The 1,153,433-nt window shown below is 45.8% G+C and overlaps 6 protein-coding genes and 3 long non-coding RNA genes across 13 annotated transcripts; 4 read left to right on the top strand and 5 right to left on the bottom strand.

Annotated features, from left to right (window-relative positions):
- Positions 1 to 74,346: 74,346 nt before the first annotated feature.
- Positions 74,347 to 343,146, top strand: TMEM132C (transmembrane protein 132C). 2 transcript variants are annotated; one of them, XM_083476414.1, is made up of 9 exons: positions 74,347 to 75,128; positions 165,432 to 166,320; positions 225,816 to 225,962; positions 270,723 to 270,909; positions 304,766 to 304,909; positions 324,624 to 324,829; positions 326,088 to 326,361; positions 328,721 to 328,912; positions 337,426 to 343,146. In XM_083476414.1, the coding sequence occupies exons 1-9, from the start codon at positions 75,065 to 75,067 to the stop codon at positions 338,623 to 338,625; spliced, it is 3,303 nt and encodes a 1,100-aa protein (XP_083332540.1). In that variant the 5' UTR covers positions 74,347 to 75,064; the 3' UTR covers positions 338,626 to 343,146. The 2 variants fall into 2 exon arrangements, with proteins under 2 accessions (XP_083332540.1, XP_083332541.1); XM_083476415.1 differs by lacking the exon at positions 74,347 to 75,128 and adding an exon at positions 158,351 to 158,420 and having other exon boundaries at positions 337,426 to 338,774.
- On the top strand, positions 241,748 to 249,558 carry LOC310693990. The gene is made up of 2 exons (XR_014519458.1): positions 241,748 to 241,859; positions 249,407 to 249,558. It is a non-coding gene; the product is annotated as an uncharacterized lncRNA (long non-coding RNA).
- Positions 343,147 to 383,525: 40,379 nt separating the features above from the next.
- SLC15A4 (solute carrier family 15 member 4) lies at positions 383,526 to 445,733 on the bottom strand. Of its 2 annotated transcripts, none has more exons than XM_083476459.1 (8): positions 444,596 to 445,733; positions 428,567 to 428,862; positions 427,505 to 427,679; positions 426,692 to 426,769; positions 413,558 to 413,726; positions 403,369 to 403,524; positions 390,595 to 390,753; positions 383,526 to 385,412 (listed from the first exon to the last, which is right to left on the bottom strand). In XM_083476459.1, the coding sequence occupies exons 1-8, from the start codon at positions 445,172 to 445,174 to the stop codon at positions 385,264 to 385,266; spliced, it is 1,761 nt and encodes a 586-aa protein (XP_083332585.1). In that variant the 5' UTR covers positions 445,175 to 445,733; the 3' UTR covers positions 383,526 to 385,263. The 2 variants fall into 2 exon arrangements, with proteins under 2 accessions (XP_083332585.1, XP_083332586.1); XM_083476460.1 differs by having other exon boundaries at positions 427,505 to 427,676; positions 444,596 to 445,534.
- A 1,533-nt stretch (positions 445,734 to 447,266) lies between these two features.
- GLT1D1 (glycosyltransferase 1 domain containing 1) lies at positions 447,267 to 511,087 on the top strand. Of its 2 annotated transcripts, XM_083476491.1 has the most exons (12): positions 447,267 to 447,404; positions 450,213 to 450,361; positions 452,659 to 452,764; positions 456,938 to 456,989; positions 459,641 to 459,677; positions 466,065 to 466,121; positions 485,433 to 485,528; positions 489,097 to 489,146; positions 496,225 to 496,268; positions 497,023 to 497,143; positions 505,108 to 505,206; positions 509,723 to 511,087. In XM_083476491.1, the coding sequence occupies exons 1-12, from the start codon at positions 447,337 to 447,339 to the stop codon at positions 509,867 to 509,869; spliced, it is 1,026 nt and encodes a 341-aa protein (XP_083332617.1). In that variant the 5' UTR covers positions 447,267 to 447,336; the 3' UTR covers positions 509,870 to 511,087. The 2 variants fall into 2 exon arrangements, with proteins under 2 accessions (XP_083332617.1, XP_083332618.1); XM_083476492.1 differs by lacking the exon at positions 466,065 to 466,121.
- A 1,404-nt stretch (positions 511,088 to 512,491) lies between these two features.
- LOC310693984 lies at positions 512,492 to 1,019,679 on the bottom strand. Its single transcript, XR_014519450.1, has 2 exons — positions 1,019,380 to 1,019,679; positions 512,492 to 514,154 (listed from the first exon to the last, which is right to left on the bottom strand). It is a non-coding gene; the product is annotated as an uncharacterized lncRNA (long non-coding RNA).
- Positions 538,765 to 988,104, bottom strand: LOC310693923 (transmembrane protein 132D-like). Of its 2 annotated transcripts, XM_083476416.1 has the most exons (9): positions 987,083 to 988,104; positions 882,845 to 883,736; positions 820,747 to 820,893; positions 688,740 to 688,923; positions 591,049 to 591,192; positions 553,516 to 553,721; positions 552,655 to 552,928; positions 545,486 to 545,677; positions 538,765 to 540,041 (listed from the first exon to the last, which is right to left on the bottom strand). In XM_083476416.1, the coding sequence occupies exons 1-9, from the start codon at positions 987,159 to 987,161 to the stop codon at positions 538,857 to 538,859; spliced, it is 3,303 nt and encodes a 1,100-aa protein (XP_083332542.1). In that variant the 5' UTR covers positions 987,162 to 988,104; the 3' UTR covers positions 538,765 to 538,856. The 2 variants fall into 2 exon arrangements, with proteins under 2 accessions (XP_083332542.1, XP_083332543.1); XM_083476417.1 differs by lacking the exon at positions 820,747 to 820,893.
- A 10,204-nt stretch (positions 1,019,680 to 1,029,883) lies between the features above and the next one.
- LOC310695065 (large ribosomal subunit protein eL37-like) lies at positions 1,029,884 to 1,030,249 on the bottom strand. The gene has a single exon (XM_083478984.1). The coding sequence runs from the start codon at positions 1,030,225 to 1,030,227 to the stop codon at positions 1,029,934 to 1,029,936; it is 294 nt and encodes a 97-aa protein (XP_083335110.1). The 5' UTR covers positions 1,030,228 to 1,030,249; the 3' UTR covers positions 1,029,884 to 1,029,933.
- Positions 1,030,250 to 1,097,849: 67,600 nt separating this feature from the next.
- On the bottom strand, positions 1,097,850 to 1,114,029 carry LOC310693985. Its single transcript, XR_014519451.1, has 3 exons — positions 1,113,894 to 1,114,029; positions 1,101,089 to 1,101,293; positions 1,097,850 to 1,100,107 (listed from the first exon to the last, which is right to left on the bottom strand). It is a non-coding gene; the product is annotated as an uncharacterized lncRNA (long non-coding RNA).
- Positions 1,114,030 to 1,147,158: 33,129 nt separating this feature from the next.
- Positions 1,147,159 to 1,151,247, top strand: FZD10 (frizzled class receptor 10). The gene has a single exon (XM_083476458.1). It carries the CDS (start codon positions 1,148,276 to 1,148,278, stop codon positions 1,150,037 to 1,150,039), a length of 1,764 nt encoding a protein of 587 aa, XP_083332584.1. The 5' UTR covers positions 1,147,159 to 1,148,275; the 3' UTR covers positions 1,150,040 to 1,151,247.
- The last annotated feature ends 2,186 nt before the right edge of the window (positions 1,151,248 to 1,153,433 follow it).

Raw genomic sequence — 1,153,433 nt, 5'->3', positions numbered from 1 at the left:
GGGAGGGGGAAAGGGATGAGAGATTGTGTGCCTTCCCCCACTCTTTGGCTGTCTTTGGCTGCCTGTACACAACTCATCTGGCACCCCAGTCCCTCCAAATACGCCTCATTTGCCAGGATGAATTTGGATGAATTTGGTACACAGTCCTAGTTCAAATCCTTTTCCTTGGCTCAAAATCCAGCTCTCCCAGCTGTGTTTGCACCCACATGGTAAAAGGGACAGGGGAAATCATGGGGATATTTCCTTCTGCAGGTGAAGAAAAGCAGCTTGATGAGGTTGACTCTAAGATGTGAGAATAACAGGTGGAGGCTTTTTAAAGGTTGCATTCGGGTGCCGTGAGCTGCTTTGTGAAGCACATGCTCAGAAAGCAAGTTTCAAATCCTTTTCAACATCTTCCAAGACAACAATGCCCACTTACACCACAAAGCACTCATGACCCACCTACTCTCAGCAACCAGAAACATCATAGCCAGACACTGGAGAGACCTGTCAGGAGTAAGCATGGACCAAACAGCCTTACTAGAAAAATTAACCAATAAACTGAAGCTGACACAGGGGCAAATAGAAGAAGATGCCTTAACCCTAGTATGGCTCCCCTTTATCACATACACAGCCCAACAAGACAACGACAAAAATCCACCAACAGCATACAAATCAACATGGCTAACCTCATCCAAAACACCCACCCACCCCACTCACACATGAAAACAAAGACCACCACAGCCAACCCCAAATGAATAACCACACCCTAGGCCAACCCCAACCTCTCTCACCACCAAAGCAGTGGCGTAGCGTGGGTTGTCAGCACCCGGGGCAAGGCAAGTAATTTGCGCCCCCTAACCCTAACCCCCAGATGTTGTGCCTGGTGCGGCCGGCCCCCCTGCACCCCCCACGCTACGCCACTGCACCAAAGGAAAACAAGTGAACAGCAAAGAACCTGCACAAGCAATGCTGACACAAAACTCCACATATATTAAGTAAAATAGAAAGATCACCACCTAACCCCACCCCCACCCATCTTCCCCCCCTCCACCTCTTTTCGCCTATTCTTCCTAATGTCTTAACAACTGAAACCAATATATAAAAAAAGAAAAAAAAAGTGTTACATGGAAAAAATATGAGAGAGAGACATTGCACATACCTTTGTAAATCAAGAAAATCTTTAATAAAAATATTTTTTTTAAAAAAATAAGTAAATAAGAATACTTTGCCTTTCGCGGTGGCCATGTGATGTACTTTAGATAGGGCAGTCCACTGTTTCAATAGTGGAGAGAATGTGGTCCTCCAGATGTTGCTGAACTACATAGGAAGCTGCCCGATACTGGATCAAACCATTGGTCCACCTAGGTCAGTATTGTTTACACTGACTGGCCATAGCTCTGCCCCACCTGAGGCTATCAGGGAGAGAACCTGGGATCTTTTGCTTGCAAAGCAGAAGGCTTGTCCACGGAGCTACTGCCCCTCCTCAAATAACTATCCAAATTAAAACTTCATATAGGAACAGCCTTATAAACTGCCTTGTACTGAAGCAGCACCACACAGGACCAATGGCTCTGTCAGCACCTGAGACTGAGAGGTGATCTGATAGCCATCTTATATGAATATTTGATATTCATATATATAAAAAATGATATCCCCATATATAAAATATATTTTTTTAAAAAAAATAAAAAGGTCAGAAACAAAACAGCAATTGACAAAGCCCCTAAGCCTAACAAATAAAATGTTTTCACATGTCTCCAAAAACGAGATCAAGGAATAACACAGACATACCGTATTTAACTTTCAAAAAGTTCAGGCCTTCTTTCAAGGCAACGCATAAGCAGCTATGACTCAGGAGCTCCCCCTGCTGCTTCGCAAGGCTCAGTATCACAAAGAGAGAATGGAAGATGTCAAGCTGAGCTAACGTTTGTCCAGAAGAAAGCAGAGGCTGAACATACTGAGGACCCGTCTTTCAAAGACATAGCTTTAAAGGAGGAGGGATGAGACACACTGTTAACTGATTAGCTGCCCATCCTTCATCATGAATGGAAAATCCTTTAGGTGTTGCTGGATGGTAACAAACATCAGCCCACAGACAGCGTGACCAATGACCTGGAACGATGGGAGCTGTAGTCCAACAACATATGGAGGGTACAAGTTTTACATTCCTGGCCACCATTGGTTCCTGTTGGTGGCCCTCCATGCTCAGATGCACAGCTCTATTCCACCAGAACTTGTGCATTCGGTATTGTGGGCCTGATTCTGCGTAGCTCTGTGTTGCCTGAGATTAGAAAGGCATAAAGGTAAAGGGACCCCTGACCACTAGGTCCAGTCGTGAGCGACTCTGGGGTTGCAGCGCTCATCTCGCTTTATTGGCAGAGGGAGCCGGCGTACAGCTTCCGGGTCATGTGGCCAGCAGGACTAAGCTGCTTCTGGCAAACCAGAGCAGCGCACAGAAACGCCGTTTACCTTCCCGTTGGAGCGGTACCTATTTATCTACTTGCACTTTGATGTGCTTTTGAACTGCTAGGTTGGCAGGAGCAGGGACCGAGCAACGGGAGCTCACCCCTTTGCGGGGATTCGAACCGCTGACCCTCTGATCGGCAAGTCCTAAGTTCTGTGGTTTAACCCACAGCGCCACCTGCGTCCCTTACTAGAAAGCCATTTCTCCAATGAAAATGGGGATGCCCTAAGGAAAATGGGACATTCAGGGATCAAATCAGAAACAGGGAAGGCTTCTCTAAATCAGGGAAGTCCCTGGAAAATAGGGACACTTGGAGGCTCTGGAAAGGCCTGTTGAACTTCAGGTGCCTGACAAAACTCAGGCATTGCAGGGGGTTGCAGGACTAGATGACCCTTGGACCCCTCCCAACTCTACAATTCTATGAGTATTATTATTATTATTGTTGTTGTTGTTGTTGTTGTTGTTGTTGTTGTTATTTCAGCACCCATTGTAATGAAGTTTTCTGTTTTTATGATTTATTTTATCTGATCTTATCCATTGTATGTTTTTAAAAAGAAAAGGGAGAAAAGAAAATATGTATACCACTTAGGAACTTCCGTAGATAAGGAGGAGGATGATAATAAGCAACGCCACCTTAGAAAAGAACCCTTCCAAGGTGGAGAAGCAGCCTGGGGAAGTGAGAGGGTGATTTTGAGTTGAAAAATGATGGCAGGGCGATGAGTCAAACAGCCTCCACCTTGCCTGTCCCATTTCTGCTCAAACATAGCCTGTCTCAAGCTACCTTGAACTGGTTTTCCCAAAACATGAGTTACAGAACCAACATGTTTTATTCTAATTAGAATGCATATTTTGGGGACAGGGCTGAGAGAAAGAAGCTGGAATGAAGCCAACCCAGGAAGTTCTTGTCCAGAACAGAGATTAGAACTGAGAACATCTCAGCTCACACTTCATTCTCCTCTTGAAAGATAAGGAATCTTAAAACAGGGATAAGGCCTCCCTTTTCGGTCTGAGGGGAACATTTTCTTGTGAGCACTGGTGGAAGAAAGGGGGGACAGAGGGAGCACACCGCCCCTGGGACCATCAGGGAGGGGGGTACCATTGCAGCTGCCCCCAACATGTGCCACACACCCCCACCGTGCTGGCGCCATGCTCCACACCCCTGGGATGAACATCACACCCTCAGGCGGTGCACCACACCCCTGGAATGTGCGCCATGCCCCCTGGGACATGCGCCAGCCATGCCCCTGCCTGCTCTCTGCTCCCGGGTGCTGGAGCATGCAGCTCCGCCACTGGGGCAATGTTCCAGGGGTCACATACCAGTGGTGTGCAGGCCCAGAGGCAACAGTGGGTAGACCATTGGATGCAACTACCTTTGTACTCTTAGCTGCATTTTAGCTACACAAAAGCCAAACCTTTACACAAACACACACTTCTTCATCCTCCATCCAGGCTAGCAAGAGGTGTTGTCAGAATTCAAGGACCCATCCTGCTGGACAAAGGCACTTAAAGTAGGTGCAGAGCAGGGTTGGTGAGGGGACATGGCCTGGGGAAAGTGTACTGGCCCAGAGAGTGTCCCGAGGGTTGAACAGCAAGGCCTAAATGGCCTCATTTGACTCAAAGGCTGGAGGTTCCCCATCGCAGACCCTCCAAATGTCCCTATTTTCCAGGGATGTCCCTGATTTAGAGAAGCCATCTCAGTTTGTGATTTCATCCCAGACATCCAGCTTTTCCTTAAAGGTAAAGGGACCCCTGACCATTAGGTCCAGTCGTGGACAACTCTGGGGTTGCGACGCTCATCTCGCTTTATTGGCCAAGGGAGCCGGCGTACAGCTTCTGGGTCATGTGGCCAGCATGACTAAGCCGCTTCTGGTGCACCAGAGCAGCGCACGGAAACGCCGTTTACCTTCCCGCTGGAGTGGTACCTATTTATCTACTTGCACTTTGACGTGCTTTCAAACTGCTAGGTTGGCAGGAGCAGGAACCGAGCAACGGGAGCTCATCCCGTCGCGGGAATTCGAACCACCGACCTTCTGATCGGCAAGCCCTAGGCTCAGTGGTTTAGACCACAGCACCACCCGCGTCCCCTAGCTTTTCCTTAGGACGTCCCTATTTTCACTAGAGAAATGTTGGAGTGTATGGTAGGATGCTTCTATTTCCATCAGAGAAATGTTGGAGGTATGGAGTTATTTGAACCCCAAGCTGTCTGAAGGCAATCCTGTATAGGGGTGTTTTTTTTTAATGTTTAATATTTTATTATGTTTTTATATATGTTGGAAGCCACCCAGCGTGGCTGGGGCAGCCCAGTCACATGTGTGGAGTATAAATAGTAAAATTATCATTTATGGAATGGGATAGCCCTATTTTCATCGGAGAAGTGTTGGTGGGTATGTGGAAGCAGGACCTGAGTGCAAAGAACCGTCCCCTTGCTTGTGGTATCTAGCAACTAGTATTCAGAGGCAAACTCCCTCAAACAGTGAAGGAAGGAAGAATATAACTATTGTGAAGTGTTTCCAACAAATAAAATATACCTCCTGCAAGCTTTCCCTGACCACTGATACCACTTTTCAGCCCCAGAGTGGCTGGGGCAACCCAGTATAAATAGTAAAATTATCACTATGGAATGGGAGGTAAAGGACCTGACATCCTGTTGCCTGTCCTTCTGTAGGATAGTATGTGGAATTCTCCCTTTCCCAGCTAGTAAAAGGTAAAGGGACCCCTGACCATTAGGTCCAGTCGTGACCAACTCTGGGGTTGAGGCACTCATCTCGCTTTACTGGCCGAGGGAGCTTGCGTACAGCTTCCGAGTCATGTGGCCAGCATGAGTAAGCCGCTTCTGGCGAACCAGAGCAGCGCACAGAAACGCCATTTACCTTCCCGCCGGAGTGGTACCTATTTATCTACTTGCACTTTGACGTGCTTTTGAACTGCTAGGTTGGCAGGAGCAGGGACCGAGGAACGGGAGCTCACCCCGTTGTGGGGATTCAAACCGCCAACCTTCTGATCGGCAAGTCCTAGGCTCTGCGGTTTAACCCACAGCGCCACCCGCGTCCCTTATGGAATGGGAACGTTCCTATTTTCATCAGAGAAACGTTGGAGGGTATGCCAACCCAATCTGAAAAAGTCGCAAGATGAAAGCGGGGAGATAAGAGGCCTGGAAAGCCAAGGTGCCTTCAACAACGTTGTCCCCAAAAGATCAGAAGCCCCCAAATGCTGCTGTTTCCCCTCCCAACAGCAGAAGCTGGTGCAGCAAGGGCAATGGAGCTCAAAGGTTTCTCCTCTTTTGAAAACAAAATGGGAAAGAGGGAGGCTTGCCTGTCATTAGTGAGCTGCATTTGCACAATAAACAGCAGCCAGGAGCTTCTCCTCCAAATAAATATTCAAAGCTATTTAATTGACAAAAGGCATCCCCCTTTCAAGGAAGAAAAAGAGTGTCAGCCTCCATGCAGGTGAAAGCAATTAAACCTTTGCTGACAAGGGAGCCATTGACTCCCCCCGCCGCCCCGCCCCGCCCCCCGCTTCCCATCTGACACACATTTATACTTGAAAGAGTTGCAAACTGTTTGCAACCAGCAATTCAGGGCAAATAAGTCATTTAAGGTGAAAGTCTTCCATCAGCAAATGGGGCAGGTCCCACCAACCTCAGTCTGCCATCAAACAGCCCCCACCTGCCTTGTTTTCTTACTCGCAACCACTTCAGTGGGGTGGCATTCGGAGTCCGCTTCCTCCTCCTCAGTCTCAGTGTTGCACTTGGGGAATTCAGCAGGGAGGAGGAAGTGGGGAGAAAGCTAGAATGAGTTAGCTCTGTCTGTTGTTGGGTCTGAAGGAGATGATGGTCTCTGTTGCCTTCTTCATTCCATGTCCTGGTGGGCACCAGCCACCAAACACCACCACATTCCAAGATGCAGAATGAGGAAGCTTCTTCAGGTAACCGAAGCTTAAGGGTGGCAAGTAGGGATGAGGGAGAAACTCTATTTGGTTCACATCTAAAGCCATATTGATACAAATCCACACTTTGGGAAACAACATGAGAACCTGAACATGAGCACCTTCCAAATAACACTTACCTGAATTTTGTGGTGTGCAGTGGTACCTCGGGTTAAGAACTTAATTCATTCTGGAGGTCCGTTCTTAACCTGAAACTGTTCTTAGCCTGAGGGACCACTTTAGCTAATGGGGCCTCTCGCTGCTGCTGCCGTCGCACGATTTCTGTTCTCATCCTGAAGCAAAGTTCTTAACCCAAGGTACTATTTCTGGGTTAGCGGAATCTGTAACCTGAAGTGTCTGTAACCTGAAGCGTCTGTAACCCAAGGTACCACTGTAGTTCCTTAGCCAAATAGTATGGCTATGGGCTGCCTAGAGACAGCTGGCTGCCCACCTTGGAGGAAAGTGGGGAAATGCTTCCAATCACTCTAGACAGTACTGAGGTAGATGGGCTAATGATCTGACTCTGGAAAGGGAAGTTCCTCTTTTTCTATAAACATAGCAGTAGAGGATACCTAAAGCTCCTGTTTGGAATCATGAACCCATGAACAGAGAAGATGAGAATATGGGGAGTGATGTGCTCTTTAAAAATACAAACAAAAAGTTGAGCATTGATGGAGAATGGATATTCTGAGGAGGGTGGATCCACCAGAGATCTCCCCATAGTTAGATCCTGCTAAGACACCTTTAATTTCCCCAAACATCACTGTAGGGGGCAGATCGGTTCCTCCTCCAGAGCTCAAACTATACAACCAGGGAGGTGGATCCAGCCAACCTCAGAGGGGGCAGCCGGTATGCCTCCCTCCCCTCCGATTGTCTGCCTTCTCGTTCATCCGAGCAAGCAGGAGCTTGGCTTTTGCTGCAGAAACCTACAGCAACTCTGCACATTAATTTGTTTTTGTTTCACATCTCATTGGGTTCTTCCAATCAGCCTCATTTAAATCAAGACAATTAGGCCTTTGTACTCAGGAGGATATTGGGCGAGAAATATCAACAAGAAGAGGTGCGATAAATATTTGGACCAGCAGCTGGGAAGAGCTTACTCATCCTTGGATTCTCCCCCTCCTCCAAAGATTAAAGGAAGCTCTCACTCTCACACACAAAGCTTTCCACCCACTCAAGTTCCTTTTGCAGATAAGCATCATATTGGATATTATAAGCAGGTGACGGTTCATAAAGGATGAGCAGCCACATCCATAAATGACTGATTTGATCCTCTGTGTGACAAGTTGCACAATGTTTGGAGGGGGGAGGAGGAAGCACAGGTGTTTCTTACAATCTCAGTTTTTCTTTAATCAAGGCAGTTGTAAAAAAGGATGTGTTTACAAGAACCCTGTATGCCTACATGCTTACCAGAGCGTCAGAGGTAGTTTTTGTTGGGCAGCTGCGAAGGTCCATGCCTCTGCAAGGGGTCCACTGTTGATCACTGGAGCATCCTTGCTATTGCTCCCTGCTCACCTGCCCTCTCTTAGCATGCAAGCAGTGAGGAGATGCCTGCCTTACACACTCACTTTGGGTGGTTGGGCAGGTTTCAGCTGAAAGAGAGAGGGAAAATGAATGGGTAGTTTGGAAGAGGGGGCCCCCACTCAGGGAGGGAGCTCACTGATGACAGGGCCCCTCCAAAACCAAGTAATTGCTAATTGCCTGGAGCTAGCAGGGCTGGAACTGGGAATTTCTGCATCTACCAAATCCATGACTTCATAGGTTCCAGCCAACCTACACTGTGTAAACGTGAGAAGTGTATTTAGCCTTATTGTGTGCAAAGGGAGGAAGGGGTCCATATGGCCTTCTTCAAGCTTGCCCAAGACACCTTCTACAGTAGGGACAACAAGCAGTCCAAGGGCAACCAGGCAGCAACTGGCCAGGCAATAGCAAAGGCAAAATAGCAGCAATCCAGGCAAGGACAAGGTCCAGCAGAGAAAGGGCAAGGAACCCCCAAAGAATCCTGGGAAGTGCCATTTTTTAAAGGGTACTGAGGGTTGTAAGGAGGCCTCTATTCTCCTCACAGAGTTACAATTCTCAGAGTTCCCTGGGAAGAGAGACTGATGGTCAAACCACTCTGAGAATTGTAGCTGTGATGGGAACAAGGGGCAGTGGGGAAGCCATGGCTGTTTCAAGTGCTATTATGCTGCTTTAAATCTATAGTGCAGATATTATTTCAGTAGCCTACTCAACCTGGAGTTGAGGGTTTTAAGTAAGAGCTGCCAGAACCCCAACCAGGGATCAGCGGTAGCTTCTTAGAGGCTTCCTGAAGAAGTCCTCATCATAGGGAATGTCCCACTCACAAGGAGCCCTTTACTCACGAGGAGTCCCTTCCTGTAAATGGGGACTTTTCCTGAAGATGAGGTCTCTGACCTCCTTCTTGATGCAGTATTTCTCCCGAGGGCTTGAGGGTTGTTCAGCCTTTGAGGCGGATCTTCTCTCCTCCAGAAGTTTCTCCTGAGAGCATGGGCTACCCTTTGATGCTACTGGCTCAAATCCTCACTGCGGAGGGTTCCTCTAGCAGGAACCATACACTGGAAAAGTTCTCTTGTGAGATGGCATCACATTACATTTCAGGTCAGATTGACCGGCAATGTGAGGACTGGAAGAAACGAATCCATTAGCAACCCTTGTTTCAGGGGTATTTTTTTGGCTGAAGAAACTGGAAACTTGTGCCTGGGTTTAAATAGAACCTTGATTTAAAAGCAGGAATTAAGTGCTCTGGAAATCTGGGAAGAGCCTTTCAATTTCAACTACTGTACCTTGTTGTTTCACAGTAGGCATGACTATTTGGGCAAGAGAATCATGGGCTGATTTTCAAAAGGCCGAATCTCTCCAATCAGGATTATAGTCTCTCTCTCTCTCTCTCTCTCTCTCTCTCTCTCTCACACACACACACACACACACACACACAGAGAGAGAGAGAGAGAGAGAGAGAGAGAGAGAGAGAGAGAGCTCTGAGAATGGATTGCTATAATTCAAATCATATTCAAAAGGTGCTGAAAGGCTTCCATAGAACACAAATCTTTGTATGAGCGAGATGACAGGTGAACTCTTCAAGGTCTTTAGAGAGGAGTTAAAGGGGACTAATTGGAGAGCCCCTCTCCAGTGTGAGAAAGTATCAGTCCAGTCTCATGTGATGGGTAGTCATCTTCTGAACGATCTCCAACCAGCTGGCTCTTAATAAGAGAATGAGAGTTACCCATGTGATTCCTTACAAGCTTCTGGGGTCAATGTTCAGCCTACGAGTACACCTCCATGCTTTGGCAAAAGTTGTCAGATGTGTGAAATTCAGTGGTGCAGACAAAGGTCACAGATAACAGGCTTGCAGTGCATGGAGGTGTTCCTGCTCTCTTATTATTTATTTTGTTTACTTCATGTTACTGGAGGTTTTCAAGCAGAGGTTGGATGGCCATCTGTCATGGATGCTTTAGTTGAGATTCCTGCATTGGAAGGGGTGGGAATAGATGACCGTTGGGGTCCCTTCCAACTCTACAATTCTATGATTCAGTTCAAGGGGATGGCATGCCTGAGGCAGCTCCTCCTCTGCATAACTCTGCAGAGGAAGGACAGGACAAAGTCAGAATGAGTTGGTTGTGCCTAACATTGGTTCTGACTCTGTCTACTGTTGCCCTCTCTGCCTTCTACCTATCAGTTCTAATGGACACCAGCCACCATTTGTAGATTTTAGTTCAGATGACAGATCCCTGGCATGCAGCCAAGCACCAGTATAAGATGCCACCATTTCACTCACTTCATAAACCAAACAGAAAACAATTATCACTATATGGGTGTTATATTCTCCTTCCCTCCCTCTCCCTCTCTTTCCTATGTCGCCTAATGAGATGAGAATTCATTTGCGGGATGGCATATCATTCTGCCCAGGAACCCAACAGTCTTGAAAATGTTCACAGTCCGCCCATTTAGGTTTCTTTCCAGCCCATAATCCATGTCCTCAGAGACCAAGAGCCATTTGGAGAAGTGATAATCCTCTGTATCACTGACCCGGAAGACCATTGAGGCGATAAGAGGCAGAGAGATCAAAGGACAAAACAGAGGGGATCTCTTTAATCCCACTAGCTGCAAAGCTCAGTCTAATCTTAGCATGTGTGTGTGTGTGTGTGTTGGTTAATTCTCTCAAAAATCTGCTTTTAAACTTTGTTTAACACTCATGATCCTTTTCCATCCTGCTACAGTTTGATGGGGGCAGGAGAGATGAATGAGAATTATTGGGGCATGGCATCTGTAGGAGTGGAGTGCAGAAGTAAACAGTTTGGTAAGAGCTCTGGTTGAAAGAACGACGAAGGTCAAGGTTTACGACTACTGGCAAACAAAGCTGTTCTCAGTACAAGCTTACATGTGGTCATCATGGATCCATGAGGCTAATAAAAAGAAGGCTCAAGTCGAACACTGTAGAAGAAGCAGGAAGCAAAACCAGTGAGAGAAAGAAAACAACATCTGTAGCTCAGCTGGTTAGAGTGTGGTGCTGATAATGCCAAGGTTGCAGGTTCAATCCCCGTGTGGGACAACTGCATATACCTGTGTTGCAAAGGGTTGGACTAGATCATGGGTAGGCAAACTAAGGCCTGGGGGCCGGATCCAGCCCAATCGCCTTCCAAATCTGGCCCACGGATGATCCGGGAATCAGCGTGTTTTTACATGAGTAGAATGTGTCCTTTTATTTAAAATTCATCTCTGGGTTATTTGTGGGGCATAGGAATTTGTTCACCCCCCAAAAAAATATAGTCCAGGCCCCCACAAGGTCTGCGGGACGGTGGACCGGCCCCCTGCTGAAAAGGTTTGCTGACCCCTCGCTTAGGGCTCCACTCACTTGGGCGTCCCCAAAAAATTAAAGAAAAACAAACAAACTGGATGTACATTTCCAAAATATAACATAAAAAACAAATAGATACCCCACAAGGTCTGAGGGACAGTGAACCAGCCCCCTGCTGAAAAAGTTTGCTGACCCCTGTTCTAGATGATCCTCAGGGTCCCTTCCAATTCTAAAGTTCTATGATTCTATGAATATACAGGTTGCTGCTCAAGAAGGAATCAGCGAGGGAAGAATAGATTGCATTTTTGGCTATTTCCACCCACTGGTTCAGGTAGCTTATTCCAAGTGTTGCTGCTTTACTCCCAAAATATTAGCCCTCGAATATAGTTGGAATCAGGATGAATAAGCATGGCTAAAAAGGCATTTGCTGCCACCTCCCCATATTGTTAGGGACACGGGTGGCGCTGTGGGTAAAACCTCAGTGCCTAGGACTTGCTGATCGTAAGGTCGGCGGTTCGAATCCCTGCGGCGGGGTGAGCTCTCGTCATTCGGTCCCAGCTCCTGCCCACCTAGCAGTTCGAAAGCACCCCTAAGTGCAAGTAGATAAATAGGGACCGCTTTATAGCGGGAAGGTAAACGGTGTTTCCGTATGTGGCACTGGTGCTGGTTCGCCAGTGCAGCTTCATCACGCTGGCCACGTGACCCGGAAGTGTCTTCAGACGGCGCCGGCTCCCGGCCTCTTGAGTGAGATGAGCGCACAACCCTAGAGTCGGTCACGACTGGCCCATACGGGCAGGGGTACCTTTACCCCATATTGTTGCTTTATTGTATTCATTTAAAAGCTGTTTCTCTAAAGAGCATACAAAATGCTGCAACGTAAGAACAATAAAAGAATATGAGTCTTGTCACAAGGTTCTAGTCCCTGCCTGTGGGCATCTCATGGGCATCTGGTTGGACACTGTGAAAACAGGGTGCTGAATGGGGGAAAAATGGTTATTGGATTCCTGAACAACTTGGTTCCAGGATACCTTAAGGAAAACCTGAAGCTTTATATCCCAGTTCCATCACTGAGATTGCCCAGGAGAAACCTGTTGCCTCTGTTCCCATGCCATAGAATACACTTCAAGCTGAGATATGGCAGGCATTCACTTTTTGACTTTTAGGCATCCCTTTGAAGACCTTTCTATGCCATAAGGCCTTTTGCAGCTGTTTAATTAGCCAGACAGCATAATTATTATTTGCATTGTTTTTAATGGTGTCTTATAGTTTATTGCTGTACACCACCCAGATATATTATGAACTGGAAGTACAGAAATATTTTTATCAATAAATAGGATCTAGATTTTTAAAGAGCTACAGCAGACATCTTGGTTTGGGTAGTGCCAACTTCAGAAGTGAGGCATGGCTATTGGCAAGGGGCCAAAGCCTGGTGGTAGAGTACACTGTGGGAGGCAGTGGAAGACAGGAGTGCCTGGTGTGCTCTAGTCCATGAAGTCATGAAGAGTCGGACACAGCTAAATGACACAACAACAACAACAACAACAACAACAACAACAACAACAACAACAGAGTCCATGCAGAGGTTTCCAAGTTCACTATCCAGTTATGGGGTCTCTCAGGTCACAGCATGGCAATGACACCTTTCCTGAACCTCTTGCAATGTGTCCCCAATCCTGAGTAGGTGATTCCCGGTTGCTAGTGAGAAATTGGGAAAGGCTATAAGTCAGTGGCAGAGCATTTGCTCTACATGAAGAAAGTCCTGGGATCAATTCCTGGCATCTCCAGGTGAGGCTGGGAGAAACCCTCTGTTTTATTTTTATTTTTTTTATAAGATATTTATTAAATTTTCACAAATTATATAATCAAACACAACAATACAAAACAACACAAACAAGAAAAAACACGTATAATTTCAAATCCTTATTTTCTTAAAACTTACTTCACCGACCTCCTCATACCTCCCCTTTCTGCATTCCAATTTCAAATATTTAGTTCAGCAAATCCTCACCCTTAATTTTGTCTAATTGTTAACCTTTCTTTTCTTTTAACTTAATCTTTACAGCTGTAATCCACTTACTTACTAAAGCCGCATCATTTTAACACTCATTAATTTTACAATGTTTCTTAAGATAGTTCTTAAATTTCTTCCAATCTTCTTCCGCCGTCTCTTTTCCCTGGTCTCGGATTCTGCCAGTCATTTCTGCCAGTCCCATATAGTCTACCACCTTCATCTGCCATTCTTCCAAGGTGGGTAGATCTTGTGTCTTCCAATACTTTGCGATAAGTATTCTTGCTGCTGTTGTAGCATACATAAAGAATGTTCTGTCTTTCTTTGGCACCAATTGGCTGACAATGCCCAGGAGAAAGGCCTCTGGTTTCTGAGAAACCCTCTGTTTTAGACCCTAGAGAGCTGCTACCAATCAGTGCTGACAATATTGAGCTAGATGGACCAGCAGTCTGAAGTATTCAGCAGCTACCTATAGTCTTGGCTTATGCCAAGTTAAACCAGCTGTGCATCTAGTTTATTCAGAGCTTTAGAAAGTGTCTTTCCCAATACATTTTAGAGACGTTGGGGACTGAACCTGGGTCTTTCTATATGCAATGTATGTGCTTTACAGCCAAACATATCTGAACTCCCATCATCCCTGACCATGTTGGCTGGGAAGAGTTCAGCAGCACCTGGAAAAGCCACAAGTCCCCCCTCTCTGGCTACACTGTCTGGTAGATGTTCTCTGAGGTTTTGGACATAGGAGGCATTCCCAACCCTACCTGCAGGTATCAGGGACTGAACCTGGGTCTGTCTACAGGCAAAGCATGGGGTCTGCTGCTGAACTATGGACCAACAGGCTGACCCTGTTACACCCTGGTTTTCAAATGCTTTCCCAAGCTATACTGATCTGGGATTATGAGCCTATGCATGTTCCCATTGAAGCAAGCGCCATCCTGGTTTCAAAGAAGCCCTTTAGGCACAATGCTGCCCTGATAAAAATACCCCAGTCCTCTTTCTTTAAACTAGCTTTTCCTTTCAGTTCCACCTTAGCTAGATAATGGGCTCAATGGTGTCACTGTTGCATCTTTTATTAACTGACATGAATATATATGAAGAAATCAATGGGTTTCAACATGACTGACTGCCATTTTTTAGTACAAGCTGTTTGAGGTCTCTTTTTCTCCTACCATGTGACAATATTTTTTATTATTTTAAAAGGTAGAATATTAAATCCAACCTTCTGTCAATTAGGAAGTCATGCAATTAAACAGCCATATAACCCTTGGAGTGGTTTAAAAGCTTTTTCCATTATGCAATTAACTACACATTAGCAAAGAGCAATACTTAATGGACAAAATTTCCAACATTCCAAAACACACAAGCCTGGGTAATATGGATAGGGGGCAGGGGGCGTGGGCAGGAAGTCAGCAAAGTATTTAAGTGATTGTTGAGTTTTTAAACAGCCGTCAAGCTGGATCTGATGGGTTCCTCCCCCCACCTAATGTATTGCATGATCATATTATTGAGGCACGCTAAATAGCTGACTCATAGTTAACATCACACTAATCACACTAGAGCAGTGATGGTGAATCTTTTAGAGAGTGCCCAAACTGCAACCCCAAATCCACTTATTTATCTCAAAGTGCCAACACGGCAATTTAACCTATTTATCTCATTGTTTCTGTGTGTTTCACATTTCTTCTTTGTGACTGCTGTTGTGATAAAGAATCCTTAATAAAAGTTACTGCATTGCATTCTTCATTAAATTATCTTTTCATTGACATATAATGTTATGGTATAACTCAGTCCTTTTTTTTTTCTAAAAAAAATTGTTTAGGAGTACTCTCATTTTGACTCAAGAAAATCACCACCGGGAGTGGGAATAAATACAGTTTAAATCAGGAGAAACAAATACAGTTCAAATTGGGAAAAATAAATACAGTGGTACCTCAGTTTTCGAACAGCTTAGTTCTTGAACTACTTGGAACCTGAACACTTCAAACCGGGAAATGAGTGTTCCGGTTTTGGAACTTTTTTCTGAAGTGGAATGTGCTCTGTTCTGAGTATAACTTACATTTTGAGTGCCACACTTCCGTTTTCCTAGTGAGGGAACGTGGGCTGGGTGGCAAGCGAGCAGGCACCTGTGGCCTTCCAGCGCTGGGTCCCTCTGCCACTGCCACAACAGCAACCACCCCCTCCTCCAGCTCTGGCAGACCCGGGCACTGAGTGAGAGAAAGCTGGGCTGGGGCAGCAAGTGAGCAGGCAAGGGATGTTGCTGCCCCCCCCCCACCAGCCTGCTCCTGCTTGCAGGCAAGCAGGAATGGAAGTGGAGATCTCTCAGAAGTGGAGCGGAGACTTCACGTTCTTCAGCTGAACTGCCCAATCCCACTCCTACTGGTGTGTAAGCAGGAGTGGAGATGGAGATCTCTCAGCGTAAAGCCTCCACTCCACTTCTGAGAGATCCCCACCTCCACTTCTGCTTGCACCAAGCCCTCCTCTCCTCTTCCAGCAGGAACAAGCCTCTTGCATTTCCTCTCAACTTTCACAGCACAGTAGAGGGTGGTAGTGGTGGCTGCTGCCCCTTGGGACTTGTAGGGCTGAAAGTAGGGAGGACAACGGTAGGCAGAACCAATGGCACGCCTACTAATTCTAGTTTTGTTCCCATCCTCCTCCCTGTTGGGTTCTCCAAGAAGAAAAACTGAGCCTAAGGACGAGGAAGCTGGCACTCAAGGCTTGTCAACACTTCCACTTGCCCCATGCCTAGAAAGCACAGGTCCAAGCAGTGTTTCACTTGACCCACACTTTCTAGGCACTGGTTCGAGTGGTTTTCCCCTTGCCCCACTCCTTTCACAGGGAAAACCTGCTCTTTGGTGCTAAATTGGAGCAAATATCAATCTGGAGAAAACCCAAATTGCTGCTTGCTCCTACTGAGTGCTAAAGAGTGGCTTTAACTGGGGGAAAGTTGCAGGAAGTGTTGATAAGCCCAGAGTGCCATCCCTTGCACTGGTTTCAAGTAAGATAGCAGGCAGATGGGGGATGGCTAATGTCAGACTGAGGTTGGTAGGCCAGTGTTTCATTTGCCCAAATGGATCAGATTACACTAGTGTGCATCTCTTTATTCTTCCATTGATCAGTCTTGAGTTTTATACTGTGAGAAATAATTAAAGTTTGGCAGTCACTTTGAAGTAAGTCAAACAAATTACTAAGGAACAATTTCTGCATTCCCTCCCCTCTCCCAATGTTATCTAGGGACCTTTCATTTCATTGGCTGCTCTTTCTTCTCAGTGGCATTCCCCCCCTCCCATCTCCCCCTTTGTCCTCATTGCTCTTGACCTCATTTGTCCACACTGTTGTTAACTGCTCTTGGTTATGGTGCACCATGCTGATTTGTTTACCTCAGTGGTGGGGTCATTGCAGCCCTCCATGTGTTGTTGGACTATAACTCCCATAATCTCTGGGCATGGGCCATGCTGGCTGGAGTTAATGAAGTCCAACAATATATGGAATAGTGATACCATGATGGCTGAATCTAGTAGGGATCTAGACAGGGAGTCAGAGGTCAAAGGGCATTAGATGGGGAGCCAGGTTAGGTTCAGGTCTCAGAACACACAACTGAAGATAGAGAGACCTTTGCAATTGAGGTGGTTGGACAGAAGTCCCCAGAGGAACCTCCTAGACCACCAGGGCCTGCATCTTCACAGGCACCTTCTCCTAAAGAACCAGGTGCCTCCTACTGCACACCACCAGTTTGGCAGTGCAGGGAGGGCACCAGAGTTTAGCACCAAAGGCTTGAAAGGCATAAGCCTGCTCCCAGTCTTTGATGGAGCAAATTGCTCAGCCAGAGCTTTCCATGACCCAGCAACCTTTGAACAGCCTTGCCTCGCCTCCAGCCTTGCTGCTTTCACTGTGGGATCTGGCGCTGGACCTGAACAACAAGTGACTTCCATAATTGTAAGTCAACATCACGAAGAGCCATAGCCCACTTTTGCAAACTCGAGTCTTTACCCATTTTAACATCTTCCCTTCTCTTTGAAATCCTTTTCAGCAGAAGGTGCCTCTGCTCTCTGCCTAAACTCTTCTCAGCACACACATCTATACTTCTCAGTAGGTAAGTGAAGAAGCTGTAATTCAAAGGAATCAAACTTTTAAATTGTGCCGATCATGACAAGCTGACAGAAGTCAGTAAATTCACAGTGAAGGCTGGCACTTTGGTCGTAATTCCTCTGGTAATTAAGGGGAATTGGAAGAGAGAAAAGGAGTCATCTGGAGAGACAAAGGCAGCAGCAGCCGTCCCGAACATTTGCAGTGTCTTACAGACGGAAAAGGACAAGGCTCTGGAGACCTACGCTCCAGATTTCTCTACAGATCAGGCACTCCAGCCACGATCAGTCCATGACATTTTGCTGCCTGAGGCAAAGGACAAGATGACCCTCATACACATACGCCTCCATTCCAAGTTCAGGAGTCAACGGAACTGGCAATTGAATCCCACTTCAATCGTGGTGAGAAGACAGCTGTCCTAGCTCCCAGCTGCTGAGGAACAAGAACTCAAAGATGGATTCTTTCCAAAGGCTTTAATGTTTAGATTTTTGTGACACATATGCTAATCGCTGGCTTAAGGCACTACAGGCAAAACACATGATTAATCCAAAGTACAGCTACACAAAGGCAGGCGATCTAACTCCCAAAACATTGATCTGACATTGACACACACCCTTGCTAGCCTATATAGAGGAATGAGGCAGGCTCAGATCAGCACAGCAAGTGTGTCTGCAATCTCTCACTGTGCCTAGTAGACAGAATTATCTGTTCTCTTATCCTCCTGGGTCTAGGTGATAGGGGAGGTGTATCTGCTCCCCTAGGCTGGTGGAGCATCCCTCTCTGAAGAGGCAGGGCCACTCGCAGTGTTTGATGGGATTTGCATAGGTGGCACCATGGAAGTGTCAAAGAGAGGCTTCAATAGCTGTGGAGAGAGAGGGGTGGAGATGGAAGCAGAGGCAAGTGTAAGTGCAAGTCTAACAACTCTCATTGTAGAGATGGGAAAGGCAGAATAGTAAATTGAGGGAAATCCACACACATCCTGGAACCTCACTAGCAGGCTTCTCCAATTCCAGCAGAGACCTCCATGTCCCGCTGGAGCCCTCCCAATGACAAACCCTTCATCTGCATCGTCCTGACTCAGCCAGTCAATGACAACATCTACCATCACTGCATCTGAGGGCAGCAGGCTAGCTCAAGAGACAGATGGGACCCAGGTCTCGGTGCTGCAAACACCTCACTTACCACTGGCCACTCTGCCTTGTGCCTGCCCTCTGCCCCCTCAACCTGTAGCACACAGTGGCCAACCAGATATCCACGAGAAGGGTGCAGATATCCAGCAAGACTCTCTCCTCCTGAATTTTCCAGAAACTAGTATTCAGAAAGAAAGCAAAGTGGCTGTCCAACGAGGCCTTACAAATAGCGGGGGAGAGAAGGCAAGCAAAATGTGAGGGAGATAGTGAAAGACACAGGAAATTGAATGCAGAGTTCAAAAAAACAGCAAGGAGAGACAAGAGGGCCTTCTTAAACGAGCAATGCAAAGAAACAGAGCAAAACAACAGAATGGGAAAAACCAGAGATCTGTTCAAGAAAACTGGAGATATGAAAGGAACATTTCATACAAAGATTACCATAATAAAGGACAAAAGTGGAAAGGACCTAACAGAAGCAGAAGACATCAAGAAGAGGTGGCAAGAATACACAGAGGAATTATACCAGAAAGATATGGAGAATTCGTACACCCCAGGTAGTGTGGGTAGTGTGGTTGCTGACCTTGAGCCAGACATCCTGGAGAGTGAAGTCAAATGGGCCTTAGAAAGCACTTTTAATAACAAGTGATGATATTCCAGCTGAACTATTTAAAATTTTAAAAGATGATCCTGTTAAGGTGCTACACTCAATATGCCAGCATGTTTGGAAAACTCAGCAGTGGCCAGAGGACTGGAGAAGATCAGTCTACATCCCAATCCCAAAGAAGGGCAGTGCCAAAGAATGCTCCAACTACCACACAATTTCACTCATTTCACACGCTAGCAAGGTTATGCTTAAAATTCTACAAGGCAGGCTTAAGCAGTATGTGGACTGAGAACTCCCAGAAGTGCAAGCTGGATTTTGAAGGGGCAGAGGAATCAGAGACCAAATTGCAAACATGTGCTGGATTATGGAGAAAGCTAGAGAGTTCCAGAAAAACATCTACTTCTGCTTCACTGACTACGCAAAAGCCTGTGACTGTGTCAACCACAGCAAACTATGGCAAGTTCTTAAAGAAATGGGAGTGCCTGATCACCTCATCTGTCTCCTGAGAAATCTCTATGTGGGCAAAGAAGCTACGGTTAGAACTGGATTTGGAAGAACTGATTGGTTCAAAATTGGGAAAGGAGAATGACAAGGCTGCATATTGTCTCCCTGCTTATTTAACTTCTATGCAGAATTCATCATGCAAAAGGCTGGACTGGATGAATCCCAAAATGGAATTAAGATTGCCGGAATAAATATCAACAACCTCAGATATGCAGATGACACAACCTTGATGGCAGAAAGTGAGAACCTTTTAATGAGAGTGAAAGAGGAGAGCACAAAATATGGTCTGAAGCTCAACATAAAAAAACCTAAGATCATGGCCACTGGTTCCATCACCTCCTGGCAAATAGAAGAGGAAGAAATGGAGGCAGTGAGAGATATTACTTTCTTGGGTTCCATGATCACTGCAGATGGTGACAGCAGTCAGGAAATTAAAAGACGCCTTGGGAGAAAAGCAATGACAAACCTAGACAGCATCTTAAAAAGCAGAGACGTCACCTTGCCAACAAAGGTCCGTATAGTTAAAGCTATGGTTTTCCCAGTAGTGATGTATGGAAGTGAGAGCTGGACCATAAAAAAGCTGATCACCAAAGAATTGATGCTTTTGAATTATGGTGCTGGAGGAGACTCTTGAGAGTCCCATGGACTGCAAGAAGATCAAACCTATCGATTCTGAAGGAAATCAGCCCTGAGTGCTCACTGGAAGGACAGATTCTGAAGCTGAGGCTCCAATACTTTGGCCACCTCACGAGAAGAGAAGGCTTCCTGGAAAAGACCCTGATGTTGGGAAAAACTGAGGGCACAAGGAGAAGGGGACGACAGAGGATGAGATGGTTGGACAGTGTTCTCGAAGCTATGAACATGAGTTTGACCAAACTGTGAGAGGCAGTGGAAGACAGGAGTGCCTGGCGTGCTCTGGTCCATGGGGTCACGAAAAGTCAGACACGACCAAACGACTAAACAACAACAACAAAGTATTCAGAAACATACTGCTTCCAATGGTGGATATAGAACATAACCACCATGGCTACTAGCCCTGATAGCCTATTCCTCCATGAAATTGTCTAATTCCGCTGTTTAAAGCCATACAAGTTGGTGACCATCACTGCCTCTTGTAGGAGCAAATTCCATAGTTTAAATATGCACTGTGTGAAGGAGGACTTTGTTTTGTCTGTTCCGAATCTTCCAACATTCACCTTCATTGGATGTTGATTGTTTGGGGCTTAAAGGGAAAATCAGGGGCCGTATACCAATTTAGCCATGTGCAAGAGCTGGACATTCTGCATTATTCTGTGCTCAGTATCTGACGCTCTCCAGTGTAGAGTTCAGACTTGTCTATAGCTCAATACATTTCTGCATTATCACCATGTACAATGTGGAAGAGGAATGTAGTTAAAACATCTGTTTTCCAGTGTTCATTTCAAACACCTTGCGTCGTGCATGCAGGAACCAATCTTGGTGCTCACCATATTTCAATATTATAGTCTTCTGTGTATTGAATTTCCTTCTGCATGAAATAAGCATTATTTGAATGTGATAGTTTTTTTTGGGGGGGGGATACAGTTTACCTTTCCATATCTATGTTCACGTTTGGCACAATAATTTAGATTTGTTTCAAGTTACGGGCATGTTCCAAGGCAGTGTTTTCTTCCTCTCTGTGTACATTTCCATTTACACATTCTGCCCATCTATAATTTATATATATCTATATATCCATATATCACATATATATCCATATAAAAGAGAGAGTGGAGGAAAGGAAAATAAAACCCTATGTAGGCCATCATAATCTGTGGGGTTCTGCTGTGCATAAGTTGGTCAATGGAGTGGAATTTGTAGTCTCTCAGACATTTCTGGACTACAGCTCCCATTATCCTTGGCCATTGGTCATGCTGGCCGAGGCTGATGGGGGCAAACTGAATGCTGAACATATGGGTTCAGTCTCCAGCTTTTTACTGAGATTGCTGACTTGACCTCAGGAATTCTCGGGGTTGGAGAACAGTTGATGGTGACTCAGGAACTGGGACCTATCAGACTAACAAGTGGTCAGGATCATGGGCCAAGTTAGGACCAAAGGACAAGCCAGGACGCATAACCGAAGAGGATAAACTGGGTCTGATAGCCAACCAGACATCAGAGAAGAAAATTAACCAAGGACACAGGCACACATCAGGGCTCTTATACTCCTTCCTGTCCAATATGATCCAATGGCTAGTCTGAATAGGTGGAGTCATTTCAGAGCCGGAAAGTTCTTCACCAAGAAGGCTTGACCTGCCATTCAGTGGTTTGCCAATTGGGAGCAGACACTCAGAAGCCCATCAGCTCTTGAACTTGGGAACCTGAAGTGTGGACTTGGATGTTGCAACTTGTAGCCATGACTTCATGCTGACTGCAGCATTCCACAGCATTGTGTGTTGTTACTAAGGCGAGAGTTGTTATTTCTTTTTTAAAAGAACAGCATGGTCTTATAAAAGCGGTCATCTTAACCTTCTAAGTCTGAAAATTATACAATGCCAATGTTCCAAGTGCCATAATTATGAGGTGAGGAGGGGAATAATGGGAAATAACAGTAATTAAGCCCTTGTGTACAGCTCCCACAATTAACGTGCTTCAACCTCAAGGAATCCAGTTGGGTCTGGCTAAGACACTTTGCCTTTTAAAACAGTGCTGTGTGGAAACTTGTCCTTGAGTTTCTCAAAACTACCTTTTCCCCATGCAAAAGAGGCACTTTAGAATTTCTTTATGATTTTTCTTGGGGGGTGGGTGGGTTTTGTTTCCTTTATTGCTACACTTATACCACCCCCTTTCTTCCCATGAGTTCAAGGTGGCACACATGGTTCACCCCTCCCCCTTTTATCTTCACAACAACCCAGTGAGGTAACTTAGGCTAAAAGGTGCTGACTGGCTCAAGGTCACGCAGTGATGGTTGAGTATGAATTTGACCCCTGGTCTTCCAGATCCTAGTCCCACACTCTAACCACTACACCACACTGGCTCTGGTTGAGCAGATTTTCTTGTTGCCTGGTAGCTATGGGTTTGAGGCAGAATACGGCTACTGCTCAAATAATTATGCTGGTTGTTAGCTAGCTGGGTAAATTAAAGGTGTTGGTACTGATCTACAAATTCTGTGTCCAGGGCAGCTGTTTATCAGTTCCATCTGGTACACAGGCTGAGACCCTACCTGCCCGCAGACTGTCTCGCCAGAGTGGTGCATGCTTTGGTTATCTCTCGCTTGGACTACTGCAATGCGCTCTATGTGGGGCTATCATTGAAGGTGACCCGGAAACTACAACTAATCCAGATTGCGGCAGCTAGACTGGTGACTGGGAGCGGCCGCCAAGACCACATAACACCGGTCTTGAAAGACCTACACTGGCTCGCAGCATGTTTCTGAGCACAATTCAAAGTGTTTAAAGTCCTAAATGGCCTCGGTCCAGCATACCTGAAGGAGCGTCTCCACCCCCATCGTTCTGCCCGGACACTAAGGGCCTTCTGGCGGTTCCCTCGCTGCAAGAAGCCAAGTTACAGGGAACCAGGCAGAGAGCCTTCTCGGTAGTGGCACCCGCCCTGTGGAACGCCCTCCCACCAGATGTCAAAGAGAAAAACAAGTACCAGATTTTTAGAAGACATCTGAAGGCAGCCCTGTTTAGGGAAGCTTTTAATGTTTAATAGACTATTGTATTTTAATATTCTGTTGGAAGCCGCCCAGAGTGGCTGGGGAAACCCAGCCAGATGGGGGGGGGAGGGAGAGATAAATAATAAATTATTATTATTATTACAAATACCTATTTAGCTTGGAACCAAGAAACTTAAAATATTGTCTCATCCCTTATCTACCCAACTGACTGTTGTGCTCTACAGGAGGAGGCATCTGATCAGAAAGTGTTCCACACCATGTTGGAATCAGGCCCTTAGTGTGGTGCCATCTTCCCTTGCAACTGCCTCCTGTTCCATGTCAGACTGACCGAATCCCTATTGTCTTTTCAGTGCCTGATGATGATGCTCCTCTTCAATGACGCATCTAAGTGGACATTGCTATCCCAGTTGGATACTTTGAATCCATTGTTTTGAGTCCTACCCTCTGGAGCAACAGGAAACAAGCTAGCTCCATCTTCCATGTGACAGCCCTTCACATATTCGAAAATAGCTCTCATATCACCTCTCAGTCTTCTCCAGGCTAAACATACCCAACTCCCTCAACCATTCCTCATAAGGCTTGGTTTCTAGACTCCGGATAGTCCCTCTCTGGTCACCCTCTTCTGCATACATTCCAGCTTGTCACTATCCTTCTTAAACTGTAGTTCCCAGAACTGGACACAGTACTACAAGTGGGGTCTGACCAAGGAAGGCAGAATAAAGGTAAAGGGACCCCTGACCATTAGGTCCAGTTGTGGACGACTCTGGGTTGCGGCACTCATCTCGCTTTATTGGCCAAGGGAGCTGACGTACAGCTTCTGGGTCATATGGCCAGCATGACTAAGCCGCTTCTGGTGAACCAGAGCAGCACATGGAAACGCCATTTACCTTCCCGCCGGAGCGCTACCTATTTATCTACTTGCACTTTGACGTGCTTTCAAACTGCTAGGTTGGCAGGAGCAGGGACTGAGCAATGGGAGCTCACCCCATTGCGGGGATTTGAACCGCCGACCTTATGATTGGTAAGCCTTAGGCTCTGTGGTTTAGACCACAGCATCACCCACAGTATAGAGTGGTACTATTACTTCCCTTGATCAGAACACTATACTTCCATTGATGCAGCCTAGGCATTAACTTTTTTGCTGCTGCATCATACTGTTGACTCATGCAAAGCTAAGATCCCCACATCCTTTTTACATGTACTGCTGGCAAGCCAGATGTTTTTCATCCTATATTTGTGTGTCTGCCTAAATCCCTCCTTTTCAAAATTTTTCCTGATAATTTTCAAATGCATTCCTCCCCCACCCCCAATTAATTGCTGGAGAAAGGAGGGAAAGAGAGAGAAAAGTGGGAGAATTTTTGGCAGAACACTCGTTTTAAAAGATTTGAAGGTCATAATGAAAGATAGGTGATCATTCCAACAATGAGCTGTCAGAAGCAAGACTCCGGCAATCATTTTGATTAGGAATTCTTTTTTCTTAACCTGTCATCTTACTAACAGAACCTTTGCAGCAAAGACCATCACTTGACAGCAGCCCCTTGGTAGAGCAGGTAGACTGAGGTGCAAAGATCTCAAGGGAAATAATCTCTGAGATGTTTTCTTCTCTTTCCCTACAGTCTATTGCTCCAAGGGTTACATCAATGAGACTGAGTCTTAAGAAAATTATGGTTGAACCCTTTCCCACCCTGCCCCCCCCCCGGCCGCTGGCCTTAACTCATCAGGTTACAAACTTATAACATCTCCCAAAGTCATACGACTCCTGCAGAAAGTTAGATTTTCAAACACAGGCTCAAAGTCAAGTCATTCCAGGCCATGTTATGGGTCCCTCTGCACCAGGGGTCTACTTTTGCAAGATGCATGAGAAATTGGTGCCCTTGGACCAGAGAACCAAAGGCAGCCCTGCAGCTTTCTCTTCCTGGCCCTCGAGATTCTTTCAAGATCCCTACTTTCTGCAAGCCGCACCACTCATCAGCTTGACTTTGCCTCCTCCTTGAATGTTTTTGCCTGGTTGGAATGTGCCCCTCAACTCTAATAGGAACTCTTGTTTGCCTGGATGGAGGACAGAGAAGGGTCTGTGTTGGTTGGTGGGTTGGATAGTTGGTACCCATCTGTCTCAAGAGACAATGGAGTATCCCTCCAGGGATGAAACCAAACCACTGCATTAGCAGCACTGAAGTGACCTCCCTGGGGTGCAAGTCTGGGCAGTGTGTCAGGAGGTCCTGGGATGCCTAGATGACAAGATGTGCCACTGATGTGCCACTGAAAGAAGCTGTTTGTGACGTTCATAGGAGATACTTGGAATGACCAGCCCAGAGGTTGAAATGCAGAAGGAAGGGAGGCATTTGTTAGGAGATGCTTGGCAAAGGAAGCCTAGCTCTTCATATCCAGAGCCTGAGCGCTTAGATCAGGGATCGGCAACGTGCAGCCCATGGTCCAGATGCAGCCCACAAAGACCGTTTTACCAGCCCACAAGCCACCCATGAACTGAGCCACCCACTCAGCAAGTCCCCTGCACGCTGTGCTAAACCAGCACAGCACAGCACAGGAACTCACTGAGCAGTGCCGGAAATTGCGTCTGCACACTCGCAGATACTGTAAACTACGTCTGCACATGTCCAGATGCCGAAAATTGCTTTTGTGTAGGTGCGAATTTCAGCATCTGGGCATGCGCAGAAGCAATTTCCGGCATCACACTGCACCAGTCCGGCCCACAGATGATCTCCATGAGAGTGATCCAGCCCATGGCCAATAAACCTTGCCAACCCCTGACTTAGATGCTATGTTTCTGCATTAAGAACTGAATCATTTTAAGCACGGTCACTCAACTGCCCAAAGGCTTTTGGACATATAGATACAACCAATAGCTCACATAAAGTTTACTTAACCGGCCAGCGGTCCCATTTCTATACACCAGCATGGATAATAGTCTACAGGAAAGAGCTTTGCATCATAAGTGTGATTGTGTAGAAATTAGCCTACTGTACAAAGGTAAAATTGGTATTTGTTGTTCCCTCCACTTTAGCTTCTGGCCCTGACCATTACTGGCATGTGGTCCACAGAAATGAATGTGTCCTTTGGGCTGAATTTGAAGCCTCACCCCTGCATTGGAATGTAGAAGGAAACTCCTAGTCAGTTTTAGAGAGAGTGATGTATCTTTGTAATTTATTTTTATGGTCCAGTCCTGTTGTTGTCATCATGATGATGGGCATTACTGAACAAGATAAACCAGTAAAGATGAATCTGAGTAAATCAGATTCCTATATCAGGTTTTAACTTTGGTATTTATTTGGTGCAAGGCCCTTATTCAGTGTTAGAGCATCTGCATTTTTGCATGCAGAAACTCTTTGGTTCAGTCCCCAGCATCTCCTGGTAGGGTTGGAAGAAGCTCTGAAGCTCTGGCGAGATGCTGCCAATCAGTGCAGACAATACTGATCTAGATGGACCAGTGGCGTGACTCAGAAGAAGGCAGCTTCCAGTGCTCCTTCCTGAGCTCTAGAATTCACGTATTCCTACAATGGGTGTTGGCCATGAATGCAAACTTGCTTTCACGCTTCTTGTTTTATTCTGAGTTTCTAGCCCTTATGTTTAAATGGAAAAAAACTCAGACGTCTGTGGGCTGAAGCTTCCAAAATTCCAGAAGCTGTCCTGCTCCCTCCTGCTTCTATTTCTCCCCACCTGACACACACAGAGAGAAAGAAATATAGCAAAAAGGATCCATTCTTTGCTAGAGGCCCATAAAGGAAGCATTTCAAGTAGCGAATTGCATGACGCTCTGGGGCTGCGAGAGATATTAGAATTGTTTGCTGAGGCACACTGACAGCTAAATGCAATAATAAAGGCCTTGGATGAGGCGCAGAGAAGATTTCAACCTCACACTTGCCATTACGTGGGAGGCTGGAGCAGTTTATTATGTTTGAGGGGCCACTTCTCATTGTCTCACCTAATGACTGGCACGGAGAGCTCGGTTTTATTATTGGCTTTGTTGAGCTGTCGGTGGAAAGGGAAATGCCAGCTGCAAATAAGGGCTGGTGACTAACAGCCCCAAACAGCAGAGATGGGGGAAGGAGGGAGGGTCAAAGGTATTTCACACGTGGTAGTGGTGGAACTTGAGAGTGAATGTGGTGTTGTGGTTGGAGTGTCAGACTAGATCCTAGGAGTCCAGCATTCAAATTTCCACTCAGCCATGAAGCTCACAGGGCAACCTCGGGACCAGTCATCATTTCAGCCTAACCTACCACACAGGTGTCAGGAGTGTGTGCAGGAGCCAGGCTCTGTGACCAGTAGGGCTTCGCAGGACTGGGGCCTTCCTAAGTTTGTTCTGGAAAGGCAAGGTGCAGCCACACAGGTGAGACTGCTTGGTAACTCACTGCACCTGGTGGCAAGAGCCGGGAAGGGATATAAGGTCAGCATTTCCCTTCGGCTCTTTGCCACAGCAACTTGTTTGCTGCCTTGCTCCATTTGGCTTCTTGCTTCCTGATCCTTGGACCTTGGCTTCTAGACTCCTTGCTTCTTGACCTTGGTGGCTCTACCTCTCATTGGTTCTGGCCCCACCTGCTGACTTCTGCCCTGCATTCTGCCCTACCAGTGCCAAGGGCACCAGTCACAGAACACATTCCACTTTGTTGACATCTTTCTTAAACTGTGATGCCTAAAATTGCACAAATCTGCTGAATTGTTTTCAGTCCTATCCCATGCTTGTTTTCACTGAAGGAAGTCCCACTGAGTTCAATGGGGTTTACACACCAGGAGGTATGCTTGAATGGAAGCCTAAATAAATGCAGATTTTACACACAAACAAAAGCTGGAAATCGCTGCATGAGTACTTCAAAATGCCAACAGAAAAAACTAGAAGGATGTTTATTTCCTTTTATTCTTGAGGGGAAAATGGACGTCTGTTATCCCTATGGTGACATTGACCAGGGTTGAAAGAGAGAAAGATGGAGGGGAAATTTGATTTAGTTCACTTTTAAAGGTTTCAATTTCAACACCTGTCATTTCCAAGTTGGACTGGGAGAGGCTCCTGTCTGAAATGTTGGTGAGTCACTGCCAGTCAATGTAGGCAATACAGTGGTACCTCTGGTTAAGTACTTAATTCGTTCCGGAGGTCCATTCTTAACCTGAAACTGTTCTTAACCTGAAGCACCACTTTAGCTAATGGGGCCTCCTGCTGCTGCCGCTGCGCCATCGTGCGATTTCTGTTCTCATCCTGAAGCAAAGTTCTTAACCCGAGGTACCACTGTACTGAGATAAATAGATCAATGGTCTGATACAGTATAAGGACAATTCCTATTTCCTATGCATATAGGATTCCGATTACTACAGTTTCTGCCTCTCTAGGGATTTATCTGGCTCTGTGCTTTTCACCTTTTCCTGTTCTACAGTTTCTGGACTTTCATTTCTGAGGTGCTAAAGGCTGTTTTCATAAAGGTTTGGGTTGCCACTTCTGAGTTTTCCAAAGCTGCTGGACTAGCAGAAATGAAACACAGGAGAGATGGTCTGCAGCTTGGAGGAAGATCCCATAAGCACATTCTTTGCATGCAAATGTTCCCTGGTTCATCATTCAAAAAGGATATCAGATAATGGAATATTGGTGGTGGGCAGGGGGGCTGGCTATAGGGGGTGGAAGGTGCTTCAGCCCAATCAATATTTCGAAGCAGGGGGCTGAGCCTCCCCCCAATATTGAGGGGCTGCCCCTGGGCAAGTGCTGGCTCACTGGACAGGGACAGGAGGCTCAGAGGGAGATTTTTGCCCTTTGTGCCCCCTGCTGTGATCACCAGAGCGCCTCTGGAAAGGCAGTCTGGCAATCCTCAATGGGTTACCTATGTGTCCCCGGAAGGCGTGGCCCAACTCTCTCTCTCTGTGTGTGTGTGTGTGTGTGTGTGTGACACGTGTGACGTCATGCACGCGGGACAGCCCCCTGTCCAATGTTGGGCCCAACTTGGCACGCCTAGTGGTGGGTGGGTCTTTTCTTGAGTCCCTGGATAACTACTGCCAATCAGAATAGACAATATTATGTTAGGTTTACCAGTGTTCTGATTTGTTACAAAGCAGATTCACATGTTTTCTCACTGTTGCACGTGAGAAAGGTGAAGCTGTTAAGAATGTTGGGTCTGTTACTGATAGGAAGTCAACAGCACCAAGCATCAAACGCTGCTTTCCTGATCATTTTGGGGCTGAGCCCACACAATTTATTTCCTTTCTTGTTCAGTTTGCGAGTGTCAGAAAATGTTTCCTGTTTTCATTGATTTTTCAACATTCATTGCAAAGACTTCTATGATTTTCCATTGGTGTTCTTCTCAGCACCACTTTCCCTCCTCCACTTCTTCTTTGCCCTCACTGTCCCTGACCTCATTTGTCCATGCTGCTGCTTAATCCTGTGTGTTGACTGTGGCCACACATGTTTTTGTTGATGCTCTCACAAGGCTATGTATGATGTCTCTGATATTAAGGTGCTTGTAAACCCATCTGGAAAACCTCCACAGCTGATCAGAAGAAGGTTCAAATGAGGCTGAAGGCAGTGAGGGCAAAGAAGGGGAGTAGCATGAGATGAAGCAGATGCCAGTGGAATCTGAACACTACCAAAGCATCCTGGGCAATGGAAAGTGTTGGGGAGTGGGGTATTGTTCAGCTGCATGATGTGCAGTGCCAGCTCCAGATTTTGGGGGGCCTTTGGGCAAGATGCCTTTAATGGCTGCTGCTGCCATCACTGACCATTAACTTGGGCTCAATCCTCACAACTGCCCAGAAGGACAGCACAAGGCAAATGAAAGCTGCTGGTCCTTCTCCTTTTCCTTGCCCCTGATTGCATGCACACAGGCAGCAATTGCAAAGATTGGGGGCCACTTATCCCTGGGTGCCAGCACTGCACCCCGATTGAATTACCTAGGCAAATGCAAGACACCAGCTCTGCTTGCAAATGCTACTTTGCAAGCAAATATTGCAATCCTGGAATATTCACCGCCACCTTAATCCAAATCTATTTACAGTAATGGAACACCCTTCAGAATCGGATCACCTTGAAGTGACTAATAACCCCTTAAAGAGGAACAAGCCCTTTGCACATAAATACATGTCACCCATAATCCAAATAAAAGATGTGTTTTTAATAACTTACAGCTCAAATCTTTCATAAACTGAAATAGATTCTCCGGGGCAAAATGCAGGGGGAAGAATAATTGTTCGCAGGCTAAATTTCCTGCTCTGAGGCATTATTGTTACACTCCTGAGCTGTTATTAACTGTGCTTTTCTATAAAATGGCTTATGGGTATTTCCCCCCCACCCCCACCTACATGTGTTCAGTGCCGGATATACAGCACAAAACCCACTTGTATGTTATCTGAAAATTGCATCTCGGTGTGTGAGGATTTCAAAGTACGAGCTTCATAAGAAAGAAAAATGCATTTTCTCAAATTAGATAGTGAAACAGCAGGCAGGTACATTCAAAAAATTGATTCAAATATGAGGAGAAGTGGAGGGGAAGAAAGCTTCCCTTTAATTCACAGTTCAATTAAAAAAAAAACCCTTTTCATAATAAATAACTCCTTATGGCCGAGAAGATGTGGGAGAACTAAATTAGATCATCCACATCCCATTTTAAAAAATCTATATCCTTTTCAAAAACCCTACATTAGCCCAGCTGTAGCTTTGACCTGACTTCATCAGAAGAGAGCATTGAAAAAGAAGTCATTCTGCCATATTCACCCCCCCCCAAAGTATCAAAGCTTTTAACTTTTTCATGGTGAGAATTGGACAAGGGGTTGGGAACCCTAGACCGTGGAGCCAAATGTGAGAATCCACGCCTCTCTGTTTGGCCCTTGAGACTCTCCCCAATGTAAATGCCCCATCCTTGGCCACACTCACTATGCCCCCTGCTTCACACTCATCCTTGAGGGTATTTTGTATGGCTGGAATGTGCCCTTCAACGGTTGCTCCAGTGGATGGAGCATACAGAGTGGTGAGTGAGCGAGTGTAGAAACTAGTCTACTGTACAGTTGAGATTGCGGGTCAAACTCAACTAAGGACTCAGCTACATTAGTAAAGAAAATGCGTTTTATATGAGTTATAACACTGTGATACCAGATGGCACTGTGGAGTCCCATCTTTCGCCAACGGGATTTCCTTTTATGAAGTTTACAGTGCGTTTAACTGAGTGGCTTTTTTAATGTGTCTAGATCCAGCCTAACTTGATATACTTGTGGGTACACATTTACCCATGTACAAAAAGGGTACCTGCCCCTTTAACTTTAGATATCACATAAGTAGAACACTTGGAGTAGATAGTGGTCATTCCTCAACTCCATTCCACCCTACCTGCTTCTGGTTTTGCTGAAAGAATTCATCATCAATCATCATCATCATATAATAATAGCTATAGATGGTGCCTTTCTCTTTCCATCCAGTTTCCCTAAGTGGTATACTACATATTTTGCCTTGTGAAGTGGTCTTGTTTGAGGTCAGTCAGATGGTCATGCCCTCTTCCAGAACCCTGCATTACATTATTTCTTCCCCAATGCATTCCTTTGGGGGATACAGCTCTCTAGTACTGCATCTGCTCTTGCATGCAAAGGGTCCCAGATTCAATCCCTGAAACTTTGGAAAGCCACTGCCAATTAGTGTAGACGACACTGATCTAGATCAGGCAGACATAAGCAAGCTCCAGCCCTCCAGAAGTTTGGGACTACAATTCCCATCATCCCTGACCACTGGTCCTGTTACCTAGGGATGATGGGAATTGTAGTCCCAAACATCTGGAGGGCCGGAGTTTGCCTATGCCTGATCTAGATGGACCAATGGTCTGGCTTGGTATGAGGCAGCTTCCTATGTTCATTGCCCTGCCCACCAGCAAAATCAGCACTGCAGACCCACTATGTATTAGGCTGTTGGGGGGATGTTTTGCAAACACTGCAGTTTCACCTGAGCCTTTTCGTATCTCCTCCTTTTGTATGGATAGTGTCATTCTCCCTGCATAAGAAGTGGTGGCTGGTGTTCCTTGAGGCTTGTAGTGTAGAACGCAGGGAACCCAAACAGTAGGTGGAGCCAGAGTCAATGTCAGGGTAAAGGTAAAGGGACCCCTGACCATTAGGCCCAGTCGTGACCGACTCTGGGGTTGCGCCGCTCATCTTGCTTTATTGGCCGAGGGAGCCGGCGTACAGCTTCCGGGTCATGTGGCCAGCATGACTAAGCTGCTTCTGGCAAACCAGAGCAGCGCACGGAAATGTCGTTTACCTTCCTGCCGGAGCGGTACCTATTTATCTACTTGCAGTTTGATGTGCTTTCGAACTGCTAGGTGGGCAGGAGCAGGGACCGAGCAACGGGAACTCACCCCGTCACAGGGATTCGAACCGCTGACCTTCTGATCAACAAGTCCTAGGCTCTGTGGTTTAACCCACAGCGCCACCTGCGTCCCTTCAATGACAGGAGGAGCCCACTAATTTCTAGTTCCTGCCTGTTGAGTTCCACAAAAGCAACAATAACATAAGAGCATATGACTAGGCCTGCTGGATCAGGCCAATGGCCCATCTATTCCAGCTTCCTGTTCTCACAGTGGCCCACCACATGCCTGTGGGATACCAGCTAGCCCTCTCCCCTCCGGTGGTTTCCAGCAACTAGTATTTGGAAGCATTGCTTTTGCCACCTGTGGAGGTAGAGCACAGCCATGGTGGCTAGCAACCATCAGTTGCCCTCTCCTCCATGAATTTGGCTAATCCTCTTTCAAAGCCATCCAGTTTTGTGGGCATCACAGCCTCCTGGAGGAGAACGTTCCATATGCACACTGAGACTAAAGAGGAAGACAGCAGTTTTAAGTAACTAAGAATAATAATAATATAATAATTTATCATTTATACTCCGCAAATCTGGCTGGGCTTCCCCAGCCACTCTGGGTGGCTTCCAACAAAATATTAAAATACAGTAATGCATCAAACATTAAAAGCTTCCCTGAACAAGACTGCCTTCAGATGTCTTCTAAAATTCTGGTAGTTGCTGTTCTCTTTGACATCTGGTGGGAGGGCGTTCCACAGGGTGGGTGCCACTACTGAGAAGGCCCTCTGCCTGGTTCCCTGTAACTTAGGTTCTCACAGTGAGGGAACCACCAGATGGCCCTTGGCACTGGACCTCAGTGTCCGGGCAGAATGATGGGGGTGGAGACGCTTCTTCAGATATACTGGACCAAGGCCATTTAGGGCTTTAAAGGTCAGCACCAACACTTTGAATTGTGCTCTGAAACGTACTGGGAGCCAAGAAGGTGGGGACTGATTGAGGGCAGGTTGTACCTGCTGGGGCAGTGCCCCATTTCCTCCAATGGTCTCAACCTCCTCTGTACCTAAGGATCTATGCCAAGGGAATAGGTTCTCTCTTACTGATATTGGGATACTAATGGGCTGGTGCAGTTCAAGGCAGTTTCCTACAAACATATGCTCAGTGTCATAAGCTGTCAGCAAGAGATTACCATGGCATGTCACTTTTCACATACTGTCAAATGTCATCACACTTTTTGTGCATCAGACATGGCAAATACAGTGGTACTTCGGGTTAAGTACTTAATTCGTTCCGGAGGTCCGTTCTTAACCTGAAACTGTTCTTAACCTGAAGCACCACTTTAGCTAATGGGGCCTCCTACTGCTGCCATGCCACCGGAGCACGATTTCTGTTCTCATCCTGAAGCAAAGTTCTTAACCTGAGGTACCATTTTTGGGTTAGCGGAGTCTGTAACCTGAAGCGTATGTAACCTGAAGTGTATGTAACCCGAGGTACCACTGTAGTGCCCTGACTATCTGGAGAATATTCACTTGGAAATGATTAGGTGGAGGGTATCAAGTATAACGAGGCTGGGAGAGTTGTAGACCTCCAGATGATGCTGAGCTATACCTCCCATCATCCCTAACCATTGATCATGCTGGTCTAGAGTCTATTGGGAGTTGGGGTCCAAGAGTATCTGGAGGACCATAGATTTCCCCTCCCTGATCTCAGAAGCAATAACACTGAACGTGGTATGTGATGTTGCAAGCGTTGATGAACTAAAATCACATGATCCTGGTTCAATTTCCCCAGTTCAGCTCAGGAGTTAGTGACTTTTTCTCTAAGCCTAACAGAGTTGTGAAGATAAAATGGGGAGGGGGGGGCAGCATTAGGGAACTCTTCAGCCCAAGGTCAAGCACTGTACAGTGGTACTTCGGGTTAAGAACTAAATTCATTCCGGAGGTCCATTCTTAACCTGAAACTGTTCTTCACCTGAGGTACCACTTTAGCTAATGGGGCCTCCTGCTGTCGCCGCACGATTTCTGTTCTCATCCTGAAGCAAAGTTCTTAACCTGAGGTACTATTTCTGGGTTAGTGGATTCTGTAACCTGAAGCGTCTGTAACCTGAGGTACCACTGTATTCATTATGAACACTTTCAACTGACCTCAAAAGCAAATTGGCAACAAATGCAGCTTATATAAAATAGGTGTTATGTGCACATACTGCAAAATATTTTCTACTGGATGAGATTTTCCTGTCCCTTGGATGGGGAAATAATGTCTTCTGGAGAGTTAGAGTGATATAAGTAGCAGCAAGGAAGGCACATTTAATTGTTATAACATTTTCAGATCCCCCACTTTTTGCTTACCAATGAAATTTTTCAGGGAAAATACACCCTGCTTGTTTGAAGCTGAGAAGTGGGAAGACATATCTGAACAGACAATTATCTCCATATTTTGCTTTTATCATGGAGTCTGTATATGTTAAACTGTTTGGCAGCAGCATTCGGAGTTTATCTCTGTAATACACAGGGCTTATTTTCAGCCAGAGCTCAGTGGAGCTTAGCTCCAGCACCTCTCAGGTGGGCGCCATTGCCATTCTAAGAGAATAAGGGAGAAGTTTATATTGAGCTCCAGCACCTCTTTTTCTAGAAAAATAGCACTGCTAATGCATCTAAGTTATATAAAAAAATGTGGCTATGTTTTTTCTTCGTTTTGTTCCTCTGCCATATTTAGCCTCATAAATTACACTGCTTCAATCCCTACTGCTTCTCTAACAATTGTATGTTTACTGTGTGTCTTAGCAATATTTTCCTTGAAGACCTGTTGCTAGAACGAAAGCTGGGAGATAAATATATTTTGATTATGACAATGGCAGCAACAACAGCAACCTTAGAACCTCCATGTTCAGAGTAGAAATGCTGGAGAATTCCAAGAAAAGCAGGAGCAGAAATTGCCGGTATTCACTTATTCTACTCATATCTGGGATGGAAACAAACACAGTGATTACAATCAGTATTCATCGCTGTTGTGTGTTCAGTCTGTAAATCACAGAATCACAGAACTGTAGAGTTGAAAGGTACCCCTAGAGTCTAGCCCAATCACTGTTTAAAAACCTTCAACAAAGGAGAGACCACTACCTTCTGAGGCAGTCCATTCCTTGCTGGGGGCTAGATAGATGTTGTTGTTGTTGTTGTTGTTGTTGTTGTTGTTGTTGTTGATGATTTACTGAATTTATATACTGCCCTATACCTGGAGGGCCACACTTGAGCCCTGGGTCTGGGATTCTTCACCCTTGGTTTAGATACCTCCCTAAAGCCTGCAACCAACAAGAACCCTCTATGGCAACTTATTTCCTTACTTGTGCAGGAATGGAAATGGCAGCTCCTAGAAAGCTGTTGACAGGGTCTCCACGAAGTCATTGATGCTGTTGAGCATGGTTACACCAGCAACCAGGGACACTGGGAAGTAAGGGTAATGAAGAACTCATGTTCCATACCACTCCTGGGTGCTATGACATCACAGCAGTGCCCATGAACCCTTTCCATGGTCAGAAGTGGAATAGCCATGGTTCATAGCATGGCTTCTTCAAAGTGTGCAGGTATGGTAGAGTAGCAGGTGCCTGCCTGTGTGTCAGGAGTCCAGTCCCCGGCTTCATCATACAGTAAGAGTAGTTAATTAAAAAAGATGATTTATTGTCAAAACAACATATAGCTCTGGAAAGCTTAACACAGCCTCTGCCATCAACAATCAAGATGACCCTTCTGAAGACTCCTTATGATGTTGACAGAAGATACTGAACTGATGAACCTTAAGTCTTTTGTTTTGCTTCCTGTCTTGCAAACCTCCCATTTGCCAAGACCTCGGACTTAATGGGTCAGCTCCCACCTCTTCCCCATTCTCTGAGAGGCTGTCTCTTAACTCTTTCCTGCCTGTTTGTGCTTCCATTGAGCTTTGACTGCTTTCTAGCCTGCTCTCAGCTAATCCCTTATCAGTCTGCATCCCAAGGGGTGGGGAAGTTGTTCATCCTGCATGACAGTTAACTCTCTCTGTTCCTGGCTGCTTTCTTCACTGGGAGCTGTCTCATTCATGACACTGTGGTATCTATTGAACATGGCATTCATACATGCAACACCAGCAGCCATATAAATTTGCAGTGCCCAGTGTTAGTGCATTGTCCTGGGCACATTGCTGTTTAGCTTACTGCAGAAAGAAGCATGGGGAACTGGGAAAAGTGCTTTTAAAAACATCTCACTAATCATTCATAAGAGATTTTCATTCCACCACCACAACCACAACCCCAAAGAAGCAGAAGGAGAGAAACGAGGTCCTGCCCCATCCTGAATGCTTCCTATTTTTCTCGGTCATCCCATTGCTAGTTTCTCCTCTTTACTGCCAAACTCTGCCATTTCACCACAGGGCTATGCTCCCAAGTGGAACCCAGCTACCAGTTTCTTGAGTTTTGAGAATTGGCATCCCTGTGACTTCCCCAAGCCCTGCCTCTTCTGCATCAGACTTTGGTATACTAGAGACCTGCCAACTCTAGTTGCAGGAAAGAGGCACAGCAGTAGCCAGAGATCCTTGGTGTCATGGGAAATGCAGCTCCCGTGGATTATTATAGCAATGGTGGCTGGTGCCTATAGGGACTGGCAGGGTGGAATGCAGGGAGACCAACAGTAGATGTAACAACAAGAAGAACAATTTTATTATTATTTATATCCTGCCCATCAGTCTGGGTTACCCAGCCAATGACTGGTGGAGCCAGCTAATTCCAGTTTAGCCCATGTCCTCCTCCCTCTACAAGGGCAACAGTGAGACTGAGGAGGAGAAGACTGACATGCCAGTGATATGTAGGAAGGCAGACTGGCTGGCTGTGAGCAGACAAAGGTTAATGGGCCAATGTCCCATTCGCCCTAGTGGAGCAGCCCTTACCAGTTTGTTTGGGGTTTTTTAAAGTAATATTTATTAAAGTTTCATAAACAATCGAAAACTTCAGAATTTAAACATAGAATACAAAAACCAAGAAAAAGTACAAAAATAAAAAAATACATAACAAAACAGATAAGAAATACACAATAGAAAACAGTTAACAAAATAGAAGAAAAAAGAATAGAAAACGCCAATAAGCAAAACAGAAAAAAGATTAGTATTTTCATATCTTATATTTCATTCACTAGTTTCTTGACCTCCTCACACCTCCCTTTTTGTATTCCAATTCAGATATTTAGTTCAGCAAATCCTTACCCTCTGTCATTTATCCTTACTCAGCATCTTAACCTATAGTAAATATATATTTTCCACCATTATCAATCCATATTTACATATTCTTATTAATCTTTTTACCAACACCGCTTGTTTTCAATCCAAAATCCCTTTAACATTCATTAATTTTACAGTATTTCTGTAGATAGTCTTTAAATTTTTTCCATTCATCTTCCACCGCCTCTTCTCCCTGGTCTTGGATTCTGCCAGTCATTTCTGCCAACTCCATGTACTCTATCACCTTCATCTGCCATTCTTCCAGGGTGGGTAGATCTTGTGTCTTCCAATACTTTGCGATGAGTATTCTTGCTGCTGTTGTGGCATACATAAAAAAAGTTCTATCCTTCTTTGGCACCAATTGGCCGACCATGCCCAGGAGAAAGGCCTCTGGTTTCTTCAAGAAGGTATATTTAAATACCTTTTTCAGTTCATTATATATCATTTCCCAGAAAGCCTTAATCCTTGGGCACGTCCACCAAAGGTGAAAGAATGTACTTTCCATTTCTTTACATTTCCAACATTTATTATCAGGCAAATGATAGATTTTTGCAAGCTTGACTGGTGTCATGTACCACCTGTATATCATTTTCATAATATTCTCTCTTAAGGCATTACCAGCCCTCACCAGTTTGTAGCAGCCCTGGATGCTGTGTATTGAGCATGCTCAGCACCATCCAGGGAATACATTGCAAAAAGAGTTGCTAACTCGCCTCCCCCCAGCACACACACAGATTGACCTTTGTAGCTTTAGCTCATGTCCTAACTCAAGACTCCCATGTCACTTTTATTGCTCAAAAGACTGGGACAGTCTAATTTCTTTCCCTTTTTGGATACCCTTGCCAGAGAATGAAAATATGATTTTATGGTAAGCAATCCCCAACTCCATGCTCCATTTTCAATGCCACGATAAAAAACCAAGACAAGAGCAAATGAAATTAAATCGTAAATCAGGGCAACTTGAGAAGGTTACCTGGGCCCTCAATGCCAAGGAAGACAATGAGATACAAGGGAGAATAGGACCTTGTTTTATTACTGAATAATGAAAAGAAGAAGAAATATTGATTTTTAAAACTATATATATAGATAGATGGGTACACATTTTAAAGAGCAGATTTATGGGAACGTAGGAAATGTGAGCTTATAAATTGTGGTGGGGGCATCAATTAGTTGATTCGGGTGATTGGCTGATTAGACAGAAGGTTCAGAAAGGGGCGGATCAAATGATCAAGGGTTGCAGTGACTCTCCTATCAGGAAAGGTTACAACTTGGGTGGGGGGTGGAGTTGTTGACAATATGTTTCGACTCACAGGGAGGCAAATACACCCCCATCACCCCATTTTGCATGATTATTGCCTCCACACATAGGTGCGGCACACCCCTCCTGTACACAACCACAATCCATTCATGGACCTGTCAGAAGAGGTTGGCAGGCGTCACCGTAGGCGGTGTCAAGGTGAGTGTGACAACCTGCAGAGATGCTGGTGATGGGACCTGCTACTAGGTCTTGATGCTGATGAGGTGTTTATCACACAACATCCCCCTGTGTGATTGGGCAGATGGCTTTTGAAAATGAAGCTATCACAGACACATGCCACAGTGAAGGGAGTGAAACAATTACGAATGGAAAGGGGTGAACCTTTACTAAATACAGTGGAGATGAGGAGTCTGTGGCCGTCCAGGTGTGGTTGGACTTCGACTCATTACGATGAAGCAACAGCCACCAACCTGGGTAGCGTTAAAAGAGGACTAGAGAAAATCATAGTGGATAAAGCTAGCAACAGTATTAACCCTGATGGTTATGTTCTGCCTCCTCCTGGAGAGTGTATGCTTCTGAATACCAGTTTTGCTAGAAATCTCAGGTGCGGAGACAGCTGTTGTGCTCAGGTCCCGCTCGCTGGTTTCCCACATGCATCTGAGAGAACAGGATGCTGAACTAAAAGGGTCATCTTTGGCCTCATCCAGCAGGGATCTTCTTATGTTCCTTATGTTGATTACGCAGCACCATATGGCACACTTGCTCAACTTGAGTTTATTAATATCTCTTATGTACTGAAGTTCTCACCCTGGGCCAACAGGGGGATACTGTAGATAGTTTTCACTCAGGTCCACATATGCAAATAAGGGATTGAAAGTGACGTTCAGTGATTGGATAGTTACTGAAAATGGTTACTGTTGGGTTCTAGTGGAGCTCTATATAAGCAGGCTGGCTGAACCCTTCAGTTCAGTTCTGTTCTGGCCTGTGAATAAACAAGAGCTTTTTGAAGAATCACTGTGTCGTCTGATATGTTCACTCACAACATAACAATATCAATTATTATTTATAGAATTTCTAGCTTGTACTTCACTTTAAGGTCTCAAGGCAGGTTACGGCACTACAAAAATACAATATTAATATCAGTTACAACAATTTACAGTCAGAGGAATTTTATGGATCCTAAAATATATACATCTCAGGTACCGGGGGTGGGGGAATCTTGGTAATATGCCACCCTCCTCCCAGCCCTTGCAGCCCCGGCTTAAGCCAGGCTTTGGGAAAGAGGAGCAAGGCTCTAGTAGGGTCCTAGAACCCTCCTACTTCCTTCCCAAAGCCCAGTAAGCACTTGCCCGGCTTTGGGAAGGAGCCAGTAGGGCTCTTGAATACTGTCAGAGCCCTCACACCTCCTCCCCAAACCTGGGCAAGCACTTACTGGCCTTTGAGAAGGCGCCCTCCGCAGCTGTACACATGGTGCAGCCATACTGCCCTAAATCCGCTTCTTCAGGTATCAAATTCAAAGAAAAGAGGTGCCTCTTCAGCATATGGTAAAATGAAGGTATCAAATACATCTTTGTAGGAAGGGAATCCAACAGCTATGGGGCTGCCATGAAGAATGCCCTGTCCTAGCTCACCACTTACCCTCCTGTTCCTCTGAGTACTGGAACTACTAAGAAGGCTCCCTTCTCCTGATCGTAACACCCAAGTGGGTCTGTAGGAATTGAGACGATCTTTCAAATATTTGGAGCCCCAGTCATTTAAGTCTTTAAACACTAATTACATGGAGCACCTTGAATTCCATATTGTGGCAAATATGCCACTACCCGCATAGAAAGTACAGTATTTTCGAAAGCCGTTTCTTCTTTGTGCATTTGGTTATCTTAAGATAACATAACCAAAATTTGCAGGATGGCTCCTGACTTCATGGATCAGGTTTTTGTCTATGTTTGGATCCAATTGGATGCCCTTTTGGATGAAGGTTGCTGACTGAACACCTCAAAACTGCACTGATTTATTTTTTTAAAAGAATTCCTGAGCAGTGCTAGGTATGAGGCTGCTTCATTATATATAACAACATTATCTGGTACCTTTGAAAAACAAGTCCTTTTTTTAAAAGTACATGCTAATGGCCAGGGGTCAGCAAACTTTTTCAGCAGGGGGTCGGTCCACTGTCCCTCAGACCTTGTGGGGGGCCAGACTATATTTTTTTTGGGGGGGGGAAATGAACAAATTCCTATGCCCCACAAATAATCCAGAGATGCATTTTAAATAAAAGGACACATTCTACTCATGTAAAAACATGCTGCTTCCCAGACCATCCATGGGCCAGATTTAGAAGGCAATTGGGCCGGATCCAGCCCCTGGGCCTTAGTTTGCCTACCCATGTGCTAACCCTTGGGTGAAACTAAAGTAGGTCTTTGGCTCCTGGCCTAAGTCTTGTAGGAATAAGAAATTATATGTGTTCATATATTTATTAAAATGCTGCTCTGTCTGGCCTATCCAAAGTATATGGAATATACTTCTAGTCTTATTCTGCTCATTCAAAGATCTGCAGTAAATCACCTCATGCCACCTGACCTCCCTCACACCAAATTTCCTTAAGAAGTTCAAAGAGGAAAATTTTGCAGTCCTTGATCAATGATGAATAGAAGCAATTTTTAAAATTAGCCCAAGGCACGGAATGAACGTCACCATGTCTTCAACAAAGCAAGCATATTTGCATAGTTAGCTTAATTACAAGAAGGCCAAAAAAATTATTTTCCTAGATTCTGTCTAATTACAATTAAATATGAGCCAGATGGTTTGTAAATATTTCAAGAGCATTTTATGGACTATTAAAAAAGAATCTGGACGTGGATTGGTAAAATATCCATATTGAAGGACGGGGGGAAGGAAACATATTTTTTAAATTGCAAAACAATTTCCTTGTCACAAGATTTAGGCAGCAATCCTAACCATCTATCCGGATGTAAACCCTAATGCAGCAGTGTCCAATTTTTTTCAAAGAGGGCCATATTTGACATAGTAAACATGTGTGAGGGCCAACTGAAGTTGTTGAGCTTCTTTTAGGATTTTACACAAGGACACATACGGACACAGATTAAATCATCCAGCAGGCAAGATTAGGCCCGGGAAATGGACTTTGGACATGACTGCCCTAATGAATTCAATACTGCTTACTCCCAGGTAGGTGGGGTTAGGATTGCAGCCTTAGCTAATGAAATGTTTTAGCAGAGGCTAATGAAGACAATTAGCCACATTTCGACTCTCCTAGAGCAACACTAGCATTGCCTGAGGCCATATTTGCCTAAGAGGGCAGTCAACAGACTGGTCATATATATCCAGGATCCAAACTGGTAGGGAAGGGGAGAAATTTAGTCCAGTTTGCATTTAAAAGCAAGTTTACCTAATTTGCACTTACTGAAACAATGCACAAACCAGAACATATCTATCCTTTGAAATTCACACTTCTCTGAATTTGCAATGCATTTCTGCAGCTGAGTAATATGTATATATATAAAAAATGAATGGGTAAAGTCTGCATAAAAATGCATATATTAGTGGCCATAACATACAAAATGCAATGTATTAGGGAAACTTCCTTTACAAAAAAATGTAGCTATTGGGCAATATTGCATACAAATTATATTACAGAAAATATAAAGAATAAATGCATAAAAGTATATTATGGGGGTGATGCGTTAACACACCAATCAGTTTTCCATGAGGATTTTTTTAAACAGAAATTGTTGCAGAAATCTGGAGAATAGAATTTAAGATTGGAAAAATTAGAAACTTGGAGCACAGATGTGTCAGTCCCTGTGTCCAATGTGGCTTACTCTCAGGTAATTGTGCTGCTGGAGTGCAGTCGTGAAATTAATTTGCATTTGATTTCCTTTATTAAAACACACACGAATGCATCCTTTTCTGTACATTAAGCTTGATCAGAGAGGCCTGAGCAAATATTAAATGAGTGCCATCACCACGGTGGCTAATCATGAAGAAAATGGCTTTTTGATTCCGCTAATTTACTTTTCACTCCATCCCTGAGTGACAGTATGAGTTTATCACACCATCTTAGAGCTGACAACTGTTCTCTCCTCTCTGTGGATTAAGCCCCATTAGTTATGCAAGGCCTGTTTTGAAAATTCTACAGTAGTGCGGTTCAACATTCAAGATGTTCACCATGCTGGGTGATGGAGACAGAGTACAACTATTCCTTTGGGACAGATGAGGTAGGAAAAACTCCCCCTTTCTCAATCTTTCTCTATCTCTCTGTGCAGAAAACAAATGTACTTAATTGTCTTGAGGAAAGGAAAAACCTGTCAGCATTCTAAGGCAAAAAAAAGAGAGAGAAATATAATTGAACTTTAATTAAGGCCAGCATTCGCAATTCTGCCATTCCTGCCCTTTTGCAAATCAGCTCCTAAAATCAGCACAAAAATTCACCGCTGTAAATAAATTGCTCTTTTCCCTGTTGCATCAGCTCTCTGTGTCTCTCAGCTGGGTTCCTGCCGGTTGTCATGATTCGCTGCCAAAGATGTACGAGAGACCTGTGCCCTCAGCTGTTCAGCATTGTAGAGTCATAACTCAGGTGTCTGTGCACCTACCCATCCCACCAGAGAGGAAGGCAGAAATATGAAGGGGATGTGTGTGGAATGGAGTTGTATCCAATATAGTACTAAGTTAAAAGTCGTGCTCGCTTCGGCAGCACATACACTAAAATTGGAACGATACAGAGAAGATTAGCATGGCCCCTGCGCAAGGATGACACGCAAATTCGTGAAGCGTTCCATATTTTCCCCCCCATGTTTGGACAACTTTGACTTAGAACATACTAGAATTAGAACTTCAAAGGACAACAGAGTAAACAAAGCTGGAGTGACCCTTTATCAAATGGCCACTTAGTCACTTAGCTGTATACTTAGCTGTATACTTGTTCTGCTAGTGAAATGTTTTGCACCAGTGCGACATTGTTGTGCAAGAGAATGCACAGTTTGCTGGTGACTTTGCTGCACTGACACAAGGGACGTGGGTGGCGCTGTGGTCTAAACCACTGAGCCTAGGGCTTGCCAATCGGAAGGTCGGCGGTTCGAATCCCCACAATGGGGTAAGCTCCCATTGCTCGGTCCCTGCTCCTGCCAACCTAGCAGTTCGAAAGCACATCAAAGTGCAAGTAGATAAATAGGTACCACTCTGGCGGGAAGGTAAACGGTGTTTCCATGCACTGCTCTGGTTTCACTAGAAGTGGCTTAGTCATGCTGGCCACATGACCTGGAAGCTGTCTGCAGACAAACGTCGGCTCCCTCGGCCAGTAAAGCGAGATGAGCACCGCAACCACAGAGTCATCTGCGACTGGACTTAACTGTTAGGGGTCCTTTACCTTTACCTTTTTTGCTGCACAATGAGATTCTGTTGCATTGGATTCCTTTGTTGTGCAATATTAAAACTCACCCATCTTCTATTGCAAGAGCCCTTTCACTCATGGACAGAGGACATTAGATACAGGGTGCAATCTGTTCTAAGGGTCCCACAAAAACTATATGTGCTTGGCAGTGCAGGACTATAGGCTGCTGCAGAGTGGGAAAACTGGGAAGCAGGAGCCAGGAGTCAAGGCTGATAACTAGAATGGGGGTTGAGAAATTTTGGCGACAGCAGACCAGGTCTTTCTCTTTCCCTGCCCCAGTGGGTCAACTTGGACAGGTGTGTAGGGCCACCCATTCATGTATCACCTGACATCATGATGACATCAAGAAATAGATAGGTGGGTTGCCCCACCCACCTGATAAAGTTGACCTGTGGGATGGGGGAGGAGTCTGCATCCCACAGGATGTGAAGCAACACGCAGCAGGACTGTCCGCTCACCTGCTTTGCCAGTGTGTTCTCTGCAAGCACCTTGCTAGCAGAAGGGCAGCAGTGGTATACTTTGGGCTCTCAAGTTTCAGCAGCGCCCTGTGCAATGCTAAAATTTGGCATGCCTCTGCCTCTTGCTCTTTTCTACAGCCTTGTTGTGGCACCCCCTGCAACACGGCTTTGCATGCAGAAGGCCCATAGTTCATTGTTTGGTATTGCCAGGGAGGGCTTGGAATGTCACCCACCTGAAACCCTGGAGGGCCACTGTTTGTCAGTGTATGCAATATTGAGCTAGAGGGACTAATAGCTCTGGCAAAATAAACTCCTTCTTGTGTTTCTACAAGACTCAGGTTCCAATGCCCATTTAGCTATAAAGCACCTTGGGATGACTTTGGGGCAATGACGATCTCATAGCCTAACCCAGTGTTTTTCAACCACTGTTCCGCGGCACACTAGTGTGCCGCGAGATGTTGCCTGGTGTGCCGTGGGAAAAATTGAAAAATTCGAAAGATTTTAAAAAAAAATGTCAAATTTTCACCCACTAGGCGGGCGCCGGACTGTGTCCACCCTATTTTCCATCCGTCCTGGGTGGGGATCAGATCGGATGGGATCGAATAAGAGCGGACAGGCGGTCCGCTCTCATCCGATTCCCCATAGAGAGCAGCGGGGCTCTGACATCTCCCTCTCCGCACACAGTGGTGGTGTGCCTCGTGATTTTTTTCATGAAACAAGTGTGCCTTTGCCCAAAAAAAGTTGAAAAACACTGGCCTAACCTACCTCTCAGGGTTGTTGCTGCGAGGAGAAAAGGAGGGAGAAGAAAAGGAAGAATAAAAATAGCATGAATAGATAGCTTTTATTGTGGTTTGCAACATGCGATCCCACTCTCTCTGGAGTTGCCGCCTCATCCTTTATGCCTCTTAATACCTTGGAAGAGACACACTTCTCCCCTTTTGTGTACAAAATCATATCACCTCACTAACAGGCATGATTGCATTCCCATGGGGAAACTGTGCCTTTGTAATTTTGAGTGTAGCACTCCAAGCATAGGAGGGTGTAAATAGACAGCACTTGAGAGCCTAATTCCCAATGACAAAGGAGCTTCTAATCAGATGCTTGCGAGTGTTAGGGAACATTTTTCCGTCTATAAGATGCCCCCATGTATAAGGTACACCCCCTATTTTGGGGGACTCTGATCTAAGAAAATGGGGGGAGATGTATCTGTGCATAAGACGCCCACTAATTTTTGACATTATTTTTTAGGGGGGAAATCTAGTCTTATACACGGAAAAATACGGTACTTAGGATCACCTTCTGTGATCATTTCAAACTGTTTAATTTATAGGGGAAAGCAACTTGCACACACACCAAGTGGAAAGGCAATTATCTCTTTAAACAAGCAGGCATTTTCCTGGAACACAGTGGGATGCACGGCAAGACCTCCAAATAAATAAATAAAAAGCTAAGAGGCATCAGACAGTAAACCAGCCAAAGATATGTAGAGTTGCAAGGTGTCCCAAGGGTAATCTAGTCCAACCCCCTGCAGTGCAGGAATCACAGCTAAAGAATCCCTCACAGATGTTCATCCAGCCATTGTTTAAAAACTTCCAGTGAAGGAGAGTCCACAACCTTTTGAGGTAGCCCATTCCACTAGGGAACAGCTTTTGCCACCAGAATATTCTTCCTAATGTTTAGTTGGACTCTCATTTCTCGTCATCCATTGGTGTGGGTCCCATCCCCTGAAGCAGCAGAAAGCACGCTTGTGCCACCTTCCGTGTGACAGACCTTCAGATATTTTAAGTCATTCCCAGGCAGTGGTTCAGGGCATGTTAGCACGCAGTGAGAAGCAAGAGTCCCATGTCAGCCATCCACACTGGGCAGAGGAGCTGCCCAGCAGTACTAACTTGCAGAAGACCCCCCCCTCCCAGTCTCAAGGCTCTCCTCAGGTGACAGCCTTCCCCAGCCATACCCCCTTCTGAGTCACACCCACTACTGCCCCTGCTTCACACCCTTCTTGAGTGTTTCTGCTGTCTGGATGAAATAAAAAAATTCCTTCCAGTAGCACCTTAAAGACCAACTAAGTTAGTTCTTGGTATGAGCTTTCGTGTGCATGCACACTTCTTCAGATACACTGAAACAGAAGTTGCCAGATCCTTCTATATAGTGAGAAGGTGGGGAGGGGTATTACTCAGAAGGGTGGTGGGAATGGGAGATTGGCAGATAGCTGAGATGAGCCTGTTGACGACTCTTAACGACTGCAATAGGTCTTACAGGAAAAGGCAAGGGGTGAGAAGGTGAAAAATGGCTTAGTCATGTATAATGAGATAAGAATCCAATGTCTTTGTTCAGACCAGGTCTCTCCATGGTTTTAAGTTTGGTAATGAGTTGCAATTCAGCAGCTTCTCTTTCCAGTCTATTTCTGAAATTCCTTTGTAGTAAAACAGCTGTCTGGATGGTTTCTCTTCTCCATCTATGGAAGCTTCTTGCTTTCATGGATGGAGAATAGAGAAGGGCATGTGTTTTGAAGGTAGCCTCTTGTCTGCACCCACTTACACAACCTCCAGGAAAGGAAAGGGTATTATGAGAAGCTGAAGGCACATTCCAAGACATTCAGTGAAGGTGCAAAGCAGCATCTGGGGGAGACATGGCCAGGGAATAGGTGGTGGTAGTGTGTGGAGAGTTCGAAGGGCCACACAGAGAAGCTTGGAGGGCCATATTTGGCCCCCAGGCCTGAGCTTCCTCATCCCTCCATTGAGGGAACATTTCTGAGCCATCAGTATATTATTATTATTAAAAATTAAGTTGTCTATTCAATTAATCATATAAACACTTCCTGGCTCTATCGCTGTTTAAAAGCATTGCGTACATCAAAGGTTCTGTGCATTAATTATGAATAATAGTTTTAAAATTTTATTTGAGTTCATTGTGGGGAAATCCAAAACCTTTGTATCAGCCACTGAACCTGTTGCATGATTATTATTAGAGTCATGCTAAATCTTGCTTGACTTATCAATAAATATCTAAAGCAGTTTCTTCTCATTTTCTACCAAATGCTAATCACTGCCATTAGCAGAAAGGTTATATTAGTGTGGAATCCAGTGGCACACTAACCTTTCCCTACTTTAAAGAGAACAACAATAAATCTATCCTCTTCTCACCTGGGTTATGGCTTCCATGATGGCTCGCTAATAAATAACGAAGAGGTCTTCATTCAACTGCACATAAAGCAGTACTAGAATTTTGTTTAATGGCTCGGAACAGTAATGCTCTAACTTTGCCTCTTATCTCCCCATCCCCTCCACCCCAAAATCCGCTGTTGCATCCCTCAACAATATTCATTTGACATTCCCCTATGATTCTTAGGAAAAGATTGATCATCCCATCATTCAAGAGCAAAAGGCCTGGACCCTTTTGCCTGGTATATTTTATCTAGAGCTGTCCTTGCAGCTTGATTCAAAATAGTGGTTTTTGTGGCTTGTCAGGGAATCTCCTGGAAGTGGCAGTGGCGGTAGGGCAGGTTAGGGAGAGGAAGGGTACTGGCAAAGACCATTCTTCTCTGTACCTCCCTCCTTGTCCACATTCCCTTTAAAAACATTTTTTTTTTAACATTTGCCACCCTTGTCTACTTCCAGAAGTGATCAAAGTAGTGACTCCAGACATTCATCGTCCCTGACCAATGGACATGCTGCCTGTGGCTGATGGGAGTTGTAGACTGAGAGGGTCTGGATGGCACCAGGTTGGGGAAGGCTAGTCTACTGAGACTGGGAGTGGGACTCTGGTGGAAAGCCTTCCACATCACCTAATATCTGACCCATCTAAAGGGTGCTACTTGGGTCACACCTGGAAGTAGGCAACACTAGGCTAGTCAGACATATGGCATGCTCTGGCAAAAGGCAGATTCCTATGTAAGTCTGTGGCTTAGTTGTAGAACATCTGCTCTACGTACAGAAGGTGCCATCAGGTAGGGCTGGGAAAGACACCTGTCTGAAACTCTGGGAAGCTACTATCAGTCAGGGTAGACAATGCTGAACTAAATGGACCTTGACCACCATGGGATGAATGAAGTGGTGCTTTCCTGAGCTTTTCTTGAGTTCTTAGGTTAGATTCAGCTGCATTTTCAGGTCTCAGTTGTGGACCATGCAAGGTCCTAGAATGCCCAGGAAGTCTTTATAGCCTATCCTGGTCAAGGGGAGCCAATAACCAGCCTGGGTGGATGCAGTCACATTAGAAGTGACCCAAGTGAAGTGTTCTGTTTTACCCAAGTGAAGTGTTCTGTTTTAGGCAGCAGTCCCATCTGAAAGACAGGGATCTAAGCTCAAGCTGCGGCTTGTACATAGAATTCAGGGGCAATAGATCATATACCACCAGATCCAGGAAGCACAGTTGAGTCAAGCAAATGTCAAGTTCCAACAAGGCACAGTCCGACAAAGCTAAGTCCAGACCCGTAAGGGGAGGCAAATAGCATAAAGAAGCAAGATAAGTAGTACCCTGGATAGCTCCAAGTGGAAACTAGGCTTGCTATGAAAAGAAGGCAGGACTGAATGATGCCCAAGCAACCAGCAGACCCAAACTGAGCCTCCTCTGCATCTTCCTCTGAGCTTTGCCCCTGATGGGTAGAGCCTCTACTCCAGGCATCCCCAACCTTTGGCCCTCCAGATGTTTTGGACTACAATCCCCATCATCCCTGACCACTGGTCCTGTTAGCTAGGGATCATGGGAGTTGTAGGCCAAAACATCTGGAGGGCTGCAGGTTGGGGGTGCCTGCTTTACTCTTAAAGAGGCCTGGCCCATTTACAAGTAAAGGACTCCAGTGTCACAGAGAATGCCATATTTTTACTATAGCTTCTGAGTGGAGCCCCCAGAATTTGAAAACAACAGTGCAACCTCTTCCATGCATACCAGCGGTGGGCAGGGACAGGCAAAAGTGGATGGAGCAGTGGATAGGTTACCTTTGTACAGTATAAATCAGAGGTTTGTCCATGCCTTTCTCCACCCAGGTAAGCAACAGACACCTTCATAGTACCAGGACATGTTCCAGACAGGCAAAACCACTCAAGGAAAGTATGGAACAGGATTGGCCAGTGGAGAGGCAGAGCCTAGAAAGATTATTGATGGCCAAATAGAAGAAGAAGAGGAGGAGTTTGGATTTGATATCCCGCTTTACCCGCGATATCCCTGAAGGAGTCTCAAAGCGGCTAACAACCTCCTTTCCCTTCCTCCCCCACAACAAACACTCTGTGAGGTGAGTGAGGCTGAGAGACTTCAAAGAAGTGTGACTAGCCCAAGGTCACCCAGCAGCTGCATGTGGAGGAGCGGGGAAGCAAACATGGTTCACCAGATTACGAGACTACCGCTCTTAACCACCACACCGCACTGGCTCTCTAGAGAATTCTGATGGGCCACTTTTGACCTCACCAGGCCTGAGGTTCTTCACCCCCACTGTAGCAGAATGCAACCAGGACTATATATTCTCTGTGGTCTTCTGTTTACTCCGACGGACTGCCTTTTTGAGCCACACTGCTCCACTCTACTGAGCAAACTTCAAGCCAAGCATTTTTTTTTTAATGAAATCAAAAAGCGACGGGCAAGAAAAGGGCTGTGTTGAAATTACACCACTTGTTCTTATCTGATTGCTGAAATTCTTCTGGCTACTCCACAGCTGTGTTTCCAGTGGGAAAAAACAGAATGGCAGAAATGGAACGAGCAGAGAAAAAGGTTTAGCAACAATAGCTGAAGTCTGCTCTCTCCTTTCCATCTGCAAAGGCATACATCTCGTGGCTTGCCTTCACAGAACGCAAAATCTATTCAGAGGCGGAAATGACTCCCAGCAGGATCCAGATGTATGTAAGCTGAGCTACTCACCATCATGCAATGACCAGATCAGCCATGCCTGATGTGCAGCAATGCACATCCCCCTCCATTACACATTCCAGGGGACCGACCCAACCCAGGCTGGGCCAACCTGAAGAACACGTGTCCTGGATCTGGCCCTTAATCAATTAAGGGGAAATGGCTAACATTTAATGGAGATGCATTTTAATTCCTAAGTACATATACACTCTCAAGGGACGCGGGTGGCGCTGTGGGTAAAACCTCAGCGCCTAGGACTTGCTGATCGCATGGTCGGCAGTTCGAATCCCCGCGGCGGGGTGCGCTCCCGCTGTTCGGTCCCAGCACCTGCCAACCTAGCAGTTCGAAAGCACCCCCGGGTGCAAGTAGATAAATAGGGACCGCTTACTAGCGGGAAGGTAAACGGCGTTTCCGTGTGTGCTGCGCTGGCCCGCCAGAGCAGCTTTGTCACGCTGGCCACGTGACCCGGAAGTGTCTGCGGACAGCGATGGCTCCCGGCCTCTAGAGTGAGATGAGCTCACAATCCTAGAGTCTGTCAAGACTGGCCCGTACGGGCAGGGGTACTGTCAGGGAACTGACATCAGAGCGAGAGGCGAAGGGGAGGCTCACAGATTCTGCTGGCGAAGGACCCAGCACCAGGGGGAGAAACAGCTCAGTAGAGGGGGAAGCTAATCAGCGCAACACCAGGGAGAAAGTGGGGCAGATGGGGGAATCGGAGGGAGGGCTCCAGGACTCTTCACTGGACATCAGTGAGGAGAGCCCAGGTCCTCCGCTGCCCACGCCTTCCCTGCGCAGAAGACTCCAGCGCAGTGAGAGGAGGAGGAGACTGGGTGTCAAACAACTTTTATGTTGGAAGAGGTTCAAGAAACGCCCACTGACTGATTCTGCCAGCGACTGAGGCAGCCGCGATGAGCAAGGGCAAATTAGCCTAGAGAGGCACCAGTTTACGCACGAGTAACTCATAGCCATTACAGGTACCTTTACCTTTTACCTTACATATACACTCAGGAAGGAGAGTGCATCTCTTTAACTCCCCTTCTAAACCCTGCAGCCTCAGGACTGAATCCTCCAGGTTTATTCTGCTCAGTTTGGCTGTGTCTCTGTGTGTTCCGCCCCCAGCTTCTCCCCCCCCCACACACACAATGCCTTTTATTCAGACAGACAGACAGACATACACAGCCACTCTGAGCGGCTCCCAACAGAGTATTAAAAACACAATAAAACATCAAACATTAAAAACTTCCCTAAACAGGGCTGCCTTCAGGTGTCTCCTAAAAGTCAGATAGTTGTTTATTTCCTTGACATTTGATGGGAGGGCCTTCCACAGGGTGGGTGCTACCACCAAGAAGGCCCTCTGCCTGGTTCCCTGTAACCTCACATCTTGCAGTGAGAGGACCGCCAAAAGGCCCTCAGAACTGGATCTCAGTTCTGGTGGGGGTGGAGACACTCCTTCAGGTATACTGGACCAAGGCTGTTTAGGGCTTTAAAGGTCAGCACCAAATCCCTGACAGCCCAGATTGCTCTGAGAGACCCAATCTGGGGCTGTATGCACCTCTATCAGGCAAAGCCCAGATTCTGAACTCACAAAAAATCAGTTTAGTTCAGCCTTTGGCCAAATCTGGTGTGCAGCCCTAAAATGAACTACTATTGAACTTTAAGGATTGGTGCCTGAGGTACCTAACTTTATTCTCTTCCCTCCCCATCTCTCTTTTTCTTTTGTGTTGTGTCTTTTAGATTGCAAGCCTAAGGCCAGATACTGTCTTGTTTCATTGGCAGTATGTTAATGCACTCTGGGCACCTTTTTCAACTGAAAAGCAGGATAAAATTATGTAAATAAAAAAATAAACACAACCCTATGTAAGATGATATAAAAATGGTTCTTTGGGGCAGTGTTTTTACACATGTGCATTTGGGATATAGAGAGCGAAAGGAATCAAAAGGAATCAAAAGGAGAGACAATGTGTCTGTTTTGGAAACATATTTCTTTAGAACACCATTTCCATACCACCTTGCAAAGGTCAAAAGGGAGCCACAAGTGGTTTAAAACACTGGATTAATCAATAAAGTTGAAAGTCAAAGACTATTCAACAAGACAGTAAAACCAAGTCTGCAACCCTTTAGGAATTCACTTGATTGTCTTAGTTAACTCAGAATGTAGAGAATGTTGAATGCAGAGGAAAGTGTATGATTTATATGTATGGTACATATCTCCTTAATACATTTGCTCTTATACCTTTTTTATTGATTTTAAACTACATTTTTTCTTTTAATGGGCATTATTTTTTATATTGTGCTAAGTGTACACTGCTTAGAGATTTTTAAAACATTAAAGCAGTTTAAAAATGCTTTTAAATATATAAATATTATATAGAGAGAGGGGGGAGAGATTGATAGTGATTGTGTGATATCAGAGCTATATTGGACAGGAATGCTGCTCATCTCTGCACACACCCCTCTATGCGTGCAGCACATGTCTATCTCCAGACTAGGTGCACGGTCAGGTTTCAGGCACCCTGGCTAAGGAGTTTCCTTTGGGCTGCCACACTGCCACACTGCCGGGGCTGGCCCTAACATGAGACAAAGTGAGGCAGCTGCCTTAGGTAAACACTAAGGCTGGGCAATATCTGATTTTTCAACATCACGATATATCACTAGCTAAATATCATGATATCATGATATATCATGATATATATCTACAGTGTCGGAGGGCCTTGCCAGGCCTCCCTGTGGCAGCAGAGAAGAAGAAGAAGAAGAAGAAGAAGAAGAAGAAGAAGAAGAAGAAGAAGAAGAAGAAGAGTTTGGATTTGATATCCCACCTTTCACTCCCTTTAAGGAGTCTCAAAGCGGCTAACATTCTCCTTTCCCTTCCTCCCCCACAACAAACACTCTGTGAGGTGAGTGGGGCTGAGAGACTTCAAAGAAGTGTGACTGGCCCAAGGTCACCCAGCAGCTGCATGTGGAGGAGCGGAGACGCGAACCCGGTTCCCCAGATAACGAGACTACCGCTCTTAACCACTACACCAGACTGGCAGAGGTCCCGCCATACCTCCCTGCAGCGGTGGAGGGCCTTGAAGTGTAAAGAAGTAGTAGATTTAATCAAAATACTAAATAAACTTCCATATAATAATTTTTTAACTAATTTAAGAGTAGTTTAAGTCAAGTTGCATCTGCTTCCCCACTCAGAGGTCTACGTAGAATCTGTGCATGCATGAGCCCCACTGAGTTCAACTAAACTTACTTCTACTGAGAGTAAGCCTCACTGAATTCAGTAGGGCTTGCTTGTGAGTAGACACATGTTTGCTTGCACTGCTTACCAAAAACACCCTCCCCTTCATTCTCACATAGCACCCGACCTCCCATTTCAGCATAAGGCAGCCAGCTCAATCTTCTCCCCTCCACACCTGCCCCATAGAGCTCCCCTCACAAGCCCCCATCCCACCATCTCTCCCTTCAATATGAGGAAAGCTATTTAGGGGAAACCAACAACATAAACACCACCAGAAAATAACAATAAAACTCTTCCCCCTCTTTTTTTTTCCTAAAAGAAAAAGGTGTTTTCCACTTCTTTGTTTACTTCTTAACTTTGCCACTGGATCTTTGATTCTCTAGCCATGGGGGGTTCCTCCTGGATTGTTAGCAGGCTCTGCATAATTAGCCGAGCTCTAAGTGGAAAGATACCAGCTAAGCTGTAAGACTTTGCTGGTTTGTGTGAGGGCTTATCACAATTTCTTATTGGTTAGGAGGGAGAGAGCAAACAAAGCTGGAGATACTTGCCTGCAAATTATCTGCAAAGCATCAGTTCAGCTGAGCTACCCCCTGGGAAGCTGTTAAGTGTCCACCTTTTGTTCACCAGTATATTGCCTTGTTGAAACACTTATTGCAATGTTATTTCAATATAGGTATTCAATGGTATGCCAATTTATTGCACAGCCCTGGTGAACACAGCTTTTTGTGTAAGTGCCATGCAACCTGCCCTGGCACCCCCTAAGCTAGTTTCCTGCCTTCAAGTGCAATGGAGGACGTTGAAGTAAAGTTCAACTGCCAGCCTGGTCAACCTTTGCACATGGAGCAGGGGAGATGTCCTTGTGTCCTTCACCTCAGGCAGCAAAATGTCTTGGGCCAGTCCTGGCCTTGGTCAATGTCCCTCCTCCGCTGCCATAGTTTCTTCCACTTCTGGTTTCTTTCCCCACTACCAACACCTCCTTGCTTCTCTGCTTAAATGGTTGGTGGCCACACTTTCCTTGGGAATCACTGTCCGTGGTGCCGGTCCATTAGAGCAATAGGACACTGCCCCACCGACCTGAGTCTCCACCTCATAGAACTCATCAAGGAAGAGGATTGGCAAAAAGTAGAATTAGCTGGCTTTGCACCTCATTAGCTCTGGCTCCACATTTGATTGGGCTCCCTGCCTTCTGCCCTATTAGCCATCCCTAAGTGTTACTTACAGGACACAGGTGGCTCTGTGGGTTAAACCACAGAGCCTAGGACTTGCCAATAAGAAGGTCGGTGGTTCGAATCCCCGCGATGCGGTGAGCTCCCATTGCTCGGTCCCTGCTCCTGCCAACCTAGCAGTTCGAAAGCACGTCAAAGTGCAAGTAGATAAATAGGTACCGCTCTGGCAGGAAGGTAAACGGCGTTTCCGTGCACTGCTTTGGTTTCACCAGACTAAGCGGCTTAGTCATGCTGGCCACATGACCTGGAAGCTTTACGCCGGCTCCCTCAGTCAGTAAAGTGAGATGAGCGCCGCAACCCCAGAGTCGGCCACGACTGGACCTAATGGTCAGGGGTCCCTTTACCTTTACCTAAGTGTTACTTGGCTGTGACCTTATGAGCTGCCACCCAGGCAGGAGGTGGTTTTGCAGGAGTTCAAAGCTGATGCAAGAAGGCCTCTTGGTAGCCTCTTCAGCTCTTCTCCCCAGAAATGGATCCTCCCTCTTCCATTTCACCTGCCTGTGGGAAGATGTTTGCACTATTCCCCCACACGGCAAGGATCATTTTGTTCTCTGTTTGTGTGACTCAAAATCCCACCTCCGGTAATGTGTATCACCAGCTGCTTGGTGCCGGGAGCTGATGCTGTAGCACTAAAACCTTTGTGAAAAGTGACAGGCAAAGCTGCCAGCAGTAAGAGAAGGGGTGGGTGACTATGATGAATGTCTGATACATTCTATTTTATATATTATTTATTTATTAAAGCATAAGGTTATAGGAGGAGGGACGCGGGTGGCACTGTGGTCTAAGCCATTGAGCCTCTTGGGCTTGCCGATCAGAAGGTCGGCAGTTCGAATCCCCGCAATGGGGTGAGCTCCCATTGCTTGGTCCCTACTCCTGCCAACCTAGCAGTTCAAAAATGTCAAAGTGCAAATAGATAAATAGGTACCACTCTGGCGGGAAGGTAAATGGCATTCCTGTACGCTGCTCTGGTTCACCTGAAGTGGTTTAGTCATGCTGGCCACATAACCCAGAAGCTGTACGCCAGCTCCCTTGGCCAGTAAAGCGAGATGAGTGCTACAACCCCATAGTCGTCCGTGACTGGACCTAATGGTCAGGGGTCCCTTTACCTTTAAGGTTATAGGAAAGTGAGTAGGGATGGACAAGAAATTCAATGCAACTGATATTTGGAAAGTAAACTTTCCTCGTTCACACTCGAGAGGGCTTCTTCAGACAGACCTGAGGTTTGCCCAAGTTAAAGCGGGCTCTGTCCAAAATGCCTTTTGTCAAAATTGGGAGCATCAAAGTGCTTTGGACATTTGGATTAAAGAAAAATGTGGAAGACAACGTTGTTTATAAAAAATGAAACCTTTCTCCCCCAGCTTGCCATATCAGGAAAATGCCGGGCTGGGGGGAGTGGGAATGGGGAACTCTTTTGTGACTGACAGGTTTCCCTTTTAATCAAAGGAAATTATTGGACCATGTCTCTCAAATCACAATGCTTTGGAGGAGGGAAACTGAAATAATGTATCACCTTGCTTTTGTCTGTTCCGTGCTCTTTTCTCAATCTGCTTGTGGTGTTTGCCTGGAAGTCTTCCTTCCTTTGTGTTGCATGCCAATGCTTCCACTCCTGTCAAATCAGCTTTGCACTTTGTTTCTGTGACTTTGGGTGCAGAAAATAAGCCTGACTTCCGGGTCAAGCGCCATCGACTAATGGCGGATTCCCTCTGAGCTCCAGAGGGAATCGGCTCCGTAGAGGACCTGAAGCTGTTAATAATAATAATAATAATAATAATAATAATAATAATAATAATTTATTATTTGTACCCCGCCCATCTGGCTCGGTTTCCCTAGCCACTCTGGGTGGCTTCCATAGAAGCCAAATAACACTAAAATATCATACATTAAAAACTTCCCTGAACAGGGCTGCCTTAAGATGTCTTCTGAATGTCAGGTAGTTGTTTATCGTTTTGACATCTGATGGGAGGGCGTCCCACAGGGCGGGCGCCACTACCGGGAAGGCCCTCTGCCTGGTTCCCTGTAGCTTTGCTTCTCGCAATGAGGGAACCGCCAGAAGGCCCTCGGCACTGGACCTCAGTCCGGGCAGAACGATGGGGGTGGAGACGCTCCTTCAGGTATACAGGACCGAGGCCATTTAGGGCTTTAAAGGTCAACACCAGCACTTTGAATTGTGCTCGGAAACGTACTGGGAGCCAATGTAGGTCTTTCAAGACCGGTGTTATGTGGTCTCGGCGGCCGCCCCCAGTTTATTTCCCCCATTCATCACAATGCCCTAGCCCCTGCACCCACCCTTCTGAAATTTTGCATGCTACTTTCTATGCTGCAATTTTTTCTATGGTCCTACTTTTAATGAAGTCTGCAAAACCAGAGGGTTAGAAATGAATTGTGCCTTGCAAAACACACACACACAAAAAAACCAACCCTAAAAAACCCCCACAACCCAACTCTTGTCTGAGGTCACCTCTTCCACATATACTGCTTTACTATCAATTGTCAACAAAATGCTAGGAGAGAGTAAGGAAATCCTTTTTAGTCCTTCCAAACCAGTAAATCCTGTCATTAGAAGAAAACCACTGCAGCTGTCCTCCTAAAAATTGACAGGGTTTGTCCCATCAGAAGGGAATACCTTGCCTGCAAATTTCACAAACTTCTGCTCAATTAAAAGAAATTTTAAAATTGTAGTAGATGGCTTCATTTGGGGGGAAGAATCAAAATGTAAAAATGGCCAACAAAAGAACATATGAACCATTTTGTCTGTAATTTGGCAGACCCTATCCACTATGGAGGGGTGAATATGGTTGCAAATTTCATCCAGTTCTGTCAAAAAGAAAACAATGTTATAGCCATTTAAATAACAATAACCAGTGGTTTTTATCTTTTAAAAAATGTTTAGGGGTAATCTCATTCTGCTACTCATATTGAAATACTGCCCCTCAATGATGCCAAACTTAGATTCACAAAATGTTTAGGGGTATGCGTACCCCCGAGTCTCCCCAGGAAAAAAGCACTGAAAATAGCTATAACAATCCATGATAGTGAACAGGATAGGCAAGAAGTTTTGTTTTTCCAAATCAGGATGTGGATTTGAACCCCTAGCTGAAGTACTTTGGACTGATTCTCCTGCTTTTCTAAAGCACAAAAGCAGGGTCCAAATCAAATATTATGGTCTGTGCACACACTCGGTTCAGGCATGGCATTTGGCTTCACTCCTTCAGAGGGACGGAAATTGAACCATAACAGTAGCCTTGCAGGGTCAGGCACCACAGATATGTGATGATGCTTGGCAAAGTCACATAGGCCAAGACAGCAAATCAGAAACCACATTACTGCCCATGTGGTACCAAAATTCTAAACTGATGTCACATGATCTCACTGTCAGCTTACATATATGCCAGTTTCACACAAACAAAGGTGAAAATGTTGAGTGGCCCCATTTTCCTATTTTAAAAAGTGCAAGAAAGATCTCATTTTTTATATATGGCTAAACACAAAAATGCACAAGTCTTTCTCATTCAACCCTAGCACATGCTCTCGTCGGCAAGTACTTAGAGGATTACTAAGCTATCATCCTTACCGCTCATTGTAGCACAGGGCCCTCTGCCGTGCAGCAAAAGGTAATAGTTCAGAAATCACTGAATATCACACAAAGAGTCTTGTTGCATCTTGAAGGCCAAGGACTTGCCCATATACACATACACGTTGTTAAGGTAACACAATACTTTGTGTTGCTTTCACATACCCTCCAACATCTCTCTGATGAAAAAAGGGATGCCCTATTCAACAACAACAGCAACAATTTATACCCCACCCACCTGACTGGGTTGCCACTCTGGGCAGCTTCCAACATATATAAAAACATAATAAAACATGAAATGTTAAAAAAACCTTCCCTATACAGGATTGCCTTCATATGGCTTGGGGGTCGGATAACTCCATACCCTCCAACATTTCTCCAATGAAAAAAAGGGAATGCCATAAGGAAAAGTGGGGCATTTGTGGATCAAATCAGAAACTGGGATGGCTTCTGTAAATCAGGGACATCCCTGGAAAATAGGGACATATGGAGGGTCTGCTTTTGCTTCAAAGGAGTAAAGGAGCTTCTTTTCTTGATTCAATCATGGGTGGGGGGTGGCATTTGTGGAATCATATTTGCATTGCAAGATCCATAAACTTGTGCTACTGAACTTTATATGTGTCAGTGTTCTGGCTCAAGACAGAGGTGAAGTACGGGAGACAGGGGAGAAACTGTAGCTCATTGGTAGAGCATCTGCTTTGCATGCAGAAAGTCACAGGTTCAATCCCTGGCCTCTCCAGGTAGGATGGAGAAACTCCTATCTGAAACCTTGCAGAGCCACTGACAGTCAATGCAGATAATAGTCAACTAGATGGTCCTCTGCATGTCAATACAGTGGTACCTCGGGTTACAGACGCTTCAGGTTACATACGCTTCAGGTTACAGACTCCGCTAACCCAGAAATAATGCTTCAGGTTAAGAAGTTTGCTTCAGGATGAGAACAGAAATTGTGCTCTGGTGGTGCAGCAGCAGCAGGAGGCCCCACTAGCTAAAGTGGTACCTCAGGTTAAGAACAGTTTCAGGTTAAGAACGGACCCCCCAGAACGAATTAAGTTCTTAACCCGAGGTACCACTGTATCCTTCTTAAAATGTGGTGCTCAGTAGTGGCCATCTTACTAGACACAGTCACAGATCTTAGCATACCGACAGATCCATGTAGCTGTTTAATCTTTCTTCATTTAACAGTCATTTTAGTGATCATTTTGCATTGCTTGATGGTGCTTGATGTTTTATTGTATACATTGTTGCGCCCTCCTTGATATTTTATATGAGCTGGCAGTGTGCACATAAATATAAATGTACATAAATATAAACTAAATGTCCGTAGGAGGTCTTCAAGCAGGAGTTTAAGATAATAAACATTAACCGTAACCTGCATTTTGAAGGAATAAGGATCAGAAACAGGTTTAATTACCATCTCAGTGAGAACCAGACCACTGTCTTCTTCCCAACATAGGCAGATGGCGACTGCAGATGCAAATTCCAGAACACAGCTCTTCTCCCCGGAGGCCGGTGTGATTTTCAAGACCCCCGAAGGAGTCAATATTCCCCTTAAAGGGTACCGTGACAAGTCTTAGAGGTTGTCTCAACATGGCATTCCACAGCTTTTGAGCTCCTAGCAACAACTGTGTGTGGGAGAAGCCCCCTTTCTCATTGCAGCTTAGAAATTACAGGCACTGAGTCCATGAAAGGGTTTACAACATTTCAAGAGCAATCCAGAGGGGGCTTTGGGCTGCCCAGGTGTGGATATGGATGTCAAGTTTCTGGTACTGGATTCCACCTTTGGGCAGATCACACCCTGGGCTAAAACAAAAGAAAGAAACAAAAACACCAGACCACAAAATAATTTCGGATTGAAACAATTTCCTAAGTAGACAGCAGCAAGAATATTATTGGCACAAAAATGGAAGCAAGAAGAACTACCGATGAAAGAAGAATGGAGGATGAAGTTGATGGACTACACAGAATTAGACAAATTAACAGGAAGGAATCGAAACCTGCGGGATCAAAGATTCTTAGAAGACTGGAGTAAATATATTAACTATTTGAAAAGTAATTGTGAGGAACAGATTATGCTAGTAGAACTGCAAGAAGTTTTGTAAGGTGGATTATTTGAAATGTTGCAAGAAAGACTATGAAGAGAATTATTAGTTAAGGACAATTAAATGTAATACAAAAATTAAGAAATGCAGAATAAGTGATAAAGAACGGAAAATCATCAGAGGTGTTGACGGAAGTCTAAAACATTGTATAAGATGAGAAGTTATGTTGTATGACTGTTGGAACTAATATGTTAAAAAATTAATAAAAATGTATAAAAAGAAAGAAACAATTTCCTAAGTATAACCCTTCTGGATCAGGCCAGGGGCTACCTAGTCCAGCAGCCTCTTTCTCACAAGTAGCCAACCAGACACCACTGCACAGGCCACAAGTAGGACATGTGAAATAGCAGACCCTCCAAGTGTCCCTATTTTCCAGCGATGTCCCTGATTTAGAGAAGCCGTCCCGGTTTCTGATTTGATCCTGGAATGTCCCACTTTTCCTTAGGATGTCCCTATTTTCACTGGAGAAATGTTGGAGGGTGTGGGAGTTATCCAACCCCCAAACTGTTTGAAGGCAATCTTGTATAGGGAAGGGGTTGTGTTTTTGTTTAACCTTCAATGTTTTATTGAGTTTTTATATATGTTGGAAGTGGCTGGGGCAACCCAGTAAGATGTGTAGGGTGTAAGTAGTAAAATTATCATTATGATATGGGATGTACCTATTTTCATGAGAGAAGTGTTGGAGGGTATGAAATAGCCCTCTGCTACTTATCTTCTCCAGAAACTGGAATTCTGAGACATACTGCCTCTGAAATTCTGACAGTAAGAGCTGTTCGACAGTGGAATTTGCTGCCAAGGAGTGTGGTGGAGTCTCCTTCTTTGGAGGTCTTTAAGCAGAGGCTTGACAACCATATGTCAGGAGTGCTCTGATGGTGTTTCCTGCTTGGCAGGGGGTTGGACTCGATGGCCCTTGTGGTCTCTTCCAACTCTATGATTCTATGATTCTATGATTCTATGAAATTGGAAGAAATTCAGTTATCATGACTAGTAGCCATTGACAGCTTCATCCACCATAGATTTATCTAATCCTTTTCGAATACTGTCCAGATTTGTGGCCATCTCTACATCTCCCACTTTATAGTCTACCTGTGTGTTATGTGAAGAAAGTCCTTCCTTTTGTCTGAACTACTTCCTATCCACACATACAAACTCTGGAAGGGTCAATAGCCAAAAGTTGGTTTTTCCCAGCCAGAACTCAGTTCCAGCACCTCTCAAATGGGCGCCATTGTCATTCTAATAGAACAAGGGAGGTGTTCATGGTGAGTTTCCAGTTTCCAGCACCTCTTTCTTTCTTTCTTTCTTTCTTTCTTTCTTTCTTTCTTTCTTTCTTTTTAGAAAAATAGTGCTGGCTATGGCTTAGTGGAAGAGCAGGGATCCCCTGCATCCCCAGTTAGGGATGGGAAATTCCCATGTCAGGAAACCTGGAGAGCCACTGCCAGTCAGTGCAGACCATACTGAGCTAGATGGACCAATAGTCTCAGTATAAGACACCTTCCTCTGTCCCCCCTTGATTTCGGTTTATGTCTCCACATTTGCATGTGATGCAGACAGCAGGGGGCGCCATATGCACTTAGAAAAGTACAGCAAGCTCCGGCTTTGTTCTCTTCTGGAAGGACTGGGAGAATGTATGCGTAAAGTCCAAATCACAGATGTTCTTGCTTTGCTTCATTCATAATGTGATGGGGAGGGTTTTGTTTTGTTTTTGTTTTGGCCAAAGTTCATTTGCTTTGTGTTTCCAAGTGACTCTCCAGTGGAGCAAAGGGTTTTCGGGAACAGTGCTGAGAGATGTTTATCTTAACACCTCATTAGCCATTGTCAGAGGAGCTGCTGCTTCTGCTGCTGCTGCTGCAAATGGAACATTGATACGAATAATAGTCATGTTCATGCTGTGCTGCTTTGAGCCAGGCCAGTCCTACAGGGTGTTACAGGCTAGGCTAGCCTGTGGCAAAGATGACACTCAGAGCTGATCCACCCCTCTGTTTGCCCTGCCGCTGTCCCCTGGGGAAACCTGCAATTTAGCACTGAATTGGAACAAACAGCAGTTGGGTATTCTGAGGATAGCTGTTTGTGCTGATTTAGCACTGAAGAGTGGGCTTTCCAGGGAAAGAAGTGAGGCAAAGGCAAAATTGCTTGGACCTGTGCTTAGAAAGCATGGGACAAGCAGAAAACCACTCTGATCCAAGCTTTCTAGGCATCGGACAAGTAGACATGTCAATGAGCCCTCTGTGGCTTAGAGAAGGCACTTTCCAGCTTAAAGGGCCCAGGTATTCACACACAGGGACACGGGTGGCGCTGTGGGTTAAACCACAGAGCCTAGGATTTGCCGATCAGAAGGTCAGCGGTTCAAATCCCCGTGACAGCGTGAGCTCCCGTTGCTTGGTCCTTGCTCCTGCCAACCTAGCAGTTCGAAAGCATGTCAAACTGCAAGTAGACAAATAGGTACCACTCTGGCAAGAAGGTCAACGGCGTTTCCGTGCGCTGCTCTGGTTCGCCAGAAGCGGCTTAGTCATGCTGGCCACATGACCCGGAAGCTGTACGCTGGCTCCCTCGCCAGTAAAGTGAGATGAGCGCTGCAACCCCAGAGTCGGTCACACATGGAAGGTGGAGAAGGAGGGCCGAGAGCGGTGGTGAGGCTCAGGCAGCACAATGCCTCCCTTCCCACTGGAGCAGCCCCAATCTTATTCCTACTTGTGTGCAAGCAGGAGGGGGTGGGGTTCCCCAGCTGGGAAGGGAGGCTTCCCGTTGCCTGAGATATCCCTCCCCCTGACTTGCACACAAGTAGGAGTTGGGAGGCTGCTCTGATAGGCAGCATGAAGCCTCCCTTCACAGCTTAGTTGCTGGGGTCAGGGAAGGTGGAGGCAGCCCAGAAGCTGCTTCTTAGAGCCCCTGCACCACCATCATATGGGGACTTCCAAGCAGCTCCTGAAGCCAGCCAGAGCCAACTGCTCTGGGCTGCAGAGACTGCCGCTGCTGCGTTTCCTGGGGACATTAGATGAAATCCAGGGACGGAATTTGTCCGGGGACTTATTTGCAAATCTGGGGACTGTCCCCAGGAAACGGGGTCATCTGGTAACTCTATGCTACCAGTAGTAGAGACCAAGGCTGGCGAACCTGCAGCTTTCAATATGTTGTTGGACTTCAACTCCCACCACCCCTGACCATTTGCCATTCTGGCAGGGGCTGATGGGAGCTGGAGTCCCACACCATCTGCAGAGCTATGGCTTCTCTACATTGGAGCTTGCTGGAATAATAAAGAAACTCAAGGTCTATGTTTCCTGGCAAAGAAAGCCATTCTGAGTACAAGCAGGCAGGTGGCAGTTGTGGAGTCCACTGGCTAACAAAAGGCAGGTCCAGCTGTTAGGCTGAAGAAGAAACAGGAAGGAAGTAAAGCAAGAAGGAATCAGTGAGGGGCGAATGTGTTGCCTTTCTGTCTGTCTATCACCTCACACTAGTTCAGGTAACTTATGGAAAGTGTTGCTGCTTTATTCCCAATGCTCTAGTTACCCTGCAAAAAGGGACGCGTGTGGCACTGTGGGTTAAACCACAGAGCCTAGGACTTGCTGATCAGAAGGTCGGCAGTTCGAATCCCCGTGATGGGGTGAGCTCCTGTTGCTCAGTCCCTGCTCCTGCCAACCTAGCAACCTAGCACATCAAAGTGCAAGTAGATAAATAGGTACCGGTCCGGTGGGAAGGTAAACGGCGTTTCCGTGCGCTGCTCTGGTTCACCAGAAGTGGCTTAGTCCCTCAGCCACTAAAGCGAAATGAGCGCTGCAACCCCGGAGTTGGCCATGACTGGACCTAATGGTCAGGGGTCCCTTTACCTTTACCTAGTTACCCTGTCAGGGGAAAAGGTGGGGTATAAATATATTATAACAACAACAAAAACAACAACAACAACAACTAATAATAACAATAACAATAATAATAATAATAATAATAATAATAATAATAATAATAATAATAATAATGATGTAGCCAATACTGAACTAGATGGCCCACTGGTCTGATTCATTTATAAGGCAGCTTGCTGTTTTCTCACTTAGTTAATAAGCTTGCCTTGGTATGGATTCACATGATTGAATGCTCATTCACAGAATGAATGAATGAATGAATGAACAAGTCCCTGCATGCAGAAAGTTAGCTTATTAAGGCTGGTGACAGGGGAATTCACAACAGGATAAAGTCAGGAAAAGAAGCTTTAATATACATTATGAAAAGGTAGGGACAGACAGGCTCAGCATCCGCACACAGCACCCTCGGGCAGCAGCACTGGGTGTCATCTAATAAGTATCGACTAGATGTCATCCACCCCCAACCCTTTCCTCTCTTTCAGTCATACTTGGTTATATTTAAGTATTTTGTGAAACTGTAGCAAGGTATGTAAATTAAAAGATGCCTGCTTCTTGGGAGAAAAGCAATGACAAACCTAGACAGCATCTTAAAAAGTAGAGACATCACCTTGCCAACAAAGGTCCGTATAGTAAAAGCTATGGTTTTCCCAGTAGTGATGTATGGAAGGTGAAAGCTGGACCATAAAGAAGGCTGATCGCCAAAGAATTGATGCTTTTGAATTATGGTGCTGGAGGAGACTCTTGAGAGTCCCATGGACTGCAAGAAGATCAAACTTCTCCATTCTTAAGGAAATCAGCCCTGAGTGCTCACTGGAAGGACAGATCCTGAAGCTGAGGCTCCAATACTTTGGCCACCTCATGAGAAGAGAAGACTCCCTGGAAAAGACCCTGATGTTGGGAAAGATGGAGGGCACAAGGAGAAGGGGACGACAGAGGACAAGATGGCTGGGCAGTGTTCTCGAAGCTATGAACATGAGTTTGACCAAACTGCGGGAGGCAGTGGAAGACAGAAGTGCCTGGCGTGCTCTGGTCCATGGGGTCACGAAGAGTCGGACACGACTAAATGACTAAACAACTAAACAACAACAGCAAGGTATGTTAAGTATTATTGTAATTTGAAATGGAATTTAAAGAGGGAAGCACCTCTTCTAAGATGCCATTGCCGGTTTTATATTCAGATTGTTAACATGTTCATAAATAATATTTTGCCCTATTATTTGGGAGGGGTGCCTTTTTACTGAATTCAAAGGCGGCTAACTGATAGATCTCACTCCTCAATTAAATGTGGTAGCCCCACTTTAAAAGTGCTGTGGATAGAAGGCATTTGTGGGTTGTTTTTTTTTTTTTTTTTTTTACAAAATGCAGGAAGTTTGAAATGCAATTGTAAAACCACCTTCTGTGAAACCAATGAGAAAGGGAACCCTGATAAAAATGAATTTTGAGATGCATTCACATCTTTTAACACATGCACATTCTCCACAGGAGAGAGGCTCAGAAGCCTTTTAAGTAGCACATGTAGAATCTATCTAGATCTCCTACTTCAAATCTAATGCAGATGGCAAGCTGTTTCTGGTCCAGTCAATTTCATGCATGTTGCATGTTATCTCAAGGGCTCCCCATTTATGTTTGCATGCACTCTTCTCTTTCAGAGACAGGGTGAAAAAGTCACACAGTTAAAGAAAACAGGACAAGACCCCACACAGAGCCTAGGAACAACCAACTCTGTATTATGAATCAACAAATCAGAGCACTTTCAGGATTGCAAGATTCAAAGTGTTACTCCAGAAATATGGGTATCAGACTTTGCAAAGAGGATTTATACATCGCAAAGTGATAGGTCCTGGTTTTTGGAGGCACAGTTCAGAATGTCTGATTACGCATCTCTCCCATGTGATATTTATGGCAGTGGTTTAGGAGCCACAGAGCTATAGACTGCAAAGGTGAAGATGCCTGTGTGTGTGTTGGTGTGTGGGTGGGTGTGCTCGTGGGGAGGCAATTAACCTTGTGCATTGTTTTGAACTGATGAGCCAAATATTGTGGAGAGTGGGGAAGGAACAAAATGAGAAATACCATCCAAGCCCTGAGCAATATGCCGTATGTGTTTTGTTTAAAGGTGAGTGCACAGAGGCAGGGTGCCCCAGAATATCAGTTACAGTGGTACCTTGGTTCTCAAACGCCTTGGTACTCAAACAACTTGGAACCCAAACACTGCAAGCCCGGAAGTAAGTGTTCCGGTTTGCAAACTTTTTTTTGAAACCAAACATGCTCCATTTTGAGTGTTGGGCTTCCGATTTAAGTGTTCTGATAACGATTTGAGTGTCACACTTCCGTTTTGAGGGTTGCGCTGAAGTCTGTCTGTTTTTGCTATTTATTTTGCATTTTTGTTTTTGTGGCTTTTTTGTTTTGTTTTTGTACTGTGTGGAACCCAGTTCAGCTACTGATTGATTGATTGATTGATTGATTGATTGAGTGACTGCAGTGGTCTTGTTAGATAGTAACATTCATGTTAAACTGCTGTTTTAGGGGTTGTTTTTAAAAGTATGGAACGGATTAATCCATTTTGCATTACTTTCTATGGGAAAGCACACCTTGGTTTTGGAACGCTTTGGTTTTGGAACAGACTTCTGGAACGGATTAAGTTTGAGAACCAAGGTACCACTGTACTGGGGATCACAGCTGGGGAGACTGCTATTGTGCTCACATGCCATCTGTAAGGGATTCTTCAGCTGTGATTCCTGCACTGCAGAGAGTTGGACCTTTTGGGTCCCATCCAACTCTACAATTCAATGAGTCTGTGATCCTATACCACTCAGGGGCTTTGCATTGGCATTTTGGCCAGCCACTATGAGAACAGGATAGTGGGCGAAAAGGGTCTTTGGCCTGATCCAGCAAGCTTCCAGTCCCTGCCAGTCCCACCAGCAATTGATTGCTCATGGGGAAGGCATTTATGAATGAATCTACGAAACTGAGATCCAAACTAAGACATCTCCATCTTCAAATCTCACTTTAGCCTTAGCTTGCTTTAGCGGCTGCAAGTCACCAGCTGCAATTCTGCTGCCACCCTGTAATGCGGGGATAATGACCCACCTACCTTACAAATGGATTTGAAATTCCTTTTTTCTATGCATGCAATTGCTTTAACTGTTTTCTATACACAGTTGCTTTATATATGTCTTTATTGTATTGTGAAATCGCTTCAGGGTGGTTTTGAGGAAGCAAGCAAGCAACTAATTAATAAGGAGGGGGACCTTACATGGTCAATGGCAGTACTTTTTTCTAAAAAAAAATGTATAGGGGTACTCTCATTTTCCTACGCGGATTGAAATACTGGCCCTCAATGAGGCCAAATTTAGATTCATAAAATATTTAGGGGTATGCGTCCATTTGCATCCCCCCCCCCAAAAAAAAGCACTGGCCAATGGTATCATCAGAGCATGATTTTGGGGGCTGCGATCCAGCGTCCTGCTCAGCAGAACATAGGCCACAAAGTGCATCATTTCCAATCAGTGCATGTCCCATAGCTTCCTGCTGAAGTCCTGTGGCTTTTTGTCCCGCAAATGTTCCATGTGTGTCCCACTATTTTTTTTTAAAGTTTTTATTAAGTTTTACAATTTTATATTCAACACAATCATCATTATCACAAAAGAAAAATGTATAAATCCCAATCTTCCCTCAACCTCCTTTTTTGGTTCTTTAAATATTTGCTTCTCCTGCTTGACTTATTCTACGTTAAATTTATAATCTTTTCATTCAATTTTAATTTACAGGTAGGTAGCCATGTTGGGCTGCCGTAGTCGAAACAAAATAATAAAATCCCTTCCAGTAGCACCTTAGAGACCAACTAAGTTTGTTTTTGGTATGAGCTTTTGTGTGCATGCACACTTCTTCAGATACACTGAAACAGAAGAAGTGTGCATGCACACGAAAGCTCATACCAAGAACTAACTTAGTTGGTCTCTAAGGTGCTACTGGAAGGGATTTTTTTTTTAATTTTTGATTCAATTTTATTATATTCTTATTGTTTTTATATCACTTTTTTTCAAATTACCTCTTACACTTTATTATTTTCCCAATTGTTGCCTCTTAACTTTTATACTTGTTTTCTTAATTGTAAGTATTTACTCAAACCCTGCTAGTGAGTCCACTTCTTTGCAATATTTCTGTAAGTACAGTGGATGCCCGGGTTGCGAATGTGATCCGTGCAGGAGGCACGTTCGCAACCCGCAGTGCCGCGTCTGCGCACTTGAGGATTGTGATTCAGTGCTTCTGCGCAAAGAGCGATTTAGTGTTTCTGTACATGCGCGAGTGCCGAAACCCGGAAGTAACCCATTCCGGTACTTCCGGGTTTCAGCATGTCCATAACCTGAAGCATCTGTAACCTGAGGTATGACTATATGTAGTAAACGGTTCCCAATCTTTTAAAAAGTCTCTATTGTTAAACCACAGAGCTTAGGACTTGCCAATCAGAAGGTTGGCGGTTCGAATCCCCGCGATGGAGTGAGCTCCCGTTGCTCGGTCCCTGCTCCTGCCAACCTAGCAGTTTGAAAGCACGTCAAAGTGCAAGTAGATCAATAGGTACCGCTCCGGCGGGAAGGTAAACGGCGTTTCCATGCGCTCCTCTGGTTCGCCAGAAGCGGCTTAGTCATTCTGGCCACATGACCCAGAAGCTGTACGTCGGCTCCCTCGGCCAATAAAGCGAACTGAGCGCCACAACCCCAGAGTTGGCCATGACTGGACCTAATAGTCAGGGGTCCCTTTACCTTTTATTGTCCTTATCTCTAATTTTCCCAGTTAATTTCACCATCTCAGCATATTCCATGAATTTTGCTTGCCAATCTTCTTTCATTGGTGTCTTGTCATCTTTCCATTTTGGGGCTAGTAGTACCTTAGCCATGTGTGTCCCACTTTTGCTGCGCCCCTCCAGACGACAGTGATGTGGTAGCATTGGGAAAGCTCCACAGAACTGCTAATAAAAGCGGATTGATGTATAAATCCACTATTATTGCATCAGTGACATGTTGCAGAAGCCACTGACCTCTCATCACCAAGAAAAACAACAACAAACATCACCTTGGAGCGTCCCTAAATGTAGAAATACCGGTATACATTGCCATCTAAAGCAGGAAGGTATAAGATGAACCATGCTGAATTGCATTTGTCTGAAATGATGGGATGAAAAATATGTCAAATAAATATCTAACTACTTCCCTGTGTTTTTTTGGATGGTACTTGCTAGCCTATTTTTATTTTATGTCATAAATGGAAAATGACCAGTGAGTCTGTCTCTCTGTGTGTGTTAACAGAGGAGCAAGATGAAATGTATTCAAGTTTCTGCCTGCAGCTACATTGCCTCAAGTCAGATGGCAAACTCAGGAAAGCAAGAGCCACAGACTTCTTTATGTCTCTCCTTTTGCACTTAATAACATGACACAGACCTCGACTCCAGAAACCGCTGGGTGACAAATATATCTAGAAAGAATTTTTGTTCTTTTTTACCCTGAATGCTGTACCCAGCCTAACAGGTTCCTCAAAGCAGTTTCCAAAGTATGTAATGGAAGTGAGAGTACAAAGTAGGCCATGGAACTCACCCCCCCTTATTCAGCCCAGGGGCCACATTCCTTTCTAGACAACCTTTCAGGGGCCCCGTGTTAGCAGTGGGCAGAGACCCAGGCAAATGTGAGTGGAGCAACAAATGTCAATTTTTACCTTTGTGCAGTAGACTGGTTTCTACACACTGACACACCTTTCTCTCATCTCTCCCCAGGTAAGGAAGAGGCGCTGTCAGAGTTCAAGGTCAAATTTCCAACCAAGCAAAAACACTGGGGGTGGGGAGCGGGGTCAGGGAGAGGTGTGATCTGGAGAGAGTTCTGGGGGCCAGATAAAGCACCCTGGAGTGCCACATTCATTTCATTTCCACCACTCCTGTTCTGAAGTCTCCTAAAACATGGCTTAGTGGGCACCAAGACTGTCCATGTCCCTTGATCTGATTTGGGGCCTGGTCTGGTCTTTCAAACACATGTTAAATGCAATCTCTGACCCAGGATAGCCTGACCAGGATCTGGGCCTGGCACAGCCTTTAAGTAGATTTTAATCCTCTGAGTAAACATGCTGTCAGTTTACTCAGACTTACTACACAGTCTACTGCATGGGTAGGCAAACTAAGGCCCAGGGGCTGGATCCGACCCAATCGCCTTCTAAACCCGGCCCGCAGACGGTCCAGGAATCAGCGTGTTTTTACTTGAGTAGAATGTGCCCTTTTATTTAAAATGCATCTCTGGGTTATTTGTGGGGCATAAGAATTTATTCATCCCCCCCCTCCAAAAAAAATATCATCCGGCCCCCACAAGTTCTGAGGGACAGCGGACTGGCCCCCTGCTGAAAAAGTTTGCTGACCCCTGGTCTACTGCATGCATCTCTTTCTCCTAATCCCTCGCCACTCAACTGCCCCCCCTGCCCCACCTTGACAGCTCTGGATCTTTCCAGGAGGACACAAACTGACCTCAACTTATTCTGGGTAAATCCTGGGCTGACCTGAATCAGTCTGGGATTCTGAATTGAGCTGGAGCAAATACCGTATTTTTTGCTCTACAAGACTCACTTTTTCCCCTCCTAAAAAGTAAGGGGAAATGTGTGTGCGTCTTATGGAGCGAATGCAGTGTGCGCAGCTATCCCAGAAGCCAGAACAGCAAGAGGGATTGCTGCTTTCACTGCGCAGCGATCCTTCTTGCTGTTCTGGCTTCTGAGATTCAGAATATTTTTTTTCTTGTTTTCCTCCTCCAAAAACTAGGTGTGTCTTGTGGTCTGCTGCATCTTATAGAGTGAAAAATACGGTACATACCATAATGGGGACCACACCACTACTAGATACACACCACCACCAATTGTAGAATCATAGAGTTGGAATAGACCACAAAGGCCATCGAGTCCAACCCCCTGCCAAGTAGGAAACACCATCAGAGCACTCCTGACATATGGTTGTCAAGCCTCTGCTTAAAGACCTCCAAAGTAGGAGACTCCACCACACTCCTTGGCAGCAAATTCCACTGTCAAACAGCTCTTACTGTCAGGAAGTTCTTCCTAATGTTTAGGTGGAATCTTCTTTCTTGTAGTTTGGATCCACTGCTCCATGTCCGCTTCTCTGGAGCAGCAGAAAACAACCTTTCTCCCTCCTCTATATGACATCCTTTTATATATTTGAACATGGCTATCATATCACCCCTTAACCTCCTCTTCTCCAGGCTAAACATGCCCAGCTCCCTTAGCCGTTCCTCATAAGGCATCGTTTCCAGGCCTTTGACCATTTTGGTTGCCCTCCTCTGGACACGTTCCAGTTTGTCAGTGTCCTTCTTGAATTGTGGTGCCCAGAACTGGACACAGTACTCCAGGTGAGGTCTGACCAGAGCAGAATACAGTGGCACTATTACTTCCCTTGATCTAGATGCTATACTCCTATTGTAACAGCAACTAAAGAAGTCTTCTTTCCAGGTTAATTCTGCCCTTTTGTGGGACATGCAAAACACTCTGCCTAACAGCAGGGCTGGCCCTGCATCATGGCCATTCCCTCCTACTGACCCACATGTCATGGAACCACAGAATTGTAGAGCTGGGACGGACCACAAAGGGCCATCTAGTCCAGCCCTCTGAAATGCTGGAATCTTTTGCCCACCGTGGGGCTTAAACCCACAACCCTGAGATTAAGAGCCTCGTTCTCTACCCACTGAGCTATCCCAGCTTTATCTACCCTGTGGGATAGATAGAATACGGAAGAGAAATGGAATATCTCTCATGCCTCGGTTGGTTGGCAGGGATGGGAAGCTTCCTGGCCCGCGGGCCGCATTTCCTTCTAGGCAACTTTCTGAGGGCCAAATGCCAGAGATGAGCAGGGCCAGAGGCAAAAGTGGATGAGGCAACCAGTGTACATTTTTTCCTTTGGATGGCAGGCTGTCTTCTACACATGTACCTCTCTGTCCTCCAGCAAAACAGACAAGGGGGTGTCGCCAGAGTTTCAAGGCACATTCTGACCATGCTAAAATGCTTGGGGTGCATGTAAGAAGCAGGCCCTGTGTAGGAGGCCCACATAAACCAAAGCAAGTTTAAGGGTTATGGGTGAAATGGAAACCCCTATGTAACTTGCCTGGGACGTGGGAGGCACTGTGGGTTAAACCACAGAGCCCAGGACTTGCCGATCAGAAGGTCAGCGGTTCGAATCCCCTTGACAGGGTGAGCTCCCGTTGCTCGGTCCCCGCTCCTGCCAACCTAGCAGTTTGAAAGCACGTCAAAGTGCAAGTAGATAAATAGGTACCGCTCCGGCAGGAAGGTAAATGGCATTTCCGTGTGCTGCTCTGGTTCACCAGAAGCGGCTTAGTCATGCTGGCCACATGACCTGGAAGTTGTACGCTGGCTCCCTTGGCCAGTAAAGCAAGATGAGTGCTGCAACCCCAGAGTCGGCCACGACTGGACCTAATGGTCAGGGGTCCCTTTACCTTTATGTAACTTGCCAGGGGTGCAACTTGAATAAAAATTTTTTTTTGGGGGGGGGAGACACAGATAAGCCCTGCCCCTCATGATCTATCACAAGACACATGATCTATCGCAAGACGTGGTGCAGGCACACCATTTGAATGGCAATGCTCATCAACTTGGGGGGGGGGTTCAAACATTTTATTGGGAGGGCTGAAGAGACCTCTGCCCTAGGACCCCTGCTGCACCGTCCCTACAATAGAAGCATTTCATACTCGCCACACTTATCTCCAGAGAGCATTACAAGTCAGTTTTAACTGCAATTCACCAGACTTTCCAGTGATCTGAACGGAACTTGCTCTTAAGAAAGTGCAACCCATTATGTGATCCACAGTTATTTGGGAAACCACAAAGACCTAATCTCTGGGCATCAGGTAAATTTGCAAGGGTGTGATCCTGTTCAATTTGAAACCAGGGTGTTATCCAAGCAACATGTGAAAGCTCGAGCTGTAAGCTTATTCACACTTACGCTATTAGCTCAGCGGGACGTACTAGCCAAAGGCTGCAGGCTCAGGATGTCAGGCTCTGACCTTTTTCATACTTCTCTTGACAGTAAACCCTCCTTGGACTCAGCTGGGGCTTACTCCCGAGTAAGTATATGTAGGCTGCAAGCTTATTCACACCTACTCACATCCCCAGGTCGGTGAGACTTGCTTCCAAGTAAACACTCAGGATCGGGCCGCCAAGCAAATCATACTTACTCCAGAGTAACACAACCCCCCCCAACTCAGCGGGATTTACTGCCACGTAAACGCACGCAGGATCGGGCCGAAAGCCAGATCACACTTCCTCTGGAGTAAAGCGCACGAGCTCCGGTGGGAACGCTACCGAGTAAGTACGCGGAGGCACGGGCAAAACAACCGAAGCCGCGCTTACTCTAGAGTAACTCCCCACCAGTTCCAAAGAGACATCGGGGGTATGACGCGCGGAGGATCGGGCCGCAAGTCGAGCCGTTCTTACTTAATCTGGCGCAAAGGCAGCGAGCCCCGTTGGACTTGCCTGCGGGTAAGCACGCGCCCGAGCTGCTCCCTCTTGAGTAAGCACCCCGGAACTCAATGGGATTACTCGCGAGTAATTGTGCCTCTGCTCCTGCTGCTTCTGGAATGTTAGAGGAAGCCATCCCGCCCCCCGCCCCCCTTCCAGCCTTGGAGTTTTCCACTCCAGACCCGCAAGGAGGGGGAAAAAATATAAAACCCACCCCAACCCTTGCTCCGATTGGAGGGAGCCCCCAAAGGTTACCGCCTCCTCCTCTCGCTCGCTTGCTCTTTCTCTGCGTGCGAGCGCGTCTGTGTGATGGAGATTTGTCTCGTAAAGTCTCTCCCAGGATTTGCGCTCGCCGGAGGCTTTTGCAGCGAAGCAGAGCGGCCAGCTGGACGGAGAGGAGCAATCGCCACCAGAGATTCCGGCGGAGAGAACCGAAAGCGGTGGGAAAGGTCGTTTCCAGACGCCCCTGGAGTTGCTTCCAAATAGAAGAGAGAGGGAGGAAGACGCCGCGGAGAAACAGCAAAAGATTCTGCCCTCCCCGCGCCCGCGACCGTCTCTTTCTTCTTCTGCCCAACTTTTGCGCAGCGCGGGGCTCGAACCCGCGGCTCCGCGGACGGGGAAAAGTTTGCAGAGCGATCTGAGGGTGCTCCGCGTCTTCCCCCAGCCTCCCCAACCCCCCTCGATGCTCCTTTGGCCCGTGTCGCGCACCTGCACCTTATCCGGTAGAACAGAAGCGTCTCTGGATGCCTAGGTGTTGTGGAGATTTTGGGGGGCTGGGAGGGGGCTCCTCCTTCCACCCCCATTCAGGAAGAACCTAAGTCATGGCGAAGAGGTGATCAGCCAGGAACTTCCATCCGGCCCCGAGGAAATGCAAAGGTGGAAATATTTCAGAAGAGCAGCTTTTTGACTTCTAAGGAGAAGCTGCAGCAAATCTCCGTTATACAGCTCACGGTTCCTCACCTCTTTTCCGGGAGTTCTTCAACATGGGTGCTCTGCCGATTGCCCCTGTGGCCTTCAGCTTGACTCTGGGCGCTCTGCTATGCCGAGGTGAGTGCGTCTGCTTCTGTGCCCTTTAAGCAACAGCTATGGGAAGTTTTTGACAGCTGGGCTGGGGGTTTCCCTTGCTAAGAGAAGGGCATGGAGATCTGACTGCTTGTTCACGGTATGGAGGTTGAAAACGTGGTAAAGGCTACAGCAGTCTGCAACTGGCAAACTTACTAGGAAAATGCAGTGGGATAGGGATGAGCGAGAATGGAGAAGCTATCCCATGACCAAGGGAACCTTTGACCCTCCAGATGTTACTAAACTCCTACTCCTAGCAGTCTTGGGCAGCTTGAATGTGGATGCTGTTGTCCAACAACATCTGGAGGGCCACAGGTTCCCTGTTGTTTGGCGATATTTGGAAGCCCATGGGAGCTTGTCATGGAATTGGAAAGCCATAGTCTGTAATGCAGTTGCCAGATACCTACTAACCTTGTTCTGAAGCAACAATGTCCCATCGGCATTCATCTGTGGTGAGCGGCCATCTGCTCAAGATAACCATCCTATAAAGACTTTGCAAACTGGAAGAGACGTGGTCCTTTCCCCCTCTCCCCCCCCTTTTCTTCTCCAGGCCATCAGCATGTTACAAATGGCCAACCCTGGAAAGACTGAGCAGATGGGCTACTAACACATGCACGTCCTCCTCAGGTACCAGTGACTTTAGTCGGCAGGTAGGCTGGAGGAGGGGAGACCGACCACAGAGCAAAGGGCTCCCAGCAATTGAAGCTGGAGCTGTGTCACATACTTCAAGGGAAAACCCCCTCCCCTCCATCGCCATGCCAGCCCTAAGCATGGGGAAAGCCCATTAACCCAATATTACCCCTTCCACCCTGTTTGTTTTGAGTGCAACACTAAACCACCTGTCAGCCTGCTTTTGCTTGTCTGGGTTTCTGATGAAGCCCGAGGACAGGGGAAACCTCACCACATTGGCTCCACAATTTCCCCAGGCATCCCCCCCCCCAACCCGCATGTGTCACTGTATACAATGCCGTCTATTGTGGGGGCTCTTGAAAACTTGTGTTGCGGGTCCTTAGATTTCCCATTCTCTCCCTCCTTCCAAAATTGTGACGCATTCACAGGCTACCGGTTCCCTGAAAGCAGATTGTATCCAACTTTTATACGCTGCCTCCTTCCTTATAACTTACTGGCTTTTGTTCTGTGATGTGGGGACAACCTCACTTCTGTCTTGTTGCAGTGTGCTTTGACCTCTCTCTCTCTCTGTATGTATGTACTCGGGGGTTTGCATATAGCCTGGGTTTGGTGTGGAAGATTCCTGGGGCTAGAAGTCTGTGCCTTTCAGCTGGCTCTGAGCTCTGACTCCCACGTTTTTGCCTCTTTCCCACTTGTTTATCCTTGCTCTTACGGGTTTGGGGTGAGGGTGATGAAATTAATTAGGGGGAGGAAGGTGCTTTGTGTTGAGTTTGTAACACAGTTAGTAGCACATCAATTTTACCTTTTCTGTTTGCTTCTTGTTCCTAAGTGGTTAGGCTCACAGGAAGAGCTGTAGCTCAGTGGTAGAACATCTGCTTTGCCTGCAGAAGGTTCCAGGTTCCAGGCCCTGCATATCTAGGTATGGCTGGGAGAGACCCCTGTCTAAATCTCTGGAGAGTTGCTGCCAGTCAGTGTTGGTAGTACTGCGCTAGATAGACCAAAGGTCTGACTCAGGAAAATTGCAGCTTCCTATTTTCCTTTGTTTTTGATGCTCATTCCACATACACCAGTCTATACCAATTTGGAGCAAGGCACAGAGACTGAGGTGAAACCTGTTTTTCATATCCACGTACCTGGGAATAAGTCCCAGTGAACTTCTATAGCAGGGATAGCCAACGCGGTTCTCTCCAGATGTTTTTGGACTACAGCTCCCAGAAACCTCAGCCGGAATACTTGATGGCCAGGGATGATGAGATTTGTAGTCCACAGCAACTGGAGGGCACCACACAGACTATCCCTGTTGCGATTTTTTTATAGACTGTGTATTTCTGGAAGTGACAGCTATCAATTCAAGGCTGTAACTAATAAGCATTCTTTGCTTTTCCTGAATCAAGTTTAAGAAACACTTCTGTCACTGGGAAGAATCTTTGGCATGTTTGAAAGCAAGGTGTCGTCCTTGTTTAGGGAGAAAAACCAAACATTTGTTCCATGTATCCACGAAAGTTGGTGTGTGTGTGAACATTTTACTAAGGTGGGAATGTGCTATCAAACAACCATGCCCAGAAAAAAAATGTTGGATTGGGATATCCATCCAATCAAGGGAGAACTAAAATGTGCATTATTGTTTAACTGTGCAAAAGCTGTAAATGTGCCTACTTCCAGCTTCCTAGATTGTGTGGAAGAATATTAGAATTTTGTTTTTATATACTTAAGCTAGAAGTAAGGTAGAAGAGGTGTATATATATATATATATATATATATATATATATATATATATGAATGAATATCCACACAATTTCATCAATACACAACACCGAAGCAAAACACTGGGATGCCTTTATATGTAAATATTTTTTTAGCCTTGTCTCAATTCCTTGATCTGAAATCCTGCAGCAGAGATCACCTCCTCATCTCCCTCCCGAGATGCTAGCAAGTTCAGCCCTCCCCCACAAAACCACCTTGTGATGTCTGAGCATCTGGCTTTCAGTTTGGGCTAGCCCTTGTGCCTTCTGCCCTGCTGTGACTTTTGAAGATTCAAGGTGTCACAGGGCAATATTGCCAGTGAGGATGGCCTCTGGTTCCATTTTTGGCTCTGTCGTTGATGCATTCCTCTTGACCCGTAAACAAATTTTATTCCTCATCTTATCCTGCCAGCATCGGCTGTGCTGTTGGGGGAGTGACGTAAGAATCTTACTAATAAAAGACTCTTGGCTTTGAAAGCTGTCTGCTGCAGGCCTCTGGCAACCCTTTTTCTCCACCCCCTCTGACATGATAGTCCTGAAGTTTATGGGAGTCTCTGAGAAGCGAGAGGCATGGGATGAATGAAATGAATTGGTGTGTTTGGGTTTTCCTTTTAGTTTCCCATGGAAGGGACTTGGCTGTTACGTGTTTATATAGCACCATTCTTCTGCATAGCACTTTACAAAATACAGGTCCCTGTCCTTAGGAGGCTAAAATCTCAAATTCAGTGCAGCGGAGATGGAAGCAATGGGAACCAAGGAAGAATATGCATTGTTTTTTCTTTTCATTTGTCAGTCCTGGACTTCCCAGTTTTCTGGGCTCTGTTGAGAGGCCCCAGCTTTTAGTATTAGGCAAGAAGTGGGGAGGTACGCTTCTGGATTCTGGTTGCTGGGAGATGTGATAGCCTTCTTCAAATATCCAAAAGACTGTCGCATGGAAGATGGAGCAAGCTTGTTTTCTCCTGCTCTGGGGAGGGGCTGGGTAGGACCCAAACCAATGGATCCAAGTTACATGAAAGGAGATTTCCACTAATTAGCAGGAAGAACTTTCTGACGGTAAGAGCTGTTCAGCAGTGGAAGGGACTTCCTCAGAAGGTGTTGAAAGTTTTTAAGCAGAGGTTGGATCATCTGTCATGGATGCTTCAGCTGAGATTCCTGCATTGCAGGGGGTTGGACTAGATGACCCTTTGGGTACCCTTCCAACCCTACAATTCTATCATTCTGTGATTCTAAGTGTAGCACTCATGTACTGCTTGCAGGTTTCCTCTAAGCCAACTGTGAGAACTGGATGTTGGATTAGATGGGCCTTCCAGCAGGGCTTTTCTTGTAAAGCAGAAAACCCCATCTATCTTACTTCCACACCATACATAATGGTATTCCCTTCTATCATGTCCCCCTCCTACTTTTTCTAAACTAAAAAGCCCCCAAATGTTGCAACTGTTCTTCATAGGGCAGCTGCCCCAGGCCTCCTCATTTGGCTGGCTCTTTCCTGCACCATATGCAGCTTACAGTATCCTCCTGAAGGCAGACCAGCCAGAACTGGACATAGTATTCCAGGTGTGGTTGTGCCATATAGTAGCATAAAACACACTATAATACTGGGTGCTTTATGCTCAGTCTCTTTCCTAACGGTTCCTAACATGGACTGTGTCCTTTTCCTAGTCACCGCATACTTGGTTGATGTTTTCATTGAGCTCTCTGCTAAGTCTTGATCAATTTTGTATGTTCCTTTCTGCACCTATGCACAGCATCACAATGTATTCATGGCATCATGGATGCTGGGTAATAGTGCCCTCTCCAGCCAGTCCCATCCCCCCCCCCCCCAATTTTAACTGTCTATGCTGAACATGTTTGGCATTAGGCTTTTTGATGCAAAGATGTATTTGCATTGGGCATGTGGGAGATGCTTTCAAAACTAGCTTTCCCTCCTAGAGTCATTGCATTTTCAGTTGCCATAAGCCCTAGATGGTAAGCTTATGTTTTGACTGCAGCACTTCAGAGTTCAGATAAAAGCTCAGGCTTGTGTGCAAGGGCAACAACAAGCTGTAGGAACTATTGGAACCATGGGTGGCTGCTCTGTGTGGTGAAAACATCTCAGTGAGGTACTTTCAGGCCCAACCAGACTCAACCCAATTGGGCTGGCTGTCCTAGACACAAAGGAATCTAAAAGGACTTTCTGTTCCAGCTGAAGTTTCCTTGAGCAATTAGGACTTCCTGAGCTCTGGCATGTTCTTGCATCCTTGGCTATTCTTCAATCCTACCTCTGGGACCCTGTCTTGTTCTTTGGTCCCGACTCCTGGCTTGTTCAACATCCCTTGGCTTGTTCTATGTCCTGATTCTCAGTTCCTGGTTCCCTTCCAACTGCTGTCCACATCCCAGCCCTAATGCAATCAAACATCATGCACATTGAAATCTAGCACACTGGCAGCAGGGGTTGCTTGGAACCTTCTGTCTGACATACTAGTTCTCTGTGTGCAGGGATGACTATTTTCTGTATGGGAGTGTGTCTGATCACATGACCTTCCACCTGCAGATGGAAGTGTCCAAGCTCAAACACAGGATGAGCACTTCAGGCAAGGCAACGAGATCAGGAGCAGGTGCTGTAAACAAGCCAGCCTTTTCACACCATTTCATTCTATCAGAACTGGGGGTGGCGTTGGCAGCAGGAACATCTGCAGAGATGCCAGTGTGAAGCATTGCTAGCAGCTGCCTCTGGGAATCTCTAAGCCATCAACAGGGAAGTAATAGGGAATATTTCTGCAGGGATAGGAAACTAAACCCTAAGAAGGAAGCATGAATTTTAAAAAGTGAGGGGTGAGGAATGTAATTAATTCTATGAATTAACTAAGTGAGTTTGCCCAGCTTTCTTCAGCAGCCTGTCTGTTAACCAGTGGTGACTGATGGCCATTGGACCCAGCAGGGCAGAAGGCAGGGAGACCCAACAGAAGGCAAAGCCAGAGCCAATGACAGCCAGAGCCTGATTCTAGTCTTGCTCCTATCCTCTTCCCTGCTGAGTTCTGCAAGGACAAGACTCAGAAGGAGGAGGAGGAAGCCGACAGCTCTGGTAGGTGAGAACAGGCTGAAGTTGATGGGGCAATGCCTGATTTGGTCTAATGGACCCGCTCCCACTGGTCTTGAGTACCTACCCACAGTTGCCTATGTGCATACTGCCACCTCTGTGGGTGTAAGGGCCATCTTAGAAGATCCTGCCAAGGTCTGTGGAGTCCTTGTAACATTGTAGGCTGCTGTGAAAATAACCTAGGAGGCCTGGGGAGAGCCTTAGCCAGGTGACGTTCTTGAGTGCCATTGACCCACTGAGCATGGCAGCTGCATCTTGAGGAGTGCATGTCCCTCATCCCTGGAGTAAAGGGTAAAGGATGGATGTGGAGCAAGGCTCTCAGCAGCCTCAGATGGTGTGGCCAATGGTCCAGGATCATGAATGTTGCTGTCCAAAATGTTTGGAGGGTAGCAGGTTGGGGATGTCTGCTTGGCTTGCATATTTTGTCATTTCTGTTTTCAGAATGCCGTAAGAATCTGTTCTTGTGTACTCCAAAGGAAGCCGAGTCCAGGTAGCATTTTTGATTGGAAAAGTTGAGAATGCTGTTCAGATTTGAAGGCAGGGTATAAGGTATCAGCAACTGATACCAGCTGTTGGGAGAGAACGATTGCTCTCATGTCCTGATTGTGGAAGACATCTGCAAGACATCTGACTGGCCACTGTGGAAATAGGATGTTGAACTCATTGGACCATTGGCCCAAGACAGTGAGCATGTAGATATAACAAGGTATAAAATGGAGAAACCCAATCTCATCCCAGTAGCAAGCACTAGTTGTCAGTGTGCTGGCTTGGGCTATCTAGAAGGTCTTCACTTGGTGCCCCAAAGCACATAATAGCTACACCAGGCAAACCTTCCAAAAGAAGGCTTTTCAAGGCTGGAGAGCCACTGCAGAAAGTCTCTCTCCTTTGTTGAAGCATGCAGTAACTTTACTAAAGAGGGCACTTGGAGCAGTGCCTCTCCAGAAATTCTCAAGACCCAAGCACGCTAGTACAGGAAGAAGAGCTCCTTTGGGGACATAGGAAGCTTCCTCATATGGAGTCAGACCATTGCTCCCTCCAACTTGATATCTCTGCAGGGATACCAGGAGATGCTACTGGGGACTGAACCTGGGACCTTCTGCATGCAAAGCTGTAGGACTGAGCTACTGGCCCTTCCAATATTTGGGTCCTGGTCCATTTAAGCCTTTAAACACCAGCATCTTCAAAGGCCCCAGATGCAGATAGGCAGCTAGTGTCAATTGAAAGAGGGATGTCTGAACAGCACACTGGGAAATCCACAGCTATTATTATTATTATTGTTATTGTTATTATTATTATTATTATTATTTCCATTATAGAAAAACTCTTTCTTGCGCAATGAAGATGTGGTAAAAGCCTGAGGATGATATGTTCAGCTTCAGATAATTTTGCTCTGGTGCTCCCAGTGTCTGTTTGAGTTAGCAAGTGGAAAGGCCCTCTCTCTTTTATGTGTTCAGTCTATTTTGGGTCAATACACAGCCTCAGGTTCCCCATTCCGCCCCTGCCCCCCGCCCCCGCTTGAAAAGCAAGTGAATTAACCTGAGGATGTCAACTCTTTTTTCCTTTCCTCTCCCCCTTTATATCTCCTTATTTCCCCCCCCCCCTCTCGCTCTCGCACTCCCTTTCTCTCCCTTTCGTGGTAATGCATATTAATTTCTTGAGCTGGAATCTTATACACGAAATGTGTGTGTGGAAATTACAGGAATTCTTGCACTACCAGTCAATTTGATGAACTCTGCTCTCCGTGAGTGAGCTTTGGCTAACCGCAACACTGACAAAACCACTTAAGATATTTGCTGATGACTCGCTTGGCACCTCTTGGTGTTTCAGGTCACTAGCTTGGGCGATCCAGACCTTTCTGTTTTTCCTTTGGCTTGAAGCGCTTTGAGGCGTTATTATTAAAAGCTAAAAGAGATGAACAGAGAAAACCCACATGCTCTTATCTATTTCTAGCCTGTGCCGTTTCTGACTGAAGCAGGAGAGGATCAACTGTTTGTTGGTTTACCTGCTCCATAGGAACACGAGAGCCCTGTTGGAACAGAACAAAGGTCCACCTACTTCAACAATGTGTTGTTGCAGTGGCTAATTAGATACTCATGAGCAGGACATCCGTGTGGTAGCACAAAGGTTTATGGATCAGATCAAAGGGTCATCTAGTCGAAGTGTGAGCAACCTTTGGCCCTCCAGAAGTTGCTGAACTAAAACTCCCATTTTCCCTGGCCATTGCTGGGTCCGATGGGAGTTATAGTTGAGCAACAAGTTCTGGGCACCACAGTTTAAGAGAGAAAGAAATGACAAGCTTGAATGTGTGCAGAGGAGGGCAACCAAGACAGAAGTGGATTTAGGATAACTTGACCGGTTCCCCCTCACAGGGCAGAGGGGCTAAGAGGGCACCTTCCCATCTCCTTCCCAAAGCCTAGTAAGTGCCGGGCTTTGGGAAGAAGGCATGAGCCAGGGTGGGGAGGACCATGACCGGTTTGCTCACACCACAGGGGATACTGCAACTGTGCTTTAGAATGGAGCACGAGAGGTGGGGACACTGAATTTTGGTGTTGCACAGGGCACCACTGAAATTTTAGATCCATAGGTCTGCCACTGGGGCTCTGTCAGGCTTCTAGAATCCCCCTGCCTCCTTTCCAAAGCCTAGTTAGTGCTTGCCCAGTTTTGGGAAGGAGGCAGGAGGGCTTCAGGACCCTGCCAGAGCCCCCACCTCCTTCCCAAAGCCTTGCGCCTCCCTTACCCGGCTTGGGAAGGCACTGGGGTGGGGGCATAAAATTTTGGCCTCGCAAGGGTGCCATATTGCCAAGGTCTTCCCCATACCCATATGATCAAAGGTCTGGAAACCAAGCCTTATGAGGAATAGTTGAGGGAGTTGGGTATGTGTGGGAGTGTATAGAAATCAGGCTACTGTGAAAAGTGAAATGTACATTTGTTGCTCTTTTTGTCTCTGGCTCTGCCTGCTACTGGCATGTGGCCTCGAAAGATGGCCCAGCAAGGAATGCGGATCTGAGGCAAGCTGACCCCGGGTCTGGATTCAGGGCACTTCACTCTGGGCATGTGGTTTCCAAACACATTTCCACATTCCCCTTTCACCAGTCCATTTAGACGTTCTGAGTAAAGGGAGAACTCCCAGCTCATTCTTGAAGCTAAGTGGCAATACTAACATCAGCCACTCTGAGATGTGTAAAGAAAGACTTGGATGTTCGCCAGATAGATAAACAAGTTGATTTGAGGGCTGTTTTGGTAAAATGGCTTCTTAAAAAAAAAAAAGCAAGCCGAATGAATCCTGGGTCAAAGAATAGTGATGGGGATAACAAAACAAAACTCTGATAATATTAATTTACTGATGATGAATATTTTTATTTTTATTAAAAAGAGGAGGAGCGGAAAATAAAAGGTTCTGAAAACAGACCATTCCAGAAGATGTTCACGTGTGTGTGTGTGTGTGTGTGTGTGTGTGTGGAAGGAGCAGATTTGTAGCTGTCTCTTGAGCACTCCAAAAAGCCTGGTTTTATAGCAGACGAAAAGAGAGTGTATACAGTACATACAAAGCACTAAAGTCTCTTGGGTTTGTGGTTGGTATAACAGAGGTCAGGATTTAGTGTGGGGATTTTATTTTCTCAACAGCGTAGCAAAGAATCATAGATTGGAAAGATGAAATCCATCTGGTTCCCTTCTGCAGAAAGCTGCACAGAGATCTAGTCTGTGCAGCTTTTGCAAACCAAACACCTTTTGCAAACTGATGAATGTTGAAGTTAGAAAGTTAGAAGTACAGCTATTAAATATCCCCATCCAAAGCGAGTCATTTATACTGCCTGTGCCAGGAGTATCCTTTTCAGTCCAAGAAGTGCATTGTCTTCTGAGGGCCACATGCCAATGATGGGTGGGGTCAGAGGCAAAAGTGGGTGGAGCAATGAATGCAAATATTAACTTTGTACTGAGTAGGTTTGTTCCTATGCATTCTAACATACTGCTCTCTATCCATCCATACAAGCGAGAGGCTCTATGCGAGTTCTAGGAAACATCCCAGCCGATCAAACACACTGCTAGCAGTGTGGGACCCTATCCCTGATCCAGTTCAGATTGGGCTCGAGTAAAGGGATTTATTTTCAGCAGAGTTTGAAGGTAGCTCTTTAAAAAATGTATATCTGATCTGATTCGGATATCACTGGTGCAATCAATCTCCCTAGGGGCTGTGGGCATAGCCATATACATGTGTGGCAGCATATAGGATTTGTCAAAGACTGAAAGGAGTTGCACCTGTGTGGTTATAGCTACAGTCTGAACCTCTAGCTACCACAGTCACATGGAGGCTTTTCCACAGGTAGTCTCAATCACAAGCCTGTGTTCAAGATTTAACTGTGCTTCCCTCCTAATGCAGATATTATTTTTAGAAACTTGGGAAAGCTGGAACCTTATGAATGGCCCCATTAACAAAGCCCCAAAACTGAGACAGTGATTTGCTGGCAAATGTTTCCAGAAAGTAAGAATTGTTCATAGCACAGGTATGGGGAACCTGTGGCTTTCCAGATGTTGGTGGGCTCAATGACCATCCCTAATGGTGCTACCAGAGATTGTTGGGCACCTAGAGTCCAGCAACATCTGAAGGGCTACAGACGCCCCCTTCCTGCACCACGGACAATTCAATAATAATAATAATAATAATAATAATAATAATAATAATAATAATAATTTATTTTATTATTTATACCCTGCCCATCCTGCTGAGTTTCCCCAGCCACCCTGGGCGGCTCACAACACATGGTCAAAACATACTAAAATATCAAACACTAAAAACTTCCCGATACAAGGCTGCCTTCAGATGTCTTCTAAAAGTCAGGTAGTTGTTTATTTCCTTGACATCTGAAGGGAGAGTGCCACTACTGAGAAGCATTTATGCTTCCTTACAGTGGGGTTGAAATGTTTACTAAGAGTATATCTGTGAAGTGTTTTGAGCACTTAGAAAAGTACGGTATAAAAACTGTAGCCTTGGCGAGTAAATCTGGTGGAGTTTAATGAGACTTAAATAAATGCAAAATCTCCCCCGCCCTTGCTTTCTGCAAATGCTTTCTGCTGTTTTAATTTTGAATTTCCCAGCTCCTGTGTAATCAGAATGTTTTCCTTTTGTGGCTGGTGAAAACAAAAGGCATATCTCTCTTGGCCTGGAACAAAGGCTAGCATACAATGACTAGCCACCGTGGAGAAGATAATTTTGTACTGATGTCTCCAAAGCTGCTAATTTTCACCAGTCCCAACAGGATGGAACGGCAAGGCAGGAGTCTCTTGCCATCTGCTTACACCAAGCCAGCATTTGCAAATGAATATTTGTTTGCAGATTCTGATTGCTGTTTATAACAGGGATGCAGAGCCTTCTCTCAGCCAGAGGACCACATTCCCTCATAGGCAACCTTCTAGGGGCCGTGTGCCAGTGGAGAGGGGTGCCAGAGACAAAAGTGGGCATAGAGATGAATAGAACCTCTCATACAGTAGGCGAAATTCCAGCTAAGGACGGCTGTGGAAGGCTGCATTTGGACCCTGAGATTGAGGTCGCTATTCCCTGATTTATCCCCTATGAAGGTAGGGGTGTGTGGAAAGATCTCTGATTTCCACAGGTATTTGTGCATTGTCAAAAAAAGTGACATTGCACATTTGGGTAACATATTTGCAAGAGATGTATATTTTATACAGGGTATAAAGGTAAAGGGACCCCTGACCATTAGGTCCAGTTGTGACCGACTCTGGGGTTGCGGCGCTCATCTCACTTTACTGGCCAAGGGAGCCGGCGTACAGCTTCCGCGTCATGTAGCCAGCATGACTAAGCCGCTTCTGGTGAACCAGAGCAGCGCATGGAAACGCCGTTTACCTTCCCACCGGAGTGGTACCTATTTATCTACTTGCACTTTGACGTGCTTTCGAACTGCTAGGTTGGCAGGAGCTGGGATCGAGGAACGGGAGCTCACCATGTCGCAGGGATTCGAACCGCTGACCTTCTGATTGGCAAGCCCTAGGCTCTGTGGTTTAACCCACAGCGCCACCCGTGTCCCATACAGGGTAGTATTTTTTTTTAAAGAAAAGGTGGTTGGATGTTAGAGGGGACCATTTGGTGCTTATTGGTGCTCTCCTGCTCCCTCTCTTTTTGGTGGCAACTGGCTGGCTGGTTTCCTCATCAACGGCAGTTCCATTGTCCATCATTATTGCTCCCACACAATTATTCGTAATATAACCCTCCAAACACATGCAGCATAGCTACCAAGGGGACTGCAGTGGGGGGCAGGACAGGGCAGCTTCAGATAGTGGTTGGGTCACCTCTTGCAGGTGCGGGCCCTAGCATTTGCATAAACCTGCTGTGTGGGAGTGATCCCTTGTGTACCATATTCATGTGAATCGCGGGTGGCGCTGAGGTCTAAATCACTGAGCCTAGGGCTTGCTGATCAGAAGGCTGGCAGTTCGAATCCCCACAACGGGGTGAGCTCCGGTTGCTCGGTCCCAGCTCCTGCCAACTTAGCAGTTCGAAAGCACATCAAAGTGCAAGTAGATAAATAGGTACCGCTCTGGCGGGAAGGCAAACGTCGTTTCCATACGCTGCTCTGGTTTGCCAGAAGCGGCTTAGTTATGCTGGCCACATGACCCGGAAGCTGTACGCCGGCTCCCTCAGCCAGTAAAGCGAGATGAGCGCCGCAACCCCAGAGTCGGTCACGACTGGACCCAATGGTCAGGGGTCCCTTTACGTTTACCTAAATGCGCCATCGAATCTAATGTGCACCTCTGTTTTCCAACCCTTGAAACCAAAAAAGTAGTTGCCGGTGCCATCAAATCTAATGTGCACCCTAGTTTTCACGACATAATTTGGCCACAAAAGGTGTGCATTACATTGGAGTAAATACGATAATAGGATGTGAACTAGCATAAGTGCTGCTTCTTCCCAGCATGGTTTGTTATTGCACATGCTGCTCTGCTGTTTCTCACCTATAATCTCTGCTTGTGTGCCAATTGGCTTGCTGTTGCACTTGGCACAGGGGTTGTTGCTTACCCATGATTCCTCCCTGCATGCTGACAGGTTTGCTATTGTGAACGATCTGTGTAATAGTAGGAACATACAAATTTCCATATCGGACCAGGTTCCATCTCATCTACCATTCTAATCCCACCAGCTGCCTGACAGATGCGTCTGGAAGTTTGCGAGTAAGGCATGAAGGCAGTGGCCTTCACCTGTTGTCTTGTCCCCAGAGTGATGATGCCTCGTTACACATGGAAGCTCTATGTTGGCTTTGGTGGCTGAAAGCCATTGATAAATCTGTCCTCCGAAACAGCAAACAAACCTCAACTAAGCTCCACTGAATTCACTTCTGAGCAAACACACATTGGATTAGGCTGTGAGTCCTACAATACACTGAATATACAACAGTAGAATTTGTATATCCAGTTTCTGATCTATCTCATTACCTGTTTCACCTTTTTACTGAAGCTTTTTTGGACATTTTCTGCTCTAAGCAGACTGGAATTGGGGAAATAGGGGAGAAACTTTGTGCATGTAGCTTTAATAAATACTGTACCAAAGTTCATTGTAATGTTTATAAAACCAGTAAATGTGGCCAACTAGATGCCTGTGGGAAACCAGCAAGCAGGACTCAGGCACTCACTCCCCTTGCAGTTTCCAGCAACTGATATTCAAAAGTATTATTAATTAATTAATTAATTAATTAATTGAATATGTATACTACCCTTCAGCCAAAGGGCGGTTCACAACACGTGGAGGCAGAGCATAGCCATCATTGCTATTAGCTATCGATAGTCTTATCCTCATTTGTCTAATCCTCTTCTAAAGCCATCCTAGCTGGTAAGAACACTAGCCATTGTCAACGTTAATGATTATTCATCCACAGAGAGCCTCATGTGTATCTTGTTGTTTGAATGAGCACTCATGCCATTGTGGGTTCCGCTGCCAAAAATGACATCCAGAAATAGTCCAAAATTAACCAAACTGGTCACAATGGGTAGTACTCAGCTAAGTTTTACTCAGAGGTGACCGACTGAAATTGATGGACCTGCTGATGAGGAGTGGATAATAAATTTAATAATGGTATCAGTTGAGGTCCATTAATTTCAAAGGGTCTGCTTTAAGTTTGATTAGTTGAATACCACCCAGTGTGTCCTTTCCTATTTGTGATGTCTGCTTTCAGTTTCCAGTTGCTGAACACCCCTTCCACCTGGTGTCATTCCTTGTATTATGAATTGAAATTAGATGCTGTTGTGCCTTAGCAACCAAACACTTTGCTCTGCCGTGCCCTGTTTTGGTTCCATGTAGGAGCCCGCAGGTCAAGTCAGGTGTTGCAGCACCATGGAGAGCTCATGGAGCCGATGGAGATTTGCTCAGACCAGGGTCAGAAGAGGTATGAGCCATTTGGAGCCTCAGTCTCTAGCCCATCTCCTCTAGGCTCCATAACCTTGTGGAAAACAACAACAACAACAACAACAACAACAGAATATTTTATTATTTGTACCCTACCCATCTGACTGGGTTGCCCCAGCCACTCTGGGTGGCTTCCAACATATATAAAAACATAATAAAACACTATACATTAAAAAGCTTCTCTGTACAGTTCTTCAAGGGTCAAAACTTAGGCCTCAAGAGAGGCAATTCTCCTGTGCCCAATGGACTCCCATCTGGAACATTTCCTGTGCTTTTGGACTGGCAAAGTAGTTTCAGAGATGCTCAATTCCTCGGACCCAGGGGAAGGCACTCAGGAGAGTCCCGGCTCTGATTCAATGAGACCCAGTGCATCTGGATCAGGGATGAGCTTCTACTTGCCATTCTCAGATTCAATGGTCTTTTGGTCACCTGCATCACTTTTCAAGTCAGTCTTCTTAGCCTACGATTCTGTGGCCTCGGACTCCATGTGCTGTCCACTACTGGACTCCAAGGTCATAACGGTTCTACTACTTCTTAGCCAACTGGTACACCTTGGTTAAGCATCTAGCACATTCTGAAACGGCGACATTAACTGGAAAGCTCAGAAACCAAGACGATGAGAAATTTTTAAAAATAATGGGAAATGCTTATTATATATTTACAAAAGTACTGTGGACATCTTAATACACTGGCATGATTAAAAAAACAATTATAATTTCAGAGATGGTACAGGAAACTTCAGGTTAAAATAGAAATTTGGAGTAGAAATGATATGCAGTACAAAAAACACTTTGCGGAACCAGGGGAGGGGGGAGGAGAGAAGTCATGGGATTAGGATAATCCCATTGTATGGATATGTTACTGTTTTAATGCAGACCTTTTCTCTTTTCCTTTTCTACTTTTTTGTTGTAAGACTTATTAGTGTTTGTTCTTTTTTGTTTATTTGTGATGTTTGTTACACTTGCAGAAAACCCAATAAAAACATAAAACTATATTAAAAAGCATTCTTTCTCACTCCCTCAATGTTCTCAATGGTAGAATTAGAGAGTTGGTTAGAGTCCTACACTCTAGAGCAGGAAAAAATAAGCTTGCTCCATCTTCCATGTGATTACCCCTGAGTTATTTGAAGATTGCTACCATAATATCCTCTTAGTCTCTTCTTCTCCATGCTGAACATACCCAACTCTCTCAACTGTTCCTCATAAGGCTTGGTTTCCAAACCATTGATAGCCTTGGTTGCCCTCCTCTGCACATGTCAATATCCTTATTTAATTGTGGTGCCCTGAATTGGACACATTATTCTAGGTAAGGTTTGGCCAAGACAGAATCGAGCGGGACTATTACTTCCCTTGATTTGGACACTATACTTCTGTTGATGCAGCCTAGAATTAGCTTTTTTGCTCCTGCATCACACTGTTGACTCATGTTAAGCTTGTGGTCCACCAAGACCCCTAGATCCTTTTCGCATGTACTGCTAGTAATCCAAGTGTCCCCCATCTTATATTTGTGCAGTTGATTATTTGTGTGTTCCTTGCACCTCTCTCTGTGTTATGTAGATAAATTAATATTATTGTAATGCTTTTGTCCCTCAAGAGAGCTGTAAAGCATGACTCACCAGCACTTCCAAATTCTCCATAAAAAAGCAACATTTGGAAACTGGAAACTGGATATTTCCTTTTTCTTTTTTTCTGAGGAGAAGGGAAACATACAGAAATAATTAAAGGTTCACAGTCTCTGCTGCTGAGAAGCCAGACTCAGTCACTTAATATTGATAATCATAACGTATGTTGTTTATGTAGTGCTCTAGGGCTGAACAGCAGTGGACTTTGGCAAACAGGTCTTTCCCAGATGGGTGTTTATTAGCTAATTATGGTAATAGGTAGGTGGGAGGGGGAAGCATTGCAAACTAGGAAATGGTGGACATGGGGTGCTTAACCTGGTTCTCATGCTACAACCCCTCCCCCAGCATTTTTCCATGGAGAGAAACCATAGCTCCATGGTGGGGACTATAGTTCATCCCCTAACATCTCCAGGTTGGGCTGGGAACATACTCTGTCTGAAACCCTTGAAAGCCCATCATTGTAGACAATATTGACTCTGATGAACTGATGGCCTGCTTCAGTATAAGGCAGCTTGATTATGTTCCATTTGTTTTGATGTTCACTCCAGTACAACAATTTGGAGCAAGGCAAAGAGACGGAGGGGAAAACTGGTTCTGAACAGTACTAGGAAATCACTGGAAACTGTTGATAATTTGGTTGTAGATTAAGGCCGTAATCCTATACCCACTTTGCTGGGAATAAATCCCATTGAACTTCTGAGTATACATATATAGCAGGGATAGGATTTTTTTTTTGAACTATAGCTCCCACAAGTGACATCAGATGTGGCTATAAAGGATCAAGCTCTTGCTCCCCATTCCTCCTTTGCAGGTGGGGTTCACTGAATGTCAGACAGCAAGCCCTGCTGGTATCTGCTGCACTAAGGAGTTCCTCGTGATCCCCACTGTCCATATGTTTGCTTGTTGTGGGAAGTGGTTCTGTGCTGCAGAGCTCCTAAGCATGAGAAGGGACTCTGCCAAGCCAAGCCAGGTGGCCTGGGGGGGGGGGTTAGGGCTCCTTTGTGCATTGGTGGCAGGGATGAGTGAACCGGACAGTTTCAGTTCAGAATCTGGCACATTCCAACCTTGTTTACAGAGAATCCTTATGATTTCATGGGTGAAGTCTAGATGTCACTATATTTCAAGGCTGCAAGGAGAGCCTTGCAGCTGTAGGCTCCCGTTGAACTTTTTCAGGTTGGCTCTTGAAACTTCACTTGAAATTAAATAGAATTAAATTAGCTGCAGTGGCGAAATCACAATTGCTGCAATGAGAAGCTTTGCCTGACATTTAAACGTGGTCATCTTGAGATATAATGTCACGATGCATAGGAAGGCGGGGGACAGCCATTCCCTCAGGGGACATTTACTGAGGAGAATCACAATTATGTAAAGAGCCGATTTGAAGAGAGACTTATATTCTCTTCCCCCACACACCACCCCCAGTCTCTGCTGGTTGTTGTTTCAGGGTCTCTAAGTCAAGACTGGAATCATTGTCTTCTCTCAAACAGTAACCAATCTATATAGCTTTAGCCTCAGCACTAGAAATCCTGCTTTGAATTTAATGGATTTGGTGAACTGAATGCTATCGCTGATGCCTGCCTATGGCATATTTTTTTATAGAGCTCCATCCCGTAACTAAAATCTGATCCATGTTCTCTGCAGCAGGGGTGAGGAAACCTTTTCAGCCCAAGGACCACAACCTTCCAAGGGCCAGATGCAATAGTGGGTAGAGCAATGAATGCAAACTTCACTCTTGCAGGCCAATTTCTGCAGACACTCATACCCCGCTCTCTGTCCTCCGTCCAGGGAAGCAAGAGATCAAGAACACATTCCAGCCAGGCTGTCTATCTGAAACAAGGCTGATGAAGGGGTGTGGCTTGGGGATAGGGGGTGTGGCCTGAAGAGAGTCCCAGGGACAACAGAGAGGCCTAGAGGTCCACATTTCAGAGGCGGTTTTAGGGTAGTGTGACAGTGTGGCTGCACTGGGCGCTGGGCTGCAGAGGGTACCACAACAATGGTGTAGAATGGAGCACAAGAGGTGGGGAGGGCACCATATTTTAGCGTTGCACAGGGTGCCCAAAGTCTGCCACTGTACATTGGGACTTTAGGCCTCTCACCTGTGCACTACACACCGTTTCATTAAAAAGATGAGGCTGTATTTTAACACCCTCGTTTTTCATACCCAACCAAGAACTGCGACCCAGTGCCAGCTTATCACACAGCGCTGGAGGCTCCTTATCAAATTTACTAATAGCAAACCCATTCGCTGAGTGGCGAGCCTCACGCAGCCAAAGCAACAGCATTCTTATGCAAGATGGCACTACCAGCAAGGTTGAGAAAGAGAGCGATAAAAACTCGGATGAGATTCTGGAAGAGGAGGAACTTTAAAACAACCCAGTGAAGCTTGTACATACTCAGAGGCCACGGGATACTGGGTGTCTGTTGTTGGGTGGGGAGGAAGAAGGAAACCTGAAGGCTGGGGTGGGGCAGGTATCCTGGAAAGAAAACATGGCTGATTGCAACCCTGAACAGGAACACTACTGTCCACAACATTTGGTCATAGATGGGCATTGTTAAATCTGCCAGTTTCTAGGTTTCCAATCCGAAATTCAGTTCTCCACATTTCTGAAACAGTTTGATTTTAAAAAATAAATCCTCAATTTTAGTGTGATTTTTTCCTTAATGATTTTTTTTCCTTTTTGCTTGCAGTTTTAACTGATACACCCGTTTTCCTTTTGCAAGCAGTTTCCCCAAGTATAACACATTTTGTATGCTATTTTCCACTGTTGTGTGCATTTTATTTATTTATTTTGGACACTTTGCAGTATTGTTACCCGCTGGTTGGAGAACTGAATTGCAACCTTCAGTTAAGCGCCAGTTTCACGCAAAAGCTGTGCTTTTTGTTTACGTATTAGTTGGAGAAATGCAAACAGATTTCTCCCCCATTCCTGGTCCCACAAATTTTCCCTACTGTGTATTCTAGAGGAAGCCCCATAGCTCAGTGGTACAGCACCTGCTTTCAATGCAGAGAATTCCACGTTCCCTCCATGGTATCTCTATCTAGAAGTGCATATGGCTGTAGGTGACACAGAAGCTTCTAAGAAACCCCGCTTTGCAAACTGCTGCCGCAGCCTTAGTGAAAACCCCGTGAAAGCATTAAATGATTCTATTTTAAAAAAGAAAAACCAGAGCGTCCATGCGGTGAGAGAGTTCAAGAGACCATATTCTGAAAAGGAAGGGGGAAATGGTGAATAGCTACCCCGTTGATGAGCAGAGTTCAACTTCTATTTTAACTAAACGAAGTAGGAGTCATGGGGAAGAAGGTTAAAGAAGCAGGCCAAGGCATACATGGACCCTTAACTAAAGGTGAGGTCATAAGACACAGCGGAAAAGTGACAGTCCTCAGATCTGTCATCTCTGACTTTGTCCCTGGTGCCTCTAAGTTCTGGAATGTGTCAGCTGAGCTCATTGTATGTTTGGCCTTCTAGATGGCCACATCCTTTTGAGGCTGAGTTCACTACACACTAAGTTTCTATTCTGTGGCAGTGGGGTGGGGTGGGGGGAAGGGCAGGTGACCCCCCCCCCCAGGCAAAGGTTTTCATGCCAAGGGAAAGCTTCTGCTCTCCAACTTTGTAACTTGAGGCTTTCCGCGATGCTCACATCCGACGGCATTGAGAGATTACAGGTTCAAAGAGCCTTCACTTACCTGATGTGCTCACTGTGGGGAAATTACTTCATTCAGTCAGTTCCATTTAGAACAGAGAAGCCTGAAGAGCATTTCATGGCCAAGGGAAATATGGCGGAGCGGGGAAAAAGGACTTTTGATTAAGGCCAAGGCAAAACTACATGGGGATATTTTTGACTGTGTTAAAAACCCTGGCCTTTTTTTAAAATAAGGTGTATGTGCTTTTTCAGCACTCCTTGATCAATGCTTTCCTTTCACCTGTTTTACAGGTGGACACTGCTTCTGTTTAGCCATCCCCTCGTTCAACGCACTTCATTACCTCTCCATCCTCCTGTCCATACAGGTTTCTGTCCCCTGTTGGAGCAACACCCCATGAAGAAATGTTGCATTTGGGGCTTTCTGGTTTAGAAAAAAGGGGGAGTAAGGCTAAAGATGGCATAGATGTATTGGAAAATTCACGGACTGGAGAAAATGGATAAGATGAAAAACTTCTTCTTCTCCACTCCATGCATTTTCTTAGAATGCTAGAATTTATAGACAGCCAGTGAAGCTGAACATTGGGAGATTCAGGACAGGCAAGAGTAAGTACTTCTTTACACGGTGTACAGCTGGATAATGGATTTTGCCCCCACAATATATAGTGAGGGACACCAACTTGGATAGCATCTAAAGACAGTTGGACAAATGAATGGAGGTCTGGGCCAGCAAGCGCTACTAGTCATGAACTACTTTCACTATTGGAAGCAGTGTGCCTCTGAATACTGGGGTTCTCAGATGCAGAAACCACTGATGCACTTAAGTCTTGCTTGTGGGCTTTCATTAGGCATCTGGCTGGCCTCTGTGAAAGCAGGGTGATGGACTAGATGGGCCATTGGCCTGATCCAGCAGGACTCTCCTTATGTTCACCGCATTCCCGTTGGCTATATTTAGGACATTGGGCTGTTTGGGTTTCTTTCCCCTTAGAGTGTTTTTGTAAAGATTGTTATTTTTTTGTTGTGTTGCACCTTGGTGTTCTCCCCAAAGCTCACAAATATCTTCTTCTAGTGAAGAGATGGTCCCGTTTTAGCTTTATATGAATTGGTACTCAGAGAGTTATTGCTATTCTGCTATATACAAGTAACCATTGTCATGCCCTCCAGATCTTGATGGATGTTGTAACTCCCATCATTCCTGGCCATGTTGGCCATGCTGGCTGCAACTGATGGGAGCCCTAGCTCAACAATATTTGGTGTACACCACGTCGGATACCACGGGTATATATGATACAGTCATACCTCAGGTTACAGACGCTTCTGGTTGTGTTTTTTTGGGGGGTTGTTGTTGTTGTTCAGCTGTTTAGTCGTGTCCGACTCTTCGTGACCCCCTGGACCAGAGCACGCCAGGCACTCCTGTCTTCCACTGCCTCTCGCAGTTTGGTCAGACTCATGTTTGTAGCTTCAAGAACACTGTCCCACCATCTCGTCCTCTGTCATCCCCTTCTCCTTGTGCCCTCCATCTTTCCCAACATCAGGGTCTTTTCCAGGGAGTCTTCTCTTCTCATGAGGTGGCCAAAGTATTGGAGCCTCAGCTTCAGACCACCAAATCCCGGAAGTACCGGAATGGGTTACTTCCAGGTTTTGGTGGATGCGCAGAAGCGCTGAATCGCAACCCGCGCTTGCACAGACGTGCTGCTGTGGGTTGCAAACACTGTGGGTTGTGAATGCTGTGGGTTGCGAACGTGCATCCTGCACGGATCACGTTCGCAACCCGAGCATCCACTGTACTACCTCCTGAATAGCTAGCAGTCACCAGTGACTTCATCTCTCCTAACTTACAGTCACCATGTATCCAAATCTAACAGCAGTGCTTTTTGTCTGGAGTTACCCAAGGGTACGCAGTACCAACACCTTCCCCTCCTCCTCCTCCTCCTCCTCCTCATTTTTAATTTGTATACCATCTTTCTATCTTACAATACTCAAAGTGGTTTACAAGCTGAAGAAACAGAAAATGTACATCTTATAACAATCTAATGCAATACAAAAATGTGATAATAAAACAAAACTTTAAAATAAGCAACCTACATCAAAAAAGTGACATTCAACAATTATTAGAATAGTATAAAATGGTAGTATCAGCATATAAAAGTTAAACAGAAATGTACTCAACAGTTACAATAAATAATTTCTAAACTATCATCAATAAAACAATGGCAAGCCACAGTACAGTGGTACCTCGGGTTACATATGCTTCAGGTTACATACGCTTCAGGTTACAGACCCCGCTAATCCTGAAATAGTGCTTCAGGTTAAGAACTTTGCTTCAGGATGAGAACAGAAATCGTGCTCTGGCGGTGTGGCAGCAGCAGGAGACCCCATAAGCTAAAATGGTGCTTCAGGTTAAGAACAGTTTCAGGTTAAGAACAGACCTCCAGAACGAATTAAGTACTTAACCCGAGGTACCACTGTACATAAAATAATACAATACAAATTAAGAAGCCTACCCCAAGTGTTAAAAGTTTGGCACTTACTGTAACAACTTCATGGTGAGCACACTTTTTCTAAAGGAAGGGGGGGCACTGTCTAACAGAATCGTTGGTGCTGAGTGGAACTCCCATAACTAAAATGCCCCGGGACCAGGAACTCCAGCACCAGAAATGTCCACTTGGTACCAAGTTCAGATGCCAAATCTGACATCATGAGAGGCAAGCAACTTGAGGCAATGTAAATAAGCCAGGGACATGATAATGGGCTCTCATTATGAGCCCCCCTCGTTGCTCCTTAGGGAATCCGGGATTAATCTATTTTTATTGTCTTCCCTCCTAGGAGCTTGGGGTGGCACATATGGATCTCTGCAACCTCCGGTTTATCATCACAACAGCTCTCTAAAGTAGGTTAGGCTGTGAGGTAGGGAATGGCCTAAATTCATTCAATTAGCTTCATGGCCGAGTGCGGGGTTCCAACCTTGTCTCTTGATCTCAGTCAGGGCCGGCCCACCCATTTGGCCAAAGGAGACAACCACCTCAGGCGTCTGAATCTGCCCAGTCCACAAGGGTGGCAGATCCTACCCCCAACACATAGGGGCCATTCTGCTTAAGTTTCTTTCTGCTGCTGCCTACCCCACACTGTGCTGGTCCCGGGGGGGGGGGAGGTACAAATACCGTAGCCGAAGTTCAGTCCAGAGTCACTAGCAGGGTAGACGATCACTAGATGAGACGCGAGGTCCGAAACAGGGAGCCAGGCAGGGGAACAGGAACGCTGGTAGGGCAGCAGCGGGCAGCCGGGCGGGGAACAGGAACACCGGAGAGTCAGAAGCAGGAAGCCGGGCGAGGAACAGGCACACTGGGAGTGCAGGTCTGGGTAAAAGCAGGTACTCCACAACGACGTTGCTCCCGCAACCTGGGACCGGGCTGCCTGACCTTTATCTTCTTCTAAGGCCGGGGGCGGTCCCGGCCCCCAGGAGCCCCGCCTCTCCTGGCCTTAAGGCGAGCACTCCTCCTGGGAGAGACCAGTTCCCTTCGCCTCTCTGCCCTAAGCCTCTGCAGTTCAGGAGAGGCCGAAGGGTTACTGGGCCCCGGGGGAGGCTCACCTGTAGCCACTGAGTCCTCCAGCACCTCTGGGGCCAGAATGGTTTCACCTGGTGCCTGCCCCTGAGGATCTGGCACAGGTGCAGGCTCCTCAGCATCTAGGCCTTGCCCCAGTTCAGCCGGCCCTGGAGGCGGGGACTCCTGTGCCGGCTGGGATTCCTCCGGTTCACTCTCAGACTCGGAATCCCAGGCCATCACACACTCCTTCTCTGGAGAATGAGGAGAAGATGAAGCCAGCACTTTATCAGTGTTGATCTGCCCCCTCCTTCTTCTTCCCTATGTTCATCTCTACTCTCCCCCATTTCCCAAATGCTGATTTTCCCCTCCACTCATTCGACCTACCCTTGCCTCTTCAGCACCCGCAAGCAAACTTTTCCTCTCCTCTTTCCAAACTCTCAGCACAAACTTTCCCTCCCTTCTTTTTAAACCAGATGCAAACTTTCCATCTCTTTTCAAACCCCCGTGCAAACTTTCCCTCCCCTCTTTTTTTCTTTAAAAAAAAATTCACATCCACATGTGTGTTTGTTACTTTCATTTACTTTAAGGTCCTTTCATTTACTTTAAGGTCCCCAACCCTAATCTGTGGGTTGCCATCTGACTGGATCCTGATCTGATTTCAGGATGTATTTTAATTGATTGCCTGATTTTCTGTTAATGTTTTATACATTTGATGTTAGCCTCTCTGAGCCCGGTTTTAGCCGGGGAGGACAGGGTATAAATAAAAAATATTGTTATTGTTAATGTTAATAATAATAATAATAAGGAGCTGCAGCAGGTGAGTGACAAATTTGTGTGTGTGTGTGTGTGTGTGTGTGTGTGTTGGGGTGCTTTATTTGGTTGCAAACAGACAGATCCCTGCAGCTTTCTCACAGTGCATGCCTGTGCAGAGGTCTCCTTGGAAATAGAGAAAGCTCTGCTAAACCCTTCTTGCCATGCCATTATTCTGTGTCCGCGGCTTGTTTTTGTTTTGTGGCAGGTGTGTGTGTGTGTGTGTGTGTGCATGTGCGTCCATTCAGACACACAGTTTCCTCCATACCCTGGCAGCCTGCCATGTTAGAGCGCAGGAAAAGTGTTACATTTTGATTCAGCTGCTTGTAAAAGCTCCCCTGAAAAATGTGGTTGCTCTCATCATTAGTGTCCATTATAATCATCACTAGGACGTGGGTGGCGCTGTGGTCTAAACCACTGAGCCTCTTGGGCTTGCTGATCAGAAGGTCGGAGGTTCAAATCCCCACGATGGGGTGAGCTCCCATTGCTCGGTCCCTGCTCCTGCCAACCTAGCAGTTCAAAAGCACGCCAAAAAGTGCAAGTAGATAAATAGGTACCACTCCGGCGGGAAGGTAAATGGCGTTTTTCCGTGTGCTGCTCTGGTTTCGGTGTTCCGTTGCGCCAGAAGCGGCTTAGTTGTGCTGGCCACATGACCTGGAAAAACTGTCTGCGGACAAACGCCGGCTCCCTCAGCCTGTAAAGCATGATGAGCACCACAACCCTAGAGTCATCTGTGACTGGACTTAACTGTCAGGGGTCCTTTACCTTTTTTATAATCATCACTTTATTTGATTATAATGGTGGTGTGGAAGTATGAGTTGAGCCCCAATGTCTATGTTTCATACCTCACCTCAGCTACTAACTCATGAAATGGCCCACATTCCTTCTCAGTGCACCAATCTGTATGGGAATAACACTGTACTGACCTACACAGGACTGTTGTAAGTATGTCTGAAATAATGTATGTGAAAGCTCTGGGAATGTACAGTATTTCATTTTTCCCACTGCCTCATGCCTGATGTTGGGGATCCAGGAATGACACAAGTATTTGTCTTTAATCTGAAGAGAATAAATGATGCTGCAGTGACTGTTTCACAGTCCACAGGCATTTTGATTTCATTTGTGAAAAATCAGTTCTGGTTCCTTGGATTTTTTTTTATTTTACGTTTTTGCTTTCTGTGGTTGCTCTGCTTAGTTTCCTTATGTCAGTCAGTCTTTAGGATTCACAGCAGAAACCTAGGCATGCTTACTCAGGAGTCAGGTCTTGCCCTAAACTTCCTCTCACCCCACTGCTTTCCCCCAGGGAAATTGACCTGTATATTCTTGGCACAGGACAAGCAGAAGTTTAGTCAAGCCCTTAGTCTTGCTAGGTTCAGGTGGACTTATAGTGTGCATGTTGTTGTGTGGTGTAGTGGTTAAGAGTGGTGGACTTGTAATCTGGTGAATCGGGTTTGCTTCCCCACTCCTCCACATGCAGCTGCTGGGTGACCTTGGGCCAGTCACACTTCTCTGAGGTCTCTTAGCCCCACTCACCTCACAGAGTGTTTGTTGTGGGGGAGGAAGCGAAAGGAGATTGTTAGCCGCTTTGAGACTCCTTCGGGTAGTGATAAAGCGAGATATCAAATCCAAACTCCTCTTCTTCCTCCTCCTCTTCTTCTTCTTGTTACAGGCAACTTCCCATTTATGTGTGACTGCACACACACACATTGTGCTTAACCCAGAAACAGCCCCATAGTGTCAGTTGTGGGCACATACATGCACACCAGGCAGGGGGGGGGGCACCAGCCTAGCCCTTGCTGCGGGAGTGATCCCACCCCCACCGGAGCAAAGTGGGGCCACCCTGAGCTGCCTGTTCACCCACTGAGCAGAGCCCGACTGGCCAACGCTGCCCTTGATGGGCAGAGACGAGTACCTGGCTGTGCCACACTGGGGTTACCTGCATGGGGGCACCTGGTTCGTGCCCACTGTCCAGATCCCTTATAGGAGTTCGTAGTACATATTGCAGACATATTTCTGCAGTAGATAAGGTTTGTCATCCGGCAAATGTTATCTTAACTTTCTCAGTAAGGGGGCTCTGTCTACTTAGCATACCCTGCTTTATACTAATATGCCCCATCAGGTGCTTTCTTGGCGTGATGACATCAGCAGACCTCCGTGTGTTTAATTACATTCTTAATTACAGCTCTGTATTGAATTAGAGACCTATTATGCATAGGATAATTGAAACCCTGCTGAGACCACCGTCTGCTAACATCTAATCGTATCCCACAATGTATTTTCTTTCGCTCTCCTTCTCTTTGCTAAACTTTAAATAATGAAGTAAAACACACACATGCACACCCCCTAGTATTTTACTTAGGATGATTTTAATTAATTGACATGAGAAATATAATTAGGGATGAGGCTGCAAGCTGAATATCCCTGAAATAATCACTGGGAAATGAATCTTATTTTGGGGAGTAATTAATGCTTTCCAACATAGCTGTTGCAGTAGCATAGAGATGAGGAACCGGGAGAGATTTGGCTGCTCTGAAAGTTGCAAAGAATTTTGAAAGCTGCAGTGTGTGTGTGTGTGTGTGTGTGTGTGTGTGTGTTGTGGTGTGATGTAAACTCTTTCTGGTAGACAGTATTGAGAGCCATAGGGTCACGTTTGAAACATACTCATTTTCATGAGAAGTGTCATCCCACCAGCACCACACACAAAGATGATTAACATGCTGTTGAAGATTTGAGTTCAGGAAGATCTCAGATCCAATCCGCAACACCTCCAGGATGGTCTGAGAAGTAACCTAAATCACATCCCAGCAACTGCATTCATCAGATGAGGCACTGTCCAGAATAGCACTTGGCCCAGAGGTGTTCTTAGTTTGTACTAGGAACTGGGCTTTTAGTGCTGGCCAACAGCCTTCTAGAATGAAGTCCAAGATGAAGTTAGACAGACACCTAGCATCTTGATGTTTATAGATGCCTGTTGAAGACCACTTTTGTTTAAGAAGGATGTTTCCATGTGACTTGTTTGTTGAACATTCATCCTGATTTATTTGCAGGTAGGTTGGACATTGTTGACTATTTAGTAAACCCTCATTTTGATTGTTTGTGGGGTGGTTAAGTGCTGTTGCATCAAGCAAGAACTATCCCACACTTTCTAGCTCATTTCCCCATCACTTTCCTTATTGCAGAAAAAAAAGTTTGATCTTTTGATTTGTTGCTGAAGACCTCCCAATCAATTATAATTACGCAGCATAAATTTGCTGGTATAAGATTGAATCCCACAGGAAAATAGTGACTTTCTGGAAGTTTCCTCAGTCATTTTATGGACAATTATCTGTCTGTTTGCAAAAATTGTTTTATTACTTTTAGAGCATGTATCTTTTATATATTTTTATCACATTGTACACTGCTTCAATCACTTCTGACTGTGAAGCAGTTTAAAAATCTGTAAAATGAATGAATAAATAAACCCACTGTACATCACCCTGAACTCTTTGGAGAAAGGGTACAATAAAAATGTAAATGAATGAATGAATGAATGAGTGTATGTGAATGGTTGGAGCATATGGGATATATATGACAAGGAGATGCTGGTTTTGAACATTTTAGATCTTGCATAAATTGACATTCCTACTTTTCCCTTCCTAGAGGCAGCATATTGAACCACTGGCGGTAGGATCTAAAGTCTTCCCAATAAAAATAAGAAATGTAAATAGTGGTTCTGAGACTGAACCAACCCCCCTGCCCCACCCCTGATTCCATGCTAAGCAAGTCTTTGCTTTGGATTGAATCGAGGCAGGGAGTGCAGGTGGTAATAAAATCCTTAACGGTTAAGCTTCCAAGTGGACAAAGAACCCAATGGGGAATCCAGCTCTGGGGATGGAGATGAAAGAATTATTCCCCTTCGGTTTTGCTCTTCAATCCCTTCTTGGTCTGACGCTCGACATTCCAGACCTCCTCCCCACCAGTTCTCAATCTGATTTTGGGGAGGAGGTGGGGGCTCTGCCTGGGGAGATATTCAAGATTCAGAGCTTAGCATTTTTATTCTTCTTTTAATCACTTTTAGCATCAGGATATTTTTTTTCTTGCCTCCTAAGTCTTGGCCTCCTTCCAGAGAAGTTGCTACACAAAGGTCCTGAGAATTGTGTGTGAAGGTTTTCTTTTGTTTGAAAAGCATTCTGGGGTTATCTGGACTCTTCTCTCTGTTTTTATTCTGTCTTAAATCCTTTCTGCCCTCCCCGGTCTCTGAGCCTTTGTCGGACATGAGGGAACTTCTCGTTTCAGCACTGACATGCGGCTTTCGTTTCAAAGCCAAGCGCCTGATGTTCCTTTGATTGCCGGTAGATTCGGCGTTCGTCATTTTCCGACTTCTGTAGCTGTTGTATCTCACAGCCGATGTCCTAGTTTAAAGTAAAGGCCCCTTTGGGGTGCCATAATATGCACGGGACAGAATTTCCCCTTTCTGGAACCAGACCCACATAAATTCCAGAACATCACTGGGGAGATATTTAGTTTACTGACAAATAGAGAGAACAAAATACCCTGAGTGAGATGCATATGTGGGAATAGGGAGAGGTGGTTTTTTTGTGGGGTGGGGGGTGGGATTCAGCCAGCTGCTGAATTTTATAAATTTATTGGTGATATCCACTTAAGTCCTACTTAGAGTAGACCTACTGATATTTAACGAAATTTATATACGACTTGGTTGTGATTTTTTTATTTAAAAAATCTAAGTGATTTACAAAACATTACATTCTTGAAAAAAACATAGGTATTTAAAAACATTCAGAAGATTATTAAAATAGCAGCAACTAAAATGAGTTAAAACACAGTTACCTTCTACATGTCTAAATAGGCTTGTCTAAACAAAAATGTTTTAAGCAGGCAACAAAAAGAGTTCAGTGAAGGCACTTGCCTAACATCAGTAACTAGGGAGTTCCAAAGTGTTGGTGCTGTCATACTGAAAGACTTATATACTGTATTTTTCGCTCTATAAGACGCACCAGACCACAAGACGCACCAAGTTTTTGGAGGAGGAAAACAAGAAAAAAAATATTCTGAATCTCAGAAGCCAGAACAGCAAGAGGGATCACTGTGCAGTGAAAGCAGCAATCCCCCTTGCTGTTCTGGCTTCTGGGATAGCTGCGCAACCTGCATTCACTCCATAAGATGCACACACATTTCCCCTTACTTTTTAGGAGAGAAAAAGTGAGTCTTATAGAGCAAAAAATACGGTGTATATATATATATATATATAAAACAAATCTCTGCTCTGACCACTATACCACAGTGGCTCTGTAAAAGCCAGAATTCAGGGCTGTTTGAAAGGATATTTGGATGAAACTGGGACATTTAACTAGGGCTGCATTCACACGGCAGATCATTCCATTTCCTCAGGGTTTCCCTATCTGATAATTTCTGCATTATATTGCAGCTTTCACATGATGTAGAAGCCACTTCTAGAAATCTAGCAGAATCTAGCGGAAGTTTGGGGCTCATTTCTTTGTTAATTGCTTCCAGAAATAATCTGCTTGTAACCGCATTAACCCAGAAAATTGCAGGAGTAAAGTGATGAAAACTGGGGCAGTGTACCAGCATACAGCTCTTTCCTGCTGTTTTCATGGGTGAATCGTGGGGGTGGGGGTAAAACAGAAGCACATATGTGTGGAAAAGATGGGGGTCTGGCCATGTTGCCCAATGATATTAGTTGTTATATCACCCCATGTCCACTGTTATACCGGCATGCCACATTTAATTTCATTCATATCGGTCCAAAAGCCACTGTTACTGTTACTGCAGCGTGGGGTGTATGGAGTGTTAGGGGAGGGGTAAGTACCTCTGGTGGGGACATGTCATGCTCATAGAATCATAGAATCATAGAGTTGGAAGAGACCACAAGTCCATCGAGTCCAACCCCCTGCCAAGCAGGAAACACCATCAGAGCACTCCTGACATATGGTTGTCAAGCCTCTGCTTAAAGACCTCCAAAGTAGGAGACTCCACCACACTCCTTGGCAGCAAATTCCACTGTCAAACAGCTCTTACTGTCAGGAAGTTCTTCCTAATGTTTAGGTGGAATCTTCTTTCTTGTAGTTTGGATCCATTGCTCCGTGTCCGCTTCTCTGGAGCAGCAGAAAACAACCTTTCTCCCTCCTCTGTGTGACATCCTTTTATATATTTGAACATGGCTATCATATCACCCCTTAACCTCCTCTTCTCCAGGCTAAACATGCCCAGCTCCCTTAGCCGTTCCTCATAAGGCATCGTTTTCAGGCCTTTGACCATTTTGGTTGCCCTCCTCTGGAGGAGTTTGTCCACTTTTGGTCCCCACTCTGCACTCAGCTCTCACCTGTGGCTCCTAGAAGCTGTCAATACGAAGCAGCTGCCACAGCGCGGGAGTGGCTTTGACTGGTTGGCTAAACCAGGCAAGGGTAGCTGATGGGTCACAAACCCTCAGTGAGTTAGGGACTTCCCTGCATGCAAAGACAGACTCTGGTGGATTGAGTGGACAAGACCAATAGTGGGTCCAACCATGGCATAGCAAAAGGGGGGCAGCTGCCTCCCCCTAAATCAAGTAAAAAATAATAATACTTAACTAACTGACCAATTGTGTTGCAGATGCCGTCTTTCCCCGAAAGTAAGACATCCCCTGAAAATAAGACCTACTCCCAGTTTTGCCTATCACTGTAATATAAGGCATCCCCCGAAAATAAGACCTCCCTGATAATAAGGCCTCCACTGAACATAAGGCCTCCCTGGAATATAAGGCCCCCGAAGCTACCGTAAGGCGTCTGACTCCTCTGGACTGTAGTGGCGGGTGCCACCGCGCATCTCACTGATTGGCCGCAGTGCAGCCGGAGCTGTTCAGGCAGTGCGAGGTCTCTTTAAATCAGAGAGCCTGTGTTGCTGCCAAGACAAGCTGCCGCCTGCTGCTCGCTCTGCCCTGGCGGAGTCTGGCTGACTCACAATTAGACAATAAATGTGTACCGTATTCTTCTTCATGGAAAAATAAGACATCCCCTGAAAATAAGACCTAGCAGATCTTTGGGAGCAAAAATTAATATAAGACACTGTCTTATTTTCAGGGAAACAGAGTAGTTTGGTTCTGCCCCCCTAACATTGATCCTGCCCACCCTAATATTAATCCTGGCTACACCCATGGGTCCAACGGTCAAGAAGGTGGTTTTTGCACATGCTGTTGAGAAAAATGAGGGCTCGTCCACCTGGATGGTGCCTTCTACGCCTTCTTCCAGCACCTCCTGCAACCAAGCTGGTGCCAAATGTCTTGCTTTCCTTTCCTTTGGACCACATCAGTGAGACTGTGTGTGTGTGTGTGTGTGTGTGTGTGTGTGTTGTTGTCTGGGCAGCCCAGGACATCCACATACTGCCCAGGCGTGTGCCCCAGGGAGGTTGCTTTGGTGCATGAGACAGTTGCCACACTCCAATAATGGCTCTGACTGGCCCGCTAAACCAGGTGAGGGTAGCTGATGGGTCTCAAACCCTCATTGAGTTAGGGGCTCCCACTGCATGTGAAGGCAGGCTCCTGCAGATGGAGTGGATGAGATCAAAAGTGGGTCGAATTGTCAAGGTGGTTTCTGCATGTGTTGCAGCAAGAAGTGATTGATAGATGGGACTCACCAGCCTGGGAAGGTGGCCCACCTAGGAGAAGGAAAACTCTGATTCTAAACTGCCTTGGGGGATATCTTGGGGGGGGGAGGCTAAGGAGTAAATCCTACACAAATTTGGAGTCCCTAAGATGGTTGGATGGCACCTTGTACATCTCCTTCTGACAACTGGTGCAGCCAAGTTGGTGCCAAACATATTGCTCTCCTTTCCTTTGGAACACATCAGCAAGGGCAAGAAGGGGCCTTGTCATCTGGAGAACTCAGTACCTCCATCCACATTGCCCAGGCTTGCACCCCGAGGAGGTCACTTCAGTGCTGCTAACTCAGTGGTTTGACTTCACCCCTGGTGGCGCACTCCATTGTCTCTCGAAACAGATGGATGCAGGGAACTGCAGTGTGAAAGCAACGTTAGAAAAAAGGATGGAAGCGCTAGCTTTATAATCAGGAAAATTAACACAATATTCCCTGTGCCTGAATGAACCATGAATCAGTGGTTTCGGCATCACTTTGTCCATGCTTGAAGCACAAATCCCACCGTGCATGAGAACAAAGGCCTGATGCCACTGAATTTAGTTGTAGGAAGTGTCTGATAGAGCTGGGCTTTCAGCAAAGCTGAGGGAATGAGCCCTACTTCCTATTTCTCCTCCTGAGGTAGTCTGATGGCTACTCACAGGTGACAGTTGAGGGGAGAGGAGGCCTGATGGAACCAGGTTCATCCCGCACAACAATAGAGAGTATGTAGGTCTTTATTAGATGGTATAATCCGATAGGCTTCTTAATAAGCTGAGGTTTCAGAGCTTTTAAAATAAACAAACAAACCCTACCTTATTTCAGGTCTTCTAATTATTTTGAAAATTCCCCTAATCCTAGTAATAAATAAAAGTGGGCTAGAGGGCCTGAGGGAAGGAGGCATCTGAAAGATTAGACCACGAAAGCGGTTTAAGAGGGCAAAGCCATCGGTGTTATTGTTGCTGGGGAATAAGGAAGAAAGCATCTGTTGCAAAGGTAGCAAATCAAAAGCTTACGCTTTATTGGGGCATGGAAATGTCAGATTCTAATACCTTTTAGAAAAAAGAAAAAAGAAAACTCACGCTAGTTAATGATGTTAATACCAGAGGGAGAGCTTTGTTTATAACAAAGATGAAAACGACTTCTGCTTCCATTTTAAAACAACAAAAGCCACAAACCTCCCCATTTGAGGGTCATATCCGAGGCTAAAGTATATAAAACACACACAACTCCCCATTTGTGCGTGTTTAGCATGTGCATGACTGCTGACCCATGTGTCGTTTTGGTCACCAGGAGGGGGCAGGGTGGGCTTATGCGTGCCCCGCTGATAATGCACGAGGCCTCAGCATGCAACCCCCGTGCAAATGGAGAGCTACCTCTATGTAGTTTCTTCTGGTTCCATTCATATCCCATTGTACATGATCCATAACCATTGGGGTTGAACCAAACCTTTCAGGCCAGAGGAAGAGGAAAGATGAAATTGAGGTGGTGGGATTTCTGAGCAGGGACACAGTCTAAAGCATAGCTCTTCAACTAATGGTGGGTTGCGAGGACACACCAGTTGGGTCGCAGCAAAGCTGTTGCTGCCATATTGGATTCCATCTTAAGCTGAGCAGCTCAAAGGAGCTCCACATGTTCCTGGACTAGGCTGCGTTCTTCTGATGAGATGCTCTTGTAATCAATTTCCACAAGTGCTACAATGTGGCAGGAAAAAGGCACGAGCCTTTCTTTTTAAAAGAAAAAAAAAGATACTGTATTTTTGTGTGTATAAGATGCCCCCATGTCTAAGACACCCCCTATTTTGAGGGACTCCAAATTGAGAAAATGGGAGGGGGATTGTATCCATGTATAAGACAACCCACAATTTTAAACATAATTTTTAAATTAAAAAACCCTAGTCTTATACACGGAAAAGTACGGTATTTCTGACCAACCACAAGCCTTTCTCCTGCCACAGTGCAAGACTAGTTTTCATTTGGTATTAACACAGATGCAACACTGTATAACACTGTGAATTTCAATTTTAAGGATGAATAAGGCACATTGTTAGCACTGTTAAGTAGAAATCAAAAGAGAAGATATGAAAGTGGGTCCTACGTGGCAGCTTGGGAGGCAGAGGTGGGTCTAGGTCTGGACCAGCGGAAGTACAACATAGAATCATGGAGTCATAGAATGGTGAAATGGCAGAATTGCAAGGGACCCAAGGGTCATCTAGTCCAACCCCCTGCAATGTAGGAATCTCAACTAAAGATAGATGGCCAACCAAACTCTGCTTATAAACCTCCAAGGAAGGAGAGTCCACAACCTCCCAAGGGAGTCTGTTCCACTGTCAAACAGCTTTTACTGTCAGATTATCTGTATGTTTAATTGGGATCGCCTTTCTTACAACTTGAAGCCATTGGTTTGAGTCCTACCCTCCAGAGCAGCAGAAAACAAGTTTGTTCCCTCTTCCATGTGACAGTCCTTGAGACATCTGAAGATAGCTATCATATCTCATCTCAATCACCTCTTTTCCAGGCTAAACATACCCAGCTTCCTCAACTGTTCCTCCTAAGGCTTGGTTTTCAGATCCTTCATCATCTTGGTCACCCTCCTGTGCACATGTTCCAGCTTGACAGCATTCTTCTAAAATTGTGGTGCCCAGAATCGGACACAGTATTCCAGGGGTAGTTGAACCAAGGCAGAATACACTGTCCTTAACAAACCACAACTCCCAAAATTCTTTGGGAAAAGCATAGGACAAGAAGAAGAAGAAGAAGAGGAGGAGGAGGAGGAGTTTGGATTTGATATCCCGCTTTATCACTACCCGAAGGAGTCTCAAAGCGCTAACAATCTCCTTTCCCTTCCTCCCCCACAACAAACACTCTGTGAGGTGAGTGGGGCTGAGAGACTTCAAAGAAGTATGACTAGTCCAAGTTCACCCAGCAGCTGCATGTGGAGGAGCGGAGACGCGAACCCGGTTCACCAGATTACGAGACTACCGCTCTTAACCACTACACCACACTGGCTCTAGAAATCTATTCACACCCATGCTTTCTATTTGAGGCTTGCAGTTGTATAGGTCAGGCTATAGATGCAGATTGCCAAAGGCATAGCTTTGAACTGGCTTCCTCAACCTTGGCCCTCCAGATGTTTTGAGACTACAATTTCCATCATCCCTGACCTTGCTAGCTAGTTAGGGATTGTGGGAGTTGTAGGCCAAAAACATCTGGAGGGCTGAGGTTGAGGAAGCCTGGCTTAGACACTTAAAAGAGCAGGGTCCGAGACAGGATGGAAGCTTTTAGGTGCTTAGAATTCATCCAGCAAAAATGCAAGTGAGTCATGCTTCTGATATAACATGCAAAAATGGCAACTTGCCTGTCTGGCGACAGTGGGAGCTGTGAATTCCAGGTAAGCAGGCAGAGTGTTCTGCAGTGCTCTAGCGTTCTGGCAGTGGATATTGCACGTGAACAATTTGTTCAAGAGGGCGAACTAGTGGGCTGATGCCATTTCTCAATGCTAGGAAAATAATAGGAGTGCAGCCTGGGCTTAGACGCTCAGAAAGCAAAGAGGCTCTTGAAATCACCACATTACGTCCTGCACAGCTCATTCCTGTATTTTGTTGAGCACACTCTTTAATTATAAGAGCTGCCTCTGTAACATCACGCTTGACTATTATCATGTCTGTTTCATTATATTTTGTGATGCACTGACTAGATGGTGGTAATTGTCTCTGTGCGAGACTTCCTTGATTCTATCATTTTCTTCTGTTATGACTGCAGTCATAAAACCAGTTTCAGAAAGAGGTTCATGGGTCCCCCCTCCCCCCTTCACAGCATCTGCAGAAGCCATCAAGCTATAGGGTTTCAAGAAATTGGAAGGAGGTCATGAATAGATACCCATTGCCAGCTGAAGAACGTGCATGAAGAATTATGGGCGGACACATCCATTTGGGGGAGCTGTTCTGTATTCCTTGTGAGCTAGTGCAACAGATCAGTTTCTGAATTACCTTAGCTCAGTGTCATGGATCAGCCTGTGCCCCATCATTGGACATACTCAAGATGGCACAGAAGAGGGTGCCAGCGAATACACGGGATGAGGGATGCCTCAGAGGAGGAGGAGGAGGAGGAGGAGGAGGAGGAGGCTGGCACTGAGGGAGAAGATCACCTGGAATAGACTGGCTTGGGGGAAAGTGACAGCAAGGGTGAAGAGTGCCCTATGCAGAGTTTCTAGAATGAGGCAGACATGGGGGACCTGGAAGAGGGTGGCAGCAGGGACTGGGAGGGAGCACGGGACTAGTGGAAGAGTTACCAGAGGGGCTGATCAAAGCAAACTCCCCTCCCCTGCCGCTGTCAGCTGAAGAAGAAGAAAGGGAGTTTGGATTTGATATCCTGCTTTATCACTACCCAAAAGAGTCTCAAAGCAGCTAACATTCTCCTTTCCCTTCCTCCCCCACAACAAACACTCTGTGAGGTGGGTGGGGCTTCAAGACTTCAGAGAAGTGTGACTAACCCAAGGTCACCTAGCAGCTGCATGTGGAGGAGCGGGGAAGCAAACCCGGTTCACCAGATTACGAGTCTACCGCTCTTAACCACTACACCACACTGGCTCTTCAAGAAGGGAGCGACAATGTTATTTGCTTAGGACAGTGATGGCCAAACTTGGCCCTCCAGCTGTTTTGGGACTACAGCTCCCATTATCCCTAGCTAACTGGACCAGTGGTCAGGGATGGTGGGAATTGTAGTCCCAAAATAGCTGGAGGGCCAAGTTTGGCCACCACTGGCTTAGGAGAAGGAGTAAGTGGCTCTGTGCCTAGGTCAGTTGCCTAGAAAGAATGAAAGCCAAACACAGGTGGGAAATGCCTGAGGAAACACTCACAGGTGTGCCTGTTCAGGCTAAGATAGGGTTGGGAGCACAGAGCATGCGATCCCTGCACCTGCGGCTGGATCCTGCCTTAATGGTAGTGTCCTGTTTAAGGAGAGGAGAGGCAAGCCCCAAGGTCAACACAACTCTCCAGGGTAGGGATGAGGAGGAGCAGGAGGAATAAAATGAAGACCAAGCAGGTGGCATAAGATTTTGGAGTGCAGAGGAGGATGGAGAAGCTTGTGCTGGGTGGAGGTGTAACAGAGATGGCAGGAGCAAGGTGCACTGAGGGACTGTCACCTGCTGAGAGGAAGCAAGGACCAAGAGGAACTGCAAAGAGCAGCCAGATCCAGGACAGGGGAAGATGGAACTTTCTGGGACTTGGCACTGGACCACCCCTACCTGAGCTGTGCACCCAACACCGACCACAACACTCAGTTGCAGAGCAGCTGCTTTGCAGGTAGAAGGTCCAGTTTCAATCCCTAGCATCTCCAGGACGTAGCTGACATGGCGCCCTCCCAACATTACCGGACACTGGCCATGCTTGTTGATGAGAGTTATAATCCATCATCGTCTAGAGCAGCAGTTCTCAACCTGTGGGTCCCCAGATGTTGTTGGACTACAACTCCCATCATCCCTGAGCACTGGTCATGCTGGCTAGGCATGATGGAAGTTGTAGTCCAACAACATCTGGAGACCCACAGGTTGAGAAACACTGGTCTAGAGGGTACCATTTTGTTTACCCTGATACATGGAGCCTCAGAGTTTTGGAGGGTATATATCTGTCTCAGCGACACCGGTGAGTTAACCCCAAGTTAAAACCAGGAAGGCTCTGTGAACATGAAGTTAATGACCAGCAGTAGGTCAGCAAAGAAAAGGCAGGCGGAAGCTCACATCGAAACGACTCTCCCCCTCTCAAGCCTGTGCCTGCAAAGAAGGAAATACGTGACAGGACCCAGTTACTGTCCCTCTCAGCAGCTGTCCGCTCTTAGCCAGGGTTTTCTGAGCCTCTGTTCTTTCACATCTCTGTACAGGCAGAATGAATGTCAAACATAGCATACCGTCCAACATTTTGCCGACGAAAATAAGGACGCTCTTGTCTGCTCGTAACAAGCCCTATTGTTCCCACACCAAGGATCTCTGCCTGAGAACACGCTTCCCGTTAGACGTTGGTTGGGGATTCTTCCCAGCCTGCTTTATGCTGCATTTATTTCCTGCTGTGCTGCAGTCTAACCTCTACTGGTTTCTGAAATAGGGTGTACAGTGGTACCTCGGGTTACATACGCTTCAGGTTACAGACTCCGTTAACCCAGAAATAGTTTGTTGTTGTTTAGTCGTTTAGTCGTGTCCGACTCTTCGTGAGCCCATGGACCAGAGCACGCCAGGCACTCCTATCTTCCACTGCCTCCCGCAGTTTGGTCAGACTCATGTTTGTGGCTTCGAGAACACTGTCCAACCATCTCGTCCTCTGCCGTCCCCTTCTCCTTGTGCCCTCCATCTTTCCCAACATCATGGTCTTTTCCAGGGAGTCTTCTCTTCTCATGAGGTGGCCAAAGTATTGGAGCCTCAGCTTCAGGATCTGTCCTTCCAGTGAGCACTCAGGGCTGATTTCCTTCAGAATGGATAGGTTTGATCTTCTGGCAGTCCATGGGACTCTCAAGAGTCTCCTCTAGCACCATAATTCAAAAACATCAATTCTTTGGCGATCAGCCTTCTTTATGGTCCAGCTCTCACTTTATGGTCCAGAAATAGTACCTCAAGTTAAGAACTTTGCTTCAGGATAAGAACAGAAATCGTGCTGTGGCGGCACGGTGGCAGCAGGAGGCCCTATTACCTAAAGTGGTGCTTCAGGTTAAGAACAATTTCAGGTTAAGAACGTACCTCCGGAACGAATTAAGTACCTAACCCGAGGTACCACTGTATAAGACTCAAACTTTACCCAATGACCATGTTGTAGTTTTTCCCATGTCTTGCTGCTAACATTGGAGTGTTTCCATCTAAATCAAGAATAGGGAACTTTGGGCCTGGGTGCCAAATTCCAACCCCCGAGGCCCCTCTCTGTCTGGCCCTCAGGACCCTCCACAGGACATGCCCACCCACCCTTACCAGGCTGCACTCCCTACCAGCCCCGCTTCGTGGAGTGTTTTTGCCTGGCTTGAACATGCCCTTGAACTCTGATAATGCCTTTGGGTTGCCTGAGTGGAGGTTAGAGAAGGATCTTATTTTTATATTATAAACACTGTTGTGCTGTCTTTTGCCTCTTTCCCCACCACAGGCATGTGTCCCCCTCAACAATATTGCTCAGAACAAAGCACTTCCCTTGATTTGGGGGGGGGGGATGTAACTAGTTCTTGGAAAAAAGGGCTGTCTCCAATAACCTGGAATCGTTAGAGCATGTGCCATGAGCTTTTGGTTTTGTGCTGTTTTTCCCATGTGAGTGTTGAGCCCCTAGATAATATTTTCTGAGTCCTGCATCTTCGGATGTTCCCATATTAGTGGTACTTTTTAGTCATTTTTCCTTCGGGTGACCTGTTCTAATGCCTTGGCATCTACCCATCAAACGACTTAATCGTAAGCATATGAGATTCCCCCCTTGTGGAAGTCCCCGCCACCACCCACGGTTTGCATGGTTTATGAGCCTTCCCCAGCTGTAAATGCCGGCGGATTTGTCTCCTCAGTTTTCCTAAACCGCTTCATGTGAGTGTTCTTAAGGGTTGAGCCTAAATTTATTATGAGTGGGTGGGGGGGGGGAGAGAAGGATGGAGTCTTTTTAATAATGTGATTGCTTCATCTGTATTCAGTGCCAAGCGCATGGCCCCACCATGAACTCCTTAGTGCTTAACCCCCTCCTGACAAGTGTCTTGTGAAAACTGTGTGGTTAAAAAAAATCCAGCCCATGATTCAAGTGCCTCTACCTTTCCCCTATACTGTTTCGTGCCGCTTAATATATAGTGAGTTTTGAGTTGTTTTGGCACTTAATGTGCTCTACTAGTGGGCTTCCCAGAAATCTCTGATTGTCCATGGCTGGTCTTCTTCAGCAGTAGACAGCACAGACTTGCAGATTTAGAATGGACCACAACCAGCCAACAATGGTCTAATGACATAATAGTGAAATATTAGCATTTCCAATACTTTTTTTGGGGGGGATGGGTTTGTGTGTTTGTGTTTTGTTTGTTTGTTCTTGATTTTATAATGTATTTGTGTTTTTATGTTGTATTTTTATGTTGTGAGACGCTCTGAGATCTATGGATGAAGGGCGGGGTATACAAATTTAATAAGTAATAAAATAATAATAATAATACACGAGAGCCATCTAGTTCAGGGGTCAGCAAGGTTTACCTTGTCTGGGCCAGTTCACCCCAATGGAGATCACTCCGTGGGCCGGATTGTGCATGCGCCCATGATTTCTGGTGTCTGCGTCTGTGCAGATGTGATTTCCGGTGCCACAGAAGTGAGTCCCTGTGTTGCACTGTGCCGGTTTAGTGCAGTGCGTGGGGACTTGCCAAGTGGGCGGCTTGGTTCGGGAGTGGCTCGTGGGCCGCTTGTGGCCCATGGACCTTAGGTTGCTGACCCCTGATCTAGTCCAATCCCCTACAATGCAGGGACCTTTCTCCCAACATGGGACTCAAACCCATCACCCTGAGATTAAGAGTTTCATGCTCTGCTGACTGAGCTACCCCATTGCAGGCATGGGGCTGGTGGTGGCAGACACCAGGTCCTACCAGCCCCAGTCACCATGGCCTGTTGGCAAGGTACTTGGTGAGCACTATGGTGCCTACATAGGGCCTAGATTAGGGCTGGGGGTCTGTTCAGGCCTAGAAGCCAAATTCAGTTCTCCAGGCTTCGCTTTCCAGCCCTTCGGCTACCCCTTCCAAGGTCACACAGCCTCCTGAATCCCTCTCCTCCATGCTTTGCACTGTCAAGTGTTTTTGAAAGACAAAAATGTGTTCTTGAACTCCTGGAATGCGGTGCCCCCCTTAATATTGGGGGGGCATGCAGCCCCCTGCCCCACAATATGAGGGGGCTGGAGCCCCTTGCACCCCATATATCCAGCGCCCCAGTATGTAACTCTCAGCTTCATAGCATATTCATCCCTCTTTGAGTAAGCATTTGACCCAGAAACATCTGAAGATGCTGGAACAAAATGTAGAGGGGCTACATGAAGTCCAGCATAAGCTAGGAGGATCCTAGATCAAGCATGTTGGGTTCTAAACAGGGGTTCACGGGTCCAAATATGCCCCCCTCCCCCCTCCAGCCTCTGTAACTGATCTGCAGGACTCTTCTGAGGCCATAACTGCTCTGTAGCCACACTACTTGTTGGGACAGCTTCTCACTCTCCTTGAGTGCTTTCACTTGGCTGGAATGTGACTTTGAACTCAGAGTTCTTGGTTGCCAGGATAGAGAGGGTGTGGGAGTGTGCTGAAACCAGCCTAGTGTTCAAAGGTAAAAGTGACATTTATTGCTCTGCTCACTTGTCTCTAACCCTGGCACTGCTGGCCTGCGACTCCTCAAAGGTTGCCCAGAAACAGGGGCAGCCCAGGATGTTCTGCTGCTGGAGGCAAAATGCCTACCACTGATGCCCCCCACAGATCCGGGCGCCCTCCTTCCCCCACCATTGTGCCCTTGCTGCCACCATAGCTGTAGCCTCTCCTGTGACTGCACCAGCGCTACGACCACGATGCAGCAGCAGTGGCTCAGTTTTGGTGGCAGTGGTGAAGCCATGGCAAAGGTATCAGCACAAAGGCTGGACAGGACGTCAGATCTGCCGCCCAAGGCAAGTTGCTTTGCCCTGTTTCATGGAAGCGCTGGACACCTCGGGTGGAAAAAAACTTCCTCATCTTTGGTGAGAAAGGACAGAGCAAAGGCAGTGTTGACAACAGCAACAACAATGAAGCCCCCTCTCCCCTGAGGTCCAGCTGCTTATTAGAGGCAAACTGAAACTTATGACATACAGGAAGCGGCTTTGTGTCTGTGTGGTGATAAGTTCAACAGCGGTCGGGAGGAATTGGCCCAGAATCCTTTGCCCTGCTGCTGTTTGGCAGCCAAATTCAGTTCTCTAATCAGTGAATAGATTCCTCTCAGATCCCCCTCCCTCTCTCGCTGTCTTTTCTTTTTCCCTTTCCGAGCTCTCTCCTCCCCCCCCACCCCCGTCTCTTTGTGGAAGATGAGAACCATCACAGGGAGTCAGATTTATTAAGTGTTGCCTGAATCACTTTCTGCGATGTTGGGGGAAAGAGAGCATGCAAAGAGAATTGCCAGCCTTAGAGGTTAGGGTAACAAAAAAGGACTCTCTGGATTAATTCCTATCAATATCTATCTATCTATCTATCTATCTATCTATCTATCTATCTATCTATCTATCTATCCATCTATCCATCCATCTACTTCCTTCCAAAGGCTGAAATGATTAGCATGAGAGTGTTAGAGGACTTTGATATTTATGGGGAGAAGACCTCTGCCCTTTCCCGAGCTTCTTACATTTATTCCTGGATTTTTGCAAGAAGCGATTCTGTCTTTAGCCGGTCCTCTCTCGCTTCCCCTCCACGCCTCCACGGTCCCTTTCAGTTCACACAAAGTTGGCATTCTCCGTCCTTGCCATTGGAAAGGATTAATCAGGGGAATCTTGCCAGGTATGTGGAAAAGGAGGGAATGATTTATATCAAATGGGTGGGAACGGACCCAAATTGGACGTGGCTTTTCTATGCAGTATCAACTGCCTGGATTGTTCAGTTGAGGCGTGTTCCCATGAAGGGAACTTTAAATGTTACATACACACTGCTAGCTCATCTAAAATTCCAAAGTGGGGCGCAGCAACTTATACGAATAAAATGTAAACCACTACAAACTAATAATTGAAATGATGGGCTAACACAGAGAAAAAGTAAACCATTGAATTAGGACTGTCAGCAGGGAAAAGGTCTTCAAGAGATGTCTGAAAGTTAACAGTGAGTGTGCCTGCTACATCTTTACTGGAAGCATGTTCCACAGCACAGGGGTGGAAGAAGGGGGGTGCAGTGGGGGCGGTTCAACCTGGGTGTCACCACTGAGGTGACAAAATGCTGTGCAGCACTCACCACAGGGCCTGCAGCACGCCTGAGCCACGCTTCTCTCCTGAGAGAGACATGGTGGCTTGGACGCTCGGACGCTCCATGCTGCCCAAACAGTCCACCCACTGCCTCCCCCCCCCCCAGCTGTAGGGCTGGAAACCAAGTCTTCTGAAAAATGGTTGAGAGAACTGGAGAAGAGCAGACCAAGAGGTGATATGACAACCATCTTCAAATATTTGAAGGACTGTCACATGGAAGATGGAGCAAGCTTGTGTTTTGCTGTTCGTGAGGGCAGGATCCAAACCATTAGAGTCAAATTTCAAGAAAGCAGTTTCTGACTAAATATTAGGAAGAACTTTCTTATGGCAAGAGCTGACAGTGGAACCCCGGAATGTGGTGGACTTCAATCGAAGTTTTTGAACCGAGGTTGGATGGCCGTCTGCTGGGAATACTTTAGCTATGATTCCAGTGGGTGGACTAGATAACCCTTGGGGTCCCTTCCAACTCTACAATTCTGTGTTTCTGCGATCGCCTTCATCAGCAGTCCAGCCACCACATTCTGCAGAAATCAAACATTGCCCAATTCACTTCAAACTGGTACAAAAGTTTTGTAGCAGTTTTGTAGGGTTTTGTAGTTCAAAATTTCAGGGTTCATAATGCCATAATGCCTCTTGCATGACTAGACAGAGAGATGTACATGTAGAAACCTTTGGCTATTTTGTGGCTACTGGACAAAGATGAGAGTCATACCCATTGTTATACTCATCAATGGCATGTGGACCCTAGCAGGTTGACTACTAGGGAATGTGGCCCTGAGGCTGAGAAAGGTTTGCTTACCTCTGTGTTAAAGGATCAGTGGTAGGTGGGCAGAGAAGACCTGCAGAGTGACTGCTGGTCAGAATAGAGTCAGGTGGATACTTTTCTCAAATTCACTTCAACCTAAAATCCTGGATCAGATCAAAGACCCATCTACTTCAACATCCTGTGGCCAGCCTACATGAAGATGCCTGTGGGAAGTCCACAAGCAGAATAGCACTCTTTCCACCAGTGATTCCACAAAACTGGAATTCAAAAGCATACTGCCTCCGACAGTGGAAAGCAAAGATGGCCATTGTGGCTACAAGCCGTGCACGGCCTTATCCTCCATGGCCCCTGCTTTTACACTTGCATGTTTAAAAATATTGGGTGCCTGTGCGTGTGGGATATTCCGGACTATTCTGTTGTGACCCTTTCCCCACAATAGCATTGGGTTTGTTTTTTAAAAAGCTCTTCAGCCTTACAGCAGTGAACTTTGTGTCCTTTCCGCTTTGGTTCATTCAACTGTGTTGTGAAGCTAGCTCAGTGTCTCTGACAGGTACTTATTCCCAGCTTTGCTCAATGTTAACTGCTGAAGTCTGAACTCAACAGGATCTGAGTCTCCCTTTGCCCATTCATTTTCTTCTTTTCTTTGGGGAATATCATTAGCAAAAACCACCACCACCACCCCAAAACATCACGACTCCTCATGTGTGAGAGAAAGAGAGTGAGCGAGCGAGTGAGTAGGGGATTTTTTGGGTGCTGGGTGGATTTGACTCATTCCCTTGCGGCACCTTTCCGTTTCTGTGTCAGAAGCTCAGGCTTCAAGGGGGTCGCGCTTTGATACACTTCTAAAGACTGTTTTCCTGCCCTGGGGGAGGGCGGAGGTAGTTTCCAAGCTCCCACCGCATGAAGGTATTAGTCAAGGTGCCTAGTCAGTCAGAGAGCGTGACTGGATAATGCATTTGGCACCTCCTGTCTCGCTCTGCCAATGGGAGAATGTATTACCAGTTGCCTGCACCGATGGCTGCGTTTGATCGGTCAACAGATAAATTCTCGACTTCCTCTTTGCTGTTCCACAGGCTGCTTACATCCCAGAGGTTGGGAAAAAGGTCACATGAAAAGCCTCTGACTAATTGAGTTGGATTAGCCGAGGTGCATTTTGTAGCTTGCTGCTTTTCTGACCAGGGCTGGCTTTTGTGTTATTATTAGCAGAATGGAAATATTGGCAAGGTGCAGCCAAGACTGTTTGAAGCTCCTACAGGAGCCAAAGGAGCACAAGGCTGAAACCTAGTGCAGAACCTTCCCCATAGGGCAGAACTCTCAGTAAATTAAATGTCTCAATGCTAGGCTTGGTTTCACCTTTCTGTGAGTCTTTCTTATGTTTTGAGTCTGGCTGTGGTTCCAGAAACAGTTACTGTATTTTTTGCTCCATAACACTCATTTTTTTCCTCCTAAAAAGTAAGGGAAAATGTCTGTGCATGTTATGGAGGGAATGCCTACGGGTGGCATGCCTACGAATTTTCCTCCTCTAAAAACTACGTGCGTGTTATGGTCGGGTGCGTGTTATAGAGCGAAAAATACGGTACCTTGTTTTTGTTTGTTTGTTTTTGTTTGTTTTCCAAGGGCTAGCTAGCTTGGCCACAGTCCAAAAGAAACAGGGTGTTTGCCCCTTTAAGAGCTCCAAAGCAAGGCAACATTCCATGGTTGTTATTGTTGTTGCCTTGGCATCTTAAAAGGACAGAGGTCCTGTCCTGTTTTGGTAGGTTGTTACTCTACTTACTTGGCATCATGGCGGTGCATATATTTTACATGCAAAAGGGTCCCTGGTCCAAGTCCTGACATCATCAGATAGAAGGTTCAGTTGAGAAAGATCTCATGTGGAGACCCTGGAGAGTTTCTGTCAATAGACAACACAGGGTTAGGTGAGTACTCCAGCCTAGTATAAAGCAGCTTCCAGGGTTCATATGCTGCCATATTAGGAATGTAGGAGGCTGCCTGCTACCAAGTCAGACCATGTAGCTCAGTGCTGTCAACACTGACTGGCTGAAGTTATCCAGGATTTCAGGCAGGGGTCTCCAGCCCTACCTAGAGATGCCAGGGATTGAACCTGAGACCCTACACCAGTGGGGTGTAGTGGTTAAGAGCGGTGGACTCGTAATCTGGTGAACCAGGTTTGCTTCCCTGCTCCTCCACACACAGCTGCTGGGTGACCTTGGGCTGGTCACACTTCTTTGATGTCTCAGAAGCATGACTCACTTGCATTTTTGCTGGATGAATTCTAAGTACCTAAAAGCTTCCATCCAGTCTCGGACCCTGACACTGTTCTTTTAAGCTTCTAAGCCAGGCTTCCTCAACCTCGGCCCTCCAGATGCTTTTGGCCTACAACTCCCATGACCCCTAGCTAGCAGGACCAGTGGTCAGGGATGATGGAAATTGTAGTCTCAAAACATCTGGAGGGCCAAGGTTGAGGAAGCCAGTTCAAAGCTATGCCTTTGGCAATCTGCGTCTATAGCCTGACCTATACCACTGCAAGCCTCAAATAAAAAGCATGGGTGTGAATAGATTTCCAGAGCCAGTGTGGTGTAGTGGTTAAGAGCGGTAGACTCATAACCTGGTGAACCAGGTTCACATCTCCGCTCCTCCACATGCAGCTGTTGGGTGACCTTGGACTAGTCATACTTCTTTAAAGTCTCTCAGCCCCACTCACCTCACAGAGTGTTTGTTGTGGGGGAGGAAGGGAAAGGAAATTGTTAGTCGCTTTGAGACTCCTTAGGGTAGTGATAAAGCGGGAAATCAAATCCAAACTCTTCTTCTTTACCTCCCCTAAATATGAAGTAAGATTAGCCCTCATGGTTCTGAATATATGATTGATTCAAATAAGGGCATAGGAAGCTGCTTCAAACCAGATCTTACACAGCCCTCCATGGAGATGCGGAGGATTGAACCTAGGATAATCCACATGCAAAGCATATGCTCAACCACTGACCCTTCATATTTAAACCAAATATTGGGGTTTTCAAGGTTGATGAAGACATTTAGGCCTTAGCCACAGCCTGTCAGTGTAGAACGGTCTTCTCCAACTGGTGCTCTCCAGAAGCCTGCAGGCAGGGAGAGGAGGCAATAGGTCCAGGTGAGAAGCTGCATCTGTCCCATATCCTGGGCTGCATGGAGGAACAGCTCTTTGCAATTTGTGATGGAAAAAGGAGCAATAATGATAATAAACTTGATGAATGCCCCTTTCATCCAACTGTTTCACTTAGCACAAATAAATTTCAGCTGGGAGAGCTCCTGTTTTTCTACTGTAAATTGCCTAGGTTGTTGCGTCATCATCACCTTAATAATTGTTGTTAATAATTTATTTCTCATCATTGACATTGTCGGTGAAATAAAGAGATTGGTGGGAATGAAGGAGTTGGGGGTATCCATGTCTTTCTCTTCCCTGTGGAGATGACTGGGGAATGCAAGGGTCAAAATAAATTTGGCCTCTGTCTCCAGAGATATGGTCAGCGATCAAGCTGACTCAGCTATGATGGGGGAGGGGAAGAGACCCAATGGCCACCAGTCTTCCGTTTATGAAATAAGCCAACTGCCTTCATGGAAATGGGGATGGGGGAAAGAAGGAATTTAGGCAGCTGGGTGTGCCAGTGAAGGCAGAAAGAGGGAGGAGAAGGTGACACAAAACATGAACCAGCTGGCTGGTCGGCAGTCAGCAGAACAGTCTGGCATCTCATCCACTTCATGTGCAAGAAGAACAAAAAGCATAATGTAGAAGAGCTTGTTGGACATCAAGCAGAGGGCTGTCATGAAAACTACTTGACCATTTTCAGGAATACATTTCTGCAGGGTGTGTGGAAACTCCTGACTTCCTTAGCCAAGCCAAAGCCATCCCACAACTCATGTGAACCAGTCCTATAGAATGCAGGAGAGCTGCAGATTAGGCACTGATGATATTAATGAGCTTTTTCAGTGTGAAACAGGTAGCACAGCTGATCGTGGGGTATGTCTCCACTACACACATAATCCAGTTTGCTGCTTGTTTAGCTGTCAATTGTTCTTGATGGAAAGGGAATCCTGTGAATTGAAAGGAACCCTAGAGATCTCTTAAGAAATCATTTTGTGTGTCTTCATATGGCTACGATTATGAGTGCTTTGAAAGAAAGCAGTCAGTGGCAAATAAATCTGTGTCAGTTGGCCCAAGTCCATCTGTTGTGGATTTCCATCACCCCTGAGTATTGGCCAGTGGTCAGGGAGGATGGGAATTGCAAACCAAGACATGTGAAGCACTCACATCCTATTAATGATTGGCCACTGTGGGAACAGGTTGCTGGAATAGGTGGGCCTTTTGCCTGATCCAATTCTGCCATCAGGTTCAGTGGGTGCGTATGATGGGCAGCGGGGCATTTTTTGGTGGTGGCACCAATACAATAGAATGTTCCTGCCAAGGAGGCCTTCCTGTCTCCAATGCCATGTTCCTTATATATGTAAAACAGCATGCCTCTTTATGGAGATTGTGGGGTAGACTGATGGCTGTTCGCTGCTTTGCCTGGTGTGCTTGGTGCTTGACTCACCTTTTATTTGTTTAGAATCACAGAAGAAGAGGGTTAGAAGGAACCCCAAAGGCCCTCTAGCCCAACCCCCTAAAAAGCATTAACATTTTCACATTTAGTTTAATTTATATACCACTTCATGTTTCAACAGAAACCTCTAAGCTGTTTACAGATTGCAACATACAGGAATCAGTATAAGAAATACAAGTCGTATTCCACATTCCAAAGCAAACAGTAGCCCTACTGCTGTTTTTATTTAATTTATTCCATTTATGAACTGCTTCCCATACGCTATCTTAAAGTCACTTTGCAATGATAACGTCAGCAATAAAAAAACAATTACAGTTTCACAAATCTTTTTTTAAACGAACAGAACAATGGACAACTTTTTCATATCTTGAAGCAGTTTTAAAAAACAATTCTGTACATGAAAACAATTTTTCATTCCAATACAGATGATGACTGCAGTAAAGATTTCCATTTAAACAACGAGTTGAACAAGGAAGGTCTTGAGTTGGCACTGAGAAGGAGGGTGCTCCGAAGATTAGGTGCCACTGTGCCAAAGACCCAGTTCCTACACTGTACAAAATGGATAACCTGATGAGATGGAATCTGCATTTACTATTTCTACTAATAATAATTCCAAAATTTAAGTAAACCTGTTGTCTACTTTTATTGCTGATTCTGTGTGCACCATTGGGATTTGCGGTGGTTTTAGTTACTGCTATTTTTTAAAAAATAATATTTATTGCTTTTACAACAATTTAAACACTACAAAAAAAACCCAACCCCCCCCCAATACATTACAATACAAAGACAAAGACACTGCCTTACACTAAAACATTAAACTAACAAGACAAAACAAAAACAATTTAAAAACACATCAACAAAGAAAAGAAAAGAAAAGAAATAAATTTCAATGTCTTATCTTTCTTTCACATATTTACACGACCTCCTCACACCTCCCTTTTTGTATTCCACTTCTATTAATTATTTCAGCAATTCCTTTCCATCTTCCCCTGTTTCCTATCCTATAATTATCTTAACACATTTCAACCTTATTTTTCTTTTAATACTCTATTAATCTATTTGTACTTAATTCCTTATAACCTTTCTACTAAAGCCATATCACTTCATTCCAACGTTCTTCTAGCATTCCTTAATTTTACAATATTTCTGTAAATAGTCTTTAAACTTTTTCCAGTCTTCTTCCACCGACTCTTCTCCCTGGTCTCGGATTCTGCCAGTCATTTCCGCCAATTCCATATGCCATTCTTCCCTGGTGGGTAAATCTTGTGTCTTCCAGTACTTCGCGATGAGTATTCTTGCTGCTGTTGTTGCATACATGGTTTTAGTTACTGCTATTGGCTGCTTGCCTATATTAGGATTTTATCAAAAGCTAATGTGAATTTTCCTGAAGAAAAGTAGGGTAGACAATCTTAAAACAAGTAAATATGGAAGCAATTGACAAATGGGATTCTACCCCCCCCCCAGCAAAAAAATTAATCACCAGCACCACCAAACCCAGCACACAAAATGGGGATAGCTGCTGCCAAAATTTATCCCTATTTCCATTCAGCTAATATAAAGTCCTCTCTTCATCTTTCTCTTTAATTGCACTGTTGGGGTGCCCTACATTCGCTGCGCTTCCATCGCTTTCGTTTAGAAAGAGACTAATTGCATGAGCTCACATTTTTAGTAGCTTTGAAGAATTAGCCATTAAACGGCAACGATCGGAAATCTTCCATGATTGATCACACGGCGCTGTCTAATTCGCCACAGTAACTCACCATAACAGTCATTGCTTATGGGGTGAGAAAGAAATAGATCCGGCTCATAAAATACTGTGGACGAGTCATCATTAAAGCGCACATACTAAAATGATAGTGCCACATTCTTGTACTTCCCTTTTTGAAAACACACGCACACTGAGACATCATCATCATCATAACTTGGGCATTAAAAGACTGCACTGGGATGGCTTGAAATCAATAGTCAACGCAATGGCCAAATGACGATCTTAGCATGCCAATGATTCGAGATTTCCCAGCTCTGTTCTGTTCTGTTTTAATGGGAAAAGAAGAATAATCAGGAAGATCTTTCTGACAATAAGAGCTCTACAATAGTGGAACAGACTCCCAGTGTGGTGTAGTGGTTAAGAGCAGTAGACTCGTAATCTGGTGAACAGGGTTTGCTTCCCTGCTCCTCCACATGCAGCTGCTGGGTGACCTTGGGCTAGTCACACTTCTCTGAAGTCTCTCAGCCCCACTCACCTCACTGAGTATTTGTTGGGGGGGAGGAAGGGAAAGGAGAATGTTAGCCGCTTTGAGACTCCTTCGGGTAGTGATAAAGCGGGATATCAAATCCAAACTCCTCCTCCTCCTCCTCTTCTTCTTCTTCTTTCCAGAAGAGGTGGTAGACCCTCCTTCCTTGGAAGTTTCTAAGCAGAGGTATAAATAATATACCACCAGATGTCAAAGAGAAGAACAACTACCAGACTTTTAGAAGACATCTGAAGGCAGCCCTGTTTAGGGAACCTTTTAATGTTTTAACAGACCACTGTATTTTAATACTTTGTTGGAAGCTGCCCAGAGTGTCTGGGAAGACCCAGTCAGATAGGCAGGGTATAAATAACAAATAATAAATTATTATTATTATTATTATTATTATTATTATTAGTCATGTATAATCTGTTTGAGATTCCTGTATTGCAGGGGGCTGGACTAGATAACCCTTCCAATGCTACAATTCTATGATTCTATGATTGCATTGATATCATCTCTCCTTTCTAAATACCTGGTCTTTGAGACCAGATCTAGCAGGAGCCAGAGGCATAGGAAGGTCAGGTGGTACCCGGTACGGAAAATTTATTGTCACCCCCCCCCACATTGATTTTTTTTTTTTTTGCCTGCAAAAATGGTTTTACGTTATTTCATATTTTCTTACAAAGGAATAATAACAAGTAATAAAATAATAAACTTTTATTTATATCCCGCCCTCCCAAGCCGAAGTTGGGCTCAGGGTGGCTAACATCAGATACAGTGGTACCTCGGGTTACATCCACTTCGGGTTACAGATGCTTCAGGTTACAGATTCTGCTAACCCAGAAATAGTACCTCGGGTTAAGAACTTTGCTTCAGGATGAGAACAGAAATCGAGCCGTGGTGGCGCAGTGCAGCAGGAGGCCCCATTAGCTAAAGTGGTGCTTCAGGTTAAGAACAGTTTCAGGTTAAGAACGGACCTCCGGAACAAATTAATTACCGTATTTTTCGCTCTATAACACGCACCTGACCATAACACGCACGTAGTTTTTAGAGGTGGAAAATCCGTAGGCATGCCACCCGTAGGCATTTCCTCCATAACACGCACAGACATTTCCCCTTACTTTCTAGGAGGAAAAAAGTGAGTGTTATGGTGCAAAAAATACGGTACTTAACCCGAGGTACCACTGTACATAACATTGGTATCAAATCAAACAATAATTAAATTACCTCCTAAAAACATGTCAAAATCAAATTAAAGTCTAATTAGATGGCTTTCCACAGGGTTAGGGATGGGAACAGTAAGTGCTCGACTGAATTGAAATTTCAGCCTTCATGACATAGGAAAACAACCAAGTAAACAGCTATTTTCATGGAGGAGGGTCAAGATATTAACTGATATGCATGAAATTTCATATATAGCTGTATAATCCCTAGTGTAGTAAGATAAGACCTTTGGAGCAGGCATTTTTTTTAAAAAAAGTTTTTTTATGAACAGCCCTAGCAGGGCACTATTGTTCCTTGATAATTTGTTACCCCCCTCCATGATGGAACCTGGGGCGGCCCGCCCCCTCTTCCTACGCCCTTAGCCGGAGCTGTATGTCAGCAACCAAAAGGAGATATGCATCTCTTCACCTTCTCTTTCCTACTAACACAGAAGTGGGAAACCTTGGATAGAGTTTGAAGACAAAGGACTGCCATATCTTTCGGTCTATAAGACGCCCCCATGTATAAGATTTGGGGGGACTCCGATTTAAGAAAATGGGGGGAGATGTATCCGTGTATAAGACGCCCCCTAATTTTTGACATTATTTTAAAGGGGGGGAAACCTAGTCTTATACATGGGAAAATACGGTAAGTCCTGATTTTCTAATCCAGCAATGCCTTTCTTGGATGTTTCCTGCCAATGACAGTCAGGAGTATTCCTCTATCCTTCTGTGCCACTTGGAATCTTGAGAATATATTCAGCAAGGTTTCTAGTCCTCATGGCACGAACAAGAACATAATGGCTCAATTCTTCAAAGGATCTGAATGAAGCTGGATGACAGTTTTTGGTCCCAATGCCCAGGTTTTTAGTAATACAGCTTCTGAATGTCAGTTCTGTTCCTTGTCCCCAGTCTTGTCTTCCTTTGATTAATTAGAAATTGATTTTACACTTAGTCTGACTAATTATAGTTATTATTTAATGCATTTTTTAAATGGAGTAGGATTTTGCCACCGTCTTTAAAAGCTAGAAAGCAATTTAACTAGTACATGCCGTGAACAGTAGACTGGATTTTATTGTCAGTATTATATCTGTTTTACATCTCTCCGCATATTCCTCCTCCCGGTTAGGTCACCTTGTTCCTCTTCTAGAGTAAAAATAAAACTGTACCTCCCCTGCCCGTCTCTCCCTGCTGGTGCTTGAAGAGGAGGCTTGAAAATTCACTGGTAAACATAGACATTTCAGGGACCCCAAGTTCAAAAGAAGTCCTCAGCTCAGTCTTCATTTCATCTCTAGTAAGTGATAGCAGGCTTGTAAGCGGCTTCAGCTGCCAGGCTTTTAGCTGACCGAGGACAGGGCTAAACATCCAGAAGAATAAGGAGATGGGATGCTGAATTGCTAGAACGAGCTGCTTCTTGTACCAGGAAGCAGGAACCACGTTTTCTTTTTCACTGCCCACTGCTATATGCAAAATGAAACAGAAATCTCCCTGAAAGCAGAAAACTAGCGCAGAAGGGAGAGGCAGAACACATGCTTTGCTTGCAAACAGTCCCAGATTCAGTTCCTAGCATCTCCAGGTAGGAATTGGAAAAACACCTGGGAAGGAACTGCTAGTCGGTGTAGACCAGCCTTCCCTAATTTGGTGCTCTCCAGATGGTTTAAGGTGCTGGTTTTAACCTTTAAAGCCCTATACGGCCTAGGACCCTCGTACCTACGGGACCGCCTCTCCTGGTATGCCCCACAGAGAAACCTACGGTCTGCAAATAATAACATCCTCAAGGTCCCAGGCCTCAGAGAGGTTAGGCTGGCCTCAACTAGAGCCAGGGCCTTCTCGGCTGCGGCTCCAATCTGGTGGAATGCTCTGTCACAAGAGACTAGGGCCCTGCGGGACCTGACATCTTTCCGCAGGGCCTGCAAGGCAGAGTTGTTCCGCCAGGCCTTTGGCCAGGGCGCCGCAGCCTGACTCCCTCCTCTGGCAACCTGCACAGAATTTTGCTTAATTGGTTGCCATCAATTTGATTTTAATTAATTTTTATAATGACATATTTTTAGATTGTGTGACTATTTGACTGTTTGATTATTTGATTGTTGTTGGCCGCCCTGAGCCCGGCTTCGGCTGGGGAGGGCGGGATATAAATAAAATTTATTATTATTATTATTATTATTATTATTATTATTATTATTATTATTATTTATTTATTTATTTATTTATTATTTATTATTTTTATTTGGCTTTGTTGGCATCCAACAAAGTGACCTCCTTGGGGTGCAAGCTTGGGCTGCGTGTGGAGTTGCTGGGTTCTCCAGATGACAGGGGCCCCCTTTTGCCCTTGCTGATGGGGTGCAGAGGAAAGGAAAGCAATATGTTTGGCACCAGCTTGACTGCAGGAGCTGCTGAAAGGAGGTGGACAAGATGTCATCCAACTGTCTTGGGGACCCCACTCAGGATTTGTGTTGGGTTTACTCCTGAGCAACTTCTTCTCCCAGAGATATCCCACAAGGCAGCGGAGGCTTAGAATAAGAGTCTTCCTTCTCCTAGGTGGGCTACCCTCACTGCATGATGTTCAGAAACCACCTTATTGACTGCTGGACCTATTAGTCTTGTCTGCTCAATCTGCCTTTGCATGCTGGGGGAGTCCCTAACTCACTAAGGGTTTGAGACCCATCAGCATCCTTCACCTGGTTTAGCCAGCCAGTCAAAAGCCATTCTTGGAGTGTGGTCACTGTCTCATGCAGACAGCACCTAAGAGCCACAGGTGAGAGTTGTGCAGTGTGCGGATGAAAGGTTGACAAACTCCCCCAGAAGGAACATGACGTGTCCCCCACAAATTCCTATTATCCCTTTCTGACCACTTGTCCACCTACATTGACTGGCAGCAGCTGGGTGATCTAGGAACAGAGGAAGCCAGACCATTGGCCCATGTAGCTCAGTATTGTCTTACACTAAGTGGTAGTGGCTCTCTGGGATTTCAGACAGTGGACTCTCCCAGCCCTACCTGGAAATGCTCTGGATTGAATCTGGGGCACTTTGCAAGCAAAGCCTGTGCTGTATGTCTGAACTAGTCTTTCCCCGAAATATAATGTAAGATTCCAGTCTGCATGGTCTATTTAGCTTATTATTGTCTAGACAGAGGGGCAGCAACTCTCCAGCCATTATCTCCTTTGGAGGTGTGTGTGTGTGTTCTGTATGCAAAGCCTGGTGTTCTACCACGGAGCTACAGCCCTCGCAATCTCAAGCCCCACTGGTGGTCCCTTGGTCTACTAGTGTATTATCTTTTAGAAAAAACAAAGTTTTAGAAAGCTCACAAAACACCGCACCTCTTTTCAATAAAGCACATTGACCCAAGAGTTTGCTTCTGTCACATCCCCCCCTCTTTTTTTGTCCCCCTTCCCCTCCCCGCTTCAAACAGCAAGTAAATCACTTTTGGGGATGAGTGTCATAGTTCCCCTGGCATTGTCTCCCCTTTTGCGAGGCACTGACCCATGGCGGTGCCCCAAATGCTTTGACAAGCTCTGGAGCAACCTCAGCGGGAAAGGGAGGTTCGTGAAAAGCCAAACTTGTGAAACTCTTTTTTCCTCTCTCCAAGGGAAAGCACAGGCCCCTTCTCAGAGTAATTAATTCTTTGACTGCCGTGGTGGGGGATTCGCTGAATGAAAACATACTCGGAGGAGTAACCATTATGCTAATGGGCAAGAAGCTGGGCAGACAAAGAATACAGGCATCCCAGCTGGATCAGGGATCATACAAGCAAGCAAGGGCTTGGACATGTAGCTGCCAAGCACAACAACAGACGCCTAGGCGAGGGGTTTGCACTGAGCAAAAGGCTTTTCCTGGGCACCCTTGGTGCTCCAGATGAGTTCTACACACCCAGCCAACTGAGATAATGGATAGATAGACCATGAGGACTGGAATCTTATTTTATATTTAGGGGGGAACTGGGGAACGGCAGCAGCAAGCTGGCAGATGCAAAGCAGACAGCGAGGTGGAATTGGATCCCTGATTGAACAGGACGAGGTACAGCCTGTGGTGATCTCTTTATAAGTACTATCCTCCAGCCACCAGCTCTGTGGGAGGAGGGAAGCCCGCACATGCCCTGGAAGTGGAACACTCCTGGTTCCAGCCTAGGAGCATCTGATATCACCCCAGACATATAGCTCTTGCATAGAGCCAGAGCCACTTCCTATAGGTCTACTGCAGTTGTTTTTTCCCTCTTTGGGGAAAGTTGGTAGCTTAGCATCAGAGTCCCTGAGCAATCCACAGCATCTCCAAACCAGGCTGAGAAAAAGTCATCCTCTACCCTTTGAAGCCATGGAGGGCCACTGCTGGTGAGTGTAGACCATGCTGAGCTAGGTAGAGCCATAGTTTGCATAATGTAGCTTCCTGTGCTGTGGCAGAACCATAACTCAGTAGTACAGCACGTGCTCTGCTTGCAAACATCCCTGCTTCGCTCTCCAGTGATCTCCAAGCCAGGCTGGGAAAGGATTTATTTATCTGCCAGTAGGGCTGGGAAAGGTTTTCTGCCTGAAATGTTGGAGAGCTGCTGCCTATCCGTATACATTACTGAGCTACATGGGCAATGATCTGGCCCTGAATAAAGCAGCCTTCTACATGCTAGCTTTCCAGCTCTGTGCACATGGGAGCAGCTTGTGAGTTTGAGAGAAGGAGCTTTAAAAGATGCAAGCTTCTAGACTTCACATATCCCCAAATATGTAGTATCAGATAGCAAGTTGGCCTGGTGTGGTCCTCAGTCCAGAATGTGCATCACTGCTCGGCAATGTACATAATATGGAGAGAGAGAGAGAGAGAGAGAGAGAGAGAGAGAGAGAGAGAGAACATCTTCTGACGCCCTTCTATGTGTGCCTCCTTTACAAGAGGACCAGAGGGTGGCAACATGAGAATGGGCCTTTTCTGCAGTTGCTCCCCACTTGTGGAATGCTATCCCCAGAGACAGTCTCCTGGCGCATTTCTTACATACAGTGGTGCCTCGCAAGACGAAATTAATTCGTTCCGCAATTCTCTTCGTCTTGCGGTTTTTTCGTCTTGCGATGCACGGTTTCCCATAGGAATGCATTGAAAATCAATTAATGCGTTCCTAGGGAAACCGACTTCAGACCAGCTCCGGGGACAGTCTGTCCCCGGACCTCTTCTGAAGGCTGGGGGGGGCAAGGGCTTTTCTTCCCACCCCCAGCATTTTAAAAAACCCCGGGACAGCGGAGGACTTCTCCGCTGTGCGGGGCTATCTTAAAATGCTGGCGGGCGGCATTTTAAAATCGCCCCGGGACAGCGGAGGACTTCTCCGCTGTCCGGGGCGATTTAAAAGCCCCTGGGAAGGCAGGCAGGGGGGACAAAGACTTTTGCCCCCCGCAAGCCTTCAGAAGAGGTCCTGGACCTCTTCTGAAGGCTGGCGGGGGCGAAAGTCTTTGCTCCCCCCGCCTGCCTTCAAAAGCTGTCCGGCCAAGGCTTCGCGGACCTCTGCCGGCATGCCGAAGCCTGCGCGCGCTGACATTAGCGCGCGCAGGCTTTGCGGAGCGCTCCGCCAGCAGCGGCACCGTTGCCGCTGCTGGCGGAGACTTGCCCGCAAGCCGAAGCCTGCGCGCGCTAATGTCAGCGCGTGCAGGCTTCGCGGAGCGCTCCGCCAGCAGCGGCACCGTTGCCGCTGCTGGCGGAGACTTGCCCGCAAGCCGAAGCCTGCGCGCGCTAATGTCAGCGCGTGCAGGCTTCGCGGAGCGCTCCGCCAGCAGCGGCACCGTTGCCGCTGCTGGCGGAGACTTGCCCGCAGGCGGAAGCCTGCGCGCGCTAATGTCAGCGCGTGCAGGCTTCGCGGAGCGCTCCGCCAGCAGCGGCACCGCTGCCGCTGCTGGCGGAGACTTGCCCGCAAGCCGAAGCCTGCGCACGCTAATGTCAGCGCGTGCAGGCTTCGCGGAGCGCTCCGCCAGCAGCGGCACCGTTGCCGCTGCTGGCGGAGACTTGCCCGCAAGCTGAAGCCTGCGCGCGCTAATGTCAGCGCGTGCAGGCTTCGCGGAGCGCTCCGCCAGCAGCGGCACCGTTGCCGCTGCTGGCGGAGACTTGCCCGCAAGCCGAAGCCTGCGCGCGCTAATGTCAGCGCGTGCAGGCTTCGCGGAGCGCTCCGCCAGCAGCGGCACCGTTGCCGCTGCTGGCGGAGACTTGCCCGCATGCCGAAGCCTGCGCGCGCTGACATTAGCCCGCGCAGGCTTCGCGGAGTGCTCCGCCAACAGCGGCAGCGGTGCCGCTGCTGGCGGAGACTTGCCGGCATGCCTCTCCTGCCTTCAAAAGCCGTCCGGGATAGCGGGAAGCGCTTCCCTGCTATCCCGGACTGCTTTTAAAATGCTGGCGCTGGGGAGCAAAGCCTTTCGGCCCCCGCCAGCCTTCCTGGACCTCTTCTGAAGGGGGGGGAAGGCTTTGCTCCCCACCGCTAGCATTTAAAAGAGGTCCCTGAGATTTCCCTATGGGCTTTCGTTTTGCGAAGCAAGCCCATAGGGAAATTCGTTTTGCGAAGCGCCTCCAAAACGGAAAACCCTTTCGTCTAGCGGGTTTTCCGTCTTGCGAGGCGTTCGTCTTGCGGGGTACCACTGTATTTTCAGGCAAAAACATTCCTCTTATTCCACGCCTTTGGCTGATAAAACAAAATATGGCCTTTTAAGCTGGTGAGGGGCTTTGTTTTTGTTTTTAATGACTGTATGTATTTCTGTGTTTTTCACTTGTAAACCACCCTCTGATCCTCAGATGAAGGGTGGTGTAGAAATTCTCTTAATCATAATAATAATAATGAGAGAGGAGGGAGAGCGTATGATGATCATGGGATATAATTATGTTGTATGTACATTTGCAGGTTCCAGACATTGCTGCCTGCCTACCAGCTGTCTGCTACCCCTTCTCCTGAAACATTGTGGTTTGCCTGTCTCATTATCTAATGTCATCCATTGATCTGCATTTTAAAAATATCAACATTGATCCCCTCAAACCACCTGCTATGATACATTCTGACCTGTTTTATCCCAAGGCCTCAGACACTTCCACAGAATTACTGTAAGTGGAGATTATTCTCTTCGCCTCCACCCACTATGGAAATTGTCAACTATATTTTGATATGGGGCCTGATTCAGCTTTCCCCCACCTCTCTTTTAATGGAGGGATGGAATTAGTTTGAGAAACGAGACAAAGGGGTGGAGATTCTTTTGAGGAGAGATGGTGGGGAAAATAATTTGCATGCAGAAGATTCTAGGTCCTTGGCATCTCCGGTTAAAAATGATAAGGCAGCACAGGGATGGGGTCCTGAATCTGACCAATGGGCAGGGTACTTACCTCCTCCTCCTGCCATGGAACAACTGTTGGGATACTGCCAGGGAGATAAAGTCCATCATGGCCCCAAGCCGTGTGCCGGACGATCCATCGATCTCCCGTAGGCACGCAGTATCATCGATTAGCGACATGAGTTTCTAGAAAATATCTTGCCACATTCTAGAGCTCATGCACACTCTATCAGCAGATAATTTACAGCAGAAGTCGCATGCAGGAGAGCATTATTTACAAGCTTTATTCAGCGTTGATCAGAACAAAGAAAGACATGACTGTCTGCGTCAGTGTCTCCGACACAGAGAGAAAACGAAAGCAATAGGAAACATAAACATCCTGTGAACAGGACATGCGCAGACTCTCTGACTCACAAAGCCTGCTCCCTTTTAAGGTGGAATGGAAATATCCTAACATCCTCCCCCTTTCCGTGTAACCTGTAGTACCTGTGGTTCAATCCAATTGCAACCTTTGTACGTAAACCTTAAGTTGTTCTCTGTTAACAACCTTAGACAACAGATCAGCAGGTGGCAGGTGACCCATTTTCACCCCTTGTAATACTTGGCCCTTGTAAACCAGTTAATTGTCTGTCTTTGCAGAAAGTCATCTGCAGTCTTTCAAAGCTCCAACAACCAGCTGGTCATAGGGCTTCAAGGTGCCATACACAGCTCTCTGCAAGCACTGAGAAACAGTTGATTGTTGGGCCTTGCAATGAGCCACACAGGGTGCTGTGTGCAGGGCTTTGCAGATGCCTCCAAGCAGCAGGTCAATGATGATGCAACCTCTTTTCTGACCCAGTTTACCTGTTCCAAACTTGATTTTACATGTGATGTTGGGCATAGGACAGGTGGGCATGACTTGGCTAAAATGGCCCCATGGGCAATATGGGGAGGCCTGGTGGACCTAAATATGCCCATGGGTCAGAGGTTCTCCCACCACTAAGACAGCAGTTGATAGGGAAGAGATTCCTTTTCCTGAAGCTCTAGAGAGCTTCTGTCAGTCAGAGCAGACACGACAAAGAGCCTGATCTGGCACAGAACCTCACCCTCTGTTCCACAGCTTGATACGCATAGCATCCTTGATGGAGGAAGGCAGAAGCTTGTCCATAGCCTAGGATTGCCTGATCTTTTAAAACAATAATAGATAAAACCTGGAGGTGCCAGGGATTGAACCTGGGGACCTTGTGCATGCAAAGCTGGTACTCTACCCGTGGAACTATCAAGACTTCCAAGTGGCAGACTAGGGATGGAGAGAGAAAGTTCAATTCCCATATAAATTCAAACCTTTTCTAATTTGCACCTTCCAAAGCGGTACTCCAGCCAAAACACGGGCATCTTTCAAAAATCACACTTCTCCAAATTTTGCAGTGCAGTTATCCAAGTATAAAAAAGCATAGACTACGGTAAAGTTTGAATAAAAATATGCATATATTTGTGAAAATCACATTTTAAAATATGTTAGGGTAAATTGCTTCACCAAAAAAATGTTATTAGGAGACATTCACACTAAAATGCTGATGAATTTTCAAGGGACTGAACTTAGATTGGAAAAAGAGAGAGAGAAATGGAGAGGAAGAGATTTTCCCCATCGTGATGGAAGACATGTCCTACACCATCACAACTGTCCCATGCTTAAGATGGCCAGTCAGCTAGCACCTCATCTCCGACTCCCATTTCCCCCCTTTAACAATGTGTGCCATGCAGTGAAGATTGCGCTCTCTCTCTCTCTCCCTCCCTCTCTCTCTCACACACACACACAGTGTGCTTTTGTTGCTCCCCTTTTGGAGAAGCCACTCTGTGCAAAGCTCAGGGCTCTCCCCTTTCATGCAAGAGCCTGATCGACAGGCCGCCCATCGTGTGCTTGTGTGTGTGTGTTGCATTCGCTCTTGACCTTTTGATCAGGGACACAGATACCCAGAGGGAGAATCTCTTAAGTGCCTGACTGTGCACACCTCAATGGGCATTCTGTTCCTGTGCCCAGAGCATGAGCCCCCACCCTCATTTCCTTTCCTCATTTTCTATCTGCATTGATGGCCCTTTCTCTACACTTCTTTGTTTCTGTGCACGCACACACACGCACGCACACACACACACACACACACACCTTTTTCTTATGTTTCCATTATGGAATCCCTCTTAGCCAAAGATTCATCTCTGTGAGTGTGTAGTAAATAGTACAGTGTATCCTAATCTGGATTAAAAGGGTCTGGATTATCACAACAAGAGCTGTGTAAAAAATGTTTTAGAAAGAATTTATTGAATTCAGCTTAAGTTTATTTTTCTAGCCAAAGGCCACGACAGACTTGTAGCAATAGTATTATGAAAATAATACAGAACATTCACCCATAATATGAGCCACCACCCATACTGCTAGAAAGAGAAGTAAAATCCATATTGATTTCAGATTCACCACAACTTGTAGGGATTTCATCACACTCATTTTTCCTGATTTCTTTTCAAGCCAGTGCATTGAGGGCCACTTTGTGTGTTACGAAGTTATTACAGTGGTTCCTCGGTTTAAGAATAGTCCAGTTTAAGAACGATTCGGTTTACAAACTCCACAAAACCAGAAATAGTGTCCCGGTTTGAGAACTTTACCGTGGTCTAAGAATGGAATCTGAATGGTGGAAGGGCACCGGTGGTGAGATGCCTCACCAGGGAAAGTGCGCCTCGATTTAAGAATGATTTTGGTTTAAGAACGGACTTCCAGAATGAATTAAGTTTGTAAACCGAGGTACCACTGTATTGCCGTTTCTGCTAAAATATACCTGCTTGCTTATGTGAATGAAGGTTTTCAGCAAGCAATTTCTTGGGACTCTATGATGTCTTCCACCTGAAGTTGACTGCAAATACGAAGTCTATCTACATAAGACACCTTGCATTACTTGGAAACACAGCTCAGTAAAGGCATTTCTTAAGGAAACTGGTGAGAGTTAACTAGTTCAAAGAAATATAAAGAATATTTTTTGATCGTGCCTGAAAGATTGGGGAGGTGGGGGAACAGACTTGTTTATGAAGTTATTGGGAGGAAGCTACTGTTCACCTTACTTTACTGTATGAGCCACAGGTACACATTTTCTCTTTCTTTTAAAAACTTTTGTTTAAAAAGTCCCAGCACCACCCACAAGGCTCTCTTTGAAATAAGTACATGTCAACCCATCCCCCTGAATTTCAGAGAATTTTATTTCCCCCCCCCCTCAATAAAGCAGCAGAAAAGCTTTTTGGGAAATGGGAAGATGATTTTGGTCCAGCCTTGAAATCACAGGCTTCCCTGTGGTTAACACCAGACTTTGAGGGGCTGCTGGTTTAGAGTCTTTCCAGGCCAGGTGGTCTGGAGACGCCAGGACAGAGTCAGCAGCTTCATAAGAGCAGCTAGAACCCAGTTTGGGGCTTCACTTGACCCCTGCTGAGTTGGTCAGTGTAGTACCACCTCTGGCCACCTGCAGGAGTGGCACTGCAACGTACCCAAAGGCTGACCAGCAGCTCCTTTGTTGAAAGTGTAGGTGTAAAGCTGCTTAAAAAAACCCCCAATATTGTGAACTTTCACAATTCTGATCTGATTTTACCGTCTGCCAAAAACATTGCCTAAAACAACGATGAGGAACCTCAAGCCCAGGGCTGGATGTGGCCCTCCAGTCCTCTCTATCAGGCCCTCAAGACTGTCCCCAGACTATGTGGAAGGATGGGAAGTTTTCAGTTGAACTTTAGGATGAACTTTAGAAGTCCTTAATGGTAACAGCAGCTCATTCATGGAAACGATTACTTGGTTGTGTGCTCTCCCTCACTGGAACCAGTTACCTGGGGGAAGGGGGTACTGTCCCGCCCTGGAGGTCTTAGGCAGAAGCCATGTGTTGGGGGTGTCCTGGATTCCCTGCACTGAGAAGGGAGTCAGACTAGGTGGCTTTCAAAGTACCCCACATCGGCGTTCCACTGCCTGATCCCGTGAAGCAGTAAGCTCAGATCTCAGTGCTTGCTGTGCCAGAGAAGTACAGACCTTTTTCCTGCAAAGAGGGTTATTTAATCTTGGGGATTTTTCTCCACCTAGACCACACCCCAGCAGGCACATCCCAGTGCTTAGGGTCTGTCCTGTCCTGAGTTTGACTACACGGGATGGAAGATGGAGGAGCCAGGAGTATTTGCCCTCCACAGCAAAATGGTTGATTGGCTCTATTTAAACAAATGTGCAGCCTGTTGATGAGTGCACTTAACTTTGGGAGCCAATAGTCTAAAACCCCTGCAAGATGTCTTAAAACCAAATGGCAATGTCTGATGACACGGGAATGACCCCACCACCCACCCACCTCCTTCCCATGCAGACCTATTATAAGATTCTGTAGGTTTGGGTTATGACATGGGGTTGTAAAAGATCAGACTCCCTCTTCCCTCTCTCTTAAAAAACAAAACAAAAAACTGGCAATGGTCTCTCCCCCCCCCTTTTTCTTTTTTTACAATAGCCTATGTGAGGCTTTGAGATCCTGCCAGGGTCGATTGTCTAGGGAAGAGTTCCTGCTGGGAAGACTGTGATTTATATCAGCTCACTTGTCAAGGGGCTGAAAGGAGGGGCCCTTTTGCTATTCTGATCAAATGGGGAGGCTTGAAAGCTTGAAAAGCCACCCACTGCCATAAACTTGGTTGGATCGCTGAGCCTTGATCAGGCACATTGAGTCCTTTGTTGCAGAGATAGTGCTTTTTGAATCTCCATTTTGATGTCCTTTCCCATCCTTGGTGGCACAGAGGAAGGGGGGGGGCAGTGTACAGGGAAAGACCAACCCCTAAAAGAAGCAGTTGAGGAAGGGCTCCTGTTTAGTAGTAAAGCACCCACCTTCCATGTGCAAGGTCTGAGGCTTGGCCCTTGGGAAACGCTCCTGCCTGAAAACTCAGAAAGCCTCTGAGAGTCCGTGTAGACAATAATGAACTGAACGGACCTACACTCTGACTTAGAAGACGGCATCCCGTGACCCTTGCAAGCATGAGGCTTGCAGGCAAAGATCTGGCTGGATTTACAGCCAAGTACCTCCTGCTTGCTCTTGTGCCCAAGAAAAATATGCTCCAAACAGGAGCAAGTGCATCAGGGCATCACTAGATCCGCTGGACTGCATGTCTGGAAATTTATATGTTGTTTTTGCAAGCCCATTAGTGTGTGTGTGTGTGTGTGTGTGTGGGCATCATTTGTTCCCTTTCTTCATTCTTTGCATTTGACATTTTCATTTGCAAAGTATGTCTCTTTCCCCCTCTTCTCCCTCCCCCTCCTCATCCCCATCTGATCTCATGGATGGCAATAATCCTGTATTGTTACTGTGGTGACCCTCCCCAGATGGGGATGAATTGTGGAGAGCTGCCGGGTGTGTGTGTGTGTGTGTGTGTGTTTCAAATCTATCTATTACTGCCCCCAGCAATCTAACCAGTAAAGCTGGTTTACAAATGTGCAGAAAATCCGGTGTTGGCTTTTCTCTTGCGGGCATTAGTGGGCAGCCTGATGGACATTATGGTCCCCTAATTCTTATCCAGGCTGTATTTACTGTGGCTAGTTAGTGCAGATGGAGAGGAGGATTTATTCCCATTATTTACAAGGTTTTTAAATTGGGGGCAAAGCCATGTTTACAGCAAACTTCTCCAACCTTCTCAAACCCTCTATCTCTCGCAGCCCTCCCCAACCCTTTGCAAACCCCTAACCCTCCCCAACTCTCTCCTTAACCTATCCAACCCCTCTCCAGCCCTTTGCCACCCTCTGCTTTGTGGGGAACTAAATATATGAATCCCTTTGGACCCATGTGTGTGAGTGAACAACAAAAATAAATGGCTGAGTTCCTGGATTCAAAATGCAGGGCTAGCACACAGAGACTCCCAGTAGCAGGGTATTAAACTCACAAGAATAAGCAGCACAGTATAGCTTTAGGAATAAAGGTTGCTAGACCTTTCTTATCCCATTCAACTGTGCACAGCAGCTTACCTCTTTCTGCCTCTCTTGCAGACTATACACTGTTAAGTAAGTTTAAAATGCTTTACTTACAGATTCATGGTTTTAGTCATCGCATTGTTCCATGCAGCAGCAAAGATAACACAGGGAAAATACTAGGGTGGAAAGTACAGCACATAATTCCAAATAAGTGATGAAAGCTTGGGAGCAAGCTCACATATCTGTCTTGTTACATGCTACGGGGGGTGGGGGGGAGTAGAAAAGCTTTACTTCCTCTCCAGAGCAGAGAGGGTGTGACCTAGCTGAGTCTATCTAGCAGTACAACTCTGAGGTCCTTTACCCTTTAACGCACTAACTAGCCCTACGCTTGCTAGTTGTATTTGACTTCAATCTCCCACATGCATGGTGAACATGGCCAAGCCAGTTGTGATGAAAATTTGCACACATGCAGTTTTGACCATATCTATAGCATGCATGCTTTCTATACATGACACGTGCCACACACATACAGAATGCATGCAAAACACACACACACAGCACTTGCACACGCACACCCTAAAGGGTCACAATAATCCTTTCTGGTTGTTCTTACCCATCCTGGATCTGATAGTAGGAACATAAAAATGGAGAGGGGAAGTAGAATTGCTGGTAGCATGACTGGCTGTTCAGGCACTTCTGATAGAGGATTAGACAAATTCATGGATGAAAAGGATATCAACAGCTACTAGCCACAATGGCTATGTCTTCCATCTCCTGCCGGAGGCAATGTGCCTTTGAATGCTATTTGCTGGGAATCACAAGAAGGGAGAGAGATGTTGCCCTCAAGTCCTGCTTAAAGGTAAAGGAAAAGGGACCCCGACCATTAGGTCCAGTCGTGGCCAAATTGCAGCGCTCATCTCGCTTTATTGGCCAAGGGAGCTGGCGTACAGCTTCCGGGTCACGTGGCCAGCATAACTGAGCCGCTTCTGCCAAACCAGAGCAGTGCATGGAAACGCCGTTTACCTTCCCGCCGGAGTGGTACCTATTTATCTACTTGCACTTTGACATGCTTTCGAACTGCTAGGTGGGCAGGAGCAGGGACAGAGCAACGGGAGCTCACCCCGTCGCGGGGATTTGAACCGCCGACCTGATCGGCAAGTCCTAGGCTCTGTGGTTTAACCCACAGCGCCACCCACATCCTGCTTGCTGACTTCCTATTGGCACCTGGTTAACCACTGTGAGAACAGGATGCCGGACTAAAAGCCACCAATAGTCTAACCTCCACAATTTTGTCTATTCTACTTCTGGCCATCACTGCCTCCTGTGGGAGCAAATTCTGGAGTGAATTTTCTGTGTGAAGAAGTACAGTGGTACCTCTAGTTACAAACTTAATTCATTCTGGAGGTCCGTTCTTAACCTGAAACTGTTCTTAACTAGAGACGTGCTTTCGCTAATGGGGGCTCTTGCTGCCGCTGCGCAACCGGCACACAATTTCCGTTCTCATCCTGGGGCAAAGTTCTCAACTCGAGGTAACTCTCGCAGGTTAGCAGAGTTTGTAACCTGAGGTGTTTGCAACTCGAGGGACCACTGTACTTCCTTTTCTGTGCCCTGCATCTTCTAGCGTTCAGCTTCATTGAATGCCCCCAACTTCTAGAATTATGAGAGAGAGAGAAAAAACTTTCTTCTTATGAATTTTCTCAAATACAGAGAAATGCATGGCAACTCTATATGTGTGGAGAAAGGTGGCAAACCTGTGTTGTTACTTTACTACTATATATTGCTTGCAGGGGTCCAATTTTCAAAATGTTTCTACAAAGATGGAAGGAGAGAGAAGCCACCCCACCCCCCAAATTCCTCAGCAAAGGTCGAAAAGATAATGGGATTCAGAAGTGTTCTAGCCTATCCTTCCCCCGATATGCTAGCTTTTTACATACATGTATATTCATTTCGGTGTTTGAGGGGACAGCATTCCATCCTTTAAGTCCTCACCAGCAGTCTATGTACAGACAAAAGTTGACTTTTGCATCTGTTGGCCTTCCAGGTTCCTCATCTCTTCTCTTCTGGAGAAGCAAAGATCAAGGGGTCCTCAAACATCCCAAGGGCTGTCTTGTGGAGGAAGATTTCTTCTCTGCTATTCTGCCAGGCAGGAACAAGAAGCAGTGGGCAGAGATTGCAGGGAAGCAGGCTTTGTTGTTGTTGTTTAGTCGTTTAGTCGTGTCCGACTCTTCGTGACCCCATGGACCAGAGCACGCCAGGCACTTCTGTCTTCCACTGCCTCCCGCAGTTTGGTCAAACTCATGCTGGTAGCTTCAAGAACACTGTCCAACCATCTCGTCCTCCTCTGTTGCCCCCTTCTCCTTGTGCCCTCAATCTTTCCCAACATCAGGGTCCTTTCCAGGGAGTCTTCTCTTCTCATGAGGTGGCCAAAGTCTTGGAGCCTCAGCTTCACGATCTGTCCTTCCAGTGAGCACTCAGGGCTGATTTCCTTCAGAATGGATAGGTTTGATCTTCTTGCTGTCCATGGGACTCTCAAGAGTCTCCTCCAGCACCAGAATTCAAAAGCATCAATTCTTCAGCGATCAACCTTCTTTATGGTCCAGCTCCCACTTCCATACATCACTACTGGGGTTTTAGCTAACCATTAAAAGAGATGCTAAGCAGAAGAGCTGTTGTGATATGGCAGTGATAACTGGTTTTGATGGCCTGGAAAACAGGTTTATTAAGCTGATGGAGAATGCCAACGTCCAATGCCAACGTCACCACTTGTTTAGCCCCTCCCTCTGACTGGTCAAAATCCCTGATGTGGCTTTGCCCACCTCCTTCCTTCCTTCCTTCCTTTCTCTCTCTCTCTCTCTCTCCCCCCCCCCCCCCGCACACACAGACACACTCACACTGTTGGCTCCTTATTTATTTTCCTCATCCTCTTGCTTCTGCGGCTGCCAAACCATCCCAGATCCTACCATAGCCACCGGGCCCATAACAATGGAGGAGCACACACATTGTGCATAGACGGTTCAATTTCTGACCTCTCTAGTTAGGGTTGGGTTTGTTCACTGGCTAAAATTCTAGAGTGCCGCTGCCAGTCAGTATTGATAATGCTGAGTTAAATGTTAATGTGACCCTTATTTCTTATGACCATAAATACCTGTGTATGTGTGAACAAGGAGTGTTTTTGTTAGAAGCTTTTTAAAAAACAAACAAACAAACAAACCTTCTTTTTGTTGGGTGGGGAGGGGAGAAGAGATAAACTGAAGCTCAGTCCACCAGTGTGGAGGGTGGGAAGGTCACAGAGAAAGGATGAAGCTTGTGCCATTGGTGCAGAGAATCCAAGGATGAACCACCATTCCCTTTTCCTCCTTCTCAGATGCTTCAACCCACCACCTGTCTTTGTACTTTCAGGGACATGATCAAGAAGAGGGAGCTCAGGGGGTGGGGGCAAATTGGGGGCAAGGAGAGAGAGAGCGCGCACTGATAAATCATCAGGAAACTGTAATCACTAGGAGAGCATTTGAGATCATTATTCAACAGCCTTTCGACAGAAATGAACCAGGCAATGACAAGAGTGGCTTCCTCTAATTATTTCCCCCACACTCGATTCTCTCATCCTCCCACTGCCGCCCTTTCAAGTATCAAATAAACAATTTCTCTTCTTTCAATTTAGAGCTAACCATCTCTGGGCATGGCTTCTGAGCATCCCTGTCAAGTTTATTTTTTGGGGGGGGGGTTCCACCCAAGGGAACCTCCTCTTCCTCCCCCTCCCCCTTCTGACTTACTTTTAAAAAGTGGTTGCTTATCTACAAGGAAAACACCCTCCAAAATGGTAGGAACGTCCATCAGAATGCAGGCAGGGCACAATTCGGGCCCACATTGCCAACTTCAGCAGGGATGGGAAACCAGGATTGGGCTGCCATATTTGCATATGGCTTCAATATTGTCTCTTAGTTCTCTTTTCTCCATGCTAAACACACATATTCCTTTAACATTTCCTGAGAGCCCTGGTCTCTGTTCTTATGTTTTCACACCTACAAGGCACCCCATGACCTTTCAGGTATCATTCATGTCTGAAAAAGCTCTTGCAAAAAGTGCTGCAACTGTGTCGAAATCTGGACTCTTGATGTATACTGTGGCTGACATTTGATCCATGTTTTTGTGGTGCACGAGAGAATGTGAATTGGCCCTTGGAATGAATTTGAACAGCAGCCAATCAAGACTTCTTTACAATTGCCAGACCCATATATATATAATCTCTGCCCTGCATTCCCTGATATCCACCCTCTTTATATTCTGATGGGCAACATCTGCCGTAAGCAATATCTAGGTCAGCCAACTACACGTCTGACCAGATGTTAGGTAACATATTGCTTCCTCTCTTTGGAGTGAAAAGGTTGCAGAGGCCTAAAGGATGCTAGGAGCTCTTTTGGGAGGCAGCCAAATGAGACAGAGGATTGGGAAGTTGCTGAAATAAAGTGCTCTTTGGACCATGACACCAAATGAGCCCAAAAGGAACTGCTACTCCTGGTATAGCTGCAGGCCTCGGCCAAAGAGGTGGTGGAGGAAAATTCACTTCCCTTGTGGATGAGATCTTCTGAAATGCAGTGCTTTAAAAAAAGGTGGGGGAATTGATATTGCACTTAGAGGGTTCCTCTTCAGAGTCCTAACCATCCATGCTTTCCTCCAGGATATTCCATTCCATACAAGAGGGAGTCAAGGGGGTCTTCCTTGAGTGTCAGCCATGCTTCTCCTATAGCAGGGCAGCCCAACTCTTCATACCAAGTGGGCTGCAGGAGTACTTCAACATGGAACCTGCGAGCAGCACACTGCCTTGTTGTGAGGTGGGGAAATCATAGAATTGTAGAGTTGGAAGGCACCTCAAAGGTCATCTAGTTCAACCCCCTGCAATGCAGGAATCTCCACTAACACATCCACAATTGAAGAAGAAGAAGAGTTTGGATTTGATATCCCTCCTTTCACTCCCCTTCAGGAGTCTCAAAGCGGCTAACATTCTCCTTTCCCTTCCTCCCCCACAACAAACACTCTGTGAGGTGAGTGGGGCTGAGAGACTTCAGAGAAGTGTGACTAGCCCAAGGTCACCCAGCAGCTGCATGTGGAGGAGCGGGGACGCAAACCCGGTTCCCCAGATTACGAGACTACCGCTCTTAACCACTACACCACATTGATGACCATCAAACCTCTGTTTGAATACCTCCAATGAAGGAGAGTTCACAACCTCCAGAGGGAGACTGTTCCAGTGTCAAACAGCTCTTACTATCATAAAGCTATTCCTGATGTTTAGTCAGAATCTCCTTTCTTGTAACTTGAAGACATTGGTTCGAGTCCTGCCCTCCAGAACAGGAGAAAATAAGCTTACTCCATCTTCTGTGTGACAGCCCTTCAGATATTTGAAGATGGCTTTCATCGTTTCCTCTTCTCTAGGCTAAACATACACAGTTCCTTCAGCTGTTCCTCAAAAGACTTGGTTTCCAGACCCTTGATCATCTTGGTTGCCCTCCTCTGCACACGTTTCAGCTTGCCAGCATCCTTATTAAATTGTGGTGCCCAGAATTGGACACAGTATTCCAGGTGTGGTCTGACCAAGGCAGAATATAGTGCCCTTAACAAACTACAGCTCCCAAAATTCTTTGATTCTTTGGGGAAAGCCATGTCTGTTTAAAGTGAAATGACAGAGCTTTAAATGTATGGTGTGGATGTGACCACAATCCTATTGCTAGTTCAATCAGCTTTCATAGATGGTGTGGGGCATCAGCTTGATCATTGCCTCAGGCAACAAAATGTCTTGGATAGGCCCTGCTTACTGAAGGTAAGAAGATCAGGGCCTGGATGGGAGACAACCTGGGGACAATTGAGCTCCATGGTGGAAGCAAGGTGTGAATATAACAACAGCAATGGTTGTTGTTGTTTAGTCGTTTAGTCGTGTCTGACTCTTCATGACCCCATGGACCAGAGCACGCCAGGCACTCCTGTCTTCCACTGCCTCCCGCAGTTTGGTCAGACTCACGTTTGTAGCTTCGAGAACACTGTCCAACCATCTTGTCCTCTGTCGTCCCCTTCTCCTTGTGCCCTCCATCTTTCCCAACACCAGGGTCTTTTCCAGGGAGTCTTCTCTTCTCATGAGGTGGCCAAAGGTTTGGAGCCTCAGCTTCACGATCTGTCCAGCAATGGTAACAACAACAAAAACCTGAGTTTTGGGCAACTCCCTGTTACTGAGCACTTAAAGTAGCAATTTGCCCTATTCTACCGATCTTGCTGCCGTGAGCTGGCCTTGAATATGTCTCCACTCCTGTCTTAACAGTCTGCATTAACCTAGCCTGCCTTCTTGAGGCTGCGAAATGTGATTTTCAAGAGGAGTGTATTAAGGAAAGTGCTGGGAACAAAGCAGCAGGGTATTTATCCAGCTCTTCCATCCTTAATGGGCTAATGCAATGTTTGCTTTTTCTGTGCCCTGTTAAGGGGGAAAAAGACAGTAAAAAATAAATAGGAATAAATAAATAAAAAGCTTGTGTCAAAACATTAGGGCTAATCAAGAGAACTGTTGAGGAGGCACTGTTAGAGATGTTGGTAGCTCCCTCTTGTTCAGAATGCTCTTATTTATTTATTTGCTAAAAAAAAGCCTAGTGGAATACGGTATGGAAGAATACAGAGGAGTGGGGAAGAGGTGAATTGGTTTTAAGCAGGGAAGGTACCAGAGGTAGTTATGGCTAGGCCACCTGGCATCACCCACCACAGCCTTGCAAGGGCCCTTCCTGAGCAACGACAGGTGTGAGAAAATGAAGCAGTTATTCCTTTTGGCAATAGCCTCCTGGCAGGGGTGCCACTGCCATTTACCTGTGGATGGAAGGGCACAGTGAGGGCAGGCTCAGGGTTGGGTGGGCATATCAGTGGAAGCACCCCCATCGTTCTACCTGGACACTGCGCTGAGGACCTTCTGGTTGTTCCCTCGCTGCAAGAAGCCAAGTTGCAGGGAACCAGGCAGAAGGCCTTCTCAGTAGTGGCACCTGCCCTGTGGAACACCCTCCCACCAGATGTCAAAGAGAAGAACAACTACCAGACTTTTAGAAGACATCTGAAGGCAGCCCTGTTTAGGGAAGCTCTTAATGTTTGATGCATTACTGTATTTTAATATTTTGTTGGAAGCCACCCAGAGTGGCTGGGGAAGCCCAGCCAGATGGGTGGGGTATAAATATTATTATTATTATTATTATTATTATTATTATTATTACTATTATTACTATTATTAGCTCTGCTGGTGCCAATACGCCTGCAAAGAGGCACCCCTGCCTCTGGGCAATTGTGCAGATTAGGCCCAGAGAGAGATGGATAAGCAAAGGTGCAACAGAGCTTTGGAAGCAAGTTAGCTTGGCAACCCACACTCTCCCCAAAAACCCTCCCCTTTCCCCTGACAGGTGGACTTGAACCTGATTGACAGGTGGACTTGAACTGCATAGAATGGTCCTGCTGAAATCAGGTCTTGCAGTCATCTTCTTTACCTGCCCTGCACCTGATGCCATATGGCAGGGTAGGCGAGCAGGGCTTGGGGAAAATGACATCTCTGGCCCATTCAGGTTCCCCATGCCTAGTCTACACTAACTGGCAGCAGTTGACCAGGATTTTCACAATGCCTGGATATACTTGGGGTTTAACCTGGCACTGTCGTGCAGGCGAGCTTTTGCCCTGTAGGTGTTTCTAAACCACAACTCCCATTGACACCAGCAAATGTAGGCAATGAGTAGGGATAAAAGGAGTTATAGTTCAGCAACATCTGGAGGACCAAAGGTCATCCACATCTGACCTACATGCAAAAACAATACACTGTCCCTGAAAGAGGAGTTCCATAGTCAAGACACCACCAAAAAGGTTCTGTATGTGGCATCCAGTAGCCAGCCCCCTTGTCTCAGTTGTGGGAGGGGGGTGTCAGGAGCTTGTCCTACACTCGAGTAGGATCCTGGCAGAGGCACATACCCTACTGGCATGTTCCCTCCCTCCTCATCAATCGTTCAGGAGCTTCAAAAGCTTTCTTCTGCCCGAACATCACAGCGACCGATGCCAACAGAAATCGGCACACTTAGGGATCCGCAGAGTGTTCGCAGTTGCATAACAGACCTCGGCAACTTAGCATTTTGGCTAATCTACTTTATTTACATATAAACACACACGGAGCACTGCAACATGGCTCCCTCTCTCTCTAGCATCAGATAGCAAAGAGGAAAGAACAAAGGACAATAGTCCCACTTCACGGGACACAGTAACACAAACATCCTGTCTCCATCACTTCCCACTCTGTGGAGTCAAAACATACACCGTCATGTGAAAGACAAAAATCCCATGACTGCAATCACGGAGCAGGAATTCTAACAAGGGGCACCCACATGCATGTCCTTGATGATTATCCTAATGTCCAGGCAGGTTTGTATTTACATTATAAATAATCATGATGTTGGTGGTAGTTCAGATTCAGAATTCCTGAGCTATAACTTTCAGCCTCTCAAATTGGCTAGAATAACAAAACCTTTGGATTGACCAAGGCCTCCTAGAAATAATAGAAGCTTGACCTTTTGCCCTTGACTAGTCAACAGAGCAGTACTTTCACCCCACTGTATAACCTCTTTTTTATATAAAAAACTAATCAGCAAAATGCCACACACATTTAAAATGTGACCTTGCATTTCTGAAGCATATGTGTTTAAATCTGAAACTTTAGTCCTTTAAAAAGAGGGGGGGGGGGACCCAACCTCTTTGAACTTTCCTTTATTTGCTCTGTTCCACAGATGTGGTTAAATTGCTCCATTCTCTTCTCCTCCATTACACAAACTCTGAGCCAGATCTCAATCCAAGCCTGGAAACATATTGGTTTAATCTTGATATTGATTAAGCGAGGGTTGGGTGTTTGGGTTTTTTCTTTCTTTTTAGAAAAGTGTTTCAAGATGCTTACATAGGCAATGTCAGAAATGGCTGGAAAATAATGTGGGAAAGTAAGTGTGTGTGTGTGTGTGTGTGTGTGTGTGTGTGTGTGTTAAGGATCCGAGCACATTTTTTTTTTTAAAAAAAAAAAAAAGGTTAGATGGTTGAATTTTAAGCAGCCTTGCCAATTAGTTCACCAGTGTAAGACCTGGCATGGTCAGGTTTCTGTGGTTTAAAGGCAGGCTTGGTGTTGCCACAGAAGGGCTTGTTGGGAGTCTTGTCCCTTGCCTGCAGATTTCTGGACCATTTTCAGCTTTCAGCTTTGCAAAGCAAGCCTCTAGCCCAAGGATAGCCAACATTTTGCTCTCTGTATGTTTTGAACTCCAGTTCCCATCAGCCCTAGCCAGCATGGCCAGTGGCCAGGAATGATGGGAGTTGTAGGTTATAAGATCTGGAGGGCACAAGGTATTTTATTTGAGGAAATAAGAGAAGCCATGTTAGAAGGCTTGACTAAATTGCTCAATGAGAAGCAAACAGGAAGTTTTTATTCACACTGAGTCACACCATTGGTCCACCTAGTCCAGTATTGTCTACCACTGAGCCTCTTGGGCTTGCCAATCGTAAAGCCAGCAGTTCGAATCCCCGTGACGGGGTGAGCTCCCCTTGCTTTTTGCTTTGTTTCAGCTCCTGCCAACCTAGCAGTTTGAAAGCATACCAGTGTGAGTAGATAAATAGGTACTGCTGCGGTGGGAAGGTAAACGGCATTTCTGTGTGCTCTGGCTTCTGTCACGGTGTCCTGTTGTGCCAGAAGCAGTTTAATCATGCTGGCCACATGACCCGGAAAGCTGTCTGCAGACAAACACTGGCTCCCTCGACCTGAACATGGAATTTGACCCCATAATCAAATTGGACTGGACTGGACTTAACCATCCAGGGGTCGTTTACCTTTACTTTTGCCTTTACTCTGACTGGCAATGGCTTTCAGGCAGGAGCTCTTTGAAGTTCTTCCTGGAGACACCAGAGACTGAGCCAGTGGAGGTTGGTGCCCATTGGGACTGGCAGGTCAAAAAGCTGATCAACAGATGGTGGAGCCAAAGTCAATAATAGACAGAACCAACTGCTTCTAGTTGGCCTCTTCCCTGATGAGTTCTGTAAAGGCAACAGCGAGATGAAAGAGGAGGAGAATAAAGTAATCTGACAGCTTGTGCCACAGGCAGACAGGCTAATGGACCAGCCTCCACTGGTTTGAATCTGGGACCTTTTTGCATGCTAGGCAGATGTTCTACCACAGATGCCCTGCCACTGAGCTGTGGTCCAGTCCTGCCTACCATTGTTCTGACCATCAAATACAAAGGCATGTAAATTGTAACAATCTAGAGCAGGCAAACACAAACATGTACACCTGCAGTAGTGCATTCCAGGACAGCCAGAACCAGTATGATCAAAGCAAAACCACTGTCGTTGATGAAAACCACAGATGAATGGTTTTTCAGAAATTCACCACATACTCTGATTGGCGTAAATCTCCAAGAAGAGATGCTGGAACAGAATTAAATGGAGAATGCCTCTCTGTTGTTTGAATTCTGTTGTGTTGATGGTTTGTGTGTTTGAATGTTCATGCCTGTGATTTCCTGGGGATTTGAGGCTTGTTTGGGATAAATTTTGATATGGAAACCTGAACAGTTAGATGGGGTGGGATGGAGGGGTGCATAAAAACTGCAAGGGACACTCAAGCAGCTCCCCCTGGTGGCCCATTGTCCAAGTGCAGAAAGTTCCTGGCTCTGAGGGGAGTCGACTGCTTACTTGCCAGCATTAAAGTCGCAAGAGTGAGGCTTCAACAGCAATTGCATCTATTGGCAAATATAAGGGAGCATGTAGACAAGCTATATTCACCCACAGCACATGGGCAGGAAGATCCAGTAGTGGAGTTCAGTAGCTTAAGTAAAAGTAGGTAAAGGTAAAAGATCCCTGGACAGTTAAGTCCAGTCAAAGGTGACTATGGGGTTGTGGCACTCATCTCACTTTCAGGCCAAGGGAGCCAGTGTTTATCCACAAACAGCTTTCCAGGCCATGTGGCCAGCATAACTAAACTGCTTCTGCCGCAACGAGACACAGTGACGGAAACCAGAGGGCACGAAAATGCCGTTAGCTTCCCACCACAGTGGTACCTATTTATCTACTTCCACTGGCGTGCTTTCGAACTGCTAGGTTGGCAGAAGTTGGGACAGAGCAATGGGAGCTCACTCCATCATGGGGATTCGAACCGCCGACCTTCCGATCGGCAAGCCCAAGAGGCTCAGTGGTTTAAACCACAGCGCCACCCGTGTCCTTAGTAGCTTAAGTGGGAGTAAGTTTGCACTTCCTCCAAATGAGAACAATTGATTGCAGTGATGAGGAAGCCTATGGCTCTCTTGACCTTGTTGGATCCCAACTTCCATCAGCTCCAGCTGGTATGGCTAAAGAAGAGCCATACTGGATCGAACCAAAGGTCCATCTAGTCCAGCACCCATTTCTCATAGAGGACAACCAGATGTCTCAATGGGAAGCCACCCAGACAAAAGCACTCAAGGAGGGCACAGCACAGGGCCATATAGGGGTATGGCTTGGGGATAAGGAGCAGAAGAGGCCTGAAAGGCCGCATTCAGTCCCTGGGTTTTTTGGTTTCCCACATCTGGTTTACACCAATTTGACTGTGGCTTTGTAGAGCTCCAGACAGGGATATTTATGTCAGTCTACCTGGTGGACATGGGTGGCGCTGTGGGTTAAACCACAGAGCCTAGGACTTGCTGATCAGAAGGTTGGCGGTTCAAATCCCCATGATGGGGTGAGCTCCCGTTGCTTGGTCCCTGCTCCTGCCAACCTAGCAGTTCGAAAGCACGTCAAAGTGCAAGTAGATAAATAGGTACCGCTCCGGCAGGAAGGTAAACGGCGTTTCTGTGCACTGCTCTGGTTCGCCAGAAGCGGCTTAGGCATGCTGGCCACATGACCTGGAAGCTGTACACCAGCTCCCTCGGCCTGTAAAGCGAGATGAGCGCCACAACCCCAGAGTCGGTCATGACTGGACCTAATGGTCAGGGGTCCCTTTACCTTGCTTTACCTGGTGATGCCAGAGATTGAAACAGGGATCTTCTGCACACAAAACATACCCTCATGGAAGATAAGGCTACCAATAGCTATTAGCTTTGCCCCCACAGTTGGTGGTCTTGATGCTTCTGAATACCAGCTGCTGGAATGCACAGGAGGAGAGTTCTTGTGCTTGAGAGCCAGTGTGGTGTAGTGGTTAAGAGCGGTAGTCTCGTAATCTGGGGAACCGGGTTCGCGTCTCCGCTCCTCCACATGCAGCTGCTGGGTGACCTTGGGCTAGTCACACTTCTCTGATTGTATGATGTTGGTCTTTTGTTTTTGTTCTGCTTTGGTTCTTGTCTGTTTTTTGTAAGTTTTGACGGTTTTAAATTTGGAGGTTCAAGTACATTATGTTGGTATGGGAAACTGTCGTGTGACGGGCCAATGGCCGTAATAAAGATCAATCCAATCCAATCCAATCCACTTCTCTGAAGTCTCTCAGCCCCACTCACCTCACAGAGTGTTTGTTGTGGGGGAGGAAGGGAAAGGAGAATGTTAGCTGCTTTGAGACTCCTGAAGGGGAGTGAAAGGCGGGATATCAAATCCAAACTCTTCTTCTTCTTCTGAGTCCTGTTTTCAGGCTTCCCATAGGCATCTGGTTGAACCAATGTGAGAACAGGATAACGGCCATTGACACAGGCCTGATCCTGCAGGCTCATCCTATGTTATTATGCCCTGTCACTGACCTGTATCTCTCTGGAGGGAGAAGATCCAGGATAGAAGTCTGGATGACTTCAAAGGGTTCTCATGAACCATCAAGGCACCCTGCAAGCACTGTGTGTGGCAGTTCCTTTCGCAGTCTCCCAAATGGTTAAAAAAAGCAAGCTGAAAGATTTCCCGAGCCAGTGTTTCCCTTTACCTGCATTGCTGCAGCCACAGTAAATGGGAACAGACGCTTTAGCTCTGAGCATCTCTGCTTTCAATTCAGCCTGAGCAGGCATGCTATGAAATGAGATCACCGTTGGCGGGAACAATGGGAGGGGAGAAACATTCTACAAAGGATCATGTTTGAAAACACAAAATAAATGACTACCTTCTGTTCAGTAATCAGAAAAAGAATATCTTGGGATTTTTTATTTCTATTTTGCTAAGTTCCAAGAAAGAAAATTAGGTCGTTCCACATCTAAGGCCATTGTTTGCAATTGTGCTTAGGTTTCGCCCAGATCTGATGTTCTTGGTATTCCAGATCGAACCCACTGTGATGATGGCTGTGGTGTGAAGTTCCATGGTTCTGTCTCTGACAGTGGTGCTTGGTGCCCATTGAGGCTTCTGGGGGCAGAATTCAGGGAGCCCCACTAACAGGTGGAGCTGGAGCCAATGACAAACAGAGCCAACTTGTTCCAGATTTGTCCCCATCCTCCTTCTCCTTGCTGAGTTCTACAAGAGCAAGACTAAGGAGGAGGAGGAAGCTGTCACCTCCAGGACTGGCTGTAAGTACAGAGGCAGACAGATGGGGACTTGGTGAGGGCAAATTGAGGTTGACCACTTGCCCTAACAAACCAGCCTCCACTGTAGTAGGACTCTTCAATCTGACAACCTCTTTTAAAACAAACAAGCAGATCAGTGGGTGGAGCCAAGCTTCTTTTTTGCTGCTCCAGAAGGGAGGACTGGACAACAAAAGAAGATTCCAACTGAACATTAGGAAGAACTTTCTGATGGTAAGAGCTGCTCAACAGTGGATTGGGCTATCTTGGAAGGTGATGGGCTCTCATTCATTGTGGGTTTTTCTGTCAGGGATTCTTTTGCTGTAATTCATGCATCAACAGTAGTATAATAATAGTAATTAGCTAAGATCAAGTGTAAATGCTTTGTGTGTGTGTAAATGTTTCAAGTCCAACATCTTGACCATTAAGATGTGGATCTTAAGAGGTGTTTAAAGGCCATAGCTCAGTGGTAGAACATCTGTTCTGCATGCAGAAGACCTCTGGTTCAATCCCTGGTATCTCCAGGTGGGGCTGGGAATATCCCCTGCCTGAAAACCTGGAAAGCCACTGCAAGTCAGTGTAGCTCAGAGGTGGCCAACTCCCAAGAGATTGCGATCTACTCACAGTGTTAAAAACTGGCAGTGATCTACCCCCTTTTGGGGGGTTCAGGTCAAAGTTGCTGAGTTTTTCTTAGGAAGGAAACCCCCTTTGGGGGGGGTGCAGGGCAAAAATGTCAAGCTTCTTTGGGGAGCCGGTGATCTACCCATAGAACATGATCTACCTGTTGAACGTGCCTGGTGTAGATGATATGGAGCTAGATGACCCAAGGGTCTGACTTGGTACATGGAAGCTTCCTATGTATGTCCCTGTGTGTTGCAAAATTGGATGTGCAAAATTGGAAGGCTAACTCCATTCCCATCCTCATAATAGTTCAGAACAATGAAATAAGGTCAGCTTTGCTTAAAAATGAGAACCAAGTGAAATTTCCCCCATTCCTTCTAGGGAAGGATCTCTGTCCCCTTGATCACTTCAGTGGCCCCTTAATTTTGCCCCTCCAGTTCTGCAGTATTGTTTTTGAGGTGGAGCAATTAGACTAGTGCAAAGTATTTAAGATGTGGCCGCACCATCAATTTGTACCAAGGAATTATGATTCTAGCAAAGAGGTTAGGGGGCAGATGCAAGAAGCCCCTTGACTTGACCTGTCATGAGGGTCAACAGTGCACCAAGTGCTAGAAAAAGCAGCTTATTTCATTCAGCTGCATGTTAGTAATTCCCATATCTGATAGGTCCAGATAGATGATTATTTTTAAGCATTGGACAGGATGCAAAAGAACCTTCAGCCTTTCCTTTCTTAGGCTGTGATGAAGTGCAATGTTAGCAGCAGAGGAGGGGAAAACAGTTCTGAAGAATCTGTCCTCTGCCCCCCCCCCCCCGGTAACCTGGTTTTAATTATTCTCTTTTTATGAGCTCAGTTCCAAAGTCAGACATCAATCGGGAGGCCCCCTCTTCTGAAGTTTTCCTGTTCTGCTGGGTGCTTGGAAGAAAGAAGGCGGGCAGGGGGAGAAATGACTCTTCTGTATGTTAATCAGGAGCTGGTAATGGAAACCAGCCCAGTGATGTTGACTTAGTCTGGTTCTTTGCCAAGAGAAAGGTGAAAGTTCAGGCATCAGCTCAGGTTGCCAAGGCTCGTTCTGAGGGGTGGAACAGGGGTGGCAGAGTCTGGGCGGTGGGGGGAATGCCTGTTAATAGTTTCTCATTAATAGCTGCTGCGTTATGTTTCAACTACAATTCTTTTGGGTTCCAAAAGAATTCATTTGGGTTTCAGCTACAAAACATTTTGTTGTTGTTTAAATACCAGAGAGAATGACAGGTTTACCAGTAAATAAAAGGACTGCAATTAATAATTGGCAGACTGGGAGGCACAAACGACCATTCAATAGCATCCCAGATACTTGGCCCTGTGGGTGCAACTTGTGGCTTTGATGCTCAGCCACAAACATGGTGCCATAGGGAGGTGGCCACAGGCTGGGGCACACGGGCCACTGCTGCAGATTTTACTCCAGGGTAAATGGATTCTTTCCCACCTGTCATCACTACAGTCTAGAATTTGAATGGTCTTTGCTCCTGGAAACTCCCTGCTTAGATATTTTACGCCTCAAGAGTGTTTTGTTAGCGGGGGAGCTCTGTTTTCATGGCTACTGATTTTAAGGCAGTGTTTGCATCTGGCAAAACGGAGCCATTGTGGCAAACCACTGAGCCACGGAGGTTTAGTTCAGTGGTGTGGTGTCCTAGGGGAGGGGGGGATCAAAGATCCAATACTATTTCAGTAGCAGGGTCCCGGTTTCCAGCTTCCTAGAGCTGCTCAATGTGTATGAATCAGGAGGTGTTTAGCCATTGTATGCTCCAAAGCTAAGCATTTAGGAATACTGAAAACACACATTATGTGCAACTTCTGTTAGGTACAATGAAACTTCATGAAAGACACAACTTGAGTCATTCAGCAAGAAGATACTAGAATGCTCCAAACCACTTGCCAATACATGTGCACAGAAAATAGAAGCTCTACCCGAAAGTCAACAAATGGAGATCTGTATTGACATTGTTGAAATGTATCCCTAATTATTGTTATTGTATAAATAGAAGATTATTGTATAATCTTAGAAAGTTGTATATTCTTAGAAGGGGTGTGACAGGGCATCCTGGCTTATGTGACACTCAAAGGGTAGGAGGAAAAAATGTGAAGGAGAAGGTCTATCAATGGCCAGCCCAAACTGCTAAATAGGACTGCTATCTTAAAGGCAGGGTGAATTCCAGTTGGCAGGGATGAACAGCAGGCAGAGTGTTGGCTTCCATGCTCTCATTGTTGGCTTTCCAGAGGTTGACTTTTCTGCAAAGCAGGATGTTGGATTTAGGGTACATCCTATGTTCTCAAAAAAAAATGGTGTTCCTATTTAGGAGATCTGAGTTTTTATAAGGCTGGATTTGCCTAGTCCAGGGATCAGCAAACCTTTTCAGCAGGGGGCCAGTCCACAGCCCCTCAGACCTTGTGGGGGGCTGGACTATATTTTGAAGGGGGGGGAAATGAACAAATTCCTATGCCCCACAAATAACCCATTTTAAATAAAAGCACACATTCAACTCATGTAAAAACACGCTGATTCCTGGACCGTCTGTGGGCCAGATTTAGAAGGCAATTGGGCCGGCTCCGGCTCCCGGGCCTTAGTTTGCCTACCCATGGCCTAGTAGTCAGTCCCCTTAAGCTAGCTGCAGCTCTGAAACGTAGCCCTATTATGACACCCACAACTCTAAGTTAGTAGCTGCAGTACCTCCTTCTGGCCAGCAGCACTGGTGACACCCAAGTGCAGTGGACAGTGCAACAGCAGCAGCTGCTGCCTCTTGTGACCAGCTGCAAAAATGCCACAGAAAAGGAGGGCACAAAAGCCTGGTTTTCAATTCTCTGCCTGGAGATCCTTAGAGACGTGGAGCTTTTTGCTGGAAGCACCTTCAAGTATAGCCGGTGTTGGTGTTTCCATGATGGCAATGGCAGGGTCATGGTCCTTGCTTCTGATTAAAATGGGTTCTATTTTTATACTGCCTCTGAGCTATTAATTCAGCAGAGCAATCCATTAATGGTGGTGGCCCTAATTGAAAGGGGGAGAAAAATTCATTGCCATTAAGGAAAGAAAGGAGGGGGGGAATGACATCGGATCCAGGATTTGCTTTCCCCGTCTCTCCTCCCCCTCTTTAATTAGCTGGCCTAACACAAAGAAACAATGCATTAAAGGAGCAGCCTGACAGGGGAAACATCAGAACAATGCAGTCCTAATTAGGAAACTTCTGCATTATTTCTCTCCCCCACCCACCCCTATATCATAAAGGCATGACCTATTTTATTTGTATTAACTTGGTGGAGCATATAAAGTAGCAGGAGACATAAACAGCAGTGGCGCTGAGCATCACTCTGACAGAGCCTCCCCTGCCCTCAACCTGCAGGTCTCCTTAATCACAGGTGACAAGCTATTGTCCTACAACCTTGCAAGGCTCAGAGGGATACATTTTCCTGCTGGTGGTTCTCTCATTGATTCTGGAGCAGTGGTGGCTGATGATTGTTGGAACTGGTAGGGTGGAGTGTAGGAAGGCCAGCTGGAGGTGGAGTCAGTGAGAGGCAGAGCCAAATAATTCCACTTTCATCCCCATCCTCCTCCCTTCTTACTTCTACAAGGACAACATGGAGACTAAGGAGGAGGAAGAAGCTGGCAGCTAGAGCCATCCCGAGGAGTGATTGTAGGTAAGAAGGCAGGCAGGTGGGGGCTAGCTGAGAGTAGACTAAGTTTGGTGGGGCAGTATGTCATGTACGCTGATGGACCAGCCTCCACTGCCTTTATATTTGCATTAAGTCCTGGGGGTGGCAGTGGCTCTCAGCTTCCTTATTGTCACCCTTGTAGAACTTACCATTAGTTGGCCTTGTCTGCCACTGGCTCTGGTGCCGTCTACTGTAGACCTTCCACCCCACCAGTCCCAATGTGCACCAGCCTCCACTCAGTTTTCCTTGGTATAAAGTGGCTTCTTATGTGCGTAAGCCCACCTTTAAAAGAGGAGTTTGGTGGAAGAGAAGCAGAAACTGATGAGTCCAAGGGTGACTGACATCTGTGTCACTGGCCACAACAATCAGAAAGTGACGGGTCTGCCTCTCAGTGTCAGGATATGTGCTTTGCATGCAGAAGGTCCTAGGTTCAATTCTTGACAGTTAAAAGGCATATGAGGTTGAAAGGCTGGGAAAGAGCTTTGCTAATGCAATGGATAAGTTAGTATTGGTCTAGGTGGACTAATGGCTCTAGTCCTTTTAACGGAGATGCCAGGGATTGGACCTGGAGTCTTCTAAAGACAAAGCATGTCAGTGGCACAGGTGCCTGCTTGCCTTGAGCACCTCAACTCCTGTTTCCCATCCATGCTTCAATAAGAGAAACGTCTGGTCTACCAATGAGCTATGATTCTTCCCATAGGTAGCCCCCCCCCCCAGGGATAGTGAATCTGTAGCCTCCCAGATGCTGTTGGAGCCCAACTCTCATCATCTTTATGGGAATTGGAGTGCAGCAACATCTAGAGCAGTAGTCTTCAACCTTTTCAGACCTGGAACCCACTTTTAAACCAAGCATGTAATTGGAGACCCATTTCTTAACCCGTTAGCATATATTTGCATTGTGATAGTGCTGCTTTTTCAATCCACCTTGAATCAGGTCATGACCCACTAGAAGGTCACAGAGCTTCTCAGTTCAAGCTCTGGGGTCCCTTAGAGCAATCTACTCATTCAATGTGATTCTGTTGTTCAGACGCATGGGATCAGTGGAAGCAGTGGAAGCTTCAACCATACCAGTGTGGACTCTCAAAAGAATTATGCAGGAAATGTGGAAGTTTAAGTGTTGAGAGTGGAAGGTTGTTTCCTGTTCATTCTTCTTAAATGCACTTTAATGTCTAATGGTGGGAGGAGGTTGGACTGACCACTACTATCTTAGAAAAGTATCATGGATTGATTTAACGTTCCATGACAGGGCGCTGACTCTGATTTATGTATTGCAAGGAGAATTTGGCCTTTTACTCCGAATAGCCCTCTTTTTTTTCCAACTCTGGATATACTCGTGCCCTTTCATCCCACTGGCCTGTCTTTCTCTTCACCTCCTGGCTAATTCTCACAAATGATGTGCAAGCTGGCTATAGACCTTGTGGGATTCTTGTGATTGAAACCTGTGAACCTCTCCTATCCTGCCGGTCGATGACCTTACAGAAGCTGCCTCCTGATGGAGGAAGCTGTAAAGGTTGGTGAAGGTTATGTTGAAAACAAACAAATAAATAAAGCACATTGACTCTTACAGGGCTGACATGACCACTTCTGATCTTGGTGAAGTTAACAGACACATTGAAATGTGTTAAAGTAGATGGGAAGTTTGAGGCATCTGATTTAGGTTCTTCACACATATAATAATATAATAATAATATTAATTTATTATTTATACCCCGCCCATCTGGCTGGGTTTCCCCAGCCACTCTGGGCGGCTTCCAAAAGAATATTAAAATACTATGATACATCAAACATTAAAAGCTTCCCTAAACAGGGCTGCCTTCAGATGTCTTCTAAAAGTCTGGTAGTTGTTGTTCTCTTTGACATCTGGTGGGAGGGCGTTCCACAGGGAGGGCGCCACTACCGAGAAGGCCCTCTGCCTGGTTCCCTGTAACTTGGCTTCTCGCAGTGAGGGAACCGCCAGAAGGCCCTCGGTGCTGGACCTCAGTGTCCGGGTAGAACGATGGAGGTGGAGACGCTCCTTCAGGTATACTGGACCGATGCCGTTTAGGGCTTTAAAGGTCAGCACCAACACTTTGAATTGTGCTCGGAAACGTAATGGGAGCCAATGTAGGTCTTTCAAGACCGGTGTTATATGGTCTCGGCAGCCATTCCCAGTCACCAGTCTGGCTGCTGCATTCTGGATTAGTTGTAGTTTCCGGGTCACCTTCAAAGGTAGCCCCACGTAGAGCGCATTGCAGTAGTCCAAGCGGGAGATAACCAGAGCATGCACCACTCTGGCGAGGCAGTCCGCGGGCAGATAGGGTCTCAGCCTACGTACCAGATGGAGCTGGTACACAGCTGCCCTGGACACGGATTTAACCTGTGCCTCCATGGACAGCTGTGAGTCCAAAATGACTCCCAGGCTGCGCACCTGGTCCTTCAGGGGCACAGTTACCCCATTCAGGACCAGGGAATCCCCCACACCTGCCCGCCTCCTATCCCCCAGAAACAGTACTTCTGTCTTGTCAGGATTCAATCTCAATCTCAACACACCTATTCTGGATTAGACTGTCCAGGGTCTGTCCTTTTTTGAAATGGATCTGTATTTGATAGGACTGAGCAAAAATGTCCTCCCTGCTCTTATGCCACAAAAGGTATGTGTGCATGTGTCTGTTTGCAGGGATTTCAAGGGTGCAGGAAGACACTTCACAGTGTTCACATACACTCCCCAGTCTCCTCACTGCTGCTGTATGCATAATCATGAATGTCACACTACATCCCTGATATACAGTGATTCATCTCTGTAATGTATGAAATCTGATTCCGTCTTTGTCAGATGAGACCTCTTATTTCTGCTGGTACAAGTGCCGATGGAATCCTGAGCAAGATCTGGGGAAATTCAGCCTGGAGCAAAGGTCAGCCAGTGGCAGGAAGCATGAAGCAAATAGCACAGCACTGGTTCAAGGTAGCTGGTCAAATTTGGTCATTTCAGGACCCAGGAGAGCTCTGCAAAACAGGAGGAGTTTTTCTGACAAACTGCAAAATTCAGTTGAGTCCTTATATCTATAAGATGATGAGTACCCAAACTTTACCCTTCTACTTAATGATGATGATGATTTCTCCTTGGGGAGAGCATTCCACAAGCAGGGAGCTACTGCAGAAAAGGCCCATTTTTGTGTTGCCACCCTCCAAATCCCTCATGGAGGAGGCATGTCAGATGATGATTGCAGGGTCTGGGTCTGTTCATATGGAGAGAGGTGGTCCTTAAGGTACTGCAGCCCTGAGCTGCTTAAGGCTTTATAGGTCAAAACCAGCACTTTGAATTGGGCCAGGAAACTAATTGGCAGCCAGTGTAGTCGGGCCAGAATTGGCATTACATGCTCAAACCATCTTGCCCTGGTGAGCCGCTGAATTCTGCACCAGCTGAAGTTTCTGAACTGTCTTCAGAGGCAGCCCCATATATTAAACATTGTCGTAATCTAACCAAGGGGTTACCAGGGCATAGACAACGAATGTTAGGCTATCCCTGTCTAGAGAGGGGTGCAGCTGGGCCACCAGCCAAAACTGGTGGAAGTCACTCTGTGCCACTGTGGCCACCTGAGCCTTAAACAGCAGTAATGGGTCCAGAAGTACCCCCAAAATGTGTACCATAGAATCATAGAATCATAGAGTTGGAAGAGACCACAAGGGCCATCGAGTCCAACCCCCTGCCAAGCAGGAAACACCATCAGAGCACTCCTGACATATAGTTGTCAAGCCTCTGCTTAAAGACCTCCAAAGTAGGAGACTCCACCACACTCCTTGGCAGCAAATTCCACTGTCGAACAGCTCTTACTGTCAGGAAGTTCTTCCTAATGTTTAGGTGGAATCTTCTTTCTTGTAGTTTGGATCCATTACTCCGTATCCGCTTCTCTGGAGCAGCAGAAAACAACCTTTCTCCCTCCTCTATGTGACATCCTTTTATATATTTGAACATGGCTATCATATCACCCCTTAACCTCCTCTTCTCCAGGCTAAACATGCCCAGCTCCCTTAGCCGTTCCTCATAAGGCATCGTTTCCCAGCCTTTGACCATTTTGGTTGCCCTCCTCTGGACACGTTCCAGTTTGTCAGTGTCCTTCTTGAACTGTGGTGCCCAGAACTGGACACAGTACTCCAGGTGAGGTCTGACCAAAGCAGAATACAGTGGCACTATTACTTCCCTTGATCTAGATGCTATACTCCTATTGATGCAGCCCAGAATTGCATTGGCTTTTTTAGCTGCCGCGTCACACTGTTGGCTCATGTCAAGTTTGTGGTCAACCAAGACTCCTAGATCCTTTTCACATGTACTGCTCTCAAGCCAGGTGTACCCATTCCTTCAGAGGGAGTGTAACCCCATCAGGAGCAGGCAACTTCCCATCTGTCTGGTTTAGAAAACTTGGATCAATGTCTTAGCTAAAGCCTGGCTGTGTTCATTATACTCTGCCTTGATTTGCCTGTTTGCAGCCTATAGAACTATGCTGGGACACTATACTGGATTCACCAATGAACCATGACCTCCAGTCATGGTAACAGTTTGAGTTCTAAGTCCTTGGGGGAGATTAGGACACTACTACCGAAGAAAAGCTCCTCTCACCAGAATTATCACAAGGTTGGGTTACAATGAGACCTTTCAAATTCTTTGAAAACATTGGGTGGCATTCAATGCTTCTCCTACTCAGAGCAGACTTATTGAAAGTAATGGGCACAACTAACTTAGCTCAATTAATTTTATCAGGTCGGCTGTGAGTAGGAATTAACTGACTTCTACCCATTGGAACTTGCAAGTGGACTACATTTCAGAATGCCGTCATATCTCTGTAGGCACATTTAATCCCACCTTCCCACACACCCCAACAAAACTATTTTGGTCACTGCATTTGGGTTACCTTTGTGTAGAGCTTATTTCAGCACAAAGGGCTCATGTGGCTTTGTCCACAGATTTCCAGCATTTGATCTGTGTCAGTAAAGGCTCCCGAAACATCGATGGATGGCGAAGCATCCCTGCAGGGGAGGGTGAAAATAGAAAATCCCCTTTATTACAGGGGTTGCAATTTTCGCTTCACGGCAGCGGGCCGGTAATAAGCACCCAACCAAGATATTAGAGTCTAGCCCAGAGGAATTTAATAAAAAGGTCTTCGGGATGCTTAGACTTCATGGCTCTGTCTGGGCCCTGCTTGATATCTCATCCGTGACCTCTGTGCAATCAGGGTTAAGTAAGGATCATGCTGTGCCTAAGCCTTTAAATGAAAAGGTCTGATTAACTGTCAAGAATATCTACTGTCAGGAACCTTTGGCTTTTTATGTGCCTGCCCTGTGTGGTAAACCACTGCAGCTTCAGCATCCTCAGGCTGGACATTGGGCCTCTGACAAAGGGAGAGCTATAGAAGCCTTTGTGTTCCCATTGGAACCTGATGGCTAGAACTCTGGATTTTTAAATTGGAGGTGGACATGGATTCAGCCGGTGTAGAAATATCTGTACATTGTTTTGAATCCTATCCTTAGGGGTGTGTTGTTGTTGCTTTTTGTGAGGGTGGTGTTGTCATGGAGGTGCTGGGTTCAGGATTCAAATTCCTGTGGATGCTGGCTTTACCATTCAGTTTCTTTTAAATAAAAAAAGAATCATAGTCCTTATGTCTATGACGAAATGCTAGAAATTGTGTGGGCATTGTTTACTCAAATCCCAGAAGCCAAGAGAGGTTGCTGATTAAGGTGTCCAATGGTTGCTGGGGACAGGTGTGTGAATTTCAGCATCCCCCAGCTCCCCATGTCTTGCAAAATCAAAATATATATTCTATTCTTGTTTGATTGCTATTACTATTTCCTATTGCATTTTCTGGCTCTTAATGGCAGTTTGCTCATTTGGAAGGAACAAATCCTGCCACCTATCTCTCCAACATGAATTAAATATGAAGGTCCATCACCTTAAATTAACATTCTGGAGTTGTGGCACTCATTGCTATTTTCCTATCCCTGCCTCATCAGAAGAAAGTATCTCCCTTTATTGCTTTTCACTTGCTAGCATCCCACCTAGTTCCGTGCTTGTACAAAGGCAGGCGGGTGCTGATGCGTTCGTGTTGCAATGCCTTGGTAGAATATTGATGAATCTGGCTGTCTTTTCAATGGCAGCGGAACTGAGAATTTGCAACCTGTAAATCATAAGATTAAGTCTTAGCGGGTTATTAAACAGCTAAAATCTTCTGTTTAAAAAAAAAATGCAAAAAATGAGCAAAACTAAACCTGAGATGTCAAGATCCATATCTGAGCCATGACTCAGTGGTAGAGCATCTGCTTTGCAGATTTTTTTGCAGGTTCAATCCCTGGCATCTCCAGGTAGAGCTGGGGGAAACTCTCTTCCGGGAACTCTGGAGAGCCAAGATGGACCAATGAAATGACAGCTTCCTATGTTCTGTCACTGCCATCACTGTGGTGTGCTAGAAAGGTGAGAAGGAGGGATGAGTTGGCAGCAAGATTGGCAAGGTTCAAACACACCAGTAGGAGGGCTGCATTTGCTTTGCCGGTGTGTTTGCACTATGCTGCCCTTTGCTTCTTCCCGTCTTCCTCTGGTTTGTCACTGTGACAATGGGGATGGGGGGCCAGGGGAGCAGTGCCACCCTGCCCCAACCAGTACAAGTGAGATAGAATCATAGAATCATAGAGTTGGAAGAGACCACAAGGGCCATCGAGTCCAACCCCCTGCCAAGCAGGAAACACCATCAGAGCACTCCTGACATATGGTTGTCAAGCCTCTGCTTAAAGACCTCCAAAGAAGGAGAATCCACCACACTCCTTGGCAGCAAATTCCACTGTCGAACAGCTCTTACTGTCAGGAAGTTCTTCCTAATGTTTAGGTGGAATCTTCTTTCTTGTAGTTTGGATCCATTGCTCCGTGTCCGCTTCTCTGGAGCAGCAGAAAACAACCTTTCTCCCTCCTCTATGTGACATCCTTTTATATATTTGAACATGGCTATCATATCTCCCCTTAACCTCCTCTTCTCCAGGCTAAACATGCCCAGCTCCCTTAGCCGTTCCTCATAAGGCATCGTTTCCAGGCCTTGCAGCTCTCTGGGCCTCTGCAAGTTCCCAGCATTGCTAGTCTCTAATAGCAACCAGGCGACAGTCTCTACCTTGTGTTGACCTCCCTCTAGACATAAGGCTGCATAGGGTACACAGCGTGGGACAGTAAATAATCTTGAAGAGGAAAGCTGCCTGCGCTCGTTCTACCAACTGGGTAAACCCTGGCAGCCAGACTGGAATACCATAGAGCAATTGAGCTAATGTTGCCGTTGAAGACCTTAAGGGCAGAAGGGATATGTGATGTTTGTATGTGATGCCAATAAAAGGTATGATGATGATAGCAACCATGCTCCAAGATGCAAGACTATGACAAATCCAGTTTATTTCAGCTCAGTAATAATTTGCCTGATGGTAGATTTGGGTCATAATAAAAGATTCAGGACAGACAACAGAAAGAGCTTTCACACAGGGCATAGATAAACTGTGGAATTTGAGCCTACTAAGTGTAGTAATGGCCACCAACTTGAATGGCTTTAAAAGGGGATAAGACTAATTTATGGAGTGGGAGGTTATTAATGGCTATCAGCACGATGGCTATGTTTTACCTGTGCTGCTGGGGGCAGCATGTTTCAGAATACCATTTGGTGGTGATCACAAGGGGGGAGAATGCTGTTATGTTCAGGTCTTGCTTGCAGGCTTCCCAGAGGCATCTGGTTAGCTGCTGTGAAAACAGGATGCTGCGCTAGATGGACCTTTGATCTGATCCAGCAGGGCTCTTCTTATGTTCAGACAAAGGAAAGTTATTCATCACATAGGGCATTTTTTAATCAAATCCGCTGCCACAAGATATAATGATAACCCCTGGCTTAGATAGTTGAAATGGGAGATTGGACAAATTCAGGAAGGAAGAGGTACATTCAAGGAGGGTGCAGAGCACGTTATGATCTGGAGAGAGAACATGTTGCCTCAAGAGAGTCCAGGGGGCCAGGTAGAGAAAAGTTGAGGTCTGCATCTGGCCCCTGGACATGATGTTCCCCACTCCTGATACTTCTCCACCCCTGAGACACTGATTGATAAAACTTCATTTGCAGCCATAACTGCATCTGGTCAGGAGATATCCCAGACCCCAAACTGAATTGGGCTGATCCAGGATTTGTCCAGAGTGGGTTGAGGCAGCTCTAGGTTGCACTGGATGGGGTCAGAGTCACCTAGGCTGCTCTGGATCTGTCAGGGAGGGGATATGAAGCATGTGGTGGGGAGTGGAGACAGAGAATGGGAGGTGATGTAGTCCAGTAATCTCTTCCCCCGCCCCCACAACAGCCAACCTTAGCAGGTTGCAAGGTCCCTAATTCCATTCAGGCCTCAGATCATGTTGGGCATGGAGTGATCAAGGACACAAAATTGGGCCCTGAACCAAACTCAAGCTTTCTTGCACAAATAGTTAACTGGGCATTGTCTCATCTGACCCATCTTGTTCTTTGTTTTTTGCCTCCTTCTTTGCCAACAGTGACCATTGGCCGTGGGGCCTCAGACAATGTTCAGAAGTTTTCCTCTCTGCCAACATATCTACCTGTAAGATATCAGATCTCCAGCACCGAGAGTTCGTTTTTCCTCAAAGAAACTAACCAGGAGTTCATGCGGAACTCCAGTTTGCAATCTCGGATGGAGACCTTCTTCACCTACAAAGCCAAGAAGACCCCTGTGATCAATGCTAGTTATGGGCCCTTCTCTGTGGAACAGGCTGTGCCCCAGGACCTGCTGATGACCTCAAGCTTTTTTGGATCCACCAACAAATTTACGTTCAATTGGAAGCTGAAAGCGTACATCATGAGTGAAAAGGTCTATTTGACCAGGCCCAAAGTCCAAGTTCTTTTTTACATTGTGGGAAGAGATTGGGATGACTACAGCATGACAGAGCAGCTGCCTTGCATGCGAGTCTTTGCCTTTCGGGAAACGCGGGAGGTTCGGGGCAGCTGCAGATTGAAGGGTCACCTGGGCTTGTGTGTGGCTGACCTGGAACTTCAGCCCACCTGGTTTAACCCAGCAACGGTTGTCACCGGCCGCAAAAAAGCATCCAATCAGTCCGAAGGGAGCTCAGTGGAGCTTTATTACACCATTCAGCCTGCAGATGAAAATACCGAGTGTACTTCGGAAGACATCCGTAAGGGGAACGCCATCCGCCCAGGGAAGGAAGGTTCAGGGGAAACCATGTCCCACTTGCAGAGAATTGGTTCCATCACTCTCTACAGGACCCCGGAGAGCTCTCAGCTGACAGAGCTGTGGCTGGATAGCAACGTCGTCATCTGGTTGCCAGCGAAACCCATCAGACAAGGAGAAGTTGTGAGCGCTTTGGTGACGGTCACCACCAACATCACCGTGGACCAATTCATCCTGAGGTATAATGAGTTTGCATGTCTGCTCTGTGTTGTGTTGCTGGGTGTGATTGGCGGGTGGGTTGGCTTTTCAGCTGGCTGCTCTCTGCTGACACTGGCAAGCTTAGATTGGGGGAAAGGCAGTAGCCAAGTGGCAGAGCACGCAGAAGGTCCCAGGTTCAATCCTTGGAATCTCCAGGTAGGACTGGGAATGTGCTTCATCTGAAACCCAGGAAGCCACTGTCAGTCAGTGGAGACAGTGTAGAGCTACATGGACCAATGGCCTGACTCTGCACGAGACATCTTCCTAGGTTTCTGCATCCCAGATGAAATAACTTTAACCAAAAATATTGGGCAAGCTTTATTTATGTATTTTACCTTTGATTTCTATTCTTTACAGTCAAGGGATGTTTGCGATAAAGGTCACAACTGCTCTTCCAGTGCTTTAGGCAACTGAAGGTTTCCCCAAGGATTCCACACACGAACATATTTATGTCTCAAGCTTATATGAATTACATTAATGCAGGACTGATCATAGTGGAGAGCAGGGAAATAGCTTTTTGGGGCAGATAGCCCTCCGGAGGCTAGAAACAGAAAATAATTTCTAAAAGAGAGTTGAAGGGTTATGATCTTGCTATTGTTGCTTCCAGTTTGTAGACTGTCACAGCCAGGGCCAGTTAGTGAGTTGGCACGCCTGAATCTTGACCCGTGGCTGTGGTTTGTGTGGCGAGTTCCCGCCTCCCCCCGAGGAAATAAAGACACAAGACACAAGAATTCAGGTTAATGGGTCGAATTAGGCCACAGCTTTATTGATTACAGGAATTGAGCGGTATTGGATTAGGCATTGGTCCTAACTACTAACCAGCTAGAGGCCGGAAGGGTTAATCACCAGAGGGAGGGGTCCTGCTGAGGCACGTCAACTAGGTCCTCCCTCGGGCGTCACCGCATGGGGGCGTGCTGTGGGCCCACACCTCCCTAGGCTTAGGACAAGGCCATGCCCCCCGGAATCCTTTACCGGACTACCCTTGTTTGGGGAAGGTGATGGCACTCCTTCCCCCTTCATTTGCATAACAATAGGACAGTACCCCCACCAATGCCTAACCGTCAATACCGAAGAGTTGTGATGGTTCGCTACGAGGTAGGCGAAAACCAAATGGCTGGAGCCAATCTGCCATTTGGGAAAATTCCTACCAGGCCCCTTGACGGTGACCAACCGGAGTTCATAGCAACGTCAGAAACCTAACCTAAAAAGGGGGTGGGCTGGGCGGGAAAACCGGATCAGCTGCAGCAGCAGAGGAAAAGAGGAGGAACCTCGGCGGCGGCAGGTTTAAATAGCCGAGGCCCCGCCCCCGGAGCCAGCCGATTGGCTGGCCCGGGGTATGACACAGGCGGGGATTCCCTAGGTATCGTGGGGGCTGAAGCCAGCCCCCGCGACTGTGGGGAAGGGGCAATACGCCTGCAACCCCACCTCCTTGTTTGATTGCGGAAGTGGCTTTCTAGCCCAAAAACCCTGATGTAGGTGAATACGAATGCAGCTCTGGGATACTTTTCAGAGCAGGGGTAAAGACATCTTCTGCTGGAACGCCTGGGTAACTGATGGGCCTCGCCTGCTCTGTTGACCAAATATGGTGATAACAAGGCTTTCAAGTTTGTTTGTGGCAGCTTAGCATTGAAGAAGGCAGTGAAAAAGGGAAAAAATGATCAAGCAGAGGTTGGATACCCCCTTCCTTTTCTTTGAAGGTGTCCCTGGTTCCCACTAATGGTTTAAATGATTGCACTTCTTTGCAAGGTTGTTTTCATTCCTAATTAAAAGCAAACAATTTTATTTTTAGCTTGCCAAAGTCCTTATTTGGTTGAAAGGTCAATGTGCTTTGTGCAGCACTGAGTTCAGTGGAATTTACTCCAAAGACACTATGCATAAGATTGCACTCATGATGATACTAATAAATTGGGTACTGTGGTATATACTGTATGTGTGTGTGGATATATAGATAGGGGAGGGAGAGCTGCCTGCATTTCAGACTCTCCTTGGGGGCATAGTCATAGGAGCTATCATGCAAAGCACCTCCAAAATAAGCAGCTTCAAAATTTACCATTATGTTGCTGCCCTTGGACCAGTTACTAGACTAGGGATTTGAGCCAGAATTTGAAGTTCACGAGCCAGGAATGCTGCTCCACTGACTGTGAAGATTAGAAGGCCATTTTTTATTTTCTTGTTTCTTTTATTTATTGCATTTATATTGCAAACTTTTTTCACCAAGCAGCTCAAGGTGACGTACATGGTTTTGCTATTCAGTTAATCTCCACAACAGCCTAGACTGAGAGGCGGTGACTGGCCCAAAGTCACCGCTCTCAGGTCCCTCATCCGACACTCTAACCACTACACCACACTGGCTTATACCAGGCTTAGGGAAGCCACAGGCGTAGTACTATTGTAGGGGCCATCACTGCTGTGTTCTTTTACTGACGAAGATTATAAAGCCTGTGTGTGTGTGTGTGTGTGTGTGTGTGTGTGTGTGTGTGTCCATGATGTTCTAGATTAGGTTCCATGAAGTCCAGTGTCAGTAGGTTGCCGCACTGGGCAATTGCTAGTACACTCCTATTGCCTAGCCCTGCACCATACATTAATTTGCCACCATTCCCAGTACTCTTGTCAGCACCAAGTGACCAAGTTTGGCCACTGCTGTTGACATTCTCATGATAAATAAATAAATAATATTTATACCCCGCCCATCTGGCTGAGTTTCCCCAGCCACTCTGGGTGGCTCCCAATCGAGTGTTAAAAACAATACAGCATTAAATATTAAAAACTTCCCTAAACAGGGCTGCCTTCAGATGTGTTTTAAAAATAAGATAGCTACTTAGTTCCTTGACATCTGATGGGAGGGCGTTCCACAGGGTGGATGCCACTACCAAGAAGGCTTTCTCTCTGGTTCCCTGTAACCTCACTTTTCGCAATGAGGGAGCCGGCAGAAGGCCCTCAGTGCTGGATTTTTAAGTTGGGCTGGAAAGGACCTGGCGAGCTGCTGCCTATCTGTGTAGACAGTACTGAGCTAGGTAGACCCATCACCTGGCTCAATATAAGGCAGATTCCTATGTTTGCCCTGCTATAACCTGAGGTCAGATCAGGGCTGCAGGTTTGTAAAATACTCAGAGAAGCCTTGTAAGACCTGCTCCGCCACGTCACAGAAAAGAATCCATGTGTGCACAACTGCATATCATTTTCAGCTCTTGGGGGAGGTATTATTTGTCTCCAACCTTGTAAAAATATGGGGGAAGGAAAGGAAACTGATTGTCCTGGAAGCAGCTTTGGTTAAGTTGATGAGATAATCTGCGTGACACCCGCCAGCTGAGTGGAACGTCTGAGACTGATTGTAAAGACTTCTGGTGCAACCTTTAGAAATGGTGCAGTGAAACAGTTTAACGAGTTTAAAATCTGACCTGCGTTGAGGAGGAGGTCTGTTAGAATAGAATAAGAACTAAAGATTGGATAACATAAGTCCTTGTGCAGATACTAGCGGATTTATGCATATATGTTTATCATTTATTTTGTGTTTTCTTTTGTAGTTTGTTTTCTAAGTGTCATGTGTGTATGTGCTGTAATAATAAGTTAATAAAAAGCATTTACACAAAGATACACAAAAAGAAATGGTGCAGTGGGAGACTGGACTAAATATTGTGCTGCTCTTACATCAGCATCCTAAAACGGACATTGCTCTAGGTTTTTATTCCTTATCTGGCATTCCCTCAGACTGCTCCCTATGAATACAGGTGGGGAGAGACTCATTTCAGTTTGCACTGAAAGGAGAACCTCCTTAATTTTCACTTCCTGAAACAATATGCAAACCAACTTGCAGCCACCCTTGGAAAAGCTTGCTTCTTCAAATTTTGCTGTGGAGTTTTCCAGCCAAGTGATGTATTTTTTTTAAAAAAAATGCATATACTAGGATAAAGTGTGCCTTTAAAAAATGTTCATGTTAATGAGCATGTCAAAGGAAAAAAAATACGGTACATTTATCAGTCACTTTCCACAGTAAAAAGTCTCAGTGCAACTTGAGAAGGTAAAATGCAATATATAAAAGCAATTTAAAGCCCGGGGGGGAGGGGGAGGTAGCAATTCATTTGTTCATTGTTCATGGAAATTTGCACAAAAATGATGATGAATTTTCATGAAGGCTTTTTTTAAAACAAAAAAAGCAAACCAGAAATAAATTGCCAGCTGATATGCAAATGTGGAGAACTGAATTTAAAAATGTAAAGATGAGAAAATTAGAAGAACGGTGAGATAAGTATAAATATTATATTTTACATGTATTCAATCCAAGCTTCTGTGGCAGGGGGAGGGTTCTTCCCCAGTTGAAAGCAACTACAGTGGAACCTCGGTTTTCGAACGTAATCTGTTCCAGAAGACTGTTCCAAAATGTTCGAAAACCAAGGATCAATGGGTTGTTGGCAAAATGCATTGAAAAAATGGGAAAAACATGCAATGGAAGCCGTTTGACTTTCGAGGCACATTCAAAAATGGAAGCAATTACTACCAGGTTTCCGACTTTCGGTTTCCAAATCATTCAACAGGGTTGTTCAAGAACCGAGGTTCCACTGTATTTGTCTTGCTCCTGTCATACGAAAGAAGACCAACTCTTTGTGCTTGACATTTGGGTTCATACCATTTCCCAATGACAGCAGGTCTTACATGGGATTAGGTACAAGATGTTGCCCCATAATGGCAGATGACAGTGGAAAAAATTAGGTAGATGAACCAGTGGCCTGACATTCCTATGTTCCTGTTGCATTCTGCCCTTTATTCAGATCCACAAGGACTAGAATCTCACGTTATCTTCTTAGGAAGCTTCATAGCTCAGCAACAGATCGCGTAATTTGCATGCAGAAGGTCCCAGGCTCAATTCCTGGCATCTTCAGCTAAGACGGGGAAAGTCTTCTGTTTGAAACCCTGGAGAGACACTGCCAGTCAGTGTAGACAGTACTGAACTGGATGAACCAATGACATTACGTTCTTGTGTTTCACTCCATGCTAGGCACACAAAAAAGGAGTCTGTTCGTAGAAAGGCTTTGCAATGGGCATTCTCCCTTTGGAAATGCAGAACCCAACTTACTATTTTGGTCTGCCTCTAGGATTAATCAGAATGCATGGCGTCTTAGTCAGATAGAAAACAGATGTAAAGAAAAATGTGGTGTTCTTGATACTAGCAAAGCTGAAGATTAAATGTAGGTGGTGAGAGAGCAGGAGAGGGAGCGGGAAAGGAGGAGAGAATACTACCACCTTATAGAATACTCTGCATCAGGGATGGTGAACATTAAACCCAGGGACTAAAGGCAGCACTCTAGCCTCCCTGTCTGACCCTTGGGACTGTCTCCAAGTCACCCTCCTCACTAGCCTTGCTTTACTTCCTCTTTGAGTTCTTTTGCCTGGTTCATACCAGTCCTGTATCAATACATCACCTAGGCCTGTTTAGTGCAAAAGGCAGCCTGAATGGATGTTGTTTTCTTGTTTTCTGTGGGAAGCTATGTGGCTACATTTGGGGTGGGAGGAAACAGATGCACGGCAGAATCCTGATAAATAAAATGGGTAATCAGCAAGAATAAAGACTTCACTCCAAATAAGTATTTTATTTAACTAATATTATTTTATTTAACTAATCTCTTTGAGCCAGGGATGAAACTTGGGCACTAAATAATAAGAATAAATTACTACTAGGTAAAAGGTAAAGGACCCCTGGACGGTTAAGTCCAGTCAAAGGCAACTATGGGGTGTGGCACTCATCTCACTTTCAGGACCAGGGAGCTGGTGTTTGTCCACAGATGGCTTTCTGGGTCATGTGGTCAGCATGACTAAACCGCTTCTGGCGCAATGGAACACCATGACAGAAACCAGAACGCACGGAAATACCATGTACCTTCCCGCTGCAGCAGTGGTGCTGTGGTCTAAACCAGTGAGCCTCTTGTGCTTGCCAATCAGAAGGTCAGCATTTCGAATCCCCGCGACGGGGTGAGCTCCTGTTGCTCTGTCCCAGCTCCTGCCAATCTAGCAGTTTGAAAGCACACTAGTGCAAGTAGATAAATAGGTAAATTACTACTACTACTACTTTTGTACCAAAAGTACAAAATTCCAGCTGTTTTCTACTCAGTCTTCACCAATACTTTAGCAAGCTCTGACCAAACCTTCACCCATGTTTTGAGGGCGCAAGATCCCTCAGTTAGCAGAACCATATGCTGCAAAGTTTTGCTAAGATATACCATCTCAGATTCCAAGTAAGGAATTGCATGTTTGAATTTGCTCTCATATAAATAGCCTTCTGCATATAGAACACTTGCAAATTAGGGACACAATTGCTTTCTTAAAATCAATAAAAATAAAATTTATTATTATTATTATTAATTGTAGTGGAGCAATGGGGACAAGTATTTCCTACTGTCCAGGGGTAGGCAGTTTGTACTAACATCACATATTTGTTTTTTAGAATAACTAAAATCCTTTGAATATTAGGGGCCACCCCACATTTTCTTTAAAAAATTGCTTTGCACAGGTAACTACCATAGAGTTATCAAAATTTCAAAAGTAATGGGTCCATGGCCTGGAAATAGGGGGTCATCAGTAATTAGCTAATTGGGAACCCCTGTTCTAGACTTTTGGGGGACTTCCAAACCACCCTGGAGTGGTCTACAGTTGGATCTGGGACTCCAAGACTCCCTGTTCCAATCCCAGTCCAATTGTGACAGCCAATAGCTCAATCAGGGTTGACCAGAGCATGTAAACTGCCTGACCTACCCATCCTTTGAATTCATTGCCATCCCTCACAGGTGTAGCAAAAAGTGCATATATCTCATGTGCTTCCTTCCTCTCTCTCTCTCTTCTATTTATAGCTAATGATACAACTAAGTTATGAGATGTTTGCTTTACATTTATCCTTTTCAGACATAAGGAGATTTATGTAATGCCCTTATGGCCATTTATTACACAGGAATCTCGTATATCTGTACTGTGATTACCCAAGCTGAGGAAAGCTGATGGAAATCTTCCTGCGTTGAGCAAAGTCGTCATTATTCAAACCTTGCCGTTCAGAAGTGGGGGGGGGGGAGAAGCGGAGCAGGGAGGGCTGGGGAGGGAGGATGCTCCTCAAAACATTTCATTTCAGTCAGATTTGGAAACTCTTACACCAAATTCTACTTGGAGTGTGCTGTCTGTGGTTTGCTAAGGGCTTTGAAACTGAGACAAGTTCAAACCATAATCTTTTTTTTTTTTTTGTCTAAACGAATAGCCACGTTCACATTGTTTTGTTCCATTGGCTGCTCAAGTCATTTGTTCAATGCACTTCAGTGAAAAAGGGCTGCCAGTGTGGCTTCAGGATTGCCGTTTAAAAGTCATGCTACACAAGGAAAATGAGGGGGGAGGGATGAGGAAAACTCAGTCTCATCCCACATTTAACCTTTGCTCACACTGGCACATCCAATGACCCACAGAAGTAGTTAATACTGTACATAGCTGTCAACGTTTCCCTTTTTTAAAGGGAAATTCCCTTATTCCGAATAGGATTCCTTGCAAGAAAAGGGAAAAGTTGACAGCTATGATACTGTACATTCACCCACACTTCCTGTGGAGAAGGCGTCAACAAACGCCTTATCCCTCTCCCCACAGATAAAGTAATGGGTGATTGGAGGCATTTGTGTAACCCCTTCCTTGGTTCATAGATGCGCACATGAACCTCCCACATTTAATCACTATCTGGTTGCCTCAGAGGATGTCTTCATCAGTGACCATTTCACTAGACTACTTGCTTCAAAGGTAAAGGTGAGACACTTAGGCCGCCATCACTGGACTAGCTATGACTAATAGCCAATTTGTTCTTCATCTCCCAGAACCACCACCAGTAGACTTTCTGCCTCACAGTATCGGAGGACAAAGTGAAACAGCGAAAGCCCCTCTATCAGCCTATCAGTGGCACATGAATGTAGCAAACAAACAAATAAATGTTACTTTATGTGCTCTGTCTTATCTCAGTCCCTCAGGCAAGACCTTTTATGAGTTTGACCACTTCTGTCAGGTGTAGAATGCCCTCCACCACTCTTTCCCCCCTTTCATTCTGTTGAACCCCACAAAATGGGACCCATTTTCTGTGTGGCTGCATAATTATTAAACTAAGCCAGGATATAAAGGTAAGGGTAGAGGGACCCCTGACCATTAGGTCCAGTCGTGGCCGACTCTGGGGTTGCGACACTCATCTCGCTTTATTGGCCAAGGGAGCTGGCGTACAGCTTCCAGGTCATGTGGCCAGCATGACTAAGCCGCTTGTGGCAAACCAGAGCAGCGCATGGAAACGCCGTTTACCTTCCTGCCTGAGTGGTACCTATTTATCTACTTGCACTTTGACATGCTTTTGAACTGCTAGGTTGGCAGGAGCAGGGACCGAGTAATGGGAGCTCACAACGTCGTGGGGATTCGAACCGCCAACCTTCTGATCAGCAAGTCCTAGGCTCTGTGGTTTAACCCACAGCGCCACCTGCGTCCCTTTTAAGCCAGGATATACCAGCCTTCTAATGACAGAGCCTTCCTTCCTGCAGGTGAGAAGCTAGGGGCAAATGACACAGCCCTTCCCCATGGAGCTGACTAGGTCTCACATTTCCTATCAGCTGTGGCTGCCAGCTTTTTGTTTCCCAAAATTCTGTTACTTGAACAGAAAAGCAACTTTCCCATCTAGTCTGGCATCCTGTTCTCACAGTGGCGAACCAGGTCCCTGTGGGGAACCTGCAAGAAGGACTTGAGTGCAACAACATTTTCTCTTCCTGTGTTTTCCAGCTTAGTGGCTGATCATCTGCCTTTCATGCAGAAGGTCTCAAGTTCAATCCCCAGCATAGGGGTGGGAGAGACCCATCCCTGAAACCCTGGAAAGCTACTAGGAATCAATGTGGAGGATGCTGAGCTAGGCAGAATGTTACTCAGTCTTGGTATGAGGCAGCTTCCCATGACTTTAAATTCCACGTAATGCCCTAACATTTATCTGCAGGGCAGTGTGCCATGTTTGATTTGGCATGGGATTACACACAGCACGCCAAGGCGTTTAATACTGAGAGCGTGACTATCCTGTGACTTAGCTGTTAAATCTGTTAACTTGATGCAGAAGGTACCCAGCAGACCAGATCACAGGTGGTGCTGAGCAGGATAAGCCAGGCCGGGGGTGGGGGGGGGAGGCGAGGGATGAAGTTCTACGTTCCAATTAGGAAAACCCCAGGTTATTTTCATCCCAGTGGATGGCAGAGTTTGCCTCTTCCCAGTTCCTCAGCTTGGGACTGCATCTTGCAAGGTTCCAGGTTTGTAAGAGAGAGGTATGGAATTACCCATTGCCAGCTAACAAGCTGACGGCGAGACAATAGACAATTAGCAAGGATAATAAATCATCAGCTTGCAAGAGGGATAGAGGCTAAATGTGGCCAGGAGAGCGATTAAACAGATCAGCCGAGACAGTTCTCTGTGGTGGGATCCTAATGAGTATTGACAGTGCAGCTGTATTCAGGATGTCTGGGGCAGGGTGAACTGAGGAGGCTGGAAATATTAGCATGGAAGAAGATTAAGCATTACAATAGATGTGTACAAGGTGATGGCAGCCCATGACTTGCCTGCTTGACTCAGATCAATATATGAATGAGCGTCTCCCTCCTTACACTAATTCTTGGCCTCACCACCTCGTGCTGCTATCCCCACCCCTCTACCGCAGCTGACTTTCAGAGTTTCCAGGTCAGAATGCTGCAATGACAGCAGGAAACTTCAGTCTGCTGAATTCCTATTTTGTGCAGCTCTGTAGAGATGTAGCCAGTAGAGGTTGTTGGTCACAGTGTGGTGCAAACAGACTGGTGGCAGCACTGGATTGGCTCTGCTGCTATGTTTGGACCACACCAACCGTGCCACCGCCACCTCCCTCCCACCTTTCCCTCCTGGGAGGCAGCAGTAATGTGAGCAACTGGAGTCATCACTGTGATGCAGCAGCAGGGGAAGAAAGAAAAAAAGCTTAAGCAATTCTAGGCTGCATCATAGTTTCCAGATCTAAGGAAGTATTAGTACCGCTCTATTCTGCCTTGTTCAGACCCCACCTGGAGAAGAGTGTCCAGTTCTGGGCACCACAGTTTAAAAAGGATATTCACAAGCTGGAATGCTTACAGAGGAAGATGGCCAATGTGTTTTATTGTATTTTTAATATTCTGTTGGGAGCCACCCAAAGTGGCTGGGGAAACCCAGCCAGATGGGCCTGGTATAAAGAAGGAGGAGGAGGAGGAGGAGGAGGAGGAGGAGGAGGTCAAGGGTCTGGAAACCAAGCCTTATGAGAAACTATTGAGGGAGTTGGGTATGGAGAGGAGAAGACTGAGAAGTGATATGATAGTCATCTTCATATATTTGAAAGGCTGTCACTTAGAAGATGGAACAAGCTTGTTTCCTGTTGCATCAGAGGATGGGACCCAAACCAATGCATTTAAGTTTCAAGAAGGGAAATTCCAACTAAACCTTAGGAATAACTTCCTGATTATAAGACCTGTTCAACAGTGGAACAGACTACCTCAGAAGGTGGTGGACTCTCCTTCATTGGAGGTTTTAAGCAGAAATTGCATGGCCCTCTGCCAGGGATTATTTAGCTGTGATTCTTGCATTACTGTTTGGACTTTGGTTGTCCATTCCATCTCTACAATTCTATGATTCTATTAGCAGTCCACAATGAGAACTTCTTATATGGCTTGAAATTATGGGTGTTGAGGGAAGCTGAGTGGAGAACAGAGAGGGAGAACTAGGGATGGAGGAAAAATGTGGTTCAGTTTTCATTTAAAGGTAAACCTACCTAATCCACACTTTCAGAAACTATACATGAACCAAAACACAGCCACCCTTCAAAATTCACGTCTCCTGAATTTTGCAATGCGGTTTTCTAGCCTAGTAACGTGTGCAAATATGCATATATCATAAGACGAAAATATCAAAATCCAAATAGTTCTGGAAATAGCAAAATGCATTACATAGCAGGAAATCATTTTGCAAAATGTGTATCTTGGCTAGCAGGAGAAATTCACAGTAAAATGTGGATGAATTTTCAGGAGTGTGTTTCTTCAAAACATAAATTGCAAACTGATGCGGAAATGTGCAGAACTGAACTTGAGATTTGGAGGGGGGATTGGGGGGAAAAGAGACATTTATCCATCCCTAGTTAGAACTTGTCCCTATGGTTCTGCACCAGTCTGAACCTTCTTTCAGCATGTAGAGGAATGAACGTGCAGCTCTCTCCTTTTTTAGATGAAAGTGTGGCTGTTTAGTTCAAATCAATAGTTCAAACTTAGGAAGCCAAGCTTCAAAGGTAGCTTACCCCATAGAATGATGTTGACCTGAGGGTAAGGTTTCTTTCATGTGTTCCCTGCCCCCCCCCCTTGTGTACACGTGTGCCTTCAGATGTGAATGGCATCAAATCATTCCCCTTCATGCAGCGTGGCTCTGAAACGCTCACAAGTTCAAAGCGCTTGCACTATTGTTAGGAGATTCAGCAAAGCACCAAAGTACCAAAGTGATCTGGCTCAGTTCTAGAGAAGAAAGGGATGCAGCAACCATCAAACAGACCCCTCCACCTCTTATTATTTCGTTTTCTGTTTTCAGACACAGGTGGAGGAGAAATCAGATCCTAGTTTCAGATTCCTGTCAAGCAGTTTTGCTTATTATGGACAGCTTTTTTTTTTTTTTAAGGCCTTGTGAAGATGGGGTTTACTTTGCTTTCAGTGTTATCGTTTAACTGGCTTATTACAGCTCAGCCAGAAAAGCAGGTGATCCTCATAAGTTACGGGTGAGGAATCTTTTCCAGCCACATTCTCTTCTGGCAACCTTTCAAGAACCACTTGATCACTTTGATCTGTGGATCGAGCAATTTAACAAGGGCCCTATAATGTTCATTCTACACCTGCTGATTTTGCTTATGTTTCTTTGATTTTTTTAAAAAAGTGAACTTCTTTCTTCTGCCTTTTCATTGATCATTTTAATGTATATTCTATGCAAAATGCTTAGTAGGGTTTATGGTTAAGCTGTATAAAAATTCTGTTTCTCTTTTTAAACAATAAATGCCCTTGGTCAGCAGGGCCAGCGGCAAACATGGGTGTGGTGCAAAAGATGTAAATTTTACCTTTGTGTAGTACTCTGTGATTTCTACAGACACGCCCACATCTCTACCTTCCATCCGGGGAAGCAAAGAGTCATTATCAGAGTTGAAGGGTGCATTCCATCTGGGCAAAAATTCTCAAGGAAGTTGTGAAGCAAGGCTGAAGGCTGTACTCTGGGGAGGGGATTGATGGATGGGGAGAGTCCTGAGGTCCAGATAAAGTGGCCTTGAGGGCCACATCTGGTCTGTACACTTACAAGCTTTTGCAAATTAATTGAAACAAAGCATGTTTTCTGTCTTACTCATAATCCTGTACTCAAAACAAACATGAAAATCAGTTGATGTTGGGAGCCTGCAGCCAATAGAAGGAATGATGTGCTCGCCACAGTATATTGAGATTCTACAAAAGAGTTATTCCAGAGCTGGGAAAGAGGTATCCTGACAGTACTGAAATGTTGCAGCAGGACCTAGCCCCGTCACACATCAAAAGTGGTGAAGAAATTTATGACAGAGCAGCAAATACAGGTACTTAATTGGGCAGGGAAATTCCCGGACATAAATCCCATTGAGAATTTGAGGGCTATATGCAAAATTTGCCTCCGTGCTGTAGACTGTACGACTATGGTGAAGCTCATTCAGACGCTGATTCAAGTGTGATACAGGGATCCGAAAATCATCAGTGACTGTTTGAAACTAGTAGACTCCATGCCAAACCGTGTTCAAATTCTGCTTAAAAACAGTGGAGGTCATATTCGTTACTAATGTACGTATATGTGAGCTTTGTACATGTATATGTGAGTTTTGTACTATAAACTACATTGTTTGTTTCAATTAATTTGCACAAGGGTGTAACATCCTTCTTGCCAGTTTTTCATACACATCTGGTTGGCAACTGCGTGAACAGAAAGCTGTATCAGATAGATCCCTGGCCTGATCCAGCAGGGCTCTTCTTGTGTTCTTATGCCCTGCCTCTTCTAGGAACCCTCAACTACTTTCTATATTAGGGGACAGCATTATGCATCAATTGCAGTTTCCAAACATTCCCCAAGGGCAGCCCCATCTGGAGCATGTGACAGGAGCCTGGATTGTGACCAAAGCAATGTGCCACAGTGACCATATCTTCCTTCTTCAACATCTCCTGTTGCGCTAACAAGGCCCACTGCAATACTTTTGCCAACAATTGTTCAAAGTGCATCTGGAGACACCTACCTCTTCTCTGTCTCTCTCTACCCAATTCTTTTCTTTGGGAGGGGGAATGTGCAAAGGGGCATCACTCCTCCTTGTTAACCTCCACAATTAATGATCTTCTCTCCCAAGCCTGCTTATACACTTGAGGATCCTCAGAGCTAAGATAAGAAAATCGACTTGGGAGAGGGTCTTCACACCTGTCTCAAGGCTTGGCTTACAAGCATTAATTAAAAGCACCTAGTTCTCTAGACTAATTAAGATGCAAGAGCGGGTAGTGAAATCCTGCCCCCCCCTCTGCTGTCTGGGACGGTGCTGGCTAATAGCAGCCAAGGAACACCCACATTCCAGTGAATGAGCTTTCATTTAACAAAGATAACATTTGCTGTCCTTACAAATAATAATAATAATAATAATAATAATAATAATAATAATAATAATTTAAAAATGGATTCTGTGCTCTGATATATCAAAGGATCCCAATGGCAATCTTTCATTTGATTATTTGACATTGAGATCTAAGACCACTACACAGAGAGAGCCTACAAGTTTGTAGGTTGGAATGGGAATTCGTATTTCCCCAAGGCGAGGAAACTGTATTATGTGTCTTGTTTCTGTTTGTATTTGCTTTATCTGCAAGGGCAGTGCAAGTAACTGAGAAATTGCCAAGCACCTCATGGGGGGGGCTGTATTATTGCACATCCACTCTTGTGTCACTTGTATTCCTGGGGGGAAACCTAATTCAGTTTGCCTTATAGGCAAACCTACTTAATTCACACTTAAAAAAAAAAAATTTGAACTAAAACACAGCCATCTTTCAAAATTTGCACTTCTCTGAATTTTGCAATGTAGTTCTCCAGCCAAGTAACACATACAAAAATGCATATACTAGGGTAAACTGTGCATAAATATCCATAGGGGTGCCAGGTATAGGGGGCTCTGGGTGCCTCAGCACCCACAACAAATTTGTTGTGGGTGCTCAGCACCTACACCGCAGAGCCCTCGACACAACATCCAAGGTCTTGCGAGGTTTTGGAACCTGACTTCTAGTGCCAACAGAAGTCAGGTTCCGAGGCTGGGGGGCGTGTGACATCATGACATCACGTCGCAACATGGTGTCATGACATCACACACACTGGGCACCCGTAACCTGGGGCCCAAGTTAGCTCCCTTGCCGTATGTTAGTGAAAACATACAAAAATACATGATATTGAGGGAAATTGCTTTGCAAGGATACAACAAAAAGTGTCGTAAGAGGAAAAAATGCACTACAATGCCGGTGAATCTTCATGAGGACTTTTAAAAATCATCATCATCATCAAACTGATGTAGAATTGTGCAGAACCAAATTTAAGATGGGGGGGGGGTAGGAGGAATGAGGAACTGGGAGAAACCAACGTTGACAAATATGCTGATTCCTAGTTGCCTGTGGCTTTTCACAGTGTCGCAACTCGCCAGTATTTTATTACATGGACTATATATAGTTGGACCACATTTCCCAACCTTATTGACCTTTGGGCTGTGCTGGTTGGGACTGATGGAAGTTGGAAACAGCACTGATTTCTAGAGCAGGGATGGGGAATCTATCTCTCCTGGTTAGATTTTGACCATCACTCCCAGTCAGGATGTTCAATGGTTGGGATGGGGGAGGGCTAGTAACATCTGGAAGGCCACAGGCTCCCACGCCCCTGCTCTAGAGAGATGTTAGCATGAGGAAAAGGTGGAGAAATTACTACATCTGCCTCTTCAGATAATATTCTCCTCCTCCTTCTACATAGTGAGATTGTACAACCTCAGACACAGAGTGAACCTCAATGCTGATCACCTGCATATTCAGGTAGAAACCTAGCCAAAGGGGAGCTGAACTTGCTGAGTCTGTAAGCCTGAGTGGGATGGAAGCACAGGCAGCTGTTCCTAAGAAGAGCAAACCCTTGAAACAGCTTAAGCCGAAGGAAAGCAAGCTCCATGGCACATCACCTTTCAAGGCCATTGCTTGTCTGCTGGAGGCACTGCACCTGTCTGGAATTCAGTGACACCCCCCCCCAAGTTTCTGCTACTGGAGAACCATGTCTCAGCAGCACCTGCACAAGGGATGTCCTTGTTTTAGCAGACTGGTACGTTTCCGAGCACAATTCAAAGTGGTGCTGCTGACCTTGAAAGCCCTAAATGGCCTCGGTCCAGTATACCTGAAGGAGCGTCTCCACCTACATCGTTCTGCCCAGACACTGAGGTCCAGCGCCAAGGGCCTTCTGGCAGTTCCCTCACTGCGAGAAGCCAAGTTACAGGGAGTCAGGCAGAGGGCATTCTCGGTAGTGGCACCCGCCCTGTGGAACGCCCTCCCACCAGATGTCAAAGAGAACAACAACTACCAGATTTTTAGAAGACATCTGAAGGCAGCCCTTCTATTGTATTCTAATATTCTGTTGGAAGCCGCCCAGAGTGGCTGGGGAGACCCAGCCTGATGGGCAGGGTATAAATAATAATAAATTATTATTATTATTACAGTGGTACCTCGGGTTATATACGCTTCAGGTTACATACGCTTCAGGTTACAGACTCCACTAACCCAGAAATATTACCTCGGGTTAAGAACTTTGCTTCAGGATGAGAACAGAAATGGCACAACGGCGACGCAGCCATGCTTCAGCTTAAGAACAGTTTCAGGTTAAGAATGGACCTCCAGAACGAATTAGGTACTTAACCTGAGGTACCACTGTTTTATTATTATTATCTAACAGCCTGCTTCTGAATAATCAAGTGTCTCCTTATAGTAGTACACTCAGGTGGTCAGTGCTGCTGAGATGGAAGATGGAACTTTCTTTTGAAACAGGATGTATGTTTTCTTTCCGTCATTGCTAACATTTCCCACAAAGATTAGCAGATGGAAGGTTTGATATGTTGTTTAGAACGAAGTTTTCACTTGCAAAAAGAAAACAAAATAGTTGCATAGCTTTCAGAGTGGAATTAGTAATCTAGGATATATAAACCATGTTCATGTGATAGCTTGGTCTGAGAGCATGTGACTCTTAAAATGTGGGTCATGAGTTCAAGCCCCACATGGGGGGGGATTCTGGCATTGCAGGGGGTTGGACTAGATGACCATTGTAATCCCTTCCAACTGTACAGTTCAATGACTCAGAGATATCTGTTCCCATGGCTACTTTGCTATTGCTATAAAAGAGTGTCTCTATTGTTGCTACTACTTACCTTTGGTACAACTGAGTTGTATGTACGTAATATATACACCCATTGAAATTAATGGGCATGACAAGCATAGGTGCATTAATTCCAGTAGATCTACTCTGAGGAGGCATTGATCTGATCTACTCTGAGAAGCATTGACTACCTTCCACTGTTACTACAGGGGGTGGTGGTTCTTGATTTCCAATATAGAACAACAATTACAAAATAAAACCAAAACTAACAAAATGCAAAAACAAAATCTCAATTTACCTCCCTTCAGGGCAGATCAGTTTATTCAAGTTTGTCCAGTTCCAACCTGTGATCTCGGTGGTTGCCATTCTTCAGGATTATCAGTAAAGTATTTTATAAAAGCATGCCATAGTTCCACAAAATTTTCTGTATTATTCCATACACGTTAATCTTTGTTAACTTTTCTGATACAGCAATCAAACACACATTCTTTTTCCAGTGAGAAATACAGAGATGTTCCAGTTCTGTAGCACTAGTATGTATGCTGCTACGAAAAGAAAAAAATAATTAGTTCTGTACAACAAAGGCCAAATTGCCCTTCTTTAAAAATGATTAACAATCCCAAACTTGGGGTACATTCCACCTGTAATATAGCTTATTTCTGTAAATAATGATGATGATGATGATTTATTTGTACCCTGCCCATCTGGCTGTGTTTCCCCAGCCACTCTGGGCGGCTTCCAACAAAGATTAAAAATACATTAAAATACCCTCTGCCAAAAGGGCTTTATAGGCTCACATGTCCACCACATGTGAAATGTTGTACCTATATTATTGCAGCCTCTCCAGCACAATGGTGATATCATTTTATGAATATAGCTACACCCTAATGGTGTCAAATGTCATCAGTTTAATAATTTAAATATTTTCTCATACATGTGTTGAGACTGATTTTTGTGGCTCTCTAGCCCACAAATTATTCCTCTGCAATCTCCATCCCTTGATCAAATTCCCATTGCTGTTTCACGGAATTACATCCTCCAATTGTTAATTTGTTAATTGTCTGATAGAGTATAGATGTATATGATGTTAAAGGTCTTGTGGCATGTGCTTTAACTTCAGAATTTGATACAAAAAGCACAATTTGATGAATAGGAAGCCAATTTACACCCTGCATTCCAATTTTTCTCATTCAGCTGATATAGGTGAACCCATTTCAAATAAATTGGTTAGTGTATAAAGATCTTTCTCTCTCCATCTCTGAACAGCATGTTCTTTTTCTGTCATATACAAAAGTGGATGTAGTACAAAAGGTACCAATGGTGAGATGGAAGGACCCAATTTAGGTGCCCACATCTAACATGCTTTCAGATCTGTCTTTGCAAATGGATTCACAATGGAATCAAAGATATTTTTATTATGTATTAAAATTATTATTATTATTATTATTATTATTATTATTATTATTATTATTATTTGAATTTATATACCACCCTATACCCGGAGGTCTCAGGGCGGTAAACTTGGTCTCTATATATTTCTGTCAAACTCCATTTGCAGCCATGTTTTATCATTTGCATTATGTATTATTCAATTTACAGTTTGAATATGGGTAGCATCGTGGTATCTTTGTGAATGAGGTAAAGCAAGGACTCCACTCCACCCCACCCCAGTCTGCTGATAGAGTGCAGCTGATGTTAATCTGGGTCTTTTACCCTGGTGTACAACATTTGGCACCACCTTTTGCCATTTAAAAAAAATCTCGGTTGAAATTCAAATGGGTGTAGTCTGAAACAAAACCAGAAATTTTGGCAGAACCATAATTTTCACGGAGGACAATCTTCCTTCCTACTGCTCATTTTCAAAATCTACAACTAAGGCAGGGATGGTCAAATTGTTCCCTTCAATATGTTGTTGGTGTGCTGTGTTGGAGTCCCATAATTTCTGACCCTGGGCTGGGGCTGATGGGAGTTAGTGTCTAGAAAGATCTCCAGGGACACAAGGCTCGCCACGCCTGAAGTAGGGCACAATGATTAAAAGGACCAATTTTCTTCTTGGGTTACAGACTTGCTCATCAACTCTGCTTGGCTCCAGAGCCTCAGCTCTCGGTTACAGAGCTTTTGAAGAGGAGGTCATGAGTTCATCACCACCAGTGGCTTGTAATGAAGCTGTGGAAATATTACAGGGAGCAACTTGACATTTTTAATTATAAGAATCCCAATGGGTGGCATCCCTTTCACTAAGGCTTGTTCAGTGAAGATGAATAGATTTACAAGCTGGGGCTGTCTACTGCTAAGGTGTTCAGAATGTGAACTGGTCCCCTTTTAAGAGGCACAGGTGATCTTGGGGCAGGGAGATTGTTGGCCACCCCTTCCTATACACCAGGTATGGTGAACCTTTTTGGCTTTTTGGATAAGCCTCACAGGTCAAATCTGACAGATAGGTGGAACTACTCCCTGCCAAAATCTCCTACATTTCAAGTCAATATTGGAGGTTTAAAAAGTGAGCACTGGGATGCATGCAAAGGCTTTGGCAGCCCTTGTGCTCCCATTTTGAAAAGGAGTGCAATAGCAGTCATATAGCAATTTAGGAGGCAAAATCATCTTTGAAGCAGCCACTGCTCTACTCCTTTAAACATTGGAGTGAGTGATCTGGGACTCTGAAGTGTGCAAAAGAACTCTTTGAAGCAGCTCCATGCTTTGTCTTTAAGTGAATGGGCAGGCGGTAATAGGGTTGCTTGGGATAGGGTGGGGTGGAGAAGAGGAGAAAGCCTGCTCCTGTCTCATCTTCCACACCTTCCCTGATGCTGCCCACCTGCATAAGGAGAAGTACAAAGCTGTTTCAAAGAGTGCTTTTGCAAAGGATCTTCTAGTGAGCCAAGATTGACTGGGGTGTCAGAGGTCCCCACCCATGCCATGAACACAGTGAGTAAAAGCAAATTATCCTGGTTCCCTCTGTCATTCTACACATTCCCCAGGCACATTATTCTGCTTCTCCCTCTTTCCAATTTCATGTGGATTTCTACAATTTATACTAGAACTGGGGCAGGTGAAACTTTTCTCTCATCTTCCCTCCCATCCACCTTTTTAGCATACTCTCATGTTTGATTATGAAACATGGAATGTATAAGGGGCAAGCACATGAGCACATGAGCACATCACAATGCCATCTTATTCTGCATTTGCACAAGCACTTCAGTACAGCACAGACAGATGGGGAGGACATGAATGGTAGGGATGAATGTAACACTGCAATAGGTTTGGTGCTTTGGGGGGGGGGGGAGCTTCTGCAGATGCCAGAAATGCACATGTTCTACATGGACACTGAGGTCCAGCGCCGAGGGCCTTCTGGCGGTTCCCTCACTGCACGAAGCCAAGTTACAGGGAACCAGGCAGAGGGCCTTCTCGGTGGTGGCACCCGCCCTGAGGAATGCCCTCCCACCAGATGTCAAAGAGAACAACAACTACCAGATTTTTAGAAGACATCTGAAGGCAGCCCTGTTTAGGGAAGCTTTTAAAGTTTGATGCATTGGTGTAGTTTAATAGTTAGTTGGAAGCCACCCAGAGTGGCTGGGGAAACTCAGATAGATGGGTGGGGTATAAATAATAATAATAAATAATAATAATAATAATAATAATAATAATAATAATAATAATAATAATAATAATAATAATTTATTTATTTATTTATTTATTTATTTATTTATTTATTTATTTATTTATTTATTTATTCTGCTTTGGCTCTGCCTTCTGGCCCCATCCACCACCACCACCCCTTCTTTTTGCAACACCACATTTCTAATCTTACAACTTCACATGAAAGTATAATAGTATCACTTCTGGGTATATTTGATCCCTTTGATCATGATTCAGAGGTAAAATGTACATGCTGGAGAGAACCACGTACAGCTAGGGTTTTTTTTGGCATGCTGTTTGCACTGCTGAAGAGGCAAGCCATTTGCCTGAGGGTTGCCTCTTCAATATGTGCTGGGACCTCCAAAGAAACCACTGGCTCACTGCATTGGTCCCCCCACCCCCATCATTTCCATTTAGCCTTCATGGTCCTCCTGGAAGTGCACCATAGTTAGTTTATCACATGTTGAGAACTGCTTGGCTTAGCCTTTTGTCTACTGATTTCCTGAGTGCCGCAGTCCCTTACGGCCATGAAAACACACACATCATTTCTGATGCAGTTCCAAGTTATACTATTCTAGCTAACTCTTAAGAGGGAGAGAGGATGACAGGGAATATTAAAGGGAGACATGCCACACTGTTAGAGCTTGGCAGTCTTCCCATTTGCCTTTGCACAACGATCCCATTAGCATTAATGTGGTAAGCCCTTCTCTGTGTAGGGGAAATATTTATGGGGTCTTTGGAGACCACAAAATGAGCCTTCATAAAAATGTGCTCTGCCAAGTATGGCCGGGCAGATTAGGAGCATATGGTTTGCATGGGCCTGGTGTGGGGGCGGGGGCGGGGAGGGAGAGGAGTGCCTTGCTTTTTATATGTCTTCTTTCTGCCATCCATCACCCCTTCTGCAAAGTGGCAGGTGAGGCCAGCCAAAAGCTTTTACTGCACTTTTTAAAAGTTAGCTTCACTGAGTGCTTAGTAAGTCGGGGGGGGGGGGAGTTCTTTGGAGAAATCCACTTGCCGGGAGGACGGACTTGGGATGTAGGTGCCACCGACCAAACAAAGATGTTAAGTGTGGGCAGAATCCCAAAAGGGTTGGGCAAAAAGCCAGGGAACTAAAAAACAGATCTGGCCTGATGTGGAATGGCTCCATTCTTTATATCCGTGGTGGGGGCCTGGGGGCCCTCCAGATCTTGCTGGATGAAAACAACATCCTGATGGCCGGCTGATAGGAGTTAGTCTACCAACATCTGGAGTATTCCCCATCCCTGATTTCCACAGTGGTTTTCTTCGACAGGGCATGACCTTGAAGGCACATAGTACCACCACCTTGCTGAGGCTAATCAGATCCAGATGTGGTCAGGGACTTCATAGATGACTGCCTGGGGAATCCCATAAAGCCTACCTTGAGTTCCAACATGGTAGAAATTAAATGGATGATGCACCAGTCCAGTTTTGGAACAAAGGCTACTTTTTTGGGGGGGGGGGGACTTTCCAAAGACTACATTACAGTGGTGGAAAGGGTCAGAGGCAAAAGTAGGAAGAGCAAGAAAAGTAAATTTTATATTTACACAGAAAACTAGTTTCTACACACACACACACACCCCTCTCTATTCCAGTCCAGTGAAAAACAACCAGGATGTGAATCACCAAGTGGATGTGGTGTGTTTTCCAATGCATCATGTGAACACAGGATATCATTATTATTATTTATTAACAACATTATTATTTCATTTACCAACTGCTTCCCATGAAGCATCCCCGAGTGTGCTACAATATAATAAATCCATATAACAGTTCCACATATAAATACAGTATTTAAAACTGCATAGATTAAAAAACTATGTCCTGATCCCTTGGCCTACCTGGCAGGCAGACATTGTGCCCAGAGGAAGTTCCAAGACCAGAGGCCAATCCACACATCAAAGATCAGGGAACACAGTCTGGGGGCCAGTCCAAGTAAGCCAAGACAGAAGTTCAGCACTCAGGATACAGTCCAGAGTCAAAGTCAAAACCCATGAAGGTCCAAGGAGAATCACAGGCAAGGTCCCTCATCATGGGCAGTTGAGCAGACACAGCCCCTCAGCTCTGCTGCCCTCTGATACTATGCCTGTTGATTGCAGCATGATGTGGCAGGTGACCCTCACCTGCTCTCAGCTTGCCCCAGCAGAGGAATCACATGCCTCCTTCCCCAGCTGGCCAGCTAGTGAACTAGGCTGCAGGCCCAGGCCTGCCTCTGCTCCCTGGAGTAATAATAATAATAATAATAATAATAATAATAATAATAATAATAATAATTTATTATTTATACCCCGCCCATCTGGCTGGGCCTCCCCAGCCACTCTGGGCGGCTTCCATAGAAACCAAAAATACAGTAAAATATCACATGTTAAAAACTTCCCTAAACAGGGCTGCCTTAAGATGTCTTCTGAATGTCAGGTAGTTGTTTATCGCTTTGACATCTGCTGGAAGGGCGTTCCACAGGGCGGGCGCCACTACTGAGAAGGCCCTCTGCCTGGTTCCCTGTAGCTTTGCTTCTCGCAATGAGGGAACCGCCAGAAGGCCCTCGGCGCTGGACCTCAGCGTCCGGGCAGAATGATGGGGGTGGAGACGCTCCTTCGGGTATACTGGACCGAGGCCGTTTAGGGCTTTAAAGGTCAGCACCAACACTTTGAATTGTGCTCGGAAACGTACTGGGAGTACCCGGCCTGTTGTTCCTTACGTCTTAGGACCCACCATGTTCATGGCGATGGGGGCCTCTCTGGCTCTGGTAAGGGGTCCCGCTGCTTGGCTTACTGGGCACAGGCCCCTGCCCCCTCATCATTCTCTGCCACCCCATATTATCTACAACAACCTCTTCTTCCCCATCCCCAGCTTGCCCCTGTGTGACCCAGACCCAGCTGCATCCCTCGCCGGGATCCTATTCCTCCTCCCTGAAGTCCTGCCACTGTATTATGCACAGACAGGTTTTTTAAAAAATCACTACCACAAATATTTCCCTTTGTAAAGCTTGGTGTGTTTGTGTTTGTGTATGTGTAAGAGCTTTATAAAATAATGTGTGTGTGTGCTTTTGCTGGAAAAGTGATCTTTCTTTGAGAATATAGGTGTTCTAGTTGCACAAAGGTGTCCCTATTTGCTTCAAGGTAAGTAGCTACAGAAACAACACCAGGGGATACATTTACAGTGATAGTGGACACAGATCCAAGCAAGAAACAACACCACACACTCACACACAAAACACCCGCCCACACATGATGTCTTTTCTTGTCATCAAACTATCCTGCACCAATATATTTAATCAAGGCAAAATTCCTTCTCATTAAGCCGTGTCACTTAATTGCACCCCTTGGTGAAACCAAATGATTGGCCATGATTGTGTCGGTTTAATCAACACCTGACGAGAGAGGCTGAGGTTCGGCGGGGTGTGTGTGTGTTGGGGAGATTGTCACTGTTGTTGTTCCTCCTCACATAATGAGTAAACATGACCTTTTTTTGTTCTTGTAACTTTTATTGGCATTTTTAATTGGCTGCCCAGACGCTGGCTTGGCTTGTATATCATTTCCGCGTGGGAGCAAAGGGAGGCATTAGAATGCCTTGTCAAGGCTGGTGGCCTGAATAAGATTTCTTTGGAGCTGTCCATACATATCAAGCTGTTGGGTTCCGAGAGAAACCTTGGCTGTGATCCAGATCCTTTTTGCAAAGGGTGGAGGCTCAAACAGGCAAGGGACAGCCCACCTTAGGTCTAGACTCACAGGGGTGCCCAAGCTTTTTTCAAAGATGAAGTGAACATGATGAACATGATGTGTGAGGGCCGACTGAAGTTGTTAACCTTTTTTACAATTTTACCCCTAAGTTGTTGTACCCCAAAGTTGCCACAGGGGCCAAAACAGACTTTGGACATGCCTGGTCTAGAGGGTAGGCAAACTAAGGCCCAATCGCCTTCTAAATCCGGCCCTCAGACAGTCCAGCAATCAGCATGTTTTTACATGAGTAGAATGTGTCCTTTTATTTAAAATGCATATCTGGGTTATTTGTGAGGCATAGGAATTCATTTGTTGTTGTTTTTTCCAAAATACAGTCCGCCCCCCCCCCCACAAGGTCTGAGGGACAGTGGACCGGCCCCCTGCTGAAAAAGTTTGCTGACCCCTGGTCTAGAGGCTGGATGCAGCCACCAAGGCCTAGATATCAGCCCCTCAGCACTCTCTTTGGACCACATCCCAGGGAGAAGACACTCACCAAAGTTCAGAGAAATACTGTAGGTTAAGAAGCTATCATATTAGCTGATTTTATCTTTGCTATGTAACAGAAAAACCAGGAAGAGGAGTTTTTTCACCCTCCCCCACTTTTGTGGAAGTACCTTCTATGAAGAAAAGAGAGCAAGAGCTTTGGTATTAAATTGTGTTTTTTAGGGGGAGGCAGGATTGAGAAAGAAGCAGCCCAGCCCAGTAGAGAATGGTGACCCATGTGAAGAGCAACTATGTGTATGTACTTTAACATCCCTCCTTCAAATCACAGTGTTTAGAGAGACCTCACGAAATAATTCACTAAGATTAAAAGCAAGACCATCAAAATAATAAGTTCCCAACACCACCTCTCCATCCTCTCTCCTTTCAAGCTCTGGACATTTCTACAGTTTCATTTCTCAGTGGGGAACGATGCCTCTGTGTTGTAATTTTCTTTTTTATATTCAATCGTCATTAAAAGTTTTTGGCATAAAATACAATAAAAGCCAAACCTATCTAAATAAGAAAAAAAATATAAGAATAGCAAAAAGAAGAAAATAGAAAGGAAGAAAAAGGAGAGAAAGCCCTCTGTCAAAATTTAATCTTAACCTTTATGCTACACAGAGGGTGAACCCTCACAGCTGTCACCTGGGAGCTGCTCCCTCTTCTCCCATTCTACCACCCTGCTAGATCCTCTCTACCCTGCCTCTCACGCAGAGTCCACCTTCAATCCATCACCTTCCTTTTTTCAAAAATGCAGTTTTATTAAGGCTTTTCAAAATACAACAGAGAATATAAAAGAATAAAGAGAAAAAGAAAGAGAGAGAAAAGAAATAGGTAAAAATGACTTCCAACTATCCACCTGTCAGTTTTGTATACAATAATTCTTCGAAACACTCAAATGTTCAATCTAGATTAATATTAAGATGTTCCTCCCTCTTCTAGGCAGTGTTTTTTCCAGTCTTCAACCCGGGACATTCCAGTTTATTCATTTATTTTGATACAAGAAGTCCAAAGGAGGTTCTCTGATGGTTGTTGTATATGAAGGTCAACAATAGTTCTCCTCCAGTCCAGCATCACAACGTTGCCTCTAATATTAAGAAACATTCAAACCTAACTCTTTATTCCCTCCAAAATTTATTCACTGTGGTTATATGTTAGGGCATCCATCCATAACACTGGGGAACAATTTTTTTGTTGCATTGACACCTGCAGCTGTTCTAACCTAATTTTGACATACTGATTTCATATCTGAAGTTGGTTTTGTTCTGTAAGCTCTAGGTTTTTTTGCAATTCATGTTTTTCACTTTTCACCATAATCTTTGTTTTTCACAATGCAAGAATTCAATATTTTATTAAACACATATCCAAAGTAGTACAATAGTAGTACAATATGAGTATAAATGTAAGTGACTTATATAGCATTGAAAGTGACATGTATATCTATGTGCAGTTGGAGGTGTGCAAAAAAAAGTATTCCCTTAGGAATACTTTTAGTATACTGGGGAATATTTTTTTTTTCATTTTCTTTTGCATGAGATTTTTCTTTCTTTTTTAAAAAAAAAAAATTGCATGAGATTTTTCAACTGTTCTTATATGTTCTTTCAATGCTGATTTCAAATCTGAAATCGATTTTCATGTACATGCTATAGTTATCTTCCAATTTCTGACTTTTGCAACAGAAAATGAAAAAAAGTTGTTCCCCAGTGTAATTATTTAGTTATTATATAATCATTGATTCACACCCAAATCCACATATTCCAGTCCCATTTCCTGTCATTTTATTTTATTTTATTTTATTTTATTTTATTTTGAGATCATAAGCCTTTTGGGGTCCCTGAACTACCTCAATATAACTCACTCTTTTTTCTCTGTTTTTCTTTCAATTGTAATTCAAACATCAAACAAATTTTCATATCAGCAAAGAAATAACAGAGCACATAACAACATAACCATGTATGCTACTCTGAGCTCCTTGGGGGAAAAGATGGGATATAAAAACAGTAAATTAACAGCAACAATAAAACAATAATAGCAACAACAGCATAACTATATTTATTAATTTCACAATTTTGTTATAAATTTATAACTGTGAACTTGCAACTGTGAAGCATCTTGTTATTGGGACAACCTGGTTCAAAAACAAGTGACCTGTCCCTGAATCACTCTGATTTGCCTCTTGATTTGTGGTGTGATGCACATCTCTTCTACAGTTGGGGTTTCAGGCTCCCAGATACCTGATCACCAGAGCAGGCAATGGAAGAGTCAAGAGTTGACCAAGAGGCAGCAGAATGTTAGGCGTCAGGTCAAAGAGCTAATCATCTGAGGTTCTCTACTCTTTGTGAAGAGGGTGGAGCCTGAAAAGGGCTGTCTGGACCAAGAGGGATGAAAGCAGTGCTATTTCCCCCAGAAAAAGAGGTGCTCACTAATTACGCCTCCCTTTTTCTCTCAGAATGGCAATGGCGCCATCTGAGAGGTGCCAGGACTGAGTTCCAGCTGGAAAAATGCCCTGGATAAAAGGCCTTAATTGAGCTACAGGCCTTGTCAAGACTGTCTCCTAGGAGCTATCCAGGGTACTGAAACTCCAGCCTGATCCTACGAGCTATTGGTCAATTAACCAAGACACGTCTGTTGTGGTGAGGACAGGAAGGCTCCTCTTTTCTGTGACCTTGCTTTCACATTCAAGGTGGAAGTACCCCAATAGGGTGCACACATTCCACTATCTCAAGAATAGCTATGAAAGTGCTTTACATCTGACACAAGTTGGTTTGTTCCTATCCTGCCAAACGACCAAGAGCATGGGCAAACATCAGACTGTGCCTGCTGTGTTGATACTTTGTTAAGCATTGTGAGTCTGTTGTAGCTCATTGAACCATAATCTGATATTTGCTGGTAATAGTTCCTAGAGGTACAAATCTGACGTAACCCTCCTATCTGTGAAATAGTTCACTTGGGTGTGAAATAGCCACCCTTGGCACTTCTTTGCTGTTTCTTTAATCCTGGCTATATGCTTGCAAATCAACATTTTCCCCCAAAGGTGCTAGCAGGAATGGCAAAGCTAGGGTCCAAGCAGTGGTATTTACTGATTTCTTATGGCTGTCAGTGGTAGTGGCTGAGAAGAAGGAAAGTCTCCAACTGGAAACCATCTAGTCTATGTCTGCAAGCATTAAGCAGAGGCTGAGGGCCACATTTCCTCATAAGCAGCCTTATATGCCAGTGATGAGTGGAACCATAGCAATGGATGAGACTCTTACCTTTGTATAGTAGTTTTAATTCCACCCTTATTTCGCGGGCTTCACAACTCTGGAGTAGAGAGAGGAGTATGGAAAGAAGCAACCTCCTCATCTTTCCACAGAAGCCATTTCCACTAGGGTACTAGTCAACCACCCCCCACCCCCAAATCCTCCCACAGCCAGGAAAAATTGTGCTTATGCTGAGGTCCAGTTATTAGTGCTCAACAAAGTATTCTTCATGAAATAAGAGGAAATCTTTTGAATTTGCTTGAACAGAACTGGAACAGAGCAAAGCCTGCCCATTTAGGGAAAATGTTGTGACATTCTGGGAGACCCTTTATTCTTCTAATGAAAGGGTTGTTGGGACTACATTCCTACCTGTTTATAGCTCTCCACCAATCAACATCTGATTTGCCAGCTTGTTAAAATGTAATATAATGTTTCTCCCCCCCCCCCAAAAAAAAAATCATTCAAGAAATGTCATCCAGTTCTGAACTGGCTATTATTATCAAGACACCAGTGGCAGTACATTTCTTCAAGGGCTTTGGAACACATGTGAGTCAGTGCTAAGGCAAGGGTGGGATACCTGTGTATAGCTGTCAATGTTTCCCTTTTTAAGAGGGAAATTCACTTATTCCGAATAGGATTCCTCGCAAGAAAAGGGAAAAGCTGACAGCTATGTACCTGTGGCCCTCTGGCTGTTTTCCAGCTTCCATTAGCTCCAGCAAGCATGGCCAGTGATTAGAGATGATGAGAGTTGGGCTGCAACAGCATCTGAAGGATACCATGTCGGCTACCCATGGCATACGGCCCTCAGCAATGTGTAACTGGGAGGATGTTGGGCAGTGATCCTGGAGATAGGAATGATAGGGATTTTATAGGGCTATTTTCCTCTGTGACATATTGGAAGTTATCAAACAGACATTCCAGGTCCAGCTTTTATTTATATGGGAGAATAATTTGTCTCCTCCATTTCCGCTTAGAAGAATAGCGCTCAAGGCTGCTGACAACTTTCAAATCACAATAAAACAATCATCAATAATTCACAAACAATTAAAAAAAAATCAGAAACAGCATGACAGATGGTTAAAGCATCACAGTCAGCTTAAAGTGCCAAGGTCAATAAAAAAGCCCGCCTGAACAAAATTGTCTGTGTTTGATTATAGAAGCTAAAAAGAGAGGGGGAACCAAATGCAGCTGCCATCAGAAGGTTCTGCAACTGGAGTACAGCTGCAAAAAAGGGAGGTCTCTTGAATGGGCACAGACAGCAGCAAAATCTGAGGCCTGTCTATGGTCTGATTCCAGATGAGAAGTGAGTCTAGGAGCAGTCCAAGAGCCAATTCCAAGCAAGCAGAGGTTCAGGTACAAGACAGAGTGGTGAAAGAAAGACAGTTCTATCAGCTGTTCCAGCCAGGTACCGAGGCTTTCACTCTGGAAGGGTCTGGCTGAAAGTCATCAGTTGTTATATGCCAGTGATGAGTGGAACCATAGCAATGCATGAGACTCTTACCTTTGTATAGTAGTTGTGGTCAAAGAGACCTTGACTCTTAAAGAGCTTTCTCTGGAGTTTAGAACTCTGCTGTTTAAGCTCACATGGACCTGGCCCTATTCAGCCTCAGCTTCCGTTCCTGAACTCTCCCACTGCATGGTTGGCCTACTGGAGGCCTTGTCCCAGTGTTCCAACCCATCCTTCTCCCCAGATTTAGTCAGGTCTGATGAGGAATCCTCTGGTTGAGGTATAGCAAGGTCTCTCCAACATATCTTAGGGAGTGGGCAGGATAATATGGAAGAAGATGCTATCCTGGACCCATGACTGCAGTCTGGCACTGTTAATTCTGGTAGGACTTTGCAGCTCTTTCTAGAATTCTGATCTACTTTGATCTCCCCTGTTCCATACATTTCTATCAAATATTGATTTCTGTAGCAGTCTCCACAGTGAATTTTATAGCTGGTCCATTTAGCTGAGCTTTATTGCCTTGGAGACATCTATACAGCTGAAGACAATAAGATGCAAACCATCAGTTCTATCCTCTGGCTTTTTTATAACAGCAAATGGACTTATCTAGGAGACTTCACTGTTGAGGATAATCCAAAGGAGGCCTTCATGGCCAGAGGCTGCCGTGTATGCTGAGTTCTTCTTGGCTGCATCTGGGCAGCGTCACTGTAATCTTTTCATGGTTATGTTTTAAGTGGCTGCTCGCTCTGTGTGCTTGATGCATGGATAGTGCTGGCACAATTGTCTGTTTAGAAAAGAGATGAAATGTGGGAGTGGGGAGTAATGAAAGTCTACAGAATGATAAAGGGGGGCTGGAAGAGAGAATGTTTGGTCTTCCCATTAGAATTCAGGGTTACCCAATCAGAACAAATCAGGAGGTTCCAGTTCTGGGGTCTTGCTGTCCCATAGAACAGGAGATGGAAGTCTCAGACCCAAAGGATGAATGCAACCCTTCAGGTCTCTCTAACTGGCTTTCAGAACTCTCCCCAGGCCACACCCCTCACCAACCCTGCTCTGCCTCCTCTTTGAGTGTTTTTGCTGGGCTGGAATGTGTCCTTGAACCCTGATGGTACCTCTTGCTTGCCTGGACAGATGACATGTGAGAAACTAGCCTACAGTACAAATGTGAAATTTGCACTAATAGTTCCACTCATTTTCCCCTCTGGCGCCACTGGCCACTGGCTCCCAGAAGCTTATCCAGGTTGGAATGTGCCAGCCCTCGGGCTGAAAAATATTCCCCACCCTTGTCCTAGATCTTCAGAAAGACTGAGCGTTCCATCCAGTGCCGTGGGAACAGCCTCTTCACTGCTATAAGGTGCACTGAAGTTAAGTGGCAAAACAGCACATCTGAAATTCAAACACTTTCTTCCCCGTTAAGTAAGGTTGGAGCCAAATTGCAAGCAGCACTTTTTGATGTTTGTCACGGTAATTAGAATGCCTGAGAAAGACGTTCATTGAAGGAGAGAACATTTTGACATCCCAGCAAAAGAAATTACAGTCTGTGTGTGGCACTCTACTCTATCCTTTGTTATTATTTTGAATTTCTGAATTATGCCTGCATGCTCCTTTGGAGTGCTGCTTAGACAAAATCCACATAGCAGTAAGCTGTACAAATTGGAGAAAAAAACATCTGTTCTTTGAAACATCCTCATTTTTCTGACCTTAGGTTTATTATTTTTCTTAAGTTGCCATTTTGATAGATCAGGTGCCTCCCTTTCAACTAAGCCTAAGCCAAAGCAACTTCCCTCATTTTGCTTTTCTTTGGGGGAATTGTTGAAAAATTCAGTGCATGTCTGCAGTATTTCAGTTCTATTCAATGCAATTTCCTCCTCCTTTTCCTTCACTGGCCTCAGCCCTCATTTGCCCTCACTGCCGTTTAATTCTGTTGGATATTATGGGCTGTCATTATTATTATTTTTTGTCTTGTCAATGACACTGTGAAGCTACATCTGTTGTGCTGAGATCATGGGTGCTTGCTGAAAAATTCCAGTGGGGTGCCCGTGGCCAATCAGAATAATTCATTGGCTACATTTTACATACAGCAAGTCCCAGATTCAATTCCAGATGACCCTATCTAAAAGGAGAGCAGTTGTGTACTTGAGAGACATAAGAGCATCCTTTTCCTACCTGGTGCCCTGCAGATGTTTCTGTCATCTCTAGCCATTGGCCATGCTGGGTAGGAGCTGATGGGAGGTGTAGTCCAAACATCTGCAGGGCACCAGCTCAGGGAACCCTGCCTGGGAGAGCTTCTGCCAAACAGAGTAGACAACATTGAGTTAATAGACTGGCACACAGAAATCTACCTTACACTGTTTGTCCATCTAGCCAAGTATTGTCAGTGCTGACTAGCAGTGGCTGCTAAGGGGCGTACAGAGAGAAAGGCCTTTTCCCATCATCTGTTGCCTTGTATGTTTAGCTGGTGATGTCAGGGATTGAACGGGGTCACTGAATGTTCTGCCCTTCAGTGATGGTCCCTCCACATGACACAGTATGAGTTAGCTTCATCTACTTATTTTTAGTTAGGGTCATGATTAGGGACATGGGGAATGCTGATGAAAATGGAAACAGGAGTGGAAATAGATAGTGTTCAAATATCCTTCCGAAATTCGGAACAGAAATCAATCCAGTGAATACGATTGCCCCTTGCTTTTGCTGCTTTCAGTCCATAAACAATACATAACTGATTATACTCCATCCCATTTGTACTGGGTTTCCTTTGCATTGAAATGAATAGGGTGGGATAACATAAGAACAATGTAATTTACATAATTAATTGCATAACCTTTAATTTCACCACAACAGGCAGCAAGATGAATAACATAGTTTTTGGTGGAAAATGAATTGCAGTGGAATGGAAACAGCACTGCATGCAATGAATACAGGGTGGGAGACAAAGCAATGCTTTCGTACATCCCAAATCATGATTAAATATCCCATACTGTTGGAGGTGACCTAATCAACTGGTACGATCCAGGAGCCTGGGGAAGAGAACTACCACCATTGCCCATCCCAACATTTGCCTTTTGCTTGTAAGCCACTCTGGGCACAGCTCATTGTTGAAAAGCAACATATAGGTATTGTAGAATCACAGAATTGCAGAGCTGAAGGGACCCTGAGGGTCATCTAGTCCAACCCCCTGCAATGCAGGAATCTCAACTAAAGCATCCATGACAGATGGCCATCCAAGCTTAAACCCTCCAAGAATGGAGAGTACACCATCTCTTGTGGGAGTCTGTTTCACTATTGAACAGCTCTTACTGTCAGAAAGTTCTTCCTGATGTTTAATCAGAATCTCCTTTCTTGTAACTGGTTTGAGTCCTACCCTCCAGAGCAGGAGAAGACAAACTTGCTCCATCTTCCATGTGACAGCCCTTAAGATATTAGAAAATGGTTATCATATCTCCTCTCAATCTTCTCTTTACCAGACTAAACATACCCACTTTCCTCAACTGTTCCTCATAACTGTTCCTCCAGACTCTCTATCATCTTCGTCTGCACAATCAATCAAGTCAAGTCAATCAATCAATCAATCAATCAATCAGTCAATCTGGAGGAAGCCCGTTGCTTCCTCTTTCCAGTTGCTCTGACTCTGGAGAGTGGCTCCTGGTGTCAGATGTGAGCCTGCAATTAGTCCAAACTCTTGACTCTCATTACCTGCCTCGGCTACTTAAGCTTATGACAGCACACCAAATTAGCTTTCAAGTGGCTTCTGGGAGACTTTTGCAGAACAGAAGCCATTTCTTGCAAGATCCAGGAATGGCGACATGTTTTCAAGGAGCAAATGAGGGGCAATGATCTTCTTCTTATACTCCCCCCCTCTCTTTTGAGGTTCTCATTAGCATCTTTTCAAAAGGCCATAAATGAGTAAATCAAAAGAGCTAGGAGATGATATCTATCCCCTATCCCTATTCATATGTATCTCATTAAAGCATCGACCTGTGGGGGTGAGTGAAGGGCAAAATGAACTGGTTTTAGAATGTATTGATCATGCTGTGGCTTTGTGTTGTTGTGGTACATAACGAAAAGGACTTGAATGCCTATCTCAAGAGGTGTCTCTTCTCTTGAGCTACTGTGATTGGGAGTTAAACCTAGCGAATGCTACTGGGATACTTTCCCTACTATCCAGTAGGAGTACTTGCAATGGAGAATTAATGATAGTGATATTGTTGAGCGATGCCCACAAAACAGTGGGGATATTTGCAACCTTGATCACATCCTGACTTGAATTTGTGGTTTGTCACATGCAAATGAGGAAGTGGGGATTGGTTTACTGGTCAATGATGTCCTAAAGACCCTTAATTCTTCATTTAAAGAGCCTTTTCACTACTTATCTCCTTTGAAAAAGGGAGTTCCCAGATGGAAAAGTGCAGGATTCTCAAATGCAGTGGATGGTATCTAAACAATTTCTACTTGGAGTTGACCCACTGTGTGGCTTTTGTTTTAAGTCAGTTGCAGGGAACTGGAGTTTTAGTGGGGAGGAGATGGAAACTTCAATCTTACTCTCAGCCCTGGAGTCTGTTTCCCCCAAGGTGTAAGGGTGGAAAGGGCAGCTCAAAGCAGGTTTGGAGACGTTGGTGTAACAATGTGTATCTCCCATTAGGGTCTCTCTCTCTCCTTTATTCACAGTAACACATCTTCGGAGGAATGTTATTCCACAGAACAGAGGCAGCAGGCACACTAAAAACCCTGCTCAAAGTTCGAATTATAGAATTGTAGAGCTGCAAGGTACCACAAGGTACCTCTGCATTAACCCCTGTGGAGGATTACCGTGGAGTGGGCTTCTGAGATCTTTGGAACTTGCTTCCCACAATCCACAGGAATCTACTGGGTGTATAAGGGATAAGGCTGTTTCCCAAGTATTTGTTTGTAAACCCTGTGTCTCACAGTGGAAACTTGTAATGGCTCATTGATGGAGATCCCTGTCTGCGTCTCCTCTGAAAGAGAGGCTATTAAGGATGTTTGGGATTGCACAAATTGACAAATTGAAGGACATGGTTTGCCAAAGAAACAGGCATATAATGTTGTTTGATGTTGTTCAGAAGCGGTGGCCATTTATTATATAGCGGAATCAACTCTTGCCTGTATCAATTCATCAAATGTTTATTACGGTCAACCGACCATTAAGCAAAGTACAAAACATAAAATGATACAGAATCACAGCCTCGGGAGAACCAATTACCAATTATTAAAAGTGACAACTTAGGAACTGTCTTAGGAAGTCTAAGAGATATTAGAACATGCAGATATATGGCCACCAATCTGATAATGGATTTACTAGACGCCCGCAAGAAAGATATTCAAAGGGGTCTCTAAGGATCGACCAGGAAGGGGATAAATTATGTGTCTCCTAACCCATTGATAAAATCTACAGCAGAACACCACATCAGAGAATGTTTTCAAGGTCTAAGTGGCTACAGAGACATATCATCGAGGGGAACTTTGTCTAGGAAGGCTCTAGGAGAGAGGGACATTGATCTTACTTTGGAAGCTAAAAGTTGGGTTAAATGGACCTTGTTAGGTGATGGCAAAGGCAGTGAATAAGGGAAAGAGGGCATTCTCCTTTTGCCCATCTTTGAGGGATTTTCTTTTTTCTTTTTAACTGAACAGGGGGCAGAGACAAGTCACTGTTCAAAGTTTTGATGGGGCATTGTGCTCTTCAGAGTTGGAAGGATTGACTCTGGATGCTGTGCGGTTTGTGGGGTGGAGGAAACAGTTGATCTTGGTATATGTGGTTGTTTGTGATGTACAGAAGGCAGAGAATCTCTCCTGTGTAGCAATCTGGGTCTTGCAAATTTGTCCTTAGGGAGACTGCTCTCCAGGGCAAGAATCTGTGGGGCTCTGTATTGTAGGAATGGATTTAGACACAAGGAGAGGATGTATGGCTTAGCTATTATCTTTCCTTGCTCACCTTAGTGAGATCAGCAGAGTACCATCCTTCGCAACTTATATTTGGAAGCTAAGACAAGGGTGATCTAACCTTCAAGAAACAATAATCCAAACTGGATTTTCCTGGTATTACACTTTTTCTCACCCTTAAAAAAAACAATCACACACACATTGTCTTATGAAAAAAGTAAAAGTGGCATTTACTTACATAATGTAGGTTCTTAAAGCAGCAGTTACTGTAGCAAAAAGAAGGCAGGTTTATAACTCCTAAGTTACAGAAATACAAAATGTTAAGTTCATAAATGGTGTCTGAGCTGCAGAGCTCAGACATGCACGTGTGGTTAGCTTGGAAGCATGATGAATAAAGAGGAGGCTGTCCAAGAAGGAAGGAAGGAAGGAAGGAAGGAAGGAAGGAAGGAAGGAGTGTTACAGCTTCCTGCCAAGGCAGACAAAGGAAGCAATCTCATAGAGTTCTTTCTAGTAAATGTTACAGGAAAGTTCAGTGAGCCTCAGTCCCTTCATGTGCCTATCTGGCGAAACATGAATTGTTAGTTTGACTCCATTAATGTCACACAGGTGTTACAGATTTTATGGTTATTTATGAAAGGCATGAGACTCTACAAAAGGCTGTGAGTGAAGTGTGATCATACTGTTGCCAGTAAGTGTAGGTAACAGGACTTTCCTTGGCCTCACTTAGGAACTGTCTTAGGAAGTCTAAGAGATATTAGAACATGCAGATATATGGCCATCAGTCTGATAATGGATTTACTAGATGCCTGCAAGGAAGATATTTAAAGGGGTCTCTAAGGATTAAACGAGGAGGAGGAGTGGTGAGGGATGATAGTAGTTGTAGTCCAATAACATCTGGAGGGCCAATGATGAAGAACTGTAGTCTAGAGGCCTTTCTAAAAAGTCAGCTCTACCCTTTCAGGCTGTCCTGGCGTTCAGGCTTTGCTGTTTTGCAAGGAGAGAGAAACTAAAAAGGCAAGTGGAGAAAATAAGATATTCTGGCAATCAGGTCACTGATATTTTTCATCTCTCTTGGTGCCAGTGCCTAACCATATGCATAAACAGCTCAAATTCCATGTGGTCTGTTTTGATTCGGTGCTGGCAGAGTTGCCCGTGTCAGAGAGACGCGTGCCTTGCGGTTCCTTTACTTCCTGCTCTCTGAGTCACTGATTGGAAAACTAAGCAGGGAGAGAATTGGGAGTCCCCGCGATGCTGGAGAGCCAGAGAGTTTGGTAATAAGAAGTCGAGAGCAATAGAAAACCACTTAGAGGCATATTACCCACTCTGGCACTTCTCATTTCAGCTTCGGTTTGGGCTTATCCTCCGAGAGATCAATAGAGAGCTCCAAGGTGGTCCTTCCCACTTTTTCCTTCCCGAATGGTGAGGCAAAAATTAAAATACCGATGGATTCCCCAAAGGTGGATCCACTGAGTGATGAGGAGGAATAAATGAAGTCCAAAAAAGTATCCTACAAGGTGTGTTATTCTGCTTGCTACAGAACGGAACGTGCTACAGAAATAACGTGACTTTAAAAATAAGAAAAAGGCTGTTGGGGGAGCTGATTATTCTTTTCTTGCATCTCAACAGAATGATAACATCGCCTAGAGGGAAGCAGGGGCTGATTAAGCTGAGACAAGTGGTCAGTGAAGCTGGTGTTTGCAGCTGGTCTAGGGATACACACAAAATCTTTGTGGGGCCGCAGGTTGAATTTCAAGAGAGGGAGTACTTGGTTATTTAAAAGCAGGGAGAGAGAACCTGTGGCCCTTCAGATATTGTTGAAATACAATTCCCAACATCTTGACCATGGGTAGGCAAACTAAGGCCCAGGGGGCAGATGCGGCCCAAACACCTTCTCAATCTGGCCCACGGATGGTCCAGGAATCAGCAGGTTTTTACATGAGTAGAAGGTGTGCTTTCATTCAAAATGCATCTCTGGGTTATTTGTGGGGCATAGGAATTTGTTCATTATTTTTTTCAAAATATAATCCGGCCCCCCACAAGGTCTGAGGGACAGTGGACCGGCTCCCTGCTGAAAAAGTTTACTGACCCCTGATCTTGACCATCAACCATGCTGACTGGGATGAGTACAACAACATCTGGAAGGCCAAAATTTTCTCTTCCTGGTTTTAAAAGATGGCTCCAGCCTGCTTTGTTATTATTACGTCAGGCCCAGGGATAGAGAGGTACACATTTGTCAGTTTTTGTTCTCTCAGTCCCTCCTTTCCCCTGTCTTGAATTCAGTTCCATAGCAATTTGTGACCTGCACTTTGTACCAAGTTTTCCCCTTGAAGTTAGATTTTGAGTATTTACAATTTAGCAGGGGCTGTGGGAGGCCAGGTCCACAGATGCAATGGAATGAGGTGCTAAGACTCTGGGTAGGGACAGACGGTCAGTTTCAGATTCTCTCTCTTTTTCGTTTTTTCCATTTTTCTAGTCTTAAATTCAGTTCTCCACATGTCCATAGAAATTTGCAAAGCTTGCTATTGTTTTTTTAAGTGCAAATTTCTCCTAATCATAGAATTGTAGGGTTGGAAGGGACCCTGAGGGCATAGCTGCCAACTTTCTCCTTTTTTAAAGGGAAATTCCCTTATTCCGAATAGGATTCCTCGCATGAAAAGGGAAAAGTTGACAGCTATGCCTGAGGGTCATCTGGTCCAACCCCCTGCAATGCAAGGAGTCCTGCAGACAGCCATTGCTGTGTGGGCTCAAACCACCAGCCTAGCACATTTTGCAAGCCATTTCACTCAATGTGGTTCATCTTTGCATGCTATTTTCAGTCACATATGCATGTATATGCATATTTCCTCTCTTTTAGTATTTGCATTATCACATGGATCATTTGGAGAACTACATCTCAGAGTCTGGCGTGAAGTGTGAATTTCAAAGGATTGTTTTTCGGTCCCTATATTGGTTTGAGGAAGTGAGAATTAGGTAGCCTGTCATTAAAATGCAAACAAAATCAATTCCCCCCACTCATGGGTTAACCTACTCTAGGTTCATCTTCAGGAAATGGGGCACATATGTCTATCTGAAAGCAAAATTGAAAACAGCCTAAGGGAAAGGGGCCTGCTCTTTGTCCCATAAACCTGCCTGGATCCCATTAGTGTTTCTGGGTGATATCAAGCAAGGCAGGACCAGCCTCCCCCCCCACCCTTTGAACTTGGAAGTAGATGGTTCCCTTCACAAAACAACTCCTTCATTGGCTTAGAGTGGCAGTAAAAACCATCGGGCAAAATTTATGTCCGGCCGATGTAATTGTTCTATAGTAAGTGGTTAGAGGGCTCTTATGAGGCTGTTAAAGGAGGTTTTTGGTTGATAACAAAAAATAATGATCTCTTTTATTAGACAGGGTCATTTAGAATGCAGTTTGGCTCAAATACAGGCAGGGAAATGGGAGACACTTCTGTGGCGTTTGGGATAGACAAAGAGAAGGTTGGACTCTGACTTACTTAAAATGGCATTTTAAGGAAGCATCATATTGTTGTTGTTGTTGTTGTTTGTATGCAACTGCTTATTTCAAGGGATTTCTTTTCAGCTCAAGGGTCACATTCCCCTCTGGTCAACTTTCTGAGGGCCACATTGCCAACAATGCAATGCAGGGGTAGGGAATAGATGACACACACCCCCAGGACCCTTGAAATTCTACTATTCTATGTTTTTCTAAATAGTCAGGGCCAGAGGCAAAAGTGGGTTTTGAGCAACAAATGCAATTTCTATCTTCATGAAGTAGAATAGATTCTGGAGACATTCACACACCTTTCTTTACCCTTCCAGCCAGGGAAACAAAGAAGTATTATCAAAGTTTGAAAACGCATTCTAGCCAAGCAGGAACACTCAGAGAAGGTGCGAAGCGAGACCGGTGAGGGGTGGGGCCTAGTGAGAGTCCTGAGGTTTGGAGAACATTGTGGGGATCTTGAAGAGTTTCCCCCAGTAGCAGTGAGGTGATTTAGGAGGCATTGTGGGGAATTAAATGGCAGATCTGCAAGACTCTATTTTTTTAATAAAATTTTTATTGGTTTTACAAAGTTTTTATAAACCCAAACAAACAAACAGAGACACTTACAAACATGTATAATTTCATATCCTTTTTTTCTTAAACCTTACTTCGTCGACTTCCCCATACCTCCCCTTTCTACATCCCAATTTCCAAAGTTATTTCAGCAAATCCTAACACTGATCTGCAAGACTCTATCTCCTTGTGCTCCTCTGTTCTTTTATTTTTAAGGGCCCAGCCCACCAGGGTAGGAATCAGCTCTGCAGGGTCCAAGGAGTGCACTATTATCAATATCAATATCATCAATATTAATATTATACTGGGATAGCTCAGTTGGTAGAACATAAGACTTAATCTCATGGCTGTGGATTTGAGCCCCAAGTTGGGCAAAAGATTCCTGCACTGCAGGGAGTTGGACTAGATGAATCCTTGTGGTCCCTTCTGAAATAATAATCAATAACCAATAATAATTAATAATTAATGTATACCACTCTTCATCCATAGATCTTAGGACAGTTCACAGCATAAAAATACAGAATAAAAATGCATAATACATACTAAAACCATGACCAAAAACTGAACAAACCAGTTACTCCCTTCCACTCCTTAATTCCTCCCACTTAATGTACCTTTTAAAATACAAATACCTACCCCCCCAAAAAAGAGGGGAGTAGGAACCACTTTTCTCTGCCACACAACAGGGCATGCCTCTTCTGCCCAGGGTACTACATTATGCCATTGGGTCTGTCCACTAGTACAGCAGTGGCACTGATCCTCGCTATGACATAATAATTTATTATTTATACCCCACCCATCTGGCTGGGTTTCCCCATCTGAAGGCAGCACTGTATCAGGAAATTTTTGATGTCTGATGTTTTACAATTTTTTATATATATGCTGTAAGCCACCCAGAGTGGCCAGGTAAACCCAGCCAGATGGGATAGGGTATAATAATAATAATAATAATAATAATAATAATAATAATAGCAGCAAAGGGTTGCTACAAGCATGTTGTTATACTTGCCTGTGAAATCTTGGAAGGGGTCATAATCTCCCTTCCTTTCTACAACTTTCCTCATTATTCATGCTTTCTGCTGGGTGCCGTATTTCACAAAAGAAATGTAATTGTCAGCACACAGGGGGAAATGCTATCATACCCAGTGCAGCATCCTATAGACCAAAGGATTGCTCTGGACAGTTCAGTGTCACAGCAAAGCAAGTAATGATTGATCGCAGCACCAGAGAATTTTGATCTCAGCATTTCAGGCAAACTTGGCACAAGCCACCATGTAGCTTGTTGGTTGGCGGTTGATTAGAATTGGCAGGTTGCAACCCTCAACAAAATGTGGAGAGCTCCTGTTCAGGGTTCCAGCTAGCCAGACAGCTTATCTATGCTCTGTTCCTGAATAGTTCATTCCATTCCACATATATACATTGCTTCAAAGAGGAATGAGGTAGATAATAGTACATACAGAGTGTTTTACATTTGATGTACACTCATGTCTGTCCTTTGTGTCCAAATTAGGGAAACTATCCATCCGTCAAGAGGCATTGATGTGATTTTTGTATACCTCCCATTCTTTTTAGTTGCCAGGTGATGTAGCTGCTCAGTGCCCAAATGCAAACAAATGAAGCCATTTCCCTGGTTTTCTCAGTAGTTCAAAGATGTCACATTCCAAAGGCAGGGGAGAGAGATTTCCAGCCATCAAGAGACATTAATATTCCTTTTTGAGCTCCATACGTTAAAGGGTATTTTAATTGACGGATAACTGACTCATTGCTGAAATCATGCCAGGCAATGCTGATTGAAGTGGGGATGGGGGTGGAGGGAATCCTTTTAAAGCAAGACGACCAGAATTGTCCACAATGCAATCCCTTCACTGGACTGAGTGCGTGATGCTGAAATATCAGACGGTTTTCTCGTTTCCTTTGCTGTGTTTCATTTGAACGAATTAGTATTCTGGCTTTGTCGCCTCCGATCAAAGAAAGATAAATTCTCTCTTTTGTAGGGAGCAGGAACGTTTTCCTGCAGCACGGGAAATAATGGCCTCCCCTTTGTATTATTCATGTCCTCTCCTTTTGTGGCTGTCATTTCTAGATATCCCTTGCTGTTGTGCAGCCCCATAACTCTTGGTATGTTTGATCAAAGACCCTTCAAATGAGCGGAACAGTTGACTCGGGGTTATGGAGCCTTTCAACTGCCTTACAGGTGGCTCTGCCTCTTGTCTGCTGCCAAGTCCCTGAATTGCTCCTCCTAGCTATCCAACCTGTGAGCCTGTGCCTCTGTTAATATTTTCACTGTCATCGAGGTAGGAATGAGGGCAGTGGCGGGACTGGGTTGGTGGAAGACAGGGCGTCCAGTAGTACGTAGCAGTGGCGTAGCGTGGGTTGTCAGCACCCGGGGCAAGGCAAGTAATTTGCGCCCCCTAACCCGTGGATTTGCGCACCCTAACCCGTGGATTTGCGCCCCCTAACCCTAACCCCCAGATGTTGTGCCCGGTGCGGCCGGCCCCCCCTGCACCCCCCACGCTACGCCACTGGTAGCAGAGCCAATGACAGGCAAATCGGACTGATTCTAGGTTTGCCCCCATCCTCTTCCCTGCTGAGTTCTACAGTGGTGAAGTGGTGACACTGACAGCCAAGGCTACTCCCTGGATTGAATGTAAAAAAGGTAGGCAGGTGGGGGTGGCCAAGAGGTTGGAGGGGCAAATGGACTGCCCAAATGGACCAGCCTCCACTGGATGAGTGGGGAAAGGGGTCTTGTTTTGCCTTTCAACGTAACCTTATCCATGGTGCAGGGACGTGGGTGGCGCTGTGCAGGGACGTGGACTTATAAAAAATATTGGGGGGGCCCGGAAAAGCTCATGAATAATAAATAAGCTCATGAATATGCAAATAAAGTGGCGCCGCCTCCTCGTGAGTGAATAGGGGAGAGCGTGCTGCGCCTATTAATCAGCTCCAAAGGAAATTGGGTGGAGCTTTTGCTCGGGAGGGAGGGCAGGAGGCATGCAGCCCGACCCTCCCTGTGCATTTTGGGCTGGGGGAGGGGCGGCGATGGCGCTCTGCTGGAGGGGCGCCGGAGATTATTGGGGGGGCAGAGCCCCCCCAAACGAATTTTTGAGGGGGCTCGGGCCCCCTCAAGCCCCATGGAGTCGGCGCCTATGGCGCTGTGGTCTAAACCACAGAGCCTAGGGCTTGCCGATCAGAAGGTCGGCGGTTCAAATCCCCATGACAGGGTGAGCTCCCGTTGCTCGGTCCCTGCTTCTGCCCACCTAGCAGTTCGAAAGCACGTCAAGTGCAAGTAGATAAATAGGTACCGCTCCAGCGGGAAGGCAAACGGTGTTTCCGTGCGCTGCTCTGGTTCGCCAGAAGCGGCTTAGTCATGCTGGCCACATGACCCAGAAGCTGTCTGTGGACAAACGCCGGCTCCCTCGGCCAGTAAAGCGAGATGAACGCGCAACCCCAGAGTCATCCGTGACTGGACCTCATGGTCAGGGGTACCTTTACCTTTACCTTTACCTTTATCCATGGTGCACTTCCTGAAAAAAATGCAGCAACTGAAATGCAGTTATCCTTCAAAATCCACTCATCTCCAAATGTGAGGCAGTATTTCAATGAGAAAAAATTGTGCACAGAAATGTGTGTATTTGGGGAAAGTGTGAAAACATGGTCACAACCACACTTTGCATTTAAAGCAGTATCTCACCACTTTCACAGCCATGACTCCCCCCTATAATAATAATAATAATAATAATAATAATAATAATACTGGGAACTGTAGTTTGCTGAGGGTGCCAAGAGTTGCTAGGAGATCATTTACAGAGCTACAATTCCCAGAACCTGCAACAAACTACAGTTGCCATGACTTTTTGGACGAAGCCATGATTGTTGAAGAGGGTTTTAAATACTGTAGTGCTTTGAAAGGATGGTGTGAATGTCACTGTGGGTGTTATAGTAATGAAAATAACATATAAATATGTGTTATCTCAGGACAAATCACTTTCAAAAATGAGTATTAGGCAAAATTACATACACAGGTTTTTTGTTTTTTTTATTAGGAGAAATGTATACCAAAATGCTGACAAGTTTTCTTCGACCAGGGGCTTTGGCAAACCGATGCAGAAAGAGGGCTGGAAGGCTGGGTCACAGAGAGAACCAACATTTATAGATTCATTCCTCCCCCCATCAAGAGATGGTCATTGAAAGCACTTATAGGGGAACAAATAAAAAAAGTAAATACTGTATTTTACTGATATTTACTGGTTTTTATTTTTCATCATTCTATCACACATAACCAAAAGAAGCCAAGACCTGCAATTATCTTGAATCTTTTTCTCCAAAAACATCGAGACTGCCTAATGCACCATCTATTAATGAACAGATGAGAAAAATGTGGAAATTTGCCACCAAGGCTAAATTGATATGCTTGTTTAGATTTAGGGAACAAAAGTGTGGCTAAAAGAGCTTTTTCATTAGCTGGAATTGCTCTACAGAGTACAGCAAAAGCAGGTGGTTTGTTGCTAAATTTAAGTTATTGGTTCATAATGTTTTAAGAATTGATTTAAAAAACACCATGTGTGCACACACCTTTCAGACTTCATCACACATCAGCAACTAAGATCCCAAATGCACTATCCATTTAGGCCACCGTAGTGGCAAATCCTCTTCAACATTTGAGACATTTAGATTTCTTATGTATGGTCACACATAATGCTTCAAAATGTAGCAGATCTCTTTATTCTATTCTTTAACAAGTGAATTAAGTCGTGCTTTAACTCGGGTGAATAAAAAAAAAAATAAGTTATGAGCTTTGCAGAGCAGAATGTATCGGCTCTAACAATAAGAAATAGTTCAAGCTTTAGCAACTGCACGGCAACCAGGACATTCTCTGTGTCTGCACCCGTGTTTTGTGTACAAATGGGTTTTATACACAAAAGGCAGCACAGGGGAAAGGAATAGGGGTGTTTGCTGCTGTTAAACCTGGATTGGGTTACTCCATATTTTATATATATATAATTTCGTTATACTTGCCCTTGCTCTTATATGTATGGGTAGGCTGGGGAATTCCCTTGCTTCAAAGCTAATACAAACGCTTTAACCTAAGGTAAAGGTAAAGGGACCGCTGACCATTAGGTCCAGTCATGACCGACTCTGGGGTTGCAGCGCTCATCTCGCTTTATTGGCTGAGGGAGCCGGCGTACAACTTCCGGGTCATGTGGCCAGCATGACTAAGCCGCTTCTGGCGAACCAGGGCAGCACACGGAAAAGCTGTTCACCTTCCCGCTGGAGTGGTACCTATTTATCTACTTGCACTTTGATGTGCTTTCGAACTGCTAGGTTGGCAGGAGCTGGGACCAAGCAACGGGAGCTCACCCCGTTGCGGGGATTCGAACTGCCGACCTTCTGATCGGCAAGTCCTAGGCTCTGTGGTTTAACCCACAGCACCTCAGCCATAAATCTCACTGGGTGGCCTTGCCTCTGTCTTTCTCTCTCAGACCAACCTACCCAAAGCATGGGGGGCTGGTGTCCCTTGAGGCTGGTGGGACAGAATACAGTCAGCCCAAACAGTAGGTGGATCCAGAACTGACTTGTTCTAGTTTTGCTCCCATCCTCTCTGCTGACTCCTACAAGAACAGTACAGACTAAGGAAGAAGAATCTAATAGGTAGTGGTGCCACCAACTGGGATGGTTGTATGTAAGAAGGCATGTGGGTGGGCACTGGATGAGGGCAGACTGAGGTTGCTGGAGATGTGTGCCACTTGCCCTAATGGACCAGACTACAAATTTGTGAAAATTTAATAAATATTTATATGAGAAAGTCAAAAAAATAAAAATAAAAATAATGGACCAGCCTACGCTGCTCCGAACACGTTAAAACATTAAAGTAGGGAAGAGCAATAATAATAATAATAATAATAATAATAATAATAATAATAATAGTAATAATAATAATAATAATAATAATAATAATTTAGTATTTATACCCCGCACATCTAGCTGACTTTCCCCAGCCACTCTGGGCGGCTCCCAATCAAGTGTTAAAAACAGTACAGCGTTAAATATTAAAAACTTCCCTAAACAGGGCTGCCTTCAGATGTCTTTTAAAGATAGGATAGCTGCTTATTTCCTTCACAGCTGAAGGGAGGGCGTTCCACAGGGTGGGCACCACTACCGAGAAGGCCCTATGTCTGGTTCCCTGTAACCTCACTTCTTGCAATGAGGGAACTGCCAGAAGGCCCTCAGCGCTGGATCTCATTGTATGGGCTGAACGATGGGGGTGAGGACGCTCCTTCAGGTGTACTGGGCCGAGGCTGTTTAGGGCTTTAAAGGTCAGCACCAACACTTTGAATTGCTGCTATCCATGCTGCCTCGAGTTCCTTGGAGGGAGGTGGGATATAAATGTAGCAAATCAATTCCATGCCTTTGGAAAAACCCAGTTCTAAGTACAAGCACAGAATCGGGAATGAATGTGTGCACCTCTTGCCTTACCAGAAATGAAATTCAGGCCAAGAGAGCTCACATTCTGTGCTAAGAATAGATTGTGTCATTCTGCATACATGTTCTTAATTTGCATAATTTCTCCTGATAGCCAAATGTAGGGCTTTGGTTCCGCTCCCGTCTTTGAGCATCATGCACTACTCTCCCCTAGAGCATGCAGCATCGTTCGGTGCGCTGAAATGGATTCATCTGTATTTCATACGCCACGTCGGTTGTTCCGGTGCTTTCTCCCAAACTGAACTCTCCCGCTACGGCAGCAGCCTGTGGATCCCAGGGCCAGGTGCTTTCCTGTGCGGAGACCCTGCCACATGCAATTGCATTTTTGCGGCATCATGCTGAAACAAAATGATTTGAATCCCTGCAGTCAGGAAGCCGAGCTGATGTTGGAGGAATCAGAACTACTTCAGGGTTGAGGGGAAGTCAGGGAACTGGAAGATGATTCCCTTCGGAAGATGGGGAAGATTTATGTGATGTAAAATTGCCAACCGTCTTTAAAAAGATTTTTCTTCTTATGAAGGAAGCATAGCAGAAGGGCAGATATACCGAAATGTATCGAGCTGAACTGAAATTGAACTCTAAATTTCGTGGCCCAATTCGCAGATCACACACTTTTTGTGTAGAATTTGCAGTTCTCTGAATTTTGCAATGCAGTCCTCCAGCCAAGTAGCCTGTACAAAAGTGTGTATACTATAGAAATGTATGCACCACAATGCTTCTACAGTAGTACCTCGGGTTAAGTACTTAATTCGTTCCGGAGGTCCGTACTTAACCTGAAACTGTTCTGAACCTGAAGCACCACTTTAGCTAATGGGGCCTCCTGCTGCTGCCGTGCCGCCGGAGCACGATTTCTGTTCTCATCCTGAAGCAAAGTTCTTAACCCGAGGTACTATTTCTGGGTTAGAGGAGTCTGTAACCTGAAGCGTATGTAACCTGAAGCGTATGTAACCCGAGGTACCACTGTATTAGAGAAAAGAGCATTCAAAAATGCATTATATTTTGAAAAACTGCTGTATAAAAATGTGTATAATAGGTCTACAGACATATGTATATTAAGGTGGAATCAGCACTAAAAGTGGTGATGGGTTTTCATGAGGACTTTTTATAAAACCACAAACCGAAGTATGCCTATCTGTCGCTGCCTGCTTTTTGGATGGGCAGCAGAGACCATTTTTATTTCACAGAATTGTGTTGTTCGTCAAGATTACATCCCTGTCTCTTCTTTTAGAATCTGTTCTAAATCGTTTTCATCTGCTCTCTGAGACTGTTTATTGTCACGACCCCAGAAATCAAGCAGTGATTGAGACAACGGGGTCGGAGGTTGCAGAATCTCCAGCTGAGGAGCTCTGAGCCTTACAAACAGGCGCCCATAAAGCGACCTCCCATAGCACCAGGTTCTGCAGAGGCAAGACCTTCATGGGCACCTTCTGCCAAGGAACAAAATGCCTCCCACTTTAGCTCATTGATCCAACAGCTTAGGGAGCACACCAGGCAGGAAGTCATAGAGCACAGAAGGTGTGCCCATCTTCAGTCCACAGGGTTAGACCTTTAACAAACAAAGCTGTCCTCAGTGGGAGGGTCAGAGTCTGGGGATGATCTGGGATGGCTGGCTGGCTGGAAGAGGATAAAATTAAAAATTGAAAAGTGTGTAAGGAGGGCTGAGCCACTGTTTTTGGATTAAGCTGCTTGCTTGGCGCTGTCTGTGGTCCTGCAAATCCTGACTGGCCTTCCTCTGTGGGTGACCAGGTCAAGCCATAACAGTTTTAGTATATGGTGGTCTTACTGTTGGAAGCCATCCTGAATACGTCTTAGAAAGGCAGGGTTGGAAAAAGAAACCAGCTGATACTCTTAGTCATCAGAAAACAATTGTGTAGACATATCTCTTGGTCTGAGACTATGCTGAGAAAAAGTATGTGTGTGTGCGCGCGCATGTGTGTATATGAAAAAAAATGTCCCATCAAATGCTTGGATGACATGTTCACATATCCATGAGGATTAGAAACTTATTTTAAATTCTTAGGATTCTTACTTCGGAAGAATATAGATTATTCTATAATGCACTTACACAGATCTGTAGAAGTATTTCAGGAACGATGACAAATTCCAGGTGGTGTGAGAAGATCTAATAAAGAAAGAAGGCTGGTGTAAAAATAAGATGAGAGCCCTTCTGGTATGTTTAGGGAAGCTTTTAATGTTTAAAAGACCACTGTATTTTAATACTTTGTTGGAAGCTGCCCAGCATGGCTGGGAAAACCAAGCCAGATGGGAGGGTATAATGAACAAATATTATTATTATTATTATTATTATTATTATTATTATTATTATTATTATTATTATTTCTACTGCATAAGAAGTGGATTGGAGTCAGGAGATTCTTCCCCCACCCCTTCCCATTTAACTAGGCAAATTTCTTTGGACACCAAAGAGACCCTTTAATTGCTTGGTTTTGCCTTGTCTGAAGTTGGCATGACATTCCTTCCTGAAAGTAAAAATAGAGTTTTGAACAATAGAATCTGCTGGTTGTATCCATTGTTAGTTTTACTCAGAGTAGACCCACTGAAATTAATTGATATGGCAAATGTAGGTTCACTGGTTCAACAAGTGTCCTCTAAGTAGAAGCTAGAGCTCATCCACACTGACCTTTGCTCCGTGTTTTCTAGGCACAGATCTGGGCTTTCCAGGTCCAGGTCTGAGTGAGTTGTGGGTGGGTGTGGGTGTTTCCCAGGAAAACCCACATTTTATTGCAGATTGCAAACAGCAATCTGTGGGAAACCCATGTGCAGTTTGCTCCAATTCAGTGGTAAAATGTGGGTTTTCCCAGGAAAAGTGTTGGGACCAAAACAAAAACCCACTCAGACACAGACCTATGCCTGAGTGCACAAAAGGAAGTCTGAATGAGCCCTTAGTTGGCTGCAACCCCTGTTTTCCAAGCTTATAATCTTATTATCCTTCCTCACCTCAGGCTTGTAGCCAGGAAATAAATAATGGTGATGGATGATGGCACCCATATTAACCCTCCCACCTACCCACAGACCCACATCTCCAAAGGCTTTCAAGCTTAAGATAACTGAGCGTAGTCCACTGTGAATAAATATCAGAATAAATATCTTCTCTTGTATAACTGAATTTATACTTCCCAGGTTTTGACCATTCTTGTTTTTAAATTATAGTCTTAAAAAAAAATCCAATCTCTATGTAAGGATATTGTATGTGATTCAACTGCAAATTGAAATTTTGAATCAACAGAGAAAATGTGGAACAAGGGCTGTTCTCTCTCTCTCTCTCTCTCTCTCCCCCCCCCCCACACACACTTTCTTTTTAGTTTGCATTAGAGAGTGAAAGTGTTTTCCCTAGACTCCAACCCAATTGGGTGCTGCGAGCGCAGGAGAAGCACCTGGCTTAACGCCTGACTGAGCATGTGTTCTGGCTAAATGTGCATGCTCAGTAAAGCAAGGAGCACAGAGGGACACAAAAGCAAATGCGAAGGGGGCAAAGCATGGGTGTTCAGGCAGTGAAGCATAGAGCAAAGCGGGGGGGGGAGGATGAGGAGAGAGGAAAGAGCACACTAATCATAACGGGGGGGGAATGAGGCTGAGATTGTTTTTTGTTTTTGTTTTTTAAAAACCAAACCAAAATGCAGGTAATGTTGAGATGAAGGTACTAGTTGAAATTTCTGTATATTTTCAGCTTTGCCTCCTTTTTCGGTAGGGTTTTCAAAACAGTTTTCTGCTTATTTAAGTAGCATTGTTTTTACTCTGAATTGACGCCAGTTGTTCTCAGTGATATTAGCACATTGCCAAATCTAATTAACTCCACAATACAACAACAACAACAACAACAATTTTATTTATACCCCACCCTCCCCAGCCAAGACCAGGCTCATGGCGGCTAACACCAGGTATAAAAACAATTGATTGAATTAAAACTTAAAAACAAAATTAAAATGCAGCATTAAAATGCAGCCTCATTTCAGTAGAAACTCAAATCAAAAACATTTTGGGGGATGAAAACGTCAAGTCTCCACTAAGGCTAACTATCCAGACTGGTCCTACGTGGGCCAGAAAAAAGCCAGGGAAGTCCACAAATAGGAGTTCCATCACAGAAGGAGAAAGGATAACTATGACGTTATTCTGTTCACTCATTGGCTCATATTACTACTTCAGGAAATTTTGCTCTCACTCCAGATTGGCTTAGTTGCCCCCTGTGATACTGTGACTCAATCATAGCTCATTCTCAGGGTAGCATTTGTGGCATCAGCCTATTTGCTTTGTGATTCCCTGCTGGCTAAGATCACTCCTCTGACTTTTCTAGGAAGCACCAGCAGCAACAATTAGGAGGACATATTTTACTGAATCAGCAATTAACAGGACTGAAACCAGGAAATATATTTACTGATGTAGTCAACCATTTCAGAATGCAAGTACGGGGTTCACATAATTAAATGCTTCTTCACAACAACAACAACAAAATCCCTGCGCATGCTGGGAAGAAAGCTAAACTAAAACAAATTCTCCTGATTTCTAGTCTGCAAGGATTGTTGCTGTTTTAAAAGAACACACAACCCCCTACTAGTATTCTAAAGAGAAGCACCACTTGGGAATTCTCTGGTGAACAGGTTCACACCACAAAGCTACATAGTCATAGTCACTCAGATTTGATTAGTCAATGGCATAGCTGAAGGGAAAAGGTAAAGGACCCCTGACAGTTAAGTCCAGTTGTGAACAACTCTGGGGTTGCAGTGCTCATCTCGCTTTACTGGCCGAGGGAGCCGACGTTTGTCCTCAGACAGTTTTTCCAGGACATGTGGCCAGCATGACTAAGCAGCTTCTGGCGAAACCAGAGCAGCACACAGATACACCATTTACCTTCCCGCCGGAGCAGTACCTATTTATCTACTTGCACTTTGACGTGCTTTTGAATTGCTAGGTTGACAGGAGCTGGGACCAAGCAATGGGAGCTCACCCCGGCACAGGGATTTGAACCGCCGCCCTAGGCTCACTGGTTTACACCACAGCGCCACCCGTGTCCCTGGTCAATGGCATAGCTGAAGGTAAACTAAGCCAATTGAGAGTGAGAGCGGTGTTTCCTGAATGAGTCACATGGGTGATCCCATCTAACTGGGGATCACATAGTAAATGGGATGACATTTTTCACAAGCCTATATAGCCAATCAGATTTGGCTATGTATAGCTATTACTGAGGCCAAAGGATGTCAGTGCAGAGCGAGGTCAATGCTTCTTGAATTGGCTTGAGTGATAACAGGGATAACTGCAATCCAAACAAAAGGAGTGTGGGTTGTGGGGCAGGGAATTGAAAGCAACCCCTGATGTCTTCAAAAGGCACAATTTAAGACTTTTCAGCTTCATTGTAGAAAGTGTTCTATACCAAAGTGCCCACTCTTTTAAATCCCTTGCAAGTTTACTTTAGCATTGGTACTCTTGACAGTGGCCATGCTTTGCTCGATGCTTAACTAAATTCTGGATTCTGTTAAAGCAACAGCTGCCTCCCTTTGGGAGCTCTCTGTGGTCCTGAAGAGTCTGATGCTACTTCAGGTGACTGGATTTGTATGCAGGAACTGCTCTTTGGAGACTGTTACCTGCTGCTGGGTGAATCCAGCTAAAACCACAGGACCCAGAAGTTAGGCTGTCCCTGTCCAGATAGGGGTGCAGTTGGGCCACCAGCCAAAGCTGATGGAAGGCACTCTACACCATCAAGGCCACCTGAGTCTCAGCGACAGCAGAGGATCCAGGAGTACCCTCCAAGCTACATACCTGCTCCTTCAGAGGGAGTGTAACCCCATCAAGAACAGGCCACCTCCCAGCCATCTAGTCTGGGGAACCACCCATGAACAGTGCCCCAGTCTTACCTGGATTGAGCTTCAGTTTGTTGACTCTCATACTGAGGCAAGACATCATCGGTCCAGCACATCCACTACCTCACCTGCAGATGTAAAAATTAGAGTTATGCCTCAGAGGTTAGGGCCCAAGCCAATCATTACAAGAAAGGAGATTATGACTAAACATTAGGAATAAATATCCGGTGGTAAGAGCTGTTTGACAGTGGAATGGGAGCTGGTTAGCTCTCCTTCATTGGAGGTTTTTAAAGAGAGTTTGGATGATTCCTGCATTGCAGGTAGTTGGACTAGATGAGCTTTGTGGTGCCTTCTACAGTTCTGTGATTATCCTGTTTGGTGTCATCAGTGCCCTTGCCTGTTGAATTAGGCATGTGAGTGATCTCAACCAGTCGGGACCATTCAGTAAATGGGTTACTGTTACAGTGCTCCATAGCCAATCGGACGTGGCTGCATGAGTGAAGGTAGGTGAGAGCCAGAAAGCACACTTTTCTGTGAATTTTTTTTCTCTTTCTTTTTTTAAGGAGGGGTGAAAAAGTGCTGGGGAATGGGAAGTCAATTTTCAGCACTGCAGAAAATTGTGCACAACACAGTTGTGTGCTATTATGTCCCAACCCCTTTGAAATTCATTTTTCATTCTCAGATTCAGGACGTCAATTTCTATACTGCAGCTGGGGCTGGATCTTAGAACAGCAGTGCTATATAGCAAGCGTTATTGGGAAATGGGTGGGGGGGATACAAATAATCTGAGACGCTGATAGAGATCAGCCAAAAGGGGGCAGTGTTTATTAAGTTGAAGTCCAAAACTGTTTAGAATTTTTTTCTGGGGTGGTCTTATGACACAACGGAGCACTCTTCTACAGCGTTTCTCCTCCCTATCTTAGGTGTCTGTCATATTATAGCCCACCTTATCCCCTAGGCTCTGGGTGTCTTAAAGTAATTCAAAGTCATATCACTGATCCCCTGCCAAGGGCTCATTAACTAAGTAACAGGCATGACTGCCTTGAGCAGTCAAAGGAAAGTAAAGGAAAGGCAATTGTAACAGTAGCTGCCATTGTTACATATCAATTACAGCTATCAATACTATATCATTACCAATATTATATTATGAATAGGATTACTATTGTATGATTTCTGCTCTTAATACAGCATGACAAAGAGGACGCGGGTGGCGCTGTGGTTTAAACCACTGAGCCTCTTGGGCTTGCCGATCGGAAGGTCGGTGGTTCGAATCCATGAGAAGGGGTGAGCTCCCTTTGCTCTGTCCCAGCTTCTCCCAACTTAGCAGTTTGAAAGCACACCAGTGCAAGTAGATAAATAGCTACTGCTGTGGTGGGAAGGTAAACAGAATTTCCGTGTGCTCTGGTTTCCATCACGGTGTCCCGTTGGGCCAGAAGCGGTTTAGTCATGCTGGCCACATGACCCGGAAAGCTGTCTGTGGACAAACGCCGGCTCCCTCGGCCTGTAAAGTGAGATGAGCACTGCAACCCCATGGTCACCTTTGACTGGACTTAACCATCCAGGGGTCCTTTAGCTTTACTTTTTACCTATAGCATGACTAGCAAAACTTTGTTTGCTTAAGCGTGCTTCTAAACTATATACTTTTTTACAACACTAAAATTGGCTTCAGTGATACCATCGAAGCAGGACTTTGGGGGTAGAAATCTGCTACTCCAGCAGCTAGGACTCAAGCTAATGGATTCAAATTACAAGAAAGGAGATTCTGGCTAAACATTAGGAAGAGCATTTTGACAGTAAGACCTGTTTGACCATGGAATAGACTCCCTTGGTAGGTGGTGAATACTCTTTCATAGGCAGTTTTAAAAAACAGAAATTGGGTGGATCTGTCAGGGAGACTTTAACTGTGTTACCTCCATCGCAAGGCACTGGTCTTGGGAGTCCCTTCCTACTCTAAACATCTATTATTCTATCACCCATTCATCTTACTGGGCAAGGAGATCCCCATATGCAGCCAAACTGCCTTTTCACACACACACACACACACACACACACACACACACACACACACGTGTGTGTGTGTGTGTGTGTGTGTGTGTGTGTGTGTGTAATGAATATAGGGGTTGCTCGTGCGTAAGTTGCCGCCACTCCTGGCTAGGTTGCCTGGTTAAACCTTTTCTGTCTGGACAATCCTTCACTTCGTGGCTGCCTCAGTCGCTAGCAGAATCCGTCAGTGGGCGTTTCTTAAACCTTTTCCAGCATAAAAGCTGTTTGACGCCAAGTCTCCTCCTACTCTCCCTGCGCGGAAGTCTTCTGTGCAGGCAGGGTGTGGGTAGCGGAGGACCCGTACTCTCCCCACTGGTGTCCAGCGAGGAGTCCTGGAGCCCTCTCGACGATTCCCCCATCTGCCCCCCCTTTATCCCTGGTGTTGCGCTAATTTCCTTCCCCAGCTAACGAGCTGCCTCTCTCCCTGCTGGGTCCCTCTCCAGCATCACTTGGGAGCCTTCTCTCTGCCTCTGGCTCCGATGTCAGTTCCCTGACAATATATATAAAATTATTTAGCAAAATTTATATGCCACTTAATAATAGTAATAATAAACTTCCAAGTGGTTTACATAAAACATTCATAAGAAAATCCATTTGCCTACCATACAAGGCTGTTGTGAGAATAAAACGGCAGTGTGAGGGACTAGGCTCACCACCCTGAGCCCCTTAATACAGGAGCGAGGAGCCTGTGGCCCTTTCAGCTGTTGTTGGACAGACTCCAACTCCCATCAGCCCCAGCCAGCGTGACCAGAGGCAAGAGGAGATGGAAGTTGTAGTCCAGCCACCTCTGGAGGACCGTGGGTTAACAACATGTTTCTAGCTCCTTGGCTCACTAGCAGTTATCTCATGACCACTTGCCATGACTGCTGCTTGCCTTCTATCACTGTGCCATTGAGAGCGTGCTCACTTATGGCTTATGTGTGTGGTACGGAAGCTGTACTACCCAGGACAGGATGGGGTTGTGCAGGGTTGTTAAGGCAACAGAGAGCATTGTTGGCTGCCCACTCTCCACCTTAGAGCAGATTTATGCCACAAGGTGCCATAGGAAGGCACTGGACAAAGTAAAAGATCCATCGCATCCTGGTCACTGTCTCTTCGAGCTCCTGCCGTCGGGACGGAGATACAGGACGATGAAGGCAAGAACAAGCCGTCTTAAGAACAGCTTCTTCTCCAGAGCGATCTCGGCCCTGAATGGGAAGCCCGGACTTTGAAAGTCATCTAATCTCCCTTGCTGTATAATATTGTATTGTTTGATTAGTGTTTTTATGGAGCAGTCAAGTAATTTCGTTGTCCCCGAAGGGGGCAATGACAATAAAGATATTCTTATTCTTCTTCTTCTTCTTCTTCTGCTTCTTCTTCTTCTTATTATTATTATTATTATTATTATTATTATTATTATTATTATTTGGGAATAACAAATGGGATGGGTTGTAGCTCAAGGACACAGCATCCGCTATGCATGTATAATAATAATAATAATAATAATAATAATAATAATAATAATAATAATAATTTATTATTTATACCCCATCCATCCAGCTGGGCTTCCCCAGCCACTCTGGGAGACTTCCAAAAAAAATATTAAAATACAGTAATGCACCAAACATTAAAAGCTTCCCTAAATAGGGCTGCCTTCAGATGTCTTCTAAAAGTCTGGTTGTTGTTGTTCTCTTTGACATCTGGTGGGAGGACGTTCCACAGGGTGGGTGCCACTACCAAGAAGGCCCTCTGCCTTGTTCCCTGTAACTTGGCTTCTTGCAGTGAGGGAACTGCCAGAAGGCCCTCAGCGCTGGACCTCCGTGTCCGGGCTGAACGATGGGGGTAGAGACGCTCCTTCAGATATACTGGACTGAGGCTGTTTAGGGCTTTAAAGGTCAGCACCAACACTTTAAATTGTGCTTGGAAACGTACTCAAAAGATCCTCAGTTCAAGCCCCAGCTTCTCCAAGTAGGGCTGCAAATGTAAGCTGTCTAGAGAGTATAGACAAACACTCACCTAGATGGACCAATGGCTTGACTGAGAATAAGGCAGCTTCCCATGTTCTTGCGGTTAGCCAAAGAGGATGCCTTTGTAATACAACTGCTGCTGCGGCTGCTGAGTTGGCTTAAGAAAATAAGCACAGAAACCCAGACATCTTTCACTTCCTGGCCTAATTCCACCTCATCTGTTGACATTGTTATATAAAACTGCGAGAGGGAAAGAGAGATACTGCGGAGGGAGGAGAGAGTGCTGCAGATTATAATTCCACATATTTATTTAGAAGCTCGAGTCTTTGGGGCATTCCAGCCGCCCATTCCAGCACTAAGTGCCATCACTGCATTGATTTTCCCTTACTCTGGATAACCTACTTTACTCCTGGACTCTTCCTGCCTCCAGAAGGCCATTATATAATGTCTCTCTCTGTGTGTGCATGTAAAGGCAGGTTGCTTTCCCCAAAATGGTCGATCTGGTGGGTTAATTAACAGAATGGCTCTGTCACCAGAGTTGTTTATTCCTCTTGCTGTTCTTGTATCACCCCCCCCTTTAATTTTTTGTCCTCCAGTCCTGGATTGTACTACTAACCTTGTCCAGCGAAAACGTCCTCCCTAATCAACCACAAAGCCAGCTCGTACCTCTGCCGGGCTTCACGGTGGAAAGAGCAATCTCCAACTCCTGGGGAAATTGTAGCCTCCCCCCCCCCCATACAAACTCCAATTGCAGGTGACAACGGATCTCTCTGAGGCAGCACAGGGCAGCCAATGTGTGAGATGTCTGGATGGAAGAAAAGGGTTGGTGGGGAGGGTCTATGTCAGTAGTCATTTCAGCAGTTTCCTCTCGTGTATCTGCTGCTACTCAACATCTTGGAACGTGAAGAAGAGCCCTGATGGATCAGAATAAAGACCTTTCTGGCCCAGGGATAGCCAGTGTCCAGATAGGAGAAGGGCTCAGTGTTAGTGGTAGAGCGTGTGCCTTGCAAGCAGAAGGTCCCAGGTTCAAATCCCAAGTAAGGTTGGGATTGACACCTGCCTGAAATACTGGAGAGCCAATCGGTGTAGGTAATACTGAGCTAGATGGACTCAGTATAAGGTGTGGACTACAACTCCCATCAGCCCTCAGCCAGCCAGCCATTAGGGTCAATGGTTAGGAAGAGTTGGAAGTCTTGGATGACCCCCATGCAGGCTACCCAATCAAGTCTATCCACCTTGTTTTCAACAGCCTGCCATTTTTGGAGGGCGCCATGTTCACTACCGCAGGCTAGGCTGCATTCACACTACAGTTTATTCCATTTGCCTGACGTTTCCCTAACTGTTAGTTTATGCATTAATTTGAGATTTTATACAATGTAAGAGCCACTTCAGGAAAACTGATAGAACGTAGTGCATGTTTAGTGCTCGTTTCTGTGCTGCTTAATTCCGGGGGGTGGGATCCATTTGCAGCCCCCTTAGAATGGAAAATCACAGGAGCGAAGTGACAAAAACTGGAGGCTGTATAAGGCCATGCAGTTATTTCTGGCTGCTTTCATGAGGGAGCAGAAGCACACAGGTGTGACAGTGAGCAAGTAGCATCGTCATCCAATGATATTCATTGTTTTGTCACACCACACCCACTGAGGTAAATGAAATATAGTGTGGCATGTTGGTATATCATAGAATCATAGAACTGTAGAATTGGAAGGGACCCCAAACATCATCTAGTCAAACCTCCTGCAAAGCAGGAATCTCAACTAATGCATCCTTGACAGGTGGGCACCCAGCCTTTGCTTAAAAACTCCCCAGTGAAGGCGAATCCACCACCTTCCAATGGAGTCTGTTCTACTGTCAAACACCTCTTATTGTCAGAAAGTTCTTCCTGGTGTTTAGTTGGAATCTCATTTCTTGAAGCCATTGGTTTGGGTCCTACACCCTGGAGCAGGGGGAAACAAGCTTGATCCCTCTTCCATATGATAGCCCTTGAGATATTTGAAGATGGCTATCTTATCTCCTCTCAGTCTCCTCTTTTCCAGGCTAAACATACCCAACTCCCTCTACCGTTCCTCGTAAGGCCTGGTTTCCAGACCCTGGATCATCTTGGTCATCTTCCCTTTATTGCGACGCTATGCTTCTGTTGATATCGCCCTCCTCTGTATATGTTCCAGCTTGTTAATATCCTTAAATTGTGGCACTCAGAACTGGACACAGGACTCCAGGTGTTGTCTGACCAAGGCAGAATAGAGTGGTACCTTTGTTGGGATGCTATACTTCTGCTGATAACGGCCGGAAAGCCACAGTTCCATAATGCAGCCAGTATTGCAGTGTTAAATGAATGCCAGAAAACATGAAAGAACCACTGGCGTTGCAATCAGAAAAGCCAACACAGTATTCCCCATATCCGAATGCAACCCTGGTCTATCTTGTCTCCCACACTAGCCATCACACTAGCCAACCAGGGCAAGAAGAGAATATCCCCTGCCATGCTTTTATTTTAATCACAGCACCTGGAGTTCAGTGAGACCCTGCTTCTTCACAAATCAGGTTCCATATAGCTAATAAGCATTGAACAGCCCATGCTCTATGAATTTGTCTAACTTCCTTTTGGCACAGGGGTGGCTAGCCTGGGCCTCCCTTCAGATGCTGTTGAGCCCAAAGTCTCTTCAGTCCCAGCCAGCATGTCCAATAGATAGGGATGATGAGAACTACAATCCTGCCACAGCTGGAGGGAGGCAGGATAGCTACCCCCTCTTCCAATGCCATCGTACATGAATTGGCTCAGATGTGGGACCATACATTTCCTCCTTGTTTGGAAATTGCTTGGCTTCTTTTCAGGCTAATTCAATGAAGGTCACAGGGCATTTGTCCTCCATTTTTGATTGTTTGGGAACTGGTGAAAGGACTGCCTCCTGTGGATCCCTGTAGCGTTTACAAGCAGGCATAATAATGCAGTGAGGAGTAAGCAAAGAGAGGTTTCCTTAGCAAAAAAAGAAAGGGAAAAGGTGCTCAGTTTGTTCTATTGATGAGCTTCTTTGTGTAACGACTGCCAGGAAGTCAAAAAACAAAGTATAAAAGGCAATTAACAGCTAGCGGCCTACCCAGGATGCTTCTCACAGAACTTGCCCAGAGTGTTTCTTATAACATAGATAAGAAAGTGTTGATAAGTTCTCAGTGAATTGGTAAGTTTAAAGTGGAGAAAGGAAAAATTACTTCCCTGAGCAGCAATTAAGTCCATTAAAGTCCTGGGGAGCTCCGAAGCCTGCTTTCTGAACCAATGCCATCTTGCATTTGTCTCTATCTTGTCCTGTGCCATTGCGCTTCAGATTGCTCATTGCTTGATGGGCTTCCCAAAAGCCTCTGGTTGGCCTCTGTAAGAAACAGGGTGCTGGGAAAAGCCAAGGCTAGGCAAGGTGATGCTGTCTGGATGTTGTTAGACTCCCATCAACTCCAGCCAGCAACATCTGGGAGACACCATGTCGGCTTACCTTGAGCTAGACAGACTTTTGGCAATATCTTCCAGGCCAGGACTCTTTGTCAGGGTGGAGTGTAATGCCGTTCAAAATGGTGGCTTCCTTATTTGTTTTCCCTGAATTCCTCTTTCCCTGTCACACAACAGGAAAGTCTTCTGAACTCATTAGAATTCACTTCCAGTTTGCTCTCATATAGCAGGGATTGCCTCTTCTGATCGTTTTAGTAAAGGTACCTGTATTTCTGTTTTGAATCACACAGAAGGAAATGCCTCATTTGACCATTTTAGAAGTATTTCCCAACCCTGACCTTCAAGCTTATTCTTAGGTTCCTATACAGGTGTGTGTTTGTGTCTGCAGGGGTGTGTGTATACCTTGACAGATTGCAATATTATTGTGACTCCCCTGCTCAGCGCCTGAGGACCCCAGTCCTGCCACTCAACACCTGGCCCAGGGTGGGGCCTGATGGGCTCTATAAAGGACTGCTGCCGCTGCTGCTGCTGGGCGGAGAGGGCTCCACTTTGTTTTGTTTTTTGTTTAAATTGCTGCTATTTTTTACCTATGTCATTTTAAACTGTGATATTAACGGTGTATTCTTACCTTTAGATTTTGATTTATGTGAAAATTGTTTCCCATTTGGTTGTGTATTTTTTTAATGTGGTTTATTTATTGTTTACGGCTTTTGTACTTATTATGCTGTAAGCCGCCTTGAGCGTTGTTTTTTAACTGTGGAAAGGTGGCATACAAATAAAAAATGATGATGATGATGATGATGATGATGATGATGATGACTGCAATTCTTTTTTCCCAATAGGGCAAAGGTAAAGAAAGGAGTAAATATCCTGAGTGCAAAGGCAAGTGACCCAAGGCAGTGGGACGTGACGCAGAATGTAGGAAACGGTGGGAAACACTCGACCACAACAGTGATGTGTCAGAGAATAATGCAGAGTCCAAGGAGCAGGTGAGTTGGTGCCATTGCTGTGGGACATGACGCTCACATCGTGTCAGTTTGATAACCACATAACATGAAGCTGCTGAATTCAGAAGCTGCTGAATTCAGAAGCTGCTGAATTGCAACTCATTACCAAACTCAAAACCATGGAGAGACCTGGTTTGAACAAAGACATTGGATTCTTATCTCATTATACATGACTAAGCCATTTTTCACCTTCTCACCCCTTGCCTTTTCCTGTAAGACCTATTGCAGTCGTTAAGAGTCGTCAACAGGCTCATCTCAGCTATCTGCCAATCTCCCATTCCCACCACCCTTCTGAGTAATACCCCTCCCCACCTTCTCACTATATAGAAGGGTCTGGCAACTTCTGTTTCAGTGTATCTGAAGAAGTGTGCATGCACACGAAAGCTCATACCAAGAACTAACTTAGTTGGTCTTTAAGGTGCTACTGGAAGGATTTTTTTTATTTTGACTATGGCAGACCAACACGGCTACCTATCTGTACACATAACATGTGAAAAGGCTTTGATTCTGATCAAGCTATTATTCCACATAGTCAATAGGATGCTCGCCAGCTGGGCCTTTTGTCTGATCCAGCAGGGACCTTCTTATATTTTTCATGGAACTTCATTGCATAGAGGCAGCGTCTCTCTGAAGTGGGAAATGGCTGGAGACCAGCATCTAGAGAGGGCTGTGGCCTTCACAGCTTGCTTTGGAGCTTCCTGAAGGAGTCTGTTGAACGACCATGAGATACCTGTTTCTCCCTCTCTGGTAATGCTAGAATTTGGGGCCATCCAATGGAGGTGAACGTTGGAAGATGCAGGACAGGCAAACAAAGCACTGCTTTATACAGTGCATAGTTAAACTATGGAGTTCATTTCCACAAGATGTAGCAACGGCCACCAACTTGGATGGTTTTAAAAGAAGAGTAGACAAGCTCAAGGAAAGGTAACATTCCCAGTGGCTCCCTTGCACTCAGGTTCTGTTTGCGTGGCGATTCCCGCCCCCCACCAGTTGGAATAAATAAAAAGACAGCACACCAAGATTTTAGGTTAATGGGCGAAAAATGGCCACAACTTTATTGGTTACAGGTAAGAGCGGTATTGGCTTTAGGCATTGGTCCTATCAGACTATCCGGTATGAGAACCGGAAGGGTTAACTCCAGCAGGGGGAGCCCCTGAGATGCAGATCCCTAGGCACTCCCCGAGGGGTCACCGCTCGGGGGGGCGCTTTAGACCCTTGCCTCCATAGGTTTTGGATGAGGCAACGCCCCCCAGAATCCTTTATCGGACTACCCTTAAATATTTGGGGGAGGTGATGGCGCTCCTCCCCCCTGACTCATCTGCATAACAATGCCCCTACCAATGCCTAACCGCCAAACCAAAGGCATTGTGCCGATTTGCTACGAGGTAGGCAAAAAAACCAAATGGCTTTTAAATCGATGCCAATTAGCCAAGTGGAAAAATTCCTACCAGGCCCCTTGCAGCGACCAACCGAGGTTCATAGCAAAATCCGAAGGGAAACCAAAAGAGAGGGTGGGTGGGAAACCGCAGCTGGGGCAAAGAAGGAAAGGGGCTATCCCGGGCCGCGCCAACCTTAAGTGGCCCAAGCCCCGCCCTTGCAGTCAGCCGATTGGCTGGCCCTGGGGCTGACGTGGCCCGAGGATTCCCCAAGTCACGTGGGGCTGCAGCCAGCCCCACGCGGATGTTGGTGGGCGTGAGCCCGCAAACCCCCCCTTTATGTCGGGAGTGTTTGTGAGCCCCCTTATGTTTGTGAGCTTCCCTTTGGCATCTGGTTGGCTGCTCTGAGAACAAGCTACCGGACCCTTGGCTATTCTTATGTGAGAAACAGGATCTTTAATCTTACCCAGCATAACATCTTTACTCTCTGTAAAGGAGAACCTGCCTATTATAAATGACGATTTTGCTAAACAGAAAAAATGCATGGTTTTAGGATTTGAACTTAGTGTAAATTTGAACTTTAGGATTTGAACTTTAGTTCAGTGGTAGAGCAGCTGCCTTACATGCAGAAGGTCACAGATTCAATCTCTGGCACCTCCAGGTAGGGCCTGTAGGTCTGTAATCTTGGAGAGCTACTGCCAGAATAGATAGCATCAATGGTATAAGGCAGGGGTCTGCAACCCGCAGCTCCGGAGCCGCATGTGGCTCTTTTACATCTTTGCTGCGGCTCCGGGGTGGATACTAGCGAGGGGAGGAGGCGCATTGTGCGGCCCGACACTCCTCACTGTGGCGGGCGCTGTACTGGCTGTGACGTCGCATGGGGGCGGTGCGTGCGTTAGTCACGCACCGTCCCGACGTCACCTTCCCGCCCGCTGTCAGATCGTGGCTCCGGAGATATATTTGTTTTAAATGTCGCAGTGGTTTTGCGGCTCCCAGTTGTTGTTTTTTCTTCGGAAATGGGTCCAAGTGGCTCTTTTTGTCTTAAAGGTTGCAGACCCCTGGTATAAGGCAACTTACAATGGTTAGTGGTGGGTGAGTGTGTTAGCAAAGAGTCCTCTTGTTCTTCAAATGGCATTACAGAACATTGGTTCATTTGGCTCCATTGCTCTCATCTTACGTTTCTTGAGAGAGATGTCCTCATTGCTGGTTGGTCTATCACTTTTCCAATAAGCTCTTCCTGTATTACAAGTTAGCATGGGGCCATCGTGCAAAATAAAGCTCTTTGAGGGGCACAGGAAGAGGAGGGTAATATCAATCTATCACTCTCCCCCCACAATTTGCAAATGAGAAGAAAGTGGATTTGATTGTGCATTAGGAAAGCATGTACAGGGGAAAAAATGCCTTGAAGCCTCTTTTTTCTCTCTCTCTCTCTTTAAAGCAGGCAAGTAGCACCATGTAATATATGCTGAAACCCTGATCAGTTTATTTATAGTGCAGTTCCGTGGGGCGTGGGCAAAGGTCTCAAACCGTTTTCTTTCTTTCTTTTTGGCTACAGATGGTACCTAATTCTATCCCAGGTGGGAGGAGGGGACCCTGTTGCAAAGCCTTCATTAACTGCGCTACTCATCCAGATGCATGTTCCTTGTTCAGCTTCTCTTCCTTTCTGCCAGACGGCCTTATGATTCTTCCCCCGCTGTGTTGCGCACTGATGGGTGCAGGCCTAGTGCCAGTGTTGGGCACCCTTGAGTAGTTGCTGCAGCCCCCAACCTGGCTGAACATTGCTTGGATGCATGCCCAGCCCCACTTTTCCAGCTCTCCTTTTCTAGTGCTCCAATGTACACGGGGACGGCTCAAAGCTACCATTAATAAATTTCTGGCAATGCCCTAGAACAGGGGTCAGTAACCTTTTTCAGCCATGGGCCGGTCCACTGCCCCTCAGACCATGTGGTGGGCCAGACTATATTTTGGGGGGAAATATGAACAAATTCCTATGCCCCGCAAATAACCCAGAGATGCATTTTAAATAAAAGCACACATTCTACAGTCATACCTCATGTTATGTCCGCTTCATGTTACGTTCTTTCAGGTTACGTCCCGCAGCGACCTGGAAGTACCAGAAAGGGTTACTTCCGGGTTTCGCCGCTCGTGCATGTGCAGAAGCACGAAAATTACATCATGCGCATGCGCAGAAGCGGCGAAACGCAACCCGCGCGTGCGCATATGCGCCACTGCAGGTTGCGCTCTTTTCATGTTGCGAACGGGCCTCCGGAATGGATCCCCTTCACAACTAGAGGTACCACTGTACTCATGTAAAAACACCAGGCAGGCCCCACAAATAACCCAGAGATGCATTTTAAATAAAAGGACACATTCTACTCATGTAAAAACACGCTGATTCCCGGACTGTCCGCAGGCCGGATTTAGAAGGCTATTGGGCCGCATTCGGCCCCCGGGCCTTAGGTTGCCTACCCCAGCCCTAGAACAACCTCAGTGTGACGTTGCTGTGGGGCATCTTGGAAGGAGAAATTCGATTCACTTTTCGATTAAAGGCAAACAGAACTACCCTTTGAAATTTGCACTTTTTCTGATTTTTGTTGTGTGGTTCTCCAGCCAATTCATGTGAACAAAAATGCAAAATGTAATTGCTAATGAAAATAACCTGCAAAAATGCATTATATTTGGGAGGATTGCTTTGCAAAAATGTGTATAACAGGCAAAACTGCATGCAAAAATTCTATGCTATATTCCATTAGTTTTCACATTGTGTGAAAGCTCAAATACAATGCAGAAATTAACAGTTTTCCAACTGACACTAAACAATCTGTGGCTGCTGTGCATGTGCAATTTCCACTGGGTTGATTTGCATGTAGTATTATTATTAACCTCTTTTCAAGCAGGGGGAAAAAACTTCATAAATAGTTTACAAACTACATACCAAACATACTGAAATATAAGCTACAGCCATTCAGAATATCCATCTCACTTTGAAACATTATAAAAAAGGCTGCAAGGGAACAACAGTAACCCAGCATAACACAAACTTTCTGAAACCATGTCATCATGCCAGTTCTGCAGCTCAGATAATAATTAACTGGGGGTTTTTTTTAATGATATTTAATGAAATTTTACAGACAGTAAAAGGTTACAAAATTTAAACATAAAAAGTAAGAACAAAGAATAACCATAATTAAAAAAGGGAAAAAAAGAGATACAAAAATACAAAAACAAAACACATAAAAAGTAAAAAGTAAAAAGCAGTTAAAAAAGAAAAATCAGTATTTTCATGTCTTATATTTCATTTACTTGTTTCCTGACCTCCTCACACCTCCCTTTTTTGTATTCCAGTTCACATGGTTAATTCAGCAAATCCTTACCCTCTATCATTTATCCTTACTCAATATCTTAACCTATTATAAATATGTATTTTCAACCATTATCAATCCGTATTTACATATTCTTGTTAATCTTTTTACCAATACCGCTTATTTTCAATCCAATATCCCTTTAACATTCATTAATTTTACAGTATTTCTGCAAATAGTCTTTAAATTTTTTCCAGTCTTCTTCCACCACCTCTTCTCCCTGATCTCGGATTCTGCCAGTCATTTCTGCCAATTCCATGTAGTCCATCACCTTCATCTGCCATTCTTCCAGTGTGGGTAAATCTTGTGTCTTCCAATACTTTGCAATCAATATTCTTGCTGCTGTTGTTACATACATAAAAAAGTCCTATCCTTCTTTGGCACCAATTGGCCGACTATGCCCAAGAGAAAGGCCTCTGGTTTCTTCAGGAAGGTATATTTAAATACCTTTTTCATTTCATTATAGATCATCTCCCAGAAAGCCTTAATCTTTGGGCACGTCCACCAAAGGTGAAAGAATGTACCTTCCAGATAATAATTAACTGCTAAAGGCCACTTCAGAATGCATGATGCTGTAAAGCAGGAGTAGGGAACCTCTGGCCCTCCAGAGGCTGTTGAACTACAACTCCCATCAGCCCTTGGAGCAAGCATGGCCAATGACCAAGAATGATGAAGGCTTGGGCTTTCGTTTTGGGAGCCACTGCTGAAAAGGCCCTGTTCTGCATGCTCCCTTAGTTAGTTAGCTATTTTTATGCAAGCTTCAGGGATCTCTCCCCTCTATCCAACAACAACAACAACGTCAACATGTCAATGCCTCAATATTATTTTTCAGTGCCCCCCCCCTTTTCTGCTCTTTTTCAGTCGCCATTCACCCCCTAAGTTTTCTGTCAGAGGGTTTGATATCTGATAACCTCTCCAACTTGGATTAAATTCTGAGCTCGAAAAGATATCCAGGTTTTGAAGCAAACACACTGCACCCCAACACACACACACACACACACAGAGAGAGAGAGAGAGAGAGAGAGAGAGAGAGAGAGAGAGAGAGATTTTTTTAAAGGCATTCCATGCCTGGTTTGCAACAGGGATCTGCGAGTGGGTGCAACAAACCTCTGACATTCTGGGGACAGAGAAAACATCTGTTGTTGTGAGCAGCTTACAGCCTCTATCTGACCACAAAGGATCTCATTTCCATTAGTAGGATTTGCAATAGAGAGTTTGCAATACAAGCAAAGGGCAGAGGACCAAAAAGGGGAAGAAGAAGAAAACATTTTGGGAGTCTGCCAAAAAAAAGGGGGGGAGCATAGATATCCTTGAAAAGGAAGCCAGGGCTTTCATGGGCAATGTCAAGTATAGTTACATCCTCAGTAAAAACAATAAGCAGGCTGTCACGTCATCGTCCCTGCTACACACAAATAAACACACTTGATGAAATCTACTTAGATAAATAGAACTGCAAATCTCTTTGAGCTATATCCAGCTAAGCTAAACTCTCTAATGGACCCAAGTGAGTCAATGTTCATTACTTTTGATGGGTCTACTCTGAGTAGGACAACTATTGGAGACAGCCTTTTGTCTTTGTTATATAGTGAACAGGGCTATATGTCTTCAGGAAATGCACAGAATTTAGCTTGCTCAAAATGTCTGCTTTTTTAAAAAAAGCACAAACACATGTTTTTAGACCTTATAGGCTGTGAAGCAGGTGAAGGGAGCCTTGGGCTCTCCATATCAGGGCCATCTTTACCCGGGGGTGCAAGGGGTGCGGGGCACCCAGGCACCAAATTCAGGTGGGGCGCATCTCGATCGATGGCAGTGATTCTGTAGCGTCAAATATTCCCGATGAGTCAGGAAACAAAAGCAGTTTTTCTGCTTCATTGTTGTTATAGGTGGCTTCCCCCCTCCCCAAAAAAGCTCAATAAAAGTTACCGTATTTTTTGCACCATAACACTCACTTTTTTCCTCCTAGAAAGTAAGGGGAAATGTCTGTGCGTGTTATGGAGCGAATGCCTGCGGGTGGCGGGGGGGATCTGCTGCAGTCGTGAGCAGAGGATCCATGGTTCCCCTTCCTTCCCTCCTCCGTGGTTACAAAGCATGGATCCACATGGATCCTCAGGATTTTTGCATTGGGCTACTCCAAACTCACTGTCAGATCACATGTCTGTGGCCACAGCATGAACCACAAAAATCATATATCCACTATTTCATTTAGAATATTTGCTTTCTTGTTTTCCTCCTCTAAAAACTATGTGCGTGTTATGGTCTGGTGCGTGTTATAGAGCGAAAAATACGGTAATTTGGGGGTGCTGGGCCTTGGTCCAGTATACCTGAAGGAGCGTCTCCACCCCCATCGTTCTGCCCGGACACTAAGGTCCAACACTGAGAGCCTTCTGGTGGTTCCCTCATTGCGAGAAGCAAAGCTACAGGGAACCAGGCAGAGGGCCTTCTCGGTAGTGGCACCCGCCCTCCCACCAGATGTCAAAGAGAAAAACAACTACCAGACTTTTAGAAGACATCTGAAGGCAGCCATGTTTAGGGAAGCTTTTAATGTTTGATGTATTGCTGCATTTTAATATTTTGTTGGAAGCCGCCCAGAGTGGCTGGGGAAGCCCAGCCAGATGGGCGGGGTATAAATAACTTATCATCATCATCATCATCATCATCATCATCATCATCATCATCTTTGCATTCCGGCAGAGCATATGCTAAAGACAGCCCTGCTCCATATGCTGCTGACTACAACTCCCATCTAGAACATTTGCCATGCTTTCTGGGGCTGATGGGAGTTGTAGCTCAGCAACATTGGGGTGGGGTGGCAAAGATTCCCCCACCCCTGCTGTAAAGAAGAGAGAGCCTCTAGCATAGCTCCTTTTCATGACTAGTCAGAAGTGGCAGAAGCCACATTTGAATATGGTTTAGCACATTCAGTCCCTGTTCATCTTTACAAAGGGATGTATATCTTTTGGGAGGGGTTTACAAGTTTAAATGTTTTGACTGACTACGAAGTGGCTTTTTTAGCCAAACAACAGGGGTGAGGGTTTGTTTGTTTGTTTGTTTGTTTGTTTGTTTGTTTTAAAAAAGTTTATTTACTCAATTTGTATACCACCCTTTCATCCATAGATCTGAGGGCAGTTGACAGCATTAAAATGCAAGACAAAAACACAACATACATAAGAAAAACAAGAACACCCCCCCATCAATAAACCCCCTCCCCCTTCCTTTTGGCCTCACTCCCCCCCCCCCCACGCCGAATTACTTTTGCGGCCTACTTGGTATGGAAGGTTGCGCTGCTCTGCTCCCGTTTGTCAGTCTTCCTTTGGCACATGCCACACAGCAGGCCTTCAGAACATTGCCAAGCGTAGTTTGGAGCCCTATCTGCACGGAACAGAGATATTTTATCAAACTAATTTAATTTGGCACAGGACGGCAGTCCCCAAATGGGATCTTTCTGGGTCATTGCTTCTCCCAAAGTAGCTTGGCAGCGGCATTTGTTCCATAGAGCAACATGTTGCTGCTCTTACTGTTGTTGTTTAAAAGATGAATAATATCTATAACAATATCATTAACAATATCATCACCAATGCCAATACTATCAAGAAGAACAGTATACTAATAAAATTAATGACATTAACCATAGGGATAACGACAGCAACAGGAATGTATGTTTAGTTCAGGATTCCCAGATTGAAATTCCCGTCCGCAATCACAGGAGTGGAAAGGAGAAAACGTCACCTCTCAAACCCAGCTCTTGTCACATAGAGACCAAGGGCTTGTCCTAATTCAACATTCTCCCTCCTGGTGATATCGCTAGATGTATTTGACTCCAACTCCCATCATGCCCGGATATCTGCCACAGTGGCTAAGGCTGGTGGGAGTTGATAACAACAACAACAACAACAATAATAATAACAATAATAACTATAACAATTTATTATTTGTACCCCACCCATCTGGCTGGGTTTCCCCAGCCACTCTGGGTGGCTTCCAACACAGATTAAAAATACATTAAAATATCACACATTAAAAACTTTCCTGAACAGGGCTGCCTTCAGGTGTCTTCTAAATGTCAGGTAGTTGTTTATCTCTTTGACATATGATGGGGGGCGTTCCACAGGGCGGGCACCACTACTGAGAAGGCCCTCTGCCTGGTACCCTGTAGCTTTGCTTCTCACAGTGAGGGAACTGCCAGAAGGCCCTCGACGCTGGACCTCAGCGTCCGGGCAGAACGATGGGGGTGGAGACGCTCCTTCAGGTATACTGGGCCAAGTTGAATGGAGTGCAACAACATCTGGTGGGCACTCTTCTGACCACTGCACAATGCTGGTTCTCATTATGTAAGAGATTTATACTGTTCAGAGAGAGCGAGAGAGAGTGCTAAAGCACACTTGCTTTCCTAATCTCACAGAACACTACAAGCTAGATAATTTCACGGGACAAAGCAGGTAATTACAAACTTCTGCGACACTGCTAATTCCAGTGTGCTTTGATCAAGCAGCCACAGGAATTTGACTCTGTCGCCTGGCGTCAAAACCAATCTGTTGCTGTTGCTGGTGCACAATTCTTTCCACAACCTTCCTGTCTAATGAGCTGCCAGTGGTAGCTAGGTTACCCATTAAAAACTCTTGTGTCCTGAAAAAGGTTTTACAGAGTGACCCTTGTGTGATGTTTTTTAAAAAGGACATAGCAGCATAAACTCTCCAGTGCACCTCACCCAATCTCAGTTTGCATATTTGATCAGCTTCAGAGGAGAAGCACTTGCCTACTGACTGAGGAAATGTAGGGAAGGAAGGGCAAAATGATGCATAGCTAAGATGAGGCAAGGTTTCTCTCCCAAAGTATCTTACAAACAGGAACATCTGCTGAAACTCATAAACAGCTGACTTCAGCAGCAGAACATCACACTGTTGCCCAATTTGGCTTTCGACAGTGGAGAGAAGTGATAAATCAACCAGGCAATAAAGCATGAGAGAATTGGGGGGGGGGGGGATCACAAGATAAAGCAAATAAAATCCCCATTAGTATTCACTAAGCTTCACTTCCCAGACTTTTCTAGACCCATACGTCACTGTCAACTGCAAAATCTCACATCTATCAGAGTTTAGGTTCCATCCTGTTGGGAATTAAAAATGGCAGTGTGGGTCCATCCCTAGACTTCTTCCTCTTCTCTCCTCAAGTGTTGAACCAATGAACCTGTTTTGGTCTCCAGTTAGATACTTCACCAAGGAGGTTCTCAAATTGTGGTCCACAGGCCACTGGTGGTCCATGAACTTATTCAGAAGGTCCCTGGAAAGTTGGTGGAGCAGCTGAGAATATCTGCATTTGGATCTGACAACAGACACCAAGACAGTTTCTTTAAAGCAGGGTCAGATATACTCAACACTCTGGCATAGGACCCATGATCTTTACTTTACAGTGCTGATGTAGTCTACTATTTTTCCCCTAATTAAAGTATCCCTCTCCGACGGGAAGGTAAACGGCGTTTCCGTGCGCTGCTCTGGTTCACCAGAAGCGGCTTAGTCATGCTGGCCACGTGACCCGGAGGCTGTACCCGGAAGCTCCCTCGACCTATAAAGCGAGATGAGCGCCGCAACCCCAGAGTCGTCCATGACTGGACCTAACGGTCAGGGGTCCCTTTACCTTTAGGTACTAGTTAAAATGGTCCTTCTCATTGGCCTGGCTTAGGGCCTGTGGTTTTCGTAATAATACAGTGCTGATGTTGATGATACTGGCCCTGAAAAAAATAGATGTTTTAAGTGTTCTGCTCAGAACCCCACCAATTTTCAGTAGCCTACCAGTACAAAAGTTTGAGAATCACTGGGCTAGCACACAGGGCCCAGCTAGGGCACAGAAAATATGTATCTAGGCTCAGCTTCAGCTGAGCACCTGCAATTGCCCCTATCCTTCTTCCCTGTTACATCTGAGAAAGGGCTCAATGGACTTGGTTTGTTTTCTACCACTTACTCAGATGTTCTCTCTTGTTCCTTGCACACATTTAAACACAGGATTTATAATCATGAGCAAAGTGGGTTTTTAAGTAGCACCTCATTGATTTTTGTTAGTTTCCATGCTCCAAATTAATGGACTGAGACCACACTGCTTGTGATCAGAGCAGCAGGGATTCAATCAATGAGTCTACTGTGATGCATGAGGGAAGGACTTCAGTCCCAGAATACATCCGGGTGTCAGGCGTGTAGGAAGAGCACTGTAGGAGGAGCAATGTAGGAGGAATATTTAGTTGTAGCAGGGATGGCAAACCTGTGGTCCTATTGCCATTGCTGGATGTACTATTCCATCAGTCCCAACCAGTGTATACCCTCCAACACGTGTTTTGGGGCTCCATTCTCTCATGCGAGGTTGCAATCTTGCACTCCCCCCCCCCGATGCACCCGCACAAACATAAACAGGCTCTTCACTTAGCCCTCCAATCGCATCCCTTGGTCAGTGGCTCATTATCGTTCCCTCCTGTTGATCTACTTTAAAAATAATGAAGGGAGGGCAAACCTCTTTGTCCACGTCAAAATATAATTGCAATTTGCTATACTGAAACCAGGAGGAGGGGAAATCAGTTACCTTTGCAAATCTGCCCGTTCTACTCCTTTTCATAAGCTACAATTATATGTGATGATAGTTGCCGTTATCAAATGAGCAATACAGTGTAAGACCCCTTCTAAAGATTGCCCAGGGTAAATGTTAGCAGGTATCCTGGCTGTGGCTTGACCCCGCAGAAACACTAATTATGGGGCCCAAATAATGCCAATTTATTTCAACCACTTGACTCACAGTCTGTTACCAACATGCCTTGTTGTTCTAGACTTTTCACACCTGCCCATGTGTACAAATCAAGGTTAAGCCATCTGCTGAGTTTCTTAAATACATCCATATTCTTTGCTCTGACACGATGAGGTCTCTATCTCCTCCTTATTAACCCCAGTCATTTGCACAGGCAACGCCTCCAATCTCACAGTTCCGTCTTGTACAACACAGCATAATGACCATTATTCATCAACTTGATGTTCTGGCTTAACAATACAAATCATGCTGAACTCATCCTTCCCTTTCAATTCCAAATCAATTTTCTGGGAGGAAATTGATTTGATTAGTGATCCATTTGCTTAGCCTGTTTCAAACGCTTGAAGGTTGTTAGGGTGACCTCTAGAGTCTCTTGTGAGTATTGTGATAAGTGTTTCTTCCTCCACGTGGACTAATACAGGGTAAATGTACCCTACATAGGTAGTTAATTTTGCAGGAGAGCCCCTGCCAATCAGTGAAGACAGTATTGAACTAGATGGACCAGTGATCTGACTCATTATAAGGCAATTTCCTTTGTTCTTTGTAGAACACATACCTCTGCCCACCACCAGAGGAGAATGTTTGTGGGAGCTCAGGAGGAATTGATTTTCGGGTGTGAAAATGGCATCGGGCAGGGGGGATTTTGACAAATCGGCAAGGTGATGGAAAAAGCAGCGGAGACAGCTTCAAAAGCTCAACAGCTCCTCTCCCAATATAAAGAAAATGTGTTCTTCACCTTTACAGCCTGCAAACAGAATCTCAAGAGGAGAGCTTTCACCCACCCTCCTCTGGCTATTCTTACCTAGGCAGCTCTCAGCCTCTCAAAAGGTATCAGTCCCTTGTAAGGCTCTGACGTTTCGCTTGCCTCCAAAGTTTGTGACAGCTTAGATGGATCTCCTACATCTTGCATCATAAACTCTGCATCGGGCTCCTGTTGGTGTGAGTCCCTTTAAGGCTTGCATGCACCCTGCTGGGCTGACTAGCCAGACTTTTGTGGGCCACTGACATGGGCCATTCATTATCTCCTGTAAAACCTTGGTGAGATATTAATCAAGCAGCAGGAGCTTCTTTCTGTGCAGTAATTGCTACTCTCCCTGCTATTCTATCTCTCTCCTCTACCCAGAAGGCCATGCATGGGAAGCAACATGCAGCCTGTCTCTTGCAGTGTTCCTGCAGTCCTACACATGCAAAGGGGAGGTTCACTCTCATTTGGAGCTCGTGAGAGCAGCTTGGGTGTGTGGGTAGGCATCCTACCAAATCCGTGATGTTCACGATTCCAAAGGTGAGGGTGAGGGTGTGCTGAAGAAGAAGAGCACATTCTCGTGATTTTCAGTAGTGTCTCTATGGGCTCAGGAGGTCTGTGGTAGGGGAAGGCATGGGATGGGAAAGGAATCAGACCTTCAGCTCCAATGCAGATGCCACATCCATCAACTTGGCAATTTCATAACCAGGATGCCTTTCAGCAGGTGACGTAGATGCTCTGTGGCAGCCCTTATTGTGCTGTCTGAATTTCAGCCTCAGATCAATATTTCCACACTGTCAAATTATGAAACTGGGCCAAATAAACAGTGCTAGCAGCTCATCCATCATGGCTTCAATTCTGATGCTGGGAGGAAATGAGTAGCCTAACGCAGGACTCAAATACTTGAGTTTTTACATTGCTTTCCATCTGTGTTTCACTGTGAAATTTGTGTGTGTGTGTGTGTGTGTGTGTTGGAGGACAAATGACCATCACTGATTGATGGATTTTAAAATATTTTTATTTTTATTATTACTATTATTTATTACATTTGTTTATCACCCTTCATCCGTAGATGTCAGGGCAGTTTACAGCATAAAAATACAATATAAAAACCCAAAGCCATAATAAAAACGGAACAATAAGCCCCCCCCCAGCTCCCCCCCCCCAAAAAAAAAACATTTAAAAGGATTTTGGTCAGCCAAAAACCTGTTTGAAGAGGAACATTTTTGCCTGGAACCTAAAAGTGTATAATGAAGGTGCCAGGCAAACTTCCATGGGGAGAGCATTTCTATAACGGCTCTCCATTTAACTGTTTTTATTTGTTTCATTCCATATATGGATCATTTCCTGTGGAATAATTCAAATATTATATTCAGTTCCAGTCCTACTCAAAGTAAACCCTTTGAAATTAATGGACATGTCTAACTGAAGTCTATTGATTTCGGTGGTTATAACTCTCAGTGGGTGTAACTTGATTGGACACAACCCCTGAAGTCCGACATTGTATCTTCGTCTTTGGTCCAGTAGTGGCTGGTGACCTTTGAGGAGGGCAGGGATACAGTAGGGAACAGTAGGTGGTAAAAAGATAAAGGTACCCTTGACCATTAGGTTCAGTCGTGGCCGACTCTGGGGTTGCTGCGCTCATCTCGTTTTATTCGCCGAGGGAGCTGACGTACAGCTTCTGGGTCATGTGGCTAGCATGACTAAGCCGCTTCTAGCGAACCAGAGCCATGCATGGAAACACTGTTTACCTTCCTGCTGGAGCGGTACCTATTTATCTACTTGCATTTTGACATGCTTTCGAACTGTTAGGTTGGCAGGAGCAGGGACCGAGCAACGGGAGCTCACCCCGTTGTGGGGATTCGAACCGCCAACCTTCTGATCAGCAAGCCCTAGGCTCAGTGGTTTAACCCACAGCGCCACCCGTGTCCCTCCACAGTAGGTGGAGCAAAAGTCAATTACAGGCAGACCCACCCCATACTCGCTATAAGTAAGAAGGCAGCCATATGGGAGCTGGCTAAGGACAGACTGTGTTTGGAAGGGCAGCCCTGCATTCGCCCCAATCGACCAGCCTCTACTGGCTGGATTGGACCCAATGCCTGTCCAGTGCTTCCCATCATGGCCATGGATATGCCTCTCTGATCCCCACAATGAGCGCATGAAGGCAATATCCATTCTTGACTGCCTGCCTCTCGGGAAATGTCAATCAGTGCTTCTGAACCACGCAATGGGCAGGTAAGATGGCCATTGGTCCATCCAGCTCAGGGTTGCCTACACCAGGGCTGAGGACCAGGATCTAGCCTGTGGGCCACATACTGACCTCCCCCACCCTCCACTGGCCATTTTGACAAATGGGTGGAGCTTCCCATATGTTAGTAACTTAACATTGTTATGACACCAGGTGACCACCTCAGGAATACAGGAGGCCGACTGCCTTATTCCGAACGAATCCAATGGTCCAGCTGGCTCAAAACTGTGTATACTGACTGACAGTGACTCTCAAGGCAGAAAGGCTTTCCCAGCGTTCCTGGAGATTGAACTTGGGGTCTTCTGCATGCAAAGCAGATGCTTTTAATATTGAACCATGGCCTTTCCTGACTGCAAATGGTGACCCAGCTAATTGGTGCCGACTGCAAGCCCTGCTTTCTGTGTTTGCAGGTATAATTTGGATTCAAGCCATGCCCCCAAATCAACACACCCTGCAGACAGACAAAGGTGTCTGCAATGCCAGCTTACAGGGGGTGGGATGTTGGTTTGTCAGCACAGGTTGAATGCAAAGCGTACCTAAAAATGGATCACTTATGGAGCTTGATGCTTTTGGGACTGATTAGCAAGCCCTGTTTGCTGAGGAGCAGTGAAGAACGTGCTTTAAGCTCCTGGTGGTTCCTTTACAGCCACATCTTCACCTGCTTCACACATTGTGTTATGCATAATGTCATATATGGGACTGGTGGTCCTGGTTTGGGGGCTATAGCCTTTCAGGCCAAGTTAGATTCTCCAGCACTGGTCTCCACAGACCGGCAGCAATTATCCAGACCAACCTTTCCCAACTTTGGGTTCTGAGATGCTGTTGGACTACAATTCCCACCATTCCTAGCCAGCATGTGGTGAGTGATGATGGGAGTTGTAGTTCAAAAACATCTGGGGACCCAAGATTGAGAAAGCCTGATCTAGACCTTCAGAAGGGAGTCTTGTCCCACCTGGAGATGCTGGGATTGGAACCTGGGACCTTTTCCATTCAAAGCATGGGTTCTGCGACTGAGCTACAGCTCTTCCATTTAGAAATTATGCCCAATTGCAGCTTATAGACCTCCCCTCTTTTGCCACTGTGCCTAATCCTCTCCAAACCTAAATTGTGCCTTGTACATAGGAGTATCTCCCTTTGGCCATTCTGGACTGACTGCCAAGCCATTTAATTAGATCTGGGACAGATGGAATGAAAAGAAGCTTCAGTGCCAAGGATCTTTGGAAGGGTGTTGCCTTGGAGATGCCATGGAAGCTCTCCATGTGATTCTTGATCTGGGGCTGCTTGTTCATGCATGCAGATGGTCGCCTGAAGCCACAGGTGTCAAGTGATGACCATGCCTGCAGAAACGTTGCTGCTTGAGCCTGCCTGGTGAGAGAAAGAAAAGTATCAGGGAAGGGTGTATGTGAATTTTCACCCATCTTTGGGTGGGAAATAGAAACCTTAGTGAGAGAACCAGAATTATTATTGTTGTTGCTGTTGTTATTATTATTATTATTACGACTATAACACGCACGTAGTTTTTAGAGGAGGAAAATCCGTAGGCATGCCACCCATAGGCATTTCTTCCATAACACGCACAGACATTTCCCTTTACTTTCTAGGAGGAAAAAAGTGAGTGTTATGGTGCAAAAAATACGGTATTTATACCCCGCCCATCTGGTTGGGTTTCCCCAGCCACTCTGGGCAGCTTCCAGCAAATAATTAAAATACAGTGGTCTGTTAAACATTAAAAGCTTCCCTACACAGGGCTGCCTTCAGATGTCTTCTAAAAGTCCGATATTTGTTTATTTCTTTGACATCTGGTGGGAGGGCATTCCACAGGGTGGGGCATAAATAATAAATAAATAAATTATTATTATTATTATTATTATTATTATTATTATTATTATTATTAATTATTATTATTATGAATTGGAAGGAACCCCAGGGGTCCTCTAGTCCAACCCCCTGCAATGTAGAAATCACAGCTAAGGAACCCCTGGAAGATGGCTAGCCACCTTCCAGTGTAGTCCACTGCACTATCAAACAGCTCTTACCACCAGAAAGTTCTTCCACGTGTTTAATTAGAATCTCCTTTCTTATCATTTGAATCCTTTGGTTTGGGCCCTACCCTATGAAGCAGGAGAAAACAAGCTTGCTTCATCTTCCCTGTGACAGCCCTTCAGACATTTGAAGATGGCTATCGTATCACCTCTAAGCCTTCTTTCCTCCAAGTCTCTCAACTGTTCCTCATAAGGCTTGGTTTCCAGACTCTTTAACCTGTCCTGTTATGTCACCAAGAGTGTTGCCAGTTTTTTCCCCTAACCTCAGTACAGATCAAAAAGAAAATGTTGCTGGTTTCCTGAGAGAAGAAAAATGTATCATTATTTGCATTTGCTTTTAAATGTTGTGTGTCCTGTATTTGTGTTGAATTTGTACTGGTCTGTGACCATAGTAAATTGCCTGCCTTGCAATGCAGGTGTGTGTGTGTGTGTGTGTGTGTGTGTGTGTGTTTGTAAGCCACTTAGAGGTTATTCTGGCATTGTGGTATATAGTCGTACCTTGTTTTGCTACTGGGATCCATTTCAGAGCCCCGGACACTAGGCGAGAAGGACGCACGACAAAGTGCCACTCTGCGCATGTGTGTAGAGCAGTTTGGACTTCTGCGCATGCGAGAAGCGCAATTTAGTGCTTCTGTGCATGCGCGAGCGGCAAACCTGGAAGTACCCCATTCTGGTACTTCCAGGTTTGCTGCGGATATTCGACGAAATGAGGCAGACTTCAATGAGGCAGACTCAGAACGAGGTACCACTGTATTAGTATATGAAATGAGTGAATAAAATAAAATCACTACCCCTCTTGAACAAACAAGCACTGAATAATATGACCACTGCCAAGTTCCCTTTTAGCCCCTGCTGGTCTTTAATTCTGCAATTTTACAACCAAGTTGTCAAGGTTGAGCACAGGGGTTCTGGGTACAGAGGGCAGAAGGGGCTTCAGTACCCATCTGAGACAAGTGAGGGCGATTTTTGCTTTCACTCGTCCCAGCCTCTGCCTGGGAGTCCAGGAGCCAGGCAGGGGCTGGGACAAGGAAGCGTGAAGATCACCCTCCCCATGTCCTGCCCCCACCCGGTGCATGCCAGGTGGAGTCACATGGCTGGGTCCCCTCAATGTGGGGGCCCGGTTAGAGACCCTGGCTGAGCAGCAGACGGGAAGTCAGAGGAGAGCCAAAGAATGCTCCAACCAGCAACTCTGTGTCTCACTACATGGAGCGGCTTCTGGTTGTGTCTCTGTCAGAGAAACTCTCCGCACATTTTGCTACACAGAGAGTCTTTATTTCTCCCAGAATTTGGCCTGATAGCCATCAGAAAACCCAGCATGCCAAGGAAGTTAAAATCCATATGGAAGAACTCATCTATCACAGCCATATATGTGTAGGTTCTGACAACTTAATGCCATCTGTCAGAATTTCTCCTTCTAGAGAAATGATTTCCTACCCAGAAGAAGATTCTCTACATTATAAAAAGCCTTAGGGTTATTACTATTGGTTGAGACTTAATCCTTTGGCATGAGCAGCTGTATCATCCTATCAATTATTTCTAAACTGAATATTGATTGCTTGCTCTTATGCAAGTTTAGAACCGAACATGGAGACAGAGTCACGGCTGTGGAGCAAACTTTGATTTGTTTCCTTGGCCCTAAAGGAGACTGTGACCTTGTGTGATGCTGACAACACTCAGGAACAGACTGGAGTTGTTTTTTTAACTCCTGCCCCCATCTAATCAGGAAACAAGAACCTTTCCCAGCATGTGTCCAGGACAGCTAGTGAAAAAGTTGCTGCATGGGCTTTATCCTGCCCTCACTCTCAGTAGGCTTTGCTTGTGGTGCTGTGCTGTAAACCACTGAGCCTTGGGCTTGCCGATCGGAAGGTCTCGCTTTATTGGCCAAGGGAGCCGGCTTACAGCTTCCGGGTCATGTGGCCAGCATGACTAAGCCGCTTCTGGCAAACCAGAGCAGCGCACGGAAATGCCGTTTACCTTCCCGCCAGAGTGGTAGCTATTTATCTACTTGCACTTTGACGTGCTTTCGAACTGCTAGGTTGGCAGGAGCAGGGGCTGAGCAACGGGAGCTCACCCCGTCGTGGGGATTCGAACTGCCGACCTTCTGATCAGCAAGTCCTAGGCTCTGTGGTTTAACCCACAGCGCCACCCTCGTCCCTTTACCCAAGTTTACCCTCATACTAAAACCAGAAGATAACCCATCTAATCAGGAAACATGAACCTTTCCCAGCATGTGTCCAGGACAGCTAGTGAAAAAGTTGCTGCGTGGGCTTTATCCTGCCCTCACTCTCAGTAGGCTTTGCTTGTGGTGCTGTGCTGTAAACCACTGAGCCTTGGGCTTGCCGATCGGAAGGTCGGCGGTTCGAATCCCCACGATGGGGTGAGCTCCCATTGCTCGGTCCCTGCTCCTGCCAACCTAGCAGTTCGAAAGCACGTCAAAGTGCCAGTAGATAAATAGGTACCGCTCCGGTGGGAAGGTAAATGGCGTTTCTGTGCACTGCTCTGGTTTCGCCAGAAGCAGCTTAGTCATGCTGGCCACATGACCCAGAAAAACTGTCTGGGGACAAACGTCGGCTACCTCGGCCAGTAAAGCGAAATGAGTACCACAACCCCAGAGTCATCGCGGCTGGACTTAACTGTCAGGGGTCCCTTACCTTTACCTTTACCTCCAATGGGTAGAATCCAGTTGGTGCTCCTAGCACTGCTGGCTTCAGCAGAGGTGCCTACTAATGGAAGAAGAGAGGAGATTATTATTGGTAATCCCCCCTCCTCTTTGCAGCCCCCAGAACCTTCCCACACATAAAAATCTATTTTGGTGGGTTACAGGACCTTCCACAATAGATTTTGGGAGGAGTCTTGTGAGCTGCAGGGAGGCAGAGGAGTTGGCAAAGATTGTCAGTGGACACCTCCATTGGAACAGAAGTCTTTTGCACTCACAGAAGGGCACCAATGTATTTATTTGTTTGTTCTTTGCAGTGATATCCCTCCTTTCCTCAAAGCAGCTCAAGGTGCGGCACACCATTCTCTTCAACTCCATTTTATCCTCACAGCAACCCTGTGAGGTAGGGTAGGCTGAGACACTGTGACTAGTCCAAGGTCACCTAGTGAGCTTCAGGGGTCCTGTTCCAACACTCTAACCACCGTACCATTGACTTGGATAGCACCCAGTGACCCGAGACAACAGTTGTCCATGCTAATGCAACTGAGGGCCATAACAGAAGTGATACCCCTGGAATCTTAGTGGTTAAACGTTCAGGATATATTTTTATAAAGGAAATAGACAAAACATTTTTTAAAGTGTTGGTTTTTTAATTGTGGGGTACAGAAAACCCCCTTGGTATACGCTATAATAACCAAGATGGGTTATCTTCTGGTTTTAGTATGAGGGTAAATTTGGGTAAAGGGACGAGGGTGGCGCTGTGGGTTAAACCACAGAGCCTAGGACTTGCTGATCAGAAGGTCGGCAGTTTGAATCCCCACGACGGGATGAGCTCCCGTTGCTCGGCCCCTGCTCCTGCCAACCTAGCAGTTCAAAAGCACGTCAAAGTGCAAGTAGATAAATAGCTACCGCTCTGGCGGGAAGGTAAACGGCATTTCAGTGCGCTGCTCTGGTTTGCCAGAAGCGGCTTAGTCATGCTGGCCACATGACCCGGAAGCTGTAAGCCGGCTCCCTCGGCCAATAAAGCAAGATGAGCGCTGCAACCCCAGAGTCATCCATGACTGGACTTAACTGTCAGGGGTCCCTTTACCTTTACATTTAAACTTGGATAGTTGGGAGACTCAGGCAGAAATTGGACAAATAAGAAAGATTTGTTTTACAGAACAAAGTCATTGCAACAAATGATGTGTCAGGAGATAATGTTCCTTTAGGAAACACTTAAAATAAGCAACTGAAGGACTTCCAGGTTAGCGCCTCCGGTAATGGCTGAATTCCTCTGACCGGGAGGAATTCGCTTCGTGGAAATTAGGGTCTGACCGCCATGGCAAAGGCAGGGACCCACAAAAAATCACAGGCAGGTGAAGCCTGTGAACGTGGGATTCGGCTGGCACCTTTTGCGCCTCCCCTACTCACGGGGAAACCTGGTTTCGGGGATCCGGAGCGACGTGGGGTGAGTGGCGCGGTGCTGCGAATTGACTGCTTCTTTCACGGAGTGAAGCCGCATTGCTGTTGCCGGAGAGCACTGACTTTTTCCCGTGGACAATTCGATTTTAAAACAACTACCCGTGAGTAGAACGGAAAATTGGATTTTTAAACGTCTTAATTTGGTACCGAAAAACGGGGAGGTTTCAAACAGGAAGTCTGCCTTCCCCTTTTGTAAATAGACTGGAGCAAAAAAAGCTGCAAGCTAAAGTCTTGGAAAGCTTTTGATAAAGGATTAAACTTCCATCGGCTAAAATCATCAACCCCCCCTTGGAAGCAGGAGGAGAGGGGGGAATTTTAGACCGCGCAAGCCTGCAGGAGAGAGTGAAGAAAATCAAATTACCACTGCTCTGAACCTGGAAACGGGCTGCTAGTAGGACTGAAATTTTGGATATGTTCATTGACTGTGAATAGATCATTTGTTGACAGTAAGTTAAAGAAGAGAAATACCTTGTTTCCATTGTCTCCTTCTGCATTTAAGAAGGAGTAAATGCAATTGAAAATTGAAACTAACTTTATTGTTTGAATTGTGCTTAAAAGGATTGATACAAATAGAAATTGTTTCCCCCTAGAGGAAGCCTTTGAAATTGTTACATGAGCTGAGTGGGGAATTTCCAGCTGTAAGACAAGACCGTGAGAATCTGGGATTGACCTTGGATTGTTAAGAATGTTGACGGAAGAAGCCTTAGTGGTTGCATTATGTAAAATTAATGACTCACAGGAACAGCTCCATAGGAAGACGGATGTGACGATTATAAAAATTGATAACTTGGAACAAAAAGTGACTAATTTTGGACAAAAAGTGAATATTAATATAGAAACTATTCAGGAATCAATACAGGGATCTACCTTGACATGGCAAATTGAGGAGAAGGCGGGGGAGAAAGTTGTTAGAGCCCCAGCCTCACAGATGCAATTTGATGACTATAAGTGGATGCCTTTTATGACGGAATCTAGAGAAAGTCAGACTTTGAGGATTGGAGCCCCGCTTGGACTGGAGAAGGAAAGTTGGATAGATCCCTTCATGCAGGGATTCATTGACTTTTGGGACTTGGACTTGGGCCAGGAGGAGACTGGAGTTGTGGGGACTGCTAGACTTGGAGGAACTTTGAAATACGACTGGAAATACCTTGTGAATTTTAGTTTTAACTATGGAGATCTGGCTGATTTGTCGAGAAGGAATAAAAACATTGCTAGGTGGGAATTTCCTCGAGATTTACTTTTTCAGCATCAGAGGAAGGAAAATAAGAACAAGATCAGGAGAAGACAAAGTAAAGTGCATGTATAAACATGAAGAAGATTCACAGAAGGGACTTGGAAAAGAGTTAAGAGCCTCGGACAGAAGATCACCAGGTTGATGGACTATATGGAATTGACGGAAATGACTGGCAGAATCCGAGACCAGGGAGAGGAGGAGGTGGAAGAATATTGGAAAAAGTTTAAAATCTATATATGGAAATAATGTAAAATTAATGAATGTTAGAAAAATGTTGGAAGGAAATTATATGGCTTTAGTAGAAATGCTTTAAGGAATTAAGCATAAATATTATAATTTTAATAGAAAATAAGGTTAAAATATGTTAAGATAATCATATGACAGAAAATAGAGAAAGATGGAAAGGATTTGCTGAAACAATTAATAGAAATGGAATACAAAAAGGGAGGTGAGAGGAGGTCGATGAAACAAGGGAATGAAAGAGAGGATATTGAGACGGTATGATGTGTATTTTTTGAACTGTTTTTGTTTTTGCTTTGTTTAATGTTTTAATGTTGTGTTGTGTATTGTTTATACATTGTATTGTATGTTTTTCTTCTTCTTTTTTCTTCTTTCTTTTTTGTAAGGTTTAAAAACAATAAATATTATTTTTAAAAATAAAATAAAATAAGCAACTGAAGTTTAAAAGAAGCTGTGTGTTTAATACTTTGTTTAGAACATCCACTAGATTTGGTATAATTATTAATATTTATTATTACTATTACTACCACTATTGATAATTATGATGGGAGTTACAGTCCAGTTACATCTGGAGATCGGGGTTGGAGTGTGTGGCTTTAGTGGTTAGATTAGGACCCCGGAGATCTGGGTTTAAACCACTGCTTGACCTTACTAGCTGACCTAGGGCTAGTTGTGATCTCTCAGTTTAAACTACCTTGCAGGGCTTTTGTTAGAAAAGAATTAGAGAGCCTTCTGCTGGCCCTCAGCTCCTGTTCAATTTTCTTTGCATGATATGCTTCTGGATATTTTCCGCCTGTAGGAAAACGACTTTTCAGACATGACAAATGTCACCTCACCTTCTTCCATAGCAGAAGCAGATGTTCAAAAAAGAGAGGGAGAGAGATGTAAGAAGGCAGAAAACAGTCTTTTAACTGCCAAGACTCTTCTGAACTCTCCTTCTGTAGTTAAGAATATCGAACAGCAATCAATACTAGTGAGAGGAATATCTCTCCCATTTGTTGTTTTTCAATCTTTCCAGCTAACTGTTATGACTGCAAGTCAAAAGCTCTTTTAATATCCTATTTATATGGGGAACGTTTTATTAACTCGGAGAGACAAGTCAGGCCTGCTGATTTTCTTTTTTGTTTTCCTCGAGGAAATAGTAAAACATGACAGGTAATTTTGTAAATTTAGACAGTCAGCAAACATCTGTTGAAGATGATAATGTCTGAGTGGTTTTGCTCTTTCCACCGAAACTTAGTTACATTCGGTTTGCGATTAATTTTTCATTGTCTTCCAGTTAAATGGGAACTGCTTACACAGCTGCCTCCAATAGAACCATCGTTGTTTCCCATCCCCTGCCAGATCGTAAAAGTTGGGTGCAAGCGGGGACATCAAAGGCATCTCCGCATGGAAGAGAATGCAGACAGTAAATTCACCTACGGGTGTGCAGTTTTGTTTTAAGTTATTTAGTCTGATAAATTGCCTACTGCATGGTGAGGTATGCAGCCATATGTGTTCCAGAGTGGAAGTCTTTACAAAGGTTTTTTTTATTTTTTTCTGAGTTGAGGCATAGGTAAATAAAACCACACAATACCTGGCAGCTTTAAAAAAATATTTTATTCAGGGCTTCTGAGAACTACATTGGAGACAAATGATTCTTTAGCTGTAATTCCTGCATTTCAGGATGTTGGACTAGATCAGGCATGGCCAATATTGGCCCTCCAGATGTTTTGGGACTACAACTCCCAAGCTAACAGGACCAGTGGTTAGGGATGATGGGAATTGTAGTCCCAAAAACATCTGGAGGGCCAAGTTTGGCCATGTCTGGACTAGATGAACCTTGGGTTCCCTTCCAACCCCTTGATGATTTTTTTGGGAGTGGGGGTAGGGGGAAGAGAGAATTGAGACAACCAGCAAGCATAAACCTCTGCTCTCAAGGACTGTTGTGTGGTGTTAAGAGAGAGAAGCTCAGGCTTTTTACTTAGTACTAGGGATAGATGGAGCTGTCAATTTCAGTTTCTCATTTTTCCAATCCTCAGTTCGGTACTCCATATTCCTGCAGCAATTTGAAGATTTTTTAAAAAACAAACAAACAAACAAACAAAAATCCTTTTGAGAAGCCATCAGCATTTTAGTTTTATTTTTTCCTTATGAATACATTTTTGTATGCAGCTTTTACTAAAATGCACTTTTTTGCAAGCAATTTTCCCTAAGCCAATGCATTTTTATGTTTCTCCCCCCCCCCTAATATGTATATCCATTTTATGCACACATTTTGCCTAATATAATGCATTTTTTAAATACATTTTTGGGTTGGTGGAGGAACCAATTCACAAATTTGGAGAAGTGTGAGTTTTGAAGGATGTCTGCACTTTGGTTTCCCTCCTGGTTCAAGGAATGCAAATTGGGTAGTTTCTTATTAATATGCCAACAAACTCAGTGTTCCCTCCCATCCTGACTTAGTGCTATTTATTGTTTACTTTTTTAAAGCATTTATATACCACTTAATTTTTCCAAAATATCTTAAGTGGTATACAGTCTAAAAAGCAATCAATATAAAAGTTTTTAAAAAATTAAAACAAAAACACAACCTAAAACCAGCAAAATAGCGATATAAAAACACATAAAAGCATATGCAAGCAAATACAACAGAAATTCAGACTTACAAGTTACTTTTCACTTAATATGTACAAAAACAAATGCAGATATTAAAAAAAAACTCCCAAAAAATTGTCTTCTACTAGCAATGGAGCAGAATTTTCTTCCCTCTGTGTTTCTTAGTAAATTGATCCCATTTGCACATCTTGGGCTAATACACAGACTGGAAGGTTTTTTATCCTCCAGATTATGCAGTTTTCTGAATTTTGTAGTAACAGTTTTCACCTCCTGCCCCCCTTCCTCAGCATGGTTAATGATTAGAGATGGTGAAGGTTGTTGCTGAAAACATCTGCAAGGCATCAGGGTAGGGGATCCTGGACTAAGGAGACATGACAAGGCTCCATCTGCATTATACATTTAAAGCAGTATCATACCACTTTACACTGTCAGAGAGCTACAGTTCCCAGAGTTTCCTGGGAAGAGGGGTTGATTATTAAACCACTCTGGGAATTGTAACTATGTGAAAGGGGTAGGGGGTCTCCTAAGAGCTCTCAATGCCATTAACGAACTACAGTTCCCAGGATTCTGGGAGAAGACATGAGTGTTTAAGGTGGTATTATACTGCTTTAAGTGTACAGTGCAGATGGGGCCTAAGATGCTATCTCACCTGGATCAGAGAAAATGGATTGTCTCCTAGCACTCATAAAGTTCACCAGTCTTTCCTTTCACTTTGTATTTTCAGCACGAGGTGAGGGCTGTTGATGTTTACACGACTAGTGATGTTTAAGCCCTGTTCTGACCTTTTATGGGATCTACTTTTGACATAAATGTCAAGTTAACAACTCAGATCAGAGCTCTGGAGAAGCACATCAAGGAATATATTGATAGAAATCAGCAAGGAGCTTCGTCATTTGAATGATCTGATCTTTGGAACTGTTTCCACCCCTTCCCTCTCAATTTCTCATCAACGTTACCACCTACTTCTATGAACTTTTCTGGGAGGGAAAAAATAGCTAATGACATATTGATTCCCGCCCCCCTTTTACAATTTTTGGCACTTTATGTACATCTCTGGACAGGGGTGAACATAACAGCCTCCTTTAAAAGAGAGAGAGAGAACATTCTAAAGAGGATGGTAAAAGTAATTCGTTTGCAACATTCTTTGCATCAAAAAGAACTCAACTCAAGGACAGACATTTTGAATGCAGTTGCCGTTCTGACTCTGCCTCTTCCAGTTAGGAGGATCTGGGACCATGAGCTGGGAAGGAACTCCTGCTTCAGACTTTGGAGGTCCACTACCAGTCAGAGAAGACAATACCAGGCTCAGTGGATCAATGACTCAGTATAAGGGAGCTTCATGTCCTAGGAAAGGATGATAGCTGTGTGGTGGAACATGTTTGTGGCATGCAAAAGGTCCCAGGTGCTGGCATCTACCTTTATTTAAAAATAAAATAAATAAAGATCAGCTAGGGCTGATGGGAGTTGCAGTCAAACAATAGCAGGAGGACCACAAGTTCTTCATCCTTGGATTATGCAGTTCTTAACATTTCCCTCTCTGGACTGGATCTTAGGAGGAAACACTGGGGGATATTTTTTAAAAAATATTATAATTACATTTCTGTTCCACCTTTCCTCCTAGTGATTCAAGGAGTATACATGATTCTCCTCCATCTCAGTTGTACCTTCACAACAACCCTGTGGGGAAGGTTAAGCTAAAAGATGATTGGCCCAAGGTCACCCAGTGGATGGGTGAGCAGTGATTTGAACTCTGCCCAGCACCCTTAACAACTATGCCATGCCGACTCCCTTCTGAAATACAGTGGTACCTTGGTTTGCAACAGCTTTGGATTACAATCGCTTTGAATTACAACCACAACAAACCCGGAAGTGTGTGTCCCTTTTTTTGGATTACAACCCATTTTTTTGGATTACAACCCATTTGGGGGGGGGGAGCCCCATTGGTGAAAGCGCGCCTTGGGTTACAACCTGTTTTGGTTTACAACCGCACCTCCAGAACGGATTATGTTTGTAAACCAAGGTACCACTGTAATGAAGAATATAAAATAAGCCTTTGCCATCTCAAAGTGTCATCTCAAGAGGAGACTCTGGCCATTGTATTGGGCACATGCTGGCAGTGCTGGAAGGCAGCAGCCAGAAGTGAATGTAGCAAGGTGAAGAGATTGAGGCAATTTTATTTAAACACTCTCTACTCTCCAGCATGTTTTTGATGTCTCTTCTAATACCCGTTTTCAGCTGAGCTTACAGAAAGAGGCCATTCCATTTACACCTCCAATATTCTCAGTTCTGTGGCTTGTCACAAATATCTTTGCACTTCCAAGCAAAAACTGCATCAATAATTACAGAAGTTGGAGGTGGCTGTTCCCCCCCCCCCCCACTGCAGTACGAAAAGCACAAAGGGAGAGAGCAGGTGAGAGAAAGAGGGGTTGTTAATTCAAATACTGACTGCTGGATTTTCATTTGTCCTGGCTTTCTCATGCTCTCTTGCATCCATCTTCCATTATGATTTGGGGCAGATTTGAAATATAATTTGTTTGTCCATGGATACTGTTTAACTCCTTCTGCTGCTCATTGCAGGAAACCCATGGGCAAAAGGAGTACATCATTTGTAGCAAATTATGAATCTATACCTACCTACCTATCATATCTCTTTCTGTCTCTCTCTGTCTCTCTCTCTCTCTTTATCTCTATCTCTCTATCTCTATCTCTGTCTGCCTCTCTCTCTATCTATCTCTCTATCTCTCTCTCTATCTCTATCTCTATCTCTATCTCTATCTCTATCTCTATCTCTATCTCTATCTCTATCTATCTCTCTCTCTATCTCTATCTCTCTCTCTATCTCTATCTCTCTCTCTATCTCTATCTCTATCTCTATCTCTTAATCTCTTATCTATTCATCCTAGGGCTGAGTCAAAATGGCTCCCCCCAGTGGTGGCTGCTCATTGGGTTTGGTGGGACAGAAGACAGGGAGACCAACAGTACGTGGTGTCAGAGCCAATGATAGGCAGAGCCAACTAATTATTATTTTGCCCCCATCTTCCTCACTGCTGAGCGCAACAAGGGCAAAACTGAGATGAAAGAGAAAAATCTAATAGGCACTGCCTCCTCCTATAGACTGCTTGTTTATTAGAAGGGAGACAGGTTGGAGCTGGTTTGGGGGCAGAATGTGGCTGGCAGAATAGTGCTTCATTCACCCTGACAGACTCCCAAAGCAAGCTGCAAAGTGGAACACTACATTTTGGCAATTTTGGGGAGACCCAATGTACAAAATATTCACTCCACTTAGTATAACGGCAATAGTAAACCTCATGCTCCTGGACACATTTTCTATTTTTAATTCTATGGTTAACCAATTAGATGTTGTCCTGGGGGGTATTTAGTATTGCCGTCACTCTGATTTGTCTTCCAGTGCCATCATGTAATCTAAGCTCATTGGCCAACTGTCTTAAAGCCAAAGGAGAGTGAGGTTCATGCTTCCTCCTCTTGCTTTGGCATCTGGTGAGTAAAAAATTAAGCAAATAACTGTGTCCAGCACCAGCAGGAAGCATTGTCCAATACCTCCATGACCATGAATAGATAGTCAAAGTGATTTTTAAATGTGATTGGGGGAGTGTGGTAGGAAATCCCGCTCTGAAAGGCCCCCCTTTGAGCCAAGAAGGTTGACTAATAAACTTCTGATTCAACCCTAATCCTTCCAGGGTCAAAGGCAATATGCCTCTGAATACCAGTTGGTGGGAATCCCCAGTAGGGAGAGGGCTATTGGACTCAAGCTTCTTATGAAGAATTGAGAAGTGGAGATCTATAATTTCAAAATATGGGATCTCTAGCAACTAAAACCTGTTCCCTGTTACTTGTGGTTATGCATCCCAATTATAGGACTAGAGAAGCAAAGTGCTTAGATGTGTCAAATATTCCTAAATATAGACATGCAGTCCGTGGCAATTCCCCTCCCCCATGTGAAATGAAGACACAGAACACAGTATTTAAGGTTAATGGGCATAAAAAAAGGCCACAACTTTATTGATTACAGGATTGAAAGGTATTGGCCTTAGGCATTGGCTCCTATCGACTACCCGGCATGGGGACCGGGAAGGGTTATCCACAAGCCGTGAGAGTCCTGTTGAAGTACGCCAACTAGGATCCCATGGGTGTCACCACTCAGGGGCGTGCCGGAGGCCCTTACCTCCCTAGGTTTCGGACAAGGCAACGCCCCCCCGGAGTCCTCTACCGGACTACCCTTTTCATTGGGGGAAGGTGATGGCGCTTCCTCCCCCCCTTCATCTGCATAACAATTACCCCTGCCAATGCCTAACCACCAATACAGAGGAAGTTGTGACGTTTGCTACGAGGTAGGCGAAAAAACCAAAAGGCCGGAAGTGCGCCAAGTTGGAAAAATTCCTACCAGGCCCCTTGCGGTGACCAACCTAGGTCATACCTAGCTAAGCCTAAAGGGTGGGTGGGATGGGAAAACCGGTCAGCTGGAACGGAGGAAAGAGGGCGGTCCCCGGGCGTGCCTGGCCTTAAATGGGCTAGGCCACGCCTCCCTAGCCCGCCGATTGGGCAGGGTCGCAGGCGCACCCGGGGATTCCCTGTTCTCGTGGGGGCAAAAGGCCAGCCCCCGCGTGTGTGGGAGGGGCAGCCCGCAACCCCCTCTCCTCGTGAGTTCGGAAATGGCTTTAACATTAGATAGATTCAATGCTTTGCCCTCTGCAATATTTCAGGATATTTCACCTTATACACTTTTAATGTTTCTGTGGGATTGGAGAAGTTGCATCTGTGACATGTCTTACTAAACTGTATGTTTTGAGCACAGATCAGATGAAATTCAATGAGATCTAGAGGATTCCTTAAATGAGCTAATTGGGTGTTTTATCTTGGTAAATAACAGATATCAGCTTGTGTTTTTCAAAGAAAAGGAAAGAAGAATGCAATGAGCAAAAGATTGGTGAAGTGCTGATTTAGACTTCTTTCCTATACTATGGAGTGGTAAACCTCAAACCTAGGGGCTGAATGCAGACCCCACTGCCCCCGGCCTTTCTGTCCAGCTGTCAGAACTTTCCCCAGGCACAACCCATCCCTGCCCTTTCAGTACACCCTCCTTCTGCATGGCTGGAATGTAGCCAGCTGTAGAAAGGTAGGAAGATTCATGTGTATTGCTTGGCCCCTTCTGCATCTGGACCTTCTCCCATTTTCCTCCATCTCCACCCACCATTGCTCTGCTACCTGAGGAAGGTTTGTTTATTCCCTACATTTATATGCCACCTTAATTCCTAGGAGCACAAGGTGGCATGTGTGGACGGTTCTCTTCCTCCCTGTTTTATCCTCAGAGTAACCCTGTGAAGTAAGATAGGCTGAGAGACAGCGACTGGCCCAAGGTCACCCAGCGAGCTTCATAGCCAAGTGGAGATTTGAAACTTGGTCTTCCAGGTGCAACACTCCAGCCGCTACACCCCACTGGTTGCTCACAAAGGAATAGAATCATAGAATCATAGAATCATAGAGTTGGAAGAGACCACAAGGGCCATCGAGTCCAACCCCCTGCCAAGCAGGAAACACCATCAGAGCACTCCTGACATATGGTTGTCAAGCCTCTGCTTAAAGACCTCCAAAGTAGGAGACTCCACCACACTCCTTGGCAGCAAATTCCACTGTCGAACAGCTCTTACTGTCAGGAAGTTCTTCCTAATGTTTAGGAATACTTCCTTAAGCCTAGAAGACATCTGTTATCATTCCCCACGATATCCGAGTCAATATGCATAGGTTGGAGGGGGAACTCAGAACATGGGTAGAGAAGGTGAAGTGTTCTTGCACTGGGTCCTTGTGCTAACAGGACAACTCATTTGGGTGAATCTAAAATCCCCAGGTGCACCCCATCTTTCAGGGCAGGCCCTCAGCATTATTGACGATGCACAGATTTCAGTTGTCTTTCTGGCTATGTAAAATTGCTTTACTTTTTGGATGTGCAAAGCAGAGGCAACAGTGACTCATTCGGAACTATACTCTGAATGTAGTTTTCACCTGAAAACTATACTCTTCTAAGTGAATTGTACCCTGTTTCCAGGAATGCTGAGACTGAAGTACATCTGCTTTTCTCCCAACCTCTCAGAGTTTAGAATAGTGTTTCCAAGGGTAAATAAGAACACAACGGAAATTGCTTTTCTGAGAAAAAGCTGGGTTAGCAATGAAGGTGAAGATTTAGCAGGCGGGGGGGGGGGGAGTTCTTTCTTCTTTACAATTTCCAACTTTCAATTCATTTTTATTCATGTTATTATCTCTACTTAGAAAATGAAATTGTAAGAACTATTCTCCCCCCACAGTCTACATGCATGAAAAGGGTTCATCTCTTAGCTTGAGTTCTGCTACTACTTCCTTATGAATAGGTTGTTGACTACTCTATTCAGTATAAGGCAGCCTCCAATCTCTTATGGTCTAGCTAGCCATACTGTGGTTTTAAAGCTAGCTGGAAGCGGTGTGTAACTTGAAAACTTGGACATTCATAGATGTTCTCTAAACTGTCTGTTGCTTTGATATATATGTGGTGTGTTTCTGACAGTTCAACAAATTGGGCCAGATGTGTTGCCCACTAGTGGCAGGAGAGGAGGAATAGTCAGCAAAAGAGATTTAGGCCAGGGGTGGTGAAGCTGTGGTCCTCCAGATGTTGTGGACTCCAATTCCCATCATCCTTGACTGTGGGGTGGTGGGAGTTAGAACCTACTAACATCTGGAGGGCCACAGGTTCAGCATCCTTTCATTAGTCCATGAGGTAAATTCTGTACTACATGTTACAGAAAGGGACCACCGTTTGGGTCAGCGGGCTAACATGTCTTCTGATGTATCATCCTGCCCCAAAGTGCACAGGGCAGGGGTGAGGAGCTGCTGTTGAACTATAGCTCTGATCATCCTTGACTGGAGGGATCAGACACACTGGCTGGAGAATTGAAATCCTGGAGGGTCACTTGTTCCTCACCATTGCATTGGTCTGAAAACCAGGACCACCAGCACATCAGGTGTAGGTGTTATTTAATTGAAAGCCATGTTCACCTGACCTGACCTGCTCTGCTCTGAGGCATCACTTGAAATAAGTTTTTGCCCCTTGTCAGACTTTATCAGCAAAGCATCCACATCATCTGAGTCAGCTCTTACATTTCTCACAGACCATTTCACATTAGGATTGTATCTCTTTCATTTGTCTTCTTGAAACACTGAGGATGTTTTGCTCTTCTGTGTTTGACAGTCAGACAGAATTGTCTGTGCCAGGGATTCACAAAACCAATGTCCATTTATCTGTTGTGGGTGGGGGAGAAAGCTTCCTTCAATTCATTTGTGCTGTGGACAAAAGCCATCAATTGAAACCCCGTGAAACCTTTAAAGATCGGTGAACATTTTGTGCATCTTTTCTTTTTTCCTGAACTGTAGGAGTAGTTCATACATATGTACAGGGTGAGTCTTTTAAAGGAGGCCCCATGGAACATGTGTACTCTGTATCCACGGGGCCCCTTTTAAAGGACTCACCCTGTATTTATCACTTGATGACTGCAGTGGTGACTGGTGTCCATTGGGACTGGTGGGGATCAAAAGCAAAGACCCCCCAAACAGTATGTGGTGTCTAAGCCAATGGCAGACACAGTCCATTAATGCTGGATTTGCCTCCATCCTCCTCTCTGCTGAGTTGTGCAAGGGCAACAGTGAAACTAAAGAGGAGGAAGCTGACAACCTGGATCACCTCAGGTTTTCTTGGAAGTAAGAAGGCAGGTGAGGTGAGGAGAGCACAGACTAGCATTGGTGGGGCGGTTCCCCATTTTCCCCAATGAACCAGCCTCCACTGGGTGACTATAAAGCAATGCACAGATGCATCCAAAGTTTGGAATGGAGGAGCTTGTAAGAGCAACTGTAGGGCTCTCTCTGTAACTCACCAAACCCTTTATGAGCCAAGTCCATGACTCCAGTAGAATTCAGGCCCAGCTCTTAAGTGAATTTGGGCCCAACAATGAAGAGAGTGGATCAATGGTGGAGAGGGCTGACTGTAGACAGCAGGTCTCATGTTTTAGATGCATTCCTCTGCATATTAATTTAGCTGTTTGATCGGTTAAACATTGAGGCAATATGACTGCAATCCTATGCATATTTAAAGGTAAAGGTACCCCTAACTATTAGGTCCAGTCATGGACGACTCTAGGGTTGCGGCGCTCATCTCGCTCTATAGGCAAAGGGAGCTGGCATTTGTCCACAGACAGCTTCTGGGTCATGTGGCCAGAATGACTAAGCTGCTTCAGGCGAACCAGAGCAGCGCACGGAAATGCCATTTACCTTCCCACCAGAGTGGTACCTATTTATCTACTTGCACTTGATGTGCTTTTGAACTGCTAGGTGAGCAGGAGCTGGGACCAAACAATGGGAGCTCACCCCGTCACAGGGATTTGAACCGCTGACCTTCTGACCACAGAGCCACGCATGTCCCTATTTATGCAGGGTTTAAATCTTGTGGTGCCATAAGGGCAGGTGTTTCGAAGAGCGGTCCAGTGAAAAGTCAGCAGAATGAGTGTGGGGGTGATGGAAGCAAAGGCAGTATAACTGCCTTGCCACATTTTGAAGTGATTGTCATCTCAATGGTCTAAGCTCCCACTTTGAGTTCTGAGCCTTGAGCTACTGAACTGCACCGCTGAATAATCCCCACTAAACTCAGTAGGGTAGATGTGGAGGATCTCAGACCCAGGGGCTACATGTGGCCCTCCAAGCCTCTCCACCTGTTCACTCCCTCCCTGATCACCCCCCCCTTGCACGTCACATCCTTCACCAGTCCTTGTTCTCATCCTCTTTAAGTGTTTTTGCCTGGCCTTGAACTCTGATCATGCACCTTGTTTGTCTGGATGGAGATTAGAGAGGAGTGAAAGTTGAAACTAGCCTACTGTACAAACGTAACATTTACATTTGGTGTTCCATGTACTTTGGCCTTTGGCACTATCCATCGCTGCCCTATGGCCCTTGAAAGGTTGTCCAGTAGGGAATGTGGCCCCCAGGCTGAAAAAGATTCCCTTTTGATAGGGCTTGCTTCTGAGGAGACGTGTGCATGAATGCTCTGTAGATATAAATTTCTTTCAACAGATGGATAGATATAGATATATGTGTTTTCCCCTTGTCATCTCAAATTATTCCATCATGAGGAGGGGCAAAGATCTAGCCAAGGAACTGCAGGAGGGAGAGGGGAAATCCCACAGCAAATAGATGCAAGCATGCAGTGCCAAATGAGGTTACATCTTACAAGTGCCAAGGAGGAGGCTAACAACTAGAGACAAAGTCTTAAAATTGAGGGGAAGCAACAGGCCAGCTGCCACTGCCTCTGCCTGTCTCTGTGGGAACATAAGCTGAATGTTGCTATCTCCAAAAAATTATAATTCCCCAGCCCCCAGCCCTTCACTTAGCTTGCCTTGACTGTTAACTCTAGTTCTTACAAATTGCTTGCATCCTCTAGTCGTCACAAGCTGAGTTTAGGCTAAAATGAAATTGCAGCACTTCAGCTGATTTCTCTGAAGGCAGAGTTCATTCTGGAATCAAATTTTTCTTCATCCAGGAAGCTTCTGATGGTGTCTGAAATTTGCAACCATGATTCTGTAGAGGTAGCATAGTACAATAGATAGAATGCCAGAATAGCTATGAGGCAGATCTGGCAGTTATCAGGCCCAGTTTGGACATATAATGAGTTTTGGACTTCATTAGGGCAACACCAGCTGTCCTTGGGAGCTCTCCTGGGTGCTGAAGAACCTGACTCTGAATACCTGTAAACCAGGCTTTGACTACAGGAATGGGGAACCTCCATCCCATGTGCCTGATTAGGTCCACCAGGCTTCCCCATTTGACCCTCTCAGGCCATCAAATATGATGTAAGGTGTGAGGAAGGTAAACATCAAACACATCCTAAAGGGTATTTGCAGGTATCACCAACTAGCTGATGAATGGTGCCTTCAAAGCCCTTTTCAATGTGGTGTACAAAATAGCACTTTGAGATGGGGTTTCTGAAGATCTCTGCAGGCAAAAATGTCATCTGACATCATTGTGACATCCGGTGAATGACTACATCTAGCTGTCAAATGGGGGGAATAACAATCTGCCCTGCTGGGCTAAAAGGGGTTTCCCATCCCCGTGTTACTATCTGAAAACTGCTTCTTGGTTATGGTGGTCACCAGGTCTCAGTTCTCCACAAGCCTTGCATCTCAGCCCTGCCAGAGCAAGGCATAAATAAATTATGTCCCACCAGAAAGACATACTCAGACGGCTGTGACTTGGTTAATTTACTCTTTTTAAATAACTACTGTAATAAAACTGGCAATTAAAAACAAGAGACGGAGAGATGGAGAAATTACAATGCAGCTATAACTGTAACTGCCTTGTTACCATGTTACATCAGAAAAGAACACACACACACAGTGTCCTAAGGCAGTGTCTTAAAGACAGATTTATAATCACATAAGCCAGGGTTGGCAATATTTTGTCCCTGAAGGCCCTATATATCAGTGGGCAGGCATTTGGAGGCCACATGACAGTAGGCCTAGCTGGTGGTGTTTGGAGCATATCACTTCACTGGTATTCCTCTCTATCAGGGGTGAAGCATGAGAAGGATATGGTACAGGCTTTGGGGGAGCACAATCTCAGGAGGCTGCAACAAAATTTGGTCGGGGGAGAATTTGGCAATCTGCAGATCTGTGTACAACTGCCTTCTCCATATTATCTGTGCTATTAATGGGCAGAAATTGGGGTGATCTTTTCACTTAATCTTTCCAGGAGGAGGTAACATTCACCAGAGGTTTCTCTGGGGTGGAGCTCACCATTCACAGTGGCAATGTGACAGCTCCTTCCTTCCTTTTTATAAATCACCCCTTCATCATACTAGAGTGGGTTACAATGAAATACCAATATAATACAAAATAGAGCAGTACCAGTGGTGTTAACCAGTTTCCATAAGAGCAGTTTCCGGCATCGATAGCCTGGCTCCCATTCTGCATTTCCCACAATGTACTGGGGCTTCCATCATTCCGGGACACTGTGAGTAGGAAATTGTAGACACCAGAAAAAGAAAGAAATGAATGGTGGAGTGGTCTTCTTGGAGTCGAAGATGTCTTCTGTGAAATTTCAACCCAGCTATGAAGTTCAAAACCTTAATTAGACATACCTGGGAAAGGTACCTCTCCTTCTCCCACCCTCCAACCACATGATTGTGCAAGTCCTCCAAATCAGTTCAGGGTCCAGATCCAAGTCAGGTTAGCTCCTGATCATCCTGGGCTGTCTAGGAGCCCAAATCTGGTCACGATAGAGCATGCACAACCCTGATTTAAAGCATATGTTTAAATGCAGTCTTTTGTGGGGGTTTCTTCTTCTTCTTAATTGCAGCTTAATGCCAGAATGTGCTGGAACAGACCTAAGAATTGAGCATATGTGAAAGAGACACAAAACATAAGGAGATTTGCCACTGCTGGATGATCCAAAGTGAATCCAGGCCCCGGTTTGATAATTGCTACCCGCTTTTAAGAAACTGAAACTTTGGAGAAAAAAATAGATACCTTCCCTGAGAATTCCTGAAGAGGTGTCTAACTTAACTATAGCCTCTCTCTGAAGCTTTAAAGCCCTTAAACTGTTGCTATCACCTGTGGAGGAAAATGCTGTTTTGCTTTCAGTGTCTGCGGAGAGAGACTTCCACATCGGATGAATACTAAGCAGAAATCTGACTTTTCAAAAGAACAAAGATATGGGAAGGGGGAAGGAGGGAGAGAACCTGAATTTGAAAGGGGATTTATTTCTAGAGCAATCCGCTTAGGTGTTTTATTACGTACACGCTAAAGAGTTTAGAAGAAACAGTTAACTCAAATTAAAAACAAAATGAAAGGAGATGAAGAAAGGGAGGCAAAGCAAACCATTAGCTAAGGCAATGATAGCTGAAGGCAAGTGAATTGCAAGTGGCCCTTTTCATCTGCTGGGAGTATTGCAAGAGCTATGGAACCACAGGAAGGAGAAGCACAATAATGATGTTCCATAGTTTTGGGGTGGGAATGCTACACTTTGTACCTGAGGTAGTGTGTGTGTTGCTCTAGGACCCAAAAATAAGCAGGATGGTGTACCGGTGTCTGGAGATCAAGGGTCCATTAAAGGTACAGAAAAGCAAAAAGCAAAACAAAAATATATGTTGGCAAGTCTAGTCCTGACTATATTCCTACTTTGGCCACAGTGAGGAGCTTGGTGCAGCATCTCAGAACTGATGTGAAATGGGCTGATCTGCTTTGGGGGAAGACACTTGTCACTGATTCCAATTAAATTCTATTCAGAGTAGACCTATTTGAATTATTTGTTTGTTATTATACATAACATGTGTCAGAGCTGCTTGAAGATCCTAGCTCACAGAGGATCACGCTAGCCAGCGGTCATTAAGTAAAAGTCTTTATTGAATTACAGTTTCCATTCTCACGCTGCTGCGCGCAACTCTACGCCTAGTAGCTAGGTCGGCGAAGCTCCGTCTGAGTCTCCGCCCTGTGTGCACCAACTTAATATCCTAGCCTTGCTCCACCTTTTCCTCCTGACTGTCCTCCTCTGGGTCCCTCTACCCCCCGGGGCTTCTTCCTTCCGGGATTCTTCTGACGCTGACCCAGACCCTCCTGCCTCCTTGCGCCGGGCTTTAGGACCTGGCTCTCTTTCGGGGCTGCTTACTGCGCCGCCTTCCTCTGCATTTGAACTTGGCGCGCGCGCCCAACCTTCCACTTTCCTCTCAACCGTTTCTTCGCTCCCCGATGGAGGTGTGGCCATCCCCGACTCATGTCCTCCCTCCTGTGGAGGTGTGGCCACTCCTGACTCATGTCCTCCCTCCTATGGTGAGCTGCCAGCGCTTCCCCCCTGGCTCCCTTCCTCTTCCCTGCTTCCTGGCGGTGACGCTGGTCCCGATTTCCAGCTGCTCCCCCCTGAGTCCTCTCTGGCTCTGTCTTCCTGGGGTGCCCCCCTAGACTCCCCCCTTGCCCTCGCCACTGGTGCTCCTTTCTGTGAATCCTCTGATTCACTGGAAAGACTAGGAGATCTCGGGTCGTCGTCGTCACTCATCTTTTCTTCTGCCTCCTCCCCTTCGCTCTCTGTTTCCTCCCTTGCCCGTGCTTCTGCTCCTAAACCCCTGACATCCATCCCCCCCTCGAAGCCCCCCATTCCCCCCTCCCCTCCTTCCGGTGCTGGAGCTGGGGGCTGCTGTTGCAAAGGGACGAACGTCGGGTATCGGTCGCTTCCCGTGGCAGGCCTCCATCTGAAGTCTCCCGGGTCTTCCTCCCCGCTCTCGTCGACGACAGTCACCTCCGCTTCCATCTCTGTGCCGCCGTGCTCGAAACCAGGGTCGTCCCCGAAAACGTCCATGTCCGTCTCTCCCTCACTTCCTCCTGTCGGTGTTGCTCGTCCTGGGCCTTCCAGCCACCGTCTGCGCCACTGCTCCTCTGGCCTATCGTCCCACCAATACGAGGGTTCTGATGCAGATCCCGAGGGTGACCCCTCCGGGGAACGGACGTCTTGTGTCGGGTCCTCGTCCGAGTCGAACCCCCGGAAAGTGCTGGCCGAAAGTGTGGGCGTGAAAAGCCAGTCGTCAAAATATTCTGCTGGCATAGGTCTATGGGGAAAGAGGGCATGAAACTCGTCTTTGAGGAGAGGTTCGTCCAAGGCGTAGCCCGGCACCCAGCTGTTCGCACTGGCCGGGGTGCCCTCCTTGGCGAGAAAGTATTCTACCCCCTCTTCCCCCCATCTGGAGTCCAAAATCTCAGTGACTTCGTTGATGCGCTCCTTCTGTGCCACTTCCGCGTGCCCTGTTCTGTCTCTGACCGGACTCGGCGCTGTTCCGGGTTCCTGGAACCTGTGCGGTGCCTTGTAGGGAGTGAGCACCGATCTGTGGAATACCGGATGCATTCTGGAACCCTCCGGAAGTGCCAGTCTGAAAGCTACCGGGTTGACCTGCTCTTCGACTTGGTAGGGCCCCAGTTGCTTATGCCCTAGTTTCTTCTTGGCCAACGACCTGGCCGGCACTGCGTGGGCTGCTAACCAAACCCAGTCTCCCACGTGGAGCTCTTCTCCAACCCTTCTGTGCTTGTCTGCTTGTACCTTGTATGCGTGCTTGGCCAGCTCCAGGTGGCGCCTCAGCTGATCGTGGACCTCCTGCAGCTCCGACGCGAACGCATCTGCTGTCTGCGGCTCCCCCTCCCCCATTCTTTCCAGTCCCGGGAAGGTTCTGGGGTGCCTCCCGTTGTTGGCGAAGAACGGCGTGACCCCCGTGGACACGTGCTTCGTGTTGTTGTAGGCGAACTCGGCAAGCGGTAGGTAATCCACCCACGTCGCAGGCTGTTGATTTGCATAACATCTCAGGTACTGCTGCATGATGGCATTGACCCGCTCCGCTTGCCCGTTGGTCTGCGGGTGTCTCGCCGACGCCAGGTTGATCTTGACGTTCAGGAAGCCCATCAGCTTCTGCCAGAAATTCGAGATGAACTGCCGCCCCCGGTCGGACAGAATAGACCGTGGCAGACCATGAACCTTGAACACGTGGTCTATGAACAGTTTGGCGGTTTGCTCCGCCGTGGCCACCTTCGCACACGGAATGAAATGCGCCATCTTGGAAAACAGGTCCACCACCACCAGCACTGCCGTCTTGCCCCTTGAGCTGGGCAGATCCGTGACAAAGTCCAGAGCCACCCTTTCCCAAGGTTCGACCGGAGTTTGCAGCGGTTCCAACAGTCCGGCCGGCGGTTTGTGCACTGGTTTGGCCCTCTGGCAGGTGTCGCACCTCGCCACGTAGTCTGCGACCTCCCCTCTCATTCCAGGCCACCAGAAATCCCTGGCCACTAATTCCACCGTCTTCTCCTTGCCAAAGTGCCCGGCCGTGGGCGCGTCGTGCAGCTGCTGCAGCACCTTGGCTCGAAGTTCGTCTCCCGGCACGTAGATGGCCCCTTTTCGGATGAGCAATCCATCTTGTAGCCGGAAACCGTCGGCCGCTGCCTTGCCCCTTTGCACCTCTGCCATCTTTGCTTGTGCGAAGGAGTCCTCCTGCAACGCACGTCGCACCGCCTCTAGGTCCACGGTCGCCGCGGCGCACGCCCACACTGCTGGTGCGAAGATGTGCATGGCGGCCGCTGGCGTTGCGTCCTCCAGATACTGTGGCTTACGGGAGAGAGCGTCTGCCATGATGTTGGTGTCCCCCGGGACATACTCTATTCGGAAGTCGAAGTTTGCAAAGAACTCAGCCCAACGTATCTGCCTCTGGTTCAGGAACTGTGCCGTGCGCCAGTGCTCTAGATTCTTGTGGTCCGTGCAAACCTGCACCGTGTGCTTGGCGCCGATCAGAAAGTGCCTCCACGCCTTGAACGCTGCGTGAATGGCCAGCAACTCCCTGTCCCAGATGGTGTAGTTCTGTTCGGACTTGCTGAGCTTCCTGGAGTAAAACGCTCCCGGTCGCCACACCCCCTGCGGGTCTTTCTGCAACAGGACCGCCCCCACGGCTCTGTCCGAGGCGTCTGTCTCCACCCTCATCGGCTTGCTGGGGTTGACATGAAGCAGCTGCTCTTCCGACACGAAGAGACGCTTGAGTGCCTGAAAGGACTGCTCCGCCTGCGCTGTCCAAACGAACTTCTTCTTCTTGGAGCTAAGCGTGTCAGTGATGGCCGCTGTCTGCATCGCGAAGCCCTTGATAAACTTGCGATAGAAGTTCGCAAAGCCGACAAACCGTTGGACCTCCTTCCGGTTGCGCGGACTCTTCCAATCCAACACTGCTCGAACCTTGGCGCTGTCCATGGCGAGCCCCTTGTCAGACAGCTTGTAGCCCAGAAAATCCACCTCCGGCACGTCAAATTGGCACTTCTCCAGCTTGGCGTAGAGCCTATGTTGCTTTAGCCTGCTCAGCACTTCCTTGACGTGTCCGTCATGCTCCTGCTGCGACTCCGAAAAGATCAGGATGTCATCTAAGAAACAGACGCACGTCTTGTAGAGAAGTCCCGCCAACACGTGATGCATAAACGCTTGAAAAACGTGGGAGCCATTTTGCAATCCAAAAGGCATAACTCTATATTCGTAGGTCCCCAGTGGCGTGAACATGGCTGTCTTCCACTCATCTCCTTCCCGCATGCGAATGAGGTTGTACGCCCCCCGCAGGTCCAACTTGGTGAACACTCTGCCCTTCCGTACCTTTGCGAGGAGGTCGTCAATACGGGGCATGGGGAAGTCCGATGGCCTAGTCAGACTGTTCAAAATCCTGTAATCCACTACCAGTCTTTTCTGGGGCGTGTCCCGCTTCTTAACAAAGAATACGGGACTGCCCCCCACTGCCCTGGACTCCCGGATGAAGCCGCGTTGCAAATTATGGTCAATGAACTCTTTGAGTTCCTGCAGTTCGTCCTCTGACATGGAATACAGTTTCCCTTTAGGCAGCGCCGCCCCCGGCAGCAGGTCAATTTTGCAGTCATATGGTCTGTGAGGGGGTAGCCTGTCTGCCTCCTTCTCGCAGAAAACTTCCAAAAATTCAGCGTACTTGTGTGGAATCGCTTGCAGCGTGCCTAGCAGCAGCTGTGACTCCTCTTCCTCTCCTTCCTGCCTGGGCACGATGCAGTGTTCAGCACAAAAGGAAGAGCCGAAGGTCAGCTGCCTCTGGTACCAAGCCATCGCTGGGCTGTGCTTGTCCAGCCAACTCATGCCCAATACAATGGGCGTGTCAGATAGTCGAGTGACGTTGAAGCTGATGATTTCTCTGTGATTCCCAAGTCGCATCACCATTGGTGGCGTCTGCTTCACCACTTGCCCCCCGAGCAGCTCCCTGCCATCCACCGTGACAACCTGCAGGGGCAGTGTGGCCGGCAGCAACTGCACAGCGTGCCTGTCGACAAAGTCCTGCCCTATAAAGTCCGCATTGCTGCCTGAGTCAATGGTGATTGGCACGTCCATGGTGATTCCATTGGGCAGTTGGAGAGACGCTGTGAGCCTCACTACTGGTTTGGGCGGGAGGGGGTTCACGGGCTGTAAAATCGCTGGGGACTGCGTCACTAACACGTCTGGCTGGGCCCCAGTGCCTCTTCCTCCAGCCAGACAGCCTCGTTTCCCTGCTGTGGTCCTCCTTGCTGTGTTGCTGCAGTCACCATTGCTGAGGCTGCAGTGAGCTTGTGGGGCCTCTGGGGACACTCTTTCGCCATATGCCCTGGCTCCTCACAGACGTAACACTTCCTGTTCCCTCTAGGAGGCTTCGCTTTCACTGCTGCTGGTGCTAGGGCTCTGGTTGCTGACTGAGCCCTTGCACCTCCCACCTCCATAGGTTCGGCTCCTCCTCCTGGCGGAGGCGTGGATTGCGCCCGCGCTGCTTCCCTGGGAAAGAAGGAGGGGCCCCCGGCTGGTTCGCGCCCTCCACGCCCTTCGTCCCTGTTCCACGGACGTCCTTCCAGCCTCAGCCCCACTGCCAGTGCCCTCTGAACGACCTCCTGGGTGGTTCGGGGTCTCTCCCCCCTGGCGATCTCATCTTTAATCGAGTTATGCAGCCCCTCCCAAAAGAGGTCTCTTACAGGAGCCGAATCTCTGTCCCATTCCAGGGCACTGACCAAGGCGAAAAAGCGGGCATGGTACTGCCTGACGCTGGCCCTCCCTTGTCTCAGCCCATGCACCTCCTTCCGTGCCAGATCCACGTCAATACTTGATAAAAAACACCCATCCATTGCTTTAATAAAGGCATCTGCATTCTGTAGCGCCGGATCCGTATCTCTCCATAAATTGCGTAGCCATGCTCTCGCATCCCCATGCAGATGGGACATGATGAACCCCACTCTCCCTTGTTCATCTCTAAAGTCTTTATGCAGCAGTTGCAGTGCGCACAGTACGTCGGCTCTAAAGTTGGGATACTGTTGCAAGTTCCCATCGAAGTGAGAGACCAGCCCGCCTGTCCGTCTCGCCAACCCAATGCCCTCCTGCCGGGGTGTCTGCTTTGTCAGCACGTCTAACCTGACCTGGAGATCCCTGCAGGCTCCGGCTGCTTCCTCCTCCCTCTTCCTGGATGCTAGAGCCTCGGCGTTCAGTTGTGCCACCGCGTTTCTGAGTTCCTCTATCTGCTGCTCAGCCGTCATGTCGTCTGCCGTTCGTGAGCTTGCTAGTAGGCACCTGTGTCTCTCCCCTCCTCGAGGCTGTAGATGCCCACAAGTGCAGACGGAGCTTACTGTCAGAGCTGCTTGAAGATCCTAGCTCACAGAGGATCACGCTAGCCAGCGGTCATTAAGTAAAAGTCTTTATTGAATTACAGTTTCCATTCTCACGCTGCTGCGCGCAACTCTACGCCTAGTAGCTAGGTCGGCGAAGCTCCGTCTGAGTCTCCGCCCTGTGTGCACCAACTTAATATCCTAGCCTTGCTCCACCTTTTCCTCCTGACTGTCCTCCTCTGGGTCCCTCTACCCCCCGGGGCTTCTTCCTTCCGGGATTCTTCTGACGCTGACCCAGACCCTCCTGCCTCCTTGCGCCGGGCTTTAGGACCTGGCTCTCTTTCGGGGCTGCTTACTGCGCCGCCTTCCTCTGCATTTGAACTTGGCGCGCGCGCCCAACCTTCCACTTTCCTCTCAACCGTTTCTTCGCTCCCCGATGGAGGTGTGGCCATCCCCGACTCATGTCCTCCCTCCTGTGGAGGTGTGGCCACTCCTGACTCATGTCCTCCCTCCTGTGGTGAGCTGCCAGCGCTTCCCCCCTGGCTCCCTTCCTCTTCCCTGCTTCCTGGCGGTGACGCTGGTCCCGATTTCCAGCTGCTCCCCCCTGAGTCCTCTCTGGCTCTGTCTTCCTGGGGTGCCCCCCTAGACTCCCCCCTTGCCCTCGCCACTGGTGCTCCTTTCTGTGAATCCTCTGATTCACTGGAAAGACTAGGAGATCTCGGGTCGTCGTCGTCACTCATCTTTTCTTCTGCCTCCTCCCCTTCGCTCTCTGTTTCCTCCCTTGCCCGTGCTTCTGCTCCTAAACCCCTGACAACATGCAACCATTTTACTTCTTTATCGTATGACCTTTGGGTTTGTTAACATTTTATGATGATTTGTATTCCTACATATAGTTAAGGTGATTTGATTAACTTTCTCTGAGAGTTTTAATTTTATATCTAATACATTTATTAATTTAATGCAAATTAATAGGGAGGGAGAGTTGGTGCTTGCAAAAAGAAGGAAGTTAAGGGGGTATGCCACCCACCACCAAAGAACTTGCCATATCATTTTGCTACTCTTTTCTCAAAGACATGGCCCCTGTTTTCAATCCCAGCTCCTGTGAATTCCAATCAAATGTTCAAATTATTAAAGCAGAGGGTGTGGAATCACAGGCTCTGGCATCGAATGAGGCTGTCTAAGTTTCTCTATCTGACCCTCAGGACTCTCTTCAGGCCCCAGGCCCTCCCCAGATATACTTTCTCTCTGGTTCTCTTTTGAGAGCTTTTGACTGGCTAGAATGTGTCCTTCAACTCTGATCATGTCTCTTGCTTGTCTGGATGGAGAATAAAGAGCAGTACAGTGGTACCTCTGGTTATGCACTTAATTCGTTCTGGAGGTCCGTTCTTAACCTGAAACTGTTCTTAACCTGAATCACCACTTTACCTAACGGGGCCTCCCACTGCCGCCGCGCCGCCGCCGTGTGATTTCTGTTCCCATTCTGAAGCAAAGTTCTTAACCTGAGGTACTATTTCTGGGTTAGCGGAGTCTGTAACTTGAAGTGTCTGTAACCTGAAGTGTATGTAACCTGAGGTACCACTGTATGTGAGTGTGTGCCGAAGCTACTCTACTCTACTGTCCAAAGGTCAGATTTGCACATGTTGTTCCACCCACTTTCATCTCTGGTCCTCCAAGGGTGCATGGAAGGAAATGTGACCCTTAGGCTGAAAAATGTTCCTCATTCCTGATGTGAACTTTCACCTTGGCCATACAATGTTTGCCAATCTATTTAATTGAATGCCTTTTTTGCTTTTCTTCTCTCAAACCCACCCCCCACCCCTGCCATTATTCCAGAAATAATAACAATATGTTCAGCGAGGTGGTGCGGCTGAACTTTGAAATAGCCAGCTTCAGCAGTCTTTCCGGAACACAGCCTATCACCTGGCAGGTGGAATATCCTCGAAAGGGGACAACAGACCCAGCCCTCTCTGAAATCTTCATTTGCCAGAAGGATCTTGTCGGGATTGTTCCATTGGCGATGGTAAGAGAGTTCACGTAGACAGACATAGCCCTTTTCAAAATTTACTTTTATTGCCATTTATTTATTCTGAGGCTTCTTTCACGGTGAGTACTGCAATTTAATAATTTATTTTATTCTGCCTAGCTCGCAAGCAGCTCAGGGTACATGGCTCCCCACTACCACCATGTTATCCTGACATTAAATAAGGTTTTAAAAAGAAACATTTGAGAAAAAGAGGATTAAGATATTGTGGCTTTTTTCTGATTTCTCCCCCAGTCAGAATCCAGTCTGCATTTTATGGTATCCCTAGGGATAGGGACACGGGTGGCGCTGTGGGTTAAACCACAGTGCCTAGGGCTTGCCAATCAGAAGGTCAGCGGTTCGAATCCCCGCAATGGGGTGAGCTCCCGTTGCTCAATCAACTCCTGCCAACCTAGCAGTTCGAAAGCATGTCAAAGTGCAAGTAGATAAATAGGTACCACTCTGGTGGGAAGGTAAACAGTGTTTCCATGCGCTGCTCTGATTCACCAGAAGCAGCTTAGTCATGCTGGCCACATGACCCGGAAGCTGTACGCTGACTCCCTTGACCAATAAAGCGAGATGAGCACCGCAACCCCAGAGTCGGCCACAACTGGACCTAATGGTCAGGGGTCCCTTTACCCTTTACCTTATGACAGGGATGGATAACTTGTTCTGAAGAAAAGTGCTGAAGAAAAGACAACGTTTCCCACCTCTTCCCTCCCCTCCCCTCCCCTAACTCTACCTGTTGCACTGCTGTTCAGATAAAGCCCCATGCCCGGCCATGCTCTCTCCTGTTTGCTCCTTCAATGAGTGAGCAAGAGGACTTATGGGTTGTCTAAGCTGCTTGCTCTCTCCTGAAGAGGCCCACAGGGACACGGGGTGGGTGCCAAGACCTCTTGTGAGACTCCTGTCTCCCACTTGGTGGCCAGGAGGCAGCAGCTCTGAGGCACCTTTGGCTTTGCAGCTGGGGCTGGAGGGGGTAGAATTCCTGCCTGGCAGAGCCCAAACTTTTTCCCAGCCCATGCCAGTCCTTCCCCAGGGCTTCCTTCCTGGCATGTGTCCTTGGACGAGACATGCACCCAGCAGCAGGAGCATGGAGAGGAGAGCCACCGGCATGCCCAGAACCCGCCAGTGCCCACCTCACATGAGCCCCTCACGCTGCACAGCCAATGAGAGGTGGTCAGGGAAGGGATGTGCTTTGTGTCTCTACCTGCTCTCCAGCACCATCCTACTATGCCTGCTGCAGCTGGGACTCTAGCATTCCTGTGACACCACCAAGCCCGCCAGAGAGCACAAGTTGCCACTCCTACTGGGAGCTTGCAGAGCTGAAATGGTGGACAAGAGGACTAGCAGGTGGCAGGTGACCCATCTGAAGAGCGGTTACCACAGGGGTACAGCAGAGTCCACCTGTTGCCTCCAGGGGACACCCCATACAAGATTAGGGGGTGCAATGCTTGCCTTGCCCTGGGTGCTGGCAACCCATGCTAGGCCACTGCATCTGCCCATGTGTCAGTGCACTGGGAAGACATTACAAATACTACATAGCCATTCAGCTCTGACTACACAGTGACATTACTGGGGGTGAGCAAAGTCAGGTGAGAGCAAGTGATGACATTGTGTCCAAACAGGCAAAACAGAAAATTCTAGGCAGGGAGTGGTTGAAAAAGAAGGGGTGATTTTGATGGGAGGAAAAGTTTGTGGAATAACTGTGAATAGTTTTGACTCAGCCCCAGTTAGATTACAGAAAGAAAAGCAGTTCAGACTACTTGATGTTATTGGGCAGCTCAGGAACCATCTCTTGGTGAAAGTCAATTGTGATTTATAGTACTTGGTCCAAAAAAAGAGAGGAAGGGATAAAAATCAGACAGCAGCCTGGTATGAGGACACCTACTAAAAATGTGCTTTGAAACACCTTCTTAGTGCTGAGTGCATCTGTTTCTGTGCCATGCCTGGTGATAAGGCATGGCGGGAGCTCTAATGTGTCGTACTGATAAAATCCAGGTGTATAATGTGCCAGTGGTTAAAAAAAAAAATGCCTTTGCTAGCAGGATATGACTAGATAAAGGAAAGCTCCCTGCTTTCTCTTTAGCTTTGCTGTTCCAGCCGGGCTCTTTTAAAAAATTTCTTCTTCATTTGAACGTTAATCTCCTGCCGAGCTGATTACCTGGCAATATCCTTGTTCGGAATCACAGAGACAGTGAGACAGAGGGAGAAAGATAGAGTCAAAGGGAAAGTTTGATGCAGCCATCTGCTAAGAAGTCAGAATTGCTCTGTGCATTCAGGCAAGCTAAGTGCTGCCAACTCTATATTAAAAAATTTAGGTCCCCTGTGCTATGTACCAAGTTTTCCCCTCAAAGTTAGATTTTGGAAATTTAGAACAGAGTGGGGCCTGTGGAAGACCTGCTGATGCAGTAGAATGAAATAGTGGAACTCTGAGTACAGGTGGACGGTCAATTTGCTTTCTCTCAGTTTCCCATTTTTCCACTCAGTTTCCTACATTTCCGTAGCAATTTCTGATTTATTTTAAGTCTTCATGTAAATTCATGAGTATCTTAGTGTGAAAGCGTTTTTACCAATGTATGCATTATTATGTACACATTTCCCTAATATATGCATTATTCTACAAATCATTGGGTTAAAGAACTGCATGGCAAAATAAGGAGAAGTGTGAGTTTTGAAGATTAGTATATTGCTTTGAGAAGAGAAGAGTGAATTGGGTCGATTTTCATTAAGGTGAATGGGCGACACCACTACAGACTGCATCTTGGCACGGGTGGGGACACTCTTTCTGAATGCCTGAATGTGGCTCTCCAAGCCTCTCTCTCTGGCCCTTGGAACTCTCCCTAGGCCACGCCCCTCTCTGGCCTTGCATTGCAACCTGAGCACTTTTGCCAGGCTGGAATGTATCCTTGAATGCCTCCTGCTTGCCTGGATGGAGGATGGAGATGGTTGTGTGAGTGTGTGTAAAAACTAGCCTATTGCCCACTTTTGCCTCTGGCCTCACTCATCACTGGCATACGCCCCTCAAAACATTGCCCAGAAGGTCCAGTATACCTGAAGGAGCGTCTCCACCCCCATCGTTCTGCCCGGACACTGAGGTCTAGCGCCGAGGGCCTTCTGGCGGTCCCTCCCTGCGAGAAGCCAAGTTACAGGCAGAGGGCCTTCTCAGTAGTGGCACCTGCCCTGTGGAATGCCCTCCCACCAGATGTCAAAGAGAAAAATAACTACCAAACTTTTAGAAGGCATCTGAAGGCAGCCCTCTTTAGGGAAGCTTTTAATGTTTAACAGACTACTGTATTTTAACACTTTGTTGGAAGCCGTCCAGAGTGGCTGGGGAAACCCAGCCAGATGGGAGGGGTATAATTATTATTATTATTATTATTATTATTATTATTATTATTATTATTATTATGCCCTTAAGCTGGAAACTGATCACACCTCACTGATGAAAGCTGCTTTGCAACAGTGTGGAGCAGTAGCAGCTCCCAGCAGTCCTGAAAATCCCTCCCCTTTTCAGCCTCCAGCTTCCCAGTCCTGTTTCTGTTGCAGACTGGCTCAGACATCTCAGCTGTCACAGTTGTTCCTTGCATCCTGGGGAGAAAGGCTCCCTCGCCTTATCCTCCTTCCTTCTGATCTGGCAGGCAAAGGCAGCAACTGTGGGCACATATGGTGGCTGCGGCACTTGGCAGCCGCCGGATCGAAAAGCATCGCTCCGTGATGTCGCTCACAAGCAAGCAGCATCTGTGGCGAGAACAGCCTGGCTCATCTCGATTCTGGCCGATTCTGAAGTTTCTCCAGCATCTACTGCTCATGCTGCTACAGCAGCTGTAAAGTTGCCCGTGGGGGCTCTGTTGACTGGGCTGGCTTATGGTATCACTGTCTTTTCCGCTACATACGGAGGCTTAAGTATCATTTTTACCTCTTGGTTGTCAAGCTGTGGCTTAGAAGAAATGCTGCAAAAATCCTCCTGGAGGACAGTCAAGACAAGCTCATGGCTCCATGGAAAGAACGCAGACCATTTGCTGGAGTTTCAGTGTGAAATACAAAAGACAAAACCATATATACGTAATAAGCACTTTTTTAAAAAAACAAACCCCTACTTGTCAACTCCTCCCCATCAGTGTCTGGGCTTCAGCGATGTCACAGAATGTGCATGATTATTCCAACTTCTAGGAAGAGAGCAGGCAGTTGTGAAAATAAGGCAATGTCTATGGGTGGCGAAAGATTTTGTGGTTGGAGAGGAAAGGAGGGAGTATAGCAGAGTGGTAGAGTCCATGTTTTGCATGTAGAAGGTTCTACATTCAATCCCTGGTGACTCCAGCTGAAAGGACCCTAGGGAGGAGGATTGCCAGAGATTTTGGAGACCACAGAAGGCTAGCCCAGTCCAGGAAAAGACTGTCTCTTCCCTCTCTCCTACCCATGCCTCGTGTTGTGTTGTGACAACCTAGCAACAGAGGGATGCATCACTTTGATGGTCCTGAAGACCCTTTCTCAAAGTATTTGTGAAAGGGGTGAGCAGTTTCATAACCTGGGAGTGGAGAGTCTGTTTTTCTTTTGGATCACTTGCTGTGCAGAATGAGACCTTCCTCAAACAATTTTCTAGAAGCATTGTGGAAAGGGCCACATTCCATGGCATTACAGAGTCTGAGGACCAAGATGCTGCTGACAGACATGCATGTGAGATACATCCAAGGATGCTCAGACCTAATGGGAAGGCAAATATCCAAACTATACTTGCCCCCTCCACCCAGCTTCCAGTAAGTGGCTTTTTTTAAAAAAAGATATTTATTGCAAATTTTTAAACAGAAAAAAGAAAAGCAAACATATATAATACCATCACCACAATATAACAAACGAAGAAAGACAGAAAGCAACAAGAAATTAAACATAGAATAGAAAAAGTACAACAAAAACAGCTGTTCATAGATCAAATTTCCATAACCTTTGGACTTCCTCTCATCTCCCTTTCCTGCGTTCTTAATAATAAAGTTATAAGCAGCAATTTATTACCTTATTTCAATTCTTTTTTTGTAGTTCTTAAATATTATGTCCCAAACTTTAAATATTTTTCCAAATACTGAACTGCTTAATTTAAACATAATATTACTTCAAATTACATCAATTTCTTAACCATCGCTTATTCTCATATATCTTTCAACTGAATTGCTGATGCCATGTTGTTTTCTACCAGTAAGTGGCTTTTTTATTGCATTTATACCTCATCCTTCCAGACCATCCAAGGTCTCTCTCTCTCTCTCTCTCTCTCTCTCTCTCTCTCTCACACACACACACACATTTTGGCTTCATAACCACCCTGTGAGGTAGGCTCACAGTAACTGGTCCAAGATCACCCAGTGAGCTTCATGCCTGAAGCAGGGATTTCAGCCTGACATACTATCCACTGCATTAGACAAAATTTCAAGTAGTTAGACTGCCACTGAGGTTTGTACACTGGTTCAGCCTTCCCCAAGCCCTGAAGCCGTCGCTGAACTCCAGTGCCCATCATCCCTGACCGTTGACCCTGCTGGCTGGGGCTGATGGGAGCTGGAGCCCCAACAACATCTAGAGCAGTGCTCTTCAACGTTCGATCCCCAAGTGATGCTGGATTACAACTCCCATCAACCATGACCATTCTCCGTGTTGGCTGGGGCTGGTGGGAGTTTAAGTCAAGCAACATCTGAAAAACCAAGATTGAAGAACCCAGCTCTAGAGTGAAGTTTGGGGAAGGCTTCACTAATACATGGCAATTACATCATCACCATGCAAGAATGGCAAATGACCCAGTCAGGAGGGTGGATCCTTTTTCTGCGCTTGCAGAGGAAGTCCTGGATACTGATTGATTGATTGATTGATTGATTGGTCGGTCGGTTAGTTGGTTGGTTGGTTGGTTGACTTCACTTATATCCCACCTTTCCTTCCAACTGAGCCCAGGGCAGCAAAAACGCAAGCAATAAAATAATAAAAACTTATTTAAAAGACAGTTCAGTCAGTAGAGCATGAGACTCTTAATCTTGGGGTCATGGGTTTGAGCCCTATGTTGGATGAAGGATTCCAGCATTGCAGGGCATTGGACTAGATGACCCTCGTGGTCCCTTCCAACACTACAATTCTATGAGTCTATCTTAAAAACAATTCAAGTATAGATGCAGGCAGGGAAAGGTCTCTGATTAAAAGGCTTGTTGAAAGAGGAAGGTCTTCAGCTGCCAACAAGACAACAGAGATGGAGCCTAATACTTAATGGGAGGGAATTCCAAAAAGTGGGTGCCACTACACAGAAGACATCCTTTCCTCTTCACTTCTGATTCTCTCTTCCAGTAATTTCTGATGCTGAGCTGTTGAGAGTCACGGCAAGGAAATATCCATAATGACATAATGACCAAACATCCTTGGTGATGAGAATTTGTCTAGATAATGAATTGTAAACGAAAGAGCCAGCAAGGCAAAACATGTGTTAGATAACAAAGTGAAAGTGAAAAGCTTTTGTGGGTTGTTTCTTTTCCTTCTTAAAAAAAATAATATTTATTTGTTAAATCATTGGAGGTAACTCATTATGTTGCTGAGGCTTAAAAAATTCCCAGTGAATTTATCATCCTGCCCTCAGCCATTCCCTTCCATTATGATAAAGCGTTCTTTCTCATTAGTGCATTTATTTATTTATTTATTTATTTATTTATTTATTTATTTATTTTTCTGCTGTCATCATACAAACCCCTTAAGGACCTCATTAATTACTGCTTGGCAGAATCAAGGTGCTTCTCGGCAGCCTACTGCTTGATTGCTTCCTGGAACACTCAGCAAGAAATGTTTAAGGCTTTTGAAACAGCATCAAAAGGTAGCATTTGGACTTCTGGCTCTCTGAAACAAACACCTTGTCAGAAGAATAACTGGATAGTACTTCAAGGGACCCCAGCAACTTTTTCACCTGCACCTTCCTTTTTGGAATATTGGAATATTCTCTGAATATTCGCTGAATATTCCCAGAATCTGACATTTGATGATAATTGTAATGGATTTAGGGGTTGCTCGTGCGTAAGTTGCCGCCACTGCTAGCGAGGTTACCTGGTTAAACCCTTTCTGACTGAACAGCCTCCAGCATCGTGACTGTCTCAGTCGCTGGCAGAATCCGTCAGTGGGCGTTTCTTGAACCTTTTCCAGCATAAAAGTTGTTTGACGCCAAGTCTCCTCCTACTCTCCCTGCGCGGAAGTCTTCTGCGCAGGGAGGGTGTGGGCAACGGAGTACCCGTACTCTCTCCGCTGGTCTCCGGCGAGGAGTCTTGGAGCCTCCTCTCCGATTCCCCCATCTGTCCCCCTTCTCCACTGGTGTTACGCTGATTTCTTTCCCCAGCAGATGGGCTGCCTCTCTCCCTACTGGGACCCTCTCCGGCATCCCTCTGGAGCCTTCCCTCTGCCTCTAGCTCCGATGGCAGTTCCCTGACAATAATCAATTACACTGTTTGGTCACTGGTGTACAATGGTGTGTGTGTTTTTTTAGTTTTTTAATGTTGGACAGTATTTGCTGGTTCCTGTTCAGTATCATTTATTATCTGGATTGTTGTTGTTGTTCACTGGTGTGTAGTGTTATTTAAATTATGACTGTTTCTTGATGCACAAAGGTATTTAGTATCAGACAGTTTTTGTTTGCAGTGATATTAGTACACGCAGGTCCTGCTCTCCACTAGCTCACTACACAAAAATGCACTCATATGCATGTAAAGAATTATGCCAAACCTCAGTATAAACACAGCATATTCAGTTATCCGAGCATCAATACTTCCTTATTTCCTTGTTTCTGCTTTACTGGTTGGCAGCAGCCATGTTCATCAGAAACCATGCAGGGAGGGAGGGGGACAAATCAGGAATCAGGAGAGATCAGACAAATAACACCCCCCCACACACACACTTTGTCTCTGTCTTGCTGGTTGGCTGCTCCCATTTCAGAAAAAAAGCCTTGAAAATGCAGGGGGAGAGATTGAAAAAATGCCAGATTAGAAATATTTCCATTGGAAATAATGAGTGGGAGGGGACCTTCCCCTCCGACATCCCCCTGACATCCCAGTTGCCATCCGTCTGTTTCGAGAGTGACCTCCCCATCCCAGTAAGCCTGTGAAATCCAGAGTCTAAAATTGCTAAACTTTCCCACTGACATCTTTGAAATGCACTTAAAAAATTAAGATGGCAATATTTGGAATATCTTTCATGAGAGCTGCTGAAGCTTGAATTGGAACCCATGGACCTGTGAAGTTCTGCCAACGTGAAGAGCATCCATGAGAACAAAAGGGCTTTTGCCACATCAGCTGGTCATGGGTTTTGCTTGACCTAGAAGGCCTTCAAAGGCTTCCTGGTCAGATTGTGACTTGGCCTGGGCAACGTCCATGCTGTATTTTTGTTTTACTTCTGTCTCCTCTTCTTTCTCTCTTGACTGGGCAGCTTCCTACAGCTCTGAGAAGGTTTTGCTTTTCATAGGAACCTTCACTTTAACTTGCTGAGAACTCTTCATTGATCTGCTCCCCTGCATGTCATAGTCTCCATTTTAGATGGTAGATTTTAGCATTTTGATGGCTGTCATGATGGATTTAAAAGAAAATAGGTAGGACTGGTTGAGGTTGGCATTGAAATGTGAAGTCTTTGAGAGATTCCAGTGTCAATGTCAATGTCAATGTCTGCCTCACCAGAGAGATTCTGATGTCAGATTCTAATTCTTAAAAAAGTTTGGTTAATTTTGCATATAAGTGAATTCCAAATCAGCACTGGTTGTCATGTTTGGTCACAGACCACAATAGACATGGTCTAGGCTAAAAAGGATGTGTTTTATGAGACTAATTTAGATTGCTTTGAGAATATGCTGGCACTCCTCCAGATGTTGGACCATCAATCCTATTATGCCTGAGCATTGGCCATGCTGGCTAGAGCTGATGGGAGTCCAACAACATCTGGAAGGCCCCAGGTTCTGCATCCCTGATACAGGCCGAGCCCTTGAAAATCCATGCCACCTCTTTTCAGTAACATTGCAAAAGGCATTAACAACTGAAGCCCACTGCACATTGTGAGTGCTGTCACGCTACAATTGTCAGCGTCTGTAATGGCACGCTGGAGAGAACGGAAACTTTAGCAAATGAAATGGAAAGGAGAGGATTGGCAGCATTAATTTTAATCTGGACTCCTCAAGTCTGAGTTCTCCCCTGCTTCCCCTCCCTGCTTTATCAGCCTGATTGTCCCTTTTGCAGGATTTGTTACCTCCCCAAACAATAATAAATGCTCTTGCATTGCAATTTATTACACTCGTAAGCCTTCTGAAATCCCCTATTAGTGAAAAATGGTTACCCTGCAGTTTGTACGAGCTGATGTCTATCGAATACCAAGTATCAGTATTGGCATTTTGAGGGATGCTGTCCTCCGTCTTCCAAGGAGGCTGTAACAAAATGAGGATTCACTGCATTTTGTGGGAACTCTGGGCGAACGCAAGCCAACCTTTCTCAAACAGGACGGCTGAGCCTTCAACATGCAGCAAAAGTGGACAAAAGAACTCTTTTCACTTGAGCATTTTTGAATGATCACCTTTTCTATTTTTAAAACATTTCACATGAAAAATAAGAACATGGAAGAGAAAGACTCTACCTACATTCTATCCTGCCTTTTCCCTGTATGTTGGATGTTGTGCAGATTCCAGAGAATTCAGACACCCAAGGAACTCCAGAGGGCAGACCAGGGAAAGGAAAGCTCAGATCCACGGGCCAAATGTGGCCCTGCAAGCCCCCCTCCACCTGGTCCTTGAGCCCCTCCCCAGGCCACAGACTCCACTGGCCCTCCTCTGTACCCTAAGGGCTTTTGCCTGTCTGGAATACAGCCTTGAACTCTAATAATGCCTCTTTGTTTTCTTCCCTCCATGGAGGAAACAAAACCTGTGCAAAAGTAACATCACATTCATTGTTCCACCCACTTTTGCCTCTGTCCCTGCTCCCCACTGCCCTTGGAAGCTTGCCCAGAAAGGAAGGTGTCCCTCATTCTGAAAAGGTTCCCCAGCAGACCACCAAAAAGAGGATTTGGAATGCTAGAAAATGTACTGTCTCGCCAGAGTGGTGCATGCTCTGGTTATCTCCTGCTTGGACTACTGTAATGCGCTCTACGTGGGGCTACCTTTGAAGGTGACTTGGAAACTACAACTAATCCAGAATGCGGCAGCTAGACTGGTGACTGGGGGCGGCCGTCAAGACCACATAACACCGGTCTTGAAAGACCTACATTGGCTCCCAGTACGTTTCCGAGCACGATTCAAAGTGTTGGTGCTGACCTTTAAAGCCCTAAACGGCCTCGGCCCAGTATACCTGAAGGAGCGTCTCCACCCCCATCGTTCTGCCCGGACGCTGAGGTCCAGCGCCGAGGGCCTTCTGGCGGTTCCCTCATTGTGAGAAGCAAAGCTACAGGGAACCAGGCAGAGGGCCTTCTCGGTAGTGGCGCCCGCTCTGTGGAATGCCCTCCCATCAGATGTCAAAGTGATAAATAACTACCTGACATTTAAAAGACATCTTAAGGCAGCCCTGTTCAGGGAAGTTTTTAATCTGTGATATTTTACAGTATTTTTGGAAGCCGCCCAGAGTGGCTGGGGAAACCCAGCCAGATGGGCGGGGTACAAATAATAAATTATTATTATTATTATTATTATTATTATTATTATTATTATTATTATTACCCACAAACATCTCTGGGCCACCTTAAAAGTAGCCAGCAAAAACCCTGCATCCCATCCATAAGAATTTCAGCAACATGTTCACCTTCCCTTTCATAACCTATGAATGCCATTTATCTTCTCATTCATTGCTGGAGATGGGAAGCCACAGCATGAAAGCCACTGCTGTTGGTTGCCTCAGATTCCCCCAACCTGGACCACAACTCCCATCATCCCTGATTCTGGCCATGCAGTGCCTGGGGCTGGTGGGAGTTGCAGTCCAAAACAAGGTCACAGGTGGGAAAGGCTTAAATGTACTCTGGTAGCACTGTGGGTCAAACCACAGAGCCTAGGACTTGCCGATCAGAAGGTCGGCGGTTCAAATCCCCGCGACGGGGTGAGCTCCTGTTGCTCTGCCCCTGCTCCTGCCAACCTAGCAGTTCGAAAGCACGTCAAAGTGCAAGTAGATAAATAGGTATCGCTCTGGCGGGAAGGTAAACAGCATTTCCGTGCGCTGCTCTGGTTCTCCAGAAGTGGATTAGTCATGCTGGCTACATGACCCAGAAGCTGTACACTGGCTCCCTTGGCCAATAAGGCGAGATGAGTGCCACAACCGCAGAGTCGGTCACGACTGGACCTAATGGTCAGGGGTCCCTTTACCTTTACCTTACTCCATGTTGAGAAATTCCCGGCACTTCTCAACTGTGGAGGGTGGTGCCCCTTGAGATGGGAAGGGCAGAAGGCAGGGAGGCCGACAGTAGCTGGAGAAGGAGCCAATGCCAAGGGGAGCCAGAGTCAACAGCAGGTGAACCCAACTAATTCTAGTTTGGACCCCATTTCCCTCCCTGCTGGATTCTACAAAGGCAATGCTGGTAAGCCATTTCAGCTCCTGCGTTGGTCCTAAGTGAAGAGCAGGGAAGTCAGAGAATTCTGATGGAGATGTGTCAGGGAACTGACAACGGAGCCAGAGGCGGAGGCAAGGCTCCCGAGTGATGCTGGAGAAGGGCCCAGCAGGGAGAGAGGCAGCTCATCTGCGGGGGAAGGAAATCAGCGTAACACCAGTGGAGAAGGGGGGCAGATGGGGGAATCGGCGAGGGGGCTCCAGGACTCCTCACCGGAGACCAGCAGGGAGAGCACGGGTCCTCCGCTACCCACACCCTCCCTGCGCAGAAGACTTCCGCGCAGGGAGAGTAGGAGGAGACTTGGCATCAAACAGCTTTTATGCTGGAAAAGGTTTAAGAAACGCCCACTGACGGATTCTGCTAGCGACTGAGACAGCCACGAAGTGAAGGGCTGTCCAGACAGAAAAGGTTTAACCAGGCAACCTAGCCAGGAGTGGCGGCAACTTACGCACGAGCAACCCCTATTATTATTACAAGATGGGAATTGCCTGTGCTCACTTACTTGTTACATGTCTGAAATGGAAATCAACATAGCAAATATAAGCAGCATTCACTTTTGTTGCTTTCAATCTGCAAACGAAATGTAATTGATGATGGCTGCCGCCACCCCCCACCCCTTTTGCATCACGTAATGACAATGTAACATGTAATTTACATAATTAATTATGTGCATTGTGTAAATTACTGGTTATGTTCTGCATTATTAACATAGACAGTAAAATCATACCAAACAGGAAGAAATTTTTTCTTACTTTTTTGACCTCTCGAGGTCTATAAATGGATGTGGATAATATAATAAATCATGAATACATGTAGAGCTTCACAAACAAAGGTTTTGGTAAAAAATGCAGCTCATTTACCTGAAAAACATCCATGTCTATGGTTGCTTTTGTTTTAATAGACTTGTACTAATTTCTATTATCTCAAAAGTCTTGAATGTATTACTGATGTTTCTAGCCCCCTTTTTGTCTTTACGTTGATATTTCCGCTATAATTCTGTTCTGTGCTTGATTTTGCATCTCAATAAAAATTTTAAAAGATATGTAAATTGCTTAATCTCGCCACAGTGAACAGCAATGAAAAGATGCAGGTTTTTGTGTGTGGAAGATGACCTGCAGTGGCACAGAAACAATGTGGCATGTGTCAGCTACAGGGTGGAATGGAAAACGATGCCCTTTACATCTCGTTTTTAAGGAGTTAGGTAGGTGAAAGCTGGCTGAGGACAGGTTGAGCTTTGATGTTGGCAGAACCCTGTTTGCCCAAGCATATCAGCCTCCAGTGCTACTCAGTCCATAAAATAAGGAGTTTGCTGTTCTATTTTGACCAAAAAAAAGTTTCCTTGGAAGAAAAAGACCGAGAGCAAATGGGTGCACTGATTGTGAAGTTACTCCTCTGCTTCCCCCGCCTCCACCCCCTTTGTTGGCATTTTTATGGCTGCTTCACCATCACATTTCTCTCTGCCGCATGATCAAGTGCCTGTGTTATTACTAGTGCTTATCAAAAATTAAAGAGGTGCCTCCAAAATGAGGTGAGAGCCGGTGGTAATGTCTCCCTGCAGACTTGCCAAATGGACTAAATTAAACTGAGATTTTACTTTTGTTATTTCTTTAAATTTTTTCGGAAGGGAGATGGGGTAGGCAACTTTCACTTGGGCTGCTTTCTCTCTCTCTCTCTCTCTCTCTCTCTCTCTCTCTTTCTCAAAATTGGATTCTGAAAATAAAACCCGCAAATAGATGTCCAAGTGCTCGAGCGTCATTCCCCAGCACCTCTTGCTAAAAAATTGAAGAGCTGGAGAGATGTCTGCAGGATGGATTCCTCCCGTTACAAGGCGAAAGGTGCACCCTTAATAAACCCCCATCCTCTTAAACTGCAAAGTTAAAACAACCCCCTAGTGCAGTGGTAGAAATAACTTAATGTGCTATACAGTGGTGGGGGGCAGAGGTTGGTGGAGGGAGAGGAAAGAGAAAGAAACGAGGGGCCTTGTTTCTTAATCCCTTATCCAGGGATAAGGCTGCCTTATGCTGAGTCAAGCCATTGATTGATCCATCTAGCATGTTATTTTCTGCAGTACACCCCAGGAGTCCTTTTCCAGCCCAAGCTGAAGCAGATGCTGGGAACTGAACCATGGACCTTCTGCATACAAAGCAGAGACTCTACCACTGAACTATGGTCCTTAATAGTTTGCTAGTTTCTTTAATTTATATCCTGACTTTCCCCTCAACGGAGTCCAAGATGGTTAAAAAAACAACAACCACAAGGCTGTTAGAAGAGTACGATTTAACCTAAAATAAAACCATTGAAAAATCATTGAAAAACAGTTTTTAAATGTCCATTGCATTCAGGTCTTCTCCAAAGGCATCTGGTTGGACACTGTTACAATAGGATGATTGACTAGATGGGCCTTTGACCTGGGTTCAGTGGGACATTTCTTAGGTCTGACCAGCAAGGTAAGGGCAGCCTGGTCCCAAATGAATATAAAAGCCCAATTAACAGCTCACAACCTTGTTCTGGCCTAGAAGAATCAGATCTTCCTCTTCTACCTTTTTGCTCCACTCCCCTTTCCTCGTGTGCTTTGTATTTTTAAGCTTGTATGCATCCTAATGGGTCTGGTCCATTAGGATGAATGGGGCACTGTCCCACAAAGCTCAGTCAGTCTTCATTCAAGGCCTCATTCTGTCTACATTCATGCCTATGGGATGATTCTGGCTGTCAGCTTCCTTTTTCCTTAGCTTCTCAGTTGCCTTTGTAACACTCGGGGCTGTCTTAACCATAGGCACCAGGGGTGCGGGGCACTCGGGCGCCGGGCTCTCAGGGGTGCCAGGCCGAGAGTCTAGGGCCCAAGAATTGGAGTCCAGAGAAGAGCTCAGCCATTGGTCAGAGCGCCGTGGCGGGCTCTTCTGCTGTGGGCAGCTCTGTGCTGTGGGTTCGTGGGTGAGCGAGCCAGAGAGATGCTGAGGTGGCTGGCCAGCTCCGTCCTCCTGCGTGCCTGGGATTGCCGTAGGGCCATCGAGAGGCCCGCCAAGCGCACCCTGCTCACACCACAAGGTGCCTGGCTTTGCTCAGTTGCTGACACCGATGCCTCGGGCTGGTTTGTTGTGTCAGGCTCCTCATGTTTCCAGTTTTCTTTTCCTGAGCAGAGATAAGCGTGGTGTCAGCAGATCTTCGTACCCCAGTGCCACATATGCTTAAGATGGCCCTGGTAACACTAGCAGTGAGGAGGATGAGGACAGCGCTAGAATTAGTTTGCCTGGCTGTCATTGGCTCTGGCCCCACCCACCAGTGGGTTCCCTGCCTTCTGCCCTTCCAGTTCCATTGGACACCGACCCCCACTGCTCATGCTGCTGATAGCAGTGCTCCCATATCTCTCTCTATAGATGTGAGCCATTGCGGAAGACAATGAGCACTCACACTTTATAGTGTGGGTGCCCTTTGTGGGATCGCACGCGGTGCTACAGTTCCCAGGGAACTTATTAGTACAGTGGTGCCTCGCAAGACGAAAAGAATCCGTTCTGTGATTCTCTTCATCTAGCGGTTTTTTTCGTCTTGCGAAGCAAGCCCATTGACGGATTAGCGGATTAGCGCTATTAGCGCTTTTAGCGGCTTTTAGCGGCTTATTGGCTTATCGGATCAGCTGATAAGCGGCTTAGCGGCTTAGAAAAAGGGGGCACCACTGTAGAAGGGGGCTGGCTTGCCTCTCAGCATTATTATTTGGAGGTTCACACCCAGCCTCAGTAATCAAGTTTCTTGCTGGGAGGTGGGGCCAGCCCCATTTATAAATAGGGGGTGGAGCCTACGATAGCCAGCCAGTCGGCTCTGGAGATTCACCCTCCCTACCTTCCCATTGTTTAATATTTTCTTGTTTGTGGGTTAACTTTTTCTTCCTGTTTAGCAGGCACTGCTACGGTCTTTGACTGGTTGCTGTTGAAGGACTGGGAAGAAATGTCCCTGCATTGGCAGCTTCTGTCTTCCCCGTAGCAATTCATCACAACTTTGGCTGTTATGGTCTTGAGTGGAATCCTTTAGTCTTTTCTTCCCTATAATTTGGGGAGGGGGCGTGAAGTGGTGACTCACCCCCCTGCGGCAGCCATTCCAGGGGTTATATAATGGGTGTCACTGAACATACACTGAAAGGTTGTCAGTGAACTACCCTGTGTGGGGGGATATGGCCTGGGCTGCCTGCTACACTTATGTCTCACAGAGCACCCCCCGTATCCCATTTACCCTGATGTGCCCTAGTTCCCCCAGCTGGGGGTCTGGGAGGAATACACACCTAAGGCTTGAGCCAAGATCTTCCAACATTCAGAAGTTTAATAAAGTCGTGGCCTAATTTTTAATTCCATAACATTGTCAGAGTCTTTATTCCTTTCTTATGATCCCCGGGGGCTGGGGCTGTTGCACTTGGTCACACAATAATTGTTTGTTGCCTGTATAGGATATCCTGTTTCTTAATGTTTGATGTTGTGGTTTTATATATGCTGTAAGCCACCCAGAGTGGCTGGGGAAACCCAGCCAGATGGGCGGGATATAAATAAAATTATTATTATTATTAGATATGAAATGCATATATTGCTGCTGGTGGTGGTGGTGATGTTATGAGCCCCTCCACACTCTAGTCTGAAGCTATGCTTCTGTGCAGAGACAGATTTTTAGTATTTCCATCAACAGCAACCTTGTAGACTAAAAGCTTTGCTTTTGTAAACATGGGGGCTGGGAGTTGCTGATACCCTGAAAAAAATCTGCATTGGGAAGGAAGTTGCTATCCTGCAGAATATGGGCTGTATCCATTACTGCTGAAGTCCCCTACCCAGCCCCCACTGGGCACGCTTCCACACCAGCTGTGTGCACAAATGTATGTTTTTAGATAAAATATTCATGCATTTTGTTACGCTGCTGCTCTCTGTTGATCACAGCTATTATACCATCTCTGCTAAGTAAATTAGCAAATAAATAAGTTATCGTAGCCATAGGGCCGAGTACATAATGTTGCTGCATTTTTAATTTTGGTTTTAAAAGGGATGAGACTCAAATTGCACAGGACAGATTGCTTCTCTCTCTCTCTCTCTCTCTCTCAAAAAAAAAAATAAAATCTTAGATTTTGTGGACAAAGCATGGGTCCCTCCCTCAATATCTGTTTCCAGAAGCGAGGGCTGGATTTCCTTCTTGATAGCTTCGAAGCCCATCTTGAAGCAGTAGCTAGAGCTCATTCATTATGTACAGGGAGGTGAGTATCTGCAGGGGACTGGATGTCTCTAGCACTGGGGTAGGGACCTCCAGCCTGCACCACCACCTTCCCCCCTCCAGACTCTTCATTTGGCCCTTGAGACTCTTTCCCAAGCCTCACCTACTTTCCCCAGGCCATGTCCCTTATAATACTCCTTGAGTATTTTTGCCTGGCTGGGATGTGTCACAGAACTGTGATAAGGGCTCCATCTGCACTGCACATTTAGAGCAGTCTCATTCCACTTTAAACAGCAATGGCTTTCCCCAAATAATCCTGAGAATGGTACTTTACTAAGGGTGCTGTGAGTTGTTAGGAGACCCACTCGCCCACTTGCCAAGCTGTAATTCTCAGAGTGGTTTAACCGCTAATTCCTCTTCCTAGGGAATTCTGACAATTTTATCTCTGTGGGGTAAATAAGTAAAGGTAAAGGTACCCCTGCCCGTACAGGCCTAGTCGTGTCCGACTAGGGTTGTGTGCTCATCTCGCTTAAGAGGCCAGGAGCCAGCGCCGTCCGAAGACACTTCCGGGTCACATGGCCAGCGTGACGAAGCTGCAGCTGGCGAGCCAGCACCAGCGCAGCACACGGAAACGCCATTTACCTTCCCGCTATAAAGCGGTCCCTATTTATCTACTTACATTTAAGAGTGCTTTTGAACTGCTAGGTGGGCAGGAGCTGGGACTGAATGACGGGAGGTCACCCCACCGCAGGGATTTGAACCGCCGACCATACGATCGGCAAGTCCTAGGCACTGAGGTTTTACCCACAGCGCCACCCACGTCCCTGTGGGGTAAATAGGGGTCTCCGAACAACTCTCAGCACCTATAACACACAGCTCCTGGTATTCTTTGGAGGAAGCCCTGACTCGTTAATGTGGTAATATACTGCTTTAAATGTACAGTGAAGATGGGACCTTAGTAGGTGCATAGATGATACAATATTTTGTTGCAGGCTCCGCTCACCAGAGCTAATTTTATATATGAACCCAGAGAGCAAAGGATGGGAGAAGTGCTGATCATTAGTCTTCATTGGAACAAGGTCCTCAGCACTGCCTCCCCATTACCCTCTGCCTCATCCTCTAATGGAGTGCAACTTCTCTTACACAACAAGCGTGAATGCTAAGAAGCAAATGGCTGGCAAAGGTCCAGGCGGAAAAAGAACCCAGTGCTTCCCACCCCAGCAAACTGACAGCTCTCCAAGTGACTTTCAGTTTTCATAGACAGAATGCCTCTTGACAACAATGAGAGAGAGAGAGAGAGATCAGCCAGCATTTTCCAGCACTCAAGAAACAGAACAAAACTTTCTTGACAAGCTTGGCATGAAACAAAAATGAAAAAGAACCTCGCCAGTTTAAAATTCACCCACCTCGCTGTAAAATTTCCCTATGAAATGGGAAGCAGTCACCAGCCAATAATAGTCTCCTTCCACTGCCTCTGGATGACCTATTTATTGAGCATTCATCCTGATTTAGAAGCACAAAGCTTATGTGGAAGGTAGCTTATACCTGGTCTTCTTCGGGTGTTTGTTCTGATCTGTTTGCAGGGAGGTTATAGAACAGTGAGGAATTGCCCTGATTTGCTGGTGGGGTGTTTATGCACCTTCCCATTAATCATTCGATCACTCCACATTTTCCCACCACTTTCCTACCTGCAAAAACTTTTTTTTTTAAAAGTGGATTTGTTGTGTTGGGGCAAGAGAGCACTTTAATTGTCTGCAAAGCTAAATTCACCAGTATATGCTTAGATAGCTCCTGCGAAATACTGACAGTCCAGAGGTATAGAATTCAGTGTGTGTGGCTCTAAAACCCACACTTCCCCACACTGTCCCTCACTGCCTTTAACTGGCCATCTTTTGGAATGCCTTTGTGCCCACCTCCCACCTAGAATGATATAGTGTATGCATAGCTCCCTCCAGTGCTGTTTTTTCTTCTAAAAAAAATGTTTAGGGCAGGCATAGGCAAACTCAGCCCTCCAGATGTTTTGGGACTACAATTCCGATCATCCTTGACCACTGGTCCTGTTAGCTAGAATGATGGGAGTTGTAGTCCCAAAACATCTGGAGGGCCGAGTTTGCCTATGCCTGGTTTAGGGGTACTCTCATTTTCCTACTCATATTGAAATACTGCCCCTCAATGAGGCCAAACTTAGATTCACAAAATGCTTAGGGGTATGCGTACCCCTGTGTGCCCCCAGAAAGAAAGCACTGGCTTCCTCTATGGCAACCAAACTTCTAACCCAGCCTTACATGTCACTGAAATAGCCTTACATGTTGCTGAAAAAATTGCATAACATTTCCCCAGCTATTCCTGCTGTCCCTTTTTGCCCTTTACTTTCTCCCCCCCCCCTGTCAAATTGTAGGCTGTAAGCGGGCAGGGTCCTTTAGCACTCTGCAATTTGCAGTGTGCAATGTGCTTCACTGACTGTTATCAGGAGAATCAGGAAAGGCATAAGGTGTGTCCCCAAAGAAAGTCCTTGCAGCTTGAAACACTGCTTGTTTAGAAGAAGCCAGTGGCTGCATAAAAGGCAATCAGAGCACAAGCTCTTTGAAGGACCACCAAATCCATTTACTCACACACTAAGTTCTGCAACCCTCCTTGTTTGCCCATCACCTTGATAACGGAGAATAACAGGGATGAAAGAGAGGGTATTTTCTGTGTTGGCCCCACAGCTGTGACCCTCCATTACTGTTCATCTCTGGAAGGCTACCACACAGCAAACATCTTGGAAGGCCTAGTAAACACTTCTTTTGCAGGTGTCAAATTTGCAATTTTCTTGCTTCTTCTGTGGATAAAATGTTTTCGATGGCTAGCATAATATTTCTTTTACTGGCTTTTGCTGTGAGGGTTTCCCAAAAAGGTGGCCCAGAAATATGATTAAATAGATTAATAAAGGGGAGGGTCTTTAATCTTGACTACTTAACCCAGACGGTAACATTTCGACAGTTGTTGCATACTAGTGCTGAAACAACTTGCTCCTTCTGCCTCAACTGTAGTGTCGCTATCCATGGTCCTTAACTGAATGAACTCTGAATCAGCACCATGGTCCTTGCCCAAGGACCTTGCCATAGTTCCTAGTATGAAAGGAAGGAAGGAGGGAGAATAAGAAGCTAATAGAACAAGCAGTTGGGGGAGGCCAGGAGTGGGCAGCTGGAGTTTACATCTTGATTTGCAGTATGTAGCTAAATCTCATGTGCTGCGGGCCTTTCATTTTATTTTATTGATTAGCTAATCAATGCATTGTTTAAATGCCAGGCAATTAATCAGCTGAAAATCTTTTAACTGGTTAGCAGCCCTAATAAGGGAAGTCGCAATAATCTTGTGCTTTCCCAGCATGCACTGGGAAATCCATTCTCTTCCTATGATGTCCAGCTGCCGCCATATCTTGAAATGTGTATTCTATCTCTTAGCAAATAGAGGCAATGGGCAAATGATACTTGTCTTTTCACTGAACTATGCCTAATTATATTTAGCATTACAACTCTTCCAAGCAGAGAGTCCTGAGCTGAAGGGGGGGCAGGGTTGAGATCAAGAAAGGGGGTCTTAATCACAATTGAGACACATTGATTATGATGGGTCGGGAGAGAAAAGAGAGGGGAACTTTCCACATTTACAGCTTTTCAGAGGGTGAAAAGAGAAGCAGCCATGTGTGAAGGCGTGCCACAGATTCTATTTCATGTCCTTATTAATTTGCATTTCTCATTACTGCTAGAGCTGGATTATCTAATACAATCATCTTATCAATTTTGTAAAGGATGTTTTTTAGAAAACGATGACTGGAAGAGCTGGTGGCCCCCACACAGTGTAGCTGCCCACATTATACTGCCATAAAGGGGTGGCACATGTCATGGTCTCCTTGCCGTAGCATGTTTTCCCGTCCCTCAAAGAAAGTTGTGCATCTTTGTTTTTAAAATTAAAGGCGTGCACTCTCAACTGGTTTGATATCATAATGGAATAAGGTGTATTCGTTTCCATTGTCCACACTAAAATTTTGTTTCTTTGCCTCTAAAATGGGCATCCTTTGCCTGATATGTCTGAAATTTAGCGGTTAGGAAGTCACACCTCTAGGCCATTGCTTACTCTATCCTCACAGGCATAGGCAAACTCGGCCCTCCAGATGTTTTGGGACTACAACTCCCATCATCCATAGCTAACAGGACCAGTGGTCAGGGATGATGGGAATTGTAGTCCCAACACATCTGGAGGGCTGAGTTTGCCTATGCCTGATCTATCGTATTTCTCTTTCTTTCTTTCTTTCTTTCTTTCTTTCTTTCTTTCTTTCTTTCTTTACAAACACATATACACACAGTTAGATGCAAGGCAAAATCCTAATCATGATCCATTACCTCACATCACAAAAATGTTATTTCAATTTGTTTGCAAGTGTTTTATGTTGCTCTCCTTCCTGGGAAAGTGGATATTTTATTTTATTTTTTAAAGTTTTGATAGCTTGCATAATTGAATTTTAGCAATGCAACCGTCATGTGGCACATCAAAAGGAGCCGTCTGTCGACTGCCACTTTTTTTGAGCGTCCGGATGTTAACAGGGTGACCACTTCAAAGGCACTTCAGAAGAGGCATCAAGGATCTTAAAGATAGCTCTGAGGCATCTGAATTAAGGAGTGTGGTGCACTCCCCTCACCCCCTGCTGTCTTAGAGATGTCAGTGTCTCAGGTCCACCGAAAATGATTGACTGGCATGTATTTTAAGGAAGGCAGGACTGCATGTGCATTTCTAAACACTCCAAAGTGGTGCCAGCAATCCCGATTTTTCTATAAGGAAGGGCTATTTAATTAATGGTTGTCTCTATCCAGAGACTTTAAAAGTAAGGCACTGCAATTTATTCAGGGTGAATCAGAGGAGACTCAGGTCCCTGCATCCTGTTCCTTCCACCCACTCACAGGACTTTGTCTTAAGTCACGTTGTTTGGGAAAGGAACAAGCGGCTGGAAGCAAAATTAAATAGGCAGCTTTATAGGCATGGCATCTAGGCATGCTTGGTGACCGAAAACGGAACCAGGTCAATCAATCTCCAATCTGGTGCCCTTTGTTTAGGACTACAATTCCCATCAGCCATAGCCAGCATGGGCAATAGCCAGGGATAAAGTCCAAAACATCTGGAGGGCACCTGGTTGAGGAAGCTAAAGCTGTATTGCTAAGGGACCATGCAGAACAGAGGTAAAGGTAAAGGGACCCCTGACCATTTGGTCCAGTCGTGGACAACTCTGGGGTTGCGGTTCTCATCTCGCTTTACTGGCCGAGGGAGCCAGCGTACAGTTTCTGGGTCATGTGGCCAGCATGACTAAGTCACTTGGGAGCTGGATAAGGCCCCTGAGCTAGGATTTTGCCACTCCCGGTGCATAACATCATGCATAAAGGCTGGAGAGATAGCAAATTAAAAGGGGATTGCTGCAACGACCGATTAGCAGTTACAGTGAGCCCCTTTGTCCCCAGGCTGATAGTAGATTAAGACTGATGGACATTTGTTGGGGATTGAAACCGGGAAAGGGGATGGGGTGGGGTTTGGGGATCCAAAGGGTGTATAATTATAACTCGTCTTTTTATTTTTATTCTGTTTTGTTATTTGTATGAAAAGTGGGGAATTCGTGGAAGGGAATTTGGGTTGACTTTAGAAAAAGGATTTAAGAATGAGTACTGATGTATAAATTTTGATCTTTATAAGGTAAAATCGGCTTTTTATAATGAATTAAACATAAAAAGGTTTAAAAAAATGGGGATAAGAACTTGTTGAACTAACAATTTGAATTGGAATATAAGAAGGGGAGGTGTGGGGAAGTCAGGGAAATATGTTATTGAAAAATAAGGATGGTAAACTGTATATGTTTTTAATTTTTCTTTTTGGTTTTTCTTTTTGGTTTTTTAATTTACTAAAATGGAAAATCTTCAATAAATATCTATTTAAAAAAATACAGTGAGCCCCTTTGAAGTCCATTTGCAGGAGCAGTTTTAATTTGAACTGTGCCTGCAAAGAAACAAAGCGAGGCTCACAACACACCCTTTTCAAGGCATGCTGTCAATGACCACACTAATCAGGCGATCGTTGTCGAGGGCAACCCCTCTTGACTTTGTTACAAAGTTAGGTGTGTGGACATACCTTGTAGCAGCTTTAGTAGGGAGATCCCAAAGGTCAGCTGATCATCAGAGGGCACCCTATCAGCGCCTATCAGCTGATTGGCGTCTGCTTGCAAAGGAACCATCACTTATCATCATAGCTGTCAACTTTTCCCTTTTCTTGTGAGGAATCCTATTCGGAATAAGGGAATTTCCCTTTAAAAAGGGGGGAAATTGACAGCTATGCTTATCATGCAAGGTGGGCATGCTTTCAGGGAATCAGACAGAGGTGAAATTGGGACCTTTGCCAAGCCTAATTAGGTCCACAAGTAGATAGGTAGCCGTGTTGGTCTGCCATAGTCAAAATAAAAAAATTCCTTCCTTCCAGTAGCACCTTAAAGATATCTGAAGTAGTGTGCATGCACACTAAAGCTCATACCAAGAACTAACTTAGTTGGTCTTTAAGGTGCTACTGGAAGGAATTTTTTTATTTTGACTAGGTCCACAAGGTAGAAGTTGCCCACCTCACTTAGGAGAGTATCCTTAAGACAATCCTGTTAAAGTTGGGAAATTCTTACTATACCCATTCTGCAGATTGTGGTAGAAGCAGGATGGCTTTCATAAGCTTTCCCAGCAGATTAATTCCTGGAGTAAGATGAGTTTTCCTTCACCCACACACACACCCTTACATTTCAGTTTTATAGCTCTGTAGGTTTGTATGTAGCTGTGCTCTGAGTTGCCCACCTTGCCACTTAAAAAACACTTGTTTTTCCACAAGTGTTTCTGGCTATTTTTCATCCATTCCCTTAGCTCTGGTGCTGAGTGCATATGTGGGAGTATTCACAAGTCAAGTTGGCCAAAGGGCAATTTTAATCACAGGATTATGTTGATAAACAGAATCCCTTGCCTAACAATGTTCCGCTGCTAATCAGCTGTAATCGCCGCTGTGGATAATAACTCTAATCTGTGATTGCAATGTCAGGCTGGCTCGTAATGTGGCTTCACAGTTTCTGAATATGCAATGAAGTCCATGTTGTTGTGAGTTTTGTTGTGGAGTTTTGTTCCAGCACCCTACAAACTGTTTCTTCCCTACTCATGCAGCTTTTTAAAAAAACATCTCAAGTCTTCCAAAACAAAGAAAGGCTTCCATATGTAATACTGCGTCCAAAGTTCTCGCTTTTATTTTATTTTAAAGACCAAGTTTCAAGTCCTTAAGATTTAACATATCCATGCCTGAGACTCAAATCAATTTGCTTAAATAGAAATGTGACTGCTTAACTTATGTTAATAATATCGTCATAGTCATGGGGTCCAAATGTTAAAACAGGGCTGGGGAACTTCAGACTCAGGAGTCAAATGCAACCTTCCAAGTCTCTCTCTGTGACCCATGAGTCTCTTCCAACACCATGCCATCTCCCCAGTCATACCCTCTCTCCCAGACCTCACCCGCTTTGCACCCTCCTTGAGTCTTTTTGCCTGTGCTATGACTCTACTGGGATGCGGGTGGCGCTGCTGTGGGTTAAACCACAGAGCCTAGGACTTGCCGATCAGAAGGTCGGCAGTTCGAATCCCCACGACAGGGTGAACTCCCATTGCTCGGTCCCTGCTCCTGCCAACCTAGCAGTTCGAAAGCACATCAAAGTGCATGTAGATAAAGAGCTACTGTTCCGGCGGAAAGGTAAACAGCGTTTCCGTGCACTGCTCTGGTTCGCTAGAAGCGGCTTAGTCATGCTGGCCACATTACCTGGAAGCTGTCTGTGGACAAACACCAGCTCTCTCGGCCTATAGAGTGAGATGAGCATGCAATCCCAGAGTCATCCATGACTGGACCTAACGGTCAGGGGTACCTTTACTTTTATGACTCTACAGTAAATTAATACTGATACACACAGTGCATAACTAAATGGTAATTTACTCCTACGGGACGCAGTGATGGCCACCAACTTGGAAGGCTTTAAAAGAGGGTTAGACAAATTCACAAAGGTAAAAGCTATCAATGGCCATCAAAGGTCCATATAGTAAAAGCCATGGTTTTCCCAGTAGTGATGTATGGAAGTGAGAGCTGGACCATAAAGAAGGCTGATCGCCGAAGAATTGATGCTTTTGAATTTTGGTGCTGGAGGAGACTCTTGAGAGTCCCATGGACTGCAAGAAGATCAAACCTATCCATTCTGAAGGAAATCAGCCCTGAGTGCTCACTGGAAGGACAGATCCTGAAGCCGAGGCTCCAATACTTTGGTCACCTCATGAGAAGAGAAGACTCCCTGGAAAAGACCCTGATGTTGGGAAAGATGGAGGGCACAAGGAGAAGGGGACAACAGAGAATGAGATGGTTGGATGGTGTTCTTGAAGCTACCAGCATGAGTTTGATCAAACTGCGGGAGGCAGTGGAGGACAGAAGTGCCTGGCGTGCTCTGGTCCATGGGGTCACGAAGAGTCGGACACGACTAAACGACTAAACAAAAATAACAACATCAATGGCCTCTAGCCATGATGGTTATGTTCCACCTCCATGGTCAAAGGCAGCAATGCTTATGAACATCAGTTGCTGGAAACCACAGAAGAGTGAGAATGCTGTTGCTCTCAGCTGCTGTTTGCAGGTTTCCCATAGCCTTCTGATTGGCCATTGTGAGAACAGGATGCTGACCTAGATGAACCTTTGACCTGATCCAGCAAGCTCTTCTTATGTACTTACCAAAGAGATCTAGAACATAAGGGTGTGGTTGTCACTGTAAACACTAGCAGCTTAAACCGCAAGGGATTTTATTTTTTATTTTATTAATAAATGTTATTAAAGTTTGCAGAGAGAAATACAAAGCTTAACATTGATCTAAGTAAGATAAAAACATGATGAAAAACAAAAAGAAAGAAGAAAGGTGAATTCTGAAGGCTGCTTCTAGACTTGCGTAGCATGGAGGGAGTGGGGTGGGAAACAGCAACATAAGAGGACCACAGACTTAAACAGTGCTGCTGAAATGGTTGTAGTCAGATTACTACATCAAGGAGGGAGAGAAAGACCTGCCTGCTATGGAAGGATATAAAATTGCTTTTACCTCTCTGACATATGGAAGGCAGTTCAGCCTCTCTTGAGAGACTAACAGTGCAATCATGTACATTGGAGTGGTGAACCTCAAGCTCAGGGGCTGAATGTGGCCCTTCATGCCTCTTGGTTTGGCCCTCAGGACTATTTCCCAGGCCACACCCCTCACTGATCCAGCTTTACACCATATTTGAGTGTTTTTGCCTGGCTGTGCTGTGTCATTGAACTCTTGATTGTCCGGGTGGAGGAGACAGAGGAGAGATTGAGTGTGTGTCAAAACTGGCCTACTGTGCAAAGGCAATAATTGCATTCATAGTGGAACCTTGGTTCTCAAACGGCTTAGTTGATGAACAAATCGGCTCCCGAACACTGAAAACCTGGCAGTAAGTGATCCAGTTTTCAAATAAAAATTGGAAGCTGAATGTCTGATGCAGCTGTCAGCTATGGTTTCCAGGGTGCCTGCACCAATCGGAAGCCATGCCTTGGTTTACAAACGTTTCGGGGGTCAAATGGACTTCTGGGATAGATTGAGTTCAAGAACCAAGGTTCCACTGTATTTCTTTACTTACTTTGCCTTGGTCCCTGCCTACTGCTGTCACGTGGCCCTCAGAAAGTTGCTTAGATGGAATGTGGTCCTCAGCCTGAAAACGTTTCTCCACCCCTATTCTCTCTACCCATATGCATCCCCCATTCAGTTCAATGGGATTTACTGCCAGCCTCTCAGGTAAGCATGTCTAGGCTTGCAGCCTGAAAGGCTAGCACAAAATGAGATCTTTAACAAAATGAGAACTTTGTAGTTGGGGGAATAATTTATTTTTGAGTTAGAGAGAAGCAGGGAAATTTCTAGGATCTGTGATGAAATCAGAAGCTCTTTGGGAGTTTGGTTGAAAATGCAACTCATCAATCACATTTTAAACTCTGCCTCTCCTGCGTGGGATTAAATGGGGGGGGCAGTTTCTGTGCTTGTACCACCAATTCATTGTGCCTATCAAGTCATTAGAGAAACAAGCAAGAAAAATGCTTTTTAATGTTGTTGCCTGTTAATTATCTATTTACATGAAGTAATTATGCTCCCCTTTGTATACTGGGAGTGTTTGGGAATTAATTAATTCCTGTCTGTTTGCAGCAGAAAAAGAAGCAGCTTTACCTGCACTTGAAACTTTATCATCTCAACTCTTCAGATTTGTAGTCAGCTATACAGACCCTAGAAAATGAAGGCCCCTTAGTCAAAGAATTGGCAAAAGGCTTCCATGTAAATAGAAAGTCAAGTCACTTCCCTTCTTTCTCCTGCTCTTTGCTTTCTGTTCTGTGGTCCTTCCTGAAGGTAAAGGACCCCTGACAGTTAAGTCCAGTCACAAACAACTCTGGGGTTGCAGCGCTCATCTCGCTTTACTGGCAGAGGGAGCTGACGTTTGTCCGCAGACAGTTTTTCCAGGTCATGTGGCCAGCATGACTAAGCCGCTTCTGGCGAAACCAGAGCAGCGCACAAAAATGCCGTTTACCTTCCCACCGGAGTGGTACCTATTTATCTACAGTGGTACCTCAGGTTACATACACTTCAGGTTACATACACTTCAGGTTACAGACTCCACTAACCCAGAAATAGTACCTCGGGTTAAGAACTTTGCTTCAGGATGAGAACAGAAATCGTGCTCCGGCAGCGCAGCAGCAGGAGGCCCCATTAGCTAAAGTGGTGCTTCAGGTTAAGAACAGTTTTAGGTTAAGAACAGACCTCCGGAACGAATTAAGTTCTTAACCTGAGGTACCACTGTACTTTCACTTTGACATGCTTTTGAACTGCCAAGTTGAAAGGAGCAGGGACCGAGCAACGGGAGCTCACCCCATCGCAGGGATTCGAACCGCCGACCTCCCAATCAGCAAGCCCTAGGCTCTGTGGTTTAGACCACAGCGCCACCCAAGCAAGATGCAAACTCTCCTGTGTTATGATAGTGCCTTGTGGTAGGAACCAAGGTTTCCACATCTCATCACATTGAGGGAAGCAGTTCTGTGGGGAGTAACAGATCAGGGATGGAAATGGAGAGCAGCATCCACTTTTATGTTATCATTGTAAGAGCAAAACAAATCAAGTCCCTTGTGGCACACTCCAGTTATGTCGGTCACCGAAACAATATTCATAGGTACCTGCATAACTCCCTCAGATGGCAGTGTGTTTGCCAATACTTCCTATGGCACCCATGAAAGGTGCCAGCGAATACCCCCTTAGAAATCCACAATCCATGAGTGACGGCTTCCTTTTTATACAGTGGTACCTCGGGTTACATACGCTTCAGGTTACATACGCTTCAGGTTACAGACTCCGCTAACCCAGAAATAGTACCTCGGGTTAAAAACTTTGCTTCAGGATGAGAACAGAAATCGTGCTCTGGCGGCGTGGCAGCAGCGGGAGGACCCATTAGCTAAAGTGGTGCTTCAGGTTAAGAACAGTTTCAGGTTAAGAATGGACCTCTGGAACGAATTAAGTATGTAACCAGAGGTACCACTGTAATCATTTCCTGAGTAGGAACCCTCCTGCATTGAACATGCCAACATTCTATTGTATGGAAAAATTGAATGCCTACTGTTCCTCTCATTCTGAACAGAGGAGGAGCATGAAGAGCTTCTCCCTGTGGCTGCTGATGTAAGTGCCCTTTCTTCCATCGATGGGAGACACACCCGAGCCATGTTGTAGTTCTCTTTTTCCGCTCTTTTAGATATGGCAGCCATTTCATGGTATGTCATGTCATCATGACAGCCGTTTTGTGACTGCTGCCCATGGCATTTGTTCAAAATTCCAAATGTGTTCACTGGCCCTCAAAGGTTGGTGGTTCCTGATTTACAAAACTAGGTGAAGCAAATATTAGAGCTAGGTCCTGTGTGAGTTTCCTTGTCCTTTGATCTCTCCCTTTTTAGTTGGATCCTGTTTCCCATTGGTGCTTACTTCCTCCATCAATCCATTATTGTCAACCCCTCCCCACCCCATTTAGTAACATAATAATAATTTTTTATTTATACCCCGCATATCTCGCTGGGTTTCCTCAGCCACTCTGGGCAGCTGCCAACAGAATATTAAAAATAGAATCAAACATTAAAAACTTCCCTAAACAGGGCTACCTTCAGATGTTGGCTAAAATTCAGGTAGTTGTTAATCTCCTTGACATCTGATGGGAGGGCGTTCCACAGTGCAGGTGCCACCACCAAGAAGGCCCTCTGCCTGGTTCCCTGTAACCTCAATTCTCACAGTGAGGGAACCACCAGAAGGTCCTTGGAGCTGGACCTCGGTGTCTGGGCAGAACAATGGGGATGGAGATGCTCCTTCAGTTATTCTGGGCCGAGGCCATTTATACCATCATCACGAATGCAGAAATCATTGTGAAAGTACAAGACCTCCCTGCAGAGGGGAAGGTCGTGGAGAAGTCCAGTTGCACCAGGAAGTGATCCAACCATGGCACTTCTTTTAGAAAGTCCTTTCTTTTGTCTACCCTGAATCTTCCAGTGTTCAGTTTCATTGGCTATCCACAAGTTATAGTCTTTTGAGAGAGATACGAAAGCATTTCTCTATCCATTTGTCCCACACTTCTTTCATGTTGCTTCTTCCTCCCAAGCTACCTACTTGATTCTGTCTCATGGTCTCTGGTGCCATTTGACTAATGGGAATGCGTGTTACACAGACCTGTGATTCCCAGCAGCACACATGGAGGTGGAAAATACATTCCTCTGAATCCAACGGCTGCACCCCTATGATTTATGAACTTGGACAGTTCCTAGGCTAATAAATCACAATTGATTTTGACAGAGATGAACTATTAGCCTCCCACTCCTGTATTCTGGTTGAGCTAGCACAATAGTTACCCATCCCAGACTAATGTCAGTCATCTGTAATGATGCTAATGGTACCCGTTAGATGCTTTTTAATGAATGCTCCTGAAGCTGGCTATTCTTGCAGTTTTAGATGCTGGTTTATGTGGGAGTGTTTGGGGGGGCAGGGATATAAAAATTCAGCAAGCTATTAGCACAACAAGCCATGCCTTTGATTTCTTTCCTCCCAGATGTAAGTCCCCAAAGTAATTAATCAAAATAAATCCATTCATATGCAGGTTTTCTGTAATGAAACCATTAGCCGAGGGCAGGGGATTGAAGTGTCTTAATTACAGATACGATAAAAGACAAGTAGACCATTTTGCATCCATGAGTCGGAATGGAACCAGTGAAATTCCATAAGTTAGTCCATAGCTTTGTACTCGCCAAAAGTCCTGGAATAGGAAAGAGAAATGGTTCACAGTGCAAACTTTGGTATAGCTACTCAGGAAAAAAAAGGCCCATTGAGAGGCACCTGCTTCCAGAGAAATCTGCAGCACAGATGAGGAACATCTGACCCGGGAGCCAAATGTGGCCCTCCAGCCCTCTCTATCTGGCCCTCAAAACTCTCCCCAGGCCACACCATCTCTCTGCAGGCCACAGCCCCCCACTGGCCTTGATTCACAACCTCACTGAGAGCCTTTACCTGACTAGAATGTATCATCAATCTATGGAAATGCTTCTTGTTTGTCTTGGCAGAGGATAGAGAGAAGTGTTCGCAGAAACTAGCCGACTGTACAGAGGTAGCATTTGCATGAATAGCTCCACCCACTTTTGCCACTGGCATGTGGTCCCCTGGAAAGTTGCCCAGAACAGAATGTGGCCCTTGGGCTGAAAGACACTCCCCCCCCCAACCCAGCTGTAACTGTACAGTGGTTAAGTGGGAGGGGTGTGGAGATGGCAGAAGAAGGGGCTGGTTATTTCTGGACAGAGTGAGCTTAAGAAGCCCAATGCTTCTTATGGTGGGTCCCCTTAAAAGGCAGCATGCAAATATATATTTAATAATTATAATAAGAATAGACTAGAATCATAATATCAGCATACACAATCATGGTAGGTGGGAACATCACTGAAAATGGGCAAAGGTTGCAGCTTCATAATAGTGCATGACAATGTTTGAATAAGATATCCTAGCTTTTGGTATAAATGATAGCCAAAGGGCAACTTCACCTGAGATGACCTCATTTCCCACCTCAACTGTTTCATTCTTTTTTCTTTTCTTCCTCAGTGGAAGGAATCAAACTGGCAGCAAAGCATCCAAAGATGGGGGGGGGTGGGGGTTAGAGGGGAGGGTATGGCTTTCAAACAATTGGAAATGAAGCAACGGGTACCTTTGGACATTCTTTGATCCATATTTAAGTCGACAACAAACAAAAAATCCCTTCCTTTTGACCTCTGTTGCTGCTTTTGCAAAATGTTCCAGCCATTTTCTAGGGCTGCAAGTTGAAAACGTGCATCCGGCAAACTTTGAAGTTCTTTGCGAAAGGGAGACCAGGATATGGGGTTCAACAAAGATAAAACTACATGAAAAAGCAATCTGCTTTTCATTTAGATCAGAACTCTTTTGAAAGAAACGGTGTTCACGAAGAGCTGCCTTTCAGGTTTTGGAGGTCCTTTCTCGCTTTTGCCTGGGCAGTTTCAACTGGGGAATTAGTCTAGGTCTAGGTGGCCAAAGCGGTAGCCCTCAAGATGTTGTGGTCTGCAACTCCTGTCATTCCTGACCATTGCTCATGCTGGCTGAGGCTGGTGGGAGCTGGAATCCAACATCTAGAAGGCCAAACATTTCCCCATCCCTGCCTTAAAGTGACGCTGCCCATGGCGCTTCCTAGAGTTTCTGTGGATAGCCAAAACCAGGGGTAGGCAACCTAAGGCCCAGGAGCCAGATGTGGCCCAATCACCTTCTCAATCCGGTCCACAGATGGTCCATGAATCAGCATGTTTTTACATGAGTAGAATGTGTCCTTTTATTTAAAATGCATCTCTGGGTGATAGTGGGGCCTGCCTGGTGTTTTTACCTGAGATGAATGAGTGCTTCTATTTAAAATGCACCTCTGGGTTATTTGTGGGGCGTAGGAATTCGTTCATTTCCCCCCAAAAAATATAGTCCAGCCCACCACATGGTCTGAGGGACGGTGGACCGGCCCATGGCTGAAAAAGGTTGCTGACCCCCGGGTTAGAGAAAAGGGAAGCTCACTGAAGGTTCCCTCTGAGCGGCTCAACATTTATATTTATGTGGTTTATGCAATACTTTTTCTGAAACCAACCTTATGGCTCCCCAAAATCTCACACTTCCCTCTCTACCAGAGGTTGCAGGGACAGAGAGTAGAAGCAGCACTGGGGTGGAGAGCCTACTGCACTCCAGATGTTGTTGGACTCCCAACTCCCATCAACCCTGGGCAGCACAGCCAACGGTCAGGGATGATGGGACTTGTAGTGCTTAGTTTATTTATTTGGTTGCTATTTTGTTAATGTTGTTAATATTGTTTTAGAAATTATCAATGTTGTATTGAACTGTTAATCATATAATGTGACTTTGCTTTAATGTTGATCTTTAGCTTATGTATTAGTTGTTGCTTTGTTTACAGAGTTTTATAGATTGTAATTGTTTCACCGATTATTTCATCTATGAGTAATACTTTATTTGTGATGTTCTATTATGTTGTCGCTTTGGAATTCGTTTGAAATATACAGTATTTTTCTGTTTATAAGATGAGGCTTTTTTACTCAAAAATAATGTAAAAAATCGGGGGTCATCTTATCCGCGGATAATGCAGAGGGGGGACGGGTGATTGATTGCAGGAGCTTGTCTGTGGCAATTGGGTGGGTGATTGGTGGCTGCGGCAAGGGCTGCTTTGGATTGACTACTGCTGCGGCAATTGGGTGTGTGATTGCGGGCAGAGGGCTGGTGGCATCGGTGGCGCACGCAATTTCCAACGCCTTTCATTCGTGTGAGTGGTTTTTGGCAATCCTCCCCCCAAAAAAGCTAAAAGCTCAACATTTCTGGGTAATGCTCCCCCCAAAAAAGCTCAACAATTCTGGGCCATCTCCCCCCATTTTTTAAAATTTGAGTCTCCCAAAATGGGAGTAGTCTTATATGCAGGTTTTGGTGTCCTCGGGTGTCTTCCCGTGTAAAAGTTGGGGTGTCTAGGCGACGTTTCGACGAGGTCTCACTCGTCATCTTCAGGCTGGTGCTTTCGGCTCTGTTCCAGTAACAAGAAGCCGAAAGCACCAGCCTGAAGATGACGAGTGAGACCTCGTCGAAACGTCGCCTAGACACCCCAACTTTTACACGGGAAGACACCCGAGGACACCAAAACCTGCATATATATATATATATATATATACACACACACACACACACACACACACACACACACACACACACACACCACACTGGCTCCCAGTTATCAGTGTCCACCTTGCCTTTGAACATGGTGGGAGTCGTTTCATTTCACCTTCTTGGCCATTGGTGAACCGCTTGTGCTCCTTTGTTTAAACCCCTTTAAAGTCATCTTAGCTAGGGAGCCAACACTGTGGCAACAAGCTCCATAAATCCATAGTGCACACAAGAACATTGTTGTTGTTTAGTCGTTTAGTCGTGTCCGACTCTTTGTGACCCCATGGACCAGAGCACACCAGGCACTTCTGTCTTCCACTGCCTCCCGCAGTTTGGTCAAACTCATGCTGGTAGCTTCACAAGAACATTATAGAGATACAATACATATTCATTGGTTAAGTCTGGAAGGTGTAGAGCAGCCTTTCTCAACCTGTGGGTCCCCAGATGTTGTTGAACTACAACTCCCATCACCCCTAGCTAGCAAGGCCAGAGCTCAGGGATGATGGGAGTTGTAGTCCAACAACATCTGGGGACCCACAGATTGAGAACCGCTGGTGTAGAGGGTCCTTCCCCTACCTGGTTTCTTCCAGATGTCCTAGGACAGCATGATCTAATAGTCAATGGTGGTGGGGACTGTTGCCCAACAACACTGCGAAAGCACCAGGATGGGCAAGGCAGCTGTAGAACTTCATTTCAGGTTTCCTCATTATCTCAAGAGCTCCGCTCAAACAAAGCAATGGCAGCAATCCTTTTGCACTGTTGTTTGCCCTGCAGGACACAGAGATCCTGAACACTGCTATCCTCACAGGGAAGACAGTTGCGGTCCCCATCAAAGTGGTGTCGATTGAAGAGAACAGTGCTGTGACAGACATCTCTGAATCCGTGGAATGCAAATCCTCTGCTGAAGATGTCGTCAAAGTAAGTGACGGGATTATCACCCCACCACCACTAGTGGGCTTGAAACGTGCATCTCCCAGGGGCTGAACCGGCTTCTTGAGCTATTGGATCTTCATGATCCACAAGCCTTCTTGGGTCAATAACTTTGAACTGGCTCTTTGTCTTAACTTTATTTGTTTGTTTGTTTTGTTTGTTTCTTGCATTTATATCCCAACTCTTCTCCGAGGAGCTCAAGGTGGTGTCAGTGGTTCTTCCCTCACCCCTCATTGAATTCCTATAACAATCCTATGAAACAGGTTAAGCTAAGAGACAGTAACTGGCCCCAGGTCATCCGAGTGTGTATTTGACTCCTGGTCTCCCAGGTCCCTAGTCCAATGCTGTAACCGCTGTACCCCACCAGCCGACTCTCCACTGTGTTTGGGCACTGACACTTTTTCTCCTTATGTATGCTTTTGTGTGATCTCAGGCATTGCCTGCATTTTCAGTGGGTGAACAGCAAGCCAAAGGGTGTCCTAAAACAGGCATGGGCAGTCTCCAGACTTGAAACATCTATATGTAGCTTTACTAGAGCCCAGTGGTCCATCAGCCAGAGCCCAATGCAAAGCACTGGCCAGGGGAGTGGCTGGAGTCAGGTACAGGCTCAGCCAGCACATCACTCTAAGCCAACCATGGCTTAATTCTGGACCCTGTGGCCCTCTGGATATTGTGGGACTTTAACTCCTATCTGCTCCAGCCAGCATGGCCAATGGTCAGGGATGATGAGAGCTGTAGTCCAGCAACACCTTCAGTCATCTAGTAAACAAGTCAAGTTATTTGGACCTTAAAGGTAAAGGGATTCCTGACCATTAGGTCCAGTCGTGACTGACTCTGGGATTGCAGCGCTCATCTCAGTTTATTGGCCGAGGGAGCCGGGGTACACTACTGATATCCAAAACCAGACTGGGCAAGGGCAAAGAGATTCATTCTGACCCCAAAGGAAGACAAGGAACCTTGGAAGCTTCCTTACACTGAGCCAGGTCACTGGTCCATCTTGTACTGGCAGCAGCTCACCAGGCTCCCAGATGGGGGTCCTTCCCAGCTCTACCTGGAAATGCTGGGGATTAAACCCAGTACCTTTGACATGCAAAGCTTGTGCCCCGAGCCACGGTTCTTTCCCTAAAAAAAAATAAAGTAGGGTTCCAGGCCTCATCATTCTGAATAAAGGGCTGGGTCGAGTCGGAATGTAGGGAATTGCCTTATTCAGAGTCAGACCCATCTAGCTCAAGGTTGTTCATGGTGGCTTTCCAGAGTTTCAGACCGCGGTCTCTCTCAACCCTACCTGCAAATGCTGGGAAATGAATCTTGGACCTTCCTCATGCAAGGCAGATGTTTTTCTGCTCAGCTACGACCCATCCCATGAAGTAGCAAGGAGAGAAGCGGAAAATATGACAGCCAGATTTGCTGGTCGGCTCTTAGATGGCAGAGGGAGCGACTAGAGCCTTGCCGCCTCCCCCCATTTGCTTCTCTAAGTGGCTTTCCAACAAAACCAGTCCCATAAAGTATTTCTTTGATCAATAGGTTGGTAATACTACCCTCTCCGCACCCCCTCCAGCAATAAAAGTTACACGACTCAGCAGGTAACTGATGTCCCTGCTTGATCTGCCAACTGTCTCCCCCCAACTTCGGCTTCCGCCCTTGACAGCCCCATCGCTCCTTTGCGCCTAGATTTACGTGTGCCTTCACTAGCTATAAACGTGCTAGACCGCCAAATGATGGCTCTAACCTTTTAAAAGTGGACCAAAATATATTTACAGTGGCACTAAAACATGACTAAGAGCCGAATCTTGCTTGCTAAGCTCAGTTCCACCAAGAAGATCTCTCTGTGTCTATTAATAATGGCTGCCCCCTGTCCCTGACAGAAGACCTCTCTTCACTTGCTGGGAGCCTAGGCAGGGCTTGCCTTCCAAGCACGGTGCTTTTCAAATCACACAGTGGGTTTCAAACTGCTTTCCAGGGAACCTGAGGCCCCCAGGAAGTCTATCTAAGAAGGTCTATAGGAAGGGTCAGGCCTGCCAGGTTTGAGGAGTGAGCCCATAGACTCCCATAGACTGGGAGTAAGTGGGAGAGGGAATGGATCTTAACAGTGACCCCAGGCTCACCTGCTTTCCCAGAAGCTTCTCTGCATGAGGAGCCAACTTGCTACCACTTCCCATCATACTGCTGAGAGTCGGAGGAGTCTGTCCTGAAAGCCTCAGAAGATCCACAGTTTCCTTACAGTTCCAGCGGCTGCTGGAACAGGCAAGACCCCTTTAACTGGAAGACACTTGTCCCACTGAAGATGTGGAAGAGATACAGTGGTAGAACACACTTTGCATTCAGGAGGTTCCAGGTTCAGTCGCAGGCATCTCCAGGAAGGGCTAGGAAAGGCAGCTGGATCTGAAATCCCAAAGAGCCACTGCGATAGAACAGGGGCAGTCATGTGGTGCCCATCAGTCTCAGCCAGACTGGCCAATGGTCAGGAATGAAGGAAGCTGTAGTCCAGCCAAATGTGGAGAGCACCGTCTTGGCTACTCTTGATGTAGACAATGCTGAGCTCGATATGTCAGTGGTCCGACTTGGTTTGTAAGGCAACTTACTATGTTTCTGTGTTTTCCCCAAACTGGGGATAGTGTGCCTCTAAGAAGCACATAAGGAAGTTCAGAATTCTCTCCCCCTCTCTTTCTTTCACTCTCTCTCTCGCACACAAACCCAGAACCAATTGCCTAGTCCTGAAATAGACACTCTCCTGTTTATTTGTGTGTCTATTTAAATTAAAGCGAATGAAGCATTCTCCACCACATAACTCAGAAGCATCTAACTTTGACAAAAAGAAAGCTGACAGAGGAGAATTTCCTAAGCAGATCAGCAGGTAATTGTTGCACTCTTAAGTTTAAGGGGGGTGTTCCTTCCCCATTAGCAGGAGCTGAGTTTTTAAAAACTCTACATCTGGGGAGTCAGCCTTGGGGTGGGATGCAGGGTGGAGAACACACAGAGAGAGAGAGGGAGAGAGAGAGAGAGAGAGATGCGAAATAATTTATAAAACCGGTGTTCAGCTATTTCTTTAGCACCGCCAAGCTGTTATGATGGATTGTTTCAAAGTGCTTAATAGCAGTGGATTGCTACACTTTTGTCAGATGCAAATTATTGAATATATGTTTTTTCAGGTTGCAGGCTGAGTTGGCTTTCTTAGCAGATTAATCAACTAAAGCCAGCTGATTAGTTGAATCGGTGAGGTATTCTCAAGGAAATGTTATATCCTTGAAAAGGCTGAAGGAGAGTGGTTTATGGGGGGCGGGGGGGGGGGAGGACCAGAACACAAGTAGAGACTGCCAGAGCACACTTTCCCAACCTGGTTTTCTCCAGATGTATTCGATCTGCCTTCTGCCACCCCATACCTTCCTTCTTTCCTATGTCAACCAGTCCATGCGGTTTCCTCACTTTCCTCCTCCTGAGGCTCCATTCACACAGAAGCTCATTTCATTTCCCCAATATTTCCCTGTTAATTTCTGTGTTATATTTGAGCTTTCACGTGACCTAAATGCCAATTCTGGAAATCAAGGGGAGTCTTGTGACAGTTTAGTGCTCATTTCCATGTTAATTGCTAACAGAAAAGAAACCATTTGCAACCCCCTTTAAAGTGGAAAATCTTGGGAGTAAAGTGATGAACTTTAGGGCACTATCACAGCATACAGTTCTTTCCTGCTGTTTTCACGGAATCAAGGGGAAACAGAGGCATGCATGTGCGAAAAACAGGGAAGAGTGATGTCTTATGATATTCATTGTTGTGTTGCACCATGACCACTGGTGGGCATGAAATCTAAATGTCAGAACTCCATAATGCAAAAGGTGCTGCAATGTGACAGGAGCACTAGAAAATGAGAGAGTAGTGCTTATAATCAGGAAAACTAATGCAATACCCCCAACATCTGATTACTCAGATGTGCTTTAGCCTCAGTGCTTTTGTAGAATTCAGCAGGGAAGAGGATGGGAACGAAACTAAAATAAGTTGGCTCTGCCCAGTATTGCCTCTGGTTAAGCCTATAATTCGCTCTGGCTCGACTTACTGTTGGCCTCCCTTGTTATCACTCTACCAGTCCGAGGGGGTACCAGCCACTACTGTGTGTTGGACAACAGCTCCCATTAGTCCCAACCAGCATAGCCAGTGGTCAAGAGGGATGGCCCAACAGCACCTATAGGACACCAGGTTGAGGGAAGCCATGGTAGGCTAGCAATGTCAGGGCTGGTAGAAGCATAAGGTGATCTGGGAAGGAGGAAGGAGGACTAAAGGAGCAGTCAAGACTGATGGGCAAACCAGGCAGTAGGATAGAAGACAAAGCTGGACTGAGGTATAACTAAGGGTGTTTTCAGGTGGAACAAGACAGAACTCAGGATGAGATTGTCACTGAAGCAAGGCTCAGCTGGAGCAGGAAGCTCTCTTATACTCTCTCCTGCCCATGAAGATTTCCAGTGGCCAGTCTGGATGAGCAGAGTTAGCCCAGGGCCTGAAGGTACTTCATACTTCATTGAGACGCAGCCACAGGCAGTTCTGGGGAGAGTCACAGCAGAGTCGCACACATTTGCAGCAACTCCTTATGGAAGTAAAATGATTTTGGAAACAGTTTAGAAAGAAATATAGTTTCTTCCTATATAGTTTAGAAAGAAATATGTATCAAGGTGGGCAGCTGGTAGAATCTCCTACTTGTCTTCTCCTGCTGACCTGGTGGAGGAAGGGGCTGAGGGTCACCTAGAGGTCTTCACAATGCCCCAAGCATCTTCAAAGCATGTGAGCATTTTTAGACTCTGTGCAAGAGATTGTGCAATGGATTTCCACTCTTGGGCAAGGATCTTGTGCTAAGCTGGGGCTGGGGAAATCCCACACTATGGCATCTCTGGAACACATGCACACCCACCCACCAAAAAAGAAATGTTGCTATCAATATTTGCATGCCTCCAGAGTAAATGTCTATCAGTCCTCCCCCAGCCTGAGCAGCACTCTTTAAATTTGCAATTTCTCTCATACTTTAGGAAGATGCACAGAAACGTTGTTGTTGTCGTTGCCGTCATGTGCCAAATGTTATAGGTAGATACTCAAATCTACACACAACTTTTTCAATCTGTTTTCCTTGAATTGTTCTTTGCTTCTTTCTCCTTGCTGCCCAGCTCTCCAGTTCTTTAGGTTGGGTTCTTTTAAGGACGATCGTTCGATAGGATTTAAAACTGTACATTACATTTTTACAGCGGGTTATGGGAGAAAATAAAAACAAGCAACTAGCCAGGGAAGAACAGACTTCTGATAGTCCCCTTGGAAGGAAACAGACCTTAGACTGCAAATAGTGCTACTGATTTAGGGCCCAAAAGTTTACATGGATCAAATAAAAGTTTACATTCCACTGGGCCACTAAATTCCTAAGTTGGTATCAGAACACTCTGGGAACCCTGACACTGGGCAGATTTGAGGCTTATTAGCGCTACCAACCCTATGTAGGCTTCTGGATTAGGATGACAGAGACCCACATTTGAATCCCTGTTCATCCATATTGCTCACTTTGAGCTAGTCACTCTCTCTCAGCCAAGCCGACCTCACAGGGTTGTTGTGCGAACAAAATGGGGGGGAGGACCATTTGCATCACACCAAGCTCCTCCAAGGAAGGGTGGGGCAAAAATGTTTTCATAACCTATCACAATGACTCTCCCCATTTCCTAATGCACACATCAGGAAAGCAATGTTTACTTTAGCAATGCATCCACAAATAACACCCCCCCCCCAAAAAGCAACAACAGAAAAACACCCTATGATACATATTTTACTCATTTCCTTAAGAAAGAAATGTGGTCATTAAATTAGTTCAGATGTTCTCTAACTTTTGTGGACCACCATGTAAAAATTGATGGGGGTCTCAGCAGATGACTTAATATATTTTGGTTTGCTCATGCCAGCATCATTCTCAAAAACAGTACTATACAGTGGTACCTCTAGTTAGGAACTGAATTCGTTCCGGAGGTCCGTTCTTAACCTGAAACTGTTCTTAACCTGAAGCGTGCTTTCGTTAATGGGGCCTCTTGTTGCCACTGCACCACCAGCACACGATTTCTGTCCCCAACCCGGGGCAAAGTTCTCAATTCGAGGTAACTCTTCCAGGTTAGCGGAGTTTGTAACCTGAAGCGTTTGTAACCTGAGGCATTTGTAACTCGAGGTACCACTGTATTATGAAAATCCTGAGCCCTACAATGGGTTCATTAAACTGGTCCATTTTTGGGGGGGGGATACTATAAGGCAGGGGTCAGCAACCTAAGGCCCATGGGCTGGAAGCGGCCTGTGGAGGTCGTTTGACTGGCCCACAAGCCGCCTACAAACTGAGGTGCCCACTCGGGCGCTGCGCTAAACTGGCGCAGCGTGGTGCAGGGACTCGCTTCTGTGGCGCTGAAAATCGCGTATGCGCATGCGCCGAATATTGCATATCAGCAAGCCAACTAACCAAGAGGGTGGTGATGAAGGTGTTGCTTAGCAACTAGACAGAGTGACCTGATGTTTGCTGAGGTAGCATGTTCTCTGATTGGCTGTTCAGCTCTGAGGGAGTTTTCCCTCTGTTTGCTGACTCGAATGCCTCCCTGCTATTTACAAGGCCTGATGGAAGAAAGAAAATCCCCTGTTGCTCCTTTCTCCTCAAACTGCACACTATTTTTGTTCAGTTTGCTCACTAACATATTATTAGGATTTCTTTTCTCCCTGGACTCTCTCTGTGTTATTTAACTGACTTTGCTAACTGTTCAGCTGTTTGAGAAATGCAGCCCTGGTCAAAAAGGTCTCAATTGCTATCATCAGAAAGAAAGGGAGGGAAGTCACATGGAGGTCCAATTACAGACATTGTCAACTGTTCCTCAACCTCTGGTGTAGATGGTTTTAAAAGGCAGGCTAGTGGCAAACAGTACTGTCAACAGCTTTTAGGTATGGGAGGGGGGGGGACAAGCCATATCACTGGTGGACATTTCCTTCTATTTCTGTTTAATAAATAATGATTTCTGTTTAATGAATAATGTGAAGCCAGCTTTTAACAAAGCCAAACTACTAGCTACTTTTGGTTTAATATGCCTCCTTCAAACACACACTGCATTTTTTTTTTAATCCTGTTCCAATTCCCTGTGATTGAAGCTGAAAGCTGGGAAGGCGACAGGTGCTAAATTTGAAACCTGGTTCTGTGGGCTGCATTTCATTCCATATATTGTGGCTAGCAGGGAGCCTTCATGAGCTGACTAGGTTGATAGACCAGGCAGGATTCCCACTTGTTCCCCTAAAGAGAAACTGATTATTGCATTCTTAAGGCCTGAGGACTTCTAGATCTCAGGCTGTTTAATTAAGTCCATGCCCAGAAGGCTTACTGTGTGTGTTGTCTCTCGGAGGCTGGTATTGTGCATAGCCCTTTGAAACCTTCTTTCTCCAAGACAAACTGGTATGAACAGGAGTGGAGGAAGAGTCTGAGATGCCATACATGAGGTTGACCTCTCATTGGCTGAAATGCAAAATGACGGGACATATCTGGGACTTGATGAAGGAATCTCATATGGACAGAGGATGCTGCTAGGGCTGTGCAGAGTGCCTTCCCCCCACCCTGGACCACTGCTGGATTTACGTATAAGCAAAACAAGCTATAGCTTAGGGCCCCACTCTCTTGGAGGCCCCAAGAAAATTAAAGGGGGGAAAACTGGATGTACATTTCTGAAATATAAGATAACAAACAAACAAAATAAAACCTACATACAGCAATAGTGTTTTGTGTTCTGTAGGCTCCTATGATGTAAGTAATGGGCCCTGCCTGCTAGCCTGCTCCCTAAAATATCACTGGTTTGCTCATTTCTATATACCGGTATATATACAGTATATAAAGAACCTCTTAATGAGGGTGAAAGAGGAGAGCACAAAATATGGTCTGAAGCTCAACATCAAAAAAACTAAAATCATGGCCACTGGTCCCATCACCTCCTGGCAGACAGAAGGGGAAGAATTGGAAGCAGTGACAAATATTACCTTCTTGTTTTTTTTAAAAAAATATATATATTTATTAACTTTTCAGGGTTTATACAAAAAAGACAAAAACAAAAATACAAAAATTAAAAACACATATAATTACATTCACTTATTTTCTTTTAACTTATTTCTCGGACCTCCTCATACCTCCCCTTTTTGTATTCCAATTCAAATTATTCATTCAGCAAATCCTCACCCTTAATTTTCACTTAACTTTACACCTTTCTTTCTTCTTTTTTCCCCAATTATCTTAATCATTACAGCTGATAACCCCTTATTCAGTCCAACATCGATCTAACATTCACTAATTTTATAATATTTCCCAAGATAGTCTTTAAATTTCTTCCAATCTTCTTCCGCCGTCTCTCTTCCCTGATTTCGGATTCTGCCAGTCATTTCTGCCAGTCCCATGTAGTCTATCACCTTCATCTGCTATTCTTCCAAGGTGGGTAGATCTTGTGTCTTCCAGTACTTTGCAAATGTTACCTTCTTGGGTTCCATGATCACTGCAGATGGTGACAGCAGTCATGAAATTAAAAGACGCCTGCTTCTTGGGAGAAAAGCAATGATAAACCTAGACAGCATCTCAAAAAGCAGAGGCATTACCTTGGTGACAAAGATCCATATAGTTAAAACTACAGTATGGTTTTCCCAGTAGTGAGGCATGGAAGTGAGAGGTGGACCACAAAGAAGACTGATTGCCAGAGAATTGATGCTTTTGAATTGTGGTGCTGGAGGAGACTCTTGAGAGTCCCATGGACTACAAGAAGATCAAACCTATTCATTCTGAAGGAAATCAGCCCTGAATGCTCACTGGAAGTACAGATCCTGAAGCTGAGGCTCCAATACTTTGGCCACCTCATGAGAAGAGTAGACTCTCTGGAAAAAAGCTCTGATGTTGGGTAAGATAAGGGCATAAGGAGAAGGGGACGACAGAGGATGAGATGGTTGGACAGTGTTATAAAAGCGACAAACATGAATTTGATGAAACTCCGGGAGACAGTGGAACAGGAGTACCTGGCATGCTCTGGTCCAAGGGGTCATGAAGAGACGGACACGACCAATTGACTAAACAACAACAACATATATATATATATATATATATATATATATATATATATATATATATATGGTGCCTACGTTCTGCATGGACTGGTTGCATGGCAACATGTGCAGATGGCTTTAGATACCTATTAGGTCCATAAATTACCATGTAGTATATATTCAACAGCAAAAACCAGCAACAATTTGTTGTTGACAAAGGACAGCTGGACATATAAAGGACCCCATTACCTTCAGTAGGTTAGGGCCTCATCAAACCTAAACCCAGGTCTCTGACTCCAGCCCCTGGATTCGGTTGATCCAACCCAGCAACCACACACCTGAATTCAGCTCCAAATCAGGCTGGACTAAAATGTTTAATTAGGGCTTTAAAACACCAATTAAACAGGAGGGCAAAGGAGATGCCATGTCTCCAGCTGATAACGCTTGTGCAATCTATTGCACAACTGTTTGCTAAGGTGCTTTTGTTTGCATTCCACCAGTGCAACAAGTATACCACTGAGTGAAGCTAACCTTGTGCTATCTTCGCTACAGCCTTTTGAATCTAGCTTTGTAACCAATTGGCTGCTGGTATTAGTTACTGTGAACAGCTGCAGACTCCTCCAGATTTTCAATCAGAGGATCTTTCCCTTTGCCTCTGAACTGGAAAGGCCAAGGGCTGAAGCAGAGACCTTCTGGTTGCTGAGCAGGAGCTCTGCCACTGAGCTATTTGTCTCTTCCCAGCTTTCTGCCATCCTGCCTCTAGCATCCCAGTACTTAAGGGTACCTCTGAACAACAACTGGCCTGCTTTCAGGTAGACCAAGGTTAGACTCTTCCCAGCAATTTGCACCAGTCACCTTGATAGAGTGTGATTTATCACTGGACAAAGCTGTTTGGAGGTTTAATGCAACGGCCTTTGTTACAAGAGGTGCCAGTAAACTAATGGGAGTTGTGGGGTGGGGAAGAGAAGTGGAGGGAAAGGAAATAAGGAAACTAGAAAACACATTTTGGAAATTTTGCTTAGGTCCGTTCTTTTCTTCTGTGCTTTATCTCCTGCTGCTACCACCACTCCCGCCCCAATGTTTCCTTGAAATTTAGAAGGAGCCGTGGAAAAGTGGCTGCAATGCAACTTTGATAATCAAGGAAAGTGCTGAGGGAGCGTCACATCGAGCACCTGGAAATGCCAAAAAATAAAAATAAAAATGCCATGCCCATCTCTCTGCTCAGCGGAGCACAGGATTTACATAAAGGTGATTGCAAATCTCCCTCTAGATGGCAAATATCAAAATATCTTTAAAAGCCCCAAAACATTTCACAAGGTAAAAAGAAGAAGAAGAACCAGGATAATAGAGGGAAAGGACACAGCAGGGCTGCTATCCTTCCCAGGCTGCATCAAATGAGGCCTTTGAGGTGGAAAGTCTCAAGAAAAGGATAGACAGCTTCCCTTACCAGCCTGCTTCCAATCCTGTGCACTCAGCTCTATTTCCTCGTCCACAGCACCCATTTTAAGCATGTCCCATCACAAACACCCTGCCAAAAATCATCCTAGGAACTGTAGTTTGTTAAGGGTGCTGGGAACTGGTGCGCTGTGAGAGGTGAACTACAGTTCCCGGGATTCTTGCGAGGGTGTGTGTGCTTTAAATACATGGTGTGTGCGCAGCGTCCATTGTAACAGTAAGTCACTAGTCTTCTCTCTGATCCTGATCCAGGAAGTGCAGGTACCCCTTGTGCAATGCCTGTATTGTTTCATAGGCTCAATGTGTTCTTCCATCATCCATCCCTCCAGAATTTTGGTTTAAAATTCATTCCAGCATTGAATCATGCGGATTTTGCACTTGTTTTTGGGTCACTTGAACCTTCTCCTGCTTCTCCACCCTTGCTACTATGCATAGGATTCTGGAGCCAGAAGGAACCTTGGAGGTCACCTTCAGGCATGGATATCCTGTGGCCTTCCAGACTCCAATTCCCAAGACGCCTGCAACAGCTACAGGTTCCTACACCAGTATCCCTGGTATAGAAAAAAGTGAGCCAGCTGAACTTACAGCCTGATTTGGGATAAGGCAGGTGTCCTATGTTCCTATCAGATGCATGAGGTGGTTGCTCAGTGGAAGGGCCACAGGTTAGCCAACCCTGATCTAGTCCAACCCAATCTTGTAATGAGACAAGATTTCTGATACAATATCCTTGGCAGATGGCTATCTAGCTCCTTCTAGGATACTTCTGAGAACCTCACAAGCCAAGAATCTTCCACTGCCATACAGCTCTTGTTATTAGGAAATGTCTCCTGGTGTTTTGCTCATGGATAAAGAACTTTTTTCCAGCCCAACTTTTCTGGGCAACCTTGTGTGGGCCACATACCCTTGGCAAGTGGGGCCAGGGTCAGAGGTGGGTGGAGCCATGATTTTGTACAGCAGCTTACTTCCTACACCCCTCTCTATCCTGCCAAAATCAAGAAGCATTATCACAGTTCAGGTTCACATTCTAGCCAGGCAAATGCACCCAGAGAGGGTATGAAGCTAGACTGGTGAGCAGGGCCAGCCTACCGATCAGGCAAGACAAGGCAAGACAAGGCAGTAACCTCAGGTGGCAGGATCCACAAGGGCATCAGAACCAGCCTCCAAAGAATGCATTGCCTGCTGCCGCTACCACATGCTTCTTGGAGGCCAGATCTGCCTCCTCCTCAACAGCCACTCCACAATGTCACCCCTACAGCATCTTCTTGGTGAATGGGAGGCACTGCTGGTCTGCTCCCACCCCTCTGGAGTTTCCTCGGCTCTGTACTCATCGGACATGATTCAGAGTGGGCCGCCCACCCCACCCCCCCGGCTGCCACTGCCTTTGATTCCTGCTTCAACCATCAGAGATTCCCTCCCTTGTTCCTCATGTAGATATTTATTCACCCCCTTTCCCCCATGTAGGTCTTCATTCGCCACTCCTTCCCTGGTGGGGAGATGGTATTTTTGGTTAATTTCCTCTGCCAAAATGTCTTGGGCTGGTCCTACTGGTGAGGGCTGTGGCCTGTGGAGAATCTCATGGGCCAGACAGAGCCTGAGCTTCCACATCCCTGGTTTAACTAAAGCCTGTTTCCTTGCCATTTCCACCCTTTGGTTCTACTTCTGCCCTCTTAATTGGCACATAGTCCAACCAGTGATAAGAGCCATAGTACATTTGGATCAAGTGGGTTTTATTAAGCATAGACAGAGAGCAGACTATTTAAGATTGGTACCCAATTTGGTTGCCTGAAACAGCTATTGAATAAATCCAGCGACACTTATTTCCCTGCATGCTGAAAAAGCATTTGACAAGATATATTGGCAATTTGTGTTTGTTACTTTGGAAAAATTGGATTTCCTTGAGAATTTATAAAGTGGATTAGAATATGATGCCTCTTTCCTAAATCACAAGTAAAGGCACGTGGAATCTTCTCAGATCTGTTTGTTTTGAAAAGAGGTACAAAGCAGGGCTGCCCTTTTTCTCCAATGATGTTTGATTTGCTTGGAACTACTGGCATGTGCAATTAGACAGAAAGAGAAGTTTTCTGGTTTTGCACATGAGGAAGTGGGATTTAAAATTAGCTTTGTGCACAGATGATTTACTAGTAGGCTGAAACATATGTACCATAATTAATAAAAATAATGAATAGCTTTGGTAGTATCTCTGAGAGTATGATTAACTAGTTAAAGTCAGAACTAATGTGCATGCCCAGAGGTATATGTAGGCATTTTGTTTTTGATAGATATTTTAAAATATAAAATAACCCTTTTCAGCCTGAGGGTTGCATCCTGTCTGGGCTGGCTTCTGGTGCCCACATGCATTGGTGGGTGGGGCTAGAGGCAAAAGTGAATACTGCAGCAAATGGACATTTTCCCTTTGTAAAATGGGCTGTTTTTTACAGACACCCATCTTTATCCTCCATCGGAGTTCAAAGAAACATTCCAGCCATGCAAAAATGCTCATGGAAGGTGTGAAGCTAGACTGGTGACCGGGAGCGGACACCAAGACCACATAACACTGATCCTGAAAGACCTGCATTGGCTCCCAGTACATTTTCAGGCACAATTCAAAGTGCTGGTGCTGACCTTTAAAGCCCTAAATAGCCTCGGTCCAGTATACCTGAAGCAGCATCTCCACCCCCTTTGTTCTGCCCAGACACTGAGGTCCAGTTCCAAGGGCCTTCTGGTGGTTCCCTCACTGCGAGAAGCCAAGTTACAGGGAACCAGGCAGAGGGCCTTCTCGGTGCTGGCGCCCACCCTGTGGAATGCCCTCCCATCAGATGTCAAGGAAATAAACAACTATTGGACTTTTAGAAGACATCTGAGGGCAGCCCTGTTTAGGGAATCTTTTAATGGATGGGCGGAGGATAAATAATAAATTGTTGTTGCTGCTGTTGTTGTTACATTATGAAATCAGAAAAAGAAATCAGATTGGTCTGGCATGACTTATTTTTGGGAAACCTATGATGGGTCTTAGTAATCACAGCATCCTGTAGAGACCTCGCCTGTTCTCCAAGAATTCTCAAAGATAATAGAGAAAGTCTCTGAAATTACATTCACAAGCTCCTTTAGTACCCTTGGCTGCAGCTCACCAGGCCCTGGAGTTTTGAATTCATTTAAAGTAGCTAGGTGTTCCCTTATCACCTCTTTTCCTATCTTGGGTTGCAGCTCCCTCCTTCCATCATTTATTCTGTTATCACTAGGTTGGGCATCACTTTCCTTTTGGGTGAAGACAAATAGCATTTCTCCATCTTCCCCATGCCGAGGACCTAACACTTGCTTGTTTTTCCTCTTACTTCAGACATAGCCAAAGAAACCTTATTATTATTATTTTTAACCTCTCTTGCAAGCAAGTAATATTGTAAAAAGGTAAAGGTAAAGGACCCCTGGCAGTTAAGTCCAGTTGCAGATGACTCTGGGGTTGCGGCGCTCATCTCGCTTTACTGGCCAAGGGAGCTGGCATTTGTCCGCAGACAGTTTTTCTAGGTCATGTGGCCAGCATGACTAAGCCGCCTCTGGCAGAACCAGAGCAGCACACGGAAATGCTGTTTACCTTCCCACTGGACCTATTAATCTACTTGCACTTTTTTGGCGTGCTTTTGAACTGCTAGGTTGGCAGGAGCTGGGACAGAGCAATGGGAGCTCACCCCATGGCGGGGATTCGAACCACCGACCTTCCGATCAGCAAGCCCAAGAGCCTCAGTGATTTAGACCACAGCACCACCCGTGTGCCTAAGTAATATCATATGCCTGCTTTTAAAAAAAATACAAGAGGCTTAGCTACAAAATTCACTTCTCCAGGATGTGAGCTTTTTTGTTTTGTTTAGCACTGAGATGGGCAAGCAGTGTCATTGCAGGAGAAAACAACAGCCTGGATGTTAGCCCAGAACCATTTTTTGAAGTGCAGGTTTTCTGGCTGTCTTTTGTCACGCCAGCCTTGTCCTGCCTTGGCTGGCTATCACGTTTGTTCTGATTCTGACAGAGCATTTGGCTACAGTTAACGTTAAATCATATATCGGGTGTCCAGTACAGGCAGGTCAACCTGAAGGTGAAAGTTTTATCGCAAACATTTCCCACCTCCTCTGCAAGATGTTTTCTCTGCAAAACATCACCAGCATCCCACACCACATCTCTCTCTCTGGCTCATGAGACTCTTTGCAGGCCATACTCCTTCCCCAGCCATGCCCCCTCTCTCCAGTCCCAATGCAGCTTACTGTCCCAGCTTTGCATCCCCTCCTTGAATGTTTTTGCCTGGCTGGAATGTGTCCTCAAACACTGATCATGCCTTTTGGTTTCCTGGATGGAGGATAGAGATGGGTGTGCACAGGGCAGTGTTCCTCAACCTTGGGCTCTCGATTGTTGTTGAACCGCAGCTCCCATCATCCCTAGCCAGCTTAACCTTTGATCAAGGATGATGGGAGTTGTAGTCCGGAGATCCAAGTTTGTGGGTTAAACCACAGAGCCTACGACTTGCCGATCAGAAGGTCGGCGGTTCGAATCCCCGCGACGGGGTGAGCTCCCATTGCTTGGTCCCTGCTCCTGCCAACCTAGCAGTTCGAAAGCACGTCAAAGTAGATAAATAGATACCACTCCAGTGGGAAGGTAAACGGTGTTTCCGTGTGCTGCTCTGGTTCTCCAGAAGCATCTTAGTCATGCTGGCCACATGACCCGGAAGCTGTCTGCAGACAAATGCCGGCTCCCTTGGCCAATAAAGCGAGATGAGCGCCACAACCCCAGAGTCGGTCATGACTGGACCTTTACCTTTACCTTTTTAGTTAGCAAGGTAGCTTCTCTGTGAAATGCTTACCTGGCCTTGGGCTCAAGAATGGGGAACATTTGGCCCTTCAAATATTGTTGGACCCCAACTCCCATGAGCATAGCTAATGATTAGGAATGATGGGAGTTGTAGTCCAACATATGGAGGGCCACTGCTTCCCCCATCTCAACCTTTAGCAATCCACTCTATCTCAGCCTGACATTCCCTCCTCCATCTGCAATGTGGATGATGATGATGGTGATGATGATGATGATGATAGCAGCCTACCTTGCAGGTCTATGGTGTGGGTTGCAGTGATAATGTGCATCAAACACTGAAAGAGCTGTATGACTACTAACTACAAGGAGCGCTAATGGATGTGATGTGTATATCCACAAAACTAGGGCACAAAATTAGATCTAGTATTGGAACTGGGATGTGAAATCAAAAATCAAAAATCTCACAATTAGCAGGCACATATAATGTTACTTTACTATGCTGTACTACACTGGCCTTTAGGCAGAATCAATCTCTCTCTCTCTCTCTCTCTCTCTCTCTCTCTCACACACACACACACACACACACACACACACACTTTTCACATATAGATAACTTCCAGAGAGAAGACTGTGCGACAACTTTGCTCAGCGGCATGCTAAACTTTGTTCATTCACGAAGCTTTTACAGGCAGGATCAACCTCCTAGCCTAGAAACTTGGGGATTCATGTTTACATTTTAACGTAAGGTTCTCAGAATGCTAGTTGCATGGATGCATCTGGTAGCACTCGCCTAGCCCTGGTTCATATAACTTTAAGGCAGGGAGAGAGAATCTCTTTCTGGTAGCTAATGGTCCTCATTTATAGAAGATGAAAACATTTTCAGAGGTGGGTGGGATTGCCACGCAGCGTAAAGGGAACTGAAGCTGCGTGCTGGTTAATTTCTGCAAACATTCTGGTCTGTCCTTAGTAACACAGAAGGTTCCCCGATTGCAGACCACTTTATGCATGATTAACGCATTGCAAGATTTCCCTCGACGTTTATGACACCTTTAGGAATTACTATGACAACGACTTTATCAAGCAGCGTCACTTCATCCTATCCCCATCCTTCTTAATGATTTATATCTTCTAGAGAGGATTCTTTTTAAAAAAATAGTATTAAAAAAAATCCCTCCCACTTGTACTCAGCAAGGTAATAAATGAGAAAACTCAATGGTCTGTAAATTGCAACATTGATTAAAGAAGTGATTACTAATATAACTCTTAAATTGACTATGCTAATGCATGCTTGTAGTTCAGGACAGTATTTACATGCTAATGATAAATCCACTGCAGCGTTGGAGGGAAGGGAGGCAGCGAGATGGGGGAGGAGAGAATAGCTTCATCGTGTTAAACGTATTGCAAATGCTTATAAACAGATAATGAGCTATTGTGGAGGAAATTATTTTCTCTTGGTTTTCCGTTCTTCATATCAAGCTGTTGTGGGGATTTATAATATCTTAACTGTAATGATGAAGGCCAGAGGAGATTATGCTAAGCAAGTGGGACCCACGGCAGAACGTTGCAACGTGGATGACTCCTGTTTGTGAGACTCCATTGCATTCTCCTGCCCCTTCCCCATCTTCCATTTCTCCCTCCCCAAACTGCCAGGCAGCTTTCCAGCACCACTGAACATGCTCAGTGCTCAATGGCTGGGAGAGACCCCCTCTTTGGCTTTTTCTTCTAGTATTTTCTACTTCGGCAAACCTTGAGGTTTCCTTGCTCCTGATGCATCTCATTTTACATGTGGATGCTACATTTTAGCTACATAAGCAATGGCACTCATACCTGATCACAGGAAGCAGAGGGAGTGTTAAGGACCACTGAGCATGCCATGAAGCAGGGTGCAGAACCTACGAATGTAAAAACATAGCAGCATCAGAAGAGCTGCCAGATCAGTCCAGTAGTTCATCTGGTCCAGCGGTCTGTTCTCACAGTAGCCAACCAAATGCCTTTGGGAAACCCACTTGCACGTCCTAAGCACAAGAGCACTCTCACACCTTTCCATTTTCAGTAGCTGGTATTCGGAGGCATTGCTGCTTTGGACTGCAGAAGGCCTTTCAGGCCCAGAGGCCAATGTCTTTCTCCCTCCCACCCTGGCAGGCCAACTTTGAGGAGTGGGTTGGACCTTGTACCTGTCAGTCACCTGACATCATACTGACAGCTGGTGATTGGCAAGTGGGTGGTGCTGCCTGTCAGATGCTGATGGTGGTTGCTCATGAGTAACCAGGCAGAACTCCAACCTGTCATTTACAGGTTTTATTGTGCAAACTATTTACAGTGCAGATACACAGAAGTTCATGTCCGTCTTAGTCACTTGCAGAATCCGGGAGTGGCCCCTTCCGGCTTCTCCCCCAACATAAGAACTTCAGCACCCCAAGCCTCCTCCTCCCCTCCTTGCGTTTCACCCCTCTGCACAAGCTGGGTGACAGAAGTGGTGTGCGTCCCTCCTGGCCAGCCTGGCTAGGTGAGGTGCTGGGGCTCTCAGCAGCATCCTCAAGCCCTTTCCTCGCTTGGCTGGCCCCTTGGCCCCTTCCCTCTCTTCTCCACTGGAGGTGTGGCTTTTCCCACCACTGGAAGAGGAACTGCTCCTCAGGAGTTTCGGAGGCTCGCTGTATCCCAACGGCCCCCCTGCCTCCCTCCCCAGTTCCGATGGCAGTCCCCTGACACTGCCCAACCCTCAAAGCTGGCTCACTGTGGTGGGGAGGATACTGCAGGAAGCAGGATTGAACTCTCTGTGCACCAGCTGAGGCATGAGGCCCTGAGTCCTGCAGCTGCCCCACACCTGGCATCACATGTGATACGTGTGGAGCAGATGGACCTGGTTTCAGCAAAGCAGCCTCACAGGCCACATGGGCCAGGTTTGACCTGAGGGCTGGAGGTCCCCCCCCCCTGTTATAAGGAGCACTCACAAAAAAGTTCACCAGATAATAAATGTCCCCCTATCTGGATATGATAGAGCTCTACCTTCTGGCAAGAGCGAGATTAGAGTGTGCAATGTGCTGTATGTGGAGCTATCTTTCAGGTTGGTCCAGAAACTGCAGCTGGTGAACTCAGAGGCCAGACTCTTGTCAGGGATCTGTTAGTCTGAGCATATTATACTGATGATGCACCGTTCTGTACACAGGGACATAGGGGCTTGGTACAGAAGAAGAAACATGGCTGCCCTTGGGCCACCTTATAGGATTTGGTATGAGTGCCTATTTTGGAGTGGACAACATGATGATATGAATTCACAGCCTTCAGATCAAATGAGTTTACTCAAGAATACAGACACACAAACATGCACCAGAATTCCAGAAGTGCCCTGATCCCAAATAGCATTGCATCCAATAAACTTGGAACAAATACTGAGACCTCTCCTGCTGAGCCAAAGGGACAAGAAGGAGGATACAGGGACGATGAACTGTGCAGAATTGGCTACGCTAACAGACAAACTGTGGAAGACAGTGCTCTGGTCCATGGGGTCACAAAGAGTTGGACACGACTAAACAACAAAAACAGACAAACTACAAGAGAAAGACAAAAAGGACTTCAGCAGAGTCTAGGAACCATTTACAGTTTATTTGCAGAAACAACAGAATGGACTGGATTCACTGGCAGGATTTGAATAAACTTTCACATTTCATTTGAGTAGCAGATATTTCAGAGAAATGATAAGGGATTTTATTTTTGTGTTGGAAAAACAGGATACGATAAATAAAACTAAATAACTCAGCAGAGGGGGAGTTGGAGGGAAGTCCAGAGGAGGGGAGGGAGAATAATTGTAAAGAACATGCTGAATGAGATTTGTACCATTTTTTGTTATAAAATTCAAAAAATATTTTTTTAAAAAGGAAGGAAGGAGGATACAAGAAATCGAGGGAGAGATGATATGGGATGGTTTCAAACCCTGTGTTGTGGATTTGTGATACAGGTTCACACATGTTCACATGGACTTCCCCTACCTGGCTGACTCCAAATGGTATCAGACTGCAGCTCCCATTAGCCATGACCATTAGCCATGCTGGCTGGCTCTGATGGAAGCTGGAGTCCAACAAGATCTGGAGGGCCACAGTTTTATCATCCCTGGTTTCACAGCTTCCCACCTCTGCTGTAGACACCATATTAGAAGAGGCATTCCCTTCTGTATAACAGGGAACACGCCTTCTCAGGTGCTCATAAGAAGTACCTCCTCTTGTATGATAGGGAAAACGAACACTGCTTCTAAGATGGTGCCCATCACCCTCAGGTTTTTTGTAAGGGCCTGTATTAAAAAAGAATTTACATCCCAGAACATCTGGAGGGAATCAGCTACATTTATTCAAATGGCATACCCACTGGTGTCACCCTTAAATACTTCTCTTTTCCCTCCTCTTCTTTTAGGTTTCCGACAGGTGTGACTATGTTTATGTCAACGGCAAGGAAATGAAAGGCAAAGTGAATGCAGTGGTGAACTTCACCTACCAGTACCTGAGTGCTCCTCTGCAGGTTACTGTATGGGTGCCACGCCTGCCTCTTCAGATTGATGTTTCGGATACTGAGCTGAGTCAAATAAAAGGCTGGAGAGTTCCCATCATTTTGAACAAGAGGTGAGCTTTGTTGCTAAATGCATTTGATCTCCTCCAAGCCAGGCTGATGTATCAGCCTGCCTTTCCTTCTTTAGAATCCTGGAGATGACCTCCAAACAGACCAGGGAAGCTGAGGAGGCCTGAGGTGCTCTCTCACACAGCTAAACTTTCCCAACTGCTAAGGAAGGTTGGCACATGAGAGATAGCGGTGGAAGACACAAAGCTTGGAAGGGACTCAGCTCTCCCCCACCAGCACCATGTGGGAAATTAACCCTCTATATTTCAAACCCTCCCAGTTCACTTTTCCTGTAGTGCTTTCAAAGTTTGAAGCGCAGAAAGCTGAATGGTTTCAAATGTAATAAATAGGAAAGAAGCTCTGAGCCCCCACCCTCTTTCCATTGAAGAGATCCCTTTGCCTCTCCACATTGCCAATCCACAGGACAGGAGAGGGTGAGGAAGAGCATGGTCTATGGCAATGGCATGGCAACAGAGAATCCATGAGGATGGCATAGGGGTATATCCCTTCCCCAGTTTGGAACGTACAAAGCTGTCTTATACCAGGTGAGATTATTTGTCTATCTAGGCAAGAAGTTCTCCAGGGTTTGGGGCAGGAGTCCTTGCCACAACCTGTGAATGGGTTGTTTTAAGTGGAGATGCCAGTGACTGAGCATGAGACTTCTGGGGAAGGGCCAAGTCTCAGTGGTGGAGCACATATATACTTTGCATGCAGAAAGACCCTGGTTCAGTCCCCGGCATCTCCAGGTAGGGGTAGGAAGGCCTCCTCCCTGAAACCCTTGAGAGCCATTGTCAGTCAGTGTGGACAACGATGAGCTAGATGGACCACCAGTCTCACTCAGTCTGACACCTTCCTCCATTCCTCATTTACCTTTGGGGTCACCCCCCTTGCCATTGATAAGCTTGGTTTTTGGAAATAATGCAAAGTCTTAATTTCCTGGGTGATGAAAGGGTGGTTTGAGTGAGACAGATGGAATTCCTATGTTCTGCACACAATGTATGTGCTTTACAACTGAGCTAAACTCTTTTGTCTGGGCATGGTCCTCATCATTGACTAGGGGCTTATGAGAAAGTGCATTGACCATGATCTAGCAACCATAATAGAACGTATTGGTCTTCTTTGGTTTCTCCAAGCAAGAGTTTGCTTCATATGCTTGCAAGGTGCATTTTGTTCGTAAAAGGCACATCTGTGCACATGAGGCACGCCTGCTAGATATCTGTGCTGGTTGGGAATGAATGTTAAGTTGAAATAATAATCTTTCAGACCTACAAGGGAGAGTGATGACGAGGACGAAGATGAGCGGAAAGGACGAGGCTGCACCCTCCAGTACCAGCACGCCATGGTGCGGGTTCTCACCCAGTTTGTAGCTGAGGACACCAGCCCGTGGGGACAGCTCACCTATTTGCTAGGATCTGATTGGCAGTTTGACATCACGGATTTGGTGACGGACTTCATGAAGCTGGAGAAGCCTCACGTGGCCCAGCTACAGGGAGGCAAAGTCTTGGTGGGACAGGAAGTCGGCATGACAATGGTCCAGGTCAGTCAACAATGGTTGCCATCTTTTGAGCTGCTGTGGTTGCACCTAGGTATGAGAGCATCCCATTCCATGGTTTTATTGTGCAAGAAAGGCAGGGCTGAAGCTTCCTCGGATGCCTTGAATTAGTAGCATGGTTCCTGGGCATTATGCCTTGCCAGATTCTGAGCATGGGCAAAAGCAGGGGTGGGGAACCTCAAAATTGGGGTCAAAATAGGCCTCTCTATTTGGCCCAGGGTACTGTGCTCAGCGGGACGCGGGTGGCGCTGTGGGTAAAACCTCAGCGCCTAGGACTTGCCGATCGCATGGTCGGCGGTTTGAATCCCCGCGGCAGGGTGCGCTCCCGTCGTTCGGTCCAAGCACCTGCCAACCTAGCAGTTCGAAAGCACCTCTGGGTGAAAGTAGATAAATAGGGACCGCTTACCAGCGGGAAGGTAAACGGCGTTCCGTGTGCTGCTCTGGTTTGCCAGAAACGGCTTCATCACGTTGGCCACGTGACCCGGAAGTGTCTGCGGACAGAACTGGCTCCCGGCCTATAGAGTGAGATGAGCGCACAACCCTAGAGTCTGGCAAGACTGGCCCGAACGGGCAGAGGTACCTTTACCTTTACTTACTGTGCCCAGCACATGCCCCTCTCTCCAGACCACATACCTCATGGGCTCTGCTTTGCATCCCAAGTGTTTCTGCCTAGCTAGAACGTGTCATTGAGCACTGACAATGCCTCTTCATTGTCTGGATGGGGGACCCAGAGGGGTGGTGAGTATGTGTGGAGACCAGCATACCATGCAATGGTACATGTATTACCCCATCCACTTTTGCCTCTGGTCTTGCTGGTCACTGTCCTGCGGCCCTCAGTAGACTGCTCAGAACAGAAAAGGGTAAACTGAAAATGGTAACTCTCACTGGGGCAAAAGCCATGTTGTATGTTTGTTCCCCAAAGAGTCCAGACAACTCAGATTCAAGCAAACGTTCCCTGTACCTTAGACAGTCAGCCCTGCAAGGTTTCCCTGCCATCCTGTTTCCAATAGCTACAGGAAGCCCTTCTGGCCATAGATATTATTTCCTCGGGGCCTGATCCATGAATAGCAGCAGCAAAGAAACTAAGCTTTCTTGGTTTTCTGAATTATCTATGTATAAGGAGTCCCTCCAGAAGGGATGTTGTTTCTGGCTCTTTCCCTCATATGTCCTGACCCCATTAAGCCAGAACTTCAGCTGAATGGTCTTATCTACCATACATTCAAATGATGTTTACAGCTCCCAGAAGCAGGAAACTGGGCCCATCTTTACTGCTTTCCAATGGTCCAACACCTCTTTTTAAATATACCTCTCTCCAAGGATGTGCTTTCAGGTCCTCTCCCATAGTTGAAAACTCTAGGCCTAAATTTAGGAAGCCACCTTGTACGGAGTCAACTAGCTCAGTATTGTCAACGTCAGCACTCAATGGCTGTGGCTTTCCAGAATTTCAGATGGGGCCTCTTCCAGACCTACCAGGAAATGCTGGGGGTTGAACTTGGGATCTTCTGTATGCAAAAGATACCAACAAGTGACAAGTCAACATACCTGATAGGAACATAGGAGTCTGCCTTATACCAATCTGGGCCATTAGTCTGTCTAACTTACTATGGTCTACAATGGGGGCAGGGAGTCTGTGACCCTACAGATGTTCTGGTGTATAGCTATCATTCCTGACCATTAGTAACACTGTCTGGGTAGGCATGAATTGCAATCGAACATCTGGACCGCCACAAGTTGCCAATCCCTGGTTTACATTAGCATTTCCCCAGCCCTAGTGATGCTGGGAGTCTTTCCCCAGACGTGCTTGGTGATGCCATGGATGGGCCTTTTGTCATATAAAGTAGAGGTTCCCAATTGGTGGTCCACAGCCCCCAGGGGGTCTGCATAACCCACCTACGGGGTCTGAGACACCATTCACATAACAAAACTACCATAGAGATATCAAAATTGTCAAAAGTAGAGGATCCATGGATTGGCTTTTGAAAAACAGGGTTTGCAGTACTTAGCTAATTGGGAACCACTGATACAAAGCAGATGGCTCTGCCAGTGACCTGTAGTGCTTTATACCTCTCAAGGTGTTTGACTGCCCTCTTCACAGTTTCACTAAGGGGTAGGTAGACTAGCCATTGCCAAAGTCCTGTTTCCAACAACGATGTATAAAATTGTGCTAGCAACGACCATGCTGGTTCTCCAACCCCCGCCATAGACGTTATTGTGAGACATCTAGAGTCTTGAAATACTCATGTGAGAAAACATAAATTGGCATAAGGAATTCGGGGAGGGGTGACTATTGCTCTTTAACCCCATCTTAAATAGATTCCTTGTTGTCCTTTGGCTTCTCCCAAAGGTATTGTCTCCGCTGTCTGATTCCATCTTGGCAGAGAAAACTGTGACGGTGCTGGATGAGAAGGTGACCATCACGGATATGGGGGTCCAGCTGGTAGCTGGATTATCACTCTTCCTTCAGCCCAGTGCAGTGAGTAACCGAGCTGTTGTGGCTGTCACTGTGGCCCAGGAGCTGCTCCATACACCCAAACAGGTAGAGTATGTGGAATCCTGTTTTGTTCTATCTATTTGGGCAGTTCTCTTGAGCAATGCACTGAACTGTGTGCATACTGTGATCCCGCCATTGTAGCAGGGGTGGCGGTTCTGGAGAGACACAGTAATCTGTTTCCTGAGAATTTTAGCTTTCATGTTTTGTTTGGCTCTCTTTAAACAAATGCCCATTCCATATTGCTCTAGATCATGTGTGGAACAGACAAAGTGTGTGTGTGTCTTACAAATGCAAAGACTCCAGCAAAGACACATATTCTGCTTCAGAAAATTCTTGAGTGTGGGGCATAGGCTCCCTGAGTGGTGCCTCTTCCTGTTATGTCTTCCTCCAGGCTTGAGAGGGAATCACACTGGAGAACATGACTGCGTCATACATAATGCAGAACAGCAAAAATTGGAGAAAGCTGCTTAATGTATGCAAGCTGAACACACAAATCTGCCATATACCAAGTTTGACCATGGATCGATCTCTTCTCATAGATACTGGGTCTCCAAAGGATGCATAAGATTTATTTCCTTAGGATGGCACCCTGAGACCTTTTTGAATTGAGATGTTCATAATCAAATCCTGGGATCTTTAACGTGCAAATCATGTGATTTACAGCTGAGCTGTAGACCCGTTTCATAAGCCACTGGTTCCTCCTTGCTCTGAGAGTCCTGCACATCTGACGATGGGGAGAGCTCAACTGCTATCTGTGGTTGTCAAGGTCTTTAAAAAGGTATTTTAAAGTAGCATTGAAGTGATGCTATTCTCTTTGGTTTGCCTAAATATGCCTGCTTGCTTGCTTCAGTATTTCCTTGCAGGTGCTTAAAAAAACAATCCCTTAGTGCTCTCAGAATGAAGCAGAGGTCCACAGCTCAGTTGTAAAGCACATGATTTGCATGTTGAAGATCCCAGGATTTGATTCTGAGCTTTTCAATTTCCCTCCAACCAACCCCTATCCCAAGAACTCTTATCCTGCTTTCTTCCCTTTTTCTTTCTCCAAACTTACCTGTTGATTGGGTGTTGGTGGTGGAAGTAGTGTTCCAGGCTGAATGAGCTCTGGGAAGTGACTTTCTCTAGGGCTCCCAAATTCAATAAACTCTACTGGGCTTAGGAGCCAAGTTGAATTAAATTTTCTCAAGAGCCCTAACTAAACTCCTGAGACCAATGGTATCCCAATGAAGAGGAAAAGGGGCTGCCACCCTTGTCCCACTACCAGGGAAAGGAAGGAGGCATGGGAGCCAAAGGGTCTTCACCTCCCCTAATAAAATATTTTAGGGTGCTTCTGCCCCCTCTGCAGTTGATGGGCATTGCCATTCAAATGCTGTGTGTGCACTGTGTCATGTCATTGATTATGCAGGGTTGGGCTTACCTGCTCCCCCCCCCAAAAAAAAAATATTTTATTGAAGTTGGCAGCTCTGGAAGGGAGAGGGTTGCATGGCAGGCAACAGTGATGTGGCGGAAGGTATAAGACATTTTGGGGAGATGCTCTTTTAACTGAAGTTTGTATTTCAAGCCCCACCCCCAATTGACTTCGCTTCCATTGAAAATAGGGAGGGAGGGAGAGGAGACGAGCAGGTGAACATGTTCCTTTCTTCCATTTGGAAGGGCAAAGCCATTCACTCCTGGTAGCCTATTATTCTCAGATTTGGCTGACAGAAGCAGGTTAGCATTGGAGCTCATCAAGGCACCAGTGTGCTGATCCTACTTAATTCACAGGTCTCTGATACTCCAACTGAGCCAGGGCAAAGCTTCCGAGCAGAAAGGTTCAGGTCGTGGCTTCTATGGAGATGAGGAATGTATAGAAGTCTCAATCTTGAGGCAAATCAAATAAGTAGGTGAGGCAGACACAGAAGGAATCTGCAAGGGGACACTCATTTCCCTCACATGTCTAGAAGCAGTCACTATAAAGATGCTGCAGAGTGAGATAGTAGAATGGGCTGTGCCAATTTGGGCAGAAGGTGAGGAAGATGCTGCTTTAGGATGCTCCCCACCATAAACAGAAATGAATAAATCCCTGCAGATTGAAAATGAGTGCATCAGTCCAACCCAAGAAGTTGAGACTCCCCAATGCACAGGATGCACTTCTGTGCTCTCCTTTGTCTCCCTGCCCAACAAGCTATAAAAACCAGCTCAGGAGAAAGAAAAGAGAGTAGAATGGGGAGATTTTAATGGGCACTTAGGCTTGGCTCCTTTATCTTGGGCTGCTAATGGAGGATAGTGCAGGAATGTCCCGGAGTGAAATAACTCCTGCCTATTCTTCATGCTCCATTGAGGCTGGAGGAGACTTCATCGCTACCAACTTCCTCCCCAATCCCTCCCTGGTTTGTGTTTTCTTGTCTATTCAAAGGTAGAAATGACCTCTGGCATAGAACCATGGCTCTTATCCATGATCACTATCTGGAACCACCATGTTCAAATCCTATGTATTTCTGACTACTAGGTGATGGGTGCCAACAGAAGAGAATAGTTGTTGTATTTGAGCCCTGCATGTGGGCTTCTGGGAAGCATCTGATTGACTAAAAATAAATAGGAGAAATGGGATGCTGGACTAGAAGGACCTTTGGCCAGACCCAGCAAGGCTCTCACATTTCTTTTTCCTGAAGGTGGGGGCAGGGGCAGGAGGGGGAAATGGAAAATGTCAGGAGCTGCTGGTTCTGTTTGCAGCTGCCCCATGTGGTGAGCCACTGAACTGCAGGTGGCACCTTCTCAATGAAGTACCATCAAGCCCTGGACTGACTCCATCCACCCATGCTGGAGATTGAATCCTCCTGAGCAGGAAGGAGCAGAAGAGGGTTTTCTGTGCCAGCAGAGCCTTGCTGGAGAACAAGGTCTCCCTGAGTTCTGATGCACACATGTATTCTTGCTAATTCTTCAGTCCTGACTCTCTGGCTTGCTCCTTGACCCTGCCTCCTGGCTTGTCCTCTAGTTCCAGCTCACTCTTTGGTCCTGATTCCTGCCTTGCTCCTCTATCCTCTTTGATCTTGACTACTAGCTAGTCCCAGGACGCGGGTGGCACTGTGGGTTAAACCACAGAGCCTAGGACTTGCTAATCAGAAGGTCAGTGGTTCGAATCCCCACAACGGGGTGAGCTCCTGTTGCTCGGTCCCTGCTCCTGCCAACCTAGCAGTTCGAAAGCATGTCAAAGTGCAAGTAGATAAATAGGTATCACTCCGGCGGGAAGGTAAACAGCGTTTCCGTGCGCTGCTCTGGTTTCATCAGAAGCGGCTTAGTCATGCTGGCCACATTACCCGGAAGCTGTACGCCAGCTCCCTCGGCCAGTAAAATGAGATGAGCGCCGCAACCCCAGAGTTGGTCGCAACTGGACCTAATGGTCAGGGGTTCTTTACCTTTACCTTTTAGCTAGTCCCACAGCTATTGGTTCACCAAAGATTGTTCTCATGGCCCAGCACTGTGTGTCATCTTTCTATTTGCACACTGAGAAACTCTCTGATATTTAAAAAAGGCGGGGAGAGTTACAAGGAAAGTAACAGTCCTCTGATTGTGTTAAGATCTTCTTACTTACATTTGGCGTATACAGCTTACCTCAGGAATGAGAATCATGCGGCCCTCCAGATGTTGTTGGACTACCACTTTCATTATCACTGGCCATGCTGGCTGAGGCTGATGGGAGTTGGAGTCCCTTTGTAGACACAGTCATCAGCAAGTGACTCAAGCAGCAGTTACATCAGCCATAGGCAAACTTGGCCCTCCAAATGTTTTGGGACTACAATTCCCATCATCCCTGACCACTGGTCCTGTTAGCTAGGGATGGTGGGAGTTGTAGTCCCAAAACATCTGGAGGGCCGAGTTTGCCTATGCCTGAGTTACATGGTGGCTACATCTCCCTTTCTCTTCTTCCCCATTCTCTTTCTCCAGGACCATTTAACATTATAGGCAATTTGATTGAATTAAAGATCTGAATTAAAACATTTTTATCCCACTGTTCAGCAAAAAATGGCTCCCAGAGTGGCTTACAAATGTCAATGAGAAGACAAACGGTGTTTTTTCCATGGGCTCTGCCTGCGTTCATCAGAACACAATATGATTGATTTGACTCAAGCAATGATAGAAGCCTGCTCAGATATGAGACGTTTCCTCATCATGAATGACAGCACAGCCCAATACTGAAGGGGTGAAAAACTGGATACTTCCTTCACAGCTGTCCATTTTTGAACCAAATCTTCTTTTTCTAATGTGGTGATGTGGAAACCTTTCAGTCCAGCAGGGCAAATCCTTATCTCCCCCACCCCCAGCTGGCCACTTTGACAGACAGGCAGAGCCACCCCCTGCCAATCACCTGATATCATGACATCAGGTAACACATTTTTCCTTCACAGCATAGCCTGAACTCAAGTTCCATTGCACAGGAAGATCTCTGCTGACTGGTGCTGACTTCAAGCTCTGTTTGTATCCGCTATACTCCATACTTCCCAGTTGGAAGCTCTGGAATGTAGCAAATTTCAGTGGGTCTTGGAGTCACTGCTGTTCAGCTGGTTGGCCCTGACTTTCAGTCAGTGACAGGCAGTATATAAATCTAATAGAATGAATGAATGAATGAATGAATGAATGAATCTACCTCAAGAACCCAGTCCTTCAAGAACTGCCTCTCCCCACATGACCCAACCCAGACAATGCAATCATCATATGAGGCCCTTCTTTGAGTGCCCCCCCCCCATGGAAGATTTGGAGAGCGGCAACACAAAATTGGGCCTTTTCGTAGTGGCACTTCACTTGTGGAATGTTCTCCCCATGGAGTGCCACCTGACACCATATTTATTTTGAGGCAAAGACATTTATCTTTACTTGGCCTTTTGGTCCTTAATTTGAAGGGTACCATTGTGGCCTCTTTCTATGGGGTGGGGTCTGTAAGTCCTGCATTTTATCAGCATTGCTGTGTTTTTAGATTTCCATTAGATGTTCTTCATTTGTTTTAATGTAAATCACTTCAGCTTACTTTGGGAGTAGCATGACTGGAATTTGGGCACCTTACAGGTTACCTTCTCCTGCACATGCTCTATATTTTGTTCAACATCTGAGGTCCTGCAATGGACCCACAACTGCTGGAGTGGTCCCAGTTTTTTCTTCCCTTCAGCTGTGCTGTGCTGCCATTCAAAGTGATCTCACACTCTTCCCATCATTGCTGCCATCAAATAAATCATCCCAATTTTTTAAAAAAGGACCATTGGCAGCAATCCTGTGAAAATGTTGCTTGCTTGCAGAGAGAACTGCAGAACTGAGAAAGAAAGAAAGAAAGAAAGAAAGAAAGGAAGGAAGGAAGGAAGGAAGGAAGGAAGGAAGGAAGGAAGGAAGGAAAGAGGAGGCGAATGTAACCAGGGCTGCCATAATCTCTCCATGTTTATGACTTGTAATTAATGGGCCAGGGGGAGATCCGTCACATCTCGGGTGCCATCATGAAAGATTGAAGCTCTGCAGATGAGATGGTTTTCATCCATCTTCATTCCTTGATGGTAATTGGAGGTGCCTGTCGAAGAAAGAGGGTGGGGGCGATTTATTGATGCAGCACGCCAGCATGGCCAGCTTTGCAGAAACAGTTCTTTGAAGGACACAGTGCCACATCATTTCTTTTTTTCATGGATTCTACCATTCCCTTCAGCCCCAGCCAGCACAGCACTAGCTGAAGACCATGGGAGTGGTACTCTTGAGGGCACCGAATTGGCAAAGGCTGGCTTAGACCATGAGTCACCAACACAGCACCCAAGTGCCCACAGAGGCACCCCCAAGTGCCAAAAGGGCCCCATTCCTTCCTGCTGTAATCGTGGCGGGGGTGGGGAGCCTTCTATTGTAGCCAGTAGCTTTTTGTGATGTTCACTTTTCCTTCCCCAGCTGTGACCTCCCTGCCAAAAATGCCCATCGTGTTGCAACTGGATGTCAAATGGAGGAGGGACAGTTATGGTGGGGGGATGACACAGCCAGGAAGTATAGTCCTCCTCTCCTCAGCGTCACCCCCAAGCACACTAAAAACACCCCCACACCACAATTAGCCTTCAACAGAAGGATCATAGAATTGTGGAGTTTCAAGGGACCCTCAGAGACATTGAGTGCAACCCCTGGCAATGCAGGAGACCTCCCACCCCTGTTTAAAAACCTCCAATGAGGTATTTGAAGATGGCTGTCACCACTCAGTCTCCTCTTCTCCAGGCTAAACATACCCACTCTCTCTACCATTCCTCATAAAGCTTGGTTTCCAGACCCTTATCAGCGATTCCAGGAGATTGGACTAAATAACCATTGGGGTCCTTTCCAACTTAACATGTTGAGCATTCTAAAAACATTGAGCCCTTTGTCCTTTCTCTGCAGTGCCATGGTACACTTTCCCCTCACCTGGTCTCTGCAAAGCATGCTGTGGCTTAGCTTCAAAATGGAATGTTAGCTGAGTCCCAGGCTCCCAGGGAACTAAACGCCCTTCGCTGTTGTCAGCAAAAAGCTTGAAATTTAACCAGAAGGGTATCTGTGCCCTTTGTTCTGAGCTGGGGTGGAACAAATCTCAGCTGCCTGCAAACAACCTGGTAACATATGCTGGCATTATGATTGGACAGCACAATGGGACGCCATATGCCTTTGAATGCCAGGTGTTGGGGGTCACAAGTAGAGGCAGTGCTGTTGCACTTGGGTCAACTAATTCTAGTTTTCTCCCCACCTCCCTCCTCCCTGCTGAGTTCCAGAAGGGCAAACCTGAGACTCAGAAGGAGGAGGCTGACCACCAGGGCCACCCCATGGACTGCATGCAAATTGGCTGAGGGAGACTGAGATTGATTGCCCAAATGAACCAGCCCCTGTCATGCCTAAAAATTGGCCGCTGTTTCTTTAATGCTAAAAGAACTAAGTCAGCATGAGTCAGTGGCCTACAATGACTCGTGCAACCTTTCACCAAATTGTACCTGTATATATAGAGTGGCCAGTGTTAGTGTTTGGAGTGGGTTGGTTGGATGGTAGAAAGCTGGTTGCGTTTGGTGTGTGTAAAAGCTGTGGGTCATGGTTGGAGAAGAAGACTTTTTAAGAATAAAAGCAGCCATACTCTGCAAGAATACTCTTTCTCAAAGACTCTTTTGTGCCAACTAAGGTCTGAGGACTAGGCAAAGGAGTAAAAAGGAGGTCAGAACCTTTTCTTTTTCAAACACCGACAGCCTCCACTAAGGCAGCTTCCTGTGTCCCTGTATCAGGTTTTAACTTGGATATTGATTTGGGGAAGGAATGTAGATCACTGGTAAAAGCATCTTCTTTGAATGCAGGAGGTCCTAGGCTCCATCCTTGGGCATCTTTAGTAGGGCTGAGAAAATCCCCTGCCAAATCCCGGCAAGCAGTTGCCAGTCAGTATAGAAAGGACTGAGTTAGATGTTCCAAGGGTCTGATTCACTGCAAAGCAGTTCCCTGTGTTCCTATGGAAAAAAGAGAGAAAACACACCTGCCGTGTTTACAGTGATTTAGAAGAAGTGGCAGTAGCTCTGCTATAGGATTCCTCTCCTCAAAAAAATGAGGGGTTGCTTTGTTAATTAATATTTTGCTTCCTCCCTCTTTCCAGCTTTGATGAAAATGGATATTTTATTTATTCAATGTGGGAATTTCTACCCCTGCCTTCCAACACTTTTGCCGGGTGGCTAATAAAAACATATATATCTCAGGAAATACAATAAAAACAATTTAAAAGGAACCTGCAATAAAAGCAGATGAGAAGAAACAATTTAAAAGGAACATATATCCAAGCAACAAGATCTATAGAGAGCAGGGCATAATCGTCAGCAGAAATAAAAGTTAAGTAATAAAAAGCTGCATAAAAACACTGACAAAGATCAAATGAGTTACTCTGGATTAAAAGATCATGGGGAAATAGACCTGGAAAGGTTTTGCAGGGCAGCAAAATGACATCGGCGAGGTGATGGTTCCATAATTGGCGTGCCACCATTAAAAAATGTATCAATCACACACAGTTTGGCTAAATGATCATTTAGATGGTCCTTTTGCTCCTCTTTCCAAGAAGAGGGAAAATGAAAATAGAAAGAATTATCTTTCCCCCCTCCCCATTCACACCTATGCACATACATGCACACAAATACTTCATCTCAGAACTGTGAAGGTAGAATGGTACATAAGAAAAGCCGTTCTGGATCAGACCAAAGGTCTATCTAGTCCACATTTTGTTATCACAGTGACCCATGGGAACATGAGAACATGGCTGCAATATCGCTCTCCCATTCATATTTCATAGCAACTGATACTTAGAAACATTTTATTGTGACTAATCCTAAAGGCAGTATACAGTGATCATGACTGGTAACCACTGATATCTATATCTGCCATGATTTTGTCTAGTTGTTGAACATCACTACATCTTGAGTAACCCATTCCATGTTTTAGCTATTGGCAATTTCGTTTGAGTTGATAATCCTTCATTTTAGTGATAGGAAGCAGGAAAACCTATACCTATCTCTCCATGCAACTGTGAGATGAAGGGCCCATTTCAGATCTTGTGGTTAACCATTTCCTTTATCTTTTAGGAAGCAGTGGTCAGCTCCTGGATCCAGTTCAGTGATGGCTCAGTGACCCCACTGGACATTTACGACCCCAAAGACTTTTCCCTCTCGGCTTCCTCTCTCGATGAATCAGTCATTTCAGCCCACCAGAGCTCTGCTATGAAATGGCCAGTGGTTGCAGCAGAAGGCGAAGGACAAGGCACATTGGTCAAAGTGGACATGATGATCTCTGAAACCTGCCAGAAGTCCAAGAGGAAGAGTGTTCTTGCCGTAGGCAACGGTAGCATCAAGGTCAAGTTTGGTCAGAATGATGCCAACTCCCATGGGGCCGGTGATTACGATGCCGATGAGATCGAGAACCATGCTAGCGACCGAAGGCAGAAGGTGTTGGACCAAGAGCGGTATGGGCAAGACGGGCGGTACCCTGGAAGCCCTTCTGCCGAACGAGAGGAAGTTTCCGTCAGGAAAGCTGGCACCACTGCAAAGTCTACGATCAAAAGCAAAGTCTTTAAGAACAGCCTGGATGGAGAAAAGCTCTCGGATGACGGGCAGCTCCAAAACATCCCAATTGACTTCACCAACTTCCCAGCACAAATTGACCTTCCCAAAAGCAATGGTGGCACAGAGGACAGTGACCTTGTGCAGGCACCCAGGGGTCTCAGTGACTTGGAGATTGGGATGTATGCTCTGCTGGGAGTCTTCTGCCTCGCCATCCTTGTCTTCCTGATAAATTGTGCCACCTTCACGTTAAAATACCGGCACAAGCAAGTTCCGATGGAAGGGCAAACCTCCATGAGCCACTCCCATGACTGGGTGTGGCTTGGGAATGAAAGTGAGCTCCTAGAGAACCGAGTGGACGTCTCCCCCCAGCAGAACGAACGCACAACTAACATAGACCGAGGGATAGGCTTTGAGGAGAGCAACCAGCTCCTCAATGGCAGCACACCGAAAAGTATCCAGAGCCAAATCCATCGGTCGGCTGACTCAGGGGGCAAGCAGGGGGAAGGGCCGAAACCCGATCCCCCTTTGCATTCACCCACCTCCAAGCGGAAGCGGGTGAAGTTCACGACGTTTACCACCATCCCTCCAGACGATGGTTGCCCCACCATCAACTCTATCCTCAACTGCAATGAAGATGACATTAAATGGGTTTGCCATGACATGGACCTGGGGGAGTCGAAAGAGATAAGAAACTACATGGAGAAGCTCAAAGACAAAGCATAGCTTCAGTTGATGGGGTTTTTTATGGTTTAGCAACCACACCTTGATGCCTTCAGTTGAGTTGGGAGGGACTTGCGGAATAAGATGGATCTGTTTGTGTGTGTGTGAACTGTGGGGGGAACTGAACAGACTTACACACAACAGATTATATATATATAATGAAAATCTACGAAAACAAATATATATATATATATATATATATATATATATATATAGTCAGGGAGAGGTATTTGCTAAAGATGTTCATGATGGCTTGTTCTTATTCCCCCTCCCCAGATGGAATGTCCAACCATTTGGATAAGCTAACCTTCACCAAGCTGGTCCCCTCCAGACATTTTGGACTACCAACACCCCTCAGCCCCAGCCTGTACAGCTGTGCTGATGGGATTTGGTAGTCCAAAACATCTGGAGGGCACCAGCTTGGCAGAACTTGGGACAAGAAGCCCAAAGGAACTGAACTGACTAGTATGATGTGCTGGGACAAGGTGAGGTTATGATATGGATGATTAGGGTGACAAAGACAATTAAACACAAGGTACCAAAAGTATTCTTTTTTTACAAAAAAAGGAAAAAAGATAATAAAAAGAAAGAAAACTTCTTTATATTTCTAATAAAGCATCAAAAATATGATACTGAGACTTATGAAGAGACTGTCTGAAGGTAATAGTCATACAGTCGCTGCAGCTAGAGACAGGATGTGATGCCAGGCAGAGGAGAGACAATATTATTTTTCTTTACAGTTCGATTTTTTTAAAAAAAAGATTGTGTCATATGCTGTATGTAGGGTCGCCCTCCCCTTTGTTCCCCACTCTTCTGCCTTTCATACCTTACTTTTCATTTTGGATGGATGCAGCGGGTGGGGGGTAATAATTAACCAATGAGTTTTTCTATGGAACAAAAATAATATCCCAACATTAGTTTACATATACTCTCAACACTTGAAGATGATCAACACAAGCACTTCATTTCAGTGTGGCATGCCTTTGGAATGCATGAATTTCATTAAGGGCCAGCTGATGGCTGGATCTGGCCCTTGAAGCAGCCTTTTCAGCCCTCATCACCCACCTGCCAACTATTAGCCCTTCCCACTTTGGACTGGGGTTTCCCCCCATACACACGATTTCACCTTCTATTGAGAAGAAGCTGGAATCAGTGGAGGATGGGGCACAAGGGTGAATGGGGCACTGCACCACCAACCTCATTCTTGATTCCTCCGAGCCCCCCTGCCTGCCTTCTCACAGCCAGTCCAGGGATTGGCCCTGGATGTCAGCTTCTTCCTCCTAAGTCTCTATTTTGCAGTTATGGAGCTTAGCAGGGAGGAAGACAGGACAAAATTGGAATTAGTTGGTGCCACCTGCCATTGGCTCAGGCTCCATCCATTGTGGCTTCCCTGGTGTCTGCCCTGCCAGTCCCAGAGGCCACCACTGGCAAGGATGCTGGGTGCATATTTCATGTCCATCTTTTTTGTGTCAAAAGTTCTTGAACATTTTGGAATGGCAGAGTTAACAACTGTCAACCTCTCCAGAAGCACATGCATCTCTTAACCTGAATAAACAATGACCTCATTGTTCCTGATTGCACGTATGATGTACCTGTGAAGTATGAGATGTTAGGCGATCCCAACTCCATTACAGACTGAACCAGGGATGGCGGAACATGTGGCCATCTGGCAGTGGCTGATGGGCCCTGGAGTCCAACATATGCCAAGCATCACTTGGGCTACCCTTGGCATAATGCCTTACCATCAGTGGACAAATGACATTGACAAAATGCTGCATAGGATCCTCTATGTGGTGGGTGCTTCCATTGTGATGTTCCCTTTGTGATTTCATCCCAAGAGAACAGGAAATTAAACATGCTACCCATAAAAACCCATCAAGACTATCATGCGGGAGGCGAGGATAGAGAGCTCCAGTCTTTTCTCCAGCCCTAATCTGTATGCACCCCTTCATTGGGTTTGGGGAACCTGTGGCCTTCTAGACATCCTTGTATTCCAATTCCCAGCCCCAGCCAGGATGTCCAATGGTCAAGGACCATGGGAGGTGCAGTCTAGTACCATCTGTGAGGCCACAGGTTTCCCCTTCCCTGTTCTACGTCTCTTCTCCCACATCTCATCATGGAGGCTGTTGTTTTAAGCCAAGCCAAGAGGTGGGGTCAGTCCTGCTCCAAACCTGGGCAAACCCCACAGTTTCCACAAGCTGAATAGAAGCCCAAAGACCTGAGAAATGTAGGCTAAAGGAGACTTTGGGCATCCCAGGTGCCATGTGTTTTGGAAGAGGAGGCAATGGTCCCACACTCAAGTCCTGGTTTGTAGAAGGAATCATTAAAATGATATGGCCTTTCCCTTGGTAATGTTAGATCAGTCTTTAGAAGGGTGAGGAAATATATTGATGGTGTTCCAATTAGTGGCAACTTGGCTACCTTCTTCTTGGGTGGGCAGGGGAGTTGCAACACTACAATGTTGGCACCCCACACCCCAAGAGCAGTGCTCTATTGTATCCATGCTGTGCATAAACTTTGGTCCTCAAGATGTTTCGGAACTACAACTCCCATCAGCCCTATCAAGCATAGCCAATGGTATGGGATGAGGAGGATTGAAGTTCTGCAACATCAGAACCAAAGGCTTCCTCCTGCACCCCACTACTGTCCCCCATAGGATTGGGTGGCAGTCATTCATAAATATGGGAGCAAGGAGAAAGGTGCATCACTTAAGTGGGGCTGGACCTTTTCCTTGTGGTGCTGCTCCACCCACTCATCTACTTAGCCCCACTTTTCTTTCTTGGTCACCCCACAGTGTGACAGAATGTTGAAAACTGACTTAAAGATTCTTAAGATCTCAAAACAGGTGTATTGTTTCAGCCTTCAGACTAGAACAATAAGCTAGTCCTGACAAAGCTAGGCATTGACCATTCCTGAACTATGTCCACTCTTTTGCAGGTGAGTGAGGGAGAAATGAACTTTCTAGTTTCATTTTCACAACCAAAGTTATATCCTAAAAGGAAAAAAAAGTGTTGTCATCTCCAGCACATGACTTCCACGCATGGAGATGACTATTTTTTGCCTCAGGAGCATGGAAGCAAATTTCCAGTCCTCAAGGGTGAGGAAGTGTGTGAGCAGCACCTGGGGAAATCTCAGATACTGGGGACAGCAGAATTCCTGGTGCACAAGATGGTGGGTTTCAATGCATGGTCCTTATCCCTCCATGATTAGTAAAACAAAAGACACCTGCAAGAAGATTCTGTAAGACTCATCCCTTCTCTTCTGCCCCACATGCTACAGAAGTGGAAGAGGAGGCATTTCACTGCTCCTTTCCGAATGTCAGGACAGAAAATATGAGTTTCTGCAACCATAATGTCTAAACTTACCAGGATTTCAGGCACGATCCCACCCAGCCCTGCCAGGAGATGCCAGGGATTGAACCTGGTATCTTCTGCATGCAGTGCAGATGCTCTACCGCTGGACTATAGTCCATCCCCTATTCCCAGCAGCTACCATAAGCCCAAAGCCAACCCCGGTGACCTCATCTGTGCAACTTTATGCCATGATATTGCATCACCCAGAAAAGGTTAGGCCACAGCAGCAGGGCTGGCTCAAGACATTTTTGCACCTGAGGCAAACCACAAGATGGTGCCTCCCTCCCTGCCAGGGAAGAAGGAGTGAGTGAAGATCTGCATCAGGAAACAATTGGGGAACTAAGTCCAACATTAGGATCTGTTGCCCCAGGGGATCCTGCTGCCTGAGGCAGTTGCGTCACCTTACCTCATGGTTGGGCCGGCCCCGCACAAGAGGAAAGTTGACACCAGGAAAAGAACTGCTGGCTGCTGCAGATGAAGCTCAGCAAGGTGAGAAGCAGGGAGTCCCACGTGCCCAGGACTGGAGGGACCTGGCAAGCAGGCAGGAAAGTGAGTAGACGTACCCTCACAGCTCAAAGAGCCAGGTTTAGAAGCCAAGGAGCACCAATCAAAGCTGCCTGTCACCCAATCAAAACCTTGGACTAAACTGGGGGGGTGGGGTTAAAACACACAAGGTCAGAATAAACCAAGGTGCTGCCTGACTGAGTGGAGCTCCACTGGTGGCAGGGAGGACTATCATAGCCCAGGAAAACATTCTAATTGCAGGTCCGAATGGCAAGGGGACGAAAGAGCACAGTTCCTGACATTCCAGGTTCACTTCTTCCTCCTGATTCGCAGCAAAATCTGGTTGAGATTTAAAGGTCTTGTCACTCTCTTCTACATCTTTGGAAAGCTGCACCCCGTGTTGCCTGCTAAATAGGAACACACTCTGCTTGCCTTCATCAATTCCAATTATTATTATTATTTGAAAGACTCGTTAAGTTTTATTTGGGTCCAGATTCCCTACCCCCCTTTTGTTTGTCTGACTGTCTGGGTGTGACGAAACCCACCACCCTATAACATAGATCGACTTTTTTAAGAACAAAATTTGCCTAGTATGCATTGTAGACTCAAAGAATGTAATATTTATTTATATGTGTTATACAAATTGTAATTAAAATGCTTTACATGGCTTGACCAGTAGGTTTGTTGGTGAAAGCGTGGAAATCAAATCAAATCTGCTCCTTTGCAGTGACGGATACAAAGATGCTTCAATGAAGTGGGAAAGGGAGGGGGTGTTGCAAATAAGTGTCTTGTTTTATATGGAAATGTGTATGCCTGCAACCTGGCCATGGCTGGGGAAAGCTGTGGTTGTCCAGATGTCATTGAACTCCAACTGCCATCAGACCCAACTCAAAGGGCCAAAATCTTAGGGATGGTGGAAGTTGGGCCAACAACAACAGGAGGCTCCTATGGGTATGAAAAAGCATTTGCTTTAAAAAGTACTTCATATGTTTCCTGCCCTTAATCAACTAACAATGGTGTTTTGTGTTTGCACATACCTCTGGCAACATTAAAATAAAATAAAAAATCAGAATTTTTCAGCCAGTGGCAGGGTCAAAAGGTGCCCAATACGTTCACAGACCATTAGGAACATAGGAAGCTGCCTTCTACTGAGTTAGACCATTGGTCCATCTAGCTCAGAACTGTCTACACTGGCTGGCAGCAGCCCTCCAGGGTTTCAGGCAAGGAGCCTTCCTAGCCCTGTCTGGAGAGTGAACCTAGGACTTTCTGCTTGCAAATCAGATGTTCTACCACTGAGCTTCAATCTGCTCCCCAATTAGTGATCCAGTTTGTGATCTAGTTTTAGTTCTAGTAGGTCTACTTGGGATCACTATTTAATGGATGCAGTAATCCTGCACTCTCAGTAGGCTTCATTGGTTCTTAGTGATGTCATGTTCAGCTTGAGGTCACCAGCTTGATACCATGGGAAAGTGGTGTTGCCTGTTGTTCATATGGTGTAGGGTATACCATTTCTGAGAATGTAGGAAGAGCCTGATTATTTAGAACAATGGTCAGTGGACACTGCCCCACCAACTTCAGTCTGCCTTTAGCCAGCCCCCACCTGCCTGCCTTCTTAAAATACAGTGAAGGCGTCTGCTTTGAGATCAATAAGCAGGGAGTTTCAAAGTGAGGGTGCTGCTGCCACACTAAATGACTGTGTTCTTACCAATGTGGCCTGGGTATTTTGTGGCACCTGTAGTAGTGTCAATTCTGCTGATTGAAATGTTGAGTCTATGGACAGGGGTGCCAACTTGAATAAAACATTGCATGGGGGCAGGTAAGTCCTACCCCACATAAATGATCACATGACACGGTGGATGCACACCATTTGAATGGCAATGCCCACCAACTTTGGAGGGCCCCAGTCCCCTCAAATATTGGCTCCTATGTCTATGGCAATCTCATAGGTAATCTCATGGCAATCTCATAGGTAAACCCGTCTCAAGTTGCTAAGGGCTTTGTATACTAATAGTAACACTTTGAACTTGACCTAGCATTGCCTCACTGATACCTTATCTGTTACCTCGCTTGGCCCAAACAGCTAGGCCGTATCAATCTGAGAGGGTGGATTCTGTTCAATGGTGCTATCCAGACAAGACTTTGGGGTAGAAGCCCAAGGTCCCACTGCACAGAATAAGCAAGAGCGACCCAAAACGCCGGGGTGGTTCACCACATTTTGAAGTGGGGGTGGAGGGGCTCCATTAAGACCATTTACTCCAAGAGCCTAAAATTACCTAACTGCCACATTGATTCCGTTTCATCAGACTGCATATCTGCATCATAAAAGCAGAGGCCTGGTCTCGGTTACCACAGGCTGATGACACATACACACAAACACCATACACAGCCTTCACAGGGGAAGCACAAAACACTCTAATAGGTCTCTGACCCCCATTAGCATGTAAGTGAGGTTGAACACAGTGATTCATGTCCTTGGGAAAGTATCAGCAAGTCCAAGTCTCGCCAAGCAGCTCCTGCAAAGTCCTGCTATCCATCACTGAGATGGCACAATGAATGATGAACTGCTCGAAAAAGTCACTTGTGGCAGAAACAAGGTTTTCTGGAGCTTTTCATGTCGAGGATGACTGCGAGAATGAGCTTGATGAATGGCGATGCCAGTGGGAACCTCGGCCGTCTGCCCTGCCCTTCCGCCATATTTTCCACCACTGAGCAATAAAGTGTGTGAGAGCAATCTGTGAAGCTCCAGGAGATTCCAAGTAGGGCCAAGTATTCAGAGTTTTCTTTTTCTTTTTTTAAGAAGGTGCAAGCTTTGGGGTACACTTGTCATCTGTGATTTGGGTTAATGCTTCACTCAGTTTTGTAGACTGATCCCACCCAATCAAGGATCCCCTAGGGAAGGAATCGCCAACCACTTATGGCCAATTTTGAAACAGGTGGCACTGTGGGTTAAACCGCAGAGCCTAGGACTTGCTGATCAGAAGATCGGCGGTTCGAATCCCCACAATGGGGTGAGCTCCCATTGCTCGGTCCCTGCTCCTGCCAATCTAGCAGTTCGAAAGCACGTCAAAAGTGCAAGTAGATAAATAGGTACCACTCAGGTGGGAAGGTAAATGGTGTTTCCGTGTGCTGCTCTGGTTCACCAGAAGCGGCTTAGTCATGCTGGCCACATGACCTGGAAGCTGTCTGCGGACAAACACCAGCTCCCTCGGCCTATAGAGCGAGATGAGAGCGCAACCCCAGAGTCAGTCATGACTGAACCTAATAGTCAGGGGTCCCTTTACTTTTAAACTGTTGTGGACACCACCACATAATGGCTGCTCTGAGAGCCTTGTAAGCCTCAAAATGGCTGCTGTGGGGGGCCTAAGTAGTCGCAGAGCACAAGCCTAACTACATTTAAACCCATGGTTTAATTAAAAATTAAACCTTAGTGAAACATAAGGACCATAGTTTTCCTGCAGCTGAGGTCAACCATCGAAGGCCACATTCACACCATACATTTAATGTACCATGATACCATTTCCCACAGTCATGGCCTCCCCCAAAGGATTATGGGAACTGCAGTTTGTTAAAGGTCAAACTTTGCATATTCAAGGCTATTTGTAATATGGCAACGCATTCAGTTTTGCAGTTTTGAGTTTGAAAGTCTCAAAATATCAAAATGTTGAATGTGGCTGGACAAGGGGAATATAATTGTTGAGTAGATGAGCACTTTAGACTAGCTGACTGTTTGACTTGATTTTTGTCAGGTATCTAGCGCAAGTTACCAGTGGTCAGTTACTCAAGGCCACAGTCCCTGTCAGCAATCTAAAACTGCCGGATAAACTAAATGCCAGTGTGTACCAGCTACCCAATACCTTCAGCTACAAAATACTTTTGCGGGTCAGCTATTAAATGCCCTACTCCTGCTCACACTCCTGCTCACATATTCATATGGACTTATCTGAACAGAACCGTGAGTCGATGCTGGAACTACAATTCCTGAGATCTTAAGGGGAGGTATTTAAAGTGAGAATATTGAACAAACAGTCCTCCTGTTGCCCAACAGATATTCCCTGATGCTGCGGATGGAACACCATGCTTTTAAGCAATGGATCATTCCTCCCCGCTCCTCGCCCCTCCTTCCATCAGAAGTCATTTTAAGTCAATGCAAATATAAATTCTCTTCTCAGCAGGGGAGGAAGCCGTTGGGCTGTGAAATATCATTTATTTGAGAAATTCGTGTTGGGTCAAAATGTCGAGATTTGCATTTCTGAAAGTGCCAGCATGTTGAAACTCTGGAGGGGGCCCAGCAATGAGTGGATAGAGCGTCTAGGATGGCATCGCTCTCGGCAAATGTATCGGAGCTCCCCAGACGAGGGACTTAGGAGGCCCAGGAGTTGTAGAGCTGCAAAAGGATATTAAGAGTCTCTTTCAGCGAGCTGAGATGAGATAATTATCTGTTAAAAACATGTCGTTACAAGGTGGCATACCGTAGCTTTGAATCTGAAGAGTCCGGGAATTTCAAGAATCTCCCTTGCAACAGCATTAGGTGTGGGGATTGTGTCAAAGGGGGACACAAGTGTCCAAGCATGCAGAGTGAGGTCAGTGGGCCATCCATGTGGCTGAAATCGCCAATCTAATTGCAGACTTGTTTTGGGGTTTTCATTTAGGAGCAGCGCAGAATTCCTAACAAGGCCTGGACCCTTGCAGGACATCCTTTTCCTACAGTGACCCCAGCCAATCAGGAAAGTTGTAGTGAATGTGACTGAGAATGCCTTCATTCTTTGCTGTGTTTGTAAAGTCACAATGATGTCATCTCCTTCAGACAATGGAGGGTAATGGAGCTGAAGGAACAGAGGTTCTGGGCCAAGAAGTATCAGGATATAAGAGTAATTGGAGGGCAAGGCCATCAAGGTCTTTGAAGGTAAGAGCAAGGAACATGTGTTGGATAGGTTTGAGGGGGGAAAGAGGATGCAGTGGAATGTCAGAGAAGAGGAGAGGGCAGTAGTCTAGGCAAGAGATGACCTGTGCAGGAAGCACTTTTTGACAAGGGGAAATAGAGGAAGGGAAATATTTTTTGCAGTTATAAAAGGAGAAGTAACAAGATGACATTGTGGCAGATGGAATATGGGTGGCAAAGGAAAGAGAAAGAGAGGAACGAACGATAAAGCCAGTGCTCTTTATCCACTTTGAGATCCAGAATCATATCATGGTGCCTCCAATTATATCATGTGCCATGTCCAAGCTGCAGCCGCCAGCCAGGCAGAGATTCCTAAATGTTAATGAAGACGCTTCCGTTTTTGGCACCAGGAATTGATTTCATGCTTCTGCATTGCCTGGGCACTAATCCAGTGGGAAATGTCACATCTTTGTGATCCACAGGATGCCCACCACTGTGGAAGGGACAGTAGTTCCTGGCTCCCCAAACAGGAAGTACACCAAAGCAGGGCAGGTTAAGGCAAGGGTCAGAACATTGGATGGAGTAAAATACGTATAGAGGTTCAGTACCACGGATAGAGCTTCTGGAGCTGAGACCAAGTTGTCTTAGCTAGGTCCTTCTCAAAATTTGATGGTGCTGCAAGGCAAGGGAATAGGCCCTATCAGTGGCGCAGCGTGGGGGGGCACAGGGGCAATTGATCCAGGGGCAAATTTGTTAGGAGTTGCAAAATTTCAACACCAGGTGCTGTCTCATTACAGCTGTGTGCTTCTGTCACTGGGCTCCATTGAAAACGGCTTCTCCACGCGAACCAGGAAATGACCTCTCCAGACAATGGAACGACTCTTCTTTTCTTATCTCTGCAGCTGTGATCTCCTGGGTGATGCAGACACCATAAAGCAGTTGAATTCACATATGTATTCCATCCATTTCCCTCCCAACCCCCCAGGCACTGGCAACCCTCGCTGTGCCTCTGGTCCCCATTACTGCCACCCACTGACTATAACATTATTAATTCAAAATAAAAAAATTCCTTCCAGTAGCACCTTAAAGACCAACTAAGTTAGTTCTTGGTATGAGCTTTCGTGTGCATGCACACTTCTTCAGATACTTCTGTGTATCTGAAGAAGTGTGCATGCACACGAAAGCTCATACCAAGAACTAACTTAGTTTGTCTTTAAGGTGCTACTGGAAGGAATTTTTTTATTTTGACTATGGCAGACCAACACGGCTACCTATCTATTATTAATTCAGAATTACATCACCATAAAGTACAGTGGTACCTCTGGATGCGAACGGGATCTGTTCTGGAGCCCCGTTCGCATCCTAAAGTGAACTCAACCCACGTATGTGCGTGCCTGGGTCACAATTCGCCACGTCTGTGTATGCGCATGTCATTTTGAGCGTCTGCGCATGCACGAGCGGCGAAACCCGGAAGTAACGCATTCTGTTACTTCTGGATCACTGAGGAGCACAACCCGAAAATGCTCAACCCAAAGCTACTTTAACCCGAGGTATGACTGTATCTAGTATCTCATAAGAATCTCCATAAAACTTACACAAACTTGTTCCATTACTGCAAAGATGTTAGGCTGGGCAATGGAACTTCCTGTTCCTCTCCTTTCTCTGCATGCTCCATGGACCCCTTAAATCTGCTCTGTGGTTTTCCCTAATAGTCCAGAGCACATTTTGGTAAGGTACAGGGTGTACACAGAGAGGGAGGGATGTTCCATTTGCAAGCACAAATCCTTGCGCTAACAGAACAAGTGCATTGGATACTGCCCATTGTTCTCTTGTCTTGCTCCCAGATAAATTGGCATTGAACAATATTTGTTTTTTGAAGGAAAGAAACACACACACACACACACACACACACACACACACACTGATCTTGACTGAACTAAAAGCCCCCACTGCTGTCATTAATCACATCATGTTCAAGCATACATGTGCAAATCTCTGCCTGTCTAGGAAAAAAACCCAAGGAATTTGTTGTTCAATGGATCATGATTAATTTCCAGTGCCGCCAAAACCAGCTGCACGCTCACAGTCAAAATTATACTACTACTAAAAGTGATTGGCCGGCAAACATCATGTCTCAGAACTTGAAATAACTGGACCAATTTGGCATCATTCGGAGGCCCTCAGGTCTAGAACTGGCTGTTCTGGGCTCATTTCCAGAAGGGAGCATTCAACTCTAATGAAGTCAAATTGAAATGGAATCCATTGTAAGAAAAACATTGTTCTGTTAAGACTTCAGGGTTATTAAATTATTTTGAAAGTAAGTAATGAGGGAAACTAAGTCGACAAGTGCTACTGAAGGCCTCTCAAAAGTTAGAATTTCATTGTTTAGTACTCAAATCACATGAGAAGGGATTGTCATATGGCAAGGGTTGCCAGACATTTTGGTCTAGTGGGTAAATTTTCACTTTTGAAAGAGTTCCAGAGGCACCAGTCACATAATGGTTGCCATAGAGGGGGTGTGACATAACACAAAATGGCTGCTGTGGGGCATGACATAACACACTATTAGAGAGATGGCCATGCCCAACAACCTGATGTTTGTCATGGGAAGTCAACTATCTCCTGCTGGACCTGATTGTGGAGATCTCTCTCTCTCTCTCTCTCTCTCTCTCTCTCTCTCTCTCTCTCTCTCTCTCTCTCTCTCTGTTTCTGTTGCTCTCTAATACCAACAGGGAGCATTCCTCAGTACCATGAAAAATGCACAAGGTATTATTATGTATTTTGTGTTCTTATTTTGTATATTTATACTGTAAACCACCCTGAGATCTGCAGATGAAGGAGGGTAAACTGGATAAATAAATAAGTAGATAAACAAATAAACAAGCAAATAAACAAGCAAGCAATCAAATATGCAGCCACACCATTCTTGTTTCGCAGAAAGTACTCAGATGGAACTGGCACATTTTGCCCCATAACCATCTTTCTAGGAGGGCTGGAGGCTTACTTTAAAAATGAAAATGAAAGCTCAAAGTCACAGGCACCATGATGTCTGTGGGCACAGCCACCAGAGGCTGCGTGGGGTGGGGCAGGAGCCGGAAGCAGTGGTTCGGTGGTGGCTAGCTGTATGTGTCATGTGTCCTGCCCATGCCATGGATGCTGTCCATCACAAGAGTTCATGTAAGAGTCAATGCCACTTCGATTAGCATTTGTATGTGGCATCAGAGGAGGTTGGCATCTTATTCTTGACTTCAGGCAGCAAGGTATCTCAATCCAGCCCTGCTCCCATCACCTGCTACCAGGAGTGGCCCACAAGGAGAGACACAGCCACTCACCTGTTCTTCCATTCATGGAGTTGCCACCGCTTACTGGCAGTGGGGAGGGCAGTATTGTGTGGGCACATTGTTTATAGCCAGTCTGGAGTTCCTGCTGATGCACCTACAAAGCACCAACTTCCTTGCCTCCCCTTCCTTCTGGTAAGGGAGGACTTACTTGCAAATGTTCCCACAAATACCTCTGCCCTTCCCTGGCAGAAAAATACAACAGTCATTAAATAACTACCGTATTTTTCACCCTGTAGGATGCACTTTTCCCCCTCCAAAAATGAAGGGGAAGTGTGTGTGCGTCCTATGGGGCGAATGCAGGCTTTCACTGAAGCCTGGAGAGCGAGAGGGGTCGGTGCGCACCGACCCCTCTCGCTCTCCAGGCTTCGGGCAGCTCTCTGCAAGCCGTGGGAGCCTGGCAGGAAGTCGCGCCGGGCTCCCATGGCTTGGGGAGAGCTGCCTGCATCCCGAAGCCTGGGGCGCACGCCCTGGGCTTCGGGCAGATATCCGCAAGCCTGGGGAGACCGGCGCAACTTCCTGCCGGGCTCCCTAGGCTTGCAGATAGCAGCCTGTTCTGGGGGCTGCGGTCAGGGGAAGCTCGGGCTTCCCCCGCCCCAGCCCCACGCCTGGGGGGAAAAATAATTTTGTTTCTCTTTATTCCCCCGCCCCCCCAAAAAAAACCTAGGTATGCACTATGGGCCGGTGCACCCTATGGGGTGAAAAATACGGTAAGAATTTTCTGTGCTTTTGTTACACTTAAAATAAGCTGCTTTGGACAGCTGCTTCACTCACTCTGTTCAATGACTGAGTGGCCCTGCTGAGCAGTGACCCATGCAATATTCTAACAGAATATCTAGTCCAACTTACCTGGACTAGATAGGCCTTTGGCCTGATCCAGGAGGACCCTTATATTCTGAAAAGCTTGGGTTAATACGGAGGTCTTCACCTGGCACTGAAAAGACACCAAATATAGGCACCTGGGGAAAGCATTCCAAAGCTGGGGTGCCATTGCTGAACTGGCCCCATCCCAATCACCATGCAGCCCAATTCTGAAGACAGGTAAACCTGGCGATGGGCTCATGAAGAAGATCTCCACAGCTGGGCAAGTTTATATGGGAGATAGGTGCCTTTGTGTTTCACTGGCCCCAATCTGCTTAAAGTGGGGATTGTTAGGTTTCTGTTATGCCACTGCGCAGTTCTTGGAGTCACAAGACTCTGTTGACATTCCAGACTGTTGGAAGTCTCACGGGAGACGGATGTTGAAGTTACTGGTTTCCTGTTTCTGTGTCCTGTTGTTTTCTGTCTCTCACAGAGAGCAGATGCATATTCTTTTCTGTCTTGCATAGTTAGAAATAAAGTAGCAATGAAGCACATATTTCTGGCTCCTTCTGCTCCTGTCTGAGTATTCTGTGCAATGGAGAGCGTGCCTGAAGTCTCATTCAAAGACTTAGGTCGTTAATCACCGTTGGAGGAGAACCTTGATGGGGTTCCGAAGATACCGCCGGAGGAGTAGCCATTACAGCTCAGTCGTACGGAGGCTCCGACAGGGATATGGGATTTCTGGGCCTCAAGATCTTCTTGGACTCCAGCTCCCATCAGTCCCAGCCAGCACAGACAGTGGTCAGGATGGGAGTTAGAATCCAATCACATGGCACCAACTGGACACCTCAGTTGGTTAGAGCGTGGTGCTGATAATGGCAAGGTTGCAGATGTGATCCCCATATGGGACAGCTGCATATTCCTGCACTGCAGGGGGTTGGACTATCATCATCATCATAAACTTTATTGCATTAGCCAAAGGCCATGGCATCATTCACAAAGGAAACAAAAAGAAAAACAACAACAACTATAAAAACCATAAAAATATCAGGCACTGCAAATACAATAAACCAGGGTCATGTCTCCTAGAATTATTTGTTGCATATGATAGAATAACAGGGGGTTCTCAGATAGAATGTGCCAGCTTGAATGTCCGAATCACCTTTGCAATTGACTGCTATTTTATCTAGTTCCTTTCCCCTGATCTTCTTAGCTGCCAATGCATATAGTGCTACTTTATAAGTTAGGAAGTCATCAGTATCACTCAGCAGCCATTTCACCCTTTCTGCCCTGTTCGAGTATGTTGCATTCACAAGCAGGAGTTTTATAAATCGGTCTCTTGGTTCTATATATAGCGGGCATTGCAATAAATAGGGGTACAGTTCCTCTACGCAAGGTTGCCCACACAGACAAAGTCTCTCCTTGTACTGTACAGTGGTGCCCCGCAAGACGAATGCCTCGCAAAATGAAAAACGCGCAAGACGAAAGGGTTTTTCGGTTTTTGCATCGCTTCGCAAGACCGCTAGATCCCGAGAACGGCAGACTGGGCGGGGGAGGGGGGACATGAAAAGTTTTGCCTGCCCATCTCCGAGGAAGCGGGGGGAGATGATCCCTGTCAAGGGAAGAAGGGGGCATCCATTTGCCAGCAGCCGGTGCCCCCGAACCTAGGCTGAGGGTGGCGCCATCCCTTGTCAAAGTGACCGCAAAGGCGAGCTCCGGTCGCGTGGCCGAGGGAAGCCCCGCTGTGGGTCGTCCAAAGTCAGCCCGAGCGCGCCACTCACCTAAAAGGCATGGAGAGACGGAGGGAGCGCGCAAGGATCCCGGTGCAGAGGAGGCTCCTGCAGCAAAATAAAGGCAGTCGGCAGCCGGAGGGCTCCAGGACCCGGAGCTGCAGTGGGGCCGTCAATGGCGTTGCCGGAGACTCCTCCCTCTGGGCCTCGCTCTCTCCGCCTTTGCCGCCGCTTGCCCTGCCTGCGATCGGCCGGGCTTATCGCTCCGCTCTGCAGAGCGCTGCGCAAAGGCGCAGCGGGACAGGTGTCCGGGGACGCTTTGGCTGAGCGCGCCCCGGGATCGGAGGTGCGGGGTGCTTGCTGCAGATCTTATCTTCCGGGGTCGCTGGGATGGCGGCGGTCGGGGCTTGTGTTATGTAAGCGCGTCAGGAGGGTCTGCTTAAGAGGCCGGACGAGGCTTATGCAATGGCCAGATGCTCTCTAGGGGTTGAGGCTTGCAGTTGCGGGAACGAGTTTATACCTGTAGCCGCTAAGCCACTAAGCCACTAATAGCCGTGCTTCGCAAGACGAAAAACCGCAAGACGAAGAGACTCGCGGAACGGATTAATTTCGTCTTGCGAGGCACCACTGTACTTTGCCATACCAACCATCCACCACCGCCAAGGGCATTGATTGGAATCATAATTCTGTAAAAGCGATTCTTAGTACGGCATGTGGGAGCTTTGGGGTTGGACTAGATGATCCTCAGGGTCCCTTCCAATTCTACAGTTCTATGATTCTATGTGAAAGACTACAAGTTTCCATTCCCTAGTTTGAAGCCAACAAGTTGAATTGGAAGCTTGGAAGCTTGTTTTGCCCTCACTACCCCACACATTTCATTCTGAAGTGCAGTGGTACCTCAGGTTACAGATGCTTCAGGTTACAGACTCCGCTAACCCAGAAATAGTACCTCAGGTTAAGAACTTTGCTTCAGGATGAGAACAGATATTGTGCGGCACTGGTGCGGTGGCAGTAGGAGGCCCCATTAGCTAAAATGGTGCTTCTGGTTAAGAACTGTTTCAGGTTAAGAACAGACCTCCAGAACAAAGTTCTTAACCCAAGGTACCACTGTATATAGGAACATAGGAATCTGTCTTTCCCTGAGTCAAACCTTCAGTCCATCTAGTTCAGAATTGTCTACACTGACTGGCAGCAGCTGTCCAGGATTTCTGAATGGGGTCTTTCCCAGCCCTACCTGGAGATGCCAGTGATTGAACCTGGGACCTTTTCCACTGAGCGGATGCTTTGCCACTGAGCTACGTGCCTTCCCCTGGCCCAGCAGTCTGATGCAGCAACAGGCACAACATGCGATTTGTTTGTTTAAATAGCTTATGTTTTTGAGAGATCATGATGTCTCTGTCACTTAGGAAGTGTGAGACAGGCGATAGTGGTGGGGAGAACCGCGTTGACCCTTTGCTCTTTTGCTTTTAACATTGATGGAAATATCATCCGGATGACTTCCGTGACTAATCTCTCCCTGCCTAATTTGCCATGTGGGAGCCGGAGAACACAATGTTGCCATCTGAAAGGGTCGAGGTTGAGGGGAACCTAACTGTAATTAATTACATGGGCCACACGTCAGCTAAATGGAAATGCGACAATTAAGTGGCTAATTGCATTTAAGACATCATTGATTAAACAGACAGCTGTGCCACTTGTTCACCCCTAAGACCTCCACTCGCACCTTCTGGAAATCACCATCTTAAAAATAAATAAATGTTTACCTTCTGTTGACATTTAGTTGCACCTTTTTCTGAGGAGCCAAGTTACGATACGACAATATTGCCAATCCTTCCTTGCTTTGGGCATTAGAAATAGTTGAAACAATTACTGGATTGTACCCTAATCTGTGGGACGCTGGTGGAGCTGTGGTCTAAACCACAGAGCCTAGGGTTGCTGATCAAAAGGTTGGCAGTTCGAATCCCCGCGACAGGGTGAGCTCCTGTTGCTCGGTCCCTGCTCCTACCAACCTAGCAGTTTGAAAGCACGTCAAAGTGCAAGTAGATAAATAGGTACCGCTCCGGCGGGAAGGTAAACGGCATTTATGTGCGCTGCTCTGGTTTGCCAGAATCGGCTTAGTTATGCTGGACACATGACCTGGAAGCTGTACGCTGGCTCCCTCGGCCAATAAAGCGAGATGAGCACCACTACCCCTTTTAAGGTAGTCTCTATGGGAGTATATTGTATTTAATTATGGGGTATCAGAGTTTTTAGGGGGTTAACCAGGCTGGGATAGCTGGGATAGCAGGCTTGTTGGGTTTTGAATGTGTGATGTAGATTTTTAAAATTTCGTTCTGTATGGGACAATGACAATAAAGATTTGTATCGTATCGTATCGTTTTCATCCTTGTATTGTTTTTAATAGTCTTTGCATTTAAATCAAATTTCTCCGGAGCAGTACCGCTTGTAGGAGGCTGAGGGAGAGAAAGGTGGCAAGAGAGAAGTGCTTGGTGGTGCAGAGGAAGGCAGAAGCAGGCAGGCAGCCGTGACCCCTCCCAGCCACCCAGAGCCTGCTGCCCTGAGGTGACTGCCTCACCACACCCCATGGGAGGGCTAGCCCCAGCCCCAGCCCCAATCTTTAACTGTAAATTAATGTAATTTTAAAATATTTTATTTTTGCAAATTGGAGATGATGCTTAAAAACAATCTAAAACATCAAATGTTTTAAATAAATACATTCTCCTCCACCCCACCCACTTTGGAGAAAAGTCAGTCTTGACTATTTGAAACAGCTCCCAAGCGGGAAAATACTCCACGATTTGTCACTAGGATTCAGATGGTCCTATTTGTCTGCTGCTAAGTGACTTGTGGGACGTGTGTGGTGCTGTGGGTTAAACCATAGAGCCTAGGACTTGCCAATCAGAAGCCTGGTGGTTCGAATCCCTGCGATGGGGTGAGCTCCCATTGCTCTGTCCCTGCTCCTGCCAACCTAGCAGTTCGAAAGCACGTCAAAGTGCAAGTAGATAAATAGGTACCACTCCAGCGGGAAGGTAAACGGCATTTCTGTGCGCTACTCTGGTTCGGCTTAGTCCTGCTGGCCACATGACCCGGAAGCTGTACGCCGGCTCCCTCGGCCAATAAAGTGAGATGAGTGCCGCAACCCCACAGTCGACGGTCAGGGGTCCCTTTACCTTTACCTAAGTGACTTGTAGGAATCAAATTTGGTTTGAACCATTCTTGGGTTCTTCTTCTTGGCCAAATGAAGGCTCCCACCCCACCCCCCACTGCTCCAGCCCACTGTGAAGAACTGTAGCAGCAGCTGTTTGTCTTCATTCAAGTTGAGAGAAACCTGCCTTCTATGATTTAGCAGCAGTGGCGGTGACATAACCCCCAATGATCACCTCCCAATGTCATAACACTATTAATCTCTGATGGCTGATGTAGCTGATGGATGGGGATGAGAAAAGATGCTGTGGATTGTGGACCTGCAGGGTACCATAGACGTCAAAAGTTATGCATAAAGAGAAAGACTGAAAAGGTAACCCAGATGAATAATTACGACTTCAATGGTTACTATCCAGTATAATGTTACATGTGTTAAGAGAATGAATGATGTTGAAGAAATCTGTAATCCAGTGGCTTGGAGCGCAACCGTCAGTGATTCATAATATTTGCCTTTGATAGAAGGCAAGCATTATGACTCTTGAGTTCTTTCCTGGCTTGGATTTTTATCCAAGCCAGAGTAAAACTCATTTCACCCACTTCCCTGGTTGCAGTGGAAGAGATGGGAAGAAGAATGAAATCCTTGCTGTACTCTAGTTTTGGGGTGGGAAACGTATTTCAGCCCACGGGCTACATTCCCTCATAGATAGCCTTCCAGGGGCTGCATGCCATTGTTTTATACATTTTTAAAATTGCTGATGTTATGATTGCGAATCAGGCTTAGATGTTTCGCAGGAAGCGATCCATAAATGCAGTGAAATTAATTAATAATTATTCTCTCCCGTTGTTCCCCGAATCCCTCAGGGCAGCTAATATGGGTTAACTATGCAAGCGTCTTGCATCACCAGCTCCCTTGAATTAATTGCTCCCAATGAGATTCACAGATGGTTACGTCTGGAATGGGGGAAAGAAGAACTGGAATTCTAGCAAGAGTCATTGATAACAGAATGTGTTCCATGGTCTACAGAGCAATGTTGCCTCCCTCACACAGATCACAGCCTTCCTAGGCATTGGAACCACTTGTTGTTTAGTCGTTTAGTCGTGTCTGACTCTTTGTGACCCCCTGGACCAGAGCACGCCAGGCACTCCTGTCTTCCACTGCCTCCCTCAGTTTGGTCAAACTCATGCTGGTAGCTTCGAGAACACTGTCCAACCATCTCGTCCTCTGTCTTCCCCTTCTCCTTGTTCCCTCCATCTTTCCCAACATCTGGGTCTTTTCCAGGGAGTCTTCTCTTCTCATGAAGTGGCCAAAGTATTGGAGCCTCAACTTCACGATCTGTCCTTCCAGTGAGCACTCAGGGCTGATTTCCTTCAGAATGGAGAGGTTTGATCTTCTTGCCGTCCATGGGATTCTCAAGAGTCTCCTCCAGCACCATAATTCAAAAGCATCAATTCTTCGGCGATCAGCCTTCTTTATGGTCCAGCTCTCACTTCCATACATCACTACTGGGAAAACCATAGCTTTAACTATATGGGCCTTTGTTGGCAAGGTGATGTCTCTGCTTTTTAAGATGCTGTCTAGGTTTGTCATTGCTTTTCTCCCAAGAAGCAGGCGTCTTTTAATTTTGTGACTGCTGTCACCACTTAATACACATCAATTGCTCTGCTACAATGAAAGTTATGGGAAATGCAGGGGTGGGTGGGTAGGAATTTGAGGTATTTGTCAGTGCCGCAAAATTTTGTTTTCTCCCTGTGTTTTAATTCATACAAACCCCTTGGATTGATATTGAAAACAGTGGTGAGCGCATGGACACAATTTATTCAAAAACACCAACTTCAGCCATCACTAGGCTGAAAATGAACTTAATTCCAAACAGGAAAGTTAAATAAAGATTGTTTCCCCAACAAACTTCATTTAACTTTCCTATTTGGAATTAAGAATAATAAGCAAAAGCCTTTAAGAAATGAATTTTCATCAGGGTATTTTTTTTAAATTGCAAACTCATGCAGAAATGTAAAAAAGTGAAATTATGAAAAATGGCAAACTGAGAATCATAGAATTGTAGAGCTGGAATGGACCATGAGAGACTATCTATTCCAACCCCCTGCAACACAGGAATCTTTTGCCCAACGTGGGTCTTGAACCCACAACCCTGAGATTAAGCGTCTCATGCTCTACCAACTGAGCTATCCTGGCTGAGAAACCAAAATAGACAGATTCATCCCTTCCCTAATCCTGTGCTCCTCTGTCCCCTTTCTACTGTTTTTTGCTGTGTATATGTCAGGTGGCTGATGCAACCATTTTCCTGGTCCTCTCCTGACATGCCCCACCATTTTCACTGAACCATCTTTGGAGCTCTGGCATCAACCACAAACATTTCCAGTATGTGGAGATGTGGGGAGGGATCAGGATGAATCAACATATTTCCATTCCCTGTCAATTGTTTCCAGGACTTTCCCTTTAAAACAAAAACAAGAAACATCTGCCCAGGTGTTTGAGTACCTACAAGTAGGGATGTAAGAAGGAAGCCATTTCCATTCTGACCCGTATTTGCCAAAATCAGTGCTGTTTCTGTTCTGGAGCAGAATATGTGTGCGCAATATAAGATCAAGTTACATAAGGGTTTCAGAATTATGGATCATAGCCAACACTAGTAGGTGGCAGAGTTTAAAGGCTGTGCAACAAACGAATCTGATGCATATATGTAGCTGCAATGGCGAAAGGTTATTGCACAACAGCTGATTCTTGTTATGAAATCCATTGCACCACAATACTTGGCAGGCCAGCCCAAGACATTTTGGCACCTGAGGAAGCTTCCAAAATGGGCTCCCCTCTCCTCATCAGGGAAGGTGTGAGGGAATATCTACATCAGGAAAAGGGCAGGGGGTGGGGAGGAGAAAGATTGACATTGGGATCTGCTGTGCTGGTGGATCCTGCCAGCTGAGGCAGTCAATTCACCTTGCCTCATGGGTGGGCTGGCCCTGATCTTTGATAATGTATTAGCACAATGTCCCACTAACATAACCAGCATACCACTACACAGATTAGGGTAAAGGTAAAGGGACCCCTGACCATTAGGTCTAGTTGTGGCCGACTCTGGGATTGTCGCGCTCATCTCGCTTTATTGGCCGATGGAGCCAGCGTACAGCTTCCGGGTCATGTGGCCGGCATGACTAAGCTGCTTCTGGCGAACCAGAGCAGTGCACGGAAACGCCTTTTACCTTCCCACCAGATTTATATACTTGCACTTTGATGTGTTTTCGAACCGCTAGGTTGGCAGGAGCTGGGACCAAGCAACGGGAGCTCACCCTGTCGCGGGGATTCGAACCAACAACCTTCTGATCGGCAAGCCCTAGGCTCAGTGGTTTAACCCACAGTGCCATCCGCGCACCCTAGATACCACCTTACACTGCATTTAAAACCAAAATTGCATTTGGTTAGAAACTGTTTCTCAGGTGGCTAGTCCTAGTCTTTATTACCCTGTACCTTCTTCCAGAAGGCAGAAGCTGAAAGAGATAATTTCTGGGGTGCGTACTATCCTGCACTATCTCTTCAGCTTTCTTATGACACCTGGAAGCATAGATTTGATCCAAGGTGGAAAGAGTGCACCCAATTATTCTCTCCGCAGTCTTTACAACCCTGGACAGCATTGTTTTTTTCCCTGACCGTGCAGCTCCCAAACCACACACAGAGACCATAAGTTAATACACTCTCAACAGTACAATGGTAAAATGCCATCAACAGGTCCTTTAAGAGATTATTTTTCCGGAGGATTCTCAGAAAATATAACCCCCACTGTGCTCTCTTCATCAGGTCTTTACTGTTTTCTCCCCAGGCTGGGTCATTTCTCAACTCCATTCCCAGAAGTCATCTTTCCCAGAAACCAACCATGTTTCGAAAGTCACACTTCTCTGAATTTTGCAATGTCTTTCTGGGACCCGTCAATCTCAAATTCCAGAGTCAGTGAAATTTTACTCAGAGCACTCACACTGAAATCAATGGACCTAACTGAAGCCATGCACTTTAATTCCAATGGGTCTACTCAGAGCACAAGTTAGATGAATAGCCAGTGGAGGCGATCCTGTTCAACCTAGCAAAAATGGTCTCTTCTCTGCCTCTGTGTCTTGCCGCTCATTCCCCATCCTTGCAACAGAAAATGAGTCCAAAACTCAATATCACCCACTATGCTAAAGCCGGTTAAGTCAATAGATAGATATAAAGCCAGTCGTGCTCAGAGTATTGGTGCAAGTACCCACTTTCCTGCTGCTAAAATTGGTTCCGTGATTCCTTGAGCTCTTGAAAGTGCTGTCTTGCTGGGGCAAGGGAGCACTCTCTCTGCCTCTCCCCCGTCTTCTTAAGCTGCATCAAATTGGCTTTGAATTGCTGCTCTGCTGGCTTCAGCACAGCAGCCGAGTTTGCCATAAGCTTTGTCGTGTACTTAAAAGACATTTCAGAGGCGCCGTGGAAGCTGTAATGCCTGCCTAAATATCCACGCAGCGATGGAGGGAATGCTGCAGCCACAGGGAAACTGGCTGCCTGATATTGTGGCTAATACTGTTTCTGGCTGTTAGTCACAATGGGTCTGTGGAGCTTCAGTGTTCCAAGGCAGTATACCAGTGGCTGGGGGAGAACAGCAAGAGAAGGCATGCTGTGAGGAGGAGGAGGAGGAGAAGAAGAAGAAGAAGAGGAGGAGGAGGAGGAGGAGTAGTTTGGATTTGATATCCCGCTTTATCACTACCCGAAGGAGTCTCAAAGTGGCTAATATTCTCCTTTCCCTTCCTCACCCACAACAAACACTCTGGGAGGTGAGTGGGGCTGAGAGATTTCAAAGACGTGTGACTAGCCCAAGGTCACCCAGCAGCTGCATGTGGAGGAGTGGAGACGCGAACCAGGTTCCCCAGATTACGAGTCTACCGCTCTTAACCACTACACCACACTGGCTCTCAGGAAAGGGCCCTTTCTCCTTGCTAAAGTATGTCTAGCTTCATGTGTTCAGTTACAGATAGGTAGCCGTGTTGGTCTGCCATAGTCAAAATAAAAAAATTCCTTCCAGTAGCACCTTAAAGACCAACTAAGTTAGTTCTTGGTATGAGCTTTCGTGTGCATGCACACTTAGTTGGTCTTTAAGGTGCTACTGGAAGGAATTTTTTAGCTTCATGTGGTTAGTCAAGATGCCAAGGAGGCCCCCCAGAGCCAACTCCTGGGGGGCCAAAGGAACCTCGCACCCCCATAAAAATTCTGTGGGGCTGCCCCCCCAAAGTTGATAGGCATTGCCATTCAAATGGTGTGTGTTCACCATGTCATGCAATCAATTATGTGGGTTGCATTGTACTTCCTGAGAAGCTGTACATTTCTAATGAAAACACGAGTTTTACATGCAAAGCGTGTCACTCAGGTCTTTATTTTAGTGATATTTCCTCTTCCCCTTTGCCCCAATACATCTCTTCCGTGTCAATTAAAATCAAGACTTCCCGCAATTAGCAATTTGTTTTCCAGCAGTATTTTGAAACACAAAAGCCTGATTACAAAGAGGGAAATAATCACACCCCTATTGCCACATATTTTGCATGCTTGTGCTAATTAGACAATTTATAGGTCCAGGAAGCAGCTGATGGGTTGACTTTGGCCTACAGGTTGTACCATTGTTAGGAGACAAATTGGAAATAACTGGGGGGAGGGGATCACTGTTTAATTATGTCTGCTGCAAATGGTGAGCAATTAAGCATGCTTTGGGTGGCACTGTGGTGCCCTAGACATGCCAGGAATTGAGTAGGCCTAGAGGTGGTTCACTTTGCCATGCCAAAGCAGTTGCCAGTCTCTTAGAGTTGCCAACCACTCAGCTTTCTCACTGATCCAACTAGTGAAACTTCTCTTGCTGGTCCAGCCATTAAATCTCATCTATCTGGTCATCAGTGAGAAGGTCTGAAAGCCAGTAAACCAAGGCTTGGGGAGATGTTGCTGGAGTCCACCTGCCATCAGCTCCAGCCAGCGTGGTCAGGTTTCATGAAGGAAGTCATCTGGCAACACAAGAAAGTCAACAGGTCTTCTGCCCCTGCAGGAAAGTCAAGATTCTGTTTGGTTTTGTCCATGATTGGCCAGGGGACAGCAGGATCCTCCTAGAGCTGGCCAGATCCTGCCCCGTAGCTTCCAGATTCTGTCCTATTTCTTCCTCGAGTGTTTTTTGCCTGGTTGGAATGTGCCTATGAAATGTAATGATGCTGGAGGCTGGAGAAGGGGCATAAGTGTGTGTGTGCACACATAGACACATCTGGTTTAATCTGCTCAGATCGCTCAGTTGGTAGAGTGTGAGACTTTTAATTTCAGGGTTGTAGGATTCCTGCATTGCTCTGTGATTCTGGTTCTGCCACTGATTTGTCATATTTCACCAGGTTCCACCTCTAAACCAGAGGCAGACTTTGGTCTTTCAAATTTCAGCAGTGCTCTGTGCAAGGCCAATATTCAGTGCCCCTCCCCTCGCCTCCCACCTCCCGTTGTGCTCAATTCATGACACCATAGTCGCAACAGCCTATGTTGCCTCCTAGGCTTGGTGCCCAGTGTGGGGAAACTGGTTGTGCTGCCCTAAATCCACCTCTATCTGACCCACATCATCCATTCCCCCCATTCATTCCTGATTGTAAGTGGGGAGGAAAGTGTTACCTCTAGGGACACTCTTAGAAGGAAATAAAAACTTGCTTTTTGATATTTATATTTTATTAAGGTGATTTCAATTAAAAGAAATAAAGTGATACAGAAAAAAATGAAGGGAAAGTGAGAGAGAGAAAAACAACAACAAAGATACATATAAAAGCGAAAATATGCAAAACAACAACAATATACGATATTCCCATACATTCTTGTATAAATTGGTGTAGTGTTATTGTCCTAGTGCTTATGTAAATGTTAATAGCCTACTACATTTTATATAAACTCATTCCAAATGTTATCGTATTTATCCACACAGAGTCTGCGCCTGTAAGCAGTCCGTTCATAATCCTGCTTTTCTGCAACTGCCCAGCATAGAAGCACATTACACACATACTCAAAATTGTTTCCTATAACATTGAAGTCTTCTTTTCTACAAAAACTGTCAGGGTTTGAAGTAAACCGTCCTCTTGTGTTGTCTTCAGCATCTACTCAGAGGTACCTCTACACATGGAGGTACTGTTCAGGACATAAGTAGGACCTTATTACATCAGTCCAAATATCTCCACAGTTCAGCATTTTGCTTCCCACAGTGACTCTTCAGCTGCTTCTGGAAAGGCCACAAGCTTCTGGCATAAGAGCCTCATCTGTTGAAACACCAACAGGCCAATATGGGAGGAGGTATGCAACCGATGACATTGAGTTCTGTGAGGTAGCAAGTTCTCAGTTTGACTACCTTGGCCTCTCTGAACGATATGGAAATGTTATGCCTAGATAACACACACACACACCCTCCGAAGAATCAGGGACTTCAGAAGGTTAACCTTTGGTTAAAGGTAAAGGTAAAGGGGCTCCTGGCCATTAGGTCCAGTCATGACCGACTCTGGGGTTGCGGCGCTCATCTCACATTATTGGCCAAGGGAGCTGGCATACAGCTTCCAGGTCATGTGGCCAGCATGACTAATCCGCTTCTGGCAAACCAGAGCAGAGCACAGAAACGCCTTCCCACCAGAGCATTACCTTCCCACCAGAGCATTACCTATTTATCTATTTGCACTTTGACGTGCTTTCGAACTGCTAGGTTGGCAGGAGCAGGGACTGAGCAACAGGAGCTCACCCCATTGTGGGGATTCGAACTGCCGACCTTCTGATCGACAAGTCCTAGGCTCTGTGGTTTAACCCACAGCGCCACCTGCATCCCACCTTTGGTTAGGAGACTTAAAAAGGAAATGGAGAAATCTGCCCCACACAATGTTGAACTGCCCTCCTGTTACATCTCAGACAGTTTCTGTCTCCATGCCATTTCAGCACCGGTTGAAGACTTTCCTCTTTCAACAAGCCTTTTAAAGTGGAGGGTTTTTTAAAAAATATTTAAATCCCAGTCTTCATCTACAGTGCACCTGAACTTGTAGATGCAAGTCTTTTAACTGCTTTTATATATGTAATTGTTTTATATGCTTTTATTGTATTGTGACGCCGCATTGAGGTGCTTCATAGGTAGAAATTAATAAATGAAATTAACAAGAGTAATAAAAAATTATTCCTTGCTTTTGTCTTGCTTTGCATCTGCCCTGGGGTGTTTTTGTTTGTTTGTTTGTTTGTTTAATCTCTTGTTGGTAGCATTGAAATCAACAGGACTTCCACTTTTGGATAGGCAGGTGGAGGGTTGCACTGTAACTTATCCTAGGATCCCAGCTACGGGGTCCCATGAAACCTCTTTTTCCAATTTCTGAAGTTCTAGGCACACAGCAATCTATCAGAAACTGACCAGATGCCTTGCAGCCATTTCCTAGAATCTACAACCTGCCGTCACTTTACACTACTGTCCCGACCCACTTCCCACCTGTCTTATTCTCTTTCGCTTTGTCAGCCATCACTACATTTCCCTTGTCAAGAGAATCAATCATATGTTGCTAAGACACCCTTGAAATTACATTTTTCTCTCTTTCCCTTTTGACTGTGAGGCAGGTCAGGTTAAGAGTGACTGGCCCAAGGTGTCTTGATGAGCGAGTAAGGATTTGAATCAGAGCCTTGGAATCATTGAATTGTAGAGATGGAAGGGACTCCTAAGGTCAGCTAGTGTCCTGTCCCCCTGTTAGAATTCCTGCTCCATGATTGCAGTCATGTGATTGTTGTCTATCACATGACGGTATTTGTTTTGACTCCACAGAGTGGGAAGTGATGGAAAGAGGATGTTTGTATTACTGTGTTTCGTGAAGTGGGACTATTGTCCTTTGTTCCTTTTCTCTTTGCTGTCTCATGCTAGAGAGAGAGGGAGCCGTGTTGCAGTGCCCAGTATGTGTTTATATGTAAATAAAGTAGATTAGCCAAAATGCTGAGTTGCTGAGGTCTGTCACGCACATGATGCGCAAACTCTGCAGATCCCTAAGTGTGCCGTGTTGGTTGGCATCGGTCACTGTGATGTTCGGGCAGAAGAAAGCTTATGAAGCTCCTGAATGATCGACCAGGAGGGAGAGAACATGCCAGTTGGGCATGTGTCTCTGCCAGGGTCCTACTTGAGTGTAGGCTGAACTCCTGACACACACACACACACACACACCCGTAATTCAGGAGTCGTAGCTAAAGAACCCCTGACAGACTTCCAACCTCTGTAGACGAACCTCACGTTCTGCGGTAGTCCATTCCACTGTCAAACAGCTCTTGGCATCAGAAAGTTATTACTGATTTTCAGCCGGAATCTCCTTTCTTGTAACTTGAAGACATTGGTTCACACACTACTCTTCAGAGCAGGAGAAAACAAACTTGATCCATCTTCCATGTGACAACCCCTTCAGATATTTGAAGATGGCTTTCATATCTCCTCTCAGTTTCCTATTTTCCAGGCTAAACATACCCAGCTGTTCCTCATAAGGCTTGGTTTCCAGACCCTTGATCATCTTGGTTGCCCTCCTTTGCACACGTTCCAGCTTCTCAATATCCTTCTTAAACTGTAGCACCCAGAACTGGATACAGCACTCCAGTTGGAGCCTTGTCGAGATAGAATAGTATAGGAATATTATTCTACTTCCACTGATGCAGCCTAGAATAGCATTACCCTTTTTTGCTGCTACTGATCCCAACTCCTTGTGCAATCCCCACCACAGTGGAACTCTCCCTCTCTCTCCTCCCTGGAACAACACACCCATTCTACAGGTATCCCAAGCACCGCGCTGGGGCTCCTGGAGCACGGTGAGTTTTAAGGCACATATTTGCTTTAGTGCAGATCAGCGATGTTAACTGTGGCACCTTACAAGGCAGCTGGAGAATACATTTAACATTGCAGAGTGGCCTCCTCCATTCTGCAACTTGATGCAGCTTTTGTCTGTCAAGTGGAACTGACATGATCATATTTAAGTGGAAAGCCAGCCGCACCAGAAGATGGCACAGGAACCAGATTGAAGGCAGGATTGCTTAATATATCATATTAGAACAGCAAAGGTTTCACTTTGCTTTAATATAAATAACCCCGATTGCATTGCAGAAATACATTAATCTCCTGATCAGGATGCAGGAGGAAGAAACTGAATGCACAATGTATCTCTCTGTGTGCATATATATATATATATATATATATATATATATATATATATATATATTGCTTTCGTGCATATATATATATATATATATATATGCTGCAACTTTGATATTTTGAGCATGTTCAGTTTGGAGACTTGCTGGGGGACGCCTATATGTCTCTATGCATTTCTGTCCAGTATGTTGATGACAATGGAGTGTGTGCACACTCAGAGGATGACCTCCAAACCATCCTAAATATCTTTGCAGAAGCTTATGAAAAGCTTGTCCTATCATTCAACATCCAAAAAACCAAAGTGCTGCACCAACAAGTACAAAATAACCCCTCTGCAGCGCCACAAATCTAGCTCAATGGTGTAACTTTGGAAAATGTCAATCACTTCTCCTACCTAGGCAGTTATCTTTCCACAAGGGCCAACATTGATGCCAAAATCCAGCACTGCCTGAGCTCTGCGAGTGCAGCTTTCTCCCGATTGAAGTGCAGAGTGTTTGAGGACCGGGACATTCGCAGGGAAAACAAAATGCTTGTTTACAAAGCTATTGTACTACCAACCTTACTATATGCTTGTGAAACATGGACCACTTATAAACACCATCTCCAACTTCTCGAAAGATTCCATCAACGGTGTCTCTGAAAAATTTTACACATCACTTGGGAAGACAGGCGAACTAATATCAGTGTATTGGAAGATGCAAAGATCACCAGTGTTGAGGCAATGATTCTTCAACATCAACTTTGTTGGACTGGTTATGTTGTGCGGATGCCTGATGATCGTCTTCCAAAGCAACTACTCTATTCCGAACTTAAAAATGGAAAGCGTAATGCTTTCAACAAAAGAGGCTTAAAGATTGTTTCCAAGGCAAATCTTAAAAAATGTAGTATAAACACTGACAACTGGGAAACACTGGCCTGTGAGCGCTCCAGTTGGAGAACAGCCTTTACCCAAAGGTGTCATGGGCTTTGAAGACACTCGAATTCAGGACGCAAGGGAGAAACGTGCTAAGAGGAAGGCACGCTTGGCAAATCCACACCGTGATCAACTCCCGCCTGGGAACCAATGTCCCCACTGTGGAAGGACGTGTGGGTCCAGAATTGGCCTCCACAGTCACTTACGGACTCATTGTTAAAGCCATGTTTATGGAAGACAATCTTACTGGGCTATGCATGATCGCCAAAGAAGAAGATGCTGCAACTTTGATATTTTGAGCATGTTCAGTTTGGAGACTTGCTGGGGGGTGCCTATCTGTATCTATGCATTTCTGTTCATATTTATCAATAGCTATTTCAAAACTGCAAAATTAAAAACATAAGAAGAGTCCTGCTGGATCAGGCCATCTAGTCCAGCACCCAGTTCCCACAGAGACTGCCCAGGTGCCCCTAGGAAGTCTGAAAGCAGAACCTCAGCACAACAGCATTCTCCACACTTGTGATTCCCAGCAGCAGGTATTCAGAGGCTTTCAAAAGTGAAGACAAAATGTAGCCATTGTGGCTAGTAGCCACTGATAGCCTTACCCGCATGAATTTGTCTAATCCACTTTTAAAGCCATCCAGATTAGTGGGCTGCATTGCATCTTTTGGAAGTCAGTTCCAGAGCAATTCAAGGGGGGGGGAAGGATCTAGGAGTCTTGGTTGACCACAAACTTGACATGAGCCAACAGTGTGACGCGGCAGCTAAAAAAGCCAATGCAATTCTGGGCTGCATCAATAGGAGTATAGCATCTAGATCAACGGAAGTAATAGTGCCACTGTATTCTGCTCTGGTCAGACCACACCTGGAGTACTGTGTCCAGTTCTGGGCACCACAGTTCAAGAAGGACACTGACAAACTGGAACGTGTCCAGAGGAGGGCAACCAAAATGGTCAAAGGCCTGGAAACGATGCCTTATGAGGAACGGCTAAGGGATCTGGGCATGTTTAGCCTGGAGAAGAGGAGGTTAAGGGGTGATATGATAGCCATGTCCAAATATATAAAAGGATGTCACATAGAGGAGGGAGAAAGGTTGTTTTCTGCTGCTCCAGAGAAGCGGACACGGAGCAATGGATCCAAACTACAAGAAAGAAGATTCCACCTAAACATTAGGAAGAACTTCCTGACAGTAAGAGCTGTTCGACAGTGGAATTTGCTGCCAAGGGGTGTGGTGGAGTCTCCTACTTTGGAGGTCTTTAAGCAGAGGCTTGACAACCATATGTCAGGAGTGCTCTGATGGTGTTTCCTGCTTGGCAGGGGGTTGGACTCGATTGCCCTTGTGGTATCTTCCAACTCTATGATTCTATGATTCTATGAAAAGAACACAAGAAGCTGGTTCATAGCGTGTTTCCAGACTTAACAGTTCAGCAGCACCTAATAATTGTTAGTTCGCTTCCAGACTTCTTGACTCAAGAGATTATTCTGTGGTCAGCTGGACAATGCCCTTGTCCCACAGGCTGGGGATAGGTGATTTTAATTGGGACCAGGGGCGTAGCTAGCTGCTCTGGCACCCAGAGTGGCGGGGTCAAGGCGATCTGCCCATGGGGGCACCGTGGCGAGCTGCCCACGGAGTCTGCCTGGCAGACGTAAGCCCCAGGCTGCCATTTGGGGCAGTGTGGGGGCCCGAGACACGTGGCTCAGGCGCACTGCAGGCCAGGCCCACAGTAAGTGCTGCCCCCCCCATGGTGTGCCATTTTGTCACCCCCTCAGGGATGACACCTGGGGTGGGCTGCCCCCTGCACCCCCCCTTCCTACGCCCCTGATTGGGACCATCATATGGGAGAAAGGGTTAATCACTCCCTGCCCCCTCACTATACTCACAATCATGGTTTCCATCCCAGCTGGAATGATGGCAGGGAAGGGAGGCAGAGGGAGAGGGGTTTGTGTTTGTGTTTGTTTGTTTGTGTGTTTGTGTTGTGTGTGTGTGTGTGTGTGTGTGTGTGTGTGTTCATGCACATTTAATGGCATATATTGGTGGCAATTGCCCTCTGTGCTCAGGGGTTCCTGCAACACACCGAAATCCCACAAACAGCACCTGTCATATGAATTTGGGGAAGTGGGTTAACCTTGCAAAAGAGTCATTTACCATCACATTCTCAGGGGGTTTTCACATAGTTAACAAACTCCCGCAACAGCTAGAAACCGGGAGGAAGAAAATGCTTTTAAAACCATGCGCTTAAAAGTAATTGGATTGTTAACAACAGTGACCCTTAAACACTCTCTCTTTCTTTATGTATATGTGTATATAATTTTTTGAAAGTTGTTGCTATAACACCTGGTGAACAATTCAATCCATTTTGCACTTCACAAAATCCCCACACATTAGGATATTTGATTTCCATTCCATCAGAAATCGGTATAAAAATATTTCAAGTGCTCTGCCAATATTAAGAGCACTCCTGTAGCCACACACACGCTGCAATTTTGAGTTATTGCTTCTCCTCACATATTTTTTTCATTTACAAGTACTTTGCTTTGCTGCTTTTCTTTTCCGTTATATTATCCAGGGCAATTTAACAATACTGGAGATCATCAAACTTTATGCCTTGGAATTTAGATGTCGTTATGATTCTGGCAGGGCACTTTCAAAATTATTAACTTTTCACCAATACTTTACAACAGAGTAATGGATTTTCCATTGCTGGTTCCCTCAGTGGACAGTGCCAGGCCTGTTAAAATATATTTCGTTACAGCAAACTGAATGGTTGACTGAAATGCAGGAGAAAAGCAAATGAGGCCAAGGTACATGAGAATGGAAAGTGAGCATCATTGTCCACCTGGAACGCAATCTCAACTCTCCCCAAAGTTGTGGTTTTATTATAAAGCATGATTCTGGTCCTCATGTCTCATGGGGAACATGGCTGTAAGGAACATTTACAAAACTTTGTGTGAGGGTTTCCTTCAGAGATCCACAGTGGTTTATCTCTTGACCATGTTTCTGGTCCTCATTGTTTTGAAGAAAATGAGCATGCTGTCAGATGGAGAGGGAGGAAGCTTTGAGCCACGTTTGAGGCAAGATGTATGCACTTTTCAGTGTATCTAGAGGCTAGGAGGACCATTCCCCAAGATTCAGTTACAGATAGGTAGCCGTGTTGGTCTGCCATAGTCTAAATAAAAAAAATCCTTCCAGTAGCACCTTAAAGACCAGCTAAGTTAGTTCTTGGTATGAGCTTTCGTGTGCATGCACACTTCTTCAGATACTTCAGATATTCTTATCTGAAGAAGTGTGCATGCACACGAAAGCTCATACCAAGAACTAACTTAGTTGGTCTTTAAGGTGCTACTGGAAGGAATTTTTTTATTCATTCCCCAAGAGACGACACTTAAAACTAGGGAGAGAAAAACTCAACAGTTCAAATTCTAGGTAACATATACATAGTCTAAGAACAGGCCAATTGTCAGGGCCAGACCAGGGTTGTGGGCAGCCTATGCTTGAAAGCAGGACTGGGGAGAGGGGAGAAAATGTTCTATAACTGGGTTGCTTGCAAATAAGGACTCCCACTGCTGCAATGGGGCTTTCTCCTCTTCCCTTCTGCCACAAACCCTCCAAATTGGCAGCCTGTCTACCGACTCCCAGAGAAACTCTCTCTGCAACGTAGCCTGCATGCGCTGTAAAGGTAAAGGGACCCCTGACCGTTAGGTCCAGTTGTGGCCGACTCTGGGGTTGCGGCACCCATCTCGCTTTACTGGCCGAGGGAGCCGGCATACAGCTTCCAGGTCACGTGGCCAGCATGACTAAGCCGCTTCTGGCAAACCAGAGCAGCACACGGAAATACCGTTTACCTTCCTGCCGGAGTGGTACCTACTTATCTACTTGCACTTGACGTGCTTTCGAACTGCTAGACTGGCAGGAGCTGGGACTGAGCAACGGGAGCTCACCCTGTCGTGGGGATTCGAACCGCCAACCTTCTGATGGGCAAATCCTAGGCTCAGTGGTTTAACCCACAGCGCCACCCACGTCCCATGCATGTGCTGAGACCATAGCAAATAGTTGTGGTTGTTGAGCCGTTCAAATGGCAACGTCATCGGATAAGCCATTTCATCTGAGCTGTGTTCCACAACAAAGAGGAACCAGCTACTCACAGCTTACAACTCCAGAGAGTGATCCGCAACATCCAGCTTCCAAACACTCCAGCTAGTGTCTCTCTTTAGCAATTCCAGACGTCCAGTCATCCAGGACACGCAGGTCTTGCCGGGTCAGCGTCTGGCATCAACACACACACGACACAGCTGCCACTGATCACCTCCGGCCAGTCCTCGCCAACTCCTTTGCTAGGAATCTGGGAGACTGTTGACCCAGGCACCCACAACTTCAGAAACTTCAGAAACACTCTGCAACTGATCTGCTGCCCATAACCTATTGGTGTTTCACAAATTTGACCTGTTGCAGGACCTTAGCCAGACCTTAGCAGAGCATATGCAGAGTTCCAGAAAGCAATCAGTTGCGGGCAGGATGGATGAGCAGGAGCCAGATGCTGCTACTAGTAACTTGGTTACTTAGATGTCTTTATTATTTACAGCAGACTCCACAAGTTACTATATACAAGAACAGAAAATGGATCTTAACTAGCTCCTTCTTAACAAACTCCAAATGACTCTCAGACTCCACACTGACCAACAAACTATCCAGTCAGTAAGGTCATAAGTCATCATGCCTGTGTGAGACCTCAACCAATGGTGGAGCTGTATCCAAGGTCTCATATCTCTAGGCGGAATAACTCCTCTCTGCTCAGTCATCCTTGGCTTTTGGCCAATGCTTAATTGACTCTGTGTGAAGCTGCACAGAATGGCACGTAGTCAAAAATCCCAACAGAACCTTCAGAACAGTGTGCAGAGGGAAGAGATGGGAGATTGTTCTGCCAAGAATCGTGAAATGCCTGCGCTGATTGCATGATTGGAAGAGCGTGACATTGATTCCCACCCTTCGGATAGTCATGCATCTTACTTTGTAAAGGACAGTCCTCTGCACGACGGACTGTCAAGTCCAAGGCTGCTTCACAGACAAAGAACCTGGAGAAGGGAAGACTTGCACCGATGGGCCTTGAACTTGCCCATCATGACTGAGCAGGCAGGCAGGTCACCTGGATTCCATTTCCATGTAAATTAGATATTTGCATCTATACACATGGATTAGCATATGTTGGCTTGCATACACTTTGGTGCCCTCTTTTGTCCTTGGGGGAAAAGTTTGCACAAGGGGAAAGCACCATTGCTCAGTGACGCAGAAGGCCCCAGAAGGCCTCAGTCCCTGGCATCTCTAGGTAGGGTTGTCTGAAACCCTTGAGAGTCACTGTCAGTCAGTGAAGACAACACTGACCTCAATGGACCAATGGCTTGACTCAGTATAATGCAGCTTCCTGTGTCCCTCGTTTGCAGAAACATTTACTCTTTTGGGGGAGGTGGGGATGTGCAGTCGTCCACCTTACAGTGAACCTGAGCAACTGCCATGAATCCCTTGCCGAACATAATCTGATGATTCCTTCGTTTCAGGTGTATTTTTCTACTAATGTGCAGAAATCTCTTCCGTAAGCGAAATCTGCAGCGGGGATCCAGAGTGACAGCAGGGCAGCCCTTTCTCCCTCCTTCCTGAATTGGGCTGATTTTATTCAATTTCCCCGCAACTGCGCTCTGCTATTACCTTGTTCATCGTGCAGATCTATGCATTTTACCATAGGAGAAGAACACCTGCCTTGTGTTGCTGACGGATGGGCCTTTGATATGGAAGCAAAAAGCCTCAAATCACAGGTAATCACCTGCTTCAATTTAATCCTGTTGCACGCGGAGAGGAGATATCCTTCCCACCTCACTTCTCTCCTTTTCTTCTTCCCACTGAGTAAATCGGCAGAGGCTAATCAGGTCTCTGGGGTGGCTAGTAAAAGGATTGAAGGCGTCTTTCACATTAGCTGAAGATGCCAGAGAGTAGCAAAGAAAGGAACAGCGTCAGGCAGTGAAGGCCAGTCCATTAGGCCACCAACCTTACTCATATCCAGTCCAGTGGGGGGGACGGACTGCCTGACAATTGCCTCCTCCCAAATCTCATTGTTGCCCTTGTAGAACTGAGCAGGGAGAGAGGAGAAAGGCAGGACTAGAATTACCATATTTTCCCATCTATAAGACGCCCCTGTTAACAGAGAAATCTGAGGGCTCCCTTGGACAAAAAACAAGGACACCACCCAGGAATACCAGAGCAAAACAGCAGCCAGTAGGCTTGGTCTTGATTGAAGACTGTTGCAACAGGACTCCCACCTGCCACAAGGTGAAACAAAATGGAAGCTCTGAACAAAAGAGAACCCAAACTTTTATTAGCTGCTAATCCCCATGTTATATCCTCCCCAAACTACATCACTCATACATCACGGTTACATCATGAAAGGGGAGGTCTGGTGGCAGTAATCTAAGCATCCTGGACCCTGCCCCATGGTTCTCCTTGCCCTCCACCAAACACCCATCAAGTGTAACAAAACAGATATTTACATTTCCCTGTTTCCCAGCGAAGTTAATCACACCCTTTCGTCTTCATCTGGGTTTGTTTTTTCTGGAATGGCTACCTGTCTGGCACTCAGGTATCAGGATGCCAGGGATTATCACTCAGGCAGAGGGGCTGCTGAGTAGCTGAGCTCACATGTCTATATGAATTTCTGAAGTTTTCCCTGTGAGCCAGTACATATATACATTTATCGGTGAATTGTTACATTTGGTATTGAGGCCCTTTGAATAGATAGGAAGAAACTGTGATGAAATGTTTTGTGGGGACAAATCACAAGACTCACAAAAGCGATTGTGCTGGTTTTGGTAGTGGACTGTATGTGCATGATATCTGCTGGAGGGGCAACCCCCCCCCAACCTATACATAAATTCCTGCAACACCCTCATGTATAAGACCTCACCCTATTTTGAGGGACTAAGTTTTAAGAAAATGAGGGGAGATGACACAAAGTTGTTGTGCCCCTCCCCCCATGCAGCTGAAACACTCCCTAGATAATTTCCTGCACACAGCGGGGGCAGCCAGTTGGCCAGGGGGCAACTTCCCCCGATACCGCTGTGCGCAGGAAATGATCCAGGGAGTGCTTCCTGCGCACAGCAGCATCAGGTGAAGTTGCGCTCCCACCAGCCAACACCCCCAGATCACTCCTCACTCGCTGCTTCTGCCCCCCCCATGCCACTATGCGTGTATTGGATGACCCCAGTTTTTTGACATGGTTTTTGAGTCAAAACCTCATCCAATACATGGAAAAATATGGTAGTTGGGCATCCCTGTCATTGGATCTGGCGCCACCTACTGTTGGCCTCCTTGCCATCTGCCCTGCCAGTCCCACCTTTGGCCAGTGCCTTTTGCTTTTCCTACACAGCCAACCTCCCAAAATGCCGCTCTAATTTTATCTGAGAGCACTGACAGCCAACGTGGTGTAGAGGTTAGAGCGCTGGATCGCCACTTGGGAGAGACTAGGGTTCAAATCCACCCACAGCCATGATATAGCCAGGGAGGGGTGTATGTGAATTTTCACCCATTGTTGGGTGAGCATCTTGGGTGGAAATAGAAACCTTAGCGAGAGAAACATAAATAAATAAATAAATAAATAAATAAATAAATAAATAAATAAATAAATAAATAAATAAATAAATAAATAAATAAATAAATAATTAATAATAATAATAATAATAATAATAATAATAATAATAATAATAATTTATTTATACCTCGCCCATCTGACTGGGTCTCCCCAGCCACTCTGGGCGGCTTCCAGCAGAATATTAAAATACAATGATTCACCAAATATTAAAAGCTTCCCTAAATAGGGCTGCCTTCAGATATCTTCTCAAAGTCCAATAGTTGTTTATTTCTTTGACATCTGATGAGAGGGCATTCCACAGGGTGGGTGCCACTACCAAGAAGGCCCTCTGCCTAGTTCCCTGTAACTTCTCTTCTCGCAGTGAGGGAACTGCCAGAAGGCCCTCGGAGCTGGACTTCAGTGTCTGGGCAGAACGATGGGGGTGGAGATGCTCCTTCAGGTATACTGGACCGAGGCCGTTTAGGGCTTTAAAGGTCAGCACCAACACTTTGAATTGTGCTTGGAAATGTACTGGGAGCCAATGTAAGTCTTTCAAGACTGGTTTTATGTGGTCTCGGCAGCTGCTCCCAGTCACCAGTCTAGCTGCCGCATTCTGGATTAGTTGTAGTTTCCGGGTCACCTTCAAATGTAGCCCCATGTACAGCGCATTGCAGTAGTCCAAGCGGGAGATAACCAGAGCATGCACCACTCTGGCGAGACAGTCTGCAGGCAGGTAGGGTTTCAGCCTGCGTACCAGATGGAGCTGGTAGACAGCTGCCCTGGACACAGAATTGACCTGTGCTTTCATGGACAGCTGTGAGTCCAAAATGACTCCCAGACTGCGCACCTGGTCCTCCAGAGGCACAGTTATCCCATTCAGGACCAGGGAGTCCTCCACACCTGCCTGCCCCATCCCCCAGAAACAGTCCTTCTATCTTGTTGGGATTCAACCTCAATCTGATCAACCTTAGCAGCGATCAGGGGAGGAATGACCACTGAGAGAAGCAGAGAGAGAAGAAACGGCTTGGTACACTTGCAGCAACACAACTGGATGCCTTCCTCTGCCGCAGCTGCAACAAAACATGTCTCTCCTGCATTGGTCTCTACAGCTGCAACAGGTAATGTAACCTTCCAACAGTTTGACTTCATCTCCAAAGGGACACTCTTCCATGGCTCGAGTGACGGTTAGGCATTGGTAGGGGTATTGTTATATAGATTAAAAGGGGGGAGGGAGGAAGTGCCATCACCTTTCCGGTAAAGGATTCCAGGGGGCGTGGCCTCGTCCTAAGCCTATGGAGGTGTGGGCCTACAGCACGCCCCCGATCGGTGACTCCGGGGGAGCTCCTAGTTGACGTGCATCAGCAGGACACCCCCTACTGGTGGTTAACCCTTGCCGGTCTTCATCCAAGCGGGCTGAAGCCGGTTAGCTGATAGGACCAATGCCTAAGCCAATACCCTTCAATTCCTGTAATCAACAAAGTTGTGGCCTAATTTGACCCATTAACCTTAAATTCTGGTGTCTTGTGTCTTTATTTCCCGGGGGGGGGGGCTCGCCAGGCAACAGCCATCTATATCTGTGTGAGGCATGTGCAATTTTGTGTATCCTGAGTCCATGAAGTTACCTAAGCCCAACCACTGGGTGGCTCATGCCCTGCGCACACCAACCTTCCAGTTTATCATGGCCTCTCATGTCAAAAAAATCAGAAGTTCTGTTGGGCAAATGAAGCTTATTTCCCTGGATTCTTCCCCAAAGCTATCATTTTGCTCTTTCTTCCCTTCAATGAGTCTCAGTGCAGTAATTCAAGCCACAGGTTCTCAACTGGTAGCCTCCATTTTTTTAAAAAAAAACGATTGGAGATTACATTTAAATATCAGTACGGGAAATCTGATGAAGTCAACACACGTGTCTGGCTGAGATTCCAAAGGTTGGGCTGTATAATTTCATGATCGCATAATTCTATGCCATCAAGCTATCAAATACTGACACTCCTGAAGCAGTATATCTTTGCCTCTTTGGAGGGAAAACCCCCTCCCCATGAAAACCTAAGATTATTTAGCCAAAGAGACTTGATTTGCTTGTTTTAGCCACTGGAGCGTGTTCTGGCTGCATCACTCCGGTCCTTGCATGCAGGTAGAAACAGGATACATAATAAAGTACAGTGGTACCTCGGGTTAAGTACTTAATTCGTTCCGGAGGTCCGTTCTTAACCTGAAACTGTTCTTAACCTGAAGCACCACTTTAGCTAATGGGGCCTCCCACTGCTGCCGCGCCGCCGGAGCACGATTTCTGTTCTCATCCTGAAGCAAAGTTCTTAACCTGAAGCACTATTTCTGGGTTAGCGGAGTCTGCAACCTGAAGCGTATGTAACCCGATGTACCACTGTATTAAATATCTCATTGGACAAAATGAAATACTGTATTTTTTGCTCCATAAGACACACTTTTTCCCCTCTTAAAATCTAAGGGGAAATGTCTGTGCGTCTTATGGAGCGAATGTGTGGTCCCTGGGGCTGGCGGGGGGTGGGGGGAACCCGGGCTTTCCTCACCAGCTCCGACAAGCTCTGGGAGCAGCGGAAAGGCTGCGCGCAGCCTTCCCACTGCTCCCCGGTGCTGGCGGTGAGGGAAGCTCGGCTTTCCCCACCGCCAGCCCCACAAGCTTCAGGAGGCTTCCGGAGGCTTCAGGATGCCTTCTGCTGAAGCCTGGAGTATGAGAGGGTCACCCCCTCACTCTCCAGGCTTCAAAGATAGCTGCCTGAAGCCTCCGGAGCACAACAGGAGCTCCCGCTGCGCTCCAGAGACTTCGGGTTCCTTTCGCTGAAAGGTAGGTGCCCCTTCAACTAAGGCGCAGCGCCCCTTCAGCTAAGCGGGAGGAGAAATGGAAGGGGCTCCGTTTCTCCTGCCGCTTAGCTGAAGGGGCGCTGTGCAGAGAGGGGGAGAATTTTTTTCTCTTGTTCTCCCCCTCTAAAACAAGGTGCGTCCTATGGTCGGGTGCGTCCTATAGAGCGAAAAATACGGTGAGCTCATTTTGCCCAATATGATACAAGCAAAGGAGTGGGCCCCAATAAAAAAGACTAGGTTTTGCACCCAAAATGATCTCTTGCAGTGAACAATGTGAAAGAAAGTGGAATGGGGAATGATCTGACTACAAATCCCCTGATGCAGTGCAACTTCGACATGGGTGAGATAACCCAATTTGTTTGTAAGATTAAAGCAGGCATAGGCAAACTTGGCCCTCCAGATGTTTTGGGACTACAACTCCCATCATCCCTAGCTAACAGGACCAGTGGTCAGGGATGATGGGAATTGTAATCCCAAAGCATCTGGAGGGCCGAGTTTGCCTATGCCTGGATTAAAGAGTTCCAGTTGCATGATGCAGTGTGACATTATGTTAAAAAAAAAGGTCTTCATAAGAATGCCTGAGAGCTTATCCACCTTTACGTTCTGTGTCCGAACGTCGCCCCCCCCCCCGAGCTTTCCCCTCAGAAACCTGTTCTTTAAAGTTGAATTGGAATAAAAGTCAATTCAGGTTTTCTACAGTGGGGGAAGTGATCCCACTTCTGCCACCATTAAGATGCAAAAGTCGATGGGACACCAAGAGGAGAAGGACCTTCTCTTTCTCATGACCCCCTGCAGCTGTCACCAAGGAAAAGAAGTCTGTCTATACTGCTCTGGCTCCCGGTGGAGTACAGGGTCAGGTTTAAGGTGCTGGTTTTGACCTTTAAAGCCCTATGCAGCCTAGGACCCACGTACCTATAGGACTGCCTCTCCTGGTATGCCCCACGGAGGACCTTAAAGTCCACAAATGACAACACTTTGGAGGTCCCAGGTCGCAAGGTGCTTAGATTGGTCTCAACTAGGGCCAGGGCCTTTTCAGTAGTGGCCCCGACTTGGTGGAACGCTCTGTAACAAGAGACTAGGGCCCTGCGGGACTTGACATCTTTCCGCAGGGCCTGCAAGATAGAGCTGTTCCGCCTGACCTTTGGTTTGGACTCAGTCTGACCCTTATGTTTCCCTCCCCTTATGGTCTTGATCTATCGGATACTTTTAAAATGAGGTTGCATTTTAAATTGCATTTTAACCTGTATTTTAAATTGGGTCCTCCCCTCCCTTCCCCTATTATGTTTTTACTGTGATTTTATTGGTGTTAGCCACCCTGAGCCCAGCTCTGGCCGGGGAGGGCGGGTATAAAATTATCATCATAATCATCATCATCATCATTAGTTTCCATCTAGCCCACCCCCCCATGCAGACCATTCCCCCTTTCAGCAACATCTGTAGATCTGGCACTGTAGATCTGGCACCCAACATCTGGAAACACCAGGCTAGGGAAGTCCATGCAAAGCACCGGCGTAAAGAATCAAGGAATTACTGTGCTGTCTGAGACTCACGTTGACCAACATCTGATTGTCTTTGCCGGTTTATAATTCTCACTACAGGGACACTGCCAACCACCCAGACATATACACTGTCCAAATGAAATTATCTTTCCACCGAGCTGAGCAATTTCAGGTACCAGTATATCTTGCCTAGTAGTCTCAAGGATGATGTTGGCAAGGTTGGGGGGGGGCAGTTTTCACTGATTAATAATATCTCCATCTGCAAATGGATTTCGACTCCTTGCAGATGGGTCCTTGGTTGGCTGTGAATTGATTTCACAGCTAGCTGGGGCGACCTCGCTTTGAAATGGTCACTGCCACTCCATTGCGGGTGGGTCCTAAACTCAGGAGCAGCAGGCATATCACGGCAAACAGATACCCAGGGCATCATTCTTCCAGATTAAAAGTGGAAACCTATTCCCACCCTGCAATCAAAGGAGTTTTTGCCATCGTAGATGCCAATACAGAACTCATTCGCTGAAGGTGGCTCCTTACGCAGCCAACACAGAACCATCTGTGGTCAAATGGAAAGGATTGGCAGGCTTGTGGGAGTACTGAGCTTTGCAAAAGTGTGCATGCACACACACACACACACACACACAAAAACAACACACAGAGCGGAAAAACAACTTGCAAGTTCTCAAAACAAACAGGCAAATGTACAAACATCTGAATGAAGATTAAGCATGCTTTGTGGTCATGGAATGCTCAATAATAATAATAATAATAATAATAATAATAATAATAATAATGCAATCTATGTTACCTAATACAAAATTATTAATTTGTTCAAATTATTGTCATCCAATAAATTAATAATATATGCAATGTATTTGTCACCTAATAGAGTCATACCTCGGGTTACAGAGGATTCAGGTTGCGCGTTTACAGGTTACGGATGTGCCGAAACCCGGAAGTACAGCAACGGGTTACTTCTGGGTTTTGGTGCTCGCGCATGCACAAAAATACTAAATCGCGCTTTGCGCATGTGCAGAAGCACCGAATCACAACCCGTGCGTGCGCAGATGCAGCCCTGTGGGTTGCGAACGTGCATCCTGCACGGATCACGTTCGCAACCCGAGCATCCACTGTAATTCATCGTCACGTAATGTAAAATTATTAATTTATTCAGTTTGTCACCTAATACAGAAATAATGTATGTGATTTATTTGTCATCTATTGCAAAGAATTGATAATAATAATTTGGTAAATTTTTTGGTCAACAAATAAACTGCTGTTGTTGTCCTGTTGCGTTTCATAGAATCGTAGTATTGTGGAGTTGGAAAGGATCCCGAGGTCATTTGGTCCAAGCCCCTGCAATTCAGGAATCTTAGCTAAAGCATCCATGACAGACGGCCACCCAACCTCTGCTTAAAAACCTCCAAGGAAGAAGAGTCCACCACCTCCCTAAGGAGACTGCTCCATAGTCAAGCAGCTCTTACTGTCAGAAAGTTCTTCCTGATGTTGACTCAGAATCTCCTCCCCCCCCCTTTTTTCTAACTTTTTTATTATATATTTTATTAGTATTTTCCACACAACACGAAAAATATCAAAAAAAATACACAAAACACAAAAACCCACATCCAAAAAAACGAAAAAACCCTAATCCATATCTTAGAAGTTAATAATACTAAAAAGAAACACTAAACACTAAAAAGAAAAACATTGACTTTCACCAATCTCACAGCACCTCCTTTATCTCTCATTGTGTCTTCCTGTTTTCCTGATCATCTCTAGCCTAGCATCTAGATATAAATCCCTCTTTCTTATCCTTTCACTTCACAAGGTTATTCTAGACTCAGCCAGATTTCTGTCCTCGAACCTTGGCTTTTGAGGTATTCATTTAGACACTCCCATTCTTTTTTTACTTCACTTTTTGGTTTTGGTCTTCTTATGTCTGTCAATTTGGCTAATTCTAAATATTCCGAAAGCTTACATAACCACTCTCCCCTAGTGGGTAACTGATTCCCTTTCCAATACTTAGCCACCAGAATTCTTGCTGCAGACATCGCGTATAAGAAAAATTTTGTTTTGTCTTTTGGAATATCATCATTTAAAATTCCAAAAAGGAATGCCTCTGGCCTTTTACTATATGATATTCTTAGTATTCAGTATCTCCTTCCTTGTAACTTGAATCCAGTGGTTTAGGTCCTAACCTCTGGAGCAGGAGCAAAACCACTGGTCCACCTAGCTCACTGCTGCTCACTCACACTGACTGGCAGCCCCTCTCCCAAATTCCAGGCAGGGGAAATTCCTATGTGGAGATGACAGGAACTGAACCGGGTACCTTCTGCATACAAAGCATATGTTCTAGAACTGAGCACCAGCCCTTCCCAGTCCAGGAAGCCTGTTCCATCAGCTCTGTAAATAGGCCAGAGAATATTTTGTGCTGTTTGTCGGTGTCAATGTTTTAAAATGGTAAACTGCCTTGGCAGAAAGGCAGTCTATAAATGGCAATAAATAAAAAGATTTTCCCCTCCTTTTTTTGGGGGGTATAGACTTACTTCTAAGACTGCAGCTTAAATTATTACTTTACAAACCCCTGCCCTGGTTAGCATCTCACAAAACATCCTTTAATGTGAGAGATGTTTCTGCTACATTAAATCAATCTGAAGAAAAGCCAAATCAACCATAACTCTTAAATGATGCATGGCAAGGTATTTCTTTAATTAGCCATAAACTTAATTGATTAGTCTTCTCTAGAAGAGGAATGGGAAATGGAAAACACACACACAAACACACACACACTGGTGGAAAGCAACCTCGTAAACCTTTGAATGAAAGGGACTGTCTCCTTTTGATAAGTGCCAAATTAATCTTCATAAATGGCCATAATTACTAGAGACTGGGCCTCTGCCAAGTCCATCCATATTAAAAAAGAGTGAAATTATGCAAGTGATTGTATCCACCGTCATCTCTCTGGGGTATTCAGACAAGCTTTGACCCTGGCGACAAAAACGAGGCACTAAAATGTTCATGTCGAGGAGTGTGCTGCATGTATTAAAGCTTTGCTCTTTGTTTATACGCCGCCTCCCAACTCCCAGAGGACCTTCAGAGTGGCAATATACTCTTTTCTTCAGGGGGAGCTGGTGAGCCCATCAGAAGAGTGGAGGGGAAATTTAATTTGGATACTGATGACGTGAGCAGTCAGATAGGGGCTATCTGAGAGAGTGCAGGCAGGGATCGTCTGTGGGTTGGACAAGGGCCTGTGGTTGGAGACGGAGATTTATGATTAGAACCAGGAACCCGGGATTAGAGCTAAAGGCCTGGGATTGGTGATGTGCATTACAGCTAGGAATCTGGGAGCAGAACTAGGAACCTAGGATTGGAGCTAGGGGTTGGGGATTAGAGATAGGCATTTGGGGATTAGAGAGAGGGATCTAGGATTAGAGAGAAGAGATTTAGGATTAGAAATAGGAACCTGGGATTAGAGACAGGGACCTGGGATTAGTGATGGGGATTACAACCTCTGCTGTGGGAATACAGGGAGAAATTTATCCAATCACACACCTCTAATAGCAGTCATGTTCCCCAGTGCCCATTTTACATGAGGGTTTTTGTCCCCAGGGCTTGTGCTTCATCCTGGCCTCCCTGTAAAATCTATGTTTGTTGGCTCTGGCCTCACCCGCCACTGCCGTATGGCCCTTGGAAACCTTCCCAAAAGGAAACATGACCCTCAGGTTGAAAAAAGTTCCCCATCCCTGTACAGGAATTATAGAGTGTTGACATATAAAACAGGCTTCCTCAACCTCAGCCCTCCAGATGTTTTTGGCCTACAACTCCCATGATCCCTAGCTAGCAGGACCAGTGGTCAGGGATGATGGGAACTGTAGTCTCAAAACATCTGGAGGGCCGAGGTTGGGGAAGCCTGATATAGAACCTGGATTATTCCTGCTTTAGGCCTCGTTTTTCTCGGGTATCATGCCAGGCAGTTCTGAACAAGTCCAGCAAGATTTTCCTTTTGGTCTGGTCCAGCAGATCATCTTCTTTTGTCTTTATGGATCTCAGCAAACTTGTAAAGCCACAATGCGCTTTCTTGGTGTTCAACAGCAGAAGGGGGAGCATCAAAAACTACAGAGAACAGAATACCTGCAGCATACTTTTTTATTCACCCTAGAACACAGGTTCCCCGCACAGGGGCTTTTGTAAACATTTCCAAATGAAGGTACTGTACTTGAATTATAGAAAACCAAAGGCGCCTTTTCCATTCCAATGTTTGAATACTCTTAAAAATTAATCACCTCCTCACCAAAAATAAAAAAGTTGGAAAACCATTTGTTATTAGGTGAAGTTGACTCCCATTTGCCAGAACTCCGCACTTTCTGTGCAAAATATTGTTTTTTATGTGGTTGAAAATTAGGCCCTGTGAGAAATAGAGAACATTTGAGCGAGGTACATGCAAAATGAAATAAAGGCTCTGGCTTTCATTAGGTTAATTAAGAAGGCTAGGAAAATGACTGAGGGAACCCAATTGTTTCTATGGCACACCCCTCTGCTGAGAAGCTCAAGGCAGATTTACATCAGGGGTGGAGAACCTGCGGCCCTTCAGAATGTTTGGGGCTACATCTCTTATCATCCCTGACCACTCTTTAAGCTGGCTGAAGCTGATGGGAGCTGGGGGTCCAACTTCAGGAGGGTCAAATGTTCCCTCTTCCTGATTTATATACAAGAGCCTTGTCCTCCACAAGATGGGGTTTTCATGGAGAACCAGTTTGGCTAGCAGTCAATGTAGATTCTTGGGCCTTGTTTTGGCACACAGATTGCCAAGGTCCCACCACAAAGAACTTCCATCCATCTTGGGCCTCTACTCCAAATTGGCTGTGCCCTTCAGAATGTCCATCCAACCTAGCTCAAATTACACTTTCAAATACTTATAGTTTCTACTCCCATCCGTGCCATCAGCTTTTAAATGGGAAAGTGACCTAAAAATGAGGGGACAGTAACAGATTTGCTTATTCACAGCACACAATATATCCCAAACGCTTGAGTACATTTCAACTCCTACCTAAGAAAGGATAAATTCTCAAGGCGTGAGGCAACAGAAAAGAAAGGAAGAAAAAGGAAAGACTCTGATACCAGCTCAGGTTCCTGCCACGAAATGATTTAACGGATAGAAATGAGACAGCAACAGAAGGACCACCACGTTGCACAGCGAGGCCTCTTCATTACAGTAGTTTCATAACTTTTGCCGCGGAAAATACCACGTAAGTTGAAGTCGCTTCCCTTTTTGGACAACACAGGAATAAAAAAATTCCACACCACTTCATTCCCATATAACCAACACCAACAGAGACTTCTCACCCCCTTCCACACCGACACTTCCGTTTTAAGAAAGGAGAACATTATTTCTGGGGAAATGGATAAGCAAGGGGAAATGGCAAGCAACCTTCTTTTGCTCATTTCCTTCAAAGTCATTCTTCAAAGAAATTAAACGTCTCCTTAGTAGACAGTCATTCATCGCTTCTGTATCCAAAGGCTAATCGTCCCCAGCTTCAACAGACTGAAGGAAACAGCTTCGAATAAGTTCACTGCATCTTCTGTGCATCTTCTGTGCCCAAGGGTAACACACTTGAAAAATTGAGCTTGCGCCATGTCTCTGGGCACTGGGCAAGACAAGGCCATCTTGCTAACATAAGGCACTTACCTACTTTTACAGGGGAAGGAACAAAGAGGGTTGAGGCAAGAACGCAATGGTAACATGCAAGTTTAAAGAAAACATTTCCTGGCCACAAACGGCCACTGTATGAGCATTTAAGATCTCGCAGATGGATAGTTTAACTGACGTCAAACGTCGGTCATAAAAGCTGCTCTTTCCTTGCAGATGTCAGGTCCGCACACTGGCGGGAGGTCCGTTAGTCCGGGATCTTTGGCGGTCGTATCTGACAGACACAATAAGGAAAAGGAGGAGGGTTGCTCCTTGAATAGCAACCAGCAGAAAAAAGTAATAGTTTAAATGGCACCCATTAATGTTACCTGGGGGGAAGAGAGAGAGAGAGAGAGAGGGTAAGTTCATGCCATTACACGAAGTAATGACATTCCATGTAAACCAGGATTCAAGCCAGTGTTAACTGGAACACAGAAACATTTTGCCAAAAGAGAAACACTAATGCTAGCTTCACCGTGAGGTTGGCCGGTTTTCCTGCGGACAACTCACATCTCATGTCAGAGGCTGGCAAGGCTTACCAGGCATGGGCCGGATCACTCCTGTGGAGATCATCAGTGGGCCGGGCCGGCGCAGCGCGACACCAGAAATTGCGTCTGTGCATGTCCGTGGCACCTGAAATCGCTTGTGCGCATGCCCAGATGCCGGAAATCATGCCTGCACAGAAGCGATTTCTGGCGTCTGGGCATGTGCAGACGCAATTTCCGGAGAAAAAATGGTGCAGCCTGAACGATATGAATCAGAACCATGCGGTGATTTCTGGACCATCTGCGAGCTGGATCCAGAACCCATTCGGGCCAGAACTGGCCTGTGGGCCTTAGGTTGCCGACCTGTCTTATGTGCATTTAACACCCACGTTTCCAAGCATACGCGCTCTGCTGCCGCTCTATCCCAGCCTTTTTCTTCTCCCTGCATCTGCCTTCTCTGTTTGCTTCCCTCCTCCTCCTTTCCGTCGGTCCAAAAACTACACCTGACCAGGCAAGTCCTGCCTGGCAAGCCTGCAAGACTAACAGCTCTGGGAGTGGAGATGATGCAAGATTTTGAACCCACAATGATCTCACAAGGCTCTATGCTCCAGGTCCACTAGGGGCCTAAAGCTTCCCCATACCTCTGGCCCTTCCCCTCCTTGGCCACCTTATAGAAAGTGGGATGGCTAGCTGTGGGGCGGCTCTCCCCACCCCCCAATGCAGACTAGGCACGCTCCCCATTTCCACCTATGCAGGGTAGAGGGATGCATAGGTGACAGCTGCAAAGGTGGCTGGTCTTCAGTCACTCACGTGGAGAAAGGGAAGCCATGGAGACATGAGGAGGCCTCCCTGCAGAGCTCCCCTCGCCCCTTGCCAGCCAAGGAAAAAGCAATTTTAGCTATACATGATTTTCGTACATGCGCATAATCCTTGGACCCGAACCCCTGCGGATGACGCGGGTTGCCTGTACAGTGGTGCCCCGCAAGACGAATGCCTCGCAAGACGGAAAACTCGCTAGACGAAAGAGTTTTCCGTTTTGGAGGTGCTTCGCAAAACGAATTTCCTATGGGCTTGCTTCGCAAGACGACAATGTCTTGCGAGTTCCTGCTGGTTTTTTCCCCTCCCCCCCCTTTTCTAAGCCGCTAAGCCGCTTATCAGCTGATCCGATCAGCAGCTAAGCCGCTAAAAGCCGCTAATAGTGCTAATCCGCTAATCCTTCAATGGGCTTGCTTCGCAAGACGAAAAAACTGCTAGACGAAGAGAATCACAGAATGGATTCTTTTCGTCTTGCGAGGCACCACTGTATTCTTGGGAGCTGCTTGAGTTTCTAGAGAGCAGCCCATGGGCTAAAGTATTTTCTTTCTGCAGAAGCTGTCCCTCAATAGGAAACTGTGTTTTTTAATCATACTGGAACAGTCTAGCAGTTTCCTTTTCTTGGAACCATGTGAAAACTTTCCTGAAATCTTGCTTTTCAATTAAGACACTTCAGTTCACCCGCACAGGGCTCGCACTCAGCTTTCCTTCAAAACTAGGGTTTAGTTTCCTAAATTAGGAAAGCTCATTGGTTGAAAATTACACTTCTCTTAAGGAAACTTGGTTTGCTAATGTTGCATGTCCACACACGGCTCAACATGGACAGAGTCCAATAGACCTCAGGAGGACTACCCAACTGGTTCATTATAGTTATTACTTAGAACTGGGCAGGGACCAGGGTGGTGGGGCGTCAGAAAAAAATCTGTACTCATCAATCCTTGTTTGTGCATACATGTCAAGTTGAAATTACTTTAATTACGTAAAACGTAAGATTCAATTAAATGGATTTATAATTGCAAGCTCTAGGAAGAGCCCAAAGGGGTTTTGCACTTGACATGAAAAAACAACAGTGCAGTTCATCCGAAGAGGACGAGTCTTTTAAAAGTAGCAATTTCCCTTTTACAGGTCAGGATGTTAACGCCATGAAAATCTCCATTTTTTAAACTCCAGAAATAATTTAATTGTTTCATGGGGGCTGGGTTGGCACTTGAGTGTTTGTGGGTAAATTAAGTGGTGAGGGGGAGCTTAAGAAACACAGTGATTTGAGCCAACACAGTTAACACTGCGCTGCTGGGGCCTGTGGAGGAAATTGGATCAATCGGCTGGGGGAAATGATTCTGCCTGGGTTAGGCCTCCTGGCTCGGAGCCCTCTATGAGGCTTTCCCCCCTTCTCCATCAAACCTTCTCTATACCTCAGAGCAGCTCCACCAATGTCGCAACACAGTGGTCCTCAAAGTGGATGGTGGTGGGATTACTGGGGGGTGGGATTACCTGGGGGGTGCTAAGAGGCAAGGGGGCAGCAGAAGGGTACTGGAGATGCCAGTGACTATCAGATTTTGAAAAGCTGGCATCAATGGATCACGTTCACCCATTTTGTTCAATTCATTAAGCTAGACAGTTTGGGTTGGATTTTGAATACCGTATTTTTCGCTCTATAAGATGCACCCGACCATAAGGCTCACCTAGTTTTTAGAGGGGGGAAACAAGAAAGCAACGCAAAGCCTCTTGAGCGAAGAGGATTTGTGTGGCTATCCCTGAAGCCAGAAGAGCAAGAGGGATCGGTGTGCACCGATCCCTCTTGCTCTTCTGGCTTCTGGGATAGCTGCGCAGCCTCTTCAGGGCAGTGGGATGAAGGTTCCCCGCTACCCTGAAGAGGCTGCGCGCGGCTAAGCCAGAAGCTAGAACAGCGAGAGGAAGCACTGCGCAGCGATCCCTCTCACTGTTCTGGCTTCTGGGATAGCCGTTCCCTTGGAAGCATCGCAACAGCACCTTCATTACATAGAACTTTTTTTATGTATGCAACAACAGCAGCAAGAATACTCATTGCAAAATATTGGAAGACACAAGATTTGCCCACACTGGAAGAATGGCAGACACAACTGATAGACTATATGGAGTTGGCCGAAATGACTGGCAGAATTCGAGACTTGGGAGAAGAGACAATGGAAGAGGACTGGAAAAAATTTAAGGACTATTTACAAAAACAGCATAAACTGTATGAATGTTAAGAAATTGCATGACTAAAAAGAATATGGTACCAGCAACCTAGCTGAAAGACATATGAGACTAAGTGAGGTTTAAGAAAAAGACGAAATTTGAAGTAATATTATGTTTGAATTAAGCTGATAAGTGTTGGATAAAAATTATTTGAAGTCTGAGACATAATATTTGAGAAGTACAAATTAAGAACTGAAACAAGGTAATAAATTGCTGTTTATAACTTTATTATTGAGAACGCATGGAAGGGAGATGTGAGGAAGTCCAGTTAGGTATGAAAAAATGTGTTATGAACAGTCATGATTTCTTTTTTTTTTTTTTAGGTTTATGTTTTTGTTCACGTATGTTCTTCTTTGTTTGTTATTTCTTGGTGAAGGGATTGTATGTTTGGTGATTCTTTTCTGTTTGAAATTTGCAATAAAAATATTTTTTTTAAAAAAAAAAAAAGAAAGAAGCTAGAACAGCGAGAGGAAGCACTGCGCAGCGATCCCTCTCACTGTTCTGGCTTCTGGGATAGCCGTTCCCTTGGAAGCATCGCAACAGCACCTTCATTGCATACTTTTAGGCGCATGGTGTCCTGTGGCATAAACAGCAGGAGGCCAGACAAGACTCTCCTGCTGGTCTTTGTTCACAACCCTGCAGGTAGGAACAGAGCCACCATAGCTCAGTGCTGCTGAGACCCATCCAGAAGGGTCAGTCCAGAAGGATATTATAGCCAATGGTTCTGAAGGCCACTGAGAGATTGAGCAGCAGCGGCAGCAGGACACTCCTCCTGTCCTTCCATATTGGACTACTTGGACTACTGCAATGCGCTCTACATGGGGCTACCTTTGAAGGTGACCCGGAAACTGCAACTAATCCAGAATGCAGCAGCTAGACTGCTGACGGCCCCCGAGATCATACCACACCGGTCCTGAAAGACCTACATTGGCTCCCGGTACGTTTTGGAGCACAAATCAAAGTATTGGTGCTGACCTTGAAAGCCCTAAACGACCTTGGCTCAGGATACCTGAAGGAGCATCTCCACCCCCATCGTTCTGCCTGGACACTGAGGTCCAGTGCCAAGGGCCTTCTGGCAGTTCCCTCACTGCGAGAAGTGAGGTTACAAGGAACCAGGCAGAGGGCCTTCTTGGTAGTGGTGCCCACCCTGTGGAACACCCTCCCATCAGATGTCAAGGAAATAAACAACTATCTGACTTTTAGAAGACATCTGAAGGCAGCTCTGTTTAGGGAAGCTTTTAATGTTTGATGTCTGGGAATGGTTGTGTTTTTAATATTCTGTTGGGAGCTGCCCAGAGTGGCTGGGGAAACCTGGCCATTTGGGCGAGGTATGTATGTATGTATGTATGTATGTATGTATGTATGTATAAATAAATAAAATTAATAATAGCAATAATAATAATAATAAAGTTCATCCATCAGAATGACAGAGGCTGATTTGGCCTCCAACCAGGCCTGAACCCAGCCTAGCATGGATTCAGATAGTCCGTCTCATCTGGCAATATCTGAAGCTATTCCCCCACAACCCTCTCAGTCGCCTTTCCCCAGGAAGGAAGGAGGGATCCGCAACCAGAAGATAGTAGTTACAATCCCTCGGTTGGTCTATAACCAGCTAGTTTGCTCAGAGGACACCAAAATAAAGGAGAACCCCAGCGTCAACTGCTTTGCTCAGCGAACAATTTCTCCAGAACAGCCTCTAACAGCATTCTAAAGATAGTAACGAACGAACCATCGTTGTTATACGGGGGTGGGGGGTAGAATTATTACAGGGTCGTTTTGGAATTTCTGTGTAATCATTGCTCAGCTTTTAAAATGCCTCCTCTGGCGAAGGTTGCCAGTGAAAATTGCAGCTTAGAAAAAACAGCCGTGCCTAAGATAGGAAAGTCTTTAAAATTAACGGCTTTAGGAATAAGCACTCTGCTTTCTTTTTCCTCTAACATGCTGAAACAAAAATAAATAAATAAATAAAAAATAAACAAACACATGAATAACTTACCCAAATCTGTGTGATTACTCATCCAGCCAATCGCTGTAATAGACACCAAAGCCAGAAGCCCTGATCCAACAAAAGACCCAATTCCGGAAAAAAAGAAAAAGAGACCCATAATAGCACTCTGCATAGATTTGGGAGCAGCAGAATATGCAAATTCCAGACCTGGAACAAAAGAACAAAAGGGGAGAGGCATGAAGGCAAATTCTATCCATTATTTTGGGGAACTTTTTTTCACGAGTATAAAGGCCATGAAGACACGGGCTCAAAACCTGTGGACCCACAATTATTATTCATCACACATTATCTGTAATGTTTACAGCACATTCCAAGACAGTGAGTGACAGATATAATTAGAGGTTTATTTGTATCAGCCCCAGCAAGCATGGCCAACAACCAGGGGTGATTGGAGTTGTAGTTCAGTAAGCATCTGGAAGGTCAAAGGTTCCTCACACCTGATTTACATCATAAAAGGTTGAAATGCGCAATAAAACCACAACATTAGCAATACAGTCATACCTCCGCTTACGTATCCCTCTGGATATGTAAACTTCGGGATGCGAACGCTGCAAACACGGAAGTATGTTTCCGGGCTTCCACGCGTACGCAGAAGCGCTCTATGTGCCGTGCACGTGTGCAGAAGCACTAAACTGTGCCACACGCATGCGCAGAAGCAGTCCTCTGTTTGCGAATTCCTCGGAATGTGGCCGGACCTCCGGACCGGATCCCGTTCGCAACTGGAAGTACCGCTGTACCATGAAGTCAGCAGCTGAAAATATATAGCAGGTGATATAAGTAATAAAACTGCTGCTTCCCCCTTATGGGGTACCCAAGAGCGCATATAGAGTCCTTTTGTGGGTTCTCTATCGGGAGGAGAAAATAACAGAGGCCAACCAGAGAATATTGAGAAGCAAAGCAGCTAGTAAGCCTGATCTTTATTAAAGCTGTTGCAACAAGGTGCTCCATAGGAGAGAGGAGGAGGACCCAGAGCCATGCTATGAGAAAAATCCAACCCTGCTTTGAGGGGCCTGGATTAGGTGGCCGTGTAAGGACCACCTGCCAGCAGAGTGATGGAGTATGCTCCCTCTTCCACAGGTGGGCAGGAGTGCCACCGGTGGCATCCCTGCCAGCTGCAGCTAGCGGAAACCCCATTGTGAAAAGGATCCATTGGATGCTGAGTTTGTCCTACTGTCATCATGTGATGTGACAACATCAGGGCCAACCGAGGTCTGGTTTTTATGCCAGCACTAGGCTCACCCAGCGATGTGCCTCTGCCCCCAGCCTTCTGCCAAGTGCAGCATGGCTGCAGATGTGGCTCTGATGCTCAATGAAGTCCCACTGAGCTGGCGGTGATAAGCTTGGATTGCTCCCTGAAGCAATTCTGGTACAGGGAGAGGCGCTCCGGGTATTTGGGTTCCAAGCTCTTTACACCTTTAAAGGTTAAGTACCAAGCACCTTAAGGGACGCGGGTGGCGCTGTGGTCTAAACCACAGAGCCTAGGGCTTGCTGATCAGAAGGCTGGTGGTTCGAATCCCTGTGATGGGGTGAGCTCCCGTTGCTCGGTCCCTGCTCCTGCCAACCTAGCAGTTCGAAAGCATGTCAAAGTGCAAGTAGATAAATAGGTACCACTCCGGCGGAAGGTCAACGGCATTTCTGTGCACTGCTCTGGTTTGCCAGAAGCAGCTTAGTCATGCTGGCCACATGACTTGGAAGCTGTCTGTGGACAAACACCGGCTCCCTCAGCCAGTAAAGCGAGATGAACACTGCAACCCCGCAACTGGACTTAACGGTCAGGGGTCCCTTTATCTTTACCAAGCACCTTGAATAGGCAGCCAGTGCATTTCTTTTAAGACTGGTGTAATATGACCAAGCCCCCAGTTAAAAACCCTGGCTAACACGTTCTGCAGTCGCTGAAGCTTCTGGGTCACCTTCAAGGGAAGCCCCATGTGTAAGGTAAAGGTAAAGGTCCCCTGGACAGTTAAGTCCAGTTAAAAGAGACTATGGATTGTGGCGCTCATCTCGCTTTCAGGCCGAGGGAGCCGGCGTTTGTCTACAGACAGCTTTCTGGGTCATGTGGCCAGCAGGACTAAACCGCTTCTGGTGTAACGGGACACCATGACGGAAACCAGAGTGTATGGAAACGCCATTTACCTTCCTGCTGCAGCGGTACCTATTTATCTATGTGCACTGGTGTGCTTTTGAACTGCTAGGTTGGCAAGAGCTGGGACAGAGCAACGGGAGCTCACCCCATCGCACTGACCTTCTGATTCACAAGCCAAAGAAGCTCAGTGGTTTAGACCACAGCGCCACCCGAGCCTCATGCGTAACACATTGCAGCAACCCTCCCTTTGGGTGGGAGGTGTCAGCCTTAACATCCTCGCCAATACAATGGGTGTGTTAATGACCTACCTTTGTAGGCCAGTTGTAAAGAACTAGATTGCTACTGTGAAGCATGTTAAACACTATGCTATAGAATGTAAAACTTAAGGACCAAAACACTTTGGTTTAAGGGTTTAAACCTCACATATTTACTCATGTGCCAAAAGCATGGAAGGGATAAGTTAAGGCAGCTGCCTTAACTGCCATGTAGACATTGCTTCGATTAAACACACTTACAACTCAGCCTCTGTGCACCTATGTCTCTTCCTTTGCATGAAGGAATGTTCCTAGTAATATGCAGAATGCACAGCCCTCCATAGAGGCTTTTAAAACATCAGCCTGACCTTACGTCAGCCCCGAACCCCAACTTTTGTTCAACTTAGGGGGTTTTTTTAGAGAAGGCTCATGCCATTGTTTCTGACAATTGGATAAGTTTGCTGGAGAAGTTGAGAGTCCAACGGCATCTTGGAAGGACACAGATTCCCCATCACTGCTCTGCAACTGCAGCAAGATTATCCAGGTGCCTCTGACTTTGCAAACAGGATTGCAGACGAAAGACGATGGCTGCATTTCTAAAAGCCTCAGAAGTTGAGCTTGTATTGCTGGATAAAAGACTGCTATAAACAGAGCCTGGTTTCTACTCCGTACGAAATCTGGGCTCTTTGTGCAAAGGAAAGGACACGTGCGTTTCAAAGCAAGGAATGTGTCATAATTGCTGCAATTCAACTTATTATGCAAATTGAAGGGCTTAACGGAACAGCGCAATGGAGAGCCCCATCAAAACATTCAGCACTCCGCCACTCTCCCAGAATATCCAACCAAAGCATTCGACAATCTGCCACTCTCCCAGAATATCTGACTCCCATCTCTGAGGTGCTGAGCTTCTCATTATTTGCCTTTTAGCTCAGATAACCACCAGAAGATTGAAACAAAAGCTTTGTAGAGCAACTGGAAGAGGGGTGGACAAATGTCAAAAAGCAATTAAGAGCGGCAGGGAGTCTCCAGTTCAAACACGAACTCTTGTGTTTTATCCCAACACTCTGGCTGCAGAGGATTCGAAAGCGGAAGCATGTTGCATGCTGGAAGAAAACTTAAAATAACTACGCAGGCTGCCAGACAGTTTTCCAAGCACAATTCAAAAGCACCGGTGCCTACTTTTAAAATCCACCGTGCAAAAAGGTGGGACAAGCTTTCTATTTCTGGGGTCGGCATTAGGGAGACGTTTCTGATTCTAAGAGCTGTTTGACAGTGGGACGGGCTCCCTCGGAAGGTGGACTCTCCTTCATTTGAGGTTTTTATACAGAGGTGGGATGACCATATGCCGGTGATTATTTAGCTGCAATTCCTGCATTTCAGGGAATTGGACGAGATGACCCCAGGGGGGTCATTTCGAGTTTAACAGTTAGTCATACCTCGGGTTACAGCCGCTTCAGGTTGTGTTTTTTCAGGTTACGGACTGCCAAAACCTGGAAGTACCGGAACAGGTTACTTCCGGGTTTCGGGGGGGGGGGGTGTCACGCATGTGCAGATGCGCTAAATCACACTTTGCACATGCGCAGAAGTGCCAAATTGCAACCCACACGTGCGCGACCCCCAAAACCCGGAAGTAACCCGCATGGATCACGTTCACAACCCGAGCGCCCACTGTATTTGATTCTATATGCTTCTTTAACAGAACCTCAAGGTCCACCACCAGCAACATAGGAAACTGCCCTATACAGAGTCAGACTATTGTTTCCATTTGGCTCAGTACGGCCAGGAAATTCCCTGTGTTGCAAAAACAGAAAACTCTAAACAACCACAAGCAACATGCGGCTAATAATGATCTAACAAAACATTATTAACATTATACTGTTTCACAGTTCATAAGCAGAAAATATGTCATCCTTGCATAAAGTCACTAGTAATCAGAGTCAAATAAATGTTCCATGCACAGAATCAGAAAGTGAGATCAGTCAGTATCAAAACATGCTGAGATGAAGGCAAATTGTCAAAATCCTACAGAAGTGCAGTGATGAGCGCTCCAAGTGTAGAACAGTTTTTCCGGATAACGAACTGTTTCAATAATGATTCTTCGTCAGCAAATAAGTTGCCCCTACAGGTACTTCAAATAGCAGTGGATCAGCAATCACTTAACTATGTAGTAAGATGAGGGGATGGTTCAGAGAGGCCGGCTTTAAAAGGGATTTAGACAAAGTCATGGAGCGTAAGGCTATCGGTGGCCACAAGCCTCAATGGCTGTCTTCTGCTTCCGCCGTGGGAGGCAGTATGCCTCTGAATGCCACTTGCATTGGAGAGGAAGTTGTTGCACCCAGATCTAAATAAAGGAAGGCCCTGCAACATCTACATCGTCTCACATATAAAGATGATCCAGCATTGAAGATGGGAAGGTGTACCATGGGAACAGATTGGGCCACATGCTCCCTGTGGACTCTTTGTGCAGCGCCAAAGGCCAGTTTTAGAGCCTTGCGATGACAAGCTTGAGATCTGGTTTCTTCCCATTTATTGTAGCTCATCGGGTGCAGAGGGCAGTCAGGAAATAGCAAGAGATCTGTTGTGAATGGCAAAGTGGCAAACTAGCTGCCTAAGCAACAGCTCCATCTCTATTTGCGATTCTCAGCAACCGGTATCCAGCGGTTGACTGTCTCCAGCCCTGCATCGCCATTGCGATTTGTATTCACCGCCCAGTAATAATAATAATAATAATAATAATTTATTTGTACCCCGCCCATCTGGCTGGGTTTCCTCAGCCACTCTGGGCAGCTTCCAACAAAGATTAAAAATACATTAAAATGTCACACATTAAAAACTTCCCTGAAGAGGGCTGCCTTCAGATGTCTTCTAAATGTCAGGTAGTTGTTTATCTCTTTGACATCTGGTGGGAGGGCGTTCCACAGGGCGGGCGCCGCTACCGAGAAGGCCCTCTGCCTGGTTCCCGGTAACTTGGCTTCTTGCAGCAAAGGAACCACCAGAAAGCCCTCAGCACTGGACCTCAGGCTGAACGATGGGGGTGGAGATGCTCCTTCAGATACACTGGGCCGAGGCCGTTTAGGGCTTTAAAGGTGAACACCAACACTTTGAATTGTGCTCAGAAACGTACTGGGAGCAAATGTAGGTCTTCAAGACCGGTGCTATGTGGTCTCGGCGGCTGCTCCCAGTCACCAGTCTAGCTGCCGCATTCTGGATTAATTGCAGTTTCCGGGTCACCTTCAAAGGTAGCCCCACGCAGAGTGCATTACAGTATTCCAAGCGGGAGATAACCAGAGCATGCACCACTCTGGCCAGACAGTCCACGGGCAGGTAGGGTCTCAGCCTGCGTACCAGATGGAGCTGGTAGACAGCTGCCCTGGACACAGAATTGACCTGCGCATCCATGGACAGCTGTGAGTAAGGGCATTAAGATGAGGAAACAAAACCTGGTTGGTTTTTCTCACAGCCTGATGGTGCTCAGCGTGTGGTAACACGCAGGTGAGCTTTTCCACTGAAGGTTGGCTTTTCCATCCCTGCAGAATGCCTCCAGGCTAAAAGACGATAGGCCCATCAGTATTGGCATTTCGTCAGCTCTTGAAGGCACACCAGTTTAGGCAAGGCTTCCTCTGAACTTGACCTTCCTAATTATTTATTTTATTTATTTATTTTCCGTATAATTTTTATTAGTTTTTCCCTTTATAACACAACAAATCCAACCTTGCAATAACAAAAAAATATACTCTTTGCTCTGCCAAGCTTGTGACTTCCCTCTGTCCCTCTGGTTTTTTTTTATTTTCAGATCTTTGTATCACACTTTAAATTATCAATTTCTGACCTTAATATCCTTGTAGTCAACTCTATCTCTTTGGTCTGAAAAGTTTTAAAGTTTATGGTTGCCGGATTTATTTCAGTCCCGCTAGTGTCCACATTTCTAAAATAATTGTTCATATATCAAATAAATTTATTCCAGTCTCTTTGAAATTTGCGACCAAAGACCCAATTACTTATTTTAATCACACTTTTAACTGTTCAATTGCTAAGCCTTTTAACAAGCTTGTTTTGTTGCAAATTTTAATCACAGATATTTTATATATTTTCTTGGAACTGTACCATTATGTATTTTAATTATTATGGATTTTATAGTGGCTTTTTAAAAAAACAAAAAACAAAAAAACAGGGAGGCATACATTTTCTCTCCCCTCCCTTCATTTCACCCTCACAACAACCCCTTAAGGTAGGCTAGGCTGAGAGACAGTGGCTAGTCCACAGTCAACCTGACCCCTTTGGTATGAATTGTGGGATAACCTGAACGAATCCCAAGGCCCTGGAAGGACAATTCTCGCTTTTTGAACTGGGATACAAAACAGAACCAAATGTTTGTCCAGAAACAACTTTAAAAAGACATGTGGTATAACTCTGCAGCATAATATACTCACCACATTGAACAGGGCCTCTTTGAGTTTTTGTAAGCAGAAATATAAAAATGTATTAAAATATTAAAAAGCAAAGCGACAGGGGCTGAAATTCCTGAGGACAGAACAGTTTTTCCCCACATTTTCTTTCTGTGGCGAAGAGGATCTAAAATCCTGACACCTAGTGGCTTCATTGTAGAACTACTGAGAGAAAAAGTTAACTTTTACAAGTTTCTGCCAGTATTCCCTCATGGAAGCAAATGAAGTGGTTTTTCTTCAGATGAGGCATCCAAGGAATTTTTAGGGAAGCCAAAATGCAATTCCATTGGCCGCATTTGGGGAAATGGGTAGGTGGGGAGAGCCACACATTCCCCTGGCCTTGAAATGTATTATTAATACCGCCATGGTGGTATGTGTTTACAGAAGTTAGCCTAATTCTACATTAATTGCTCCAGCTGCTTTTGCCCCTGGCACTGCCCAATGGCTGCTGTGTGGCCCCCGGAAGGTCGCCCAGTAAGGAAAATGGCCCTCTGACTGAAAAATTGTTTCCATGCCCCGATTTACGCAGCCCAAAGTGGTGTTAAATGCCTAGTGCAGATGGGGCCATCTACATTGCCAGATCTGCAGATCTGTCCCTCCAAAGGCCTGCTCAAAACAACACCCTGAGGTGTTGTCCTAAAAAGTCATCTCCTAAGAAGGTCGTCTCCTAAAAAGGTAGACCATGAAGAGCTTTGGGGCATGCGAGTAACGAGCTTCTGTGGCCACCAAGTTCATATCTGCTTTGATAATAAAGATTGTGCAAGGAGGTAACACGGCGGAGTATAAAAATCAAGATACACGTGGCAGAAAGCCCTGAAAGCGGCCTTCTCCCTGCCCCCCTGGGGTGAAGAAGGGGCACTGATACCAAACTTGGCTCACGTGGGGTGGGGGAGACAATAATCTGACTTGCTGGAGTCCCCAAGACAGTTGGATGGCGCCCTGTACGCCTCCTTCCAGCAACCCCTGCAGCCAAGCTGGTGCCAAACTGCATTTTGCTGCACTTTCCTTTGGTCAACGTCAATGAGGCCAAGGGGTGGGGGGTCTTGTCATCCAGGCAGCCCAGGACCTCCAGATATACCCCCCAGGCTTGTGCCCCTGGGAGGTCACTTCAGTGCTGTGGTTTGACTTCGCCCCCGGTGGCGTACTCCATTGAGATGGATGCCAACCTTTTAATTCTATCAATGTTTAGCTGTTTGTTGTTTTAAGTTTTTAGCAATTCTTGCTTTTACCTGTAAGCTTTCATCTGCTTTTATCCTGTCAGTGGAAAAGGTGGGGTATAAAGGTATCATAATAATAAATTCGTTTTTGTTTTTTTAATGAATATAACGAAGGCAGCCTTGTATCAGGTGTTATCTTGGCTTGGGGCGGAGGGCAGACGGCGCACCGTTGCCCCACGCTCCCTGGGGTTGCTTCCTGGGGCAGAGCCTCCCAAGAGCTGTCAAAAGGAACGGGGAAGGGGGGAATGTTGTTGGCAAAGCGGTGCAGCTCCCCCCCCCCCGGAAGTAGCCCGGGAGCGCGGGGCAACAGCGCGCAGCCCACCCGAGACTACCAAGCTGTCAAAATGAAGGAGGAAGAGGAGAATCCTGTTGGCAAAGGTGAGAATCCTGTTGGAAACTCCCCCCCCCCCCCCCGACAGCTTGGGGAAAGCTTGGGAGTCACGGGTGCGTGGCGCGCCGTTGTCCCACAACCCCAATGGTCCTCCCAGGAAGCTGTTTCAGCAGCACATCATAAGGCCGTGATTATAAGCCACACTGTAACTTTTCCGGATCAGAATTCAGGGAAGAGGTGTGACTTATAATTGGGCCAATATGGTACAGTGGTACCTCGGGATGCGAACGGGATCCGTTCCAGAGCCCCGTTCGCATCCTGAATGGAAAGTAAGATGAGACGGCGCATCTGCACATGCACGGGTCGCACCTTGCCGCTTCCATGCATGTGTGTGACATCATTTTGAGTGTCTGCGCATGCGCGAGTGGTGAAACCCAGAAGTAACGCGCTCCGTTACTTCCGGGTTGCCGTGGAGTGCAACCCGAAAGCGCTCAACCTGAAGCACATTCAACCCGAGGTGTGACCGTACTTATTTTAAAGGTGAAGATGTACTCAATCAAAGGGACATTGTTTTTATTCATCAGCCAAACTAAACCTAAATGTTCAAGATTAACAACTAAACTTTACTTCGGGGGGGGACTTTAAAAACGAGGCACAGAATATCAATTTTGGGGGGCATTCTTTGTTTTTGGCCCATGGTGATTCTGGTGTCGAGGGGGAATAAAAAGGAAGAGAGAGGAGCAGAGAAAAGAGAGCAACAGTTATTAAATTCGACGTCTACGCAAAACAACATGCATGTGAAACGGAGGCACAAAGCTGGAGCTATTTCTTGCTTTGCTTTTGCTAATGAGCCCTGAATGTGTGTGAAACAGACCAGAAAATGAGATTTTACGGCCACGCTCCCTCCTCCCGTTTGTGCATTCCACGAAAAAGAAGGAGAGAGAAAAGAGAATAAAATCAATAGGAGCCTGTACTGCTGGACACTACATGAAACCGGCAGGGGACGGAAATACTCAAGGACACTTGCCTCTTGGGCTAGAGCAGCGAATTTCAAGTTACGCACTGGCAACATCTGCAGCCTTGGAGCCATCTAGCCTTGTGCCATCTGCATTAACTGACAGTGGCTCCCAAAGTCGGAAAAAGTCTTTGCCATCACCTGATCTTTTTTAAAACAAAAACAAACCTGAGGCTGCCAGGGATTGACCCTTAGACCATGGGTAGGCAACCTAAGGCCCGTGGGCTGGATCTGGCCCCATCGCCTTCTCAATCCAGCCTGTGGACGGTCTGGGAATCAGAGTGTTTTTACATGAGTAGAACGCGTGCTTTTATTTAAAATGAATCTCTGGGTTATTTGTGGGGCATAGGAATTTGTCCATTTTTTATTTTTATTTTTCAAAATATAGTATGGCCCTGCACGAGGACTGAGGGACAGTGGACCGCCCCCCTGCTGAAAAAGTTTGCTGACCCCTGCCTTAGACCACTAAACACATGTTCCAGCATTGATCTACGGCCCCTCCTTCTTGCGAGGCTCCCTTATTCCTCCCTTCCTTCCAAAGGAGCCCAGGACGACACACAACAGGACATGAAACCTCTTAAAAGCAGTTCTAATACAGTGGTACCTCGGGTTAAGTACTTAATTCGTTCCGGAGGTCCGTTCTTAACCTGAAACTGTTCTTAACCTGAAGCACCACTTTAGCTAATGGGGGCCTCCCGCTGCGCCACCAGAACATGACTTCTGTTCTCATCCTGAAGCAAAGTTCTTTTTTTTTTAAAGTAATATTTATTACAGTTTCAAAGGATACAAAAAAGCAAAAAGAAAAAAGAAAACACAAAAAAATTCAACCTTTAGAGTCTCATTTTCAATAACTTCTTTCTACAACTTCCCCTGACCTCCCCTTCTTGTATTCCAAATCCAAATATTTGTCCAAAAAGTTCTTATTTCAAATTTCTTAACCTTAATTTGTTGTTTTGTTTATTTATATTAAAATTTTAACCCTTAATTCATTATTATATTTAGTTCAGTTTGTATATCAACTTTTAATTTATATACCTTAATCCTTTATAAAAAACTCTTTCTAAGGTTGACCTTATTTCCCTTCCACGAATTCCCCATTCTTGTAGTAATAACGGCATAAAAATTTAACACAAAATAAAAAAGATCAGGCCCCCTTTGGATTTCCAAATCCCACCCTTCTCTCCCCGGTTTCAATCCCAAACCATAGTCCATTAGTCCATCTGTTTAGCCTGGAGACCTCACGTCCGAGGCTCTTGAATCTCTCTCAGTCCCCTTCTGCCGGCTTCTTTGAGGGTCTCTTATGATTAACATCCGATCTCGGAGGGGTATTCTCTCCCTGAAGCAAAGTTCTTAACCCGAGGTACTATTTCTGGGTTAGCAGAGTCTGTAACCTGAAGCGTATGTAACCCGAGGTACCACTGTACACTGTGCCAATGCAGGAAATCAACTCCTACAACATCCCTGCGAGGTGGTCACCCAATCTCCGCTTAAGCAGCTCTAGAGAAAGAGAGCCCACCAAAGACCATAGTCCCACCATCAAAGCTACTTGTGTCCCATGGGCAATCTTTCTAAGAGATAGGCTAGATCTTTCTCTTCCTCTCCCCCACCCTCTTGTAAATTGAATCCATTGGTTCGGATCCAGCACTGCACTGTCAACTGCCAAGGGGCAGGGGCAGCCCCCCGAGATGTCAGGCTGAGAATCCCCTCTCCTCGTAGGTCCTACAACTTGACTGGGTTTCCAGGGACTGAACCCTGGACCTTGATGACATTGTACAAAACAGGGCTCCAACGTTATCAACATTATTACAGTGGTACCTTGGGTTACAGATGCTTCAGGTTACAGACACTTCAGGTTACAGACTCCGCTAACCCAGAAATGGTACCTCAGGTTAAGAACTTTGCTTCAGGCCTTTATCCTGGGCATGGTTGGCCAATTGGTGTTAAAGAAGGATAGAACTTTCTTTATGTATGCCACAACAGCAGCAAGGATACTTATTGCAAAATATTGGAAGACACAAGATTTACCCACTTTGGAAGAATGGCAGGTGAAGGTGATGGACTACATGGAACTGGCAGAAATGAGTGGCAGAATCTGAGACCAGGGAGAAGAGTCGGTGGAAGAAGATTGGAAGAAATTTAAAGATTATCTACAGAAATACTGCAAAATTAATGAATGTTAGAATGATGTTGGATTGAAGTTAAGTGGTTTTTAGCAGCAATATTATAAAGGAATATGTAAAAATGGATTGTTAACAGGTGATAACCTAAAGTTATAATATATTAAGATAAAAGATTAAGAGAAAATAAAGAGGGAAATGATTTGCTGAATTAACTAATTGAATTGGAATGCAAAAAAGGGAGGTGTGAGGAGGTCAGGGAAACAAGTAAATGAAAGATAAAATATGGAAAGACTGATTTGTTTTTAACTGTTTTTACTTTGTATTTTCATTTTTTTTGTTTTCTTTTACTTTTTTCTCTTATTTTTGTAATATGCTGAAACTTTAATAAATATCTTTTTAAAAAAGAACACCAATTACATAATAAAAAACAAAAACAAAAAAACCCCTCAATAGCCCCCTCTCCCACAAACACATTTAAAATAACTGCCAAGTTGGAAATGCTGCAAATACACAGAATGAGCTTTCTTCCCCCCACCTGCAGATCCCTAAAAGCAGCTTCTTAAAAGTATGAAATGGAAGCAAGAGCCCAGGGCAGGTGAGAGAGCTTTTAAATCAGGCGTGGGGAAGCTTTTCCAGTCCGAGGGCCAGATTACTTTCTAAGCAACATCCCAAGGGCCGCATGCTGGCAGTGGGCGGGGCCACAGGCAAAGCGGGCGGGGCGTGAAATTTGAGCTCTGCATCTCGCACAGCAGGCTAGTTTCTATAACACCATTCTCGATCCCCCCGTCCGGATAAGCAAGAGGCGTTCCCCAGAGCTGAGAGACACGTTTCCGGCCAGAGAAAACACATTAGGTGTGGGAAGCTGGGAGAGAGTAGCCCATGTGGCCTGGGGAGAGTTTATTATTATTTTCTTGTTTTACAGAAGTAAGTGTAATGTCTCTCGTATTTTTTCCATGTAACATTTTTACAAATCCATTTCATTTGTTGAGACATTAGGAAGAAAAGGGGTGGAGGGGGGGGAAATGGGTGGGGGTGGGGTCAGGTAGCGATGTTTCTATTATGCTTAATGTATGTAGGGTTTGGTGTCAGCGTTGCTTGTGCTGTTCACTTGTGTTCCTGCCAATCACAAAAAAACAACCACACCCTAGGCCTGGGGAGAGTTTTGAGGGCCACACAGAGAGGAAGGCAGGGGTAGGGTGGGGTCTCCCCGTGGCCGGAGACTCCTCAGTCAACGGGATGAAATGGCCGTACAGGAAAGAGCCGCAATACCTTTCCACACTCCCCTTCCCAAACTCACCCGAAATGCTTGCAAATATCTCGCTGAACCCAATCAGGAGGTATTGAGGGATCTGCCACCAGACCGACATATCGGCCGCATGATAGACTGCGTTCCCAATTGTCTGATTGATAGTCCTGACCTTCACGATCTTCAGCCTCTTGCTTTCCAATATTCCTGGAAGAGAGGGGGAAATGCAATATGGAGCTTCACATTTATTACATTTTTTTAAAAAATCCCACCCTTCCTCCTAGATCAGGGGTAAAAGGGAAAGGGACCCCTGACCATTAGGTCCAGTCATGGACGACTCTGGGGTTGCAGCGCTCATCTCGCTTTACAGGCCAAGGGAGCCGGTGTTTGTCCGCAGTTTTTCCAGGTCATGTGGCCAGCATGACCAAGCCACTTCTGGCGAACCAGAGCAGCGCATGGAAATGCCGTTTACCTTCCCGCCTGAGTGGTACCTATTTATCTACTTGCACTTTGACGTGCTTTCGAACTGCTAGGTTGGCAGGAGCAGGGACTGAGCAACGGGAGCTCACTCTGTGGCAGGGATTCGAACCGCTAACCTTCTGATCGGTAAGCCCTAGGCTCTGTGGTTTAGACCACCGCGTCCCTCAGAGATTGGGGTGGGGAACCTTATTTTAGCTGGTGGGCTGCATGCACTTCTGCGCAAACCTTCTGGGGCCCCCATCCTGGTAGTGGGCAGTGCAAGAGGGGAAAGGGGGCAGGGCAATTAATGCAAATTTTACCTTTGCCTGGTAAAGGTAAAGGGACCCCTGACCATTAGGTCCAGTCATGACCGGCTCTGGGGATGCGGCGCTCATCTTGCTTTATTGGCCGAGGGAGCCGGCGTACAGCTTCCGGGTCATGTGGCCAGCATGACTAAGCCGCTTCTGGCGAACCAGAGCAGTGCACGGAAACGCCGTTTACCTTCCCGCCGGAGCGGTACCTATTTATCTACTTGCACTTTGACATGCTTTCGAACTGCTAGGTTGGCAGGAGCAGGGATCGAGCAATGGGAGCTCACCCCGTTGCGGGGATTCAAACCGCCAACCTTCTGATCGGCAAGTCCTAGGCTCTGTGGTTTAACCCACAGCACCACCCACGCCCCACCTTTGCCTGGTAGTTTCTACAAATACACACACACACACACACACACCCTTTCGCAGCTGAAGCACACATTCCAGCAAGGCAATAACACTTTAGGGGTGTGTGAAGCAGGGCTGGTGACAGGTGTGGTCTGGGGAGCATCCCAAGGGCCAGAAGAGAGATGTGGAGGTCCCCATTCGGCCCCTGAGCCCGAGGTTCCCCGCCTGTGCTTGGAGTGGTGAATGTCATTTCCCCCACTTCTATATTTTGTCCACCTAACAACCCTGTGAGGTAGGGTCAGAGCTTCATAGCCAAGTGGGGGGTGCAACCCGATTAACCTAACTTGCTTCCGCTGAGTAAATACAATTCAGACACAATGAATAAACGTTTTTAACACGAGAGCTCGCTGGATCAGGCCAATGGCCCATCTAGTCCAGAATCCTGTTCTCACAAGGGTCAACAGGATGCCTGTGAGGAACCTACAAGCTGGATTTGAGCACACGAGGACTCTCCCCCTCCTGCGGTTTACAGCCACCGATAATCAGGTGCGTTGTTGCCTCAGATTGTGGAGGCACAGTGTGATGGCCGGGGAATCTGATTCAGAGGCTGAACCTGAGGAATCCCAGCCTGCACAGGAGTCCCCGCCTCCAGGCCAGGGGCTTGAATCTGAAGGGCCCTCACCTGTGCCAGATCCTCAGTAGCAGACACCAGATGAATCCGCTCTGGCTCCTGAGGGGCTGGAGGACCCATCGCCTGCAGGTGCTCCTCTCCCAGCCCTGTCAGGGGAAGGTGAGGCTGCCTCTGGGTCCAGTAACCCTCCAGCCGCTCCCAAGCTGCAGAGGCTCAGGGCAGAGAGGCGGAGGGAACTAAGTTCTCTCAGGAGGAGTGCTCGCCTCTAGGCCAGGGGAGGCGAGGCACCTGTGGACCGGGGCCGCCCTATGCCTCAGAGGAGATAAAGGCCAGCCCGCCCAGTCCCAGGTTGCGGGAGCAACATCGTTGGTAACCTGTTCCTGCCGGCACCCTGACCTGCTCTCCTAAGTGCTTGACCACGCCTTACTCCTCGTTTTGGACCTTCGCTTCGCCCCTGACGGACAGCCTCCTTACCCTCGACCTAGGACCGGACTTAGACCATGTCACACGGTAACCCCCCCCCCCGGGACCAGCACACACAGCAGAGCCATTGTGCTTAACACTGCCCTCTCCTCCTCCATCAATTTGTCTAATCCTCTTTTAAAGGAGAATTAGACAAATTGATTGTCCAACTTGGTAGTCATCACTTCCTCCTGTGGCAGGGAGTTGCAGAGTTTAACTATGCCCCACGTGAAGAAGTCCTTTCTGTCCTGAATCTCCCAACCTTCAACTTCATTGTTGTCCACGAGTCCCAGCGTTACGAGGGAGAAAAACCTTTTCTCCATGCCATGCACAAGTTTATGAACTTCTACCCGCTCGCCTTTTCCTCACCTTCCCTCTAAACCAGCGGTTCTCAACCTGTGGGTCCCCAGATGTTGTTGGACTACAACTCCCATCATCCCTGACCACTGGTCATGCTGGCTAGGAATGATGGGAGTTGTAGTCCAACAACATCTGGGGACCCACAGGTTGAGAAACACTGCTCTAAACTAAAAAGTCCCAAACTCCGCAGCTTTTCTTCACAGGGGCATCACTTCACCCCCTTGATCATTTCTGAACCTTTGCCAACTCTACAGTATCCTTTCACAGGTGAGGAAACCAGAATTGTACGCCGTATTCCAAATGCAGTCACACCACAGATTTATACACTGGTACCTCAGGTTACATACGCTTCAGGTTACATATGCTTCAGGTTACAGACTCCGCTAACCCAGAAATAGTACCTTGGGTTAAGAACTTTGCTTCAGGATGACAACAGAAATCGTGCTCCGGCAGTGCGGCAGCAGTGGGAGGCCCCATTAGCTAAAGTGGTGCTTCAGGTTAAGTACAGTTTCAGGTTAAGAACGCACCTCCAGAATGTATTAAGTACTTAACCCGAGGTACCACTGTATAACGGCATTATGATACTGGCGGTTTTATTTTCACTTCCTTTCCCCAATGATCCCTAGCATGGAATTTGATTTATTTTTTAAAGTTGCTGCAGACTGCAAAGACTGACTTCTTCATGGATCCATCTATTATGACCCCAAGGTCTCGTTCCTGGTCTACCAGCTCATGAGCGTTTAGGTGAAATTAAGATTTTGTTTGTCCTGACATGCACCGCTTTACACTTGTTTACACTGAATTGCATTTGCCACTCATTCATTCAGTTTGGAAAGGTATTTTTGTTTTATGGACCCTGAGCAATTTAGTGTCGTCAGCAAACTTGGCCCCTTCCTCACTGCTCACTCCAAACTCTATAGAGCGTTTATGAAAACCTTTATGACCTTTTGCCTGCAGAATGTCTCGTGTTGAATCCTTGGGGTCTCCAGAAAGGGCTGGGAAAAACTCCTGGCTGATACCCTGGAGAGCTGCTGCCAGTCAGTGTGGACAATACTGAACTAGATTTATTCATGGTCTGACTCTGTGTTCCTATAAGAAGCTAGGCAAGTGAGCTGGCACCCTGGATCCGCTGCTTCTTCACAGTTTGAAAAGAACGGATCTGCTTGCCTTACAAGAGGATTAGCTGAACTAAGCAACCACAGCTTAAATTATGTTTTCTCACATCCACATGCAGAAAATACTGTAAGCACACCAAAGGAAACAAGAACAAAAACAGCCAGGAAAAGAAGCACATTTTTGGGAAATTCCAGTTTCCTGCACCACAGGATTCTGGAGTCATTGTATTTTCGTTTTATTAACCAGAATTACACAAATCCGTCCCTTGTCCCACATGGATTAGCTTGCAGCTACTGATGCAAACAGACATCATTTGGAATAAAGGCCATCTCATTATGGCTAGCAGAACGCACAAACACACCCGGTACAAAGTCAAAGCGGAGCATCAACAGATGCTGGCGACCTGTATTATTTGGTGGGAGAAAAAACCCGAAATCCAGCGCTTGCTGGTTTTATGCAAATGCTGGACTACAGCGATTTTGCAAAAGCAAGAGATAAATCCCTTTTGATTCCTATGAATACTAAAACCCGCACAAAAATGAGGTTTGCAAGCTGTACAGCATGATTCAGAAGTCACTGGATAAAGTACCGCAACCCTAAACCTGCTTACTGCGAGTAAAGCCCAATTGAATTCAATAGGACATACTTCCGAGGAGACAGCCTCAAAGGAGTGTGTCTGCCCAGCACAGAAGACCATGGGCTGTGGGCCTCGTGGGACCTGCCCCCTGCCTCTTCTACCTGGCTTCAGATGTGGCTCTACAGATTCATTGATTTACTGCAGCCTTGGAAGCTGAGGCGGCCAGAAGATCTTTGGGTTAGGGTATGCTGCTTTGGGTTGCTGTTATGGCCCCAGCTATTTGGAATGCTTTAAAATGCTTCTAATGCGCCAGAGTGGTGCATGCTCTAGTTATCTCCCACTTGAACTACTGAAGGTGACCCGGAAACTGCAATTAATCCAGAATGCGGCAGCTAGACTGGTGACTGGGAGTGGCCACCGGGACCATATAACACCGACCCTGAGAGATCTGCATTGGCTCCCAGTATGTTTCCGAGCACAATTCAAAGTGTTGGTGCTGACCTTTAAAGCCCTAAACGGCCTTGGTCCTGTATACCTGAAGGAGCGTCTCCACCCCAATCGTTCAGCCCGGACACGGAGATCCAGCGCCGAGGGCCTTCCGGCGATTCCCTCATTGTGAGAAGTGTGGTTACAAGGAACCAGACAGAGGGCCTTCTTGGTAGTGGCACCCACCCTGTGGAACTTCCTCCCATCAGATGTCAAGGAAATAAGCAGCTATCCTATTTTTAAAGGACATCTGAAGGCAGCCCTGTTTAGGGAAGTTTTTAATATTTAATGCTGTATTGTTTTTAACACTCGATTGGGAGCCGCCCAGAGTGGCTGGGGAAACTCAGCCAGATGGGCAGGGTATAAATAAACTGTTGTTGTTGTTGTTGTTGTTGTTGTTGTTGTTGTTGTTGTTGTTGTTATTTCTTGCTTGTGTTCAAATAAGGGCTCTTGGTGGGATGTTCCTGGGAGAAGAAGAGAGCAGGGGGTCCCCCAATCTCAGTGGTTTGGGGTGGAGGGAGGTATGGCGTGTGAGATGGGGCAGACTGGAAGAGGGGCACGGGGCACAGGCAGTTAGTGACTATGCCGTGTGCCAGCTCCTCCTCCAAGCTGGGAAATTGCAGTTGTCCTGTCAGCCAGCCCTCAGGTCTGTGACTGCTGTTGTTGTTGAATGTCAGGTCGGCCTCAGAATAAGATCTCCCTCACCCATTATGGATGAGGAAGCTGATCTGGGCAGGAAGAGAGTGATCTGTCAGTGGGCAACATTGACATCAGTCCCTTGTCATGGTCACATCATGAGAACGGGCCTTTTCTTAAATTGCTTCCCTGTTTGGGGGCTGTTCTCCCCAGAAAAGTTCAGCTGGCGTCTTCATGATACAACTTTAGGCACCAGGAGAAACTGTTCCTCTTTAGCCAGGCTGATTGACATCTGATGATCTTTTAAAATGTGTTGTGGAAGCGGGGATTGCTGGGCTGTTTTGGTTTTTATTGTGCATTTTCTGGTTTTTTTAATTGTAATTTTATGTTGCAAACTGCCCTGAGATCTACAGGTATAGTGCAGTATACAAATCTAATTAACTAACTACCTAATTAATTAAGTAATTAATTAATAACAGACATTGCACTGCTAATCACTTTTTGTTTTGTTTCCAGTGGTGAGTTGCCTTATCACGAACCGGAAGACCTGGTTACAGTATCCTGGCGCGTATATATTTGCAGTGTAAGGCAGGAGTGGTGAACCTCTGTCCCTCTAGGTCAGGGGTCTGCAACCTTTAAGACAAAAAGAGCCACTTGGACCCGTTTCCGAAGAAAAACAACTGGGAGCCGCAAAACTCGTCATTATAAAAATAACTTTTTTGTCACTTTTTTATTATTTCTTTGTTTGACCCCTTAGAATTACTCCTCCTCATAGAAATAAATGTTAAATTAACAAGTTACCTTTTTTGGTGTGTGTGTTCTTCACTCCCCTTCAAAACAGTGACCAGCGTACATGCCCCTTTCAATGCAGTGACCAGCGTACATGCCCCTTACAATGTAGCGGGCGGGAAAGTGATGTCGGGACGGTGTGTGACTAACGCACGCACCACCCCCATGCGACGTCACAGCCAGTACAGCGCCCGCCACAGTGGGGAGTGTCGGGGCGCACAATGTGCCTCCTCCCCTCACTAGTATCCGCCCCAGAGCCGCAGCAAAGGTGTAAAAGAGCCACATGCGGCTCCGGAGCCGCGGGTTGCAGACCCCTGCTCTAGGTGGTCTACAATTCCCATCATCCCAACCAACGGTCAGAGATGATGGAGACTGGAGTCCAACAACATCTGGGGGGTGGGCGCAGGTTCCCGATTCCTGACGTAAAGAGTGTCTCCACTTTCATCCTTTTAAAAAAAATTAAAATAAAGCCAAAACCAAATTGACATGCTGCAGATATCAACTACAGGAGGAAAAACAGCCTCCTTCAACATTGGTGCTGTGCTTCAAGAATAAAGAGGAAGCGGAGGCGAATTGCGTTTCACATTTCTATGCAGCTGGGGCAATGTCTGAAAAAGGCAGTTCCCTTTCCCCCTCTTCAAATTTCATGCCAGTCATGTGAAGCAGGAAACACTGCTTGCTCACTGGTAACATGTGCCGATCTGTGGCCACCACCTGGCAGCAGCAGGGGCAAATGGAGGCGGAGGAAGAGGAAGTGGAAAACCAGTAGCCCCGAACTGGAGAACAAGCAGGCAGCCTCCTCTGGCTTCTGAGATCGGCCAAGGGACTCCTAGGAGGCTGTCGCTGCTGCCTCAAGGCAATGGGGGAACCAACCTGAGCCTATCCATCAGCTAGAGCAGGCTTCCTCAACCTTGGCCCTCCAGATGTTTTGAGACTACAGTTCCCATCATCCCTGACCACTGGTCCTGCTAGCTAAGGATCATGGGAGTTGTAGGCCAAAAAACATCTGGAGGGACGAGGTTGAAGAAGGCTGAGCTAGAGGAGATCTAGGGAGCCTTGATACCACCCGATCCTTTCCTGAATCTCTGGCTCCAACATCCAGTTGTCCTGGAACTGCAGGAACAAAGCGTCACTCTGCCCCCTCCATCAGCCGAAGGAGCGAGAGGGACCCAGTGCTGCACAGACAAGAGAGAAATGACACTAGTCATGCAATAGCTATGTTCTACCTCCATGGTTGGAGGTATTATGCCTCTGAACACCAGTTGCTGAAAACCACAGGTAGGCAGAGTGCTGTTGCATGGGGACATCTGGTTGCTGGTCAAGCTGGGCCACATGGCTCCTGCTTTCATTATTATCTATTAAATCTGTTGGGTCACTTCATCTTGGCCAGGGCAACCCACAGGAACTTTATTGTTGTTTAGTTGTTTAGTCATGTCCGACTCTTCTTGACTCCATGGACCAGAGCACACCAGGTACGCCTGTCTTCCACTGCCTCCCGCAGTTTGGTCAGACTCATGCTACTGGCTTCGAGAACACTGTCCAACCACCTCGTCCTCTGTCGTCCCCTTCTCCTTGTGCCCTCCATCTTTCCCAACATCAGGGTCTTTTCCAGGGAATCTTCTCTTCTCATGAGGTGGCCAAAGTATTGGAGCCTCAGCTTCAGGATCTGTCCTTCTAGTGAGCACTCAGGGCTGATTTCCTTAAGAATAGATAGGTTTGATCTTTTTGCAGTCCATGGGACTCTCAAGAGTCTCCTCCAGCACCATAATTCAAAAGCATCAATTCTTCGGCGATCAGCCTTCTTTATGGTCCAGCTCTCACTTCCATACATCACTACTGGGAAAACCATAGCTTACAGCCCATCATACAGGCAACAAACCCCACGTAGATACATTAAAACCAAGAGGAAAGAGAAATATTTTAAAAACATCACACCCACTTCTAGAAGGCCATAGAGCAGGCTTCCTCAACCTTGGCCCTCCAGATGTTTTTGGCCTACAACTCCCATGATCCCTAGCTAGCAGGGCCAGTGATCAGGGATGCTGGGAATTGTAGTCTCAAAACGTCTGGGGGGCCAAGGATTTAGATTTTTCTGTTTTCTCTTTTATGCTGGTTTTAACATATGCATTTGTTTGCTTGTATACTGTAAGTCACTTTGCATTATCTTGTTGTTGTTTAAAAACGCCCAGATAATAATAATAAATGTTTCTGCCATTTGTTGAAAGTTTTTCTTTTCTCTCCATGCCTTCCTGAATTCAGCTGCAATCCTAACTATGTCTACTCAGCAGTAAGCCCTACTGAATTCAATGGGACGTGCTCCCAGGTAAATGGGGTTAGGATTGCAGCCTTAATCTATTTTCTTTCTGCAGTTCTTAATTCCTGCTGGATTTTACTTTTTAATGTTGTTTTATGATTTGGTATCATGCTTTACATTCTATTTCTGGGCTCTGCTTGGGTATTCAGCAAATGTAGAGCCACTGAGAAATTCTGAAATGAAATGAACAAATTAATACTCTTTCCCTAGAAGTGAAGCAAACCCCAACAATGTCTTCTTTGTTGAATACTATACTTTCCTCACAAAGCTTTCAAAATTAGTTAATTTTGTTTCTGTAGGGTTGTGATTCTGTAGGCTTCTGATGAGTGGTGTAGTCAATGGAAAGTTGGACTTCAGCTTGCAGAAGCCCGAATTCGAATCCTTGTCCAGGCACTAAGTTCCCTGCACATGCACACCCACCCAGTATTTACTGCCCTGCCTCCTACGGAGGGATAAAAAAATATGTCCATGATAATAATTTCACCTGACACGCTACATCCTCTTTCCTCTTTCTTTTTTGGTTGTTCGAAGTAGCAATGCGCTAAGTTTCAAGATACGATCGAAGACGCTTCTTTACCATTTAAAGTTTGGGATTAAATTTTTGCCGTAATTGTTTTAAAAGGCTGCAAACGGAGTTGATTTTCCAGCTGAGTAGTCTTAAATACCGCTGCTAAGAATTTACAATGTAAGCCACGAAAGTAAGCACCGCCAACGTTCATTAAATCTAATCAGTCGCGTTCTCGCACAATTTATAAGATATTCTGAAATAATCGAAAGCCTCTAATAGGCGTTGCAAATTGCATCGGGGAGGGTAGGCGTTCAGGGGACGTGGCGGCTGGGTGGGGTGGGTGGGGAAGGCAAAGGTGGCGCCGCTGGATTTCGCCTGAATAGAAGAACCCAAAAGAAGTTGCTGCCCCGCGAGAAAACGTGTGCTACCGGATCGTTTGCCCAATCCATAAGCAGCCAAACTGATGTCGTGCTGGATTAGCACCCGGGGAAAAATGAGGCGGGATAAAATAATTTTGTTTGCTGAAGTTATACGGACCTCAGAAAGTTGTGTTGCCTAGGTACAGGGAATTGACTAAAATTAAAAGCACAAATTTATTGTAGCAGAGGGATAAAAGAAATAAAAGAAACCCCCAAAAGATAAAAGTTCAAACGACTTTGCAGCAGGAACTTGGCTTGCCCACATATCAAAACGACCTTGTCCCTAATAAGGTAACTACCTCTTCTCATCGAGAGAGAAGCCTTAATGGCCCTATAAAGTGTCCCTCGCTCTGATATACTGGGAGGATTACAAACCCTCAAGATTAATTTATTTAACACTATAACGCTTTATCAATACATTCCTTGTGGTGGGTACCAGGTGAAGGCATGAGCAGTCTATGAAGCACTGCGGAAAGGTGCTGAGCATGTGGAAATTATTCTCAGTAAGTAGATCATTTACACATCCTACAAAGGCATCATTGTTTTCTTCTTGACTAAATTGCAGAATTAGAGAAGATTAAGGCACAGGATTGGTGAAACAAATACAGTGACACAGGTGTTGCTAGGGGTCTATTTATGGGCCCAAAATATTCCCAGAGGCTTCTGGTCAGAAACCAAGACACAAAGTGATGAACTTGATAGGCTTTTGGTCTGATGCTGGTGTAACGTATCACATCTTTTAATCCCATTTTCTAGATGTTCCAGGCAGCCGCCAAATGACCGTTCAACCAGCGGCACTCTCAGCCGTCCCTCCCCTCTCTCACCTGCAGCAAACGCAGAGCACATCACAAAGAACATGCCGACCGCAATCCTCTTCAGCGACGACGGGAGCAGGCCGTGCCTCTTCAAGATGGGGTCGACCACTTTGTCCTTCAAAGGTATTAATATGAGGATAAGCACCGCGTCAAACATGGTCAGCCAAGCTGCAGGGAACTGGGGGAGAAAGGGGAGGAGAGAGATGGAACAAAGTTGTAAGAGCATGAGGAGAGCCCGGACCGCTGGATCAGGCCGGAAGGCCCATCTAAACAACTACTTGACATTTAGAAGACATCTGAAGGCAGCCCTGTTTAGGGAAGTTTTTAATGTGTAATATTTTAATGTATTTTTAATCTTTGTTGGAAGCCACCAGAGTGGCTGGGGAAACCTAGCCAGATGGGCAGGGTACAAATAATAAATTGTTGTTGTTGTTGTTCTGGTTATCTCTCGCTTGGACTACTGCAATGCGCTCTACGTGGGGCTACCTTTGAAGGTGACCCGGAAACTACAACTAATCCAGAACGCAGCAGCCAGACTGGTGACTGGGAGCGGCCGCCGAGACCATATAACACCGGGTCTTGAAAGACCTACATTGGCTCCCAGTACGTTTCCAAGCACAATTCAAAGTGTTGCTGCTGACCTTTAAAGCCCTAAACGGCCTCGGTCCAGTATACCTGAAGGAGCGTCTCCACCTCCATTGTTCTGCCCGGACACTGAGGTCCAGCGCCGAGGGCCTTCTGGTGGCTCCCTCGCTGCAAGAAGCCAAGTTACAGGGAACCAGGCAGAGGGCCTTCTCGGTAGTGGCACCCACCCTGTGGAACGCCCTTCCACCAGATGTCAAAGAGAAAAATAACTACCAAACTTTTAGAAGACATCTGAAGGCAGCCCTGTTTATCGAAGCTTTTAATGTTTAATAGGTTATTGTATTTTAGTGTTTTGTTGGAAGCTGCCCAGAGTGGCTGGGGAAACCCAGCCAGATGGGCGGGGTATAAATAATAAATTATTATTATATTGTTGTTGTTGTTGTTGTTATTGCTATTACTATTATTATCATCTAGTCCTGCATCCTGATCTCACAGTGGCCAATCAGATGCCCAAAATGAGAAGTCCACGAGCAGGGTCTGAGCACAAGAGTATCTCTCCCCAATTTTGCTCCACATTCCACAGTAGAATGGAACCCAGGGAGGTTCTCCTGGCTCCGTCATTATATATCATTAAGTGCAAGGCAAGGCAAGCCCCACCCCCTTTTACCAGGTCTTTGGCTTTTAATTACCATATTTTCGCCCTATAGGACGCACATTTTCCCCTCCAAAAATGAAGGGGAAATGTGTGTGCGTCCTATGGGGCGAATGCAGGCTTTCACTGAAGCCTGGAGAGCGAGAGGGGTCGGTGCGCACCAACCCCTCTCGCTCTCCAGGCTTCGCGGACCTCTCCGCAAGCAGCGGGAGCCAGCGCTGGGCTCCCACGGCTTGCAGAGAGCTGCCTGTTTGGGAGCTGGGGTCGGGGGAAGCTCGGGCTTCCCCCACCCCAGCCCCGCGCCTGGGGGGGGGGGGAAATAAGTTGTTCCCCTTTATTTCCCCCCCAAAAAACTAGGTGCGCCTTATGGGACGGTGCGTCCTATAGGGCGAAAAATACGGTATCTATGTTCTTCTGTTTACGAGAGGGTGGGGTGTTTTAACCAGCTTTTAAAAAAATGAATTGCCTTCTCGATTTTGCTCTGCTGTGCTTTCTTAATGGTTTTAATGCATCTATCTGTAAGGTTCTTTGAGTTACTTTGCTAAAAAAAGGAGAAAGGGTGAATTTAATGAAATAATAATAATAATAGCACTAATATCTCTGCCCACTTTCAATGGTTCTCCAAAGGGAAAAGGAGGATGGACACTGTTCCTGTGTGTGTGTGTGTGTGTGTGTGTGTGAGATTGTTTTTAACAGTCCCGGAGGGGATCATAATTTTAATGGTTCCAGGACCAGAAGTGATTCAGAATCAGTTTCTGGACAGCGATAGATCATAAGGAACATTATACATTATCGCTACCAATTTAAGGGGAGGGAGGACACACCCCTCTGTACAGTGGAACGAGGAGCATTAATTTTCATCGTTAAGATTTCACCGCTTGACTCAGCCTGGAATCTCGTTAATGGAACAGGACTGTCACGCAAGGGGCTGAGATTCCATTAAGCCCTATTAATCACCAGAACACCTGTCTGCAGAATTATGGATTACGCCACTCACATCTGATAAACAAAGCCCTGTAAATTATTGAAATAAACACACACAAAGATGGCTTTTAAACAGCCATCAGAGCTCATATTAATGGCGGGTGGGACAGGAAGCAGTCACTTACGCATTCCCTGCTGATCCCCCCCCCCCCTTGGCTTCAGAAACCACACGTTCCCCTACATGGTTTTGCTTAACCGTTTTCTCATTGCTAGAAAGTCTCCCCCCCCCCCCCAAAAAAAAGTGTCTAAGGGTTTTGGATCTTGCACTGCTGTTATCACCATCATTTATCCCAAGCATAGGAACCTGTGTCCTTCCCAGATGTTGATGGACTCCAGCTCCCATCGTCCAAGCTGGCTGGAGATGATGGGAGTTGGGAATCCAACAATCTCCAGAGGGCTGCAGGTTCTCCGCCTCTGAGTTAAAGGAGCATCTTGCTTGACAGAGCCTGCTGCTGGAAATCTACCGTAATTTTTGCTCTATAAGACTCACTTTTTCCCTCCTGAAAAGTAAAGGGAACTGTGTGAGTGTCTTATGGAGCGAATGCAGGCTGCGCAACTATCCCAGAAGCCAGAACAGCAAGAGGGATTGCTGCTTTCACCGCGTAGCGATCCCTCTTGCTGTTCTGGCTTCTGAGATTCAGAATATTTTTGTTCTTGTTTTCCTCCTCCAAAAACTAGGTGCGTCTTGTGGTCTGGTGCCTCTTATAGAGCGAAAAATACGGTGCTTTAATACAGAACAACAAACCCCTGTGTTGCAAACTTAACACAACAAACAACACAAGCAAAACTAAGACCAGTATACTAGATAGCACTGTAGTTCTTATTGCATAATATACATGATTTAGTACAACAAAAACAAAATGTGTACACTTGTAAATTCTCTAATATATTTGAAAACAAATGAACACATGTCTGTCAATCTTTGAAAGTCTGTAAAAGTATAATAAGTCTATGGCTGAAACAAAGTGATAGATGCCATCCTGTGGGCTGAGCGGCAAAACTTTTTTTAGGCGTTCATGGTGCCAAAGTAGTAAGTGAATAACAACGTAGGACAGTGATCCCGGATAATCTGACTGTTTCGTTGGAATCTTCTTCAGCACAACACATAGATTAGAAAAATGCACAAGGAGCAGTGGTCATGAGGATACAGTCAGATTATCCACAGACGTGTGTTCATTTGTTTTCAAATATATTAGGAAATCTACTTTAAAACACAAGAGCAAATGCACATTTGCAACAGCTCTTTGCACCATGAGAAACTCTGGGAACTGTCAGGGAACTGCCATCGGAAGGACAGGTGGTGGAAGGGTTCACGGAGGTTGGGAGAGACTCAGCAGCTGAAGAGGGAACCAGCAGGGGGAGAGGTGGGTCTCTGAGGGAAAGCGAGCAAGAGGGAGGGCTCAGGGACACTTCCAGTGAGAACAGTGGGGAGGTTTCTGGACCTCCCATAGGGACACCCACTCCTCGCCGGAAACTGTCACGCCGTGAGTCCAGAAGACGTGTTTCCGTTAAGGAGCTTTTATGTTGGAAGCGATTCCGAAAGCAACCACTGTCGGAATCTGCCAGTGACTAAAGGAGCCATGTTTGAGGGGCTCCGTCACAGACAGAGGTTTGTGGACTTGAGCAAACTCTGAGGGACTACGATTTTACGCACAAGCAGCTCATCATCCCATCACAGGAACATACCAAGAAAAGCAGGCAGATGGGTCTGAGCACAACATCTCAAGTGGATTACTGTTTATTAACTTATTAATCATATGTATACACTGCTTTCCCTCAAACAAGCTCAATGTGGCATGCACATATTTTCTCACACCAAGAGAATCTTACTGCCTAGGATCAGAACCCAGGAACCTGCAGTTCTACTAAGAATTCCTTGGTCCTTTTCACATGTATTACTGGCGCTCTAAGGAACATGAAACAAAACCCCAAAGGAAACCAGCCATGTCTGAAGTCTGCCCTAGTTCATAAAAGCTGATGCCACAGTAAAGCTGCCCCTGTCTGCGGTGTCAAAAGATTCTGAATTTGCATTCAGATCAAACCACCAAAAAACTTTAAATTTAATTAAGGCAGAACGAAATAGCATGTTGCATTTCACTTTAAAAAACAAAACAAAATGCAAAAAAATTCCCCAACTTTCATTATTAAGAACCCTAGGGCTATTTCGACAAAATGTGAGAAAGAAATGCCATTTAAATTATCAATCAGAATGCTGGGATTATTGCTCCATCATCTAGGTGCTGAATTCTGAACAATTTGAGTAAACACCTCAATTTTTTGAAGGCAGCACATTAAAGGCCAGAGATCCGGCCATTTTGGAAGACTGGCATTTGAGAGCACTTTCATGTTACTTTTTTTAAACAACAACAACAACAACAACAACAACCACAACAACCACAACAACCACAACAACCACAACAACCCACTAGCATAGTATTGGCTGTTGGCTTTAAACATTTTGAGTTACACTTTATCTGCCCAAAAGAGAAAGCTTGATGAAAGAGTACATTTTTTGACTTGTGCATGAGAAAAAATACAGTGGTGCCTCGCAAGACGAAAAGAATCCGTTCTGTGATTCTCTTCGTCTAGCGGTTTTTTCGTCTTGCGAAGCAAGCCCGTTGACGGATTAGCGGTATTAGCGGCTTATCTGCTGATCGGATCAGCTGATAAGCGGCTTAGCGGCTTAGCAAAAGGGGGGGGGGAAGGGGAAAAAACCAGCAGGAACTCGCAAGACATTGTCGTCTTGTGAAGCAAGCCCATAGGAAATTCGTTTTGCGAAGCACCTCCAAAACGGAAAACTCTTTCGTCTAGCGGGTTTTCCGTCTTGCGAGGCATTCGTCTTGCGGGGCACCACTGTAGTTTATATTTTTTTAAAAAACCAAACAAACCAAGGGGTGGAGCCAAACTGGCCCAATGAGACCTGCACATGTTTGTGGGGCACAGATTACTAGTTGACCATTTTTTTGGGGGGTGGACAAAAAACAGGAGGGGGGATGGAAAGGAGTATTCTAGAAAATGGCCATTGCTGGCTGGCATCCTTAATAGGAGCAGTATTTTGTTGTACGCCTGATTTGTACTTGATTAATTATTGATTGTTCAACCCTGGGGGGGGGGTAACCTAAGGACCAGGGGCTGAATGTAGCCCTCAAAACATTGCTCTCTGGCCCTTGGAGTTATTTACAGCCACATTCCTCCATCCCAGGCTAGACCCCTCACCACCGCTGAGTGTTTTGCCTACCTGAAATGTGTCCTTGAAATTGTGATAATGCCTCTTGGTTATCTATATGGGGGATAGGGAGGGGCTGCAAGTATGTGTAGGAACTAGCCTACCATACAGTATTAAAGTAAAAGCCCTTTAAAGCCCTAAACGGCCTCGGTCCAGTATACCTGAAGGAGCGTCTCCACCTCCATCGTTCTACCCGGACACTGAGGTCCAGCACCGAGGGCCTTCTGGCAGTTCCCTCACTGCAAGAAGCCAAGTTACAGGCCTTCTCGGTAGTGGCGCCCTCCCTGTGGAACGCCCTCCCACCAGATGTCAAAGAGAACAACAACTACCAGACTTTTAGAAGACATCTGAAGGCAGCCCTGTTTAGGGAAGCTTTTAATGTTTGATGTATTGTAGTATTTTAATATTCTTTTGGAAGCCGCCCAGAGTGGCTGGGGAAACCCAGCCAGATGGGCGGGGTATAAATAATAAATTATTATTATTATTATATAAAAACAACATTCATTGCTTGGCGTATTTTTGTCTCTGGTCCTGCCCACCACTCGTATGCAACCCCCCTCCCAGGATATCCAGAAGGAAATGTGTCTCTCAGGCTGAAAAACAGTCCCCACTCCTGTTCGACCTCCTAGCATCCAAGGCCCACAACAGATGCTCAGCACGCAAGTTCTTGCAGAGGTTGGGCTCTATAGCTAGGAAAGAGTTGTAGTCCAGCCACATCTGGCAGGCAATAGGTTCCTCTCCCCTCCTTTAGTAGCAAAAACTCTGGGGCTGTACCTCCCACACCATGACAGCTAGAACCCGTCATGGAAGTGGAAACCCCTGTCCATTTGGGCCTGAAAGAATCAGGTGTGACACCTTTCTCAGGGGTGGGGAGAGCACAATGCTAGGAGTTTGGTGGGTTGATGCAACTGCTTACATGAATTTGGAAGTACCCATCGGGTTTAAAGGGAGGCGGGTGATGCTGTGGGTTAAACCACAGAGCCTAAGACTTGCCGATCAAAAGGTCGGCAGTTCGAATCCTCGCAACGGGGTGAGCTCTCATTGCTTGGTCCCTACTCCTGCCAACCTAGCAGTTCGAAAACACGTCAAAGTGCAAGTAGATAAACAGGTACCACTCCAGCGGGGAGGTAAACAGTGTTTCTGTGTGCTGCTCTGGTTCTCCAGAAGCGGCTTAGTCATGCTGGCCACATGACCCAGAAGCTGTACGCCGGCTCCCTCGGCCAATAAAGCGAGATGAGAACCGCAACCCCAGAGTCGGTCACGACTGGACCTAATTGTCAGGGGTCCCTTTACCTTTACCAGGTTTAAAACAAGTCCAATGAAGTAAAATAAAAAACCCAAACAGAATTTAAAGTCGAAATACAGGCCTAGGGGTTTGGTGGGTTGATGCTGGTTGCAACATCAGGCTTAAAACGAGTCTTAAAAAAAACCCAGCCACTCAGAATTCAAAGTTGAAATACAAGCCTGAAACTTACACACTCAGAACTTTATTTACAACTTTGGAAGTTTTGCCCACCCACCTTGAAATTCAGTGGCTCCTTGAGAAACAGTTCTTCCAAATTGCTCGGAACTGCTGACATGTTAATATTAAGCAGGTTAGGTTTTTGGATCAAACGCCTCGTTTATGAATACTGCATTAAAACCACCATACATTATGAATTTGGGTTATTAGGGTGATAGGGAGGTGAGCTGAACCATTTAGGAAGGGGGGACGAGCCTAGAACTAGGGGTCACCCACAGAGACAGCAGCCCCCCTGGCCTTTCCAACTTCTGTGCCTTCCCAACAAAACTGATTAATCATTCAGCAACCTGCAGGAACGGTGTCATCAAAAGGGCATTACTAAACCTGAATGTGGGTACAAGGCTCCCTGTGTGTAACATGGGCACAATCCTGATGTGTGCCAGTGGAGTTTGAATTTCTACTTTATTAAAATGGGCACTACGCGGGGCTGCCCTTGAAGCTGTCCCAGAAACTCCAGCGGGTGCAGAATGTTGCAGCGAGGCTCCTCACGGGGTCTCTGCCATGTGAGCATATTCACCCAGTGCTTTTCCAGCTGCATTGGTGGAGTACAGGGTCAGATTTAAGGTGCTGGTTTTGACTTTTAAAGCCTTTCACGGCCTAGGATCCTTGTACCTAGGGGATCGCCTCTCCTGGTATGCCCCACGGAGGACCTTAAGGTCCACATATAGCAACACCCTAGAGGTCCCGGGCCCTAAGGAAGTTAGATTAGCCTTAACCAGAGCCAGGGTCTTTTCAACACTGGCTCCGGCCTGGTGGAACGCTCTGTCTTTTGAGACCAGGACCCTGCGGGATCTGATCTCTTTCCACAGGGCCTGTAAGACAGAGCTGTTCCACCTGGCCTTTGGCTCAGAATCAGTTTGATTCCCTCGTCCTTTTTCTTTTTCCTTTCTCCTCCTATGATGAGATTGCTCCCTAATTGTTTTAACATTGTATCTTAATCTTTAAATTTGTATTTTAATCAACTTGTTTTTATTATTGGTTGCTAGCCGCCCTGAGCCCGGTCTTGGCTGGGGAGGACGGGGTATAAATAAAATTTTTATATTATATTATTATTATTATTATTATTATTATTATTATTATTATTATCACACATGCCAGTCCAGATATGTACAGAGAGAGAGATATGCAGAGATAAGCGATAGAGGTAAAGATAGCACACTCGGGAAGTGTGCTGTCTCCCCGGGGCTAAGATCCAAGATGTAACTGAACGACTGCAGGGAATCATAAAACCCACTGACGAATACCCCTTCCTCTTGGTTCATGTGGGAACAAATGACACTGCAAGCAATAGCCTCCAGAAGATCAAAAGAGACTACGAGGCTCTCGGCAGGAAATTGAAGCAACTAAATGCACAAATTGTCATCTCGTCTGTCCTCCCAGTTGAACGACGTGGCCCAGGGAGAGAGGGGAAAATAGTGGAAGTGAACAGCTGGCTTCGCAAATGGTGTAAACAGGAACGGTTTGGATTCTTAGATCACGGACTGCAGTTTCTTGAAGATGGACTTCTGGCAAGTGATGGGCTGCACCTCACAACGGTTGGGAGAAATGTTTTTGCCAAAAATCTCAGAAACCTCATCAGGAGGGCTTTAAACTGACTAATGTGGGGGAGGGAGACAGTGCTCCTGAAGGTAGGAGTCTATCAATTAATGAAGATGATCATCCAAATGTCATAGACCAAATGGAGCAAACAGCACGCGGACCTAGTGGTGGGAGGAAAAAATCCTTAAATAAGAGCCACGGGGGAATGATTAATGGACTTCAATGTCTGTACACTAATGCGCAAAGCATGGGAAATAAACAAGATGAGCTTGAGCTCTTGGTACAGCAAACTAAATATGACATAGTAGGCATCACTGAAACCTGGTGGGATAAGTCCCACGATTGGAATGTAATAATGGGGGGATACAATCTATTTCAGAGAAACAGACCAGACAAGAAAGGAGGAGGAGTGGCTTTATATGTCAGGGATGTGTATACCTGTGAAGAGATCCAAGATTTAGAACCTCAAAGCCAAAGTGAAAGCATTTGGGTCAAAATTAAGGGAGAGAAGAATAACAGAGACCTCATTGTGGGAGTTTACTATAGATCCCCAAGCCAAACGGAGGACATAGATGATGCCTTCCTGGAACAGATGGCCAAGCATGCAAAAGGAAGGGAGATAGTAGTAATGGGGGACTTCAATTACCCGGATATTTGTTGGACGTCAAACTCAGCCAAGAGCATAAGGTCAAACAGATTCCTCAATGGCCTTGCAGACAACTTCATTGTCCAGAAAGTGGGAGAAGCAACAAGAGGAACAGCCATTTTAGATCTGGTCCTAACCAATGTTGATGACCTGGTTAGTGGGGTAGATGTGGAAGGATCATTAGGCGCGAGTGATCATGCTCTTCTGAAGTTTACTATACAGCGGAAAGGAGCAGCCAAGCATACTAGGACTCAATTTCTTGACTTTAAGAAAGCCGACTTCATAAAACTTAGGGAAGTGCTGGGTGAGATCCCATGGACAGCAATACTAAAAGGAAAGGGAGTTCATGATGGCTGGGAGTTTGTTAAGAGGGAGATAGTAAAAGCACAACGTCAGGCAATACCAATGAGACGGAAACATGGAAGGTGCCTAAAGAAGCCAGGGTGGCTATCTAAAGAACTTTTAACTGAATTAAGATTAAAAAAGGATGTGTACAAAAAATGGAAAAGGGGGGAAACCACCAAAGAGGAATTCAAACAAATAGCCAGCACGTGTAGACACAAAGTCAGAAAAGCTAAAGCACAGAATGAACTCAGGCTTGCTAGAGAGGTTAAAAGCAACAAAAAAGGCTTCTATGGGTATGTTCGTAGCAAAAGGAAGAACAAAGAAACAGTGGGGTCACTCAGAGGAGAAGATGGTGAAATGCAAACAGGGGACACAGAAAGGGCTGAACTCCTCAATGCCTTCTTTGCCTCAGTCTTCTCCGATAAAGAAAACAATGCCCGACCTGAAGAATTTGGAGCAAATGATTCAGCAAAGGAAACACAGCCCAGAATAACTAAGGAGATAGTACAAGAATACTTGGCTAGTTTAGATGTATTCAAGTCCCCAGGGCCAGATGAACTGCATCCAAGAGTATTAAAAGAACTGGCAGATGTGATCTCAGAACCACTGGCAGTCATCTTTGAGAATTCCTGGAGAACAGGCGAAGTCCCGGCAGACTGGAGGAGGGCAAATGTTGTCCCTATTTTCAAAAAGGGGAAAAGAGAGGACCCAAATAATTACCGCCCAGTCAGTCTGACATCAATACCAGGGAAGATTCTGGAGCAGATCATTAAGCAAACAGTCTGTGAGCACCTAGAAAGGAATGCTGTGATCACCAATAGTCAGCATGGATTTCTGAAAAATAAGTCATGTCAGACTAACCTGATTTCATTTTTTGACAGAATTACAAGCCTGGTAGATGAAGGGAACGCAGTGGATGTAGCCTACCTTGATTTCAGCAAGGCATTTGACAAGGTGCCCCATGATATTCTTGTAAAGAAGCTGGTAAAATGCGGTCTTGACTATGCTACCACTCAGTGGATTTGTAACTGGCTGACTGACCGAACCCAAAGGGTGCTCATCAATGGTTCCTCTTCATCCTGGAGAAGAGTGACTAGTGGGGTGCCACAGGGTTCTGTCTTGGGCCCGGTCTTGTTCAACATCTTTATCAACGACTTGGATGATGGACTCAGGGGCATCCTGATCAAATTTGCAGATGACACCAAACTGGGAGGGGTGGCTAACACCCCAGAGGACAGGATCACACTTCAAAACGACCTTGACAGATTAGAGAACTGGGCCAAAACAAACAAGATGAATTTTAACAGGGAGAAATGTAAAGTATTGCACTTGGGCAAAAAAAATGAGAGGCACAAATACAAGATGGGTGACACCTGGCTTGAGAGCAGTACATGTGAAAAGGATCTAGGAGTCTTGGTTGACCAAAAACTTGACATGAGCCAACAGTGTGACGCGGCAGCTAAAAAAGCCAATGCAATTCTGGGCTGCATCAATAGGAGTATAGCATCTAGATCAAGGGAAGTAATAGTGCCACTGTATTCTGCTCTGGTCAGACTACACCTGGAGTACTGTGTCCAGTTCTGGGCACCACAATTCAAGAAGGACACTGACAAACTGGAACGTGTCCAGAGGAGGGCAACCAAAATGGTCAAAGGCCTGGAAACGATGCCTTATGAGGAACGGCTAAGGGAGCTGGGCATGTTTAGCCTGGAGAAGAGGAGGTTAAGGGGTGATATGATAGCCATGTTCAAATATATAAAAGGATGTCACATAGAGGAGGGAGAAAGGTTGTTTTCTGCTGCTCCAGAGAAGCGGACACGGAGCAATGGATCCAAACTACAAGAAAGAAGATTCCACCTAAACATTAGGAAGAACTTCCTGACAGTAAGAGCTGTTCGACAGTGGAATTTGCTGCCAAGGAGTGTGGTGGAGTCTCCTACTTTGGAGGTCTTTAAGCAGAGGCTTGACAACCATATGTCAGGAGTGCTCTGATGGTGTTTCCTGCTTGGCAGGGGGTTGGACTCGATGGCCCTTGTGGTCTCTTCCAACTCTATGATTCTATGATTCTATGATTCTATGATATATCTGGGGAAGAGCCTGAGGGAATGATCCTGGACAATCCCATGGATGTCTGCCAGTGTCCATTTGCATGCATCCTGGAACCAAAAAGGGGCATCTGCTTAGCTTTCTCCTCACGGAGCTACCATTCCCAGAGTTCCCTGGGGAGAGGCACTCTATGTGGGGCTACCTTTGAAGGTTACTCGGAAACTACAACTAATCCCAAATGCGGCAGGTAGACTGATGACTGGGAGTGGCCGTTGGGACCACATAACACCAGTCCTAAAGGATCTTCACTGGCTCCCAGTATGTTTCCGAGTACAATTCAAAGTGTTGGTGCTGACCTTTACAGCCCTGAATGGCCTCGGTCCAGTATACCTGAAGGAGCATCTCCACCCCCATCGTTCTGCCCGGAAACTGGGGTCCAGCGCCGAGGGCCTTCTAGCAGTTCCCTCATTGCGAGAAGTGAGGTTACAGGGAACCAGGCAGAGGGCCTTCTTGGTAGTGGTGCCCACCCTGTGGAACGCCCTCCCATCAGATGTCAAGGAAATAAACAACTATCTGATTTTAGAAGACATCTGTAGGCAGTCCTGTTTTGGTAAGTTTTTAAGGACTGATGTTTTTATTATGTTTTTATGTTGCAAGCCGCCCAGAGTGGCTGGGGAAACACAGACAGACAGGTGGGGTATAAATATTATTATTATTAATTGTTAAATCACTCTGTTCATTCTAGCTCTGTGAGGGTGATAAAGGTCTCCTAGCACTCTTAACAAACTGCGGTCCCCCCAAAAAAAATTTCTTTGGGGAAAGCCAGGGTGGTTATGATTCTGCTTTAAATGCATATTGCAGATGGGGCTTAATAGATAAGGATTTTTTAAAAGGTAGGATGGTACCATTTATTAGAATCATAGAGTTGGAAGAGACCACAAGGGCCATCGAGTCCAACCCCCTGCCAAGCAGGAAACACCATCAGAGCACTCCTGACATATGGTTGTCAAGCCTCTGCTTAAAGACCTCCAAAGTAGGAGACTCCACCACACTCCTTGGCAGCAAATTCCACTGTCGAACAGCTCTTACTGTCAGGAAGTTCTTCCTATTGTTTAGGTGGAATCTTCTTTCTTGTAGTTTGGATCCATTGCTCCGTGTCCGCTTCTCTGGAGCAGCAGAAAACAACCTTTCTCTCTCCTCTATGTGACATCCTTTTATATATTTGAGCATGGCTATCATATCACCCCTTAACCTCCTCTTCTCCAGGCTAAACATGCCCAGCTCCCTTAGCCGTTCCTCATAAGGCATCGTTTCCAGGCCTTTGACCATTTTGGTTGCCCTCCTCTGGACACGTTCCAGTTTGTCACTCTCCTATGCTTTTGAGAATGAGTAAATTAGTGTTGTCTCTTATCTCTGCCTACAGTTACAACAAAGGAAGAGGAGGTCACTCCGGAAGAGATCACATCTCGGGCCGCTAAATGGCAGAATCTGCTCTCCTTTCTGTTTTGATTCTTCGCCATACTTCCCCCCGCCCAATCCCACCTGCATGCTATGAAGCCAACCTGCAGGGAAACAGGGCTATCCACATGACCACTTACCGTATGGCTGTTTGAGGTGCTGTTTGAAAACTGGGGGATTCTCAAGTGCAGACTTTGGAGGACATACGTTGTCTGCATCTGAAGTGAAAGAAAGGAAATTGTTTGTATTCTGCTGGAAGTCGGAACATGTGCCCCTCCCAGGTGTCGATGGACTATACCAGGCATAGGAAAACTCCGGCCCTCCAGATGGTTTGGGACTATAGTTCCCAACATCCCTGACCACTGGTCCTGTTACCTAGGGATGATGGGAGTTGTAGTCCCAAAACATCTGGAGGGCTGGAGTTTGCCTATGCCTGGACTATACCTCATCCATCATCCCTGACCATTGGCCATGATGGATGGAAGAGGAAGGCCCTGGAGTCTATGAACACCCAGAGTGCCACAGGCCCCCCACCCCTGACAAGGGTCCCATCAATGACTCTTTACAGAGTGCAGGGTCCCTGCCCCAAGCAGCTTACAGTCTATTGGCTGATGTCAACATGGGAAGCAAATACTTGCTTGTCCCTAGAAACACACTTTTTCTCCTTGAAAGCGATTGATTTGCAAACAGACCCAGACATCGTTGGGCTTCCCTGCAGTCTATTTTGTGCTCTTGTCCCTTTTTCTACTTTTTTTAGACGCGGCAGCCATTTTGCATCAAGCCACACTCCTGCGGCAGCCATTTTATGACTGGCACCCGCGACTCCGTCTCAAAACGTCAAGGACTTTCGCCCTCTGCACTAACAGCCAAAGACTGTTTAGGTGGCAAATCTAGCCCCCTTGCTGCTCTTGACATACAGGAACCAAAAACCGAATTGGGCCCTGTTCACCAACCTGAAAATAGACCGTCCAGTAAGGTATGAGGGCCAGGAAGACTGGAATGATTTTGACCAGCGCTTTCACATCCTCAACTTTATCTTCCCTGAATGGCCCTCCATGGGATGATTTGGCCATCTCGAAGAGGCTTTGTTTGGGAGCTGGTTGATGAAGTACCCCTTGGGTGTCTCTACTTGAAAGAAGGAAGAAGGGAGATGGATCCAAAAGGACTGCAACACAGCAAAACTGGAAATTTTGGGAAACCTGTATAGTATACTAGCAGCCCCATCCCCAGTGTTGCTTGGGAGTTCTAAGAAACAGACAGACAAAATCAGGGCAGTTTGGAAATCAGTGTTTACAACTATCATACAAAATTGGGTTTAAAATCAGTGCAGCTTTGAAAGGTTCAGTCCGCCATCTTGGCTCAAAAACGGCATCCAAATGCTCCCAAAGCCAAAGATGTTTTCTAAGTTTTCTCCAATATGGGTGCACAGCATCTAAAAACACACTCTCTCTCTCTCTCGAGACAGAGACTCTGCAGCAGCAACCAGCTGACGTTCTTCTCCATCCAGTGTTTGCAGAATATTCCTCTTAAACCTATTTATGCTACTGCTGCCTTTTCAATCTTCCAAAGTGTGCTTTATTGCATGGCTGCTAATTGCTCATTCTTCTCAACATTATGTTTTTTTTTTTTTTTTACAATTTATTACTTTATGGGTCGTTAATCTGCCTTCAATTATCTTAGACATAGGCAGGACATTCCTTTTGATAACAAGCAAACACTCATGCTTATTTAATTGGGCCACTAAGCTCGCCTAAGATTTCTTTCCCTTGGAGAGAACAATGTGTGTGTGTGAATGCATCCGTATGAATCAGTTTCCCAACATCCTGTCACATTCTAGGGTAGGTTTGGCCCTCTGGCTGCTGCTGAACTACAACTCCCATCAGGTCCCAGGAAGGACAGACCCCAACCTGGCCTTAAGAGATCTCCACATGGTCGCTACTGGACCCACGCCAGTCACAAAACGCGCCTGGGGAATTTCGAACACTGCCCAGAAGGAGGAAATCTCAGCTACATACCTGTTGCTGGAGTATTCCTCAGGCCTCTTCCGGGAACAACACGAATAGGCCAGAATCTTAAACATGTCTGTGAAGGCGCTGCCGTCAGGGGGCTTTGTGATGAAGAAGCTCTGGCCACAGAGAAAGACGATGAAGGACACTCCGATGCAGACAGCTGGGATGATGTAGCCGATGACAAAACTCACGTTTTGCTGGATGTACGCGATGCCTCCCAAGGATACGATGGCCCCCAAGTTTATGCTCCAATAAAACCAGTTGAAAAACCTTCGTGTGGCTTCAGGGCCCCGGTCTTTGACCTGCACGAGAGTTTGTTGTTGTTCTTAAATCTCCTCCGTAAAAAAACAACCTACAAGTCAATAACTATTTGCCAAAACAAACGCCTAATCAAGAGCAATGCATTCCCATTCAGTTTTAATTGCATTCGTGATGCTTCTGAAAATCCAGGAGGGTCAGAGAAAGTGGTGTTTTTTTTGGGGGGGGGGGCAGTTGTGTTTGTTGGTTACTATGTTATGTAGGTTTGTGGTTTTATACAGGCAAGGCCCCATTTATACCCGTTCAACACGCGCTCAGTCATGCACACGCTTATTGCGCCGTCCCCGAAAGCAATCCCAAATCATCACAAAAAGGGGGCGGAACGGGGTGCTTGCAGGCTTGCGACGGTGCTTCAAATATACGTGATTTCACTGAGCCGTGTGGTGCCTTGGGAGGTAACCCCACACTAAATGGGGGTTGCCTGTCTTGTAAACCATCCTGTGATCTTCAAACGACGGGCAGTATAGAAAATAACAAGCAAGTGAGTATTAGCTTGGTGATGTTTCTAGGAACCCACGCAAGATTAAGAATCTAAGGATGCATTCAGACTTGGGGTTCGCTGCCTTAGTTTTCCTGGTGATCACACTAGTACTGTTGCCAAGCTTTCTAATGTACCTTTTGCACTGCCTTAACTATTGCCTTATGAAACTGCAGCTGTCTGATTGATCTACAGAGCCACGGCACACTAAATTTCATCCACACCAGCAAGGCACCACAGCAGATGTCATCAGACATGTCACCTTCTCTTATGCCCATGTGTGCTTCTGTTCCCCATGAAAATGGGGGGAAGGATCTGCATGCCGGAAAATAAGTCCCCCAAATTTTGTCACATGCTGTGAGCCAAAACAGCAGGAAAGTTACAGCACATGATTTTGCAGGCTTAACATGGGCGATGAGCTTCTGCTAGATTCCTAGAAGTGGATTTCACAATGTGTGAAAGATCACGTGAAACGTGGAAATGGTCAGGTAAGGAAATGTCAGGAGTAAAAGTGCTGTCTGAATGCAGTCTAAGAACAGCCCGGCTTTTCTAATTGGGTTTATCTGCCCCATCTGCAGAGAGATTAAAGTGCCATAACAGCAGGACTCCAACAGATACCACAGTCCTCTAAGCAGCCCCTTTCTAGTAGGGAATTGCTTCCGATGTTCAAAAGCACATATCTGGTGACTAGAAATCTACAGCTTGATGAGCCTGAGCACATGGTTGTCAACCACTGGTGTTTTTTGTTTTCCATCTAAGAACACCACCAATTGTTGGGTAGCTTTTAAACCAGGGGCTGGGAGCCTGTTGCCCTCCTGATGTGTTCGACTCCAGCTAGCATGGCTAATGGTCAGCAATGATGGGAGCTGCATTCCAGCAACGCCTTGAGGGCTGCAGGTCCCCCCACTCTTGACCAATGGCTTTTAAAACACATGACTTCCTCCAAAGAACCCTGGGAACTGCCGTATGAAGGTGCTGGGATTTGTAGCTCTGTGAGGGCCAACGGGTGTCTCAGCACCCATTATGAACTACAGTTCCCAGGAATCTTTGGGAGAAGTGATGACAGCCCATTTGAAGGTGGCTACCATACCTTCTGAGAGCTGGACCATAAAGAAGACTGATCGCTGAAGAATTGATGCTTTTGAATTATGGTGCTGGAGGAGACTCTGGAGAGTTCCATGGACTTCAAGAAGATCAAACCTATCGATTCTGAAGAAATCAGCCCTGAGTGCTCACTGGAAGGACAGATCCTGAAGCTGAGGCTCCAATAATTTGGCCACCTCATGGGAAGAGAAGACTCCCTGGAAAAGACCCTGATGTTGGGAAAGATGGAGGGCACAAGGAAAAGGGGATGACAGAGGACGAGATGGTGGGACAGTGTTCTCAAAGCTACCAACATGAGTTTGGCCAAACTGCGGGAGCCAGTGGAAGACAGGAGTGCCTGCCATGCTCTGGTCCATGGGGTCATGAAGAGTCGGACACAACTAAATGGCTAAACAACAACAACAACAACAACCATACCTTCTATTCTCCACCCTAAACATACCCAACCATTCCGCAAAAGGCTTGGCTTCCAGGCGCTTGGATAATCCTGGTCACCTTCCTCTGTACATCTTCCAGCTCGTCAGTACCCTTCTTAAACTGTGGTGCCGAGAACTGAACACAGTACTCCAGATGTGGTCTGACCAAGTCAGAACTATTACATCCTCTGATCTGGACATTATACATCTCTTGATGCAGCCTAGATTAGCATTAGTGCTTTTCTTTTTGGACGCTGTATTAAGCTGTTGACATGCAGTTCGGTAACTGAACTTTCCTCCTTACAAAAACCCAAGTTGCGCACACAGAGACTAGCAAGGCAGGGAGAAGAAAGCTAGATCAGAACGTTTATCAGGAATTGGGACTTTTTCAGCCTGAGGGCTGCATGCTTTGCAGGTGACCATCTGGGGGCAACATCCCAGTGGTGGGCAGAGGCAGAGGCAGAAGTGTGCCAAGTGCTGAACATAAATTTTACCTTTTGTACCGCTGTGGGTTAAACCACAGAGCCTAGGACTTGCCGATCAGAAGGTTGGCGGTTCAAATCCCCACGACGTGGTGAGCTCCTGTTGCTCGGTCCCTGCTCCTGCCAACCTAGCAGTTCGAAAGCACGTCAAAGTGCAAGTAGATAAATAGGAACTGCTCCGGCGGGAAGGTAAACGCCGTTTCCATGCGCTGCTCTGGTTTGCCAGAAGCGGCTCAGTCATGCTGGCCACATGACCCGGAAGCTGTACGCCGGCTCCTTCGGCCAGTAAAGCGAGATGAACGCCGCAACCCCAGAGTTGGAGCTAACAGTCAGGGGTCCCTTTACCTTTTTTACCATAAGACGGTTTCTATCCACACTGCCCCATCCCTCTCCATTCCTCATGCAGGCAATAAAGAGGCATGACCAGAATTTGGACACATCAGGCAAAAACACTCAAGGAGGGTGCAAAGCAAGGGGCAGCGAGAGTGTGGCCTGAGGAGAGTATACCAAGGGCCCAAGGTTTCCCAACCCTATTCTAAGAGGAAAAATACAGGGGAGCGTTCAATCCCAAATCAGAACCTGCAGGAAGTCAGAGCGACAGTGATTTTGCAGGGTTTCAGACTGGAGTCTCTCTCCCCTCCCAAACCTGGGGGTGGCAGGGAATGAACCTGGGACCTTCTGCATGCAGGTGCTCTACCACCCTTTTGTTTCTGCCACCTCGGCGAAAGTAAGACCTCAGCGATTCCGGGAAGCCACTGAGGAGCAGCTGTGCAGCAACTCCCCGCGAGGAGGAACTGAGAGATGCAAAATATAGTTCCCTGCTGACCAGAGTTTATAGCGCTGCCGTAAATCTCCCAACATTTCACAGCTGAGACGAGGCTCAGACCTGCGTGCGCTTAAAGCAGCCGTATCTTTGCAAGAACCGCACTAGCTGGGCATCTCACCCACCCCTCCCCAAATCCATGTTGTGAGGTGTCTGCACTGCCTGCTGTCTGGAATATGACTTGGCTATGCAATGGATGGACCCTGCTGGCTGGCTTATGAAGGTGGTTCTCTTAACAGGGGTTCAGATGAATCCCCCCCCATATGCAGAAACGAAGCATGAAAGCTACATGGGGCTTCACACCCTGAGTCACCCACCCTTCTCTCCCGTTGCTGGATGTGTGATTGTCACATCACATGTCTGTGTTTACATTCCATGCTTGGAAAGTGTGGGAAACAGAAGCCAGTCCTATCTCTTCCGTTGTATTGTACTTTAAAAAAAAAAAAAAAATCTCTCTCTTCTGGAGAAGATGTGAAAGGACGCCATGATTGCTTTGTCCTGTAGAAAGGTAAAGGTAAAGGGAACCTGACCATTAGGTCCAGTCGTGACCGACTCTGGGGTTGCAGCACTCATCTTGCTTTATTGGCCAAGGGAGCCGGTGTACAGCTTCTGGGTCATGTGGCCAGCATGACTAAGCCTCTTCTGGCAAACCAGAGCAGCGCACGGAAACACCGTTTACCTCCCACCGGAGTGGTACCTATTTATCTACTTGCACTTTGATGTGCTTTCGAACTGCTAGGTTAGCAGGAGCAGGGACTGAGCAACGGGAGCTCACCCCGTTGTGGGGTCCTAGGCTTTCTGGTTTAACGCACAGTGCTACCCGTGTCCGCTTTGTCCTGTATATATTGCTTAATAAATTACTTAAATGCCACACCTCATAGCCTCAGCTTCCAGCTTTACTCTGCTGTTTGAGTGTGCACATATTTTCGGTTATGTGTTGCTGCTGAGCACCTGTTGGAGGAAGGACAGCAAGGAGGGAGCCAGTCTAGCTTCTCCAGGGAGGTAGTGCCAAAGTCTGGGAGCAGCCACCAAGAAGGCCCTCTCTCGCAAGGGTCATCTAGTCCAACCCCCTAAAATGCAGGAATCATGGTGACAGAATTCCTGACAGATGGCCATTCAACCTCTGCTTAAAAACTTCCAACGAAGGAGACCTTTGGAGGTGATCCATTCTACAGTCAAACAGCTCTTATGTTTGAAGATGGCTCTCATATCACCTCTTGGGCTTCTTCACAGTAAGCCTACCAAACTCCCTCATCCATTCCGCAAAAGGCTTGATTTCCAGACCCCTTCACCATCTTGGTCACCCACCAACCTCGAAGCAAGTTCCAGCTTGTCAGCATCCTTTCAAAATTCCTGGAACCTCCTTGCCCCAGACGTTATAATGGAGAAGAGGGTAATAAATAGAAATTATGATGGAATATAATAAATAATAATAAAGGCAGCTGAATATACTTTGTTATGCGCCTTTGCACTGCATTCCTTTACTCAGCACATGCCCAAAATATGTCTGAGATTCACAGGCCATCTCTGTTTAGGATGAATCACCCCTTAAGAGAACATTTGTTACAGGGATAGACACACACAGAAAGAGTCCAAGATGCCAGTTTTAAACAGAGATGTATGCTTGGAACTGATGACTAACTGAAGTTCTTATGCCCAGTCATTGCACCAGTTGCTAAATTTCCTGAGTTTCCATCTCAGCAAGGAAAAAAAAATGAAATGAAATGCAGAATTCAGAACGATCTTCCTGCTGAATCATCGCTGGGGATCTATTTTGCTCAAACCTTCAAGCTTTTCCAGTTATGCAATACTTGCATTTAGCAGAGCAACATGATATTAATCCCAGGCCACGCTCCATAACAAGCATGACTTGCTTTTAATCGAATTAAAGTGTCCCGTTTCCTCCAGCTTGGCACCCGTGCCAAGGAGGCTGGGTGAAAAGCAAACCCGGGATGGTTGCTGGGTAGACGCCACTGCTTAGTAACACGGTTGTTGCTTATTTATGCATTTAACAACATTCATGGAAGAAGAGTCCTGTGTCACCCGGGTGCTTACACCCAATTTCCCCCACTCATTGGTTCCAATGAATTGGGTTACAAAAATATGGTGGACAGGAGAAAGGGAAGGAAATAGAGAAGTTGCAAGCTGCATTTTTAAAGCAGTGCTTTTCAAACTTTGTTCTGAGACTCCTTACTGAGATGAGCAACAGCAGTGCAGGCGAGCGGTTAAACGTTAGGCAGTGTACACACTAAATCTTTAGAGCAGATTCGAAGCACATTCCCCCACCCCTCAAAGGATTCTGGGTGCTGTAGTTTACCTCTCACAGAATGGCTCTGAGCATGTTCTGGGTGCAGGAATTTGTTTAAAGTTCCAGAACTAAATTGCGCTCAGCCCGTTTTACACAAAAGTTAGCATTATTCACTGCAACAGTTTAATTTTATGTAGGGTTTCCTCCTGAGCCTTTTCTTGTCCTGAAATTATTCCACAGGGCAGCTAAGGTTTAGGATCCATTTTCCTTCTCCTAGATGGCTTACCTTCCCAGGTGGATGATGGTGATGATTTATTGAATTTATATACCGCCCTATACCTGGAGGTCTCAGGGCAGTTCACAGAAAAAAAAATCTAAATACAGTGGTGCCTCGCAAGACGAAATTCGTTCTGCGATTTTTTTCGTCTTGCGAAGCACGGTGTCAGGAAAGTTTTGGAAAAGCTTCAAAAATCACCAAAGTCTTTAAAAACCTCAAAAAAGGCTACCACACCGCGTTCTATGAGTTGCTCCTCGAAGTCAAGTTGCAACTGTACTAACGGTTTTAAGAAAAAGGAAACAAACTTGCAAGACGTTTCCGTCTTGCGAAGCAAGCCCATAGGGAAAATCGTCTAGCGAAGCAGCTCAAAAAACAAAAAACCCTTTCGTCTAGCGAGTTTTTTGTCTTGCGAGGCATTCGTCTTGCGAGGTACCACTGTATAAAACCATGAAATATATAATCAAAATAAAAATGACCACCCAATCACACACACACCATGAATGAGCCCCCTCTATGGCACATGCAGAAACCTCTTTCATGGCCAGGGGTCAGCAAACCTTTTCAGCAGGGGGCCAGTCCACTGCCCTTCAGACCTTGTGGGGGGCTGGACTATGTTTTGAAAAAACTAATGAACGAATTCCTATGCCCCACAAATAACCCAGAGATGCATTTTAAATAAAAGCACACATTCTACTCATGTAAAAACACGCTGATTCCCGGACCATCTGTGGGCCAGATTGAGAAGGCGATTGGGCCGGATCCGGCCCCCGGGCCTTAGTTTGCCTACCCATGTTCAAGACAGTTGGGCCCACTATTAGTCTTCTCCGCTCAATCTGCCAGAGCCTGTCTTCACATAAATAATAATAATGATGAACTAATTAATAACGATTTGATGCTTTTGAATTATGGCGCTGGAGGAGACTCTTGAGAGTCCCATGGACTGCAAGAAGATCAAACCTATCCATTCTGAAGGAAATCAGCCCTGAGTGCTCACTGGAAGGACAGATCCTGAAGCTGAGGCTCCAATACTTTGGCCACCTCATGAGAAGAGAAGACTCCCTGGAAAAGACCCTGATGTTGGGAAAGATGGAGGGCACAAGGAGAAGGGGACGACAGAGGACGAGATGGTTGGATAGTGTTCTCGAGGCTAACAGCATGAGTTTGAGCAGACTGCGGGAGGCAGTGGAAGACAGGAGTGCCTGGCGTGCTCTGGTCCATGGGGTCAAGAAGAGTCGGACACGACTCAACAACAACAACAACAACAACAATTAATAACGAGATGGGTGCAGCCACCGTTCCCCATTCATTTCAGCGGTGCTGCAGAAGTTGCTGCCTGATTGGCTGAAGCTGCACATTCAGACTGGCATGTTTTGTCTTTTAAGGACAGTTTCGCTTCCTCACAGGCGAATGGGCTAAATTCAGAATTGCAAGAGATTGGGGGGGGGGGAATCAAAATGCATCACACAGAAGAACAGGAAACGGACAGAGTGCAATGCTGCTCAAAAAAGGGAAGCAGGCGATGAAGAGGACATCACAGTCCCAAGCCTATTTTTTGAGAACGAAGCTCTTTATCTGAGTCAACCCTTCACATCAGGAAACATTCCTGGAAATGTAGGCAGGTGGAGATGTTCGCATATATTTATTTTATGTAACACGCCCCACAGACGCCATGACTAATGTACAATTTGTCCTGCCGCTTGTCAGGTAAAAGCAGTGATTTTTGTGTCCAGGAAACCTGAGTTCAAATCTCAAGCCGGCAAAGAAAGAAGCATTTTAACAGGCCAGATTGTCAGATGCTCCACACTGTTTTCTCTTTAAGTTCTGTATTAGTTTTTTGTGTTTTTTTACATATTTATAGTTCCTTTTCTTTATTTTTATCCTATGTGCTTGCACACACATTTCCGGCATTAGAAAACTACAGTAAAATATTTTCAAAAACCCTAAGTCATACTGTGGTTAGGTATTAGAATTACAGTGGTACCTCGGGTTAAGTACTTAATTCGTTCTGGAGGTCCATTCTTAACCTGAAACTGTTCTTAACCTGAAGCACCACTTTAGCTAATGGGGCCTCCTGCTGCTGCTGCTCCGCCGGAGCACAATTTCTGTTCTCATCCTGAAGCAAAGTTCTTAACCTGAAGCACTATTTCTGGGTTAGCGGAGTCTGTAACCTGAAGCATATGTAACCTGAGGTACCACTGTATGTTGGTGGGGCAGGGGAGAACTCTGTAATATGCACACTAGTTGTAAGTCATTCCTTCTCCCAAGAAGATTCTGGGAATTGTAGTTCGATGAGAAGGGCAAAGAGCCACCGCAGAATTCACAAGTCTCAGAAGCTACAAATTCCAGGATACTTTGCTGGAAGACACGACAGTTAAAGTGACCTTCAGAGAGAAGGATGGGAAGCTTATGCTATAATAATAATAGTAGTAGTAGTAGTAGTAGTAGTAATAATAATAATAATAATAATAATAATAATAATAATAATAATATATTTATACCCTGCCCATCTGGCTGGGTTTCCCCACATAATCACATAAATCCACATTAGTTAATTTATGAGAGCGAAATTAAGTTTATTTGTTTTTTTTTATAACCCAACAATGTTGCGCACATATAAAATGGCACATGAACGATGTTAAAAAGATTTAGCAGTTCTTCGCACATCTATCCCGGAAACTCCAGGGAACACCCAATCGATTAACCAACAGGGTTGGGAAGTGGAATTAAAGAAATGAAACACACACAGCAACAATGGAAATGGAGAAGTCAGGTCCTTAAAGTGTGATTTATGGTTGAAACTAAGAAGTGTGTGTACGGGGGACCGTATTTCAGTGGCAGAGCACGTGTGTCGAATGCACAAGGCTCCAGGTGCAATCTCTGGCATTTCTGACTAAATACAACAACAGATCATGTAGGAATTGATGGGGAAAGACCCTCATTTAGCGGTTCTTGTTTACCTGTAATCTGCCTTGAGTCCCTGTCAGGAGAAAAGGTGGGGAATAAGAACAACAACAACTAGATCAGAGATGGGGAACCTACGTCCAGCCATGTCCCATTCTGAAAATCATGCCTGAATCAGCATACTGTTCCCAATGAAGTAATGTTCTCTCTCTCTCTCTCTATATATATATATATGCAGGGCAGTTTAAACTAGTCTCAGAATGACAAGCACACAAAAGAACTTCTGCAATCACATAAAAAGGTAAAGGGACCCCTGACCATTAGGTCCAGTCGTGGCCGACTCTGGGGTTGCGGCGCTCATCTCACTTTATTGGCCGAGGGAACAGCTTCCGGGTCATGTGGGCAGCATGAGTAAGCCGCTTCTGGCGAACCAGAGCAGAACACGGAAATACCGTTTACCTTCCCGCCGGAGCGGTACCTATTTATCTACTTGCACTTTGACGTGCTTTCAAACTGCAATGTTGCCAGGAGCAGGGACTGAGCAATGGGAGCTCACCCCGTCGCGGGGATTCAAACCGCTGACCTTCTGATCAGCAAGTCCTAGGCTCTGTGGTTTAACCCACAGCACCACCCACGTCCTGTATGTGCAATCACATACTGATCCCTCAATTCCTGAGATTGCAATAATGAAAGGGAACAATAGAAGATCCCCTCTCGGCCAGCCTTTCCCAGAGGTCCTCCAGATGGGAACTGGAGTCCAGAAACATCTGGAGGGCACCAGTTTGGGAAAGGCAGGTCTAAGCTTTGCTTGGAAGAGATTCAAGGTGATCCTTGCACAGCTACCAACAAATCAGCCTTGCAGGAACTCAAGTCTTTATTCCAAGGAAGAGTCATCAATGAAAATACATTTGGTTGCTCCTGGGAGGTGGAGAAGACCCTTTTGAACAAACCAAACCACAGTACTGGTTTTTCATGAAACAAGGCAGGGAAAGAAAGGGTATATGAAAATCCAAGGATGAAAATTACGCCCTAAATTCTCCATGGTGCACTCCAGTAATAACCACTCGTGTTTGCATCCACCATTTTGAAGTTCTGATTAAAGCGACCAACCGGCATTATTTCTCTCTTGACACAAGCACCCATCTTCTGGGAATAGATGGGATTTTCAAAAACCTTTCGCAGGTCAAACCTGTAGTGGAAGTTACTATGCCTCATTGATTTACAAGTGGTATTTGGGGTTCGGGGGCCAGAGCTATGCCAGAGCAATAAACTATTCTGGACACCAACAAAACAAATCAACTTTTGACTGTTCCAAGATGGAAGGGCAATGATCTAATTCGTGAGACTCAAGGTATCGTATGGGCATTTGATGTGCTAAGATGGGCAGAATTCCAACACAAAAATACAGAAATAAAATGTCTGATGAGAAAGGGACCGAACCCACACACACATACTTGCACACCATGTATCAGTCACGACACTGATGTCCAAAAAGCATTATGCCACATGGTATGAAAACGGAGGAAGGCACATTATATTAAAAAGGCTATTGGCTTATCTAGCTCAGTACTGTCCACAAACACAGACAGCAGCTCTCTACGGCTTTCTACAGAAGGTGTTCCCACCCCTACCTGGAGCTGCTGGGAACTGAACCTGGGACCTTCTGCATGCTATACCTCATATGTGGTGGGACTGTAGTAAAATTAAAAAAAAAAGGGAAATGATATATAATGAGTTGAAGAAAATGTTCCAACTAACATTTGTCAAAAAACCTGAAGCATTTTTGTTAGGGATTGTAGGAAAAGACCTGCTAAGGAAACTGGAAAATATCTTTATGTATGCAGACAACAGCGGCAAGAGAGCCAGTGTGGTGTAGTGGTTAAGAGCGGTAGTCTCGTAATCTGGAGAACCGGGTTCGCGTCTCCGCTCCTCCACATGCTGCTGCTGGGTGACCTTGGGCCAGTCACACTTCTTTGAAGTCTCTCAGCCCCACTCACCTCACGGAGTGTTTGTTGTGGGGGAGGAAGGGAAAGGAGAATGTGAGCCGCTTTGAGACTCCTGAAGGGGAGTGAAAGGCGGGATATCAAATCCAAACTCCTCCTCCTCCTCTTCTTCTTCTTCTTCTTCTTCTTCTTCTTCTTAATAGCACAAGGATGGAAGAACAAGGAAATCCCAACCAAAGAACTGTGGCAAGAGAAATTGATGGACTACGCAGAATTGGCAAAACTGACACACAAACTACATGACAAGGATAACTGCGATTTTAGAGATGAATGGGAACCCTTTACAAAGTATTTAAAGAAACAACAAAATGAACTGGACTCCTTGGCAGGTTTGGCAAGATCCACCAGCTTGAGGGCATCAGTTCCACTGTCCAACAGCTCTTACCAACAGATAGTTCTTCCCAATGTCTTGTTGGAATTTACCTTTCTTATACAGTGGTACCTTGGGTTACATACGCTTCAGGTTACAGACTCCGCTAACCCAGAAATAGTACCTCGGGTTAAGAACTTTACTTCAGGATGAGAACAGAAATCATGCTCCAGCGGCGCGGCAGCAGCAGGAGGCCCCATTAGCCAAAGTGGTGCTTCAGGTTAAGAACAGTTTCAGGTTAAGAATGGACCTCCGGAACGAATTAAGTACTTAACCCGAGGTACCACTGTAATTTGAACCCATTGGTCCAGGTCCTACCCTCTGGAGCAGCAGAAAACAAGCCTGATCCATCTGTACACCTTCCAGCACGGCCTTCTCTGATTCAAGATGTGATTATGTGCTCACTGCCCAATCTTTTGCATGCCTAGCAAAAAATAAGCCACCTCAAATTCAGAGTTAACTTGCTCCTAGGCAAACATGTGCAGAAATGCAAGCAAAGAATGTTTTTGCTAGATCAGACGGGCCTTTAGTCTGAGCCATCAAGTTCCTGTGTTCATGGTTGTCCTTTTATGCGTAGGGTTTCTGTGGACATGATTCGAAGGCTACTTCCCCTGAACAACTTACTGTACTTCAGTTGTGATGGGGCAGCTTTGTTTTAAATCTGGGTCAAACGGTTAAGTTCACACTGCACCTTCCTTCATAGGAAAGACTGCATGTTCAGTTGGATGAAAGACAGACCTCACTCACCCTGTCCTTTCCCTTGTAAAAAACCCAAAAAAATTCTCATCTTTATCTCTTGAGAGTCCAATGCAGCAAGAGGAAAACCCCAGGCAATTGGGCGGCAAAGAGTAGAAAACAATGGGGTAGAAGAAACAGGTTAATATCCAATAGTTTATTATCCTATTAACTATCCACTCCTTCATTAAACTATTTCCTGTTTGCTTCCTGCTCAAGTCCCACTTCCCTCCCTTGCGGATTCTCAAAAGCCACCCGGTTTATAATCCAGCTAGCATTCTTTTGTTTGAACTGTTATGTGCTCAGTATGCACCGTATTATTCAATCAAGATTATTTGCAGCATGTCATCTTCCTTTTCTTTCCCTGCCTCCCTTTCAATCACGGCCGTCTGAGGAGATCTGAGCAAATCAAAAACTTCCTCCTATCATTGCAAACACGAGTCCGTAGAACAAAGGCTTTGTGTCCTTTGTTGTGTGTGTTGCAAGACATACGCAACCACTGACATTTCTGCTTGCTGAGATTCTGCTGGTGAAAGAGCATGATGGGGTTTTTTTTATTTGCACAGAGCCTTTTCCCAAACAGGAAGAAAATACCTATGTCTTAGAAGTTGATGTGCGTACATGTACACATACAAGCTGGTTATGCAAAGGAAATTCCACTTGAAGTGTTGAGTGAATGTCATGTGGAGCCAAAGACCATAGGGATTAATTTGATGTGCTTCTCCCAACCTGGTGCCATCTAGGTTTTGTGCTACAGCTCCCATTTTGACCTGTTGAAGTCCACAACACCCTGAGTCTGCCACATTAGCAAGCCCTGGTTTAGACTTGCATTTCTTGAGCAATGTGGGTCATGGGCTCACTGCCAGAAGGACACGTGAAAAGGATCTGAGGTCTGAGTAGACCCCAGGCTTCAAATGAGTCAACAGTGTGATGCAGCAGCCAAAAAAGCGAATGTTGTTCTAGGCTGCATCAACAGAAGTCTAATGTCCTGATCAAGGGAATTAACAGTCCTGCTCTAGTCTGCCTTGGTCAGACCCCACTTGGAGTGCTGTGTCCTGTTCTGGGTACTGCAGTTTAAAAAGGATAGGGACAAGTTGTGTGCAGACAGAGGAGGGCAACCAAGATGACTAAGGGTCTGCAAGCCAAGCCTATTGAGGAGTTGGCTATGTTCAACCTGGAGAAGAGGAGACTGAGAGCCATCTTCAAATAACTACAGTGGACGCTAGGGTTGTGAACATGATCCATGCAGGAGGCATGTTCACAACCCGCAGCGTTCGCAACCCACAGTGTCATGTCTGTGCATGCACGGGTTGAGATTCGGCGCTTCTGCACATGCGCAACCGCCAAAGCCCGGAAGTAACTCGTTCCGGTACTTTCGGGTTTCGACAGGTCCGTAATCCGAAAACACGCAACCTGAAGCATCTGTAACCTGAGGTATGACTGTACAGTGGTACCTTGGGTTACAGATGCTTCAGGTTACAGACGCTTCAGGTTCATAGCTGTCAACCTTCCCTTTTTTTTGGCGGGAAATTCCCTTATTCCAGCGCCGTTTCCCGCTGCTAGCCCGGATTGTTAGATATCCAGTAGACTGTCCCCGGAACAAGTGAGGCTATTGATCCCTTATTTTCGAGGCTGCTGATCCCTTATTTTCAAATCTGAACGTTGACAGCTATGTTCAGGTTACAGACTCCGCTAACCCAGAAATAGTACCTCGGGTTAAGAACTTTGCTTCAGGATGAGAACAGAAATTGCGCAGCAGTGGGAGGCCCCATTAGCTAAAGTGGTACCTCAGGTTAAGAATGGTTTCAGGTTAAGAACAGAACTCCAGAAAGAATTAAGTTCTTAACCCATCCCAAGGTACCACTGTAAAGGGTTGTTACATAGAGGACAGAGCAAGCTCAGGAACCCCGGGAACAGCTTCAACTGGCCAGCTAAACCAGCAGAGGGGAGTCGATGGGTCTCAAACCCCTTGGTGACTTTGGGGATTGAGCAGACAAGACCAACAGCAGGTCCAAAGGTCAAAGAAGGCAGTCTCTGCATGTGCTGTAAAGGGAAGTGAGGGGCAGGTGGGGCTCATCTACCTGGGAAGGAAGCCCATGTAGGGGAAGGAAAACTGTGGTCATCATCAGGAGAAGAACAGGCTAAGGAGTAAACACAACACAAATCCGGAGTGAAGTCCCTAAGTTGGTTGGATGCCGCCTTGTACTCCTCCTTCCAGCGGTTTGACTTTGGAGACACACTCCATTGTCTCTTGAGGCTGAGAAATGCCAACAATACATATTCTAATATTATCAAATAGATGACAACATTTTGCATCAAGTTTTCAAGATTAGGAGGATTAGCAGATTCCTGAAAGCTTGAAAAATCCTCGTACCCTGAGATGCCAGGGACTGAACCTGGAGCTTTTTGCACGTAAAGGGCTGGTCTATGGTCTTTCCCATGAGACCTGGAAAAGTGACAGCAAGGTGGAACCGGCAGCCCTGGGCTAGCCGAACTAATGACATGGGTCAACAGAAGCCAGATCCATACATACACCATCAGCAATATCGAGTCAGGAAATCCATCTAACGTAAGAACAAAAGACGAACCTTGCTAGATCAGGCCAGTGGCCCACCTAACCCAAAATCCTGTTCTCCCAGTAGCCAACCAGATGCTTCTGGGAAGCCTGCGAGTTCAACATCATGCTTCCTCAAACTTGGCTCCAGATGTTTTGAGACTACAATTCCCATCATCCCTGACCACTGGTCCTGCTAGCTAGGGATCATGGGAGTTGTAGGCCAAAAGCATCTGGAGGGCCGAGTTTGAGGAAGCCTGTTCAACATGAACACAAGACACTCTCCCCTCCTGCAATGCTATTCAGATACCTCTGACACTGGAAGCAGAACATCGTCATTGTGGCTACTTTCTTCTTTGCACTTTCTGCACACCATGTATAACTTTATGAACTTGTACGCATCTTGCTTGCTCTTTCTCTACACAAGGAAAGTCCAAAATGCTGCAACCTCTGCTCACAAGGGAACTTGCTCCATCTCCTCGATCATCTGTGCTTTGCTGGTGTCAACAGATATGACCTCACCGCAAGGCGCAAGTGGGGGACCTTTTTCACCCCAAAGCGTCACAGTATCTTCTGATGCCAGTGCAGAAGGTGACCAGAGCAACAAATGTCCCCCCTTCCATACAATAAGTGACTTCCTGCATACACTCTTATCATCTATCCAAACAAGCAAGAGGCGTGATCAGAGTTCAGGGGCCACATTCCAACTCCAGGCAAAAACATGAATGGAGAGCGCAGAACAGGGCCAATAACAGATGTGGCTAGGAAGGGCCTGAAGCAAGTTTCGGAGGGCCATGCTTCATTCATCTTCCCTATAGCAAAGTGTAGCTTTCTTATCAACAGCAAAGACCAGCTTCCTTGGCAGATAGCCTCGCCTCACAAATACCCATTTGATCACTTCCATCTGCAAATCTGGGTTGTTACAGGTGCCCCATAATACTCATTACACATTTTTTTAGAAAGGTAAAAAATGACAGCACCCACACTTTGGAACTCCCTTCCTATCGACGTCAAGCAAGCTCCTTTTCTGTACCACAATTTTTTTCGTGTCCGATATAACCGCTTTGTCTGATACTTTTGACACATTTTTTGTGTCTGATATAACCGCTTTGTTCAGACACATAGAGGTGTCTTAATCTGCTTTTTCACCTTAATTATTTTTAATAAATTATTTTTATTTATCTAAACATCTTCAAACAGTCGCTCTTGAGTGAAATACTGAACTGCTTTATTCTCCAGGAAACGGCATTATTATTATTTGCAGCCTTGCGGCATGCAGCGCAAATCTCTTGGAAACAAAAAAAAGGTAAATTAAAAATACTGGACCTGGTCGGCTCCGAAGGGCGTGATGTTGGCCTTGACGGAGCCCACGCTGACTCCCACGAGAACCAGTCCCACGAAGCTGGCCACCAGGCAATAGCGGTTGGCTCCCTGCAGCTGGCATGGGGTGTGGGTGATGTTGGGCAACACAGGCACAGAGCAGTTCTCTACGATCCGCAGGGGCATCTCCCCGCAGAGCCACTGGCGGGTGGTGGAGTAAGCCATGGCAGGGAAGACCAGCATGCCTAGCAGGTAGACCGCCATGCTGAACAGGATGGTGGGGAACTTGCCCAGCAGGGCGTCCGCCAACCAGCCCCCGAAGGGCGATACCAGGTAGGTGACGCCCATGAAGAGCAGCAAGGCCTGGCTGGCTTGGGTGCCCTCCCAGTTGTAGGGCACCCCATTGAGGAAAAGCACCAGGTTCGAGGTGATGCCGTAGAACGCCACTCGCTCCAGCATCTCCGCCAGCAGCACCGCAGCACAGGCCAGGCGCCGGCCACGGAAGGCGCTGGCGCTGGGGGAGCTGGGGGGCCCCCGGTGGTCGCCCCCTCCTAAGAGGGGGCTCCTCTCCATTGAATCTTCCATGGGGCGCCGGGAAATCTAAACACCACGGCCAAACTCCAGTGCAATGGAAACACCTTCCAGTCTAAGGGACTAAGCCCACTTACAGCTAGCCTGACCCCCCCCCAAAAAAAACCCTCCAACTTGCTCACACTCTCAGGGGCCTTCCAACCCCCTGACCTAGCTGCTCCCCAAATCTGCTAATCCAGAACTCTGCAAGCCCAGATCTACCTAAGCTGCCCAGAACCTGTCTCAGCTTTGGGGTTCCTGTGTAAGGCGGGGGGGGGGGGGTTCTTTTTTTTCTTTCAGGGCAGGGCTAACTTCTGGATCCCCCACTCCCCCCCGGCTCTCAGCTGTTCCCCATAAAACCCCTTCCTTGCTCCACCCACCCGACCCCAAACTGCTCCACCCGGGATTCGAACTCGTGACTTCGCCCCGCTCAGGGCGCCTCCCTCGCCGCGGCTGCTCCGCTACCCCTGCCCTCCTCGCCGCTCCTGCCGAACCGGACCCCGCCGAACCCTCGCGCTCGGCGGCCCTTCCGAGCTCCGCGCTGCCCTCCCTCCCTCCGCCCGCCAACTTCTCTCGGCTGTTGGAATGCCCAGGTCCTCCTCCCCCTCCCGACCAGGGCTGGGGATTCGCGCTCGCTGATTGGCCGCGCCGCGCGGTCGCTCACAGAAGGGAGGCCCTTCCAGGTTCAGCCCTCACGTGGTTAGCCGCGGCAAAATAGAACGCTCCGGGGAGGGAGGAGGGGGAATATGCTAATTGAGGCAGGTGCGAGCGAACGGGGGCGTGGCTTGGCTCGCCCAATGCCCTTGCTTTTCACGGTGGTTTTTTTTTTTTTTTGTCAATGGCAACTCGCAGTCTTATCAATGGAATGAGCGTTGCCGCGTGAGTTACTGTCGCAATACCCTAGTCACGCTTTTTCTTGGAAGTGAACCAAGAGGGCTGGTTTGTTTTTTAAGTACTCATCTATTTACTTTTGTAAAATGTGACTTATAAATTTAACATGCATGCCAGGATACATTTGGGAAAGCAAAACATAGAGCAGGTAATTGTTCTGAACTCTCAGGTGCGAGGACGTACTCCGTTTGGAAGAAAATGCCAGTTGCTGTCGAAAAATAGCGGAAGGCTGTTCCTGAGTTTACACCTAGCTTGCAAGCTTGCCAAACACGTCTGGCTGGCTACTCTGAGCGCTTTTTGACTGGTTACCTGTTCACCCAGTTTTCTATTCAAATACTATTTCGTGGTTGGTTAAATGGGAAGGGAACCTGTAACCCTCCCTCAAGGTGTTGCTGAACTACAAACTTCCATCAGCTCTGGCCATGCTTACTGGGGCTGATTTGACTTGATTTACTATATTTCTATACCTCTTGATACACGTGAATCACAAAACAGCTTACAAACAAACAAACAATAACACAATAGAACATGTTTATTTCAAATTTATATTTTTGACTTTTGTATTGGATAAGATTCTTATAAGGTGTGTGATCTTTGTTGTCTATATTGTGGTTTCTTCGGCTTGTAAACTGCCTTGTGCATAGTAATCTAGTAAGGCGGTATACAAATTAAAACTGGGAAAAAATGAAGTGGAAACATAAATCATGCAGAATAATTAACAAATCGCCAGTAAAATAGTTACAGTATATAAAACACTATTAACAAAACAGGTAAAAAATAAGCTAAACAGCACAATTACAGCAAAAGTCATATTATAGGATTCATAAAATACTACAGCATTCATAATATTTAAAACAATATTAACCACAATAACAAATAGCAATAAAAAAATAAACTAAGCAAAACCTCTGAAGGGTCAGAGTTTCGACACAACTCCTCTATAGAGATCTGGCACCTTGCTTATTTCCCCATATGGTTCATAAGGCAAACCCATAAAGCGTCCCCTCTCTTCTGCGTAATAGCTCTGTCCAACACCGCCAAGCCCAAATCACCTTTTGAAAGATGGAAGCGGAACGGAATGTCCTGAATCTTGTTTCCAGGGAGTTCCCTGTGGGAGGCAACTACAAACGCCTCGCTGATTACCATAGAGCTGAGAAGAAAGGATGGCCGCGTGAGATGCCTAGAAGAGCCGGCAGCAGGTTTCCGGTACCCAACACGAGGGAACGAAGGCGAAAGGGACGTGGCCGGAAGTAGGGCAAGGGAGACAGCTGGGCTCAGCCAGGGCCATGCGGTTGCTCATGCTGGGGGCTCTGCGAGCCCACACCGGGAACGGCACCACCGCGAGGAGGATCCAGTAAGTGCTCCCCGCGCCTCGGGGAGGGGCTCGAGGCACCGGAGCTCCCGCAATAACGGGCAGGCAGGAGTTCGTTAGGTGCATTAGGCTTGCCGCATGCATTTATGTCGTATTTGAGGGTTGCAACATTTACAATAAACAAATTTTCCGGGAGACTCGCAGTGTCTTTTGCAGGCAGAGATCCGTCAGGTGAAGCTGTTGGTCTTTGCATCTCCACACAGACACCCCCACACTGAGTGGAAGTCTTCAACCTCAGATATGCAGATGACACAACATTGATGGCAGAAAGTGAGGAGGAATTAAAGAACCCTTTAATGAGGGTGAAAGAGGCGAGTGCAAAATATATTTTTTAAAAAATAATTTTTATTAAGTTTCATATTACCAAATTAAACACATCAGATCAATTAGTCCAAATTATAACAATACATATCATGTAGTCCAATTATTTTCCAAATTATAAATTTTTGTGGGGGGTACCCATGCTTCTCGATCGGCAGGAGTCCAATCCTCAACTGTTTTCTGCTACTTCCATATTAAGAATGATTTTTCCAGACCCCTCTTCTCAATGCTTGTCATTCCTCATTTTCCTTTCCTTTCACCTCCGAATTGCTCCGCAAGTGGGTTGAAAAAAAACAGTCTTGTTTCTATTTCTGTGTGGACTTTGTACTGCTCTCTCGTAAATCCAAATAGTCCGAACAGTTCCACTCGAGCAAGCCATCGCCATCTTGTCTTCCGATGAAATACAGTCCAAAAGCTCGCTCTTTAGCTTTCCCGACCTGTTGCATCGCAAATTAGTATTTTTCCAGGAGGGCTGCTCCTTCCAGATCGCAATCTCATAGAAAGTAATAAATCTTCGGCTTGCCCTCCCCAAGACCAAACCTTCCTGCAACCCAGGTCTCGTATCAAATCTATTTTAACTGCGTCACAGAGAGAGCCCTTCTTCTTTCCAAGCAGGTGAAAACTGCATCTCTCCCCCCTGGAAAGATGTTAGGGAGACTGATTTATTCTCCATAATCAGCCTCTAATTACATTGTGCGGGCTGGATTGATGTTAATATCTGCCATCTTCCAAGGCGCCCCTAGTGGCCCCTGAGAGAGCGCAAAATATGGTTTGAAGCTCAACATCAAAAAAACGAAGATCATGGCCACTGGTCCCATCACCTGGCAAATAGAAGGGGAAGAAATTGAGGCAGTGAGAGGTTTTACTCTCTTGGGCTCCATGATCACTGCAGATGGTGACAGCAGCTGCGAAATTAAAAGACGCCTGCTTCTTGGGAGAAAAGCGATGACAAACCTAGACAGCATCTTAAAAAGCAGAGACATCACCTTGCCAACAAAGGTCCGTATAGTTAAAGCTATGGTTTTCCCAGTAGTGATGTATGGAAGTGAGAGCTGGACCATAAAGAAGGCTGATCGCCAAAGAATTGATGCTTTTGAATTCTGGTGCTGGAGGAGACTCTTGAGAGTCCCATGGACTGCAAGAAGATCAAACCTCTCCATTCTGAAGGAAATCAGCCCTGAGTGCTCACTGGAAGGACAGATCCTGAAGCTGAGGCTCCAACACTTTGGCCACCTGGAAGACTCCCTGGAAAAAACCCTGATGTTGGGAAAGATGGAGGGCACAAGGAGAAGGGGACGACAGAGGACGAGATGGTTGGATAGTGTTCTCGGACACGACTAAACGACTAAACAACAACAAAAGTATAGGCAAGCAGAAGTCACAACTAAAGCATTCATGACAGGTGGCTATCCAGCCTCTGCTTAAAAACCTCCAAGGAAGGAGAGTCCACCGCCTCTCATGGGAGCCTGTTCCACCAAACACCTCTTACTGTCAGAAAGACAGTGTAGATTTTTGCATCCTTTTATGTTACGCATATGCTGTTTGCTTCTCTGCATCTACACACACACACACACACACACACACACACTGAGTTTCAGTCTGTAATGTTTTGCAGTTTTGTGATCAAGTAGCAGCTGATCTATGGAGTGTGTGTGTGTATTTGTGTGTATTGTATTGTATGCACACCAGACATTTAAAGCACACAAACTCCCCTATAGTTTGCCATTCACAGAGCTACTGTTCTAATCACCCTTAGCTAGCTATAGTTTCTAGTACAGTAGTTCCAGGAGACATGTCCATCCACTATACCACACCGGTATAAACGGCATTTCCTTGCGCTGCTCTGGTTCGCCAGAAGTGGCTTAGTCATGCTGGCCACATGACCCAGAAGCTGTCTATGGACAAACGCCGGCTCCCTCGGCCTATAGAGTGAGATGAGTGCCGCAACGCCAGAGTCGTCCGCAACTGGACCTACCGGTCAGGGGTACCTTTACCTTTATACCACACTGGATTCCACCCAAAGTTACTGAGATGGAGAGAAGCACCTTGTCTGTGCTGTTTGGCACTGTGGAAAGTTTCTAGCGCAGGGGTCTGCAACCTTTAAGACAAAAAGAGCCACTTGGACCCGTTTCCGAAGAAAAACAACAACTGGGAGCCGCAAAACCATTGCGACATTTAAAGCATGCGCGCCGCTGCCCTCCGATCTGACAGCGGGCGGGAAGGTGACGTTGGGACGGTGCGTGACTGACGCACGCACTGCCCCCATGCAACGTCACAGCCAGTACAGCGCCCGCCACAGTGGGGAGTGTCGGGGCGCACAATGCGCCTCCACCCCTCGCTAGTATCCGCCCCGGAGCCGCGGCAAAGGTGTAAAAGAGCCGCATGCGGCTCCGGAGCCACGGGTTGCATACCCCTGTGGATATGTAATGTTAAACTCCGATCTTATTCCATTTTCTTCTGTGCCTGTAGGGATCACCTAGAAGCTGCTGGTCACTCATGTACACTCGTGGATATCTCTTCCTGCAAATCCCCGTTGGCAGTTTCAAATCTCATTCCCTCCGAGAACTTTGAGGCAGCTCTGGGCATTCATCTTTATAAAGCAGGCAGACTTCTGCAAGGTACTGCAGTTTCTGATTTTGTGTGTATTTCAGGTGTTACTGCCATTGTTTTCCCATTTGGGAAAAAGCAAAATCTTCCTACAACCTTTTGCATATTTCTACCTGGTAGAAATTGTCTCCTAGAAATTGTCTCCCCAACCTTGTGGCCTCCAAATGTTCTTGCATGACAGACCCCATCAATCCAGCTAGTGTTGCTTGTCATCAAGCCATTTTGAATCAAGATGGTGGACCAAAACATTGCTTTGGGGTGACTGCCCATTTGGGGACATAGTTTCAGCTACAGATATAGCCATCAAAGTTGGCATGAGAGTTCCCAAGATGGGGAAAGCAAACTTCACTATGGTGGAGGACGCCATTTTGAATCAAGAGGGTGGACCAAAACGTCACTTTGGCGTGACTGCACCCATTGGCATAGGCTCGGCCACCTCAGTATGTTGTTGCCAAACTCAACATGAGATTTCTTGAGGTGGCAGTCTTTGTCGGCATTTGGACACCGGGAGCCATTTTGAATCAAGATGAAACTTTGGTGTGACATCGCTTGATATTTGGTGTAACAGGTCCAAACTCACAAATCAGTCTATGCATTTTAAAATTGCAATGTTTTATGGTTTCCACTAATTCCTTGGTAGTGCCAGGCACTACCCATTAGTAGAGTTATGAAGTGTGAGGATGAACTGTGACGTCTGTGTGGCATTGCAGCTAGAGTGTTGGACTAGGGCATGGGAGACTAGGGTTCGAATCACCACTTGGCCTTGAAGCTCCACTGGGCGACCTCAGGGGCCATTCACATTCTCTCAGCCTAATCTCCCTCGCAGGATTCTTGTAAGAATAAAATAGAGAGGGTTGAAGAGTGTGTGCCATCTTGTGCTCCTTTGAGAAAAGGTGGGATATATAAATATAATAAATAAACAAACTTTGTGATATAGGATGCCTCCTACTGGGTGGGAAAACCATACAATAATTGGGCAAGCCTGGGTCAACTAGAGCATACATCACATGTCCTCCTTCTGATTTATTTTTAACAAGCGTTTATCCAGAATTTAAAAGCAGCCGTGTTACTAATTAGTGACCATCCCATTGCTATTTGTTAGCTTAATGAGGTGTAAAACTGCTACTTAATTGTATTTGCTTCCCCACCTTCCAGAGCTTAAAAGAATGTAAAGCTTAATGCTTTGCCATCCTGATCGGTTGCAGGAAAAGAGTGTTGGCTGCTGGGGCTCATTCTGCTTTAATTGGCAGCGGGTGTGGCAGAGGGACCAGATCTGAGGAGATACTGAAGCTTTTGGGTTTTGGATGGAGAGAGTAGGGATCTCTCAGCAGCTAGAGAACTTTACTTGACTCTGGCTGCAATCCCACACACGCTTACTAAGGAGCAAGCCCTGTTGAAACTGATAGGACTTATTTCTGATTTGCACATGGAGAGTTGCACTGTAAGATATGGAACCGCAAAATGTACTTTCCACTCCAACTTTAGCTCATTGGTTGATTGGCAGACAGTGCTGAGTGCTGGCTTCTGTCAGGGCAAACGGCATTCTAATTGCTGGTTCTAAATGTGTTTTGATGATGATATTCATTTATTTGCTGCCCATCTGACTAGGTTACCCTAGCCACTCTGGGCAACTTCCAACAAATTAAAACACAGTAAGACATCAAACATTAAAAACTTCCCTATAATGATGAATTTTAAGTATTGTTTTAAACTTTTTGTTTTTATGACTTTGTTTTTAAGAGTTATACTTTTAAACATAGTAAGCCACCTTGAATCCCATCTAGGGAGAAAGGTAGGATATAAATATATTGAACAACAACAACAGGAGTAATCAGGCTGGCTCATTTCATAGAAATCTCTTAGAAAGGTATCTGCACATTTTGTTTCGTTACTTTCTAAGAGGGCTAGAGACCCCCCCTTTTTTAATGAAATCTCAGCATCTGGGGGACACCAACAAAGGCCTTTCTGGGTGCCATGGCATCCGTGGCTGCTGGGTTGGCAAGCCACGGGGTACTTTTCTCATGGTTGCCAAAACTTATCTGCCATAAAAGAGATATTGGAAGGACACATGCCAAACACAGGATTTATATATATATATATTTAAAATGGAATCTTTTCTTCATTATCGGAATGTAAAATTCTGATAGGGTGCCCAGACTTGTAATATGTATAATTTGACATTGGGCTTAAAATATAATTTAATCATTAGGCGGCCATTGCAAAGGCAGTGTAGGAAGACCAGAAGAAGAAGAAGAAGTCTCAATTAAATTTAATCAAATTAACCCTTGCACCTCTGGGCTTTTTGCAGGCAGCGGGATTCCTTTTGGAATCATCTTTGGTGGAACTGACATCAATGAAGATGCCAAGTGTGAAGAAAAGGCCAAAGTGATGGGGAGAGTGTTGGAGGAAGCCAGGTAGAGGAACGAGCCAGATTCGATTACTACCTTGGGTCGTAATATAGCCAGTCTGTGTTACTCCTTCTTTGCCCTTCTCCCCATCTCGGATATCTTATCCATATTTCTTGATTATGAGGATGTTGTTGTTTACATAGTGTCTTCCCTCCCTCAGCCTAAATTTACAGCCTTAATTTTTGCGCTGGCAGCAGCAGAGCAAAGTGAGAGGGAAATAGAGGGAGGAAATGATAGTTTAAAATGGATAAAAGGGACCCCTAACCATTAGGTCCAGTCGCGGACAACTTTGGGGTTGCGGCACTCATCTCGCTTTACTAGCCGAGGGAGCCGGCGTTTGTCCTCAGACAGCTTCCGGGTCATGTGGCCAGCATGACTAAGCCCCTTCTGGTGAACCAGAGCAGCGCACGGAAACTCTGTTTACCTTCCCACTGGAGTAAAATACTCACTACAAACAGCTCTCTGTATGAGCACCTTGTGACAAACCATCACCCGATCTGGTTTAATTAATATTTAAGGCAAGGGGGATTTGAGGTTTGCCTAACCCAAATCTGTCCACTGCTTTCCAGCTGAAGAAACAGCGGAATTTGAGTGATGCCGCTCCTTAAACCGTCATGTGATAGGATGTTCAAAGATACTTTTTTTTTGAAGGCAAGGTTTTCTGAATTTTGGCTTCATGTTGCTAAAATTAGCCGATTACCACAGGGTACCCTGAGTTTGCCGATGAAACAATGTTTGTGCTGCCATTTGGTAGCACATATCTTTGCAAGATGGGGTTTTCAGCTGCTGTGAGGACAGAATGCTATAGCAGGCTATGTACCTGCAATGATCTTGAGAGTATGTCTGACAACCGTCTAACCCCTGCGTTGACCTACTTGTTGGCAAAATGTGTACTGAATTTTGGAAGATTTAGGACGGGTAAAAGGAAGTCCTTCTTCATGGGGCACATGGCTAAACCCTGGAACTGGCTCCCCCAGGAAGGGGTGGTGACCATCAACTTGAATGGCTTTGAAAGAGGATTAGACATATTCATAGAGGAGAGACCCATTGATGGCTGCTACTTCATGAGGGATGAGACGCGGGTGGCGCTGTGGGTTAAACCACAGAGCTTAGGACTTGCCGATCAGAAGGTTGGCGGTTCGAATCCCCGTGACAGGGTGAGCTCCCGTTGCTTGGTCCCTGCTCCTGCCAACCTAGCAGTTCGAAAGCACATCAACGTGCAAGTAGATAAATAGGTACCGCTCTGGCGGGAAGGTAAACAGCGTTTCTGTGCACTGCTCTGGTTCGCCAGAAGCGGCTTAGTCATGCTGGCCACATGACCCGGAAGCTGTACGCCGGCTCCCTTAGCCAATAAAGCGAGATGTGCGCCGCAACCCCAGAGTCGGTTACGACTGGACCTAATGGTCAGGGGTCCCTTTACCTTTACCTTTACTTCATGATGGATACGTTGTACCTCCACAGTTGGAGACAGCAATGCTTCTAAAATACCCATTGCTGGAAGCCACAGGAGGAGAGCGTGTTCATGCGCTTGATTCCTGCTTGCTGATTTCCCACAGTCATCCAGTTGGCCACTGTGAGACCAGGAAACTAGATGAGCCACTGGTCTGATCCAGCAGGATCCACTTATGTATTCTGCCATCCCAGTGATACTTCCCCAAATGGGCTTCTGTCATGAACATTAACTGTTAAAAATATTCATAATTCGTTATAGCTTAACACGGCTAGTATAACTGTATGTTTTTGGAATAATTTTTTATAGCTTATGAAGCAATATCCCACAATCCCATGATTGGTGTTCTCAAATTCCCATTAAAAAAAAAAGGTGGATAATGTTGCAAGAACTGTAGATATTTCAACAAATTCCACATTAATGGAGGCATTAAGTAAATTTATGCGTGGGTGCCTCGAGTAATGGTTATAAAACAGGCAAATGGAGTGAAAAACCTATGAAACCAATGGCTGCTGAAGACCTAAAGTCCAGAATTTGTGTGACAATAAATCGATGGTTCGCCATACCTAGTAAATTTGGACTTCTGGGCCACCGTACTGAAAAGGTTGGGAACCACAGCTAGAGGAGAGCAGGGCTCTGAAGTTGCTTCAGCAGCCACCAGACTGAGCCCTATTTCCATAGCTGTCAACCGTCCCTTATTTGGTGGGAAAGTCCCTTATCCCAGCGCTGTGTCCCGCCGCTGTCCCTTGTTGGTGATGTCCCTTAAATTTCCTGGGTTTCAAAGGAAGTAGCTCCTCTCCCTCCCTGCCTGCCGGCCAGGGAGGAGGGAAGCTCCAACTGTGTTGCTTGGCTGCGTTGCTCACCCAATAAGGAGTCTAAGAACGACTGGGGGGTGGAGCTTGCATGCCTTCTGCCGATCAAATCAGCTGCGTTGCCTGGGAACTCGCCTTTGCTCAGCGCTTCCCAGTGGAGAGGTGACGGTGGTTTCCCTTGCTGCATCCCCTTTGCCGGGTTGCTGCGCTGTGGGAACCACCACTTGAGGCTTCGTTTGGCTGCTGGCTGGGCTTTCTGCCTTTGGCTCGGAGGGGCTCAGAAGTTGAACATACCTGTGCTTGGAAAATCCCTTGTTTTGGCTCCTGATCCCTTATTTTCAAGGCTGCTGGTCCCTTATTTTCAAATCTGTAAGTTGACAGCTATGCCTATTTCTACACAGACTGGCAGCAACTCTCTAGGCTTTCATGACATGTGTCTGTCTCGAAAAGCTGGGGATTAAACCCGGGACCTTCTGCACGCAGAGCATATGTTCTACCAGTGAGACACAGCCCTTTCCTTTCCAGTAACTGAGCGTGGGGTGCCAGTACAAACTACTGGCGGAACTGTGTGATTTACCTGCTACATATTCCGCCAGATTCTGTAAGGGTGGGGAGGTGGGAGCAGAAGCTCATTCCGCTTCATAAAAGAGCATGCCATTGTTCCGTTTTATTTTATTTTAATCAAACTCTTCTTAAATGTTGGTGATTCTCCCTGAGGGCATATTTTTTAATTTGGCAATCTTATCACTGGACAGGCCACGAGCCACAGTTTCCCTCCAACTCAAGGACGTGATAGATGGGAGATACAATTTGCACAGAAAAGAATTTGGAGCAAGGTGTTTGAGCGAAAGTCCATGTCTTTGGCTAGGTTTTTGATCATCTTTAAAGCTCTTGGGTTTTAGCATAGGCTGTCTAGTGTGATGGTTAACCTCCTGAGAAAAGCCTGAGGCCAAACAGTCTCTGCTTATTTCAGAACAATAGGCAAACCTTATAAGATCAGAGGAAGATGCTGCCTTCTACTGAATTTGCCCATTTTGCTCAATATTGCCTGCATGGACTGGCAGGGTTTCCAGCAGGAAATCTTTCCCAGCCCCAGCGGCAGATGCCATTGGGAAATGAACCTGGGACTTCCTGCATGCAAGACAGGTGTTTTGCCCCTGAGCTATGGCCCTTGCCCTGCCCTTACGCGAAGCACAAGCAAAATAAAAAGAGAAAGGTCAAAGCAGAATGCCAGCAGAAGGTAAAGAATATTTGAAAGAACGAGGAAGGCAAAAGAGAAGTCTGTATACAAGTGTGAGGGTCTAAAACAGAGCTTTCCAAACTTTTCATGTTGGTGACACACTTTTTAGATATGCATCATTTTGCATCACAGTAGTTTAGTTTTTGGGACGCGGGTGGTGCCACAGAGCGTAGGACTTGTCGATCAGAAGTTCGGCAGTTCGAATCCCCACGACGGGGTGAGCTCCCATTGCTCAGTCCCTGCTCCTGCCAACCTAGCAGTTCGAAAGCACATCAAAGTGCAAGTAGATAAATAGGTACCGCTCCGGCGGGAAGGTAAATGACGTTTCTGTGTGCTGCTCTGGTTCGCCAGAAGCGGCTTAGTCCTGCTGGCCACATGACCCAGAAGCTGTACACTGGCTCCCTCGGCCAATAAAGCGAGATGAGTGCTGCAACCCCAGAGTCGGTCACAGCTGGACCTAATAGTCAGGGGTCCCTTTACCTTTTTAATTCAGTTTTACTAGCAAACCGGAGGTTAAACTAAGCGCTTTCCAGCCCTGGGAGGAGCGTTGGAAGCGTTTGTGCAATACAACTACACACTACACCCGACACACTAATGTGCCACGACAAACAGTTTGGACAGCTCTGGTCTGATTTTTGGGTCCTGATTTGACCTCCCTTTATTCTTAATGCCTCTAGGTTTGCAGTGTCCTTCACAGAGTCAATGAAGGAAGCAGCTGCAGTGTATTGGGTACGTAATTATGGCGTTTTCAGTCATATCTCCAGAGCGTTGCCCTAAAATGTGGGTTTGTGGGGACTCTGTGGCCCTCAGCTGTTGCTGGACTACAACTCCCATCATCCTTGGGTGTTGGCCACCTGGTCAGATGGATGGGTGGCTCCTCGTGGAGAAAATGGTTGCTGCTGGTTGCTGGAAATAGAGCAATACCGTGAAGACCACAGGTCCATCTAGAGTTGTCTACGTGGACTTGGAATCGTAGAAGTGGAGAGTTGGAAGGGGGCCCAAGAGGCATCTAGAGCAAGCCAAGGCGATCATGGCAGGGTGAACATGTCTGAGGCTGATGGCTCTTCAGGTACACAACATCAAACTGAGGTTTAGGGTTGCCTCTTGACTGGTCTACTGGCTTTTGTATGCAGTGGCTATAAAACATGCCTGACATAAAGAGGGATTTGGTTTAGAGAGCCCTAGAGAAGGCAGATTTACTTTCCGTATAAATACAGTATTTGATAGCAATCACAGACAGGGCTTTAATTTATTTTGATACAGTTGAAAAACCCTACTCCAGATAAGTACACTCTTCCTCTATGATTCTCTGCCTTCAACACAAATTACGCCTCCTTTTGTTGGCAACCGTCCTCTATCCATCAAACTGCAACCTTCATTATTTCTTCTTGTTTTATTCCCCACCTCCCACTCCTTCCAAGAGGGGACACACACACACACACACACACACACACACACACACACACACACAAACACACCATCTTTCTCTGTGCAACAGACACTTGCTAGTGGATGCTATGAAATGTTGCTGGTATGTTAGCATTTATTTTTTAAGGCTGCTTTTGAGCTAAGCTGGTAACTGTGTCAAATTACAAAATTGGTTGATGGAGACCATAAATAGCAAGTACAGTGGTACCCCGCAAGACGAATGCCTCGCAAGACGGAAAACCCGCAAGACGAAAGGGTTTTCTGTTTTGGAGGCGCTTCGCAAGACGAATTTCCCTATGGGCTTGCATCGCAAGACGAAAGCCCATAGGGAAATTCTGGCGGTCGGGAGCAAAGACTTTCGCCCACAGCTGGCCTTCAGAAGAGGACCTCTTCTGAAGGCCGGCGGGGGGCAAAAGTCTTTGCTCCCCCCCCCGCCTGCCTTCCCCCCCCCCGCCTGCCCCGGGTGATCTTAAAATGCTGGGGGTCGGCAGCGAACGCCAGCCCCAGCCGCCCCGCTTCGTAACGCTGTTCCGAAGCGGGGCGGGGGGTGGGAACACCTTCTGAAGGCGGGCGGGGGGCGAAAGTCTTTGTCCCCCCTGCCTTCCTTCCCAGGGGCTTTTAAATCGCCCCGGACAGCGGAGAAGTCCTCCGCTGTCCGGGGCGATTTTAAAATGCCGCCCGCCAGCATTTTAAGATCGCCCAGACAGCGGAGAAGTCCTCCGCTGTCCCGGGGTTTTTTAAAATGCTGGGGGTGGGAAGAAAAGCCCTTGCCCCCCCCCCCAGCCTTCAGAAGAGGTCCGGGGACAGACTGTCCCCGGACCTGGTCTGAAGGCGGTTTCCCTAGGAACACATTAATTGATTTTCAATGCATTCCTATGGGAAACCGTGCATCGCAAGACGAAAAACTCGCAAGACGAAGAGACTTGCGGAACGAATTAATTTCGTCTTGCGAGGCAGCACTGTAAAGTTATTTTTCAAGCTTCCCGTTCTCCCCTGCTCCTGAGCTTGCTCTGGCGCTCCTTTCTAGAAGGAGCCAAACCCATTTGAAATTCTCTTCTTTGGGATGCACTTACAGGGGGTCAACAAACCTTTCTGACCTGTGTGCAAACCAGAGGAGCCGTCTTGGTTGCTGCACACACGTACACAACACAACCAATCAGCCATTTCAACTTAATTTGTTGGCCGCAGCAGAATGCTTCTTTCGTGACTCATTTTAGCATGGGGGGCACCCTTTGGGTGGATGGAAGACCTCTGTGGGGCACATTCTGTGGGTACCAGGTTGGTGACCCCTGCAAAGTTTTCACTGTCAACATTCTGAAGCCAACGGTGAGCTACATTTTTGGAGGTCTGGTTGGCTTATTCTTTATATTTTATCTGAATATTTTATACCTCATCTTTAAGGGTAAAACCCTCACAATTTTTAACTTTAAAAACAAAAGATCTATAGCACCTTTCAAGAGTGAAATCCTCCCTTAGGCCGTTCACATGTTGTATCAATGTGCAATTGTAAAATATGAAAAATATCACGAATGAAAACTATCTCTTGTTTTGGTAGAACGTAGTCCCACATTCTTAAAAGTAGCCACCAGATGTTTGGGGGATGGATAGGGAAAATATTAGAAAAATAGCAAAAGTACTTCGGAACAACCTCCACCACAGCCTCGGGGCCACTCTGGAAAAAGCCCTGCCCCTAACAATATCTGATGCCGTCACATTGACAATTGAAAAATGCTCTGAGCAGGAAGCCAGCATCTCTGTTGCAGAGGGAGGTAAAGAAAGCAACCATTTTAAAGTGCTGCATCTTAATCTCCTCCTGCAGGTGTTTTAGGGAGAGTGGTTTCTGAAACACAACCATTTCCTGTGTGTGTGTGTATGTGTACTGTAAATATTTTCTTGCCTTTGCTTCACTCAGTTAAACTAACTTGCTTTCCCTTAATGCCTCTGTTTTTAAGCCTCGTGCCAGGAACAAAATATATGTTCAAGCTCAAGGTAAGTGTTCTACGTTTCCTATTTCTGCAGAGATAAAGTATGTTATGGGTGGGGTTTATGAATCATGGCCATCTTCTTATTAGTTATGTGTGTGTGTGTGTGTGTATATATATATATATATATATATATGTATATATATATGCAGGTTTTGGTGTCTTCGGGTGTCTTCCCGTGTAAGAGTTGGGGTGTCTAGGCGACGTTTCGACGAGGTCTCACTCGTCATCTTCAGGCTGGTGCTTTCGGCTTCTTGTTACTGGAACAGAGCAGGATCTCAGTGTTTGAGTTCCTATAAATACTGTTGAAGGGGTGTGGTGTATAGCCTCCAACGTTCTGGGCAGAGAGGAGGTTCCCAGGTTAGTGTGCCTTTTCTTCTTTTGTTCCTAAATTACTTGAGGGATATCTTGAGTGATTTCTTGAGTGATATTCTGAGTACCACTTAGGAGGGTCATTAAGTGTGGATTAGTTGCTAAAGCTTTCGTGTCTTGACCTCTTGAGCTTGTGAAGAGTTTTTCTGAGAAGATGGCTGTACTGCACTTAGTTGTGCTCTGGCTTGGCTTCGTGTATAGGGGCGAGCTGTGGTTTTGTGCCCTGTGCCAGCCAGATCTGTGTAGGGATTGCAGGGGGGTGCAGCATCCGGAGGTGCCACTATGGTTTGGCTACTGGATGGTGTCTGTAATTTATCTGTGGAGAGGGTCTGGGTTTGGGTCTGGTGTGGTTGATTGGTGATGGCGTTCTGTGTGCCTCTGGTTCTGGTGTCGGTTTTTGTGGGGAGGGCTAATTTCCAGATGTCTGGCAGGCGGGACGTGTCGTCACGCTTGTTCATGTTGTGAGGGTGTTTCTCTATCTCGATGGCTTCCATGATTATTCTCTTGTGGTGATGTTCCATGTTAAAGAGCAATTTGGAATCTGCAAAATTAATTTCGTGTCCTGTTTCTTTCATGTGTTGGAAATGTGTTCCAAATTGCTCTTTAACATGGAACATCACCACAAGAGAATAATCATGGAAGCCATCGAGATAGAGAAACACCCTCACAACATGAACAAGCGTGACGACACGTCCCGCCTGCCAGACATCTGGAAATTAGCCCTCCCCACAAAAACCGACACCAGAACCAGAGGCACACAGAACGCCATCACCAATCAACCACACCAGACCCAAACCCAGACCCTCTCCACAGATAAATTACAGACACCATCCAGTAGCCAAACCATAGTGGCACCTCCGGATGCTGCACCCCCCTGCAATCCCTACACAGATCTGGCTGGCACAGGGCACAAAACCACAGCTCGCCCCTATACACGAAGCCAAGCCAGAGCACAACTAAGTGCAGTACAGCCATCTTCTCAGAAAAACTCTTCACAAGCTCAAGAGGTCAAGACACGAAAGCTTTAGCAACTAATCCACACTTAATGACCCTCCTAAGTGGTACTCAGAATATCACTCAAGAAATCACTCAAGATATCCCTCAAGTAATTTAGGAACAAAAGAAGAAAAGGCACACTAACCTGGGAACCTCCTCTCTGCCCAGAACGTTGGAGGCTATACACCACACCCCCTCAACAGTATTTATAGGAACTCAAACACTGAGATCCTGCTCTGTTCCAGTAACAAGAAGCTGAAAGCACCAGCCTGAAGATGACGAGTGAGACCTCGTCGAAACGTCGCCTAGACACCCCAACTCTTACACGGGAAGACACCCGAAGACACCAAAACCTGCATTCCTGTACCCGTGAAAATCTACGAAAGCGTATATATATATATATATATATGCTTTCGTAGATTTTCACGGGTACAGGAATGCAGGTTTTGGTGTCTTCGGGTGTCTTCCCGTGTAAGAGTTGGGGTGTCTAGGCGACGTTTCGACGAGGTCTCACTCGTCATCTTCAGGCTGGTGCTTACGGCTTCTTGTTACTGGAACAGAGCAGGATCTCAGTGTTTGAGTTCCTATAAATACTGTTGAGGGGGTGTGGTGTATTCTGGGCAGAGAGGAAGTTCCCAGGATAGTGTGACTTTTCTTCTTTTGTTCCTTAATTACTTGAGGGATATCTTGAGTGATTTCTTGAGTGATATTCTGAGTACCACTTAGGAGGGTCGTTAAGAGTGGATTAGTTGCTAAAGCTTTCGTGTCTTGACCTCTTGAACTTGTGAAGAGTTTTTCTGAGAAGATGGCTGTACTGCACTTAATTGTGCTCTGGCTTGGCTTCGTGTATAGGGGCGAGCTGTGGTTTTGTGCCCTGTGCCAGTCAGATCTGTGTAGGGATTGCAGGGGGGTGTAGCATCCGGAGGTGCCACTATGGTTTGGATACTGGATGGTGTCTGTAATTTATCTGTGGAGAGGGTCTGGGTTTGGGTCTGGTGTGGTTGATTGGTGATGGTGTTCTGTGTGCCTCTGGTTCTGGTGTCGGTTTTTGTGGGGAGGGCTAATTTCCAGATGTCTGGCAGGCGGGACGTGTCGTCACGCTTGTTCATGTTGTGAGGGTGTTTCTCTATCTCGATGGCTTCCATGATTATTCTCTTGTGGTGATGTTCCATGTTAAAGAGCAATTTGGAATCTGCAAAATTAATTTCGTGTCCTGTTTCTTTCATGTGTTGGAAAAGAGAGGAAGTTTTTTCTTCTTTTTTGACGGCATTCTTGTGTTCTGCGATACGTGCATTTATTCGTCTGTTTGTTTGTCCAATGTACGTGGCTGGGCAGACTTTGCAGGGTATTTCATAGACCCCTTGGTTTTCCAACTGGATTTTATCTTTGGGGTTTCTGAGGATATTGGCTATTTTTTGGTTGGTGCAAAAGGCTGTTTTGATATTGTGTTTATGGAGGATTTTGCTAATTTTATCTGTAGTGCCCTTGATATAAGGAAGGAGGGCCATGCCATTGTTTTCTTCTGTGTCTTGGTTTTTGGGGGGTGTTTCTTTTTGGATTAGCTTCGTAACCCTGTTTTGCTGGTATCCATTGGCGATTAACACATTTGAGAGATTCTGTAACTCAGTTGTCAAGTGGTCTTTGTCAGCCAGGCGTTTGGTTCTGGAGATGAGAGTCTTGGCTACGGAGTTTATTTGTGCAGGGTGGTGGTGTGATTGTGCATGTAAGTAGCGGTTGGTGTGTGTTTTTTTCCGGTAGATGGTGTGTCCTAGGGAGCCATCAGGTTTTTTGTAGATTAGGACGTCAAGGAAGGGAAGTTGGTTGTTGGCTTCTATTTCCATAGTGAATTGTATTTTGGGGTGTAGGCTGTTGAGATGTGTGAGGAAGCTATCTAGTTTTTCTTTCCCGTGTGGCCAAATTACAAAGGTGTCGTCAACATATCTGAGCCAGAGTTTGGGTTTGTGTTCTGACTTGTCTAAAGCATTGGTTTCAAAGTGTTCCATGTACAGATTTGCGATGACCGGTGAGAGGGGTGATCCCATAGGTGCTCCTTCTATCTGTTTGTATCTTTGTCCATTGTGGATGAAGTACGTGTTGGTTAGGCAGTGGTTGGTCAGGTCCAGGATGTATTCGGGGGGATTGTATTTGTTTTGGATGGCTGTCAAGGCTTCATTAATGGGCACTTGTGTGAAGAGAGATACAACATCGAAGCTCACAAGTAGGTCATCGGGATGTAGGTTTTGCTTCTTTATTGTTTCTATGAACTGGAAGGAGTTAGTAACGTGTGAAGCGATGGATTCTGCATAGGGCTGAAGTTGCTTAGCGAGAAATTTAGCGAGATTTTGTAGAGGTGAGCCTATGGAGCTGACTATTGGTCTGAGTGGTGTTCCTTCTTTGTGTATCTTGGGGAGACCGTAGAGTTTGGGGCATCTGGATGATTTTTCTCTGGGGATGATTCTTAGCTGGATTTCTTCACTGATAGGAGAGGCTTTTATTTTGGATTTGGTGGTTTTTTCCAGATAGGTGGTGGGATCTGTTTTTATAGGTTGGTAGGTAGGGTCTTGGAGTAGATTTGATAGTTTTGCTTGGTAGTCCGATGTGTTCATCACAACAGTGGCATTACCTTTGTCTGCTGGGAGAATGATTATGTTGTTGTCTTTCCTCAGGTTGGTGAGTGCTTTCTGTTCTTCTTTGTGTAAATTGCTTTTGGGTGGTTTGCTGGAGCAGAGGATGTTGGTGACTTCAAGTCTGATTTTATTGGCTTCATCTGGGTTGATTTTGGTTAGGCTAGCTTCGACTCCGCATATGATGTTTCCCTCAAGTAATTAAGGAACAAAAGAAGAAAAGTCACACTATCCTGGGAACTTCCTCTCTGCCCAGAATACACCACACCCCCTCAACAGTATTTATAGGAACTCAAACACTGAGATCCTGCTCTGTTCCAGTAACAAGAAGCCGTAAGCACCAGCCTGAAGATGACGAGTGAGACCTCGTCGAAACGTCGCCTAGACACCCCAACTCTTACACGGGAAGACACCCGAAGACACCAAAACCTGCATATATATATATATAATGATTTTCAGTTTTATACATTTCAATAATTTTACAGTCATTTTAACATTTCAAAACTTGACTTCCTTCCCCCTCTTTCTGCGGTTCCTTAAAATTATTTTTAATATTTTCTGCATATCCAAATTAACTTAATTTGATCATTTATTCATCTACTTTAAATATATACTCTTATCAAACTGCAGGTTATTACAATAATCCTGCCAACGTTCTTTAAAAAAAAAATATTAACAGGCCAATCACATCACATTATCATATCACATTAGTTCCAAACTGTACAGCCACATTTTAAATTTTGTTGGGGGTACCCATACATCTGGCAGGGCAGAGCCCCCCCCCGCATCCTGGGGGGGCTTAGGAAGGCTGCATACTTTCCATAGCAGCCCCTTAGTACCTCGTATGGGTCAGAGAGATGTTATTGTCAGCCATCTTCCAACGCGCCACCTGGTGGCCCCCAATCCTGCCAACGTTCTTATCTGTTTACAGTTTGTTTGTAAATATTCAATAAACCATTTCCATTCTTTTATAAAAAAAAAGTTTGTTATCTTGATTTCTTATTTTTCTGGTAAGTTTCACCATTTCTGCATATTCCATAAGTTTTTGTATCCATTCTTCTTTCGCTGGGACTTCTTCCTTGCATTTTTGGGCAAGTAACATTCTTGCCGCTGTAGTCGTATATATTAATAACTTTCTGTACAGTTTGGGTAGTTCTGTCTATATAATTCCCAAAAGGAAAGCTTCTGGTTTTGGTTTTTTTACAAATGTTATTTTAAATGTCTTTTTCAATTCATTATATATCATTTCCCAGTAAGGTTTAACCTTGCTACAAGACCACCACATATTATGAAAAGAACCTTCTTTCTCTTTACATTTCCTACACTTATTTGATTTTGATTTATACATTTTTGCCAATTTACTTGGTGTTAGGTACCATCGAGATATCATTTTCATATAATTTTCTCTTAGACCATAACATGCTGTAAATTTTATATCTGCATTCCATATTGTGGAATCATGGCCATCTTCACACCCCCTTGAGTGTTTTTGCCTGGGTGAGAAATGTCCTTGAACTCTTATTGTGCCTTTTGCTTGCTTGGATAGAGGCTAGAGAGGGGTTTGTAGATGCCTGAACAGTGGAACCTCTACTTACGGACATGATCCATTCCGGAGGTCCATCTGCTGGTTGAAATGGTACGCTAGAAAAGGCGTCTTGTGTGTGCGCGCAGACGGCGGCAGCTGCTACTGTGCACACACAAATGGCAGAAGCCGCTTCCGCGCTTGCTTGAATCTCAGCAAACCCGGTGTTTACTTCCAGGTTTGCCGCGGACACAACTTGAAACATCCGCGAAACAAGGCGTATGCAAGTTGAAGTTCCACTGTAGAAGCTAGCCCCTTGTATAAAGGTGAAGTTTGTGCCTGTTGCTCCACCCACATTTGCCTTTGGCCACACTTACCGCTGGCATACATGTGGCCCTTGCAAGGTTTCCCAGAGCAGAATTCAGCCCTCAGGGCTGAAAAGTGTTCCCCACCCCTCTAGGGGATGCTGTAATAGCCGCTCACATAAAAGGTGTCATGAAGAGAGGAGGTGTTAAGGATGCCTCTGTTGATGGCTGGAATAGCATTTCTGATTTTAGTGACAATGAAATCCCCATCTTCATGCATTTGAAAGAGTAGCGATTGGCAAGGACAGCCAGCGTGGCTTCTTCCAGATGTGGCTGGATTGCAGCTGCCATCATCCTTGACCATTGGTCATGTTAGCTAGGGCTGATGGGAGTTGGGAGTGCAACAGGCTCTGGAGGGATACTGGTTCCCTAACTCTTATCTACAAGCTCCAGCACATTGAACAGTTTCTGGAAGGGAAGAGGAATGCCACTAAAATGGATGAAGCTTGCCTGCCGTGGATTACTTTCTGTGAACTATTTAATGCACGTCTGCTTGTTTTTATGATTATTATCAGGAATTGTGACCACCTGCAACGCTTCTTTCAACTGGAAGAGATTTCTGCAGTCCGAAGGTAAAAAGAAAGCAAACCAACCCCATTCCCAGTCTCCTTGCTCTGTCCTATCTGTCCTTGTGTCAGGGCAAGTGCTGGGAGCAGGTCAGCAATGACTCACAAGGTGTCAGCCAAGTTTTATTCGAAAAACGAAACAGCTCAGGCCTAGTGAGCACAGAACTCTTCCCAGTAGATCTTGTCCCAAGGAGGCAGATGCAAGGACTGAAGGTCCCTGCCTTCCCACCACTCTCCAAGTCTCCTCGTCCCCCAAGTCCTTCCCAAGCAGTCTGAGACTCTGACACCTTGTCCGTCTCTTCTCCACCTTCTTCGTACATCTTCAGGTTCTCAGAGACCAGGGGGGAGGGGAGCTGGTTGCAGCAGGAGAGGGAGACCCCCTGGCTTCTTCAGCAGCCTGCCTGATCTCTGCCTCTTTACAAAAATGCAAACGCAACACGCTGGCTAATAACTGTTAGCAAATATATAATCGGTATGACGTCATTCAAAATATACGAATAAGCCGCTTCAAAACAATATATATATATATATCATACAACACATCTCACAAAATATACAAGTAACTGCAAGTTGTTATGTGTATCAGAGTCAAACCAAGATTCAGACAACCAATGAATAGCGAGGAACGCGAAACCATCTCTCAGTAATAATAATAATAATAATAATAATAATAATAATAATAATAATTTAGTTTCCCCAGCCACTCTGGGCAGCTCCCAATCGAGTGTTAAAAACAATACAGCATTAAATATTAAAAACTTCCCTAAACAGGGCTGCCTTCAGATGTCTTTTAAAGATAGGATAGCTGCTTATTTCCTTCACATTTGAAGGGAGGGTGTTCCACAGGGTGGGTGCCACTACCGAGAACGCCCTCTGTCTGGCTCCCTGTAACCTCGCAATGAGGGAACTGCCAGAAGGCCCTCAGCGCTGGATCTCAGTGTCCGGGCTGAATGATGGGGGTGGAGACGCTCCTTCAGGTATACTGGACTGAGGCCATTTAGGGCTTTAAAGGTTGGCACCAACACTTTGAATTGTGCTCGGAAACGTACTGGGAGCCAATGCAGATCTCTCAGGACCGGTGTTATGTGGTCCCGGTGGCCACTCCCAGTCACCAGTCTAACTGCCGCATTCTGGATTAATTGCAGTTTCCGGGTCACCTTCAAAGGTAGCCCCACGTGGAGCGCATTGCAGTAGTCCAAGTGGGAGATAACTCAAAGGAAGACGTCTCACAAAAGTCTCAAAAGGACAGTGCATCCGGAATAGTTCAACTGTTTCGGAATGAAGTCTTCATCAGCGAATAATTATCAGTGAAATATACATACTAGTGAAGATCATACTAGTGGATCAGTCTTCCTTTGAGACTTTTGAGAGACGTCTTCCTTTGAGAGACGGTTTGGTGTTCCTCGCTATTCATTGGTTGTTTGAATCTTGGTTTGACTCTGATACACATAACAACTTGCAGTTACTTGCATATTTTATGAGATGTGTTGTATGATATACATATTGTTTTGAAGTGGCTTATTCATATATTTTGAATGACGACATACCGATTATATATTCACTAATAGTTATTAGCCAGCGTGTTTCGTTTGCATTTTTGTAGTTTGTCACATTTTGCAACACAGGGGTTTATGTTTGTTCTGATCTCTGTCTCCTGGCACCCCTGCTCTCCAGCCTCCGCTTCTGCCACAGCCTTTTCCTGCTCACTAAAGTGTTCCCTCTTCGGCTTCCGACATCTCCTCCTCCCAGTCTTCTCCCTCTGACCACTCATTGTCGCCCCACCACCAACAGCCGGCTCTGTACCTTCTTCCAGAGAAGCCAGCAGTGGTGTAGTGGTTAAGAGCAGTGGACTCGTAATCTGGTGAACCGGGTTCGCTTCCCTGCTCCTCCGCCTGCAGCTGCTGGGTGACCTTGGGCCAGTCATACTTCTTTGAAGTCTCTCAGCCCCACTCACCTCACAGAGTGTTTGTTGTGGGGGAGGAAGGGAAAGAAGACTGTTAACCGCTTTGAAACTCCTTAAGGAGAGTGAAAGGCGGGATATCAAATCCAAACTCTTCTTCTTCTTCTTCTTCTTCTTCTTCTTCTTCTTCTTCTTCTTCTTCTTCTTCTCCTCCTTCTTCTTCTTCCCCTTCCCCCTTGGGCGTTGCCCAGCTGGTGTCTCCCCTACCCTTCTGCATCCAGTACAGGTGCCAAATCCTTGAATGCACAGGTGGGGACAGGGATAGAGCCAGTTGTGCAAAGTCCTGGACAGGAAACAGGGTCTCCAATCCCAGTGTGGTTCCTGGGCGACTCAAATGGCTCTAAACTTTGCTGTTACCCCTGTGTAGGCCAGCTAAATTGGCAAAACGAATTGAAAACTTGTTTCTGAATGGATCTTTTCAGGCCCCTAGTTAAAATTCCCTTCTTCTCCTTCTTTTCATCCCGAGTTTTCATAATTAATGTCCATAACCTTCATTTAAGTAGCGTAAAACAAAGCTCCTTTTGAGAGAGCCTGAATTGAAAGCTAAACAGAGGCCGTCTCTTCTGAGTCCGCGACAGCTCCAACTAGCAATGGCGGAAATTGATTTTTCTCCCTCTAAACCACAGTGAAAATAGTGTCGGGAGGGAGGGAGCGTGAGCTGGTGCCAGCTTCTCATCCAGCGATTTCTTTAAAAAATAGAAATGGTGTAGCTTTTTAAAAAAGCATAAATAGATAAAATCCTCCCTGAAATGTATGTGTCTGCAAACTGAAGGGAGTTCACTCACTAGTCTGAATAATCTCCACGCAACCTTTCCAAGAAGGCCTAGATGAAATAATGATTTCTGAGGGGGCGGAGAGGCGATGCATCAGTATGAATCAATAGGGCTTGCTTGGTCCATGCTTCAGTCATTTATTGCCGCGGTAGTCAACATGGTGCCCTCCACATGTTGTTGGGCTTAGAACTCCTATCAGCCTTGTTTACAACGGCCGGTTGTGGCCTTAGAATCATAGAATTGTCAAGTTCAAAGGGACCTAGGGGGTCATCTAGTCTGACCCCTGCAGTGTAGGAATCTTTGGTGCTACGTGGGGCTCAAACCCACGACCCTGAGATTAAGAGCCTTATGCTATCCCAGGTCTTCCCTGGGTGGTGGACAATAGGTGTGTAGTCCCAACAACATTTGCAAGGCTCTGTGTGGGCTACCCTCAATTTATAGTCTATGCTATGAGACTCTCCCTGGAGGCTGAGCTAACTTTAGAAGTAGGGGCAGAAAGTAGACACAATGTTGGGGTGGCCGTGGAGATTTGTGCACATGTCCTGTTTGTGTGGGATGCAGGTGGCACTGTGGTCTAAACCACTGAGCCTAAGGCTTGCCAATCAGAAGGTCGGCAGTTTGAATCCCCGCGACAGGGCGAGCTCCCGTTGCTCTGTCCCTGCTCCTGCCAACCTAGTAGTTCGAAAGCCCGTCAACAAGTAGGGCCCTAGTCTCTTGTGATAGAGTGTTCCACCAAGTTGGGGCCAGTACTGAAAAGGCCCTGGCCCTAGTTGAGACCAATCTAACCACCTTGCAACCTGGGACCTCCAAAGTGTTGTCATTTGTGGACCTTAAGGTCCTCCGTGGGGCATACCAGGAGAGGCGGTCCTGTAGGTACGTGGGTCCTAGGCTGCATAGGGCTTTAAAGGTCAAAACCAGCACCTTATACTTATAGTGAGTTAGACCACTGATCCATCTAGCATAGGATGTTCTGCACCAGTGGTGGTGTTGGACTCCAACTCCCATCTGCCCCAGGGGCCCTGGCCGATGATCACAGATGACAGGAGCTCTAATCTAAAATTGGAAGGCCACAGGTTCCTCAGCCCTGGTCTGCTGTGGACCAGCACAGGTTCTCCAGGGTTCCAGGCAGGAATTTTTCTCAGTGCTGCCTGGAGATTAAGCATGGGACCTTCTTCGTACAAAGCAAACACTCTCCCACTGAGCCAAAGCTCTTCTGGAGGGGAAATTATATTAAGGCACAATCCAGGCACTAACTAACTTAGTTTTGACAAGTTGGCAGCATCTTTTTATTAAAGTAATCATATTTCCCTCCCAAATTTCTCTGCTTCCCTGAAGCCCTCCCGAGGCATCTAATGTACATGCATAAAACATTAAAGCCAAAACATTTTATTCCAATAAAACTAAGCCTTATAAAAATAATAAATTTCATAGCTGAGCACAGTGCTCGTATAATGTGAATCTAAATTGTTTAGGGCAGAAATGGGGACCTCCGGATGTTGTAGGACTCCAACTCCAATGACCCCCCAGCCAACATGGCCAAAGGGATGACCATTTCTTTAATCTCTCCCCCAACTCTCCTGCTTTAATTACCTTGTTATTTTAATGAGATTTTTTTTTATAGTGCCTTTTAATTTGGATGATTTATCTCATGATGCTTGTGTCACTGGTTTTTATACTTGTGAACCCCAAGGGTCCTCTAGTCCAATGCAGGAATCTCAACTAAAGCATCCGAGACCGGTGGCCATCCAACCTCTGCTTAAAAAAACCCAATGAATGAAGTCCACCACCTCCCAAGGGAGTCCATTCTACTATCGAACAGCTCTTACTTTCAGAAAGTTCTTCCTGGTGTTTAGTTGAATCTCCTTTTGTGGACCTTGAAGTCATTGGTTCTTGTAATGGGTATGAGTTACTCGTGCGTAAACTGGTGCCTTTCTCGCTAATTTGCCTTGTTAAACCTTTCTGACTGCACAGCCCTTTCTCATCACGGCTGCCTCAGTCGCTGGCAGAATCCGTCAGTGGGCGTTTCTTGAACCTCTTCCAACATAAAAGTTGTTTGACACCCAGTCTCCTCCTCCTCTCACTGCGCGGGAGTCTTCTGCGCAGGGAAGGCGTGGGTAGCGGAGGACCTGGGCTCTCCTCACTGATGTCAAGTGAAGAGTCCTGGAGCCCTCTCTCCAATTCCCCCGTCTGCCTCCCTTTCTCCCTGGTGTTGCGCTGATTAGCTTCCTCCTCTACTGAGCTGTTTCTCCCCCTGCTGCTGGGTCCTTCGCCAGCATCATCTGGGAGCCTCCCCTTCGCCTCTCGCTCCGATGTCAGTTCCCTGACAGTTCTTGCCCTCCCCTCTAGAGCAGGAGAAAACAAGCGTGCTCCACCTTGTCGATTAACAAGTTTTCCATACCACAATGTAGTGGTCCTACGTGGGTTTTGTTGTTGTCCTTTACATTGGGCTCAAGCACACAGAATTTTAGCAGGCCAGATGCGATAATCCAGGCGTTGGGTCATAGTTCCCCAGAGTGTGGCCGGGTGGGCAGGAATGGTGCAGCCGCCTAGATCTGGTCGATGTTGATGTGAAACTGCTGGGGATGCCGCCTTGAGTTTTGTCATGGAAAAACAGTGGAGCATAAACGGCAGCTCACAAAATGAAGGCTGGAATACTGGTTTATTTCAGCAAAGCCTCCTCACCCGAAACGACAACGAACTAGCGAATGATTCTCTTGCCATCAGCAGAGGATTGGCTAGGGTTGCGAGGGCGATTTTCAGTATTTCACTCTGGGGAAGTTTAAAGGAAAAACATTTTAGCAGCCCACTCATCAATCCCGGCTCACAGAGTGTGCAGCCTCCTTTCCATTACGAATGAACTGCGAGTGCTCAATTGCTTTATCACGGCGGCAAATGTGTGTCATTATTCAGAAGCAGTGTCCAATTCTTAAATTGAGCATTGTGAGGTTATTTCGTTCCCAGTAAATCATAGCGCGTGTCTGGGAACGAAAAGAATAAAAATGGATAATTTTCAGAAGCTGGATGATTTGTCTCTGGGGAGCTCTGCCTGGATGATGATTGGATCCCGAATCTGGCTGTTTTGTGTGATTAAAGGAACCGGCAACAGAAGAACGGAGAAAAGGGTACAGGGGTTTGTGGGGGTGGGGAGATCCCAAATGTGCATATATTACTTCCAGTGGCACCGCATACAGCAAAAATAAACACAGAGCTGTCTGAGGGCATGTTGGCCTTCTAAATTACTTATAGATGAAATGCATGATCATCAGATCCATGTGGCTTTTTTGTTTCCTGGCAGGTAGAGCAGCTGTTTTCATACCAGGCATCTCCAGGTAGCATTGGAACATTCTCCTTGTCTGAAACCCTGGAGAGACATTGGTAGTCAGTGTAGACCCAGGAGTGGGCAACCTGGGGCCCGGGATCTCAATTCAGCCCTCCATGTTTTTCTTTCAAGTCCTGGAGACTCATCTCAGGCCACGGCTCCACCGCAGTGGTGCCTCTTGCTCACCTGGGTGAGGGATGGAGAGAGGCAGGGGTTTGTATGCAGGTATAGATACCTTAGGGACGCGGGTGGCGCTGCTGTGGGTAAAACCTCAGCACCTAGGACTTGCCGATCGTATGGTCGGCGGTTCGAATCCCCGCGGCGGGGTGAGCTCCTGCCCACCTAGCAGTTCGAAAGCACTCTTAAGTGCAAGTAGATAAATAGGTACCGCTTTATAACGGGAAAGTAAACAGCGTTTCCGTGTGCTGCGCTGGTGTCGGCTCGCCAGAGCAGCTTCGTCACACTGGCCACGTGACCCGGAAGTGTCTCCGGACAGCGCTGGCCCCCGGCCTCTTAAGCGAGATGGGTGCGCAACCCCAGAGTCGGTTACAACTGGCCTGTACGTGCAGGGATACCTTTACCTTTATAGATACCTTAGACTTCTGCATGGCGGCAATGTAGTCGGTGCTGGAATGAATTAGGTCAGTTTAAATGAAGTTCACTGAATTAGTTCAGCAATCTCTGAATGTCACCCGAAAGCAGCTCCTGTTATTGCCATGAATTAAGCTCATTTGGGCGTAGAACCTGGAACGATCTTTTGTTTGTCTTCAAGTTCATTCTCCTTAAAGAACAACAACAACAACCTGTTGAAGACTCTTTGGGCCTTTAAGCTTTAAAGATCTTAATTGCTGGGGAAATGTGTGTGCTCTGATGTGTTTTCAGTCTTCTTAAGTTGCAGCCCAGCCCAATGTTAAGATGAGGATGCTGGACTAGATGGGGCACTGGCCTGATTCAGCCAGCTTTTCTTACGTTCTTTCCTTCATAAGTGTGTCAAACCACTCAAGAAGTCCCAGTTTGCAGCACCTAAAATGGTCACAGCAATCTGCCACAAGTATGACTTTTCCCAACCATGTAATGGAAGGACCTAAGTTTTAGAAGTGGAGGGAAATCTTATGAGAAATTGATCAAAAAGCTTATTTTGGTACTGTCGGGGGTGGGGAGTCTTTTGGAGCTTGAAAACACCAGAACATAAAACAACCGATATGGTCCAAGGTAGAATTCTCAGCAAGGTGCCCTCCTCTCACTTTTGTAGATGTTCAGTGAACACTTTGAAATGTTAGAAGGGAGATGAAAGGGCCTGTTTCTTTAAGGAGGAATGAAAGGCTCAGGGTGCTTCAAAGGGAACAGAACACAGGAACAGAGAGGTGATGTAACCCCTGCCATCAGGTTCAAGAGTTGTGTAGCTTCTGAAGAAGAGAAAACCCAGACAAGGAAAGCTTGGGATGCATCAGACCTGGGATAGCTTCCTTTAGAAAACCAACATGGTTTTGGAACGCTGCTGAAAAGAATGAACTAAAACGGGAGAGTTTTATTTCTTGAGCAAGAAGGTGGGCACGTTGCTGGACTCCAACTCCCAGAAGACCTGGGTAGCACGGCCACTGGTCAAGGATTATGGTTGTTGCGTTGAGGAACACAGGTTCCCTATTCAAACCTACAGTAACCCCCCAAAACTGCTGTGGCATGTGTCTTACGTTACATAGGACAGAGGTCTTCTACTGGTCCAGACTCAAGACCCAGCTCTGGCTCCCAATGTGCACCAAGGGATCCACTTTTACATGCTCACTTTTGATTTATAGTTAATGGTACTAAGGTACATTGTTAATCCTGAAATGGTGATTCACAAAGACCAATATGGCAGCAACCGCTTGCCGCAACCTACCTGGGATGGCCTTGCAACCCCCTGGTTGGTCCTAACCTGTGTTGAAGACCCATGACATAGCAGATACATCTCTGAAGGGCTGTTTGGTCCAAGTGCAGTTTAACTATGCAGAAGTGCAAGCAGGAGCCTTGGAGTTGGCCACCAACAGTCTTTATTTAATTATGAATGGCATGGAGAAAGTGGATTGAGAAGATGTTTTCCTCCCTCACTCATAAAACTAGAACCTATGGACATCAATGAAGCTGAATGTTGGAAGGTTCAGGACAGAGAAAAGAAATGACTTCTTCATGCAGCTCATGGACAACTCTAGATCTCGCTCCCCCATGAGGCAGTGATGGCCAACAGCCTGGTTGGCTTCAGAAGAGGATTAGACAAAGTCATGGAGAAGAAGAGGGTTATCAATGGCCACAATGGCTCTGCTCTACCTCCACAGCTGGATGTAAGTTCCCAAATGCCAGTTGCTGGAAGTTGCAGGAGGGGAGAACAGGTTGCTGCACTAGATGGACCATTGGCCTGATCCCGCAGCCTATTCTGATGTTCTTAAAGGTAAAGGTAAAGGACCCCTGACAGTTAAGTCCATTCGCAGACAACTCTGGGGTTGCTGTGCTCATCTCGCTTTACAGGCTGAGGGAGCTGGCGTTTGTCCTCAAAGAGTTTTTCTGGGTTATGTGGCAGCATGACTAAGCCGCTTCTGGCGAAACCAGAGCAGCGCACGGAAACGCCGTTTACCTTCCCGCCGGAGCAGTACGTATTTATCTACTTGCACCTTTTGGCATGCTTTCAAACTGCTAGGTTGGCAGGAGCTGGGAGCTCACCCCACCACAGGGATTTGAACCGCCGACCTTCTGATCAGCAATCCCAAGAGGCTCAGTGGTTTAGACCAGTGTTTCCCAACCTTGGGCCTCCAGCTGTTTTTGAACTACAATTCCCATCATCCCTGACCACTGGTCTTGCTAGCTTGGGATGATGGGAGTTGTAGTCCAAAAACAGCTGGAGGCCCAAGGTTGGGAAACACTGGTTTAGACCATAACGTCACCCACGTCCCAATGTTCTTAAGTGCCTCTAAATCTGTACAAGTGTGGACTCTCTGACTGATAAAGAACCCTGCATGGCCAGCATTCCTGATCACCTTCAGAACTTCTACTGGAACTTTACCCCAAGGCCTACCGACTGGTCAATCCATCGCAGTATTGCTGCTGTAAGTGTCAGCAGCTCTGCAGGTTCTCGGGCAGAATCCACCAACTTCCTATTCTTTTTCTTCATGCGCCAAGATGCCCAACGAAGTTCAGAAAACCCAGTTGAAGGTGATGGGTTGATCTCCTCTACCATCTGGTATTTGTCACTAATGCATGAATCTTCCACTACAGGCAGCAACCATTTCGCACAGGGGCTTCATTCCTTCCTCCTCGTACATCAGCGGAGCACATATAAGCACACCCTGTCCTCCACACACACATTCACACTGTTCTGCCTTATTCTGGGTCATTGCCTGTACACAGAGAGAAGCTAGGGCTCTCAAACCACTGTTTTCTCCAGCAGCCGCTTCCTGGGTCGATTGTTTAGGCAGCTGGGTACGTCTCTTGGTTTTTAAGAAACCTTGTATGTTCTCTTATCGGGAGTATGGTAAGGCAAGCCGCTGTGTAAAACCTCAAATGGGACAAAACATCTTGTATTTTCTTTTCTTTGAGCCGACAGGGAGAGAGAGAAGAAGAAAACCCATATATATATGGGATTTATCTTAAGATAAGATAAATCTCTCCCCAGCAGTTCCATTTACTTGCAGCGAGTTTCTCTTTGATATCGCTAAGTTGCATGGAAGCCTGTAGGGCCCGCAGTCAGATTAACGATCTATAAGGAGTGTTTTGTAAGAGTTTTATCTGTGATTTCTCAAACAGACTTTTTCTTTTTTTAAAAAAATAATAATATTTGGCATGCATGCAGGGATGGCATTAAGAGAGTGCTGCTCCAAAGCCCTTTTTAAAAGGGGCGCTTCTGTTCTGCTCCGTACTTTCCGTTTTTTTTAAAAAAAGAGTAGAAAGTGTTATTTCGGCAGTCCTATAGGAATTATTCTTGATATACTATTTTGATTGTGTTTGCAAAGCTTGGAGGAGGATTACATCCAGGAAAAGGAAAAGTCTGCTTTTTCAGCGGGAACAGAGTAAGCCGTACAAATACTGCATGTCTTAATTCAGACTAAGAAAGCAAAGCAAATTCTACAGCGGGGATACGTGATCAGAGATTCAGGGCTGCCTCTGGAAATGGTATGTCTGCCTCAAGTTCTTCCCCACTTCCTGCAACACAGGTGTGGTGAACTTTTGGGCCAGGGGGTCAAATGTACCCCTCCACAACTCACGTATCTACCCTTTAGGACTCTCTGTCCTGGCTCTCGCTGGATAAAGAACTTGAACTGTGATCCAGATTTATGCCAAAATATTTAATCTGTACAGTGGTACCTCGGGTTACATACTCTTCAGGTTACAGACTCCGCTAACCCAGAAATAGTGCTTCAGGTTAAGAACTTTGCTTCAGGATGAGAACAGAAATCGTGCTCTGGCGGTGCGGCAGCCCCATTAGCTAAAGTGGTGCTTCAGGTTAAGAACAGTTTCAGGTTAAGTACGGACCTCCAGAACGAATTAAGTACTTAACCCGAGGTAGCACTGTACTGTGTATAGACAACACAAGGGTTAAAAAGCACAGTGGGTGATATGCCATCAGGTGATAAGCATGGCTAAGCAATATGAGACATGGAGCCAGTAGTTGACATGACCCAAAGTCTTTGCTTTGAAAGAGTGGGGCGGGTACAGCTTTAGTGTGGCAAGCAAGGCAAAAGGTAAAGGACCCTTGGACTGCTCAGTCCAGTCAAAGGCACCTATGGAGTTGTGGCGCTCATTTTGCTTTCAGGCCAAGGGAGTCAGCGTTTGTCCACAGACAGCTTTCCAGGTCATGTGGCCAACAGGACTAAACCATTTCTGGCGCAACAGAACACCATGATGAAAGCCAGAGGGCATGGAAACGCTGTTTATCTTCCCGCTGCAGTGGTACCAATTTATCTACTTGCACTGGTGTGCTTTCGAACTGCTAGGTTGGCAAGAGCTTGGGACCAAGCAACGGGAGTTCACCACGTCGCGGGGATTTGAACCGCCAACCTTCTGATCGGCAAGTCCAAGAGGCTCAGTGGTTTAGACCACAGCGATGGTCACTCCTTTGGGCGGATTGTACCATTACCCTCAGAGGCACGCTTAGCCTGTACAGTGGTACCTCGGGTTACAGGCGCTTCAGGTTACAGACTCCGCTAACCCAGAAATAGTACCTCAGGTTAAGAACTTTGATTCAGGATGAGAACAGAAATTGTGTGGCAGCGGCATAGCGGCAGTGGGAGGCCCCATTAGCTAAAGTGGTACCTCAGGTTAAGAACAGTTTCAGGTTAAGAACGGACCTCCAGAATGAATTAAGTTCTTAACCCGAGGTACCACTGTAGTAGAAACTGGGCTTTTAGTGTTGCAGATCCAGCTCTCTGAAATCAGTGACTAAACAAAATCTGGCAGGCACCTACTGAGTACATTTTGATTCTTTGTTTAGGAAAACTTTCCCTGGGGTGTAACCCACTTATTTGTGGAAGATCAGTTTTATATTTGATGAAATGCTTTCTTTGTTTTTGAAGTCTGTCTGTATGTATGGTTTTAAAAAACTTTTAGAGCTTGTTGTATTAATTTTCTTGTTCTTAGAGCAGGCATAGGCAACCTCTGGCCCTCCAGATGTTTGGGACTAGAATTCCCATCATCCCTGACCACTGGTCCTCTTAGCTAAGGATGATGGGAATTGCAGTCCCAAACATCTGGAGGGCCAGAGGTTGCCAATACCTGTCTTAGAGCATTATTCTGTGCTTTCTTTTTTTGCTCTGTATACCACTTTGATGGCTTTATGCCTTGAAGGGCTCCATAAATGTGTTTCTTACTATTAATGCCCCCCTTAGTTCCCCTCCCCCCAAAAAACTAAAAAGCCCCAAATGCTGTAACCTTTCCTCGTAGGGGGAGTTATTCCAGCCCCTTTAGCATTTTGGTTGTCCTTTTCTACACACACACACACACACACATATGTGTACACAGAGGAAAGTTATGTGAGTCTTTTCGGACCAGTTTTGTTAAGATTAGCCCAGATGGCTGTCAAAATAGCTTGGGGGGGGGGCGGCTTCAAGGGGAAGCACTTGCTAGGAACAGAATAATTTGTTTGTTTGTTGCGTTTTTAAAACCCACCATTTTCTAGTTAATTTTAATTGAATGTTTTCAACATAAAAGTTGAAAGTTTTCTACAATAAAAGCCAAACCTGTCTAAAGACAAAAAGAATAACGAAAAACCAAAACAAAGAGAAAGAAAAATCAAGAAACAGACAGAAAAGTTAAGAAAAGAAGACATCCACTTTGGGCTCCAGGGAGGGTCTCTTCACAAGCCATGGGTGATCTCCAGCTCTCTCCTGCCATTTATGGTGCCATGCTTATATGTGATTATGTGTGGGTCGATTGTGCCCAGGGTCAGATTTAGGTTTGATGAGGCCCTAAGCTACTGAAGGTAATGGGGCCCTTGATATGTCCAGCTGTCCTTTGTCAACAGCAAATTGTCACTGTTTTTTGTGTTGAATTTATGCTATATGGTAATTTATGGACCTAAGGTAAAGGTAAAGGGACCCCTGACCATTAGGTCCAGTCGTGGCTGACTCTGGGGTTGTGGCGCTCATCTCACTTTATTGGCCGAGGGAGCCGGCGTACAGCTTCCGGGTCATGTGGCCAGCATGACTAAGCCGCTTCTGGCAAGCCAGAGCAGCGCATAGAAACACCGTTTAACTTCCCTCCGGAGCAGTACCTATTTATCTACTTGCACTTTTTGGCATGCTTTCAAACTGCTAGGTTGGCAAGAGCTGGGAGCTCACCCCGTTGCGGGGATTCGAACCGCCGACCTTCTGATCGGCAAGTCCTAGGCTCTGTGGTTTCACCCACAGTGCCACCCGCGTCCCATTTAGGGACCTAGTAGGTATCTAAAGCCATTTGTATGTAACAAAATATGTAACAAAATTACTTTATCAAAGTAATTATTGAAAAAAAATTCTTTACATTTTTCGGGGGCCCCAAGAGAGTGGGGCCCTAAGCTATAGCTTGTTTGGCTTATACATAAATCTGGCACTGCATACACCTGTATAGTGGAGCTTGACTATACCCCAGAATCTTAAATGGCGAGAAGCCTACAGATGTGCAGGGGTTAATGCTGTTGACAGTCCAGATGAATTCAATGTGCATGGAGCCCAGCGGAGTCTCCATCCAAGCCGAATGCCTATAACATACGTATAATTAAAATTTCAAGCAGGGTGCTTTGGTGATAGGCATGGGCTGACCCTTCCTTTCTTGAGCAATTTCACACCTGCAAATTTGGATCGCGAATCACAGCAGGGCCCAAACGGAGGAAGGTGCGAGATGAGCGTCAAGCGTCGCAGTGCACTTTGTCATCACAAGCAGAGTGCTTGCTTTCATTGTAGCTATGCTGCCAGGGAGGACAAAGGAGAATGATCAGTGAATGTCAGGGCTGCAAGGGAGGTTAACTTGGAAGTTAGCTTTTCAGGTAAAGGTAAAGGGACCCCTGACCATTAGGTCCAGTCGCGGACGACTCTGGAGTTGAGGTGCTCATCTCACTTTATTGGCCAAGGGAGCTGGCGTACAGCTTCCGGGTCATGTGGCCAGAATGACTAAGCCGCTTCTGGTGAAACAGAGCAGCTCACAGAAACACCGTTTACCTTCCCGCCAGAAGGTATTTACCGTATTTTTTGCTCTATAAGACTCACTTTTTCCCTCCTAAAAAGTAAGGGAAAATGTGTGTGCGTCTTATGGAGCGAATGCAGGCTGTGCAGCTACCCCAGTAGCCAGAACAGCAAGAGGGATTGCTGCTTTCACTGAGCAGTGATCCCTCTTGCTGTTCTGGCTTCTGAGATTCAGAATATTTTTTTTCTTGTTTTCCTCCTCCAAAAACTAGGTGCGTCTTGTGGTCTGGTGCGTCTTATAGAGCGAAAAATACGGTATCTACTTGCACTTTGATGTGCTTTCAAACTGCTAGGTTGGCAGGAGCAGGGACCGAGCAATGGGAGCTCACCCCATCGCGGGGATTTGAACCACTGACCTTCTGATCGGCAAGCCCTAGGCTCTGTGGTTTAACCCACAGCGCCACCCACGTCCCAGCTTTTCAGGTAGAAACCATTAATGTAGATGCAGCTAGGGGATTAGATCTGTTCCAGATGTTCATTCAAAACTCCACCTATTCTGGTTTTGTAGAAGCTGAGCTACACCCATGCCGCGATCCACCAGCTGCACAGGAATGGCATGGAATATAAACTAAGAGCAGAATCCGGTCTTCCTAAAAGTCTCTCTTTTTTCCTAAGGCTAAGTTTCTGTAAATGTGACCAACATGTTTTGAAAGTATATTATGATAAGCCACAGCACTTCTGGGGTGTGGAGAAGCCTGTCTACCTCCCTATTGCAGCGGCTCTTGCTTCTTGATGCTTCTGTTCAGAGGCCTTAACACCTGTGGTGGCTATTCTGGGGTAAAAAAATCATCAGTCCTTTGCCATCTCATGGGGGCGGGGAGGTGGGTTACCTCCTTGAACTGCAAGAAGAATAAAAAACTTTAAAATGGTTGCTAGTTAAAAGAAAGAGAAGGGAGCTTTCTTATGTTAATAGATGCTAGAGTGGTCTGTGCTAAAATACCGAGGGGAAGTGTCAGTATTGAAAGAATGGTTATTAAAAATTAAGGAATTTATCTGCTGTGAGCAAAATTGTGTAAAGGGAGGATAGCAAAAGAAAAGAAATAAATAAACCAATTTGGAGACTGTGTTGGTATTTTTAAAATACTGAACTGCCATTAAGAATAGCTGTTCTCCTTTCTTATAAAAGAAATGCAGTTTTGAGCTTTAGAAATATTTTGATTACCTTTTTATTTCTTTTTTTGCTGTTTAGTCAAACATTTTGTAATTGTGTTTGGACTCGGAGATTGTTTGTGTGTGTGTGTGTGTGTGTGTGTGTGTGTGTGTGTGTGGATATATACCCTCAAACAAGAAAATTAAAATGTGAATCAAATTACCTCCTTTAAAATCACCTTTTCGGTTGTCTGGAGCTTATATGATGGAGCCGGCCTATTCAGATGGAAGCCAAACGGAAATGTTGTGAAGATGAAAGCATTTTAAAATCCCTGGCTTGATTTTTAATTTTCAAAAGCGATATTGCTGGAACGTGCTACCAATCCCTGGTGACATTTAGGGAAACGAGCTTTCGGGAACTACTTCAGTAGCTCGGGGTGGTTGATATTCCTGCGTTTCATGGCTGTTTTGAAAAAGATCACAAAGGTTTTAGGAAATTAAGAGGCAGGAAACTTACTGGCAGAGGGTTATTTGCTAGGTTGTCTTTTTTTTTTTTAGGACAACACAGGGAGAAAATGATGCAATGGGAGAGAGATGATCAGGGGGGAGAGCTTTCCCAGTTTATCTAAGGAGGAGGAAACCTCCAGATGCTGCTGTACTACAACTCCCATCATCCCTGGCCATTAGCCATGCAGGCAGGCATCTGATGGGAATCAGAGCACAGCAACATCTGGAATGCCACAGGTTCCTCACCTGTGGAATGATCTGTAGCATTCCTGCCAAGGCCAGAAGAAAGTTTGGGGGAGACAGTGGAACAGCGCTAGTGCTTCCCCCCCCCCGGGGGGGTACGCAGACCCCTAAACGTTTTGTGAATCTAAGTTTGGCCTCATTGAGGGAAAGTATTTCAGTATGAGTAGGAACGTGAGAGTACCCCTAAACATTTTTTAATAATAATAATAATAATATATTATTTATACCCCGCCCATCTGGCTGGGCTTCCCCAGCCACTCTGGGTGGTTTCCAACAAAATATTAAAATACAATAACCTATTAAACATTAAAAAGCTTCCCTAAACAGGGCTGCCTTCAGATGTCTTCTAAAAGTCTGGTAGTTGTTGTTCTCTTTGACATCTGGTGGGAGGGCGTTCCACAGGGCGGGTGCCACTACCGAGAAGACCCTCTGCCTGGTTCCCTGTAATTTAGCTTCTTGCAGTGAGGGAACCGCCAGAAGGCCCTCAGCACTGGACCTCAGTGTCCAGGCAAAACAATAGGGGTGGAGACGCTCCTTCAGGTATACTGGGCTGAGGCCATTTAGGGCTTTAAAGGTCAGCACCAACACTTTGAATTGTGCCTGGAAATGTACTGGGAGCCAATGTAGGTCTTTCAGGACTGGTGTTATGTGGTCTCGGCGGCCGCTCCTAGTCACCAGTCTAGCTGCCGCATTCTGGATTAGTTGTAGTTTCCGGGTCACCTTCAGAGGTAGCCCCACGTAGAGCACATTGCAGTAATCCAAGTGGGAGATAACCAGAGCATGCACCACTCTCGCAAGACAGTCAGCGGGCAGATAGGGTCTTGTCCTGCATACCAGATGGAGCTGGTAGACAGCTGTTCTGGACACAGAATTGACCTGCGACTCCATGGACAGCTGCTAGTCCAAAATGACTCCCAGGCTGCGCACCTGGTCCTTCAGGGGCACAGTTACCCCATTCAGGACCAGGGAGTCCTCCACACCTGCCCGCCTCCTGTCCCCCCAAAACAGAACTTCTGTCTTGTCAGGATTCAACCTCAATCTTTTTTTAGAAAAAAAGAAGCAGCACTGAACAGTGCCGTGCAGTGTGCCCCACCCATTACCCCCACATGCAACCAGAGATGACCTGGCAGTTGCACCCCTGTAATGAACAGCGGAGGGAAGCCCAAAGCTCAGGGGTAGATCATCTGCTTTGCATGCAGAAGGTCCCAGGTTCAGTCCCCGGCACAGGGCTTGGAATGTCCCTTACCCAGGAGAGCTGCTGTCTATCAGCATGGACAGCGCTGGACTTGATGGACCAATGGTCTGGCTCAGCCTTATAAAGAAACTGGCTTTATATGGCTAGTAGCTGCAAGGGCTATGGTACCTCAGAGGTAGTAGGCCTCTGAATGCCTGTTGCTGGAAATCACAGGTGGGAAGAATGCTGCTCTGCTGAGGTCCTGATTGTGGGCTGCGCATGGTCCTCTGGTTGGCCACTGTGAGAACAGGATGCTGGACTAGACGGGCCATTGGCCGAATCCAGCAGGGCTCTTCTTACATTCCCTAACTCTGTGTCAGATGTGCGTGCAGGAGCCAGGCCCTGTGACCAATAGGACTCTGCAGGACTGGGGCCTTCCTAAGTTTGGCGCGGCCACACAGGTGAGGCCGATTGGTAACTCACAGCACCTGGTGGCAAGAGCCGGGAAGGGATATAAGGTCAGCATTTTCCCTTAGGCTCTTTGCCACAGAACCCCTTCACTGCCTTGCTGTGTTTGTTTGGTTCCTTTACTCCTTGCTTCTTGATCCTCGGACCCTTGACTTCTGGCTCTCTGACCTTTGGACTCTTGGCTTCCTGACTCCTGGCTTCCTGACTCCCATTCTTGCTCCCACCCCACCATCTTGCCCCCGGTCCCGACGTCCCCAGCTGGGACTTTGATCGCCCGTGAACCAGACCATGACACTCTGAAGCTCATTCCAACCCGCTCCTATCTCAACTGTTGCCTTCTCAAGCTGCCTCATCTCAGACTTTGCCATCCTCTTTATGTTCTGTCCCTTCTCTTTCATCTTTAAACATGATGGTGTATGTGTGTGTTATTTTATTTTTTGAATTTCATACCTCAACTGGACTGACATTGACTCGAGTGGCACTTTGAAAAACTTCCCTTGGCAGATTATTACTATTATTAATTTTTTTAAAAAGAATGCATTTGAAGCACGACAAAGAGCATAGATTGCTATCTTCAGTAGATTTCCCTCTCATGTTAACAACTGAAATGTCAGGCATAGTGTTGAGGGAGCTGATTGGCAGGCAGTGGTGAAGGATTCGGAGAGGGGTGTTCTTAATTTTCAGAGCTGTTCTGATTTTCAGGATGTGGAAGCTCTCTTGTTATCTCTGGACACACACCCATAAAGCACATATAGTAGGGGTTGCCAGCCTTTCACACATGGGAGAAATCGACCTTGACAGATTAGAGAACTGGGCCAAAACAAACAAGATGAATTTTAACAGGGAGAAATGTAAAGTATTGCACTTGGGCAAAAAAATTGAGAGGCACAAATACAAGATGGGTGACACCTGGCTTGAGAGCAGTACATGTGAAAAGGATCTAGGAGTCTTGGTTGACCACAAACTTGACATGAGCCAACAGTGTGACGCGGCAGCTAAAAACGCCAATGCAATTCTGGGCTGCATCAATAGGAGTATAGCATCTAGATCAAGGGAAGTAATAGTGCCACTGTATTCTGCTCTGGTCAGACCTCACCTGGAGTACTGTGTCCAGTTCTGGGCACCACAGTTCAAGAAGGACACTGAAAAGTAAGTGAGCATGGCAGTGGCTGATTTAATTGCCTCCCTCCTCTCTGCCCCCTTCATTCACTGGGGAGAAAATCTACACCACTTTATGCTCCTCCCTGCTCTTTTAGATGCGGCAGCCGTTTGGTGCAATACCACAAAGACCCCTTTGGCAGCCATTTTGTGACTGGCACCCACAGCACTTCTGCAAAATTCCACATGTGCCTGCTGGCCCTACAAAGGTTGATGGCCCAACCTGTGGTGCCATCTTTGTCCTGTTCTGCCAGATCTTTAGGGCTCAGCAGAGCCAGTGTGGTGTAGTGGTTAAGAGCGGTAGACTCGTAATCTGGTGAACCGGGTTCGCGTCTCCGCTCCTCCACATGCAGCTGCTGGGTGACCTTGGGCTAGTCACACTTCTTTGAAGTCTCTCAGCCTCACTCACCTCACAGAGTGTTTGGGGGAGGAAGGGAAAGGAGAATGTTAGCCGCTTTGAGACTCCTTCGGGTAGTGATAAAGCAGGATATCAAATCCAAACTCTTCTTCAGCAGAGGAGTTGGGGTAACAAAGCAGGTCAAATCAGCTCTTGGCACAAGTCATCAAAGTCCAGACAAGTCTCTCTCTCTAAGAATGTCAGGAGCTTGGGCAGTCCCAGTGGGTCCTACTGACTGAGACTTGTCTCAGCCAAGCACTGGGGCTACCCAAGGCTTTATCTATGCAGTAGTTGGCCCTGTGTCCTTCAGGAACTGGCTGTGGTGACTTCAAGGCCCCATGTCTGAATCGATAGGCACTGACTATGCAAGGGAAGGGATGAGGATGTCATTGGAAGCTCACCACCCAAGTCCAAGGAAGGTGGGAGAGCCAAGTACTTGGGCCAGAGGAAGAGTGGAACCATAACTTTCCTGATTTCTATATTTCACATTTCCAGGTATGTTTAATCTTTCTTGACATTCTTGCTTTTTAAAATAATAATAATACAGGGATTCTCCAGGACAGCAGCAGTCTGCGCCTCTTCCTCTTGATATGTGGTCTGAGAAGAGTCAAGGATCCTCTTTATTTAGTGGATGCTTTTGCAGGTTGGTACCCCCCTTCCTTTCTCTTTCGCTTCATCACAAATGCAGGATTAGTTTTGATTCATTATGTTTCTGTGACGCTTTTCATTTAAAGGGATCCCAAAGAGGCTTCCAAATGATAAATAATGATAGCATGATGGAACGTAATAGAACATCACAGATACAGCACAAAACATTTAGAATAATTAACAAATCGTCCATGAAACAATGCTACTCTGTTAAACTGTGTTAACAAAGCAATAAGTAAAAAATAAATTCAGGTAGGTAGCTGCGTTGATCTGACGCAGCCAAAATAAATAAATAAATAAATAAATAAATAATTGTACAGTAGCACCTTATAGACCAACTAAGTTTGTTCTGGTATAAGCGTTCGTGTTTCTCTGTCTTGTGATTCCTGATGTCAGATTTATGTCCATTTATCCTTTGGCGTAGGGTTTGGCCTGTTTGTCCAATACAGTGGTTCCTCGGGTTAAGTACTTAATTCGTTCTGGAGGTCCGTTCTTAACCTGAAACTGTTCTTAACCTGAAGCACCACTTTAGCTAATGGGGCCTCCTGCTGCCGCCGCACCGCCAGAGCACAATTTCTGTTCTCATCCTGAAACAAAGTTCTTAACCTGAGGTACTATTTCTGGGTTAGTGGAGTCTGTAACCTGAAGCGTATGTAACCTGAAGTGTAAGTAACCAGAGGTACCACTGTATAGAGAGCTGAAGGGCACTGTTGGCATTTGATGGCATACACAATGTTAGAAGATGAGCTGTTAAATAGGCCTGAGATAGTCTGGTGCTACTGGACAATTCTTTATTTTATTTTAACTAAAAAAATAAGCTAAACATCACAAAGCAAAATTCATATTATATGATTAACAAATCAATACATGTTTACAATCTGCGAAGCAATATTAACATTAACAAAGCAGCAGCCAAAAAACAAACTAAGCACTGTTAAGTCCATACATGCACTCTCCACACCCTCATGACTCATAATCTTTCCCTCTATTCAGTCCATTAAAGAGACACATGCACATAATATTCATGGCAGCAGCTCCCTTGTGAAAGGTTCCTTGGGCTGGAGGTGGAGCAGCGTCTCCTAATGGCAAACAGAGTCTCCCCAACCCCCCAAGCCCCATAGTTCTTCCTCTGGAAACAGCTCCTTTATGAAGGCTCCTAAGGTGGGGGGGGGGGGGCAAGGCAGGTGGGAAAAGCCATTACCTGCTGGCCAGCACCAAATCTTTCTCCCCTGCCCTTGATAGTCCCACTTGGCTCAGTAGTTCCTGCCCCAGCCCTTCTCCAACCTGATGTCCTCTCGAGGTTGCTGGACTCCCATCAGCCCAAAGCAGTCTGCTAGTTGGGTCTGGTGGGATCTGAAACCTTGAAGGGCACCAGCTTGGGGGAAGGCTGGCACAACGAGAAATGAGGTCCAAGTGATCAGGTTGGGCAAGGCCATGGGATATTTTTTTAAAGGAAAGGTCAAGAAGTCTACTGAACACAGAATCAGGGGCAAGGGCTGGATGGCAGTGTGTTTGTGTGTGTGTGTGTGAGAGTGTGAGAGAGAGAGAGAGAGAGAGAGAGAGAGAGAGAGAGAGAGAGAAGAGAGAAAGAATTGAAGGAGACAGGCTTCAGGGACACAGCTCTGAGCACAAGCATTTACACTTGTACTGAAGAGAAACCACGTAAGTGACAAGGCTTCGGAACTGACCCTCAGCAACAGAACATTGATTAAGCAATGAATTTAATCACCAGGCTAATCCAGTCTCTCTGCGCTGAAGCTGAGCTGTAAATTCTGTCCACTAAATATGAACATGGGGTAGTAATCCACTTCGCTGCTACATAGGGCTGTCACCTGACTGAAGAAATCTTAGCAGGCCGATTGTGTGAGGTTCAGTCAATTAATTGGCCAGATGTTCGTACTTTTGCAGATGAAGGAAGCAGAACCACTGGGGTGTGTGCGTGGAGAGGCATAGATCATGTGTGTGTGCTTGTCACCACGGGCAGCATCCAGGAAGAGATGTTCTCATATATGAGCGTGAGACAGGAGGGAGGATGCCTCTGCTAGCACTATACTAAAATAAGTAACAACTTGTTTATTAATTTATTAGGACAGAACGTTGTTTTTCTTTAGAACTAGCAACCTCGTGCCTGCTGCTGCTTAGGAATTCTTAAGGGACAAAAAAAAAAAAAAATGGTATGGTTTTGGAATCTGGTTTTAAATCAGTGCGGTTTTGATAGGTTCAGTCCTCCATCTTGATTCAAAATGGCATCCAATTTTATCCAAGCATAGATGAAAACTTGCTTCTTGAACCCAGGAAGCATAATGCAAAATACCAACTCTTATGAGATGTCCAAATGCATAAAGCAAATGAGCAAACAATTTTCCAAAATATATACAGTGGTGCCCCGCAAGACGAATGCCTCGCAAGACGAAAAACTCGCTAGCCGAAAGAGTTTTCCGTTTTTTGAGTCGTTCTGCAAGATGAATTTCCCTATGGGCTTGCTTCGCAAGACGAAACGTCTTGCGAGTTCTTGCGAGTTTGTTTCCTTTTTCTTAAAGCCGCTAAGCCACTAATAGCCGTGCTTCGCAAGACGAAGAGATTCGCGGAACGGATTAATTTCGTCTTGCGAGGCACCACTGTAGTAGACTGTTGTTTTATTCACATGCAGCTTTGATTGATTGAATAATTCATTAAGATGCATATGATTTAATCAAGTAAGATTTCTTTAACTGAGCTACAGGAGGGCCAGAATACCATGGCTAGGAGAGAGAGCAAGTAGGTCCTGTATCTGAAGGAGCTCTGCACAATGTAGGGCAATTGGAAAAATCACAGTGTCTTGGCCTCAGTCCCCCAGCTGTGAATTGGGCATAATGGCTGTCGGGTTTGCCAGAATGATTGATACATCAGCACAACAGTGATTGCGAAGAGCTTTCCAGTATCGCGTCTGCTATGGAAATGCAGAGTTCAGCTCCTGTTACCCTGACCAGTGCTTCTGTGTTCATTGACTTTTCACGAGTGCCTCTCTCCAGAAACAGCAAAATAACTTTGTGATTAATTAATTAATTTTATTTTTTTAAAAAAAATAATATTTATTACTTTTTCAAAAAAAATTAAACACTAAAAGAAAAGAAAAACACATACAATACAATACATTAAACTAACAGAACAATACAACAACAATAAAATAAATCAAACAATTTCACTATCCTATCTTTCATTCACTTATTTCCACGACCTCCTCACACCTCCCTTTTTGTATTCCACTTCTGTTAATTATTTCAGCAATTCCTTTCCATCTTCCTCTGTTTTCTATCCTATAATTATCTTAACTCATTCTAACCTTATTTTTTCCTTTAATACTCTATTAATCTATTTATACTTAATTCCTTAATTAATTAATTAATTTTAAGCCTGCTGCCCAGTAGGTTAGGGGCATCTTCCTTTTTTTTTTCTTTAATGAGTCAAAATTTGCATAAACCAATTAACTGATGGATTGCCCGAGTTTCTCTTTACAATGCCCTAACCAGAACAATATGACGCTTATTTTCCTGTAACCAGAATTCTCTCCTGTTGTTTGATAGAATGGCACCGAGAAGAGCCCAGCACACACCTGATTATAATTGGACCCGCAGTAAGTTTCCCCGTTTTCTTTGTAAGCATTCTTTCTAAATATAAATTCTTTGCGTGAATTTGTTTTCATGTGCTATGGCAGGCAGGCGCTGTTAAGTCTATAGCCCCCCCACTGAGAAGGAGTCATCCCTCAAAACTGCTGTGTGGGGCTTCCACCAGAATGTCTTGTTAGATTATGCCCTGTGGGTCGGATCTGTCTGCCCTTAAGGTCACACTAAACCAAGGATTGCCAGCCTGGTGCTCTTACGTGCCAGTGTGCCCACTTGTACCTCCTATGGCACCCGCATAAGGTCTCAGCAGGTATCCCTTCAAAAACCCATAATTCTCCCTCTACTCACTTCCAGTTTGCACAATTGTATTTTTTGTTTTTTTAGGCCATCTGAAAATGTTAGAGTAAAATATAACCCACTAAACTGCCTCTGCTCCTCATAGAATTTCCTTTTTTTTAAGTGGGGAAAAAAGAGTCTAGTGTTTGTTGGTTTGGGGTGTTCGTGGAGTGGGGGTAGGATAGCCACAACAGACCCAAAATCACCTGATGCAATCTCTGCCTTTCACGGTGTGGAGTTCTCTTTCAATCAGCTTGACGAAGCGGCTGCCCAAACAAAAATGAAGACACAACACGTAGGCTAATAACTGTTAAATCATATGTAATAGAATATCATTCAGAAGGTAGAAATGAATCTATGGGAGTTCATATATGCAGTGTAACAGGCTAGTGGCGCAGAACGTCAAGCCATGTGTTCAAGATAGGCATCCAAAGGTCAGTCTCACAATGGCTAATCAAAGGTTTCAACAAAAGACGACTCAAACGTCTAAAAAGTAAGATTTTCACAAATGTTTTTCAAAAGTTCCAACGGAAGACATCCCAAAAGTCTCAAGGACAGTGTTTCCGGAATGGTACTACTGTTTCGTGATAGTCTTCACCAGCTGAAAATACAATACAAAGCATACAACCAATGAATGAAAACAGTGTGACGCGGCAGCTAAAAAAGCCAGTGCAATTCTGGGCTGCATCAATAGGAGTATAGCATCTAGATCAAGGGAAGTAACAGTGCCACTGTATTCTGCTCTGGTCAGACCTCACCTGGAATACTGTGTCCAGTTCTGGGCACCACAGTTCAAGAAGGACACTGACAAACTGGAATATGTCCAGAGGAGGGCAACCAAAATGGTCAAAGGCCTGGAAACGATGCCTTATGAGGAACGACTAAGGGAGCTGGGCATGTTTAGCCTGGAGAAGAGGAGGTTAAGGGGTGATATGATAGCCATGTTCAAATATATAAAAGGATGTCACATAGAGGAGGGAGAAAGGTTGTTTTCTGCTGCTCCAGAGAAGCGGACACGGAGCAATGGATCCAAACTACAAGAAAGAAGATTCCACCTAAACATTAGGAAGAACTTCCTGACAGTAAGAGCTATTCGACAGTGGAATTTGCTGCCAAGGAGTGTGGTGGAGTCTCCTACTTTGGAGGTCTTTAAGCAGAGGCTTGACAACCATATGTCAGGAGTGCTCTGATGGTGTTTCCTGCTTGGCAGGGGGTTGGACTCGATGGCCCTTGTGGTCTCTTCCAACTCTATGATTCTATGATTCTAAAACAGAACTGAGCTACCTGCATACACATTGTATATTGAAACGGAATATACAAAACAAGGTTGTTAACCTGTGGGACTCATTTCTCTTGGATGTCCCGAGTGCCGGTAACATCACTGAGTCCCCAAAAAGACCAAGCTACACGCTCACACATGACAAATTTTTATGTTGTAGTTTAAAAGCAAATGCAGCAGTCCCAAACCGGATCAGAACCACAAGGCAGAGAGAGAGAAAGGAAAGAACATTTCATTTGTGTTGTTTCCTGTTTTAAAAATCAGACTCCCCCGCCCCAGCTGCAGTTTGCCTCCATGTGTGCCGTTTGCTCTTTTGAAATACAGATCGTCCTTCTTGACCTCTGTACCAAGCAGGATCAAACATGTCCTATGACTGCTACCAACAGCTCATCTCTGTGTTCTGGCTATTTTGAAGCCATTCCTGCCGGTCTTGCGTTTGCACATAATTAACAGATGTCAGCTGGTAGCAAACGACTGAGATTTCTGTCTGGCAAGAGTCTGCACAGAATTCCAGCTGACAATGGAAGTGGCAGGGGAGATATGCCCCCGGTAAAACAGATTTACTGGAATCCAGCGAGAAACTTTGCAGTGCTGAGAAAGTTTGAAGTCGAGGGCAGTGGGGTGGGAAGAGAAGTAACGGAAAACAAATGCCCTTCAGGTTAAATTCTCCAGGGTAGGTTCTCCAATGCAGCAACTAATATCAGAGTTAATTCCCCCCCCCCCCCGGGGGGGGATGTAAGGGGGCAGAAGAGGGAATTCTTTATATCAATAATATAATTTTATATACAGTGGTACCTCTGGTACGTTCTGGACCCCTGTTCACATCCAGAAGCGAACGCAACCCACGTCCGCGGGTCGCGATTTGCTGCTTCCGCGCATGCGTGTGACATCATTTTGGCCTGCGCAAGCGGCGAAACCCGGAAGTAACATGCTCCGTTACTTCCGGGTCGCCGCAGCACGCGACCCAAAAATACTTATCCCGAAGCTACTTCAACCCAAAGTGTGACTCTATACTCAAGCACTCTGATGATAAATTCTCAATAGGCCAAATCCTGTGCGGTATATTTTGACACGGGCCGAGTGTGTTTCCACACAAAGATCTCCCTTGATTATGGTTTGCATTTCTATACAGTGGTGCCCCACAAGACGAATGCCTCGCAAGACGGAAAACCCGCTAGACGAAAGGGTTTTCCGTTTTGGAGGTGCTTCGCAAAACGAATTTCCTATGGGCTTGCTTCGCAAGACGAAAATGTCTTGCGAGTTCCTGCGGGGTTTTTTCTCCCCCCCCTTTTTCCCAAGCCGCTAAGCCGCTTATCAGCTGATCCTAAGCCGCTAAGCCACTTAACAGCTGATCCGCTAAGCCGCTAATAGCGCTAAGCTGCTAATGGGCTTGCTTCGCAAGACGAAAAAACTGCAAGACGAACAGACTCGCGGAACGGATTCTTTTCGTCTTGCGAGACACCACTGTATATGAAATTCTGTGATTGTTTTTAATTGCAGAGGCTTTCTTTTTAAAAACAAATAAATGTGAAGTCGCTTCGAGATATTTCATGGGAAGCGATGTAATAAATAAATAAACTGACAGGCTCCCCCCACCCCTAATAAAACATAAAGAAAAGGAAGACGGTTTTCCAGGCCAAGTTTGTATCGATGGCCACATTAAAGAATAATAATTTGTTTATCCAGGATGGTTGTTTGCAACTGGGGGGGGGGGGCTTGAAGTGAATCGTTTTGCCCTCCTCCTCTGAAGTTTTGCGTTTAAGAGAGCCCACGCCTATTGATTTGTCATGTTCGGTCATGTTTCTTTGATGCTGTATTAGGCCACTGATGCGATTTGTGCCTTCCAGTCTCCTGCCGCATTAGGAAGAGCGCTCTCTGCTTCTGAATCTGGCAACGCTGCCTGCCATGGAAGGGTTTGGAGAGGGAGACCCAGCTGCTTGTGGAGCTTCATAGGAAGCTGCCTTACATTGCTCTACATAGCTCAGTATTGCCTACACAAACTGGCAGCAGCTCTCCAGAGTTTCTGGCAGGGATGCTCTCCCCGCCCTACCTGGAGATGCCAGGGACTGAACCTGGGACCTTCTGCTTGCAAGACATAAGCTCTACCCCTGAGCCGTGGCACTTCCCCAGGATGGTGTTGTTCATGTTGCTTATTCATTTAAAAGTAAAGGGACCCCTGACCATTAGGTCCAGTCGTGGCCGACTCAGGGGTTGCGGCGCTCATCTCGCTTTATTGGCTGAGGGAGCCAGCGTACAGCTTCTGGGTCATGTGGCCAGCATGACTAAGCCACTTCTGGCGAACCAGAGCAGCGCACGGAAACGCTGTTTACCTTCCCACCAGAGTGGTACCTATTTATCTACTTGCACTTTGACTTGCTTTTGAACTGCTAGGTTGGCAGGAGCTGGGACCGAGCAACGGGAGCTCACCCCGTCGTGGGGATTCGAACCTCCGACCTTCTGATCGGCAAGTCCTAGGCTCAGTGGTTTAACCCACAGTGCCACCCGCGTCCCTGGAGCTTATTCATTTACATACTGCTTAATTGCCAAGGTGGCTTCTAAGATCAAAGCATTTAGAGCAGGAAAACAACTCAGTCAAAACATTAAACATCCACACTTTAAAATGTGCAGTAAAACAAGCCAGTTGAAACAGAAGGCACTAGTCCACTTGGCGGAGCTCAGGATTCTAGTTTAAAAAGAAAAGTGGATCTCGCAAGCCTGTTCCCATCCACTGGGGAGTTAGGATACAGGGTGCTTCTAAATACCAGTTTCTGGAAACCATCAGAGGGGAGAGACTTTCTCTTGTGCTCATCAGGTCCAGTTTGCATGCATATGGTTGGCCACTGCGAGAACAGGAGGCAGGCTTTGATGGGCCCTGATCCAGCAGGACTTTTCTTACATTCTCAGGTTCTTTCTCCCTTCAGCGTCTGTTTTGGATACAAGAGTGTGCATGTATTTATTCTTATGCAAACACACGCACACCATATCTTCCTGGGTATATCAACCCCGCTTGCAAGGTTTGGCAGTCTGATAGCCTGGAAACTGCACTGTTCGCCCCCTTCTGTCATTTATTCCCCCTGCCCTCCCCAGCCCTGAAACAGCTCTGATGCAAAACGAATGCAATTTCCCCTCTCTTATTAACTTGTCTCTTAGAACCTTCAGCTCCTATATTTTCATTAGAACATTGAGTTGTCTTATTACCTTCCTGCTTTTCATTGTGCTGGTTATTTTTCTTTCTTTCTTTTTAATCTCTGTTTCTTTCCACTCTGATACACTGCAAGATTTGAAAGCGAACTGGGGTGGAAGAGAAAATTGGGAGCAGGTATAATGTGGTTTGCGTTTCCGATGCCTTCAGATGCAGCCCGTGAAAGATTTCAGGCACTTCACTTTACATCTGCTTCACTTTCCCCAGAAACAAACAGGCGCGTCCCACCTTAGCCCCACAAATTTGGGAAATTTCTCAAAACGTTTATATATCCTAAAGTTTAATTGCACACCTTCTTTTTCCTTTCATTTTTTGGGGGAAAGTTTCTGAAAATGCTTAAACTGCAACAGCACAGGGATTGGTAAAAAAGAAGAAGAAGAAACCAAACCAAGTGAAACAGCTTTGTAGTGGATGAGATTATTTACTTATTTGTAAGGCATTTCTGCATGGTGATTTGACTCTGCCAAGGCATTTTGTGACTATTAAACACCAATGTTGTTCAAGAGAGCATCTGCAACAGAAGAAAACAGGCTTTGAAACCCTATCTAAATGAAATTTAAACACATTAAAACCTTGGTGGGACAAGAATGTCTTGGGCTGCATTCCTGGGGGGCCATAGGATGAAGAAGTAGACGAAGAGTTTGGATTTGATATCCCGCTTTATCACTGCCCTAAGGAGTCTCAAAGCGGCTAACATTCTCCTTTCCCTTCCTCCCCCAAACACTCTGTGAGGTGAGTGGGGCTGAGAGACTTCAAAGAAGCGTGACTGGCCCAAGGTCACCCAGCAGCTGCATGTGGAGGAGCAGGGAAATGAACCCGGTTCACCAGATTACGAGTCCACCGCTCTTAACCACTACACCACACTGGCTCAGCCAGATGAATCGGTTCCTCTGCTCCCCAAGGCCCATGGGATCTCCCCAGGGAAGGAGAGAGAGAGAGCCACCATCTTGGAGGCAAATCTCACCTCCCTTTGCTTCGTCAGTGAGACACTGGATAGGTTCACAGCCAGTGTTCACCCAGTGTAGAACAGGGTAGAAAGGAAGTTACATGCCAGTGTTGGAGGTGCTGGGAAATACAAGCTCCCCCATTTCCTCCCACACCACCCTGGAGCAATAAATGTCTGTTAGAGATGGGTACAAACGAAGTAGGAAGGGACGCGGGTGGCGCTGTGGGTTAAACCACAGAGCCTAGGACTTGCTGATCAGAAGGTCGGCGGTTTGAATCCCCGCAACAGGGTGAGCTCCCGTTGCTCAGTCCCTGCTCCTGCCAACCTAGCAGTTCGAAAGCACATCAAAGTGCAAGTAGATCAATAGGTACCGCTCCGGTGGGAAGGTAAACGGTGTTTCCGTGCGCTGCCCTGGTTTGCCAGAAGCGGCTTAGTCATGCTGGCCCCATGACCTGGAAGCTGTATGCCAGCTCCCTCAGCCAATAAAGCAAGATGAGCACCGCAACCCCAGAGTTGGCCACGACTGGACTTAATGGTCAGGGGTCCCTTTACCTTTACCTTTACAAACGAAGTAAGAGGAAGCAGAAGAAATGCTTGTCAAATCTGAAAGTTCTTCACCTGTAGCTTTGGGATGGGCAAGGCTCTCGCATCCAATTTTAGGCTAAACCCCTAGAGCTGGCATAGTTTTGGGGTTTTTTTAAGGCCAGAACAAAAAAGAAAGGGGGGGAGTGCCCTCCTCCCTGCCCCCTGCCAGCTTGGGCCCAGCAGAACATTAAAAAAGGCAGATCCAGCCACCTTTGCTTCTCCTTGTCCACTGACTGTCAGGAGGTCCTACACACAAGTAGAAATCCGGCAGAGAGACATACCCGGCTGGCATGTTCTCTCCCTCCTGGTCATTCGTTTGGGAGCTTCAAAAGCTTTCTCCTGCTCAAACATCTCAGCGACTGATACCAAGAGGCATCATCACACTTCAGGATCAGCAAAGTAGAGGCAAAAAATGGGGTAGAGGAGTGAAGTAAATTTTACTTTTACACTTACGCATTCCACCAGACAAGCGAGAAGCAGTATCAGAGTTCAAGCACACTTTCAATCCAGGCAAAAACATTCAAGGAGGGTTCAAAGCAGAGCCAGTGAACTAGGTGTGTGGTGTGGGGAAAGTCCCAAGGGCCGGATGAAGGGGCCCGGAGGGCCACATTTTGCCTGAGTCCTGAGGTTCCCCACCCCTGGTATCCAGCAAAACGGCAACCTCAGCCCATTAATATTTTCCCAATGTGGAGGATGATTTGCTGTTCATAAGTTTCCTGGGTTTTATTTCCCCTGTCGTAGGTTGATCCACTGTTTGCAGAGGAAGTCAAAGAGAAAATTAAAAGGTAGGCTCCTAATTTGGAGATTTTTTAAAAAAAATAAATAGAAAAATATATAGCTATATTTATTTCCCCCGAATTCTCATTGCAAACAGATCTCTTTCCATGTTGCTCAGATTTACTTGAGAAGCTCGATTCCTACTGAGACCTCCTATGTTCACTTCAGTTTGAGGTGGCGATTTTACTGAAGCATACATTTTCTGGCTCAGAATTATGAGTGTTAAGGGCTCGTAACATTCACCTTGAATACAAGACAAGCATTATGACCCCATAATTCTTCTCTGGCTTGGATTTTCACCCAAGTTGGAAAAGGCAAACCAGCTTGCCAGCTGATAGATAACTCTACAAAGAGCTCTGAAAAAGAGGCGTCTGAGCAAAATTAGCCATTTATAATCCAAAATTGAAATCCAAAATGTTTACGTTTCAGTTTATGGGTGGGGGAGCTGCAGGGGAGGTTGGGAACATTTCAGGAGAAGGGAGATTAATCCTGTCTTGCTGCTACATTGGAAGGTGTGTGTGTGAAGTACTTGTTTATTTTGATATAGCACCACCAAAGTATGCGGCACATTTTATGTGGATGTTCCTGAATTTATGGGGAGGGGCCACAGATTAGTGCTAGAGCATCTGCTTTGTGCACAGAAATCCCCAGGTTTCATCCCCAGCTCAGCCTTAAATCTTTCTGCCATCCAATATCTCCAGACGACTCTGAAGTCCAGTGTCTGGAGGCCAACTAACAGACCAAACCATCTTTGCTTGGTAGGGCGGATGGGGTGCATTTGCTCCAGGAGATCTCTCAAGAAGACCTGCACGCTCTTGTGAAAAAATGCTTTGCCGTTGTCAACAGTTCCATTTCGGAGGGGATGTCGGCCACGATCTTAGAGGTAATTGCATCTGAACATTGACCTTCATGTTGAACGTTCCCTTGCTTGGCTGGTTCCCTGTCTGCCTTATGCAGGAACAGTTAGCAACTCACAGTTTCAGCTGGCCTGTGAAATTAACAAATGCTCAGCAGGTGAGGAATGGGAAGCTGTGGCCTTCGTCTTGTTGTTTGTCAGTCTCAATCAAAATCGTCAGTCGTCAGGAGCGATGGGAACTGTTGTCCAGCAATATCTAGAGCAGGCATAGGCAAACTCGGCCCTCCAGCTGTTTTGGGACTTCAACTCCCATCATCCCTAGCTAACAGGACCAGTGGCCAGGGATGGTGGGAGTTGTAGTCCCAAAACATCTGGAGGGCCGAGTTTGCCTATGCCTGATGTAGAGAGACAACCTCCTTCCTTATAGTCCATCTCAGGTGCCAAGATCAGCAGAGGGGGCCCTCTTGGTACTTCCAGCACCCTCAGAAGTCCAGGGGGTGGCTACAACCTAGGGCAGAGCCTTCTCTGTGGCATCCCCAAAATTGTGACATTCCCTCTGTGTATAGATGCACCTGGCATCTTCATGATGTAGCTTTTGTTGGATGCTGCAGACACACCACTTTACCCTGACATCAGAGAGAGAGAGAGGGAGAGAGAAATGAACCTACCTTTGTTTTCTTGACAAAGATTTCTTTTAAATGATTTATTTGTAACTCACCCCAGTAAAAAGTAATGGACCCCTGGCCATTAGGTCCAGTCGTGACCAACTCTGGGGTTGCTGCACTCATCTCGCTTTATTGGCTGAGGGAGCCGGCATACAGCTTCCAGGTCATGTGGCCAGCATGACTAAGCCACTTCTGGCGAACCAGAGCAGCACACGGAAATGCTGTTTACCTTCCCGCCGGAGCGGTACCTATTTATCTACTTGCACTTTTGACATGTTTTCGAACTACTAGGTTGGCAGGAGCAGGGACCGAGCAATGGAAGCTCACCCTGTCACGGGGATTCGAACCGCCGACCTTCTGATCGTCAAGTCCTAGGCTCTGTGGTTTAACCCACAGTGCCACCCGCACCCCATACTCACCCCAGTAACCTCATTCAAATTCGGGGCTCACAAAATCAACAGGCCTCCCCTGTCCCAAAATTGTAGAGTTGGAAGGGATCCCAAGGGGATCCCACCTAGTCCAATCTTCTGCACTGCAATCATCACAGCTAATGCATCCATGACAGTTGGCCATCCAATCTCTGTTCAGCCTTCCAAGGGAGTCCATTCCATTATTAAACAGCTCTTGCCGTCAGTGAAGACACAGTGTTGGGTGCAGGGCCAGCAAGCAAATCTACTTGTGTGTCATAATGCCTGAACAATGCTTGTTATGTGTAATATTTCTACATCTATATTTACATAATAGTGGCCATGCTTTGCGTGATATATTTTGGCTTGATTTTTCATCTCTGCTTCCCTGTTTTAGTAAGCAGAGCCCCACCTTGTTTCTTGATAATCCTATCGCTAATTTTTTTTATCATCTTACTGCAACGACGGACAGAAGCAAGGTATTCTTGCGTATTAAGAATTCATAGCAGCTCTCTTGGGAGACTGAGCGTCCCAGCTTTTTGAGAAAAGAGGAGTTTCTAGGCCTCACAATGATATCAAGTCACAATCACAAAGTAGGGCTGGTCCTAAAAAATGCCAAAGGCCACTGTAAAAAGATGTGTCTTCAGCAGCAGCTGGAAATGGTACAAATCTGCATAGTGAAAGGCCAGGAACAGGTCTGTGGGGAAGGAGGTCCACAACTTAGTGGCAGGAGCAAACCAGCAGTAAATCACACTGAGCAAGTGGAGTTAACTCTTTATTATCAAGTAGAGTTAACTCTGCATAGGAATGTCAGGCCTAATGAGCACAGCAACTCTTCTTTGGTAGGTCTTGCCCCTATGAGGCAGTTGCGGAGGCTGAAGATGTGCACCTTCCCACAGCTGTCTAATTCTCCTCCTTTCCTGGGTTTTCCCCAAGCAATCTGATACTACCTGCCAGCCTTTGCTCTTCCCACTTCATGCCTCTCCTGGTCCTATGAGACCACGGGGAGGTGAGGTTGTTGCAGCAGGAGGGGGAGACACCCTGGTTCCTCTCAGCCTCTTGGCCAGCTTTCTGCCCTGCTTCTCCTTCTGGACTTCTCTATGCCACAGACTCTTCCTGCTCACTAAACCCTGTTACCTCTTCAGCTTCTGATACCTCCTCCTCCCCCCAGTCTTCTCTCTCTTCTCCCTCTGCCCATTCATTGTTGTCCCACCACCAAACCCCTGGCTATGGGCCTTCTCCCCTTGGCAGTTCCCCAGCTGGTTCCTCCCACCACTTCTCTGTGTCCAACCATTCCATGTCCCTTAGAGGCTGCTACAGAGAACGTTCTCTCCCCCCCCCAAAAAAAGAGACTTTGGAGCTTGGTAGAACAACCACAGGGTCTTCTTCCATCAGCCTTAGCACCCAAGAGGGTCTGTAGGAAAGGAGGTGTTTTTTTCCGGGTATTTGGGGCCTAAGTAATTTGGGGCCTAAGTCATTTGGGGCCATAGCTGTCAACCGTCCCTTATTTGGCAGGAAAGTCCCTTATCCCAGCGCCGTGTCCTGCTGCTGTCCCTTATTGATGATGTCCCTTAAATTTCCCGGGTTTCAAAGGAAGCAGCTCCTCTCCCTCCCTCCCTGCCTGCCGGCCAGGGAGGAGGGAGGCTCCAACTGTGTTGCTTGGCTGCGTTGCTCAGCCAATAAGGAGTCTAAGAACGACTGGGGGTGGAGCTTGCATGCCTTGTGCTGATCAAATCGGCCACGTTGCCTGGGGACTCGCCTTTGCTCAGCGCTTCCCAGCGGAGAGGTGACGGTAGTTTTCCTTGCTGCATCCCCTTTGCCGGGTTGCTGTGCTGTGGGAACCACCGCTTGAGGCTTCGTTTCACTTCTGGTTGACTAAAATCCCTTATTTTGGCTGCTGATTCCTTATTTTCGAGGCTGCTGGTCCCTTATTTTCAAATCTGTAAGTTGACAGCTGTGTTTGGGGCTTTAAACACTAATGAAAGCACCTTGACTTACGCTTGAAAAGAAAAAAGTTTTTAAATTCAGGGGAAAAGAAAAAAGTGGGGTAGGGGGGAAGCACAAATCTCCAGTTTCTTTCAACACTTTCCTCTAATCAGCCTTCCAAAGGCCAAAGGGTCTCGAGGGTTCCCTACCTGAGAAGCTTGGAAATAAAATCTGGATCATCGCCGACAGGCCAGATCCCCTTGTGCTAAACTACCTTCCTCAGAAAAGAAGTGCAAAACATTCATGCACGGAGTGGGAAGGGATGATGGAGAAAATCTGTACACAGAGTCCGAAACAGAACTTCCCCCATTCCATAAGGAAAATAATTACAGTACGTTCCTGTTGGATCATGCCATAGTTGCAATTTCTGGCCACGCTTCTGATTTCCAATCAAGCTGTGTTGGTCCAAAAGTGGTCCAGGTGCAAGAACACCATTTTCTTGCCTACTCACTAAAAGATTCATCAACACCCCTAATGCCTTTCAACAGACCTTATCTGGCTTGTCTCTCCAATCCGTTGCTGGGTTGAATGGGGCTGCAAAACCGGAAGGAGGGAGAGAATTTCTGCCTAGCCTTATTAAAAACAAATAGATAAATAAATCACCACCAGCTTCACATTCACCTGCTAGTAAAGGCTCGAAAATATAGGCACTTCAAAGTATTAGTATCACACAATATTTCAGAATTTATTGGGGGGGGCAGGGAGGAGGTGACTAAGGTGTTCTATTTTGGCTAGATTTATTCATTCATTTTGGGGGTGTGGGTGGCGCTGTGGGTTAAACCACAGAGCCTAGGACTTGCCGATCAGAAGGTCGGTGGTTCGAATCCCCACGAAGGGGTGAGCTCCCGTTGCTCGGTCCCTGCTCCTGCCAACCTAGCAGTTCGAAAGCACGTCAAAGTGCAAGTAGATAAATAGGTACCGCTCCAGCGGGAAGGTAAACGGCGTTTCCGTGCGCTGCTCTGGTTCGCCAGAAGTAGCTTAGTCATGCTGGCCACATCACCTGGAAGCTGTACACCGGCTCCCTCGGCCAATAAAGCGAGATGAGCGCCGCAACCCCAGAGTCAGCCACGACTGGACCTAATGGTCAGGGGTCGCTTTACCTTTATTCATTCATTTCTAAGGTTGTTATAAGGGACAATTTGGGTCTGTCCCACTTCCTTTTCTTTAGGGATCACCCTCCCTGAGGTAGGAAATTCATAAGTGGCGAAGCCGCCCATTTCTCAGTTCTTCTCATTACCATTTTGTGTTCTTTTTGGTAAAGGATTATTTTGTCCATCTTTCCCATGGGCGATACTCTTGGCCCTGACAGTGAAGTAGCACCATCTGCCTAGAAAGGAAAGAGAAGATAGCTCTTGAACAACAGTGCTATTTTAATTAGGAGAAAAAACAGCAACCCTACCTGAGATGGTCAACAGGAGGAATGACCATCTGTCAAAACCTTGTTTTCATTAACCAGGGCTGAAAAACTGCTCCAGAAAATGAAAGTGAAGCCTCAGACAGTGCTTGGACTCCACTGATTAAAAAAATAAATTCAGGACCATCTTGTTCAGCCAACACTACTTCCCTGGGTGGATTTGAGCTATGAGGGCATCCAACCTTCTATCAAGAGGGTTTGGTGGACTCATAAGAAGAGTTCTGCTGTGGGTTAGATCAAAAGCCCATCTAGGACTAGGACACTTCTTACAGTGGCCCCCTCTCTTCTAAAAAAACCCCACAAATTGTGGGTCAAGTGCAAGTGGATCAGAAAAGCATATTCATGGAAGCATAAATGTCAGCCAGGCAAAGAGACAGGTTTGTTTATGGTTGAGTCAGATCAGGAAGAACCTTCTTTGATAAATGGGGTGCAGCCAAGCTAAGACCTGAGCGTGACCTATCTGCCTCCAGGTTGTGTTTAAAGTGACTCACCACACGAGATGCTGGTCCACAGATTCAAGGGGTTCCTGGTTCAAATTCTGACGCAAATGCACACTCAGTGCGGAAAGAGATTCCCCAAAGACTCCATCCCGCTTCTGTTATGTACCCTCACTTTCCTTATTTTCAGTGCTATTTTTCTAGAAAAAGAGGTGGCAGTACTCACCATTAACCCCTCCCTCTTTGCGTGGCAAGTTCCCACCTCTCCCCTGTGAAATAAAGACACATGAGACAATCATTTAAGGTTAATGGCTAAAATGGCCACAACTTGATTGGTTACAGGTAATGAGTGGTAAGGGACGCAGGTGGCGCTGTGGGTAAAACCTCAGTGCCTAGTGCTTGCCGATCAAAAGGTCGGCGGTTTGAATCCCCGCGGCGGGGTGCGCTCCCGTTGCTCGGTCCCAGCGCCTGCCAACCTAGCAGTTTGAAAGCACTCCCGGGTGCAAGTAGATAAATAGGGACCGCTTACTAGCGGGAAGGTAAACGGCGTTTCCGTGTGCGGCTCTGGCTCGCCAGAGCAGTGATGTCACGCTGGCCACGTGACCCGGAAGTGTCTCCGGACAGCGCTGGCCCCCGGCCTCTTGAGTGAGATGGGTGCACAACCCTAGAGTCTGTCAAGACTGGCCCATACGGGCAGGGGTACCTTTACTTTATCTTGAATGAGTGGTATTGGTTTAGGCATTGGTCCTACTCGACTAACCGGCTTCAGCCTGTTCGCTTGAAGTCCAGGAAGGGTTAACCACCAGTAGGGGGAGTCCTGCTGATGCACATCAACTAGGGACTCCCCCGGGGTCACCGCTCGGGGGTGTGCCTTGGGCCCTCACCTCCATAGGTTTCAGACAGGGCGACGCCCCCCGGAATCCTTTACCGGACTACCCTTCAACATGCAGGGGAGGTGATGGCTCTTCCTCCCCCCCTTCATCTACATAACAATACCCCTACCAGTGCCTAACCGCCAATGCCGAGGAAGTTGTGACGATTTGCTACGAGGTAGGAGAAAAACCAAGTGGCTGGTGCCAATTTGCCAAGTGGAAAAAATTCCTACCAGGCCCCTTAACGGCGACCAACTGAAGTCCATAGCAAGGTCAAACGGAAAACCTAAAGGGAGGGAGGGTGGGAAACCCGATGAGCTGAGGCGGCAAAAGAGGGCAGTTCCCGGCCGTGCCAGTGTATATACTCTAAGCCACGCCCCCCCAGGCCAGCTGATTGGCTGGTCTGGGTATGACGCGGCCAGGGATTCCTTCAATCGTGGGGGTGCTGAGAGCCAGCCCCCGCACACGTGGAGGGGGCGTGAAGCCCGCAACTCCACCTCCTCTCAATTTTGGAAGTGGCTTTCTCTTAGAATGGCAATGGCACCTGCCTGAGAGGTGCCAGAACTCACCTGAGAAGTGCTGAAACTGAGATCTGGCAAGTTCCTCCTGAAGAAAAGCCCTGCTTGTTTTATGCATATCCTTTGTCACTCCCAAGTGTCTGGGCTGAAATTACCACTCACCCCATTCCCAGTTGTATGCTCCCCATTGGAAGACTGAAAATTTGTTGGTGTCCTGGCCGTCCCCGTCCAGTGAAGAACTCAGACTCACAAATCTGGTTCTGCGAGAGGCTTTGATTTTCAGATCAGATCAGTGCATTAGGCGAGTGTCAGCTTACAGAAATCAAGAGCAAGTGCAAGAGAAGTTAAATGCATGGCGCTAAGCGTGAGCTAAAGCATTAATCCAACAAGCGCCACATGCCCTCTCCTTCCTTGTGAAGATTGGGGCAGGCACAGCTATTTGTGCAGCAAGCGACTGGAGTCTCACCACTGTGCGATCCAACAGAGACACCTATCCCAGTAGGTTGGCTAAATGAGGTTTGTCCACTCCATCAGACATATCTTAGGTCTCTAGAACAGACGCCTATCCCCCAACCCACTGGGAACCTAAAAGAAGTTTTTGCCTGGTTGCTCAGAAAGGGATCTGACCCGCAGACTGAAAATAATCCCTAGTCCTGCCTTAACGCCTCCCTTTGCTGAAAGGAATTCAGGCTGAGATGATGGCAGTTAGAACCATCACTGGAGCAAACTTCATAGAATCGCCCTTCTCCCTTCCTAATAGTCAAAGAAATCATGGAATTCTAGAGCCTGCAATGCCATTTGTGGCTGTTCTGGCTGCCTCAGCATAGGCAGGGAAAAAATGCTTGAGCAAAGTCCCTCTGCTTACTGGCAAACACGTGCCATTGAAGTCAGTGGGGCTCACTTCTGCGTAGATAAGTTTAGCACCACACTGTTAGCCAATTAATCAATGAAACAGAGCCGTCCTTCCCACTAATGTGTTTGTGCGCCAATGTGCAGGCAAGCTCAAGTAATCCACTTTTTCTGTTTTCTACCCCTCCACCCCAAGAAAACCCCCAAACTTGTCATGCTTTCCTTCCGGGCCGATTACACCACGGGGAAATCACGTCCCCCACGATAATGACAGTAATTAAAAGCACATTCTCTCCTAAGTGCCAGTGAATCGGTATGGATTGAACAACCTGGAGAGTGGATTTCTTTCTGTTGTCTGACACCGCAGTAATTTGTACAAGATGAGCCATTAAGCGCTCAAAGGCACCACATGTTTTTCAGGATTTCTGAGGCTGGCGGCGGTAATTAAAATTTCAGGTCGGGCGGGGGTGTGTGTGTGTGTTCCACTTGACAAGTGCGCAAGCGGGCTCCGTGCGCTTCCCCAGAGATATCGAGGATTTACCTCATGCCATTCTATGCTCTGGTGGTTGTTGGAAATTTCTGTCCCTCATGAAGATTAACCTCTGGCAGATCCGCCGGTGCTCTCGAGCCCAAATAAACCCAGATGATGTATTCATAAGCACACAAGAAGACCCCTGCTGGATCAGACCAGTGGCCCATCAGTTCCATAATCCTGCTGTCACAGCAGCCAAACAGATTCCCCAACAAGAAGCCTGCGTTCAGAACCCTGCTCCACAATCTTCTGCAAATTTCCAGCTCTACCTAACTAACCCTAAGCCTTTTCTCCTCTGTGTGGTTCACTAGGCAATGGATTTAAATGTTCCGGTGATGGCAAGGAATATCCCAGGGAATGCTGCAATAATCGCGCACAAGACAACTGGGCTGCTATACTCAAACCCCCAGGTAAAAAAAAGAAGGAATGACCCAATGCACACTTGCATTGAGAGCCATGTTGTGTAACAACTAGAGCAGGGGTCAGCAACCTTTTTCAGCCATGGGCCGGTCCACCGTCCCTCAGACCATATGGTGGGCCAGACTATATTTTTTTTTGGGGGGGGGGTGAACAAATTCCTATGCCCCACAAATAACCCAGAGACGCATTTTAAATAAAAGGGCACATTCTACTTATGTAAAAACACACTGATTCCTGGACCATCCGCAGGCCGGATTGAGAAAGCGATTAGGCCGCATCTGGCCCATGGGCCTTAGGTTGCCTATCCCTGATCTAGAGTGTTGGACTAGGACCTGGGTGACCAGGGTTCAAATTCCCACTCAGCCATGAAGCTCTCTGGATGACCTTGAGCCCGTCACTCTCAGCCTGACCTACCTCACAGGGTTGTCATTAGGATAAAATGGGGAGGAGAACTCCATGTGCCACCTTGAACTCCTTTCAGGAAATGTGGGGTATAAATGCAATCAATAATAATAATAATAATAAATGCTGGAATTTAAACCTACATAGGTTGGGGTTATGGTATTCAGTAGTGAAGGATATGATCACCATTGATATCAAAAGACACGTAATTCATGTTGGGTTCCCTCCTATTTGTATTGCGTTTCCTTTGCACTGAAGTGAATGGCGTGGAATAATGTAATAATTACATAATAATTACCCATCTTCATTGTGACTAGCACTGTTCTGCTGTAATTCGGTTTCCAACAAAAACCGTTATTCACCTCACTTTCTGTACTATTATCTAATTTATTTCATAAAGTTCCGCCACAACAGACAGCAAGCCAAATAACATATTTTCGTCAGAAACCGAACTGTAGCAGAACGGAAGCGCTGCTGTATGTGACAAACATGCCTCAGAATGGAAATCGACACCTTCTTACCTCCCTACTTTTAGGGGAAGAGAGTTCTGCATCCTTAAATCAGTTTCCCACAATACCGCTGAGCAGTTCTACATCAGACACTCCAGGGTATTTGAGGAAACCTCAGGTGGCTGGCAGCTTTGAAAACCTGGCTGCTGCCAGCAAATAAACCTGTGGCCAGGGAAACAGATTTGTGGGGAGGTCAAAGCAATGCCAACTCCAGCAAGGGCAGGGTGGGTTTATTGCCAGTGGGGCAATAGCAGCTACTTATTGCCTTATTGGGTTTATTGCCAGTGGGTACTAGCAGCTACTTAAGAATGGTGATGGGAGAGATGGAAGTCTCCAGGGAGACCTTGGACAATACCTTTTCACTTGAAAGGGGCCTGAAGGATGGATCACGTTTTAAAGAATGGGGAAGGTGTGGTTCCAAAGTAGAACACCTTATATGCCTGCAGAAGGCACCAGGTTCATCGCCCGCCATCTCCAGGTAGGACTTTGCAAGATCCCCTGTCTGAAATCCTAGAGAGCCCCTAGTGGTCAGCGCAGACAGTACTGGGCTGGATGGACCGATGATGATGATGATATATTAAATTTGTTATTCACTTTATCTTGCCCAAGGCAACCCACAGCAACCAACCAATCAACAAACGAGCAACCACACAGAGAAACATGTGTGCATTAAATGCATTAAAAACAACTAAAAGGCCACAGAGATTTGAATGCCAAAGGCCTGGTTATAGAGTAAATCTTTTGCCTGTCACTGAAATATATATAAGAATGGCACAGGTGAACCTCCCTGGGGAGTTGTTGTTGTTGTTGTTTAGTCATGTCCGACTCTTCGTGACCCCATGGACCAGAGCACACCAGGCAATCCTGTCTTCCACTGCCTCCCACAGTTTGGTCAAACTCATGCTGGTAGCTTCGAGAACACTGTCCCACCATCTCGCCCTCTGTTGTCCCCTTCTCCTTGTGCCCTCCATCTTTCCCAACATCAGGGTCTTTTCCAGGGAGTCTTCTCTTCTCATGAGGTGGCCAAAATATTGGAGCCTCAGCTTCAGGATCTGTCCTTTCAGTGAGCACTCAGGGCTGATTTCCTTCAGAATGGATAAGTCTGATCTTCTTGCAGTCCATGGGACTCTCAAGAGTCTCCTCCAGTGCCATAATTCAAAAGCATTAATTCTTCAGTGATCAGCCTTCTTTATGGTCCAGCTCTCACTTCCATACATCACTACAGGGAAAACCATAGCATTCCACAAATGGGGAGCCACCACAGAACAGGCCTGTTCTTGTGTTTCCACCCTCTAGATCTCTTGTGGAGGAGGCACATGAGGAAGACACTCTGTGCCACCGAGGCTACTCAAGCATGGATTCAGAAGTACCCCCCAAGCTATGTACCTGCAACCACATCAAGAGCGGGCAATATCCCATCCATCCAGTCTTGGTCCAAGGGGTCCAATATATAAGGCAGCTTCCTATGTTCTGATATTCCACAGCTCCCATCTGGTTAGCGTTTAGTATTCTAAAGGCAACTGGCACCCAGGTAGCAGCAAAACCCAACTATCACTTTGATTTTAAGTCCCCAGCATGTCTCCTTCGCACGCAACCTATGCTTTTGAAGCTTCACCCTATATCCCAATTAACTGGTGGTCTTAATTAGGCTTGGAAAGGAGGGGTGTGTGAGAGTATTAATCCTGTTGATTCTATAAATTAAATTTTGGCCTCCAAAAATCAGCTAAGTGCAATAATAACGTGCTCCGCAAAGAAAAGAAAAATCCCAACGCCAACAGATTAAATAAAACTGCAGAGTGTAAAATGCTTTTTTGTTCAGAGTGCCTATGATTAATGCATACTATTAAGTCAAGTCTGAGGAAGGTAGATTCTCTGTTTTCATTAGACTTTGGCAGTCGCGCTTCCCTTACCCCTGACCCTCCTTCCACCCCCTCTTCCGATAAAACGATTGTGCCTAACATTTTTCTCCCTGGAGAGTTCATTGTTCCCCGCGGTCTTCACAAATGAATCTCTTTGTTAACAAATGCAATTGGTTTTTCCGGGAAAAAGGTACTTGTATCGACGTGGAACTCACCTCCGCACCCCTGGTGTGCGTGGGAGAGACAGAACAGCTTGATCTCAGGCAGAGGTTGCTTATTGCCCATAGATCTTGAGTCTGTAAGTTCGGCTAGTCCTTCGTGGCCTCCATACTCGAATGTTCCTGAACATTAAACAACTTTGGATACTGGTCTCACACCTCCTTCATATATGCATGCCCCAAATGTGGGGAGAGACTGGATCCAGCTGGTGGGCCAGATCCTGATCTCCCCCACCCTCCCCTAGGTTTATTGTGGGGGTGACACTGGTGGAGAGGTGCCATTGTGCAATTGATAGCCACAACAGAATCCTCCCTGACCACCAGCCCAGCCTTTTTATTTGAGGAAGAAGGATTCCGTGCTGAAAGAGTTTTAGACCATCCCTTGACCTTCGCTGGAAAGGAGAACCTGCCAAAGTTTGAAAACCAAGTTCTGTTTCAGGGGTGGCAAACCTCAGGTCCTTGGGCCATATGTGGCCCTCCATGCTCTCTGTCTGGCCCTCAGGATTCTCCCCAGGCCACGCCCCTCACCGGCCTGCACTGCACCTTCTTGACTGTTTTTTGCCTCCCTGGAATGTGTTGTTTTATTCATTTGCATGTATGTGTGTGTGTGTCATTTTTTTCTGCACAAAAGCATACAGAAGCAAAGATTATGTGTTCTGAAAACTGTTATTCTTGCAGAACATATCCTATTATGATTTCATTCTTTGTAAGTATCCAATACATTTTAATCATCAGTGCTATTCTTTCTGCATTTGCTGCCTTTTATCTCACCTGCGAAGAAATGTTAACGCTATTGTATGTGATAATTCTGCTCCGTATATGTCATAAAAGGAGACCCTAATCTTTCAGATTGCCCCTGCGTTTGCCTCCTTCCCTCGCTGGGTCGTATTGTGCTTCCATTCTCTTTTTACTGTTGGCATCTTAGAAGAAAATGAACTTGTGATAATGCCTCTTCCTGGCTTGGATGGAGGACAGAGAAGCGTGTTTATAGACACATTGGACCAACCTGCCCCAACCTGGTGCCCTTCAGATGTTTTAGGCACAACTCACACAGTCCCATCCAGCACAATCAGGCTGTCGGAAGCAGTCACCCAAAACATCTCAAGGGAGCCAGGTTGGGCTCAGGCTTCTACGTGGCTGGAATTGAGCCAGCTTCAAGTGGTAAGAGTTGAATTCATTAAACCCCCATTTTTCTCTCTGTTCCGTGGCAGGCAGTCCCTGGAAAGCCCTTCCCCTTAAGCTGCTCTCTTCCATAGACCAGAGGCAGAACACCTGCTTTTCTTGCAGGAGGCCCCAGGTTAGGTCCATGGCATCTTCAGGTAGGTCTGGAAATGCCACGGCCTCCAATCCTGGAGGACCACTTGCCGGTCCATGTAGACAATACTGCGCTTGATGATCTGACAATCTGTAAGGCAGCTGTTCCTGTTCCCTTGCAACGTGGCAAGTTTATAGAGTGTAATCTCCTTTGGATCCTATTGGCAGTGGGATAATAACAACAGCTATTTCTCACCTTTTCAGGAGTTTGTCCAGCTGTCTAAAAGCCTGATCGGTGACCCACTTCTGCACAAAGAGATTGTGATGAAGGCAAAGGAGTATGTCACAAAGCACCACTCATGGGAACACGAAAGGAAAGCGTATCAGAACCTTGTGTTGATGCTTCAGTGACGCACTTTGCATCAAGATACAGGAACCCAGCATGGATGGACCAAACCAGCCAAGCCAATCTGATTTTTGTGATTAATGACACTTACTGATTCCGCCCTCCCTCTGTATCACCTGCTCTCTGTGGTACCAGTTGAAATGTAGCATACAGTGGACACTAGAATGATTGCAGGGGGGGGGGTGTTTCCATGAGAGGACAATATTCACAGATATGGATAATCAGTGATGTATCAATATGATACGTTTTCTTGGAATTATATGCAGGCACACCTATGCGTAACGCATTCAAATGCAAACACATGCACACTAGGAATGCCGTTGGATCGTGGAAATCATTCTCGGTTTGACTTATGGGCCTAGTTCCAGAGAAAGCAAGTTAGGCATTAGTCCCACTGAAATGAGGAGGTCGAGTTAATTACGATTGTTTCATTCATGTCCTTTTAATTTCCATAGCACTTCAGTGGCCATGGTTCGTTTACTGACCCTTAATCAGTTTACACGTTTACTGACCCTTAATCAGTTTATCCATCGATTACAAAGAGCATGTGCGTAAAAACACTTGTTTTAAAGGGGGGGGGGGACCAGAACTTTCCTCCCAGTGCTAATAACAGCAGGGGAGGAGTTAAACTCTAGTTCTGCAGTCTCAATAGTTATGACTCTTCCCCCACCACATCCACGGTTTCTGTTTTGTTTTTTTATGTGCCCTTAAGCTGGGCCATAACAAACACTTTAAAAGGGTGTCTACCTTGGGTGTAACTGAACAGATGCCATACAGCAAAGACATACGGCTGCTTTGACTTTGCTCCTGTCAAGACATTCCACTAACAATGTTGGTTGGGGCAAGGGTGTCACTCTGACATGTCCACCGGGGGGGGGGGGCGTATTTATATTGATCGATGTCCACATCTTGAGTTGGAGTTTATTTCTTCAAGTTGATGTTTACACCAACTTCACATTTCCCGGAAGCTGGTCGCTACCTCAGAATATATAATAATTGCAATACTGCATTTTTGTGGAACCTCATAAATCTCCTTCGTGTTTGGCCGTGGGAAGCTCATGCTCCATAGAAGGGAAGTGGCGAGTAATTTGCATTCAGTACTTTGTGCAAATTCCGGATTCTTTATTTTATTATTTTTGTCCCCTTTTGTCATTGGCACCATTGAGCACATTGTAATAGGACTCTGCATTTGCAAAAGGGAATTAAAAGAGGGCTCTTGTGCCAACAGATCTGGAAAAAAGCAATTGTGATTCATTTCCCAGCGGTAGAAGTAATGCCTTTGTTTCTCCCTCCACTTTCCCATCACCACCAACCCCCACCCCCCAAAAAAAATCTGGCTATGAGATATCTATCTATATCTATCTATCTCTCTCTCATCTATCTATCTATCTATCTATCTATCTATCTATCTATCTATCTATCTATCTATCTGTTTTATGAAGCTTTAAGTACATCCTGTTAGGGAAACTATACAGTGGTGCCCCGCAAGACGAATGCCTCGCAAGACGGAAAACTCGCTAGACGAAAGAGTTTTCCATTTTGGAGGTGCTTCGCAAAACGAATTTCCTATGGGCTTGCTTCGCAAGACGACAATGTCTTGCGAGTTCCTGCTGGTTTTTTCCCCTCCCCCCCTTTTTCTAAGCCGCTAAGCCGCTTATCAGCTGATCTGATCAGCAGATAAGCCGCTAAAAGCCGCTAATAGCGCTAATCCGCTAATTCGTCAATGGGCTTGCTTCGCAAGACGAAAAAAACCGCTAGACGAAGAGAATCACAGAACGGATTCTTTTCGTCTTACGAGGCACCACTGTATCTATCTATCTGTTTTATGAAGCTTTAAGTACATCCTGTTAGGGAAACTATACTTGAAGACCCTGTATTGGAGGGAGTCAAGCACAATGAGTTATTCCTTGTGATTAGTAAAATGTGATTGGCAAGGGGGGACGTGACTGCACAGTGATTTCTGTAAAACTTGTGTTTCCATGGGCATCGAGGGACTTCATCGTATCATGTAGGGTGGATTTGATTTAAATCAAGCCGATTCAAATCACGATTTAAATCACTCATCAGTAAGACTTGATTTTAAACTTTTTTTTGTTTTTTATTTACAGAAAGACTCATTCTTGCTGGTATAATCTTAATGTTTACATCCAGATAAAGGTTTCGTTTTTGGAATAATAAATTTTCAGAGTAGTTTTTACAATTATATCAAAAATTACTGATTTGGTTATACTATTAGAAATACATAGACAGATAATTATGAAATTATTGTGAGGTTTAATAAGTTAACTGTTTATATTTGGACCACTTTTCTGCTGTACTTTATTGGAAGGAGAAAAATAATATTTAGTAACAATTTAAACAATTTATTTAACTAAAACAATGAGATTATAGCATATGTATCCATGTTTGTTAACTGATGTGGTTAAACGATTTTTTAAAAAAAACAACTTAGACTGAATTTTAGCACACGTGAAAAACTTAAAACAAATCCTTATTTCCTGATGAATAGCCTTTGGACTATAATGTAACTTAAATTGAAAACTATCTTTAGAAATATTTTTTCTTCCAAAAGAAAAGTCTGATTTAAATTTAAAAAATCCATTTTTTTTTAATTTTTTTTTTAAAAAAAAATCATTGATCTTTACCCACCCTGGTATCATGGCACCTGAGCCTGGACTTGGTAGGAGCAAAAATAAGTGCTGTGGATCAGGGAACTGTTTTCCAACCAAGGGAATACAGCCATTGACATGGACTGGTTGGACCCTAAGGAATGGTGGGAGGAACCAGCTGGGGAAGGGGAACCCCTCCCTGTCTCCCAGAAGCAGTAGAGGGCAGAAATGAGTGGAGCAGTGGCAGGCTCCACGCAGGCGCAGTCTCCAATTGCTTGGGGAAACAACCCTGGAGTGGAGGGGAGTTAGATGGCTTTGGAGATGCAGGGACTTCCAGTCTCAGCAACTGATTCATAGTGCAAGACCTACTGGGGATGAAATGCTGTGCTCATGCGGCGTGACACTCAGCCACGTCTGTGAAGATGGTTTTTCTAAGAAAGAGTCGACTCCAACTTGAGTGACGTGATTTACTGCCAGCTGGCTTTTTGACAGCCACTTGCAGGGACTACCAACTAGTGATGGGCATAGCCAGATTGAGAAAGTGGGCAAAGAGGTGTGACCTTTGGCTTTTGTGGCATAGGCTGCATTCAAGCCAAACACATCTATCTACACCATGGTAGGCAAACTAAGGCCCGGTGGCCGGATCTGGCCCAACTGCCTTCTAAATCTGGCCTGCAGAGGGTCCGAGAATCAGCATGTTTTTACATGAGTAGAATGTGTCCTTTTATTTAAAATGCATCTCTGGGTTATTTGTGGTGCCTGCCTAGTGTTTTTACATGAGTAGAATGTGTCCTTTTATTTAAAATGCATCTCTGGGTTATTTGTGGGACATAGGAATTTGTTCATTCCCCCCCAAATACAGTGGTACCTTGGGTTACATACGCTTCAGGTTACATACGCTTCAGGTTACAGACTCCGTTAACCCAGAAATAGTACCTCGGGTTAAGAACTTTGCTTCAGGATGAGAACAGAAATCGTGCGGCGGCGGCACGGCAGCAGCAGGAGGCCCCATTAGCTAAAGTGGTGCTTCAGGTTAAGAACAGTTTCAGGTTAAGAACGGACCTCCGGAACTAATTAAGTACGTAACCAGAGGTACCACTGTATAGTCCGGTCCACCACATGGTCTGAGGGCTAGTGGACCAGCCCCCTGCTGGAAAAGTTTGCTGACCCCTGATCTACACATATCTTTTTCCACCCATGCAATCAAGATCACAGTTCAAGGGCACATTCCAGCCACAGAATGTGGGGGGCCAGCTGGAAAGAGTCCCCTACCCTTGGCGCAGACAACTAGATGAGCCACCTTTATGACTTGGTATAAGGCAGCTTATACCCTCCAGCTGGTCTGACCTGTAGACGGGTACAGCTACATGGCTGCACAGTGGCTCCACTCAGTGGCAAATGCTATAGACTAACTTAAGAGGTACACAGCCAGCAAGGTGGTCTGTGGTGGGTTCCATCAGGATCATCTACAGTGGTACCTCACAAGACGAATGCCTCGCAATACGAAAAACGCGCAAGACGAAAGGGTTTTCCGTTTTTTGAGTCGTTCCGCAAGACGAATTTCCCTATGGGCTTGCGAGTTTGTTTCCTTTTTCTTAAAGCCGCTAAGCCGTTAATAGCCATGCTTCGCAAGACGAAAAAACCGCAAGACGAAGAGACTCGCGGAACGGATTAATTTCGTCTTGCGAGGCACCACTGTATGTTGGGTGGTCTCACTGGGACTGGCAGGGCAGAAGGCAGAGCTGATGACAGATGGAGCCAACTACAGTGGTGCCTCGCAAGACGAAATTAATTCGTTCCGCAAGTTTTTTCTTCTTGCGAGTTTTTCGTCTTGCGAAGCACGGTTTCCCATAGGAATGCATTGAAAATCAATGCGTTCCTATGGAAACCGCCTTCAGACCAGGTCCGGGGACAGTCTGTCCCCCGACCTCTTCTGAAGGCTGGGGGGGGGGGACAACAAGGGCTTTTCTTCCCACCACCAGCCTTCAGAAGGCTGTTCTGAAGGCTGGCGGTGGGAAGAAAAGCCCTTCTCCCCACCTCCCGCCCCGCAAGCTCTGGGGACAGGAGCGCTTTGCTGCCGACCGCCAGCATTTTAAAAGCCCCCGCTGTCCCGGGGCGATTTTAAAATGCTGGCGGGCCGCAGCAAAGCCTCCGCTGTCCTGGGAAGGCAGGCGGGGGGGAGCAAAGACTTTTGCCCCCCGCCGGCCTTCAGAAGAGGTCTAGGACCTCTTCTGAAGGCCGGCGGTGGGCGAATGTCTTTGCTCCCGACCGCCAGCATTTTAAAAGAGGTCCCCGGAGATTTCCCTATGGGCTTTCTTCTTGCGAAGCAAGCCCATAGGGAAATTTGTCTTGCGGAACGACTCAAAAACGGAAGACTCTTTCGTCTTGCGAGTTTTTCGTTTTGTGAGGCATTCGTCTTGCAAGGCACCACTGTAATTCTAGTTTTGCCCCCATCCTGCTCCCTGCTAAGTTCTGCAAGGGCAGCACTGAGTCTAAGGTGGTGGAGGAAGCCGACAGTAAGGCCAGCCTTTGGAATGGGTGGAAGCAGGCAGGTGGGTGCTAGCTGAAGCAGACTGGTGTCGGTGGGACAGGGCCCCATTTTCCCAAATGCACCAGCCTCCACTGCTTGACTGAAAAGATCGGTAGGATTCTGGCCCAATCAGAGCACAGTCTCTATTGTCTTTTATTTATGATTTTCAGTTATAGGCATTTCAATCATTCAATCATTTCAACATTTCAAAACTTGACTTCCTCTTCTTTCTGTGGTTCCTTAAATTTATTTTTTTACATTTCCTGCATATTCTAAATTAACTTATTCTTTTATTCATCTACTTTAAATATATGCTCTTATGAAACTGTAGGTTATTACAATAGTCCAGCCAATGTCCTTATCTGTTTGCAGTATGTTTGTAAATATTCAATAAACTATTTCCATTCTTTTATAAATCGTTTATTATCTTGATTTCTTATTTTTCTGGTAAGTTTCACCATTTCTGCATATTCCATACATTTTTGTATCCATACTTCTCTCATCGGGGCTTCTTCTTTCCATTTTTGGGCAAAGAACATTTTTGCCCCTGTAGTCGCATACATGAATAAATTTCTATACAGTTTGGGTAGTTCTGTCCCTATAATTCCCAAAAGGAAAGCTGCTGGGTTTTTTAACAAATGTTATTTTAAACATTAACATTAAATGTTATTTTAAACATCTTTTTCAATTCAATATATATCATTTCCCAGTAAGCTCAAGCCTTACTGTAAGACCACCACATATGATAAAAAAAACCTTTCTTTTTGCATTTCAAACACTTACTTGATTTATACATTTTTTTTCCAATTTACTTGGCGTTAGATACCATCTATATAACATTTTCATATAATTTTCTCTTAAACCATAGCATGGTGTAAATTTTATATCCATATTCCACGGTCGTTACGATGAGAGCCAGTGTGGTGTAGTGGTTAAGAGCGGTGGTCCCGTAATCTGGGGAACCAGGTTCGCTTCCCTGCTCTTCCACATGCAGCTGCTGGGTGACCTTGGGCCAGTCACACTTCTTGAAGTCTCTCAGCCCCACTCACCTCACAGAGTGTTTGTTGTGGGGGAAGAAGGGAAAGGAGAATGTTAACCGCTTTGAGACTCCTTCGGGTAGTGATAAATCAGGATATCAAATCCAAACTCCTCCTCTTCTTCTTCCATATCTGTAATATAACCAATATCTAATGCCCAATGTGTCATTGAAGATTTTACTTGCTCATCCTTTGTCTCCCATTCCAATGATATCTAATCCTTTTAAGACAGCACTTTGGCATTACATTCCAACAGATCTCTCTCCAGTTGTGATATTTGTTCTATTTTAGATGCTTGTTGAGGACATGATTCTCTCAGTAAGACTTTCCGCAACCAATGCAAGATCGTGCCTGCAACCGGTTGCTGGTTCCTTGCCCTGATTGTTGGCCTGCGTCCACAGGCAGTGGCATAGCGTGGGTTGTCAGCACCCGGGGCAAGGCAAGTAATTTGCGCCCCCTAACCCGTGGATTTGCGCCCCCTAAACCTAACCCCCAGATGTTGCGCCCGGTCCGGCCGGCCCCCCCTGCACCCCCCACGCTACGCCACTGTCCACAGGCTCCATGTCACACCAGGTTGTTGGACCAGGGAACCTTTTGAATTTCCCAGAATGCCACTAATCACCCTGGGGCATCGTGGGAAATGAAAATCTCAAAAGCCAGACCAAGGAAGGCCTTTGTTCTCCCAGTTCATATCTCTATTGAAATTGATTTTATATTTGTGTGTGTGTGTCTCTGTGTGTAATTGTTGCTTTTCATTGTTTTACTTGTAATCGTGCAGATTTTGTTTTGTTTGAAATTATTTTTAGAGATAAAGTTGTTTTAACTGCTTTGATCTATGTAGTTGTTCTGTATCTGTTTTCGTTGCACCATAAATTGCTCCAAGACGCTTCACAGGAAGCGATTCATAAATAATAATAATAATTCCCCAGGAAAGCTAAGCAGAAACCAGATTTAATTACGAGGCTAGCAGAGTGGGTAGAGATTGCCTCTCACAAGTGGGAACAGACAGCGAGCCCTACCCATAATTCCCTGCAACACTCAGGGCCTCTTGAATGAACTTGAAGAGAAGGTTGGAAAGGTTCCCTGGGGACAGGGAGTTTGAAAGCCACTGATTTACGGAGTTGATTATCGTCTTCTGTTTCTAACTACTGACAATTGCAGAAGCTTAATAACAAGAAAAAAGAGCTTGTCTCCTTAAGACTGGGCAGTAACTACCTTTTTTTTTTCTTGTGGCAGCTCATTGTTAATTTGGGATCGCTGAGCCATCCATTAAGACTTTAAATCACTCCAGTCAATTTTGGATTGGAAGTGGCATCCCTGAGGAGTGGTGCTTAATCCACCAAGCCATCCAGACAGTCGCGCGCACATACACAAAAGTCAGTATGTAACAAGTCAGGCTCTGGCAGGTATCTGGCACCCTGGATCAATTGACAAGCACTCTGGGTTCGAAGGTGATGTAAAAGGAGGATGCTAATTGTGAGGAGTTTAAATTGCAGCTTAATTTATGGCAGGGAGGAGGTGAGATTCAAGGAAGATTGCGAGCATTCCTTTGCAGTGGGATAGGGGCTCAGAGCCAGCACTGCCATAGGGCCTGCCCCATATGCCTGCCCTGCCAACCCCCATGAGCTTTTTTTTTTTTTGCAGGGGAGGGCAGGAAGGCCTGGGCCCAGCTCTCAAGGTTTCCATTTCCCACAATGCCCCAAAGTGACCTTCCATCAGAGGCATTCTGGGAAATCAAAATGGTGGTTAGGTTCAGCAATAGAGCTTTTTCCATCAGTACAGATCTATGGGAGTAGGCGCTCCTGATCTTTGGTGGAGGAAGAGGGGGGCAGAGGGAGCGCACCGCCCCTGGCAGCGCGATCCTGGTGGGGTGCCATTACGGCTGCCCTCCTGCCCACGCTGGATGCCACGCCCCTGCAGGCAGCACATCACGCCCCCAGGACGTGCACCACGCCCCACGGGCAGTGCACCACACCCCCAGAACGCATGCCATGCCCCCGTGACGCATACCATGCCCCCTAGGACACGCGCCAGCCACACCCCCGTCTGGTTGACCACAAACTTGACATGAGCCAACAGTGTGACGCGGCAGCTAAAAAAGCCAATGCAATTCTGGGCTGCATCAATAGGAGTATAGCATCTAGATCAAGGGAAGTAATAGTGCCACTGTATTCTGCTCTGGTCAGACCTCACCTGGAGTACTGTGTCCAGTTCTGGGCACCACAGTTCAAGAAGGACACTGACAAACTGGAACGTGTCCAGAGGAGGGCAACCAAAATGGTCAAAGGCCTGGAAACGATGCCTTATGAGGAACGGTTAAGGGAGCTGGGCATGTTTAGCCTGGAGAAGAGGAGGTTAAGGGGTGATATGATAGCCATGTTCAAATATATAAAAGGATGTCACATAGAGGAGGGAGAAAGGTTGTTTTCTGCTGCTCCAGAGAAGTGGACACGGAGCAATGGATCCAAACTACAAGAAAGAAGATTCCACCTAAACATTAGGAAGAACTTCCTGACAGTAAGAGCTGTTTGACAGTGGAATTTGCTGCCAAGGAGTGTGGTGGAGTCTCCTACTTTGGAGGTCTTTAAGCAGAGGCTTGACAACCATATGTCAGGAGTGCTCTGATGGTGTTTCCTGCTTGGCAGGGGGTTGGACTCGATGGCCCTTGTGGTCTCTTCCAACTCTATGATTCTATGATTCTATGATTCTATGATTCTATGATTCTATGCTATCTGCCACTGCTCCTGATGTCAGCAGCGGGGAACCTGTGTGGTCATCCAGCTGTTATTGGCCAGCAGCTTCTATCACCCCTCACACAAAGACATGTTGGCTAGGACTGATCAAAGTTCAAATCCAGCAATGTCTGGAAGACATTGTGTTGGCAAGGGAGAGCAATTCGGCTTGGTTTGCATTTGAGTGTGAACCTACATAATTCACATTACCTGAAACAATCTTGTTCCAATGAGCACTTCCAAGGCATGAGCTGCTGCTTTGCAGTAGCTGCATCTAAGAGAGGAATGACCAAAAGGGCAAAAAGAGGAGCTGGCCTAGAAAGTTGCTTTGTGAGTGGGCTGGAGGCTGGAGGGGAGATGTTGGGAGACCCGGCAGGGACAGAGACTCTCTGTGCTTGAGCCACAGCTGTGACAGATTGGGGCATAATGCTGTGAGCCCCTCCATCCTGTTCTCAAGTTGTAAATAAAGGTAAAGGAACCCCTGACCATTAGGTCCGGTCGTGGCCCACTCTGGGGTTGTGGCGCTCATCTCGCTTTATTGGCCAAAGAGCCAGCGTACAGCTTCCGGGTCATGTGGCCAGCATGACTAAGCTGCTTCTGGTGAACCAGAGCAGCGCACGGAAACGCTGTTTACCTTCCTGCCAGAGCCGTACCTATTTATCTACTTGTACTTTGATGTGCTTTCGAACTGCTAGGTTGGCAGGAGCAGGGACCGAGCAACGGGAACTCACCCCATCGTGGGGATTCAAACCGCCAACCTTCTGATCGGCAAGTTCTAGGCTCTGTGGTTTAACCCGCAGCGCCACCCGCATCCCAAAATATATTTCTAAATAAATTCATATGTCTTAAAAGGCACTGTAGTTTCCACTGACCTTCCTTCCAGGGAAACTGAGCCCTGGCTAAGTACACAACCCTACTGGCATGTGGAAGGAATGTGGCTCTCAGTTTGAAAAAACTTCCCTACCTTCAGTGTCACTGGAATTTAGTCTAAATGATTAGGATTACGTATTCTTTCTAAGGGGCAGGTGGGGTTGTCCACCTGGGAAGCTAGCCCATCTAGGAGAAGGAAAACTCAGGTCCTAAAACTCTGCTGCCTTGCAGGATATATTGGGTAGAAGAAAAGGCTAAGGCAGGGGTAGGCAACCTAAGGCCCGGGGGCTGGATGCAGCCCAATCACCTTCTCAATCCAGCCCGTGGACGGTCCGGGGAAACCACTTCTGCCCTGCAGAGGAGGTGGGATTGCGGGCTTCATGGCCCCACCACGCCCAGCCCTGCGCGATTGGGGGATTCCCAGCCGCGTCACATCCTGGCTGGCCAATCGGCTGGCTCTGGGGGGGTGGCCTGCCATATTTAAGGCAGGACACGGCTAGGGATCTCCCTCTTTCCCCGCCTGCCAGCTGTTCCTGTTTTTCCCACCCTCCTACCCTATAAGATTTTCGTCCCTTGACCTTGTTATGGACCTTGGTTGGTCACCATTGAGGGGCCTGGTAGGATTTTTTCCACTTGGCAAATTGGCACCAGCCACTTGGTTTTTCACCTACCTCGTAGCAAATCATCACAGCTTTCTGGGTACTGACAGTTAGGTATTGGTATAGTTCTATAGATGGAAGAGGGGAGGAAGCACCATCACCTGCCCCGCAAATTGAAGGGTAGTCCGATAAAGGATTCTGGGGGCATGGCCCTGTCCGAAGCCTAGGGAGGTGAGGGCCTAAAGCACACCCCCTATCGGTGACCCCGGGGAGTTCCTAGTTGATGTGCATCAGCAGGACTCCCCCTACTGGTGGTTAACTCTTCCTGGACTTGAAGCAGATGGGCTGAAGTCGGATATAGTCAGTTAGGACTAATGCCTAAGCCAATACCGCTCATCACCTGTAACCAATAAAGTTGTGGGCTTATTTAGCCCATTAACCTTAATAATTGTGTCATGTGTCTTTATTTCCACGGGGGGGGGGTGGGACTCGCCACACAATCAGTGTGTTTTTACATGAGGAGAATGTGTGCTTTTATTTAAAACACATCTCTGGGTTATTTGTGGGGCATAGGAATTCGTTCATATTTTTTCCCCAAAATATAGTCCAGCCCCCCACATGGTCTGAGGGACGGTGGACCGGCCCACAGCTGAAAAAGTTTGCTGACCCCTGGGCTAAGGAGTAAACCCTACACAAATCCGGAATGGAGTCCCTAAGATGGTTGGTTGGCGCCTTGTAGCAACTCCTGCAGCCAAGTTGGTTCCAAACATATTGCTCTGCTTTCCTTTGGACCTCATCAGTGAGGCTGAATGGGGGAGTATAGTTGTCTGGGCAGCCCAGGACCTCGCTGCCCAGGCTTGCGCCCTAAGCAGGTCACTTCAGTGCTGCTAACACAGCAGTTTGACTTCACCCTTGGAGGCACACTCCATTGTCTTTTGAAACTGACGGATGCCAATCATGTACTCTTTCTGACACCAAACCTTTTCCTTTTATATGGTTTCTCTCTCTCTCTCTCTCTCTCTCTCTCTCTCTCTCTCTCACACACACACACACACACACACACACACATCGACTCTTGCCCATTTTCATTTGTGTGTGGGTACATCAGCACACATATTCTTCAACACAAGTCCAGCAATAATTCTAACCTCGCTTGATAGAGGTCACCTCTTTCATTAGTCTGATTCCATCACATTTCATCAGCAGCCACAACCAAAGGGGGCGGGGGGAGAAGTCGCTGGCCTCGTATGACTTCAAAAGCTAATAATGAAAAGTTTTTGTGGCAGGGGTCAGCAAGAAGGCAAGCGCAAACTGAGCCCTGCTGATGGGGTAGCAAATGGGCAGGGGGCTTAGAAGTCTCATGTGCCCAGGCGCCTGATCCCTGCAGCCTGAATAAGTGGTACAATTGGAGCGGTTGCTGAAATAGAGCAGCTTGGCAGCATTTCTCAAAATCTGCATCACTGAGTTGTGGTCAAAGGTGTGTTGGTCCACATGCCCCAAAACTGGAAAGCATTAAGAACATCGGATGAGCCCTTCTGGTCTTGACCAGGCTAAAGGCCAATCCAGCCAAGCAGCCTTTTCTTCTCAGTGACCAGTCAGATGTCTCCAAAAAGCCCTGAAGCTGGGCATGAAGACGAAAGCTGCACAGGGAACAGGGATTCCTGCTGTGGACTTCCCATAGGTGCCTGGTTGGCCACTATGACAACAGGATTCTGGACTAGCTGCTCCACCGGCCTGATCCAGAAATACTTTTCTTATGTGACAAGTGGCATACTGTCTCAGAGCATCATGACCCACCTCTCTGGTCTGTGAAATTTAAGCAGGAGTTTTGAAACATTTCTTTCTAGTCATGAGGTCTAGCAACTTGCTTTTCTAGATGAAAACGGAGAGGCTTCTTGAAAACTCTGGTTATAATGTCATGCAGTGGTACCTCTAGTTACGAACTTAATTCGTTCTGGAGGTCCATTCATAACCTGAAACTGTTCTTAACCTGAGGTACTACTTTAGCTAATGGGGCCTCCCATTGCCGCCACACAATTTCCATTCTTATCCTGGGGCAAAGTTCTTAACCCGAGGTACTACTTCTGGGTTAGCAGAGTTTGTAGCCTGAAGTGTTTTTAACCCGAAGCGTTTGTAACCCGAGGTACCACTGTACAGTGGTACCTCTAGTTACGAACTTAATTCGTTCCGGAGGTCCATTCATAACCTGAAACTGTTCTTAACTAGAGGTATGCTTTTGCTAATGGGGCCTCTTGCTGCCGCTGCGCCGCCGGCACACAATTTCCGTTCTCATCCTGGGGCAAAGTTCTCAACTCGAGGTAACTCTTCCAGGTTAGCAGAGTTTGTAACCTGAGGCATTTGTAACCTGAGGCATTTGTAACTCGAGGTACCACTGTATTCTGTATTTCCCTGTAAAAAGGCATTCTACACACATCCTGGTGCATTTTGATTCATTTCTTTTTTTTTTTTTAAGTATTTTCCATAAATTTTGATTAGGAAACGAGCCTAACGTTGGAGTCCGTTTTCCCCTGCCTCTGCCATGCTTAAAACATATTCCGTTTGCTGCAAAAACATTGTTCCAGGTTGCTTGCCAGTCCACTAGCTCCCATCCTCCTGACTATTTTTAGCAAGGCCAAAAGTCCCCCATGGCGTTGTAATTATCCCAATCAGATACATCAAGAGACTGTACGGCTTGAGAACATTTTGCTTCGTTTGACACATGCAAATCAGATCCATTTGGCCTGGATGCTTTTCACTTGGGTGGGGTGAGGGGACATGGGAGGGGAAGAGAGAAAAACAGCAAGGGTTTGCTACGTTCAGGTAGCAAATTTGGGAATCCCATCAAATGAGTGGGGGAGATTTATGCAATAGCTCTCCAGTTGAATTGGGGGGGTCCTCCCCCCCCTCATTTTCTCTTTTTTAAATGTTCAATAAGTCCTATTGCTTCAGCCATCTATTTTATTTCATTTTATTGTGAGACCCACTTCTTCTGAATTTATGTTGTCCTGTCCTGTTCTTTTTGTTATTGTTTAGTCGTTTAGTCGTGTCCGACTTTTCGTGACCCCCTGGACCAGAGCACGCCAGGCACTTCTGTCTTCCACTGCCTCCCGCAGTTTGGTCAAACTCATGCTGGTAGCTTCGAGAACACTGTCCAGCCATCTCGTCCTCTGTCGTCTCCTTCTCCTTTTGCCCTCCATCTTTCCCAACATCAGGGACTTTTCCAGGGAGTCTTCTCTTCTCATGAGGTAGCCAAAGTATTGGAGCCTCAGCTACAGGATCTGTCCTTCCAGTGAGCACTCAGGGCTGATTTCCTTCAGAATGGATAGGTTTGATCTTCTTGCAGTCCATGGGACTCTCCAGAGTCTCCTCCAGCACCATAATTCAAAAGCATCAATTCTTCGGCGATCAGCCTTCTTTATGGTTCCATACATCACTACTGGGAAAACCATAGCTTTAACTATACGGACCTTAGTTGGCAAGGTGATGTCTCTGCTTTTTAAGATGCTGTCTAGGACGTCCCTATTTTCATCAGAGAAATTTTGGAGGGTATGGTGTCATGAGCCACCTCCCATCATCCCTGATTGCAAGCCATGCTGGATGGAGCCAATGGGAGCTGGAGTGCCGCAACTTCTGGAGAGTGGCAATTTCTATGTTTTAGAGCAAATGCTGTTAGTTTGCAGGAGGGAGGGAGGGAGGGAGGGAGGGAGGGAAGAAGGAGCAGCTGCCTTCTCCAGGCATGGATGCTAAACAGTTCAGACCCCACCCCCAGCCTAAGTCGCAACGAAAGCCTGACCTTTGACAATAGCAACAACACGGCACATGGCATTAGAGTGGAAATCTCAGAAAGTGAAGCCTCTTCAGCAAATCGCTTCGCTGAAACCATAAGGAAATTAAGGTTGTGGATGAGCACATTCCAGCCGGAAAACATATATAGAATTATTCAAAATGCACCATTTTGTTGCCTCGGCACGCCTCAGATCAAAAAATGATGGGGTTTGCTTTTCTGTGGTGTTTTTTTAAAAAACCTTTCTTTCTACTCTGGATGACACAAAAGAAAGGTTAATTGAGTCTTCAAAGGTAGATAAACTGCTTAACACCTAAATATGCCATTATGAATCTATCCAACTTTTTGGGGGCCCTTGGTCAAGACACCCTCAGTGGGAGCCCTCACTCAGTAAGGCTACCCCATTGCCATAGTTGCCAGTTGCTGCCGCTCCTCTGCCTTATCTCCTCTTCCCCCTGCCCAGCTCTTCCTCCCTCCCTCCCTTCCTTCAGTGATCCTGTTTGCTTGCTAATTCCCTCTGGGCCAGAACAAGGAGCAGGGGAAGAAGCAGGATGCAATGGTGAAGATGAGGTCCAGGCCCACTGGGGTCCCTTCAGCCCCCACAATAAGCATCTGAGGGGGCCAGGCCTCCCCAAAGTCGATGGGCATTGTCATTCAAATGTGTGCATGTGCTCCCCCCCCACACACCATATTTTATTCAATTTGGCACCCCTGGTGCCAGCCCAGCTCGTGGTGGGTCGTTTGGAACAATGGTGCAATCCGGGTCATATAGCAATACCGCAAAGCATGTCAAAAGGTTTGCCAGTTGCTGAAGCCAACATTTCCAGCAAACATTTGTTGGAGACATGGTCTTCTTGGGGGTCCACTGGTGGAGCAACTCTTCTGTGTCTGATGTCAAGCACCTAGAGATTTAAGACATTGTGATGTGTGGCATGAGTTGTCGAGCACCTAGAAAGGTAAGGACTAATATTATTTGCGTGTTCAGATCTTTAAACCTCCCCTTTAAATAAATGCAGACAAGACTCAAATTTTGGCTTGGTTTTTGGCAGAATTTAGGCCACAACTTTATTGATTACAGCAAGTGAATGGTTGCATAGGCTATGGTTTGACTAGCTCTCTGCACCATTGCAGATAGCGCTGATCCAGGGCACCAGCATAGGTCAGCCTAGAGTGAACACCTGGATAAGCGGAAAGCCAGGAACAGGCTATCTCCGCCACCCAAATGCCCCCCTGGACTCAGGCATGGGCACAACCCCCTCACAGGGGTTGACCAAACCACCGAGTCCCTGGATTCCTTTAACGAAATGCCCATCACATAGGGATGGCGAGAGAATTCTCCCTTCCCTATCAACTGAACCAGAGCCTATCTGCAACCTTACAAGTTGTGACGAGTTGCTACGCGGCAGGCGAAACCCAAATGGCACCAGCCAATCAGCCAAGTGGAGAAAAATCCTGCCGTGCCCCTGTCCCAACGACAGACAACACATGACAGCATAGCAAGGTCAAGTGCACGGCCCTAAATATAGGGAGAGGTGGGCGGTTGTTCCGATGCACGCACTGAAAGAGGAAGCTCTGGGTCACGTGCATAGGTATATATAGGTCCCTTGATCCGTTTAGTCTGCGTCCCATTGGCCTGATTAAATGAAGGGACCCACCAATCGGGTGTTGTGGCTATTCAATCGAACCCACCCACAACACAGGGTTTGGTTGCCAGGTCTCACCACAACACATGCCCTCTTTAAGGGAGGACCCGATTTATACTTTAAGGCTGAACTACAGTTACAGTGTGACTTCTGCAGCAAAGCTCTTACATGTGCCTTCAGACTATCCCTGGGTTCTGCTACGGTGACCTGTTGCCCCAAGTATCCGTATTTATTTATTTTTTAAGTTTCCAGTCTTCTCACAGGGGCCTACGCATGCATTGCTGTCCTGCAGGCTACACAGATAGTAAACTGCTAATGGCAGTCCTCTCTTGACCCTGTCCGAACACCACTCTCTGATCGCGGAAGTGTGATTAACAGCTGGAAATCGCCTGGCAGGAGTTGTGACCCCATGGACTTGTGCTCTGATGCGGTCCGAGAACATACATTTGCATCACAGCCGGGCTCTGAATGGCTGTTATTTCACCCTTCCGCCTTCCCTCCCCCTCCTGTGAGCTCTGTCCACTCTCTGCTCCCCCCTCCAGAGACAGGCCGACCTGCACAGTGACAGCTGCGACGCCGCTCTGCCATCTAGTGCAACAAGGCAAAATAGAGAGGGAAAGGAAGACCAGCTGTAGAGTTATGCATGTCATGTGCCAAGATGCCAAAAAAGTTCAGGAGCAGTGGGGTGCCAGATGCAGGTTTAGCTTCCTAAGGTTTAATTTTTTAAATCACGTTCATGAAATTGTGTGAAACACCTGCTGAAATCTCAGAAGCCAATGAGGGAATAGAATAAGGTCGGCAGTGAGTGAGGCTTTCCGCCTCGTATAGATCCTTTCCCCTCCCACTGTCTGCCAAACACAGAATCGATAACTTGCAAAATAAATGATTTAGAGCAAGAGGAATGATGTGGATTTGCTCAATTTATACCTTGCTCTCTAATTCTGACGTTCATGTACGGGTGCTTAAGTAGCCATGATACACAAAAACACACACACACAACACACAACACACACTAGGCAAGGACAGCAGACTTGCAGGAGCTTCTGCAAAGTTTGTGGAAGCATAGACACGCACTCACAGAGAAAAAAACCAACTTAGGGAGGGAGTCTAATGGGGGAACCTTGCAAAACAGCCCAACAGCTTGGCTGTTTTGTTTTGAAGACAGATTTCCCCTTCCCAGCCCACACAGAACAAAATATTTCCATGCCAGAAACGTACCTGAACAAAATCTCTCCTGGACTCTCCTGGGGTACGGAGTTCTGCAAAGTGGACATCATAACCAAGAAAACCACACAGATAAGGACATACAAAAACATGTAAATGTCTTTCTTTACAAGGGACCCTGCCCAACTCTAGACTTTGCGGGAGTGTGGACAGGATACTATTAATTAGGGCTGTGCATGAATTCTAAATCTCAAGCCAAAACAGGGTGTTTTGAATGAATTTGGAGTTTCTCTGAGGTAATGATCTCCCGGATCCTAGTTTGAGCACTCTAACCACTGCACCTTGCTCGCTCTTGCCTGGCTGGAGGACAAAGAGGTGGAAAGGTAAGACTTTGCATTCATTGCTCTGCCGACTTTTGCATTTAGCCCCACCCACCACTGCATGTGAGGGATGTGGGTGGCGCTGTGGGTTAAACCACAGAGCCTAGAGCTTGCCGATCAGAAGGTCAGCGGTTCGAATCCCTGCGACGGGGTGAGCTCCCATTGCTTGGTCCCTGCTCCTGCCAACCTAGCAGTTCAGAAGCACGTCCAAGTGCAAGTAGATAAATAGGTACCTCTCCAGTGGGAAGGTAAACGGTGTTTCCGTGTGCTGCTCTGGTTTGCAAGAAGTGGCTTAGTCATGCTGGCCACATGACCTGGAAGCTGTACGTTGGCTCCCTCGGCCAATAAAGCGACATGAGTGCCGCAACCCCAGAGTCATCCGTGACTGGACCTAACGGTCAGGGGTCCCTTTACCTTTACCAGTGCATGTGAGCCCCCAAAGGATACCCCAGAAGGGAATGTGACAGCTCAGTTGGTACAGCTTGAGATTCTTAATGTCACAGTTGTGGGTTTGAGTCTTACAAATGGGGCAAAAAGATTGTATTGAGGGGGGCTCGACTAGATGCCCTTCCATGTCCCTTCCAGCTACACAACCCAACTCTAGCCATATGCTTTCTGCATGCACACATCTGCATGCATATCTTTCTGCATGCACACAAAATGAGCTACTTCTCTTCTTAAATTGCCACTTGGTCTAACAATTAAATTACTGGGGATATTTAAATCTTGTCATTGACAGATAGGTTTGAAAACTGCCGGTTTTCTGTTGCCTGCCTCCCTCTTCCTCCCTCCCTCTGCTCCCCACCCCCTATTGCAGAAGGTGGGAAACCACCTACAATCAATAAATCAAATAAAGCCCTCGTCTTGCCTCCCTTTCAGGAGGAAAGTCAACCCGGTTGTTTATGACGGTTATTACATTATCTGCAGCAGTCAGGCGGGTGGCGGCAAGGGGGGGGAGGGGAAAGCGAGGGGGACGTTCCAAAGGGAATTTAATGAAGTGGTTCCAAATATTGTATCAAAATAAATGAAGTGAATAATGAAAGCGCCCGTCCCAGGTCCCTTTGACGACAAATAACCATTGTGCGAGCTCTCGGAGATGGGAGAGATGGATGGGTGAATTTGAAGGCGCCACTGTGGCACATTGTAGAATGGGGAACAATAGGCAGCACTGAATGATGATGTATTTCAGACCAGTCTTTCTTCATGTCTGGGCAGAAAATGATGGAGGAGGAGGAGATGGCAGTTGGGAATGATGACCTTAGCCTTTTTTCATCACCACAGGCAATCTGGAATATGAAGCCAATAGAAAGATGAGTTAGGGGAAGCCTTCCTTGTTGGTGTCAGGGCTAGTCCACCCATGAAGCAGAGTGAAGCAGCCACCTTGGGCCCCAAAAGTGCTGCCCCCACAGGCACCACAGCTACCCCACTTCTATTGTCACTGGCAGAGTAGTGGGTTCTCTTTCCAGAATATGCTCCATGTTAAGCCACAGCCCTCCCTGGCTTTGCTCTCTGGACCTCCTTGAATGTTTTTGCCTGGCTTGGATCAGTCATTGAGATGTGAGCATGCTTGCTGGCATGGCGATGGAGGTGTTCGTAGAAACGTCTGCTCTTTATTCAGCTCATAGTGGTGAGGAGGAATGGAAGTTCCCCCAGAATGTCTGCTTTATATACATTATTTACACAATGGGCCCCACGTGATTGGCTAATTCCGGGATTCACCTGTAGGCCAATCAGGTTGCGGATTCACTTCCACCTGGGGCTGGATTGGGTGGCTCCTGTGGACCAATCAGACTGCTGCATTCTGAATCCTATTGTTCTACGGCCAATCAGACTGCTGTATTTTGGATCCTATTCAACTCAGTACATAACAGTCTGGCTTTTTCATACAGCGGCAAGAGTCGTATTGTTGTTCCACCTGCTTTGGCCTCTGGCCCCATCTGCCATTGGCATGTGTCCCCGAGAGGTTGCCCATGAGCAAATGTGGCCTGTGGGCTGAAAAAGCATTCCCTGCCCTTGCTTTCATTCTGCCTGTTGACCAGTTGGCACCTGTCTGTCTCAGGAGACAATGCGGGACTGTGCCTATGGGGATGAAGTCAATCTGCTGGAGGTCACAGTGCAGGGGTGCCATCTTGCCCTCGGGTGTGTGTGTGTCGTCACATATTTGTATTGTGGCGGTGACCGCTGGCTCCTTTCCCTCCTCCTCTTCTACTGAATTTGGTCCAGTAACAGATATTTGAGCAGGGGTGTGATTTGCTGACAGGATCTTGCCCCTGTCAGCAATTGTACTGCAGCATTCTGCATTAACTGCAGTTTCCAGACCAAATACTAACAAGTTCCCCACGTAGAATGCATCACAGTAACCCAGACTTTGGCAAAGCTATCCCAGTCCAGGGACTGACCAAGATGTTGCTGTAGGGCAAAGTTGGAGGGCAGTAATTTGGGCTAGATTGTTTTATTTCAGGGAATGTTGATCCCTGGACTAGCCAGAAGAGGTTCTCCTCCCCTAAAAAAGAGAGAAAAACATGTTCCATCCTCGGCTGAGTTTTCTTTAGCCTAACCCCGTTCCACTTTGCTGTCAGCTCACCCCCCCCCAATTTCCCCTCTGAAGCGATCACACTAAGAACCTTAGCAGAGCATTCCTGAAAATTCAGAAAAGGGGATTTTCCGACAAGCATTAGGAAAATTAAACTTCTCAAGAGCCGCCTCAATCTGGCAAGCTATTTTGAGCTTCCCCAAAGTACAGTGAGTGAAATTGTTGACCAGGGAGGGTTGTGGGGGGATCAGAGGAAGAAAAGTGTAATAAGCAAAAAATTGAGGAATTAAGATCAGAAACCCTCGTCCCTGGGCTTCCGTGGGGCTGAGGTCTAATCGCTCCCCACTGCCCACACAATGGTAGGTAGCACCTTCAGAGATCAATGCTCTGTGGCTGTATTAGAGAAAAGAAAGTCAAAAACCCTCTGGGTGAGCAGACTGGGAGCGAAGGCCGGGGCTTGGTCAATAACATCTCACAGCAAAGCGCCGAATCCGTGAATCTTTCAGGGCCTGCTCACAAGGGAAGTCAAGAGAACTAGGCCAAGGCGGAGTCATAAAACAGAACATGGTCCAAGGATGTGGGGGTGGCGAGAGGAATGGGGGAGATAGCTAGGTTGGCCATATTCTGAACAGCAAAAACCCAGACACATTTGAGGGGCACACACCCTACCATCCCACCTGTCTGTCACTTGCCCCCTCACTGACGCCTTCCTCGCCCGCCTGCTCTCCGCCTCCCTCCCTCCCTCCCTCCCCTCTCTTATCTTTACTGTATTTGGCCTCCTGCTCATGAGACGCTGCATCTCCAGGTGATGGGAGGCTGAGTGGCCCTGGGAAGGCCATGCAAGGCGTAGCAGCCGCCGGAAACAACATGAGGCCAAGCACGGCCCCATGAAGGCTCCCTCTTTGTCGTGCTTCCCAGGGGCATGGTGCCATTCACCAGTGACCACGGGAGTGTGTGAAGACACACACCAGGCTAGGGCATAGCACGGTCACCTGGCCCTCGCCGCCACCAGGTGGGTGCTCGCATGTCGGACAGGTACAGAGGATGTTCTCTGGTACCTCCCATGCCTTGCCACTGGTGCTTCTACTGGCATGTGAAGACCTTGTTCCATCAGGCTTTGGGGAAATGACTTTTAATGGTGTTCTGTTTTGGTTGTGATTGTCTATCTGTATGATATGGGATATATGTTTCCCCCCCTATATTTTTAGCTGTTCTTATTTTAACTGTAATCCGCCTTGAGTCCCTGTCAGAAAAAAGTGGGACATGAATAAATATATACAGTGGTACTTGGTTCTCAAACGCCTTAGTACTCAAGCAACTTGGAACCCAAACACTGCAAACCCGGAAGTAAGTGTTCCAGTTTATGAACTTTTTTCGGAAGCCGAACATGCTCCGTTTTGAGTGCCACACTTCCGTTTTGAGTGTTACGCTGAGATCTGTCTTTTTTTTTGCTATTTATTTTGTGTTTTTGTTTCTGCGGCTCTTTTTGTGTGTATGTGTGACTGTGGAGCCCAGTTCAGCCACTGATTGATTGATTGATTGTGTGACTGTAGTTCATTGTTTATTGCTTTCCTTTTATGGATTAGTGGTCTCGTTAGATAGTAAAATTCATGTTAAATTGCTGTTTTAGGGGTTGTTTTTAAAAGTCTGAAAGGATTAATCCATTTTGCATTACTTTCTGTGGGGAAGCGTGCTTTGGTTTTGGAACACTTTGGTTTTGGAACAGACTTCTGGAACAGATTAAGTTTGAAAACCAAGGTACCACTGTGATGACGATGTTGATGATTTTTGAAAATCATCCTGTTTACCCAGGCATCTGATGACAGAAATATACTGTTCCTAGCAAGCCTGAGATCACTGTTTGAGATTTTAAAAATAGAATATTCTTAACTGTAACTGGTTTTAGAATGTCTTGACTGTTTATGGAATGGTTTTGTTTTGTTTTTTAAACAAAATTATTTTATTATGGATGTGTTTGCCATCCTGGCTTCATTTGGGAGGAAGCATGGATATAAATTGAATATGCAAATGAGTAATAACACCGACCCTGCAGAATTGCAAGAGCACAACCAATTGAAAAAATGTTAATTATACAGAAGGTATTGGAGCTTGTCCTATCTACATCTGAGTTTTCACAAATTTTAAAAAACTTTGTGATTGGCCAAGACACCCATTTGGGTCTTGGATGAGGTTCTAGCCAATGACAGGAAGCCAACTGCTTCTCCAAAGCCCCATTGTGCTGTGGGAGCAGAGAGGCTCAGTGGTAAATCTAACTGAGTGTGTAGCGAGTGTGTAGGCAGAGACAGAGGTTCTCCATAAAGAATGACACATCCTCACCTGCTCTTTGAGTTGAATTGCAGCTGCATGAAAGAATGGAGACAAAAGAGGGCTGGTTCGACCTTGGGATGTTGATGGGCAGCAGGAAAGGAATGCCAAGTGCTAAGAGGGAAGGTATTGATTGGACGTGAATGGGATGAAGGATAACTGTCGGCTGCAAGGGGGAATTAATAGGTAAGGAGAAGAGAAGCACATGGGGAGGGTTGGAGGAAGCTGGCAAGTGGGCGGAAGACAATGAAAGAATGATGGAGGCGGTCCAGGTGGGAAGAGAAAGTCACTGGGACATGGAAAGATGCCTTATTTGGTCCATCACGGGTGGCGCTGTGGGTTAAACCACAGAGCCTAGGACTTGCCAATCAGAAGGTCGGCGGTTCAAATCCCCGCGACGGGGTGAGCTCCCATTGCTCGGTCCCTGCTCCAGCCAACCTAGCAGTTCAAAAGCAGGTCAAAGTGCAAGTAGATAAATAGGTACTGCTCCGGTGGGAAGGTAAACGGCGTTTCTGTGTGCTGCTCTGGTTCGCCAGAAGCGGCTTAGTCATGCTGGCCCCATGACCAATAAAGCGAGATGAGCGCCGCAACTCCAGAGTTGGTCACAACTGGACCTAATGGTCAGGGGTCCCTTTACCTTTACCTAGCTCAGTACTGATTGGTGTCCAGAGTTTCATGATGGGGACAGTCTCAGACCTACATGGAGAGGCCCTTTAGCATTTCCATGTGCTCTAAGTCAGGAGGGCCCTTCCCCCACAAAATACCAAATCAAAATCTGATGTAGGAACATGTTGAGTCAGTCTAGCTTGGAATTGTCTGCACTGATTGATAGTGGCTCTCCGGGGTTTCAGGCAGGGGGCAGTCTCAGCTCTACCTACAGATGCTGTTGGAGATTGGACCTGGGACCTTCTGCTTGATGCTCTGCGTTAAACCACTGAGCCTAGGGCTTGCTGATCAGAAGGTTGGGGGTTCAAATCCCTGCGACGGGGTGAGCTCCCGTTCCTTGGTCCCTGCTCCTGCCAACCTAGCAGTTTGAAAGCACGTCAAAGTGCAAGTAGATAAATAGGTACCGCTCCGGCAGGAAGGTAAACGGTGTTTCTGTGCGCTGCTCTGGTTCGCCAAAAGCGGCTTAGTTATGCTGGCCACATGACCCAGAAGCTGTACGCCGGCTCCCTCGGCCAATAAAGCGAGATGAGCGCCACAACCCCAGAGTCGGTCACGACTGGACCTAACGATCAGGGGTCCCTTTACCTTTATAGGAATGTAGGAAGCTGGTGATGCAGAGTTGGATCACGGTTCCATTCTCAGTATTGTCCTTACCAAGAGATGCCAGGAATTGAACACGGGACCTTTTGCATGTGAGGCATGCATGCCTTCGCCCTTCCACAAGTGGGGGTGGATCTGTCTTGCAGGGGGTGCAAGGCATGACCCTGTCTACCATGCCCACTTATCCTTTCTCAGGCTGCTTTAAGAAGCCTGTGTTGTGTGGAATTTGGCTGGGATGGAAGCAACCAAACAAACAGGCATTAGCAGGGGCCTAGAAAGCACTGGTGCCTCTTCCCTGTCCATTAATATTCCACACCTGAGACAGTCCACTGGTTTCCCCAGCACACAGCACTATGAACCAAAACCTGCTTAGATGAAAGGGTTCTTTGTCAATGGGGTTCCTAGCTCACATCACCGCAAAGGCAAATGTGTAGGTGAGGCCAGACACAGCCTACCTTAGATGTTCCAGGCCACCTAAACAGCGCTGCATTGACGGCCGTTGCATAAACGTCATCCAGCAGTTTAAAAATGCATTAATTGCGTCTTTGTATAATAACTAAGGGGCAAAATGCCCACGCTGAGCCAAAATGACTTCTCTTGCTTTGTGTTTGTGTCGGGCATATGAAAAGAGAAAAGAGATCCCCTCCTGGTTTCGGCACTTGCTGTAAAGGCCTTCACATCATTTCCACGCTGTTCTGACTTGCCATTTCCCCAGTGCCTGTCTTGCCCTTTGTTTGCAGACATTGCTGCTTAATCCTGTTGCCTGCACTGACTGCATGGGGTGGGATTGTGGACTAGATGGGCCCCTGGGTCAATATCAGCAGGTCTCTTCTCATGCTGGGATGTGTCTTGAATCATGCCTTTGGCTTTCCTCTACGGAGGACAGAAGTGTGTGTGTGTATGTGTGTGTGTATGTGTGTAGAAATGAGCCCACTGTACAAAGGTAACATTTATATTCATTACCCCACCCACTTTTGCCTCTGGCCTTGCCCAACCACTGGCATGTGGCCCTTGAAAGGTTGCCCAAAGGGAATGTGGCCCTTAGGCTAAAAAAGATTCCCCTCCATCAGAGGCAGTGTGAATGTCCTAGTTGTTGAGTTTGACCATTCACTTTTTAATAGAAAGCTGCCATATACCAGGCTAGACCATCTGGTCTGCCTAGCATAGTGAGACAATGACTTCCCATCACAAGATCTTTCTGACTCGTGATTCCAGGGATTGGAGCTGGGACCTTGTGCACAGGATCAGTTGAAGACACGTTGCTGCCTGAAATTAAGGACAAAATGGCACCCAACCTGCACTTCATGCAAAGGAGCCATCTGGACTGGCAAACGAACTTTCTGCCATCAGTGGAAACAGCACAGCAACTTTCTGAGAGCAGCATACCAGCTTAGGGTGTGCAGGGGAGGCCATGTGACACATGCACGGTGCTCTGTCCTGCAATACTTTGCCTTTGTTGCCTGCCCCCCAGAATCCGCTGCCCGAAGCAGCTACCTGACTCTGCCTAATGGTTGAGCCGGCCAAAGTCATAGAGCAATGCAGTCCTCACTGGATGACAATGCACATCTGTACCAACATCATGTGATCCACGGGGAGGGATGGGGGAGAAATTTGGTTCAGCTCACATTCAGGTGTGTGTGCGCGCGCGCACGCTCGTGCATGCGTGCGCAAACGGAAATGCAGCAGCCCTTCAAAATGTGCACTTCTCTGAAGTTTGCAATACACTTCTCCAGTCAAATAATGCACACAATTACATGTATATTTTGGCAAAGTGTGCTTAAGAAGGCATATTTTGTCGAAGATAACATTAAAAAAAATTATATTAGGGGAGTATTCTTGGGAAACTGTATATATTGGGAGACATTTGCACTAAATTGCTGATGAATTTTCATGAGGATTAAGAAAAAATCGCAAACCAATGTGGAAATGTAAAGAACTAAATTTAAGGTTGGAAAAATGGGAATCTGAGATAAACCAAAGCTGAGAGGTTCACCCATTGATGGCCGCTGGGAGATGACTGCGCACTAGTACTTAAAATGCTGATCCATACTTTTCTTAAAAACTAAATAATGTCTAGTCAGAACATTTCAGAGCCTGAAGTGGGCAAATTCACATGGTGATCCCCACCCTGGTTTTAAAAAAACTAATTAATTAGCTGCAAAAAGTTTTGTTTTTTAAAGAAATGATGTGGCAATTCTGCCACCTGCCATTGCATCTCATCTTTGCCCAATGGTAGGACCGGAATAAGTCAAGCAATTTTGTCAAGCAGTTTATTCTACAGCTGGTTTGTCAGTTTGTTCTCTCTCCTCCACGTCCAAAGATGATAGAATCTGAAGTCCACCTGGTAGCTTAAACCCATTGCTTGGATGCTCACGCGCTGCTTTGCTTCATCTGTGTTCCATCCATTATCTAAACGAAGTGTGAAAGTCTCTTCTGCAGCTACTTACCACAGCACTGTGAGCATGCAGAGTTCATTCATCTTCATAGTCAGCTAGCTGGGAAAAATAACTCCTGTTCTTAAATTGCATCTTTTGGCTGCCCCGATGTTCGTTTTCTGGATCAATGCAGATTATTATTAACTGGCAATTATTTTTACATTTGGTAGAGAGAAATAATCTCTACAAGGAAGAGGTAGATCACTGGCAGAGGAAGCTGCACCCAGGCAGTATTATCTAAATTCTCTAGGGCTGCATTTCTAAAGCATTAAAAATTAACCCCACCTCATTTTGACTTCATTTAGAAATGCACATTCATCATTTGATGACTGCAACATCAGGTGACAACTTGCATATCTCCCAAAGGCAAAAATTTCTGAACTTAGAAGCTTTCTAATCAAGGAGAGGGCTAGGTTGTAACTTTCCTTCCTGAAATAATAATAATAATAATAATAATAATAATAATAATAATAATAATAATAGATTTTTTTATTATTTGTACCCCACCCATCTGGCTGGGTTGCCACAGCCACTCTGGGTGGCTTCCAACAAATATAAAAATATAATCAAACATCAAACATTAAAAACTTCCCTATAACAGGGCTGCCTTCAGAAGTCTTCTAAAAGCTGTATAGTTATTTATCTCCTTGACCTCTGATGGGAAGGTGTTCCACAGGGCAGACACAACTACTGAAAAGGCCCTCTGCGTGTAACTTCACTTCTTGTAGCTAGGGAACTGCCAGAAGGCCCTCAGAGATGGACCTCAGTGTCCGAGCTGAACAATGGGGGTGGAGATGCTCCTTCAGTTATACAGAGCTGAGGCTGTTTAGGGCTTTAAAGGTCAGCACCAACACTTTGAATTGTGCTCGGAAACGTACTGGGAACAAATGTAGTTCTTTTAGTAGAACTGGTGTTATGTGGTCCCAGTGGCTTTTCCCAGTCACCAGTCTAGCTGCCGTATTCTGGATTAGGTGTAGTTTCCAAGTCACCTTCAAAGGTAGCCCCATGTAGAGTGCATTGCAGTGTTCAAACTAGTCTGGCAAGAGAGTGTGCAGGCAGGTAGGGTCTCAGCTGGCGTGGTGGAGCTGGCAGAGTGCAATGGAGCTGTCTCAGGTGGAGCTGGTAGACAGCCGCCCTGCACACAGAATTAACCTGTGCCTCCATGGACAGCAGTGAGTCCAAAATGACTCCCAGGCTGCGCAACTCATCCTTCAGGAGCACAGTTACCTAGCTCAGGAGCAGGGAGTCCCGCACACCTGCACCTCAGTGATGTCAAGAAAAGCCACTTCCGAGCTGGGGAGGAGGCGGGGTTGCGGGCTTCACACCCACCCCCACATGCACGGGGGCTGGACACAACCCCTGCGAGATCTAGGGAATCCTCAGCTGCGTCATCTCCCCAGGCAGCCAATCGGCTGGCTGGGGAGGCGTGGCCTGCCCTATTTGGGGCCGGCGTGGCCGAGGCTCGTCCTCTTTCACTGCTTCAGCTGACTCGGTTTCCTTTAGGCAGGCTTCTTGGACATTGCTATGGACTTCGGTTGGTCGCCGTCAAGGGGCCTGGTAGGAATTTTTTCCAATTGGCAAATTGGCTCCAGCCATTTGGTTTTTCATCTACCTCGTAGCAACTCATCACAACTTCTCAGTATTGGCGGTTAGGCATTGGTAAGGGTAGGGTTAAGTAGATGAGAGGGGGGGAGGGAGTGCCATCGCCTCCCCCCAAAGTCTAGGGGAGTCTGGTAAAGGACTCCGGGGGGCGTAGCCCTGTCCGAAGCCTATGGAGGTGTGGGCCTAAGGCATGCCCCCGAGCAGTGACCCCGGGGTAACTCCTAGTTGACGTGCATCAGCAGGACTCCCCCTCCTGGTGGTTAACCCTTTCCGGTCTTCATGCAATCGGGCTGAAGCCGGATAGTCGATACGACCAATGCCTAAGCCAATACCGCTCATTTCTGTAATCAATAAAGTTGTAGCCTATTTCGCCCATTAACCTAATTTATGGTGTCCTGTGTCTTTATTTCTACTGGGGGAGGCGGGAACTCGCCACACAATTGGGCACTTTTAAGTCCCAGAGTCAGGACCTCAAAGCATCATTGCAAAGAACCCTTCACTGTACTTTAAAATGCCCAAGTCCAAGGCTTTGCCACCCATCATCTGGTGGGCTGTAGAGCCAATGGACAACAAGGAGCAAACTTTAAGACATTCACAGCCGCATCCCTACAGCTGGCTCTTTATTCCATCGTCACAGATGTTTCCTTACCTGTTCTTTTTTCACTTTTTATATGCTGTTTCGCACAACATGAAAGCCAGTCCTGGAAATCTAGGGGGATGTTGCAGAAGTTTAGCACTCACCTCCATGTTAATTGCTTCCAAAAAAACAATCCATTTGCAACCCTGATGACTTGTGGGCATTTTGTGTTGATGGAATCTGGAGCAATATACCAACATTCAGTTCCCACCATTTAAAATTTAGCACAGCATGGCGGTATATTGATGAAAAAGCCACAGTTTCAAAACACAAGATACTGCAATGTAAAAGGAATGTTAGAAAAATCGGGACAGAAGTGCTGACATTATAACAAGTAAAACTCTCGCAATAAACCCCATGTCTGAATGCAGCCTGCTTGACCCACATCTGATGCCACATATGGGGGGAAAGGTCTTATGGGGTAAATTAGAAGCCTTCGCAGGTCAGGTTCGTACTACAGGCCAGATGAGATTGCATGATATAAAATATCTGTTTTTGCATTGGAATTTGCAGATTAGTATAGGTTTCCTGTGCAACCTCCCCACAAAATGGAATCTTGTTTGCAATTTTTTTTCAAAAAATTTATTTTCCCATGTAAGTTGCCTTCCACCAGAATATTTCCCAAACATCTTTTTTAAGAACCACTGAGCACAGGTAACAGTTGCTGCTTGGGACCTTTACTCAAAGTGCTCCTCAGGGTTCCATTGAAACCAAATCATCCACCATTTTAATTGTTCACAAATGGTTGTAGGTCTTTTGTTTTGTCCCAGTTTGCCAAATTAAAGGCAGAAAGGTGAGTGGAAAACAAAAAGAAAGCAAGAAAGCAAAAGGGTTTCTAGTGTACTGTTATGCATTTTCATGTAGCCGTTCCATATAGTTCCTTAGTTCTTTACATCCCCCCAGGTCCATGTCCTGACAAACCCACTTGATATCATCCTCACTGCTGGTCAAGATAGAGTTGACGGTAGGGCACCCGCCATCTGAGGAGATGGTGGTGAAAGTGGTGAACTTGACTCGCTTCCGCTTGGAGGTTGGCGAGGCGGTCTGTTCGCTCTTCTGCTCCTTCCCTTCGGGGGTGGCAGTGGGGTCCGAGGACCGGAAGACTTGGCCGTTAAGGTTCTTCTGGGTGTTGGCATCCAGGAGGTACTTGCTCTCCTCCAAGTCTATGCCTTGGTCAATGGCCGTGATGCACTCCTCTTGCTGGGTGGAAAAATTGAGGTGGTTCTCCAGCAGTTCTGTCCTATTGCTTAGTCCTACCCAGTCATGAGAGTGGCTCAGGCCTTCTTGCTCTTCAAAGGGAGCCTGCTTGTGCCTATACTTCAAAGCAAAGGTGATGCAGTTGATAAGGAAGACTAGAATGGCCAAGCAAAAGACACCTAACAAAGCATACATCCCAATCTCCAAGTCACTTAGGCCCCTGGGTGTCTCTACAAAGTCGTTCTCTTCCAGATCTCCATTGCTCATTGGCAAGTCCACCTGTGCTGGCAAGCTGGTGAAGTCTATTGGGATGTTTTGCATATGGCTGTCATCATCTAGAAGGCTCTCGCGGTCCTCCTTTTTACTAAGAATTGACTTTTGTGTGCTGGCCCCCCTGGTTTCTTCCTGGCCCATCGACGAGCTGTAATAAGGCCCATCTTGTCGAGACCTCTCCTGCAGGGTTGTCTTCTGACGCCTGTCGCTGGTGTGGTTTTCCAAGTGCACGCCGGCCCCAATCTGCTTGCTGTCACTGGTGTTGGGGTTGGCATCATTTTGACCAAACTTGACCTTGATGTTCCCAGTCCCGACAGCCATGACGCTCTTCCGTTTAGATTTCTGGCACGATTCGCTGATCACCATCTCCACTTTCACCAACAGCCCCTGGCCTTCTGACTCAGCAACAACGAGGGGCCATTTGAATTTGGGGCTCTGGAGAACGGAGACCACCTTCTCATCTACAGACGTGGCCACCAGAGAGAAGTCCTTGACATCATATAGGTCCAAGGGCATGACTGCCCCATCACTGAACTGGATCCAGCAACTTATAGCGGCTTCCTGTAAGGGAAATGACGACAACATCATCATTCTGAGTAACCCATCAGAGTTAAAAACCACAGGGGTTGCTATGATACAAGGAGACAACATAAGAGGCGTTTCAAGTTATGCATGGTGGGAATAGAGAAAAGTTTTTCTTCCTATCTCATAACACTAGGACTCGGGGACCTCCAATGAAGCGGAATGTTGGAAGATTCAGGACAGGCAAGAGAAAGTACTTCTCCACCCAACACTTAGTTAAACCATGGAACTTAATCCAACAAAAGGTAGCTACTGCAGAAGCTATTGTGAAGGAACCAGAAAGCTTTCCTGAGGTCATACATCAACACAACATATATTTGTAGAAAGACCATTTGAAATGAAATTCAAACAGAAATATATTTCCATCTAATTAAAAGCCGAGGACTTAGTACAGGAAGGTGCCTTATGCCAGGTGTTTCTATCTAGTTCAGTATTGTCCACTCCAACTGGCAGAATCTCTTAAGGGTCTCAGAAAGAAGTAGAACCATGTTTTTAGCTGGAGATGCCAGGGATTGAAGCTGGGTCCTTCTGCATGTAAAGCAGGGGCTCAATCACTGACGTCACTTGAGCATCAGGGTGACACCATCTGATTGCTAAGTATGTATGGTTTCAGAAAACTGACCTTGCGGGCCCAAACTGGCACAACTGGCAAGCCAAAATTGACCTGCAGGCCAGAAGTTCTCCACAAATGCCACACATGGTCATCACAAAGCTCACACTGAGCAAACTGAACCTCCTTTTCCTTTTTTGGTTCACGGTGGAGAAATAGAGAGCAGACCCCTTTCCCTATTGCTGAGCGTCCCCTCCCCCCCCCAAAAAAGTGCTTCAGTAGCAGATCAAAGAAACAATCTCTCCAGCCTGGAGACGCAGCTATGGAGGAAATTTAATTCCACACCAAGCCATTCGTTTTTATTTCAATTCTATGAGAAACAAGGGCTACGTTTTAAATAGTCATAGGTAATAAGATTTGTTTTCCACAGAAGTGGTAAGAGACTTGTATCCCCCCTAAGGTCTCTGGTGCATGCTTTGAAACACTAATAAATTGCATGTCAAACAGCATCACAGGTGATTGGATCATTTACTACTGCTCTGTATTCAAACTGGGAGGGGGCGCGCACAAGTAATTACTTATTATATTTATGATTTCTAAAAACCACTTTATATAAAAGATAAAGTCTCCTTGCAAAGCACACAGGGCATGATGGAATGCAGGCCTTGGACCTAGTGCTAGCCAGGAAGAAAAGCATCAGAGTCCTGAGGTTCCCAGGACTGAAAGTGGGCTTCTAAAAGCTCTTGACCCAAGTTCTTTATTTCTTTGCTTACCACCTTTGTCTTCACATGGTTCTTCTCCACATTTCAACCAGGAACAGTTCATTCAGGACTGTGAGCCCAATTTTCTGGAACTCCCTCCTGGCTGAGATGAGACAAGCCCCTCTCCCTGTTGAAATTCGAGCAATTGCAAGTTGTATTATGTCTGTTTACTGAACTTAAGTTTTTTTGGTTTGCTTTAAGCTCCATATTATCTTGATTGATGAGCTGTTTTATGGTTTGGGCCATGCCCAAGACAATTTGCTTCCTGAGGCAAAGGACAAAATGGCGCACGTATGCAACCATTCCATATACAGTGGTACCTCGGGTTACATACACTTCAGGTTACAGACTTCGCTAACCCAGAAATAGTACCTTGGGTTAAGAACTTTGCTTCAGGATGAGAACAGAAATCACATGGCGGCGGCGTGGCGGCAGCAGGAGGCCCCATTAGCTAAAGTGGTGCTTCAGGTTAAGAACAGTTTCAGGTTAAGAACGGACCTCCAGAATGAATTTAGTATGTAACCAGAGGTACCACTGTACAGGAACAAATCTTGGCAACAGGGCATGGCAAGGGCAGATCAGCAGGGTGCTTATAAAGCTGGAAGACAAGGTGCATGACACACAGCTCTCCCCTCCAGTAGAAGGGGATGGTTAGGGAACTGAGGAGGAGGATTTGAGCAGCACCACTGCCTCCCAGCAGATTCTGCCTGAGGCAGTCACCTCACTCAGCCCAATAGCAGGACTGGTCCTGCTGTGTATACAACTTTGTGACCATCTATGGAGAAAACTAGTCTCTCAGTGGACCAGATTGGGATGGACCAGAGCTCAGGGGCAAAGCATCCTCCAGGCATGCAGAAAGTCCCAGGTCAGCATCTCCAGTTAGGCTTTATGTCTGAAACCATGAAGGGCTGAAACCCTGAGCTAGATGGGTCAAAGGTCAGATTCAGTATAAGGCAGCTTCGTAGATAATAAATAGATAAACCTTGACAAGTTCCTGACAATGCTGACACTGTGTGGAGGCTCTTACTGTATGCTCAACATCCCTCCCTCACCAACTGCTTTGCAAACCCAATATTGACCTTGGACACAGCAGAAGGATCACTTACAAGCTCCCTGAGCTCTTTTCTAGTTTTTGGCCTGCCACCTGGTTTTATTTCTTACCCTGACCCCCACTGCACTGAAAGGATGGATTCGGATATGACTCAATTTCCTCGGGAAGTGAAATGCACAGCTGGCTGGGGGCTTAGTGCCACCCAAGCCTGCTCCTTTTGAGCTGATTTCAAGGTAGCGATTTTAGCTCTGCTGGTCAGCAAAGGATGAGCTGCTTGTCCTGGCTTTCTAGCCGTGTGTCGCTTGATTGCTAAACACTACAAAGAGAAAGAGAGAGAATGTGCATTGGGGAAGGGGGAGAACTTCATTCTGAGTGCTCTACCAAGGCCTAAGCCTTCGCTTACCTCTTCCCAACCCCACCAAAACCATCTGAAAGAGAGATGAATGAGCATCATATTCCCAGTATTCACCGTCTAATTTGCCAACAGCTAAATGATATCGAGCGTCAGAACAACTTGGCCACAATAAGGAAATTTTGCCCATGGTACGACCATTTTCCATCCTGCCACTTTGATTCTCTGGCACCCTATCTGTATAACCTAGCAACTCCAAAATATAGACGTGCTTTTATCCTAGCAAGATTGAATGTACTGCCCTCGGCTGTACTTGAGGGACAATTCCAACAGATTCCATACGAAAAACGCTTATGCCCATGCGGAGATGGCAGCACCGAATCAGTGGTGTATGCCCTCCTCTCAAGCACTCTACAAAGACGAGGAACGAGATTACCACCCCTCTTTTATTGTCCGTTCCAGGTCGCCCAACCACTGACACAGTGTATTTTCTCCTGGAAGATCAAGAGAAGCAGATGACTGCAAAGGTTGCAAGGTTTCTAGCTGGGGCGATCAGAATAAGGTCCACTATTTGACTGCTGATTCAGGACCCTAAACTCTGTTTTATATAATCAACTTTTAATTTTGTTCTCTGCATATCACAATGTTTTTTGTTGCTATGGCCGACGGCTGACGCAAATAAAGTTTCATTCATTCTTCATTCTTCTACCCAGTATTTGCTTTGATAAAAGGGTTTCGGGGGTGGAACACAACTTGAGGGTCAGCAACTGGCAGTTCTTGGGCCGAATGAATGCACACAAAGCCAATCTCATGCACAAAAGAAGTCTGTAAATAGGAATGGGAGAGTTTCCCCTTTTTCCATGCATCAGTTCAGTTGTGCACACTGCTGCCTCACTTTGAGTTTATTATTTTTTAAGTCCTCATGAAAATTCATCAGCATTTTAGTGTGATTTTCTCCTAATGTACAATTTGTGTGCAATTTTGTCCAACATACACCGCCCCTGAAAAAATATAACTACTTTTTATGTTACTTTTGCTAATGATGGAGGCAGCTGCCCCTGCTCACCCTGCCTGCCAACCTCACCTACCGGGGGCCCAATTTGAATAAAATATGGGGGGCAGGTAATCCCCACCCTGCATAATTGATCAGTCCCCTTTACACCTTAACTACGTCCTTGCTTCTCCCCTCACAGCTTGCCCCAAGCCCTGCCCCCATTTTAAAGGGGAGGCAGGTGCTTCACAGCGCGGTCTTGGTGAAATGGATTATAGTTCTATCTAAGTTATAAGCTTTTATTTCTTAATGTGCATATTTGCCCATTGTATGCAAATCTGCATTCTCCTTTGTCTTTTTTGTTGGTGGACTACAACTCCCATCATGCCTAGCTAGCAGGATCAGCAGCCAGAGAAGATGGAAGTTATAGCCCAACAACATCTGCGGCCCCAAGGTTGAGAAAGTCGGCTCTGGATGGTTCCTCCAGCCTCCATGCGTTCCAAACGTTCTTCAGATGAAAACAAGGATATTTTTCACTCCCCTGCAACTGACCCTCCTCGATTTCACATTTTGCATGGCCTCCCTCACAGAGCATTTCCTATCAAAAGAAGGGCAAGTACCGCCACCACTGTCAGGGACTGTGCTGAGGAGGGCTGCACTGAGGAGGAATGGTGGGAGCCACCTGCTCCTGCTCCTGAATCTTCCCAGGAGCAGGAGGACAGCATAGATTTAGAACAGTGGTTTGCAGAGGGGCACAGTTCAGAAGGCAGAAGCTGGGAAATACTGGATGGGGAGCAGTTAGCAGAAGAAACACTAGAAGAGAGAGAGGCTTAAAAGATTCACAGTCTCTGGATAGCATCCACCCCCCTTCTCCAAAGTCACAGAGTGCTCAGAAAGTGTCAGAACAGAAAGCACAGAGGGTACAAGCTCAGATTACAAGACGTAGGAGTGACGTAGATTAATAGGGATGGAGGGGGGAACATCCCTTAATTGGGAGCACCGCCACTTCTATGAGATGTGTTCTTTGTTCTCTTGCTATTAAAGATTGTAACTGGTAAGGCGTTCCTTTCGTTTGATCTCTTATCTACTGCCCGGGGGGGGGGGGAGGAAGCCGATCCCCTGAAGTCTGACCACTTCACCAACAGGACACACCACACATGCCCTCCCCCATTTGGAGAAAACCGCTTAATCTTCATTTCATTTTATTATTGGGTAGATATACAAAAAGAAAAACACACACTGATAAATAAATTTTAGAAAGGGGCAAAATTAGATGTGAATGCACAAAGCATTTAAAATAATAATAATAATAATAATAATAATAATAATAATAATAATGACTCCTTGCGCTCAGCTCTGCTCCTCCTTTCTTCCCACCCAGGGCAGGCCTGTCCTCTGCCTGCCTCTCAGAGCTGGCCATGTCAAGTGAGTCTGGGCCTCAACGGCAGCAGCCTCTCCTCCTTCTTGCCGACTCTCCAGCAGCTGCTACGAGCCATTGCTTGGGACAGGTACCAGCTCATCTTCCTCCCTGAGCTTGGCAGCAGTTGGCACTAGCGGGGGAAACAGGGACATTCTGAGATCATATCAGAAAGCCCGGGTGGCTTTCCAAATTCTTGGACTCTCCACTTGGAGGGTATATGCTTGGCTGGCTGGGAATTGCCCAAGTACAGTAGGCCTCAGAAATGGCGGCTTGTCGCTAGGCAAACGAGGCTTCCTACCTGTTTTGGCACCTGGAGGATTTCCTGTGCTACCGCCGTGGCAAAGATGGCCTTGTTGCTTCCTGGGCTCAGCTGTAAGGAGAGGGAAAGCCCAGTCACCAGCTGGACCCCCAGGTCAGTAATCGTCACCTTCTCGTCGAGGACAGTCACAGTCTTTTCAGCCAAGATGGCGTCAGAAAGCGGAGACAGAATCTGTTCAGGAAAACCGAGGCAACCCCGTCAGAACCCGCAAGGAGAGTCATACTTCTTAAAACCATATATATATATATATATATATATATATATATATATATATATATATGCAGGTTTTGGTGTCTTCGGGTGTCTTCCCGTGTAAGAGTTGGGGTGTCTAGGCGACGTTTCGACGAGGTCTCACTCGTCATCTTCAGGCTGGTGCTTTCGGCTTCTTGTTACTGGAACAGAGCAGGATCTCAGTGTTTGAGTTCCTATAAATACTGTTGAGGGGGTGTGGTGTATAGCCTCCAACGTTCTGGGCAGAGAGGAAGTTCCCAGGTAAGTGTGCCTTTTCTTCTTTTGTTCCTTAATTACTTGAGGGATATCTTGAGTGATTTCTTGAGTGATATTCTGAGTACCACTTAGGAGGGTCATTAAGTGTGGATTAGTTGCTAAAGCTTTCGTGTCTTGACCTCTTGAGCTTGTGAAGAGTTTTTCTGAGAAGATGGCTGTACTGCACTTAGTTGTGCTCTGGCTTGGCTTCGTGTATAGGGGCGAGCTGTGGTTTTGTGCCCTGTGCCAGCCAGATCTGTGTAGGGATTGCAGGGGGGTGCAGCATCCGGAGGTGCCACTATGGTTTGGCTACTGGATGGTGTCTGTAATTTATCTGTGGAGAGGGTCTGGGTTTGGGTCTGGTGTGGTTGATTGGTGATGGCGTTCTGTGTGCCTCTGGTTCTGGTGTCGGTTTTTGTGGGGAGGGCTAATTTCCAGATGTCTGGCAGGCGGGACGTGTCGTCACGCTTGTTCATGTTGTGAGGGTGTTTCTCTATCTCGATGGCTTCCATGATTATTCTCTTGTGGTGATGTTCCATGTTAAAGAGCAATTTGGAATCTGCAAAATTAATTTCGTGTCCTGTTTCTTTCATGTGTTGGAAAAGAGAGGAAGTTTTTTCTTCTTTTTTGACGGCATTCTTGTGTTCTGCGATACGTGCATTTATTCGTCTGTTTGTTTGTCCAATGTACGTGGCTGGGCAGACTTTGCAGGGTATTTCATAGACCCCTTGGTTTTCCAACTGGATTTTATCTTTGGGGTTTCTGAGGATATTGGCTATTTTTTGGTTGGTGCAAAAGGCTGTTTTGATATGTGTTTATGGAGGATTTTGCTAATTTTATCTGTAGTGCCCTTGATATAAGGAAGGAGGGCCATGCCATTGTTTTCTTCTGTGTCTTGGTTTTTGGGGGGTGTTTCTTTTTGGATTAGCTTCGTAACCCTGTTTTGCTGGTATCCATTGGCGATTAACACATTTGAGAAACCATAGTGGCACCTCCGGATGCTGCACCCCCCTGCAATCCCTACACAGATCTGGCTGGCACAGGGCACAAAACCACAGCTCGCCCCTATACACGAAGCCAAGCCAGAGCACAACTAAGTGCAGTACAGCCATCTTCTCAGAAAAACTCTTCACAAGCTCAAGAGGTCAAGACACGAAAGCTTTAGCAACTAATCCACACTTAATGACCCTCCTAAGTGGTACTCAGAATATCACTCAAGAAATCACTCAAGATATCCCTCAAGTAATTAAGGAACAAAAGAAGAAAAGGCACACTTACCTGGGAACTTCCTCTCTGCCCAGAACGTTGGAGGCTATACACCACACCCCCTCAACAGTATTTATAGGAACTCAAACACTGAGATCCTGCTCTGTTCCAGTAACAAGAAGCCGAAAGCACCAGCCTGAAGATGACGAGTGAGACCTCGTCGAAACGTCGCCTAGACACCCCAACTCTTACACGGGAAGACACCCGAAGACACCAAAACCTGCATTCCTGTACCCGTGAAAATCTACGAAAGCAAATATATATATATATATATATATATATATATATATATATTATAAAACATTTCAGTCCCAACTTTCCTTGATGGATTTATTTATTTATTAGCAGACTATCAATAAATATTCCCTGGGCGGCTTATGACAAGCATGCCTAGTACAGTTAACAACAACAGTAAGTAGAAAAATAACTGGACAAACAAATTAAAGGTAGCAGCAAAATCTATCAAATAATAAGCACCAAGTAAGCAATTATGGGGACGGGGGTGGCACTGTGGGTTAAACGACAGAGCCTAGGGCTTGCCGATCAGAAGGTCGGTGGTTTGAATCCCCGTGATGGGGTGAGCTCCCATTGCTCGGTCCCTGCTCCTGCCAACCTAGCAGTTTGAAAGCACAAAGTGCAAGTAGATCAATAGGTACCGCTCTGGCGGGAAGGTAAACGGCGTTTCTGTGCGCTGCTCTGGTTCACCAGAAGCGGCTTAGTCATGCTGGCCACATGACCCGGAAGCTGTACGCCGGCTACCTTGGCAAGTAAAGCGAGATGAGCGCCGCAACCCCAGAGTTGGCCACGACTGGACCTAGTGGTCAGGAGTCCCTTTACCTTTAGGCAATTATGGAAGAGCAGCAGCAGCAACAACAACAACAACCACACCACAACAACCACAACTTAAATAGTAGGAATGGAAATCAATAATTGTAAAGGGCAAGGCCTTCCTTCTTTGAAGGAAGCTTTCACACAAGAGGTAACACGGCATCCATCAAATGGTTGAGTTGACCGTAGGGTAGAAGTCAACCCTCCAGAGACTTAATTCCAAGCCATTCACCATGCTGGGCTGGGGTTGATGGGAGTTGTAGCACAATGACACCTGGAGAGCATCATGTTGCCTCTAGGGACCAGCTGTGAAAAATGCTCTCCTGAGAATGGGAACCCTGTCAAAGACAAGTCTTGAGGGTATCCTGAAACGGGATGAAACTGCAAGGCTGCAGTTAGGGATGGAAGAGAACTGAATTCAGTTCACATTTGCTTGAAAATTTGTACCTTCCAGGCTAATAGTACATGTACTGAAAAAACAATCAGCCCTTGAGTTTTACACTTCTATGAATTTCATGGTAATGTTTTTGCTCAAAATATGTTTGAAAACACACTTTAAAATTACGTTATTTTAGGATCATATAATTTAGAAATGCGTAGCATGAGGTAAAATACCTATTTGGATACAGATTTTGTGATCATGTGCTATTTCAATGCATAGTTATTGGTATTTTTAATACATATATTACATTGTTTTATGTAGACAGCTTAGAGGATTTTGCCCCTTAAGCAGGATATAAACTTTGTAACATAAATAAGCCTTTTTAAACAAACAGATTTTTTTTTAAAAAATAAAATAAAATTGCAGTTTGAAACAAAACTAGGATGGAACAGACTTATGAATGAACACAAGCAAATCTGACTTATTTAATATTCTGTTGTTGTTGTTGTTGTTGTTGTTGTTGTTGTTGTTGTTGTTGTTGTTGTTGTTGTTGTTGTTGTTGTTATCCTGCCTTTTCCCCAGATCAATCAATAAAATTATCAGCTCAAATGGCAGTAGATAGTTCAATCTATCTATCATCTATCTATCTATCTATCTATCTATCTATCTATCTATCTATCTATCTATCTATCTATCTATCTATCTATCTATCTATCTATCATCTGAACAGACATTTCTGTTAATTCCAATGTGAAGCATCATTTTTTTAAAAAATATTCTCCCCCCCCCTTTCCTGTTGTGTAGGGTGGAATGACTCTTCTATTATAGTTCCTGCCGCAACATATATCTACATCATCCTTCTTGGCTGAAAAAGATTGTTTCCCCCATATGCTAATTTAACCCACAGATTCATTGATTAATTGACTAAAAACGTCATACAATTATTCAATTACATTTCCTTCAATCAAAATTAGTGATTGAAAACAAATAATGGGGACAAATTATGGGCAGCTAAACAGAACCCCTCATTATGTTTTCCTCTCCCTTCCCTCCTGTCTCCCTCTGTTACCCATCCCTACTGTCTGACCTTAAATTGCAAACCCATCGGGGCAGTGACCTATCTATCTATATTTTTTTATTTTTGCTTGCGTTACAGAAGACTCTGAAGAGAAGACAAGCAAGGCTTATGAAAAGTGAATTAAACAAGATGGATGTGAGCTGAGCTATCGCTCTCTAAGATCTTGGCATTTCAAAAGCAGCTGACTTTGACGATTTCTCGAGTGACAGGCTATACATATTCTTTCAAGTGGACAGGCCAACTAGCCTTCCCTGCCTCCCTCCCTCTCGCTTCCAGTTCCCTTCCCAGATATACATTCTCTATATTTATGGACAGTCACAGAAGGCAAGATGAGACTCTCAGCTTTTGCAACATATAAATATAGATTGCTACTGAGGGCTGCAGTCTCCCCACTTCCTAAAGGCTACCTGTTGAGGAAAAGCAATTTGGTAAGGATAAGGGGCTAGTGGTCTGTGAAGCAGGGCAGCATCACTCACCTGTCTTCTGAGCACTGAGCATCACTGCTTGTTCCTGAGAGGGAGAGGGGTAGGAAGGGCAGCACGGTGCAGGTGCAGCAGCAGAGCCAATCCAACGCTCCTGCCGCCATGCTTACACCACGCTGAGCTCCTTGCATCTTGCCTTTCCTCCTCTCAGGAACTGGCAGTGGCTCTCTGTGTTTGGAAGGCCTGTGCTTCCTGCTCATTGCAATGGGAAGGGCCAAGCCCTACCACAAGGCAGAGTGAGACAGCTTCCATAGCCAGCAAATGCTGAGGGATGGAAATGGGCTGGGAAGGTGTGCCATGTGGTCTGCCCTGCAGCCCCTAAGCTAGCTGGCTGCCCTTGCATGGCTGGTACACCTATGAGGTGATCTGAGGTGACCCGCCTCACACTGCATGTTCAGGGGGGGGGGCGAAAGAGATCCTGGTGCAGCCTTGGTGGTTTCCAGTTCAGCTTTGGGTAAGCTGAAGATGCAGCCAAAAGCCAAAGCCAAGGAGAGGAGCAGCTTTGGCTCATGGAATGCCCCTATTTTGCCAAGACTCTCAGGCATGTCCAAAGTCCATTTCGGGGGCCTAATCCAGCCCACCGGTCGGTTTAATCCAGCCCCTGTGGCAGTTGATATCCTGGGGTAAAATCCTAAAAAAACCTCAACAACATCAATCCTAAAAAAAGGGTTGGCCCTTTGGTCGGCCCTTCACTCCAACAAATCTGGCCCTCTTTGGAAAAAAGTTTGGACACCACTGGATCAAGAGGGAACACTCCTGCAAAATGTCTGCATTTCTACTGGTCTCCTCCCACCCCACCAGGGCACGGGCCCAGATCTGTGAGGAGGAAGTCTTGGTGGCCCACCTTGCCCCCAGTGCCAAAAGGTCTTGGGCCAGTCCTGGCTACTGGGATATGGCCAAGGCAGTTGTCTATTGCCTAAGAAGCACCTTGGGAAGTTCTATGTCATAAAAAGTGGGTGTTTTCAAAATATAATATAGAAAGATTTCATTAAAAAAGAAAATATTGGGGGGGGGAATACAAACTGGGCGTACCCCACCTCTTTCCCCCAATCTATAGCACTGAAACGAAGAGAGACTGAAAGCTGCTAATATCAATATGAAGGGAAATGTTAACACAACCATATATTATGGAATGTGGCAGGTACACTTTGTCCTGTAGAGCCTTTGTTCGTTTACTGGATGAACGGAAACCAGTCTGCCATGAAAGTCTCTTTCTCTTTTGCCCTCTAGCCACACAATACCAGTTTTAGGTCAGTTTTTCAGAAAACGCTATGTCCTAAATTACCTTCTACAGTTTTTGTACTTTTAAACCCTTTGTTTCTTTCCAGTTTCCAGCTGTCAATATATTCTTGCTCCCATAAACCGATAATCAATTAAATGTGTATATAATGACCCTTGGCTTTCTCCACTGAATATACCCAACAATACTATTTCAGGAGGTTTCCCCACCCCCCAGTTTTCTCAATATTTTTGTTATTTCTACAAAGATCTCTTCCTAGAACTGGGAAACTTTGGGACAGTCCTACCACATATGTGTGAAACAACCATGAGCTGTACACCCCTTCCAGAAAGTAGGTGAGTGGGGTTTATCCATTTTAGCTATTTTTGTAGAAGCTAAATGCCAGGATAGCCAGTGTGGCATAGTGGTTGGAGCGTAGGACTAGGATTTGGGAAACCCGAGTTCCATTTCCCACTTAGGCATGGAAGCTTACTGGGTAATCTTGGGCCAGTTACCACCTCCCAGCCTAACCTACCTCAGTGGGATGTTGTGAGGATGAAACGGAGGGAAAGAGAACTAAGTATGCCTCAAAGTCCTTGGAGAAAAGGTGTGATATAAATGCAATAAGTGATGATAATTGTGATGGTCTGGGACTCAGGCTCGGAACCAGAGAAGTCTCAGTCTGCACCGGATCCTTTGCCTCAGGCATCATCTGAACCAAGTCTGGGGCCTGATCCTGAAGAGTCCCAGTCTGCACAGGTTTCCCTGCAACAAACACCAGCTGGGCCAAGTCAGGGGCCTGAGCCTGCCCTGGCTCCAGATGGGAGGATGAGCTCGTTGCCTTCAGCTGGACCATCACTTACAGCTGCTCCACTACTGGTTGGGTCAGGGGAGGCTGAGGTGGCCCCTGGGTCTAGTAACCCACCAATGTCTCCCGAGCTGCAGAGACTAAGGTCTGAGAGAAGGAGGGACCTGAGTACTCGCAGGAGGAGTGCTCACCTTTGGGCGAAACAGGGAGGTGAGTCGCTGGGGGATCAGGACCGGCCGTTACCCCAACAAAGATAAAAGGCTGTCGGACCCCGCCCCAGGTTGTGGGAGCAACATTGCTGTATGCCAGACCCTGCCTGAGATCCTGTGCCCGACCTAGCCTGGTTTCCTGCCTTGTGTCCTGCCTTGGCCCTGTCAGACTGACTCATTGCAGAACCTTTGGATTATGGACCAGACCTGGACCGTGGTTCTAGAGTTACCCCCGGGCCCAGCACAATGATCATGATGATGATACCTTATGTATTATTTTCAAATAGTTTTTGAAAGACATTTTGCATCATCATGCTGGTCTAGGTGAATATTTGATCTGATCCAGAATGGCTGCTCTCCTGCTCTTTCCCAGCATTCCTTTCCTCCTACCTGAATCGTCGTCATCCCCAGCTCTTGTCCAACCAGCACCTGCCCGTCTTGCAGCTTTGCGATCCTCGGCTCTTCCACTTGTATGAAATCGCTCACCAGCTCAGTGATGTCGACTTGCCAGTCTGAACCCAGCAGGTAGGCCATCTGTCCGCCAGGATCTGAGGGTTCGGCTACAAACTGTGTGAGCACCCGCACCATGGCGTGCTGGTACTGGAGGGTGCAACCTCTTCCCTTCCGCTCATCCTCTTCTTCGTCATCGCTGTCCCTAGCTGGCCTGTCAAGGCAAAAAAAAGCAGAGGGGTTGGGCAAAGAAGAGCGCCTTAAGGTTGTCTTAAAATCCTCCCATTGATAGGGACATAGGAAGCTGTCTTGTAACAGGTCTAACATATTCGCCTAACTGGCCCGACACCATCCTCTTTAAAGAAGGGTCTTTGGCTGCAAGTGCCTGTTCCCAAGCAGGGGAACACACTGAGGACCCCAGCAGGATTGGATCCTGCACTCAGAAGCTGGTGAGTGGAGGATTCTATCCTGAGGGCTACAAGGGTCTGCTCTGCCAGCATGTTCCCTGGAGAATGCAGTGTCAATGTAGCACCCAGCAGGATTAAACCTGCTCTCTTCAGTGTGGTCAGAGAGTGCCCTTCTCCCAAGTCTATATTTAATTAGGGTTTATAACCCCTGGGTCTGGATCTGCTGGATCTGGGTTGGGTACTCTTTGGGTCAACTTGGGCTGGGGGAAAAAAATCCCTGGATAGGGTCCCAGATCAGGCCAGGGAGGTTCTGCACAGCCCTAATGACAACCATCTGAATAGAGCGCATGGCCTGTATCTAGACCCGATAGAACAACCTCAGTCAAAAGCCCACCTCTTATTTGAGACGATGGGAATCCGCCACCCCTTGATCTGATTTAACTCTGTGTCAGAGACCTCGATCTGCAGAGGGAGGCGGGGCACCCACACGGTCATCTCCAGGGGGGCACTCAGATGCTGGTACATGAAATGGACATGGACATTTGCTTTCCCTTTCATTTCCTTCCCGTTGACAAAGACATAGTCGCATCTGTCGGAGACCTGGGAACAAGAGGAGAGGTGGGTGAAGGAAAGCAACAACAATGAAGTCCCTAGGTGAAATCATCAAATCTGTATCTCACTGGCAGTAGTCAGAGGAGCAGGGGGATGGAGCTGATCTCCTGATATCTCCTGCAGCTATTCTGGATGGGGGTGTGGTGGTATCTGGGACTGGCAGGATGCTCACAAGTGCGCAGCAGGGCGAGAGGGGCTGGAGTCTGATTTGGGAGAGGGGGCCAGGACTTCTACTGACCAGGAGGCAAGAATTAGAGGCGCGGGAAGCTTCAGAGCTGGAGGGTGGAGCACAGGATGGGTCAGAAGAAGAGGAGGAAGAAGCAGGCCAGGCAAATTAAGGAAAAGGTACTTCCCCACCCTCTCCCGCACCACTGTCTCCCAGAACCAGGAAGAGGATGAGCAGAGGAAGCTTCCACACAGGTGTACTCACCGGCTGTGTGCATACAGCCTGTCAGAGGAGGCAGAGGAGGGGAAGTGGTTGTTGTAATTGCTTCATAGAATGCAGATATGGGAATAGCTGCCTGGACACTAGACTGTTGTGCGTGGTATTCAGATCTGTTGAAACAACTATAAGTGTCATGGACTGGCTGGATGCAGAGGCGTGGAGGAAGGAACCAGCTGGAGAACCCCCCAGGGCACCCCCAGAGGAAGAAGAACCAGGGGATTAGAGGTGGGACAATGATGAGTGGTCAGAGGGAGAAGAAGGAGCAGATTGGGAGGAGGAAGTGTTGGAAGCTGAAGGGGCAACAGGTTTTAGTGATCAGGAAGAGGCAGTGGCAGAAGGCAGTCTAGAATCAAGGTAGGAAGGGAGTGGGGGCAGGCTGCTGAAAAAGCCAGGAAGCCTCCCCCTCCTGCTGTGACCAGCTCTGCAACCCCCTGGTCTCCCAGAAGACAGAGAGGAATGAAGAGAGACAAGATGACAAAGCCTTAGGCTACTAGGGAAAGACCATGGGGAAAGCAGGGACCTTCAGCCTTCAAAACTGTTTCATTAGGGCAAGACCTACTGGGAAGAGTTGCTGTGATCTCCATGCCTGAGCTGCAGCATCTGCCCAGCACTGACATGACCACCATCCTGCACCACTCCAGCTCCATCCAGGTGCATGGATCCTGGTATTGGAAGGATTGCTCCACTCCACCACACCCACCAGTACTGCTCATTGGTTGAAAGCTAAGAGTGAAGGGATGGGTCTTAAGTGTTTCATGCAGCGTCTTTGGTCCATCATGGGACTGGGGCAGAAACAGCCAGATTCCAGTTGCTATCACCCCCCCCCACTTTTCTTGCATCCAGCTTGCATCCGGCATCCTAAATACAAATCAGGACAAATGACAGGTATGTTGTGCACGGTTCTGGTTGCTGCATGTCAGAAGATCAGACAAGTGGTCTATCTAGCTGAGCATTGTCTGCACTGATTGCCAGGGTTCTCTTGCAACCCTGACATGAGATGCTAAGGATTGAACCTGGAATCTTCTGCGTTCAATGCTGTGCCTCTTCCTGGTATTCTTGGTGCTTCCACCCTTCCATTCCATTCATGACGTCACATGATTTTATGAGCTTCTGTCAGTCTGGTTCATAAATCACACTTTCCCCTGAAGCTTTTCGTCCACATCTCAGTGAAATGACACAAACCCGTTTGTTATAGGTTGTTAAAATATAGGCGCAAAATGCACGTTCAAATAATTTATTAACTCCCACTTTGCAGTGGTGATGATCTGAAGGAATGATCTATTAAAACCCTGAACTCTTTTTTTCACAATCCATTACCAGCCAGGCCTTCTGTTCCATTATGATGGTGTATTTAATATTTCTGCCTCCCGAATATGCATGATCTTGCACTTATCTGAATTTAATGCCATTTTCTACTTTTCTGTTTAAATGCAGAGTGGATCTAAATCTTATCGAAACATCAGAAACTGCTGTGGCATAATTTACATTCAAGCATTATTTTTTCTGCCTCTCCCAAAGAGAAAGACCTGCCCAGCATGCTGAAGAGTAAATCAGTGTTCAGATGCCTTTGATTGCAGCTAACCACAGAGTTGTATATTGAATCCTTAGAGCTTTTGAAAAGTATTAGGGTTGATATAGCTCAGAGGGAGAACCGTGTTAGCCTGTTGCAGCAAAAACATCCTTTATTCTGCCTTGGACTCAGACTCCACCTGGAGTCCTGTATCCAGTTCTGGGCAACACAATTTAAGAAGGATATTGACAAGTTGGAACGTGTACAGAAAAGAGCGGTCAAGATGATCAAGGGTCTGGAAACCAAGCCTGATGAGGAACAGTTGAGGGAGTTGGGTATGTTTAGCCTGCAGAAGAGGAGACTGAGAGGAGATATGATAGCCATCTTCAAATACCCGAATGAGTGTCACATGGAAAATGGAGCAAGCTTGTTTTTTGCTACTCCCGAGGGCTGGAGCCAAACCAATAGACTCTGATTAAAAGAGAGTCCAACTGAACATTAGGAAGTAAAAGCTGTTCAACAGTGGAACGGACTCCCATGGCAGGTGATGAACGCTCCTTTATTGGAGATTTTTAAGCAGAGGTTGGGTGGCCATCAGTCAGGGATTCTTTAACTGTGACTCCTGCACAGCAGGGGGTTGGACCACCACTGACAATTTCTTCCCCAGTATTCAGAATGTTACAAGCTGCTGAGCTGAAGTACAGAATATACATACGTAGACAAAGAGAACATCACAAAACATTCCTACCCACATATTGAATTGTTTATTTTCCCCATCAATCATCGTCATAATCTATTGAATTTATATCTCACCCTTCCTCCCAAAGGAATCTAGGAAGGCAAGTACATCAACATTTCCAAAACAAAACAGCTAAGCAGTTAATCATTCTAAAAGCAATTATGATAAATAATGTCTAAAAGCAGTTACAGTTAAAAATGTTCCTTAAGTTGTTGTATTGAAAAACATTAAAAGCAGTATCATCCTCTTCTCTAAGTGTTGCCTGTAACAGCATTATTCTGCCACCAAAATGCCTGGGTAAATGGGAATGTTTTCAAATTCCTCCCGAAAGTTAATAATAATGGAAACAGGTGCACCTCACCAGGGAAGGCATTCCAGCTACAGGGTAAAGGTAAAGGTAAAGGGACCCCTGACCATTAGGTCCAGTCATGGCCGACTCTGGGGTTGCGGTGCTCATCTCGCTTTATTGGCCAGGGAGCTGGCGTACAGCTTCTGGGTCATGTGGCCAGCATGACTAACCTGCTTCTGGTGAACCAGAGCAGTGCACGGAAATGCCATTTACCTTCCCGCCGGAGTGGTACCTATTTATCTACTTGCACTTTGATGTGCTTTCAAACTGCTAGGTTGGCAGGAGCAGGGACCGAGAAACGGGAGCTCACCCCATTGCGGGGATTCGAACTGTCGACCTTCTGATCGGCAAGCCCTAGGCTCTGTGGTTTAACCCACAGCGCCACCCACATCCCTCCAGCTACAGGGTACCACCACTGAAAAGGCCCTGTCAAGGGTTGAGGCCCACTTGGAGCCTTTGGTGGTGACAGCACACCCACAAGGTTTTAACGTCTTGAGGGACAACGAGTCCAAAGAGTTAAAAAAAAAATATACCACATGTAAGAAAATGAACCTGATGATGGACTAGAAATCACACAGAGTTATATTGCAAATTGAACCTAATTCACATTCATCTTACCAGGCACTGGAACTACTTTCAGGTACCGTTCAGATATTTTTCAACAAATGCAGTGTTTTTCATTCAGTCTAGAATCATAGAATTGGAGCGTTGGATAGCTCTAGCCAACTGAGCTCTCTAACTAGATCATTCCACACACTGTCCACCACCCCTTTCGATCCAAATGGGGCAAATGTAAGTGTAATTAAAAATTTTAGAAACCCAACAGCTGTACCCTAAAGTAAGGGAACTGCTGGATTCTGAAGGCAGTAGGCTTTATCAACGTAGACCTATTGAAATAATGGACCTTCTTCCATTTCATTGGGTCCACTCTGAGTAAATATATATAATATCTCTGCTCCAGCCCATCATTTCACCACCAGACATCTTCTGTCCTCCTTGGGCTGAGGGTCTTCAGGAAAGTCCTTTAGCAGCAAATGTGCTTCTCCAAGATCCTCATTTGATTTCCGGACAAAGAGAATGCAAAACCACAGCAATGCCACTGAAATCATTAGGATGCCATTCCTTTGCTAGATGCTTCACGGACCACTATCCTGCAATAGTCTTTCAAACAAATATGCTGACTTCTATAGAGGGCATCTCTGGGCTCCCAAAGGCATTTCAGATAGGAACGTTCTGGAAGGGGAATAGAGGGTGGGGTGGGGTGGGGGCAGAGTTACCTTTCAAGCAGTATGTTTTCCTTTGTGTAGGGATGATCGCTGGGTGTGGAGCACACTCCCCGCCCACAGGCAGCCTCAGCTGCCTGCACGTGTGACCTTGGGGTGCGGGGCACACTCCCCCTCACAGATAAAGCCACAGCTGTCTGAACATCTTGCCCTCTGTCTAACCTTTTGCGGTCTCAGTCGTCTGCCATGTCCTGTCTGTGACCTTTGTCTTTGAGACTTTTGTCTCCTTTGTCATACACTGTGCAAGGGGAAAATGACGCGGTGGAAACAGGTGCCAAAATAACTTTGTACCACCCCACGATCTCGGGACTGGAAGATGTGTAAAGGTCACAGCCCAAAATGTATCTGGCTAGGTTTGCATATTGTGTCAATAAAAGGAGCCTCCACCGAGCTGGCCGGCAGCTTGCTTGCAGCTCACCTGTGCACAGCTCACCTGCATTACCAAATCCTGCCTCATGTCCCTCACTTCATCGACAGGACAAAATCATAGGCAATGGGCCACTGCTATATTCTTTGCATGTGGAGGAGGGGTGGAGAATCTCCCTGGACTCCACACCTCTCATCAGCTCACCTTTAACATAAAATATGCATTTTTGAGTGTACTTCCTGCACACTGAAAATGCATTACAAGATCTGGAGAAGTATATAATATGACTGGAATTGTTTTCTAGTTCCCACGTGAGTTTGGGAGGGACAGGTTGGATAGCCATGTGTGTGGGATGCTCTGAGCTTGGCTCTCCTCTACTCAGCAGAGCGGTTGACTAGATGACTCATAAGTTCCCCTCTGGTAACAAGTAACATAAGGCTCATTATGCATTGTTAGTATAGTGGATTTTATTCTCCCTGTTCTGACCCTTGTCTCTTAAAACTGATGAACTTCTCAGGAAGGTTTATAAGAGAATCTCTATCTCTCACACATGCTTGTTCATCTAAATCTAATCTGGAGAAAGCAGGGCAGAAAGAGGTTAGGAGCTGCCTATCAAATTCCCAGCAAAAGGGGAGGTGGGAACCCACAGTTACGGGGTGCAGTTATGAATTATGGATGGATGGATGAACTTTGCTGTTGCCGCATGCCTGAATGAAGCAAAAATAACTGTCTACTATGAACAGGGATCAAAATTCTGATTTATGTCAGGTGCGGCTATACAGAAGACAGTTGTGGGAGCTTCAGAGATCATGCATCTGGTCACACATAGGGCAAATGGAGGTGAGAGACAAGATGTTGGGTGGTGGCGGCAGCGGAATGGCCTTGCAAGCCACTGAAATCTCTTTGTGGAAGACGGAGAGGTGCTTCTACATGACTTGTTCATTGAGCATTCCTCCTGATTTCTTTGCAGGGAGGTTAGACAAATGCCACTTATTCAATGAGCATTTGTTCCCATTTGTTTCTGGGGAGTTTAGTGGATGTTCATCGAAGGAAATGTTTACCACACACTTTTCCGGTGCAATTCCACATCACTTTTCTTATTGCAAGAAGGTCTGGTCTTTGGGGAAGTTTGTCCCCCGAGACTTCCCATTCAGTTGGAATTGCACAACCTGAATTTGCCAGTATGTGGCTGAATCCCACTCCCAAATCTTGCCCTTGTGTGGAAATACCTTGAAACTTGGAGCAACACTTATGCACCCACCACTGGAATATAGGAAGCTGCTTCATACCAAGTCAGCCTAATTGTTCATCTAGCTCAGGACTGCCCACTCTAATGGGCAGCATCTCTCTGATGTCTCACACAGAGGTCTTTTCCTGTTCCTCTGAAGTGGACATGGTAGGGGTTGAGCCTCAACCTTTGGCGTCTGCAAGTTGTGACAGCATCTTTTCGTGAACGTGCCATTCCATATCAACCGGCACTGAGAGAACACTGTTCTTTCTATGGTTTTGCTTTTTTCCCCTTTTTAAAAAATGTGTGTGCAGTGCTCAGCTGCATGCGGGAAATTAATTTTTTACATTATCTTTGATCTCATGCATTGTTACGAAGAAAAATCCTATTAAATGGAGTGTGTATGATATCATTGGGCACTTGACCTCTGGTCTTTCAGCAGTCAATCAAAAGACAATGAGGTTGGTGAAAAGTGTGTGGTGTCCCCCAGCCTCTTTCAGGTCTTTGACTTCAGCCGGATGTTATTTCATTATTGCACACTTTCCGCTTCTTGTATTGGCTGAAACCGATGGCCAAATGAAATAAAATGCTGGAGATTTGTGACCAGATTGCCCATCTCTTTACATTTTTGTAAAAACTGCCCAAGGAGAGAAGCAATTATGATTGAGACCATGGTGTGGTTGTGCATATTAACTCTCAACCCTGCTCCCAATCACTGTTTTCCTAATGAAAAATTTCCTCTGGGCAGGAATTACCTAGGAACATTTAATTCTCCCTGCAGCTGCCCCATGTGGTAAACCATGATAACTGCAGTATTTTCCTGAGCAGTGAAGGACCTTGTGACTTTAGACAGTCCCTGTCTATCTGGGCTTGCCATTGGACCCTCACAAACTGGAAGATTTTCCTGTTTGGGCAGAGACTTGGCCTGAGCAGTGGTGACCTAACACACTCAAGGGATCTTGGGACTCCACCAAGCCTGCTGATAACTAGTCATGACATCACGAGCCATGTACAAAAGGGAGATAAGGATTGTCACTCACCTCTGAACTCTGGAAAAGTGGGGGACAATGGCTAATATAGTATTTTTAGTTTATGGGTTCCAGATCACTATAAATTCCTGGCTCCAGTAAGTGTTAGAATTTCATCAAGGCTTGAGATGTCTAACTGGGTGCCAGAAAATTCTAATCCCTGGACTCAGAAAGTGTTAAAAACTAAATAAGCCAGGCCAGTTTCCTGTGCTCAGCTAATCACTTGACTTGGTGGGCTGTTACCAAAGCAAGAAAGAGGGGGCTCTGGGCCAGATGGCAAATGGGTGGGGCCACTCCTCCATTTCTCAGAAGGACAAAGCCTGAGTTTTTGAGGACAGGTTTGGTATGTATCACGTGACCTAGAAGTAAAGTAGCAAGCAGCAGTATCAGAGCAACGTTTGAGAGCAACGTTTGAATCCAAGGCTGCTGCCCTGGAAGAAACAAGACCTTTTTTGGGGTGTTAATGCTGTGAACCCCTCCATCGTAGCTTCAGGTGGTTGTTGTTGTTTAGTCGTGTCCGACTCTTCGTGACTCCATGGACCAGAGCACGCCAGGCACTTCTGTCTTCCACTGCCTCCCGCAGTTTGGTCAAACTCATACTGGTAGCTTCATGAACAGTATCCAACCATCTTGTCCTCTGTCATCCCCTTCTCCTTGTGCCCTCCATCTTTCCCAACATCAGGGGCTTTTCCAGGGAGTCTTCTCTTCTCATGAGGTGACCAAAGTATTGGAGCCTCAGCATCACGATCTGTCCTTCCAGTGAGCACTCGGGGCTGATTTCCTTAAGAATGGAGAGGTTTGATCTTCTTCCAGTCCAGGGACTCTCAAGAGTTTCCTCCAGCACCATAATTCAAAAGCATCAATTCTTCGGCGACCAGCCTTCTTTATGGTCCAGGTGGTATATATGTGGAAATAAACCATATATCCTAAAAACACCATAGTCTCCGCTGTGCCTTATTTCCAAAAGGAAACACAAACCCTGAGCAATCTCGCATGCCTTGGAGATTGGGGTGGCGAGCAACAAGAGCATAGACCAGGGGTAGTCAAAGTGGTGGCCTCCATTTGCTTGTGGACTACAACTCCCATTCCTGACTATTGGCCATGCTGCCTGGGGCAGATGGGAGGTGCCGTCCAACAACAACTAGAGTGCAGTATCTTGACTGCCCTGGTATGGACCTATCTTCCGTGAAATTATCTAATGCCTTTCCAAATCCGTGCATGTATTGCTTCTCCGCACCGCTGCCTTTAGCAAACCATTGTGTAAACATATCATTTATGGAGGCTTCATATTATGGGCTTCTTGAGTTATTGCTGATTACGCTGCTGCTGCTGCTGTTTCCACCCGATACCCTGCATTTCAGAAGTGCTCTTGTGCTTGGGGATTTTAATCTCAATGCCTGGTTCCTGAGGTAATCCTTTTTCCCGGCAGTGCAGAAGCTCTCTCGGCATTCATAATGTACATTTCAACAACAGCTCTTCCCCTTTGGCAGGCTTACAAGAGAGAGAGAGAGGCACTGATTTAGCAGGGCATTAAGTGCTTAGAGCCCATAAGTAGAAGTCACAGCATTTAGCCCAGGTGAGTTATGTTAATGGGAAGTCGGCGCTGTCACTAGCAGGGCAGGGACTTCAAGAAGGAAGTGGGAGAACACCCGAAGACAAGTTTATCCAAGTTACTTGCTTGGCCCTTGAGGAGAAGTTATTGCATTTGGGGCATTTTCATTTAGGAAAATAAAGATGACCAAAGGCAGACGTGGGGAAAGTTGATAAAATTGCAAGTGGGAGCCTGCCTGAAACCCTGGAAGAGCCACTGTCTGTCAGTGTAGACAGTACTGAACTAGATGGACCAATGATCTGACTGAATATAGGGCAGCTTCCTATGTTTTGGGTGCTGAAATGTCAAAAGTATTAGTGCCAGTTGTAAATCTAGGGCATGGGGTAGGGGCGAACGCCTGTCTTGTTCTCACCTGCCAAGGAAGTACAGTGGTACCTCAGGTTACATACGCTTCAGGTTACAGACTCCGCTAACCCAGAAATAGTGCTTCAGGTTAAGAACTTTGCTTCAGGATGAGAACAGAAATTGTGCTCCGGTGGCGCAGCGGCAGTGGGAGGCTCCATTAGCTAAAGTGGTGCTTCAGGTTAAGAACAGTTTCAGGTTAAGAAGGGACCCTCTGAACGAATTAAGTACATAACCCGAGGTACCACTGTATTTATTTCCCAGATCCCTGCAACATCCTCCAGTTTTGTCAGCAGTAGCAAAAAGAAGAATCCAATTAAAGTAGATGTGGCACTGGGGTGGATGGAAAGATTTAAACCACTCTGCTCAATGTCTTGGTGGGGAGGCAAACTGCAGCCTCCTCAGGCATCAGAGTGGTCGTTGAATGAACAGGAAGAAGAGATAATCTCATTTCCTCAGATGATAAGTATGGATCAGCTGAGGAGGGGTCTTTGTGTGTCGTGTGTGTGTGTGTGTGTGTGTGTGTGTGTGTGTGACAGAGAGAGAGAGAGAGAGAGAGAGAGAGAGAGAGAGAGAGAGAGAGAGAGGGTTAGCCACATTCACTTTTGGTCGCCCACCACTTGCATGCTCTCCGTGGAAAATATGTCCAAATTTTAACCCACAAAAGGTTAGCCAACTCTGCTCTATGGGGAGAGTATTCCATAGGTGGGGCACCACCACTGAGAAGGCCCTACCCATCACCACCACCACCACCTCTCCTGGTGGTGGAACAATGAGAGGAACCTCCCTTCCAGATCTAAGAGCAGGTTCAGGCTGATACAGTGAATTTAGTTCCTATAGTCATTCGGGTCCCCAAGTCGGTTACGAGGCATGAAAAGAAGAAGTGTGGATTCACACATGCCTGATTACCCAACCACCACGTGATGCCTTGCATGGGTGAACAAGGCAAGGTTGATTCACTGTGGCAGGCAGGACTTTGAATGGTGGTTCTGGTCATTTCCCTTCCTCCTGTGGAAATCAGTTGGGAATTAATTGGGGGGGGGAGAGAGAAAGGTGACAAGAGAGAAGGAAAAGCCACTCAGCCCTGCCTCCCACTAAATTCTGGAGGAGCCTTTGCTTTAAATCCCCCCCCCTGTATTTTTGTGTGGCAAGCACCCATACATTTTGCCTCATTGAAAGGTAATACCTGGATGGAGTAGGAAATGGCACATATCAAAAGGACTCATTCTAGGCAAACATCCAGTTTGAGCTGCCAGCGTTGATGCCTCTGGAATGGATGTTCTGGATCAACCACTATGTTATCTCCATGGGTAGATGGGACTTAATGGGAGATCATTAAAAAAAACAAAACAACAACAAAACCCCACAACATCTCCAGCAAAACCCTTTCTGGTTTTCTGCTGATACACACCTGAAATATATTATGTGTAGCAGTCCTTTAGATATTTAAGAACATATGAAGTGCTTTGGTTCATCAGACCAAAAGCCCACCTAGTCCAGCTTCCTGTTCCCATAGTTGGGGTGATCTGCAATCCAGACTTGCTTGAGGCTGAGTGGCAGTTGCTTTCAGAGAAAGGGGAGAAGGCCTGGAGAATGCCAGTGGCAGGGATCCACACCTGAGAGCAAGGAAGAGGCTATTGCTCCTTTGCGGTTCTTGGCTGGAGAAGGGGAGGCAATTCCTCTCCCCATCCTTTCAGTGGATAGATTCTCTAGCACCAGGTGAGGGCATGAACCACCAGCCATAGAGGAGTGGGGAGACAGGGGTCCCATCACCAGTCACTTGGTGCAGGCTCTGCTGTTGCCAAGCACTCTTGGAGAATCGCACACTTCCAAGTGCACCGGTCTCACAGGGAGAGTCTTGCGAGTGCCACATTTCACCTTGAAAAGCTGGAGGGAAAGGTATGGCTGTCTGCTGAGACCTCTTTTGCAGTTCTCAGCTGGTCTCTGGCCCTGGAAGCTGTTCTCAAACTGTCTGGCTGTGCCTGCAGTGATCTGCACTTGTAGGCTGGCTGGTACCATTGTAAAGGTAAAGGGACCCCTGACCATTAGGTCCAGTCGCAGACAACTCTGGGGTTGTGGCACTCATCTCGTTTTACTGGCCAAGGGAGCCGGCGTTTGTCCGCAGACAGCTTCCGGGTCATGTGGCCAGCATGACTAAGCCGCTTCTGGCGAACCAGAGCAGCACACAGAAATGCCATTTACCTTCCCACTGGAGCGGTGCCTATTTATCTACTTGCACTTTGATGTGCTTTCAAACTGCTAGGTTGGCAGGAGCAGGGACCGAACAACAGGAGCTCACCCCGTTGCGGGGATTCGAACTGCCGACCTTCTGACTGGCCAGCCCTAGGCTCTGTGGTTTAACCCACAACGCTACCCGCATCCTGGTACCATTGTAAGACTTGAATAAATCTTTCTTTTTTGACTTGCACACAAGAGCCTCTTGTTGTAGCATTTGGGATGGGGACCCTGACAATAATGGCCAGCTAAATGCCTCTGGGTAGCCCGAAAGCAGGACATGAGTGCAACAGCACTCTCCCCACTTGTTCCTAGCAACTGTGATACAGAGGCACTTCGGACAACAGAGGTAGAACATAGCAACCCTGGCTAGTAGCCATTGATAGCCCTGTCCCCTCTGAATTTTGTCTAATCCTCATTTAATGTGATCCATGTTGGTGGCCATCGCTACCTCTTTAAAGAGCAAATCCCACAGTTATTTGGGAGACAGGTGTCATGCATTGAAGGGCTTGGACTAGATCAGGCACCCCCAAACTTGGCTCTCCAGCTGTTTTGGGACTACAACTCCCATCATCCCTAGCTAACAGGACCAGTGGTCAGGGATGATGGGAACTGTAGTCCCAAAACAGCTGGAGGACCAAGTTTGGGTATGCCTGGACTAGATGACCCTTGGGGTCTCTTCCAGCTCTAGAATTCTGTGATTCTCTGGCTCTCCTCAATCTTCTGTCCCCCCAAGCTCAACTTGCACAGCTATTTCAACCCCTGTAGGGCCTGGTTTCTGAGCCTTTTCCCATCCTGATCCTCCTCCTTTGGATATGCTTTGTATGTGCAATACACAGCCCGGCATTTCAAGAGACTATGGACAAGGCAATGCCTTTTGGAACCAACTTGAACCCATTACAGACCATTATGTTTTATTTTCGGATATTTTCAGTTCAAGAAACAAACACCTTCTCAGCTGCGGAATTAAGTGAGAGACAGACTACTGTCAAGTCAACAAATGTGGCAGGCATGTCTCAAGCCTCCAGCAATGTAGCAATGGGCAGGTCCTGGGCAGTGATGATCTGGATTGGAATACTAGAGGTTGTGCAATCCAAGCTACACCTTTGTTGTTGGAGTTTTGACCTTTGCCTCTGCCGTCAGTAAGTCTGAAAGAGTCAATGCTGCAAACTTCACCATTCTCTGCCCAGGTGGCAGAGTTTAAAGGTTGCAAAGCAGCTGCTGCACTGTTGCACCATGATCTTTGGTAATGTACTTACATTTCCCTTGGCGCAACAGCTGGTTCTTCTTGTGCAACAGTTGATAAGAACATGAGAAAGTAAGAAGAACCTGCTGGATTGGGTCAGCAGCCCATCCATTCCAGCATCCTGTCCTCACAGTCATCCATAGGAGGCCACAAACAGGATCTGAGCAAAACAGCACTCCCCTCTTTGGTTTTCAGCAACTGGTATTCGGAACTGGCCCTTAGCTGTGATTTCTGCACTGCAGGGGGTTGGACTAGATGACCCCTGGGGTCGCTTCCATCTCTACAGTTCTATAATTCAACAATTCTGGAAGCATGCTGCCTGCGACAGTGACTCTTGTGCAACACGCTTGCGTTTTTCCTCATGCAAAAACATTCCACTAGTGCAACAGGTATATATCTAAGTGTCTTTAACTTTGAGCTGCATTGGGCAGAACCCAAAGCCTTTTCATTAAATTATTTTCTGTATGACACAATGAAATGTTACGGCTCAACAGTGATAGCAAACTGCAGTTTCCTTGTAGGCAAAACACCATCCACACACAAAAGAGAGGGATCACCAGAGGCCCATGAGGAAGAATCCATTCCCAACCTCATTAAGGTGCCTGGTGAGGACTGAGCATGCTCAGTGAGGACACAATGCTGGCTATTAAAAGGAGCCCAGAAAACTGGAGCAGGGGATGGAATGGAGTTTTCTAGAAGAGGGCAGGGCTAAGTGGTTGGCACGTGAACATGAGGTTCTCCACACTGCATTGCTTATGGTCAGTCCCACGACCTTGTTCACAACCAGTTTTTGAGAAGGACTTTCTGGTGAAACTGTACTTAAAACAACAAAGATTTAATAGAGGGGATATCCAACATGGTTGTTGGACTACAGCTCCCATCAGTCCCAGCCAGCATGGCTAACAGGCAGGGATAGTCAAGAGTTGCAGTTGGAGTTGCACCTGATTTAATGCATGTGGTCAGCTTGCCACCCTCAGCAGAAGACAGGATCCAAACCCCTTTCTATGCATAGCCTAGTTTTGAATGATCATGGATAATCCCGCAGCTGCAGCCTGCAGTGATAGTGGGATAGAAGAGCTGGGGGGGGGGATCACCTCCATCAACCAATGCACCCCTTTGGTTGCAGCTAGTACATGGGTAGACGAGTCTTTAAAAAACCGAGGCATAAATTTTCATGGCCCTCTAGCGGCTATGGTGACTCATTGAAATAATGTATTTAGCATTGACTCTGGAGGTGTATACTCAATTATAGTCAAACTAAGTCTCCTAGAGCAAAAGCCTCATAAGAGTCTTAGTTTGGTTGGAATAAAATATACATTTCCAGAGTCAACAGTAAATACATTACAGTGGTACCTCGGTTTAAAAACAGTCTTGTTTAAGAACGATTCGGTTTACGAACTCCGCAAAACCAGAAGTAGTGTCCCGGTTTGAGAACTTTACCTCGGTCTAAGAATGGAACCCGAATGGTGGAAGAGTACTGGCAGCGGGAGGCCTCATTAGGGAAAGTGCACCTCAGTTTAAGAACGAACTTCTGGAATGGATTAAGTTCGTAAACTGAGGTACCACTGTATTTCAATGGGCCACCATAGCCACTAGAGGGCTGTGACAATTTGTGTCCCAGGCTTTTTAGACTCATCTACCCATGTACTGGGCGATGCTGTGGTCTAAACCACAGAGCCTAGGGCTTGCCGATCGGAAGATCGGCAGTTTGAAACCCCGTGACAGGGTGAGCTCCCGTTGCTTGGTCCCTGCTCCTGCCCACCTAGCAGTTCGAAAGCACGTCAAAGTGCAAGTAGATAAATAGGTACTGCTCCGGCGGGAAGGTTTCCGTGCGCTGCTCTGGTTTGCCAGAAGCTGCTTAGTCATGCTGGCCACATGACCTGGAAGCTGTCTGCGGACAAACACCGGCTCCCTTGGCCTATAGAGCGAGATGCGTGCACAACCCCAGAGTCGTCCGTGACTGAACCTAACGGTCAGGGGTACCTTTACCTTTACCCATGTACTATTTGAATCCAAAGTAGTGCATTGGTTGTCAGAGGTGAAATATATTGGCATGATTTTCAGCTCTCCATCCCACTAATACCAGAATGCCCTTCCTACTTCTTTCTTGCCATTTCTTCCAAATGCATTTACTTCCAATATCTTTGCCTTCCACCGGCTGCTGCTGTTAAGCGGGAAAGCGCAGAAGCTATTAAATCCCTTATAGACATCTGAGGGCTTCTGAACTGGCAGGTTGGAGAGAACACTGCCCCACCAACACAGTCGACACATTAGACACCTCAGGGAAGCCATTTACATTTCAACTTTGTCACTGTAACAGCCTTTAGACAGCCCTCTAGCCTTCCTTTCAGTCTCCCCATGTGACTTTTTCTCTGTGTGCTCTGTTTCCAAGATATCTCTTGGTGCACGGTGTCAACTCTAATTATCCCACTCTTGCTCCAGTGACAGGTGGCATCTAAGAGCTCATCAGAGAGAATCTGATCTCTGGAGATGGAATATGGGGCCCGAATTAATGGCCAAATTGTAACACGGCACGGAGGCTGTGTGGTTCGCTCAATTGAGCAACCAGGCAGGCAATGGCAGGTGGAGGAAGCGATGATGACACGGACAGAGATGATAGACCAAAAGGCATGGTCCTGTATCTCGTTTTCAGTGGCCTGTCAGAACCTCTAATTACCATGTCTGAGATCCAGCCTAGCAGGAACATCTGATGACAAGACTTGAATCCTCAGATGAGATACAGGGAGTGCTTCTCAGTCTCCGAGTCATCTTCTGGCATACAATTTAAATATGAGGAGTTGGGGGAAAGAACAGCATGGTGGACATTATTTAACAGGCCGTCCTGGGGTGGTTCTAGGTATGGCTGGACTTACTGCTTGGCTGCTGCAGAGTAGAAGTGGGGAAGGAAGGGGGAACAGAGGTTCCATGCACTACAGAGGAAGAATCAGCCCAGCATATAGAAAAAGTCAGGTGTGGACTCTATGTGGTTTGCCAGAACTGGTTTGGCTGCAGCATCTACCATCCCTGCCCACTGGCCATGCTGTCCGGGGCTGGTGGGAGTAGGGCTGGGTGAAGAATTCATTTGATCCGCTTTCCAAAGTAGATCAACCAGACCTGATACTCCAGGCTGGATTTTGCACGACTCTGGATTTTGTGATGCAGTTCCATTGTATAAAATAAAGCATTTTATGTAAATGATGCATATCTTATGCATTGAAAAATGTGTGTGTGTGCGCACGCATGCACTCATATACCCCCCCAATCACTTTGCTCTACAGGAGAAGACCTCCTGAAGATACCATCTTATAAGGAGATTTGTCCCGTAGGATAACAGGAATCAGGGCCTTGGTGTGGTGGCACCTCCATTCTGAAACTCACTCTTGTTACACAGCAGATGTGTGCAATCTATAGGACATCTAGTGAAGCCTTTTAAGTGGAGATCAGTATCCCAGTGTGTTTCTGGATTCGGATTTGAATACAAAATTGTTTAAGGTTGTTTTTTTTTACATAGGGAATTGTTTTTAATTGTTGTTATTGTTTTTTTATTATTATTGTTGTTGTTGTTGTTGTTATATTTATTTATTTATTGTGAAATCACTTAGAGATATTTTGTTGGTACCAGTTCTTAAATTAAATCAAATAAATAATTAATTAATATAATCCATTAAAATGTTTATAAAATGCATACAATTTAAAGATGGGCATTTTGTGCACGCTTCTGAAAAGATCCACACAAAATGAGACAAAATGGACCCTGTGACCAAGTGGCAGTGAGACTGAAATAGAATGGAATTAGGCTGCTCTGTCTTTCCCTAGCTGGGAGGCTAACATAGGGATGGGGCAGAAATAGGGTTCAGCTCACATTTTAAAGGCAACCCTACCCAATTAGAACTTTCCAGCACAATGCATGAACCGAAATGCAGCTAGCCTTCAAAATTTGCACACCTCTGGATTTTGCAATGCTGTTCTCCAGCCAAGTAAGGCGTGCAATAACACATACACTGGGGTAAAGCTTGCAGTAGAAAAATTCTGTATTAGTCAACATAACACACAAAAAATGCATCATCTTAGGTGAAAATTACATTGGAAAAAAGTGTATCTTGGGCAAAATTGCATACAGACAACCCCCAGCCCTCCCTGGAGAGGCTGGGGGCGGGAATTGAACCTCGAACCTTATGCATGCGAAGCAGATGCTTTGCTGCTGAGCTATGGGTGCCAAAGGGACAAATCCCTTTCCTTAAAAAAGGTGAGCATTCTATGCTGCTGTTGTTTGGATACTCATTGCAAAGTATGTTAGAAAAAGAATAACTGCAACAAATAATTTAAAAGATGTTAACCAACGGGGCAACCAGCTACTAGGCTGTTTATTGCTTCTTCTCTCCTAAGTATAAGGAAGCTGCCTTTCACTGAGTCAGACCATTGGTCCACCCTCAGTATTGTCCACAGTGACTAAGAACAACTCTCCAGGTTTCTAAGAGATGCCGGGGATCAAACCTGGGACCTTCCTTGTGCAAAGCAGACACTCAACCTCTGAGCTATGGCCCTTTACTTGCCACCCCCGAAACCACTGGCAGTTGTCTCTTCTAATACCAAGATGGTGGTAAAGGTGGGGGAGAAATTGAATTCTGATGGCATTTAAAAATAAGGTGACCCAATTTGCACTTCCCAGAATAATATGCAAACTGAAGCATAGCCGTCCTGTGATAACACTTCTCTGAATTTTGTGGTGCAGTTTTCCAGCGGAATCATAGTACACGTGTACAAAAATGTACTGTCATAAACGTGGGGGTTACTCGTGCGCAAGTTGGCGCCACTCCTGGCTAGGTTGCCTTGTTAAACCTTTTCTGTCTGGACAGCCCTACACTTCATGGCTGTTCAGTCGCTAGCAGAATCCGTCAGTGGGCGTTTCTTAAACCTTTTCCAGCAGAAAAGCTGTTTGACGCCAAGTCTCCTCCTACTCTCCCTGCGCGGAAGTCTTCTGCACAGGGAGGGTGTGGGTAGCGGAGGACCCGTGCTCTCCTCACTGGTCTCCGGCGAAGAGTCCTGGAGCCCTCTCGCTGATTCCCCCATCTGCCCCCCTTCATCCCTGGTGTTACGCTGATTTCCTTCCCCAGCTGAGGAGCTCCCTCTCTCCCTGCTGGGCCCTTCTCCAGCATCATTTGGGAGCCTTCCCTCCGCCTCTGGCTCCGATGTCAGTTCCCTGACACGTACATACTGCAGAAAAGAGCAGGCATAAATGTGTGTAAAAACAGCATAAAAAATGCAAACCGTCGGGATAAACAAAACAGAACTCAAACCGAAACACAGCCAACCTTACAATCCACACTTCTGAGAATTCTGCTATGCAGTTCTCCATCTAAGTGATGTGTACAGAAATACATAGACAAAGGTAAAGTGTGCCTAAAAATGCTATTATTTCTGAAGATAACATGCAGAAATGTACCTCATTAGGGGAAATTGCACTGTAAAAATGTGTATTTCAGAGTAAATTGCATACAGAAAGTATGCATATTAGGAGAAATAAAATGGTTGTGAATATTCATGAGGAAATTGGAAACTGATGTGGAAATATGGAGAAGTTAACTTAAAATGGGACTGGGGGATTAGAAGCATAGAACTGTAGAGTTGGAAGGGACCCAACGGTCCTCTACTACATCCTCTTGCAATCCAGGAAACACAGCTAAAGGAATCCATGACAAATGGCCCTCCAACCTATGCTTATAAACCTCCAGTAAGGTAGCCCATTCCACTGTTGAACAGCTCAGAGGAAATGCAAATGATAGACTTGCCCATCCCAAGAAATGAGTGCCTTATCAGATAGAGGGCCTTCTTGGTAGTGGTGCCCTCTCTGTGGAATGCCCTCCCACCAGATGTCAAAGAGAATAACAACTACCAGACGTTTAGAAGACATCTGAAGGCAGCCCTGTTTAGGGAAGCTTTTAATGTTTAATAGACTATTGTATTTTAATATTGTGTTGGAAGCCACCCAGAGTGGCTGAGAAAACCCAGCCAGATGGGTGGGGTATAAATAATAAATGATGATGATGATGATGATGATGATGATGATTACTTCCCCCCTGCAGCCTGAAGTGATATAGTCCTGACACAGGTTTACCTGTGAGAGCTGGGCTGCCCAGCCTCCCCCTTGTCAGACTCACATGGAACATGCTGAAGGCTTTGACAAGCCTCTTCCCATCAGAAACCTGCTGCTGTAGCTGCCACTAGGACTCATCTCTCATTTTCCATTTCCCCAACAAGCACCTTGAGGCAGAAGCTGGCCTGGACCCAAAACAACGTGACATTTTCCCCGGGAGGAGGAGGAACGAGAAAGGCTCCAACTCCATTTGTCTTAATTCACTCCTAACAGAGGCCGTTAATTTGGCACAGCTAGTTACAACTCACTCATACACCACAGTCATGGCTCTGAATTATTCAGGACGCAGCTGCCACTTAAGCTTCCCATTCTTTCTTTTCATACAGGGGCCTTGCATATATCTCAGTTCTTGGGTATCTAACCGTGGTGTGCATTGACTCTCTCACTCGCTGGATCATCACCTTGTCGCGGTGAGTGGGCTTGCACATTCCAGTGACCCTTGTGAGCGAAGCCGTCAGAATCTCGTACTCCCAGCAGGGTCACTCTGCGAGTGCAGCTTTCTCCCAATTGAAGTGCAGAGTGTTTGAGGACCGGGACATTCGCAGGGAAACCAAAACAATTGCTTACAAAGCTATTGTACTACCAACCTTACTATATGCTTGTGAAACATGGACCACTTACAAACGCCACCTCCAACTTCTCAAAAGATTCCATCAACGGTGTCTCTGAAAAATATTGATGCTTCATCCAGTACACTGATATTAGTTTGCCTGTCTTCTGCAAGCTCACCCAGTGCCAGCTTTTCTGGGGAACTGCCAAGAAGCTCAGCATCAAGAAGAGCCCCAAGAAAGCAGCCAGAAAGCCTGCCATGGGAGCTAGGAAGACCGTGACCAAGAGCCCCAAGAAGGTCAAGCCCAAGAAGATGACCAAGGCAGTGAAGGCAAAGGTGAAAGCCAAGATCCCCAAGGCCAAAGTGGCCAAGCTCAAGAAAGCAGCGCTCAAGCAGAAGTGAAGAAGTCTTCCCCATAGAGTCTCAAAACCTTTTGATCTCATGATGAAAGGTTGATCAACCTTCCTATTTTGTTTCAGAGCCTTCCATTTCAACACCCTGGAAGATGGCTCTCATTCCTGGTCCCTGGTGATGCCTTCTAGATTTTGTTGCGCTACAACTCCCATCAATCTCCGAGTATTTGCTATGCCCATTGGGGCTGATGGGAGACCTACGTATATACCAGGTTAATATTATCAACTCTGACTGGGATATGCTCTCTAGAGTCTCATAGGAAAACATATTTACCATCATCAGCTGCATGATACCTTTTAAATGAGAGCAGTGAAGGATTGAACCCAGGACCTTATGCATGCATGCAGTCCATAATGCCACTGGACTACAACGCCGTTCATCCCTGACCATTGAGCATAATGTCTGGGGCTGATGGGAGCCCCACAACATCTGGAAGACCACAGGATCCCCACAAGGGCAGAGAATTTAGTATACAGGAATTGTTGCCTTCTTCTACAGAGTCCTGGAGTGACCCCGCTCAGTGTTGAGACAAAACATCCAGTTAGAAAACAAAGCAAATGTAATTTCATACCTATTCCTGTTTGCTGTTTTTACTTGGCAGACATGGGGGGAAAGCATTAAATATACTGCACTCAGTTTCACAAGCAAATCGAGGTGGCAATCACTTAGCTGATTCTTTCCACGTGCTCATTGTTATGCGCTAGACAAGGGCTTGCATAATACGCGTGACTTCTTTTGAGTCATGACGAAGCAGTCTCTCATTTATTAACATTTTAATTGAATTTGCAGGTGCTAATATCCTGCAGCAACAAACTGCAATGTCCACCTTAGATCTCCATCATACCTGCAGACACCCTCAACATGAGTCATAAGCGACATTCACCCTTCACGGAACCTGGGGGTACTCATACTTTTAAAAAACAACTGAAGGCTACCTATATCTTCATTAAGTTCTGGGCAATAGCTCTCCTCTAGGAGAGATGAAACCCATAAGCCAGAGCAGGGGGAGTCTTTTTTCAGCCTGAGGGCCACATTCCCTCATGAACAACCTTCTGAGGACGTGATGGGCACAGCCAGAGACAAAACTAGGTAGTGCAACAAATGTGACTCTTTGGTAGGTATACCAATGCCAGCCAAGAAAATGCCAGATTACACATAGGCAAACACACCTTCCAGGCAAGTGAGAATCTAAGTACATGTTCTAAACAGGCAGAAGCATTTAAGAAGGGTTTGGGTGTCCACTGGAGAGATGGCAGCATGTCTTGAGGAGAGTACTGAAGGCCAGACAGAGTGGAGGACCACGTTTCCTACCCTCACTGAGGTTCCCCAACCCTGCACTGTTCTTGTTTGTAAATGTATTGTAAGCCCCTTGGAGACCTTTAGTCACTTGTTGCCCAAAGGCAGGCATCCCCCAACATGGCCCTCCAGCTGTTTTGGGACTACAATTCCCATCATCCCTGACCACTGGTCCTGTTAGCTAGGGATGATGGGAGTTGTAGTCCCAAAACATCTGGAGGGCTGAGTTTGGGGTTGCCTGCCCAAAGGTCTCCAAGTGAGTATATCATCATCATCATCATCCCTTGCAGAAAGTGACCCCCAGGAACTGATTGGATAGCCAAAGGGAGGGAGGGAGAACCAGGGTGTAAGAGGTGTCAGTAGGGATTAGCGGTTGCCACACACTATTATCCCTTATTCTTGGGATTCAGTGGGCAGCTTGAGCCCTTTGCAGATAATTCACCACCACCTCCCTTAAGCATATAATGCCAAAGACTTGAAATACTACCCTATAATCCCTCAGGGAAGGTTCATTAGCTGTGGAGGCAGGTTGATCTTTCTGGTGAGACTCTTTGGTTTTGAGATAGTCCCCATCAGGAGTTCTCACAATCTGGGAGCAGCCACCAAGAAGGCCCTCTCTTCTGTCCCTACCAAATGTGCCTGGGAAGGTAGCACAACCAAGAGATAGGCAACCCCACAAGATCTTGAAGCCCAGGCAGGCTCATGTAGAAAGATGTGGTCATTCAGGTACCCTGGACACAAGCCGTATAAGGCTTTGTAGGTCATAACCAGCACTTTGAATTGTGCCTGGAAATGGAATGGTAGCCAGTGAAGTCGAGTTTCTGTTCTCCCTCTGACTGGCCTGACACTCTTTCCAGTCCAAGTCTGGTTTGAAGACAATGAAGGGAGAGCAGAAGGAGTCTTGAAGTGGTCCATAAACAATCAGCACCTGGACAGCAGACTCTATGCAAATGCTATCTATGCACATGCAAAGGTTATAGTAAACTCCTCCCTCTTTTGTCCTTTTTTCTGGTGATGTGTAAACCCACCTCCACATCATATGTAAAACTTTGCGCAATGCCTGTCCGCCAAACAGTGCCTTGGTACTCATACAATTTTAAACAGGGTTTATCTAGTTTGAGGAACTATGCCTTTTCTTTTCAGCTGCTCTTTGCTTAGCCCAAGGGATCCCTCATCAGATGAGCGGATTATCCCCTCCTCCTCCTCCTTTTTAACACCTTCAGTTTCTGAATTTCATATCCGGCATTAAACCCAATATCCCTTTCATGATATATATTTATGTCAGTCCTCAACTCTGTTAAGACTCCCCCTTCTGCTTTTTCAATTTCCTCTATTATTCATATTTGTACTCTGTAATATCATTTCAGTGGCTAAGTCATAAGCTGCCACTTCATATTTATGAACTGAAACATGTGTGGCCTTTATTGCTGGATGTTTATGGAACACCATGAACAACTAATGCTACTGTGGGGCATAGAGGGGGTTTATCCCCCTTTGCCGCATCACTCCTTCTAATAGCAAACTCAGCTGGTGAGTGCCGACAGGATTGCAGGCATAATGGGGTCGCTTAGAGAGGAGAGGGAGGCGTCAGCAGGCTCAAAAGGAATGCAGAGGTTTGCAGAAGTGCTTGAAAAATGCAGCGTGACTTCCTTCCCCAATTGCAGCATCCTCGTAGTGGCCAACCACATGCCCCTGGGAAGCCTGCAAGCTGGACATGGGTACATCAGCACTCTTCACATTCAGGTGAAGACAGTCAGAGCTGTTGGGCAGTGGAATGGCCTACCTCAGGAAGCAGCTGACTCTCTTTCATTTGAGGTTTCTTAAAGGGGCGTTCCATAAAGAAGTCTGATCGCCAAAGAATTGATGCTTTTGAATTATGGTGCTGGAGGAGACACTTAAGAGTCCCATGGACTGCAAGAAGATCAAACCTATCCATTCTGAAGGAAATCAGACCTGAGTGCTCACTGGAAGGACAGATCCTGAAGCTGAGGCTCCAAGACTTTGGCCACCTCATGGGAAGAGAAGACTCCCTGGAAAAGACCCTGATGTTGGGAAAGATGGAGGGCACAAGGAGAAGGGGACGACAGAGAACGAGATGGTGGGACAGTGTTCTTGAAGCTACCAGCATGAGTTTGACTAAACTGCGGGAGGCAGTGGAAGACAGGAGTGCCTGGCGTGCTCTGGTCCATGGGGTCATGAAGAGTCGGACACGACTAAACAACTCAACAACAACAACAAAGGGGAGTTGGATGGCCATGTGTCAGAGATTCTTTAGCTGTGATTCCTGCATTGCGGAGGGTTGGACTAGATAACCCTTGGGCAGTGGCGTCACAATGGGGGGATGGGCGCCCTGGGTGCCATGTCTGGGGGGGCGGGTGACAAGAAGGCACCCCGTGGGGACTCGTAGCAGCGTGAGCAGCCATCACACTGCCGCAGCCACATGTAGAGGATCCTCCATTCACGGCTGCAGCCACGAGCAGAAGATCCCAGTGCCGGCGGCAAGGCACTATGCACAGCGCATGTGCGTCATCGGATGCATGTGCTGTACATAACGACGCTGCACATGCGCTGTACATAGCGGTTTGTCTGTGGCGCTGCTGCAGCGCCCTATGGATGGCGGTGGGATCCCTCCATTGCCGCTACAGCCGCAAAAGGAGGATCCTACGTTTGCGGCTGCAGTTGCAAGCAGAGGATCCTGGCACCATCCGTACAGAGCTGGAGCGGTGCTGCCGGCAAACCGCTATGTATGGTGCATGTTCGGCGGCACTGCATACAGCGCATGCAGTGTACGTAGCGACGCCACACATGCGCCCTACATAGTGGTTTGCCACCCCGGGTGTCTTGACACCTTCATTCGCCCCCGCCCTTGGTGTCCCTTCCAACTCTCTATTCTATGATTCTGTGTTTTCCAGCTCTTGTTATTCAAAGGTAAAGGTACCCCTGTCCGTACGGGCCAGTCGTGTCCGACTCTAGGGTTGCGCGCTCATCTCGCTCAAGAGGCCAGGAGCCGGCGCCGTCCGAAGACACTTCCGGGTCACGTGGCCAGCATGACGAAGCTGCAGCTGGCGAGCCAGCACCAGCGCAGCACACGGAAACGCCGTTTACCTTCCTGCTATAAAGCGGTACCTATTTATCTACTTGCACTTAGGGGTGCTTTCGAACTGCTAGGTGGCTAGGAGCTGGAACCGAAAGACGGGAGCTCACCCCGCCGTGGGGATTCGAACTGCCGACCTTACGATCAGCAAATCCTAGGCACTGAGGTTTTACCCACAGCGCCACCCGCGTCCCAGCGCCACCCGTGTCCCTCCTGTTATTCAGAGATTTACTAAATAGCTGCATGTGTGCAAGGATTACTGCTTGCACAGGGAGGCATTCCCCACTCTCCTCTCCCCAACACATGCCCTGTGCCACCTCCAGATCTGCTCCAGAGAGTTGGGGGTGGAGGAACCCAGAACAGATTCAGGGGAGGAGATGGGGGGCACGCAGAAGGAGAAATTCTTGCACTGATGGAACTAGTGACTTAGCACTAAATTGAACACAACTCTCTGATCCCGAAGGCAACCTAGAGCCATAATGACTAGTAGCCATCAATAGCCTCTGTGGGTTTGTCTAACCCCCCTCTAAAGCCATCCAAGCCAGTGGCTATCTGGGCATCTTTTGCTGTGTGAAGAAGTCTTAGCTATGTGCCGTGAGAAGATGTTCTTCCTTTTGTGCCTCCCTCCTTTTCTGCGCAGCACGGGAGGAGAGCAGAGCATTCAGAAGCAGGCTCTGCCGCCCACAATCTCTACTGGCACAGTGCAACATACCCACCAACTCACTCCGCATTAAGCACAGTTTCTGTTTTCTCTGCCCCTTGGCTTCTTCCAAGGCTGTCTCCTAATTAGTGCCATTTTCACCCTTCTCGGCAGGAAGTTCCCCTGGAACTCATTTGTCTAAACGATGTGAAGTTTATGAACATCAGAAAAACCTCACATCCTACCCCCGATCTTTTCTAGATCCGGTGTTTCTTGCCCCTTGGGGACAACTGCTTATGAGGGATCCAATTCCCTTCTGCTTGGGTGACAAAGCCCTGAAGGCTCCGAGTGTAATATGGAAAGAGGAGAAAAAAATATTCATTGTAGCAGATGCACCTGCAGAAACACAGCTTCATTTCTGGGTTCGAATATAGTTAGGTTTCTTTTTGACACATGCTATGATCTATTTCTCATTCTGAGCCTGCAGCTCCCTGAGGGAGTGTGGTGGAGTCTCCTTCTTTGGAGGTCTTTAAGCAGAGGCTTGACAACCATATGTCAGGAGTGCTCTGATGGTGTTTCCTGCTTGGCAGGGGGTTGGACTCGATGGCCCTTGTGGTCTCTTCCAACTCTATGATTCTATGATTCTATGAGGGCTGTCATCTCTGTTGCGGCTTACCTCCCCACTTCTTCGGGTCCAGGGGTCAGCGCTGTCTGGGTGAGAGAAAGCGCTGTAGTCCTCAATCCACCCTCCTGGGATTAAGAGCCAGTGAATTCAACAGGACTTACTTCTGAGTTCACCTGGTTAAGATTAAAACCTCATCCTGCACCCATAAACCTGGGAGCAGGAGCGGTTCCCTTTGACTCCATTGATAACTGCCTTTTTGTGGGTGGGTGCTGACATTTTAGCAACATACGGATCCACACCTGGAGAATGAGTTTGCTATTACTATATAGGCTGTGCCACAAAGTTTACTGCAGGTAAACAGTGCCATAAGCTGAATTCATTATGCAAATGACACGCAATCATGCAAATATTAATTATCTGAGGATGTCCACAGACTTCATTTGGCAGATGCAGGAGCGGTTTATTTGTGCTTTCTCTAGGCCTCTAATTGCAAAATAACACTGAAGTGCTGCTCAAATAAATTGCCTTTTGGAGGGTGGGAATGGGGGTGGCAAAAGGAATACCAAGCCTCTGTCTTGTGATGACTGGGACATTATCTTTCTGGACAACAATTGCTCTCACCACATATCAGCCCTCCAGTACCAACTACCCCATTATCTTGACATGCAGAACATGATGGAAGGATGGACTTGAAATGCATGTGCCTGGAGATGGTGAGAGCTCACTTAAAACTGCCTGAGAAACTGCTGAGATGAGCCAAAGCTCAGTGGTAGAGCCATGGCTTTGCATGCAGAAGATCCTGGGTTCAATCTCCAGCTAGGGAACCCTGTCTGAAATCCGGAAGAGCTGCTGTCAGTCAGTGTAGGCAGCACTGAGCCAGAGGGAACAACGGACTGACTCAGAATAAGCTTCCTATATTCCTATACGATCTAGACAGCATCTTAAAAAAGCAGAGACATCACCTTGCCAACAAAGGTCTGTAGCATCTTCACTGTGCAACTTCCACCATATACTAAAGACACACCTCTTTAGCCTGGCCTCTGACAGTTAAAGTCCTGTCATTTGTGGGATGCACATCTTTTGCTGATCCTAGATGGCTTTGCTGTGTTTGGAATGCTTACACTGTTTTACTTGTTCCTTACAACTGTATACAGGAATGTTGGAACTCACTCGGACACCTTGGGGTAAATGGTGGTTAAGAAATCTTATAAAGGAAACAAAAATAATCACGTCTCTTGCTTGGCTGCACGGAGAGGTTTGCATTCAGTTGCAGAAACAGCTGGATTTTGCATGTCTGGGATGTACTTGTTCCTCTGCCTCCAATTGCCTTTGGCTCCACCCACCATCACCTTGCTGACAAAGGTCTGTATAGTTATAGCTATGGTTTTCCCAGTAGTGATGTATGGAAGTGAGAGCTGGACCATAAAGAAGGCTGATTGCCAAAGAATTGATGCTTTTGAATTATGGTGCTGGAGGAGACTCTTGTGAGTCCCATGGACTGCAAGAAGATCAAACCCATCCATTCTGAAGGAAATCAGCCCTGAGTGCTCACTGGAAGGACAGATCCTGAAGCTGAAGCTCCAATACTTTGGCCACCTCATGAGAAGAGAAGACTCCCTGGAAAAGACCCTGATGTTGGGAAAGATGGAGGGCACAAGGAGAAGGGGACGACAGAGGACAAGATGGTTGGACAGTGTTCTCGAAGCTACCAGCATGAGTTTGACTAAACTGTGGGAGGCAGTGGAAGACAGAAGTGCCTGGTGTGCTCTGGTCCATGGGGTCATGAAGAGTCGGACACAGCTAAACGACTAAACAACAACAGCAATTCCTATACGATCATAGAATTGTAGTTGCAATGGACCCCGAGGTTTATTTAGCCCAACCCCCTGCAATGAAGGAATCACAGCTAAGAGATCCCTGGCAGATGCTCACCCAACCTCTGTTTAAAAACCTCCAATGAAGAAGAGTTCAGCACCTTCCGAGGGAGTCCATTCCACTGTCAAGCAGCTCTTACTGTCAGAAAGTCCTTCATTAGCTAGCTTCTACCTGTACATGACAAATATATGTGACCCTCCCAGGAAAGCTTAAGTTTCTTTTGAAGTGTTGCAGCATCCTGGTTAACTTTATTTTCACCCCAAGCTAGTAATGTGTGTGTGACCCTAAGTGTGTGTGTGTGCCCCCTCAATATTCCCTTGTGCATGTGCACACAAAGGCAGGACACACAGACTCACTTCTCTGCTGAGTTGTCACCCCTTTCCTACTCATCAAGTGACTGCTCTGAAGGGAGGAACAATCCTGAACCCTGGGTTATGTACCAGGAATTACAACAGTCGACACACACCTACAGGTTCCGGATTGCATTGTGATGCGTTTTAATTGCCATAAGCTGCTTTGGAGGCCAATCTTGGTTGAATCACAGGGCACAATAAAGGCATGAATAACTGGCTAAACAATCATAGTGTTAATTTCAACAGGGCCAGCACCGTCAGTACATTAGCTGGTTTCAAATGTGTGGGGGTAGCAAGATCAGGGAGACAAAATCCTATGGAGTTCACAAGGACAAAGTGCTCGGCATGAAAGGAGGGAGTATCAGTACCAACACAACTGCAGGAAAAGTAGCGAGGAAGATATTTGAGGCTAAGAGAAGGAGGGAGATGCTGGTGTGACTTTTTGTTAGGCAGAACGCTAACCAGATCATTTGTAAGAAAGCCACATCTCAGTTAAAAACACATGCAAATTCTCAGGACAACCAGCAATGGCTCATGAATATGGCCACTTCAATCATTCGCTGTCCATGGTGCTGAATGGAAGAGAACAATTGAAGGGTGTTTTTTGTGTGTGTTTTTAAAAGAAGACGACAGGATGGCAATGCGGTTGAGGCACTGGTTCCCATGGTGTATCCATTTATTTCCATTTCTCTTTTGTTATCTTGGGTCAAACAGATTTTGCAAGTGCTGCAAAACCCTGCAAACCCAGCAAATGTAGACAACAGCAGTGGGCACTCTTTAGGAACTATATCTGTCATATTAGCTTAAACTTTCTGAAAGGAGAACCAACAGCCCAATAACGACTGTTGCCTTCAGGTCTGTGCAAATTTAATTTCTGTCAGCACAGCGTGGAATCTAACGTAAGGTTACAAAAGTGGTGCTTTTGAGAATCTCAGCAGCCAGCAGGTAAAAAGGGAAGATCAATGCAATGACTGAAATGCCTCTGTCACATGTGCAGATCAGCTCTTGATACAGCATGCCATGAAGGGTGAGCAGGTGCCAACTAAGAATGTTTCTAAAATTTACCTCTGTCAAATTTCTTCTTGGATTTTGGAGTTTCAAGTACGCCAGTCTCCTTACTGAAATTGAATTTTGTTCGATTTTCATTTCAAAGCACACAAGCATGCAGTTTGTTGCACGGAATCAGAGAGCTGGAAGAGACCTCAAAGTCTGTCTAGTTAACCCCTTGACAAAATCTGTCGCTACATCACCCTACCTAAGTGGCCATTCAGCCTCTGTTTAGAATCCTTAAACATAAGGAGAGCTCACTACCTTCTGACATGGTCTATTCCACTACCCATCAACTGATATAATCAGGAACTTATTCCTACTTAACGTTTAGTGAAAATCCCTTTTCTTGTAATTTCAGTTCCTTCAGTTAATGTGTGTGTGCGTGCGTGTGAACGCTACCTTACTGATGTATATGTGGACAAATTCTGTCAACAGTGACTAGCGATCACAACTTTTAGATGCTATCTCTAGGATCAGAGCCAGAATGCCTCTGAATAATGATTGCCGCGGATCAACAGCAAGAGAGTGCTATTGCCTTCATCTCTCCCTTATGGGCCAACATCTGGTTGGCCACTGGGAAGCAGGATTCTGCACTAGATAAGCTTTTGGTTTGATGCAGCAAGGCTCTTATGTTCAGCAGAGCTACAGTAGTGCAATTGCTTTGCATGCAGAGGGTCCCTGGGAGGATGAGGCTGATCAGGATAGCAACTTTATTGTTGTTGTTATATTGGATTTTTTAAGCCTCCCGTCACCCAGCATGGGCTACAAGAATAAGGAAATGCTATATGAGCACAAATGTCTGCTTGTGTCACTGCCATCTCTGCTCCTGGGACAGAAATGGTGAGATCAATCAGAGAGCACTGGGTGTCTCAAATGTGCTGCCTCTCTAAGTGAGGCACCCTCCTGCATGGTGTTATTGAAGATATGTGTGACCCCCTATCCAATTTGCTGGCTCCAAGAATTATAGAACTGTAGAGTTGGAAGGGGCCATGAAGTTCATCTAGTCAAACCCCCTGCAATGCAAGGATCATTTGCCCAAGTGCCAGGAGCAGCACTGAGGTTTTTGGTGCAGATCTCATCCAGTTTTGGAAAGTGTTGGGGTAGGGATGATGTAGATTCTAAAAAAACTTCCAATGCCTTTACAGTATGTATGTATGTATGTATGTATGTGTGTGTGTATGTATGTATGTATGTATGTATGTATGTATTATATTTAAATTCCACCTTTCTTCGGACACATTGAACCCAGACAGGCACACACCTGGTCTCTTATCCAAACCCACACCCGCTTAGCTTCAGCAAGAGGGTAGCCCATATGGCTTCAAACCATATGCTGGGACCCCTCACCTTGACCATATATTTTGGTTGCTTTCCTCCCATGAATCTGCACTGACATATCGTGAGGTCTTTTACTGCCTCACATCGTGCTAGGGACCACAAAGAAAGCAAGCTAAAGAGGAACACTCTACCATCAAAACAGTGCAAATAGTCACAATTTATTCTGAAAACTGACTTTGATTTGCTTCACACAGGTCTTAATAGTCACTTATTTGCTAAAGAAATAGACTGGAGCGCTTGCTCAGTCAGAGATTTTTTTAAAAAATCAGTGGATATTCTCCATATTCTTCACGAATTTTTAAGGCAATTATTTTTCATTCTCACCCCAGAAAAGGCAGAGTAATTAGTGAGGTGCCATCAGAGAACAGAAAGGGATTTGCAAAACTCTTTTGATCGAATGCTTCAGGTACAGGCATCTGAACTATGAATCCTACCATCCTCTGCCAAGTTGCAGGAATATACAGAATCCAAGTCCATCCTGTTAAGATTGAGACAAGGCCCAATTTCCTTCCCAAATGAGAAGGCAATTAAAGGTGTCAACAGAAGGGACAAATTATATGAAAGAGCTTTCTTTGGCAAGCCAGAATGACTGTTTTCACACATATTATCTGTCACTGTCTGTGATAAAGGAGCTTTTACAGGTTTCCGCAAGGTTGTTAAAGGGGCAGAGAAGCAGTGGATGGAGAAAGTGGATATAGAAAGGTTTTTCTTCCTCTCTCATTACACTACGACTTGTGGGCATCAAGTGAAGCTGAATTTTGCAGGATTCAGGCCACACAAGAGAAAGTACTTCCTCACACAGCTCATAACTGAACTGTGGAATTTCCTCTCCACTATCAGAAGCATCATTTCTCTGACGGCCAGTTACGGGGAGTCACAATTGGGGGAAGCGCTGTTGCACTCAGGTCATACTTTCAGGCTCCCCAAAGTTGACCGCCATAAAAACAGGATGCTATACTAGATGGCCATCTCATGAGAGGAGAAGACTCCCTACAAAAGACCCTGATGTTGGGAAAGATTGAGGGCACAAGGAGAAGGGGACGACAAATCAAAGCCACACCCAACAGGGGCAGCAGGTTGCTCAGCTGGACCACACTCAATAGCTGTTTAACAAGGAACCGTTTGGCTCCTTGCGTAGACTGATCTCTGTCGTAATAAAAGCTGCAGTCCCCTTTCTGGCCATAGGCAGAGGTGGCATTGCTGAGATAAATCAGCATCAGGAATGGCCTCACTGGCAGGACGGCTTGGAGCCAGCATGACTAATAATACCCCCTTTGGAAAGGAGGTGGTAGACAATTTTTTTGCAAGTCATAGCAACAAGCTTGGGAGTGTGAGGACTTTCAGAAAATAGAAGCTGGGTGATTGTTTTACAACAGGGCTAAAAAGACTCATGAAAGGTGAAGCGAGATGAGACAATGAATTGCCTGCCTCTGTGTTACAACAACTATCAGCCACGCAACAGGGGGAAGGGGACGAATTTTGATCAGCACCACAATGCAGGGGGCACATGCGGTTGCTAGTGTGGACAAACAGGAGTGTAAGGTAGGGGAGGGGGTGGACAATTTCATTAGAAAAAGGGTGCTGGGAAAATGGTTAAACCTTCTTCCCTTTCCACCATTTCCCTAAGAAACAGCCATTAAAGCTGAACTATTTCCATATCCATAAGCAGAGTATTGTTATAGGCTTCCGCCAATCCAGTCCTTGCCAAGCCGTGCACACCATTCCAGGGGTCTTGGCCCAGGGTCTGTGCTCCTTTGCAGAATTGAAGATGAAGCAGAGGCTGCTGTAGCTTTAAGAAATATCATTTATTGACATAAAGGTAAAGGGACCCCTGACCATTAGGTCCAGTCATGACCGACTCTGGGGTTGCGGCGCTCAATTCGCTTTATTGGCCAAGGGAGCCAGCGTACAGCTTCCGGGTCATGTGGCCAGCATGACTAAGCCGCTTCTGGCAAACCAGAGCAGTGCACGGAAATGCCGTTTTACCTTCCCGCCAGAGCGGTACCAATTTATCTACTTGCACTTTGACGTGCTTTCGAACTGCTAGGTTGGCAGTTGACATATTTACAGCTAAATATAGATGGAAGGAATCTAGCTCTTACAGCATGGTCACCCTAAGAGGGGCTTGTTCACCACAGCAGTGCAGCATTGGGGTGCAAGGCATTTATCCCAGCCTGCCTTCAGCCAGCCTGCCCAAGATGGATCTCTCTTTGTTCTTCCTACTCCTCCTTCCCAGCACACCTTGCTAATGGCTCTTTTCCCCTGTCACCTCACACCCACTTATCCTGGCAACCTTCCAAATCCCCAGTCTCCATTCATACATCAGGGCAGGGAGGAAGGACAGTTCTCTAGCATTGCCAATGGCTCTCAATGGTCCTCTGTTGTTTCTCAGTGGCCCTAGCTTGGCCAGGTCATTCTGCATATTTTGTATTTCCTCTGCAGCTTGTATAGTCCCTTCATCTCCCAAATAATCAAAATCCTACCAGCTATTAATTTCTAGGATTTAGGGGGGTCCCACCACCTAACCTATAACAATATCAATAGAAATGAAATAAGAGAGCACAAACAAGCATAATAATGTAAAATCCCAGCTAACGTAAAACACACTATTAATACAACCATTTCCTAAACCTCCATTCTATCCAACCATTACAATCATTCACTAGCTCCCCCCTTTTCTATCTGCCAATCACACACACACAGCAATGTAACAAGAAAGGATCATAGCCAAGCATTAAAATGATAAAAACAAAAGTTTTGAAGGGGCAGGAGATCTGGGGACCCCCTTGCGAAGGACCCTCTGGCTACCCTCTAGCATTGCCCCATCTCTGGATCCATCTCTTGCAGACAAAATGGATTTGTGGCCCATCTTATTTTCTCTTCCACGAGAAAGGAGGCCACCACTCTCCTTGTGCGGCAGTGAGCGCAAAGAGAGACCAGAACTGCCCCCTTCACCCTGGCTCTCACTAATTGGCTCTCACAGATGTGTCTAGCTTACTTAAAGAGCCTTAAACAACAGCAGCCATCACCACCAGAAAACCCCCAATTATCTAAGACATCAGGAGACTATGCCCATTTGACAGGTTTGCAAAACAGGTCATTAGGACAGCTTCCCCCGGTTTCTAGAGCCACGCAAATGGCCATTACCTGCCCAAGACATGGTCATAAACATTTCAGCTGAGCTGCTAATGAGATGTGGAGCTGGTTTCGTCCCTGTTTGCTATTGCTGCTCTCTGCTCCCTCTGTGCACACGCAAAACAACTTTCTTCCCCTTTTTTTTGCCAAAAATTAGCAAGGCACAAATCCCACATATTCATTGCAAGGTTAAACTCTCAACTGAAAGGTGTTTTGTTGACGTTAGGGATGGGGGCAGAAATTCACAGTGCTTGCATTTTCAGGTGAACTTAACTTCTTCTGCACTTCTGAAACCAATCCACAAACTGAAATGAAGCGATTCTTCGAAATGAACACACCTCTGGGTGCAGTTCTCTCGCCACCGTGCCTAGGATGTGCTCCTGGAGGGCAGGCCCTGACTGACTCCAGCTACAAAAGCTGAGGCTGCAGAAGAGACTGGAGACCATCTTGGCTGTGAGTTCTGGAGGACCAGCTCCCTGGCTTGCAGGGCATTTCCATCTGGCAGGGTCCTGACTGACTCCAGCTACGAAAGATGAGGTTGCTGAACAGACTCTTGGGCTGGGGTGCTGTTGCTGCTGTTGGGGTTTTTTATATCATTATTTTAGATCTTGTGACTTCTGTCTGAGTCCTGCATCGCAGGGAGTTGGACTAGACAACCCTTCGGTCCTTTCCAACTCTATGATTCTATGCAGAAATTGTTCCATTTCGTTGCATATTTTTTAAATGTCTTATTTATTGTTTATGACAATTTTTATGTTGTAGCCATGTATTTTTTTAAAATGTTGTAAGCCTCCTGGAGCGTGGTTTGAAAGGCAGCATAAAAATAAAGTTATGCATGCATGCATGCATGTATGTATTAATGTACACAGGCCACATACTAGATCCGGGCTAGCCAATGGGATGCCCTCTAGATGGTGGTGAGTACAAGTCCCATGAGCCCCAGCCAGCACGGCCAAAGGTTCAGCATCATAGGAATTGTAGCCACCAACATCTGGAGGAAATCACATTTGCTAGCCCTGTACTGGATGATGACCTACATTTTCAAGGTCCAAGAAATAAAAGACAAATCCATCAGAAATGTAACCAAAGAACCCAACGGAGCCCCCTTGTGTTTGTGTGTTTGTGTCCCCCCCCCTCCACTTTCCCCTTAAATATACATTAAGCAAATCCATTTTCCAAATCAGTGGCAGATTTATAAAGCCACCCGGATTAAGATACAGAGAAAGGCGTCTTTAATCAGATATTCCCAGCGTGGTAGCTGTAAATGTAACTGTTTTACACACACACACACACACACACACACACACACACACACACACACACTGTATACATCAGAGAGTGCCAGTTTGTGTGCAAACAGTGGGGCTGAGAACAAGCCAAAGGTTCAATAGGAGGGTTGATAAACACTTAGGACTGATTTAACAGGGAGGGGCAAGATCTCAACCAGGGCCGTCTTACCCATAGGCACTAGGGGTGCGGGGCACTCAGGCGCCAGGCTCACAGGGGCGCCAAGCTGAGAGTCCGGGGCCCAAGAGTTGAGTTCAGGGAAGTGCCCGCCCGTCAGCTGGAGCACCACAGCGGGTTCTTCTGCTGTGGGAGGCTCTGCGTGTTTGGGGGCGACCAAGCCAGCGAGATGCTGAGGTGGCTGGCTGGTTCCGCTCTCCTGCGTGCCTGGGACTGGGCAACTGTCGGACTGGGCAACGCCGGGCGGATCTTTGCACTCCGGCACCGCATATGCTTAAGACAGAGACAGCCCTGATCTCAATGGCACAGCACCTGATTTGCATGCAAAATGGCTCAGGCTGAGTCCCAAAGGATCACAGGGAAAGACCCTTCTCTGTCTTAGTCCTTGGAGAGCTGCCTGCTGTCAGTCACAGTAGACAACCCGGGGCTAGACGAATCAACAGTTTGACCCGGTTTAAAGCAGCTCCATCTGTTCCCATGGTTACCAACACAACCAAACTGCTTCAGCTTGGTTGGCACCAAGCATAACATTCAAAAATTTCCTGTCCATTGCCTTTCAGTCAAATTTATTGTATTTGGGTCCCACCTTTGCTCGAAGAAGCTCAGGTGACCTATCATGGAGTTCTTTTGAGACACCAAATTACCTGAGGTTTAAAGCAGCAGCAACAGCTGTTGTTGTTGTTATTTCCCTGCCCTGCACCCTAAGGTCCCAAGATCAGTCGCAGCCATTTAAAATACAAAAATAGAAACAGTTTAAAACAACTAAATATCACAAAAATAGGATGAGTCCTAAAACTATGCATCTCAGGTGTCAAAGGCCAAAAACTGTATAATAGAGGTGCCAGGTGCATCTCCATGGACAGGGAGTTCCATAACTGAGGGGCTGCCACAGACAAGGCCCTCTCCTGGGCTGTCGCCACCCTGACCTTCTGAGGTTGGCAGAACTACCAAGAGGGCCCCTTCTGTTGATCTCAACACCCAAGAGCAGGCATAGGCAAACTTGGCCCTCCAGATGTTTTGGGACTACAACTCCCATCATCCCTGACCACTGGTCCTGTTAGCTAGGGATGATGGGAGTTGTAGTCCCAAAACATCTGGAGGGTCGAGTTTGCCTATGCCTGCCCAAGAGGATCTGTAGGGAAGGAGGCAGTCCTTCACATTGAAGTTAACATGGTGCTCTACAGATGTTAAGAGGAGAAGAAGAGCCTTGTTGGTGGATGAACCCTCTCATTGTTCTTATGTTTTATTGTGTGTTACTTATGGCTTATGTGTGTGGTACGGAAGCTGTACTACCCAGGACAGGATGGCGTTGTGCAGGGTTGTTAAGGCAGCAGAGAGCATTGTTGGCTGCCCACTCTCCACCTTGGAGCAGATTTATGCCACAAGGTGCCATAGGAAGGCACTGGACATAGTAAAAGATCCATCACATCCTGGTCACTGTCTCTTCGAGCTCTTGCCATCGGGACGGAGATACAGGACGATGAAGACAAGAACGAGCCGTCTTAAGAACAGCTTCTTCTCCAGAGCGATCTCGGCCCTGAATGGGAAGCCCGGACTTTGAAAGTCATCTAATCTCCCTTGCTGTATTATACTGTATTGTTTAATTAGCGTTTTTATGGAGCAGTCAAGTAATTTCGTTGTCCCCGAAGGGGGCAATGACAATAAAGATATAATAATAATAATAATAATAATAATAATAATAATAATAATAATAATAATAATAATAGAATCTATTCTAATGTTTTAAAGTTGCTTTCGGACCTTTTGTAAAATAACATCAAACAAATATAAGCAGCAGCAATAACGATCTGAGCTCCCTTAAACCATAGGACAATCGGGTCTACAGAAATATAGAATCTCAGAACTGCAGAGGTGGAAGGGACCCTGAGTGTCGACTGGTCTAATCCCCTCCAATGCAGGAATCTCAACAAGATCATACATGACAGATGGCCATCTAACCTCTGCTTATAAAGCTCCAGTGAGGAAGACCATTCCACTGTTGGACAGCTCTTCCTGTCAGAAAGTTTTTTCTGATACTTAGTCAGAAATTCCTTCATTGTAAATATAATGGGCTTCTGCTGCCCTGATGCTAAACACTTTTACTGGGGAACAAGTGCTATTTTTGAAGCAGGGGAGAAAAGGGAGCGGGGGAGAGAGACATTTATGACAGGTAATGGAAGAGTGACGGACAGTTGGATAGTGGAAGGGAATGATGGGCTGAGTGACAGAGAGTGAGTGGAAAAGAGAGACTGCTGGAGATGGTGGATCAGAGAGGGAGATAACGTGTTGGGGTGAGCAACAGTGGAGAACCTTAGGCCCAGGGGCTAAATGTGGCCCGCCAGAACTCTCCCCAGACAATACCCCAACCAAACACACTTACTGGCCCTGCTTTGTACCCCCCTTGAGTGTTTTTGCATGGTTGGAATCTGTCCTTACACACATTTATTAGTTGCCTGAATGGAGGACAGAGAGAGGTGCACATGAGAATGAAGTGCCATAGTGTGTATTGGCAGTGCCCGGGGCAAGGCAGGGATTGTGCACCCAACCTCCTTGCAAGCGTTGCACGGGAGGCAACAGGCAGACTTTGCTGTGCCCCTGCGACAGCCGCTCCTCAAAGGAAGTCACCTGCTGGTCGTTGCATTCGGTCCACAAATGATACATAATTGATTACACACACACACACACACACACACACACACACACACACATTGAATTGTGTTCTGCATTGAAACGAATGGGGAGAAATAAGGTAATAACAATGAAACTTAAGTAATTTCCATAACTAAAATTATGCAAGTTATGCAATTTTGCCACAGAGGACATTTGACCAATACAGGGTGGAATGGAAAACGACGCCTTCTTAAATCCCTAGGGAAAGAAGCAGTTGTTTTGTGCTAGAAATGTGTGTGGATTCATTTGCAATGCCATAACATAAAGCCCTACCTTAATCACGTCTTCATCAGAGGACCTGCACTCCACAGATTCTAGAAGGTCAGTGACAGTTCCATCATCCTCCACTGAGACCACCTTGACAGGGACAGCAACAGTCTTCCCAGTGAGAATGGCAGTGTTCAATATCTCTGCTTCCTAAAAGACAAGGCACACCATTTTCAGCTGGCTGGAGGAAGGCTCACAACAGTTCCAAATTATTATGCACAGATTCATTTCAAACATTAGTAATTTAGGTCCATTAATTTTGATGTCTCTACTCTGAATAGGAGTAACATTGAATAACAGCCAGAATAATTTTTCTCAGAAAAAAAACCTTCTGGGAAATTTCATCACCTAAAATGAATGTCTGACTATGTTATCATAAGGACTAGAATCCTTTTCTTTGCCTTACAAGGTGACTATGCATTCTGATTAGTGCTAGAGACAGCCAGAAACTACCCATGCATTTGTACTGTCAAAGGGGAGAATAGCCCTGCTTTCTTTCGGTGCCACCTGCCCAATAATTTCTTTTGTATTTAGCAATATCCACTCTCATTTAGGCTAAACACATTTAACTAAGAATAAGTCCTACTAAACACAGTGGGGTTTTTATTAGAGCATGTACAGAGTGCCCATCCTAATGCCAGTGGATGGTGCCAAAAGACCACAGTTGGAGGCAGCGTGCTTCTGAATACCAGTTGGCAGAAACTGCAGGGGGGGGAATGTTGTTGAGCTCAAGTTCTGTTTGTGGGTATCTGGGATGGCCATTGTTCAATCCATCATGGTCTTCCTATGTTCTTTTCTTCTTGGATGAATGAACCAGCCTGGTCACCAGCATTATTCTTAAGGCATTCAAAACAATGGCTGAACTGTATTTGACACATTCAGCACCCCTTAGCTCAGCCTATTTGGATAGCCTCTGAATCACACAATGGAAGCTAAATGATCCTTTCTGCGTTGCACCCTAGTGTAACCCCAAAGTAGTTTCATTGTCTCCACTGAAGTTACTACTGATTTGCACCCTGGGTTAAAAAGAGAGAAATGTCTTTCTTATTCAGAATTCCAAGGCATTGAAAATCAAGGCCCACGTGCAGAACAAGCAAATCTTGATTTCATATGGTTCCTATGATTGAAGGTTTGCAACCCATTTGCCCCCGGAGTGGCAATTTCTCATGTAAATAGTTTGCACTGCAGGGTTTGAAACATGATATGATTTTACTTGTGGAAGAGAACCTAAGGGCTTGAGAATTAAGTCAGTCAGAAGTTGGCTTTTCCTACTTTCTCGTCTGGTGGGGGGGAATAAGCACCAGTCTTTTTAATCTAATATGAGACAGATAAAAAAACGGGGAGATCTTTGAACATCTTAAAGGAACAGGGTTCCTTTGTCCTGGTTCAAAAGAAAGAAGATAAAGACTCCGAGGCTTCAGACAGGTATGAACCAACGGATGCATTCTCCAACCTTGTTTCTCTCAGGGATTCTGAACCTTTTCCATCAGACGTGCACCCCACTGAGTTCAGTGCAACTGACCTCTGAATAAATGTGCAAAGTTCAGCTGCATTATGAAAGCCCCGTCCACACTGCACGGTGGTGATCCTGAGCTGGCCTTGCTACTTCTGCACCCACCCTGCCTTAACACCCCGATTTGTAAAATGAGGATAACAGTAACTTTACAAAAGGATTAGAAAACTCGTGGATATTAAGGATTTTGAACCCTCTAAAAGTGCTCTGTGGATTCTAAGTTTTCGTTTTTATTTATTTATTTTTGTACAGGCAGAACGTTTCGACAAACCAACTTATGTAAAATGATCAAAACATTCCAAAGGTCGCATCCATCCATCCATCCATGGATGAACCTTGTGTCTTGTTTATACACCTTGGAAAGAATATATCTAAAAATGCCAAGCATATAGGAGCAATTGCAAGAGCAGACTTGTGACGCTAACAACAATGTTCTTCAAACCTTGGAGGGAGTCAGTGACATGATACTAAAATGAAGAAAGTCTGGAGTATTGAGATGACGCTCAGGATAACATGTCTCCCAAAGACAAGTGAACAGAAGGTGGTTTGAGTTCTTCTGGTGAGCAACTTATTAATGAATCAAATTTCATCCATCCATTTATCTGAAGATTTGTCTACAAGCTCAACCTTCCAGACCACACCATATCCTTTTTACTAAGGAGTTAGCCATTACAACTAGGGATTCCACATACAGAAGCCAACGGGACTGGCAGCTGAAGTAGAACAGTTGTAGGGATAGGTGAATCTATCAGTTTGGGACCTCTCAGTTTCTATCCCACCCCCAGTTTTCAGTTCAGTTCAGTTCATTTCTACAGGAATGTGCTATTATTATTGTTGTTGTTGTTGTTGTTGTTGTTGTTGTTGTTGTTGTTATTAAAGTGGAACCTTGGGTTGCGGACGTAATCCGTGATGGAGGCATGTCCGCAACCCGCAGCGTTCGCATCCTGAAGTTGCACATCTGTGCAGGCCCCAGGGTGATTTGGCACTTCTGCGCATATGCGAACGGCAAAACCCAGAAGTAACCCGTTCTGGTACTTCCAGGTTTCCTGCAGTCTGCAGCCCGAAAACACGTAAACTGAAGCGGCCATAACATGAGGTAAGACTGTATGATTATTATTGAAATCCTCATGAAAATACCAATATTTCAGCATGGATTTATCAAAAATTTTTTTGCTATGCAGTTTTGACCAACATACACGTCCTTTTTGGTAAGCACTCCCCCACCACATACAATTGATTAGTGTATGCTGTTTTCACTAATAGATACATTTATACACACACTTTCCTTGTTTGGTTGGAGAAATGCATCCCAAATTTTGGAGAAGCATGAATTTTGAAGGGTAGCTTTGTCTCATTTTGCATATTGGTCCAAGAAGTGCAAAACTGTCATTTTTCCCATTAAAATGCCAACAAAATTGAATTCCTCCCCAACCCTGAAATAAAGCTCAGTGCTTTAGTGACTGTTGAACTCAAAAACATGAAATATGACTTCCCAGCAACTGGGGGGTTGAGTATTGTTCCTCCTGGATCGGTCTAGCTCAGGGGTAGGCAACTTAAGGCCTGGGGGCCGGATGCGGCCCAGTCGCCTTCTCAATCCAGCCAGCGGACGGTCCGGGAATCAGCGTGTATTTTACATGAGTAGAATGTGTCCTTTTATTTAAAATGCATCTCTGGGTTATTTGTGGGGCCTACGTGGTGTTTTTATATGAGTAGAATGTGTGCTTTTATTTAAAATGCATCGCTGGGTTATTTGTGGGGCATAGGAATTTGTTCATTTTTTTCCAAAATATAGCCCACCCCACCCCGCAAGGTCTGAGGGACAGTGGATTGGCCCACGGCTGAAAAAGGTTGCTGACCCCTGGGCTAGCATCTAGTTTGCAATAGTGTCTTGCAGATTACCTTTTGTCATCACAGCGGCAAGCATTTTTTAAATAAATAAATGCATTTTTAGAAAGTGATTTTCCCCCCTGCAGGCATAATTGTGGGGGCATTATTTTTTTAAAACAACAACAAAAACATTATTTTATGCTATCACAGCATCACAGTGTGGGGAAAGATAGGAACCATCAATAATTTTTAAAACATTTAAAACTTTAAAACTTTCATTTTTAATTTTTTTAAAAGATGAATTTGTGGGGGAAGAGCTACATGCACCTCCCCACACACACACTATATGTATGGGATGGACAATCACATTCCCTATTCTAAGACACAGGTACCCAGACCACCTGACTAAGCTGTAACTTCTTCATTGGGGCCAGTTCTCTCAATTGCCTCTTGCAAACTTTTTATGTGGGTGCTGCCCTGCCCCATTCTTAAAGCTCTCTCCCATTCCCATACATATTTGCTTTGGGAAGGGATGAATGGTGGAATTTCCATGTAACTCTCCATCCCAGGCCGTTTCTGGAAGCCGCAGTTCCCAGGGAGCAATATGGCATATGGAGTGATCTACGTGCATATGCCAACAATACGAATGTGGTGGGCGAGTGGGGCCGACTCTAAAGCTTAATGAGAAAGTTCATAATTATTGAGTCAGTTCAGAACTCAGCACGGGGAATACTGCTGATCACCAATGAAAAAACACAAGTACTCCGCAAACAGCTGTGCATTGATGATTTTAAAGGACAAGGGTGGGAGACATGAGGCTGAGGGTCCAGTGGGGCCAGACCCCTGACTGACACTCAGAGTTTTTGCCTGGCTGGAATGTCTCCTTGAACTCATTCTTTCTTGGATGCAGGGAGCTGTGTGTTGAAATTAGCTTACCCTCCAACATGCGCGAAGGGACGCGGGTGGCGCTGTGGGTTAAACCACAGAGCCTAGGACTTGCCGATCAGAAGGTCGACGGTTCAAATCCCTGCGACGGGGTGAGCTCCCGTTCCTCGGTCCCTGCTCCTGCCAACCTAGCAGTTCGAAAGCACATCAAAGTGCAAGTAGATAAATAGGGACCGCTCCGGCGGGAAGGTAAATGGCGTTTCCGTGCACTGCTCTGGTTCTCCAGAAGCGGCTTAGTCATGCTGGCCACATGACCCGGAAGCTGTATGCTGGCTTCCTTGGCCAATAAAGCGAGATGAGCGCCGCAACCCCAGAGTCGGCCACAACTGGACCTAATGTCAGGGGTCCCTTTACTTTTTTACCAACATGCGCAGGTCAAAAACCAGGATGTGTGTTTTCCGCAATGCACTCCTGGGCGAGTCACATGACCTGTACATGATCACAGCCACAAAAAAGGGCTTTTTTTCTAGGGCGAGATCACAGTGTGAGATTGTGCAATATCACAGCGTCCCAAATGCCTGCCGTGCTCTCGTGTGACAAAACAGGCTGCCCCAGTTTTCCTGGGACAGTTGAGGGGTATGAACTAGCATACGGTGTGAAGATAAAATTTACATTCATCGCTCAACCCACTTTTGCCCGTGGCCCGAAGGGGTGATCTGAAAATATTTGTGGCCCTCAGAAGGTTTGCCGGAATGGAATGTGGCCCTTAGGCTGAAAAAGGTTTCCCACCTCTGTTTCTATACATAAAGACAGTTCCAAACTGAGGGAATTATCAGCTGTCGCGCCTGCCAGTGGAAAACAGAGGCTTTAGGTAGGCAACTGTGTATTAATGATGTTATAAACCACTAAGCCCCTTCTATTATAGCGTGTGATTGAAGGATTCCTTCCTTCCCCAATCGAGCATGCCTTTCTCATTCCACAGCAAACACTTGGACCAGATTAAGCAGTGGGTGGGATCTTTGGAAATGGTTCTTTTTTCATTCCTTTAAAGGCATAGGGGGACTTAGAGGATCCCCTGGGGAATGAAATTATTTCATTCTGAAGAAACAAATACTTGTTTAGCCCAGACAGAGATTTCCCAGCACATTAAAGAAGATGAAATCTAAACAGTCCCTCCCAAAGGGAAGAGGGAATGCTAAGATGATAACTGACTCTTTTGAAGAAATATTGTACCCCTCATCCATAACTAACAGAGGATTAAGGGACATGATGACCCAGGGGGGATGAATAGCCCTGGCGAGGCTGCCTAGAAAAAGTGGATTTTCCCCATCAAATTTGTTTTGAAATAAAAAGGAGATGTCAATCATTTTCATATAGCCAATACAAAGAGATTGATTTGGGCGCACAGAATTTTATACCTCACACATACTCATTAAAGTAAGGGAGGGGTGGTCATTATTTGTACAGCATGAGGAGAAATTACAGAGTGAAGATATTTACATTACACCAGGAGTGGGGAACCTTTGGTCCTTGGGAAGTTGCTGAGCTACAACTCGCATTAGGCCCGGAAAGCAGGGGTTGATGGGAGTTGTAGTTCACCAATATCTGCATCGTGTCTCCATGGTGTCCCTCTTAGGGCCAAAACAGATGTAGCAAACCCATGACAGGACCTCCCAATGCTGCCATTTTTTGAAACCTAAAAGAATCTTGAAATAATCTGAATTTGATCAGAGCAGCATCAGAGCAGCATTCAACTCAGGTGAAACCAAACACCTCCTGGATGACCTGAAAAGAGGACAAGACAAATTCACAGAGGGTAAGACTATGCATGACTGCTATGTTCTGCTTACATAGTTGGAAGCAGATAGGTAGCCGTGTTGGTCTGCCATAGTCAAAATAACAAATTCCTTCCAGTAGCACCTTAAAGACCAACTAAGTTAGTTCTTGGTATGAGCTTTCGTGTGCATGCACACTTCTTCAGATAGTTGGAAGCAGTAAGCCTGTGAACACTAGTTGTTGGGAATCACAGTTGGGGAAAGCACTGTTTCACTCAGGTCCTGATTTCAGGCTTCCTATAGGTCAGGAACAGGCAAACTCCGGCCCTCCAGATGTTTGGGACTACAATTCCCATCATCCCTACCTAACAGGACCAGTGGTCAGGGATGATGGGAATTGTAGTCCCAAACATCTGGAGGGCTGGAGTTTGCTTATGCCTGGCCTAAGCCTTCCGGCACCATAGCAAAAGTTTGTCCAAAATGACCTTGGGACCAATTGAGCTAGAGTGCGTAAAAAACACATTTCTAGGAAAGGCGTACAATATTTTCTATGCTAGCAAGACTGTGCTTAATTTGCACAGCCTCTATAACAGTCCTGTCCCCCACCAGATAAGAATAAGCAGGAAGCCTGTAGGACCTCGTGGAATTGCAAACTGCTGACATATATTTTAAGTGAGTTTTTAATATTTGTTCTCCAAGCAATTAATATGTGGGGAGCCTGTGGATAAACACATTAGCATTAAGTATAATCTGCTGCGGTTCTTTCCTTAATACAACACAGAATTAAAGAGCCATTAAAACATCATCAGAATGTTCCAACACATTAGCGAGACAGCAGATTGCAGTACACAATACAGATGTATTTGTTTAAGTTCTGAGGACAGTCTTGGCAATGAACTCCCATTGGCTAGGAGGGCAATCTGTGACTGAGCGGCTAGCAAACAGAGTAGGCTGAAGAAAGAAGAAAATAGCCTTTCCTTTATGAAAGTCTTGGGGGTAGTTGAAGTGATAAGAACTGGTCTTTGCCTGCCCAAAGCTGAATCTCTAAGGGCACAGAGGAACATAGAAAGCTTCTTTATAAGGAGTCAGAACAATCAAATACAGTATGGTCGACACCAGGGATGGGGAAGCTGTGGACTTTTTGTAGCTCTACCACTGAGCCACAGCTGTTCCCCATAGCTAGGAGTAAGGCCCATTGTGCACAGTACGGTATCATATCACCAGTGGCGTAGCGTGGGGGGTGCAGGGGGGGCCGGCCGCACCGGGCGCAACATCTGGGGGTTAGGGTTAGGGGGCGCAAATCCACGGGTTAGGGGGCGCAAATTACTTGCCTTGCCCCGGGTGCTGACAACCCACGCTACGCCACTGCATATCACATTAAAGAGTCATGGCTGTCCCCAAAGAATCCTGGAAGCTGTAGTTTGCTAAGGCTGCTCAGAGTGGTTAAAGGTAAAGGGACCCCTGACTATTAAGTCCAGTTGTGACCGACTCTGGGGTTGCGGCGCTCATCTCACTTTATTGGCTGAGGGAGCTGGCGTACAGCTTCCAGGTCATGTGGCCAGCATGACTAAGCCGCTTCTGGCGAACCAGAGCAGCACACGAAAACGAAACCTTCCCGCCGGAGCTGTACCTATTTATCTACTTGCACTTTGACGTGCTTTCAAACTGCTAGGTTGGCAGGAGCAGGGACCGAGCAACGGGAGTTCACCCGGTCATGGGGATTTGAACAGCCAACCTTCTGATCAGCAAGTCCTAGGCTCTGTGGTTTAACCCACAGCGCCACCTGCGTCCCCTCAGAGTGGTTAGGAGGATCCTACTCCCCTCACAAAGCTGGAATTCGCAGAGCAGTTGAACAATCAAACCGCTTCCCAGGGATATCTGGGAATTGTAGCTCTGGGGTAGGGAATGGGTTTCCTCATAACTATCAGCACTCTTAACATGCTATAGTTTCCAGGATTCTATGTGTGTTTTAAGTGGGATGATAATGGAGTGCAGATTGAGCCTTACTTCTGAGTAGGAATGGGTGAATCTGACAACTTTGAATCCACCCAGTTGCTTATTTTTCCAGTCTGAAGTTCTGTTCTCTGCATTTCCACACAGGTTTGTCATTTTTTAAATAAACAAAAGAATCACAATGAAAATTAATCTGCACTGAGTGCAAATTCTGACTAATATACACCCCCCCAAAGCATTTCCCTCTAATAAAAGGCATTCTGTATGTTGTTTTCCATACAAAATAAGCATCTTATTAGAGGGAAATGCTTTGAAAGTATTTGCACACTTTTCCCCATTATATGCATTTTTGTACACACTACTTGGTTGGAGAACTGCACAGCAAAAATTGGAGAAGTGGGAATTTTGAAGGATGGCAAAGATCCATTTTTATCCTCTGATTCTCCTTCCTAATAGAAACTGGTTAGCTGCCAACTTTTGTTCTTGTGAAGTGCGTCTAGCTCTTCCTTACATGCTTTCTTCCATTTTTCAGCTTCCATCTCGGGTAGTAACATAATTTCAGGGATTTCATTATCTCTTGTGAGGTAGGACAGTCTTAGTTGTGGTACACCTCTGTGCAGTTTGACTGCCCTCGCTTTGCATATTGTTTTGGAAAAATGCAGATTAGGGAAAGGTAAAGTCCATTAGGTCCAGTCGTGGCCAACTCTGGGGTTGAGCACTCATCTCGCTCTATAGGCCAAGGGAGCTGGCGTTTGTCCGCAGACAGCTTTTCTGGGTCATGTGGCCAGCATGACTAAGCCGCTTCTGGCGAACCAGAGCAGCGCACGGAAACGCCGTTTACCTTCCCACCGGAGCGGTACCTATTTATCTACTTGCACTTTTTGGGGTGCTTTCGAACTGCTAGGTTGGCAGGAGCAGGGACCGAGCAACGGGAGCTCACCCCGTCACAGGGATTCGAACCGCGACCTTCTGATCGGCAAGCCCTAGGCTCTGTGGTTTAACCCACAGCTCCACCCGTGTCCCACAGATTAGGTAGGTTCACTTTTAAAGGTGAACCGAATCAAAATTCTCACCCACCCCTACTTCTGAGTCAAACATGCATTATCTAGTAAACTAGTCAAATTGCAGGCATCCCTTATTTATTTATTTATTTATTTATTTATTTATTGTTTGTTTGTTTGTTTGTTTGTTTGTTTGTTTCAAATCTGTAGCAGGGAAGGACAGGGAAACAGGAATGATCACAGAAAGAAAGAATGACTGGGAAAGAGAGTTTGGGGTCATAGTGGATAGCGTAATGAAAGCATTGATCCAGTGCATAGCAGCTGTGAAAAAATGGGAATTCCATTTCAGGGATCATTAGGAAAAGGATCAAAAATAAAGCTGCCAAATCATAATCCCTTTGTACAATTTTGTGGTGCGGCCACACTTTAATTATTGCACACAGTTCTGACCAGGAGTGCGCGCAGGTCCCAAGATTCACCTTCTCTCTGTTATGTGTACATTAAATAAAAAAAATCTGAACTGTTTTTAAGTTGCTCCGTGTTCTCTCCATTTCAACAGGTGCTCTGAGCTGCTCTGCATGTAACCAAGCTCTGCATTCTCCCAGTGGCGTAGCGTGGGGGGTGCAGGGGGGGCCGGCCGCACTGGGTGCAACATCTGGGGGTTAGGGTTAGGGGGCGCAAATCCATGGGTTAGGGGGTGCAAATTACTTGCCTTGCCCCGGGTGCTGACAACCCACGCTACGCCACTGCATTCTCCTTTCCCTGCAGTGGGGTATCAAACAATGGCTATAACTCCCCCACACTTTGTAGGCACAGGATCCCCTGCCAAGTGGATTAAGCAAATAATGATCCTCTCCTTTGGGTTATTGTAGGGGGTTTTTTGTAGGAAAAACTAAGGAGATGAGAAACCTGTAAGAAACCTGGGAAACGTCAGACAAAATGAGCCAGGGCCTTTTATGTTAGATGATTTTCCTGTGTTATAAAAACGGGAAAAGTCACTTTTTAAAATAAATAAATAAATTATTTAATCATTTTTTCAATACAGACAACAACCGCACAAGACACATACAACAAAAACCATAATAACACTACTAACACAATTTGACAATTCAGATTGGAATACTGATATACCTATGACTACACCTTTTTAACAATATTTCCCCACCTCTCCTCCCCCTACGTCCCACCACTGTACGCCTTATCGCTTAAATATTCCTTCCAGATTTCTTCATATTTATCCATTCTTAATTTGCGTTGACATGCAATTCGTTTGTATGTAGCTAGTCTGTCCTTATTACCAATCCATGTGCTCAATGGAATCTTTTTGTGGCTCTTCCAATTCATCAAAACAAGTTTTTTTGCTTCTAATTCACATTTTTTTTCTTGACTTCCCCCCATTTCTGCAAATACCCCTATCCACCCTGTGAAGGGAGAGAGAGAGCTGTAATTCTGAATTGTTTGTAAGGGAAAGTAATGATTGGGAAAGAAGCAGGACACCCCAAAAGTCTAACTCTGCCACTTATACTCTGCTCCCACAGACAAAACTCAAAGAACAATTCCCACGTGAATAGCAACTATTTATTGCAACATCCCTCCCCTAAATCACTGGAGTAACTGGAGTGCACTGATAAAATCACAGCGAGCTATTTATTCACAATGATTAAAAAGTATCCTGTTTGTCAGAACTAAAGATCCAACCACCACCAACCTCCCCTCTTAAATTCTGGAAATTTTCCAGTCAACTTAGTTTTTTGTCTCAGAAAATAGAATGAATGAATGAGTGAATGAGTGAATGAATGAATGAATGAATGAATGAAAGGGCTGGGCATTGAACTTTAGAAAAACCAAAGTAACAGCTTCTTGAACCACTGGAGACTTCCTGACCTGCCTCAACACGCCTTGTTAATGAGGTGACTTGGGAATGTGAATCTGCCCTGAACCACCCGATTCACCTCTGTTATGCAGGGTATACCCAGTGCTGAGGCATGTCTTCAGTTCTGGTCAGTGGACCTCAAAAATTATATTATAAAACTGAAAAAGCGAGAGAAAAGGGCAACAAAAATGATCCCGGGTCTATGAGAAGCATTTGCAGCTTTTTAGTTTAGGGGGGGCAGAAAGCTGGGCATAATAGGGGCATGCAAAATTATGTGTGGCATGGATAAAGTGGACGAGATTTCTCTCTGCTTCTTACTGCTTGAATCTGAGATGTTCCAACAAAGCTGAGGAGGCAGCGATGCTTCTGAAGAGCAACGACTGGAAATCGCAGGATCCCACCTGCAGTTTTTCCTCAGGGATCTGGTCGGCCATTGTGGGACCAGGTTGCTGGACTGGGTGGGCCACTGGCCTGATTCAGCAGAGCTCTTCTTATGTTTTGGGTGGTGGGAGATACAAGGCAGAGGTCCAAATGGCATGCAGATGAGCAATGCAGCTGACTGATACAAGATGCAGTGATGGCTGCCAGCTTGCCAACTTGCAGACTAGACCATGGGTAGGCAAACTAAGGCCCGGAGGCCGGATCCAGCCGAATGGCCTTCTAAATTTGGCCCACGGATGGTCTGGGAATCAGCATGTTTTTACATGAGTAGAATGTGTCCTTTTATTTAAAATGCATCTCTGGGTTATTTGTGGGGTATTGGAATTCATTCATTTCTCCACCACCCCCAGAATATAGTCCAGCCCCCCCACAAGGTCTGAGGGAAAGTGGACTGGCCCCTTGCTGAAAAAGTTTGCTGACCCCTGGACTAGACAATTCATGAAGGATACAGCTGTCAATGGCTATAAGTCATGAGGGCTGATCAGAGTCACTGTCAATGGAGACTGGTGGCCATTAGGACTGTAGAGCAGAAGAAAGGAGGAACCAACAATATGTGGATCAATCTCAGCTAATTCTGGGTTAGTCCCCATCCTCCTCCCTCCCATATTTAGCAAAGGCAACACTGAGGATGTATTCTGGTGTAGGGGATAGTTTTCCTGATCATGATGCTCCATTTTCCAATGTACCTTTCACACTAAGGTGCCTGGTTGTGTTGAGGAATTGTGGCTTTTTGACCAATACACATTGTGCTAAATTTCATTCACACTCTTCGGCATGGTCATCAGACAACAGCACAACACCCCCCAACCTTCCCACACAGGTGTGCTTCTTTCTCCCATGACTCACCCATGGAAATGGCAGGAAAAAACTCTATGCTGGCCTGCCAACCCAAATTTCATCACCTTACCCCTGCAATTTTCTGTGTTAATGTGGTTGCAGATGGATTTTTTCCAGGAAGCAATTAACACAGGAATAAGCACAGGACATCTGCTAGATTTCCAGAAGTGGCTGTCAGGAGTGCGTGCAGGAGCCAGGCCCTGTGACTGGTAGGGCCTTGCAGGACTGGGGCCTTCCTGAGTTTGGCCTGGAAGGGGAAGGTGCGGCCGCACAGGTGAGGCTTGACAGAAGACTCGTAGCACCTGGTGGCAAGGGCCGGGAGGGGTATATAAGACCAGCAGTTCCCTCTGGCTCTTTGCCACAGCAACATGCTACCCACCTAGCTGTGCTTTGGCTTCCTGACTCCTGGTTTCCTGACTCTTGGACTCTTGGCTTCCTGACCCCTGGACGGCTGACCCTGGACTGCTCTTTCCTGCTACCCTGGTCCCAACATACCAAGCCGTGACTCCGACTGCCTATAACCCGGACCATGGCTTTTAGATGTGAAAGCTCAAATATAATGTGGAAATCAACAGTTTAGGAAATGGAACAAACTGCTGTGTAAAGGCAGCCTAACACAAAGGGAGAGGAGGTGGCTGACAGATAGTGCCACCCCCTGGAGCAAAGCATGTGACAATTGGCTGGGGAAGAGTGAAGGAAGGCTATTCCCCTCATGTTCTGCTGTTTCATGTCCCCATGTGGCTTGCGCCTGGGGAGAACAGCCTTTGCTGGGGTAGACTAGCCTTTGGTCAGCTCCAGCTGGGTTCTACTTATACTGTATTATGTTGAGAGGCTCACTGCCTATGCTGAGACCAGAGCAAATGCCTCAGTTTACCCCCTTGTAGAATCTTGCAACTGTCGATTTACACCGCACCTAAAGCAATGTCTTCTCTCTCTCTCCCTGTTGCCTTGGGCTGGGAGCCATCTCCAGTGCGTCAAGGTTCACGCCTCTGCCATGCATAACTAATTTCAAATCTTATTTAGCATCAAGTCTCAGAATTAAGAAGCTAAGTGACAGCTGTTTAATTAACTCCTTAAGCTGATTAGACAGCATTACCGCAATCCCCCCAAGGAAGAGTTTATATCTGTCAAGAGAGCCGAAGGGCCGTGTTAATGCTTCTGTTTAAATTTAGTAAGCTTCTAAACCAATATATTCTAAAATGTTTGACATCCTCAAGGAGGTGGACAGATTCAGACATTCCCCCCCCCCCCGAAGCTGCTCTGCAATTGGACAAACAGCTGCATGCGCTGGAAGTTGGAGACTGAAAACAAACGAGGACCGTGTTTGCAATGGATCTCATTTATTTAGTGTGAACGTATTATCTTTGATTAGATTGGATTAGCAGATTATTACAGATTAGGCAGGAGCATACACCCAGTGGGCAAAGCTCCCCCCCCATATACCTTGTTGTCAAGACAAAGGCATATTTGCAGGGGGTTTAAATGTTTGATTCTGGAGTCATCCCCCCATGCCTCCTTTCTGGCCCTTGGGAGTATCCCCAGGAACACCCTTCACTGACCACTGGCCCTACTCCACACCCCTGAGCGCTTTTGCCTTGCTCTTTAACTACGATAATAAGAGCAGCTCCGCCACGTTTATTATGATGCTTATTACTTGTTACTAAATTTATATACTGTCCTTCATCCGAGGAGCGCAGGGTGTCTGCTTACATTCAGAAATACAAGGTTTGGTGGCACAGGAGAGGGCTTTTTCTGGCTGAGATATCTCAGTCAGTAGAGCACAAGACTCTTTAATCTCAGGGTTCGAGCCCCATGCTGGCAGAAAGATTCCTTCCAACACTACAATTCTGTGATTCTGTGGCAGCCTCTACATTATGGAATTCTCTCCCGAGAGATGTGCTGTAGCATCTTCACTGTGCAACTTCCACCATATACTAAAGACACACCTCTTAAGCCTGACCTCTGAAGAGTTTGATATCCCGCTTTATCACTACCTGAAGGAGTCTCAAAGCGGATAACAATCGCCTTTCCCTTCCTCCCCCACAACAAACACTCTGTGAGGTGAGTGGGGCTGAGAGACTTCAGAGAAGTGTGACTAGCCCAAGGTCACCCAGCAGCTGCATGTGGAGGAACGGAGACACGAACCCAGTTCCCCAGATTACGAGACTACCGCTCTTAACCACTACACCACACTGGCTCTGACAGTGTGTCATTTGTGGTATGCACAACTTTTGCTGATCCTAGATGGCTTTGTTGTGTATGGAATGATTACACTGTTTTACTTGTTCCTTACAACTGTATATAGGACTGTTGGAACTCACCTGGACACCTTGGGGTAAATGGTGGTTAAGAAATCTTATAAAGGAAACAAAAATAATCATGTCTCTTGCTTGGCTGGATGGAGATGTTTGCATTCAGTTGCAGAAACAGCTGGATTTTGCATGTCTGGCATGCACTTGTGCCTCTGCTTCCAATTGCCTCTGGGCCTGCCCACCATGACCCCACCTCCCCCATCCTGAAAGCTGCCCACAAGGCTTAGAACCAAAGAGGACCAGTTTCATACAAAAATGGGAGTAAGTCACCATAGGGCACAATGGGACTTGAAGACATTCTGTAGCTCTCAGAGGTAACTGTATCATGGGAATGACATTTCTGCCCCCCCCCCCAGGTAAAAACAAAGCTGGGGTCCTCAGACTGCCATGTGTATTTTTCATTTTGTTTTATACATTTGTATTTCCCCAAGTATTTTAAAGACTATCCCTTAAAAGCTAGCATGGAAAGAGGATGAGACAGACTTAGCCCCATCCCATGTGAAACTGGACAATAAATTGTTGAATTATGTTTCTCCCAGTTTCTTAAAAGTTCATTCTTCACATTCCACAACAGTTTACTTTAAAAAACAACCAGAAACCCTTATGACAATTTATTAGCAAGTTAATGCATTTTTCCCCTTATATAAACACATTTTTGCTAAGGAATTCTCCTGTATGTAAGTCACACAAATATATGCATCTTTGTGCACATATTATCCCAATAGATGCATTGCTGTACACAAAACTTGGCTGGAAAACTGCATTGCAAAATTCAGAGAATTCTGATAAGAGCAAATTTCAAAGGATGGCTATGTTTGAGTAGTGGGAATTGAGTAGGTTCATCTTTAAATGTGAACTGAACTGAATTTCTTCTGCCATCACTAATCCATCCTTAGATGCTTATCCCTCTTGCTGTCACTCCCATTTCTCCCTACCACACACATTTTTTAAAAAAATATGCATTTTTTTTTAAAAAAAAGGTTTGGGTGGATGTCTAAATTGTAAAATTTGTATAATAATTGTCAGGGAACTGCCATCGGAGCTAGAGGCGGAGGGAAGGCTCCAGAGGGATGCCGGAGAGGGTCCCAGTAGGGAGAGAGGCAGCCCACCTGCTGGGGAAGGAAATCAGCGTAACACCAGTGGAGAAGGGGGGCAGATGGGGGAATCGGAGAGGAGGCTCCAAGACTTCTCTCCGGAGACCAGCGGAGAGAGTACGGGTACTCCGCTGCCCACACCCTCCCTGCGCAGAAGACTTCCGCGCAGGGAGAGTAGGAGGAGACTTGGCGTCAAACAACTTTTATGCTGGAAAAGGTTCAAGAAACGCCCACTGACGGATTCTGCCAGCGACTGAGACAGTCACGATGCTGGAGGCTGTTCAGTCAGAAAGGGTTTAACCAGGTAACCTCGCCAGCAGTGGCGGCAACTTACGCACGAGCAACCCCTAAATCCATTACAATAATTTTGAAGGATGCTGGTGCTACCATTCCCATATTGTTTTGTACAGTGCCGATTTGATTAATTTGCCTTCAAATAAATGCAAACTAAATTGAATATCTCCCTTCCCTTCTGATTTATTATTTGGCTTTTGAATGTCAGCACCCTGCTTTTCTCACAGAGACCCAAACAGAATAATATTATAAATAATGAAACACTGGGCAGACAAAAACTTTCCTTCTCTTCGTATTAATATTCTCAAACTCTGCAGGCCCCTTTGATGTTCGGTGTATCTCCTTTGGTGCTTTTATCCTTCCTGGGATCCTTCTTCCAGCTTCATTTATTGCTGTGTAGTTTTAATGGGATTGTTTTATTGTGCATTTTAATCATGAATGTTTATATTTTAATTTTTTAATGGGATTCTTTCATTGCATATTTTAAATATGGATGTTTATATTTTAATATTAGCATAACCGGGTCTTTTTAAATACTTCATGAACTGCTTAGAAGCCTATTTTGTAGTGTTGTGCACCAGATCCAGCTGAATCCTGGAACCAGAACCAAACTGGGTTGTTTCACATTGATCCAGGATTCGATCTGATTGGGTCGAGGTAGCCCCAGATCAAATCATGTCCATTTGGAAAGATCCAGGTATGTCAAAAGGTGAGAAGCCATCTGGTGGGGAGGAACAGACCTCTGGAATGAATTAAGTTCGTAACCCGAGGTACTGCAAAATTCTGCCCCATTGGAAAGCTTCTCCTAGGAGTCTATTGCTCTAAACTTACGTTATTGATGGTGGGTAACAAATACAAAGGGATGCGGGTGGCGCTGTTGGTTAAACCACTGTGCTGCTTGGGCTTGCTGATCAAAAGGTTGGCAGTTCGAATCCCCATGGCGGGGTGCGCTCCTGTTGCTCGGTCCCAGCTCCTGCCAACCTAGCAGTTCAAAAGCATATCAAAATGCAAGTAGATAAATAGGTACCGCTCCAGCGGGAAGGTAAACGGCGTTTCCGTGCACTGTTCTGGTTTCACCAGAAGCAGCTTAGTCATGCTGACCACATGACCTGGAAAAACTGTCTATGACCAAACGTCTGCTCCCTCGGCCAATAAAGTGAGATGAGCAGTGCAACCCCAGAGTCGTTCACGACTGGACTTAATTGTCAGGAGTCCCTTTACCCTTTACTTAACAAACGCAAACCGATTATATTCTAAAGAAAGAAGGGAGGGGAGGACTGCCTTTCATTTGGCCACCCAGCTTTTTAATCACTTTGATGCTGAATGACTGGAGGCTGTGTTTATTTGCTGTTCCATGTGAGCATTGCAATGCATGATCTTACGGGTTGTCAACAGTATGGTGGCAACTGAGGCCAGCAAATGTCTTCCATGCACGTGGACCACTTCTCAAAGTCAGACAACCACCTCACTTCTGAAGGAGGCAGGTTGACAGGCGCTGATTCCTCTGAGAAATCACTAATTAATTTCCAGGCATCAAGCCGTGATTCTGAACGCTCCATATCGTGCAACTGTAATTGCAGGTTCTTAGCAGAGTTCTTCCTCTGATAACCAAGAAGTGCTTGCATTTTAGGATTGCTTCACTGGATTTCCTCCCCATCCAAGCACCTGCTAAGCTTTCAGTAAACAAGCCAAAAGTGCTTTTCAACATTACTGTAAGGAGGACAGTGGGGAATACATGACCGATTTGTCAAAAGCAAAAAATACCCCAACAATCCCCAAGCAGATATGACCTAAAGGTCCACAGATATACGGCTGTATCTGATAGCAGTGAATTGCAGAAGCCGCTAGGAACATGTCGTGGAAAATTAGCAAATCCCCATCAAAATTTCACACACACGGCTGGTGTAAGCAGCTCCCCAGAGTGATGGGTTGGCAGGCGGGTTCTTTTGATTTGCAGGCCTCACGGTTAACTGAACCAAACGCGAAAGCTGAACACCCTCAGGGCTGGTGCAGTCGGTGCGTAGAGGAAGCGAGGAGGGAGGGAGAGATGTCAGATAGTTTAAAGGGTTTTCCAGCTACAAAATGAACGCTTTTAGCGGACAACTTCAAAGGAGGGCTCCCAAAGCTAGCCCTGGTGGTGCAATCGAGCAGAGTATACGTTTGCCACTTAATCAGTGTCTAGCAATGCCAGAAGGGCTGGAGCCAAGTTCAGCAGTATTTCTCTGAGCACCATTGGTGCTTCAAAGAGTCTGCTACTGATCGGCCAAACACACGGGTTTCGTCAGGCTGAAAATGGCATTGGAAGCAAACCTTCTCCCATGCTTTTTGTGGTCGTGACTGACCTCAAATGGCTGCAATCCCCTCTCAATCTCCCCTCTAGCTATAATGAGCTAAATAAAATGTTTAAAAACACTTTTGTTAAAAAACCAGGAGCTTTCTTATTGGGTATAGTGGGTAGAGAGAGACTGAGACAAGATAAAATATTGTTCTTATAGGCAACAACTGCGGCAAGACTTTTGTTAGCCCAAAGATGGAAACAACAGGAGCTACCAACAAAAGAAGAGTGCAGATGAAGCTGATGGACTTTGTAGAACTGGCAAAACTGAAGAATCTGGAACCAGCGAGACCAAGCATTCCAAAAGCTCTGGAATAAATTTATATCACATTTGAAAGACAACTGTAAGCAATGAACATCATTAGCAGGGTTATCTGAAGATTTGTAAGATGAAACTGCTACCTATTCAGGTTGAGTAATATAATATTTTAGGTAATGATATAACAAGGATACGGGTGGTGCTGTGGTGTAAACCACTGAGCCTTGGGCTTGCCGATCGGAAGGTTGGCGGTTCGAATCCCCGCGAGGAGCTGGGACCCTTTGTTCGGTCCCAGCTCCTGCCAACCTAGCAGTTCGAAAGCACGTCAAAGTGCAAGCAGATAAATAGGTACTGCTCTGGCAGGAAGTTAAATGGCATTTCTGTGCACTGCTCTGGTTTCGGTGTTCCATTGCACCAGAAGCGGCTTAGTCATGCTGGCCACATGACCCAGAAAAACTGTCTGCGGACAAATGTCGGCTCCCTCAGCCAATAAAGTGAGATGAGGGCCGCAAACCCAGAGTCATTTGTGACTGGACTTAACTGTCATGGGTCCTTTACCTTTTTTTATAACAAGGAAAGGAAATGAAGCGAAATTTAAAGATGCAAAGTTTATTTTTGTGAACCATCAGACGGGAGGGAGGGAAGCCATTAGGCTCAGTTGAGCCAAAGAGATAAAATAAGAGGATATGATGTTACGTAATGTGATTATATGTAAAACCAATAAAAATTATTATTACAGTGGTACCTCGGGTTACATACGCTTCAGGTTACAGACGCTTCAGGTTACAGAATCCACTAACCCAGAAATAGTACCTCAGGTTAAGAACTTTGCTTCAGAATGAAAACAGAAATCGTGCAGCGGCGGCGCAGCAGCAGCAGTGGGAGGCCCCATTAGCTAAAGCGGTGCTTCAGGTTAAGAACAGTTTCAGGTTAAGAACGGACCTCTGGAATGAATTAAGTACTTAACCCGAGGTACCACTGTATTATTTTTAAAAAATATCCCCTCTAGCTATTTTGATACGGGTTGGGCCCAGCACCACTGGACAGTTGCGAAGGGCCCAAGTGCTAAGGAAGGGTCCCCTGCCTACTCTGCTGTGGCCCCCAAATGACAGCCACAGCCCACCAAGAATAGCATTTTTCTTAGTGCTTGAGCCTGGACAGCTCTGGTTGAACCTCAAGGAAATGCTTGGATGCGACTTGGCCTGAACTTGGCCTGAACTGAGTATAACTGCCCATTTAAAGATCACTGCTAGGTTGTGCCCTTGAAGAACTGCTCTCTATCCTCTACCCTCCCCCTTGCGTGTCTTTTTTAACTGTGTAAACCCGATAGCAGCATCTCCCCACCCCCACCCTTTTTATCGGTGTGAACCAATTTGGGAGATTGTAACTTTCTGAAAACTGCAATAAAATACAGATATTGTTGATGATGGTGGTGACGAGGCCCTCCATGCTCTAGTCCAGGGGTGAGCAACCCTTTTCAGCCATGGGCCGGTCCACCGTCCCTCAGACCATGTGGGGAGCCAGACTATATTTTGGGGAAAAAAATATGAACAAATTCCTATGCCCCACAAATAACCCAGAGATGCATTTTAAATAAAAGGGCACATTCTACTCATGTAAAAACATGCTGATTCCCAGACCGTCCATGGGATGGATTGAGAAGGCGATTGGGCCGGATCTGGCCCACAGGCCTTAGGTTGCCTACCCCTGATCTAGTCTGAAGCAATGCTTCTTGGGTGAAAAAGGAAGGAGAGAGGAAGGGAGGGAGGGAGAAATAAGGTTATTATCAACACAAAAGTAATAAGCTTGTGGACTAGAAGCTTTGTTTTTGTGAAGATTGGGGCTGAGGATTGCTGATATTAAGAAAATGTATGCATTGGGGTGGAGAAAAGTTGCTTTCCCATAAAATCTGGGTCATGCCAATTACTGCTGAACTCTCTCTCACACACAAACACCCCTTCTCTTCCCTTCTATATTAGCTGCTCTGGAAAACAATAATTTCCTGAAAAGCAGGCTGCAAACACTATATACCAAAGAAGCAGACTCTCCCACTCTTATTATGCAGCTCTTTAATTTATTTTATTTCTGTTTGTGCCCCCGACAAGACTTCATTGACGGGTGTGATAATTACCCAAAGAGCACAGCCAATTAGCTGTCAACTTGGCCGCTGTTCAGCAACAGATTTGTTGAAGGATTTATTTTTTAAAAAAATAATCTTAATATATTGCCAGTTCTTAGGCCAGGAGCCCCACTGTGGGTTTAGGACTTGACTGCCGACATACTCCTAGCTGAAAGGAAGCTGTTGCCTCAGACGTTTGAGGGCCAAGCCTGGAAGCAGCACTTGGAATTAGACGCCACCTCTGAGTATCAACATGATGAAGATGTTTGTGGCAGGCTTCTCCCCTGCCAAGCGAGACTTCCCGTCCCCGTCCCCCTTTTGAATCATGCACAAATTGGTTTAATCACAATCCCTCCAGCCTCACCTCAGAACATATCACTGGAACTTCTGTCTGACACAGATTTCATCTTCTCTCTCCCCCCTCTACCCTTCTCTCCGTGTTCCCATGAGGGATAAAGGTTAACGTTGTTAGGGGTTATTCAGAAAGGCATGGCTCTTCTATTTCATTACCCTGTCCCCATAAGGAACATCAGGTTCGATTCTGTCAATTGGTGGGTGGATGAGCTCATAAGTCCATAATAGCACCCAGCATCCCGTTCTCACAGTGGCCTTCCCAGATGGCTCTGGGAAGCCCGCAAGCGGGATCTGAGTCAGAGGCAGATTTAGGGGAGCACAACTGGGCGTGGAGTCTTGGGGAGGTGGAGGGGCACCAAATGATGGTGTTGCTGAAATTTGAGACCCCAAGATCTGCCCCTGCCTGAGTGCAAAAGCCCTGCCCACCAACGTGGGCAGCTTTGAGAAAAGATAATACAAATGCATGGAGGAGATGACTACCAACTACAATGTCTCTGCTCTGCTCCCACTGTCAGAAGCAGAATACATCTGAATGCTAGTTACTGGGAGTCACACGTTGTGAGAGTTGCTGTTGCAATGCTTGGAGTACTGCAATGTGCTCTACGTGGGGCTACCGTTGAAGGTGACACAGAAACTGCAACTAATCCAGAATGCGGCAGCTAGACTGGTGACTGGAAGCGACTGCAGAGACCACATAAAACCGGTCTCAAAAGACCTACATTGGCTCCCAGTATGTTTCCAAGCACAATTTGAAGTGTTGGTGTTGACCTTTAAAGCCCTAAACGGCCTCGGCCCAGTATACCTGAAGGAGCGTCTCCATCCCCATTGTTCTGCCCTTGGAGCTGGACTGAGGTCCAGCACCAAGGGCCTTCTGGTGGTTCTCTCCCTGTGAGAAGTTAAGTTACAGGGAACCAGGCAGAGGGCCTTCTCAGTAGTGGCACCCACCCTGAGATGTCAAGGAAATAAACAACTACAGTGGAACCTTATTTTTCAAACGTAATCCGTTCTGGAAGACTGTTCAACTTCTGAAATGTTCAAAAACCAAAAACTAAAAACAGAAGCTTCAATGCAATAGGGAAACTCAAAATGGAAGCCATGTGGCATGTTTGGCTCCCGAAAATTGTTTGAAAACCGAAGCAGTTACTTTTGGGTTTTCGGCGTTCGAAAGACGAAACATGCGTCAACAGAGAGATTCAACAACCAAGGTTCCACTGTATCTGAGTTTTAGAAGACATCTGAAGGCAACCCTGTCTAGGGAAGTTTTTAATGTTTGATGTTTTAGCATGTTTTTAATATTCTGTTGGGGGCCGCCCAGAGTGGCTGGGGAAACCCAGCCAGATGGGTGGGGGATAAATAATCATAATCATAATCATAACCACACTCACGTCCGTTTTGCGATCTTCCCATAGGTGTCTAGATGGCAACTGTGAAAACAGGCTACTGGACTAGAACCTGTCTGAATAATACTCTTCTTATGCTCTTATTCAGAATTTAAAAATGCTGTGATTTTTAAAAATAGAATTGTAATATTCTTTGGTTGTCTTTTAATGGTTTTTGTTTCAATTGTCTGAGGGGTTGTTATTGCACAGTTTTGTATGTTATTGTAAACCTCTATAAGGGTCATTGGGTCCTCCTACACAGATTAAAAATTCCATAAAAGAACAACAAATAAAACATGATTATACCTCAGATGCATACGCAGAAATAAACATACAGAGAGACCTCTTGATTGCGACGTATAAAAAGGTAACTACGACAAATACTCAAGAAGAAGTGCCACATTTTTCTAATTCAGTCACAAATATATCCAAGATTCGGCCATTGAAACGTGTCATGAATTTTGCCTCTCCAATAGTGAAGGCTGCAAACGGCATCCTTAGTGATGTTTTCCTCAAGACATTGTGAAATATAATACAAGGTATATGAAGAATCACCTCTTCCCACATGCCTACACCCAGACCCTGAGATCTTCCAAGACTGGAGATGGCGGGAGAAATATGATTTCGTTTGCAATGAACTACAATTCCCAGAGTTCCATGGGAAGAGGAATTGATTGTCCAGCCACAGTTGGAGCTCTGTGAGGGGTTTCCTATCAACTTTCAGCATCCTTAACCAACTGCAGCTCTCAGGATTCTTTGCAGGAAGCCATGGCTGTTTAAAGGTGGCACCACATAGTGCTGTAAATGTATTGGGTGAATGTGGCCTGAGTTTTGAATAGAGCTGAGAGAGGAAGTGGGAAAGAGTGTCACTCTTTCAACTTCCTTCTTTAGGCGCTTCTCATAAAGAGAAAAAGCTAACCACTCTCAGTACCTCATGACCGAAGGGCAATAGCAGGTGTAGGGTGTGGGGGGTGCGGGATCAGAGGTTTTGCAGACACCAGGGGAAGACCTCAACAGCATCGTTATTTCCATGGGTGACACTCCTGACAACGCCTGTGTTGATGTATCTGAACAGGCTTAGAAACAGTTGCTATCATTTAAATAGAAATACAACACTTCTGCCCACACCAGGGAAGACTGTGATCACGTGACCTAAGCACCTGCTCAGTCCAGTCCAGGTGCTTACTGCAGATGGAGAAGTCTCTCAGCCCCACTCACCTCACAGAGTGTTTGTTGTGGGGGAGGAAGGAAAAGGAGAATGTTAGCTGCTTTGAGACTCCTTCGGGTAGTGATAAAGCGGGATATCAAATCCAAACTACTACTACTACTACTACTACTACTACTACTACTACTATTCTTCTTCTTCTTCTTCTTCTTCTTCTTCTTCTTCTTCTTCTTCTTCTTCTTCTTCGTTTCAGGCATTTAAACTTTTAGGGGAAACAGGAAGTGTGAGTGAATCACACATCAAGACCCATCTTCTACCTCCTTACGTTTCTTCACTTTCATGCCAGAGTTTTACCAGGCTGGCTTCCAAATAGAGGATTCCTTTATTTTTGTTATTAAATCCCCTGCCACTTATATATTCTGCCTTTCTTCCACCACAGCAACCCAAGTGATTATATATGTGGTTCCCAGGTGGTCACTCATCACCGATCCAGACATACTTTGCCGAACAGCAATGTGGTGGCCTCAGGTGGCTTCAGACCATATCCCAGGAACACCCTATCCTCTGCAAAGTAGAGTTTGTGGCCATCAGTTAATGAATAATGAACTTTAGAGGACCATTGCTGGTGGGAATAGGGCTCTGCACCAGATCAGGCTGGAGCTGGTATAACAAACTGAGTTGGGTCAACCCAGGTCAGCTGGATTGGGCTGAGACAGCTCTGTATGGCCCCAGGTTTCATTGTTCCACCCAGAAGTGATCTGGGGGTGTAGAAAGGTGAGACGGTCAGGTGGCAGCAGAGGTGAAAATTTGGAAAGAGAGGCAGAAGGCCTTTGATGGGTCTGCTTCACCATAGCGTTTCTTGCACAGAACACATTGTATTTCCTTCTTCCCCTGCCATCACAACCACGTTTAAATAGGGTTTAAACCACTAACTAAATGTTATGGCTAGCCCCCAAATCAATTTGGGGCCTGGATCCAGGTCACGCCAGCCTCATGTCATCCGAGGATGGGGCTGATGCGAACTGCCACTTTGGACCCTGGATCTGTGGGTAGGGGAGCATGCACAGCCCTAGAATTGGTGGGCAAAAGTCTGTCATGGCAAAAGTCTAAGCAACATGACCCCTACAGTTCCAGAGCACTCAAAGGGTATGTAAGTGACCTGGAAAAGCTGCCCATTCGTGTGGCACACCCCAGGCCATAAAACCTGCTCTCAACGTTGTGACCCAAAGGTTTTGAGCATCATGTGTGCGACATTTCAAGAGAGAGTCTGAGGTCACCTCAAGAAGCCGGCACGTCTCCCCACTCCATCTCCAACAAATGCCATGGAGCGTTTGACATTTTGCATCTCAACGGGAATCCCTTCTCCTTCTTTTATGACATTGTGCTATTTCTGGTTTTATCTCAAATCCTTAATAGCAATGGACAAGTCAATCCATTTCCAGTCTGTCTCACAGTTACTACATGTGCTCACTCGTAAGTCACAGAATCATTGAATTGTAGAGTTGGAAGAGTCCAAAATGGTCATCCAGCCCATTCTGTATCCTTTCCACATTTATCTGGTTTTTCAACATGAATTGCATTCAAATATGTATTTAAAGGCACATTTTGAACATGTTTTCCCTTAAAACATAGAATCATAGTGATAGAATCGTAGAGTTTGAAGGGACTATGAGGGTCATCTAGTCCAACCCCCTGAAATGTAGGAATCTTTCTCCCAACATGTGGCTCAACCCCATGACCCTGAGATTAAGAGTCTCATGCTGTACCGACTGAGCTATTGGTTCTTGTTCTTGTTCTTGTTCTTGTTCTTGTTCTTGTTCTTGTTCTTGTTCTTGTTCTCGTTCTCGTTCACATTCTCATTCTCTCTCTCTCTCTCTCTCTCTCTCTCTCACACACACACACACACACACACAACATCACCTGGTCCAAAATGCAGTAGGCAGATTACTGGCTGGAGTTCCATTCAGAACTCAAATATTCCCTATTTTTAAACAGCTGGTAGTTGCACAGCAGGGGACGCGGGTGGCACTGTGGGTTAAACCACTGAGCCTAGGACTTGCTGATCAGAAGGTTGGCGATTTGAATCTCTGTGACGGGGTGAGCTCCCGTTGCTCGGTCCCTGCTCCTACCAACCTAGCAGTTCGAAATAATGTCAAAGTGCAAGTAGATAAATAGCTACTGCTCCAGCGGGAAGATAAACGACATTTCCGTGCGCTGCTCTGGTTTGCCAGAAGCGGCTTAGTCCTGCTGGCCACATGACCTGGAAGCTGTAGGCCGGCTCACTCGGCCAATAAAGCGAGATGAGCACCGCAACCCCAGAGTCGGTCACGACTGGACCTAATGGTCAGGGGTCCCTTTACCTTTACCTTAGTTGCACAACACTCAGAGGTTTGGAGCCTGGGGGCCTGGAAGAGGGCTGGTTACCTGGGTATGCCCTGCATAGTGACGGAATCCAATGCTAGTCCTACTCAGAGTAAACCCATAAAAATGAATGACATGACTAACTTAGGCCTATTGATTTCAATGGGTCTACTACAGTCTCCAAATGTCACAAAAATGCCATAACCTTCATGAGGACCCTCAACCCAGCTTCTCACTTTATCTTGCAGAGTCCTGAAAAAAACTCTCATTCTTTCTCCACCTTTTCATTCATTGCTCTTTCCATCTCCTGGCCAGGGAAAGAGAGAATCATCAACCTACTCTGGGCTCTCATTTTCACACTCTTACAAGCTGCCCAGCAACATTGCACACAATGGGGAGGATCTGCTCTGTGTCCAAACCTCTTTAGTTCCTGCCCAGTTTCTTTGCATTGCCGTCTTGCCTTTCACTGACAGTTTCACTTGTCACTGAGCCTCTGCCATTTCTGTGTGTGGTGGGTATTTCCTCTTTGGCACCTGCTTTGAGATGCAGAGAGATCTGATCCTGCAGGTTGGCTCTATCCATGGCTTAAAATGAGGCCAACTAGCTTGCTAGAGAGAAACAGGATTTGCAGAGATGGGCAGGGGTACTCTGGAGCAAAAACATCTTCCTGCCTGCCTTCTCACGTGGATGGGGAAAAGGCATTGATCTCTCCCATGAGCTGAGTTGGTGGCACCTTCTGAAATCTGACGAGTCTCCCTGTTTTGTGCATTTGGGTAGAGGGGAGTCCCAGGGCAGCTGGGCGAAGGGATGCAAGCATGTGTGTGTGTCTACACAGCTGATCCATCTAGGGTCCACCACAGCACCAGGATGCGGCAGTTGCTTACATATTCCTAAGTTGCTCAGAAGTTCAAAAGTTTATGTATCCCTGAATTCAGAAGTTTATAAGCCCCTGGATCCTAAAATAAACACTGAGATACCACATATCATAGGTAAAGGGTAAAGGGACCCCTGACCATTAGGTCCAATCGTGGCCGACTCTGGGGTTGCGGTGCTCATCTCGCTTTATTGGCCGAGGGAGCCGGCGTACAGCTTCTGGGTCATGTGGCCAGCATGACTAAGCCGCTTCTGGCAAACCAGAGCAGTGCATGGAAACACCGTTTACCTTCCCGCCGGAGCGGTACCTATTTATCTACTTGCACTTTGACATGCTTTCGAACTGCTAGGTTGGCAGGAGCAGGGACCGAGCAACGGGAGCTCACCCCGTTGCGGGGATTCGAACTGCCAACCTTCTGATTGGCAAGCACTAGGCTCTGTGGTTTAACCCACAGTGACACCCACGTCCCTACCACATATCATACACCTGCAGAATCACAACAATAATGGTTGTTCATAGTTATCCTGCTTCCAAAATTCCCACAAATGCATGATGAGATCACATAGTCCACACATAGAGAGAGTTAGTTGTATTTATTGATTTGGGGTTTTCTTTTCCCCTCAAGCTTCCCTAAATGCATTACATAAATTCAAAGATTTCTGTGCTTAAAATACTGCTGCTTTGTGTGTTTCCTCTAATAACTTTGGTGCTTGACCAGGAGGAAATGCTCAAGCAGTGATGCTGATGTAGAATAGAATGTCCCTATTTTCCTCTGAGGAAGGTTGAAGGGTATGGTCTACTCTGAGCAGGACAACCATGGGATTAAACCCTGTAGCCCCCTCCCCATGTGGTATGTGTGTGTATGTATACAAAATGATGGGGTGGTCATGAACTCACTGCTTGTTTGAGGTCTCCAGAGGGTTGGGCAAGGGTGAATGCATCCCTCGGGCCGAAAAGGTTTGGTCACAACTGCGCTCAGGCTGAAAATTTTCCCCCACACCTCATCTAGGTGCTTCTAGTTGCTGTTGCTGAAAGGAACAATGTAGGTTTTGACTTCCAGACCACTGAACTATGACATTGGGTTGGGCTGTGCAGAAGGTAGAAACATTTGTTGAATACATTGTCCAAGCAACACACACACACACACACACACACACACACACACGGTGTTATGTACTGAGTTGAATAGGATCCAAAATGCAGCAGTCTGATTGGTCCTAGAACAATAGGATTCAGAATGCAGCATTCTGATTGGTCCTATAAAAATAGGATCCAGAATGCAGCAGTCTGATTGGTTCACAGGAGCCACCCAATCCAGCTCCAGGTGGAAGTGAATCCGCAAGCTCATTGGCCTACAGGAGAATCCTGGAATTAGCCAATCACGTGGGGCCCATTGTGTAAATAATGTATATAAGGCAGACATTCTGGGGGAACTTCCGTTCCTCCTCACCACTATGAGCTGAATAAAGAGCATGAAACCCACTCTCGACTCCAAGTATATTTCCCCCTCACTTTCCCCACAATCTTGAACCAGGATGGATTTACATAACTAGTTACAGATGAACAACACTTGGGGAATCAAAATCCTTTACAATCTCACCAAAAAGCAATAAATAAAGACTCATGAGAGGCAGGGAGGGAAGCAGATTTGGGCCATGATCAGAAATGCTTTTCAACAAATGGATACATGGCAGGAATCAGGGAGCGATTGGATGTTTGTAAATCTGAGCATTGGCGGTGCTGCTCTGAAAAGCCATTAGAGGGAAAACATGACAAGTCTTGTAATAATATCCCCAGGAACATGCAAGCGGCAGCTGTGGTGCCTCACAAAGTATACTGTGGCGTTCTGCAACAATTGTTTAATGTCTAATCCCGCCGGAATGATTACCCCCAGAACTTATGTTAATGTCAGCTCAGGGCGCTCAAGAAAATAAATCTCGTCTCAACATCAGATTACGCCTTTGGAACATGCAACGTTATTTCCATAATCGGACGGATGGGGGGGAGAATTGCACACAAGGTTTTACCTGATGACAATAGTGGGACTAAGGCTTTTGTTTTCATCCTTTCTATTGCTGCCTCCCCCCCCCCCCCCGCTCCCTGCCACTTTCCCTCTGTTAATGTTCCCTCCAAGGGACTGTCAATAAAGAGCCAGGCGTCTGCACAGAAGAAATCTAAAGCTAAGTGGACTGAATTGTTGCATAAGAACATGACCAGAGCCCTGCTGGATCAGGAGAAAAGCCCATGTAGTTGTAGTCCACACTGTGCGTGGTTCAACTCTGGAACTCTCTCTCACAGCAGGCAGTGATGGCTCCCAACCTGGATGGTCAGCAAGCTTTTTCAGCAGTCCACTGTCCCTCAGGTCTGTTGGGGGGGCAGACTATATTTTGAAAAAAAAAGTATGAACGAATTTCTGTGCCCCACAAATAATCCAGAGATGCATTTTAAATAAAAGCACACGTTCTACTCATGTAAAAACACCAGACAGGCCCCACAAATAAACCAGAGATGCATTTTAAATACAGTGGTACCTCAGGTTACATATGCTTCAAGTTACAGACTCTGCTAACCCAGAAATGGTGCTTCAGGTTAAGAACTTTGCTTCAGGATGAGAACAGAAATCGTGCTCCGGCAGCGCGGCAGCAGCAGGAGGCCCCATTAGCTAAAGTGGTGCTTCAGGTTAAGAACAGTTTCAGGTTAAGAACAGACCTCCGGAATGAATTAAGTACTTAACCTGAGGTACCACTGTAAAAGGACACGTTCTACTCATGTAAAAACATGCTGATTCCTGGACTGTCCGTGGGCCAGATTTAGAAGGCAATTGGGCCACATCTGGCCCCTGGGCCTTAGTCTGCCTACTCGTGGATTAGACAGATTCATGGAGGAGAAAGATATCTGCCTCCATGGACAGAGATAGTGTCCTTCTGAACACCAGCTGCTGGAAACTGCAGGAAGGAAGAGTGCTCGTGTACCCAGGTTCTGTTTGTAGGTTTCCCACAAACATCTGGTTGGCCAGTGTGAGAACAGGATAGTGGTCTAGATGGGCTACTGCCCTGTTCTAAGAGGGCTCTTCTTACATTCTTACACTACTGGGGATTGAACCCAGGACCTTCTGCATGCAAAGCACATCCTCTACCGATGATTTTCACTGGATTTCGCCCCTGTCCAAATGTCGCAACACAGCTCTTAGCAGTTTAAACATAATCAACGTATGTGATTAAATATGTATCTTGAGAGAACATATTCACATTTCAATGCATATTTCAGAGAACTTTTTGTAAAAAAAAGAGGGGGGGTTGATATCAGAGTTTAATATGGAAATCGAATGGAATTATGGGTAATAATATGCAAAAGTTAAATGGTCCTGAAATAGACATATTTCTGCTCATCTCTGCGGCAAATATGCAATGGGGAGCCAAGCTGCAGAAAAAGCATCTTTTGGAAGGGAAATGGAGAAAGAAAACAATAAGTTCAAGGAAAGTTGTGCACCCACAATTTCCCCTTCCAAATCACTCTCTCTTCCTGCCTCTCTGAATCTGCTGCTCAGCATCTAACAGGGTTCTTGGTTGTTATTGCTCACTATTTATCTTGCGCTGTCAGTCTGCACGGCACTTTGGAGAGTCATAACGAACCCGTACACCCTTGCCCCAAAGAGCCTACAATCTAAAATTGGACCATTGAACGTCCCATTGAATATCATTAGCACTCATGCTTTGCTTTGGCAGAAATCTATGCCATCTGTTTACACTTTAGAAGTTTGGAACATTAAAAGACATCTCTTCTCTGGGAACTGTGAATTTTTCACCCTATGTGTTTCTGGCTAAGTCTATAAGAGAGAACCTTTATTATTATTATTATTATTTATTATTACCGCTAGAGTTTCTAACAATCCCTCTGCAATAAACAACACTGTGTCACAGCCTGCAATATTAAGTCCAGAGTGGACATCCATCAGCTCTTTATCACCTATATAGGCTGCTGCTAGATTCTTCCTCATGCAGCAGTCAAGTTGATAAATTAGTGCACTGGACTGCGGATATGGAACAAGTTTATTTAACAGGTGGTGGGAGAAACTCGCCCTGCCCCATTTTTAATGCAATGGAGCACAGGCTAGAAACTGGAGCTCTGTCGGCTCAACCAAAGGTCCAATTAATCCACCAACCTGCTTCCTTCCAGGCACATTCTTCCAGGAAACTCTCAAGTAGGGTTAACCAAAAATAGCTCTCCTCCACAGCTTGTTGTGGAATTTCAGTGGTATCCTGGCTCTGAACATGGAAACACCCATTGATAAACCTGTCTTCCATGAATACACACAGCAGTCAGGGTAGGGGTGCCTGCAAAATTCTCCTTGTCCAAATCTCTCCATGGATTTTGGAATTCTGAATTACCGGGACTTCTGGAGTGGGTTTTTAAATAATTATTAATAGGTGGCATTAAATGCTAGTCCTGCACAGAGTAGATCCAAATTAGCCAAATCAACATAGTTCAAGCAGGAAAAAAAAGTAAAGGTAAAGGACCCCAGACAGTTAAGTCTAGTCGCGAACGACTCTGGGATTGTGGCACTAATCTCACTTTACTGGCCAAGGGAGCTGATGTTTGTCCGCAGACAGTTTTTTCAGGTCATGTGGCCAGCATGATTAAGCCGCTTCTGGTGAAACCAGAGCAGCACACGGAAACGCTGTTTACCTTCCAGCCGGAGCGGTACCTATTTATCTACTTGCCCTTTGATGTGCTTTCGCACTACTAGGTTGGCAGGAGCAGGGACTGAACAACAGGAGCTCACCCCGTTGTGGGGATTCGAACCATCAACCTTCCAATCGGCAAGCCCAAGACTCAGTGGTTTACACCACAGCACCACCCGTGTTCCAAGCAGGAAAGTTCCACAACAAAGGAGGGATCAACACCTGACCTTAAACTCCCATGCATGTCTCCAGGCACCACATGTGGCCCAGCAGCAAGAATTGCAAGGAATCCTTCCTCCTTACTACCAAGGTCTTGGATCTCTGAACCCAAGAAGTGTATTGTGGTCCCACCAGAATGGTGCTCACTTTGGTGTGCATGCCAAGCTCCAAAGCACCAATAACCCAGAAAGTAAATGCAGTGTAGGGTGACTAAGAGTGCCCTTACTCCATTAATACCTCCAGATTTTACCTAATAATAATAATAATAATAATAATAATAATAATAATAATAATTTATTATTTATACCCCGCCCATCTGGCTGGGCCTCCCCAGCCACTCTGGGCGGCTTCCAAAAGAATGTTAAAATACTATGTTACATCAAACATTAAAAGCTTCCCTAAACAGGGCTGCCTTCAGATGTCTTCTAAAAGTCTGGTAGTTGTTGTTCTCTTTGACATCTGGTGGGAGGGCGTTCCACAGGGAGGGCGCCACTACCGAGAAGGCCCTCTGCCTGGTTCCCTGTAACTTGGCTTCTCGCAGTGAGGGAACCGCCAGAAGGCCCTCGGTGCTGGACCTCAGTGTCCGGGTAGAACGATGGAGGTGGAGACGCTCCTTCAGGTATACTGGGCCGAGGCCGTTTAGGGCTTTAAAGGTCAGCACCAACACTTTGAATTGTGCTCGGAAACGTACTGGGAGCCAATGTAGGTCTTTCAAGACCGGTGTTATATGGTCTCGGCGGCCGCTCCCAGTCACCAGTCTGGCTGCTGCATTCTGGATTAGTTGTAGTTTCCGGGTCACCTTCAAAGGTAGCCCCACGTAGAGAGCATTGCAGTAGTCCAAGCGGGAGATAACCAGAGCATGCACCACTCTGGCGAGGCAGTCCGCGGGCAGATAGGGTCTCAGCCTACGTACCAGATGGAGCTGGTACACAGCTGCCCTGGACACGGATTTAACCTGTGCCTCCATGGACAGCTGTGAGTCCAAAATGACTCCCAGGCTGTGCACTTGGTCCTTCAGGGGCACGGTTACCCCATTCAGGACCAGGAAATCCCCCACATCTGCCCGCCTCCTGTCCCCCAGAAACAGTACTTCTGTCTTGTCAGGATTCAATCTCAATCTGTTTGCCGCCATCCATCCTCCAACCGCCTCCAGACACTCACACAAGACCTTATCCTTTTTTCCTTTCCTTCCTGGACTAGAGGCCGGATTAAACCAAATCAAAATGCCACTCCACAGAACATACTCCCAACAGTGTAAAGTAGGCAAAAAAGAGGAGCCCCAAGGCCAGTTAGGGGCTCCCCCCAAAATTGCTACTCAGTCCCTTCAACAGGTGACTAGCAAAACCCACACTACAAAAGGGAAGGGTTGACAGTGGTGGACAGAAGAGGGAGAGTTTGGGGAACGAGCTGCCTTATAAAGCTGACTATTCTTCCTTCCTGATTGGCCCCTGAGCCATCACATGCCAATCCCAGCTCCTCCTTGGGCAATACCATTTGACTATTCTCCCCACGCCGCACAAAAGGAGAGTATGGTATTGGTGGACAGCTCGCAAAGAACTGGAGAAGCTTGATCCCTGACAGGATTGTTGTTGTTCATGTTTGTTTGTGTCCCCCCCCCAAAAAAATGCTTCAATTCAAATTATGAATATGGGAAAACACACACACCTACAAAATACTCAGACACAGAGCTTTATAGTGTGGACCTGTGTCTGGAAAGTGTGGTGCAAAAGGAAGTCTGGATAAGCTCCCATCGTATTTTGTTCTGCAAAACCTTTCTCATAGGCTGCTTTTATTCATGGTGGTTAGTTCGGGGGGGGGGGTGTAGAGCATTTATTTTGCATGCAAAAGATTTCTTCTTCCATTCCTGGGATCTCCAGGTAGGGTTAGGAGAGACTCTCTGCCTAAAACCCTGGAGAGCCAGTGTGGTGTAGTGGTTAAGAGCGGTAGTCTCGTAATCTGGGGAACCGGGTTCGCTTCCCCGCTCCTCCACATGCAGCTGCTGGGTGACCTTGGTCTAGTCACACTTCTCTGAAGTCTCTCAGCCTCACTCACCTCACAGAGTGTTTGTTGTGGGGGAGGAAGGGAAAGGAGATTTGTAGTCGCTTTGAGACTCCTGAAGGGGAGTGAAAGGCGGGATATCAAACCCAAACTACTACTACTACTACTACTCTTCTTCTTCTTCTTCTTCTTCTTCTTCTTCTTCTTCTTCTTCTTCTTCTTCTTGAGAGTCACTGCCAGTCAGTGCAGACAGCACTGAACTACAATGGACCAGTGATCTGATTCAGTACAAGGCAGCATTCTATGCTGCCGTTCACTTTAATTAAATACTGAGCTTCCTCTCGACAGAGCTCAGGGTAGTGAACAGCTTAATACCACATACAGCAATCAAACACAGTATTTTACTTTTTTAAAAACAACATTTTAAAACAGCACAACTAAAATAACAACACCATACAGCTAGTTAAGGGAATGGATTTGGCCATTAGAGAAAAACAGGGAGGGGAAGTAAGGCTTTAGTATCAAATATTAAATTATTCTTGATTAATTCTTTTATGGACTTGGGCTTACAACTGATTTAATGTCTCCTGGATAATTACTTCTATTATAACTCTGCTTTTTGATTTTTAATTAACTGTTCAAATTTTCTTCATCCCAATTTAATTTCACCTTTCTGTGCTTCAGCCGCCTCTCCTGCTTAGACATTCCATCCGTGTTGCGGCAACATGTTGAGATATGGATGCCTAAATTGCATCAGATCACAGAGCTGTGTGATCCGATATAATAAACTTGCCTTTTCTTTGTGCATAGAAAACGCTCCCCCTCCACTTTAGTTTGCTCCACATTATTGAACTGCAGTGAGGCTTGCTGATAGCTCACGGCCTTGGGCTGGAGACAGCAACAGCTTTTAAGAGAACTCCAGGTAATATGATAGAGCACAGGCAGCTAACATCGTAACTCTCATAATCTCTGACCATCGGCAATTGTGGCTGGGGCTGATGGGACCTGGAGTCCAACAAGCTCCAGCCAGCATGGCATACTCTCCAAGTGTCTCATTTTAACCAAGACATCATGGAAAGAATGTTAGCTGCCATGGCTCCATGATGTTCCAAACATCCCAAATCTGCCCTTCCAATTGGTGGATGGGATTCGACCCCAACCTCTGAGGCTGAACTGTTGTCATCGTGGCTGAAACCAGTGAGCGACCTTTCCTCCCTGGTTGGTCCAAGGACCACTTCTTATGCTGCCCTTGCCATTCTCCAATAGGTCATAAACCATGTAGCCAGTGTGGTGTAGTGGTTAAGAGCGGTAGTCTCGTAATCTGGGGAACCGGGTTCACATCTCCGTTCCTCCACATGCAGCTGCTGGGTGACCTTGGGCCAGTCGCACTTCTTTGGAGTCTCTCAGCCCCACTCACCTCACAGAGTGTTTGTTGTGGGGGAGGAAGGGAAAGGAGAATGTTAGCCGCTTTGAGACTCCTTAAAGGGAGTGAAAGGCGGGATATCAAATTCAAACTCTTCTTCTTCTTCTTCTTCTCCTCCCACCGCAGCCCCTCGAGAAGCCTCCTGGCACTCAAGCTGCAGAGCCTACCTTCCAATAGCTTTCAATAGGTCCGGTGTTCAGGCTGCCTGTTTCCTTATGTACCCACTGCCAGTCACATGGAGCCCATAAATGATTGAGCCTTCTGAGGGAGGTGGGGGCCACCTTGCATTCAAAGAAAGTGCAGGTAGGAGAAAGAGCTTGATCCAGGGGTGCCATCTCACCCTCAGGATTGTAGGTGGCCACTGCCAAAACGCAGACATGCGACATCACATGTACACGCCTGCACATAGTGCGTATGACATCACACGCCTGTGTTGTGGCAGCTGGCGATGGCAGCTCCTCTTCCCCTTCCTCCTCTCTGCAGCCAGCAAGGCACCCTTTTCCATGGGGAGACGGTCAGGCTCGGAGGCAGAGACTCTGTTTCCACATCTGAGCCCCCCGAACAGGGTGCCCCGTTGGCTGGCTGCGGAGGGCAGAGCTGAACTGGCCCTCTCTTTGGGGCTGCAGGAGAGAGAGAGCAATAGGGAGAATTCTTTGCTGCAGGGAAGGGCTGAGACCCAGAGGCATAGAAACTCTGCATCTGACTGAAGGTACTTTTTTTCACCTCTGGTGGACATGCCCAAAGATTAAGGCTTTCTGGGAAATGATATATAATGAAATGAAAAAGGTATTTAAATATACCTTTCTTAAGAAACCAGAGGCCTTTCTCCTGGGCATTGTCGGCCAATTGGTGCCAAAGAAAGACAGAACATTCTTTATGTACGCTACAACAGCAGCAAGAATACTCATCGCAAAGTATTGGAAGACACAAGATCTACCCACCTTGGAAGAATGGCAGATGAAGGTGATAGACTATATGGGATTGGCAGAAATGACTGGCAGAATCTGAGACCAGGGAAAGGAGACGGCGGAAGAAGATTGGAAGAAATTCAAGAACTATCTTAAGAAACATTGTAAAATCAATGAGTGTTAGAATGATGCGGTTTTAGAAATTAAATGAATTACAGCTGTAAAGATTAAGTTAAAAGAAAAGAAAGGTTAACAATTACATAAAAGTAAGGGTGAGGATTTGCTGAACTGAATATTTGAAATTGGAATGCAGAAAGGGAAGGTATGAGGAGGTCGGGGAAGTAAGTTTTAAGAAAATAAGGATTTGAAATTATGCTTGTTTTTTCTTGTATGTGTTTGTTTGAATTGTTGTGTTTGTTTATATAATTTGTGAAAATTTAATAAATATTTTATAAAAAAAAGAAACTCTGCACCTGAGCCCCCCCAAAAGAGTGCATTGCTCCCTGCTGCGGAAGGTAGAGCTGAACTGCTTCTTTCTCTGAGCTGCTGCTTCCTGCTGGCTTTGCTCATTGACTTTGTGGGTGCCTGGCCCCCACAATTATACTACCATATTTTTTTGCTCTATAAGACACACCAGACCATAAGGCACACCTAGTTTTTAGAAGAAGAAAACAAAGACTACCAACCCTGGATGAGATCTTCACGTCTCGCATCTTGAAGAAGTCACATAATATTCTGAGAGATCCCACCCACCCTGCTCACAACTTCTTTGAACTATTGCCTTCGGGCAGAAGATATAGGACAATGAAAACACGAACCACACGCCTTCTGAATAGTTTCTATCCAAGAGCTCTGATTGCACTAAATAATGATCTCAGGGCCAGTTGCAAGGTTTAGTAAGTAGGGAGTGGAAGGAATGAGATAGGTTTTAGGTTATGTTATGTTTTTAATAGGTCATGCTATATTCTGGATTATGTTATGTTTTATAGATTATGTCTAAATAGGATGAGAGTTCGGAGATACGTGCAAATGTATATGTGAACCCGGTCTTTGGGTGGGTGTTTGATTTTCGTTGTTGTGTATACTGTGTATATACGGACAATGACAATAAATTTATCTAAATCTAAATCCCAGAAGCCAGGACAGCAAGTGGGATCGCTGCGCAGCGATCCCACTTGCTGTCCTGGCTTATGGGATAGCCACGCGCAGCCTCTCCCGGGCTGGGGAGGCTGCATGCGGCTAAACAAGAAGCCCAAGCACCCTCAGACTGCTGGAGTTGGCTCCTTTGGCTTGGTTGGGTGGAGGGTGAGAGATAGAGTGTCAGAGACATGGCCCACAGAGAGGAATCGACAGAGGGGGAGGAAGAGACAGAGGAAAACAGAGGGCTGCCTCTCACTTCTCAAAGCAACACTGAGGCGCAGGAGCGGGAGACAGGTGGTAGTAGGGGATTGGATTCAACTCCAGAGGAGGAGGAATTGGCTACACCTGAGTCTCCCAGAAGTAGGAGGCAGAGCAAGCAATTACAGCAAAGGAAGGCCAGCTGGAAGCAAGGGCGGGCTTGGCATATATCTGGCCTTGGAAGGGGCCGGAGGCCAGTCGAGTCAACTGACTCCGATAGTGAAGAATGAGCTGTGGGAGGCTCTGTTTGCTGTAAGCCTGCAATTTCCAAATAAAGCTAAAGGAGTTAAACTGTCAGCTTGCTGTGTCATGTGTGAGAGATATGCTAAACCTAACCAAGAGCTTGGAGATCAGGCAGGGGGTGTCCTGTAATGCCCTCCTGAAATGTTGGATGGTATGGCATGGCCAATGGTCGGGAATGATGGGATCTGTAGTGCAAGAACATCTGGAGAGCACCAAGATGGCTGCCGCTCTGAGAGAGCCATTATTGCCTATGATGCAGAGCAGAGGTGGGGGCACTTGTGGCCCTCCAGATGTTGTCTCCATAGCTGTCAACATTTTCCTTTTTTTAAGGGAAATTCCCTTATTCCGAATAGGATTCCTCGCAAGAAAAGGGAAAAGTTGACAGCAATTGTTGTTTCAGCTGCAATTCCTGCATCTCCAGCCACAGGAGATGTGCTGGCTGGGGTAGATGGGAGCTGAAGTCCAACAACACCCAGAAGATGGCAGGTTCCCCATCCCTAGTGATGACAAGCAAATTTCTTCTGCCCCACTTTCAACACTGGAGAAACAGCTTATTGAAGGGCTATGATGCCTTATCAAAGAGAGGCAAGTCTTGGTTGGGCCTTAGTTGAATATGCCCCAATGCCTGCTGTGGGTCCTGGGTGGTCTTTGAGACAGAAGCCATCACCACCATTGCTCCAGAGCAGGGTAGCCCAACTTTTCATACCAAAGAGTACTTTGGCATGGAATCCATGGGATGCACACTCCCTTGTCACACAGGCAGGTGGTGGTGGAGGCAGAAGCCAAAATTTGATGCCTTCCCAAAGCCAGGCGAAGCACTGGGCTTTAGGAAGGAGGTACCAGGCTCAGGCAGGGTCCCAGAGACCTCCTACTTCCTCTAACTAGCTTTGGGAAGGAGGCAGGAAGACTCTTGGGGACCTTGTCAGAGCTCCTCACGCCTCCTTCCCAAAGCCCAGAGTCTCACTTATGCAGCCTTGGGAGGGAGAATGGATGGGTGACCAAACAGGTGGAACCAGTGAAGTGGAGGAAGAGAAACCGAAACAAAACACAGTCAAACACGTTGCAGAAAGAACCCTGATGCAATCACACCTTCAACCACATCAAGATTCCTTCTGGTTTCCCTGAGTTTGATCAGTGCATATACAGTTTCACCAATGCATTGGTAATGCAGAGCGGGAACAGATGAATGAAATGAACTGAAGAGGCTGGAAGCTGCAGTAAACTGATAATGGTCTCATTCCGCATTTTATACATATATATAACTTCTCCTAGCTAAATCATAATTTAGGGGGAATAAGAATGTAGAGCAAAGCCAACCCATAGAACAGTAAGTCAGCAGATTAAGCAGTTGAGTATCAGATGGGTGTGTGTGTGTGTTATTGCTTTCTTTAGTTCTTGTTTTTATTATTTTATTCTGTGTTTTTATCTTGGATTTTTATACTGTGAACCAACCTGAGATTGGCGGATGAAGTGTGGTATACAAATTTAACGAATAATGAAAATAAACATACAGTGGTACCTCGCAAGACGAATGCCTCACAAGACAAAAAACTCGCTAGACGAAAGGTTTTTTCATTTTTGATTTGCCTCGCAAGACGAATTTCCCTATGGGCTTGCTTTGCAAGACGAAAACGTCTCGCGACTTTGTTTCCTTTGTCTAAAAACAAAGACATGTTTTGTTTATAAAGTTAATTTATTTTCCCTTCAATTTTTGAACTGCTCTTTACAGTATGTGTGACTTTAAAGAGCAGTTAATAAACTGTTGTTGTACCAAATTTGGCTTTGTTTGGACTTTTTTTGACCATAGGAACGCATTAATTGATTTTCAATGCATTCCTATGAGATTTCGTGATTCGCAAGACGAAAAATTCGCTAGACGACAAAACTTGCGGAACGAATTAATTTCGTCTTGCGGGGCACCACTGTATTTGAGAACTGTGTTTGGGGACTGAGGTGTGGGGAGGAAGACTTGTATACATAGAACCCAAAAAACCCTGTTGCATGGGAACACAGAATACTCCCTTCTAAGGCAGATATTTGGTCCATCAAGCTCAGTATTGTCTGCACTGACTGACAGTAGCTCTCCAGGGTTTCAGAGACAATCTGGAGATGCTTGGAAAGGCATCCGGGGCCATTTTGGAGGTGAACAGATTTGAGTATCAGCCTTTCCTGAAGTGGAAGCTATTCTGGTAACAGACAGGGGTATAAATATTTTGAATAAGGTCTCAAACACACTTCCACTTGCCCCATGCCTAGAAAGCAGGAGTCTGAGCTGTTTTCCTCTTGGACCCGTGCTTTCCAAGCACAGGTCTGAGTGGTTTTCTCTTTGCCCTGCTCCTTTCACAGGGAAAACCCATCCTTTAGGGCTAAGTCAGAGCAAAGGTCAATCCGGAGAAAATCTGAATTGCAATTTGCCTCCAACTGAGCGTGAAAGAGCGGTTTCTCCCAGCGGCACAAGAGGAAATGTGGCTGAGACCCAAGTCGATCAATAACAAAGGAATAAATGCAGCTGGGTGAGGTGGCAACAGTAAATCAAAGTAACCCCTTAAACGTAGCACTTGTTAGCTTCTCAGATTCCAGTGGTGATTACTGGACAAAACAGAATTTTACTAGTTAGGCTGATAAAGTGCCAGCTGGTTGGCAGCCACAGCTGCTGAGATGGCTTCAAAATAACTGCGTTTGCTTTCGAGACCTTGAAGGGTTAGGATCGCAGGCCCAGGAAGCCAGAGGGTTGCCCTAGGTTTTCTAGAAAGCGTTTCCACAAAAACGCATTACACATTTCCATAAAACATGTTGCGCCTATTAGGTCCTCTTGGAATCAAATTTATTGGCTCATAAATACTGGAAGGTGTTGAACCACCCAGCTTGTCTCTGACCCTGCTCGGTTCAGAATATGTTATTTCCAAATGCATGCTTTATTGTCCATAAAGGGTAAGCATTAATGGGGAGGTAAAAGGACCTGGATTTATGCTGATGGAAACTTTTCTTTCTTTCTTTTTTAACGCATGTGCATCGCTAAAAAGTATGTAAGCTTTTTCTTCTTTTTCGTATAGGGTCATTATTCTCTACTGGAGTGTTGAAATACTTGTACTTCTGCAGACCTTGAGGTTCAGATTATCCTGGTGCCTCCCTCTAGTTTTTCAGCGGCCCCCTTTGGGCTCCTTTTCTGTTGGGACTCAGCCTCCATAGAATCATAGAATAGAATCATAGAATCCTAGAGTTGGAAGAGACCACAAGGGCCATCGAGTCCAACCCCCTGCCAAGCAGGAAACACCATCAGAGCACTCCTGACATATGGTTGTCAAGCCTCTGCTTAAAGACCTCCAAAGTAGGAGACTCCACCACACTCCTTGGCAGCAAATTCCACTGTCGAACAGCTCTTAATGTCAGGAAGTTCTTCCTAATGTTTAGGTGGAATCTTCTTTCTTGTAGTTTGGATCCATTGCTCCGTGTCCGCTTCTCTGGAGCAGCAGAAAACAACCTTTCTCCCTCCTCTATGTGACATCCTTTTATATATTTGAACATGGCTATCATATCACCCCTTAACCTCCTCTTCTCCAGGCTAAACATGCCCAGCTCCCTTAGCCGTTCCTCATAAGGCATCGTTTCCAGGCCTTTGACCATTTTGGTTGCCCTCCTCTGGACACATTCCAGTTTGTCAGTGTCCTTCTTGAACTGTGGTGCCCAGAACTGGACACAGTACTCCAGGTGAGGTCTGACCAGAGCAGAATACAGTGGCACTATTACTTCCCTTGATCTAGATGCTATACTCCTATTGATGCAGCCCAGAATTGCATTGGCTTTTTTAGCTGCCGCGTCAATGGCTTGGGCTGGCTAGTTAAACACCAGCCTCCTTTTCTGTTGGGACTCAGCCTCCATGTTTGATATTAGATGGCGTGGTTGTTCTATGGAACCTCCAGGAACAGAGGCCACCCCATACGCATTGCTGTGGGTCAACAGTGGGAGATTTGCTTGTAAGGCTCCCTGGAAGCATGTGGGTGACCATTCTGAGAAACCTTATGTTGCTGAAGGAGATGGGTCTTTGTTCTGATCCAGCCAGGCTGCTCTTATACTCAAGTAGGTCTATACTATACCGTAGGTCAAGGATGGCCATATGAGGTCTGGAAAACCTACAGGCCCTACTGCAAGTGAGGAGCACTGACCCTCCAGATGTTGATTAACTACATGCATATACACTGGCTCGTGGCCCTTGAAGGGACAGTTACCCACCTATGTGGCCCACGGGCCAAATCAAATGAGCTGCCTCTGCTCTAGGTAAACATACAAGTGGTCCAGGAAAACTGAGAAAAGCTATATATGGCCCTTTCCTTGTATTGGCAACCATGGAGACTGTTTCGCTTCCAGATCAGAGCTTCCAGATCTGAAAATCCATAGCTATGTTCCTTCTCTAAACCTTCTCCTTTTGCTCCCCTACTTAATCTTTTGTTTTCTATAGGATGTTTGCTGGAGGTGGCAGAGGGCATACCGTAGAGGCCTTGAACTTGGTTGTTGGCACCTATCTGTCTTGAGAGACAATGGAGTACGCCTCCAGGGGTGAAGCCAAACCAAGTGTGTTAGCAGCACTTCTCCAGTTATTTCTGGAGGTCCTGGGCGGCTGCCCAGCTGACAAGGCCTCACTGGTGTGGTCCAAAAGAAAGCAGAGCAAGACATTTGGCACCAGCTTGGCCACAGGAGTTGCTGGAAGGAGGTGTACAAGGCGCCATCCAACCATCTTAGGGCCTCCACTCCTTGGGCCTCAGCTCAGACAATCAAGTGAGGAGATCAGTTGGGGGAGACTATTGGGAGCCCAAGAAGAGCCATAGCTTAGAAGTAGATCATCTGCTTTGCATGAAGAACGTCCCATGTTTAATCCTCAGCATCTCCAAGAAGGACTGGAAAAAGTTCCCAGTTTGAAACCCTTGAAAGCAACTGCCAGCCAGTGTAGGCAATACTACACTAGATGGACCAATGGCCTGACTCAGTATAAGGCCCCTTCCTTTGTTCCTAAGTCTTTGCCTGTTGCAGTACCTTCTGCCTCTCTTAAGCTTCATGCCCTCTTCCAGATGTTCTGGGGGGCCATCACCCAGTTTGAGAACTGAACGAATGGTAGGAAAACGCAGCATTGCAGATTGTGCCTGGTTAAACTGGGAGTAGCCCATGTGGTGCCCACCAGGTGTTGGTCGTCTCCAACTCCCACCAGCAACCAGCCAGCATGGCCAACCGCCAGGGATGATGGGAGGTCTAATTCAACAACACCTGGAGGGCACCATGTGTCCTAAATGGATGTTGTGAAGATGGTGCTATTGGTAGAGTCTATGGCTGTCAACAGATCAAATAATTTTTAGTTGATTAATCGTCTGCATTTAAATAAAATAAAATAAATAAATATGCATGGTCCCCAGACCTCATGATGGATGCCTTTCATGATGCCAAAGGAAAGGCAGAATACAATTTAATAAGCACAGCTGCTTCTCATGGGTAAAAAAGAAAGATCGCCATCAATTTTTCCTTCTTCCATCTGTCATGACAGAACCACACCAGCAGAAGAACATCAGGATATAAATAAGCCTCCTCTCTTTGCTTAAAGCTATGTCCCTATCAATTAATCAACCAAAGCATTTAGTTGATTAATCTATGATCCAAAACTCGCAGTGCTGTTGAATACTGCACAGAGAGAAAATATCAATTATTTATAAAAGGCACTTAGATTCCCACCCTGCCCTTTATTCAAAAAGGCTCCCAGGCAAACTCACTACTAATTTTTATTTATTTATTTATATAACTCCCACTCTCCCAACGGTGCACAGGGAGGCAAGCACATTCAACACTTTAAAAACGTGGAAAAAATTCTAAATCAGTTTAAACATTTTTAAAAAAATTTAAAAATTATTTCATCAAGCGATCTCAAGGTTGTCTGGAAGAGTATCCTTCAGCCTTCAAATGCCTGGGTAAATGGAACTGTTTTCAAATTCCTCCCAATAGCTAATAATGATGGAGTCAGATGCACCTCACCAGGGAGAGAATTCCAAAATACAGTGGTACCTCAGGTTACATATGCTTCAGGTTAAATACACTTCAGGTTACAGACTCCGCTAACCCAGAAAGAGTGCTTCAGGTTAAGAACTTTGCTTCAGAATGAGAACAGAAATCATGCTCTGGCGGCACGGCGACAGCAGGAGGCCCCATCAGCTAGAGTGGTGCTTCAGGGTAAGAACAGTTTCAGGTTAAGAACGGACCTCCGGAACGAATTAAGTACTTAGCCCGAGGTACCACTGTATGAGGAACCAATACTGAAAAGGCCCTGTCGTGGTTCCAAGGTCAACCAGGCAGCTAAGACGGTCCCTGCCCTCAGGCTCATCATCTAAAAAGACATGGCACATTAGAGAAAAGGACGGGGAGGGAGAAGGGAAAAGCAAGCACAACCACATGTTCTGAAAAGTTACAGTTCTTCTTATACAGCAGGTCTATAGTTCCGTCTGTGCAGATTCTGGCTGTCTAAGAAAGGCAGCAGCTCCTCACCAATGACAGTGGAGGTTCTGGCAGTCTTGCCATCCTTGGACACATTCTTCCTTGCCAGATTAGACCCAGGAGCACGTGGCAGTGTCCAGGCCGAGAGCGCAGCTGCCCCTGCCACATAGTTCTTCCACCGGACAGTCAAGCACATCTCTTGGTGGTTTACTTTTGTACACACATTTATTTATTTATTTATTTATTTATTTATTAAAAAAGAAGCAGGCATTTCTGTTCCCAAGCCTGAAGCCCTGAACAGCCGAGCAATTTTCAAGCCACTTCCAGACAAAATAATACAAAAGCAAAACAAACAGACCACTTCATCAGGAACATCAGAAATTGCAATCAACAGGTACCAGCCAGAAAATATTTAAAACAAATTACTTCATCTAGTGTGGCATATTGCGCTGGAGACTGGGGTAGAATTTTTATATATCGGCAAAGTGGATGGGAGATGGGGTGGTCAATTGTGAGGATAATGGGGGAACACACAAACACACACACACACACACACAGCAAATAGAAAAGCATTCACTTGGTTCAGTTCTCAGCACACTCTCAAAATTGCTAGGTAGCCTTTGACTTGCAAGAGCCTAGTTGGGTTTAGCACAATGTGTGTGCTTAACGGATGAGTACTTACTGTATTTTCCCATGTATTAGACGAGGTTTTTTGACTCAAAAATTGTGTCAAAAAACTGGGGTTGTCCAATACATGGATAGTGACATGGGGGGAGAAGTGGCACACCCACCCACCGACCAGATGTCGGGAGCGCAACTTCCCTGATGCCGCTGTGCGTGGGAAACAATCTAGGGAGTGTTTCCTGCCCGCAGCTGCATGGGGGGAGAAGCTCAACAACTGTGGTCCATCTCCCCTCATTTTCTTAAAATTAAAAGGTAAAGGTAAAGGGACCCCTGACCATTAGGTCCAGTGGTGACTGACTCCAGGGTTGTGGTACTCATCTCGCTTTATTGGCCAAGGGAGCAGGCGTACAGCTTCCGGGTCATGTGGCCAGCAGGACTAAGCTGCTTCTGGCGAACCAGAGCAGCGCACGGAAACGCTGTTTACCTTCCTGACGGAGCGGTACCTATTTATCTACTTGCACTTTGACATGCTTTCGAACTGCTAGGTTGGCAGGAGCAGGGACCGAGCAACGGGAGCTCACCCCATCGCGGGGATTCGAACCACCGACCTTCTGATGGGTGCTATTGGTAGAGTCTATGGCAGATCAAATAATTTTTAGTTGATTAATCGTCTGCATTTAAATAAAATAAAATAAAATAAAATAAAATAAAATAAAATAAAATAAAATAAAATAAAATAAAATAAAATAAAATAAATATTCATGGTGCCCAGACCTGAAGCACCACTTTAGCTAATGGGGCCTCCTGCTGCCGCCGTGCCGCCGGAGCACGATTTCTGTTCTCATCCTGAAGCAAAGTTCTTAACCTGAGGTACTATTTCTGGGTTAGTGGAGTCTGTAACCTGAAGCGTATGTAACCTGAAGCGTATGTAACCCGAGTTACCACTGTAGTTCTCAAACACTGTGGGAACAAGGTGGTCTTCACCTGCAATTCAGTGTTTCACCACACGGGGCAGCCGCATACAGATTCAAGCTGCTCCAGTTGACGGAGAATAGCAAATGCTACTTTTGGCTCTTTATCGGTGTCACTCAGTTTCACCCCAGTTCTTGACATGCTAAGCTTTCATTAGCCTGTCATTTCTTTATTGAGAAAATTTATTTAGAAAATGTATAACCCACTTTTCATGCCTATGATGGATTATCAAAGTGGTTTACACAGAGAGCAGAACACAATGCAGCATAATCAATAAAATCTAATTATTAAAACTGAAGGAAGGGGGAGGGGAAAGAGAATCAATATCAGAACCAGCAAAAAAAAATGGCCAGGACAATGCCTGGAAAAACAAAGTACGTTTTTAAGGTTGGCAAAGGCCATAGCTCAGCGACAGAACATCTGTTTTGCATGCCAAAGGTCTCTGGTTCAGTTCCTGGAATCTCCAGGAAGAGCAGGGAAAGACTTCCTGCCTGAAACCTTGGGAAACCTCTGCCAGTCAGTGAGAACAATACTGACCAATGGTCCAACTCAGGACCAGACAGCTTCCTTTGTTCCCATGCTAACTTCTGGCAAAAACCACCCAGCACTGCTGCCCACCTGAACGCTGTCGAAAGCCCATTCCACAGAATAGGTGCCACTACCAAGAAGTAGTGATCCCAGTAGTAATGTATGGAAGTGAGAGCTGGACCATAAAGAAGGTTGATCACCAAAGAATTGATGTTTTTGAATTATGGTGCTGGAGGAGACTCTTGAGAGTCCCATGGACTGCAAGAAGATCAAACCTCTCCATTCTTAAGGAAATCAGCCCTGAGTGCTCACTGGAAGGACAGATCCTGAAGCTGAGGTTCCAATACTTTGGCCACCTCATGAGAAGAGAAGACTCCCTGGAAAAGACCCTGATGCTGGGAAAGATGGAGGGCACAAGGAGAAGGGGACGACAGAGGACAAGACGGTTGGATAGTGTTCTCGAAGCTACGAACATGAATTTGACCAAACTGTGGGAGGCAGTGGAAGACAGGAGTGCTTGGCGTGCTCTGGTCCATGGGGTCACGAAGAGTTGGACACGACTAAACGACTACACAACAACACCACCAAGAAGAACCACTTCCACACCATGTCCAGTGGCAATGAGGTGCAGTCAGCAAAACCTCCCTAGCAGAGCTAAAAGGATGGACTCCTGCAACTCTTCCAGAAGATTTTGATTTGTAGAGACCCCTAGAATCAATAGAATTGTACAGCTGGAAAGGGCACCAAAGTTCATCTAGGCCAACCCCCTGCAATGCAAGAATCCCACTACAGAATCCCTGGCAGATGGCCACCCAACCCCTGCTTAAAAACCTCCAGTGAAGGAGAATCCACCACCTTCCAAAATAGTGTGTTCCACTGTCAAACAGCTCTTACTGCCAGAAAGTCCTTCTTAATATAGAAAGAATGGTCTAGAGAACAGCTGACCATCAGAATAGACACTACTGGGCTTGGTTGAGTTCAACCTAGTATAAGGTCACCACCAAGATGCAGCTAAGGCCATCTAATAATAATAATAATAATAATAATTTCCCCAGCCACTCTGGGTGGCTTCCAACAGAATATTAAAATACAATAACCCATTAAACATTAAACAGGGCTGCCTTCAGATGTCTTCTAAAAGTCTAGTAGATGTTTTTCTCTTTGACATCTGGCAAGAGGGCGTTCCACAGGGCGGGAGCCACTACCGATTAGGCCCTCTGCCTGGTTCCCTGTAACTTGGCTTCTCGCAGCGAGGGAACTGCCAGAAGGCCCTCGGCGCTGGACCTCAGTGTCCGGGTAGAACAATGGGGGTGGAGACGCTCCTTCAGGTATACTGGACCGAGGCCGTTTAGGGCTTTAAAGGTCAACACCAACACTTTGAATTGTTTACTTCTGTCTGCTCAGTGCAAGGTTTTACAACTAGTGCTGCCCACTGTCACCCTGATCTGCTCCTGATCTGTGGTCCCTGGAACAGTATGATCTACACTGTGATGTGTCCGGAACATCTACCCTGTTCTGAATCGATTCCTGGAGAAATTCAGGGGTGGCGCTAAGTTTCCTTCCTCTTTTTCCAAACTCTGTTTTAACAAGAGGGGTCCCAAGTAGGATCAAATGCTCCAGCTGATGTGTGTTTCTACTCCTTCTCTAGCGGCTTCCCTGCATGCATGGAAACAAGCCTCTTGTGAAGGAGCACTGGCTGGCACCATACAAGACCAGGTGCTCCAACTTATCAGCTGGCACAGAGCCCTCCTTATAACCCGCACAATTGTTTTGGGGGACACGGAGAGGTGGTCTTATACAGTGCCAGCGAGTGCATCCAAGCTGTTACCACACGGAAAGATGTGTGCTGTGCCCAAACTCCCATTCTCCATCCCATCTTGTTTCCATAGCTACACTATCCTTAACACACACACAGCCTCAATGAATTGTACCTGCAAACTGATGAAGCACCCAGGAAGCTGGTAGGAAGACCTTGTAAGGAAACAGAGCCAACCCACATACTTCCCAGGGGGAAATTGTTAGCATCCACATGGTATACTTCTTTTGTGCTTGCTTCTTAAGTCTGAAATTCCATGGCGATTCTAAATTCATTTGGTTTTTCAAATAGAAATTTTACATTCACATATCCAACTTGCAACATAAAAACAAGATTCCAAGGAATCTTTTGGATCTCCCCTTTGCGGGTCCTATCATTAATCATGTCCACCTGCATCTTTTATGATTATCCAAATCTTTTACCTCTCCGTTGTGTCCAAAATTCACCATTAAACTACAAGTGATATTCCAACCTTATTTTAACTCTTTACAATGGTTTTTAAGATAAGTTATAAATTTCCCCCCTTATTAAAATTTTGGTCTTCCCGATTTCTGATTTTTCGGGTCATTTCGGCCATTTCGGCATGATCCATCAACTTGATCTGCCATTCTTCTCTGGTAGGGACTTTATCTTCTTTCCTGGTTGCTGAAATTCCTGTTGGTGATGCATGATTCCCACGTCATAATGAAATGTAATTGCTATCTTTTCAGAAGCACTGCCTTTGTTCTCCCAAAGTGCCGCTGTAAGCGAAAGTCTATATCATGGGTAGGCAAACTAAGGCCCGGGGGCAGGATCCGGCCCAATCGCCTTCTCAATCCAGCCCACGGATGGTCTGAGAATCAGCATGTTTTTACATGAGTAGAATGTGTCCTTTTATTTAAAATGCATCTCTGGGTTAATTGTGGGGCATAGGAATTTGTTCATCCCCCCCCCAAATATAGTCCGGCCCCCCAAAAGGTCTGAGGGACAGTGGACCGGCCCCCTACAGAAAAAGTTTGCTGACCCCTGGTCTATATGCTACAGACAACATGGTGCAGGGCTGGAAAACTGGGTGGCCATTGGGAGAAGAGAATGCTGGACTCTAGAATGCTGGGCCCCTGGCTTCATCCAGTAGGGTTCCTCTTATGTTCTAATGAAACCTTTCCTGCTGAGTTGCCTGGATGCAAATCGTACTCACCATAGGAGATCATGTGAGCTGCCCTTTGCAAGCCCAGCATTGCACACTCACCCCAGCACACAAACACCCACCCCACTTTACAGAACAGCTCATTCAGCAGCAACCCAAATAGGACGGAAAAAAGACACAACAATCCCACTAAAGCCCCAACCTGTCACTCCAAGTGCCACGTGTCAAATTAGTTGGGTTTGCTTTGTTTTGTTCCATTAGATAGCTTTCAAGGGCATTTCACAGCAGATATGGGGGTGGGGAAGGAGGCCACTGACTGGCTTGGGATTTTTATAAAACGTGCTAGCGATTTGTGTTTTGCCTTTTGTCAATAGCATTAAGATTTGCAGTTTGCAGTGAATTATCCACTGACCTAAATCCTCGCAAGCTACCCAAATCTGGTGGCGAGATAAAGTCGTGCCGGAGTTTGATACATTTATCAGTGCCCGGCACACAGGAGTGCTTTACAAGCAAAGACGGGTGTTTTTTCCCCCAAGGCTTCTCCAGCGCCAAGCCAGGAGTGGGAGGGGGAAGAGAAAGGAAAATGAATTACAACCCATTGACACTGATGTTTTAAAATAATTATCAGCTGCTCATTGTCTGGGAAACACAATGAGACATTAGTTGCCTCTCCCATTTGCGCCCCTCCTCCTCTCCCCCCCCCCAATTGGGAAATAACAAGACACTGTTGATATGCCTACCATCGCTCACCCAAAGTATTATACTGACAGGTCCAAAAATGATACATTGTTCATTCATTATGCTAAATACATTGGGTAGATCATGCCTCATTATACAAGATATAATCCATTACTGCTTGAATGAATGAGTACCTAATAGGAAGGAGACAGGTGGGGTGTGCCAATTGCCACAATCTCCTCATGCGGGGAAGTAACTACCCCCCCCCTCAGCTGCAGGTTCAAAAGGCTGAAATCTCCTACCACCCACCCCCTGCTGCCCCCAAACACCCCCCCTGGTGCGTTTAAGCAAACCCCCCTTTGCTCATTTCATCGGAAACCTACCTGCTATGCATCACTTATCCATGGATTTGACAACAGGTAGGTTCAAGGGGCAAGTTTTGGGGACCAGAATACCCTAAAGATTGCCTCACCCTGTATATAACCAATCAATCGCTGTGCTCTAGCAGGTGAAGGACCCCTGTAGACACCATCTCATTGGGAGGTCCATTCTTCATCATCTAGGAATCGGGCTTTTAGTGCTGTGACACTGTCCCCATGGAATTCTCTCCCCTTGAATATTAGACAGGTGTGGTGTCTGCTGTCTTTTTGACATCTACTGAAGACCTTCTCCCTCCAACAAGCCCTCTAAGACCTCTCCACCATGAGATGTAGGTTGACCATGAAATGTGGGTTAAAAAGAAATCAGCTGGAAATCCATAGCCTTTTCACCTTACATTCACATTTTGGTAAGCAGCTTCCCTAAATAACCATGCCTTTATTTATTTTTTTAGTACGTTATCATCTCAAATATGACCATTTGTGTGCACACACTGTCCTCTAGGGCTCTGCACTGATTCTGGCTAAAACCTAGATCTTGAACTGGGTCAGGCTGATTTGGGTCAACTCAGGATTCAACTGGACCAAGCTAAGGCCGCCTTGCATCTCCCTGGGACAGATTAGGCCCAGCCAGAGCCACCCAGGGCTGTCAAGAGAGTGGGTGCAGGCAGAGATATGGCAAAAAGGAGGGGGAGAAAGAGACATAGGTAGGCAGTCTAGATCTAGGCAGTCCTTGTAACCCTCCTGACCACATGTTTAAATAGGCTTTTAAACCCTGAGCAAGGCCCCCCATTCAGTTTGGGCCACTCTGAATTGCTGAATCAATCCTACTCTCTTCCTACGAAATGGACATTTTTGTACACAGCTCTTGGTTGGAGAACACACTGTATATTACAAAATTTGGAGAAGTGTGAATTTCAGATGGCTGGTTGAGAGAGAATGAATTAGGTGGGTTTGCATTAAAATGTGAACCAAACACCCCCCCCCTCCAACTCCACTCCTAGTATTCAGCACAATAAAAGTGCTGGGGCGGCTGGGAACCTAAATTAAGCCACCACATTTCTGCTGTGAAGCCAAGAGTTTATCTCCTCTGCCTTTGTGCTTCCAGGCAGATACAATTGTACTGAAAAAGAAGCTTCAGCTAGCCTAACCACTGGGAACATCTATCTGGTTGGAGTGCGGGCTTTTGCTAAGCATTGTCAGAAGCCTTTAGCATGCATGGCATATCCAAAGAGAAGGACGCCAACTTTCCACTCGGACTTTCCCAGGAGAAATCAGACTGAAGGTTGCAGAGTGGTCAGGGATTCCAGGCAGGAGCCTGTGTTTATTTTTTTAATTTTCCCCCCTTCAAAAGGAGTCATTGGGGCAATGCTGAAAGGCTTCAAAAGATCTATCATTCCTCTACCTAGAGGAAGGAAGGCGCAGAGGAAAAAGAGAGATTTTGCTGCTCAGAACCTGAGCACGAGAATTTAACAGTGTATTGAAGCTAAGCATGCAGAGGCAACTGGAGCACTCTTTGAGCCTGGGTGGAGCTGAAATGCAAACTGCATTTTGAAATGTTTTTGAAATGTGTCTCTCCTTTTGGTGATTTTTTCTTCTTCAGAAGTGTGAATGGGCTATGAGTTTCCAAGAATCCCTGTGTTCACCCACAAAGGGGCTTGTTCACTTGTGGGCCCACCAATAGATAGATGATAGATGATGATGATGTAAATAGATAGATGATAGATAGATAGATAGATGATAGATAGATAGATAGATAGATAGATAGATAGATAGATAGATAGATAGATAGATGATAAATAGATAAAGGTAATGGTAAACGACACCTGACAGTTAAGTTCAGTTGCAGACAACTCTGGGGTTGTGGTGCTCATCTTGTTTAAACAGGATGAGGGAGCCGGTGTTTGTCCGCAGACAGTTTTTCCGGGTCATGTGACCAGCATGACTAAGCCGCTTCTGGTGCAATGAAACACTGAAACCAGAGCAGTGCAGGGAAACACCATTTACATTCCTGCCAGAGCGGTACCTATTTATCTACTTGCACTTTTTTTAATGTGCTTTCGAACTGCTAGGTTGGCAGGAGCAGGGACCGAGCAACGGGAGCTCACCCCGTTGTGGGGATTCAAACCGTCAACCTTCTGATCGGCAAGCCCAAAAGGCTCAGTGGTTTAGACTAGAGCACCACCCACGTCCCTTAGATAGATAGATGATAGATGATATAAAAGTTTTTGACAGCATTTCAGGCAAGCTTGTTCTGTGTACCTTTTATAATTTGGTTAATCACTAAAATAATATATATTTTACTGTGATTAACAAAGCAGAGGCATAAAACTGCTCTGATAAAGTTGAAATGATGCAGTTGTTGGAGATTTGGGTTCATCTTCACTTGCTGAGAGGGATTTGTCCAGGTAAACTATAGAGAAAGGGACCTCTGGCTTCCCAGACCATACCTATACCTTTATCACTGTGCTGACTTCTCTCTATCTCTTTAACGTTTAGACTGATATGTCTTAAGTTGCATCCTGCTTACAACTTTTGGCTTCTCCTTCCTTCCTTCCTTCCTTCCTTCCTTCCTTCCTTCCTTCCTTCCTTCCTGCCTTCCTGCCTTCCTGCCTTCCTGCCTTCCTGCCTTCCTGCCTTCCTGCCTTCTTTCCTTCCTCTCTTTCTCTCTTGAGCTTGAAGCAATTGGTCATCTTGAATTTATCTCCTAAGAATAAAGGGGCAAAGATGGCTTGTTTTCCTACATAAAAAATAAATAAATAAATAAATAAATCAATTTGTAGATAGATATAGATAGATAGATAGATAGATAGATAGATAGATAGATGATAGATAGATAGATAGATAGATAGATAGATAGATAGATAGAGTTGTTGTTGTTGTTGTTGTTGTTTAGTCATTTAGTCGTGTCCGACTCTTCGTGACCCCATGGACCAGAGCACGCCAGGCACTCCTGTCTTCCACTGCCTCCCATAGTTTGGTCAAACTCATGCTGGTAGCTTCGAGAACACTATCCAACCATCTCATCCTCTGTCGTCCCCTTCTCCTTGTGCCCTCCATCTTTCCCAATATCAGGGTCTTTTCCAGGGAGTCTTCTCTTCACATGAGGTGGCCAAAGTATTGGAGCCTCAGCTTCAGGATCTGTCCTTCCAGTGAGCACTCAGGGCTGATTTCCTTCAGAATGGATAGATTTGATCTTCTTGCAGTCCATGGGACTCTCAAGAGTCTCCTCCAGCACCATAATTCAAAAGGATCAATTCTTCGGCGATCAGCCTTCTTTATGGTCCAGCTCTCACTTCCATACATCAGTACTGGGAAAACCATAGCTTTTACTATACGGACCTTTGTTGGCAAGGTGATGTCTCTGCTTTTTAAGATGCTGTCTAGGTTTGTCATCGCTTTTCTCCCAAGAAGCAGGCGTCTTATAATTTCGTGACTGCTGTCACTATCTGCAGTGATCATGGAGCCCAAGAAAGTAAAATATTGGTGGGTGGTTGTGTTCTAGCACTGGCTTGTCCTTGGCCCCCAGTGTCAGTCCACAGCTGGCTCTCTTCCTCCCCATTTTATCCTCACACCAACCCTGTGAGGTAGGTTAAGCTAAGAGTCGGACGAGATGAAGGTGACCCAGTGAATTTGACAATGACTGAGTGGGGGGTTGAATCCTGGTCTCCCAGGGGCTAGCCCAACACTCTGTCGCATTGACTCCACAATGCCATAGAATGGTCCTACATTGGAGGCACTGCAAAAAGATTACAAAGTTAAAGAGGTGGCTTGTAGATGCTGTCACTAGCTTATACCTGGGTGGTGTGCAAGATCTATGGGTAGAGAATATACAGTGGTACCTCGGGTTAAGAACTTAATTCGTTCTGGAGGTCTGTTCTTAACCTGAAACTGTTCTTGACCTGAAGCACCACTTTAGCTAATGGGGCCTCCCACTGCTGCGCAATTTCTGTTCTCTTCCTGAAGCAAAGTTCTTAACCCAAGGTTAGCGGAGTCTGTAACCTGAAGCCTATGTAACCTGTTACAGATAGGTAGCCGTGTTGGTTTGCCATAGTCAAAAATAAAAATAAAAAAATTCCTACCAGTAGCACCTTAAAGACCAACTAAGTTAGTTCTTGGTATGAGCTTTCGTGTGCATGCACACTTCTTCAGATACACCTGAAACGTATGTGTCAGAGCTGCTTGAAGATCCTAGCTCACAGAGGATCACGCTAGCCTGCGATCATTAAGTAAAAGTCTTTATTGAGTTACAGTTTCCATTCTCACGCTGCTGCGCGCAACTCTACGTCTAGTAGCTAGATCGGCGAAGCTCCGTCTGAGTCTCCGCCCCGTGTGCACCAACTTAATATCCTAGCCCGGCTCCACCTTTTCCGCCTGACTGTCCTCCTCTGGGTCCCTCTACCCCCCGGGGTCTCTTCCTTCCGGGATTCTTCTGACGCTGACCCCCCGGACCCTCCTGTCTCCTTGCGCCGGGCTTTAGGACCTGGCTCCCTTTCCGGGCTGCTTACTGCGCCACCTTCCTCTGCATTTGAACTTGGCGCGCGCGCCCAACCTTCCACTTTCCGCTTAACCGTTTCTTCGCTCCCCGATGGAGGTGTGGCCACTCCTGACTCGTGCCCTCCCTCCTGTGGTGAGCTGCCAGCGCTTGCCCCCTGGCTCCTTTCCTCTTCCCTGCTCTCTGGCGGTGACGCTGGTCCTGACCTCCAACTGCTCTCCTCTGAGTCCCCTCTGGCTCTATCTTCCTGGGGTGCCCCCCTAGACTCCCCCCTTGCCCTGGCCACTGGTGCTCCTTTCTGTGAATCCTCTGATTCACTGGAAAGACTTGGAGATCTCGGGTCGTCGTCATCACTCATCTTTTCTTCTGCCTCCTCCCCTTCGCTCTCTGTTTCCTCCCTTGCCCTTGCCTCTGCTCCTAAACCCCTGACATCCATCCCCCCCTCGAAGCCCCCCATTCCCCCCTCCCCTCCTTCCGGTGCTGGAGCTGGGTGCTGCTGTTGCAAAGGGACGAACGTCGGATATCGTTCGCTTCCCGTGGCGGGTCTCCATCTGAAGTCTCCCGGGTCTTCCTCCATGCTCTCGTCGACGACGGTCACCTCCGCTTCCATCTCTGTGCCGCCGTGCTCGAAACCAGGGTCGTCCCCGAAAATGTCCATGTCCGTCTCTCCCTCACTTCCTCCTGGCGGCGTTGCTCGTCCTGAGCATTCCAGACACTTTCTGCGGAACTGCTCCTCTGGCCTATCGTCCCACCAATACGAGGGTTCTGATGCAGATCCCGAGGGTGACCCCTCCGGGGAACGGACGTCTCGTGTCGGGTCCTCGTCCGAGTCGAACCCCCGGAACGTGCTGGCCGAAAGCGTGGGCGTGAAAAGCCAGTCGTCGAAAAAGTCTGCTGGCATAGGTCTATGTGGGAAGAGGGCATGAAACTCGTCTTTGAGCAGAGGTTCGTCCAAGGCGTAGCCCGGCACCCAGCTGTTCGCACTGGCCGGGGTGCCCTCCTTGGCGAGAAAGTATTCTACCCCCTCTTCCCCCCATCTGGAGTCCAAAATCTCCGTGACTTCGTTGATGCGCTCCTTCTGTGCCACTCCCGCGTGCCCTGTTCTGTCTCTGACCGGACTCGGCGCCGTTCCGGGTTCCTGGAACCTGTGCGGTGCCTTGTAGGGAGTGAGCACCGATCTGTGGAATACCGGATGCATTCTGGAACCCTCCGGAAGTGCCAGTCTGAAAGCTACCGGGTTGACCTGCTCTTCGACTTGGTAGGGCCCCAGTTGTTTATGCCCTAGTTTCTTCTTGGCCAACGACCTGGCCGGCACTGCGTGGGCTGCTAACCAGACCCAGTCTCCCACGTGGAGCTCTTCGCCAACCCTTCTGTGTTTGTCCGCTTGTACCTTGTATGCGTGCTTGGCCAGCTCCAGGTGGCGCCTCAGCTGATCGTGGACTTCCTGCAGCTCCGACGCGAACGCATCTGCTGTCTGCGGCTCCCCCTCCCCCATTCTTTCCAGTCCCGGGAAGGTTCTGGGGTGCCTCCCGTTGTTGGCGAAGAACGGCGTGACCCCCGTGGAGACGTGTTTCGTGTTGTTGTAGGCGAACTCGGCAAGCGGCAGGTAATCCACCCACATCGCAGGCTGTTGATTTGCATAACATCTCAGGTACTGCTGCATGATGGCATTGACCCGCTCCGCTTGCCCGTTGGTCTGCGGGTGTCTCGCCGACGCCAGGTTGATCTTGACGTTCAGGAAGCCCATCAGCTTCTGCCAGAAATTCGAGATGAACTGCCGCCCCCGGTCGGACAGAATAGACCGTGGCAGACCGTGAACCTTGAACACGTGGTCTATGAACAGTTTGGCGGTTTGCTCCGCCGTGGCCACCTTCGCACACGGAATGAAATGTGCCATCTTGGAAAACAGGTCCACCACCACCAGCACTGCCGTCTTGCCCCTCGAGCTGGGCAGATCCGTGACAAAGTCCAGGGCCACCCTTTCCCAAGGTTCGACCGGAGTTTGCAGCGGTTCCAACAGTCCGGCCGGTGGTCTGTGCACTGGCTTGGCCCTCTGGCAGGTGTCACACATCGCCACGTAGTCTGCGACCTCCCCTCTCATTCCAGGCCACCAGAAATCCCTGGCTACTAATTCCACCGTCTTCTCCTTGCCGAAGTGCCCGGCAGTGGGCGCGTCGTGCAGCTGCTGCAGCACCTTGGCACGAAGGTCGTCTCCCGGCACGTAGATGGCCCCTTTACGGATGAGCAAACCATCTCGTAGCTGGAAACCGTCGGCCGCTGCCTTGCCCCTTTGCACCTCTGCCATCTTTGCTTGCGCGAAGGAGTCATCCTGCAACGCTCGTCGCACCGCCTCCAGGTCCACGGTTGCCACGGCGCACGCCCACACTGTTGGTGCGAAGATGTGCATGGCGGCTGCTGGCGTTGCGTCCTCCAGATACTGCGGCTTACGGGAGAGAGCGTCCGCCATGATGTTGGTGTCCCCCGGGACATACTCTATGCGGAAGTCGAAGTTCGCAAAGAACTCAGCCCAACGTATCTGCCTCTGGTTTAGGAACTGTGCCGTGCGCCAGTGCTCCAGATTCTTGTGGTCCGTGCAAACCTGCACCGTGTGCTTGGCGCCGATCAGGAAGTGCCTCCACGCTTTGAACGCTGCATGAATGGCCAGCAACTCCCTGTCCCAGATGGTGTAGTTCTGCTCGGACTTGCTGAGCTTCCTGGAGTAAAACGCTCCCGGTCGCCACACCCCCTGCGGGTCCTTTTGCAGCAGGACCGCCCCCACGGCTCTGTCCGAGGCGTCTGTCTCCACCCTCATCGGCCTGCTGGGGTTGACGTGAAGCAGCTGCTCTTCCGACGCGAAGAGACGCTTGAGTGCCTGAAAGGACTGCTCCGCCTGCTCTGTCCAAACGAACTTCTCTTTCTTGGAGCTAAGCGTGTCTGTGATGGCCGCTGTCTGCATAGCGAAGCCCTTGATAAACTTGCGATAGAAGTTCGCAAAGCCGACAAACCGTTGGACCTCTTTCCGGTTGTGTGGACTCTTCCAATCCAATACCGCTCGAACCTTGGCGCTGTCCATGGCGAGCCCCTTGTCAGACAACTTGTAGCCCAGAAAATCCACCTCCGTCACGTCAAATTGGCACTTCTCCAGCTTGGCGTAGAGCCTATGTTGCTTTAGCCTGCTCAGCACTTCCTTGACGTGTCCGTCATGCTCCTGCTGCAATTCCGAAAAGATCAGGATGTCATCTAAGAAACAGACGCACGTCTTGTAGAGAAGTCTCGCCAACACGTGATGCATGAAAGCTTGAAAAACGTGGGAGCCATTTTGCAATCCAAAAGGCATAACTCTATATTCGTAGGTACCCAGTGGCGTGAACATGGTCGTCTTCCACTCATCTCCCTCCCGCATGCGAATGAGGTTGTACGCCCCTCGCAGGTCTAACTTGGTGAACACTTTTCCCTTCCGCACCTTCGCCAGGAGGTCGTCGATTCGGGGCATGGGGAAGTCCGATGGCTTGGTCCCATTGTTTAAAATGCGATAGTCCACTACCAGTCTTTTTTGGGGTGTGTCTCGCTTTTTAACAAAGAATACAGGACTGCCCCCCGCTGCCTTGGACTCTCGGATGAAACCGCGCTCCAAATTATGATCTATGAACTCTTTGAGTTCCTGCAGTTCGTCCTCTGACATGGAATACAGTTTCCCTTTAGGCAGCGCCGCCCCCGGCAGCAGGTTAATTTTGCAGTCATATGGTCTGTGAGGGGGTAGCCTGTCTGCCTCCTTCTCGCAGAAAACTTCCAAAAATTCTGCGTACTTGTGGGGAATTGCTTGCAGCGTGCCTAGCAGCAGCTGTGACTCCTCTTCCTCTCCTTCCTGCCGGGGCATGATGCAGTGTTCAGCACAAAAGGAAGAGCCGAAGATCAGCTGCCTCTGGTACCAAGCCAGCGTTGGGCTGTGCTTGTCCAGCCAACTCATTCCCAATACAATGGGCGTATCCGATAGTTGAGTGACATTGAAGCTGATGATTTCTTTGTGATTCCCAAGTCGCATCGCCATCGGTGGCGTCTGCTTCACCACTTGCCCCCCTAGCAACTCCCTGCCATCCACCGTGACAACCTGCAGGGGCAGTGTGGCCGGCAGCAACTGTATAGCGTGTTTGTCAACAAAGTCCTGCCCTATAAAGTCCGCATTGCTGCCCGAGTCAACTGTGATTGGCACGTCCATGGTGATTCCATTGGGCAGCTGGAGAGATGCGGTGAGCCTCACTACTGGTTTGGGCGGGAGGGGGTTCACGGGCTGTATAATCTCTGGGGACTGCGTCACTAACACGTCTGGCTGGGCCCCAGGGCCTCTTCCTCCAGCCAGACTGCGTCGTTTCCCTGCTGTGGTCCTCCTTGCTGCGTTGCTGCAGTCACCATTGCTGAGGCTGCAGTGAGCTTGTGGAGCCTCTGGGGACACTCTTTCGCCATATGCCCTGGCTCCTCACAGACGTAACACTTCCTGTTCCCTCTAGGAGGCTTCGCTTTCACTGCTGCCGGTGCTAGGGCTCTGGTTGCTGACTGAGCCCTTGCACCTCCAACCTCCATAGGTTCCGCTCCTCCTCCTGGCGGAGGCGTGGATTGCGCACGCGCTGCTTCTCTGGGAAGGAAGGAGGAGCCCCTGGCTGGTTCGCGCCCTCCACGCCCTTCGTCCCTGCTCCACGGACGTTCTTCCAGCTGCACCCCCACTGCCAGTGCCCTCTGAACGACCTCCTGGGTGGTCCGGGGTCTCTCCCCCCTCGCGATCTCATCTTTAATCGAGCTGTGCAGCCCCTCCCAAAAGAGGTCTCTTACAGGGGCCGAATCTCTGTCCCATTCCAGGGCACTGACCAAAGCGAAAAAGCGGGCATGGTACTGCCTCACGCTGGCCCTCCCTTGCCTTAGTCCATGCACCTCCTTCCGGGCAAGATCCACGTCAATGCTTGATAAAAAAACACCCATCCATCGCTTTAATAAAGGCATCCGCATTTTGGAGCGCCGGATCCTTATCTCTCCATAAATTGCGCAGCCATGCTTTAGCATCCCCATGCAAATGGGACATGATGAATCCCACTTTCTCTTGCTCATCTCTAAAGTCTTTATTCAGCAGTTGCAGTGCGCACAGTACGTCTGCTCTAAAGTTGGGATACTGTTGCAGGTTCCCATCGAAGTGAGAGACCAGACCGCCTGTTCGTCTCGCCAACCCAATTCCCTCCTGCCTGGGTGTCTGCTTTGTCAGCACGTCTAACCTGACCTGGAGATCCCTGCAGGCGGCAGCTGCCTCCTCCTCTCTCTTCCTGGATGCGAGAGCCTCGGCATTCAGTTGTGACACTGCTTTTCTGAGTTCCTCTATCTGCTGCTCAGCCGTCATGTCGTCTGCCGTTCGTGAGCTCGCTAGTAGGCACCTGCTTCTCTCCCCTCCTCGAGGCTGTAGATGCCCACAATTCGGGGACGGAGCTTACTGTCAGAGCTGCTTGAAGATCCTAGCTCACAGAGGATCACGCTAGCCAGCGATCATTAAGTAAAAGTCTTTATTGAGTTACAGTTTCCATTCTCACGCTGCTGCGCGCAACTCTACGTCTAGTAGCTAGATCGGCGAAGCTCCGTCTGAGTCTCCGCCCCGTGTGCACCAACTTAATATCCTAGCCCGGCTCCACCTTTTCCGCCTGACTGTCCTCCTCTGGGTCCCTCTACCCCCCGGGGTCTCTTCCTTCCGGGATTCTTCTGACGCTGACCCCCCGGACCCTCCTGTCTCCTTGCGCCGGGCTTTAGGACCTGGCTCCCTTTCCGGGCTGCTTACTGCGCCACCTTCCTCTGCATTTGAACTTGGCGCGCGCGCCCAACCTTCCACTTTCCGCTTAACCGTTTCTTCGCTCCCCGATGGAGGTGTGGCCACTCCTGACTCGTGCCCTCCCTCCTGTGGTGAGCTGCCAGCGCTTGCCCCCTGGCTCCTTTCCTCTTCCCTGCTCTCTGGCGGTGACGCTGGTCCCGACCTCCAACTGCTCTCCTCTGAGTCCCCTCTGGCTCTATCTTCCTGGGGTGCCCCCCTAGACTCCCCCCTTGCCCTGGCCACTGGTGCTCCTTTCTGTGAATCCTCTGATTCACTGGAAAGACTCGGAGATCTCGGGTCGTCGTCATCACTCATCTTTTCTTCTGCCTCCTCCCCTTCGCTCTCTGTTTCCTCCCTTGCCCTTGCCTCTGCTCCTAAACCCCTGACAGTATGTAACCTGAAACGTATGTAACCTGAAACGTATGTAACCTGAAACGTATGTAACCCGAGGTACCACTGTAATAATAATGATAATGATAATGATAATGATAATGATAATAATAATAATAATAATAATAATAATGGTCCACCCCAATGATACATTGACAATAAACCCCAGAAACCAGGAATCAACCCTGAATTTGGGGCTAAACACTTGAAGCCTCTTGCCTATTCTAATTTGTGAGAACTTTAGATACCCATTTCATACACTACTCATGTCTTGAATGGCCTTTCATTTGATTTCACCTCAATTCACCTGACTCCAACATACAGCATGATCTGCTAGCTGCGCCAAAAAGAGACAGATAGTTTCAGATGCCCAGAAGTGCTGGAAAACACAGGAAAATAACATGGTGAATGCCTAAAAACAGCCACTTGTGTATCATTCTGAATTCTTCTTGGCTATCTCTAAATAGTATGCTGAAATGATAAAGGAGGGGACCATTTCCCTGTGCTGAGCTGCTGACCGCTACGGGATGTGGTTTCTAACAGCACACCAGAGAACTGAGGTTTTATTTTGGAACTGCTGATGTGCCCAGAAATAGGCCGATATAATGACAGCGATAATGATTAGGTGGACTGAGAATTTCTGCTGAGATCAGGGCCTGAGCAACAAATGCATTTTTCTAACTGCTTTAAAATCAGATGCAGACTGTGCCAGCCTGCTCCAGTTGCTGCTGCAGCACCAGCTTCCGGTGCTGGCCACATGACTTGAGTTGCCGTTTTCCAACCTGGGCTCCTTTGGCAGGAAGGGTGGGATATAAATTTAAGAAATAAATGCCCTCAGGATGGGGAGATGCCAGCAGTGGGGGAGGGGTGAAAAAGTGGATGTGCTGTAACCCTTTTTGCACACAAATGTAGTCCCCGTCCCCCCACGTCACTGGATCCATGCAGATCAGCAGAGAGAAGTTGTCACCCTCTTTTCACTCATTGAATGATAGATCTGATGACCAGGGGTGAGCCACTTTGCACCCTTATCAGGGCACTGAACTGGGTGGAGTCTATTTTAATTGGTTTTATTTTTGCTACAACCACCACCATTTTGGGGGACGGGACGGGGTGTCTTCAGAATCAGAATGATGGGGGGAAGGGGTGCTGAAATGGGTGGCAAAATGAGGGCTGGCAATTTGGGCTGGGGAGGGGATCATAGGGACATAGGGAGCTACCCTATACAGAGTCAGACCACTGGTCCATCCAACTCAGTATTGTCTACACCAACTGGCAGGTGTTTGGCTGGGTTTCAGGGAGGGGACACTCTAAGCTTAAGTGGTGGTGCAAGGGATTGAACCTTGGATTGCCTGGGCAAAAATGTATAAAACCATGTCAAATACATGTTGGAAATGTAAAGAAAAAGAAGGTACTTTGTATCATATGTGGTGGGAATGTAGAGAAGTTAAAAATTTTTGGGAGATGATATATAATGAATTGAAAAATATGTTTAAAATGACATTTGTAAAAAAAACAACCAGAAGCATTTTTGCTAGGGATTTTAGGACAAGACCTGCAAAAGAAAACAAAGAACTTATTTATGTATGCTACAACAGCGGCAAGAGTCTTGTTAGCACAAGGATGGAAGAATGAGTAAATCCCAATGAAAGAACAATGGCAAGAAAAACTGACGAGCTATGCGGAGTTGGCAAAGTTGACATATAAACTGTGTGAGAAGGACAATCGTGATATCAAGGAAGAATGGGGACTATTTACAAACTATTTAAATAACAAATGGATTTGGACTCCTTGGCAGGTTTTGAATAAACAACCACAAATTCATTAGTAGAACATATGATAGATAAGGCAATGATACGTACAATTTTATAACATGCAGAGGAAAATAGGTAAAGGGTAAAGAGACCCCTGACCATTAGGTCCAGTCGTGGCCGACTCTGGGGTTGCGGTGCTCATCTCACTTTATTGGCCGAGGGAGCCGGCGTATAGCTTCCGGGTCATGTGGCCAGCATGACTAAGCTGCTTCTGGTGAACCAGAGCAGTGCACGGAAACGCCGTTTACCTTCCTGCCAGAGTGGTACCTATTTATCTACTTGCACTTTGACGTGTTTTCGAACTGCTAGGTTGGCAGGAGCTGGGATGGAGCAATGGGAGCTCACCCCGGGGATTCGAATCGCCGACCTTCTGATCGGCAAGTCCTAGGCTCTGTGGTTTAAGCTGAGGGAAATCCCTGAAACTCTTCTGGGAATGTATCCTCATCTATTCCCAGTGTTCTTATGTTTCAGCTTCATAATAGCATCCAGAACACAATAAGAAATCTGTAACTAAGCAATCAACATTCAGGGACACACACACGTGAATTATTTAGCCTGCATAAACAAGGTGCATAACTCACCTTCCTCTGCAGAATATATTCTGCAACTGAAACTGAGTTGCATAATTTATTGCGATTCTACCCACTGCAGTTCAAACAGGTCCTGCCCTCTGACCACTGGGCATCTTCCTCAGCAACTCTGCCTTCTGAGATGTCATCAGATGCCTGAATGTATCAGGAGATGGAAAAGGCAGGGCATGGATGATCTGCAGCAGCTGCCCACCACTTTTGATTGCCCAAAATGCAACACCTGATTGTCAGTGTTGGAGCAATCAAAGATGATGGCTGGTAATCAAAGGTTGGAGGCAAGTGGTGGTTCAGTCCCCCTTCCAAAGCAATGCTGCTGTGGCCAGTCAAGGATACAAAGAGGGTTAGAACAGAAAGAGAAAATAGTGTCCAATGGTGACAGCAGTAGTACCAAGGCAAAGAGTCTAACAGAGGTAGCAACCAGAGCCGTCTTTCCCAAAGGGCTTAGTGGTGCGTTGCGCCCGGGCGCCAGCCTCTCAGGGGTGCCCCAAGGAGTGGGGGAGCTGCACAGCTTTGCTGGCAGCCTCCCCTTTCCCTGCATGCCCGCTAGCTGCGCCCTGAAAACCATATGGCTGGAGGGCATGCAGCTTGCCTCCCAAGCCTCTGCAGGGATTGCTCTCCTCCCAAGGAGGCTTGGGAGGGAAGCTGCGTACCTGCCAGCCATATGCCTCTGTGCAGTGGCAGTGTGCAGCTTCGCCCACCCCATCCATGGTAATTTGGGGGCACTAGGTGGATATTTGCACCCCGGAACCCCATCTGCTAAAGATGGCCCTGGTAGCAACAGAGCTTGCAAGAGACTAAGCAAAGGTGAACATGCCAATTTCTTTTGGCTTCTCATTTTTTCAAACTTAAGTTCAATATTCTACATTTCCACATCAGTTTGAAATTATTTTCTTTGGAAAAAAAATGTCTTCGTGAAAATTCATCAGTGTTTTAGTACCAATTCCTTCTAATACGCACATTTAGGCAATTTTGCCAATCTCCACATTTTTTTCAGTGCAATTTTCACCGCCATAATGCATTTTGTGTGTGTGTGTCGTCTTACCTCATATATACACTTCTACGCACACTTTACCCTAACATATGCATTTTTGTACATATTACTTGACTGGAAAACTACATCGCAAAATTCAGAGATGGGCAGATTTTGAAAGATGGCTTCATTTCAGTTCATGTATCCTTTCGGAAAGGGGAAATTGGGTAGATTTATCTTTAAATGCAAACTGAATAAAATTTCTCCCCCATCCCTAGTGGAGACTCACACGGATGCAAGCGAGGGACCCATTTAATGCACTGTACTAGGGTCTCACTCAAGTCTGTCACCACCACCCCCTACATTGCCATCTCCTGATACTTTGCTTTTGACACATGTGGGGGACCGTTGATGGGAGTTTTCTTCCAGCAACATCTTGAGGGCCACAAGATCCACCCAAGTTGTTTTGGGTTTTGTAGCACGCTCTCCATGCACAGAGACCCAACACAATGTGGTGTGCAAATCTGAAAACGTGCCTCTGAATTTATCTGCAATATGCTGGCATTTCACAAAAGACGAGTTGATAACAAGATGGTTTCCTGGAAGGTAAGCCTCTTCAGCATTGCTGATCTAATGCAGCCTGCTTCTGCAAGTGTCGACCCACAAGTGGGGTCGGGGAGGGGAAATTTGTGTTTCCCTAGCAACGACCTGCAGCTCTCAGAGAGTTTACCTTCCCTCGGATTAGAGAAACCCTGGAAAGGGCCTTACACATCTGAGCAATCTCTTTCCCAACTGAGTAAGAGCTCACTATCGGCTGACTAACAATCTCTGCTTGCCTGTGAACCCTCACAAATGAGCTGCCCGGCGCTGCCAATATGAACTTTGCCTGGTGATCTGATGACATCCCCAAAGAGATAATCCATTGATCAGGACCCTCGACTTACCTGTACATCTAAACAGGTCAATGGGTGGCATCTGCTAAAGAAAAGCTCTTGCCTGGCTCATTAGGAGTGCTGCCCACTGGCCTTGTCACATTAATCCTGCAGCACATTATTGTCATGCTGATTAACTTCTGATGACCCCTCCCTCCTCCACTAACATCTCTCTTCCCCGCTCTTGCCCCCAAACCACAGCTTGCAGCCAAACAAGGCAGATCAAGCATCTGTGTCCCTCTTGATTAGAGCAAGCAATCAGACCCGTCCACGGCTGACCTCTGGGCAGGAAACAAAGGGGAACTTGTCCACGAGTCTCCACCATGTCATTCACTGAGAATAATTAAATGCAAGGCAAACAAGGCTTGAAAACGGCTTATGAAGAGGAGACAAATAAGGTTTTGTTTTTAACACTTCTGGTTCTTCAGCCTGACAGTTGCAGAGTATATACCACCCTGCCTCTCTGTCCCCAGTCATAAGCTGGACCAAGTTTTTCTTGCTTGGTAGGAGAAAGGGGCTTCTGAGTACAGTCGTACCTTGGTTTTCAAACGCCTTTGGAGTCAAACATTTTGGCTCCCGAACGATCGAAAACTGGAAGTGATTGTTCTGGTTTTCAAACATTCTTTGGAACCTGAATGTCTGACACAACTTCCATGGCTTTTGATGGGCTGCAGGAGTTTCCTGAAGCCCATCAGAAGCCATGCCTTGGTTCCCAAACATTTTGGAAGTCGAACAGACTTCCGGAACAGATTCCATTCGACTTCCAAGGTACCACTGTAGTTGCAGAGCACTCCTGCTTCCTGCCTGGAAGCAATTTTAAGAAATCAGGGTATAGAGAGCCTTGGAGCACGTACAAAGGCCACCACCTTCCAAAGGGCACCATACGTAATTGTTTATTCCATTAGAAATCATCCATTCATTTCATAGAGAAAGAAAAGAAATGTCTTTGAGAACAATAAACATATGAAGATGTTGCGTGTTTCATATGCTTATTTTCTGCAAGTTGGCCAGGAGAATGACATAAAATTCCAACTGAGTCACAAATCTATGGACAAAGGGATAATTCACATCTTCACAGGCAGGTAGAGAATCGCACTTTTGGACATCCTGAAACATTTGTTCCATTACTGTTCCTCAACTTGCTTTCCATTTCTTTAACTGGGGAAATACATTCTTTTCTTTTTTTAACCCCCCCCCCACAGAAATGGATCTTGCCTGTGGGTGTTAGTTCTTTCACTGCACAATCCTGCACACATTTATTAAAAAGGAACCCCACATTCAAGGAAACGAAGATGTGCATAGGATTGCAGAGTCAGTTTGTTCGCACCCCACCCCCACATTATCAATGCACATATATGCATTGCTTAAACACCGGGAGGGGTGTGGAATCCTGATGTGACTGTGCATATGTATGAATGCAGATATTTCTGCAGGGCTTTAAAAATGTGCAGGAGCACATTTGCGTGCATCACTTTGGGGGGAAAAACAACTCCCTGAAATCAGGTTTACTGGAGAATCTGTGTGTCATGGACTAGCTGGATGCAGAGGCACCAGCTGGGAAACCCCCAAGGGAACCCCAAGAGGAAGAAGGCTCACAACCAGAGGATTGGTGGAGGGACAACAATGAATGGTCAGAGGGAGAAGAAGGAGCAGATTGGGAGGAGGAAGTGTTGGAAGCTGAAGAGGAAACAGGGTTTGGTGAGCAGGAAGAGACTGTGGCAGAGAACAGCCCAGATTCAGAGGCAGAAGAAGCACAGGGGAAGGGGTCAAGAGGCAGAGTGGAGGCAGGCTGCTGAAGAAGCCAGGGAACCTGCCACTCCTACTGTGACCAGCTCCCCTCCCCCCTGGTCTGCCAGAACACACAGAGAAATGAAGAAGGCGGAGCAAAGAGAGACAAGATGAAGGAGCCTTAGGCTGCTGGGGAAGGAACCAGGTGAGGAGTCTTACAGAGTGGTGGGAAGGTGAGGACCTTCAATCCCTGCAACTGCCTCATTGGGGCAAGACCTACTGGGAAGAATTGCTGTGATCACTAGGCCTGCACTGTTTGGGTTTCTTTGAAGAAAGAGAACTTCACGGACACCAGGCGTTTCATTGCTGACCTGCTCTTGACTCTGGCTCCTGAAACTGTGGTTCTCCAGAAAAGGTTGGACTCAGACCCTCATCAACCCCAGCCAGCATGGCCCATGTCCTGGGATGACAGGAGAAACATCTGGAGGACCACAGGTTCGCCACGAGTGTTCTAGGGTTTTGTGAAATACGGTTGACAGTGAGGCCAATTAAGGGGGTTGACAGTGAAGCCCAAACAGTGTGTATACTTGAGAACATACAACTTATGTGGTGGCTGGGAAGCAATCTACACATGTGCATTGGTAATGTACGGGAAGGTGAGATACAAACAAAATCAAGGATCTGAAAGCTCTGCTTTACACAGTATAAGATGCGTAAACAGAAGATGGAGTGATGGAGAAACAAACAAATAAAAAACGGCATTCAGAGCGTTACAAGCTGCTGTGTTGAAGTACAGGGTTCAAAAGCAAATAATGGGCCACTCACAAGTAATAAGATCTCTGACAGATGGAATGGCAACAGGTGAAGCTGTCTCCATTATTATACTTCCATACTAGAAAATACTTTAATCTTTTTGCTTTTGCTCTGCCATGTAGCTGTTAAAGGTACAAGGCTTCTTCATCATCCTGTTGAAAGAGAGCAAAACTCTTCAGCAGGGAAGGTATGGGAAAAGCCCCACATTCCTTCCTTCTGATTGCTTCACAACAGTGACTAAGCATTCTTACTAGTAGCAGCACATTGCCTCCACAGTTTGCTTTCTAACTTTCTTTATAGATGTCTGATTGACTTCCTTAAAAAAATAAATGCTAAGCATCCAGGACCTCTGTTGGCAGGGAGAGGGAATGAACATGACAATGAACTAGAAGCCATTGAAAGTTCTACCTCAGAATGAACCTAGTTCACCTTCAGTTTATCTGGAAATTATGGCAATTTCAGGTACAGCTCAGAGACCACTGGTGAACCAGAGGCAAAAAGTGAGCAAATCAGGCCACCCCCAGGTTCTCCACCTCTGGTTTGGGCATTAAAAGCCAAAACCAAACCAAGCCTAGAAATGAACAGAGAGCATTGGTGCAAGGACCTGAATGTCTGGCTCCCACAAGCTTTTGTAGCATAGAATACCTCTTCTGTACTGCTTACCCTGTAACAGTGAACCTGCACGCCCTTCCCGAACCTTCATGACTTTGCAAAGGACACATAAAGATGGATTGCTGGTCCTCACTTAATTCCCCCATATTTGAAGTTTAAGTACGTTAATGTATCTTGAATTAATTTCCGTGCTGTTAAAGTGCAAACTGGACTCATAAAAGTGACAAGTTGACTTTTTCCAGAGAATGATGTCGGGCTTATGAGCAATGGCAGCATAAATGAAAATTAGCCTCAAGACAATGTTAATTATGCTTTATCCATTAGAAGGAGGGTAATTGAACTGCTCCGTTTTCGCAGGAAAGAAAAACCCGCCTGGATCTCATAAAGGCAAACTGCGGCGTTTAATGCACTAATTAAAGCCCAACGTTGCAACAACATGCGAGAGAAAGGAAAGCAGGTGATATGTAATGTGCCTGTTCTGCAGAGTGACTGCCACGTTTATTATTATTATTTTTAAAAAATGGTTTGTTGCCTTTTCTAAATGTTAGGCTGGACTTCCAAGGATACAGGAAGGCCAAGTAAATGGTGTTTTCAACAGGGCTTGTTTAAGAAGAGCTCTGATGGAATAAACTCCTACTCTACCTTCACTGTCAGAGGCTGTATACCTCAATAAATAAATAAATATGATAATAATAATAATAATAATAATAATAATAATAATAATAATAATAATTTATTTATACCCTGCCCATCTGGCTGGGTTTCCCCAGCCACTCTGGGTGGCTTCCAGCAAAATATTAAAATACAGTAATTCATCAAATATTAAAAACTTCCCTAAACAGGGCAGCCTTCAGATATCTTCTAAAAGTCAGATAGTTGTTTATTTCCTTGACATCTGATGAGAGGGCATTCCACAGGGTGCCGCTACTAAGAAGGCTCTCTGCCTGGTTCCCTGTAACTTCACGTATCTCAATGAGGGAACTGCCAGAAGGCCCGTGGCGCTGGACCTCAGTGTCCGGGCAGAGCAATGGAGGTGGAGACGCTCCTTCAGGTATACTGGGCCGAGGCTGTTTAGGGCTTTAAAGGTCAGCACCAACACTTTGAATTGTGCTTAGAAATGTACTGGGAGCCAATGCAGATCTCTTAGGACCGGTGTTATATGGTCCCGGCGGCCACTCCCAGTCACCAGTCTAGCTGCCGCATTATGGATTAGTTGCAGCTTCTGGGTCACTGTGGCATCTGAATATAGACTGCGTTTTTAATCAAGGCATATATTGGCTTATATCTTGATCAGGTTCCTAAATTAAATGGGCTTAGATTTTCAAAAGTTTCATGCCAGGCAGACCAGCTGTTCAGAGAGCCTTGGCAATGTTTTCCTAGACAAGGGGCCCCTTTGATTGATAGCAGAAAACAATTCTCAAAGTCGTAAAAGCTGGAATTACAGGCTGAAGACCAAGGTTACACAGACCCTACATAATTAAGAGTTTGGTAAACAGTAAAATAAAACCATGTGCCTTAAACTTGAGCCTAAGGTCAAAAGGCCAAGAGCACATGGAAAACAAACCGGCTGGAGAAGGGGGGAAGTGTGAACAGGGGAAGAGGCTTTTTTCCTATTTTATTTTGAGGCTGTAAACTGTTCCTTCCTTGTTACTTTTAGGAAGTTTATCCTTCTAAAAAGCTATCTATGATAATGTATGAAATATCCTGGCTTAAATGTAATTATGCAAAGGATCTAGAAAGAAAGAAATGTTAAATTCTTATTTCATAGAGTCATATTGCTGTAGGAGACCAGGGGGGCAGATGAGCCTAGCCCCCTGTCAGACAAGAGACGCCAATCGAGCACTTATGACAAATGGCTGTCAGACCTTTGTTTAAAGACCTCCAAAAGGAGATATTTCATTGATGATGCATGAGAATATGAACCCAAGGTCTCTGACATCTGTTCAAGATAAAAATTTAAAATTATTAACCATCTGTTTTGGAGGGCAAGGAAGGCAAGAGGTGAGCTGGTAATTAAGATTCCTTGTTGAGACACATGTAAGATATATTACTACTTATTTGTCATTTATAGATGTAACAATATATAGCTCTTTGTGTTCCATATAAGGACAGGAGAATATGGGTGTATCTTTTAGAATTGGATATAGCAATCAGCCAATAGGAAATTCAAGCAGGCTGATTGAACAGAGGCAGCCAAAGGAGGAGCAAAGGGGGCTGGATTAAGGAAATATAAGTGCTGGCCATAATGGCAGGAGGGCAGGCCAGAGCTTGGTAACGATATACCACTGTGCCTCTCATTTATTTGTCTGACAAATAAATTATTATTTAATTTCTCTGTTGCTGCGTTGAATATTTCATTCCAGCTAAGCGTTAACCACAAGCAGGGTGCTACATCACCTTCAAAGGTAGCCCCACGTAGAGCGCATTGCAGTACTCCAAGCACGAGATAACTAGAGCATGCACCACTCTGGCGATACAGCCTGCGGGTAGGTAGGGTCTCAGCCTGCGTACCTGATGGAGCTGGTAAACAGCTGCCCTGGCCGTAGAATTGACCTGCATCTCCATGGACAGTGTGAGTCCAAAATGACTCCCAGGCTGCGCACCTGGTCCTTCAGAGGCACAGTTATCCCATTCAGGACCAGGGAATCTTCCAAACCCACCTGCCCCCTGCCCTCCCCAAAACAGTACTTCTGTCTTGTCAGGATTCAACCTCAATCTATTAGCCGCCATCCATCCTCCAACCGCCTCCAGACTCTTGAAATCAGTTGCTAGGAATTGCAGATGCTGTTGACCTCTGATAATGCTTTTAGGTTTTCCATGGGCATCTCCTCTTCTGTGGATTCCAGGAGCTGGTATTCAGAAGCATATTCACTCCAAGGGCTACTCACTCTGATGGCTAGGACATAGCAATCAGAGTGAGTAGCCCTTGGTATTTTTATCCTCTATGAATCCTATTTCAAAGCCATTCTGTTCCAGCTGTTCAGTAGGATTCAATGGGACTTACTTCCCAGTAAGTGTCTTTAGGATCACAGTCTAAATTACTCGCCAGCCTGTATGGATTTGATCTTGAAACTGCAGTGTAAACATGGGAATGATGCTCACCGCTCCCTTCTCTCATCCCATAAAAGAAAATCAATTCCTATAAGTACTGTGTGCAGCTCTGAATAAAAAAGTTTCTTTGCTTATGAAAAAGCAAATGTTCTAAATGGGTTCTCATTGTTGGTTCCTTAGGGAGAAAATAAACCATCCTTGATATTTCACTTTGGCCGAAGTTGCCATTTGCATTTAAATGAAGGCATCAGAAGGCAGACAAGAAATCCAAAATTTACCCCCTCCCCGGCAATTGCATGGTCTCAATAACAACATTGCACTTCATGTCTCCATTCTTCTTCAATACAAACATGGATCCCATTTCAGCTTCATTTAGTAGTCAATCATCAGGTGATTGCCAAAAATACTCAGCCAGAATCCGGGCCTCTGATTGTTCCTTGCCAGAGATTTAAGATGATCAAAATGCTGTAGATCAGAGATGAGCAAGTTGGGGGGGGGGCATTTCTCCAGGGGAAAAGCTAATTTGGGGCCACTGCCGATAGTGGGCAGATAGGGTTAAAAGTGCATGGAATGTACAGGATTTCAGATCTCTTTCTCTCTCTCTCTCTCTCTCTCTCTCTCTCTGGTCAAATATAATAAGGAATCTAAAAACATTTTTAATGTTTCATTTTTAAACAAAGGAAAATCTATAACTTTTCAATCTGTTTTTGCCAGAATTAAATGCAATTTGCAGGGGGATGAAGCCTGCCCAATTCCGTAATGTTAGTTGCAATGGTTCTCCTGCAAGGACAGAATTCACTGTTTTTGGGTGGGTACAATAGGAATTATAGGTGGTAAAGACCCTGTTGCCCAAAAGATATTTGGTGGAAGGTTTTTTTTTGGGGGGGGATACAACCTCTTCTCCCTGGGAGACAAATCTCTCACATTGCCTTGCATAGCAGAGGAAGGTGGTGGAAAAACAGGACAAATTCCCAGGAAAAATCTAGACATGTCCATCAAAACAAAAGATCCCCTCCCCTCTTGAGCTCTGAGCGCTTGCCCAGTCAGCTTGGTTTCATTATTTGGGGCAGGCGGAACTGGTGCATATATTTGGACAGCGGAGTCTACCAAAAAAGGATGTCACATATAAAAGGATGTCACATAGAGGAGGGAGAAAGGTTGTTTTCTGCTGCTCCAGAGAAGCGGACACGGAGCAATGGATCCAAACTACAAGAAAGAAGATTCCACCTAAACATTAGGAAGAACTTCCTGACAGTAAGAGCTGTTCAACAGTGGAATTTGCTGCCAAGGAGTGTGGTGGAGTCTCCTTCTTTGGAGGTCTTTAAGCAGAGGCTTGACAACCATATGTCAGGAGTGCTCTGATGGTGTTTCCTGCTTGGCAGGGGGTTGGACTTGATGGCCCTTGTGGTCTCTTCCAACTCTATGATTCTATGATTCTATTCTATGATTCTAAGTGTCTTGGAAGCTTAGGGAAACCTTAATCCACCTTGTTAACTCAGGAAACTTGAGGCCCTTCCCTGAATCACTCCAATTCAGCACATTATTTAGGGTACACACAAAGCTGATGCACACCCACAACACACACATACACAACACACACATGGACACATGCTTGGAGGGCCACAGGCAATCTTGTTCAGATGGATGTTACAGAGAAACAACGTAAAGGCCTCTCCAGGAATTCCTTTTTTTGTTGTGTCCATGACGGTTTGTGTTCATGATGGTATTGGGGCAGTTATACACAGTGGCGTAGTGTGGGGGTGCAGGGGGGGCCGGCCGCACCGGGCACAACATCTGGGGGTTAGGGTTAGGGGGCGCAAATCCACGGGTTAGGGGGCGCAAATTATTTGCCTTGCCCCGGGTGCTGACAACCCACGCTACGCCACTGGTTATACACAGTCCTGTTTGCACCTGCAAAATTTTCAGAGTGAACATACTGCTTTGTTGCAGATTGGTGCAAACCCTGTGGCTTCCGCCTGGAATCCTGCAGGTGTTTTTTTTTTAATACAGTGATACCTTGGGTTAAGAACTTAATTCGTTCTGGAGGTCCATTCTTAACCTGAAACTGTTCTTAACCTGAGGTATCACTTTAGCTAATGGGGGCCTCCCGCTGCCGCCACACCGCCGGAGCACGATTTCTGTTCTCATCCTGAAGCCAAGTTCTTAACCTGAGGTACTATTTCTGGGTTAGCGGAGTCTACAACCTGAAGCATCTGTAACCCGAGGTACCACTGTACTGCAAATGTTTCAGGGCTGCTTATCTGTCCTTTCATCATGTTACCGCGCAGGAGTGTCACTGCAGACAGCAATAATGCCTTAACATTGGGGAAACATGACAGAACTACTCATAAAGGCAAATTATATATGAACATAAGAAGGGCCTGCTGGATCAGGCCAATGGGCCTTCCAGTCCAGCGTCATGTTCTCACAGTGGCCAACCAGATGCCTATGGGAAACCTGCAAGCAATATTCGAGCCCAAGATTACTCTCCCCTCTTGTGTTTTCCAGCAACTGGTATCTGGAAGCATTGCTGACAGAATACAGCCATTATGGCCAGTAACCATCCTATGAAGAAGAAGAGCTTGGATTTGATATCCCGCTCTATCACTACCCGAAGGAGTCTCAAAGCGGCCAACGATCTCCTTTCCCTTCCTCCCCCACAACAAACACTCTGTGAGGTAAGTGAGGCTGAGAGACTTCAGAGAAGTGTGACTGGCCCAAGGTCACCCAGCAGCTGCATGTGGAGGAGCGGGGAAGTGAGCCTGGTTCACCAGATTACGAGTCCACCTCTCTTAACCACTACACCACACTATGGCCCTCAATGAATTGTAGAATTGGAAGGGTGCAGGAATCCTGCCCATGGCTGTCCCTGTGTGGCATCGAACCACCAACCTTCTGATTAGCAGTCAGATGCACTGACCCATCGTGCCATAGGCTCTCCTCCAAGATCCAAAATAGGTTGATAGCCCAGTATAAATCCTTGACGAACGCACTATTATCACATCAGTGACAAGTCGCTAAATACATCCTTGCTCAGTCACACGCACGCACACAAACAAGGCACCAGTCTAGAGGGACTACCGTTTTAAGTGTTTTTTTCGAGCATTTAACTGAACTTTTCAGCGGCAAAATATTCGAGACGGCTTTCTTCTCTCTTCATAGCTCAGCCTTCGAGCTGCCACGCCGCCTGAGATCTCTAAGGGGGAAAACGAATTCCAAATCTGTGCATTTAGGTGCCTAACGTGGAACAATTTACATCTCTCTCATCCCCGCTGGCTGCCTTTCACTCATCTCCGTGCTTCAGATAGTACGATCCGGGTATCTTTTTCTCAAGAGTCATGCTCATTTTTTAAAAAAAACACGAAACGGTTTACAAGACATTCCAACATTCAGGCTCCCAAGGGCATGAAAGATACATAAATATCCGCTCCTGTGTATGCTTTGCTAAGGGAAGATGAAATGATGATAGATCATGCCCCAGGAAGTTAAGAACATGCAACGCTCCTCGCTGGTTTATGCCTGGAGGGTTAAAATGACAGGGCTGGATAAAGATTTGTGCCAGTAGATGGCGCTCAGCATTAGAGATGGAACCTGGGGGGGGGGTGGAATAAATCCTGAGAATCTGTACTAATCTCATCAAAATGCATTTAATTCTTCTTGGAGCTGCTCCAGACAGGAACACAGGAAGCTGAGTAAGTCCACGGATCCATCTATTTTAGTATTACCTACACTGACTGGCAGCGGATCTCCAGGATTGACTGGCAGGGACCCTGGAGATGCCATTGGGAAGAAAATGTGGGACCTCAAGTCAAGAGATACCAGATAATTTATTACGGTCAAAGACCAGCTCGCATAACACAATAAAAACAGCGTTCATAAAGATAAAATATACAATCAGAGCAGATTGCAGCAATAGCTCGTGAGTTAAAATTGAGATATATACATACACCCATACAACCTTGATTTGGGCTACCATTAAAATTGACTCTGAACTGCCCCAAAGGGCGACTTCGGAATTTCCCCAATAAGCTATTTTATTCTAGAGGATGATCTGTGCCTACAAATCTGGGCGCAGAATCTGGCTACCAGCCAGGTCGTCTTATGATCTTTGCCTAAGAGGAGAGAATTAAGTTTAGACTTGTCTGGAAGATCGGTGAGCCTCTTCAGCAAAAGATCAACGGTGTCCTTACGAATCTCAACATAAAAAGGACATCTAAAAAATATATGTTTGGGGCTTCCTATTTTTCCCGATGGGACAGGCGCAAAGTCTCTGTGCGTATGGGACTCTTCTATAGGAGCCTTCCAGAACCGGTGAGGGAAAGGCTGAGCTTCTATATAATAATAATAATAATAATAATAATAATAATAATAATAATAATAATTTATTATGTATACCCCACCCATCTGGCTGTATACCCCACCCAGCCACTCTGGGCGGATTCCAACAAGAGATTAAAAAAACATTAAACCATCAGTCATTAAAAACTTCCTGAAACAGGAAGCTTAGACAATACCGGCCTGGTTCACCTGTAAGAATAAACCATGGTTTGTCAAACAAACTAGAGCAAGAGTGGAAGCCCTTCTTGCGTTTCTGGATGTGAGGAAATAGAGCTATGTTTCTGGAGCAGCTACATATCTCTCATTTTCTATTATTTTATAATCAGGGATCCTTGTACAATCCTGTTGTCTCTCTATGTCCATGATTCTTTGCCTAACCACGGATGACCTCAAGTCATGCACACAAGCCCTAGACTGTCTACCGTCAAGCCACAAGGCCTAGACCAGAGGCCGGCAACCTAAGGCCCATGGGTCACAAGTGGCCCATGGGGTCGTTTAACCGGCCCACAAGCTGCCCCCAAACAGAGCTGCCTACTCGGTGAATCCCCGTATGCTGTGCTAAACCAGTGCAGTGCAGCACGGAGACTCATTTCCACGGTGCCGGAAATTGCGTCTGCGCAGACACAGATGCCAGAAATCGCTGGCGCATGCGCAATCCGGCCCACAGAAGGAGCTCCGGTGGAGTGAACTGGCCCAGGTGAGGTAAACCTTGCTGAGCCCTGCCCTAGACCAAAGCATTTGTCAAAACCCAAGCTCAAACGTGTTTCACAAGAGAATCTGTTTAAAAATGCATATTTCATAGGATCATAGCATTGGAGGGGACCTCAGGGGTCATCTAGTCCAACCCCCTGAAGTGCAGGAATCACAGCTATTGAAACGTGAACATTTCCCTCCTGATATTTGGTGGACATGTTATCCACAAAGACTGTGGACTGCAGATACGGATGAAGTTTTAACAGAGATAGAAAGCCCTTTTAGAACTTATTAGAATTTTTATATGGATGAAAGTGGATCCTAAACAGAGAAAGAATTATTGCGTAACTTATTGATGGCAGCAAAGACATTAGTATCTCAATACTGGAAAATAAGAAAAGTCCCCAAAGTAATAAATGGGAAGTTAAGTGCTGGACCTTAATTAAATCTGTGAAAATTAACTTACTGGTTGAGAAGTAGGGAACAAGGAGGGGGGAAATGTGTTAGACTGAATCATTAATATGCGTATGTGTGGGTATCAGGGATCCTAAATCCTACTTCTGGTGTAATGAAATAGATTAAATTAATGGAGTTATAATTGAAGTATTCCTGAGGTGTTAAATGCATTTAAAAAGGATAATTACATTTGTTTGTTTAGTTCGATGAAGGAGGGAAAATGTTAACTCTAAGGATGATTCCTTGGGTCTATTTATTTAACAAAAGTATTTCTATAGGCCCATATCGTAAAATATCAGAGCAGCGTACAGCAATAAAACATGACACACCACTGAAAACAATACAATACGGTGGTGGACTCTCCTTCCTTGGAAGTTTTTAAGCAGAGGCTGGGTGGCTGTCAGTCATGGATGGTTTAGCTCAAATTCCTGAATTGATGACTCTTGGGGTCCCTTCCAACTCTCCAAGTCTATGATTCTATGTCATGAGTAGGCAAACTAAGGCTCGGAGGCCGGATCCGGCCCAGTTGCCTTCTGGATCTGGCCCGTGGACGATACAGGAATCACCTCCTCCCTCCCTCCTCCCAGCTTCCCCCTGCCCTGCCTAGAGTGGAGAGGAAGGGGGGGAGCTTTCTCTGTGCCAGCAGCAGCAGTGTTAGCGCTCAATCAGCTGTCATTATAAGCAGGCTCAATTTGGGCTTTGTTGCTGCCAGCCCCTCTCCAGAGCCCTTTCGCGCGCCACTCATTGCTCTGCCACAGCCAGCCCCTGCCGCTCACAAGACACAGGTAAGCAGCTACCGGGGCTTGTCTTGTGCTGTGGAGAAGGGAGGGGAGAGTGGGGGGGGGATGGCTTACCTGTAAAGGTACCACTGGAAAGGCCAGGCGGAATAGCTCTGTTTTACAGGCCCAACAGAAGGAGGTTAAATCCTGCAGGGCCCTAGTCTCATGGGACAGAGCATTCCACCAGGTCAGAGCCATCACTGAAAAGGCCCTGGCCCTGGTGGAGGATAGTCTGACTTCCTTAGGGCCCGGGACCTCTAAACTATGGTTATTCATGGACCTTAAAGTCCTTTGTGGGGCATACCAGGAGAGGCGGTCCCATAAATACGAGGGCCCTAAGCCTTAGATCTTTAGATCCTTGGCAGCAGTTCTCAAGCCCCAAGGCTACGTCAGGCTCAAGTTGCAATGGCAAAATAAATAAGAAGAAAAAGGAAATTCCCTCCAACAGCCCTGGCCTCTATTCCGGTGAATCCATTGCTCTGTTCCTCCCCACCTGTGGATTATCCCTCTGGAAGGAAACCATCTGAATGCTCCAAGTCGCAGCGGAAATTTGGACAAGGAGAATGTCAGGCATAACTCCTGTTTTTTCTAGAGCTCGCAGCAGCTGGACAGGACTGCAAATGTCTCCAGGATATTTATCTGTCCAGCAGGCAGCCTGAGCTCGCTCTGTTTGGAAAAGTCATTACAGGCGTATAATTATTGCATCCCAGATGTGTAAGAAGTGGAAAAGTTGATTTATAAAGATTGCACAGAGGTATCTATTTTACTCTCGGAAAGATCTGCTGTTGATTCCCCCCCACTGTTGGTATATGGGGAAAAACATTAATTTATCTCCCAAATGCCTGTGTACCCAAGTTTTAATTATTTCTCTGCATATTATTTCCCTTGGAAAATAACAATACTACCACCACTAATAAAAACTGGATTGTACTATTTCGCTCCACCTGCCCCCCTCAATTCCTATCGTTCCTCTTTTGCAAAAGCTTTATGAAGCCCTTCTGTCTGCATACCAACAATGCTATGATCGCCAAGGACCTGGAACTGAGGCTAGGTTAACTGCACATGGGCAGGAGGGATCTTTCTCAGTCAAATGACCACATTCCCTTCTGAGGACCACATGCTGGCAGTGGGAGGGGCCCCAGTCAGAAGGGGGCAGGAAGTTTAGGGATTGTAGGAAAAGACCTGCCAAGGAAATTCAAAAATATATTTATGTGTGCAACAACGGCGGCAAGAGTCTTAATAGCACAAGGATGGAAGAACGAGGAAATCCCGACCAAAGAACTGTGGCAAGAGAAACTGATGGACTACGTGGAATTGGTGAAATTGACACAAAAACTACGTGATAAGGACAACTGTGACTTTGAAGAAGAATAGGAACCTTTTACAAAGTACTTAAAGAAACAACAAAATGAACTGGACTCCTTGGCAGGTTTTGAATAAACATACACAATTTTTTTATTGGTAACATATCGATAGATACCGTATTTTTCGCTCTATAACGCGCACCAGACCATAACACGCACGTAGTTTTTAGAGGAGGAAAACAAGAAAAAAATATTCTAAATGAAATAGTGGGTATATGATTTTTGTGGTTCATGCTGTGGCCACAGACATGTGATCTGACAGTGAGTTTGGAGTAGCCCAATGCAAAAATCCTGAGGATCCATGTGGATCCATGCTTTGTAACCACGGAGGAGGGAAGGAAGGGGAACCATGGATCCTCTGCTCACGACTGCAGCAGATCCCCCCCGCCACCCGCAGGCATTCGCTCCATAACACGCACAGACATTTCCCCTTACTTTCTAGGAGGAAAAAAGTGAGTGTTATGGTGCAAAAAATACGGTAAATTAAGGATTTTGACAATTTTATAATATGCAGAGAATAGCATGTGCTGAGAAACCAGAGAGAGGAGCTGAGGGAAGTCTGGGGGTGGGGGTGGGGGTGGGCTTTTCTTTTTTGGGGAGGGGGGAGGGGAAAATGGGGGGGAATGAGGATGATGTACCTTATCTTTGATAAATTGTTATGCTGAAATTCCTAATAAAAGAAATTAAAAAACAAAGAAAGAAGAAGTGGTCAGAATGCAAATGCACACTCTCAGCGGCCCCTTTATCCCTCATTCAGGCAAGCGTAAGGCATGGTCAGAACTCGTTTGCCTGTGTGCATCTCCATCGCCTCTCCTTGCTGCCCAACTGTCCCCCTTTCGACAGCCCTCAATCATCTCAGGTGGACCCTGTCTGGGGCTTCCTAAACCTGCTTCTGCAAAATTCTGGGTCAACCTGAATTGGTTCAGGATCTGGGATTGAGCCACAGCCGTGAAGAACACCCCCTCTCCCCCATGATGAGCCTACTGGATCAGGCCAGTGACCCATCTAGTCCAACTTCCTGTTCTCACATTGCCTTAGGGTAGGGTTACCAGATGTACCCGGTACGCAGGGACAGTCCCCAGACTTGCAAATCTACCCCCCGGACAAATTCCGTCCCTGGAATGTCCCCAGATTGCAAATCTGTCCCCAGGAAACATGGCACCGGCAGCCTCAGCAGCCCGGAGCCAGCCTGGTACTGCAATTGGCTCTGGCTGGCTTCAGGAGCTGCTTGCTGCCCGCTGCTGTGGTGCCCACCATTTTTCCTTGCTGGAACTTCTGGCGAGGAAACATGGTGGGCACCACGGCAGTGAGCACCTCTGAAGCCAGCCAGAACCAACTGCGCTATCAGGCTGGCTCCAGGCTGCTGGCTGCCGCTGTGACCACCACTGCCGAAGGGGAACCGGGAACGTCTGGTGGTACCGATCTCCTGCCCCCTTCCCCCTGTTTTGACTGATCGGGGGAGGCTCAGGAGTTGCAGGCAGGCAGCTGTTGCTCAGTTTTTTTAAAACTGTGCATTTATGTTTCACAGGGTGCAAAAGAAGGGCTTTGCATGTTTATACAATATGCATGTGTGCTTGGGACCAGAGTCTCTTGCCTCACCATCCCCACTACTGACTTCCTGTTGCTACTCAACTTCCCCCCCCAAAAAAGTGTCCCTAGATTCATTGAAAAAAATCTGGTAACCATACCTTAGGGGCCCCTGGAAACTGGACGTGAGTACAACAGCTCTCTCCCCATCCTGCAGTTTCCAGAAACCAACATTTAGAGCCACAAGGCATCCGACAGTGGAAGTAGAACAGAGCCACCGAGGATGGTAGCTGTCAATAGCCTTGTCCTCCACAGATTTGTCTAATCCTCTTTTAAAGTTATCCAATTTATTGGCCATCACTGCTTCCTGTGGCAGAGAGTTCCATAGTTTACCTAAAAGATAAAGGGACCCCTGACCATTAGGTCCAGTCGTAGCCGACTCTGGGGTTGCAGCACTCATCTCCCTTTATTGGCTGAGGGAGCCGGCATACAGCTTCCGGGTCATGTGGCCAGCATGACTAAGCCACTTCTGGTGAACCAGAGCAGCGCACGGAAACACCATTTACCTTCCCGCTGGAGTGGTACCTATTTATCTACTTGCACTTTGATGTGCTTTCAAACTGCTAGGTTGGCAGAAGCAGGGACCGAGCAATGAGAGCTCACCCCGTCGCGGGGAAGCGAACCACTGACCTAGTCCTAGGCTCTGTGGTTTAACCCACAGGGCCACCCGCGTCCCATGGTTTACCTAGACCAGGGGTCTGCAACCCGCGGCTCCGGAGCTGCATGTGGCTCTTTTACACTTTTACCGCGGCTCCGGGGCGGATACTAGCGAGGGGAGGAGGCGCACTGTGCACCCCGACACTCCCCACTGTGGCAGGCACTGTACTGGCTGTGACGTCGCATGGGGGCGGTGCGTGCATTAGTCCCGACGTCACCTTCCCGCCCGCTGTCAGATCGCGGCTCTGGAGATATATTTGTTTTAAATGTCGCAATGGTTTTGCGGCTCCCAGGTTTTTTTTCCTTCGGAAACGGGTCCAAGTGGCTCTTTTTGTCTTAAAGGTTGCAGACCCCTGACACATACTCTGACATGCTATCATCATTCATTCACAGGAGAAGCAAGGACAGAAAGGCAGCTCCTCCTGGCATTAGTGTGGCTACTTGGCCAGCTTTCTCCTGCAGTTTCCAAATATGCTCAAATGCTTCCACCTCTTTTCGAAACTTTTTTTTTAAAGGACCAATTTGCATGGAAACTGCTGAGCATTTTCTATATTTCTTTCATACTGTTTGGGGCTGACAGGTTTAGTGAAAATAAGTTGAACATACTGGGGCGGAGAGAGAGAAATCCCTTTGAACTGTAACTACTCTTTCTCCAGGGTAGTAATTTTTGTAGAATTCTACTCCAGGGTGGGGATTCTCTAAAGTTATGATAGAACGGCGGGAAAAGCGTTAGGAGGGATAAAACAGCAGCCCCCCCTTCATCTTTCACATTTACATTTTTATCTCTGCCTACCATTTTCTCTCGTTAAATGTCAGCGCTTTAAATCCAGCGCTTACCTCATCTTGATTTTGGGCTTCAACTTAACCTTCAATCCCACCTCCGCTGCCCCCCACAAATGCCAGCGGTGAATAATGAACAACAGCTTGGAAACTGGAAATGCAAGAGTTTGCATATGGAGGGGAGGGACAGGATGAGGTGAGATGAGGTGAGATGAGGACCTGCAGAGGATAATGAAGTAGAGACAGTGTGGGGTGTGGCCTGGGTGTGTGTGGCCTCCAGGAAGACCCAAAAGTCAGATGCAGAGGTTCCCCACCCCTAGCTTGTATCAGCCATGACAATATTGCTTGTTGGCTTGACGACATATAGAAGAAGAACAAGAGTTTGGATTTGATATCCTGCTTTATCACTACCCGAAGGAGTCTCAAAGCGGCTAACAATCTCCTTTCCCTTCCTCCCCCACAACAAACACTCTGTGAGGTGAGTGAGGCTGAGAGACTTCAGAGAAGTGTGACTGGCCCAAGGTCACCCAGCAGCTGCATACGGAAGAGCGGGGAAGCAAACCCGGTTCACCAGATTACGAGTCCACCGCTCTTAACCACTACACCACACCAGGCCAGTTCTTATTTGCAGTTTTTAAACCTCATTCAAATAGTATTCTAACCCCAGTTGCTTATGTCCTGGCTCCTGGCTCCAAACATGCAAGCAGATTCTCTTACTTGTTGGTAAGAAAGAGACCTTTATTCAGGCAAATATCAGCAGCAGACACAAGGCTCAGGAGTCGCAGCTCAGGGGTTCAAGAGAAGCACAAGAAATTTGGAATTGGGTGGAAAAGATGAAGGTGACCCGAGAAGTTTTCCTGTGCTGCACGACAAGCTTTTTATGATGGGGCATGGAGCCGGGGGGGGGGCAGCTGGGTACAGTTGCCCTAAGCATCAATGAGCAAAGCTAGTTGGAGTCCCCCCCCCCCAAGGCTTGGCTGCTTTTTTGTTTGAATCCGTTTATTCTTAAGAGCAATGCTTTTTTTCTTGCAAAAAAATGTTTAGGGGTACTCCCATTTTGGCTGCTCCCCTCCCCCTCGCTTCCTTCCTCTCCCCCAACCCCCATTTGAGGGGCTTGAGGTGGCGGTGGTGGCGCTGAGAGGATGGGAAGGCCCCTGGCCACAGCTGGGTCGGCTTGAGCGAGGAGGGGAAAACGCTCACCAGTTGGCTCTAGAATGGCAAAAGGAGGAGGAGGAGGCGCTCCATCGCCTTCACCACGGCCTCCCGCACTGGCGGGGAAAATGTCAGTGCTCCAGTCTGCACTGCAACTGCGGAGACAGCTGGCATGTTGGTCCAAAGTCGGTCGGAGCAATACAAATTTTTCACAGGGTATGCGTACCCTTGCATCCCACCAGAAAAAAAGTACTGCTTATAAGACTCCCACCCTGGGCCTCAAGGTCTGCACAGGTCTGCATGGGGCACTTCTTTGCAAGACTTGCCTGCTGTCAGGATTTGCAAAGATGCACTCCTTCAGGGCATGTGGATGTTAGGATTCTTGCCCCATGCTTGCAGTCATGAGATTGTTTCATGACGGTGTATGTTTTCATTCCACAGTGTGGGAAGTGACGGAGACAGGATGTTATATTTTACTGTGTTCCGTGAAGTAGGACTATTGCCCTTTGTTCTCTCTCTTTTCTGTCTGATGAGAAAGAGGAAGGAGATGAGTCAGAATGCTCCGAGTGTATTATATGTAAATAAAGTAGTTTACCCAAAATGCTGTGCTGCTGAGTCTGTCATTCGAACTGCCAATACTCTGCAGAATCCTGAAGTGTGCTGATGCCTCTCAGAGGTATCAGTCGCTGTGATGTTTGGGTTGGAGAAAGACTTTGAAGGTCCCGAATGATCATCCAGGAGGGAGAGAACATGCCAGTCGGGCATGTGTCTCTGCCGGGTTCCTACTCGCATGTAGGATGATCCTGACAGTGGATCCCCTCCTGTCTGGAAGGTAGCACTTGGTTCCAGGTGACAAGGCTGCAGCCGCCTGTTCAGCCTCCTGTTCAGCCATTGACACTTCCAGTTCTGCCCCCACCGTTGACAACTCCAAGCTCTCCAGGGCCTCTTTGCGCTGTAAGAAATTCAGAAGACCTGGCATCCCTGCTCCCTCTTCCCAAAGTGACTGAGGTTGGAGTGGACAGGGCAGATCTGCCCTCCTCCAACTCAGGTTCCTATTATTCAGCTCTACCCCCCCCCCCATTTATTCTCTTCTTCCTGCATCAGAACCTGACAACCCAAACATGCTTCAGGACTTTTGACAGGATAGTGCTTATTGGGGGTGGAGATGCTTTATTGCTTTATTTCTGCATGGCTATTTAAGATAGTTTTTATGCCTGCTGCCCATATCATTTGCTTTTATGGGGTACTAATGTTTTCTTGTTGCATTTGCAAACACTCTCAAGAGGGCCTGATCTCAGTCGAAGGACCAGCCCCCTAAAGCAGAACGAACAAATGAATAAATCTATCTGTGCCACTGCACCTACTCCCCACCCACACACCCCAGTTAAAAGAAAGATACGAAAAGTCAGGACAATAACTCCTCCGTTGACTACTCTGGTTATTGCTTGTAATCTAGAGGAAATCAAATTAATTCTACACGAAGAACGACCTTTTTCTTAAGCAAGTGTAATTCCATATCTCTGGGGGTCTGGCTCACTCGTTGGCAAATTATCCAATTAAACACTTGTTCAAATCCGTTTTGGAAAAGATTGTCAGGGCTTGTAAATAAATAATTCGGGAAGAGGTTTTAATCTTCTGGGATGACCCCAAGTGGTACTGTCCCCAGGCCAAAAGATGGAATAAGAAGATGGAAAAAGTCACAGGATTTTTTGTGGTCATGGGGTTCTTTCCCCCCTCAGTGGGACCACTTTGAATGGAAAGGACACATTTTAGCAGAGGCAGTGAAAGGTCTGTAGTTAAATCTGCTGATGAACTTTCAGGGATGGCTGCAATGGAGGTTCTCATTGCAGGCCAGACTCTTGTATTTCTAAAAGAAAACATTGTTGTACAGATCTTAAAGAGGAGGAGAAGATGGAGGTAATGCATTATTGCAAAGTTAAGGTATATTGCAGCTGAGACTGAGGAAATCTGCCAAGTTTTCTTTTCTCATTTTCCCAGTCTTCAGTTCTCTACAACTGCTTGCGATTTGATTTGATTTTTTTTTTAGTCCTCATGAAAATTCACCAGCTTTCTAATAAAACCTTTCCTAATATAAATTGTGCACATTATTTTCACTGGTATACAGTTTTTATGCACACTTTCCCCAAGTATAGGCATTTTTATACACATTATGTGGCTGGAGAATTGCACTGCAAAACTGGGAGAATTGCGAATTTTCAAAAGATAGCTTTTTCGTTTCACTTGCAGGATTGTTTCAGAAAGTGCAAATTGGGCAGGTTCAACTTTCCATGCAGGCTGAATCAAATTTCTCCCCCATCCTAATTCCAGCCTTCCCCAGCATGGTGCCTACCAGATAATCTGGACTCCAAGAGCCTCATCCAATGTGGAATAGCAGGAGCTGTAGCCCAAACTCTCTGGGTGACCTATTCATTTCTCTATTGCAATGGGGAAGCGTCTTAGGTCAGGGGTTCTTCATGCAGAAGATCCCAAGTTCAGTTCCTGCCATTTCTCCAGTTAGACAGATCAACTCACAGGTTACCTCCAGGTTGCCAGCATTTTGCAAGAGGGATTCAGGCACATACTGGAAATTTCCCCCCAGATTTAATGTCCTCTGACCTCTTAGCAGAAGGGCCGTCATGCTAGGGTAAGGGTGAAAATGATAGTTGTGCAATACGAAATCCAGCACAACAGCTGTGCTATCAGAAGTATTGTAGGTCACAACAATTTTCTAGGATTCTGTGGATATCTGGGCCTTCTCTTGTCCTCTCACTTGGTGATGCATAAGCGGTCACTCTACTCCTGACTGTCTCCTGAAATGATTTCAAATTTATGGGAAGAAAGCAGTGACTGGCATCTGAATCAGAATGAAGAAAGGAAGAAAGGTCCTGTGAGCCCTGCAAGATCTGCTTATCTGGACCACTTCCACCTGGCCTGGAGGGCCAGGACTTGATTGCCTAAAGCTCCAAAGTCTGCTTCTGTTGTTCTTGATATCTTGGGACCACTAAAGTGGTTTAGGGGCTGTTTTGGGGGAAAGATTTGAGTTGTGGAGATGCATTCTTCGTCTTCTTCTTTTTTACTATACACCTGTATCATGTTCTTACCCCCTTTTTGTTGGAACTTATTGTGAATTATCAGAGGATTGTTAAATTTTATTGCACACTTGTTAATTTGAGACGTTTCCATTAGAGCATTGTTCATACGGCTATACAAATTATGTTATGTCTTGCAACTGTTAGTGAATTATGTTAAATGCCCTGATGCTGCGAGGAGCTTTGAGCATAGCTTACTATGGAAAGGCAGTGTAGGAATAATGCTGATGAAATATAATGAGATATATGTTTATTTTCTGGGTGTCATTCAATGTTAGTCCTTCTCAGAGTAGACCCATTCAAGTTAATAGACATGACTAACTTGGGTTCATTGATTTCAATAGGTCCACTCACTCTGAGTACTATTTAGTAGTAGAAGTTATCATCATTATCAATATCAATATCATTATCATCATCATCCTATTTAGTTGAAGACAACCCTCTCCTCTTAGAAGCCTGTAATTAAAATGGACCCTTCTATTTCCATCCTTTCCAAAAGTGGCCTCTCATAACTAGAACATCTGAACACATTGTCTTTGGTAAAATCGTCATTGTGGAAGTCCATCTGCCAGACACTAGACACATCAGAAGTTTTATAAACCCCCTGATGGATAATTACGTAGTTATTTGCCTAGGGTGAAAACAAATGTTTTAAAGACCTAAGAAGCTAAAGGTTAGTTTCTGCACAGAGGTGTCTGCTTGCTCAGTTGACTTACTAGGAAAGGATTTTTACCCTTTAGGGGGGAAATGGTGGGGGGGACCCTGCAGAACCAAACAACCTCTGAGATTGATTCATTTTGTGTCAAGAGACCGGAAAGAAAGAGGCAAGTCAGACAGCATGGAGTATAACTAGGGCCACTTTATTAAACTGCAACATCAAGAATTTCTGAACTGCATTGGGAAAACCACATGCGGGAAATATTCAGTCCTCTATCGGGCTCCCAAGCCGGCAGTGATCAGGTAAGCCTAACTTGCAGGGTGACCAGGTAGTGTTAAACTATACCTCTTTCTCCCTGCCACACTTCTTGCAGGTCTTCCCAATCCACACACCTGCAACTCTCAGGGAGTGATGCGATCCTTTGAAATAATCCACACCCTGCCCTGTGGGTCCCCAGGGCCCTTTATGCAAGTTTCTAGAACCACAATGTTCACCTGATAAGTGTCTCAGGGTGCCAGCCTTTCCCCTTTCCAGAACACACACCTTGTTGTTGTCGTCGTTTAGTCGTGTCCGACTCTTCGTGACCCCATGGACCAGAGCACACCAGGCACTCCTGTCTTCCACTGCCTCCCGCAGTTTGGTCAAACTCATGCTGGTAGCTTCGAGAACACTATCCAACCATCTCGTTCTCTGTCGTCCCCTTCTCCTTGTGCCCTCCATCTTTCCCAACATCAGGGTCTTTTCCAGGGAGTCTTCTCTTCTCATGAAATGGCCAAAGTATTGGAGCCTCAACTTCAGGATCTGTCCTTCCAGTGAGCACTCAGGGCTGATTTCCTTCAGAATTGAGAGGTTTGATCTTCTTGCAGTCCATGGGACTCTCAAGAGTCTCCTCCATAATTCAAAAGCATCAATTCTTCAGCAATCAGCCTTCTTTATGGTCCAGCTCTCACTTCCATACATCAGTACTGGGAAAACCATAGCTTTAACTATACGGACCTTTGTCAGCAAGGTGATGTCTCCACCTGCTAAGGACCAAATACAACTAATCAAGCTAATTTTCTGGGGGGTCCGCCAGCACTAACTGCACCATGTGGGTGGGAATAAGGTAAGGATATATTGGTTTAATAATTGAAGGATTGAAAATCTGAATGTGACCAGTGTCAGAAGATTCAAGACAGAGAAAAAGTAGTTCTTTCATTCCATGCTACATCAGGCACAGACTCTGTGCTCATCAGTCTACACTGAGTGGCAGCAGATCTCTGGCATAGAAGGGCTTTTCACACCAACTGCTCCCTTCTAAATTTTAAGGGAAGACACCTGGTCTTGCACCTGGGACCTTCTGCATGCAAATCAGAGATTCTACCACTGAGCTAACTCACGTCCTTTTGACTTGGACTGCCTTCCTTCTGATATCAACTTGGAATTTTCTACCGAAGACACAAGTGAGCTGGCTTGAGTGATCCATGCTCGTAGGTCTACTTTCTTTCCTGCTATAATTCTACGTAAGGTACTGCCTGGGCTATAGATCATCTCACCTTTTCCATGAACTCAGCAGCGGGCAAACCTGTGTCTTTCAGCCGGTGTCCTCAGATTTTCCATCTGCAAAATGGGAATAATTATGCAGGCCACCCTTATGGGGTTGTTGTAAGCAAGGTGGCCATGTAGGAAGCTGTCACTGGTCAGCTACCTCAGCACTGCTGACACTGACTGGCAATCACTCTCCAAAATTTAAGTTCTCTCCCAGGGATGCCTGCAACTGAAGCTGGGGCCTTCTGTGTGCAAAGCAGATGCTTTAATGCTGAACAAATTTAAAGGTGACAGTTCCCTATTTGGAGACGTTTTCTGGAAAAGATGCTACCCAGTCTGATTTAAAGCTAAAGAAGCCTAAGAAGGGAGAGTAGCAGGTGCCTTGAAGTTGCCCACCAGCAGGTAGCATTTGTATAGCACACTGAGCTCATCTGGTCACCGTCTTCCCCACTAGGGGGAGTTGTATTTTATAATTCTATTTAAATGAGTAATCATGCCTACCTTTCCACCTGCACATATAAATTAACATATGCAAATGGAATGCAAATGTGCATCCTTTCTCCCTTTCTGCAGTGAAACATTTCTTTCTTTTTGGAAACACAAAGGGGAAGGAAGAGATGATCCACCAATTCTATCCTGTTCGAACCCATTGCATGCCGCCACTTCCTGGCTGCAACTGCAAGCATCTTTTTAATATTAAAGTCGTTAAATGCTCATAATGCTATGAGCATGTTTCACACGCTGAAAATGCACAGTGGAATCTGGAGAAGTGCCAGTTAGAAGCTGAGCTCTGTTCCTTGCAAACATTCAGGGATCGCTGGATGCTGAAAAGCAGACCAAACACCTTTCTCTCCCATCCCTAGAAAGGGGTCAATTCAGAAGTGAGGCTTCAAACCAGAATAATACTTGTGAAGCGGTAGGAAAGTCCTTGAAAGTTGTTACTAAAAAAACCAAATAAAAATCAGTACAGTCACACCTTGGTTGTCGAACGCCCTGGAACTCGTACGCTTTGGCTCCCAAATGCCTCAAACCTAGAAGTGATTGTTCCATTTGCGAACGTTCTTTTGGAACCCAAACATCTGATGGGATTTGGTTTTCAAACGTTTTGGACGTCGAACGTACTTCTGGAACAGATTCTGCTCGACTTCCAAGGTACGACTGTATTGTTTGTTCATTTGGGCTCAGAAGCAACAGAAGTTAAAAAGGAAAGCTGGACACACACACACACACACAGAGAGAGAGAGAGAGAGAGAGAGAGAGAGAGAGAGAGAGAGAACAGAACACCCAGAAGCGGAATTTACAGCCGTCGCTCCTTGCCTAGGCAAGGGCCAATCTTGGCTCTGCACATGGTTAATTGAGGTTCAAATCCTCCTCCCAGCATGCCTCCAATTAATTAGTAACGAGGTTAATTTTCGTTTTCCATCAATTGGACTGTAAGCAAACCTCCCCTGTCCGTTCAGTGAAAGTGTGTGTGGGGGGTGCATGAGGTGGGGAAAATGAGAAAACTAATCAATAAATACCGTGCCACAAATGAGGGGTCAGTGGGAAAGAGAACAAAATAAAGCCCGGCTGGGAATTTGCACTGATAAAGATCGAAAGAACAAAAAATCCACTTGTCTGTAGGGGGTGGCGGGGGGGGGGGGAGAGAAAGAAAGCTCTTAATTTGGCTGAATGACCAGCTGGCTTGGCTTTGTTTTCCAGCAACCTTAATTATCCTGCAAAGAACAAGGCTTGCTTATCAAGTCTGAAATGTGAATCGTGCTGTTGGTGCCAAGGAGATGCGAAAAGGCCTGAGCACAACTTGCAATGCAGGAAGAAAGAAGAAATTGGGACCATTCCTGAGGCCAGTCGATGCGCTGGTTGAAGCCCAGTAAGTTGGAAGATGCTGACAGTTTCAATACTCTACATTTAGCATTTTTCCAAACTCACATGTGGTCTGCAGTAATTTGGCATTTTTAAAAATCCCAATAAAATTAGTTGGTGTTTTAGTGCAAATTTCTCCTAAGCACATTTGGGTATGCAGTTTTGACCAATATACACATTTGTGTAAGCAATTTACTCTAATATAATGTATTTTTGTAAGAATATCAACTAATATATGTTTTTAATGATCATTCCCCCCACTATATGCCTTACATAGCTGGCAAAAATTCAGAGAAGTGTGAATTTCAAAGGATAGCTAGCTGGACTTTCGGTAAATGTATTAAAGACCTTTTTCAGCAAGCGATATCTGTATTGGATTTGAATTTTTTCTCCATGTGGAATTGTTTTCAATTGCTTTCATTATTGCTGTTTTCGTTATGAAATCACTTCGAGATCTTTTGTGGGAAGCGATTCACCAATAAAGCATATACTGTAAATGCAATGTTTCTATATAGCATGGTTCTGAAAGAATAATACATTTGCAAAGCAGACATTTATATATTACAAGAGATAATGCAATGGGATGGGACCCTCAGCTCCATATAGCAGGGGAGAGAAGGAGGTGTCGGAAGCCGGAGAGGTAACAGGGTTTAGTGAGCCGGCAGAGTCTGTGGCAGAAGAAGCTAGGGCATCTCTCCCCACTGCTGCGACAGGACCAGGAGAGTTATGAAGTGGGAGGACCCAAGACAGACAGGCCGGCGTCGTCTCAAATTGCTTGGGAAGGACCTGGGGGAGAAGGAGACTTAGGTAGCTTTGGGGAACTTCAGCATCCACAACTGTCTCATAGGGGCAAGACCTACTGAGAAGAGTTGCTGTGCTCATTAGCCCTGGCACTCCTGAGCACACCTTGTTTCTTAAAATAAAGAGGTAACTTTGCTTATTCTGTGTGATTTAATGCTGAGTCGAGCCTTTCAATGGCCACATGAGGTATTAGGTGGGACCAAAAGGGGGGAAAATGGGTGGAGGAACTGTCTACCTTTGCACAGTATAAATCAGAGGTTTATATGCACAGATCTCTCCCACCAGGCAAGAAAGTGGCTCCATTACACTTTGAGCACATGTGCACTTCAGGCACACGTACCAACTCTGAAAGATGGTATAGAGGTGTGTGGTCTAGAGAAATCCCCCGAATAGGAAATACATATGGTTCATAGTGCAATCCTTGGCATATCTAGCTCAAAGGCACCTGCCTCTAGAGAAATGTCTGTAACATGGACGGAGAACCTCAGGTCTAGGGACATGATGTGGCCCTCCACACCTCTCTGCCTGGCCCTCAGAACTCTCTGCAGGGCGTACCTTCACTGGTCCTTGCTTCACAACCTCACACTGGGAGCCAGTGTGGTGTAGTGGTTAAGAGCAGTACGTAATCTGGGAAACCGGGTTCGCGTCTCCGCTCCTCCACATGCAGCTGCTGGGTGACCTTGGGCCAGTCACACTTCTGTGAAGTCTCTCAGCCCCACTCACCTCACAGAGTGTTTGTTGTGGGGGAGGAAGGGAAAGGAGAATGTTAGCCGCTTTGAGACTCCTGAAGGGGAGTGAAAGGCGGGATATCAAATCCAAACTCTTCTTCTTCTTCTTCTTCTTCTTCTTCTTCTTCTTCTTCTTCTTCTTCTTCTTCTTCTTCTTCACAGTGAGTTTTTTTCCAGGCAGGAATGAGTTGTTGAACTCTGATAAGGCTTCTTCCTTTTCACGATGGAGGGCTGGCTCACCTATTAGGCAAGATGAAGCGACCGCCTCAGGCGGAAGGATCCACAGAGGCAGCAGATCCCGATGTAAATCATTATTCCCCTGTGTTCCTGATGTAGACCTTCATTCACCCCTTCATCCAGGCCTTCTTCACTGGTGGGGAGAGAACCATTTAGTGGTTCGCCTCAGGTGCCAAAATGTCTTGGGCCAGCCCTGGAGAAAAGTGTGTGTGAGTGTGTGCTGTATCAGGCCTGCTGCACAAAGGGAACATTTAAATTAAATCACTCCCCCCACGTTTGTCTCTTGCTCTGCCCACCACTGGCAAATGGCCCCTGGAAGGTTGCCCAGAAGGTTCTGTGGCCCTTGGGATGAAAAAATGTTTCCCACCCATTCCAGATAGCATTGTAGTCCGAATGGGGTACTTTTTATTGGTAGTATAGCCTCCTCTTAGTAAAGGGACAAGAGATCTTGTCAATATGATGGGGAAAGAGACCCGCAGTTTCTATCTATGTACTCATCACCGTGCCAAGATGTCCTCCAATTTAAAACAATGGGCCATTTGTCCTAAACGCTGAAGTTGGGCAGGCCATCATAATTCAGCTCTATCTCCAGCAGCTGGAAGTGATTTATCTGAGCAAAACACACCTTTGCAGACAGTAAATTTGACCTGAATGTCCCAACCTTGGTGTGTTTATCCACTGTTAATGCAGGAAGGTTGCAAACCATGTCAAGATTCCCCCCCCCCATTCTTTATCATCGGCCAACAATTCTGGTGGGGATCAACCGAGCGCCAGACTGCTGCCATCTGGTTCCACCTCTTGCATCTCAATAATCCTCAGGTATGAAGATAAAAGAGAGAGCAAACACTGGAGAGAAGGGCTGTGGAAGGCATAGGACAAAGCAGTCACAGGAAAACACCCATTTTGCTGTAAGGAAATGAAATAAAGTTAAAGCAGGTCCATCAAGACAGGATTTGGGGACAGGGGTCCATGGCCCCACTAAGCAGATGGGCCCTCAAACGCATCAGGGCTGACTTACAACACTAAAAGAAAGTAATATGTTTTATCTATTTACTTGCTGGCAGATTTATAAAGTGCCTCTAGGAAGGGGGATAAATTTGATTCAGCTCACATTTAAAGGCAAACCTACCTCATTTATACTTTCCTAACAATTTGCATTTCTCTAATTCACTGCTCCAGCCAGGTAATGTGAACAAAATGCATATATATCAGGGTAAAGTTTCCCAAAAAATGCATATATTAGTGAAAATGGCACACACAAATGCATTATTTTAGGGTATATTGCTTTGCAAAAATGTGTCTGTTGGGGAAACTGCATTTTTTTTAATGTGTATGTTAAAATGCTGGTGAATCTTCATGAGGACTTTGGGGGGGGCAGATTCTCAAACTGGTGGGAAATGTGAAGAACTAAACTTAAGATTGGAAAAAATGAGAAATTGAGAGAAACTGAAATTGATAAATACAGGGAACCAGGCAGTGGGCCTTCTCAGTAGTGGCGCCCGCCCTGTGGAACACCCTCTCATCAGATGTCAAAGAAATAAACAACTAGCTCATGTTTCGAAGACATCTGAAGGCAGCCCTGTTTAGGGAAGTTTTTAATGACTGATGTCTTAATGTATTTTTAATCTTTTGTTGGAAGCTGCCCAGAGTGGCTGGGGAAGCCCAGCCAGATGGGCGGGGTATAAATAATAAATTATTATTATTATTACCCACCCCTAACAGTTTCATAGCCAAATGTTGTTGAAGAGGTGTAAAAAAAAAAACATTGCAAACTCAGCAAGATTAAAACAAAACAACCATGTCCACAATTGTAGAATAAGAAATAAATCTGCAACAGTCTTCAATAAACACCTAAATATCAAAACAGCAGGAGCTCTGCTAATTTCTATTGGTTGCTCATTCCAAAGGCCTGGAGCTGCAACACTAAAAGCTCAATACTTAGTGCATACGAAGTGCACAACTCAGGCATGCAGGACTCTTAGCAATGTGTCATCTGAGAAGTAGAGCTGCCAGGCATGGGTACATGGGACGAGAAGGTCCATTTATCTCCCTAGGAGCCCCCACTCGTAGATGCTTTAAGTCCAAAGTATAAAATTCCCTAAAGTGTGCCAAGGAGCAGATTTGCTTAACATGGAACCCGGTGCACCATACACAGCCCCTCAGCCAAGCAGGGTGCCAAGAGTAAACCATAGGGAGCTGTTGGAGGAAACCAAGGAACTGGGAGGCAGGAGCTTGGAGTCAGCACTAATGGACACACACTAAAGCACATAAAAGCCAGGAAGGCTGTACGGGTCAGACAGCAACCCAGTGCAGAAGGACATTTAGCTCTGGCATAGGCCACATCTGACCCAGAAGAGTTTTTTTTATACCCAACTGCTTGTACCCTGGAGGTTAGGAAGATTTAACAACACATTATTATGATTAGCATTATTATTTATTAAATTTGCTAGTTGTTTTTTCCTGCCCAGGGCAGTCCAAAGTGCCAAACAAACAAAAAATCCCACATAGATACATTAAAGGGACGTGGGTGGCGCTGTGGGTTAAACCACAGAGCCTAGGACTTGCCGATCAGAAGGTTGGCGGTTCAAATCCCCGCAACTGGGTGAGCTCCCGTTGTTCGGTCCCAGCTCCTGCCAACCTAGCAGTTTGAAAGCACAAAGTGCAAGTAGATAAATAGTTACCACTCCGGCGGGAATATAAATGGTGTTTCCGCGCTGCTCTGGTTCACCAGAAGTGGCTTAGTCATGCTGGCCACATGACCTGGAAGCTGTACGCCGGCTTCCTCGGCCAATAAAGCAAGATGAGCGCCGCGACTGGACCTAATGGTCAGGAGTCCCTTTACCTTTACCTTTAGATACATTAAAATCAAGAGGAAATAAAAATACATTGCAAACACCCCATCCGCTTCTCAAAGGTCATAGAGTTTTTGACTGGCACCTGAAGGCAGATAGTGATAGTGCCAGGAGAGCCTCTCTGCATTCTGCAAATGGGGAGCCACCGTCAACCACATCAAACAACCAGCACCCTAGAATGACTTGAGACAGGGGGCTCAGCAGAGCATCAATCTGAAACAGAAGCTGTGGCTCTGCTGATGCTGGGGGACTCCAATTCCCATCAGCCAGCATCAAGAATGATGGGAGCTGTAGTCCAACAACATCTAGAGGCCTCCAGGATGCCCCATCTAAATCATGGGTGGGGAACCTACAGCCTGGAGGCCAAATGCTTCCCGCCTGTCCTCTTCATTTAGGACCACCCCCCATGTACCGTATTTTTCGCTCTATAACACGCACCAGACCATAACACGCACGTAGTTTTTAGAGGAGGAAAACAAGAAAAAAATATTCTAAACGAAATAGTGGATATATGATTTTTGTGGTTCATGCTGTGGCCACAGACATGTGATCTGACAGTGAGTTTGGAGTAGCCCAATGCAAAAATCCTGAGGATCCATGTGGATCCATGCTTTGTAACCACGGAGGAGGGAAGGAAGGGGAACCATGGATCCTCTGCTCACGACTGCAGCAGACCCCCCCCCCCCGCAACCCGCAGGCATTCGCTCCATAACACGCACAGACATTTCCCCTTACTTTCTAGGAGGGAAAAAGTGAGTGTTATGGTGCAAAAAATACGGTATTTTCCACCCACCTCCAGTGTTTTTCACCTGGCTGGAATGTGTCCTTGAACTCTTATAATGTCTCTAGCTGGCCTGGAGGGAGGACAGAGGTGTGGAAGTTTGTGTGTATGGAAAAAAATACATTGGCTGCACTGCCCACTTTTGTCTCTCCTCACCCCTGGCATGTGGCCTCTAGAAGGCTGCCTGGAAGGAAATGTGGCCCCCCTCCAGGAAAGAAATAGTTTCCTAACACCCCTGATCTAAAGCTGCGTGTTCTCACTTCTTCACCTTCTGACACCCTGATTGCAGAGTTATCTTTTTCAATTCTATTCGGTAACCCAGCAGACACGAAAATAGTCTTGTGTTGTTCTTGTTTCTTTTTTAAAAAATAAAAGTAATAATACAGCTATCAGAGAGAAATGCAATAGCATTTGGCACCATTAAGTGCCAAGGTGACATGCGAGTTCCTCTGAAATTGGCAGATTAAAGCCATGGCACAAACCACTCTTCAACCTTGACTAATGGTATAATAATTAACTGCTTGTCACTAGGCAACCACTTGGCTCCTATTAGTCACCTCCCCTCAAAATTTTTTACTCAAATATCAATTATCTCTCTCCCCCATATAGTCTATTTCTTTCCTCTTTCCAAATAATAACATGTGTCAATATTTTTAATAAATGGGTCAAAGAGTAAGCTCCGGGCATAAAAAATCTTGGAAGATGATATCCTTTGTTCCAGCCAGCACAGTAATTTGGGGCCAAAGAACACACTAGAGAGAACGAGGGGCGTCCAATTGTCTTGTCCAATGAGCCACGGTCAAAAAGCCCGTTTATTAAACAACTCCCTCGCCTGCCCCACAATTACAGAGCCATCCTTGTAAGTGGTGTTATGAAAAAGAGGGATTTGATTTCACAGCCTTTAGAAACTGCTGAACAATGCCAAGTGTTCAATCTTTTCATGGTCTGTTCTTCCAGCAATCTGCACTATCCATTTAAAGCCGTATCAGGCCACTTTAGGCAGCCATGGCTTCCTCCCGAAGAATACTGAGGACTGTCATCGCTTACGGTTGCGGAGATGAGTTAGGAGACTCCCTATTCCCCTCACAGAGCTACAATTCCCAGAGTGGTTTTACAGTCAAACGCTCTTCTCTGAGGACTCTGGAAATTGTAGCTCTGTGAGGGGAATAGGGAGTTTCCTAACTCATCAGTATTTTTTACACTGACCGGCAGTAGCTGGTTGTGAATAAGAAGGCAGGTGGGTGGAGGTGGGGGAGAGCATACTGAGGTTATTGGGGCAGCTCCCAAATTGCCCATATTGGGATTAATCCACTGGGATTATGTTTGGACCAATAGTCTGAATGTGGAATTACATAAACTATACACAAGAGACAGATATCTTCCATAGTCTGACACACTTTTACACAATCTTCTGTATGGTGTGTTGTAGACCATTGACTTTTGCATTCACAGAGTGGCAGGATCGGCCCATCCATGAGGCGGGCTGAGGCAGCCACCTTGGGTGGCAGGGTCTAAAGGGTGGTGGCACCCTGCCTGCCACTGTTGGAAAAATGAGGATAAGAGGCTATAGGAGTGACTTCCAGGTGCCTGCAAGATCTTCCATAACCCCTGTAAGCAAGGCTTTGGTGGTGGGCAGATAGCAGAAGAGGACATCCTCCCATTTCCCACCGCTGGCTAGTAGAATCATACTGTGGAATTCTAGGCCTGGAGATAGTCTTGTAAGCTGCCTGTTCCAACACCCCGTTCAATTCTGGAAATCCAGAGTTAGAACATTCTCCGGCTAGCCTCTGCTTGCAGTCCTCCAGTCAACAAGAACTTACTACCTCACTAGGTAACGGGTTCCATCATCAAATTGCTCATGCTGTTAAGATCTTTATCCAAATGCTCAACTGAATTCCATAACTCCAGACTGCAAAGAGTACAGATGTGAAAATGGTCACATTTCTGTTCAATATGGTCTAGAACTGTGCTTGCACACTAAACAGTACCGGGGCAGTAAACGGTTTCTCTTACCATCGCCAATGGAAGAACACCAACTAGATCTTTCTGGCTTACGTAGATCTTGGAGATGCCAAGGTCAGATGTTCTGTCTCCTGGATACTCGACTTGCCACGTAATAAGTTGGGTGTCTGGCAATTCACTAAGATCTTCTATTTCAAAATCAATTTGCATGATCTCAGAGGGTGGAGCATTGGTGCTGAAGGAAGAGAGAGGAGGGGAAAACATTGTCAGTGTGCATGGTACATTGTGGTAAGAATGCATCTCTATGCCACCTTGTTTGTTACCCAGGTGAGGAACAACGACCTTTTGAATAAACCACAGAACCAAGGAAACCATTTTCAAGTCCAGCATCCAGATTTAGGAACCCAGTGCTTGTTATAGCTATTACAATAGGACAGAGCTCACACGACTCAACATGCCAGAGTCATAAAACATATTCACACACATCAGGAAAGGTTACAGGTCATGAGAAGTAAAACACCCATGGCTCCATACTGGTATCTTCAACCCCACAATCACCTTGGAGTGGCCTCGATGTGCCCAGATCATTTGACCATTTTAGGTCTTGGATGTCCAACATTGCCCTGGCAACCTAGCCTTCAATGGGGGGATAGAGCATCATAAAATCCTCTTCCTGGGTCTCAGATAGCTTCAAGGATAGCTGATTTACCCTCCGGTGCTAAAACATCCTGCCATTTGTATCACTTTCAGGGATACACTTTAAGGAGAGATTGAATGCAACATAGGAGGGAGAACACACAAAAATCAAGCCTAATTCATTCTAAAAGGTTAAATGCAATCAAAGTGAAACACTGAAACATTATTAAAAGAATAAAAACATTCATCTGCGGTCTCTGCTTCTTATATCAACATGAAGTTAGGCTCCTGCCCCATGAAGATTACAGTCTGAACTTCCACAGCAGGGCCAGAATCAAGGGTCAACATGACCAGGCAACTACTAAGGGACGCTACCCTTACAGACCATAAAAGATCTATTTATATTTGGGAAATGACTCCCTCCTCCCACCATTAGGCATGCGCTTACTCAGCTCAGGTTTCAAACTATGCCCACAGAATATTGGGCTAGCAAATTCTTTAACATGCTGATAAATGACTCTATTTGTGTATACAGATTAGGCCAGATCAAAGATATGGTGTACTGTCTTATTTATTGCTCTTTATATGAGAGCAATAGAAATAGAGTCCTCCATTCACTCCAGAATTTCTTAGAAGGTCAGTTAGATGATTTCAGAACGAGATGATTGATGTTCAAGGCAGATATGTCTGTTACCTGTAGAGTAGCTTTTCATGTGCTAGAAGTGAGAAATTTAATGGGCTACCTTTTTTTAAAAAAAGCACTGTTGACTGCCACAGGGATATTTTTTTAAAAAAAATCTAAATGATTTGGAGAACTCTCTGCTCGTAGCAGACCCACTGAAATTGGAGTCAATGACTAACTTGAGAGACCATTCATTTTAGTAGGTCTATTCCAGGGGTCTGCAACCTTTAAGACAAAAAGAGCCACTTGGACCCGTTTCCGAAGAAAAAACAACAACTGGGAGCCGCAAAACCATTGCAACATTTAAAACAAATATATCTCCAGAGCCACAATCTGACAGCGGGCGGGAAGGTGATGTCGGGACGGTGCGTGACTAACGCACGCACCGCCCCCATGCGACGTCACAGCCAGTACAGTGCCCGCCACAGTGAGGAGTGTCGGGGCGCACAATGCGCCTCCTCCCCTCGCTAGTATCCGCCCCGGAGCCGCAGCAAAGATGTAAAAGAGCCACATGCGGCTCCGGAGCCGCGGGTTGCAGACCCCTGGTCTATTCCAAAGCTCCCATTCCCAGCAGGTTCGCACTCCTGTCTCAGCGACGTCTACACTGGCTTGATCATGTGCACAGAATGGAAAATGGCAGGATCCCCAAGGACATGCTCTGTGGGGAGCTGGCTTCAGGCACCAGACCCATTGGCAGACCAAGTCTATTCTGCAAGCATGACATGAAGGCTGGCCAACATCAACCCCGCCATGTGGGAATCCCTTGAACACAACACAGTGCCTGGAGACAGACAGTCAGGTTGTGCATCCACAGCAAAGCTGGATGCCAAGTAGGGCAAATGAGGGGTGTGCGTTGGGGAGAGTTCTGGGGGCCAAAGCAAATATCTGAAGGGTTGCCATGTGGAAGATGGAGCAAGTTCGTTTTCTGCAGCTCCAGGAAGTAGGACCTGAAACAATGGATCCAGGTTACAAGAAAGGAGATTGTAGCTAAACATGATGAAGAAGTTTCTCATGGCAAGATCTGTTGAGATGTGGAACAGACTATCTTGGAAGATGGTGGCTTCTCCTTCATTGGAGGAATCCAAGCAGAAGTTGGGTGGCCATCTGTCAGGGATTCTTTAGCTGTGATTCCCATATTGCAGGGAGTTGAACTAAATGACCATTGGTGTCCCATCCAAGCCTACAGTTCTGATTCTATGGAAGGTTGTTGTCAGAGGACTGCCTTCAAAAGGGGGGAGGGAGCCTCCGACTTTGCTGAGCAGTAACATCTCGTCAGAGACTGGTGAGAGAGAAGCCTCAGGAGAAACCGAGGAAGAGGAAAGGAGGGGGGAAATGAGGCAAAGGCTCACAGAGGCTACTGCGAGCCCCAGCACCGCTCCCAGGCAGGCGGCTAGGGAAACAGGCATTCAGCTTCCATCGCCTAGTTTTTACAAGGGAGTCAAACGTAAGGAAAAGAGGAGGAGACTGGGGGTGTTGAGATTCTTATGCTGTGGGGAGGGGGACAGGAAGAACCCACTCTCGGAATCTGCTAGTGACTGAGGCAGACATGAACTTTGGACTTCTGCACTGTACAGGGACCCCTGACCATTAGGTCCAGTCGTGACCAACTCTGGGGTTGCGGCGCTCATCTCGCTTTACTGGCTGAGGGAGCCGGCGTACAGCTTCCGGGTCATGTGGCCAGCATGACTAAGCCGCTTCTGGCGAACCAGAGCAGCGCACGGAAACGCTGTTTACCTTCCTGCCGGAGTGGTACCTATTTATCTACTTGCACTTTGACGTGCTTTCGAACTGCTAGGTTGGCAGGAACAGGGACTGAACAACGGGAGCTCACCCCATCGCGGGGACTCGAACGGCTGACCTTCTGATCGGCAAGTCCTAGGCTCTGTGGTTTAACCCACAGCGCCAACCGCGTCCCTGCACTGTACATAGTTTGCACCTAATAAAACCTGTAAAAAGGCAGGTCGGAGTCCTGGCTGTTTACTCGTGAGCAACCATACACATCCCTGACAGTTAAGTCTGGCCACAGGGCCTCAGGCTCCCCGCTTCTGCAATATATTGCCATATGATTGGGGTCTCAGCGGCAGCCTTGCTGCCTCCTTTTGCACCAACTGCAATTCCCAGGGCTGCTCCACACAGAGCATGTTTCAGTAGCAGTCTAACCTGAAAGCAACGTATGAATATGTAACATTTTCATTTACTCTGAATTCTCGGCAGCTCAAGGGTTACCCGCCCAGCTCCACCAGCCAGCCCTGCTCATTTTCATATGTGTCCTTCGCAGGCGTGATGCTACAGAATCCTTTATAGCTCAAAAATGATTCACAACCAGAAGGGAATATGAATGCCATGAAAAAGGAGAGATTTAAGGCAGGGAAGCTACGTGAGCCTTAAAGGGCTTGATCTTGTAAACCTTTATAATAAAAACCAGCCACTGTGTAGGAAGCAGAGCTGTAAAGATTCAACAGTACATCCATGCCGAGGCGAACTCAACTCAACCAGCAACTTTTATAGGGAAGTCGGGGGGGGGGGGGCACAGCGAAAGGGGAGGAAGAGTTTGACAGGGAAATGCCCGCCAATTACTGGGGTTTTACAGATCTCAGAGTTTGTGAGCCTGTAGCGCAGAGCTCTGAGCCAGATGGATGCGCCAGAGAGCATGAATTGGCAGTGACAGGAGATGGCCAAAGGAGGGATGAGATCAAGGAAGGAAGGAAAAATAATAATAATGCAAGTCTGTAATTAAAATTAAACGCACTCAAACAGACTGATGGGTTTGTGTGCATTTGGCAAGTCACTGCATGCAAGGGCAGAAGCATGTCAGCTTTCAGTGGGTAGGATCCAATGCTAGTCCTACTCAGATTAGGCCAGCTGGGACTAACTGCAGTCCATTGATTTGAGTGGGTCTATTCTGAGTAGGACTGAGCTGTAGTCCAACTCAAAGTAGACCTACTGAGACTAATGGAGCCAAGATAGTTGCTGTCATTCATTTCAATAGGTCTACTCAGAGTTGGACTGACATTAGATATGACCCCGTGTTGGGAAGGTTGAAACCAGGGTTTCCTTCAAGGTTGATGGAGCTGTGCAGCGGTGAATAAAGATCTGGAGGTCAAAAGGGGTTCAAAAGGGGCCTGGGGTGGACGAAAAAGTAATAATGCACAGTCGTACCTTGGCTCTCGAATGGCTTAGTTGTTGAACAAATCGGAACCCAAATGCTGCAAACCCAGAAGTACCGTATTTTTCGCTCTATAGGGCGCACTGGACCATAGGGCGTACCTAGTTTTTTTTTGGGGGGGGGGAATAAAGAACTGCAGGCTGCTATCCGCAAGCCTTGGAAGCCCGGCGGGAACTCCCACCGCGCTCCAAAGGCTTGCGGATAGCTGCCTGAAGCCTGGAGAGCGAGAGGGGTCCGTGCGCACCGACCCCTCTCGCTCTCCAGGCTTCAGCAAAAGCCTGCATTCACTCCATAGGAGACACACACATTTCCCTTTTCATTTTTGGAGGGGGAAAGTGCGTCCTATAGAGCGAAAATACGGTAAGCGTTCCGGTTTGTGGACATTTTTCGGAGCTGAACATCTGACGCAGTTTCTGATTGAAGGCAGAAAGCTCCTACAGCCAATCGGAAGCCACGCCTTGGCTTTTGAATAGTTTCGGTAGTCGAACGAACTTCCGGAACAGATTAAGTTTGAGAAGCAAGGTACCACTGTATAGTGCATGAAAAAGAGCTAAAGTCTTGGTGCTGCAGACACGCTGGCAAACCTGGAATAGAGGAGTGGTGGAAAAGGAGAAAGAGGGGAGAGGAACTTATAATCTAAACAGCTTTACTGAGAGCTCTAGGAGTGATGGACGCATCAGGACTACTGTGTTTTAATTTACGAATCTGTTTCTAAAATATTAGTCTAACAATGAATGATTTACTGCTATCCTAGTTTTATTTATACACACGCACACACACATTTTCTATTTTCTTCTTCTTTTCTCTCATACTTCTCCTTTCCTTTTTCTTCTTCTATATTATAATTTTACTTTTTCTTATTAATTTTTGATTCTTTTATTTACTTAATCTATTTGACGACTGTAAGTTTTGTTCTAATTGTTTGTGTATGCAACATAATTTAATTTTTTTTAAAAAAGTGGACTACTGTGAAGCCATGGGGCTATGAGATACCCCTGGGAGGAGACAGAGAATATCTCAGTCAGTAGGGAAATGCAGAGAAACCCTAACAACCCATTAACAACCACAGGTGCATATTGACATAAGGAAGGTGCCCCAAATATATTGTTGTAGATACCAGGTCATACCAACTTTTTAATTATTATTTCAGTAAGCCTACTTGAGACATATAATTTCATTACCTATATTCATTGTACAGTAGTACCTCAGGTTAAGTACTTAATTTGTTCCGGAGGTCCGTACTCAACCTGAAACTGTTCTTAACCTGAAGCACCACTTTAGCCAATTGGGCCTCCTGCTGCTGCTGCGCTGCTGGAGCCCGATTTCTGTTCTCACCCTGAAGCAAAGTTCTTAACCCAAGGTACTATTTCTGGGTTAGCGGAGTCTGTAACTTGAAGCGTATGTAACCTGAGGTACCACTGTATACTGATCTTATCTGTATTTGAAGGATAATTATTTTATGTTTATTTGTTTTTGCTTTTTTAATTCTGCTGTGAATTTTAGCTTTTTTATGTACACCTCTTCCCCTTAGACCCTGCTGTCTCCTCAAGAATTTCTCTCTAGTTGGGATGTGTCTTTAAAGTGTGGCAATACATTTTGCTTGCCTGGATAAGAGAGAGAGATGTGGGTATGTTTGTAGACTTTTGCATGGCTGGAATCTGCTGCTCTGCTCATTTCTGCCTCTTGCCTCACTCTCCACTGGCATGTGGCCCTCACAGGATTGCCCAGGAGGGAGTGTGGCCCCTGGGCTGAAGAGTTTGCCCCCCCCCCACTGCACAGGATTGAACTGCAATGGACTAAAAAGCTGGATACTCAGCATTACAGAATTATTATTTTTTAAAAAAGGCAACCTCACTATCTACTCCAGCCTGCTGAATTAATGTCACAGAATGATTTTATTTTCTTTGCTTTCTTTTTATAAAAAGCATCACATTCCTTTTCTCACCACTTGATGTCAAAGCCAACGAAAGGGGCAATTTGCAAACTACAATTGAGTGCAACAGGATTATTGACCTCGAGACAAGATGCTTGCTATTGAAACCCTGCTACGTTTTCTCATATGGAGAGGAAGGCAGTAGAAACCAGTCATAGATGTTGGAGGTAGAGAGACCAAACCTGACTCTCCACTTACATGCCCACCAACAATTTATAGATGAATAAAAGGACTAGCTGTTTTTGTTCCTTCTCATTTAAACATATGTTCACTCATAAATCTGTTCAATCCCATTTCCATATTAATATGGCGGATTAATATCATTCTTCTAAAGAAAGAGAGAGAGAGAGAGAACTTGCATTTAAGTACACATTTGCCAAATGTAATTTCTCTTAAAACACACATTTTAAAAATGTGGGTTTTTTAAAAATATATTTTTATTAAACAACTTTAACAAAACAAATTATCAATCAAAATAACCAATTACATTTCCCCCCTTTTTGTCCCCCCCCTTCCCTCCCTCTCCCATCTGCTTAGGACTTCCCTCAGCTCCCCTCTCTGATTTGTTTGCACATATTATACTCTGCATGTTAAAAATTGTACATATCATTGCCTTATCTGCCATATATTCTACTAATAAATTTGTGGGTGTTTATTCAAAACCTGCCAAGGAGTCCAAATCATTTTGTTGTTTTTTTTCGGTAGTTTGTAAATAGTTCCCATTCTTCCTTGAAGTCACGACTGTCCTTCTCACTTAATTTATATGTCAACTTTGCCAACTCCGCATAACTCATCAGTTTTTGTTGCCATTGTTCTTTTTTGGGGGTTTCCTCATTCTTCCATCCTTGTGCTAACAAGACTCTTGCCACTGTTGTTGCATACATAAATAAATTCCTTGTTTTTCTTGGCGGGTCTCGTCCTAAAATACTTAACAAAAATGCTTCTGGTTTCTTTACAAATGTCATTTTAAACATTTTTTTCCCAATTTGTTATATATCATCTTCCAAATTTTTTTAACTTCTCTACAAATGTGTTTTTGATCTGAAAACAACTGGGACGGGCCAACACTGGTGGACTAGTTTGAGAGGTGTGGATGTGATCATTTTTAAATCAAAATTTGAAAAGATCTTGTCCCTTAAGCATCCCTAATAAGGGTGTTTATGTATTTATAAATGTAGTTCTATACTTCCTTCCATAGGAAACAACTCCAAAGGGAGCAAGTCCCTTTGCCCACCCCCCAAAAAATATTTGAGGGTGGCACACCCCCAAAGTTAATGGGCATTGCCGTTTAAATTGGTTGATTAGCCGTCGTCCCCCCAATATTATAATCAGGTTGGCACGCCTGCTTCCCTCTTATGATGGTGTATAGCAGGGCTTCCCCCCCCCCAGCCAGAATTCACTGGAACTTGGTTCCAGCATCTCTCAGGTGGGCACCATCGCCATTCTAAGACAACAAGAGAGGCTTTCATGGTGAGTTCTGGCACCTCTTCTTCTAGAAAAATAGCACTGTACAGTAACATTAAAAGGTACAGGTACCCCTGACCATTAGGTCCAGTCGCGGACGACTCTGGGATTGCGCGCTCATCTCGCTCTATAGGCTGAGGGAGCTGGCATTTGTCTGCAGACAGCTTCCAGGTCATGTGGTCAGCATGACTAAGCCACTTCTGGCGAACCAGAGCAGCGCACGGAAACACCGTTTACCTTCCCGCTGGAGAGGTACCTATTTATCTACTTGCACTTCAACATGCTTTTGAACTGCTAGGTTGGCAGGAGCAGGGACCGAACAGGAGCTCACCCCGTCGCAGGGATTCGAACCTCCAACATTCTGATCGGCAAGCCCTAGGCTCTGTGGTTTAACCCATAGCGCCACCCACGTCCCGAATTTGGAGGATTACAGATAGACAAAAGAAAGAGCTTCTTCACCCAGAACAGTATTGAAACTATGTAATTTGCACCCACATGATACAGTGATGGCTACCAACTTGGATGCCTTTAAAAAGGGATTAGAGAATTTCATGGATAATAAGCTATCAATGACTGCTAGTCATGGTGCTGGAGATCCCAAATGGAGAAGAGTGCTGTTATGCTCAGGTCCAGTTTGATGGCATCTCATGGGCATCTGCTTGGCCACGGTGAGAATGGAACTAGATGGAGTCTTTGGCCTGATCCAGCAGGCCTGTTTCGACTCCCGGTGCGATGAGTGTGCACGTTTCAGTGGATAAGGAGCAAAAACTTTCAAGCTGATCAGGCGGCTATGGCTGCATGTTTGAAACCTTGGTTTGCACTGAGTGCTTGGAACCATTTACAGATGCGCTCCATGACATCTTGATTATAAAATAGATTTATTTGGCTTAAATGTTGGCCCTCTTGAAAGCTATACCCTAGGGTCATTGGAATAAAAAGTGGAAATTGAACCCCTGAAAGTTAAGCTACTTTAGAAGAGTCACTAGGAAGGGCAGAAACAATTTTGAAAGAATTGGAGCAATGGTTATCTGCAGCTGAATCAAGTTTTGCATCTCTTCACAACATTGGCTGAAGAATTATTATGATTATTACTAATATTATTGACACTTAAGCTTAATATTTTTTACTCTTGGAAATATGTTGAATCACTGCAGGAGCTGTCTGGCTAAAAACAAAGAGTGATTCCCAGTGTCCCAAAGGAAGAAAATACAGACTTCTGAGGAAGGAGAATACTTAAGGGAAGCTAAATTCTGTTCACGAAATGCTTTTTTTTTTTTTTTTTGCACTTCATCCTTTTTAACTCTCAGGTTTTCTAAATGACTGAAATGCAAATTTCGTTATCAGTATTCTCTCCTACATCTTTTAGTTTTATGTTGTGATTTTTAAGGTGTGTTCTCATTTTGTATTTTTCTGATTTGATATTTGGATGAGGGGCGGTATACAAATGTAATTAATGAAGAAGAAGAAGAAGAAGAAGAAGAAGAAGAAGAAGAAGAAGAAGAAGAAGAAGAAGAAGAAGAGGAGGAGGAGGAGGAGGAGGAAGAAGAAGTCCTGATTCTGCTGCTATCTCCTGTCCTCCTTCTGCTACCAAAATGACAGTCAGCAGCTGCCGCAGCCTTTGGCAAATAAGGCTCCCCTTCCTCTTTTCTTTTAAGCTCACCACCATCTGGCTATGCATTGCCAGGAGGAAGAGCAACTTCACACTTCCGCTGTAAACTGGGCTCAGAGAAACTTGAGTTTCTACACACAGGACTCGTTCACACTTCAACTTGTACCATGTTTCTTCCACTTGCCCTGTGCTTTTGATAGGCTTTTCTTTTGCCCAGCCACTTTCCCTGAAAAAAACCCTCTACTGTTTACCACTGAATCGGAACAAACGTCAATCCGCCGAAAACACGATTGACGTTTGTCACAATTCAGCAAATTTTCCTGGGGAAAGCAGCTGGGCAAAAGAAAAAAACTCTTGGATCTGGACCTAGAAAACATGGGACAAGGGGAAATGTGGACAAGCCCATAGACAGACAGACAGACAGACAGACAGACACACACACACACACACACACACACACACACACACACTGTGGAAGGGAAGGACTTCTTTCTGTTCATTTCTGAGTCTCTCTGTGCTTTTTGTCCCAGAGTGGTTTTGTTTTGGTTGTTGCCTACTTAGCTGTCTCTCACCTTTCCCTTGAGCTCTCCTGCAGCCAGACAAAAATCAGTCCCGTGCTTCTACACTGTGGCACAACATTCCCAGGGGGACTTAGTGCTGAGTGCTGCTGTTTGCAAACTGATGGTGGGAACATGTTACCAATGACGCTCTCCTGCTACTGGGCACATTCAGAGGTGGGAAACTGAGATGAGAGATGGAAGAAGTTAAACCAAGAAGAGAGAGAGGCAATGAAGATGAGGAAGAGACAGAAGCTGAGGTTAGGGAAGGCAAATTTAACTAGTTTTGGTTTCTCAGTTTTCCAAATTTAAGTTCTGTTCTCCACATTTCCACACCAGTTGGCAAATCACTGTTTAAAGCCCTCATGAAAATCCACTGGGAAAAGCAACAGGAGACTCCCTATTCCCTTCACACAGTTACAATTCCCATAGTTCCCTCTGGAGAAGGACTCTGTGAGGCTCTGTGAGGGGAGCAGTGGTCACCTAACAACTCTCAGCACCTTTTACAACTACTGATGTTGTAACCCACCATGAGATCTTAGGGGGAAGGGTGGATAATAAATTCAATCAATCAATCAATCAATCAATCAATCAATCAATCAGTAAACAATGGGTGCCATTTTAAACTCTGTACAATAGGCCTCAGTCCAGCTACACAAAGCCTGAGAGGTGAGCTCCCAGCTTCTGCCAACCTAGCAGTTTGAAAGCACACCAGTGCAAGTAGATAAATAGGTACTGCTGTGGCAGGAAGGTAAGCAGCGTTTCCGTGCACTCTGGTTTCTGTCACTGTGTCCCATTGCACCAGAAGCGGTTTAGTCATGCTGGCCACATGACCTGGAAAGCTGTCTGTGGACAAATGCTGGCTCCCTCTGCCTGAATCAAGATGAGTGCCGCAACCCCAGAGTCGCCTTTGACTGGACGTAACTGCCAGGGGTCTTTTACCTTTTACCTGGTGAGAGTATGAACTCAGAGAAAGTTGGCAAGACTGGATAGAGATTGGTTTGTGTTGCACATTCAACCCGTCCTAGAATTTCCAGCACTGCTTTAAACAAGAAGCCTCCCCCCCACAAAAAAACCCCCACCTCATTTTGACCATCATAGCACATTTTGTGTTGGGTCAATTTTTTTGCCCAGAAACACTGCTCCTATGTGAGATTTAGTTCTAAGACCAAATGAATAATTCCACACCTTTTTCTTTACCAAGATGTGGCTCAGCATTTCTACGCCCCTCCCACCTCAAGATTCCTTTAAAAAAAAAACCTAATTTTTTTATAAAAAACAACCCCCGTCACCCCCACCTCAAGATTAGTGGAGCATTTAGAACAACATAAATTTCAGAGCGCAAACTTCCCGTCAAAACCGTTTCTTGGTTTACAGGGCTCAGCCATCGCCCTGAACATCTCTTGACGTGATAAATCTGATCGTAATTTGCCACGTTATGTGAAGGAAGTGATAAATCAGCGGTGAATTTATTACGCCCAATCTAATAATAACCCAATAAATTATTCAAGCAAGAGTCGGTAAACATCCAGTCAGTGCTTTCAAAACTGCTCAATCATGAAGCTGGACAAATTGGTGCTGCTGTTAAGTTTGGAATACGCTATGAGGCTTCATTGCTGTTTAACTGATACTGCTAGGCCAGCAGGAAACTAAAACTTGGCGTAAGAATTTGCCATTTTTAAAAATCATGAGTATTAGCAACTTAATTTTTTAACTATGAGACCTTTGCAGGATTTTGCTCAGCACTGAACCTGCAGAAAACAAATCCTTTGCCCCTTGCCGCTAATGCTTAGGATCACTTCACCTGTGTTGTAACAACATCACTGTCCTGTAGCAGCTATGCTAAGAAAATGTACAGTGAGATGAAGTCAGGGTTAAAAATGTACCACTGAATTCTGATAATGCCTTTCCCTTTTCTGGGTGGAGAATACAGAGGGGAGCATTATCATAGAACTGTAGAGCTGGAAGGGACCTCAAGGGTCATTGAGTCCAACTCACAGCAGTGCAGGAATCTTAACTAGATCATGCATGACAGATTGCCATCCAACCTCTGTCATGGTCTGGTCTACGGGTGATCGAAGTCCCAGCTGAGGATGTTGGGACTGGCAGCAAGGTGGCAGGGTGGGAGCAGGAATGAGAGTCCAGAAGTCAGGGGTCCGAGGGTCAGGAAGCAAGGAGTCACGAGGTCGAGGGGCGAGAAGCAGGGAGTCAGGAACCCAAGGTCCGAGGATCAGGAAGCAAGGAGCCAAACGCAGCAAGGCAGGCAACGTGTTGCTGCGGCAAAGAGCCGAAGGGAAATGCTGACCTTATATCCCTTCCTGGCTCTTGCCACCAGTGAGTTACCAAGTGGCCTCACCTGTGCAGCCGCACCTTGCCTCTCCAGAACAAACTTAGGAAGGCCCAGTTCCGCAAAGCCCTACTGGTCATAGGGCCTGGCTCCTGCATGCACTCCTGACACTCTGCTTAAAAACCTCCAAGGAAGGAAAGTCCGCAACCTCCTGGGAGAGACCATTCCACTGTCAAACAGCTCTCAGTATCAGAAGATCTTCCTGATGTTTAGCCAGAATCTCCTTTCTTGTAACCTGAAGCCATTGATTTGAGTCCGATCCTCCAGAGCAGGAGAAAACAAGCTTGCTCCATCTTCCATGTGACAGCCCTTGAGATATTTGAAGGTGGCTATCTCAGCCTCCTCTCATCCAGGTGAAACATACCCAACTCTTTCAACCGTTCCTCAAAAGCGTATACAGAAACTCGTCTACTGTCACAAAGGTAAAATTTACATTCATTGCTCCATTCACTTTTGCCTGTGGCCCTGCCCACCACTGGTATGTAGCCCCTGGAAAGTGGTCCAGAAAGGTATGTAACCTTTAGGCTGAAAATATGATCCTGCAAATTACAGGGCCACTGGTCTATCTGGCTCACTATTGGTTACACTGCTCCCTAAGGAGCCCAACAGGGAACATTCCCAATTCTATCAGAAGAAGTCATGTGTGATGGTCTGGGATTCAGACTCGGAGGCTGAACCTGAAGAATTCCAGCCTGCACAGGATTCCCCGCCTCTAGAACCAGCTGAGTTGGGGCTGGGGCTTGAGCCTGAAGGGTACTCACCTGTGCTGGATCCTCAGGTGCAGGCACCAGCTGAGTCTGCTCGGGCTCCTGAGGGGGTGGAGGACCCATTGCCTGCAGGTGCTCCACTCTCAGCCCCGGCAGAGGAAGCTGAGGTTGCCTCTGGGTCCGGTAACCCTCCAGCCTCTCCTGAGCTGCAGAGGCTTAGGGCAGAGAGGCAGAGGGAACTAAGTTCCCACAGGAGGAGTGTGTGCCTCCAGGCCAGGAGAGGCAAGTCTCCTGAGGATTGGGGCCGCCCTGTGCCTCGGGGCAGATAAAAGCCAGCCAGCCCCAGTCCCAAGTTGTGGGAGCAACTTTGTTGGTTGTCAGTTCCTGCCTGAACCCTGTCCTGCTATCCTGCCGGAGCTCCTGATCTCACCTGACTACCTGCCCTGCATCCCGCTTCAACTTTTATGGACTGCCTCCATACTGCACCCTTGACCTCGGACTGGACACAGACCTCACCTCTCAGTTAGCCCACGGGACCAGCACACCATGGATTGAACCAGGGACCTTCTGCATGTGAAGCAGATCTTCTACCACTGAGCTATTGACCTTCCCCTCAAACAGAACCAATCTCAGGGATGCTGTTTTCAGTGGCTGCTCTGTGAGCCACCCGCCTCATCCTTCAGTACAGAGCTTGCCATGTTTGTACCAAAGAAGGGTTGAAACAAAGTAGGAAAGCTATTTTCTTTTCATGGCACTAGGCTTGCAGCTGCACTGGTGACAAGCAAAAGCAGATATTGGTGGGAATACGGAGGCTCTGTATTCCACACCACAGCTTGACATTTGGAGTTGGTAGTAAGTTGGTAGGTCTCTGGGCAATTTGCAGTAGATCAGCAGGGTATCTGGCTCCAAACTATTTAACAATAGCAACAGCAAGACAACTTCCCACCTAAGTTAGGTTGCTGAAATGAAGGAAAAGATAACCGAGAGTGGATTTTTGTGTGAAGGGACTATGAGCTCAGTTCAGTTCTCCTGCTGAAAGGAAATCCCCAGGCCCATAGGAACGTTGCAAAGAGAGAGAGAGAGAGAATCCTACAAGCTTGAAATCTGCCCTCCCCTGACTCAGCAGACCATAAATGACCCAAGGCACCAGCTCAGTGAAATCCATGGGTCATATCCAATGTTTTCTGCCCTCTAGCACCAAACCCCTTTTGCTAGTTGATGGCAGGAGCTCAACAAAGGTTGCACAACAAAGGAATCCAATGCAACTGGTGTGCTGGTGGCCACTTGTTGTGAAACAGCTGGTTCTAGTTGTACAATCCATTGCACAATGATTTGGGGTAATGTACTGGTGTTTTCCCTTGTGAAACATTCTGACAGCGCATCAAGTATACTGCAGCATTGCTTTAGTTTAGTGTTAGATTGGCTACAATCCTGTATTTTCAGAGAGCCCTTGACCTGCCAGTTTTCATAACCATCTTGGGCCCAATTCTGTCACAACACACAAGCATCACCCCCGCTTATGCTACCTGTTTTTTGAGACTGCACGGCATGATGCCATATATTGCCAGAATGATCTTGGAGCCAGTTTATTGTGGTGCTAAATTCAGAACAGAAAGGTCTAATCTTGTCGCTTTATTCCTATCCACATCTCCAAGGTGAGAGCTACAACCAAATCCCCCTTTTATGTTGTGATTATCAGTGTCTCCATACTAGTTCTCAGGCAAATGCAATTAATTACATGCTGAGAGTGCATGTTTCATATCACAACACAGAAGGCCATGCTGTCTTTTTAAAAAGAGCTGTCTAGAGGGCTGTGTCCAATAGCCGAGGATCTGCAGAGCTCACAGGTAGAGCCACGTAGCAAGGAATGATGGCTTAGTTTAATCATTCCATTCCATTTATAGTCCACTTCCTCCCAAGTCCTTGAAGAAAAAAGATATTAATCACAGAACCACAGAAGTGTAGAATTGGAAGAGACCTCCCAGGGTCATCCATTCCAACCCCTGCAATGCAAGAATCACAGTTAAGAGTCCCTGACAGATGGCTATCCAACCTCTGATTAAAAACTTCCAATGAAGGAGAGTCCTCCAGCTTCTGAGAGAGTCTGTTTTACACTGGGTGAAATGGCTGGTGAGACCGACAAAGTTCCCCCCACCCACCCAGACGCTTGCCCACTTTCTACCCCCTAGCTGTCCATGGAGGTGCAGGTCAATTCTGCGTCCAGGGCAGCTGTCTACCAGCTCCATCTGGTACACAGGCTGAGACCCTCCCTGCCCACAGACTGTCTCGCCAGAGTGATGCATGCTCTAGTTATCTCCCGCTTGGACAACTGCAATGCGCACTACATGGGGCTACCTCTGAAAGTGACTCAGAAACTACAATTAATCCAGAACGCGGCAGCTAGACTGGTGACTGGGAGTGGCCACCGAGACCACGTAACACCGGTCTTGAAAGTCCTACATTGGCTCCCAGTACGTTTCCGAGCACAATTCAAAGTGTTGGTGCTGACCTTTAAAGCCCTAAACAGCCTCGGTCCTGAATACCTAAAGGAGTGTCTCCACCCCCATCGTTCTGCCCAGACACTGAGGTCCAGCACCGAGGGCCTTCTGGTGGTTCCCTTGCTGTGAGAAGTGAAGTTACAGGGAACGAGGGTAGTGGCGCCCTCCCTGTGTAACACCTTCCCTTCAGATGTCAAGGAAATAGAGATCTATACAACTTTTAGAAGACAGCCCTGTATTGGGAAGTTTTTAATGTTTGCTGCTTTATTATGTTTGATGTGTTCTGTAAGCTGCCCAGAGTGGCTGGGGATATCCAGCCAGATGGGCAGGGTATAAATATTATATTATTATTATTATTATTATTATTATTATTATTATTATTATTATTAACTTTTTTTGCCAAGCATGTAAAGCTGAATGTGCATGACTTAAATGCATGTAAGTTGCACTCTGCTGTACTGTGCTTCTAGAAGAAGAAGAGTTTGGATTTGATATCCCGCCTTTCACTCCCCTTCAGGAGTCTCAAAGCGGCTAACAATCTCCTTTCCCTTCCTCCCCCACAACAAACACTCTGTGAGGTGAGTGGGGCTGAGAGACTTCAGAGAAGTGTGACTGGCCCAAGGTCACCCAGCAGCTGCATGTGGAGGAGCGGAGACGCGAACCCGGTTCCCCAGATTACGAGACTACCGCTCTTAACCACTACACCACACTGGCTCTTGTCTATACACCACCTTGTAATCTTTTACCGTATTGGCCTGAATATAAGACGTACCTGCAAATAAGCTGCATCTTTAAAATTGAAGGGGGGTGGAGGCAAAAAGAAAATAACCTGGCTGGCTTCCTGGCGGGGGGGGGGGAGCTGCACCACTTTGCTGGTGGCCTTCCCCCCTTCTCCCTTTCTTAGGTGGCTGGGGGAAAGCTTGGGAGCGGCAGGCGGGATGTACACGGTTGCCCCGCGCTCCGGGCTGCTCTCGTGGGGGGGGGTGTCACTTGGCCAGCGGCCTCCCACCCTTCCCCTGATGGCTTGGGGGAGGCTTGGGAGTGGCGGATGGGCACCATGTGGCATAAGGTCACGAATATAAGCCACACTTACATTCCGCAGGGGCAGAATTAGGAATAAAAGTGTGGTTTATATTCGGGCCAATATGGTATTTCAGTATTTGAATCACACTAACAATCTTGAAAGGTGGGCAACAAATTGACCCCATATTATGGACAAAGAGGTTGAGGCCCAAGGCCATTCTGACTAATAAAAAGGGGACAGACATTCATTTTCTAAATTAATACATCCCCATTCTGAAAAACATCAGTCCCCATTACTACTCATTCTGAGTGGGGGAGAGAGGGAGGAAAGAATGTTTGCCTCTCTAATATAACAGGTTTCCTTCATCACTGTGTCCTCTTCCTAAGTTTAATTGGAGGCATCTCACACGCTTGCTTCCAAAACGTACAATTAGAATGTTTGTGGCTGTCATAAAACAAAATATAGCAGCAGGCTGTAAATCCCAAAGCATATGTTTCGAGTATCAGAGTGAGACTGAAAGGCCAGCTAACATCAAACATTTATTTTATCATGCATATGACTCTTCCCATCAATTTTCTGCAGCAAGGTATGACCTCCAAATATTCAGGAGAACACACACAAGTGCATGAGGGCCACTTTCTGCTTCTAGACTCCACACGCCAGGGGTGGGTGGGGTCAGAAGCAAGTGGGTGGAGCAACAAATGCAAATTTTTCCTTTTGTAAAGTTCCTACAAAGTGGTTGGGAAGGGAGTGTACTGCAAGGTGGGTTCTGAGGGCCAGAGAAGGAGCCTTCAAGGGCCACTGGCCCTGAGGTTCCCCCAGTTTGACCTCCTAGAACATGAACCTGGATTCATCCAAGGTTGTTAGCAGAGAGAAGAGAGTTTCACAGGATTAAAAAAAAAAGAAATCTTGATTGCAACTAAGTGACTGTCAGTAAGGAACCTAGTTGGAAGCAAGCTTACACTCTCCTAAAGAGGAAGCAATTTTGTCCAGACTGTTGTGCGCTCAAGGTTAATTGGCGGAAATCTTTAAGTCTCTGTGATAGGAGTATTGCTTCTCTGTAAATTCATCCACAACCCTTTGGCTGTTTAGTAGTTTTCAGGGGCGGCTGGAGAATGAAAAGAACTAAGGATGAGGATGAGCAAAGGTGCTGTGAGAGGGGGGCCCAGCACCAAATCAGCTCTTACTAAAATACACGGGAAATTCAATAATGGGGATCTCTCCCGGGGCTTCGCCAATCCCATTTTCAGGGCCGCCGGCCCTACGGCAAAACCAATAGCTACTGATTGTCGGCTCTAAATAGAAAACTGCCACCTCCATTTTCCATCGAAGTCGGTGGCAGAATTCCATTTGCGAAGCGCGGAGGGTCACCAGGCTTTCACCCGGCGGACCACTTTGAAACACAGTCATCTATTTAATCAACACCACCTGTGTCGGCTGCATTTTCCCCAGGAAAATGGAACGACTGGCATTGCTGAGATGGGCTAAAAAGAGAGAGGGGGGAATGAAACCAAGCGGCCAGGAACTGTACCGCTCACCATTCCTGCAAGGGGGAAGGAACAGGCGGTTTTTGTAATCAACTGGCACGGCGGCTTCATTCATTCCCACTTTAGTGCAGGGATCCATTGCAACAGGAGGTACCTGGCAGGGTGTGGGCCAAACTGTGCTTTCGGGCAAATGCCAGATGGCCCAACGTGCTTTGACTCTCCTAGTAGCTGAAAAGAGCATGTCAGCCTCTGCCAGCCTCTCCCCCAGATGGATTCAAGATTGGAAGGACGTCGCCAGGAATTCAGGAGCTGCCTCTGGCTCGGTGTTGGACTAGTGGAAAGTTACTAAACTGGTTTCTCAGTTTTGCAAAAGAGCAAAGCCCGCAGCTCTGGAGTGTCATCCCTCTTTGCAAGGAGAGTATTGTTCCGAAATTGCTCGATGGCCTGGACAAAACGTACAATTTTAGGGGCTTCTCCTGCAGCACGTTTGAAGGACCGCAAGGCAGCAGCAGAATACCTGCTTTGCATGCAGAAGGTCCCAGCTCCAGTCCCTGGCACTTGCAGGCAGGGCAAGAAATGGCCTGATGGAAACCCTGGAGAACTTATGCAGCAGCTCTCCAGATTTAAGGTGCTGCAGGGGGCTGTACAACCGTGATGTAGAATGGAAGGAGAGAGGCAGGATGACGACGACACAGAATTTAGAGTCGTACAGGGAGACACTGAAATTTGAGACCCCCAGGTCTGTCGCTGCTGGAAGGGAATGTGATCCTAATAGGAAGACTAGATCATGCAAAGGTATATTCTCCCCAGTGTGGTTGTTGAGTGTGTGTGTGAGAGAGAGAAAGAGATGCACAAGAGGTGTGAAGCAGGAAAGCGGAGTGAGAATTTGCTTTGGCCAACAGATCTGCTCCTAGGAATCTCAGACTCCTAAGAAAATGTTTGTTAAGTTGTGCATGAACATATCAGATGACACAGCAATTCTTCAAACAACTCTTGTTTAGTCACAGGCCAGAACAGAACTGAACTGAAGGGTTCAGCCAGCCTGCTTATAGAGCGCTCCACTACAACGCAACAGTAACCACTTTCTGTAACTATCCAATCACTGAACGTCACTTTCAATTCCTTATTTGCATATGAGGACCTGAGTGAAAACTATCTACAGTATCCCCCTGTTGGCCCAGGGTGAGAACTTCAGTACATAACAATGTTCATCACAACCAATAATTAGGGCTATGTGTGTTTGTGCACCATTCTGCAAGCTGTTTAATTCAGTATTCTAAATGTTTTAAATCTTAGAAAAGCAAGTTTCTAGACCTCGTGGCTTCAGATATTACCAATTGGTTAATTATAAAATGCTTTAAAGTATTTCAGCAAAGCCTGCTGACATTTCAGAGTGAGGAGGTTCCTGAATGGGAATTCCAGTTTGGTTTCCTGCTATAGGTGGCTGCACCTCTCCAGGAATAGGAGCCTCAGAACTGATTATGCATCAAAAGAAAAAGAAAATACCATATAAATTGCCTTGTGGCGGATCTGGGGAGCATCCTGACTTGCAAAAAGCTTCCATTTGCAGCTGGGCGATCCATTTGTCTCCAGCCCAGAGAAAGAGCAGCTCCATCCAGCAGTGGCAGAACCTGCAGCCTCCCTGGCTCACATTTTGCAACGCAGCCATCCAGAGATGAAACCTTGAACCGTGTGCCTGCCCTCAGTTTGGCCTCTGATGCAGCACGAGTCTGGGCACCGGAGCTTGATTGCTTTTATGATCAGATATCTCTTTCTCAGGAGCAAGTCGATTTGGACGTTGCTCCGTTTATTACACTTCCACACAGAAGCCGATATTGTTTCCCTTGCGGGCGAACGCTAAAGGCCCTGAATTATTAAAAGCTGGCAGACAAAGTAGAGAGGAACCATTTTTAGCACCCCTTCCCCCATCCTCTAGCTTTGCTGTCGCAACGGAATATATTTGATTGAATTTTCTCTGCCAGTCATCCAGTTATGGCTGCTTGCAGACAATCTCTCTCTCCACCCCACCCCCACCCACCAAATTCATTGGAACAGCTCAGTTGTCCCCACTCCCTTAACAAAATCTTCTGTCACTCCGGTGACAGTTGGTGCAAGTGTTGCAGGTGAAAGACTGTGCCGTGGAGCAAAGCATTGGAAGACACAAGATCTACCCACCTTGGAAGATTGGCAGATGCAGCTAATGGACTATATGGAGATGGCGGAAATGACTGGCAGAATCCGAGACCAGGGAGAGGAGACGGTGGAGGAAGATTGGAAGAAATTTAAAATTTATTTGCAGAAATACTGTAAAATTTATGAATGTTAAAGACATTGAAATGAATCGCAGGGGCTTTAGCAACAAAGTAAAATGTTAGATTGGATTAACAACAGATAAAGTAATAGGATATGAATTTGCTAAATTAATTTTTTAAAAAGGGATACAAGAACGGGAGGCGTGAGGAAGTCGGGAAAATAAGCTAATTGAAGATGAGAAATCAAGAAAGAGGGAATTTTTGTTTTTTGTTACTATATGTGTTTTTATCTCTTTTTTCTTTTTTCTTTTTTGATGTGTTTAATGTCTGTTTTTTGTATTGTATTTTTCTTTGTGATTTTGTATTTTCTTTGTCCATGTATGCTTTTTTATTGTGAAAACTCAATAAAATATTTATAAAAAAAAGAAAAGAAAGACTGTGCCGTGGAATCAAGAAGTCTGAGGTTCAAATTTTACATCTGCCACGAACACACTAAGGCTTCAGTCATAATGCCTTCTTCCAGCGGTGGGAGAGCTAAGAAGCACAACTCAGAACCATCCCCTCAGCTGTGACAGGCCAGCTCCATCAGGCCTCCTCTCCTTCCTCCTTTCACCCAGGGGGCAGCTGTTCCACCAGACTGCTTAAGTGCCCCAGATAGGAAGGGTCAGGGAAATATCGGGGTGGGATTTAAGCCAATAGAATCCAGACACCAGTTGTCAGTCCAACACGATGTCTTGATTTAAAGTGTTGCAACGCAGTGAGAGGGAGTGGCTTACACCAAATATTTCTTCTTCTTCTTTTGCCAAAGTAATAATCATACATAAATAAGAATAAAAAGTGCACCCCACCACCAAGACCATTCTATTGTAACTATCCAACCTCCCAAAATTTCGACACCTCTTGTGATGGTTTGATCCCTTTCCGTTTTAACAGTACAAATTCCCCAAACTCCCTCCATATCCCCTCAAAATAATTTCTCCTGCATATTCCCTGTCTTACCTTAATGGCACATGCTAATTTACCATTAATAGCTATATCCCACACCTCTTTATATCATTCTTTCATTTTATATTCTGCTTGCCCTGTCCACTTTCTAGCTCTCATGCAGCTGTCAATAAATTTGTGAGCAAGTCCTTCATAGCCTCCCACCCCATCGCAAATTGATAATAATGCTACCTCTGGACTTTTGGTGAGCTTTAGCCCAGTGATTTCTGTTATCTCCTCCAAGTATTTCAAACAGCGGCATTTATACACTTTTCAAGCAAGGGCAGTTATTCCCGTATAGGGCAATACTTCCTTCTCCTAGCTTCTACTGGTTTAATCATGAGGTATGGCAACTTTCTCCTTATGTCCTTATCTCTTCCCCTACAACACTTTCTACTAAAAAGCTCCTGTTTATGTGCTCCTTCGTCCTTCTCTGTTGGTTCTCTCGCAAATGCAGCCTTCATACGCCAGCCATCACTTGCTCAGCCCAGCACTCACACATTTCAGTTCTCTCTCTCTCTCTCTCTCTCTTTTAAATATTTATTAAAAGTTTTAAACAGTAAATCACCAGACACATAAAACACCATCACCAACATAAAACAGACAAAAGAAAGGAAAAACAAAAACATTAACACGGAATAGATGAAATACAACATAATCAAGTGTCAGAGAACCATATTTCCAAAACCTTTCGGACTTCCTCACATCTCCCTTCCCTGCGTTCCCATTTATAAAGTTATAAACAGCAATTCTTCACATTCTTTCGATTCTTATTTTGTAATTTTCATGTGTTATGTCTCCAATTTTGAATATTATTATCAGATACTTAGGTAATTAAATTTGACATAATATTAATCAAAATTTCATCATTATTCTTATATATCACTTATTTTCATACTTTCTTCAACTAGGTTATTGGTGCCATATTATTCAGTCCTACATCACCTTAAGATTCATACAGTTTACAATATTTTTGCAAATAGTCCTTAAACTTTTTCCAATCCTCTTCCACTGTCTCTTCTCCCAGGTCTCGGATCCTGCCAGTCATTTCTCTCTCTCTCTCTCTCTCTCTCTCTCTCTCTCTCTCTCTCTCTCTCTCATAATTTCAATGATTTCTCTAACAGAAGCAGAAGGCTCACTTCATTGGCTTCGCTGGAGGGCCCGGCCTCATTAGGAACCTCCAGCCCCTGAACTGTGTCATTTGGTCACGATGAGATCAACAGCTTAGAAATCAGTGCCTGCATTTTGATTTCCCTCTCTTCCCTGCAAATCGCACAAGGCAAGCCAAGACGTCAGCCTCAGCCCCCTTCCCATCTACAGAACGTGGGGCAGTGGTTAGAGCATCGGACTAGGACCTGGGAGGCAAGGGTTCAAATCCCCCTCTCGACTATGAAACCCACTGCTTTGGGTTGTAAGGATTTCAACAGGACAATGTTTCTGAAAAGCTTTGAGCACTCTGATGGTGGCAAAGAGACATTTGTCGAGAGTCTGGCAGTCCTTGGATTGGATTTTGCCTTTGCCATGAGCTCACTTAGGCATGCTGAAGCAAGTCAAGCTCTCTCGGTGACAGTCTCCTTCCATCTACAGTATGGGGCACAACCACAATGGCTTTTTGTCTTACAGAAAGGGTGGTGTTATGTACTGAAGTTCTCACCCTGGGCCAGCAGGGGAGTACTGTAGATAGTTATGCAAATAAGGGATCGAAAGTGACGTTCAGTGATTGGATAGTTTTAGAAAGTTGTTACAATTATGTGTACTGGAGCTCTATATAGGAGGGCTGACTGAACCCTTCAGTTCAGTTCTGTTCTGGCCTCTGAATAAACAAGAGCTGTTTGAAGAATCGCTGTGTCGTCTGATATGTTCGCCCACAACTTAACAGGTGGGGCACCAGTATACCTGCAAATACTGTCCCCCCCCCCATGACCTTTGGCCATGCTGACTGGGGCTGTTGGGAGCTGCAGTTATTATTGTGATGTATTAAATTTATTTGTCATATTTTTACCAAGATAACTCAAAACAAGCAACTTACAAACAATCACATACACTGAAAGCAGCATAAAAGTTGGGGCGGGAGGGAGGAATAAAATAAAGAAGTCCAAAAAACAATTTAAAAAGGCAGGATTAAAACATTCCACCCACTTAGAATCATATAGAATCATAGAATCATAGAATCATAGAGTTGGAAGAGACCACAAGGGCCATCGAGTCCAACCCCCTGCCAAGCAGGAAACACCATCAGAGCACTCCTGACATATGGTTGTCAAGCCTCTGCTTAAAGACCTCCAAAGTAGGAGACTCCACCACACTCCTTGGCAGCAAATTCCACTGTCGAACAGCTCTTACTGTCAGGAAGTTCTTCCTAATGTTTAGGTGGAATCTTCTTTCTTGTAGTTTGGATCCATTGCTCCGTGTCCGCTTCTCTGGAGCAGCAGAAAACAACCTTTCTCCCTCCTCTATGTGACTTGAAGTTGCAGATAATTAAGAGCCAAAGGCCTGGCGAGAAAGAAATGTTTTTGCCTGACACCTAAAGCTATGTAATGATGGCGCCAGGCGGGTCTCCCTGGGGAGAGCACAGCACAAGGGAGAAGTCACTGCGGAAAGGGCCACTCTTGTGTTGCCACCCTCCAGACCTCCCAAGGAAGAGGCACACAAAGAAATGCCTCAGGTGATGATTGCCAAGGTCTGGGTTGGTTCATATGGGGAGAGGCAGTCCTTGAGGTCCTGAGAGATATAAGGTATTATAGTTCAAACTCAGCACTTTGAATTGGGCCCAGAAAGTAATTGGCAGCATCAGAGTTCAAGAGCATATCCAGAATCACAGGTGTCTCGAACTTTTCGTGAGGTAAGATGAATCAGCTGCTTTTTGCTGGCTGAGAGAATGGCTGCTTCTTGAAAACACAGATGTGTTGGATTTAGAAGGTTTTAACAATGCATTTGGCTGGCATGCATATTTGTGGTACGATAAGGTAAAAGCACATAAAGCATTTAAAAACCATATTGTAAGAAAAGCACTGTTTAATGTTTGGATAAGATATAAGGATTTGTTAGAAAAGAGAACTCCAAGATGGCTGTCACCAATGGAAGCAAAGGCACAGAAAAAACTGGCCGAGAGAGCCGATGTTTGACTGCAGACAGTTTTTCTGGGTCATGTGGCCAGCATGACTAAGCCGCTTCTGGTGAACCAGAGCAGTGCACGGAAACGCCGTTTACCTTCCCGCCAGAGCGGTACCTATTTATCTCCTTGCACTTTGACGTGCTTTCGAACTGCTAGGTTGGCAGGAGCAGGGACCGAGCAACAGGAGCTCACCCCGTCGCGGGGATACAAACCACCGGCCATCTGATCGGCAAGTCCTAGGCTCTGTGGTTTAACCCACAGTGCCACCTGCATGCCAACTTGTCTTTTTTAGTCCTTATAAAAACTCACCAGTATTTCTCTTAATATGCACATGTTCTCATGACATTTTTCCCTAACATATTTGCAGAGCAATATTCCTCAATACAATGCATTTCTGCATGTCCACCCACCCACGCTTACTGGTATATACCTTTTAATGCACACCTTATCCTAACATATGCATTTTGTACACACATCTTGGCTGCAAAATTGCGAGGGGTGCAGTTTTTGAAAGATGGCTGTGTTTTGGTTTGTGTATTGCTGTGAAAAGTGCAAATGATGTAGGTTCACCTTTAAATGTGAACCGAATGAGATTCCCCACCCCCATCCCTACACTTTGCTTTTTGAGCGGGAGACAACAAGAACCACTGCACATCATTTAAGGGTTCTCAATCCTGGCATTCAATTGTGAGACCTGTCCAAAAATCAACAATGGCTTTCTAAGGATTTTGGACGTTTGCCTTTCACCATCTCTTTTCTGGCTCAGCTGTGAGGGTTTTAAAACATCATAGCTGCTTCGCAGTCAAAGGATTTGTATGGTTTCGCTGCGGTCTGATGTCAGGGGAAAGTATTGCCGAGTTCAATTAATTCCCCCATTGCAAGATTGGCCTTCTTCAAGAAGAAAGGGCTACAGCACAATAGCCGTCAGAGTGTTTTTTAACAAAGGGAAGTCAATATCTCCTGAAGCTCTCTTACAAAGGTGGCGATCACAACCTCCCCCCACCCACAACACTCGACCTGTGCTTGAAGCCGACTTCTTCACCCTTCATCTTGATCTCAGCTCCTTTTTCAACGACCACATTTCAAGCGCTCAACATTTCAATGCACTTTATCCCCGTTGGGGGAAAAACACCGACTGGAAATTGATCTCCATTTACCACGCCTTGAAAGGAATAATTTATGAACCAGCTGAAAATTGCTAACGATTTTGTGTGTGTGTGTGTGTGTGTTTGTGTGTTACTGCTTTTCTTGGTGATAATTATTAAAGGTCCACTGTCCCTTTTATACAAAACCCCATCTTCTATTTCCCTAGCTATGTCGGATCAATGCTTCCATTGGAGAGGCTCACTATGAATGCAGCTTTTATGTTGTTTGTGACAACGATTTTATTTTGTTTTTCTACAGAGAAGAAAGAATAGGGCTTGAAGTGACAAGAATTATGTTGTTGGTTGGCAGCTGTGTGCTACACAAGACAACCCACTCAAATGGCAATCATGAGTTACACAAGACATTCCACTAAATCAGTGGAGAGGGGCATAGCTCAGCGACCGAGCATCTTCGAGCCACAAGGTCAACCCCTGGCATGTCCAGGTAGGACCTGAAGCCCTGGTGATGAGACTGAGCAAGATGGACCAAATCAATACAAAGCAGTTTTCTAGGTTACAAACAGGGGTGGGGACCACTTTTTGTTCTGAGGGATGCATTCCCTCCTAAGGAGCCTTCTGGGACCTCAAGCCAATTGTTGGTGGGGCCAAAGACAAAAGTGGGCACGATCCAAAGCAAAGTGTGGTTCATCTTCCTTCAGCAAGGAAGAAACACTCTACATTGTCACATTTTGTTGTTGATCCCGCTAGTAACTACTGATGCAGGAAAAAAATTGAATGAGTTCACATTTAAAAGTGAATTTGCACTTTGTGTGACATTGCAAGAACGCAAAACAGAATCATTCTTCAAAATTTGCATTGATCTGAATTGTTCAGTGCAATTCTCAGCCAAGTAATATGTGCAAAAGTGCATTTACTAGAGTAAAATGCACATCAAAAATGCACATATTGGTGAAAATAATATACAAAAAGACATTCTATTGGGGGAAATTGCTCTGCAAAAATGTGTAAATTAGACAAAATTGCAGAGAAATCAGCACTAAAATGCTGGTGAATTCTGATCAGGAATCTCTTTTTATGTAAAATAATAATAATATGCAACATGGCATGGAAAAGTGGAGAACTGAACTTAAGATGGGAAAAAATGAGGAACTGAGAAAAACTGAAATTGACCGATTTACCAATCCCTAGTCTAAACCACTGAGCCTAGGGCTTGCCGATTGGAAGGTCAGCGGTTCTAATCCCCGTGATGGGCTGAACTCCTGTTGCTCAGTCCCTCCTCCTGCCAACCTAGCAGTTCGAAAGCACGCCCAAAAATGCAAGTAGATAAATAGGTACCGCTCCGGCAGGAAGGTAAACGGCGTTTCCGTGTGCTGCTCTGGTTCGCCAGAAGCAGCTTAGTCATGCTGGCCACATGACCCGGAAAAACTGTCTGCAGACAAACATCGGCTCTCTCGGCCAGTAAAGTGAGATGAGCGCCACAACCCCAGAGTCGTTCGCAACTGGACTTAACTGTTAGGGGTCCCTTTACCTTTATTTGCAACTGACCAATTTCAAAAGCTGTGCATGAGGAACTGACTTTAGGGTTTTTTTTAGGGAAGTTGAAATCCTGGCAGCCGCAGTCCTGTATAATGAAATTCTCAAATACCCTTTTCTTTCTAAACAACCCAGAGCCTTACAGCCTGCCAATGCCTCCAGCTCCACTCACTTGATAAAGATGTATCTCATGGCGATTGAGCTGAAGCAATTCCAACAGAGGAGGCAGTAACAAAGTGACATCTCTTCCCCTCCACCCCACAATTTATTCGGTTAGTGTCCATCACACACACTGGCTCTTGGTAATCGGTTGTGACAGATGGGCAACGGCGAGAGCAGGAGAAAGCTTTTAAACCATATTGAGCACTTTCCTGGGAAAGACAAATAAGAGGCAGTAGGATCTGGCCTGCAAGTGTTTGAACAATGCATTCCACTTCCCGGGCTGCTGAAATATTTATTCAGGCCCAATTATCATGTGATATTAATATTTAAGTCAAGGGCAATTTGTTTTCATTACTGCTCCTTCTCAAAAACATCTCCTCGTTTCCATATATGCAGATACACAAAAACGAACCAAAAACAGGTTTAGGATCTTGGATTTTTGTGGTGCTTAGAATGTAAATACCACAGAATGAAAGCGTTCATAAGAGCAGGCTGAATCAAGACAAAGGTCAAAAAGATATAATAGATGATAAGATCATTTTGGTGCGAGGTGAGGATATTTATAGCAAGAGTAATAAAAAGAAATTGTTATTTAGGGGAATTGAATTTAATTCTAAATTATATTCCGGAAACATGGGAGATTACAAGGGGTCAAAAAAATGGACCTACCATGCTATATCAGAAGCAAAAAAACCTTGTTTTGATGAATTGGAAGAGCCGCAAAAAGATTCCATTGAGCGTATGGATTGAAAATATGGACAGACTAGCTACATATTAATGAATTGCATGTCGACGCAAAATAAGAATGGATAAATATGAAGAAATCTGGAATGAATATTTAAGCGATAAGGCGGATAGTGGTGGGAAGTAGGGGGAGGAGAGAGAGGTGGGAAAATATTGTTTTAAAAGGTGTAGTCATAGATATATCAGTGTATTCAAATCTGAATTGTCAAATTGTGTTATTATTGTTATTATGGTTTTTGTTGTATGTGTCTTTTGTGGTTGCTGTTTGTATAAAAAATGATTATTATTATTTTTTAAAAAAGATATAATAGACGACAATTCTAAACTATTAAAGAACGCGCATGCTATGCTGTTAGAATGGGAAACTAAGGATGAAGAAGTTAAATCAGTAAATCAGTAATGATCAAATGGGCACAGGATTTAGGTCATAATATACAATTTGAAGATTGGATAAGGCTCTGGAAAGTGAATTTGAAATTTATGGATTGCATATTGTTGAAAGAGAATTACATGAAAATGATGTATAGGTAGTACATTACACCAGTAAAATTGGCAAAAATGTATAGAACAGAACAAAAGAATTGTTGGAGGTGTAAAGAAAGGGAAGGTACATTTTATCATATGTGGTGGGATTGAAAGATTATTTTTTTAAAAAGGGAAATGACATACAATGAACAAAAAAAATGTTTAAAATAACATTTGTTAAAAAAACCAGAAGCTTTTTTGTTAGGTATTTTAGGACAAGAGTTCTCAAAAGAAAAAAAAGACATTACTCATGTATGCTACAACAGCGGCAAGAATCTTAATAGCTCAAAATTGGAAGACTGGAGAAGTATCATCAAAAGAACAATGGCAAGAAAAGTTGATGAAGTATGCAGAGTTAGCCAAGTTAACGGACAAGCTGCATGAAAAGGACAATAGTGACTTTGAAAAAGAATGGGAACTCTTTACAATATATTTGCAGAAACAACAGAAAGAAACGGTCTCGCTGGCAGGATTTAAATAAACATTTACAATTCTATTTACAGAGAACAAGAAGTATAACAATGTGAAAACATAACAGTGTATATAAACAGCAGAATGTATCATTTGATGTAATAAACCAGAAATGGCAGTTGAGGGAAGTCAACAGGGAGGGGGGAAATTGGAAAATGTATGTTTAATAATGATATTGGATATTTGTTTTGAGAAAAGAAAATTTAAAATGTTGTTGTTGTTGTTGTTGTTGTTAAAAAGACAAAGGTCCATATCTCACAGTGGCCAAGTGGAAGTCTCTTTTGAGAAGCCCACAAGCATAATTGCTTCTCTCCCCTATCTGTGATTCCTAGCCATGGGTATTCCCAGCCATTCCCCTGACACTGGAGGGAGATGCATATCTCTAGGAATTTGCCTAATCCTCCTTTAAAATGATCCAAGTTAGTGGCTGTCACCACATAAAATCAAACAATGAAAAATACATGGACTACAGCAAGAAGGCAAGAGAAAGGGGAAGACAATCTAAAGGTACAGTACTTTACAAAGGAAGAACTCTTCACCTTCTTTAAGCGACATATAAAACAATGCTAGCAACAACTACCATCATCCCTCACCATCGGCCATGCTGGCTCAGGTTGATGGGAGTTGGCTGATGGGAGCTGGTGTCCAATCACCTCTGGAGCAGTGGCGGAGCTTCATGCTCCGGCACCAGGGTGTGGAGGTGACGCTCCGCTTGTGCTGAGGAAAACCTTGCACCAGGCATGCAACGCTCCCTGACCTTTTGCCTTCTTGGCTAGCAAACAGGGTTTCCCCCCTGACCGTTTGTCCTCTCACAGATTTGGTTACTAGACATAATGCTTGGCTGGAGCATGACCAGGGACACAGACGTAATCAAGTACCGGGGAACATTTTAGGAAAACACCTGCTAACATTTGCTAATGCTGGAAATGTGCTTAGATGGAAATATGTCATGTTCAGAGTGGTTTCACTACTGTTTCCAATTGCTTGACTTCTGCTAACAAAAGGAGCCTCTACAGCTCATTGCATCCAACCTCCTGCCGTCCTTGTTATTACTACACCAGGGGGCAGAGAGCAGGTGGGGGCATGGCTGGTGCACATCCTGGGGATGTGGCATGCACCTGCAGGGATGTGGCATGCTACCCGCAGAGGCGTGGTGTGCGTCCCAGGGGCATGGCGCCCAGTGCTGGCGGGGGGTCAGCTGCGATGGCACCCCACTGGGATTGCGCTGCTGCTGCTGGTGCACTCCCTCTGCCCCCCTCTTCCTCCGCCAGTGATCTGGAGTCCACATCTGGAGTCCCATCAGTCTTAGCTACTATGGCCACTGGCCAGGGATGAGGGGAGTTATAGTCCAACAGCATCTGGATGTTGGCTATTTGCAGTTTAGTAGCGATGCAGACAGCTTGCTGGGGAGACCATGCATTAAAAAGGGACTGAAAAATAAGTTAAACAAGGTTTTAATAACAAAAACAAAAACTCCTTATACAGTGGTGCCCCACAAGACGAATGCCTCGCAAGACGGAAAACTCGCTAGACGAAAGAGTTTTCCGTTTTGGAGGTGCTTCGCAAAATGAATTTCCTATGGGCTTGCTTCGCAAGACGACAATGTCTTGCGAGTTCCTGCTTTTCCCCCCCTTCCCCCCTTTTTCTAAACCGCTAAGCCGCTTATCAGCTGATCCGATCAGCAGATAAGCCGCTAAAAGCCGCTAAAAGCCGCTAAAAGCCGCTAAAAGCCGCTAAAAGCGCTAATAGCGCTAATCCGCTAATCTGTCAATGGGCTTGCTTCGCAAGACGAAAAAACCGCTAGACGAAGAGAATCACAGAACGGATTCTTTTCGTCTTGCGAGGCACCACTGTACACTAAATACATCAGCCGCAAACCAGACCCAACCACCAACCCATCCCCCAGGGAAATGGAAGAGCTAGGTGCTGCTCCTTATATACTATACCCAATTGCTGACACAGCTTGATTAACACAACTCAGCAGCACCTGCTATGTTTCACAGCTGTAAGGCTGGGTCTCGTTATTTGCTCTGGCCCTGGCCCTTAAAGACATATACAACTTGTGAAACAATAATGAACCTTTACATTTTACAGTGACCATTCAACTCTGGAGAGCTACATGTTCCTCATCCTTGAGCTAACTCATTCCCTCCTTTCTTGGGTCCTCATTTCTGCTTCCACCAGCCAGCCTTTCAACCTCCGAAACAGTTAACCCTCAAGAACAAAACAATAAAGGACACAAGGCGAAGCATAGTCTAAGCTTTCCCACTGCCAACACTTCAGAATAAGGCATCTTTCATCCCTCTTTCAGCTTTATTTGTTTCTTCCTGAGGCCAGTGGGCAGGGATGATGGGGGACATAGCCTGGAAGGCTATGTGTACCTATAGTCTGTCCTCGGAATGGAATCTGTGGGACTCCCTTTTATATGGATCGATAAGAGCTCAAAATACTGAGTCACCGCTCGAGTTGGATTTTCCAGAGTGATGGCTTTTGCAATAAAAGCAGAGAAAAACAACACAGAAAAAGAAACTTCTCCCCTCTGAGGACTTGTTCCTGCAGCCATTACTGTCAATTATACGCCCCACTGTGGAGTCTTCCTACATGTCAGCCATGCTATTATTGTTCCTTTGATTCCCCCCCCCCTCTTGTTTCTTTTCTGTTGGTTATTGCAAAGATCGGGTGGAATCAGGGAAAGGAAACCTGGGTGTTGATTTCAGGGGCACTGTGACAATGAAATCAGCTGCAACTGACTGATGAGTCACTGAAATTGATCATCATGGGGTTTTTTCCCTTCGTAAGTGTATACCGTATTTGTATTTGTATGCAGTGTAACAAAATATAACCAGACAGCTAAATATAATCATAAAACCCATCCCTCCACACCCAACTAATCTTGCCAGGTACTGGGTAAATATTCATGTCTTTATAATATTCATTGCCCTTTTAGTTTTTCAACAGGATTTTCCTAGGTTCCCCTTTGATGATTTCTGTGAAGCAATAGGCTTCCCTCTCCAAAAATCATGGCTTGGATAGTCATTGTCTGTTCAAAGGAACTGAGCTCGAAAGTCTTATGCTCTCTAACTGCCAGAGTGGAGAGAAAAGTCTAGGACGACTAGGGGCAAGGAAGAAATCTGATTATGTTTGCATTTAAGGGCAAATCCACCTGATACACACTTTTGAAAACAGTATGTGAACCAAAAACAGTGCCTTCCTTCCAAACTTAAATTGCTTCAAATCACGCAATGCAGTTCTCCAGCCAAGGAATGTGTACAGAAATGAGCATACCAGCATAAAATGTGCATTAAAGGGCATATATTAGTGAAAATAGAATACAAACATACATTGCCTTGGGGGAAAAATACTTTGCAAAAATGTCTGTATACAGAGAAATTGGTACTCAAGTGTTGATAAATATCACAAAGACCTTTACAAATGATGATGATGATGATGATGTTAATCACAAGCTGATGTGGGAAATTGAACTGAAGATACATTCACCCAGGTGTCTACTGACCCACAGTAGCTCCTGAATAAGGAGTCTACTCATGAGTAAGCAGTCCATGGAACTCATTTACTAGTAGGAGATGGCGTTCGGGTGAGGTCTAAGAGGCAATAGGCTGCTTCTTATTGTTTAAAAGTGCTGGAAACAATGCTGATCTTTGACTTCTTGTGTTGTACTTCGGGCCCACTGCCTTGCTGTGGATAACTTTTCCTAAAAATCTGGTGTTATTGACTCCAGCTGTTTTCTGACCTTGCCTCTGGATCATGTTTTGGACCTAGACTGGTTCCCTGTTGAACCCATCAGCTCAATTGCTCACAGGAGCAGACTTATTGCCACAATCCTGTACATTCCATCTGATGAGGAGGACCATTGTACGTGTGGTTAGACCCTGCCATTTAGCATTTAGAAGTTGTCGGGAATCAAGCCTTTATCAGGAGAAACTGGCCACTCTCCAGGCACCCAGCTTGATCTCCTTTTGAGCTACCTGTCTGCATTCCCCAGCAGGATACAGGCTAGGTCGCGATAGGCCCCCTGGGCAGGGGAAAGAGATAGACAGAAATGTATTTACATTCCTTTATTTCTGTCTTTGCAGCATTACAAAAGCATGACTGCTCTCTTCAAGCTCCAGCAGTCGAGAGAGAAACAAAACCTGTACTTCCTGTACAAGAGCAAAAGGAAGATCTCATATTACACTCTGAGCTAATTCCGGTGCATTGCCCTGTGAATTGACTGTCCCTCTGTTTCCCACGGAACAGTCCTAACATTCCATCATGTGCTGTTTTCAAGCTAGCAGCTCGCAGCTGCATTGCTTCTATATCGTAACAGTGTGCACTTCTGGAAGTCTCTCCAGGAATACATTGGACAGGCAACATCTCTATTTACCTGAGTCTAATGTGCCATTTTTGAATTATGGTGCTGGAGGAGACTCTTGAGAGTCCCATGAACTGCAAGAAGATCAAACCTATCTATTCTTAAGGAAATAGTGCTCACTGGAAGGACAGATCATGAAGCTGAGGCTCCAAGACTTTGGCCACCTCATGAGAAGAGAAGACTCCCTGGAAAAGACCCTGATGTTGGGAAAGATGGAGGGCACAAGGAGAAGGGGACGACAGAGGACAAGATGGTTGGATAGTGTTCTCGAAGCTACCAACGTGAGTTTGACTAATCTGCGGGAGGCAGTGGAAGACAGGAGTGCCTGGCATGCTCTGGTCCAGGGGATCATGAAGAGCCGGACACGACTAAACGACTAAACAACAACAATGTGCCATAGAATCTAATACGCACCTCAATTCTCAGGACCTTGAAAGCAAAAAAAAAATGTATTTGCTGGCAAATGTAAATGTGCCATCAAATCTAAGGTGCGCCTTAATTTTTGCAACATAATTTGGCGAAAAAAGGTAAGCATAAGATTCAAGTAAATACGGTATCCTTTCAGTGTGTCTTAGAGAACTTCCTCTTTTAAGCCTCTCTTATGCTCAGTGGTAGAGATCTGTTTTGCATGCAGAAGGTTCCAAGTTCAACCCCCTGGTATCTCCAGGTGAAGGCTGGGAAAGGCTCCTACCTGGAAACCTGAAAGTTTCTACCAGTCAGTGTAGACAATATTAAGCTAGATGGACTAATGGTCTGAATCAGGGCATGGAAGCTGCCATGTTCCTAAGTGAATATCTTTATCCCATTTTGTATCTGTTTTAGGTTTGAAATGGTTTTTACGTATTAAAGCCTTTTACATTTCTTGTTGTTGTTGTTTAGTTGTTTAGTCGTTTAGTCGTGTCCGACTCTTCCTGACCCCATGGACCAGAGCATGCCAGGCACTCCTGTCTTCCACTGCCTCCCACAGTTTGGTCAAACTCATGCTAGTAGCTTCGAGAACACTATCCAACCATCTCATCCTCTGTCATCCCCTTCTCCTTCTGCCCTCCATCTTTCCCAACATCAGGGTCTTTTCCAGGGAGTCTTCTCTTCTCATGAGGTGGCCAAAGTATTGGAGCCTCAGCTTCATGATCTGTCCTTCCAGTGAGCACTCAGGGCTGAGTTCCTTAAGAATGGATGCATTTGATCTTCTTGCAGTTCATGGGACTCTCAAGAGTCTCCTCCAGCACCATAATTCAAAAGCATCAATTCTTTGGCGATCAGCCTTCTTTATGGTCCAGCTCTCACTTCCGTACATCACTACTTGGAAAACCATAGCTTTCACTATACGGACCTTTGTTGGCAAGCTAATGTCTCTGCTTTTTAAGGTGCTGTCTAGGTTTGTCATTGCTTTTCTCCCAAGAAGCAGGCGTCTTAATTTTGTGACTGCTGTCACCATCTGCAGTGATCATGGAGCCCAAGAATGCAAAATCTCTCACTGCCTCCATTTCTTCCCCTTCTATTTGCCAGGAGGTGATGGGACCAGTGGCCATAATCTTCGTTTTTTTATGTTGAGCTTCAAACCATATTTTACATTTCTTAGATATGCTATAAATATTTTTTAAATATGTGAACCTGTGTAATTGTTGTTGTTGTTTTTCCGGATCCCCCCCCCCCCCCCGGAATAGCTTCTGAGCTATTTTACTGGAAGCAATCCATAAGAGCATTCAAATTAATAAATAATATTCCAAATAATGTTAAAGCGTATCCATGTTTTGTCCACTCCAAATGAAGCATGAAGTGTTTTCTGTGTCTTCTCAGTTCACCTTATTTTGTTTCATTTTCTAAACAGCCTGGTCAGCAACCTTCAAGGAATGAGAGAGATCTGCTGAGGGTGCACCACTTCTGAGTGAATTAAATGACTATTTACAGAGAAAAGGAGAGAGAATCTGCCGTGGTACACACAGGACAGGCATCCGAGGAGGTCAATTTCCTTTCCACGCTGTTTAAGCTTTCAAGAGCTGTGCCCGGGACTTGCCTTGAGTTACAGTGCACAGCATTAAAAAGACATTGAGAATAAACGGACAGGAAAACCTTTTTTGCGACTTGAGTAATTGTCTTCCATTAGCTTCCCCTGAGAACAGCATGGATGCTACAGACTTACAGGGAAAACAATATGCTCTACCGTAAAAAAAAAAAAGCTCATAAAATGCATGGGACTCTCAATATAGATAAATTTATTTAAAAGATGCGCAATTTTAAACAACTCCGCCTCTGCTCAAGACAGTGGAACAGGGGTTTCTCTGCAGCCAAAGCTCAGTATTTCTGGATGCCACCATCTTACAATCAGGTTACAAAAGCCTGATCTAAGGCCCATTAACCAAGGATATGAAAAAAGATTAAGGAATGAAGGTCAACACAGTACTCTCTGTGAACTTTCCACTGGATTCAATTCCTAGACGAGTGGAGAGAATAATTGCAAAATTAAGCCAAAACGAATAGACTTGCCAACCACCCATCATTTTTAGTGATGCTGAAAAGCATCTGTGCTGGAAATATGAATCCTTGCTGCTGTAATAAGCATGTTCCATCTTGATTCAGCTACGCAACCTTTTTAACTAGAACAGATATTGTGTGGCGCTTGCCCCCTGCCTCTGTCCTGTCAGTAGGTGTGGGGCAGAAATTAGATTCCGTTTGCATTTAAATGTGAACATACCTAATTTTCACTTTCTGCAGCAATCTGTGAACTGAAACATCGCCTTCCTTTTAAATTTGCACATCTCTGAATTTTACAATCTAGTTCTCCAACCAACTTATGTTTGAAAAAATCCATTTTTTTAGGGGAAAGCGTTCATAAAAATGAGCATATTCATGAAAACCACATCCAATATGCACTATATGGCTGGCAAAAAGGTGTACATGAGTCAGAACTGCATTAAAAATGTGTTTAGTATGAGAACACATACTAACACTAAACACTAACACTAAAATGCTTGTGAATTTTCATGAAGATTTTTTAAAAGAAATAATAATAATATTACAAATTTCTGCAGAAATGTAGAGAACTGGATTTAGGTTTGGGAAAACGGAGAAACAGAGAACTGAAAATGAGAAGATCCATTTCTTCCTTCTGGTAGGTCCATCCATCTCAAGTGGAGTTAGCACTGGGGTTTTCCCATTTAACACCATCATAATAAAGCCACAAATTATTCTCCCTGCCCCCAGTCAGATCACTTTCAAGGGGAAAGAATTGGGCTGGATGCATCAGTCAGTTTCTTCTGTGCCCCTTTTGCTCACGCTGGCCAAGAAATCAATTTCTGCCTTAATCTGTGATTTTTCTTTATACAAAAATCTACTTTAAAACATGTGTTTTAAATGTGCGTTTTTAAAAATCACGGATTATTTAATGAATACAAACTTCACACACACACCATACAAACTCCAAATGATAATGCACATATTAGTAACAATATCATATAAAGCAGTGCACCATGTTATTTAAGCCTTCCAGTATTCCCACAGGATCTTAAATGCAAAACCTTTGACATCACATTTCATAATTACCTTGAAAAAATGTATGTTACGTATCAATCTACCTTTCTTAAAGAAATACACAAATCAAGGTGTTGTCTTGCAATCATTAATTAGACATAGCTGCCGGGGTGGGTGAGTGTCTTGTTTTGTTGTTTGCTTTTGTTATTCACTTTTCAAAGTATATGCAAAATGAATCCTTGGATTTTCTTAATGCATTTTTAGTTATATTCTCAGGTTGCAAACTCCCTTGAGTGCATCAATGTAAAAAGGCGGCACACATTTTAAAAAATATGTAATATAGCAAAATTGAACCTCTCGGTTTAGGGGCAGTATATCTCAGACTTCCAGAAACCAAGGGCCAACAATTGAAGAGTGCTATTGCCAACTCGCTCTGCTGTTGAGCTTCCATGTGACAAGCATGTTGCTGGTCCCTGGCAGAGACATGTTGCTAGGTGAGATATTTGGACCCCAAAGTGGCATGTATTAATGGAAGATTTCCACTGAAGCTGCATCCAAGGGATTTCAAAAACAATTTAGAAACAAGCAAGCAAAATTGTTAAGCATGCACTGGGGGAAACTGAGAGAGCTCCATCTTTATCAGTGCCTACCTATGTTGCACACATGTGTCGGAATTTAAGATCAAATGCCAACTTTCCGAGGCTCGGGGGTGTTTTTTTAACACCTTCTTAAGGAACAGTTTAAAGAAACATATCTAGCAGAGTGGGAGACACAAGGAGTGTTAGCTGAGCGTCTTGCTGGCGGCAACTCGCTGACTAACAAATATTCTTGGGGGATATAAAGGAAAAGGCAGCTTGTATGTGATATCAGCCACAATAGGCCTCTGGGCATCAGCAGTCAGCTCTGTCTGTGGCAGGCAGCCGGGCTGTGAACTGCTCTCCCTACACTCCATCTGCATCCTGCTCTCCCTTTCTGACTGGCTCATGGAATAGCAATCCTGCGCCACTGAACACTGGCTTCAGAAGAACCACAGTGGGAGAGGGCGATTGCCTTTGCACCTGCTTGTGGGCTTCCGTGAAACATCTGATCAGCAGGTATGGGGGAACAAAAGTGGGTGGGAGGGAGCTGGCTTTGGGAAGGAAGCACAAGGGTTCTGGTGGGGTCCTAGAGCCTCCCACCTCCTTCCCAAAGGTGGGAAAGTGCTAACTAGGCTTTGCGAAGGAGATGGTGGGGACAACTCTAGGACCCTGTTGAGCCTCATGCCTCCTTCCCAAAGCCCAGTGCCTTGCTTACCTGCCCCCTTGGCTCAGTGGGAAAACCTGTTGAAATAAACTCAGCGTAGAGCCATCAGTTTCCTTGTGTTTATTTCAACTCATAGTAAAAACAGTGAGTCATCCAAAACAGTGGGCTGAAAATGCCCCAACAAGTTAGAGCCAAACCAGGCACTCACCAGAATCTGGTGCCCTGGGTGGCTCTTCCAGCATGTCATGCTAGGCAAGCACACAGTCATCCTCATGCCAATGTGGCCAGGGATTTGGTGAATATTTGAATGGGGCAGCGGTTCCGAATGTTAGCTCCCTGCCTCTCAGCCAGGCCAACCTCAACTAAAGCCAGGTCCCAACTGCTTTGTATTCCAACCTGAGAAATTGTGAATTTTAGGAACATCACTAGTCTGAACACACAAGGCAAACACCACTGCCTTAGCCTGGGGTTGGGGAATCATTTGCAGCCCAAGGGCCAAATTCCTTTCTGGGGTACCTTCCAGAGGCCATATGCTAGCATTGGTTGGGGCCAGAGGCAAAAGCCAGAGGCAAAAGCCTGCACAGGACATGCAGATTCTATTTCTGTACAGGAGGCTCATTTCTACACACATGAACACTCACACAAAAGACATCTTTAGTGTTCAGGGACACTTTCCAGCCAAGCAAAAGAACTCAAGGCTGAAAAAGTAGGTCCAATAGATGGTGTGGCTGGGAGAGTTCTGGGGGCCAGGCAGAGAAGCCTGAGCATCATATTTGGCCCCTAGCCCTGACATTCTCCACCCCTGTGGCTGTTGTTAATTTTCTCCCCCAGAGGAGAATGTCAGAGAAAATTGTTGGTTTTTTTAAGACGTTTCCCTTTAAGGCACAGATGCCCAGGAAATGCAAGTTCCCCTTTGTGTTTTCGCTAAAGAAAAGGATAAATTATATATCAAATGGGCATGTCGTAGTTCTCGGTGTCTATGAGGAGTTGAGACGAATTAAACAATCTTGCTTTGTAAAGGACCCCAGGCTAGATTCCGGCAGAAATTCCACAGGGGGGAGTACTTCATCTGGCAAGTCTTTTACATCCATCCTCAAAGCGATTTTCAGATTTTTCAGCCCTTGCTGAGCTGTGCATCAAGGGATTCCCTGTCTGAGGCTAGTAAGTAGGAACTACCGTTCACTGCACATTGTTTCAACACATGCATGGCAAAACATATGCCCATGTTGTCTTGCACACCAGCTGGTCCATATATGTTCAGAAAATGACAGCTTTTGTGTATATGTTAAAGATGAGAGTGATCACCATCTGGTAGGTACAAGGAAACAAGTTACTGCAGTAGGAATCCTTATCCCAGGCGTAGGAACCTTTCTCAGCCTGAGGGCCACATTCTCTTCTAAACAACTTTCTGGGGGCCAAATGCCAGCTAGGAAGGGGGCAGGGAGCAAAAGTAGGTGGTGAAACAGGTGTAAATTTTCCCTTTGTACAGCAGGCTGGCTTACATAAACACACGCAAAACACACACCTTTCTACTCTTCTCTATCAAAACAAGGAAGATGCATTATCAGAGTTCAATAACAGCCTTTGTGAGTGTCTGTAGAAACCAGCCTATTGTACAATGGCAAAAAAACACACACACACACATTCTGAATTTTGAAGGATGCCATTGTGTTTCAAGCTGAAAATTTTTTCAGAAAGTGCAGATTGGTTAGGCTCACCTTTCCATGCAAAGTGAATCAAATTTATACACAGAAGTCCCCCAGCCATATGTTGCACCAAGAGGTGTGTGTGCAAAAGGGGGGGGAGAGGGGGGGGAGAGAAGCCACCGAGACCCATTTTCTGTGCCCAGCATGGAGTTCATATAGCAAAACTACCTTTCTCCTTGCTGGTAGGACTGGTGGAGCTGTTCTGCCACTCCATGAAATCCTTCTGTTGCCCAGCTGGAGCTAAAACTGGGCCCTGAGTTGTTTTCTGTCTGCTTGTTGCTGGCTGTTCCCTCATGTTTGACTTGCTCACAGACCTTGCCACGCAAATCCCAGGAGTCATCTTCCACTCTCTCCTGCCCCCCCTCCATCTCCTGTTTAAGTATGCTGTCTGGCTTCCAATCTTCTTTTGGATTAAATAAAGATAGACTCTTGAGCTTCTTATCTTTGATAGGAATGATGTTTATAAGAACAAAAAAGAGGGGGGGATACAGTGTGTGGACTGGACTTAAAAAAGAAACAGCAAAGTAATTTTTTGTTGGGGGGGAGAAGAGGGGCAGGAGAGATGGATGATGTAACCTGTTTCAATTTGTGTTTCGAATGTTTGGAGTTGACATTCGTTCAGAGCTGACATGATTACAAATTTCAAGTTTTAATCATTCTTGGCTAAGAGCCAGGCTTGGAGTGGAAAGTTCATCTGAGGAGCCACACTTGGAACAAAAGGAAAACTTGGGAAGAGCATCCCAATTAAAACAGAAGGCACTAATTGAATAATTGGCGCCATTAATTTATTACTTGCAGATTAACAATGTAGATTTTAATCAGACTTTTAATTGGAGCCACCCCATGTAAAGGGATTTTTGGGTGTGCGTGCTGATGGCATTGATTTATAACCATCTGCACAACCCAGAGCCTCATGGGTGCTCCATTGCAAAGGATAGACTTCCTCTCTTAAAATGCATAGGAGAAAACATAGGAATTTGCCTTGTAGCAAGTCATATTATTAGTGCATCTCGTTCAGCAGTGTCAAAATTGACCAGGGTAAGCTCTCCAGACTTTCAGACATGAGTCTTTCCTAGCCCTATGTGGAGAAACCAGGATTTGAACCTGGGACCCTTTACATGCAAAACACATGCTCTCCCACTGAGCTAGGATCCTTCCTGGGTGGAATGTGTGTGCATGCCTGCGCTCCCAACCTTGTGCAAAAACAAAACAAAACAGGGGAAGGGCATAGAACAGTTTAAAGTAGGGGCAATGAATCTTTGGCCCTCCAGATGTATTTGGACAACCCTTCCCATATTCTCTGTCCATTGGCTGTGCTGGCTGGGGGCAATGGGAGAGTCAGAGTCCAACAACATCTAGAGCAAGAATCCCCAAACTCGGCCCTCCAGATGTTTTGAGACTACAATTCCCATCATCCCTGGCCACTGGTCCTGTTAGCTAGGGATGATGGGAGTTGTAGTTCCAAAACATCTGGTGGGCTGAGTTTGGGGATCAGTGGCGTAGCGTGGGTTCTCAGCACCCGGGGCAAGGCAAGTAATTTGTGCCCCCTAACCCGTGGATTTTAGCACTCGAGTCTCTTCCGCGCCCCCCCAGATGTTGCGCCAGGTGCAGCAGGCCCCCCTGCACCCCCCACGCTACGCCACTGCTCCCACCACAAGTCTTCAGGACAGCCACCCGAAGGCTGGCGCGGGGAGAAGGTCTCTCCGCCCCACCGCCAGGCTTCGGAGCATCCTTCCAAAGCCTGGCGGCGGGAGGAGGTCTCTCCGCCCCACCGCCAGGCTTTGGAGCAGCCTTCTGAAGGCTGGCGGCGGGAGGAGGTCTCTCCGCCCCACCGCCAGCCTTCGGAGGAGGTCCGAGGACAGTGGTGTTCCTGCTTCCTTGAGGAGGGCCGGCCAAACGCGCGCCCCCAAATGTTGCGCCCGGTGCGGCCGGCACCCCTGGCACCCCCCACGCTACGCCACTGTTGGGGATGCCTGGTCTAGAAGGTCACAGGTTCCTCATCTCCAAAAAAAATAAAAGAACACATAAAAGTTGGTCTTTACCTACTTCTATGATGCTACATCAGAGAAAGTAGTTCTGGATCCTGGAAGAGTCTTGGAGATGCCAGGGACAGAACCTGGAATCTTCTGCATGCAAGACTAATGCTTTACCACTGAGCTACAGCCTTCCCCCCAAAAGAATTAAATCAGTCCAAACAAATAAGTCAAAACAATCATGCAACAATTACATTGCTCCAAAAATCAAACAAACCAACAACACCAAAAACCAACAGCATAAAACAAAGTTTTGGACCCTCCAAACCTCGGTGGAAATCATGACTGGAAGAAGACAAAGAGAACAGAGGTACTTTCCCTATGCAAAATCCTAACTCCAAACAGCACTCAGAATAAAAGGCAGCAGTGTCCGTAAGTCAGAAGCAAACTGGGAGATGCAGTTGAAAATGATGGCGCCGCCATGGGCTTCCTGTGATGTGCCTGTTTTTTCACATGAAGTGACAGCTCAAGTGTGAATGACCCTGTCACACTTCAAAGGCTGCAGTTGCAACTTGCGTTCTCACCTGCCACCACCTCAAACACAATCCCTTTTAATGAAATCGGGTCAAGCAGCTGTGACCCATCCTAGTTGTGTATCACACTTCTTGTCGCTGCTGCAAAATCCAGCTCACCTCTTCTGCTTAAAGAACACCTGGAGCAGCATGTGGCCAGCCTTGCAAATCAACCCACAAAGGCGACTAGTCTGTAAGCATCTTTGCCAGCCTACTAAGCGGGTGGCACTGTGGGTTAAACCACAGAGCCTAGGACTTGCTGATCGGAAGGTTGGCGATTCAAATCCCCGCGATGGGGTGAGCTCCCATTGCTCGGTCCCTGCTCCTGCCAACCTAGCAGTTCGAAAGCACATAAAAGTGCAAGTAGATAAATAGGTACCGCTCTGGTGGGAAGGTAAACTGCATTTCCGTGTGCTGCTCTGGTTCGCCAGAAGCAACTTAGTCATGCTGGCCACATGATCCGGAAGCTGTACGCCGGCTTCCTCGGCCAATAAAGCGAGATGAGTGCCACAACCCCAGAGTCGGCCACGACTGGACCTAATGGTCAGAGATCCCTTTACCCATTACCTTAAGAGGGTAGAAGGCTGTGTTTCCATGCTAGAGGAGGGAAAGCTCCCTCTTCTTTGTCCACTATGGAAATGATGGATGAAGGAGGAATGAGTTCGGTATTTGCTTTTTGCAGCCGATGACCCCCATCTCACATGCCCAAACTTACTCGCATATGGGAGCGCAACTGCCAGGTAGTGTCACGCACACCTCTGGATTTTTTGATACACTTTCAGGGCACATCAAAATGCACTCAAAATGCATGTTTTATGGAAGAATGCGTTGGAAAGTACATGTTTTGCACAAAAGTACATGTTTACATAGAAAAGGTGCATATAGAAAATGAACAGTGTAAATGTTGCCATTTTGTACAATTTTTCACAAAATGGGATGGAAAGGACCAGTGATTGAGCCCCTGTGAGACTTGAAACAGGATGGAATTAGGCTGCTCAGTTCATGTCTAAGGGCAGGGATGGGAAATCCATGATCCAGATGTGGATGGATTCCATTTCTTATCCAGCCAACATGGCTAAGAAGAGATTATGGGAGTTGTGGTCCAATAACATCCTGAGGATAATAACATCCTGAGGACCAAACTGCGGGAGGCAGTGGAAGACAGGAGTGCCTGGCGTGCTCTGGTCCATGGGGTCACGAAGAGTCGGACACAACTAAATGACTAAACAACAACAACATCCTGAGGATAATATGCTGGGAAAGGCTGAGCTAGAAAGTTGAAGGTTAGTTGGACAGGGGTGTTAATTTCCCCATTCCACATCTGAAGCTCAAAAAATATTCTCTGGTTGTTGTTTTTTTGGTGGGGTGGGTAGGGCAGCAGTATGAGAAACTGCTGCCTCTTTTAATCCTGGACTTCAAAAAGGTATTTCAAGGCAGCCCAGCTGACTCACCCTTCAAGGTGTTCTGTCCCCTGGTAAAGCACATCTATCCTGTTAGGCACGGCCACATTTCAATTCATGCTCGATGTCTCATAGACTCTAATGGGAGTTATTGGCCTCAGCTGAGTGACTGGCACTTCCGACCCCAAAGTCAAGTAGAATTGAAAACATATTGACCTTTACTGCTGGCCCAGTGCCTCATTACAGCACATACACATTGCATTACATTAACGAGCTTTTTGAACAAACTCCATTGCTTGTGGTCCTCAGCCCACAAGAGCACAGTGGGTTGAAGAACAAAGAACTTGGCCATTAAGGAAGACTAGAATGGCATCTGGGCTGTACCAAGTCAGTGACTGAATGGCAACTAGCCTAAGCCGTGCCCCCTGAACACAGTAATGATTTGAAATGCACATTTTTCTGAATTTTGCAATGCAGTTCTCCAACACACACACACACACACACACACACACACCATGTGCACACAAATGCTGGTAAAAAAACCATACATAAGGGGAAAGAGCATACAATAATGTATATATCCCTGAAAATAATGGACATAAAAGCAATAGCTGTTAGTCCATGTGGCTGTAGTTACCTCCAGGATCAGAGCCACCATGACTCTGAAAATCAGTTGCTGGGGAGCGTGCTCTTGTATTCATGTCCCATTGGTAGGATTCCCATGGGCATCTGGTTGGACACGGTGAGTACACAGTGCTGGACTAGTTGTGCCCTTGGTCTGATCCGGCGGGACTCTTAAATTCCCTAGAATGTGTGGAGCTAGAATCCCTACACTGTGTACTGCCTGCTCAATTGCAGTCGCTTCTAGACCTTTGCTGAAGCAACTTCCTAATCCGCTGCATTTCAGCACCAATATCCTGTCTGAATTTTCCCAGCTTGGAGCTGTCCATGGTCCTATCTCCTTCCGGCTTCCTCCTGCAGCCAAGCAGCATGGACATACATGGGTATACCAGGGCAAAGTGTCCATCATGTACCCATCAAAATTCATATATTAGTGAAAATAACACAAAAAATGCATCACATTGGAGGAAATAACTTAGCAAAAAATGCAAACAAACAAAAATGCTAATGGATTTTCAGGAGGGGTTTTTAAATATAGATGATAGATTAGAGATATAGATGATAGATGATAGATAGATGATAGATAGATAGATAGATAGATAGATAGATGATAGATATAGGTGATGATGATAGATGATAGATAGAAGATAGATAGATAGATAGATAGATAGATAGATAGATAGATAGATAGATGATAGATAGATAGATAGATGATACATAGATAGATAGATCTCAAATGGATGTGGAGAACTGAACTTAAAAAATGGGAAATAAGAAACTGGGAGAAATTGAACTTGACAAGTTTTCCCATCCCTACATTTCACCAACACTGTGATTGCTTCACAAGCCCCCCGACATTATCATCATCATCATTAGTAATTGGGACTGTAAGCTACAATCAGTTTAATTAGTAGACTTTTTTTAAAAAAAATAAAAAATCTTTCCATCAGCTAATTGCTGGAGTCAATTTAATTGTTGAAGGCTAATTTTAATTGACAAGGCCTCCACTTCATGGAGCTCACCTGCTTGTTTTGGGAATGTCTCAGTTCTGATGAATCACTTTAGGAACCCAGGAAGCTTCCTGAGACTAGAGCAGCCTGTTTCTCCCAGAAACGCCATCTAATTTTTTCCATCTAGTGCAGTGATGGAGAAAGCTGTGGCCCTCCAAATATTGCTGTGCTCCCACCCCAATCAAACCTGACAATTGGCCATACTGGCTGGGGCACATCTGGAGGGCCACAGCTTCCCCATCATTGATCTAGTGACTGCTCTAGGGCAGAGCTTTCCAGACCGTGTGTCATGACACATTAGTGTGTCAGCCGTAGGTTCCCTGTGCTCTTCCTGGGACTGGAAAGGGGTTAGTTTTGTTACGATATAGAAGCAATGCGGCTGCGAGCTGCTAGCTTGAAAGCAAAACATAATGGGAATGTTGGGACTGTTCCGTGGGAAACAGAGGAACAGTCTATTCACAGTGCAAAGCACCGGAATTAGCTCAGAGTGTAATATGAGCTGTACTGGAAGTACAGTAGGAGGAGTTTGTGTCTCTGCTGTTGGAGTTTGAAGAGAGCAGACGTGTTTTCTGTAACGCTGCAAAGACAGAAATAAAGACATGTAAATACGTTTCTGTCTATCTCTTTCCCCTGCCTGGGGGGGGGGCAGGAAAGAGTGGTGTGTTCTTCTCACGCTGAGGAGGATCGCCGATTGCGACCTAGCCTGGATATTGCCGGAGAATGCAGACAGGGAGGTCAACCGGAGATCAAGCCGGGTGCCTGGAGAGTGGCCAGTTTCTCCTGATAAAGGCTTGATTCCCAACAAGTTTAACCTCCAGTTTGCTAGTAAAACTGAATTACTGTGTCGTGAAATGATGAAATGATGGATGTCTAAAAAGTGTGTCACCAACATGAAAAGTTTGGAAAGCTCTGCTCTGGGGTATCAGGCACAAGTTCACTTGCTGGTCACTTGCTACCTGATCCATTTAATTAAGAGTACAAAAGAAGAGCCCTGTGGGCTCAGGCCCATGGCCCATTCAACATTTTGTTTTCACAGATGCTTAGAGGAAGACCACAAGCTTCCCCACTGCTATTCTAGGCAACTGGTATTCAGGGAGCATCCTGCTGCCAACAGGGGCAGGAAATGCCAGGAAATGAATATGGCACACCCTGCAGAGAAACCACTGAACCACAGCCCCCTCCTTGCATAGTTTAATAGGCAACGGGAAGGAAAATATGAAAGATGACCTTTCCTCCCTACAATACAGTGGTACCTCGGGTTACAGAGGCTTCAGGTTACAGACGCTTCAGATTACAGACTCCGCTAACCCAGAAATAGTACCTCAGGTTAAGAACTTTGCTTCTGACATACAAAATGCGAGATAAGGACAGCCACAACTTTAAGGAAGAATTGGAACTTTTCACAAATTACTTTAAAAAAACAACAAAATGAATTGGACTCCTTGGCAGGTTTTGAATAAACATACACAAATTTATTGTTGATAATAGGATGGATAGATATGTAAGGAGATATACAATTTAATAATATGCAGAGAAAATATGTGCAGCGAAATCAGGGAGAGGAGCTAAGGGAAGTCCTTGGCGGGGGGGAGGGAAGGTGGGGGGGGGAAGGGGGAATTATATGATTTGACAATTTGTTATGTGGAAATTGAGCAATAAAAAATATTTTTATTTTTTTTTTTAAAAAAAGAACTTTGCTTCAGGATAAGAATGGAAATGGTGTGGCACTGGCACGGTGGCAGCAGGAGGCCCCATTAGCTAAAGTGGTATCTCAGGTTAAGAACATTACTTGTTAAGGTTAAGAATATTACTTCTGAGTAATACACCTCCCCACCTTCTCACTATATAGAAGGATCTGGCAACTTCTGTTTCAGTGTATCTGAAGAAGTGTGCATGCACACGAAAGCTCATACCAAGAACTAACTTAGTTGGTCTTTAAGGTGCTACTGGAAGGAATTTTTTTATTTTGACTATGGCAGACCAACACGGCTACCTATCTGTAACAGGTTAAGAACAGTTTCAGGTTAAGAATGGACCTCCAGAACGAATTAAGTTATTAACCCAAGGTATCACTGTATCGCAAAAGCACATGTCTAATGTAGATTTGCTGCAGTGCACATTTACTTACATGCAATATAACAATTCAAAGTGTTGGTGCTGACCTTTAAAGCCCTAAATGGCCTCGATCCTGAATGTATGCCTGAAGGAGCGTCTCCACCCCCATCATTCTGCTCAGACACTGAGGTCCAGTGCCGAGGGCCTTCTGGCAGTTCCCTCACTTCAAGAAATCAAGTTACGGGGAACTAGGCAGAGGACCTTCTCAGTAGTGGCATCTGCAGAACGCCCTCCCATCAGATGTCAAAGAGAACAACAACTACCAGACTTTTGGAAGGCATCTGAAGGCAGCTGTTTAGGGAAGCTTTTAAAGTTTGACAGACTATTGCATTTTAATATTCTGTTGGAAGCCACCCAGAGTGGCTGGGGAAACCAAGCCAGATGGATGAGGTAAAATAAATAAATAAATAAATAAAATACTGAGTAAAATGGTATGTGATTCATTTCTTTATCTACCATAGGGATGGACAATCAAATGGCCCTCCAGATGTTGGACCCAAGCTCCAGCAATCATAGGTGGTGTTCAGGGATGAGGGGAATTCTACTCTGAAAGGCCACTGGTTCCTGATCCCAAAATATACACTCCTAATCTCAATGATTTCCCAAACCGTTTGCGAATCAGCTGACTACTCTGCTGATAATTACTTGTTATTATTCACCCATTGCCAATTCAGTGTAAAAGCTGCTATACAACCTTCCAATTAATCTCCCCCCGGGCTCCATTAATCTTGCCATTTCACAGAAGGGGAACTGAAGCTAAGATGCAGTCATGTGATCACAGACTCATATCACAAACCATTGGCTCTAGACTAACACACTATCCTCTTAGAGATCCTGGTTTACAAAGTCTTCCAGCTTTTGTACAGTATTTATGAGGACTTCTCCACCAGGGATCTGGTCAGACCCAGGCGTCATATCCTTTGAGCTAACATGGCAGCTCGCTGGAAGAGGGGTTGTGGGTCTGATGCTCTGCAGTGCCACCAATGCAGATGGCTGTGGAATGGTATTGCAGTGATCAGACAATAAGAAGGCCAATAAGGGTCAGTCTTGTCCCAGAAAGCTTGTGAAATCTTTATACTGAACAACTCATTGTGGATGGAATAACTCTTAGCTTGTCCATCCCTCCATGACCACCAACCTCAACAAGTCCACTGCAATGTAAATTAGTGATCAAATAAACCTGACACCCCCCTTTTTTGAAGTCTAGCCAGTTCTTTAACCTTTACCGAATGCTGAGGAGAGCCAAACTATATTGATTTTAATAGCATGGCTTGCAAGACTGTTTCTCAACTCTGACTGCCTCTCGCTCTTTTAGGGTTTATAAATCTCTGCAGAGCCCAGCGAAAGCATTAGGGTGGTTCAGCTCTGATTATCAACTTACCTAGAAATTGCTAAAGTACCCTGGGAACATAAATATGGGAGGAGAGAACAGAAGCCGGGCCAAGCTGGTAACGAGTGTAAAAAAAGAGAAAGGATTTTAAATGCTGAGTTCTTTTAATGCTACATCATCAACAACAGGGTGGCATATATCACCTGGTGTTCTTTTAAGACAGGGATGGGGAAGCTGTGGTTCTCCAGATGTTGCTGGATTCCAATTCCCATCAATCCTTAAGACACAACATCTTGGGGACCACAGGAATTGCAATTTTCCCAAGGGCTAGTGGCCCTCCAAAAATTGTTAGATTCCAACTCCCATAAGCCCCAACCAGCATGACCAGGGACTCAGAAATTATACACACCACTCTAACTCCATCCTCCCTAGCTAGCCTCTCACTCTGGATCTGGTATGTTCTTTCCAGCTCTATTTCTCACATTGGGTAAAACTTTTCACCCCAGTCTCTCACCCTAACACTATTACCGTATTTTTCGCTCTATAGGATGCACTTCTTCCCCTCCAAAAATGAAGGGGAAATGTGTGTGGGTCCTATGGAGCGAATGCAGGCTTTCGCTGAAGCCTGGAGAGTGAGAGGGGTCGGTGCGCACTGACCCCTCTCACTTTCCAGGCTTCAGGAAGCTATCTGCAAGCCTTCGGAGCAAGGTGGGAGTGCCCACCGGGCTCCGAAGGCTTGCGGATAGCAGCCTGCAGCCCGGGGAGCGCAGTGCCAACTGCGCTCCCTGGGCTTCAGACAGCTATCCACAAACCTTCGGAGTGCTCCCCCAGCCCGCAAGCTCCGGGAGTGGCGGCAAGGCTGCACAACCTTGCCTCCACTCCTGGACCTGTTCTGGGGGCTGGGGTCAGGGGAAGCTCGGGGTTCCCCCGCCCCAGCCCCATGGCTAAAAACGAAGCCGCGCGCAGCCTCTCCCGGCTGGAGAGGTTGTGCATGGCTAAAGAGGAAGCCAAGACAGCCAGCTTGATGGATCCCGCTGGCTGTCTTGGCTTCTTTGCTCTTTGGGGCTGGGGCGGAAATAATTCCCCCCCTTTATTTCCCCTCTTAAAAAGTAGGTGCGCCCTATGGTCCGGTGCGCCCTACGGAGCGAAAAATACGGTAATTTCCGAAAACAGAGAAGTTTGCCCTTGATGTTCCCCTAGGCTTTTGCCCAAAGGGATGGCTTCTCTTTAGTATCTCCCACGTCTGCCCTCTAAAGAACCTTTCGCCCCAAGTCTTTCGCCCACAAGCTGTTTCTCCAAAATGTATAGTTAAAAAAAGGGCTGCCAGAGGAACGTTTAAGTGCATAGATGCAGAGTTGCAAACTCAACCCCCCTTGGAATATGATATGGTGAGGGACAATCCAGATGGCGTAACTACAAATTCTTGGCTGAATTATCAGAAGTTAGTGCCGAATGAAATAGGTAGTCCTCTACCAAGAATCAAAAAGGATACTAACACCATTGAATGGGTTCCCACTGATAAGAGGAATGGAAACGGGGTTTTTTTTAGACAAAACTGGGTACCTGGACAAAGTGGAAGTGACAAATACAGAGCCTTAAAGGAACTGGGGCTAAAACTGACGTCATGGAACATAGCAGGTTGGCATTCAAAGCAGAATAATAAACAGCTGCTGAACTAATTTTGAGCAATTTGATATTAATCTGCTACAAGAAACATGGTACAATGACTCTATAATGTTCCTCACTGGCAGCCACTCCCTCAATGAAAGGTGGTAGGACCACTGGGAGTCTAGCATGTTTCATTTCCACAAAGTTAAATGCAACTACAACAGCTATGATTCCATGTAACTCGTTTGCAACTGCTGTCTTGGCTTTCGTTTCGAAAGTATGTTTAATGCTGATTAGCATCTCTATACCACCTTGTCAAAAATCTACTGTACATACTATCTGGACAGAACTAGAGAATTATACAGAATCCCTGGAATCCCTATATCCCAATTCAGTGTTTATCATTGCAGGGGATTCTTACACACATATGGGATGTAAATTTGTACACTCATTACAATCAGATTCTAGAACCAGATATTTACTTAGCTGGAGGTACCTTCCATTTGTCTAAAGATCATAGATGTAATTATTCAGGGCTTTGTTTCACCCAAGTTGTAAGGCGGAGGGACATGTTAATATTAAACGGTATGACAGAGGGAGATCAGCCCGAGGAATATACCCACTTTACAAAGCATGGAGGCAGTGTGATAGATTATATTGCAATCTCACAATTTGCATATAAGTTTGTCAAGTGGGCCAGAATATTGAAAGTGATCATTTACCTCTAACAATGGTACAAGTAGGCCCAGTATTTATCAATTCTTCCCCCAAAACTCAATTTATTTCTAGCACCAACTTAGGTGTGACTGCAGGCAATAGAATTAAATGGACACCAGTACTCAATCTAGCGCTGACTCACCTTCTTCATACAGATGACTTAAGGGCAATTCACACGGCTATCATCTTAGCTATCTCTGCTGCTGAGGCTATGAATTTATTTAAGATTTTGACTGACAGGTTGCAAGGCAACTTGAGAACTGAGATCAAGAACTCAAGAAGATCAATGGGATCTTCCAGCTGGTTCGACAAAGAGTGAAAGCAGGCTAAAAGCCAGCTGAAGGGAGTTTACCATAAATATAGGAACTCTAATTTACCCCTCTTGATTAATGAATATGTTTCCCTCAGACAGAAGTATGAACTTCTGCTAAGATACTTATCATGGGAGGCATATTTTAATAATGGCCTCCCATGATAAGTATATCTGCCTCTTCTGGCACACAATATCAGGTCTGCTGGAGAATGCTTGTAATGTCCCAGTGTGTACTCTTGGAACCAATGAATGGTTGCAGTGTTATCATTCATTCTATCATGGTCAGGATGATGAGGTCAACCAAATAACAGAATCTTTGGAAAACTTACCAGACTGGTCTCCAGTATCTATAACTGAGGCTAATAACCTTATTTCACAGTTAAACAATAATAAAGCACCAGGCATAGACTATTTGCCCCCAGAACTGCTGAAATCTAACATTGATTGGTGGGCCTCCCTGCTGATGGCAATATTCTCATTTATTGATTCATTCAGGTAATTTCCTGAAGTTTGGGCCACAACAGTAGTCATTCTTTCATTCAAAAAGGGCCTTACATCTGATCCGGCTAGTTATAGACCAATTACTTTACTACCTATAATTAGCAAATTATATGCAAAGCATCTTTACAATAAGCTAGTTGATTGGATAACTGATGAAGCTATTCTTACTGAAGAGCAAGCAGGTTTTAGAAAAGGCAGATCCACTATAGACCATTGCTTTGTACTAGCCCATTTTATAGATAAGTATGTTACGAAACCAGGTGGTGTGCTATATGTAGCTTTCACTGATCTGAAAGTTGCATTCGATTCAATCTCTCGAGTAAGACTGTGGGATAAGTTGAACTCTTCAGGTATAGATAAAAGATTATTGTTTTTGGTTAAACGTCTATATAAAAACCCCTGTGCTGAAAGTATGTTGCTCTACAAAAGGGCAGCTCACAGGATCCATACCAGCCACAAAGGGAGTTAAGCAAGGTTGTATCCTAGCTCCTGCACTGTTCAATTTATAAATAAATGATATTGTCCAGAGTTTAACATCCCTAGAGTATCATGTCCCTAAATTGGCCACAAAAGCCATCTCTATATTATTATATACAGATGATGCGGTACTTCCATCACAAACAAAAGTAGGCCTAAAAAGATTGATGAGGGCATGCTCAGGATACTGCCAAAGAGAACAGTTGGCTGTGAATTACAATAAAACTGAAGCCATGGTGTTTTCAAGAAGCTATAGGGCCCATAGATAGTATAGTTGAGTTGATCAAACAAGTTAAAAGTCTTTAAATACCTCGGCCTTATTTTTCAGTCAACAGGGTCGTGGGGAGCACATTAGAAATATGCAAAGGAAAAGGCGTCTCAAAGCGCTAACATTCAGACCCGCTTTTTCCATACAAAAGGTAGCAAACACATACCAACAGCACTCGAAGTGTTTAAAGCTAAACCCCAGCACAGTTTATGGGGCTCAGATTTGGACAGGCGCTCACCTTGGGCTACAGAAGCTGTTCAATCTAAGTTCCTATGGCAATTTTTTTCTGCTCCATCCTGTGATCCAAATGCTTCATTGCACTTCGAGGCCAATCTCCCCTCTGTTGAATTACAGACTTGGTGTAGGACATTTTATTATTGGCTTCAGCTAAATTTAAACCCCACCAGTCTACTACCCTTAGTATCGCAAGATTGTCATGAGAGGGCTTGGACTAAAAATGTCAACCCAAAGCTTTACTTTTTTGGTTTATCACCACAACCGATATTAACACTGGGCTATAGTAAAGCAAATAATTTAATTAGACAGCGCCTGTATGATATCGAGCGACAGAATAATTTGGCCATGATAAGGAAATTTTGTCCATGGTATGATTATTTTCCACCTAGTCATTTTGACACACTGGCACCCTATTTCCTAATTTAACAATTCCAGAATATGGACGTGCTTTCACTTACACAAGATGAAATATACCGCCTTCAGCTGTACTTGAGGGTCGATTTCAAAAAAATTCCACTGGAAAAACAGTTATGTCCCTGTGGAGACGGCAGTATTGAATCACTTGCTCATTTGCTTCTGACTCGCACTCTTTATAAAGATCTGAGGAGTGAGGTTATTACTCCTCTACTAATATCCATACCAGGTCGCTCAACCATTGCTACTGTGTCCTTTCTTCTAGCAGATCAAGATAATCAGGTGACAGCAAAAACTGCAAAATGTTTAGCAGGAGCAATTAGAATAAGATCCATTATTTGATTATTGATGTATACCTCCAGAATGTATTTTGTATAGTTAAGTTTTTACCTCTATCTTCAGCACATTTTATTTTATTGCTATGGCTAGTGGCTGATGAAAATAAAGATTCCTCTAATTCTGAGCCTCACCAGTGGGTCTGTAGCCAGGGGATATTTCACATACTCTACAGTTGACTGAGCCCATTGGGCCCATCACCTCTTGGCAAATAGAAGGGGAAGAAATGGAGGCAGTGAGAGATTTTACTTTCTTGGGCTCCATGATCACTGCAGATGGTGACAGCCATCATGAAATTAAAAGACGCCTGCTCCTTGGGAGAAAGGCGATGACAAAACCAAGACAGCATCTTAAAAAGCAGAGACATCACCTTGCCAACAAAGGTCCGTATAGTTAAAGCCATGGTTTTCCCAGTAGTGATGTATGGAAGTGAGAGCTGGACCATAAGGAAGGCTGAAGGCCGAAGAATTGATGCTTTTGAATTATGGTGCTGGAGGAGACTCTTGAGGTGTTAAGGGTGCTGAGATTTGTTAGGAGACTCCTTCTACCCTCACAGAGCTAATGTTCTCAGAGTTCCCTGTGAGAGTCCCTTGTCTGGACCATGAGAATTCTAGGTCTGAGAGGGGAACAGGGGCCTCAGTTCATAGGAAGCAGCCTTATATTAAGTCAGGGCAACAGTACAATATGGGTGCATATGTAAAAAAAACACAACCAGCAAAAAGACCTGTAAATATACTTGCAGTGTGCTTCACTTGGGGAGAAAAATGGAGGAGTCAGGAGAAAGAAGGGGCTTCTCTAAGCCTAATGATGATATGCAGATGACACAACCTTGATGGCAGAAAGTGAGGTGGAATTAAAGAACCTTTTATTGAGGGTGAAAGCGGAGAGCGCAAAATATGGTCTGAAGCTCAACATCAAAAAAACTAAGATCATGGCCACTGGTCCCATCACCTCCTGGTGAATAGAAAGGGAAGAAATGGAGGCAGTGAGAGATTTTACTTTCTTGGGCTCCATGATCACTGTAGATGGTGACAGCAGTCACGAAATTAAAAGACGCCTGCTTCTTGTGAGAAAAGCAATGACAAACCTAGACAGCATCTTAAAAAGCAGAGACATCACCTTGCCAACAAAGGTCCGTATAGTTAAAACCATGGTTTTCCCAGTAGTGATGTATGGAAGTGAGAGCTGGACCATAAAGAATGCTGATGGCCGAAGAAAAGATGGAGGGCACAAGGAGAAGGGGACGACAGAGGATGAGATGGTTGGACGGTGTTCTCGAAGCTACAAACATGAGTTTGACTAAACTGCGGGAGGCAGTGGAAGACAGGAGTGCCTGGCGTGCTCTGGTCCATGGGGTCACGAAGAGTCGGACACGACTAAATGACTAAACAACAACAGTTGACTGAACTCACCCCAGTACTGATCTCTGTGGGGTTGTGTTCCTTCTTGCAGGAGCACTTGCAATCAGTCTGCTGCTCACCCCATCTCTAAGTAGCAAAAGTCTGGGACCTGGTTTTCTGTCCACCTCTCCCCCAGTCCCAGATATCCTGGAATTCAATCACCAATGATATCAAGTACAGGGGGAGTGGGGCAGAGATGGTGGAAATCATACATCCTCTCTACAGGCTCCTGATGTCCTAGATGTCAGCTCCAGCTCCCACCAAATACTTGCTCTTGGCTGAGAGCCACAGAACGAGACCCTTGTGCCCTCTGTCTCAAACAAGCTGCAAGGCTTAAACAGTGAGCACACGGAGGAGGTAGAAACAGCAGATGCACTCTCAGGCTGAACTGGTCCAGGCAGAATGGCTCTCTCCAATTTACCCCCAGTGTACAGCAGATGGGATGAATGTCAAACCGACACCCAGTGGCGTAGCGTGAGTTGTCAGCACCCAGGGCAACGCAAGTAATTTGCGCCCCCTAACCTGGGGCAAGGCAAGTAATTTGCGCCCCCCCAACCCCTAACCTGCGAGTTGCCGCGCAAACAACGCTGCTTGCCCGGAGGAGGATGGAGGCAGAAGCAGCCGCCGCCTGTGGCTGGGCCGAGGGGATGGCGGCGGCGGCAGGGTGCAGAGGCTGCCCGTGCCCGGCCAGGCGTCGGTGGCGGCGTCGGCGCTGCTGCAGCGGCTGCTCCTCCTGCGAGCAGTGAGCGGAGCGCAGCCACAGCGACGGCGGGGCGCGCGCGCGCTAGGGCGCAAGGCTGGCGGTGGCGGCGGGGAGCCGGTGGAGGAAGGAACTTGTCCCTTCCTTCTGGACTCGCGCCCCCCCCAGATGTTGCGCCCGGTGCGGTCGGCACCCCTGGCACCCCCCACGCTACGCCACTGCCGACACCTCTAGGAGGGAGTGCCCAGCGCTCAAATGCCTCAGAAGGCTGTACAGAACAGGCCTTAGAGAATGGCTGCAGCTCCATCAGCTGACCTCTTAGAGGTGTTGGAAGGTCAGGTGGTACCCAGTATGGAAAATTTCTTGTCACCCCCCCCCACACAGACATTGATTTTTTTTTCTTTTTGCCTGCAAAAATGGTTTTATGTTATTTCATAGTTTCTTACAAAGGAATACTAATAAGTAATAATAATAAAAAACTTTTAAACTTATTTATATCCTGCCCTCCCTGGCCAAAGTCGGGCTCAGGGTGGCTGACATCAGATACATAAAGGTAAAGGTAAAGGTACCCCTGCCCGTCAGGGCCAGTCGTGACCGACTCTAGGGTTGCGCGCTCATCTCGCTCAAGAGGCCGGGAGCCGGCGCTGTCCGAGGACACTTCCAGGTCACGTGGCCAGCGTGACGAAGCTGCATCTGGTGAGCCAGCATCAGCGCCGAACACGGAAACACCGTTTACCTTCCTGCTATAAAGCGGTCCCTATTTATCTACTTGCACTTAGGGGTGCTTTCGAACTGCTAGGTGGGCAGGAGCTGGGACCGAACGACGGGAGCTCACCCCGCCGCGGGGATTCGAACCGCCGACCCTTCGATCAGCAAGTCCTAACATTGGTATAAAATCAAACAATACAGTGGTACCTTGGGCTAAGAACTTAATTCGTTATGGATGTCTGTTCTTAACCTGAAACTGTTCTTAACCTGAAGCACCACTTTAGCTAATGGGGCCTCCCGCTGCCGCCATGCCGCCAGAGCACGATTTCTGTTCTCATCCTGAAGCAAAGTTCTTAACCCGAGGTACTATTTCTGGGTTAGCGCAGTCTATAACCTGAAGCGTCTGTAACCTGAAGCGTCTGTAACCTGAGGTACCACTGTAATTAAATTACCTCTTAAAACATGTCAAAATCAAATTAAAGTCTAATTAGATGGCTTTCCTCAGGGTTAGGGTTGGGAACAGTAAGTGCTCCAATGAACTGAAATTTCAGCCTTCACAACATAGGAAAACGGCCAAGCTATTTTCGTGGAGGAGGGTCAAGATATTAACTGATATGTATGAGATTTCATATATAGCTATATAATCCCTAGTGTAGCAAGATAAGACCTTTGGAGCAGGCATTTTTTAAGAAAAGTTTTTTATGAACCGCCCTAATAGGGCAGTAATTGTCCCTTGATAATTAGTCACCCCCCTCCATGATGGAACCTGGGGCGTACCGCCCCCCCTCCTATGCCCCTGTGACCTCTTCTGGCCAGTTTTCACACTGTCAGCTGATTCTGTCAGCCAGTCAGCACACACTGGGTCTTTAAGACCCTTCAGTTCCAGGGTGCATCATTAATCTGAGCAACTGGTTGCTAGGAATGCTCTTCGCTTCCCTTGCCAAGCCTTCTGGCCATCTCTTTCACCTTTGGCCGATTGTGACCAAACCAGACTCCCCCAGCCAGTCAGCTTGTGTGGGCTCCCAAAAGACAGAGGGAGCCAAATGTCTGCTCAAACTAACTCCTGTTTTCCCCAACATTAAAGGTAAAGGTGAAGGGACCCCTGACCATTAGGTCCAGTCATGACCGACTCTGGGGTTGTGGTGCTCATCTCGCTTTATTGACCAAGGGAGCCGGCATACAGCGTCCGGGTCATGTGGCCAGCATGACTAAGCCGCTTCTGGCGAACCGGAGCAGCACACAGAAATGCCGTTTACCTTCCCACCGGAGCGGTACCTATTTATCTACTTGCACTTTGACGTGCTTTCCAACTGCTAGGTTGGCAGGAGCAGGGACTGAGCAATGGGAGCTCACCCTGTCACAGGGATTCAAACCACCGACCTTCAGATTGGCAAGTCCTAGGCTCTGTGGTTTAACCCACAGCGCCACCCGCGTCCCTTCCCCCAACATTATTTGGCATTTATTTCATGTTTCCCCCCACCCCTTACCTCCTACTTCTGCTCTTTTGCCAATAACACTTTGCAGATCATGAACATCATCTGCATTGCTAATTTCTAAGCAAATAAATGACAAACGACTCAGAGATTCCTGGAATTATTGTTCTGATGTGATGCAGTGGTGGGAAAAACAGCAACGACTTGGTCACTAAGCACTCAGGGTATTTTTTATTTTAGGAAAAAAATGCCTTCAGAAATCTCCACCCACACCTCCAATTTCCTCTCTTTCTCTCTCTGCTTCATTCCTCCCCAATCTCTCCCTCCTGTTGCTTTAAGCCATGGAGAAAAGTGCTGTGGTTGTGCTTCCTTTATTAGAAGCGTCAATAGAGCCCTGCCAAGCTTTAATCAACTCGCCTGGGCTGTTAGGCCAAACTGGCATAAACTTTCTTTATGAAACGAACGCCAGAGTTATTGAGCTTACTATTAAAAATCCAGCAAACACCCCCAGCGTCCTGAATGCAAGCATTATTTAACTATCAGTCTGGATCTAAAATATGCTAATCCACAGCGATGGAAATCCACGGCTGTCAGATCTTTCAGGCTGCAGCGATGACCTTCACGAAACACGAACAGGCCTGCTGCTGCTGCTTAACAGAAATCTTGAAGGAATGCGGAGGGCCGGCTTTTAATTGGCAGTCCCAGAGCTTCCATGTAGACAAGCCAAAACCTGCTGTGGGTTGCAGGGCTGCAGCTTCATACAAGGGGCATAAGTGGCCTTTTATTGAGTCAGACCAGTGGTCCATCTAGCTCAGTATTGTATACACTGACTGGCAGTGGCTCTCCAGGGCTTCAGACTGGGGTCTCTCCCAGCCCTACCTGGAGATGCCAGGGATAGGACCTGGGAAATCCTGCAAGCAAAGCAGATGGTCTCTACTGCTAAGATGCTCTCCAGGAAGAAAGTGCAAGAAGAATTGTTTTTTGGTTGTTGATTTTTACTGATACAGCAAGAAAAAAAAACATAAATACCAAATTACACACAGGAATAACCATAGACACATAATTTTCTTAGCAAACAATAAAACATATGGTGTGGTGTAGTGGTTAAGAGCAGTAGTCTCGTAATCTGGTGAACCGGGTTCGCGTCTCTGCTCCTCCACATGCAGCTGCTGGGTGACCTTGGGCCAGTCACACTTCTGTGAAGTCTCTCAGCCCCACTCACCTCACAGAGTGTTTGTTGTGGGGGAGGAAGGGAAAGGAGAATGTTAGCCGCTTTGAGACTCCTGAAGGGGAGTGAAAGGCGGGATATCAAATCCAAACTCCTCCTCCTCTTCTTCTTCTTCTTCTTCTTCTTCTTCTTCTTCTTCTTAATACTAAAGACCCAACCTCCCATTTATTCCATATTTCGATTTCATATTACTTACTGCCAATATACACTTTTATCATAATTAAACTTATTCCTAATATATCTAATTTCTTATATCTACCTTGCAACTATTGCTGAAGTTCCTCGAATGCTGCAACAGAATTTAAACTACTATATTTATTTTTCAGATATTCTTTGAAAACCTCCCACTTTGAAACAAATTCTTGTTTTGATTTATTCTTTATTTTTTCCTGATAGACCATCTAATTCAGCATATTCTGTCAGCTTTTGGATCCAATCTTGTATAGAGGGGATTTCATTACTTTTCCATTTTGCCACGATCAGAACTCTTGCTGCCACCATCGCATATAAAAATATACCCTTCCTCTTTTGCGGAAGATCCAAATCTGTTATTCCCAGGAGGTAGGCCTCTGGTTTTTTATTGAAAGAGATCTTTAGCATTTTTTGCAGTTCTGCATAGATACTCTCCCAGAATACCTGTATTTTCCTACATATCCACCACATATGGTAGAAAGTTCCTGAGTCTCTGTATCTCCAACAATTACTTGACACATTTTTATACATTTTTGAAAGTTTCCATGGTGTTAGATACCATCGGTGTTGCATTTTTTGAAAGAAGAAGAACTTTCAAAAAGAAGAATGGTTTCAAGGGGCTGTCTTTCTCCATCATAGGAATGCAAGAGTGCAGGAGGGTTTCTTTTCTATGCAATGCTAAAGATTTATCTCCCTGAAGCCTAAATTAACCTGGCTTAGAATGCAAACTTGTCCTCCTCATAATGTTCAGCAGTTTGTGGCATTTCTCCACAAAATTCTTCTCCGTCTTCAAATGAAACTGCTTGTCCTCATTCCCTCCTTTGCATCTCAAATGATATAACGGCAGCATTCAAGGCACTGAGGTGGGGACCCTGGGAGATGAAATTTCCATGGGGTCCCCAAGACTTTAGCATGGACATCAGTCAGGGCTGGCCTTGCTTCAGGTGGCACAATATGTGAAGACAGGAAATATGAAGTCAGGAACTAGTGTCTCAGTGGTGGAAAAAATCTTCTTAAAATCTTGGCCCTTGTATGAAGGAACAATATTTGAGCTAGAAGCAAAATGTCTTGGGTCGGGATATCTGCCAATCTTGGTTCTCTCAGCTTCTCATTACTTCAGTCTTAAATTCAGTTTCCCACATTACTCTCTCTCTCTCTCTCTCTCTCTCTCTCTGTGTGTGTGTGTGTGTGTGTACACTGTCTCATGGAATCACAGAATTGGATGGGACCCCAAGAATCATCTACTCCAACTCCCTTCAATGCAGGAATATGCAACTTTCCTTTACGGGGATCAAACCTGCAACCTTAGTGTTATAAGCACCACACTCTAACCCACTGAGCTAACCAGCTGCCTCATGTAAATTCCTCAGCATTTTAGGAAGCATTTCTTCTAGTAAATATATTTTTTTGCATGTAGTTTTGACTAATCCACATATTTTTTGCAAGCCATTTCCCCTAATATGCAAATGCATTATATTTGACTGTATTGGTGAAATGAATATATTGGTAATAATAACACAGCTATTTTCACCAATACATTCAGTTGTATGCACATGTCCCCCTAATACATGCTTTTAGTACACAGTGCAGAAAAATTGTGAAGTGCAAAGTTCAAAGGACAGCTGTGTTTCGGTTCACACTTTGTTTGGGAAAGTGTGAATTAGGCAGGTTGGCTGTTACATGCAAAGTGAATCCCATTCCTTTCCCCATCCCTACTAAGCACTGTTCTGAAAGCTACACACACACACACACACACACACACACACACACGGCTCCTTTCATCTGGGGTGCTACTCAGCTTCCAATGTTGCCATCAGAAATGCAACACAGCCTAAATTTCAGAACTGGGCTCAGAAATCACCAAGCAGTGGTCCATTTTCGTAGTAGAAGATGTCATTAGTGTGAATTAAGACTGCAAGAAGATCAAACCTATCCATTCTGAAGGAAATCAGCCCTGAGTGCTCACTGGAAGGACAGATCGTGAAGCTGAGGCTCCAATACTTTGGCCACCTCATGAGAAGAGAAGACTCCCTGGAAAAGACCCAGATGTTGGGAAAGATGGAGGGCACAAGGAGAAGGGGACGACAGAGGACAAGATGGTTGGACAGTGTTCTCGAAGCTACAAACATGAGTCTGACCAAACTGCGGGAGGCAGTGGAAGACAGGAGTGCCTGGCGTGCTCTGGTCCATGGAGTCATGAAGAGTTGGACATGACTAAATGACTAAAACACAACAAGACTAGGTTCAAAATGCATTTTTGGCAAGGTTGAAATGGCCTCTTTAGGGTTTGTGTGTGTGTGTTTGCGCACAAATCTATTCATTTAAACTGCTTCCATGTTCAGTTGCTTTACTTTCTCTCTCTTACATCATCACACAGCCTGATATTATTTGCTGATGTCATCCAACTCGATGAATGATCCTTGTCTGGGTGGGGTCACTCATGTGACTAATTTGGGAAAGAAGCAGCACCAGCAACCAAGAGGCATTTGCTGGGGAGAAGGAAAACACTGGCATCAAATTGTACTGCAGGAGAGATGAGTTTTAGCAGTATCTAAAGTTTGAAAGGATAGTGGTAGCTTTGAGCTGGAAATCTAAACTGGTGAATATTCAATACAGCTTGATTTGGAATAGTTGCATAAAATAAGAATTTGTGGGTGGTGTAATGCAAACCTACCTAATACTCACTTCTTTTTTTAAAAAAATGTTATTTTTATTTTAAAGAAGGTTATACAAGATTCTACAAAATACAATGTTATCAGGCAGGATGTGGTGACAATATCCACCATCCATGTACCATAATGGATCACTGTTGAACAAATGCAGACTTAAAACGATAACAAAATAAATAAACCATAGGTATGTGAATGTGTGGAAAGTAGTGAATAGTACTATTTACAACATATACATAATGGTTAAACAAGGCAAGGTTACAAAACATGAACCCTATTAATAATAATAGCAATAATGTCAATAGGAAACTGATGTCAAAATACGGAGTACTCAACTGGGGGGAAAAAAGAGAAATTGAGAGAAGCTAAAATTCACCCACCCTCTAGGCTGCTGCTTTGCTGAGAAATAGAGAGAGAGAAAGTTTGGCCATCCTTTTGCATGGGCAAAATTCTCTCTTTGCAACTGAGAGAAGCAGCAGAGGGTTAATTCAGGAGCCTTGCAAACCTTTGATAAACTGTCATAATTCTCTGACTTCTCTATTTATTTTAGAAGGAGTTGGGGGGGGGGGAGAGAGAAAATGCCAGGTGTCTCTTCTTGTGCCAAGTTGCTACCTTCTGAAGCTCACTGGACGTCTCCCTTCTTTCCATCCAATTGCACCTTTGTCTGCTGCCTACAAAATGAGTATTAGTTGCAATCGGCTGCTTCTCTCCTCGCTGCAGGTTTCAGCAAGAGCAATCATTATGAGAATAATAGCGAGATGCAAATACATTCAGTGGAAGATTTTGGCATTAAGCTGAGAGAGGAGGTGGCTTTCTTCTTCAAAGTTCCCCATAACAACATAAAGGCAGATGATTTAGCTTTCTTGGGCTGTGGAAACTATAGGACAGCCCCTCCCCCCCTCCAAAGTGCATTTTAAAGAATATAATTAATTGCTGGTTTTAGTTGCTGCTGCAGAGAAGCAGAGGACATAAAAAATTTCAGTCGAATGCACACAAAACTCAGACCTGTGCAATCCAGAACTTGCAAAATGCATTTATTTAGGAAGCTTTTACCTAAAATGTATTCCTTACTCTGCTTGCAATTCACACTCTTTAATCAAAGCCTTGCGTTCCTCTAAAGTTTCTCAAGTAGATTGATTGTTCTTTAAATCACATGAATCAATTTGAATGGAACTCCTGCCCCCATCTATAATCTATGGCTTCACACCAAAGAACAGAAATATAACAGATTTTAAAAGTCCACATCCATTTTAACTTCCAGTGAAAGAGCACTGTAAAGCTGCTGCTGTAAAATTGTAAGGGTGAGGAACCTCAGGTCTAGGAGCCAAATACAGCTTTTTAAGCCTCTCTAAACACGCGGGTGGTGCTGTGGGTTAAACCACAGAGCCTAGGGCTTGCCGATCAGAAGGTTGGCAGTTCGAATCCCCGCGATGGGGTGAGCTCCCATTGCTCAGTCCCAGCTCCTGCCAACCTAGCAGAAAGCACGTCAAAGTGCAAGTAGATAAATAAGTACCACTCCAGCGGGAAGGTAAATGGTGTTTCCGTGCACTGCTCTGGTTTGCCAGAAGCAGCTTAGTCATGCTGGCCACATGACCCGGAAGCTGCACGCCGGCTCCCTCGGCCAATAATGCGAGATGAGCGCCACAACCCGAGAGTCGGTCACAACTGGACCTAATGGTCAGGGGTCCCTTTACCTTTATCTGCCCTGTGGAATACTGCCCAGACCATGTTGGAACTGCAGCAGGCAAGATCAACTCACAGAATCACAGAATTTTAGAGTTGAAGGGACCCAAAGTGTCATCTAGTCCAAACCCCTGCATCACAGCTAAAGAACCCCTGACAGATGTCCACCCAACCTCTCTTTAAAAACCCCCAATGAAGGTGAGTCTACGACCTTCAGAGGTAGCCCATCCCTTCGATAACTCAGAGCTTAATTCTCTAGTAGTTCATAAGTCAGCTTACCAGGGAGTAGTGGAGAAGGTGTTGCTTAGCAACCAAGCAGAGTGTCATGATATTTCCTGATGTAGCATATGCCCTGATAGGCTGCACAAGTCTGAGGGAGTTTCTCCTCTGTATGCTTGCTTGAATGCCCTCCTGCTATGTATAAGGACTGAAGTAAGAAAGTCAAAACCTCTCTCCTCCTGTCTCCTCAAATTATACACTGTTTTGTTCAGTTTTCTCAGTAAAGTGTTATCAGGACTATGTGGGGCTACTTCTGAGGGTGATTCAGACCCATGCAGTAGGGAGAGAGGAATCTTAGGAAATCTTGCTGCATGAACATAGTGTATGGCTGCTAACTTGCCCAGGTGATAGGGATAGAAATCACCCTCACCTATTAATGAACACCTGCCCACACTTAATTTGATTTGGTTGCATTGGTTGAACCTGACTAGACAGTTTGTTTTGTAGATACTCAAATTGTTATATTTAATAAATATAACCTATTTATCCACATTTGGTTGTCTTGACTCTTTTTCCTGGTGTTCAGGCAAAAGAAAATTATAAAGGAGTACTAAAATCATACATAATGTAAGATCCAGCAGGATAAGACAAAACAATTGCAATATTTTCCATGCAAGTAGACATTTCCTTAAACCAAGAAATTTACATACACACATGCCAAGGGAAAGCAATGAAGCAATGAAGACTATTGTTTCCCTTGCTTCCCAATTACTAATAATCCAACAGAAATTAAAAAAGAGCATATGTCCACCTAAACATACTTTCACAAAAATCCACATTTGGGAATAAACAAAATTCTTCTTATTCTTCTTCGCTTTCAACATGTGGGATATCCTTTCTAGAAGATCCATTTGCCAGACTTCTGAATACGAGCAATCTAAACTATTAAAGTAAAATGTCTTCCGGAATTTTGCCACAGTTGCTCTTGCTGCCTTTAATAGATGCGGAATGAATTTATTTTTTAGAGCCTTAGTTCTATGTGTACATTTAAAAGTGCTCAGGGCCATCTTTAGCATATGCGCCGCTAGGGTGCAAAGATCTGCCCAGCAACCCCAAATATAGTTTAGCCCCCAAATTAACTTTTATTATGTCTATGTCACTATTATCATTTGATAAAGAGCGCTCACGCCTACGCAGCTCCAAAGGGAGTCTTTTTTGTTTGTGTTTTGTTTAAAACCACCTTTTCTAAAGAAGACAAAGAACACATTGGGAGTCAGTGTAAAGACTCCACACATGTACTTACGTTCGTAGGGAAGTGTCTGAGAGATGAGATGGGCAGGCATTGTGCAAATGCATGGGACGGCCATCTCGGGCAGCTTTTCATTGTGGAGCTTGGAAGGCCCTTGCACGCTGTCAGGGAACTGACATCAGAGCGAGAGGCAAAGGGGAGGCTCCCAGATTCTGCAGGCGAAGGACCCAGCACCAGGGGGAGAAGCAGCTCGGTAGAGGAGGAAGGAAATCAGCGCCACACCAGGGATAAAGGGGGGCAAATGGGGGAAGCGGAGGGAGAGCTCCGGGATTCTTCTCTGGACATCAGTGAGGAGAGCACAGGTCCTCCACTACCCACGCCCTCCCTGCGCAGAAGACTCCCGCACAGTGAGAGGAGGAGGCGACTAGGAGTCAGACAGCTTCTATGCTGGAAAAGGTTTAAGAAACGCCCACAGACAGATTCTGCTAGAGACTGAGGCAGCCACGCGGAGATGGGCTGTGCAGTCAGAATGGTTTAACCAAGGCAATTAAGCCTAGAAAGGCAGCAGTTTACGCATGAGTAACTCATACACATTACACACGCATACACAAGTTCTTCTTGGGAAGGTTTCAGAGCCTGTGCGTGCTCCCGTCGCTAGATAGGTGCGTTCTCTGTCTGTCTGTCTCTCCCTCCTTCCTGTCACTCCCCCTCCTCCCGGCTTTGGTGAGTGAGATTTTCCAGAGAGGTGCACTGACCCCTCTGCCGCATAGCCGCTCAATACAATACGCTTAGATGGCTTCAGCGGCAGGCACCTGGCACCTCCCAGAGTTCAGCACCCAGGTGCTCCGTACCCCTTACACCCCCGGGTAAAGACGGCCCTGGCTCTATCCACTTAAGCCTCTGTCTCTGCCCACAACTGGGATGTGGCCCCTGGAAGGTTCTCCAGAGAGGAATGTGGCCCTTGTGCTCACATTCCCCTGGTTCAACATTATAATAAGAGCATGGCCTTCCTGCAGGCTTGGCACTTCCATTGTGTCCTCTGCCATGACTTCAAAAAGGATAAGTAAGTAAGTACCGTATTTTTCGCTCTATAAGATGCACCAGACCACAAGACGCACCTAGTTTTTGGAGGAAGAAAACAAGAAAAATATATATTCTGAATTCCCAGAAGCCAGAACAGCAAGAGGGATCATTGTGCAGCGAAAGCAGCAATCCCTCTTGCTGTTCTGGCTTCTGAGATAGCTGCGCAGTCTGCATTCGCTCCATAAGACGCACACACATTTCCCCTTACTTTTTAGGAGGGAAAAAGTGAGTCATATAGAGCAAAAAATACGGTAAGTACATTTTTATTTATATCCTGCCCTCCCTGGCCAAGACTGGGCTCAGGGCGGCTAACATCAAATATCAAATACATTAAAACCCAATCAAACAACTGATTAAAATACAGCTTAAAAATTAGAATCAGGGTAAAATTAAATGACTGCCCACAAATTACAACCATAGGGGTCAGGAACCTCAAATATTTATCAAGGCCAGCTATCCATGTTGGTCCCACATGAGCCAATAAAAGGGCCAAAGAGGTAACTTACAGGGTCCCACAGAGGGGGGTCAAACTGGGCCCGGACCGAAGGCCAGGCAGAACAGCTCCATCTTGCAGGCCCTGCGGAAGGATGTCAAGTTCTGCAGGGCCCTGGTCTCCTGCAATAGAGCATTCCACCAGGCTGGGGCCAAAGCCGAAAAGGCCTTGGCCCTGGTTGAGGCCAGTTTAACCTCCTTGAGGCCCAGGACCTCCAAGATATTATTATTTGTGGACCGATTAGTGTGCCTACTTTTATTTATTACTTTTATATCCCAACTTTCCTCTAAGGAACTCAAGGTGGTGTACATGATTCTCCCTCTTCCTGTTTTATCCTCTTAGTCCAGCACTCTAACCACTAAACCACACTGGTATATAAAATAAAGCATATTAAATAGTGGCTAAGAAAAGCAAACTAATCAAAACAGATAGATCTTATTGTAACACTAAACTAAGGCTGGACCAGAACTCCCTTCACCCCAGATGATTGGCCCTGATGGCTGGGGCTGATGGGAGTTAAGAGTCCAAAAGCTTTTGGAAGGTCCCAAGTCCTTGCACTAAACTATGGTCAGGGCTATGTCTGAACCAGCCCATTGTGCATTGTTGTTTTGTCATAAGTTAATAGGGAGCAACGACAAAAGCAGGATTTTTTTTTCCTGCCTGAACAAATCCTGAACTAACTTCCTAATTCTAGGAACTTCAGGAGTTTAATAATAATAATAATAATAATAATAATAATAATAATAATAATTTAAAAGAAGGGCAAGGGGCTGGGACCATGGTCGTCTCCAAAATGGCAATAAGCAGAATCAAATAACCTGGCTCAAGCGGGGTTTTCTGAGGTCAGTTTAAAGAGGATGAAATTCTATCTCCCTCTCCTTGCGCCTTAGCTGGTTCTTCTCAGCCACTCATTTCCTGCACGACACAAAGGCAGAAATCATGATAAATGAGTCCCTCGCACCATCCGTTTGGCCCAGTTTTACCATGGCGGCTGAGAAAATTTATTAGAGCGCGGTTGAAAAGGAGACAGCATGTAATAACCCTTGCCTGGGAAGGATAAATAACCCAGGGGGGAAGGCAAAAGCATCTACCTGCTAACTGGGAGGAAAGGTGTAAAAGTGACATGGGGGTGACAGATTGGCAACAAAGCGCTTTAGACCTGCTTGCCTCAGGTGATCAATGCATTCACCCGGTTGCCCGTTTCCAAGAGGGAGACCTAGCTGTCACTCTGCCAAGGTGCCCTTTTGGTCGGAGGAAAACTGGCCACCTTAGCTTTCCCTTTCCCTTTCCCTTTCCCTTTCCCTTTCCCCTTGCACTTGATGACGTAAAAGCTGTATCTTGGGGAAACTCTCTAGTGCAGAGGTTCTCAGACGGTGGCCAAAGAGTATATTAAAAAGGCAGCACATCAAATGTCCTTTCTGTTGGGAAGATTTTGACAAAGCCTCCCCTACAGAACTCCCCTATGCTGCTTTTAGGTTAGTGGTTCCAAAACTTTCCATCCTTATGGGCAGTTTTGATTTCACTTGGGACTGGTAAGCAAACTTATTGCTTGCATCATTACATCAGACCACATGGAGAAAGAACTGGTAGTCTAACCTCTAGAAACTCACCATTGCTGTTGGACTACAAAGCCATTTCCGATCTGACTGGGAGGAGAGGGGGTTGCGGGCAAAACCCTCCTCCCACTCACGCGGGGGCGGGACCTTGCCCCCGTGTGAAGAGAGTTTATGTTCAACAGCATCTGGAGGCCAGAGGATTTCACTTCCTTTCCTTGGAGTGATTGGATAATGTGCATATGCAGAAGTGTAGTGATCTGGGGTTGTGAGGGGGGTGGGGATCTCATTGCTTATTTCAGCAGCAGGGTCCTTATCTCCAGCTTCCTATATTCACCAAATCAGCATGGAAGGGGAGATTTTTAGTCATGGAGAAGCCTTTTCACTCTTTGTGCTGATTGGAGCCATTCACAGTGACTCAGTCACTGCAGATTAGCTCCTAGGCTCACTCTGGAGAAAGCATGTGGGAAGAGCACAGAGGAGCCATTGTTTCGTATGCTTCAAAGCAAAGCATGTAAGAATGCTGAAAACACAAGGTGCTTCAGTTTCAAGAAAACGGAATGCCAGTTTTGTTATGTAGAATGGAACTTCAAGGGAAACACGACTTACGTCACCCCAAAAGAAGATAGTGGAGCACTCCTAGGAATTTGCCCATGTGCATGCATAGGAAATAGTAGATACAGCTGAAAAGCAACACATGGAGATCTGCATTGATACTTGCAACACATCCCTCATCTTGTTTATTTGCAAGATTATTGTCAGGGAACTGACATCGGAGTGAGAGGCGAAGGGGAGGCTCACAGATTCTGCTGGCGAAGGACCCAGCAGCAGGGGGAGAAACAGCTCAGTAGAGGGGGAAGCCAATCAGCGCAACACCAGGGATAAAGGGAGGCAGACGGGGGAAGTGGAGAGAGGGCTCCAGGACTCTTCACTGGACATCAGTGAGGAGAGCCCAGGTCCTCCGCTACCCATGCCTTCCCTGCACAGAAGACTCCCGCGCAGTGAGAGGAGGAGGAGACTGGGTGTCAAACAACTTTTATGTTGGAAGAGGTTCAAGAAACGCCCACTGATGGATTCTGCCAGTGACTGAGGCAGCCACGATGAGAAGGGGCTGTGCAGTCAGAAAGGTTTAACAAGGCAAATTAACTGAGAAAGGCACCAGTTTACGCACGAGTAACTCATACCCATTACAATTATTGTATACTCTTAGAAGGTTGTCAAATCTTAGAAGGGGCCATGGCTATAACTGGACCCTCCACTTCTGGATTTGCCCCTAGACTACTGTGCATGAGAGGCAGAGAGCTCTCTTCACCCTTGAAAGGCTGGAGCTGAAGACCCTTATCCCATGCCTCATTTGCAAGATCAAAAGGGAAAGTATTAAGGCACGTGCATCTTTTCTATTTGGAGGTATCCCATGGGCCAAATGAGAATATTTTGGAGGCCAGATGGAGCCCTTGGGCTGCTAGTTGCCTTTCTCTGATTTAATAAAATGACTCCAAATTAAGACTGCATCACAGCAGCCACGACTGCTGCAGTCTGCTGGATCTACAGGAGGCCCTGGGAGTCTTTACCAGGAGGCACACCGCAGAGACTATCCCTTATTCTGTCATGTCAGAGCGCATTAAACTCTCTAATGGATTTTGTCGGGTGAATTTCCCATGCTCCTCTTCTTGCTGCCTTTCTATCTTAAAAAGCCTTTTTTGAAAATAAAAAATAGAGGTCACAGCAAAAAGAAACTAATAAAATGTCAGGTTTGTAATGTCATTTTTGGCAGGACAAGTTGATGTATAGTGATGTACCAATCACTTATGGTATGAGAAGTTCACCTTTGAGTCTCTTCCTCTCTCAGGGGTGGAGGTGGGACATTATTCTTTATGGCAGCAAACAGGGCTTCTCCAGATGTTGTTGGATTCCCAGCTCCCATCAACCCCTGCCACTATGGCCAATGCCTGGGGATTATGGGGGATTGTAGTCCAAGAGCATTGGAAGGACTACAAGTACTTCACCCCAGTTTACAACAGTGGTCTTAGATTTCAGCCTTTTACCATTCATAGCAGGGGTGAGGAACCAGGGGCTCTCCAAATGTCATCGAAAAGACTCCAACTCCCAGCAGCCCCAGCCACTATGACCGATGTTCGGGGTGGTGGGAACTGGAGCCCAACAGCATCTCTACGGCCACAGGTCCCCCATCCCTTCCTTACTGTATTGGCTTCATACCTTCCTACAGTTGTCACTTTGCTGTAGAAACACTAGCTCTCTTCTTACACTCCACTAGCAGCCATCCCCAATGGCTGCTAGCCACAAGGACTATATTTTGCTATCGCTGCTGGAGGCAGTATGCAGTGGAGCACCAGTTTCTGTGAACTGCAATTGGAGAGGTTGCATTGGCACAGGTCTTGCTTTCTGACTCACCATAGGCATCTGGCTGCTCACTGTAAGAACAGGACGCGGGAGTAGAAGGGCATTTAGGCTGCTCTTCTTAAGTTCCATGACTGCTGGGATTTCATGTGCCAGGGACTGAACTGAACAGGAAGGCTGGGAACTATCCCCTTTGTCTCCTTGGCTCCTCTCGGAAGACGAGGGAGAGGGGGAAGATTCGCCCTCCTTTTGTCTAGCAGTTTCGAGAGGAGAAGGAGGCAGGGTTGAATTACAGCTGCCAAGTTACGAGATAGTGGAGGAAGAGGAGGGAGTGAGACAGCAGCCCGCAGAGACCTCCTTGGAAAGTCTGGAAGAACGCAGAGAATGCAGAGGCGTGTGGCTCCTGGGACTTCCCATAGGGACTCAGGATGTTGTTGGGGACAGAAGAGGGGGGACTCAGAGTAGGCAACGTCTCTCTTGCGTGGAGACATGGATTCTTTTGTTTTGCACCCAGATGACTAAATTTTTTTTAAAAGATATTTATTAAAGTTTTTAAAATATAACAATGAAAATGAAAAAAAATACAAAATACAACATAAAAACATTTTAAAAAACAGATAATTTTCCATAACATATCTTCCTTACGCTTATTTCCCCAGACCTCCTCATACCTCCCTTCTTTGTATTCCACTTCAATTTGTTAGTTCAGCAAATCCTTACCATTAAGCTCTTACCCATTTGTAAACCTTTTTTTCGTATCTCCTAAAGCATTACAGCTGGAAACCTCTTAGTTTCTATCCAACATCCTTCTAGCATTCATTAATTTTACAATATTTCTGTAAATAGTCTTTAAATTTCTTCCAGTCTTCTTTCACCAACTCTTCTCCCTGGTCTCGGATTCTGCCAGTCATTTCTGCCAATTCCATGTAGTCGATCACCTTCATCTGCCATTCTTCCCGGGTGGGTAGATCTTGTGTCTTCCAATGCTTTGCAATGAGTATTCTTGCTGCTGTTGCAGCATACATAAAAAAAGTTCTGTCCTTCTTTGACACCAATTGGCCGACAATGCCCAGGAGAAAGGCCTCTGGTTTCTTCAGGAAGGTATATTTAAATACCTTTTTCAGTTCATTATATATCATTTCCCAGAAAGCCTTAATCTTTGGGCACCCAGATGACTAAATAAAACCCATAAATACAAACTTGCTTGTTTTTCTTGCCTTTGATGCCACCGGGGGAGGAGAGGATTCTTCACGCGTGACATCATGAGATGCCCAAGGTCCATCCAAGATCCACTGAGGCTTGTCCCCAAACCAGGGTTGGCCCTCTCAAGCACCGAGGCAAGGCTGATGTGGGGAAGGGCCACAGGAAGGAGACATACCAGCATTGTCCTATAAGAAGTGATCCAATCTGGTTTCACATTGGGTTGAATACAGACAACCATATATCATGGTGAGGGTGGAGAGAGACATGACAACCTTCAGCCCTGGAGCCAAATGTGGTCCTTCAAGTCTCTCTATATGGCCTTCAGGACTCTTCCCGACCCTCTCCAGGCCACACCCCATTCCTCAGGTCACATCCTTCTCAAATGCTTTTCCCTGACTGGAATGTGTCCTTGAACTCTGACAATGCTTCTTGCTCGCCTAGATGGAGACGGAGACATGTCTGTGTGTGTGTGCATGTGCATATGCACATGTGTGTAGTTTGGATTTGATATCCCACTTTACCACTACCCTAAGGAGTCTCAAAGCGGTAACATTCTCCTTTCCCTTCCTCCCCCACAACAAACACTCTGTGAGGTTACTGAAGGTGAGAGACTTCAGAGAAGTGTGACTAGCCCAAGGTCACCTAGCAGCTGCATGTGGAGGAGCAGAGACGCGAACCTGGTTCACCAGATTACGAGTCCACCGCTCTTAACCACTACACCACACTGTGTGTAGAAACATCTGTCCTTCGTAGGTCCTTGGCGTGCATCCTACCATATAAATGAATGCGGCCCCAGATTTCCCCGCCCTTGACCTACCAAACCAATTGGTAGTTTATGACAGCAGGTGATCATTTGGCAAGTCAACCAGCCAACCAGAAAGTCTCCTGGGAGTGTCTCTGCATCACTGCCAGGACCACTAAACAGGAAATGGCAGCAGAGAAAAAAGTTAGCCAGGGGAGAGTTTTGAACAATCTTTCAGTCCCCATATCTCCTCCCCATATCTTCAAACACAATTCCTAAAAGAAAGTTTGGCTTAGATTTTAATGCATTTGGGCAAGTAGGGATGGGAGAGAAATGCGATTCAGTTGGCATTTAAAGACAAACCTATCTACTTAAAAAAAAAAAAAAAAAATTCCTTCCAGTAGCACCTTAAAGACCAACTAAGTTAGTTCTTGGTATGAGCTTTCGTGTGCAGGCACACTTCTTCAAAATTAACACTTCTATGAATTTTGCAGTGCGGTTCTCCAGCCGAGTAATGTGTACATAAATGCATACACTAGAGTAAAGTGCCTATAAAAATGCACGTATTTGTGAAAATAACACTAGAATGCATTATACTAGGGGGAAATAGCTTTTCAAAGAAGTGTACAGTAGGCAAAATTGCATAAAAACATAAAACTATTAGAAGATATTCTTGGGTTAATTGACTTGAGAGCTTTGTGTGTATTATTTACGGTGGGTGTCAGCACCACCACCAGGAATGAAGAGCAGGAAGAATTGCCCTCACTCTGATTTGACTTCATGATGGTGTCTCATCATGTGGTGTTGTCATGAAGCCCAGTCAGAGTGAGGGCAATGGTAACCTGCCCTTACCTTGGAAGTTTGTGGGTTTAAAAAAATGGTTGCCATCAGCAACTAGGAATGCAAAAAAAGTTTCATTTAAGATTGGGGAAACAAAAAATGGGCAGAATCTGAAATTGACAGGTTGGTCTATCCTTAGCAGTGAGACTTTGCCCCTTCTGTCTGAAATGTTCTGAAATTCTTCTCAGTCCTTGAGAGTATAAATCAGATTTCCAGCTTAATGAGCAGTTATATCTACACCTTGGTGAGTTGGTATTTTATGAATATTTAAGGTTTTCCACTATACTTATAAAGCAACATGGCAATGAAGCCCATAAAAGCTATCAGGGCATCATCAATCAACGAAGCAGCCGCAGTTAGAGACAAATGTTAAATACGCAACTCCCCTGAAACAAAAGCAATAATAGCAGCTGAAGAAGATCAAGAGACAATTTTCTCCAGGAGCAGCAGAGAGCAAGAAGGTTCCTGTGTGGCAGCTAAATCAGGGACAAGGAACCTGCAGACCTCCAGATATTGTTGAGCCAATGTGGTGTAGTGGTTAGAGCAGGTGTGCAAAACCTTTTCAGCCTGTGGATCACATTCCCTTGAAAGCAATCTTTTGAGGGCCACATGCCCGGGTTGGTCAATACCAGAGGCAAAAGTGCAATGGATGTAAGGCTGGATACGACTAAACTGTTCCACTAGTCACTAGTGGAAGCCAGTATGAGGATTCCTGCTACTGCAGAAGGTCTTTCCTTGCTCTCACCCCCCAAATAGCAATTGCCATTACTATAAATACATCTATATCCACCTTTTGTTTAAGGCGGTGTATATTGTTTCACCCTCTCTATTTTATCCTCACAACAACAACCCTGTGATAGGTCAGGCTGAGAGTGAGTTACTGGCCCAAGTTTACCCAGTGAACTTCATGGCTGAGTGGGGATTTGAACCCAGATCTTCCAGGTCCTAGTCCTGCACTCTAACCGCTAGACCACACTGACTCTCAGTGTTGAACTACAACTCCCATGAACTCTGACCATTAGACTTGCTAGCTTAGGCCACCATAGTGCAGCACCTGAGCTCGCTGTACCAGCTGCTTTTTTAAAAAGAAGATGCTCAACCACAGAGAATGTTGAGAGAATCACTCTCCCACGCCTCCTCTCCTATCCGAGAAGAACATCACCGTTTCTTTATATGCTTGCTCTGCACATTAAGTTATCTCTTTGCCGCCCATAAGAATGGAGTCTATTTATTTTAACCATGTTTACAGTGACACTGCTATAAAAAGGAAGTGGTTGCTGCACACAGATGCTCATAAAGTAACTCGGTTCTATATTTCACTGAAGGCACCGCTAGATGCAAAGCAATGGCTGCAGGACATTGTAGAGGGCAGGGAGGTAATTAGGGACATAGGAAGCAACCTTTTCCCAAATTGGGTGAAGGATCTGTTTAGCTCAGTGTGTTCTGCAGTGAATGGCAGCAACTCTGTAGAGTTTCAGACTCAAACCAGTCCCTAATTTGACCCTCAAACCCCCAATTCTCACTCGGCAGCTGCCTACAACTCAGCCCTTACAATATCCTCTGCCCTCAGGTGCACATCCGTCCGGAGTTTGGACTACATGACCTTTGGAGTCCCTCCCATCTCTACAATTCTATGATTCTAATTTGAACTTTCTGAAACAATACATGAGCTGAAACATAGTCAACCTCTGGAAGTCACACTTCTCCAGATTTCGCAATCCAGCCAAGTAAACGTGTGCAAAAATGCTTATATTGGCGTATAGTGTGCTTCAAAATGCACATGCTAGTGAAAATAACATGCAAAAATGAGTGACATTTGGGGGAAATGCTTTACAAAAATGTGTATAGTAGGCAAAATTGGAAATTTATTGGATAATCGCTTTCCCTGCACCAACTCTTATAAAGCAGCACATATTTCTTCACAAGTGCTTGATTTGTGAGAGATGGGTGTGATCCAGGGCTTTTTTCTTCCAGCTGGCACTTTCTGGAACTCAGTTCTGGCACCTCTCAGGTGGGCGCCAATGCCATTCCAAGAGAACAAATGAGGTGTTCATGGTGAGTTCCGGCACCTCTTTTTCTAGAAAAAATAGCACTGGTGTGATCTGCTGCAAAAGGAGTGGGAAACCTGTGTCCCTCCAGATTCTACTCCAGTTCCCACCATCCCCAACTGGGATGGCCAGTGGTTAGAGATCACAGAAGTTGCAACCCAACAGCATCTGGAAGGCCAAAGGTTCCCCATTATATGTGACAACTTTGACAGGCTGGAACATGTGCCAAGGAGGGTGACCAAAGTGATGAAGGATCTGGAAAGGTTGAAGAAGTCAGGTATGTTTAGTCCAGAGAAGAGAAAACTAAGTGGTGATACAATATCCATCTTCAAATACCTGAAGTGCTGTCACATGGAAGATGGAGCGAGCTTGTTTTCTGCTGCCCCAGAGGGCAAGACCAGTGGATTCAAATTACAAGAAAGGAGATTCCGACTAAACATTAAGAGGGGGGGAACTGGATGGTAAGAGCTGTTCAACAGCAGATGGAATCACTTGGAATATAGTGCACTCTCCTTCATTGGAGATTTTTAAACAGAGGTCCGATAGCCATCTGTCAGGAATTATTTAACTGTGATTCCTGCATTCAAGGGGGTTGGACTAGATGACTCTTTGAGTTCCCTTGAACCTTACAATTCTATGATTCTCTGGACTTCTCAGGTATGTGGGAATCCCATTAAGATCCATGCAGAAATCTGTCCTGGCTCTACATTTATACTGTAACTCTTGGTGCTCTCAGCCTTTTGAAAGCAGACAGTTCAACCCCCACCGCCTCCCCCCACTTCATTTGAAAAAGAAAGAAGAGGAAATAAGCCTGACAAAGGATACGTCCAATTAATCCAAGGCTAATGCCGATGATTCTTCATTGTGAAACCCAAGTGCCCTGGTAACACTACGGGCTGCAGCCAGCAAAACATGATGTCTTAATTCCCACTCAGTACAAATGAAATAACAATCCCTTTTGGCCTTCAGTTGCTGCAGTTTCTGTTAAATTAATTACAAGAGGATGGCTAAACTCAGCGCGGAGACACGCTGCTAAATTGTAAGGATGCACCTGAAGACAGAGAGGGCAAACTCAAGCCGTTCAGAACAGCCCCGGAGAAAGGAAGGTCAGGGATCTGACTCTGCGTGTCAAAAGAGGGAGGGCGGCTGTGCCCAGGCGTTGCAAAGGCCCTGGATCTTCAGGCGGCCTTTGAATTATCCCGAGAGACCAGGGGCAACCTTCTACCTTTGCTATTCCATGCAAAAACAGGGATGGGAATCACTAAGTGAGATAGTCCATTAATGAGCTGCCCTCACGGAACAAGATACAACTCAGTTTGCTTTTCCACCTAAGTGGGGAAGGTATGGATTCCTTCCCCGCCCCCAAGAGGTGCCCAATGGCATCTTTCTGCATTGACACTTGTTTTAAAGCAGGGCTGGGGCAGTTTTTATTCTGAAGGCCTCATTCCCTTGTGAGGAACCTTCTGGCAGCCCCTTGCTAGCAGTGGGCAGGGCCAGAGGAGAAGCGGACTAAGCAATGGATGGGACTCCCACCTTTGTACAGCAGGCTGAATTTCAGCTGCACATAAATCAGTGGTTTCTGAAGACACACCCCTCTCCGTCTTTCATCCAGGCAAGGAAGAGGCATTAACCAAGTTCAAGGGCACACGCCAGTCAGGCGATAGTACTCAATGAGGGTGTGGAAGGGGGCTGCTGAGAGATGTGGCCTGAGAAGGGGACATGGCCTCAGAAAAGTCCCAAGTAGAGAGGTCTTAAGAACCACACGCTGTTAAGAAAGTCACTTAAATAATGCAGATGGAGTCCACTTTACCGAGGATACTGAAGAAAAACAGCGTATAGTTTGAGGAGAAATAAATAGAGAGGCTTTATCTTTCTTATTATCCACCTTATACAAAGCAGGGAGACGTTCCATCAAACACACAGAGGCGGAACTCCCTTAGAATCCGACAGCCAATCAGGGCACTCAACAAAATCATGCCACTCTGCCTAGATGCTAAGCAAGACTTCCACAACCATCTCCTCAAGTTCTAAGCTTGTCTCCTTCCCATCAGAAGCCATCCCATGGCCTTCCATACCTTAAAACAGGGGTGGGGAAGTGATAGCTCTCCAGATGCCAATGGACTCCAACTCCCATAAACCCTGACCTTTGGTCATGCTGGCTAGGGATGACAGGAGTTGGAGCCTAATGATATCCAGAAAGCCACAATTTCTCCACCCATGGAGCCTGTGGGCTGAGTAACTTTCACAACCTTATATAAACAGCAGCCAGCAAAGGCGACAGCTTCAGCTGTCACCCTTGTCTTCCATCAACCTGCTTCCCCCCCCCCCCCAAGAATGAAAATGTTGCTGTGCTTCTGACCTCAGGCCCTAGAAAGCTGAGACTGCGTGGGGTGAGATGCTCTCCGACAGACAACTCACATTAGTGATTTCCTATCCCAAGACCCCTATTAGCATGTGTTATTGCTAATAATGTGCAAAAGATGCTGATATGTGCGCCACTGATATATCACTCTTGCAGCCTTTGGGGAGCAATTAGATATAAAGAGCCCTGCCTCCTTCCACAGGAGATGACATTTCCCCATGAAAACTTGAGCCAGTCATTAGGCAAGCAGGCAAATGGTTCAGCCTGTTCCACTGATGCCAGAGCAATCTTTGGGAACTCTTGAATTCCTCGCTGTCAGGGCCTGAAACCAGAAACCCATGTGTGTGGTTTTCCCATGTGATGGTCACTGGGGCCGCAGTTTGGGCAGTTCTCTGGGCAATGAAGAGTCCCTAGGCCCCACCCAGCTAGGCTACCTGCTTAACCTACTGTGGGTACCTTCAACCTTTTCAGACCCAGGATCCACTTTTAACCCAAACATGCATTTAGGGACCCATTTCTTAATCTGCTACCATATACTTGCAAGGTGGTAGTGCTCCTGTTGTGACCCACCTTGGATCAGGCCACGACCCATAGTGTGTCCTGACCCGCCAGCTGAAGACCTTCTCTGCTTGACTTGGACTACAGAGGCTTCAGGTGGGGCTGACATTTTGCCACAGGAGTATGTGCTATAGGTAGCTCAGGCTCTACCCCATGAGGTGTTCTGCAGATGTTTTGGACCAGAGCGCCCATCATCCCTGGCCATTGGCCATGCTGGCTGGCACTCATGGGAGCTAGGAATCCAAATCATTTGGAGGACATCAGATGAGAGATGGCTGGGTCAGCTCCTTGGAATCCGACTGATGATTCCTGGCAACTCCTGGCTCTCCCTCCAAATGCCTGGCACAAAACTTCCAAAAGGAAGGATGGGGAAGAGTAATGGCTGATTCTATGAGCAGTATGGATGAAACACACCAGAGCTCTGACGTGTTCCTGAGTCATGCTTTGCTCCTGACTTCTGGCCTGCTCCTCTGTCTCCGGAGTGTTACACCTAACATTCAAGGAGTGTACTATAGGTGCACACAAATAGTTGGGTTGTGATCCATAACGTTAATCAGATGTAACCTTCAGTGACTCCACAGCCTGTTTCTCTGTGCACACAGTAGCTGAGCTGTGAACAATTGACAAGTGTATTTCACACAAGCACCTGTACATGTGCAGGGACTGTATTGAGAATAACATGTGTACAAGCCTCCTTCCTCATCCTCAGGGATGGGGAACCTGTGGCCCTTCAGAAGTTCTTCAGCTCCAGGGCCCATCAGTCCCACCTGGCATGGCCAATGGTCAGGGATGATAGGAGCAGAAGCAGAACAACATCTGGAGGGCTAGAGATTCTGCAGCCCTGCTCTTGTTCATTGGTCCTACTGGCTGGCCTGTTTCAGGGCTTCTTCCAACTGTGCAATTCCTGGCTCACCTAAGACATAGCAGGCTGCCTTATAATAAGTCAGGCAAATGGTCCATCTAACTCATTATTGTCTACACTGACTGTAAGCGGCTCTCCAGGTTTTCAGAAAAAGGCTCCCTGCCATCCCTACATGGAGTGCTGGGGATTGGACCTGGGACTTTCTGCATGCAAAGCAAATGCGTCACTCCTGAGTTACCCTCATTTCTGCTCAATGCTAACCCACCACTCCCTACAACTCTTTGCTGTTATTTAACCTAAGATGAAGTCATCACAAAGGGAAATCCAATGCGGGAAATTCCTCCCCAGTCTGAGAAAAGTCACTGAAGAAAACATCATGGTTTATTTATCATTCCTTCTGTGTACGTTAAGTTACCTTTTGCTGCCCCCAAGAAGAGTCTATTTATTTTTTACTGTGTTTACACAGGCAGTGCCATAAACCAGAGGTGGAAATGCACAGATGCTCATAAAGTAACTCACTTCCTGCATGGCAATAACTTCAAGGCCATGTAAAAGGGCATGGCATTTATTGCAGAGTTGCCACCAACATTTGACTAAAAGCTAAATGCCAGGAAACCTAGGGAAGCCAAATCAAGTCTGATTATTCAGTACATTTCTCAGGAAAGCTCTGCGTATCTCTAGGTTTTGGTATTCAGACCTGCCCAGAATTGCGGTGGAAGGTCTCCTTGGAGGAGAGAGAGCAGGAATCACTCCTACCCCACAGCAGATTTATTTTATTATTATTTTATTGCAATTCTACCTCACTTCTCCTCTGGTATATCCAGGGTGAAATACATGGCTCTCCATAGGGATGCTGGCAGAGAAAACTAAAAAGGAAATTGAAATTGCTGCAATTTGGGTATTTGTCAGTGGTCAGGAAAGGAAATCAGCCAAGAAAAAAAGATTGGCCTCTCTTCACATTGTTTTTGGTTAGATTTATTTTTTGAAGTCCATAGAAAAGGAATAATCAATTACTTCTTATTTTGCATTGTTTTGTTGTTTCCTTTACAATGAAATGAATGTAAGTTAACCAAGTTATGGAAATAGTTATGTAACATAGGGAGCAGGCAGGAAGTTGAGTATTGTAGTGCTTGGAGGAAGCAGAACTGTAATGGAAAGGAAACAGCACTGCTTGTGATGGATACAGATTGGCACAGAAACTTCACAACTCTGAGGAAGGTGAGTCTGAAAGTTGGTGACTGGCCCCAAACCACCTAGTAACCTTCATGGCTGAGTGCTGTTGAACCCTGGTTTCTAGGGTCCTAGTCCTGACCCTGTAACCATTACACAACATGGCTAGTGGCCCTGAAGCACTGTTCCATCTGGACATCGCTGCCTCAGGACTGGAGGTACACACACCAGATGCCTGGCTTCCTGGTGGGCTCTCAGATATGTACAGATATTCCTCATCTCCCTTCAAGGCCACAGGAGGAGAAGTAAGGCAGGGAAGAGCTTCAGGGCCACCACTTAAGTACATCTCTAGTTGTGCATGAGGTTCTGAATGGACTAAGGACTAAGTTTCTAGTCCTTAACATGATAGGCTTACATGTGCATGGACAAGGTTTTGTGAAATCTATAATAAAGCCAGACAGGGTCAGGACTTCAGTATAGTCCATAATTCTCAGAAGCTAAATAAAAAATAAAGCCAAAGTAAATAAATATATACCAGCTTAATTGGCATCATGTATCCATGTTGTAGAACAATACAATACAAAACAATACAAGTTGTTCAGCAACCACAGAGGGGAAAAGCGGCAAAGTTTAAAGACCACATTTCCTCCACACACACACATCCACTCACTGAAATCAGAGTTCCACCACGCGCTTCCCTGTCATTCAAGTTGGCTTCTCGACACTGAGATATCACATTGCACCAGAACAACGACTGGGTGGCACAGTCTGTGTTTCAGCAACAGCGCTTAAGATCAAAGGGGATTTAAACTTGTGCCATTCCTCGAAACATCGCTGTCACCATGGAGACCAAAGGACCGTTACTTTTTCATCCTTAATTAACACCACAGCTGCACTCCACTTCAGAAGGAAGGACTGCAAAGTCTTTGCGATCCCAGTCCTTGTTTGTTTTAAAACAAGTTCCTCAAGAGTCCCCTAGGGCAGAGGACATAAAGGAATAAAGGAGCAGTGAGTTTTAAAACAGTGAGTTGAAAACAGTAGGAGAGAGGAGAGAGAGAGGAGAGAGAGAGAGACCGGATCTAGCCACCAGGGCAGACAATTATCTCCCCCCCCCCCAATCCCTACTGGGCCAAGTTTGATAGGGGGCAGAGCTGCCTGCCTGTCAATTATTTGACAGCACTATGAGATCAGCTGACTTTTCCCCTCACAGGTGTCTTGTAGGGCATGTTGCAAAAGTGGCATTTCTAAGCACCTTTCAAAGTGCTGTGCTAGACAGAGCTTTGAAAGGGGCTTCTGAAGACCTGACAACCAGCTAATTGTCATGGTTTTGGAAGCCCCTTTCAGGGTGCTTTGGAAGGTTCCCAAAGTTCCTCCTCTTTAAAGCACTGCAGTCATGACCCCTGTGTCCAGCAGTGATCTGGGCATGGAATCAGTGGAACAGGAACACCAGATAGGGAGCCAGGTCTGGGTCAGGGCTGACTGTGGAAGATAAGGAGACTGCTGTACTCAGAGGATGTTGGACAGGAACTCCCCAGGGAACCCCCCAAAACCACCAGGGCCTGTTGGGTCCAAACCTGGATTAGCATAGAACCTTCCCTTGAAGAACCAAGTGCCTCCCAACACATCACCAATCTAGGAAGGCCTGGAGCACACCATAAGGAAGGCTATGAAATGAAGGACTGTGCATCTTCAAGCCAGAAGTTTGGCTCTGAAATTTTCTCATGGGGCTGGCACCTGGAGAAGGCAGTCTGGAGGCATAAAAGGCCTCAGCCTGCTTCCAGCCTTTCTCCAAACAAGTTGCTCATTCTGAGCCGTCCATGGTCCATGAGCCTTTGAAACGCCTTACTTCCTCTTTCACCTTGCTGCTGTTCCCATGGGTTCCAGAATTGGACCAAAACATGGCCGCTGTCCCCTTTAGGCTCAGCCAGATTTCCACCTGTCTGTAGGGCAGGATGGGCCTGACTTGGCCAAAATGGCCCAGAGAGCACAAGGGGGAAGCCTGGTGGGCCTAATTAGGACTGCAGGCTGGAGGCTCCCCACCCTTGGGTTAGGAGCACAGCTAGGCCAGACCATTGAAACAGGCCTGGGCCCACTTAGAAAGTGCAACTGCATGGTGTGTCCCCCCCATTCTGAGCTCAGCCCAACTTGCAAAAGGCCAAAGGTTTGTCCTAAATGTCAAGGTGAGGGAGAGGGTTTTATGATGAAAGAGGGGGTGAAACTGATTTCTCTACTTTGTATTTTCAGCAGTTGGGTGTTTTTTCTTTGGGGCAAGGGGAGATAATAGGGCCGCCATTTTGGGACAACCACCATTATTCACCTAAAGTCTCTCAGAACAGAGCACTCTGGGAAAAACAAACAAACTTCAAATGGCTGCCCCCCCCAATGGTGTTTTGAAGAGCTTCTGGCTCTTTCACACTGAAAATTGTCCCCCCTTACCAAAATCCTCCTAATGCCCACCCATTTTGTGGTGAGTGTGATGTGGAAGGGCGATATTTTGCTCACCCCTTGGTCCAGGAACTGGGACATTTTTGCACAGCTGGCACGACCCATTAGCTTAAGACAGGTTCATTCATGTTCATTCACAGTTTCATGCTCATTCATGTTCATTTATGCATGTACACTCATGCTCTTTCCATTGGCTGGGCATTTGTCTCCTCCTTCCAAGCCACGAAGCCTGCAGTTCACCATCCCATCTGCTGAATGTAACCTTATCCAGGTAATCACCCACATGCACTGTCACCAGGTGAGTGGGGTCTGCACCAGCCAATGCTGCCCATGATGATATGCACTCTTCCAAACCTTGCCCGTGAAACCAACGTCTATAGCACACATGTATTCAGAGCGTGAACCATCCAACATACACACCCAACAAGTAAAAGACTACCTGTTTACTGATGTATCCTAATAGGGACGCACCAATTGCCTATAGAAAACCCACAAGAAGAAGAGGTCAATAGCTTGCTCCCACTGTTGTTCTCTGGAACTGGTATTCAGCCAATGTGACAATTATGAAATTGTCCAAGGCCCTTTTAAATCCTTGTCCATGAATGTGCCTGATCCCCATCCATGTTGGTGCTTATCACCACATCTTAACTATGCACACTGGGAAGAAGCCCTGCCTCTTATCTGTCCTGCATCTTCTACCACTCGGTGTCACTGGATGAACCTCATGGGGTTCTGGTATTCTGCTGTGTTACACTGGCCACGGAAAGCTGCCTGGAGATGGACAAATGAGACCCAGAATCATTTGGGAACCAAGAATTTGCAAGATGTGGGAATTATCACGACATCCTCTGCTTCTGCTCAAAAAGAGGGGTGCGTGTGGGAAACTGGAGGCAAGTGTAATAATTTTGATTTCATGCCTATAGTGGAGTAGAACTGGAAAAGAAGACTTCAAAGGATTTCCTTACCTACCTGCTCACCCTCTTTAACATATTAATTGGGGTTGCACATGGGAGGGGGGAGTGCTTAACAGGAATGCAGAGGGAAAAGGTATTGACTGCATGATTTGGAAAAGAGATGGGGGAGGGCTGGGGCCGAGGCGCGATGTGTTAGCCAATGAGCATCAACTGGGAATCTATTGTGAAGAAGCTGTGGGGACCAATTGATCTTTATTCCTTGACAATCAAAGCAATGCTACATCTTCTAGTCTCTTTATAGACAGCTCATAAAATGGCCATATTGATTACGAGGCCCAAATTTGTAGTTCTGACAATAAAAGCAATTTGCTATGGGCTGGTAACAGCTACAGAAGATGAATGCATTTTGGTTATTAACTTTTGAAAGCAAATTATTCTCAAGGAAGATGAGAAAGGGAAGATAAAACTTCAGTCCTCTTGAAGATCCAAGTGCCCCTCTCCTCAATGTTTGTTTTTGAATGATCCGATTAGGCACGCATATGTAAAACTTGTTGAGAGACTTTCATTTTTTATACCCGCAGAATACTGCAGAATATATATGTTTGGCCACTGTGTCATTCAGCCGGTTTGGTTTTACACAGTCATTCAAACATTGTGGGCAGCTGATTGCTTCATTGAAGGCCCCCAAAGGCTTTCAGTGCATGGCACATATTTTTTTTCTCGTGGTAGCACTGCATCAAGGTTTTTGTAGTCATAGGATTCCATGAAATCATTAGAACTCATCAACTATGAGTATTTTAGGCTGCAAGCTGTAGTTGTTATTTGTGTCTCCCTCCAAAAAAGAAAAAGAAAAAAAGAAATCAAAGTAACTAATAATGGTTGTTCTTAACAATGAGGAGGTGAAGAAGTGTAAGAGACATTATAGGCCAGGTTTTCTCAACCTTGGGTCCCCAGATATTGTTGGACTACAAGTTCCATCTTTCCTAGCTAGCAGGACCAGTGGTCAGGGATGATGGGAGTTGTACTCCAACAATATCTGGGGACCCAAGGTTGAGAAAGGCTGGTCTAGACATTGCAAGTTACACATTATACTCATCATGAGGATCAGGAGCTCTGCAGTAACTACATCAATGTAGTTTAAATCAGGAAAGTTATCAGATAATGGATAACTGTGGCCAAGGTATCTCTGTTCAGGGTCGTGGTGGTCAGAATTGGCACACTGGCCTTAGCTAGCAAAAGGCATTCTGTGTACAGAAGTCACAGTAACAAACTGGGCTCTATGAGTACCACAAAACTGCAGACACAATCATCTAGGGCAGGGCTGGGGGATATGTGGCTCTCCAGATGTTGTTAGAGGGCTCCCAACTCCCATCAGCCCTAGAGGGCATGACCAGTGGCCATAGGGGATGGCTAGTCCCTAAGTATGACTGGCCTCCTTCCACAGGGCCTGTAAGACAGAGCTATTCTGCCTGACCTTCAATTCGAATTAGCCTGATCCTCTATTCCCTTTTCCCTTTCCTCTTCTATGAAGAAACCCTTTCTGGGACCCCACATTTAAATTCTTCCCTGGTCTCCTTGCTGGCTCTAGTAGGACCAACTTGGCCAGTTAGCCCTGGTGATCATTTGATGTCTACTGACTGGGTCCCCCCCCCAAAAAAAAATGATCCCTGAATTTTAGAATTTTATTGATATTGATGCTGCATTTTATGTTGTATTTTATGCTGTTTTTAAGTTGCATTTTAATCAATGTTTTATATTTGCTGTTAGCCGCCCTGAGCCCAGTTTTTAAACAGGGGAGGTGGGTAATAATAATAATAATAATAATAATAATAATAATAATAATAATAAAAAACAAACATCTGGAGGGCCTCAGTTTCCCCACCCCTGGTTTGCAGAAAGTGGGCTTGATCCATCTAGGACACCACCACATTGGCAGACACCCACCCATTTCATTAGTTCACAAGACCAACTTCCGAAAAGCTTTTGGTTCTGCTAGGGGATCCATACAGAACATTGCTGCAAAATCTGCCCAGAATCCCCTGCACACATCCACACTTCTGCAAATGCTGTTTTGGGCTCTAATTAGAACTGTGTGGGGAAAGACACTCCAATTTGCTTCCCCTCCAAAGCCCAGCTAAGTCCCTGTGAAAAGAAAACATATTTCACAGCCCATTTTAGTGCTGTGTCTATCATTACAGTGAAAGCTCTAAGTGAGCTGTAGATTTTAAAGCCCTCTTTATTTCCATAGTAGAGAAATTTAGCACATCAGCATTACCGCAACCCAGTGTCTATTTTTATAAAATAAATATTTGTTACCACGACAGCATTTACTGACAATCACTTTCTTCCCCCCCTAACTCGAAGACTGCTGACTGAATGCACTGCTTGGAGAAAGGCTTAGAACAGATCTCATGTCCACACTGAAAATTTTACTGCACAGGGTGAGAAGCTGTGGTCCCCCCAGTTGGACTCCAACTTCCATAATCACTGACCATTGGCCATGCTGGCTGAGGCTGGTGGGAGTTGGAGTCCAGCAACATCTGGAGGGACACAGGTTCCCCGTTCCCTGCTCTATTGCAACCAACAAACTTGTAGCGGTATTTTTAGAGAAGCCAGGGGCCTTGGGGAATTGCATTTCCTATGGCCCCTAGAACTTTGTGCTATTACTCAGCAGGTAAGGACAATGAGGAAGGAAAGGGGAGCAGAAATAACAGCATTATTCTAAAGCATTTGGTGTGTGTGTGTGTTAAAAAGGACTGCCACAAACAGGTTTCAGGGGCACTCTTTTGTGTGGCTCTGCAGTCCTAAAATTCATCCCTCTACCCTGGAAAAATAGGAAGGCGGGCAGGTGAGGGGTAACTGTGGGCAGATTGGACTTGCTGCGGTAGTGTCTCATTCATGCCAATGGACCAGCGTGCACAGCTTCTTATTTTACAGATTCATTGGCCAGCATCTCTAGGTAAAGGCAAAGGGACCCCTGACCGTTAGGTCCTGTCATGGACGACTCTGGGGTTGCGGCGCTCATCTCGCTTTATTGGCCGAGGGAGCTGGCGTACAGCTTCCAGGTCATGTGGCCAGCATGACTAAGTCGTTTCTGGTGAACTAGAGAAGTGCACAGAAACACCATTTACCTTCCCGCTGGAGTGGTACCTATTTATCTACTTGCACTTTGACGTGCTTTCAAACTGCTAGGTTGGCAGGAGCAGGGACCGAGCAACGGGAGCTCACCCCGTCATGGGGATTCAAACTGTCGACCTTCTGATCATCAAGCCCTAGGCTCTGTGATTTAGACCAGAGTGGATAAGGCTAATTTCAGGATTGCCCCCAACCTCCTTACTGAGTTTTAAAGGGCAATGGTGAGTCTAAGGAGGAGGAGGTTGACAGGCAATGTCACCCCATGGACTGGCTAAAAGTATGAAGATGAGGAACACCCTATTGAAGGCAGACAGAACTTGGTGGAGCAGGACGCTTTTCACTATAATGGGCCAGCCTCTGCTAGAGAAGGGGTTGGGAATTTGTAGCACTTCTAGTGTTGTTGGGATTCCACTTCCCATCAGCCATCCTGGCCACTGGTCAGGGGTGATGATGATGATGATCTGGAGGTCTGCATGTTCTCTAAGCCCTGCCTTTTTGTCTGCTGCAAAACATGGAGGTGGCTACAGGATTATCTCAAAGGATGCTCTCTTTCTGTTGCTTAAATGGCCATTCTTGAATATTTCCGTCATTTTTAAAATTGCATCAAGTTTTTTCTATTGAAAATCTTTTCCTGTTCTCCTGCCTAGCCCCACATCCATCCCCCCCCTCAATCATCTGAGACAGCTGTGCCAGACTAGAGAAATATTGTCTATCTCAGTTCTATTCGCTGCCCCCAAGGTGTAGAGTAGCAGATGAGTTCAACATAGCTTGTTTTGCTTCTAATTTCCAAGGGCATGTCGTGCCTCTCATTCCCTAGGCTTTACAGACAAATTGGCTTTCTAATTTTAGATGGGATTTATTCTCTCTCTCTCTCTCTCTCTCTCTCTCTCTCTCTCACACACACACACACACACACACAGAGAGAGAGAGAGAGAAACCTCTTTCTCTTGTTTTCAAATTCCGTTACTCCCTGCTCCCTTAGGAATCCCTGCTTTCAAAGACCAATTTCCCAGTCTGAAAAGGGAAAAAACAGCAGGTTTTTTTAAAAAAAAATTGTGTTAATGATAATGAAGCATTTTATATATGTGTGTGTGTCTATTCCTGTGGAGAGCTCGGCTCACTTGACACGAGTTAACCTTTCCTGAATAGGTTGTAGCTGGTAAAAGTTGATGTTTCAGTAGAGGGCTTGTGTACACTGTTTCTAACAGCTGGTTTGTTTTTATTGTGGAATTTGCTCATCTTATCCTTATTCTGGTTGCTAAGCAAACCTCAAGGATTCTGGGCCTTGAAACCAGTGTCCTGTAGCTTAGCCGACTGAAAACACTCCCAGAAATAAGAACATATGGAAAACCTACCGCGTCAGGCCAAATGTCCACCTAGACTAGCATCCTATTGTCACAGTGACCATGAAGCACCTGCCCACTTGTGATTCTCAGAAACCAATATTCTGAGGCATACTGCATACGTCAGTGGAGAGAAAACATAGCCACCATGACTAGTAGCCACACTGACAACCTCATCCTTTTAGGTCATACAAATTGTTGGCCATCCCAGCATCCTGGAGCACAGAACACTATGGAAGATGTAGTTCTCTCAAGGCCTTCTGGAATCCAAACTCATGATGCAAACTTCTCCTTGACTAATAAAGCAAAATGTTGATGTAACACCGGCCACTTGGGTCAGAATTTCCACTTTACACATGCTTATTTGTATTCCGCCCCACTCCTGCCCCCAGGTGTGAAGTAAGCAGGCCCAGGCACCAATAGAGCCCAGAACCACAGGTGGCCTCTGGAGTCTACAGCCATGAAATCCATCCCTGAATACTTGAGTTGGTGCCTGTGTGTGTGTGTGTGTGTGTGTGTGTTTGTGGGTCTCATAGCAGGTGCAGCAGTGTGTGTTTGTGCAATCAAGAAAATACAGGGGAGGGGTAGCTAAATATCTCTTGCCCCAGTACCATTGCTCCAGCTGTATTTGGAGACACACAAAACCTTCACAGTAAGGTTTTCTTAAAACACACACACATACCATCACCATCTCTTTGGGCTCTGATTTACCTGAGCCTTGATACACTAGCAAAATACTCCAAAGTGTAACGATTATCCCTGACCAGTATCCTCAGGTCATTGGTACTGCCTATGCCAGCAGTGAGGGCCCCTCTAGCCTGTGGACCTAATTTGGCCCACCAGCCTTCGCAGTTTGGCAAGTGAGGCCATTTTGGTCAAGCCATGTCCACCTCCCCCAATTTATATATCTCAGGTGTGGGGCAGGTAATAATATGGCTGGGCCAAAGCGGGGTTTCCAAAGCCCTGGGCAAAGACCCAGACACTGCGTTTTGCAAGCCCTGGAAATCATCTGATTATTGGGTTGTGTGCAGAGGGGGAGAGAGAGAGAGAAAGAGAGGGAAAGAGAGGGAAAGAGAAGGAAGGAAGGAAGGAAGGAAGGAAGGAAGGAAGGAAGGAAGGGGTGTCATTTTGATGTTAGGTGATTGACAGGTAGGCATCCTGATCAAGTTCCCTACCTATACTGACTGACAGCAGCTCTCTGAGTTTTAAGACAGGGGTCTTTCCTCGTACCGTCTGAAGATGCTGCTAGCCCTGTGTTGATCTATGGCTGCGTTCAGAGATTCAAACACATCTTGAGATTGTGAGCTCATAATCTAAAAGCGAAGGTCTCCCTCGTAGCTCATTAGACCTCATTTCAGCTCAGCTATAGATTCTCCTGCAGCTGCTGAGTCAGGATTCCGCCCCCCTTCCCCTTTGTGAAATAATGTTAAGAGCTGGAAAACTACTCATTTTTATAAAGGAGGTTAATCCTTTAAAACATTTAGCACAGGGGCTATTTTTGGCTCTGCGCACTTACATAATCACAACCAAGGAGCAGAAAACTAACTTCAAAGAATGAACACTGACAGCAACTATCGCCAACAGCAGCAATTTCAAGGGGCTTGTACTCCAGGTTGCCCCCCTCCCCTTACTTAAAAAGTGTGTTCGTTTATTTTTGCACATCTGAGATATTTTAAACTCAGGTCCACTTCTTCATCTGGAAACCAGCGGAAAAAATGGGGGCTGGCTGGCTTAATGATTATAATCAATGAGAGAGAGAAATAAAAAGTTGCTTTTGAATAAGCACCAACATATTAACATTATAATTATTATCATTATTCTTATTATGGTTGTATCCAACTAAGGCCACATTCACACTATGCATTTAAAGCACTATGACTCTACTTCAAACTGCCATGGCTTCCGTCCAAGATTTCTGGGAAGTGTAGCTTAATAATAATAATAATAATAATAATAATAATAATAATAATAATTTTATTATTGATACCCCACCCATCCAGTGGCTGGTTTCCCCAGCCACTCTGGGCGGCTTTCAGAAAAATGTAAAAGCATAATACAACGTAAAACTTTAAAAACTTCCAGGCTGCCTTCAGGTGTTAAGTGTGCTGAGTTTTGTTAGGAGACCCCTTCTACCCTCACAGAGCTAACGTTCTCAGAGTTCCCTGTGAGAGTTCCCTGTCTGGACCCTGAGAATTGTAGGTCTGAGAGGGGAACAGGAAGCATCCTTATATTAAGTCAGGGCAACAGTACAATATGGGTCCATATGTAACAAACACAACCAGCAAAAAGACCCGTAAATATACTTGCTGTGTGCTTCACTTGGGAAGAAAAATGGAGGAGTCAGGAGAAAGAAGGGGCTTCTCTAAGCATAATGATACTTCCCTATTTGTCATGCCTAGCTCTGACAGGCAGAGGGTCACAGAATACCACACATGGAGTCCTCCAAGAACAAATCAGACATCACAGGTCAAAGGCCTGGAGAAGCAGGCAGCATCCCATGAAACCAGTGCTGATGGGCTCTCCAGGTTTGGGGCCTCTAGCTCAATCCCCTGCAATGTTAAATAAACCCTGACAGATGGCCATCTGTTGAAAAACCTCAAATGAAGGAGAGTCCTTCTTGCTGGAGCAGCAGAAAGTCAGCTTGCTCCCTCTTCTATGTGACAGCCCTTCAAATATTTGGAGATGGCTATCATATCATCTGTGCTACACTAGAAACCTGCACATGTTGGTGAGAGCTTTGGTTGAGAGGCTTAGAGATCTTGGGACAGGGACCTGAAGACACCCACTGGAGAATGGCATTCTTGCTCTAGATCCTCAGCCTCAGTGTGCTGGTCCCGGGGGGGGGGGGAGTTACCGTGCGGCGTGGTCTGAGTCCGGTCCTAGGTCGAGGGTATGCAGGCTGTCTGTCAAGGGCAAAGCAGGGTGCAAGGTAAAGAGTCAGGCGTGGTCAGGAACTCTGGAAGAGCAGGACAGGGTGCTGGCAGGAACAGGTTTCCAATGACCTTGATCCCGCAACCTGGGACTGGGCTGACTGGCCTTTATCTCCTCTGAGGCATAGGGCGGTCCCGGCCCACAGGTGACTTGCCTCTCCTGGCCTTAAGGCGAGCACTCCTCCTGTGAGAACTTACCGTAGTTCCCTCCGCCTCTCTGCCCTGAGCCTCTGCAGCTCAGGAGAGGCTGGAGGGTTACTGGACCCAGAGGCAACCTCACCTTCCCCTGACAGGGCTGGGAGAGGAGCACCTGCAGGCAATGGGTCCTTGATCACCTCCAGAGTCAGAGCGGATTCAGCTGGTGTCTGTTCCTGAGGATCCAGCACAGGTGTGGGCCCTTCAGATTCAAGCCCCTGCCCCAGCTCAGCTGGCCCTGGAGGTGGGGACTCCTGTGCAGGCTGGGATTCCTCAGGTTCAGCCTCTGAATCGGATTCCCAGGCCATCACACTCAGATTCCATAAGCTCCAATCTATCGGCCTTGGACTCTGTGAGCTCTGAAGCACTAACGTCAGGGACGTGGTCCATTTCCTTAGCAGGTGTTACTGCAGTTCTGGCTCTGGCTGGCCTTAAGAAAAGCTGTGCTGGATCAGGCCATGGGCTCATGTGGTTCAGCATCCTGGTTTCACAATGGCCAACCAGATGCCTCCAACAGTAGCTGTGGACACAGCCAGTGCGAGTCATTCTCTCACTTGAAGCTCAAATTTGGGGTCACAATTGTTACACCTGGGAAGAATGTCCCTGTAGGGCTCAGCCTAGAATGGGAGATGGAGGTCCTCTCCATTTGAGAAGTATCTTGCATGTTCCAAGTCACTGGCATTGAAGTAAGATTGCATTAGTAGTACTTCTGTGCATGCAGCTGCTTGCAACATTCTGAGATGATATATAAATAAATTTAGTTTATTGATTTAAAATCCATTCTCTTTGCTCAAATTCTCTGCATCAAACTTGCTTGATTTCTTGGCTTCAACCCCACCCCTCGAAAACCGATCCAGTCATTCTGTGTCTTCACATGAAACCTAATTGCCTTCAGCAATTAACAAGAAGTTGAATCTCAGAGGAGCCATTTTGCAATTAAGTCAGTTTCCAGGTACAATATTTGCTACCTCAACAATGCCTAATTGGAATGAAAATTACACACAAAGAAATTTTGTTTTGTTTCCTTGCTTCCCCCGTTTTCAAAAAAGAAAATGGAGAAGAGAGGAAAACACACTGCCTCTGATAACATAAAAGTGATGACACTTCTACATGCAACACAAAGAAAGATTTTGCTTTATAGGGGAGAAATGAATTATGCTGGAGCTTCTTAGTGCAATATAAACAAATCCCCTTCTTTGCAAGCTGCCAAAAAGAGGCTTGATGCTGAACTTGTTTTTGAAAGCAGTGATCTCTTCACATGAACCTTGATAACCACCAGCTCAGTGGCAGAACATGCAATCTGCCTGCAGAAAGTCACAGCTTCTTCCAGACCAGTTAGGTAAGGTGGCTGTTACTATTTTCCTTACACTAGTACAGTGGTACCTCTGGTTACGTACTTAATTCGTTCCGAAGGTCCGTTCTTAACCTGAAACTGTTCTTAACCTGAAGCACCACTTTAGCTAATGGGGCCTCCCACTGCTGCCGTGCTGCACGATTTCTGTTTTCATCCTGAAGCAAAGTTCTTAACCCGAGGTACTATTTCTGGGTTAGCGGAATCTGTAACCTGAAGCATATGTAACCTGAAACGTATGTAACCCGAGGTGCCACTGTACTCAATCTGGCTCAGAGTGATATACATCATCCCTATTCTCATTTGATCTTCCCAGCACCCTCAAAAGTGAGTGACTCCCCCAGTGAGCAAAGATGGCCCAGGATGAGGACCCAAGTCTTCTCGCTCATTCATTATTTGATGCATAACATGCATGGCTGGAACTAGGTTTGATGAAGCCCTAAGCTATTGAAGGTAATGGGGCCCTTTATATGCCCAGCTGTCCTTTGTCAACAACAAATGGTTGATGTTTTTTGTGTTGAATATATGCTATATGGTCATTTATGGACCTAATAGGTATCTAAAGCCATTTGCACATGTTGCCACACAACCAGTCCATGCAGAATGTAGGCACCCTATATATAGAAATGAGCAAACCAGTGATATTTTAGGGAGCAGGCTAGCAGGCAGAGCCCATTACTTACATCATACATAGGAGCCTACACAACACAAAACAAAACACTGTTGCTGTATGTAGATTTTATTTTATTTGTTTTTTATCTTATATTTTGGAAATGTACATCCAGTATTTATTTCCTAAAAAAAAAAATTGGGGCCCCCAAGAGAGTGGGCCCCTAAGCTCTAGCTTGTTTAGCTTATACAGTCATACCTCGTGTTGCGTTAGGTTCATGTTGCATCTCTTCAGCTTGCGAACGCGGCAAACCCGGCAGTGTATACTTCTGGGTTTCGTCACTCGCACACGCGCAGAAGCATTCTGCATGCTTCGCGCATGCACAGAAGCTCTCTATCACCCTCCGCGCTTGCGCAGAAGCGCCGCTGTAGTTGTGGACTTTTCGGGGTGCAAACAGCACCCCGGAATGGATCGTGTCCGCAACTAGAGGTACCACTGTACGTAAATCGGGCGCTGATTAACCTGTGAGATTTACTTTCCCCATACAGGCCTACTTGGTCACTTTGATCTGTGGAACTGATACAGGTGCCACATTTGATCTCATTGGACCTCTCTGCCTATTGGGATTAGGCAGGAACCTTTCAACTGTCCTCTTTTTGGTGCTTGCTGAAAACAATTTTCTTTAGACAAGCCTACCCAGATATTTTGAATGTTTGCCATGCCAGCTGAAACGGAGGGGAGCCTGAGTCCAACCGCACCTGGAGGGCACCAGTTCCCTCCTCCCTGCTTTAGAGAAACAAATTCTCTCTCCCGTAAAATCAACAGAAAACAGCATTGCATTGGTTTCTGCATTTCATGTCGTAGTTCCCCCAGATTTGTCCTGTTTTCTCTTCCTTCGGAAAAAAGAAAAAAAAATGTAATTGTGCCTACCTATATTGTCATGTAGCCCTAACCACCTTCTCCCATTCTCCTTTTTTTATGCATGCAGGCATACAATCAGACATAAAAAGAAAACATTCATAAACTGTGTGGAGTAGATGAAATTCAAATATGAGAATCTCAGACCTTTGGAAATAGGGGGGGAGGATAAAGGTGAAAATTGAAGCGAGAGGCACGGCAGGCAGGAAAACTCATATCCAAAATTACACCTTAAAGCTGGAACACATTCTCAGGAGTCACAATTGAGGAGCACATAAGAAATATTTGTTAGAAGAGCTGGGGAGGGAGGGGTGGGAATCTGAAACTGAGAGTATGCTAGAACTGAAATGAGCCGGAGGCTGCCGGGCAGGGGAGGGGGGGGGGCATCGGTTCTCAAGCAAATGTTCCTAGCTTGCATTTGGTTGAACAAATTCTGATTCATGTCCCTTTCAATTATCGTGGATTATTTCTGGCTGTAAGGCAGGGATAGGAAACCTGCAGCCGTTTCAGTGTTGTCAAACGTACAACTCCTGTATTCCTGCCCATTGACCATGCTGTCTGGGGCTGATGGGAGTTGGGATTCTGAAATGATGATGATGATGATGATGATAATTTATACCCCGCGCATCTGGCTGAGTTTCCCCAGCCACTCTGGGTGGCTCCCAATCGAGTGTTAAAAACAATACAGCATTAAATATTAAAAACTTCCCGAAACAGGGCTGCCTTCAGATGTCTTTTTAAATTAGGATAGCTGCTTATTTCTTTGACATCTGATGGGAGGGCATTCCACAGGGTGGGTGCCACTATCGAGAAGGCCCTCTGTCTGGTTCCCTGTAACCTCACTTCTCGCAATGAGGGAACCGCCAGAAGGCCCTCGGAGCTGGACCCCAGTGTCCGGGCTGAACAATGTGGGGGTGGAGACGCTCCTTCAGGTATACAGGACCGAGGCTGTTTAGGGCTTTAAAGGTCAGCACCAACACTTTGAATTGTGCTCAGAAATGTACTGGGAGCCAGTGCAGGTCTTTTAAGACCGGCGTTATGTGGTCTTGGTGGCCACTCCCAGTCACCAGTCTAGCTGCTGCATTCTGGATTAGTTGTAGTTTCCAGGTCACCTTCAAAGGTAGCCCCACATAGACCACACAGCAGTAGTCCAAGCGAGTGATAACTAGAGCATGCACCACTCTGGCGAGACAGTCCGCACAGTGGCGTAGCGTGGGGGTGCAGGGGGGCCCGGCCGCACCGGGCGCAACATCTGGGGGCGTGCGCTCGAGCTCGCACTCGCAGCTCTCTGCCCCCTGCTAAAATCCACGGGTTAGGGGGCGCAAATTACTTGCCTTGCCCTGGGTGCTGACAACCCACACTACACCACTGAGTCCGCAGACAGGTACGGTCTTTGCCTGTGTACCAGATAGAGCTGGTAGACAGTCGCCCTGGACACAGAATTAACCTCCGCCTCCCTGGACAGCTGTGAGTCCAAAATGACTCCCAGGCTGCACACCTGGTCCTTCAGGGGCACAGTTACCCCATTCAGGACCAGGGAGCATCGCAAGGACCCCATCTTCCCCACCCCTGATCTAGATTCCTGGTTTTCAACATTGGCATTCGAAGGCGTTTTGTCAAAGGTTACACCCACACCATGCAATGAAAGGATCCTTATACCACTTTATAGCTTCCCCCATGGAATCCTGGGGACTATAGTTTGTCTAGGGTGCTGAGAGTTGCTAAAAGACCCTTAAGAAACTACAGTTCCCAGGCTTCTTTGCAGGAAAACTTTGTTGTCCAAGTGGTAATAAAAGTGCTTCTAAATGAGACCTTTTGTAGACCTGCGTTAAGAAAGGCCAAAGTCATTTTGATCCATACTTTTCTTTCATCTGCACTAGCTTTGGGATGGTTTCCAAGGAGACATGTGGACACAATGACTGGTGGAACCCCTTCTTGAGGCTCCAAAGCTCAGAGGCAGATCACATATTTACATCAAGGCCCTCCAGATGTTGCAGAACTCTCAGCAATTCTGACTGCTGACCTTCTTGACAAGAGCTGATTAGAACTGGAGCCTAACAACATCAGGAGGGCCATAAATTCCCCATCCCTGTTTTAGATACAGAGGTTCCCTGTCCTCAGCATCTCCAGGTAAGTCTGGGAAAGACCCCTGCCTGATAATGCTTAGCTGAATGGGCCAATGTTCTGAGTTGGTATAGCTCCCTGTGTTCCTAAGCTAAAATACTGCCTCCCTTCTCTATCATCATCATCAAATAGCAATTATTAAAGGGTTGGACAGTGTTCTCGAAGCTACTAGCATGAGTTTGACCAAACTGCGGGAGGCAGTGGAAGACAGGAGTGCTGGCGTGCTCTGGTCCATGGGGTCACGAAGAGTCGGACACGACTAAACAGCAACAAATATTTGTTAGTCTCCACTGTAGACCTAAGCTGGAACTGGGCACAGCTAACCAAATACTTTCCCAAACACTTTAAGAAATGGCTCTGTGGCATCACCAATAATAAAAATATTGCGCTTTCTGTGCTCGAGTTTTCTCTGAGATGCAAGGACACTGATGCCCAGCTGAGCTGTGTTTGACCACAAAGAGAGAATAAGTGTATGACAAAAACACACACACACACACACACAGAGAGAGAGAGAGAGAGAGAGAGAGAGAGAGAGAGAGAGAGAGAGAGACTTGAAATAATGTCTCCCCCCTCAGCACTCTGCATGATGTTTATTAAACTGGATAACTACCCAGGTAAAAATAAAAATGCTGGTATTAAATATTCATGTGCCTCTTTGAAATGTCCTTTCTTTACCTGATCACACTCCAAGTGTGCACTTTGTTTACTAGAAGATGAAAGAAAAACTTCAGCATCTGGGAGAGTATTAGTACACCTATGTCCTGCTTGAGGGCTTCCCAGAGGCATCTGGTTCACAGGTGATGGATTGGGGCCGGGGTGGGGGCAGTTACTGTCGCTCACATGAAAACAAAGACCACCACAGCCAACCACAAATGAACAACCACACCCTAGGCCAACCCCAACCTCTCTCACCACCAAAGAAACACAAGCGAAAAACAAAGAACCTGCACAAGCAATGCTGACACCAAATCCTACATACAGTAATTAAAATAGAAACACTGTCACCCGAACCCACCCCCACCCATCTCCCCCCCCTCCACCTCTTTCCCCCTTTTCTTCCTAATGTTTCAACAATGCAACTGATTTGTAAAAATGTTACATGGGGGGAAAAATACGAGAGAGACATTGCAAACACTTTTGTAAATCAAGAAATAATAATTTTTTAAAAAAAAAAATAGATATGGGTGAAAAATCAGATTTGGTTCACATCTGAAGCAACATTTACCTAATCCACACTTCCTGGAGGAAATCCCCTCACGAACCAAAACAGAGGCATTTTCCAAGTTTTGCAGTGCAACTCTCAAACCATGCAATTTGCACAGAAGATACAATAGGTAGCATCTGCCTATGCATACCATATAAATGCCTATATTACTGAAAATAACACAAGAAATAATAATTATGGTACATTAGGGGAAATTGCTTGCAAAAATGCTTGCATATTCAAAAATGCATATATACACCCACAAAACTGCTGGTGGATTTTCATGAAGGCTGTTTGTTTGGTAAGAAAATGAGGGGGTGGGAGCATTTGCAAACTGATGTGGAAATGTGGAGAACCAAACTTAAGGATGGGGAAATGAGAAACTGAGATTACTGTATATCTTACTATTGTTATTCATAGTCCAGCTTTCTGCCTCCACTACAACTTTATATCTCACCTTTCCTCCTGGCAGCTCAAAGCGCTGTACGTGGTTTTGCTCCTCGGTTTTAAACTGTTTTAAATATTATGTTTTTCATGTAACCCGCCCAGGGGCCTTAGGGTGAAGGGTGTAAAAATAATAATAATTTTGTCCCCACAAAACCCCTGCAAAGTAGGTTAGGCTGAAAGATAATGACCGGCCCAATCTGAACCTTCGGTTATGAGTCACTGGGCTAAAGATTTTGGGTATAATATACAGCTGAGTGATTGGGAAAAATTATGGAAAGAAGGTTTAAAGTTTACTGCATGCAATGCCTTAAAAGAAAATGTGATGAAAATGATGTATAGGTGGTATATTACACCCATTAAATTAGCTAAAATGTATAAAGTTAGCAATAAATGTTGGAAATGCAAAGAAAAAGAAGGAACATTTTATCACATGTGGTGGGAATGTAAAAAAGTGAAAAGCTTCTGGGAAATGATATATAATGAGATGAAAAAAATGTTGAAATATACATTTATAAAGAAACCAGAAGCATTTTTACTGGGCATTGTAGTAAGTGATATAAATAGAAAAGAATGTAAGCTGCTTTTATATGCAACGACGGCAGCAAGAATATTATTGGCACAAAAATGGAAGCAAGAAGAATTACCGACGATAGAAGAAGGGAGGATGAAATTAATGGACTATGCAGAACTAGATAAATTAACAGGAACGATTCGAAATCTGCGGGACTAGAAATTCACAGAAGACTGGTGTAAATTTACAGATTATTTGAAAAGTAATTGTGATGATCAGACTCTGTTTGTAAGTTTGCAAGAAGTTTTGTGAGGTGAATTATTGGAACTATTGCAAAAATGGATAAAGGGGAGGATGGTTAGTTAAGATAATTAAAGGCAATATGAATTTAAGAAATGCATAAGAAGTGGTTAAAACGGTGGATCATCAGAGGTGCTGATGGAAATCCAAAAAAAGAAGATTGTATAAGCGGTGAAGTTTTGTGGTATGTATTAAAATTTATATGTTAAACTTAATAAAAATTATTGCAAAAAAGAAATCTGACACTTAATGGCTGACCAGGGATCTGAATCCTGCTCACCTAACTCTTAGCCCTCTAACCACTACTCTGCACAGGCCAAAGTCCTCCCATCTTCCAACTGCTAAGGATTTAATTTGAACAAGCAAATACTGCACATCTTAGGCTGTGTGTTATCATCCATGCAACCCCCCTCTCTATAGCCCTTCGTCAAAGGCATCTCTGTGATATTGCCTCGGTTTCCTCCCTTGATGTGGTTACTTTCACATTACAACAAAAAATCAATAAAGTGTAATCCAAAAACCTAGAGCAAAAGATGATTTTCCCGGGGTTTTCTCTCTCTCTCTCAAAAATCTCATTTGCCATGAGTCATCCTTTTTTTATTATTATTTTTAAGATGAAACATGGGATGTGGAATATAAACAAGGAGGGGATGAAATTGACTGCCCTTGATAAGCACAGCTTGCAGCCCCAATTGGTACTGTTAAAATCCCATACCTCAAATTCCGTCTCAGAATTATATACTGCCTATTATTTATTATTATTGTTATGATGATTAAGTCACCTCTGCCCAAAGGCACCCGCAGCCTTTAACACACTAATAGTAAACTTACTTCAGCCATATGAGTGAAGTGCAGCAATAGTTCAAACTCCCCAGAGCCCAAACGAAAATCAACAAACTGATTTATGTTCCCTATTATGGCTTCTTGGTGTTGTTCTCTGAGCACATTTCCCAAATCCTGACTCCATCATGTCCCCAGCAGCATCAACCAGGGTGCAGTGCATTCCAGCCTCCTCCACCCAGCCCAAATATGAGCTCCACTTCCCTCAAGAGCCTCTCAAGCCTGTCCTGCCATCCTGCTTGAACTACCTAGTTACGTCGTGAAAGTAGCAAACATGGGCTGGATCTGGAGGCCTCTCTTTTGACTAGTGCCATAAGTGCAAGGCATACAAGGCATCAGGAACCCTGGGGAAAATAGTATTCCATATTGATTGTCCGACTCCCTTGAAACTTAGGGAAATACTGTAGCTCAGTGGCAGTGGAAATCCTTCTTATGCAGGAGGTCCTAGATTCAACCCCCAGCCTCTCCTCTAAGGACTCTAAGGAGGGCAACCAAAATGGTCAAAGGCCTGGAAACGATGCCTTATGAGGAACGGCTAAGGGAGCTGGGCACGTTTAGCCTGGAGAAGAGGAGGTTAAGGGGTGATATGATAGCCATGTTCAAATATATAAAAGGATGTCACATAGAGGAGGGAGAAAGGTTGTTTTCTGCTGCTCCAGAGAAGCGGACACGGAGCAATGGATCCAAACTACAAGAAAGAAGATTCCACCTCAACATTAGGAAGAACTTCCTGACAGTAAGAGCTGTTCGACAGTGGAATTTGCTGCCAAGGAGTGTGGTGGAGTCTCCTACTTTGGAGGTCTTTAAGCAGAGGCTTGACAACCATATGTCAGGAGTGCTCTGATGGTGTTTCCTGCTTGGCAGGGGGTTGGACTCGATGGCCCTTGTGGTCTCTTCCAACTCTATGATTCTATGATTCTATTCTATTCTATGATTCTATGACTGATAAACACTCATACAAACTAAAAGTTTATGCAGACGATTTGATGTTATCCCTAGAAGAGCCGCAAAAAAGTGTCAGTAAGGCCCTGGAAATATTAGAAGAATATGGCAAACTATCCGGTTTTAAATTGAATAAATCAAAGACAAAAATGCTGACTAAAAATCTGGGAAAAGATGAAAGAGAAGAATTAGAGATACAGAATGGAATCAAGGTGACCAAAAAAATAAAATATCTAGGAATTTGGCTAACTACAAAAAAAATATAAATTTAATTCAGGATAATTACTTGACAACATGGAAGGAAATTAAAAAAGATCTAGATACGTGGAACAGAGTGAAACTTTCGTGGTCGGGAAGGATGGCGGCAATAAAAATGAACATACTCCCAAGAATGTTATACTTGTTCCAAAACATTCCTGTGATTAGAGGTTCCACAATGTTTAAGGATTGGCAGAAAACTCTTTCGAAATTTATATGGCAAGGGAAAAGACCGAGAATTAGATTCAAATTACTTACAGATCGAAAAGAAAGAGGGGGATTCTTGGTGCCAAATCTGAAATTGTATTTCGAGGCCTCCTGCCTTTGTTGGATAAAAGATTGGATCAATTTGGAAAACACCGATCTGTTAGACCTAGAAGGTTTCAACAATAGGTTCGGTTGGCACGCCTACCTGTGGCTAAATAAAGAAAAGGTACATAAAGGGTTTTCAAGCCATATTATTAGAGGGCCACTATATGAGGTTTGGGAGAAAAATAAAAAACTTTTAGAATGGAAGACGCCCTGGTGGTTATCACCAATTGACATTTTAACAACCAAAAAAGCAAATATGGAAGGAGAAAGATTGTCCTACGAAGACCTACTGATAAGATCAGAAAGTGACTGGAAATTGAGAACATATGAAGAGCTGAAAGACAAATTAACAGGCTGGCTGCAGTATCATCAAATAAACGCAATATGGATGGAAGACAAAAAAGTAGGGATAAATGAGAAAAAATCTAAATTTCAGATAGAAATAATTGAAGGCAAAACCAAGTTATTATCCAAAATGTATGATATATTATTGGAATGGGATACTAAAGATGAAGAAATAAAGGAGGTTATGACAAAATGGGCAATGGACTTGGGATACAATATAGAATATGAAAAGTGGTCGAAATTATGGAGTTGTGGAATGAAATTCACGGCATGCGTCACGCTTAGAGAAAATTTAGAAAAGATGATGTATAGGTGGTACATCACACCAGCAAAACTAGGAAAAATGTATAAAACAGGAAATAAGGCCTGCTGGAAGTGTAAAATTAAAGAAGGCAATTTCTACCATATGTGGTGGACTTGCGAGGAAATGAAGAAATTTTGGGATCTGATTTATAACGAGTTAAAAAAAAAATTAAATACACTTTCCCTAAAAGACCAGAGGCCTTCCTATTAGGAATAATTGGGGACGAAATTAAAAAAGAAGATAAAACACTATTCCAATATTCGACAGTAGCGGCTAGAATATTAATTGCACAAAATTGGAAAAGTCCAAATACCCCAACGGTCAGAGATTGGAAAACAAGATTATTTGAATATGTTGAATTAGCAAAAATGACGCAAAAAATTAGAAACCCAAAAAATACAAAGTTCATTAGCGATTGGAATAAATTCATGGTATACATTGAAGGAAACTATAGAAACTTAAAAACTACAGCAGGTCTGATATAAATCTTATGATGCACAAACCATTAACAACTCTTAGCTGCAGAAAAAAGAAAGAATTTTTTATCAAGAAGCCCGAAATCGGGAGGGAAGGAGGTCAATAGGTGTGTAGAGGAAAGATCTAAATATCTAAAGATATACCGATTCAAGGAGTAAGACAAGGAACTGTAACGGAAATTGGTGCTATTTTTGTGTTATGTATGGATATGGATATTTTTTCTTTTTTTCTTTACTTTTCTTTTTTCTGTAACTGTTGTTTTGTTTTTTCTTTTGGTTATTTAAGTGAAATTCAATAAAAAGAATTTTTTTTAAAAAAAGGACTGATAAACACTCCTGTCTCAAACTCTGGAAAGCCACTTACAGTGTAGACCAGGGGTAGACAACCTAAGGCCCGGGGGCCAGATGCAGCCCAATCGCCTTCTCAATCTGGCCTGCGTACGGTCTGGGAATCAGCGTGTTTTTACATGAGTAGAATGTGTCCTTTTATTTAAAATGCATCTCTGGGTAGCAGTGATCAGATGGGATTACTATGAGGAATTATAAAATATGTATCAAGCCATTGTGTCTGCGATGAAAGCATTGCGTTGACTGGGTTTGATTCATTGACAATAATTTCTGATCAAATCCCACAAGCCTCTGCATGTATGCCATCTCCTCTACTGTCCATTTTCTACGCCTGACAGGCACGTATAAGCATTCTAAACACAGGCCAGTTGCTTCACCGGGCATCCTCAGTACATAAAGACAGTAGGTTACTTTGATGTAGTTTGTTGATCTTTAGATAGATCTTAAGGGCCAGGAAGAGAGTTCACAAAGAGATGGTAAATACTGCCATCCTGCCTCTGCTGTTTACTCCTGTTTATGACCTCTGGGGTTTCCTAAAGGCATTCCTCCTTGCTTCCTCTTTTATTTACTCTGGACTACTATGCATGCTCAAGTAGGAAATAGTTTCTTTTTAGTTAAAATAATTTCTTCTGATCTGACTTTGTCCCACGTGGGGGGTTTTGAAATGCTCAGAGGAAATCTGATAGGTTCTTATGAACACTGTGTAAAAAGTTCTTTTGTGAATAAAACAACCTGGGCCGAGGGGGTGGAGAGAGAATTATTATTGGCACCTCCTCCCAGAGTCTTGCTGGTCAAGCCTCGTGTGTTTTCTATTAATCAGAGTCCAATCCTTCCTTGTTTTGGGAATGCTACACTGGGTTATTTGTGGGGCATAGGAATTAGTTCATCCCCCCCCCAAAAAAATATAGTCCGGCCCACCACATGGTCTGAGGGACGGTGGACCGGCCCACAGCTGAAAAAAGTTGCTGACCCCTGGCGTAGACCATTTTGACCTGGGTGTCCTATCGGCTCGACTCAGTAGGGTGGGTTGCTGGTACCCAGGGCAACCCACCCTACTGACCAAACACCAGCTGATCTGTAGATAATCTTGTGGCTATTGATGGTGAAGCTGCCATTATCTAGTAGTCTATTGTTCTCACTCTCTTAAATGTCTTTCACTTACTACAGATAAGGTCCTCAGACTCTTCTGTCAAAATATCAGAGTGAACATGACAGAATATTAATATTTTGAAACATAATAAGAGGAAAACATATATTGAAAATAGCTGGGATAAAGGAAATCTTATTCTGCATATTTTATTGTTCTTTTTTTTAAAAAAAAATTCAGCTCCTGCAAAATAAAGCTGAATTGGTCATAAAGTGACGAAAATAGCTGTTTACTTGGCCTTTTTCCTATGTCGCGAAGGCTGAAATTTCAATTCGGTGGAGGAGGGTCAAGATTAATATTAAGTGATATGCATGGAATTTTTATATATAGCTATATAATCCCTACTGTAGTAAGATAAGACTTTGGAGCAGACATATTTTTAAAAAAGTTTTTTGTGAACCGCCCTACCAGGGCAGGCAAGCTGCTGGTGCCTCCAGAGAGCCAAGAGGGGTCTGGCCAGTTGACATGGCCCTTGGTGGGCGAATCCCCCGACACCCTTGGAGAGGAGCGCCAGGCTGGGGTCACCCCTTGCCCACCACCCTCTGTCCATGCCCACTCACTGTGGGCCTGGGCTGCTCTGCCGCCATCACCAGGACGGGGCAGGGATCCCCACGGAAGCCAGTGCCGGGGGGGGGGGGTTGGTTATGCCTGTGACGTTAACATATGAGAGTGCTGGAGGTGAAATAGTTAAACAGGTTACCCAATCAGAACGCAGGGGGTGGAGTCAAAGGGACTATAAAACCAGCTCTGGGAGGGGTGAAGAGAGGAGTTTGTTGGGAGTTGGGTGGTTGGTTGGAGTGGGAGTGAATTGGGATAGAGTCTGTGGGTGGGTTGAGTTAGGGTAGCGAAATAAGCTGAGTCAGGAACAGTTAGGAGCTAGGAAGACAAGTAAATATCTGAGAGGTGGCTTAGTGAGTGAGAGCAGGTAGCGGAAGTTATAGGTCTGGATAGGCACCCCATGATTGTAATTGACCAATACCGTTTATGAAACCACACGCTTGTTAAACTGCAATAAATAAACAGAAGTTTATGTTCCAATTTAACCCTGACTGGACTCTGTATTGTACCAGCTAGGGCCTGGGTGGTGGCAGCGAGAAATAAAGTGGTGGCACAGGGATCAATAGACAGTGAAACTTCCAGGGACCCTGTGTGATCGCCACAACAGCCTCTTTAAATTTTACACCCGGAGACATGGCCCCCCTGCCCCCCTCCACGCTATGGCACTGGCAGCAAGGCAAGTGTGAAGGGAAAGCTCTGCAGCAGTGGTGGTGGAGACCCTAGTGATACATCTTCAGTAACCTAGTGTTGAAGTCAGCCAGAATGTCATTGGATTGTTGGCTGAGCTCTTAATCAGTTCAGGGATTCATTGGGAAACAGTTGGCCTTGTTAAGAGGTGCTCTGTAAGCTGCTTGGTTCAGCCTGGGCTCCACTTGAGTCCGTTTTGTCCCTCATTTGCCATTGCGAAGTCTTACAATGGATATAACTCTGTTCCTTTTTGGCAGACTTGGCTGAAATTTGCAGGCGTGTTATGCCTTGCAGAGTGGATAAAGCCTGCCAAACTACAGACACGTAAGTCAAGGGGCATTTGGGCTAGGCATTTTTTGAAATGGAGAGAAGAGGAGGGCAGTGAGAAAGAGAGAGGGAGAGGGAGAGGAAGGGAGAGAGGTCTAATTTTAAAAATCCAGGGTAAAATTGGATAGAATTTGCAAGCAAAGTCACTCATGCTGAGAGAATGGATCATTTCAAATTTCAGAACGACGCTTACAATGTCTTCTCCCATAACTGCAGCTTTTATTGTTCTGGGATGGGTAAAAAGTAATCACTTAATATCCTCTGGTGCTTTGTGGGCAATTAATCTGAAAATCACCAATGTGTTTTCCCCCACCCCAAGAAACGTTATCTGAAGATGAATAAGTCCAAGGGCTTTTGTGCAAGGCACCTTTAAAAAGTTTATATTTGTGAGCTATAAAAGGGGTTTGCTTATTTGCTTGACCTGCCAGTCACAACAGAGCTCTCTCTCCCCCATCTCAGCCCCACAGCTCTGGGGCTTGATCCCCCTTCTCAGCAGACACTTGCCAGCCACATTTAAAAACAAGCAAGCAAGCAAACAAATGTCTGGATCGGTGAAGCACCACAAAGCACTTCAGGGGTCAATGTTTCATCTTGTGCCACCTTGTAAGACCTAAATCCTTCTGAGGCACCAGAATTTTGCTGAGTGTTCATCCAAATCCCGTGCACATCCTTAATAAATTCACCTTATTATTCACTAGCACCTTTGCTAGTGAAAAGCTCTTCTGGTTTCTTTCTTTTTTTCCCAGAGAGAGAAAGGATGCAGAAGCTATTTAGGAATCACTGATCTAAGGCTAGCTGAAAGAGTGCCTGGAGCGGTTTCCAAGTTGACATTTCATTCGGGCCCAAGATGTCATTTTCCGTAGTGCTGCACAAACAAGAGCGCTGGCAGGGGTGGCCACGGAGCGATGGAGGTTGATTCCCACTGCTAAGACGGTACAGCTGGGAATCGGCAAACTGTAACCTGTCAAACAAAGCACTCAGGGTTTCGTCAGAGCCAGTCAAGATTTCAAGTCCTTTTCAAAAAAAAAATATTGCTCATCTCGGGCGCTCATTGCTCATGACAAGGCCTTTCGGTGTGACACGTTGTCAGAGGCAGCTGCAAATGCAACACTTTAAGCGGGGAGGGGGCAATCAGCCTAACCTAAGGGCTAGCTTACACTTTAAGCTACTTCCTGAAGTGTCTCTTATGATGGGGGAAAAGGGGAAACAGCTTAGGCCCAGCAGTTCATCACAAAGATTCAGTCATTTTCACTTTGCCACCTCTCACAGACAGTGGCACCATTGCAGAATGTCAGGTCTCCACTAATGATCTTAGCTCTCCCCACTCTGCAATGGAAATAGCAATATGTGCAACTTCCCTTACTCCAGAGGCTGCTCCATTAGGGCAAATGGGACATTGCTCCACCAAGCTCCTCCTGCCTGCCTTTGGACTTACAACTAGTCCATGGTTGGGCATGACATGTCAGCTTCCTCCTCCTTAGTCTCAACACTGCTCTTGTAGAACTCAGCAAGGGAAGAGGAGGATGGGACAAAACTGGAATTAGCTGGCTCTGCTTTTCCTTGGCTCTGCCTCCACCTACTGTTGGGGATCCCTGATTTCTGCCCTACCAGCCACAATGGGCACCTGCCACCACTGTCCATAATGCAACAAGCCAGCCTTGTATTTGAAGATCCTTCTCTCATTCTGCTGAGTAGAGACCTGGACTTCTGCCTCTGTCTTGTTATATTTCCCACCGCATATATCTTTAACCCTGTCCTGCAAAGCTACTCCTGGATTTGAAATCAGTGGAAAGCAAGCTGTTGCAGGGCATGCAAAAATGACCTGAGCAAAGACTTCCATTCTGCACAATAGCGGTTGACAGCAAAAACAGCAACAAGCATGTTATAACACTTTCAACTTTTCAAAATAGGGATGTTGGAGAGTTCCAATAAAAGCAGGAGCAGAAATTGCCAGTATGCGCTTATTTGTCTCATATCTGTAATAGAAATCAATCCAATGTATACAACTGGTACTGGAAGTTATTGATACGTAATCAATTACTTCCCCGTGGTCACTATTTGCATTGCATTTCCTTTGCACTGAAGTAAACAGGGTGGAATAATGTGATGACAATGTAATTTACATGTTACATAATTAATTACACAAGTTACATAAGCAATTACATGAGTTACATAATTTCACTGCACTGTGCAGCAAAATAAGAAATGTGATTTTGGGCAGAAGATGAACTGCAGCAGAACAGAAGCGGGGCTGGATGTGATGAATACAGGGCAGAATGCAAAACAATGCCTTCTTGCATCCCTAGTCCAGAGTACTTTCCATATACCATTACAAAAACTATGCAATACAGGGATGGGGAACCTGTGGCTCTCCAGGTGCTGCTGGACATCAGCCTTGACCACTGGCCATACTGGGTGTAGAGGTTTTCATGCCCAGTAGTTCGTCATACAAATTATGTACAGCTTAACACTGCCTTGCAGTAGCTACTCATGGTATCTCAGATGAGTTCCATGCATATCTACTATCTAAAGTCCGCTCCCCAAAAAATGCATTTTCTTTTCTTTTCTTTTCTTTTCTTTTCTTTTCTTTTCTTTTCTTTTCTTTTCTTTTCTTTTCTTTGCAGAGCATACAAAAAAAAAAATCCAGCTGAAACAACTTTCATCTTTATAATGACAACTGAAGAGCCTGGTAGGGCCTTCTTCATCTAAATGTCATGTTCACAGCAACTGAGTCTACCTTTTATTGACTCTCAGGCCCTTAAGGATCTTCAAACAAACTGCCGTGGAGGACAGGCATAAGGGGTCAGTGAACAGGTCTGACACGGCTCAGATTATCATTATGAAGCCGTGAACATGAGGATCAAGGATGACAGAGGAATCAAATAAGAAGAGGATCAAGGGCAACAGGTGAACCAAAGCAGAAGGTCCTCACTCTTAAGATGACGGCCTAGGATTGTGGTTCAGCAGAAGAGCATACACTTCAAAAGCAGAAGGTATCAGGTTCAATCCATAGAATCTGTGCATTTCCAGGGCTCCTCCAGATGGCCTGATTATTTAGCCTTTAGCTGGACTTACTTGCACAAAGCTTACATGGCAGCTAGGCTACGTCTGGTCTTTACTGAACATTTGTTCTGATTTGCTTGCACAAAGCTTACACAGTGGTTAAACTATGTCCAGTCATCATTGAGAGTTCATCATTATTTGTTTTCAGAAAAGTTACACAACAATGAGCACTCTTCCCAAATTTATCCTGGGGTGCTTATACATTTTCCTATAAATTATCAATTCATCTCACACATTTCGGTGCATTTTCCATCACTAACCGCAGAAAGTCCTCCCCCCCCCCAATGGATTTGTTGCACTAGGATGATAGAGCACTTACATTTCCTGCAAAATAGTGACAGTCTGGATGCAGCCTAAGGCATTAATCTCCCAACCCCAAAGAGACAAGATGAAGGATCCAGGATCACAGGGAGAGCCTCATTTTCCACTATGAACACAATGGGACACAACTGGGTTTTGTTTTTGCTTTTTTTAAGGGAGAAAAGATGGTGGGGGGACTTTTGGCCACCACATATTAGACCAAAGCAGGGTTGGGCGGATCAGTCTCTACCCAGTTTGCATCATGTTTGCATGTGCTGCACTTGATATTAGCCAAAAGAGCCATGAAGCATACCCAATAAAAATATGGGATCCATAGAAAAATATTGTGGATCCATAGAAACTAGGCTAGGTACATAGATATAAGTTACATTCGTTGCTCTGCCCACTCTTGCCCACCTGTAAGGTTGCCCAGAAGGGAAGACAGCCCTCAGGCAGAAAATGGCTGCCCTTGGGTTAAAGAGAAGAAGAAGAAGAGTTTGGATTTGATATCCCGCTTTATCACTACCCGAAGGAGTCTCAAAGCGGCTAACAATATCCTTTCCCTTCCTCCCCCACAACAAACACTCTGTGAGGTGAGTGAGGCTGAGAGACTTCAGAGAAGTGTGACTGGCCCAAGGTCACTGTCAGGGAACTGACATCGGAGCTAGAGGCGGAGGGAAGGCTCTCAAATGATGCTGGAGAAGGGCCCAGCAGGGAGAGAGGGAGCTCCGCAGATGGGGAAGCAAATCAGCGCAACACCAGGGATATAGAGGGGCTGATGGGGGAATCGGCGAGAGGGCTCCAGGACTCTTCACCGGACACCAGCGGGGAGAGCACGGGTCCTCCGCTAACCCACGCCCACCCTGCGCAGAAGACTTCCGCGCAGAGAGAGTAGGAGGAGACTGGGTGTCAAACAACTTTTATGTTGGAAAAGATTTAAGAAACGCCCACTGACGGATTCTGCTAGCGACTGAGGCAGCCACGAAGTGAAGGGCTGCCCAGACCGAAAGGTTTAGCAAGGCAACAAAGCCTGGAGAGGCGGCAACTTATGCACGAGCAACCCATACACATTACAGTCACCCAGCAGCTGCATGTGGAGGAGCGGGGAAGTGAACCCGGTTCACCAGATTATGAGACTACCGCTCTTAACCACTACACCACACTCAGCTATTTTGTGTGAGTATCAGTTTATTTCCTGCAATCTGGAAAAGGCGGGCTGTCCTGACCAGAAGCCCAGCAAATGATTCAGCCTTTGTGGTGTTAAAAGGAGCTCGCATTCCCACCCACCCACCCCAGTAGCCAAGGAGTAACTCAAATGCAGCGTTCCACAATGGGACTCTCAATATGCTTAATTACAACCACACGCAGGGAACAAAGTCTTGTTTACAGCTTCATGTTTGTCTCAGTCACGATCTTCAGCACCCTGATTCATGCAGGTGAGTACAGGGATAGAACAATCAAATCATCGCTCTTTATTTACCAGTATTCAAAAAAAGAAATTTTGCCAAAATATATCAAACCAAATAAAGAACCATGACTATAAAATTACTAGTAACTGAATCACATTATAGAACACCAAGCGCAGAATGCAAATTTATAAATTTGCTAAAATTAGGCCCAGGTGAGTTTTACATGCAGCAGCAGAATATTTAGGCACCTTGGAAGAGGTGGATGTGTTCTGATCCGAAGGAAGCAAGATAAAATTTACACTATATAAGAACATGACTTCTTGATTCTATCTCTTCAGTTTCACTGGGGCTTTTGCATTGACAATGTACATTTTTTCCTTTGTGCAACAATATTCCAGGCAGAGGTCCTTCTTGGTAGTGGCGCCTGCCCTGTGGAACGCCCTCCCATCAGATGTCAAGGAAATAAACAACTATCTGACTTTTAGAAGACATCTGAAAGCAGCCCTGTTTAGGGAAGTTTTTTATGTTTGAAGTTTTATTATGTTTTTAATGTTCTGTTGAAAGCTGCACAGAGTGGCTGGAGAAACCCAGCCAGATGGGCGGGGTAGAAATAATAAATTATTATTATCAGGGCTGTGTTATACTCAGTCCAGCTTCCTACGCCTGCAAAGGTAAGGGGGTGGACATACTGTTTCATTTTTAATCAGTGCTGTCTCGTAACATCCTGCTGAAATCTTGTAGCCTTTCATATCGCAAATGTTCTGGTTTATTTCTTTTAATCTTACTTTTGTTGACATATAGCACAAGAGTGCCCCACCAGTTGGCAAAAATGTCTTGACACTGGAGAAGCCCCATAGAGCAACTAGGAAAGCAGAGTGAGATATGTATGGTCCAGTATAAATCTACCACTAATTTGTATCAATAGCATGTTGCAGATGAAATAAAAAAATTAAGGTCTTATATATATATATATAATAAATGTTCATAAATGTACCAACCAAGAACGTACATATATATGTGGACCACATGTCTGGAACAGCACAGTAAGACCGCCCTGAAACCATTTTGACTCCCAAACTGACCAAATGTTTTCCCTGCAAGGAGGGAGGGGGTGAGGGAACCTTCCCGTTGTCTCAGGAATTGGGTAATCACCATCTCAAAGGAATGGCCAGACTACCAGGAAAGGCAATCAGATAAGGCATTATCAGACAACCTGGCAGACAGGAAAAACAACAACATTCAAATTTCTGTTATAGACCTCCTTTTCTGTGATGTAGGTATGATGTTTGTGGGGGGTGGTCTTGAGTTACACCCCTTCTGTGATGTATGTATGATGTATGGTCTTGAGCTCCAGGGCAGGGATTTTAAAATGTCTATATAAAGGCAGGCACACCTTGGTTCTAGGTTCTCCTCCTTTCCTGCGTGTGAGGGGAGCACCCTGTTGCAACAGTTCAATAAAGATCAAGCTTACGAGCTGCTTTGCTTCTCAATATTCTCTGGTTGGCCTCTGTTATTTTCTCTGACCGATGGCGAAGCTACAAAGGACTCTATAAGGACTCTTGTGTCCCCCATAAGGGAATAAGGTCAGATTTTGTTTATTACACAGAATAAACCCACAAAGAACTAAAAGATAAAAAAGGCACATCTGGGCATTATTGGAAATTAAAAACAAAGAACGGCTTTGCAGACCCAGCCAATGCTATCAGAGAAGACCACAGCTGGGAGGAATGGCTGGCTGAGCAGCCAAAGAAGCATCAGTGTCCAGCCAGCAACTGCCCAAAAGTGCCAGGTGCCAGCATTCCTGCAGGACTGGCATTCCTTACCCAGAGTTTCTATGTGACAGCCATATTCAGACCCAAAGGCTGACTGATCTGAGTTTTTCAAATGACCCTCCAGGAGTAAGGACACAAGACAAGCTTGCTCCAAGACAACTAGCCCATCATCCTGTCTTCACAGTGGCTAACCAGGTATTGGTGCTTCTCGGTGGGAGACAGCCCTCTCCTGGCACTGGTCCAAAGCACATAGCACAGCACTCACCAGACGTCTAAGAATGACATGCATCCGAAAATGCATGCACGTAGTTATGCTTCGAGGCCCCCAGGAGCCCACTCCCCTTGAAATAACTTCACACTGACACTTATTTTAGTTTAAATCTTGGGCAAATTTTGGTCACAACTTTATTTATTACAACCATGTGACCGGTATTGGCTTAGGCATTGGCTCTAAACTATAACTGACTCCACCTTTCTGATTGGTAGTCTAAAAGGGACACTCAATCTGAGGTTTTTCCTGGGATACCGCGTCGCTCTTGCAGTCACCCCTCTCTTCACAACACAGGGGCTCTTTCAGCCAAAAGAGCTCCCGTCTGCCATAACCGGGTGACCAACCGAGTCACCTCCCCCCACATTTCAATGAGCCAATGCCTAACAGCCACCTTACAAGTTGTGACAATTGCTGAGGGAGTAGGCGAAAATCAAGTGGCTATAACCAATCTGCCAAATGGAAAAAAAAATTCCTACCCAGCCCCTGTTCCTAAACAGGTGACCCAAACCAAAGCAAGGCCAAAGCAACACTGCCTAACAGAAAGGGAGGGGGCGGGTGTTTGGCAGCGTGAAGCAAGTGCCCCCAATTACGTCGCGCTGCCGTTCTTAACAGCCCCTGGGATCACGCCACCTCCAGGTGATTGGCCTCAGACAGTCTGGCGTGATCCCAGGGCTATGGCTAGGGCTTGGGTTACACCCCTCCCTCTAAATTAACCCTTGGTGTGCCCTGAGTGCCCGTGCACAACGAGGACCCTCAATTAAGAGGATCCCATTAAACAGCAGAGTCCTAGCAGAAGCTGAGACTGCAGACGCGTGGCATCTGAGTTGAGTTATTTATTTATTTATTATTATTAATAATAATAATAATAATAATAATAATAATAATAATAATAATAATAATTTATTATTTATACCCCGCCCATCTGGCTGGGCCTCCCCAGCCACTCTGGGCGGCTTCCATAAAAACCAAAAATACAGTAAAATATCACACGTTAAAAACTTCCCTGAACAGGGCTGCCTTAAGATGTCTTCTGAATGTCAGGTAGTTGTTTATCGCTTTGACACCTGGTGGGAGGGCATTCCACAGGGTGGGCACCACTACTGAGAAGGCCCTCTGCCTGGTTCCCTGTAGCTTTGCTTCTCGCAATGAGGGAACCACCAGAAGGCCCTTGGCACTGGACCTCAGCATCCGGGCAGAACGATGGGGGTGGAGACGCTCCTTCAGGTCTACTGGACCGAGGCCGTTTAGGGCTTTAAAGGTCGGCACCAACACTTTGAATCGTGCTCGGAAACGTACTGGGAGCCAATGCAGATCTCTCAGAACCAGTGTTATGTGGTCCTGGCGGCCACTCCCAGTCACCAGTCTAGCTGCCGCATTCTGGATTAATTGCAGTTTCCGGGTCACCTTCAAAGGTAGCCCCACGTAGAGCACGTTGCAGTAGTCCAAGCGTGAGATAACTAGAGCATGCACCACTCTGGCGAGACAGTTCGCGGGCAGGTAGGGTCTTAGCCTGCGTACCAGGTGGAGCTGGTAGACAGGATTCACAGGATCCAAATAAAGAACAGAGCAATCATGGTGTGTCTCTCTTCTCCACCGAGAGAGAAACAAGAGTCAGAACAAAGAGAGCGGAAGTGGTACACAGTGTCTTCCGTTCTCACGCTTCCAAAGCATGGAATGTAAACACACAGAGCACGTGATCTAATAGTCACACACGCAGCAATGGGAGAGAATGAAAATACTGACACCAGGTGCCTATGGGAAGCCTGCCATGAAAGCACTCTGCCCTCCTGCAGTTTCCAGCAACTGGTTTTCAGAAGCATGGTTGCTTCCAATGGTGGAGGAAAAGCACAACCATCATGGCTAGCAGCCACTGGTTGCCTTTGTCCTCTGTGGATAAGTCTCATCTTCTTTAGAAGCCATCCCAAGTGGTGGCCTCTTGATGAGGCCCTACGCTCCTGAAGGTAATGGGGCCGTTTATATGTCCAGCTGTCCTTTGACAACAACAAATGGTCGCTGTTTTTTGTGTTGAATATATGCTACATGGTAATTTAAGGACCTCATAGGTATCTAAAGCCATTTGCACATAACAAAAGGTGTATTTTATCAAAGTAATTGTTGAACTGAAATACAATTAAGAAGAAGTATATTAATAGTGAAATACAATTAAGAAGAGGTATATTAACAGTGAAATAATTATTAAGCTTGAGAACCAAGATACCATTGTATATAGAAATGAGCAAATCAGTGAAATTTTAGGGAGCAGACTAGCAGGCGGGGCCCATTACTTACATCATAGGAGCCTACACAACACAAAACACTGTTGCTGTATGTAGGTTTTATTTTATTTATTTGTTATCTTATATTTTGGAAATGTACAGTGGTGCCTCGCAAGACGAAAATAATCCGTTCCGCGAGTCTCTTCGTCTAGCGGTTTTTTCGTCTTGCGAAGCAACCCTATTAGCGGATTAGCGCTATTAGCGGTTTAGCGGCTATTAAAGGCTTAGCGGCTAAAAGGCTATTAGCGGCTTAGCAGCTTAGAAAAAGGGGGGGAGCGAAAAAAATCGCAAGACTTGCAAGACATTTTCGTCTTGCGAAGCAAGCCCATAGGGAAATTCGTCTTGCTGAGCGCATCGAAAAACGGAAAACCCTTTCGTCTAGCGGGTTTTTCGTCTTGCGAGGCATTTGTCTTGCGGGGCACCACTGTACATCCAGTTTTTTTCCTTTAATTTTTTTGGGTGCCCCCAAGAGAGTGGCGCCCTAAGCTACAGCTTGTTTAGCTTATACATAAATCTGGCCCTGCCTCTTGAGAGTGGATTTTACAGTTTAACTAAGTGCTGTCCTTTCTGCTTTGAATCTTCCAGCATTCGACTCCGTCAAATGTCCCCGAGTTGTTTACACAACTTGAAGCATCCACGTGACTTGAGAAATCGAAGGCTGGAAGAATCCTTTTCTTATAATGCCATCTCTCAATACACCAGGTTACATTAAGAGCCATCCAAAACAAGGGCTTTATCTAATGAAGGATTGCCAAAATGTCACCTTTGATTTACTGCAGGGGGAGAAAGAAGATCCTATCCATTACACTGAGGTATTAAGTGCTAGTTCTGACAAATAGACTTAGGAGGTTAAGCATCCCTGTGAAGGAAGCCTTTCAATCAGGAAACAAAGGCCATTGTTTTGTAGAATACCCATTGAAGTGAACATGAACAGCACTACTGATGTTGTAGCAGCAGCAATAACGACAGCAACACTTGGACTCTATAAGTTGAACCCAAAATAAAATGTTGCCGTATCAATCACTTCTCTTCAGGTTTCCAGCCAGTCGGCTATGTCATTTCTCAGGATACTCCATTCCATTCACCTACCCACCCAGTTTTCCATTATCAGTCACTTCGTCACTAATCCATGGACTGGTTTTTTGGGTTGTTGATTTTTTCAAAGGGGGGATTCTTTTATTGCGGTGGATGTGCTAAAATGTAAGGTGTGGATGTGACCTTTTAAAAATATCTCACATTTAAGAACATCTAAGAGCATCTAAGGGACACGGGTGGTGTTATGGTCTAAACCACAGAGCCTAGGGCTTGCCAATCAGAAGGTCGGCGGTTCGAATACCCGTGACGGGGTGAGCTCCCGTTGCTCGGTCCCTGCTCCTGCCAACCTAGCAGTTCGAAAGCACGTCAAAGAGCAAGTAGATAAATAGGTACCCCTCTGGCGGGAAGGTAAACAGCATTTCTGTGTGCTGCTCTGGTTCGCCTGAAGCAGCTTAGTCATGCTGGCCACATGACCCGGAAGCTGTACACAGGCTCCCTCGGCCAATAAAGTGAGATGAGTGCCACAACCCTAGAGTCGTCCGTGACTGGACCTAATGGTCAGGGGTCCTTTTACCTTTACCTTTAAGAGCATCTAAAAAGAATCACATACCCTCACAGATAAAAAGTTAAGAATTTCCAGGAACCATATCTTTCAGCCATCAAATTTGTGGGTAAACAAGAATGTTTTAAAGTTCTTCCTAAACATTAACAATAAGAGAGGGAGACACAGCGAACCAGGAGATACCAGAAATTTAACCTCATTGGGACATATTATGTGGGCCCCACTAGCAAAACATTCTTTTTGGTCTGAAGTTGTTATCCCCCTCAATTTTGCACTGGTGAAATCCTTGATATTTGCAGGTGTTTGTATACATTTAAATGATTTTTTTGTCATGTGGTGATTAATAGCAGGAAAACAAAAGTGGATTTGCAAGCCCCTGTGATTGCCAAGAGACTTGTACTTTGAGCCTGGAAGGATAAATGCCAACCATCTATTATGCAATATTCTGAAGACCTTAATGCCCTGGTTACCTTTGAACATATTTCATATAGACATCAAATTTGTACAGTTACCTATTTGGACATATGGATGGCTCTTATTAACTCATGCTCTGGTGGTTGTTATATTTGTAATGTGAACTGGTGGTGGTTTTCTGTTACTATATACGTATTATTTCTTCTTTTTCTTATTCCATATGTATATATATTTGTTAGCACAATATTGCAAACAAAATAATAATAGCAACAACAACAACCTGGGGCCTTGTGCATGCAAGAAAGATGCTCTACCTGGCAAGTATTAACCGCTCTCAATCTTAACCTGATAACTGGCATTTGTCCAGATTTTAATTTGTCAGAATTAATTTTAAGATGTATTTTAATTAATTCATGCCTGTTTTTATGTATACTGTGTTATTTATATGATGTTAGCTGCTCTGAGCCTGGCTCCAGCCGGGGAGGGTGGGGTACAAATAAATTATCATCATCATCATCATCATCATCATCATCATCATCATCACCACTGAGCTAAAACACCTTCTGAGCATATAATGCTGAACCACTGGTCCATCAAGCACAGCATTATCTACTCTGCAGGACCCAGGTTCCAATCACCTGCTAGCTGACACCTCTTTAATTGCAGATTCCACAAATTGGACCTGGGGCTTTCTGTATGCAAAGCGCATCTCTTCCACTGAGCTTAAACCCCACATTGGTCCCTGCTCCCTCGTGCAAGAGAATTATCAATATCTCTGATGAATTTTGCATACCAAATTGACGAACAAAAACTGGCCCAGTTTCTGTCACCGGCCTTCATTTGTGTCAGCTTCAGCACAGAAGAAAAGAAAATGCAACCTTTATCTTCTGCTAGCGTGCTTGGCAGTGAGAAGGGAAATCTGCCTGACTTTCCAAAGGCCACCCCCCAATATACACCAAACAGCCGCTAATCGATATGTCCTTAACTCTTCAAACAAGGTTTGAACAAGAAACCAGAGAGGAGTAACTGCTGCTGCTAATCGTGCTTGTAATGAGAGAGGCTCAGAGGAGAGTCCCACGGTAGCGCCTTGCAGGCACCGCGGCAAATAATTGAATCCATGGAAGATGCCGCCAGACTGAAGCGAAAGACAAACCGGGCAGAAAATGCTCACATATTATTAATTACATTTGTATCCTCTTCTTCCTCCCAAAGGAGTCCAGGGTGGCAAACACACAAGCAAAGGAACGCAACAGTTGTTGGTATCCGGCAGTCTTGGAGGAGGAGAACACCTTTGGGGTGAAGTCAAACGGTTGGAGAGAGACAGTACCTGCTGTGGCTGTAGAGACTGGTGGAGCTGGGGCAGAGGAAGGCGTCTGATTGTGCTGCTGCTGATGCACCACCGCATTTCCACTCTCTGTGCTCCTCCCAGCAGTCACTCCTCCTCTGGTCACTAGTGTGGATGCACGACCTGACTGTCGGTCCAAGGCATGGGTAGGCAAACTAAGGCCCGGGGGACGGATCCAGCCCAATCGCCTTCTAAATCTGACCCGTGGACGGTCCAGGAATCAGCGTGTTTTGACATGAGTAGAATGTGTGCTTTTATTTAAAATGCATCTCTGGGTTATTTGTGGGGCATAGGAATTCGTTCATTATTATTTTTTTCCAAAATATAGTCCGGCCCCCCACAAGGTCTGAGGGACAGTGGACAGGCCCCCTGCTGAAAAAAGGGCTGATGTTGCCAGTCTTCACTGTAACACAGAACTGGTCTGCCAAGAGGCCTGGTGTTTAAAGCCACCTCTCCACAGAGCATGTCCTTCCTTCTTTTTCTTTTTGTATATAATTTTTATTAAGTTTTCTGTTTTTCAATTTAAGATACTTATTTTACATCCCTAAGATATCAATGACTTCCCTTCTGCTCTTTCCGTGGTTCATTTTACATATCATAAATCTCTGCATATTTTACAAAAACTATACCATTCAGTATTCCATTATTGCATCCATCAAAACTTATTTACACTGTTGAATTTATCTTAATGCTGCCAGCTTTTTCAGCTGTACACAATTATTTCCCATATATTCAATAAATGTTTTCTAATCTTCTTTAAATTTATGTTCTTCTTGTTCTCTTATTCTATAGGTTAAGTCTCTGTGTTGTACATATCAGTGGTGTAGCGTGGGTTGTCAGCACCCGGGGCAAGGCAAGTAATTTGCGCCCCCTAACCTGTGGATTTGCGCCCCCTAACCCGTGGATTTGCGCCCCCTAACCCTAACCCCCAGATGTCGCGCCCGATGCGGCCGGCCCCCCCTGCACCCCCCACGCTACGCCACTGGTACATATTCTGTCAACTTAAGATGACACTCTTTACTTGGGACCTTGCTCATTTTCCATTTTGGGACAACAAAACACGGGCTGCATTAGTAGCATACAGAAATAATCTTTTTTGACATCTGGGAATTTCAGTCTGAGTTATCCCCAACAGAAAGGACTCTGGGGTTTTTGGGGGAAGAAGAGTACTTTTAAGAATTCCCCCCCCCCCAATTCATTATGGATCACTTCCCAAAACTCTTTTACCCTTTCCACAGAACATGTCCTTGGACATTCTGCCATCTTTGTTCTGTGGACATGACTGTGTCAGCCTAGACATCACTGAGACATGAGGATGTGCGCGCTGCACAGAGAAACAAACGAAAATATATATTCATTATTTTGAAGCACCTTTCAGAAACCGATCAAACTTTGGCCCTTTTCTGCTGAAAGTAACAAGCAACATGAGAACAGGCCTTTTCAGTGGTGACTCCCTGCTCCTCTGGGAGGTTCACCCGGTAACATTGTTACATATTTTCAAGTGTCAGGCAAAAACATTCCTTTTTAATCGAGCCTTGGGCTTTTAACTATCTGTGGCCTTTTTGCAGGGGTTGGATGTTTTAATGTAGGTTTGTTTCTGTTTTTTTTTAAAAATAGAATTGTCATATATATAATGTTTGTGTGTGTGTGTGTGTGTGTGTGTAGTTTACAGTATGCGTTGTTTGCTTAAAATATTGTGAGTTGTGTAATGGGAATAGGGGGTTGCTCGTGCGTAAGTTGCCGCCACTCTCAGTGAGGTTGCCTGGATAAACCTTTCCCTGGCTGGACAGTCCTGATTCCGCGTCTGTCTCAGTCACTGGCAGAATCTGTCAGTGGGCGTTTCCTGAACTTCTTCCAACATAAAAGTTCCTTGACGGATAGTCTCCGCCTAGCCTCCCTGCACGGAAGTCTTCTGCGCAGGGTGGGTGTGGGCAGTGGAGGACCAATGCTCTCCCCGCTGGTCTCTGGTGAAGAGTCCTGGAGCCCTCCCTCTGAAACCCGCCTCTGCCCGCCTTTCTCCCTGGTGTAACGCTGATTTCCTTCCCCGGTCACTGAGTCCTCTCTTTTCCTGCTGGGACCTTCTCCGGCATCGCTCGGGAGCCCTTCCACCACTCCTGACTGCGATGGCAGTTCCCTGACAAGTTGCTTTGACTTGCAATGGTAAAATAGTGACTAGTAAATTTAATAAATACTAAGAAATAATAAGAACTGGGATAGCTCAATTGGTAGAATGTGGGACTCTGAATTTCAGGGTTGCAGGTTTGAGTCCCACATTGGGCGAAAGATTCCTGCATCGCAGGGGGTTGGACTAGATGACCCTTGTGGCCCCTTCCAACTCTTATTATTTCTCTGAATAATAAGTCTAGCCTTAAAGCTCACAACTATAACATTACAATATCTTGAAGGGTTTGCTTTGCAAAGAGTATCGGGCACCTTTAAGCGGATAAAAAATTGGTGTGGGGGGGGCATTGCCAATATCTTTCACATTTCATCAGAATGGAGAATTCCTCTCTCCTCTGGCTGCAACCTCCCTTGGACAAAACTACAAGGGCATAAAAACCACAGTGGAAAAAAGACAACCCAGCAACATTAACTATGATGTATGATACAGGCCAGTGTTTATGAAACATTTTAATGAACACCAGGAAGCCACATAATATGATTATTGGTGCCATTAGGCTTTTATTTATGCCGAACGAATCGTTGAGCCAAGGAACTGGCACTCGGTTTGGGGATTACGGCACTCCGGAGATCCCTGCTGGGACATAGCCGCAGTTGCAACAGGTTAGCGAACGAGGCTGTAAGTCATGGAGCTCCTTCCACTCAGTGTTGGATGTTAAATAATTTAAAGGCAGGTTTCGGAAACGAGAAATACACGCTGCTAACCGCGCAAGCGATAAAAATAAATGATAGCGAGGGTAAATCAAGGCCACATCAAGCCGTTGCATTTCCCTTTGGCCCAGCTTCCCCGCTGCCATTTAAATCCTGGTTCTCCAAGATTTGCAGGGCAAGCTTCTCTAAGGCCCCATCTGCAAGATATACTTTGGCTTCCTCCAAATCCTGGGAGCTGCGGTTTGCTAAGGTTGCTGAAAGCAGACCCCCCTATTTCCCTTCCACGATTTTCAGAGTGGTCTAAAAATCATTCCCTCTTCCTATGAAACTCTGGGAATTTGAGCTCTGAGAGCAGAATATGAGTCTCCAAGCAACGCTCAGCACCCTTGGCAAAACTACAGCTCCCAAAATTATTTAGGGGAAGGTATGGCTGTTTCAGGGGACGCGGGTGGTGCTGTGGGTAAAACCTCAGCGCCTAGGACTTGCCGATCGCATGGTTGGCGGTTCAAATCCCCGCGGCGGGGTGAGCTCCCGTCGTTCGGTCCCAGCTCCTACCCACCTAGCAGTTCAAAAGCACCCTTAAGTGCAAGTAGATAAATAGGTACCGCTTTATAGCGGGAAGGTAAACGGCGTTTCCGTGTGCTGCTCTGGTGCTGGTTCGCCAGAGCAGCTTCGTCACGCTGGCCACGTGACCCGGAAGTGTCTGCGGAAAGCGCTGGCTCCCGGCCTCTTAAGCGAGATGAGCGCGCAACCCTAGAGTCTGTCAAGACTGGCCCGTACGGGCAGGGGTACCTTTACCTTTACCTATGGCTGTTTCAATGTATGATGTGGTCCAAGTAAGATTTGCCTCAAGTTGCAACGTGACACTTGCAAATGACAGTGATCCTTCCAGTACACAAAAGACCTCAAAATATATGTCCCCTCGAAAATGGTCAATGCACAAAAGAGTGTTTGCTCTTTCTGCTCAGTTCCTGTTTGTGCTGGCCCACACTTTACAGACACCCAGATTTCATCAGATGCCAGGTTTGGACGTAGACCGTCTCATCTGTTTTGAGCAGAAGCCCAAAGAACTACTAACTGAGACTGGCTCATGTAGGTGCCTTTTATCCCATTGGCTGGGGATGCACCACATGGGAGACTTTCCCACACCATTTTGTGGCCCTGTGCTCTTTTGGATGTGCTTTTGGAGAGCCGGTGTGGTGTAGTGGTTAAGAGCGGTAGTCTCGTAATCTGGGGAACCGGGTTCGCGTCTCCGCTCCTCCACATGCAGCTGCTGGGTGACCTTGGGCCAGTCACACTTCTCTGAAGTCTCTCAGCCCCACTCACCTCACAGAGTGTTTGTTGTGGGGGAGGAAGGGAAAGGAGAATGTTAGCCGCTTTGAGACTCCTGAAGGGGAGTGAAAGGCGGGATATCAAATCCAAACTCTTCTTCTTCTTCTTTTGTGTTATGCCATGTCCCGCAACAACCATTTGTTCTTATGCCACATCCAGCCGCTTTGTGACTGGCACACACAACGCTTTCTCAAACTTCCCGAACGCACCAGGGGCGAACTGTGGTTATATGGAGCCCTGTGCGTGTCAGGAGGTAATGCCTGAATGTTGTTGTTGAATGCCTGAATAACAACAACAAATACTTTATTGTGGTCCAAAAACCCACAATATGAAGTTCACTGCTTATAAAGTTCATTAAAAGCATGCAGACTACTAGGATAAATCGTAAGACTATGCTTGTTTCTGACTTCTGTCTAATGCAAATGGATCTCTGACCCTGACCAACTCAGAAAGAGGTAGCATTTGTTTAGAAATCCATCTTCTTGCCAGCCAGTGTTGCTGTACAGAAAGGCACAAAGGAAACAGGTTAAATAAACTAAAGTGAATTTAAGACACAGTGTGGACAAGTAGGAGCTCTCCATGTGTGTTGTGGGCCCTGCTTTTCTTCCCACCAGCCACTACTTCTCCACGCTTACTTTTCTACCAACGTGGGTTGCTTCCATGTTGCCCCCACCCCCCACTTCCAGCCATAAGACAAGAAAACAAAAGGGCTGCTTGAAATCTGGGATTTTGCCCCAAACTGATAACAAGCACGGTCTCGAAAATTTCAAATGCTGTTTGACAGATGGGCTTAATTAGCTATTCCGATACAAAGTCATAATATTTGCAGTTAATATTCATACTAAAACACCCTGCTGCCTGTGATAATATTTGTATGTTAATCCTGTTACGATAAGGGTTTCGGTCCCCCAAACCTCTCCAAACAGAAAGCGCGATACGTTTCAGAATTCCGATAAAAGCGGTGCATATCCTTCCCGCCTGCTTGTCGCTGGCGTGAGCATCTCTTTAATCCGTGAAATTACACCTGTCACAGCGAGTTAGCTTTATTAACACTGTTTCCCGATCCACGGAAAATGATCAGAACACACGAAAGCGTGGAATCTCCAGTTAATTAATGCCACCACCTTTTCATTTATACAATCAGATTTCTGGTGGTGTGTGTGTGTGTGTTTAAAGGAGTGATATTTAAACTATATGTATATTGGGGGCATAGGGCAGTTAGAAATAACATATAAACAAATGCCGGCGGGTAACTAAGCAAAGAAAGTTCTGTCGAGTTCTAAACAGCAGCGTTAATATCTGTTTCATGACATCAAAAATCGCTTGATGCTACGGAATCGTTTTTCAATGAAAGCCAATAATTTTAAAAAATGAAAAGCAGGTCCCAATGTCTTTAGCTATCTGACCCCTTTAAAATATACAATGGTAAAGCTAGATGTGAACTTAAGAGTTTGTCTAGTCCAGCATCCCTGACAGATGGCCCTTGCGTCTTCTGCTTAAAATACCTCTGGCAAAGGAGAGACCACCACTTTCCGAGGCAGATTGTTCCACTGTCAAACAGCTGGTCCCTGCTGGACCAAAATCTGCTTCCCTGCCATTGTTACTTCTTGGTTCTCATCCTGTCTTCCAGGGCAACAAATCTGCTCCAGCTTCTGTATGGCAGCCCTTTGACTATTTGAAGACAGCCAGCATGCCTTCCCTTAATCCTCTCTTCTCCAGGCTAAACACGAACGAGGGCTGGGAACCAGATTCCGCCGAAGCCCAAAGCAAATCAAGCAGTTCAAAGGGATCTGGTGCTGCCATGGAGCAGAGGATCTGGTGGGAACTTGAGGCAGGCAGCCTCAGTGTGCTCTCCTCAGAGAGCACACTGAGGAAACAGAACCCAGCAGGATTGAATCTCCCACTCAACAACAGGTTGATTCAGCTCTGCTGGGTGCAAAGCAGCTCCCAGCAGTATTGAACCTCCTGCTCTTCTTGTTAGAATTCCTGCTCCGTGACTGCAGTCATAGGATTGTTCTCTATCACATGACGGTATATAGTTTGACTCCACAGAGTGGGAAGTGATGAAGACAGGGTGTTTGTGTTCCTGTGTTCCGTGAAGTGGGGCTAATGTCCTTTGTTCTTTCTCTTTGCTGTCTGATGCTAGAGAGAGAGGGAGCCATGTTGCAGTGCTCCGTGTGTGTTTATATGTAAATAAAGTAGATTAGTCAAAATGCTGAGTTGCTGAGGTGTGTCACGCAAGCTGCGAAGACTCTGCGGATACCTAAGTGTGCCGATGTTGGTTGGCATCGGTCGCTGTGATGTTCAGGCAGAAGAAAGCTTTTGAAGCTCCTGAACAATCGACCAGGAGGGAGGGAACATGCCAGTCGGGGATGTGTCTCTGCCAGGGTCCTACTCGAGTGTAGGACAAGCTCCTGACACTTCTCCCCCCATCCACTCCTGCCCTGAATTGAGATGGGGTCGGATCTGGGGCCGGTGGTCCCAAGCAGGATGGGATTTAGGTTTGATGAGCCCTAAGCTACAGAAGGTAATGGGGCCCCTTTATATATCCAGCTGTCCTTTGTCAACAACAAATTGTCACTGTTTTTTGTGTTGAATGTATGCTATATGGTAATTTATGACCTAGAGCCATTTGCACATGTTGCCACACAACCAGGCACCCTATTTATAGAAATGAGCAAAGCAGTGATATTTTAGGGAGCAGACTAGCAGGCGGGGCCCATTTCTTACATCATAGGAGCCTACACAACACAAAACACTGTTGCTGTATGTAGGTTTTATTTTGTTTATTTGTTATCTTATATTTTGGAAATGTACATCCAGCTTTTTTCCCTTTAATTTTTTTTGGGGGGCCCCAAGAGAGTGGGGCCCTAAGCTACAGCTTGTTTAGCTTATACATAAATCTGGCCCTGCCTCTTGAGAGTGGATTTTACAGTTTAACTAAGTGCTGTCCTATCTGCTTTGAATCTTCCAGCATTCGACTCCGTCAAATCTCTCAATACACCAGGTTACATTAAGAGCCATCCAAAACAAGGGCTTTATCTAATGAAGGATTGCCAAAATGTCACCTTTGGTTTACTGTAGGGGGGAAAGAAGATCCTATCCATTACACTGAGGTATTAAGTGCTAGTTCTGACAAATAGACTTAGGAGGAGGCCAGCCCAGAGGAGAAGCCCGTCCACTTTGGGTTTGCGGAACTTTTTCCAGTAACATCTCCTCATTCACTCAGTCATCCCGCACACCAAGAAAGCACCACTGCTCTAGATTCACAATTAAGGTCCGCGCAACTGCCTTAGAGTGTTGCTGAGTGATATTGACAAAGTGCCAAAGCTATCCTGGGGGAATGCAAGTGAGAGAAACAAGTTGAAATGGACTTTTATGAGTGTATTTATTTGAGTGGTTAAATAAAATATTGACTGTAGCCATTTTATTTAAACTTTTTTTGGTAATTCATGGATTTTTACAACTTCTGCTCTGCATCTTTGTTGTTTATTCTTCCTTTTCTTTTTCATTTTTAAAAGAATGGTGGACAGGAAATAATTACAAATCAGTACGTGTAACCTGAAAGTCTAATGAAGTCCGGGCACTTGCCTTGCCTGGTGGGTCAACAAGAAGCTTGATAGAGTTTCTAGTTTTGCAGCCTGCCTGTGATTAAAACTGCAAGTTATCAAGTATCTTGAAAGCTGCAATTAGGGGTGGAAGAATATTTTAGTTTGGGGTCTTTCAGTTCCTCATTTTCCAAACAATAAATGTAGTTTGCAACATTTCTGCAGCAATCTGCATTTAAAAAATAAAAATCCTCATGGAAAATCTAAAATGCATTTTTGTATGTTGTCTTCAAAAATATGTGCAATTCCATCAAACATATGTATTTTGGTAAACATTGACTGGGTGGAGAATTGCATCAGAGGATTCACTTATGTGTGGATTTAAAAGGATAGCTACGTTTTGGTTCCCACGTTGTTCCAGAAAGTGCAGATTTGATCAATTCAGCTTTAAATGTGAACTGAAACAGATTTTGCCCCCATCCCTACTGACTGTATGTGTCTGGTTGCTCACCAGGCTGAAATGAAGTATGTGGATAACACCCAGGAAATCTATGTTACCCATTCTCCAGCCTCTTTGGGGAGAAATCCAAGGTGACCTCCAGAATTCCTGAGATACATCACATAATATCAGGAGGCTCCCTGGCTGGCCAAAAAGTGTTTGAAGCATATTATTAACAGCATGATCTCCGACACTCACAGGGCATTATGATCCTCATTATGATAACACACTATGTTTATTACATGAATTCGTGCTTGTCCGTTTTGTGTACAGTGGTACCTTGGTTTGCAAACAGTCTGGTTTGCATATGTTTTGGATTGCAAACATGTCAAACGCGGAAGTGCGTGTCTCAGTTTGCAAACTTTTTTTGGATTGCTACCCATTTTTTTTTTGGATTACGAACAAAAAAAATTTGCAGGCCCCATTGGCCAAAGCACATCTTGGGTTACAACCTGTTTTGGTTTACAAACGGACCTCCAGAACAGATTATGGTTGTAAACCAAGGTACCACTGTATTGAGTTGTCATCCTTCCCTGTTTAGAAAGGGGGATGTGGTATTAGTTATGTAAGGCACAATGGCCAGTAGGAGGTGCTGTACAGGGAGGCTGGAGATTGCAAGGAGGAAAACAAAGTTAGCAATGACCTCTCCCAACATGACGTCCTGGTTTTCTGTCCATCCTATACTGGCAAAGATAAATCTTTGCTCGTTGGTAGTCCCAACCAAGTAACATTCTCGTCACGTAATCTACCTCACGCAGACACCGAAATGATGTTCTTTCCAATACAGTGGGTACGCTTCAGGTTACATACGCTTCAGGTTACAGACTCCACTAACCCAGAAATAGTGTTTTAGGTTAAGAACTTTGCTTCAGGATGAGAACAGAAATTGTGCTCCGGTGGCGCGGCAGCAGCAGGAGGCCCTATTAGCTAAAGTGGTGCTTCTGGTTAAGAACAGTTTCTGGTTAAGAATGGACCTCCAGAACGAAGTAAGTACTTAACCCGAGGTACCACTGTACTGGAAATTTAGGGTTCCAATACTGGAAATTTAGGGCACATTGCTGATAATAATATTGCACATTATTCCATGAATAGAGAGGCGAATGTGCAAAAACTAGCCTACTGTACAAATATGACATTTACATTTGTGGATCTTCCCAGATTTCCTTCTGGCCCTGCCCACCACTAATATGCGGCCCTCAGAAGTTTGCATGGAAAGGAATGTGTTCCTTGGGCTGGAAAAAACAACAACCATTCCACCTCTGACATATAAGAATGGCCCCTAGCTGTTAGCAAAACCAGAACAAAAGTGATTGTTTTCATAAACGAGGAACCGAAACAGTAGCCAGCTTCTTAAATGCTGATTGTTTTAAGGGTCACTGTCCTACATTAGCAATTACACTGTGGGAATTAAAAAAAAAACACAAGCTCTAAGTCTCTGAATGTGGATTAAAAATTCACTAACAAGAACGGCGGAATGAAGCATGTAAAGCCTTTTTTTTTTTTTTTTAATTCCCCCTGGAAAGTTCAGGATACAAACCAAGGGTAGTAATTAGCAAGACGCTCATCTTTAAAGCTCTCCAGTAATTTGAAGAGACTGAACAAGAGGGTTGGACAAAATTCAAAGCTCCCTTTTTAACACACACACACACACACACACACACAGCCTTCTGCCTTTTCCTAGTTACTTTAGGCGATTGAGATGGCTTTTTTTTTAAATAAAAAAAATACATTCCTCTTTGATACACATACAGCACAATAAGCAAAATAATAATATTATAAACCAACTCAAAATGATAGCATCCTTAGGTCATAGCCAACTAACTTCAACTGAGAGTAGGCCCCCTGAACATAATGAGCATAGGTTAGTGATGGATCTACTCTGAGTAGGACTGGCATTGAATACAACCCAAAATCTACCCCTCCCTCTCCACTCCCAAAGATACATTTGCTGCATATATTTGATGAGCATGATGTAGAACTTCATGATGAAGAAAGAAAGAAAGAAAGAAAGAAAGAAAGAAAGAAAGAAAGATGAAAGAAAGAAAGAAGAAGAAGAAGAAGAAGAGTTTGGATTTGATATCCCGCCTTTCACTCCCCTTCAGGAGTCTCAAAGCGGCTAACATTCTCCTTTCCCTTCCTCCCCCACAACAAACACTCTGTGAGGTGAGTGGGGCTGAGAGACTTCAAAGAAGTGCGACTGGCCCAAGGTCACCCAGCAGCTGCATGTGGAGGAGTGGAGACGCGAACCCGGTTTCCCAGATTACGTGACTACCGCTCTTAACCACTACACCACACAGAAAGAAAGAAAGAAAGAAAGAAAGAAAGAAAGAAAGAAAGAAAGAAAGAAAGAAAGAAAGAAAAAAAGAAAGATCTACTATGAATAAAAAGGTTCCAAAGGTGTGAAAACAAATCTGACCTTTGACAAACAATGTTTACAGTGGTGGCTTCTCCCAAGCAACTTTCTAAATGGCCAAGGGACCAATTTTCATGTGAGCTTGACCTCTGGCAAAGCCTTACACATTGCAGAGGATTCTGAGGCACATTCAACAGCACATGCTCAGCTCACGTGCTTCACTGTAAGCTCACACAAAATGTCAACATACCCCAGAAGAACCTTCCCAACCCCAACGGAGCGTCCTAAAGAATCCCTCAAAGTCTTCAACATTTTCTACTAGCCTGCTGGAGGCTGGCAGAGCAGTGATGGATAGTCCTGATGCAGTAGAGGCTGGTCTGTTATGGGAAATGGGGAACTGCCCCACCACACTCAGCCAATTCCCACCTGCCTGCCTTCTTATTTAACCACAACCTCAGCAGGTAGCCCTGGCTGCTGGCTTCCTCCTGCTCCTTAGTGTCAGTTTTGCTCTTGCAGAACTCAACAGGAGGAGGGGGACAGCAGTAAAATTAGTTGATTCCTTCTGTGATTGGCTCTGGCTCCACTGTCTTCTGCCCTTCCAGTCCCAGTGGGCACCTCGCCTCCCTCAGTAACCTCTTGCATTACTGTGCTAGGTGTGGAAGGAGGAGGTTTCTGACTTCCGGGTTAGCGCCTCCAGCAATGGCGGATTTCCTCTGACCGAGAGGAATCTGCTTCGTGAAACTAGGGTGTGGACCGCCATGGCGAGGCGGAGACCCACTAAAAACCAAAGGCGGGAGAAGCCTGTGGACGTGGGATTCGGCTGGCACCTTTAGCGCCTCCCCTACTCACGGGGAAACCCGGTTTCGGGGATCTGGAGCGACGTGGGGTGAGCGGCGCGGTGCTTCGAATCGACTGCTCTTTTCATGGAGTGAAGCCGCATTGCTGTTGCCGGAGAGCGCTGACTTTTTCCTGTGGACAATTGGACTTTAAACAACTACCCGTGAGTAGAACGGAAAATTGGATTATGAAACATCTTAATTTGGCACCGAAGCGGGAAGGTCTAAACAGGAACTGTTTCAAGCAGTTTGCAGTTAGCTAAGGCACAGCTTCCCTTTGATTCAAAATGGATTTTAAAATACTGTAAGCCCTGATTATGTGTGAGCATATATGAATATATTGATTACTGATAACTGATTGTATGGATAGCATAGGGGTAGCCCTTCTTCCTTGCCTCACAAGTAACAGAAATGGAGAGAGTCGCGGCCTTGCAGGAACATAAGTTGTTGTCTCTGACGACTGAACCTGGAGAAAGCCAGATTTGGAGAGATGGAGTGCTGTTTGGTTTGGAGATGGGAAGCTGGATAGATCCGCCTATGCAGGGATGTTTTGACTTTTGGGATCTGGTTTTGGGCCAGGGGGAGTATGGAGTTGTGGGGGCCCTTAACCTTGGAGGGACTTTTAAATATGCCTTCAAATACCTTTTGGATTTCAGTGCTGACTATGGAGAATGGGCTGACCTGTCGAGAAGGGATAAAGATACTGTCAAGTTGGAGTCTCCCCGAGATCTACCCCTCAGTGAGAAAGGAAGGAAATTAAGAATAAGATCAGCAGAAGACAAAGTAAAGTGCAGGTATAAATATGAAGAAGACCTGCAGAAGGGACATGGAAAAGACTTAAGAGCCTCGGATGGAAGGTCACCAGGTTGATGGACTAGATGGAAGGGATAGAAAGGACTGACAAAACCCGAGACCAGGAAGAAGAGACGATGGATGAAGATTAGAAGAAAGTTTAAAAATTCATTTAGAGAATTTTTGTAAAATTAATGAGTGTTAGAAAAAGGTTGGAATGAAACTATTTGGCTTTAGTAGAAATGCTTTAAGGAATGATGTATAAATAAGTTTTAAGTTTTAAGCTTTAGGGCTTTTTATGGTAAGATAAGGTTAAAATAAATTAAGGTAATTTAATGACAGAATATAATGAAAGATGGAAAGGATTCGCTGAGATAATTAATAACTAGAATACAAAAAAGGGAGGCGTGAGGAGGTCGATGAAACAAGTTAATGAAAGACAAAGATTTGGGAATATCGGATTTGGTTTTTAAATTTTTTGTCTGCTTTTGTTTTTGGTTTTGTTGTATTGTGTGTTTTGTTTTTTCCCTTTTTTCTTTTTATTGACTTGTATTGTTGAATTCCCTTTTTTTATTCATTCTGTTTTTTTATCTTTTTGATGTATTGTAACTCTTTATTGTCTCTTTTTTGGGGGGTTTTTTCGTAATTGTTAAACTTTTAATAAATATCATTTAAAAAAAAAAAAGGAAGGAGGAGGTTTCTCTCCGCTGATACATCACTTGGTTTCTGTGCCAGGTTTGGAAGATGGGCAGAATGCCGCATCCACAGCACTGGGTTTATGCATAACCTAAGGGAACTGTGGTTCAGGGGCTCAGATTATGTGGGGCCCTCTAAACACAAAAACTATTACTAAATTTAAAGTTTTGCGTAATTGGTTAAAAAATAATAATAAAGGAACCGGGAGAAACAGACGCTAATAGAGACATTATTATTCTGCTATGACAAAAATATACTTAATGGCCATACAATTACTTGTCACATTGTGCTTATGAAGCTGCAGAAATAATGATATCAAAATTTTATTAGCTGATCTTGGTTGCTGTACATTCAAATTGTTCATGCAGGCTAAGTGAGAAATCATAAGGTACTTTCATTTAAAGGTATTTTGTATGCAAATAAGATTATTGCAAGATTTATGCTTTAGGTAGCTTTGAGTTCCATCCTAGCCTTGGTACTGATATATATGCAGATATAAAACTTTATTATTTCTATTTCCATTGTGTTACAATAAAACATTATTCTGCTCATGCTATGCAGCCTCTTAAACCTGATGTCACTTAAGGCTTCCATATGTCATGATCCCGCTCTGCTCTTTCACCAGCTCATTCACTTACCTGCCTGCCCTTCCTTGTCACCTATGACTACCAGGTAGGTGCTTAAATCAGGGAAGAGGAACTTGCAGCCCTCAGGTTGTTGTTGAACTCCAACTCCCATCAGCCCAAGCCAGCATGGTCAATGGTCAGGGGTGATGGGAGTTTTAGTTCAGTAACATCAGGAGGACCAAATCTTCCCCACCCTGGTTTCCATAACACTCCTGTGACTGTGTATCATAGGGAAAGATCTATAGTGGTGAGAAAGTGCTTTCTCAGGAAAGTTTATCTGTTATATGCTTTTCGAGGCTGCCCTGATAAGCTTCTGAGCCACACTGCTGGCTGATGCTGAATTCAATACAAGTCAGGTAATTGGGTCCAGACTTCAGAGATGGAGACTGGGGATAACATTTTCAGACTGAAGGTGTTCCGTTTCCCAATTCTCAATTCACAAATATCCTGAGGTTAGTTAGAAATGGTGCAGACTAGATCTCTTACACTTTGCCATGTCCCGCATGACCTGAATGGACACTCCAGAATACAGCAAACACCCCGACAGATCTTGGCATGGCAAGGGAAAATCAACAGTTATGTCCAAACTTCTTTTTAAGGAAGTGGCTCGCTATAATTCACTTTCCCAGGAGGTACTCAGAAGTACCCTGAGACACAGCTTGAAAAGTACTGGTAATAACCTACGTACCTCTTTCCCAAGGGGGTAGATTTTCTTCGGCAAAATATAACAGCCGGTGCATATTTCCCAATATAATCCACACTCTTCTGGACGTCCCAGGTGTATGGATTGCTGGCTCTTATGCTGAAAACATTCACGCCTTTCTTCACCTTTGCCCTGGGAGAAACAAGAAGCTGTGTTAACAAGCAGACAGGGACTGCGAGGTCTAGCTGCTCTCACCAGTCTTCACTGCATTACCACTCACTACTGGTCTTTCAAAGAGGTGATGATTTAAGAAAGCTATCCTTCGGCATTCAGACAGGTAGAGTTTATTTAGCTGTGTGGTGTGTGCACACAGCACTAAAAAGGGCATCAAACTATCATGCCAAGGTAATACAACATGTTTGCTGCACCACCTAGTTTAATGACCCCAGACTCTAGCTGTGACCAAGATACTGAGGTCCAATCTGTGCTATTCATTTAAAGCAGTATCATACCACTTTAAACAGTTAAGGCTCGTTTGTTTTAACTCGCTTGTGGAGACTTTCAGAGGTTATAAAGAAAGGGAAAAAATACGATAACAACAAGAAGATTGAAAGATGATTTGTAAAGGAAAACAACAAAGAGATATATGGACAGAACTGTGAACATCAAAGCAGCAGAAATAAGAGATGATTGGATCCCTTTCTGAGCTCGAAGCATGGGTACCCCCAACAAAAATTAAAAATTCGGTTTTGTAATTTGGAACTAATGTGATTTGATTGGTTTGTTAATAAAAATTATTTTAAAATAAATAAATAAACAGTTAAGGCTCTCCCCCCTCAAAATTCTGGGAAGTGTAGTTTGTTAAGAGTGCAGAGAACTACACTTTCCAGAATTCTCTGCAATGGATCAATTGTTAAACTGCTCTGGGAACTGTAGCTCTGTAAAGGAAATAGGGGTCTTCTTACACTGCTCAGTACCCTTAAACTACACTTCCCATGATTCTTTGGGGAAAACCTCAGCTGCTTTGAAGTGGTATGATGATGCTTTAAATGCTTTTAATGCAGGTGGGGCCTGAGGCAGAGGCTTCAGAGTCCCCAATTAAGGAGCTAGAACAGGTTCATGACTCAAACTTAAGCTGGTGATCAGGGACAAGTGAACCTGAGGCTCTTAGGAGCTCCCAAAACCATATCCAAACCTGTGCACTTTTGGTGTCAATAAATGTTCTACTGGAACAAAGAAAGAACTGGCTGGAAATCAGGATCCCAGAGAGATGAAGCATGAAGCTGGGAATCAGGATCCCAGGATCCCATTCTGCTGGATGTCTCTCCGTGTGGATGCCAGTTCTTTATGTACTCCAACGGTGATATTAAGGCTTCAACATGGAACACAGGAAGATTGGTCCAATGTGACTTATCAATGACAATGTAGCTGGTCCATAGCAAGCTGTCTTCCACCAAGTCAATTCATCTACTGCAATACTGTCTGCACCATGGGTTGTCAACCTGGTCCCTACCACCCACTAGTGGGCATTTCAGGATTCTAGGTGGGCGGTAGGGGGTTCTACGGCAGAAGCTGAATCTTCCTTCCATCGAGCACAAGCTGAATCCTCCTTCCTTACTGGTGGGCAGTAAGGAAATTTTACCATCAATAAAGATGAAGAAGAGAAGAGAAGAGTTTGGATTTGACATCCCTCTTTATCACTACCCTAAGGAGTCTCAAAGCGGCTAACAATTTCCTTTCCCTTCCTCCCCCACAACAAACACTCTGTGAGGTGAGTGGGGCCGAGAGACTTCAAAGAAGTGTGACTGGCCCAAGGTCACCTAGCAGCTGCATGTGGAGGAGCGGGGAAGTGAACTCGGTTCACCAGATTACAAGTCTAGGTATGAAAAGGTTGACTACTCATGGTCTACACCAGGGGTCTGCAACCCACGGCTCCGGAGCCGCATGTGGCTCTTTTACACCTTTGCCACGGCTCCGGGGTGGATACTAGCGAGGGGAGGAGGCGCATTGTGCGCCCCAACACTCCCCACTGTGGCGGGCGCTGTACTGGCTGTGATGCCGCATGGGGGCGGTGCGTGCGTTAGTCACGCACCGTCCCGACATCACCTTCCCGCCCGCCCGCGCGCTACATTGTAAGGGGCATGTACGCTGGTCACTGCATTGAAAGGGGGCATGTACGCTGGTCACTGTTTTGAAGATGAGTGAAGAACACACACACACAAAAAAAGGTAACTTGTTAATTTAACGTTTCTATGAGGAGGAGTAATTCTGAGGGGTCAAACAAAGAATAAAAAAAAGGGACAAAAAAGTTATTTTTATCATGACGAGTTTTGCGGCTCCCAGTTTTTTTTTCTTCAGAAACGGGTCCAAGTGGCTCTTTTTGTCTTAAAGGTTGCAGACCCCTGGTCTACACTGATTAGCCACTGCTAATCTCTCCAGGGTTTCAGCTATACCTGGAGATGCTGCAGCTTCTGCATGCAAAGTAGACACTCAACCACTAAGCTCCATCCCTTCCCAGCAACTGGGAAGGGCAGTGGGTTGTAGTTTTTAGATCAGGCATCAGAAACATGTAGCCTCCAAGATGCAGATCAACTTCCACCAGCCCCAGTCAGCCGGGCAGATGGCTATGGATGGTGGTAACCCAACACCACCCAGAGCACCACAATCTCCCCAGGCGGCTTGGCCTGGATCCTGACCCTGTGACTAGTAGCAGCAGAATAAATTGCACAAAGGAAAGGATAATGCATGCAAAGCAAGAGGAATTGTGTGCATTTGCCCAATTTGTGCAGGTTGCAGAATCCAACTTTCCTTGATTTTAGAATCTGGATTGCTGTGACATGTGATTCTGATATTTTCTTTGAAAAGCAGGATACACACAACCTTGAATATGCATGAGGGGCTTTGCAAGTGTCAAATGAAGAAGAGATGTCATTATTACAAGGGAAGGCACATTTGGCAGCCTCTCCCGAGACGGCTTCTGACTTAAACAGTGGGAAGAGTGCCAAAGCAGTGTAACAAACAACACGGGATTCCTTTCCCAATCCATTTGGATTACAAGACTGGCATATATTGGGTTCATCTGCCTAGCTGGCCTTCAGATTCTACCCTTTGGCTGTTTTCACAATTTGTCTTGAACAATTATTCTATGTAGGAGGACAGACACTTTGCCACTGGATCTCTTGGAGTTTGTCAAGCAGCTCCATGGTTTTCGACACAATTATCCTATCATAGAATCATAGAATGGTAGAGGTGGAAGAGATCCAAGGGTCATCTAGTCCAACCCCCTACAATACAAGAATCTCAGCTAAACATTCATGACAGGTGGCCACCCAACATCTGTTTAAAAACCTCCAAGGAAGGAGAGTTCAACACCTTCCAAGGCAGTCGGTTCCACTATTGAACAGCTCTTACTGTCCGAAAGTTCTTTCTGATGCTTAGTAAGAACCTCCTGTTCCACTTTTTTTTTAAAACAAATATTCCAGCTTTCCTAAACCTCAAAGCAAACTTTAAAACCAGAGTAGAAGCCAGATCTCTAAATAAGCCCATCTCTATATACACCTGACATCTGAAGGCAGACCAAATAAAGGTCCATCCATAACATTCAAAACAATTCACACCATTGCCCCAAGGCCAGTACAAAAGGATGAAATCATAGTCCCTGAGGAAGGTCATTCTGAAGTCTTGGGGTCAACCCTGAACAGGTCCAGGATCCTTGCTTCATAAGATTTCTCCATCCAAACTATGGGACTACAGAGCAAGACCCTTGATGGTGATCTCATCAAGCAGGCAGATTACCGTATTTTTCGCCCTATAGGATGCATCGTCCCATAAGGCGCACCTAGTTTTTTGGGGGGGAAATAAAGGGAAAAAATTATATTTCCCCCCCAGGCATGGGGCTGGGGCAGGGGAAGCCCGAACTTCCCCCGACCCCAGCCCACAGAACAGGCAACTCTCCGCAAGCCGTGGGAGCTCAGCGCCGGGCTCCCGTGCCTTGCGGAGAGCTGCGCAAAGCCTGGAGAGCGAGAGGGGTTGGTGCGCACCGACCCCTCTCACTCTCCAGGCTTCAGCGAAAGCCTGCATTCGCCCCATAGGACGCACACACATTTCCCCTTCATTTTTGGAGGGGGAAAAGTGCATCCTATAGGGCGAAAAATATGGTACATATTGACATTCCGATTTTGTGCTGTTCTTATCCCTGTTTTTCCTTATTGTGAACTGCTCTGGGAACCAATTGTATACAAAGGATGGTATACAAATGCATGAAATCTGGGGGGGGGGGGGTGCTCTCCCCAGAGACACCTGCCTTGCACCAACTTAGTCATCATTTTGATTCCCACCCCCCTGGGCACTTGGGCACCACTAACAATTTGAGTCTCACTTCTTCCAATGTTCTGGAAAGTGCAAATTAATCAAGTGCAGCTTTGCAGGTGAACCAAATCATATTCATCCCCCATCCCTACCTAGAAGAGAACAATCTTAATCTTGCATGTGCCTTTGAAATGAAGATCAGCAAAGGATCAGGCTACAACTAGTGGAGCTACATCTCATGGCAACTAAAAAAAAAGGGCCTTGCCAGAGTGGCCCCCACATTGTAGAATGACCTCCCTTTAGAGATACAATGGGCATCTATGGGGCAGGCCTTCTGCCAGATGTTAAAAACCATTTCCATGGGCATTCCCAGAACCGGATCCTTAGTACCCCTTTTACTGAACTGGTTGACATGTTATTGCTACTTGAGCGTACTGGTTTTATTTAGTACACCACCTTGTCATTTCCCTCCCCACAATGAAAAGCAGCCTATAAATAATTTTAAATAAATAAAATAAGAATGGTGGGCTGTGTGTGGTGGGGTGATCAGAAGTATCCCAAGAGTCTGCAGCAAGAGATTCCTGTCAGGTACAGATTTTCAGGTCTACCTAGTTTACATTTCCCCTAGAGCTTTTCTGCACAATCTCACAAGTCTCTTCGTAAACTAGAGAGTGGAGGAATTTGCTATGGGTGTTCAGGGCAAACCAGATAACCTTGCACATATGTCAGGAAGAGAAGCACCTGCATGCTCCAGCAGTAAATCAGACTTGCAAATGCTTAAATAAAAGGAGCCTGCTAGTTTTGTGCTCTGCTGGGGAAGGCGGAGAGGAGAGGAAGGCAGGATGAAGGGCTATGAGACAAAGATTACCCCCAATCTCTATTTCTACTTCTGGATTGTTGTTTAGTCATTTAGTCGTGTCCGACTCTTTGTGACCCCATGGACCAGAGCACACCAGGCACTCCTGTATTCCACTGCCCCCAGCAGTTTGGTCAAACTCATGCTGGTAGCTTCGAGAACACTGTCCAACCATCTCGTCCTCTGTCATCCCCTTCTCCTTGCGCCCTCAATCTCTCCCAACATCAGGGTCTTTTCCAGGGAGTCTTCTCTTCTCATGAGGTGGCCAAAGTATTGGAGCCTCAACCTCAGGATCTGTCCTTCCAGTGAGCACTCAGGGCTGATTTCTTTCAAAATGGATATGTTTGATCTTCTTGCAGTCCATGGGACTCTCAAGAGTCTCCTCCAGCACCAAAATTCAAAAGGATCAATTATTCGGCGATCAGCCTTCTTTATGGTCCAGCTCTCACTCCCATACATCACTACTGGGAAAACTATAGCTTTAACTATACGGACCTTTGTTGGCAAGGTGATGTCTCTGCTTTTTAAGATGCTGTTTAGGTTTGTCATTGCTTTTCTCCCAAGAAGCAATTTCGTGACTGCTGTCACCATCTGCAGTGATCATGGAGCCCAAGAAAGTAAAATCTCTCACTGCCTCCATTTCTTCCCCTTCTATTTGCCAGGAGGTGATGGGACCAGTGGCCATGGTAACCCCTAATTCTATGCCCATTTCCCTCAGGCTCACTCATCATAGACCCATAACGAGGAACCTGTGGTCCTCTACTAATAAGCTGGAACGTGTGCAGAGGCCAGCGACCAAGATGATAAAGGGTCTTGAAATAAAGCTTTCTTTACTATCTTATTTCTTCCATAAAAATTGTACACCGCTTGATTAAAACAAAAACAAAAACCTCAAACCAGTTAGCAACAACAAAAAGCGAAAAAACATTTGAGGGTGTTGGGTATGTTGAGCCTGGAGAAGAGAAGATTGAGAGATGATAGACCTCTTTTTGAATATCTGAAGGACTGTGAACATGGCAAATGGAGCAAGCTTACTTCTGCTGCTCCAGAGGATAGGACTGATTGTTAAAACACTTTGGGATTTATAGCTCTGAGGGCAGGGCAGGGATTGGTGTCTCCTAAAAACTCTCAGCATCCTTAACAAACCACAGCCCTCAAAAGCCTTTGGAGGAAGCCATGACTGTTTAAAGTGGTATCACAGTGCTTTAAACTAATGATGTGAATGCTACTGGCTCTCATTTGCCACTGGTTCTTGTCTGCCGTGCACTCTGCTCATTTTTCCAGCATCGGTTTCCAAAGCCAGGCTATGTTAATAGACTGATCATAACCAAAAACAAAAAAAACCAAACAATTTTTTTAAAAAAAAAATCATTGAAGCCTATTTAATAAACTCTACAATTGCAGCCTGTTCTTTTTGCATCATTCCTCAGAACGAAAACATTCATAGCTCTGCAGCCTTTGGTAAGTCAGGAGGTCCTGTCTCCTCGCTTCCCTTCATCCTCATTTCAGAGAGTGCAGTCTTACTTGGGAGTAAGCCGCAGTGAGATAGCTGCTCCTCTAATGGAGGGAAAGAAACAAAACATGGGCAGTGTTATATTACAGACTTGTAGCAGAAAATAAGCACAATCTCTGGTGAATAGAGACAGTTGGAGCAGATGGAGTGAGCCAATGACGGAAGCCACCAGGAATCAATACCTTTGCATTTCCCAAAGACAGTAATTTCCCAACACACTCTTCTTGACCCGCTAAACACCATGTTTACTCGGGTGATAAGGAGAGGCTTCAAATCATGCAATTAAAATGCAGGTGCCGTTCCGTTTTCATTTACTTGTGCGTGCCTCTTTTAACGTCTCCCAGCCTTGTTTCTTCTTCCTCTTCACTTCTTTGTAGTTTACAACCAGTTAGCACTTTAGCTCCCAGCCCCTGTCATTACTGCAGGCTGGTAACGGCCGTGAAATTGTTACTTAAGTGTTGTATAAAGTGGAACAGCTGGCTGGCAAAGACATAACTGTGTTGCAACGCCGCACAGCGCCAAGGGCCACAGTGCAGTGTCAACGGAGCCGTCGTGTCTGGTTCTAACCACCAAAGAGATGAATTTTGGGGTAGTATTTTTATAAAAGCTCCACAGGAGGCACAGGAAGAAGATCAAAGCAGAGTTTGAACAGAAAGTTGATAAGTTTTTTTTCTTCCTTTCTGTGTGCAAAGGTTTGGGAACATATAATTGCATTTGTTTGTATTTGTCCCGTCCCACTCCTCTCTCTACAGGCAAACAGCCTGGCTTGGTGTGATGGCCTGGGATTCGGACTCGGATGCTGAACCTGAGGGATCCCAGCCTGCACAGGATTCCCCGCCTCCAGAACCAGCTGAGCCGAGGCTGGGGCATGAGCCTGAAGGGTCGTCATCTGTGCTGGATCATCGGGTGCAGGCATCAGCTGAGTCTGCTCTGGCTCCTGAGGTGATGGCGGACCCATTGCCTGCAGGTGCTCCACTCTCAGCTGAGATTGCCTCTGGGTCCAGCCTCTCCTGAGCTGCAGAGGCTCAGGGCAGAGAGGTAGAGGGAACTAAGTTCCTGTAGGAGGAGTGCTCGCCTCCAGGCCAGGAGAGGCGAGTCACCAGAGGATCGGGGCCGTCCTATGCCTCAGGGCAGATAAAAGCCAGCCAGCCCCAGTTCCAAGTTGCAGGAGCAATATTGTTGGTTGCTAGTTCCTGCCTGAACCCTGTCCTGCTTTCCTGCCTGAGCTCCTGACCCGCCCCAGCTCCCTGTTTGCAAGCTGGTTCCTGACTTCACCTGGCTCCCTGCCCTGCACCCAGCTTCAGCTACTACGGACTGCCTCCACATGAACCTTTGACCACGGACCGGACTTGGACCTCACCTCTCGGGTAACCCACAGGAGCAGCACACTTGGCATCAGCACCCAGTATGATTGGGCACATGTCTGGGCCCATCTGCATGTACAATATACTGCTGGTGGGCTGACGCTGGAATTGTGGCTGTCTGCTGTTGGAGAAAGGATACTGAGCCAGGTGGAGCTTGCTGTGATCCTGCAAGGCAATGCTGGTGCTATAATATGCATCAGGATGTCAGTATTCTCAGCACGCAGTCAGAGGTAACTGGCCTCACTCCAGGCAATCGGCTGAGATACTTGTTGACCTTCCCGTCTGCGTCTCCCGGCAGGATACAGGCAAGGCCATAAACCTGCGATTCTCCTCAAACGTGAGAAGAACACACCCTCCACCTTCTCCCTCCCTGCATTCCCCCAGGGAGGGGAAAAGAGACAGACAGGAGGCTATTTACATGTCTTTATTCCTGTCATTTCAGCAGTACAGAGAATTGTGTCTGCACTCTCCAGACTCCGGCAGTAGAGGGAGACATACAGTGGCCAGAGACCACTCACTGCCATCATCCCCTCCCCAGATTCGAGTTACTATCAAAAGCACATAAAGAAGTTGGCAAAGATCTGTAAAAGACACCTCAACTGGGACGCAACAGAACCAAGTCTCTGCAACCCCACTTGGGGAAGGGGTCACATGCAAAAGGTCTCAGGGTTCAATCCCTGGCCTCTCCAGTTTAAAGTAGCAGGCAATACATGGTGTGAAATACCCACCTCTGACTCATCTTTATGGAGGATAAAGCTATCAATGTTAACTAGTCATGATAATTATGTTTCTCCCACCACTGAGAGAGGCAGTAGACTGCTGACTAACAGTAGCTGGGAACCTCAAGTAGAGAGAATGATCTTGTGCTCCGGTCTTGCTTGTATGCATTCCAGAGGCATCTGGGTGGCCTTTGTGGGAAAAGGGGGGGTCCAATTAGATGGGCCTTTCACCAGATCCAGTGGGGCTCTTATGTGAGTCCAGATAGCCACTGCCAGTTAGATGAACAAATTGTCTGTTCTGGAAAGAGAACTGTGCTCTGTGTCCAGTTCTGTGTGCCACATTTTAAGAAGGATATTGACAAGCTGGAACATGTGCAGAAGAGGGAGGCCAAGATGACCCATGGTGTGGAAACCAAAACTTATGAGGAACAGTTGAGGAAGTTGGGTGTGTTCAGCCCGGATAAGAGAAGACTAAGAGGTGATAGCTGTCTTCAAATATCTGAGGGGCTGACACATGGAAGATAAGTTTGTTCTCTGCTGCTCTGGAGGGTAGGACCTGAACCAATGGATTCAAATTACAAGAAAGGAGATTCCAACTAAACACTAGGAATAACGTTCTGATGGGAAGAGCTGCTCAACAGTGGAATGGCCTGATGGGTTCTCCTCTGTTGAATGTTTTTAAGCAGAGATTGAATGGCCAACTGTCAGGGATTCTTTAGCTGTAATTCCTGGGTTCCATTCCAACCCTACATTTCTATAATTCTATAAAATAGTCTAACCTGGTATAAGACAGCTTCCAGTGCCTGCCCCCCACCCAACCCCCTGGAGATCAGAAGACCTTCTGCAATGGACTCAGCTACAGTGCAGAAGGATGCCACCATGGGAGCTGGGGGCAGAAATGCTTTCCTTGTGTACATGGGCACTTCGTATAGACATTAGATGACTTTGGATCCTCTGACACTCCAAGTTTTTCTGGGTTACACTTTCTTGATGGAAAAGCGTAAATAGAAAAAAAAAACAGTTTAAAGTCTCCAACTTCCTTGTGGACTTGGCATAATTTACGGGGAGCGATGTAGCAAAACGTAAGTCATTTAAAGCTGAATAATATACCCACAAATTCTTATTAAGGTCTGCGCTTTCTCCAGCCCTGCGAGACAGAAACCAGTTATCATTATGCATCACCATGAAAGCAGATTAAAATTAAATCAATCTGTTTATCTATGGGTTTGCAAGACAGCTTTCACTCCCCAAACCTAACATGTTCTCCTTCTAATTAACATTTCAGGAGGAAATGAGGAATGCTCACACACATACATACACAATCACCCAGACATTGAAGCATCCTCACTCAGAGATGGGTTTTTTAAAAGAAGAAGAAGAAGAAAGAAAGAAGTCCCATAAGGCTTTCTAATTAAATTTAATTAGTGAAAGGGCACAAGCCCAATGCAAACTTCAGAAGATGAACTTCGCACGCCTGAGTTAAATAAAGCAGATTTCTTGGAGATGTTTGGTCTGTGAACTGGGTAGACATTATTGTGCGTGTTTCTGCAGCAAGGCATCAGGGGCTCAGACAAGGAGCCTCGTGCCCCCATAATGTTACCAGCCTTCTCCCTTTCACTTGGAGAGTGGGGATTTGGGGTTCATTTGTTCTCTGAGCCCTGGAGCAGCAAGACAAGTCACAAGGCCATTACCCGGCTGGCAGCTTCTGGTGTGCTAGACTAGCTGACGCATGGCTGTCTGTGACAACTGTTTCATGTGCAATAACAACAGCTATATAAAGAAGCGACACTCAGAGAAGCAGGGAGAGCACTCACCATCCTGTTGCTGTTTTGCTGGATGGAGAAAAACATAGAGGTAAGGAAAGAGCTTTAATGCTGACGTACACACTAAGGTTCTCACTGTCCGCCACAGTCATAGAACCATAGAATTGTAGAGTTGGAAGGGACCACAAGCGTCATCTGGTCCAATCCCCTGCAGGAATCTTTTGCCCAACATGAGGCTTCAACCCATGACCCTGAGATTAAGATTCACATGCTCTTGCAACCAAGCTATAGTTTCTTTAGAAAGTATCTTACTCATCTACTGGGCATTTTGGAATGCTATTTGTTTGGACACCTCTTAAGATATTGCAACCAAATTTTGCATGGCAGCTCCTTCGAGATCAATGAGCAGCTTTTCACCTATGTTTGGTTACAGTTGGGTGCTACTTTGAATCAAGATGGCAGCCTGTAGCTTTCAAAACTGCACTAACTTTGACCATTGATTTCAAAGCTATACAGTGGTACCTTGGTTTATGAACTTAATCCGTTCCGGAAGTCCGTTCTTAAACCAAAGCATTCTTAAACCAAGGCGTGCTTTCCCATAGCAACAGAGGACTCAATTTACAAATGGAACACGCTCAACAGGAAGCAGAACATGTTCTGCTTCCAAGGCAAAGTTTACAAACCAAAACGTCTACTTCCGAGTTTGCAGCGTTCTTCATCCAAGTTGTTCATAAACAAAGCTGTTCTTAAACCAAGGTACCACTGTACATTGTTGGTGTGTTAGAATTCCTGAGCATGAGGCTGCTAGTTATTCCTATAAGAGGTTCTCAATTTTCTTAACAACAGCAAAAGAGGAGGATGGCCACTGGCGTTCCTTCCAACTCTACAATTATTTGATTCTATGTGTACTGGGCCCAGAAAATTTGTTAGACAGCTCAAAGCTCAGGATAAGTCCTTACAACAAGAGTCAAGTTTTGGTTCTCCCTCCAAATAATAATAATCATTAAAATGCTGGCCTGAATTTGCTTTAAATAAATAAATAAATAAATAAATTACCATATGCAAAGTTATCCAAACATGTCATGAACCTGCACCCCAAACCTTTCATGTAACATCCTTGAGTTCCAAGCCTGCTTGCTTGCTTTATTTATTTATTTATTTACTTTAAATACTTAGACATTAATTCCCAGGGCGAGGCATAGTGGATAATTTATTTCTATATTGTAACTGGATCATTGGTCCGCTGTGTGTGTGTGTGTGTGTTTAATGCCTATATTGTTCCGAAACTCGGTTTGCTCTAGTTCTGCTAGCAAATGATTTCCAATAAGGATTTATCCCCTCTTCCAAATCACCCTACATGTGTAGATAGCATGAAATGCTCAGTTGTGCTCGGCTTCCCAACCATGCTGGCTTTCAGCAAATAAACATACCCTCAGTCCCAGCAGGATGCAGTTCCAGCTCCAGGCATCCCCAATCACTCGATCTAATCACTGAGGCAGAAGGGAGCACAATTAATATAATAATGAGTGAGGCTAAAATTATTCTCTGTCCAGCTCTCTCTCCCCCCCCCCCTCTGAAATCTAGGATGGGAGGGGGAAGAGGGAATACATTGGTGCGCACACACAACACACACTCCCAAATGTCCCCATTTATCAGAGGCAGTCTCTGTTTTCCAATACCTCCTATACTGGGAGAACATTGTGTTTTGCTAGACATCTCATTCTTCAAGGTTCAACTTGCTCTCCCTGGAAGTAAAACCCCAGAGGGAATGGCTGTCCCTCAGGCACATGCAGGGCCAAGCAACCTTTTGTCTGACCAGGTCAAAAATTAATGTTGCTGTCAGTTTCTGCCCCCAATCAGTTTCTCTGTGGGAGGGAGGTTGTCTCATGAGCAGATGGGAAAAGAGCAGGAAATAAGGCTTTCAGGGGTCACAAACCCTGATGGCTGTGCACTGCTTCCACTGTGGGAGGGACCCACAGTATTAAGCCTGGAGAAAAAATAAGGGGACCCCTGACCATTAGGTCCAGTTGCGGACGACTCTGGGGTTGCGGCGCTCATCTCGCTTTACTGGCCGAGGGAGCCAGCATGCACCTTCCGGGTCATGTGGCCAGCATGACTAAGCCGCTTCTGGCGAACCAGAGCAGCACACGGAAACGCCGTTTACCTTCCCACCTGAGCGGTACCTATTTATCTACTTGCACTTTGATGTCCTTTCGAACTGCTAGGTTGGCAGGAGCAGGGACCGAGCAACGGGAGCTCACCCCGTCGTGGGGATTTGAACCACCGACCTTCTGATCAGCAAGCCCTAGGCTCTGTGGTTTAACCCACAGCGCCACCCGCGTCCCAGGCCCTGTTTAGGGAAGCTTTTGATGTTTGACAGACTATTGTATTTTAATAATTTGTTGAAAGCCGCCCAGAGTGGCTGGGGAAACCCAGCCAAATGGGCGGGGTATAAATAAATTATTATTATTATTATTATTATTATTATTATTATTATTATTATACCATGAGAACAGGAAGCTGGACTAGATGAGCCACTGGTATAATTGGCTAGCTATAACAGAGAGTGCAGGAGGCTGTTTTGGTCAACAGAAGTTAGGGAGTGTTGATCTTGAATATGGTGGGTGTCAGGAAGTCCTTTATCTGTGAACAGCTGCCCCTTGTGGTGAGCTGTAGAACTATAGGAACTGGCTTCTCAGTGAAGTACCTTCAGCCCCTTGACTGACTGCCCACTCAGAATGGTCAGCGAATGGTCCTGGATAGGTCCTATTTCAGTTGAGCCTTGCTTGGGCATCTAAGTCTTCCTGAGCTCTGGAGTGTCCCTACATTCTTGCTTGTCCTTTGGTCCTGGATTTCTGGCTGGCTCCTGTCTCGTGGTTCCTCCTTTGGTTCTGATTTGCCCTTCAGTCCCGGCTACTAGCTTGCCCCAGGATGCTCAGTTTCCAGCTTCTAGATCACCTTAGCCTACAGCTCCTGGTCGAGCCCCAAACAGCAACGAGGACCAATGCAAACTCTGCCCCATGCAAGGTCTTAGGCATATCCTAACACTCCAGTGACCTGCACTCCCTAGCATGGTTGGTGAGTTCTGCATACACAACACTAGACCCACAATCCTATACATACTTGAGGGAGCATTCATTTATGCACTCATCAGGACAGTTAACATGCACCAGACCAGGTGGCCAGAGAAAAGAGGTTTCATATCAAAGACGCTAGTGGAGACTGCTCTAGTGCACTCCTCCCCAAGGGGAGCCAGCAATTTCAAAATTACACAAAATCTTTGTGGTTGAACCATCCTGAGTTAAAGCCATTTTGCGAGCATGGATGTAGGTCAGCAGGTAATTCTCTCCTGATAGAGCTTCCCACAGCACAGTTGATTTAACAGCAGCAGCATCTCTCTGCACCTCATCTTCTCAAAATTCCAGGGAGCATGCCTCAGTCTGCTTGCACATTGGAGTCATTGAAAGGGAAATTGCCCTGGATGTTGTATGGCTCTCATCCCAGCAGGCGATAGTCAAATACAAGCAACGGCACAGCCAGAACCTGCTAGCAAGCACAGCGCAGAGCGTTGTCTAAGCCAGGGCTCAGACCCAAAATCTATGTCTGCTTTTCAATGCCATGCTAATTAAGGATATTCCTGGGAATTCACACGCAGAGAAACACACACCATACAGTTGTAGGCATGGCAGGAAGCCTTATCAACTATAAAAACTCACACATTTGATGAGGCCTTACCTGATTTTGGATTTGGGTGCAGGAAGGTCCTGACATAGGGCCCCCAGAACCTTGGAGATAGCAGTGGGAAATATGTTTATCTGGGGGTGGTGGAAGAGGAATTAGTTTGGTCCATTTTTCACAGCAGGACAACCCGATCACTTCTGAACTTGCTTGCAGATCAGAAAATAAGAGTGTCGAGTCAAACTGTGCACAATTCTGCAGTGCAGGTTCAGTGTGCAAAAAGATTGCACCAAAAGATATATTTTGCATGAAGGCTGCATACAAAGCACATAGAATCTTAGAATCATAGAATTGTAGAGTTGTAAGAGATCCTAAGAGTCATCTAGTCCATCCCCTCCAATGTAGGAAACTCAACTAAAGCATCAATGACAGATGGTCATCCAACCTCTGCTTAAAAACTTGCAGTGAAGGAGAGTCCACAACCTTCTTAGGCAGTCCGTTCCACTGTCGAAAAAGCTCTTGCTGTGAAAACGTTATTCCTGGTGTTTAGTCAGAATCTCTTGAAACTTGAAGCCATTGGCTAAGTCTCCTTAGCAGGAGAAAACAAGTTTGTTCCATCTTCCATGTGACAGCCTTTTAGATATTTAAAGATGGCTATCATATCTCATCTCAGTCTCCTCTTTTCCAGGCTAAACATACCCAACTCTGTCAACCATTCCTCATGAGGCTTGGTTTCCAGACCCTTTATTTTACCTGTTCTCAAATCCCTTTGACTTCCAAAACATTTGGAAACCAAAGGATGGCTTCTGATTGGCTGCAGGAAGCTCCTGCAGCCGATCGGAAGCCACGGAAGCCCCATTGGACATTTGGCTTCCAAAAGAATGTTTGAAAACCAGAACAGTCACTTCCTGGTTTTGATCGTTCAGGAACCAAAACATTCAAGGTACGACTGTAGAGACTTGTATAGTGGCATTGGGATGTCAGCATTCCAGCCAGCCAAAAGCACTCAAGGGGGTGCAAAGTAGGTTCAGTAGTGCGGTGTGGCTGGAAAGGGGTTGTGGTCTGGAAGGAATCCAGAAGGCCAGGGGTTTCCCATTCCTGCAATAGCTGCTGAAAAGGCCTTGAAAGTCCAAATCAGAGATGCGAAGTCAGAAACCAAAACTGGCAAAGCAGAAGGGAAGTCCCCTTTGGGTAAACATAGACAAAACCACCAGGATGGTTTGCACTGCAGCCTAACCAGGAGCCAGCATTGGACTCTTCTTTCTTAGCTTAGAAAAAATTGTGAGCCTCACTTCCAGGATTCCCCATGCTCCTATTAGATGGTAAGGATTTTTACAGCGTAGCATAACTCCACGGCTTGACATGGGAAATCCATATGTTTGTAGTAGGGAGGAAATTAATAGCTCACCTAGGGATTAAACAATTGCTGAGGTGCAATAGATACTGAGCTCTGGCTCTATGGGCACAGTTTGCAGTATATCTACTCATCAATCAATTAACCCTGAGCGACTGATGAAAGAAGGACGGTGAGCAGATGGGAAGAGGACTGGAGATGGGGCCCCTTTTAGTTCCTAATTAGAACAGCTTCACAGCCTGATAGGCTCCCCAATGGTTCCTCTACACTCCATAGCGCATAAACCCAAAGTTAGAATAGGCCAACTGACTATCAGACTTGTTCTCTACACACACACACACACACACACACACACAGAGAGAGAGAGAGAGAGAGAGAGAGAGAGAGAGAGAGCTGGGCAAAGAAAAATAGCACAATTGTCTTGCTCACAGGCCTAGTGTGTGGGCTGGGATTGTGCATAGGCATACAAAGAGGACCAGCCACTTTTCCTCATCGACACATAGCAGACTGGACATGAGGTTCAGAAGGCAAGGGGCTGTGTTGAGATCAGAGATGGGGAGTCTGTGACCCTCCAGGTGTTGGACTGAGACTCCCCCACCACCACCACTGGTCACACTGGTTGGGGCTGATGGGAGTGGGAGACTGGGACCCTCTGAAGCAGGGGTCAGCAAACTTCTTTAGGAGGGGGCAAGTTCACCACTCCTCAGACCACGTGCGTGCGGCGGAGGGGGGCTTCTCTCTCCCCCCTCTCCCCCAGTCCCTCCCCTGCCCCTGTTTTCCTACCTCCTCTGCTGCTCTGCCTGCAGTTAGGAGCCGGCGGCAGTGGCGGTGCCTCTCTTTTCTGGTCCAGCTTTCCCGGGTGCCAGGCACGGGGCCAGCAAGTGCTCCAAGCTCCAGCTGAAGCTCCGCAATGCGCCCATCACAATGCCCACAGTGTGGCCATGGACGGAGAGGCCAGCGGGCGGGTGGAGAGTCTGGGCCGTGGCACAGTGCGTGGGTGGCGATGTTTCAGTTGGCTGGCACCAATTAAAGCCCAGCTCCCTTCCTCTGCAGGGCGGGGAGAAGCCAGGAGGATGGAGGGAGGAGGGGCCACTGCAGTGTTTTTTGGGGGGGGAATTGCCTGAAAAAAATTGCAAAAAGAATATGGTGCAGCCCAAACGATCATGCCAATCCAAGCAGCAATTCCAGGACTGCCCGCGGGCCAGATCCAGAGGGCAATTGGGCCTGATCCAGCCCGCGGACCTTAGTTTGCCGACGCATGCTCTGAAGGGCCACAGGTTCCCAATCACCGTCTGAAGATGTCACTGTGAGGCACTGAGCTGCTCTCAACATTGACAACACAGTAGAGGCAACACTGGCCCAGATGTGCCCCAGATGTTGTTGCATTCCAGCTCCCATCGGCTTCAGTCGACATGGCAAGTGCTCATAGATGATGGAAGTTAAGAGCCCACCAGTATTTGGAGGGCACCACTTAGCTACCCCTAGTTTTGCAGATACTGCTGACTTTGGGAGTCCGCCTGTACTGGACTATAGAAGGGTGCCAACCTGTTAGCACACCCATCTCTCTTTTCCCATCCATCCCTTGCGATGTTTTCCACTTCCATTTTCCTCTCTCACCACTGGTGATTCCTGGTATTCAGAGGTAAGGTTCTTCTGACAGTGGAGGTATAGCAGGGGTAGGCAACCTAAAGCCCGGGGGCCAGATCTGGCCCATTCACCTTCTAAATCCAGCCCGTGGACGGTCCGGGAATCAGCATGTTTTTACATGCGTAGAATGTGTGCTTTTATTTAAAATGTATCTCTGGGTTATTTGTGGGGCATAGGAATCCATTCATTTCCCCCCAAAAAATATAGTCCACCCCACCACAAGGTCTGAGGGACGGTGGACCAGCCCACAGCTGAAAAAAGTTGCTGAGCCCTGAGCTGGAGTATGGCCATTGTGCCAAATAGCCACTGATAGCCTTAACCCACATGAATCTCTTTTAGTTCCATCCAAGTTAGTGGTCATCAACATCAGCATCATATTATTACAGTGGTGCCCCGCAAGACGAATGCCTCGCAAGACGGAAAACCCGCTAGACGAAAGGGCTTTCTGTTTTGGAGGTGCTTCGCAAAACGAATCTCCTATGGGCTTGCTTCGCAAGACGACAATGTCTTGCGAGTTCCTGCGTTTTTTTTTCTCCTTCCCTCCCCCTTTTTCCCAAGCCGCTAAGCCGCTTATCAGCTGATCCTAAGCCGCTAAGCCACTTGACAGCTGATCTGCTAAGCCGCTTATCAGCTGATCCGCTAAGCCGCTTAACAGCTGATCCGCTAAGCCGCTTATCAGATGATCCGCTAAGCCGCTTATCAGCTGATCCGCTAAGCCCGCTAAGCCGCTAATAGCGCTAATCCGCTAAGCCGCTAATGGGCTTGCTTTGCAAGACGAAAAAACCACAAGACGAAGAGACTCGCGGAACGGATTCTTTTTGTCTTGCGAGGCACCACTGTATTATTATTATTATTATTATTATTATTATTATTATTATTATTAACTATAGCTAAATATAAATTTACAGCCATGTATAGCTCGTTCATTTCGTGGCTAGACTATTTAATTTTTTGTGGGCAGAAAACATCAACCTGTTTGGGCCACTAATCTATCACTTTGCTTCAGCACAGCAGTTCCCTGCCTCCCTTGATGTGTGCACCGCATTCCAAACATATTGCTATTTAAAAGCTAGTCAGAACACTACTACTACTGCAAGTGATGTCTGTATTACCAAGAAGGAAGCAGATTTCTATTCTTTGTCTCAGCTTCTATTGGGGATTAACCACCTTGGAAACAGGTTTTTATTTTTATTCAAACTGACTTTCCTATTGTACAGAACATGAGTTGCTGATAAGAGAGTTTGATGGACCAGGGTGTGAGTGGCGGGGGGTGGGGAAATCATGATGTTTTGGAGAAATCGATTTCCCTTTTTCTCCTCAAACAAAGCAACCTTTTAAAAAATATAGATGCCAGGAGGTAAATATCGTAGAAGTCACTGTCGAGTGATCACTCAGAGTTTTAGAATTCTCCAATTCGCCTAATAGAAGTTTTTTAAGTGCATGGTTAGAAAAGTATACTTCAGCGCTGTGGACTCAGATGGCACTGTGGTCTAAACCACTGAGCCTCTTGGGCTTGCTGATCGTAAGGCCGGCGGTGCGAATCCCTGTGGTGGGGGTGAGCTCCCGTTGATCTGTCCCAGCTCCTGCAAATCTAGCTGTTTGAAAGCACACCAGTGCAAGTAGATAAATAGGTACAGTTGCGGTGGGAAGCTAAAGTGTGTTGCCGTGCACTGCTCTGGTTTCCATCACAGTGTTCCGTTGCACCAGAAGTGGTTTAGTCATGCTGGCCACATGGCCCAGAAAGCTGTCTGTGGACAAACGCTGGCTCCCTCAGCCTGAAAAGCGAGATGAGCACTGCAACCCCATAGTCGCCTTTCACTGGACTTAACTATCCAGGAGTTCTTTGTTGTTGCTGTTTAATCGTTTAGTCGTGTCTGAAGTTTGAAGGCCATAATCCATTTCAGGAACAGGTGTGATCTCTCCATCCTCCATCCGGGCAAGAAAGAGAGATTATCACGGGTCAAAGACACATTCCATCCAGGTAACATCCCTAGAAGGAGGTGCAAAGCCAAGCCAATGAGGGGTGTGGCTTGGAATGAATCCTGAGGGCTGGATAGAAATGTTTCAAGGACCACATTTGGTCCTCCGGCCTGATACTCCCTACCTCTGACATACAATTTCATCCTGCTATTCAAATCTATACTCTGTTGGAGACCTTCTGGAAACCAGAATGGTGAGATATATGCATGGCTATTTGCGCATGCATGCGCGCACACACACACACACACACACACACACACAGTAGCATTTTCTTCCCCAGGCCACTGTGAAGGTTAATTTGAAGAACCTTTCCTTGAGGAGGCTCACTCTTTCTGACAGGCCAAGGCATATACATATTCATGCGTCCTCGGAAAAGCCAAGGAGCTTGTTAAAACTTCTGCCTGCACCTGGCTCCAAAGAAGTAAAAGCTGGAGGCAAGAATGTTCCGGAAATGGCCATATCAGGGAACGCCAAGTTCAAAGACAACTCCCGGAGCACTGTAGCAGGTGTGGAATTACTCGGGTTATGTAAAGAAGAAGAAAGTTTATAATGATCTAGCGCCAAATGCTTGTCAAGCCCGTCCTTGAAGATTTGCTGAGCAGAGTACTTATGTCCATTTCCATATGTCCAAAGGTGGGGAAATACTTTGAGAAGAGAGGAAGGAAGGAGGTGGTGTGCTGTAGTTGGGGGCAAGGGCAAGCAGGTTTCAGGCGGACTAGAAAGGAAGGCCAAAGGTCAATGTGATCTGGGATCCTTTACTCACAGTGGCCAGTCAGATGCTTCCAAGAACCCAAAAGGAGGGTGTTAAGTTGTGGGTGAACATATCAGACGACACAGCGATTCTTCAAACAGCTCTTGTTTATTCAGAGGCCCAGAACAGAACTGAGTTTAAGGGCTCAGTCAGCCTGCTTATATAGAGCTCTCAGCAGATGCCCTGACATCACTTGACATCAATCATGTGCCAAGCTTGCTGGAGAACAAGTGAGGGGTACCTTAGGCCCAGGGTCCAGATGTGGCCCTCCAGGCCTGTCTATCTGGACCTCAGGACTCTTCCCCAAGCCTTTGAGCTACACTCCACACCCATCCTGCTTCACAACCCTTCCCTTGAGTGTTTTTGCCTGGCTGGAATGTGTCCTTGGGCTCTGAGAATGCCTTTTGCTTTTCTGGATGGAGGAAATGTGTGTTAGTGTGTGTAGAAACTAGTTTACTGCATAAAGTTAATCTCTGCATTTGTTTAATAATAATAATATCATCCCACCCATCTGGCTGGGTTTCACCCACATGTGCTTCAGGCCACAGCCACTGTTGGCATGCCACCCCCAAAAGGTAAAGCAGCCCCCAGTTTGGAAAAATATCTCACCCTCCTGCAGTAGAGTAAGGGTTCAGAAACGGGGGTAAGTTTCAGTACCAGAACAGAGCAAATCTGGTCTCACACCTCTTAGTCCCTCCCAACCACATTTCCAAAGCACGGGAGAAGACATTAGAAGCTGTTTTCCCTCCCCATTCTGTAAGAATCTGGCTGAGAGTCAAAAAGGTGGGGGCTGGGGAGTTTTCCTCAGTTATGAACAAGAGAAGGATTTAAAAACAAATGCTACGTATGTGCTGGTGCAGAACGACATGTAGTTATCTAGCTTTTAAAACACACACACACATACACACTCCAGACAATTACAGGAAGCAGACAGCGCCAATAAATGCAGTAATCCGCAGACTTCTTTTCATATCGAAACAAAAAAATGTTATAAATGGGTCCCAGTTTAGACTGCTGTTTTTGACATGAGGGATGAAGAAGAGAGAGTGGATCTCTTTTCGAAGTTGCTCAGGCGATGGATTGCAATGGTTGTCAAGCCTTTATTTACACCAGCAGGATTCAATCCACTGGCTGATTCTCACACCCATTCCTGATGAAAGGCTGAATTGGTCGCCATTTGAGTTGTCTAAAGTGCAAAGCGTATCACATTCACCATAGAGACATAGAGCTAGAGAGGCCAACCTTGTGTCCTCTAGATGTTTGGGACTACAACTTCCATCATCCCTGGTATTATTAAAATTGTTTTTAGATTTATATTATATCCCACCTTTTCCCCAGACAGAAACTCAAGGTGGTATGTCCAGGTGGGGCTAAGAAAAATCATTTTCTGAAACCCTGGAAAGCATTGACCATCAGAGTAGAAAGCCAACATGGCAGCTTCCAGCTGTTGTTGGACTACAACCTCCATCAGTCCCAGATGGTGTGGCCAATAGCTTCTTCCTCCTTAGCTTCAGTGTTACCCTAATCTTCCTGCCTGCTGTGTTTGATGACAAAACTAGAACTAGTCAGCTCTACCTGCCATTGACTCTGGCGCCACCTACTGTTGGCCTCCTTGCCTTTTGCCTTGCCAGCCCTGTCAGGCACCAGCCATCATAGACTACGCTGATTGTGCAAAGCTCTTCACACACCTTGACTTTAAAGATCTAATCCTACATGTGTAAGGCTGTGATGCAGAACGCTATGCACATTTATCTATAGGTAAGTGCCACTGAACTCACTGTGTCTTACTTTTGAGTAGACATGTTCTTACATAGTAGATTGTGTAGATTGAGTAGATTGTGCTTACATAGTTGCAATCGTAGAGTGTTTCCTGTTTGTGTGATGTCTTCCATCCCATCCCTGTCTCTCTCAGTGTTAACGTTCAGGAGGAACTTAAAAAGGATAATCCTACTTACCTAGAAATTTGAGGGCTGAAAGAGACTGTATCTGGCACCCATAAAGTTATTAGCTGTGAGGATATGTTATTGTTTTTTAAAATATTTTTTAAAATAATATGTGTCCTTATTTTATTTTAAATTATATTGTTTTAACATTTTGATGTTTGCTCCCCTGCGCTCCTTTGTGAGGTAGGGTGGGATAGAGGTTTAATAAAGTGGCGATGGTTCAACTACGGCATTCAAAGTCCTGCTAGACTTGAGCTGAGGGGATCTTGTCCCTTTCAAAGCATCTCTCATCCATGGCTTATTCTATCTCTCTTCTCCACCTTTGTTTTACGTGGATAACTTCCTGAAATTTCCAATAGAATCTGATGGACTTTAGATATCCCCACCTTCCATCTCACTTTTTCTCAATTACTTTGTCTGCTTGAACTTTTTTTTAAAAAAACAGCCATTGCTCCAAGATTTATTTCCCAATGTAATGTCTCTCTTTCTTTTTTAAGTCTAATAATGCTAATCTGTTGCTCCCATTCCCTTATCTAATGGCAACTCTTCATAGCTGATAAATGGTTCGTTTTAAAAGGAACCTTGCTATCTATTGACCTTATCCACTTAGTAAAATCTCCCATAGAATTGTCGGAATTAAAATCTGTGGAGAAGATCACAGCTGCAAATAGTGACATGAACAGCCTTATTAGTGTTTGGAATCTGGCTGAGGTTTTCAATCTGCCCCATAAACTATTAGCATATCAGTCTGCTCTAGAGACCAGAAAGCATACTTGGGGGGAATTTCTTAGTACATTTTGCCGCCACCCCCGTCCCTCAACTTGTTTCCACTGAAATTCTCCTTTGCAAGCCTCTTCATCCTCACGATCAGCATAATCACTGAGCGTAACATTATTATTATTATTATTATTATTATTATTATTATTATTATTATTATTATTTATACCCCGCCCTCCCCAGCCAAGGCCGGGCTCAGGGCAGCTAACAAGCAATAATAAAAACAAGTTGAATGAATACAACTTAAAAACAAGATTAAAATACAACAATTAAAATACTGAAACATTAAAATATTAAAATGCAGCCTCATCACAGGAGGAGAAAGGAAAAAGAAAAAAGAAAGAGGGGGAGAGAATCAAATTGGCTCCAAGCCAAAGGCCAGGTGGAACAACTCTGTCTTACAGGCCCTGCAGGGCCCTGGTCTCATGAGGCAGAGCGTTCCACCAGGCCGGGGCCAGTGTTGAAAAGCCCCTGGCTCTGGTTGAAGCTAATCAAACTTCCTTAGAGCCCGGGACCACAGTGTTGCTATTTATGGACCTTGAGGCTCTCCGTGGGGCATACTGGGAGAGGCGGTCCCGTAGGTACGAGGGTCCTAGGCCGTGAATATACCCTGATAAGAAGTAAAAGCTAGCACACCCACTTGAAGCAGTCACCAGCACAGATGCCTTTCAAATTCTCTGCAGTTTGTTCACCCAACACAAAGACCAGAAGCGTGTCATCCCATCCTGTCAAATTTGGTGTCAAGGGAATTGGGGTTGCTTGTGTGTAAACCTCCAGCTGTTCCAAACTGCTTAGGGGTGATTGCGTCTTTCCCTGACTGAGCAGCCCCTTTTGCGCTGCTGCTCAGTCGCTGGCAGAATCCGTGAGTGGGCGTCTCCTAAATTTCCTCCAGCATAAGAATTCCTTAACGGACAACCTTCGCCTCGCCTCCCTGCGCGGAAGCCTTCTGCGCAGAGTGGGCGTGCCAAGTGGTGGTCCTCCACCCTCCTCACTGACTTCACTGGAAGAGTCTCGGAGCCTCCCCTCCGAAGTGCTCTCTGCCTCTCCCTTCTTCCTGGTGTCACCTGGACTTCTTTCCCCAGAGGACGTTCTCTCTCTTCCCTTACTAGTTCCCTCTCCTGCAGAATCTGGGAGCCTCGCCTCTCCACTCTGCTCTGATGTCAGTTCCCTGACATTTGGTCACTGGCATTTCTAGAGAAGAAAACTGAATGAGGAATCTTCGTAGAACACCTGATTCAATCAGAGGTATTCTACTCAACCCAGGGACATAAGGAGAATCTGCTGGATCTGGTCAAAGGCCCACCATCCTGGTCTCACCATGGCCAACTAGATGTTTATGGGAGATCACAACAAGGACCCAAGGGCAACGGCAGTCTCCCCATTTGTGATCCCAATCAACAGGCATTCAGAGGCATACTATGTGTTTATAATATCTTGCTTTTCTTACTTTACTTTTTGCAAACCACCCTGTAACTTCTTTGAGTGAAGGATGGTATAGAAATCTCTTGATATGTAAATAAATTAAAGGCCATGAAGGTGGAACACAGACACTACAACCAGTAGCTATTTATAGCACTATGGCTTTTGAATTTGTCTTTTAAAGTCATCCAAGTTGGTGGACATCACTACCTTTTGTCAGAGCAAATTCCATAGTTTAACTCCACACTGTGTGAAAAAAATACTTTCTCTTTTTTTGGTCCATCCTGAATTTTCCGATATCTGGCTTCATTGGACAGCCCTGCATTCTAGTTTCAGAAAAGAACTCATACAGTGGTACCTCAGTTTACAAACTTAATCCGTTCCGGAAGGCTGTTCTTAAACCAAAACTGTTCTTAAACCGAGGTGCACTTTCCCTAATGAGGCCTCCTGCCGCCGGTGCCCTTCCATCATTCGGATTCCATTTGTAGACTGAGGTAAAGCTCACAAACTGAGACAATATTTCTGGTTTTGCAGAGTTTGTAAACCGAACTGTTCTTAAATAGGACTTTTCTTAAACCGAGGTACAGTGGTACCTCTGGTTACATGCTTAATTCGCTCCGGAGGTCTGTTCTTAACCTGAAACTGTTCTTAACCTGAAGCACCACTTTAGTTAATGGGGTCTTCTGCTGCCGCTGTGCCGCCGCTGCACGATTTCTGTTCTCATCCTGAAGCAAAGTTCTTAACCCGAGGTAATATTTCTGGGTTAGCAGAGTCTGTAACCTGAAGCGTATGTAACCTGAGGTACCACTGTACCACTGTATTTCCAAGTCATTCCTGATAACAATGCAAGGTCCCTGGAAAGGAATGCCGTAAACAGCGTCTGACCACTGGCCTATCTATCACAGTATTGTCTACTCTGACTTTCAGCAGCTCTCTGGGGTCTCTGATTAAAATCTTACCCATCATCTGCAAAGTGCCCAATGAACTGGCAATTTGGACTAAATTTGTTGCCTTCCGAATGCAAAGCATGGTCTCTACCAACTGCTTAGAATTCCAAATTGTCATCCTGGTCATGATGGAATTCTCATGATGTGAGTAACATCATGGGAGGGGTGTTTCTGGGATGGAGGTGAAACTTTGAAGCTCCCTTGTTGTTTTTGCTACATTGTTTAAGTAATCTTGTTATATTTGCAGTATTGGAATGTGGGTTGTTTTGTATGTTCTAATATTTGCTATTGTTTTGTTTTGTTACGTTATTGTGGAATTGTTATTTTTCGCTATATTAATATGAAATGGTTGTTAAGTCCTTGTTTTGCTACAATACTCTACAACATTGCTTTTGTAGTGTTTGCTTGAAATGTATCCCTGTTTCTTTGTTGTAAGCTGTTTTGAGCACGTTTTTCTGGTGTGGAAAAGCGGTATACAGTAGTACCTCAGGTTAAGTACTTAATTTGTTCTGGAGGTCCATTTTTAACCGGAAACTGTTCTTAACCTGAAACACCACTTTAGCTAATGGGGCTTCCTGCTGCCACTGCACCGCCGGAGCACGATTTCTGTTCTCATCCTGAAGCAAAGTTCGTAACCCGAGGTACTATTTCTGGGTTAGCGGAGTCTGTAACCTGAAGCGTATGTAACCCAAGGTACCACTGTACAAATACAATGAATGAATGAATGAATCTGACTTCCAGCTGCCTCACCTACGTCTCTTTTCAGTCCCTCCTTTCCACCTGCAAGAGCTGCCTTTTCTTCTCACACAACTTTGGTTCAGTTTTGCCAGCTTTGTAGACGCAAACCTTTCCCCATGAATTTTATTCAGATCTCAGCACAATGACAGACGAAGCAAAGGTATAAATCTGACGTAGACTGAATCAGATCATTGGTTCCCCTTAAGGCAGCCTTTCCCATCTGGTAGCCTCCCAGATGTTTTGTACTTTAGCTCTCATCATTGTCAGCGTGGCTGACAATCACCGACGACGGGAGTTGTAGTGCAAAGGGTTGGAAGATGGAAAAAGATTGATCAAGAGCATCATTTTCCACTCCGGCTAGCTGCAGCCCTTCAAAGTTACAGGAAGAGATCTTGCCCAGCCCTCCTGCCTGAAGCTGCTGGAAATTAGGTTTATGACCTTCTGCATACGCTCTCCTTTGATTTTGTGGTTGTTCCAATAACTACTTGTTATTAACATGCAGTTAATAACAGTTGTTAGCACCCTCACACTTCTCCTTTAAGTCTACTTTGGAAGCATTATTCAGTTGAGCCCTAAACTGGCTTCCTTGTTGTGTGTAAAGTGGTTCTGGATGATCAACAGATGTTTGGGGGGGGGGGGTTCTTCAAAGAAAGTTTGAACATGCCCTATACATTCCACTTCTCATTTCCAGGTGATTCCTCCTGAGTTTATAATAATAGATATTTAGCAATGGTTCACAACAAGCACTATGGCCCTTGAAACACACACACACACACACACACACACAAAAATTCAAAGCCACACTGACCTGGCATCAGAATTTAGCTCCTTTTCATGGTCTTAAAGGTTTCCTTCAAGCACACAAAGGAATTGGCTCAGTGAAGCGTCCAGGCTTATCAAGTGAGGACAATGCTTTTAATGACAGTCTTCAAACAGATTCTCCTCTTTATGGAATAGTCTGACTTTTTCACAAAAGGCCGGGTAGGGTTATTAATACATTAGCTTGAAAGCTTGCAGGGAGAAGAATTATAAGCAAGTGACCCAGGTTGCACCTCGACCATCCCAGTGAATACATTCACCAATGTGCTGTGGAAGATTCTCTGCCGGTGATGGTGTTTTCAAATTTCTGAAACCTGGGGTCTGGCTTTGGTTGGTTCTGTTGTGTGTGTGTGTGTGTGTGTGTGTGCGCGCGCACGGTATACACACACACACACACACACACACACACACACACACACACACACAAACACAGTGAAATAGGGATGGGCATATCCATCAATTTCAATTTCATTTTTCTAATCTGAATTGCAGCTTACCACATTTCTCAATTAGTTTGTGATTTTTAAAAACAAAAACACATTCTTCCCTTCCCCCCCACCCCCAGATTTAGCCATTTCTTATATATGGAGTTTTACCGATATAATGAATTTTGGTTCTGAGATAGACAGCTCTGCGTGCTTTCTTCCCTAATATACACATTTTGTATGCATTCAATTTTTTTAGGGGAAAGGGTTTGAAGAACTCCATCACAACATTTGGACAAGTGTGATACTTGAAGGACAGTGATGTTTTGGCTTGCATATTGTTTTAGGGAAGTGTCAACAAATTTCTCCTCTAGCCCTAAACTGAAAGCACAGTTCACACTTATTCTGAAAAGCGTATGGGAATTTTCTCAATCAATTCCCAGAGGGGGAAAAAACATGTAGACATACTTCTTAAAACTGTGGAGCCAGACAATTACTTTTTTAAAAAAAAAAATCAAGTTAGACAGGGTTCTGGAAGGAAAAAAAGTGTGGTGCAGCAGTTTTCAGAGGGCAGGCAGAAAATCTCAGGCGCAGAAGCCAAGCTTGCCCCTCCAGGCCTCTCTGTCTGTCCATTGAAACTCTCACCAGACCACACCCTCCTTTTTCAGGACAAACCATTACTGTCCCTTGCTGTGCACCCTCCTTGAGTGTTTTTGCCTGACTTGAATGTGACCTTAAACTGTGATAATGCCTCTTGGTTCCCTGGCTGGAGGATAAAGGTAAAGGGAACCCTGACTGTTAGGTCCAGTCGCAGACGACTCTGGGGTTGCGGCACTCATCTCACTTTATTGGCCGAGGGAGCCAGCATTTGTCTGCAGACAGCTTCCAGGTCATGTGGCCAGCATATATCTACTCACACTTTGACGCGCTTTCGAACTGCTAGGTGGGCAGGAGCAGGGACCGAGCAACGGGAGCCCACCCCGCCGTGGGGATTCGAACTGCTGACCTTCTGATCGGCAAGTCCTAGGCTCTGTGGTTTAACCTACAGCGCCACCCGCGCTGTGTAGACGCTTAAGAATGTGCTAACAACCTTGGGAGAAAAGCTGCTCCTAGCACAAGATAAGGCACTGGAAAGGAACAGGAGGCCACCTGGCTAGTTAGCTGAGCTTATAGATCTCTATGTGCATCAAAGTGGCACTGTTGCAGTTCAAGAACACATCCCAGTCAAGCAAAAACTATTGAGAAAGATATGGTCTGTGGGGGGTATGGTCTCAGGGGGAAAGTCTCAGGGGCCAAACAGAGAGGGCTGGAGGGCTGCATTTGGACCCTGGGCCTGAGCTTCTCCACCCTTGGTTTAAACACAAACACCTCCCCTGGTCCATGCCTGGATAAGGCATAATGCCCATTCCAACTCCTCCCTTTCAAATAAAATGATGGAGGCAACTCTTACTCAAAAGCTAGACATTTGGCAAGTGACCTTGGCTCACTCAGATCACGACTGGAATCCTAAGAGTTCTCTTCCTGTATTTGTTTCAATTCAGCGTATTAACATATTTATGAAGCCCCCACCTTGTTCAAAAGAGGTCTCTGAAAAGGTAAGGGGATTTTGGGGGTTTTTTAAACGTGAAATGATTAATTCAAGCTCAAGAACACTTACAGCATTGCTAATCAATCTCAGCAAGAGACATATTCCATCACATATCGCCTCCCCCTCCTGAGAATCCACATCATTTAACAGGTTTCTGAAACATAGATCAAACTCCAAAAACTAGTCTTACTTAGCACACGTACCCCAACACACACCATCGATCTTAGTTTCCCATGGAAGGAAACGGGGGGGGGGGGAGAGATTTTCAAACCTAGATATCGAGTACCGGCTGTTAGCTGTCCCTAGCTAGCAACAAAAAAGTTCAGCTCATTCATCTAAATAAAAGAATAGTAAATAAGATGTGCTCTAATCCACAGCCATGCAACCATCTCTCTCTCTCATTCTCAATTCATCTCCCGTCTCCATCCCCAGGAGGCTGCTGTCTCCGCTCTTCCCCATGTACGAGAATGTGTGCGACATCAGCGGAATATTACAAGCTGTTTTAAGGCTTTGGTATTTACTGGAAGGAATAGATACTGGGTGTCTGATTCTGCACTCTGGAGGATGCAAACAGTTTTGTTTTCATTTTTTTTAAAGAACAACAACAACAACAACATTAATTTTAAAGCTGATTGCAGCGAGGATGAAATTCCCCCACCCGGATCCCACTTCATAACACATATAATTATGAGCATTTAGGTATTACTTTAGGTATAATCATCCCCATCATAATTATAATATAGTGCCGCTTTTCTCAACCTGCTGCCCTCCAGCTGTTGCTGGACTACAGCTTCCATCATCCATGCCCATTGGCTATGCCAGCTGGGGCATGGGAGCTGGGGTCTAACAATATCTGGAGAAACACCAGGTAGGAAAATGCATGACTTTTGCAGAATAACGGAAGGTGGGGTTAGTATTTGCCACAAGGAACTTATTACAATTTCAAGATACGAAATAGGGGTCATGGAGGGAAGACTGAGACCAGGGTAATGGGAATAATATGTAAAAATGTCTCAGGTTGATCCCCATGGGAGCTAACAAGGAGCCATATGGGAGAATTAAACTGAAGAAACATTGGGATACCCCTGGAAAGGGGAGAGGGGTCTAAACCTGCTTCTAATATCTCAGGAGCATCTTGCCTTTTCCCTCTCAACTGTAGGTTGTAGCCAAGTTTTTACTCAGAGTAGGCCCTTTAAGAACATAGGAAGAGCCTGCTGGGTCTGGTCAATGGCCCATCTAGCAAAGCATTCTGTTCTCACCATGGTTGACCATATCTCTATCGAAGTCTGAAAGCAGGATCTGAGAGCAATAAAAACCATTTCACTGTTGACATTAATGGAACTGCCTTAGTCCAGAATACAATCAATGTTGGCTATGGCCCTGTGTTCCCAACTTACTGCCAGTCCACTTTGTCCAATACAACCGAATGGCTGCCACTGATTACCAAGAATGGAGGAGAGAAGTAGCTCAGTGATAAAGCATTTGCTTTGCCTGCAGAAGGTTCCAAGTTCGAGCCCTGGAATCTCCAGGTATGGCTGGGAATGTCCTTTGTCTGAAGCCCCAGAGAGCTGTTACCAGTTAGTTTAGACAATGTTGGGCTTAGATGGGCCAATGGTCAGTATAAGGCAGCTTCCTAAATCCCTACGCACACTTTTGCCTAGATCTACCCTACGTTCCATGGTTTTCCCAGTAGTGATGTATGGAAGTGAGAGCTGGACCATAAAGAAGGCTGATCGCCGAATAATTGATGCTTTTGAATTATGGTGCTGGAGGAGACTCTTGAGAGTCCCATGGAATGCAAGAAGATCAAACCTCTCCATTCTGAAGGAAATCAGCCCTGAGTGCTCACTGGAAGGACAGATCGTGAAGCTGAGGCTCCAATACTTTGGCCACCTCATGAGAAGAGAAGACTCCCTGGAAAAGACCCTGATGTTGGGAAAGATTGAAGGCACAAGAAGAAGGGGACGATAGAGGACGAGATGGTTGGACAGTGCTCTTGAAGCTACAAACATGAGTCTGACCAAACTGCGGGAGGCAGTGGAAGACAGGAGTGCCTGGCGTGCTCTGGTCCATGGGGTCACAAAGAGTCAGACACGACTAAACGACTAAACAACAACAACAACAACCCTGTGTTCCATTTGCTGGTGTGATGCTAGAATGTGAACTGAATATTGGGAACTGGCTCTGGTGTATATTGATGGCACACAATGGAGCCTTGCTCTGCCTTTCCGCTGATCCCCACCAAATGCTACCTTTGTGGTGCCAAGATGTCCCCCACCGTCCCTACTGCTAGCATCAGCTGCAGTCTGCAATTGATTTGCAAACAGAAGAGGAAGCTGGGACAACTGAGACAGGAAGCTGCCACCTCCTCTGCTTTTCTTTGGCATCATGTTTTCACACTAGGGGCTGGGGAAAAAGATCAGCTCCTTGACACATAACAACTTTAGACTTCCAAACAGGAGAACATAGCAGTGTTGACAAGTAAGAGATTGGCTGGGCGGGTGGAGGGTAGGAGCAGGCTAGACTAAGAAGGAGTGGAATACACACAGCCTTTCTCAGTTCTTCCAGCCCTCCTCTGACTCTAAGCCAACCTCTCCCCAAAAGAACCACTGAGATGTCGCCATCGCCTGCCAAGTTCTGCAATGGCCACCAGCCAGGTTTTGATTTCCACCAATCAAACATAGAACACAACCCTCCAAAGATTCAATCATTGTGTCTCGCACAAGTGCTCCACTCAATCGTGCTATCCCAGCCTCCAACGGAGAGAGCAGCTGTGCCAAAGGAGAGGCCCGAAACAGCCTGGAAAGCTTGTTTTGCATTTCAGCTGGTGCACTGTTGATTTGATTTGCCAGGTAGATTGGTTTGCAAGCATGCAGGCATGCATGGCTAAGACAAGATTAGCAGAACAGACCACAAATCCCAGACAATACAGTCCTAACCATACCTTCTCAGTCCTGTTGAATTCAATGGGGTTAGGATTGCAATTTGAGCCATAATCTTCGATTCATCACAAGGTCACTCCCACTCGGGGGGGCGAGGAGTGGATTTCTCTCTCACATAGCCCTATTCCAGAGAAGGTTCCAATGGTTCCTCACTGGGAGGTGTGAGAAAGGTGTGGCTTAAAAGCCAAAAAGGAAAGAGTCAGGCATTTCAAGTCAGTTCCACCCCAAATACTTCCCTCTGCTTCAGCACCTACCGAATGTCCCCTTATTATTATTTACTAAATTTATATACAGTGGTACCTCAGGTTAAGTACTTAGTTTGTTCCGGAGGTCCGTACTTAACCTGAAACTCTTCTTAACCTGAAGCACCACTTTAGCTAATGGGGCTTCCTGCTGCCGCCGCGCCACCACTGCATGATTTCTGTTCTCATCCTGAAGCAAAGTTCTCAACCTGAAGTACTATTTCTGGGTTAGCGGAGTCTGTAGCCTGAAGCATATGTAACCTGAAGCTCTGTAACCCGAGGTACCACTGTACTGCCCTTCATCCAAAGATCTCAGAGAGGTTCACAGGGGCTTTGCTTGTTACTGTTTCTGGGTCTAAGTAGGATTGTTTTTTTGGGGGGGAGGGGTCCCTGATTGGTACTCTTCTTTGGAGTGATTCCAATTGGCTTTTCAGAGTGGAGTGGGGAGCAGTTGGTTTGTTTGGCATTCAGTCTGGGCAGGTGATGGTTTGAAAAAAAAGGGGGGAAGAATGGGTTTGATAAGCCCCTGGGGTTTGATAAACATTGGGGGGGGGGTTAAGGGATCTCTTTAGCCACCTTCCACTGTGTTTGACTGGGGGGTGTCACTGGGGGTGCCCTTTAAGCCTTGTATACACACCTTGGTAAATGATGAACAATGGGGCCAGGAAGTACGTGTTGAGTTCACATACCGAAGGCACACATAAGTCCCACCCCCCATCCTTGACTGGATGACCACAGATTGTGGCTGGAAATATGCCCAGCAGATGGGAGGGAGAAGACCCGTGTTATGTCCATAAAAACTCTGGACTCTTCCGATTCAGTTAATTGCTTTTCCAGATCTTCTCATTTTGTTATACCTAATTGGTACAACCATTTTGCCACTTAATTGGCCTCTCGAGTCTTCTTTGAGAGCATGCTTGCAGTACTATCAGAGGTGTCCTTTTTATTTTCTGTGGTTTCAAACTGTGGCCACTGTCACACCACAGATTTAAAGCAATACGACGCCACTTTAAAAAGCCATGGCTTCCCCCAAAGAATTCTGGGAGCTGTGGTTTGCGTGATGAGAGTTGTTCGGAGATCCCTATTTCCTTCCCAGAGCTACAATTCCCAGAGTTCCTCAGGACAAAACTAGGATTCCTTGACTCTGCCTGACATTGGCTCTGGCTCCATCTTCTAACAGGCTTTCCTGTCTTCTACCTTGGCAGTCCCAATGGCCACCAAACCAATGTGCTTACTGCTAATCATTTCTTCTACTTCTGATGTCCAGGTTGGGAGTACATTGCTTATGCAGCTAAAGGACACCACTCCTACACAAAAGAGGGACGGGTTGGAATTAGCAGGCTTGGAGAAGCCCCAAGGTTCATGTAAGTTGTTTTTTTTCTTAAAGTTGGGGGAATCCTAAGGCAGAGGACTGAGTATGATCAGCAGGCATGAAATACTGGCTGTTGAGGTGGACAGAGGGATGGAATGAGCACCAACACTCCATAATGCAACATTTTGTTGCAGATCCCACTTGTAATTCTCTGAACTGCCATCCTTTTTAACTAGGTGCCTTATTTTCACAGCTTCTAAAACAAAGCCTAGTCTGGAATATAAAGGAGTAGTCAGCAAATGGAGCAGACTCTCTTAAAAACTACCACGCAGCCCTGCTGGCTTATGATTTTATTTTAGTAATAGGGCTCCACCAGAGAAGAGAAGATGGATGAGGGTCTCTGGGTCACTCATAAATAAGAGAGTGTTCTGATGGAAATTGGACGGGTTATTGATTTCCTTCTGTCACAAGGATTTAGGGAAAGCTAATCACTTATACTGTTTCTATACAAAATATTTTTCTTTTTATTTATTTCTTTAAAAAGAAAGTCAGTGTAGAAAATACTGAGCTTGGTGAACCAATGACTTGACATAATTTAAGGCAGCTTCCTATGTTCCTACTGGAGTCTCTGTTTGAAAACAACTACCACCTTGGCCCTTGTAATTAAAGTTGAAATGTCTCATGTCAGATATAAATACCAGACTAAGTTCAAAGGGCTGCAAGGACTGTGTTTAAGATACTAAGCACACGTTTAGGCAAAGGGACAATCATTCTTTTTTCTTAAAGAAAGAAGCTAGATTTCTGAAGGATGGAGGTGGGCATGACTGTATAATTGAGAACATAAGAGGAGCCCTGCTGGGTCAGGCCAATGGCCAGAGCTGGCCCACCCATGAGGCAAGATGATTTGACTGCCTCAGGTCCCCAGGGGCAGCAGATATTTCTCCCCCCCCCCTTGTTCCTGCTGTAGGCCTTCAATTGCCCCATCTTCCCTGGGGTGGAGGAGAGGGCCATTTTAGGGTTTACCTCAATTGCAAAATGTATTGGGGCAGCCCTGCCAGTGTCCCATCTGGTCCAATGTTCTATTCTCACAGTGGCCAACCAAATGGGAAACCTGAAAACATGACCTGAGCATAAGAGCATTCTCTCTTGTTCTGGCTTCCAGCGCACCTGTATTCAAAGGCATTGCTGTCTCTGACCACAGGAGGCAGAAGACTGCCATCATGACTAGTAGCCATGAATTCCTCTAATCCTCTTCTGAAGTCATCCTAGTGGTGGCCATCACTGCCTCCTCAGACAGTGAGTTCCATAGTTTAACTATGCCATGCATGAAGAAGTCCTTTCTTTTCTCTGTCTTCCAACATTCAGCATCACTGGACATCCACAAGTGCTAGTGTTGTGAGAGAGGGAGAACAATGTTTCCCTATTCACTCTCTCCATGATTAATTGAACCAACTTCCAGTTAGTTCATGGCATTCTGGCCATAGGGCAGGGGTTTTGTGGCCCTGCAAATGCTGTTGGACTCCAACTCCCAGAGTTCTTTACCATAGGCCATTTCTAGCTGCTGGGGCTGCTGGGAGTTGGAGTCCAGCACCACCTGAAGGACCACATGATCCCCACCTCTGCCACACAGGCAAACACCTCAACTGAAAACACATCACAAGCTGCCATTGGATGGTACCAGAAACTCTCTGGTGACTTTTGCAGGTGTTGCAACCATTGGGTTGGATCCAGACCCAAGTCACTTGCACTTGGCTCCTACTGAAATCAACTCATGACTAGTGTTCTTGCTGATTTCAATTTAAACCCAAGTTCAACTAAGAGCTTTATCCTGTGAAGTATTAAGTAACTGTCAGTGCAATAAACATATTCCTGCACTGCAGGGTGTCGGAACAGATGGTCCTTCCGGTCCCTTCCAGCTCTACAATCCTATGAGTCTCATTTTTAGGCACCAGGAAGAAGTATTCCTCTTTTCCCACAAATTAAACAATTTATGGCCTTTTAGACTGTGGGGAGTATTGTCTTTGTTTGTTACTGTGTTGTGCATTTTTGTGTTTTTATATTGTAAACCGCTCTGTGATCCTCGGCTGAAGGATGGCATAGAAATTTTATAAATAAGTACATAAAATAATATGTTCCATAGATTCTCCCAACCCTCTAGAGGAGATTTGGGGGAGAAGAGGGAGAAGGTTCTGTTGCTAAATCCCAGAGCTCATGGGACATGTTAATATATACTACACATAGCATGGACTCAGCCCATTGTATTTTGAAAATCACATGTGCGGACTGTATTTTAAACAGCCTTCTCATAGTGAATGATTCCTGCACCAGAGGAAACACATTTTCAATGGCTTATCATGATGATTGCCATCATCACACTAAATATTTCCCTTGGCAGTGGCTGCTAGGAACATCTGGCAGGGTGTGGAGATTTCTGATGAGCCGAAGGAGAACCCGATCATAATTAGTCCTAAACATTACAAGGGGATCACTCACGGGAAGCATGCTCAGCAAAATCCCTTTGGCTAATGTTAACATGTAGACTGGCTCACTGAAAGGGGAAACGAGGTCAGAGAGCTTGAAAAGACATCGGGTTTCACCTCCACCCAACAACAACGTGTAGTCACTCTTAGAAGAACTGAATTGCTTCTTTTGCAGTGTAGTAAATACCAGAGCTCACATTTCATGCAGCAAAAGATGGGAGGAGGTGAATGCATATTTCCCTTTGGAATCTTTGAATGCTCAAATCACATGACAAAAAGTTCCATTCAGAATGAAAATAATAACTTCTGTGTCTGCATGGTGGATCAATAATTGCCCTTTGGAAGCCAAATGCTGCCAATGCAGACGTGATCCCTTGTGGCTCACGTTTGCCAATCTGCAAAAGGGACCCATTCATCTGAGAAGCTCACACAATTAAAGCAACTGATGTGGTCCTTGAATGGCCTCACTTTCCAGACTACCACTCTACTACAGAAGAGAGTAGGAATGGGGGAGGAATCCATCCTACTCAAAGTGGGCTCCTGATATGGGCAGATCATGGTCATCATCAGTATGGCAGATTCCATTGGGAGCGTGGTGTACTACCTCCATTGCCTCCAAACACACCTTTAAAGCAAATATTGAAGTGTTAGTGGAGGGGCGATAGCTCAGTGGCAGAGGATCTACTTTGTATGCAGAAGGTCCTAGGTTCAATCCCTAGCATCTCCAGGTAGGGACAGAAAAGACCCCTTCCTTGCCAGTCAATACTGAGCAAGGTAGTCTGACTTGTTATAAGGCAGCTTCATGTGTGGTTTGAGCATTGTAGTCTGTGACTACATGGAATTGGCAGAAATGACTGGCAGAATCCGAGACCAGGGAGAAGAGATGGTGAAAGAAGACTGGAAGAAATTTAAAGACTATTTACAGAAATATTGTAAAATTAATGAATGCTAGAAGGATGTTGGATAGAAACTAAGGGGTTTCCAGCTGTAATGCTTTAGGAGATACGGGGGGGGGGAGGTTTACAAATGGGTAAAAGCTTAATGGTAAGGATTTGCTGAACTAACAAATTGAAGTGGAATACAAAGAAGGGAGGTATGAGGAGGTCTGGGGAAATAAGTGTAAGGAAGATATGTTATGGAAAATTATTTGTTTTTTAACTGTTTTTATGTTGTATTTTGTTTCTTTTTATTTTTCATTTTTATTGTTATATTTTAAAAAAACTTTAATAAATATCCTTTTTTTTAAAAAAAAAAGCATTGTAGTCTGCCTCCTCTTCACCCATCATTTTCTCTTTTTGCTTTAAAACTGTTTACTCAAGGGGCAGCCATGTTTTTTTCTCAATGAAATTCCCCCAGGGAACGACAGAACATCATCAAGCCCTCTTATTCTCAGGGGGGAGAATGCTCTAGGTCAGGCATCCCCAAACTCACCCCTCCAGCTGTTTTGGGACTACAATTCCCATCATCCCTAACCACTGGTCCTGTTAGCTAGGGATGATGGGAGTTGTAGTCCCAAAACAGCTGGAGGGCCAAATTTGGGGGTGCCTGCTCTAGGTTCATTCCAGGCATGTTGAGGCAACAATCCCTCATACACTAAATTCTTCAGCTGTGGCTTGAATTAATAGCCATAAATCAATGACATCATCATGATCAACGTCATCATCTTCAACAACAACAGGAGAGAGGCATCACAGAATCCCCAAACAACTTCATGCATTACTCCCAGTTCCAGGCAGATTTTAAAGGATTTCCCCTTTAAAATCTGCAGGGAAATGGGACAGATTTAGTTCCATCCCCCTAAGAAATGGGATGGCCTGGTCTTTAATAGGTCAATCCATCCCCAGATTAAAGGTACACGCTCCCATATGAACACAAGAAGAGCCTGCAGGATTAGGCCAGTGGCCCATCTAGTCTGGTATCCTGTTCTCACAGCGTCCAACCAGATGCAAATGGGAAGCATGGAAGTGGGATGTGAGTGCAGCAGCACTCTCAGAGCAACTGATATTCAAAGGCATACTGCCTTCGACTGTGGAAGCAGAAGACAACTATCAGCAGCATCTTTTCAAGCCATGAGGAACATGTGGGCACGCAGATGACAGAATACAACTAGAGCTGGCATTTCTTTTTTCATGAATTCAGGGCCAGCCCAAGGCACTTTCCTGCCTGACGCAAAGGACAAGATGGCGCCCTCTGCTATTCCACATGTAGAAGTAGATGAATATTGCTTCAGCACTGGTAATGGGACAGCAACCTTCAGGGCACCTGAGAGCAGCTGGCAAACATAGATGGTTCTGTGTAGGAATGAGAAGGCTGCCTCACTGTGTCTAATAGGAGGGTGGGGAGCCTTTTGGGTTTCATGGACCAGATCTGAGCCTCGCAAGTAGAATTTGACAGGTGGGTAGGGCTTACCTGATGTCACAATGGCATTAGGTGACTGGGCACTTTGAAGACTCAAGGAATGGACTTCAAAGCACCTGCAGTGGTAGAGTGGAAGTTCTGCCAATCCAAAATTGGGAGCATATTTTAACACTCCTGATTATGAATTGGCATAGTGTGACATCATGTACTGGACAAGTGGTCATGGTTTGCGGGAAATGGTCTCACTGGCCAAATGCAAATCTCTGGTGGGCCCAGTTTGGCTTGTGGAGAAGAGGTTCCTCATTCCTGGTCTAATGGAAGGGACAGCCATGCATGAGTTGGCCCGCAAATGTCTACCTGGTGAGAGACACCTAGCCCAAACCGATGCTAAAGATATAAGGAAACTAGAGACATCAAAGAAAGAGAAGCATCCTTTTTCAGGCAGGGTTACAGCAAAGTTACAGTCAAATAACACACACAGCCACTACAGCAATCCAATTCAGCCACCAGGAATCAGTCTCAGAAAACAGGGACAGTCATAATCCAATCAAAGACTGCCCAACGTTCCCAGCCAAATTGCAATCAAACTTCATTAACTTGAAAGCTGAGCATGAATTTCAAGCTAAAAATTTGGATTGCAACTGTAGTACATGACACGTATACATACGCTCAGCTGCATGAGAAATTTCCTTAGTCTTATTGAACCCTTTCCAGGTTTCTTAAACAAAGTTCCAAAGTGTAGGTGCCACACAACATGATGGTGCTGACTCATGTGATTTTGCCCAATTATTTTTTAATTTGTTAAATTTCTATACAGCCCTTCATTCGAAGAACACAGGGTGGCTTACACTATAAAAACACAAAAATGCACACCACCACCACCACAACAACAACACACACACACAGAGAGAGATTAAAAAGCCTAATAATAATAATAATGATAATAATAATAATAATTTTATTTTATACCCCGCCCATCTGGCAGGGTTTCCCCAGCCACTCTGGGTGGCTCCCAACTAAAAACTAAACACGGAATAAAACTTCAAACATTAAAAACTTCCCTAAACAGAGCTGCCTTCAGAAATTTTCTAAAAGTCACGTAGTTGTTTATCTCCTTGACATCTGATGGGAGGGTGTTCCACAGGATGGCTGCCACTACCAAGAAGGCCCTCTGCCTGGTTCCCTGTAACCTCACTTCTTGCAGTGAGGGAACCACTTGAAAGCCCTCGGTGCTAGACCTCAGTGTCCAGGCTGAACGATGGGGGTGGAGACGCTCCTTCAGGTATACTGGACCAAGGTTGTTGAGGGCCATAGATTGTTTAACTTGCACGTAATATATGTAACAAAGGCATTCCACAAGAAGGGAGCCACTCATGTTGCCACCCTCCAATCCTCTCAGGGAGGGGACACACAAAGAAGAGTCTCAGATGATGATCGTAGGGTTGGTTCATATGGTTCACTACCAACAGGATTAAAATAATAAATGGGGAAATGATTGGGGTTTGCGGCACAAAACTAGCAGCACACTTTGGCACTGGTTTGGAGTCCATCGGACAAGGTTGGAACTCTTGCATTAACTTGTGACCCCGAATTGTTTTGTCGATTACTCAGTTTGGGGGTGGCACAAAACGTGCAGTTCACTCAAAACTAGCATAAAACTTTGGCATCGGCTGGAGGGGGATCCTGAATTTTGGAGTCACAGGTTAATGAACCTGTCTGGGTGGCAGGTTGTAAGCGGGAAGCATCTGTTGACATCCAGGGCGGGAGGACTCAGGACGAAGGCGCTTCCACTCATTCCTGGCTAATTCAGCACAGCTTCTCCTTTTCCCCATTGGAACTCCTACTTCAGATATCGCCACCTCAAGACACATTGCTTAATTGCACAGGGAGCTCATTAGTGCACACTGAAAGAGTCCTTAATTCAAAGGCCTGGATTTATGTGGGGGAATTTCCTTAACACCCGCCTCTCTTTGCTTCCTTCTTAATTCCTTTGCTGAAGCCAAATTGCTCTAATTTAACTGCAATTAAGTATTTTTTTGGGGGGGAGGGTGGAATTAGTCGAATCGTGGAGGCATCCATTTGTAAATATTAAACCACCATTTCCCAGCGCTGCTCAAAATGACCTAAATAAATCATCCCGAGACACAGCAGTGGGAATGAGAGTTTTGTGCACACAAACACACGCAGACATTCCCATAGCTTCTGGCATGAGGTGGGGAATTACGTACCAGAATGATATTATTATGAGAAGAACAGGACTGGAAGGGCACTCCTTTTATCATATGAGAATTTTAATTTTTATTTTAAATTTTATTTCACAAGATCTGTACTGAAACCTCAAAGTGGTCTACAAAATTAATGAAACAATAAAATTATCTAGAAAAAGAAATTTTAAAACAACCATTTAAACCCTTTGGAACTCCCTGCCTATTGAGGTCAAACAGGTGCCTTCACTGTACACTTTGGGCACCTGCTAAGAGGTGATTTTAATATCCTTTAGCATTTTAACTTTTGCATATTTTAAAGCATAGTTGCAGTTTTTTCTTGATTGTTTTATCTTGTTGCAAACAACTTTGAGGTGGTGGGGGGTTTTTTTACCATCAAGGGGTCTACAAATCTTATGAAATAAATAAAATAAGAAAAATGAAAATATACCATAAAATATAAAGCAGCATAATCCATTTTATGTGTGTATATATAATGTCATTAATATGTCTGGCTGATGAATTTGCTGAACCAATTTTTAAAAGGGATACAAAAAAGGGAGGCGTGAGGAAGTCAGGAAAATAAGTTAACTAAAGATGAGAAATCAAAAAAAGAGGGAGTTTTGTTTTCTTTTATATGTGTTTTTTCTTTTTCTTTTTTGTGTTTAATGTTTGTATCTTTGTATTTTGTAATTTTGTATTTTTCTGTTTTTGTATTTTTCTGAACTTTTCTATTGATAAAACTTAATAAAAGATTATTTTAAAAAAATATGTCTGGCTGATCAGAAAACAGTTACATAGGGCTATCTACCTAAAAGAGATGGTCGAAAATAAAAAATCAAAGGTGCCTGTTGAATTTCAGCTGGAAGAATGTTCCACAGCCTGGGGGCAGTGTCCCCAAATCCCTGGCTTCCAGTAGAAGCTCTTTGGTAGAGGAAGCATCTGTGTTATATCCTGCTGCGAAGCTGCCACTGGGAGAAAGATCATCATTCTCCACCCACACCCCAACTCTGGAAGTTAATTTGACATCGCAGAGAATATCGTCCCACTGTATTTTGATTCCTCTGAGATTCCCGCCTTGCACCCCCCACCCTCAAGTCTCAATTTCAGGTGCGTGGGCTGGTGATGCAGAGACACAACGCTTAAGATGTAGGCAGCTAGACGACTGCTAATTATAATGTGGTGTTTTTTTTCAGGGGCTGACAGAAATGAACCAATTTATTTTATTTATTTTAAGCCTTGCTACCTTACTATTCAGAGGGCCGCAGATGGCGCTGTGGGTTAAACCACAGGGCCTAGGACTTGCCAATCAGAAGGTCGGTGGTTCGAATCCCCGTGACTGGGTGAGCTCCCGTTGCTCGGTCCCGGCTCCTGCCAACCTAGCAGTTCGGAAGCACACCAGTGCAAGTAGATAAATAGCTACTGCTCCGGCGGGAAGGTAAACGGCATTTCCATTCGCTGCTCTGGTTTCGCCAGAAGCGGCTTAGTCATGCTGGCCACATGACCCAGAAGCTGTACGCCAGCTCCCTCGGCCAATAAAGCGAGATGAGCACCGCAACCCCAGAGTCAGTCACGACTGGACCTAATGGTCAGGGGCACAGCTGTCAACTTACAGATTTGAAAATAAGGGACCAGCAGCCTCGAAAATAAGGGATCAGCAGCCAAAATAAGGGATTTTCCAGCACAGGTATGTTCAACATCTGAGCCTCTCCAAGCCAAAGGCAGAAAGCCCGGCCAGCAGCCAAACGAAGCCTCAAGCGGTGGTTCCCACAGCGCAGCAACCCAGCGAAGGGGATGCAGCAAGGAAAACCACCGTCACCTCTACGCTGGGAAGCGCTGAGCAAAGGTGAGTCCCCAGGCAACGCAGCCGATTTGATCGGCACAAGACATGCAAGCTCCACCCCCCAGTCGTTCTTAGACTCCTTATTGGGTGAGCAACGCAGCCAAGCAACACAGTTGGAGCCTCCCTCCTCCCTGGCTGGCAGGGAGGGAGGGAGAGGAGATGCTTCCTTTGAAACCCGGGAAATTTAAGGGACATCATCAATAAGGGACAGCAGCGGGACATGGCACTGGGATAAGGGACTGTCCCTCCAAATAAGGGACGGTTGACAGCTATGGTCAGGGGTCCCTTTACCTATACCTTACTATTCATATGGGGGAAGTATTGCCAGTGTGAAATTCAGAGGAACAATTAAAATGCCCCACCCACAATACAAGACAAATAATGCTCTCTTATCCTAACCCACCTCACAGGGTTGTTGTCTGGATGGAGGATAGAGAGCTAAGTGTATGCAGAAAGCAGCCTGCTACACAAAGCTGTGATTTGCATGCATTGCTCTTTTACCTCTGGCCCTGTCCTCCACTGCCATGTGGCCCCCAGAAGTTCACCCAAAAGGGATTGTTGGCCCTGATCCCTGGTTCACTCTGACTAGGGGCAGCTTTCCACAGTCTCATGCTCTGCCCCATCCCCTGCTATCTGATCCTGGAGTTGCTGGGAGTTGCGCCTGAAACCTTTTTGCTCCTGGGTCAGTTGGCAGAGCATGAGACTCTTAATATCGGGGCCACAGGTTCGTCACCCATGCTGGGGGAAAGATTCCTACATTGCAGGGGGTTGGACTAGAGGACCTTGATAGTCCCTTCCAACTCTGTGATTCTATAAAGCTGCGACCTGTGTGTGTGTGTGTGTGTGTGTGTGTGTGTGTGTAAGCAACCCTAACTAAAATCTCCAAAGTCAAAGCAGTGGCTGAATAAAGCATCATCTGGCAACTGTTGTTGTTACTATTATTACTATTATTATTTTAAATTTTATCTATCTATCATCTATCTATCATCTATCTATCATCTATCTATCATCTATCTATCATCTCTCTATCATCTATCTATCTCTCATCTCTCATCTATCTATCTATCTATCTATCATCTATCTATCTAATCTATCATCTATCTATCTATCATCTATATATTTATCTATCTATATCTATCATCTATCTATCTATCTATCTATCTATCTATCTATCTATCTATCTATCTATTTATCTATCTCTATCTATCTATCATCTATCTATCTATCTATCATCTATCTATCATCTAGCTAGCTAGCTAGCTAGCTATCTAGCTATCTAGCTATCTATTTATCTCTTATATGCCAAAATGGCTTCTAAGCAATTTACAGCTGCAAAAGCAATCTGTAATTAAAATACACAAGAACAGGAAGCTATGTATTCCAAGTGTGAAAAAGGGGTTTTGTGGCACCTGTAGCAGTGGCAGTTCCACAGATCAAAGCAATCAAGTGGGCAAAAGTAGGGTAAGGTGAACCCGCAAATAAAAACCACCCCAAACCTGGAACCCACGTGGGCTGAATCAGATTTCCAGTAATTGAGATGCCTTGCCTTGTTCCTTGCATTTCCTATGACTCATAGAATAAAATATACAAACAAAGTATGAAGATTTGCTCAGTTTGCATAATTTAACTCGCTTAAATCAGCTTTTTTGTTTTTCTTGTTCGGGCTTTGAATTGCTTAGGAGCCAAAAAATGTTCCTCTCTTTTTCTTTTGCTCCTGTAGTTGGCAAAATAGTCTCACAGCAGGACGTGAATTTGGCCCAGCACCTGGTGGTTTCCATCCCTTCCCTTTAAAGGAGGGTTGGGTCAGCTGTGGCCCAGAGCCACCTGTGACCCTTACCCTTATTGCACATGGCCTTGACCAAATTTCAAAAATTCTCAGAGTGGTTTAACAATTACCCCCTCTTCACAGGGAACTCTGTGAATGGTAGCTCTAGAAGGGGAATAGAGAGTGTCCCAGCAACTTTCAGAACCCTTAACAAACAACAGCTCCAATAATTCTTTAGGAGAAGCCATGACTGTTTGAGGTGGTAACATATGGTAAAGGGACCCCTGATCGTTACGTCCAGTCACAGACGACTCTTGAGGTTGTGGCGCTCATCTCGCTTTATTGGCCGAGGGAGCCGGCGTACAGCTTTCGGGTCATGTGGCCAGCATGACTAAGCCACTTCTGGCGAAACCAGAGCAGCGCATGGAAATGCCGTTTACCTTCCTGCTGGAGTGGTACGTATTTATCTACTTGCACCGTGAGATGCTTTCAAACTGCTAAGTGGGCAGGAGCAGGGGCCGAGCAACGGGAGCTCACCTCATCGTGGGGATTCGAACCACCAACCTTCCAATCAGCAAGCCCTAGGCTCAGTGGTTTAGACCACAGCACCACCCGCGTCCCTTAAAATGTAGTACTTGTTTGCAAAATAAAAACAAAACCAGTTAAACATAAAAAACAGCTTAAAAACAAACATTAAAACAAGACAACAATCCCATACAGGTTACTCTTCAATGAACGTGGCCGTCAACATTTAGAATAAAAAGTTTGCCCAGCTGCCTTCAAGTCAGCCACCTTCGAACACAACAGTCTCCCCCAGCTGTTGGTTTAATGTTTTTTCCCCCTTTTTTTCTTTTTATCAGTCTGTTGGGGATTTAAGTACATCACAGTGACATCTCCCACTATTAGGTAAAAGTGTGATGGATGAATGAAGCAGCACCTGCAAACAAGGCTCCTCGCAAGTTGTCAATGCCAATCACCCTTACCATCTGTCTTCCATTTATCTGGCGCAGGCCTGACAGCCCTCTCTCATATTGTTTCATTTTCTTATCACCGAAGAACCTCTAATGTTTTCTCTATAGATGCCCACAAAAGGTATTGGAATGCCAAAGCAGATCACGCAGAGGGAGGGAGGGAGGGAGGCAATATCCCAAACCCATCGGTTCCAAAACTGGAGCTCGTATATATTTAAAAGCAATCACTCGCACAGCTCCTTCCCACCCACCCCACACAAAAAAACCCACCAACAACCCTAAACAGCCTGCAGTTATTATGGGCCAGAAAACGGTTAAGCTGATTTCTGCTGAAGTTCCATTTTGCCACCATAATGAAAACTTTATTGCAAGAAGTCAGCTCTTCCCACATCTCTGGCCCCCCTCCTCCTTTTCACCTAACCTTTGAGTGTCTCCACTTTATAAAAAAGGAGCAGTAATTCTGAGCCAGGCTCATTTAGACCAGTGTTTCCCAACCGGTGTTCCGCGGCACACTAGTGTGCCGTGAGACACCGGCTGGTGTGCCGTGGGAGGGAGGCGGGCGAGTCGGGCGGCGAGAGGCGGCGGCGGCGAGGATCCGCGTCGAGCCGGGGGCGGCTCCGCAGTGCTGGTGCCGAGCGGCGGGGCAGCGCGCGCAAAAGGGAGGAGCGCGAGACAGCGGAGGAGGAGGAGGCCGGCATGTCCGGGCAGCAGCAGCAGCAGCAGCAGCAGCAACTCCCGGCGACGGCTCCTCCTCCGCCCGCTATCGCCGCCACCACCACAACAGCCGCTGCCGCCGTCCCTCAATCCCTCGCTCTGCTGCCTCCTCCCACCCCGGCAAGGGGAAGGGAAAAAACTTTAAATTTTGTGCGTCCCTCCCGGCGTGACGCTGCGCGCTGACGTCACGGGGCGGGGCTTTAATGGTGGTGTGCCGCGAGATTTTTTCCCGGTAAACAGGTGTGCCGTTGCCCAAAAACGTTTGGGAAACACTGATTTAGACAACGTAATGATAAAAAAGCAAAACAAAAGATAACACCTTATTTCACACATATTGCTGAGACTGCATTGGATCGTTCCAGGGTCCACTGTTGGTATCTCATTATTATTATTTTGAACACAAACTGAGATTCCCAGTAACTTCGTCTCTTTACTTCATCAAGGGAGAACTAGAGAGGTCACGGTTTGCCCAATATATTTTGCTGCCCGAATCAGAAGTATAAAGGCTTCCTCTTCCCCAAGTCAGTTACATCTAGGAATGGAAGAAGCCATTATTTTCCGTTCCGCCCTGTATTCTTCGCATGCAGCGCTGCTTTCTTTCCACTGGAGTTTGTCTTCTGCCCAAAACAACATTGTTCATCTTGCTGTGCCCTGCAGTGCAATTATGCTACTTAATTATGTAATTAAAGCTCTTATTTGTCTCACTGTCTCCTGTGATGAAATTATGTAACTTACATAATAAATTACATAAATTGTGGTTACGTTATTCCACCACATTCATTTCAGTGCAAAGGAAACACATTGCTAATGCAGGGGAAACAAAACCAATTAGATATTATTTGTGGACAATGGAGGGGGCTTAGCTTCCTCACCTCTACCTCTGAGTCATACTCATACAACAGGAATGGATCCTAAGGATCATCTAATCCCCTGGAATGCAGGAATGGCCATCCAATCTCTGATTAAAAACCTCTGATGAAGAAGAGTCCACAACCTCTTGAAGGAGCCTGTTCCACATGAGACATTCAAACAGCTCTTACCACCAAAATGTTTCGTCAGAATCTCCTTTCATGTAAATTGGATCAATTGGTTCGGGTCCTACCCTCCAGAGCAGGAGAAAACATGTGACCGCATTTTAGTTATTTGAAGATGGATATCCTATCTCCTCTAAGTCTCCTGTCCTCCAAGCTACACATATCCAACTTCCCCAACCATTTCTCATATGGCTTGGTTTCCAGACCCTTCATCATTTTGGTCATCCTCCTCTGCAGACGTTCCAGCTTGTCAATATCCCTCTTAAATTGTGGTGCCCAAACTGGACAAAGATTCCATCTGAAGGAGCGTCTCTACCTCCATCATTCAGCCCGGACGCTGAGGTCCAGTGCCGAGGGCCTTCTGGCAGTTCCCTCACTGCGAGAAGCTAAGCTACAGAGAACCAGGCAGAGGGCCTTCTCAGTAGTGGCACCGGTCCTGTGGAACACCCTCCCATCAGATGTCAAAGAGATAACTACCTGACATTTAGAAGACATCTGAAGGCAGCCCTGTTCAGGGAAGCTTTTAATGTGTGACATTTTAAGGTACTTTTAATATTTGTTGGAAGCCACCTAGAGTGGCTGGGGAAACCCAGACAGAAGGGCGGGTACAAATAATAAATTACTATTACTACTTACGTGTGGTCTGATCAAGGCAGGACAGAGCGGTCCATGATGTAGCCTAGAATAGCACTAGCTAAAAACTTTATACGCAAGGCCCGCAAAATGAAGAAGATATAGACAAATTCCTTGATAAATATGGATTACAAAAAATCTCTCATCAAAGTAAGATGGATCTGAACCAGAGAATAACAGAACAAGAGATAGAGGCTGCCATTCAGAACATGCAATTGGGCAAATCTCCAGGACCAGATGGACTGACTTCTAGATATTACAAATCGCTGAAGGAATGGTTGACTCAACCACTAAAAGAAGTTTGTAACGAGATTCTTGAGGGAAAAAGGGCACCTGAATCGTGGAAAGAAGCATATATTTCACTCATACCAAAGACAGAGACTGAAAAGACTCAACTGAAGAACTACCGCCCAATATCACTACTTAATGTGGATTACAAAATCTTTGCAGACATTTTGGCAAAAAGATTTAAAAGAGTGTTGATGGAAAAGATTCATAAGAACCAAGCAGGCTTTCTCCCCAAAAGGCACCTAGCAGACAATGTAAGGAATATAATAGACATTTTGGAAAAGCTAGAGGTGAATATAAACACTAAAGCAGTATTGATTTTTGTGGACGCGGAGAAAGCCTTTGACAATATTTCTTGGAGTTTTATGATAAAGAATCTTCAGGGGATGGGGGTAGGTCAAGGTTTTGAGAATGGTATGGCTGCAATATATTCTGAACAAAAAGCTAAATTGATTGTAAATAATGTAGTGACTGAGGAACTTAAGATAGAAAAAGGAACACGACAGGGGTGCCCAATTTCCCCATTACTTTTCATTTCAGTTCTGGAGGTGTTGCTGAATATGATTAGGAATGACCAGCAGGTTAAAGGAGTGCAGGTCGGAGCTAAACATTACAAGTTAAGAGCGTTTGCAGATGACCTAGTATTGACTTTGCAAGAGCCAAACACTAGTACGAAAAAGGTGTTAGAAATAATACAACAGTTTGGCCAGGTAGCTGGATTTAAGTTGAATAAACAAAAAACCAAAGTTTTAGGGAAAAATTTAACAGATACGGAAAAGGAGAAATTCCAAGAGGAGACAGGCTTGACAGTGGTCAAGAAGGTGAAATACCTAGGGGTTTATTTGACATCTAAAAATGTGAATTTGTATAAGGACAATTATGAAAAATGTTGGTCAGAAATTAAAAAAGATTTAGAAATATGGTCAAATTTGAAACTGTCAATGTTAGGCCGAATTGCTGTGATCAAAATGAATGTATTGCCTAGAATGCTATTTTTGTTTCAGACCTTGCAGATTCTTGACAAGATGGAATGTTTTAAGAGGTGGCAGAAAGACATTTCGAAATTTGTCTGGCAGGGCAAAAAGCCCAGAATTAAATTTAAAATATTGACAGACGCTAAAGAAAGAGGGGGTTTTGCCCTGCCGGACTTAAAATTGTACTATGAGGCAGCAGCTTTTTGCTGGCTGAAAGAATGGATGCTCCTCGAGAACACAGACATTTTGGATCTGGAAGGTTTTAACAATGCTTTTGGTTGGCATGCATATCTATGGTATGACAAAGTCAATAGTGCCTTCAAAAACCACATTGTTAGAAAAGCACTATTTAATGTTTGGACAAGATATAAAGATCTGTTGGAAAACAAAACCCCTAGATGGGTGTCACCAGTGGAGGCTAAAGCAGTGAAGAAACTCAATATGGAGGTCGGATGGCCGAAGTATTGGGAAATTTTGGAACAGGATGGAGATAAGTTTAAACTACAAAGCCATGAGAAACTGAAACATAAAGTACAAAATTGGTTTCAATATCGGCAAATAATGGAGTTTTTCAAACAGGACAGGAAAATTGGCTTCCAGGTGGAAAAATCAAAATTAGAAACTGAACTGTTAGAACCCAATACTAAGAATTTATCTAGAATGTATAACTTGTTGCTGAAATGGAATACACAGGATGAAACAGTCAAATCGGCTATGATTAAGTGGGCACAGGATGCTGGGCATAACATCATGTCAGCTGACTGGGAATGGTTATGGAACACCGGTATCAAATTTACGGCATGTAATGCCTTAAAGGAAAATATTATGAAAATGGTTTACAGGTGGTACATGACCCCAGTCAAGCTGGCAAAAATTTATCATTTGCCCGATAATAAATGTTGGAAATGTAGAGAGACCGAAGGTACTTTCTATCACCTTTGGTGGACGTGCCCGAAGATTAAGGCTTTCTGGGAAATGATCTATAATGAAATGAAAAAGGTACTTAAATGTACTTTCCCTAAAAAACCAGAGGCCTTTCTCTTGGGCATTGTCGGCCAACTGGTGTCAAAGAGGGACAGAACTTTCTTTATGTATGCTACAACAGCAGCAAGAATACTTATCGCAAAGTATTGGAAGACACAAGATCTACCCACTCTGGAAGAATGGCAGATGAAAGTGATGGACTATATGACATTGGCCGAGATGACAGGCAGAATCCGTGATCAACGAAAAGAGGCGGTGGAAGAAGAATGGAAAAAATTTAAAAGTTATCTTAAGGACTACTATAAACTTAATGAATGTTAAAGTGTTGTGGTTTTCAGAAACAAAGGGATACAGTGATATAAGGTCAGAATATAAAGAGGACTAAGATGACAGAGGTTGGAAAGTAACAATTGGGAGTTGCTATAAAATTATGGACATTGGGATGCAGAAAGGGGGGGTATGGGGAAGTCCAAGAAAGGAGGTTTATGAAAATATGTTATGAAACTATACGTGTATGTTTGTCTTTTTAAGTGTTTGTCTGTTCTTTAAAAAATTTTGTAAAACCAATAAAAATTTTATAAAAAAAAAAAATAGAATAGCACTAGCTTTTTCTGCTGCTGCTTCAGACTGTTGACTCATGTGAAGCTTGTGGTCTGATAAGATGCCTAGATCATTTTCACATGTACTGGCTGGAGGGTAAATGGCCTTGTTGCCCATAATGGTGGTTGCTCCCTGCCTCAACTAGTCCACTGAGTATGTGTGGCTTTGTTTAAATGATATAAAGGTAAAGGGACCCCTGACCATTATGTCCAGTTGTGAACGACTCTGGGGTTGTGGTGCTCATCTCGCTCTATAGGCCTAGGGAGCCGGCGTTTGTCCGCAGACAGCTTCGGAGTCATGTGGCCAGCATGACTAAGCCACTTCTGGCAAACCAGAGCAGCGCACGGAAACGCCATTTACCTTCCCGCCGGAGCAGTATCTATTTATCTACTTGCACTTTGACGTGCTTTTGAACTGCTAGGTTAAAATGATATTCAGCAGTGGATTTTGCATAAACTTTCCATTCATTGGTCCAACCACTTTTGCCTCTGGCCCTGCCCGCTACTGGTATGTGGCCCTTGGGAGGTTTCCCAGAAATGAATGAGGCCCTTAGAACAGAAAAGTTTCCCCACTCCCAAGTTAAAGAAAGAAATAGTTAGCCATAGAGATTTTACAGCAAAGATGCTGACATGACAGCATGGCATTCGCTCTCAGGCGCCTTCCCCAACCAGGGCCAGCTAGATCTTTGTTGAAGCATCGTGCGCTCCAACCAACCGCTACAGTTCTACATGTCCAAGTCAAGGAGTATTCAGTCTTCATTTGTCAGCTTTCTTTCTCCATTATTCAGAATGTGAGGTAGTCCTCCTAATTTATTAAGTTAAACAGGGACAGCAATTAAATACTGGGCAAAAGAGCGATCTATCATAATGCCTTGGCTACTTGCCCACATTTTCCCTGCTAATGTCTCTACTGATCACCTGCCAAGCACTTGGCAATTATTTCATCGCATGATGTTCCTTTACTGTGCTTCTGGGATCTCGGCACTAGAAAAGTAATTGGGAACAGGGCGGTGGAGAGGGCATAGCTTCAAATAGTAATTGGGGGCACAGTCCCTGGTGAAGGCTCTGCAGAGCCATTTCTAGGCCACACAGATTGTGGAAGCTGGACATAGGAAGGTCCTGACGCAAGCTTGTAAACAGCGTAATCACCTGCGGTGAGTAGAAGCCATCCCCGGGTGATCTGCTATGGAAGATGTTGTGAATTTCAATGGAATTGATTGTTTTTTCTTCTCTCAAGCTATCAATGTGCTACTAACAGCAACTGAAAGTATGGGGAGGGATATACAATGAGCACAGAAGCTTCATGGAGTCTCCTGGCAGCAGTGGCGTAGAGTGGGTTGTCAGCAAGTAATTTGCGCCCCCTAACCCCTAGCCTGCCGCCGCTGCCAGCTTCTTCTTGCTGCTGCCTGGGCTGGTCTGGTGTGGTTCTCTCCCGCGCTCAGCGCTGCGCTGGGCGGCCGCTGCACTGTCCCTCCCCCAGATAGTCCCTCGCTCTCTCTCCGCACCGCACGCCTGGCACCCAACCCCTCCACAATAGGCGCGACCCAGCGGCTCAGATCGGATTTGCACAGCCAGCACTGCAGTGATAGAGAGTGAGTGAGCCAGGTAGGGGCAGAGAGCTGAGGGTGCGAGCGCCCCCCCCCGATGTTGCGCCCGGTGCGGCCGGCCCCCCCCCCCTGCACCTCCCATGCTACGCCACTGCCTGGCAGATTTTGCATTCCCAGGGCAGGGCAGGGCAGGGCAGGTACACTGGCAGAGTCAATTTCTCACTCCCTGTGGAATATTTCTATATACTTATGATTCCCCCCCCCCCCCCGGAGATTTCTTGTACATGTGCTAACCTTTGTGCTCCCTTGAGCACTCTAATAGCTCCTTCCTGTTTCATTGTGGCCACTTTTGCCTATGGCCCTAGAATCAATCATTAGTATCAGTTATGGGTGCATGGGTGCATGCCTTGGTTGAGTTCCAAAGCAAGGCACTTCAGAAGGATTTTGGACTTTTTGAAGGTGAAGTGGTAAGTATATAAGGCAGGATGAGTCAAAGCAAGGCTTTCCTGAAGCACCTCGTAGCACCTCAGCAATTTGGATGGCAAAAGAAATGCTATACACAAGTGTTTCTAAAAGCAAAACTAATGTCTGTAACTTTATCACCAGGTACAGGCAAACTTGGCCCTCCACATGTTTTGGGACTACAACTCCCATCATCCCTGACCACTGGTCCTGTTAGCTAGGGATGATGGGAGTTGTAGTCCCAAAACATCTGGAGGGCCAAGTTTGCCTATGCCTGTTTGCCACAGAAGGAAAATGCTGGGGGCAGGGGGAGGGAATTAGATGAAATAACAGCCTAGGGAGAGAAAGAGATATGTTCTGACTGACAGGTCACGCTTACAATCAGAAGGAATTATTTTACCCAAACTCTCCAATCCATGTGCCCCCTACCCTCAAACAACTTTAAGGGCTTATAGCACAAAAAGCAAACCAAAATGTAGGAGCTATTTGCCTGTAATTCAACAGGTTTCTCACCCAGGGAGCCACCTTCCTATCTACTATTTTCAGATCAGTTGCCCATAAGAGACATGGGGAGACTGAGTGAATCCTCTTTACCCACCCAAAACTGTAAAGGCTACAGAGAAAACCACTGAATTTTCTCATTTGTGTATTGTAGTGCCATGTTTGGCATCCATGAAATTTGGCAAGATTCATCCTCTCGGGTAGGGCTACCATCATGCCTGCAAATTTCATCCACTTAACCCAGATATTATAATTTTTTAAGCTATAGAATCTTTCCTCACAATCACCTTTTAAAAGGTGCCCAGAATACGTCCCCCCAAAAAATTCTTGCTTGCCTATAACTTGGGGGCGATGATCCACTCTGGATGGGCTGCTATTCCTACAAAGTTTGTCCAGGTCTGTTGAAAGGGAGGTAAAGCCATTTTTATGGTATAGCCATTGTTATTTCCCAGTAGTGAAGAGGTCAGGAGACACAAATCCTTGTCTCACACACCCCTCTGAAGTAAACAGCTTTGGACCCTGAACTAAATCAGGCACCTTCTAAAGGGCTTCAGGCCGCTGTAGATCATTGTACAAAGCGTTGAATCAGGATCCAGACCCAATCTTGCAGCCGATTTGCAGCCCTAGCATATACTTTCCCAAAGAAGCTTGTCATCAGACCACAAAAGATCAGCAAATCGTCCCATTATTCAACTCATCTCTAAATTCAGCTGTAGGAGGTTAGAAAATAGATGTCTTTGTGGACTGGGATAGAAAAAAACTCCAATGCACTTGAGAGATGGTTGGGAAGTGAAAGCACAGCTGTCGGTGTCCTCAGGGAAGGGTGACTGAGAGAGAGAGAGAGAAGATTTGTTTCTAAGTGCAGGAGCTAATAACTCCCATTTAACTGGGTAATGGTGATGGGGGTGAGCGCGCTCAGGAGCCCCCTCCCCCGTCTGTCACAGCTATAGCTTCTCCGAGCATTCTCAGCAGTGAAGTCTGAAATTGCTTTGACTAGCGCAATGGAGTCTTTCGGTGAAGGGCCGCTGTCTCTGCTTTTCAAGAGGCTCACTCCTCCACTGCCCACCAAGAAGGGAAGGCAGGCAAGTTACTCAGTCCCTCAAGCAGAGGAGCCTGTCATGTCTTAGTCTTCAGCTTGTTTCTGTCGGAGATTGATGAAGTGAAGGGGGAAGGGGCCAGATATCCGGAACCACCACTCTAAAGGCAATTTCTCATCGGGTTCCACTCTCCCCATCTATACACCCTGCAATCGAGCAGGAAAATGGCACGCATGACATGTGCACACGGGAAGAGACGGTGCAGGCCTGATTTGTCAAAGATTCAAACGGCGGGTACAGCGGTACCTCGGGTTAAGTACTTAATTCGTTCCGGAGGTCCGTTCTTAACCTGAAACTGTTCTTAACCTGAAGCACCACTTTAGCTAATGGGGCCTCCTGCTGCTGCCGTGCCACCGGAGCACGATTTCTGTTCTCATCCTGAAGCAAAGTTCTTAACCCGAGGTACTATTTCTGAGTTAGCGGAGTCTGTAACCTGAAGCGTATGTAACCCGACGTACCACTGTACTAGAATGAAGATCAGTGGATGGGCTTAAAGATATAAGGCAGAGGTTTTAAAGCTTTCTGAGTCCACGGCTCCCTTCCCTGCCCCTTTTGTCTTCAACGCCTCATTTGTGGGCATTCATCCATGCAGCAAATCCTCCAATAAGCACATCAAGGGCAGGACTGCAAACGCCTATCTGAACATACAAGGAAAGTACCCCATACAATCGTACATCAGAAGTCAAAAGGAATCCATTCCGGAAGTCCGTTCAACTTCCAAAACATTCAGAAACCAAGGCGCAGCTTCCAATTGGCTGCAGGAAGCTCCTGCAGCCAATCAGAAGCCACAGAAGCCGCGTCTGATGTTTGGGTTCCAAAGAACGTTCACAAACTGGAACACTCACTTCCGGGTTTGTGGTGTTTGGGAGCCTAAACATTCAACACACAAGGCGTTTGACTTCCGAGATACATTTGTATTTGCAAAAAGAGACTGCTTGCCCCTGGGAGACTGTATCCTTTCAACAGAGCTGTGTACTAGATCTAGCCTGGTCTTAAACTGGCCTAATAATAATAATAATAATAATAATAATAATAATAATAAGTGAAATGGATGCTGCAAGGCTAAAAGACCTTTGATCTGCTCTCAAAGCGCTCTTCCTGTGTTCTCTGTACCCTCCCCTTTGACTGAAGCTCGCCCACCCCACCTCTTCTCTCCCACTAAATAAGTAAAGAGAAACAATTCAGGGAGACTCTGCAACACTTTGGGCACATTGAGCACTTTCTCTGAGCATGAAAAAATAATGCGGAACTCTCCCTGCAGTTCCTCAGACCGGGGTGGGGGGAAGTGGGTGGGAAAACTACTCTGTATTGCAGAAACCACAAGGAAATTCTCTCTCTCTCTCTCTCTCTCTCTCTCTCTCTCTCTTGCAAACACACATACACTCCCAGTCACCAGATTGCAGATGCCTGTCTCTAGCGGCGGCAGGACTCTCTGTCCGAGTGGATGATTCAAGGCCAATGGCTGCTGGCAAAAAGGCTTTCACCATTGCTTTTGCTCCAATGGGCTGGAAATCCGGACATGAACAGATGGGATGCATGGGCTGCGCAGGTCAGGAGGTGAACAGTGACATCCAGGCGAAGGAGTCACGGGGGGAGGAGAGGGGGACGCGCACAACACACGAGTGAGCACTGATGGTTTACGAACGTGCCTGTGACAGGCCATTGGCTGCAGAAGCTCATTTGAAGCAGTGCCTCGTGCAAAGCGTCCCTCCTCTTGTCTGCTCCCACGTAGCCACCCCATTCACTTATTTCTGCCGAACTCAAACAAGCCCATCTAAAACTGAGCCTCATTGCAAGGAAGAATTAGAAAACAAAAGGTCCATCTAGGCCTGCTAAAGATGGATGAATCTGTCAATTAAGTTTATCTCAGACACTTCTTCCAATCTTAGGGTCAGGTCTCAAGATTTCCACAACATGTGTGTGTGTGTGTGTGTGTGTGTGTGTGTGTGTGTGTGTAAGTCTTCATGATGATTCATCAGCAAACTTCTAACATACATGTCTGTAAGCAAATTTGCCCAATCTAGTATTCTCGCAAAGCAATTTTCTCTAATATAATGCATTCTCAATGTTGTTTTCACTATTATGTAACTTTCATGCATACTTTATGCTAGCTTATGCATAACACACATTTCTTGGCTGGAGAATTGCAACAAAATTTTGTGGAAGTGTGAATCTCAAAGAATGCATGTGTTTGGGCTAATGTGTTGATTCAGAAAGTGTGAATTAGGTGCATGCACATTTAAATACAATCTTTGTTGAAAGCTGCCCAGAGTGGCTGGGGAAACCCAACCAGATGGGCGGGGTACAAATATATTATTATTATTATTATTATTATTATTATTATTATTATTATTATTATTATTATTTATTATTATTATTATTATTATTATTATTATGCATGCCTGCCTACTAAACCCTGCTTAAACATAGCCAGAGACAAAGCACTGCTACATGCTTGAAAAAAACCTTCTCTTTTGAGTTCGCCAACACACATTTTTTTCAGACGTGTCAAGAAACTGCAAAGCCTGAGGAATCAAGGGAGCTTTCTCCTTCAAACAGCTGCTCAGGCAGGGTTTGGGTTACAACCAGAGGCTTTCAAATATATGATTTCTGCATACATAAACAAGGATGCCCAGGACAATGTTTCCTGTTAGTTGGTCAGGAGCCCGTTCTAACTCTGGTCCACAGTGGTACCAATGGGGGGATACATTTGCAGCCTGTCAGCCATAAGGGATGGTGCGCCAAAGCCTCTCCTCCTTACAGAGGGGAGGAGTTGTGAGCAGGAGCCATTTCCCGCATTGGCAGGGGGCATTCTGGCCTCTGCCCAGCTGGCCTGGCTGCCACGCCACACCCCAGATAGCCAACCAATCAGGTGGAGGCTCAAGGTTTAGGTGCTCAAATGTGGCTGCGGCAGCACTTCCCTTTCATTCCACTGCTGGGTTTCGTCGGGTCACCCACCCACTCTCCCTTTAGTTCATTGCTTGGTTATTGACATTGCTATGGATGTCACCTTGGTTGCCCAAGGGGCCTGTTAGGAATTTTTATCCAACTGGCAAATTGGCACCGGCCACTTGGTTTTTTGCCTACCTCGTAGCAAATTGTCACAACTTTTAGGTATTGGCAGTTAGGCATTGGGATATGTTTGTGTATTGGAGGGCAGGGTGTGGCCATCACCTGCCCCTCAACTTTATGGGTATTCCGTTAAAGGAATCTGGTGGTCGTGGATCCTGCCCGACGCCCTTGCTGGTGGCTAGGGCCATGGCACAACCCCCGGTGACATCAGGGGGAGCTTGCAGTTGTATTTGCATCAACAGGTTCCTCCCGCTGGTGGTTAACCCTTGTTAGACTCACCCCTTCCTGACGGGGTGGAGTCATGCTCTGTTGTTTTATCCAATGCCTAAGCCAATACCTCTCACATGCTGTAATCAATAAAGTTGTGGCCTTTTTTAGCCCATTAACCTAATATACTGTGTCCCTGTCTCTTTCTTGTCCCCAAGCAGGTGGTGGGTCCTTGAATCACAACTAGCAATCTGGCTCAATATGGTCACTTTGAGAGTTCAGGTGGGAGAAGGGGAACCGTCTTGTTTTAGCCTTCTGGTGCCCTTTGATGTCAGGGACTGGGCAGAGGGGGAATGGTGGAGACCGCCTCCCCAGCCTGACCCTTCCAGAGAAGAAGGCGGCAGTTCAGAATTACAGCAGGGATTTGAAAGAGGTCACAGCTCAGAGGCAGACGAGGGGTAAAGTTGGGAAGTAATGGGAGAAGAGGAGGAGGAAGAGGAAGCAATAGGGGGCGACAGCTGATGGACTCAGTGTCTTTAGGGCATTCCAGACCTCCTCTCTCCCAGAACCTGGCAAGTCTTGAAAGTAGGAGAACAAAGATCTCAAAGGCAGAGGGTGCTTGTCAGCACCCATAGAAGTGATGTATGAGGAAGTGGGAGAGATGGGGGGTGGAGATTCACTTGGGACAACGCCATTATCCAAGAGGCTGTGTTCCTAAGTCTCTCTCTGTAAATATGAATAAAAAGCAGACAAAATGTCTTTGTACATTTTGGAACCTTTCAAAGGGATTGGCTGTCATGAGGTTTACTCTCTAAACTCTGGGATTTGAGGCCAAGCTGACTCATCCCCCTGGAGCTTTGGGGTCCCTGGGAGTGGTGGGGCAGCAACTCTTCCCTTCTCACTTCCAAGGTGTGGCCTGAGAAAAGGGATATCGCCTCTATTTCCGCAGGCAGGGAAATGTCACCCAATGGCTGCAGTTGTAAATGGTGTTAGTTTCCCCCTTCATAGTTACTGCTGATCTCCTTATGTTCACTGAATAAAAGTGGCCCAGTTCAACCCCAACCTGCCTGCCTGTCTCTTTATTCAGTCATCAGGATGCAAATGTGTTCTTTCAGAATTAAACTGGTTCCAAGGTTACAAACCACAGCGCACCTGTGGTTTAGGCTGAACTCTTTTACACGCTTACCTAGAAGGAACACAATTTGACATGTATAGGGTTGTGCAGTTAGGGCAAGAAATGAAAACCATTTCATTTCATTTTTTTTTAATTCCAGGCAAGTTTTAGGGCCTGAAGTAGGATTTCATTTCACTGCTACAGGCTGGTATGTTTTGACAACTGTCTAGGATGTTTTCCTCTGTACCACGAGAGTCTGTATTTTGCATTTTTGCTATTTTTACTACCTCCCGTTGTTTCTACATGTAGTATTTGCTTGCACTGTGATGGCATTTTGGCCCTACCCTGGTGTGTGTTCTTTAGTAATTATTTATCATTTATTATTTGTTGTAAATAAATAATATTTATTGTACAATAAATTTATTGTAAATACATGGTATGTGCTTTACTTGTGATAATTTGGAAGAGTCAGAATGTTTTAAAAGCCCAGCGTTGCATTTTTGTATGTTTGTTTGATTTGAGAACGTGTCTCACCTGTCCTTTCACAGTAGAAGACAGTGCTTGGGATGGCTTCTTACATATATATATATTAAAAAAGCATTTTTTGAAAACAAAACAAAACACAGTAATAAAAGAGATAACAGCAGATGATAAACAACATCAGCTATGTTACCAGGTTCGGCCATTTAAAGCAAAACAAGGCAAAGTGTGAGCTGGTAACAACAACATGGTAGAAAATATAAGGGGGGGGTGTGAAGGGACAACCTGAAGATTCTCTTGTGTGTTCTAAACAATCTAGTCTCATTCACAGTCAAAGTGCACCAAATCTGTGTTGGAATATATCCTAGAGATCAACTACTCCAACCCCTTGTTCCAGGTGGCATTTCAGGATTGTAACTATTACATCCAGTCTGGTGGCTACTGGCTTACGGTAACACAAGGCTGGGCTTTTTCACTAGTGGCACAAGTGGGGGAGGGCCTCTCCCTGCCAAAATACAAGAGACCCCTTCCATTCTGCTGGTTCCCAAAGACACACCTTTCTAAGCATGCATTCCCCTGCACTGAACTAGGGGCATTATTCTTAAAATTGTTCTGTTTTTTATTATCGTTTGTTTCGTTGCATATTTTAAGCAATCTGCATATTTTAATTATGGATTGATTTTATAGTAAACCACACAGAAGCCATTTTGGCATATAAGTAGTAAATAAAACCGTCATCACCCCTGAAAGGTGGCCATTCGGCATCGGCTTAAATACCTCCAGCTTTCCTGATATTTTTTTTTCTTTTAATACATTTTTATTGGTTTTTTAACATATCATTTCCAACAGTCATATAACATAACTTTTCATCTTATACAATATTTTAGACTGCCATTTCTTAATTTCACTATTACTCTTAATTATCATTAACTAATAATTCTCCTCATAGTCTTCCTTGCAATATTTTGAGTAATCCTCCTTACAAAACTTCTTGCAGTCCTACTAGCGTAATCTGTTCAGTACAATTACTTTCCAAAGCTTTCCTGAAATTTCAACCCACTTGTTCTGCAAGTCCTGCCCCACTCAGGAGCAACACAGAAGACATTTGTTCCAGCTTTTGCATGACAGCCCTTCAGATATGCAGAGTCAGGCCTCCCCCTCTCAGATCTTATGGAGCAGGCAGGATGGCAAAGAAGGACATGGCCCTTTAAGTAACCCACAACTGACCCATTAAGGACTTCAAAGGGAATCACCAGCACCTTTAAGTGTGTCCTGCAGCAAACTGGTAACCAGTGCAGTCAATATAAAATAGGTGTAATCGTCTCCTGCAGCCAAGCACCCAACAGTACCTTTACTGCTGCATTCCCAACTAATTGAAATTTTCGAGAGACTTTCAGTAACCGTTTTAAGTTTGATTTGTATTGCAATATAGAGAGTTCAATGGGACTTATTCCTGAACAGGCACACATGGGATCATTTTGTTAGTGGACATTGTTGGGAGCCCCCACCCCCACCCCGAATCTCCTCTATGGCCCTGATCCGTGCCCCCACCATCAGGATGATTTGCCCTTTGCTGCCCTGTGTTTCCATGGAAACATGCAATTAAAATAAGCTTTAAGAAAGAGAGGGTGCTGGACTGGCACAGCATAGGACTGGATATTGCTGTTTAACTGCTGTTAGGCAAAAGGATCTGATCCTGCACTCTACTGAGCCTTCACAAGCAACTTCGCTGCCCACAAGGGAAGCTGCTGCCAAAGGAGTAGCACCATGAAGTATTGGATCCTTCAGGCAGAAGGAAGAATCATAATCATCATTTTATTATTTATACCCCGCCCACCTGACTGGGTTTCCCCAGCCACTCTGGGCGGCTCCCATCAGAATATTAAAAACACGATAAAACATCAAACACTAAAAACTTCCCTAAACAGGGCTGCCTTCAGATGTCTTCTAAAAGTCAGATAGTTGTTTATTTCCTTGAAATCTGATGGGAGGGCGCCACCACCGAGAAGGCCCTCTGCCTGGCTAGGGAGGAAGAGAGATGCAGAGTGAAAGGCAGTCCCCACCTTCACCAGGTAAGTCTCTCTTTCGTGTGCTTTCTTGCGCCTGCCTCTCCTTCCTGCCCCCAGATAACTCTGGGCCCTCAAACTGACCTAGAGAGATCCAGGGCTGACTGAACCTGATCCAAACAAGACCTGGACCCCTCAAACAGATTTGGTTTGGCCTGGAATCTCATACTCTGTAGCCATCCCGATTCTTCTGGGACATCCCAGAACTACAGAAGCCATCCCAGCTTCTGATTAGTTCCATTAAATATGAGATTACTTTGCAACATTCATGAATATTTGGTATCTTTGGTACAAATATGAACCTTGTATTTCACTTTGAAATATTATTTTATGCCATTCATTCTTGTTAAGCTTTCTGTGATTACTATGATTATTATTTTATTGTTTTATTTCTTCTTCTTCTTCTTCCTGTTTTTATGACTGTTTTTAAGTACAGATAGGGTGAACCTACATGAATCAGCAACTTGCCACAATCAGCCCTTTGTAACTTTCCTCTTTATTAGGGCCTGTTGCTTTTAAGGAAAGGGCAGGTGTTGTGTTGTTTTTATTTTTTCTTGTTTATTTTATTTTTTCTTGGAATTTTATTTACAACATAACATAAACCCCCACCCCACCCCAAAACACAAATCCACGCTCATTAAACATGAACATAACATACAATAAGCATAAAATACAACAATACAAACAACCAAATAAAAGACTTCCTTTATCCTGTATCTGGCCTCCTTGTTTACTTCTTAGAAACTGTTTCCTTTATGAATAATTATTAAGATTTTTCTAATTATAACTTAAAAATCCACAAAGTCTCCTGCAAACATTAATTGAAACAAGTCCAGGTATGTATTTTAGGACACAGTTTTGTGAAGTATTCTCTACATTTTCCCCATGCTTTTTGAAACTCTTGTCAAGTGTGATCTCTAATTGCCTCTGTTAATCTAACCAGTACAATATATTTGTCTTGTCATTCCTTTTTTGTTGGCACAGTTTTTCCCCCCAGTTTTTAGCAATTGCTAATTGATAAGTGTTGTGTTGTTTTTATTGCAACAATCTGTAGGTGATCTTTTATGTGCAGATGTTGTATAAGTAGATATATAAAACAAACAATAAAAATTTTTAAATCCCTTCCCTGCATCTCTGTAGGGAGGTTTCAGGAGGGAAGGAAGAAAAGGGGACACTTTTCACCTTTCCCAAACTTCAGAATCTTCTCTCTCTCTTGGTAGGCAAGCAACAAATCGTTCAAGCTTGGCTGGCAACCAAATCCGAATATAAGAACTGAAACTGGGACTTTGAAAATGACCATTTCCTTAAATACAACTGTATGTCAGCCATCAAATAATGTCAGTTCACAACGCCAATCAAATATAGACAAAAACTCAATTACTACTGCCTGCCAACCTTCAAATGCCGCCAATTCTGCTATACCATCACCTTCTAAAATGCTACGGCGCATCAGCTATCAAACAGCCTCGCACATTAAATGCTGCTATCAAATGTAAACATTGAAGCAAAGCATCATCAAAATGGGTAAGATTCGGGAATCAAGAGATTTGGTGGGTGTTAAAGCAAAAGGAAGAAGCAGAGCATCTAAGGAAGAGTTACGGTAATAATATTCACATGGGAGAACAAACTGATCTGAGTTACATATACAGAACCGAGTGCTCTTACCTCAAGGTGAACTGGTCCTCTGTCGAATTTTTAGCAATAGACACCACAAAGGTCAAAACATCCCCTTGCTTGACAGTCTTTGGTATATACTGGATAGCAATGTTGCTATCCAACCACATTTCGCTTAAGGAAGGGCTACCTCGTGTCTGGTAGAGGAAAACACTCCCAATTCGCTGCAAGGGTGGCCCCGATTCATCAATATCATTGCGCCCAGGTCTGATCCCATTGTTCTTCCTTAGATCCTCCTTAGCACAATCGCCTTTCTCGTCCCCTGGTTGGATAGCATAATAAAGTTCCACTGGGCTCCCTTCCGACTGATTCAGCAGCTTCTTACGGCCAGCAACTACCGTCGGTGGGTTGAACCAGCTGGGAAGAAGTTCCAATTCAGCCACACACAACCCCAGATCTCCTTTCAGCCGACAGCTCCCCCGGACTTCCCTCGTCTCTCGAAAAGCAAAGACCCTTAAGCATGGCAGCTTTTCAGTGACGCTGTAGTCGTCCCAGTCCCTCCCGACTATATAGAACAGGATCTGGACTTTGGGGTGGCTTAGGTAGACTTTGTTGTTCATGATGTACGCCTTCAACTTCCAGTTGAAAGAGAACTTGGGGGCAGTAGCTCCAAATGGATTTGAAGGTGACAAGAGGTCCTGGGGAACCACCTGCTCAATGGAAAAAGGCCCATATGTTGCATTCAGGATCGGAGGCCTCTTGGATTTATAGACTAGGAAGGACTCCACTCGAGACTGAAGGCTAGAGTTCCTCATGATATCCTGGTTTGCTTCTTTCAGAAAGAAGGAAACATCTGCATTGTGGATGTGGTAACTCACAGGCAGATATGTCGGCAGCAAGGAGAACCTCTGGATGCTCTCCAGGATCCCCCGGCTTTCCGTCACTGGTAAAAGGAAAGGAGAGTTTAGAAGCCTGAAAGCTAATATCGAAGGAAAATATTCCAAGGGCCAGAAAAAAACACACCATAAAAGCCCTGTGGCATCAGAACAAAAGGTCTATCTGCTTCAACATCCCATTTCCCACAATTGCCAGTCAGAGGCCTCCAGGAAGCCCCCAAGCAGGGCATGAAAGCAATAGCCCTCTTCTGCAGATCGTCCCACACCAGCAGCTGAGAAGTGTACCAGAGATATACCACCTGTGAATGTGGATTATCAAAGCTAAAAGCCACTGGCAGATCAATTGTCCAACAGGGACCAGCCTAATCCCCTTTTAAACCCACCACCACTACATTTTATGCTGATCTGATAAGGGGTATGGAGCTGTTGCCTGCCCACCCACTCCTTCCCCCTTCTTTCTGGTACCATCTGGAATAGAACAGCTTGATGTGATCACATTGCACACAGGTGAAATGGCAAAAGTGGAATGTTACATTTCAGACAGTAGGTGGTGGAATGTGGGATAAATGTTTCCCTGTGGAAAAGGTACCCTTTTGTTCACAAATGTAAGCAGGAACGTGGTCTCGGTTCAGGATGATCCTGTGCTGCTGTGTAATGCATGATGGAAAGGCCCAACCAGGGCAAGGTGGGACAAGGTTTAGGCTGGATTGATGTACAGAGCTCTGAAGCTTATCCAGCAAGTAACAAGCTGAAAATGAACTCTTATACAGTAGTAGAGGTGGTGGCAAGTACAGCCTAATTGTAAGACTTCAGACTATGAATAAAAAGAGCAAGAGAAACTGTCCAGAATACCATTACAAAGCAGTAGGGTGGGGGGTGAGAATGCAACTCTCAGAATGCTGACGTATTTCATGGATGCCCAGGAAGGTTTTCTTGACTGTGGTCACTCACCAACCCCATCCAAGTGCTTGCTCAGAACTATTAAACGCTAGCAGGGAGGACCTGGTGCTGTACTAGGATGCTCTACTTAAATGGTCCAGCCTTCTCCAGTAATCTGCTACTGCAGCTGAGCAGAACCGCCTCAGGTCTTCTGCATGGAGTCCCTTGAATCAGAGGAAGGCAGTGTGAGAACTTCAGGCCAGGGTGTGGGGAGACTGGCCCTACGGGGTCATCTGAGAGCATTTCTGAGGCTACCCTTACATGCCTTTCCTCTTTTGCTTCAGTGTCCTCACCCTCTTCCCCTGAAGAGGAGGACTCTGACTCCAGCGTCATGGCCAATCCTTCAGAGGCCTTCATCTGGTCCTATCTAAAGAGCTGGCAAACTAGTCCTGCCTCCACTACTCATGCATGTGGGGATGGCCTCTCAGAGTGGGGCCTGTGCACCTATGTTGGTGGCAGATGCAGGAACAGCACACCATCTCCATGCAAAGGGTCCGTTGAACCTCTGGAGTATCCCCTGAATCATTCCATGGTCTTGCATGGGAGTTGAAGGGTACCATGTTGGCTATCCCTTCCTTAGACCTTGTGTGCCTTTCCCCACCCCCCACATTGCAAAAATACAAGCATGCACTGACAACCCCATTGGGGGGCGGAACACCTTTTTGCCTTGTGTTTTGACCAATGTGCAGGGGCAGTTCTGCACATCAGTCAAACACAACAGCAACCTTGAACATGCACCAGTTCCCACATTCATTTTGGAAAGTCTCCAAGTTAAGCTGGAATTTGGGAAATAGCGGAAACTGAGGCAGATAAAACATATGAAACAAGAAAAATAAAACCCGAACAAAACTGAGAAAACCAGTGCCTATCTAAAAACAAGCACATTCAAAGAGAGCCAGTGTGGTGTAGTGGTTAAGAGCAGTAGTCACGTTATCTGGGTAACCGGGTTCGCGTCTCCGCTCCTCCACATGCAGCTGCTGGGTGACCTTGGGCTAGTCACACTTCTTTGAAGTCTCTCAGCCCCACTCACCTCACAGAGTGTTTGTTGTGGGCGAGGAAGGGAAAGGAGAATGTTAGCCACTTTGAGACTCCTGAAGGGGAGTGAAAGGCGGGATATCAAATCCAAAGTCTTCTTCTTCTTCTTCTGTGAGCTAGGGCCCTGCTCCCCAATATTCAATTCACTCTATTTCTGATGGTCAGGCTGCAATTATCAGGGGTTATGTAGCCAAAGCTGCACCATCCATGTGCAACAGGGAGGGATTAGCAGGCCCAGTGGTGGAGCATATGCCAGTGTTGCCCAGGGCGGGCGCGTTCCTGAAGGTCACGGGTGCGCGCTCCTGAGAGGCGCGGAGGGTGCCCTCCCAGGCACGGGATAGCGACGTGCGCACCCACTGATCCTGCTCCCTTCCTCTCCCCTTCCTGCTCGCCTGCCTGCTCCAGCCGGGAGCACAGGGCAATGGTGCAATGGTGTGACTCCTGCGCCTACTGCCAGCCATCAGGGGAAGGGTGGAGCTGCTGTGCCACGCTCCTGGCTGGAGGAGGTAGGCAGGCAGGCGAGAGGATGGGAAGGAGGCAGGCAAGCAGCAAGGGGAGAGGAAGGAACCAGCAAAGTGGCGCAGCAGCTCCCCTCGTGGTAGGTGTGGGAGTCTGAGTCATGGGCGGGCAGAGCACTGAATGTCACCCTCGCTCAGGGATGACACCTGGAGTGGTTTTCCTCCTGCACCCACCTTCCTCCACAAGTGCGCAGGCCCAGAGAAACCCACTGGAGGCTGGCCCATTTGGGCAAATGAGGCACTTCCCTGGTAAACCTCAGCCAGCCTTTCACCTATCCCTGACTTACAGCCATTCTAGGAGATGGCACAGCCTACCACTTCCCCCTTCTTTGTCTTAAGTGTCACCCTTGCAGAACACAGAAAAGAGGGAGATGAGGACAGAGTTGAGACCAATGCCATTGGCTTTGGCTGCACCTACTAGCGGTCTCCTTGCCTCCTGCCTATGGACATCAGCTGCCATTGGAGAAACCCCAATACTGACAGAAGCGAGTGGGGTGGGGGAACCAAACATGGGGAAACCCCAAGATAGCTCAATGAGAACTGAGTATGAGTAGGAACATAATGCTGGCTATTAAGGGAGTAGGGAGAGGGAACAAAGGTGGATAGGGAATGGAGTGCCCAGAATCTGAAAGTACACCACACTAAAATGTTTGATACACTTCCCACTTCTAGTTTTCTGGTTGCAGCAGCCTACTGCTTGCTTTCCTTTTTTTAATGCAAGAGAGGTGGAACAAGGACAAGGTTGTGCACAATTGTGGATGGCACGTTAATCAAGCAAGCTAATGAGTTAACCCAGTACCCCGTGGAAACTCCAAATTGAGCATTTCATCACTCGCCAAACACCAACAGTTTCAATTGCGCAGATAATTCTTCAAATTTGGGCCCACAAGTTGTGTTCCTTTTTTTCTATTATTCTTTTAAATAATTGCATTGTTCTTGCACCCCCCACCCTTTTTCCAAGTAGTGTGGTGTGCATTGGAGTGGGGGGGAGGGGCGCGAAGGCAGAAGGGTCCATCTGATTTTCAGATTTGCAGGTAACAAGAATTAAAACTAAAACCTTAAAATAAAAAAGATCCAGAATATACTAACAGCCAGGTGGAAATAGGATGTTTTCAACATCCACACTAAGATGGAGCTCTTTGCACCTCCTTTGGGAAGGCATGCTACAACCAGGGTGCTATCACAAAAAGGTGCCCCCCTGATTTCCCACCCAGCAAGTCTCTTTCCATGTTTGAAAATACAATGAGGAACTCACCTTGTGGGCATGCTCATATAGCGGGGGGGACAGGACAGTATGTCCTATATTCCTTTATACATATCCTGGCCTGGTGGTTCAGAGCATTTGGTGTGCAAAGTTACAGGGTTTCAGCAGGAAACTATGGGACATGCACTCTCTGAAATGTCTGCAGGAGCAAATAGTATTGAATACAGGACGATAGTGTTCAACCACTCTGAGACAATCATAACAAAAACGGGCCCTTTAGTCAGAATTTTGGGAAATATTGATCTGCACGAATTTCAAGGAAGGAGAGAGGGAGGCCTTTGAAAGTTCACAACGTCTTCTTCCCTCATTCCGTGCCGCCAGCAGCGCCATTGACATCGCTTTGCGCTCTGTTTATAGTTGTTTTAAAGGCTTGCATAATTAAAAGCTCTGAAAGACTGCGGTAAGACCCAACTCACTGATACAGTCTTGGCAAACCGCACATACACACCCGTTCACCCATGAAAAACAGCACTAAGACTTCAGACTATGGATAAAAAGAGCGAGAGAAACTTTCCGGAATACCAGCACAAGGCAGTGGGGTGGGGAGGTGAGAATGCAACTCTCAGAATCCGGACGTATTGCATGGATGCCCAGGAAGATTTTCTTGTCTGTGGTCACTCGCCAACCCCATCCAAGTGCTTACTCAGAACTAGCAGGGAGGACCTGGTGCTGCCCGGATATTTTTAGAACCCCCCCAAAATAATAATAATAATAATAATAATAATAATAATGTGATTTTTAAATGGATAATGCAATTTGCAAGTGTGCACCTATCATACCAAAAATTGGGTGAATTCAATCCCAAAGCATATTTTGGTTTGCCATCTTTATTCAAGATGGCACCTGGCATCGAAACATCAATGAAGACTGCCACCCCCACTTCGGGAACCCCCAGGTCAAGTATGGGGAATGATCTCTCAGGAGTTAGCTGAACTTATGCCTCCAAATAGATGAATGTACATGAGACCTTCTGAGGCAAAGCAGATGCTCTAAGCACCGAGCTACAGCTCGCCCCAATAAATAGATGCAGAGCAGCAGGAAAAAGCAGGAGGCACTGGCTTAGAGTGAAACCTGCAGTGTTTATTCTTGCTGTGGGCCTCTGCTTTTTCTTCCCAGGGGCTGTGCTGAACTTTCCTTTGATTCCATACCCTCCAACATTTCTCCAGTGAAAATAGGGGTGCCCTATTTAACAACAACAAACAAACAAACAACAATTTATAACCCACCCATCTGACTGGGTTGCCCCAGCCACTCTGAGCGGCTTCCAACATTTATAAAAACAAAATAAAACATTTTAAAACTATACAGGGCTGCCTTCAGATATCTTCTAAAGGTTGTATCTCCTTGGCTCAGGGGTCTTAGAACTCCATACCCTCCAACATTTCGCTGATGGAAATAGGGACATCCTAAGGAAAAGCGGGACATTCCAGGATCAAATCAGAAACCAGGATGGCTTCTATAAATCTGGGACTGTCCCTGGAAAATAGGGACACTTCCAAGAGTCTGCAATTGCAGCCTGCTTTGTGGGTTGTTGTGCTGCTGGCTTCTCTGTGTTCAGCAAAAGGGGGCTTTGTGGGGGCTAAGCTGGGCACAATTGGTGTTCTGCAGGTGAAGTCTCCTCTTCTCCTTTGATAATGCTTAATGAGTGAAATATATTCAGAGTCGAGTGTGAATTTCATGCTCTTTATTCTGCTCATAGTAGCAATGAATGAATCTTTCGCCAAAACGTCTAGCTATATATACATCATTTACAAAATGGGCCTCGCGTGATTGGCTAATTCCGGGCTGCTCCTGCAGGCCAATCAGGTTGCTGATTCACTTCATCCAGGAGCCTGATTGGCTGCTCCTGTAAGCCAATCAGGTCGCTGATTCACTTCCACCTGGAGCTGGATTGGGTGGCTCCTGCGGACCAATCAGACTGCTGCATTCTGGATCCTATTGTTCTAGGATTCAGCTCAGCACACAACAATGAGTCATGCTTAAATGATATCAATGCGGGGCCCTCCAAGACATCATCAGAGCCTGTCCATGTGTCATCATGAGGGACCATCCCTAGCTCTCAGGTTTGGGCCTGGAAATTTCAGGGTCTGGGATGCTCCTGACCAGGCAAGCTGTATGGGAGAGCCGTTCTTCACAAGGGAAGACAATGCATCATATCTCTCACATACAGAACTGGGGGGCCAACATCTGGGGCCCCTGCACAAGAGAGGAAGGCTATCCTAGTATCAAGGCCTCACCTCCTCTCTACAGTAGAGCAGAGAGCAAAAGTCGTCCCCCCCCCAAAAAAAAATCCGCAACACAGAACTGGTGCCAAAATACTTAATCAGAGAGGGTGTTGGGTCTTTCGCTTCCTCCAGTAGTTTAGGTGAAGTGGCTCCCTGACCTTCAAGCAGGGCTGGTAATTTAATTTGGAAGGCACTGGGGTCCTTAAAACAATCAAGCAAGGAGGAATAGCTAATGAGGCTATGGTGGATTGCAATTACAGCCGAAAAAACAGCATGCAAATATTTCCAAGGTGGAGTGCAGAAACAGTAGACAGGATCTAGGGGGGCGGGGAGAAGGGGAGAGAGAAAATTAATATATGAATTATGTAAAAGGAACTGACTAAATTAGCAATGATAATCTCTTCTTTGATCTGTGACGCTGTTTCCCAAACTTTCTGAACTATTTGTACATAATTCTGCCTTTTCTTACTCTTTGTTTTCTAAATGAATTGTTTTTTTTTAAAAAAAGCTTCATTTTTTATATTAAAAAAGTGATAATCTGTTTTTTCTAGAGGAAAAGGCATGGGAACACACCTCCCTCAGAACACCCACCCTAGAGAACCTTTGTGGGCCAGCCAGAGGCTTGCTGAGGCTGCTCAGCTGAGGCAAGGAGAGCCTTCCTCATCTCAGCTGAGCAGCCTAACCACCCCCCCTCCCCTGCACCTCTCTGGAGCAGCATGGGGACTTGCTCTGCCAAGGCGCCTCTTTCCCTCATGTCAGCTGTTAGCTGGGTGGCTGAAGAGCCTCAGCAAACCCTCGCTGCACCTCCAGCTCATGATACCCTCTCTGGAGCCCATAGAGGATGTCTCCTTCAGGCTCCAGAGGCACAGCAGGGCTTTGGCTGAAGCTGGCCAAGTCTCTCCCCATGCTTCCAGGGCCCAACTGAGAGGTGCTGGAACGCCATTCCAAAGAAGTCCAACTGAAAAAAAGCCCTGGAGATAATACAGTGGTACCTCGGGTTACAGACGCTTCAGGTTACACACTCCGCTAACCCAGAAATAGTACCTGGGGTTAAGAACTTTGCTTCAGGAAGTGAACATAAATCGTGTGGCGGCAGCAGGAGACCCCATTAGCACAGGTTATCTCAGGTTAAGAACATTTTCAGGTTAAGAACGGACCTCCAGAACGAATTAAGTTCTTAACCCGACGTACCACTGTAATACAAATACATTACACCAGACTCAGAGACTTCAAAGGCCGCCTTCTTCTTCTTCTTCTTCTTCTTCTTCTTCTTCTTCTTCTTCTTCTTCTTCTTCTATGATCACTCATATCCAAGTAAGATTGTCTTCCATAAACATGGTTTTAACAGTGACTGTGGAGGCCAATTCTGGATCCACACCTCCTTTCACAGTGGGGACATAGGCCTAGTCCTCTCTTGTGCTTCGAGTTCCTCCCTAAGGCTTCCTTCAGGAAACCTGGCTGGTCACGGAACACAACAGGAAGATTTTTTAAAGCAGGGATAACTAACATAGTGATCTCCAGATGTTGTGGGGCTCCAGCTCCCATCAGCACCAGCCAGCATGGCCAGTTGCCTGGGATAATGGGAATTGCAGTTCAAGTTGATGTAAAGGAACAACAGAGGGAGAGGGAGAGAACCACCAGTGGCATAGCGTGGGGGGTGCAGGGGGGGCCGGCTGCACCGGGCGCAACATCTGGGGGTTAGGGTTAGGGGGCACAAATCCACAGGTTAGGGGGCGCAAATCCACGGGTTAGGGGGCACAAATTACTTGCCTTGCCCCGGGTGCTGACAACCCACGCTACGCCACTGAGAACCACTACAGCCCTACTGGCTTGGGATGGCCTAGCTTCAGTTATTCATATTCTGCTAACCGACAAGTTAGACTACTGCAATGCATTGTACATGGGGCTGCCTTTGAAGATGGTTTGGAAACTACAACTACTGAAGTACACTGCTGCAAGACTTGTTAACTGTGACAGGAAGCCATGTCCATGTCCACCTTTCCCCACATGAACTTGCCTAGGCCCTGAGATCATCTCTGAAGACCTTTCCTTGCATGCTGCCACTGAGGGAGCTCTGACAGGTGGCGAGGAGAGAATAGGCCTTCTCTGTAGCAGCCCTGCATTCATGGAACACTCTCACACTGCCAGGCAAATACATTTTTGTTTGTACAGACATTTGGGCAACACCAGTGATAGGATTGTACTGTTAAATCCATTTTTAATAATATTTATGTGGATTTTATTATTGCGCTGTTTTTCCTTGACTGTAGATCACTTTGGGTATTTCTTGGTGGGCAAAAGGTAAAGGCAAAGGACCCCTGACAGTTAAGTCTTAGTCACGAACGACTCTGGGGTTGCGGAGCTCATCTCGCTTTGCTGGCCGAGGGAGCCGGCATTTGTCTGCAGACAGTTTTTCCGGGTCATGTGGCCAGCATGACTAAGCCACTTCTGGCGCAATGGAACACTGACACCAGAGCAGCGCACGGAAACGCCGTTTACCTTCCCACCGGAGTGGTACCTATTTATCTACTTGCACTTTGACGTGCTTTCGAACTGCTAGGTTGGCCTGAGCAGGGACTGAGCAACGGGAGCTCACCGCATTGCGGGGATTCGAACTGCCAACCTTCTGATCGGCAAGTCCTAGGCTCTGTGGTTTACACCACAGTGATGGACAAATTTAATAAATCTCAAATATCTCCCCCAAGTATTTATTAATAATTTGGGGAAATAGCTCAGTCAATAGAGCATGAGACTCTCGGGGTCTTGGGCTTGAGCCCCACACAGGGCAAGTGATTCCTGTATTGCAGGGGGTTGGACCAGATGACCCTTCTGGTCCCCTCCACAATTCTATAGTTTATTATTATTTTGTTGTGTTTTATTTTCCCCACCTTTATTTCCAAGGGTAATTTCTTTCCGACCCTCCTTTAATGGTCAGATAGCAAAAGGGAGAATATATTGGCAGCCTTACATAAAACAACTCAACCCCATATACAGTGGTACCTCAGGTTACATACGCTTCAGGTTACATACACTTCAGGTTACACACTCCGCTAACCCAGAAATAGTGCTTCAGATTAAATACTTTGCTTCAGGATAAGAACAGAAATCGGGCTCCAGCAGCGTGGCAGCAGCAGGAGACCCCATTAGCTAAAGTGGTGCTTCAGGTTAAGAACAGTTTCAGGTTAAGAACGGACCTCCGGAACGAATTAGGTACTTAACCTGAGGTACCACTGTACATGGGCTTCACTACAGCCCCCAACATCCTTGACCCTTGGTGATGTTTGCTTGGCTGATGGGAAGCAGAGTCCAATGACACCCAGAAGGCTACAAGTCCCACACCCTAGAGATTTATTTGTTGATTGGAACAACTGATTCTCCATTTATTCTCTTTTTTTAAAAAAAAACAACCCTTGAAATAACACATTGTCACCTAGCAAAGAAGACCAGCATTCTCCCATAGAAGGCAAACGCTTCTGAAAGCTATTCCAGTGAGTCTCTTTGCAGGTCTTATTTCCCATGTTATGCTAGTCTCTCTCTTAATGAGCCATTTCCCCTGTTATTCCCCAACAGGGAACGCTGAAGGCTGCTGACATGATTTGCTACTGTGGGAAGTGCTAATCAGCAGCACTCAGGGAAGAAGAAAAAAAACCCAACACCAAGGGTGTGGGCGAAAAATGATGACCATCTAGTGGAGTTTTAAAAGCAAATTCCACTCTTTTTCTGGAGGGACGTAAATATGCAGTAGAGACAGCACTTGTCGAGTGAAAACTCAAGCTGTAATTAGAACTATACATTCATGGAAGGGAGAATAGTCCTTCCACTGAGCACAACGTCTATAGTATGCTAAAGGATGAAGACAGCCTTTCTGGGCTAATTGCATCTTCCAGCTGAGCTAAGAGGCAGGTGGGCTGGGATGGTTGCATGCTGGACCAAAACCACATAGGGCATCAGAGAGTCTTGGAACCTAGAAGCAAACTGGTAACCATTTATCTTTATTTGAATTATTATTATTCATATAGATAGAGTGGCCACCGGGACCACATAACACCGGTCCTGAGAGATCTGCATTGGCTCCCAGTACGTTTCTGAGCACAATTCAAAGTGTTGGTGCTGACCTTTAAAGCCCTAAACAGCCTCAAACCAGTATACCTGAAGGAGCGTCTCCACCCCCATCATTCAGCCTGGACACTGAGATCCAGCACCGAGGGCCTTCTGGTGGTTCCCTCATTGCAAGAAGTGAGGTTACAGGGAACCAGACAGAGGGCCTTCTCAGTAGTGGCGCCCGCCCTGTGGAATGCCCTCCCTTCAGATGTCAAAGAGATAAACAACTACCTGACATTCAGAAGACATCTTAAGGCAGCCCTGTTCAGGGAAGTTTTTAATGTGTGACATTTTAGTGTATTTTTGGTCTCTGTGGAAGCTGCCCAGAGTGGCTGGGGAAACCCAGCCAGATGGGCAGGGTACAAATAATAAATTGTTGTTGTTGTTGTTGTTATAGATATACAATGGTACCTTGGTTTTCAAACATCTCTGTTAAACTCGAGCGCCATAAACCCAGAAGTATATGTTATTTTTCTCAATTTTCTCTATTAAATTTGCAGGCCACCCATTACACCTTGGATTTTGAATGTTTCAGAACTCAAATGGTCTTCCGGAATGGTTTACGGTCGGAAACTGAGGTACCACTGCAGTTAGATAGATATAGACATAGATATGAGAGACCCGCTGCCCTCCAGATTATGAATGGGTAACCTGACAGTTTTGATTTTCTCACTTTCTCCTTTTCAGTTATGCACAATTCCACATCCATTTAATGCTATTATTTTTAAGTCCTTGTGAAAACCCACAAGCATTTGATGCTCATTTCTCATCATAAGCACGTTTGTACACAGTTTTGTCTAATATTAGGGCTGCACTTTGGATCCAGCTGAAGCCTGAACCAAATGAGGTTGATTTGTGGGACAGCCAGTTTTTGGCTAAGTCAGGTGGTGACAGCCCCAGTTTGCTCTGGGTCAAGTCAGGCCTCCTGGAGCAATTCAGGACTGTCAGGAGGGTGGGGGAGGACCCACAGATCCCAGTAACATTGAACGCTGATGAGCGAGGATTTAATTTTGCTGCCTGCTCTTTGCAAGCACTCAGCAGGATCGCTTGGGAGAAGAGAAGGAGATGCTGTGTCTCCTTCTTTACCTATTCCACTCCCAACCTTGTGTTTAATTAGGGCTTTAAAAACTCTAATAAAACATGGCTGCATTGAGACACTCTTCAACCTCAATTGGAACTGTATGCTAGATGCAAATAGTGGATGCCGCTGCATGTCAGTTATCAAATACTGACTACTACATAGCAGATACGATCAAATACTGCTATTGCATGCTGGCTGTCATATGCTATCACCTAACAATGTGATACTCCCAAATCTTTGCATGAGAAATCTGATGCAGTAGAACATACCAGCAACACACCCAAGATCAAGAATAGCCAACGTGGTGCCCTACAGATCTTCAGGACCACAAACTCCCATCATTCCTGACTATTAGACATCTTGGCAGGGGCAGGGGAATTGTAATTTTCAGTATCTGGAGGGCACCATGTTGTCTATCCCTGTCCAAGATCATTTTTGGAGAACATCTGGCATGAAAAATCCACAGCAGAAAATGGGCAAAAATTTGGGTTGGGGCGTGGCAAGTGGCAGGGGGGAGAAGAGGACAAATACTTTTTGATATTATTAAGATTACAATCTCTCTTGTTACTTATGGATTCAGGTCTCCTTCTGTATTTTCTCTTGCAGCCTGATGAAACACCGTTAAATGCAAACGGGCACCGAGGATGCAACTTTCCAAAAGCAAAGAACAAAAGGTAGTGGTGTTTCCAGAGCACTTAGTCTTTTAATTCATCTCTTCTATTAATTGCAATCCCATTGCTCCCTCCGCCTTGAGTTCCAAGGTGATGTTTCATTGCTTGATTATTTCAGAGTCCTAATGAGCAGGACGCAAAGCTCCTCGTATTTCCCCCCAAATTGTTTGAGTTTAATGTTTAATTTGATGGTGGTTGTGTATGTGTTTGGGGTGCAGGGGAGGGGAACGAGTTTCTCCTTCCTCTACCTCCCTTTCATTTCCCTTTCTTCAAAACGCCATTGCCCTGCCAACAAGCCTGAAAATGAGATAAGTCGTATTTTGGCTTGGAGATCAACAGATGCCTAGGAGGAAAAGGGGCATGGATCCAGGCACATAGAGGAAGCAAAGGAAGCTGGGTAGGCCAGGCAGACTGGTCCACTCGCAGCAATGCTTCTCCTTTAGCTGAAGAGGAAAACGCTGTGTGCTGAATTTCAATCGAATCCTTCTGGAAGCTGACAGCAGCTTTAAAAAAATAAAAGCCAGCCAAAGGCCAGAAAATTCAAATGGGTTTTGCACTTTATCTGGAGGGAAAGCAGTGTCAGTAAACAAAATCAATGGTCCCACCCCAGCACTAACAACAACAAAAAACTTTGGAGCACCATCTGGATCTCGGTTAATTCATAAATGAATGATAAAGGAGATAAAGTGTGTGTGAGTGTGTGTGAGTATGTGGCTCTGCACACTTCACAGAAGCTAAAAAAGAATGATCTGAACCAGGGATGGAGAAGCTGTCACCCTCCCATTGTTGTTGTTATTGCTGTTATTTATTAAATTTATTATTCACTTTTCTGTCAAAGTGCTTTACAATATTTTAAGCAAAAAAACACCACCTGCATACATAAAACCAGCACACAAAATATCTAAAAGCAATTTTTAAAAAAACTAGATTAAAACATCCCACCCATTCAAAAAAGGCCATAGATTAAAAGCTAAGGGGCGGGTTAAAAAACAGGGGTTTTGTCTAGCGCCTAAAGAGATATAACAAGTGGGGAGTCATCACTGCAAACGCCTGATCTTATGTTGCTACCCTCCATAGCTTATAACAGGGGTCAGCAAACTTTTTCAGCAGGGGGGCAGTCCACTGTCCCTTAGACCTTGTGGGGGCGGGGCGGACTATTTTTGAAAAAAGAAGGGGAAAAACGAATTCCTATGCCCCACAAATAACCCAGAGATGTATTTTAAATAAAAGGACACATTTTACTCATGTAAAACCTGCTGATTCCCAGACCATCCACGGGACGGATTTAGAAGGAGATTGGGCCACATCCGGCCCCCAGGCCTTAGTTTCCCTACCCATGCCTTATAAGCTTTGGCCTCCTAGGAAGCCTCTGCTTTTGAGTCACACACCATATTGGCCCAAATATAAACCGCACCTGCAAAAAAGCCACACCTTAAAAATTCAAGGGGGTGGGGAGAGACAATGCTTTCTAGGGGGGAGCTGCGCCATTTTGCCAGCAGCCTTTCCCCCTTCTTTCCAGCATTTTGTGGGAGGCTTGGGAGCCGCAGTCAGGAGGGGCACCACTGCCCCACACTCCCAATGGCCCTCATAGTGGCATCCTGGCCAGGATGGGGGAGGTCACTCTCCATTCCGGCCTTGGAAGGCAAGGCAGGGCCGTGGACCCAGGGCAGCTGTTTCAGCAGAGATATCATAAAAGCCAATTTGTGTAAGGTTGCGAATATAAGCTGCACTTTAACTTTTCACTGTCAGAATCTGGGGGAAAGAAGAAGTGTGGCTTGTATTCAGGCCAATACAGTAGTATGTAACTATGCGCCCAGAGTTACTATGTTATCACCCTTTGACCCAGACCTTTTGGTACTGGGATTCTTGAGGGCTGAAGCAAAGCTCCACCTCTGACAGCACCAAGGTCTCTTCAGCAGGTTTCCTCCCAGAAGGGGATAATCATTGATGATTCCAGAGGACTCTTGACTGGTCCTCAAGGTCCTCTGTCTGAGGACTCAATGTCTAGGACCGAGTCAGGGTTAGGCCCAGCTCAATATTTGACTGCACTGACAGTTCTCCAAGGGAAAGGAGAACAGAAAGGAGTCTCTCTTAGCCCTACCAGGAGATGTCAGAGATTGAATCTGGGACCATCTGTATGCAAAGCAGATGCCCACCACTGAGTCACAACCCTTTTATTTGGCCTCCTCACATTTCAGTTCTGGCTAAGGGCCTTTGTGGCAATCTGATACAGCGACATTGCAAATTGAAAACAGGATTCAAAGTGATTTCGTAGGTTTACGAAATCTGTGCTCGAGACTCGTCGTCAGAAATCCTGTAGCTCTCAGGGTTCCTCGTTCAGGGGTAGGGTAAGGGGAGAAGTTTCAAAGCCACTAAACTACTTAGAAACTGATAACAGATGCCACCCGGAAGTCATTCTTCCTTCAAGAGATACTTAACTCGCAATAGCAAAGCCAGAGTGTACAGCAGCCGAGTCACGAGAATTACCTCACCTTCCAGAATATGGTCTTAGCAGTAACCTTTTCTTAAAATGCAATGAGTGCCTCATTTCTAGGTTTGTGATAAAGTGTCAACCGTCACAATCAACAACTTTATTAAAACTGTGACAGACGAAGGGGAGGGCTGAGTCGGAGCGAGTCTGAAAGAGCAGATCAGCATGGCATTTAAGTTTTATTTTTTAATCATCCTTTGCTACCTCTCTCCCCCTACCTGCTTTTCTGAATTGTGAAACAGCTGAACTTTGAAGAGTTTATATTATAATTGCACACACACAAACACACACACACACACAGAGAGAGAGAGAGAGAGAGAGAGAGAGAGAGAGAGAGAGATGCAGAAATAAAACTGCTTGCACATGTGAAAAGCTAAGCAAGGTCCGGTATGGTTTCAAATTGGATGGGGTACCGCATGTTGATTCCTGAATTGCAGGGGGTTGGATTAGATGACCCTCAAGATCCCTTCCAACTATACAATTCTTTGATTCGATGACATACACATACAGGCACAGACACGTATCTGGCTGCACTGGTTACCAGTTTGCTACTGGGATAGGTTCAAGGTGCTTGTGTTAATTCACAAAGCCTTAAACTACTTGGGTCCAAAGGGCTGTCTGATTCCTTACGCTCCACCTTGATCATGGAGCGCTTCAGATGGAGCATGCCTAGTGGTTCGTGCACATCTGACGTTTGCTTCGCCTTTACTAGTGTGACTATGGAACTCCCTGCCAATAAAAGCTCAACAGGAATCATTTGTGCCTTCTTTTAGACAGCTTCTAAAATATTTGTTCTTAAGTCAGCTTTTGAAAGGTGATTTTTTTTTTTTACACCAACAAGTGTTTACTTATTTTTTATTTATTTTTATCATATTTTAATTTTGTATTATCTATTGGATTTATATCCCACCTTTTCCTCCAAGGAGGTCAAGATGGCTCGCATGATTCTCCCCCTCCTCACTGAATCCCCACAACACCCCTGTGAGGTAGGCTTGAACCCTGGTTTCCCAGGTCCTGGTTCAACATTTTATCCATGACTCTATACAATGGTACCTCAGTTTTCGAACATTCGAGTTCTGAAACTTTCGAAAACCGAAAACTCAATACGGAAGCCGCGTGGCATGTTCGACTTCTGAAAAGTGTTCAAAAACCAAAGCATTTACTTCCGGGTTTGCAGCATTTAAGTTCTGAAATGTTTGTCAACAGAGACATTTCGAAAACCGAGGTACCACTGTACTGGCATACAGTGTAACATCTTGCTGTATTTTCATGAAACTGAAGTACCAACATATACCCTCCACCCTATTAAAGACTTTTTTTATTTTTTAAAGGCCAATGGCCTAGTGAAAGCCCCCTTCAGAAATGGAGGGGAAGGGATACAGAACTGACCACAGCAAGAAAGAGCACAAAACAGAGCTTAAGTACATAGATGCCATCAAGGGTCAGTGTATGTAGTTCTTTGAGACAGAAAACATTGTGTGTCATGATCAAAGGCTTCCAGACCAGGGCAGTATCTTGAAACAGATAACAAAATGCCACAACTATTCCTCTGAAGTAGACATTTCCAGATAGTACATCTTGGCTTGAAGTACAGCAATGATATCAGAGTCTATTGTGCAAGCGTCAAATCCAACACAGTCCCAACAGTCGCTGACCCATGAGGGTTTGTGAGCCTTTACTATTACTATTACAGACCACATATTAAAACAAACTGATATGAAAAAATCCAAACATTCTGAAGATCACATGGGAGGTTGGAACACATACATGAACTGTCTCGGTCCAGTATACCTGAAGGAGCGTCTCCACCCCCATCATTCTGCCCGGACGCTGAGGTCCAGCGCCGAGGGCCTTCTGGCAGTTCCCTCATTGCGAGAAGCAAAGCTACAGGGAACCAGGCAGAGGGCCTTCTCGGTAGTGGCGCCCGCCCTGTGGAACGCCCTTCCAACAGTTGTCAAAGCGATAAACAACTACCTGACATTCAGAAGACATCTTAAGGCAGCCCTGTTCAGGGAAGTTTTTAACATGTGATTTTACTGTATTTTTGGTTTTATGGAAGCCGCCCAGAGTGGCTGGGGAGGCCCAGCCAGATGGGCGGGGTATAAATAATTTTATTATTATTATTATTATTATTATTATTATTATTATTATTATTATTATTATGAACTGTGCATCCATTTTACACACTTTGAAAAAAATATGTCTATAAATGCCAAATCTATAAAGGTTGATTACAACGGCAGGCTTGCAAAGGTAGCAACAACCTTATTTAAGCATAGCGTGCCCAACTGTCAGAGATGAGGGGAGCTGGAGTCCAAGGACCCCATGGGAGAGGGAGGGCACAGCTTCCCCAGCCTTGGTCTGAACAGCAATTGCCGCATGCATACAATTAATATTTCTGCAACTAATTACAAAGCAAGCAGCCAAGAACATAAAGGCCTTAAACAAATTCAGCTATAAAGCGGACAGTAAGTCAATTGTCTAGTTTTGCAAGACAGACAGGGGTGGGTGCTGGTGTTATGAGTTTGCACCGGGGGGGGGGGGAGATCCTTAGGTACTGGGTGGAACTGGGGGGGCAGAGGAGACAGGAAGAGAGATCAACGCAGCCTTCCTTCTTTCCCGGATCTCAGTATTGGATACCCAACAACTCAGCTTTACTGGTTCAACCAGTCAGACGCTGCCTCATTGACAGCCATAGCGTAGCTATGCCCTTAGGGCTTTTTCCTTTACAAAGGCTTAAAGGAGCACAAGCTTTGATGTAATTGGTATGGACAGACATCTCACGCTCTCCAGCTTCCTGGCTCTTGTGTCATCTCGCCTGTTCCATTACTGGACTCTTTCTTTCCTGTGGAGCAACGCTGTCAGTCTGCTGCAGCTAAAAAACACAGCAGAGAATGTTTGGGGCAACTTAAACCAGGAATGGGAAGACTGTGTTCCTTCAAACATTATGGAATTCCAGCTCCCATCAGCCACAGCCAGTTCGGCTATTAGTCAGTGATTTGTACTAATAGCCAGTTGGGCCAGTTGAGCTATTAGTCAGTGATTTGTTCTATTTTTAGTCATTTCATAAGATTTATACACAGCTTCGTGGTTTAAAAAAGAAACCCTCAAAAAGAATAAAACAATAGTATTGTCAGTAAAAACAATGAAAAACAACCACTTAAAACATTCAAATAATAATTATGATCAGTGAGAAGCTAAAAACAGTCTCATGAAAACATTGTACATATCTGGGTAGGGTTCTCTAAACAAAAATGTTGTTAGCAGGCGCCAAGAGGAATACAGTGAAGGCACCTGCCTGATGTCAATAGGCAGGGAGTTCCAGAGGGCTTTATATACTAACTGGAACACTTTGAACCTGGTCTGGTAGCAAATCGGCAACCAGTGTGGGTCTCTGGCTTACTAGCTTTCTATCTGCAGATTTTTCTTCTATAGGGAGGAACTATTCAATTGAAATGGAGTCCAACAGTAGACTGGCGTGGTACAGCACAGACAGAGGTTTACAACCCCAGGAATTTTTAGGTTGCTGCTTGGAATTCCTTCCTTCTAACCTGATCTCTTCCCAATGTAAATAAAATTTCTTTGTCGGACATTGTTCCTCCCACCTGCCCTATGCACCACCAGCTAAACTCTTGACTCCAGAAATGACAGGTAAGCCTAATATTATCACAGTTTACGTTGAGGTATGGATTTCATGTCACCGTTTGGTGCATTACCTAGGAAGACAGAAGGGAACAAGGAAAGATGACTTACATAGAGTTGCCATGCAGATATAGAAATTAAAACGCAGACACACACGCAACCTGAAAGGGTGACCTTTTATGACAAATAGGCCCACAACCCTGATGTGCTACCAGCACCCCCCACAAAAAAGGAGCTGGGGGGAGGATGCACTTGCCAAATGTCAAAGCGCATTGTGATTATTACCTTCCCAGAGGTGGACACTCTCAACAATGCATTCAAATGTTAATGTCTTAAAGAGAGGCCTTTGCAGAAGTGAGGAGACAGAGCATAGACCAAATGAATGTTCACAAGGAAAATGCCTCATCAAGCTGGGAGTTCAGTGGATGGGGAACCTGGGGTCCTTCAGATGTTGTTGGGCTCCATCTCCCATCAGCTCCAGACAGCATAGCCAATGTAAGGGTATTAGCAGACCTTGCAGTTTAGGCAAATTAGGTTGGAATAATCACTTACAGTTTCTGGAGTTCAAAGGCTTTATTCATGCAGGAACTATTTATAGGAAGATGAGATACAGACAATAGCAGACATTTGTCTGGAGAGAATAGCAAATAAAATAGGCTCAGCTTTTGGGGGTTGTAATGGATTTAGGGGCTGCTCGTGTGTAAGTTGCTGCCACTGCTGGCGAGGTTACCTGGTTAAACCCTTTCTGACTGAACAGCCTCCAGCATCGTGACTGTCTCAGTCGCTGGCAGAATCCGTCAGTGGGCGTTTCTTGAACCTTTTCCAGCATAAAAGTTGTTTGACGCCAAGTCTCCTCCTACTCTCCCTGCGCGGAAGTCTTCTGCGCAGGGAGGGTGTGGGCCACGGAGTACCCGTACTCTGTCGGCTGGTCTCCGGCGAGGAGTCTTGGAGCCTCCTCTCCGATTCCCCCATCTGCCCCCCTTCTCCACTGGTGTTACGCTGATTTCCTTCCCCAGCAGATGGGCTGCCTCTCTCCCTACTGGGACCCTCTCCGGCATCCCTCTGGAGCCTTCCCTCCGCCTCTAGCTCCGATGGCAGTTCCCTAACAGGGGTGAAGGTACCTTAGAAAGGTTACAAGCAAGTGCTGGCTAGATTGCCACATAAACCATGCTGTCAGGGAGTTTAAAGCAACACATGCATTAACTAGAAGCTTTCAAAATATGAAATATATTTGCTTTCTTCCAATACAGGGATGGTGAGAGTTGGAGTCCAGAAACATCTGCAGGGCCACAGGTTCCCCACCCCTTGAGGCAGTAGGAAGCAATCAACAATCATTGGCTAATAATGAATGGGTCAGATGAAACTGTTTCTTTATATTTGTATCTTGTTCTTCCTTCAAGATGAGCTCAGGGCAGTGTGCATGGTCCCTACTTCCATCCTTGCAACAGCCCTGTAAGGTAGGCTAGACTGAGAGATACCACTTGACCCAAGATTTGTGGCTGAGTGAGGGGTTGAACCTCTTGCCCAGTGCCCTCTGCTCCAGAGGCAGCCAATATGGCACCCTCCAAATGTTTTGGATTACAATTCCCATCAAGCTCAAGTAGCATGAACAATGATCATGGCTTATGGGAACTGTAGTGCACAGCACATGGGGCAGCATCATAAAGTTGGAAGAGACCACAAGGGTCATCTAGTCCAACCTCCTGCAATACAGGAATTGTTGGCCCAACATGGGGCTCAAACCCATGACGCTGAGATTAAGAGTTTCATGCTCTACTGTGTCTGCTCTCTCCAAGGTTGAAGACAGAGAGTTTCCCATCTTAGTACAGTGGTGCCTCGCAAGACCAAAAGAATCCGTTCTGTGATTCTCTTCGTCTAGCGGTTTTTTTCGTCTTGCAAAGCAAGCCCATTGATGGATTAGCGGATTAGCGCTATTAGCGGCGTTTAGGGGCTTTTAGAGGCTTATCTGCTGATCGGATCAGCTGATAAGCGGCTTAGCGCTATTAGCGCTATTAGCGGCTTTTAGCGGCTTATCTGCTGATCGGATCAGCTGATAAGCGGCTTAGCGCTATTAGCGGCTTTTAGCTGCTTTTAGCGGCTTATCTGCTGATTGGATCAGCTGATAGCGGCTTAGCAGCTTAGAAAAGGGGGGGAAGGGGGGAAAAACCAGCAGAAACTCGCAAGACATTGTCGTCTTGCGAAGCAAGCCCATAAGAGATTCGTTTTGCGAAGCACCTCCAAAACGGAAAACTCTTTCGTCTAGCGAGTTTTCCGTCTTGCGGGGCACCACTGTATTTTTTAAAACTAGAGATAAGAATGGATGAATCTGTTTTTCCAATCTTAAACTCAGTTCTCCACATTTTTATATTGGCTTGCTGATCCCTTTTTCAAGAGCTCAACAAAATTCAGCATTTAAGAGAAGACATGTTCTAGTATACACATTTTTTGTATGTGATTATGCTTAGTGTATACATTTTAGAAAAGCAATTTTCCCCACTATACTGCGTTTTTGTATAGTATATGCACTATAGTATATGCATGTACAGGGGTACCTTGGGTTACATATGCTTCAGGTTACATACGCTTCAGGTTACAGACTCCGCTAACCCAGAAATAGTACCTCGGGTTAAGAACTTTGCTTCAGGTTAAGAACAGAAATCGTGCTCCGGCAGCTCTGCAGCAGCAGGAGGCCCCATTAGCTAAAGTGGTGCTTCAGGTTAAGAACAGTTTCAGTTAAGAACGGACCTCCGGAACGAATTAAGTACTTAACCCGAGGTACCACTGTATTTTAAATGCACACTTTCCCCTAGTATATGCATTTTTGTACACATGCACACCTGCCTGGAGAACAGCATTGCAAAATGTGGGAAAGTGTGAATATTGAACAATAGCTGTGCATTGGTTCATGTATTGTGCTAGTTAAGGAAGATTGTCTTTAAATGCAAACCAAATCAAATTTCTCCCCATTCGTGACTTGAGAGGCCAAGGAGACGCTCTAACACTGAGCTACAGTTCCTTCCTTTGATTGCTCTAGTGCAGATTAATGGCTAACAATGTTAGGTTAGCAATATCCCATGATGCATGAAATAAACAGCAAAGGCATTTTTCTTCAACATGGTATTTTTCACTCCTGTGTGTGGATTATTTGGTTAATATAATGGGAAAAAGAGCATTGCTTTAAAAAGTCAAGTGTGGAAGCAGCTCTGGTGGAGCTAGATCAATAGGTATCATAGCAAAGGTATTATTCAGGAACTGGCATGCTGAAAGCTGTGCATATATATTGCATTAATAGAGGGGAGAAGGAATAATGGGTCTTCAATGCCCCCGAAGAACGCTCCCAACTTATTAAAGGCAACTTATTTCATTAGCATTTCAAACTCAACAGCTCTGCTTAAGTTCATAAGATTTCTTGTCACCATTTCCATTTTTTTTGGGGGGGGGAGGGATATCTCTCTCTCTCTAAAACACCGGTAAGAGAGCTGCTCTTTCCGCATGCATCTCTCTCCCTGACTAGCTTCATTACGCTCCTCTTTTTGCTCCAGTTCTGTACATCTTTGCAGCGCTTCTTAAGGAAAAAGGAGCGGCAGAGAAGCCTTACTTAGCACATCAAGGGGACAAAAATGACAGAGGAGGGCCTTTGTGGCAATACACAATCAGTGCTCCTCGGGTGAGAGAATCACATCAAGAGAGGGATAGATATTAGACAATATAATGGAGACAGCAGCAGGGAAAGAAAGATCTCTCTATCAATATCCATATCCCATCCTTTCTATAAAACCCTCCAAGACCCCCAAAATCATGCAGCAGGAATGGGGAACCTTTTTTCAGAGCAAGGGCCACATTCCTTTCTGAGCCACTTTCCAGGGGCCGTATGCCAGTGTTGCACGAGGCCAAAGGTAGAGCTGGGTGGGGCAAATACGATACGATTATCTTTATTGTTATTGTCCCATACAGAACAACGAAATTGAAAAAATCTACATCAGACATTCAAAAACCAACAAGCCTGCTATCCCAGCCTGGTTAACCCCCTAAAAACTCTGATCTCCCATAATTAAATACAATATACTCCCATAGAGACTACCTTACACTGAGTTTGAAACCAAAATCGCATTTGGATAGAAACTGTTTCTCAGGCGGCTAGTCCTAGTCTTTATAACCCTGTACCTTCTTCCAGAAGGCAGAAGCTGAAAGAGATCATTCAGCTTCATGTAACCAACAAGCTTAACTCTAATTAATTCGTGAAGGGGTTAAAACCATAGAGTAGGCTGCCTTTCCAAACTTAGGTAGGTCACATCCCCTCACCTTGAGAGGAAGGGTTACCAAACTCTTGGGGAGGGGGTTCTTCCACCATATGACCCCTACCAGTAAGGATGTCTAAGCTGGATGCTCCAAGCTTAGACTGTGTGGCTTAAAGAAGCCATCTTTCTGTTTCTATACAAATAATTTAGAAACATTTACCTTTTCTTCCTTGCTGCTGTATGGAAAAGCACATGAATCTGACCTTTGAAAAGTTTGTAAGTAAACCATCATTAACTTACCAAACATGTGGACCCTTTCTATGCTAAGGGAAGTGGGGAGCTTTGGAAGCAACTTAGAAGGGGATATTTTAAGGTCTAGTGGCCTATATTTCCCCACTTAACTTTGCTGCATATTTTGTGATTTTAAATCTCTGCTGGGGCTTTCTCACCAAAGAGTACTTGTCCCAAACCTGAATTCCAGGGAATTCTCCTTTTATTATACCATATCTAACTACTTTTCCTTCAAACCATATTAAAACCAACACATTGGTCATTCAAGCTGGAGCTAATGGGAGTCAGAGGCAAACCAAATCTGGATGGCCATACCTTCAGCATTTCTGGCTATGATTGTTCAGGACAGAAGCAAAAAATAAATTCATGGCAATGGGTGTACAAAACCAACTTTGTACATATGAATAATAAGCCCTGGCTATTTTCTGCCTCTGTGATCAAAGGCATACACCACACCAGAAATACACATTTCTCTTGAAGTCAGTGAGATTATCCAGGCTTCGAAACTTAGTTTCAGTTGGCAAAGTCAGAGTGATGGATAGCATTCAAGTCCTGGCGGGGCAAAGGAATATCTATCGCATTTACATAAATCCTTCAGCCCCTGCCATACACCTGATGTATTAATTGAACTCACGAAGCATCCAAAAAGCTTCTAAAATGGTCCCAGCCCTTTCCGATATTTTTGGCATGTGGTCATTTCAACTGGTACTGTTAAGATGGTCAGCTGTGCTTCAGAGTTCTCTACTGGGAACTTCAAAGCACAGCTCGCCCACCTCCAAAACCAAAATCAGGGCTTGAAGGCAGCATCAGGCAGCTGACAGGCAGTGACCTCAGGCCCCTTGGGACTGGTTGTTCTGTGGAATTACTGATGTGGAAATCCATAGTGCTGAAAGTGTGGCAGTGTGGGGTTAGAGTGTTGGACTGCAGCCCACTCTCAGCCTAAACCACCACATGGGGTTACTGTGAAAATAATATGGGGAGAAAGAAAACTAGGGATGCCTCCTTGAGCTCCTCTGTATGAGATATTAATGCAATAAATAAAACTAATAAGTAAAGCAGGATTTGACAATGACACTAGTCAACCCATTGGTGCTGACCACAAGCCCTGCTTCGGTCTACCTTTGCAATGCGGCTTGAAATGGAGCTGGGGGGGGGAAAGGGACAAAACACAGCCTTTTCTCCAAGAAACAAACAAGAACCTTCAGCGGTGGGATCAGATGCACACATGGATCACGCATGTGTACTCACAGCAGAATCACGGAAAGAGAGAGAGTCTCATGAATGAGTTTGCCCCACCTCATCTTATCTGCCTGGTGCCTAAAGATATTGTCAGGGAACTGACATCGGAGCTAGAGGCGGAGGGAAGGCTCTCAAATGATGCTGGAGAAGGGCCCAGCAGGGAGAGAGGCAGCTCCGCAGATGGGGAAGCAAATCAGCGCAACACCAGGGATATAGAGGGGCTGATGGGGGAATCGGCGAGAGGGCTCCAGGACTCTTCACCGGACACCAGCGGGGAGAGCACGGGTCCTCCGCTACCCACGCCCACCCTGCGCAGAAGACTTCCGCGCAGAGAGAGTAGGAGGAGACTGGGTGTCAAACAACTTTTATGTTGGAAAAGATTTAAGAAACGCCCACTGACGGATTCTGCTAGCGACTGAGGCAGCCACGAATTGAAGGGCTGTCCAGACAGAAAGGTTTAACAAGGCAACATAACCAGGAGAGGCGGCAACTTACGCACGAGCAACCCCATACCCATTACAGATATGTAACAAAGGCAATTGTGGAGCCACTGCAGAAAAGGCCCACTCTCATGCTGCCCCCCTCTGGACCTCATAATAATAATAATAGTAATTATTATTATTATTATTATTATTATTATTATTATTATTATTATTTATACCCCACCCATCTGGCTGGGTTTCCCCTGCAATTCTGGGTGACTTCCAACAAAATATTAAAATACAATAATCTGTTAAATATTAAAAGCCTCCCTAAACAGGGCTGCCTTCAGATGTCTTCTAAAGGTCTGGTAGTTGTTTTTCTCTTTGACATCTAGTGGCATCTTTGGCATTCCACAGGGCAGGTGCCACCACTGAGAAGGCCCTCTGCCTGGTTCCCTGTAACTTGGCTTCTCACAGTGAGGGAACGGCCAGAAGGCTCTCAGCGCTCGACCTCAGTGTCCGGGCAGAAAGATGGGAGTGGAGATGCTCTTTCAGGTATACTGGACCGAGGCCATTCAGGGCTTTAAAGGTCAGCACCAACACTTTGAATTGTGCTCAGAAACGTACTCATATGGAGGAGGGACATAAAGAAGGGCCTCAGATGATGATCGCAGTGTCTGGGTCAGTTCATATGCTTCACTCACTTGTGACTGTAGACCAGTGGTTGGCATGGCTTACCAGCCATGGGCCGAATCACTAACACGGAAATTGTCCATGGGCTGGACCAGCACAGGACGCCACCGGAAATGGCACCCACGCATGTCCACGGCGCCAGAAATCACTTCTGCATATGCCCAGACACCAAAAATTGTGACTGCACAGAAGCGATGTTCGGCGTCTGGGCACCCCAGATGCGATTTCCAGTATCTGTGCATGCACAGACACAATTTCCGGCACTGCTTGGTGAGTCCCTGCACTGCACCGGTTTAGCACAGCATGCGGGGGACTCGCTGAACAGGCGGCTCGGTTCAGGCGTGGCTCATAAGCCAGTAAAACGGTCTTTGTGGGCCGCATCCAGTCCATGGGCCGCATGTTGCCGACCCCTGCTGTAGACTGTTATTACAAGGGGATGACAGAGGACGAGATGGTTGGACAGTGTCTTCGAAGCTACCAGCATGAGTTTGACCAAACTGCGGGAGGCAGTAAAAGACAGGAGTGCCTGGCATGCTCTGGTCCATGGAGTCACGAAGAGTCGGACACAACTAAATGACTAAACAACAACAATGCCTGTTGCCACCAAATGTCAGAGAAACCTACAACTTAAACATAGGTGATGAACAGATCCTGACACACCAATCCAGTCTTCACTAACCTGATGTTTTGTCTTAAACTAGGGATGAATGCATCTGTCAGTCAAAGATTTCTCTCCATTTATCTATTTCCAGATCTTTAGTTTTCCCCATTTCCACAGTGGTTTTTGGTTTTTAGTTTGGTTTTTTTAAAATGTTCTTATGAAGATGCATCTGCATTTTTTTGTGCAAATTTCTGCAGACAATACATTTTTATATGCACTTTTCCCTAATATACACGAATTGCAAAGCAATTTCCCCTTACATAATGTACATTTGCATCTTATTTTAACTAATATATGCATTTATGCATACACTTTACCCTAAGTATATGCCTTGTTGTACACATTACTTTGCAGGAGAACTGCGTCATAACATTCGGAGAAGTGCAAATTTTGAAGGATGACTGTGTTTAGGTTTGCATATTGCTTCAGAAAGTATGAATTAGGTAGGCTGAAGTTTAAATGTGAACTGAATCAAGTTTATCCTCCATCTCTACCTACAACTCTGACATGGCATGGCAGTCCCCCTCCACCACCCCTTCGTATGCCCCTGACCGAAGATGCAATCCATGCTGAGACGAGCCCTTCCTCTAGGAATGAGTGAATTGGTCAATTTCAGCTTCTTGTTTTCCGCAGCCTCACATTCAGTTCTCCCACATTTCCCTATCAGTTTGCTTTTTTTCTGATTTTTTGCGAAATTTCATGACCATTTGAGTACAAACTTCTCCTAAATTACACCTTTTTTTTTTTTTTTGCAAAGCAGTTTTGCACAAAATAATGCATTTTCCCATGCTATTTTCCACTATTTATCACTGCTAATGCACATTTTACCCTACCGTGGACATTTTTGTACAAACTACCTGGCTGGAGAACAGCATTCAGAGATGTTTGGATTTCAAAGGATGGCTTTGTTTCGGTTTGTGTATCATTTTGGAAAGTTTGAATTTAGTAGTCTCGCCTTTAAATGCAAACCAAATTAAGCTTCCCCTCTGTCCTCCCATGGATGCCATTTGGCAGCTACCCAGTTAAAACATAATGGATGTAGAATGCCGTAACAAAGGGGTGGGTGGTCCTTAAAAGGAGCACAGGGACCACAGCACCATCTTTGCACAGATGTATAAAGTGCATCTGCCTAGCAATTAAAATGCAAATTAAGATGATGGGTGGCTGAGGATCCATGGACACAGCACCTTGCAGATTACTCGGCTGCCCTGTAAGCAAGATAACAATGAAATAAAAGGGAACGGGCAGCAGATACAGGGTCAACACAGAAGACCTGGTGCTGTGTTCTGATCTGATGCCAGATCCCATGGAAAAACCAGGAAGGCGGGCTGAAGGTAGCCAAACCATGGATAGCTCCAAGTGAGTATCTTGCTCTGGCATAGGTTCAAAGCCCCACTCAGCCATGATTCTCATGGGGTGATCTTGAACAGTCACCACCTCTCACCATAGGTCAAGGTAAAGGGACCCCTGACCATTAGGTCCAGTCATGGCCGACTCTGGGGTTGCGGCGCTCATCTTGCTTTATTGGCTGAGGTAGCCAGCATACAGCTTCCAGGTCATGTGGCGAGCATGACTAAGCCCCTTCTGGCGAACCAAAGCAGTGCACGGAAACACCGTTTACCTTCCCACCGGAGTGGTACCTATTTATCTACTTGCACTTTGATGTGCTTTCGAACTGCTAGGTTGGCAGGAGCAGGGACTGAGCAACGGGAGCTCAGACCGTCGCGGGGATTCGAACCGCCGACCTTCCAATCAGCAAGCCCTAGGCTCAGTGGTTTAGACCACAGCACCACCTGCGTCCCTTAAAATGTAGTACTTGTTTGCAAAATAAAAACAACCAGTTAAACATAAAACAACGGGAGCTCACCCCATCATGGGGATTCAAACCGCCGACCTTCTGACCAGCAAATCCTAGGCTCTGTGGTTTAATCCACAGCACCACCCACGTCCCTTACCTCTCACCATAAAGGTAAAGGTAAAGGCAGTGGCGTAGCTTGGGTTGTCAGCACCCGGGGCAAGGCAAGTAATTTGCACCCCCTAACCCGTGGATTTGCGCCCCCTAACCCCCAGATGTTGTGCCCGGTGCGGCCGGCCCCCCCTGCACCCCCCACGCTACGCCACTGGGTAAAGGGACCCCTGACCATTAGGTCCAGTCGTGGCCGACTCTGGAGTTACAGCACTCATCTCGCTTTATTGGCCAAGGGAGCCAGCGTACAGCACCGTTTAACTTCCCACCGGAGCAGTACCTATTTATCTACTTGCACTTTGACGTGCTTTCGAACTGCTAGGTTGGCAGGAGCAGGGACTGAGCAACGGGAGCTCACCCCATTGCGGGGATTCAAACCGCCAACCTTCTGATCGGCAAGTCCTAGGCTCTGTGGTTTAACCCACAGCACCACCTGCATCCCACCTCTCACCATAGCTTGCCACATAAACAGGGAGGAGAACTATGTATGCTTCCATGAATGCCTTTGGGAAAAGACAGATGTTTTGGGGTCAGACTTGGCCCATACCCTTCCACATTGTTACCACTGCCCCTCTCCCCTCTTCACCCCTCCCTTCTTCTGCTTAATACCACAAACATTTACCTACATTGTAGCACGGAGGAGACTGATTGCCCTCCTGAATCAGCTCTGCAGTATTGGCTATTGATCCATGGAACATTTTTAGAACACAAGTCTCTCCCCCGACCCCATGAGCCTGACAGGTAAAGTGGTTCTTAAAAATATATATCATTCTAAATCTGCCAGCAGCTACTGAGAAGGCTCGGCAATTTGCCTGCTCAGAGAAGAGCGTGATTGCCTAATGGAGATAGCTAAGAGCCCTCTGGGCTTTCTGCACCGTCTCTATTAGAAATCATAAGATTCGCTGGAAGGGTGATCCACGGTGCTTAAAACATTCCTGATCCTTTATATCTCTGTCGGCACAGCTGCACAAGCGAGACAGTTGTCAAAAAGATATGATTGTGTAAAAGCTGCCCCTTTATTGGCACAGATTTTTCTCCACTTTCCTGCACACCAGCATTGCATGTTCAGCACACTTCTCTGCACAATGCATGCACGCACACACACACACACACACAGAGGGAGGGTTGCTATTGCACATTGCACAAGCTATGCCATCTACAGCGCTCTGCCTGCACTTTTGATTTAATTTCTGCTTTCCCAGTCATCCGCCAGTTCCAAAGCATTCCTCTCCCAAAAAATCTGATCATGATCAACTTTTAACTCGCTGTCCAAATTAGCAGAGTTATCCACAACGGCAAAATACAGTGAAACAAAGGACAAAATGCTAACTTCAAACTCTTAAAACAGGCACAGGCAAACTCAGTCCTCCAGATGTTTTGGGACTACAACTCCCATCATCCCTGACCACTGGTCCTGTTAGCTAGGGGTAATGGGAGTTGTAGTCCCAAAACATCTGGAGGGCCGAGTTTGCCTATGCCTGTCTTAAAATGTATGAACCTGCAGGCTGTATGTGGTTCCCAGCCTGATCTCAGACAGCCTGCAGAGAGAATGCTATGATGTTGGGTTCTGGCTCAATGGCTGGAAAGGGAAGGAGCAAGACTGGACTATGGACAGCTCTGATGGAGTCATTTTTTCATACAAAGGTTGGGAGCAGACTGGAGTCTTTTATGCTTCTGTCTCCAGCCTACCTCCTCCAGGCTCCACCCCCTTAAGAGTACTTCAGAGCCTTAAAAAGTCAACCCTCGGGCCCAAAGGTGGGCCCTTCTCCTTTCTTCCACATCCTCCCACCTGGTGTGCTCCTGGACATCCTGTTCTTCAGGCCCAGGGGAAGGTGTCTGTGAGGGTCCAATTTCTGGCCCATAGGCTCTGAATGAAGTGGACTGCTCTTCCTGGAGTTGCTTCAGTAACGTTGTTTGATTGCTGTTTTGTTCTATTTGTGTTTGCTAGTTTATTAAGCAGAATTTATTGGGATATATCCAACAGAACCACAGTGGGGAACCTCAGGTCCAGTGTGGCCCTCTGAGCCCCACTGTCTGCCCCTCTAGACTCTCCCCAGGCCACACAACTCACTAGTCCTGCTTTGCATCTTCCTTGCGTATTTTTGCCTGACTGGAACACCCTTGAACTTTGATATTTCCTCTTGTGCGCCGGAATGGAGGACAGGGAGTGCTGTATGGAGGTAAAATTTACATTCATTGCTTTGGTCACTTTTGCCTCTAGTGCTGCCCACCACTGGCCCCTAGAAGGTCACCCAGAAGGAAATGTGGCCCTCAGGCTGAAAAAGATCACATGTCATCTGTCTGTATGTTGGCCACTGTGAGAAAAGGATGATGGACCTGATCTAGCAGGTCCTTATGTGTGCCAGAGAAAGAGGAGGTAAAATTAAATGAACACTTGTTAAATGGAAAAGAAAAGAAAAAACTGAGTGCAACATCACACAATTCATTTTTTTGTAGACCTTTTTTCAGAAATTCAGAAATAAATAGCCATAGCCACAAGATCCCTAGGGAAACTAAAGCCAGGAACTGCAGATTGCCTGTCCACATGTAGTACTATTCCTACAAACTGACAGAGGAGACATTTCCTTCCATTTTCACTCTCGGTTACATAACATCACTTTAAGAACCAACCATTAGAATAGAACCTCAAGATTCCTCCCTCCTGTACTTGTGATGGGATAAAAAATGGCTACAGCTCTTGGTGTTCCATAAACATCTAAAAATACCTATAAAAAAACCCCAACTAGACCTAAATTTCCATCGCAGGTGCCATAGTCAAAGGTTCCCTCGTCTGCTCCCAACTCAGAGGTTTTCTGCAGAGAACGAAGCACATACCTTGTGCCACTATGCTGGTTTTCAAAAACAAGCCTGATCTGGATAAAAAGGGGAAGCTAACATTTTTATGCTTGAAGTCGAAATCTTTCAGTTGGAACGTTAACACTTCAGAGTTGCTAACCAGAAACCCCAAGGCAGGGGCAACAAATGAGGTTTGGGGATGTGCGGGGAAGGGGAGAAATACATTTCACATATAAAAGCAGACACACTTAATTTGGACATCTCAAAACAATACATAAATTGAAACACGGTCATACTTGGAAATTCACACATTCCAGAATTTTGCAGCACGGTTCTCTAGCAATATGAGCAAAAGCACTAGGGTAACGTATGCATAAAATCCATATATTAATGACAACATAAAATAATGCATTATATTCATTAATTGCATTTATATAGATAGATATATATCTACAGTGGTGCCCCGCAAGACGAATGCCTTGCAAGACGGAAAACTCGCTAGACGAAAGAGTTTTCCGTTTTGGAGGTGCTTCGCAAAACGAATTTCCTATGGGCTTGCTTCGCAAGACGACAATGTCTTGCGAGTTCCTGCTGGGTTTTTTTCCTCCCCCCCTTTTTTTTCTAAGCCGCTAAGCCGCTTATCAGCTGATCCGATCAGCAGGTAAGCCGCTAAAAGCCGCTAAAAGCCGCTAATAGCGCTAATCCGCTAATCCTTCAATGGGCTTGCTTTGCAAGACGAAAAAACCGCTAGACGAAGAGAATCACAGAACGGATTATTTTAGTCTTGCGAGGCACCACTGTATTGCATTTTTCTTCAAGGAGCTCAAGGTGGCATAACTGGTTCCCCACCCCAACCCCCTGTCATTAAATAGTAGGATGAATTGGTTGAAAAATTGCAATCAATTTTCATAAGGACTTCTAATAAAAATGCAAACTGATGTGGAAATATTGAGAACTGAAGACTGAAAGAAAGAAAAATGAGAAACAGGAGAATAGCCAGAAATTGAAAGTTTATCCATCCCCACCACCAGATGTTGTGGACTGCAACATCCATGAATTCTGACCATTGGCTGGCTGGGGCTGATGGGAGATGGTGACCAACAACATCTGGTCAGCACCACATTAGCTTTAACACTTGGGACAACCAGAATTCTGGATTGTACCAAGGTTCCATTCTTAGGCAATGGGGGGGGGACTATAAAATTCAGCAGTTTTTGTAGCAATATTGTTCAAAAGGAGAGAGAAATAGATACACTTTTAAAAAAAGAGAATGTGCTAGAGTTCTCAGATTACCATATTTTTCGCTCTATAGTACGCACTTTTCCCCCTCCAAAAATTAAGGGGAAATGTGTGCGCGTCCTTTGGAGCGAAAGCAGGCTCCTTGGCTTCAGCGATAGCAACGTGAAGCCTCCGAGGCGCAGAGAGAGCACTCCCTCTGCACTCGGAGGCTTTGCGTTCCTTTCGCTGAAGCTTGGAGAGCGAGAGGGGTTGGTGTGCACCGACCCGTCTCACTCTCCAGGCTTCAGGGATAGCCATTTGAAGCCTTTGGAGCGCAGCGGGAACTCCCGGCTTCAGCTAAAGGAACCCGAAGCCTTTGGAGTGCAATGCGAGTTCCCGCTGCGCTCCAAAGGCTTCAGCCACATTCCTGCCTGGAAGCCAGAGGAGGAACAAAAGGGTCTCCTTCTGTTCCTTCTCCAGCTTCGCAGCGAGGCGCTCACTGTCTTGGCTTGTGCCACGGCCACGCGCAACCCCCTCCAGCAGGGAGAGGTTGCGTGCAGCCTGTACGCTGCTCTTTGGGGCTGGGGGGGAATAATTTTTTTTCTTGATTTCCCCCTCTAAAAACTAGGTGTGCCCTATGGTCCGGTGCGCCCTGTGGAGCGAAAAATACGGTAGTTCTTTTCCTCCCCTGCAATTATCTCACAGGCACTTAAAGTTCCCTGCTCCTCAGCCACACAAAACAAGTTTCCATTCCTATTTTGTCGAGAAAGTTTTGAACAAAAAAGAGAGAGGGGGGTGTTGGGTTTTTTGGGTACTTGGGCAAGTGGAGAGGGAAAGCGGCTGTATATCTTAAGGAGGAAGGAAATCTTGTGTTCATAATCAACATGTCCCAAATGTTCTTGCAAGGCGGAGGAAAGCACCACTACGTCTGCATGTGGTTGAACTTTCGCAAGCTGGGGTAGGAGGCCAGTAGCATAGTGTCAAGAGTATAGCATTCCAGGCATTTCATTTCCGAAGCAAGCGTGCTCCACTAAGGTCACCATTCGCAAAAGCGCTAGTTAATTAGCATGCAGGCACTTAATAGGGGTAATAAAGCTGTTTCAGCTAATTCATTTGCAGTGCATTTGAGAGTAAGTAATCATCAGTTGAACCTCTTAAAGTTGGCTCCCAAACATTCCATCACCCTTTCGGCAGGGGTGGGGAACTGGGATCAGACAGAGGGCCAGATAATGTTCTGGGCAACCTTCCAGGGGCCACATGGGCAAGGCCAGAGGTAAAAATGGGCAGAGCAATGATTGTGAATTTTGCCTCTTTGTGCACACAAACCTCTCTGTCCTTCATCCAAGCAAGCAAGAGGCATCATTGGAATTTGTGGACCCATTTGAGCCAGGCAACAGTGTTAATGTTGAGGGTGAAACAGGCTAAGAAGAAAGTTCTTGTCACCGTGGAAAAGTTCCAAGAGCCAGGCAGAGAGACAGGGAGGACTGCCTTTGGCTCCTGGGCTTGAAGTACCCTAGCCCTGCTGTAGCATGACCAAGAAACAGAAGCCCGGAGGCTTCTCCATACAAGTGAATGGCAACCAGTGCTATAAATTAAAGCACATTTCTTCCAAGGATGAAATTCGGCCTGCTTCCCTGACCCTAGATCTTGTGCAATGCTACCTCCAGCTTTCTTCAGATAAAGACGGCCAACAGAAAATTCCCGCTTCAGCAACAGATGTTATTGCTTGGATAGTTAGTCTCTGCAAATGGCATGGCACAAGGGATGAAAAAGAGATTTGGAGTTACATTTGTTCACTACAAAACTATCCGCTCAACTTCTCTCCCACTGCTCCAGATGATTTAAAGAGACAGGATACCGAATAGGGTAAGAGGTGCTGACATGAACAGAGGTTAGATTGTGGGAAGGGGGACATTTCAAGGGGAAAAAGCCTTTGCTCCCGCTCCCCAATGAAATGTGCCTTCCATTTTGGCAACACTTTAGGGCCTGCACAATTGGGGGAGGGTAGCTGTTTGCACATACAGAGTGAGAGCAGAAAACCCTCTGAATGGGCTTTATGATATCACCATGATCCCAAGATCCCTGACTGGCTACATTATGTAGCAAATAAGAAGATTATGTAGCAAATGGGGTGGGGGTGGGGTTAAACAGACAGAAAGAGAGCAGACAAGAGTGAACTGGTGGCAAAAATTAAAGTGGGAATGTATTTTGGAGAACGTTTCAGCCCAAACCATTCAACCATGAAAATTCAGCACAGCCCCAGCCACTTCCCAAGATGTCTGGCATTTGGAAATTATCTTTCCAAATTTTGCCTTTATGAACCTCGGTTCATCGAATGTAAATGCTGGTGTTCCTGTGCTGACATTTATAGGTGTGCTACAATTTCAAACAAGCTTTGCAGCCTGGTGCATCCTGGATCAAACTGAGCACCTTGTGAGATCATAGGTCCTCCGCCAAGTCAAAATAAGCAACCTGGGATTGTCAGAACGAAGTGAAGTTCCTGCAAACAGGGCTTGCTCTGGCGCCAGAGTACCAGTAAAATTGGAGCCTACAGCTCAAAGGCAGAACCCACTGCCTGACCTTAGTTCCTCTGCAAGATCTTTAACATTCTTACTTGTTGTAACCAGCTGAGCCATTAGATCAGGCTAGAGGCTTCTGTAGACATTAACATTTTTAAACATTTTCTGCAATAGGCACTTTTTAGGTCTAACTTATCTCTTCATGCTAGGCAGAAAGGCTTTCTTCAAAATCCAAGCAAAAAGATTTTGCATGTCTTTGAGACACATATTAAAAGGGTTCTTCCAGGGAACTTGATGGCTGGAGCATTATGGAACCCATTAACAACCTATTTTGTTTCTTTACAGGTCATTAAGCTAAACTCATCTGAACAGCTCTTTGACTGTGCAGATCATCTCCACTTTTCTGGGATATTAAAATAGGATCTGGGGAGGTATTTTTTTTTTAATAATGCAGATAAGTACATGCAAGGTTGTTATTAAAAAATGTACCTGAGGACATTTCTCTCCCAAGACCCACAGATACAGCGAACTAAGCATGCAGTAATTTCCTTTTAGCCAAGGCCATCAGAATCTGCAATCAACACAACTTTTTGGGCAGAAAATTCCCCACAGCCTTTACGGCTTCACAGCAACTTTGTGAGGTAAGTCAGGCTGACAGTTGGTGACTTGTCGAAAGCTCACTCAGTGAGCTTCATGACTTGAGTGAGGATTTGAACCCAGCCCTCCCAGTCTATATCTAACACATAATCCACTTGTTGTTGTTGTTTAGTCGTTTAGTCGTGTCCGACTCTTTGTGACCCCATGGACCAGAGCACGCCAGGCGCTTCTGTCTTCCACTGTCTCCTGCAGTTTCATCAAACTCATGCTGGTAGCTTCGAGAATACTATCCAACCATCTCGTCCTCTGTCGTCCTCTTCTCCTTGTGCCCTCCATCTTTCCCAACATCAGGGTCTTTTCCAGGGAGTCTTCTCTTCTCATGAGGTGGCCAAAGTATTGGAGCCTCAGCTTCAGGATCTAAGCACTCAGGGCTGATTTCCTTCAGAATGGATAGGTTTGATCTTCGTGCAGTCCATGAGACTCTCAAGAGTCTCCTCCAGCACCATAATTCAAAAGCATCAATTCTTCGGCGATCAGCCTGCTTTATGGTCCAGCTCTCACTTCCATACATCACTACTGGGAAATCATAGCTTTAACTATATGGACCTTTGTCGGCAAGGTGATGTCTCTGCTTTTTAAGATGCTGTCTAGGTTTGTCATCACTTTTCTCCCAAGAAGCAGGCGTCTTTTAATTTCGTGGCTGCTGTCACCATCTGCAGTGATCATGGAGCCCAAGAAAGTAAAATCTCTCACATAATCCACTACACCACAGTAAAAAAAAAAGCAATATATTCAAATGCTTCACTGGATGAAGCCACGGTCTGGCTTATCATAAAGGCAGTTTCTTATACAGTTGTACCTTGGAAGTTGAACAGAATCTGTTCCAGAAATCCATTTGACTTCCGAAACGTTCAACTTCAAAAGTGCGGTTTCTGATTGGCTGCAGGAAGCTCCTGCAGCCAACTGGAAGTCGCAGAAGCTCCAACGGACATTCAGCTTCCAAAAGAACGTTTGAAAACCAGAACACTCAATTCCGGTTTTCGATCATTTGGGAGTCGAAATATTCGACTCCCAAGGCGTTCGGGGGCCAATACGACTGTATTCCTGGAGTTCTAGGGCTGAGGCTGGGGCCGTGAATGGAATAAATTAAGCACAGAAGTTTACACAGCACACATGCACTTGCCTCAATATTAAGTCTGACCTGTGCCCTTCCACATGTCAACATGTGCTTACCAGTTAAATAATAATAATAATAATAATAATAATAATAATAATAATAATAATTTATTTGTACCCTGCCCATCTGGCAGGGTTTCCCCAGCCACACTGGGCGGCTTCCATAGAAACCAAAAAACACTAAAATATCATACATTAAAAACTTCCCTGAACAGGGCTGCCTTAAGATGTCTTCTGAATGTCTGGTAGTTGTTTATCGTTTTGACATCTGATGGGAGGGCGTTCCACAGGGCGGGCGCCACTACCGAAAAGTCCCTCTGCCTGGTTCCCTGTTGCTTTGCTTCTCACACTGAGGGAACTGCCAGAAGGCCCTCGGAGCTGGACCTCAGCATCCGGGCAGAACCATGGGGGTGGAGACTGGGCCGAGGCCATTTAGGGCTTTAAAGGTCAACACCAGCACTTTGAATTTCTTCATATTAAGTCAGAAAGGCAGATATGAACATATGAAATGGACTTATAAGAAAGTCAGGTTATTGGCACAGAGAGAGAGAGCTAGACAGAAACACAGGTGCCCATAATTGAAACTGGGAGCTTCTGCAGGCAAAATCATATGCTCTACCACTGAGCTACTACTGCCCTTCCCAAAGATGAGCGCAGTCCACAGATTGCTGCCCACAGCCAATGGATGATGTGGGCAACCAGCCCAAGCCTTTGACATTGGTGGTTTTGCCACAATGCTAGGTCCAATTACTTTCATGGATCTGGCTCTGTGTGTATATATAAATGCACTTGTACTTGCAGATTGTAAGGTTGGCAGTTTGAATCCACACAACAGGGTGAGCCCCTGTAGCACTGTCCCAGCTCCTGCCAACCTAGCAGTTCAAAAGAATTCTGACATGAGAAATAGGTACTGCCGCAGCGGGAAGGTAAACAGCGTTTCCGTGCGCTCTGGCACTTGTCATGGTGTCCCATTGTGGCAGAGGTGGTTTAGTCATGCTGGCCACATGACCCGGAAAAGCTGTCTGCAGACAAACGGTGGCTCCCTTGGTCTGAAAGCGGAGATCAGCACTGCACCCTGTGGTTGAATTCGATGGGACTTAACCGCACAGGGGTCCTTTACCTTTGCACGCATGTGCACACATCCCCAACAATGCAGTTGTGCTGGTCCTGTGGGTCAACCGAGAGGCGAGGTCCAAGCCCAGTCCAAAGTCAAAGGAGCAATATGGAGGCTGTCAGTGAAAGCTGAAGCTGGGTGCAGGGCAGGGAGTTGGGTGAGGTCAGGAGCACTGGCAGGAGAGCAGGACAGGATTCGGGTAGGAACTGGCAACCTACAAAGTGGCTCCCGCAACTTGGAACTGGGGCTGGCTGGCTTTTATCTGCCCCGAGGCATAGGGCGGCCCTGATCCACAGGTGACTCGCCTCTCCTGGCCTGGAGGCGAGCACTCCTCCTGCAGGAACTTAGTTCCCTCCGCCTCTCTGCCCTGAGCCTCTGCAGCTCAGGTGAGGCTGGAGGGTTACCGGACCCAGAGGCAATCTCAGCTTCCCCTGACAGGGCTGAGAGTGGAGCACCTGCAGGCAATGGGTCCTCAGCTGGTGCCTGCACCTGAGGAACTAGCACAGGTGAGGACCCTTCAGGTTCATGCCCCAGCCCCGACTCAGCTGGTTCTGGAGGCGGGGAATCCTGTGCAGGCTGGGATTCCTCAGGTTCAGCATCTGAATCTGAATCTCAGGCCATCACAGCAGTGTAGCCTGACTTCATCAGTAGCTACCTCATGACACTGTACCCTGCTTTGCAGTCTCTTCTGACAACTTGGCAGTGACATCATCACTCCCTGCCTTGGCAGCCTTGTTGAGAGTGCCTGAACAAGGGATGGGTCAATCTGTCTATTTCAGTCTCTCATTTTTCCAATCATGAATTCAGTTCTCCATATTTCCACATCAGTTTGCAAATTTTAAAAAGTTTCTACGTATGTACACATTTTGCAAAGCGAGGCCCCACCCCCAGATACGATGCTTTGTTATGTGCAAAGTACTGTATTTTTTGCTCCATAAGATGCACCTGACCATAAGACACACCTAGTTTTTAGAGAAGGAAGGGGGGAAAGCCCCTTTTGGGGGGATCAGCTCAAAGTTGTGCAGCTTACTTTGCAAAGGAAAAAAAATCCTGCTTTTATGGGGTTCAACTCACAGTTCTGCAGCTTCTTTAGGAAAGGAAAGGGAGCCATTTCTACAGTTTCCAGACAGATAATCTAAGCAGCTAGTCACATGTCGCTGAGGAAACAGCCTCTGTCTGCAGAACAATTGAGCAATGGAGGCCTGGGCAAGGGGGCGGGGCTGGTAAGGGAGCCAGCGATCGGCTACACATTCGCTCCATAAGATGCACAGACATTTCCCCTTACTTTTTAGGAGGAAAAAAGTGTGTCTTATGGAGCGAAAAATACGGTAAATGCATTTTTGTCCATGTTACTTGGCTGGAAAAATGCACTGCAAATTTCAGGCCTACGCAATGTCTTAAGGATGTCAATGTTTTGGTTCGCATATTGTTTCTGAAAGTGAATCAGGCAAGTTCACCTTTAAATGGAAAGTGAATCACATTTCTCCCACATCCCTAGACAGAACACATTTATATTTCATGCCAGTCCTGCTGGGGGGCGGGGGGCAGACTGCTTTACCTCCAGTGGAGTTTTATCTTATTCATTGCCAGCTCTCCTGCAGATGCCCCATGAGACCTGTCACTAGAAGTGCGTGCCACCCAATGACAAAAAGAAAATCCCACTATCGAAAATAATTAAAATCTAGCACTCTCTCTGCCCTTGATGAGCGACTCGCTCGGCTCCCTTTCCCCTTGGCTCACACAAGTTCGCTTCTTTCTTGGGGTTTTTATGCCCCACCAATTCATGGCAGGCCTTTTAGAAAGGTCACACAGTGACATTTTCCGCAGTGTTGGAAGAGACTTCTTTTTGCGTGCCTGTGCTCATCTCTCACTCTTCCCACCTCTCATTCCGCCTGAGCTTAAACACGGTGCCGGCCCGAGGCAAGCCACCTTTTGAAAAAGAAAAGAAAAGAGGGGGTGGGGTGGGGTGGGGGGAGAGAAGACTGGCGTCAGAAGTGAAACGGAAGGCTAATTAAAAGTGCAAGGCTGGGCAATCGCTCAAACTGAACTCCCGTTGGAAAAGTCAACACAAGAGAAAGGAAGCCAGTCACCTGCGGTAATGGATTATCACGTCGGTTTTCTTAATCATGCTGCACTTGCTTCCGCTGAATTGATCTTGCCGGCAAAAAAAAGGGGGGGACGAATATTTATCACATTTGCTTAAGAGCAGCCCTGAGCTGAAGCAGACCCAAAGAGCCATCTCCATTCCAGCATCCTGCTCTGCCACAAGGGCCAGCTAGATGCCTCTGGGAAGCCCATAAGAAGGGTGTGGAGAAAATTGCCTCCCACTGTTATCGGTCTTCAGCAACTAAGATTCCAATTAAGCATTATTATACCACTTTAAATTCTCATGATTCCACGCCTCCCCCTCCCTCCACACAAGGAGTTATGGGAACTGTAATTTTTCTGAAGGTGCTGAGGGTTCTTAGGAGACCCTCTAGTCCCCTCACAGAGCTCCCTAGGAAGAGAGAGTGGCTGTTAAACCACTCTGAGAAGTGTCCCCACCAAAAGTGTGAGAGAAAGGCCTCTTCTGAAGATCTCAGAATCCAGGCAGGTTCAAATGCAAGATTACGGTCCTTCAGATAGCCTGCTGCTATAGAATTAAGGAGACAAGCTCTGAATGAATCTAATGTCCAATGTCAACATGCATATTTTAAAGGTAAAGGGACCTCTGACCATTAGGTCCAATCACAGACGACTCTGGGGTTGCAGCGCTCATCTCGCTTTATCGGCCGAGGGAGTCAACGTGCAGCTTCCGGGTCATGTGGCCAGCAGGACTAAGCCGCTTCTGGCGAACCAGAGCAGCGCACAGAAATGCAGTTTACCTTCCCGCCAGAGCGGTACCTATTTATTTACTTGCACTTTGACGTGCTTTCAAACTGCTAGGTTGGCAGGAGCAGGGACCGAGCAACGGGAGCTCACCCCGTTACAGGGATTCGAACCACCGACCTTCTGATCTTCTGAGTCCTAGGCTTTGTGGTTTAACCCACAGCACCACCCGGGTCCCATATTTTAAATTAGTGGTTAAGATTTAAACCTACATATTTCAATTGTTTTATATCTGTACTATTTACCATGTTCTAGCTTACAGAGTTTAATTTTAATTATTTGATTTTTATTTATATTTACATGTTCTCTATTGCTGTAAATGTCTGTATTTCTGGTCTGTGACCATAATAAAGCAATTCATTTATTCAGCCTGAGCCTAAGTCATATTTGCTTCAAGTGGGGGGGGGGCGACCATTAGCAACCAACACCGAAATGAGAGTTAAACCCACACTATATTCCACAATATTTCCAGAAGTGGCTTCTGAGTCTTGTGAAAGCTCAAATATAATATGGAAATTAGCAGTTAGGGAAACAGAATAAACCACTGCAAGAATGGAGATTGTTGTTGTGCTGCTCTAAAACAGGCCCACTTGAAACTGAGTGGTGCAGTGGAGCCAAAGATTGAACTTGAGGGGTATGTTTAAAAGTGATGCCAGTAATGTGAAAATGCCCCACACATATCTCACCACACATGTGTCACCTCCCTGTACACAGTTAGGGGAGAAGAGTTCTAGCTCAGCATTCTTCTTGATAACAGATGGAATACATCCACATCAGTGCTAGGAGGTAATCCTCGGACAAAGAGAATTATTGGAAAGAATTCTTCTTCTTTAGAAGAAGAAGAACTCAAGAACGATAACATCTAGATAATAAGTCACAATCAGGGCACAAGGAAGGAAGGAAGGAAGGAAGGAAGGAAGGAAGGAAGGAAGGAAGGAAGGAAGGAGGTATAAGCTTCCACAAAATACATACTGAAGCAGCATCACACTAGATTTACAGTGTGATCAAGCCCTACTGAATTCTACTGGACTTTCTTCCAGGTGAGTCAGTAAAAGTAAAGTTAAGTTAAGTGAACCTTGGAATCCATTTCATAGGAAGTTGCTTTATACCAAGTGAAACCCAGTACAGCAGCCTTTCTCCAGATGTTCTTGAAGCACAACTCCCATCATCCCTGACCGCTGGCCCTGTTGGCTAGGAATGATAGGAGTTGTAGTCCAACAGTGTGTAGGGACTCAAGGTTGAGAAAGCCTGGTCTACAGTGACCGGCAACAGCAATCCATGTTTTTTTAATTATTTATTGCATTTATATCCCACTTCACACCACCTCCAGAGCTCAAGGTGATGTACATGGTTCTCAGCCTCCTCACTGAATCCCCACAACAACGCTGTGAGGCAGGTTAGGCTGGGAAGCAGGGAGTGACCCAAGGGCACCCAGTGAGCTCCATGGCTGAGTGGAGATTTGAACCCTGGTCTCCCAGGTCCTAGTCCAACACTCTTACCACACCACACTAGCTTTCTAGAAGGGGTTACTCTCAGCCCTATCCAGAGATGCCATGGCTTGAACCTGTAGCTTTCTGCATGGAAAGTGAATGGTCTACCACCGAGCTTATTATTCTATCCAACCTTTCCTACAAGGAGCCTAAATGGCATACATAATTCTCTTCCTCCCCATTTTATCCTCACCCTTAGACTGAGAGCGTGCAATTGACCCAAGGTGACCCAGTTTCACCATTTCCAGCTTTAGGGTTCAAAGAAAGAAACTATAGGAGAGACATTTGATTCAGTTTGTACTTAAAAGTCAACACACCAAACACGCACTTTCTGAAACACACACCAAAAAAACAGCCATTCTTCAAAAAGAGAACTTCTTTGAATTCTGCAATGTAGTTCTCCAGCCAAGTAATGTGCAGAAACCTGAATATGCTGTAGATATGTGTGCATAAAAATACAGACAGAACATACATAATTCATTAAAGGTAAAGTTAAAGGTACCCCTGCCCGTACGGGCCAGTCGTGTCCGACTTTAGGGTTGTGCGCCCATCTCACTTAAGAGGCCGGGGGCCAGCGCTGTCCGGAGACACTTCCGGGTCACGTGGCCAGCGTGACGAAGCTGCTCTGGCGAGCCAGCACCAGCGCAGCTCACGGAAACGCCGTTTACCTTCCCACTATAAAGCGGTACCTATTTATCAACTTGCACTTAAGAGTGCTTTCGAACTGCTAGGTGGGCAGGAGCTGGGACCGAAAGACAGGAGCTCACCCCACCGCGGGGATTCAAACCGCCGACCATACGATCGGCAAGTCCTAGGCGCTGAGGTTTTACCCACAGCGCCACCCGCTGATTAATTTCCACGAGAGCCCTTTTTAAAAAATGCAAACTGATATGAAGATAGGGAGAGAAATTGAAAGAAGTCAAGGTTGACAGATTCACCCATCCCTAAATTAGGGTGACTTTTACCATTGGGAGAGGACTTTTCCCTTACCACTAAGCAACCAACAAGCATCCATCTTGGATAAAAGTCCCCAGTACAAATTTCAGGAATGTTTGAGTTCTGACAGCTCTTTCTTGTAGAACTTAGGAAGCTGTCTTACACCAAATCAAACCTTTGCTCCCTCTAGCTCAGTGTTGTCTGCACTGACTTGGCATGGTTCTTTGGAATTTCAGACATGGGACATGGTCAGCCCTCCCAGTACGTTTCCAAGCACAATTCAAAGTGTTGGTGCTGACCTTTAAAGCCCTAAACGGCCTCGGTCCAGTATATCTGAAGGAGCGTCTCCACTCCCATCATTCTACCCGGACACTGAGGTCCAGCACCGAGGGCCTTCTGGCTGTTCCCTCACTGTGAGAAACCAAGTTACAGGGAATCAGGCAGAGGGCCTTCTCAGTAGTGGTGCCCGCCCTGTGGAACACCCGCCCACCAGATGTCAAAGAGAACAACAACTACTAGACTTTTAGAAGACATCTGAAGGCATCCCTGTTTAGGGAAGCTTTTAATGTTTGATGTATTACAGTATTTTAATATTTTTTTTGGAAACCGCCCAGAGTGGCTGGGGAAGCCCAGCCAGATGGGCGGGGTATAAATTATTATTATTATTATTATTATTATTATTATTATTATAGAGATGCAAAGAGTTGAACCTGGGACCTTTTGCATGCAAAGAGGGTGCTCTGCCACTGAACTATGGCCTTTCCCAAAGCAAATGCTAGGTAAAACTAAAGCATTTGTGACAGATGGCCATCCAACCTCTGCTTAAAAACCTTCAACAGAGGAGAGTCCACAACCTTCCAGTCAGCCCTCCGTTGCATTTCTGCTCAGCAGGTGTTAGGATTACCACCACAAAACCAGCCAGACTGCAGTTGGCTTTAATGAAGGTGTCAACCAAAGCTGGAAAAAAACCAGCGAGAAGCAGAATATGCTCTCGGGCAGCTCGGGAAAACAGGACAAATGGCTCTGTTAGCTGGTTGACGCGCTTAGGAAAAGTTGGAGGCTCTTGTCATGAATTCTGCTGGCTTCAGCATTCTGCAGAGGTAAGGCCAATTAACTAGTGAGGCAATGGGAAGAATTACAGAGAGAAGAGATGTAGCTGGTTGTCTGTTTACTGCTCTAAATACAGGAGAAACAGAGGATATGAAAAGAACTGAACGGCCGTGAGGCAGGAATTGCAGCAAATTCTTGTAAAGATTCAGACTTCATTACTGCTTCCAGAGAGCCATCCTCCTACTGAGTCTCCACTATGCAAGCCAGTGTAACACACACACACACACACACACACACGTAAAATGTTATGACTGGGCACAATTGCACATTTTTTTTACTTCAAGTCATCATTGCTCTGGTTCCTTCTTAATGACCTGCTGTCAAAAGAAATGGCAAACTCCAAAAAAGATACAGAACTCAACAGATGGCGTGAAACCCCAAGGAGTTCATCGATGTAAACACCAGATTCCACTGGATCAAGTCCAATACACCAGGAGGGCTAATGCCAGCTTTTGGCTAAGAAGCTTTCTGGAATTCAGCAGTGACAAGAACACTGAGTTGGAGGCCAGGGTCTCATCAGCTAAAGAGCCAGATCTGGTTCTTGGCTCTGAGCATGCTGCTGGTGATCGCCGGACCCAAGACTGGCTGATGGGCGGGAGACCACTGAATCGGCTCCCACAGTACCAAGGCTCATTGAACCACAGCCAAGACCTTCATTTATTCCACTGGGCTCAGGGAACTGGGAGCCTCCCATGCTTCCTCACTAGGCCAACAGTGCAGGAAGCATGCCAGGCAAGAGGCCATGGAATGCAGGAGAAATGCCCATCATCAGGTCAGAGGACTGGCCCTTCAAGAGACTATAGTTATTCAAAACGGGACCAAGGAGCACAGCATGTCAGTTAACTCAGCACCATGGAGAGCTCCAACTTGCTCCAACAAGGGTTGGAAATAAAGGCATTTCAAACCTTTGCCTCAAGTACACCTCTCTTTCCAAAGTTCAAAATGCCTCTTTTCAACCTTTGTTGGAGCAAAGTTGCTTATGAGGAGCTCTCCAGGGTGCTGAGCTGATCTACCAGCCATGTTTTATGGACTCGTAAACAAGACACTTTTGATTAAAGTTTCACAACTGATACAAACCCTTTAAGTACCCTGAGGCAGGAAAGCAGATTAGAACTGGAGAGACCTATGTTCAAATCTCCACTCAGCCATCGAAGTCAACTGTGGAAGCCTTGTGGCACATTGCACCTGGTTGTTAACAAGAAGACTGGTGGTTTAAGCCCACCTAGGGTCTGCTTTGGGTGGGAGTCCTGCGTTGCAGAGGGTTGAACTAAATGACACTCGGGTCCCTTCCAACTCTATGATTCTATGAGTGATCTTGAGCCAATGATAAATCTCCCAGTTTAGCTTACCTTGCAGGATTGCTGTGAAAGTGAAACAGGGAGGCGTAGTGAGAGATGTGTGAGGGGGATACAATGGAAGTGTTGGGGCCAGTCGGCATGTGCCCACTCTTTCCACACATGAGTCTAACTCTGTGAGGACTAGAACAAAGAAACAGGTCTCCTAATGTTTGAGAAACAGGAACTCTACTTTCCTTTGTACAAATAATCACCTGAAATAGAAAAGTAACTATTCTGCAGTTTATAAAGAGAGCACATTTCGCATTACTCAGCCCTTCAAGTTTAAACAGCCCCTATGCTTATAGAATCTGGCAGCCTTTTAGCTCAATCATATAAATGTCTTAATACCCTGCATTGATCTGGAATCAACACAGTTGCCGACACAAGGCTAAAAAGCATCTGGAGAATTTGTTGGTTGTTATTTCAAGCTGTTTATTATTCCTCGAGGACTCGTAAGAACACTCAACCCCATCACGCCTTCATTAATACAGCTCTCCTACACCAATGGGTACAGTAACACTGTTCATTGAAGAAGCTTTCGAAAATGGATGGCAAGTTGCAATTGCAAAGGGATTATTCCATATGATCTACCACATTGCAAGGAATAAATACTTGAAAGAGCCAATTCTCTGGAAGGAGCGTGGACCTTCAACTTTTCAGGCTGGCCAGTGGAACATTAATTTAAAAGTCCAGAAAATCAGGAGTCATATTTTGTATGTAAATGGCAGCATCAGCATTTATAATATAATAATAATTTATTATTTATACTCCGCCCATCTGGCTGGGTTTCCCCAGCTACCCTGGGCAGCTCCCCACCGAATATTAAAAATATGATACAGCATTCATTCATTCATTCATTCATTCATTCATTCATTCATTCTGTTTTCTGAATGTATAGCTCTTTTTTTTGGAGGTGGGGAGACAACACAAATGTTTAAAGCTCAGCAAATACAACATGGGACGCGGGTGGCACTGTGGGTTAAACCACAGAGCCTAGGACTTGCCAATCAGAAGGTCAGCGGAACGAATCCCCGCAATGGGGTGAGCTCCTGTTGCTCGGTCCCTGCTCCTGTCAACCTAGCAGTTCAATAGCACGTCAAAGTACAAATAGATAAATAGGTACCACTCTGGCAGGAAGGTAAAGGGTGTTTCCGTGTGCTGCTCTGGTTTCACCAGAGGCGGCTTAGTCATGCTGGTCACATGACCTGGAAAAACTGTCTGCGGACAAACGTCAGCTCCCTCGGCTAGTAAAGTGAGATGAGTGCCGCAACCCCAGAGTTGTTCACAACTGGACTTAACTGTCAGGGGTCCTTTACCTTTACCTTTTAAATACAACATAACTTAAGGCTGATTCCTTAATTTCCATTCTACTCATTTTACAGACTTCTGCTTGTGCAATAAAACTTTCCCCTCATCTGCCTCCAAATGCTCCTTGAAAAGCTGCTCCAGGGAGTTGAAGGACCCTGTGGAGCAGATGTGGATGCGGTGGGGAGATGAGGGAAAGGGGATGCCTTGTCGTATGTCAGGGAACTGCCATCGGAGCCAAGAGTGGAGGTAAGGCTCCCCGACCATGCAGGAGAAGGGACCAGTAGAGGGAGAGAGAACACTCCCTTTGGGGAAGGTTATCAGCGTGACACCTGGGAGGAAGGGGATCAGGGAAGGACTTCGGAGAGAGGGCTCCAAGACTCTTCCACAGAGACCAGCAGGGAGAGTCCAAGACCTCCGCTGGCTACGCCTACTCTGCGCAGAAAGCTTCCACGCAGGGAGGCTAGGCGGAGATTGGGTGTCAAGGAATTTTTATGTTGGAAGAAGTTCAGGAAACGCCCACTGACGGATTCTGCCAGCGACTGACACAGCCATGGAGAAAGGGCTGTCCAGCCAGGGAAAGGTTTAGCCAGGCAACGTTGCCTAGAACTTCAGCATCCTTTACGCACGAGCAACCCCAATTCCCATTACATCGTACAAGTGAAGAATTGCTTGAGGGGGCAATGTCCATTTTGCATATACCTGTCTGCATTTGTGTAATATGGGGTAATATATGGAGCTTATTGATACTGCCTTCTTGGATGTGAAAGCATGTGCATGGAACATCTACAGAGCAGATGTATCCCCTTTGCATCAAGTTTTACCACTATCTGACCATAATAAATTGTTCATTCCTTCATATATACTGCATGATTTCCAGATGGCAGATACCACATTACCTAATCTTGGCATGGCTCACACTTAGGTTTAATTTGGACTAGTTGATATAAACAGCTTTTGAGTTGGCCTCAAACTGTAAGAAGAACGCCTACAGCAGATTTTGGTTTGTGGCTTCACCCTAACCAGGAATGGATACAGAACCTGTGGCATTTCAGATACTTTTTGGACTACTGCTCCCATAATTCCTGACAATTGGCAATCACGGCTGGAGCTGATGGCATTTGTAGTCCAGGAACATCTGGCGGGCCTCAAGTTCTACCATCTCTACCCTTCCCCTAAAGTTGTTTTTCCAACAGCAGCTTAGAAAGTTATCACTGTGGAGGGGTGGGGTAGGATTTGTCGGAGTGAGAGCAGACAGACAACAAAATCTAGGGTGATGACATTCCCACTTCAAGCTGGAGGATGGAAAGGAAAGATTTCTAGAAATATTTTGAAGCAGAATAACATCAATCACTTTCCTTTTAAAACAAGAGGTCTGAGCAAAAGTGGCAAGAGTTCTCTAAGAAAATGGCACTTGATGGCTACCTGCTGGGTCTTACGTTATTCAAGAGCACCTCGGAAAGCTATTTGCCCAATATATATATTAAATGGAGCACTCCTGAAGCCACCGAAAGCTTGCAGAGGTGAAAACCTACCAGCTTTTGCTTTCAATTCAAAACATGTTGTAGTTTAATTAAAGCCAGTGGGTTAAGAGAACAGGGCGCTAATGTTCCAAAGGAACTAATGCAAGCCAGCATTTTAAGGGCAAAATGTGAAAGGCCTTCTCTTTCATAACAAGAAATTATACAACATGTTTCTCATGATCCCCCCACCCCCAAGGCTAGCTCAGCCAAGGTCCGCTTCTTGCAAAACTTCGCAGTACTCAGGCGCTGGCTTCTGCAAGCACTCACGGTGCTCATTAAAGCTGTTTGCTCTGATTCCATGGTAAAGATCAGGTTTTCCTGGAGAAAGCAGTGCGGGGAAAAGGGGGAAAAAAGCACTTGGACATGGAATGGGATAGTGTGGACCTGCATGCAGAAAGCATGGGACAAAAGGTAAGTGTGGATGAATTATCAAAGATTTACCATAACTGTGATAATCTATGTTGGAAATGTAAAGAAAAAGAAGGAACTTTTTATCACATATGGTGGACCTGCTCCAAGGTGAAAGACTTCTGGGAAAAGATTTTTAATGAATTGAAAAAAAATGTTGAAATATACATTTATAAAGAAACCAGAGGCCTTTCTTCTCAGAATAACAGGTTTGGAATTGCCCAAGAAAGATGTTAAATTATTTTTGTATGCCACAACTGCTGCTGGATTTTACTAGCTAAGAAGTGGAAAACGCAAGAAGTACCAACTGTGGAAGAATGGCAGATGAAGATGATGGACTTTTCGGAGCTAGCCAACCTGACCGGAAGAGTCCGCAACCAGAATGAGGAGGAGTACCAGGAAGAATGGACGGAATTTAATGACTATTTAGTCAAATCCGTTAAGTTAAATTAATTGGAAAAAGCTTGCAATTACCAGTTAGGCTTAGGATTTAAATAAGCAATGTGATGAATTATCATGTTTAATGCTGAATTGGGAAGAAAGAGTGATGTTAAGTGATTAAGTTAATATTATAAGAACTTTGATTTGGAAAACCGTTAAAATGATATGCATTGAAATTCAACTAGGGGGATACAAGGAAGCCACTTAACAATGTTAAGAAGATTAATAAGGTTATGATTTATGTTTGCCTGTTTATTTGTTAGTGTGTTTTTAATTTTGTGAAAATCAATGAAAAAAATTGGGGGGGAGTTAAGTGTGGATGAGCCTTTATTTAAACTATGGAACTTGATCCCACAAGATGTAGTGATGGCCACCACTTGGTGTGGCTTTAGAAGAGAATTAGGCAAACCCATAGAAGACAAGGCTATCACTGGCTCCAAGCCATGAGGACTATGGTCTACCTTCACTGTTAGAAGACACAATAGAGGAGAGTGTTGTTGTGCATCTGCTTCCAGGCTTCCCGGAGTCATCTGCCTGGCCACTGTGAGAACAGGATGATGAATGAGACCCAAAAGGCCTATTCTTGTGTTCTTAAGACAGTCCAAGGAGAACACTGGATGGAAGGGAGAACCAAATCACATGTCGAGTGAATTTCCCAATATAGCACAAGGGATGCGGGTGGCGCTGTGGCTTAAACCACAGAGCCTAGGACTTGCTGATCAGAAAGTCGGCGGTTCGAATCCCCGCAACGGGGTGAGCTTCTGTTGCTCGGTCCCTGCTCCTGCCAACCTAGCAGTTTGAAAGCACGTCAAGTGCAAGTAGATAAATAGGTACTGCTCTGGCGGGAAGGTAAACGGCGTTTCCGTGCACTGCTCTGGTTTGCCAGAAGCAGCTTAGTCATGCTGGCCACATGACCCAGAAGCTGTACGCTGGCTCCCTCGGCCAATAAAGCGAGATGAGCGCCGCAACCCCAGAGTCGTCTGTGACTGGACCTAATGGTCAGGGGTCCCTTTACCACCTTACTGAAATGCAGGAGGTCTCAGACCACGATAAGATCTAAGCTTAAGTTGTCCCAGAAGAAAGTAGGGCCTTTTTTCCAGCCAGAACTCAGTTCAAGCACCTCTCAGGTGGACGCCATTGCTATTACAGTGGTGCCTCGCAAGACAAAATTAATCCGTTCCGCGAGTCTCTTTGTCTAGCGGTTTTTTCGTCTTGCGAAGCAACCCTATTAGCGGCTTAGCGGATTAGCGCTATTAGTGGATTAGCAGCTATTAAAGGCTTAGCGGATTAGCGGCTAAAAGGCTATTAGCGGCGTAGCGGCTTAGAAAAAGGGGGGGAGCGGAAAAAAATCGGAACACTCGCAAGACGTTTTTGTCTTGCAAAGCAAGCCCATAGGGAAAATCGTCTTGCGAAGCAGCTCAAAAACGGAAAACCCTTTTGTCTAGCGGGTTTTCCGTCTTGCGAGGCATTCGTCTTGTGGGGCACCACTGTATAAGAGAAGAAGGGGAGGTGTTCGTGGTAAGCTCCAGCGCCTCTTTTTCTAGAAAAATAGCGCTGATCATCAGTGAACTTGATGACATAGATAAGGTAAGGAGTTGAGCACCTCATCTGTGTAGCAGTAATAAATAAACATTTGGAGTTCTCCACAGTTTTCATTTTTCCAACAAAATGTAAAATATTTGAAGGGAAACAGAGAACACTTATGAAGGGTTCTTCAGGAACCAGCATGAAGTGAAAAGCAATTCAAGAGCAGCACACACAAATGAAAAAAAATAAGGCAGGGAAAGTTGGGCTGGAAGGTTTATTGAATTATTGAAATAGAGAATTCTGGTACCTGAGTGAGAATTGAGAGGGGAGCTGGACAAGCCATGGGGCAGAGCCAAAATGCCAAATGTTGCTGATAGGACAAGGTGTGAAGTCCAGCACAAAAGCTCCTAATCTGCTAAGTCAGGAATGGGGAACCTCAGTCCCAGGGGTCAGATGTGGCCCTCCAGGCCTTCCTACCTGGCCCTTAGAGCTCTCCCAGGCCACACAGCTTTTCTCTAGGCTCCATCCCTAACTGGCCATGTTTTCACCCCAGAAACTTGCACAGGTACAGACTGATATCTTCTTTCTTACTAAATGCAAGAACCTGGACATTATACCCAAGGGTCTTAGAATTAAGAACCCTCTACAATTCACGTATCCCACTGAATATGCAAGAAAACTATGCAACACTTTCTCTAAGAAGCTGCTCAAACATCTGATCAGCGTTCTCTACTCTAAACAGAAGCTAATAAAGGAGGAACTCCTTGTATTCAACAAATGTGCATGCACACAAAAGCTCATACCAAGAACTAACTTAGTTGGTCTTTAAGGTGCTACTGGAAGGAATCCTAGGAATCCAGTTATGCTCCTTATGCGGCTGGATAGAGAATAAAGGGGTGTGGGGGTGTGGGTGGTTGTAGAAAGCAGCCTCCTATATGAAAGGTAAAATTCACATTCTTTGCTTCTGGCTCCACGCAACCATAGCACATGGCCCTCAGAAAGTTGCATAGAAGAGAAAGTGGCCCTCAGACCTCTAGAGGTTCCCCACCTTCATTTTAAAATTTGGGGATAGGATCTCCCCTCCCCTCTTTAAAGAGTTAGAATGTCCCTTTCCAACAAGTTCTGCGTCTTCAGCATTTGGGATGCAGTTCATTTTCAATTCACAGAGTCAGCTCTACAAGATGTGAGAAGGGAGGGCGGGGGAATTATTTCACAAGTCTGGCAAATATTTGTGAATTTAATATCGCAGGTTCTATCAGATACTTGAGCTTCAACATCATGGACCAGCTCAGTCCAGCCATACCAGCTGCAGCTTGCAAATTATGCTTGTCAGGGAAGTGGTGAGAGGAAGGCAGAGACAAGGGATCCGCGGTTTCATTTTGTGAGCTATTTGCTCACAATTAAGAGTGGCTTCCTGCACACAGTTATGGCCATTAAGATCAAATGATTCCCGCTATTCTGGAGGAGGAGGGGGGAAAGCGCCCCCAGAAACTTTTTAACAATCGACTTGCCACTGTCATTTGCGATTTCAGTATGATTCATTCCTGTGTTTGTGCATGAAATACAGAAAAGGAACCAATTTTCCATGCATGCAAGTCTGTAATGCTGATAAGGTGCATGCACTTTAATTTTGTAAAGAAGTCCCTTTCAATTTACTTTTTTTAAAAAAAATACCACTGGAATGGGGTGTGGAGAAAGCAGTGAAACTGAGAAATATAAAATGGGTTATGTATATAAAAAAGAGAACTATTTATTGTATCTATCTGACATTTGGCCAATATTCCCACAGAGCCTAGGACTTGCCAATCAGAAGGTCGGTGATTCGAATCCCCGCAACGAGGTGAGCTCCCGTTGCTCAGTCCCTGCTCCTGCCAACCTAGCAGTTCAAAAGCACGTCAAAGTGCAAGTAGATAAATAGGTACCGCTCCAGTAGGAAGAAAACCGCGTTTCCGTGTGCTGCTCTGGTTCGCCAGAAGCGGCTTTGTCATGCTGGCCACATGACCCGGAAGCTGTACGCCGGCTCCCTCGGCCAGTAAAGAGAGATGAGCGCCGCAACCCCAGAGTCGGCCACGACTGGACCTAATGGTCAGGGGTCCCTTTACCTTTACTTTATCCATTGGAAGGATATTAGGATGCCTTGAATGTCATGATTCAGGAAGATGAGGTTACCTTACTCAGAGTCAGGTCATTGGGTCCATCTAGCTCAGTACAGTCTACACTGACTGGCAGTGGCTCTCCAAGGTTTCACATGGAAGCTTCTCCCAACCCTACCTGGAGATCCCAGGGACTCAACCTGGGACGTTCTGCATGCATAGCAGATGCTCTGCCACTTTCCTAGGGGCCCTTCCTTGACAATAGGACAGAAAGCACAAATGTTACAAGCAGAAAAAAAGGATCTGGATCTCTCTTTGAAAGCAACGAAAAGCTTATGGGATGTGGGCCTTTCATTGATTGTGGAATACGCAGACACTTTCCAATCTGTCTGAAATTTGGAAAGTTCTTGTGGGTGGAGGGGGAGTCACAGCAGAAGGTTTGTGCCGTTCAGCAGAAGAATATCCCATTAAAATAAATGGGAAATGAAAACCAGATGTGAACAAGGATGGAGATGAAAAATAAAATCTAATACAGATTATGACTGTTGTTGCTGTTGTCTTACACAGCCTTAGGGTAAAGTGATTGTTTGCAAGCGTGAAGAGAGGTCATCATAGATGATACACAAGACAGATAGACCTTTCACACTCACTCAAATGATGTTAAAACGAATGATTTTCCTCCCCTTCAGATTAAAATCCAGGCAGGAGAAAAAATGCTGGCTTCCCTGAACACACAGCTTTTCCGTACTGAATGTAAGGGAGTCAAATCACTCTATATTCTGCAGAAGAAGTTACTGACTTTCAGGGGCAAAATTACAGGACTGTGAGAGGCTCCCCACATCGATCCCCCAGAAAGTGGTTTCCCCCTGACACTCGATTTCCCCCCCACAGCATTTCTTACCTGCCCCTAACAAATCCTCTCTTGCTTATGCATTTTCTCTTTCCCCACAAGCTCCCAGGCTGGTTTAGAACAGGGGTAGGCAAACTAAGGGCCGGGGGCTGGATGCGGCCCAATCTCCTTCTAAATCTGGCCCGCAGACGGTCCGGGAATCAGCGTGTTTTTACATGATAGAGTGTGTCCTTTTATTTAAAATGCATCTCTGGGTTATTTGTGGGACATAGGAATTCGTTCTCCCCCACCCCCAAAAAATATATAGTCCGGCCCACCACGTGGTCTGAGGGACGGTGGACCAGCCCACAGCTGAAAAAGGTTGCTGACGCCTGCCTTAGACACTGCCTTCCTCCTAGCAGATTTGCAAGGTGAAAAACAAGAAAATTCTCTTTTTTTGGGGGGGGGGGCTTACCCTAGGCTTTCTGTGGAATACAGTAGTACCTCGGGTTACAGACGCTTTAGGTTACAGACACTTCAGGTTACAGACTCCGCTAATCCAGAAATAGTACCTCGGGTTAATAACTTTGCTTCAGGATGAGAACAGGAATCGTGCTCCAGCTGCCCGGCAGCAGTGGGAGGCCCCATTAGCTAAAGTGGTACCTCAGGTTGAGAACAGTTTCAGGTTAAGAACGGACATCCAGAACAAATTAAGTTCTTAACCCAAGGTACCACTGTAAGGGGAAATTATTCAGCTCTGTTGATCTCTATACATCATGTTGTATGTTTAGCTTTACCATAGCTTGAGGAGGAAGAAAGTACTTCTTCACACAGAATAGCTCTCTATTGCACTGTGGTTGTTGTGGTTGTTAATTTATTTAATTTCTATACCACCCTATACTCGGAAGCCTCAGGATGGTTTGAATGCACATGGGTTCCTTGCTGTGCTTAAGCTAAGCAGGTCTCTTCATTGCCAGGTGAGGAGGCCTACTGGGAGACACATGTATGGACTGTAACTCAGCTAATTGTAAATCAGCTTGTTGCTGGCTAATTGCTTTGTTGTTGTTTAGTCGTTTAGTCGTGTCCGACTCTTTGTGACCCCATGGACCAGAGCACGCCAGGCACTCCTGTCTTCCACTGCCTCCCGCAGTTTGGTCAAACTCATGCTGGTAGCTTCGAGAACACTGTCCAACCATCTCATCCTCCGTCGTCCCCTTCTCCTTGTGCCCTCCATCTTTCCCAGCATCAGGGTCTTTTCCAGGGAGTCTTCTCTTCTCATGAGGTGGCCAAAGTATTGAAGCCTCAGCTTCAGGATCTGTCCTTCCAGTGAGCACTCGGGGCTGATTTCCTTAAGAATGGATAGGTTTGATCATTGGTAGCTAAATGGGACCTTTGTGTTTAGAGGCAGTTGATGGGATACAAAGAACTCTTGGTGGTGCAGGAAAGCTGTTACCTTCTTTCCTTGCTTATGCACTTCTGGAAACATCTCCCTGACCATTGTTGACAACAGGATGTTGTACTAGGATGAATCCAGCTAGTTGTCTCTGATGGAAATAGATGGAATGGAATAAGATAACTTCTCCAGATTTGCAGGATCATGTGCTCTTGTGTGTTTTGTACATTAGCCTGAAGAAGTCTAAGTCTCCTCTCCCTTGCAGTTCTTTTAAGCTGCTTGGCTTGTTGAGAACAAGAGCCCAGGGGTCTATATTCAGCAGCTGCTTTTGCCTGGTGCCTGGAGTGGGGGCAACAGTAGTGGGGAGCAGGCAGATGATGAATTAAACCTTTCGGTAAAATCTTCTGCAAATGTGATCCACAGGAGGAGAGCTTTAGCAATATGAATCGTGACTTATTATAGAACAGCAAAGCTCAGGGTGGGTGGGGGGGCTTGGTATTCAAAATGAGGTTGAATAAGAGATCTGCAGGCTGCAAAAAAAAAAAGTCTCATCGACCATTTTTCACCATAGGACTTGTTCTTTTATTTTGCCAGATGTTCCCGCAGCATCTTTCAATCTTAGCATGTGGTCTTTTTGAGCACTGAACAATAAGGCCCATTAAGCAAGAATGTGAGTGTAGGATTACATGTCAGTGCTGGGGAAATACTAGGGTTCAAAATCCTGAGTTTTCCTTGGGAGGCAAATGCAATGATACTTTTTGGGTGAATCACTGGGCAGGAGAGAGGGAGGGAGGGAGGGGGTTGCTGCAGCCACACCTGCTTTTCCTACACCCAGATTCCAAAGATGGAAGTAAAACTGGCTTGAGGAGAGACAGAAAGGCTGGTGGGGGATAAGGTTGAACTGGGCAGGCACAGAAAGGTTTAAGACACAGCTCACCAACAGTTTGGGGCCTGCAGGCTCATGTGCTGCTCACAAATATTTCTCCAGTTCGCACACATCTTACAAGCTAGCATGAGGAGTGAGCAAATATGTCAGTTTTGCTTTCTCTCAGTTACTCATTTTTTCACTCTTTGAGTTGTCCATATTTGCCTATCAGTTTGCAATATCGTTTTTTTTAAAGTCCTCATCAGCATTATAGTGCAAATTTCTCCTAATATTAGGTAAGGTAAAGGTAAAGGTAAAGGTAAAGGTAAAGGTAAAGGTAAAGGTAAAGGTAAAGGTAAAGGAATACCCTGGACAGTTAAGTCCAGCCAAAGGCAATTATGGGGTTGTGGTGCTCATCTCGCTTTCAGGCCAAGGGAGCCGGCGTTTGTCCACAGACAGCTTTCTGGGTCATGTGGCCAGCAGGACTTAACTGCTTCTGGTGCAACGGAACACCGTGATGGAAGCCAGAGTGCACAGAAACACCGTTTACCTTCCCACCAGAGAGGTGCCTATTTATCTACTTGCACTGGTATGCTTTTGAACTGCTGGGTTGGCAGGAGCTGGGACAGAGCAATGGGAGCTCACCCCGTTGTGGGGATTTGAACCACCGACCTTCTGATCGACAAGCCCAAGTTTAGACCACAGCACCACCCACGTTTTCACCTAATGTAAACATTGTTTTTATGTGGTTTCCTCCAGTACACACATTTTCACAATGTGATGGCCTGGGAATCTGATTCAGAAGCTGGATCTGAGGAGTCCCCGCCTCCAAGGCCAGCTGAGCTGGGGCAGGGGCTTGAATCTGAAGGGCCTGCACCTGTGCCGGATCCTCAGGAGCAGACACAGATGCATCCACTCTGGCTCCGGAGGCGATTGAGGATCTATTGCCTGCAGGTGCGCCTCTCCCAGCCCTGTCAGCAGGGGAAGGTGAAGCTGCCCCTGGGTCCAGTAACCCTTCAGCCTCTCCTGAGCTGCAGAGGCTCAGGGCAGAGAGGCGGAGGGAACTGGGTTCTCTCAGGAGGAGTGCTCGCCTTAAGGCCAAGAGAGGCGGGTCACCTGTGGGCCAGGACCGCCCCTGGCATCAGAGGAGATAAAGGCCAGTCAGCCCAGTCCCAGGTTGCGGGAGCAACATCGTTGTTGAGTACCTGTTCCTGCCCGGACCCAGACCTGTTTCTCCGGAGTTCCCGACCACGCCCGGCTTCTTGCTTTGGACCCCGCCTCCCCCTTGGTGGACAGTCTCCAGACCCTCAACCCAGGACTGGACTTTGACCACGCCTCACGGTAACACCCCCCCCCCGGGGCCAGCACACACAAGCAGTTTTCCCCAATGTACAGTGCATTATTTCTGTGCTATTTTTACTAACAGTTGCATTTTCGCATGCATTACAAATTCAGAGAAATGTAAATTTCGAGGGATGGCTTTGCTTCTGTTTTCATGCTGCTTGAGTAAGTGTGAATTATATGCTTGCCTTTAAATACCAACTGATTCCAACTCAACATCAGGAAGAACCTTTGGACTGTAAGAGCTGTTCAACAGCTGAACACACTCCCATGAGAGGTTGGGCTCTCCTTCCTTGGAGGTTTTTAAGCAGAGGTTGGATGGCCATTTGTCAAGGATGCTTTAGCTGAGATTCCTGCATTGCAGGGGGCTGGACTAGATGACCCTACCAGCACTACAATTCTAGGATTCTGTGATGGTGATGATGATGATGATACTTTATTCTTCATACCCCGCCCATCTGGCTGTGTTTCCCCCAGCCACTCTGGGCAGCTTCCAACCAAATATTAAAAACACAATACAGCATCAAACATTAAAAACATCCCTAAACAGGGCTGCCTTCAGATTTCTTTTAAAGGTAAGATAGTTGCTTATTGCCTTGACATCTGCTGGGAGGGTGTTCCACAGGCGGGCACCACCACCGAGAAGACCCTCTGCCTGGTTCCCTGTAACCTCACTTCTTGCAGTGAGGGAACTGCCAGAAGGCCCTCGGCGTTGGACCTCAGTGTCCGGGCTGAACTTCCACCATCCTCAACAAAAATGGGCAATCACCAGGGATGATGGGATTCATAGTCCTGCAACATCTGGAGGGCTAAATGATTGCACCTCATCAACATATATGTAGTGGCCATAGCCCAATGGGGGAGCACATGCTTTTCATAGGAAAAGTTCCAGGATCGATCCCCACAATTCACAGGCAGGGCTGGAGAAACGCTTATCTGAAATGCTGGAGGACCAGCTCCAGGTTTGAGGGAGACCTTCTGCAAAGGGCCAGTTGGCAGGCCACTTGCGGTATCAGTGGATCCCTCCGATGTAGATAAGATATGTCAGGGTTCACATCCCAGAGGAATTTGGTTGGCCACTTAGAGAACAGAGTGCTGGACTAGTTTGGAGTTTGGTCTGTTGCATCAGGGCTCTTCATAGTGTTACCGGAAAAATCCGAGGGCTCCCTTGGACAAAAACAAAAACACCAACCAGGATAACTTGGAGCAAAACAGCAGCCTGTAGGCTTGGCCTTTATTGAACTGTTGCAACAGGGTGCTCCCCTCACTTGCAGGAGAGAGGAAAGACACAGAAAAATGGTGTGCAAGACCTTATAAAAACTTTTGAAATTCCCATCCTCTAGGTCAAGCCCACCCCCAGAAACATCATGCATACATTACAGAAAGGAGGGGTTGAGGGAGGAGTTGGTGGTAACCTGAGTGTCCTGTCACCTGGCTGGTTCTTCCTCCCCCCCCCCCCAGAGTCACTTCCAGGAGACAAAGGAGAGTTGGCAGTTTCCTGCCCCCACAGGGAAGATCTGATCATTGTCCTTTGTTTCAGTCCATGCTGAATCCACTCCCATATGCAAGTTCTTTGTGATCCTGATTGTCTTCTGTCTGGGATCATCAGGGTTGACATAGCAACCGGGCAGGGCTCCTGTGGATGTGCTGGGATGGTGAAGGGATTATGGCTGACCAGAACCAAGCCACCCCCCTTTGATAGTCCTTGTCATATGGAGTAAAATAAAAATGGAACAGTGCAAATCCGATGTATGGTTGATTTTTCTATGAATTTATAACAGAAATGTGGCGTATGTAGAGTGTGAGTGTGTGTGAAGTTTGTACAAACAGAATGATTGGGGTGGGGGGGGGTTCCTGCTACAATAGTCTCCTTAGCAGGCTGATCTTGTAGCAACATGCCTATCAGTGCCAGGTGACCCTGAGCCAGCATTTAAATTTCTCACCAAGTAGCATAGCTCTAGAGGCCTGTGAGGTATTAAAGTTCTGTCTGCACTGTGGGGATGCCGCGGACATGCACTGGAGGAATGTGGTATTGAGGGGGGGATTGTGGGAAATTAAAATGGCAGCTTCCAGGTCCAGCCACCCAGCTTTAATATGGAAATCAATCTGGATACCCAAAAGATAATCTCAACCTGCATATCACTGTGCTCTGTGGGAGAGAATCTCCTGCTGATGTGCCATCTCACCAGGAGGTAAATTCAGAATGATATAGGAATTGGATCGTTAGCGCAGATATGCTTTTGAATCCTCTCCCATTCTGTCAGACTGCCACAATCTCAGTCTTTTTAGTGCTTGATGAAGACCATGGGTCATAGCTGTCAACTTTTTCCTTTTCTTGCGAGGAATCCTATTCGAAATAAGGGAATTTCCTTTTAAAAAGGGAAAACATTGACAGCTATGCCATGGGTAGGCAAACTAAGGCCCATGGGCCGGATGCGGCCCAATCGCCTTCTAAATTCGGCCCGCGGACGGTCCAGGAACAGCGTGTTTTTACATGAGTAGAATGTGTCCTTTTATTTAAAATGCCTCTCTGGGTTATTTGTGGGACATAGGAATTCGTTCATTGTTATTCCCCCCCCCCAAAATATAGTCCGGCCCCCAACAAGGTCTGAGAGACAGTGGACCGGCCCCCTGCTGAAAAAGTTTACTGACCCCTGATGAAGACCTTCCCTTTTGAACAAGCCTTTTAAGTGGCGATCTTTGTGCTAGGTTGTGCTGTATTGGATGTGAAATTCTCTTTACTGTGGAATTGCTTTGAGATGTCTTATAGGAAGTGGTTCGCAATTATAATCAAATATACATTAAAAAAAAAAAAGGCGGGGGGGGGGCTGAGCTACGGATGTCAGAGGATTCCAAGGGAAATGAGATTAGATATTGCTGTTTCTTTATGCACCCCATGTCTGGGACAGAAATGAATCCATGGAATATGACCGGGTAACCAGGCTGGGGTAACCAGGCTGGGACATGGGTGGCGCTGTGGGTTAAACCACAGACCCTAGGACTTGCTGATCAGAAGGTTGGCGGTTCGAATCCCTGCAACGGGGTGAGCTCCCATTGCTCAGTCCCTGCTCCTGCCAACCTAGCAGTTCGAAAGCACGTCCAGTGCAAGTAGATAAATAGGTACCACTCCAGCGGGAAGGTAAATGGCACTTCCATGCCCAAAGCGGCTTAGTCATTCTGGCCACAAGACCCAGAAGCTGTACGCCAGCACCTTTGGCCAATAAAGCAAGATGAGCGTCGCAACCCCAGAGTTGGCCACGACTGGACCTACCTTTTTTAACCAGGCTGGGATAGCTGGGATAGCAGGCTTGTTGGTTTTTGAATGTCTGATGTAGATTTTCTTCAATTTTGTTGTTCTGTATGGGACAATGGCAATAAAGATTATTGTATCGTATCATCACCCATGGAAGTGGGGAGCAGGAAAAAATTGCTAAAACTTAGCAGAGTTTCCCCAAAATATACCAGAGGCAATTGTACTTCATCCAGCAGAGCTTTGCTGATACTGAAGGCAAATGAGCATAATGGTCACAGATCCAGTACTTTCAGGATTGGCACAGTCCATAAAAATCCAGTTGCAGCACTTAAAATAAAACTTACACTTAAAATAACTTATAATAAGACTTAAACCTTAGCAATAAGCATACAGAACGGAATACTAGAACAAAGAGATAGAAAGAGAAAGGGAGTGAGTGGTACCCAAGCTTCTCCTGGCCTGACCATTACAGTCAGTACGACCTTGACAGAAACATAACAGAACCAGTTTAAACCAGCTGTACTCAGCTTCCCAGAAGAAACAGCCAAAACATCAGAAATCTTCTTCCTGTTTCCCTCACATAGAAATAAACCTTCTAGAACACTCTTGAACTAAACAGAATAGGAAAAAAATCTCTACACATCAGATCAATACTTTCTGTGCTAAGAAATGAAATGAAAATGAATGGGTTGGAATAATGTAATGACCATGCAATTTACACAATTGTGAATTAAGAAAGTTGCTTAATTTTGCCACAGCAGGCAGTGAGATGAATAATGTAGTTTTTGGTGGAAAGCAAAGTGCAGTGGAATAGAAACAGTGGTGCTAGGACCCTGTCAGTCCTCAGGGATCCTGTGTCTTGCTGAACTTGGATGAAGCAGAAACGTGTCTGTGTGTCCGTTGGGGAAAGCACCGAAAGAAATAGTTGTACAATTCTCAACAGAGAACTCAGAAATGCACTCAGTGACCAAGTGAAGCCACGTTGAAACGGATTTGCCTTTTGCATGTTTGACTTCAGCATGAAAAGCTCCCAAAGGGAGTCTGCAGTGAAGCTTCACAAAAGCCAGAGAATAAAGACCTGCCAGGTCAATGTGTCCATCTCCCCTGCCTGGACGGGATTTTTTTTTTCTATGATCATAGCAGTCTTTTTTTAAAAAAACAGCTTGTCTCTGTTTCTCCTTGTACTGAGCCATACTCCCCATAACAACAAATTCAAAAACTGGCCGAGAAGGAGGAGCAGGAGGAAGAGAGGTCAGGTCAGCGAATGGTTATGACTGCAGAACAACTTCACAGCCTTCGCAAAAAGCAGCTGGCCATACTGGGCATTACCTTTCCAAGATTTCAGGCCATAAACACTAGAGTGGACATGTGTCCAACTTTACACAGTCTTCTGTTTCAAAGGCTGTCTGGTCTAGGTCCAGTTTGAAGAGAGAAGAGCGTTGAGAAAGAAGAGCAGGCCCTCCCATTAGCGTTATCATCTGAACATCAAGCTGAACAACACACTAAACAGCCCATTAGGGTGATTGGCAGTGGAAGCTGCTTGTTGTTTAGTTGTTTAGTCGTGTCTGACTCTTCGTGACCCCATGGACCAGAGCACGCCAGGCACTCCTGTCTTCCACTGCCTCCTGCAGTTTGGTCAAACTCATGCTGGTAGCTTTGAGAACACTATCCAACCATCTTGACCTCTGTCATCCCCTTCTCCTTGTGCCCTCCATCTTTCCCAACATCAGGGTCTTTTCCACAGAGTCTTCTCTTCTCATGAGGTGACCAAAGTCTTGGAGCCTCAGCTTCAGGATCTAAGCACTCAGGGCTGATTTCCTTCAGAATGGATAGGTTTGATCTTCTTGCAGTCCATGGGACTCTCAAGAGTCTCCTCCAGCACCATAATTCAAAAGCATCCATTCTTCGGCGATCAGCCTTCTTTATGGTCCAGCTCTCACTTCCATACATCACTACTGGGAAAACCATAGCTTTAACTATACAGACCTTTGTCGGCAAGGTGATGTCTCTGCATTTGGGCAAATGGGGCAATTTCCCACCAACCTCAGTCTACCCTCAGCCAGCCCCCATCTGCCTGCCTTCTTACTTGCAACAACTCTGGGGGAGGGAGGGTACCAGCTTCTTCCTCCTTAGTCTGAGTGTTCCCCCATTCCATCCTACCAGTCTAAATAGGCACCAGCCACCACTGGACACCAGTTTGGTCTTACTATTTCCCCCTCAATGGTAACAATTATTTCTACATTTGCATCTATACTTATAAATTAAAATATACCAATCTGGACTTTGACCTTTCCCTTTTTGTGATGTGCAAATAGATATCCTGTTCTCTGCCTGGCCTGGAGGCAAATAGGAGGCCTTGCTTCTATCCATCTGGGTTCACCGAAATATCCATATGTCCATGTGGGCAACTGATTCTCAAAAGATGTCCTACACAAGCCAAATCCTGTTTCATGCAGGCTGCTTTCTGGATAAAATTCAGCCTCTAAATTAAATAAATAGAACATTTTTACCCCTGCCACCAGGCATATTCCTGTATGGGGGGAGTGTTTGGACTAGATGACAATGGGGTCCCTTCCAACTCTAGGATTCTATATTGTAAAAGACAGTATAGGGTTGGGGAGAGGGATGGAAAGAGCAAATTCTATGCCTTCTTAAAGTTACAGAGCCCCCCTTTTAGTTGGGATTGAAACAGCACAGAGGAGGAGCCAAACGGAGCTGGGGTTTTTAGTAGAGGTGATGGATAGGCCATGATTCAGTTGCTGCTGTCTGCCGCCACCTGATAATGAACCACACAGCCTTTCCCTATTGGGGGTAGCGCAAGGCAGCTTCCTATGTAGTTGTGCTTAAGGACCAAGGTCTCCTCTGTGCGATCTTTCCCGTTCACAGTAGACTCTCTTGCTTTCGGAGAGGCTGCTGCAACCTGCAACTTAGGCGGCCAAATGGAAGAGAAAAGAGCATTGCTATTGGGGTTTGGTTTCCAGCACCTGGGATGTTTCCAGGTGATGTGCCAGGAAAGTGTGGGCCCACATGGCATCGCTAGCCTGCCGTGCCATCTCTGTTTGCACCTTGCCTCGGCACCTCATTGTCATTCAGTTGTTTCCGCCATGGAAAAAGGAGCTGTGTTGTGAATGCATGCTCTCCGAACCTGGGCGAGCTGAAGCCCTCAGCTGTGAGCATCTTCTTCTGCAGGGCGCACTTCATTTCCCGTCGAATAAATTATCATACATTTATCATTAGCTAGGAGAGCTATTAACATTAATATAAACAAATAGACAGTGGGTTTTCTTTTGAGGAGATTACTGCTTTAATCGCAGAGTGGAAGGTAGCAAGCAACACCCCCCCTCCCTTTTTATACAAAAATGGTTTTAATAGATGTGCTTCCCTTGATCTGTCATCCGGTTTTCTTCCCGATCGAACTATCCATGTGTGCACATCTGTTGGACTTGAAGCTCATCTAATTGAAATTATGGAGATAAAAAAGAACAGTTTTCTTCTCTCCCTCTCTTGCCATGTAAACAATAGGGAGAGGAAACTTATCAATCAACAGTAGGTGCATATTTGCATGCTTTTTGATGCAAACTCTGTCCGAAAGGGATTACAAGCTAGTTGTTTTTTTATCTATAAAAAATGTATGAACATTGTTATGCTAAAACGTGCATGGGGAATCTCAGGCTCGAGGGCCAGATCCTGTTCAATAAACATAATAAACATAAAATTAGTAGGATGTGTTATTAAGTCCAATGTACAGTTTACAGCTCTGGGACTGTCAGGAACCAGTTGCATCTGCCCCATGTGGTGGACCTCTGAATTTGAGGGGGAAGCTTCTCAGTGAAATTCCTTTGGTCCCTGGACTGACTCCATCTACCCCCAAGGCGGCCAACGGGTCTTCCTGGACAGGAAAGAGTGTAAATGTCTTCCTGTTCTAGCTGAGCCTTGCTTAAGTAACAAAGTTTTCCTGAGTTCTGGTATGTTCCTACATCCAGGGTTGTTCTCTGGCTCAAGCTACAGTGGTACCTTGGTTCTGAAACTTAATCCGTTCTGGAAGTCCGTTCCAAAACCAAAGTGTTCCAAAACCAAGACACGCTTTCCCATGGAAAGTAATGCAAATGGATTAATCCATTCCAGACTTTTAAAAACAACCCCTAAAACAGCAATTTAGCATGGATTTTACTATCCAATGAGACCATTGAGCCATAAAATGAAAGCAATAATCAATGTACTGTACTATAAAATAAATAAGACAGTATTGTAGATGATAAAAATTAAAATTATTTTTTTTTTCTTACCTACACAGATGATAGTCATTGTTTGGATGGGGGGGGGGGGGGCTTTTATTCATTTCTGAAGTCATACAATCAATCAATCAGTAGCTGAACTGGGTTCCACATAGCCACAGAAACATATTAACCGAAAAAGCCCCAAAAACAAAAACGCAAAATAAATAGCAAAAACAAAAGCGCCAAACTTAATCCGTTTCAGAAGTCCATTTGACTTCCAAAATGTTCGGAAACCAAGGCTTGGCTTCTGATTGGTGCAGGTGCCCCAGAAACATTAGCCAACAGCTGCATTGGACGTTCGGCTTCTGAACAACGTTCGAAAACTGGAACACTTACTTCCAGGTTTTCGGCGTTTGGGAACCAAGGTGTTTGAGTTCCAAGGCATTTGAGAACCAAGGTACCACTGTACTAGTTTCCTCCTTGATCTTTCCTCCTATTTGCCCCATCTTTGGGCCAGCCATAGCACTCTAATTAACCCCCCCCCCCCACTGCCTCTTGCAAGAGACCTGGCATGACCTGGAAGGAGCCATCAGTGGATCACAGGGGTTTGCTAAATGTTGACTTGATTGTCTTACGGGCTAATTCACACCTGGCATATTGGTACAGCCCAGTTCTACTTAAATTCTGAAACTTCCCATGTATAGAAGTCTAAAGTAGGAAATTCATCTTGGGAACTAAAAGACAATTAGCACAGTGTTCATACTTAGCTGATTAAAAAATATGCTCAGGATGTATTAAGGTAAGTGGAGATAAAAAATTCCTGGTGGGTTTTCTACAAGGTCAGACTGCTAAAAGCCAAACCAAGTGGAGTTTTCATATTAAAACAAATGAGAGGCATGTGGAGATAAGTATGTTCTCTCTCTCTCTCTCTCTCTCTCTCTCTCTCTCTCTCTCTCTCTCCTTCCATCCTCATCCTGGAGCCACCGCATAGCATGACTGGGTCAATGTTGGAGTCCTGTCCCTGGCAATCACATTTGCCACTGACATCTTTTCCCCTCCAAAATGCAGTGTTCTTGGAAAGACCTACAATTGAAAATACCTTGGGCTGTCTCTGAAGACGGTTCGGAAACTTCGGCTGGTGCAGAATTCAGCTGCCAGGTTGCTCACTGGGGCAAGACAGTTTGAGCATATTGCGCCGATCCTGGTCTGGCTGCACTGGCTACCAGTTAGTTTCCGGGCCCAATTCAAAGTGCTGGTTTAGGCCCTATAAAGCCTTAAATGGCTCAGGACTGCAATACCTCAAGGACCTCCTCACCCCATATAAACCAACCCAGGCCCTACAACAGGGCTCAGCAACCTTTTTCAGCCGTGGGTCGGTCCACCATCCCTCAGACCATGTGGTGGGCCGGACTATATTTTGGAAAGGAAAAAAATGAATGGATTCCTATGCTCTACAAATAACACAGAGGTGCATTTTAAATAAAAGCACACATTCTACTGCATTTTAAATAAAAGCACACATTCTACAGGAAACATGCTGATTCCTGGACAGTCCACGGACTGGATTGAGAAGACGATTGGGCCACATCCGGCCCCCGGGCCTTGGGTTGCCTACCCCTGCCCTACAATCATCATCTGAGCCCGATAATAAATGTTGGAAATGTAAAGAAGTTGAAGGTACTTTTTTTCACCTTTGGTGGACGTGCCCAAGGATTAAGACATTCTGGGAGATGATTTATAATGAAATGAAAAAGGTATTTCAATATACTTTCCCGAAGAAACCAGAGGCCTTCCTCCTGGGCATAGTTGGCCAATCGGTGTTAAAAAAGGATAGAACTTTTTTCATGTATGCTACAACAGCAGCAAGAATTCTCATCGCAAAGCATTGGAAGACACAAGACCTACCCACCTTGGAAGAATGGCAGACGCAACTAATAGACTACATGGAGATGGCGGAAATGACTGGCAGAATCCGAGATCAGGGAGAAGAGTTGGTGGAAGAAGACTGGAGGAAATTTAAAATGTATTTGCAGAAATACTGTAAAATTTTTGAATGTTGAGGACATTGAAATGAATTGCAGGGGTTTTAGCAACAAGGTAAAATGCAAGATTGGACTAATAAATAGATAGACTAACAGGATATGAATTTGCTGAACTAACGTTTAAAAGGGATACAAAAATGGGAGACGCGAGGGAGTCAGGAAAATAAGTTAATCAAAGAGGAGAAATTAAGAAAGAAGGAATTTTTTGTCTTTTTATATGTGTTTTTTCTCCCTTTCTTTTTTGTGTTTAATGTTTGTATTTCTGTATTTTGTAATTTTGTATCTTTTTTGTTTTTTGTATTTTTCTAAACTTTTTTATGGATAAAAACTAATAAAATATTTAAAAAAAAAATACAATCATCATCTGAGGTCCTTCTTTGTGTGCTTCCTTCCAGAGAGTGGCAACATAATTCAGAGGGTAGCAACATGAGAACAGGCCTTATCTGTGATGGCTCCCCATTTGTAGAATGCTCTTCCCAGAGAAACTCGCCTGGCATCTTCATTACACACTTTTAGGTGCCGGGTGAAAACGTTCCTCTTCAACCAGGCCTTGGGCTGATTAACATTCTATGGCCTTTTAAATGTGCTGGGGGGGGGGTGTTATTGGTTTCTTTTTGTTTTAATGTGTATTTTGTGTTCTCATTTTGTATATTTATGTTGTGAACCACCCTGTGATCTTCGGATGAAGGGCAGCGTACAAATTTAAATAACAATAATAATAAGTGAATGATTATAAATGGAATGCAATATGGGCAACAAAGTCCTATAAATCAACCTCCGCTTATTTAAGAGAGAATGTTCCCAAAAATTCTGTACAGGTGTGCACTGTACTCTGTGCAGCTTCCTCATATATATTATTTTCATTAAATTTGTATACCACCCTTCATCCATAGTTCTCAGGGACGTTCACAGCATAAAAATGCAAGATAAAACACAGAATATACAACAAAAACAAAACAAAACAATAAACCCACCTTCCCCTAAATCTCCTCCCACAAACACATTTAAAAGGATATAATATAATATATAATATTTTATTATTTGTACCCCGCCCATCTGGCTGGGTCTCCCCAGCCACTCTAGGCGGCTTCCACAGAGACCAAAAATACACTAAAATATCACACATTAAAAACTTCCCTGAACAGGGCTGCCTTCAGATGTCTTCTGAATGTCAGGTAGTTGTTTATCGTTTTGACATCTGACGGGAGAGCGTTCCACAGGGCGGGTGCCACTACCGAGAAGGCCCTCTGCCTGGTTCCCTGTAGCTTTGCTTCTCGCAATGACGGAATGGCCAGAAGGCCCTCGGCGCTGGACCTCAGCATCCGGGCAGAATGATGGGGGTGGAGACGCTCCTTCAGGATATCAGTCAGTCCAAGGTCTGGTTGAAGAGGAATGTTTTCACCTGGTACTGAAAGGCAAAACTCCCTTCACACCCCAACTCCTTTTCTCCAGTTCTCTTTTCCTCAAGCCTCATCCCATCTCACATTTGGATTTGTCTTTCTCTATTTCTTCTCTTCTGATTGATCACTTGCACCTCAAGCAGCCACCAATGCAAGATATCAACCTTAGCCAAACAGGCCAACTTCCCCTTCCCTCACAGAAGCTGGACTATAAATTCCCTGATCGACTGAACACCCTGTGCCTTCTCATCAGCCCAGCCCATCAAAAAGAGAGGCGTCATGAACACAAGCGCAAGGAACTTAGCCTGCTGTTTCCCTCTCCTCATTCCCGTCTTCCACTAAATTGCCTGTAACGTTGTATTACTCCCGGCTACATTTTGTCCCATTCGTCGTAAGCAAATAAAACATAAAATGCTCTCTTGACACCTGAAAATGAGAACGTCAAGTCGGAATTTACAGTTCAGAGAGACGGCAGACCTCCAAAAGCTTTTTCAAAAAAAAAAGAGCTAATTTAATGTATCTGTCATCTACAATTACATAGGAAAATGTAATCCGAAAACATATACTCCCCCCACCCTAGAAGTCAAAAAAAGAGGAGGGTTGCCCAACTTCAGAATTTAGTGGCTGTCTCCCAAGGATATTAACCTCTACAAGGCTTTTTATGGACCCATAAAAATTTGATCATTCAGTGGGCTTCAAGTTCCCATGCTTTTTCCATCTCATAAACTGCTTAAAGTGGATTCTCATGCATAAAACACTACAATGAGCCGTCATGTGTGTGGTCTACTCTTAATACAAGGCTGCAGATGTCCCTTCTGCAGATTGATCAGCCATCACCAAGAAAAACGTTGTTCGTTTTGAAGGAATGGGCTTATGTGGAAACAAATGGAGATCCTTTTCCAGCCTGAGAGTTGCATTTCTTCATGAACAACCTTCCGGGGACACATAGCAAGGCCAGTAACTAAAGTGGGTGAGGGCACTGGATTTGACCATAGGGCTACATTCCAGCAATGCAAAAGCCTCAGGTTTCTAGATGAACACACAAACACTTCTCCATCTGGACAAGAAGTTTGAGGAAACTATCACTGTATGAGTAAACATTCCAGACAGGCAATATCATTCAAGGAGGGCATGGGGCCAATGAGGAGAATCACCTGGGAAGATCACCACAAGGGCCACATTCAGCCCCCAGGCCTGGGTTTCCCTACCCCTGTGCTAAGGATGGGCTCCAGCTCCTGCCATCACCCATGACCACTGGCTATGCTAGCTGGGCTTGATGGAGGTCATAGGATGCTACATCTGGAAAATTCTAGGCTGACAAAGGCTGCACTGAAGCCTCTGGAATGGTGAGAGCAAAATAAAGTCTCTGGCTTCCTAGTATATAAGATGTCATGGACTGGCTGGATATAAAAGAGTGGTGGGAGGCACCAGCTAAGGAACCCCCAAGGGAAGATGGCTCAGAGCCTGGGGACTGGTGATGGGGAAAATGAGCAGTCAGAGGGAGAAGACTGGAAGAAGGAAATTTCAGAAGCTGAAGAGGGACATAATTTTGTGAGCTGGATGAGGCTGTGGCAGAGAGCAGGCCTGAAGCGGAAGCAGAAGAGGAGGCTGGAGAAGAGTGGGGCCTAGAGGCAGAGATCAGACTGGCTGCTGCAGAATCCAGGGGTTCTCCCTGTGATCAGCTTCCCTCCCCACCAGTCTCCCAGGACCAGAAGAGATATGAAGAGGACAGAGAAAGGATAGGTGCAATGATGGAGTCTCTGACTGCTTGGGAAAGACCCAGGGGAGGAGGAGCCTTAGGGAGTTGTAGAAAGCCAAGATCTACTGGGAAGATTTGCTGTGCTCACTAGGCCTGGTCTCTTGAGCTGTTTGTTTCTTTGAATAAAGAGTTCACTGATGCTGTGTGAGTTATTGCTGACCTGCTTCTGGCACCCGCCCCTGACATCAGAGGTTTTTCAATCACTGGAGACTAGAGTTCAGGGCAGGGACCAGTACTCTGTTAAGCACCACTGACACTGTACAATCGTAGAGTTGGAAGGGATTCTGAGTTCAACTTCCTGCAATGCAGGAATATCAACTTAAGCAGGCATAGGCAAACTCAGCCCTCCAGACATTTTGGGACTACAACTCCCATCATCCCTAGCTAACAGGACCAGTGGTCAGGGATGATGGAAGTAGTAGTCCCAAAACACCTGGAGGGCCGAGTTTGCCTATGCCTGAACTAGAGCATACATGACAGGTTGGCCATCCAATCTTTGCTTAAAAACCTCCAAGGAAGAAGGGTTCACCACTTCTTGTGGGAGTGTGTTCAGCTGTCAAGCAGCTCTTGCTGTCATAAAGTTCTTCCTGGTGTTTAGTCGGAATCTCCTTTCTTGTAACTTGAAGCCATTGGTTTGGGTCCTACCCTTTAGAGCAGGAAAAAATCCAAGCTTGTTCCATCTTCCATGTAGCAGACCTTGAGATGTCTGAAGATGTCGCTCTGTCCTTCTCTCTCAATTCTTCACATTCCAGCCTTCACTTGCCCAGACCTTCTCTCTCTCACACACATTTCAATTTTTATTCTATAATTTCTATAATTTCTCTGACAGCCTTTTTCTAGGAATCCACATTTCGCTTTGGATGCCAAGCAAAAGGCAAGCAACAGTAGCCCCTTCAAATCTGGTTCCTGAATTAACCCTGGAGACGGTCCATCATCTGCTGTTAAGGAAGACAAAAAGAGACACCATGGGCACCAATTCAACTCAGGACATCTTAAGCCATGAGACATTTGGCTTGCAGACATACAGCACCTTAGCCGATGTTTCCCTCTGGTTAGCCCAGCTGTCCAAACCGATGGACGCTTGACAATGGATGGGTTATCAGCGATCCCTCAGCCTTTTGGTAATAAATCTATGTTGAGATGCAGTTTGTGCTAACCCAGGGGCAGCGGCTGCAAAGGTCACGCTGCCATGTGGAAGTGCTGGCCTGCCAAGGAACTTCAATCAGAGGCCATGTCACTGAGATGGCAAATGCAGTTCTCCATCACACACACACACACACACACACACACACACACACACACACACACATTTTGAAGAAAAGATTTTTACATGCTAGCAAAAGGGTCCAATGTTATGAATGGCATTTTGTGTGAAGCGGGGGCTTGTATATTGCAAGGAAGATTGGGCTGGGGTGTAATACATCTCTGCACAGCATACAGAGCAGAGGAAGGGTCGTAACTATAACACAATGGTTGGCAGGGCTGTAGCTCAGTGACAGCTCCCAGGACATTGCTGATGGTCCTGTCCACCCACTGCTTCTTCCATCTACATTCAATTGATCTAGCACAGGGTGCCTATTTTTAACATGTCAAGCAAGAAAATAAGAAACCGTGGCAGCTCTACCAATAACAATGATGAATGCTTTTGCTAGTGTATCTATAAAAAGACCACCACAAACATAGGCGTCACAAATGCTTGTACATTTGGCCAATGTGAACAGCTTTCAGTGTTGCTTCAAGAGGTATAAACTTCAAGACACAAACCTTCTATCCTCACCCCTGTTCAACCTGAACACCGCTGGCACTGCCTAGTGCAAAAGCTGCAGGGGACAAGGTAAAGGGAAGGGATCCCTGACCATTAGGTCCAGTCATGACCGACTCTGGGGTTGTGGTGCTCGTCTCGCTTTATTGGCCGAGGGAGCTGGCGTACAGCTTCCAGGTCATGTGGCTAGCATGACTAAGCCGCTTCTGGCGAACCAAAGCAGCGCACGGAAATGCCGTTTACCTTCCCGCCGGAGCGGTACCTATTTTTCTACTTGCACTTTGACATGCTTTCGAACTGCTAGGTTGGCAGGAGAAGGAACCGAGCAACGGGAGCTCACCCCATTACGGGGATTCGAACCGCCGACCTTCTGATCGGCAAGTCCTAGGCTCTGTGGTTTAACCCACAGCGCCACCCGCGTCCCTTGCAGGGGACAACAACAATTTAAATAGCACTTTTGCACATGATCAGCTTTGGGGATTGGCCATCCTGGCATTCCAAGGCATCCTGGCTCCAAATGTGATCTGTGTTTCCTTTGAAGCAGGTCTGTTGCATTCAGAGATGCACACTTGAAGCATACAAAAGGTCACACTTGAGTGTTCCCCTCTGAGCCAGTAACAGGCAAACAACAAGAAATGCCAGGCAGCGGGTATCTCTGTATTACCTGGACACCTGAACTTCTGGTTTGTCTAAAGTGGCTTCCTCCTCATTAAGAAACTAAAGTTATCCAGGGGATACAAGTGGCACTGTGGTCTAAACCACTGAGCCTCTTGGGCTTTCCAATCAGAAGGTCGGCAGTTTGAATCCCCACGACGGGGTGAGCTCCCGTTGCTCGGTCCCAGCTCCTGCCAATCTAGCATTTCGAAAGCATGCCAGAAATGCAAGTAGATAAATAGGTATCGCTCCAGCGGGAAGGTAAATTGCGCTTCTGTGCGCTGCTCTGGTTTTGCCAGAAGATGCTTAGTCATGCTGGCCACATGACCCAGAAAAACTGTCAGCGGGCAAACTCTGGCTCCCTCGGCCAGTAAAGTGAGATGAGCGCCACAACCCCAGAGTCGTTCGCGACTGGACTTGACTGTCAGGGGTCCTTTACCTTTACCTTTTAAAGTTATCCAAAGTTCTGATTTACAGACAGACAACCCTACCCCCCCCCCCGGAAGCAGGACAGGGAGGAAGTAATCCAATCTATGTTTTAAAAGCGTGCTCAAACACTTTGGTTATTTTAGAACATTTGTAATCCATGCAAAGGACTAGAAATGCTCTTCTCCTGATCCCCCAGTAGACTCTAATTAGACAGAGAGCTTTTCTTTTCCATTTAATTTAGGGGAGCAGGGAGGATTTCTGAAATCCCAGTCTAATCAAAAGCAACTTCTACAGCCCCTTGGAGACTTCTCTTTCTTCAGAGTTACAAAATGCAAGACAAGATGATGTATATATTGCCAGAGAAATGTCACCGAGCTCCTTGAAGTCCTGGCTTGGAATATGAGCCTCAGCAATGAGGAACCCTCACCCAGTGCTGGATTGGGTTGTCATCAGTCTATCTCATGAGACAATAGAGGAGCGCGCCTTTCAAGGTGAAGTCAAACTGTTCAAAGGTTACAGCACCTGCTGCAGCTGTAGAATCCGATACGGGAGAGACATGTTTTGTTGCAGCTGGGGCAGATGAAGATGACCAGTTGTACTACTGTAGGTGTCCCAGGGTGTTTCTTCTCTCTGCACTCCTCCCAGTGGTCATTCCTCCTCTGGTCACTGCTATGGATGAACAGGTTGATGTTGCCAGCCTTCAGTTGTCACATTTGCAGACATCTTTGTAATGTAGAGCTGGTCTGCCAATGGGCCTGGTGCCTGAAGCCAGCTCCCCATAGAGATCAAATTATAGTCCAAATTGTATTTATTAATTTTTCAGAGCTCCCCACGGTCTGGATCTCTGAAACATATCTCCACATCTTAATCCTGCTTCTCCTAGAGTCCACCATCTTCAGAGGGAGTCCGTTCCACTGTCAAATAACTCTTGCCATCAGAAGCTTCTTACTAACATTGAGTTGAAATCTCCTGTCTTTTCATTTGAATCCATTGGTTTGGGTCCCACCCTCTGGAGCAACAGAAAATAGGCTTGCTCCAACTTCCATGTGACAGCCCTTCAGCTATTAGAGGACAACTGTCATATGACCTCTCAGCAGTGGCGTAGCGTGTGGGGTGCAGGGGGGGCCGGGTGCACCGGGCGCATCATCTGGGGGGGCGCGCTCACACTTTTAGCTCTCTGCCCCTACCTGGCTCACTCACTCTCTCTCACTGCAGTGCTGGCTGTGCGAATCCGATCCGAGCCGCTGGGTCGCCGCCCACTGTGGAGGGGGGGTGCCAGGCGTGCAGTGCAGAGAGAGAGCGAGGGACTATCTGGGGGAGGGACAGTGCAGCGGCCGCCCAGCGCAGCGCTGAGCGCGGGAGAGAACCACACCAGACCAGGCAGCAGCAAGAAGAAGCTGGCAGAGTCGGCAGGTTAGGGGTTAGGGGGCGCAAATTACTTGCCTTGCCCCGGGTTAGGGGGCACAAATTACTTGCCTTGCCCCGGGTTAGGGGGCGCAAATTACTTGCCTTGCCCGGGTGCTGACAACCCACGCTACGCTGCTGCCTCTCAGTCGTCTTTTCTCCGAGCTACACGTACCAAACTCCCTCACATAATGCTTGATTTCCAGACCCTTTATCATCTTGGTCGCCCTCCTCTGCACATGTTCCAGTTTGTCAATAGCCTTCTTAAACTGTGCTGCCAGGCCTGAACACAGGACTCGCTCTGCTTCATCCTTCCAACTACGTGACCAACTGGGGGAGGGGTGATTCAGATCCAGCCCAATGGTTGATATGCCGGCACCTGTGTATATATAGCTTCTCAGGACAAAACACAAAGCCCCAGCTTTTTTCCGTGATTTGCAGCTGGCATTGGAAAACCTGGAAACAGCTTGCTGAAAGAAATTAGTCCCCAACCCTCTCTGCTCCTCCAGTTCTCTCAAAGCAGGACAGAGAAGGCTTTGTCATGCTAATTATGAAACCCATCAGACAAGAAGACTCTGAGGGGGGAAACTGGCTCCTGTCTCAGGACAGCTCCATATATTCCAAGAAAGAAATCCCAAAGGAAATAAACAGTGAATTGTTGCAGCCCTTTTAAGTCCTCTCTCCATGCGTAGTGGCTCTGAAATGGCTCATAATCAAACTCACCTGCTTGTATCCTGCAGGGACAGGACTATTTAAAAGCGGGGGAGAACTTAGGGGTATCAAGGAGGGGATTAAACATCTGTTGATTTGGTTTATAAGATTTCAGACTCCACTTGTTTGCCAGTGTTGCTACATTTTAAACGAGAGTTTTTGAATTAGTTGATGCAAATAGCAAAAGGATCGCTTTGGAAGAGGGATGTCAATTTCAGTTAAGTTTCTCCTAATAAGTGTGGTGGTGCTGTGGTCTAAACAACAGAGCCTAGGGTTTGCTGATCAGAAGGTCGGCGGTTCGAATCCCTGCAACGGTGTGAGCTCCCATTGCTCTGTCCCTGCTCCTGCCATCCTAGCAGTTTGAAAGCACGTCAAGTGCAAGTAGATAAACAGGTACCGCTCTGGCGGGAAGGTAAAAACAGTGTTTCCGTGTGCTGCTCTGGCTTCACCAGAAGTGGCTTAGTCATGCTGGCCACATGACCCGGAAGTTGTCTACAGACAAACGCCGGCTCCCTTGGCCAGTAAAGCAAGATGAGCACCGCAAACCCAGAGTCATCCGGAACTGGACTTAATGGTCAGGTGTCCCTTTACCTTCTCCTAATACATGGTTTTATCTAAAATACATGTTTTTGAAAGCATCCTCCCCAAAGATAATTCAATTTGACATGTCATTTTCCTAAATGCAGGTTTTTAGGGGGCAACGTGCCTAATATAAGTATTTCTGTACATTACGTTTGGTTGGAGAGGTACATCACAAGATTTGGAGAAGCACAAATTTTGTGGGAGAGCTGTGGTTTGGTTTGCATATTGGTTTGAGAAAGGCAACTGAAATGCAAACAAAATCGAGTTTGTCCTCCATCCCTACCTTGGAAGGGAGATTTTTCAAAATTTTGTCATAGAAACAGCTAACAAAACATTGGGGGGGGGTTCTAGTGTGTTAAGAGTCCTGAAGAGTCACTGGGTTCAGCAGTGGAGTGGCCGGCTGAGATGGACATGGAAGGGGAGCAGGAGGATGACATGGAAATGAGGCTGAGGCAGAGAAACAGCAGCTGGAGTAATTTCCTCTTTCTGCATCTAAGGACCTCAGGCTAGTTTAAATGGGGCATATCAAGTGTGTCAGCCACAGATGATAATGGTCTGGCTGTGTGTACATGCATGTGTTGGCTATTGCTGCCATCCATATGAGACAACTGTCTCACTTTACCCAATGATAGGGCCGGCTCTGCACTTAGTTAAACTACCGAGTTCCCTCCACAGAATGCTCTACAGAAGGAGCCACATTTTTACAATGCAGAAGAAAGCCAAACAAGAGGTCAATCCACAGCTATGATCAGAGGGGTCTTTTCCCATGTAAAATGTATACCAAAAAATGTAGCTCCACCTCTTTATGTGTGTTCTCCATGACATTTTCTCTGGTTTGCAAATATATCCAAAGACTCAAAGGATGGCAACCCATTTTCTAAGACATAGGATCAATGGAAGCTGCCTTAGACAGAGACAAACAATTGATCCATGTAGTTCCATACTGTCTACACTAGGGGTGGGGAACCTCTTCCAGCCCCATAGTCTCTCTACCTGGCCCTCATAACTCTTCTCGGGCCACCCCCCTCACCAGCCCTGCTTTGGCCCCACCTTGAGCAGTTTCCCCTGGCTGTGAGATGTTCTTGAGACAGTACTTCTTGCTTACCTGTGTGTAGAAAGTAGCGTAACATAAATCCATTGCTCCATCTACTTTTGCTTCTGATCCTGCCCACATGTGGCTTCTATAAAGCTGCCCAGAAGAAAATGTGGTCCTCAGACTGAAAAAGGTCCCCTATCTTAGTGAAAAGAACTTCTCCAAGACTGAGCAGCTGATTTTCACTGATTTCCCATCCCTACCACAGATAATGGTGTTGTACCCTATTCTGTTCTGGGGGAGGATCCTCCATCCACCAGGTGCAACTTCTGAGGTGGGGAAAAGACACTGATTAAAAAGACACCCAAAATACCCCCAACTTGTGTGACTAAGCAGGAGTGCTTTCCGCTAAGGCAAATCCGCTATTGGATACAATCCACAAGCTTTTGTGAACTAAACTCCACTAAAATGTAATTCTCAGTTGGCAGAAATATGGTTTCAGAAGAGGAGAAAAGAATTCTGAACAGTGGCATACAGTGTCAATGTAATGTCTGTGACAATCCAATTAAAGCTTAGAATTCACGCACGATAAGCACAGTGACCACTCGCACCCATAATAATTTGGTGATAATGCAATCATCTTCCCATTCCTTAGCAAATTAACACCAGAAGTGGGACAAGAAACCATTGTCCTCATTCAAGCCCAAATGAATAGCATCAAACTGCATTGTTAGTTCTAATCCAGCTATTTTGCAATCGGACAGCGACGTTTTCCGCAGCAAGTCTTTAGCCCAAGGAACAAATTCCATCTTGGCCTTTCAATCAACAGAAGACACACGCTTTCACAGAAGAAACAAATACTGAAAAGGCAGGTGGAGCTTTACAAATGTGCAGTAGTAGGAACAGAGAGGTATTGGGCAATAAATATAGCACATCCCTAATTTCAATGTGAAAGAAAGGATTATTATCATAGTATCCCCTATTATCTTTATAATGTGCACTGAATAACATATACTGTCTTTGAACTGGGGAATAGGAAAACTCTCCCCCTCCGCCCCTGCTCAGACATAATGCAATACAGATTGATCCCTGAAAAGGACATTGTGGAAAACCTAGTTATTCTGTTGCTGCAGAACCCAAGATCTCCATGGGCCTGAAGTAACTCACCTCAAGCAGGCTTCATTCCTGGGGCTGAGTGACCTACTGTAAGAATGATTCACTGATGCAGGCCAGAACTGCCTGGCAGCAATGTCAACAACAAACTGGCTACAAATGGGGTCTTAAATGGCCAATCTGAAAGTCTTCTTAAGTGGTAGAATCATTACTTTGAAACTGCTTTTCTAATTAGGGATGATACATGTGGGGGAAGAGAGGGTGAAAAGAAAATGAGATCTACTAACTATGATTGCCCATTGATTATTATTTATACAGCTGGCTGAGGCTCTCCAGCTTTTTCAGACAGGAGTCTTTTGCAGTCCTACCTGAAGATGCAAGGGATTAAACTTGAAACCTTCTGCGAGCAAACAAGATATGTTACCAGTTAACCATGGCCCTTTCCATTCTGGAAGGGTCTCCAACCAAAGTCTTCACCCCCATGCAACCCTCAAACTTCTGCCATTGTTTCCTGGCCATTCCTGAATCTTTTTCCAGTTAACTCCCTCCTTCAGCCTAATCCTGCAAATACTCTTTGGCCTCCCCAATCTTCATTTGCTAGCTCCCTCCCCAACACTGTTAAGAGCTCATCCTTTTCCAAGCCTTAACCAAGCGCTCAGCCACAACCAAGCCTGCAGATTTGAACTGCTGAAACAAATCCAGTGAAAATCCCCATGGTTTTATATATGGATATAAAATATTTCTGTGTAAGAGTCAACACTAAGAGAAACAGGTGCTCAGCTTCTCCAAGAGTCAAGCAACCTGAGGTCACTTTTGCCTGGTACATCTCACATTAGCATCCACTCCAGGTGTGGCACTGCAGACACACAACTTCCAAGGTGGTTTCAATCACACACCTCTCAACAAGCCCACTATATTCCCTGCAAGATCAGGTATGGCTAAACATCGTTTGAACATACTCAGTCTTCACTCCTTCAGCCTAGAATGCTAAGCAAGCTCAATCGGCATCAACTGGTATCTATATTTAATTGCATTGTGGCAAATTTCAAGTGGAAAGACGTAGCAGGAGAACAGGAGTGTCAGCTCTCTTAGCCCATGTTGAAAGCCCTAAATTAGGGTGGAGAATTGCAGGCCTGGAGACAGAATGTGGCTCTCCATGCCTCTCCACATGGCCCTCAAAAATATCCCTAGCCACACCCCTTGCTGCCCCTGCTTTGAATCTCTGTGAATGCTTTTGGCAGTCCAGAAGGTGTCATTAACCTCCAATAATGTCCCCTGATAGTGTGAATTGAGAATAGAGAGGGGTGTGTTCTGGAACTAGTCTAGTGCATGAAAGTAGGAACTTAGTTGCTCATCCCATTTTTGCCTTTGCGCCCACCCCCCCACCGGCATGTGGCACTCCAAAGGGTGCCCAGAATGGGAATGTAGCCCACTGGCTGGAAAAGATTCCCCATTCATGCCTTGATTGATTAGGGATCTTAGATACAATGTCTACATTCTGGTCTCCAGAGGAGAAGATTCTGCAGTGCATCACACTGTTGTCTTTCTAACCATGGATGGGTATGCATAATAGGATCTTTTCAATGGTGGCACCCAGAATACAGTCCTGGCTAGCTCCTTCTTCTGTGCTTTTGGAACACAGAAAGTTGCCTTATTCAGAGTCGTGCCATTCGTCTATCAAACTGCATTAGATATGGAAAACATTTTTCAGCCTGAAAACCACCTTCCCTTCTGAGCAACCTTCCAAATCTGGGTTTTACTTGGGCTTGCCAATCCAAAGGTCGGCGGTTCAAATCCCTGTGTCGGGGTGAGCTCCCATTGCTCAGTCCCAGCTCCTGCCAACCTAGCAGTTCGAAAGCATGCCAAAAAAAGTGCAAGTAGATTAAAAGGTACCCCTCCAGCGAGAAGGCAAACAGCATTTCCAAGCGCTGCTCTGATGTCGGTGTTCCGTTGCGCCAGAAGCAGCTTAGTCATGCTGGCCACATGAACTGGAAAATCTGTCTGTGGGCAAACGCTGGCTCCCTCAGCCTGTAAAGCAAGATGAAGATCGCAACCCCAGAGTCATTCGCGACTGGACTTAACTGTCAGGGGTCCCTTTACCTTTACCTTTACTTTCTCAATCTATTCCATCTCTACTCCCTGAACCTTTCATTTCCAACTGGTCCAGCCTAATTCAGAACTGCTGAGGAGGTTGACAGGCCTTGCCTCTCTCCCCTTCTCTTGCTCATTCTCCTGTCCTGTTGGCGACACGTAGACATCTTTCTTTTAAAAGAAACAATGGATTTAGAAATAAATCTAATATTGCTCCTTCCACCACCAAGTGAATCATCTACTTGAATTCTATCAAGGGGGTAACACAGAGGTACAGTGGTACCTCAGGTTACATACGCTTCAGGTTACAGATTCTGCTAACCCAGAAATAGTACCTCGGGTTAAGAACTTTGCTTCAGGATGAGAACAGAAATCGCGCTGCGGCGCCATGGCGGCAGCAGGAGGCCCCATTAGCTAAAGTGGTGCTTCAGGTTAAGAACAGTTTCATGTTAAGAACGGACCTCCAGAACGAATTACGGTAAGTACTTAACCCGAGGTACCACTGTATAATCAAGGAAGTGGGCCAGAACTCAAAAATCATGCCACACTGAGGCCTTCTTGTACCTCTGTTTTAAAATGAGGGTGAGGAAAGAGACATGCACACACCGATCTCTCATCAATTGACGCCAGCAGAGCCAGGAGCATGATGCTTTGAGGTACATCAAGGCAGACATGAAATAAAGGGGAAATCGGAAATCGGAGCAGTCACCAACTGGCCTGTCACCAACCCCAGTGATTTGAAACAAGCACCCCTTCACAACAAAGCCTTTGCAGATATATTAAATGTAGTGGGATGTGAATGACACAAATCCATTTCCTCAGTGGCACTGATCTACCAATGGGGATGGCAGGCTTCAAAGCCAAGAGACAGGATTTTCAGAAGTATCCAGGTTTTATGAGGGGTTTTCTTTTGTTTCGTTTTTTAATCAAGCTGTTCAAAAGTAACTGGCTTCAGCTCAGTCAGCCTCCCTCAACCTGATGGCCTCCAAAAGTTTTTGGACTACACCTCCATCACTCAATGTGGTCAATTATGTTGATGCAGGTTGGAGGAAAGACCATAACAGCCCAGCCCAAGTCTGTTCAGCTGCCTCAGCTAATGTAGTTGGAGTCAGTCAGGGCCCTGCCCTCCTAGGCCAGGTGAGAAAAGGCCTCCAAGGCAGGCAGCAGCGGAGGAAGCCACTCAGGCACCTGGGGCGGTGCGCCCAGAGGCAGGGCAGGGGTGGGATGAGCCGTCCATAGGGGAGGGGCACACCGCGGGGCCTCCAGAGTCTGCCTGCCTCCTCCCACTCAGCCGCCCTACAGCTTGGGGGAGGCAGTGGGCAGATCATTTGGGCAGCATGGAGCATGCTCGCGCCCAAGCCACCGCATCTCTCCCAGGAGAGACGCGTGGCTTGGGCACACTGCAGGCCCCATGGGGAGTGCTGCACGGCATTTTGTCACCTCAGTGGTGACACCCGGGGCAGCCAGCATCCCCCTTCCTCCAGCCCTGAAGGCAGGGAGCAAGTCCCCCAGAACTCACAACCAATATGCCCTATAGTGACTAATGCTTTGGGGAGGCTCACTAGGAAGGCTCAAATGTGATACCCCTGTGCCCACAGCAACTGGTGTTTGGAGGTAGATTGCAACTGAATACTTAGGTCAGGGGTTAGCAAACTTTTCCAGCAGGGGGCCGGTCCACTGTCCCTCAGACCTTGTGGGGGGCCGGACTATATGGGGGGGGGGATGGACGAATTCCTATGACCCACAAATAACCCAGAGATGCATTTTAAATAAAAACACACATTCTACTCATGTAAAAACATGCTGATTCCTGAACCATCCATGGGCTGGATTTAGAAGGCGATTGCGCAGGATCTGGCCCCGAGCCTTAGTTTGCCTACCCATGACTTAGGTTCTATACCACCATTATGACTAGTAGCAGTTGAGAGTCCTATCCTCCCATGACCCCTAGTGAACTCATGATTCAGGTGAAATTCAGATCCAAGACTTCTGGCTCAAAGGCTTCACAAGATGAAGAGAAAACAACACAGAGATGGAAATAAAGGGCCTGTAAAATCACCCGCACTTGACCTTGCAGCAGAATGTTCCAAGAGAGCACTCAAAGAAATAATTAAAAGCAGATTCGTTATTGTAGGTTGAGACTGATAGAAAAAGGAGAACAAAAAGAAGATTAAAATGCCAATAGGAGAGAGGGGGAAAGAAAAAGAGAGAAGAAAATAAATATGTTTCCTTCCAGAGTCATTATCGCACCATTACAGTGATTTACTGGTCCTCAAATGCAAGGAACAATGAAAAGGGAAGAAAAGGCAGCAGTTGACTCCTGGTATTATTCTTCTTAAGCTATGGTAACTGGGGAAATTTAGCTTGGCTTTTTCTCAAGCAGCAGGAGGCCACGACAGCAGGATCTTAAAAGCTATCTGAGGACAAGTTGAGGAAGAAAAGAAAGAAAATACAATAACAGCATCAACCGGATGTTTAGGCAACAAAAACCGCAGGCAGAAGCCTTATTTAGCGGCTCATCCATTAAACAAATGAAGCAGTTAAAAAATATATACAAATTAAACACACACCAGAATTTCAGCCTCATGGTACACACACACAAACACGTTCCCCTCCCCTGAAATTTATTAGAGCAAAAAACATACCTTCAAATGCATCAGGGATGAAGCTAGTCGTGTTAAATTCTTAAGAATAATCTTTTGGAGAATATTCTCTATTGAGAATATTAGAGAATTTTCATTTAAAATGGGAGAATCTTCATTTTAATGCATTGAAAATGATATATAATTAGTTATATATAATTAGTTAATATAGTTGATAAACAAAACTATATGCATACATATAAAAAGAAGCCATTAACATTAAATTTATTATGATAATATATTTCAGTATGTCAGTCTCTGGTAAATAGCACCTTGTACCATTGAATGGCACTGAAGAAACCAGTTACTGGCACTAAATCAAAATATAGAAATGTCAACTGTTTAAATCAAGACCACCTCACATGCTATTACACATAATTGTATAGGCCTAGGTACTTTAAGTGTATAAAGCATTAAAGCTACTTTCTGTAAAAAAAATAAATCACACTGTATGGCCAAGGGTATAGAATTGCTAAGATTAAGGTCACACCAAAATAGAAAAAAGACTATTACATATAGTTGAAATACATAAAAATTCAAATGTTCATCAAATTAAATGAATAGCATTTTTAAAACTAAAATAAAAATGTTTTCTGTAGCTCACATTTCAGAACTGCCAGTGGTGAATGACACAATGCCCAGTAATGTAACTGGATAAAAAAAAAAAACATTATTCATTACTTACACTGGTAATATCACAGCATGACTTATTATTTACTAGGTTTTTTTAATGTGGGTTGTAAAACTGGTTCTTACATTAGAATTTACAGTTTGTGGAGAATATTCTCCGGGGAATTTTCTAGCAGAGAATATTCTCGAGAATATTCTCATTCCCAAGAATATTCTCCAGAGAATATTCGCACCTCACATCACTAGATGAAGCAGAGATGCCCGACTTAACCCCTACTGCAATAAAGTGGTGCCTTGCAAGACGAAAAGAATCCGTTCTGTGATTCTCTTCGTCTAGCGGTTTTTTCGTCTTGCAAAGCAAGCCCATTGACGGGTTAGCGGATTAGCGCTATTAGCGGCTTTTAGCGGCTTTTAGCGGCTTTTAGCGGCTTATCTGCTGATCGGATCAGCTGATAAGCGGCTTAGCGGCTTAGAAAAAGGGGGGGAAGGAAAAAAAACCCACAGGAACTTGCAAGGCATTGTCGTCTTGCGAAGCAAGCCCATAGGAAAATCGTCTTGCGAAGCACCTCCAAAACGGAAAACTCTTTCGTCTAGCGAGTTTTCCGTCTTGCGAGGCATTCGTCTTGCGGGGCACCATTGTACAGCCAGTGTTCTGATTCGCCAGTCACAGCATAAGGTGACCTATCACAGGCGGGGAGGTATGTTGCCTGGACCAAGTCCCCCTGTTTGCTACTCTTGTTCTACTTGTTCCCAATGTTCCAATAAACCCATTTGAGCTGAATCTCAGTATTGGGTCATGCCTGAGCCCGCCTACACTTCAGCACCCATCACATATAAATGAGGGGCTGTACCTTTTAAAGTCAGGCCAAATTTCCCCCCAGAAAAATTTATTAGGGAGCTGTCTTATCCCAAGTAAGGCCACATGTCCAGCTCAGTACAGTGGTACCTCTGGTTACGAACTTAATTCGTTCCGGAGGTCCATTCTTAACCTGAAACCTTTCTTAACCTGAGGTACCACTTTAGCTAATGGGGCCTCCCACTGCTGCTGTGCCACCACCGCACGATTTCTGTTCTAATCCTGAAGCAAAGTTCTTAACCCAAGGTACTATTTCTGGGTTAGACGAGTCTGTAACCTGAAGTGTCTGTAACCTGAAGCGCCTGTAACCCGAGGTACCACTGTATTGTCTACACCAGGGATGTCCATCAGGTTGATCACGATCTACTGGTCGATCACAGGGTGTTCCTGGTTGATCCTGGTCGATCGTGTGATCCTGGTCAATTCCCCCCCCCCCCCAAAAAAGAAAGAAGTTCAACCACTGTGGCTGTTCCTCTCCCAAAAAACCTCATCAACTTTGGTCAATCCAATGGGTAGATGACTGCCAGTGTTTTTATAGTGGGAGTAGATCTCAGTCTCTTGAGAGCTGGACATCCCTGGTCTACACTGATGGCCAGTGGCTCTCTGGGATTCAAGATGGGGTACATTCCCAGCCCTACCTGGAGATGCCAGGGGTTAAAGCTGGGACTTTTTAAAAAAAAACAACCACATAATTATTTTCCATTTTAAAAAACAGTATGGAAATTGTTTCCAAAGCTGCTTCTAAACAGGTACAGGTAGGTAGCCGTGTTGCTCTGCCGTAGTCGAAACAAGATAGATAGATAGATAGATAGATAGATAGATAGATAGATAGATTACGACCATTGGCCCATATCGAAACAATACATCAGAATTTATCCATAAACAATGCAGTTTAAACAGTTCCAAGTTAAAACACCCATATAGAACCAATTTTACTTCAGTTAAGTAAACACTATACACAATAAGCTCCCTCTATGTAAACCGCAGTTCAGATCCATCAGATTTTTGGGGGGTATACGTCTTAGTTCTGGCACTTAATGATGGTTCTTAAGTTTAGCTAAGCTGTCAGAGACATACAGTGATCCATTTCTCCTCTTTTGAAATAAAACATTAATCAGGTATCTAGCGACTGCAAGGGATCTACTTGTATCGTCGTCGTTTAATAAGTATATTATTTGGGCTTTCTGAGGACCGTCAGCAATTCTCGATAAATATGGGGCCAGAAACTTGGACCGTGCAGCCGAGTGTAATGGACAACAGAAGATTATATGATATAACGATTCTATAGATCCACTTTTACAGTCACAGAGGAGTGAGATCTGTCCGTTGGAGAGTCTGTTAACAAAATTCCTTCCAGTAGCACCTTAGATACCAACTAAGTGTGTTATTGGTATGAGCTTTCGTGTGCATGCACACTTCTTCAGATACAGCAAACCTTTTTAGAACTAAAATATCCGCCTGATGAAGTTAAACAACAGATCAACAGAGCCAGATGGATACCCAGAGAGAAGCTGCCTCAAGACAGACCCAAAAAAGAAAACAACGGAACACCACTAGTAAATCACATACAGCTCCAATTTAAAACAGTTCAACAGATTCAGAGATCTACAACCTCTCCTAGACAATGACAGTTATCTTTCTCAAGCTCTGGGAGGAAGACATTTCATTGCCTACAGACAGCCACCCAATCTTAAACAATTCCTCACCCACAATAATACAACGACCTGGACATGGACACTGGTACCAGAGCCTGCAATAAACCCAGATGCCAACTTTGCTGCCACATACACCTGGACAACACCATTACTGGCCCCAACAACATCAAACATATCAGTATCTGAAGAAGTGTGCATGCACACGAAAGCTCACACCAATAACAAATTTAGTTGGTCTCTAAGGTGATGCTGGAAGGATTTTTTTTATTTTGTTTCTAAACAGGTAAATTAACATATCCAGGACACTGAGGAAGATGCAAAGTGTCAGCCTGGCAGCCAACCCTGGCCCTGTCTATACATTTCAAGCAGTGTCATGCCATTTTAAACAGTTATTGCTTCCCCCACAGAATCCTGGGAACTGCACTGCATTATGGGTGTTGAGCTTCCCTGGGAAGAAGAATTGACTGTTAAATCAATCTGAGAATGTGCCTTCCAACATTCAGGCAAAGAAAAGGGGGGCAAGGGGGGCTGGAGGAGGAAGATAGAGGCACCTAGAGTCGTGGTGTGTGTGTGTGTGTGTGTGTGTGTGTGTAGTTGCTGTGGCAGGGGAAGCCAGCAGTGAGGAGCAGCAGCAACATCCATTGTACACCACACAGCCCAGCCTTGCCTCACCCAGTGCCCCCTTCCTATTGCCCATGAAGCAGAATGGGAAGGAAAGAGCAGCAATTGGGTGGGAGGTCGGGTGGGAGGGGCCATGGGGCACCAGAGAACTATGAATGGTTGCAGAGGTCTTAATTGGAGTTAATTCTCTATGGTGCCAGGGCAGAGGGATAAGACAGAATCTGTGATTACTGAAGCGTGATAGCAATTGTCCCGGCAAAATAGTGAGAATTGGTGGGTATGTGAGAATTGCAGCTCTGCGAAAACAACAGGGATCTTTGAAAAACAACAACAACACTTTTCAGCACCCTTAACAAACTACAATTCCCAGACTTCTTTGGGGAAGCCATGGTTGTTATTGTGGTATCATGGTGTTTTAGGTAAAGATAAAGAACCCTTGGGCGGTTTAGTCCCGTTTTCAGGGACGCGGGTGGCGCTGTGGCCTAAACCAATGAGCTTCTTGGGCTTGCCAATAAGATGGTCGACGGTTTGAATCCCCACGACGGGGTGAGCTCCCGCTGCTCGGTCCCAACTCCTGACCACCTAGCAGTTCGAAAGCACATCAAAGTGCAAGTAGATAAATAGGTACCTCTCAAGCGGGAAGGTAAACGGTGTTGCCGTGCGCTCTGGTTTCTGTCACGGTGTTCCGTTGTGCCAGAAGCGGTTTAGTCATGCTGGCCACCTGACCTGGAAAGCTGTCTGTGGACAAACACCAGCTCCCTTGGCCTGAAAGTGAGATGAGTGCTGCAACCCCATAGTCACCTTTGACTGGACTTAACCAACCAGGGGTCCTTTTCATCACGGTATTTTAGATGTACAGTGCAGATATGGCAAAAGTTAGGTGCGGGAATGTGAACTGGAGTTGTCAGCTTAGCCTTTTCACAGTTCAGGCAGGGAAACAATAAGTTCAGCCCTGTCCCAACCCAACTGAAAGCCTGCTCTAGATTTTGCCCTCCAACCCTAGAGGAATATCAGAGAGGCCCAAATGTCCTTTCTAACATGTCCAGCCTGGAGACATTAGTGAAATTGTTGGTCTCCTCACAACCTCTACCAGCTCCGGAAGGTCTGTGTTTTACACACACGTGCACACGCGCGCACACACACACATATATATATATATATATGCATGAAAGCCTGAGGTGTTTGTGGATGATGGCAGCCTGCCAAAAGACCAAACTGTCTCATGTAAAAAGGTTGGCTGCATTATTAATAAAGACATTAAATTCCAGCAGGGCTTCTTTTAATGGTGCAGCCACATGTATTCCTCACAAGGAGGAGGGAGGCAAAATAAAGACATCTTTAAGGATCTCGCTTTAGTTCAGCCTCTTCATTTCTTTCCTATTTGTTTAGGTGATCTATCAAAGGCTGTTGGCTGGCTAGATTATTTTTAGCCAGACTGTCTCAGTCCGTGACATCTTTATTTTAAATATTGTTATTCTTGTCCTCGGCTACGTAAGGAAACCTGGCCAAAGCAGAGATACTATCGCAGGGCTGGCTGCGGCTGATGATTAATTTCTGGAAAGAAACAGCCATCCCAGGGAACTCCATCCTTTGTCCCTGCTTTCAAATCACAGATGTGTGCACAGACGAGCTGTGGTCCAGGAGTAGAGACATTCTGCATGTGCCTCAGGGCGGTAATTTCATTTCTCATATTTGATTATTCCTTCCATTTTAAAACAAAGGGTTGAATCCAACTAGGTTTTGCTCAAAGTAGACCCACTGAAATTGATAGGCCCAAGTCTGCATACTGAGAGCACTATGTTCAGTTTTCTGGATAATTTCCACGTTTTATGTGATCTTTCGCAGAATGTAAAAGACACTCCTGAAAAAAACTAGTAGAAGAAGAGTTTGAAGAAGAGTTTGGATTTGATATCCCGCCTTTCACTCCCTTTAAGGAGTCTCAAAGCGGCTAACATTCTCCTTTTCCCTTCCTCCCCCACAACAAACACTCTGTGAGGTGAGTGGGGCTGAGAGACTTCAAAGAAGTGTGACTGGCCCAAGGTCACCCAGCAGCTGCATGTGTAGGAGCGGAGACTCAAACCCGGTTCCCCAGATTACGAGACTACCACTCTTAACCACTACACCACACTGGCTCTCTAGTAGGACCCTAGCACTCATTTCCATGTTGTTCACTTCCAGAAAAACCTTGTTAACCCAGAAAATCATGAGAGTTTTTGAATGTAATTACAATGATGCTTGTTCAGAGGTCTTAATTCCTTAAAGGGAATGTTAGACTCCAGGATAAAAGTGATAGCATTATAATCAGGAAAACTAATCTCAATGCACCCTATGTTAAGCATGGGCATTAATTTCAGTGGGTCCATTCTTGAGTAGATCTGGCATTGGATACAATTCAAATGTTTTCATGGTAACAGATTAGTGCTGACTTTCAAGATTAACAAATAGTTTGGGTTGAGTTTCAAAGATGTGGGGGTGAAAAGGGAGGATAAAACTCCCTGGCAACTGGAAACACTCACAAGTGTAACCAGGGATGGAGGAAACATTGGGTTCACTTTACATTTAAAGGCAAACCTATCGAAACTACCAAAACAATACACAAACTGAAACATAGGCCTCAGCTGTCCAGCTGCAAAGAAAACAGGTTTTGAGTGTGTTGTAAAGTGCAATATACAAATGTGACACTAGGTGGTGATGGTGAGCTATGGCAAATTCAATATATATATTTTTCAAACTTTTTTTTAAAAAAAGCATTTTTAATATGTGTGTAGATTGCACCCTGGTCATCCTTTGAAATTGCCACTTCTCCAAATTTGGCAATGTAGTTCTCCAGCCAAACAGTGTTTACAGAAATGCATAAACTAAGGCAGTGGTGGCCGAACTTGGCCCTCCAGCTGTTTGGGGACTACAACTCCCATCATCCTTGACCACTGGTCCTGTTAGCTAGGGATGATGGGAGTTGTAGTTCCAAAACAGCTGGAGGGCCAAGCTGCCTGGACTAGGAGAAAGGGTGCTTTTAAAAAAATACATTAAAAATACCTGTGTAAGTGAAAACCACATACAAAAACGTGTTATTAAAAAAATGCAAGCTGAGATGGAAATATGGAGAACTGAATTTGAGGCTGGAAAAATGAGATACTGGAGGACAGATTCACTCATCCCTAACTGTCACCCAGAGTTCTTCCAGGTGGCTGCCAAATACCCTCAATCCCAAACCCCTGGTAATAAGGTTACATTATGTACCATCATTCTGACAGATGTAGGAATCTTGGATAATAATAATAATAATAATAATAATAATAATAATAATAATAATAATTTATTATTTATACCCCACCCATCTGGCTGGGTGTCCCCAGCCACTCTGGGCGGCTTCCATAAAAACCAAAAATACAGTAAAATATCACACGTTAAAAACTTCCCTGAACAGGGCTGCCTTAAGATGTCTTCTGAATGTCAGGTAGTTGTTTATCGTTTTGACATCTGCTGGAAGGGCGTTCCACAGGGCGGGCGCCACTACCGAGAAGGCCCTCTGCCTGGCTCCCTGTAGCTTTGCTTCTCGCAATGAGGGAACCGCCAGAAGGCCCTCGGCGCTGGACCTCAGCGTCCGGGCAGAATGATGGGGGTGGAGACGCTCCTTCAGGTATACTGGACCGAGGCCGTTTAGGGCTTTAAAGGTCAGCACCAACACTTTGAATTGTGCTCGGAAACGTACTGGGAGCCAATGTAGGTCTTTCAAGACCGGTGTTATGTGGTCTCTGCGGCCGCTCCCAGTCACCAGTCTAGCTGCCGCGTTCTGGATTAGTTGTAGTTTCCAGGTCACCTTCAAAGGTAGCCCCACGTAGAGCGCATTGCAGTAATCCAAGCGGGAGATAACTAGAGCATGCACCACTCTGGCGAGGCAGTCCGCAGGCAGATAGGGTCTCAGCCTGCGTGCCAGATGGAGCTGGTAAACAGCTGCCCTGGACACAGATTTGACCTGTGCCTCCATGGACAGCTGTGAGTCCAAAATGACTCCCAGGCTGCGCACCTGGTCCTTCAGGGGCACAGTTACCCCATTCAGGACCAGGGAATCCTCCACACCTGCCCGCCTCCTGTCCCCCAAAAGTATCCGCAAGGTGGTGTGCATGGTTCATCCCCTCCTAATTTAGTCTCTGCAACAAGCCTGTGAGGGCTAAGAGGCAGTGACTGGCCCAAGTTCATCCAACAAGCTTCAGGGTCAAGTAGAGATTTCAACCCTGGTCTTCCAGGTCCTAGTCCAATACTCTAACCACTATACTGCCCTGGCTCTCTTAGCTACAGTATAACCTGTGTCCATTTTTTCATTCATCCTTTCAAATGGAAAATAAGGTTAAAAAGCCATTTCGAGCTCTCTTTTTTTTTAACCTCTACTTATGATAATTAACACTACTTACGTACTGCAAAACGATCTTTAAAACCCACTTGGTTTTCTCAATTGCCATTAATAATGCAGAAAGCTATATTACACAGCAGGATAAAAACCCAAGTAATTTAACATAGCACTTTATTAAAAAAAAGCACAACAGCAATGCAGTTCTGGTGCTTCAATCAATCAGCAGCCTTGCCGACATTTCCTGGGACACAGTGACAGACAGCTGCCACCCTCGGTTTCCAGGGTAGAGTCAGACTGATGATAGATGAAGAATGCAGTGCGGGCATGTATTCATCTCTCTCTCTGTGTGTACATGTATGGTTATGTATATAACCAACCCCCATACAAATATATGGGGTGGATGGGGTGTTAGGGGAGGGGAAGTACTGTAGTACCTCTGGTGGCGGACACATGGTACTCCTTCTGGGGGAGTATGTTCATCTTTGGTCCCCACCACGCACTCACCTCTCACCTGTGGCTCCGAAAAGCATGCAACAGCAGCCACACCCCAGGAAACGGCTTTGATTGGCTAGCTAAACCAGGTGAGGGTAGCCGATGGGTCTCAAACCCTCAGTGAGCTAGGAACTCTGCCTGCATGCAAAGACAGGGTCTGGTGGGTTGAGCAAACAAGACCAATAGTGAGTACAACAGTGAAGAAAGTGGTTTCAGCATATCTTCAGGAGATGAAAAGGCTAAGGAGTCAATCCAGAGGGGAGTTTCTAAGATGGTTGGATGGTCGCCTTGTACACCTCCTTCTGGCAACTCCTGCCGCCAAGCTGGTGCCAAATGTATTGTTTTGCTTTTCTTTGGACCACATCAGCAAGGCTGAGAGGAGGGTCCTGTTCTCTGGACAGCCCAGGACCTCCATCCACGCTGCCCAGGCTTGCACTCTAGGAAGGTAATTTCGTTGTTGATAATGCAGCGGTTTGACTTAACCCACAGAGGCGCACTCCATTGTCTCTTGAGATAGACAGGCAAACACACACACATACACAAACCCATGCACACGCACTAAGATTATCTTTGGATTCTCTCTCAATACCCTATTTTTTTTCTTTTACTCCATAATGCAGCTTTTATTAATACATTAAAGAACAATGCTAGCTGGTGTCAAGAAGGCTGCCACCGCCGAGAAACTAATAAAAAGAAAAGGCAGAGGAATACAAGAGCAATGCGGTGGGAAAATATTAGAAACCAAATTGCATTAAGGATTGGAGCTGACAAATAAAATGGTACGCCGGCAGAACATCTCTCGTTTTAATCTGAATTTATTATTTGGGCCGTGCTCTGCTCTTTGAAGAAACTCTCGGCAGGAAGAGTCTGCTGTAGAGGAAGGGAAGTGGAAGCCTCTCCCCTGGGCCAGAGGTGGGTGCTACTCACTACGCCAGTCGCCTGCCAGCCTGTGGTGGATGGTGCCTGTTGGAACTGGAGCAGCAGAAGGCAGGGAGGCCCAGAATCAGTGATAGGCAGAGCCAGAGCCTCCACCTTTCTCCCTGTGGAGTTCTCTAAGGGAAACACTGAGACCAAGGAAGTGGAAGCTAAAATGCAGTCCCACCCTCTGGACTGGTGGTCAGTAGGAAGACAGGTAGGTTGGGCCTGGCTGAGAGCAGACTGGGATTGGTGGGGAAGTGCCCCTTTCTCCCTAACTGACCAACCTCCACCAATGCCATCCTGCACCAACTGCTTATCCCAAAGGGAAAGAGGTGTGTGAATATAAAGTGCCTGCTGGGGGAAAGGGAATTGGCAGCAAACTCAACAGTGATGAGGCATGGCATATGGCAGCCTTTGCAAACTGGTGCCCTCTAGCTGACTGGAAGGACAGATCCTGAAGCTGAGGCTCCAATACTTTGGGCACATCATGAGAAGAGAAGACTCCCTGGAAAAGACCCTGATGTTGGGAAAGATGGAGGGCACAAGTAATGATAATAATAATTTATTATTTATACCCCGCCCATCTGGCTGGGTATCCTCAGCCACTCTGGGCGGCTTCCAACAAAACACTAAAATACAATAATCTATTAAACATTAAAAGCTTCCCTAAACAGGACTGCCTTCAGATGTCTTCTAAAATTTTGGTATCGGGTGGGAGGGCGTTCCACAGGGCGGGCGCCAGGTGGTGAATGGCAGGAATGGGGCCCTTAGGCACTCACGCAGGGGAGTTCTCCTGGGCAGCAGCAGCAGTCCTTATGAGGCCTGTCTGGCCCCGCCCTGGGCCAGGTGGTGAGTGGCAGGAGCGGGGCCCTTAGGCACTCACACAGGGAGAAGGGGATGACAGATGACGAGATGGTTGGACAGTGTTCTCAAAGCTATGAACATGAGTTTGACCAAGCTGTGGGAGGCAGTGGAAGACAGGAGTGCCTGGCGTGCTCTGGTCCATCGGGTCACAAAGAGTCAGACATGACTAAATGACTAAACAACAAGCTGACTGCTGGACTCCCAGTTAAGAAGGGCCTAGAGTCAGAGATAATGGGAACTGTTGTCCAATGTCATTGAGACAGTACTAGATTGTGGAAGGCTGCTTTAGAGTCTTGGCCCTTCACCCTTCATTACTTTGTCAAAGTGAACTAGCTGGCAATGGACCCTCCCATTTGGTTGTAGGGAAAGGCTAGACCAGGTGCTTAATGGATTCAGGAAGGAATCTGAGAGCTCAGGAGTGTTAACTAAAGCAAAACCTGATGGCTTACAGGAGAGCTTGACAATACCTCTCCGGCCAAGGGAAGAACCAGGGAGTATCTGTTGGATTTTCAGACCCAAAATAATTAACCAAAGAAACAGCAGAGCAGCAAAATACTGGCTTGTTGCAACCCTAGCAGTTAGGATACACCTCTTGACCAAATGGGTGTGATAAAATAGACGCAGAAGTTATCTTTCAGTGGTACAGCATATCCCTACTGCATGTAGGAGGTCCCTGATTCAATTCCTGGCATCTCCAGATAGGGCCCTCTGCTTTAAATTTTGAAAAGCTGCTGCCAATCAGAGTAGACCAGGGGTGGGAACCTTTCTCAGGCTGAGGGCCGCATCCCCTTCTAGGCAACCTCCCAAGGGCCACATGCCAATAGTGGGTGGTGTCTGGGGCAAAAGTGGGCAGGGCACCAGGTCAAAAAGTTGCCTTTGTACAGTAGACTGGTTTCCACCTGGCCCTTTCTGTCCTCCACCCAGAGAAGCAAGAGGCATCATCAGACTGCAAGGACACATCCCAAATGAACAGTTGCGGGTGTGAATCACGGGGAGTATGTGAGGCCTGGAGAGAGTTCTGAGGAGCAGAGAGAGACCGAGACCTGGAATGGCTACATTCAGCCCTCTGACTAATGGCTCTGCACCCCTGGAAGAGGCTGTACCACTACACTATAGACCAAGTATGGGAAACCTCCAGATGATGCTGTAGCACAACTCCCATCAGCCCCAGAAAGCATGAACGATGGCCTGGGGTGATGGGAAATGTAGTTCAGCAGCTTCCGGAGGGTTGACGATTCCTCACACCTTCCGCACAACAACAGAGTGATTTGGTATAAAGCAGCTTTTCTCAGTACCTTGAAAGAGTGATAGCTAGAATGGAAACCTATGGGGTTTCAGTATAGATCATTTTTACCCACAGCTCCTTTCCTTCCAGCCTAAAATTCATTTTTATTTTTATTTCTTTGCCATACATGTCTTATCGCTCTCCTAAGGGAGAGGCAATTTTAGCAGGCGCTGTTTGTCAGGCAAGGGGGAGAAAACCTACTTCTGCAACGTTTCTGTCTTCCGTGCAGTTTTTAAAGAGGAAACAAGGTAAAGGAGGTTCATTTTTCAAGCTGTAGTTTCTTGGGTTTCTTTCCTATCCCTTCACAACACACACACACACACACTTTGGAAAGGAAAAACAGGACTGTGGCACTGGTGCAATACAGGGGTAGACAAATAAGCATGTGTGACAATTTTGAAATTTTGAATAAGCTGCAAGTGAGTGAGAGGCAGTGAGGTGTAGTGGTTGTGTTGGAATATAACCTGCAAGACCAGGGTTCACATCTGCACAGGTGACATTAGGCCAGTCACCGTCTCACAGCCTGACCTACCTCAGAAGGTTGTTGTGAGGATAACGTAGATGGGGAAAGACCCAAACTCCTTAGAGGAAATATATTGATATAAATGCAATTGATAATCCATCCATTCCATCTCAACCATGTGTATTTTAAAATATGTATTTTATGCACCAAATATGTGCATATGCACATATGCATTTCTAAGTGTAGTTTATCCTAAAGCATGTACTATATTTGCATACTTTACTTTAGCAGAGAATTATACTGCAAAATTCAGAGAAGTGCTAAAGCTAAAAGCTAATAATATTCCGATTTGTGCATTAGTCTGAGAGGTACGGATCAAGTCGGTTTAGATCTGAATTCACAGAAATTTAATCCCCGAAGAACCTCAAGCACAATCCCCTTAGGTGTGAGCCTGACCCACTTATGGCAGAGTCTTCTATATAGTGTCGATCTCCAAGGAATTTTTGGAAAAACAAACAAACCTAGCTGTAATACTATAAGCCACACTAAATCACTACAAGCCTATTACCAGAGAAAGGTGAGCCTGCAATTCTAAATTACAGTGTAGAACATCACTGAACAGAAGCTGTGCAACAGTTATCTAGTCCTTGTTTAAGAAATTGAACTCAAGCATCAGAGCAAAACCTCATTGATCTTAAGTACAGCAGCTTCTGGAAAAAAATTGTAATTTCCCAGAGAATAAAAACTCAGGGTTTGTTTTTTTAAAAGATTTTTAAGTCTCCAGAGGAAATATATCTCAGGGCATGGTCTTCTCAGTGGTGGTGCCACAATCGATACCCTGCCCTGGGCAAACCCACCAAGAGAGCCATGAAAACAAACAGGCAACACGGTTGATAGTGGAACCTCCAAGATGGCATGCAGACACGGTTCTCCCCTTCCCATCTTATCCCCGCAACAATCCTGCAACGTAGGCAAGGCTGAGAGACTGTGACTGCCCAAGGTGTCCCAGTGAGCTTCATGGCTAAGAGGGTATTTGAACCCTTGTCTCCCAGGTCCTAGTCTGCCCTCTGAGCACTACAACACACGGGCTTAAATACTTCAAAGCAAATAAAGATGCCCAAACAGTTCTCCAATGAAAGGTATGAGCACACACCTTAGAAATGCAGCCAACGGTCTCCTGCACAACCTTGCAGAAGTCTTGTTCATCCAGCATCTCATTTTCCAGTATCCCTCTCCCATTGTTCCTCTCTAGTAGTAGGAATTCAGAGAGAAACTCTCTCTAAAAAATGGAGGGTCCATTTAGCAGCCATTGATAGACCCATCCAGGAGTTTGCCCTCCTCCCCAACCCCTTTTCAAGGCCATCTAAATCAAGAGCCATCACCACATTTTGTGACAGAGGATTCCGTAAATTGGTTTAGAGGGCACGCAGAGAGTTATTAGGTGTTCTGTCATTTTTATGCTCTATTATTGTCACCTGGAAGATGTTTTGGGTTGTTGTTTTTTTAACAACAGTGACTTGTCAACCCTAATTCACCCAGCACACCAACACAGACAATGACATCCAGAAGAATTCTGAATTACCACTGCCAGTAAGAGAACGTCCAGTGAGGGTCATCCTCATTATTGGGCAGCATGAGGCAGGCTCCTCAGGCAATGGGTGCTTCAGGGGCACGGAGCGCTGGGGAAGCATTGCTGTAGAGGTGAGGGCCCTTTTTCAGCTTGAAGGACACATTCCCTTCTGGGCAACCTTCCAAGGCTCACATGCCAGTGGTGGGCCTGACCAGAAGCAAAGGTGAGCAGAGGAGCAAAGGCAGATTGTCCCTTTGTACAGCAGCCTGTTTGACACACACCCCATTCTCTACCCTCCATCTAGGCGAGCATTATCAGATTTTGAGGACAAACTAAATAATACACTGGGACTGCAAAGCAGAGCCAGTGAGGTGTGTGGCCTCAGGAGAAAGGGCCTGGAAGATCGTATTTGTCCCAGGCTCCTACTTGAAGTTCTCCAATCTTGAGGCAGTGTGAGGCAGCTGCCGCCTCCGACCCTTTTCCCACACCCCCGTTTCCAGCTATTGAAGTAGGATTCAGCTGCCCATCTGGTCATCTTCCACATGTGCAATTCGTGGCAGGCATCTTGCCCTTTGCTTTGGGTAGCAACATGTCTTGAACAAGCCCTGCAGCCAGATTTTCTAGAGAGATGCACACTGCAAGAACATCAACATCAACCTGTAGCACAATTGAAATGAACAACTTCAAAAATGAACCTTTTTCTCCAAAAGAGCAACTGTTCTGTAAACCCTGAATTATTTCAAGGTTGCTTGCAAGTGTATGCAAGCCACCTGCTATTAGCACATTGTGTTGTAGACAGTGCAGAAGGCAAGGAGACACAAAAGACAGGAAAGGAGAGAGAGGTGTTCAAACACAATCCTTGCTTCGGAAGCAGATAATGGAGGGAGGGCTTCAAACTGGAGCATTTCGAAGCATCAACAACAACGCCACACCCAGGCAACACAGAGAGATATTATGCGATTGTCAGAATTACGTTTCCTTCCCTTGACCTTTTTCTCGCTTCAATAGCAATCTAAACTTGTATTTTGCAATAGGAGTTGGCATTTCTTTGTAGTGGGGGATGTGTAGACATATGCAGAACACAGAGTGGATGATAAAGCAAGCTTCAAAAACAACAAACACCCTGCTTATGTTCACGGCACGCCAGGATACAGAAGCCATCTCCTGCCAATCAACAGCATAGAATAATAGAAGTATAGAGTTGGAAGGGAGACCCCCCCAAAGGCCATCTATGCCAATCCCCTGCAATGCAGGAATCATAGTTAAAGAGTCCCTGACAAATGGCCATCCAACCTCTGTTTAAAAATCTCTAATGAAGGAGAGCTCACCATCTTCCAAGGGAGTCCATTCCACTGTCAAACAGCTCTTACTGTCAGAAAGTTCTTACTAGTGTTTAGTTGGGATCTCTTTTCTGGTCCTTTGAATGCATTGGTTCAGGTCCAACCATCTGGAGGAGCAGCAGAAAGCAAGCTTGTGCCATCTTCCATTTGACAGCCCTTTAGCTATCTGAAGATGATTATTGTTATGTACTGAAGTTCTCACCCTGGGCCAGCAGGGGGATACTGTAGATAGTTATGCAAATAAGGGATTGAAAGTGACGTTCAGTGATTGGATAGTTTTAGAAAATTGTCACAGTTACGTTGTACTGGAGCTCTATATAAGCAGGCTGACTGAACCCTTCAGTTCAGTTCTGTTCTGGCCTCTGAATAAACAAGAGCTGTTTGAAGAATCACTGTGTCGTCTGATATGTTCACCCACAACTTAACTATTATCATATCTCTTCTCAGTCTCCCTTTTCTCCAGGCTAAATATACCCAACTCCCTCAACCGTTCGTCATAAGACTTGGTTTCCAGATCCCTGATCATCTTGGTTGCCCTCCTCTGCAGATGTTCCACCTTGTCAATATCCTTAAACTGTGGTGCTGAGAACTGGACACAGGACTCCAGCTGAGGGCTAACCAAGGAAGATTACAGTGGTTCTATTACTTCGTTTGCATACTCAATTGCCCCAAATTAATTGGGTGGGACATCGCAAATTCACAGAAGCTGCCTCAGTGATGTCCTGATTTTTCTGCCTCCAGGTCGGTTGGGGCAGCCTCCACCATAGGCTCCACTGCCATGTGGCTCTCTGCTGCTGCCATGTTCGCAGAAGTGGGCACAACACATCTGGAACCCACTTACTGATGGAGGCACCTCACTTCCAGCAGCTGCGGCAAGGCCAGGCAGGCTGCAAGAAGGATGAGGCCTAGCTATGGCAACAGTGGAGAAAGAGCTGGCAGAGGGACAGATACAGTGGTGGCGATGCAAAGATCGAGCAGGTGGGGAGAGCATGCGGTTAAGGTAGGAAGCAGAAGAAAGAGTTTGTGGTTTGGGTGGGGGGCAGGAGAAAAGGTGTGCAGTTTGGGTGGGGGGGGAGAGAAAGAGTGCACGGATGTCCCACTTTCCCAACCCAAAAAGTTGGACGGTATGACCAAGTGTGGTCTGACGAAGACAGAATAGAGTGGAACTACAGTGGTACCTCGGGTTACATACACTTCAGGTTACAGACTCTGCTAACCCAGAAATATTACCTTGGGTTAAGAACTTTGCTTCAGGATGAGAACAGAAATTGTGCAGTGGCGGCGCAGCAGCAGCAGGAGGCCCCATTAGCTAAAGTGGTGCTTCAGGTTAAGAACAGTTTCAGGTTAAGAACAGATCTCCAGAACGAATTAAGTTCTTAACCTGAGGTACCAACTTACAGATAGGTAGCCGTGTTGGTCTGCCATAGTCAAAATAAAAAAATTCCTTCCAGTAGCATCTTAAAGACCAACTAAGTTAGTTCTTGGTATGAGCTTTCGTGTATCTGTGTATCTGAAGAAGTGTGCATGCACACGAAAGCTCATACCAAGAACTAACTTAGTTGGTCTTTAAGATGCTACTGGAAGGAATTTTTTTATTCTGAGGTAGCACTGTATTATTTCCCTTGATCTGGATACAGTCATACCTCATGTTGCATCTGCTTTAGGTTACGTGTTTTCAAGTTGCGTCCCGTGGCACCCCGGAAGTACTGGAATGGTTACTTCCAGGTTTTCCCGTCTAGGCACAGCATGCATTAATATTTAAAGATTGCAAGAGCAACATACAAAAAGTCCATTTGGCTCAGAACTCTGCTTTCCAAAACGGCCAATCAAATGCCTCCAAGAAGCCCACAAGCAGTGTGCAATGGTGAATGGCTACACGGAGGATCCTTTTAGCAATGGGTAGGCCTTAATTTGTCCAACGCCCTTTAAAGCCATCTAAACCAGTAAACAAGCCCTTCACGCATTGCTACCTCAAAAGCCAGTGGGGGCTAGTTTAGACATTCAGCCAACAGTCGGCTGGCAGATCTCCCCATGCAACAAGAAAACCAGAATACCTGGTGTCAGGGAACTGCCATCAGAGGCAAAAGGAGAGGTAAGACGCTCCAATGATGCAGGGGAGGGAACTAGCAAGGAGAGAGAGAGAGCTTCCGCTGGGGAAGGAAATCCAGGGGACACCAGGGAGAAAGGGGAGGCTGAGAGTACTGCGGAGGGGAGGCTCCGAGACTCTTCCAGTGAAATCAGCGGAGAGAGCACAGGACCTCCGCTTGGCATGCCCACGCTGCGCAGAAGGCTTCCGCGCAGAGAATCTAGGAGGAGACTTGGCGTCAAAGAATTTCTATGTTGGAGGAAGTTTAGGAGACGCCCACTCACGGATTCCGCCAGTGACTAAGACAGTCGCGTTATAAGGGCTGTCAAACCAGGGAAAGGTTTAGCTATACGACCAGCTTGGAACAGTTTGCAGTTTACGCACAAGCAACCCCAATTCCCATTACACCTGGGCTCAAACACTCTCATTGATACGGCTATTTCATATGTGCAGGGAGAAAGACTGGTAGGAGACATTTTACTGCCTGAGGCACAACAGCAAAGTCAATGAGGCTAGCCAAGATGTTTTGACACCTGGGGCAGAAGGATTCCACAGCCATCTCTCCCTGTGAGTAAAATTTCAATAATACTTTAAATAACCAACACCTAGCTGCCCTTTCATGCTAGACAGCTGATACTGGGTGCATAGGAGCCAAATCCTAGCAGCCAAGCTCCCTTCAGCTCCCCAATAAAAATATCTGATAAAATATTTGAGGATGCCGGGGGACCCCAAAGTTAATGGGCATTTCCATTCAAATGGTGTGTGTGCCATGTTATGTGATACAGGATGGAGCTTGCCTGCCACGCCCCCCCCAATATTTTATTCAAGTTGGCACCGTTGACTGGGTATCACATTCTGTCTAATGGTAGGACTGGCCTAGGAAGGGAGCCCTTCTTTTCACGTGAGTGGGTATTCAAACATGGCATCCCTACCATACAGTCTTGGTAGCCATAATAATAATAAAATAATAATAATAATAATAATAATAATAATAATAATAATAATAATAATAATTTATTATTTATACCCCGCTCCCAGCCACTCTGGGTGGCTCCCAATCAAGTGTTAAAAACAATACAGCATTAAATATTAAAAACTTCCCTAAACAGGGCTGCCTTCAGATGTCTTTTTTAAAATAGGATAGCTGCTTATTTCCTTGACAACTGATGGGAGGGCGTTCCACAGGGCGGGCGCCACTACCGAGAAGGCCCTCTGTCTGCTCCCTGTAACCTCACTTCTCACAATGAGGGAACTGTGGGAAGGCCCTCAGCGCTGGATCTCAGTGTCTGGGTGGAACAATGGGGGTAGAGACGCTCCTTCAGATATAAAGGACCAAGGCCGTTTAGAGCTTTAAAGGTCAGCACCAACACTTTGAACTGTGCTCGGAAACTGGGAGCCAGTGCAGATCTCTCAGGGCCGGTGTTATATGGTCCCGGCGGCCATTCCCAGTCACCAGTCTAGCTGCCACATTCTGGATTAATTGCAGTTTCTGAGTCACCTTCAAAGGTAGCCCCACGTAGAGCACATTGCAGTAGTCCAAGCAGGAGATAACTAGAGCATGCACCACTCTGGAGAGACAGTCTGTGGGCAGGTAGGGTCTCAGCCTGTGTACCAGATGGAGTTGGTAGACAGGTGCCCTGGACACAGAATTGACCTGCGCCTCCATGGACAGCTGGGAGTCCAAAATGACTCCCAGGCTGCGCACCTGCTCCTTCAGGGGCACAGTTACCCCATTCAGGACCAGGGAGTTCCCCACACCCGGCTACCCCCTGTCCTCCATAAACAGTACTTCTGTCTTGTCAGGATTCAACCTCAATCTGTTAGCTGCCATCCATCCTCCAACCGCCTCCAGGCACTCACACAATACTGTTGATTGGATGAAGTGACCCCGAGGCACACAGAGTTAGGGTAGTGAATTTATGTTAATCTGATGGTGCAGAAACCATTTCAAAACAACACGTGAAGCTCTGGACATAATGGGAGGAGTCTCGTGCTGCAAGAAAAAGCTCCTCCCCTTGAACAGAAGGGGACACATGGCCTGCGGAGTATGGCTACCAATCAATATTTTGCGGATGGGATTCCTGCACATACTAGGAATGTAGGTTTGTGCAATTAAAGTAGATTAAAGCACTCTGCTGCTCTGGTGTAAAAAATCCACTGCAGGGAGGGAGATAACAAGATTTTTTTGCAGTTAGGTAAGTGATGAGAAAATGCCCTGAAAAGTATGGGGTGAATGAACGATTAATGGGAAGTCGCATTACCACCATGCAAACAAATGTAGATTAAATCAGGATGAGTACCGTACTCGTTGAGGTATAACGTCTCTGCAAATAAATTGGCACAAATGTGCAATAAAGACTGGGTACAGTCTAACCTTCCTCAGAGGTTTATGCAAGCAAATGAAGATGAATGCTCAATAAATAGGTCATCAGGGGGAGGCAAAAAATGCAAATCCAGGCCCAGAAGTGGCAATATTCATATCCTGAATGTGAAGCTGCCTTATACAGGGTCAAACTAATGGTCCACCCTGCTCAGTGCTGTCTACACTGTTTGGCAGTGTCTTTCCAGGAATTCAGGAAGAGTCATTCCTAGTCCTGCATCGAGATGCTAGGAATTGACCCAGGGACTTTGTCTTGCAAAGAAGATGCTCTGCCACTTTCCACACATTATTCTGACCCGTTCAGGCTGCAAATAGGGCTTGCATTTCAATAATAATAATAATAATAATAATAATAATAATAATAATAATATACACATACCTCCCTGTCATCGTTCTGTCATTGCTTATATTTATTATTTCTTGTTGCTAGGCTTGCTTATTATTATGAAATGCTTTGTTCCTTTGATGTTTTGAACTCATGCTTTATGTATGTGTTACATGGTGTCGAGGGCAACCTAATGGCCCTGCAGATGTTGGTAGGATTTGTGGTCCAGCAACATCTGGAAGGCATAAGGGTTGGGGAGGCTGGCCTAAAGGCCCGTTATCATATTTCCAAGACACCTCATACAAAGCTACAACTACGTATAGGAACCCCACACATCTGGGCCAAAGGCTTAGCCTCATCCTCTACATGCAGGGAGTTTACATAGGGGTGGAATGTTAAAGATATCCCATATTTCACCCCCACCTGCAGTTGAATATAGGAAGCTGCCATATATATGGGTCCATTTAGCCCAGTATTGTCAACACTGACTGGCAACAACTCTCCAGGGTTTCAGACAGGGGGTCCTTCCCAGGCCTCCCTGGTGATTGCTCCTGGGACGTTTTGCCTTGTCACTGAGCTATGACCCTTTTCCAGCTGAAGCCTATGAGACCCCACTGGACTGACAAAGATTTTACCCTGAATACCTCCCATCTACTAACAGGTGTACTCTGCAAAGGTGGAATGCCTGTGCTTGGAGCACATGAACAGAAACAGCAATGGCCAGTATTTCTTGTGTAACAGGAACAGAAACAAGGCTTTTTTACTTCTTCCACATGCAACAGGGCGAAAAGTAAAGCAAGGAAGAGCTGTGAAGGCAGAAATCTCCGTATTCCTTTTCTTCAATTCCCCAGGTCTCTCTGTAGCTTTTCAACACACACGTCCTCATTTCAGGAGCACCTTATTCCCAAAGCTGGTGCTACAACAGGAGATCAGGGCCAACCCAGGGACAGGCGTCAATTTCACTGCCACATGCTATAATGTAGATGAAATATTTTTGGCCAACACTTTTGATGCATCATAGGCAAAAAAAGGAAGAACTATTACAGCCTTAAGCAGCACCCTAAACAAAAGCTAACTGAAGCTATGTCCCTTCATGAGGACTGGCTGCATGTACAGGACAAGCTGGTGAAACTACTCTATTGTCCAGTTCACAAAGTAGATGGGAATGTCTTCCTTCCCCTTTAAACCTCCAGCCTAATGAAACATCTCGCAAGAGGTGCCTTCAGTTACCCACTCCCCGGAAGAAGCATAAACCCTTCTTCCACAGTTTTACAAGCAACCCCACTGAATTGCTCCACCACCATAGATCCCTACATTTTGAGATGTTCATGTGAGCATTCCTTACTTCGATGTAGGCATCGTTGAGTGTTTTGTTGTTTTAAAAGAGAAAATAAATGCAAAAATGTGTCAGAATGTTTGCATGCGTGGACACTGGGTAGCAGGTTCTCAGCTTCCTCATCAACATTATTCCAAGGCCATTGCTAGGATGAATCACCCACTACAGAGTTTCTGCTTTTCATAGTAAAACTTTGCCCAATGCGCTGTGATGCCACCCATCCGACCTTACAGAATAAATGAATAATCAAATACACACCCCCGGGTGACTCTTTCCCATTGACATCCGATTCTGCTGGAACAGAGGAAGCCTGGCTCTGTCATTAGCCATGTCTCTATCATGAGATCTGGGGAGCATCTTTTTATATTTGATTTCGGAGGCATGGAACATAGATCTCATTTGTAGCCGCTTAAAAAGGTGCTGTAAAACCCCAGTTAATCTCTCTCTTTCACACACACACACACACACACACACACACACATTTGAATATCTAGCCAGAGTGCTAATCAATATTATCTTAGGCAGGATTTAAAGATTAATAAATTGCCAGTGCGAATCCCAGTGAGTGGGGCAGATCTTCCCTGACATTTAAATTAAAAGAAAGATCAGCGCTCCCCGCTTCCCATTCACAAATCTTACAGCCGCTCCCCACAAACTCCCAGGAACAGCCTCTTGAGAAGTGGGGGGTGGGGGGAGGATGGAGTGGAGAATCCCAGGCTCAGGAAAGCAGAGAAAGTTAAGAAAGATAAGGTTAATTGCTTCTTACCTTTGGAGAGCACCACCGCCAGGCTAAAGAGCAGAAGCCAGACCACCCGAGGCACCTTGCCCTGGCCAGGGGTCCCCATGGTGGGCTGCAGAAGAGAACTTAGATCCTTGCCACAAGGACTTCGCGATCAAAACATATCCGGCTCCTGGCCATTTTTAACCCCTCTCACCCCTCCCGGGAAGAAAAGGAAGAAGAAGAGGTGGGGAGTGGAGAAGGTCATCTGCAGATCTTCAGACTCATTTTCTCTCCAGCAAAGACTTGGCAGGTGGGGTGCCTTCCGTTGCCTGTCCTTACGAAAACTAGATTTCTTTTGTTTTTCAAAAAAGCATGTTCTCAATAACAAGGAATATTAAATAACAGAAATAACATCTCCTGGGTTTGCATCATGGTGATCCGAGGTTGGGGGGGGGGAGAGAGAGAGAGAGAGAGAGCGCCGATCTCCATATAAATAAACGCCAGCCGAGAGATCTAGGAGTAACGAGATGGAGGAGGCGAGGAAGAGGCGGGAGAGAGAGAGAAGGGGAGGCGATCGCTAATTCATTTCTGCAAACCGAGGTTTGGACGCGGGACGTTTAAGCAGAAGAACGCGCTTTTGCAGCGGGGAAATTGACAAGGCTTGGGGTGGAATTGATCGGGAGGAGGGAGGCAAAGGCTGCCTCCCAACACAGATCCGCTTGGCATTTTGTTTGGCGGCTGAAATTTCTTCTTCCTTTTTTTTTTAACAGATCCTGGGGAGGGTGGGGGAGGGATGCGGAGCGCAGCGCAGTGGGGAGGGAGAAGCGCTAAAGTTTGCCTTTCGGTGGCTCGTTGCGCCCGGGAGAGGAGAAGGAGTCAGAGAGACACACGGCGCTGAAGAACGAAGGGAAAGGGGGGGGGGGAAATCAACTGATGGTTTTCCTTTCACTTAAACACGCACGCACAAACAAGGCGCTCTCTCTACAGTCCTCATTCACTTCTTGGGGTGGAGGGGAGAGGTTGGCGGGGGTGAGAGGAGGCGGAGCGGAGCAGGACCTCATCGCAAAAGACGCACCCTGGCTCTTCACTGGAGGTGATGCTTTGGGGTCGCTGAGCCCGGAGACGAGAGATCACCGCTGGCTGGAGAAACAGAGGCTGACAACCGAGAAGGGTTAGAGGGGGGGGCTCTGTGTTGCTGTTGGTTTGCTTTTGCTTCCTCCTCCGCTCGCCTATTTTGTTTTGGCAATGCAATTTAAAATAAACAGTAAATTCCTGCCCGATCTGCAAGGGAGGTGGGGAAGGAAATAAAATTTTAGTTACATGGTGTCGTTTCCGATCCTGTCCTCACCAGCGCACATGGGAGAGAGGGGAAAGGAGAGGGGGGAAACAGAAGCTTTTATTTTAATTTGTTTTTTTAAACCCACCAGTAAAAACGAGGGAATTAAATAAACGCATCTTCCTTTTATCTTCAGCTTACCCGCCCCCCCTTAGGCAACGCTACTGCCACTGCGCCCCCCCCCCCATATCCATCAGTTCCCAGACAGTCAAGGTTTCAACCAATCCTGGAGCGGATTATCGAGAAAGATGGGCGGAGACGGGAGGGGGGATTCGCCCATCCCTTTAAGTTGCATCCACAGCAGCTTCAAAGGGAACGCACGACCCGAGGAGGCGGGGCGCATGCAAATCTGGAGAAAGAAAGCTCCGCCCCTTCAGCAAATCGCGCTCATACCTCTCCCCCCCCGCCGCCCGCCCGCCCACCTCCTGGACCTTGCGAGATGGAGACACGCTCCGCCCCCAGGGGAAATCCCGGGAGTTGGAGCGTGGGAATTTCAAGGGTGGCGGGGTGGGGAAGGAGAGAGATCGAGGATCCGATCAGCTCCGCAAAACAGTGCTGCAAGTTGGCACTTTTTTTGACACACGGACAGGATGCGACCTGCACGCCCTCTGCCACGTGGAACGAAGAGTGAATTAAGAAACGCAGCGGGCTAGAGGTGGGCTGGACTTTGCGGGCATCCACACCCACCTCCCCCAACCGGATGCCCACCGGATGTTTTACGCTACCGTTCCCAAAGGACCCATGGCCAAAGGTGAGGGCAGCAGTCCCCAGTAGTGGCGTAGCGTGGGGGGTGCAGGGGGGGCCGGCCGCACCGGGCGCAACATCTGGGGGTTAGGGGTGCAAACCCACGGGTTAGGGGGCGCAAATTACTTGCCTTGCCCCGGGTGCTGACAACCCACGCTACGCCACTGGTCCCCAGCATCTGGTGGATGCGAGGTTAAGGAAGGGGATCTTCATCCATTCCCCCCCCCCCATCTTCTTAAGAACAGAAGATGCTGCCTTGGTCCGTCCAGCCCCTTTTGCCTGCACAGACACAGACTGGATGTAGCTTTCCAGGTTTCAGACAGAGGCTGTCCTGAAGATGCTGGGGATGAAACCTGCGACCTTCTGCATGCCAAGAGGTGCTCTGCTAGTGTGCTACAGCCCTTCCCTCAACAGAAAATTGCACTCTATGGCACAACCCCCCCCCCAAAAAAAATGTCTTATTTCCAGCAATGACCACGACTCACCACAGACTCAGCAGCTTAGCGACACTTGAACCACTCTTGGACCCTTTTGCCTCATTTTACACACACACTTGGGATGCAGGTGGTGCTGTGGGTTAAACCACAGAGCCTAGGACTTGCCGATCAGAAGGTCAGCGGTTCGAATCCCCACGACGGGGTGAGCTCCCATTGCTCGGTCCCTGCTCCTACCAACCTAGCAGTTCGAAAGCGCATCTAAGGGCAAGTAGATAAATAGGTACCACTCCGGCGGGAAGGTAAAACAGCGTTTCCGTGAACTGCTCTGGTTCGCCAGAAGTGGCTTAGTCATGCTGGCCACATGACCCGGAAGTTGTACACCGGCTCCCTCGGCCAATAAAGCACCGCAACCCCAGAGTCGGCCACGACTGGACCTAATGGTCAGGGGTCCCTTTACCTTACCTTTTACACACACATTTACACTTGCACTTTACAGGGCAAGCGACCCATGTGTAATGACCAAACAGTTTCCTGATCTAAGCAGGATTTAAAAACACACACTGCCAAAAGCTCTGAAACCTTCTTGATTAATTAAGGGGACTAGCTGTGAAGGAAGTATCAACCCCAATAAAACGCAACCATCTATGGGCTCTCGGAAGCTTCCAACAGACCAGTAATGAGCTTGTGACAGATTAATAAAAACAAATTGTCTTTTTATCCCAAGATTTCACTGCTTCAGTTTCAGAACAATCTACTAGTTTAGGGGGCCTAATCTGCTTTAAGTAATTAATAAAGCTAGCTAGCCACAGCCACCCACCCCCAATCACTGGGTATCATGTTTTCCCCAGTGACAACATGGGAAAGCAGGTCGCTCACTTATTCCAAATCAGACCATTGGTCCCATCTCACTCAGTAGTGTCCACACTGACTGGCAGTGACTTTCCAGGATTTCAAATATACCGTATTTTTCGCTCTATAAGACATACCAGACCACAAGATGCACCTAGTTTTTGGAGGAGGAAAACAAGAAAAGAAATATTCTGAATCTCAGAAGCCAGAACAGCAAGAGGGATCACTGTGCAGTGAAAGCAGCAATCCGTCTTGCTGTTCTGGCTTCTGGGATAGCTGCGCAGCCTGCATTCGCTCAATAAGACATTTCCCCTTACTTTTCAGGAGGGAAAAAGTGAGTCTTATAGAGCAAAAAATACGGTAATTCTCTCCCTAGGAGATGCTGGGGATTGAACATGGGACCTTCTGCATGCAAAGCAAGTGCTCTCCCACTGAGCTATGGTAGAGCCATAGCTAGCAGGGGGCTAACAGGGGTTTTTTTTTTGCCCTGGGTGAAGCCTCTAGAGGGGTGCCATTGAGGCTCCCAGCCTGCCAACCTGTCTAGGCTTCAGGCCTTCACTTGCACACTCAGCAGCCTTCTTCCATTCCTAAGCAAGCAGTTTTGCTTCCCCTTTCTTTTGAAGCAGCAGAAGAGATGCTGATTGACATGGAGTTGGAAAACCTGGAGAGGCAAAAGTGAGCATTCCTCCTTCCCTTTTTGTTATGTACTGAGTTGAATAGGATCCAAAATGCAGCAGTCTGATTGGTCCTAGAACAATAGGATCCCAAATGTAGCAGTCTGATTGGTCCTAGAACAATAGGATTCAGAATGCAGCAGTCTGATTGGTCCTAGAACAATGCAGCAGTATGATTGGTCTGCAGGAGCCACCCAATCCGGCTCCAGATGGAAGTGAATCCACAACCTGATTGGCCTACAGGAGAATTCCAGAATTAGCCAATCATGTGCAGCCCATTGTGTAACTAATGTATATAAAGCAGATACTTTGAGGGGACTTTCATTCCTCCTCACCACTATGAGCTGAATAAAGAACATGAAGTCCACTCTCAACTCCGAGTATATTTCACCTTTCCCCCTTGAAGAGGAAGATGGGCTCCCCTGTCTGGTTTTGCAACTGTGTGTGAGAGAAAATCTTGAGAGAGCAGGAGGGAAAGGCTGCCCTACAAGCAAAGTTGAATGCGTGCAAGTTGTGTTGCTGCCAGCTGCTTGTTTTGCTGTTAAATCTAAGGAAGGGAATTATAGAAGTGCAGAGTTGGAAGGTACCCGGCCAACTCCCTGAAATATCCTTCCTTCTCCTTTTCCTCCCTTCAACATCTCAGAGATCCATTAAAAGCACTGAAGAGATGAGAACACCACCTCCTGTCCTTTTTGGAAACAGGGTCTTTTGTCATGATTAAGCAATTGAAACGGCAAGTTCACAAGATAAGCACTTTGGAGTATTGCTTGCTTATAATACGTGTGTTTGTGTTTGGCTCTAGAGGACAACATACATGTTTACAGCATGTGAATATATAAAGAGGGCACTGCTACATACAATCAGCAATAAAAACTGAGTCTTTTGTTTATACTGAAAATAAAATACTTGCAGTGAAAGGAATGTGATGCAGATTGGAAATGTAGCCAAATCCACTTTAAATTATTTAATTGCAATGGTTCAGCAGCCAGCATATTTTTAGGAAATTTGTGGGGTGTTTATTCTTTTATTGCTTATTCTTTAGTGCCTTACACAGCAGTGTCTTTACATGTCTACTCAGTAGTAAGTCCCACTGAATTCAATGGAGCTTACTCCTAGGCAGCCACATAAAGATTGTGCAGTTCATACTGCAATCTTAAGCATTTTTACTCAGAAGTCCCACTGAGTTCAATAGGACTTATTAAGAAAGATCTCAGATAGAAAATAGCTGCACATGGAAGCTCTACTTTTGGCAAACAATTTAATTTTACTGGAAGGGATTGCTCATTTACCCTTTGGCCATACTATCATAATACTTCTTAGGAGTCCTCAAATGATCAATTACTCTCTAATACTTAAAGGTTGCCTACTTTTTATGCTCTTTAAGAACAAATGTGTGTATGCATATGCAAATGCATTCAAGGGGTGCCAGGCAAGAGAGCTCAAGATGGATGCAGAGCAGGACTGATAAGGGGTGTGGCCTGGAGATAATCCCATGGGTTTGGTAGAGAGGGCATTTGCCCCCTGGGTTTGCGGTTCCTCACTCTTGCTATAGGTGATAGCAAGGAAAGACTGCTTGATATGCAGCACTCCAGTTTCAGGAAGAGATGGACCTATACCAGGCATCCCCAAACTCGGCCCTCCAGATGTTTTGGGACTACAACTCCCATCATCCTTGACCACTGGTCCTGTTAGCTAGGGATGATGGGAGTTGTAGTCCCAAAACATCTGGAAGGCCGAGTTTGCCTATGCCTAGCCCATACATAGCTTTTAACAATGAAAGCTAAATGGATCCCGCATGCTCAGAGGCAGCTAAAGTAAAGGCAAACCCAGTTGCGGAGCTCATCTCGCTTTCAGGCCGAGGGAGCCAGCATTTGTCCACAGACAGCTTTCCAGGTCATGTGGCCAGCAGGACTAAACCACTTCTGGTGAAGAGTGCCAGAGTGCACAGAAATGCCATTAACTTTGCCACCACAGCGGTACTTATTTATCTACCTGCACTGGTGTGCTTTTGAACTTCTAGGTGGGCAGGAGCTGGGACAGAGCAACAGGAGCTCACCCCATCATGGGGATTCAAACCACTGACCTTACAATCAGCAAGCCCAAGAGCAAGGACGTGGACTTATAAAAAATATTGGGGGGGCCCGGGAAAGCTCATGAATAATAAATAAGCTCATGAATATGCAAATAAAGTGGCTCCGGCCCTAAATAGGGCAAGCCACGCCCCCCCAGCCAGCCGATTGGCTGGCTGGGAGGTGTGGCCAGTCGGGATTCCCCTGTTCTCGAGGGGGCTGAAACCGCCAGGAGGAAGGAAATCCCCCCGGCAGTGCCTTGGCAGTGGCGGTGGTGCTGCGAAGCAGCGAGGCAGGAGCCCCCGCCCCCGGGGATTCCCTAATCTCGCGGGGGACGGCCGGGGCTCTCCGACTAGGGCGCGCGGCTGGCTGGCTGGCTGGCTGGCGAGGGAGCAGGTGGGGAGGAGGCGGGGGACGGCGGCGGCGCTCTGCTGGAAGGGCGCCCGAGATTATTGGGGGGGCTGAACCCCCCCAAAAATTTGTTTGAGGGGGCTCGAGCCCCCTCAGGCCCCATGGAGTCGGCGCCTATGCCCAAGAGACTCGGTGGTTTAGACCACAGCGCCACTCACCTCCCATGCTCAAAGGCAGTATACTCTTGGATACAGATGAGGAGGCAACCAGTAAGGGTCTCCAAGTATCTGAAGGGTTCTCACATAGAAGGTGGTGTGGACCTTCTCTTTGTTTTCTACTTGTTGCCATTTCCAAACAGTCTCCAAGGGCAGCCCCACAATAAGCACACGGCAGTAGTCCAAGCTGGAGATTACTAGGGCATGACTGGTTGTGTGGCTCAGTGGGGGGAAATTGCACATAAGGCAGCTATTTATGGTGACATCCTTTAAAACACTGTATCCTCTATTTCCTATACAACCATTTATGAGGTTTCTGTACCTCCCATCCCTGCTCTGGCTTGGCTTTCAGCAGCATACAAGGAGGTAGAAAAATAAGAAAGAAAAATACAGTGGATCTGGTGTAATGTGAATCTGTTTGACAGCCAGTATCTCCTGTCAGTGGTTTAAAAAAAGAAGAAGAAGAACCTTGGAATGCCTATCTCTCAAGCTAAGCCTTCAGTGGTGAAAAGGATCCGTATCAGATGCCTCTAGGGGGGTTCTGAGCTGGCTGTCAGTTCAGAGTCGCTGCAGAGTTGAGCAATGTCATTTTGGGAACACGACACATCATCTCATTGATCCTAAAGGGGAAAGAGACTCCCAGAAAGAAAGGGTGCTTAGTTTGGTTAGGGTGTGTGTGGAAGTTGCAGTGGCGGGTTTGATGGGGCTGAAGGCAGAAGAATCTTATCGCAAGAAAACTCAGCTGCCATAGATCTTAGAGAGCACCAGTTGCAAGAGAGCTTTGCAGAACTTCAGTATGCACACTTCAAAGTTGCCTTATCCTGAGTCAGACCACTGCCCATCTTTGTCAGTATTGTCTCCAGCAGCTCTCCAGGGTATCACGCAGGGGGGTTCCTCTCAGCCCTAAATGGAGTCACTGGGGGTTGAGCCTGAGACTGTCTACATCAGATGCTATACCACTGAGCTGTGTGCCTTCCTCACAAATCCCTGCATTTCTGCGCCAAACGGTTGCTCGTGCTTTTCATCAAATCACAGGGTCATCTAGTCCAACCCCTTGCACTGCAGGAATAAAACAAGGATGGGGAGAACATGTCGTCCTCCATATGTTGTGAACTAAGGCTCCCATCATCCCTGACAAGGCTGGCTGGAGCTGATGGGAACTGGAGTCTAACAATCATCAGTTTTGCCCTGCAGTCCTAAGCATGTCCACACAGAAATAAGTCCTACTGAATTTTATTATGATTTTTTTCCCTATTTGTATCCTCCTCTTTCTCCCAAAGCAGCCCAAGGAAACAAACAGCAAAATGCTAAACACTATACACTCTGAAATCGCCAGTCAAAACATATTTAAACCCTTAAAAAACCACTTAGGAGAATTAGGAACATCTAAAAACATCTAAAAGCAATCACATACCCTCATGGTTATTAATTTCATGGTTGCCATGGCCAGTATCTCTCAGTCATCAAATGCCTGGTTAAGTAATAATGTTGTTTCTCATTCTGTTAAAATGCCAGGAATGCCCAAATAGGTGTTGATGCTGGCATAATCTAGGCTCAGTTTCCACTGGCTCTTATTGAGTTCTATGGGACAAAGGAACAGAGGAGGAGGAGGAGGAGGAGGTGTCTTCGTTCTGACTGATTCTTAGTAAAGCATAACTCTGTATTATTAGAAAAATGTTTGAGGATGGCACTTTAAGGCAAAAGTGGACAGAGCAGCAAACTTAAACTTTTCTCTCCCAATAGTCTAGCTTCATGCCTGCCTCTCTAATCCTTCATCCAGGCTTAAGAAGGGTGCAAAGCAAGGTTGGCCAGGAGTATTCTGTCCACTTTTGTCTCTGCCTCCCCCCTCCAAAAATACCCACTGGCATGTGGCCCATGAAAGATTGATCTGGAGGGATTGTAGTCCAGCGGCTGAAAAAGGGACCCCACAGTGGCATAAAGACTTAAAAGAAAAAAGGTAATGATATTTGCATGGGGACAATCAATGAGTTTAAAATTGTTAGCAGATCTTGCAGATAGGGGGAATTAGATTGGAATAATCACAGGTTTGGAATTTCAAAGGCTTTATTCATGCAGGAACTATTTACAGGATGAGTTGAGATAGAAGGAGAGAAATAGCAGATGTCTTGGCTGGAGAGAACAGCAAACAAAATGGCTCAGATTTTAGGTGTGGACTTACCATAATTTAGACAGAGAAGCTACAAGCAGCAAGTAGGTAAATCACGAGACAAACTTCCCTTTAGTGCACATGCATTAACTAGAAGCTTAAGAGAAGGAAACATATTTGTTTTTCTCCAACAAAAATTACGGTAAGTATAACATATGCCATTATTTGTACAGTTAAGCCACGCTTAATGCAGCTTACAGCATGAAAATATTTGTATAATTACAAAAATGTAACAAAGGTACTCATGAGAAATAAATGTGTATCTCTCTAAGTACACAACAAGATTTTGCAATCCCCACATGTCATAATAAGAGTTAACAATAAAGATACAAAAAAGAATACCAATAGTAGCAAACTTAAGCATCTCTGTATTATATTAAGGAAATTGCTTTACAAAAATATGTAAGGCAAAATTGCAAGCAAAAATGGTATATGAGAAGGAAATAATGCTAAAACTATTTTTTTAAAAACAAAAAAAATAATAATCTCAAATTGATGTGGAGAACTGAATTTAAGACATTGGAAAATCAACATGAAGAGAGAAAGCAAAATTGTCAGATTCACCCATCCCAGTGAAATGATTGAGGGGGTCTCTTTATGGGTATCTCAGAGACCCCACTAGATCCTGAACAGAGAGATGTCAAAATTGTCAGTGTCTGTTTGCTGTCATCCAGAGCTCATGAAATTGAGTGGGCTTTGGGGAATTAAATAAGCAACTAACATATATCTCGCAAGCAAAATCGCTGGAGAATTGGTGTTAGCTGCGCAAGTAGCTACTTGCAACCGTCTCTTTTTCAACAGCTCGGTGAGCTGATGGAGTATACAAAACATGTAACTGAGCCCTATCTGAAATTTGATTGCATTCCGAATGGTGTAATATTCTTTTCTTCCCTTCCCCGCCCCAGATGTAGACAAGAGCTAATAGAACTGGATATGTGTTAGATTCAAAAATGGGCAAAATTCCATTTGGAGTATAACTTGAAATTCTCCCTTTCAGAAAATTGCACATACTGCATCCTGATTGTATAGGGGAGGTCTATATTATTATCAGCCTGGGCTGATTGTGCAGCAAAGTTGGGTTTGTGCATGGAAACTTTCCTGTGAGTTGTAGCCGGGCAGTGGCAACTGGGCAGTGGCTCCACCTGACATGCTTCAGGTTCCCAGTACAAGGCTCGCATCAAGTTCTATCTCTGTGCTATGCCTGTTCTGTGAGTGATCATTCTCCATGTCCATCTGCCAGCCCTTCACAACATGTCCTCCAAATGTTGTTAGATGCCAACTCCCATCAGCCAAAATCACCAAGCTCCAAAGTGAGGGGAACTAGAGTCCAGCAACCTCTGGAGGGTACCAGGCGCAGGGAGACTGGCCCATACAGTGGCCCAAAACATTGAGATCTAGTGTGGTGTAGTGGTTAGAACATTGGGGTAGTGCTGAGGATACCGACATTCCCTCCAACCAGTGCCGGATTCACGTATAAGCTAAACAAGCTATAGCATAGGGCTCCACTCTCTTGGCCCCCCCCCAAAAAAATGAAAGGAAAAAAAACCTGGATGTACATTTCCAAAGGTGGTGCTGTGGTCTAAACCAGAAAGCCTTGGGCTTGCTGATCAGAAGGTCGGTGGTTCGAATCCCTGCGACGGGGTGAGCTCCCGTTGTTCAGTCCCAGCTCCTGCCAATCTAGCAGTTTGAAAGCACATCAAAGTGCAAGTAGATAAATAGGTACCACTCCGGCGGGAAGGTAAACTGTGTTTCTGTGCGCTGCTCTGGTTTGCCAGAAGCAGCTTAGTCATGCTGGCCACATGACCCAGAAAAACTGTCTGCTGACAAACATCGGCTCCCTCGGCCAGTAAAGCGAGATGAGCGCCGCAACCCCAGAGTCGTCCGTGACTGGACTTAACGGTCAGGGGTCCCTTTACCTTTTTTTTACATTTCCAAAATATAAGATAAAAAACAAATAAAATAAAACCTACATACAGCAACAGTGTTTTGTGTTGTGTAGGCTCCTATGTTGTAAGTAATGGGCCCCGCCTGCTAGCCTGCTCCCTAAATATTCAACACAAAAAATAGTGACAATTTGTTGTTGACAAAGGACAGCTGGACATATAAAGGGCCCATTGCCTTCATTAGCTTAGGGCCTCATCAAACCTAAATCCGGCCCTGCCTCCAACATTTCTCTGATGAAAACAGGGACGTCCCATTCCATAATGATCATTTTACTATTTACACCCCCACACATCTTATTGGGTTGCCCCAGCACTCTGGGCAGCTTCCAACATACAGTATATAAAAAATAATAAAATATTAAACATTTTTTAAAAAAATCCCTATACAGCAGTGCCTTCAGATGGCTCGGGGGTTGGATAACTCCATACCCTCCAACATTTCTCCAATGAAAATAGGGACATCCTAGGAATTCCGGGATCAAATCAGAAACCTGGACGGCTTCTCTAAATCAGGGATGTTCCTGGAAAATAGGGACTCTTGGAGGGTCTGCACCCAGGTTCAAATCTCTACTCAGCTGCTGGTCAATTCTGGGTCAGTTACTTTATCCCAACCTGACTGCACAGGATTGTTGTGAGAGAGACATGGGACGGGGACTGAAGCATGTATACTTTGCTAAAGGCCTTTCTGGAAAAGTGGGACAGAAATGTGATCAGTCAATAACAGTACTAATCTCTGCACTGGATGCATCTCTTGTTGAATGAGAAAAAGAAAGGAAGTTCCAAAAAAATTCCCTTCGTGTTTCATGAATGTGTGTGCATTCATATCTCCAAGCAGAACAGGGAATGTCTCTTACTGCCAGCCAGGGGAGAGAATACTTGTACAGTGGTACCTCGGTTTAAGAACAGCCCTGTTTATGAATGATTCTGTTTACAAACTCCGCAAAACCGGAAGTAGTGTCCCAGTTTGTGAACTTTACCTCAGTCTAAGAACGGAAGCTGAACGGTGGAAGGGCACCGGTGGCGGGAGGCCTCATTAGGGAAAGCGCGCCTCAGTTTAAGAACGGTTTCGGTTTAAGAACAGACTTCCGGAACGGATTAAGTTTGTAAACTGAGATACCACTGTGTTTTTATGTTGTGAATGGCCCTGCGAGCTTCAGACGAAAGGCGGCATACAAATTCAATGAATATATGCATAAAAATAAATAAACAAATACTGAACTAGATTGACCAATGAGCTGACTTAGTATAAGGCAGCTTCCAATGTTTATGTTTCTCTCTCTGTGAGTGTGTGTGTGTGTTTTGGGGATGAGGCATAGCTCAGTGACAGAGCTGTTGCTTGCCATGTAGAAGCTCCCAATTTCAATCCCCGGGATCTCCAGATAGGGTTGGGAGTGTACCCTGACTGAAACGCTGGAGAGCTGCTGCCAAGTCAGTGCAGGCAATACTAAGCCAGATGGACCAATCCTTCTGACTTCGTATGAAGTAGCTTCCTATGTTCCTTTGCTAATTCATGGCTATCATGTGTTAGTGGGTCATCTCAGATATAACTCTGGGCAAGAAGGAAGGGGTAACTAAACTTTCTTTCTTTCTTTCTTTCTTTCTTTCTTTCTTTCTTTCTTTCTTTCTTTCTTTCTTTCTTCAATGCAAATTCCATGGTATCATAGAATCATAGAGTTGGAACCTGGGGGGTCAGCTGACAAAACTCACCTGCGCTCCTCCTTGACAGGTGGCCCCCATCTCCTTCTCATCATGATGGCAGCCCTGTTTTAGGGAAACTTTTAATGTTTGATGTATTACTGTATTTTAATATTTGGTTGGAAGCCGCCCAGAGTAGCTGGGGAAGCCCAGCCAGATGGGTGGGGTATAAATAATTTATTATTATTATTATTAATACCTCATTATGAGCATTCGGGGGAAACAAAAAAACTCTAACTATGCAAGGAGAACTAGAATGTTTCACACACACCCTTAAAATTTTATCACATCCTCAACATTACGAAAAGGGCCCCCTCTCTTCTCGCAGCCTAGTTCATTCATTGAGATTATTTATATCCTGCCCTTTGCACCGGCCACAGGCTTCTTGACAGCCCAGGGCAGTCCCATGGCTCTCTTCTCCAACACTTCTACCTGCCCTGAGAAGCTGCCTCCACTAAGGTGGAGATGTTGGCTTCCCAACAGGTGGGTCCCTGATGCTTACCAGGAGAGGGGAGGTCAGTGCATGGTGCTGCAAATGTGCCAGCAGCAATACTCCCTCCTCCTCCTCTCTCTCTCTCCTAGTAAGCAATCATGAACCACTTGCTGCCCTGGCAAGCTAAAACAGCAGCTCCACCCCACCCAGCAAGCCACTTCTGGCTTATAATAATATAATAATAATTTATTATTTATACCCCGCCCATCTGGCTGGGTTTCCCCAGCCACTCTGGGCGGCTTCCAACAAAACACTAAAATACAATAACCTATTAAACGTTAAAAGCTTCCCTAAACAGGGATGCCTTCAGATGTCTTCTAAAAGTTTGGTAGTTATTTTTCTCTTTGACATCTGGTGGGAGGGCATTCCACAGGGCAGGTGCCACTACCGAGAAGGCTCTCTGTCTGGTTCCCTGTAACTTGGCTTCTCGCAGTGAGGGAACTGCCAGAAGGCCCTCGGCGCTGGACCTCAGTGTCCGGGCAGAATGATGGGGGTGGAGACACTCCTTCAGGTATACTGGACCAAGGCTGTTTAGGGCTTTAAAGGTCAGCACTAACACTTTGAATTGTGCTCGGAAACATACTGGGAGCCAGTGTAGGTCTTTCAAGACCGGTGTTATATGGTCTCGGCAGCTGCTCCCAGCCACCAATCTAGCTGCCGCATTCTGGATTAGTTGTAGTTTCCGGGTCACCTTCAAAGGTGAGTGCATTGCAGTAGTCCAAGCGAGAGATAAATAGAGGATGCACCACTCTGGCGAGACAGTCTGCTGGCAGGTAGGGTCTCAGCCTGCATATGGAGCTGATAAACAGCTGCCCTGGACACAGAATTGACCTGCGCCTCCATGGACAGCTGTGAGTCCAGAATGACTCCCAGACTGCACACCCAGTCCTTCAGGGGCACAGTTATCCCATTCAGGACCAGGGCCTGCCTCTTGTCCCCCCAAAACAGTACTTCTGTCTTATCAGGATTCAGCCTCAATCTGTTAGCCACTTTACCTCATTTCACTGGCTACAGGACCAGCCTGCCCACGAGACTGGCTGAAGCAGCTGCCTCAGGCGACAGAATCCAGTGTGGCAGCATGCCCTGCCCCTGAGACTGGCGGCGGGACACGGTGGTGGCACCGGCAAGATCTTGCAGAGCTCTCATGAAAGTTCCAGGGAGATCTCACAAGAGTTATTGGGGGGAGGTGCACCCTCCCGTTTTGGGGATTTGTAGCTCTGTGCGAGGTGAACTCAGAATACCTTGAGAGGAAAGGGTGTGTTTTTTCAAAGGTGCTTTAAAAGGTATAGTATATACAGAGCTCCAGAAAAAAATGTTTTCAGGGGAAAGGAGTGAAAGAAAGACATGTTCATGCCTGCTGTCATGTGCCACACCTTGGTAAGGTTTTGTTCCCCCCCCCCAAAAAAAAAATTATTCATTTTATAACACAAATAAAGAACACAAACAGAAAAACAAACAATACAAACAGATTCTTCTCTTAACCTTATTTTTCTAAACATTGTTAACTGGGCTTCCCCAAGTCCCACCTATCTGATTTTCATTTTACTTCATCTTTAGCAGTTTACATATATCACAATTTTTAACCATTTTTTATACATTTACTTTTATCTTAAAAATCTTCACATTTTATCACTTACAAATAAAGTATTATTTTAAAACACACTATCTTCTACTTCTAACCCTACAGCCTATATCCACTTCCAAAGCTATTCTAAGATTTAAATATTGACATATTTTTTCAAATATTCCTTAAACTTCTTCCAATCTTCCTCCACCATCTCTTCTCTCTGGTCTCGGAGTCTCCCGGTCAGTTTGGCAAGTTCCATATAGTTCATCATCTTCATCTGCCATTCTTTGATAGTTGGTAAATCTTGTTTCTTCACCTTGGTAAGGTTAAGGGTTGAGGGAGGTGGACATAGAATCATGGAACCATAGAGCTGTAGACCTGGAAGGGACCCTGAGTATCATCTAGTCCAGCGGTTCTCAACCTGTGGGTCCCCAGATGTTGTTGGACTACAACTCCCATCATCCCTGAGCTCTGGCCTTGCTAGCTATGGGTGATGGGAGTTGTAGTTCAACAACATCTGGGGACCCACATATTGAGAAAGGCTGAAACCCCCTGCAATGCAGGAATATACTGTACAGCTGTGGTGTTCTGAGAGGCCCAGAGGACTTCTTACCAAAAGCACCCTTCAAAGCTGGCAGCAGCCCCATGACTGTGTGGTGTAGTGGTTAGTGTTGGACTAAGACACGAGTGACCAAGGTTCAAATTCCCACTCAGCTATGAAGCTCGTGGTGCTGCCTTGGGCTAGTCACCACCTCTCAGCCTAATCTACCTCACAGGATTGTTGTGGAGATTAAATGAAGAGGGGGAGAACCATGCGTGGCCCCTGGAGCTCCTTGGAGGAAAAGGTGGGATAGAAATGAAATAATAAACAATAAATAAATAAAGCACCGATACTCTGGGTTGCTTTCTATGATAGTCATACTCAGAGTAGACCCACTGAAATTAATGGCTTTACTAAACTAGGTCCATTCATTTAAATAGGTTCACTCAACCCACTGCCTATAACACAAAGATCAGGTCTTTTTCATTTAAAAAAAGCAACCATAATCACCAATTCCCAAACTAACATCTGTTGGCTTTAGACTGAATTCTTTCCTAAAACATAGCTTGTGTACACAGAGGCAGCAAGTAGTTCTGAGCACACACAGACAGACCCTACAGCTATGTGCTTTGCTGTGCAAATATTGTTAAATTGCAATGTAATGGACTGCTGCTATCGCACACACGCACAAACACATGTATCTAATGGTGAGCGTCAACGGCTTGGGCTGCTGTCGATAGAGTGCTAGCACCCCCTCGTGTTGCATCAGTCTTCACAAAGTTCTGTTCTGAAGAGCAGAATTTTCTCTAAAACAGAAAACACAAGAAGCGTGGGTGTTCCCTGTAGTGCTTGTTTTTGCAGAACAGGGAAGGACAGATGAACTTTCTTCCTCTTTCTCCTGAAACATTCTGCAACTCCTCTTTCTGGGCCCACAAACTCTGTGAAACAGTTTTTGTTGTTGTTTAGTCGTTTAGTCGCGTCCGACTCTTCATGACCCCATGGACCAGAGCATGCCAGGCTCTGTCTTCCACTGCCTCCTGAAGTTTGGTCAAACTCATACTGGTAGCTTCGAGAACACTGTCCAACTATCTCGTTCTAAGTTGTCCCCTTCTCCTTGTGCCCTCCACCTTTCCCAGCATCTGGGTCTTTTCCAGGGAGTCTTCTCTTCTCATGAGGTGGGCAAAGTCTTGGAGCCTCAGCTTCAGGATCTGTCCTTCCAGTTAGCACTCAGGGCTGATTTCCTTAAGAACGGATAGGTTTGATCTTCTTGCAGTCCATGGGACTCTCAAGAGTCTCCTCCGGCACCAAAAGCATCAATTCTTCGGCGATCAGCCTTCTGTAAGGTCCAGCTCTAACTTCCATACATCACTACTGGGAAAACCATAGCTGTAACTCTGTGAGTCAGTAGGAGGTGTGTAATTGGATCAATCACTTTTTTTTCCAGACAGGAAAGAAGCAATGTAGGAAAGGGTTGAAAAAACTGGATCTGGGAACTTCCTGTTGTTTTCCATATCTGAATCCCCACCTCACCCCAAGCAAGTAGAAAATGCAAAGCATCATGTTTATATTCTCCTGCAGAGCAAATTCAAGCGTCTGGGAATGGGAATGAGAATGATTCAGAACATAAAATATGGCACTATTGCCTCTGGTTGCCCCAGAAAGTTGCCCAGAAGGGGATTTGGCCCTCAGGCTGAACAAAGCTTCCTTCTCCTGCTGTAAAGTAAGGCGGCATCTCTTCTTCATTTCACAAGAGCTGGCACAGGATCTCATACTCATGAGCCTTGCAATCACTACTGCAAAGTGGTGTGCACAACGGTCAAGTCAGAATGCTAAACCAAAGTGTCCTAAAAGTTATGTGGTCTCTCTGCTCCCTCTACTGGCTTCCTTGTGGATTTTTTTTTAAAAAAATTGTGGACTGCAATTGTGGACTTCTTCACATAACACATAGTTAACATATGGAATGGGGATGGACCAGATGTGAAGGACCAACAGCTTTAGAACATGATTGGACATGAAAGGCCAATGGCTTTAGAAGGGGATTAGAAAAATCTATGGAGGTTTAAGTACGTCAAGGGATACTGGCCGTGATGCCTTTTTACAGTTTCTTCCAGCATCAAAGGCAGCATCCTTCTGAACATCATTTGCTGGGGAACATACAGCAGAGAGGAGTATTGTCCTCACACCCTGCTTGTGGGCTTCTCTGATGCATCTGGTTGACCACTTTGGGAAACAATGCTAGACAAGGTGGGTCTTTGCTTTGGTGCAGCAGAGCTCTTCTTCTGTTCTTAAGAACACTTTACCTGCATCTGAGCTTGGGATAAAGTGGCTGGTGTCTATGAATGTATGAAGGGAAAGGTCCTTGGGATCAGGGCTATGCTGGGAAGCTAACGGAAAGGCTTTTTTTGTGGCCAGATTTGGGCCACATGGACTTCTAGCAGCCTGTCCTTAAATGACTATCCATTGCACTCAATTCCACCCTTTCTACAATCCAGCAGTTTTAACCACAGATGGGAGAGCATATGGCAGAAGAGCTTTTTACAGCATGTTAGCCACATTGTCCATATTTGTAATAGATTTGCAATTGATTTCACGTCAGGAGCCTGGAATGGTAAGTGTGCATATGCAGATGCACACAGAGGCAATAGGCTAATATTTTCATCTTCGGCCCAGTATACCTGAAGGAGCGTCTCCACCCCCATCGTTCTGCCCGGACACTGAGGTCCGGCGCCGAGGGCCTTCTGGCGGTTCCCTCATTGCGAGCAGCAAAGCTACAGAGAACCAGGCAGAGGGCCTTTTCGGTGGTGGCGCCCGCCCTGTGGAATGCCCTCCCATCGGATGTCAAGGTGATGGACAACTACCTGACATTCAGAAGACATCTTAAGGCGGCCCTATTCAGGGAAGTTTTTAATGTATGATATTTTAGTGTTTTTTGGTTTCTGTGGAAGCCGCCCAGAGTGGCTGGGGAAACCCAGCCAGATGGGCGGGGTACAAATAATAAATTATTATTATTATTATTATTATTATTATTATTATTATTATTTGTCATGTGTGGAACTGTGCTGAACTGATGAATGGGCAGAATGAGACCAAGAAAGCTTGAACAGAAGATGATTGCATACAGAAGACCTAAAGCGGTGTGACATACCAACAGAGTTTTGATACAAGTATCTACTGCAGTGGTAGCCGACATGGTGCACTCCAGATATTGATAGACTCCAGTTTTCACTAGCCCCAGCTCACGGTCAGTGGTCAGGGATGTTGCTGTACTCTAGCAGCATTGGAAGGGCACATTGTTGGTCGCCACTGTTCTACAAATAGAAAGGCCCAGCTCAAGATATTTTGCTGCCTGAGACACAGGACATCAGGATGTAGGAAGCTGCCTTACAATGACTCATTACAACTGGTCCATCTAGGTTGGTACTGTCTACACTGACTGGCAGCAGCACTCCAGGGTTTCAGGCAAGAACCATCTGCACCAGTATGTTGCAGGACACCTGTCCTACCAGCAGTACATGTGAGAAGACTCTAGGAGCTTAACATGAGTCAACAGTGTGATGCCACAGCAAATAGAAACTAATGCTTTCCTAGGTTGCATCAACAGAAATAGAGTGGCTGGATCAAGGGAAGTAAAAAAATAAAACTCTATTCTGCCTTGGTCAGACCACACCTGGAATACTGTTTCCATTTCTGGAATGGCTGAGAGAGTTGCATATGTTTAGCTAGGAAAAGAGGAGTTGGAGAGGAGAGGTGATAGCCATCTTCACATATATAACGGGCTGTCACATGGAAGATGAAAAGAAGCTTGTTTTGTTCTTTTTTTTGATCTGGAGAGTAGAACTCAAACCAATGGCTTCAAGTTGCAAGAAAGCAGATTCTGACTTTTTGACAGTAAGAGCTGTTCAATAGAAGAATAGACTCCTAAGAAGGTTGTGGACTCTCCTTCCTTGGAGATTTCTAAGCAGAGGTTGAACAGCCATCTGTCAGGGATGCTTTAGTTGAGATTCCTGCATTGCAGGGGGCTGGACTAGATGACCCTTGGGGTCCCTTCCAGCTCCACAATTCTATGATTCTATTATCAAGTAGCAGGCTTGAATACAGAATAAAAAGCAGTGAAACAGTCCTTAAGCAGAATACCATAACGAGATGATAATCTTTATTATCATTGCCCCATACAGTACAACGAAATTGAAAAAATCTACATCAGACATTCAAAAACCAACAAGCCTGCTATCCTAGCCTGCTTAACCCCCTAAAAACTCTGAAACCCCATTTTAAAATACAATATACTATAGAGACTCCTTACACTGCGTTTAAAACCAAAATCGCATTTGGATAGAAACTGTTTCTCAGGCAGCTAGTTCTAGCCTTTATAACCCTGTACCTTCTTCCAGAAGGCAGAAGCTGAAAGAGATCATTTCCGGGGTGCGTACTATCCTGCGCTATCTCTGAAGCTTTCTAATGACACCTGGAAGCATAGATTTGATCCAAGTGGGAAGAGTGCGCCCAATTATTTTCTCTGCAGTCTTTGCAACCCTGGACAGCATTGTTTTTCCCCTGACCTTGCATCTCCCAAACCACACACAGAGACCATAAGTTGATACACTCTCCACAGTACAATGGTAAAATGCCATCAACAGGTCCTTTGAGAGATTGTTTTTCCGGAGGTTTCTCAGAATCAGAATAAGAAAGATAAAATATTTCCCTTTCAGTTATAGGGAGCCTCATGAAACAATAACAGAACTCAGCTGACCAGTACACAGCACCCAACCAGTTAGGGCCTACATCAAAACTCAAAGGACAGACGCCATCAGGGAGATTTATATTACTTAGTGGCTATATGCTGGCTGCTCTGATATCTAAATTCCTCCCACCTGTTAAGATAGGCCAATACGCAGGAGCCAGCATAGCTAATTAATCTGGCAGCTGCTCCACTGCTGGCAGGCACTCGGCCTTCAGCTGGCTTACAAATGCATCTTCCCACATCCTGCTGATATGTATCCCTGGAGCACAAACCCCTTGAGGTGTGCCAATAAGCAAGGAGGAAGAATCATACAAACCAATTGACCTATCTCCTCTTGTGCAATAGGTTTCCCCTACATCTATGCTGTACCAGAGAGCAGCAGTCTGGCTTAGAGAGCACAAGGCAAGCCATGCATAGCACAGATGGCTCCATCTTCCCTGCTCCTTGGCAACTGGTGCCTGAAGAAGCCTCCTTGCTCCACCTAATGGTAGGGCTGTCCCTGCAGATATGTGATTTATCTTGTTCTCCCATGATAACTGGCTATTTACTTATGAGCAGTTCTGTTGCTCTTTGTGCACACTACCTGACACGGGTGGCGCTGTGGGTTAAACCACAGAGCCTAGGGCTTGCTGATCAGAAGGTTGGTGGTTCGAATCCCTGCAACGGGGTGAGCTCCCGTTGCTAGGTCCTTGCTCCTGCCACACTAGCAGTTCAAAAGCACATCAAGAAGTACAAGTAGATAAATACGTACCGCTCTGGCGGGAAGGTAAACGGCGTTTCCATTTGCTGCTCTGGTTCACCAGAACCATGCTGGCCACATGACCTGGAAGCTGTACGCAGGCTCCCTTGGCCAATAAAACGAGATGAGCACCGCAACCCCAGAGTCGTCCACGACTGGCCCTAATGGTCAGGGATCCCTTTACCTTTACCTTTACCTGCCCATACCCCCAAAGGGCAGCAGCAGCAGTGGCAAAAAAAGAAGGAAAAAACCCACATTTGGTTAACCTTCCCTGCTCCTTCCCCTCCTATACACTAGGGAATATTAACCACTTCTGATAACTTTGGAATATTTTGAAAGTCTCACCAGCAGTGTCAGCAGGCCTCCACATGCTTCCCTCTGACCAGGAGACTTTTCTGGTGCTGTTTCCTCTATCCTGGGAAAGAAAAGGACAGGGTGGGGCCAAGCCAGATCTTCAAGACCTCTTCAAGCTTTTCCTTTCTTGGAGAAATTTGGAGCTGGCATGTACAGAGTTAGACCAATTGTCTATCGAGCTCAGTATTGTCCACACTGACTTGAAGTGGCTCTGCAAGATCTCTTCCAGCATTACCTAGAGATGTTGGGGAATGAACCCAAAACCTTTGCAAGCAAGGCAGATGTGCTACTACTTGGCTATGGCCCTTTCCCTGCAAAGAAATCAGGGTTCTAAACAGGAAAAGCTGGTTGTTGTTGTTGTTTTTCTTGTGTGATAAATATACCGTATACCCCAGGCTCTGAGTGCACCAAGGAAAAGATTTGCTGATATTATCTCTGCACATCTGTGCCTGGTTGGACCTTGCTGAGCCATGACCGCTATGCTAATGTGCTGGCATAATTGCCCATTCCGAATCATTTCAGTCATTTAGGCATGATCACAGATGAGTGTCACCCTTCCATCTCACTCACGGTCTGTTTTGTGTTGAATCCCAAATGATGGAAGTAGGGGTGGGGAAACAGGCGAGATCCCATAATCAAGCACATTCTCTTCATCAGGAAAACAGAGTCTTATATTCCAAACATCCTTGTTTTACTGGGAGTAGTCCTGATTTTCCCAGCACCTGTCCTTGTTAAATCAAAATCCCTATTTCATCCCTGTTTTAACCTTTGAAGAAGATGCACGTTGCACCAGCAGCAAAATGTTGCAGCGTGGAGTGCTGATGTGTGGATCCAGTTTCCGGACGCCTCGTTTCAACACACCATTTTTCAGTCTCTCCTCCCAACAGTCAGACAGCATTGCATGTCCACCAAGCAGGCTCAGTCCTTACTGGGTTTTTATGAGAAGCAAGGGATTACCACCTACTTTGGATTCCCATTCCCTAAAGATTTGTACTTCTGAAAATCATGGTGGATTCCCCCAAGTCGACTAATACCCATATCTTGTGTGTAGATGACACTGCTTTGGCTACATGAACAACAGCACTAACAACCTGAACATCAGAAGCGGGTGAACGGTGTTAGGGCAGGAACAGCTAATGTGACACACACACACACCGGTATGCTAAAGTTTGTTTGTTTGTTTGTTTATTATGATTCCACCTTTCAACTTACCAAAGAAGTGTTCAAGGAGCCTAAAAGCACCCAAGATACAATAAAACAATCAACTATTAAAGTGAAACAGCAGTCTTAGTCAGTCCCCACCTGGAGTACTGTGTCCAGTTCTGGGTACCAGAATTTAGGAAGGCTATTGGCAAGGTGGACTGTGTGCAGATAAGGATGACCAAGATGACAAAGTGTCTAGAAATCAAGCCTTGTGAGGAATGGTCGAGGCTGCAGTTGGGTATGTTTAGCCTGGGAAAGAGAAGACTGGGAGATGATATGGTAGCCATCTTCAAGTATCGGAAGAGCTGTCACATGGAGGAAATTTGTTTTTTGCTGCTCCCAAGGGTAGGACCCAAACCAATCAGTTCAAATGGCAATGAAGAAGATTCCAACAAAACATTAGGAAGAACTTTCTAAGCGTAAGTGCTGTTCAACAGTGGAACAAACTAAATGGGAAGATGGTGAGACTCTCCTTCATTGGGTTTTGTGTTTTTTTAAGCAGAGGAAGGATGGCCATCTGTCATGTTTGCATTAGTTGAGATTTCTGCATTGCATGGGGTTGGACTAGATCAGCCTTTCTCAACCTGTGGGTTTTCAGATGCTGTTGAACTGCAGCTCCCGTCACCCCTAGCTAGCAAAGCCAGAGCTCAGGGATGATGGGAGTTGTAGTCCAACAACATCTGGGGACCCACAGGTTGAGAACCGCTGGACTAGATGGTGCTCAGGATTCCCTTATAACTCTTCAATTCTATGATTCTATGGTTCATTGACTGATAGCCAGCTTAGAAATTCCAAAATTAATGGAAACCCCACTGGGGAAAAACATTACTCTAATGAAACACTGTTTAAACACACACACAACCCTGGAACTAAAAGTACATTAAACTCGCAGCAGCTTCAACTGGTTTCCAAATCCCCAAATGTGCCCTTATAAACACATTTGAACGCACAGAAACACACAGCCTCAGGCTGCTGTTGCTGAAAATACGGGCAGCCCACAAGAAGTAAGGCAATGGAAAGTTAATAAGCTGTGGTTTTCTGCCTGGATTATCTACACCTGCGGTTCATGCTGTGACACACAGACCCCAACCACCAAAAAAAGCTGCAGCTCCCAGGAAGAGGCTGGGTTGCAACTCCCATCATCCCTGAGTCTGACCATTAGACATGCTGGCTGCAGCTGATGGGAATTCTTTGAGAAAAACCATGGGCTTGAAATGAGCTTGATATGAATGGCATGGCTGTGACCACAGTCTGTTCCTAACTTTTGCTGGAGAAAGTAGCTGCCTGGGAGCTGTCTGTGGTCCTGCAACTTCTGCTTTGCCTTGCCAGGTGGGTTCTGGCATCGAATCTAAACACAGGTGGACTCCTATGGCTCCCTGACAGAGAGGGGCTGTGGACTCTCCCTCATCAGATCATCTTGGAGCTGAATTTGAAGTCATCTAATCGGGATGCTTTAGCTCTCCATTTTCTGCATCAATGAGAGGGTTTAACTGAATGGCCCTACCAGGTCCCTTCCATCCCTATGCAACCGAACTTTTCTTCACTCTGTCACCAAGATTGTTTTTGTCATTTTAACAAGTTACACAGATTGCAGCCATTGTCTTCTTCCAAATGGGCATGGCAGCAGAATGGCCCCATTTACTTCAAAGTTGATTTCAAACCCCCCAGTTACACTCTCCTAGCTGCCTGCAATTTTGCTTCCAAGGCTGTTCCTACTGAAATTCTAGGGGGCCTTTTTATTTTTACTATTCCCTTTTCCTTTTTGGCAAGTGTGTTAGCTTTAGCACATGCACAATAGCACACAGCTGTCCTTGAATGGAAAACATCCACATAAGGTTCTTTTCCAGGGTCTTTGTTGCAAGCTTTTAAAAGGAACATTAAACCTTCGTTTAACATGGCATTTTCAGGGGGTGGAGCACTGCAAGCACCCGTCAGACAATGTTGTGGGCTCAGCTTACCATTATGAGGAGTTTATATTGATTGAACATGTGGCTAATAAAATAGCATAAGAAAACGTATCTCATTACTGGGGGGCGGGGAGAGCAGGGCAGAAGGCAGCTTACCGAGTAAACTACACCCGATGCAATCATTCCTTTATTTATTGCATCTATTTGAAATTGCATTTTATTTATCCTGCTTTCTCTATTAAATGAGATTTGTGGTAAGGCTGCATTTTCAAAATGGGATGGAGAAATTATGGGTTCTCTTAGACTACCCATTGGAAAGAACTATTTTTATCTTTGTGGTAAGTGAGATGAGCAATTGCTAGTCCTTTTAACTTATTAAAACCAATTTCCCTTTTCCTATTTCTCGCTAGAGCCTGTCATCCTTTATCCTGTTTTGTGAGGCTTTTTTAGCCCGAGGGGTAGAAGGCTTCCTTCCCACTTTCCGCAACAGCCAATTAAAAATTAGCTGTTTTTAATCAGATCAAACATATAAGTTCAGTGTCTTGGGAGTGTATCAGGATACACAGCGCTACCAGTGGACGAGTGGTGTCCAACAGTTGGTGGGACCAGAGCCAGTGACAGTCAGGGTCAACTAATTTTGGTCTTGCTCTCATCCTTCTCCTGCCTGAGTTCTACAAGGGCAACATGGATATTAAGGAGGAGAAAGGAGACAGCCAGGCCACCCTTCTGAGTGATTGTAAGCAGAGAGGCAGGATTGCTTGGAGAAATAAAGACAGGTTGGTGGAGCAGCTTCCACTGGTCCTACTTTAGGACTCTAGCTCTACCTCTCTAGCTCTACCTCTCTTTTAAATCAGAACCAGTGAAGGCAGTGAAGGTCCTGCGTGAGTGTCTGGAGGTGGTAGGAAGATGGATGGCGGCTAACAGATTGAGGTTGAATCCTGACAAGACAGAAGTACTGTTTTTGGGGGACAGGAGGCGGGCAGGTGTGGAGGATTCCCTGGTCCTGAATGGGGTAACTGTGCCCCTGAAGGACCAGGTGCACAGCCTGGGAGTCATTTTGGACTCACAGCTGTCCATGGAGGCACAGGTCAAATCTGTGTCCAGGGCAGCTGTTTACCAGCTCCATCTGGTACGTAGCCTGAGACCCTACCTGCCTGCGGACTGTCTCACCAGAGTGGTGCATGCTCTGGTTATCTCCCGCTTGGACTACTGCAATGCACTCTACGTGGGGCTACCTTTGAAGGTGACTCGGAAACTACAACTAATCCAGAATGCGGCAGCTAGACTGGTGACTGGGAGCGGCCGCAGAGACCATATAACACCGGTCTTGAAAGACCTACATTGGCTCCCAGTACGTTTCCGAGCACAATTCAAAGTGTTGGTGCTGACCTTTAAAGCCCTAAACGGCCTCGGTCCAGTATACCTGAAGGAGCGTCTCCCCCCCCCCATCATTCTGCCCAGACGCTGAGGTCCAGCGCCGAGGGCCTTCTGGCGGTTCCCTCATTGTGAGAAGCAAAGCTACAGGGAACCAGGCAGAGGGCCTTCTCGGTAGTGGCGCCCGCCCTGTGGAACGCCCTTCCAGCAGATGTCAAAGCGATAAACAACTACCTGACATTCAGAAGACATCTTAAGGCAGCCCTGGGGAGGCCCAGCCAGATGGGCGGGGTATAAATAATAAATAAATTATTATTATTATTATTATTATTATTATTATTATTATTATTATTTTATAGTAACCAAAGTAGGCATGATGTAAGGTAGTGTTGTTCAACTCTGGGAGTCCCCAGATGTTGTTGGGCTACAACTCCCATCATACCTGACTGTTGGCTAAACTGGCTGGGGATGATGGGAGTTGCCCAACATCTGGAGATCTAAGGCTGAAGAACACTCACCTAGGAGATGAGATTTCCCAATCTCGTGGTTAAATGAGACCACGGCATGGGATGTCCTGTGGTTCAGGACTGTGGTGCTAGAAGAGCAGGTGCAGTTATTTCTTTCTGCCATGTCATTCCATTAAATCACACCACCCCTGGCTGCCATTATTGTACCTATTTCTTTCCATGCATAATGGCAGCTTGAGGGGGCAGTTCATGGGGCGATGAGTTAACACTCACTTCCTCAGCACCATTAGGAACTTAGAAAGTTGTTTTATAGAGATCAAGTCTCATGGTGAAAGGTTGAAGAAGATAAATATTTTTAGCCTAGAAAAGGGATTGGTAAGAGAAGATACTATGTGGCATCTCCAAACATTTGAAGGGATGCCACATAGATGACAGATCTCTTTTCTACTGCTCTGGAGGGTGGGACCTGAAGCAACAGGTTCAGATTACAAGAAATGGGACTTTTGACTAGAAATAACAAGATGAACTTCCTAACAAAAAGAGCTGCTTGACAGTGCACAAGATGGCCTCTGGAGGTGGTGGACTTTAGAGGAGAGGCAGAGACAGAGACAGAGACAGAGAGAGGTTGGGATGCTGGGTGATAGAATCCAGTGGATTCCCTGTGTGGTGTAGTGGTTAAGAGCGGTAGTCTCGTAATCTGGGGAACCGGGTTTGCGTCTCCGCTCCTCCACATGCAGCTGCTGGGTGACCTTGGGTTAGTCACACTTCTTTGAAGTCTCTCAGCCCCACTCACCTCACAGAGTCTTTGTTGTGGGGGACGAAGGGAAAGGAGAATGTTAGCCACTTTGAGACTCCTTAAAGGGAGTGAAAGGCGGGATATCAAATCCAAACTACTACTACTACTACTACTCCTCCTCCTCCTCCTCCTCCTCTTCTTCTTCTTCTTCTTCTTCTTCTTCTTCAAAGGGGCTGGACTAGATGACTTTGCGGCAAATTCCAGTTCCAGTATTCTATTGTTCATCTAGTCCAATAGTGTCTACTCTGGCTGGAAGGTCCTCTGCAGGGTCTCAAGTAGAGATTACATGCTACCCATACCTTTGGGTCCTTTCCAGCTCTACAATTCTATGATTCCTATGATCTCATTTGAAAACATCATGCTTGGGAATCAACCTGCTACCTTTGGTGTCTAAAGTAAGTGTTCTCCTGTTGAACTATGTTCGCTCCTCCATAAGATATATCAGAGACGGGAAACCTTGTAGCCTTCCTGATATTGCTGGACTCCAAGTCTCATTATCCTTGACTGCTAGCCATTCTGCTCTGCTCTTCTCCACGTGAAACATACTTAGGGAGCATCTCCAGTTAAAAGGATCAGTTGGCAGGTGAAAGGGACAATGTTTCTCCACCAAAGGTCATGGAAAGCTGCTGCCAGTCAGGGCAGATGGACTTTCCCCAAACTCGTGCTCTCTAGATGTTTTGGATTGCATCTCCTCTCAGCCCTGGCCAGGACAACTATTGGTCAGGGGTGATGGAAGATATTGTCCAACAACTCTGAAGGTTATGGTAAGTCAGACTATTGGCTTGATGGACCAATGGGATCACACAGAACAAAGCAAATACATGTGTTCCTATAACTAGCCCAAGTCAACCCAAAAAGGTCCACCCTGAGCAGTCCAGGTTGATGGTGTCAGTTGGAATAAAACAAGGTAACTTGGAAATGTGTGCATTTCTGCTCACACACTTGGAGACAAAGGGAAGAAAAGCCAGACCACATTGCTTATGATTATACCACTTTTTGCCTTTGAAGAAATATTTCAAATACAAGCCCATGATGTTTCGATTCCAATTATGTCTGGCTAACCCATTATTGGCACAATCTCAATTTCAAAGAGTAATTTATTGCTAGGCTGTACAAAGTCCGATCTTTGGAATTCAATCTGTTATCTTCTTGCTAAGCATAAAATCTTGCTTTAGGAAGCAATTTAACCTTTCCCTTACCCAGCACTAATCTGGGGAGAAATGGCACTTGCTCCCTTCAAAATTATATTCCTATTATACCATGTTCGATTCTTCTTCCATTGTCTTCCCTCCCATGACATATACACTTTCCACAGTGAGCTTCATTTCAATTAAGCGCTCACCAAGTCCATTACTGGCTTGTTAAGGAATATTCAGTTTTAAATGAAATGAATGTTCCTTTTACTGATCCACCTCAACCCAACAGAAGCCACTTTATATTCAGCCAAATACTGGGTTGCATCCAATGTAGTGAAAAGTTAACAGCACTTAGCAGTGTACTTGTTGCACTGATTTGACACTGCTGCACAAGGGCGAGGGCATTACTAACAATTACAGTGCAATGGTTTGGCTGCTGCACCACTTCAGATAGTGCATTTGTTGCACTGGGTGCCTTTGTTGTGCAACCTTTAAACTCTGCCATCTGCTAGCACAGCACAAGGATGGAGAATAAGAAAATCACAGAATCATAGAGCTGGAAGGGACTCCAATGGCCCAGAGTGGTTTTCTAGTATTTGCACAACCTGAAATTTGAGGCAAAGTGCACAGGCATTATTCTTCAAGAGAGTCCTTCGGGGACTGACCTCGCTGTAGGGATACTAGCAATGGGAGGTTGTGCAAATGACAACGCTAGCAGGAAGGAAAAAATAACGGAGAAAGAGAAAGGAGAATGGTGGGAAGGAATGAAATGAGAAAAAGGAAGAGAAGGAAGAGAAAAAAGACCTTGACACAAATTGGGGAATAACAAGAAGCTCTGTCCCCCCGTTTTATTAATTTAAAACAACCCTTAGATCAACCCTTAGAATAGGCTTTATGAAGAATAAAAGGAAACCCTGTTCTGTTACAAAGGTGGCACACCAACCCCCAACCTCTGCCAAGCAATGCACAAGATTCCAGGGGGTTCCAGGCTCGTGTTTAAATTGAGAATCAAGATGCAGCAGAGACCGCAGAGACTTTATGATATATGGTTTATTCACATAAATACAAACTGAGTGTAGGTGGAGGGAGTGGCAGATAACAGCACTGTTTGTTTTTGTGTGTGTTTGTTTTTTTAATAATTTTTATTTATTTATTTTAACATATAAATTATAAGATGTACCACAAGACTTATCACTTATACAATCTTTTTGGACTTCCATCAGCACCTCTGATGATCCACCGTTTTAACCACTTCTTATGCATTTCTTAACTTTATATTGCCTTTACATCTCTTAACAAATCATCCTCCCCCTTGTCCATTTTTACAATACTTTTAATTATACTCCTCACAAAACTTCTTGCAACCCTACAAACGTCATCTGTTCTTCACAATTACTTTTCAAATAGTCCGTAAATTTACTCCAGTCTTCCGTGAATTTCTGGTCTCACCGGTTTCGAATCCTTCCTGTTAGTTTATCTAATTCTGCATAGTCCATTAACTTCATCCTCCATTCTTCAATCGACAGTAACTCTTCTTGCTTCCATTTTTGGGCCAATAATATTCTTGCTTCTGTTATTGCATATAAGAAGAGCTTACATTCCTTTCTATTTATATCACTCCCCACAATGCCCAATAGAAATGTTTCTGGTTTCTTTATAAATGTATATTTCAACATTTTTTCCAACTCATTATATATCATCTCCCAGGAGCATTGTTATCTCAAGAGTGCCTCTCCCTGCTTTTCTCATGGCTTCTGCCAGCTTGAGTCTAGAGCAGCCAGCTATGCTCCCAAATCTCTGGGCTGCCACCTCTCCAGCCAGCAGCTAAGAAGGTTCTGGCCTCTGTTCTCCTTCTTCTTCCCAGTACACCCTGCAAAACACAGCCCCTCCCTTTCAGTCCCAGCTATTCCAAGCCTGATGCAAAAAGTCCAAAATCTTCCTGGAACATCACACCCAGTTACCCTGCTCTCTGTCCACTCCTCAGAGCACAGAAAAAGGACAGTTCTTTTGCATTGCCAATGGCCCTTAATGGTCCAGTATTGTTGCTTAATGGCCTTGTATTTAGGAGCCTAGCCAGGCTAGTATTTTGCAGGGGCTAACCCAGAATTTCCTCTGCAGCTTCTATTTTCCTCCCGTATCCCAAATATTATCTAAATACTATCGTTTATTAATTTCTAGTATTCACAAACAGACTCTGGTACTCCAAATCTGTAACATTTCTCTTCATTTAATTATTTTTTAAATCTCATCTACTCCTTCTTAAAGGAGACGCTGTGGGTTAAACCACAGAACGTAGAACTTGCCGATCAGAAGGTTGGCGGTTCAAATTCCCGCAACGGGATGAGCTCCTGTTGCTCGGTCCCAGCTCCTGCCAACCTAGCAGTTCGAAAGCACATCAAAGTGCAAGTAGATAAATAGGTACCGCTCCGGCGGAAGGTAAACGGCGTTTCTGTGCGCTGCTCTGGTTCGCCAGAAGCGGCTTAGTCATGCTGGTCACATAACCCGGAAGCTGTATGCCGGCTTTCTCGGCCAATAAAGTGAGATAAGCACCGCAACCCCAGAGTCGGCCATGACTGGACCTAATGGTTAGAGGTCCCTTTACCTTTACTCCTTCTTAAGAAACAGCAAGCTAACCTCATATGCCCAGCTGCACAAAAACATGGTTCCAATTGCAGAGGTTTTTCCCCTCGCTGCAAAAAGAAGGCCAGTAGATGATCCAGCTTAATAAACTAAGCTTGTCCCACATGGCTTTCCCCTCTCCCTTCTTGTGATCTTGTCCCACCACAAATGAGCCTGTTTCAGTGAACCATGGTTTTGCATTTCATCCAAATCATGCAGCTATGGTTACCATGTTCATAGGAACATAGCAAACTGCCTTAATGTCATACCCATTGACCCATTCAGCTCAGTATTGCCTACACTGTCAGTGCCTCTCTAGGTTTTCAGACTGGAGACATTCCCAGCCTTACTTGGTGAAACAGAAGATTGAATTTGAACCCCTCTGCAGGCAGATGCTCTGCTGCTAACTTACAGTCTTCCCCTTTTGGAACAAAACCCTTATCTGGTTTGGAACAAGCTAGGATCTTAAATCAACTTCAAACCATAATTTAAGACCCTGGCCGCTTCTCAACAGTCTCCCATTACATCCAAACAGAGAGATTGTGGTTTCCAGGTTCAGAAACAGATAGCCTCTTAAACCATGGTTTGGAAGCTGGTTGAAGATTCTAGTGTCTTTTGAACCCGGAAACCATCCTTTTTTATTAGTTTTTCACAGTTACATTTTCACAAATAAAAACAGTCAGTAATTCACATTTCTACCAGTTCTAAATTTATACAAATACCTTTTCACAAACCTTCTCTTTGAGATTCTTTAAATCTCTGGACTTCCCTCCATACCCTCTTTTGGTTCCTTATATTAACCAAGTTCTTCTGCACATCCATTATTAAGCTTTTTCAATTATTATTTCCCTTAATTTTATCTAATTGTCTGCTAGTTGCAAGCATTTGCGGGCACATGCGCTAAACCCTGTCTGTGGTGCCTACCCCTTTCCCCAAATGATAACACAAGAGACCAGAGTATGGGTTCAAATTGGCCACAACTTTATTGAATTTCAGAAGTGGGAAACTTGGCACAGGCCTTGGCAGGTAACCCCCTCAGCCCGCCTGGCTGACGATATGCAGGCAGTTGAGGTCCAGTGAGAGGGGACTACAAAGCGCAAACTTACACAGCATGCCCTTCCACCAACCTCGTCCAGGGAGTTTGACCTACATGCCACCGCTCTAGGGCCAGGGACTCCCGGTTTGTGCCCTTTAACGGGCCCTGCAAGCGCCGCCGCATGGGGAGGGAGCATGAATGCACCCCCCCCAACTTGATGTTAGACTAAAGGCTACCTTGCCAAAGCCTAGAACCGCCTGGGCCAGCAGGCAGTGGCGGGGGGCAATGCCACCTCCCCGCCACTGAAAAAAGTGATTAGGCCGCGTTTTGCAGCCTAGTGGGGCCCGCACTGTCCTCCTGGTGCCCCCCCCCCGCCGTAAAAGCAAGCAGTGGCCTTTCTGGAGCCCCATTCCGCCCGCCTGGGTAGGAAGGGGCACCGGGCAGGAGGTGGTGGGGAGCGATGTCCCCCCCCCCCACCGCCCAAATGCAAGCAGCTGCCGGTGGAGGAGGCAGCCCCACTGCTGCCAGGGAAAAGCTCCAACTGAGCACGCCTAAATGCAGCCTAGCCTGGTGGAGGGGCAAATCCCCCACCACCACCCAGGCAAAAATAAAGAAGGCTGGTTACTTACCTCAGTCCAGCCGCCTGGATACACTCCTGATCCTGATCTTGATCCTGGAAGGAAGAACAGCAAAAGAGGCTTGAGCTCAGGAGTCAGCCTCTTTTCTCTTGGCCTTAGGCCCACCCCCGGCCAGCCGGCCATTGTCCTCCCTGGCCGAGGGCGGGTCAAAGGCCAGCTCAAGCAGGTGGGTGGCACCCGCCCAGGTGAGCCTCGCTTGGTGCCGCAAACCCCACCCACCTGTGGGGAAGGGAGGGCAGATACAGTGGTACCTCGCAAGACGAATGCCTCGCAAGACGAAAGAGTTTTCCGTTTTTTGAGTCGTTCCGCAAGACGAGTTTCCCTATGGGCTTGCTTCGCAAGACGAAACGTCTTGCGAGTTCTTGCGAGTTTGTTTCCTTTTCCTTAAAGCCGCTAAGCCATTAATAGCCACTAAGCCGCTAAGCCGTTAATAGCCGCTAAGCCGCTAATAGCCGCTAAGCCATTAAGCTGCTAATAGCCGTGCTTCGCAAGACGAAGAAACCGCAAGACAAAGAGACTCGCGGAACGGATTAATTTCGTCTTGCGAGGCACCACTGTATTACTTAAAACCCTGCCAATGTATCAACCTGTTTACACTATTTTTGCACATAAACAATAAATAATTCCCACCCTTTTAAAAACTTCTCGTTGTCGTTAATTTTGCCATTTCTGCATAGTCCATTAGCTTGATTTGCCATCATCCTTTCCCAGTTTGGATGTAATGGAGAACAATGGGGAACTGAAGACTTCCTGTCTTATTGCAGCATATGGTGAAAAGGGAGGAGGGAAGTTGTGGCACATGGATGGAACATGTGGCCGAAAGGCTAATCTGTATCTTGCCTTATTAAACTGAGATGTGATTTTCCAAACTAGGTCAATGTGTCCAACTGCACATTAGAATAAATTCAGTTCTTTAGTGACTGTCCACCAGCCTTACCTCAACTTATTTGAGTACATTTCATTCCATGGCATGATCCTGATCAGAACTGTGCCAATATACGAGGTCCCTACCTGTAAGGTAGCCTTTTCGGAGGTGAGAGTCTCCACCCATTTTTGTTTCTGGTCCTGCCCATTTCTGGTTCTAGCCACATCCACCACTAGCATGCATCCCCCTGATGTTCCCTCAGGCTAGAAAATGCTCCCCGTCCCTCCTATAAAATCACATTCCTACTTCCTGTCACAATCTGATTTGTGAAAAAAGTCTGCTCCAAATTCTCCTGTATCAACTCTCTCTCTTTCAGTTCCCAGTGTTCCCAGACATAACTTGGCATGGGTTAATGAAAAAAGATGTTTTTCAGGAACACCTAACCACTAGCTACTGGGGGATTTCTCTGAATAGATGTCTTTGGACACTTCCCCCCAACACTCGTGGGCAGGAGATTGCAGCAGATCACACTTGGTGAAATTTTCATGAAAGCCTCAGGCAAGAGGAGAGTGCTCAGGCAAAAGCACCAACCTAATGCCTTGTCAAAAAAAAACAAAACCCAAAGTTTTCACTGGGGGCAAAGTTTGGTACACAAATGTGCTTAGAAGAAAACTCTTTTTGGGTGTGTCAAAAACTTAATAGCATCAAATAACAAGCTCACTAGGTTTTATCTCTTTGGGATACAAACATAAGTCAGTTTTCATCCAGTGTGAATCTCATGGATTTCCCCTAAAACACATGATGGCAACCTTCTGCTCCACAGACTAAGTTCAAAAGTCCTCTGCATGCGATCGGTTCAGACCTATGGAAAGAGTGTTCTTTCCATCACCTAGACCAGTGGTTCTCAAACGTTACCTGCCACAGACCACTTGAAAATTTCTGAGGGTTTTAGTGGACCTCATAATGATTCTTGTGCCTGTTTCATCACTTGTAATTGCATAGAATATTGTAATGCAATATGGGAAGCAAAATTAAAAATGAAATAAAAATCAATAGGAATGTTCAGTGCGATGGAGAAGCCACCACCCATCTTCAACCACAAGTCTACAAACATGCCATAGGCCACCTGCACGTGTTCCACAGACCACAGTTTGGGCAAGCTATGGCAAGGATATATGAGCTTCAGGGACGGGGCCAGCTCTTCTGAAGTAAATCTGTATCAGCCAGAGTTAAAGCATTAGCCGCAACTTGGGCATTTATTCATCCCAACCCCATTTGGCAGCCGGGTGCAGAAGCAACGACAGTGAGTTTGTTTTAGCAAGTTATTTAGTCATTGTTCCCATGAATAAAACATGTATTTACCCGCTGTATAATGCACAAGGTGGCTTGAAATAGCTTGCGAGGCGAATGAAACCCAGCTTGCTCAGCAACATGAGTGCTCATCTACCAGCGTCAAATCTCCATCGTAGGAGAGGCATGACTGCAGCACATATGCTCCAGCCATCCTTACTGACCAGAGACCACCTCCATATTGTCTGCCCTTTGTCCCCACTGTCACAATTTTGCCCTGATTCATTCCCATTGTTCTGCCCGGGTGCTGAGGTCCAGCGCCGAGGGCCTTCTGGCGGTTCCCTCATTGAAAGAAGCAAAGCTACAGGGAACCAGGCAGAGGGCCTTCTCGGTAGTGGCGGCCACCCTGTGGAACGCCCTTCCATCAGATGTCAAAGTGATAAACAACTACCTGACATTCAGAAGACATCTTAAGGCAGCGCTGTTTAGGGAAGTTTTTAATGTGTGACATTTTAGTGCATTTTTTGGTCTCTGTGGAAGCCGCCCAGAGTGGCTGGGGAAACCCAGCCAGATGGGCGGGGTACAAATAAAAAATTATTATTATTATTATTATTATTATTATTATTATTATTATTATTATTTGCCTTTGGGGAAGATGGGGGTCGGGGTTGATGTCTTTTGCATTGGTGTTCTTTGGGACTCAGTGCTTATCTAGGTCACTCAGAGAGCCACTAAATAGATGGTTCAAGTCAAGCCATGGTTTGGCATGGCATATCGGATAGAAAACTCCTTTGTGGAGCTGGAGCAATGTTAGAATTGTTATTGTTTGTTTGTTTATTGCCCACCCTTTGCCTTAAGGTCTCAGGGTGGGTTACAGCACTGAACACAATTTAAAGTAACTTCAGAATCCCAACAGCAGTTAACCCCAGGATGGCTGATGCAGTACTCTCCAGATGTTGTTGGACTACAGCTCTCATGAGCCATGGAGTGTTGGCCATGCTGGCAGAGGCCAATGGGACTTGCAGTCCAACTGCTTCTGGAAATCACCATGTTGGCTGAGATAACTCCAGGCTGAGCCTTAAATAAAGTGGTGGCTCAGTTTGGATTGTTAGCTTCACCTTCCAGTGCAAGCTGTTTCTCTGGTAGCGGTTCTCAACCTGTGGGTCCCCAGATGTTGTTGGACTACAACTCCCATCATCCCTGAGCTCTGGCCTTGCTAGCTAGGGGTGATAGGAGTTGTAGTTCAACAACATCTGGGGACCACAGGTTGAGAAAGGCTGGCTTAAAGGGACCTTGCTGGTTTCAGCTGCTGTAGACTCCTCTCATGTAGGGGAGATGGTGGTTCTGTGTGAGCTCCTGGATTGGAGCCTCAGAGTCAGAGAGCAGCAATACAGCTTCCTTAGGATTTGTGCTTTGAGGCCAAATTCTGGGGCAATCTGAATCAGCACAATTCCAGATCTGGCCCTGGGATTTCGCTTGAGCACAGCTCCAGCAGATAATCTACACTCTCCAGACCTAGACTTTAGGACTGTAGTCCATGCCCTTAGCCAGGTCCTTACACTTGTGTCAAAGTGTGGGTGTGTCAACCCTGGGACACAGCCATTCTCAGACAATCCCTTCCCCTGTCACATTGTTGTGGATTATGAAGCCCTTCCTTGCCCACAAGGTTACTGTAGGAGCTTAAAAACAATCTGGACCATTTTGCTGGAGTTCATCCATCCTGTAATTACTGCTGCCTGCTTTTCCCACTTCTCCTCCTTACTTCCTTGTTTGCTTGAGGCAAGGAAAGCATTAAACATGTAAAAAAATAGTCCCATGAAGTTAGCATAATTGATCAGAAGAGGCAGTTTATTTCACTTTGTATTACTTTCAAGCCCTCGTTCTCCCAGCCTGCTTGTTGCCTCTTGAAACAATTACTAAGTGCTAATAGAAAATATCATTAAATTTCAAGAGCTCCGTCCTCAGTGCTCTCTGTCTGCTGCTCAATGTTTGTTTGTTTCCCCACCTTGCTCACTTTTACTTTCCTTCCTTTGAAACAAGTAGATGGACAAATCTGTCGCTTTCTCCAGGTAACTCATTTTTTCCGATCTTAAATTCAGCTCTTCCCACCTCCACAAAAGTTTGTGATGATGATGATTTCTTCATGAAAAGTTGCCAGCAATTCATTCATTCATTTTATTTGCCCTTTTATGCCCCTTTCCCACTAAAAAAATAATGCTCAAAGCCACGTAAAACAAAGGAAGAGGGATGCATTTCGAGCAAACGCTACAAAAACAATTTCAAAATGACATAGCAAAACAACAACATAGCAAGGATTTCATAATGTAGCAAAGCAAATGACAATGACAATTTCGTACAAAAAAACCAACATCCCAATACTATAAATATAGCAAGATTACTTAAACAACATGCAGCCTCCAATAGCAAAAATAAGAAGGGAACTTCACAGTTTCCCCTTAGTCCTAGAAACACCCATCCTATGATGTTACTTACACTCTCTCTCCTGCACCCACCCGCAAGGCTTCGAAAGGAAAGGGGTGGGGTAGCTGGAACACCCCCCCCCCCATGTCGCAATTCAGTGCAAATTTTTCCCTAAGGTGCATATTTTTATAGGCAATTTATTCCAATGTTTTCACTATCGTATGTCTCTTTATGTACTGTACTTTCCTGTTATATATACATTTTTTGCACACATCGTTTTGTTGGAGAACTGCATCACAACACCTGGAGAACTGTGGGTTTTGGAGGATAGTTGTATTTCAGTTTGCACGATGATTCAAGAAGTGTGAATCGGGTAATTCTTCGTTAAAATGCAGAGAGTCAAATTTCTCCCCCATCCATAGCTCTGCAATCCGGATCTGCACCCCAGCTGCTTGCTGGCAGGACTTTTCAGGCTAGAACTGTCAAGCAAAGAGGCCTACAGCTGTGACATAATGGCAAAGAGATCAGTTCAGGATCCAATGGATACTTCGCTGCCTCAGCTCTTCTCCAGCCTGGCTATGGCTTACTTCCTCTCTTGCTCTGCTCCTCAGCCAGTCAGGGTAAGAAGAGACTCTGGATAATATCAGCACTGGGGACGCGGGTGGCACTGTGGTCTAAACCACAGAGCCTAGGGCTTGCCGATCAGAAGGTCGGCAGTTCATATTCCCGCGACGGGGTGAGCTCCCGCTGTTCAGTCCCAGCTCCTGCCAACCTAGCAGTTCGAAAACACGTCAAAGTGCAAGTAGATAAATATGTACCACTCCAGCAGGAAGGTAAACGGCATTTCCATGCGCTGCTCTGGTTCACCAGAAGCGGCTTAGTCATGCTGGCCACATGACCTGGAAAAACTGTCTGTGGACAAACGCCGGCTCCCTCAGCCAGTAAAGCAAGATGAGCACCGCAACCCCAGAGTTGTCCACAACTAGACCTAACAGTCAGGGGTCTCTTTTCCTTTACCTTTACTATCAGACCATCTCTGGCTCCTAACTTCAGCTACAGTATTTCCCCACCTCAGGCTCAGTCATGATAACTGACTGTCCTCATTCTTCTTCTTCTTTCTTCTTTGGTGATCAGTCGTAGCCGAGTAAGATTGTCTTCCATAAGCACGGTTTTAACAATGAGTCTGTAAGTGACTGTGGATCCACGCGTCCTTTCACAGTGGGGACATTGGTTTCCGGGCGGGAGCTGATCAGGTTGTGGATTTGCCAAGCATGCATTCCTCTTAGCACATTTCCCCCTTGCGTCCTAAGTTCGAGTGTCTTCTAAGCCCATTATACCTTTGGTAAAGGCTGGAGCGTTCGCAGGCAAATGTTTCCTAATTGTTGGTGGTCAGCAAAAGAGGTATTCCATGAAAGCATCTATGGTGAGGATAGAGCTGGTGAGGGGTGGGGAAGCAGGCCCCTGTCTCTTTCTCTCCAACCTGGGAGTTGGGTTCCACTCCAGATCTAAACCAGCAGGGCACTATGAGAATGCACTTTCATTGCTTACGAAGAGAATGGTAGAGAAGATAACATTCCTTCTCAAATGTCGCTCCTTCTTCCTTCTTTTCTTTGTTCAATAGAAGACCTTCACAATGTTACAACTGCCTTCCTAGTAAGGTATCCCAAGATCAGCTCCAAGCTCTGTCTCCTGTCGAGGAGAAGCAACAAAGGAGGCTGCTAAATAATAAAGCAAAACACAGTGTTGAACAGAACAGCTTATGTCTAAGCCACTTCTGAGACCCTTTATATACCTCCTTGTGTAAACCCAGGACTCCATCTTTGTTGGGAACTGATCCCAGCTGCCTCAAAAGAGACTGGCACCAGCTCCATTCCAGATGGCACTGAGTTTTTTGTTTTTGATTTATTTTTTTTTTTGGCTGATTGCTCTCCTTTTGCACTAATTAGAACAAAATGCATTCCATTGGATGACGGAACCCCTTCAAGAGAACATCTGGGGAGAAGCACGAGATGTCTTGTTAACTGTCTTTTCAAGCTCAGTGTGCAGGAGTTCAATGAATCCACAGTGGTGCTGAAGCTACTATCCTGAATGCTGAATGCAGAAGCAGGTGCTACGCTGAGTGCTGTTGCCCACTGGTGGCTGCATTTGCATGAGCAGGTGCTGACTTTTTCTGGACTTTTTTGTATACAAATGTTATAATTTGATGTTCTTGCCCACTGTGAAGGAATTGGACTTTGTTGTCCTGGGCTACTTGTATGGATGGTTGCATATTATATGATGGAATGCAGATTTTACTTGTATGGACTGTTGCGTGCATACCTATCTGCTGCATATCTTCCTTGTTTGTCCACTGGCAAATGTCCTGAGCCTCAAATAGCAATGCGCTACCTAGGTGAGGAGTGACATTTCATCTGAGGGTGAGAAAGCTCCAAACTACCCTCAACCTGTAACTCCAAGAAGAAGCCTGTGCAAAGTCCCTGCTGCCTCAACTCTCCCTCTGCTTCAGTTGGATAGAACAGTAGCTGGTAGGTGATAGCTGAGGACCAGCCCAAGGCAGCCGGTCTCCTGGCAGAGCTGATGTCATAGTTGTGCTATCTCAACTCTCCTTCTGAAAGAAGGTACAGGGTTATTAAAAACTAGGACTAGCCACCTGAGAAACAGTTTCTATGCAAATGCGATTTTGGTTTTAAACACAATGTAAGGAGTCTCTATGGGAGTTTATTGTATTTTAAAATGGGGTATCAGAGTTTTTAGGGGGCTAACCAGGTTGGGATAGCTGGGATAGCAGGCTTGTTGGGTTTTGAATATCTTATGTAGATTTTTTCAATTTTGTTGTTCTGTATGGGACAATGACAGTAAAGATTATCGTATCATTATTGTATCATTGTGACTCCTAAATCTATCTGAACACAAAGTCGGAAGCTGCAGGGGCATCAGATGGGCAGGGATGCCAGTAGTGGTGAGAATTCAGGGATCAGAGCTGACTGCCGAAGATAGGGAAACAATTGCACCTCAGGGTGTTGGACAGAAGCCCCTGGAGGAAGCTCCCAGGCCACCAGGATATATAGGGTCAGAATCCAGACCTTCACAGACACCTTCTCCTGAGCCTGAAGAGCCAGAAAACCTTCTACCACATATTACCACTCCAGGGGTGCAGGGAGAACATCACAAGGGAGGCTATGGAATGGATGAGCAGTACCTGTCTTCATAAGGTAAAAGGGTAAAGGACACCTGACAGTCAAGTCCGGTCGTGAACGGCTCTGGGGTCGCGACGCTCATCTCACTTTACTGACCGAGGGAGCTGACATTTGTCCGCAGACAGTTTTTTCGGGTCATGTGGCCAGCATGACTAAGCCACTTCTGGAGAAACCAGAGCAGCGCACAGAAACGCCATTTACCTTCCCGCCAGAGCGGTACCTATTTATCTACTTGCACTTTGACGTGCTTTCAAACTGCTAGGTTGGCCATCAGGGGTGGAGCCTGGAGGAGGTAGCCTGGTGAGAGGCCTCCATCCACTCCCAACCTTTGTAAGAGCAAGCCACAATTTGCCTCCAGCTTCACTGCTTTCTCTGTGAGTTCCACCGTCAGAGCAGAGCACAATAAACTCATCTTGTTGTAACTATAACTGAGATAACATACATTTAAAGAAGACTGGAAAATGTTTACTGACTATATGGGTGGGAATTGTGTACACTTAGAAACGTTGGCAGCATTAAGATAAATTCTACAGTGTAAACAAATTTTAATGGATGTTACAATGGATTACTGAATGGTTTAGTTTATGTAAAATATGCAGGGATTTATGATATGCAAAATGAACCAGGGACAGAGAAGAAGGGAAGTCATTGGCATTTTAAGGTTGTTTAAATGAATTTTCTAAATTGTAAAACAGAAAAATTAATAAAAAATTATACACACACAAAAATAATAATAATTGAGATAATGTATATGGGAAACTTTGAAAAAGTTGCCAGGATTATCAGACTCCGATGCAATTCTCCCTTTTGCCCTGGAAGTGTATTTGAACAAGTTTATTACTGACCCCCTTGTCCTGGACTTCAGAATGTGTTACCCATCCTTTACTCTTCATTGATTGCCCCTAATTGATTAATCTATTGAGGGCAGAAAATCCTGACCTCCTTTATAATAATTTCATATGCATAACAGGAGGTGCCAATATTGAAGTTACTGGCCTGATCAATTATGCCTGGCTACTCCGAAAACCCCCCATGAATAAACATTATGTAACCTGAGTTAATTGCACTTATTGCAAAACATACTGACTTGTATTTCTAAAAAAGAAGAAGAAGTCAAAGGCCATTTACAGGATGGCTAATATTTCATCCCTTGGCTCACCCAGTGAGCGTGTGATGAACTTATTAAATCTGGGGATGAGGCGAAACTGGGAGAGGTTGCTGGCTAGTACACAGTCCACAAATGCAAAGGGGGTTCAGTAAACTAGAAAGCTCAGCAAAAAACAAACAAACAAAAAACTGGGGTAATTCTGTGCTTGATTATCGCCTTGGGAATAGCTTGGGGGTACCATTGATTCAAAGCTGACAATGGAGGCCCAGGTAGCCTCCATGATGCAGAGTGCTTATGACCGACTCTGACTGGTCCACCAGCTATGGGCATTCCTAGAAAAGCATAGCCTGCTGTCAGCAATGCATGTTCTAATAACTTCTCACTTGGACTGTTGCAATATGCTCTCCGAAAAATTTTACACATCACTTGGGAAGACAGGCGAACTAATATCAGTGTACTGGAAGGAGCAAAGATCACCAGTGTTGAAGCAATGATTCTTCAACACCAACTTTGTTGGACTGGTCATGTTGTGCAGATGCCTGATGATCGTCTTCCGAAGCAACTACTCTATTCCGAACTTAAAAATGGAAAGTGTAATGCTGGTGGTCAACAAAAGAGGTTTAAAGACTGTCTCAAGGCAAATCTAAAAAAAATGTAGTATAAACCCTGACAACTGGGAAACACTGGCCTGTGAGCGCTCCAGTTGGAGAACAGCCTTTACCCAAAGGTGTCATGGGCTTTGAAGACATTCAAACTCAGGACACAAGGGAGAAACTGAAATATATCACAGAAGTGAGGCCATAATTTGTAGCCATCTATCCTTAATTTAACAAAAAATACAGGAGTTACATTCAATGCTAATCTTACTCAGAGCAGACCCATTGAATTTAATGGAACTGGCTAACTTAGGTTTATTGATTTCAATGGGTTCATTCTTAGTAGGACCTAAGGGGACACAAACCATGGTTCTGTACACCTCCTTTTGGTTTTTGGATGCCCATTGTTTTCTTCCAAAGCATGGGACCAGGGGCACCAACTCCGGGGATCTCAACTGTTTCCCCTGGGCCATATTTTGGGGAGGTGGACCATGGCCCAGAATGTTTCGAAAAACCGGGCTGAGCACAGAGCCGAGTTCAACATGGCTTCAGGAACCAGCTTCTCCAGCTACTGGGGTGGGGAAGGAGCGGGGAAGCAACTCCTGGCCGGTGGCAGCAGAAAGAGGAGGAGGAGCTGTTGGCCATTGAAGCTGTGCTGCCACTGCATTTGGCTCCACCCCCTGGCTGCTCCGCCTTTCTGATGCATAGCTATCAACCTTCCCTTTTTTGTGGGAAATTCCCTTATTCCAGCACCATTTCCCGCTGCTTCCTGCTGCTATCCTGGATTGTTAGATATCCCATAGACTGTCCCTGGGACAGGTGAGGCTGCTGATCCTTTATTTTCGAGGCTCACCGGGACAGGTGAGGCTGCTGATCCCTTATTTTCAAATCTGAAAGTTGACAGCTATGTTCTGATGAGACATCCCCCAATCTCCATCACAAGCTAGCGCCTCTGCATGGGACCACCTGCTTTTGCCCTTAGAATAAAGGATGTACTATGCAGGGGGCACTGTGAATGGGGGACGTGAAAGCCTGAGAAATGCAAGAGGCAGCTTTGCATCTTCAGGGGCCAGATGAACATGAGACGAGAACAGTAACCCATCCACCACATCAGAAAGTGATGACAGAATCACTGGCTCCTAGCTGCTGAAAAGCAGAATTATCCCTAGGCTGACAGTGCTCACACAATGCCTGATTTAGATTAATGGCAACAGCCATAATGGGTGATGATTAGACAGTTGCCCAACCAAAGAAATCTTTGTTTTGTTTTGTTTTTGTCTGTTTTTTCCGCAGTTCAGGCCACTTATTTTAAAAAGACATTTGAGTCCTTAAGATGACCTGGATGCTGCAACAGCAGCTCTCTTGGCCTTTGGCGCTGTTCCTTCACAGAATCCACTCCTGAATCTGTGGTAGACCTTTTTCAGATGCCTCATATGGCCAGTTCCAGTAGTATTGCGCCTCTTGGCCTTAGCACTCCAGTTATACTTTCTCTTGCGTTTAGCAGAATATCCACATTTTCCACAGGTGGACTTCTGGAGATGATAGGCCTTAGACCCACATCGATGGCACAAAGTGTGCGCCTTATTGCGACACTTTCCAAAGGAGGATGTTCCTTTCATCATCTTCCTTCAGCCACCACAACAAAAGAGCCAAATAAATCTTTGCTGATTAATTGTATGGGCTGATTCAGTGAGTTAATTACTTAATTGACTCCATATCAATGGGCACAGGAAGAAAGCAATCATACCCCTTGCTTTAAATCTCACTCATGTTGTAGCAAGCATGATCTCAGAAGAGGTAGTCGTGGGTGTGAGAGTATAGCTGTAATTTCCCTCCACTTACCTAGGAGTAAGCCCATGTGAATTTATTAGGACTGACTTCCAAGTAGACATGGTTAGAAGTGCACTGAAAGAAAGAAGAGTCTGTGTAAAGATACGACTGTTGCATATAGGTTTTGTTTGTTTTTAGACCTTGTTTTTAAAATAAATAAGAATTTTTTAGAAAAAGAAAAAGAAAAAATGCTAACCAACTGACCAGGACAACTTCTTTGGTTTTATTATTTATTTTATTTAATGAAATTTATACACTGCCTGTTGTCTTGGTCCATGGAGTTTTCTTGGCAGGGATACTGGAGTAGCTTACCTGTTCCTCCTCCAGGTGGATCACGTTTAGTCAAAACTCTCCACTATGACCTGTCTACCTTGGGTGCCCTGCTCGGCATAGTTCATGGCTTCTCTGAGTTATTCAAGCCCCTTCGCCACGGCAAGGCAGTGATCCATGAAGGGAAAGATGGAGGGCACAAGGAGAAGGGGACGACAGAGGACAAGATGGTTGGATAGTGTTCGTGAAGCTACCAGCATGAGTTTGACCAAACTGCGGGAGGCAGTGGAAGACAGAAGTGCCTGGCGTGCTCTGGTCCATGGGGTCACGAAGAGATGGACACGACAAAACGACTAAACAACAACATACACTGCCTGATTGTGAGGGGGGGGGAATCAAAGTTGTTTACAAAGAGATGATTGTTTAGGCTGCACCCACTTAGCTGGAAGAGGGTGAAGGCAAATCTGTCACTTTCTCATTTTACCAATCTAAAGTTATGTTCTCTCCATTTCCAGGTCATTTCGAAATTTCATATATAATGCAAATTTCTCCTAATATCCACACGTTTATATATGCAAGTTTGCCTAGCATGGATGATTTTGCAAGGCAATTTGTCTGAATGTAACACATTTTTCTGCATGCTTTGCCCTAATCCATGTGTTTTCATAAGCATTACTTGGCTGAAGGACCGCATTGCATAATTCAGAGATGTGCAAATTTCATAGAATGGCTGGATTTAGGACTGGAAGAAAATGAGTAGCTGAAACGGACATGGTTCATCCATTCTTACTGCCCAGTCATAAAGCAGAATCATAGAACTGGAAGGAACCCCAGTTGGGAGGAAACCCGAGGGTCACACGGTCGAGTACCCTGCAATCATCTCCTTTTTCATTCCAGCCGTTGACTGGTCTGCACTCCCTCATTGTTCTATACTGAAGAAATAAAAGAGTTGGCGTCCTAGCCAGCGACAACAGGCCCATAATGTATTTAGCTGCTTAGGTAAATCTAAATTGAGGTCAGGTAGGGACACAACTCAATTAAGAACTGTTTTCCGAAGCCAGGCAAAATGAACATTACAGGGTTTAAGGATGTTCCCTAAGCAGCTGTCTGCTGTGCGAAGGAGCCATCGCCGCCTCCTTCCATCGGAAAACTGTTGCCGTAGACAGTCTGGAGGCCACAGGGAACAATCTTTGCGAGAAAAGGATATTAATACACTCTCTGTACCTTCTTGGCTTACGTTGCCGCAATTGAATTACCTGGGTTTTTGTAATGTAAAACAGTTCTCGGTTGCCGAATTACAAAGTTCCCCTTCGGCTCGGCTGTTTGAGTAAATTAAATGATAAGGTAAAAGAGGGCCAGGGGAGGGGGAATAATATAAGGTCATGCATCTCAAAAGGATGAGAAATGACAAAGTAGAAACAATCAGGACCTTAACTGGGGGTGATGGGGGCGTGCAGAGAGGGAAGAGAAAGAAACTGCCAACTTTAGCAACCATCTTTGACGGGGAGAAGTTCTTCAGCAGCAACATGAAACAAAATTATGCATTGCTCTTGCTGGTGCTGTGCTGTAACAATTCTTCTTTTTTCAGTTTGGAAAAGTTTGGGGTGTTTTTTTTACCCTATTAGGACCATCCAGATACCTGTGAGCCCATTTCTTTGCCAGGATGGCTTCACTACCCCATCATCACCCTTCCTTTAGCGCAGGAATGGGGAACCTGGTGCTCTCCAGATGGTGCTGGACTTCAACTCCCGTGATCCCATTGGCCATGCTGTCTGGGCCTTCAGTTCTGAAGATGAGAAGATATTTGTAGTGAAGGGGCAAAGCTGTATTGCCTTCCAAACTGCTCCCAATGTGAAATATGCCATTCTAAACACTAGGGATGGGGAACCCGTGGCACTCCAGGTGTTTGTTGGATTCCAAATCCCATCAGCCCTAGCAAGCATGGCCAGTTGCTAAGGATGATGGGATTTGGAGCCCAACAGCATGTGAAGGGAACCAGTTTCCTCTTCTTTGTTATACACCAGGGACTTCCAACTTCAAGAGACTGTGATCTACTCACGGGGGGGGGGGGGACTGGCAGTGAGGGGGAAGGTTCAGGTGAAAGTTGTTGAGCTTTTTTTTAGAGAGGCAGGTCTAAAATGGGGTTGGGGCCAGATCCTCTTTTTCCCCAGCAAAGGAAAAAGAGCCCGCGATCAACTCAAACATCTCAAGGATCAACCAGCCAATCGCAGTTGACCTGTTGGACATCCCTGCTATACATTAATAGCAAACTTATATGCCAATAAGCACGGCCAATGGTCAGGTTTGATGGGAGTTGTTGACTGTTGAAAGGGAAGTAATGGAATATCCTGGAAGAGGGCTTGGCTGGCTGGCCAGAATCATGAACAGGTTGCACTCCACATTGCCAGATTTTGTTTCAGGTACCATTTGCCACAGTGGAATACAGGGACGTCAAACCTGTGACAAATGAGACCTGTGGAGTATATCCCATTCAGGATTGTAGCCAGCCAGGAAAGCCCTCTTACGGTATACTCCATTCCATCCCTTCCAACAGTCAATGATGCCCATCATCCCTGACTATTGACCATGCTTGCTGGGGTTGATGGGAGTCAGCAACATCTTGAGGGCCACAGGCTCCCCACTCCTGGTTTAAGGTGCTACAAGAGTCTTCACGGTTTTTCACTGCAGCAGACTTAGCCCAGAGAGCCACAGCTTCCCTATTCCTAGTGTAACACATCTACTGTCATTTTGTGGTATGCAAGTGTTTGGGAGAGGTTAGGAGAGCAACAAGAGAACAAGCAGATAAGCTACTGGGGCAAGACAGCACAAGGTGAACGGGCTTAACTAGAAATGCTTCATTCCGCAAATGGAAAACACAATTGGACTGTAAACATTACAAGACAGAAGTATGAAAAATCGCTTTCAGCAAATGTAATTTAATGGCAAAACCTGGGGACTCTATAAAATCAATGGGCTGCGTTACTGTCAGACAAATTGACTAAAACATTTAACTGCATACTCAATTATGAATAACTGTGAGTGGGTTATGAACATTTTAGGAGTACCAGAGGATTTGAGGCGATTGCCTTTAATTATGTCTCTGGCGTCTATTCCGGTTTTCAGATTCCACAGAGGAGGATTGAGTAGGAATATTTTATTGGCCACCAATGGGGAAAAAGAATGAGCCCTAGAATATATTTTCTTAGTGGGATTCCGTGGGAAACAGTTGAAACTATTTTTTTTTTTTTTTAAGAAACACACCAATGAGACTAGGAGGGCCAAATCTGTTAAATGCTTTATATCTCATTTTTTCCCAATTTTAAGTTCGGTTCACCCAATCTCTGCATCAGTTTGTGTATTTTATTTTTATGAACTGCATTAGACAATCCAGAGAAGCATGTATCAGTCTGGTAATTGCAAAATAGGTAGGTTCACATTAAAATGCAAACTGAACTAATTTCTCCTTAGATAGGCAAATAGTACCAAGCAAAAGAAATGTCAATTTTTAAAAAGCAGACAAACAGATTTTTAGTTTAGAGAAAAGATGAGTATGGAGAAAATGAACAGAGATAAGTTTTTCTCCTTCTCGTAATTCTGATGAAGCTGAAATGCTGGGAGACATAAGACAGGCAAAAGTAAGTACCGTATTTTTTGCTCTATAAGACTCACTTTTTCCCTCCTAAAAAGTAAGGGGAAATGTATGTTTGTCTTATGGAGCGAATGCAGGCTGCGCAGCTATCCCAGAAGCCAGAACAGCAAGAGGGATTGCTGCTTTCACTGCACAGTGATCCCTCTGTTCTGGCTTCTGAGATTCAGAATATTTTTTTCTTGTTTTCCTCCTCCAAAAACTAGGTGCGTCTTGTGGTCTGGTGCGTCTTATAGAGCAAAAAATTTGGTAGTTCACGCAGTGCATAGTTAAGGCTATCATTAGCTTCTGTGTAGCTAATGTGTTGCCTCTAGTAACAAGAGTGGCTGTTGGATAATGGTGAACACAAGCCGAGAGTTCTAATGCTATGCTTGCAGACCTGCTTTAGGCATCTGGTTGGCCACTGTGTAAATAGGATGCTGGGTTAGGGACGTACAGTGGTGCCCCACAAGACGAATGCCTCGCAAGACGGAAAACCCGCTAGACGAAAGGGTTTTCCGTTTTGGAGGTGCTTCGCAAAACGAATCTCCTATGGGCTTGCTTCGCAAGACGACAATGTCTTGCGAGTTCCTGCTGGTTTTTTCCCTCCCCCCCCTTTTTCTAAGCCGCTAAGCCGCTTATCAGCTGATCCGATCAGCAGATAAGCCGCTAAAAGCCGCTAAAAGCCGCTAAAAGCCGCTAATAGCGCTAATAGCGCTAATCTGCTAATCCGTCAATGGGCTTGCTTCGCAAGACGAAAAAACCGCTAGATGAAGAGAATCACAGAACGGATTCTTTTCGTCTTGCGAGGCACCACTGTAGGTCTTTCACCTGATCCAGCAATGCATTTCTTCTTACACTAGGACAGATCCTGGCCTGCAAACAACTCTCCTTTTGCATTGATTGCCCCCCATCTCCACATCCTCAAATCCAACTCTGTTTCAAAGCCTGGTGAAACTTGTACAATTACTGTATTTTTCGCTCCATAAGACACACTTTTTTCCTCCTAAAAAGTAAGGGGAAATGTCTGTGCGTCTTATGGAGTGAATGTGTGGCTGATAGCTGGCTCCCTTTCTGGCCCCGGCCCCTTGCCCACACCTCTATTGTTGAATTTTCTGCAGATGGAAGCCGTTTGTTTCCCCAGTGACATGTGACTGGCTGATTAGATTATCTGTCTGGAAACTGTAGAAAAGGCTCTCTTTCCTTTCCTAAAGAAGCTGCAGAACTGTGAGTTGAACCCCATAAAAACAGGATTTTTGCCCTTTGCAAAGTAAGCTCAACAACTTTGAGCTGATCCTCAAAAAAGGGGGCTTTTCCCCTTTGCAAAAGAAGCTGCACAACTTTGAGATGATCCCCCCAAAAATAGGGCTTTCCCCCTTTCCTTCTCTAAAAACTAGGTGCGTCTTATGGAGCGAAAAATACATAGCTTTCCTTGTGATCAGCAGATGATGGAGCAACACAGATATGGATATGGATTCTGCCTAGCCCCCAGCTCACCTGTCTCCAGCTGAAATCTGTGAATGCAGCTCATGAACAATTGGCATAACGCCTGCGCCTTCATAAAAGTCTTAAGAAGGGTTGCCAACTGCCAGTAAACTTACAGGCTGCCAGTAAAAACTGCTTCAAGAATTTCCCTGCCAGTAAAAATATCCTCTCCTGCCAGTAATTTCTTCTTCCCTTGATCAGTCCATCTTGCTTCCTTGGTTCCTTGAAAGTGATCTTTTAAAAAATAGCAATAATACCAACTGTTTTACAATAACGATTAAGCTGAAAGAGTTTTAGTTAGTGTGACAAATTGATTAAAAATATAAGAGTCCAGGGCGAAAAGAGGTGCCTTGTTGACCAGAGGTCTTGGCTAACCTTAAAAATGACATCCTGAACCTTTTCACAGTTTGTCCCTGCTGGGGATACAAAACATCCAAACAATAGAATGATTTCTTAAGTTGGATTTTCATGTCCATTGCACAGATGGCTTCCAGCAACAGCCATGAAGGAGTATGCTATGTCTGACAGTGGAGGTAGAACACAGCCACGATCAGGTGTGCCAATTCTAGGGGGTCAAAGACACCTTGGCCCCCTCAATATTTGTTGGAAGGGGGTCGGGCCCTCTCAAAGTTGAGGGGGGCTGGCACATATCACAGCTTCAATGCTCGGCCTCCTACAGACAATGCAACACCACATGCTCGTGTTATGAGAATTATAAGGTCTAAGATATAAAATAAATGTTCATAAAATGATAAGGTCTAAGATATAAAATAAATGTACCAGGCAAACACATACATAAACATATAAACCACCACATGTCTGAATAAGTACAGGAAAAGTCCTGAAACTATTTTGTCTCCCCCAAATTGACTTCAAATGTTTCTCTGCAAGGACAAAGGAAATAAGAAAACCTCTCCATTGTCTCTATGCTCACAAATCCTGTCTTAAGGGGTATCTGTGTATTATTATAATAGGGTGAGCCTGTGACCTGGATTCAGGAACTGAGTATTTACCATCACAAAGGAATCGCCAGACTGCTCAAGTAATGCAATCATTTTTTTTTAAATATTTATTAAAGGTTTTAAACAATACATCACCCAACACATAAAACATCATCACCAACATGAAAAAAAAAGAAAAAACAGGAAAAATATACACAAAACAAATAACATACAACGTAATTAATTTTCACTAAACCAAACTTCCATAAACCTTCCTTACGGGCTTCCTCACATCTCCCTTTCCTGCGTTCCCATTTATAAAATTATATTCAGCAGTACTTCACCTTCTTTCAAATCTTATTTTGTAATTTTAAAAAATTTATGTCTCCAATTTTGAACTTTATTTTCAAATATTTGGATATTTAAATTTGACCTGCTATTTATCAAAATTTCAACCTTGTTCTTATGGTTCACTTATTTTCATGCATCTTTCCACTAATTTACTAATGCCAGATTATTTTCTATCCTGCATCATCTTAACATTCATACAATTTACAATACTTTTGCAAGTAGTCCTTGAACTTTTTCCAGTCCTCTTCCACTGTCTCTTCTCCCAGGTCCCGGATTATGCCAGTCATTTCTGCCAGTTCCATATAGTCTATCAGTTGCATCTGCCATTCTTCCAGCGTGGGCAAATCTTGAGTCTTCCAGTGCTTTGCGATGAGTATTCTTGCTGCTGTTGTCGCATACATAAAAAAAGTCCAGTCCTTCTTAGGCACCATTTGGCCAAGTAATGCAATCAGTGATCATTTTGAGGTACCCTGGCAGACAGGTTTTCTGCTGTAGACCGCCTCTTCTGTGATGTATTTCTGCTGTAGACCCCCTCCTATGTGATGCATGTATGATGTATTGGGGGGTGGTCTTGGGCTCCAGGGTGGGCAATTTCAAATGTCTATATAAGGGCTTGTGCACCATTGTTCAGGGTCCCTCCTGCCTCCTACATGTGGGGGGAGCACCCTGTTGCAACAGTTAATAAAGATCAGGCTTACTAGCTGCTTTGCTTATCAATATTCTCTGCTTGGCGTCTGTTATTTTCTCCTACCGATAGAGAACCTACAAAAGGACTCTATATGGGCTCTTGGGTACCCCATAAGGAAAAAGGAGCAGGTTTTTTTTACAACACTCCCTACCATACATGATTTTATCCACTGGTATGCTGACACTTTTCTCTTGGGCACGGATGAAGCTGCTTTGACTGCACAAGTAATGTCACCTGCACCTAAACATTTTTTAAAAGGGGGGGGGAGGATTAATATGAAAAAAGCATGACTAACACCCATAGGAAACTGCCTTATACTGAGCCAGCCCTTTGGTCCATCTATCTTAGCATTGTCTGCAGCGATTGCCTGGGGCTCTCAGGCAAGGACTGTCTCCCACTCCTCCCTGGAGATGCCAGAGACTGACCTTTGCATGTAAAGCAGATGCTCTATCACTGAGCTATGGCCCTTGACCCATATTGAAGCTTTGCTTTCCAAACAAAACAGTGAGCAAACATTGGCCACACTTTGGTCACACTTTGGACCACATCCCCAGAAGAGATGGACCACAGTTCCCATCATTCCTACCCATTGGTCAGGCTGGCAGGGGCTGGTGGAATAACAGTCCAAAATACCTGTGGGGCCTCATATTGGCTAACACTGAATTAGATGGTTTCCAAAGTCCCTCCAAACAATGTGATGGGCGGTGGTTTTTCAGAGGCAAAAGACTCAGAAGATCCAGGCTGTTCCTGTTGAAAAGCTGCACGCAGAATGCTTGTACTGATATTTTATCAAAAACCACAACAATGACATTGCAGAAACTTGAAGCATGTCCCCATACCCCCCCCCTCTCATTCTCGTCTCAGAGCTCCAGCTGAGTAATCCAGCATCCCGAAAATATCTAATAAAATCTTAAATGGTTTCTTATCCCTTTCTTTCTCAGGACAACTCAGCAATCATCAATATGCATTTCTTTCTCAGCATCTAATATATTGGAATGTCAATAACTCCACAGCCTATGAAAATACATCAAGTACTTTCATATTGTACCCAGTCTCATAAAACTGCACTTGAGCTGATAAACAACAGTGATAAAGGGGAGAAAAAAGGCTGTGCTGAATCCAGATTTCTTTTTTAAAAAATGGCCCCAAAGAAAAGAGAGAGTGTTTCAGCTTGACTTCTTGGGAACACAGTCTGATCTGGCAGAAGGCAGCTTCCTTTCTGAAGAAGAAGAAGAAGAAGAGTTTGGATTTGATATCCCGCCTTTCACTCCCTTTAAGGAGTCTCAAAGCGGCTAACATTCTCCTTTCCCTTCCTCCCCCACAACAAACACTCTGTGAGGTGAGTGGGGCTGGGAGACTTCAGAGAAGTGTGACTGGCCCAAGGTCACCCAGCAGCTGCATGTGGAGGAGCGGAGACACGAACCCGGTTCCCCAGATTACGTGACTACCGCTCTTAACCACTACACCACACTGGCTCTCACTGGTCATCTAAACTCAGCAGTGTCTACTCAGATGGAGAGCAACTCCCTAGGGGCTTTGGCGAAGAAAGCCCTTTCCATTTCCTGCTAAGTGAGCATTTATATTGCAGGGATGGGCAGTGACATACCTACATTTTGGGGGCCCCGAAACTTGAACTGTTATGGGGGGCCCTTTGCAACCAACAATTAGGTCTGGGTAACCACTGTTACCTTCTTCAATGGGGTTGTTCCATGACATTTTTTTAAAAAAAATAATAATTAACTACTGCATCTCAGATTCTGGTGAAAATTGCTGTACTAGACCATCTCACGTGTCACAGTCACTGGTATGGATACAAATTTCCTATGCCTTATAGTTTTCAAGTTGTCTGACTCAAACTGAGTCTACTAGACCCAAGGTGAGCAAGGTGGACTAAAGTTGCTTCTGGGGCCCCTTCGGGATTAGCAGCCCTGAAGCTTAAGCTTCATTAGTTGCATAGTAGATCCACCTCAGGGGATGTGAAATCTGTGGCCCTCCTGATATTGCAGTCCAACACTCAATAGCCATAGCCAGGATGGCCAATGGTTGAGAGCCAGTGTGGTGTAGTGGTTAAGAGCGGTAGATTCGTAATCTGGGGAACCGGGTTCGTGTCTCCGCTCCTCCACATGCAGCTGCTGGGTGACCTTGGGCTACTCACACTTCTTTGAAGTCTCTCAGCCTCACTCACCTCGCAGAGTGTTTGTTGTGGGGGAGGAAGGGAAAGGAGAATGTTAGCCGCTTTGAGACTCCTTCGGGTAGTGATAAAGCGGGATATCAAATCCAAACTCTTCTTCTTCTTCTGGTCAGGGATGAAGGTAGCTGTAGGTCAGAATAATAATTTATTATTTATACCCTGCCCATCTGGCTGGGTTTCCCCAGCCACTCTGGGCGGCTTCCAACAAAGTATTAAAATACAGTGGTCTGTTAAACATTAAAAGCTTCCCTAAACAGGACTGCCTTCAGGTGTCTTCTAAAAGTCTGGTAGTTGTTCTTCTCTTTGACATCTGGTGGGAGGTACCACTGCGGGAGGCAGTGGAAGACAGAAGTGCCTGGCGTGCTCTGGTCCATGGGGTCACGAAGAGTCGGACACGACTAAACGACTAAACAACAACAACCACAACCACAAATTATGCAGTCGAGTTTCCCGCATTTGGGGAAATCACCGGGGTCAGCACACCCGTAGTGCAATGGATGAGCCTCACCCTGGGAAAACCTCCTTCATGATCAAGGTGTCTCCCCTGCCAGGCAAGTACCTAGAGGACCACAAGATTCCCTAGGCTGGTGTAGACAATCCTGAGCTGCGCTGAGTCAGAACATTGATCCATGTAAGACAGATTCCTATGGGCCTTAAGCCTAAAGGCTTAGTGGTAGAGCATATGCCTTGAATTCAGACAATCGCCAGTTCAGTCCCTAGTGTCTCCCTGTCAGAAACCCTGGAGAAAGTCTTAGTAATTAAATAGAAATCCTGAAGAGCTCCTGCCAGTCAGCCTTTGCCAACCTGGTTGCCCTCTGGATGTTGAACCTCTGATTGGACTCCCCTCTCCCTTCATCATCCCTGACCTCCAGTCATGCTGGCTAGGACTTAAGGGGAGCTGCAGTCCCACAGCTTCTAGGGGGCACCAGGTTGGAAAAATGTTGGCATAGAATAGACAAATCTGAGATAGACCAGCGAGCTAACTTGGGTATGTATGGGGCATCTTTAACCCTCCACATGCTGCTTATCTACAATTCCCCTCATCCTTAAAAAGGTAAAGGGACCCCTGACCATTAGGTCCAGTCGTGGCCGACTCTGGGGTTGTGGCGCTCATCTCGCTTTATTGGCCGAGGGAGCCGGCGTACAGCTTCCGGGTCATGTGGCCAGCATGACTAAGCCGCTTCTGGCGAACCAGAGCAGCACACGGAAACACCATTTACCTTCCTGCCAGAGTGGTACCTATTTATCTACTTGCACTTGGACGTGCTTTCGAACTGCTAGGTTGGCAGGACCCTCATCCTTGGCCATTGGCTAAAGATTATTATAATGAATCATAGAATTGTAGAGCTGGAAGAGACCATGGAGGTCCTCTAGTCCAACTCTTTGCAAGGCAGGAATCATTGGCTCAACGTGGGGCTTGAACCCACAACCCTGAGATTATTATTATTATTTCATGCTCTACTGACTGAGCAACCCACACCAGGTCTTGCCTCTAGTAAAGCAGTTTCTAATACTATACTATTCAAATTTCCCACCATTCCAGAAATCTGAAGTAAGCCTAATTTATCCTAGTGCTACTTCTGTACTCCATTCCCACCCCACAATCCCCTCTGGGCAGGCAAAATCTTGACATTTCTATTTTTAATCCCTGTTAGCAAAGGGTGGAATTTTCCCCATTGATTCAACCCTACAAATCAATACATACGAGGTAGGAGATGGATGACTTCGCTGATATCCTTCCTGTTCACCCTGGAGACCTTTGATTTCTAATCTGCTGCCATTTCAAGGAGAGCGAAAGGGGGGGAGGGGAGGAATCATAAATACTGATTACACTTTTGATAGCAGCTTTCTCATGGAAGAAGTCAATATTAGAAGCTCCCGTTCCACATTGAGCTGGCTCTGCTATGAGAAAAGGATGGCTTCCAGCCCAGACAGAGACATGTAGGATCAATTGCCATTCCACAGGATCTTCAGGGAAGCGTATTATTACATTGTAACCAAGCAGACCTTTTTAATTGCATGAGCAATTAAAAACCCACCAATATCACTTTAGAACAGCCTTTTGCCAACGTGGTGCCCTCCAAATGTTGTGGACTGCCACACCCATCAGCCCCAGCCATTGGAACTGCTGGGAATTGTACAGTGGTGCCTCACAAGACGAAAAGAATCCGTTCTGTGATTCTCTTCGTCTAGCGGTTTTTTCATCTTGCGAAGCAAGCCCATTGACAGATTAGCGGATTAGCGCTATTAGCTCTATTAGCGGCTTTTAGCGGCTTTTAGCGGCTTATCTGCTGATCGGATCAGCTGATAAGCGGCTTAGCGGCTTAGAAAAAGGGGGGGAAAGGGAAAAAAACCCCGCAGGAACTCGCAATACATTTTCGTCTTGCGAAGCAAGCCCATAGGAAATTCGTTTTGCGAAGCACCTCCAAAACGGAAAACTCTTTCGTCTAGCGAAACTCTTGGCCAGTTTAGATGTATTCAAGTCTCCAGGGCCAGATGAACTGCATCCAAGAGTATTAAAAGAACTGGCAGATGTGATCTCAGAACCACTGGCAGTCATCTTTGAGAATTCCTGGAGAACAGGCGAAGTCCCGGCAGACTGGAGGAGGGCAAATGTTGTCCCTATTTTCAAAAAGGGGAAAAGAGAGGACCCAAATAATTACCGCCCAGTCAGTCTGACATCAATACCAGGGAAGATTCTGGAGCAGATCATTAAGCAAACAGTCTGTGCGCACCTAGAAAGGAATGCTGTGATCACCAATAGTCAGCATGGATTTCTGAAAAATAAGTCATGTCAGACTAACCTGATCTCGTTTTTTGACAGAATTACAAGCCTGGTAGATGAAGGGAATGCAGTGGATGTAGCCTACCTTGATTTCAGCAAGGCATTTGACAAGGTGCCCCATGATATTCTTGTAAAGAAACTGGTAAAATGCGGTCTTGACTATGCTACCACTCAGTGGATTTGTAACTGGCTGACTGACCGATCCCAAAGAGTGCTCATCAATGGTTCCTCTTCATCCTGGAGAAGAGTGACTAGTGGGGTGCCACAGGGTTCTGTCTTGGGCCCGGTCTTATTCAACATCTTTATCAACGACTTGGATGATGGACTCAAGGGCATCCTGATCAAATTTGCAGATGACACCAAACTGGGAGGGGTGGCTAACACCCCAGAGGACAGGATCACACTTCAAAACGACCTTGACAGATTAGAGAACTGGGCCAAAACAAACAAGATGAATTTTAACAGGGAGAAATGTAAAGTATTGCACTTGGGCAAAAAAAATGAGAGGCACAAATACAAGATGGGGGACACCTGGCTTGAGAGCAGTACATGTGAAAAGGATCTAGGAGTCTTGGTTGACCACAAACTTGACATGAGCCAACAGTGTGACGCGGCAGCTAAAAAAGCCAATGCAATTCTGGGCTGCATCAATAGGAGTATAGCATCTAGATCAAGGGAAGTAATAGTGCCACTGTATTCTGCTCTGGTCAGACCTCACCTGGAGTACTGTGTCCAGTTCTGGGCACCACAGTTCAAGAAGGACACTGACAAACTGGAACGTGTCCAGAGGAGGGCAACCAAAATGGTCAAAGGCCTGGAAACGATGCCTTATGAGGAACGGCTAAGGGAGCTGGGCATGTTTAGCCTGGAGAAGAGGAGGTTAAGGGGTGATATGATAGCCATGTTCAAATATATAAAAGGATGTCACATAGAGGAGGGAGAAAGGTTGTTTTCTGCTGCTCAAGAGAAGCGGACACGGAGCAATGGATTCAAACTACAAGAAAGAAGATTCCACCTAAACATTCGGAAGAACTTCCTGACAGTAAGAGCTGTTCGACAGTGGAATTTGCTGCCAAGGAGTGTGGTGGAGTCTCCTACTTTGGAGGTCTTTAAGCAGAGGCTTGACAACCATATGTCAGGAGTGCTCTGATGGTGTTTCCTGCTTGGCAGGGGGTTGGACTCGATGGCCCTTGTGGTCTCTTCCAACTCTATGATTCTATGATTCTATGATTCTAGCGAGTTTTCCGTCTTGCGAGGCATTCGTCTTGCGGGGCACCACTGTAGTGCCTAGCACAGGCATAGGCAAACGCGGCCCTCCAGATGTTTTGGGACTACAACTCCTATCATCCCTAGCTAACAGGACCAGTGGTTAGGGATGATGTGACTTGTAGTCCCAAAACAGATGGATGGCAGAGTTTGCCTATGCTTGGCCTATCATCTATAGTGCACTCAGTTAGCAAAGGCGGCATCAGAATGGGGGGGGGGATGCAAAGTTATCCAGAAGAGGGCGAAGTTAGGTGTTAATAGCAGAGATGTAGTGATAAAGCGGGACATGGGTGGCACTGTGGGTTAAACCACAGAGCCTAGGGCTTGCCGATCAGAAGGTCAGCTGTTCGAATCCCCGCGAAGGGGTGAGCTTCTGCTGTTCGGTCCCAGCGCCTGCCAACCTTGCAGTTCGAAAGCACGTCAAAGTGCAAGTAGATAAATAGGTACAGCTCTGGCGGGAAGGTAAACGGTGTTTCCATGCGCTGCTCTGGTTTCGCCAGAAGCGGCTTAGTTATGCTGGCCACATGACCCGGAAACTGTACGCCGGCTCCCTCAGCCAATAAAGCGAGATGAGTGCCTCCACCCCAGAGTCGTCCATGACTGGACCTAATGGTCAGGGGTCCCTTTACCTTTACCTAGTGATAAAACACCCATGAGACCCCCAGCCAACCATTTGGATTATTATTTGGCATATTCCATCTCTTCAGATACCTTCCACTAAAAGCATTAGGTGCTGTGGGAGGTTCTTCCCTGCTGATAAATCAACCTTCCATTGCCCTTTCGTCAGAACATAAGAAGAGACCTGCTCTGGATCAGACCCAAGGTCTAGCATTCTCTTTCCACAGTGGCCAACCAGAAAGGCTCAGGGAAGCCACAAAGCAAGGCATGAGCACTACTGCACTTCCCAGGAACCAGTATTCAGAGACATACAGCCTTTCATACAGGAAACAATACATAGTCAACAAGACCAGTAGCCATTAAAGCTTTTGTTAATCTCCTGCACATGTTAGTTGGCTTACTGCAGCCAGAAAGTTTGTGTTATCAACAACTTTTATTTTTTGTGAATAGCCACATAATGATCATCATCTGTATTTTATTCATTTCGTTTCCTTCTGCCCTCACTTAAATCCCCTCTCTGTCTGCCCAGCAGCTTGTACATATAGCTAGGAGGAGAACACATCGTGCATCTGAAAAAGTGTGCTGTAGCCCACAAAGCTTTTATCGTAATAAATTTGTTAGGCTTAAAGGTGCTGCAATACTCTCTGTTGTTTTTGCTGCAAGAAACCAACTCTGGAAGTAATTAAATGTATGCAGTCTTTCAAAATCTATATTTAAATGTGTGTTTTATCTCAAAACATGTATTTCAATACACGCAGTATATCTCAAAGGATATATTTCATTGTGTATTTTCTCTCAAAATGTGTTTCAAAAGCATACCATATATATATGCACACATATTCTCTGAAATACAGATTTAAATATGGGTTCTGAGGCATTTAAATTCAAGAACTGTGTTGCAACTTTCAGAGAAGTGCAATGTCTGGTGGATAGCCAAGTTCTGCTTGTCTATTCTTCATGTCTGAGCGGCATAGATCAAGTTGTTTGCAAAGATCAAATTCTACATTTATTCCAAATGCAGGAGATGAAAGGGTGTCAAAGGGAAAGGGACCTAGCCCAGTAGTGGGACACCTCTTTCACATGCAGCAGGTTCCAGGTCCAATCCCAAGTCTACCAAGAGATGGAAGGGTTCGAACCTGGAACCTCTGGTATACAAGGCAGATGCTCTGCCATTGAACTATGGTCCTTCTAGTTGTCTGCCAGTTCTGCCAGTTGCCAGCTGCTGCAGAACCCTGTCTAGGCTTGCAAAGCTCTGGCTCTTTGGCATCCCGCTGACAAATGCTGACTGTCAACACACATCCATACCATCCAAATTCTTCCATCAGAGAATGTAACTGTCACCTTACCCGCTCCCTTCTGTTGTAAACAAAATCTGCCCTTTTTCCCTTATGAGATATCCAAGAGCCCATATAGAGTCCTTACATAGTTCCCTATTGGTAGGAGAAAATAACAGAGGCCAACCAGAGAATATTGAGAAGCAAAGCAGCTAGTAAGCCTGATCTTTATTAAAGCTGTTGCAACAGGGTGCTCCCCTCACACACAGGAGAGAGGAGGAGGAGGACCCAGAACAAAGGTGTGCCTGCCCTTATAAATTGCAGGACCACCCCCAGAAACATCATACATACATCACAGAAGGGGTGTAGCCCAAGACCACCCCCCAGATACATCATACCTACAGAAAAGGTGGTCTACAACAGAAACCTGAGTGTGTTGTTTATCTCCTGTCTGGCAAGTTACCTGATTGCATTATCTGGGTTTTGGCCACTCTTTTGTTATTATAACAACTTAATTCCTGAATCCAGGTCACAGGTCACAGGCTCACCCTATTCACACCTTAAATGTGCCCTTAAGGCAGCATTTGTCAGCACAGAGACAATGGGGAGGTTTTTTCATTTCCTCCCTCCGTGCAGGGAAACATTTGGTCAGTTTGGGAGAGTCAAAATGGTTTCAGGACTGTCTTCCTGTACCATTTCAGACATGTGATGTATATATTTATGTATGTGTTTGCCTTGTACATTTAATTTATGTATTTGAAACCTTAAATTCTTGTAACACTTTGCTCTAATCTAACCCCATTCACAGTAGGCCTCCTTCAATATGGGGTCATCCCCCGAGAAAGGATGACTCAAACCAAGCTGCCCTTTTGCTTTGGCAACTTTTGCTTGTAAGCTGGCCTCCAAAATCCTTCAGAGAAGCGGGAGAGGGTATTCAAACATTTGGTACAGAAGATAAACTTATTAAGCAGCAGCTTTGGAAAGCGGATTGCTGCTTTGTATTTAAATTGTCAGGACTGAGGTGAAGAGAAGATTGACACAGGGCAAAAGCCCTCAGGAGAAATACCCTCAGGCTGAAAAGGGAAAAGCAAGGCTGACAAAGCACATCTGCTGATATGAGGCTGCTGTTCAGAATGGGTGCTTTGTGCAAACAGAGCACAAACTGGCATAGAATCTGGGAGCCAGAGAGGCTCCCAGGTCTTCTAGCAAGATTAGGGTGAAGGAGATATTGAGCGACTGTAGGAACCAGAGAGTGCAGGTGTCAAGATCCGCAAATCGCTGCCCCATCTGGTGGAGAATATAACTGCAGCTTTTCTATGCAGATCTTCTGTTGTAAACAAAATCTGCCCTTTTCCCTTATAGGGTATCCAAGAGCCCATATAGAGTCCTTACGTAGGTTCCCTATTGGTAGGAGAAAATAACAGAGGCCAACCAGAGAATATTGAGAAGCAAAGCAGCTAGTAAGCCTGATCTTTATTAAAGCTGTTGCAACAGGGTGCTCCCCTCACGCACAGGAGGACGGAGGAGGACAAAGGTGTGTCTGCCCTTATATAGACATTTTAAATTCCCTGCCCTGGAGCTCAAGACCACCCCTCCATACATCATACATACATCACAGAAGTGGTGTAACCCAAGACCACGCCCCACAAACATCATACCTACAGGAAAGGTGGTCTACAACAGAAATTTGAGTGTTGTTTTTTCTGTCTGGCAGGTTTTCTGATAATGCCTTATCTGATTGTCTGGTGATTACCCACTTCCTGAGACAATGGGAAAGCTCCCTGATCCCCTCCCTCTTTGAAGAGAAAACATTTGGTCAGTTTGGGAGTCAAAATGGTTTCAGGGAGTCAAAATGGTTTCAAGAAGGTCTTCCTGTGCTGCTCCAGACATTGGTACATTTATGATCACCATATATATATATATATATATATATATATATATATGACCTTAAAATTCTATTACACTTTCAAGGCTCTGAACAACAGACCAACCAGTGGCCCCTTATGGAAAGAGTACAAGGACTTCCACCCTCAATGAGCAGCTAGGCTTGTTTTGAGCTCTGGGGTGGCTTGTGTTTCAGGCCATACTCAATGGTCATGACTCCTGGCTTGCCCTCTCTTCCTGATGGGCCTTTGGCCCTGAATCCTACTTCCTGGATCCCAGCTTGCTCCAGAAAGCCTGGTTTGTTTGAGTGAGCAAAATCTGAGAGCAGCTGGAGCAGTAAAGTCCCTTTCACTCACTCTGGGAGGTGGGGGCAATTGGAAGTGCAAATGGGCACCAGCAGCAGCAGAGAGAAGATGGGCCTACTAAAAAAACTTCTTTTCCAAGACACCCCCCAACAAATAAAGCCTAGAACTGGCATTGCGCAAGGGAATGGATAGGAAAGAGGAAGAGAGGGAAGATTTGAGATCTTCTCTGCCTCTGTTCTGCTTCCGATGATGGCTCTAGCAGGAGGTGAGAGGATGGACAGGCCCACATGCAGATGGAGCGCATTGAAAATGTTGCTTCAGCAACAGGGAACCCAAATTGAGCTTTGAATAAGGTTGTGCCTCAGTTTGGATGGTTAGCTCTACCTCTCAGTGGGAGAGATTTTTTTCTGTTTAAAGGGGTGAGCTGAATCCTAGAACAATAGGATCCAGAATGCAGCAGTCTGATTGGTCCGCAGGAGCCACCCAACCAGCTCCAGGTGGAAGTGAATCAGTGTACCTGATTGGCCTGCAGGAGCAGCCAATCAGGCTCCTGGATTAAGTGAATCAGCAACCTGATTGGCCTGCAGGAGCAGCCAATCAGGCTTCTGGAGGAAGTGAATCCGCAACCTGATTGGCCTACAGGAGCAGCCCGGAATTAGCCAATCACATGGGGCCCATTGTGTAAATAATGTATATATAGCTAGACGTTTTGGGGAAAGTTTCACCATTGCTACTACGAGCTGAATAAAGAACATAAAATTCACACTTGACTCCGAGTATCTTTCAAGGGGCTTTGTTTATTTCAGAAGCCACAGGGTCCTTTGGCATGAGGGAGATGGTGGCTCTGTTTGAATTTCCCCTCTAGGGCAGCAATACAACTTTTTCAGGCTGGAGAGGTTGTAACGTTTGGCTTGCACATGAGATGAGTCACTGAGCCATCGCAAGTTCCTGAGGTTTATTTTCAGAAGCAATGAGTGCAAACTTTGGGCTACATTTCCACAGTCCCTTCCCACAGCTGTTCCTCTCCCCTCATTGGGACTGGAGCTCCATCTTGTTTGAGTCCCTTTAGTTCTTGCCTTGAAAAGGCAACCAAATCAAAGCCCTTTCTTGAGGAAATAATACATCATTTCCCTTCTTTTTGTTGAGCATATCTCATCTAACTGCATCATCAAAAAAAAATAAAATAAACCACCGTCTCAGTTCTCTAGTTAGCAATTATCCCCTGTGGCTTCATTCAGCCCTCCCCTAATCCATAGCAAAAGTCTTGATTTTGCTTTTAAAAGCAAGCCATTTTCCCCTTTAATTTCATTTTTTCATATATATAAAAGGGGAAAGCGAAATGAAATTGGGATGTTGCAATGAACATTTTGAACAAGAAAGGGGGGGGGAAAGGGGGAAATTATGCCTTCTGAACGGCAGTTTTCCAAAGCAAAAAGAAAGACTGTGAAGATACAAACATTTTAATGAGCCATCTATTATAGTGACCCAAAAGAGAGGCTTGATGAATAACTAGGGTGGCTGAGCAATTGTTTTATTGCAAACCAGAGTCTGGGTTGTGAAGTTTAAACAATGGATTTGTGTGCATAATATAAACGAGCTCTACAATGGGCCTCACTTGTAGTTGTCCAGCTGCTGCCCATGCGTCCAAACCTCCACCCATTCATTGCCGAGGCTTCAATCAGGTGACTTCAAAATACTCCTGTGGTCATCCAGAGCGATGGTCAGCCTCCTCCCTGGGGTTCTTTGCCAGTGTGGTGCAGCAGGTACAGTCTTGGCCTTGGACCAGGTTCAAATCTCATAAGAGCCATAAGAGGATCAGCCAATGGCCAGGCTAGTCCAGCATCCTGTTCTCTCAGTGGCTAACTGGATAACCTGTGAGAAACCAGCAAGCAGAATTCCCGTACAAGAGCATTTCCCCTTCTTTCTCGTGCTTGTCCACAACTGGTCTGTATTCTTAGTTTTAGATTTTGATTTACGTGGAAATTTTTCCCCATTTGGTTGTGTGCATTTTTGATATGGTTTATTTATTGTTTATGACTTTTGTAATTGTCAGGGAACTGCCATCGGAGCCAAGAGTGGAGGTAAGGCTCCCCGACCATGCAGGAGAAGGGACCAGTAGAGGGAGAGAGAACACTCCCTTTGGGGAAGGTTATCAGCGTGACACCGGGGAGGAAGGGGATCAGGGAAGGACTTCGGAGAGAGGGCTCCAAGACTCTTCCACAGAGACCAGCGGGGAGAGTCCAGGACCTCCGCTGGCTACGCCTACTCTGCGCAGAAAGCTTCCGTGCAGGGAGGCTAGGCGGAGACTGGGCGTCAATGAATTTTTACGTTGGAAGAAGTTCAGGAAACGCCCACTGACGGATTCTGCCAGCGACTGACACAGCCATGGAGAAAGGGCTGTCCAGCCAGGGAGAGGTTTAGCCAGGCAACGTTGCCTAGAGCTTCAGCATCCTTTACGCACGAGCAACCCCACTTCCCATTACAGTAATTATGTACATCTTGTCATGCTGTAAGCCGCCTTGAGCATTGTTTTTTTAAAAAACTGTGGAAAGGCGGCATACAAATAAATAATGATAGGAGATGATATTAATAGACAGGATGGTAAGTTGTTTTATATGCAATGACAGCAGCAAGAAGAAGAGTTTGGATTTGATATCCCGCCTTTCGCTCCCCTTCAGGAGTCTCAAAGTGGCTAACAATCTCCTTTCCCTTCCTCCCCCACAACAAACACTCTGTGAGGTGAGTGGGGCTGAGAGACTTCAGAGAAGTGTGACTGGCCCAAGGTCACCCAGCAGCTGCATGTGGAGGAGCGGAGACGCGAACCCGGTTCCCCAGATTACGTGACTCTTAGCCACTACACCACACTGGCAAGAATATTATTGGCACAGAAAATGAGAGCAAGAAGAACTACTGACGAAAGAAGAATGGAGATGAAGTTGATGGACTATGCAGAACTGGATGAATGAACAGGAAGGATTCGGAACTGCGGGATCAGAGATTCTTAGAAGACTGGAGTAAATATATGAACTATTTGAAAAGTAATTGTGATGAGCAGATTACGCTAGTAGGACTGCAAGAAGTTTTGTAAGGTGGGTTATTTGAAATACTGCAAGAAAGACTATGAAGAGAATTATTAGTTAAGGACAATTAAACGTAATATAGGAATTAAGAAATGCAGAATAAGTGATAAAGAACGGAAAAGCATCAGAGGTGTTGACGGAAGTCTAAAATATTGTATAAGATGAGAAGCTATGTTGTATGACTGTTGGAACTGATATGTTAAAAAATCAATAAAAATGTATATATATATAAAGCAAATAAAAAATGATGATGATGATTTAGAAGCATTGCTGGTTTGAACCATGGAGGCAGAGCATAGGCAACATGGCTAACAGCCATCAATAGCCCTCTCCTCCATGAATCTGTCTAATCCTCTTTTAAAGCCATCCAAGTTGGTGGCCATCACTGCTTCCTGTGGCAGGCAGTTCCATAGTTTAACTACAAGCTGCGTTAAAAAGGGTGTCAGGGAACTGCCATCGGTTCAGGGGGAGAGGGGAAAAGCCGGATGGATTACAGAGAGCCCCCAAAGATCGTGGGAAGCAGCACCTCCTCAGCGGAGGAAGGTAGCCACGTCTCCAGTGGAGAGGAGCTTCAGGGCTCGGAGGAGGCGAGGCGGTGCTAGGACACCTTGCCTGGGCAAAGTGGGGAGGAGAGAGGTCCTCCGTTACCCACGCCCTCCTTGCGCAGTAGGCTTCTGCGCCGAGAGGGGAGGCGCAGACTGGGCATCAAGAAATTACCTTGCTGGGGATGGTTTAAGGACCGCCCACTCGCAGATTCTGCCAGTGAATGAGCCAGCCACGGGAGAGTGGCGCTCTGGACAGATAAAGTTTATTTTGGCATCATTCACTCCAGCTTCCTGAGACGTATTCTTGGACTCCCAGCTGTGATCAAATATGAAACAATGTGTGCAGAAATAGGCATACACACAATGGAATACTGGGCCTGGTCCACCTCAATAAAGTACTGGTTACGCTGCCATTTTCGCTGCCCTCCATCAAGCCTGCTCGCTGATTTGCTCAAAGACTCCTATAAATCAAGATGGTATCAGTATCTCGGAAAAAAGATTGAATCTTTAGGCATCGAGCTGGAGCCCCTGTACAATTCTAATGAGCAATACATTTTCCATAATATCCTAACTAGACTAAAGGATGTCGAGAGACAAAATATTATGGCAGCTGTAAACAAAATTTGCTCCCCCATATTCTATGATTTAAATATCTTAGATAGCAGAGCCAATTACGTCACTAAATTAACAATCCCAGCCCAACGTAGGGCTTTTATGCTGGCCCGGTTGAATGTTTTTCCCTCAGCATTTGTCTGGGGAAGATATCAAAACATCCCTAGAAACAAGAGATTCTGCAGATGCTCTATGAATGTCCCGGACACTGTAGAGCATATTCTCTTTCATTGCCCATTGTACAGTACGCTCCGTCAACGCGTGCTGTCCCCTCTTTTGGGCGGTCTGGAACCCCAGCAAGGTGAATGTGTGGGATTCTGCCTATCCGACGTTGACCAAAGGGTAACGGCGGGGGTAGCCGAGTTTTTGGTAGCAGTCCTCCAAGGAGCAGGTTAACAAGGAAAACCACTGATTCTATATGTATATATATATATATATAAGTATGTAGCCAACTGCTGCCTTTTCATATATATTTCAAGGCTTTTACATGTTATTTTTTCTTTTATGGTTTTATTTGCATAATGCCTAATAAAGGTTTGATTTCAATATTTTGGCATCAAAAGCAAGGCTTCACAGCCGAGCAGGGAGGTATTTGCCTGCTTGCTCTCGAGCAACCCCTTGGAACCATAACAAAGGGCTTTCCTGAATCTGGTTGCAACATTAAAGCACAATATTAAAAACAGTGCAAAACAACTGTACTAGCATAGTAATAAGGGGTGTCCTAAAAATGTACACTTCCAGGTGTCAAAAGTCAGGTGTGTCTTCAACATTAGTTGGAAGCTGTACAATGGAGGTGCCAGGTACACCTCTGTGAGGAGGGAGTTCCACAACTTAGGGGCCATCGCCAATAATGTCCTCTCCCGGGTCACCACCCCCTGAGTCTCTGAGAGTGGAGAAACTACCAAGAGGGCAACCTCTGCTGATCTCAGCACCTGAGAGGGTCTGTAGGGAAGGAGGTTTCCGAACAAATATTTGGGACCTCTTCTGTATGCCGGAAAGAAATATGTTTTCAAGGTTGTGCTTCAGCTGTAGGAGAGCAAATAATGAGATGAATCAATGTGATTTGGGATGACTGGGCCTTCTCAGTGGTGGCACCCTTCCCTTCAAAATGCCCCCCAGGTCTCTCCCCCTTGCACCTACTCTGATGAGATGCAAGCAAAGGAGTATAGTTTTCTTTGTCCTAGCCTTTTCTATCTTTTCCATCCGATGCTACTGGAACAATAGTCATTTTCTAAGGCAGGACTGCTGCTATTTTAGCAATGTTCTATTTTTAGTCTTTCATTTTCTCAATCATGTTGATGTTTTGCTGCTGCGGGTGTGCATGAACAGGTTTCTATTGTTTCTTTATTGCAAGCTGACTTCGGAAGACTTTTGTGGAGGAGTTTAGATGTATTAACCAAATCAATAATAAATACTGCTGAATTCAGAGAGAGTCCATGAAATGACACTGCAAAAATGACATTCAAAAATCAATGGGGTGCGTGTGGTTGTGTTTCTGTGTAAAGTGATGGAGGGCTGTACATGTGCTGGTGCTAACAAGAGAGGCGATCGCTTACTGCCACCAAGTGTCCATTCCCTGTCATTTCCTTTCCCTCTCCTGATTCCACCACAGTGAAAAACCAATACAAAAGCAACACAGCCTTGGTTCAGTTTTCTCAAATTGAGATTGCTTTAGGTTTGTGGTTAAAAGGTTCCATAGTGGTCAAGCTTGGGACCTACGGTCATATATTTTTCTCATTTAAATTATATTAGCTCTCATTTGTTTTTCCCACGTGCCACACCTATACAGAAGAGGTTCACAGCTCAGGAGAGGAGCACATGGCTTTTCATGCAAAAATAAATTCAGGTGTGCATCCTGGGGGTCTTTTTGGACTCACAACTGTCCATGGAGGTGCAGGTCAATTGTGTGTCCAGGGCAGCTGTCTACCAGCTCCATCTAGTACGCCAGCTGAGACCCTACCTGTCTGCAGACTGTCTCACCAGAGTGGTGCATACCCTGGTTACCTCCCGCTTGGACTACTGCAATGTGCTGTACATACATGGGGCTACCTTTGAAGGTGACCCAGAAACTGCAAATAATCCAGAATGCGGCAGCTAGACTGGTGACTGGGAGTGGCTGCCAAGGAGTGTGGTGGAGTCTCCTTCTTTGGAGGTCTTTAAGCAGAGGCTTGACAACCATATGTCAGGAGTGCTCTGATGGTGTTTCCTGCTTGGCAGGGGGTTGGACTCGATGGCCCTTGTGGTCTCTTCCAACTCTATGATTCTATGACCTAAAGGATCTTCACTTCCAGTATGTTTCTGAGCACAATTCAAAGTGTTGGTGCTGACCTTTAAAGCCCTAAATCAGGGTTCAGCAATCTTTTTCAGCAGGGGGTTGGTCCACTGTCCCTCAGACCTTGTGGGGGGGGGGGCTGGACTATATTTTGAAGAAAAAAAACAAATTCCTATGACCCACAAATAACCCAGAGATGCATTTTAAATAAAAGGACACATTCTACTCATGTAAAAACACACTGATTCTCGGACCATCCGTGGGCCGGATTTAGAAGGCGATCTGGCCCCCGGGCCTTAGTTCGCCTACACATGCCCTAAATGGCCTTGGCCCCGTAAACCTGAAGGAGCGTTCAGCCCATACACTGAGGTCCTCTTCCAAGGGTCTTCAGGTTTTTCTAAAAGTTGTGTAGTTCTTTATTTCCTTGACATCTGGTGGGAGGGCGTTCCACAGGGAGGGTGCCACTGCCAAAAAAGCCCTCCGCCTGATTCCCTGTAACCTCACTTCTTGCAGTGAGGGAACCACCAGGAGACTGTTGCCTCTCCAGTTAAATAGTTTTAGTGGTGGGGAAGACCTATGTGAGCTACTGCCAGTCAGAATGAGAACATAAGAAGGATGCTGCCGCAATGGCTCATCAAGTCCAGGATTCTGTTCTCACTGGGTCCAAACAGATGATTAGGTTGAAACCTTTCCTTTTAGGGGAATTGCTCGATAGGGCATGTTGAGTTTTTTCAACTTTCAAACACCCCAAATGAGGGATGCTAAAAAGTTGTAACATGACTTGGGAATTCAAAAGATGTTGTTGTTTAGTCGTTTAGTCGTGTCCGACTCTTTGTGACCCCATGGACCAGAGCACGCCAGGCACTCCTGTCTTCCACTGCCTCCCACAGTTTGGTCAGGCTCATGTTTGTAGCTTTGAGAACACTGTCCAGCCATGTTGCCTTTGTCCATGGAGTTTTCTTGGCAGGGATACTGGAGTGGCTTGCCGGTTCCTGCTCCAGGTGGATCACGTTTGGTCAAAACTCTCCACTATGACCTGTCTACCTTGGGTGCCCTGCTCAGCATAGCTCATAGCTTCTCTGAGTTATTCAAGCCCCTTTGCCATGGCAAGGTAGTGATCCATGAAGGGGATTCAAAAGATACTTTGGTTCAATTAATACAATTTAGTTTTGCTTGGTACATAAAATGTGTGTCAAATTAAAAATCATTAAAAATGATAGCCAAGTACTTGCAATAATTTTGTTCAATCACAAAAATAATAGCAGATTTGAATTCCCTACACGCAAAAACATATTTTAAGACCCCTCCCTGCAGAAATTTGCAAAAGTTAAGTTTCACCCCCCAGAATGACACGTCCTTTTAGGCTATAATGCCAAATAACCCTAACTATTGACTATGCTGACTAGAGCAGAAGTTGAAGTCCAGCAATCTCAGGAGGGTCACAGGCTCCCAGCCCTGCTGTAAACGAAGTGCAAAAACCTCTGGCATCAAAGCTTCGCCTGAGTAATATTAAGCCAACAAACACCAAAATGGCCTGTCGGTTGAGCCTCCTTTTATTCTTAAAAGCTGCCTGCCTCTCAGTTTCAAAAGTGCTTTGCCACTCTCCCTTTGTCTTACCTGGTGATTGAAACATTTATATATTTGAACTCTTCCTGTAAGTGGAAAGAACTCAGAGCTACACATAAATCCATGTTCCCTGACATTTGCTGATTTAAGGCCAGGGCCTGACGTGATTAAGCGTTTTGCTCCTCCGCATTTTATCACTTGTGCTGTGTCAGTTTAATTTCCTCTCTCAGAGAGAGATCAATGGGAATGGGAAACCGCAGAGAATGTTGAGCTGGGTCTTGTGACATCCCCCCCCCTCCATTCCAGTTCCTATTTCTGGTTGGATGGATCTCTTGGCTTCCAGAGTCATTAAGCAGATAGGATGTTTGATCTAAGCATTAGGACAGAGGGAAGCATTCCAGGAATCCAACAGACTGTGATTCTGCTATGTTGTGGGGTGGCAGAGTGATATCAAATTAATGATGTTGTTGATGATGATGATGATTTGTATACCATCCTTCATTCATAGATCTCAGGACAGTAAATACAATATAGAAACATGTGGAGAACCATGCTGGATGGATAAACAAAGGTAAAAAAAAGGTAAAGGACAGTTAAGTCCAGTCAAGGGCGACTATGGGGTTGTGGCGCTCATCTCGCTTTTCAGGCCAAGGGAGCTGGTGTCTGTCCACAGGCAGTTTTCTGGGTAATGTGGCCAGAAGGACTAACCTTCTTCTGGTGCAACAGAACACCATGACGGAAACCAGAGTGCACGGAAACACCATTTACCTTCCCATTTACCTTTGTTTCTTCTCAGCTCCAGGGAGGGGTTAAACCACAGAGCCTAGGACTTGCCGATCAGAAGGTCGGCAGTTTGAATCCCTGCGATGGAATGAGCTCCCGTTGCTCTGTCCCTGCTCCTGCCAACCTAGCAGTTCAAAACCACATCAAAGTGCAAGTAGATAAATAGGTACCGCTCCGGCGGGAAGCTAAACGGCGTTTCTGTGCGCTGCTCTAGTTCGCCAGAAGCAGCTTAGTCATGCTGGCCACATGACCTGGAAGCTGTACGCCGGCTCCTTCAGCCAATAAAGCGAGATGAGCGCCGCAACCCCAGAGTCGGTCACGACTGGACCTAATGGTCAGGGTTCCCTTTACCTTTACCTTCTCAGCTCCAGACAAGTTTAGGCAAAAACTAACCCCTGCCCTATTTTTCTCTTAGCTCTAGGATGACTTTTCCTCCAGTCAGATGGGTGGGAGAGAGGCCTGCCCTCTCCTTTTGGAAGCATCACTAGCTAGTTGTTTCTATGGCAACACAGCCAACTCTTTAGTTGTATAAAGAAGGATGCTCAACAGCCTTGACTAGGAGTTCCCAGAATTAATCATCCAAACCGACATTCCCCATTCCGCAACAGTGTCATAATTAGGGCTGACCAGAAAGCTATACAGCTGTGAGAAAGTTTTAAACTTCTATGGAATTCCTCACCAGGGTTGATGTGACGCAAAATGAAGTTGTTGGTGGTGGGAAAGCAGGGTATGAAATTGTTGACCCAAACGTTAGCATTTGTAGCAGATGAAATGCAAAAACAATTATACCGATGTAGCTGAACTAGCCTCACAAAGTACAACACAGAAAGCTGCCTTATTCCAAGTCAGAACACTGGTCCACCTGGCAAAATATGGTCCACTCTGACTAGCAGAAGTTCTCTAGAGGTTCAGTCTTTCTCTGCCCTACTTGGAAATTGAACTTGGAACTTTTTGTTTGTAAAAAAAGGGAGGTCCATAGTTCAGTGATAGAGCATCTGCTTGCCAAACATGTGGTTTTTTTCTATGCTAGGGGAAGAGGAAAGCTTTTATTATTATTTTTTAATTAAAATTTTTTATTAGTTTTTACACATTTTTTTCAGCATAACAGCCTTTTAAGAATCATTTCGAATTTTTTGGCTATCACCGCCTGAGAATTCCTTCAGCCTTGACTGATGGTTTTCTAAAGTCTTTCTAATTATGCATTTTGTTACTATAGTTATTGCTATAAACTCAGATTTCCAATACATAATTTATAAATTACTTCTTACAAAACTTCTTTTAACCCTACAAGCAGTGTCAATTGATTACAATTGCTTTCCAGATATGTCGAAAACTTTTTCCATTCCTTTAGGAAAGTCTGCTCCTGCTGGTTCCAAATTTTCCCTGTTAGTCTCGCCATCTCGACATAGTTCATCAATTTCTCTTGCCACTTTTCTTTAGTTGGTATTTCTTCTTGTTTCCATCTTTGGGCTAATAGTGTCCTTGCTGCAGTTATCACATATAAAAACAGTTTTTTATCAGGAAGAGGAAAGCTTTGAAATGTCTAACAGTCTATATTCCTACATTTTATTTTGCGGCATATTTTGTGATTTTAAATCTTTGCTTGCCCCAGACTTGGATCTTGGCATCCAGGGACTTCTTCGTTTATACAGTGGTACCTCAGGTTACATACGCTTCAGGTTACATACGCTTCAGGTTACAGACTCCGCTAACCCAGAAATAGTGCTTCAGGTTAAGAACTTTGCTTCAGGATGAGAACAGAAATCACGCTGCGGCGGCGTGGCAGCAGCAGGAGGCCCCATTAGCTAAAGTGGTGCTTCAGGTTAAGAACAGTTCAACCTGAGAACAGCTGCTGCGCCGCCGGAGCACAATTTCTGTTCTCATCCTGAAGCAAAGTTCTTAACCCGAGGTACTATTTCTGAGTTAGCAGAGTCTGTAACCTGAAGCAACTGTAACCTGAAGCGTCTGTAACCCGAGGTACCACTGTATTGCGTATGTATGCAGTGACCCAGGACGCAATTCCTTTCTGCAGCCGCAAGAGGGCAGCATATACAATGTTAAAAGAACGCCGTTGGACGACATGGGTTTAGGGAGATTAAGTGTCAGCAAATGTACAGTCTTGTTTAACAGGGCAGCTATTCCCAGCTGGTTCTGTACAGTGGGGCTGGAAGAGACAGAAGGACTCATTTGTCTGCTTGGTTGCCCTTTCCTTATGACCCAGTTATCTGATCTGCCCCAATGGGCTCATCTTAAGTGTGCCACCCAGCAGGTCCCTGTTGCCTATGCGCGGCACATCTGGAGCAGCAGTGAGTAACCTGCACCCTGCAAGGCCTGTTTAGCGCACACACACTGGGGCAAACCAAAGTGGGTCACCGAACATCATTGTGGCATCAAGTGATAGCTTGGGGGGGCGGCCCCATCCAGGGGCATGGCTTCCCAACCCCCCAAATTCTGGGGACTGTACAGTGGTACCTCGGGTTACAGACGCTTCAGGTTGCACACTCCGCTAACCCAGAAATAGTACCTCGGGTTAAGAACTTTGCTTCAGGATGAGAACAGAAATCGTGCAGTGGCAGCAGGAGGCCCCATTAGCTAAAGTGGTACTTCAGGTTAAGAACAGTTTCATCTTAAGAACGGACCTCCAGAACGAATTAAGTTCTTAATCTGAGGTACCACTGTAGTTTGTTAAGGGTGCCGAGGGTTGTTAAGAAGAGGGATTGACTGACAAGCTCACTCTGGGAACTGTAGTGCTGTGAAGGGAACAGGGGACTCCTTGCAACTCTCAGCACTTCAAACTAAAGTGCTGCCCTGCAAGACGAATGCCTCGCAAGACGGAAAACTCGCTAGAAGAAAGAGTTTTCCGTTTTGGAGGTGCTTCGTAAAACGAATCTCCTATGGGCTTGCTTCGCAAGACGAAAATGTCTTGCGAGTTCCTGCGGTTTTTTTCCCTTTCCCCCCCTTTTTCTAAGCCGCTAAGCCGCTTATCAGCTGATCCGATAAGCTGATAAGCTGCTAAAAGCCGCTAAAAGCCGCTAAAAGCCGCTAATAGCGCTAATAGCACTAATCCTCTAATCCGTCAATGGGCTTGCTTCGCAAGACGAAAAAACCGCTAGACGAAGAGAATCACAGAACAGATTCTTTTCGTCTTGCGAGGCACTACTGTACTTCAGTTCCCAGGACATGGGGGGGGGAGCTGTGCCTGTTTAAAGTACAGTCATACCTCATGTTACGTCCGCTTCATGTTACGTCCGCTTTCAGGTAACGTCCCGCAGCGACCCGGATGTACCGGAAAGGGTTACTTCCGGGTTTTGCCGCTCACGCATGCGCAGGAGTGCAAAATGGCATCGTGCGCATGCGCAGAAGCGGTGAAATGCAACCCGCACATGCGCAGGCCTGCCGCTGCAGGTTGCTCTCTTTTCATGTTGCGAACGGGCCTCTGGAACGGATTCCGTCCGCAACCAGAGGTACCACTGTAGTGTGATGCTACTTTAAATACCGTATTTTTTGCTCTATAAGATGCACCAGACCACAAGACGCACCTAGTTTTTGGAGGAGGAAAACCCAAGAAAAGAAATATTCTGAATCTCAGAAGCCAGAACAGCAAGAGGGATCGCTACGCAGTGAAAGCAGCAATCGCTCTTGCTGTTCTGGCTTCTGGGATAGCTGCGCAGCCTGCATTCGCTCCATAAGACGCAAACACATTTCCCCTTACTTTTTAGGAGGGAAAAAGTAAGTCTTATAGAGCAAAAAAATACGGTATATTGTGCAGGCGAAGCTTTGGGTCTAGAGACTTGAGTCCTATGAAGAATGCTTTAAAGAGCTGGGTATGTTTAGTCTGGAAAAGAGAAGGTTAAGGGCAGAGACATAGAGCGGCCAATGGGTGGGGTGACTCCTTGCTTCTCTCTTTTCTCAGGATCCTTGATCTTCTGAAACGGACTCGGACGGCCCAGCCCTGCGCAGAGAGGGCTTCTTCCTCTGACAGAGAACTGTCCTCTCCAAAGTAGGCCATGCGGCCCCCCGACCACCAGCAGCAAAAACAGAATCACTTGAGCATGATGTCAGAACTTCAAAGCCCAGAGCCCTGAGCGATGAGCTGGAGGAGTTTTCATTAGCCTGCACCTGTCTGACCTCACCTGTTCGGTAACAAATCCCCCAGGAATGACACAACTTGGCCTCTTGCTTCTGCTGCTTTTGAAGCCTTTGCAAGGGATGTTGTAAGAGGAGACGTCGAGCTGGAGAGGTTCAAGGGCTTTTGTGGCTCGCGAGCACAACACACAAGCCTTTGCCTGCCTTAAACTTGACAAGATATGGCTGTTTCCCTCCCGCCAACCTGCTCCCTTAATGCTTTTCAGCTGTCACAGAAGCCTTGATACCAACACCCCCTTTAGCAGGGGCCTCTCACACCTGAGGCCTCCGGAGTAAAACAACAGCTTAAATGGAAATCTTTTCCTACTCTCCCAAGCCCTCGGGCCAAAACACTGCAAGGAGCATGCCTTCTCAAGGGATCCGTGTGCCAAATATGCTTTTGAACCAAAGTCTCTGGGGTCTCGGGGCGTATCTTGGGCTCCCTTGCTCTCTCATTCACTCTCCCCCCCCCCCAAGCTGTGAAACTCTTTTGGGTTGCATTCATTTACCTGACCATCTATAGAGAGCCATGATCGGCACTGTCTCAAGGAAGAGCTCGGCAATAGAGCATGTGCAAAAGGTTCCATCTTCGGTCCCTCTGGATAGAGCTGGGAAAAATCCCTCCCTGAGATCCAGGAGGACAGCAGCCAGTCGGCTTACAGAAGACATGGATGAAACATTATGATGACCGGTGACTGACAGGTGGGTGGTCTTGCCCTCTGTCAAAGTTGTGGGGGGAGAGAAAGCTGTGCCCCACCAGGCCAACAAGGTTTCCCACCCCGCATTAGAAGGATGCTTCCTCTGTCCCTGTTCAATTCAACCCTTTATTCAGAATCAAGAGGACTAGGTAAAGGTAAAGGGACCCCTGACCATTAGGTCCAGTCGTGACCGACTCTGGGGTTGCGGCGCTCATCTCGCTTTATTGGCCGAGGGAGCCGGCGTACAGCTTCTGGATCATGTGGCCAGCATGACTAAGCCACTTCTGGTGAACCAGAGCAGTGCACAGAAACACCGTTTACCTTCCTGCCGGAGTGGTACCTATTTATCTACTTGCACTTTGACGTGCTTTCGAACTGCTAGGTTGGCAGGAGCAGGGACCGAGCAACGGGAGCTCACCCCATCGCGGGGATCCAAACCGCCGACCTTCTGATCGGCAAGTCCTAGGCTCTGTGGTTTAACTCACAGCGCCACCCACGTCCCTTAAGAGGACTAGAATCCCACTTTATTTATACAAGAAGGGTCATGGCTTGGTGGTAGAACCTAAACTTTCTTGCAAAAAGGTCTCCAGTTCAATCTCTGACATCTCAAGGTAGAGCTGAGAAGAAATCCCATCTGAAACTCTTCTGAGTTACTGCCAGTCAAAGTTGACAACATTGATCCAATCCAGCCAGTTCCCAACAGCTGTATTAATTTATAGAGATGGCCAATATCAAGCCATCTTACTCCTAGTCAGTCTATTGCTTCAGCTAGCAAAGCTGGGCTAGCTGGAGCTGATGGAAGATGTCACCCAAAATTCTGGAGGGCACCAGGTTGGGGAAGGCTGTTCTAGGATGTGCTCTAGGCATTTCCTTTTCTGGTGTCTATCACATTAACCCTTTCCTTTTTAAGTAAGCATTTCCTTTTCCACAGTTCCCTCCCCATACACCTACCTTGCAGGGCAGTCAGAAGGGTGGGCATATTTAACCCTTTCCCACCACTCAGTGGTCCCAATGCAAATCTCTCTCACACACACAAACACTAACACACAAACCAACATTTGTGGGATGGAGAAAGGGAGGCTAACTACTTGACTACCAGCTGTTGGCTGTCTGGAAGCAGATCTGAGATTCCATTTCCAGTTTCCAGCAGAACAGCAATGATTGGATGCTGCTGAGTCATCCACATCTGAATGAACCCAGGAGTTTCTCCTGGTTCACTCTTTTACTTCTTGCTGAGCTGTTGCTTTGGGAAACAGAAGAGGACGTGGCTCCCCTCTTTGGAGATCAAATTTGCTGACCTGCCTCTCAGCAGGAGCTGTGTTTATCTCTGGGAAAGGGATCCAGAACTCTTCCAAACAACTCTGGCAGGCTTCTATTTTTGTCACACTGTTTGGGTGTCTTTGATAAGTCTGCCCCCCCCCCCGCCCCAGACCCCTGCAAATGTCAACTTATCTGACTTTCCTCCAAAGCTCTCTCGCTGTCAAGCTGGCAGTCCCTTCAGCCTCTCTCCCTCTACCAAGAGATTTGAAGTTCAGGCAGTGAGTTCCTCTCCCTCTTGCATTCAAAACTGCCTTCTGTTTCTCACCTAACAGCATTTGGATCCACCGATTAATAATAATAATAGCAATATTAATATTAATATTAATAGTATTAATAATAATAATAATAATAATAATAATAATAATAATAATAATAATAATATTTATACCCCGCCTATCTGGCTGGGTTTCCCCAGCCACTCTGGGCGGCTTCCAACAAAACACTAAAATACAATAACCTATTAAACATTAAAAGCTTCCCTAAACAGGGCTGCCTTTAGATGTCTTCTAAAAGTTTGGTAGTTGTTTTTCTCTTTGACATCTGGTGGGAGGGCGTTCCACAGGGCGGGTGCCACCACTGAGAAAGCCCTCTGCCTGGGAACCGCCAGAAGGCCCTCGGAGCTGGACCTCAGTGTCCGGGCAGAACGATGGAGGTGGAGATGCTCCTTCAGGTATACTGGACCGAGGCTGTTTACCTGTTGGATCTCCCAACAGGTTCTTCATCTGTGTTAATGCCATGCCAGTGTTGTAAACAATATCTGCACCTTCTTCCCTTATGGGGTATCCAAGAGCCCATACAGAGTCCTTAAGTGGGTTCTCTATCTGTAGGAGAAAATAACAGAGGCCAACCAGAGAATATTGAGAAGCAAAGCAGCTAGTAAGCCTGATCTTTATTAAAGCTGTTGCAACAAGGTGCTCCCCTCACACGCAGGAGGACGGAGGAGGACCCAGAACAAAGGTGTGCCTGCCCTCATATAGACATTTTAAATTCCCTGCCCTGGAGCGCAAGACCACCCCTCCGTACATCCTACATACATACATCCCAGAAGGAGTGTAACCCAAGACCACCCCCCACAAACATCATACCTACATCACAGAAATTTGAATGTTGTTTTTCCCGTCTGCCAGGTTATCTGATAATGACTTATCTGATTGCCTTTCCTGGTAGTCTGGCCATTCCTTTGAGATGGTGATTACCCAATTCCTGAGACAATGAGAAGGTTCCCTCACACCTTCCCTCCTTGCAGAGAAAACATTTGGTCAGCTTGGAAGTCAAAATGGTTTCAGGACAGTCTTCCTGTGCTGCTCCAGACATGTGGTCCCCATATCTATGTATGTGCTTGGTTGGTACATTTATGAACATTTATTATATATATAAGACCTTAATTTTTTTATTATACCGGGTTTCTTGTCTTAACTTGCAAAGTCCTTAGCAACTAGGGGCCAGGATACCTCAAGGCTGGCTTAATTCCTTCTAGCCCTGCCTACTCACTGAAGGGGAATAACTTAGTGGCGCTCACGTGGCTCAGATCCACCAGAAGCCGTGCATTCACTATTGTGGGCCCAATTCTGTGGAACTTCCAGTTCAGGTCAGACAGGCCTGTTGACCTTCCAGCACCCACTAAAGATTTTTCTTTTTCCTTGGCAGACATTTTAACTGAAGCTTGTTTTTATAGTTTTAACCAGCGCTTTTCTCTCTCTCTAGAAAAACAGGTACACCTGGTACCAGGGCCAGATTCAGGTTTAAATGAGGCCCTAAGCTACTGGAGATAATGGGGCCCTTTATATGTATAGCTGTCAACTTTCCCCTTTTTAAAAGGGAAATTCCCTTATTCCGAATAGGCTTCCTCGCAAGAAAAGGGAAAAGTTGACAGCTATGTTTACGGTATATGTCCAGCTGTCCTTTGTCAACAACAAACCAGTGATATTTTAGGGAGCAGGTGGCACCTATTACTTACATCATAGGAGCCTACACAACACAAATCACTGTTGCTGTATGTAGGTTTTATTTTATTTGTTTTTTATCTTATATTTTGGAAATGTACATCCAGGGTTTTTTTCCTTTAATTTTTTTGGACGCCCCCAAGAGAGTGGGGCCCTAAGCTATCGCTTGTTTATCTTATACATAAATCTGGCACTGACTGATACTCACCATGAAGCTGTTATAGTAAGTGCCACACTTTTCAACAACAACAAAGAGAAGTGACAGTACTGTGTAAATTTGAGTACCCCCTGAAAAAAGGACTGATTTTAATTGATTTTTTTACCTTTTTCAGTATTGAATTTCTTGTGCACGATGTAGAGATGATTGTAGTTAAGCAGTAAATAGTTTAAATAAATAAAAATCATAGAATTGAAGAGTTGGGAGGGACCCCAAAGATCATCTGAAGGCTACCCTGTTTAGAGAAGTTTTTAATGTTTGATGCTTCATCATGTTTTTAATATTCTGTTGGAGCCACCTAGAGTGGCTGGGGAAACCCAGTCAGATGGGCGGGGTATAAATATATCATCATCATCATCATCATCATCATTTAGCCCAATCTCCTGCAATACAGGAATCATAGGTGAAGAATCCCTGACAGGTGGATTATGTTTGAAAATGTCCCATTAAGGAGAGCTCACCACCTTCTGAGGTAGACTGTTCCACAGCTCTTACCATCAGAAAGTTGTTTGTAACGTTTAAGAATACCAGCTGTATGCTCTGCGGCACCAGTCTAGGGACTCTGCCATAGCTGAAAGATGCTATCGCCAGACCCAGTGGCGAAACTGCATGCTCCAGCACCGGGGGCAGAGAACAGGCGGGGGCATGGCTGGCGCGCATCCCAGGGACATGACACGTCACCCGCAAGGGCGTGGTGTGCACACCAGGGGCGTGGCGCACCACCCACAGGGGTGGGGCATGTGTCCTGGGGGTGTGGCGCACCGCCTGCGGGGGTGGTGCCCAGCGCGTGGGGGGATGCTTGTCAGGGGCGGGCACGATGGTACCCCCCTCCCCGATGGTGCTGGGGGCAGTACACTCCCCCCGTTCCTCTACCAGTGGCCAGACCTCCAGTGAAGTTTGCCCCTATGGAGATAAAGAGCAGCCTTGTTCAGAGATTTAAATCTCCCAGTTAGGAAGTCGATTGCACATTTGATTAACTTTTTATTCCTTGAACCCCAGGAATTGGCCTGTTTTGCCTTTAGAGTGGCATCTTTAAGGAGTAAAGTTTGTGGGGAAGATAAGTTAAATTATTCAGGGGAGTAAACTCTTATCTGACAGGATGTCTGGTTTTAACTGTATAATGTATTTTGTTCCGTTTTGGTTCCGTTTTATGTATTTTATCTTATGTAATGGCTTTGGCTAGACTAAATAAATAAATAAAAGCCATGTGCATGGAACCTCGCAGAGGCTCTGACCCCAAAGAGCTTACAGCCATTACACCACACTAGTTCTCTGTTTATGGGCAGAGACATCGGAGGGGCCATTTCAGCAAATTTATCAAGGGAGGTGAGGAATTCTCTGACAGACTGTTTTGCATCCTACAAAATCCGCAGGGCCTGGAATCTTTCTGGGGCTATAAATGGTGGTAAGGTCCGTATAGTAAAAGCTATGGTTTCCCCAGTAGTGATGTATGGAAGTGAGAGCTGGACCATAAAGAAGGCTGATCGTTGAAGAATTGATGCTTTTGAATTATGGTGCTGGAGGAGAGTCCCATGGGCTGCAAGAAGATCAAACCTCTCCATTCTGAAGGAAATCAGCCCTGAGTGCTCCCTGGAAGGACAGATCCTGAAGCTGAGGCTCCAATACTTTGGCTACCTCATGAGAAGAGAAGACTCCCTGGAAAAGACCCTGATGTTGGGAAAGATGGAGGGCACAAGGAGAAGGAGGCGACAGAGGACAAGATGGTGGGACAGTGTTCTTGAAGCTACCAGTATGAGTCTGACCAAACTGCGGGAGGCAGTGGAAGATAGAAGTGCCTGGCGTGCTCTGGTCCATGGGGTCACGAAGAGTCGGACACGACTAAACAACAACAAATAAATGGTGGTAAATATTTGCAGGACATTCTGCAAAGGGGCTTTCTTTTCTAGGGAAGGGGGGGGAGTCTCCAGAAATATTCTCGGGGGGGGGGGGAATTCTTATGAGAATTTTTGATACTGCTTTTGTAAGGCCTGAGCCAACTCAAAATGTTGCAGGGGGGAAAGTTTGCCCATCACAGCAGATTATCTTTTTACTGCTCTGGAATCCACTGTTCAGAACTTCTGCTTCTCTGCTGAGACAAAGTTTTGCTTTTAATTATTTTCAATATCTGCAAATTGCTTTTCACTACACATGATAAACGAGCAGTTTAAGCAACCATCCATAAAAACCAATACATTTCACAACATTTTGTGTGTTATGGAGGAAACTTCCAACCGTACTTCCTTCTTCTGGCCAGAGGAGGGCATTGTTACCAGCAGAGGACCCTGGAAGCTTTGCTGACTGAATTTGCACGTTTACGAGTGGGAAAACTCTCTATGTGAATGGGCTGGGACTGAATCATGCTCAGGAAGCCATGCTGATTAAACTAATATACTTCTTGGTCAAAGAGCATTGCTTCCCCCTTGGCCTTGTTTCATAGCTTGGGGAATTTGCAGAATGCCAGCTTCACAATAGGCCCGGCTCCAGATGCCCTAGCATAATAGGAAGTGTGAATGGCCAAGAGCTGCTCTTCAAAGAACAATGTAAAAAAAGATAGCCTTTCTGAAGTGAGAAATCTGTTCCCTCCCTGGAGTTTCTAAAGCAAAAGAAGGCGATGGGTCAAGTTGGTGAGGGGGAGGGAGCCGAAGTTAAAGAATCAGAGAGGCTTCTGTTTATTTGTTGGCATCTTATTAACTGGCTAACAAAAATACGGGGGGGGGGGGGAGGTTGAGTGGAAGGTCTGTGAGAGGTGAGGTTTCTTTGTTTGTGAGGTTTGGGAGAGGTCTGTATTTTACAAGGACCATAAAGATAAAGGGACCCCTGACCATTAGGTCCAGTCGTGTCCGACTCTGGGGTTGCGGTGCTCATCTCGCTTTACTGGCCGAGGGAGCCGGCGTACAGCTTCCGGGTCATGTGGCGAACCAGAGCAGCACACAGAAAGGCTGTTTACCTTCCCGCCGGAGCGGTACCTATTTATCTACTTGCACTTTGACATGCTTTCAAACTGCTAGGTTAGCAGGAGCAGGGACCGAGCAACGGGAGCTCACGCCGTCGCGGGGATTCGAACCGCCGACCCTCTGATTGGCAAGTCCTAGGCTCTGTGGTTTAACCCACAGCGCCACCCACATCCCATTTACAAGGACCCTAGGCAGAGTGAAATTATCCCATTGGAAAGGACTGGCCACCCACTTCCAGTGGGACTTGAAGCAAAGTTGTAGCCTAGCCGCAATTACCAATGCTCTTTGGCCTGCTGTGAGGCATTCTCTGTAGGGTTGTCCCTGAGAGACTGTTCAGAACTTCAGTAAATTCCAGAAAGCAAGTGGCAGAATTTTGCCTGGCCCTGCTCACTCAGGTCAACTGTAAGGATGGAGGAAAGTGTGGGGGGGCATGTTTTTTTCTTTGTGCAATTCCCCCATGGGAGCTGTCCGCTATTCCCAGGGGTTCTGTGTTTATTCAAGGTGAACAAGGAACATTGCCTACTAATTGATCAGTACCTCCTGTTACATTCAGTTCAGGTTACGTCTTTTCAGGTTGCGTCCCACAGCGACCCGAAAGTACCAGAAAGGGCTACTTCCGGGTTTCGCCGCTCACGCATGTGTAGACGCGCAAAAGGACATCACGCGCATGTGCAGAAGCGGCGAATCGTGACCACGTGCGCAGACGCGGGTTGCGTTCCTCTCAGTTTGCGAACGGGGCTCTGGAACGGATCCTGTTCACAACCAGAAGTACCACTGTACTGAAATGGAAGGACACAGAATCTGAGCTGGTAAAAGAGGGCTTTTTCCAAGGCAGTTTGTATGTCTTTGTTCCCTGCCACTCACAGCCCCTCCAGAATACACTGATGAAATTCTTATAACACATGTATATTCCGAAACGTGTCATTGATGCAATCATAGCGCATTAGTGGTGGATTTCTACTGGATTCCAACTGGATTTATACACATAATTCCACTTTATTCATGGTTCCATGAGGCTTCCTCAATATTACTGTCTTCCAGAGAGGCACTCTGGTGCTATAGCACAACAAAGAAATAAACCAGAATATTTGCAGCAGAAATAGGATTTGAGAAGCTACGAGAGGTGCAGCCACTGGATATAAAGCAGCATGTCCACTCCAAAACCTTTGCAGGTGCGAACTGTATTGAGAGCAGGATCAGGTTTAATGTCACCATAAGCACAATGGTCATGAGTACAGAATACAGAGAATATCTGGAGGAGCTGCTGGGTCAACTTTCTCCTTTCCCAATGTTTTCCATCCTCTGCACTCGGTCTGCACAAAGGGTTTTCAGGCACCATAAGATGGTCTGAATTTTTCTTTCTTTCTTTCTTTTTTATAAAACACATCTGGCAGATTTCCAGTTCTAAGAGGGAAACTTCAAACTCACTGTTACAAAAAGACAAACCATTTGAAGTTATCGAGTTCCTCTGAACAAACGGCACCTGCTGACCTGCCCATTGATTAAATATTAGTTCCATTGGTGAAACCTGAAGTCTGTTTTCACAGCGATCTATCAGCCTGCTTCTCATTTGTCTTCCCCCTCTGCTTCGCCACCCCACAATATCTCCAGCTCATCAGAATTCTCACTTTTCTCCCCATGTTGAACTTCTGCTAACAGAGACTTGCTCATTTGCAGAAACTCCAGCATTGTATCTGGGTCTGGATGGGTTATTCTGTGACGGAACCAACAACTGGAAGGGGAAAGTGTGTGTGTGTGTGTGTGTGTGTGTGTGTGTGTGTGTGTGTGTGTGTGTGTGACTGTTGGGGGTCCCAGTCCTGTCACATCCCCCAAGTGATTTCACTGCTTTCTCCCCACCTTCCTTCCTTTCTTGCTACCTAAGTCAACAGAAAACAAGTTTGGATCTAAGAAATCATCTCTGTCAAATAAACATTCCGCACGGCGTCCTTAGCAATGGTAAATGGAAGTGGATCAAAGAAAGGACAGCAGGAAGGGAAACAAGGGGAGAAGGACAATATCAATGCAACAGCGTTAAATTTAGAGTTTCGGTTCGGAGGGAAGCAGCAGCTGTCAAAACCATCTGAGAGAGATACAAACACAGACTTGCAAAGTGCACAGATATTTTTTATTTCTTTTTGGCTTCCCAAAGAGAGGTTCCAGCTGAGACAAGGAGATTAACCAGAGTGTCCATCATAAATAATATCAAAGCCCCGGCCAACAGTTGCCTGGTGTCAGGGCCATGAGAGGTCGTTAGAGATGATGAGAAAAGTCTTGAGGAAAATTCAGCTGTCCCTCAAAACTGAATAAGACGCCAAGCAAGGCTGAGGTGAACCCCAGAGTTTGCTCAATAGGTGCAGAAAGGCCAAGTTTAGAACTCATAGCTAACCCCAGGGTTCACCAACCTTTTCAACCTTGTGGGCACATTTTTGAGTGGGTGCCACAGGAATCACCCCCTCAGGCTACTTCTCTCAGATCAACTTCCAACCCGCTGAAATAGAAAGAGAGAAGATGTACACACATATAGACTTCACTTTTCTGAGAGATCTGCATAAAAGTTGCATCTGGTAAAAAATCTATCTGAGCTTTAAAAGCACATAGAGCTGAAAAACGGAAGTGAGAAAGAAGGTCACTCTTCCAAATTCCTCCTTCGGCTCCATGTGATTTTTGAGGGAGGGAAAACGTTGCCACTCTTGCCACCTCGTGACAGGGAGTGGAGGGGCGCTCTGAGGCATCGTGGGCATCAGGGGAAGATGGCAAAGGCAGCATTTCGCCTGGACTAAGCAAAGCGTTGGATTACATTAGCTCCCAGTACGTTTCTCATCACAGTGCAAAGTGTTGGCAGTACTGACCATTAAAGGCCTAAACGGCCTTCACCCTGTAATATCATAATAATAGTTTTGCTGGTTTTCCCCAGCCACTCTAGGTGGATTACCACACATATACAGTGGTGCCTCGCAAGACGAAAAGAATCCGTTCTGTGATTCTCTTCGTCTAGCGGTTTTTTTGTCTTGCGAAGCAAGCCCATTGACGGATTAGCGGATTAGCACTATTAGCGGCTTTTAGCGGCTTATCGGCTTATCGGATCAGCTGATAAGCGCCTTAGCAGCTTAGAAAAAGGGGGGAGGGGAAAAAACCCACAGGAACTCGCAATACATTTTCGTCTTGCAAAGCAAGCCCATAGGAGATTTGTTTTGCGAAGTACCCCCAAAACGGAAAACTCTTTCGTCTAGCGGGTTTTCCGTCTTGCGAGGCATTTGTCTTGCGGGGCACCACTGTAAAAACATAGTAAAATGTCAAACATTAAAAACTTCCTGATACAGGGCTGCCTTCAGATGTCTTCTAAAGGTTGTGTAGTTCTTCATCTTCTTGGTATCTGATGGAAGGGCGTTCCACAGGGTGGGTGCCACTACTGAGAAGGCCCTCTGCCTGGTTCCCTGTAACTTCACTTCTCACAGTGAGGGAACCGCCAGAAGACCTTCAGAGGAGGACCTCAGTGTCCAGGCTTGACAATGGGGGTGGAGACACTCCTTCAGGTATTCTAGGCTGAGGCTGTTTAGGGCTTTAAAGGTCAGCACCAACACTTTGAATTGTGCTCAGAAACGTACTGGAAGCCTGAAGGAGCATCTCCACCCCCATTGTTCAGCCCGGGCACTGAGGTCCAGCTCCAAAGGTCTTCTGGCAGTTCCCTCACTGTGAGAAGCCTTCTTGGTAGTGGCATCCACCCTGTGGAATGTTATCCCATCAGATGTCAAGGAGATGAGTAACTATATACCCTTTAGCAGTGGCGGAGCTACCTGCTCCAACACTGGGAGCAGCGTACATCCAGGGGCATGGCTTGCTCGCCACTGGTGAGGTGTGGCACACGTGGCGAGCAGCGCATGTCCCGGGGCGTGCACGGCAAGCAGCAAGCATCCTGGGGCGTGTGCGCTGAGCACCGAGAATCCTGGGGGGCAGGGGCGGCCATGATGTCACAACCCCCTCCCCCGGATGGCACCCGGGGCGGACGGCTTCCCCCACCCCCATGTTTGTCCACCAGTGCCCTTTAGAAGACATCTGAAGGCAGCCCTGTAAAGGGAAGCTTTTTAATGTGTAATGTTTTTATATGTTGGAAGCTGCCCAGAGTGGCATGGGCAACCCAGTCAGATGGGTGGAGTACAAATATTATTATTATTATTATTATTATTATTATTATTATTATTATTAGGTGTCAGGGTGGTCCAACCCACAGCCCAAGGGCCGCATGTGGCCCACAAAGCTTTTTTTGTGTGATCCTTGGCCACATTCAAGGGAAAAAAAATTAAAAAAATATTTTATGTCATGCATTGTTAATAAAAGCTCATACATGTTTGCGTATTAAATTTGTTTAATAATTGAATATTTTAAATCTACTAATAGTGTGTTTAATTACATATATTTGATGAACTATATTAATTGTGGATACTAAATAGTATTAAATATATTGCAAACACTTTAATTTACAATAGGGAAATTTAATTCAGGGTGTGCCCCACAGGTTTTGTGTTGATGTGGGGGGCGGGTCCCTGCTTTGAAAGAGTGGGGCAAAAGGTAAGTATGGGTAAGACCCTAGCTTGGCTGGAAGCAGTGGCATAGCGTGGGGGGTGCCGGGGGGGCCAGCCACACGTGCGCAACATCTGGGGGGGCGCGCTCGCACTCTCAGCTCTCTGCCCCTACCTGGCTCACTCACTCTCTCTAACTGCAGTGCTGGCTATGCGAATCCGATCTGAGCCGCCGGGCCGCCGCCCACTGGGGGGGGGTGCCAGGCGTACGGTGCGGAGAGAGAGCGAGGGACTATCTGGGGGAGGGACAGTGCAGCGGCCGCCCAGCGCAGCGCTGAGCGTGGGAGAGAACCACACCAGACCAGACCAGGCAGCAGCAAGAAGAAGCTGGCAGCGGCGGCAGGTTAGGGGTTAGGGGGAGCAAATTACTTGCCTTGCCCCGGGTTAGGGGGCACAAATTGCTTGCCTTGCCCCGGGTGCTGACAACCCACGCTACGCCACTGGCTGGAAGAGGTTTGCAGAACCCAAGTTGCCCAAGGCTTTGTGTATTGATGCAAGAGCTTTGAACAGACCCAACACCATGTTAGCAGCCAGTGTAATTATTTCAGCAGAGGAGTTTCATGCTGTCATCCGGCTGCTGCGTTCTGCAGTAGCTTCCAGGTCAGGATTGTTCCCCCCACCCTGGCTTTTGATAGGCATTCATCATTGCTAACTTGAGCTGGATGACGGCCAAAGGATATTGCCTGGAGGAGTGTTTTGCTCAGCTAAATGGACCTTCACTGACACCAGCAACCAGCCCTGGCTTACAGCCACCTTTGCCAAATCGTAACATGAAGTGATGTCACCCTTGAAAGCCAGGTTTGTGAGATAATAACGTGTTCTCTGTCTGCTCGCTGGAAAGCAAGAGAAGAGCAGCTTCAAAGGCTGGCTGAGTAGCCAGATTTAATTTCCTATCAGATGAAGCAAGAGAGAAATTTGTCAGAGATCAAATACATTCAAATACCTTTTTGAAAAACTCACGGAGGAATTGCCTGAAAGGGAAAGGGGAGGGACTTCAGAAAAAGCATCTTGAACTTCAGAAAAGCTCTCTCTTGGTTTTTATCTACCAAACAGAGTCTAAACATCATAATGTTGCCACTACAGGAGCAGAGGCAGAGGAGCAGTAACAAGAAAGCAAACCCCAAAAGCATTTATCTGCCTTTTGATTTTATTAGGAATCTCTGCTAAATCCTGGCTTGCACATAACACGAATCCATGCTTCATTAAGATATTTATTAAGCCATGGTTTAGTGTTATGCATGAACCTTGCCCAGTGGGCTTAGCTATTGTTTGTTTACTGCCCCAAAAACCCCACAAACATAAGCTATGGTTTGTGGAGTGCGTTATGAACCTTGGTTTGTTTTGACTTTGGCTTGGTGTTAACATGTGGACCCAGCATCCTTCCTTAACCATGGTGTGTTTGACATCACTCCTGGAATGCTTACCCAGCTTACAAAGGGATGACAGCTGGAAAACAAAGCAAACTTTGCAGGCAAAAGTCATGGTTTGATCATTGTTTTTAGTAAATGTTTAAGAAATTTTACAAACTGAAATGACACATTTGCATATATTGCATCTTATTTTGCTGCATCTAGAAGGGCTGTCTAAAGAAACAAACACATTTGACTGTTTTTAGTTAACAAAAATTGTATCCCACTTACTTGATCATAAGCTTTTGAATCATCTAGAATTGTTAGCCAGGCAGGATGTTCCACAGAACATCTGGCCTGATGAAGAATTTTGTAGAACTCGAAATGGTGGCCTTATTTTTGTACCTTCTTGGTTCATTCTAATAAAGATGTTATCCAACTTTAAACTTTGGAGGATTACCCTCCACCCACCACCCACAGGAAATTATGGGATATGCACTAATGGGAAATAAGTAGTACACCTGCCCTAAAACATTTGCAGGAATGAAAATGGAATAGCGTATCACTGGTCTGATAGCAACATGAATACAAAACATAAGGTAAAGGGACCCCTGACCATTCGGTCCAGTCGCGGACGACTCTGGGGTTGCACCACTCATCTCGCTTTACTGGCTGAGGGAGCTGGTGTACAGCTTCTGGGTCATTTGGCCAGCGTGACTAAGCCGCTTCTGGCGAAACAAGAGGAGCGCACGGAAACACTGTTTACCTTCCCACCGGAGCGGTACCTATTTATCTACTTGCACTTTGATGTGCTTTCGAACTGCTAGCTGGGCAGGAGCTGGGACTGAGCAACGGGAGCTCACCCCATCGAGGGGATTCGAACCGCCAACCTTCTGATCGTCAAGCCCTAGGCTCTGTGGTTTAGACCACAGTGCCACCCATGTATTTTATTGTATGCACAATAAAAATGTTGTTTGGAGAGGCTCTAACACAGCTACTCTTTGCCTGCTTGCTTGTAAAAGCGACATGCCTTTGGCAGAAGTGTTAGAATAGAAACACTACTCTTTCCAAGAAGGAACTGTGGTGGTGGTGGAGAGCAGATATTTCCTCCATTGTCAACTGGGATGGGGAAAACCACTCAGATTGCTTGTTGATGGAGACCATTCCACACAATCTGCAGTGTGGCAAATAGAGGATTTTCATTTCAAATGGAATTGGGGGGTGGGGTGGATATTCACTTGATACAGGCAAATATTGCCATATTCACTTGATACAGGCAAAAGGACGCATGATCATGATCATGAACCAGGAATCGATTCTAAGATGGGGTGAAATAGGACCCTTCTAGTGAATGCCAAGCAAGGCATTCTGGCCAAATTCTAAAGCAGTTATCAACGCTTGTGAGAATAGCTAGAGTCTGCTAGACCAACAAGGTATCTTTTTACAGATTAGGTATCTTCGCTGCTTCCCTTTCCAAACAAACCTTTTGTGTGTAACTCCTTTCAAAGTTGGGTAGGGTTTTTTTTTTTTTTTTTTGAGGGGGGGTGCAGTATTATTTCACTGTCTGGATCCCTTTGGCAATTCAGTGTATCTCTGTAAGGAGACTCAATGTTATCTTAAAGAAGGAAGGCAAGATAGGAGGGCAGGGAAAAGGAAGAGATTTATTTCCCCATCATCTTGTTTTCTGTGCATTTTCTTTTCTTATCTCTTTCAGTTTTGAAGGAAGGACCAGGGTGAAATGTTCCGTTTCATAAGAATCTGAGGAGACCTGGTGTCCCTCAGAGGAACAGAGCTACAAAACAAGATGTCTGCTGTTTGAATCTCACCTCTGTTATGGACTCATTATGAGGCTTTATTACCGCTTATTGTTATTTATTGCATTTATAGCGCACATTTTCCTCCAAGGAGCTCATGATGGTATACGTGGCTGTCTCCCTCCCCATTCAATCCTCACAACAACCCTGTGAGGTAAAAAGGTAAAGGGAGTTCATGGCTGAGTTGGGATTGAACCCTGATCTCCCAAGTCCTGGTCCAACACTCTAACCATTATACCACACTGTATGCAAGCTAGTCTTTGTCAGCACCTGTGAAATGGATAAGAAATACTAGCTTACCTAAGGATTGCAGCTAGACAGCGTATGTGAAGCACTTTAAACACTTGAACATGCTATACAAACGTTTATATTTATTATTATGTGTTGGGTGGTATTCAACTAAGTTTTACTCAGAGTAGACCCATTTAAATACATGACTAAGTTAGGTCTGTTAATATCAGTAGGTGAACTCTTGAGTAAAACCTACTTGAATACAGCCCAATAATAATATAATATAATATAATATAATATAATATAATATAATATAATATAATATAATATAATATAATATAATATAATATAATATAATAATATAAAACAACATAACATAACATAACATAACAATATAATAATATAATAATATACATTATAGAATAATTATGATATAATGATATATAATAAATAATAATGTTCCATATCTTGGCTTTCCAGAAGAACAGGATTTTTGTCTGAAGATCTAGCATTTGACAAGCTGGAACACGTGCAGAGAAGGGCGACCAAGTTGGTAAAGGGTCTGGAAACCAGGCCTTATGAGAAAAGGTTGAAGGAGCTGGGTATGTTTAGCCTGGAAAAGAAGACTGAGAGGAGATATGAAGGCCATCTTCAAATATCTCAAGGGTTGTTGTTGTAAACAAAATCTGCCCTTTTCCCCTTATGGGGTATCCAAGAGCCCTTATAGAGTCCTTACGTAGGTTCCCTATCGGTAGGAGGAAATAACAGAGGCCGACCAGAGACTATTGAGAAGCCACGCAGGAAGGGAGGAGGAACTCAGAACAATGGCACACAAGGCCTGCCTTTTAAATTCCCTGCCCTGGAGCTCAAGACCACCGCTCCATACATCATACATATATCACAAGAAGGGGTGTAACCCAAGACCACCCCCCACATATCTACATCACAGAAAAGGTGGTCTAAAACAGAAATCTGAGTGACTTGTTTATCTTGTCTGACAGGTTACCTGTTTAATGGTCACTTGATTGGATTGCCTGGGGAGCCTGGCCAGTCTTTTGTAATGATAAATACTTAGTAATGATAAATACTTAGTTCCTGAGTCAGGTCACAGGCTCACCCTATTCAAACACAGACATACCCTTTAAGACAGGATTTGTGAAGGACAAGACAATGGGGAGGCTTTTCCATTTTCCTTTGACCTTGCAGAGAAAACCTTTGGTCAGTTTGGGAATCAAAAATGGTTTCAGGTTGGTCTTCATGTGCTGATCTATGTACGTGCTTAGTTGGTACACTTATGAACATTTAACATATATCTAAGACCTCAAAATTCCTGTCACATTGAAGAAGAAGAAGAAGAAGAAGAAGAAGAAGAAGAAGAAGAAGAAGAAGAAGAAGAAGAAGAGGAGGAGGAGGAGGAGGAGTTTGGATTTGATATCCCGCCTTTCACTCCCTTTAAGGAGTCTCAAAGCGGCTAACATTCTCCTTTCCCTTCCTCCCCACAACAAACACTCTGTTAGGTGAGTGGGGCTGAGAGACTTCAAAGAAGTGTGACTGGCCCAAGGTCACCCAGCAGCTGCATGTGGAAGAGCGGAGACACGAACCCGGTTCACCAGATTAGGAGACTACCGCTCTTAACCACTATACCACACTGGCTCTCTTGTCACATGGAAGATGGAGCATGCTTGTTTGCTCCTGCTCCAGATGGTAGGACTCGAACCAGTGGCTTCTAGCTCCAAGAAAGGAGATTCTCACTCAACATCAGGAAGATGCTTTCTGACAGTAAGAGCTGTTCACCTGTGGAACAGTCTCCCTCAGGAGGTTGTGGACTCTCCATTGGAGGCTTTTAAGCAGAGATTGGATGGCCATCTGTCATGGATGCTTTAGCTGGCATTCCTGCATCGATGACCCTTGGGCTCCCTTCCAACTCTATGATTCATTTATATTGGGGTGGGGAACCTTTTTCAGCATGAGGGCCATATTCCCTTACAAGCAACCTTCTGAGGATCACTGGCCAGTAGTGGGTGGAGCCAGAGGCAAAAAGTAGGTGGAGCAGTGGGCATAGCTAGAACCACCCCTTCGAAAGGTAAGCGAGAGGCATTATCAGAGTTTAAGGACACATTCCAGTCTAGCAAAAGCACTAATCCAGAATGCAGCAGCTAGACTGGTGACTGGGAGCGACCGCCGAGACCACATAGCACCGGTCTTGAAAAACCTACAGTGGCTCCCAGTACATTTCTGAGCACAATTCAAAGTGTTGGTGCTGACCTTTAAAGCCCTAAATGGCCTTGGTCCAGTATACCTGAAGGAGCGTCTCCACCACCATCGTTCTACCTGGACACTGAGGTCCAGCTCCGAGGGCCTTCTGGCAGTTCCCTCACTGTGAGAAGTGAGGTTACAGGGAACCAGGCAGAGGGCTTTCTCAGTGGTGGCACCCACCCTGTGGAACGCCCTTCCATCAGATGTCAAAGAGAACAACAACTACCAGACTTTTAGAAGACATCTGAAGGCAGCCCTGTTTAGGGAAGCTTTTAATGTTTGATGCATTACTGTATTTTAATATGGAAGCTTTTGTTGGAAGCTGCCCTGAGTGGCTGGGGAAGCCCAGCCAGATGGGCAGGGTATAAATTATTATTATTATTATTATTATTATTATTATTATTATTATTATTATTATAGATGAGGGTGCAGAGCTGTCCTGGGGAGGTTTATGGCCTGGGTGGGGAGGAGGTATGGCCTAAAGCAGGAATAGGCAAACTCGGTCCTCCAGATGTTTTGGGTTTTCAGCTCCCAAGATCCCTAGCTAACAGGACCAGTGGTCAGGGATGATGAGAACTGTAGTCCCAAAACATCCGGAGTGCCGAGTTTGCCTATGCCTGGCTTAAGGTGAGTCACATGAGCCAGAGAGAGAGGCCTGGAGGGCCACACATCTGGCCCCCCCCCACTTGAATTAACCCACCTCTAATTTACACAAGGCTTTAGAGCAGAGATGGTAAACCTGTAGCAATCCAGACTCCCACCCAGGGAGTATGGCCAGTGGTGGGAGCTGTGGTCCAGCCACATCCAGACAATCAGAGCTTCCCCACTGCTGTTTTAGCAGTTTGGCAAACATGGATTATTATAATCTTACAACAAGCTTGCAAGGTAGGTCAGTGCTGTTACCCCAACATTGCAGGGGGTGCTGCAGCCGAGAACAAGGAATTTGCCTGAAGCAAGTAAGAGGCAGGGGAGTTGGTGGTTACCCAAATAAACTTGGAAATGTTATTTTCAGGTAAACCTTTCAGGCTCATTCTCTCCTTGTATTTGGATGGCTTCTGAGAATCTATTTGTTCAAGCAGGTGTTTAATACTTAACCATCTCCTTTTAAAACACACCATCAAAGAATAATAGACTCAAGAGGGTCTGTGGGGTTTTAAAAAAATGCTTTTGTTGTAGTTTATTGTATTTTTCCTGTGCACAAATCACTCGGTGGTTTTGTTTTGTGTTCTGCAAGCCGTTTGGGGGTTGCTTGTTACATAAAAGTGGGGTATAAATAAATGTTCATCCGTAACAGGAACAGCAAGCTCCTAGCAGAGGCAAGAGTCAAACCAGGGACGTCCTAGTCTGTAACTCGCTCTCTTAGCCTCATGCTGCGTCCTCTGAGGCGGTAACAATAATATATGGGCTCTAGGAGAGAGAGAGAGAGAGAGAGAGAGAGGGAAAACTGCAGGACCTCTCCATCAGCTCTGCTGAAAGACCAGCAGCTTTTGGCTTCTCATCTCCATGGAAATCTTTCCATTCCAGCTGGTCATGACAAGAACTCTGCAACTAAGAAAAAGTGCCTAAGTTTGCTTTGTTCCTCTCCCAACCTCCCTTCCTTTTGTGCCATGCCTTTAAGATTTTAAGCCAGAGAGGGGAAGAGTCTTATCTTAATATTTGTAAGCCCTTTTTTTTTTGCCTGAGGAGCCTGAGAAAAATGTTGATGTTGTGTATGTAATAAAGACAATGAGGATGAAGGTTTATGATGGCTAAAGCCCAGCTCAGATTAACACCCTCCTTACACACATGCACAGACCCATCATCAACAGCTTTCTAAAACTTTGTCTGCTGAATTGCCCTATTCAGTCCAACACTTGACCTTTTAACATTTCCACCCAGATCTGGTTTCAGACAACCCCGCCCTGCCCTGGCCCCCATGAATGTACTCAATCCGCTCATTCTAAACAGGCAGAGTCCCTCTCTATCAGGCTCCTAAGAATAGTGAAACTTATCTGCCTCACCGAGGGTGCTGTTAAGTGGCATTCGGTGTCTGCAAATCCTCGGATGAAAGGAACCATTCTCAACATGCCAAGTAGCAATCTGGGGTTGCAACAACAGCGTGACCTGGGATTCATACCTTCCCTGTTCAGGGATGGCCTTGCTAGGAGGTAAACCAAAGCAGCCACCTTGGGTGGCAAGTTTCTGGTGATGGTTAAACAGTAGCAAGTAGGAGAAGGGCTCCCGGTGGAGTACAGGATCAGGTTTAAGGTGCTGGTTTTAACCTTTAAAGCCCTATATGGCCTAGGACCCTCATACCTACGGAACTGCCTCTCCTGGTATGTCCCATGGAGGACCTTACGGTCTTCAAATAAAAACATCTTGGAGATCCTGGGCCAGAGGGAGGTTAGGCTGGCCTCGACCAGAGCCAGGGCTTTTCGGCTGTGTTCTGGTGGAACTCTCTGTCACAAGAGACTAGGGCCCTGTGGGACTTGACATCTTTCCGCAGGGCCTGCAAGACAGAGCTGTTCCACCAGGCCTTTGGCCAAGGCACAGTCTGACCCCCTCTCCCCTCCTGTAATCTTCATAGAACTCTAGCCCAATGGTTGCCATTAATTTGATTCTGAATTGATTTTAGAATGTATCTTAATTAATTGACTGTGTGATTTTATGTGCACTGTGCTTTTTTTACTGTTGTTAGCCACTCTGAGCCTGGCTTTGGCTGGGGAGGGCGGGATTATTATTATTATTATTATTATTATTATTATTATTATTGATTGCTGGCAGAGCACCCAATTTGCCTGCAGAAGGTCCCCGGTTCAATCCCCAGCATCTCTAGGTAGGACTGGGAAAGATCCCTGTCTGAACGTCTTTTGCTTCCAACCAACATACTGAGCCACCGGTTTTCACTACTGGATGTAACTGCAAACTGAAATCCCAAATGCCTGGGGGATTTGACCACTAGAGTAGGCCATGCTTCCCTTCTGCTGGTAAATGGTGGGTTTGGGCCACACACACAAGCACAAATAAGAGGTAGAAACCCCATCCCTGCAGATAAAAGAAGTGGTCACTGATCCAAAGAAATGGTAAAGCTAATATACAAATCCATTGGGCGGGCAGAGGATCCAGTGACTTGGGCATGCAGATGGTAGTCAACAGCATTTTAAGATCCTGTTGAAAACTATCAAAGCTCTGGTTATCTCCTGCTTGGACTACTGCAATGCGCTCTACGTGGGGCTACCTTTGAAGGTGACCCGGAAACTACAAGTAATCCAGAACGCGGCAGCCAGACTGGTGACTGGGAGCGGCCACCGAGACCACATAAAACCAGTCTTGAAAGACCTACATTGGCTCCTAGTACGTTTCTGAGCACAATTCAAAGTGTCGGTGCTGACCTTTAAAGCCCTAAACGCCCTCGGTCCAGTATATCTGAAGGAGCGTCTCCACCCCCATCGTTCTACCCGGACACTGAGGTCCAGCACTGAGGGCCTTCTGGCGGTTCCCTCACTGCGAGAAGCCAAGTTACAGGGAACCAGGCAGAGGGCCTTCTCAGTAGTGGCACCTGCCCTGTGGAACGCCCTCCTACCAGGTGTCAAAGAGAAAAATAACTACCAGACTTTTAGAAGACATCTGAAGGCAGCCCTGTTTAGGGAAGCTTTTAATGTTTGATGTATCACAGTATTTTAATATTTTGTTGGAAGCTGCCCAGAGTGGCTGGGGAAGCCCAGCCAGATGGGCAGGGTATAAATAATAAATTATTATTGTTGTTGTTGTTGTTGTTGTTGTTAAAGCAGTAGACAACCAATTCAAACTTATGCTTCTCTGCTCAGAACTTATTCCCAGTTAAGTGTGCATGAGCCTCACAGACTTCAATGGGGCTTACTTCAGAGTAGACACATATTCAGTGGAGGCTAGTGCCCTGGTAGACCAGGGATAGATGAAGCCAAAGCCAATGGCAAACAGAGGCCAACTCCTGCCTGGTTGTAAGAAAGAAGGCAGGAAGGGGACTGAGGCTGGTGGGGCAGTGCCCCATTTGCCCAAACTCAGCTATCACCAACCTTTCCAGACCGAGGACCCACTTTTAACCCAAGCATGCATTTGCATACCCATTACTTTTTACCATATATATGCATGGTGGCAGGGATGCTGCTGCAACCCACCCACCAGCTGGACACCAGTGTGCTAACAGATGAGCCTCCACTGCATGCATAGGATTGATTCCCCTATATGTTTTTCTTTTCTTTCCCAGGTACAGATTGAGGCAACTAAGTGGGCCCATGAAGGCTGGGGAAAGATAAGGATCCAGCCCATTGGCCAGGTCCACCCCAGGTCCATACCCCCCCCAATTTCTCCGGTGAAAATATGGGTGCCCTATTCCATAATAATAATTTTATTATTTATACCCCACCTGTTAGGTTTAGCGCATCTCTCACACACGACACAGCAAGCTAGCAGTTTAACTCCTTTAGCTTTATTTGGCAATTGCAGGCTTACAGCAAACAGAGCCTCCCACAGCTCATTCTTCACTATCAGAGTCAATTGACTCGACTGGCCTCCGGCCCCTTCCAAGGCCAGATATATGCCAAGCCCGCCCTTGCTTCCAGCTGGTCTTCCTTTGCTGTAATCGCTTGCTCTGCCTCCTACTTCTGGGAGACTCAGGTGTAGCCAATTCCTCCTCCTCTGGAGTTGAATCCAATCCCCTACTACCACCTGCCTCCTGCTCCTGCGTCTCAGTGTTGCTTTGAGAAGTGGCAGGCAGCCCTCTCTTTTCCTCTGTCTCTTCCTCCCCCTCTGCTGATTCCTCTCTGTAGACCAGTGTTTCCCAACCGGTGTTCCGCGGCACACTAGTGTGCCGCGAGATGTTGCCTGGTGTGCCGCGAGATGTTGCCTGGAGGGAGGCGGGCGAGTCCAAAAAAGGTTGGGAAACACTGCTCTAACACACGCCAGCCGGGGTCTGCCTCCGCGTTGCATCAGCTTCCTCTACGTTGTAGAACGCAGAGTTCTTATTTTGGGAAGGTTTGAGGGGTCGGACTAAGCGGGTTGGGGGCTGGTCTGGGCTTCCGCTCCCTCCCCTCCCCACGGAGTGTACCTGCGGTGCAAGGAGGCGCTCTGAGCCACTGCTCTGGGAAAGGAAGGAGGGCGAGGCGGCCTGGCCAAGTGCAGGGGAGACCCGTAGTGGGGAGCAGGGGGAGGAGGAGGCACCGAGGAATGGAGGCGGGGGAGACTCCCTTGCTTTGCAGAAACTGCAAAAAACGAGGCAGGAATTGGGTTTGTTTTTGTAGCTCAGGACGTGCTTCGCTTCTGGTGTGCCTAAGGCGGCCGCCCCAATTATCCCCTAGCCCGTCTTTCCAGGTGCTGCCCCCCCCCTCCACAAAGGGCCATAGAACTGTAGAGTTGGCAGGGGTCCCAAGGGTCATCTAGTCTTAAGTTTCTCTTTCAAAAAGGAAACGTGGGTTAAAGCGGCGACGACGCCCCCCACTCACTTTCCTGCTCTGGCTTCCCTAACAGTTTTCCGAGTTGCGTCACTGGATCCAGCCCCCTTTTCCACAGGTGACACGGGGCTGGAGGGAGGGAAAGAGGGCTTTACGTTGCGCACAAAGGCAGCCTCCTAGAAGCGCTCTGGGCTGGCGCCGTTTCGCCGAAGGTGCCGGAGGACCCCCACCCTCAGCTCCTTCAGAAAGGACTGGAGCGGAATAGCCCTTTCTCTTCTTCCCCAACCCTTGTCGTTGGAGGAGTCCCTCAGTCCCTCGCTTTGCTGCCTCCCCCCCCCACCCCCAAAGCTTGGAGGTTCCCCGGCAAGGGGGAGGGGAAAAAATTGAAACTTACACTTTCGTGCGTCCCTCCCGGCGTGACGCTGCGCGCTGACGCCACGGGGCTGTAATGGTGGTGTGCCTCGAGATTTTTTTCATCAAACAAGTGTGCCTTTGCCCAAAAAAGGTTGGGAAACACTGCTGTAGACCATGTCTCTGACACCACCCATCTTACTAGGTTGTCCCAGCCAGTCTGGGCAGTTTTCAACACATATATAAAAACATAATAAAACATTTAACATTTTTTTTAAAAAAAACTTTGCTATAAAGGGCTGCCTTCAGTTGTCTTCTAAAGGTTGTATAGTTACCTATCTCCCTTGCTCAGGGGTCAGATAACTCCATACCCTCCAACATTTCTCCCATGAAAATAGGGACATCCTAAGGAAAAGTGGGACTTTCCGGGATCAAATCAGAAACCAGGATGGCTTCTGTAAATCCAGGACTGTCCCTGGAAAATAGGGTCACTTGGAGGGTCTGTTCTCTACCCCTGCCTCAGTACTGAGGCTGGGCTGTGAGCAACAATCTGAAGCGAGCCAGGACCAGGGAGAAGAGTCGGTGGAAGTAGACTGGAAGAAATTTAAAGACTATCTACAGAAATATTGTAAAATGAATGAATGTTAGAATGATGTTGGATAGAAATTAAGTGGTTTCCAGCTGTAATGCTTTAAGGGAATATGAAAAATAGGTTGTTAATAGGGAAAAATCTAATGTTACTATTTTAAGACCAAAGATTAGGATAAACAAAGAGGGCAAGGATTTGCTGAGCCAACAAATTGAACTGGAATACAAAAAAGGGAGGTATGAGGAGGTCCGGGAAACAAGCTAAGGAAAATAAGTAATAGAAAAATGGAGTGGTTTTTAATCATTTTTATTTTTTTATTTTTTATTTTTGTATTGTAATATCTGAAAAAAATCTTAATAAATATCTTATATAAAAAAGGGACCCTGAAGTAGTTGGGAAAGGCAGGAACAGAGAGCAGAACCAGGGAAGCAACAAGGAGGCACAAACAAAGAATAACCAAGGATTTAGGTGCACACCAGTGCTCCGGAGGACCATGGTACTTAAGTAAGGCTCAAGTGCAGGCACCCCCAAACTCGGCCCTCCAGCTGTTTTGGGACTATAAGTCCCATCATCCCTAGCTAATGGGACCAGTGGTCAGGGATGATGGAAATTGTAGTCCCAAAACAGCTGGAGGGCAGAGTTTGGGGATGCCTGCTCAAGTGGGACAGGGTTTTATGCTACTTCAGTGGGTGGGGCTTCAGTGGGTGGAGTCAGCCCTGGACCTGAAGCCCCACAAACTGCAGTTCAGTGTTCTGCCACATGGGGCAGCGAGCACAAAGACCCAGCAGTCCTTGACACCCTAGAAGGGAGAGATTCTGCCAGAGATATTCCTTTCCCCCTGGTGACATTTGGTCACAGACACACAGGGTAGCAGGCCATTACTCAATGTAACTTGTAGGCGTGAACCCCAGCAGGGTGTAGGTTCCAGAGTCATCCATCACACAGGAGAGATGCAGGGGGAGGAGGGGTTGGGGGAAACACTTAGAAGTATTCAAAATTGCTCCTTCAAAGAACCCTCCTCCAAATCTTTGATCTGCACCATGTTTGAAGCGCAGCCAAAAAAAAAATGCAAACAAACCAGGTCACCCAAACTTCACATTAAAATGCAAGGCAAATGGGGAACATTGTGGGGCAGGCAGGGGGAGAGGAAGGGGAAGGACTGCTGCCTGAAACTTCCCCTAACCTCACCCAGTATCAAGCACCCTAGAAATACAATATGATATGATACGGTAATCTTTATTGTCATTGTCCCATACAGAACAACGAAATTGAAAAAATCTACATCAGACATTCAAAAACCAACAAGCCTGCTATCCCAGCTATCCCAGCCTGGTTTAGCCCCCTAAAAACTCTGATACCCCATAATTAAATACAATATACTCCCATAGAGACTACCTTAAAAAGGTAAAGGGACCCCTGACCATTAGGTCCAGTCGTGGCCGACTCTGGGGTTGCGGCGCTCATCTCGCTTTATTGGCTGAGGGAGCCGGTGTACAGCTTCTGGGTCATGTGGCCAGCATGACTAAGCTGCTTCTGGCAAACCAGAGCAGTGCATGGGCCGGAGCGGTACCTATTTATCTACTTGCAAACATTCTTTCAAACTGCTAAGTTGGCAGGAGCAGGGACCGAGCAACGGGAGCTCACCCTGTCACAGGGATTCGAACCACCGACCTTCTGATTGGCAAGTCCTAGGCTCTGTGGTTTAACCCACAGCGCCACCTGCATCCCTAAAGACTACCTTACACTGCGTTTAAAACCAAAATTGCATTTGTTTCTCAGATGGCTAGTCCTAGTCTTTATAGCCCTGTACCTTCTTTCAGAAGGCAGAAGCTGAAAGAGATCATTTCCGGGGTGCGCACTATCCTGCCCTATCTCTGCAGCTTTCTTATGACACCTGGAAGCATAGATTTGATCCAAGATTCCCCACCTTGCTATGTAGCTGTGAAGTAAAAGGGTATTGGAAACCGGAGTCCAGCTATTGCACTGGCCAGTCTTCCTGGAGTTGCTGTCTAGTCAAGGGGGATGGGGAGAGGGAGAGAGAAGAAGGTTCAGCCAAGTTTGATAATAATCATTATTATGTATAAATGATCACCAAAGCTTATCGTACACAGGTGTGCAGCCTGTGGTCCAGTGGCTGCTTTTGCCGCCCTGCCCCCATTTGTGCTGAGCTCCGGTTGCTCGGTCCCTGCTCCTGCCAACCTAGCAGTTCAAAAACACGTCAAAGTGCAAGTAGATAAATAGGTACCACTCCAGCGGGAAGGTAAACGGCATTTCCGTGTGCTGCTCTGGTTCACCAGAAGCAGCTTAGTCATGCTGGCCACATGACCCAGAAGCTGTACGTTGGCTCCCTCGGCCAATAAAGCAAGATGAACGCCACAACCCCAGAGTCGGCCACAACTGGCCCAGTGGTCAGGGGTCCCTTTACCTTTACCTTATATTTATATGCCCTGCTTTTCTCCAGGGAAATCAGGGCAGACATTGTTTCCTCACCCCCTCAGTGTTATCTTCACAACCACCCTTTTTAGGGCAAGTTAGGCTAGGAGGAGGTGACTGACCCAAGGTCACCCATTCAGGTAGGGTGTTCAGAGGCAAAAGAGGGCCTGGGCTCTTGCACCTGTAATAGTTGTGCAGTAGGAAGCGGGGGGCACTGTGGTCTAAACCACTGAGCCTCTTGGGCTTGCCAATCAGAAGGTCGGCGGTTCAAATCCCCACGACAGGGTGAGAGCCCATTGCTCTGCCCCAGCTCCTGCCAACCTAGCACTTCGAAAGCATGCCAGTGCAAGTAGATAAATAGGTACCGCTGTGGCAGGAAGGTAAACTGCGTTTCCGTGCACTCTGGTTTCCATCACGTTGTTCCATTGCACCAGAAGCGGGTTAGTCAAGCTGGTCACCTGACCCGGAAAGCTGTCTGTGGACAAATGCCGGCTCCCTCGGCCTGAAAGTAAGATGAGTGCAGCACCCCATAGTCTTCTTTGACTGGACTTAACCGTCCAGGGGTCCTTTACCTTTTTACCTAGTGGTGCAGTAGCTGTGCCTTGCCCTGCAAGCTAGACCTGCCACCATTCCCTCTTCTGCACTGAAGATGGCTGGAATCCTGACCGCTGTTGCCTCTGGGCACCCTATGCCCCTTGGGCCTCTCCTGACCTGCTTCCAAGTGGCTCTGTGGACCATTTTTAATTCAAGTGGGCTTAAAAAAAACAGAGAAAGCCTTTTAGATGTTTCATTTAATTTGCCAATGTGGCAGAGGGGAGGAACCCTCAAGTCAAATTGCTCCTGCAGGCTTCTATATTTTGCCTTGAACACTCTCTCTAGACCAGGGGTCAGCAAACATTTTCAGCAGGGGGCCAGTCCACTGTCCCTCAGACCTTGTGGGGGGCCGGACTATATTTTTTTTGGGGGGGATGAACAAATTCCTATGCCCCACAAATAACTCAGAAATACTTTTTAAATAAAAGGACTACTACTACTACTACTACTAATAATAATTTATTATTTATACCCCGCCCATCTGGCTGGGCTTCCCCAGCCACTCTGGGCGGCTTCCAACAAAATATTAAAGTAGTGTAATACATCAAACATTAAAAGCTTCCCTAAACAGGGCTGCCTTCTCACTATATAGAGAGAGAAAATAGAAGGCATATGTGGCTTGCGGCCAATGTCATGTGCTTCACAAACCACCAGCGGCTGCTGCTCTGGGTGCAGTATACATGAGAGTGTGTACACAGCCCAGAGGAGGCTGGTCCATTTTGGCAAATGGGAACTCGGTCTGCCCTTGGCCTGCCTCCCCTGCCTGCCCCCTTACTTAATAATAATAATAAAATTTATTTATATCCCGCCCTCCCCAGCCGAAGCCGAGCTCAGTGCTGCTAACAACAATAAAGTAACACAGCATTCTAAAATCAATTCATTCTAAAATCAATTCAAAATCAAATTAATGGCAACCATTGGGCTAGAGTTCTATGAGGGTTACAGAAGGAGAGAGGGGGTCAGACTGTGCCTTGGCCAAAGGCCTTGTGGAACAGCTCTGTCTTGAAGGCCCTGCGGAAAGATGTCAAGTCCCGCAGGGCCCTAGCTCTTGTGACAGAGTGTTCCACCAGATTGGGGCCACAGCCGAAAAAGCCCTGGCTCAGGTCGAGGCCAGTCTAACCTCCCTGTGGCCAGGAACCTCCAAGATGTTTTTGTTTGAAGACCGTAAGGTCCTATGTGGGGCATACCAGTAGAGGCAGTCCCGTAGGTCCTCATAGGCAGAAGGATGGGGACAAGACTAGAATTAATTGGCTCTTCCTGTTATTGGTTCTGGCTCCTGCCTTCTTCCCTATCCACTCACAGGGGCCCCTGCCACCACTGACACAGCCCATTGCTTTTGCTGGGACAGATGCTTGCTTTTGCTGGGACAGATGCTTGCTTTTGCTGGGACAGATGCTTCTCTGGGTACTTCTCTGCTAAACATCTGCATTTGCTTCTTTCCCAGTCAGTTATTATTTTTACAGCAGCACTGTAAGTCTGCCATAATCTCTCCTTATGAGAGAACTGCTACTGTGAAAATAAGTTTCTGGAATGCTCTATCACTCCAGGAAGTGGATGGCATGAAACACTATCCTCTCTCTCTCTCTCTCTCTCTCTCTCTCTCCCTCCCCACATCTCAGTCTTTCTGGCCAAGCTTTTTGTAATCTGTGTTTATAAGTTCCAAATCATGTCGTTTTATGACAGACATGGACCTGGGTTGGGGAGGAAGCCACACAGTGGTATTGTTTCTCCACACAATCCCAAACGCAAACGTGCAGGTGGCAGCTATTTTCCCACCTTTCAACATCCACCTTCTCCCTTCCTTCCTTCCGACTGACAGGATGCCGGGTATATGAGAATGAGGCATGGATGACAGGTTGTGCAGGTGGGCAGAGCGCTGTGGCAGCTCAGGTGGCTGCAGCGGACGGCTGTTGAGGGGGGTCAGCTTTCTGTATCATGAAATATGTGTTCTGTAATTTGTACAGAGGGTGAAAGATGCATCTCCTCGCAGGAATGACAGCCTTTCATTTGCAGCACCCAATTGGAGGTGATGGAGGAGAACTGAACTGCCAGGATGGCAGGAGCTGTCAGGTGCTGGGTCTGGTATGCAACTTCTCCATGTACTGAGCCACTGAATTGCAGATCACAGCTTCTCAGTGAAGGACCTTCATGCCATAGACCAGGGGTCTGCAACCTTTAAGACAAAAAGAGCCACTTGGACCCGTTTCCGAAGAAAAAACAACAACTGGGAGCCGCAAAACCATTGCGACATTTAAAACAAATATAACACTGTGAACGGCTTACTGTGCTTGACTATTTCCTGAGCGGCTACAAAACTAGCATATGTTGTGGAATTTGCAGACTTCACCCAATTCTTGAAATTATTTTTGCTCCTATCAACCTTCCTCATAAGTTCTGCAATGGCTTTTCGTCTCTCATCTCCATCTGGATATTTTTCAGCAAAGGCTGTGTGTTTATTGTGGAAATGTCTTGCAATATTTGACTTTTTGTTGTTTGCAAATTTCTCACCACATATTAAGCATACTGGTAAACCAGTCTTGTCAGTAGAGAAGGCAAATGATTCTGTCCATGTATCATTAAACATTCTGTTTTCTTCAGAAATTTTTCTTTTCTTGCCTTTATCCATGGCTGGCCTACCGGGGGTCCAAAAGAGGGACGTAACTAGAAATCAGAGGGCCCCATAGCAAAATTTGCTATGTCCAATAATCAATGCCCCAAAATGCCATAGAAAATTAATCAGGGCCCCAGTGTACCATAAATCATAATCAGTGCCTGATGTAAATAATAATTAATAATGAGGGCCCAATGTCATCCTCGTCATTTTAAAATAACTTTTTTGACACTTTTTATTATTTTTTTGTTTGACCCCTCAGAATTACTCCTCCTCATAGAAATAAACATTAAATTAACAAGTTACCTTTTTTTGAGTGTGTTTTCTTCACTCCCCTTCAAAACAGTGACCAGCTTACATGCCCCCTTTCAATGCAGCCTGCTTACAGCCCTCAACCAAAATGGCCGCTCCCGCGACTCCCACGTGCGCCCACAAAGATGGCGCCGACGATTTTCCCTTATCGGTGCCCTTTAAAGAAATGGCCGTCGCAGCTTCAACCCACGCCTAGAGGAGGCTAGACAGGGAGAAAAGCGGGGGGGGGGGGGAGGAAAGCAGCGAGGACGGCAGAGAAGGACTGCCGGGAGTGGAATCCCACACACCGCGAGGGGAAGGAAGGGAGAGGGTGCGAGCTGGAACGGGGCAAAGAGGGCGGTCCCCGGTCATGCCTGGCCTTAAATGGGCTAGGCCACGCCTCCCCGGCCCTGCCGATTGGCGGGCAGGGTTGCAGGCACGCCCGGGGATTCCCCTGTTCTCACGGGGGCAAAAGGCCAGCCCCCGCGAATGGAGTGTGGGAGGGGTTAGCTCACAACCCCGTCTCCTCTCTAGCTCGGAAATGGCTTTGCGAAAAATGCGCCTCCTCCCCTCGCCTCCGCCCCGGAGCCGCGGCAAAGGCGTTAAAGAGCCGCATGCGGCTCCGGAGCCGCAGGTTGCCGACCCCTGCCATAGACCACCTCCAACCACCCAGGGCAGCTGTTGGTCAGGAAGGAGTCTAAGAGGGCTTCCTGTTACAGTTGAGCTCTGCTCAAGTAACAATACTTCCACCAGATTGGGACCACAGCCAAAAAAGCCCTGGCTCTGGTTGAGGCCAGCCTAAGTGAAAGTGGTAAGATCACTTGCCAACTACTTGATAGACCTGACAGAGCCCAATTTGAGAAGAGCGTTTACTATGGCCTGTTTCCATTCTATACCCACGGCCCTCCTGCAGGGGATTTACTCTAAGACCCCTATTACTCAGCGTTTATGTCCATGCACAATGAATGAAGTAGAGGACTTCATACATTTCTTTTTCTACTGCCCTATTTATGAGCCAATAAGACCTAAGCTCCTCCTATTGATCCCGTCCACCATTACATCTAAGGAAGACTGTTTGAAATCGCTTCTTGTGGACGCAAATCCCCAAATTTCACGTGGGGTGGCAATCTTTATAGTGCAGGCTCTGAAACTCAGGGCTACTCTGACTGGGTAGTGCATCCTAGACCTGGACCTGTTTTAATTCTTTTTATTACTTTTTCAACCCAATGTGCCGAGCCTATTTTGGGGCCATTTTATGTTTTATATACATCCGCATTTTAGATTCTTGGCGCTGGCAACTAAATCTTTACATTATTGTTTTAGGGTAATTTAAATGTCATTACGCCAGTAATATCGCTTTGAATTTTGTTTGGTTGCTTGTCTCTAGTATTTTTGTCTTATTTTGCTATGGCTGTTTGCTAATGCAATAAAGGTTTGAATAACGAATAACCTCCCTGTGGCCTGGGATCTCCAAGATGTTTTTATTTGAAGACCGTAAGGTCCTCCGTGGAACTCGCCCAGAGAGGCAGTCCCGTACATATAAGGGTCCTAGGCCGTATAGGGCTTTAAAGGTTAAAACCAGCACCTTAAACCTGATCCTGTACTCTACCGGGAGCCAGTGCAGCTATTATAGCACTGGGTGAATGTGATCCCACGGCAAGGACCTCGTAAGGTGTCTCGCCGTGGCCTTCTGCACCCACTGGAGTTTCTGGGTCAGTCTCAAGGGCAGCCCCACGCAGAGTGAGTTACAATAATCAAGTCTGGAGGTGACCATCGCGTGGATCACAGTGGCTAGGTTGCGCCCCTTTCCTCGTGACAAGGTGGTTCAGACATGCACCACCCATTACCTGGTGACTGAAACATTAAGCAATGGGTTGCACAGCTCCAAACACAGATCTAGAGAATCACTGAATCGCAGAAGTGTACAAATGGAAGGGACCCCAAGTGTCATCTAGTCTAACCCCCTACAATGCAGGAATGACAGCTAGTCACAGATACTTGAGGGAATATCTTCTTCCATGGTCAATTTGCCCATAAATGAAGAACTTCTTCAGGATGGTTCAACCTTTCTAATGGACCTGGGCATCCATTGTTGGACTTGGAAGCCTAGGGTATCAGAGATGTAAGAACATCTAGGGTATCAGAGATGTAAGAAGCTTTCTGCTGGCCAAATGCCCATCTTGCCCAGCATCCTGTTCTCATACCTGATGCCTATGGGATGCCCAAGAGGAGGACCTGAGCACAACTGTACTATCCCAACTTGTAGTGCTTTGACTGGTTAAGGAGAAACTATTCCTTTGCACATCTTTTCCTAACTCAAACTTTATACCTTCTTCTCCAAGTTTGAGGACCACTGCTCTGTGTACACAAGGGCCTATAGCTGGCATTTCATGCTTCCTAACTTTTGGTAGATTCATAAGCTCTCATATCAGACCTGGTCCTGAGCACAGCCCTGCTCGTAACTCTGAGCCAGCAGTCCCAGCAGGACTCCACAAGTGCTTTGGCCACTCAGTTCTATGGTCCTGAATCTGCCTCCCACTCTTCACCCCTAGCAATATGTCTATGCCAGTGGAGAAACCTCCCATCCGCTGCAAAGGCGTTTATCATCTTGGCATCTGAGTAGCAATTTCACCAGGTGCAAAATCCAGCCTCGAAGGCCCCATTCGTAGCTGGGAATGCCGAGCTGCCGCTGACACAATTAACCGCAGCCCATTCATGATGGCACACGTTGAAAAGATTAATTTTCTTTTAGCAAGCGGGGTAGCCCAGAGGGGTGAAAATGAAGGGAAATGCATCTGTGAGATGGTTTTCATTCGAGTCCTGTCCTGCCTTCTTCCTGAACAAACCACAAATGAGACTTTGTTTTGTTTTCCAATGGTTTGCACCCAGAATCATTTGAAGCTTGGGAACAAAAACTGGGGGTCTTGTCTGTTCTTAAGGGATGGGGGGGAAGAGAAGAGAAACAGGTGGAAGATAGGGGGAGAGGGCAAGTGTAAATCTTTCAGCATGCCTTTTGGATTGATACTGGATGTCTCATATATAATAATCTGAACTTGATCCAAGAAAAGCAAGGTTCAGTTTTAATGCTCATGAAGCTAGAACTGTGCTTTAGGTAGTCAAAAGCTGTGAGACATATCAGTTAGCAGAATCAATGTGCAGATCAGGATCGAAAGGCAACCAGGAAGGCAGCAAGCAGGAATGCCCACCAGAGCTCAGGGAGACCATGTTTCTCAAGCAAGACTTGTGAACAAGCTAACCACCCTTGTGAACAGCAAGGGACCATTTCAGTCTGGAACAGCCTGTCATAGCCTGGAAACATCACTGCAGGCCAGTCAGATTTCTTGCAGTTGTCTGTTCTCCAGAGCAGCCTTCACCACCCTGGTACCCTTGCAGATATTGTTGGCTCCATCTCCCACCATCTTGTGTGGTGTCGTGCTTAGAGTGCTGGACTAGGACCTGGGAGGGACCAGGCTTCAAATCCCTATTTGGGTAACCTTAAGCCAGTCACTGCCTCTCAGCCTAACCTACCACAGAGGATTGTTGTGGAGATTAAATGAGAAGGATACCTCATATATACTGTGATAGGAATTTTGAGGTCTTAGATATATGTTAAATGTTCATAAGTGTACCAACCAAGCACGTACATAGATCAGCACAGGAAGACCGACCAGAAACCATTTTGATTCCCAAACTGACCAAATGTTTTCTCTGCAAGGTCAAAGGAAAGTGGAAAAGCCTCCCCATTGTCTTTTCCTTCACAAATCCTATCTTAAGGGCACATTTAAGATATGAATAGGGTGTGAGCCTGACCTCACTTAGGAAATAAGTATTTATCATTACAAAAGTAAAAGCTATGGTTTTCCCAGTAGTGATGTACGGTAGTGAGAACTGGACCATAAAGAAGGCTGATCGCCGAAGAATTTATGCTTTTGAATTATGGTGCTGGAGGAGACTCTTGAGAGTCCCATGGACTGCAAGAAGATCAAACCTATCCATTCTGAAGGAAATCAGCCCTGAGTGCTCACTGGAAGGACAGATCCTGAAGCTGAGGCTCCAAGACTTTGGCCACCTCACGAGAAGAGAAGACTCCCTGGAAAAGACCCTGATGTTGGGAAAGATGGAGGGCACAAGGAGAAGGGGACGACAGAGGACGAGATGGTTGGATAGTGTTCTCAAAGCTACCAGCATGAGTTTGACCAAACTGCGGGAGGCAGTGGAAGACAGAAGTGCCTGGCGTGCTCTGGTCCATGGGGTCACGAAGAGTCGGACACGACTAGACGACTAAACAACAACATTACAAAAGACTGGCCAGGCTCCCCAGAGTATCCAATCCAGTGACCATTAAACAGGTAACCTGGCAGACAGGAGGTAAACAAAGGGCTCAGATTTCTGCTGTAGACCGCCCTTTCTGTGATGAAGGTATGATGTATCTGGGGGGGTGGTCTTGAGCTACACCCCTTCTGTGATGTATGTATGATGTTTCTGGGGGATGGTCTTGATCTACAGGGTGGCAATTTCAAAAGTCTATATAAGGGCTTGCACACCATTGTTCGGGTTTCCTCCTCTCTCCTTCATGTGATGAGTGAGGACCGTGTTACAACAGATCTATAAAGATCAGGCTTACTAGCTGCTTTGCTTCTCAATATTCTCTGGTTGGCCTCTGTTATTTTCTCCTACCAATAGGGAACCTATGTAAGGACTCTATATGGGCTCTTGGATACCCCATATGGGGAAAAGGGCAGATTTTTGTTTACAACAATACCACCATGAACTTGTTGGAGGAAAAGGTGGGATGTACATACAATAAATAAAATAGATAAGTGAAAATCAGCCCCAGCAAACATAGCCAATGGGAGCAGTGGCCCAAAACATCTGGAGGGCACCAGGTTGGGGAAGTCCCAGTCTACAAAGAGCTGTTTCCCTCATATATGCCAATGAGCCTGAATGATGAAGACTCTGGCTGAGGTTGGAGTCCTAAATCCCTTCACTAAGTCTTGCATTGTCATGAGAAGCTGAGGGGAGCCGGCAAGCCAGCTTTATTTGCTAAATGCAGATAGTACTCAGCTGGGGCACCAGCCTATGAGCCTCTCATGCTGTCCTAGACAATTATAATAGTGATGTAAGTCTATGCTGTGTTTTCGACAAATCGTCCTCAGGGCAGTCGAAGTTGGCAGAGCCTACCGCTTGAATCTGGATATGTTATCACAGAGCTGGCCAAAGTTCTTAATCCTACAAGCTTCATACAAAATTATTCATAAAGCCACGAACCGCAAGATACACTTTGGGTTGGCAGAGTCTTCCTTCTAGCATGCACACAAAACACAACAAGTTTGCACATCAGACTGTAGCCTCAAAAAGACAACACTGCAAGCAATGAGTTAGTTTGATTGCATTGTGAAACTTGGCTGAGTTTCCAGAACGCTCCATCTCTGTAGCCCAGTGAAAACACTGAATCCCTTTTAGGACCTGGCTAATCACTAAAATGATACACATGCTACTGTGACTAGCAAAGCAGAAGTTTTATTATTTGCGTAGCAAAACGCGTTGGCTTCTGCCTTCATGAGTTGCTCTGCTAAAAATGCTGCTGATTCCAGGGTGGCTGTTACAGAGCTTTGAGGATAGAGTGCTCAGAAGGGCTTCATGCGCTGATGCAAAGTGGTACAGGCTGAGGCCATGTGGTATCAATGTGTCCAGAGAACACATCCAGAACACCTCTGCCTTTGCTAACATGGTTGGATCTATTGGCAGAACTCTACAGAAATTACTGATATGTCTTACAGGCTGTGGTTCCCAGGACTGGAAATGGTTAGCAGTTGCTTTTTGGTCAAAACTGCAGATTTTAGATGGAAGATAGATAAGACAGACAGAGACAGACAGAAAGACAGATTGTGGGCAAATGCAAATCTCCTCCTCCCTTCTTCTTCCTCTCCTCCTCCCTTCTTCCTCTCCTGCTCCTCCTCCTTCCTCTCTCTTTCTCTCTCATCTATCCTCCATCCAGGTGAGTAGGATTCATTGTGAGAACACTCAAGGAGGATGCAAACAGGTCTGGCTAGAGATATGGTCTGGGGAGAGGGGTGTGTGGCTTGGGGGAGGATGTGGTCTGGTAAGAGAGACCCAGATAGAGGGGCCTAGGAGACAAACTCCCCCCTGCCAGCCTTGAGTTCTCCAACCCTGACCAACTGAGAAACTTGTTGCGCATTGTCAGGGAACTGCCATCAGAGGCAAGAGGAGAGGTAAGACGCTCCAATGATGCAGGGGAGGGAACTAGCAAGGAGAGAGAGAGAGCTTCCGCTGGGGAAGGAAATCCAGGGGACACCAGGGAGAAAGGGGAGGCTGAGAGTAATGCGGAGGGGAGGCTCCGAGACTCTTCCAGTGAAATCAGCGGAGAGAGCACCGGACCTCCGCTTGGCATGCCCACGCTGCGCAGAAGGCTTCCACGCAGAGAATCTAGGAGGAGACTGGGCGTCAAAGAATTTCTATGTTGGAGGAAGTTTAGGAGACGCCCACTGACGGATTCTGCCAGTGACTAAGACAGTCGCGTTATAAGGGCTGTCAAACCAGGGAAAGGTTTAGCTATACGACTAGCTTGGAGCAGTTTGCAGTTTATGCACAAGCAACCCCGATTCCCATTACACGCATCATCTAAGACATTACAGATTTCCACACCAATGGGAACTCAGAATGTTGCAACATCTTTGGGGGTAAACCAGCTGAGCTGCAGCTCTGTATTTTTGTTATATGATATATGCTTGTTTTCTGTAAACTCTTTCTGGCATGACACCAACTTCCCTTATCAAATTGCACGGGATCCCACATTTTGGGGTAAATTCAAGGGTGTTTGCATGCAAGATAGCAGCCAAATCCTTATTCTCTAGGAATCCTTTAGCTCCTGGTGCTCCAAATCAAAACTACAAGTCTGTCAGCATATTCTTTTCTACGAAAAGTTTTCCATCTCTCTTTCTCAGTCACACATTCATAAAAGCAACCTTTCTTTCAGGGACATAGTGGTTGGCACTGGACCATTCCAGGGAGTGAAACTCCAGTTTTCCTTAATTTGTATATTCCACTTCCTAAGCTTTTCAATTTTCCCCCTCACTTTTTAAAGTTTTTAAGTCTGAAGTATGAGAGCTCTGCTATTGGGATGGTGCGGGGCAGATGGGCAGATCACTGTCCTCTCCCAGATCAAAGAAAACTTGCTCCAGAGACATACTCACATCCCTGGCTGAAAAAGCAAGCTTCTCAACAACTGTTGCTACCAGATCCAGTTGTATACAGATAGCAGGCCATGCAGGAGAACTTGAGATAACAGAACAGGAGCAGTTTTCAACACCTTCCAGTTTCTTCTCTCACTGCCATTTGTCATGAGTGCCCAAAGGAAATCATGAGAAGAAAGGCTTTGGAAGGAGCAAAAACAAAACACAAAAAGCAACGAAGTGCCATTTTGCATTTTATGGTTGCCTGCTGGATTGCCATGTGCAAACAAACATATATTTATAGGCTTGGCTTGTCATGTTAACACAAAGGCAAAAGCAGGCCATGAAGAACATAAAGAAGATGAGCCCAAGAGACTCTTCCCGTTAAACTGGTGCAGTCAGTGTGTATGTAAGCTGCAGCCCTATTGGTTCTGCTTCAACTCTTATATACCCCGTGCTGGTTTTATATATATATAAAATTTGATGATAATTCCTAGATGCCAAGATCCAAGTTTGAGGCAAGAACCCCAGCAGAGATTTAAAATCACAAAATATTCAGCAAATCAAAGCATTGAAATATAGGCTGTTAAATCTTTAAAAAATGCCCTTGTGAGTTCCGAAATGTCCCTCTTCCATTGGTTCACTTACAAACTCTTCAAAGGTCTGGTTCATGTGTGTTTCCATACACCAGTCAGAAAAGTGGCACAGGCAGTAAAACTTGGCTTAGTTCCAAAACATTGAAAGTTGCTAAATTATTGGTATAGGAACTCAAGGGATATTTGTGAGAGCTGTGTGGTCTGAGCTGGAGCAACCGGATCAATCCTCTTCACAAGCTGAGCTTCTTGGGTTAACTGAGGGAACAGAGATCTGATTACCTAGTCCCTCCCAAGGTGAGCGGAAGGGGACACAGCTAAGCCTCGCAGGACAGCTTACTCTATGGTATTAATCCCTTCATGTTAATGAGACTTAAGCATGTTGGTTGCATGAGGCTGGTTATCCCACACTCAAAAAATCACTGTGTCCTGCAGGAGAGTATCAAAGTCTCTAAAATATCAGAAGTGCTTTCACTGCAACTTGGAACAGGGCCTTAGGGGTGGGTGCCCCTGTTATGCGGAAAGGCATCCTTGCTGAGATACAATGGGCATCTGCTATCTGTAATTTCCTGAAACAATTGAAGACTGTCTTTCTCTCTCTCTCTCTCTCTCTCTCTCTCTCTCTCTCTCTCTCTCTGACAACCTTTCCCAGCTAGATGGATTTTACTTATGTGTTTTTTTAGGTTTCCCTCTATTGTCAGCTGTTTTTATTGTCCAGCCTTTAGGGTTAGTATCCAGCTAAGTTCTACTCCACAGACCCATTGAAAACACTAGCTTTAAATTAGACATGCCCATTAATTTTAAGGGGGCTACTCTGAGCAGGAGTAACATTGGTAGCCATCCATGAAAATCCTTTCTGAATGTTCCTATTTCCCACACTCCTCTTTGGGAAGGCTGGCAGTGTTTTGGCCCCTGAGGATGTGATAATGCATTAAGAATAAACAAGGGGGGGGGGGAGAGAGAATAAAGCAACCATCACAGGGAAATCCTTCAAATCATACCCTGTCCAAATGAAACCTTCCTCTCATCTCTGTCATCACATTTCCCTATTTGAAACCTTTCATTGTTTCAGATTTTAATTCTCTTTTGGCAGATTGCCTCTTTTGGGGCAGCGACATTATCCGGTCAAGTACTTTCCAGTTGACGGGTGGAGGTGGTGGAGGGGTGAATTTAATATTCTTCCAAACTGTGTCAGATTGTTACCCCTCTACTCGGAATGAGATAAAATCTGTAAGCAAGAGGCAGTTAAAAGAGTAATTATCAAAAGACTTGGGCTATGAAAGGACGTGTAATTTCTGCTGTCATTGATAGTCGACACTCCAAAAAAAAAAAAAAGTGATAAATTTGTCTGTGGCAGGAAATAAAATGACAGAGCGCTTCTGTAATGCAAATCAGCACTTCCTTGAAGGTTTTTGCTTTGAAAAGGGTATTTCCCCTGTGAGAGTTATTCTCTTCTTCTTAACCCCCAACCCTATCTGTTTCTTCTTCTTCCTTTGCTCAGAGCGTCACAGGGCCTAAATGTTGCCCACTTGCAGCAGTTAGCAACAGCTCCGTGGGGATCGCGCTTCCTTCCTCCCAAGAGAACTGTTAGGAAAGAAGAAGCATTAAGAATGCCAGCTTTTGGTTACAAAAGAACTGTTCTCTCCCAGTGGGGCAAGAATCTAGAACAGGCTTCCTCAACCTCAGCCCTCCAGAAGCTTTGAGACTACAATTCCCATCATCCCTGACCACTGGTCCTGTTAGCTAGGGATCATGGGAGCTGAAAACCCAAAACATCTGGAGGTCTGAGGTTGAGGAAGCCTGATCTAGAACCAGAGCTTGCAGAGTGAGGAGGCGGGAACCTGGTAACAACTCTCATCAGACCCAGCCAGTTTGACCAGTAGTGGACTTTGGGTTCTCAAAATTCAGCCGTGTCCTGTTTGGTGCTAAAATGGGGGGGAGGCACCTCTTTCACTCCATTCTACAGTTTTGTTTTGGTGTGCCCTGCAGCACTGCTGAGACTGTACCGGTTGTGCTGCCCTCAAACCACCCCTGCCCATGGTCAGGGATGATGGAAGTTGAAGTCCAACAACATCTGGAGGACCACAGGGTTCCCCATCCAGTGATGACTGGTGCCCAGGGCCATGTTTAGCATACGCGCCACCGGAGTGCGAAGACCCACCCAGCGCCCCCAAATTTAGTGCTGCCCATGTTTACACCCAAGATATACTTCTCCATAGGGACGCGAGTGGCGCTGTGGGTTAAACCACAGAGCCTAGGACTTGCCGATTAGAAGGTCGGCGGTTCGAATCCCCGCGATGGGGTGAGCTCCCGTTGCTTGGTCCCTGTTCCTGCCAACCTAGCAGTTCGAAAGCACATCAAAGTGCAAGTAGATAAATAGGTACCGCTCCGGCGGGAAGGTAAACAGCATTTCCGTTCACTGCTCTGGTTCGCCAGAAGTGGCTTAGTCATGCTGGCCACATGACCTGGAAGCTGTATGCCGGCTCCCTCGGCCAATAAAGTGAGATGAGCACCGCAACCCCAGAGTCGGCCACGACTGGACCTAATGGTCAGGGGTCCCTTTACCTTTATACTTCTCCATGGTTGCAGGCAAGGCCATGGCGGTGGCAGCGGCAGCAGTGTCCTGCTCTTCCGAGTCTCACTGCTGTTGCCCCTCAAGAACCAGGCACCTGAGCTCTGCAAAGGTGTGCAGCTTCACATCCAGGTGCTTTTAAAAGCTCCCCAGGAGGAGGAAGGAGAAGAGCAACGCCTCTCCATGCAGGGCAGGACTCTGGGGAGGAGAAAGCGGCCAGGGTGGAGGCGGCAGCAGTGGCCAGCTTTGAATGCCAGCTTAATCAAAATTATTTATTATTTCATAACAGGTAGAGATAGTTAAGAGCTTAGGTGTCTTCAGCGGCAGACACCTGGCACCCCCCAGAATTCGGTGCCTGGGTGCCTCGCACCCCTTGCACCGCTGGGAAAAGACAGCCCTGCTGGTGCCACTGGAACTGGGAGGGAGGGATGAAGGTGTAGTTGGAGCTATACCAGACAGGGCCAACTAATTCTAGGTTTGTCCCCATCCTCCTCATGGCTGAGTCCTACAAGGGCAACACTGAGTCTAAGGAGGAGGAAGCTGCCATCCAGTGCCATTCCCTGAGCTGGTTGTACAAAGGCCAGGTAGCCAGGGACAGTACCTGGGATGAGTGAGAAACAGATAGAGAAATAGGAGAACAGCAGCTCTCCTCAACCTGGCGCTCTCTAGATGTCAACAGAGTACCACGCCCACTGTTGCCAGGCAACAAGGCTAAGGGTTCAGCAGCTTCTGAAGAGCCTTGGCTTCCTCATCCTTGGGGTAGTGGAAAACAGTTGATTGTGAGCAGGGTATGGAAGAACTGTGATTTTATGGGCTTTTCATCCCCCCATACTGACAATTTGACCATGCGGGAGCATCAAAATACTTGTTGTTGTTGTTGTTTAGTCATTTAGTCATGTCCGACTCTTCGTGACCCCATGGACCAGAGCACGCCAGGCACTCCTGTCTTCACTGCCTCCCGCAGTTTGGTCAAATTCATGCTGGTAGCTTTGAGAACACTGTCCAACCATCTCGTCCTCTGTCGTCCCCTTCTCCTTGTGCCCTCCATCTTTCCCAACATCAGGGTCTTTTCCAGGGAGTCTTCTCTTCTCATGAGGTAGCCAAGTCTTGGAGCCTCAGCTTCACGATCTGTCCTTCCAGTGAGCACTCAGGGCTGATTTCCTTAAGAATGGAGAGGTTTGATCTTCTTGCAGTCCATGGGACTCTCAAGAGTCTCCTCCAGCACCATAATTATAAAACCATCAATTCTTCAGCGATCAGCTCTCACTTCCATACATCACTAATCAAAATACTTCCTGATTGGCAATGTTGTAGGATCAATAAAACAGAGCGGGACTTCTGAAGCTGTGCTCCCAGGACTACCACAAGCAGTGGACAGTGGTGGTACCTGATGAAGCGATGGAAATGACAGAGGAAAAAACAAACCACTGGAGTTGGGTCTGTGAAGTTTTCAGCCTGAGGTGGCAATCTTCCCCCCCCCCCCCAGTACACAACCTGAAAAACTGTTTGCCTCTTCAGCCATGCAGCTGTTGTTTGAGAAAGTATGTGCATAGGGATAAGGCTAGAGTTGCACACAGTTCCTGCTAGAAAACAGCACTCTTTGCTGTGCAAATGTATCGTTATTATTTTTTATGTTTCCATCCCATCTTGTCTCCAGGGAGTTCAAGGCAGAATATATGCCCCTCCCCATCCCTGGACCCTGTCTCTAAAACAATGTCGTAAGGTAAGTTAGGTTTAGAGTGACCCTAGAACAGAGCTTTCCAAATTTTTCACAATGGTGGCACAGTTTTTAGACATGCATCATTTCACAGCACAGTAATTCAGTTTCACTAGCAAACCAGAGGTTTAAACTAACCCCTTTCCAGCCCCGGGAAGAACATGGGGGAGCATTTGCACAACACACCTACACACTGCAGCCAACACACTAATGTGTCACGACACACGGTTTGGAAAGCTCTGCCCTAGAAGGTTATCAGGTGAACTTCAGGCCTTAGCACTCTATTTTTTATTTTATTTTTTAAATGATATTTATTAGAAGTTTAAAGATTACAGAAAAAAGAAAAAAGGAAAACAATAAAAAGTTTAACAGAACATACATTACAATACATAAAAATAAAAAAATAAAAAACAATACAACAATACAGCAATACAGCAAAAAGAAACACAAACACTAAAACACACATCCAATATTCCATATCTTTACCTTTCATTTACTTGTTTCATTGACCTCCTCACACCTCCCTTTTTTGTATTCTAGTTCAATTAACTATTTCAGCAAATTCTTTCCATCTTTCTCAATTTTTGTTCTATAATTTATCTTAACGGTCTAACCTTAATTTTTTTCATTTTGACAGGCCTTAGCACTCTAACCGCTGCACAATACTGCCTTCCCAAGATCACAGCAAAGATGGGGAGGCATTCTCTATGGTGCTCTGCCCAATTTGCCTAGCATTGTACACACATACACACATGCATGGCTTCTACAGAGTGCTCAAATGGCAAGGGAAGAGGGTGGGAGCTCTCAGTGGACCTCTGCAAGCCCCACTCTCCCTCCAGTTTTAGCCAAACCAGACACATACTGAGAGCCTTCTGAAAAGGCTAGCATAAAATGCTAAATTGAGCATGGCTCCTACACACTGCTAGGGAAGGGGGGAAGACACCAATTGGCAAATAACCCAGAGCCTCTTCCTTTCTTATCTCTGGCATTCCACCTTAGCGATGGCTTCACTAACTGCTTTTCCTTTTTTTAATCCGATAGAGAGAAAAAGAGAGAGAGAGAGAGAGGCAGGCTCTCCCTCCATCTTCAAACTGGAACTAAAAATACCTGCTTGACCCTTTTAAGTAAGGATTGCATATGTGGTTAGCACAAGTCCCGCTGCCCCCTGCTGAGATCAAAGGCTGGGCCCAACTTAACTTGGAACATTGAGCAGCTGTCACTGCCTCCCTTGTTAAGGGCAAAGTTTCCTCTTCTCTGAAGGGTGTGGCTCTGGTTTATTTGATGTTCTGCCTCTTTGGAATAATATGGCCACTGTTCTAATTGCTCTTGGGGGGGGTTTTAAAAAAAGCAAAACAAAACGAGCAATGCAGGATAGAGCAATTTGGCCACCGTGCAGGTTATTGCCATAGAAGGAAAGAAAGACCACGTCAAATATTGCACATCCAGGCAGAGAACCCCGCAGAGATTATTTCGGATGAGTTGCTGCAAATCCTGCATGAAGTGTCAAGCTCTTTTAAGTGAAAAGACACTTTAAAAAACAAATAGACGCAAAGCTTTTAAACTCTGGAGGGTGAGAGGATGTGTGTAACATCTTCAAGGCCCGTGAAGTGTGGGATGATAAGATTTAGGCTGCATACACAGATACGTACACACAACATTTTTCCCCCTAGAATAAAGGTCTGAGTGCTTCCCTGCCCCCCCCCTTCATAGTCCGCACACAATTTACATCTCCTGCCTGCATGTGAACATCCTTTCAACTTTGTTGGGACAACTCTGCTGTTTATATATTTTGCCAAATAAGGTCCAAGGACACACCCACACCCAATTTGGAATCACAATGGGAACTCTGGCATGAGACCACACGGTTTCTTCCCAGAAGGCCATGGGGAGTTAGCTTGTTTTGGTTCAAGCCTTGCAAGCTCCGCTCCACCCACACTGCTGCTCCCTGAGGCACATCACACGAGGGGCTCAAAAATCAAAGCTAACTGAGGATCCGCTCCGGAGAGTTTCTAATTCTCAACGAAGCCTCTCTTCAGATGGACAAGAAGCTGTTCTCAAATACTGGCTACAGAGGGAAAGAGAAGGGGAGCAAGCATCAGTTAGAGCTGCAGTGGGGAACCTTTTTCATTCCGAAGTCCACCTACCCTGCTGGACAACCTTTCAGGGGCCACACGCCCATGGTGGGCAGGGCTGAGGCAAAAGAGGGCAGAGCAAGAAATCAAATGCAAGCTTTGCACAGAGGGCTTGAGAAATGCAAGAAAATAGCAAAGTAGCTGGATTGTGTGTGTGCCTGGATGTGTCCCATCCACAACAAAGCTTGGCCATAACAAGCCAAGGGAAAAACAGTGTCTCAGAGGTGTGGCACATGTTTAGCACGTAAAAGATTAATTTGTGGAGGAAAGGCTATCAAGTGCTTTGTTGTTTAGCCATGTCCGACTCTTCGTGACCCCCTGGACCAGAGCACGCCAGGCACTCCTGTCTTCCACTGCCTCCCGCAGTTTGTTCAAACTCATACTGGTAGCTTTGAGAACACTGTCCAACCATCTTGTCCTCTGTCGTCCCCTTCTCCTTGTGCCCTCCATCTTTCCCAACATCAGGGTCTTTTCCAGGGAGTCTTCTCTTCTCATGAGGTGGCCAAAGTCTTGGAGCCTCAGCTTCACGATCTGTCCTTCCAGTGAGCACTCAGGGCTGATTTCCTTAAGAATGGAGAGGTTTGATCTTCTTGCAGTCCGTGGGACTCTCAAGAGTCTCCTCCAGCACCATAAATTCAAAAGCATCAATTCTTTGGCGATCAGCCTTCTTTATGGTCCAGCTCTCACTTCCATACATCACTAATGGGAAAACCATAGCTTTAACTATACGGACCTTTGTTGGCAAGGTGATGTCTCTGCTTTTTAAGATGCTGTCTAGGTTTTTAAGATGCTGTCATCGCTTTTCTCCCAAAAAGCAGGAATCTTTTAATTTCATGACTGCTGTCACCATCTGCAGTGATCATGGAGCCCAAGAAAGTAAAATCTCTCACTGCTTTCATTTCTTCCCCTTCCATTTGCCAGGAGGTGTTGGGCCCAGTGGCCATGATCTTCGTTTTCTTGATGTTGAGCTTCAGACTATATTTTGCACTCTCCTCTTTCACCCTCATTAAAAGGTTATTTAATTCCCCCTCACTTTCTGCCATCAAGGGCTACCAACCACAATAGCCACCATCTGAGGCAGTATGAATGCTGGTTGCTGGGAATTTCAGGTGATGAGAGCACTGTTTCATTCGGGTCCGGCTTACAGGCTTCCCATGAGCATCGGGTCAGACACTGTGAGAATAGGATACTGGATGAGGTGGTCTGATCTGGCAGATTATTTCTTATGTTCATACCAGTGTTGGCTGTTACCCAATGGCCCTGGTAGGCTGGAATGCAGGGAGCCCAACGGCAGGTGGAGTCAGTGCCAATAACACCTCATTCTCTATTGATTGCAAAGAACTGGAAGGGGGAGATAATCCCATCATTATTAGAATGGCAAAACAAACTCTGTGAATCTGTAGAAATGGCAAAATTGACAGCAATTATTAGAGGTCACTCAAATCAGAGAATAATCAAAGAGTGGGATGAAGGAATACATGAAAAAATATTGTTCCGGAATTGAAATATTAATAGATAATGCGTAAAAGGTGCAGGGGTAAGCAAGAAAATAACAATAGAAACAATTGAATAATTATTAACAACACAATTATAATTACAACGCAACAAGATGGAAGAAATAAAATATTGAGATCACACATGGGTGAAGGGGAGTGGGGGGCATGTAGGAATCTATAATATTATTTATAATATAAATTTCTTAACTGCAATGTATTTACACACAGCAAAGGGAATCCTAGAGTAATCATGTATATTTTAATTTAGGTAATCTATGTAGTAGGCTTATGTTAGAAAACGAATATGGATTTTGAATTTGATGCTTGTATTTTGTTTCTTTTTGGTTTTGAAATAAAATTAAATAAAGAAGATACCTTATTCTCTCTTTGTCCCCATCCTCCTTCCTCAAAGGCAGCACTGAGACTAAGGAGGAGGATGCTGGCAGATTGTGGCACGATCCCTTGGGTTGGCTGTAGGTAGGAAGGCAGGAAGGGGAAGGCTAGCTGGGGGGGACTGCACTTGGCGGGACAGTACCCCCTTCACCCTAAGGGAGCAACTTTCACTGCTTCTAATTTCACATATTCATGGACCAGCATCTCTAGGTACGGCTGGGATAGGCCAGCTAGTGTGAAGAACACAGGTAGGGGGACTTGTGGTCCTCTAGATACTGGATCCCAGTAGTGATGTATAGAAGTGAGAACTGGACCATAAAGAAGGCTGATTGCCGAAAAATTGATGCTTTTGAATTATGGTGCTGGAGGAGACTCTTGAGAGTCCCATGGACTGCAAGAAGATCAAACCTATCCATTCTGAAGGAAATCAGCCCTGAGTGCTCACTGGAAAGACAGATCCTGAAGCTGAGGCTCCAAGACTTTGGCCACCACATGAGAAGAGAAGACTCCCTGGAAAAGACCCTGATGTTGGGAAAGATGGAGGGCACAAGGAGAAGGGGATGACAGAGGATGAGATGGTTGGACAGTGTTCTCGAAGCTACCAGCATGTGTTTGACCAAACTGCGGGAGGCAGTGGAAGACAGGAGTGCCTGGCATGCTCTGGTCCAGGGGGTCACGAATAGTCGGACACGACTAAACGACTAAACAACAAGATATTGGATCACAGCTCCCATTATCCTTGACCAGGCATAGGCAAACTCAGCCCTCCAGATGTTTTTGGCCTACAACTCCCATGATCCCTAGCAAACAAGACCAGTGGTCAGGGCTGCTGGGAACTGTAGTCCCAAAACATCTGGAGGGCCGAGTTTGCCTATGCTTGTCTTTGACCACTGTTTATGCAGGCTGGGGCACCTGAGAGTTGGAGTCCATCCACATCTGGAGGGCAGCTGGTTCCCTATCACTGTTGCAGGCAACCCTGAGCCACATGGACTGGTTCATTATAAGGCAGATTGCTATTGTGATAGGAATTTTGAGGTCTTGTTGTTGTTGTTAAGTCGTTTAGTGGTGTCTGACTCTTCATGACCCCGTGGACCAGAGCACGCCAGGCACTCCTGTCTTCCACTGCCTCCTGCAGTTTGGTCAAACTCATGCTAGTAGCTTCGAGAACACTGTCCAACCATGGACAGTGGTCTTAGGTATATTTGAGGTCTTAGGTATATGTTAAATGTTCATAAGTGTACCAACCAAGCACGTACATAGATCAGCATAGGAAGACCAACCTGAAACCATTTTGATTCCCCTGAGCAAATGATTTCTCTGCAAGGTCAAAGTGGGAAACCTCCCCATTGTCTCTTTCCTGACAAATCCTGTCTTAAAGGTTTTGTCTATGTATGAACAGGATGAACCTGTTGTTGGGATACTGCCAGGGAGACAAAGTCCATCATGGCCCCAAGCCGTCTGCCGGACCATCCTTCGATCTCCCGTAGACACGCAGTATCAGCAATTAGTGACATGAGTTTCGAGAAAATATCTTGCCACATTCCAGAGCTCATGCACACTCTATCAGCAGATAATTCACAGCAAAAGTCGCACTCAGGAGAGCATTATTTACAAGTTTTATTCAGTGTTGATCAGAACAAAGAAAGACATGACTGCCTGTGTCAGTGTCTCCAGCACAGAGAGTGAAACAAAAGCAAAGACACAACAGAAACATCCTGTGAAAACAGGAAATACGCAGGCTGTGACACAAACATCCTGCTCCCTTTTAAGGTGGAACGGAAATATCCTAACACCTGTGACCTGGCTCAGGAACTCAAGTATTTATCATTACAAAAGACTGGCCAGGCTTCCCAGGTAATCCAATCAAGTGACCATTAACAGGTAACCTGGCAGACAGGAGGTAAACAAAGCACTCAGATTTCTGCTGTAGACCGCCCTTTCTGTGATGTAGGTATGATGTATCTGGGGTGGTGGTCTTGAGCTACACCCCTTCTGTGATGTATGTATGTTTCTGGGGGTGGTCTTGATCTACACGGTGGCAATTTCAAAAGTCTACATAAAGACTTGCACACCATTGTTCTGGGTTCCTCCTCTCTCCTTCATGTGATGAGTGAGGACCCTGTTGCAACAGATCAATAAAGATCAGGCTTACTAGCTGCTTTGCTTCTCAATATTCTCTAGTTGGCCTCTATGGGAACCTATGTAAGGACTTTATATGGGCTCTTGGATACCCCATAAGGGAAAAGGGCAGGTTTTTGTTTACAACAGATATATATTGTGATATATATCACGCTATGTTGGGATGCGGGTGGCACTGTGGGTTAAACTACAGAGCCTAGGGCTTGCTGATCAGAAGGTCGGCGGTTTGAATCCCTGCAACGGGGCAGTGGCGTAGCGTGGGGGGTGCAGGGGGGGCCGGCCGCACCGGGCGCAACATCTGGGGGTTAGGGTTAGGGGGCGCGAATCCACGGGTTAGGGGGTGCAAATCCACGGGTTAGGGGGCACAAATTACTTGCCTTGCCCCGGGTGCTGACAACCCACGCTACGCCACTGCAACGGGGTGAGCTCCTGTAGCTCGGTTCCAGCTCCTGCCAACCTAGCAGTTCGAAAGCACGTCAAAGTGCAAGTAGATAAATAGGTACCGCTCTGGCGGGAAGGTAAACGGCATTTCCGTGCGCTGCTCTGGTTTGCCAGAAGCGGCTTAGTGATGCTGGCCACATGACCCGGAAGCTGTACACCGGCTTCCTCGGCCAATAAAGCAAGATGAGCGCCGCAACCCCAGAGTCTGTCACGACTGGACCTAATGGTCAGGGGTCCCTTTACCTTTTTATCACACTATGTTCCCATTCAAGAGGAGGAAGTGCACCCTTAGACATAGCTGGATTGCTTTAGAAGCTTGCTTACTGCTGCTGCTGCAGACACGATGAGATGCAAACTTCATTCGAAAGGCAGTTATAAATTTGGAGCAGGATAGAATTCACCTTTTCTCTTCTAATTCCAGCTCTCATTGAATCTAAGTGCAAAGATTCTGGGACCTTTGGGGGCATTATTTCTCTGCCCCTCTTCTTTCTGCATAAGATGGATTTTGTGATCATACATGACAGCCTGGATTTTGAAGCTCCCATATTCAAAGTTAGCAAGGAGAAAAAGCAGGGTCCTTCATCTTCAAGCTCCACACCAGTAGCTTTGCTCCTGATATATATATATATTTCTCTCCCAAAGCCCCCCCACCTTTCCCGAAAACCCTCTTTTTCCAGTCAGGAGTAAAGGCATCTTACTCCTTAACTTTTAATAAATAATGTACATGGGCTGCCTGCCACTCAGGAGCGAGAGAGAAGCAATGGAATCAAAGCCTAACTCTTTCCTCCATCAAAGCCTCCGGAAGAACAGAAGCACTTTGTACAAGTTTAGTGGCTTTGATTGGCATTCAGCGCTGCTTAGTTTCAAATGGGCCGGTTTCGACAAATGTCTTGCATTGGCTTGTATGTCAAGCTGAAACTCAGTTTGTTGCGTTGATTTGTGTCAATGTCATATTTGCACGCCGCTCCTCTGCTAGCAGCAAAGTTGAGCTCAAAGGAGCTCACAACAATTACAAAGCGTTAGAAAATTACATATAAATAACATTCCCATCAATATGATCACATTTAAAAAAAACAAAACACCCCGCAGTAGCTCATCAGAAGTGGCTGCTAAGTGGCATCCCAGTTCCAGCTGACATTCTGTACTTTTCCGTGTATAAGACTATGTTTTTTCATTAAAAATCCTGCTAAAAATTGTGGGCACTACATGGGTAGTGCATAGGGTGGACGTTTGATTGGCTGCTGCAACGATTGTCAGCGGCCATTGTGCGTGTTATTGGTTGCTGCATCAATGGGTGATGTTGATTGGCTGAAGCTCCAGCAGTTGGGTGGGCGACTGGCAGCTTCTGCTGGCGATGGGACAGATAGGAGGTGGATTTGGGGACCAAAAAAAGCTCAACAACTCTGTGCCTTCTCCCCCCATTTTCTTAAATGTGAGTCTCTAAAAATAGGGGGTGTCGTATAGATGGAAAAATACGGTAATCCCTCTTGGAAAAGAGACAAGATTCTTCTTGACTTTGGTTTTTCTCTCACCAGGATACACACACACATGGAAGGGCCAATACCCAAATAGTTTGAATTGCTGTATTCAATGTCCACTTTATGGATACTCCTTGCTGTAATAATAATAATGCTGCTAATAATAATAATAATAATAATAATAATAATAATAATAATATTAATATTTTTTATTATTTATACCCCACCCATCTGGCTGGGTTTCCCCAGTCACTCTGGGCGGTTTGCAACAAAATATTAAAAATGCAATAAAACATCCAACATTTAAAACTTCCCTGTGGAGAGTAGAGTATTTGGCTTATGCACTTCTTGCCTGTAATGTCCATGAAGATGACAGTTTGGTGACTCCTATTCTCTCAACATTCCCAGCGGCATCCACTCTACCTTTTGGCCAAACAAATTACAGTGGTACCTTGGGTTAAGTACTTAATTCGTTCCGGAGGTCCGTTCTTAACCTGAAACTGTTCTTTAGCTAATGGGGCCTCCTGCTGCTGCTGCGCCGCCAGAGCACAATTTCTGTTCTCATCCTGAAGCAAAGTTCTTAACCCGAGGTACTATTTCTGGGTTAGCGGAGTCTGTAACCTGAAGCGTATGTAACCCGAGATACCACTGTATTAACCCAAACTGTTCTGAGTTGCGTGTGAGTGTGTACAGCTTTGGTTGTGCTGTAGCCCCCAATGAAAGAAAATAATGCAATATCATTGGGAAAGAATCACAGCAGAAATAGCCCACCACTATCATCGTGTCACAAACATGTCACTGAAAACACTCACGACAAAGCACTGTTCTGGAGGAGGCCAGAGACTTGCTTGATGGAGGTTGTGACATCTCCCCCTTCATCTGGAATACCCAGAAGTAGAAGAAATTTGTTCCTATTAACCCTCTGAATCTTTGGATTAAAGTCAGAGTGGAAGCGGAGACAAAGTGGTGTTCATATGACAAGTGAGGGTGTGGGGTCAGGCAGGGGCCCTTCTGCCTTTCATGTATGTTTTTTCCCTAAACAACAACAACAACAACAACAACAACAACAACAACAACAACAATTTATTATTTATACCCTGCCCATCTGGCTGGGTTTCCCCAGCCACTCTGGGCGGCTCCCAACAGTATATTAAAAACATGATAAAACACCAAACATTAAAAACTTCCCTAAACAGGGCTGCCTTCAGATGTCTTCTAAAAGACAGATAGTTGTTTATTTCCTGGACTGATGGGAGGGCGTTCCACAGGGTGGGTGCCACTATTGAGAAGGCCCTTTGCCTGGTTCTCTGTAACTTGGCTTCTCGCAGCAAGGGAACCACCAGAAGGCCCTCGGTGCTGGACCTCAGTGTCCGGGCTGAACGATGGGGGTGGAGACGCTCCTTCAGGTATACAGGACCGAGGCTGTTTAGGGCTTTAAAGGTCAGCACCAACACTTTGAAATGTGCCCGGAAACATTAACCTGCGCTAACCAAGTGGCTGGCTCCTGGGACCTATTAAACTTACAAGTTGTACGGTGGGCATCACATTACAAGAAGGCAAGAATACGTAATAGACATTTTCTCTGACAAGCAGTTACATTTCACCAGGGTTGGTTTGCTTTGTAAATAGAACCTGAAGAAGGGTGTTTTGTGTGTGTGTTTTTGGGGGGTGGAGTGTGGAATCACCACTTTGCTCTTAAGAGTGGTTAATTTGCTTGCATCACACATCGGAAGCCTGAAAACATTTGCTCTGATCCTTCGGAGCTTTGCATCCTTCCGTTGTGTCTCCTGCTATTATTGCGTTGATGTACAAGATGCTGCTCTCAGGTTATTGGGTTTAAAAAGAAAAAAACACCCAAGAGGTGGTGTTGACAGTTAGCTCAGCTATTGAAGATTAAAAGGGGAGCAGAAAACTCATGGGGAAGAGGTTCTATAATAGCCCTTTCCATTGATTGATTGATTGATTGATTGATTGATTCAAAGCATTCGGACTCTGCTTTTCAGGGAGGAAAGCTCCCAGAGTGCCTTCCAAATCAACAAAAACAACACAGTCCTTCTCCTCAGGCTTACAATGGAAAAAGATGCATCATAAAAGGAAAAAGGGATGGGGAAGGTAGAAGAAGAAAGAAAGCAAATTCAGTCACCAAATCCGAAGCGTTACAAATTTGTTATAATGGCCAGGTTGGATGGGAATGCTTAATGTTTTAATGTTAAACATTATATTATCTTTTTATATATGTTGGAAACTGCCCAGAGTGGCTGGGACAAACCAGTCAGATGGGTGGGGTATAAATAGTAGTATTAGTATTAGTATTAGTAGTGCTTTTTTCTTTAAAAAAAATGTGTATGGATACTCTCATTTTGACTCACCATTTTATAGTTCAAATTGGGAAAAATAAATACAGTAAATGGACAAAAGTACAAAGATTCACAAAATGTTTAGCGGTATGTGTACCCCTGAGTCCCCTCAGAAAAAAGCACTGCGTATTAGTATTAGTATTAACTATGACATCCCTATTTTCATTTGAGAAATGTTGCAGGGTATTCTCTTTGACCTGCCCTTAACAAACGAATCGTCATCTCTAAGACTTATTCTGTTCTCCTATCCTTTAGATATCCAAACAGCGTAACTATAGGATCTCCAGGAGGATCATGACTTGAAAAGTCCACTCTTTCATCTGTGCAGCCTTACAAGATCTGTGCATGATAAAAGACAACTGCGTATAAATGGAACATTTTAAGAGCTTTGGAAATGGTTTTTCTTTTCTGAAGCAGGCCTTCCAAAGTGTGCTTTCTCTGAGATTTCTCCCCCCATTTAGTGCACAGTCCAATGAAAACCAGGCTCTTGGCCTTTTTAAAGGAAAGGCTTTTGATTTACTTAAGTTTTACGAGTGTCAGCTAAGAAGCGACGTGCTTCCATGGCAGTCAATCCCTTTTTATACTCTGCAACGTCAGGAAGCTGTCAAGGAAAGGGGTAGTTCTGCAGCCTGACTTACGACTCACATTTAATGGAGATTTTACTCTTGGACCATGAAAGCCTTCAAAATGAGTGTAGACCCGCTTTTCCGGGGTTCATTGCTTGGCAGATTCTTCTTCTCTGAGCACTTGCCAAATCAGAAACATGGGGTGCAAAAGCATTGTAATAAAAAATTTAAGGTCTTTATATATATAATAAATGTTCATAAATGTACCAACCAAGCACGTACATAGATATGTGGACCACGTGTCTGGAGCAGCACAGGAAGACCGCCCTGAAACCATTTTGACTCCCAAAATGACCAAATGTTTGTTCTGCAAGGAGGTAGGGAGGTGAGGGAACCTTCCCATTGTCTCTGAAATTGGGTAATCACCATCTCAAAGGAATGGCCAGACTACCAGGAAAGGCAATATCAGACAACCTGGCAGACAGGAAAAACAACAACATTAAAATTTCTGTTGTAGAGCACCTTTTCTGTGGTGTAGGTATGATGTTTGTGGGGGGTGGTCTTGGGTTACACCCTTCTGTGATGTATGTATGATGTATGGAGGGGTGGTCTTGAGCTCCAGGGCAGGGAATTTAAAATGTCTATATAAGGGCAGGCACACCTTTGTTCTGGGTCCTCCTCCTTTCCCAAGTGTGAGAGGAGCACTCTGTTGCAGCAATAAAGATCAGGCTTACTAGCTTCTTTGCTTTTCAGTATTTTCTGGTTGGCCTCTGTTATTTTCTCCGACCGATGGAGAACCTACAAAGGACTCTATAAGGGCTCTTGTGTCCCCCATAAGGGAATAAGGGCAGATTTTGTTTACAACAGAATAAATGGATCTGCTGCTTAAGGCGAAATTGGTTGCTGCACTTTGATATCGTTTTCAGTCTTTAAGGTGCCCCAAGGAACTTGCACGCACATCGTTGGCTTCAGCAAGGAAACTGAGAACACTAAGGAACCTGCCTACAGCAGCATGGCACAAGGAAATTGTGAGAGGCAGTGTGCCATAATGGTTAGAGTCACTGGGTGACCTTGGGCCTCACCATCTCATAGCCTAACCTACCTCACAGGGTTGTTGTGAGGATGACATGGGGATGAATACAGCACCTTGAGCTCCTTGGAAGATCAGGTAGCATATAAATGGAACAAATAAATAAAACGATAAATAATTTGAACTGGTGAAGTTTATAAGTGCACAGGGACAGAAAAGCACAAGAAGAAACCTGACGGATCAGTTCAATGGTCTATCTCAGGGGTCTGCAACCTTTAAGACAAAAAGAGCCACTTGGACCCGTTTCCGAAGAAAGAAAAAAAACTGGGAGCAGCAAAACTCGTCATTATAAAAATAACTTTTTGTCACTTTTTTTATTATTTCTTTGTTTGACCCCTCAGAATTACTCCTCCTCATAGAAATAAACGTTAAATTAACAAGTTACCTTTTTGTGTGTGTGTGTGTGTTCTTCACTCCCCTTCAAAACAGTGACCAGCGTACATGCCCCCTTTCAATGCAGTGACCAGCGTACATGCCCCTTACAATGTAGCGGGCGGGCGGGAAGGTGACGTTGGGACGGTGCGTGACTAACATACGCACCGCCCCCATGCGACGTCACAGCCAGTACAGCGCCCACCACAGTGGGGAGTGTCGGGGCGCACAATGCGCCTCCTCCCCTCGCTAGTATCCACCCCGGAGCCGCGGCAAAGGTGTAAAAGAGCCACATGCAACTCCGGAGCCGCGGGTTGCAGACCCCTGGTCTATCTAGTCTAGCATCCTGTTCATGCGCTGGCCAACCAGATGCCTGTTGGAAGACCATAGGCAGGACCTGAGCACAGCAGTGGTCTCCCCACTTTCTGTTCCCAGTAACCGGTAAAATAAGAATGGAGGCCCATAAGGGACCAGCTCAAGACATGTGGGCACCTGAGGCAGACCCCAATATTGTGTCCACCTCTCCACCAGGGAAGAAGGGGTGTAAGAAGATCCAGTGGCATAGCTAGGTCAGGTGGTACCCGGTGCAGAAAATTTCTTGTCAACACCCCCCCCCCATTGAAATTATTAAAAGAAGGGAAAAGAACATATCGTTGCAAGTTTATTTACTTAACATTGTGAGCATAAGCACTTAAAACCTTTTCTTCGTGATGGGAATTTCTTATGAATGAAATTTTTTACTTAATTTTGCTATTTTGCAGCTTTGGCTTAACGTACAAATACAAACAAATAGCATATATCATAACATTTACGTTACCTCCCAAACTCAATATCATAGATTCAGGTAGGTAGCCGTGTTGGTCGGACTCAATTTTTTAATTTTTATTTCAATATCATATGGAAGTGGATGTTTACAATGAATCAATGAACTAAAAATGTAACAAATATTAATTCAGCACGGCACTTATAAGCTCAAGTAATAATGCATAACAAACTCAACAGAATGACATGGGGTGACTGACTGGCATGGCAGCGAATAGGAATGGTTGTGGGTTGAGTGATGATGAGTCCCTGATTGCTTACGTCTCGCTCGAGTACAAACTGCAGAGACAGACTTTGGTGAATTGGTGGAAAGAAACATGCCCGCCCCTTCCTTATCCATACGTTCTCCACTGCACAGCGCAGAGTTCAGCCACATTTCGTTGCGTTTGTTCACTGAACTAAAACATTTCAATACGTATTATGTCGACTTGTTGAGGTTCATTAATTGTTAGACGAAGTTATTAAACTTGTTTTGAATAATACTATTTTTTCCAAAAAAAAAAAAAAAAGTGTCGTGAGCCCAATTTTAAAAAAATTATTTTAAAAACACATATTTCTGCCATTTTGTCACCCCCCCCCTCAGTGATGACACACAGGGCAGCCTGCACCCCCCTCACCCCCCTTCCTACTCCACTGAGAAGATCTACATCAGGAACAAGCAGGGGAGAGAAAGATTGACATGGAGACCTGCTACGCTGGGAGATCTTGCTGCCTGCAGTGGTCATCTCACCTTGCAACTTGGTTGGGTCGGCCCTGAATAAAGATGGGATTTGCTGCCCCTGGGGATCGTGCCACTCCGGTAGTTGCCGCGGCTGGCCTCACAAGTGAGCCAGCCCTGGGTCCATAGCAGCATAAAGGTTGGGGAAAGGAAGGTCTGTAACAGTCCTCTCCCTACCTGTGATTCCTGGCAACTGGTAATGAAAGAACATAAGAAGAGCCCTGCTGGATCAGGCCAAGCCCAGCAGCCAGTTCTTACAGTGGCCAAACAGATTATTGCCAGCAGAACCTAAGTGAAACGGCATTCTGCCCACTTGTGATTTCGAATGACTAGTACAGGGGTAGGCAACCTAAGGCCCGGGGGCCAGATGCAGCCCAATCACCTTCTCAATCTGGCCCACGGATGGTCCAGGAATCTGCGTGTTTTGACATGAGTAGAATGTGTCCTTTTATTTAAAATGCACCTCTGGGTTATTTGTGGGGCATAGGAATTTGTTCATTTTTTCCCTTCAAAATACAGTGGTGCCTCGCAAGACGAAAAGAATCCATTCCGCAAGTCTCTTCGTCTTGCGGTTTTTTCATCTTGCGAAGCAAGCCCATTAGCGGATTAGCGCTATTAGCGGCTTAGCGGGCTTAGCGGATCAGCTGATTAGCGGTTTAGCGGCTTAGCGGATCAGCTGATAAGCGGCTTAGCTGATTAGCGGCTTAGCAGATCAGCTGTTAAGCAGCTTAGCGGCTTAGGATCAGCTGATAAGCGGCTTAGCGGCTTGGGAAAAAAGGGGGGTAGGGGGGAAAAAACCCCGCAGGAACTCGCAAGACATTTTCGTCTTGCGAAGCAAGCCCATAGGAAATTCGTTTTGCGAAGCACCTCCAGAACGGAAAACCCTTTCGTCTAGCGGGTTTTCCGTCTTGCGAGGCATTCGTCTTGCGGGGCACCACTGTATAGTCCTGCCCACAACATGGTCTGAGGGGTGGTGGACCGGCCCACGGCTGAAAAAGGTTGCTGACCCCTGGACTAGTATTCTATCTGGGGCATACCAGCTCCAGCAGTGGAGGTGAAACATAGCCATCGAGGCTGGTACACCCTGATAGCCTCTGATTCTTTTAACGTACGGTGTCTATGTCATAATAATAGGGCTGCCATACATCCAGATTTTCCGGGACAAGATTTCAAAGGCGGAATTGATGTCCGAAAGGCAGAGCATTGTCCTGTATGTTAGGCAAGTCAACTGAAAAATTGTGCTTTTTGTGTTTTTGGTTATAAAAAAACCCTCAGCAATTCTGGTTTTTTTAAAAAAGCAATCCTAATAAAAATGTAAATGACCACAACAGGCAATCTGCAAACTTGGGGGGGGGGAGGAAGTTGAGTGTTTGCCTGAACAGGAGCTTAAGTCTGCAGAAATCAGCCACTGAAGCTTTTTCTGGGAACCAGCAAGATCAAGGCATAATGGCCTGCTAATGTCTGCACAGTTAGCTGCTGTTAAAAAGCACCTGTGCAAAAAGGAGTAAGAAAAGTAGTCAGGCCCTGTAGACCCTCCAACTGTCCCTATTTTCCAGGGACATCCCTGATTTAGAAAAGCCGTCCCAGTTTCTGATTTCATCCCAGAATGTCCCGCTTTTCCTTAGGATGTCGCTATTATTGTTGGAGAAATGTTGGAGGGTGTGGAACCTGGAGTTATTTGGCACTTTCTGAAACAATATGTGAGCCTACTAAGTACAGCCATCCTTCAAAATATGCACATCCAGATTTTGGGATATACTTCTCTAGCCAAGCAATGAGCACAAAAATGTTTACACTGCAGTAAAGCATGCATAAAATTGCATATAATGATGAAAATAGCATTATAAAAAAGGAAATCGATTTGCAAAAAAAATTACATATTAGGCATAATTGCACATAAATGTGCATATTAAGATAAATGTGACTAAGATATTGATGTATTTTCATGAAGACTTGTAAAAAACACACAAGCTGATGTGGATATGTGGAAAACCAAACAAGGCTGGAAAAACGAGAAATTGAGAGAAACCACAACTGACAGATTCGCTCATCCCAAGTTGCAAGTTGCTAGACATAGAATTAGCCCATCTGGTTGCAACATAAAAAAAGGAACCTGCACGGGACATTGTTCATAACTACTGTGTAGATCTGCCTGCATCAGCCTTCATGTCATTGCACTACATAAAATAATTACCCAAGAAAAAGCTGAAGACTGAGCTATCACTTATCACATGATGGCAACCGTACTAGTCAGACAGGAAAAGCGGACTCCCCTAGAGAGTGCTGCGGGCTAATCCTGCGCTCCCATTAAACAACGTTGACTGTTGACATGGGCTTTGCACTTTAAAAAAAAAAGTTTTATGAGCAATGCTTCTCCTGGAGTGTGGCAAGCATTATGAATCAGAATGAGTTCATGGGATCTGCAACAAAGTGTTGCAGTGTGAAATGCTGCTGTTCAGGGTTCCATTTTTTTTTCTTTAAAAAAATGTTTAGGGGTATTCTCAATTTCCTACTCATATTGAAATACTGCCCCTCAATGAGGCCAAACTTAGATTCACAAAAAGTTTAGGGGTATGCGTACCCCTGCGTCCCACCAGAAAAAAGCACTGTATATAAAACATTTTGATGATCTGCAAGGTAGCAGAGTAGCTTAGGGCTAGGAAGCTTCTAGGTGATTGATTGCTTCTTTGTAAAGCCTTTATATTCAAAAGAACTTTACTTTCTTTTCTTTCTTTTTTAATTATATATTTTTATTCGTTTTTTAACATATCAACAATAATTAAACATACTTTTCCATCTTATACAATTTTCTTTTACTTCCATCAATCACATCTGAAAATTTTCCAATCTAGAAGAATATATTTACAGTCACATGCTCATTCAAACATGGGTATGTTCCCACTTGAATTGTAGACTGCAGTCTTCTTAGACTTACAAACAAAACTGCGCTGAGATTTGCACCAGAGTTTGACCTCAATCAGGCCTTACAGTTTCTTATGAAAAGTTTTTACTTTTGCCTTAGTTTCTTCTCTTTGTTCCTTTCAGAGAGCTCCTGCACAGGTTTCTCCCTATTAACATTTAGGGATCTTCCTCTGTCTGTTTCACTTCAGACAGATCACACTGACACAACACTGCCCTCAGCAATATCCTGGGAAGCCTCTCTCAGGAGCCATTCTGGGGGGGAACAGTTAAAAAACAACAGTTACTGGAATAACAGTCACAACAGAATGGAATGCATCTCTCATGTGACTCACAATCAGCCAATCACATGGGAGCTACTGCCAGAGGGTGGGGGGAAACCCATGTTAAAATTACAAAGTAATTCAACATAAGTAAACATTCCCTTTTCAGGAAATTAAATCATTATCCTTAACAACCGTCAGTCTTTGCCCGCTTAGTTCACTATTAGCATGTACATGTTGATGGGACAGAATAAAGCCAGAATCCATATATTCAGAACACGTCTTGAAAATATTTTGTAACCAAATGCGATATACCGTATTTTTTGCCCTATAGGACGCACATTTTTCCCTCCAAAAATGAAGGGGAAATGTGTGTGTGTCCTATGGGGCGAATGCAGGCTTTCGCTGAAGCCTGGAGAGCGAGAGGGGTCAGTGCGCACCGACCCCTCTCGCTCTCCAGGCTTCAGGAAGCTCTGTGCAACCCTCGGGAGACCGGTTCCGAGGGTTGCACAGAGCTGCCTGCAGTCCCGGGCTCAGCGCATTTCTCCCCATCGCCAGCCCCACAAGCTCAGGGGACAGCGGGGAGGCGGAGCGTGCCTTCCCGCTGTTCCCTGACCTGGTTCTTCCAGCCCCGCACCTGGGGGGGAAATAAATTTTTTTTTCTTTATTTCCCCCCCAAAAAACTAGATGCTTCCTATGGGGCACAAAATACGGTAGTCATTGTCTTCCTAAAAATCCGCTTCATCCAATTCGTTCTTGGCCGGCAAGTGAGGTTTCAAATCACCCACGGCTTGCGAAAGGTGGGATGTCAGTCATTCTAGAGAGAAATGATCTATTTCTAATGTGGGCGGGCCCCACCAGGCTGGGCCAGCCCAAGATATTTTGGTACCCAAGGCAGACCCGAAAATGCCCCCCCTCCCCGCCAGGGAAGAAGGCAGCCAGGGAAGTTCTACTTCAGAAATATGGGGCGGGGGGGGGGGGTAAAATAAAGATTGACATTGGGATCTGCTGCCCCATGGACCCTGCTGCCTGAGGTGGTCACAGTGCCGGATTTACGTATAAGCTAAACAAGCTATAGCTTAGGGCCCCACTCTCTTGGGGGCCCCCAAAAAAAATCAAAGGGAAAAAACCTGGATGTACCTTTCCAGAACATAAGGCGAAAAACAAATAAAATAAATAAAATAACAAATAAAATAAAACCTACATACAGCAACAGTGTTTTGTGTAGGTGTTGTGTAGGCTCCTTTGCTGTAAGTACAATGGTATCTCAGGTTACAGATGCTTCAGGTTACAGACTCTTCTAACCCAGAAATAGTACCTCGGGTTAAGAACTTTGCTTCAGGATGAGAACAGAAATCGTGTGGCAGTGGTGCAGCAGCAGTGGGAGGCCCCATTAGCTAAAGTGGTACCTCAGGTTAAGAACAGTTTCAGGTTAAGAACAGACCTCCAGAACGAATTAAGTTCTTAACCCGAGGCACCACTGTAATGGGCCCTGCCTGCTAGCCTGCTCCCTAAAATATCACTGGCTTGCTCATTTCTATATATAGGGTGCCTACATTCTGCATGGACTGGTTCCATGGCAACATGTGCAAATGGCTTTAGATACCTATTAGGTCCATAAATTACCATATAGCATATACAGTCATACCTCAGGTTAAAGACGCTTCAGGTTAAATCTTTTCAGGTTGCGTCCCGCGGCGACCCGGAAGTAACGGAACGGGTTACTTCTGGGTTTCACCGCTCGCGCATGTGCAGATGCTCAGAATGACATCACGCACATGTGCAGACACGGAGAATCGTTCGCATCCAGAGGTACCACTGTATTCAACACAAAAAACAGGGACAATTTGTTGTTGACAAAGGGTAGCTGAACATATAAAAGGCCCCATTACCTTCAGTAGCTTAGGGCCTCATCAAACTTACTGTATTTTTCGCTCCATAAGACGCACCCTTTTCCTCTTAAAATCTAAGGGGAAATGTCTGTGCGTCTTATGGAGCGATTGTGTGGTCCCTGGGGCTGGGGGGGGCAGGGCTTCCCCCACCAGCTCCGCAAGCTCTGGGAGCAGTGGGAAGGCTGTGCGCAGCCTGTCCCCTGCTCCCCGAGCTGCTCTTTGGGGCTGGGGGGGAACCTGGGCTTCCCCCGCCAGCCCCACAAGCTCCTGAGCAGCTCTGGGGTAGCCAGTGTTGGGCTGCCCTTCTTCCTCCTCGGGGAAAAGCCCCCAAGAGCCACACACACACTCCACGCGGCTCGTGAAAGGGAGCGCTGAGCAGAGCCTGGGATGCAGACAGGCTCTGCTAAACGCTCGCTTTAAATGATTTTTTTTTTTCTTGAATTCCCCCCCCCCCAAAAAAAAAGTAGGCGTGCCTTATGGTCAGGTGCGCCTTATGGAGTGAAAAATACGGTGAGCTGGCCCTGCCAACAGGAGAAAAACCCTAGAATTAATGTTTCTTCGGGGGGGGGGGCTTGCTAATTCTGCTAGACACTTGCCCAGACATTCTCCCCTGACAGCACTACTGGCATTGGACTGATATTAGCCAGTCTGCCCTTGTCTATTTACATCGCTCTCATTAGCCAGAAAAAAATATAAAATAAAAATCATGGGCTAGGAATGGCGCTGCCATTAAGCGTGGCTCATCTCTCGCAAAATCAATAAAGGCTTCCGATTGCTATCTGGAGGTTCTTTCATGCTGGAGCATGCACACACACACACTCATCTGTTTATAGGCTATGGAGCCATTCGCTATACAAACACACGCACATTCTGAGATAAGGACTAGGTTTGGGGTTGTGAGTGTGTGTGCTTTAAAGGCAGGCACCCACTCTCTTTGTTCGAGCGCAGCTTCTCCTTTGCATAGTCAGAGAATTCCAAAAGCGTTCTGGCACACCCACTAGGAAGAAACAAAGCTGAAACAGGCACCACCAGTCACCCCGGGGCTTTACCTAAGAAGAAAGAGATGGAAAGGTGTGTTTAGATGGAAGAGTCATAGATACCCAAGGCTTAGGCCAGGTGCTCCTTAATTAGTCGTATTAACATCTCGCTGGAGCGAGTTCAGAGTGAAGGTGAGCCTTTCTTAGCACAACTGGTTTCCCTGGCTGGGCTGTTTCATTACAGGCATGGATGGCTGCTTTTCATTTCTTAGATCCCCTGCTGAGAAGTTTTTTTTTATAAAAAAAAGAGGTCAGGAAGTCTGCTTTAAACAGCTGCCTCCTGTTGATGTGAATCTCTTGATTATAGTTTATTTTCAGCACCTGTAATCGCCACCTTCTGCTGTCATTGATAACATTAAGTCAATCATTCACAGAGGTGCAGGTATGCAACTCTCCAGCAGGCATAGGCAAACTCCAGATGTTTGGGACTACAATTCCCATCATCCCTAGCTAACAGGACCAGTGGTCAGTGATGATGGGAATTGTAGTCCCAAACATCTGGAGGGCCGGAGTTTGCCTATGCCTGCTCCAGTGCCTCCAGTCCACACAATAACCCTGTGAAGCCGGTTTGGCTGAGAGAGTCATCCTGCCAACTTTCGGGCTGATTGGAACCCAGGTCTCCCAGGCTACAGTTATAACTGCCATCCCTGATTGTACCATAAATGTCATGGATCCAGAAACCAGAGGCCTTTCTCCTGGGCATTGTCGGCCAATTGGTGTCAAAGAAAGACAGAACTTTTTTTATGTATGCTACGACAGCAGCAAGAATACTCATCGCAAGGTATTGGAAGACACAAGATCTACCCACCCTGGAAGAATGGCAGATGAAAGTGATGGACTACATGACATTAGCTGAGATGACTGGCAGAATCCGTGATCAGGGAAAGGAGACGGCGGAAGAAGAATGGAAGAAGTTTAAAATCTATCTTAAGGACCATTACAAACTTGATGAATGTTAGAATGTCGAGGTTTTGAGAAAGAAAGGGTTACAGTGTTATAAGATTAGACTGAAGGAAAGACTAAGAGGACAGAGGCTTGAGAGAAACAATTAGAAGTTGCTAAAAATTTTAGACATCGGGATGCAGAAAGGGGAGGTATGGGGGAGTCTGAGAAACAAGGTATTAGGAAAAAAGGTTATGAAACTATACATGTTTGTATGTCTTTATATATGTTTGTATTGTCTTAAAAAAATTGTAAAACCAATAAAAAAAATAAAAAAAATAAAAATAAACGTCATGGATCCAGGTCTCCTTTCATACACAGCATGGATAGGGAACCCGTGTTGTCCCTCCAGACTACACCTGGACTACATCTCCTATGGACCAGTCCTGGTTGGGACTGATGGAGCAGGAGCTGGAGGACTACAGGGTCCTTGCCTCCTCTGAAGGAGGAGGGGAACTCTGTTGCCAACGGAAAAATAAAGACCTGCCTTGCTTTCATTGGATCCTGCCTCCACCCATTACAGTGGTACCTCGGGTTAAGTACTTGATTCGTTCCGGAGGTCCGTTCTTAACCTGAAACTGTTCTTAACCAGAAGCACCACTTTAGCTAATGGGGCCTCCTGCTGCTACCGAGCTACCGGAGCATGATTTCTGTTCTTAACCTGAAACACTATTTCTGGGTTAGCGGAGTGTGTAACCCAAAGCGTATGTAACCCTAGGTACCACTGTATTCTCTGGCCGATAATGGACTTAGCAGACACTGAGTTCCTTGATGGGGAGTTGGGTTGTAAAAGCCAACCCCAGTTTTTTTCCTGCGACATCCCCCATGAATTTCTCAAATCCTCTTTCAAGACCTCCAAGCTGGTGGCTGTCACTGCCTCCTGTAGGAACGTGTTTGGTTCCTACTATGAGTAAGTCCTTCCCTTTATCTGTTTTCAATTTTCCAACATTCAGCTTCATTGCATGTCCCTGAATTCTAGTGTTATGAGAGAGGGAGAAAAACTTTCCATCCACTCTCCATCCACTTTCTCCATGCTAGGAATAATTTTACAAATGTCTATGTTGCCTCTTACTTGCCTTTTCTCCATACTAAAAAGTCCCAAACGCTGCAAGTTTTCTTTGTCAGAGAGTTACACTAGACCCTTGATCATTTCGGTGACCCTTTCCCAAATCTTTTCCAACTCTACAATATCCTCTTTGAAGTGACCTAAACTATATACAGCATTTCAAACGTGGTCGCAGCATAGATTTGTACAATTTGCCTTTTTCGCAGCCACTGCACGCTGAGCCAACACCTTCGTCAAGCCAGTACAACGAGCAGAGAAAGTTTGTCACAAGCTTAAATCTGGAGATGGATGGCAAATGAGATGAGAAAGGTGTGAGGAGGGTGAAACTGAAAGGCCCTTGAGATGTGGGTGCTCTTATTGAGGGTCTGACGCCTTTTTAGGTGCCGAACTGCTTGCTGTAAGGGTATCAGTTGGCTTCCAATATGCTCTGCTTGTATATTTGTACACCAAATCAGTATTTTAAAAATACACTCAGTCTCCAGGGCTCTCTCACTGAACGGAAACTGAAACTTGTACTGTTACTCTTAGGCTTTTCACTGATTAGATGCACTTATCTATATTTTTGATCTCCCTTGCAAGGTAAAATATTTTTTCTTCCCAAGAAGATCAAGTAACTCCTCTTTAGTGGACATTGTTACTAGTCCATCTCAGGGAAATGGTTTGCAAAACAGCCCTTTGTGCCAAACATCCCCCATCTGCAACCTCAGACTGAAGCAACTGTATAATTATTTACAGAGCTGGGACACAGCTGCTGGAACTGGAGTATCAAATGTAGGTGGCTCTTGCAGCAAAAATTAAAGAAGAACAGGAGATCAAGGAAACGATCCCCCCCCCCTGCTGCACACTCCACCCCAAAGGATTCATAACTCAATTAAGAGCTTCTGTTGTCTTTCATAGATTGCTTGGGATCCTCTTTCTTATTATACTAGCTTTAATATGCCAGACTTTTCTGGCTTCCTCGCCCCTCCGTCAAACTAACTTTGGAAGAATCCAGTCTCTGACTGTGTGGCAGCGTTAAAAGAGAATGAATCTTCTCCCTTTCATTCTGCTGCTTCTGGCTTAGAAGGGGAAACAGTGGTTTATAGTGGTTGAAAACAAGAAAGCTTCATTGTGATTTTCTGTCAAGATCAAATCAATATCGTGGCTGCAAAGGTTACCCACCCCAGATGTAGAACAGTCTGCCTTGACTATTCTGTCGGGTGCTTTTTGTCCACTTGTATATTATTATTGGGTTTTTAAAATCTATTGTCTCAATTAATCTACTTAATCTTTTGGTCAAAGGGGAACATATAAAGGTTGGATGCAGACTCAGTTGAATTTACCATATTTTTCGCACCATAGGACGCACCGGACAATAGGACGTACTTTGTTTTAGAGGGGGGAGAACAAGAAAAAAAAAATCTCCCCCTCTCTGCCCAGCGCCCCTTCAGTGAAGCGGCAGGAGGCGCTGCACAGAGAGGGGGAGAACTTTCCCCCTCTTGTTTTCCCGCTCTAAAACAAGGTGCCGTTTAAGGTGCGTTCAGGCGGCTACCTTGGAAGCCTGGAGAGCGAGAGGGGTCGGTGTGCACTGACCCCTCTCGCTCTCCAGGCTTCAGGTTCCTTTCGACCTGCTCTTTGGGGCTGGCGGGGGGAAGCCCACCACCAGCCCCAAAGAGCAGGTCAGGGAGCAGCGGAAAGGCGCAGCGGAGAGGCTCCTGCCATAGCCGCGTGTCACCTCTCCACCCGGGAGAGGGTCGTGGGGCTATTGCGTCTTCGCTTCATAGGATGCACACACATTTCCCCTTCATTTTTGAAGGGGAAAAAGTGCGTCCTATAGAGCGAAAAATACGGTAGTTCCCATTGAAACAGGCAGGACTGAACCTGTTTGTTTTCTGTTCCATTGAACCACTTGTCCCATTGATTTTGGTGAGTTCCCAATCCCAGGGAGAGAAGAAGGTTTGCTGTGTTTTAATGCTGCCAATAACTAACCTTACACCTTTAAAACAAACCAGCTAAGTAATAGGTGCTGTATAAATTGCAAACAGCTTTAATGTGGCTTTGTTTGTTTCGAAGAAAATAAAATACTAATAAGCAGTCTCTTCCCCTGTTTTACAGACCTCACCTTTTTAGGACTGCCTTTCCAGATGCTTTTAAGAGACGCTGTTTATAGGGATCATATTCATTTACACAATCATCCATTAAATATTATTCAGCCGTGCTATTTAGCCCAATCACAGTAGAGAGAGACATGTTCTGTGAGGCATTCACAAGGTGATCAAACTGAAGAGCAGTCGCAAACCTTCATCTTGATCTCCCGGTTGTGCAAGAGGACCCAGAAAAAAAAATGGGACGCAAACTGGAATGCACGAGAATAGCCTTGCTGAATTTGAATTGGAAGCTGGTTACTACTGAGTCAGAGCCTTGGTCCACCCATCTCAATACTGTCTACACTGACTGGCAACAGCTCTCCAGGGTTTCAAGCAGGAGTCTCTCCCGTCCTTACTTGAAGATGTTGGTAATCAAGTTGGGGATCTTTTGCAAGCAGAGCAGGTGCTCCACCATTGAGCCTTCTCTTTCTGCAAAGAGAACTAAAAATCAGGAGAAGCGTTGGGCTTCCAGCAAAACCTGAAGCCTGGCTCTACTCCTCCTTCCAATGAGTAAAATTTATCACGTGGCCTGATGTTGTTACACTGGGCACAGAGACCCCACAGCCAGTAGTCAATTATGCAGGAACTGTAGCCCTCTAGTTCCTCCTATCAGGCTCATCCAGTATGGAGAACGGTCAGTAGCAGTGTAGTGGCTAAAGGACATGGGGGGCGGCGGATAAAATATCACCATTAATTTCATGGCATGGATGATGTCATCTCCCTGGAGCACAATTTGTCGTCTGCATGCCAAATGATTTAGTTTTTCTGAGAATCCTGTAAAATAAGCTAAGCAGAGGACGAGGTGGGCTACATTAGCGTGTGTGGCTAAGGATTAAACTGCGAAAATGCCACAAAATGGTGGACCAAGCTTCTGAGTCCATGATAACTCCACATGAAGCTGCATTTTCAGCAAGGCAGTGGTACTGGGCGTGGGGGAGCTGGCTTAGTGTTGAAGCAGCAATGGTGACAGGGGTCAAATGGTATGGTCTTAGAAATAAGTGCCTGTACCACTGGTACCAAATCGCCTTAATAGAAAAGCTAACCAAAAGACCGAAAATGACACAGGCACAAATAAAAGAGGACGCCTTCAACCAGTTTGGCTCCCCTTTACTGCACACACAGCCCAACAAGACAACAACAAGAATCCACCGACAGCATACAAATCAATAAAAGGTAAAGGTAAAGGACCCCTGGAGGGTTAAGTCAAGTCAAAGGCGACTATGGGGTTGTGGCGCTCATTTCGCTTTCAGACTGAGAGGGCCGGTGTTTGTCCGCAGAGGCCAGCATGACTAAACTGCTTCGGGCGCAACAGAACACGGTGACAGAAACCAAAGTGCACAGAAACACAATTTACCTTCCTGCCACAGTGGTACCTACCGTATTTTTCGCTCTACAGGATGCACTTTCCCCCTCCAAAAATTAAGGGGAGATGTGTGTGCGTCCTATGGAGCGAATGCAGGCTCCTTGGCTTCAGTGATAGCAATGCGAAGCCTCCGAAGCGCAGAGGGAGAGCTCCCCCCGCGCTCCAGAGGCTTTGCGTTGCTTTCGCTGAAGCTGCCTGAAGACCCCGGAGTGCAGCACGAACTCCCGCTGCACTCTGGGGGCTTCGGGCAGCTATACGCAAGTCTTCGGAGTGCAGCAGGAGTTCCCACTGTGCTCCGAAGGCTTGCGGATAGCCGCCTGAAGCCTGGAGAGTGACAGGGGTTGGTGCACACCGATCCCTCTTGCTCTCCAGGCTTCACGTCACTGGAGAGGTGCTGCACAGTTTTCCCTCTCTGCGCAGCACCCCTTCAGTGAAGCGGGAGGAGAAATGGAAGGGGCTCCGTTTCTCCTCCCACTTCGCTGAAGGGGCGCTGAGCAGAGAGGGGGAGAATATTTTTTTCCCTGTTCTCCCCCTCCTATGGTCCGGTGCGTCCTATTCAGCGAAAAATACGTTATTTATCTACTTTAAATCGTGTGCTTTTGAACTGCTAGGTCGGCAGGAACTGGGACAGAGCAATGAGAGCTCACCCCGTCGTGGGGATTTGAACCGCCGACCTTCTGATCGGCAAGCCCAAGAGGCTCAGTGGTTTGGACCACAGCGCCACCCATGTCCCTCTTGGGTATTTTAACCTGGATTTGAGACATGAGCATATATTAATGTCTCGCTGATCTGTAGAAAAGAGTCTATGACCTGAAAACAGAGACAATGCACGTACTTTCATAATCCAAGAACATCTTTAATAAAAACAATTTTTGAAAAGAAGAAATAAGACTATGAGGCCAGCAGGAAGACCTGCCCATGAGGTGGGCTGAGGCAGCTCCTTCGGCCTGTGGAATGCCAAGAGGCACTGTACCCCATGTGTGCCCTGCCCACCCCACCACCTCCAGTACTGGCGGAGAAGTGTTGGTGGCAACAATGGCAGCTTCCGGCAAGATGTTGCTGAAACCTTGTGAGATCTTACAGAACGCGCAAGATTTCAGCAGAACCCACCACTGCCAGTGTGGTGTAGTGGTTAAGAGCAGTGGACTCGTAATCTGGTGAACCGGGTTCGCTTCCCTGCTCCTCCACATGCAGCTGCTGGGTGACCTCGGGCTAGTGACACTTCTCTGAAGTCTCTCAGCCCCACTCACCTCACAGAGTGTTTGTTGTGGGGGAGGAAGGAAAAGGAGAATGTTAGCCGCTTTGAGACTCCTTCGGGTAGTGATCTCACCCAAATCTTGTGAGATCTCACAAAATGCACAAGATTTCAGCAGAACCCACCACTGCCAGTGTGGCGTAGTGGTTAAGAGTGGTGGACTCGTAATCTGGTGAACTGGGTTCACTTCCCCGCTCCTCCACATGCAGCTGCTGGGTGACCTTGGGCTAGTCACACTTCTCTGAAGTCTCTCAGCCTCACTCACCTCACAGAGTGTTTGTTGTGGGGGAGGAAGGGAAAGGAGATTGTTAGCCGCTTTGAGACTCCCTAGGGTAGTGATAAAGCGGGATATCAAATCCAAACTGTTCTTCTTCTTGTTGTTGTTTTCCCGCAGGTGCTGCCATGCAACTCAAGTAAGCAAGGAGTAGGAAGAGGAGGCAGGGCAATGGTGGCACCTTCTTGTTTTGCCTCAGGTGGGATGTGTCCACCCCCGGTTGGGTGGGCTTCAGCTCCAACCATCCCAGACAAGGAATGGGGAATCTGTGTCCCTTCAGAGCTTGTTGGACTGCAGCTCCCATCATGGTCCAGAATGGTAGGATTTGGAGTCCAGCACCTGAAGGTCAAAGGGTTCCTCATCCGTGTCCCAGATCATCAGCAGTGCTGTGGTCAGTTCTGGAGTGCAGCCCCAGCCCTGCCACCCAACCACATTTGGAGGAGCACAGTTTCCTGATGTATGGAGAAGGAAGCCCACAACACAGCAATGTCAGAAGACAATGTCTGTTGCTGCTCACCTCCCATCCCATTCCTCCTAGGCCATCAGTAGGCAATCCTGCTCAGTAATCAGCATTCCTGCTCACCCAGAAGCCCTGGAAAAGGCAGTTGACTGTGGAAGGGCAAAGGTCAGAGACTCTGCCTAGGTGATCTGGCACCTCTTCAAAATCCCATCATTTCTGATGTATCTACGGTGCAATCCTATTTGTGCCTCCTCCAAAGATCTGCATATCCCATTGAGTTCAAGGAGACACACTCCCAGGTAAGGGCGTATAGGATTTGCAGCTTCCCCATGTGATTTTATTGTGAGTCTATTTTTGCAATCAAATTATTCTTATTACTGTTTGTATCGTGATTATTCATGACTAAGTGCTATTAAATACAATTATCACCACAATGATGAGACAGAATTACTGTAATTATATTTGATTACACAATGGTTCTTTACTACTAACAAAAGAAGAAAAAGGAAATATTATAATTTGCGTTAGTAGTAGTAGTAAGAGCAGCATTTTGAAATTGTAATCGGGGCTTGTAGTTGAAAGAAAAAAGAACATTTACTGCTTCAGCAGATTAATATTAAATGATTAGGATACACAGGGTGGAAACCAAATATTCACATATATTTGAACTTCAGTTATTATTTAATGAAATTATCTTATTAAAGTAGAAGTATTATCATTTAGTATTATTATTTAATTATAATGGGATTTGCTAAAGTCATATAACTTAACTTATTTCCAACTATGCTTGGAATCACAGCCTAAGCTGCAGGTAAGTACCATTGAATAGAATGGGATGTAGTTCCAAGTCAACATGGCTGGCGAGGAAATGTAAGTCAAATTGAAGTCAATGGAATATGGCTGCTGCTCTCACCTGAGAACCAAGGGGTGAGAGAATCTTCAGATTTTGCTCACATATAAACTGGGTGCATTTAATGGTACTTACATTACAATAAGAGGGACGCGGGTGGTGCTGTGGGTTTGTAGTCTTATTGGAGTTCACCGATTGGGTCTGCGTTGCTCCGGGACAGGAGGAAGGAAGTCAAATGACACCAAGGTTGGTTCAAAGAAAGAGTATATTCTGCTCTCCGGATAGCAGAAGGCACTTGCGTGATCAAGTCCACAGCAAGTCCAAAGAAATGACAAGTTTCATGCAGTATATATATCCTCCAGGCACCTTCTCCCCCTTCCCCAGCCACGTCAGCTTGTACACGCAGGTTGACATCACAGATGTTCCTGCTCCGGCACTCTTAACCATAAAAGGGATTTCCTTCCTGCACTCCTGACCATAAAAGGATATTCCCGTTTCTACTCTTATCTTGGAGCCAGAGGTCACCATTTCCGAGAACACACTCTGGCGTTATTCCCAGACGTGGGTCTGTGCGTCTTTGTGGTCAGAACATAAGATAAGGCACAAACGTGTTTTCTCTGTTCTACTGGTATAGTCAGGGTCATCCTTGATGTCACAAACTGATAAAGGAGAGAGTTGTGTTCTTGTTATGCATTTGCTCAACGGCTCAAGTTTATGCATTTTAGCTAAGGAAAAATAGGGATTTTGGTGCAGTTTAAAACTGCCTGCACAGTCAGTTTTGGGTTTTGGGAAACCTATTCCTTCAGGTTAAACCACAGAGCCTAGGACTTGCCGATCAGAAGCGAGATGAGCACCTCAACCCCAGAGTGCCACAACTGGACCTAATGGTCAGGGGTCCCTTTACCTTTTTACCTTTACATTACAATAGTCACAATACTGAACAATATCAAGTTTGGTTTCCGCCATTTTATTCCTATTGTTTCGCATTGATCTGATGCAGCAAAGAAAAAAGGCTGCCCTTCTTATTGTTTCAAAACTATCATTTCGAAATTCACGACATAAGCGGGTGATGGGAGTTGTCACCCAAAATGCCTTGACGGTGCTAGGTTGACAAAGACTGGGCTACAGGCGGTGCCGGATTTAGGTTTGATGAGCCACTGAAGGTAATGGGGCCCTTTATATGTCCAGCAGTCCTTTGTCAACAGCAAATTGTCGCTGTTTTTTGTGCTGAATATATGCTATATGGTAATTTATGGAGCTAATAGGTATCTAAAGCCATTTGCACATGCAGAATGTAGGCACCCTATATATAGAAATGAGCAAACCAGTGATATTTTAGGGAGCAGGTTAGCAGGCGGGGCCCATTACTTACATCATAGGAGCCTACACAACAAAAAACACTGTTGCTGTATGTAGGTTTTATTTTATTTGTTTTTTTATCTTATTGTCAGGGGACTGCCATCGGAACAGGGGAGGGATGCAGGGGGGCCATTGGGATACAGAGAGCCTCTGAAACTTCTGAGGAGCAGTTCCTCTTCCAGCGGTGGGAAAAGCCACACCTCCAGTGGAGAAGAGAGGGAAGGGTCCAGCCAAGCGAGGAAAGGGCTTGAGGATCCTGCTGAGAGCCCCAGCGCCTCACCTCGCTGGGCTGGCCAGGAGGGACGCACGCCACTTCCGTAGCCCAGCTTGCACAGAGGGGTGAAACGCAAGGAGGGGAGGAGGAGGCTTGGGGTGTCTAAGTTCTTACGTTGGGGGAGAAGCCAGAAGGGGCCACTCCCGGATTCTGCAAGTGACTAAGACGGCCATGAACTTTGTAGATCTGCACTGTAAATAGTTTGCACAATAAAACCTGTAAATGACAGGTCGGAGTTCTGCCTAGTTACTCATGAGCAACCACCATCAGCATCTGACACTTATATTTTGGAAATGCACATCCAGGTGTTTTTTTCTTTAAATTTGTTTGGGGCCCCCAAGAGAGCAGGGCCCTAAGCTATAGCTTGTTTAGCTTATGCTAAACTGGCAACAGGGGCTTCTGTAAAAGCAGGTACAAGAAGAATGCCCCTCATAATAAGTTCATTAAGCCCGGCACCTAAAATTACCTAAACGGGTCCCTCTACTTTCTGCCAGGCGCAGGGAAGCGAGTGATGATAGATGAGCCCCTCGTGGGACCTCGGGAGCAGCAGCTGCTTCCCAGCATATAATTTGCTCCGCGGTCGAAGGCTACTTTGTAAGCATCGATTGTAATCTTCAGAACAGAACATGTTTCACAGCTTTCAGGTTTACTGACCACTTGTTCAAGGACTTAAGCTTTGTTGCTTCTCCACGCCAGGTAGCTGAACACAGAAATCAATTGACAGGAGCCATGAACTACCAGGACTTCTAGAGGAGCTGGAGGGAAATATGCTCTCTTCCTCCAGAAATATGAAGATATGTTTGTTTATTGCTTTTCCAGAGAGAGAAAGAGAAGGCTGCTGAGTACAAGTGCAAATCGTAGCTTTCTCTCCTAAGTTGTATATCTGAAGTCTACCTACTTAATAGAAATTTTGTCTTAAAATGAAAGAGAATCTACCCAATTGAAACTGTATAAGACGCATTATTGTGGGGTTATGTTACACATAAAAAACATTTCACTTAATAATGCCTCACATTTTCTTAATGCTAATAACCTGAGCAAAGAGAAGGAAGTTAAAGCTGTTGCTTTTCTTTTCATTTCTGGAGGGGTTAAAAAAAAACAACGTACAGTACAGTGGTACCTCGGGTTAAGAACTTAATTCATTCCAGAAGTCCGTTCTTAACCTGAGACACCACTTTAGCTAATGGGGCCTCCCGCTGCCACCGCACCACCACCACTTGATTTCTGTTTGCATCCTGAAGCAAAGTTCTTAACCCGAGGTACTACTTCTGGGTTAGTGGAGTCTGTAACCTGAAGTGTATGTAACCCTAGGTACCAGTGTATGTCTTTTTGTGACTAATTATGTACCATGCTCAAACCAACATAAGTTTTATTGTCCTAGGTTAATCTGGCTTTGTTCCTAACACAAACTTTATTGTTATTTCACCAAGTGAGAAATCAAAACTACATTAAAGGGTCATTAACCTATTCTATTTTTTGGAGAGGTTTTTTTTTGGGGGGGAGGGAGACAAAATTCTGAGTCATCTTGCATGCCATGCTTCTGGCTGTTTTACTCATGTGTAAAATGTGGTTTTGAAAAACTGTTGCAAGAGAACAAAAATTTGGGAAATGTTATATAGAAAGAGAAAAATGAGTCTGTGGGTTGCCATTTTAATGGAATTACCCAGATCGTAAGGTGGCAAGATCCACAGGGGCAGCAGATCCCAATGTAGATCTTTATTCTCCCCACCTCCCAGTTCCTGATATACATCTTCATTCACCCCTTCTTCCCTGGGAGGAAGAGGGGAGCCATTTTGGGGTTTGCCTCAGGAGCCAAAATGTCTTAGGCTGGCCCTGTGGCAGCTAGCCAATCTGTTGGATGGTGGCTCTGAAGGTTTTCCCTGGTTTGCTGCCTTCTCTGCTTCTGTGGGATGATGAGAGGGGCCCAGGAGCTTGGCAAGAACCCCAAGCAGCTGGTATAGAGACCTCCAACTGTGGTCTCCTGAGAAATCTCTATGTGGGACAAGAAGCTACAGTTAGAACTGGATATGGGACAACTGATTGGTTCAAAATTGGGAAAGGAGTACGACAAGGCTGTATATTGTCTCCCTGCTTATTTAACTTATATGCAGAATTCATCATGTGAAAGGCTAGGCTGGATGAATCCCAAGTCAGAATTAAGATTGCCGGAAGAAATATCAACAACCTCAGATATGCAGATGACCTTGATGGCAGAAAGTGAGGAGGAATTAAAGAACCTTTTAATGAGGGTGAAAGAGGAGAGCGCAAAATATGGTCTGAAGCTCAACATCAAAAAAATGAAGATCATGGCCACTGGTCCTATCACCTCCTGGCAAATAGAAGGGGAAGAAATGGAGGCAGTGAGAGATTTTACTTTCTTGGGCTCCATGATCACTGCAGATGGTGACAGCAGTCACGAAATTAAAAGACACCTGCTTCTTGGGAGAAAAGCGATGACAAACCTAGACAGCACCTTAAAAAGCAGAGACATCACCTTGCCAACAAAGGTCTGTATAGTTAAAGCCATGGTTTTCCCAGTAGTGATGTATGGAAGTGAGAGCTGGACCATAAAGAAGGCTGATGGCTGAAGAATTGATGCTTTTGAATTTATGGTGCTGGAGGAGACTCTTGAGAGTCCCATGGACTGCAAGAAGATCAAACCTATCCATTCTGAAGGAAATCAGCCCTGAGTGCTCACTGGAAGGACAGTTCCTAAAGCTGAGGTTCCAATACTTTGGACACCTCATGAGAAGAGAAGACTCCCTGGAAAAGACCCTGATGTTGGGAAAGATGGAGGGCACAAGGAGAAGGGGAAGACAGAGGACGAGATGGTTGGATAGTTTTCTCAAAGCTACCAGCATGCTTTTGACCAAACACTGCGGGAGGCAGTGGAAGACAGGAGTGCCTGGCATGCTCTGGTCCATGGGGTCACGAAGAGTCAGACACCACTAAATGACTAAACAACAACTGTGGTGCAAGGTGTATGGCCCTAGCAGCTCCTCAGGACCACTTGACAGCATGGAGAGGGTCCTGCTTCGTTGTGCTCTCCAAGAAGACCCCAGACTCCATCTTTTGGGAGGGCTGAACCCTGGCACACATGGGCTCTGTTCATACCTTGGGCCGAATCCACAAAGCCCATTAAGATCAAACACACACACCCCCAAGATCTGTTTTGTGTGCAGTTGTCCTTTTAATTCAGTCTGAATCTGAAGGTAGGAGGATATTACGTGGTGGTGGTTCCAGCCCAATACAAAATGCACCTCTGTTTTTCTTTGTGTGGAAGCAGGAGACCCACTTTCAACCATTCCCCTTCCTCCCCAGCCTAACTTTGAAAGAGCGGGGGGGGGGGGGCTAAAGAAAAGTTCAGCTGTCTTCCAATTCCACACATTACTGCCCCTTTGTGTCACATCCTGGTGGTGCTCAGAAACTGTGTCCTCATTTAATTGTGGGGTGACAGTATGGCAGGGCAGCAGAGAGAGATTTTTAAACCTGCAAAATTGTCACAACTTTAAACTACAGCAACTGTATTAGCCACCTGCCCTTTGATTGTGGCTTTAAATAAATGTTCTTTTTTCCTCCTGGTGTGGCTCAACTTTATTTTTTTAAGAGAGAAAAAAGATGCTGTATCTTTAAATTAGGAGTCACTGAATAATGCATCCTAGGAGGCAGTGAAAAGGCTAACAGGCTGTGGAAGGGAAGGAGTTTAATCTAATTTGGTTGGAGGGTGTCTCTCTATGGTGTTGTTTTCGGGACTGTGGGAATAGAGGCGAGAGCCGGCAGCAGTGAATGGTCCCTCCAAAGCCAAAATCAGTGGGGAGTCCCTTAGCCGCCAATGATCCGAAGCCAGCCCTTGAAAAGAGGATTAAGGAGCAAGCTCAGATTTGCAATTCACACTAAAGGCACCCCGTGGAACCTTTGGTAATATTTCAAACCCCATTCCAGGGAAAGCGCCCTTAAAATAATAATAATAATAATAAGCTGGCCAAATTGCATTAATAGACAATCTATTCATCCATTTATGATGTGGGGTGTGTGTTTTTTGCTTTGCTTTGTAGCTGGGTTGGTGTGTGTGTGTGTGTGTGTGTGTGTGTGTGTGTGTGTGTGTGTGTGTTTTATAAAGCTTTTAATGAGTAGCGATGATACTTCAGTTCTATAACACATTGGAGTTGCTTTTCACACACACACACACACTCCTAAAACTTCCATTTCTATCTTTTCCCTTCCAGATAAAGACTCTGTTAAACACCCTAAAGTAACGTTCTTGGGAGGAATTTATAAAATGTTTAGGATGCATCCATTGACTGAGTTCCATCCGTTTAGGTTAGGTTTCTTTTCCATGAAACAAATGAACTTTATTGCCAGGATTGGTGACTGGGAGGCAGAATAGCCAGAGGTGCCGATGTAGGTGTTGTGATTGAAATTAAAAGTGGAAGAAACAAGTCCCAGCTTTTGATCACTGTTGCCTTCATTCCATTCCCTCTCTTTGTCCTATTTTGTCTTTAAAATCAGCGTAATCCACAGGGTAGGCCTGCAATCAGTGGGGCTGTGGGTGCCAGTCCCATTCAAATCGGCAGAAGAGGCAGACTTAACTTTCTTCCTTGTTTCTGTTTTTGACAAGGAGAACAAATATGAAAACAAAATTGCAAGGTGCTTCCTCTGGTCTCGTGTAGCAAGACAACTACATCACAGCATCCTCTAAACATAATGGGGTTGGTGATGCAGGAAGACAGCCCTGATCCATTTGGTACTTCCTTGGAGTAAACCTGGAAAGGACCTTAATGGAATTGGCACAACAGACATTTCTTTTTCAACAGAACTACCAGGCCAGATTCAAGGTATTGGGATGTAAACCTTTCAGCAGCTTGGGACTAGTAAACTTGGAAGGATCGCTTTACCCCATATCTGCCCACTTGAACCCTTTTGCAAGTGCCTCTTAGTGTCTGTTCTGCAAGATTTTGCTCTTTCATTGTGGCAGCACCTAATCTCTGGAACACCCTGCCTCTTGATATTATGCAGGCATGATCATTGTTCTGTTTCTGGCAGCTGCTAAAAGTTTACACAAGCCTACCCAGACATGTAATTTTATGGTGAAGGTTTGTTTTTTAAACTCTGATGATTTTTATCTATGTTTTGGTTTAAAAGTCGTCTTTTATTGCTATTTGTAACTGATGTTTTGAATCATTTTATACCAGCCACTTATGGGTTTGTTTGCTTTTAATTAAGCGGGATGTAAATGTTGTTAAAGAGAGGGGGGGGATAAAAATACCTGTAGAATTTTTAAGCATCCCTTTCCCTATAATTGCACTGTCATCATAACCAGTGGTCTGCTTCAAAATCTGTGACAGGTTAATTGTCTTTGAACTCATCCTTCAAGTCCCTGTTTTTCCCCTGCTAAAATCACCCAGAAGAATATCTTGGGTTTCCTTTAATCACATTTTACCAAGGCATAAAACTACAACCACCTAGCCTAGTACCTTAAATGTCCATTGAACATTACATGGATAAAGGAGCTATAACTTTGATTCGCCCCACATTATACATATCAAAGTCTTTATTATACTTTCACCACTGTAGATTACACCATTAAACTTGGCTGTGCTCACGTTCTGTCTTTTCTTGCTGCGAAAAGATTTAGTTACACTTCCAGTTACAATATGCAATATTCTTTGGGTTGGGGAAAGGGGTGACGTTGGACTCTTTTTGCTCCAGGAAGGGAATTTTGAGGAATTGCCTCTGTGCAATCTTTTTCCCCCGGGGGTTGGGGGGAGGCCGGCAGGGAGGAAGAGACTGGGGTGGCAGGAACAGCGTGGAGAGGCATATCTGTGGCCTTAGCTGGCACGTTATTTGAAATCATGTTTAATTACAAAGTTTCATTAAAAACCTTTGCTTCAAATTTTTAGAGCCCTAATAAGATTTCCATTAATTTAAAGATATCACTATTCCCACAACGGACCAAATGCTTTCTTTCTCCCTCCCACCCCCACCGACTCCCCTTTCATCCATGGTTAAATATGTAAATAAAATGTCTAAAGTCATTCTTCAAAGAAGACAAAAGGGGGGAAAAGAGCCCAGGGAAAAGACAGGCATAAAATTCTTTCCCAATTCTCCATAACATTTGCCAGAGGGGGGCCGGAGACCAGCCAGGGCTGAGCAGCGGGGGTGCCTGCCTGCTCCATACAAATCCCACACGCAGGGGGTAAGAGAGAGAGGGAAAATAGGGGCTGGAAAAATAAAATATCTTTTCAGCTGGAGCCATCAAAAGAGCCTTTTCATTTATTAGTTACAGGGTTCTTTTCCAGTTGCTGATTTCTCATCGTCTTTCTGTCCTTTGGTCGGTCAGTCTGTCATCCTTTCTTCCACTCTAACATCATGTTCTATTTACTAGGTTTCTGTGTCTTTTCCCACCTCCTCCTCCTCCTCAGTGCACACTCCTTTAAATGGAAGCCAATCCGAGCAAGTTGTTTGTGCTGCTGCTTTTTTCTCGCCTGAAATTTGCAGAAACTTGGTGGGAGGGAGAAAGAGAGAAGGAACTATCTAAAGAGGGGATGGAAATGTTAGCTCTAATAAACACCATCCTGAGAACAGCCTGGTTTCAAACGGGGCGGGGGGGGGGGAGATCAGTTAAAAGACAGCACTCTGGCAAAGGATCGGATCCTGTGAATATTTCACATATTCCCCATTAGCTTTCGGGAGGGCAACCCATCCCCCAAGAAGCCTCATAGAAGAATAGAGATTGTCCATAGTTAGAAAAAAAATGGTAAGCAATCTCCGTCTTGATATATGGGCGGGGGCGGAACCCATTTTGGTATTCTTTTAATTTTAATTGAGTTTTTATTTAATAAGCAATTTTGGGTATTCTGGTGGTGGCTGCAGCATACCGGGGCACGCTGTACATGTTTGACTTGAGTGTCATTTGGATTTCGCTTCAAAAAGGGGAGACAGGCTCTTCTGAATGCTTCCCATCGACTGTTCCACCACCCCCAACTGAGCCGAGTGGAGGAAGATTCAGGGCGCATACCAATTCTAAGGAAAACACGCCTCGCTTAACAAAGAAGAGAAATTCTTCATTAATCCACTCCGATGCAGACTCCTTCCATACCGAATCACCAAACGGTGGCCTAGCTTCCGTGATGATCCCCCCGGCTTAAAAATAAAAATTAAAGGTCCTCAAATAAATCTCAAAAGTGTCCACAGAAAGGGTGCATGGCACATGTTTATTCCGTACACTGGGAAGGACAATGTTGTCCCCTCACCCATGGCTCACTCTGGGATGATCTGCAAAGATGGAGAACAGAAGACACCTAGCTCATGGAAACAATTCTAAACTATTTACAAAATTACTTAATGTTTGACTATATTATTTCCACTGTAGATGCAAGGGATGTTTCTTGTGGGGTGGGTGTATATGGGGAGTGTTTGCTATATTTATGTTTACAAACTGAAAAACAAAAGTTAAGAAGTGGAAGCTAGGAGAAAGGTGCTTCTTGCTGTTGTTTAGTTGTTTAGTCGTGTCCGACTCTTCGTGACCCCCTGGACCAGAGCACACCAGGCACTCCTGTCTTCCACTGCCTCCCGCAGTTTGGTCAGACTCATGTGCTTCTAGTTCCCGACTATTGCTATTTTCAGATCAGATTCAGCCACATACCAGCAATTCTGGTTGCAGGATTTGGTGCTCTTGCCCAAAAAACCCTCTTCTCCTCCCCTACACTAGACTTCTCACGATTAAGGAAAGTAGTGGGGAAACGCATTGGAAAGCGAGGGGTAATAATTGCAGAGGGCAATACCATCTCATCTTGCTGCCAGCAAATCAGAATGAATGCTCGATAAACCAGTCTTCATGTCCAACCTCCCTGGAAGCTCATGCAAGCAAATCAGGGACATCAATAAAGAGACTGCCTGGAAGCGACCATATTGAAAACCAGGTTCCTTTAAACCAATCTATCCTTTTCCACAAGAGCTACTGAATCTACCGGGAGACCATTCAGGAAGCAAGCCAGTGTTTAAATTATAGGTGATTATATCTATATATTAAACCACTATTCATGCAGAAATACCGCCTTCATTTTCGGGAGATTTGTTTGCTTAGGAACCTAAGAGGCTGCTGGATCAGGCCAATGGCCTATCTAGTATAGCATCCTGTCAGCAGGATCCAACCACAAGAGCCCTCTCCCCTCCTGTAGTTTCCAGCAGAGAAACACTGCTGCCTCCAACTATTTTTATAAACGTATGTTCCATTGGAATATGACACTTGCAGGTCTCCATAGCAGGGGTAGCCAAGGTGTGCCCTCCAAGTGATGCTGAACTGCCACTCCGATCACACCTCGCCATTGATCCTGCTGGCTTAGGGCTACTGGGAGTTGAAGTCCAACAGCACTGGGAGGGCCAAAGGTTCCCCATCCTCATTTTATAGACTAAAAATGTCCAGCTCCTATTGAAGCAGACGGAGATGTTGAGGCAAACTTGTTTGGATGGTGCTTCTGCCTGAAAACACCCGGGCGTTTGCATAGGAGTGTGGATGTTTTTGAGTCCCGTGGAACCATTCAGCAGCAAAACGTAAGTAGCTGCCTGATAAAAGCTTCTTTGATGCTCAAAGCTCACACACAACTTTAGCAATGTAAGGTAGTTCAGCACAAGAGATCACCCTAAGTTGTATCTGTGCCTTCTCTTTTCCCATTTGAGCAATACCTTCTCTTTTTCTTTCTTTTCTCTTCTTTTCAAAAAAGAAAAAAAATCAATGCAGTTGAGTCTCTCTTTCCACCACTTGGGCAGATCAATTTGTAATGGCAGATTGTTAGAGATACAGAGCCGAAGAAACATAAGGAATGAATGTCCAAGCAAGGAAGCGAACTGTGTGTGCTTGTGGGTGATTCTGACTGGGGATATTGTACCGTTCCACAAAGGGTGTCTGCACAAAAGAGCCCAGCTCTGAAGTCCGTGTCAAAGCAGGACAATTGACTAAAGGCAGCTGGGCACTCAGTATTTGCCACAGAAAACACCGACGTTACACCGACGTTTCATGCAGCAAACATAAGCATATGGACATTGCACCTGCAGCTTTAAACATCTACCTGGCAGGTCAGACCTCACCTGGAGTACTGTGTCCACTTCTGGACACCACAGTTCAAGAAGGACACTGACAAACTGGAATGTGTCCAGAGGAGGGCAACCAAAATGGTCAAAGGCCTGGAAACGATGCCTTATGAGGAACGGATAAGGGAGCTGGGCATGTTTAGCCTGGAGAAGAGGAGGTTAAGGGGTGATATGATAGCCATGTTCAAATATATAAAAGGATGTCACATAGAGGAGGGAGAAAGGTTGTTTTCTGCTGCTCCAGAGAAGCGGACACGGAGCAATGGATCCAAACTACAAGAAAGAAGATTCCACCTAAACATTAGGAAGAACTTCCTGACAGTAAGAGCTGTTCGACAGTGGAATTTGCTGCCAAGGAGTGTGGTGGAGTCTCCTCCTTTGGAGGTCTTTAAGCAGAGGCTTGACAACCATATGTCAGGAGTGCTCTGATGGTGTTTCCTGCTTGGCAGGGGGTTGGACTCGATGGCCCTTGTGGTCTCTTCCAACTCTATGATTCTATGATTCTATGAGGTGGCAAACCTGTCATGAGGCTGAGCAACTTCATCTACAGGGAGGGACTAGCCAGAGATGGAATGACCTGGGGAGGGAATAGAAATAAAACAGGAAGAGGGTTCTAAGTGGGGAATCCACAGCCCCTGACTAGTTTTTCCAGTTTAAAAATTTGGAAAATGCCCCTCACCAACCCTATTTTGTCATCTCCTTGAGTTGTTGTTTCTTTTGTCTGGATCTATGTCATGGGTAGGCAAACTAAGGCTGGGGGCTGGATCCGGTCCAATTGCCTTCTAAATCCGGCCCATGGATGGTCTGGGAATCAGCGTGTTTTTACATGAGCAGAATGTGTCCTTTTATTTAAAATGCATCTCTGGATTATTTGTGGGGGCTGCCTGGTGTTTTTACACGAGTAGAATATGTGCTTTTATTTTAAATGCATCTCTGGGTTATTTGGGGGGCATAGGAATTCGTTCATTATTTTATTTTATTTTCCAAAATATAGTCCGGTCCCCCACAAGGTTTGAGGGACAGTGGACCAGCCCCTGCTGAAAAAGTTGCTGACCCCTGGACTCTATATCCTTGAATTCTGATCATGTGTACCCACACCCAGAGGGAGGCTAGAAAGGGATATATGAGCAATTGATCGCTCTGCCCATTTTTTGACTCTGGCCCCGCCCACCACTGGCTTGTGCTCCCACCACCACCAGAAAGTTCCTCTGAAGGGAATGTGGCCCTCAGATAGAAAAAAGATTCCCTGCTCCTGATCTGCATTAGAGAATTATAACTCACCCACCAGGCCTAAAAAAGACCTCCTAACCTGTCGCGCTACACCGTTTCAAGATTTGTGCGTGACATCTATGTGTGATGTTTTTGCAGCAAGAAAAGTTAGTGTAGTACACACACAACCCCCCCCCCCATGGCAATCTGAATTTGTGCTGAAGCCTCCAGTCATTGTGGGGTTTGCTGTCACAGTCACACTCTAAGGATGCAACCCTAGGTTCCCAGTTGAACTCAGTGGGTTTTACGTCTGTGTAGACATGCACAGGATTGCACTGTTAAAGGTAAAGGGACCCCTAACCAGTCGTGGCCGACTCTGGGGTTGCGGCGCTCATCTCGCTTTATTGGCCGAGGGAGCCGGTGTACAGCTTCCGGGTCACGTGGCCAGCAGGACTAAGCTGCTTCTGGCGAACCAGAGCAGTGCATGGAAACACCATTTACCTTCCCGCTGGAGCAGTACCTATTTATCTACTTGCACTTTGACGTGCTTTCGAACTGCTAAGTTGGCAGGAGCAGGGACCAAGCAACAGGAGCTCACCCCGTCATGGGGATTTGAACCGCTGACCTTCTGATCGGCAAGTCCTAGGCTCTGTGGCTTAACCCACAGCACCACCCTTGCACTGTTAGTCTCAAGCAATTGGGGCAGCAGTTATACTCCCAGGTAACATGCAGAGGAAAATACATTTGCACTGCAATCATATGCATCTTTACTCAGATGTAACTGGCAATGAGTTCAATGGGGCTCATTCCCAGGTCAGTATCCCTAGAATTGCAGCCTAAATCTCTTCCAGGGTGGAGAAAACCAGCCCTCCTGTACCTTACAGCTTACTGGGAGGGAATTTTCCACTTTGCCGCATGATATTTTAGGGGATTTAACTTAAAGTCCCATAAGCCTTGTGTGGTTCTGTTTCTGACTTTTGGTCTCTGTATGAAAGATGCTTTTGGCTCTCAGCTCACAATCAAAGCTTACATTTTGTAAACAGATGGGGCTGAAGACTCCCGGCCAACTGGATTTTTACAAGCTTCTCAGCCAGACATTTATGGCCCTGGCAATAAAATGCGCCCAACTCAATCCCCTTTTGAGCAACCACCCCCACCTCTCTTCAAGATCATCCTTCTCCTCGCCTTCCCTCCACCCCCACCCCAAAATATCAGAATTCTAAGAGGGGCTTAATTTAACACACGCTGGGCTTAGCTGTAGAGCTTGTTTCAAAACCTGTTTTCAGAGCATCTGAATTAGTCAGAACAGATAGGAGTTTCTTGTGAATGTATGAAGTGCTTTCCCCCCTTTAACCAATTTGCAGGCAACACATTCAAACTTATCTGAGGCACAGGCAGATGGAAATGCTTCAGTCCTTTGGCAAGGGTGTGATTTTGATCCAGAATTAACCCCAAGCATCTCATATTTTGGAAAGCAAGACCATTATTAGAAGTGCTTCATATCAGGCAAGGTTTGCAACGACTGGACCTGTTTTACAGTGGCAGGGTTAAGCCCTGGAATGTAAAACAAGGTTGAGGATGCCCAGAGTACATTTCCTACTCACTCAGGCAGCACCTCTCACTTCAGAACTTATTAGGAAATCAGATTGTGCCCCGTAGCCCTAAAGTTGCATGTGCTATTGGTTTCTAGCCTCGACACTGGGACTCACCTGATGCAACTTTGTAGTTAAGAAGTGACTGCTTTGGATTTCATCTTCACTAGGATAGAGAACTCCCTGAGCTACTTGCACCCAGCTTCAACATTCTCATCTGCAATATGGGAATAATAATTGTGACCTCCCTTATATGGTCGTTGTAGGCACTGGAAAAAGGTTGTGCATGTTATATCAACTGCCTTGTTTTTGTAACTCAGTCTTCTCAGGTATGGAGTGGTTGTTTTTAATATGCTATTAATTGTGATATTACATCAAGATTTTTTCCAAAGTGCATCTACAAAATCTCTTCAAAAGACAAAACAGAAACAGTGATTGATCAAGAGCAGGGCACTAGTGACAGGGCCTTTGCAATGATAGCCTCATACTTGTGATATATGTTTCAGCTTCATTCTGTTTTTTAAACAGGACTTGAAAAGCCATTAATTTTGACCTAAGTTTAGCTGAGAGGTTGTGTTTAATTTTTTTATATATACAGCAGCTGGTTCTAAAATTGCCTCTTCCAAATTGTTAAATTTGGTTTTGTATTGAATGCTGTACCAGGCTGTGAAATGGTTTTTAAACAGATGCTTTAATAGCTTCTGTTTTATTGGGAATAGACTGCTTCCATTTTATGCTTTATTTCTGCATGTGAGTCACTTGGGGGGGGAGTTTTGCCCTGAAAGGGGACATCAAATGTGTGTGCGTGTAATCTCTTTTTAAAATCCTTAGAACCCCCCTGCAAAAAAGGCCAGTAATATTGACCCCATATTGCAGAATGGGAATACTGAGGCCGAGAGAGAGAGATTGGCTTGCCTCAGCCCACAAAGTGAGTTTCTGTCTGATGATATTTGAACTAGAGGCTTCCTGCCTGACAGTCTCTCCTATACTCCAGTAGCCTTCACAGGTGGTAATTATGGAGAAAGTCATTGATTTTGTTCATTTCACACAAACCATCCTCATGTCGCACTGAAACAAAGCCTAAGGACCTGGAACCACACTAAGCCGATAAGCACAGAAAGTGCTTTTGTGCCCATGTCCTGCTTACGAGCTTCCCAGAGGCTTCAGGTTGGCACCTGTGAGTTCTGGACTAGATGGGCCATTGGCCCGATACAGGAAATAGACCCTTTTTATGTTTTTCCCTTGTATGCCTCACCATGCTTTACTCCCCACTGTGATCTCCCCTGTGTCAGATTTTAGACTGTATTCTCCTTGGGGCACAGACCTTCTTCAAAGTGCCCTACCCACTGATAGCACTCTATCCCTAATTAGATTAACAAGATAATAATAGAATATAGCAAACTCTACATCCTTATGTAGCCAAAGCAGTACCACACTTAGAACTGTGGGAGTGGGGATTCCAAAGTTTGCAGAAGTACAAAGGGGGAGGGGGAACAATTGGTGGGGGGGGAATACCCCCAGATGTGGACTGAGTATGTTCAGTGGCTACAGAAGGCTGGGAGAGAGGATGAAAACCTGGCAGGCTGGAATGGAGTAGCCTGAAAAGGGGCCTGGCTGGCCACGAGCGCCCCACACAGCAACCAGGTCCCATTTGTAAAAGAATAAAAATAAAACGATAATAACCTCAAGGAACAATTGTGTGCCGTCCCAAAGCTTGCCTTCTGCATTTACCAAAAGAAGTTGGATTTCCTCCCCAATCGGTTTTAAAAATTAAGAAAAGTTAAGAGAGCAGCATCTTTTAGAGGTGGCATAGGTGTTCGAGAGAAGAATTGGCCACTCAGCCACGAAAATCCCCGGAAGCCTGTTGGCCAGTCACTACCTCTCAGCCTACCCTACCTCAAAAGTATGTTGTATGGATAAAAGGGGGCGCGAGAGAACCATGATGCACCCCCTTTCGAACTCCGTCGAACAACAAAATATGACTCTGAGGTTTCAAAAGCAACTTTAAAAACCCCAACCAGAAACTTGTTTGTTAGAACAAACGAGGAGGAACAGACGACTAGGCGGGGAGGAGAGGCAGAGAGAGTATGAAAAGTTTCGAGAGATCGATGGTGGGGGAGATGTTTAAGAGAGGAGAGACGAAAAAGAAACTTTAAAAACATCGGCACTGATCGAGGGAGGACCTCCAGGGTCTTTCCAGCGGTTCTCCCCCCGCGCACCCCGCTTTTCTTTTGAAAGGCGTTCCGAATGATTGGAAAGTAATCACCGTGTCAGTTTCACCTTTTCTCATGCAAAGTGAGTGTCGCAGGGAAGGCGGATCCTAGGCTGTGTGTGTGTGTGGTGTGTGCGCGCGCGTGAGAGAGAGAGAGAGAGAGAGAGTATCCTGGGCTGTAAACGCCTCCTCCAAACACAGCTGCTGCAAACCCCAGGAGTTAGCCTTCTGAGAAAGGGAGAGAGAGCGGTTTTACGCACGCATCTCTGCGCCCCGCCGACCTCTCGCTTTGGGTGGAAGAGGGAAAAATATCCGACCCAGGGACGCTGCGCGTGTATTGCGGAAGGAGGTTCGGTGCGCTCCCCCCGCCAACCCCCGCCGGCAAGCTCTCCTCGCCACGGCGCTTCAGAGCTCGCCTTCTCGTTGCAATCGGATCTGCCTCCTCCCCGCCTCTCGTCGGCGCGCAAAGCCCGCCTCCTGGGGGAAGGAGGGAGGGGAGCGAGCGAGCGAGCGAAAAGTGTGGAGAGGTGGGATCGTCCGAGGCACAAATCGGAGAGAGAGAGGGGAAGAAGAAGCTACAGACCGAGGAGAAAGAGGAGCTTCCACGCCGCTTTGGGGACCTGTGTGCGCTGGAGGTGCAGTGATCGCTGGGATTTCCCCTTTTTTTCCTTTCCGTTTGAACAAGGAACTTTGCAAGCAAGGGGACACCCACCGTTCCTGCGATCGTGGTCGGAGGAGATGGAGGAAAGAACGCCTGTCGCCAAGAGACCCCTTGCAAGGACTTAGAAAGAAACGGCAAGCCCCCGCAACTTAAGCTTTCTCTCCTTCGTGCAGTAAGTTTGGTTGCGGAGGGAGTGGGGAGGCCTGAAACGGCGAGAGGGTCCTTCTCTCCCGAGTCTTTCCTTCTCCCCGGCGCCGCACCGCTTTTGCCCTGTGGAGTTTGGAAACTGACCAGGATGGACTTTGGCCGGAAGACCTCCGCTGTTCGGATGCGAAGCCCTTAACCGGAGTTGAAAGGCGCTATTTCGCTTTCTTTTGGGGTGGGAGGGTGAGAAGGGGCTGCTATGCTGCTGCCCCACGTCGAGTGGATCGGGCCTGTCCCCTTCTGGGGGGGCTCCTGGCGAAAGTTGGGAGCGACGGTGGCCGGGTCCGGGGCTTCGGAAGAGCTGGTTTGACACCAGCCGCCGCCGCCGCCAACAGAAGTAGCCTTCTTCCAGACATTTTCCGAGACGCGGGAGCCAGGAGCGCGGTGGGTCGTGGCGCAGCGTCGGCCAGCATGGGCGCAGCGCGGAGGAACTCCCGTCGGACTCTGGGCATTATCTTGCACCTGGTCTGCTCCTGCTTCGGCATCAGCTCCATCGACATCGACCGGGCCGGGGACGGGAGGTGCCAGGCCATCGAGATCCCCATGTGCAAGGACATCGGCTACAACATGACTCGGATGCCCAACCTGATGGGGCACGAGGACCAGCGCGAAGCAGCCATTCAGCTCCACGAGTTTGCCCCCCTAGTGGAGTACGGCTGCCACGGGCACCTCAAGTTCTTCCTCTGCTCCCTCTACGCCCCCATGTGCACAGAACAGGTCTCCACGCCCATCCCCGCTTGCCGGGTGATGTGTGAACAGGCCCGCTTCAAGTGCTCGCCCATCATGGAACAGTTCACCTTCAAGTGGCCCGACTCCCTGGACTGCAGCAAGCTGCCCAACAAGAACGACCCCAACTACCTCTGCATGGAAGCACCCAACAACGGCTCCGAGGAGCCCCCCAGGGGCTCCAGCATCCTGCCCCCCATGTTCCGGCCCCAGAGGCCCCAGAGCGCCAGCCACGACCTGCAGCAGCAGCACAAGGACGGCCTGGGGAGGGCCACTTGCGAGAACCCCGGCAAGTTCCACCACGTGGAGAAGAGCGCTTCCTGTGCCCCTCTCTGCACCGCCGGGGTCGACGTCTACTGGAGCCGCCATGACAAGCAGTTTGCCGTCATCTGGATCGCTGTCTGGTCCATCCTCTGCTTCTTCTCCAGCGCTTTCACCGTCCTCACCTTCCTGATAGACCCCCAGCGCTTCAAGTATCCCGAAAGGCCCATCATCTTCTTGTCCATGTGCTACTGCGTCTACTCGGTGGGGTACATCATCCGCCTCTTCTCTGGTGCCGAGAACATTGCCTGCGACCGCGACAGTGGACAGCTCTACGTCATCCAGGAGGGCTTGGAGAGCACCGGGTGCACTCTTGTCTTCCTTGTGCTCTATTACTTTGGCATGGCCAGCTCCTTGTGGTGGGTGATCTTGACATTGACTTGGTTCCTGGCCGCTGGGAAGAAATGGGGCCACGAGGCCATTGAAGCCAACAGTAGCTACTTCCACTTGGCGGCCTGGGCCATCCCGGCCGTGAAAACTATCATGATCTTGGTGATGCGGAGGGTGGCTGGGGATGAGCTGACAGGCTTATGCTACGTGGGGAGCATGGATGTGAATGCCTTGACCGGATTTGTGCTGGTCCCTCTGGCTTGCTACCTAATCATAGGCACCTCCTTCATCCTCTCTGGCTTTGTAGCTCTGTTCCACATCAGGAGGGTGATGAAAACTGGTGGGGAAAACACGGACAAGCTGGAGAAACTCATGGTCAGGATTGGGGTCTTCTCGGTCTTGTATACGGTGCCGGCTACTTGTGTCATTGCTTGCTATTTTTATGAGAGGCTGAACATGGATTACTGGAAGGTCTTGGCCATGCAGCAGAAGTGCAAGGTGAACAACCAGACCAAACACCTGGACTGCTCGATGAGCCACTCTATCCCAGTGGTGGAGATTTTCATGGTCAAAGTCTTCATGTTGCTGGTTGTGGGGATTACCAGTGGCATGTGGATCTGGACCTCCAAGACCTTCCAGTCCTGGCAAAGCGTTTGCAGCCGGAGGCTAAAGAAGAGGACTCGGAGAAAACCAGCCAGCGTGATTGCAAGTGGCGGACTTTACAAGAAGCCCCAGCACTTGCCCAAAGCCCACCATGCAAAATACGAGTCGGCTTTGCAACCCCCTACCTGTGTGTGAGCAGAATGTATAATAATAGTAGTAGTAGTAATAGTAATAATTTAAAAAAAGAACAGCCATGGAGTGACCCTATTTTGAAAGACTCACATGCACTCACAATAGTGCTCGGAACTAAAGATTAACAATAATCATGAATAAAAATTTTCTTTTTAACAGTGCTATTGTCAGATAGACAAAATAGCCAGTGAAGGGGTAAAACTGAAATGTTTAAAGTCAAGATATGGGGGATAAAACAAGGGTGAACATGCTTAGGGGAAAGTTTTTAGTGCAAGGAAAACTGACGGCCCCTTATTTAAAAAGAAAACTAATTTGTTTTTAATGGTTTGATTTTTTTCAGCCCTCCTGAGTTAAAAGCCATGTGTAATGATTTGTATGTATACTGAAAATTCGTTTGCGTTTAGATTTCTAACCAGGTAGAGTTAGAATGTTTTTTTGTTTTTGGGGGGTTTTTTTAAGAGCTTGAAGGAGAATTGTCTCCTTTTAGGTAACCAGCCCTTTGAGAGTAGCTTTTGTTCAATCGGCACATTGTCTTTTGAAAACAACTTCTGTTCTAACTTTTAAGAAATCCTTTTACCAAACGCTTCTCATCCTACCTACTAGGCATGGAGTTTCTAAAAACAGGTTCAATGCGAAAAGCTCAGTTGCTTTAAAAAGTCCTCTGTCTGACCCAAACTTAGTAAAAAATTATGTGCAATACAGGTTCCTACCCCCACCCCCACCCCCGCTGCCACACACACAAAATCCTTGCCAGGACATGAAAGGAGAAACAAGTATTTTGCTGTACATAAAGGCAACAAAAGCGATCTCTAAACAAAAGAACGAAGGGGTCTAGTCCTTAGAAACCCTTTAGTGTTACTTTTTTGTGGCTTTTTAATGGAAATCAGACACGTTTGGACTGATTTGTGGAAAAAGAAAAAGTGGGGAGGGTATCAATTGCAAAGGATCCAGAAGGGCTTATTGACTCTTTCTATTGTTAAACAAATTTGGATGCTGAATAGATCAAGAAGCACTGGGTTATTTTTTATTTTGTCTCTTTGTTGCATATGAGAGGCATAAACTTATTTGTGGTGTGTGCGCGTGTATCAGAGAGAGAGGTGGAGAAAGTGTATGTATATATTATATATATATTTGTAATATACAATTATTTTTTATGCCCTGTTATTTTATTAAATAATAATAATAAAATGTGGCCTTTAGTTTGATGATAATGTGTGTCCTTAGCATTCTGTATTGATGGGGTTTTGCAGCAAATAAAAGAGGTTCGTGGGGGGGGGGGGTTGCGAACACTATTTAATGTGAAGAGATGCTTCAAAGTGACCATGTTAATTTATCTCATTCAAGGCCCAGTTGTGCGAGGGGAACATTTTATTTCCCAAACACCGAATTCTTTCCTCCTCTTGCTCCTTCCCCAAGACATGCATTGCTAGGGACTGTAAGGAACTAGGTTATGTGAAGGGACTAATTATCCATTCTGGTTGTAAGTCCTCAAGGATTTGGGAATGGAGGCAATTCTAAGTGCAGAGATGGTACCCTCCAGATGTTGGTGGACTACAGCTCCTATCAGCCCTAGCCTGAGTGGCCAGTGGCCAGGGATAATGATGGGAATTGTGGTTCACCAACACCCGGCGTGCTCCACATTGGCCATCCCTAGTGTGGTGGTTAAAGCCGTGGTTTCCAAACTGAGTTCTGGGTGGGGACTATCAGAAGCTTGCCAGAGGTTTCTAAATGCAAAGACTGACCACCATTGTGCAAGCATGTCCATTGCTACCCATCTTTCCCTTCAGTGTTCAGCCACAGGTGAATCATGGGGACACCTCAAGCCACTGATCTGCATCTTAGGAACATGGGAAGCTTCCTTACGTTGAGTGGGAACATTAATCTGTCTTGCTCAACATGGTTTACATGGACTGGCAGTGGATCTCCATGGCTTCAGGTAGGAGTCTCTTTCAGCCCTACCTGGGGCTGCCAGGAATTAAACCAGGGGCCTCCTTCATCAAGAGCAGATTCTTTGTGATGGAGCTATGGCCTTCCTCATACTTCCACCCCAAGCATTTGGGTCCCAGTGCTGGTTTGCAGACTGACCTCTAAGATTCCATCAGTGTTTCTACTGCCATGCAAATATATTGGCCCAAAACTCTAATAAATAAAATGTGTCTGAAAAGTTCTTCAGGTGGGGCAAAAAGATAAGAGCAGCGCTCTGTTCTTTCTCCTCACCCTCTGGAATCAGAAAGAGAGGAGTTTGTTTGCATTTTCAGCTCTTTTAAGTGCTGTGTTCCCATTTCTAGTTCTGGGGGGAGGGAGTCTTCTACATACTTAATTCGTTGATGACACAATGCACATCATCTTCAGTTTGACTAATTTTCTTAAGCAGATGTCGGGAACTTTGGCCCACTTGAGGTAACCGAACTACAGCTCCTACCATCCTCCGACAGTGTGGATAAACCTGCATTTGTGTGGCGCTGTGGGTTAAACCACAGAGCCTAGGACTTGCCGATCAGAAGGTCGGCGGTTCGAATCCCCATGACGGACTGAGCTCCCATTGCTCAGTCCCAGCTCCTGCCAACCTAGCAGTTCAAAAGCACATCAAAGTGCAAGTAGATAAATAGGTACCGCTCTGGCGGGAAGGTAAACGGTGTTTACGTGCGCTGCTCTGGTTCGCCAGAAGCGGCTTAGTCATGTTGGCCACATGACCCGGAAGCTGTACACTGGCTCCCTCGGCCAGGAAAGCAAGATGAGTGCTGCAACCCCAGAGTCGGTCACGACTGGACCTAATGGTCAGTGGTCCTTTTACCTTTACCTATGACATGCCAAGTCTTTAAAGTACCCCAGATGTGAGGCAGCAACAAGCCTACCTAACAAAAACTCAGGGAGCTCAACGGCAGAGCAACTGTTTGGCATGCAGAAGGTGCCTGGCTCCATCCCTGGCTGAATCTGCAGGCAGGGCTGGTAGTGCCTCCTGTCTCAAACCTTGGTTAGCCCTTGCCAGTCCGTTTTTGGATGGACAAAGGGTTTGATGCAAGGCTGTTTCTTGTGTTGCTATTTAAGGGGAAGAGCCATAGCTCAGTGGGAAAGTGTCAGACCTGGGAGGCTAGAGTTCAAATCCCCCACGCGGCCATGATGCTCACTGGGTGACCTTGAGCCAGTCGCTGCCTCTCAGACGAACCTACCTCACAGATTTGTTGCAGTGATAAAATGAGGGGAACCATGTATGCCAACTGGAGCCCCTTTGAGGAAGCAGGTGGGACATCAATGCAATAATAAGATGTCTCCCCTGAGTCCTTTGGCCTGGCTGGAAGGTGTCCTTGAACTCTTACAATGCCTCTTGCTTGTCTGGATGGAGGACAGAGAGGAGGTTGTGTGAGAGGATGTAAAAACTAGCCTGTTGCAGAAAGGT

This window comes from Podarcis liolepis, assembly GCF_965112155.1.
Source record: "Podarcis liolepis genome assembly, chromosome: 15".
Classification (NCBI taxonomy): Eukaryota; Metazoa; Chordata; class Lepidosauria; order Squamata; family Lacertidae; genus Podarcis; species Podarcis liolepis.
Note: the sequence above shows the minus strand (reverse complement) of the source record. Positions and strands in the feature narration are given on the sequence as shown.

What these genes read in the sequence shown, in the direction of transcription:
- TMEM132C (XM_083476414.1), top strand. Translation starts at nt 75,065, where the DNA reads ATGGGTGCTCTGCCGATTGCCCCTGTGGCCTTCAGCTTGACTCTGGGC. An exon ending in GTGGACCAATTCATCCTGAG is followed by an intron (nt 166,321 to 225,815) that starts GTATAATGAGTT and finishes TTTTCCCAATAG; the next exon opens with GGCAAAGGTAAAGAAAGGAG. An exon ending in ATGCAGAGTCCAAGGAGCAG is followed by an intron (nt 225,963 to 270,722) that starts GTGAGTTGGTGC and finishes CCATTATTCCAG; the next exon opens with AAATAATAACAATATGTTCA.
- SLC15A4 (XM_083476459.1), bottom strand. Translation starts at nt 445,174, where the DNA reads ATGGAAGATTCAATGGAGAGGAGCCCCCTCTTAGGAGGGGGCGACCAC. An exon ending in ACTGGACGGTCTATTTTCAG is followed by an intron (nt 426,770 to 427,504) that starts GTTGGTGAACAG and finishes CTTTCACTTCAG; the next exon opens with ATGCAGACAACGTATGTCCT. An exon ending in GTGCTCTGCGTTTGCTGCAG is followed by an intron (nt 403,525 to 413,557) that starts GTGAGAGAGGGG and finishes CCTCTCTTCCAG; the next exon opens with GAATATTGGAAAGCAAGAGG.
- GLT1D1 (XM_083476491.1), top strand. Translation starts at nt 447,337, where the DNA reads ATGCGGTTGCTCATGCTGGGGGCTCTGCGAGCCCACACCGGGAACGGC. An exon ending in AGCAGGCAGACTTCTGCAAG is followed by an intron (nt 450,362 to 452,658) that starts GTACTGCAGTTT and finishes GGCTTTTTGCAG; the next exon opens with GCAGCGGGATTCCTTTTGGA. An exon ending in TTTAGTGGATGCTTTTGCAG is followed by an intron (nt 485,529 to 489,096) that starts GTTGGTACCCCC and finishes GTTGTTTGATAG; the next exon opens with AATGGCACCGAGAAGAGCCC.
- LOC310693923 (XM_083476416.1), bottom strand. Translation starts at nt 987,161, where the DNA reads ATGGGGACCCCTGGCCAGGGCAAGGTGCCTCGGGTGGTCTGGCTTCTG. An exon ending in GAGGACCAGTTCACCTTGAG is followed by an intron (nt 820,894 to 882,844) that starts GTAAGAGCACTC and finishes TGTTTCTCCCAG; the next exon opens with GGCAAAGGTGAAGAAAGGCG. An exon ending in TCCTCCAGGTGCCAAAACAG is followed by an intron (nt 540,042 to 545,485) that starts GTAGGAAGCCTC and finishes TTTCCCTTACAG; the next exon opens with GAAGCCGCTATAAGTTGCTG.
- LOC310695065 (XM_083478984.1), bottom strand. Translation starts at nt 1,030,227, where the DNA reads ATGATGAAAGGAACATCCTCCTTTGGAAAGTGTCGCAATAAGGCGCAC.
- FZD10 (XM_083476458.1), top strand. Translation starts at nt 1,148,276, where the DNA reads ATGGGCGCAGCGCGGAGGAACTCCCGTCGGACTCTGGGCATTATCTTG.